The sequence below is a fragment of the Mesoplodon mirus genome, assembly GCF_964341445.2.
Source record: "Mesoplodon mirus genome assembly, chromosome: 2".
NCBI lineage: Eukaryota > Metazoa > Chordata > Mammalia > Artiodactyla > Ziphiidae > Mesoplodon > Mesoplodon mirus.
Genome location: NC_138977.1, coordinates 197,861,603 through 198,886,035, shown reverse-complemented (window position 1 = coordinate 198,886,035; position 1,024,433 = coordinate 197,861,603). Strand labels below are relative to the sequence as shown.

The window sequence follows — 1,024,433 nt, the reverse complement described above, 5'->3', positions numbered from 1 at the left end:
AGAACAAGAGGACATGGGAATGTGATTGGTGTCCTAGGAGGGCAAATGCAGTCTTTCTCTGAAGAAGTTAGAAATAGACAAAAATAGATTCATGCACTCAGTGCCTAAAATGTAGAATGAAATCCGCTCTCAAGGGCTTTCAGTGTCAGCCTGACCTGAAGACCTGAAAAGCTCCCAACACCACATGTACTGCAGAAGAAGTTTACCCCGAAGAATGATGGGTGAGTTACCCAAACTAGAGGCAAAATTAGGACTCCTTTAAACCTAGTTTAGGAAGATGTGAAGTTCGTGAAGTTGTATGCAAATTTTATATGCATAATTATTATTCAGGGGCCAGATTCCATGATTCCCTTCAGATTCTCAAAGGGATCTGCAACATCCTCCCAACAGTTAAATGTAAACGGTGGTAATTACAGTTGAAGGTTAGGGACAAAGATGTCAAGTTCAACCTTTCTTAAGCGACTTGCTGCCACACCTTTAATACAAACTGATTTGAAATTAGTAATGGTTGTGCCTTGTTAGTTTAATAATTATATTTCTATAGAGAAAGGAAAATGGAGGGAAAAAATAAACCTTTCCTATATAGACGCCTGTTTTCATGAAGGTCATGGAGATTATTTGCTAAGAATACTTGGTGAGAATTATAGGTAAGAAGGCTGAGTGTGAGTTTTGCTGTATTTCGCACTCGATGCATCATGTTGGAAAATCATTCAGCCTCCAAAGGACATCCTGTCTCCCATCATCATCATCATCATCATCATCATCATCATTAATTTTGCAGCAAGAAGGTAGAGATGGTAAAGGTGAATAACCTCACTCTTTCTGCCTCCTGCCCCAGGGTTAAGGAAGGCTAAAACACTGGACACACTTTCGGACTTGTTTCTTGTGAAAATATTATCCCCTACATACCAGGGACATGTAGGATGCAAAATGGATTGCAGGCCACAGTGCCATTCGAATCCAAGTACACCACAGTGAGGGTCATGAAGAGTCTCCCTTGTTTCCAACTTCAGCAAAGGAGCTGGATTTCTTTAAAACAGTATATTGTTGTTGGATTGTTGTTGGATTTGTTGGATTTACAGTGCCAGCCCGTATGAGAGGACTGATTTGTCTTCCTAAGTCGTATGCCTGCCTTTCTGGAAAGCAGTCCCCAGGTGCCTGAATGATGCCCAGATTATATGAAAAAGACTAATCCCTGTTACATTTATAGCACTTTTTAGTTTTCAAAGCACTTTTCATTCGTTATTTTGTTTGATTTTTACACTGAACCCAGGAGGTAATGCCGTGTGGGTGTTACTTATGTCCATTTTACAGATGAGAAAACTGGGGCTCTACAAAGGTAATTTTATTGGTCCTGGAAATTGTAAAGCAAATTGCTTTTGAGGGGTGATTTAAGTTTGCAGAAAGAGTAAAGGATTATGAGTTTAATTGATAATAGGGGTGGGTTTCTGTACTGTTCTGGGTCCTTTGATATACATGTTGGAGGGAAGGGTTTGAAATACTTACAGTGGTGTGAATTAATTGATAAAAAGTGCATTCAAAACAGATAAAGTTGACTCCCACTATAGCTCCCATCTGTCCATAAGAGATAAAGGTCGGTGAGTACCCGAAAGTCCCCGTAAAGTAGCCCTTGATTTCCAAGAAACTCCAGAGTCATGGGACAGGACCTTTGCCTCCTGTCACCCTCAGCCTGGTGCCTAGAGAGTTTCAGGCGGCGTAGCTGGTGCTGGTCAGGTCAAGACAGGCTCTAGTCTGGGGGTCCAAGAGCCAGGACAGTAGTCCTAATCTTCACCACCTCCTGTTCTGGCTTCAGGGGGTTGGTACTTACTGGTATAAAGTACTGCAAGTGGGGCCTCCCTGGTGGCGCAGTGGTTGAGAGTCCACCTGCCGATGCAGGGGACACGGGTTCGTGCCCCGGTCTGGGAGGATCCCATATGCCGCGGAGCGGCTGGGCCCGTGAGCCATGGCCGCTGAGCCTGCGCGTCCGGAGCCTGTGCTCCGCAACGGGAGAGGCCACAACAGTGAGAGGCCTGCGTGCCGCAAAAATAAAACAAACAAACAAACAAAAAAAAGTACTGCAAGTGAAGCACTAGGCAGTGTACTTAAATGTTACTCCCCCAAGGAAAGTAGCTTGTTCTTTGGTCCTTCACAATACAAAGGATCCCAGATCAAGCACTTTACAGTGTTAGCTCATCTAATCCTCCAGCAGATGCAAAGGGAGAAACCACTGTCATCTTGATTTCACAAAAGAGGAAATCGAGGCTCAGAGAGGTTAGGTAACTTGTCCAAGGTCACACAGCTAGTAATGAGGGGAGCCCGGCCTGTGTGCATATTTTCTGCCGAATCAACAGAGACTCTGGCATTAACTGTGTGACTCTGGCAAGGCCAGGGCCTCTCTCCAGACCTTTGTTCGTCACCTGCACAACAAGAGGGGTGGACTAGGATGTCTCCAAGTTCCTGTTCAATATTCTTGGGCTTCTTTGATCTGCTATTATGTTGTACTTGCCGCCGAAGGTTCTTTTGTTTGCCACGAGAGGGCGCTCTGCTCCCAAAGCAGGAGGCACTGGGGAACGCTGAGTTCCAATTAATAGTCGCCACTTTAATTGATAAAATGCTGACCAAGAACAAAAATTCGTGTGCAGCTTTAGCAGAGGGAATTTGTGGAATTCCTAACAAAGCTTTCCAAATAAGAAAATTACCTCAAGAACCCCTGTTAGAATCTTTGCTGTTCTCATGGGGAAACTCCTCCATCACGTACCTCCTAGGGCTTTTGTGTGGTGGGGACCTTGAGAGAAGCAGCGCTGGGCAGTTGGTGAGTGAAGGTAAGCAGGCCACCTGCACGTTTCCCAAACATCAGCCCTCTGTGCTCCTCTATCTTCCCTCCCAATTCTTGCCATGTCCCCATCCCACTGGTAATATTTACTAAATGTTTCCCTTTACGTTGATTCATTTTTCTCACTTAAATAAGTGTACTCAAAAGAGAAGCTTTATATCACTATTATAAATGCAAAAGCATTATTTTTGTAACATGTATGAAAATAAACACCTTTCTAGAATATAACCTCCATACTTAGAATCAGAGAGTTTTGTTCTGTTCCATGCCCAATGCCTAGAAAAATGAGTTACTTAGTAGGCACCCAATGAATATTTTTTATTATATCAGTACAAAGGTATTCATCTACATACTACCTAAATAATCTTGAATATCATACTCGGGAAACACTGGGGCAGTGGAAGTTACTAGGAGAAAACTTGGTGGATTTGGGGATTTGAGGCTTGTGAACATGACCTGCCATGTGATGTCAGACCATGAGGCATTTCTCAGTGGGAGTAGCTGCTGTCCACTCTCCACCCCCACATTTCCCCAGCTCACCTTAGCCAGCAACTCCAGATGTGACACGTGTACATATACCTGAATCCCTGTCCAGCGTATAACTGTTTTCAGCCTGAACTGTCTTTTGGTTCCAGGATAGGCAAAAAGTCTTCATCTGCCACTTCACATCCACTAGAATGGCTCTCATTAAAAACAAGCAAAACAAAATAATAACAAAAAACCAAAAAAAAAAAAAAGAAAGGAAAAAGAAAACAACAAATCTTGACAAGGACGTAGAGAAACTAGAACCCTTGTGTACTGTTGGCAGGAATGCAAAATGGTACAGCCTCTATGGAGAACAGTACAGTGGTTCCTCAAAATAATTATAGAATTACCACGTGATCCAGGAATTCTTCTCCTAGGATTATATTCAAAAGAACTTAAAGGAAGGACTTAAACTGATATTGTATAGCAATGCTCATAGTGGCTCTATTCACAATAGCCAAAAGGTGGAAGTAACCCAAATGTCCATCAACTGATGAATGGAGAAATAAAATGTGGTATATTAGATGTACAATGGAATATTATTCAGCCTTCTAAAGGGACAAATGCCACAACATAGATGAACCTTGAAAACATTATGCTAAGCAAAACAAGCCAAAAACAAAAGCATAAGTATTGTATGACTCCACTTACATGAGGTACCTGGAATAGGCAAATTCATAGAGGCAGAAAGTAGCCGGGCTTCCCTGGTGGCACAGTGGTTGAGAGTCCACCTGCCGATTCAGGGGACACGGGTTCGTGCCCCAGTCTGGGAGGATCCCACATGCCGCGGAGCGGCTGAGCCCTTGAGCCATGGCCACTGAGCTTGCGCGTCCAGAGCCTGTGCTCCACAAAGGGAGAGGCCACAGCAGTGAGAGGCCCTCGTACCGCAAAAAAAAAAAAAAAAAAAGAAGTAGAACTGAGGTTACCAGGGACAGTGGGGAGGGGAGTGTGGAGTTATTGTTTAATGAGCACAGAGTTTCTGTTTGGGATGATGAGACAGTTCAGGAAATGGATAGTGACGGTGGTTGCACAACTTTGTGAAAGTAATTAATGCCACTGAATTGTACACTTAAAAGTGGTTAAAATGGTGAAATTTATGATACATATATTTTGCCACCAAAAATGAAAAAAAGCTTTCACCTGATAAATTGGAAAAGCCTTTCTTGGAAAAGTCACTTGTGTTGAGAAGGTTCTGGGTCCAGCGGATTGATTATCAATGTCTACAGGATAGGGGGAGTGGTGGCATTCCTGTCACGCACCTGTGTTCCCTGCGTGCTAACTTCCATAAATTGACTCTCAAATGGGGAAAGTAGCTCTTGTGTCATTGTTGTAACTTGGAAGTGTTCTTTTGACCATTTGGACTCCTGAACTCCACAGGTGAGAGGATGAGCCCAAACACTGACACCAAAGGGAGCTGCTCAGCCCCTGAACGGAGTGGCAGTGACTGATGCCTGGGGGCTGGTGCTGACCTGGAGACCTCGGCCCAGCCACGGAGGGCAGCTCCCCTCAGCAATAGCCCCTGATGCCAGGTAGGAATGTGGCCCATTGTTGCCATGGATTGTTTCCCGAGAGAAGCTATAAATTCTTTTTTTTTTTTAATGTACTCTATCAGGTTTTAAGCATTGACCACTAATTTTAAAATTTCCTAAAACACAGTGAAGGCCAAACAAGATACACCTATGAGTTGTATTTGGCCCATGGGCTGCCAGTTTTTACCTCTGTCATACATAACAAAAACTTCTTATTCCCCCTTTGACATTTTCAGCGTGCAGAAGAAGGCTTGGGAAGTCCATTTCCAGAAGTTCATTCCAAAAACAGGCTCTGGGAATTCCCTGGTGGTCCAGTGGTTAGGGCTCCGTGCTTCCAATGCAGAGGGGGCGGGTTCCATCCCTGGTCGGGGCACTAGGATCTTACATGCTGCACCGTGCGGCCCCCAAAAAATAAAAACAAAAGCTCTGGCTCCTGGATCAGCTACCCTTGTTGCTGCTTATAAAACATGATGTACCTTCCCTGGTCTCTGTGCTGGAACCATGAATGTGGATCCAAATCCTCCCATTCTTTAAAACAATAGAATAGAAAAGAATGAAATTTTGCCATTTGCAAAACATAGATGGACCTGGAGGGTATAATGCTTAGTGAAATATGTCAGACAGAGAAGGACAAATACTGTGTGTTAACACTTATGTGTGGAATCTAAAAAATAAAACAAATGAATGAATATAACAAAACAGAAATAGACTCACAGATACTGAGAACAAACTAGTGGTTAACAGAGGAGGGGGTGTGGGCAAAATAGAGGAAAGGAATTAAGAGGTACAAACCACTAGGTATAAAATAAATACATTACAAAGATGTAACATACAGGACAGGGAATATAGCCAATATTTGATAATAACTTTAACTGAAGTATAATCTATAAAAATAAAGCATTATGTTGTACACCTGAGACTAATACAATATTGTAAATCAACTATATTTCAATTTAAAAAAAAAAAGAAAAAAACCTGCTGTGTTCCCTCCTCCTCTGGGAAGGCCTCTGGCCCACAGGGCTCTCCTACTTCTAAGCCCGCATAGCCCATCCTCCCCTCTAGGTGGCAGCACTCCTACCGTTGTGCTGACCAGCCATTGCTCTCTGGCATTGTTGTCCTCTTGTTCATTTTCCTCTCTTGTTTTCCAGGTCTCTCCTGGAGAGAGACTGTTATGATGAAGGGGAGATCTGGATTTTGGACATCGAGGCCTGACTTCCCTTGTTCCATGATTCCTCCCTCCACCTCCCCGGGAGGCCTGGGTTCCTTGCTGACTCCCTGGCCTCAAGGATGACGTTTCTTTGGTGACAGACGTGCTGAGGGGTGCTGGGGGGTAGACCTCGAGGCCCCTTGAACTTGGAGAGTGGACCAAGCATGGGGGAGGGCCTGGGGCCTTGGGTTCTATGGGAGCAGCTCTGCCCTAAGAAGCTACAGCTCCCAGCCTCCAATGGCCATAGCCCTTCCAAGAGGAACAGCCTCTACCCACACCCACCTCACCTTACACACACACACACACACACACACACACACACACACACACACCGTCATATGGCTGATTGGACCCATAATGCACACCTGGCCCAAAGGCAGCGCACCTATTAGCTGGAGAGCAGCCAGTGGCCAGTTGGCCTACATCAAACTGGCAAGCTGGCCTTATCAGAGTCTGTCTTGAGAAATAGAAGATTTCAATAGGAGATTGAAGGACTGTTGGGCTGTAGAAAGAGAGAAGCGAGGTGGGCATGGGACCCCTGGGAGTCAGCTCTGGCTGTCCCTTCCAAGGAGCGGTTCAGGGGATGCCCAGCTGTGCTCTGTTGTCAACCCTTGGGCTTCTCGAGATCTTTGTTCTTCATGCTCTTTATGCCCTAATGTGGTGTCTGGAGGAGCTTTGATTCAAACATCCTTCTCCACTGATTTGCTCACCTGGTCCCAGGTGCTGCTTGGCCATTGGGTTTGGGGCCCAGCACCCATGAGACGGACGTGCTCATCCTTAATCCTTAGGGCGCAGCCGCACTTGCCTGCCATGTGTTGCTATGAGTCCATCTCCCTGATGCTGTCTGAGCCCAGCCATAGAGCATTCTGCTGAATAATCCGGAAGAGGAAGGTGGGTGATGATAATCAACCTCACTGTCATGGACTAGCACGCTGAGCCGTGAAGCCCTGATGGTCAGTGGAACAGCTGACCAGGAGAGCAGGAATTCCCCATGTCCCCGCCATCCCTCAGAAGCCAGCTTTGGCAGGGGACCTTGCCTCCATTCTCCTGGCACTGCCGCTCCCATTTCCTTCTCTCCCACAGCTTCCTCAGTGCTCCCCTCTGGCCCTGCTCCCCTGTGTATGGGCTCATGGTCACCAGCTGAGCAGAAGAATCCCCTTTCCAGCTTTTAATGGCACCTCCAGATTTATCAGGATTAAAAGAGATGCTTTATAGGAAGAGAAAAGAATGTAAAAGAAACTAAACATGTAACTCTCTGAAGTAGCTTGTATTCATGGGCCCTCCCTGCATTCATGCCCTTTGCAATACATCCCATTGTGACAAACCATAACGCCCCATCTCTGGAGGCTTAGCCATGTGACCGGCTTCGGCCACTGGATATTAACAGACATGGAAAGAGTCTTGAAAAGCACATATGCACACTGGGGTTTGCTTGCTCTCTTGTCTCTGCTGTCATCGTGAGAAGGAGAGGGCCAGGTTAGCCCGCAGGTCCCAGGAGGAGGAGGATGGACCCGAAGAGCAGAGCCCCGCCTAGCTCAGCCAAACACCCAGGCTGTGTGCAGATCTGTGCTGCTTTAAGCCACTGAGTTTTGGGATAGTTTGAATTTGGGGCAATACTAGCTGATACACACCCCACCCCCAGGTTCCAGCACCAGGAAGGGAAGGAGGCTCCTTCTCTGTGCCCAGGGCGGGTCATCAAGCTTCTCTATGGGGTCCTGGATCTAGCCATCTCCTCTCCTCTGAGGGTGCTGTAAGGAAAGGGCAAGGATCATTGTGAGGCCTCCCAGCTCTCCAGCAGGCTGAGGACACAGAAGCAGCTGGAACAGATGGCCTTTCGGGTCTCTTCAAGGCATGGAGTAGATGCCTTCCTAGAGAAGGCATGACGTCCAAATGGGTCTGCAGCCTGGAAGTTCCAAAGGCTGCCTCCGTTCCCTTGGGTGCCCTAAGATAAAGAGGGCAAGAGAGATCATCTCCCTGAGAGAGACTCAGAGATGGTGGTTTAGGAAATTGTGCTTCCTTCTGAGTGAAAGCAGTGAGAATACATCCCATATGTGGCCTTGTGCCAGGACACCAAGGGACACAGCTCCAGGTGACGGGAGGAGCAAGCTTTGACCTGAGCTGAGAGTCAAGACTCAGTCCCCCTCCTCCAAAAGCTCCAGGAGGGACCCACAACCCCCTCTAGAATCTCTGATCTTCTGATTAAACCTGTTTTGCCCCTCAAGGTAAACCTGAAACTCTTTATTCTTTCATTTTCTTACATTTTCGTTTAAGAATAGTTTAAAATATTTGAGTGAAAAACAAAAGACTACACCATCTTGTGTTCTCCTATTTTTATTGGAAATATACAGTATTTCAGCTACATTGTGGGCAAAGTGGGCTTTGATGAGCTTTCCTGAGAACAAGCCACCAATTACAACACTGTTTTTGTGGAAAATGCATTGTGAGTTCTAAGTAACAGTCCCACAAATGGCCTATTAGAGCATAACCCATTACCAGGTGGGGCGTGATCATGTTTCCCAAACTATTTATTTCTAGAAGCAATCTGCATTTCAGTAAGACTTAAAGAATCCCAAACTTTCCTAAGGCATCTTTCATTATAATATGAAGCATAATTTATCTAACCTGAAAAAAAAAAAAAAACAGAAAAGAAGTCGACAACTTTTTCCTAAGCATTTCTTTCCCATGGTTCGATGTAATCCAATCCCAGATGTGCAAAGATTTCTTCTTCACTTTCTGCTTTGAGAAATATCCTCTGAAAGCATAACAAGACATATGTGCATTCAGATATTTTTGTTAAGCATCTCAGTGCTGACACAGTGAAAATATTACTTGTAAAACTGTTTTGTCAAAATAAATTACTGCCCAAACACATTACCCTGCTTCTGAGGATAAAAATTCATCTTACCTGACTTCTGTAATTTTTGTATTTTCCCACCCCCAAAAACTTAATAAATTAAGGTTAAATTATGACAGCCTTACATATTCAACTAGAGGCGTTTGGTATTCTTCCTACTGATCTGTAGTTCTTTTTTTTTTTTTTTTTTTTTTTTTTTTTTTTGTGGTACACGGGCCTCTCACTGTTGTGGCCTCTCCCGTTGCGGAGCACAGGCTCTGGACGTGCAGGCTCAGCGGCCATGGCTCACGGGCCCAGCCGCTCTGCGGCACGTGGGATCTTCTTGGACCGGGGCATGAACCCGTGTCCCCTGCATCAGCAGGCGGACTCTCAACCACTGCACCACCATGGGAGCCCCGGATCTGTAGTTCTTAAATACAGTTGTTCATTAGAACTACCTGAAGAAGTTTTTTAAAAATGTTGAAAACTGAGCTATACCCCAGTCTAATGAAATCAGAAGCTCAGGAGGGGTCTTGTCATCCATCTGTTTAAGGGGTCTGGGAAGTTCTCCTGTGCGGTCAAAATTACGTACTGCTGCCATTGGTAAGGAGGAAGGGTGAGTATAGGATACGTGTGTGTGCTGGGTCCTCCTCCTGGCCTTCCACCCCTGCCCCGCTCCCACCAGGCTCCCACCCCAAGGTCTCTGTTAGAGCAAGCACCACTTCTCCTCCAGCCCTTCTTGTTATAGCACAGTGTTGGGCCTGTAGGAGGCACTCGCTTATGTTGAACTATTTGTTACGTGTCAATTTGTAAGTCTTCCTACATCGTGTTATGTGAAGCTGTCTCCACTCACATGCTAGACAACTGAGGCTTTCCTGCCAGCATCTACAGCCCTCTCTCATGACAGTAGCACCTTGATTTTTCTTTGGGAAACCACCCTCCCTACTCTCAGTCTCTGAGGGTCAGGTGGGGCTGATCCCACCTCCAAGGAGGGGCACATGACCCAAGCCTGGCCAATAAGAGCCATGGAAAAGGGTTCAGGGATTGGCACATGGCCCAGGCCTGGCCAGTGAACATCAGCTAGGGCTCTTGCCAGAACTATTAGGAAAGAAGCTCTTTTCTGAAGGGATAGCTAAGCTAGAAGGATGGAATTCATAGGAATACGCTGCCTGAGAGTGAAACCAACACTGAGGGAAATTTTCATGATCACCTTGATACAGCCACACCTGAAGTCCATGTTATTCCAGATGCTACAGTATATAAGCCAAATTCTTTCTTTTTTTTTGCCATTTCCATTTTGTATTGGGTTTCTGACACTTGTGAGACAGCTCTAACTAAATACACCTCACTTAGACTATAAGCTCCTAAAGGGTAAAAGCCATTACTTCTGGTTATTTTGTGTCTTCTTCCTCCTCAGAGCTTAGTTTAGTGCATTTGATCACCGTAGGAAGAGTAGATCTTGGCACTTGTGGACTTAGTTGAATATTTAATTCTTCCTAATTCATACAGTAATCTATCATTTTGCTGAGGCAGCATTTGGACTACTGCAAGGCTAGCACACCAAGTGAGTCTCAGCTGGTGTGTGAGTCTAGCTGACTGCTCATCTACAGCTCAGGTCAGCTCTGTTGCTCTCCTTCTTGCAGTGGACTCTCATTAATGACCTATATGATCACTCAAAATGCTAATTCTCACTGCATCTGAGGGGTACTTGAGTGATATTTGTGATTTGGGGGGATCCTTGGTTTTCTTTGGAGTTACTCATTGCAACTACCAAGGATATAGCAAACTCAATTAATATTCACTGTTGGACTGGTTCTAGGGGCCCAACTAGCCCATCATCTTTGAGCCCAAAGCCTCTGAGGTGCATTCTGGGCCAGGTGGGGGCTATGCTCCCATCAGGATCTTTCCAGCTGCCCTCAACTGTGATCTGTGGGGACTGGGCACTCGGGGCAAAGGAAACTGAACCTGGACACTAAAATTAGTTCTGGAAAAGCACTCAGGGAGCCAGCCTTGGTGATGAGGATCAAAGAGGCCCATCTCAGGGAGACAGCTCCACCTTGGTCTTGTCATATAGAGCGTGGTTATCCAGCATCATCTTCCGGTCGTGTGTAGCGTAGCGCCGGAGGTCTCTCTCAAACTGCTGGATAAGAAATAATTAAAATAAATTACTATCAGGACTTCCCTGGTAGCGCAGTGGTTAAGACTCTGCGCTCCCAATACAGGGGGCCCGGCTTCAATCCCTGGTCAGGGAACTAGATCCCACATGCAGGCCACATCTAAGGAGCCCACGTGCTGCAACTAGGGAGCCCGCCTGCTGCAACTAAGAACCAGTGCAACCAAATACATAAATAAATTTTTTAAAATAAATAAATTACTATCAAGTCTAGAATGTCTTCAGTATTATGTGTTTAGAGATATTTAAATCCCTATACAAGAAGTCCCCTATATACAAATGAGTTCCGTTCCGAGAGCACATTCGTAAGTCCAATTTGTTCGGTAAGTCCAGCAAAGTTAGCCTAGGTACGCAAGTAACACCATCGGCTATATAGTACTGTACTGTAATAGGTTTATAATACACTTCACATAAATAATACATTAAAAACAAACACAAAAAATAAAACATTTAAAATCTTACAGTACAGTACCTTGAAAAGTACAGTAGTACAGTACAACAGCTGGCATACAGGGGCTGGCATCGAGTGAACAGGAAAGAAGAGTTACTGACTGGAGGAGGGAGAGGAGGTGGGAGATGGTAGAGCTGAAGGATCGTCAGCAATAGGAGACGGAGGGCAAGCTGCAATTTCACTCATGCCTGACATTGATGGCACAGGTTCTGGTTCCTTGCTGGAACCAGATGCATGTTTGCATCTTTGAAAGTTCGCAGTTTGAAGGTTAGTATGTAGAGAACTTACTGTAATGAAATGTCTATCTCCACTAAACATTCTCCAAGCAATTTTCTCCCCCAGGGCAATAATCTACGATGACAAAGCTCCATGCTCACGTGCACACACTAGACTGTAAGCTCTGTGAAAAAAGGAACCTGATTTGTTCTGTTCATAAACATATTTCCTCCTCAAATGGCGCCTGGCACATAGAAGATGTACAGCAAATAGTTGTTGAATGAATAAATGAAGATTGTGAGGATTGTGTCCAAAATAATACCTGGTCCATAGTAAATGCTGGATAAATATACTTGGTTTTGTTTTTTATTTGGAATATCACTCATATAAAAGAGGATGAGGAGTTAGGAGACCCAGATTCTAGCCTGGATTTTGTTCCTGTCTGGCTGTGCATCTCTCTGCAAGTCACCCAGCCTCTCTGAATCTCCGTTGGTCAAACAGGAGGGTGGAGGAAGTGCATGAGTAAGGTTCCCTCTGGCTGTAACATCCTCTCATACGAGATTCTGTAAAACTGATGGTCTGAGCCACCTGCCCCAGAGTAGCATCTCCTGTGATCAGGGCGGGCTCGGAGGCTCCAGGGAGCAAAACCTGAAGCCTTAGATAGAGGACAGGGAAACCCTGGGAAAGGAGGACAATGAATGAAGTTGTCGTTGAGGTTAATTTTCCGAAGAAGCACAGATCTAGAAATGTTGTCCTTTCCACGTGGGATTAGGGAGCAAGGATGGAATCATTGCTCCATCTAGTGGCGAGTATGGGAAAGCTGGCGGAGACTGGGAACTGGCCTTCCTCACCTGGGTGTGTGAAGACAGACTTTCCAGCCAGAAGTTCTTTATAAGGGAGTGGAGGAGAAACTATGGCTGTGGAAGAATCAGGGTGAAGCAGATTCTGGGTGCAGTAGCTGCTGGTCTGTGAAAGTACAGGAGTGTTACTTAGCACACGGCCTCCTACAGCCCTGGGCCACTTGCCTCCAGTCCCCCCAGCACTTAGAGCAACGGCTCCTCACACTGGGCGTGGGGGGAGGCTGGAGAGGATGGGGTAACAGGTGCAGTGAGAAGCCCCCCTTGGCTCCCCAGTTCTGTGTGGTGAGAGATCTATGCCTGGACTCCTCTGCTAAATCCTCAGGAGCATTTTTCCATATTCTGTTAGGAATTATAATGATGTCTTCCATTTGGAGGGTAATAATATTGATTCAACCAATATTTATTGAGCACCTACTATGTGACAGGTGTGTTCTGGATGCTGGGAATATAACAGAGAACAAAACAATGATGTCTGCCTTGGTGAGGCTTGGATTCAACAGGGGACACAAATAAGACACAGTAACAGCATAAGTAAATTACATGATATGTTAAAAGGTCATGCTGCGTACAGCGCAGGCCTCATAAAGGAGTAGGATCTGAGCAAGGACTTGCCCGAGGTGAAGGAGCTAGCCAAGTGGACTCTGGGAAGAGCACACCGTGCAGAGGGAACAGCTAGAACAGAGGCCTTAGGGAGGGGCAAGCCTGGCTGGTTAGGGAGAGAGCAGTGGGGAGGAGTTCAGAGAGATGAGGGGGTGGGGAGACCACGCAGGGCCTCGTGCCCACTGTAAGGCCTTTACTCTGCGTTGAATGCGGAGCCCTTGCCAGATTTTGAGCAGGAAAGTGACCCGACCTGACTTATGTTAGGACAGGATCACTTGGCTGTAGGGGGCAAGAGACCAGTCAGAACAGCTGTGGTCATAATCCGGGCAATGATATCCTAGATAATGTTTATGGAGAGCTTACCCTGTGCTGGGCTGATTTCTTGCTTTATATTAATTTCTGATCTGCTCTATTATCACTAGTATTTAACAGCTTCTAAAAGAGTCTAACAATACTTCTAAAAGAACGGTATTAAGTATACAATTAGCCTCAGAATTGTGTTAAGATGAAGGCTCTGTCTAATTTAATCCTCATTACAACCCCGTGAGGTTGGTACTGTTATTAGTCCCATTTTTCAGATGAAGAAAGGAGGCCCAGAGAGCCTAAGCAATTTACCCAAGGCCACACAGCCAATGATAGAGCTAGGACTCAGACTCCTGAATCCCGAAGCTCAGGTTCTTTACCCTGGACAGTTCTGCCTTCTGCTTTACAAGCTCTTTAGTTTCTCTCAACAACCCTGTGAGATAGGCTGGGCAAGGATGGTGTCTTTTGTTTCAGATAAAGAAAGCTGAACATGGAGCAGGGGCAGTGATACTACAGTCTGGCTGTATCACTGGTCACAGCACACTTCAGAGGTTGGCCCGTGCATGCTGCATACAGTTGTGCAAGTTGTGCACTGCAAAACTCTAGAGGGCGCCATTCACTGTGTAGTCTTTGTAAATATGCATGTTTCTTATGACAATTTTCTGGGAAATAGCAGTAAGGTATTTTAAGGAAGAGATGCTTTTTAAAGTTGGCGAAAGGGAGCCATTTGGGCTAGTAAAGAGGCTGGGGTAGCCTAGGCATCTAGCCAACATTGTCCATGTGTTTCCGGAGGAGAGAGTGTACATCCTCTAGCATCTGACACAAATGTGGACAATATTGTTGAAGGAATCTCAGCCAATAAAGTCATGCTGACAAACGGCAGATCTAGTTTGAAGGAATATGATTCAGAGGAAAACAAAAGCTTCTTTTGCTTGTTTTTTTAAACTAATGAAGTCCATACCCAGTCCAGAAATTGCACTGTACTTGGATGGTTCTAGAAAAACCTCAGCTTAATGTGTCCCAGTGGATGCATCCTACTCAGGAAATCTTTAGGGCACAAGATCCAAAGGAAGCTTTGTCAGCTTAGTAGACGAGACAACCTGGTAAGTTAATGACCCCAAACTGGGGTGAGATTAATAGGTGAAGGGGCTTAAGAACATTTCCCAGGTGCTGAAATCTTTGGGTTAAAAGGTGAAATTAAATTTCTCACCTACAAAATTTAGGGTGACCAGACCTAAACCTGGTCACCCACCAACATGTATCCACCTGGGGACAAAACACATCGCGTTCAGTGGTCACATAAGCGGGGGCGTAAAGATGATAACACAAGTAGCTACCATTTGCTGAGCCCTTACCACATTTAAACACACGCATCTCATTTAACCGGATGGCAAACTTGGGAGGTGGGCGCCACTATTATCCACAATATAGGTGGGGCAACCAGGACTTGAAGAGGTTATAATTTGTTTAAAGTCACCCAGCTAAAAAGTGGGAGAGCTTAGTGCTCTGTTAGTGCCCCGCAGAGCCAATAACAGTAATTTCTGAGAACTCTGAGAAAAGAGAATAAAATGTGCTGAAGAGATGCCCATGTTAAAAACAAAGTGGACAAAGAACAACCATTTCTGCCAGCGAATCCTGACTGGCATGACCTTGTATAACTTTGGACTTCTTTTTGGAACTCTCCCCTTTCCCAACAGACTCTGTTCCCAAAGATGTATGTCTATTAAACAAAGTGCATTTATGATGTATTGCTTCATCAGCTTTCCTAATTTTTATGAATAAAAGATGCCAGCCAACGTTTTTGATTAGGGTAAGAAGCTCTAGTGCTGAGATCCTGTGCTGAAATGATTCCGGCGGAAAGCAAACACACCTGACATTTAACTCAAGGTTGAGGACAATTAATTTCTACGTCATTTATCATATAAAATCCTTTAACGACTCATGTCACTCAAAGCAACAGCTAACTATGTGGGAAAACAGTGTGGGGTGTTAGCTGGGAGGGTGGAGCACAAGCTAACGGGACAAATCTCGGGTGCCATGTCTATGAATACCACATGATGGGAGCTGGGAGCTACCACTCGACCAGCACTGGCCCCGTGCCTGGTGTGGTGCTGGGGGCTTTGCCAGCTTCATCTCACTGGATCTCTGCAACCCAGGGAGGTAGAGGCATTTTTGCCCTGACTTTCCTGATGGGAAAACTAAGTTTTAGAGGACATGGGGAACTTGACGGAGATCACCTAGCTGGTAAGAGTCACAGCAGGGGCTTGGTCTGGGATGAGCCAAATTGTGCCCTTAGCCACTAGACTGCTTTCTCTGCTTCCATGGTTCTCATACTTTAGCTGCGTCACCTGCAGGGTTCTTTCAAACACAAATTGCTGGGCTCTTCCCCCAGAGTTTCTGATTCAGAAGGTCTGAGGTGGGGTGGAGAATTTACATGTCTAACCTGTTTCCACGTAAGACTGATGCTTCTGGTCAGGGGATCTCATTTTGTGTGTGTGTGTGTGTGTGTTTTCAAAGCCTATGCAAGCCTCAACTTCTAGGTGGTATTGCTTCCCCTATATGCAGTCACCCACGTCCTACTGATTTTACCACCTAAATAAGACTTGAGAGTCTTTCTTCATCTGCCCTTCCCCACCATTACTTTAATTTAGATCTTTCTCATCCTTATCTAGACTATTGTGTTAATCTCCTAGTCTAACTCAGTAGATGGTTCAGATCACTTAATAGTTTCCCTGTTACCTATAGGTTAAACTGTAAGATCTTCAACATTTATAATCCATCCCCACATTCTATTACCTGCCCACTTCCATCTTGTATTACATTATAAATCCCTTGAGCGTGGGGACCAGTATCTTTGTATTCCTTATAATATTGTGAACATGATAACTGCTCAGCCAATAGTTGTTGACTCAATGAATGAAGTAGGCAGGCTCTTGGCTTGACAGTTAAGTATACTTCTCTAGAATTAAAATGAATTACTCTGTGTAGTAGGAATAAGAAGATTATTTTATTTCATATATTAATAATTCACACATTATTATTTTATGGTAGTAATGTCATACATTCCTCCAGTAATATTAATTTGAATTAATACGATTTTAAGCTATTACATGCAGTTGTTCTGAGTTTCTGTAGAATTGTCTTTTTTTTTCCCCCCCAGAAGGGAATTAATAGAATTGAGACATAGCAAGAGCAGAAATACTAGGTTTTGGACATCCGTTGTGGTACAAAATAAAAAATTAGCAGTCATTGACTCCTTGTTAGAAATTTGACTCCTAGTCAAAGATTCATAAACTTTACCTTGTGTAAATAAGTCTGTAATCATAATCATTTATGATGCTCAGAATATACCAATGATTCATGAGCCACTCTAAGGGAATCGTGTAACTGGTATAAATCCGTACTTGGTTTTGTTTTAATTTGTGACTTTTCTTCTTAAAGTCTTTTTTAATCTAAAGTTTTGATGGGTACATTGAAACACGGTAAAAATTATTGACATTTTTTAACAAAAATGTTTATATCATAAAAACAAGTTTCTTAGACTTATTAGAAGGGTAAGATTTCATGACAGATGAAATATTTAAGATATGCTTCATTTAATATATCAGTAAGTTTCACTAACTACATATTTTATACTAATTCATTTATTCTTTTTTTAAATTGAGGTATAGTTCACATACAGTAAAATTTACTGTTTTGTAGTGTACAATTCAGTGGCTTTTAGTATATTTATGAAGTTGTCCAACTATCACCAATCTGTAATTACAGAACATTTTTATCACCCCAAAAGAAATCCATGCTTGTTAGCAGTCACTTCCTTTTCTTCTCCACCTAACCCCTGGCAACCACTAACCTATTTTCTGTCTCTATGGATTTACCAATTCTGGAGATTTCATATGGATTTATACAATATGTGGCCTTTTGTGTCTTGGCTTCTTTCTTTTTTGTGTGTGTCATATATATTTTTTTAATGTTTATTTGTTTTCTTATTAGTCATCCATTTTGTATGCATCAGTGTATACATGTCAATCCCAATCTCCCAATTCAGAGGGGATCTCATTTTGAGAATAACTGTTCTAAATGCATCTGTCTCACTTGACCATGTGCAGGTGGAATGCCCTGATTTAGAGATTTCTGGCCACTTCCCTCTCTCCTATCCACCCCCTCCCCCTTCCTTGTCCATCTCCCCCAATCCCCACCCCCACTGCCATTGTCTCTCCCCTGGGCCCAGGTAGACCCAGTCTACCTCTTCTGGAAAGCTAAGACCGTCCCACGGATACAGGTAGTGCTTACCCGGGAGCCAGTCCAGCCCAGCAGGGCAAAGGCATATTGCTCGTAGGGGCACATGACCAGGTCCACACGGATGGCCTTCCAGGTCTTTCCTTCTTGTTGGATGGACTTGTCACTGTCCACTCTCTGATGGTGCAATTTTAAAATCAGAAAGCATTTTTGAAAATGATCTAAAGCATCCACTTGCCTGCTTGGCACCTTGAGCTTTTCAAATGTCGACTCCACAAGGTCATAGTATAAAAGTAATCCCTGAAAATAAACAGAAAGACGTCAGGAAGAGTCCCTGATGCAGAGGGTCAGAGATTTTATATTGGGCTCTTAATGAATGCTCTTAAAAAAAGCTTTGCAGATTTAAGCAAAACATGGGTGCGTTTTGTCCTTGCGTTGTGAGCCCACCTGGCGACATTAGCAGAGGGAGCCAAGGAGTGGGTGTGTTACATTCCCTCTGCAGCAGAGGAATTTAGCGATTAGAGGGGCCAAGCCAAGGCCACTTCATGGTAAAGCTGCCAGAGAATCTACTCCCGCAAGGTCTGACGGCAGACCAGTGTTCACAAACTTGCCGCGCTCCCTTATGTACAAGCCAACTTTGCACAAAAAGCCGTGCCGTTTCTATGCGGTTGTTCGGACTTAGTGTCCCTCCATATTATACTGATGACTAGGTCGACTTGACCCAAAAAGTTGTGGCTGAGGCTCAGCCGCGTTGGGGCCTGATGACTCACTCTTTCTAGGGAGCATTTTGAGATTGTTGCTCTGCCTGCCTTGGAGACTCAGACAAAATTGGTGGCACGTCACCGAACGTTGCCTAGTCAGAAAGTTACACCCAGCAAGCTGCCATCCTCCAATTTATCTGCTCCGTGGGACTTCCTCACGGCACAGGGCAGATGTGGGGTAGGGAAAGGCAGAACTATGCAACTAATGCTGAATCTGAGTAGCAAATAAAAGAGCAAATAACCTGAAAATAATATAGTTATAGCTATTAGGGTGTATGATTTGTTCTCGGATTCTTTAGGTCAGACATTCTCAAATATTATCATCAGACGCATTTGGAAGGTTTGTTAAAGCACGGTTTGGGAGGTCCTGTCCGCGGAGTGATTCGTGCGGGGGCTGGGGGAGATGAATTTGCATTTCTAATAAGTTCCCAGGTGGTGCTGATGCTTCTGATCTAGGGACCACACTTGGAGCATCACTAGTTCCATTTGCTATTATTAGAAGCGCTTGGTACTTCGTGTGCAATCCACCCCCACCCCCAAGAGACATTGTTTCAATTCAACTCAACACTTTGAGGAGGGGATGCTTTTCCTTTTGCTGATCTCAGAAGAGGGAACAGTTGGCCTTTCAGTGCCTCTCCCAGAAAAGGTATGAGGAAGAACTGGCACCATCTGAAGCAGGGGTGGGGAGTGGGGGGATTGGGGGGAGTGCTGATGTCAGGAAGAGCCTCTGGTGCAGGAGGCAGATGTTGCCCTAGACAAATCTAACAACCAACTCCGGGAAGACACAATTCTGCTTTTTAATGAAATTTACTAAGATTAGTCAATATAGCAGCCTTTCATGTCAATTTGAATTATGTAAATCTGAAAAGCGAGCTATTAAAATATCAAAACAGTCTTACTTTGAAGCCAAATTTGTAACTTCCCTCCCCCCTTTAAAAAAATTCACAAAGCTGGCTTCCTAAAAGTTGTAAACTGTGTTTGCACTATTGCCACGTGGTGGTGACACTTTGGCTGGTCATAGACAGATGGGCCACCCATCAGGCACAAACCCAAACTATACCCAGCCAGCCCTCCCCTCTTTGGGGTGAATTGCTGGTGGCCAGTGGAGTCTTCTGGATGGCAACCTCCCCCCAAGATCAGTATTTCCAAGCTCTTTTCCTCCCTTTCTCCCACGGAGAGGTCTTCTACAAGGACCACATGTAGATTCATCTGATAGGCAACTGAAAACCATATCCATTGGCTGTTCATTCGTTCTGCAGGTGTTTTAAAACATCGTGTGTGTATATGCATATGTCGTGTAAGCCTGTGCTCTAGTGTGCCTGCATGAGATATAATCATTTTAATCTGGAAAGTGCAGATTTTGGTAAGAAAGGCAGGGGTGGGGAGTGAGGTAGAGGTGGAAGTTAACCATGATTCACAACCGAGGTGTTGGAGGGGAACAGCTGCTCGCGTTCTCCCCTGGGTCCCCTCACCCGGCACAGTGCCTGGCTCTCCGGCAGAGTTCAATATAGAGTCGTGCAGGAGAGATCATGACTACAGTCACTGTTTAATCGGCATTTATCAAGCCCTGCACCAAATGCCTTATCTAATTCTCTCAGTCAATCCTCCCATTAACAAATGAGAGAGGCTTGCTATCCCTGTTTCACAGATGAGGAAAGAGAAGCCAGGAAAGAGTCCCAGCTCCTACAGCCAGTACATGGCAGGGTTGCGCTTTTAAAATCCCGAATCTAAAACCTGCGTGCTTAACCTCTGCCTCCACCAGTGTCTGCCCATCTCTTTGCTTGGGGACCAGCAGTATGGCTGCCTGGCAGCCGAAGAAAGACCAACGAAAATGAGGCTCCTTGTCCCCATCTCCTAACCCCATCCCATGTCGGGCTGGGACAGTCTCAGAGCATGGGGTGGGTGGTGACTGTATACCAAGGTCAAATAGGTCCCTCCTTGCCAGAGCCTCTGATGGGGGTCCAGGCAGCCCTCTCTCCACCCAGGCTGTGGCTGGCAGAGCCCCTCAGGGTGCTGTCTGTCCATGAGAATCTTTCAGCTTTCCTGCTCGAGCAGAGAAGTAGGGCCAGCCTAGGTTCGGCTGACTCTTTCTCGTCCAGCATTCCCCTGGCTCAGCCTATGGTGTTCACGCTCAGAGCTCCTGGCCATCTGGATCCCTGCTCCTGAGAGAGAGAGGGGCCTCGTGGGTGAATTTGGATCTGGTTCCAAAGTTGGGTCTTCAATTCTGGTACTCCTGGCACCAGGGTTGTGTGTTTCTTAGACTAACTGTATCTGAGGTCTTCTTTCTCCTGTGTGTCAGGGAAATTTGTCCACACCCAGAAGATGCTAAATCACTCAGGAAAAATGAAGCTGTGCTGGAAAAACACCAGCCCCAGCCTCCTCAAGCCACCAGGCCTACGGGGTCCTAGGGAAGGGCACTCTGGTCTCCTCAGAGCTCTCACTGGGGTTGGGCAGGAGTCAGGGCCCTGCAGGTGGCTCTGGCCGCAGGGTCTTCCTTAGTTCCCTCCACTGGGCAATATGCGGCCCGGGGCAAATCTGATCTCAGTGGGTGGGGGCTCCTGAGCCATGACCTCTGCTGGGCCCAGCTTGCCCTCGTTAGCTCACTTCTCCCCATCTCAGCACAAAGTCAAGGTGGTTATTGACCAACATAGAGTTCAAGGCAGCCCCCACACCTCTTGGGCTGATTTTATCCTAGTCTTAGCCCCCCCGCTAAGCTTGCTCTACCCTGGTTCACACCTCCCAGGTCTTCTCAGCACACGCTGTTCATTTTGTTTAGGGCTCTGTTGCCTCCGCACATCCAACACAGAGACAAGCTGTCCTCGGCCCCTTTGGTAATGGGACGAGTGTGTATACACAAGCTCACAACCCGGACTCTAGGACCCAAAGCAGGTAAGTCTCACTGCATGTCACTGGCACTGTGTAAGCTGTTGCAAACAACTGAGAATCAGTTAGATGATCATTACACATTTACAAGGTCAATAGTGTGCCAAATTCAACGGTATTAACATAATTCTTGAGTGTCCAAACATCTACTTACGATCTTTCTTCTTACCTTTCTTTCCCATAAGTTTATCACTTTAGGCAAAAGTCGTTGCTCTTCATTCTCTGTTGGTCCTGGGCTGGTAATTAAAAAATCTACATCATGCCCAGTCTTCTTATGCCTGATTTTAAAAATTGTATAAAATTGAAATAAATTAGATTTTTAGCTCTCAATTTTAAAAAGTCACCTGTGTTTCTATGCCCCATGCTTAAGGTTTGCAACACAAAATGCTCATGATGTATTTTCTAAACAAAAGATCCTTGGTTACACAACTCTCCTCCTTGCAAAATAAATTTATGACACAGAAAAATTTAAAAATCATATACGGTACATATATGATTATGTACATGTGGGTAAAAATGGCAAAGATTATTTCTTCTCCACACCCACACATGCACACACTCCCACACAGCAGAGACAAGCTGGACAATAAGCAAACCAAGAATTATATTCACGTAATATGAGATAGGGTTCTTGGAATTATGACATAGACTAAGGGCATTTTCTTGGATTTGATCTTTCTTCCCACTTTCTCCGTCACCTCCACAGCCAACAGCCGCCATGTAAGAGGACCACGGGGAGAGATGGAGAAGGGTGTGGGAAGGAAGGAGTCTCTTTCTGAAATGGGGCTTCAATATCCAAAAATTGCACACATCTCTGTGAAGAGTTTATTTATTTACTCATTGACACCACCAATATTTCTTGAGTGCCTACTGTGTGCCAGGCACCACGCACTGGCTCTCACTGAGCACTAAGCTCCCAAACCTTAGTGGGGAAACACGCATACAAACAATACAAACAAATTACTTGACAGCTGTCCAGGGAGAACTGAGGAGGGGTGCCTCACCCAGCATGGGGAGGAGGGAGTCAAGGAAGGCTTTCTGGGGGAGGTGGCATCTGAATTGAAGCTTAAAGGATGAGGAGAAGTGAGCCAGCTGATAAGTTGAGGAAAACAAGTCCAAGCAGAAAGGTGGGATGGAGCAAAGTCACAGAGGCAAGAAAGAGCTCCGTGTGTGCTGAGAATGACAAGCCACTTGGGGTTGCTGGAGTGAAACATGAGGTGCAGGAGATGAGGCTGCAGAGAGAAGCTGGAGCCAGACCCCTGAAGGCCTTTTGTGCCAAAACTCCTGAGCACGGGGAGCCACTGAAGGTGTTAGAGAAGGGGAGGTAAAAGCAGCTGTCATCATTATTTACCTCCGGAATCCTCCCGTCATGGTGATGAAGGCGTCAGGCATAAATGCCCAGACGGCCTCTTTAACCAGCACATCGACTGCCTCTGCTTCGGCCCTGGTCACACGGCTGACAAGGTCTTCATAATAGAGGAATCCTGAGAGGCCATTGGACAGGTCAATGGAGAAAGGGACATGTCTCGTGTGAAGTGACCAGCCCTCAGTGAGAGGGGATTCGTCCCCACATAGAGCTAACGTGGTCACAGACATCAACGCCAAACTGTTCCACAGAGACCAAGTGATCTGCATTCTCTTGGTTGTGAATTTTTCACGTTAACAATGGCTCTTTGCTTTCTGACTGAGAGACTTAAAATTTCCTGACTAAGGAAGAGGCAATATTTCATATCCTAGAATCAAGCTGTTCAAATCAGACTTCCTATCGAAGAACCAGCCCTCCTGATCAATAAGCTGTGCCCTATTATTTTAAAAAGATAATGCATAAAGATTTGGGGTGGGAAGATTTGGGGTTGCACCATTATAGATGAATTAAAGAATTGAAGTCAAGAATAGGAAGGTGGGGGGCTTCCCTGGTGGCGCAGTGGTTAAGAATCCGCCTGCCAATGCAGGGGACACGGGTTCGAGCCCTGGTCTGGGAAGATCCCACATGCTGCGGAGCAACTAAGCCCGAGCGCCACAACTACTGAGCCTGCGCTCTAGAGCCTGCAAGCCACAACTACTGAAGCCCGCGCACCTAGAGCCCGTGCTCCGCAACAAGAGAAGACACTGCAATGGGAAGCCCGTGCACCACAACGAAGAGCAGCCCCCGCTCGCCACAACTAGAGAAAAGCCTGTGAGCAGCAACGAAGACCCAACACAGCCAAAAATAAATAAATAAGTAAATTTATTTAAAAAAAGAAAGAGGGCTTCCCTGGTGGCGCAGTGGTTGAGAGTCCGCCTGCCGATGCAGGGGACGCGGGTTCGTGCCCTGGTCCGGGAGGATCCCACATACCGTGGAGCAGCTGGGCCCGTGAGCCATGGCTGCTGAGCCTGTGCGTCCGGAGCCTGTGCTCCGCAACGGGAGAGGCCACAACAGTGAGAGGCCCGTGTACAGCAAAAAAAAAAAAAAAAAAAAAGAATAGGAAGAGGGTAGATTTGCATCTGAGGAGAGTCGGAAAATGTCTCTGGTGGTCTGGCTTATTGCTTCTTTGTCTGACCATCACGAATAAACGAAAGCTCGGACAGAGTGGTCATGACGAAGAGTTGTTCTAAGGACTCGGTTAACCCCACAGCCCCACAGAGGGAGGCGTGGTGCAGAGGAGTAAAGGAGGTGGGAGCTTTACCTCCAAGAAGTGGGGTAAAGCGGAGGAGGGGAGGGGAGCAGCGTGCAGGAGAGATCCATAGAGCCGGAGGGCCTTCTAGCTATCCTTCCATACAAGGCACTGCTCTCTTCCCTACGACCCACAAGAGGGAGGCGTTCCAACTCTGCCTGAATCTTTCTAATAATGGGAGGCTTTGGCTCCTCCAGAAGCTGCCCATTTCCTAACTGTAAGGTCTTTTGAGGGCAGTTCTTTCTATTTTTTTCCCAGCTTTATTGAGGTATAATTGACAAAAATTGTATAAATTTAAGGTGTACAACACGAGGTTTTGATATATGTACACATTGTGAAATGGTTACCACAATTAAGCTAATTAGCATACAATGGAATATTATTCAGCCTTAAAAAAAGAAGGCAGTCTTGTCATTCACAACAATGTGGATGAACTGGGAGCATTACGCTAAGTGAAATAAATCAGACACAGAAAGACTGGTATTGCATGATGTCACTTATATGTGGAATCTAAAAAACGTCTCTTAGAAGCAGAGAGTAGAATAGCAGTTACTAGGGGCTGGAGGGTTGGGGCAGTGGAGAGATGTTTGTCAAGGGGCACAAAGTTTCAGATACGCGGGATGAATAAGTTCTGGAAATCTAACGTACAGCATGGTGACTATAGTTAACAATACTCTGTGGTATACTTGAAATTTGCTAAGAAAGTAGATCCTACTTGTTCTCACCAAAAACAAAATGGGGGGGAGCATCAAAAGTTCTTTTTTTTCATGAGCTTAAGTCTACCTCCTAGCAGTTTCACCCATCACTGCTCTCTGGAAAGATGTGGAGCCACCATGTTGGTCCTTCTCACCTCCAGGATCATGGGAGGGAGGAGGCAGGAAGGCCATTTGGCTAGAGCATCACGGTCACAAAATTCTCAAATTCAAACTTCCCATGTTATCTCTAAATAAGGACAGTTACAGAATCATATTGGCGGGACCAAGAGAAGGTAATGTTCACACTAATACAACTATAAACTGTGCCCAATACCAAACCACACAGCTTGTGGAACACTATTGTTTTTTATATCAATCTTAAAACTCTCTCTTTCTCTCTTTTTAAAATAAAGTCACAAGCACAGGGAGATCAGCTAGGTGCTTTGTGACCACCTAGAGGGGTGGGATAGGGAGGGTGGGAGGGAGACGCAAGAGGGAGGGGATATGAGGATATATGTATATGTAAAGCTGATTCACTTTGTTATAAAGCTAACACACCATTATAAAGCAATTGTACTCCAATAAAGATGCTAAAAAAATAATAAAATAAATAAAGCCACATTTTTATTGCAATATGGCCATTTTTGTGTGTGGAGCATTTGATTTAAAAAGCAATGCTTTCAGGGGGTTGCTGTGCAATGGGTACAAAGTCTCAGCAGAGATCTGCTGTGCGTCATTGTGCCTTCCACACAACACTGCATTAACAGTACTCTATTGCACACGCAAAAATTCATTAGTAAATGTGATGTGGATCATAGACTTCAATGCAAAAGTTAAAAAGGATCAGGGTTCTGAAGGAAAGCAGGAAAATATCTTTATGGTGTTGAGGGTAAGCAAATATCTCTGAAACAGAGCAGGGGCGTGGGGGCACTAACTATAATGAAAAGATTGATAATTTGGATTTCATTGAATATAAGAACGTATATTCATCGTAGGACATTATCAAGCAATGAAGAAACACGCTACCAACTGGGAGAAGATATTTGCATTTTATGTATCTGACACAGGGCTGGTGGGGTGTCTGCTAGAGCTAAATCAATAGACTATTCAGCCTCTGACCCAGCAATTTCACTCCTAGGTGTATGCACAAGAGAAATGAGGACATATATCCACAGGTACAAGAATGTTCATAGCCAAAAACTGGAAATAATTCTAATGTCCATCAACAGGAAATGGGTAAATAAATTATGATACCAATTGAAGAAAAATTGCTAAGAGGGTAGATCTCATGTTGTGTTCTTACCATATTTAAAAAAATCAATTTAATAAAATTAAACAAATAATGTATAAATGTGAAAAAAAATGAACAACAATGCTCCACTTGGCTCTTTTTTGATACAAAAATTTCATCATGGCTGATATCAACAATTTCTTTAAGGACATATGCAGGTATCAGGAACAAACATGGAGATAGTTTAATAATTTGTTGACACCCATGAAAGCAACTTAATTGGCTTTCCTTTTGGGTATGGTAGGGAGGTGAACTTATTACAAGAAACTTATTACCCTGTACAGTGTTACATGTGTGCTGTTATATTTCAGAAACCAATGTGGCATGTGAATCCTCAAGCCTCAGGGAATTAAAACCAAGTATGATTAGAAGTAAAACTGAATCAGGGTTTCACCCCTGGATCGTACTTTCAACATGTTCAGTTAGCTTACCCTTGGCAAAATGCTAAACTATTCCCATTGACAAGTCCATTCAGTGTAGCGCTGCTACAAGGGATACATAAAGCCTGGGTTTTTCAGCTATAAGTATGATAGGAAGGCATTCCTTGAGTTCTACATAAAACAAAAGCATTAAATAGTCGGATGGCCATCACTGATGGATTGAGAGAGTAATAACTGCTTCATTCATCTGTCTGGAAGAGCCCAAATAGGAAGAGAAAAATCCAGTTTACAAAGCTGGGGAATTAGGAGCTACTTGGATCCCAAAAGCATTTGGTGTCAGTTGATAAAGGTTTTCATCTAAGGGAAACATGGCATTGCCTCCCACTTTCTCTCTATGTGTTGACAGCCCTTACTATCATTCTGAGCCATGTTTAATACTTATGTATATTTTAATACTTTTGTATATATTTCTACGGAATCTCTAGAGCTGGTGTACAACACGCTTATTAAGTGTGCACTTTCAGAAGCCCAGAATATGAATATGGGTCTTTTTTTTCCTTAGGCTCTTTTAGTTCCTATGTGGCATCTTATAAAGTTTATTAGCAATTTTTCGGAGGCTAGCAACTTTATGAAGTTGGGGAATTCTATGGTAGCATTGATGTGAACCACCAAGAATTGATTTCTTCCTCTCCTCTTGCTTGTTTCTTTTCATCACTTAAACAGAAGATAGCTGTTTTCTTTTCTTTCTGGTCTCCTCTTGTAGAAGATTCCCTTACTTTCATATGATTAAAAATGTTGATGACGTCCTCATTCTTTGTAACTCAGAAGCCATAGTGCTCAGAACTGTGGCTGTGACTTCCTTTCAAATCCCAGTTATATTGTATTTCTATTGCATATTAAAAATAAACATTTAAATCATACAATTTTTGACCCTGTTTTTTGACATTTCTTGATTGAAAAAAATATACCAGGACCCTCCATAAATAGACGTGACCAAGCCACCTTCAACCTCCGTGAGGCCCTGCCAGGCTTTCAGATGCCTGTCTCTATACTCTTCTGGGTTAAGGAGTCCTGGTTGGGGAGATAAACCCCTGTCTAGATTTTCACCATTTCCCTTCTATGTCCTGGTGTCTTACAGTTTCTAAAGCAGATCCGTATTTGTACCAAGCAACAGCTCTAGTTCGTTGAAATATTCTTTACTCCCCAACCCTCCAGGTCAACTTTCTGTCTTGGATCCCTCACCCATACCTCTTACCCAGCCAGGACCCAAATATCTGGAAGGTTCAGTTCAGTAAGAACTAGATCAATGGTGCAACCAGCGGGATAAAGGAATGACAACAGCCCTCATGCAGGGTATATTTGCTCTGTACCAGGCTAAGCGCTTTGCCTGCAAGATCTGATCTGTTCCCCACTTACGTACCGATGTTACCTCCCTTTTACAGATGAGGTAACGAAGGCTCAAAGATTTTAACTAACTTTCTCAAGATCACACGACTGGACAGTGCCAGAGCCAGGATTTGGATCCAGGTCTGTCTGATTCCAAAAGCTTGGGCTTTTAGCCATAGCATGAAAAGAGGCCAAACAAGAGACCAGCTCACCAAGACTGGAGTTGACATATGAAGTACAACAGACAGATCCCTACCACAACCTGACCAGCCCATAGCAACAACATGAGATTTTTTTAGGAGAGACAATTCACCTGCTTTCTGCATTTTTGTGAACTTCAAGGTTTTGTCGGACCTTATTTTACTCAGAGATCTGAACCCCATCCTGAACCATTTCTCAGATGTCTTCAATCCCACTCCAAATACAGAAGTAAAGAGCTGAAACAAAGGGAAAGTCATGCCTTTAGTTTCTAAAACAATCATTACGTCAATGAAATGATACTTTTCAAGGTCAAGCGATTAAGAAAAGATGTAAACAAATCTCTGACCTAGTTCCTCCTGAATATGACAAGCAGGTGGGCAGTGGTAATTTTTCAGAGGCATTTCTATTTCAGGAGGGTCCCTTCCTGACATATGTTATTACTAAATGAAGCAGAAGTGAGGAACCAGCTTCTGGCACTGCCGAGGGCTTCCAGATATCCAGTAAGGACTGCCTGCACTGTCAATGCGTGACAACAGGGATCTGTACCCAACCCTTTGCCAAGAGTGTCTTACACACACTCATGCATATTCACCCTCACAATTTAAAGAGGGATGCACGTGTAGATTGCATAAATTCTCCACCATCACGCAACTGGTAAGTGTCAGAGCCCAGACTCCACCCAGTCTGTCTGCCCTCTGAGCCTGGCCTTCTGCCCTCGACCACAGTTTAGCCTGAGCATCACTTCTGAACCCAAGGGATTGGTAGGTGGAAGTCTCTGGCCCCTGCAACTCCAAGGTAGGGAACATTGGGAGGTAACAAAGCCTGCTTCAAAGTAGACAAGGATTCAGTGAGGAGCAGGTTTCTTAAAGAACAGGTTTGTTCTTTAAGAGTAGGTTTGTTTTGTCCCACAGTCTTAGTGTACCCGGGAGTGACAGAGTCTTGAGAGGTAAGGTCATTTGTATCTCACCATAGCATGGCAATAAGCTCGAGCACCCATATTTATTTAAGCATCTCCTTCCTAGACCACTGCTATGGACTGAATTGTGCCTCCTCCTCCCAAATTCATACGTTGAAATCTTAACCTCCAGTGTGATAGTATCTGGAGATGGGGCTTTTAGGAGGTAATTAGGTTTAGATGAGGTCATGAGGTGGGTCCTCACGATGGGATTAGTGCCTTTATAAGAAGAGACACCAGAGAGTTTGCTCTCTCTCTGTGTCATGCGAGGACACATTGAGAAGGAGGCCGTCTGCAAACCAGGAAGAGAGTCCTAACCAGAGCCCAACCATGCTGGCACCCCAATCTCAGATTTCCAGGCTCTAACTGTGAGAAAATAAATATTTGTGGTTTAAGTCACTCAGTCTGCGACATTTTGTTATGGTATCCCAAGCTGACTAATACAACCACTTAGAACAAGTAATAGGATTAACTGAAAACCCATTTTTGATAAATACATATAAAAATCACGTACTTTGAAGGACTGATATCGTTCATCGTTTAACACAGCTTTAACTTCAGAACTTTCTCCATCTTCAATAATTTCCTGCACGAACAGTTGAAAAATATATTACATTAGTGATGTTAACTGCAGTCTAAGAGTTTCCAATCCCCAGATCTAGTAGCTTAATTTTTCATGAAATACACCTGTTGTATACAGGCTAGTTCCTTAGCTGATCTGGAGAAAACAAGACATTTCCTGCTTGAAAAATCTCAGGTTATTATATTTCCAAGGACCCCTTTACCATCCTCAAGGAGGAAGGTACAGAATGATTAGGGTCCAAATCTACAGAACACCAAACCAAAAGATTAACTGACAAAGGTGTGTCTAAATATTTGAGATAGTCTTCTTTTCAATTAATATAAACTAGCTGAAACAAGAGGACTTTTCATCTGAGCTGGTTAATTTTGGACCCACTGAAAAGCTAATCCGGGTTCAAGCCCTTATGATGTCTAGCTCAGAGCCACCCAACATCTTCTAAATAGAGCTGGGATTATTTCCCTTGAATAATTTACCTCGAGCTTGACTATATTGAAACTTACTCTTGGATGACCAACTTGCCTTACCAGGGAATCCTTAAACATCATTAAATAAATAACTACCCATCCCTGGCTCTCTTCTTAGAATACACAGGTAGAGATGCAGAACCAGCTTCACTGCCCATCACACCCACCACCATTCTGGAGAGCAATGTCCCCTGAGTGGAAGTGAGATTCTTCTCACAGCCTGTATTTGAAGTCATAGCATCCTCTCCCGTTGAGCTTTTAAGTCACTAGAGTCTTTCACTGTGATTAAGATACGAGAGAGTTATTTTCCCACTGGCTGAACCCACATAGCTCCAGGAGAGAAAATATTGGAGTATGAGTTACACATATATATATGTGTATCTATCTATCTATGTAATATATATGTTATATAATATATATATCTATATAATCTATATTAGAGAAAAAGGAAAATAAATCATGAATACCACATCTATATAGTTAACAGGAAAATCCATTAACTGCATCTCTCTCTCTCCCTCCCTCCTTCCCTACCTATCAGGAGTTGGGACGAATCACCTTTCACCCTTACCTCTATGACACACTTCACTTTGTTCCCCAGGCAGGGAATTCCTTCTGTGTCCTTCATACTGATGATTGTGAATGGCAGAGATTTAAGTACAGAAGCTGCTCTCATAAATTCCAGAGCAGAGATTTCATTTTCTTTAAACTCATAATTTTCAGCCAATACCTCAAAGGCATCCTGAAGAATAAAACCAGATGAGCAAAACACAGTCTGTTTCCTAGCCCCTAGCCCCCGAGCCAGCAGTCACTTGCAAACACCTCTTGCTCTCTGTTAAGTATTAGAATACCTCGTGACTATTTCCTCAAAGATCAGGATTGGGTGTCCTGTACTTTTGCACCACTCCCTTGGTGGATGAGTGGAATTGAGTTGAAAAGACAGGCCACAGAGTGCTTGGTAAGGAAACTTTGAGTTCTCTGCCATTAGATATTCAGGAGTGATATAACTATTAAATGATATTGTGCTCACTGCACCTTCCTAGTTGTTACTTGGCATGATCCTTCCCTCTTTGCTGACATTCCCATCAGCCTGTGGCCAGGATTCTGTCTTGATCACTGGGAAGCCCCATCTCTTATCTCATACGTGGAATATAGTCAGCACTTAGCATAGGCTTGTTGAATGAATGGGTATAATCATAAGTGGCACAAACCCACAAGCAGGGTTATTTAAGGTAGGGGGTTATTTAAGGTAGGGCACGTTTGCATTTCTGGCAGAGGAGGAAGCAGCTGCAGCTGTGCGGCATGATGCTCAGTGTGCTCAGTAGCTGCAATTTCCTGGTGCTCCTTGCACACGTGGGGCTAGAAGACTAGAAAGGAGAAGTTTTGTATTTGATATACTAATGCATTTTTTTTCCTATCTGACTACGGACTCTAGGCTGGAGGACAAGCAGTTATAGGCTTGTTCGGGTCATTTGAAACATAATTATTGAACTTCAGGGCTGAATTTAGAGATGATCTAGCTAATTCCTTTTTGAGCAGATGAGGAAACTGAGGCTCAGAGAGAGGAATTGACTTGCCCCAGCTAGTTAATATCAGAGAGGCTGAATCCAGGTCTGCTGACTCTCAGTCCTCTGGCTTCCCAGCAAAGCTGTTTATGCACAGTTGCTATTTCTATGTAATTTGCTCTTACTATATAATGAACTAATTACAGTACATATTTGTTTTTTCAGAATATTTGCCTTTGATAACTGTTGCGTCCATTAATGACAAGTCCCGATAAATAGTAACCTAGTGTCTCTAAAGGATGTGCTCTGAATATATTTGTCTATTTCCATGACAAAAGGAGACCCATTCTTGACAGAAATAGGAACCAGAGATCAGGTTAGGGGAGTGGGTAAGAGTGTGAAAAACATTCCTAGATTTTCAGGAATATTCATAACTTAATTTGGAGATTCATGGAAAGAAGCAGAAAGCCCTGCGTTTGCTCTAGGTGTTGTTGTAAATCTCCATTACCGTGAATATGTGGTTCCAGTTGTTTAAAGTGGTTCTTCTCTGACACGCGTACTGAGAGATCTTTTTTACAGCAAGTGGTGGAGTCTTCTGGAAGTCTGGGTTGGGAGTAGCTGAATAGTCTGTTCTCACCTAAACAAATGCATAAGCATCCATTTTAAATAACAATTAATAGTGGTAATAATAATAATAGATGTGTATGAAGAAAAAGGCAGTTTGATGGTAATTGTCTCTGAAAAGAGAATAAAATTATAGGAGGCTCAAATTTTATGTTATATGCATCTCTAATATTTGAATTTGCTATAATTAACATGTATTATTTTTGCAATCTGAAAAAATAACATGAAAAAAAACTACCAATTAAATATCATTTTTCTTTTCTGTGAACTTATGTAGTTTTGGTCCGTTGGTGATGGGTGTGGAATTAAGAGCTTAACTTTATTTTTTTCTTTATGAATGATCACAGTAAGAAAAAAAATAAGAACCTTCTACTTTTCTGACTGCTAGACATCGAGACTTCAATATTTTGAAATATTTGTGTATAGACTTGTTTGTAAAAATAGCTACCATTTATTAAGTGCATATATAAATCAGGCTCTCTCTTAAGCACTTTACATGTGTGTTATTCTAATCCTCATAACCATCTTACAAGATAGGCAGGCACTATTGTTCTCATAATGTAGAGGAAGAAACTGAAGCTCAGAAAAGCTAAGTGACTTGCCCAAGGTCACACAGGGAGTAAGCAGAGAACCTGGGGTTTAACTCAGGTCTGTTGGTTCTACAGCCCATGTTCTTAATCATCAAGCAAAAGGCAATGAAAATCACATTCGTGACACTTACAACAAGCTGGTGTTTTCCTGTAATCTCCACCGGTTTTCCTGCTCCCATACTTTGTATCAGCCAGGAGACGTCGAGGAGCTCTAGCTGTGAGCTGGCACTTACGTTCTGTACCTGAAGCCAGTCAAGAACCTCTGAACCAGAGTTGTTTTCTGCCACAATGTGGGTGACAGAATCACTGCAGAATGCAAGACAAAGTTACCAGCTGAAGGGACTTTTGAAATGAGAAGCTCTCCTCTTTCCCTGAGGCGTTTCAGAGCATTCCATCTGATGGAGAAAGACGCACAGTAGACCTGACCATAGGCACGGAGAACCTAGACCTCCATGCAAGGGAATTCTACTTAAATTAGTGTAACAACAGTGGTCTACGTTCCATATCAGATGCAAGAAAAATTAAGAAAACGTTAGTAAGACTGTGGTGTCAATGGAAAACCAAGGGTCAGAGAGGATGGAGGATAAAATCGTTCTTAAATTAGCACCTTGCACTCTGCTTGCGGCTTTGATGTGCCACTTCCTTTTTATTTGTAGAGGGCTTTAACCCAGTGCCTTTCAAACTTATTTGTGACCCACAGTTAGAAACACATTTTATATCATCTCCCAAAATAGAGATAGATATAGATGTCGATATGCTTATAACACCTCATTAAATTGATCTCACAACCCATTAATAGGAGGTGACCAGCCTTTGAGAAATATTGTTTTACATGTTTTTCAAAGCACAACTCTGTGACGTAAGACCCTGTATCTTTTCCCTAGTAAGTACTGAGCACTTACAGTGTTTCAGCACTGTCCAAGTACTTTCCATACATTATCTCATTTAATACTCACATAGCTCCTCAAGTAAATGTCATACTAGTCACACTTCAAAAATGAGGAAACTGGGCCTCCCTGGTGGCGCAGTGGTTGAGAGTCCGCCTGCCGATGCAGGGGATGCGGGTTCGTGCCCCGGTCTGGGAGGATCCCATATGCCGCGGAGCGGCTGGGCCCGTGAGCCATGGCCGCTGGGCCTGCGCGTCCGGAGCCTGTGCTCCGCAACGGGAGAGGCCACAACAGTGAGAGGCCCGCATACCGCAAAAAGGAAAAAAAAAAAAAAAAAAGAAGTCTTCACAGTCAGCCTTATATCATTGGAGCTAATAATTCTTAAGGCTCCTTCAGTTCAAATAGTCTATGAATCTGGGAAATAATAAGAGCAAATAGCGTACTTAGGTATCTAAGAGAAAAAAATAGATTTTCTCTTCTTTTTCCCACTTCTCTTGCTTGACTTCTTCTTTCTCCTTCTCCTTTCTCCTTCTCCTTTTCTTGACTGACTCTTGGATTCATTGGGTATTTTCTGGTTCACTGTTATATGCACAGCCCTAGGTTTCTTGTGGTGGTGATGGGTACCGAAGAAGAAAAGAGAAGTCTCTGGGCATCAGTAGCTTATGTTAATAGTATGTTATGATAAGACACAAGACATGGACAGGATCTGCAGATGGTACACAGAGAGGGAAAAGAATTTCGTGTGGGCTGGGAGAGGTGGATGGCTTTGTGAAAAAGCAGGATTTGTGCCCTCTCTGGGTGGATGGGAGGGGTAAGGTACCTGGTAGGCAGAACTTTTGGTTGTCCTGGAAGAAAACGTTCAGAGGAAAGGAAGGAGAATGGCCTGTACTGGAGTGAAGCATTCATGTTGGGAAGTAGTTGTAGATGTGGCTGAGTACCACATTACAGAGGGTCTTGGAAGCCTGGTTGAAGAAGTTGGATCTTGTTTTCTGGGATTATGGAGACACTGAAGGCTTTTATGAGCAGGACATGGATAGCATTGTCATGTTATTTTAAAAGACTAATCTGTAACACACAATGATTTTGAAGGGGAGTCATGGGTTGGGGAAAGGTGGGGAGCTACTTAGGAAGATGAATCACTGGACCAGATATAAGATGACTTTAACCCCACTCTGGTTCCTATAGCTCTAGAAAGGAAGGCAAAGAAGACATATGATGGACAGCTGGCATCGCCTATAAAAGATGGTGTGGAGAATAAACTCAAATATGACTCCAGCATATCTATCACACTCAAGTATTATCACTTTTGGTAGAAATAGGGATTTAGGAAGTTGCATCTCTTTGGGGGAAGGGGTGGGGGAGTGGAATTGAAGTTTATTTCAGGCATGCTGCATTGGAAGGATGGCTGGAGATCCAAATGAAAAAAGTTGGCTGACAGTTGGGATCTGAGGCTGGCGCTGGGAGAGAGGTGAGGGCTGGAGATCAGAGCTGAGACCATCTGGATGGCAGGATGTGCAGCAGGCCCAGGCAGAAATAAGTCAGGGTAAAACAACCTTTTACAGGGGATGAGGGAAGACGGCTAGCTGCTTCCCTATTCCAGATCCATATAATTCCAAAGATTATTTATGGTAAACTTCTTGCAAGATTGTTTATGTCAAGACTTGAACAACAAAAGAATTAACAGGACTACATAGTAATTATTATTCCTTCTATATTTCTGCCCTTTGAAGGGAAATTTTACTATTACATTATTTATTATAATATTTATTCTTATTATTATAAATAGGGTTTTGTCTGAACCTCAGAGGGAGCAGGGTGTGCGGAGGAGGAGCTCTGGGGCTCAGCATCCAAATTTAGACCCCTCACCATCCACTCTTGTACCACCATCCCCCATGGGGATATCTGAGCTCACCCTATTGGATGAGGATCACATTCATCTCTTACTGAATTCATATAAGCATATTTGTGAATATAGGCTGTATATCATATGAAGGAACACTCTGATTTAGACTTCCAACCCCTGCTCATTAAGCAACCAGCAAACAAAACAAAACAACAACAATAAAGCACATACAAAAACAAAAAATCAAACAAACATTCACATTGTGCTATTCAGAGTTCAGTACTGTTTGTCACTCGTTCCCACAAAGTAAGAGCTTGAAAGTCAGCATTAGGAACTTTGACATCATCACAGTACAGTCATATCTCAGAGATATTGCAGGTTCGGTTCCAGACCACCACAATAAAGCATTTGTTCACTTTCTGTTCTGAGCCCTTAGCAGATAGTATTACCAAGAAGGGTCACCCCCTCTAGTATGTTCTGTTGCCAGTGTCTTACTGCTGTGTTGTGGCAGCGCTTTGCTGATACAGTGGTTTTCTCTCTGCCCTGAAGACTCCAGTATTGAAAAGATTAATAATATTTGAATATTACCATGTGCCAGAACCGTGGTAGGCACATTTCATACACTACCTCATTTAATTGTCAATAACACTATGAGATAAGTATGATTATCCCCATCTAAAAATAAGAAAAGAGAGCTTTTGAGAGACATTAAAAATTCACCCAGCTAATAACTGGTGGAGCTGACATTTGATCTGAGGTCTGTTTTAATCTAAAATCTGTGTACTGGGGGACTTCCTTGGTGGTCCAATGGTTAAGACTCTATGCTTCCACTGCATGGGGTGCTGGTTCGATCCTTGGTAGGGGAACTAAGATTCTGTGTGGCGCGACCAAAACAATAAAATAGAATAAAACCTGTGTGCTAGACCACACTGAGCTGTCCCTCTGTGACTTTGTGCTTAATTCCATGGCTCTGGCGAGAGCTATTCCTTTTCTCAAAAGGAATACCATCAGGATGAGTGTCATCATCACCACCACCACCATCATCATGATCACGATGAAGATTCCCTCCGAAGCGCAGAAATAGAGGTGGACTAACACTTCCTACATAACACTGTTAGACACCCTCTCCCTGCTGCTGCCACATAGGATTCATGTTTTGATATTTTATGTCCACTATAATATGGGCTACAATAAGGACTGTCCCAGAAAGTCTGAAAGAACAGCTGCTATGGCTACACACCAGGATGGAGAAGTCACAGAGGGGCTGTCAGGCTCCCTGAGCTCTGGATTTTGCCTAAACTTTGGAGACAGATAGATGTGCTCAGGAGGAACCCCCAGGGATCCTCTTCCAAATTCAGGTCCCTCACCATCCACACTTACCACCCCCTGCTCCTCCGTACCATCTCTCACCTAGGGTATCTCTGGACTCAGCCCTGCCTCTAACAGAGACATTCAGAATGCCTGGGGATGTGGGGGAAGGGTGCTGTAAAACAATCAGCAAACAATTAAATACTGGTATATCCGAAAGAAAAAGACTAGAGAGAAACATTCCAGACAATCAGCAAGAATAACAATAACTACGCGCAGGCGTGCACACACACGCACACACACTCACACACACACATGGATATATTCTTACTCAATCCGCCCAAGAGTCTTATGAGGTGGGCAATAAAATTTCAAATGAGAAAACCAAACCTGCAGAGGTTACATGAAGCCAAGATTCAAACCCAGGTGTTCATGACTCGAGCAATCTCTTAACGTTCTGCTAGACTGTGGTTAGACCCCTGTGCGAGGTTTTGTTTGTTTTAAGCATTTTTCTATATTTTCCCATTTTCTGTCATGAACCATCTTTCATCATTTTTCCACTTAACGGAATAAATACACATGAATGTCATTTTCAAGGGCAAATCAACTTGGGATTGGGGCTGAAGTAGTCTCTGCCTTGGCCCCAAAGACCTGTGCTTTCTTCTTACGATAAAAGGTGGCAGCGAGCCTCAGGCAGGCATCTTCAATCTCTTCTAAAGACCCCAAGGCAGTGCTGAGATGGCTGTTCCTGAAATATCATTGGATTCCATTCTTTAAGTGCATCTAGTTTCTTAGCGATGACCAATTAATAGTGCCTTGGACTAGGTTTGGGAGGCTGTGAACCAATTACAGGGATCCTGAACTAGGATTTGTCCTTCAGCCTCCCACAGGGAAAACCATGCAGGGTCCTCTTCTTCAACTGGTGCTGAACTGAAATGTGCTTGACTTGATCCTTGGCATCCCTAAGGGCAGGGACAGTGTTATAATTTGCCTGGTTATAATCTGCATGGTTATAATCATGCCTGGCGCCCAGCTCATGGCCAGATTTAAAGTAATGGTCAATAGAGAGCCCACTAGTAGAATGAATTGTTTAATCTATAGCTCTAAAGGAAAGTTTCTAAAATTCTAGTGTCTACTAGAGACACACAGGAAGGTGGATTAAAATTCAGATACCTGAGCCTTATTACCAGAGATTCAGATTCAGTAAATCTCACCTAGGGCCCAGAAATATGGATTTTGACAAGCTCCCTTGGTGATTCTGACATAATCAGTCAGTTCTAGTTATCTAGTTGGTGCACAACCAACAATCCCAAAATGTAATGGCTTTGAAAAGGAACATTTTTGTTACGTCTCGCAATTTTGTGGATCAGGAATTTAGGCAGCTCAGCTGGGCAATCCTTCTGTTCCATATACAGCTGATGGATGTACTGATGTTCCACACAGCCTGCATGTCTGGCACCTTGGTGAGGGTGGCTGGGAGGTTGGGCTCAGCAGCATCGATCAACCTGAGCACCTTTAAGTGGTCTCTCCCAGGGGGAACTCAAACTTCTTACCTGAGGCTCTGGGGTCCAATGAACAGCAGAAGCCTCAGGGTCTTTTATGACCTAGCCCCCAAAGCCACGTAGTGTCACTTCTGCTGTACCCTATCGGGTACACCAGCCCACCCCACCCCCAATGCAAGGAAAGGGAAAATAGTCCCTGTCACTCCGTGGGGGCCACCATATTTCAAAACCACCTCACAGCCCAAGAACTCCACCTTGTGAAACGGAGCTATAGAGAAAGATCGCTCTTTACCTGCCCCAGCTTAGATCTGATCCCCATGCTGCACTTGCGGCTTAATTACAACAATGTTTCCCCACATGGTACTCATTTCTCTGCAGGCACGTGAGATAATTTTAGGGAGTACATAACTGAACATTTTAAAAGTTTATATGTTTATTAAATCTGTATGTTTACATTATGTATATCAGACCCATGGTTTTTATGATTATTATTCCTTAAGATAGGGCTAAATTACAATGATTCCAATTAAAAGAAACACATTAGGTATATAATAATCCATATGGTAAAAGATATTATAAGAATCATGAATGTGACCCTCAGATGTCCAGAAAGCTCTAAACTGAAAGATTAACTCACAAATCTCAGTTCCGATTTTTTTTCTCAGATACCAGGATTCCTGATCTTTCTGTCTTTCTTTCCCCAGTTGGTCCTGCCTCTTGAAACAATTAGAAAAGCTCTCCATGAGGAAAGAGGCAGCCATCCTTCTTTGCCAGGAACCAGACTGACACCCCAAGCTGATTCTTCCAGTCCTCATGGATGGTCACCTGCTTTTTTCTTTGTCTTTAAAACTCTTTTCTTTCCCTGGAGAGGGCATTCTTTTTTTTTTTTTTTAATTAAAGTATAGCTGATTTACAGTATTGTGTTAGTTTCAGGTGTACAGCAGTGATTCAGTTATTTTTTTCAGATTATATTCTATTATAGATTATTACAAGATATTGAATATAATTCCCTGTGCTATACAGTAAATCCTTGCTGCTTACCTATTTTATGTATAGTAGTTTGTATCTGTTAATTTATTAATTCTTGCCATCTGACATAGGACTTATTTTGTAAACAATAACTTTAAATAGTTATTTATAGTTGAGCAGAGACATTCACAGTTTAAAAAAATCCTCTTGCCAATTTCCCTAGCAACTGATCTGTTTCAGAATCCCTGACACCGCAAAATCAAGATAGTTTTATTTGGTTTTATCGCACACTCTTACTAGCACCAGTAAAGCCAAGTTTCTATTTCCAGTCCTTGATATACTTAAGACCGAGAGGGTCTTGCCTTGATTTTTTGACCCACAGTAAATGAGACTATGAACATTTTCATTAATTTAAAGTCAACAGATTTTGAAATATAAAGTACTTTGGACCAGAGCAGGACTAATTTTTACATTGCATGCTCTTGAACTCAGAAAAATAAAGTCTTCATTACTTTGCTGATTACAAAGGTAATACAGGTGCATTGTAGAAAAAAGAATTTAGTGACAAAACTTACTCTTGGTAATCATAAGTTCCTTTGGTTGGCTTTATATTCACCAGATAAATCATTCTTTGAGCAAATATTTCCTGAAGCCTACTCTGTGTAAGAAAATTGTCAAGGGTATGAAGATGAGGTCTACACAATGGCCCAGATGACACCCTTGCCCTTGTGGAGTCAGGGACGGGTAACTGGGTGAGATGAGGAGCAAACCCAAGTGGAAGAGCCGGGGCCCAACCCTAGGCCATGGATCACACCTGTGTCCATGGAGGAAGTTTCTTCCTCTAGGAAGGCTTCCAGGGGTCTTAGGTCTTAGATGCAGAGAGGTGCAGGGAGGAGCCATTCAAGGTTGGAGGAGAAAGAGTGAGAAAAAACCATAAAGAGAAACCAATGAAGATGTTTTACTTAGCTAATTGGACCCAGAAGAGGCCTAGAGATGGACCAGTTCCACATTGTATTTTCTAGAGCAGGTAACAGCTCTTTCGTCTGGTGTTCAGTTTATTTTGCAAACAGTGACATTTAATATTTTGATTTGAGATACCACAAATTTGAAGTGATCAGACATTGTCAAAGATAAACAGAGCTGGATACTACTGAAAGCAGTAAGAATAGATTTTATTCAGTAATAACTATTGCAATAGGGAAGAGGGTCCAGCATGAATGGAACTCAACTTCGAGGGAACAGAAGGCAGGAGACCTTGTAAAGGCTGGAGTGTGGGAAAGGCATAGAGAAGCATTAAGGGGGTTGGTCCCTGTGACCTGGCCACCTGGATTTGCTAATTGCTGCTTATTTAGAAGAGAAAACGTCTGGAATCTTTGTGACAAGAGGCAGTGGTGCAAGTTAGAGCAAGGGGCCCACTGAAGTTAGGCCTTTACCTTCCTGCAGAGACCGGGGGGTGAGAATTATCTCCTTGGATGTTTGCTGTCAGGTCCTTGAGAAGACAGTTCTGGGTGGTTGGAAGATTTACATCTCAAAGGGGCAGAGAAAGGGTTTATAATGGCAAGGTTTCTAAAGTAACTGCTCTAAGAGGGGGTTCAGGGGTCTTTCTGCCTATTGCCAGGTTTTGACTGGAACAAATAGTAAATTCTCCTGGTAATCTTGAGCTTTCTCAAGCAGGCATTTTAAGGCGGGGCCAGGGGTACAATCCTAGGGACATGGCCTTAAGCTGCTAGAAGCCACGCTAGAGTTTAGTCAAAGAAAGAGTGTTTATCAACATTCAGGTGAAAAACCATGGATTTGACTACCAGGAAATTCTTTGAAGACAATAGTTTTGGGATAATGAGTGAGGCAGAAGCCACATTTCAAAAGTTACATAGTGAATGGATGGAAACCAAAATGACACAAGAAGGCTAGAAGTGTTGGGTAGGAAAATGCTAATTTTTAAAAAAAGAGGAAGACGAGTACATACTTGGAAAATACATTATGCTATCTTTTCATGCTAGGTGACAACAAAGGTACAGTTCCTGACTCCTCTGTCTGATTTTAAACTCTTTGCTTGCAGGGTTCAAGTCTGCTACTATTTTTTGTCTCCAGAACCTGGCACATATTGTGCGGAGTGGGTACTAACAGAACCCTTTATATGTGATGCCATGATGGTATATTTTGCTTTCAGTAAAAACAATGCCTTCCAAAGGTACCCTTGTAGACAAATTATGCAGGTCCAGGAAGGGCAAAAGTATCCTCTGATGGGTTTCTACAGCTTGAACAGTGGAACTCAGCAAATGTTAATCTGCTGGGCGATGTAACCATGGAGATCCACCCTTCCTACCCAGCTCTTTCTTCTTCAGCATCAATGATTTAGGTCAAGACATAGATGGTAGGCTTAGCTAATATGTTCATAGAGGAGGGTTGATGCCGATAAAGTTTTAAAATAGCTCAAAGTACTGGAATCAAGGATAAAAGAAGAACATGACAAACACTAGATTCTGATCCTTCTCTATCTTGTCCCAGCTAGAGTAGCTCGAATATTATGAAGCTGCTCTAAAATTTAGGATGTTGGCCATGGAATAAATTCAGAAAGCTTTTTAATGAATGTGCACAAATGCCTCAAAGAACTTGACACCTCTCCTGATTTATATTTTAAGAACCAGCTTCCTATGGTACATGGAATAGCATGTCTTTTGCAATATAACAAATATTAATGAAGTCCAATCCAAATATAAAGATACAGTGCACATATGCTAGAAATTTAAATAGTTCCAGATAGTTCTATGCATTCAGGTACACCATTTCTAAGCTGTGTGTTCAGGTCCAGGTAAGGTAGGAATCAGATTTTTCCTCAAATTTAATCCTCCTGGCAGCCAAAGAATGTTAGAAACTATGGAGATTACTGTCTATTTTCAGAACATTTTTTTTTGGCTCCTCTTTCTCTGAATCCTATATATCAAAAGGAGAGATCTAGCTGTTCTTATTGAGAAGTATCCTTTCTTTTAAAAAACAACTTCCTTTATTTTCATTTTAAAAATATACGTTTATTGTAAAAACATTTGGAAAACACAGAGCATAAATGCAGCCATAATGTCTCCCTACGACCTCCTCCGCCTACTACTTAGTCTTTCCCTACTACTCCTTTCCCTACAAAATAGACGATTTGATGGGTTTCCTTCCTTTCTTTGTTCTATTTATTTATGTCATTTGATCTAGTTCAGAGTGTGGAGAGAGAGCCCTCTCCTTAGGGTTTTACTGTAAAGGTCAATGGATTCAGCTAAGTAACAAGAAAACAACCACACTTTACATTTGTATAACTGTTTTAATTTATCCAAGTATACTGACATCCATCATCACATGTGGTATCACATCAGATAGACTATTTATCAAGAAACTAAGGTCAGAGAGAAGAGGGGGGTCTTGCCCCACATCACATGGCTGGGAAGAGTCAGAGCCAGAATTTGAGGTCTCTAGATTTCTTATCTAGAGATTTTCCCCTACAATAATTTCCATTGTCTTTTCCAGTTAAAGTCTATATAACTATGTATGGAAATTCCGTTTGAGAGCTAGGACTTTTACTTCTTGTGGTTTATTTTTGTGCCATAAAACACATTTGTACTTAATGTGTCTTCTGAGCAGCCAGCCTGGGAACTTTGCCACCGTCATCTCACAGCAGCAGTTGGCTCACCGTGCGCCAGTTTCCTCTGTTGCCTGAGCAGCTGGGCTCAGTCCCTCACAGCAAAGCTGCCTGTTGGGCTCTTGTCAAAAGAAGAAGCTTGCCTCCCAGCGTCTCTCCTAGTACCTGCCTCAGCTACCGTGTGCATATTCGTAGCTGTGCCTGTAACTAAACTAGTCAGCTCTTGCTGGAAGTGTGGACATTTCAACAGAGAGCTTTCTTTCTATGTAAGTGATGCCTTGACCATCTGGCTCTCACCTTCCTGTGTGGCCCTTGCCAAATTTCTTTACCACAAAAAGCAGTTCCATATTTGCTAAGGCTTCTTTCTAGTTTCTACTTTTTCAGTTTCCTTTTTTTCAATTTCGGTTTTTAGCCACTTACCTATGTCATCTTTTCCCCTCCTGATTCCAATATTTTATGTAAGTCTGTTAAATAAGGCAGACTCAACAATTGGATGACATCTATGATTTTGTGGAAGGGATGTTTCAATGAGATTTTGAGCTTAATATCCCAAATGAGATAGGGGTTAAAAAGGAAAAAAGAGGCAGGAGTTGGGGGAAGGAGACCATGTAAAGAGAAATCGGGTGAGGGAGACCATGGGAAACTCAGGAATTTCTGAATGGGGCACTTCAGTAAAAAATAAATAAATAAGATGTTTCTATGAGATTGACTCTTCATATGAATTATGGGTGTTGTGAAAATTATCATATCTGATTATTGACTTTTGACATATGTTTCTCTAGCAATTTGAAACTGACACTTCCTCAGGAAATGGTTGTCAGTTTTATTTTTTAACGTCAAAGACTATCTTCAAAGTAAAAATGTATTTTCACACAGAATTCTTATAGATTTTCCTGAAAAAAAAATGCGGTCAACCTATTCCTTGGACAATCAATTGCATTAATTATCATTCTTTATTCATTACAAGCCCTCTGGCAATTCTGTTTGGAACTGTTTATGCCAAGGTTCTAATACCATTTGTGTCTGGATTTTGTTTTGTTTGAAACCGGTGAAGTGTTTACGTAACTGTTAGAAAAAGAGCAGGGCCAATGCTGGGATGTGAGTGGGTTTGCTAGTGAACCAGTTGAGGTGCCCCACACGCTTACTTCAACTGCCTTCTTGTCTGGGCTCTGAGCTCATCACTCTCAGTGTGGTGTCCATCACCCCTGGACAGAGCTGCCCCTGAATCTTTAACCAGCATCCCTCTCTCTACAAATCCCACTCAGACTGCTGCTTAGAAAAGCATGATCAAAGCCACATTTGGGTGCCTATGGTGAGCCAGCCAGTCACTCATCGTAGCCCAGCACAGACACTACCCACCTCAGCACAGTCAGATGCACAGCTCAAGGGACAAGCAATCAAACCACTCTTTTTGCTTCCAAGCAGCTGACAGTTTTTGATTGAACTCAGTGGTGCTTTAGTTTAATTTGGTCAAGAACAAACTCGAATGGTTTCATCATTGAACTTCCCAGCTAGGTTTCTGTTGGTCATCCCTAGATACCTCATCTCATAATAATGAAAGGCCAAAAAAAAAAATTACCTTATCTTTTGGTGCCAACTGGTTTCAATATAATTGCACCAAATCCCCACTCATCTTATTTCCCTTAACTAATTGCCTCAAATTTGTTCTTTAATCTCATACCCGTTCTCCCAGTGGGAGAGTCACCTCTTCTGTAGGTGGAGGAAAACACGGGTTCCTTGGGTTCCAAAGAAGCCCTGCTTATTCACAAACTGAAATCCGTGATGTCTTACCTGAGCTCATTTTCAACCCTGAATCCTTTCCTTCGAGCCAGTTCCATGAGGAAGGTTCTGCGGGTCGTTCCCATTTTCTTCTCCAAAATGAAGAGGACCAAATCTTGAAACTTGATGTCATAAGAAGGGGAGGCCATCGAGGCACCCACCTGCCTGGGTCTCTTCTTCCGAGGGCCTGAGGGGGCCACGTGCAGTGGATCCATGGGAAGAGACTGCTGCTGCCTCTGGCTGTGCCGACAAGTGGTGTCTCCAGAAGTGAGGGGGAGCCTGCCCCTCCTTCATAAGGAGCCCTGATGTCATCTTACCATCTCACTGGGCTCTGCCCTGTTCATGACTTCCTGCTGAAGATCCATGGGGAATTGCTATCTCTGTTCATTTGTCCAGTACAGAGATGATAATGGAAATGGTAAATTAACTTTTGCGTTCCTATGCATAGTCTCATCAGATCCTCAGAATAACCTTTTGAGGAAGGTAGGGAAGCATCATTTTCCCCATGTTATTAATTAATTAATTAATCTATTTACTTATAAATTTCTTGGGACCCCTCTTGTCTTTATTTATTTTTTTTAACATCGTTATTGGAGTATAATTGCTTAACAATGGTGTGTTAGTTTCTGCTTTACAACAAAGTGAATCAGCTATACATATACATATGTCCCCATATCTCTTCCCTCTTGCGTCTCCCTCCCTCCCTCCCTCCCTCCCTATCCCACCCCTCTAGGTGGTCACAGAGCACCAAGCTGATCTCCCTGTGCTATGCGGCTGCTTCCCACTAGATACCTATTTTACATTTGGTAGTGTATATATGTCCATGCCACCCTCTCACTTTGTCCCAGCTTACCCTTCCCCGTCCCCATATCTTCAAGTCCCATTCTCTAGTAGGTCTGTGTCTTTATTCCCATCTTGCCCCTAGGTCCTTCATGACCTTTTTTTTTTAGATTCCAAATATATGTGTTAGCATACAGTATTTGTTTTTCTCTTTCTGACTTACTTCACTCTGTATGACAGTCTCTAGGTCCATCCACCTCACTACAAATAACTCAATTTCATTTCTTTTTATGGCTGAGTAATATTCCATTGTATATATGTGCCACATCTTTTTTATACATTCATCTCTTGATGGACACTTACGTTGCTTCCATGTGCTGGCTATTGTAAATAGAGCTGCAATGAACATTGTGGTACATGACTCTTTTTGAATTATGGTCTTCTCAGGGTATATGCCCAGTAGTGGGATTGCTGGGTCGTATGGTAGTTCTATTTTTAGGTTTTTAAGGAACCTCCATACCGTTCTCCATAGTGGCTGTATCAATTTACATTCCCACCAACAGTGCAAGAAGGTTCCCTTTTCTCCTTGTCTTTATTTTGATGATTTTTTAACTTCCCAAGTAGCTTGCATTCCCTTCCCCTCATAGATTAGCAGTGCAATACATTGGATTTCTGTAGTTAGCATGGGTGTTATTCACCGTGTATGGTTGTTTAGATTTTACATAAATGGCATTGTTATACTTCTCATCCTGCTGGTCACCTTTTTCTTTTTCACTCAGAACTATGTTTTCAGATCCTTTCACATTGCTCTGTGTTCTAATCTGTTGCCTCTAATTGCTCCATTGGAATTTCATGGTGGGCATTTTAGCTATGCTGGTGCATTTTACAAGTTAGGAAACAAAGGCTCAATGTACTCAAGATCACAGAATAAGGGGCAGAATCAGATCTTGATTTAGGTCTTTGGGTTTCAAATGCTAAATATCTCAGCTTTTCAGTAGACTAATGTTGTCTGTTCAGGAGACTAAGTAGTCTGTTATATAAGCCTAAAATTAATCTTTTGGGATGGGATGATCTTTAGGTGAGAATTACTGCCATAAAGAGACATTTTCATAACTTTATGTGTAAAATAAAATCCGTGCCTTTCTTCAATACACTTTACTAATCTCATTTCTGGAGCATCTACAAGCACCTACAAGCCTTAGCTGATTGAATCCTCACAACACCACTGTCTGGTAGGTACTAGCATCCCCACTGGGTTTAACAACTTTCTCAAGGTCACAGAACTCGTCAATGGTCATAAGTAGGAAATGACTGAATTTAATCTGAGTATAAAACCTGTGCTCTTAACTGCAAAGAAGCCTTCCTCTACATGTGTCTTCCCCAATAACAAATCTGAGCTCTGCTCATCCATTTTGCCGTATTTGAGACTGTTGCTACCTTCAAAAGTACATGAACTCTTCACCACAATACCAGGGAAAAGTGATATGACAGCTGCCTTCAAGCATTTGCAAAGTTGTCTGTGTTGATTAAGAAAGATCAAAAATCTTCAGATGGAACTTATAGAGTAATACATTTTTTTTTTTTTGGCCCCAGCCGGCAGCTTGCAGGATCTTAGTTCCTGGACCAGGGATCGAACCCACGCCTGCTTCAGTGGAAGCACGGAGTCCTAACCACTGCCTCCAGGGAATTTCCAGAGTAATAGATTTTAACTCTCTGCGAGTAACAACTTTTTATTAACTAGGGCTCTCTAAAAATAGAGAGGCCACATTGCACAGTGGGATATTACAGGTCATGAAAATTGTTCAAATAGAATCCAAACAACTGTTTGTTGAATGGTTACAGAGGGATTTAAACATCTGGTAAGGCATTTACTGCAGTTCTACCGTTCCACTGTGCTGTGATTGCTTGCCAAAGATCAAAATCTGGGATGAGAGTCCACTGTGGTCTTCACTGGTAGGCTTTTGGTTACTGAAGTGCTGAATGTTTCACGTGGGAATGCAGTCTTAACTACCAAGTGGCCCCGTGGCCTGGAGTAGGGGAAAGATTCTGGCAAGAATCTGGGATTGTCATGTTCACCTCCAGGGTATGGCCAGAGGAAGAACCAGTATGTCACCTAAGTGGTAAAGGAGATGAAGAAGTACAGAGACATGGCCGAGAGCTCAGGCTCTGACATCGGGCTCCCTGTACAAATCTCATCATCTCCATTGCTTTGGTACGGTGACCTTGATCATGGTGCTTCACTTCTCTAAGCCTCAGATTTCCCCATCTGTAAAATGAGGATTGACTGAGGTAACCCACAGAAACTCCTGAGTGGAGTGTTTGGCGCAGAGGAAGCACTTTAAATAAATGTCTGTTGGTAGTGATTTCGTGTTTTGTTTTTAGAGAAGTCCCACTTTGATCTGAAATCAATTCTATATGATTTATAAAGCTATTAAATCATTGAAATATTATGCTAACCAATGTCTTATTTAATTTGCTTTGAATCATTAGTATTGGAAAGATTACTATCAAAAATTAAAAATGTGGGCTTCTCTGGTGGCACAGTGGTTGAGAGTCCACCTGCCGATGCAGGGGACACGGGTTCGTGCCCTGGTCTGGGAAGATCCCACATGCCGCGGAGCAGCTGGGCATGTGAGCCATGGCCGCTGAGCCTGCGCGTCCGGAGCCCGTGCTCCGCAACGGGAGAGGCCACAACAGTGAGAGGCCCGCGTACCACACACACACAAAAAAAACAAAAATTAAAAATGTGATGATGCCTGTCTGGTTATTAGGTTATTGCCTCTCAATCAAGAAATCTCTCTTTCTATGATCTGCTCTATGAGTTTGGGGCTAGGACCGTGCAAACTCCATCTCTCATGTCATCTGGCTCCTCGTTGGGCCCTGCCAATAGGGGGGCACTAGAGAGAGAGACTGCAAGCCTGGAGAGGGGAGGACTTGACCCCTTTGATTTGCTTGCTGATACTGTCAGGGTCTTCTCAGTAATGGTTCTTCACTTTGGCATCTCCAGCTTTTTTTTTTTTAACCTTTCTCCCCCTTTGTTGGCACAGTCCCAGCTCTGCAGGGCTCTTCCTATGAACCCCCACAGCACCACCAGGAGCAGGCAGCACCCTTTCCTCAGAGATCTGGTTTCTAGCTCCATGGGGACTGCCTGCTCAAACTTCCAGATTTCAACAACGCCCGCTCTGTCCCTTTGTTCCTGCAGCCCTTGGGGTGGGACATGCTTCCTACAGTTACTCTCTCTGAGATATCCCAGTCTTCTCATTTTGCTTTGTAGCCCTCTGATGCCTGCTAAACCCATCTCCTATATTAAATTCTCTTTGTTGAAAGATCTGGTGTGCTTTCCTATTTCCCAACTGGACCCTGACTGACAAATACATTGTCCAGTGAAAGTGAGGGTGTAGGAAAGGGAGAATCACCTACACTGCTGAAGGCATACTCATTCTAAGGGGAAATGTGTCTCAGAAATGATACACATGTGACTGCTGGTCATAGCCCATTGGGTTATTAGCCACATAGTCCACCTAACTACAGCAGGGCTTGGAAATGCAGGGGAGCACATGGGATTTAGGGGGAGTGTTCCTGTTTCTGCCATGCCTAAGATCAAGCTAAGTGCTGATAGATGGTTGTGAAGACTCCCAGTCAAGGCGATATTACTGCACCTGCACCAAGCTTGGGGAAGGGATTAGGGAGGGCCAGAGACCTACACTTCCTAGAGGAGAGGCTTCAAGAGGGAGACCACACTGTACAGTGGTCAGGCCATTCTGGGCACTTGCCAGAATTCCAAGCTGTGGGTATGGTCCTGGGGACAAGAAGATGTGATCCCCCTGAAATAACTTCATACTAATTGTTCCTTCTTTCAAGCATCATATAGAGGTGAAAGTACTTTATAAAGTACTTAGGGCTATCCTAAGTTTGGGTCAGGTGCCCTCCGTGCTCCCACAGTCTTCTGTGTCTCCTTGCCCATAAGAGCACATGCTATTCTGTACTGTAATACACTAATCCCTTGTGTGTACCTTCTATTGGACTGTAAATCCTGTTGGGGCAGGAATCATGTAGTTCATATTAACATCTGAATCCCCAGCACCTAACACAGCTCCTTGTACAGTAGGCACCAGTAAATGTAGAATAAACTAGAAATCAAATCTAACTTGGTGTTTTTGTTAAGCTTTTATGCTGTTGGATAACTATGATATGAATCTTCTGCCATGTCTGCCTTTCTCCACGCTACAAGTTCCCACCTAAATGTCTCTTCAATGTGAGCAATATAACACAGTAATAAAGGAGCCAGACTATCTGAATTCAACGTCCAGACATTTATGAGCTGTGTGACCTTGGATAAGTTATCAAACCTCTCTGTGCCTCAATTCTCTCATCTGTGCAATGGAGGTTATAATGATTTCTATGTTATAGGTGGTTATAAGGACTAAATAATTACCTCAAAGAGTCCCGGCAGGCAGCAAGTGCTAAAAAGTGTTCATTGTCATTATAATAGCTCAGCTTTCTTGCCCCCTTCCCTCCCCTGTCCCCCTGTGGTGTTCCCACACAACTGAGAGGTATTTCTGTCAGAGTACTTCTCACTGGACTTTTGATTTCCCTAGACTCTTCCAAAAGTGGTGTCAGGCCTACTCAAGAACAGACCGAGGATCTCAACGAGACTGGAAGGGTGTCCTGCCATGATTCCCAAAATGGGTGCTAGGCGACACTATTCTCATGAAGTGTTCCATGCAAAACAGAAAGTTCTGTGGTGTGTTAAGGGAAGCCAGAAAAACTTTATGTGTGTTAGACTATTCAAGACTTCAGGGAGCCTTGCAGTAAAGAAACCTGTTTATTTTAGGTTAGCCCAATGTATTCCCAACTTGCTTGTATTTTTGGTTTGTTTGTTTGTTTCCTAGAACACTTAGATCACGTTGTTGAACACCACAGGTGTTGACAGCTGCATACACACTCAGCCTGGGGTCTTGGAGTTAGGCCTGGTAACCACCTGCCACTCACCAGGTGTGTGGTCTTGGGCAAGTCACTTAACCTGTGGGCTTTTCAGCTTCCGATTTGTAAAACGGCAATCATAGTGCTGACTTCATTGCATTGTAAGTGATGAACAGGATAACATGAACATAGCCACCTGGCCCACTGTGGGTTCTTGGTCCCTATTCTACCCTCCCCTTTGTGCTGCCACTCCCATGTGCTGGAGACACAACCAGTGGTCCTGGCTTGGTAGGTGATGGCAGCTATGAGGAAACAGAGAGCACACCTGGTCATTGGCTGCCACTCTCCAGCTCCTATGCAGTTGCTGCTCTTCTTCATTTAACCTTGATTTGTTTTTCCATCTGGGGTAATACTTGGTATCCATATGATTGATCTTACAGACCTTTATTGAGTATGAGTATCTGGGGCAGGAGAGAAGGGAGAGGGTTGCAGGTTCTCCCTGGGTTGGGTGGAGAAGTGGGCTTCTTCCCGTCAAAAGAAGAAAAAAAATCAAAACGTTATTTTTGTCCTGAGAAGTCTTGTTGTTCTTCCGTTTCTGTGCATTAGGAGAAGTCAGTTTGAGAGAGAAAACTTCTGCTTCCGGTAGTTTTATTTTCTTTTATATCAAAAATCTTGTATCATCTACTCACTTCAAGCTGTCGACCTGGGAACTCTGCCATCCTCAAATGTGCGGGCAGGGCTTTGTTTTGGTTTGGTTTCTCACCAAGCACCAGCTTCCTCCGCTGCCTGGACAGCTGTGTTTGGTTCTCAGCAGCAAGTGTTTTTTGGAGCTTTGAACTGCCTCCTCAGGAAAATTCCTGGAGTTTCCTGAATGACAAAAATCTTGGAAAATTTGCTTCTTGCTGCTGAAAATCAATCTGTAGCTCTGTATACTTGATGCCAAAATAAATACAAGAAAATTCTATATTTACTTATAACTTGAGGTTTCCCCTTCATCCACAAGGTGAGGAATGATGGCAAGAACAAGGGAATTGATGGAAACAACAGCTTATTTGTGACTTCTAGTCTTCATTCAAAAAATGTATTAAACTCTATGACGCAAATGAACCTATCTATGAAACAGAATCACTGACGTAGAGAACAGACTGGTGGTTTCCAAACGGGGGTAGGGTTAGAGGAGGGATGGAGTGGGAGATTGGGGTTAGCAGGTGTAAGCTATTATATATAGAATAGATACACAACAAGGTCCTACTGTATAGCACAGGGAACCACATTCAATGTCCTGTGACAAACCATAATGGAAAATAATATTTAAAAAAACGTACATATGTGTATAACTGAATCACTTTGCTGTACAGCAGAAATTAACACAACATTGGAAATCAACTATACTTCGATAAAAAAATATTAAACTCCAGCTGCGGACAAAATGGTGGGTGAAAACATGGGTGTCAAGCATGGAGGTAAGAAAGTACAGGTATTTGCCTCGAAGAAGAGTTTGAATCGGAGAGTTGGGATTTTATTTGCAGAGAATTGGGAGCTGTTGAAGGTGTTTGAGCAAAGGCACAATGTGATGAAATGGAGCCTCAGGAAAACCAACCAGGCAGTAACGAATGGGATGAATTGGAGAGGTAGAGAGAAGGGAAGAAATTAGGAGACTGTTGGATTAATCTAGGCATGAGGTAATCAAAGACTGATCTGGGACAGCAGGAGAAAACCTGAACCGAGTCTAAAGTGACAGAGGCAGGCCCTGGTGACTGTGCTGTTGGCCGTAGATTGGGTGGACTGGGGTTAACAGTGGCTGCTGGGTCCCTGGGGTAAGTCCTCCGGTGCTGCCAAAACCAGGGGATTTCCTAATCTTTATCTCCGGTTCATTCCTCTCCCTTGAATGCCTAACCCATTTAGGCTCCTCTTACAGGTCTTACTCAAAATGTCTGAAACAGAACTACTATCCTCACTCCCCAAACTTCTCCTTCACCTCTCTCCCTAGATCCTTTTAATTCTCTCCTTCTCACTTGATAGTGTTTCTGAAGTAACCAGTAACACCTCTGTCCCCTCTGGATTGCAAACCAGAAATAAACACAGGAATCAGATAGGCGGCCAGGAGTGTGTGAATGTTTAACAATCAGCTCTCAAAGTTCTAGAACATTTAACCTTTGGATCTTGTTAGCTGGCACTAGCCAGCTCTGATACACCACTGTGATCTGAGTCACTAGATCAGCTTTGTTTCTAGTAAACTGGAGAATCCGACTTGATTTTTTAGCTCCTAACATCAGGACACCTATGATTTAAATGAGCAGTTGATGGCAGAATCGTATGATGATGATGGCATAGCAGTCGTGGTCATCTGTAAAGATGTTAGGCTCTGTGACATGCATTAACCTTCAACCTCACACTCACTCTTCAGAGCACCCTAGAGGATGTTTAACTTGCCCCTCTTACAATCTCTTGCTGGGGGAATTCAGAGGAGAGAGAGGAGGGGAGAGGCAGAGAATTTGCTCACAGAGGAGGGGGTCTGTCCAGGGCCGGGAGGGCTACACCAGCTCTAGGAGAGTGCTGAAAGCCTGAGTAGGCATTGAGAAACCATGGAGAGCTTCTGAGCAGAAGAGTGGCAGGAGGAAGTCAGCCAAGCAGTGATGCCACAGTACTGTAGAAAGGGGACACCTCAGAGATGTGGAGACCAAGAGGAGAGAGCTGATGGAGGCCTAAACTGGGGTTATTTGTTCATTCATTCATTCACAAATATTTATTGTGCGATTACTATACTACAGGCACTATCCTACACAATAAGAATACAGAGTGAATAAAATAGACTATCCTGGCCCTCATGGAATTTACATTCTATCACGGGGTGGGGTGGGGAACCAATAACTACAGCTAATAAATGAATTAGAGTTGGCCAGATGGTGATAAGTGCTATGGAAAGGATCAAGATGTTAAGGTGGAGGTGAGGGTGGCAATTTAAGTTAAGATGATCAGGGCTTCCCTGGTGGTGCAGTGGTTGAGAGTCCGCCTGCCAATGCAGGGGACACGGGTTTGTGCCCCGGTCCGGGAAGATCCCACATGCCGCGGAGCGGCTGGGCCCGTGAGCCATGGCTGTTGAGCCTGCACGTCCGGAGCCTGTGCTCTGCAATGGGAGAGACCACAACAGTGAGAGGCCCGCGTACCAAAAAAAAAAAAAAAAAAAAAAAGATGATCAGAAGGCCTCACTGAGGAGGTGACATTTGGGCAAAGACTTGAAAGAAGCTAATGGCAGTAGGAATGGAGACTGGGGATAAATGTGACAGACCAAGGAGGCAAATCCGGAAGACACAATTTTAAAAAGACAGAATCTCACAGTCATTTAGACAGTGTTTTGAAAAACAATAGGATCATAGCCAAAATTGTAAAATAGAATTAAACCAAATTTGGAATGTGTTTGACCTTTATGGTTTGAAAAGAGTCAACTGAGTTTTCAATTATTCTTTACTAGATTTTATGGGGCAAATGTTACATTGCAGCAGTATTTGTAACTCTAGGGGTCTGAGACGGTCTTAGGTCAGAGTGAAATGAATAGCAAACCAAGGCTGATGATAATAACATGCTTGAAATTCCCTGACTGCTCCTAGTTCCTTAGGAATGGGCCTTTCCGCCTCCTCATACTGTAAACATTTTTCACCAAGGTCACCGATCCCCCCTGCAGTGGATGCTGTGGTGTACTGCCTAGAGCCCCCCTTCAGGACCCAGGCACCCATTTCCTCTGCTGCTGGGAGTGTTGCCAGCTGATGGCTCACAGCCAAAGGGAGCCACCTGGCCTGAGGTCAGGACTGTCTCTGGGGACAGCTGCATCTAATTCCTGGTGGGGGAGGTTTATGAAGGTGAGGCCATCTTGTTTCAAGGGGTGACAATTCTGAAGGATTCCCCAGCTCAGGGCATCCTGTGGGATTGACTGAAGCCTGTGTTGTGACTGTGTTGTGGGTCAACTGTTGCCTCTGCCTAGTCCACTCCCTTCACTCCCCCACAGATGTTGATCTCAAGAGCATCCTCAATAGACTTCCTGCATACAAATCCCCATTTCAGGGCCAGCTTCCTGGGAACTCACACTAAGAACACCCCTTTGTTACTTATCCTTTTTTTTTTTTTTTTTTTCGGTACGCGGGCCTCTCACTGTTGTGACCTCTCTTGTTGTGGAGCACAGGCTCCAGACGCGCAGGCTCAGCGGCTATGGCTCACGGGCCCAGCCACTCCACGGCATGTGGGACCTTCCCGGACTGGGGCATGAACCCGCTTCCCCTGCATCGGCAGGCAGACTCTCAACCACTGCGCCACCAGGGAAGCCCACTTATCCTATTTTGATTGCCTACTGATCCTAAACTACCTTTCTTTATGTAGAGAACCATGACTTGTCCTACGCAGGTCAAAACCTCCTTTTTTATTTTTTAAACATCTTTATTGGAGTATAATTGCTTTGCAATGGTGTGTTAGTTTCTGCTTTATAACAAAGTGAGTCAGACATATGTATACCTATATCCCCATATCTCCTCCCTCTTGCGTCTCCCTCCCAACCTCCCTATCCCACCCATCTAGGTGCTCACAAAAAACTGAGCTGATCTCCCTGTGCTATGCGGCTGCTTCCCACTAGCTATTTTACATTTGGTAGTGTATATATGTCCATGCCACTCTCTCACTTCGTTCCAGCTTACCCTTCCCCACCCCCATGTCCTCAAGTCCATTCTTTATGTCTGCATCTTTATTCCTGTCCTGCCCCTAGGTTCTTCATAACCTTTTTTTTTTTTTAGATTCCACATATATGTGTTAGCATACGGTATTTATTTTTCTCTTTCTGACTTAGTTCACTCTATATGACAGACTCTAGGTCCATCCACCTCACTACAAATAACTCAATTTTGTTTCTTTTTATGACTGAGTAATAGTCCATTGTATATATATGCCACATCTTCTTTATCCATTCATCTCTCGATGGACACTTATTTTGCTTCCATGTGCTGGCTATTGTAAATAGAGCTGCAGTGAACATTGTGGTACATGACTCTTTTTGAATTATGGTTTTCTCAGGGTATATGCCCAGTAGTGGGATTGCTGGGTCGTATGGTAGTTCTATTTTTAGTTTTTTAAGGAACCTCCATACTGTTCTCCATAGTGGCTGTATCAATTTACATTCCCACCAACAGTGCAAGAAGGTTCCCTTTTCTCCATACCCTCTCCAGCATTTATTGTTTGTAGATTTTTTCATGATTGCCATTCTGACCGGTGTGAGGTGATACCTCACTGTAGTTTTGATTTGCATTTCTGTAATGATTAGTGATGTTGAGCATCCTTTCATGTGTTTGTTGGCAATCTGTCTTCTTTGGAGAAATGTCTATTTAGGTCTTCTGCCCATTTTTGGATTGGATTGCTTGTTCTTTTGACACTGAGCTGCATGAACTGCTTGTAAATTTTAAAGATTAATCTTTTGTCAGTTGCTTCATTAGCAAATATTTTCTCCCACTCTGACGGTTGTCTTTTTGTCTTGTTTATGGTTTCCTTTGCTGTGCAAAAGCTTTTAAGTTTCATTAGGTCCCATTTGTTTATTTTTCCTAGGAGGTGGGTCAAAAAGGACCTTGCTGTGATTTATGTCATAGACTGTTCTGCCTATGTTTTCCTCTAAGAGTTTGATAGTGTCTGGCCTTACATTTAGGTCTTTAATCCATTTTGAGTTTATTTTTGTGTGTGGTGTTAGGGAGTGTTCTAATCTCATTCTTTCACATGTAGCTGTCCAGTTTTCCCAGCACCACTTATTGAAGAGGCTGTCTTTTCTCCATGGTATATTCTTGCCTCCTTTATCAAAGATAAGGTGACCATATGTGCATGGGTTTATCTATGGGCTTTCTATCCTGTTCCATTGATCTATATTTCTGTTTTTGTGCCAGTACCATACTCTCTTGATTACTGTAGCTTTGTAGTATAGTCTGAAGTCCAGGAGCCTGATTCCTCCAGCTCCATTTTTCTTTCTCAAGAGTGCTTTGGTTGGGCTTCCCTGGTGGCGCAGTGGTTGAGAGCCCGCCTGCCGATGCAGGGGACACGGGTTCGTGCCCCGGTCCGGGAAGATCCCACATGCCGCGGAGCGGCTGGGCCCGTGAGCCATGGCCGTTGAGCCTGCGCGTCCAGAGCCTGTGCTCCGCAACGGGAGAGGCCACAACAGCGCAAGGCCCACGTACCGCAAAAAAAAAAAAAAAAAAAGAGTGCTTTGGCTATTTGGGGTCTTTTGTGTTTCCATACAAATTGTGAAATTTTTTGTTCTAGTTCTGTGAATAATACCATTGGTAGTTTGATAGAGATTGCATTGAATCTGTAGATTGCTTTGGGTAGTAGAGTCATTTTCACAATGTTGATTCTTCTAATCCAAGAACATGGTATATCTCTCCATCTATTTGTATCGTCTTTAATTTCTTTCATCAGTGTCTTATAGTTTTCTGCATACAGGTCTTTTGTCTCCTTAGGTAGGTTTATTCCTAGGTATTTTATTCTTTTTGTTGCAACGGTAAGTGGGAGTGTTTCCTTAATTTCTCTTTCAGATTTTTCATCATTAGTGTATAGGAATGCAAGAGATTTCTGTGCTTTAATTTTGTATACTGCTACTTACCAGAGTCATTGATTAGCTCTAATAGTTTTCTGCTAGCATCTTTAGGATTCTCTATGTATAGTATCATGTCATCTGCAAAGAGTGACAGCTTTACTTCTTCTTTTCTGATTTGGATTCCTTTTATTTCTTTTTCTTCTCCGATTGCTGTGGCTAAAATTTCCGAAACTACGTTGAATAATAGTGGTGAGAGTGGACTACCTTATCTTGTTCCTGATCTTAGAAGAAATGGTTTCAGTTTTTCACCATTGAGAACGATGTTGGCTATGAGTTTGTCATATATGGCCTTTAATATGTTGAGGTAGGTTCCCTCTCTGCCCACTTTCTGGAGAGTTTTTATCATAAATGGGTGTTGAATTTTGTCAAAAGCTTTTTCTGCATCTACTGAGATGATCATGTGGATTTTCTCCTTCAATTTGTTAATATGGTTTATCACATTGACTGATTTGCAGATGTTGAAAAATCCTTGCATTCCTGGGATAAATCCCACTTGATCATGGTGTATGACCTTTTTAATGTGCTCTTGGATTCTGTTTGCTAGTATTTTGTTGAGGATTTTTGCATCTATGTTCATCAGTGATATTGGCCTGTAGTTTTCTTTTTCTGTGACATTTTTGGCTGTTTTTGGTATCAGGGTGATGGTGGCCTCATAGAATGAGTTTGGGAGTGTTCCTCCTTCTGCAATATTTTGGAAGAGTTTGAGAAGGATAAGTGTTAGCTTTTCCCTAAATGTTTGATAGAATTCACCTGTGAAGCCATCTGGTCCTGGGCTTTTGTTTGTTGGAAGATTTTTAATCACAGTTTCAATTTCAGTGCTTGTGATTGATCTATTCATATTTTCTATTTCTTCCTGATTCAGTCTTGGCAGGTTGTGCATTTCTAAGAATTTGTCCATTTCTTCCAGGTTGTCCATTTTATTGGCATAGAGTTGCTTGTAGTAATCTCTCAAGATCTTTTGTATTTCTGCAGGGTCAGTTGTTACTTCTCCTTTTTCATTTCTAATTCTATTGATTTGAGTCTTCTCCCTTTTTTCTTGATGAGACTGGCTAATGGTTTATCAATTTTGTTTATCTTCTCAAAGAACCAGCTTTTAATTTTATTGATCTTTTCTATTGTTTCCTTCATTTCCTTTTCATTTATTTCTGATCTGATCTTTATGATTTCTTTCCTTCTGCTAACTTCAGGGTTTTTTGTTCTTCTTTCTCTAATTGCTTTTGGTGTAAGGTTAGGTTGTTTATTTGAGATGTTTCTTGTTTCTTGAGGTAGGATTGTATTGCTATAACCTTCCCTCTTAGAACTGATTTTGCCACATCCCATAGGTTTTGGGTTATCGTGTTTTCATTGTCATTTGTTTCTAGGTATTTTGTGATTTCCTCTTTGATTTCTTCAGTGATCTCTTGGTTATTTAGTAATGTATTGTTTAGCCTCCATGTGTTTGTATTTTTTACAGATTTTTTCCTGTATATCTAGTCTCATAGCGTTGTGGTCGGAAAAGATACTTGATACGATTTCAATTTTCTTAAATATACCAAGGCTCAATTTGTGACCCAAGATATCATCTATCCTGGAGAATGTTCCATGAGCACTTGTGAAGAAAGTGTATTCTGTTGTTTTGGATGGAATGTCCTATAACTATCAGTTAAGTCCGTCTTGTTTAATGTGTCATTTAAAGCTTGTGTTTCCTTATTTATTTTCATTTTGGATGATTTATGCATTGGTGAAAGTGGGGTGTTAAAGTCCCCTATTATGATTGTGTTACTGTCGATTTCCCCTCTTATGGCTGTTAGCATTTGCCTTATGTATTGAGGTGCTCCTATGTTGGGTGCATAAATATTTAGAATTGTTATATCTTCTTCTTGGATTGATCCCTTGATCATTATGTAGTGTCCTGCTTTGTCTCTTGTAATAGTCTTTATTTTAAAGTCTATTTTGTCTGTTATGAGAATTGCTACTCCAGCTTTCTTTTGATTTCCATTTGCATGGAATCTTTTTCATCCCCTCAGTTTCACTCTGTATGTGTCCCTAGGTCTGAAGTGGGTCTCTTGTAGACAGCATATATACGGGTCTTGTTTTTGTATCCATTCAGCCAGTCTATGTCTTTTGGCTGGAGCATGTAATCCATTTACATTTAAGGTAGTTATTGATATGTATGTTCCTATTACCATTTTCTTAATTGTTTTGGGTTTGTTATTGTAGGTCTTTTCCTTTTCTTGTGTTTCCTGCCTAGAGAAGTTCCTTTAGGATTTGTTGTGAAGCTGGTTTGGTGGTGCTGAATTCTCTTATCTTTTGCTTGTCTGTAAAGGTTTTAATTTCTCTGTCAAATCTGAATGAGATCCTTGCTGGGTAGAGTAATCTTGGTTGTAGGTTTTTCCCTTTCATCACTTTAAATATGTCCTGCCACTCCCTTCTGGCTTGCAGAGTTTCTGCTGAAAGATCAGCTGTTAACCTTATGGGGATTCCCTTATATGTTATTTGTTGTTTTCCCTTGCTACTTTTAATGTTTTTTCTTTGTATTTAATTTTTGATAGTTTGATTAATATGTGTCTTGGACTGTTTCTCCTTGGATTTATCCTGTATGGGACTCTCTGCACTTCCTGGACTTGAATGACTATTTCCCTTCCCATATTAAGGAAGTTTACCACTATAATCTCTTCAAATATTTTCTCAGTCCCTTTCTTTTTCTCTTCTTCTTCTGGGACCCCTATAATTTGAATGTTGGTGTGTTTAATTTTGTCCCAGAGTTCTCTAAGAATGTCCTCAATTCCTTTCATTGTTTTTTCTTTATTCTGCTCTGTGGTAGTTATTTCCACTATTTTATCTTCCAGGTCACTTATCCATTCTTCTGCCTCAGTTATTCTGCTATCAATTCCTTCTAGAGAATTTTAAATTTCATTTATTGTGTTCTTCATCATTGTTTGTTTGCTCTTTAGTTCTTCTAGGTCCTTGTTAAACATTTCTTGTATTTTCTCCATTCTATTTCCAAGATTTTGGATCATCTTTACTATGATTACTCTGAATTCTTTTTCAGGTAGACTGCCTATTTCCTCTTCATCTGTTTGGTCTGGTAGGTTTTTGCCTTGCCCCTTCATCTGCTGTGTGTTTCTCTGCCTTCTCATTTTGCTTAACTTACTGTGTTTGGGGTCTCCATTTTGCAGGCTGCAAGTTCGTAGTTCCTGTTGTTTTTGGTGTCTGCCCCCAGTGGCTAAGGTTGGTTCTGTGCGTTGTGTAAGCTTCCTGGTGGCGGGGACTGGTGCCTGTGTTCTGGTGGATGAGGCTGGATCTTGTCTTTCTGGTGGGCAGGATCATGTCTGATGGTGTGTTTTGGGGTGTCTGTGACCTTATTATGATGTTAGACAGCCTCTCTGCTAATGGGTGGGGTTGTGTTCCTGTCTTTCTAGTTGTTTGGCATGGGGTGTCCAGCACTGTAGCTTGCTGGTTGTTGAGTGGAGCTGGGTCTTAGCGATGAGATGGAGATATCTGGGAAAGCTTTTGCCATTTGATATTACATGGAGCTGGGAGGTCTCTGGTGGACGAATGTCCTGAACTCGACTCTCCCACCTTAGAGGCACTGGCCTGACACCTGGATGGAGCACCAAGACCCTGTCAGCGACACAGCTCAGAAGAAAAGGGAGAAAAAAAGAAACAAAGAAAGAAAGGAAGGAAGGAAGGAAGGAAGGAAGAAAGAAAGAAGGAAAATAAAGTTATTAAAATAAAAATATTTTAATTATTAAAAATTAAAAAGTACTAAAACAAAAGAAAAAGAAAGAAGAGAACCAAACCAAAAAAACAAATCCACCAATGATAACAAGTGCTAAAAACTATACTAAAAAAAAAAAGAAAAAGGACAGACAGAACCCTAGTAGGAATGGTAAAAGCAAAGCTACACAGAGAAAATCACACAAAGAAGCATACACATACACACTCACAAAAAGAGAAAAAGGAAAAAAAATACATTTATCTATACATTTATCTATTAAAAAAAGGAAGAGAGCAACCAAATCAATAAATCTACCATTGATAATAAACTCTAAATACTAAACTAAGAGAAACATAAAACCAGAAACAAATTAGATGCAGAAAGCAAACCCCAAGTCTACAGTTGCTCCCAAAGTCCAACGCCTCAATTTGGGATGATTCATTGTCTATTCAGCTATTCCAGAGATGCAGCGTACATCAAGTTGATTGTGGAGATTTAATCCACTGCTCCTGAGGCGGCTGGGAGAAATTTCCCTTTCTCTTCTTTGTTCACACAGCTCCTGGGGTTCAGCTTTGGATTTGAACCTGCCTCTGGTTGTAGGTCGCCTGAGGGCGTCTGTTCCTGCCCAGACAGGACGGGGTTAAAGGAGCAGCTGATTCGGGGGCTCTGGCTCACTCAGGCTGGGGGGAGGGAGGGGTACGTATGCGGGGTGACCCTGCAGCGGCAGAGGCCGGCGGGATGTTGCAGCAGCCTGAGGTGTGCCGTGCGTTCTCCCGGGGAAGTTGTCCTTGGATTACGGGACCCTGGCAGTGGCGGGCTGCACAGGCTCCCGGGAGGGGAGGTGTGGATTGTGACCTGTGCTTGCACACCAGCTTCTTGGTGGCTGCAGCAGCAGCCTTAGCGTCTCATGCCCGTCTCTGGGGTCCGCGCTGGTAGCCACGGCTCGCGCCCGCCTCTGGAGCTTGTTTAGGCGGTGCTCTGAATCCCCTCTCCTCGCGCACCAGGAAACAAAGAGGCAAGAAAAAGTCTCTTGTCTCTTCGGCAGCTCCAGACTTCTCCTGGACTCCCTCCCGGCTAGCCGTGGCGCACTAACCCCTTCAGGCTGTGTTCACGCCGCCAGTCCTCTCCCTGGGGTCTGACCTCCGAAGCCCGATTCTCAGCTCCCAGCCCCCACCCTCCCCGGCGGGTGAGCAGACAAGCCTCTCGGGCTGGTGAGTGCTGGTCGGCACCGATCCTCTGTGCGGGAATCTCTCTGCTTGCTCTCTGCACCTCCATCTCCACCAGTGAAGGGGCTTCTTAGTGTGTGGAAACTTCTCCTCCTTCACAGCTCCTCCGCAGAGGTGCAGGTCCCGTCCCTATTCTTTTGTCTCTATTTTTTCTTTTTCTTTTGTCCTACCCAGGTACTTGGGGAGTTTCCTGCCCTTTGGGAGGTCTGAGGTCTTCTGCCAGCGTTCAGTAAGTGTTCTGTAGGAGTTGTTCCACATGTAGATGTATTTCTGGTATATCTGTGGGGAGGAAGGTGATCGCCACGTCTTCTTCGCCATCTTGAAATTCTCTTCAAAACCTCCTTGAGGGCAAGGAGACTGTCCTTGACCTCTTTGTGTACCCTCCAGGGTCCTTATCCATAAATGACTGTCCCTAATTACAGTCTTAAGAGCCCATTTCTGCTTTCATCCAGGAGACCAATGAGAATTGTGTGGATGACACACCCTGGTGCATAGAAGAGAGCTCAGGCCCACAGATGTTTGTGCCAAACCATTTCTCTAAAGCTGGTTTTGCAGCCAAAAGCCTCTCTGATTCCCTGCCAGGAAGTGAAAGTCTTTTATCACCACCTGGGAGGAAAAAGGGGTTCAACCGCTCAGGCCCAGTAAAAACAACCTCACATTGGTGAATATGGTATGAAACTCAGTTCTTGATATAACAACTTTGAGAAATTTCTGTTGAATGTGTGCTTCTCAAAGAGAATAATTTAGGGGGTGAGGGGCGGAGGCTCACTTTCAGCATCATAACTTCTTTCATAAAGGTTTGTGAGCAATTGTTTACTTTCTAAAAAAACTGAAAAAAATTCATATGCAATGTTTTAAAACAGTGGAGACAATAGTTTAGCTTGTAAGTTATAGGCTAAATGGTGTGAATAAATTTAATCAGATGTTTTAGCTTGTAGAAACTCTCTGCTACTTTGGTGTAAAAAAGCCTGGCTCCTTTCAAAAGTTTTCTGAGGCAGCAGGTTACTTAGTCTCAGAGAAATTAAACCGATGCTCTACTCGTAAGTCTGAGCTTTATTAGAAAAGGCAGAAGAGGGTCCAGAAGAAAGAACTTTGGCTGAAGGAAGAGGTTTGCTTCAGAAACCTTTAAGGAAGGACAGAGAGAGAGAAGGGGGAGGGTTCCAGGAAAATCCAAGATGAGGCTGTCAGCTCTGAGAGGAAAACTCAGTAACTTCTAGATGTTAGAGTCTCCTGGGGCATGGCGGGTGTTTTAGTCAGCTCAGGCTGCTATAACAAAAAAACCATACACTGAGTGGCTTAAAAAACAGAAATGTATTTCTCAGAGTTCTGGAGGCTGGGAAGCCCAAGATCAAGGTGCTGACCGATATGGTTCCTGGTGAAGGCCTTCTTCCTGGTTTGCAGACTGCCACCTTATTGCAGTACCCTCACATGGCAGAGAGAGAGACATCATGTCTTTTGTGTCTCTCCTCTTTTTTTATAAATTTTAATTTTTTTTTTTTTTTTTTTTTTTTTTGCGGTACGCGAGCCTCTCACTGCTGTGGCCTCTCCTGTTGCGGAGCACAGGCTCCGGATGTGCAGGCTCAGTGGCCATGGCTCGCGGGCCCAGCCGCACCGCAGCATGTGGGATCTTCCCGGACCGGGGCACGAACCCGTGTCCCCTGCATCGGCAGGTGGACTCTCAACCACGGCACCACCAGGGAAGACCCAAATTTTAATTTTTTAAAATTAATTTTTATTGGAATATAGTTGATTTGCAATGTTGTGTTAGTTTCTGCTGTACAGCAAAGTGAATCAGTTATACATATATCCACTCTTTTTAGATTCTATTCCCATATAGGTCATTACAGAGTACTGAGTAGAGTTCCCTGTGTTATACAGTAGGTTCTTATTAGTTATCTATTTTATATATAATAGTGTGCATATGTCAGTTCCAATCTCCCAATTTATCCCTCCTCCCTTTTCCCCCTTGGTAACCATAAGTTTGTTTTCTACATCTGTGACTCTATTTCTGTTTTGTAAATAGGTTCATTTGTACCATTTTTTTAGATTCCACATATAAGTGATATCATATGATATTTGTCTATCTCTGTCTGACTTACTTCACTCAGTATGATTTTTTTGTTTTTGGCCATGCTGTGTGGCTTGCGGGATCTCAGTTCCCTGACCAGGGATTGAACCTGCACCTCCTAACCACTAGGCCACCAGGGAACTCCCTGTGTCTCGTCTTATAACGGCACTAATTCCATTTATGAGGGCTCCACCTTCATGACCTAATGGGCTCCCAAAGGCCTCACCTCCAAATACCATCACACTGGGGATTAGGGCTTCAACATATGAATGTTGGGGAGATATAAACATTCAGTCCATCACAATGGGTAAAAACAAAAACAAAACCGTAAAACACTGCTTCCCTGTGACATGCATACATTGTTACATACATACTTTTTTCTCTACTTAGAACTTTGGCTATGACCCTGGCTACACTAGCTGAGCTTTTAAAATATCAGGGATCAGGCTCTATACCAGACTAATGGAATCTGAATCTCAGAGGGTGGGGGTAGGAGTTTGGGCATTTGTGTTTTTTACAAACTCCACAATTATCTTCCTGTACTGCCAAGCTTGAGAAATTGCTGGTTTAGAATTTTGTGTGTATGGCTGCCATTGCTAACTCTATTTTGTCCTCCTTTATATATAGAAAAAAAGATATAGAGATAGACTCCTGCCCTACTTCCTTTTGATATTTGGATTTACTAAATGAAATCACTACTTTTTTTTTAAAACATCTTTATTGGAGTATAATTGTTTTACAATGGTGTGTTAGTTTCTGCTTTATAACAAAGTGAATCAGCTACACATATGCATATGTCCCCATATCTCCTCCCTCTTAGGTCTCCCTCCCACCCTCCCTATCCCACCCCTCTAGGTGGTCACAAAGCACCGAGCTGATCTCCCTGTGCTATGCAGCTGCTTCCCACTAGCTATCTGTTTTACATTTGGTAGTGTATATATGTCCATGCCACTCTCTCACTTCGTCCCAGCTTACCCTTCCCCATCCCCACGTCCTCAAGTCCATTCTCTACGTCTGTGTCTTTATTCCTGTCCTGCCCCTAGGTTCTTCATAACCTGTTTTTTTTCTTAGATTCCACATATATGTGTTAGTATACGGTATTTATTTTTCTCTTTCTGACTTCCTTCACTCTGTATGACAGTCTCTAGATCCATCCACCTCACTACAAATAACTCAATTTCGTTTCTTTTTATGGCTGAGTAATATTCCATTGTATACATGTGCCACATCTTCTTTATCCATTCACCTGTCGATGGACACCTAGGTTGCTTCCATGTTCTAGCTACTGTAAATAGAGCTGCAATGAACATTGTGGTACATGACTCTTTTTGAATTATGGTTTTCTCAGGGTATATGTCCAGTAGTGGGATTGCTGGGTCATATGGTAGTTCTATTTTTAGTTTTTTAGGAACCTCCATACTGTTCTCCATAGTGGCTGTATCAATTTACATTCCCACCAACAGTGCAGGAGGGTTCCCTTTTCTCCACACCCTCTCCAGCATTTATTGTTTGTAGATTTTTTGGTGATGGCCATTCTGAGTGGTGGAAATCACTACTTTTAACTGATGGAACATTTTCCTCAATATTCTGGAGAACTCAGACTTACACCAACCAACACTTGCCAAATGGCATCAAGCAGGGCATCAGGAGAAGGCATTGCCCCCCTTTGAGTACTAGCTCCACTTTATCACTACCCCCTGAGACAGTGTGCAAGATGCCACAGGGACACATGGTCACATGCTTCTCCCATATACCCAGGTGCCATCTTGGGGGTGTGACATTTCCTAGAGTTTTCCAAGCAGAAACTGAGATACCTAATGGGAGAGTTTAAATTCTTGGATTGAACGAAAATGGCCAGATGGGACTAAACTTTAGTTCTTTCCCCACATTCCAGCAAGAAGAAAGAAAATCAGCTTTTCTCTGGACAAAATAACAAAGCTCACATTTTCTCTTTACACATAAAGTAGGGTAAGTGATCTTATACCCTGACACATGAGCTTATAAAACAATCTGCATATGCCTTTGTATATGTATATGCCTTCATAGATGGAGAACTCAGAAGTACAGGCCAGCTGTGGGCAGCACCTGGCATGGTCTGGGATTCTGGTGGCAGAGAAGAAATACCAGCTTCTTGGAGGCAAATCCTGACATACACATATGGGAAATGCTGCAGAATGAAACCCATCAGTGGTGTCATTGACAAGCCAGTTTGCCGGGGAACTACTGACATCATTCAGTGAGCTGGCCAGACGCAGCGGGGCTTCATTCCCAGATTCTGCTGCCCCATGCATGGAAGTTCTAGTTGTCACCATTTGGTGTCACTATTTTCTATCTTAAAATGTCTCTAGGTTGTAAAGCAAAGCTCCTGTTGGAGAAAGTCTGGAGCATTTGACTGTGAGTAAATTACTTTATTTAAAAATTTAAAAATATTCTTCCAGCAGTTTCTCAATCTTGGCAGCCCAGGAGGGTAACTGCGGAGCTTGTGAAAAAGCACACAGATGCCCAGCCCCACCTCCACCTTCTCAGACTGGGGTTCCATTGGTTTGGGATGGAGCCTGGTCCCTGAATTTTTTTTTTTTTTTTTTTTTTTGCGGTATGTGGGCCTCTCACTGTTGTGGCCACTTCCGTTGCGGAGCACAGGCTCCGGACGCACAGGCTCAGTGGCCATGGCTCACGGGCCCAGCCACTCCGCAGCATGTGGGATCTTCCCAGACCGGGGCACGAACCCGTGTCCCCTGCATCAGCAGGCGGACTCTCAACCACTGCGCCACCAGTGAAGCCCGGTCCCTGATATTTTTAAAGCTCAGGTAGTTCTATTGTGTAGCCAGGGTTGTGAACCAAAGTCCTAAGTAGAGAACCAATATTATGTAACAATGTATGCATGTAACACTCAAACAGTGGTTTTTGGTTTTGCTTTTGGCTTTTACCAATTGTTATGGGCTCAATGTTTGTCTCCCTGAAATTCGCTCCTTCATTTTCTGCTATGTAATTTTCTTCCCTTTGTGCAGAAAAAGGGCAGCATCCTCTTTATCTACAAAGGCCAACGTAGGATTACACCATTCATTTATATGACCAACGGATGTTGAAAATCAGCATGGTGTAATACAGGTCCCTCCTCTTACAGAGCTTTTGGGGTTCCAGCTGTCAGTATAAACTGGGCAGAGGAAGCCACTGGAGGCAGCAGTACTGTGGAAAGAGGCTGGCCCTGGCTTTGAGTCTGGCTTTGCCATTTAGCAGCTGTGTGGCTTTGGGCAAGAAACTTAACCTCTCTGAGCCAGTCTTCTCATACATAAGAATGCATAATAAACATCCAGTTTATCATGAAAATTAAAGGTGTTACTTGCATTCACAGGTACTTACTGAATGTCTGTTTAACATGACAGGTAGGGGCTGCTCTGGCCTCATGGTCCTCCAGCTCTGGGGCTGTGCAATAGTGTGGGGTTTGGAACCCAGTCTAGGTTCCATCATTTACACCTGATGACAGGTTAATGGCTGAAATCCTCCATGTGTACATTTAAATTATAGCTATTGCCCATCTGCAAATTGCTTTCCATGAGGATGTACTAATTTACACTCAGATTATATACCATTTTCTCAAACTCTTAACACAGTGCATTATCAAATATTATTATTTGGGATCTTTGACAATCTGACATGTGGAAAAAGGTATCTCAGTGGAGTTTGCATTTGCATTTTCTTTAATATAAGTGAGTTTATGCCTCTTTTCACCTATTCCTGTAAACCACCCATCTATATCTTTGTCTTTTTCTGTTGGGTGTGTTGGCTTTTTCTTACTGATTTGTGGGATTTGTTTACATATTACAAAATTAGCCCTTTTCCTGCATATAGGTTGCAAATACGTGCACCAGATTGTCTACTGACTTTTGATTGGGTTAATGGTGATGTTTTTCAAACATACAGGTTTTTTAATATAGTCAATATCTCAATCTTATCTTTTATGACTTCTATGTTTTGTGTCATATTTAGAAAGCCCTCTCCCACACTGAGATTCTAAAATGGGGGGGGGGAATCCCATCTTCTCTTCTAGTTTTCTTATAGTTTTATTTTCATGTTTACATCTTTAATCTGCTTGGAGTTTATTTTTGTGTACAAACTGAGGTATTGGATCCAAGCTTCTTCTCCTCCAAGAAGCTTTTGAGTTGTCCTAGATCCTTTTATTAAATAATCCGTATTTTCTCCACTGATTCGAAACCTACTTAGGTTTTGAAAGAAGGTCAGTAACTTCTACATTGGGCAGCAGGATGATGTCCAAGCTGTAGAACTTTAGACTAGGCTTTTAGCTCTTTCTGAATTGTGTCTCTTGTCATTTGGAAAAAGAAGAAATAAACATGCATGAATCTGAAAATTTAGTTCAACAAATAGGTGTGTGGGAGGGTGGAAAGAACATGGGCTCAGAAAACCTGACTTCACTTCTCCTGTTGAGTAATTGTGGGCAAGTCACTTAACTGCTCTGTGCCTCAGTTTTCTCCTCTGTAAAACAGAACTAATAATAGCATCTATGTCATACTATATTGTGAAGTTCAAGAGCATTAATAAATGTGAAAGAGCTTTATAAATTATAAAGGGCAATAGGCATATTAGTTGTTCTTTGAATTTTTACAAGTTGGTACAGCATTACCCGTTGACTTAGGCAACAAAATTCTAGATTTTTAAATTTATCAGTTTTCTTGAAATCCTTCCAAATTCTTTGGAGATGGTTAACTTCTTTCTCCTTGCTGGTGAGCATTCTGGGTTTGCTAATTTTTGTTTATTTGTGTGTTTTCTGACAGCATCTGAGTTGGGGAGGTAGTGAGAGGAGGAGAAGGGAAGATTAGAAAGTTAGAATCATCCATTCGGTTCTGAGGGAGAGGGAAGTGAATCTGCATGGGGGAAGGAGAGAGATTTGCTGGAAGGATGGAAAACGGAGAATCATAGGGAGAGTGAATGAGCTTATCTGCAATCTTATAATTATTTCCTAGAAAATTTTAAAATTTGCTGTTTCATAATTTAATTTACAGGAGGGAAGTACAGCATAGAGGCTAAGAGTCAGATAGTACAGTGGTTGAATCAAAGTCGCTCCTCTTTTTGCAGGCCCAGTTTTCTCATCTTCAAAGCAATGATATTCATATATGCATTCTTCATACTTGTGTGAGACTAGATCAGGGATTGGAGTGGGCAGTTGAAGAAAAAGTGTAAATCTCATAATGGTGGTCCTTGTAAAATGCAGCAGAATCTGTCTGCAACTGATCTTGCTGGAGGCAGGTGCAACTGGAGTCCAGGCAATCAGCCTTCCTCATCCCGCAGATGAATGCCTCTCCCCACTTTGAAGCTAGGAGAAGTCTGGGCAGAGGAAGGTGCCACTGATATCCCACCAAGTTTGCAAGAAAGGACATGGGATGATGACTCCATCACCACAGGGGGACGGTAGAGCGTTCAGGAGGAAAATGGGTGGGGTCACTGGATGGGGATTTAAAAGAGGGGCATCCATGAGACCAGCAGAAGAAGGACCAGGAGAGAATGAAACCACCATTCAGGTTGCAGCTATGGGACACTTAATGAAGAAAAAATGTGACTGTGATTTAATTTGTTGGAACGAGAGAAATTGTTCAGAATTCCTTCAGCTGTAAACTCGGCTTTATCGGCCATTCTATTTTTTTTTTTTTTTTTTTTTCAGGATCCAGATATGTTTTTATTTTTACTTTTTTTTTTTTATAACAAATTTAATCAGTTATACATATACATATGTTTCCATATCCCCTCCCTTTTGCCGGCCATTCTATTAATCTGTTATATGATGGCTAAGGTTGATCATGGCTGTCAGTACTCAGAGCCCTTCCACATACATTACTACAAATGCTTCTAGCCCCAGGGGAAAGATGGCTTCAAAATTCCTTTTCCATGTTTAGCACATTTTGAGCATATTTTATCAAGTTCTAAAAATTTGAAAACAGGTCATCCAAAACACCCTGTTTATCAGTTGGCCCAGATGTCATAACAAATTACAATATTTTCTCTGTGTCAGTTACTATGAATAAGTGAATTCTCAGGAAGTATATTGGAAACCACCAAAAGATGTTTGCACTTTTGTGTAAGGTCACATTATTACATTTTCAATGTAAATTTTCTGGTTAATTTTATACCAGCCTAGAGAAAGGTGCATGTGTCTATGTGTTTGTACTCTCATTAATAAAATCCCACCAGCAGGCCCAGCTTCATGGGCATGTGGCCTGTGCAGTCATGTAGGGTCCCAACTTTCAGAAAAACCCCACAGTGGTTCAGTGCTCTGCTATCACTATGTTGAAATTCTCAATTCTTTAACAAGAGGCCTCACATTTCCATGTTGTGTTGGATCCCAGAAAATATATAGCAAGTTCTGCTCACTATGAAATATTGGACTTTGTTCAAAAGGGCAAACAGGTGTTTTTAAAAAATGTTTAATTTGCTAGTTATTATATTTATTTTTTTAAATGCCTACTGTTCAGGTACATATAAAATTACATGCTAATGCTCACAGGGAAAAATGCTTCATTATGACAATGTATATACATATGGTATGAATCTGGAATAAACAGAAATAAATAAAAGGTTTTGAAAGGAAAAAAACTGTAGCTGAATTAATTTCTTTGGTTCAGGAGGATTAATTCTAACCATGTCATCTCCTATCATTAGAGGAAGTGAGAGAGAAATAAAGAGACTGAACAGAGAAGATCAGTCAAGGGTGTAGAAAAGAAATAGGGAGGAATTGAGGGTGGGAGAGTGAAATGAATCAAGTACTGAGCCCAAGAGTCTTCTTTCCATGGAAAAAAGCATTTTGCATGTTCACCCCTTCTGACTGATATGCGCATTATCTGATGATATTTTTGACAACAGGGAGACAGATTGTGTGCTCTCTTCACTGTGTGGTTTTTAAATTTTTCTGTGTCTGGCTTGCTTCAAAGCAGACTAGAAACCTCATCTTGGCGATCTCCTTGGGTGACTGGACTCAAAGTAAAACCAAGCTGTACAGGTGGCTTTGCTCTCTTAACTCTCCCTGTGCTTGGAGGTACTTTATTGTTTTTCCTGAACCTGAAATAATGAAGTTTACAAGTAAGGTAACCGTTTTTCTCATACTGCACAAATATATATCTTTACCCCTGAATTTTCAGCATTGCTATTTTAGTTTTGCAGCCCCAGTCATTTCTTTCATCAGTTTTTTTTTAAAGCGGATATGTGTTCACCAAAGAAATGATTCTGTTGCTTTAAGAGGGAAAAAAAGATACACTCGGTCAGTCTGAAAATGTAACACCTGGCACCCATATTTAGAAAATTTTAAACACACACACACACCAGCCTTTAGCACTGAAGTGTGCAGAACATTACAGGAAGCTCATTGCTTAAAAGCAGTTTGAGTTCAATAATTTATTTGTAAGTTCGTTGTTTGGAACTTGAAAGCACTTTTCCCCATAGAAGCAAAGCTATAAATGGTGCTTTGGTCCCCAGGCTCAAAAGACTGTTGGAGAAATGTCTGCTCTGGTGATGAAAATAGAAAATGACTCCCTGGCAATATAGTAACTGAGCCAAAGAGAAAAGCTAACAAAGTAAGAACTTGTTTGCTTTGAATGCTCATGCTTTAAGAGGAGTGGGTGTCACCTGAGGAGGTAGTAGAGGCAGCTGGAGATTCCAGGGTGCATGTGGGTCATTTCCATGGCCTGGGCTCTTTGCATGTTCAGTTTAAAGCCCTGGTGTTCTTTGTCCCCCATGCAAGGGTGCACCCCACAGTGTTTTGGTGTGATTCCCATGGTTGGGCTCTATTTTTGGCTCAGAATAGAAAGGAGAGCAAGAGAGGAAGGGAAATTTTCCCGAGGTGTCTAGAGTATTGGGAAAAAGAGAGAAGGGATAAATGAAGCTGCTTGACCTTGTGGTACCACAACTCACATTGTTCCTTTGGAATAGATAGTCCCCTTTGTGCATCTCCTGCCACATAGGGAACTTCCTACTTGTATGTAAATCTCCAGGTCACAAGTCCTCTTCTCTAGGGAGCTGCCCCCATTTTCCTAACTAACTTCCCCACTAGCTCTCAGCACAGCTTATAAATATCTCTTTGAAAACACACTTCACATTGCTTTGTAATAATTTATTTGTATATCTCCTCCACTTGACTAGGACCCATCACAGGAAAAATAATTTAAATTGATTTTTAAAATATCTCAGAAACCCACACAACACAAGAATGCATGTTTCATTTGTCTAAGTTGGAAGCAAGCTGTGAGCAGGAATAAACAGGACTGGGGGTGGGGGATGATAGTGGGGACATCATTCCACCGAAGGGGAAGATTGGAGATTGTGCAGAAGAGATCTCAGATCAGAGCCTCTCCATCTCTCCCCACTTACCAGGAGCTTCACTGGTCCAGAACCACTTGCTTCTTGCCCAAGACACCTTGAGGTGAGTTAGGGGAGATGGAGACTACATGGAAGCCACTGCTTTACAAGCTATGGTGGTTATATTTTGAAGTTTTTCTAGTAGCCAATGTCCCTTCTTCCAGTGAAAGCCCCTGATTTCATGTGGGGATCACCCCACATACATGGGCATGAGACAGCCTCTGACTGAGGTCCAGGATGGAGGACAATGACCAAAATATCCAAGCAGGGTAGATCTCACTACACTTGAGGGTGCTGCCACCATTCTGCTGTTCTTGAACCTGAGGGGCTGTGAGGCTAGAGCAGAGTAGTGGTATATTGGTCAATGTTTAATAACTGGCTCTCAAAAAAAAAAAACCCAGCCCTGATTTGTAGTACAGTATTTGCCAATTCCAGGGCTATAAACATTTCCACCATGGCTGATTCCAAGATCCAACCTAATGTTGCTGAATATCGAGTTGGGAAGCACCACCATCACCTAATCCTTCCTCCACAGATATGGATACAACGGATGTATATAACCTTAAGAGCACAGATAAGAGCAAAATGTAACAAAATAACTATGAAAGATGAGCTTAGAGTATATTTTACCTGTTTTTTTTTTGAGGTTTCTTTTTTTTTTTAATTAATTTATTTGTGGGCTTCCCTGGTGGCGCAGTGGTTGGGAGTCCGCCTGCCGATGCAGGGGACATGGTTTCGTGCCCCGGTCCGGGAAGATCCCACATGCCGCGGAGCAGCTGGGCCCGTGAGCCATGGCCGCTGAGCCTGCGCGTCCGGAGCCTGTGTTCCGCATCGGGAGAGGCCACAACAGTGTGAGGCCCGCGTACCGCAAAAAAGAAATAAATTGTTTATTTATTTATTTATTTTTGGCTGCATTGGGTCTTTGTTGATGCGTGGAGGCTTTCTCTAGTTGCGGAGAGCGGGGGCTACTCTTCGTTGCGGTGCGCTGGCTTCTCATTGCAGTGGCTTCTCTTGTTGCAGAGCACGGGCTCTAGGCACGCAGGCTTCAGTAGTTGGGGCACATGGGCTCAGTAGTTGTGGCTCGAGAGCTCTAGAGCGCAGGCTCAGTAGTTGTGGCACACAGGCTTAGTTGCTCTGCAGCATGTGGGATCTTCCCGGACCAGGGCTCGAACCCGTGTCCCCTGCATTGACAGGCAGATTCAACCACTGCGCTACCAGGGAAGTCACCGTATTACCTTTGTTTTAATTATAACATTTAATTGTAGGCTTAAATAATTTATCTCTTTCAAATAATGACTATGTTAACAACACGCTCACAAAATTCCTAAAATTTTAACAATTGTCTCCCATGAGCTGGTATGAACTACATCCAGCAACCCACTGAGCCAGAGCCAGCCCACCAGTAAGGAATTAACCAAGAGGCCCAGAGTATGTGAAAAACAGTCCTAACCATAGTGTTTACTATGTAACTCTGTAGCCTGTTCAGCCCAGGAAGGTGCTGCCTTTCGTGGGTTTTTTTTTTTTGTGGTACGTGGGCCTCTCACTGCCGTGGCCTCTTCCATTGCGGAGCACAGGCTCTGGACGCACAGGCCCAGCAGCCATGGCTCACGGGCCCAGCCGCTCCACGGCATGCGGGATCCTCCCGGACCGGGGCACGAACCCGTGTCTCCTGCATCGGCAGGCGGACTCTCAACCACTGCGCCACCAGGGAAGCTCCCTTTCATGGTTTTAATTCAGTGATTAATGTGATTTCATCTTCTCTCCTTTCTTAGCATATTGTTTATACTTCCTTCTTTACTTTTCTCAGTGGTTGAGCTAGAGTTTGCAAGATACATTTACAGCTAATCCAAGCCCACTTTCAAATAACCTGTGAATATACCACTTCACAGGTAGTGTCAGTACCTTATATTGATAATAAAATAACTCTTAATTTCTTCCCTCTCATCCCTTGTATCATCACTGTCATTTGTTTCACTTATATATAAGCATACATAAGCATATATATACATAAAATATATACATAAACATACATACATTGTTGATATTATTATTTTGAGCAAACTGTTATCTATTAGACTAATTAAGAATAAGAAAAATAAATGTTATTTTACCTTTATCTATTCCTTCTTCAATTCTCTTTCTTACTTTATGTAGATCCAGTTTTTTGACCTATATTATTTTCCTTCCCTCTAAAGAACTTATTTCAACATTTCTTGAAAGGCAATTCTAATGGCAACAAATTTCCTCAATTTTTGTTTGTCTGATAAAAGTCCTTATTTCTCCTTTGCTTTTGAAGGAAAATTACACAGGGTACCAAATTCTGTGTTGGTGGTATTTTTCTGTCAATATTCAAAATATTTCATTTCACTCTCTTCTAGCTTGCATGGTTTCTGAGAAGTCGGATGTGATTCTTATCTTTTTCTGTGTAGGAAAGGTGTTTTTTCCTCTGGATTTTTTTCAGAATTTTTTCTTTAGCTTTGATTTTCTGCAGTTTGAAAATGATACTCCTTGGTGTAGTTTTTGGTATTTATCCTGCTTGGGGTTCTCTGAGATTCCTAGATGTACGGTTTGGTGTCTGATATTAATTTGGGAAAATTCTCCATCATTATTGTTTCAAACATTGCTTCTGTTTCTTTCTCTCTTCCTTCTCCTTCTGGTATTCCCACTCTGTGTATGTTATAACTTTTTAGTTATCCCACAGTCCTTGGGTACTCTGTTCTGGTTTGGTTTTTTTTTTTTCAGTCTTTGTCCTGTTTTTCAGTTTTTGAGGATTCTCTTGAAATCTACTCTAGCTTTGAGATTCTTTCCTCAGCCATGTTCAGTCTACTAATATGTCCATCAAAAGCATTCTTTATTTCTGTTACAGTGTTTTTTTTTTTTTTTTTTTTTTTTTTTTTTTTTTTTTTGCGGTATGCGGGCCTCTCACTGTTGTGGCCTCTCCCGTTGCGGACGGAGCACAGGCTCCGGATGCGCAGGCCCAGCGGCCATGGCTCACGGGCCCAGCCGCTCCGCGGCATATGGGATCCTCCCAGACCGGGGCACGAACCCGTATCCCCTGCATCGGCAGGCGGACTCTCAACCACTGCGCCACCAGGGAGGCCCTACAGTGTTTTTTTTATCTCTTGCATTTCTTTTTGATTCTTTCTTAGGATTTCCATCTCTCTGTTTACATTGCCTACCTGATCTTCATGCTGGGTTCCTTTATCCATTTGAGCCCTTAACATATTAATCATAGATGTTTTAAATTCCTGGTCTGATAATTCCAACATCCCTGCCATGTCTGGTTCTAATGCTCACTATGTCTCTGCAAATTGTGGGGTTTTCCCTTTTGGTATGCCTTGGTTTGCTTTTTTTTTTTTTTTTTTTTATGGCTAGATATGATGTATGAGGTAAAAGGAACTGCTGTAAACAGGCCTTTAGTAATGTGGCAAGGGAGCATTCTGTAGTCCTGTGATTAGGTCTCAGTCTTAGTGAGCTTATGCCTCTGGACCATGAACTTCACAAATGCTTCTCTTTTTTATTCTCTCACTTAGGTGGGACAGCATGACTAGAGTGGGCTGGAATTGGGTACTTCCCTTTCCCGGGTCAGTTAGGCTCTGATAATACACCAGCAGGTTAGGCCACGGTTAACTAGTTTCCACTGGGGGCAGGGCTTGTTAATAATGGAGTGCTCTGATTTATTTCAAAATGTTTTCTTTTCTCCACCCCTACCGGAAGCTCAAGGGGATGTTTCTCTGATATTTACTGTGGGAACCTGGTCAAGCTCCTAGAGGTAAATCTCAAAATATTGTTGCCTTATGACTGGGTCCTCCTGGAGTTTTTAATCCTCAGAGTTGTCCCCACTGAGCCTCCAGCAATTCATCAATTGCAGTTCAGGATTTTCTACACCCTCACTCGTTCCTACAGTGGCTTTGCTAGCAAGTTCTGCTCCAGTAAGCCATAATGACCTGTATGCACCTGTCTGTCTCTTCGATCTTGGGGGCAGCAGTTTGCACTGTATACTTCCTCTCTTACAGAGCAAAGAAGAATTGTTGATTTTTCAGTCTGTTCAGTTTTTCACTTGTTGTTAGGATGGAGTGACAACTACCAAGCTCCTTACATATGAAACCAGCAACTTCAATGATTTTTAACATTGATTCAGTTCCTGAGTTTGAATAGTAATTGCATCTCACAACTAATTTTTACTTTATTTACTTGCACATATCTTTTAATAACTGTCAGGTTTAATTCAGAAAGTATTTATTATATACAAACAATATTCTAGTTTTGTGCTTGCTACAGAGAAAGACCAAAGAAATAGAATATAGTCCTTTCACTGGAATGTTTATTATCTCATCAAGGTAATAGGATATACACTTGGGGAAAATATTAGAGAGTTGGCATATGGCTAAAAGCAAAAACTGTGGTCCAAGTTCGAAGAGCTGGAGGAGGTCAGAGTAGTAGCCCAGGTGGACCAGAAGACAGGACAAGTTTCCAGGAGGAAGTGTGCCTTGAAGGTGAATGGGATTTGGACAGGCCACAAGAAATTAGAAAGTGGTCAAGATTGGGGTCAGAAATGGGAGACAGAAATACTGTGCTTGGGAACTCCTGAGCAGGATTCTACATTGATGGAGAGGGCACTGATGAGGAGGCCTGGGGAACCAGGCAGTTCCTATACCCCTGATGGCTCTGTAGAGGGCTTGAGGGTGAGAAACATTTGGAGACCTGCCATTTTTTAAACTCTTACATGAAAATTTCAAATGTATAGAAAAGTTGAAAGAATGGTACAACAAACACCTGTATGCCTACCACCCAGCTTCAATCATTGCTAACATTTTTTTCTGAGTCATTTGAAGGTAAGTTGTAGACATGCCTACTTAAACCTTTAAATCCAAAAGCATTCACCTCCCAAAAATGTCCTAATACGGATCTTTCTATATTACCACAATACCATGATTGTTCTTAAGAATGTTAACAATTCCCTAATACCATCTAATCTCCAGACCATATGAAAAATTTCCCAATGGTCCGCAAATGTCTTCTAGAGTTGGTTTCTTTCCACCAATATCCTATTTGGGTTCATGCATTGCATTTGGTTGTTATGACTCTTCAGTCTGATTTAATTTTGAACATCTCCTCCACTTTTTTTCTTTTTCTTTTCTTTTTGTAAGACCAGGTGGTTGTTCTGTAGAATTCCCCACATCTGGATTTTTAAAAATTGTATTCTTTCCTCTTAGTGCTGTCCAACTTGTTTCTCTACCACCTTTACTTCCTGTAAACTTAGCGAGATCTCACATTCCAGTTTATCTGGGAACGTCCTGCCTGTTTACACCTGTAGTCCTGGCATAATTGTTAAATGCATCCTCTTTCACTCTCATAAGTGCCCTAGTTTGGATGATTTATTATATGTTCACTCTCTGTGAACTGGAAGTTAGGTCTATAAATGGATTAGATTGCGATCAAACATTTGTGGCAACAGTGCTTCTTAGTGAGATGTACTTAGTTTTACATCACACCAGGAAGAAGTATGGATCATGCTGAGTTTGAACACTTAAGACAATGACAGCCAGATTTCATCTCTGCAAACGTTGGCTTTTCCCTTGGCAATTAGCCAGCAGCCCAATGGGATGAGCCTTTCACACCTTGAGACTATCCTGTTCCCCAACATTCACCTACTAGTTTTAGCAATAATTGATGATCCTCACCTTAATCAATTATTTATTTTGCAGTTGCAAAATGGTGATTTTCTTATTCTGTAATTCTCTTTCTACATTTACTAGCTAGCATTCTTAGAAAATCAAGGAGGATTTTCAATTCCTCTTAAAAAATGGTAAATGCTTCCTTCATTTCTAATTTATTAATTACCAGAAGTAAGGAGTTGATGGAATAGTTATCTCCAATTTTGGCAAATGACTTTGGTTTGGGGTTTTATTATTGTACACCAGTGGATTTTAATTTGTTCAAAATTTAAAAATAAATTACAGTCATTATTCTTTTTTTGTTGCTCAAATCACCCCCTTCAAAGATCTGCTCCTGGATCTTTGATGTTTTCTGGCACAAGATGTTCCAGGTTCAGCTTCCATTGTCTATGCCCCAGACCTGAAATCAACCTTGCCTTCTAGCCTCTAGCTCCTGCTAGTGGGGAATTTGTCTGTTTCTTGATATAATTGTAATTGAGCATCTCTTCATGTGTTTAAAATCTGGAATGTCATTGCTTCTAGGTCCTTTCAGTATTTAGTGCTAGGAACTAAATAGTGAGTTCAGATTGATATTTCCAATTAAATTTAACATTACCAACTTTTTCTTTGATTTTATATTTGTATTTTTTCTCTCACACTAAAAATCTTAGTTTCTGCTAATATTAACATATTTATTAGCTTTATCTACATTATACCAAAAAAACACTGAAAATTATAATACACATTTTATTACTAAAAATAAAAATACTGAGTAGAGTTTGAGATTTCTTTGTAACATTTTCATTCTTAGAATATGTTTCACTGAGGATGCACAGAGGACTGTGTTCAAAAGTCAAAATAATTCTCTTTTCCAGGGTATGTTACTATTTACATTCACTTGTTTCTGTTTACTTTTATTCTAAAGTTTGCCTTTTTAAATTTTTTGCATTAATTTTGGTTTTTTATTATATGTCAAGCTATTATCTAGTTTAAAAGTCAAAACTATGAAAAGATAGATCCAGAGAATCAATCTACATCCCTATCACTTCTGCTCTATTTCCAGCTCCCTCCTGCCTCCTATAGGTGACTATTTGTATTAGTTTATGATTTATCCTTCTAGTGTTTATGTTTGTTTTTGCAATAATAAGTATGTGTATTTTCCTCTATCTTCTTGTTTTTTTTTAAAGAAGTAGCTTACACTGTCCTGACCTTGTCTCTTCCACTTACCATATCCCAGAGGTCACACCATTTTTATGGTGGCACAGAACTCTGCTACAAGGATGAACTAAAATGTATTCAACCAGTCCTCCACTGAAAAGCATTTAGGTTTTTCCAATTTTCGTTGTTGCAAATAAAACTGCAACAAATAATTCTGTGCAGATGTTGCGTGCCTGTGTCTGTGAAAGTGTATCTTCAGGAAAGGGTTCTAGAAGTGACATTGCTGGGTTACAAGGTCAATTCATTTATTTTGTTAAATATTGCCAGTTCTCCTCCATGGGATTGTAACATGTTGTTAGCAAAGAGTACCTGTTTCCTAAGAGCGTCCTATCATCAGACTTGCAGATTTTTGCTAATCTGGTACGTAAACATGCATATGTTCTTCGGCCTGGTTATAACCTTTCTCTTAATAGGAGATTGATTGAGCATATTTCCATCCATTTAAAGACCATTTAAAGGCTTTTCATGGTCATTTTTTTTTCCATCTCAATTTTTAGGAGCTCTTTATCTATTAGGGAGATTAGCCTTTTATCTGTGATACATGGTGCAACTCTTTACTCCCAATTTGTCCTTTGTCTTTTGATGATGTTTATAATATTTTTTTGCCACAAAAAAGTTCTTTATGTTTTTCTAGTTAAATTTATCAGTCTTTTCTTTGATTGCTTCTGGATTTTAAGTCATAGATAGGGTTATAAAGAAATTTAACTGTGTCTACTTCTGGTACAGCTATGGCTTCATTTTTATAGTTAGAGCTCTGATCCACTGGGAGTTTTTTCTGTTGAATGGTTTGAGGTATGAATCTAAATCTTATCTCTTGCCCAGTGGCTTTGCAATTGCCCTGCTTATTAAAAAGTCCATCTTTCTCCCGTTAGATATGCCACATTCATAGCATTTAACCTCCTTAAATTCTTCTGTTTATTTCTGCACTTTCTCTTTAGTTCTGTTGGTCATGCAGAAATACTGTGCCATTTTTATTAGAGAGGCTTCATAGCGTGCTTTAAATCTGAGAGGTCTATCTCCTTCCACTCCCTTGATCTTCTTTGTCCGAGGTTTCTTGGCAATTCTTGCTTGTTTTTATAGAGAGAGGAACTTTAGAATCTACTTCCCTCAGGTGTCGTTGGAGGAGAGGATCTTATTGCTATTTTTATTGGCATCACATTAAACTTATATATTAAATTGGAGATAATGGCATTCGTGACACTGAGTCATTCTACCCAAGAACATGGACCATCTCCCGATTTGCTCAAGTCTGCTTTAGTTGGGGGCCCTCTGAATCTAGATGGACTGTCTGGGTAAGAGGACTAGGAGACTAGTGGCACTCCACCAGGTAAAAGGTAGCAGAAATTTGTCTTCAACAGCCACAGCATCTGCTATCAAGGGCTTCTCCTGGCCTCCAGGACCTCAACCCCTGGAGACCATGAGCCTTATCTTGGCTTTCTACTTCTCTGGTGCTCCCATTCCTTGGACAGAGCACTCTGCCTCTCCACCCTTGCCTGCTCTCTGGCTTCATCGTGGCCCTGACTAACAGGGAAGACCTGGCCTCCTGACCATCTAGGACCCCATGTATTTGCCTCCCACCCCATCTTTGGAGAGCTATTTCTGGCTGGTGGCTGGGCCGTGTGACTGATGAAGAGAATAGGTGTTTGAGAACCAGTCTGACCAAAGGGATGGTCACGTGCTGGGAATTAGTGAGGAATAAGATGGAGCCCCAGGTGAGACTCAGTGACAGGGGCATGAATGACATTCATACTTGGTTCTAGAAGAAAGGTAAAACCTCTGAAATCCTTCTTGAGAGTCAGCAGTTGGGAACATGGCCTGGGAATGAGAGTGGGGGTGGATCTAGCTGCAGAGAAGAAGCAGGAGGCTGAGCAGTGATCCAGGTGAGGATCTAGGCTGGAGTGAGAACAGGGCGAGGGTGGAAATATTACAAAGGAGAGTCTTGCTCGCAGACCGGCTCTGAGGGCTGAAGGCAAGGGAGGAGGTGAAGATGAGACAAAGGCCAGGAGTTGTTTGTCCTGACAACAGGATATGGTAATGTTCTTACCAACCAAGGACTTGGACTGATACTTGGACGGTTTTCTTCTAAGCGATTCTCCTCGTAATACGGATACTGCACTCCAGGCCAATTTCATATACAGAATATTGAGTTTACTGAGCAGATGAAATAGGGAACTGATTCATCTCACAGAAAGTGAAGCCTCGAGCTTAAAAGAGCCTTTGCCGCTTTGTTCAAGTCACAGCTGTGTCGTCTCCTTCCTTCTTCCTCCCTTCCTGCCCCCTCCCCACAAAGGAGAACAGATAGACCACTAGCAGCATCTGCCTCAGTTCCTGTTCTCTCTTGGCCTTTCTCTGGCCTCATCTGCTATTTTTCTCCAGTGGTTTACCCAGGCTCCCTAACTTCCTCCCAAACCTTCCTCCATCTGGGACCTTAACTGGCACTGGCCAATTAACCAGGCCTGGGCCTGACCAACAGCAATTCCTGCTACTTTGGCCTTCATGTGTCAGAAAGCTGCCAGGGCCACTGTTCCTGCAGGACAGCTTCCCCACCCCCATCCCAAGAATGGGGGCCAGCACAGGGAAAAGAGAGTGAATGGTTTGAGGATTAAAGGGCCCTGGCTCAGGGATCAGGAAGAATGGGTGGCCTTAGGTAAGTGCTGTCACCTTTCTGAGGCTCAGACTTCACATCGTGAATGATAAGAGTACCCCCCTCATAGAGCTGTTGTGAGGCTGACCTTCCTGGGAGTAGGTTATGATTAGAACAATAGAAGCATACTGCTTAGTATCCATGCCACACTTCGCCTACTTCCTTTGGCAATTTGCCTAAACCAGCCCTGGCAGGGGAAGAGCCATGAGCAAGTGGGTGGCCGAGCAGAGAGGGTGAACCGTGGCTCACCTTCCAGTTTCAGTGAGGACTTGGACTACTTCCAAAGGTCTGTAAACTGACACAACCACCTAGCCTCACTTTGGGAAACAATCTAGCACAGACCACCAAAGGCATCTCTTCTGGAAGCTGTGAGAGTGTTTCTGCTCACGGAATCCAATTTCTGTGCACATGGGCCAATGTCCAGATGCCAAGTCAGAAGGATTCTGAGTCCTTCTTGAATACCCTTTCTCATCCTCTAAAGATGAGAAGTTGAGGCCAGGGAGATTAAGTGATTCACCCAAGGTCTTGGTTAAGTTGGTGCCTTGATGTCAGGACAGGGCCCTCTGCTGAAGCACAGGTATCTCTTGTGATGGCAAAACCCTGTGATTGTCAGCTTAGACTATGGAAACAAGCTTGGGTTTGAATCCCAGCATTGACGAGTGGTATAACTTTGGGCCAGTTACTTAACCTCCATATGAATCTGTTTTTTTCACATGTATAATGAATGGTGTCGGGACTACCCTGGTGGTCCAGTGGTTAAGACTCCGCGCTCCCAACGCAGGGGGCCCGGGTTCCATCCCTGGTCAGGGAACTAGATCCCACATCCCACAACTAAGGGCCTGCATGCCACAACAATGATCCCGCGTGTCACAACTAAGACCCGGCACAGCCAAATAAATTAATTAATTAAAAGAAAAAAAATGAATGGTGTCATGGTACACGAACATAAAAGCATTGAAAAAGCATGCTTTTGTTGGTTGTCATTAACGGGTGCAAGGAAAAGAACCTAACAGAAACCAGGGCTGGTCGGTCTCATCCCCAAACTCCAATATAATGTCTTCTTGTTCTCAAGCCTCATCATTTCACAGAGCTAACTGGGACTTGGGCAGACTGTCCTGGCTTTGCCCCATAGCTTTAGACCAGATCTTATTTTATATATTTTTGTTAAATATTTAATATCTACAATAAGTACCTATATATCCACCACTCAACTTAAGAAATAGGACACTACCATTGCCTTTGAAGTCCTATGTGCCCCTTCACTCCAATCCCACTCCCTAGTTCCATTCACCTGAATTTTATATTTATCATTCCCTTCCTTGGTTTGACCATATATGTAAATGTCTTAAATAATAAATTAGTTTTACATGTCTTTAACCTAAATATAACTGGAATCATGGTGTATGATCTTCTTTAACTTGCCTCTATTACTCAGATTATTTTTGTTATTTATCCATACTGATCATTTGTATTCACTCATTTTCGCTATTGAATAGTACTCCACTGCATGAATATGCCACAATTAATTTATCTGTTTTCCTGTTGAGGGGCGATTGGGTTGTTCCAAGTGTTGTTTTCTATTAGAAATGGTGCTTCAATGACAATTCTTGCACATGACTTGGTGTACATGGTATATTTTTAGTGTTCTGACACAGTGCTATGTTATGTATGACCTCATGCTGGGTCATAGGTATGTATGTCATCACGTGTATTAGGTAATACCAAGCTGTTTCCAAAGTGGTTGTACCTAGTTATATTTTTATCAGCAGTGTACAAGAGTTCCACATTTTCTTTAAGGTTGGTATTATCCATTTTTCATTTGTTAATCTAGTAATTAATTAATTGTCATGTTCACTGTGCCGTGTAGTCCTTGACTGACTGAGTGTTTATCATGGTATGTTGATTTCCATGTGCTGTGGAAACCATCTTGTGTGGTCTTATTCTTTTCACAGGTCATAGGCTAAAATTTGGTGTCCTCAGTTTCCATGTTTGCATTGACCAAGTAGTGGCAGCCTGGAACATCATGGCCATCACACTATGTACCACATGGGGTTAAATGTCCAGTCTGGAAAAGCAGACTGTCATTTTTATCATGTCAGACTAGACACAGTAAAAAGAAGAAAGACAAGTGGCTGTAAAAAGAAAAAGCAGAAGTGTAACCCTTGCCCTTGGTCTTTTTCTCTGGGGAAATAATAAGTTCGCAGCCCAGGTGCTGAACAGAGTTGTTGGTTGAGAGAAAAGTCAAGTAGCCGACGGGGTGCACTTTACAGTAATTTAGAAGGAACAAGCTGATTATTGCCCCGTTCAGTGGAGCTTGATTTTCCTGACCCTGATGACATTCTCCGTGCCTTCACTCTCCTGGTCTACTAGTTCCCTTCCGTTAAGACCTGTGAGGACCTGAGGGGCGAAGGTCTAGAACTCTTTCAAGATAAATTGCAAGAAAGTTGAGCTTCCTGTTTGGGGAAAATAAACAATTGGAAGAGCCAAGCACTTACATTTTTCTCATGAAAGATGATCTTTCTTGCTGGCCTGGCCAGTTCAGGGGTTTGGCCAAGCAGAAGAGCCCCACCCTTCAATAGCCCTGTGGATTCTGCTCCTGACCATCTGGTTAAACTAGAAATTCAGAGAAGTACATGAATGTGAATAATCAAGATTTACCTGGAGAAATACAGAACCTCTGTACAAAGAAGAGGCACAGGAGGAAAGGAATCCATCTACTACGTCCATCTCTGCCATTGCCGCTGCTCCCTCTCACCTTCCTCCCCCTCCTCCTCCCCTCCTCACTGGCCCATCACTAGGTCTGGTGAGGGGATGAAGGTGAGCAGTGGACGAGGCCAGGAGGGGACAAAGGCAGTGAGGAGAGTGGCACCCTGCTTTTAAGGGGACTTCTGGATGGCCTGATGTCACAACTGTATTGTTGGGAGGTTGTTAAATTTGTTCTTAGCTGACCTTTGAGTACATCTTGATTTCGTTTGAAAGCATCTGGCTATCAGCACAACTCCTGACACCATCAACCTCATAAAGAGGCCATGCTGTACAATGGAGATCCTCTCCCCTTTTCCAGATCTCCTATCTGTCTCTATCCCTAATGACCTTGCCTAGAGAATTGTCTTCCCATTTTACACAGATCTTCAGGAAAACTGAATTCTAACTCGCAAAGTAAACTGTTACCACTGTGTCACTGTCAGCTTGATATTTATTTAAAAACATTTGGGGGAGAGGAGTGAGGAGAAACTATACAAAAATGCCATTTTCATATAACGATCCTTTAAGTGGAAAAGTTTATCCATGACTTTATGCAAATGAGCAGAAAGTCCCAAAGAGACTTTCGGATGGAATTGATCATTCTGCTTTTCCTTGAGCTCAGGAAGGGGACAGCATGACACCTGCTGAAAACAAGGACTATATGTGTTCAGGACAACAGGAAGTAGTGACCAGCCAGAAGCTTGCCCTGACCTGGTTATAAATCTGGTTACAGAAGAAAGCAGCTGGAAAGCAATTTGCATGTCCAATAAGTTTCACTATTAAAGTTTACACAACGTGGAGTAACCAGTCAAGCTGGCTGGCTACCCAGATCACATGACTATGTAGAAACATGAAACTTGACTACGTGCTCAAGCAAGTTTTACTTCTCCCTCGTGCAGGGGTGTCTGCCAGCAGCCTGCACTCTCAGAAATCAGACTCAAGTGACTAGGACCCTTGAGATCAAAGGCTTACCATGCTACTCCCCAGGACAGCCAGGGGCTGCTGACGTGACCACTGGACAGTGATCTGTGGTTCGTATAGTTACCAAAAAGAATGGATAAGCTTAATAAAATAACTGTCCCCGCCAGTCAGAAGTTGAGGTAAGATTTTCTCCATCCAATACTTTTCCTCCTTCTTCTCCTTTTTTTTTTTTTTCAGTGATCTTACTGCATCTCAGAAATACTGAAATCCTGGAATACTTTGCTAGCTGTAAGACAGTGGGGCGTCAGTTGCTATAGGGAAGGGGACTTGCATTTTTAAAGAAATTTATAGGAACAAGTGAGCTTATTCTAGCTGGCTTTGACAGTGATGGATTGAAGTGTAAAGCTTTGAAGAGAAAATAAAAAAGAAAAGCCAAGGGCTTAGATTCTAACAATGGTCAGCTTGGAGAGTCTGAACACAGCAAGTTTTTCTAAAAAAAAGTTTGGTCTAATCTGAGTACTAAAATATTTCATTGTGGATTACTATTTAATGTTAAAGATTGTTGTAATAATTTGTATTCGTTGTAATTTTACTATTTCATTTATTTTGTGGCTGTATGTCACAAGTGTTTTGGGGAGATTAGATCTGTTTTTCCAGTGTCTTCATGTCAGTGTAACAATTATCTATAAAAAGCCACTTAGAAAGAATAAAGAAACCAGAAGTGGCCCAAGGGGAAAGAATCAAGAAACTCCTCTGACCTATAGAAGAAAAGACTTCCCAAATTTTTATTTTGAAGATTTTCTTTTTGTCTCATTGTGACAACATCATGGCTTTTTGAGACTGGAACTTTTAAGTGTTCAATGAGTGTTTTATATTTCAGCTACCACTTGAACTTCAGTTTTTCACAGGGTGATGTGACACGTGTAGCAAGGAAGTTATCACAAATGATAAGGAGCTAGAGAATCAGAGCTTTTGAGACAGAATTTAAGAGAAATTAGTCTGGGAATGGCAGAGGGACAGCACTTCACAGTTAGAATAGGGATCATATACCTGGTAGGCACTTGGTAAATGATAGTTTGAAACGAACTGCTGGTCTGGAATCAAGAGGCAGCATGGCCGCGGTCAGCCCTTTCAAGGGTGTGTTGATAAGGAGACAAAAAGCTTCCTCAGTCTTGCCCTTGGTCTCACGTTGCTACACCGTCATGGGAGGGGGGTAGGTAAAACAGTGCAAGTAGTAAGCGACCCAATGAGTATAAGAAGTGAATTGGAGTAGCTGGAGAGGTTTTAACAGAGAAGACACTTCAAGTGCTAAGCTTTGTCAAAGTAAATGAACAAACAAAATCAAATAAAAACGAACATGTAGATGTTGAGAATGGAGTCGTGGTTACCAGAAGTGAAGAGGCAGGGGGTGGAGGGTGAAATGGGTAAAGGAGGTCAAGTGTATGGTGATGGATGGAAACTAGATTTTTGGTGGTGAGCACACTATGGTACATACGGAAGTAGAAATATAATGTTGTAAAAAGTGAAATGTACATAATGTTATAAACCAATGTTACCTCAATAAAAAAATAAATAAAGAGCTAGGCTTTGAGAGGCAGGTAAGATAAAAGAAGTTGGAGAATTGGAGGGAAAGCCTGATGTGCTGGGAGGGAGGAAAGACAGAAGCTGGCGCTGGGAGTTGGACTTGACTAGGTCCATTTGTAGGATGATGAGGAGAGTCTTCTGCCCAACAGAGGCTGTAGAATAGGCCTGTGGGACCAGAAGGTCCTCAAAAGGTTGGATGCGTAGGGTGGGGCCAGATCACAAAGGACAGTGAGGGCTCTAACCACGGAGGGCTGGAGAATGGTTTATACAGTTACAGATGTCATGCCAATGGGCTTAAGGGAGGTTGGCAGGATGGACCGGAGTGGGCAGAACCTGGAGGCAGGGATGCTCAGTAGGAGGGGCAGTTAAGTAACCCAGGCCTCTAGTGCTGCAGGCCTGGACTTGGGGCAGAGCAGTGAAAAGGGAGAGGGAAGGAAAGACATGCCAAAGAAACTAACAAGGCATGGATATTACGGTTTCTCTCAAATGAGCAAGAGGGTTTAGAAGGTCCTTTTCAGAGATATTCCATAACCTAGGCCTATACTAAGTCTTAGAACCTCTTTCAGGATATCCAGATGGGAATTTAAATAAAGAGAGGCAATAGAACCTAAATCACTTCATGATCCTTCCCTTGGGGACAAAGTCCAGCTTTGTCACAGAGCAGTCGATAGACAACATACAACACTAGATTAGAGGGTAGAAAACCAAAACCGTATTGTGGATAATCATATACTACATTCATCTGCTCAGGCAAAAGTAACTTTTTTTTTCTACTTGGTTACTGAGTTGTTTTTACAGAATTGGCTTGTTTTGATAAAATGTGCACTGTCGATGTGGAACTTTTCAAAGAAATGAAATTGTAAACCTAATGAACTTGAAGCACCATTTTAAATCTTTTCTGTAATTAGATGGGATGGCGAGGAATAGGTCAATGAATACTTGATTCCTGTGGTTTGTATCCTCTGTCCTGACAGGTTATCACCAATTCAGAATGTTGCCGACTGTGCAATTATTTGGCATCAGATGACAGTATAAGTGAAGAGCCGTGTTCATACTCTTAGGTTTATCAAAGTTTATATGATAATTTGCTTAAATTCTTAGCCAGAAAAAATAGAGAGATAGTGAGTGTCCATCAAGGGGGAGTAAAAGGGAAGACCCTGATCTAGGGGGTATATTCCCAGGGCTGGAAAGAGACTAGAGGCAGAAGGAGTGACCAGGAGGGAGGGAAAGTAGAGTCAGCTAAGGAAAAGAGGGCAGGCATGATTAGAAAAAAAAAAAAAAAAAAGATTCTCAAAATGAAGGAGAAAGAGAAGGTTCCAGATGGACCTTCCTAGATGGACAGCTGGGGATGAGTAGTCAGCCTGAGAGTTTCTACTGCAGAGGAACTGAGAAAGGCGAAGTGGCTAAGTTGTATGTGACCACAGAAATGTGTGAGCACAGATTCTTGCTTTTTTTCTCCCCTTGGGGCACTACATGAAGTCGGTTTCTCTGTTAATGGGAATTCAAAACCTCTCAGGATCTTTTAGTTGATTCTTTGCCATGATTTCCCCTGGATTTTATACAGTAATGATATCATCAGAAATGCAGCTCAGACCTGGGGTCTCAATCCTTCCACAGTAAGTATTCCTATTCATAAAAATATTACACTTCTAGGTAAACGTTTCAACATTTACAGTCCTGAATCACAATGACTATATTCCTTTCAAGTTAGTGAAACTAGTTTGTAAAGGAAATTTTACGTTTTTATATTTTTAATAACCTCCCAGATGACTCATCGTCTGTGAGTGTGTATTTTTCTTTGTAGCTCCCACAAACACATACTCACTTATTTTTACAAATGGAAAAAGTCTTTGACACAGGTGTGGTCAAGCCAAGTCTCCCTAATCCTTATATTATTGGTTGTAGAGTATGGCATTTTTCAGTCAAACTAACATATGTGTGAGTTTAGGAAAGTTTACTTAAATTCCCTGGTCCTAGTTACTTCAGCTGAAAAGATAGAGATAATAACAGCACTGATCCCACAGGGCTGTTGTAAGTATTAGATTGGCACATAGTAATTATTGGATTGAAAAATGGTGGTTATTTAATATCTTATTGTTATTCTTCTTAATTCTAGAGGCGTGCAATTGATTTTCCGAACAGAAACATAGTACTTTACGTTGCTCCTTGATAAATTTCATGTCAGTTTCAGTTCTTCTTTTTAGCTATTTTGTCTATTTTACCTTTTGTTTCTGACATCTGTGGCATTTAGCTTTGCATGGACTGTGAGGTAACAAACATCCCTTCTCTGCCCTAATCTAAGTGACTAATAAGCTATTGAGCATGACAGAGCCCTGCCATGGGTGTCTGGGTCTCAGGGCCAGGGTTCTCACTTGGAGATCCTATTTGACAGATCCTGGGACATGATTTTTCTCCTCAGGTCTTGGAATCCTCAACTGGCATTTCCAGTTACTTGACTTTTCAAGTTCAATTCTTCAGAAACAAATTTATCTTCTTTTCACCTTTCTGCCACTAGATCCCTCTCTGGTCCTCCCTGTTTCTGTCAATGGTGTCATCATCAACTCTAAGTCTGATGCATCCTTTCCTCTGTACCTCCACTCACCTAACGCAACCTCTAGTCTTTCTTTCATGATGCTTCCATATATGCCCGTTTCTTTCTTCTTCTACCACACCATCCTGGTTAGGTTCTCATCACCCTGTATCCCCCAGCTACAAAATGAGGAGTTTGGATCTGACAATTCTCAAAGTCCCTCTCAGCTCTGATGCTGTGTGATCCTTTAGCCATGAAGACCACGCTTGAAATGATACATCCTCTAAGGCTACCATTTCATCCCACGACCCTCAGGAAATATTTCCTGATGGAATTATCAACTTGTTTGAGATAGTTTTCCAAATATTTTCAAACTCTTTTCTTACAAAGTTTTTGAAAACTGCCCAACTCAGAACACTGGGAGCAGAGAATTCATCTAGACAGCATCCAGATGCATCATCTGGAAGGTAGCTATGATGTATTTAGAAAGACAAAGCAATTGGTACCCAAAAGGGCAGGATTCCAATTGCCAATTACTAGCTATGGGTCCTGATGAAGTCACTTAACTTCTCTAAGCCTCAGTTTCCTCAACTGTCAGATAAAACTAGAGGTGCCTTCCTCACAGGCTTGTTGTGAAGACATGGGCTAAAGTGCCAGAATATTTGTCACATGGTCAGTGTAACAAGTAAATAAAAAGTAAACACATCAATCAGTACTTTAACCCACCCTTCATGAGTGACCATTTGTTATCTCTCTTCCTACTCATGGTAGAAGATCCAACCCCCTTTAACTGGAGAGCAAGCAGAGCAGGAAGCTGCCCAGAGGCTCACGGTGGGTGGATAGAGCACATCCTGAATACAAGTGTGTCTCGGGCATCTCTCTTCTCATTCTTTTATAAGTTTAGATCAGAGGCCAGTGCTGAGGTGGGAGGGCAAGAGGAGGCACAGCATCTAATGGTAGAGATGAGATAGACTTCCCAGGAAGTATGGTTTCCTATTCTCCTCACACTGCCTACCTGCCTTATGTCAGCTGAGAAGCTGCTCAACTAGGCTATATTGTGTTGTACCAATGGATGCAATTCTCAGACAAGTTCTCTGTCTTCTCATGGGCAAGCTACATGGGAGCCACTTTAGAAATTTGCTTAGTGTTTGTGGATTTCAGGATCATCACCTAGGAAAACTCAAGGCACTCTTTCTCATCCACTCTGGGCATGGGTCTGCCAGGAAAATGCTAAACCCGAGTTCACATATTCAAGGCACCCTCTCTTCTGGATCCAATAATCACCTGAACAATATGTGCTGTGGCTGAACAATTCCTCCCTCTTCGTGCAACCTGTCCCCAAAGTGGCTATGATACAGTTAATTCGGTTTCCAAGAACTGAACCACAATTACATTCTAGTCCTGCCTCTTACAGCACTGGATGGGAGGAGATTGGGCTGGTACCAAATGCTTTAGGCACACATTTACAATCTCTTGGTTTTCCCCCACAGATGATTAACCGCATCTGTTCTGTGGAGAATTTACTTGTTTGGTGCATTTTCAAAGAGGATCTTACTACTGCCCTCATGCAATGGCATGAAGGAATCTAGGCTTGTTAAAGAAAACATGAATAAGAAAAAAAAAAGAAATTAAATAATAGCTTGTTATAGAGATATTGAAACACTGGATGGCTTTCTTTGGCTTTTTAATAAACCCCATAGAAATTATCTTCTTCGGCCTTCCCCCAAGACATAGCTGCATCATTTAGATCAGTGGTTCTACACCAGGGACAATTTTGCCCTCCAGGGGACATTTGACTATCCCACTTGGGGAGGGGGTGCTGCTCGCACCTCGTAGGTAGATGCCTGGGTGCTGCTAAACATCCTGAACTGTGCAGAGCAATCCTTACAGCAAAGTATTATCTGGCCCCAAATGTCAATAGTGCTGCAGTTGGGAAACTCTGATCCAGACCAAGTGGAATGAATTCTGTGTAGAACAAGAAGCACAGATTCACTTGTATGTGCTTATAGTGACAGTATGTATTTTTTTTTTTTTTTTTTTTTTTTTTCTGTACGCGGGCCTCTCACTGTTGTGGCCTCTCCCGTTGCGGAGCACAGGCTCCGGACGCACAGGCTCAGCGGCCATGGCTCACGGGCCCAGCCGCTCCGCGGCATATGGGATCCTCCCAGACCGGGGCACGAACCCGCACCCCCTGCATCGGCAGGCGGACTCTCAACCACTGCGCCACCAGGGAGGCCCACAGTATGTATTTATAATACATATATTTGCAATTGATGTGGCCTCTGCTTGCTGGACTGATTTTCCTCTGTCTGGGATGATTTGGGTCAGGGGTTGCCAAGGGGAAAGTTCAGAAGTGCTTGAGGCTATATTTCAATGAGCTATTTTTGAAAAAAGAATTTTAAGTGTCAAACAAAACTAGATTCCAGGAACTCCATGCACCACTGAAGCATAAGTTGTTCTCTCCTGGGTAGAGAAATGAGAGCAGGAAAAGATTTCCAGACATCAGGTCCCCTTAGGACAGTATGTTTCTACCTCTCTAAGTAGACTGGGCAACTTGAGTGGATACCACTAGAGTTAGGATAAAAAGTCAGTCCGACTCTGATTCTGTAGTTAGTGGTCACAGGCGCTGCCGCTGCCTCCCCATCAGACACGTTGTGTTTCTTGCTTTGTGATTTGGATCTGTCAGGTCCCCTTAAATCTCACTGACCTGGGACCATTCTGCTTCTTTAAGGTGACCCTGCATCTCTCTATTTGCTCCCTTAGGTGTTGATGTCTAAGCTCTCAGAAACAGCTTTAGTTTTCTCATTCTACATACCTGCTCAGCTTCCTAAGCCTCCAGAGACCAAGCACACAATTAGAGGTTAAGAGGATGGGGCTTCCCTGGTGGCGCAGTGGTTCGGAGTCCGCCTGCCGATGCAGGGGACGCGGGTTCCTGCCCCAGTCTGGGAGGATCCCGCATGCCGCGGAGCAGCTGGGCCCGTGAGCCATGGCCGCTGGGCCTGCGCGTCCGGAGCCTGTGCTCCGCAGCGGGGGTGGCCACAGCAGTGAGAGGCCCGCGTGCCGCCAAAAAAAAAAAAAAAAAGAGGATGGCACACCTGTTGCTCCAGAAATGGGCCCCCCCCCCTGCAGATCGGGTGGAATGCCAGCCCCCATCCAAGTCCTGCCTCCACATCAAGGGAGCCGTGAACCCTGAAGCGTGCTCCAGCTAACTGTCCGCTAGGTCCCACTGACCTCAAGGCTCCCCAGCATGCTGTATGTAGCAAAGCAGCTTTTGTGCCAGACTCTGATGTTGGAGCACAGGTCCCCTGGTCTGTGGTGGAAACCCTCCCTCAGAGAAGCACACCTCCTGCTGTGGGCTGAGCCTCTTGCTGGCTCATGTGCTCCCATCCCCAGTTCTGCGTCCCTCAGTGGGCAAGCTTGTCTTCCTTCCCACGCCTGTAGCTTGCTCCACAGCTGAGGACTGTCTGCTCCCAACAACTCCTCCCTCCAGCTCCTCCTTGTTTGACCCACCTTCTCCTACCTGTCCTGTCTCACCTCCCTTCTGAAAGGTCATCCATCAGCAGCTATATCTGCAGGCTGATTTTCCATTCAGGTGTTTTCACAACCCTTTTACGGCATCATGGTCTAGGCCCCCAAACAGGCCGTAGTCCCTCAGTCCAGCATGGCTTGTTTCAATGCTCATTTCCACAGCAAGGCACGGAAGCCAGCTTAGGGATGTATTGCATGTCCTTGATGAGCGGTGCTTCCCTGTTGGCCACTTTCCTGAGAAAGGAGCTCGTTATCCCAGGGGCGTCTCTGCCTCCCAGCAGGCTAGCTGGGGGCCCCAGATCTCTTCCAGATTTCAACCCTCCCTACGGTATAGGGAATACACAGCAGAGGCCACTGAGTTTCCTGGGCCTGTGCTGTGCAGTCTCACAGGACCCCATGCTTGGTTTAATGTCTGCTGTTGCAGTCTTAAGACTCTCAATAATTTTGAACTAGAAGCCCTGCATTTTCATTTTACACTGGGCCCCAGAAATTAGGTAGCCAGTGCTGGCCACAAGTTCCGTGAGCCCCCTCGGCTGAGCCTGCTCCCCCTGCAATGTGTCAGGACACAAACATCAGTGGAGAAGCCTCCTCCTTTCCCCTCCCCAGCCCCCCAAATCAGAAAGGTTTACTGGGCAATAAGAAGGAGCGGCCATCTCTCTAGTCCCTCAGGTAAGAGGCCCAGAGAGGTGAAGTCACTTATCCAAGCTCACACCAGAAAGGCCTAGTCTAGAGCTACACCTCCATGTTTGCCTAGGAGGAGGGAGGAACAGCAGGCCACGCCTTCCTTTTTTTTTTTTTCCTGTGTTATTTACTGGCCAGTAAAACATTCTAGCTTAATCTGTGTTCTATATTTTTCCTAGACTTTTTTTTAAACTAAAAAGCAGCTAATTTACTAGTCAGAAGCCCCAGTGAGGCCCTACAGAATATTATTGTCAGTATTTCATGCTATTACATGTTTCCAGGTCCAAACTTGAATTTCACACTGACTCAGTCATGTTTGGTACCCTACTGAGACTATATATTTTTCAAAGAATGCTCCCACAATTGTTCATGTAATCTGAGAGTGAGTTATAATTAAAAAGAGCAGAGTTGGTCTTATGTGTAGACTAAGCATACAGGACCACGTTGTATAATTTAAGAGGTGCCCCAGAAAGGTGTTTTTTGCTGAACTTTGGAATCAGGCAGACCTAGGTTTGGATACTTGCTCTGTACTCCCTTGCTCTTGGTCTTTGAGAAAGTTACTTAATCCTTTTTAGCCTCAGCTTTTCACCTGGAAAATGGGAATAATAATATATAATATAATACGGGTGTTGTAACAGTAAACATATTAAATAGAGAGTAAAAGTTCAGTCAGTGTCCCCTCCCCACAAATCCCTCCTGGCCTGGGCTCTCCTGTTGCCCCAGTTGTGTGATTAGAGAGACTTCCTCCTGGGATAAGGTGTGTCTCAGAGTCCTGGTTCAAACTTAAACATCACTATGTGTAATAGGTTAAGGCATTAAGCCCTTAGCCGTCACTAACACCCAAGTGGGAATCTAACAGCTCAGACTGTGGGGACAGAGAGCTGTGCTCTTCTGCCTCCCACACAGAGGTGACTCAATCTATGGTTGTTAGTTGAAAGAAGGGGACATTGTTCAGGAAAGTGGTGATAAGGAGGAAAAGGTCAGAGGAGGGAGACCACACCTAAGTAAATGGAGTTCCCAGCGGGGAGGCTGTGACTGAGGTTGCTTGGACCAGAGGATTAGAGTTGAGCTCAAAGGTAGAAAGAAATGCCCTCCCCCATTGACTATGTTGTTGCTGTTTACTTTACAACTTTACTTGGTTCAAAGTGCAAAAAACTGCAGGGTGAAGAGTACCTTTTAAGCATGTTTGACATATTAATGACCATACCTAATCCTGGACAGGAAGGAAACAGTCATTTTAGTGCAAATAACTACAGTAGAATCAAATACAAACATGAGAAATATACTTTCAAAAAGGAAAATGGCAAATGTAACACCACATCACTGGAAAACTGGACCCTCTACATATATGTAAGTATTTTGCCTTTTGAATTGGCTTTACAGCCTGTTCAGGGACAAAGTCTGCTTTTTTTTTTTTTTTTTTTTTTTTGCGGCATGTGGGCCTCTCACTGTTGTGGCCTCTCCCGTTGCGGAGCACAGGCTCCGGACGCGCAGGCTCAACGGCCATGGCTCACGGGCCCAGCCGCTCTGCGGCATGTGGGATCTTCCCAGACCGGGGCACGAACCCGTGTCCCCTGCATCGGCAGGCGGACTGTCAACCACTGCACCACCAGGGAAGCCCCAAAGTCTGCTTTTTACAACTGAAAACCTTTTGATTTCATGTCATCACCACATTTACAGATTATCACAGTTGCCCAACCAATCCCAGATGACTGGTCAAATTCACCTGATGAATGCTGAAAACAACTCTTAACATGACTAAAACAAAAGTTATTCATGTGCCTCAAAAGTAAATTGGAAAAAAAAAATCTGCTTTAAAATTGCTAATGACTACTTGGGGTGATGAACTGTTCTGCAACTAGTTAGTGGTGGTGATTGCACAGCACTGTGAATTTACTAAACGCCACTGAGTTGAACACTTTGAAATGGTGGAATGATGAATTTTTGATAATGAAATTATTTTCCATATTTACCATAAAATATTATGAGGATCCATGATCATATTTTTGTTTGACCAATTAGATACTGTATCAAAGCTGTTTTTTTTTTTTTTTTAATGTATTAACTGGGGAATTCCCTGGCAGTCCAGTGTTTAGGACTCAGGGATTTCTCTGCCGTGCGCCCGGGTTAGATCCCTGGTCGGAGAACTAAGATCTCGCGAGCCGCGCGGTGCACCCAAAAAAATAAAAAATGTATTATCGATAAATGTTTCTGGATAGTAAACAGTTTAGTTAAGAATGTCAATGCTTCCTTCCACTTCAATCCCTACATGTGATATTCCCCAATATCTTTTTTTCACTAAGATCCCAAAGAAATGAGCTTGAGTCAAATTTTTTCAATGTATCGGCAATACCAGTCTACAAAATCTCTCTTTACTCTGTGAAAATATCTTTGCTTTTAGCTATAGAAATGAATGACCAGACAAGTGGGTGTACCATGTAGACACAGCCAAGGCTCATTTTTTTCCACATTAAGGCTAATTTTTTAAAGAACACGCTCAAATTCTTAAAACATATTCCTTTTCTAGAATTACATAGGATTATATTTTCAGAATTTTATGAAAATGATTAGACTTACTTATTTATCCTTGAGTCTTACAAATTTAAGAATCATCAGTTTCACACAATAATTTTCATGCTGTTAGAGCAAAGACTGTAAACATCACAAAATTCCTGCTACCAGCACCTAGTTAGAACAAGAAGCAAATCAGCGTCCAGGGACTTCCCTGGTGGCGCAGTGGATAAGAATCCACCTGCCAATGCAGGGGACATGGGTTCAAGCCCTGGTCCGGGAAGATCCCACATGCCGCGGAGCAACTAAGCCCGTGCACCACAACTACTGAGCCTGCGTGCCACAACTACTGAAGCCCGCGCGCCTAGAGCCTGTGCTCCACAACAAAAGAAGCCACCGCAGTGAGAAACCCACACACCGCAGCGAAGAGTAGGCCCCACTCTCAGCAACTAGAGAAAGCCCGTGCACAGCAACGAAGACCCAAAGCAGCCAAAAATAAATAAATTTATATAAAAAAAAGGTTTAAAAAAAAATCAGAGCCCAGTACAGGATTAAATAACAGGACCTCTGGGGGCTCTTCCAAACCCATGAGCCTCCCTTAACGTTTTTGCTTTTCACAACCTGCTTTCACATGTTTTAGGAAGAAGCTTCCCTCCATCCCAGCCCCTCCCTGCTGTGTGGGTGAGTGAGAGCAAGCACCAGCAAGAGGAAGGAAAGTGCTGCATCCCTACAGACCCCTAAGCTCAGGGAGGGGGAGAGCCTGACAATTTCTGCTGTCACATCAAGGGGCAAATCTTCTAAGAACTTTTTACAGCTAGTATAACCTAGCTTCCTGTCATCTCATCAGTGTCAGAGCAGTGTGGCCCAAGCCTAACTGCCTCTGATAGGGTAGAGTGTGCCACGAGTTTTTTGGAAAGGAATCAGGGTATTAGTAGGATCATCCTTGGTCCTGGTTATGCCAAGTCAGCCCAATTTCGGTCTGCTTATAACCGAGATCAGCAGTCTAGATATGCCAAAGACTACCACAAAATATTTGCAGATCTCAGTGGGAAAAAAAGAAGGAAATGATGGAGCGTCTGCAGAAACTTGAAAATTACTTTCTCTGGTTAATAGGTGGTTAGTAAGACAACCCAGGCCACGAGATGCTCACGTGTAAGGTGCACACATGCCCCTACTCCAGGACTCTTAGGTGGCCTTTCTGACTAGGGTGATAAGGAGGGTACACGGGGATAGCTACCCAGGTCTCCTTGCAGCTGAGCTCAACCACTCTGCTTGTGAGCCTGCTCTGGACCCAGAGGGCCCCTGCCACATTCCTTCCTGCCGCCTGCGTGCACTGCCCTCTCTTTCCGCCTTTTCCTGCCATCTCTCCCTTCCTCTTTCTTCTCTGCCCCTCCCTAAAGACTGAACCAGGCCCCTAAGAGACCATGCAACCATCTAGCAACAGGTCTGACCTTGGGGACTAGTGGCAGGGCAGTGGGGGCACATGTGTCCCCGGTAAAAACCACTTGGCTGGTAGAGGGATTGGATGCCTTCTCCAGGGACGGAGAGGAAGGTGCCCAAAGAGGCACGTGGTGAAGCTGGTCATCCACCCTGGCAAGGGGCCCAAGCTGAGACAAGTCAGCACGTGTCATCCAGGGGTGGTCGAGAGCACGGGTTCTGGAGTCAGACGGCCCGATTTTGAATCCCAGCTCTGTTGTTTATTACATGTAGGACCTGGGGCAGATTACTTCTCTGAGCAAATATTTTCTCACTATAAAAATTAGGCTAATCACCACAATGTGAATATACAATGCGTATGTGAATACACTACTGACTGGACACTTAAAATTGGTTACGATCATAAATTTAATGTTATGTGGTTATTTTTGATCACACTTTAAAAAATAATAATAAGACCTACCTCACACGGTTGTGAGGGTTAAATGAGACAAGCACGCGAAGTACCTGGCACATAACACATGCTCGGTGAGTGCTGGCGTTCACTGTTGTCACCATTGATTATCCAACTGACCACTAGCCTGGCTCACTGGGCTTGGACTGTAACCATGGCTCTGGGCTATGGTATGAGAAGTTGGAAGGCACATCCCTGCCATGGAAAAGCTGGTCCTCTGGATGGAGACTCGGACCATGTGTGGAAAGGGAAGGGGCAGGGTGTGGGGGAAAGAGCTGGGGGAACCCTCAGTAACTGATCTTGGCGCAATGGGAAAATGTCTCTGGAATTTAGTGTCCTCCCTTCCAGGAGGAGGCTGACCCAGGATATTCCTAAAGTCTCTCTCACCACCAAACTTCTGGGACTACCTTGATGACAGGCAAAACTAGGAGCTGGAATTTCAGAGCTGTGTGGTCTGACAAGCCCGGTGACCTCCTGGGCCTTGTATCTGCATCTGTGAATGGGGCTGGGGGAGCTACGTCACTCTTGGGAGGCTTCTCAGGTTACCACAGGATGGAAAGGACTTGCTAAAACTTCTGTCCCAGCTTCACCGTGGACTCGCTCTCCAGAAGGAAGCAGCTTTGGTTGCTGAACTTGCACATCTAAACATAACACCAATAATGCCACAGAAAGGCTGGCCTGGAGGAAATGGGGCATGAGGAAGCCAGGCCAGGGCTGAGAAGAGGCTGTGGAAAGGACGGAGGAGGGAAGCTGGTGACAGGACAAGGTCTGCTGCGTGCAAAAAACAGAATACTCGCTAGAAAGTGGCATTCTGTTTCAAAATGACGGTCGGTAGCCAGACTTCAGTTTTGGGACGGAAGTTATCCAAAAGGAAGATATTTTGTGTGAATCAGAGAATTCCCACCCCCCACCCATCTGTCTCTCTCTGTCCTCTGGTCTGATATAAGTCAGAGGCTTCTGCCATGTGATATGGTGGCAGAAGGGACCTTCCTCCTGCATTACCAGACACAGGGGTTGTGTCCAGGGTAGCTCTGGATCCACACGTGCCCTACTCAGTCTGCACTCACTGAATATTTGTGGAGTAAATAAGACAAATACATGTCTTACATAAAACAAATAATAATATTAAACTTTAAGGGGGAGCCCCCCCAAGTCAGTAAATCAGGAAATAATATTTTCATGTAATATTTTAAAAATCAAAATTAATGCAAAAAATTCCATGATGAACAAAATATTGACATTTTAAATGAAGAGAGGACCAGGGCTACTGACACGGCGCTGTGTTCCAGCACAGTCCTCTGTGAGAACTGTTGGCCTTGTGGCCATCAATTCTCTCTTCTGCCCAGCTGAGGCCCTGAAGGCCACTCCTAGTGTTACCCCACTATTTTGGGGATCCCACTGCTGTGGGCTTGGGCCAGGGCCCAGCAGAGTTGCCTTCCTACTGGTCTCTGAGCCACCAGTGTCACCTTGCCCAGGCCCTCCTCCATTCTTCCACCCTAATCATGACAAGCCTCTGAGTAAAGATTTCCAAAGGCTTCCTATTGCCCATAAACCCCATCTCCTTGGCCTGACTAACAAGGTCCTTGATTCCCTGTATCCCGCCAACCCACCCTCAGCTTTGACCTTCCCCCCATACCCCCAATTCCTGGCACTCTCAGCTTCTCACTAGACCCCAAACATCTAAGACAATTTCCTCTGAGCCTTTGTAGTTGCTGTTCCCACTACCTAGCTGCTATTCCTCACTCTTCTGCCTGTTGAATTTTTATTTTCCCATCAAGATCCAGCTCTCAGGTCACTTCATCTTAAGACCTCAAAGCAGTCACTCCCTTTTTAGGATTCTTACAGCTCTATGATCTTCCCTGTTCCCAGCAAAGAATTATGAGTAGTTTTCACTTGTTATCTATCTGTATCACATGAATTTTTAAAAATTAGCTGTATTACTTTCATAAACTGAACAAAAAATCTATTTTCAGTTTAGGACAAAAAAACAGTTTAAGATATAAAATACAAAAGGTGTTATGTGAACCAAATCATAATTCAAAAATTGCTATAGCACTGGAGATTAAATGACTAAGTACTACCTGAGTGCTATGAATTCAGGATATATAGAAATATAATTTAGAGCTGTGAAAGACTTGAATGTCCATGTAATCCAGCCTTCTCATTTTACAGGAGAAAATGAAGCATTAAGTGTGACAAGAATTGCTCAGATTTGCACAGACAGGAAGCTTCAGAGATTAGAGTAGAATCTGCATCTCTAGACTCTCAATCCAGTGCTCTTTCCTTAAGTGGCCTTCCTTCATGTGCCCAAGAAATGATCTGTAAGGGGAAAGGGATGACTTGAGCTGGGCCGTGGGCTGGTGGGATGGAATGGGAACAATTGTGGGTTCATAACAGTGGGTTAATTATGTCTAAAATGTTTGGTGTCCAAATTTTGAAGGCCTTTGAATGCCAAGCTAATGAGTTTTTACCTTATCCTGCAAGAAACAGGGAGACATCGAAGACTATTCATGAGTGGAATGACATGATAAAAGCAATTTAAGAAAATGAACATGGGGAAGGGGAGAGACTGAAGGTAGGGAGACAAGATGGGGGACCACAGAGGAATGAATAAAGAAGATGTGGTACATATATACAATGGAATATTACTCAGCCATAAAAAGAAGGAAATAGGGCTTCCCTGGGGCGCAGTGGTTAAGAATCCGCCTGCTAATGCAGGGGACACGTTCAATCTCTGGCCTGGGAAGATCCCACATGCTGCAGGGCAACTAAGCCCATGTGCCACAACTACTGCCTGCACTCTAGAGCCTGTGCTCTGCAACAAGAGAAGCCACTGCAATGAGAAGCCCACGCACCGCAAGGAAGAGTAGCCCCTGCTTGCCTCAACTAGAGAAAGCCCATGCGCAGCTATGAAGACCCAACACAGCCAAAAAAAAAAAAAAAAAAAAACTAAATAAATTTATTTTTAAAAATGAATGAAATAATGCCATTTGCAGCAACATGGATGGACCTAAAGATTGTCATACTGAGTGAAGTAAGTCAGACAGAGAGAGAGAGAAATATCGTATGATATCGCTTATATGAGGAATCTAAAGAAAAATGATACAAATGAACTTATTTACAAAACAGAAACAGACTCATAGACTTGGAGAGTGAACTTGTGGTTGCTGAGGGGGAAGCGGGAGGAGGGAGTAGTTAGGGGGTTTGGGATTGACATGTACACACTGCTGTATTTAAAGTGGATGACCAGCGGGGACCTACTATATGGCACAGGGAACTCTGCTCAATATTATGTGGCGACCTGAATGGGAGGAGAATTTGAAAAGGAGTGGATACATGTGTATGTATAACTGAGTCGCTTTGCTGTACACCTGAAACTAGCACAACTTGTTAATCAACTATACTCCAATATAAAATAAAAAGTTAAAAACAAAAGATGAGGGACCACTGGCATAGTCCATCATCCATGAGATCACAATGGCTGTAGCTGAAGGAGTGGACAGGAGGGTACAGAGATGGGTAAGATGCATCTAAGGATGAATTGATGTAACTGGTGAGAGGAGATGAATAGTCAGTGAGAGAGAGAAAAAGTTTAAAAAAAAAAAAAGCTTGGAAATTTCAAGCCTGAAGATCCAAGAACACCAGATTATTTAATTACTTGTTAAATTTAATAACAAAAATAAAATATACCATAAAATGATTAGTAGCATCTTAAAAAAGAAATCCAGAGTCAATAATGAGATCATTTAAACTCCTGTAAAAGGAGGAAGTCAGCTAAAGAATCAGCAGACCTAGTGGTGATAGTTACATTTAAAAAAATCCATTTATAGCATGAAGTAGTTAAGAGACTGGATGTTTTCTTTGCCTCTCTATATACCAAAGACAATATTAGAGATATTTCTACTCTGATTTGATCTAAGAAACATATAAGCTGGAGATACCAGGCCAGTTGTGAGGAGAGCACGGGTAGATGTCCTAAGGGTACCCAACCAAGTAGGTGTAGATAATTCACAGGCAGTCACCCTCGCAGTTCCAGGAACTCAGGGTGAGACTGAGTAACTCTCAGCCAAGAGTAACAAAAAGCCAGGCTTGATTCAATAGACATTGGGGTGCTGCAGGCGCTTGAGGAGGGAGTGGCCTGGTGAAAGCTGGGTTTTAGAAACATTAGCTGAATAGGCCCTGACAAAGCTTCAGAGCATGGATTGGAGAGGTACACTGGCAGAGACAGCTTTTTCCTGGTGCAAAGGGGCAGCTGTAGGCGTGGATCTTGGCTGCAGGAGAAGGACCAGCCCCGTGCATACTGAAAGGATGAAACTCCAGAACTGGGCTTGAGGTTAAGATGTGGGGGGTGAAGAAGGAGGAAGGAGTTGCCTGCTCTTTTTGTTTGTGAAGAGCTGCTTGAATATGAAACCCTCTTTAATCCATTCCTAAATCCAGATTAAATAGGGATTTTCTCAGATTAACATTGCTTTACATTCCACTTTTTCTAGAAAAACAGTGAAAAAAAATACACTAAAACCTGCCTTTTCATGGTCCTCTGTGAGTGCACTAAGAAGCTAAAAGGAAAACAAGATGTTTTCTGATTTTTTTTTCTACTAAACTTTAAAAATAAGCACTTCTTGCAGGTGATAGCATCTTTTAAATCATGTCCTGTATATAATAAAAATTATTAGAAAGGTTTTTAGTGAAATATGTCTGGTTTTGGACTACTCTTTGCCGATCTGGCCACGTGCAGCTGCCTTCCCAGTGCCCCCCACCCCAATCCCAGCCCTAGTAGAGCTCTGCATCCCACCAATCCATCCTTCCATGCCAATCAGCCATGTCAGGTTGGGGAGTGTTCTCAGTCAACCCTCCCTGCCACTACCAAAAAAAAAAAAAAATGTCACAGCAACAACAATAATAATAAAACCCAATTCTGGAGTACCTTCCGGCCTGGAGGAAATCTACCCAAGTTCATCTACAATGCACATCTATGGCATACAGCTGCCATTAACAGTCTCATACAAAATAGTTTCACTGCCCTAAAAATCCCATGTTCCCTAAAAATCCTTTCCTCTTCCTGAGCTCCTAACAAACCTCTGATCTTTGTACTGTCTCCGTGGTTTTGCCTTTTCCAGATTCCAGGTGGAATCATACAATATGTAGTCATTTCAGATTGGGTTCTTTTACTTAGCACACATTACATTTTAAATCAGAAATCATCAGAAATTAAAAACTGTACAGCCTGTGTAACCAGCCACTACTTACCTGTGAGTCCAAAAAAGAAAAGAAAAGAAAAGTGGTTGTCTTTTGCCATTCAAATCATAGTAGCCCTAGCCCACTTTTACAGACTTCCTTCCCCTGGGATTCTGAGTGTCCTGGGGCTGCTTGCATGTCCCACATCTCTACTCTGGCTCTTGCTTGCGTCCAGATCCATTCACCAGTTTCTAGGAGCCGTTCTCTGGTGCAGAGGGTATCTTCGAGGTTCCATCTGGATTTCTTGGGCTCCTTCTACCTCTTTCCACCAACCCATCCCTTATTTCCCCACAGTCCTAACAGAGTTAATAAGACTTCACTGAAGTTTGAGGAATAACAGAAGGGAAGTATAACACAAAGAATGACACATATTTGCTACTAGTCAAGGCTTTGCTTAGTGTCCTGGACTCTTCCTCAGGCCCTCCCTGCTTTGCTCCCAGCCAGAGACCACTCTGAGTGCCAGCTCACCTCTGCATCACGAGAATGAATGCTACTAGAGGTCAAATCAACCTGTAGTCCAGGGACCAGCAACCAGGAGGCCACAGGAAGACAGGAAACACCTCGGTACCAGAGCCCAAGACCTGCCGACCACATCCTCATTTTCTTCACTGCCGGTTTCTGGACTGGAGTCTTCGCAGGATGAGTGACATCAAGGACAGCTTATCCCCCACAGATAGGGCTATGGTTGTGTCTTCATCCCAATGCCACCACATTCCGTGCTATTCCGTGTTAGAGCACCATATGAGGAATGGCAAAATCCCAGCCATAGCACTCCGCTCAGAGCAGGTCCAGTTGCTTCTGGATTACTGCACAGTGTCAGGGGCACATCCTTCCTGTAGCCCCTTCATCTTCACTCTGCAGCTTTTACAAACTGTGGCTCAAGAAGAAAGTGTGTGACTATAAGAAAAATAAAAATATATAGGCACAAGGTAGTCTAAATTCCCACAGAGAAAAATCAAGTCCCATAAAGAAGTGACAGTCTGGTAAAGAATACGTCCAAATTAGGTTACCAAACTGACCACTCAGCTTCTCTGTCTGAAACTTTGCACGGGGTTAACAAGGATGTTAATTTTCCTCAAGCAGGCATTTGCTTTACTTGACACAACTAAAAGGCCCGCAGTGGGAAAAGGTATGATCCATCACAGTTGAGCCCAAAGGGTGGGCTTCTGAGCAGTAGAGTCAGCATCACCTGGGAACTTGTTAGAAATGCAAATTCTCCAGCCCCACCTAGATGTACCCAATCAGAAACTCCGGGGGTGGAGTGAAACTCTGGGTTTCAAAGGGCCTCCAGGTGATTCCGGTGCAGTTTGGTGTGAGGACCACTGGTCTATCAGATTCTAAAGTAAGCTGCTTCTTTGAAGGCAAAAAACTGCTGGTAACTTTCAAATGATGATTTTTTCTCTCTCAGGACCTCGTGGGATCTAAATTTGTTGAGATCCAGGCTCAGCCAGGGCCACACTACTACAGTGTGTTGTTAAATAACTAAGTTTGTTGATATTAACTCAAAACCTTGAAAAAAAATTAAAACAATGACAAAGGAGAGAATATAAAATTCAATTTGGTTTATACAAGGAATAATAAATATAATTATTTATATTACCTTCTCACCACTTTTAAATGCCTAAATGCCATACTGCTTAAAAATTACATATTAATATTGTTTTAAAATGTGTATTAGATAAGCTATGTCCTTTGTTTTATTTTGTTACGGACACATGGCTGTCTCTTCACAACTTTAAAAAATTAGAACATTGTGATCCTACTATTCATTCTCCCAAACATGGAAGGATATCTCAGAAATGAATAATCAAAGTGCAGCTTGTTTATGCCTTACCTATTTTCACCCACACACAACTTATCACAGTGAAACAACTGATGTTCAGCTCGAGAGCATCCTCTCCTGAAACAGTCCAGTTGCACATTTCTTTGCTATTGCATATCCTGCAAGTTGTGGTAGAGGAAAACATGTGCTCCAAAATGGAGCAGGAGATACTAGAGGGCAGCAAAAGCTGTGCATCACACAGTGTATGAAGAGTTGATAAAATGAGCTGAGACCATTACCGCATTTTCTTGGTTTGGGGGACACTGACTTGTAAGGTAACCTAAGTTTGGCAGCTGTAACTGAGCAGTCTGTGGACGTCAGGATTTGTGTGAATGAGATGCAGAGGGAGGAGAAAAACTCAACAATTTACTATAGTTATAGATTATAATTATTTTAATAATCTATAATTAAAAGTAATTAGGAAATGCCAAGAAGCATCAACTACCAAGTTGAACAAATGACAAAATTACATCACACTTTTTTGCAACTATTTGTAACATCTGTTTGTCTACACCGACAGCAAAGTCACTTATGCAAATCAGACTCTGGCTCCCTATTACTCTGCCTGTGTCCCACTCTTGACAGACCTCTGATAGGATCCTTCACTCTGGCTCATTTTGGCCTTTTACCCCATTAGGCATTAACTTAGGCTAAAGACATTCCACTCGGTTACAGTCAGCTTATAACCAGAGGTGTCCTCTGATCTCCACTTGAAATTATTCAATTTCTTTCCAATCAATCCATTTCAACCTCTCTCTCAATCTCACTTCCTCTCTACTCCCAGACCTCCTAGTTTTCATTTTCACTCATTCTTCTATCTCACAGATTCTCTATAGTTCCTCCGGTAAAGGAGAAAGGGGTTTGCACAGGATGCACGTGAACAAATGCTAGAATACTGTATGGTTCTGAGGTAACTCAAGAGTCCAGCTTGAAGGACCCTCTGTGTGTCTCTGATGGGCCGGTTCGTCCTCTTCTCTCTCATCCATCCTTCTCTCTCTGCCAATGAGCCTGGTGCTTTGCTGAGCTCTCACACATATGGAGTCAACATGCCCAGCCTCCCTAACTAGCGATATAAGATGTGGCTTCATTTCCTTTGTTACCCAAATTATGACTTACACTGACCTTCCCATATCTGAACTTGGGCTCCTCAGTGGGTCCCCCAGTTATGTAAATGATTCCCCAAGATGCAGCCTTAAGGATGTCCTGAAAGAAGTCTCTCTTCTCTTTCTACTCCACTCTCCAGCCTGTCCTCCCTCTGCACTCCACCGCTCCATGCAATGGGACACACTCTTCCCCACAGCCCAACCAAGGCTGGGCTGCAGATCCTGACAGGATACTACTGAAGATTCAGGGACAATAAAGAGAATTATCTCGTTGAAAATGGCTACTGATGGCGTTGTGGATGGCTCTTCTCAACGCAGAGGTCCAGACCCAGTCTCAGGTTCAGGGCTACCTCCCCACCCCTCCAGCTCCCCACCATTGAAAACCCCTCAGGTTTGTCTCTGCTCTTCAGGTCTCCAGGTCCTCACAGTGATTAGACCTAGAAGGGAAAAGAGCTCCCCCAAATCCCCAGTCTAAGTTCCCACTTCTTGTATGACAATCTCCCTTTTCCCAAGGTTGTTGAGAGTAGAAATGTCTATCACTTACGCAATAAATCTCCCACCATTTTCTTGATGCCCAATGGCCCTCAGGAAACAACTACAGCAGAACATCAGCACAGGAGAGTTAGCCTGAAATTAACACTTAGTGGAGGACGCAAACGGGCCAGGCCAGGTGGAGTTCCTCTGACAAGCTGTCCTCTCATCCTCTCAACTGCTCCATCCCTACACCAAAAAACTTTGCAGCATATGAGTCATAAATCCATACATAGTCCAAGAGACTAGTTCTCCCAGATTCCAATTCCAATCAGTGGGGTTTCCTAGACCTGTGCTAAGCCTAATTATGCACCACTCTTCATATTAGCTAACAGAGGGCTTAGCTCCCAAAGTGAGAAAAATCTGCATTTTTTAATGGAAAAAGTCCATTTTCTTCTAGAACAATGGTTATATACAAGTTTACATTTCATTAACTAAAGGGCCCAATGAAATATTTTTCTCAGAACAAAGGAAAGGTTTGCCTGGAAGGTAAATTCAAATATGTTACTCTTTCAAGGCAGAACCATGTGAAATTTTATTTAGATATATTTTAAGTTAGAAAATCATTATGAAGAAAACAAAACATGGTCTTATACTCTGACCCTTTTTCTAATTTGTAAACTTTTCTAACTACAATTAGCTTTGAAAACCATTTAACAACTTCTTGCATATCCTTCTAAAAAGTTATGCCCACATCAGCACACATGTATGTATGTCTTTTTTTTCCCCACAAAAAATATATGCATATTCTGAATTTTCCTTCTTTCTTTTCTTTCTCCTTATCCTCCATTTTCATTTAACTTAATAATATCTCTAGTATTTTTACGTATCAGCAGCATAGATGTATTTTTTTAAGGTCTGTGGTATTCCATTTATGGTTTTATCAACGTGTATTTAACTAGTTCCCTTTTAATGATAAATGGACATTTAGGTTGTTTCCAGGTGCTTTTAGTGAGAAAGGCAGGAAGGATTAGGGTTATTACACATAATTCTGGAATAAACATGCTGATATGTATAATGTTTGTATAGTTTGTAACTATGTTCATAAGGTAAATTCCTAGCAGTGGAATTTCCAGGTCAAAAGGCATAGTGGTTTTACATTTTGACAGATATTGATTGTAATAATTTATATTCCCAAGAATATCTGTATTCTCATATACTTGTCAACCCTGGGGATTATTACGCTTATTAAGTTTTGCCTGTCTGATAGGCAGAACATGATATCTCATTGTTTCCATTTAGATTTCTTTAAATATAAGTGATGTTAAATAACTTTTCATTGGTCTGTTGGCCACTGGTATTTTTTTTGTTAGCTCTGCGTTCACATCTTTTGCTCATTTTCTTATCACATTTTTATCTTAACACATTTGAGTTGTAAGATTTCTTTGTTAATCAAAACATGTAGTTCTTCTTACTATTATGTGTTGCAAATATTTCTTCCAGCATGGCATTTATCTTTCGATTTTGTGCATATTACTTTTTGCTCTGCAGAAGTTTCAGATATCTGTGCAATTTTCCAGATTCTACCTAGTAAAGTTAACCAAGAAAAAAAAAATATTGAGTCTGATTTCTGTCTATACTGTGTCCTTCAAGGTAGCTGCATCCTTGCAATGTTGATGCTCCGAGGACAATAAGTGATAAACAATGAGGTTTATGATAGCTCACAGGTCTCCTCAGAACAGACATCTGAGAATCAGAATTCCTCTTACAGCCTGAGACTGACCCAGACTTCAACGGGTGGGGGCAGGGTCCAGTGACGACACTCCTTATAGAATCAGTCACACCTTCCCTCTGCTCAAGTAGAAAATGGTCAACTTAATGAAATACAATATAATTCATGCTGTTTGGGGGTTTATGGTAAGATTTTTTTCTCTCTTTTTTTTTTTTTATACTCAAGAAGGAGAGAAGACTTTTAAAAAGATCAACCTAGTTGTTAATATTTTATGTTTAATTTCATTTCTTACAGGCAACTTCAAAAAATGGTCCATGATATCAAGAACAATGAAGGTGGAATAATGAACAAGATCAAAAAGTAAGTTAGATGCCATAGCACTCTGTGAGCACTTATTTATGTAAATAACATCTTATGTCAGCCTGCACTAAGTGGAAGAACACAAAACTTCCCTGTTACCCGAGTGATGAGTTGCAACCTCTTTAGCATGTGACACTTTCTTACTCATGGCTAGAGTCATGGTGGTCAGACCCACATTCAGGAAACACAGTGAATGAGTGGGCGGTACTCAGGCATCTTGCTTTTCTCTCTCACTGCTCAAAAGCCGAGCTATGCCATTCAAGGTGCCTGGCAAACATCAAAAGAGACCTTTATAGAAGCAGGACAATCAGCTTCTTTGACCACTTAGCTAAGGGTCACTAGGACACACTTGGAGAAACCCAAAAGAGAAGTTGCAAGAACACAGCCTGACTTATTTAGGATGCCATAACTGTTTCCATATTTTGATTTCTGCTTTTTCAATTATGGCCTTAAAATGGTGTTTTCAATTGGCACTTGGAGAGGGCAAGTTAGAATTCCAAACCTTCCTGCACACACAGACACACACACAAGCACCTAAATTTCTTTTTTTGTTGTTGTTTTTTAGAGAATAGAAATTGTACATTGTACATACCAGCATTTGCCACTCAAAATCTAAGTCAAGAGGAAAGGGGAAATGGTATTCTTTTAAGATTTTGTTTAAGGCTTTTTTGTTTTTGTTTTTATGAAAATAACACAGATTCACCAGGAAAAAAAAATCAAAGAGTTCAGAATTGTACAAAGTCAAAATCTCTCACTTTCTCCTATCCCCATCCTAACCCACTCCCAAGAAATGGACACAGCATGAGTGAATTTGGTTTATATATCTATATGTGTATGTTTACACACACACATACACACATTGACATAGATATAGTCCATACCTGTACGTACATACATTTTCATCATGAGTGGCATCATACCACATACACATTCTACCAACTTGCTTTGCTGGTTTTAATTAATGCTAAATCACGGACATCTTTCTTTGTTAGTATGTAAAAATAATGATATACCTTTTTTTAAAGTTTATTTATTTATTTTTGGGCGCGTTAGGTCTTCCTGCTGCGTGTAGGCTTTCTCCAGTTATGGCGAGTGGGGCTACTCTTCGTTGCGGTGCGTGGGCTTCTCATTGTGGTGGCTTCTTTTGTTGTGGAGCATGGGCTCTAGGTGCCCGGGCTTCAGTAGTTGTGGCATGCGGGCTCAGGAGCTGTGGCTTATGGGCTCTAGAGCGCAGGCTCAGTAGTTGTGGTGCATGGGCTTAGTTGCTCCGCAGCACGTGGGATCTTCCCGGACCAGAGCTTGAACCCATGTCCCCTGCATTGGCAGGAAGATTCTCAACCACCGTGCTGCCAGGGAAGCCCACCATATACCTTTTGAACAGACAATTAATAGCCTACTATAAATGTATTATCATTCATTTAACCAGCTACATATTGATGGACATTTTTTTAAGTGGGAGTAGGAGTTTAAACATACATTTTGGAGGCCAATTTGATAATATCTATCAAAATTTTGTGGCCATTTCTTTTAGTTTACCTGTCACAAATAATACTTCAATAAATATCCTTTGCAGAGTTTGAATGTACCAGAAAGCTAAGTTCCTGAACTGAAATTTTTAGTTTCTGGGTAGAAGGATTTGTGCCCTTGAAATTTTGCTTGATATTGCCAAATTGCTGTCCAAAAATTTTGTACCACAAATTGTGGATAAAAGTTTATTTCCTTGTGCCTTCAGAACAGAGTTTTTTTTTTGTTTTTTTTTTTTTTTTGGTCTTTGCTAAACTTAAGAGTAAGAAATCAGGGACTTCCGTAGTGGAGCAGTGGTTAAGAATCTGCCTGCCAATGCAAGAGACACGGATTCAAGCCCTGGTCTGGGCAGATCCCACATGCTGCAGAGCAACTAAGCCCGTGCGCCACAACTACTGAGCTTGTGCCCTAGAGCCTACGTGCTGCAGCTACTGAGCCCACGCACTGCAACTACTGAAGCCCGTGTGTTGCAATTACTGAAGCCTGCGTACCTAGAGTCTGTGTTGCGCAACAAGAGAAGCCACCAAAATGAGAAGCCTGCACACCACAATTAAGAGTAGCCCCTGCTCGCCACAACAAGAGAAAGCCCTCACGCAGCAACAAAGACCCAATGCAGCCAAAAAATAAATAAAATTTTAAAAAAAAGAGTAAGAAATCACTTTTTGTGGTGTTTTTAGGCTATAAAATGTAAACGAGTTTCAATATGTATAACTGATCATCATAAAATAGTTAAAATGGTCTTCTGCTTGTGGGGCAGTGGTCACCTCATACAGGAGCAGAATTTGTCTTCGTGTTCTGCCCTATGATGGAGGGAGGTGTGTGATTATTTTCATTTCTTATTTCTGATATATATAGAATCTCATTGAAATGAGAGAACCCTGCTAGTCATTGTTTTAATTACTAGCAATTCTAGATTAATTATCCCACAGTTACCAATTTTACAATACACCAATTCTCTCAATAATATGAAGTCTTTGTATAAAATGTCTCCTTATTCCATGGCTACTCACACTTAACAGAAGCCATGGAGCTCAAATTTTTCCATATAATTTCTACTTCATTTTGCCCATTATCCCTAAATGAACTTTTACTTGACAAAACATGTTTTCTTCTCAGCTTGGAAAATATGGCTGCCACAGTCATTACCCTGGGTGAAGTCAATGGCCCTTTGGGTCTAAGTGCCCTGAAGTTAAGCTCTCACTCGTAACCAAGCAACAGGTGCCACCTTGAAAGGAGGAAGCACAGTTGAGCACACTGGTTTCCTAACAGAAGAGCATAACAGAGTTGTCACTGGTTCATGGCCAAATGAGAAAATAAGGACCTTGAAGTGTTGGGGGTTGGCATGCAGCTGCTGGCTGCTCAGTGAGGCCCAAACCACACCTCTTATTCCTGGTCGGTGTTCAGTGAACAACGGTAATCTCTTGAATCTGTCCTTTATTCTGAGATGATGACCTTCACACATTTGGGGGTATTAAAATACCCTTTCTTTTCTTTTTTGAAAGGAAGGCAATAACAAGTAATAGTTGGTTTGTGTTTTTTGAAATCTTACTGTTCTGTGAACAGACCTGGCACCAGATACACTTTTGTTTTTGTTTTTCTTCCCTTCATCACCTTGGACAATCTCTCTCTGGACCTCATCATAGGTCTAATGAAAATGTCTTCCCAGCTCGCCCTGCTGGCTTGCTGAGAATTAAATGAAATAACAAAGAGGAGAGCCTTTGGGGAAACAAAAAGCGGAATTTCTAGGCAAATATAAATATTGTTATTTTTGCAACATTACAGTTCTGGTTTATAAGGCTTGTTTTTTGTAATCAAACATGATTTTCTGTACCGCTTTTTTTCCCCAAAAATGAAATATGTTTTGTATGTAATGGTTACCTTATACACTGCTTATATAAAGAGATGTGATATTTTAGTATATGAAGGCTACTGAGTTTTATATAGGTTTATTTATATATATTTTAAATTTCACTAAGCAAATCATTCTTAAATAAAATGGGTAACTATTATTAAAAATAATAATTTACTATAAACCTTACACATTTCAAATAATGAAAGAGAAAGTGTTGTCAGAACTTGTAGAAAGCCTAAAAACTGGGATACGTTTTTGAAATGTAATTTTAGTTTTCTCCTTTTAATAAGTGTGGAAGCATTGTGAATATTCAGAACATTTTATATGTGCGTAAAGATAGCAGTTTTGAGAGTGCTTGAAACATTCAACTTCTAATCTAAATATCACAATCCCCAACAGGGAGACACTCACTGCTCACTTATTTGGCATTTTTTCAATAGTACAAAAATAATTTCAGTCCAAGCTACAGCTAAACTGTTGATTATAGCTAATGTTTTACTATTATTTAAAGTGTTTATTAAATTATTTGTTAAAATAGAGTTCATCTTCTCTTCCCTTCCTATCAACCAATCAACATTTACCTTCCTTGAACCTCTGAGCTCAGCGCTTACATGTATTCTGGTCTCTCGGAGCCCTTTCACCTCCCAACTTCACTTTTGACGAGTCACAGCCACACTGGGGAGATGGGGAGAGGTGGGAAATCGTTGACTAATGGCTTCGCTATGTTTACAGTACATTTAGTCTTTCAATGTGATGAGTCCAAAAGAAGCTATTATTCTATTAGTTATCTATCCATTATCTCTAAACATGCTTATATCATGGACCTTGACAACAGTTGTCCTACTCACTGACCAGTCGTCTAATTTGTTACTTACAGGTTGAAAGTCAAAGCACCTCCAAGTGTTCCACGAAGGGACTATGCCTCAGGTAAGAGTATTTCTAAGATACTTGGACTCTAGACGAATCTAACATTCACAGTTACTTCTTGAAAAGTGAACACTGTTCTACTCATTTGAAAACAAAAGGAGCCCATCCTAATTTTAAGAATGACCAAATCTATTAGGCATTTGACTGTAGTGGGGAGGTAGTAATCCTTCAGTCCATCCATCCGCCCATCCATCCATCCATCCATCCATACATCCACTCACCTATGTATCAAATATGTACTAAGCAACTTCCATGTGCCAGGCACATACAAGGTTTTAGTAGAAACACTGTGAAAATAAAATAGATATAATCTCCATATTCACAGAATTTATAGTCTAGAAGGGAAGATAAATGATATTAAAAGCAATTACAATTCAGCGTGATGGGGAAGCGCAAAGTTCTATGGAAGTACATAGCAACAGTACCTAATCTAATCTGAGGTGGAGAATGTGCAGAAAGTGGGGAATGGAAGGCTTCCTAGACAAAGAATTGTTAAAATAGATACTTGAGAGTCAGTGAGGTGGGGGGCGGGGTGTGGAATAAATTACTGATAGCACATATTTACTCAGTGCTCTCCAAGTGTTCACCCTGCAACCCCATTCCACCTAAGATCAACTTCGTCAGGGAAGAGGAGTTAGTCTTGAGATCGGTAGTGTTTATGGCAGCAGTAAGCTAAGTAAACTATCCACCACACTTTCCTTTTCTAGAACAGATGCATTGGGAGGATAAGTCTAAAATCTCTTTCTACCGGCTTAAATATAAAGATGTCCTGGATATGGACAGATCTATACAGCCCTCAGTGAAAAACACAAGGCTACAGACATTGATGAAGACTCTTCCTCTATAGGGCAACAGCTAAAACCAAATCACAACCTTAAAGGATGATTACTATTTTATTTTATTTTATTTTATTTTATTTTATTTTATTTATTTTTTTGCGGTACGTGGGCCTCTCACTGTTGTGGCCTCTCCCGTTGCAGAGCACAGGCTCCAGATGCACAGGCTCAGCGGCCATGGCTCACGGGCCCTGCCGCTCTGCGGCATGTGGGATCTTCCCAGACCGGGGCACGAACCCGTGTCCCCTGCATCGGCAGGGGGACTCTCAACCACTGCGCCACCAGGGAAGCCCTATTTTATTTTTTTTCTGCCACTGATCAAGATAGCATTAAATCAGGTAGTTGAGTTCTTCCTGGGCACTGATGAAATCTTACCACATTCAGAAATGCTGACCAGCATACCAAGTCTGTTGACTGACCCATTGGTCACTTTCCAGAACTCACTAGGTCACACAGTATTTATTGACTTCACATTGCCAATCAGTCAGCAAGCCTAGACAGTTGATTAGGGGATTCCTTTGCAATTTGGAGCTAAAGAATAAACACCCTGTCCTGACTTTTAAAATCTACCTAATTTGTCTATGGCCATACCACCCTGAACACACCCAATCTTGTCTAAAATCTACTTAATCAAAAGCAAATGAGGGAATTCCCTGGCGGAGGGCCCGGGTTCAATCCCTGGTTGGGGAACTAATATCCCACAAGCCGAGCGGTGCAGCCAAAAAAAAAAAAGAAAAGTTAAAGAGGACAAATACATTTTCCCCTCCAAGTTCTAAAAAAGAAAAGAAATCAAAGCAGACTGAACCTGTTAGGTACCCAAAGGTTTGATCGGAAAATATGGAATCATGGAGTCTCAGGTTTTAAAGGGTCCCCAGAGGTCATATAATCTAACATCCAATCCAATGCTTAAAGATACCTCCCCCACCATGCACCACACACAAGGCCCACTTTCCACATGGACACCTCCTGTGATGACCTCCCAAGCCTGTCTGGTCCAGTCATGGAGAGACAACCCTGGAGGGATGAAGATGCAATCCATTTCCTGTGGCTTCCTAAGTCTCTCCGGGTGGCCACACAGTGCAGTTTTTAAATATTAGAAAAAGGGGAAACAGAGTTGTTCTGTGCAACTTCAAGGATAGAATTAAGAAGTGAGGTCCTTCGAATGGTTTCTTCTCTAGAATAAACATCTCCAGGTGCTTCAGCCATACCACCCAGTTTTCGATTCACTCAACAAATATTACACGAGTGTCCTGTTTGACACTCACTGTACTAGATATATAATAAGGAACAAAATATAGTCTTCAACCTTAAAGTGCCTAATGACTAGTGGGGAGTCACGTAATAAATCAGAACATAAACAGGTAAATACAAATTACCAAACATGGTAACTGCTGTGAAGGAACATGGCAGATGCAGTGATAGGGAATCAGTATGGGGTAAGGGAACAACTTAAGCAGTCAGGGAAGGTCTCTCTGAGATGGTGACATTCAACTTGAATCCTGGGGAATTAGGAGGAACATTTGTCACTTTGTAGATGACCCAGCAGCACTGGAGATGCTGGACACAAACATTAGGAGGTCAGAGGCAATTCGATCTATCTGACTTCAGGATGGATGTCTCCTGATGGCCTCCTCATACTCAACTGTCTCCTTGCTCATCCTCTCACCCAGGCCCCTTCTTTTCCTCTACTTTTTACTTGGGCAGAAGACAGGGAGCATTCATGATTTATTCTCCCTTTTGCCTAACCCACACACACTGGAGATCACCCTTGATTCCTCCTCTTCCTTCCACCTCTACAAAAAAATTAATCTCTAAAACTTATTAATTCTCTCTTTTAAGTGTCCCTCAAATATTTTTGCCCCTCTCTCTTTACATGGCTACAGCTCAGACCCTGGTCATCTCTTGCTTGTCCTAGAACAAAAACCTCTAAGTAGTCTCCTGAATTCCTAATTCCACGGGGTCCTCTCAACCTCCACCAGGGAATTGTTCTGAAATACCCTTGCTTAAATATTTTCACGGCTCTACATCATCAACAAGAAGAACTGCAAACTACTGAGCCTGCGTACAAGGTCCTTCAATGCCTAGCCACTAAATGGCTGTGTAACTTTGGACAACTCACTCCTTTCTCTTTTTCTAGATCATGCAGGGCTGAACCAGAAGATCTGTTAGGTTGCCGCCAAAGCAAATACTCAACACTCTGGCAGAAACACAAGTCCTGGGAGCCAGGGCCCAGTGATGAAGCAAGTCTCTCCTAACCTTCCCTGGCTTTAGAACTTTGCCTCTTCCAATCTCCTTGATGCTCAGAAGTTCCCTTTCTTGACCTCAGACACCTGCTCTCTTCCCTGAAACCCCCCAAATAGTCTTGATATCAGTACATTTGTACTTAATCTCTCTTGGAACACAGAAACCTGGCCCAGTCAGGTCTTCTAAGTCTTTGCTACTCAAAGTGTAATTCCTAGCCTGGCAGCAACAGCATCACCTGGGAACTTGCTAGAAATGCAAAATCTCTGCTCCACCCTAGAACTACTGGATCAGAATTTGCATTTTAAGAAGAACTCCAGAGGATTTGAATGTATCTTAAGTTTGAGAAACTCTGCTATAAACCACCAACTCTGTCCTTGAACTGAAAGACAAATTTGTTGAAGTTCCAGAATCTCTAAAATTCATCCTATTGTTTCACCAGACCAATACGGCCTTGCTTAATCTCCCTGCTCTTACACTCAATCCCTGGGAAAGGTCCTTTTGGCAAAACCACCATCATCACCTGCAGTTAGTACCCCCTTTGCCACTCCCCGCTCCCCCACCAACTCATGTCCCAGGAGCATTTCCAGCTACTTTACCTGAGCCTTAGGGTCCCTGCGCAGCTGCAAGCCTGGGGCCTCAGAAACCAACCCTGACAGTTCCTCCTGAACCTATAGCATCTTCAAGGATCTTGGAGGCCCCAGTGCTTGGAGACCTTAGCCCACCAGACCTCCTGAGCCCAGGAAGCCTATCAAGTGCTCCCTGGAGGTCTGTGCAGATTTGATCCACCCAAGGCTTCTGAAACAGTCCCACCTGTTTCAGCTGGATGCTGGAATTATGTCCTCTTTCCAGTTCCGGAAGCAAATGTCTTCCCAAACCCTTTAAGCCAAGCTGGAGAGTGTGTTGACCTTGGTGATGCTGACCTTCAGAGAGCAGAGGATAGAAAGGGCCAGCGCCCCCCAGAGGTCAGCAAAAGAGTAACCACAGTCCTAGTGGAGTGTGTAAGGACAAAGCTTGAATTATACAAAGAATGGAGGCCTGGACCTCCTACAGATGCAGGTCAGGCCAGGGTGCAGCCTGTTGCTTTCACTTCAGACCTCACAACCCTACTTGGTCTCTGAGGAGGGAACATTGCTCTCAGGCAGCTCACGGTCCACTGAGCAAACTGTATTACTCTGCGCAGCTGGCTTTGTTGTGGGAAGGGAAGATATCCAAAACATATTGGGTGTTTACTCTGTCCTGGGCATTATGCTAAGCTCTTTACAGACATTAGCTCATTTAATCTCCCATTAGCACATTATGTAGAAATGACTATCTCAGTTTCACAAATGAGGAAAATGTGTTTCCGGAACATTAAGTAACCTGTCCAAGGTTACTGCAGCCACTAAAAAGAAGACCCACCCCAGGCTTCCATTTTTCCTCCCTTTGACCCAAGCTGGGATGGTTACACTTTTCTGGGGCATTTCTTAATTACTATTCTGAGAGCCCCAGAGCCTCTGACATTAACACCTGCTTGTTGAACTTTCAGAGTTGAACAGCCTCCTCTATCTTTGAGTCTAAGGTCTGGCTGGAGAGGGAGGGTGGGGAGGGGAGATCAGTCGTGGTGGCCCCAGAGTCTTCTGGGGTCACTGCAGAAGCCCCACTGGTCACTCTGCAAGCCCCTGAGAGGTCAGAACTGAACAAGGCCTGTCTCCTTGTACCCTAGGGCCCTGACAGCCAGGGGCTGTCATGTCCCCAGGATGTCCACCTTCTCCTCCCACCACTGATAACGTTTGGGGAAGAGATCGGATCAATGATAAAGCGGGGAGACCTCAGGGCAAAGAAATATACTTAGACAGGGATTGCTGGGTAAATGCCCACCACAGAAGCGCAGACTATGCATAAGAACCCTCTGTCTACAAAAGAGAGAAATATAACCTGCTTTTGCCCCTGTCCTGGTGTCCTTAGTGAAGCCAGCATTCATTTGATTTTTTGTCTCCCTGGTTACCCTCTAACTGGTGGTACCAGCAAAGCTGAGCACAGGGAGAGCTGTATTTAACATCAGTGCTGCCTCACGGAACTAAGACTAGAAGAGTGAAACTTGGACTCAAAGGTATTTTAAAACCTAGAAAGTCCTGAAGGATCACCCAATTCAAGCTTCTCACGTTAGGGATAACTGGAGACCAGAGAGGTACGGTGACTGCCCCAGGTCACACAGCCAGCTGATGACTAAACCAGTACTGTGTCCCCCATTTCTGCACACCCACACTCATCAGCAGGGCCCTGTGAAGGATGAATGAACATACAGACAGACGGAATTTCTAAGACGTTAAATATTTAGATGCAAATCACCTCTCTAGCCAGCCTGGATCTGGCTTTGGCCTCAGCTCCCCACGCTAAGTCACATCTCTTTCTCCTCTCGGGTGTATCCAGTGGGACTGTCAGCTCACAGACTCCCCTGCAGCCTCTGTGGTTCTGCTTTCTGTTCCTTCCCTGTGTCTGTCCCACCAGCACAGCTACACTACGCTCCTTCCTTCTCTGCTTCCTGCATCCTGCCGCAAGTCTTCCCACTGGTTTCCTGCATTCCACCACCAGCTCACAAAGAGGGGAAATGCCCAGGGCCCAGTGGCCGAGAGCACTGCTTCTGGAGTGGAATCAGGGCCATAGCGTGGCTGTGTGTTTGCATGCAGCTGTGGAGTGCACCTCTCAATGCCCATGGCTGGGAGGCCACCAGGTCCGCCCAGGGTCTCTGGTGCTCCTGATGACCCCCAACCAGGACTGAATTCACACCCTCTCCTTCACCCTTTCCCTCAAGCTCTCAACACAGAGTCCTTTATTGTCCTTCCAGCCATCCCTACCCATTCCCAAGACCCCCAGTCTGGTTCCACCTCTGTCTCTTCACACCTGTGTTACTCAGACACGAGGCTCGTCAGCGCCCCCGTCTCCAGCTTGTCACCAGAACATGCAGTGCCCACTGAGGCTGGAGCATCCCCTTGGCTGGCAACAAATTGAGCTTTGTTTACCTGTCGGCATAGTTCCCTGTGACTCTCCAGTGCAGCTCGGCCATTCTGTGCGCACCTGTGCCTTACGGATGCCCCTTTCCTCCACTGGCTAAGCCGTGCTTCTGGGACTGATACAAAAACCCCTGTGTTGGGGGTGGAAGGGGGACACCCTCCTTCATCGTCATGCTCCTGCCCAAGCCCCACTCGTCCTTTAAGGCCCAGTTCAGTCCCTCCTTAGGCACACAGCCTTGTGTAACCTCTCAGCCCTCACTCAGTGCACCCTTCTCTAAACTCTCCCAGCACCTGGCATTATGATCAGGTCCTGGGACATTCACCAGGAAATTTTATACCACCCTGGATCATCCTCACTCTGATACGTGATTGTTTCTCTAGACTCTAGGTCTTTTATTTCCATTGTAGAGGCTGGCTTGGTGAGAAGATCTTGGCCTTTGAGGTCCTTTAGGCCTGGGTCGGAATCCTGCCTTTGCCCCCTAAGCACTGAACCTAGAAAAGTTTTGTAACTTCCCCGAGCCTCAGATTCCTTACCTGGAGATAAGAATGTCTATCCTACAGGTTACTGTGAGAATTACAGAGAAAGTAAGTTAATAGTAATAACCATCATTCACTGGGCCCTTACTCTATGTAAGGTACTCTTCTAAGTACTTTCCATGTGCTATTTCATTTTCATTCTCTCAGAATCCTATGATACAGGTGCTAAAAATAATGTCCATTTTAGTGATGAGAAAACTGGGGCCCAGAGGTTAACAGGTTGCCTAAGGTCACACTGCTAGAAAATAACAGAATCAGGATTTTGAGCAAGACAGTCCAACCCCAGGGCCCAAGCTCAAAATCCTGCATTTCTTGGCCTGGAGCAGATGCTGAGATGGAGCCATCCTGGCCATTCTCACATGTCTCATAGTGCCAGGTCTATGCCCTCAGGCGTGGGAGGGCCACAGGAATCGCAAAACCTGGGCCTGGCAAGGGGAGGATGAGTAGCATGGGATCATGACACAGTAAATAGAGGATAACCCCCAAACCAGGTACACAGCACAACAGAAGACACTTTCCCTGACAAGGAGGCCCAACCAGCAACTCAGCTCCTTCACAGGGGCCTGCAATCCCATACCACTGGGCCTATATTCAACCTGAACTTACCCTCCTGAAAATTTTATTCACTACATGAGAGGCTTTCTTGGATCCACTTTTTGTGGTAGCCATACTGCATGGTTACCATTACAGTGAAGTAGAATTGGTATCGTTTTGAGGGTTTATTAAGATAACAGTGAATAACACTAACACAGCACTTAATGGGTGTCAGGCTTTGCAAAGCATTTCACATGTATTACATTATTTGACTCTCATAAAAACATGAGGCAGGCACTATTCTTATCCTTGTTTTACAGGCGAGGAAACTGAGCTTTAAACAATTAAAGCACTGGTCCATTGCCAAGCAGGTGGTAAAGAGCAGAGCCAGGATTTGAACCCAGGGAGCTTGGTTCTAAAACCACTACCCACACACTTTGGAAGGCTCCCCGAGATGCTGGAAAACCACCCACTACTTGGACCTAATACTTTGGATTGTTACGCTTTTCGGTCTGGGCAGTGGCTTGCTAGGTTGTGACTTTATGACTGTGATGCGGTGAGCTGCCTGTGGGACCAGAAGATGGATGTGGCTGGGAGAGGGTGGGTGGCCCATCAAATAACCTCGACCACATGATGCTTTTCTCTGTTTTCTGCCTCGATGAGCCACAATGCCTGGATTGGGCCATGCTTGTTTCTCCTTGGTTTTATCTGAATGCTTAGTGGAAGGCCAGGTGGTTCACATGAGATTTCAGCTGCAGGAGCCAACACAGCCTGGCCTCCAATCCAACCCTCATACTCACCAGCCATGTGCCTCAGACACATGCGCCTTAGCCCCAGTTTCCTCGATTGTAAAACAGAGATAATAATGGCACCTACCACATAGTACTGTTTTGAGGATAAATGAAGAAATACACTCATAACACTTCCCTTAGCACCCAGCACATAGGAGGTATTCAGTGATGGAATCTATTATTATCCTCATTGTCACCCATTCAACACATTTATCAGTTTATGCTTTTATTAATGCAGAACTACAAATGCAAAATGCCATCCAGACCCAAAGATCAATTAAGTAGGTCTTGCTTTTCGGTACAGAGAGACACAAACAACTTAGTCATAGCACAGGGAAGAATGAAGTACAGGCCACAAGGGGACAGCAGCATCTACGAGGGCTCAGAGGAAGAAGGTGATGGGTTATGACCAGAGGGGCTGGGAAAGACCTCATGGAGGAGGGATGACAGGGATTTCCATGGACGAAGGACGATGGGCTGGGGGAGCAGCACTAGCAGAGCAGAGAACTATCAAAAGTGCAGGATGGGGCCTCCCTGGTGGCGCAGTGGTTGAGAGTCCGCCTGCCGATGCAGGGGATACGGGTTCGTGCCCCGGTCCAGGAAGATCCCACATGCCGCGGAGCGGCTGGGCCCGTGAGCCATGGCCGCTGGGCTTGCGCATCCGGAGCCTGTGCTCCGCAACGGGAGAGGCCACAACAATGAGAGGCCCGCATACCGCAAAAAGAAAAAAAAAAAAAAAAAAAAAAGTGCAGGATGGAGGAACCAGCTGTCTGGTATTACTAGACGTGAACAAGGAAGATCCGGCTGCAAGAGGAGACGATGGAGGGACAGCAGGTTCAGGCGTTTGAATGTGTTGATACAGAAGCTTGACTTTATTCCATAGGGAGCACTGATGATTCTTGAGGAAAGGAACAGCATGATCCAACCTTTATTTTAAGAAAATAATCAGAAACGGTCGGAAGGATGAATTGAAGAGGAAAGATAATGGAGACAGGAAAACTAGTTAGACGATGGCTGCACCTGCTTTCACCAGCAGCGAATCAGAAAGTAGACCCTGCCTGACTGAGAAAAGGAGTGAACCAAGGCAGGGAAGTGTGTCTTATAAAAGCATTTTATAAAGGTTTCTATTGTAAATGATTGAAACAAAAACATCTTGCTGCCTTATGTTTTGACCTTCAGTTATCCCCAAACTTAAGGTATTAGAAATTTATTCCCCCACTGTTCCAGTAGTGGCATATTGGGAAGAGGACTTATTCACCTATTCTTCTAGAGTTTCTTGGCAAACCTAATGATCAGAATACACTATAATTTGGTATAAGTCAACCCAGAGAATAATTTCATAAGAATTATTTTCTGTTAATGTCAAAGTTTGACTCACGTTTGACTTGTAGAATGAAGCTCCTTCTTAGAGCCTATCATCATGTTTTTCCCTAGAGAGGGTGCTGTTGATGCCATTGCTTAAAATCTGGCCACCCTGATCCAAAGACTTCCTTCTGGCCCCCACTTCAGCTCCATAATTCTTTTCCTTGTGCCTCTGTGGACTCCCCCTGGATCTGGAGTCAGTGATCTGCTGTGGCAGGGGATGGAAATGGCAAGAAAAGTTTCCACTGAGGTTCTGGGGGATTCAGGGACCATCCACCAGGCCTTCTAGCCGTGGCTGCTCAGTGGGGTGGGAGGGTAGATGGAATGCTCTATGGTGCAGTCATCAGAGCCACTCTGCCATCTGAACCTGTGTCTCGCTGAGTGAATTGTATTTAGCTTCTAAGGTCAGTTTATGTGATGGGATTGATGCTAAGCTTCTCATACTCTACACATGTTTTGGAGGGAAAGGGGTCGAATAGTCTCCTTGACTGTCATAATCCAGACCTATTTTATTCTTCAAGATCATAAGCTACTTAAGACCTGTCACATCCATTTTTATATACCCTGTGGAGCCTAAGACGTTGCCTGCACCCTGGAGCCCAAGGACAATGAGGCAGCATGGTGCTGGGGTTCAGAGCATGCACTTGGAAGTCAATCAACCTCCAGGGCTCAACCCTTGGTTTTACCATTTACTATATGACCTTTGGCAAATGATTTATTTTTTCTAGTCCTCAGTTTCCTCATAAGATTTTTGAGAGAGCTAAGTGAGTAAAAAGCTCTGATAATATTGCCTGGCATGTAGCAAAGCACCAGAAAAAAATTTTTTTATAAGAAAGTCAACATTTGAGCCAGAGAGAATCATAAAAGTTACTCCCTTTTAGAGATCTGGAATTTTATTTTATAGATCTGGAAAATTGAGGCCCAGAGATGTTAGATATTCTTGCCTACTCTCCAACTAGTTAGAAACAGATCCTGGATGAGAATTTAGGTCTATCTGACTCCGTGTTCAGTGCTCTTCCTATTACACCATCCACATATTGACTCAAAGAAATCCTTGGAAGCAGCACAGTATGGATTGCTACTCTCAGGTCCCAAAAATGTCCCTTGACAAAGACATATAAGGGTCAGATGCACCATTTCTCTGCCCCAGTGAGACTTTTCTTAACACGTTGAGAACTGACATTATTTTCTTTTTTTCAAATTTTTTTTCTTATTAGTCAACCATTTTACACACATCAGTGTATACATGTCAATCCTAATCACCCAATTCATCACACCCCCCACCCCCACCCGCTCCGCTTTCCCCCCTTGGTGTCCAGACGTTTGTTCTCTACATCTGTGTCTCAATTTCTGCTCTGCAAACTGGTTCATCTGTACCATTTTCTAGGTTCCACATATATGCGTTAATAAACGATACTTGTTTTTCTCTTTCTGACTTACTTCACTCTGTATGACAGTCTCTAGACCCATCCATGTCTCAACAAATGACCCAACGTCGTTCATGGCTGAGTAATATTCCATTGTATATAAGTACCACGTCTTCTTTATCCATTTGCCTGTCAATGGGCATTTAGGTTGCTTCCATGACCTGGCTATTGTTAATAGTGCTGCAGTGAACATTGGGGTGCATGTGTCTTTTTGAATTATGGTTGTCTCTGGGTATATGCCCAGCAGTGGGATTTCTGGGTCATATGGTAATTCTATTTTTAGTTCTTTAAGGAAACTCCATACTGTTCTCCATAGTGGTTGTATCAATTTACATTCCCACCAACAGTGAAAGAGGGTTTCCTTTTCTCCACACCCTCTCCAACATTTGTTGTTTGTAGATTTTCTGATGATGCCCATTCTAACTGGTGTGAAGTGATACCTCATTGTAGTTTTGATTTTCATTTCTCTAATAGTTAGTGATGTTGAGCAGCTTTTCACGTGTTTCTTGGCCACCTGTATGTCTTCTTTGGAGAATTGTCTATTTAGGTCTCTTCCCATTTTTGGATTGGGTTGTTTGTTTTTTTAATATTGAGCTGCATGAGCTGTTTATATATTTTGGAGACTAATCGTTTATCTGTTGATTCATTCCCAAATATTTTCTCCCATTCTGAGGGTTGTCTTTTCATCTTGTTTATGGTTTCCTTTGCTGTGCAAAAGCTTTTAAGTTTCATTAGGTCCCATTTTTTTATTTTTGTTTTTATTTCCATTTCTCTAGGAGGTGGATCAAAAATGATCTTGCTGTGATTTATGTCAAAGAATGTTCTTCCTATGTTTTCCTCTAAGAGTTTTCTAGTGCCCAGTCTTACATTTAGGACTCTAATCCATTTTGAGTTTATTTTTGTGTATGGTGTTAGGGAGTGTTCTAATTTAATTCTTTTACATGTAGCTGTCCAGTTTTCCCAGCACCATTTATTGAAGAGGTTGTCTTTTCTCCATGGTATATTCTTGCCTCCTTTATCAAAAATAAGGCAACCATATGTACGTGGGTTTATCTCTGGGAGTTCTATCCTGTTCCATTGATCTGTATTTCTGTTTTTGTGCCACTGCCATATTGTCTTGATTACTGTAGCTTTGTAGTATAGTCTGAAGTCAGGGAGTCTGATTCCTCCAGCTCTGTTGTTTTCCCTCAACACTGCTTTGGCTATTCGGGGTCTTTTGTGTCTCCATACAAATTTTAAGATTTTTTGTTCTAGTTCTGTAAAAAGTGCCATTGGTAATTTGATAGGGATTGCATTGAATCTGTAGATTGCTTTGGGTAGTATAGTCATTTTCACAATATTGATTCTTCCAGTCCCAAAACATGGTACATCTCTCCATCTGTCAGTATCATCTTTAATTTCTTTCATCAGTGTCTTACAGTTTTCTGCATACAGGTGTTTTGTCTCCCAGGGTAGGTTTATTCCTAGGTATTTTATTCTTTTTGTTGCAATAGTAAATGGGAATGTTTCCTTAATTTCTCTTTGAGATTTTTCATCATTAGTGTATAGGAATGCAAGAGATTTCTGTGCATTAATTTTGTATTTTTGTATTAAAGTTGTATTTGCAACTTTACCAAATTCATTGATTAGCTCTAGCAGTTTTCTGGTGGCATCTTTAGGATTCTCTATGTAGAGTATCATGTCATCTGCAAACAGTGACAGTTTTACTTCTTCTTTTCCAATTTGTATTCTATTTATTTATTTTTCTTCTCTGATTGCCATGGCTAGGACTTCCAAAACTATGTTGAATAATAGTGGTGAGAGTGGACATCCTTGTCTTGTTCCTGATCTTAGAGGAAATGCTTTCAGTTTTTCACCATTGAGAATGATGTTTGCTGTGGGTTTGTCATATATGGCCTTTATTATGTTGAAGTAGGTTCCCTCTCTGCCCACTTTCTGGAGAGTTTTTATCATAAATGGGTGTTGAATTTTGTCAAGAGCTTTTTCTGCATCTATTGAGATGATCATATGGTTTTTATTCTTCAATTTGTTAATATGGTGTATCACTTTGATTGATTTGTATATATTGAAGAACGCTTGCATCCCTGGGGTAAATCCCACTTGATCATGGTGTATGATCCTTTTAATGTGTTGTTGGATTCTGTTGGCTAGTATTTTGTTGAGGATTTTTGCATCTATATTCATCAGTGATATTGGTCTGTAATTTTCTTTTTTTGTAGTATCTTTGTCTGGTTTTGGTATCAGGGTGATGGTGGCCTCATAGAATGAGTTAGGGAGTTTTCCTTCCTCTGCAAGTTTTTGGAAGAGTTTGAGAAGGATGGGTGTTAGCTCTTCTCTAAATGTTTGATAGAATTCACCTGTGAAGCCATCTGGTCCTGGACTTTTGTTTGTTGGAAGAATTTAATCACAGCTTCAATTTCATTACTTGTGATTGGTCTGTTCATATTTTCTACTTCTTCCTGGTTCAGTCTTGGAAGGTTATACCTTTCTAAGAATTTGTCCATTTCTTCCAGGTTGTCCATTTTATTGGCATAGAGTTGCTTGTAGTAGTCTCTTAGGATGCTTTTATTTCTGCTGTGTCTGTTGTAACTTCTCCTTTTTCATTTCTAATTTTATTGATTTGAGTCCTCTCTCTCTTTTTCGTGATGAGTCTGGCTAATGGTTTATCAATTTTGTTTATCTCCTCAAAGAACCAGCTTTTAGTTTTATTGATCTTTGCTATTGTTTTCTTTGTTTCTATTTCATTTATTTCTGCTCTGATCTTTATGATTTCTTTCCTTCTGCTAACTTTGGGTTTTTGTTTGTTCTTCTTTCTCTAGTTCCTTTAGGTGTAAGGTTAGATTGTTTATTTGAGATTTTTCTTGTTTCTTGAGGTAAGCTTGTATAGCTATAAACTTCCCTCTTAGAATTGTTTTTGCTGCATCCCATAGGTTTTGGATCATTGTGTTTTCATTGTCATTTGTCTCTAGGTATTTTTTGACTTCCTCCTTGAATTCTTCAGTGATCTCTTTGTTATTTAGTAATGTATTGTTTAGCCTCCATGTGTTTGTGTTTTTTATGTTTTTTCCCTGTAATTGATTTCTAATCTCATAACGTTGTGGTCAGAAAAGATGCTTGATATGATTTCGATTTTTAAAAATTTACTGAGGCTTGATTTGTGACCCAAAATGTGATCTATCCTGGAGAATGTTCCATGCGCACTTGAGTAGAAAGTGTAATCTGCTGCTTTTTGATGGAATGTCCTATAAATATCAATTAAATCTATCCGGTCTATTGTGTCATTTAAATCTTCTGTTTCCTTATTTATTTTCATTTTGGATGATCTGTCCATTGGTGTAAGTGAGGTGTTAAAGTCCCCCATTATTATTGTGTTACCGTCGCTTTCCTCTTTTAGAGCTGTTGGTAGTTGCCTTATGTATTGAGGTGCTCCTGTGTTCGGTGTATATATATTTATAATTGTTATATCTTCTTCTTGGATTGATCCCTTGATCATTGCATAGTGTCCTTCCTTTTCTCTTATAACATTCTTTATTTTAAAGTCTATTTTATCTGATATGAGTATTGCTACTCCAGCTTTCTTTTGTTTTCCGTTTTCATGGAATATCTTTTTCCATCCCTTCTCTTTCAGTCTGTATGCATCCCTAGGTCTGAAGTGGGTCTCTTGTAGACAGCATATATATGGGTCTTGTTTTTGTATCCATTCAGCAAGCCTGAGTCTTTTGGTTGGAGCATTTAATCCATTCACGTTTAAGGTAATTATCAATAGGTATGTTCCTATTACCATTTTCTTAATTTTGGGGGGTTTGTTTTTGTATGTCTTTTTCTTCTCTTGTGTTTCCCACTTAGAGAAGTTCCTTTAGCATTTGTTGTAGAGCTGGTTTGGTGGTGCTTAAATCTCTTAGCTTTTGCTTGTCTGTAAAGCTTTTGATTTCTCTGTCGAGTCTGAATGAGATTCTTGCTGGGTAGAGTAATCTTGGTTGTAGGTTCTTCCCTTTCATCACTTTAAGTATATCATGCCACTCCCTTCTGGCTTGTAGAGTTTCTGCTGAGAAATCAGCTGTTAACCTTATGGGAGTTTATGTTATTTGTCATTTTTCCCCTGTTGCTTTCAATAATTTTTCTTTGTCTTTAATTTTTGCCAATTTGATTACTATGTGTCTCAGAGTGTTTCTGCTTGGGTTTATTCTGTATGGGACTCTCTGCACTTCCTGGACTTGGGTGGCTATTTCCTTTCCTATGTTAGGGAAGTTTTCAACTATAAGCTCTTCAAATGTTTTCTCAGGTCCTTTCTCTCTTTTCTCCTTCTGCGACCCCTATAATGCGAATGTTGTTGAGTTTAATGTTGTCCCAGAGGTCTCTTAGGCTGTCTTCATTTCTTTCCATTCTTTTTTCTTTATTCTGTTCCGCAGCAGTGAATTCCACCATTCTGTCTTCCAGGTCACTTATCCGTCCTTCTGCTTCAGTTATTCTGCTATTGATTCCTTCTAGTGTATTTTTCATTTCAGTTATTGTATTGTTCATCTCTGTTTGTTTGTTCTTTAATTTTCTAGATCTTTGTTAAACATTTTTTGCATCTTCTCGATCTTTGCCTCCATTCTTTTTCCGAGGTCCTGGATCATCTTCACTATCATTAGTCTGAATTCTTTTTCTGGAAAATTTCCTATCTCCATTTCATTTAGCTGTTTTTCTGGGGTTTTATCTTTTTCCTTCATCTGGTACATAGCCCTCTGCCTTTTCATCTTGTCTATCTTTCTTTGAATGTGGTTTTTGTTGAGAACTGACTTTAAAAAAACAAACTAGAAAAGGATTTGAAAGGAATGAACATGAGGTGACTGTAATAACCATTCAAGGCCTCGTAGATAGCAGCAGGTGGCTCAAGGGCAGAGAAGGCAGGTTCGGGGTGCTTGTGGACAGGGTGGAGCTGGCCAGCTGAGATTTATGTTTGTGCATTCTGCTTCCCACATGCCATTTCAGAGAGGCCAGCTGACGAAGAGGAGCAGTGGTCAGATGACTTTGTAAGTATTTGTTCCTGGGACTAGAAGGGTATCATTCCAACCAGGGCCCCTGGGAGGCCTTTTTAAAGACTTGTTTCTGAATGACACGCTGGTGGTCAGCTGCCCATCATGGAGGGGAGATGGCTGGGCTAGAAGGGCCACCCATAGGCAGGGCAGCAATAACCTCACAGCGGCTGACTTGAGCTAGCACCACCATGTGCCAGGCTAGGAGCTTCATACTTATTCCCTCATGTAATCCTCATGACAGCCCTATGAGTAGGCATTCTTATCCCCATTTTCTGCTGGTATTCAGAGTACTCACCAGCACAGCCAAAACAGATGTTAAAATGCTTGAGTATTTCCAAATCAGTTGGGAAATGCCTCTGCCCTGAATTCCACAGTGCCCCATTACTGCTTGGTTCCTGCCAGGAGCCCTAAACAAACTAAAGAGTGAATGCTTGGCCCATCGGGGAGTCTCCAGGATACTCCTTAAGGTCATGGTCAGTACCTGGGCTGGATTACCTGTTAAACGGTTTGGACATCAGCCCTGCCCATTTTACAGGTGAAGAAACCAAGACATGGAGAGTTTAAGTAATTGCAATTCCAAAATTCAAACCCAGGTTCTCAGATCTCAGAAGCAGACTTTTAAAACTCAAGGGGCTTGCTGTGACCAAGAGGATATGAACAGACTCTGGGGGCCACAGATGGAGAGGGCTCTCCCTGACCATGATGCCATTGGAGTGGTGTGTCAGAATTAATTGTGAACTCCTTCAAGATGGCTCTGCAACCCACAGGGCCCCAGGGGCCACTTTTCTTTGGGGCTGAATCTTATAGAGACAAGACATCCTAAAAACTTTTCTGTACAATGATTATTCCTCACATATCAGATTCATGCAGAATGTTAGGCTGCTCCGGTCTGTGAGCTTTATATCTGGAAGGGATCCAAGAGGGCCTCCACACAACCACATACCCCATAAGGAAACTGAGGCCAAGAGCCTGAAAATGACTTGCCGACCGTCTCTCAATTACTCAGTGTCCCAGTAGAATGAGAACCCAGGACTCCTGTCCAGTGCCCAGAATTGAGCCTGAGCCCAGCTCCGCACTGTGTACATCACCTGGAGTTTATTCAGAGTATCAGGAGACGGAAGTTCCTCCCGCTCCAACTGCAGAGAAAAGATTTTTGTAAAGAAGGAGTGAGGTGGCCTCACTGTGGGTCACTTAGGCATGGAGAGCCTCCCAGGGCCCAGCAGCACTGATGCCTCAGAAGCACTGCAGCTGCGCCCCCTGCTGGAGGCACACACACACACACACACACACACACACACACACACGGCCACAGCGGAAGCAAAGTTAAGACACTGGACCAACATCCCCCAGGCAACCGAGAAAACTGAGCTCGCTGGCTGGAAGAAGACAAGGTGGGGACCTAGCAAACACAAAATAAAATCAGCCTGAAGAGGAGGGAATGACTTGTGTCCCCAGAGTTAAACAACCAAAATGAAGGGACCAGCTATAGTAAGGATTGATTGAACATTCACTCACAATTTTTACCTTATTGGATTCCCTTGGTGCATAGAATGAAATCCAGGCTTGTTGCTAAAGCCTCCAGACCTAATGAAATCCGACCCCTGCAGCCCTGTCTAGCCTTCCCTGCACCCCCTCAGCAGGGGTTGCTCATCCCAGCCCAGGCACACAGGCCTGCCCTCAGTCCCTACAGCAGGTCGAGGTCCTGCCTAACTCAGCGATTTCAGACTCATGGTCCTTGAGTAGGTGAAGGAAGAGGGGAAGAAAGGAGAAACCAGAGTATCCCCATCCTTCTTCACTTGGTCGGCTCCTTCTTGTACTTCAGGCTTGGCTTAAGTGTCTGCTTCTCACCAGGAAGGCCTTTCCAGCACCCCTCTCCAAGACAGAATCCCTCTTCCCTTTGCTCTCTGTCTCAGGAACCCGATCATTCCCTCAGTGCATCTATGACCAAGCATATCTATTTTATCTGTTTGATGATTTACTTATTTATTATTCACTATTTGTTTGCTGTTGGTCTCCCATGCTAGCATACAAGCACTCTGAGGCCAGGGACTGTGCTCTGAGTCAAGCATGATGGGTGGCACATAGTAGGTGCTCAATAAATATTGATTACACGAATGAAGGAATGGACAATTTGAGAAGATTTTTGTCTGATTACACATTCCCTTCTTCAAAGTTCCCATTAGACTGTCCAAAGTATTGTACTTCCTCAAGTATTGAATGAATGAATGAATGAATGGATTAATTAATTAATTAACAAAAGAATTTTGTTTGTCATAATTTAGAATAATTTGGGGGGAGGGGATTTTTTAAAACTCTTAGAAGTTTGAATAGATTCCCTTTTAATTCTCTTGATGAAAAGACATTCAACACATTCTACTGTGCTTGAAGTAGGAGGGGCTTGTGGTGCATCTCCCACAGAAAAGACTTTCCAAATGAAGGGCCAGTTCAGCCCTTCCTGAGCATCCATCCCCTCCTCCTCAGTACCTTCAGAGCCCAGGCAGCAGCTCAGTGCATTCATTCATTCCAGGTATGCTGGGTGTGCACCTACCCTGCAGCAGGTCCCATGCTGGGCCCTGGATATATAGTCTCAGTCCGGTCCTCATGGGGGCACAGTCTGGTAGGCAGCCCAGTGTCAGAGGACGGCTTCCAGGAACAGCTGACATGGGATCTCTCTTTTTCTACCTTCTCTGCCACCTCTGCCAACCTGGTCCTCTCAGTCAGACTGCTGTGCCGGAGGGGCTGCAAGGACTCCAGACTCCTCCCCGGGATGCACACTGATCCTCAGCCTCCAGGTAATTAAGTCTAGGAAGCCAGTCCCTGCTCCACGAAAACTGAAACAAAGTGGGATGCCCAAACCGTCCCCCACTCAGGCACATGTGTCTGGCTGCCCACTGGTTCTTTCACTTTCTGAATGTCTATTAAAGCAACTGCTTCTCAGTGCTCTTACTGACGTCTCCCTGGGATGCTGCAACAGCACTAACTGGGTCCTTGGCCTGGATGAAGAGAGTCCCTGGCTTGGGAAGCCAGGGTCTTGCCCTGTTAAAGCCTCCCCCCGGCCCACACTTTCACTTCCACTCCACCTCCAGGCCTCCAGCCTGGAAATAGTCTTTGGCTTCTCCAGAGCACAGACTGCAGGCTCAAATTACTCAACTCCTCTGGGCCTCAGTTTCCTCAAATGCAAAATAGGATTTTTAAAAAAACTATCTCATATGATTGTGATGAGGGGTCAATGAGGTATACAGTGCATAGAAATGTTAGTTATAATAATAATCATTACTATTATCATTACTTTATTCAGCCTAATTTCATATTCCCATCTGGTATTTCTGACCTAGGGGTTTGGGAAAATCCCCCCTACAGGAATTTTCTTACCTCCCCCCTCTCCCTGTCCCTTCCTGGCTCCCCCATGCCAGGGTAAGGACAAGCACCCTCCTTTGGGCTCCTTCCTCCTTTTATTCTCTCTCCCCCCACTCCTCCAGCCACCTCGGGAAAAGCTGTATTTTCCGCCTCCTTTCTCTTTCCTTATCCCACTCTTCACCCTCTTCCTCTCCTCTCCCGCATCTCCCTTCGGACTGAGGAGGAAAGCACAGTGCTCACTCACTGATTCCTTCATTTGTCCCAAACATCCTGGGTGCCTGTCATGTGCTGGCCTTGTCATGGGCCCTGAGGATACAGCAATGAAGGAAACACTATACCTGCCTCAATGTTACACAATTGCCATGGAAAGGAGACAGGCCAAAAGGCAGGTACATCATAGATTCATCAGAAAATCATGTATGGATCAAGCATCATGTCAGGCAGTGTGAGGGGGCAGTGGGCACAGAGGTCAGAGGACCTCTTAAGTCCTGAATCAAGTATTTCCTCCATATGAATATACGTATATGTGCTACACATATAAACTATCTCTGAACAAAACACACAAGAAGCTAGTCACTCTGTTTGCCTCTAGGGAGAGGAACTGAGCGGCTGGGAAGACTTCCCTCCTTGTGAACTGTTGGAACTTTAGACTGACTCAACGTATTTTCAATATGGACTTAAATAAAATTTATATAAAAAAAACAAACAAAAAGAAAGAGAATGGACTCTGAGTCAATTTGAAGCCCTTGTCCCTGCAACTGTCCAGCTCTGTTTAAAACAAACAAACCTTATCTCCTCAAAGGTGTCTGTATTCCTGAGCTTCTCCTTACCCTCTCTATTACACTTACATTTTCCTCAACCATCAACCTTCATGATTAATAAAACCTATTTGGTTATTCTATTTTATTGGGTCCTTTTTCTGTCTTCTTATAATATATTTTATCTCTGGCTGTTCTTTGCAGACATACAGAATTCAGCCACCCTTGGGGTTAGAGGTCCATGCGTTCCCCCAGGATAGTAGTCCAGGTGATACGTTTTGGAGACAAAAGGCCCGGCTTCAACCCCAGGGCTGCCGCTAACAGCTGCCTAACCCTGTTTAGCCGACCCCTCCCAGCCTTGCTGTCTCGTCCCTCCATCCCTCCTAAGCACGCGTGGGGCGCTGAGCATGGTATCTGTACTTGCAGGACAGCGATTATGAAAACCCAGATGAGCACTCCGACTCGGATATGTATGTGCTGCCGGCCGAGGAGACTGGGGACGACAGCTACGAGCCACCACCCGCCGAGCAGGAGACTCGGACAGTTCACCGGGCCCTGCCCTTTACCAGGGATGAGTACGTAGGTGAGTCCCCACCCAGACCTTGGGCGCTTGGCCTTCAGGGCAGCAGGGAGCGGGGCAGGCCAAGGTAGCAGGATGGTGGGCACCTCCCACTCTCACCACCTCCATGTGGGTCATCTGGTCACTCACAGGCACTGGAGGCCCCGCTGGTAAGCTTGCCCTTTGGGGAAGGGAGGGGGTATCCTTCTTAAACTGGGAATGTTGAAAACAGGCAAAAGATAAAACAAGCACAACCTGTGGCTCCCCACCTCACCTCAATTCCTGATAGTCCCCAGAGAAATCAACCCAAGATTAGTCCCTTCTTCTCTTCTGGCTTCCTGCGTACAAGGTTCTGGAATTTCTCTTGAGATGGCTGTATGGAACCAGGATGACCTTCAGGGATCCCAGTGTCTGCTAAGGCCCCTCCTTCCTCCATCCCTCCCACCGCCGCCCCACTCAGTGTACAGATACACTGAGTTTGGACTGTGGAGTTTTAATTGGGGGGAGGGGCAAGGGGAGGGGATAGGGGTGAAGCCCTCTAAGCCTGGAATTAGCCTTATTGGTTAAAAGGACGAGTCTTAGGTGTGGCCTTCAGGCCTGAGTGTAGCTTTTAATGCCCCCCCGCCCCCCCCCAAGAAGAAGTCTGTGTTCCATTCTAACAGTGACTAAGTTTAGCAAGGTGAGGAGGGGAGAGTGTCCACGTGATCCCCGTGAGGCTAGGAGTCGTCCAGAGCATCCCTACGTGTAAAGGGTTTAGTGATCCTTTTCCCTGAGGATAGCTTCCTCCTTACAGGGTACCAGGTCCTGCCCCTGCTTTGTGCCACATCTATTGAGGACCTACTATGTGCTGGAGCTATGCTAAGCAGCAAGCAAGACAGGCAGACTCCCAGCCTTTTTACAGTTTACAACTTAGTGCTTTACAGTCATGGCCTACTTCACCTTCTTGATAATCACAAAGGAAGAAAGTGAGGCTCAGAGGAGTGAACTCACTGGGCCAAGGTTTATAAGTGGCAGAGCTGGGATGCAAGTCGGGCCTTGCGGCCTCCAAAGCCCGTGCCCGTCACCGCTCTCTGCTCCACACACCACAACCGAATTTGTGACCTCGTTCAATCATCGCAACAACCCTGGGAAGGAAGGGGCTGCGTCAGGCCCGTTTTACAGACCAAGAAACCGCTATTCAGGACGGTTAAGCGGCTCATTCCAGGTCATACTCTCCGAAGTCTGTCTTCTATGCTTTGCTCCTTCTGAGGGGCTTAAATCTTATATTAAGAAATCTCAGTAAACTCCAAGAGCTGCCAATAAAACTACAAAAACTGACAGTCATAGGCATAGTAAAGTAGATAAATGCCTTGTGCCTGAACACAGCTACGCCACCAGAAGGAGGCACCAAGTGTAAAGTTAACCACATACCCTCAAGGAGGCAGAAGCGCGGGCCGAGGACTGGAGCAGGCGCCGGGAGGAGAGCAGAGTGGGCCAGGCAGAGGCAGGGGCAGCTGTACCAAGCTAGGGGCCGGCCATAGCAGAAGGAAGGAGCAGGAAGCCAGGGTAAGCGCCTGGGCTGGTTCCAGGAAGGGGAACCCACCAGCTTATTCTTATGCGAAGATTTTCCTACAGTGTATCAGTCAGAATGTGTGCTCCCAGATCAACCGGGTAGGCTCCCTGTTGCCTAAGCCCTCCACCACATTATGCAGGTAAGGTTAGTTCTGTATATTAGGCATCGGCTCCGCCAGACACAGTGTTCCTCCTGCCTTGCTGCTTTCTCCCTAATCCCTACAATAACTCTCTGAGGTGGATAGTTATGATCCTCATTTTAAAAATGAGGAATGTGAGTGCCAGAGAGGTTACATAATGAAGAAGCAGCCCAAAGGAGTGCCGCTGGTGGGTGGAGAGCAGGGGACTGAATGCAGGGCCCTTGACTTCAGAGCCTGGACTCCTTCCCTGACACCTGGTGAGGACGGTCCTGGGCCAGGGGGTACTCACGACTTCCCCATGATTCGAGGACATCATTAAGAGGAGGAACGTATAGGTTCACCCGGATAAGTAGTTGCAACCCTGAATACACCTTAGAATAACCTGGGGAATTTTAAAACCTATAATACCAGGTCCCTCCCCAGAAGTTCAAACTGCATGTCTGGAGTGGGGCCTTGGCATTTTTTAAAGCTCCCAGGTGGTTCCTATGTGTAGGCAGGATTGAGAATCACTGCCCTTAAGGCTTCATGGAGTAAAGTGAACCACTGAGGAGTACCGCCCCCCCTGAGACCGCCCCCCTCAAGGTCACCATCTGTTTAGCAGAGTGTTTGGGCTGTCTGCTCACCTGGGTCTGTGGGTCTCCATCAATCCCTAGGAGGATGTTTTTGATGAGGACATTCTTCTGGTTTTTATAATGTAAGTCAATGGGCAGTTGAAATTTTTGCCTAACGGGTCATTCTACTCTTTAAGGGAATGCCCCAGTTAATAATGTGTTGGCTACATAGATGCTGGGGGTTTTATACTTTCTAGATCTCGGTGGCTTCTGCCCAGGGAATGATCCAGAACCCGTTCATCTTATGCTTTGTTGTTCTTGTTGTTTTTCCTCTCAAAGACAATCGGTCAAGCCAGAGGCAGTCTCCGCCCTTCAGCAAGACCCTTCCCAGTAAACCCAACTGGCCTTCGGCAAAGGCAAGGCAGGCCGCTACTCTGCCAGCCCCGACTTCTCTGCATAAACCTCAAGTCCCACCCAGACCCAAAGAGCTCCTTGAGGATGAGGTAAAGTAAATCTGTCCAGAAGACTGCCCAGACCAAGTGGAAGGCAGGATGTGGGCCGGATAGGGGGAGGGGCAGGAGGGTGTGGCCTCAGGCGTGTCTTCCTTCCTCCAGGCCCTGCTCTCTGGCCAGCACTAGCCACCCTGCCCCCTCTAACTCTCCACTGTTATGTTGAAAGGATGTTTTCTTTAAAAATGGCATATATGGTCTTATTTTAAGCACTTTCATTTACTACAGGCATATATATCCATACTGGAGCTGTGCCCTCTAATTATTGCTTCGAGAAAGAATCCCTCGGTTTCCTGCAAATTCCCTCAGTTTCCTGCAAACCTCTCTTTCCTCCATAATATATTTCCCTCTTTATTCTCCATTGCTTCTCTCCCTGTCCTCATTTTCTTTCCCCCACCTTCTTTTCTTTCTGATCCTCCACCCTCCTCCTCTAAACTGCAGAGGGGTGCAGTGGGACATACACTGGAGACCCCTAGTCTGTAGGAAGACCCTGCACAACCCGTGGAGGAGCTGACCCCTCACTTCCCTCCGCAGCTCTTGCTTCTCACTCCCTCTCCCCAGCCCTGGGTATCCAGGGACCATCTTTGCTGATTGTCCAGGACCCAACTCTAGGTTTATGTCATCAATCTCCCTTCTGCCAGCACCTAGATTTTCACGTCTTATTCCATATGGAATTGTTCCAATTTAAAAATGAACAGGTAAACACATTCAGGCTATTGCAGGAATGACTGATAAAGCCTAATATGTTATGGCTCCCAGATGTACTTGTATTTTAAATAGAGTCAAAGACAAGCCCTCAAACTTAGCCATTAGAACAACCCTACAAGTGTAACAGTCTGAGAAAGAAAATAACATTAAAGGCAACTCTTAACCATCACCAGACATAATCTTACTGCAGCTTCTCAAAGAAGTAACTTGTTTTTATAAATTTATTTATTTATTTATTTATTTTTGGCTGCGTTGGATCTTTGTTACTGCGCATGGGCTTTCTCTAGTTGTGGAGAGCGGGGGCTACTCTTCGTTGCAGTGCACGGCTACTTATTGCGGTGGCTTCTCTTGATGCAGAGCACAGGCTCTAGGCACGTGGGCTGCAGTAGTTGTGGCACACGGGCTCAGTAGTTGTGGCTTGCGGGCTCTAGAGCACAGGCTCAGTAGTTGTGGTGCACGGGTTTAGCTGCGCCGCGGCATGTGGGATCTTCTGGACCAGGGCTCGAACCCACGTCCCCTGCATTGGCAGGCGGATTCTTAACCACTGCACCACCAGGGAAGCCCCAGAAGTAACTTGTTTTTAAATGCCTGTAGATGATAAAACCTACAGCTTATGAGCATGTTGTGAAATGACCTTCATTTCCACCTTAGAATAATTTGTAGCCCAAGAAGAGATGGAAAAGAGAGACTTTTAAATAAAATAGAGGCAGCATCCAAGCTCAAATCCTTGCTTTGACCCTTACTAGTTGTGTGACTTAGGCAAGTCAGATACACTCTCTGAGTCTCAGCTTTTCCTCTCTTCAGGTTATTGTAAAGATTTAATAAAGGAATATATATATATATATCACTAAATACAGTGCCTCACACAAAGAAGGATTCCATGTATCATATATATATTGGATTCCTTTCTACCATATTCTAGATTCTTTATAAAATCCAGTTTCCTAGTTTCTCCTGAAGACTGAGGGCCTGTCAACACTTGGCGAGCCATGGCCTCAAAGCAGCTGAGCCTCATGGCAATACTCCAGCTCAGCTGTGAATCCCTGGCTCCTGTTTCCATTTGTCATCATCCCCATCACTCATATAAGACTTGCACACACCCTGACTCTGTACATGTCCCATTATTGTTCCACGCCTGCTCCTGTAAGTATTTGAGTTTATGACCCCCTCTCTAGGGACAGTTAAAGTCAGGAAGTCAGCAGACTGAGAATGAGTGTGGTTTGTCAATCCTCAGTCTGTCTGTCAGTATGAGAGGGGATGCTGCCCTTTCAGGGTAAGAACAGGGTGGCCGGGAGAATCTGAGCATGGGACATGGTAGGGAGACCATCTGTTAGGGTCTCACCACGAATTCTTTCGGCATTTGGCAAATCCATATGAAGATATCAATTCAGACACAGAATACAAATGAAGACTGTGGGTTATGTGAAGCTCTCCTTTTCTGTGACTAACTGGAGGTGGACCCCAGTGGGGAGAGGCCGAGGTTTGCTAATAGCAGCCTTGAGGAGGTGGCTCAGGCAAGTCTGAACCAGTGGGAAAAGGAGAAGTCTGGAGGAGGCACATTCTGGAATGGGCAGATGGACAGTCAAGATGAGAAAGAGGTTTAAAAAAGAAAAAAGCCAACATTAAGATCTGGCTGAGCCATTAGACAGGAAAAGAAGTCAAACAGAAGCATAAATGAAAATGTTTGGCTCTGCCATACAGGTTACAGGCAAAATATGGGGGTACAGGCTGATCAGAGAGTTGGCGGTGGGAGGAAGGAGCATCTGTGCTATAACAACGAGAGCGGCTAACACTTGACAAGTGCTGTGTGTCGGTGGTGTTCCGAGCACTCTGTATGTATTATCTCATTACATCCTCACAGCAACCCTAGGAAGTGTGTGCTATTATCATCCCCATTACAGATGAGGAAATGGTACAGATGAGGTGCAAAGGGGTTGAAGAACTTGTCCAAGGTCACAGAGGTAAATGACAGAGCCAGCATTTGAAATCAGATGATTAGATACTAGATCCCAGGTGCTAAAGAGCTATCCTGTGCCACCTCTCCAGTACCCACTGAGAAGAGACCAGCTCTTCATTCAGCACAAATGTGGCAGGGCTTCATTGGTGCCCAAAGCAGACCCAGTACCTGTCTTTGCAGGGCATCAGTTTTGTGATTTTATGTGACCTTGGATAGATTACTCAACTGCTCTCAAATTCCTTATCTGTAAAATGAGGATAAGTATACCTAACTTAATAGTAGGTATCATTGAAATAATACAGTAAAATAATGTATGTAAAGCTATTAAATGTTCACATGAGTTGTATTAAGCAAGAAACTCATGTAGGCATTTAATAGCTCATCTTAGCAACTCCTGATATGGAATGGGGTGAAGGGCAATGGGAAAGTGAAAATAAGATGAATCCGTGGTGCTCCTATTTTTCACATTTAAAGTTTTGGAGAAGGCAAACATATACCTATATACCTATAGCAGGTGTCTTAGTACTGAACATCTAAACACTGGAGTTGATCTAAGATTATTTTTAAAATAATCATCTATATTTTAATCATGCTATTGTAAAAACTGAGGAAGAATTCTAATAGCATGTAGGTTGTGGCAGTAGAAGCCTGGCTTCAAAAGACCAATTATTCATGTAACTACAGCCAGTTTTTTGTGATGTGAACATGGGATAATGGGGTTTATATTAAAACACTAGCAACGTGAAGATTAACTTGTTAGGACACAGATTATGATGATTCTTGATCATTTGCTTATTTTGGCAGGTAACAACTTTAGTATAGTATTATAGTATAGTACTAGTGGTACCTACCTTTTTGGGTTATTACAAGGAGTAAGTGAGATTACACATGTAAAGTACTTAGAAGAGCACCTGGCAATAAGCGCTCAATAAATGTTTGTTTTTTGTTTCTCCCAGTCCCCATGTTGGCAACCAACCAAGGCAGGTTGTAAAAACCACTTCTGAGATCTGGTTACTTTATTTACCTCTTATAAAATCCCTCCCTCCCTATATTTAAAGTCATTTGATTACTGACAAAGGTGCCAAGACAATTCAACGGGAAAAATTAGTTTTTTAAACAGTGCTAAGATAACTGTATATACACATGCAAAAGAATGAAATTGTACTCCAATCTCACACCATATATAAAAAGTTAAATAAAACTGGATCATAGGTCTAAGTGTAAGATAAAACTATAAAACTCTTGGAAGAAAACATAGGTATAAATCTTTTTTTTTAATTTTAAAAATTTATTTTATTTATTTATTTTTGGCTACATTGTGTCTTCGTTGTTGTGCGCGGCCTTTCTCTAGTTGTGGAGAGCCGGGGCTACTCTTTGTTGCAGTGCGCGGGCTTCTCATTGTGGTGGCTTCTCTTGTTGTGGAGCGTGGGCTCTAGGCACGCAGGCTTCAGTAGTTGTGGCACACAGGCTCAGCAGCTGCGGCTCACAGGCTCAGTAGTTGTGGCGCACGGGCTTAGTTGCTCTGCGGCATGTGGGATCTTCCCAGACCAGGGGCTCAAACCCGTGTCCTCTGCATTGGCAGGCAGATTCTTAACCACTACGCCACCAGGGAAGCCCAGGTATAAACTTTTATGACCTTGGGATAGGCAATGGTTTCTTAGATACAATACCAAAAGCAGAAACAACAAAAGAAAAAAGTAGATAAAATTGACTTTAAAATGTAAAACGTTTGTGCTGCAAATGATACCATAAAGAAAGTAAAAAGACAACATGTAGAATGTGAGAATTTTTTTGCAAATTATATATCTGATAAGAGATTTAAATCTAGAACGTTTAAAGAACTCTTATAATCCAGGGCCTCCCTGGTGGCGCAGTGGTTGAGAGTCCGCCTGCCGATGCAGGGGATACGGGTTCGTGCCCCGGTCTGGGAGGATCCCATATGCCGCGGAGCGGCTGGGCCCGTGAGCCATGGCCGCTGGGCCTGCGCATCCGGAGCCTGTGCTCCGCAACGGGAGAGGCCACAACAGTGAGAGGCCCGCATACCGCAAAAAAAAAAAAAAAAAAAAAAAAAAAGAACTCTTATAATCCAAGAATAAAAAAGACAAACAACCCAATTAGAAGTTGGCAAAGGGGTTGAACAGACTTTTCTCTGAAGAAGATATACAAATGGCCAATAAGCAGACGAAAAGATGCTTAACGTCATTAAGGGAAATGCAAATCAAAATCACAATTAGATATCACTTCACACCTACAAGGATGCTTACAATCAACAAGACAGACAGTAACAAGTATTCGTGAATTTGTGGAGAAATTGGAACCCTCATACATTGCCAGTGGGAATGGAAAAATTGTGCAGCCACTTTGGAAAACAATTTAACAGTTCCTCAAACAATTAAATATAGAGCTACAACATGACCCAGCAATTCCACCACTAGGTATATTCTCAAGAAAAATGTCCATCTACACAAAACTTGTACATGAATGTTCACAACAACGTTATTCATAATAGCCAAAAAAGTAGAAACAACCCAAATGTCCATCAACTGATGAATGGATAAGTAAAATGTGGTATAGTCATACAATGGAATATAATTTGTCCATAAAAGGGAATGAAGTACTAAAACGTGGTTAAACCTTGAAATTACTATGCTAAATGAAAGAAGTCATGACAGACTGTGTATTGAAATATTGTATGATTCCATTTATATAAAATGTCCAGAATGGGCAAATCTTAAAGATAGAAAGAAGGTTGGTGGTTGACTAGGTCAGGGGAGGGGATGCATGGGAGTGACTAATGGGTGCAGGGTTCCTCTTGGGGGTGATGGAAATGTTCTAAAGCTAGATTGCAGTGATGGTTGCACACTCTGTTAATATACTACAAATCACCAAACCACTTTACATGGGGGAATTTAATGGTATATGGATTATATCTCAGAAGATTTTTTTAAATATCACTGCTTCTTATGCAGTAAACTCTGAATATACAGCATTTCTGTATTTCTTTTAGGCTGATTATGTGGTCCCTGTGGAAGATGAAGATGAAAACTATATTCATCCCACAGAAGACAGTTCACTCCCATCTGACAAAGGCAAGCGTTTGTAGTTTTAAGCACCTGAAAACTTCTGCAGTTGATAGAGGCATACAAGACCATTTGCTAGCAAGCTCTAAGGGGTTCAGAAATGATAGTGCCCAGGCCTCTCGCCTCTGTGGCCATAGCATTTGCCTTCTTTGGCTAGTGGAACAGAGAGCATAGTGAGCAACCCATCTCTGTGTTTGATAGCCTTTACCCTTCTTTCTCCATCCTCTTCCATGATTTAATACTCTCTTCTCAAGGTATAAAAGCACCTAAGTTCTTCTATTTAGCTCCTCACTTAGAATGGATTTCTTATAAAACCTAATACTCACAAAGTCATGAGCCACCATGTTGACCTTACAAATATTGCACCAGGAACAGTTTCTGCAGAGGACTGAAAAAATGAAAGAGTAAAATATGCTCTATGTTCTAATCCTTTAAAAGTGAGTGCTATCTCAGGCCCATGAGAAACATTTCATTTGTACATCCTTCATGAAATAACAAACGCAGTTACAAACAAATTATCTTCAAAAGCCTGTGCCACACAGCCTCAGATGAGGCATGGAACAGTGTATGATCACTCTGGATATAGTCGCTATGGAAAATATAATCCTGTATAAACGCTGCCTCTTCAAGTAACATTACTCATCTAATAAACTTGACTCCAAAGTAGCAATACTCAGTTTTTACACTGCCATCACGTCGCAGCCCTCTCCCACGCCCTAAGTATCACCAACAACTTCTAGACCCACCAGAATTCCTGAATTCACCCATCACCATGAAACAATAAATACAAATTAAATGCCCCCACCTCCACCCCCCCCATAAACCTACAAAATCCAAGAGGAATGATATGTGTTACGTGTGTTACGTGTGGCAGGGAAGGTGGGGCTATTAATCTGGCCCCTCCACTGATAGTTCAGTGCACATCTCCTGGTAAAAAAACCAAACTCTTTCATCTCCTAGACACCCAGTTTGGCAAATGAAATTCCAAGCCAGTATTCACTTTAATCATTAATATATTCATTCTAAAAATGTTTTTTTCTTCTGAGAAGGTTTCTTTTAATGGCTTGTGGGCTTACTAATTGTGTCTCCCATTCTTTGCAGATTCTCTGGTCTGACCCATCATTTCCACAATGCATTTTTCCATAAGTGTGAATCTCCCTCAGTAGACTATCTACTATATATGTATGTGTGTGTGTGTGTGTGTGTGTGTGTGTGTGTATATAATTATAATATAGGTGTGATTTTGTGTTTCAGCTCCCATGGTGAATAGATCAACCAAGCCAAATAACTCCTCAAAGCCAGCCTCACCTCCAGGGACAGCTTCAGGTAGAGTGTACACATGATCTGGTGGTTTTGTTTCTGTTTTTTTAATTGTGAAATTACTACATTTGGGGGTTTCATTTTTAATATGTTCTAAATAAGACAAACAACTCAGAGCGAATATTAATAATCCCTTGTATTTCCAAATGTCCTAATAAATGGTAACAGAGGCCTTCTCCTCATGCTCATCCACTGTCTGGGGGCACCTATGTGAGGGGACCCTCGCCCCCGTGCCACTGCACCTCTATCAGACAAGTCCTTTTTTTCGTCCTACCTCTCTGGGCACTTGGCTGGCTTGCCCTCCTTCTCCCCTCCCCTGATGAGGACACCTGCACCGTGCAGCCTCAGCCCTCTGCTCTTCCTTCAGAACGTCGTGCGGTTAAGAGCTTGGGTTATGGGCCAGGCATCCCAGTGCTCCCCATTATCAACTGTGTCACCTTGGGTCTGTACTTCACCTCTCCAAGCATCACATTTTCTCATCGGTAAATGGAGATAACAGCCCATGCCCTGAGACAGGAGAATTCTGAAATTGTGAATGGGAAATTCTTAATGCAGTGCCTGGCACACAGTAGGTGCTCGGTAGAGTAGTATTTTTCACTTCTTTCCAGTGTATCCATTCTTCTGGCTTCACTTCTCTGGTCTAAGCTGATAACTCTCTGGTGTCCAACCTTGACCTTTCTTCCCTTCTGAACACGTTGACCTTCCCACTACCTCAGTGTATCCATCACCCCTACCCTTCGGGCATCCATATTCCTCTTTACACATCAGCCTCCAGGCTCCATGTCTCAGAGGGCCCATGTTCTTTCCCACTTCTGCTTTGCTTTTTCCTGAATTTGCTGTTCTATTTTAGTTGCCGCCACCTGAACCAGGCTTTCTTTACTTTATCACTTCATACCTTCTGTCTTACAGAGTCCACTAGCCATACTCTTGCCTCTAGGCTCTCTCCTCAGTCACTGAGATGAGCTTCTGACCCCCTCCAAATGTTGCTAGCTTCATTCCATTATAAAGTTAGTTTTTACCATGTCATCCCTACCCAAACCATGAACACTCAGTGGTTCCTAGGTGTCTCCTGTAGGGTTTGGCAACCCCCAGACTGAGGCCCACAGTACTGAGTGGCGCCCATACCCCAACCCTTTTACAGCACAGAGAGGTGCAGGAGCTTCCTCAACAGCATTCCCTCCTTCTCCTCTCCCCCACCCTGTACCAAACACACACACGCGCGCACACACACACACACACACACAAACACACACACACACAAACACACACTCCCTTCTCTCCCAGACCTGAAGGCTGAACACACACACACACACACACACAAACACACACACACACAAACACACACTCCCTTCTCTCCCAGACCTGAAGGCTGAACACAGAGACTGGGAGACTGACCTCTGCTTTCAGGGACGTGCTCCTTGAGAGAAAACGAAAGAAGAGTATTTTAGAAAATCTTTTCCTAGACTCATTTCCTGTGCAATTGCTCACCCTCTTCACAAGTTCTTATTTATCCTCCCCCTCGGAATCCACAGGCTCTTTATACTTGGGGACTGGAGGTCAGAGGCATCTTATCCAGCTCATCTTAATTTCTGGGAACAAATGTCAACACACCAACCTAAAATGGCACGGCGAGGTTGCTTTGGTCCCAACTGAAACAGAGACTCCTGACACGTGATAACTCAGAAGGGCTGTTATTACTGGAATAGAAAACCTTTCACTGAAACAGATAAATGAAGGCTTAAACCCTCCTTTAGAGTAATAGTTTAATACTCTCTGGTGCTTACATCTTAAAATGCTCTTCTTGCCTTACACAGACCTCTTCTTCCTAAAACACACCCAATACTCCAATCAGCCTGTCTTTCCCATAAGACTCTCAGCTCCATGTCTTGCTCATAGCTGTGTTTCCAAGGCCTAGACAGGACCTGGCTCAGAGTAGGTGCTGAAATGGTAGATGGGTCAGTTGGTTGAGAGAGCGATTGAGTCCCCCAACTCTGGCTGTCTTTAAGGAATCACATGGCCCCATCATGAAGGCATTAGCCCACTGGATTTATTATTCATTAGTTTTATATTAACCTAGTATAGCTATATTTTATCACTAGAGGCATCAGATGAAGAAACAAAACCTGAACAAGAAAATAATTTCCTGGTTAAATGATTATTGGGTATAGACAGGAGGAAGTTCAGGAGGAGGAAGGAAGTGAGATAACTTGAGGGAGGGGGGGCGCGGGTAGGGAACAAACCTGAACAGTTAGAGGGAGTTTCTGAGTGTGCAAACAATACAGTTTTCAGAGATGATTTTTATAAAAGGAATAATCAGACTACTTGCCTGTGTCTTTAAATAACTGATCATTGTCTTTAAAGCCTTCAGAAAGTTCCCTGATAGGCATCATGAAAGTGCTAAGGTGTCAGGGGTTTCTGTTAAAGTCCCACACCACGACACTTGCCTCTGGTTAATGTTGCTTTTGGCTCTTTGATGGCTAATAAGGTGCTGGCCGCAGATTACATAGCGAATTAGGTGCAGAGGTAGGCTCTCCCTCTCCTTCATGTTCCATACTGGGAAGTACAGTAGCAGGAGTTAGCACAGACTCCAAAGCCAGAGGGTCCAAGTCTTCACTCACTAGGTGCCAGACTTTGAGCAAGCTAAGTAATCCCTCCGTTTCTTAGTTTCCTCTCCTGAAAAAAATGAAGGGGAAAATGGCACCTATGCCTAGGGGTATTGTGAGAATTACATGAGTAAAAAGATATGAATCACACTCATAAAATGATAGCTCTTTGTGATTTATTATTGTTATTGTTCAGAATCCCTTGTTTAACCTGCCTTGATTCATGACCAGTCTGGCACATCACCCGGTACACATCTCAGAGAAGTGTTTCTTCCTTTCCATATAAAGTTTTACTCTAAATTTCGGGGTTTTTCAACCTCAACACAGTTGGCATTTGGGGCTAGGTGATTTTTGTTGGAGCTGTCCTGTGTATCGCAGGCTGTTTAGCAGCATCCCTGACCTCTGCCCACTAGATGCCACTAGCACCCCCTTCCCCAGTAGTGATAGGCAAAGATGTCTCCAGTCATTGCAGAAAGTCCCTGGAGGAGGGGGACAAAATCACTCCCAGTTAAGAAGCACTGGTCTAAACAAACTGAAAGACTGAAGTCCATTGTGATTTATCTCTAAATGAGCATTTAGAAGAAGGCAGCGCAACCTCTGGCTAATTTGTAGCTTTTGTCAGAAAAGGGTAGACAGAGCATGTATTTCTGAGCTTGCTCTAAGTAAACAGCATTTTTAAAGTATTCTATCTCTTTATTTCTTAAAATAGGGGAGGAGTTTCGGAATTTACAGTTCCCTGCTAATATGCAAGCAGAATTTTACCCATAGCCCAAATTATTCTTAAGTTGTTAAATTAAATCTCTTTTATGTATTTTGTAAGAGTTCATATAGTACCTGAGAGTAAGGGATGCTTCGGCTCGTATGCAAGCCCCACTAATGGTAATAGGGTGTCTATAACAGCTAAAAGAGAGTTAAATCCCAAGGGCTTACAATGCCAACACTGAGATCATTAAGAATAAGGAAACCTACCACCACTGTATGCAAAACTGAAAAGAGGATGATGCATAAAATATACATGATAGAAGGAAAAAGTAAGGGTAAATTGTTTTCCAAGTTAGGAAACTTCGGTAAGCACCGGCTTGTGCAAGGCCTGTGCTGTTAAATCAAACCTTAACATAACTTTTTGCTCCCTATGATTTAAACAAAGATGATTTTTCTCTTTTATTAGTATGCTTTTGGACACATCTCCCTCTATTGCATCCCCAGTTTCTCCCTTGGAGCTTTCCAACCAAGAATTCGGCTTGGCCAGGAAGCAGGGATCCTGGCAATGAGAAGGGTACAGTGTTGTCCTACCCCAGCCATGACCCGGGGTCTGACTTCAGCCAGGGAGGCAGAGAGGACCACTGGCCTACGAGGAGTAACTCTCCATCCTCCCGTGGGCATTCACAAAAGCAGCCCTCTGTTTCACTAATATTTCCCCACATAAGGGAGAAGCAGCAAGTGAATCTGACATGCCAAATCATGCCCCAGAGTAACATTATGAGATATTGGCTAGAGAGGACACTGCCTGCCTAGGCTTTCAACTTGAATGGCCTTGGTTTCCAACCCTGGCCCTGCCCGTTAACCTCTCTGAGCCTCTGTTTGCTCCCCTTTATGTTATGTGAGGCTTAGAAGTGGCACATGTGAAGTAACTGGCACAGTGCCCGGCACCTAGAGATACTGCCGTGGTTGATAACAAGATGAGAAAATGAAAATAACAATAATCATATTTACTGAGATCCTTTATGAGCTATAACTTATGTATCATAAAACTCACTCATTTTACATGTATAATTCAATGTTTTTTGTAAATCATTACATTTATAGAGTTTTGTAACCAGCACTACAATCCAGTTTTAGAAACTTTCTGGGCCTACCCCAACTCCAAAAAAGCCATTATGCTCATTTGTGGTCAGTGCTGTTCCCATCCTCAGCCCTGGGTAACCCTGATCTGCTTTCTGTTGCTATAGAGTTGCCTTTTCCAAACATTCATATAGATGGAGTCATATAATATGCAGTCTTTTCCATCTCACTCCTTTCACTTAGCATAACATTTTTGACCCTCTAAACTTTCAGTCCCTTTCCAGCAATATTACTTTATATTTGGCTAATTCTTTACATGTTCAAAGTTACCTTATTACCTAATCACAGTAACTCTGTGTTAGATAAAGTAGCTAGTGGCATCCCCATCTCACAGAGGGGGAAACTGAGGCATAGTGGCTCATAAGAGGTCACACAGCCAGTTTGGTGGCAGAGAAATAACTAGAACCCTGTCTTCCTGCTGCAAAACCAGAGCTTGTACTGGACTCCACCACCACAGAGGACAGCCAGCATGCCCCTCCCTCTCCTCTGATTGCAGAAGTTATTTACGAGGAGGGAAGGGGAAAGGAAGACGTTGGCCGACTGTTTGCAGATATGAAGGAAAGGGAAGCTTAGTAAAGAAGCCAGGCAGTAGATATGACAACAGTAACATGCCCAGGCCAAGCGAGCCCTTGGTGAAAAGAGAGGGGACCCCTGGGAGGAAATTCTGACTTAGACCTTCTTTCTGCTTCCTTATTTTTCAGACGAGGATTTTTTTTCTCTTCCCTGAAACTTTCTATCAACAACTATGAGTAGCCAAGTGTATTTTCACAATGTGAATCTTAAGTATTGAGAATGTGAAGAACAATATCAACTTGATACCCTTGCTAATAAAACACAGTTAGACTCATACTACTACATATTCAGATGACATTTCCATTTATTGTCGGAGGAAATGTTAAAAATTCCATATGTAGTTTCTTTCTCAAAATGTTTTTAAAAATCCCATCCGGTTGAGAGTCCACCTGCCGATGCAGGAGACATGGGTTCGTGCCCCGGTCCAGGAAGATCCCACATGCCACAGAGCGGCTGGACCCGTGAGCCATGGCCGCTGAGCCTGCACGTCCGGAGCCTGTGCTCTACAACGGAAGAGGCCACAACAGTGAGAGGCCCGCGTACAGCAAAAAAAAAAAAAAAAAAAAAAAAAAAAAATCCCATCCGGGTCAGCTTACATCTAAGTAAGGGTTACATGGGAGGGGCCGTTCCTTCACCAGATGCCACTGGTGAATGCTTATGGAAATTAGCCCTATGTAAGGACTATGTGTAGAAAGAGTAAATGGGCTCTGAGTGAGAGCCTGAAGGCCTCTCTCTAGTCAAGTACATGAGAATGAACTTTATGATCTCTGCATTTAATACTTTTCGAGGACTTTTTCCCTTTTTTTGTGTTTGGAATAGGTGGTCCTGACAGATGAGGTGGCATGGGGGTGCATGTGTCTTCTCTTGTTATAAATTTTGAGAGGGCAGAAGCCTATGTCTACTTCTTCAGTTCTTCCACAGTCCCTAACACAATGCCTCCAAGGGCTTTACACATAGCAGGTTCTCAATAATTCTTGGTAATAGATTATTACCTCAGTGTTTACTTATGTGTGCTTTATCTTGCAAACTCAAACAATACATACTGTGGGCAAGTCCAACCTATATGTACAGAGTATCCCCTTTAAGTCCATTAGGAATTGTGGACTTACAAATGTAGTAAGTTCTTAATTAAAACATTTATTCAGTTCAATTTAATTCAGTAGAGAGCCTTTATCTCACTGAGCAGTAATGTCCAGGCAGGCGGTATCAGCCTGAGAGGAGGCAGCTGGGACGCGCTGAGGGGAGCTGGCTTAGCTCTGGCCTCTCCCCATCCAGGCCTGCTCCCTATCTCAGCAGTGAATCTCTGCCTGTCTCTCACCTTCTTCCCTCATAACGATGCTCTGGCTTCTATCTTCAGGTAGAGGGAGGGGAAATGGGCGCGGTGGACAAGGCCTTCTGGGTCCCTTCTGTGACTTCAGAAGATGAGATTTGGGTAATAGCTTGCTGCTTCTCTCCATTTGTCTATTTCTGCAATGAGCAAAGGCCCTAAGAACTCAGAGATGAATGAATGAATGAGTGTTCTCCAAATGTGAGGTTAGGTTTGTGTACTGTGTAAATGTGGTTAGGAACGAGCAGTGTCTATAGGTGTGATCAGGAGTGGTGGGTCTGTGCCCCCCTGTCTCTAGGCACTGCTGTTGTGCACATTTGTGCAGTGCATATGGATACAAGTGTGGGCTCTTAGGTCCCTTCCATAGGAACCCTTGTGAGCTCTTATTGAGCCCACAGAATCAGGGGCTCTGAACTTGTCCCACGGGGGAAATGAGAAGGTCATTTAGCAATGTTTAGATGGAGTTCCTAAATAACATCCTAGTTTTGAGCTTATAAATTGGCATTTATAAAATGTTTCATCACCTTTGCCTATAGGTTTTCCCCAAAAACTTCAATGTAACTACTTATATATGCTTAGCTGAAAGTAAGAAAAAACGTGCATGTATTTCTGAGCCTGCCAGCAAGGCCAGCTCACTGTGACCATCAGCCTCAGCTCAGGGCTAGAGACTAACCTGTGTATATGTCTGCGCAGGTCGAAAGAGCGGGGCCTGGGACTCTAAGTCAACCTCTTCACCTGCTGCGCCATCCCCACTGCCCAGGGCTGGGTAAGTTCCTGTTGCAGAGAAGCGACTCTGTGAATTCAGTGTATGGTCTCCATCACTGCTGTGAGCAGAGCTGCCTGGAATCCACAAAGGAGTCCTGCCTGAGAATCTGGGGGCCAGAGTGGGGTGTTTTCCTGCTGTTTCCATTCAGAAGCTTACCTGCCCAAGCTCATATGCAGGTGCACCTAACATTACAATAGGTGTGTTACTGAAGAGTGTGGAAATGAAACCCTATTGCCCTGGTCTTCTCCACACCCATGCATGCTTCAAGTTGGACTAGGGGTGTTCCTGCTGACATCAAAAACTAGTAGTCTTTCCTCCCATAAACTTCTAGCTAAATCTTGAGCTCACTGACTTGTGTTCCACAAGACACAAGCTCCAGCACCTGAATAATTTTAAGACCCACCAGCAGGTTTCATCCCTACTTCCTACTCCTCAGTTTCTCTTCCAAGTAGTTAGTGATCTGCAAACAAATGTGTACACAGAGCAGCATGCACTGGGTGTTCAATCAAAGCAACACTGCCAAGGTTCCTTTCAAAAGGGAGATGAGAGAGTCATTCTTTCTCATTGAACTTAGAAGAGCTTTGTAAGATATTGGGTGAATGTAACGTGTTAATATCACAGTGACCCCATAATTTCATATTGGCTCAATAGGTTATTTTAAAAGCACATTTAAATCTGTCCAAAGCAAGCCTGCATGGTTATAGCCTTAATTCTGCCTCTGAGTAAAGCAAAGAAATTCTCCATTTCAGGGGTTTATTAAACAAAACGCTGCACACTTCTCTCTTGCCTTAGGTTTATCACTTCAGGCAAGTTACTTAGTCTCCAAATCTCTAAAATGTAATAAAAACACCCATTTAAAAAGGACAGTGTGAGGTTTAAAAAATATGTGAAGAGCCTAACCCAGTGCCAGGTGTCTTAGAGGCACTTGGGAATTGTTAGTATTCTTCCCCCAATCTTCCAGCTCTCAGCCAAAACAAAGTGAAAGATAGAGAGAAAGCCAGTGTTCAAAATAAACATGGAAGAGAATTAGAGAGCGTTAGCAATATTAGAGTCCAATCTCTACTGAACTAAGACAGACCAGTACGTTAGGCCAGGAAAGCACCTTCAGGACCAGAGATCAGAGTGGGTTTCCAACTTGTGTTGTGTCGGTCTTGGGTTTATCTGTTTGGAATGAAATTCTAGGCAGACGTCTAGCAGAGAAGAGTCACCTGAAGCAGGGGGAACATTGGCGTGGGGAGGTGCTGGCTACAAATGTACCTGCTTGGCCACCCTCATGTCTCCACCCTCCTTCCCCAGACAGTAGCCCTGGGGTGCTGCTGGGGGAAGGGACGGCTCTACATACACACTTTGAAAACGCTGATTCTGGTCCTCATTTTACAGATGAAGAAACTAAAGTTCAGACTGGCCCTCACAGCTGAGAGAAACAGGCCTGAGGTCACAGGGTAATCAGTAGCAGAACTGGAACAAGAGCTCAGTTATCCTGATTCCCTGGCAACTGGTGCTCCTGTTTATCCCCATTAACCCCTTTGCCATCTGTCAGCAGACCCTATCTGAGGCTAGAAGGATCATGGCTAAATCCTGCTTTCATCCCTCTCTTCCCTTCAAGGATAGTCTTCCTACACACTTGTATCACTTTCATTATTCTAGTTTAAATTTGAGAGTAAAATGATAAGTCCTCAGCTCCTCTTTATCTTTGTTGTGTTTTAACAAAGCCAATCTCTTTTCATCCCCCAGGAAAAAAACAGCTACGCCACTGAAGACGGTGAGTTAATTCTGCATTTAAATGTGCTTCAGGTTTCCCGCAATGTTTATTCTTGTCCACTTATTTAAAGTTGATGATGCTTTTTCCGCTAAGGTGAACACAGCAATCATGTTGCTGCCTAGATGGTCCAAGAGAAACTTGGGATCCTCACTTGGGAGGGAAGGTGCTGCATGGGAGGCTCACATCCTCCCTGAACCCGGCGGCTTCACTGAATGTGAACGGGCCGATCAGCGGTCAGGCTCCCTGCGTCCCAAGACCTTTGTCTTCCCCTGTGTCTGCTTCCCACCCGCTGGCCTGGGAACTAATGACTGACAACCGCATATCAGGCACAAAGGCCTGAGTACACTCAACTTCTGGGCAGAACGTGGGGAACCTGGGCCAGCCCACTATTCGAGGAAGCCCACTTTGACCTGTTATCTGTACTGTAGCCTGCCATCTACAGTCCCTTACAAACACCAAGATGGTGGGGCCCTGAGACCAAAGCCAGATGCCAGATTTCCACTGCATAAGCACTACTGCCCAGCAGCTGCTGGGGGTCATGGTATCCACCAACCCTGTTGACAGAGTGGGGAGGCCAGGATGACACCGCTCCTTTCCACACTTCCAGTCCATTGTCACTTAATGCAAAAGTGGGCTGGGGGACTGTGTGTTTTTAATTGTTGGTCTTGTGACTGAAAGAAAAGCTATGCATCAAAGAAATGTTCTCCCCCAGTATTTATTTTAATAATATTGCTTTGACTTTTATTTCCACATACCCCTGTATTGAAGATCCTTGCCTTTCTTTTTTTTTTTAAATAGACTCCAGTTGTCTCTCAACAGAATGCCTCAAGTGTTTGTGAAGGTAAGCCTATTTTACTTTGACAGATGAGCATGTCCTCTGAAAGTTATTTTGATTAAGGATTTGTATACAAATGTATTTCTAAATTTCTTTAATTATTCATAAGGCAACTGTGAACATAAAACTCAATTTTCTAAACAGAACAGTCTTTACTTTGCCATGAGTAGTGAGTAGCAAAGCTGATCAGGACCTGAGCTTGCCAGGCTGCACCTTTGGGGCAGGCCACAGTCTACATGCCCAAAACCTGCCTGTTTGTAGACAGATATGACTTGCCAGATACAGTGTCACAGTGTTACATAGGTGTGAAGACTTATTTAGAGCCAGTCACGTATCTTAGAATTAATGGCTAAGTTAAGGTAATGAATTCTTAAAAACCTGTTTGTTCGAACAAGTTCTTGTGCTAAGTTTTCAAAATAATGTTTCCTGAGTTCAAACATCTATCTTAGTACATCTTCAAATGCTTCCCTTACGTCGTTTTATCATAACCTAAAACCCTTATGTATACTTTTTATTAGAACTTTACCATTTAAAAAAAAATTGTATTTGAAAAATACTGGGGAGAAAAAAAACAGAAAGAAGAATCATCCATAAGCTCAACACTTAAAACACTATATAGAAATTAAAATCCTGCACCCGTCTAATTCCAATCTTGAAGGTACCCGATGTTAAAAGCTCACCATTTCCTGAGTTAATGTGGGCACACCTGGTCTCACAATGGACGGTAGACATTTTCTGAATGTGCATTACAACTCACCTGTCTGCTTTGACTGCTCTGTTGAGTTTTTTTACATCATTTCCCACATCTTTCTCCCAGGCTGTTCCTGAGGTACCGCTCCCTTCCTGTGTCTTGCTTTCTTCTGCCTTTCCTGATGCTTTTGCCTTGCTGTCCTTCCATTCCTTACAGTCTTCCATGCCTGTTGAGCAGGGAGCTTGGAGTGATAATGGAGCGTTAGGGTGAGCCTCTGTAGGAAGTAAGTACAACCCTGTGCAAATTTCATGGCTTCAGAAGCTTCTGAAAACCATCAGAGAACAGGCTCTTGGCATGTCCCATGCGGCTCGGGTGTCCTCATTCCCAAAGGGCTCCCAGTGCAGGAGCGTGGTCTCTCATTTCAAGAGTAGAGGCAATGGCCATCCAAACCCAAAGTGGGTGAGTGGCCTCTTCTGACCTAGGAAGGAAGCCTCCTGGAGGACGAGGGCAAAAGCAGGAGTGGTCAAAGCTCATCAGGCCGTGGGGAACCAAAGTGTTCATTGTTTCTCCTGAAATTACCATGTTGTAAAGTCATGAACAAAACATCTCACGTGGCAGCTCGAAGTAACTTGACACAAACTTGAAACAGTCTTCAGAGATTCAAAGCTTCTGAATTTCTCTGCACCTCAAGAAACCCTGAAGTCCATCATCATTTATGTGAATCTTTGAGTTCTTACTGCTTTTATTTATTTTGGGTTCCTCTAATGGGAGATCAGTAGTTCTCAAACTTTCTTCCATGCAGGAGACAGACCTTTGGACATACCCAGATTTTAACACACCCTAGATGAAATTCGAGGGAGAATAAAGCATTACAATAATTTAGAATCACTTTTATTAGCGGTTCAGCAATAAATGTTCTTCAACATAAACTTCTTAGATTTCAGGTTATGCACATTTCCCTGCAAACTAATTGTAACGCCACCCTTTCCTCTCTCACTCAGGAAAAGAGTGAAATGCAAGTGAGATTTAACGTTATTATAGGGATAACCTTAAATTTGCTCAATTAATTTTTCAAAAAAGTAGATCATTCGCAAACGCTGATATTTTACTTCTTATCAGTAAGAAATTACTTATACCATGTCTTATGACTAATGAAGACACACCAGGGTGTTGTAACACCTATGTGGAGGCCACATAGAAATCAGGGGTGGCCAAAGCTTGTACATCTTCTGGCTTTTACTTGTAATCACACACCTAAAGGTCCAGATTCCACAGGTTCAGTCCCCATGTATTTGTACATTGCCAAGAGGTGGATGCAGAGGTGGTAGGTAGGGTGTGCTTGTAACACTGCTGAGTAGGAGTCCTGGTCTTAATAGCTCAGACACATGACCACACTGACAGGTGCAAAAAGGGATGACATCCTGGTGAAAGACATGCTCATGAGAAGACATGTGACCAAATCTGGTTCCTCTTGGTTGATGTTTCTGGGTTTGGGCATGGGGACAGACATTTCACCTTAATCCTACTATGATAATTTTCTTAATGCAGAAAAACCTATACCTGCTGAACGCCACCGAGGGTCTAGTCACAGACAAGAAAATATGCAGTCACAAGTTTTTCCTCCTCCTGCCCAGAAGTAAGAATTCTTTCCTTTAAAAATAAGTTTCCTTGGGACTTCCCTGGCAGTCCAGTGGTTAGGACTCCACGCTTCCATTACAGGGACCATGGGTTCAATCCCTGGTCGGGGAACTAAGATCCCACATGCCGTGTGGTGCAGCCAAAAAAAATAAAGTTTCCTTAACAGCTGCATTGTTATACTGCACAGAAGCACTGGCTTGTTGTGATTGGTAAAGATTTAATATTTCATTGCTTTGCAATGAAATTTAAAAAGGTGTTAAGTAGGTAACAACTTTAAAAAAACTGCTTAGAATTACAGAGACTGAACTAATATTTGGGTTAATTATTGGACTTAACTAAAAAATAACACTAGTCAAGTCTCCTCTTTTTATAAAATTAAAGGGAACAATTTTACTTATCTTGAAGGTTTTGGTGCCTCTCCTATCTTTAGATATGTGTTATTGGCCATTCCTGTTGATCCTTTGTGATGCACCTGTTCTGAGTATCTTCAGTGCAAGCAAAAAGTCAAACTTATTCATCTTGTGCTTTGCCCTTTAATTAATCTGAAATTCTTTCTTTCAGACCAATTCATCAAAAACCCATACCTCTGCCAAGTAAGTACAATGAAGGCACAAAGAGCAATATCAGGTATCGGCTAAGGCTGGCTCTTCACGTCTGAGCCACCTGGGGGTCCAGTGCAACACTGCCTCTTCCAGCTGGAGTATCTTAGTATCCTCTCTAGCTTGTTTCCTCATCTATAAAATGGGGCCAAGAATATTTATTTCATGGAGCTGTTCTGAAAAGTAAATAGATTTGAGATCATTTTTACTTTTTTCTTTTTGAGTTTTGATTGAATATTTTACTGGTCATACTGGTCATCTTTTATTTATTTAATTTTTTTTCACAACAACAATACAACTATTTTCAAAATAAGATGATTAAGTAAAACAACATATTGTGCTTGGTACATAAAAGGTCTTCAATAAATGATAGCTATTTAAATTGAATCTAAAATACATTTTAATGATTGTAAAATATATCTACAGAGGGTGCCCTGAAAAGAAGATCTGGCAAATATCTGGATAATTTTCCCTAGGCTAATAATACAATACCCTAAAAATATATGAAGTCAGACTTACAGAACACAACTGCCCAAACCTTGATTTACTTTCTACTCAATGTAGGAAAAAAATGAAAACACAAAATAAAACCCTACTGTACATGGATAATTTGGAAAATATTCCAAAATAATCGATTCAATAAATTTAAATAAAGAGAATAATTATTATATACAAAAAGTATGTGTGTTTATATAAACATAAATCTGTTTCTTAGGCTTTAATTGGATTTTTGATTCATCTTAAATAAAAGAAACAAACTTTCCTAAAATTCTGAACACAAAGTGAAATGGTATAGCTATAGAAATTTTATTGTTTTTTTATTATGTAAAGCTTTATTATACCCTTTATTGTTTTTCAACCCAAGTCATTCTTTCAATTGACAAATTCTTATTGACTCTCTGCCATGTGCCAGGCAATATTTTAGACACAGAGGATACAGCAGTGAATAAAACAGAGTCCCTTCCTTTATGGAGCTTCTTTTCTACTAGAGGAGAAATAAACAACTAGATAAGCCATACAATATCAGGCAAATGTTAAAGTGATATAAAGAAAAATAAAGCAAGGTGGCAGCAGGTGGGTACAGAGAGGAATGGAGACAGTGAGAGCTGCTATGGTCAGGGAAGACCTCACCTGTAAAATGGGGTCTGATAGCTCCTCCCATAAAGGGCGCAAGTGAAGGCAAAGTGAGCTAAGATGTGAGAAACAGGATAGGGCTGGCACATATTCAGGGCTCAGAAAATGTCAGCCTTGAACTCCCCCAACTGCCCAAACTGCGGAAACCACCAACCTCCTTGTACTATGTACTTTAGGAGAGCGTGACCTCCCACCCTCTTTTGCTGCTCCCACCCAGGAATACTGTCCCCACCTGTCAGAACACAGCCTTCCTTCATACTCAGCCCTCCTGGGCCTGCCAAGCCCTCATTGCTCCCTCCTGTTAACAATGGTGGCTGTCACCTTTGAACGTCCAGGGCACTTTTATCTGAAGCAGTTGGTTCATCTAAGCCTGTTTCTCTTGCAGACTTCCCCTCCTAAGAAAGGACAACTCTAGTTGCTCTGATCAAAAACCTTAGAGTCACCCATGACTCCTCACTTGCTTTCTTTTTTTTTTTTTTTATAAATGTATTTATTTATTTTTGGGTGCATTGGGTCTTCGTTGCTGCATGTGGGCTTTCTCTAGTTGCGGCGAGCGGGGGCTACTCTTCGTTGCGGTGCGCGGGCTTCTCATTGTGGTGGCTTCTCTTGTTGCGGAACATGGGCTCTAGGCGTGCAGGCTTCAGTAGTTGTGGCACGTGGGCTCAGTAATTGTGGCTCACAGGCTGATTTGCTCTGCAGCATGTGGGATCTTCCTGGACCAGGGCTTGAACCTGTGTCCCCTGCATTGGCAGGCAGATTCTTAACCACTGTGCCACCGGGGAAGTCCCCTCACTTGCTTTCTTCACACACCTTCCAGCTGTTCCTTCAAAATACATTTGGAATCCAGTCACTCTCGCTAATTCTGCTGACGCCATCTGTTCCAAGCCACGATCACCTCCTGCCTGGGCTTGCAAAACTCAACTGGCCTCCTCTCTCTGCTCTCGCCCCCTTCTATCTATTTCCAGCCCTGGAGTCAGAGTGACCTTGTTAAAAGACAGGCAAATCACACTATTCTGTTCAAAACCCTCCAAAAGCTTCCCAGACCATGCTTGTTAAAGCTCAAGTCATGCTAAGTGTCCACTGGATCCCACAAACCTGGTCCCTTCACCACCTCCTGTATGACTTCATCCCTTATTCTTCACCCCTTTTCTCACTGCAGTCCAGGCACAGTGGCCCCTTCTCTATTCCTCAAATATGCCAGGCCCTTGCATTCACTGTTCCCTACACCTGCAACATTGTTTCCTCAGATATCCACAGGCCTCCTCCCTCTCCACCTACAGATCTTACCCAAGTGTCGCCTCAGTGAGGCTCTCCCTGACCAGCCTATTTAAACATACTACTTATCCGAAGCTATCCCCCACCCACTTCCCTGCCTATTTTTCTTCATAGCACTTATGACTTTGTAATATTGTATATATATTTACTTATGTCTTTTTTGCCTATCTCACTCCATTAAAATTTAAGCTCCAAGAGGGAGGGGCATTTTGCTGTTTTGTTGACTGCTGTATATTCCCAAAGCCTTGTCCATGGCAGGTACACAATAAAGAATGAATGACTGAGTGGATGAATGAATGAATGAATACAGCTAAGTATTTTCTCCATTTCATGTGTCTCCATGTCTCCACATTTAGACGGTAAACTCCTTGAGGGAGTTTATGCCTTAGGGCAGAAATTCTCAATCATTTTGACCTCAGGACCATTCTAACACTCTTAAAATCATTGCAGACCCAAAGAACTATGGTTTATGTGTTTCTTTCTGATGATATTTAATGTATTAGTTAGAAGACATTTAAAACATTTATGAATCCATTTTAAAAATATTAAACTCATTACATGTTAACAACATATTTTTATGAAAAATATATATTTTCCAAGCAAAAAAAATTTAGGGGGAAGAGTGGCATTGTTTTACATTTTTAAAATCTCTTTAATGCCTGGGATAACAGAGGCAGCTGAATTCTCATATCTGCGTCTACATTCAATCTCTTACAATATGTTTTACTGGTCGAACTATATGAGGAAAATTGGGCATCACAGAGATATGTATTTGGAAAAAACCTCACAAATGCCCTGAAAGAATCTTGGGGATTCCCAGGGTCCTCAGACCTCACTTCGAGAAGCACAACTCTTAAGGATTTTTTGGTGTGTGTGATTTTTTTATGTGTGTGATTTTTCAGTGTGTGTGTTCCTTGTAGCTCCCAGCACAGTGTTGAGGTATAGGCAGAGTAACTGCTAAAATATAATGGGATCCACTGATTTTTCAAATCCCTTTCAGGATTTCCAGAAGGGGGAAGCCCAACTGTGGATGGCCCATTACCCAGCTTTTCATCTAATTCCAATTTGTCAGAACAGGTATGAAATGAACTCGTTATCAGTAAACTGCAGGAAAGGGCATGACTTCTTATAAGAGAGACTTTGGAGTGAAGCTTGGGAACAGATTCTATTTTAAGTGAGCCTGTGAGTTGTCATTTGCTGATGGGTACAGAATACATTTTTTTCCCAACTGTTAAGACTTTGCTCCATTTATTCTGATTTGTATTCTGGATGCCATAAATAACAATTGGTGTTTCTTCAAAACTAGCAAAGAAGTGTGTTGTTTTTATTGTTCTTCCTCTCACATAGATTCTATTTAAACTATGTAATTTTTTCAGAATAGATCTGTGGAGGCATATGATATTAAAACACATAAAATAGCAGTTTAAAAAAAGACAGAGAAAGGACTCGGTGTGCCCTTGGGCAAGTCTCTAAGCTTCCTCAAATGTAAAATAGGGATGACAGCATGTATTCGTCTTGCCTTCAAAGTTGTTACAAGAATCAAATAAGATATTTGTAAAAACACTTCGGAAATTATAAAACGCTCCACAAAGCAATGGTAAGATCATAATAGAAAGGGAGGTGATAACTTATTTAGGAGAAAGGAATAAATGGTTCAGGAATCTAGCAGGATTAGGTCTCAAGTTCAAATACTAAGTCTACCCCCTACAGCCAAACTGGGGAAAAGTCAATTATATAATCCTTGTGGTTGATCAAAAGAAGCATAAAACTCATTTTCAGATTACTGGCCCAAATGTACTTAGGCCTTTCTGGTAATGCAAAATGGGACTTTGTTTCTAGTGCACAGAAGGTTCAGTGTCATTGAAGGGCCATCTCATGCTTAATAATGCTCTCTCACTCACAGGAAGCTGACGTTCACTGTAAACCATGGTATGCTGGTGCCTGCGATCGAAAGTCGGCCGAAGAGGCATTATACAGATCAAACAAGGTCTGACCATTTTAAAGTCTCATGTTGTGTCCTCAGCCTATATTGGCACAGTTGTCATCCCGATAATATGCTAATTAAGTAATTGCAACAATTATGGATGCAGGGATCTTTTCTCTTTACTTACTCAAGAGGAACTGCCATCCCCTCCTCTCTTTGAAGCACCTCCCTCTTTCTTTGTTCCTCCATCTTATTGCTGCTTGTCCTTTCATCTATACATGGATCCATAGGCTCCACTGCTCTCCAAATAGTGGAAGAGAAGAAAGCTCTGGAGGGGATCTCTGTAAGGCTTGGTGCTACATGCGATCCATCCAGGAGTGAGATGTAACAGACTATTTTGGATCAATGCTTGGGATAAAAGATTGGGATCAAGATGGCAAAAAGTACTGGGAAGTAAATTTTTGGAGAGTCCAAGCCCAGTCATATAGGAACACTAGAACAGTCTGGACAATCCAAGATTAAAGTGCCACTTTTCTTTTTCTTTCTCTTTTCTCCGCCCACTTGCACCTTGCCTTGTCAGAATATACTGTTTTTTTGTGGGGTATTTTGGGCTGCATTGGGTCTTCGTTTGCTTTGTGTGGGCTTTCTCTAGTTGTGGCTAGCAGGGGCTACTCTTCGTTGTGGTGCACGGGTTTCTCATTGCGGTGGCTTCTTTTGTTGCAGAGCACGGGCCCTAGAGTGCAAGGGCTTCCATAATTGTGGCACATGGGTTCAGCAGTTGTGGCTCATGGGCTCTAGAGCAAAGGTTCAGTAGCTGTGGTGCACAGGCTTAGTTGCTCTGCAGCATGTGGGATCTTCTCAGACCAGGGATAGAGTCTCTTGTCCCCTGCATTGGCAGGCAGATTCTTAACCACTGAGCCACTAGGGAAGTCCAGAATATACTGTTTTCTGCCACCGTTGTTTAGTCCTAGCTCTACAATGAAATATAGTAAATGCTTTCCATCAGTCCTGTTGCTTCCTTAGTTATCTCTTTTTGTTTGGTGAAGCTCACCTGTAGTAGATTCTCAAGAAGGACTGTGCTTACGTTATTCCCTCAGTTCTTGCACGTTCGAAACTGTTTTTCATAGCCTGATACCCGGAGGAAATCTTGGCTGGATGTAAAATCCTTGGCTTGAGTTTTTAAAAGTGTTGCTCCACTGGATTGCCTTGATGCTTCTGAGAACTCTGATGCTAATGTTACTTTCTTGCCCTTATATGTAATTTGATATTTTAATCTGATGGCTCTGCAGATTTTTTTCTTTTTAAAGTCTAATAGTTTCACCAGATTATGTCTCTGAGTGGATTTCCAGGTTGATGTTTTCAGGTAGATGGAAACCCTTTCAATATGTAGATTTAAGTTTTCTCTTATTTCCAAAACATTTTCTTAAATTATAGTATTAAAGAGTAGTTCTGTTTCATTATTTTGTTTTTTTTTCAAGGACTCACATTACATGTATTTTAGACCTTTCTTTGGGGGGGTCTTTCTTTCAATCCAACCACTCTGATGTTATTGTACTTTTTTTTTTTTTTTAAATCTCTCTCTCTCTCTTTTTTTTTTTTTTCTTTCTTGGTTGTTTCCATGCCCTCCTTCAGTCATTTATTAAATCTTCATTTAAGGCTATTGTCCCTTGGGCATCTTGCAATTTCTTCTTCATTTCTGATACAGGTTTGTCTTTCTTTTCAACTTCTTTCCCAGGTTTTTGTTTTGTTTTGTTTTTTTAATTTATTTATTTATTTATTTATTTTTGGCTGCGTTGGGTCTTCGTTGCTGCATGTGGGCTTTCTCTAGTTGCAGTGAGTGGGGGCTACTCTTCGTTGCGGTGCGCAGGCTTCTCATTGCAGTGGCTTCTCTTGTTGCAGAGCACAGGCCCTAGGTACATGGGCTTCAGTAGTTGTGGGCTCAGTAGTTGTGGCTTGCGGGCTTGAGAGCACAGGCTCAGTAGTTGTGGTGCATGTGCTTAGTTGCTCCGTGGCATGTGGGATCTTCCTGGACCAGGGCTCGAACCCATGTCCCCTGCATTGGCAGGCAGATTCTTAACCACTGAACCACCAGGTAAGCACTTTTTCCCAGGTTTGATCAACTCTTATTGCATTCCTTCTTCCTGTTTTTGTCTATTTTTCATTCATAATTTTTGAATTTATGACTGTAGAATATTTTACAAGATATTTAATTAAATTTGGAATGTTGTGTTACAATTTTTTTTCTGCTTCAACATAAATTTTTGGAGAGAGAATTTTTATCAGCTGAAATGTTTTGATTCCCAATATTTGCTTTCTTCTTATAGCACTTTTGAATGGAATTTGTTTGATATATTTTTTTATTCATAGGCAATTTGTGAACATGGTTCCTAGTTCGAGAGTGCCCTTTAGGTTTGATCTTAATGTGTCCCTTCACGCATTTCCAAAGCCTATAAACGTAAGATCTTATTTGGTGCCTCAGAAAGCTAGCATTTACCTCTTTCAGAATTTTCTATAAGTATATATTTTACTGAAGTATTTTCTTGCAAAATAATAAAACAAGCTCTAATTGGTAATAAAAATCATATACCTAAATAATTACCTTTTGAATATAATATAGGTATTTTTCATAAACTGATTTTTAACCTATGGAAATACAAGTAACACTAATCATAATTATTCTTTCTTTTAATAAACAGGATGGATCATTTCTTATTCGGAAAAGCTCTGGCCATGATTCCAAACAGCCATATACACTAGTTGTATTTTTTAATAAGCGAGTATATAATATCCCTGTGCGATTTATTGAAGCAACAAAACAGTATGCTTTGGGCAGAAAGAAAACTGGTGAAGAGGTCAGTAATTTCTCTTCTAATCCAACTCTATAACTGTGTTTTGAGCACAATGCCATCATACTGTATTAGGTGCCAGAGATGAGGAGAAAGGATACAAGAGTACTTGGTCTAAGGCTTGCACATTGTCATAGAGTACGAGATAAAATACTATGTTTGGGCAGTATATCCTATGAGACAACAGAAAGGAGGAAAGACTGGTATGATGTAAAAGCTATATCTTTTATCCTGTTGCTTAATGAGGTCAGTCTGACTCAGCATTTTGTTTGTTTTGTTTTTTAGATTCCACATATAAGTGAAATCATATGGTATTTGTCTTTCTCTGTCTGACTTACTTTACTTAGTGTAACACCCTCTAGGTCCACCCATGTTGTCACAAATGGCACAATTTTTATGGCTGAGTAATATTCCATTGTATATATATAACATCATCTTTACCTATTCATCTTTTGACGGACACTTAGTTTGCTTCCATATCTTGGCTACTATAAATAATGCTTGTATGAACATCAGAGTGTATATATCTTTTTGAATTAGTGTTTTCATTTTCTTTGGATATATACCCAGGAGAGGAATTGGTGGATCATATGGCAGTTCTATTTTTAATTTTTTGAGGAATCTCCATACTGTTTTCCATAGTTGTCCTACCAATGTACATTCCCACCAACAGTGCACGCGGGTTCCCTTTTCTTCACATCCTCACAAGCATGTTGTTTCTTGTCTTTTTGATAATAGCCATTCTCACAGGTGTGATGTGATATCTCATTGTGGTTCTGATTTTCATTTTCCTGATGATTAGTGATGTTGAGCATCATTTCATGTGCCTGTTGGCCATCTGCATGTCTTCTTCAGAAAAATGTCTACTCAGGTCCTCTGCCCATTTTTTAATTAGATTGCTTATTTGTTTGTTTGATACTGAGTTACATGAGTTCTTTATATATTTTGGATATTATCCCCTTATCAGACATATTATTTGCAAATATCTTCTCTCATTCAGTAGGTTGCCTTTTTCTTTTGTTGATGGTTTCCTTTGTTATGCAAAATGTTTTTAGTTTGGTGTAGTCCCATTTGTTTATTTGTGCTTTTGTCACCCTTGCTTGAGGAGACATGTCCAAAAAATATTGCTAAGACCAATGTCAAAGAGCATACTGCTTATGTTTTCTTCTGGGATTTTTATGGTTTCAGGTCTTACATTTAAATCTTTAATTCATTTTGAGTCTTATTTTTGTATATGGTATAATAAAATGGTCTAAAATTTTCTGTTCATCAAAGGTCACAATCAACAGAGTAAAAAGGCAACCTATGAAATGGGAGAAAATGTTTGCAAATTATGTGTCTGATAAGAGGTTAATATCCAGAATATGTAAAGAACTCTTATAACTTTGTAGTATAGTTTAATGTAGTCCTATTTGTCTATTTTTTGTTTTGTTGCCTGTGCTTTTGGTGTAACATCCAAGAAATCATTGCCAAATGCAGTCTCATGAAGCTTTCTCTCTATGTTTTCTTCGAGGAGTTTTATAGTTTGGAGTTTTATTTTGCTTTTAATAAAGTCTCAGAGAGTTAGAAAATGCAAAACTCTGAAAACACGAAACACTGATCAAGACCAAATGGGTTTTAAAATAAAGATTGCATTATCATTTCACACCAGTTAAATTTTAACAGAACTGTCTGCTTCTCCCTACTCACAAAAACCTTCATTCTCACTGAGACCTTTATATGACAAATTTTTTAAACTATATGCTCCTCAACAGTAATCAGTGGTAGGATATGGTGGTGATCCTAGTAGGACAGAGTGACTTTGGATGGATGGTTACATTCTAAAGCCTCCCCAGAGACTTCCCTGGTGGCACAGTGGTTAAGAATCTGCCTGCCAATGCAGGAGAAATGGGTTTGAGCCCTGGTCTGGGAAGATCCCACATGCCGTGGAGCAGCTAAGCCTGTGCACCACAACTACTGAGCCTGTGCTCTAGAGCCCATGAGCCACAACTACTGAAGCCTGTGCACCTAGAGCCCGTGCTCCGCAACAAGCCAGCGCACCAAAACGAAGAATAGCCCCCGCTCCCTGCAACTAGAGAAAGCCCACGCGCAGCAACAAAAGACCCAATGCAGCCAAATAAATAAATAAATAATAAAAAAATTTTTTTAAAAAGCCTCCCCAGGGGTCCAGTACTTCTATAAGAGGCTTAAGGGTGGGTGGAGGCGCTGTCCTTTTTAGTGGTACTGAAATTCACTCAGATAAATTTTGAGCTCTCAGAGGGGCTCTGGACTTCCTTGTCCTGCTAGACAACTCTGATAAACAGTGGTTCTTCTTGGCTTAAAGAATCTTCATTCCTACCTCAGAATGAATAGATCAGAGCTTCACCCCACTCCCCAATTATCCAGCCTATGGATACCAAAATAAATACATATTATTATAATAGCATCTGGAAGTACTGACAGAGTCCTTTAAAACACTTACTTAAATTAACTATAATGAAAAGATAATTTCTCCCAGATACTGAACATCTGAATTGAAAAATGAAAACTTTGGTTACATGATGTCAACCATGTGGAGATCTTGAAAATTCTGTTTGTCTGTATTTGTGTTTGGGTATTCATGGGTAGAAAAAGTAACTAGTTGATTAACTGTTTAACTTTTTTTGCAAATGTTTTGACATTATGTGGATACATATTGAGTATTTTATCGCTCTGAGATCTGTTTGCTTTATTTTATTGACCATGGGATTTTGAGTTATCAAACAATTGTTTTTCTGTCCATGTATGAATATCTCAAATACACTGAATTAGTGTAGACCAAAAACAAAGTGTTAAGGGGAAACTGCAACTAAGTTATGCTCAATCCTTCTTTCAGTCAAATCACAAATATGCCACAAGTCCAGTCTCTACTTCAAACATTTCAACTCAGCTCAACCCCCTATTTCAAACATTTTAATCCCCAAACTCTGCAACAAAGCAATCCTCAGAAATATTCAGAAGAGTATAAGGACAGAATGAGATGCTTATTTGTATAAGCAAAGCAACTCTCTCTTATATTTACTGGGTTCAGAACACACTTTTTCACTTGGAATTCACTTCAAAGAGGTTGTACCATTTCATTTCCTGGTGTGTTAGTCCATAAATTTAACTTCCAACTGCATTCAGTTTAACAATATGCTGTGCCAAACGAACAGAATGAATGTCTTTATGAATATCATAAAAACAATTCATTGGCAAGTACAGGAGGTCTGAATGATTGAAGAGAAAGTAAGAAATAAGGACTAAAGGTACTTGAAAGTCTCTGTCTCTCCTCCCTAACCTAATATTCAGAAGCCAATTATCTAAAAGATGTTTTATTATCTAAAAGGTGTTTCATTTGAAAAATGACTAGTATTCTGAATACTTTATTTATTTAATATATATTTGGAAGCTATCCAAATAATTAATAAAGGCTTTTAAACATTTTTTTATTCCAGATGTTTATCTTTATATGAAAAACTAAGAGAAAATGAAGTCAATTGGTGGTAACTGCTAAATTATATGGCAGTGTTGCAAAACAGTTACCACTTTAAAAAAATGACTCTAAATGCATTTATCTGATGATTGTGAGCTTGTAGCACTTTTGTATAATCAATGCATTTCATTTATTTGTCTGTGTTATACTTATTTTATCTTTCATTTAAAACATTGATCATTTTTAAGAAAAAAATTGTGATAGCCTTAAACTAAAACCAATAGACAATAGGAATTAATATATGGAAAAATATGTATGTATAGTAAGAGCTTAGCATGAAATTTCATTATTAACTAGGCACTAATTTAGCTCTAAACTTACTGGGAGCTAAAGCAAAAATGGGTATATGAGGGTTTATAAAGGTTTCCTTATTTATTCAAAAAAAAGAAAACAAAAACAAACATGAATTAACCTGGGAAATAACTCTCTTCACATTAAATTCTAACGTTAATTTACTACATCAGTCCTTGTATCTAATACATGCAACATAACAGATAATCTATGTTTTATAAAAATGTAGAGAAATTCAATGTATGACAGTTTTACACTTGGCACTAAATAACAAACAAAATATTAAAATATTACATCATAACTCAAGAAAGTAATTTTCTCTAAGAAGTTATACTAATTGAGGATGTCTGTTGTGTTTTCAGTCTTATTGAATGGCCAGGGTCTGCCACCTCAAAGGTTACAGACATTGTTAAATTAGACTTGTTTGGATAGAATATCATCTGGGACCTAGTAACTCTGACTAACTTGAAAGAGTTGGAGAAGATGGGAGGAGTGGAGCTCATTGTTAATATAAATGCCAATTTATAATTCATCTATGTTTTCTTGTTCTAGTACTTTGGAAGTGTTGCTGAAATCATCAAGAATCATCAACACAGTCCCCTGGTTCTTATTGACAGTCAGAATAACACAAAAGATTCCACAAGACTGAAATATGCAGTTAAAGTTTCATAAATTAAAAACAAATTTTTAAAGGAAGTCAAAATCATTGCTTCAGACATTTTACCTACTTCTACTTTTGAGGAAAAAGTCCAAAAACTTCATATTTTGGATTATGAATCATCCAGTAATAAAATAGAAGATGAGGAAGCTGTTGAGGTGGTCATCGATTTCCTTATAAGAAGCTCACATGGACATGTTCTGTTGCCTGACTTGATGAACTGTTAATATCTGGTGAGGCTGAGAATATGCTACTAATATTCTCCAAATAAATGTCTTTATTTAAAAAAACAGGTGTAAAGTATTTTCAGTCATGTAAGAAAATAATACGATACTTCCAGAATAAGAAAATGATACTCTTGGGTAAAACAAAGCTGCTGAAAATTTAGACCACCACAATGGTCCTAGTGCCCCAGTGTAACTAGGACGCCTACTGTCAGTGCTTGACAATTGCCTTGGTTAAAATTTTAATGTGTAGAAAATAAAATATAGATAATATATGATATTTATAAATACAGATAAGGGGGATGTAATGGTTCCTTTTTGTAAGCTCCCAACCATGGGAGATGTATACAGATATGAACTTTCTTATCCATGATTATGTTGTTAGCTTTGATTATTAAATATAATTATACCCTCTTTGATCTGCATGTCTATTAAATGGACCCTAAACTTGATATGGCGTTCAGAGTGGGATGAGAGCAAAACTAGATTAAAAGCCTAGGGAAACAGCCCACAGAACAGGGACAGAAAAGCAGACATTGATGAACACTCAGGAATAAAAGAGATACCATTGTGAGCAGCCATATCCAAGGTCTTAGGTTGTCCCAGCAATGTATTATACTTTGTCATATCAAAGCTTTTTATTCTACTGTGTACTTTAGACAGCACTGAAATGCCACATTATCTTAATGCTAATTAAGATAAATCTAATAATTAAATGAGGAATGCACTTGATCACTAAGACAGCAATCTGAAAGGATTTTGAAATTCTAGAGGGTTATGAACTCACAAACTCACTTATAAAAATAACTGTATTCTTAAATGTCATAATACCCCCCTTTCACTTTCATATTTATTTGTTTACTCACCATTTCCAGTGCTCTTAATTCCTTTGTATAGATCTAATACCCACTTGGTATTATTTTCCTTCCACATGAAGAATTTCTCTTAACATTTAAGATAGAGCAATTTTACTGGTGATGACATATCTTAGACTTCTCTTTTGTGAAATTTTCTTTGTTTTATCTTCATTTTTGAAGGGTAATTTTGCTAGAGAAAGAATTCTGGGATGACTTCAGTACCTTAGAGATATCATTCCACTCTTCTGGCTTGCAGCATTTCTGATGACAAGTCTGCAGTAATTCTTATCTTTGATTCTCAGTACATAATGTGTGCTTTTTTTCTCCAGCTGCAATAAAATTTTTCTCTTCATCACCTGTGATGATGAAAATGTGATTATAATGTGTCTTGGTTTGGTTTTCTTTGTGCTTTTCCTGCTTGAGCTTCATGTTGCTTCTTGGATCTTTGTATTTATAGTTTTCATCAAATTTAGGGGAAAAGTTTCAATTATTATTTTTTCTTCAAACATTTTTTCTGTCATCCTTCTTCTCCTCCCCTTCAGGGACTCCAGTTACATGAATGTCACACTACTTGATATTGCCCCATCGTGTGGTAGCCATGGAGGTGCACTGTTAGGATCTCCCATCAGGAAAAAATTTGGCATTCAGCTGTAGGAGTGCAATTAGCTGACAGCCTTTAGCTGTTAATGCCTTCAGAATCTGCATTGGGTTTTAAGCCAAGCCTATGCTCTTCCTAAGCAGCCCTCAGTCTGGCCAATTCTGCCCAACATGGAATTCCTCTAACTAATGGATAGTCTTTAACCTAAAGTATCCATTGAGTTGGCTGACTTTGTCAGTGGTGCATGGAAGTCTGAGGCTTTCTATACCCAATCCTGCTTCCACTCACCAACCTTTTCTTTCACCGGTATCAGATCTGCATTATGGTGTGAAAGCTTTTCTTACTCAATCTTGCTCCATCCCCCAGGCATTACTGTCCAATAAACCTCTTGTACTCCAAATTCCATCTCAGCATCTTCTCCCCAGAAAACTCAAATGACAGATTTAGTACCAGAAGTAGTTTCAAGAAAGTAGGCATTAAGATGGCATCTTTGAACCAGATTACTCACCACCCAGTTGACAATAAGGACTCCATCCTTGGGGTATTTGAGGCATGAACCATCCCTGGTACAAAGTGGTGACCCAATTGCTAATCTCCTGCAGTGGGAGAGAAGAAAAAGCTGAAGACCAAACTCAGGATTTAATACAGTTGCTGAACTGCAAAACTAATTTTTTTTTTTTTTTGGCCACGCTACGTGGCTTGTGGGATCTTAGTTCCCTGACCAGGGATCAAACCCAGGCCCACAGCAGTGAAAGCACTGAGTCCTAACCACTGGACCTCCAGGGAATTCCCTGCAAAGATAATTTAATGCTAAACCAAGACAGGTCTGTCATACCAAGGTCAGAGTCCTAGTTCAAAAAACCTGAGACCCTGACAGATGGGATGAGAACATCTCGGGATGAATGGTGGTAAAACCATCATTAATGGTGAATGACACCAATTATTTGGCTTCCCAGACTCCTCTGAACCCTCAGAGTCTGCAGAGTTAACCCCTGTCATTAAGAAATAGCATTCTGCCTGCGTGGGAAGACACTGCAGAGGCCTCTCCCCTGCAAGGCAACAGAAATACCCCTCAGGATATGCCCCTACCTTCTGTCCTGGTTGCTAGGCCAATAACTAAAGTTAAGTTGCAGCTTAAATCAGCTATAAATGTGCTAGGCCTGCTGAGGGAGGTAAGAATACATCCTGAAAGAGTCTGAAGAATTAGGCACCATGTACTTGCAGGAGCTGAGGAAATACCATGGAACTAGATTTTGAGAATACTTGAGCAAAGAAGCCAGAATATAAGATTGGATAAGGAATAATTCATTAACTTAAGGGCGCTTCTCAGGATACATAATTTAATACTCTGGCAATGACCCTAGGAGATGATGCAAACTCATTGAGTGGCTCCTGGAAGACTAGAAAAAGTGATGACCTTCACTGATTGAGGGTGAAATGCCTAAATTGCTATGGCAGATAGCAGAGGAGAGAATTAAAAGGCTCAGGGAAGTGAGCATACTGGAGTGGATATATTATGTGAGGGCAGAAGACCCACCAGAGAATTATGTCCCAAAGGACAAGTGTGATCACCAAGGCCATTAGAAATGCACTGGTAAGAAGGGAGCAAATATCACTAAGAAGTTCACTGGTAGCCCAGTTCTGCTGGCCAGGGCTAATGGTAGCTAGGGCTAATAGTCTAAACCCTGGGACGTTGATAGCAGCACTTACATATCAGAAGCCAGGGGCGTCTCAATTATCATAACAAGATTAGGATACCAATCAAGGGGGCTCACAGAGTTGTGGATAAGGCTAAGAGAATATGGCAACAATTGAGGCAGAGTATGGGCCAATAATGGTGCTGCTTTATATATATATACATATATATCCCTTCCTGCTTCCAGTGTGCTTTTTCCCTATTAGTGGATTAGGGAAACCCAGTGACAATCACTCTCCTCTGAGTTTCTCAGCCACCTAGCAGGTCACTTTTTGCAGACCAGTTCTGGGCTGTGGCATCTTCCACTGAGCTTTTCTGCAGCACCCCCAGGCCAGGTTCTGCTAACTGACTTTATCCCACCAGTTCTCACCAATGAATTTCTCTCAGCCACCAGTAGGCTCTAGCTTGGCCACACCCTCTATGAGTTTGTCTGCCACTCGGTGAGGAAACTTCCTGTGGACCAGCTCAAGGCTGCCAGCACCTTCCAGTGAGTTTCTTTAACTCTTAGCAGGAGTAGACCAGCTCTAGCTGACCAGCACCCTCTAATGAGTTTCACAGCCACTGAACTGACTATTCCCACAAACCGGCTCAGTCAGGTCTGCACCTTATAGAAAATTTCTTCACTATCAGCAGCCTGAATGTCCCTGTGGCAGCTACAACCTCTTCAACAAGGCCTGAATCTCAGACTAGGGTTTGGTGAGCCCTATTCTAAGTGCTTAGTTTCTTCCGTGCTTATTCTCACTTGTCATTTCTGCATTCCTTAATATCCAACTTTCCCCTTCTAATAGTTAACCAACTTTTACTAGTTGATAATTTTAACGGTGTTATTGAGATATAATTAACATACTATAAAATTCACCCACTTAAAACTATACAGTTCAGTGGATTTGACTATATTCAGAGTTGGGCAACCATTACCACAATCTGCTTAGAATCTACTCACATCAAAAAGAAACTCCATACCTATAAGCAGACACTCTCCACTCTCCCCCAGCTCCCATCCTAGTCAACCACTGATCTAGTTTGTCTCTATAGACTTGCATATTTGACATTTCATATGAATGGGATCATACAATATGTGGTCCTTTGTGACTGCCTTCTTTCACTTAGCCTACTGTTTTCAATGTTCATCTATGTTATAGTATCAGTACTCCATTTCTTTTCATTGCTGAATAATATATTATATAGATATACCATATTTTGTTTATTCATTCATCAACTGATGGACATTTGAGTTGTTTCCACTTTTTGGCTATTATGGATACTACTACCATAAACAATTTTGTACAGGTTTTCGAGTGGATGTACGTTCTTCATTTCTTTTGGGTATATATCTAAAAGTGGAATTTCTGCATCATATGGCAAATATACTTAACAGTTTGAGAAACACCCAAAGTGTTTCCCAAAGTGACTACACTATTTTACATCCTAACAATGTATGAGTTTCTGTTTCTCTATATACTCATCAACCGTTGTTATTGTCTTTTCAACTGTAACCACCCTAAAGGGTGTGAAGTAATATCTCATTATGCTTTGGATTTGTATTTCCCTAATGACTAGAAATGTTAACCATCTTTTTCATGTTGTTATCAGCTATTTGTATAACTTCTTTGCAGAAATGTCTATTCAAATCCTTTGACAATTTTTTTTTTTTGGCGGGGGGGCCGCACGGCTTGTGGGATCTTAGTTCTCCAACCAGAGATCGAACCCGGGGCCTTGGCAGTGAAAGCGCAGAGTCCTAACCACTGGACTGCCAGGGAATTCCCTCCTTTGACCACTTTTTAATTGAGTTGTCTTTTTATTATTGAGTTGTAATCATTTATGTGTATCCTGGGTACAATTCCCACATTAGATATATGATTTGAAAGTGTTTTCTCCCATTTTGTGGATTGTCTTGAGTTCTTTGAAACACAAATGTTTTCAATTTAATGAATTTCAACTTATCTGTTTCTAATATTTTAATCATTTTATCTCTAACATGTAGGTCATTGATCCATTTTGAGTTATCTTTTATACATGGTATGAGGGAGTATCTACTAAATACATTCTCTTGCATGTGGATATCCAGCTGTCCTAGCAGTATATGTTAAAAGACTATTCTTTCCATGTTGAATTGTCTTGACATTCTGGTCAAAAATCAATTGATCATTAATGTTTGGGTTTATTTCTGGACTCTCAATTCTATTCCATCAATCTATATGTCTATTCTTACATCAGTACTACACTGTCTTGATTACAGTAGCTTTGTGGTAAGTTTTGAAATGGGGAAGTGTGAGTTTTCCAATGTTATTCTTCTTTTCAAAATTGTTTTGGCTGGTACTTCCCTGGTGGTGCAGTGGTTAAGAAGCTGTCTGCCAATGCAGGGGACAAGGGTTTGAGCCCTGGTCCGGGAAGATCCCACATACCACATAGCAACTAAGCCCAGGTGCCACAACTACTGAAACCCACGTGCCTAGAGCCCGTGCTCCACAACAAAGAGAAGCCACTGCAATGAGAAGACCTCACACTGCGATGAAGAGTAGCTCCTGCTTGCCGCAACTAGAGAAAGCCTGCGCACAGCAACAAAGACCCACACAGCCAAAAACAAGTAAATTAATTTAAAAAATTGTTTTGGCTATTCTGTATCTTGTTTCTATATGAATTTTAGAATCAGCTTGTCAATTTCTGGCAAAAAGGCAGCTGGAATTTTGACAGGGCTTGTATCAAATCTGTGAATCAACTTGGGTAGTACTGCCATCTTAATAATAAATGCACAAACATGTCATGTTTCTACACTTATTTAGGTCTTCTTTAATTTCTTTCAACAATGATTTGTAGTTTCAGTGTAAAAGTCTTGCATTTCTCCTGTCAAATTTATTCCTAAGCATTTTATTCTCTTAGATGCCAAGTGGAATTTTTTTCTTAATTTCACTTTGATTGCTCACTGCTAAAGTATAGAAATAAAATTGATTTTTCTATTGATCTTGTATTCTGCACCTTTGCTGATCTCTTTTATTAGTTATGAGGGTTTTTTTAATGGATTCCTTAGGATTTTCCACACATAAGATCATGTCATCTAAAAATAGAGATATTTTAATTCTTCCTTTCCCATTTGGATGCCTAACTGCCACCAGTACAATGTTTAACAGACGCAGTGAGAGTGGACGTCCTTTCTTGTTCTTGATCTTAAAGAGAAAGTTGTCAGCCTTTCACTCTTAACTTTGATGTCAGCAGAGTCCTATAAGTAAAAAACCTCATTCCTGGTATCAGAGGGAAACAGAACAGACTTCATTCATAGAGAATTGTAATTATTTGTTTTGACTACTCTGGTGACTTACTGGAAGATTGGCTTTTGCCTGACATGAAGCTGGCAGAGAGCTACAGCTACTATCTAGGGGCCATGTTGAAAACATTGACAGGTAGATGTTTTAATCGCTGCTGTCTGATCCGACAGATAAAATTTGACGTGATTTGGTTAGGGTTCTCCCTAACCAAAAAGCTAGGGAGGAAAGTAATAGGGCTTTGTAAAGCTTTAACATACTCCTGGGAATCTAGAAGGTCACATGCATGCTCACGACTGTGTGTGTACACTAAGGAAAGACCTGAGAATGCCATAAGCTCTCTTATCTGGCTGACCTGGAGGCGCTGCTGAAGAAGTGAAGGCTAAGGCAGAGCTGTAAATTGCCTGGCTAAGTGCGGCAGGGTCACCACAAAAACACACACAGTATCCCTTGGCAAACATTGACTTTTTCATTCCAAGTATATAAGGAATTCTCATCCAATCATTAGCTGACCATTAAGCTAACATTACAGAGACTTTATTGGTGACACATAACAAAGAATAAAGACTTTACAAACTTAGTTCAAAAAAGTTACTAGACAAATACAACAAGCAAAAATGACAACAAACGCTGGAGGGGGTGTGTGGGGAGGTGGAGAACCTGATTTTCAGAGTTGCCACATTATAATATTTTAAATGTCCTGTTTACAACAAAAAAACTGCAAGGCATGTAAAGAAAGAGGAAAGTATTGCCCAGACACACAGAAAAGCAATCAATAAAAATCCTGAAAAAGCCCAGGCACTGGATTTTCTAAACAAAGATTTTAATTTAGCTATTTTAAATATGTTCAAAGAGCTGAAAGAAACTGTTTAAAGAATGAAAAAAAGTAAGACAATGATGTCTCAACCAAATAAAGAATATAAATAAATAGACAGAATTTATGAAAAGAATTTTTAATTCTAGAACTTTCAATTATAGAGTTGAAAAGTAAAAAAACTGAAATGAAAAATTCACTAGAGGAGCTCAGCAACAGATTTGAACAGGCTGAAGAAGGAATCCATGAACTTAAAGATAAGTCAATTGATATTGCCCATGTTGAGAAACAGAAAGACAAAAAATGAAGAGAAATGGACAGAGCCTGAGAGATCTGTGGGACACTATCAAGCATAACAGCGTATTAAAAAGTGAGTCTCGGGCCTCCCTGGTGGCGCAGTGGTTGAGAGTCCGCCTGCCGATGCAGGGGATACGGGTTCGTGCCCCGGTCTGGGAGGATCCCATATGCCGCGGAGCGGCTGGGCCCGTGAGCCATGGCCGCTGGGCCTGCGCATCCGGAGCCTGTGCTCCGCAACGGGAGAGGCCACAACAGTGAGAGGCCCGCATACCGCAAAAAGAAAAAAAAAAAAAAAAAAAAGTGAGTCTCAGAAGGAGAGAAGAAAAAGCATCAGAAAGAATATCTGAAGAAATACAAACTTCCCAAATTTGGTGAAAAACATTATTCTATCAACCCACAAAGCTTCAAGAACTTCAAGTAGGATAAACTTAAAATGTGCACACAAGGCATATCATAATCAAGCTATTGAAAGACAGAGAATCTTGAAAGCAGCAAGAGAGAAGTGACTCATCACATACAAAAGGTTCTCAGTAAGATTAACAGCTGATTTCTCATCAGAAACCATGGAAGCCAGATGGCAGTGAGATGACATAGTCAAAGTTCTGCATAGAAAAAACTGCCAACCAAGAATTCTATATTCAGCAAAACCAACCTTCAAAAAGGAAAGAAAAATTAACACATTTTCAGATAAACATTGCTAGCAGAACTGTTCTACAAAAAAAGTCCTTAAAGTTTAAAGGACACTACATAGTAATGCAATTCCACACAAAGAAATACACAACTGATAAATGTAAATACAAACACCAGCATAGGTAAATATAAAAGACAAAAAATACATACATTTTACTTGTAACTTTTCCTCCCTCTTATTTAGAAGAAAAATGCATAAAGCAATAATTATAAATCTACACTGATGGGCACACAATTTATAAAGCTATATAATCTGTGACAATAACAGCACGGGGGGGTGGAGAGATGAAGTTATACAAAGTTTTTATTATGGAAATTAAATTGGTATTAATCCAAACTAGGTGAAATAGATCAGCTTTACAATATCTTCTTCTAATAAAAACTCGATATATCTTTTGGTGATGACACCAAAGAAGAAGTCTAAGAAGGCTTTGACTAAACAAGGGTCATAAATATTTACTTCTATATTTTCTACTACAAGATTTATAGTTTTTTCTTATATTTAGGCTTATACTCCATTTTGAGTTAATTTTTGTGTATGTGGTGTGAGGAAGATGGTTTTTCTTCATTTTTTTGGTCTGTACTTCATATTTCACAATTTCTATCTATCTTCAGGTTTGCTGATTCTTCTGCCAGTTCAAATCTACTGTTGAGCCTCTCTAGTAAATTTTTCACCTTGGTTATTGTACTTTTCAACTCAAGAATTTTCATTTCGTTCTTTCTTTGTAATTTCTATCTTAATATTTTCCATTTGATGAGACATTGTCAGTATACTTTAATTCTTTAAATCTGGTTTCCTTTAGGTCTTTGAACCTATTTATAATAGCTGCTTAACATTTATCCTACATCTGGTAACCCTCAAAGGAAGTTCCTATTGCCTTTTTCCCTCATATGTCGCACTTTGCTGTTTCTTTGAATGTCTAATTTTATGTTGAAAGCTGGACATTTTAGGTAACATATTGTAGGATCTCTGCATACTCCTCGCCCACTCTGGACTTGTTTTTAGTAATTTGGCTAAACTAATTCACCAAGTCTTTTTCCCCTCACGGTATGCAGCCTCTGTTGTCACTGCTCAACTTATTTCCCCCTCATTTTTATCTTTAAGCCTGACTTCCTAGGGCTTGCTTTTAAGTCAGCACCACCTAGCAACCAGCCAGATTGATCAGAGGTTGTGCTTAAGCTCCCTGAATCAGTAAGAGATTTACACCCTTTACCATTGGATCTGTGACTTAGAGGCTGCTTTCACTGCTTAGGGAGTTTACAAGACTTGCCCTACTTTCAGCAAGGGTTGCTCCTATGTGGTTGCAGCCTTGAGCATGCACACATTCTTTCTGATTACAAGGGACGTCTGCAGTTTTATCCAGACTTTCTCTCTCTCTCTCTCCCTCTCTCTCTCATCTTTAAGCTTCTCAGTGATATCCAGTGGTATCACCAGCAACTGTTAGCCTTCAGTAACTGCTAAATGATTGCTCTATTGTTCTCAACAATACTATAGGGTATAAATTGCTCCAGTCTGATCCAGATAAAGTCAGGCCCCTTGTAACAGCATGTTTACCAAATCTTTGAAGCTCACTCCAACCCTCCCCTGAACAGGACCCCTGTGCCTCTGTGCTATGGAGCAGGTTGTGGGGTGGGGGAATGTTGGGAAACTGGGTCTACATTGAATGCTCCCTGTGGAACAGCTGTGTTGGTGGCTGCAGACGGCATAGGAGGAGACTAGAATGTGCCAAGGTTCACCAGCTGCTGAATGTACATACAATAGCTCTTCTGCCCCAAGAAAGCTGGGAGAGATGTATGCTGCCACATGACTGCCAATCCAACCAGAGCAGGTTAACTCTCTTGTAACAGAGCTGTGAGGGAAAGGGCGACTGCACAGTTCTGTAGCTGCCCTGTCCTGATTTTTATATTGCATGAATTAGGAATGGGGCAATGGGCACCACTACCCAGCTGCCACCACCTAATTCAATACAAGTCTTCTGTGGGGCAAAGGCATGGAAAATGAGATCTTCCAAACAGCAGTATATTTAATCTTACACCCAGAAACACTGTATTTCTCCCTGTTAGGTTCTGTGGTTTTTCTTTTGGAAGCTTCACACAATTTTTATTTTGTGGCTCTTATTATAAATGGGTCTTCTTTTATTGCCTCCCAAATGATTACTCTTAAGTGTTCAGAAAACTATTTCTCAACGTACTCTCTTGGATTTTCAAAATATTGAAATAAAGTCATTTGCAAATAGTATTTTGGTCTCTCTCCAAGTTTTCATTTTGCTTCCCTACAATAACTTATGAAATAATTGATGACAGTAGGCAACTATGTTTCACTAGTTAATTGAAAGAGGCAATTTGAGTTGCAACCTGAATACAACCTTCACTTTTGGTTGAAGGACTCTAAAGTATTAAGGAAGAATTCTTCTTTTAACAAATTAAAAATGTCTCTACTAGGCATTAGTATTTTTTATAAGTACATTCTTGGCATTGACTAAAATCATGATTTTCAAAATTGATGATTAACAGAAGCCATTTTAGACAGAGAAATAGTCAAAAAATAATTCAAATAAGATTATCAAACACCTCTTCCAAGATATTGGCTACTTCTTGTCTAGTTATTAAAGGAAGCATACTTAAAGCAATAAACACCCAAATCAACCAAGCTGATCCTATTTCAGCTTTCCATTATAGGGAAATTCTTTTGCAAATACTGCACTCTTAACTAACATCCCCCAGCAAGTTTTACCAGGTGAGATCCCCAAGGCACTTTGCTGAAAACAAAGATCATAACAAATTGCTGTGACAAGGAACAGAGCCAACACCTCAACGCAAATGGGACATATCCTAAGTAAGCAGATGTCAATGGTGAAAAGGAATCTTACTAAAAAGAAAAAATCTGAAGTGAGTTGCATGGAATCAATACAACATTCTGTTTTCAGCTAACCTCCATTTCCCCCCATCCTGAAGAATTCCTATTACTTTTTCTCACCAGTGATTTCAAGCCACTAAAAGAACTAGTATCTATTTCTCATCTAACCTGGACATAAATTCTCACAGCAACTGATCTCATTTTTAATCCCTCCATAAATTGCATTACCCTTAGCAAAGACCTATCTACTTCACCCACTAATTATTTTCATTACCTTTACATTCACTTCACTTTTAAACAAATACATCTACCTTGGTTAACTGTATATACATACATTTTAGTTTTTATACTTTGTAACTTTTATGTAGCTGGTGTATATCACAAAAAAAACTATATCAAACTTCTGTTTTGAATAAAAATCTCAATCTAAAAACCGATCTTTGAGAGAAAGCAAGGGCTGGTAAACCATTTGATGGGCCAAATTTGGCCCACTGACAGGTTTTTTTTTAACGTTTTATTAAAATACAGGCAAACTCATTCATGTGTTGTCTATGGCTGCTTCTGCATTATGACAAAGTAGTTAATGACAGAGACTAATGGCCTACAAAGCCTAAGTTATTTGTCTGACCCTTTACTGAAATACCTGACTCCTTAATGAAAACAAAAATTTTTATAAAAAACTATTAGAATTCAATCTGTGCTGAATGCTTAGTATTGAAATTATATTTCAATTATATTTCAAACTCTGAAAGTTGAACTATTATTTTAAGTGAATGACAAATAGTGAGGCCCATTTCAATGCAGAAGGACAAATAGGAAAAAATGAAAATCTCCTGACCCAGAAGTTGGATTGCAAAAATAACACTAACTCTTCCAGTTGTAATAAGAACTTCAAACTAATTAATATCATATTTTGGAAAGCCATCTTTAGCTAACTTTCAGCCAGAAGGAAAGAAAGGATAGAGGGTTTTATTTTCAGATTTTCTGCTCTGGCAATAAAGAGGCTCCAAGCAGGCTTTCCTCCTTCAGAATAACCTAGTTTAAAAACAAAACAAAACAAAAAAACTCATAAAAGGTATCAACTAGAGTATCTGGGGCATGAAGCTTTTTAAAATAGCTTTTAAAACCTTAAGGCAAAAAGTATGTGTCTTGACATTAGATTTTTTTTTTTTTACTGGTATGGCTATTCTGAAATGTATTTTTATAGTGCTGCAAACATTGGCAAGACAGTTCCTTCTCTGTCCTCTATTTACAGAAGGTGATGCATCATAATAGATCTAACCATAACAGAGCAACATTTCAGTTTTACTGCCGTTAGGGTACTGAAGAACATAAGCTTCTCTGTGGCTTTTCTTACCAGCATAGTTAAATTATAATATATGTTACCCTTCTCAAACAAAATCTCAAAATTTCACCTATAATTATGGGGAAAAAAATCCCAAACTTCATTTTGCATTCACTAGCATTAAAAAAAAAAAAAAAAAAAAAGCTTTGAAAACTAAGTATTTCCCACTAGAATAAAATTCCCATTTGACTTCAGCATAGTAAAAAAAATTATGTAAACACAAACTTAAGATAAATTTAATTGAAGACATTCGTTACAGAAATTAACAATGCTTACCATTCTTTAAACACCATATACATTATTAATATATACCGTATATTTCCAATCAACTCTGTTCTTAGGCTCAATTTAAGAACACAATTGTAACAGGTTTTATACAAAAAATACTTCACTTCTAAGAAAGTAGACAAACTGCACAAAAACAGTACATGTATAATGTGCATAGCAAGATAGCTTGAAGCATCTATGTATGGCTTTCTTTAAAATAAAATTATTGGGGGAGTGGGCCCATTTGGGACCTAATGTTACAGTTGACGTATGTAAACTGTTTCACATCTTTTAGGCACTTGCTAACAATAGTGTTCAATCCCTGAAAACTGAATTTATCAAAAAAAAGAAATTGTACATCTGAAATAAAAACCAAAAAAATAACATGGGTAAAGTCTTATATATTCCTTTTAAATTAAATGACAAGTTTTATTAGTGCATGCACAGAACTAAATTGAAAGAAAATAAACTTTTTATGTCAAAAACTTTCTGTGCAAAATTTACATAACTGAAAGGTACAAAAATATGTACAGGTTTTAAATTCTTTGTTATATACAGAAAAGGAGCCCTGAAGTTTTCAATCAATGAAAATGTCGTAACACTAGTAGTAACAATGTAACAAAAATTATATAGTATGTAATTTTTTAATACAAGAACTCCATTGTCCAATGGTCCAACAAAATTTGATCCAAACTTACAAAGTGGGAAGTTTAAATTGATGATTCTGTTGTCATGAAAATGTTCATTTTAAAACTCTACCTGTTGGGCATATCCCTTCGGAATCTGTCCTGAAGTGTTATGCACTGTCACTGAGTCCACTATTAATGCTTCTTCAATTTCCAACTGCAAACAATCAGTAATCTGCTTTGGGTTGTCAGTCATACTGAGAAGTTGCTAACAAAAATGGTTTGTCCCAATGTGGACATGTTCAGACACTAATAATAAACACAAAAATATGATTTGCTTTGCTAATCCTACTTCAAAATATTGTTTCTGAAGAATAATTTTTAATTTTCAAGAAAAGCCATTCCCTTGGAAGTGCTTCTATGTTTCACTTTTTTTTAAAGGGATGGCAACCAAGAAAAAAATTGGCTACTTGGTTTACGAGGGGACAAACAATTTAAATCAAATAAACATAGTTCTGTGCAACGGAATCACTGGGGAATATAACCAAATTCAGAAAAATGTTCAAGTTCTTTAAATGAACTTCAAACTAGACAAAGAGAGTTTAATTCTTCTCTCGAGATTGCCCATCTACTGCAACGCTTGAGAGCCATTTAGAAAAAGAAAATCACCTTGGAAGGGTGTTCCAATCAATGACATGTAACACAGTTTACAAGGAAAAAAGATCTGCTTGTCAAAAACTCTTATCAACCATCATATGAGGTGTACTGTAGTGAGTTAAATGTACCCTCAAAGGAGCTTAACTACCTTCAAAAGAACTACATTTTGCATATGTAGAGTAAGTTCTTTACCCAAGTTCTCTTAGAGTATCTTCACAAATGATGAGAAACTCCTTCAGTTCCATAATGAAAGAGCTCTCAACCTCTTCAGGGGAGCTAGTTATCAGAATCATAAGGCTGGTGGAAGAAGAGAGGGAATGGGGCTGTCAGCTGTTACCCTCTACTAAGAGTCACTAAACTCGGAAAACTGTTTTATCAAAATTTTTAGCCCTAACTTCCCGAGAACACATTTTAAAAAATTAAATCAAGGTGTATCTGTGCTGATTAGTTTCTTTCAAAACTTACATGTGCACTGACAGCATTTTCAAATATCACACTAAAACTTTTGCTCTTCCATGGAAATATAGCTAACTTTTAAATGTTTAACTCCAGGTACTATATTGAAGTAAAAAATGTCTGCATTAGTAATTCAACCCACTATTTTCTTCTAAGGTACTTTCACTTTTCTTTTCCTTGGTAATTACAGTAAATTATTGTAACATGTTCCAATCACGAGTAGCTTCCATTAAATGTCTCTGACCATGACCAGCCCAAGCATCCTGATTGTCAAATACTCTACCACAAAACCAACAGCTAAATTTAGCCTTCAGAACATTTTCAGAGGTAGTTTTCACAATCTGGTAATTGTTTTTGCTTGTCTTTTTGAGAGTTAATTTTAGCACAAATCTTTCTTTCACAGAACTAATAGGTTTAAATGTTTTGTGCCTCTTGGGAAAATCATCGTAAGTTGTTTTAGAAGGGCTATAACAAACTGGTTTCAGTAAAGCACTGATAGTTCTTTTTGACAATGAAACCTTAAGTACACGTCCATTAAATTTAGCAATAGTTTTCATTACACTTACTACTTCTGGGGCATCTGCATCAGGATGATTCAAAACTACAACTGGTTGGTTTCTCCTAGGACATTTCACAAGCTGTTTGGAACTGAAGGGGAAAAGCTGCAAAGTTCTGACTGAATCTTTTGAAAGCCTAGGTCTGCTGAATCCGAATGATTCATGGACATCTTCAGGCTTTGCTTTTTCTTTACACTTTCTGTGTAATGCTTTTTTTCTTGGAGGTTCTTGGTAACTATCCCTACACTTGCGTTTACAGTTTCTGTTTCTAGATACAAAGGAAGTTTCAGAATCTTTACTTCTTTCATGAGTTTTTATTCTTGAACATTTCTTTTTCGAAGTCTTTTTCTTATTGAAGTTTCTCTCAATTGTACAATTTGTTTTACACCTTAACACCCTGGCCTCTGAATGGTCAGTGATACCTATTGGTTTCTCAGAAGATTCTGGGCATGTTGCAGTAGAAGTTATCACAATTTCATTTGCTGGCATCATATCATCTAGTAATAAGGGTAAGGCATCTCTAGAAGATTCTGGCTCTTTCTGCTCTCCTCCTATAGTCTGATTAGATGGTACATTGTCTTTCTGCAATGAGGATGTAGAGTTGCTTACTGACAGATTATTAGCAGCAGTCACATTTAAAACAGGGTTAAAAATTTTCAGCAATATTTTTTGTGGTGTTCCTTCAGGTTTCTTTGGCTGTATATTTTTATAATAAGTACTATTCTGGACTAATTTAGACTTAAGCAGCTCAGTCTTATTTGGCATCACACACTTTAAAAAAACAGCTTGTTTGCCATCAGGCAAAAGGGTGTAAAGAGGTGGTTTTGGAAAAATCTTGTTCTGCTGTTTTACTGAATCCGAGATGTTCAACTTAGTGCCCTGATGCTCAGATATTATATTAGGAGCAGGAACACCTTTCACTGAAGAACTTGCTGGCGTTTTAATAATGTAAGGGCCTTTTAATGACAAAGTATTTTCTGAGCTACTTTTCATGCTCAAACAGCTGCCAATGCTGGAACAAAGTGCAGGGGTTAGACAATTACTGTTTGGTTCTACTTTTAAAAAAGGTGTTCTGCAAGGCTCCTTACTTGTAGTTCCACAAGCTTGAGCATTCTCAGTTTTGACAGCAGAAACACCTTCAAGTTTCCCATTATTAAATGTTAAAATCATCCCAGGTTTCTTGTTTAAAAGGAGAGAGGCAGGGACACCTTGTGTATTAACCAATGGAAGTGGTCTTCCTGAAACATGTAATGCAGGCTTGTTAGCAATGTGCAATGGTACAAAAAAGCCTTTTGGAGTCTGAACAAAGACAGCCTTTTTTGGTTCTGAATTTACAAGTGGACTCTGCACATATACAGAACCTATATTTTGCGTAGTGGCTCGTAGTTTGTCTTTTACAAGCTGCTGTGTAATTATTGCATCTGACTGAGTCTTAAGTAATGTGCCAAAACCAGAAATTCTAGGGGTCTTCTCTGAATCTCTCACATCTTGTGACATTGACATTTGTTTTTCTTTTCCACTAAATTTTAAATTCAGATCATTTGTAGCCACATTAATCCCCATATTACCAGATGGAATTGGAAAGAAGCCTTTTACTTTCAAGTCTTTTGAAGATTCAACTATTTTGTCTTCTCCCTCATGTTTCTGAAATGACTGGTCACAATGAAGCGGCAGGTCTTTATCTGGAGTGTTACTAGAGTCTTGTTTTACATCAGGTTTTGCTTTTAATACATCTTGAAGTAACTGGTTTATTTCAGGTGGCAAAAGTTCTGATGCCTGTTGGCTCTGGAGAGAGAAAACAGATGTAATTCTAGGCATCATAGGTGACTCAACACTAGAAACGTCATCCCATTTAGGCTTTTCAGTCATGCTCTCTAAATTCTGATTTTCATTAGTGTATAGGTTCTGTCCATCAATGTTTTGTCCTTTTTCTAAAACACACTGTTCAGTTTCAGCTTGTGTTTTTAAAGTTCCATCTTTAGTATTTAAACGACTAATAGATGCTAACAGGCTATCTGGGTTTGAGCTCTCCTTCCTCACTAGTGATAAAACTGACTCACTTATTGGTTGTTGAACTACTGTCTTGCTTGATGAAGATTCTCTTTGAGGGTTTTCACACATTGTTGTCCCTGAAAACCTATGACGTTTATTAGAATTATTCACTTTTGAGTAATTATGAAAAGGCAATGATCCTTGGTTGGAAGAATCAACAGGTAACTCAGAGTTGACATAATTAATGCAATAGTTATGCATATCTCCACTGTTGTATGAATTTGGTTTGGTAGTACAGGTGACTTTATCTGGACTTTTAATGGCAGTACCTGATACCTCAGGGTGACACTGAGTAATATGACTTCCCCATAAGTCAACATTCTCTCTTGTTTCTACTTTTGTGGTCAAATTCACCGATGCTGTGATCAATTCTGATGTTATTGGCAAAGGAGAAACACTTTTTCCATCATCCACTGTTGGAAGCATATTACTTGTTTGAGATAGCAAAGCCATTTCTTTTTCTGAAGTTACCTTCCCTGAAAGTATAGGAGAAGAAGATGAAAATGGAGTAGCTGCTTTCATGTAAACTGTGTCATTTAACTCAGTTGTTACTCCTGTTAAAAATGCAGTAGTGCCCAAAGTCTGGGGCTGCAAAATTGCAGTACTGTCCCTTACGGCACCTGACTGTGAGCCTGGTGAATATAAATTCTGTTTATTGGTAGGCAACAGTTTTATTACAATATGTTGTTTTCCATCCACCATCTTAAAGCCCATAAACTTAGCACTGTAGTTAGCAGGAATTGTTATTCTATTATTTTTTACCATTAACACTGTAGGTCCTTGTACAGCAGTCTTCAAGAAACCTGAAGTAGAATTTGATCCCTCTTCAGCTCCATTACATTGCCCAGTGGACAGAAGAGTTGGCTTTTCTGACTCTGACTCAGCAGGTTTATCATTATTCTCACAGTATAGTCTTTCATCCTTTTCTTCATTTAAATGTTCCTGAACAAGATGGCTCTGGTCTTCAGATTTAGCCTGTGTTTTGTTCACTTTTTTAAGAACTTGAGTGTTTTTTTCTATACTTCTGTCACTTCCATTGTTGATTTTCTTACGTTTCCAGAATGTCTTCCTTGATGCACCTATTTTATATCTTTTCAATATTAGTTTAAGTCCTGCTGAAGTCTTTGCCATCCTTTTTTCATATTTGTCTTTTTCCAGTTTTTCTTTCGCATATAAATGTTCTTTGTGCAAAGTTATAACATGTCTTACAAGGTGCTCTCTCCTGGTAGCACCATAGCTACAATATTGACAAGTGAAGGGAAACGTACCAGAATGAATATGAAGGTGCTTCTGAAGCTCTCCTTTGGTTAAACATATATAATGGCATTTACCACATCTATAAAGGATTTCATTATGTCTATGTATGTGCTGAACAAATGTGCCAACATCCTGGGTGGAGAATTCACACTTTTCACATTGAAAACTACCATTTACACAATGTGTGGATGAAAAATGCTTTGTCAAGTCTAATAAAGTATATAAATTCTCATTGTTACAAATATCACATTTTACTAAAGTAATTCGATGGGTTCGTCTGTGTTGTTTGAAGACCTGGAAGTCATTTGCTGAAAAACTGCACATTTCACAAGGATATGAAGGTAATTCACCACGGTGCCACATTTGGAAGTGTTTCTGCAAATCATTTGGGCTATACCGAGTACTATCTCGGCACTTCAAACAGTTGAAGTTGAGTATTTTTGCAGACATTTTTATACCTTCTTCTTCAACTCTCTCAGACTTACGGAGTAACATACACTCCTCTACACAGCTTACAGTCTTTATACCGATAGATTTTCTTGCAGTCTGTGGTTTATGCTGAAATAATTTTCTGTATTTGTCAACTTCATGTTTCAATAGGACCTCATTTGGAATATTTATCTTCGGCAAAACAATTTTCACATTTTTTAGTTCATAATGAAAACTACTTTCTGAAATTTTTGGTTTAAGTACTGATCTGATAGTATCAACTATCTCATTTTTCACATCATAATCTCTTTTTAAAGTATTCTGTTTTTCATCAAAAAATAAATGTTTCTGTTCAGATGGCATGATTTAACCAAAAAAATCCCAATTTCTTTTTTTCCTGCAAACTCTTGAAGTTACTTGTAATTTGAACAGGAAACAATACTGTGCCGCAACATCTTCAAAATACCAGGATTTTTCCCACATTAACTCACCTAAAATCAAACAAAGAACTGAAATTTTCATCACAGAAGTATCAGTAAAATTCATATTTTAAGTTCATTTTGACACAAAGCAAGAATGTTGATCAAACAAATAAAAGACATAAAAGACCTATTAAGTATTTTAAGAACAGCTTACCAAGAAGTAATAGTGTGAAGTAGAAATGACATTAATCTGGATCTCAGGAAATACAAGCTTTACTTCCAGCTCTGCTCTGTAACACTGGGCAAGGTTTGACTTCTCTGCACCTCAGTTTCCTCATCTAAAGAAAACCACAATTGGATAAGCACCTTTAAGCTCTAAGATTTTATAAAAAGTTGATACTACAGTTTTTAAACAGGATTTTAAAAATCTCAACAAGAGAGCCCTATAAACTTAAGTTCCACTGACACACATGGTTCCAATTATACACATATACCATTAACTTTCTCAATTACTTAGTTGACCGTATAGCTATTATCTTGTGAGAATTTCAACAGACTTCTCTGCAGATTTTCTACTTCCCTAGTGCCTCAGGGATAATCTACGTTTAAAATAAAAGTTTCATTCACCTAAACAACAATAACAAAAAGACATTGCCTGCTGTCTCAAGTTAGCATTAATAATTGGTAAAAAAAGAAGGAATTATAAGGAGTAACACATTTCCCTGGGGTACTCCTAAGTCTAGCTACTACTTCTGATTCCCTACCATTTTGGCTTTTTTTGTCCCTAGAACTAAGTCAGGTGGCAGCAAGGCAAGCCCTTGGCAGATTAGAATGTACCCATTACTAGCTGCCTCCATTAATTCAAACACTTACTGGTTTGTGTTACTCTAGACAAGTCTCAATCTCTGTGTTTTAGTTTCTTCATCTATAAAATGAAAAAAAAAAATTAGTATTTCCCCTACCTCTTTCACAGGGTTGTTGTAAAGGTTAAATGAGGACACATAAGTAACAGAATCCTGTAAAGTACTATATAAACTGTAGCTACTACCATTACTGTATGTGATTACCATGTATGAGACATTATGATTCAAGGTGCAGAGGAACAGAAAACAGTAGAGTTAAAAAGATGTGACAGGGGGCTTCCCTGGTGGCGCAGTGGTTGAGAGTCCGCCTGCCGATGCAGGAGACATGGGTTTGTGCCACGGTCCAGTAAGATCCCACATGCCGTGGAGCGGCTGGGCCCGTGAGCCATGGCCGCTGAGCCTGAGCGTCCGGAGCCTGTGCTCCGCAACGGGAGAGGCCACAACAGTGAGAGGCCTGCGTACCGCAAAAAAAAAAAAAAAAAAAAAAAGATGTGACAGGGACTTCCCTGGCTGTCCAATGGTTAAGACTCCATGCTTTCACTGCAGGGGGTGCGGGACTGATCCCTACTTGGGGAACTAGGATCCTACATGCCATCCAGCACGGCCAAAAAAAAAAAAAAAAAGGATGTGACAATATATTGCTGAGAATGGAATCTGACTACCGAAGGTTCAGTAGTAAATATATCAAGCAGTACTACATTTTCTTACTTTCATGGTCTTAAATATGTATATGACTAATAGATATAATTAGGTAAGCTAAAAAAATAAAGTGTAAATCACATGAAGCTTCATCCATGTCTATCCAAAGGTCTCACCTCTAAATTTCAATTAATCTAAGTAACCAGGAACTTCACTGTTTTAAAAATCCTTTCTGAGAGAATATAATTAAAAGTTAAATTACTTTACATTACTACTAAGAGGCCCTTTGAATATTTCTCAAACTTAAAACTTTTGGTTGGGTCTAAAAAACACCTTCAATATTTTTCAAATATATATATATACTAATTTGAAAATGAATTCATTAGAAGGGTATGAGTTTACTGAAAAAAATTTTTTTTACATACCATGCCTAATACAATAAAAAAATATTAAATTTTTTACTCTATTATTTAAAGCTAAATGTAAAGACTTTTTCTTCAGAAGTAAGAATAATAATAAATGGCTGGAAAAAAGTTCAATGATACCTGGTGGATACTTCACACCAACTGAGAAGATTCTTTACAGAGTTATCACATTCTCAACAGTGACAAGCATCATGGTCATCTATGGAGTTTTCACCATACCAGAATCTGAGGGTGGGGCTCAAATATGTGAAACTTTTAAAGCACATCAAGTAATGATTCTTCCACATTTGGATACCATATTGTGGTCACTCCAGACTATCCATACCCAAGCTTTTCTATTTCTATATATAATCAAGAGGAGTCTGTATCATAGGTTTCATTACAAAAGGCAAATTTCTTCTTATAGTAATATTACATTTCCAAAAATGTGTAATGCTAAAAAATTACATATTTTGATAATATTTCTAAATATCATCAACTTCATTTCAAAATACCTATATAATTTAAAAGTTTTCTTAGAAGAAAACACATATCCCAAAGTTTGACAACCAGTTTGATTTAAATAACTCCATCAACTAATACTTACTAAAAAAATACCTACTATAAATGTGTTGCATTTTGATGAGTGCTATGGAGAGATGCAAAAACATGGTCCCTACCCTTAACTGCAGCTTGCAATCTAAAGGAAGAGGCAGGACAAATAAGTTAATATACTGCTTGTTCAGAGTTGATCATCCAGCAACCTTAAGCTTCTAATACATAAAAAATAGAAAATAATTAAGTAGGATGCATGGCAGCCAAAACAGATCCCACAGAGTCCACCCATTAGTGTACATGCTCTTTCCTCACATACAAAACAATGCTGAAAAAAGGGACCACCTCATTAAGAAATCCACTTAGCTTTTACTTAAGTCTGATAACTGCTAATTAACTGATGTTGAATGTCATTATTTTTTATATTTAATGTATGGAATGTATAATATAGCTTTAAGAGAGTTTGTGTATTTTAGGTATTTTGGGGTTTATTTGCCCTCAAATTTTAAGTTTGGAGAATGTGTTTTATTTTTTTAACCTGTTTTATGTGGAAGCAATCAAAGATGACACCTGGTAGCAAATTATACTATGGTTGCCATCTATGGGGGGGAAAATGTGTTCCATTAAAAAAAAAAAAAAAGGAAAGAAATTTTATTATAATTTTAATCTTCCAACCTATTAGCTAATGCTCTTTTCACTACAGACCAATCTCTACACCCCACCAACAAGGATTACTGATTTTAAATCTCCTACTTAAATTACTGCCTTACATATATGTATTATTATCTCATAAGACTTGAACAACATCTCATCAAGCCTTAAAATAATACTATTTGTTTAAAGTATGATTGGCCCTTTAAAGTAACCCAGAGTTTGCTACATCAAGATGGCAACTCAAGCCGTTTGATTTTCTCCCTCTCCCAACTGAAACACAAACCAAAAAATATAATTTAAAAAAATCCTACAAAATGGGAAGAAACTAAAACATATTCCACAGCTATGCCACAAGGTGTTTGGAAAGAAAAGGTCCAGAGAGAGAAGAGTGAAAACAAATGCTAATCAAGCAGCATTTTTAAAGCACTACTTTTAAAGAGGAAGCACACTAGGGGACATTCATTCAACCAATATTCAATGAGTTATCTATCTGTTATGCCCTAAGTAAAAAAGTAACAAGTCCACCCACTCCCTCTCCTAAACATACCTTGTGAGAGAAGTGAGGGCTTGAGAGGAAGCTTGTGTGAAGCCCTTTGGGGTGACAGAAGGCTCAGGCTGAGGTATGGGAAGAGAATGAATCCAGGGCTTTGAGCTGGGTCCAGAGACCAGACACAGTTGGGGGTTGCTAGCACCAGCTGTCAGGAGAGATGTAAAGAGGACATCATTTCTGAACAAAGATATATCTTCCTAAATCCATGGCCATCTTGTTCTGTTTAAGAGTGCTGCCCTTTCTCGATGTAAGTAAATTACTAACTCTAAGCTGTCAGAAGAAAATTACATTAACTTTCCCCACTTCATCTAACCAACTAAGAAAATCTTGGTTTATTCTCCAACAATACATCTCAACTTCCAATGCCATCAAAAAAGATAAGCAGGCAGAAACATCACTGGATACAGCAGCTCAAAAAAGGGAAAATAATCTGAACACTCAGAGAAACCTCTCACCCATTCTCTCAACCAGCAGTGAAAACCAAAAACTACAATGAAAGTTACTAGAGGGAAATGGAGAAAGCTTAAAAAAAAAAAAATCAAGTAGTGATTGGCAATCTCACTAAGACCTGAGCTAGTATGCTGAGAAAAACAAAAAAACAAAAATAAAACATACTGCCACGAAAGAGAGAACAAAGTAGATGGGGGAGAAATAATGGTTTTGAAAACAGGAGAAAAAAATTACATTGAGTTGTTGCATTTTTTTAAAAGCCTTGAATTTTCAAAACCAAAGGCTCCCCAAAACGCCAGGCAAGATTATTAGTGGGAAAATATAAAACTCAGTATCTAAACTTATCCTAGTAAAATGTTTCAGTTTAAAAGATAAAAATGAAATTTTACCAAAAAAGGGTGGAGTGGGAATTACCTAAAAAGATATTCACAGCACCAACTTTAATCAGACATCAATATTAATCAGACATTTTACTCACAATTCGAAACACTAGAAGACAATGAAATAACATTTATAGAGTTCTGAGGGAAAATAATTAACCCAAGAATTAATTCTATACCCAGGAAAACTCTCATATGGGAGGGAAAAACACAATTTTAGATATGCAAAGATTCAGAGAATATACTACGTATGCACTGTTTCTAGGAAAATTTTTAATACTTCAGCAAAAATCAAATTTCAGTCGGAAAAAAAAGAACTAAAAAAATAATGTGATATAAAAGAAATATCTGTCAACAATAACATCTACAAAAGAGAAATAAATGTAAATATTTTGTAAACACAGTTAAGAAAGTAGAAAAGACTGGAGAAGAGGAACATCTGCAAAATGACAAATATATAAGAAGCCCTTACAGAAAAATTAATGATGGGAAACAGAAGAGGTGAAAATAGCAACAAAATTCTAGATACTGGAAAGGAGATAAGTAGTAAATGACCTCGCAGACTCAAGAAAACAATCCCAGGCAGACAGTGGGGCAAACTAAGAACTAACCCATTTTATACTCTGAATCTTCAAAAGACTTAGGAACTGGCAGCACCAAGTCACTCTGAAATGGGAAGAAGAAAGGAGGAGGAAGCTAAAATAAAGAGAATTTTGGAGAAAGCTGCTTGAGTTTTGGTTAGATGCTAAGATTCTCTTCCCCACTCCATCAAGGTAGGTTACTGCTGTTCCCCAACCACAGCAGAAGTCTGGAGGTTATTCTCTGCAGAAAGTAAAACAGAATCTCTGAAATACAGGATACCAGACACAGCTGAGAAAGTGGGTACCATACCAAAAGGAAGAGGATTAAATGACCATATACATATGAGACACAAACCCCATCCCATGCCCCAGTTGGCTCCTAGGCTAAAACAGGGCTACTAAAAATGTGGTCTGCTGATGATCCATGAACCATTTGTCACAAGTCCATGACAAGATTTGTACAGAAACTGAATAAGCATTTAGAAACTGTAACAGCACTTTCACGGTGTTAAGTTTATGTCTGTTGAATCCAACAATAAAAATTTGGATTTGTTTTGCATGCTTTCTTTTTAAAATTTCATTTTCTTTTTTTTTTACCTTGCTAAAAATCATTTTATTTTTCATTCGATAAACATTGTGCATGAATTTCCTATGAAATTTCATTTTCTAGAAATAAAGGCACTACAACATACTAATGATGGGAATGTAAGCTGACAGAACTTTCATAAAAAACAGTTTGTAAAATATACGTATTTATTATAAATATTATAATAATTTTTATAAAATAATATAAACATAAATATAAACATATCTACATCTACATATATGCCGGGGGAGAAAGTACATTAACTTCCAATTCATTCCTAGAAATCGATCCTAAAGGTAATAATCAGATGTTCACAGAAGCACTGTTTACAAAAATCACAAAATTAAAAATAACTAAAAGCCCACCAATAAATAATTTATGGTATTTCTATTCAATGGAGTATTCTTAAATTTTAAAAACAATATTGTAAACCCACATTTATTAACAGGAAGAGATCCAAGACACATTAAGTGAAAAAAACAGAAATCAAACAGTAGACATGTTAGGATTTAATTTGTTCAACTATTATTAGATGGGTAGAAAATAGATGGATAAACAGACACATGGTCCCCTACAAACTGTCAGTAAGAAGTCAAGAACATACAAGAAAATGTTTATAGTGATTACTGGTTATCCTTAGGTCAGTGTTTCTTAAAATGTTATCCTTGGATTACTATGACCTCCACACTGGCATACTTCCTTATCATAGCACAAGCAAATAGCTTACATTTGGATGTAACAAGAATGACAATGTCTTTGTCCCTAGACCACACTATTATGAAGCTTTATCAAAAAAAGTGGCATGAATCCATGAAACTTTTGTAATTCTCAAGCAAAGCAACTGACTTTGTGGTAAACCAACTCAGCTTTCCTGAACAAACTCAAAATAGTAAACTTGACACCAGTAGAAAATTGAAGAATGCTGACACTAAAGGTGGACAAGAAATTAAAACAAGATAGGTATTATTCAACGCTGTACTCCCCTTATCAACACACAGGTACCCAATTACACTGTAACAGCTACAAAGCTAATGGCAAACATAATACTCAGAGAATGAAGAACTATGCTACTAGATGTCACTATACCTCATAAATTCATGCTATGAAGAGAAATTTTTTAATTTAACAATTAATTTGAAAGTCATGAGGTTATTTAAAAAATAAGTAAAAAGAGAGTTGGCACCACCAGAACAGCAGTTATGTATGCACTGCTGTTAAACAAATAAAAAGTTGTATGTATTTTATACAGAAAACAAGTAGTATTCAACTAATAATACGATTCCTGATTGTTAAAAGATTGTACGTTGTTAAAAGAATAAAAATTGTAACATCAATCTAAATTTGACTTTTTTTTCTATACACTATACAAAGAAATAAATAGCAAGTATAATGTTGAACTGTTTTTGCACTAATATTATTCTTTAATAAAGGACTGGTTTTGATATGACAAAATTGTATTTATTTTTATTTTATTTTTTAGTGTTCTCATTAAGTTTTGGTATTGGTATTATGGAGAATTTGTAAAATGAATTGGGGTACCTTCCATCATTTAATCTGCTCTGGAATAGCTCACTGAACATGAGACTTGCCTGCTCTTTAAAATTACACAGACTGCGCCAACACACCATATGGGCCTGGTACCTCTTTAAATTTTAGACATTACAATCTTTGTAAGTTCTTCTATGGTTTCTGGGGCCTTTGGGTTTTCTACTGCTTGAGTCACTTTTGGCAATTTATATTTTCCTTGAAAAAAAGCAATTTCCTTCACATTTTCTAAGTATACCTCCATAAACCTTACTTTTAACAATCTATCCTACAGAAATAAAAGCACAACATAGAGATATGTATCAGTAGCACTTAACTGTCAATGAATAGGAAAATGACTAAGTAAATTATGGAATATCCACACGAAAACAATATAAAGAAAGAGGTATATGTACTGAATTCCCTTAGAAAGATATTTATTGTGAAATTTTTTTAGTTTTCAAAAAAGGAAGTTGCAGACTAAGGCATGTAATATATTTTTAAATTAGCAGGAAAGAGCCTTGTTTTTATGTCAGAAGGAAAGATCCTATGAGTACATGTTTGTACATAGACAAATTTATAGATATCCTTCAAACTACTAATAACAGGTTAATTTTTTTTAAAGGAATGACAGCATGGCATAGCAAAAACAAAACAAAACAAAAACAAAAAACCAAACAAACCAAAACAACAGGGAAAGAATCATCAGATCTACTAAGAACCTTGACTGAAACCAAGAAGGCAATGTCACTACCACAAGTCTTTACTGAGGCCTGCCTGTATATTCCTGCCCTTGAATTCCAGAAAATTCTGTATCCTTAACATAATTCCCCCTTTTCAGCTGACATTAGCTTAAACTAGCTTAAGCTAGTTTTATTACTTGTAACCAAAATTTCTTTTTTTTTTTAATTGGAGTATAATTGCTTTACAATGTTTTGTTAATTTCTGCTGTACAACGAAGTGCATCAGCTATATGTATACATATATCCCCTCGCTCTTGGACCTCCCTCCCATCCCCCATCCCACCCAGCTAGGTCATCACAGAGCACCCAGCTGAGCTGCCTGTGCTATACCACAGGTTCCCACTAGCTATCTATTTTACACATGGTAGTGTATTTATGTCAAACCTAATCTCCCAATTCATCCCACCCTTCCCTTCCCTCCCTGTGTCCACACATCTGTTCTCTACGTCTGCATCGCTGACATTAAGTTAACAGATCAACGCTGACTGTGTTTATTTCACAGAAAGGTAGGTTTTGTGATGATCCTTTAAAGAGTTAAAGGACTTAAACATGTAAGAAAGGAGGAAAGGTTATCTAGACCAGAAAAAAAGAAATATTAGAAGAACTGCAGGATCTAGATCACAGACAGAATGGGAAGGTTAAGTAAGAAGACTACAGAGGACAAATCTGAACTTGAAATGAAAGGTAACAAGGAGCCATTCATATTACTTTATGAGCAGAGAGTTATAAAAGCAGTACTTTAGAAATAGTATTAGAATGCTACTAGACAGCAAGATATATTGGAGAAAGAGAGTAAAAATAGAAGTGAGAAAACTAAGAGGACTAAGTGACAATCCAAACAAAAAAGTGAGGAACCAGAGAACTGGCAGTGTTAGCATATGTTAGGAATCACACAGTAGGTACAGAGAAATTTTTTAAAAGATGATTCCCAGAGTAAAATGCCAAGGATAGAGACTTAGAGTGAATCAAAAAGTGCTATTCCTGGAGAGTTTTGTTTGCTTTCTACAACAGAGTTTTGTTTTGCTTTAAAAAGCAAAGACATTCTACAGTGTTCAGCTTTAGTGAAAAGGTATAAAAAGGATCTATGTGCTAACTCACAACGTTCTAGTTGCTCAAACATTAAACAAAGAACTAAAAAAACTCTAAGTTTAGTTTAGCCCTATTTGTGACTCAGCATGTACCTTTGTAACCTAACTTGTCACATTAATCGTCCATACACAGGAAAACTAATTAGTCATTATTTTTTTATAACTATTGCATTCCTTGAGTTATTGAATGTTTCTCTGCAGAGATAACTGAATGCAAAACAATCATATAAACATACAACTGGAGATAGAACAAAGCAGCATGCAGCAGGAAGAGCTTGCTGAAAAACATAAAGTTCTGCCTAAAAGGAACCTAGAATACACAAAAAACTAAAACTCTTATTTTCAAAGCAGGACCTATTTTATTTTATTTTTTAATTGGGGTATAGTTGTTTACAATGTTGTGTTAGTAGAAACTAACAGAACCTATTTTAGTGTCCTCAAAATAAACTATTATCTTTTCATGACTTGGAACATTTTGGGCTTACTCTTTTTGTAGCTGTTTTAAGTTTTTAAAAAGTTTACCCCGGAAGCCGACACCTATCTTATTTTAAACAAGTGAAAGAATAAATACTGTAGAAATTTATATTGAAAGTCAGCTCCCTTCAAATCATTGTGGCCCAATGACCTAACTTACCACAAAAAAGAGAAATAAAAAGTTAAGTACGCAAATGTGATCAAGTACAGATATAGAAATATTCAAAATGCTAGTGTACATGTGAGCCACATACCACTCAGGTAGATTTGTGACACTGGTATACAATTATGAAGGAGTTTAAAATAAGAATTAAAATACAGAAGCAGCTCCTGATTCAGGTGAATCTTATTTCTTTTTACTCTCTGAAACTATAACTGCTCACTACACTACACACACACACACACAGCCCAATACATAAGATGCTTTCTGCTCCCCAATATATACACCTATATTTACCTTTGTTCATACTGTTTCCTTTCACCAGGCTTGTCATCCCTTTCTCTTTCTCTTAATTCAATTCTGGTCAAACTTCTTCTCTAATTCTACTTCCTATAGGGACATGAAACCTTCTGCAACACGCACTAACTTTCCCCCTACTCTGAATATTCATTTCAAGGATAGCCATTGCGCATCACTTTATTACAAACTTTTATCGATATATCATTTCATTTTTAAGTTTTACCTCCCAAGATAACTTATAAGCATCTTAAATATAAGTTCTATTTCATATTTCTCATTTATCCCTCACAAAACCCAAGAAGATTGGGCACACAGGGACCTAACAAATTATTAGTTCATTTATTCTTTTATTTTCATCTCTCCATCCCCACTGGCATCATCTTAGTCCACTGTCATCTCTAACCTGGATTAAAATAATAGTCTTCCTAACTGGCATTCATGCTTCTCCCCTGCCCACCAACCCTTCTCTGAATCCATTCTCCACACAGGAGCAAAAGTGATCATCTTAATATAAAACAGATTAAAGTATTCTCTGCTTAAAACTCCTCAGGGGCTTCCCAAAGCACTTAGCAAGCAAAATTTAATCTCTTGGCCAAGGCCTGCAAGAAACAGTGACATCTGGTCCTGGACTTCACTCTTCAACTTCATCTCATGCCACTCTTCCCATCTGTAAATATACTCCAGCAAACTACCATATATAGACTCTCAGTTCCTCGATACTCCCTTCCTATCTTTCTTATCTCAGACCTTTGCACCTGCTACTCCCTGCTTGAAATATTCTCTCTCCCATTCCTCAAATGGTTAGATCCTTCTTATCTTTTACGCAGCTCAAATGTCACCATCTCAGAGAGGCTTTCCCCAACCTATAAGCCATTCCCTCCTCAAACAAAAAAACTGTTCTCTATTTTAGCCCCTCATATTTCTTTTTCTATAACATTTTCCCCTCTGGCAATATTTTACTTATTTGTCAATTTATTTTCTATCTGTCTCTACCACTGGAATAAAAGCACGTAAACACATGGACCATACCTGTCACGTTCTTTGCTATACCACCAGCATCTGGCACAGTGCTGGCCTTGTAGCTAGCACCAAATATGTGCCAGCCTTTGTTCTAAACCTTGGGAATACAGCAGTGAATGAAACAGACAAAAAATCCTCCCCTCATGGAGCTAACACTCTACTGGTTATTTAGATAATATCAGCATAAGTAAATCATATAATATAGTCAAAGGTGACAAATGCTGTGGAGAAAAACAAAGTAGAGAAGGAAAGGCAGAACCAGAGTTCTAATTTTAAATACAAAGTCAGGGAGACCTCACTTGAAATGGTCTGATTTGAGCTAAGATCTTAAGGAGCTGAGGAAGACAGCAGCATTCCAAGAAAAGAAAAGAAAGAGTAACTGCCAACACCCTGAGTGTGGAGTGTGCCTAACATGTCCGGGGAACAGCAAGAAGTTCGTCAGTATGATGGTAACAGAAAGCACCAGAGGAAAAGCAGCCGGAGAAGATGAGATCAAAGAAGTAATGAGGAGAGCTGCTGGAGCATTTCGAGTAGAGAAGTAACATGAGCTGAATTGTTTTTTGAAAAGATCACTTTGGCTGCTATGTTAAGAACCCAGTATTTGAGAGGGAGGTAAAAATGGAAGCAAGGAGACCACTTTGTAGACTATTATATGACAACTACCCAGGTAAGAGATGGTGGCTTGTTAGAGACAATAATGCATGGTCAGACTTTGAATATATTTTGAAGATAGAGCCTATAGGATTTGCTGACAGACTAAATTTGGTCTATGAGAGAAAGAAACACATCAAGGATAACTGAAAGTTCTGACCTCACCAACTGGAAGAAATGAGTTGCTCTTTACTAAGAAAAGATAGTGTGGGAGTAGTAGGTTTGGAAAGGATATCAAGAATTCCGTTTTGGCCATGTAGAATTGGAGATATCCAGTTGACATCCAAGTGGAAACATGGAATGTGTAACCGAATACAAAATACAGAGGTCTAGGTGTTAAGATAAAATTTGGGGAGTTATTAGTCTGTGTACATATATGTGTATGTATTTTTGTATATAGAACTGAATGAAAGTAAAAAAAGAGAAGTCCAAGGTGTGAGCCTTAAGATACCCTAACACTTAGAGGATAGAGAAGAGAAGAGCTGGTGTGGCTGAAAGGAATGAGCAGTGAGAATGAAGGTAAATTAGGAGAGTGGTACCCTCAAATTGCAAAGTGAAGAAAGTGGTTCCAGAATCATAATGATCAACTGACAAAGTAAGATGAAGACTGAGAAATGACCCCTGGACTTAATGTCAAGAGTGCTGGTGACACTGATTAGAATGGTTTCAGTGGCTCACAAACATGAATTTGAGAGAAAATGGGAAGAGAAGTAGAGGTGTAATACAGACAACTGTTTCAAGGAATTTTACCACAAAAGACCAAGAAATAGAGAAGTTGGAGTTTTTTGATTTGTTTGTTTTTTAAAGGTAGAAGAAATTATAGTATGATTGCATGCTCATAAAAATGATCCAGTAAAAATGTTAAAATTAGTGATGGAAGAGAGAAAGAAAAGAATTGCAGGCAATGTCCTTTAGTAAGTGAGAAGAGATGCAATCTAGTGAACAAGTGGAAGAATTGAACTTAGAAAAGAACAAAGATAATTCACCTGTAGTTACTGGAGAGAAGGAAAAAGACACCAGCTGGTAGGTAGATGTTATTGTGAGAGGTTGTAGAAAGAAATGCCTCATTTAAGTCTACGATAGGGGTTGGCAAACTACAGCCAATAGCCGGTTCTGGCCTGCTGCCTATTTTTGTAAATTAAGTTTCACTGGAACACAGCCACATTCATTCATTTACATATTGTTTATGGCTGCTTTAGTGTTACACAGCAGCTGATAGGTACAATAGAAACCATATGTCCACAAAGCCTAAAATATATACTACCTGGCCATTTATAGCAAAAGTTTGCCAACCCTGGTATATTGGAATACTCTGTTAACTCTTTGAGCTGAGGACCAGATAGAAAAGAAGAAACAAAGAAGAAAGAGGAAAAAAAGAAGATAACCAAAAAAGAAAGAAGATAAACAAAGACCTAGGAAACAACAGCATTTAGTGAGAATGACACATTAACCTATACATCATTCCTAATATCTGGAGCTCAAAACAAATATTCTATGAGTAATCAAACATTACTTTAATTTCACTCCTTATCTCTTTTCAAATGTTTTTATAACTATTGCTATATTAGTTTTGAACTGGCTTTATCTCTACAGAGGAAGTATGGTTTCACCACTGTACTAAGGGATCTCTCAAAAAGAAGGAGGTAAGGAGAAATTAACTACATATAAAACACAGAACAGCATTGCAGGTTAATTACCTTTTTTTTTAATTTTCAAGGCAGATGGTTATTAGCAACAAGATCTTTTCCATGACAAATATACGCCACTTGAATACACGTATTTTATATCTTAGCATCACAAAAATAGTATCACACTGAAAGAAATACAAACATTTTACTCAAAGAAAGCTCCACCTTAGTAGAAAGAAGCAAAATTTCTGCCTGGCTTTCCAAATACCTCACACATAGATTTACCTAAAACAGTCAACCTTAATTCCCATTACCTCTCATTCCCCCAAAATACAAATTGTTACTGTCAAACCAGTCTCCTCCCAATCTTGGATGAGCACTTAATCATTTTCAACTCCATCCATTCTTCAATTATTCTTTATGCCTATCAAAACCCAATTCATAAGTCAAAATCCATTTGAAGTTATACCTCCTTTCAAGAAACCTTTCTAGACTGGGCCAGCCCTCACTAATTTCCTCCCTATCAGAACTCAGACTTACAACCCATATGACTGTGCGTTCATTTAACCTTTTTAGCCATTTGTATTATGTTTCATGTATATTAATCCGGATTACTTAACTAAACTATAAGCACTTTGAAAGCAAAGAGCTCCTCTTATTCTTATATATTACTAAAAAGCTAAGTACAGCACAGATTATTCTCAACACACACTTGTTGATCTGTGTAACCTAAGTATATAAAAATGTGCTTTATTAGAAAAAGTCCACCATCCACTCAGCCAAGTATGTACAATCCTTGACTACCCAGGCAGGTGCACATACTTGTACATACTACTATGTATCCGATAAATACTTGTAGATTGAATGAAGGACTAAATACATGTATAATGAATGAACGCATGCATGCATGCATGAATAAAGGGTATCTTTTATAAGGCAGAGGGAAAGGGCAAATTATGTATGGATGTGAATGATCAACTTGAAGCTACAGATCTTAAATTCATAAAGGCCATATATTCATCAGGAGGTTTTCTGCTACAATCCAATTCAAACTAACTTATATGCAGAATTGTGGGCCAAGGGACTGGAAGGGACACCAGGGTAGCAGACAGAATAAAAAAAAAAAACATAGATACGTCATACCATGGTTCCTGGGACTAAAAGTGGTACTCTATCTCCATCTACCTCCCATCTATATGGCTTCACTTTCACCTACTACAGATGCGGTTCTCATACACGTAGGAAAGAATGTCACTAGCATCCTCCCAGATTAACAACATTAGAGAAAAGGGAGCATATTTCTCCCAGCATTCATATATCAATTTCAAAGAATTCTGATTGGCTCTGCTTGAGTAACGGGCAATCACTGTTTCAACAGGGATGACTGGGCTTGGGTTATAACACTGACTCATAATATAAGACACCAACCACTCATAACAGGGGAGGGATGGTTCCCCAAACGAAGAGATACTGGGTTGACGAAAACAACATGCATACACACATATATATACGTCTTCTACCAGCCACAACCTCCAACAACTCAATTTTAATTAGGAATTGGTGATGACTTTACCATATTTTGAAATTATGTGACTTCCTATAAAGCCAATATTTGTTTTCAGCTATTACCACTTCTTGAAATGAGACCCACGTGAAACTCACTTAATTTTCCTAAGCTTCAAGTCATGCACCTGCATTCCAATATTCTGACACTGGTTTCATGCAGTCATACCAATCATGATTTTTAAATTTTAGTCAGATTTTGCTTACAATTTTTAAGCTCAGATAATCCAAATCATTTTGATCTGTCACCATACAGCAGTCTCTTATTTACTTCATTACACGTGAAGCTTTCATTGTTCACCATGTTACTTTTTTTGAGTAGTTTGGCTCAAACTTAGCAAAGAAAACTCTTAGCACTCAGCATTTACTTTCTCTATTAAGGAGCAACACAGTACCCATGTGAATCTCAAGGTAAGAGATCAAACAAATGTTATATACGAAGAAATGACACAGGTAAATGAACATAAATGATAACCTGGTATCTCAACTTAGCTTTGTTGCTACTTACTGTAGTTGTTATATTACCTTAACTTTTAATAAAATAATTTGTACCTTTGTGAAAAATGGCCTGAAAAAAAAATCCATCTGCTAGTAAAGTTCACAGAACATGGTTACAATTACTAAAGTAATAATTTAAGTTGGTATAGTCTACTTCAATTATTTTAGTAGTTACATAAACAATCTTATTCCTAACTTAGGATTATACTTATGGGTATACATTTGGTGAGGGGAATTATATGATACTGTGATATCCCACAACCTATCCAACACAAACAGCAAGAGGCACTTGTGTTTCAAGGATAAATAAGCCACGTTTTTGTACAAGGGTAAAGTATTCTCCACTGAGTGCAAAGCTTTCCTTATTATAACACCACGGATTTGTTGGCAGGTATTTTTCCTTCTTTTTGTCCAAACCAGGATATTCAGACGACTGTTTCCAGGAAATCAGTCATAACTTCTATAGTGATTCCTAAGTCACTTTTCTGACTCACAATGCAGATATCATTAATCACAATGCAAATATATATTAGATAATTTTTATTTAGGTGCATTACTTTGCACTTACTAGAGCAAAACAGAAACACTCTTCTGGCCATTTATACAGCTTCAAAACATCTTCCTACCATATTTATCTCCATCATCCATTACCCAGGAGCCCTTAATGTCATCTTTATACTTAGAAGGATGATATAGTTAAAATCATCTTTAGATTTCTAATGAAATGTTGAAACATAAACTATGCAACAAAAAACTACTTTTTTTGCTTCCATTAAAATGAAAACCCACACGTATTTTATTTAGGCCAAAAGTAAAACTATAACTTACAGAAATTCATATATAGGTAACTATTCCATTTTGCCCAATATTAAAACATATTAACTTACTACTTAATAGACTATGTACTATAGTACTTCAGTCTTCACCATACCTCTTTCTTCAAGGAACAAAAGGCACACAATTTAATGCTTGGACAAAGCCACAGTCAGGAGCAGTGATCAAAAGAAGAGATGATATCTGGAAATGAAGACCAAAATTTTAAAACTTTGACTGCAAAAACTGTCAGGAAAATGTTTTTAAACTTTTGATTCAGTTATGCTTCATAGTCAATGTATGTGTATAAATTTAGAAGAAAAAAATCTCTCTGCACTTAAGACAAATAACCTATCATTGACACCCAGTGATAACATGTCATAAATTTACAAAAGTCACAAAACTCAAAGCTTAGAAGGGAGCTTAGAATCAATCTAATTCAATATCTTCATTTATTACATGATAAAGAAAATGAGTCTTATCTAAATTCACAAAGCTAGAACTAGAATCTGGATCTGATTCCAACCTAGATATCCTACCATGATAATGCTACCTCTTAATACTCACTTCTGATATCTACGGTTCCATGAAAATTGCTCACCATGTGAAGCCAATACTCCATATAGAACCGAAATACTCATAGCCTACACACCTGATATAAGATAATTAAGAATACTTTCAACTTTAACTCTTTTCTTTCACTTATAGTGCTTTGCCAAAAAACTTTTAGTAGAGTAACTGAGGGCAAGGTCCGAGTCTTTTATCTTAAAAAAAAAAAAAAGCTGTATTAGGTGATCTACAGCACACAATGCTTTAACAAAAATAAACAGGAAAGTAAACAATAAAAGTATATTAAAAAAGCATGTTTAAAGTATATTTTAAAGTCAAACTGTAGACTTATGCTAAAATATATCCCCTCTGCAATGTTTCAAGATATAAAAACTTTGGGATCACAACAGACTATACTATTACCAGACAGGATAGGAGAAGATCTGAAGTGTGATGATAAAAATCGCAAGCATTTAAAAGCTCATACATTATCAATGTGCGGAGTAGATATTCACTGTGGTTGCTGTCCTTTTATCCTTCCCAAATAACAAACATAAAACGTTTTGAATTGATACTTATACTTACTTTTCGTGGCAACAATAAGGAAAAATTTGGATGTGCAGAACAGGTGTTAGATACCTACATTTTTCTCCCTCCCCACCCTTTTGTTAATTTTCTAGATCTAGGATTCATCTTATTTATGAGAATTTTAACAAAAATCAACATGGTCTACTATGCTTACCGTCCTCATGAAATGCTAACACCCTGAAAAAACTTAATACAATGCAATGTCTTAATGAATTTCAGGAAAATTCAGTTTTACTGAAAGATAATGAACACATTTCTATTGATTTGCAGTTAAACTCTGAAAAATGTTAGGGTATTTCACAGAATCCATTTAAGTGATTTCTATCTGTTCAACTTGAGTACAATAACTTTACAGTACACTCAAATCAGATCCCTTCCTGCATGAAAAACAATTCAACCATTTCACTAAACTAGGCCTAACACATAGACGTTCAAAGTTAATGAAATTCCCACCCTGATGTACAGTTTGGTGGCATGTTCCATCATCGTGACAACCACGCAGAGTTCAACACTATTATGTATTCTTTAAACATTGACTTATCTTACTTTTCCAGTGTTTTTTAAAGTTTTGATATCCAAACATACCCAACTTATGTTTTCGCTAAAATAGTTCACAAACACTAAACGCCCCCAAATTTAAACCTAAAAAGAACACTGAACCTGGACTTTTGCATTCAGAACGTTAAAGCTACCGTATCTGTTTCATTGGTCTACTTAAGAGCTATAACATTTTACCTTACATACACTCATCCTATATATTTTCAATTACCATAGCCATCTAGGTAGAAACTGTCTACTACTTGACAATAAGGACATCATGTTAAGAACACACTCAAAATGGACCCTACAAGTAAGAAAGCCAGTTACAAAGAAATCCATCTGCCACTGGGTGTGGTTGGGGTCTGCACGGAAGAGCGCCCTTGGCCAACTCTGGAGGAGGGAGCGCGCGCCAGAGACTTGAGCATATCTGCAACAACAAAAAAAAGACCTCCAAAGACCACAGACTGAACCCACAATGGGGACGCCGTCGAGTCGGGCTGCCGTGGACCTGCGAACCTACAGCTCGAGGGGTGCAGTCTGAGGGGGGCCCAAGCAGTCTCCACCAGCCCCGGAACGCGCCGAGTGGGTGCTTCGAGCGCCGCGCGCCCCGCTCCGTCCCAAACACCGCGCCCGATCCGCCCCTTCCTCCGGGGCTCGGCTGCCCCTCGGGCTCGCGGAGGCACACTGTGCCGCACTCCCGCTCCAGCTCCTGGACTGTGGGAGAGTGCGGAGTTCAAAAAGCCCCGACGTAAAGCAAGCCCAGGCTAAAGGACTGAAGGTTAGCTCTGGCAGCGTAAGAGCGCCTAGGAAAAGGACCGACTTCTCTAGAAAAACTTTGCGACAAGTTAGGCGGAAGCGCTGAATGGCCGGGACTATTTAACAGACGCTTCCTATCACGAGAGGCGGAACCCTGAGAGGGTTCGGGGGGTCCTGCAGCCCCCACAAACTCGCCCTTTGCCCCCTGGCTGGCTCTCTGTAAATCCCGGCATCCTAACAGGTCTGGGCGGCCCCGCTCACGGGGAATACCTGTCGTGGTCCCCATTGCCTGCGAGTCCCTGATGGCGGCCATTATGCTTCCATCCGGGTATTGCCGAAAAGCCGATCGCAGCGCTACCGGGAGCGCTCGCTGAGGCGGAGGGATCCGTGCCGCACCTGAGGCGAGCGGAAGAGGACGGAGGCCGGCAGGGTCCTCCCCCCACCCTCGTGAGTCTAGGCCACGGAGCTGGGCTCGCTGCTGACCTCTCATTTAGCGCGCGCGGAAGTGGCTCGCCCCCCCAACCTTGGCTCACCAGCAGCTGGAGAGAGCCCACTTTCAATGGAATGAGAGACACACCTCCACTCTATGCTCTTCAGAGAAGACACCAGAAGCAGGAACTGTGCTCTTGGCAAACCCTTGCTTGACTGGGAATGGTCTCAACCCTGAGATTTTAATCATTTCCGGTTTTCCAAATGGCGTCTCCCCCACTCCTTGCTTTCGACATGGCAGGGTTTAGCAGCCATTGCAGCCCATGTCAACGAAGGAAGCTGCCACAAGCAGCGCTGGAAGACATATTGAACTCCAAACATGTACATATTTAATAATTGATCTGAAAACCATCATTCAACAAGGGAGGCTCTCATCACCATCAAAGGAATCCTTTCCCACACTACACACAGGGCTGACAAAGAGGTCAATAATTTGATTAGGTTTGCGCCAGGGGCCAGTATGGCTCTTCTATCCTTTAGCGGATTTCTGAAATGAAATCCATTAATTGACCTCACTTTTTTACATAAATTACCTTCCTTGGGAGGGGGCGGGGGTTGTTATGGCAGAAACTGTTTTTTTTTTTTTAATGAAAGAAATAACGCGACTGGAGGGGAGGGATATGCCAAAATATTAAAAGGGGCAGTGGGATAGAATTTTTGTCTTCTATTTTTTATGTTCCATATGTTCTTAGGAATTATATATGCCGTTTGTGATTGAAAAAAAAACTTTAAAAATGTTAAACATTTTTCATTGTCTTAGAGTATGCTTTTGAAAATGTTGACATGTAACCATACACACGCTTTTCTGCATCCTTTAATAAACATGTACTCTGTGGAATCCTCACTTTGTCTTTAAGGAATTTTCTTATCACTGTCTACTGGTCTACACAGTTCCTCCCGGAAAAAAGGAAATGAGGGGTAGTACACTTTAGGTGTGTTCATATATCTTGTACTCGTATGCCTGTATAAAACACACAAGGAGAAATCTTACATAAATACCTAAAGGAATGCCAATATGGAATGAAGAACATGTTTACAAAATGGATTTTATTTTGCATTAAACATCCTCCTCCCCTCTCCCGTCTTTATTCCATGCAAGTCAGACATGTGCATACATCACAGAGGAAAGAGAAGCTAGGATTTTTTTTTTAATAGCAAAAAAGATGATGATAATTGGGAACATGAACAGTTACTTTGTGTTTTGATGTAATTTTTGTTTTTCACATTAAGAAATTTCACCCCTTTTCTCTGCAGTACACACATTACAACTTCACCCTTTCATTATACATTCACCTAAAAAATCTTGCAAACCTGCATATGTTATGAAAGAATTAGATTGTACGTTTATATCAGCCCCAAACTTGTCTCTTCCCTCTTTTCTTCCTCCATCTGTATCACACAACCTCCATCCACTCTCTTGCCCTCTTTTTAGAACATTAAGGTTAGCACATAAAAGGGAATGAAACACAAGGAAGGAAAGATGATGGTTAAAAGAAAGAGCGAGAAAGAATACAAAGAAGAGAATATTGAAACATAGCTTAAGAAAGGATTCTGGAATATTCTATACTTCACAAAGATAGTTAACATATAAGTGGAAATTACATGTCACTCTAGGGATCCACACCTTCGAATCACAGAAAACATCATACCACAATAAAGTTATAACAAGCTTATATATGCATTTACAAAAATGTAAGCACGCTTTTAGTCGTAGTTTGAAATATCATAAGCATTATAAAAATGATAACTGTTACAATCATAATTAAAGAATTAAATGATATTAATTTGGAGAACAATTCTCTTTAAATGGCTGTCTCCTTTTTGCTGATCTCTCAAGTCCACACACCCTACCTCCAAAAATATAATCAAGTGTAACCAGAATTGGAAAAATAGAGATACCAAGAGCCTGGGTGATCTAGCTTAAAGTGCTCACACTTCTTGGTTAAGAAATTATAGGTTGATTACTCTCTTCAATTTATCAAACAAGTGTTAGTTGAACATGAGCTTCAAGTATCATCCTTCCCAATGGCCTCTGCAATGTTTGTTATTCAATATTTATTCAGCAGACATTTTCTTGAACACTGTTTATGTGCCAGAAACTGTGCAGTGATAAGACATGACCCCTTATGGAGTAACAAGTATGATGGGAGATTTTTGAATACCTAAAAGATTTCATGATTCAACACAGCAATTACAAAGGTGGGATTTCAGACACTGTGATAGGTGATGAGAAAGATTTTTTTTAGGGTAGGCATCCCTGCCAGTTTCCTCTCAACTCAGACTTCCTAGATGACCAAGACTTTGGATGTACTATTTTTATTGTTTTTATTAAAGATATTAAAGTCCCTCTTTCTTAATTCTTTCAGTGGATAATATATTTGACTGTGAAGAATGTTAAACTATATAAAGTATCTTGGCCTTACATAAATATTTTAGGGCACCTCTCCCTGTCTTAGAATTATGTAAAATTCTCTCTAAGATTCACTGTATCCTGAAGGCAAGAGAACAGAGGGCTCAGATAACTTAAGGCCTTGCAAAAATAAAGAGAGGGAATTGAATGCTAGTTAATTATGTTTCTTTTAAGAACAAACCTGGTACATATATATGTTATATATACTCCTTTTTATACTCTTTTATATGAATAGTACATTTCATTATTTAAAGTTTTAAAAAAATAAAAGTATAGAGTTTTCCTTTTCTTCTTTCTTTCTCTCTCTCTCTCTCTCTCTCTCTCTCTCTCTCTCTCTCTCTCCCTCTCTTTCTTTTCATTGTTGTTGGAGATTAAATACTACGTAAATTAATTTGATGTTTTGAGGAAAGTTTTTTTTTTAAGGGTAAACCTAATTTCTGTGAGACCAGTGACACTGCATCATGTTATTATCACTAACTTACACTTAAGAACTTGTAAGAGTAGATTATTATGGCTCATTACTCCAAAATTTCCAAGTTACATCCACCTGCAAATTTCTCTAACTCCTCTCTTCAAAAAAAATAAAACCCTAAGCCCAGGTTGTTTACTTCTTTTAATGCCTTAATACTGCTATATATGATGCCTCAGAAGTCTTGAAATTGTATTAATGTCGTGGTTCATGTTCTGTTTTTGTTAATGTCATTTCTTGGGAAAGTGGAGGATGTGAGGAGACACGTCCTTAAAATATATCCTGAAATGTCTGATGGAATAAATGAGAAACAATTATGAAATTTAAAAGAACCAATAACTCATTTCATTTAGCTTTACATGCCTTGTTCCTGTTGACATTAGAAAATGTCAGAGTGGTGAGGAAACCCTGGAGAGCTAGGATAGCAAAGGATTTAAGTATATAACACAGCAATAGGAAGAGCATAATTTGTCAAAGAGGGAAGAATTAAGTGCAAAGGAGGTGGAAAAGCTCTATTCTAAAACTTTACATATATATATGGAAAGATATCAACTGGAAGTTGGAAACACAGAGGAAACCATGTGGATGAATATAAAGGCACACAAAAACACAGCTAGGATTGATATGAGAATAGATTCAGAAGGCCTCGGAGAGATGGAGGAGATAAATGATACTATCAAAATATAAATTACAAGAGTGGCCCAGAGTTCAGTAATCATTTTGGAATGCCTGCTAAGGGCTAGGGGATACAAAGACCTGCTCTTGCCCTCAGACACAAGGCTCATCTATGTTGAATACAGGGACCATACAACTCAGTCTGCCCTGGAAAGCCCTGATTAATGCCTGCTTTCCCTAGCTCTCACTCTTTCAGTCAAAAGTGTTCCAGTTTGGACTATAATTGTGTGGTCACTAATGATAAAGGGAAAGTGCTGGAAAGTTGTTAAGTGCAAATAATCTCAGAAATGTTTGACCTGCTTTGCTCTTGCTCAGAGAAACTAAACAATTCTTCAGTGGAAAGAAAGAAAGCAGAAACAGGAATTATTAAGGTGAATTAGGGCTAATCAACAAAAAGGAAAAAGTTGTTCATGATGGGATGAGTGGACTGGCCACAGTGATCAGAAGTGGCTTTGTGGTACCTGGTCTCTCAGCTCTGGGGTTCTTTCATTCCTCTCTCCTTAAACTCACACTCCAAGGAACGCACACTAATGGACACATACTAACTATGTTTTCAACCTGACCCAAATACACATTACCTGAAAGAGGAGCACAAGCTCCCCAGAAACGTGAAAAGAAAAATTAACAGAAAGAAAGATATCAAACCAAACAACATATACTATATGATGGAGAATTATTATAACAGAAAGAGAAATGTTTTAAAATAAACATGTTAAATATACTTAGATGAGGTAAGATAGTATATAAAGAGATGAGGGAAGATAGTATATAAAGCAAGAGCAAGAAATCATTGGAAAAATGTAGAAATATAAAAAGACAAGAGCAAAATTTTCTGTCTTATTTTATCAGGGAGAAAAACCTATTCCAATAAATTTCTCCTTATATTTTATTGGCCAGGACTGAATAACATACTCTCCCCTGGAACAAAGTAAATGGCAAAGGAAAACAGGATTGTTGTGATTGATTTAAATCAATTATGATTTATACCCTGGGAATGGGCAAATTGCCACCTGAGAAAAAATAGTAGTTAACTAGCAAGGAGGAGGATGCAATGAAACTTTTGGTTTGCAATGAAAGATGTTTGGCATTTGCTACTATCAAAATAAGAGGGAGAGAAAACCAGGAATTATGGAAGAACAAAAGAATACCTATAAAGTAACCTTAGCAATTCACAGGAAATACAGAAGAACATAATAAACTACACCATGGGGATAAAATCTGCTATGAGCTTTAGGAAACTGCACAGGATCAATGACTTGTTTTCTCAACCAAACAAAAAATTGCAAGAAAAAAAAAAGAGAGATGGAAGGGAAATCTATAGATTAAAAGAGACCTAAAATGCTTATCAATCAACTGCTATATGTAGAAGTTAGTTATTTAGATCCTGATTCAAGCCAAAAGACAAAACACACTTAAGACATGTCTGAGACAATTGGAAATTTGAAGACTGAGAATATTTGATGATATTAAGAATTGTCTTGTTAATTTGTTAGGTGTAAGGTATATACTGTTATGTTTTAAAAGTTTATCATTTAGAGATACATGCTGAAATATTTACAGATGAAATTGATAATGTATCCAAGATTTACTTCAAAATAAGAGGTAGAGGTATACGTGAGGGTACGGATGAGATAACATTGGCCTTGAGTTAATAATTGTTGGCCCTGGAAGATGGGCATAGAAGGAACCATTATAAAATTCTGTCTATTTTTGGTATATGCACTACATTTTTATATTTTCCATAGTAAAATATTTTTTAAAGTTGTTACAAAGGGAAGGAAGGGAAGCTGGAGGAGAGCCTATAGTCAAGACATTTTAAATTTCACTGACTTCCTAACAGTGGGGGAAACTTGGAGGGAAGACTAGACTACAGCAGAAAAGGGAGATACTCTCCTGAGAGTCCGTTTTCCACTTACTGAATAAATTAACTGCAAGAGAGAAATATCTCCATAGACCATAGGTCTTCACTTTAATTGATCCTATCACCAATATGGCCAATGTTCCTCAAGAACAAGAAACCAGAGATATGCAAAAGGAACTGGTCTTTAGGACAAAGGGTTTAAATGAAAGAATGCCCAGATGGACACTGAAATTACACCACTGCCTTTTCCCCCCTCTAGTGAAATGGAAGGATTCAAGAAAATGCTCATAGAGGTTGACATTTAGTGTCTTTCAGTAAAACTCTAAGCCTCCTCAATAAAGCCCACTAGTCATAAGCAATCCATTCAACACTCAGGTGCCTCACCTTTAAATATAGAAACTTTAGGGAGCCAAAAATAGTCAGAAATTTAAGAAAAGCTTACAAAAACATAGACTATTTTTTGTAAAATCAATATCAAAAACAGAAAAAGTAACTGAAGAAGAGACTCAATGCAGCAAGCAGAAGAAAGCAAAACAAAACAAAAGCACTATTATATCTCCATATGGATAAGAAAATATATTGTATCTATGAAAGAAGAGCAGAAATACTATGGAAAAGGAATATCCTGAGGCCAAGAAAGCACTCTTGAAAATTAAAGGCGTACTCTTAAATATTTAATAAATAGTTTTGAAGATAAAATTCTAATTACTGCCCCCGAAAACAGAAAAAAAAATTCAGAATTAAAAAATCAAAACCATTAACAAATTAAAATCTAACATGCAATTAATAGGCATTCCAGAAAATGAGAAGAAATCATTAAGTAAAAATTATAAGAAAATGCCCCAGAACTGAAGGACACAAATTTCCATACTGAAATTACACACTGAATGCCCACCAAAATGACTACACCAAGATATATCATTGTGAAATTCAGAAAATCAGGATATAAAAAGCCTATAATCTTTCAAAGAGGAAGAGTAGGTCACATGCAAAAGATTGTGAATAAAAATAGAATCAGATTTCTCAATGATTGCACAAATGGCTGGACATAAGTGAAAAAATACCTTCAAATTCTGAATACCTTCCAATTTTTTTTAACATAGGTTTCTACAACCAGTCAAACTATCAATTAAACATGAGAGTAGAGTCAAGACATTTTCAAAACGGGAAATTCTCCAAAATTTACATCTCTTGCAGTAGTAAACCAAGAAAGAGGAAGGCATGGAAACCAAGACATAGGAGACATAAGTCAGGAGAAAGAACAAGAAAATCCTAGTGTAATAGTAAAAGAAAGTCCTAGGAACAAAACAAAATCATCCACTGGATCTGTGGGGGAACTGTGATAGCCTCAATTTACTCTGGAAGAGAAGGCTTATAATCTATCATATAAGACCTTGTTCCATTCCATAGGGCTGAGATAGGCTGAAAAAGACAGCTTCAAAATAACTAGACAGGAAAAAGTGAGCAAAGAGTGAGAGAGTGAGAGTGAGCAAGAGAACAAACAAAAGATAAACTTCTCACTGAATTAAATTAAATTAAATTCCAAACCTCTTAAAGTAATCTAATGTTAGGAAAGTAGCCTATAAGATCAAACTTCAGAACATAGATTCACTCTGGAAGAAAATGAACTGCCTCACTCATAAAAGCAAATGAAGAAATGATGGTATTAAAAAGAACAGGCAAACAATTATGAAGCGGGAAGGAATGAAACACAAATAGACTGATGTTTTAAAAGAATCAATTTAAAATACAATTAGATAATCCTGGAATAGCCATTGAAATAACATGATACAGATTGGATAAGGTCTACAGCAGCTGCAATAGAAAAGAAAATAAATGTGAAGATAGCTCTGAGGAATTTCCCCAAAATGCAGTAAAGGGAGATAAATACATTAAAACATGTGAAAGAACAGGTAATAGACGTGGAGAATAAACTGAGTGTCTCAAACGTATACATCTATTGGAGGAGTACAAAAAGTATGCATGTGTGTTAATGGTGGAAAAGCAGTATTTAAAAAGATAAAAGCTGAGCATTTTTCTGAATTGAAGAAATATGAGCCCTTCATTTAAAAATGTACCACAAACCATCAGTAGGATAAATAAAAAGATACCTGGATACACCATATTGAAATTTTAAAATATGAAAAGTAAAGAGAAAATTGCTTCAAATTCTCAGTGAGATAAGACAGATTAAATACAAATGACTGACAGCCTAAAGACAGAATTTTCAATACTTTAGTAAATGCCACAGATAATGGCATGATTTTTGAAATGTTAAGAGATTGTGACTGTCAACCTAGAATTTCATGTCTAGCTAAACTACCATAATGAGGGCAAAATAAAGATATTTGCCATTATATGAAGATTAAGTAAACTTACTCCCCATATATCCTCCCTAAAAGTACTATTAAAAGAATGAATTTTAGCCAGAAGGTAAGTAAACCTAGAGGTTTGAGATTTAACAAAAATGGTAAGTTCTGAAACTTACAATGTATTTCTGTAAATTAATAACTCTTCAAAAAAATCTTAGCTTTGAAAACAATCTATGCAACAACTACAAGACTGGTGTTCAACTGATAAAAGATGTTGTATTCAGAAGATAGAAATACTGAGTAATTACACGCATTGTCAGAAAAATTGTAAAATTAAGGGTTACTATGAAAAGAATAGATGCATTCCATCATTTCCAAACCAGAAGAGGAATTAAAAGGCAGTAAATTTTTTTCAATCCAACATAATGAAGGAAAAAAAAGATACAATGATAAAAGGTGGTAAATAAAAAATGCAAGTAGTATGGTAAAAAATAAGTCTAAATATATCAATAATCATTTCAACAAATTAAGCTTGCATATTGAAAGAGAGATTCTCAGAATATATCACAAAAAACAAATTTCATCTCTATGCTGCTTACAAGAGAAAATGTAAAACAAAACTATAAAGTTTGAAAGTAAAGGATAGAAAGATACACCAAGAAAATATTAAACTAGAGGAAGACAGGTTTAAAATATTAATATGAGTCCAAAATATCATTTAAAGACAGAGTTGTAATAGGGATTTAAAAGTCACTATATGTAATAATAAAAGGAACAATCAACCAAGAAGGTATAACAAACCTGAACTTATACATAACAACTTAATATTGGAATTTTTAAAGCAAAAACTAACAATTAAAGAAATTGAGAAATCCACAATCATAGAGAGAGATTTTAATACCACTCTATCAGAAACTGATAGGGCAAGCAGAAAAAAAATTAGTAAGGATAGAGATTTAAACAATAAAACCATCAAGCTTCATCTAATTTATATATTCCTGCACTTAAAAAGCTAAGAATAGAAAAATGGGATACAAAACTTGAATACATTTTAAGACACAAAGTCCTAAAACATTTCCTAGAATTAATACCATACAACCTAATGATTCCAAAACTAGGATAAAATGACAGTATAAGTAAAGTTTCATTTCACTTCACATCGTAGTGAAATATGCGTATTAGGATGGGTATTTTCTTTAAATTTTTCAAGATTAATGAAAAATTTTAAAGAGAAAAACTAAATATTAAATAAAATTCAAATACAGTAACCTAAAAACATATGTTATAAAATAGCATGCAAATAGATAATTAATGAGAACCTACCCTATAGCACTGGGAACTCTACTCAGTGCTCTGTGGTGACCAAAATGGGAAGGAAATCCAAAGAAGAGGGGATATATGTATACATATAGCTAATTCACTTTGCTGTACAGCAGAAACTGACACAGCAGTGTAAAGCAACTATACTCCAACAAAAAAAACATAGCATGCAAAACACAATTTTTAAAAAATATAATCATTAAACCTGCCTATCATTCAAATACAAATAGAGTGGTGATAAAAGATAAGCTATTGCAAAATAACTGAGCAACTACCTCAAAATTGATAAAATTTAATATAAATGAAAAATAGAAAATGAAGTAACATTTAATAATTTTTAGAAAGTTAAATTATACCAGGATGGAAAATGGCAAGAAGGGAGTTAAAAGTCATGTCAAATCTTTTCACCTGTCTCCTTCATTGTCAAATAATTCTATCTCTAGGTGATGACTCTGAGTCTATAATTTTAATTATATGTAAACTATTATAGTCTGTTTCAAAGAAAACATTTCCAGTAAAGTTTTAATATTCTTTAATGTCATCTCATGTAAATGAGATTCCACAGAAAGTCATCCATATCCACTTCAGTGTTGCCCTGTTCATATTCCAGTTGTTTTAAGTCTTTGACCTGGAGTAATAAATAATCTTCAAATAGAAAGTTTGCTGTGTTCATTGTCATTTTCATCTTGCTCTTGAAGAATATGGAGATTTCACAAATATTTGTTTAATTCAACATTTTAATGAGGTACATCTCTTTCTGGAAAGAGATGATTTTTGCAGAGCCAGTGTTTTAACTGTAAACTTCATAGTCACATTTGTAGTAAGAGCTGTATTTTATAGAAACATGCTTCAGTGGCCAGCTTTTCTGTAAGAAACACTGATGTTTTCATAAAAGTCATATTGAATCTGACTTCAGACAGAACACATTTCAGAATTTAAATACTTTAAAGTCTTCTGAATTTTTTTGTAGATTATATGTGTAGAGAAACATCCCCCAGTACCAAGTCCTGAAAAATGCTGCCTAAGATTTCAAAAATAGTTTAAATTAAAAAAAATATTGCTGATCAGGTAGAGAGGTAAAAAACTCAAATGGAGACCAGAGAAAAAATGTCTCCACAGGGATAAACAAGTACCAGAGCCAGCAATTGTCCTCAGTGCATCTGCCATAACATGGCTGCCAAGAACTGGTGTTTTTATGTAGCTATTGCCCTAGAAGAGTAAGTAGTTCATGAAAAATGTTTTTCACAAAATATTTTTTAAAACGTATAGAGAAATGCACAAATAAAAAGGGTTTACTGCAATGAATTTTCTCAAAGTGAATATATATAATCACGACATAGGTAAAAAAATTGCCAGGACTTCAGAAGCCACTCTCATGCCTCCTCCGAATCATTACACACTCTCCTCTTCCCAGAGGTAATCACTTTCCTGACTTTTATTTCCCATAAATTAGTTCACCCTGTCCTTTTAACTTCATATAAATGAAATTATAAAGGGTGATTGTGTGCTTGTGTGTATTTATTCATTTATCCATTTTCCTGTGTAGCATGAGATATTTTTAAATTGCTATAAACTGTTACATGGTATGAATGCACCATGATGTATTAATCCTTTCTATTGTTGATGGACAATTGGACAGCTTCCAATCTTGGATAATCACAAATAATGTTTCTATGAACACTCTACACGTGTCTTTTGTTGTACATGTGCACACATTTATGCTGGATATATACCTAGAAGTGAACCTGGTAGATCATATGACTGTGTATATTTATTTTTAGCATATATTGCCAAATCATCTGTAAGGTGCTTATACTAATTTGCATTCTGACCAGCAACATACGAGAATAGTAATGATTCCACATGCACACAAATACTTGACAATGTAGTTAGATTTGTATTCTACTACTTAATAAAGAGGTTGAGCATCTTTCTATATACTTATTGCCTAGGTGGATTCTCTTCTGTGTGGTGTGTAAATTTTTATCCATTTTTCTATTTGGTTGTATGTCTCATTGATTTACAGGAGGTTCTTTGGATATGGTATTCTGGATATGAGTTCTTTGTAGATTAAATATGTTGTTAATACCATCTTCCTTTCGTGGCTTGCACTTTCAATCTCTTTTTTTCCCAACTTTATTGGGGTATAATTGGTATACAAAAAACCTTTAAATAATTAATGTATACAATTTGGTGATTTTGGACATATGTATACATACATTCATTTATCATCATCACAGTCAAAGTAATAAACATATCCATCACCTCCAAAGATTTTTTGTGTATCCTTTTGTAGTTTGTTTTGTTGTGTTTTGTGATAGGAACACAACATGAGATCTGCCCTCAACAAATGTTTAAGTTCACAATACTATACTGTTGACTATAGGTACTATGTTGTACAGCAGATCTCTTGAACTTAGTCACTTTATATAACTGTAACTTCATACTTATTGAACAACAACTCCCCGTATCTCCCTCCATCCCCTGGTAACTACCATTCTATTGTCTACTTCTATATGTTTGACTATTTTAGATGCCTCATATAAGAGGAATCATGCATGCAGTGATCATACTCCTTTGTATAATGTCTTCTAGGTCCATCCATGTTGTCACAAGTGATAGAACTTCCTTTAATGGTATCTTTTGATAAACAAAACTTTTAAACTTGTTAGTATTTCCTTTGAGACTTGGTGCCTTTTTTAATGCTGTTATTACGTTCCCACACCAAGAATTACGTTCCCACACCAAGAAGGAAGATATTTTCATATATTACCTTCTAGAAGTATTATTGCTTACTTTTCACATTTAGAAGTAGATGTTACTTCATTTGTTTGCCCTAAAGATATCCAATTTGCCCAACATTATTTATTGAAAACACAGTCCGTCCATTACTGTTCTACAGAACCACCCTTTTCATAAATCAAGTGTTCACATAGATGTGGTCTATTTCCAGACTCTGTCTTCTGGGCAATTGTTCTACTTCTCTGTACTTGAATCAATAGAACACTGTCTTCATTATTGTAACTTTATATAAGTCTTGATATATGATGAGAAAGTCTTCCCACCTTTTTCCTCTTGTTCTTTCAAACTGTTGTGGATACTCTTGGCCATTTGTGAACTTAAATCTATGGTATTACTGTTTTTGTTGTTGTTTGTCCTACATTTTCTGTAGTCTTTTTTCTCCTTTTGTATTGATTGGTTGCTTTAGTATTCTTTTTTGTCTTTTATCAACTTGGTAGTTATTTATTCTTTAATTCTCTGTAAGTGCTTTACCCATAGCCTATTTTATTGACCCTTGACTTATTAGTGTCTAACATATATTAGTACTTCATCCTTTTCCTGGACAATGAAAACAAAGCACTATAACTCAGTTTAATTCCATCTCTCCTGACTTACATTCTATTGTTGTTCATGTATTTTAATTCTCTATATATTCTAACCGCCAAAAGACTTTATTACTTTTTTATACAGACATAATTGATTCAGATTTATTTACCCGCATAATGTGCTGCAACTCCAAGCTTCCAGCTGGGATTCTTTTCCTTCTGCCTCAAAGGAATACCCTTTTCATTGTCTTTTAGTGGGGGTTTGCTGGCGATTCATTTTTTTCAGTTTTTGTGTCATTGAAGATGTATTTATCTCACCTTCATTACTGAAGGGTATCTTGTTTAGTATGGAATTAATTATAGGCTGGCAGTTATTTTCTTACATCATTTTGAAGATATCTTTAAGTTGCCCCTGTTTCTATGGAAAAGTCACAGCTATCCAATCTTTGTTCCATGGAAAATAACGTGTTCTTAAAATCTTTGAAAGGAGACAATTTTGCTTTAAAATTTCCCTTTGTCGGGCTTCCCTGGTGGCGCAGTGGTTGAGAGTCCGCCTGCCGATTCAGGGGACACGGGTTCATGCCCCGGTCTGGGAAGATCCCACATGCCGCGGAGCGGCTGGGCCCGTGAGCCATGGCAGCTGAGCCTGCGCGTCCGGAGCCTGTGCTCCGCAACGGGAGGGGCCACAACAGTGAGAGGCCCGCGTACCGCAAAAAAAAAAAAAAAAAAAAAAAAATTTCCCTTTGTCTCGGACTTCAGCAGTTTGGTTCTTAAGTGCTTACTATGAGTTCCTTTCTTGTATGTAAAAGAAACCCCTCAGTTTTTTTTTTAATGAAAAAAAAAACCCTCAGTTTTGGAAATTTTTCATATATTAGCTATTTATAAATGCATAAAAAATTGCCCAAAGCTTAGCCGATAAAACCAACAAATATTTAATATCTTATATAGTTTGTGTGAGGGATCCAAAAGCAGCTTAGCTAGGTAGGTCTGGCATGAAAGCCACATTGCTCTTTATGACATAGTCTCAGAAGTTACACTCCCTCATTTCCACAATATTCTATAGGTTACAGAGGCCAACTGTATTCAGTGGGGGAGGGGGCTACACAAATGTGTTAACACTGAGAGACTAGAATAACCGGAGCCCATCTTGGTGGTTGGCTACCACATTCTACACTCTGCTCCTTTCATATGCAAAACACACTCATCCTCAAAAGATTCATCCCGTTACATCAAGTCCAAAATTTTATATCTACATCAGGACTAGGTATGCATGAGTCTCCTTGGATGTAGGTCCTTAATGAAGTTCCTTGAGTATTGTTTCTCTTTATCTGAAGACATGTGAACTAATGAGACAAGTTATTTGTCCCTTCCACACCAAACGCAGAATGGTTGGTACACGTATAGGATAACTGTTACAGATGCTCTTGTTCAAAAAGGGGGAAACAGGCAAAACACATGGTCCACAGCAATTTTGAAACCTGACTGGGCAAAGTTTAGACGTTCCTTGACTGGAACTCATTCCTACTCTTGCACAGGAATGATTCTCCATATTTTTTGGCTCCACCATCTGGGATCTTGGTTCTTCCCTTTGAGTTATTGTGAGCTTATAGAAAATATATATTGGTCTCTGCTCCCAGTTCCTAGCACAGAGCTCCTGAAACCTTTGTAATTTCCTAAGTGATAAAAAGTACTAGGAGCATCTTTTGTCCTAACGTATTTCTTTGACCCCATCCCTCCTGACATAGTGCTCCTAAAACCCTTGTGAATTCCTAAGTGATAAGAGCACTAGAAACATTTTTGTTCTGTTGAGGTGACTCTGAGTGAGTCACCTGGATAAGGGTTGGTAACCAGAAAGACCAAATCATGATTAGAAGCTTGGAATTCTCAGCCCCACCCCTCATCCTCCACAGAGGGGAGACAAACTAGAAATGGAGTTAATAATTAATCATCCCTACCTGAGGAACCCTCTATAAAATCCTAATAGTACAGGGTTTGAGAAATTCCAGGTTGCTGAACACATCCTAACCAGTAGGGTGATGCACCCCAACTCCATGGGGCAGAAGCTCCTGCTCTTGGGACTCCCCCAGACCTCACCCTATGTATCTCTTCATCTGGCTATTCATCTGCATCCTTTATCATATCCTTTAATAAACTGGTAAACATAAATAAGTGTTTCCCTGAGTTCTGTGAGCTTCTCTAGAAAATTAATTGAACACAAGGATGGGGTCACTGGAAGCTCTAATCCACTGACTGCCTCCTTCCAAAGCCAGGCCTCAAAAATCTGTATTTGTTGTTTGTTGCTGCATAGCAAATTACCCCAAACTTAGTGCCATAAGACAATCAACATTTATTATCTCACACAGTTCATGTGGGTGAGGATTTGGAAGTAGCTTAGGTTGGTGGTTCTGACTCCGTGTCTCTCCTGAGGTTGAATATATATGTCAGTCAGGAATGCAGTTATCTGGAATTTTAAATGGGCCTGGAAGATCTGCTTACTCACATCTCCAAGTTAGTGAACCTCAGTTCCTTGCCACATGGATCTCTTCATAGGGCTACTTGAGTGTCTTTGTGAGATGGCAGTTAGCTTCCCTGAGAAAGTAATCTGAGAGAACAAGAGAGAAGGTGCAATGTCTTTTATGACCTAGCCTTGGAAGTTCCACAATCTCTTATTGGTTATACAGATTAGCCCTATATAATACAGGAGGAAACTACACATGGGAAAGGAATACCAGGAGGTGAAAATCACTGGGGGCAATTTTGAGGCTGGGGATCACTTTTCAGTTTGGGAAAAGTCTCAGCCATTATCTCTCCAAACATTGTTCCATCCCATTCTCTCTCTCCCCTCTTCTGGGATTCCAATTACAAATACATTAGACAATATTTGACACCTTTTCACTGTATTCACTGTGTCTTTTATCCTCTTCTATACACTTGTACCCTTTTGTCTCTCTGTAGCTCATTCTTCATCTTTTCCTCTGACTTTTCTTCAGTTTACTAATTCATTTACTAATTTTTTCTTCTTTCAGATGACATATATTTTTATTATTTTATTTTCTCCTTATTAGTTTCTTGATTACACGGCTTTTAATTAGTCAATTGGTGTTTGCCACAGAGATTACATCATGCATTCTTGACTTATTAGAGTCTCTCTGAAATTATTATTTTTACCTCTTCACAAACAATGAAAGAACTTTACACATTTAAGATTATTTGCTCTTCCAATTTGTCCTACTGTTGTCATATATTTGGTTCTATATATATTCTAAACCTAAGGAATTACTATTATAATCTTATAAAGTCAATATTTACTTTTATATGTACACATATTTACCTTTCCCAGCACTATTTATTCTTTTCTGCATTTCTGTACTTCTATTTGGGACCATTTTTCTTCTCTCTGAACAACTCCCTTTAGTATTTCTTTTAGTGGAAGTCTAATGGCAATACATTCTCTCAGCCTTTTTTTTTTTCTTTTTTGTCTGAAATTGTTCTTAGTTTGTTTCACTTTTGAAGGATATTTTTGCTGGATATAGAATTCTAAGTTTATGAATAGTTTCTTTCTACAACTTAAAGATGTTGATCTTTCTGCCTTCTGACTTCCACTGATTCCATTGAAAAGTCATTTGTTGCTCATACTGCTTCTCCTTTGAAAGAAACATCTCATTTTTCTCAGCTTGCTTTTATGATTTCTTTCAGTGTGTGGGAGTGGTCTTTGACTATGGTAATCCCAGGTATGATATTCTTTGTAATTACCCTACCTAGGATTCTTAGAGTTTCTCAGATATGTAATTTGATAACTTATGTCAGTTTTGGAAAAGATCTCAGCCAATATGTCCTCAAATATTGTTACTATTCTATTCTCTTCTCCTTTTCTGAGATTTACACATAAGTTAGAACACTTCACCATATTCTATCTATTCATATCCTTGTTATATATTTTTCGTTCTTTTCTCTTTGTGCTTTAATCTTGATGCTTTCTACTCACATGTCTTCTAGTTAACTTATCCTCTTTCTTGATGTGTTTAATCTCCTGTTAAACCCATCAACTTACTTCTTAATTTTAGTTATAGTTTTTTCACCTTACATCAGTCATCCAAGTGTCAGCTGAAGTTCTCCATATTTTCCTCCATTTTCTTGACTATATTAATCATTGTTATTTTTAATCCTCTGTCTCATAACTCCAATATATGAACCACCAGTGGGGATACTTCCACCATCTGTTTTTTCCACCATCTGGATTTTGGTAATTTGGACCTTTTTTTTTTTGGTTTATAGCATGCCTCATAATTTTTACTGGATGCCAGACATCATGTATTAAAAATGTATGGGGCTTCCCTGGTGGCGCCGTGGTTGAGAGTCTGCCTGACGATGCAGGGGACGCAGGTTCGTGCCCTGGTCCGGGAAGATCCCACGTGCCGCGGAGCGGCTGGGCCCGTGAGCCATGGCCGCTGAGCCTGCGCGTCCGGAGCCTGTGCTCCGCAACAGGAGAGGCCACAACAGTGAGAGGCCCGCGTACCGCAAAACAAACAAACAAACAAACAAAATGTATGACACTATCTCTTTCCTGAGCCAATTAAGTTTTCTTCTGGTAAATAGGCATGGTACAATAGATCATCTTAATCCTATCTAGGCTTGGTTTTAGGCTTTGTTAAAGATGATTTACTTTTTGCCCTTACTCCTAAGATATGGCTTTTCTGTGGTCTCTTCTAAAAGTCCATGGAATTTACATAGTTTCTCTACCTTTGCCAATGTTTAAGTCCATCCTCTGTCTTCCTAGCACATTGAAGTTGCTGAATCTCTGTTAAGCCCTTTAGCCTCAAAAATACTCCTTTATACTGGATTTCTTGGAATATCATCCTGTGTATATAAAGCTCCACAACTGGCAATTGTCTTGAGGCAAGATGGCATGCAGGTTTTTGGACTCATTTTCCTTTGATTCTCTCTGCTGTGGAATTTTGTCCCTCAAGTTCCAGTTGTTTGTCTCCTCAGCCCAGTGGAACTGATTCTTTCTGTTAGGAATATGTTCATCTATTCTAAAAATTGACAAATTACCTCAGGGAAAAAAGCCAAGAGCCTATCAAAACTGACCAGAGATATTTACAAAGTACCAGGTAGAATTTCCAGAAAATGAAAATATATCAACTGAAAATTAAAACTCAAGAATTATATTAAATTATGTATTAGAAACTCATGAAGAAGTGAGTGGTAAAATGGAAGATAGATCTGAAGATATTTCCTGAATGCAGCACTGTCAGAGAGAAAAGAACAATGAAAAGAACTAAGATACAAAGAAGCGAGAATTTCAGCAAAGGTCTAATTAGAGTTCCAGAAGAAAAGGATAGACAAAATGCAGGATAGGCAATATTTGAATAAATAAACTCTAAAAATGTCTGCAATTGATGAAAAGATACAAATCTTCAGATTCAGGAAGTCCAGCAAATACAAAGTAAGATAAGTAGAAAAACAACTATACCTAGAGACAGTTTGGACAAACTGAAGAATACACACACACTCACACAAGAAGAAGAAGGGGGAGGAGGGGAGGAGGAGGGAGAGGGGGAGGGGGGGAAACATAAAGCCAGCTAGAAATAAAGAGCAACAATTAGGCTGAGATGAAATAGTTGTCTAAGTAGAAAATCCCAAAGAATTGATCCAAAAAACTGGAACTGAGTGACTACAGCAAGGTTTCAGGATACAACATTAATAATACAAAAGTAAATTGCTTTCCTTATTTCAATAATGAACAAGTGAAATTGGAAATTAAAAACAAAATACTATTTACAGTAGCACCAAAAAATGAAGTACTTTGAAACAAATCTAACAAAATAAATATAAGATCTATATGAGGAAAACAAAAAAAACCTGATGAAATAAATGTAAGATCTAAATAAATGTGGAGCTATCCCACTTCATGGATAAGAAGACTCTATATTGTTAGGAGGTTTGGGCTTCCCAAACAAATATACTAACATCTTAACATCTTCTCAACCAAATATTTTCAATCTTATCTATAGATTCAATGCAATCGAAATAAAAACCCAGCAAGTTATTTTGTGAATATCAACAAACTAAAGTTTTACTGGAAAGTCAAAGACCCAAAATAGTTAACAAAATACTGAAGAGGAAAAACCAAGTAGGAGAATTGACACAACATGACTTCAAGACTTAACTATAAAGGCATGGTAATAAAGTCAGTGTAATATTGGTAAAAGAATAGACAAATAGATCAATGTAACAGAACAAAGAGTCCAGAAATAGATACATACAGATATATTCAACTGATTATTGATAAAGGAGCAAGGCACTTCAATAAAAAAGGTAGTCTTTCAACAAATGGTGCTGGGACAACTGGACACCCACATGGAAAGAAAGAAGGAAGGAAAGAAAGAGAGTGAGAGATGGAGAGAGAGAGAGGAAGGAGGGAAAGAAGGAAGGAAGGAAGGAAGGAAGGAAAGAAGGAAAGAAGAAAAGGAAGGAAGGAAGGAAAGAGGGGAGGAGGGAGGGAAAGAGAGAGAGAGAGGAAGGGAAGAAGAGAGGAAGAAGAATCTAGACACAGACTTGCCCCTTTCATAACTTATAACTGAAATGGACCATAGATCTAAATGTAAAGCGCAATACTATAATAATTCCAGAAGATAACACAGGGGAAAATGTAGGTGACACTGGGTTTGGCAATGACTTTTTAGATACAACACCAATAGCAGGATCAATGAAAGGAAAAAATGGGTAAGTTGGACTGCATTAAAATTTTAAACTTCTGCTTTGTGAAATACACTGTTAAGAGAATGAAATGATAAGCCATAGTCTGGGAGAAAGTTTTTGCAAAACAACTGTCTGATGAAGGACTTTTACTCAAACAAAAACCCTTGGTTAATGGCCCAAGGTGAATCACTACTGTATCTAGATTCCCATTAGCAAGGAAGGGAGAAGGAGAGGGAAAGGGCACATCTTTTCCTTTTAAGGGCATAACCTTGAGATTTGCACACATCTCTTCAGCTCATGCTTTATTGGACAGAACTAAGTCATATGACCTAATTGCTAGGAAGCTGAATTTTTGTTTTTGGCTGGCCTGTGACCCACTAAATTTGAGAGTTCTATACTGCAGAAGAAGGCAAGAATGGATATTTGAGACCATTACTGTTTGTTTCTTAATTGAATCTAAGAATACAAAAAAACTCTCCCAATAAAATTGTGACAATGCTTATCACTTAGAATTTTTATTGTGTACTTATTGAAATAGAACTTTTTGCTTTACTTACACATGAACTTAATTACATATTACTTCTGTGCATATATAAAAAGGAATATGTAAGGAAAATAAATCATCCAAGGTATTTTAAAATTTTCTTCACATTCAGAGTCTGTTCTCAATCACTTTAACTTGGAGGCATAAATATCTGAGTTTTTGTATTGAGTGTCACCCTCTGTACCATAGCACAGGTTTGTGATCCAGCATTTCTTTAAAAAGTGATTAACTATTACCTCCAGGATATTATTACACACAGCTGACACCCATTCTGCAGGTTTTGATGCTGGTTATGACTAAAAGAAACTAGTAAATTCGTATTGACCCTGGACAGCTATGGATCTAACTAAAAATTGGGGTTCTATGAGTGTAGAAGGGGAAATTGATATCAAGGGACAACTAGGAGTTTCAGCAACATGGCCATCATTTCCATATCATAACTACAAGGTAAATGAAACTCAGAGAATGGACTAATTTGCCCAATGGCACACAATTACTAAGTCATGGGGCCAGAATCAAGCCAGGTGAGTCCAGATTTACAAAACTACTGTAAAACACAGATCTAGAATTTATAAGGCTTTGAGGAAATTGGCATACTTATAAACTGTTTGTAGGAGTATAAATCACTACAACATTTTAGGGAGGGGTGATTTAGCAGTACCTGTCAAAAATTTAGATGTGCTTCCCTTGATTTTTTTATTTTTATTTTTAAAAATATCTTTATTAGAGTATAATTGCTTTACAGTGGTGTGTTAGTTTCTGCTTTATAACTAAGAGAATCAACTATACATATACATATATCCCTATATTTCCTCCCTCTTGCATCTCCCTCCCACCCTCCCTATCCCACCCCTCTAGGTGGTCGCAAAGCACTGAGCTGATCTCCTTGTGCTATGCAGCTGCTTCCCACTAGCAATCTATTTTACATTTGGTAGTGTATATATGTCCATGATGTGCTTCCCTTTAAACCCAACAGTTCTTTTAGGACTCTAGTCTATAGAAATAACAGCACGAATGTGCACAGATACATATTTAGGATCTACGTGAGCAAGTAACTTCTACAGGCTTTAAATTAGAAACTGGTGCTGCAAATAAGGGTGGTGGCTGGGGGGTGGGTGGGAATGGTGGCAGGTACATTGAAATTTCAGAGCCAGCAGTAGCAATATTGTCATTGGTGCAAGCCACAGAGTGTATAACCAGCAGTCACAGCAGTGACGCCCCTGCTAGACCAGTTCTGTGGTAGGATTTGGGGGAGTTTGCCTTGGTGAGTCAATCTCTAAGATAGGTTCTCTGGTTATTCCAAAGATTCTGTGAGCTGCCAAGTATTTTTCAGTAAATTCCTTTTCCCCTTAAACTGTTACATTGGTTTCTACTGGTTGTCACTGAGAACTGTAACTGATACATTGGCCTCATTTCTTTTCCTCTAAACTGCCAAGATGTTACTGCCTTAGGATCTTTGCTCTTGGTGTTCCATCTGCTGTGGTCTCACAGGGTTGCTTCCTATGTATCACTCTGGATTTAGGTCAAATGTCAGCCGTGGAAACACTGCCCATGTCCCCCAATCTCAAGAAGCTCTGTACACACACTCTTCACTCTCTTTCAAATCTCCATGTTTTATTGTCTTCACAAAACTTATCACTAGGTGAAATTATTTAGCTCACATTTATTTGTTTTCTTGTTTATTTCTTCCCCTCCCACGAATAGAAACTCCAGAAATTACCATGCCTAGAAAAGTGCCTGGCAGTTAGTATGGGCACCAAAATTTTTGCTGAATTAATAAATGAATGAAAAAATTTTATATCTTTGTTTTGTAATACCATGTAATTGTGAACAGCCTTTGAATATCCATTAATAGGAAATTAAATAAACTGGGGGCATGGCCATATAATAGAATATTATATACCTATTAAAAACATGAAGTATATTGTATATATCTTAATCTAGAAAGAATTCCACAACAGATTGCTGAGTGAAACAGTGAAATGTAAATGAAAGTAGTCCTAAGGTGATATGATTTCATATGTGTAACATGCCTAGAAAAAATATGGGAAGATATTAAGCAAATATGTTAAGAGTAGTTAACTCAGTATAATGGGAATACTAAGATGGAAAGAGAAATCACCCACTTTTTGCATAATAGTTGCTTTTTATTTTTTATTTTTGGCAACGATCATGTATGCACTGAGTCTTTTAGTTTCAAACAAATGAACTAGCTTGAAAAAGATGAATTTATTGGAAAAATACTAAGGTGTGATATCCTTTGTAATGAAAGGAAGAGTTAAACATACAACTACTGAAAGGGCAGGAATGTTACTGGGTCTCAGAAACTCCCAGAATCAGAGATATAAAAATTCTCAGATCTGAAATGCAAATCAAAACTACAATGAGGTACCACCTCACACCAGTCAGAACAGCCATCATTAAAAAGTCTACAAATAACAAATGCTGGAGAAGGTGTGGAGAAAAGGGAACCTTCCTATACTGTTAAGGGGAATGTAAATTGGAGCCACTATGGAGAACAGTATGGAGGTTCCAGAGTTGCCATATGATCCTGCAATCCCACTCCTGGGCATATATTCAGAGAAAACTCTAATTCAAAAAGGTACATGCACCTCGATGTTCATTGCAGCACTATTCACAATAGCCAAGACATGGAAACAACCTAAGCATCCATTGACAGAGGAATGGATAAAGTAGATGTGGTACATATATACAATGGAATACTACTCAGCCAGAAAAGAGAATGAAATAATGTCATTTGCAGCAACATGAATGGACCTAGAGATAATCATACTAAATGAAGTAAGTCAGAAAGAGGAAGACAAATACCATATGATATCAGTTATATGTGGAATCTAAAATATGACTTAAATGAACTTATCTATGAAATAGAAACAGAGTCACAGACATACAGAACAGACTTGTGGTTGGTTGCCAAGGGGGAGGGAGGATGAGGGAGGGATGGATTGGAAGTTTGGGATGAGCAGATGCAAACTATTATATGTAGAATGGATAAACAACAAGGTCCTACTGTGTAGCACAGGGAATTATATTCAATATCCTGTGGTAAACCATAATGGAAAAGAATATGAAAAAGAATGTGTATATATATATATATATATATATATATATATATATATATATGTATAACTGAGTCACTTGGCTATACAGTAGAAATTAACACAACATTGTAAATCAGGGCTTCCCTGGTGGCGCAGTGGTTAAGAATCCGCCTGCCAATGCAGGGGACACGGGTTCGAGCCCTGCTCCAGAAAGATCCCACATGCCGCGGAGCAACAAAGCCCATGCACCACAACTACTGAGCCTGCGCTCTAGAGCCCATGAGCCACAACTACTGAAGCCTGCGTGCCTAGAGCCCGTGCTCTGCAACAAGAGAAGCCACCGCAATGAGAAGCCTGCACATCACAACAGAGAGTAGCCCCCGCTCGCTGCAACTAGAGAAAGCCCTCATGCAGCAACAAAAACACAATGCAGCCAAAAATAAATAAATAAAATAAATACATTTTAAAAAACATTGTAAATCAACTATATTTCAATAAAATAAATTGAAAAAAATTAAAATTCTCAGATTTTTTCCATCAATCTCTTATCTCGGTTACTGTTTGCATGTCAGCTTCATTCTATGTCACTGCTACACTTCTGCTACCCAAATCTAGAGCTGGCGATTGTGGCTAAGCAATAGAGAAAGCTGCCCCCTTCAGCTTCATCAAAGACTTCATAGAACTATCATCAAAGACTTATCATCAAAGACTTCATAGAACTATCCATAGAGCCTGTATACTTATCTATTTGTACCAGGCAGAGGAGGAAGTAGTAAGGGAGATGGTTTGTAAAGAACCACATATGCAGCATTCAGATTGGTACTCTGAGTTCTCTTACCTCAAGAGAATACATTTAGAACAATGTAAATGATGCAAGATTCCAGTGATGGACATCCACGGTGAAAACTTTTACATTGTCATCAGGGTAATTGACTATTGTCTAGATCATCCATGTCTTTATGTCCACGCAGACTGTAGGTAACATCTCATCTTTAAGCATTGCTGAGAACCCTTTCACAAACTGGGAACTAGTATGTAACTCTGAATAGGGACTGCCAACAGCTGCAGTACTACATTATTTCTCATAAACCTTTGTTAAATCTTAATCACATTTATTTAGATGGTTGATATCTTTACACAATATTTTTGCCCAAACAAGTCAGTCCCATCAAAATCCATAAGGAAGTGTTTTAAAGCTGCTGATATGTTTGTTTGTTTTATTTCAGTGTCTTAACAGAATGAAGAATTATTGCTTTCTCATGTCCCAGTCCAATGTGGGTTAACGGACAGGGGGAGGGGGCTCTGTTCCATGCAGACACTCAGGGACCTAGGTTTCCTATATCTAGGGACTCCACCTCCACCAAGGGGCTCAGAGTCCTCCAAATTCTCCACATCTGGACTTCAGAAAAAGAAAAGGAGGGAAAATAAAGAAGCCAATACCTACTCTCAATCATCACAACCTAAAAATGACACACATTACTTCTTCCCACATTCCACTGGTGACTTATGAACCCATCTAGAAACAAGTTAAGTTGGGAAATATAGTCTGGCTGTGTGCCCAGGAGGAACAGGAGAAAATGGATATTGGTAGTTGCTATTTACTTTTATAACAATTAATATTAAACAGCTTATTGTATTTTTCAGATGCTTATTTATAAAACCACCTCTTGTTAGCATGAATAATACCATGACTGCACCACTGCTTTAGCGGGTTCACATTCTATATTAATTGAAGCTCTTTTGGTTGCAAATATCAGAAATCCAAAGCAAACTAGTAAATGAAAAGAAGGATATATTTGCTCACATAAGCAAATCTCAGACGGTGGAGGTATAGAGCCAACCTTGGGGACAGTTGCAATAACAATAGGGTCTTCTCTCTTTGTTGCTGATCTTTGTTTTTCTTTTTGTTTATTGGCTTGCTTCTTTAAAACTGTAGGTCTGTGTGTTAGGTGACATGTGCTCAGATCCAAACATCTCTCTAATCAGTCCTAGTTCTAGAAATGGCAGGAATGGACTACAATAAGCCCAGGAGTCATTCCCAATATTCAATGTGATCCTCTTAATCTTGAGCTTGGGCTCAACAGGTGTTGTGCTCATGTGAGCAGAAATGATAATATGCCACTTTGGTACTAATTAACTTATCAGTTCATTCATATCTCTGCTGTTATCATGGTAAAGAGAATAATTCTATCAATATTAAAAAAGAAGGTTAAAAGTTCTGGCAGAAGAGTGAAGCTGTAGAAGATCTACAATGTTTGCAGTGTTTGGCACCCTTTCAACAGCTATGAAGCAAAATAGGGCTTTTTATTAGAAGATGAAAAGAGGTACTTGAAATATTTAGCACATTACTATACTAGGATGCTTTAGAAAAGGCTTCCCACGGTCAAAATACATTCCTCACAACAGGGACTATGAGCAGTTCCCCAGTATATCCATTCCCCTCTATTTCTAGAGCAGGAGTTGGCAAATTTTTCTTAAAGGACCAAATAGGGAATATTTTAGGATTGCTATGTGGTCATAGGACTCTATGGATCTCTGTCACAACTACTCTCAACTCTGGTATTGTAGCACATAAGCAGCCACAGACAGCACCAAAAGCACAAGCAACAAAAGGAAAAGTAGATAAACTGATCATCATCAAAATTACAAACTTTTGTGATCCAAAGGGTACCAAAAAGAAAGTAAAAAAAACAACCAGCAGAATGGAAGAAGATATTTGAAAATTGTATTTCTGATAAGGAATTTATATCTATAATATATAAAGAACTATTACAATTCAATAACAAAAATACAGATAACCCAACTGAAAAATGGAAAAAAGGATCTGTATAGACTTTTCTCCAAAGAAAATATACAAATGGCCAATAAGCTCATGAAAAGATGCTAACATCTTTAGCTATTAGGGAAATGCAAAACAAAGCCACAGTGAGATATCATTTCACAACTACTAGGATGACTATAATAAAAGAGATAATAGGCATGACAAGGCTGTGGAGAAATCAAAACCTTCATACACTGCTGATGGGAATGGAAAGTGGTATAGCCACTTTGGAAAGTAATCTAGCTGTTTCTCAAATGGTTAAACATAATGGTTACCATACTACTCTGTAATTTCACTCCTTGATATGAACCCAAGAGAAATGAAAACATACAACACAAAAACTTGTAGATGAATGTTTATAGATGATTTATTCACAGTAGCCAAAATGTGGAAACAATCCAAATTTCCATCAACTGATGAATGGATAAACAATATGTAGCATATCCCTACAATGGAATATTATTTGGCCACAAAAAGAAATGAAGTATTAATACATGCTACAACTTGGATGAACCTTGAAAACATTATGCTAAGTGAAAGAAGCCAGTCGTAAAGGACCACATATTGTATGATTCCATTCATATGAAAAGTCTAGAATAGACAAATCTATAGAGACAGAAAGTAGATTATCAGTTGCCTAGGTCTTGGGGGGAAGGGGAGACGGGAGATTCAAGGATAACAGCTAAGGGGTATGGGGCTCCTTGTCAAGGTAATGTAAATATTCTAAATTGTGGTCTAAATTGATTTAGATGCATGATTCTGTGAATATAATAAAAGCCTTTGAATCGTACCCTTTAAATGAGTGAATTGTATGGCATGTGAAGTATATGTTAATTAAGCTGTTTACAAATATGTAGCCATAGACAATAGGTAAAATGGGAAGGGCTTTATTCCAGTAAAATTGTATTTATAAAAACAGGTGGCTGGGACCTCCCTGGCAGTCCAGTGTTTAAGACTCTGTGCTTCCACTGCAGGGGGCACGGGTTCGATCCCTGGTTGGGGAACTAAGATCCCACATGCTGCGCGGTGCAGCCAAAAAAAAAACAAACAAAAAAAAACAGGCAGCTGACCTGTGGGCCATAGTTTGCTGACCTCTGTTCTAGAGTGAGAGAATCCCCAATTTTTTAGCTAGTCACTGGCTTATTAAAAAAAAAAAGAAAAACCTACGTTTTCCCAGCCTCTTTTGCAGAAGCTTGTGTACAACTTTTGGGAATTGCCCTTAAGTGGAAGAGTTATGCTTTTCGAATACTTCATCCTTCCTGTTCACTGCAATGGCCAGAGCTCTAGTGGCCATCCTGGACACTGAAATGAATTTTGAAAATGAAAGCCACACATAGTAGGCAACAAGATAGCAGGAACCTCACCCCATGAATCACCATACTAACCCCAGACCGATTTCATCCAGATTTCTTGAAAGAAAAAAATAAATGTATGTCATGTTTAAATAACTTTTATTTTAGAGCCTTCTGTTACTCTGTGCTCACAGCTGAACCTAGTTCCAACTACTAAAGCCCTTAAGGAATTAAACAAAAACAGCTAGGCTTCTTGGAGGGGGTCAAGTGGATGCTATCCAACATTCAATCCTATGAACATAGACATTCAATTCTCTCCTCTTCTCTTTCTCTCTGTCTCTCTCTCTCTCTCACTCTCTCTCACTCTCTCTCTCATGTAACATTTTTTTAAATGTCAAATTTCATACATACAAGCAGCACCATACAGAACAGTCCCAATGTTTGCTAAATCCCTGTTTAGTCCAAGTCCTGATCAATGTCTACACAGTCTGTTGTGGGTTTCTCTATGGGTCAGGTAGTGTTAGCATTAGCTTGTGTCTTCCTCTGCTCTGTAGGACAGAAGAAAACAGTCCTCTGGGTGAGTCCATCTTTACCTTGATAAGATTAAAATAATGTCTGAAGAGCTCTAAAAGAGTCATAAATGATCTCCAAATATAATGTTTACTTTTGTTCACAAAAAGATAGATACACTATAGCATATCTTCTCCATAAGGGTGTGAGGCATGGGACAGACCTAATATTATTATGCTCCCCACTAAAAAAGGTATCTCTGTGTTCCAAGTTATACTCTGTTATGAAATAAATGTTTCTGTCCCCCTGAAGTTTATATGTTGAAGCCCCAACCCCCAGTGTAGTTGTATTTGGAGATGAGGCCTCTGAGGAAGTCATTAAGGTTAAACAAGGTCATAAGAGTAGGGCCCTGATCTGATAGGAATAGTGTCCTTATAAGAAGAGACACCAGAGACATACCTCTCTCTCTCTCTCTACACACACACACACACACACACACACACACACACACACACGAGTGAGGAAAGCCCCCTGTGAGGATGCAGCAAGAAGGTGAACATCTGCAAGCCAGGAAGAGAGTTCTCACCAGAAACGGATTAGCCAGAAACTTGATCTTGAACTTCTGGCCTCCAGAATTGTGAGAAAGTTAATTTTTGTGGTTTAAGCCACCCAATCTGTGGCATTTTGCTATGGCAGCCTGAGCAGAATAACACATACTCCAAAAGGATAGTGTGGAGAAGAAGATCCTGCTTCAGCATCATTTTCCAATTGTCCTCTGATAAAAACCACTTTAACACTGACCTGGCCATAAGCTGGCTTCACATACTCTGGACCTGCTTGATATTTCAACTTGACTTTTACTCTCACGAGCAATTTTTTGGGTTCTTGGAGGCTCCCTGCTAGGGTGCCTTCTGACTGCAACTCCTCCTGTGACATGTAGAATGACCAGTCGTCCTGAATTGCCTGGGTCTGAGGGGTTCCTGGGACTCAAGATTTTTAATACTAAAGCAGGGAGAGTTCTAGGCAAACTGGGAAAAGCTGGTCACCCTAGATGGATGATGCATTCTATTCCCCCAGTTACTGCTCCAGTTACAGCTCCGAATTTTCTAATAATCCACACCACACAGATTCTCTCTTTTGGAGCCCCATCTCCCTTCCAGGCAGGCCTCTTGGGAAAGAGTCAAAAAGGCTCCAGGCAAGCTCTTTCTCTCATGTGCCCCACATCTGGTGCATGAGAAATACTCAAACATCATTTGCCCTGGTGGGAGGGACAGCTGATACCAACATAGCAACTCTCCTTTGCTCCTGTGCCAAAACTTCTTACTGACCCATTTCTCCTACCCTTAGGATTTCCTAGATGCGAGTCAGACACTATCGTACTTCTCAAAAGCCAGGGGACATATATCAAGCTCTCTGAGTAGTGCCGTTGAAGCCTCACTCACCAGACTTGAAGGGCCATGGGAAAGCATAACAATGGCTCTCTCTAAAACTCCTCCTCATGAAATCATCTCTTTCAAAAATTTTCTTTTAAGCCTGAAAATGGTGAAGAGTTCCAATAATTGAAAAACTAGTTCTTGGATTGTGGTGACCAAATAGAGGGAGCAAAATTGACCAAAAGTCCTAGATTCTGCCACATTTGCACCAAAAGCCAAGCTTCCAATAGGCTACTCCAGCCAATGACCGAGTGCAGCACAGATAATAAGGCAGGCTCTTCCCTAGGAGGACTCCTCTGACAGTGATTTTGGCTTATGGATCCCCAACAGCCTTGCTGAATCTTCCTCAGACTGTGTAGAAGTCTAGGACACTTCCACCAACCTTCCCTCCTTCTCTCCTTCACTCAGTTTCAGACTTGCATCACAGTTGGATAGCTCTCCCAGCCTCCCCTGGCTCCCTCCCCATTCTCTCTCACAAGTGTTTCCTCTAATAAAACTCCTGCACATTTAATTTCATCTTAGCAACCACCTCTCAGAGGACCCAGACTAACACAAAGCTATTTCCTTCAAAAACATGCGTCTTGTCAGCACCTCACTTTGGTGTTTCATAGTTGTTGCACTGCAATACTGCAGGCAAAACTTCCAACTCAGTATCCATTTAGGCCATTAATCATGAGATGAATGAATGGTATGGTAAGAGGGAGCACCATGGAAAATGATGGGATTTTACTTTATATTTCTTGTTGTTCAGTGACTCCCAGTTTTGGTAAAATATATGTTTAATTTGTAAAAGTATAAAGTGGATTTTGGCCAGACTTATCATTGTGGGTGCTTGGTGTGTGAGTGGAGACACTGTATATGTGAATCTACCTTTGGATGGGCAACTGGGCTTGCACCAGGACTCGGATGAGACGGTTGCTACATGCCACCTTGGAATTCCAAAGTAACCTCAACGCCAATATCAGATTCTTCCTTTATTCCTCCACCTTTTCTTCTTTCCCTGATTTCTTCTCATTTCTTTCTTTTATCTTTCCACCATATTTCTTGTTGTGCTACTGCTTGAGAGGTCACTAAAAACAATAGTAGGAAGTGGAATATAGGGAGAGAAGAGAGAATGAAGTCTTTATTTTGCATAGTCTGAAAAAAGATAAATTGCTTAAATCTGTACCCCAAAGAAGGCAGAATAAAAATAGCTTTCTATACTTGTTCCCTAGAATTTCAAGAACCCCAAATACCTTCCCCTCTTTTTTCTTTAGAAGAAAAACTTTTGATTGTAGTATATTTTTTATATAACAGTTCGTGAAAAACATCAATTTTTACCCATTTGTTTCATTTTTCCTGTGAGGCTTGTTGACCCAAACTGTATTTTGATAATACCCTGATAAAACCTCAATGCTCTTCCAGGCAAACAGGATTCCCCTATGTGACTTGCACCAAGGACCGTCATCTGTCAAAATGTGACAACATATCTTTGTCTTCATTATAATGTCAGGCAATTAAAACGGTTTTACTGTGGACAATTTGTCTATATTAAAAAGATATAGCAAATATGGAAAATAGAAAGTAGACGAATATAAAAGAAATGAAAGGATTCAATGGCCACTCTTCAAGTACTATCACTGTTAAGTTTGATGTATTTGTTAGTGCTTTTTTCTATGCATAATGTTTTTACAAAAATATGACCTTAGTGGCTATTCACACTTTGTTATTTGAGGGTTTATGTAGACATAAGATCAAAGGATTGATTCTCAGTCATATTCTAAAGAAAGAGGAACCAGAAGAAACATAATTGACTTGGTGGAAAGTCCAAGATGACACTTGTCAAGCCCTTTGTTAAGACCAGAGACTGCATTTGATGATGGTGACCTCCAGTTGTCTTAACAGTCCCGAATTTACAAGTACCTGACAGGAGTTAAAATGTTTCCCCGAGCCGAATAGCCAGTGCCAGTTTCCTCAGTTAACCTGCACTGTGAGGGCCGGTGCAGGGTCAAGGGGTAGGAGACCAAGAGAAATCTCAGGTCATCGGGATAGCGATGGTGACCCGGGCACACGCTCGGCCTTGTGCCCACCGTAAAATGCTCAAGGGCTGTGGCTCGGCCCCACTTCTAGGGCAACAGGATGCAGAGTTGAAGGTAAACGCCCTTGCAGAAGTGGCTCACCAGGATAACAAGCACCAGGGGTTTGAACTTTTCTAAATAGAAGCACGACGCAGGAGGTTTCAAACACAGGTTCTGCAGCCAAAATGACGGGGTTACACCAGCTTCACCAAATACTAGCTCTATGATCTTAAATCACTTGCCCTCTCTTAGCCTTAGCTTCCCCGTACATAAGATGGAAATGATAAAATTTCTTTCTCCTGGGACTGTTGTTGAAGAAGGGATTAAGTGGTATGGCAATGCTGGTGTTAAGCACAATGCCAGACACGTGATATCTATTCTAGGGAGTTGATTGTCACAAAGTCCCCGACCTTTCCCCGCCACGAACAGCTTCCCTTCCGCACCGCCTTTCGGCTGTCTGTTCACCTCAGCCGAACGCGATCCTTCCGCGCTAGCGTCACTTCCGGGAGAGCCTACGCGCGGCCCCCCGACACACCCGGATGCAGTTATCATGGCTGCTATCAGTGATGGACCGCAATGGAGGCCGAGTCAAGAGTTGCTCGGAAAGCGCTCAGAGTTTGGGGCTTCAAGGAGGCCTGTCAAAGGACAGAGGATGAGATCGCTGGGCGGCATGGTGTCCCAAAGGGTCCTAGAAACTGCTCCTCCGCGATTCCTGTTAACTTGCCGCCAAGTTTTTCTAGAGGAGTCGCTCCTCTTGGCAGGGTGGAGCCTCGCTTCCTACCCAGCACTTCTTTGTGTGCCGGGTTTTTGTTCCGGTCTTTCCCAGCTGCTTAGGAGCTGAGGGGGCCGTGCGGTGGCTGGCCGGGGAGGAAGGGGTGGGCCGGAGTCTAGAACAGAGAGAGGTGGGGCGCGCTGGCGACTCTGAGGCGGCCAGGCTGGGGGCGCCCTAGAGTACAGCCCCGAACTGCCGCCCCCTCTGGAGCCTGGCCCCTAGAGGCTGAGATGCTTCTCACCAAGGGGCGCTCCGAGTAAGCCATAGAGCTCTTCCCTGCTGACCCAACTTTACTCAACTTTGATCTTCAAAAACATCTAGGATATGTATTGATATAATGCAGTATGTGATTGGTTTGTTTTGGGGTTTTTTGTCCCAAATACAAGCAAACTAATAATGTTAGTAAGTTACAGAATAGGGAAAGTTCGTTGAGAGAAAATGTTGAGTCATTTGGTGGTTTTCTTTTAAGGTTTAAATTTGGATAACATGCTAGTGCTTACGAGATTTTACCAAAAACATTCTTTTATTGAGCTTTGCTGCTATGCAGTTGTCATGATGAAGATGCCAGAATTGTACCTCACGATAAGGCTTTAATTGCCAGAAGGTTCTGAAAGTGCAACAGTAATTCTAGGTATAGATATATTAATTTGAGTTAGTTCTCTTGCAGGGTGCCTTATAGGTTTTGTCATCGGGTGAAACAGGAACAAATGTGAGTTGATTAATATTTCCTAGTAGTTAAAATTACTTCTTAAGTGCTTAATTACTTATTAAGTAATTTTAAGAAGTTAAAATTACTTCCTAAATGCTTAACTGTATATCTGTTGGATTCCAAATCTCAATTGAAACCATTTTTATTTGTCTGAAATAGGTAATGAGCTGATAATGTGTGAAGACATACAGAATATTACTATTTTTATAGAAACAAAAATATGGAAACTAATATTTAAAGCAGGTTGATTCAATGTAATGTAATGTGTTGTAATTTGGATTTTCACTTAAACTCTCAAAATTAAAAGAGCTGACCTAGAAAGCCTTAAAAATGAAGAAAATAAAAAAGAAATGTGAACATTTACCCCTTCTCTGAATATTCTGTTGTTTGAGTGGAAAATAAATGACATTAGAAAGCACCTGGGATTTGTTTTTACAATTACATACTGTATGCAAAGCACTGAGAATGGATGAGAAAGTGCTTTGTAATATATAAAGTAATATATAAATCATAACAGTTATTACTCTCACTCTTCTGGCCAAATCATGTCTCCCTGTGGTGCATTTTAAGTTCCAAATGTGTAGTTCTTTTACTAGTATTAATATATACAGTTGTAGTAGTATTTTAAAGAAACCAAAAATGAATGCTCTGTTATACATTTTAAATGTTTTTCCTTGTTTATGTGTTCTTTGAGGTTGTGTTTACAAGTGCATTTGTACACGTTAGAGTACTGGTAATTTGATGGTCAGGGGTGGAGGGGGAGAATTTTACTTTTTGTATGGTTTCTTGCAGGTAAGTCTGCTGGGGTCTTGGCACAGTACCACATGGACCTGGAAAAAAGCATTGTTAAGGTGGACATTTTTATTACACTAATCAGTTCAAACGTTTGACCAGTCTATTTAGTTTTCTGATACTTTAACCAAATAACTAGATGTGAGCTTCATATAGTGATCTGTATTTGTGGGATAATTCATGATCAGTTTATTTCCTACCAAATGTAAAGTTTGATCTCAAATAGTTAACTTTTTTGGAGCACTTACCATTTGCTAATATCTGTGTTAAGTCCTATACATGCATTATCTCACTTAATACTTAAAGTAACATATTAATTAGGTCTCTTAAACTTCCTATTTTACAGATAGAGAAATGAGGCAAAGATCCTTGCCCCTGGTCCCAAAGTTAGAGCCATGTACTAGAGGCTTTCCTTCCATTAACTGAAGACTTAGGTAGAAGAAGAATGACATTGGAACTCAGACCTGGTCTCTTGTCCTACCTACTCTGCTTTGTGAATTAGGGCAAGTCATTTAACCTCTCTGAATTTCATTTTCCTCTGCTGTAACAGATGAACACTTTGAACTATTATACTTTATTGAATCCTAAGTCATCAAAAATCCTTAAAAGGGTGCCTTCACCATTATCTGCTGGATTTTCTTCCAAGCCCCTGACACTCATTCCATGTTTTGATGCACACATGCTGGCAGTGACAACTCTATTGCTGCCTGGTCTGACCACGCTGTAAGATGTGGCTGATTTCAGAGATGTCAGAATGTAAAATACCATGCATCTTGGAATTGATGACAGACCGTAGGTGATCTCTGAGCTCCTTTTCAACCTCAGTTCTATGACATCTGTGACTTAATAACATTTTATTGCTGGTTTATGTATTTTTAATGTAAATGATTCAAGATAAAACATAAGCTTCTTGGTAGTGGAAAAGTAAGAATCATGTCTGTCTTTTTCACCTCTGAATCCCCAGTAGCTAGAACAATGCCTAGCATGTAGTAAATGCTCAATAAATATTTACTGAATGAATTAAGCAAATCTTCATTTCATATTGCAAATACAACTTTTAAAAAAATTGTGTTCTACTTGAAGTTGATGTAAAATATAATAGTATCAACAGTGCAAAAATATTTTGCTAACATTTTTTTGAATGCAAAAGTGCACTGTTAAAAAGCAGTGGTGTTTCTTTCCAAACATCTTTTCTGCTTATTGTTGTTGATTGTCATCAAATGTGGAGTACATTTTAAAAAAAACTTTTTTTAACTTTATTGAAGTGTAGTTGATTCACAGTGTTGTGTTAATTTGGAGTATGTTTTGGTCCTTGAAGAGGATGATAAAAATTGAAATGCCAACATAGAGACTTTTTTAAAAGGAATCACAGAGATCTTCAATTTAACGAAAGTTGGAAAATGTTATTTCATATCTTTATTAACTTTTTATGAGTATTCTTGAGGTGATTAAGCATGCCATTCTTCCAAATGTACAAATGTGTCTGAGTTATGAATGATGAAAATAAACTATAATTGCACGATAGTTTGAAACTATGTGAATGGGCATAAAAGTGTTTTAAGTTTTGGGGTGGGCAAGTGTAAAATAATGTAACTAAAGAAATTATCTAAACTATATAGTATGTCTAATGATGCCTGCACTTTCAGTTAGAACCAGGAAGAAGGCATAGGAATTATTATACAGTTGTATAGACTATTATCTGGAGATAATCAACTGAGTGTTCTTTTGTAGCCAGAAAGGCCAACAAGATGTGACGTATCATGAAAGGGATTTGGGAAAAATCAACAAACAATATCTTACCCTCAAAATACACAGTGGTCTGTCTAAACATGAGATACATGCAGTTACTTTACATTCATGATGGATAGATCCAGAATGTTCAAAATCCTTTCAACCCCGCCTCCGCCGCTGTGTGGCTTGCGGGATCTTAGTTCCCCGACCAGGGATTGAACCCAGGCCTGGCAGTGAAAGCACCGAGTCCTAACCACTGTACAGTCAGGGAATTCCCTCAATTCTTAAATATGACTATAGCTATAATTTTCCTCACAGGATTCTGGAAGGCCTATATGCCTGTATACCTAACTTTTAAAGACTAAATACTAATACTCCTAAATAAGAGTAAAGTCATTTACATAGCTACTAAAATTTCTATCACTAAAATAAACTCTGTACCATATTACAGCACATTATTACTGAATGAACATTAACCAGTAACTTCTCTGGATTTCTACTATCAGTTTGCTTTTCTCAAGACCCTTTTTCACAGAATATGCAGTTTTTATTCCTTTATAAGTTATTGCCTGTGTAATAATGAGGAGGGAATAATGTTCACCCCTCTTAGTACTTATTTCCTTTCACAGATTGTATCAATGTATACTTTCCTGAAGCCCCAAACCCAAAGGAGAATAAGCCCGGGGGCCCACAGGAAGTTATTTTATGGGCCCAAATAAAACAATTCATTTTTTTGAGGTTTTAAAAATAATTTATACTTATTGATTAAAGGTTTATTCCTCTAAAGGTTTGGCGAGTGCTCCAAGGAGGAGTGATATTTATCATTAAGTCTGGAGCAAATATGTTCCTTGAGTTCAATAACTGAAGAGTTTCTTAAGTACCTAATGATTGCTTTGTACTACCTCAAAGTTTTTTTTTTTTAATTTCTACTATTTCCACACCTTTTTTCTCCATCTTTCATTTTTCCTATAAATAAGTCATAGTAACCTTCTTTCCCTTACCCTGCAAACTGTGAATTCAATCTAGGCTGAAATCCTAGGATATATTCACTTTGTTTTGTATACTTTTTCTACATCTATAAGAATTTATATCAGGGCTTCCCTGGTGGTGCAGTGATTAAGAATCTGCCTGCCAATGCAGGGGACACGGGTTCGAGCCCTGGTCCGGGAAGATCCGACATGCTGCGGAGCAGCTAAGCCCATGCACCACAACTGCAGAGCCTGCGCTCTAGACCTCGAGAGCCACAACTACTGAACCCGTGAGCCTAGAGCCCTTGCTCCGCAACAAGAGAAGCCAGCACAATGAGAAGCCCGTGCACCGCAATGAAAAGTAGCCCCCGCCCGCCGCAACTGGAGAAAGCCCGCGCACAGCAACGAAGACCCAAAACAGCCAAAAATAAATAAATAAAATAAGTTTAAAAAAGAAGAATTTATATCAAATGTAGATGATTTGGAAAATTTGTCATTTCGCAAGAATCTCACTGACGCAAAATAATAAAGTCAGAAAGGCATGGGACACTTGAAAGGAGGACTAGAAACAAAAATTTTAAACCCTCATATTATTTACCTTCATCAAATGTGAATTTATAAGCATTACATTTACTCTTTAGGGCAAGTAAATTCTTTAAATGTTTCTGGAAAACAAGGAATATAAATGCAATGTTGCTAATTTTTTAATATAAATGTATTTATTTTTGGCTGCATTGGGTCTTCATTGCTGTGCACGGCCTTTCTCTAATTGCGGCGAGCAGGGGCTACTCTTCGTTGTGGTGCGTGGGCTTCTCACTGCGGTGGCATCTCGTTGCAGAGCATGGGCTCTAGGCACGCAGGCTTCAGTAGTTGTGGCACGTGGGCTTCAGTAGTAGTGGCTTGCTGGCTCTAGGGCACAGTCTCAGTAGTTGTGGCACATGGGCTTAGCTGCTTCGTGGCATGTGGGATCTTCCCAGACCAGGGCTCGAACCAGTGTCCCCTGCATTGGCAGGCAGATTCTTAACCACTGCGCCACCAGGGAAGCCCCAATGTTGCTAATTTAAGATATCTGGTTTTAGTTTGGTATATTGAGGGTAAAGGATTTTACAAGTTCCCTAACAACCTTATTCCTCAGATCTTGATTTTTTTCCTTTGAGGTCTCATCCATGACTTCTTTCTTTCTTTTTTTTAACATCCTATTTTTTTTTAAACATCTTTATTGGAGTATAATTGCTTTACAATGGAGTGTTAGTTTCTGCTTTATAACAAAGTGAATCAGCTATACATATACATATATCCCCATATCTCCTCCCTCTTGCAACTCCCTCCCACCCTCTGTATTCCACCCCTCTAGGTGGTCACGAAGCACTGAGCTACTCACCCTGTGCTATGCGGCTGCTTCCCACTAGCTATTTTACATTTGGTAGTGTATATATGTCCATGCCACTCTGTCACTTCGTCCCACCTTACCCTTCCCCATCCCTGTGTCTTCAAGTCCATTCTTTACATCTGCATGATTATTCCTGTCCTGCCCCTATGTTCTTCATAACCATTTTCTTTTCTTAGATTCCATATATATGTGTTAGCATACAGTATTTGTTTTTCTCCCTCTGACTTCACTCTGTATGACAGACTCTAGGTCCATCCACCTCACTACAAATAACTCAATTTCGTTTCTTTTTATGGCTGAGTAATATTCTATTGTATATATGTGCCACATCTTCTTTATCCATTCATCTCTTGATAGACACTTAGGTTGCTTCCATGTGCTGGCTATTGTAAACAGAGCTTCAGTGAACATTGTGGTACATTACACTTTTTGAATTATGGTTTTCTCTGGGTATATGCCCAGTAGTGGGATTGCTGGGTCATATGGTAGTTCTATTTTTAGTTTTTTAAGGAACCTCCATACTGTTCTCCATAATGGCTGTATAAGTTTACATTCCCACCAACAGTGCAAGAGGGTTCCCTTTTCTCCACACCTTCTCCAGCATTTATTGTTTGTAGATTTTTTTGGTGATGGCCATCCTGACTGGTGTGAGGTGATACCTCAATGGAGTTTTGATTTGCATTTCTGTAATGATTAGTGATGTTGAGCATCCTTTCATGTGTTTGTTGGCAATCTGTATATCTTCTTTGGAGAAATATCTATTTAGGTGTTCTGCCAGTTTTGGATTGGGTTGTTTGTTTTTTTGATATTGAGCTGCATGAGCTGCTTGTAAATTTTGGAGATTAATCCTTTGTCAGTTGCTTCATTTGCAAATATTTTCTCCCATTCTGTGGGTTGTCTTTTCATCTTCTTTATGGTTTCCTTTGCTGTGCAAAAGCTTTTAAGTTTCATTAGGTCCCATTTGTTTATTTTTGTTTTTATTTCCGTTTCTGTAGGAGGTGGGTCAAAAAGGATCTTGCTGTGATTTATGTCATAGTGTTCTGCCTTTGTTTTCCTCTAAGAGTTTTATAGTGTCTGGCTTACATTTAGGTCTTTAATCCATTTTGAGTTTTTTTTTGTGTATGGTGTTAGGAAGTGTTCTAATTTCATTCTTTTACATGTAGCTGTCCAGTTTTCCCAGAACCATTTATTGAAGAGGCTGTCTTTTCTCCATGGTATATTCTTGACTCCTTTATCAAAAATAAGGCAACCATATGTGCATGGGTTTATCTCTGGGATTTCTATCCTATTCCATTGATCTGTATTTCTGTTTTTGTGCCAATACCATACTGTCTTGATTACTATAGCTTTGTAGTATAGTCCGAAGTCTGCGAGCCTGATTCCTCCAGCTCTATTTTCTTTCTCAAGGTTGCTTTGGCTATTCAGGGTCTTTTGTGTTTCCATACAAATTGTGAAATTTTTGTTCTAGTTCTATGAGAAATGCCATTGGTAGTTTGATAGGGATTGCATTGAATCTGTAGATTGCTTTGGGTAGTATAATCATTTTCACAATGTTGATTCTTCCAATCCAAAATCATGGTATATCTCTCCATCTATTTGTATCATCTTTAATTTCTTTCATCAGTGTCTTATAGTTTTCTGCATACAGGTCTTTTGTCTCCTTAGGTAGGTTTATTCCTAGGTATTTTATTGTTTTTGTTGCAGTGGTAGATGGGAGTGTTTCCTTAATTTCTCTTTGAGATTTTTCATCATTAGTGTATAGGGATGCAAGAGATGTCTGTGCATTAATTTTTATCCTGCTACTTGACCAAATTCATTGATTAGCTCTAGTAGTTTTCTGGTGGCATCTTTAGGATTCTCTATGTATAGTATCATGTCATCTGCTAACAGTGACAGCTTTAGTTCTTTTTTTCCAGTTTGGATTCCTTTTATTTCTTTTTCTTCTCTGATTGCTGTGGCTAAAACTTCCTTGTATTGTTCCTGATATTAGACGAAATGGTTTCAGTTTTTCACCATTGAGAACGATGTTGGCTGTGGGTTTGTCATATATGGCCTTTATTACATTGAGGTAAGTTCCCTCTATGCCTACTTTCTGGAGGGTTTTTATCATAAATGGGTGTTGAATTTTGTCAAAAGCTTTTTCTGCATCTATTCAGATGATCGTATGGTTTTTCTCCTTCAGTTTGTTATTATGGTTTATCACATTGATTGATTTGCCTATATTGAAGAATGCTTGCATTCCTGGGATAAACCCCACTTGATCATGGTGTTTGATCCTTTTAATGTGCTATTGGATTCTGTTTGCTAGTATTTTGTTGAGGACTTTTGCATCTATGTTCATCAGTGATATTGGCCTGTAGTTTTCTTTCTTTGTGACATCTTTGTCTGGTTTTGGTATCAGGGTGATGGTGGCCTCATAGAATGAGTTTGGGAGTGTTCCTCCCTCTGCTATATTTTGGAAGAGTTTGAGAATGATAGGTGTTAGCTCTTCCCTAAATGTTTGATAGAATTCACCTGTGAAGCCATCTGGTCCTGGGCTTTTGTTTATTGGAAGATTTTTAATCACAGTCTCAATTTCAGTGCTTGTGATTGGACTGTTTATATTTTCTATTTCTTCTTGGTGCCATCTCAGAAGGTTGTGCTTTTCTAAGAATTTGTCCGTTTCCTCCAGGTTGTCCAATTTATTGGCATATAGTTGCTTGTAGTAATCTCTCATGATCCTTTGTGTTTCTGCAGTGTCAGTTGTTACTTCTCCTTTTTCATTTCTAATTCTATTGATTTGAGTCTTCTCCCTTTTTTTCTTGATGAGTCTGGCTAATGGTTTATAAATTTTGTGTATCTTCTCAAAGAACCAGCTTTTAGTTTTATTGATCTTTGCTATTGTTTCCTTCATTTCTTTTTCATTTATTTCTGATCTGACCTTTATGATTTTTTTCCTTCTGCTAACTTTGGAGTTTTTTTGTTCTTCTTTCTCTAATTGCTTTATGTGTAAGGTTAGGTTGTTTATTTGAGATGTTTCTTGTTTCTTGAGGTAGGATTGTATAGCTATAAACTTCCCTCTTAGAACTGCTTTTGCTGCATCCTGTAGGCTTTGGGTCATCGTGTTTTCATTGTCACTTGTTTCTAGGTATGTTTTGATTTCCTCAGTGACCTCTTGGTTATTTTGTAGTGTATTGTTTAGCCTTCATGTGTTTGTATTTTTTAAATATTTTTTCCTGTAATTGATGTCTAGTCTCACAGCGTTGTGGTTGGAAAAGATATTTGATATGATTTCATTTTTCTTAAATTTACCAAGGCTTGATTTGTGACCCAGGATATTATCTATCCTGGAGAATGTTCCATGAGCACTTGAGAAGAAAGTGTATTGTGTTGTTTTTGGATGGAATGCCCTATAAATATCAATTAAGTCCATGTTGTTTAATGTGTCATTTAAAACTTGTGTTTCCTTATTTATGTTCATTTTGGATGATCTGTGCATTGGTGAAAGTGAGGTGTTAAAGTGCCCTACTATGATTGTGTTACTGTTGATTTCCCCTCTTATGCTGTTAGCATTTGCCCTATGTATTGAGGTGCTCTTATGTTGGGCGCATAAATATTTACAATTGTTATATCTTCTTCTTGGATTGATCCTTTGATCATTATGTAGTGTCCTTCTTTGTCTCTTGTAATAGTCTTTGTTTTAAAGTCTATTTTGTCTGATATGAGAATTGCTACTCCAGCTTTCTTTTGATTTCCATTTGCATGGAATATCTTTGTCCATCCCCTCACTTTCGATCTGTATGTGTCTCTAGGTCTGTAGTGGGTCTCTTGTAGACAGCATATATATGGGTCTTGTTTTTGTATCCATTCAGCCAGTCTATGTCTTTTGGTTGGAACATTTAATCCATTTATATTTAAGGTAGTTATCGGTATGTATGTTCCTACTACCAAAATTCTTAATTGCTTTGACTTTGTTACTGTAGGTCTTTTCCTTCTCTTGTGTTTCCTGCCTAGAGAAGTTCCTCTAGCATTTGTTGTAAAGCTAGTTTGGTGGTGCTGAATTCTCTTAGCTTTTGCTTGTCTGTAAAGGTTTTAAATTCTCCATCAAATCTGAATGAGATCCTTGCTGGGTAGAGTAATCTTGGTTGTAGGTTTTTCCCTTTCATCACTTTAAATATGTCCTGCCCCTCCCTTCTGGCTTGCAGAGTTTCTGCTGAAAGATCAGCTGTTAACCTTATGGGGATTCCCTTGTATGTTATTTGTTGTTTTTCCCTTGCTGCTTTTAATATTTTTTCTTTGCATTTAATTTTTGATAGTGTGATTAATATGTGTCTTGGCCTGTTTCTCCTTGGATTTATCCTGTATGAGACTCTGTGCTTCCTGGACTTGATTAACTATTTCCTTTCCCATATTAGGGAAGTTTTCAACTATAATCTCTTCAAATATTTACTCAGTCCTTTTCTTTTTCTCTTCTTCTTCTGGGACCCCTATAATTTGAATGTTGGTACGTTTAATGTTGTCCCAGAGGTCTCTGAGACTGTCCTCAATTCTTTTTTCTTTATTCTGCTCTGCAGTAGTTATTTTCACTATTTTATCTTCCAGGTCATTTATCCGTTCTTCTGCCTCAGTTATTCTGCTATTGATTCCTTCTAGAGAATTTTTAATTTCATTTATTGTGTTATTCATCATTGTTTGTTTGCTCTTTAGTACTTCTAGGTCCTTGTTAAACATTTCTTGTATTTTCTCCATTCTATTTCCAAGATTTTGGATCATCTTTACTATCATTTCTCTGAATTCTTTTTCAGGTAGACTGCCTATTTCCTCTTCATTTGTTTGGTCTGGTGGGTTTTTACCTTGCTCCTTCATCTGCTGTATGTTTCTCTATCTTCTCATTTTTCTTAACTTACTGTGTTTGGGGTCTCCTTTTCACAGACTGCACATTAGTAGTTCCTGTTGTTTTTGGTGTCTGCCTCAGTGGCTAAGGTTGGTTCAGTGGGTTGTGTAGGCTTTCTGGTGAAGGGGAGTGGTGCCTGTGTTCTGGTGGATGAGGCTGTATCTTGTTTTTCTGGTGGGGAGGACCACGTCTGGTGGCGTGTTTTTGGGTGTCTGTGACCTTATTATGATTTTAGGCAGCCTCTCTGCTAATCTGTGGGGTTGTGTTCCTATCTTGATAGTTGTTTGGCATAGGGTGTCCAGCACTGTAGCCTGCTTGTCGTTGAGTGGAGCTGGGTCTTAGCATTAAGATGGAGATCTCTGGGAGAGCTTTTGCTGTTTGATATTACATGAAGCTGGGAGGTCTCTGGTGTACCAGTATGCTGAGCTCCGGCTCTCCCACTGCAGAGGCTGAGGCCTGCCACCCAGCCAGAGCGCCAAGACCACACAGCTCAGAAGAAAAGGGAGAAAAAAAAAGGAAGGAAGGAAAGAAAGAAAGAAAGAAAGAAAAAATAAAGTTATTAAAATAAAAAATATTTTTAAAATGTTAAAAATTAAAAAAAATTTAAGTAATAAAAAGAAAGAAAGAAGAAAGCAACCAAACCAAAAAACAAATCCACCAATGATAACAATGCTAAAAACTATACTAAAAAAACAAAACAAAAGAAGAAGAACAAAAATAACAGGCAGACAGAACCCTAGGACAAGTGGTAAAAGCAAAACTATACAGACAAAATCACACAAAGAAGCATACACATGCACACTCACAAAAAGAGAAAAAGGAAGAAAATATATATGTCTATGTATATTAAAAAAAGGAAGAGAGCAACCAATTCAATAAACAAATCTACCAATGATAATAAACTCTAAATACTAAACTAAGATATACATAAAACCAGAAACAAATTAGATGCAGAAAGCAAACCCCAAGTCTACAGTTGTTCCCAAAGTCCACCACCTCAATTTTGGGATGATTCGTTGTCTACTCAGGTATTCCAGAGATGCAGGGTACTTCAAGTTGATTGTGGAGATTTAATCCACTGCTCCTGAGGCTGCTGGGAGATATTTCCCTTTCTCTTCTTTGTTCGCACAGCTCCTGGGGTTCAGCTTTGGATTTGACCTCGCCTCTGCGTGTTGGTTACCCTCTGGTGTCTTTGGGAAGTCTGAGGTCTTCTGCCAGCGTTCAGTAGGTGTTCTGTAAGAGTTGTTCCACATGTAGATGTATTTCTGATGTATTTGTGGGGAGGAAGATGATCTGCACATGTTACTCTTCTGCCATCTTGAAGTTCTCCCCCCATGACTTCTTTTAATATGGAGTATTCATAAATGTTATCCTACAAGTTGGTGAAGAAATGTTAAATTTCCTTTCTAATCTTTATTAGAAAATCAATCTTTATAGTTAATTGCTTAAATTCTTGACGGCCCATTTTAATTGGCAGAATATTATTTTCATGCTCTGCCTCCTACTTTGGTGACTGTGAGAAGTCTTTTGTTTAAGAAACAACATTTATGAAGTGCTTACACAGGGTTAAGAGATAGACATGAAAAGATGACTACACCTTGCCACAGCCTGGGAGTACCTATATGAGAGTGCTGTTTAAACATATAACTGTGATGAAGGATGATCCATACTGTGATGAAAGTATGCATGGAGGAGAGAGAGACAGCAGTGATTCTTCCCAGAATCTGGAGAGCATATTAAATAAAGGGGAGGGGAGGGGCTTCATAAAGCTTTGATACCTTGAAGAGACAGGCTCCTTTGCAGAAGCCCTCTAAGCAACTTGGTGGCTGCGTTTCTCAACAGGGACAGCGTTAACATAGGATAGGACAGTTCATCACCACTGGGCTCTCATAAGCATTGCAGAATATTTAGCAGCCTTGTATCTGTGGTCTTTTCCCACCAACTAGCTTCAGCTGGGGTCAGGAGGTGCAGTTTCTATCTATTAAGTAGTGTCTCTAGAATACGAACCCAAGCAGCTTGCCACTAGAATCCATGCTCTTAACTACTACTTTAGACTGTCTTCCAAACCAGTTATCTTCTCCTTCTGCTTTCATACTTGGACTGATGAGCCATTTTAGGGACAGAGTAGTTTGGCTAGATGGAGAATGTAGAAAGTACTCATCTTACCCCTTGGTTCAGTAAGTGACCCTCTTGGTACTTTTCCAGCCAAGCCAGGAAACACAGAGGTTTCAGTCATTTAAAAAAGTAAAAGTATTCTTAGCTTTCAGGCCTAAGCTTGCCCAACTCTGCTCTAGATGGCTCACAAGATTTTGCTATGCCCTTAGGGTTCAGAGGAGTCACACAGTTAGGCATTTGAATCCCAGCTTCACTACTTACTGGTTGTGTGGCTTTCGACATATATCTCCCCCTCCCTTTTATTTTTTTTATTATTTTAAAATTTATTATTATTATTATTATTTTGGCCACGCTTAGCCACTTGCAGGATCTTAATTCCCTGACCAGGGATCGAACCCATGCCCCCTGCATTGGAATCTCTGGACCACCAGGGAATTCCCTCCCCCTCCCTTTTAAAGGAGACTTTCTGGAGGTCTCAAAGAGTGCTTCCACTTATATTTCATTGGCTGAAACTTAGTCACAGGGCTCTACCTAACTGAAAGGGAGGCTGGGAAATTAGGCTAGGTGCCCATATGTGCCCAGTTGAAAATTGGGGTTTTGTTACTGAGGCTGACTGAGAGCATGTGTTGGGGTAGGTGACACAGTCTGTGTCATACACTTCCTGTCTACAGCCCTGTCCAGATATTCTCTGAGCCCTTGAATGGGCTCTTGAATTAAACCACACACTGAGCTTAGTCACAGCTACCTGCTTGGGAAGGTGCCTCACAATGATCATTGTTAAGTTATGATGAGAGAAACCAGATTTTAAAGTCCAAGGACTCTCAGTACAGTCTGTGAAAACTCCTATTAGTATTGACAAAAAGCATCATCCCAAAATCTTTAGAATGTTACCATTTCAGATTTCTTTTGTGATGTTCTGTTTTCCATACTCTTCCAAAGTTCTGGATTAAATTCTGAGGTTAATCCTATTTCTGGTGATGACAATGCTTTGATGAACAAAATGTCAGCCTGGACTTTTTCTACCATGCTAGTCAGTAAAAATTCAAAATAAATAGGTATAATGGTTTTAAATATTTTGCTTTAGGTTTTTTTCCTCTGGTAAATGCTTGTCTCCACAGCACCTGGGCTTTTAAAAAATTGATAGTGGTGCCAAATGGCGCCTTGGTTGACCATCTCCAGAGGATTTCATGATAGGCTTAATCTTATTCAAGATCTTTGACTTAGTGTCTGTTATCAGAGTACTTATCCAGATACAAGGGAAACTCTTCCAGAGTCATAAAAACAGTCATGCAGAAATGGTTTCCACAGAGCACACTGCTCTACAACTGCCCACAAAAGAGGGCATTCCAAAAGCTTATACGTACCACATCAAAAGTATTAGAGTAGGAACTGGTGCCTTAGGTTATTTGGACTTAGAGGAATAAACCTTTCTGTTTGGATGAAAATAACATGATTTTTTACTGTTATTGAACAAATAAAACATGTTTTGTTTACACAATTTATATACTATAATTTTATCATGTTTCTGACAGTTGGCAAAAACTATTTTGCTTTTGTGGAAATAGTGGGAGCACATGTCTGTCTGTTGGGTTCCCCTCTTTCAAAGCTGTTTTATGCTGAAATGTGTCCTCCAAAATGGAAAAACATCACCATCTTCTTGAGGGCTTTATTTGATGGTGTTATTGTTATGGTAGCCAGAGACCTCTGGGTTTGTTTTTTGTTTTTGTTTTTTGGTTGCATTGGGTCTTCGTTGCTGCGCGCGGGCTTTCTCCAGCTGCGGTGAGCGGGGGCTACTCTTCATTGCGGTGCGCGGGCTTCTCATTGCGGTGGCTTCTCTTGTTGCTGAGCACAGGCTCTAGGTGCACAGGCTTCAGTAGTTGTGACACATGGGCTCAGTAGTTGTGGCTCGCGGGCTTAGTAGTTGTGGCATGAGGGCTCTAGAGCACAGGATCAGTAGTTGTGGTGCACGGGCTTAGTTGCTCCGCAGCACGTGGGATCTTCCCGGACCAGGGCTCGAACCTGTGTCCCCTGCACTGGCAGGCAGATTCTTAACTACTGCACCACCAGAGAAGCCCCTGACCTCTGGGATTTTTTGTTTGTTTGTTTGTTTTGTTTTGTTTTTTAATGGTGAAGTCATTTTTATTTCAGTACTTGACAAAATATCCCATAAAATTCAAAACTTCTACCATTATACAAAAATAAGTCTCTACAAGTGATATTATCTGTCTTCATCACCAGTAGCAAATATATTAGGCAGAAACATATAACTTCAGTAGCCTTATAAGAAAAGTGCAGGACACGTCAAGCTACACATTCAACAGTAATATAATGCCAAAAGTTTAATCTTTTCACGACCTCTGGGTTTTAATTTAAGTGTTTCGGGTCACCTAGAGCAGCAGTCCCCAACCTTTTGACACCAGGGACCGGTTTCATGGAAGACAGTTTTTCCACGGACTGGGAGGGGAGGGGGGAATGGTTTCGGGATGATTCAAGTGCATTACATTTATTGTGCACTTTATTTCTATTATTATTACATTGTAATATATAACAGAATAATTACACAGCTCACCATAATGCTGACAGGAGGTGGAACTCAGGTGGTAATGCGAGCGATGGGAAGCAGCTGTAAATACAGATGAAGCTTCTCCCGCTAGCCTGCCACTCACCTCCTGCTGTGCGGCCTGGTTCCTAACAGGCCTCGGACTGCTACCAGTCCTCAGCCTGGGGGGTTGGGGACCCCTGACCTAGAGTGTCTGTAGTTACAGAGTGAATTGATTTATTGTGATGTTGATATATAAATGACTTTTCTTGAAAGCCTGCTGGTTCTTTATTTGTTCGCTGCTAAGTAAAACATCTTTGGGCATTGAGAGTGGGATCCTATTAAAAAGAAACCTGCAGAAATACTTTCTAAGGCTTTCATCTAGAACCTCTTTGAGGCATAATGAAGAACTCAGTCTACTTGATCTGAGAGGCTTTTTATTCTCCCTAAAAAGATAGATAAACAAAATGTATTTTCTCCAGTTGTAAAAGTAATCCATATTTACTGTAGAAAAAGAACATAGACAAAGTTACAGAGGAAAAAATAAAAATCATGCACAGGCCCACTACTCAGCAATAACTATGTTAAAGCCTTTGACAAACATCCTTTGAGATGATCAAATTAAATTAGTTTTCTTTAAATTAGTTCAACATACCCAGTGGAATACCCTAAAGTGATTTGTGAATAAGGGAAGGCTTTGAGCCTCTCAATAATCCAACAACTGCTCTCATTTCACACTTCGCTGGGAGGAATCTCTGTAAAGCATAAGTCTTCCTAAATGTATTAATTGCTAATCTGCAGCACATACCCAAACAATCCTTTCAGTATGTGTTTCTCAATACTTCTTGGAGATCATGGTTTCTAGGATGACATTTTGTGATGCCTTGATAATAGGACCAGTAGAGGCTTTATTATCTTAAAGATATGAACACTGTTTCCCTCTGGTGTGTGAAAGAAGAGAGAGAGGTGTGAAATTGAAGGATATGATCCTATCATCTCAGATTATAGCGAGCCAGTTCCCTACTATCTGAAATCCATGAGGCACCTGTGCCAGAAGCAAAGACACAAAACATTTGCTGAGCCACTTTATTGCCTTTGGTATGTTGGGATGGAGATTAGTGGTGGCATTTGCTTATGAAGACTTCTGGAGCAGTCATCTTTGAATTCCCTCTAATGCCACACACAATGCCTGAAGCCTAGTAGTTTGGTAGTGTTTTATAATAAGAGTACTAGCAATTGTGTTAAGAATAACCTTCAAAGAGCACTTGACATATGTTGACATTAGCTCAGTTCTGATGCCACTTAACTATATAAGAGATCCAGACTTTAGCCATGGGTGTCACCCTTCCTGGATGTGATGCTAGCCCAGTAACCTAATATCTAGGAATGGAGGTAGGTACAGGAATAATCTGCAGACAATACAAGGACACGACTGCAATCTGCAGCACATGCCACTTAGCCCTGCCCTTCTACAATGAGGTGGCCTTCTATGGTGAAAAGATGTCACCTGGTGTCTTGGGAGCCTTTAGGAAAAGAAATGCATGTACAACAAAAGTACCTTGTTTCTGCATTATATGAGACATAATTTTTCAAAGTACAGTCTCAAGACTATCTGTACCAGAATACTCTGTATTGCCTTTTAAAAATGCAAGTTTTTGATTCCCATTCAAAATTGTGATAATTTTTTTTAAAAAGGTGAGATACACAGAGGTAAATGCAACAAGAAATCTGTAGGATCTATCTGAAGAAAACTTTAAAATTGTACTGAGAGTCATCAAAGAAGATTTTAATAAATAGGTATATCTTACTCTTGGATAGGAAGATGTACCCCCAACGCTATAAGCAAGTTAACTTTAAAAGAAAATTTTAACTGGTAAAAATATTTGTAACAGGTAAAATAGCTAGCAGGCTAATTCCTGACTATATGAAATGCTTTTTAAAACAAAATTAGAACAACTGAAGAGAAATCGGCAAAAGAATCGACATTCCATAGAAGAATGGCATAGGTATTTCATAGAAGAATTATAAGTGGCCAATAAACTTACTCAAAGCTTTTCAACTGCATTCAGAATTTAATGAAAACAAAAATGAGATATCTTCATCTGTTATATTTACAAAGATGAAAAAATTTGATAATAATATCCATTGTAGGAAAGTGGTAAAATACATGTTCATTAGAGCATTTTTAATTGTTTCAAAACATTGGGAAATGATTAAAATATATTGTATTCACATAATTTAGCACCAACAATTCTTCTAAAATATATTTGGATATACTTTGAGTATATTTTAATTTCATAAAAAGATCATTGCAGATGTATTATGAAATACAAAAAGAATTAAATATTAAATATTCAGTATGCAAACCATGTAAGTGTATATGTGTGTACAGGAAGGATAACAAAAGGAGGTTATTAGTTATGCCATTTTGCTTTATATTTTTCATTTTCCAAATTTTCTATGTTGACCAATCAGAAAAAAAGCAGTGAACATTAACAAACAGAAACCTCATATGATCCTGTGAGCATTGGTGTAATGGTAGCATACTCTACACTCTTTGATATATCTTGGAGATTGTCCACATCAGTTTATATAGAGAAATACTTTGTTCTTTTTTTCTTATTGTTATTTCTGAGATATACATTTTAAAGTAATAACTAGAATTATGACTTATAACATTATACCAGAAGATATAAGATTTTTAGAGATTTCGTGTAATGTCTGAAACATTTATATTAACATATTTCCATACAAATAACCCAAAGAAAGTTTAGTATTAGTTGGGTTTTTTTTTGTTTGCTTGTTTGTTTTATACTGCAGGTTGTTATTAGTCATCAGTCTTATACACATCAGTGTATACATGTCAATCCCAATCGCCCAATTCATTACACCACCATCCCCACGCCACCGCGGTTTTCCCCCCTTGGTGTCCATACATCTGTTCTCCACATCTGTGTCTCAACATCTGCCCTGTAAACTGGTTCATCTGTACCATTTTTTTAGGTTCCACACACGTGTTAATATACGATATTTGTTTTTCTCTTTCTGACTTACTTCACTCTGTATAACAGTCTTTAGATCCATCCACGTCTCAACAAATGACTCAATTTCGTTCCTTTTTATGGCTGAGTAATATTCCATTGTATATATGTACCACATCTTCTTTATTTATTCATCTGTCGATGGGCATTTAGGTTGCTTCCATGACCTGGCTATTGTAAATAGTGCTGCAATGAACACTGGGGTGCATGTGTCTTTTTGAATTATGGTTTTCTCTGGGTATATGCCCAGTAATGGGATTGCTGGGTCATATGGTAATTCTATTTTTAGTTTTTTAAGGAACCTCCATACTGTTCTCCATAGTGGCTGTAGCAAGTTACATTCCCACCAAAAGTGAAAGAGGGTTCCCTTTTCTCTACACCCTCTCCAGCATTTGTTGCTTGTAGATTTTCTGATGATGCCCATTCTAACTGGTGTGAGGTGATACCTCATTGTAGTTTTGATTTGCATTTCTCTAATAATTAGTGATGTTGAGCAGCTTTTCATGTGCTTCTTGGCCATCTGTATGTCTTCTTTGGAGAACTGTCTATTTAGGTCTTCTGCCCATTTCTGGATTGGGTTGTTTGTTTCTTTAATATTGAGCTTCATGAGCTGTTTATATATTTTAGAGATTAATCCTTTGTCCATTGATTCATTTGCAAATATTTTGTCCCATTCTGAGGGTTGTCTTTTCGTCTTGTTTATGATTTCCTTTGCTGTGCAAAAGCTTTTAAGTTTAATTAGGTCCCATTTGTTTATTTTTGTTTTTATTTCCATTTCTCTAGGAGTTGGATCAAAAAAGATCTTGTTGTGATTTATGTCAAAGAGTGTTCTTCCAATGTTTTCCTCTAAGAGTTTTACAGTGTCTGGTCTTACATTTAGATCTCTAATCCATTTTGAGTTTATTTTTGTGTATGGTGTTAGGGAGTGTTCTAATTTCATTCTTTTACATGTAGCTGTCCAGTTTTCCCAACACCACTTACTGAAGAGACTGTCTTTTCTCCATTGTATATCTTTGCCTCCTTTGTCATAGATTAGTTGACCATAGGTGTGTGGGTTTATCTCTGGGCTTTCTATCTTGTTCCATTGATCTATGTTTCTGTTTTTGTGCCAGTACCATATTTTCTTGATTACTGTAGCTTTGTAGTATAGTCTGAAGTCATACTACAAAGCTGGAGTCTGATTCCTTCAGCTCTGCTCTTTTCCTTCAAGACTGTTTTGGCTATTTGGGGTCTTTCGTGTCTCCATGCAAATTTTAAGATGACTTGTTCTAGTTCTGTAAAAAATGCCATTGGCAATTTTTTTTTTTTTTTTTTTGCTGTACGCGGGCCTCTCACTGTTCTGGCCTCTCCCGTTGTGGAGCACAGGCTCCGGATGTGCAGGCTCAGCGGCCATGGTGCACGGGCCCAGCCGCTCCGCGGCATGTGGGATCTTCCCGGACCAGGGCACAAACCTGTGTCCCCTGCATCGGCAGGCAGACTCTCAACCACTGCGCCACCAGGGAAGCCCACCATTGGTAATTTGATAGGGATTGCATTGAATCTGTAGATTGCTTTGGGTAGTATAGTCATTTTCACAATATTGATTCTTCCAATCCAAGAACATGGTATATCTCTCCATCTGTTAGTATCATCTTTAATTTTTCAACTTTGTTCTTTTAAATGCATTTATGATAGTAAAACAAAGTCCTTTATTGATGAATATTTAAGTTGATTATAAATCTTTTGCTCTTATCAACAATATTAAAATAATTTGTGCCTAGCTCATTTCACATGTATGTAACTCTACCTGTAGGATAAATTCCTAGAAGTGGAATTTCTGAGTTAAAATATTTTTGCATTTGTAATTTTAATACAAATTGCCAATTTGCCCTTCATAGAATTTTATTTAATCAGACACTACCATAAGTCATGTAAGATAAAGCCTACCCCCTTACCAACACTGTCATCAAACTTCAAAGTGAGGTTAAACATCTTTCCTTCAGAGACATTTGTATTTCTTTTTCTGGGAACTGCCTGTTTATATCTTTCCCTCTTTGTATGTTAAGAAAATTAGCCCTTGCCTAGAGATCAGTTGCAATACTTGACCCATGTGATTATTTGTCTTTTAACTTTGATTATGGTGATTTTTGCCATGCCAAAAACAATTTTAATTTATATAGTTAAATTTTATAGCTTTCTTATATGTTTTGAGATGGGGATCCGTTTTTTTTTTTTCCCCCAGGTGGCTACCCATTGACCCAACTCAATTTATTGAATAATCCATGTTTTCCTCCACTGACTTGAGGTGCTACCTTTATCACATATTCAATTCCATATAGATTTAGGTTTATTTTTGGAATTTCTCTTCTGTTTCATTGAATTATCTGTCAACTCATTTGCCAGTACCATAATGTTTTATTTATTGCATGTTTATAATGTATTTTAATATGTTAGAGGGCTTATCTCCTTTCATTATCCCTTTCTCAAGTAAGAATAACTAGAAATTTCCTGGTTATTCTTACTTGTTCAGTTCATTAAAAAAAATAAGCCTGTGAGGGCTTCCTGGTGGTGCACTGGTTGAGAATCCACCTGCCGATGCAGGGGACACGGGTTCGTGCCCCAATCTGGGAGGATCCCACATGCCGCGGAGCGGCTGGGCCCATGAGCCATGGCCGCTGGGCCTGTGCGTCCGGAGCCTGTGCTCCGCAACGGGAGAGGCTACAACAGTGAGAGGCCCGTGTACCGCAAAACAAAACAAAACAAAACAAAACAAAAATAAGCCTGTGAGATTGTTAAATTTATAGATTAACTTAAGGAGAATCGACATCTTTATGATGTCGATTCTCCTTACCCCAGTGTATGGTATGTCTTGTTCAAGTATTCTTATGTGTCACTCACAAGTATTTTAAAGTTTTCTTCACGTAGATCTTGCACATTTCTTATATTTATTGCTAGTCATTTTACCTTCTTTTGGTGGCCATTGTAATTGAGTATATCTTTCAGTAAATCTCACTGGTGGTTGTTTGTATACATAAAAGCTATTTTAATTATGTACCCAGACAATGTATTGAATTCGCTTATTCTCTGTATTAGTTTTTCAGCTGATTATCTTGGAGTTTCCAGGTGTTCAATCATTTCTGCAAATATTGCTAATTTTACCTCCTCCTTTCCAATTTTTTTTTTTTTTTTTTTTGCGGTACACGGGCCTCTCACTGTTGTGGCCTCTCCTGTTGCGGAGCACAGGCTCTGGATGCGCAGGCTCAGCGGCCATGGCTCACGGGCCCAGCCGCTCCGCGGCATGTGGTATCTTCCCTGACTGGGGCACAAACCTGTGTCCCCTGCATCGGCAAGCGGACTCTCAACCACTGCGCCACCAGGGAAGCCCTCCAATTTTTAAACTGTATTTTCTTTTGTCTGGCTGCATTGCATGCATGTATGTATTAGTTTCTTTGTTTTTCTCTTTAATAATTCATTAATTTCTGCATCTCTTTCCTTCTGTTTTTGTTTGGTTTACTTGTTATTTTTCATACTTTTTCAGTTGGATGTTAATTTTCTTCTGAGTGCTGTTTTAGCTTTATTCTGGAGTTCCTGGTGTGTAGAATTTTCACAATAGTGATTTTGTACATACTCTTGAAATTTTGGTTTGGTTTTCTTATTTAATCCAAGAATTGTTTGAGATTTTTTGGGAGGTCCTATTATATATTTTTTGTTCATTGCACTTTCACGAGAGTATGTTTTCTACAATAACTTTACTTTTTGAAATTGATTGTTTTCTTTATGGGTTAATACATAGTCAAGTTTTGTGAAAGTTCACATTAGAGCTTAATATTATCAAAGAAAACTTAGGTATAGTTAATTATTAGTACACTATTTACTTGTACACAAGGGAAACCAGTAATGGATTAATTTCATCTAGCAAAGGCAAAAATGGGAATTTGTGTAGTTTGGAAACCATGGATTTTGTTTTTTGGGGTGAGCTTCAGATTAGCTGGCAGCCAGCAGAGACCAGTCAAGGTCTCTGCTGGCTGGGACCTAAATTCTGATTTTAGGCACCTTGATGAGTCAAAAAAGAAAGCAGTCCCAGTTGTCTAAGCCTCTTTGGAAGACTGAGAGTTTTGCTGTTGGCATAGGTGACAGGCTCTGTCAGTGTCCTTTGTTATCCTATCCATCTTAGTTATGCCAGGTCTATACCATTTCCCTTCTCAGAATTTCTCAATATATGTCAGTTAAGTGTACCACAATATGTTAAGATTTTCTATATCTTATTTTTTAAATTACTGACCTCTCATGGACCAAGAGGGATGAATTACAGTTTCCTACTACCTATGTTTTTCTTTTATTTTTCCTTATATCCTCTGTAGATTTTATGTAATATTGTTGCAAGGTTATTTGATCCACAGATATTCATAACTGTTCATTTTTATTGTGAATTGTAACCTTTAGCATTACAGAGTACCCCCCCCCCTTTTCCTGGTCTGGTTTAATTTGGGACTGAATCCAGCCACATCTATTATTAAGATGTTGCTACTTGTTTGTTTCTAGTATCTCTTTACTCATCCTTCTATCTTCAACCCTTCTGAATCATTTCATTTTTGTTGTAGGCCTTTTAAGTAGCATAGATTTGAGTTTTGCTTTGTGATTCAGTCTGAAATTCTTTTTCTCTAAATAGTTGAATTTAGCTCATTTACATTTATTAATTGGATATATGTGGTCTTAGTTGTGTCATAGTTATACTTTCTGTATTTATACCTTTTAAAGTATTTTACTATATAAACTCCTTGCTTTGTTTTCTGTGTGTAGGTTTCTGTGAGGTTTATATTTTTGTTCCCATAGTTATTTATGTCTGTAATACCCCGGTTATACAGTACCCTCAATGATCTATTTATTTAGCCAGACTTTCAGTATCTGTAATTCTCTTTCCTAAGTGATGATAGATTGGTAAGCTAAACTTCATTAAAATTAAAAACTTTTGCTCTGCAAAAGACAGTGTCATGAGATTAAGAAGACAAGCCACAGACTGGGAGAATATATTTGCAAAATACATCTAATAAAGGACTATTCTCCAAAATATACAACCTGGTTAAAAAATGGGCTAAAGACCTTAACAGATACTTCACCAAAGATTATACAGATGTCAAATAAGCATATGAAAAGATATTCCACACCATTTGTCATCAGGGAAATGCAAATTAAAGCCCACCTGTTAGAATGACCAAAATTTGGAACATTGACAACTCCAAATGCTGGCAAGGATGTGAAGCAAAAGAGCTCATTCATTTCTGGTGGGAACGCAAAATGCTACAGCCACTTTGGAATACAGTTTGGTAGTTTCTTACAAACTAAACATACTCTTACCCTACGATCCAGCAGTTTCACTCCTTGGAGCTGAAAACTTATGTCTACAGTAAAACCTGCACATGGATGTTTATAGCAGCTTTATTCATAATTTCTGAAACTTGGAAGCAACCAGGATGTCCTTTGGTAGGTGAGTGGATAAATAACTTTGATCCACCCAGACAGTGGAATATTATTCAGCACTAAAATGAGCTGCCAAGCCATGGAAAGACATGAAGGAAACTTAAATACGTATTACTAAGTGAAAGAAGCCAATCTGAAAAGGCTACATACTGTAATGATCCCAACTATGTGACATTCTGGAAAATGCAAAAGTCCCGAGACAATAAAAAGATCAGTGGTTGCCAGTGGGTAGGGGGTGGGGAATGGCATGAGGAAGAACGAATAGGTGGAGCACAGACTTTTAGTAGTGAAAATACATGATGGATAGATGCCGTTATACATTTATAATTGTATGCCATTGCACCTTTATACGTTTATAATGGTGGTAATAGAATGTGCACCAAGAGTGAACCATAATGTAGACTATGGACTTTGGGTGATTGTGTCTCAGTGTAGGCTCATCAGCTGTAACAAGTGTCCCACTCTGGTGGGGGATGTTGGTAATGGGGAGGCTGTGCATGTGTGGAGCAGGGAGAAATCTCTGCATCTTCCTCTCAGTTTTGCTGTGAAGCCAAAACTGCTCTTAAAAAAAATGTCATAGAAAATTTTAATTTAAAAAAAAGTGGTAGTGGGTTAGGGATGAGAGGTATCTTCATAGGGAGCAGGAGCCTGGTCTTGATGCTTTCAACTGACTGTACTTCTTAATTAAAAAAAAAATTTTTTTTAATCTGAGATTTTAAAATGAAAGATGAGTGATTCTTTAACCAAGATAATTTTAAACTGAGTTCCAGACTGTAACCATTCTAATACTTCAAGTGAGCTACTCATATCAAGCTAAATGTAAGCTGCTTGAGGCTAGAGAGGTGGTCAGTCTATCACTATGTGTTTGAGAAGGCCAGTTATTGATGAATATAAACTTATCACACGGGGCTCAGAATTACTTCAGTGTACAGCTACCTGCCCTGGTTTGGAATGCTTGTTGCTTTTTCTTAAATTCAGCCTTAAAGAAGTGAGTATTAACTGACTCTCTTGAGGTGCCAGAGTAAGCGACAGTACACAGAACTAATTAAAAAAATACTTCTGAGGGATATAAATTCCTAACCCACGTGTACAAACCTGTTAAAAAATTTTACACTTCAAAACAAATTTTATCAGCTAAATTTTAAGTTGAATTAAGTAGCAAGTGATGCTTAAATGAACAGCCCATTACTGTTGACCCTATTCCCTCTCACACCTTTGACCATTTTCTGCATCCCTACTTTTGAAATCAGACTTCAGATTTTCTGCAGCTTGCATCGTTTCATAATTTATACGCTGCAATTCTAACATTACTAGCAACTGATTTTATGTTCAAACGTCCAAAAAGGTGGTGTCAAATATACTTTTGTTGGCTTTGGTGCTCAGTGTGGAATACATAATGAATGGACAAATGTTTCCCACTACTATGGTTATATTCTCCATCTGGATAGCCTTTTCTTAGTAAGTATAATTATAATTCCAAGTCTGACTTACATGATGTGGTTTAATGAAGCTGCAGATATACATATTTATATTTAAAACAAAACACCAGAACCATTTTACCAAAAACTAGTTTTATTTTAAAATTAAGTGCATAGCACTCATCTAATTCCATTGGTGTGGACTTCAGCACCATACTCGCTATTTGCAATTAATGTCATAACAGATACATTTTGGTTTGCAGTCTGTACTTTAGTGTTTATTTAGTGGACTTTGGTAAAGCCCTTTATGCATATCATTAATTTCTTCACAGTACACATTTAATGATGGTCCGGTAATCTCAAACAAAAAAACCTACTTTAAAGACTAATCAATAAATTAAACAAAACAAAACCCACACCACTCCCCCACCCACACCCCCCGAAGCTAGCAGTTGTGAGTTGGATTTATATTGAAACCTAACGTTTTAAAAATAGTTCTGGTTCTCCAACCACCCCATCCCACCCCACCCTGGGTATGCAGCGACAGGAACCAATTATTTATTTTACTCTACACGCCCCCCAAATTCATCCAGTGTTCTTTAGCTTTTTTAAATATAAACTGGGAAAGTGTTATTATAGGATTTTTAAAAAGGCATATTCTATAACAAGAATGACATTTAAACCAGTCAGTAAAAGCATTTGACAAGACATTAAATTACCATAGGCACCAGTTGTTGTTTCAAGTTGGGATCTCTATCCCAGTATCTTACATTCATAGTATTATTGAGGTAGTTAAAATACTGAAAATTGGTCCAGGTTGCTAGGTTCTGAATGTGAATGATATATTCTCTTTTGAACCCACATTCCCCCAAATAATTCAAGTTCTCTTGAGGTAAGAACTACCAAAATCCAATTAGCAGCCTTCTGTAAAGAGAAAGTGGTGGTACTTTCAGAAAACAATTTTCATGCTTGAAAACTGCCATGAGTGAGTGTTCTTACCTGAGTGGTTTTTCATTTTATCTACCAGAGTAATAAATCCACATCATGCCCTATGTACTTATGTACTCTAAAAGTTACCTTTCTTTAAAGGAAAGGATATTCTGTAAGAATTCACGCTGACAGAAGCCACCCACCCACATTCATCTACTGGAGCCATCTGGATCGATCCGCTGCTGTGTTGAGCCCCTTCCCTTCCTAACAAAAGCCATTGGCTTGATTACTGAGACTCCTGCTGCATACCCACAACATCTTTATAATAAGTTTGTCTTCAATGCATATTGTGGCAGTTACATACCTGCCATGCAGTTTCCCTTCTATTCAAGTGCTACCTTTAAAAAAACACAAACAAAAAGACACAACTTACTAATTTTTAAATCAGAAAGCTTCCCTCCACCAAATATCTCTTCTCCCACAGTTAAGAGCACAATGTATACAGTTTCAGTTACAATGATTTTTTTCTTTTTACTTTTTCAGTTTATTCCCTCCAAACTCTTTACCCCCAAATTGCCCTTGCTGTAATGACTTATTGCTGTTTTCACTCATCACCAGTATAGTGAAATGTCCCAGGGCAGTCCTGGGGCCAATCTAATCAAAGTCACCTTTGCCTGCTTACTCTTGACTAGCTGGATTCAAAGGCTGCTTATAAAACCTGTCTTCCATGTAACAAAGTGCTGCTCTAGCACAACCTGAGAACTACCCTGGCCATGTTCCACTTCAAAATAAACCTATGGGACTTTATTCTAGTACTGACATTTTACAGTTTTGCCTTCCCTTGAAAAAACTTTTTTAGAATAATATCAAATCTGAGTATAAATCATTGATTGCACTGAGAAATGCAAAACTTATATATGTACTATGAATGATAGGAACCACCACTTCATTCATTCTAGGATACAATTATGTTCTCGTTTGAAAACACATTCTAGCAGGAGTATACTAACCTATGTTATTAAGGTAGTTCATACTACAACATTCCCAAAGCATGTTGCATTACAGTTAAGAGTTTCCAAGTAGTTCAAATTCCCTGAGTTAAATGTGTTTAATTCTAAAGATTTGAGGCTGATCTTTAGGGGAAAAAAACAACAAAAATTTATGACCATTTTAAGATAAGAGAGCTACTCCACCCTTAATTTTAGTACATAATCCAGATACCTATACTATCTGTGATAGGAAGTTATATAGAATATCTAAAAAAAATTTTTTTAACTGCACAGACTGGTATAGCATAGCAATTCATGAGTTTAAACTTAGTCAGAAATTCATTTGTAGATCAAAAATATAACTCAAAACTGCAGAATAAAAAAAAGGACCTCTTCAAAAATTAATACTGTAACTTCCTTCATAAAAAGACTGTTTGGCAAGTCCACAGATAAACATTAGTTTCTGACATATAAGCCAACATTAGGCCCAGAGGCTACCACAGGTCAAATCACAAAACAGCGAATTGAAGTCTGTCCAAGCTTTCTGTTGTGTTGAATGTTTTTGAAATATTTGGACCATCAGTTGGGGCTTTAAAATTTGTGTCATATAAGGATGTGTTTTAACAGGATTTGACATACACACTGTTAAAGTGTTTGCAGTGTTAGCTTAGTCCTCCCAGATGTTCATGGTGCGTTGGAAGGGATATTCAGTCTTCCTGGTGCTGGTGTCGGAAGAGTTCTGATGCCATTTGGATCCCTTTCCTTTTGAAGAGAAATTTACAAAAAGCTTGCCCCAGAGCTTTGAGTCACAAACAGTCTGGGTTACCAGTCTTACCTTCGCATAAAATCACCTTTCAAAGCATGGAGTAATGCAAGGGTAATGTTCATTTATCTGATAACTTCGGTTATAAGAAACATTCAGACAGGGCTTAACTTCTACTGGTATTGCCAGTGACATCCCAACACCAGTCTGCACGTGCCCAAGGCCCTGAACACTAGTTTGGAAGCCAGCAGGACATGTCGGTAGTGTGTAAGATGAGGTGTGTGTGGTAGATACAATCTGCTGACAGCTTGGTTGTTCCGATACAGGATGGCGATACTGCAGCGAGGTCTGATGCGTCTGATGGAGATACTGAGGCTGCTGAAAGTGAACTGCCCGAGAGGGCTGGGAGGCTGTCTGGAACACACTTAGCTGTGCTGGCTGAGGTCCTGCCTGTCCTCTCTGTTTGTTTGCTTCTTTCACATCATTATCATGAGCGCTGCAACATGGAGAGAAAGGAAACTGTTAATAATGTTAACTTGAGAAAAATTTGCAAGAAAGCCATGCACCACCCCCAACTCCTTAACAGCTGACTCACTGGACTGCCCCATTGCCCAGGTAGCAGTCACTGCAACCATAATTTCAACAACAGAAAGATCTCACTCTTAGCCTTCTAGAAGCTCCTTTCCTTGGTAGAGCCCTTGGGAACTGGCTGCTGGTAGCTTTAAGGGCTATTTTCAGCTTGGGAGCTATATCCACAATAAGTACTTAAATATGACTGCCACTTTGGTGACATCCTGATTGGTCCCACAATTCAAAGATGTGGGAATGAGGCAAGATTTGCCTGGATGATCTCAGAGTTGTGGGCTCACACAAGAGCACCTCCTTTCCTTATTATGTACCCCGAATCATACTAGCAATGACAACCTCTACCTAGATAACAGCCAAAAGGAATTCCCCTTCCACCAAGTACTGCTCAGCAGGCAGCTGTCAGAGCCAGTATCCTAAAAGCTCTGGGCCTTTGAGAACTTGTTCCCAGGGCCCCTTATACATGAAGAATGTTAATAAGAAATTACAAACACAAGAACAAAGAGGCTTACATCAATAGCCGTTCAATGCACTGTACTAAGAAATCCCAGGAGTAAGCAGTAAGACGATGCAGTCTTGTAGGCCACGTTGGAGAAAGACGAAGTATAATCCTTGAAGAAGCCACACATGCTGCAGCTACTAAAGAAGGTGCATAATTTAGAAAGGCATAATCTGTGGAGACATCAAAAATGAACCTAAGCAACAGAATGTGCAAGTCACAAGCTCACAAGTCACTTACTGGCATCCACAATGACTCACCTTGCAAAGATACTTCCAGGAAGTAATCTGCATACTTGGCCATGTAGAGTTTAGTTTTTTCCAAGCAAATCATTGGCCAGCCGTCATGAAGATCGGTTTCATGCACGGCCTCGGAGAGATAATACTCAATGAAATGGGCAGATGTTGGAAGGCAGAGGTTCCACTGAAAGGTTTCTAATAATAATAGTTCCATATGTAGCAAATTTTGTTTTGTTAATACTAGATTCATATTAGTCATACAACCCAGGCTGTTGAGCTGCTCCAGCTTAGGCACACTATCTTCTTTTTCTTCAAATTTACCTTATAAGCAAAGGAAAATAAGAGCGAGAAAGAGAGGATGTTAGGCAAGTGATCAATATAAGTCTAGTCACTTAAATAGGATCTGCTGTCCTAGTGCAAAGGTTTAGATCCAAAGACATTTTTCCCCTCCTTTGGGCAGATACAGTTGTGCCAGAACTCTGTGGTTCTCATATCTACATGTTTTCTCTCCCAGTGCCCTGTTCCCTACCCTTCACCCTCCCCTAAAAAAAACCCCCCCAAAACAAAAAAAACGGAACGTGTAAACATTTTGATATATGTCCTACTGTGTAATGAAAACAGTCCTATGTGCCAATGAAAAAATAACTCCCTCATCTCACCAGCTGAATCTTTTCAGGAACTTTCTTTTGGGGGTCAGGCAGTAGTTGGTAAAAGAAAATTATGTTAGAACAGAAAAAAGTTTAAAGAATTTAATGTCATAGTTATCTAAAATCAAAAATAGCTAAGCTTCAAGTGTTTCATCTCAGCATATTTTCAGCATAATCTCAATTCCAGAGAGATACAAATAGATTAGAGGAAAAAAACTGGGTGAATATCTAACACAAGCATTCTCATGACACAAAAAACCCTATTCCTCCTCTTCTAAATTAAAAACAAAAACCTAGCCAAGTCTGTTATTAAGAAAAGGGAGGATATTTTATACCACTTTTATATCCCCTTACTCAAAGCAGAATAGGAGTAAAGATGCTCTGATGAGGGGCTTCCCTGGTGGCACAGTGGTTGAGAGTCAGCCTGCCGATGCAGCGGACACCGGTTCGTGCCCCGGTCTGGGAAGATCTCACATGCCGCGGAGCGGCTGGGCCCATGAGCCATGGCCGCTGAGCCCGTGCATCTGGAGCCTGTGCTCTGCAACGGGAGAGGCCACAACAGTGAGAGGCCCGCGTACAGCAAAAAAAAAAAAAAAAAGATGCTCTGATGGCTGAACGTCATTATTTGAAGGCATTAACTTCTTTTCAGGAAATACTCATCCATATGCACAGCTGAGGAATAAAATGCCCTCTCCAGCGCCTGAATAATTCTTCTATGGATTATGTACCATCTCACACTTTAATTTCCAAGCAAGCATTTACTATATATAAATCATTCACTTTAGATGTTTCTAAAAGTTATGGCTGGAGAAAACTCAAGCTATCAAGTACTATTATGATTTTCTAAATGCAGCAACAGAACCAAAAGAGTTATCGTCAAGTCTCTTTGGGTCTTTGTTTCATGATTATCCATAGAAGAAGCGAAATTAAAACTGAAGCTTTCTACCTCCTAGCATTATGTTCTATTTTACATTAAGGTATAAAATAGATTGCAATTATTATAGATTTCTCACAATAGCTTTTGCACTTGTTCATAATTATAGTTAGAATATGTTATATATTACTATATAAATTTTTTGTTTTACTACTTTGATAACTATTTAAATATATTTGATTTCTTTAGAAATCTTACAATTTTATTTTATCCATTTAAAAACATTTTTGGGGGAAGACCACGAAGACTACCAAACCAGAAGAAACCAAATGAGTTTCCCTGTGAAGTTTCTCTTCCAGAAGGAATGGGTTTACACCATATTGAAGTTCCGACAACAAATGGTAGTGGCCAGAATCACTCAGCCCAGATGTTCCACATAATGGAGTCAGTGAGGTTTGTTCAAGTCAGCCTGCCTTAGGGACTGGGGAAAAAGCACTGCTAACTACCCTGGTCTTTGCTTAGGGAGGGTGAACGAGAGTAGAAGGTTTTGTCTCCTATGCCAAGAGACTCTAAGCTCATAACTTTAAGAAGAGTCTAGTCCCAAAGAAGTTTAAAATTTTGCTCCCACTCCAGAAATTTTGAACTTTGTTAGATTTAAACTACTCTTAACTCAACATCGCTGCAGGTAAGAGATGATCCAAAAAACTTACATAATTCGGACTTTTCAAGAATCTAGATAGTCCTTCCCAATTCAAATCACATAAAGATAAATCTCACAAGTTTTGCCAGAGGCATTTATTAGTACAGCTGAAAGTACTAAAGTGGTCTTAAGGACAGTCATCCAGCATGATCACTGCATAAATATAGGAGATGAACCCACTGTTCTCGGTATAACCAAATGGAATTCTTCAGAAGGAGAATGACCTAGGAATTTAGTTCAGTCCCTCTGGATGAATCATTAAGACTTTCAAAGTACTCTATTTGTGTAGAAGCAGCAATACTGGCAGTATATTTCAAAGGAGTATTGTAAAAAAAAATAATGAGTTTTTTAAAATCAGGCTTGACGTTCCTTTGAAGAAATTAATATACCACAATCCACTGTTTAATTCAAGGATCAAGAACGTTTCATATTATCTCCTTGAAACTTTCAACATAGAAAACAGTTGTATATGACCAATTTCACAGCTCAGGAAACCAAGGTGGCAAGGTTGGCCAATTCATTTAAAGTCAATTAAGTTGAGTCAAACCCAAAATGGCAGACTTATTTATGTCTGAATTCCCAAATCTGTGCTTCTAGACCAAAGTACTACACCAGGTTAAATGGGGACAACAACTACCAGAATAGACAAACACATTAGTAAGCATCCATGGGGTTTTTATATTTATAAAGTACTTGGCTGTTACAAGCATGAAAGCCTTTGCATCTTGATTTGCAAAGATACAAACTAACCTGCATGCTGCAGAAATAACCATACTTGGGATTTTAATTAAGGTTTAAGTTTTTTTGGAGCCTTTTCACTACATATAGTAACACACTCCGATACATGGATATCAAAGGATTTCAAACTGCGCGACAGCATCAGTGAGTACCTGCATTCACATCCAGTTGTTATGGTGCCGAATGCTGTGTGTGTGACTATGTTAAATCTACTTATCCGTTAATACCACACACAGATCACAAAGATCAGTTTCTTCAGGTGAAAGGAAATACCAGAAGCCATGTGATTATATTGATAAAGGCCCCCAAACAGGAAATAAAGGCACAGGAAATTCTCATCTGCTTCCCAGAAAACAAAGAATTAGGGGCCACAGGAACAAAACATCAGGTTGTCTTTATAGGAAATGTTCAGATCAGCCATGGAAACCAGCACATTTCAAAGCCAGGCAGATACGTGGTAGTAGGCATGGATCAGATGTCCCTGTAATCTCTGCCAACCCACATTCTAGTCTATTATTACTAAGTAGGAAAAAAGTCATCCTTAATATTTACCAAGAACTCTCACAAATGTATAAAACTATCAATCTAATTAAAAAATGGGTTAGGAACCAGAAGAGACAATTCATAGGAAAAAGAAAAAAGGTGCTAATCTCACTAAAAATTGATATAGAAACAAAATCATCTGTGAAATACAGTTTTTCACCCATCAAATAGTAAAAAGCTTTGTCAACCCAGTATTGGTGAGCAAGGAGAAACAAGTTCTTGTCACAAATTCTTACTATTAAAAGCCTATAATCTCACTTTGGCTTCATCTTGACTCCAAAATCTTAGTTACACAATACCTTGAGCAAATTATCAAAAGCCTCATGTTTAAGACTGTTTCCATGCTCTCTACAAGTTCAATGCTGATCACAGAAGGCAAGGGAAGACAGGGTATACATGTCAAAGAGTTAGAGTTTGAGAATTTCCCAGGATAAATCAGAGTCTTTTCTGGAATGAGCCAAAACCTTTGGGGCTAGGGAGCCAGTGAACATTACAGAACACTTACGGAGGAATTAATCATTACAGTGCTAACTTTTATGTGTCAATTTCATACGTGCTTTTAAACATATTACCCCACTTGATCCTCACAGTAACTTTGTAAGGTGTCTATTTTTATTTTATAGAGAAGTAACTTGAGACTCAAGTTCAAGTTGTTGAAATTCATATTGCTGATGAGATTCAAACCTATATACATATAGATTTCCTATAATCCCCGCTCTAAAACACTACACGCCTCTCCCCAATCTGTAGGCCCTTTCTTCCTACCTCTAATAGTATGTACACCCAGGCAGCAGGATATGCATTAGTACCTGAACTTATAAGCTGTGCTCCGTTTTTAGCCAAACTACCAAAAGCCTTCTGACCTATTTAATAACTGAAATACAGCTGTCACCCAGTCCTGTCAGCTGTAAGTTGTTTTTCACTTTTACACAACAGGCTGCCCATCCCAAAGCAGGGAGCAGCTGGGGGAGGGGGACATCCATTCTGTGAGGAGAGAAACACTATTTGAATAAAGTTTATGATAACTAATTGGGGAGCTGACATCGGAATCCAAATCTAAGAAGACAGAGTGTAAGAATGTAAGAAACACTAGAATGAACTCCACAAATTTAAAACAGACATTAGATACTGAAAACAGGCTAGTTTATAAGCATCCTAAGCACTTCTGTTGTAGTAAAGTTAGACGGGAGGGAGGAGAGACTGCAGTGGGCTACTAAGGGCCAGTCTCTTTGATTCCTGACCCTAGTGAAGAGCTGATAGCTTGAACTCCTTTGACCAGTGCCTACTTGGGAGGAGCTGAGACCCTGGGGGACACCTATCTCACACTTTCCCACTCTCCAGTGGAAGAGGAACAATGTAAAAGCAATTCTCTCTCAGGGAAAAAGGGGTGGGGTCAGTAAAACAAAGGAAGGAGGTATCTGACTCTTTTAGTAACAGGCGGTAAACAGTTCACATTTGAACCCAGCAAATGCAAATCCTAAAGCCTAGTTCCTGGAAAATGAGCCAAAAGAACTACATACTACTACACGGATTAAATCAAATAACCTTCAATAAAATAAATTGATCACGACGTTAAACTAACAGTAATAGATAATTTAAAAACAAGAACAACTGAAAACTCCATTCCAACCAATCTAAGATGGTGCACCAATAAAGTATCCTTTCCCCAAATTGTGGAAATTGCAGAAACCTGACACCAATGCCAAGCGCTGCATGGTGGCCAGAGTTGTCATTCAACTAGAGACCTCGGTGAACTCTGGTAGTGACATGTAGTTTATGAATATCTAGAGTTTATAATCCCCAAGTAACTTAGTAAGTTACTAGTAATTTTAGTCATAAATGTAAGTCAGTCTACGAACTGACTATGCATCACTCATAATTTCACAGTCCATAGGCATAGACCAGGTAGGGCTTGGTAGTGGTAAAAGGACAGTGATAACCACAGCAGGCAATTTTTCATTAATGATCCCAAGTTTTTAAAATAACCTAACTTGCATGTTTGACTTCCAGTGTCTCTCTACTATAAACTGATCCTATAATAAACTAACATTCTCAGGATAACAAGAAGCCATTCCATGTGGATACTCACACATTTGACATGTCAAGTATGGGTTTTTCCAATCCTATGCAAACTATTAAACCACAAAGGGCTTCATAGCTAGTGATGAAACATATACAGAATTGTACACGATTGCTTATGAGGATGAAACCTTAATTAAAAGTTAGAGGTTACTTATAAATTTACAAGCATTACCTCTGGCTTTCTGGATAGTGGGGAGAGGAGCAGGTGATGTGTCTGGATCTCAGAGGATAACAGATTAAGAGAGAAATATAGATATTCAGGAAATATACTATTCTGGTAAGAATTTGACTCAAGTTACATGGGGACAGGGTTGGAAGACAAGTCTAGAAAGGTGGCTGGGTCCAGATGAAAGGTTCTAAATGTTACAATAAGGAGTTTCCACCTCAACCCACAGGCAGTGGAAAGTCATCAGTGGGCTATGTTTATTTATATCCAGCCTGATCCACAAAGGAGTTGAAATAACTTACAAAAAGACCTGCTCAAGGAGATAAAATAAGAGGTTGAGGTCATCAGATGAAAGGAAAAATAAGGGCAGGAAAAGAAAATCTGAGGAGAGATTGGTTTCATAAATGATACCACACAGGCCTGCATGTGGTTTAGGTTTATTTGCAGTCAAAGTGCAAAGGTGTTTTAGAAAGAATTCTGGTGGCAGGGTAGAGGAGGAATGTTCCTTAGACAGCAATCACATTGGATCCTAAACCCTCAAGTGGAGGTTAGAGGTGAAGGCAGTCAGTGTTTCTACATGCTACTTTAAGTGGGACTTAAATTTCTATTGTAATGAAACTCCTATTGTAATGACATGAATAATATAAAAACTACATAATGGATTCAACTTCAATGTTAAATACCATCTTTTCACATTACTAAAAGAAGAAAACTTTCAGTTTCAATGCCTTTACTCACCCTCTTTCTCTCAAGGTACTAACAAACAATGAAATGTGTTACAGGAAGATGTTAAGAGAAAGGCACCAAAAGGCTCATTATCAGGTTCTACCTTACAGCTTACTACATAGTTTTGCCTACTGCAAAAGCAGATGTTTTCACTGCAAAAACAGATGTTTTCACATTTATAGCAGTTGCACATGAATCTTCAGTTCATTAAGCCAACTCATTACATACTCAGTAGAAGGTATTCTAACAACACGAGAATCTGGTACCTTTTAGAGTTTCTCAACCTAAGCTCCACTGACATTTTGGGCTAGATCATTCTTTGTTGTGCGGGGCTGTCCTGTGAACTGCAGATGTTTACCTTTCTCCCAGGTTGTGACAACGGCCAAAACTGTCTCCACACATTGCCAAACACCCCCCATGAGGCACAACTGCTCTTGGTTGAGAACCACTGCTTTAAGACAATGGTTCTCAATTGGAAAAGTACATCAGAATCACCTTTGGAACTTTTAAAAAGTTAAAAAATATCCAGGCCCCATGATGTAGATTCTGAGTCAGTAGATCTGGAGTGGCTTAGACATCTGTATCAGAATCTTCAGGATGTAGGGCCCAGGCACACATGCTTTTAAAAGACTCCAGAGCCACTTTTTAATATGTCTGGTTAAGAATTGCTATGCCAAAAAGCACTTTAAACATAAACTTTCCAATACTAGTAAACTGGAATGAAAGGAATTTGGTGATATTTCACTGAGTTCTATGTAAATTTATTTTATTATAAACAATGGAATTTTCCAGTCATGTATTATCAGATTCATACTTACTCGCTAGAAGCAGACAGGAAAGTGCAACTAAATGCAGCTGCTGGATAGAGATGTCATACCGATCCATAAACAGGTCCAGCAGATAGACAGCGAGATGTCGGGCAGAAGGGCAGAGGGTGAAACGATTGCTCACAATGGCAATCAAGTCAGCAAAATACCTTCTAAGACTTAGTTGAGGGGACTGGCCTTTGTAGGAAGGTAACTTCAGCTCCTAAATCAAGAGGAACAACATTTAGTCTAACATAGCATATAGAAGAATTATTCCCACAGTGCAAAGGTGACACTTTTTCCCCAATATACTACTGATACAAGTGCCTAATTCTTGAGTAAAACACAAAAATGAAAAAGTTGAGTGGCAGGATAATGAATGACATTTAAAATTTAAAACCAAACTTTTCTCCTTATTCTTAACCACATCTGACATAACCAGTTATAGGTGTTTCTTGCATTATGGAATAAATGTATTCTAACAAGATTTTTAATAAGGGAATCCTATTTTCCCTACCAGGTGTTTTCAGGAAAACAGCATTACCAAAATACCAACCAAACCATACATACACACCCCCTACAAGAAACTCAAAGCTTTTGGTTAGAAGGTAGCAGATATGTTCCTCATATGATGCATACTGTATTATACATGCAGGGATGTGGAAGGTAGAGACCAGTATACATCCACTAGTATCTTCTAATCAGGCTTCTCATTTTTAAAAAATTAGAAAATTTCTATACTATTAAAGTATTTCTAGAACATACAGAAAGATGGAAGGGTTCTAAATTCATTTTATGAGCTCAGCATAATGCCACACTAAACCCAAAAGGTATCACAATGGAAGGAAGTAACATGGATATGACCCTAAAAGCACAGGGGAAAAAAAAGCAAAAAAAAAGGACAAATTAGACTTCATCAAAATAAAAACTTTTGTGCACCAAATGACAGTATCAACAGGGTGAAAAGGCAACACACAGAATGGGAGAAACTATTTGCAAATCATATATCTGGTAAGGTGTTAATATCCAGATTAAATAAAGGACTCTTTTATATATACAACTCAACAAAAAAAAACAACTCAATTAAAAAATGGGCAAAGGACTTGACTAAACATTTCTCCAAAGAAGATGTACAGATGGCCAATAAGCACATAAAAAGATGCTCAAAATCACTAATCATAGGGAAATGCAAATAAAAACCATTATGAGATACCATTTCATAACAATTAGGATTGCTATTGTCAAAAAAACCCAAAAAACAAAATCTAGAAAACAGAAACTAACAAGTGTCAACAAGGATATAGAATAATTGGAACCCTTGTGTATTGGCAGGAATATAAAATTGTGCAGCCACTGTGAACAACAGTATTGCAATTCCTCAAAAAAAATTAAATGTAGAATTACCATATGATCCAGCAATTCCACTTTTAGGTATATACGCAAAAGAAGTTAAAGTAGGGACTCAAACAGATATTTGTACATCCATGTTCATAGCAGCATTGTCCACAACAGCCAAAAAGTGGAAACAAACAACCCAAGTGTTCATCAACAAATGAATGGATAAACAAAATGCAATATATACATACAATGGAATATTATTCAGCCTTAAAAGGAATGAAATTCCGATATATGCTACAACATGGATGATTAAGTCATCTAGAGATGATTTAAAGTATACAGGAGGATGTGTGTAGGATATACACAAATATTACTCCATTTTATATAAGGGACTTGAGCATCCTCAGATGTCAGTATCCGCAAGGATCCGGGAACCAATTCCCCATGGATACTGAGGGATAACTATATAGTTTTCACTTACCAGATTATATTTTATTAATTTTTTGCTTATGCTATCAAGAGTGGATACAGGAACTCCCATATATTATTGGTGACACTGACCATTGATATAACCTTCTGAAGGAGAACTAGGTAATATAAATTTTTGAAAATGCAGACTGCAGATACCCCTTAACCTAGCAACACCAGGCCTAGGAATTTATCCTACATATAAGGAGGTCCTTTGCAGCACTCTTTTTAATAGCAAAATGGTAGAATAAAAAGGTTAATGTCAAAAACCTGTATGGATCTCCAGAGAATTATTTTGAGTGGATAAAGCCAATCCCCAAAGATCACATAGTGCATAATTCCACTTACGTAACAACAGATCAGTGGCTGCCAGAGGTTAAGGGAGGATGAGGATGGGAGGAAAGAGGGTGTTGCCTATAAAAGGGCAACATGGGAGAGCCTTGTGGTGATAAATGTACAGAAAATGTTCTGTACTTCGACTGTATCAATATCAATAGTATCCTGGCTGTGATAATTGCAAGATGTATAGTTGCAAGATGATAACTGCAAGATAATAGTTTTGCAAAATGGTTACCATGGGGGTTGGGGGGGAGATGGGGAGGGAGGACTGGGTAAAGGGTATAGGGGGTCTCAAAATAAGCGTAATTTTTTTAAAGGCTTGATGTCTAGCAACAAGGAACTAATTAAATAAACTTAAGGGACATCGATTCAATGTGGACATTAAAATAAAGGGCAGTAGACCTATATGTGTTGATATGGAAAATTCTGACAAACTGAGTGAGGGTGGGGTGGGAGGAAGGTACAGAACAGTGAATATATATTATAACCTCTTGTATCAACAACAAAAAAATTATATTTGCACATATACTAATTTATTGGGTATCTTTTCAGGAAAAAAAACAATAATGTGGGTAACCTTAGGGAATCAGGGAATAGTGAGGGTTGGGGAAAGCTCATTTTAAACCCGATACTGGGTCTTCCCTGGTGGTCCAGTGGTTAAGACTCTGCGCTCTCAATGCAGGGGGCCTGGGTTCGATCCCTGGTAGGGGAACTAAGATCCCACATACTGCAACTAAGCCTGCGTGCCGCAACTAGAGAAGCCCGTGCGCTGCAACGAAGACCCAGCACAGCCAAAGTAAATAAACAAATAAATAAATAAAACACCAGATACTATCCCAAAATTTTTAAACCCATGTGCATGTATCACTTAAAAATATATTAGTAGGAGTTACTTGGGAGATAAGCTAATGGGCTATTTTATGTTTTTAATTTTTGTATAAGTGAGAAAAGAATCAACAAATACTACTGAAGAAAAAGAAAACACATTGGCTTAGGCTTGCTCAACTCTTTGAAGAGAAAAAAGTACTAATTTCTCTAAATAAAGGGAATGTGAATTTCTCATGTGGTCTCTAGGATTTTTCTCTTCTTTTTTTACCATTTCTGTAGATTTTTACAATGGTGTAAATGAGTTACCATTTCAAATTTCAACTTTCTTAGCTGTCATCATGTGACATTTATTGAGCATCTCCCATGTAGCAGATACTGTGCTTAACCTCAGGGATAAAAGCTGGAATACAGTTTCAAGCCTCTCTCTAGCAGGTGAACCAAAATACAGAGATTATTAGAATATAATATAGTAATCACAGGGTATTATAGAACACTGAGGAGGGAGATCTAACCCAGCTCACAGGGTGGGATGTTAGGAAAAAACAAAACCAGGGCAGGCTTTCTGTATAAGAGGCCTGAACAAGGTCTTAAAGATGCACTGGGAAACTTAGCTGGAAGATGCTTATGGACTTTATTTTTAACTATGTTAACTTTGCCAAATGAAGACAAAACAAAGGCAAGAATCCAATGGCCATCACTAGGAGACTGTTAACAATGTGTCCAATACATTCTCTTTATATTATTTTAAATGGTAAAGTACAAGGGCTTATCATATGGCTGTCAGATTTAGTTCCTTGTCCATGTAGTGCAGTTATATGCATAAGAAAATGACCTATGCTTCTCTCAGCTTATGAGTTTTTTCTAATGTCTATTCCTGATCCCCTAGAATTGAATACTCTTGCTTCTCAGGATCCCACAGGACCAAAGCACAGAGAGACCTAAACATGTCATCTCTATCTCCAATCTCAGGCCCCCACTAGCTCACCACCCTAAATGCCATCCCCTTCCCAGAATAGGTTAACTGTCCAGTCAGGCTGGAAATAAAGGCATAAAAGGAATACTCACAACTCTGTGGGATATTTTCTTGATGCTTCTCACAAAATTAGCATTGTTCCCATCTGTCATAAAGGCTCCTGAAAATACTTCCCCAAGCATCCTAAGACACTAGTATACATAGCAAAACAATGAGAAGAAAGAGAAGACACAGGGTATAAGAGGACAGCTGCTTTGTTGGGAGTGTGGGGGCGGGGGGAGAAGTGATTGTATTTTACAAAAACAGTACAGCTGGCATTTGGGGTTAAAGAGGATTTTCATTTGTTGTAATTTTTACTCTTCCCTAGTAGATGCACGGCTGGTCACACCAATTATTCCTCCACAAACCTTGGGTCTAAACACAGATACCTTCCATTGTGCCTGAATGGCAACTGCCCAAAGGAAGACCTAAATTCAGATGCTCTAAATTGTATGAGATTAGACTCCATAAAGGTAGGGATCATGTCTGTCTCATTCACTATTACCATTCCAACCCCTGGCATAGCACCTTGCACACTGTAGGCATGCAAATATGTTGAATAAGCATATGACTACCCAACTAAATCACCTAATTAATAGCCTGGAATTAACATGTATTCTCTGTGAGAAAAGTTCATTTTAACTTTCCTTGACTTCAGTGTACTATAAACAGTGGTCTCTCCAGTTCCACAGGTTCAAGTTTTACTGATTAACAAATTATAAAGTGTGGCCATTGTGTCAAATAGCAAGAATGTGGCTTACACAATGCTTAAAGATAAAGACAACCCACAGTAGCATGCCGCAGGTGGCCCAAGACAACTTTCAGTAGCATTCTTTCAGGCCCTGTGCTATCTCGTCCTCTGATAGTGTGTAAGTAAGTTTAGTACAGGTTGTGTCTTATTCCTTGGATCCTCCCCAGAGCTCAATACACAAAAACATTCAACAAATCTGCTGGAAAAAAAATCCATTTCCAACCTCAACTAACAAAATTAATTCAGGTAATCACTCAGGATTAAAATTACTCATAAAATGTAAGAATCGAAAACCATGGAAATCACCAAGAAAAATCTTTTAAGTTTCATGTCATTACAAAACATATGTATCATTAACATCAAATAATATTTTCACCACATACCAGAGGAATAAAGAGCTGACACTTAGAAAATCAGAGCATTTAAAACTGAAAGACAACATCTGAAAAAAAAAAACAAAAAAAAAAACAAAGGTATTTGGACAATTTTCAAAGTGGAAAACCCGCAACTCTCTTCTTAACATTCCAGAGAACCATGCCATAGTTGAGACTTTTCTGTAGTACAAACAGCCTCTTAGGGGGCTGAGGTGTATTTAGAGTGTCTAAGAGACTGAATGTCAGAATTAATAAGCAGCATTTAGAACTCAAACTTTAGAAAAGGGTACAACTGTAACAATTTAAGTCAGAATTAGGTTTTCTAATCTACTTAACCTGGTTAAAAAAAATCAAGATACAAGTTCATTATCATCCCAGGATCTCTCAACTCCAACAGTGAGCAGCCTTTTTATTAAAGAGTCAGCTGTTTTGCTTCTTTCCAATTTTCTATACATAATGAGTGGCTCTCTCTATCCATAGTGAAATTAAGTTAGAGTTAATTTTGGATCTGGTCTCTCTTCTGGTTATCAAAGATGCAGAGCTGACACATTTCCCTGAGATGTGACACACAGAATAAAATTGTTACTTAGGAGCAACAATAAACAAAATTTGCATTGTGCCAGAAAGATGTACTTTTTCCCCAAAATCTTTTAAAATATACTAGGTCTACTCCTGGCCTTTGATATTAGCTGAAGGAGCAGCTAACTCCTACCTTAAGGCTTTCTGAACAACCCCCAAGTCTTGGGGTTTCGGGGGTAGAGAATAACAAATAGTTATCACTTCCTTAGTGCTTACTATATGCCAAGCACTGTTCTGAGCACATCTACAGTATTATCTCATTTTAATCTTCACAGTCATCCCATAAAGCACGTTCTATTATTCATTTGACAGATGAGGAAATTGAGAAGCAGAAAATTAAGTAACTTGTCCAAAGTCTCACAGCAAGTTAGTGGAAAGGCTGGGGAATTGACTGTTGTACAAATGTGACATAACAGACAGCTGCATGCAACAGCAACTATAGAATAAAGGAGGGCTGCTCTGCCCAATAAAAAGCCAGCACACTTACCTTTTTAAATACAGTATCAAATCCATTTTCCATCTGGAAACAAGGACATCAGAAAGTCCCTTCACACCTTCCCTCTCCCAACTACCACGCCCCACCCCCTCCTCATTCAAGTTTCAGGTTCTTCTGCTACAACCCAGGGAAGAAGCCAAGAAGTTAATTAACCTTGAGCAAATAGGCAAACTCGCCTTTTCTGGTCTGGAAACTAGTGGTTAAAGACCCGGACAGGCTTTCCAGGGAGCCGAGATTCATACTAACTGGCATAAGACACCGAAGGGAAAGGTCGGGGCATCGCGGTTACCTTGTATCGAAGAGCTTGATGGATATCTGCAGCCAGCTGTCCCCGCCACCACTGACCCTCCAGCTCCATGGGACCGGGCGGCGCGCCTGGCCAGACACGGCAACTTCAGTCTGTAAGACACACCCCAGACGCGGTCACTGCCAGCTCCCTCCACACGCCCCTCCGCGCCCCCTCCCCGAGGCGTGTGACCTCAGGCCACCCTGGGGGACTGTTCATCTTCACCTGACTCGTCCTAAAATCAGCACCGATCCAAACCAATTCCCTGACGCCGCACGTAAGGCCCGAGCCACCGGTCAGGAGGAGCCGGCTTGTTTGGAGAACGGCCGGACCGGGCGCCGGGCAAACTGGGACCAACTTGGGCCCTAGTTCCCAAGGCGCGGACCCAGGCGCGTGCTCGGGAAAGCCGGACAGGAGGCCCGGCTTCGGGCTCCCCGAGCTCCGGCTTCAATTCTCCAGCCGGCCCTGAGAAGAGGAGACTTGACACCAGTCACAGCCCCCCTGAGGTGAAAACCTCCCGCCGAGAAACCCGGAGACAAACGCCCACGCGGCTCCGGGTGCCCGCCACAGACAGTCGGGGGCGCGCTCCTCCCCGGGAGCCTCATCGCGGCCCGGCCGGCCCCAGCGCGCACCCAGGCTGCCGCCTCCTCATCCGGAGGAGCGCACGGGATCGCGCGGCCCCAGAAAGGCGAACAAAAGGCCGGGCCGGGTGGGTCCGGTGCCCCGCCGCCAGCCCAGGCCTGCCGGTTCCCACGGCGGCCTCCCTTACCCGGAACCGCGGCCCTCACAGGCCCAGCCCCGCCAGCGTGCGGGGGACGCCGGCCCCGCTCATGCTGCGGACAGTTGGCCGCGAAGCGCCGGCCTCAGCTCGGGCCCAGCGCTGGGGCGCTCGCGCCGCCCATTGTTAAAGGACCGGCAGGCGGCTCCGCGTACAAAGCCAGCGCGGGGGCACATGCGGCCCCGCCGCTGCCAATCTCGTCTCGCGATACAGCCGGGTCATCCGGAGCCGTCCAATGGGCGGCCGGGCCGGGCCCAGGTGCAACGCCCGGCAGCGGCTTGGCGGCCACCGCCGGACGCGGCAGCGTAGCCGGTTGGCTCTACGCTGCCCTGCGCTTCGCTTTGCCCGAGAGCCCCAACACCACCTACCGCAAAGCCGGACTGAGGTGCGGGCAGAGGTCTGAAGAGAGCGCCGGAGAAATTAAAATGCTGAGCATCCTTCCGTTGGCCAATCCGGTCATGCCTCTCACCTGCTGAGAACCTTCGATGGCTCCCCGATGCGGAGGAGGAAAGTTCCGATGCCTCAAGTTGGCGTTTTATAAACCCTAATCGGAGTGGATTCAGTCGACCTCACCTCGCGTTACAACAGCCCCGTACATGCGAGGGATGGGATTATCAGTCCCTCCATTTGTGCTTTACCCGTTTCTGAAGCCCCTAAAGTTGCTTTCTTTGTGAAATTCTCTCTTAAGTTCCACCTCGAAACCTATTCCTTCTAGAAACCTAATTAATCTCTTCGTCCTCCTTATTTCCTTTGCTTTAGAGATTACCAAAGCTTTGAATGAAGGCGGTGAAGATTACCTTTAGTAACCTAGCTTGTCAAATCTGTAGCGGATGTAATTAACCATCTGCGGTCGTAAATCAGGAAAAAAAAAAAAAAAAACTGTGGAAAAACTCCAGTTAAGGTGATGTAAGACCTGAAGTGTTAAATCTAATCAACTGTACTTTAACTTGTTTAGTGGAATATCACAACAGAAGTAGATGGTCAGCCCAGGACAGTGATCCTCACTTCTGAGAATGTACATCAACCTCTTTAAATATTAAAAAATAAATCATGAAACCCTAACCCTTTTACTTGGAATTCTTGGTCCCAAAAGATGCATGATAGAGATCTACAATTAAGTAATGAATGTATGTTGCATGAATCTGAGTTTTAGTTATGACCTCTTCATATACTTGAAGAACAGCTACAAATATGTATGTGAGCCACGTGGCACAATGCTTATGCTCAGGAGAGTAGGGCTTCAGGAACCAATGGCAAGACAAGGAAAACTCAGAAGCAGAAGTTGGCAGAGCCCAGTCTAGCCCAGCATCATTCGGGGAGAGGCAGCCTTGGCCTATCTTATGTTTCCTAGAGAGGAGATGGCCACATCAGGCTAAAAGCTCCATGCCATTTATAATGGCATTTAAATAGTACCTACCTCCTCATGTTCCAATTCATGTGCCCTAAGCAACTTTATGACAATAATTTGGCTTCCCAGTAACTTAAATGTCCAGAGCCTATTTAAGAACACTTTCAGAAGAATGGGTCACAGACTATAATCATCAGTTTAATAAGTAGGCTGTCTCTCATGGCTTCTACTTTCAAGCTGTTTTTCACTGGGAGATATGTGTTCAGAAATCATTCTCATAATTTCTGGATTTCTGGATATGATAAAAGGACTGGAATGTGTATGTGTATTCATTTTAGCGTGTGTGTGCATGTGTCTATGTGTGAGAGAGTATATATATATATATATATATATATATATATATATATATATATATACACACACACACATATATAATTTTCCCAATGTGTCCCTAAAATGCAAAATTCAGGTTTATTACATTTCTTCATTAATTCCTTTAGGGCAAGCTGGACACAATTTAGGTATTTACTTAATTCCTAAATAAAATTGAGTCTGTATAGAATACAGAGTTTATATTCTAATGAGAATAAGTGAACAGCAACAACAAAGTCACATAGTGACAAGTGCTATGAAGAAAAATAAACATAAAAAGAGAAACGAAAGTGACAGTGGGTGGACATTGTTTTATGATAAGTAGGGTATGCCAAGTCCCGAGGGAGGTTAGGGAACATGCAGATATCTGGAGGCTGAGTGTTCCAGGCAGAGAGAACAGTAAATGCAAAGGCCCTAAGGAAAAGGCATGTTTGGAATGAACATGAAGGACAGGGTATGCCTGGAGTGTAGAGGATATAGGAAGTCTTAAAAGCAGTGATCAGTAAAGGTAATGAGAGGGTGGAAGTTAAAAAGGCAGAACTTCTTTCTACTTAATGAGCGGAGTAAGGAAACTGCAAGGAACCCATGTGCCTGAAGCATAAGGCACAACATGGGTTTGGCAAGAGATGAGAGGGTACCAGAGTCTGCAGAGTTTTTGTAACTCACTGAACTTTAGACAGTGAAAAGCTACTGATTTTAAATTGTTTACTTAAATAGTTCACTCATTATTCAAATGAATGCATGCAAAAGGTAAACCATTCAAACAGTAGAAGACTGTATCTGATGACTAGCATTTCTCCCTCCCTCCCTTGATCCCAGTTCTTCCTAGAGGCAACATTGTTACTATTTGCTTTTCTTTCCTTCCAGGGATATCCAGATATTTATAACCATGCATGTACATTATCTCCTTGCCCCATTTTGTCACAAATGGTAACACATTACACCGTGTTGTGTCCCTAGCTTTTGTCATACGATATATTCTGGTGAACATTCCATAATGGAACATCCAGAATTCCTTTCAATGTCTACATCATATTTGACTGGATGCAAATGACTTGAAGTTAGAAGCCCTGGGATCTGGTTCTTGGTTCTTGATTTGTTGCTTTTTAGTGGAGTGGCCTTAAGGCAGGTCACTGCCCTCCTCATCTATAAAGTGAACTGAGTGATGACTGAGATTGCTTCTGACTTTAACATTTTAGGTTCCTTGCTCTTGCAAAGACATGAGAGGACATTTTGCAAAGTCCTCTACAGTGAAAGAGGCCTAACACTCCCCATAAAGCTCTGATCATTATCCAGTTGTAAAGGTTTTAAATTTAAAGCATATCAGTGTGGCCCGAGATTAAGATGGTGGAATAGAAGGACAAGGAGCCCCCCCCTCCACGTACACATCAAAAATACATCTACACGTGGAGCAATTCTCATTGAAAACTAACTGAAGACTGGCAGAAAGACTCTTATACAACCAAGGCTGACTCCACACAGAGTCAGGTACGAAAGGAAGAGAACTGGGACCTGTGCCCCTAGAAGGGGACACAGAAGAGGAGGGAGATTACAAGGGCTCAGAGATCCTCCCTGGGGAGTGAACAGTTTGAACCACATATTGGGCACCCCAGCCCTGGGGTCCGACACCAGGAAGAGTTCCCTTAGCTGGTTTGAAAACCAGTGGGACTAACAGGAGGGCTATACGAAACCTAGACTCTGCTCAAGAAAAGTGCACCCATGCTTGTTTACTACTGGAAAAGGTGGAGGAAACAGACTGAAACTGTCCAGGACTCTGGTCAGTTTCCCATGACCACCCCAGCATGGGCCCCAGCCCACGCCAAGCACCCGCTCTGGCACCTCTACCCCCAGTGCAGCTCCCCACTGGGGTGAAGGCTGCTGTGCCCAGGAGAGTGGCCAGCTTGGACCCAGCACTGCATCTGAATGGGGCAAGGGTGGGCATTATTGGTGCTCACGGAAGTGGCGGATGGGGAGCTGTCCTGAGCTATGACTGGTGTGCTGGAACCACCCCAGCACAAGCCCCAACCTGCACCAGGTGCCCACTCTAGCCCTCCTTGCTCTAGTGCTGCTCCCCTCTAAGGTAAAGATGTTGCTGAGAGCAGGGAGAGTGCACACCTAGAGGGAACAGAACCAGCTCCTACCCAACCCTCAGGGCTTTTGCTCCAGTACCTTGGGACCTGCCATTTCCCCCACAGGGCTGTAACAGCCACTGAGGTTAGGAGAAGCCCTGGCTCACACCTGGCTCAGGCTCTAGCCCCTCCCTCTCCAGCCCTATCTCCCACCAAGTGATAGCTGCCAGCACACCCTGGGGGGAAGACATGACCTGTGCTTACTTCAGATCCAGCTCCCCCACCAAATCCCACGTGTAGACTGCAGATGAATGCTCCCATGCAAGGACAACGCTTTAAGACTGGAATATGTAACTGTTTCACCTAATTTTTTAAAATTAAATTTATCTATTTATTTATGGCTGCATTGGGTCTTTGTTGCTGCGCACAGGCTTTCTCTAGTTGTGACGAGCGGGGGCTACTCTTCATTGCAGTATGTGAGCTTTTCATTGTGGTGGCTTCTCTTGTTGTGGAGCACGGGCTCTAGGCATGCGGCCTTCAGTAGTTGTGGCGCACGGGCTTAGTTTCTCCACGGCATGTGGGATCTTCCTGGACCAGGGTTCCAACCTGTGTCCCCTGCATTGGCAGGTGGATTCTTAACCACTGCACCACCAGGGAAGTCCCTCATGTAATTTCATAGAGACAGAGGAAGGTAGGCAAAATGAGAAGCCAGAGGAATTTGTTCCAAACAAAATAACAGGAAAAAATTAAAAACCTGAAAAAAACAATTAATGAAAAAGAGATAGATAATTTACCAAATAAAGAGTTCAAAGTATTAGTAATAAGAATGCTAACTGAACTAGGGAAAAGAATAAAGAAACATACTGAGAATTTTAGCAAGGAACTAGAAATATAAAAAGAACCAATCAGAACTGAAGAATACAATAACTGAAATAAAAAAACACACTAGGAATTAAGAGCAGACTAGGTAATACAGAAGAACACATAAGTGATCTGGAAAATAGAATAATGGAAATCACCAAATCAGAACAACAAAAAGGAAACCAAATTTTAAAAAAATGAGAGCAGTTTAAGGGACCTCTAAGACAGCATCAAGTGTATGAACACTTGCATCATAGGGTTCCCAGAAGGAGAGGAGAGAGAGTAAAGGGCCAAAAAGTATTTGATAAAATAATGGCTGAAAAAAATCCCAAACCTAAAGAAGGAAACAGATACCTAGGTCCAGGAAGCAGAGAGAGTCCCAAACAAGATGAACCCAAAAAACCCACACCAAGACATATAATAATTAAAATGGCAAAAGATAAAGCTAAAGAGACAATTCTAAAGGCAGCAAGAGAAAAACAAAGAGTCATACAAAAGGGAACCTCATAAGGCTATATCAGCTGGTTTTTCTGCAGAAACTTTGCAAGCCAGAAGGAAGTGGCATGATATATTTAAAGTGTTAAGAGGGAAAAACCTACAACTTAGGATACTCTACTCAGCAAGGTTATCATTCAGAATTGAAGGAGAGAGAAAGAACTTCTCAGACAAGCAAAAACTAAAAGGGTTCATCAATCCTAAACCGGCCCTAGAAGAAATATTAAAGGATCTTCTCTAAGTGGAAAAGAAAAGGCTACAACAAGAAGTAAGAAGTTATAGAAAAGGGAAAATCCCACTAGTAGAGGCAAATATACAGTAAAGGCTGTGGATCAACCACTTAAATAAGCTAGTACAAAGATTAAAAGACACAAATTGTAAAATCAACTATAAACACAATAAACAGTTTAGGGATAAACATGAAGATGTAAAATATGACATCAAAAACACAAAACAGGGGAGAGAGGAGTAAAAAAATGTAGATCTTTTAGAATATGTTTGAATTTAAATGAATACCAGTTTAAAACAAGTAGATACAGTTATAGGTCAACATATATAAATCCCATGGTAACTACAAATCAAAACCTACAATAGATACCCAAAAACTAGAGAGAAAGGAACACAAGCATACCACTAGAGAAACCACAAGGGAAGAAACTAAAAGAAAAGAATAGAGAAGAACTACAAAAACCACCAGAAACCAAGTAACAAAATGGTGGCAAGTACATGTCTATCTATCTTCTTAATGATTTCAGTTTGCTAATATTTTGTTGAGGACCTTTGCATCTATCTTCATCAGAGATATTGGCCTGGAATATTCTTTTTCTTTTTTTTAGTGTCTTTGTCTGATTTTGGTATCAGGGTAATGGTGGCCTCATAGAATGACTTTCGAAGTTTCCCTCCTCTTCAATTTTTTGGGGATAGTTTGAGAAGGTTAAGTATTAGCTCTTCTTTATATGTGTTTAAAGGGCTGGAACTCTCAGCCCTATTCCCTGACTTTCAGGGAGAGGGGACAGGTTGGATATTGAGTTAATTACCAATGGCCAGTGATTTAAATAATCGTGCATTTGTTCCAGCCCCTATCCTGAAGCTATCTAGGGTACCACCAAGAGGTACCTTGTTAGCATGAATGCAGGTATATGCTTGAAAGGGGCTTATGAATATCAAAAGATACTTCTCTCACCCCCATCACTCAGGAAATTCCAAGGGTTTTAGAAGCTCTTGTGTCAGAACTGAGACAAAGATCAAATATATATTTATTATATCATAATATCACACCTTCCTAATGTGGGTGGCCCTCATTCAATCAGCTGGAGGCCTGAATACAACAAAAAGGTGGACCTTCCTGTGAATGAGAAGGAACTCCTCCTGCCTGACTGCTAATGAGGTGGGACACAGATCTTTATCAGCCTTCAGACTCAAACAAAAACACTGACACTTTGAGGGTCTTGAGCCCCCTGGCTTTCAGACTGGAACTTATGCCATTGGCTCCCCTGGGTCTCTAGCTTGCTGACTGCAGATCTGGGGATTTCTCAGCCTTCATTATTGCATGAGACAATTCTTTATATTAAAAAATATATATATATGGCATAAAGGCAGAAATGTAAAGAAATATATAAGGTGGTTGGAAGCAACCTAAATGTCCATCGGCAGACAAATGGATAAAGAAGATGTGGTACATATATACAATGGAATACTACTCAGCCATAAAAAAGAAGGAAATTGGGTCATTTGTAGAGATGTGGATGGACCTAGAGACTGTCATACGGAGTGAAGTAAGTCAGAAAGAGAAAAACAAATATAGTATGTTAACACATATTTGTGGAATCTAGAAAAATGGTGCAGATGAACCAGTTTGCAAGGCAGAAAGAGAGACACAGATGTAGAGAACAAACATATGGACACCAAGGGGGGAAAGGAGGGTGGGATGAATTGTGAGATTGGGACTAACATATATACACTAATACGTATAAAATAGATAACTAATGAGAACCTGCTGCATAGCACAGGGAACTCCACTTCGCTGTACAGTAGAAACTAACACAACATTGTAAAACAACTATACCCCAATTTTAAAAAAAGAAAGGAAAAAGAAAAAAAAAGAATATATAGATGTCTCTGTATAAGTGAATCAAGTTACTGTACACCCAAAAGAAACACAATATTGTAAATCAGCTATACTCCATTATAAAATTAAAATTTTAAAAATAAAAAGGAAAAAAATAAAAACCTAAAAAAAAAGAAACATATAAGGTGGTAATAGCTCTACAATCCACTTAAAGTGGTAAAAAAAAATTCTAAATAGACTATGAAAAGTTAAGTATGTATACTACAATCCTCAAAGAAACTTTAAAAAATATATACAAAAAGGTATAGTAAAAAATATAATAGATATATTAAAATGAAATACTAAGAAATGTTCAAATAACCTAATAATGTAGGAAAGAGAAAACAGTGGGACAAAAACAGATGGAACAAATGGAATACAAATAATAAAATGGTAGACCTAAGTCCAAACATAAATAATTGTATTAAGTGTAAACAGTCTAAATATTCCAATTAAAAAAGAAATTGTCAAAAGGTATTAAAAAAGAAAACATAACCCAACTATATGTTATCTACAAAAAACTCACTTCAAATATAATTATATAGATACATTAAAAATAAAAAGATGAAAATATATACACCAGGTAAACACTAATCCAGAGAAGCTGGAGTGGCTATATAAACATCAGACAAAGTAGAGTTCAGAGCAAAGAAAATTGCTAAGGATAAAGAGGAACATTGCACAATGATAAATGGGTTAATTCACCAGACGGCATAAATTCTAAATCTGTGTGCATCTAACAGCAGAGTTTCAAAATACATGGAGCAAAAACTGATAGAACTAAAAGAAGAAATGGACAAACTCATAATTACAGTTCGCAACTTCAATTCTCCTCTCTCAGTAACTGATAGAACTAGTATACAGAAAAACAGCAAGGATATAGAAAAACTAAACAACACTTTGATCAACTGGATCAGAAGTTATTCTTATCGGTAGGAGAATGATGAATAAACTATAATAGATAATATTCACAACCAGGGTTGTCACATAATATACAACTCCAGGGGTCCTTGCACATAAATTGTGAGTTGTGTGGCACACAAACTGCTTAAGTGCACGTAGTGGTCCTGCCCACACTTTAGAATAATATGGATCTTTTAAGAAGAATGAATTAGTTTACTTGGAGTATTTTCACTATTTTTGAAGGACAAAAATAACATGCAGGAAAGCATACACAATGTGGTCCCATTTTTATAAAACAAACAGGAACATATGCATATATGTATACATGAGAATGTTGGTAAGTGGAAGATACCTGTTGGTAAGGGGGTGGGTGGAGTGAATAATGTGGGTGGAGGAGGGGAGAATAGTAGGACAGGGACCCAAGCAGAAAAGGAAAAGAAAAAGAAAACCTGCACTTTAAAACATGATCATTTTTATGCACAAATAATAAGTACCTCTAAAAATAATTTTAAAGTATTCTCAAATATAAAAAAGGAAAAATACTACTTTATTCGGTTGCCTAAAATCTTTCAATGATTGATTTGCTATTATACTTTAAATAAAATACAAACTCTTTACCATGACCTATGTGATCTGGTCCTTGTCTACCTCTCCAACCTTATGTGCTACTACCCTTTCCTCTCCATAAAAGCCTCTTTCTGGACTAGAGGCCTTTGTAATTGCAGTCTCCTCTGCCTGAAATGCTTTTGCCACAGGTCTTTGCATGACTGGCTTCCTCTCAACTGTGGAAGCCACAGATGCCTACCCAAAGCCATCCTCCCCTACTTCCTTCACCAACAGAACCCTGATTTTATTGGGAGAGCAATATGTCCATTTAAAATACTTGATCTCCGGCCTCTCTTGTGGCTAGGAGTGATGCAATTCTGGCCAATGGAATATAAGTAGAAGTTACTGGACACAGCCTCCCGGAAAGCCTTTTAAAAGAGCTAAACCAGCGGCCTTTTCTACCTCCTCCTTCCCTTTCTGCATTTTCTTGTCATGAAAATGACTGCGAGGCTATGGCCTCTGTGGTTCCCAGGTCAGCAGTCTCAGTATCACCTGGGAACTTGTTATAAATGCAAATTATCAGGCCCCACCCCAGATCCCACTGAATCAGTAACTCTGAAGGTTAGGCCCAGCAATCTGTGTTTCAACAAACTCTTCAGGTGACTCTTAGGCATGCTGAGGTTTGAGAGCCACTGAGAAAGAGGATAGAAGTCTCCTTAGAGATGGTGAAGAAGACAGATGAAGACTAGTACACTTCTGACATCACAGAACTACTGCACTAGAGTTGGACTGCCTCCTCCGCACTTGGCAGTTGTATAATCCCTATTTGGTTACGCTACTGTGATTAGGTTTCTGTTACATGCAACTGAATGCAATTCTATTTGATAAATCATCTTTTAAATCTCCGCTCAAACATTATCTCCGTGGAGAGGCCTTCCCTCACTACTCTGCTTATATCCTCCATCCCCAGCAAAGTCCTTCTCCATCATGCCAACCTTTTTGTTTCCTTTATAGCAGGAGTCCCCAGCCTCCCATCAGCGGCCTGTTAGGAACCGGGCCACCAAGCAGGAGGTGAGCGGTGGGCGAGTGAGCGAAGCTTCACCTGCCGCTCCCCACTGCTCGCATTACCGCCTGAGCCATCCCACCCCACCCCCTCCACTCCCCCACCGCCGTCCGTGGAAAGATTGTCTGCCATGGAACCTGTCCCTGGTGCCAAAAAGGTCGGGGACCACTGCTTTATAACATTCATCATACCCTGAAATGATCTCACTTACTTACTGTTTATTTGCTTATGAGCTGTTTCCCTTGTAAGAATGTAAACTTCCCTTGTAAGAATGTCTTTTCACTACTGTCCTCCAGCACATATAAAGTGTCTGGTACATAATGGATGCTTTGTAATTATTTGTGGAACGATTCATAGAATTTTATAATTGCATGTTACATTTAATATCATGTATTTTTAAAACAGTAAAATGAAAAAAATGGTTCATTATAGACAATCAAAATTTAGGAAAAATTTTTAGTTGAGAAACACATACACATATTTAAAAATGCATATAATACAGAATACAATACACACTTGCCTGTGAACACTTTCTACCTTACTCTTAAGTGGCCTATCAATTCTAAAACCACAAACGATTAACAAAATAGCTATGTAAACATTCAGTGTGTCACAAAAATGAACTGCATGAATTCAGCATTTCTTTGGCAAACTTGTCTTTTCATAGATACAATTTTGTGCTACCCCAATCAGTGTGGGAGACTTGTTAATAACAAAACTTCCTATAGCATTTAAACACAAACATTCAAATAAAAACAAAAAATCTGATCATTTTTCTCATGCATGCCAGAGGACATATATAACTAGGTTTTAACCTTGCAGAGAAAGCATTCTCTTTACCCACATACCCACTCTTTCTACTCTTCCGGTAATCTTGAGTTTGGTCCAAGACTAACACCCTGCAAATAAATGAGGTCTTCTCTGGCATCAACCTATGCAGGTATATTGGGGGAGGGGATACAGATTGAGGGTTCCCTGAGGATGAATTTGGGGTCTCTGCTCTCTGCTTGTGGGAGTGACTCAAGAAGCCCCAGTGCTACTACATTGGGAGAAGTGAATTTTCTTTTTATTACTTTTACCTCATATAAAACTGCTCTCATCATATAAAACCTTTGGAAATCTGTATCTTTTGATTAAAAAAATAAGTTGTTATGTAACATTTAAATAAACTGTATGAATACTCTTCTCAGTGAAGCACAGAACAATCAAATACAAGAAAGTACAGTGTTTTCTACTTAGATACCTAACCACTCTTTCTTGAGGCCCTAGATGGGTCTCCTTGGGCGCACCGTTGTGAAAGAAAAGCAGCAGAAAAGTGTCAGAGGCAGAATGGGGGGCTGCTCATTAAGAAAAAAAGGAGCTCTGGGATTTGGTAAGACCATTTTCTCCCTTTCTCACAGAATCAGGAAAGCATTTAGGTAGTGTTTCCTGGGAGTCCCTTCCAAATTCTTGGAGATGAAATGACTTCAGGTCAGTAGCATCTAAAGAGAAAATTTTTGAGAAGCCCCCAGAAGCTGTCCTCAACCCAACATGGCATATTTCCCTCTTATTCTTAACCAGTGAAATAATCTTCTATCTCATGAGAAGCAATGACCTTGGGTTTCTATTTGAATAACTTCTGCCTGGAATTCCATCAGAACCAGCATCAAATGTACTAGCCTCACTTCAGTAAAGACAACACTCTATAAGGCTGGGTTCTCATTCTTAACTGGTCAAGAGAGTTACCTGGGGAGCTTGTTTAAAATAATGTAGGTTCTGGAGCTGTACTCCCAGAGATCCCCATTCAATAGGTCCTGGATGAGATGTGGGATTCTGCATTTTCAATAAGGCTTTCCAGGTGATTTTGATGGAGGTGGTGTGGGGCCCCCAATTTGAGTAACACTGGCTCAGAGAGAAGCCAGAATTGCTTCTTTCCCAGAATAAGACCTACCTTAGACAGCGACCCAAGGTGCCAGACTTCCCAAAGTGTCCTCCCTGACGAGGTCTCCGGTGAGGAGGTCATTTATGCTTGTCCTCAAAGACTCAGGGAGTGAGTCTTGTGCCCAACTCTATAAGTGAACCAAAAATTGGGCTCACACTTGTCTGGATTTGAGGATAAATAGGAAAATCCCAAGTACTAGAAAAGTTTGGCTTCTGGTTGGGGACCTATGTACAATCTTTCCCTTTTCCCTTATTCCTTTTCACTGATATCGCGCTAATGAAGCCAAATAGACCCAAACAGATAATATGTTGTTTGGGTAGGGGTGAATATACACAGCTAAAGCAAATTCTGTCTGTGGAAATTCAGAGGAATGAATTCCAGTTTGATACACAGCGTCAATAACTGACTGTACATCAGTGTATGGCATCTGGATAGGAAATCCTGCGACCTAGACAAATGACAGAATAACACGTAAAACCACATTACAGTCACGTAGGTGATGGAGAATTACTGTATGCAAAGAGATTACAGAAGCCTCAAAGAAATGGAAGTCATAAAATAATAATAATAGTTATCATTTTGTGGGTGCTTACTATGTTCTAGGCACAATGCTAAATACTTCACATACATATTTAATCCTCAAACAACCCTATGAGGTAGGCTTTGTTATAATCCCCATTTTACAGAGAGAGGAGCAGAACCAGGTCTGTCTAATGCCAGAGCCTGCACACTTAACATTCCACATATTTGCACCCTTTCTGGAATAGCAAACTGCCAACAAGGAAACCTTGATCCTACAAGTGACAGATTTAAGGGAGCATTTTGGAAGAATTTATTTAACATTGATTCAGTTTATATTTATTGATAACTATATGACAGGATTAAAGGATACGGAACATGGTCCCACGTAAAATTATCTATTTAAGAATATACAGGGCCTCCCTGGTGGCGCAGTGGTTGGGAGTCCGCCTGCCGATGCAGGGGATACGGGTTCGTGCCCCGGTCTGGGAGGATCCCATATGCCGTGGAGCGGCTGGGCCTGTGAGCCATGGCCACTGGGCCTGCGCATCCGGAGCCTGTGCTCTGCAGCGGGAGAGGCCACAGCAGTGAGAGGCCCGCATACCGCAAAAAGAAAAAAAAAAAAAAAAAAAAAAAAAAAAGAATATACAAAGGACAATCATTAGCTTCTTTCAAGACTTAGTTTGCTTACTTCAGGAGGTTTTTCCTGATCTTTAAATCTGTTGATGTGCTCTTCTCTTGTGGTTGCATAGGACACTGTCCTTTCCTAGCTTATTTAATAAAATATACTGCAATTACTCATTTTCTGGTCTATTTCTCTAACTAGCCCACAGTCTCTGTGAATGCTCAAGATTGTATCTGTCTTGTTTACTGTCATAACCCCAAGTGTCTAGCACAATGGCTGCCACATAGGATACAAATAATAGTTAACATTTATTAAGTGCTGGGTGCTATGGTTAAGCAGCTCACTTAATCCTCGCCACAACCACAAAGCAGGTAACTCTTTTTATCCCTGTTTATCTTGAGCCGTGGGGTAGAAGTTATAGAGAAGTTAGGTAATCTGGTCAAAGTTAATGAGTGGTTGAGCCAGGATTTGAACCCAAGCTGCAGGATTCCGTCTAGGTTTATGAATGTGTGTTATTAAATAGCAGATAATTTTACAAAGGAACTCCAAGTTTTAAACCTTGGCTTATACTTAACTATGCTTTGCTTATCTCTTTACCCCCTAATTCTATTAAAAAGAAAGCAAAACAAAACAACTTCCTCCCTATTCATGAATGAATAGTGCCTGCAGATCCCTCCCTGGCAGCCTGAGTATGAACTCCCAACAGATTCCTTCCTTTCTTCTCTTAGAGGGTTTCCCGAGGAGACATCTTCTAGTCTACAGGATAGTAGAGGGAAGGAATATCACTTTTGGGAGGCTGGGGCTTCCAAAAACCCACTGGAACACTTCATAGGGAAAAGGAGGTGAGAGGATTCCAGAACTAAGGATATCATAGGGGAAGAAAAGAAGGACCCGAACAATACACCAGATGCCCACCATGTTTGATTATGGACTCAACTGAGTTTGAAGTGCCTTTCTACCATCCAGGATGATGTCAAATGTGCTGGTGAATATATGAGAGGAGGTCAGAAGTCCAGGCTGGATGTATAAATTTGAGAAAAATTTGCATGTAGAAGATATTAAAGCTTGCCTGTAGTCCTCTTGCCCAGAAGCAAGGACATGGAATCCATTCTATTACTACCATCTAGAAATCATTTTTTAGTTTCTTAGTTGCAGGTGGCTTCCTTTTGGGTATCTCTTTCCAAAGTTTGTGGTTTATACATTAAAAAACTGATTCCAAGAAAATGTCATGCAATCTGGTCATGGTACTAGTTACTCACTACATTTGAAATTTCTCAGCCTGTAAGTAAATGCATTTTAATGCCATAGCATGTATCACCTAAGATCAAGATAAAAGGCATTTCAGGGATACTTAAGATTAGTATCATCTGGCAATTAATAACATAGATAAAACAACTGACATTAATGCATTAAATCATATACAAACCCAATAAAATTGTAGCAGTCTTTCAAATTCACTCTCTTCTTCAGATGAAACAAAGTTTCCGGTGCCAAGCTCTAACTTAGGAAGGATTTGTCTTAAAATGAAAGTACATTGTCTATTCCAACGTGTTGGCTGTTTAGGTCGCCATTCCATTATTTTATATTTCAGAGTTCTTTCAATCCTAAGGTAAGAATGCGAAGATTATTTTATGATAAATTACAACTCATTTAAATAAATGTGAAAAAAGTTTTGTCACTTTTTCTCAAGTATGAGAATGATACTTTTTTGATTTAGGAGAAAACCAGACCTCTATGGCTAGGGATATCTGCCATCATTCACATTAATCAAGTCCAGGAGAGAGCAGGCTCTTGCTTGGCTTGAGAAAGCAAGACGCTTCCTGGGGTAGCCAGCAATTAGCTCTCAAAGGCACATCTTTTTTCCAGTTACCTGTTTGTAGGCAGCTGCCTACTGGGTGTGATTTGCCTACCATCTGATTACTGGGTTGGCATTCCTATTCTCCAAGACCCTCCTTTGACATAAGACATTGTGTTTCCAAGAAATGCCTTTATAAAAATTCAGATATCTCATCTGGGATAATGTTAGCAGGAATGGGGTAACTGGATCAGTTAATTCAGCAAGCAGAATTGGGAGGAAATGAAGCACTGGACTGATCAGTATGATGAGCAGTTTCCCCTACCAGAATGTATGCTCCACAAGGGCAGGGAGTTTTGCCTACCTATGCCACCTCTAAAACAGTGCCTGCTGAGGAACTGTTTTGGGGAGGGGAGGAAGTGGAGCACAGTGTGAGTTGGTTGATGGAAGCTTCTCCTCTGGGCAGAATCACTGTGTGCTACAGAAGAAGCTGCTGGGCCTCTCCTCTTGGCTGAGTCTATAAAGTAACTAAGTGGTTTCGAGTTTGCAGAGAGTCTCAGTCACAGCTATATGCCAGAATCACCTGTAGGACTTTATCAAAATATTTCACTATCTTCCAGATAGTGATTCAACAGGTGTGGTCTTGGACTCTGGCACCTATTTTTTAAAATAGTTCTAGAAGCAATTTCTGATGAAAACCAGAAGTTGGGGACCATTTTCCTAGTGCTTTTATTCCTTTTTTGTTAAGAGTTGGGGAAGAAGGAGGGGAATAAGAGGTGAGAGTTGTGTGCTAGTGAGAAAAGGGAGTGGTCAAATGATTTTTGTCATATTCTGTTTCAATTAGTTGGTAGCGGCTTACATGCCAGCCTGCTGTGTCAGCATGAGTCACTGGAGGTAGTCAGATCTAGAAGCTTCTGACACATCTGGAGTAGGAGTGAGGTCTGCTGCAAGGCTGTGACCCTTTGGGCTTGACTCAACAACTCCTCCGGATGTGTGTGTGTGTGTGTGTGTGTGTGTGTGTGTGTGTGGTGGGGGGAGGGGGAGGGGGCCTATGAGGGACAGTGCTGACGCTGCCGCCACCCAGCTTGGCTGTTTTTGCCACACACCAAGTTGTGGGCCATTTACCTTCCTGTCCTTTCAAGAAGTGTTAGCTACTGCATTATTATTACTATACGGCTCAACAGGTGTCTGTGTTGAGAACTTCCTAACGGCAGCCCACAATGTTTTCCAGATGCAACCATATTTAACTTGGCATGTTTTTTCAAGAAGTGCCGCGGATAGCAGCGGGGCTGATTTTTGATGCACGCACCAAGAGATAGATGACTCAGTGGAAGTAACTATTATAATCTCCATTTCATGCTTCTGTTGCTGAATCTAATGGGTATTTTGAGAGACTGGGTTAGAGGACTGAAGGGTGGCTGAATGAGAGGTTAGAGAGAAAACATGATAATCATAATATATAAATAGAGATCATACCTGTTCTTTAGATCTTCTACCATGCTTTTATTAGTATCAGAATAAATTATTTCTTCAGGCTGAAATACAGAAAACTGAAAGTTAGAAAAGATTCTAGGGAGACCATCTTTATGTCAGTTGCCCCTTGGAGTGCTGAGTATAATGAGGGTGAACCTAAACCCGTCTCATGTGGCAAAAACACTCAGTGGTAGAGGCACAAAGGTAACACAGATCACAGTGTTCCCTTTGATTTTAATACTACTTCACCAGGGCATGGAAGGGAGAATGGATTTACAAAAGATATTTTTCATGACAGAAAAAGACAGAGCTGCTACCCCCATCCATTTATTCACACAAGCATTTGACATGCTTATTGATTCTACCAGATAATCTTGGAAGCTGCACTGGTATCTTCCACTTATTAACTGTGACCTTGGTGAAGTCACTTAACCTCTGTGAGTCTCAGTTACCACCTCTTTTAAAAAGGGACAATAACAGTACCTACTTCCCTGGGATCATGCAAAGATTTTAAAATAAAGTAATACCTGTAAAGCCTGGCACATATTGTTCAACAAAGATCAGATACTATTGTTATTATTACTCTTGTAACATGGTGTATCATCTTCCTTCTTTGATTATTTGTTCCTTTCAGCAGGCGGGAGTCAGGTCTCTGTGTTTGCATGTACGCATGTGCACACACTCGCACATACATGCAGAGTCCATTTCAATCTCCCCGTCTCCAAGCCTTTGCCCCAGGCACCCCAGCAACAGCAGAGAGCAATGCTCTACCATGTTTCCCCATGTTGCCCCCTGAGCAGGATTTTCTGGGAGGAGGAGAGGACTTCTCTAAGCCCCTCCCCACTACCTAACCCATTCCTCCCCTCCCTTCAGGGCTCATATAGACAAGAGTGAGGGGTTGGGTTTAGGCGGTTTTAACTTAGGATATTTCTGAGCTGAGAAATAGAGGAGCTATAGAGACACGGACGGATGTTTCCCCCTCATGAGTGGAATGAGGGTTGTACGAAAAGAAGGAAACATTTGCTAGGCCTCTAGGTCTTAGAAAATTTCAGGAGTGATTTGAGGGGGCTCAGTCTGTCAGATGATGATCTAAGCCAGTGGCTCCCAAAATGTGGCCCCCAGACCAGCAACCTCAGACCCAGTGATTCAGAAACTCTGAGGGTAAGGCCCAGCAATCCATTTTTCCACAAGCCCTCCAGAAGGTTCGGATGCCTGCCGTGGTTGGAGAACCACTACGTTAGAGCATAGGCTCAAGCACAATGAACTTCCCCACAGTGAACACGGCAGGAGATGAGGGATACTGGAGAAAGGGAAGCATAAACTGCAGCATCATCTTACAGGGGCCACCAACTATCACAGTCAGGACAGGTAAACTGAACTCCCTGATTGCTGTCACCAACCACTGTCTGCCCCTCCAAAACAATTCCCTGCACCCCTATCCTGGCAACTCTTACAGATTCGTTAGGCCACTTTCAGGCCTGAAAAAGAGGCCTGGGTTATGTTGACTTGATAAGTTTATGGAGTGTTAGTCTATTTTCTTTTCAGGCAAAGGCCCGTTTCAGGGAATTCATATCCTTTAAAACTTCGAGAGGATTTCCCTGTTAACTCCATCTCTGAATACCCATATTCTCATCATACACACTCAAATTTGTGTTCTCAATTGTGATTAAGAAAAAAAACAGGGCTTCCCTGGTGGCGCAGTGGTTGAGAATCTGCCTGCCAATGCAGGGGACACGGGTTCGAGCCCTGGTCTGGGAAGATCCCACATGCCGTGGAGCAACGAGCCCCATGAGCCACAATTACTGAGCCTGCGCGTCTGGAGCCTGTGCTCCGCAACAGGAGAGGTCGCGATAGTGAGAGGCCCGCGCACCGCGATGAGGAGTGGCCCCCACTTGCCGCAACTAGAGAAAGCCCTCGCACAGAAACGAAGAGCCAACACAGCCATAAATAAATTAGTTAGTTAATTTAAAGAAAAAAAGAAAAAAAACAACAACAGTGTTCACCACAGATAGTGGTTTATTCCGGTATGTGTGCGACAAGGCAGAAGATCAAGGGCCATTAACCCACAGGAAAGAAATCAGTAGGGATACAAGTCAAAAGCAACTATGAATTTTATATTTATATATTCAACTCGACAAAGGGTTTAGTGGCTTTTAAAACTACAATTTTGATTATGGCAGCCCTTGCCTTGGTGATGTTGGCTTCTGACTGTCCTCTGCTCACTCCCTGGCAGCAGCCAGGCTGGCCTTTCAGCTCCTTGGCAGACATCTGCTTGCCACTGCAGGTCTTCATGCCTGCCGTTCCCGCTCTGTGCTGGGAACATTCTCCTCCTTAACTTTCATCTAGACCAGCTCCTGCTCACCCTTCTTCACTCTGCTAGTCATCATCATTTTCCCCAGGAAGCCCCTGCAACTCCCCTTCACCTCAGGCCTCCTGCTGAGTGCTCCCAAAAGCACATTCATTTCTTCTCTAATAGCATTTATCGCTCTGTACAGCAAATGCTCGTTTCCTTCTGTTTCCTCCTCTAGAACACAAGCTCCAAGAGCACTGAGACATGTCTTTTTCCTTGTGGTACCTATACCTAAAACAGTGCTGGCCCGCTGCAGCACTCAATAAGCATTACCTGAATTAATAAGAGAATGATTAATAGAAACAAAAAACCTCCACTCTAAATATATCATTCTCCCCCCCCAGGAGGCAGCAATACTTTGGTCACAACTTTGGGATGGGAAAAGCAAGCAAGGTCTGTGGATGCCATAAATGTGGTTTGCTCAAAAGAGATAAGCACATTTCCCCTTCCTTATAATGACTTTACAAACATCTGCAAGGAGAATGCTCAGAAGGATGCACAAGGAGCTACCAACAGCGGCTGTTTCTCAGAAAGTGGGGAAAAGATGTTGAAGAGGAGAGAAACTCTTCACTTTATACCCTTTGATACTGTTTGATTTTTCTCCCCACAGCCACCATTCCTTCTTTTTGATATTATGAACTATGTCAAACATTCTCAGATAAAGCACTGAGAATAATGTAATGAACATCCACCCAACATACATACCACCAAGCTACATCTAATCTTTGCATTCTTCCACACTTGTTGTAGGTTGTTTTAAAAGATGTAAAACATTACAGATAGATTTGAAGTACTCTGTATACTGCTCCCTGATATCATTCTTTTTATTCCTCTTTCCAAAGGTAAACTTTACCCTAAATTTGGTGTTTATCATTCCCATGCAAGCTTTTACACTATCACTATATATCTCTATATACGTAAACAACATATATTTTCCAAACAAGTGTGTCATTTCACATCTTCTTTACTTTGCTTAACATTACATTTTTTATATTCATTCACGTTGATAACAGTGGCTCTAGATCAGTAGTTCTCAACCTTGGCTGCATGTGGGATCACCTGGGGAGCTTTAAGTAAAACCAATGTGTGGGCTCTTCCCTCAGCGATTCTGATACAATGCATGTACAGCCAAGTTGAGAACTATAGTAAATTAGTTTCATATATTCTTTTTTTTTACTGCTGTATAGAATATTTTATAGTAGGAGTATTCATAACTCACGTGCCCATTTTCTGGTTGATGAATTGTTTCCTTTTATTTATTTATTTTTTGCTCTTTCAAGCAATTCAGTAATGACCATCGTGTACTTGTCTCCCTGTGCGTGTACCTCTAGGGTATATACTTAGAAGATGAACCGGTGGATCAGAGGCTGAGTTTCTTCAGCTTTACCAACCTTACCATATTGCTTTCTAAAGTGTTTATAGCAATTCACACTCCCACCATTTCTCTGCCTCTTTGCCAATACCAGATGTGATCACACTTTTTAAAAAGTTTTGCCAATCTTCTACATGTGAAATAGTGTTTTATTGTTTTAAATTGCATTTCTCTCATTATGAGTGACGTTGAGCCCTAGAGTTTCTGCTTCTGTGAATTGTCTTCTTCCTATTTTTCCATTGTCCTTTTTCTCATCCCCCTCTCTTCCTTCCTCTGGGTCATAGCTTCTAGTTTTTGAATTTCACAGTTGCTTGCACACTGCCATACCATGGCTCTCAATCCAGAAACAGCTGTCGAAATGGAATTTGGGTGCCTTCCCAAAGCAGTAGTGAGTACATCATAGATCCCCTGGACAAGCCACCTGGTGATTAGGTTGGTTCCTGATTCTCAGCTCTGTACTTTGGTCTCTTACCTCCTGAGCCCCAGGCAGTGAGTCTGCTGCTTTTCTTTCCCGTCTTCTCTCAAGAGTAGCAAAGTAGGGGAGCCACAACACAGTCCCTGGCTTCAAAACGTGAGACTGGCTCTGGTTCTCTGGATTTCATGAAGCATTTTCAGACCTTGGTGCCAACCTCTTTGGGCCCCACTCACTGCTAGTGTTTCCGTCCTGCTTCTATTCCATGAGATAACTATCATGGTTTGGAGCCCAGATAAGCCTTCTGTTTTTCAATTTTTATACTTTATCATTGTTATGGATATGTAGTAGAAGGGCTAGGTCAAAGTAAGAACTTATTATACCATCTTGACATTATTATTTTTTATGTTTCATGATGAACATTTAAAAATTTTTATTTTAAAACCTAAACTCACAATTAAGATAATACCTTCTTCTCAATTCCTCTTTTCTGCAAGTAGAGAAAACGGATCACAATAGCCCAAACTCAGGCTGGATGGCAGAGAAAACTAGGTTTTATTAATACTGCCAAATAATTCAATAAGCAATCAGCTGTATAAACATAATAAGAGCTGTCACAATTCCTAAGATTAGAACCAATGGTAACTTCCATAGAGACACACCTGGAAAAGTATAATTTACCTGTATGCTTTGTGCTTTCGTCCCTCGATAATTTTTTGGAAGCATCTGTTTCCAGAAACTTTCCTTTGAATAGTCAAAATATACAGCCCTTGGTGAATTATTTTGCTGAATGTTAAACCAGACCTATTAATACATCAACATAAAATCAGTAGAGGCCCACAGGAGTACGAAGCCCGTAGTAGGTTAGGACAGAGCAAAATTTTACAGTCCTACTCCCCAGTGAAGTGGCAGAAGCCAAGGATGGTTCTGAGGCAGGAGGTACAGAGATCCCAGGGGTGTGTCCACACTAGACTGCTCGCTGGTTCTCAACCTTGGAGGCACTGCAGAATCGCGTCAAGGAGCCTTGGGGATAAAAGATTCCCCTGGCCCTACACCCCAGGGATTCTAACTGAACATCAATAGCTTCTTCAAAGTTCCCACATGATTCTAATATATGGTCAGTGTAGAGAACCACAGGTTTAACTCTTGAGGAGATAACTCAAGATTCCGCCGCCCCCCCCCCCGCCATATACTTACATTTTCACCATCAAACAAACAATCTACACTTTGTAAGGGACAAAATGGGTCAAAATGCTTATGACATTGCCCAGTTAATGGATTCCAAAGCAAATATTCATCACTTTCTGGCGTTAATACATAAGCCACATGCCCCTGTACGAAGAAAGAGTTAAAGTCATTTTTGGTGGATGATTGATTTAACTCATTTTCGTATGTGGAAATTATAGTGTAAGCATATGATATCTCTGATTTTTTAAATAGATAATATTGCCAGTTACCTTAGTTATTCTTTATTCCTGTATTATTTATTTATTTATTTATTTATTTATTTATTTATCTATTTATTTATTTGCCTTGCCGCACAGCTTGTGGGATCTCAGTTCCCTGACCAGGGACTGAACCTGGGCCACGGCAGTGAGAGCCCAAAATCCTAGCCACTGGACCACAAGGGAACTCCCTGGTATCTCTGATTTTTAAAAGCCTTTTTTAGGACCTTTACAATTTTTTTGGAAAGGATAAAACCAATGCAACTGAAATCCTCAGGCCCAGGCTAGCATGAGGATTCAAATGAGAACTTTTGAGCTAGTGCTGCCACGTATGGTCCTGAAGGGTGTCCCCTCATAGCAATAAAATATGTTGTTCTAACAAAATCAGTATATTATGACCAATTCCCAATAGCTAGTACTAAAGGGTTTTGAGGTAGGGGCGCTTTTGTGTAATTCACACAAAGGTGCTACATGGATTAGCCCTGCTTTATGTAGAATATACTTGGAGACCAAAGGTGAACACCGTGCAAAGTTAGGGAAGGGAATTTTGCCTAAGGCTCTGAAAAGCCAAGTGAAGTTGCAAAGCCATAAAATTAATTTTGTGAGCAAGATACAGAGTTAGAGGCTAGAGAGAAATTACACAGGAAAGCACCTGAGGAATAAAAGTAGTCATTATGTTATTATTTTGCTCTGCACATACTTTTGAAGTATAAACCTTTCTTATTTAGCGAAGAATAAAAATTTCAGGTAACAATAATAATGACTATTTAACATTTATTGAGTACCCCAGGTACTGTACTCAGCACTCACACTAATTTTCTCACATGAATTCCAAATTCTGTGAGGTAGGGATGATTGTCATGCCCATCTTTCACACGAAGAATAAGAGGTTAAGAGATTGTCTAGGGTAACAGTAAATGGAATTACTCCTCTTCGGGGAGGAGATAAGTGAGGCTCAGAGAAATAAGGCTGAGACCGTACAGTTAGTAAACGTCATTGCTGGGTTTTAAAATCCTCTTTGACCTCCAAATCTATACTCCTAACACTGTGCTGTGTAGCCTGGTTTCCCTAACTCCAAAGCTCTTGCTCTTTATCACTGTGCTCATCTTTACAGTAAAGAGGCTTCACCTCGACCAGTAGTAGAGGTGAAAGGCACAGTGAGTGCTGCCACCCAGTGTTGACTCAGAGGTAAAACTGTAAAAATGTTTGTTGAAATATTGTTGACTGTTTACTGCCATCTAGTGGCACTCAAAACTACAGCAGGGGGATCATATGGGGAAATTAAGGGACTATAGAGAAATAAATGATCATGACAAAAACCATAAAACAAGACTGGAAGTTTTTGACACTTATCAAGATATTCATAGTAGAAATAGAAACAGTCCAAAAGAAGACTGCTTTCTGGAGGTTTGAATGCAGGTGTATATAATTAAGTTGTAAAAATTTCAGGTTGGTTAGCATAAATTTCTGGCCCACTTCTTACACAATTAAAAATTGAGCAGTGGAAAACAGGAAGAAGTACTTCTTAAGGATCTTAAAGTATAGAGTTAGGGACACATAAAGATGGTGGTGGTGATGGTTAACAACCACTATAACTACTACTGTAACTATTACTACATCACCTACCACCACCATTTATTGAGCATTTGCCACATAAACCAGGTGCTGTTCCCAGTGCTATTTACTATGCAATTTAATATTTTTAGTAGCTCCATGAAGTAGCACTATTATTTGTACTACTTTACGAAGAAGATGAACAAAAGGAAGTCATTCTTTACATTGTAGAAATTTTGATGAACGAACATTATCCTAAGTAAATAATTGTTCGCCTAGGAAATTTCCTAATTAGCTTGTGAAAAGAAGGAAACTTGGGGTTGAAGTCTTTTAAACTTGCAGCTAAAGGCTAATGAGTTTTGTTTACACTATTTAAATATCAAGTCCACCACTTACTTCCAACTTCGAGGTTCCTAGGAGGACCAAAGCTTTCTTTCCAAAATACAGGAAGAAATTACAGAGAAGTATGGCATGCTCCTCCTTATTTCCAATAGCCAAACTGATGCAGCGCTAAGGCAAAACAAAAGCAACAAGGACACAAAACAGGAGGGGAGGAGAGGAAGTTGAGTAATGCAAGCGTCCAACAGATTTAGAGTCCCTCCAAACCCTCACACACACATTCTTGCCAGGTCACTAAGATGACTGCAAAGCCGAAAGCCCCAGCACCCTTTGCCTGTTAAAACACTAGGGCATTAGAAAGAGAGAACATTAACTTGGAACATAAGGGTCACCTTTATCATGGGATAATTAATGTGGATACTGTGTAAGTGACCCAATAATTTTATCCTCCAAAATGGGGCATTTTTGTTTGAGACAAATAACCTGGGAAAACAGGGATATATTGGCTGATATTTTAAGGAACTTTACCTGATGGGAAATCACATAGTGTTTTTGGAGGAAGGGATCCTTTGGTTAACGGAGCTACACTCTGTCCTGTACCAATATAGTGCTCTCAACTGAAAGAGAGGAAGAGATCTGAGTTGGAGCCCAATCAGAAAGAGTAATGGAAACTTCTTTAATTGAAAGAGCTGAACAGTTGGGTTGGGTGTAATCAAATACAGGGTGCCTAGTAAAGCAGTGGTAGCAGGAGAGAAAAAGCACAGCAGAGGTGGCAGACCAGTGGTTTGTAACCTAGTTCTAGTTGATAGGTGTGTTTCGTTTGGCCTCGAAATGCTTTTAAAAATTGGAAGATCTCATATAAAACTCTGGATTTCTAGCTTGAAAAATCAAAGGATCTAACAAAATATATGGGCCCAAATGTTCATATGGCAATGATGTGTTATTGCTGAGTAGCGGCTGTACCATTTAGACTGCACATGTGCTTCCATTTCATTAGTCCCAGAGAAAGGGCTGTGGTGGTCAGGGAGCTTGGGGAGGGGGTGCTCAGGAGCCCTTGGAGTGACTATTTACCAGTCTGGAAGCATTTCAATGTTTTAACAACTGATATGGCCACATCAGTACACACCGGCTGAATGTGATGGTGAGGGATGGAGGCTAGGGAGGATGGTAACGTGGCTCTTCTGAAAGATGTGTGTGAACAGGAGAATGAAGAGCAGATTATGAGCAGTCTTCAATGTCAGGCTAAGGAGGTTCCCCTGACTGGATTTCATAAGAGAAGGAGGGAATGGATGAGAGTAGGTAACTAACATACTGCATTCCAGGTGCCTATCCTTTCAAAACCCCTGTATGACACAGATGAGGAAACTGAGGTCCAAAGAAGCTAAATAACTTATCTTAGGTCACACAGCTATCAGATGGTTGAAGTAGGATTTGAACCAAGGTTTGTTTGACTCCAAGATTGTATGTTGGGTAGGAGAAATAACTCTTGCCTTGTGACAGTCTAATTAGTCATTCACTCATGGGTATCCCAAGTCCAAACAGTTCATGTCAATGGGAAGACATTAGCCAAGAGGAAGCCTATGACTGTGGTAACCTGTTGATTATGGGTATTGTTTGGATTGGAGGGCACTCGGGAGCACTAGTATTTGCCTGAATGGTTATTTTATGGTTATTTTTAGCTATTTTAGAGGCTATCTTTCAATGTTCTGCAGGATCATAATACCCCTGAACACATTCTGATTAGTTTTAAGAGTCTAAGAAGAATCTAGAGTTAACTGACACCTCTTTGAGTTTTACCAGATTTGAATCACTGGATCCTGAAACAAACCACGTGCTTGTATCTCCCTTACTCCCACTTAGCAGAAGGCAGGGTAGCTGACCTATTAAGTTAGTCCTGTGCCCCCTAAGTCCATTTCAGCTCAAAAATCTAACCTCTAAAACATTCTAGATAAGTGCCAGGCCTATCAGTCCCAGATGGAAAGTGTCCTTCTCTTAGGCTCCCATCATGCTGGTATTCTCCATTAAAAATATTGAATACTTGCTAAATTTAAAGTACATACAAGTGACAAATATAAAAGTAAATAAGAATCAAATCTTCCTTATCATTCAAGGAGATTAAACTTGGGATGTATATGTACAGTGTGTGGGTATAGGGCCAGTATATAAGCAACTAAATATAATTTAAGGTGGAATGGAAAATGTGTTCTAATTAGGGCTGCCATACTTGGGAGGGGGCAGGGAATAGGATGCCTAGTTCAATTTGAATTTCAGATAAACAAGTAGTTTTTTAGTATAAATATGTCCCAAATATTGCATGGGGCCTGTATTTTACTTGGCAACCAGTCTAAAGACAATTTTAATCCAAGTGCCAAGGAAGAGCACTGCTATACAAGCTCTTCATTCAGATGTGGGAAAACTGGGGAAAGCTTCTGGGAAGTGGTGGTATTTCTGCTAGACTTCAGGGTCTGACCACCTCTATAGTGAACAAGCCATATTTCTCTCTGGAGTATGTCATAATATTGTACTCCTGGAATTCCTGTTGAATCTCAATATTATGAGCTACTTAAAATGTTGAATAAGAATTTTGGTCTTTAAGAATTATTTTTACGGGTTGTTATAGAGCTGAAAATGATGTATTAAATTATCAAATACCTTCAAATTGCACGAAGCAAATTACTACATAAGTGCATAATATTTTTTAAAAGTTTTCTTTAAAAGAAAAGCAAGTAAGAAATACTATACATTTAAATTATAAAATGTAATTTGTTACCTCTGATGTCATCCATATATCACAACCATCATTTTCATCCAGTGTATCAGGCATAATAGGAATCAAAGATACAAAGCGAGCAACGAGGTCCTAAAATAATATTAACTAACATTTATTGAGAGCATACTATATGCCTATCACCAAGTACAATGCTTTACATGCACTGTCATCACATTTAGTGTATCCTACAAGCCTATGAAGTACACACTATTATTAATTTTATTTTACAAAAGAAGAAACAAGCTTAGAGTGCTAAGATAACTTGCTCAGGGTCACACATTAACATAATATATGGGTCTCTGGGAATGAGCCCAAGTTAGCATGACTTCAGAGCATGCATGTTAACCATTACATTTCATTGTAATAAGTAAAAAATTTAAACATGATACATTACATGTATACTTTAAAGTATAACTTTTTAAAAAATGAAAAAAGATGTTGAAGAATAGCAAAAGTTTGATTTACTTTTAGGTTCAAAATCTAGCAGAAATATTTTTATTAATAAAACTAGTTATAAATTGCTGCAGCAAGAAGTTATTGGTGCAGCCTACTTTTTCCAACAACAGAAGTTCTATTGTGGATTGTTCCCCCTATAGGGTTGGAGATAAGGACTCAGACTAGAGTAGGAAAGAAGAAAGGAATACAAATAAACAATGAGCTAACACAGAAAGTTCACTAACATTTTCACTGATTTACAATAGCTACCATTTATGCACTATTATGACTTCCTACACTGGTCACGTTTCTGACTTCATGCAATTAATTAAACATGGTTCACAGTCCTTGATAAGCAAAGGAGCTAGGATTTATGCTTTTTTTAAAGGTAAAGATTGTCCTTGAAAGAAATCTGAGAGCATTATTATCTCCTTGGACTTTGGGTGTCAGGAAACAGGCAAGAAGAAACCCGTAATGGAAAAGCAGAGTGTAGCAAAAGGTGATCTAAACTAGGACTTTTGATTTTAGCTTAAAGAATCCAGGTAAGAGCTTTATACTGGGAAATAATACAAATTTTCTGAGGAGAGCCAATTGACTCAATCAAGCCTGAATAAATAAAAGGTATAAATGATTTTTCATAGATGCCCTTTAATCAAAGCTTATTTTTTCTTTTTATTTATGAAAATAAAATCTTTATTTTCAGTTATTACCCACCAATAAGAGAAAGTTCACAGTTTTAGCTCTTGACACAAAGTGAACTAGGAGGCAAATTTACATCCATCAGATACAACTAATGGACCAACTTTTAAAATCCAGGCTATCTTGCAAGCTTGCAACACACCAGATATTGCTGTGTATTCTCTAGTGACAGAGTGCCAGCAATGGATGACAATGACTTGTGAAGTGTTTTTAATAGCAGTGTTTTTTTATATGTTGCTAGAAATCCAGAGGTTTATAACACATTCGTGTCCAGAAATGGGTTAAGATACTTTAAAGTCTAAACACACTATGTATGAGTGTGTTTAGGAGTGTGTATGTTGTAGTCTCAAGAGGGGTCAATAGTCCATATGGACTAAATTAATACTTGCCTCTGGGTAGCAGGTATGTTTGTAAATATAAAATTATGTTAAACACTAGCACCAGTGCAGAACATGCTCAGCATCATAAGATCCAAAACACCAGCACAAGTTTACCCATCATTAAAAAAACCCAATTACCTCCTTCCTAAAATGTCAAACTAGTAGGTAACTAGATTAATAAATCGAATCCCAATGAATGACTCTTGTACTGTACAATTTCTCTTTTAGAATTATAGGGGAGGACTAATCAGCTAAACAGACATTTTATGATTTGAAGTCTTAAATCATAAAGTATTTTTAAAACTGGACATTACCATACATAGATAGAAAACTACTAATAATAGTGACAAAAAAGAGCTTTAAAACTGTAAATAAAATCCCTTTTCTCTTTATCAATAATGTTGCAGAAGACTTAAAAAAAAAAGATCCTCGAAAGCCTGTTTATTGATTATTCTCTCCATGTACGTTTTAGTAAGTGGTGATGCTCTTGATCAAGAAATCCATTATTAACCTAATTTTCTAATGGAGGAAGAGGTAAAAGATACTTATCACCTTCTGTGGAATCTATCAACTTAAGACCAAAATTAATAACAATATAGGAAGTTCAGAAACAGTAAAATTTGTGTTTGTATTTCATGGATGGTGCTGCTGTTCCAACCTTATAAAGTAAAGCTGTCTGCAAAGCTTATTTTTTTCTTGAACGGGAGACTAGATATCTGATTTCATATTTTCCTTTCTTAAAGTGGAAGAAGCTATATTCTCTTCTAAGTCCATATTGAATACAGGTACGTGTCTCTTTTGTCAGCTGGTAAATAACAGATATGCATAAAGCCACATAAGGATGGGGTAGGAAGTGTTATGTTGGCGGTTTACAGAGCAAAATGTAACATAGTTGGACTTCCCTGGTGGCACAGTGGTTAAGAATCCACCTGCCAATGAAGGGGACAAGGGTTTGATCCTTGGTCCAGGAAGATCACACATGCTGCAGAACAACTAAGCCCGTGCGCCACAACTACTGAGCCCACGTGCTGCAACTACTGAAGCCTGCACTCCTAGAAGCCGTGCTCTGCAACGAGAAGCCACCGCAATGAGAAGCCCACACACCGCAATGAAGAGTAGCCCCCGCTCGCCGCAACTAGAGAAAGCCTGCACGCAGCAACGAAGACCTGACGCAGCCAAAAATAAATAAAACAAAAAACAAAAAAAACATAGTTTCTTCACTCCCACATACAACAAGAAGCAATCCTTAGAAGGGCACAACTCCTTTAGAAATATAACTTTTAATTTTGCCTGGAAGTCAAAGGAATTTTTCTGTGTCATTTTTCAAAGTTTGACAGAAAAGTTGTGAAGCTGATATGGTCACATGAACTGGTGTGGCAACAGTGACTCTCTAGTACAAGTGGGCAGAAGTGAAGGGGATCAGGAAGAAATGTTTTCTTCCATCTGGTGCTCAAGAGGACACATTGCAACATAGATGGTTTCTCTCTCAGGAAACTGTCTCTGAAGGTAAAGTAATTTTAATAAGAAAGTTATACTCAAAGTTAATAATAAAAAGTAAACAAGCTAAAATAAATATAAATTTGGAGTGATCAAAATGTTCTAAAATTTACTGTGGTGATGGTTGCACAACTCCATGTATATACTAAAAGCCATTGAATTATATGCTTTGGAAGGGCAAATTGTATGGTATACGAATATCACAATAAAGCTACTAAAATAAATATAACTTACAAGTGTTGCATTGGAATCATGAAGAAATATATCCAGGAGTTGTTGAGGTGGATTCAATGCCTTGATATATCTTGTTACTAAGATCTGTATCCCTTCATCATTAAAAACAGTAGTTGTGATTCTTCGTTTAGGAAATAATGCCTTACAATTTTTTTTAAAAATCTGTGCTCTCTCCAAAACATCTATTTGACCTGAAAACTAGAATCAAGTTTAAAATATTTCAACATTGTACTATATTGTCTCCACAGGAAAATATCAAGAACCAACATTCATTTTTGTCAGCTTTGAAATTAACACTTCTTTGATAGTATATATGAAAATAATTCAGTGTAAAACCTACCTTGTCTAGTTCTGGATTACAGATGGCATATGATATTTGAGGTTCCATAGTAGCAAAAATATTTAAGAAGGTACATTCTTTTAAATTCTGTCCATTATAATCTTCTTTAGGAGACACATAAGTCTCACTCCAAGTATACCCAAGCAAAACTGGTGGAATATTTACTTGAAATGTTCCACTAATCTGAAAGAATATATCAGTATAATGGATTCTGCATGATGAAAATAAACATCAGTCAAATATAGTATAGCTCAGTTCACTCTTCTCCATTGCAGGAAACAGGCTTGCATGGGTTCATGCTGATTCTACTAATAGGTACTTGCACAAGGATGGTAAGGCTCTCCATGATGATTTGTTCACAGGCAACCTTGACACCCTGGGTCCCTGTCTAATATGTAGTACATGGAGAAGGAAGAAGGAAGAAAGGGATGAAACAATGAAGCAAGTTAATGGACCAGAGTGATAAAAGCTCTTAGAAGATCTAATTTAAGCTCAGAGAAAATGCTAAAAGACCATGATACATTTTGCATTGGGTCTGGAAAGAGGAAAAAAAATGTAACAGCAGGAAGGATGACCCAAAGTCCACTGGAGGAGGGATCTTATGTGTGTGTGTGTGTGTGTGTGTGCACGTGCATGTTTAGGAGGAGATAATTTACAATAATAACTAATAATAATACTAATATAACTAATAGTTATTGAGCACTTACTATGTACAAGGCATTCTGCCAAGTGCTTGATATAGATCATATTATTCAATGAGGTAGACACCACTCTTATCTCCATTTTATAGATAAGGAAACTGGGGCACAGAGCATGTAAGTAATTCGTGCAAGATCACACAACTAATGAGTAGTAGAGCCAGGATTACAACCCAGGTTGGTCCACCTTTTTTTTTTTTTTTTTTTTTTGGCGGTACGTGGGCCTCTCACTGCTGTGGCCTCTCCCGCTGCGGAGCGTAGGAAGCCCTATACCTCCAACAATTTAAAATCTCCGTTGCTCTTTATTTGCAGCACTTGTATTTTCAACGTGCTCCCTCATGACATCCTGTGATTGCATAATAAGCAGATGTTTCTATTCTCCTCCATTCTCTTCTCCTTTCTTACCAACAGTTTTAGGTGGTAACATGACAGCCATGGAGTGACCAAGTCACATAAGTAAAATGCAAGAAGTCTGAGAGGTTTTCTGGGGAAGTGTCTGTTTTCCTGACACAGGCACTGCCCCTTCTTGCTTCACCTCACCTCCTGTCTGCAGCATGAATATGAGGCTGGAGGTGCAATTATGAGGATGAAAGTCACATGATAAGGAGAGTAGAACAGAAAGACAAAAGTAGCTTGGATCCTTGATGATATTCTTGAGCAGCTGCACTGGCATCTAGACTTCTTTTTTTGTGAGATAAATAGACCTCTTACATCAGCCACTGTTAGTCAGGTTTTCTGTTGCATATGACTGAATACAGTACTAACTGATACACACATAATTCCTTCTGAGTCAAATGACTTTGTGTGCTTGGTAAATGCATCTTTAGGGACTTGATTAAAAGTTATCTCCTCTGTAAATATTCCCCTGATCTTTCATCCTCCTCCTCATTCCCCTCTTACCTACCCTGAACCCCTCTGAACGCCCCCTTGCTTCCCCCTCCAAACCAGGAAGGGTAGGGTACTCCTTACTCAGTGTTCTCATAGTACCAATCTCATGCCCCTATCAAAGCCCTACAGCATTACCATGTTGTACTGAAATGGTTGTTTTCTTCTATAGAGAGTGAACTCCCTGAGGTAGAAAATTCATTTCTGAATCATCTGTAACTGGCATATCTCTGTAAGTTATAGGGCCCCAAATGAAATCTAGACTAGGGTTTTTATATTTTGCTGGCCATGTAGGCATATTCTTGTTGCAAAACACAACAGCAGAGCCCTCTGGGGGTACCACAGACATAGATGCTAATCATCAGTCTCACTATTATCAATAAACAGTGTTTGAGGAGCTGAAACTCCTGGAACCCATGGTTACAAAGCAATGTCATTAATCAGAATATTTATGAATCTGGTCTTACAAAACTATTATGAGCAAATATGAATGTTGCTGTAAGACCTAAGGCTACCTGTCCTTTTCTTCATCAATGAACACTCTAAAAATACATGAAATAAATTTGTGGGTGTCTCCTATTCCAGAGACAGCTAAAACCTTCAAATACTCCAACACCCATGGGGCAGTTGAATACAGGATCATTTCGACTGACTTATCAACCTGCCAGTCAGAATCTAGCTCAAAGACACAGGTACTTCTATTAGCCAGAGACAAAAATTTAGAATAATTAGCAAAGAATCATTTTCTATTACCTCAGATTGTTGCAGGAGAGCAGAGAAAGGGAAGACAATGGATCCAAGCCAATTCTTTCTTATATATGAATGACCACTGCAGCTCTTGAAACTGTGATCCTATTAAAATAAATAATTTTTCTATTACTCATTCTATATCATGTGATGGATAATCTCACACAAACATGTAGGTAAGTATAAAAAATTCTCTTCCTTTTTAAAAAGAAACCAAAGAGTAAATAGAAAATATCTTTTTTCTCACTTAAAAAAATTTCTTTAAAAGATAATTGACTATTTAAAGCAATAATAATGACCTGTGGTGGAGTTTATGACATATGTATAAGGAAAATGTATGATAACACTAACACAAAGCACAGGAGGGGAAATGGAAGTATAGTAATATCCTGTTCTTACACTATATATGAAGTGGCATAATATTATATAAAGATAGACTGTGATAAAGAATATATAATAAAACCTAGAGCAACAATTAAGAAATAAAAGAAGTATAGCTAATAAGCCAATAGTGGAAGTGTGATAGAATCATAAAAGAACTCTATTAATCCAAGAAAGGGAGGAAAAAAAGAAAAAAGGAACAAAGAACAGATGGGACAGCAGAAAGCAAATAGGAAGATGGAACCCAACCAGGTGAATAATTACACAAAATGTAAATAGCCATTCATTAAAAGCTAGAGATTGTTACACTGAATAAAAAGCAAGACCCAACTATATGCTGTTTAAAGTAAACCCATTTTAAATATAAAGACACAGGTTAAAAGAAAAAAAATAAGAAGAACAGAAAGAAAAATATATATCATACATACAACCACTAATTAAAAGAAAGCTGGAATCACCATATTTATAACATACAAAGTAGATATATGAATAAGAATATAACCAGGGATAAAGGGGAGTATTTCATAATGATAAAGGAATCAATTCAGGAAGAAGAAATACAATCTTAAAAGTATGTGCACCTAGCTGAACCAAGATGGCGGAGTAGAAGGATGTGCTCTCATTCCCTCTTGTGAGAACACCAGAATCACAGCTAGCTGCTGGACAATCATTGACAGGAAGAGACTGGAACTCACCAACAAAGATACCCCACATCCAAAGACAAAGGAGAAGCCACAATGAGACGGTAGGAGGGGCGCAATCACAGTAAAATCAAATCCCATAACTGCTGGGTGGGTGACTCACAGACTGGAGAACATTTATACCACAGAAGTCCGCCCACTGGAGTAAAGGTTCTGAGCCCCACATCAGGCTTCCCAACCTGGGGGTCTGGCAACAGGAGGAGGAATTCCTAGAGAATCAGACTTCAAAGGCTAGTGGGATTTGACTGCAGGAGTTCGACAGGACTGGGGGAAACAAAGACTCCACTCTTGGAGGGCACACACAAAGTACTGTGTGCATCGGGACCCAGGGAAAGGAGCAGTGACCCCAGAGGAGACTGAACCAGACCTACCTGCTAGTGGTAGAGGGTCTCCTGCAGAGGCGGGGGGTGGCTATGGCTCACTGTGGGGTCAAAGACACGGGCAGCAAAGTTCTGGGAAGTACTCCTTGGCGTGAGCCCTCCCAGAGTCTGTAATTAGCCCCACCAAAGAGCCCAGGTAGGCTCCAGTGTTGCGTTGCCTCTGGCCAAACAACCAACAGGGAGAGAACCCAGCCCCATCCATCAGCAGTCAAACGGATTAAAGTTTTACTGAGCTCTGCCCACCAGAGTAACAGTCAGCTCCACCCACCACCAGTCCCTCCCAACAGGAAACTTGCACAAGCCTCTTAAATAGTCTCATCCACCATAGGGCAGACAGCAGAAGCAAAAAGAACTACAATCCTGAAGCCTGTGGAACAAAAACCATATTCACAGAAAGATAGACAAGATGAAAAGGCAGAGGGCTATGTAGGAACATAGGATAGAAGAAGGAACAAGATAAAACCCCAGAAAAACAACTAAATGAAGTGGAGATGGGCAACCTTCCAGAAAAAGAATTCAGAATAATGATAGTGAAGATGATCCAGGACGTTGGGAAAAGAATGGAGGCAAAGATCGAGAAGATGCAAGAAATGTTTAACAAAGACCTAGAAGAATTAAAGAACAAACAAACAGAGATGAACAATACAATAACTGAAATGGAAACTACACTAGAAGGAATCAATGCCAGAATAACTGAGGCAGAAGAACGGATAAGTGACCTAGAAGACAGAATGGTGGAATTCACTGCTGTGGAACAGAATAAAGAAAAAAGAATGAAAAGAAATGAAGACAGCCTAAGAGACCTCTGGGACAACATTAAATGCACCAACATTTGCATTATAGGGGTCCCAGAAGGAGAAGAGAGAGAGAAAGGACCAGAGAAAATATTTGAAGAGATTATGATCGAAAACTTCTTTAACATGGGACAGGAAATAGCCACCCAAGTCCAGGAAGTGCAGAGAGTCCCATACAGGATAAACCCAAGGAGAAACATGCTGAGACACATAGTAATCAAATTGGCAAAAATTAAAGACAAAGAAAAATTATTGAAAGCAACAAGGGAAAAATGAAAATAAAACATACAAGGGAACTCCCATAAGGTTAACAGCTGATTCTCAGCAGAAACTCTACAAGCCAGAAGGGAGTGGCATGATATACTTAAAGTGATGAAAGGGAAGAACCTACAACCAAGATTACTCTACCTGGCATGGATTTCATTCAGATTCGATGCAGAAACCAAAAGCTCTACAGACAAGCAAAAACTAAGAGAATTCAGCACCACCAAACCAGCTCTACAACAAATGCTAAAGGACCTTCTCTAAGTGGGAAACACAAGAGAAAAAAGGACCTACAAAAACAAACCCCCAAAATTAAGAAAATGGTACTAGGAACATACATATCAATAATTACCTTAAATGTGAATGGATTAAATGCTCCAGCCAAAAGACACAGGCTCGCTGAATGGATACAAAAACAAGACCCATATATTTGCTGTCTACAAGAGACACACTTCAGACCTAGGGACACATACAGACTGAAAGTGAGGGGATGGAAAAAGATATTCCATGCAAATGGAAATCAAAAGAAAGCTGGAGTAGTAATACTCATAACAGATAAAATAGACTTTAAAATAAACAATGTTATAAGAGACAAGGAAGGACACTACATAATGATCAAGGAATCAATCCAAGAGGAAGATATAACAAGTATAAATATATATGCACCCAACATACGAGCACCTCAATACATAAGACAACTGCTAACAGCTCTAAAAGAGCAGAGTGACAGTAACACAATAATAATGGGGGACTTTAACACCTCACTTACACCAATGGACAGATCATCCAAAATGAAAATAAATAAGGAAACACAAGATTTAAATGACACAATAGACCGGATAGATTTAATTGATATTTATAGGACATTCCATCCAAAAACAGCAGATTACACTTTCTTCTCAAGTGCACATGGAACATTCTCCAGGATAGATCACATCTTGGGTCACAAATCAAGCCTCAGTAAATTTAAGAAAATTGAAATCATATCAAGCATCTTTTCTGACCACAATGCTATGAGATTAGAAATTACTTACAGGGAAAAAAACATAAAAAACACAAACACATGGAGGCTAAACAATACGTTAGTAAATAACCAAGAGATCACTGAAGAAATCAAAGAGGAAATCAAAAAATACCTAGAGACAAATGACAATGAAAACACGATGACACAACACCTATGGGATGCAGCAAAAGTCGTTCTAAGAGGGAAGTTTTTAGCTATACAAGCCTACCTCAAGAAACAAGAAAAATCTCAAATAAACAATCTAATCTTACACCTGAAAGAACTAGAGAAAGAAGAACAAACAAAACCCAAAGTTACCAGAAGGAAAGAAACCATAAAGATCAGAGCAGAAATAAATGAAATAGAAACAAAGAAAGCAATAGCAAAGATCAATAAAACTAAAAGCTGGTTCTTCGAGAAGATAAACAAAATTGATAAACCATTAGCCAGACTCATCAAGAAAGAGAGGGAGAGGACTCAAATCAATAAAATTAGAAATGAAAAAGGAGAACTTACAACAGTCATCGCAGAAATACCAAGCATCCTAAGAGATTACTACAAGCAACTCTATGCCAATAAAATGGACAACCTGGAAGAAATGGACAAATTCTTAGAAAGGTATAACCTTCCAAGACTGAACCAGGAAGAAATAGAAAATATGAACAGACCAATCACAAGTAATGAAATTGAAACTGTGACTAAAAATCTTCCCACAAACAAAAGTCCAGGACCAGATGGCTTCACAGGTGAATTCTCTCAAACATTTAGAGAAGAGCTAACACCCATCCTTCTCAAACTCTTCCAAAAAATTGTGGAGGAAGGAACACTCCCAAACTCATTCTATGAGGCCACCATCACCCTGATACCAAAACCAGACAAAGATACTACAAAAAAAGAAAATTACAGGGCTTCCCTGGTGGCGCAGTGGTTGAGAGTCCGCCTGCCGATGCAGGGGACACGGGTTCGTGCCCCGATCCTGGAAGATCCCATATGCCGCGGAGTGGCTGGGCCCGCGAGCCATGGCCGCGGAGCCTGTGTGTCCGGAGCCTGTGCTCCGCAACGGGAGAGGCCACAGCAGTGAGAGGCCCGCGTACAGCAAAAAAAAAAAAAAAAAGAAAGAAAATTACAGACCAATATCACTGATGAATATAGATGCAAAAATCCTCAACAAAATACTAGCAAACAGAATCCAACAACACATTAAAAGGATCATACACGATGATCAAGTGGGATTTATCCCAGGGATGCAAGGATTCTTCAATATACGCAAATCAATCAATGTGATATGCCATATTAACAAACTGAAGAATAAAAACCATATGATCATCTCAATAGATGCAGAAAAAGCTTTGGACAAAATTCAACACCCATTTATGATAAAAACTCTCCAGAAAGTGGGCATAGAGGGAACCTACCTCAACATAATAAAGGCCATATATGACAAACCCACAGCAAACATCATTCTCAATGGTGAAAAACTGAAAGCATTTCCTCTAAGATCAGGAACAAGACAAGGATGTCCTCTCTCACCACTATTATTCAACATAATTTTGGAAGTCCTAGCCATGGCAATCAGTGAAGAAAAAGAAATAAAAGGAATCCAAATTGGAAGAAAGAAGAAGTAAAACTGTCACTGTTTGCAGATGACATGATACTATACATAGAGAATCCTAAAGATGTACTTCCAGAAAACTACTAGAGCTAATCAATGAATCTGGTACAGTTGCAGGATACAAAATTAATGCACAGAAATCTCTTGCATTCCTATACACTAATGATGAAAAATCTGAAAGAGAAATTAAGGAAACACTTCCATTTACCACGGCAACAAAAAGAATAAAATACCTAGGAATAAACCTACCTAGGGAGACAAAAACCTGTATGCAGAAAACTGTAAGACACTGATGAAAGAAATTGAAGATGATACCAACAGATGGAGAGATATACCATGTTCTTGGATTGGAAGAATCAATATTGTGAAAATGACTATACTACCCAAAGCAATCTACAGATTCAATGCAATCTCTATCAAATTACCAATGGCATTTTTTACAGAACTAGAACAAAAAGTCTTAAAATTTGTATGGAGACACAAAAGACCCCGAATAGCCAGAGCAGTCTTGAGGGAAAAAAACGGAGCTGGAGGAATCAGACTCCCTGACTTCAGACTATACTACAAAGCTACAGTAATCAATATAGTATGGTACTTTCACAAAAACAGAAACATAGATCAGTGGAGCAAGATATAAAGCCCAGAGATAAACCCATGCACCTATGGTCAACTAATCTATGACAAGGGAGGCAAGGATATACAATGGAGAAAAAACAGTCCCTTCAATAAGTGGTGCTGGGAAAACTGGATAGCTACATGTAAAAGAATGAAATTAGAACACTTCCTAACACCATACACAAAAATAAACTCAAAATGGATTAGAGATCTAAATGTAAGACCAGACACTGTAAAACTCTTAGAGGAAAACATAGAAAAAACACCCTTTGACATAAATCACAGCAAGATCATTTTTGATCCACCTCCTAGAGTAATGGAAATAAAAACAAAAATAAACAAATGGGACCTAATGAAACTTAAAAGCTTTAGCACAGCAAAGGAAACCATAAACAATATGAAAAAACAACCCTCAGAATGGGAGAAAATATTTGGAAATGAATCAACAGATAAACGATTAGTCTCCAAAATATATAAACAGCTCATGCAGTTCAATATTAAAAAAACAAACAACCCAATCCAAAAATGGGCAGAAGACCTAAGTAGACATTTCTCCAAAGAAGACATACAGATGGCCAAGAAGCACATGAAAAGCTGCTCAACATCACTAATTATTAGAGAAATGCAAATCAAAACTACAATGAGGTATCACCTCACACCAGTTAGAATGGGCATCATCAGAAAATCTACAAACAACAAATGCTGGAGAGGGTGTGGAGAAAAGGGAACCCTCTTCCACTGTTGGTGGGAATGTAACTTGCTACAGCCACTATGGAGAACAGTATGGAGGTTCCTTAAAAAACTAAAAATAGAATTACCATATGACCCAGCAATCCCACTACTGGGCATATACCCAGAGAAAACCATAATTCAAAAAGACACATGTACCCCAATGTTCATTGCAGCACTATTTACAATAGCCAGGTCATGGAAGCAACCTAAATGCCCATCAACAGACGAATGGATAAAGATGTGGTACATGTGTACAATGGAATATTACTCAGCCATAAAAAGGAACAAAACTGGGTCATTTGTTGAGACGTGGATGGATCTAGAGACTGTCATACAGAGTGAAGTAAGTCAGAAAGAGAAAAACAAATATCGTATATTAAGGCATATATGTGGAACCTAGAAAAATGGTACAGATGAACCAGTTTGCAGGGCAGAAATAGAGACACAGATGTGGAGAACAAATGTATGGACACCAAGGGGGGAAAGTGGCGGGGGGGGGTAGGGGTGGGATGTATTGGGCTATTGGGATTGATATGTATACACTGAAGTGTATAAAATTGATGACTAATAAGAACCTGCTGTATAAAAAAATAAATACAATAAAATTAAAAAATTAAAAAAAGTACATGCACCTAATAAAGGGTTACAAAATATATAAAGCAAAAACAGAGCTAAAAAATATGACAACAAAAGCAAGTTGATAAATTTGACTTCATCAGAACTTAAAACTTTGCTCTTCACAAGGCACTGTTGAGAAAATGAAAAGACAAGCTACATACCGGGAGAAAATATTTGTAAATCATATATCTGATAAAGGATTTGTATACAGAATATGTAAAGGATCCTCAGAACTCAATAATAAGACAACAAATAGCCCAATTTGAAAAATAGACAAAAGATTTGGACAGACACTTCACCAAAGAAGATATTCAGATAGCAAATAAATACATGGAAAAGTGCTCGCCATCATTAGTCATTAGGAAATACAAATTAAAACTACAATGAGATACAACCGCATGGTTATTAGAGTGTCTAAAATTTTTAAGTCTGACCACTTGTTTGTAAGACTGTGAAAGAACTAGAATCTCATACATTGCTGGTGGAAATAAAAAATGGTACAATCACTTTGGAAAAACAGTTTAGCAGTTTCTTAAATGTCCACTTACCATATGATCCAGCCATTTCACTCCTATGTATTTACCCAAGAGAAATTAAAACATTTGTCCATACAAGGACTTATATACAAATGCTCATAGCAGCTTTATTTATAATAGCCACCCCCAAAGAAAACCCAAATGTCCATCAACAGCTGAATATTTAAACATACAACAGAATGTATGTGTTCAATAGACTACCACTATACAGTAAAAATTAATGAACTATTTGATAAATAAAACAACTGAGACAAATCTCAAAATAATTTTTCTGTGAAAGTTGCCAGACCAAGGGGGAAAAAGTGCATACTGTATGATGCCATTTCTATACAATTCCAGAAAATGTAAACTATAGTTACAGAAAGCAGATCAGTGGTTGCCTGGGGTGGAAGGAAGGAAAGGAAGGAGGGAGGTATTCTAACAGGACAGGGAAAAACCTTTGAGAGTGGTGGATATGTTCATTATCTTGACTTTGATGATGATTTCATGGGTATATATATGTCAAAACTTGTCAAAGGGGCTTCCCTGGTGGCACAGTGGTTGAGAGTCCGCCTGCTGATGCAGGGGACACGGGTTCGTGCCCCGGTACGGGAAGATCCCACATGCCGCGGAGCGGCTGGGCCCGTGAGCCATGGCCGCTGAGCCTGCACGTCCGGAGCCTATGCTCCGCAACGGGAGAGGCCACAACAGTGAGAGCCCTGCGTACCGCAAAAAAAAAAAAAAAAAAAAAAAAAACCTTGTCAAAGTATACACTTTAATTATGTGTAGTTTATTATATGCTAATTATGCCTCAATAATCCTATTTTTTAAATTAGAGACAGTATGTGTAGTAAGAGAAGCAGGGACTAGACATAAATGGGTTTGGCATTTACCACCACCACTAACCCCACTGGCAGTACTCTATGATTCACTCCACTTTTAGCCATTTAAATTTTTCACTTCATCAAGAAAAGTGCTGAAATGGGGGAATATGGGAAAGGTGTTAGGGAACAGCTCTTGGGACAGGCATGTTGCTCGTTTAAGACTACTATAGGCAATGTCCCTCTCTTTAGCACTAGTACGTACTTATATCCACTGAATTTTTTTGTTTGTAATTAGGGAAGGTGAGAGCAGTTGGGCTGAGTTTAGGAATCAAGACGAAAAGAAAGGACAATGAGGACATGGAAAGGGTTGGTGTGCACTGTACCCCACTAGGTCCCTTGTCCTGGGTTTGGCCCCTGATGATTAGGGTCAGCAGCTGGAGAAGCTCTTCTACTGTGAGATTTTGTGTACCAATACTATTGCCTTAAGATCTAGATATATAATATGTAGTATGAATTCAGAGAAAATAGGGCCATTCTTCCCATGTTTGTGCAGAAGCCAGTGCCTCTTGGGTATTCTGAAGTTTCATAGCTTTGGGCTCAAGGATAATTGGGGAGATAATACCCTTGGCACACATGATGGCAACCTAATCAGGGGCAATGTCAACAGTGGTGGTGGTGAGATTCTTTTAAGTGGCTTTGAGAGCTGTGGAGCCTGAATCAAAAGAACACACACACTGTTGAAATGGGAAGGATGACTATAGCTAACAGTCGTGTTTAGGCACATATATGAGGACTACTTGCAGGCTTCCAGAAAATTTTGGGAGGGACTGGTGGAGGTTCTGTGAGTAGAGGGTGGAACAAGAGTAAGACCTTAGATTATTTATGTTAATGTGACTTCTTTTAAATCCATAAACTCAGAATTTCTGTTAATATTAAAGTTATACACTATTATCTGGGCTGAAATAAGGAGACAGGAAAAAAGAAGGGAGATAAAAAGGACAATTCTTTGTAGTTTTCCTCACACACTATCTTGCTTTCTGTTTCATTTTTTACCTTTCCACCATCCACCTTTGCCTTGCTGCCATAATTATGGATCATGTTGGCTTACTGCCAAGAAATAATGGTATCAGTTAGGTTGCCATGGCCCGTTCCTTGACTAAGAAAATTCATCTGATGGTCCACTTGTAGATAGTCCAGGTTAGAAATGTAAAAACCTTGCAAAAGAAAATGCAGTATATTCTGGCTCCCATTTTAATCTGATCTCTCTCTTCTAAGAAGAACAAATGCCAGGGAGTCCAGGGTCATAACAGACAATTTTGAGATTCTAGTGATCATATGCAACTGTTAAGAATATCAAGAAAGCCATGGTATTCGATTTCCAAGCCCTGGGATTGTTGTTGCTATTTACCTGAATTTGGGGAAGGGCCAAAGTTTGAAAAAAGCTGCCAATACCCCAGATTCCTGCCTTCAGTTCATAACCACTGCTTTTGGATATCTTGCTACATGTCAGTAAACAATGTAAAGCATCTTAATGTATATACCTTTATCATAGTAAATATGCTTAGCGCAGCAAACTTTAAAAATACGCTAAAGCTTGGCTACCAGGAAGTTCACATGTAAATGTAACGTTCAATTGCAGAAATCTACTTTTCCCAAATTCTTGGTATATTTATCTCTCCTCCTCTTATATGTGGTTTATGATCCCTGGTTTTTTTTTTTTTTTTTTTTTTTTTTTTTTTGTGGTACGCGGGCCTCTCACTGCTGTGTGTGGCCTCTCCTGCTGCAGAGCACAGGCTCTGGACGCGCAGGCTCAGCGGCAATGGCTCATGGGCCCAGCCGCTCCGTGGCATGTGGGATCTTCCCGGACCGGGGCACGAACCCGTGTCCCCTGCATCATCAGGCGGACTCTCAACCACTGCGCCACCAGGGAAGCCCTCCCTGTTATTTTTGAATTGACTTGTCATATGTCTGATTTTATTTCAAGTTGCCCCATATCCTTTTTAGAAAATGTTGGAAATAGATACTGTATCTAAAACCAAATTTACAAATACGTTAATAGACTTCATTCAGTCTGAACTTATAATTATTTCAACATTGATTATTATAATTATTTTACTTTACCTCATGTTTTTCAATAATCATTTCATCAAAAATGTTGATATATATATTATCTTTTATTTTAGATAAGCTTGAGATGCTATAATCATGTCCTGGTAAGCTGTAAATAAGAAAAACATATTTAAATGCTTAATTAATTTTATAAAAGCATTATTCATAAAGGACTATAAAATTGCCTGCATTATTTTCTTTTATAAAGTATAAGAAAAGAAAATCTATGTGCTTTCAGGACAACTGCTATCTTTCATTAAAGCCAGTATCAAAATATCTACAAACAATAAATGCTGGAGAGGGTGTGGAGAAAAGGGAACCCTCTTGCACTGTTGGTGGGAATGTAAATTGGTACAACCACTATGGAGAACAGTATGGAGGTTCCTTAAAAAACTAAAAATAGAACTATCAAATGATCTAGCAATCCCACTCCTGGGCATATACCCATAGAAAACCATAATTCAAAAAGATACATGCACTCCAAAGTTCATTGCAGAACTATTTACAATAGCCAGAACGTGGAAGCAACGTAAGTGTCCATCAACAGATGAATGGATAAAGAAGATGTGGCACATATATACAATGGAATATTACTCAGCCATAAGAAGAAATGAAACTGAGTTATTTGCAGTGAGGTGGATGGACCTAAAGTGTGTCATACAGAGTGAAGTAAGTCAGAAAGAGAAAAACAAATACCATATGCTAACACATATATATGGAATCTAAAAAAAAAAAAGTTATGAAGAACCAAGGGGTAGGACAGGAATAAAGACACAGACCTACTAGAGAATGGACTTGAGGACACGGGGAGGGGGAAGGGTAAGCTGAGACAAAGTGAGAGAGCGGCATGGACATATATACACTACTAAATGTAAAATCGATAGCCAGTGGGAAGCAGCGCATAGTACAGGGAGATCAGCTTGGTGCTTTGTGACCACCTAGAGGAATGGGATAGGGAGGGTGGGAGGGAGGGAGATGCAAGAAGGAAGAGATATGGGGATAGATGTATATGTACAGCTGATTCACTTTGTTATAAAGCAGAAACTAACACAGCATTGTAAAGCCATTATATTCCAATAAAGATGTTAAAAAAAAAAGTCAGAGGGATGCCATCAAAAAACCATGCAAATAGTCAAGAACCATATGATCTGCAGAAATTGAGGGAGCTGAACAAGATTGGCAAGAGAAGGGGGTAAGGGCACCAGGAAGAGAGAAAGGACTTTGATAACAGATGTAGTTGACAGTTCTTTATATTCCTTTTACCCGAGGGAGAGCTAAAGATGTATAGGAAGTAACAACTGAAAATTGCTAATTGAGTTTAGAGAACAATTTTAAGTTCTACATTTTAAATCTGTCTTGATCAGTGCACTTTATTTTCAATTACAAAAACCTATTTATATAGCTTTAGCATCAAATATGAACCTTGAGAAAGAAAAGAGCCGGAGATCCCACTTCCTGATTTCAAAATACATATATTACGAAGTTACAGTAATCGAAACAGTCTGGCCTAAAAACAGACATATAGACCAGTGGTACAGAATAGAGAGCCTAGATATAAATCCTTGCATCTATGTCAGGTCAACCGATCTTTGACAAGGGTGCCAAGACTACTCAATGAAGAAAGGACAATCTCTTCAACAAATGGTGTTGGTAAAACTATGTGCAAAAGGATCAAATTTGAGGGAGGAGATATGGGGATATATGTATATGTATAGCTGATTCACTTTGTTATAAAGCAGAAACTAACACACCATTGTAAAACAATTATACTCCAATAAAGATGTTAATAAAAAAAGAATCAAATTTGATCTTTATCTTATACCATACACAAAATTCAACTCAAAATGAATTAAAGATTTAAAATATAAGACCTGAAACTATAAAGCTTCTAGAAGAAAATACAGGGGAAAAGTTTCATGACATTGGTTGTGGCAATAATTTCATGGACATGATACCAAAGCACAGGCAACAAAAGCAAAAATAAAAAAGTAGAACTATATCAACCTGTAAACCTTCTGCACAACAAAGGAAATAATCGTCAGAGTACAAGGGCAACTTATGGAATGGGAGAAAATATTTGCAAACCATATATATTATAAGGGGGTTCATCTCCAACATACATAAAGAGCTCATACAACTCAATAGTAAAAAAGCTAATAATCTGATTTTAAAATGTACTAAAACTTGAATGGACATTTTCCAAAAATGACATACAAATGGCTAATAGATACATGAAAAAACGCTCACAATTGCTAATAATAAAACACTCAGTAATAATCAGGGAAATGCAATCAAAGCTACAATGACATATCACTTCACACTTGTTAGTATGGCTATTATCAAAAAAATAAAATAAAGTAACAGGTGCTGGTGAAGGTGTGTAAAATTGGAACTCCTGCACACAGTTGGTGGAATGTAAAATGGTGCAGCTGCTATGGAAAACGTTATGCAAGTTCCTCAAAAAATTAAAAGTAGAACTGATACCATATGATCTAGCAATCCCATTTCTAGGTATTTATCCAAAAGAACTGAATCAGAATATCAAAGAGATGTTAGCACCCTTATGTTCATTGCAGCACTATTCAAAACAGTATGGAAGCATGCTAAATGTCTGTTGACAGATGAATGGATAAAGAAAATGTGCTATATATATGGAATACTGCTCACCCTTTAAAAAGAAGGAAATTCTGCAATATGTGGCAACATGGATGAATCTTGAGGACATTATACTAAATGAAATAAACCAGTCATAAAAAGACTGCATGATTCCACCTATATGTGGCATCTAAAGTAGTCAAATTCATAGAGTCAAAGAGCAGAATGGTGGTCGCCAGGGGCTGGGGGGAGGGGGAAATGGGGAGTTACTAATCAACAGGCGTAAAACTTCAGGGAAGCAAGATGAATAAGCTCTAGATCTGCTGTACAACCTTTTACCTACATTCAGCAGTAGTATATTGTACACTTAAAAATTTGTTAAAAGGGTAGATGTCATGTTAAGTGTTCTTTCCACATTAAAAATGTCGGTAGACGTTGAGAAAGGCAAACTACCCTCTGTAACAGTGGCTCACGTGATTGTGGGGGAAGGCAAGCCCAAAATCTGCAGGGTAAGCTGGCAGCCTGGAAGCCCAGGGGAGAGCTGCAGTTCAAGTCTGAAGCCAGTGTCCTGGCAGAATTCCGTCTTCCTAAGTGGGGTAAGTCTTTTTTCTATTAAGCCTTCAACCAATTGGATGAGGCGCACCCCTATTACAGAGGGTAAAGAGAGTCAAACACACACACACACACACACACACACACACACACACACACACACACTGTTAGTTCTGCTTTTATGGAGAACCCTGAAATGCAATGACACTCTGGAAAAGGTAAAACTATGGTAGTAGTGAAAGAATCAGTGGTTGCCAGAGGTTCCAGGGGAAGGATGAACAGATAAATGGGTGAAGCACAGGGCATTTTTAGGGCAGTGAAACTATGCTGTATGATACTACAGTGGTGGATACATGTTATTATCCATTTGTCAAAACCCATAGAATGTACAACACAAAGAGTGAACCCTAATGTAAATCGTGGACTTCGATAATATGTCAACATTGGTCCATTGACTGTAACAAATGTACCACACTGACACTTTAGGGGGGCTGTGTATGTGTGTTGTAGGGAGAGGAGGTATAAGAACTCTGTGCTTTCTGCTCAATTTTACTGTGAACCTAAACTGCTCTAAAAATTAAAGCATATCGATTTGTTTAAAATGGAAAAAAAAGGAAACTCAATCTCATTAGAAATCCAGGAATGTAAATTAAACCACAATAAGAATATCACTTTAGATCCACCGTATTAGAAAAATTAATTTTAAAAATACAAAATATTATTGAAGATGTGGCAGATTAGGAACTTTTATATCGCTGTTGGGAGTATGTATTGGCACAATCACTTTAGAAAAAAATTTGGCATTAGCTAGTAAAGTTGAAGCAATTCCACTCCTGGATACAGATCCTAGAGCAAAGGGTCTCAAAGTGTCCCCTGACTAGTATCATCAGTAACACCTGGGAACTTGTTAGAAATGGAATTATGTATCAAGCCCTACTCCAGAGCTACTGAATTAGAAACTATGGAGTTCGGCCCAGCAATCTGTTTAAAGAAGCTGTACAGGTGATTTCAGTGCACAAAATACTCTGAGAACTACTGTCTTAAAAAGAAACTCTTACATGTGTGTTCCAGATGACAAGTACAAGAATGTTCAGAGCAATACTATTTACAATAGCAAAACATTAAAACCAGGCAAATCTGCATCAACAGGATAAAGTATAAATAAATTATGGCATTTTAATACAGTGGAATACCATACAGAAGTGAAAATAAAGGAAGGAAGGAATAGTTACAAGTATGAATATGGATAAATCTCTCAAAATAAGAGTAAAGAAACAGATTGCAAAAGGTCATTCAATTTACATAAAGTTGGAAAACATCCACAGGTAAATAAAACATAGCTAGGGATAAATACCTATGATTTAAAATCATAAAGAGAGGGAATGATAAACAAATTCATGGTTGTTACCTCTGGGGAGAAAGAAAGGGGATACAATTAGTTATTCGCACAGTGGAGCCTTCAAAAATATTGCTAATACTCCATTTTTTAAGCTAGATGGTAGATACACAGGTATTCATTTTATCATTTTTCCTCAGAACTTACATTTACACATACATTATATATATTAATATCTATGTAAGAAATACTTCGTAATTTAAAAACTTAAAAATTAAGCCTATATCCATCATTATTTTCAATAAACGGCTCAAGAAAATAATTGTGTTACTGCTCTATTTTAGAAGCTGAGGAAAACTGGACTCCAACTTACATAAAATTTACTTTAATTTCTTCGCTCCAGCATGGATGAGATCCACTTGCAACACTGGTCTGGTACACAGTGTGCTGAAAGGAAACTTCCACAAAGGGGCGCACAGTATCCTGAAACATATAATTAACACCGACTAGATTTTTGTAATATTTTATGTAGTTGATAAAAGGTAGAAGTTAGTTACTGGCTGATAACTGGATGGCTTACTTTTCCCAGTTTTTCAAACAACCATTATTCATTCATTCATTCAATTAACATTTCTTCAACCTATTCAATATTAGGTACTACTTTGCTTGGATCCAAAAATAAATGGAAATCCTTAAGGGTTTTTATCTTAAGTCTATCAGGAGAAATTAAACAGGTAAACAAATAATTGCAATGAAATGTAAGAAATATATTCGAGGTATAATAGTAACTCAGGAGAGAGAATGATTAACTCTCTGGGGTGAGGACAAGGAGAACTTCACAGAGAAAACATTGCTTGGGCTTGAGCTTTGAAACATAAAATAGTAGTTCATGTGGCCAATAAAACGGAGGTATGGTGGCCATTCCAGGCAAAGGAAAGGGCATATACGGAGGCCTTCTAGAACAAGTAGCAGTATGATATGATACCGCTGTGGGCTGATGAGAAATGTGGCTGATTGGTATGTAAGAACCAGATCATTACAGAGTTTGGTAGCCATTCTAAGGAGCTACAATTGTAAGGAGTTTGCACCTTATTCTATAGACCCTGAGAGCAGGGTAGCAGAGAATGAAATAGTTAGAATTACATTTTATAAAGAGCACCTTCACTGTGTTATGGAGAGTAAACTAGAATTAGATGGATAGTCCAGTTAGGGGCCAGTTGCAATTCAGGGAAAACATGATCAAAACGGCACTTTATAGAAGTGTTAAATACTTATCTCATTTAAGATCTCATCTGAGGTTACGGATTTGATTGTTTCTTTATGTCTGAGGCGAGACACGGATGATATCAAATAAGTAGGCATATCCAAGGCTCTTCTGAAAATCAATATAGAGATATGCACTTTAATTAATTTTAATATTAGTTTTGGTGGGAGTAGCTGGGTTTTTGCTTATGCTTATAGAGATATATAAGTCAGCTACCCTGGATCTTACAGAGTTTGCTTTGGATCTTCATAACATAGGTGGTTAGAGATAAATACGTGACAATCACTACTCTGAAAGGGTAGCTCCTAAATGCTGAACTATGGATTGGAACCAGTCTGTGACAGAGTTTTCACTGACCTTCAGCAAAAGGAAAAAAATAGAGCAAGTAATACTTTGAGACTATATTATTCCTATTTTTGGTGTTACAATTTTCTTTTTTTTTACAAATTGATTATTATAGAAAATGGTGGTAATTTTATAATGTCCTTATTTCACAAAACAGCCTTGAAATGTGAATTTGTTTTGAGAATATCAATTCTATCATAAATAAAGTATTTTATAATATAAAACACAGGCAAAACCTTTAAGAGGTTTTAACTATAGATTCATAGCTAATAAGCAAAATATTTGTTTTTCATATGTAGAGTTCATGGGATGTGGTAAACATAAAATAAGCAAGTAGAGCACATAAGTGTTAAATGTAGACAGAGAGGGTTACTCAGTATTCCTGAGGTACCTGGGCACTAAATATTCACAATACATAAATTATACATGAGATTAAATATATGAAACACTTGATATTCAGGTTATACTAAATATTCATGAGTATTTAATATTCATGGTGCCTTAATTTGGCCACTCTGACCGTACATATCCTCTGCCCAAGAAACGCAAATAAAACACACTGAGTGCCTGCAGGTGAGATAGGTAAGATCTGATTTTTGTAGAAGTCACCTAAAATGATAAATCCAAAATGGAGCTTACTCTCTCCTGTAGTCTATATACTTCCAATACTGTGAGGGGACAGTGGCAGAGAACAGTGTAAGTAGCAATAGCAGCTTAAGTTTTCACAATAGGGAATAGGGACAGAAGGTATTTATTTGATATAGCACCCAAACATATACATGTTAAAGGTAGTTTGGGCATCTCACACTTCTGAAAATTTGTAATACACAGCAATGACAGTAAGTTTGACTATCCAAATGAAGATTTCAACTTTCATTTAGTTTCTGTATATTGAGCATTAATAAAGTGCAAAGTTTTAGTAAGAAGACAGTACAGAAATTTACATTTAAGACATCTTTTGCAACTCCAAAAATTGGTGCAATTGCCTTACCTATTAACTATTGCTTTCCTTGTAGGAATATTATAAGCCCTCAATATTCTGAAAATAATCTTAATATCTCCATCACAGATAGTCTGTGCTGCCACTTTTTTCCTTTCTTGCCTCTGAGGCTTTAACTTTCTTCGTCGTTCAAGAAGCTTACAAACTGCACCTGTCAACTGGCTAAAGAGTAAAAAATGATCAATCATATAGATACAAGATAACTTAAAATTTGAAAGATATCAATTTTTTAAATTAATTATTATAAATAAGGCCATTATTCTGAACCATCTTCTCTCCATTGTGGAGGGGAGACAGAGTTGTCTTAGACCCAAGGAAAGAATCTTTTTCTGAGCATAGAAGAGATGCTATGTTAAGAGAGAATGTGATTGCTCCATGTCATTTAGGTGTATGGTCCAAGAAGAAACAAGGGCATGGAGAGGTAATTTCATGAAACATGATGTTATATCAAAGGATTATTCATTTTATAGGAATCGTTCTCTTGAAAGTGGTTAGATACTCAACTTTTCTACATGGTTCTGAATAGGAGTTAGTTATATGTGCTGCCAACCCTGGCAACACAAACCTATGCAATTATAGCTTTATGGTCACACTTATTTTCCTCCAAAGACTGAAAATAAAACACAGACTTCAGACTATACTACAAAGCTATAGTCATCAAAACAGTATGGTACTGGCACAAAAGTAGAAATATAGATCAATGGAACAGGATAGAAAGCCCAGAAATAAACCCATGCACCTATGGTCAATTAATCTATAAATATGACAAAGGAGGCAAGACTATACAGTGGAGGAAAGACAGTCTCTTCAACAAATGGTGCTGGGAAAACTGGACAGCTACATGTAAAAAAATGAAAGTGGAACATTCTTTAACACCATACACAAAAATAAACTCAAAATGGATTCAAGACCTAAATATGAGACCAGACACTATAAAACTCTTAGAGGAAAACATAGGCAGAACACCCTCTGACATAAATCACAGCAATATCTTTTTCAATCCATCTCCCAGAGTAATGGAAATAAAAACACACATAAACAAATGGGGCCTAATTAAACTCAAAAGCTTTTGCACAGCAAAGGAAAGCATAAACAAAATGAAAAGACAACCCACAGAATGGGAGAAAATATTTGCAAATAATGTGACTGACAAGGGATTAGTCTCCAAAATTTACAAACAGCTCATGTGGCTTAATATCATCAAAACAAACAACCTAATCAAAAACTGGGCAGAATACCTAAATAGACATTTCTGCAAAGACATACAGATGGCCAAGAGGCACATGAAAATATGTTCAACAACACTAATTATTAAAGAAATGCAAATCAAAACTACAATGAGATATCACCTCACATCAGTCAGAACGGTTATCACCAAAAAATCCACAAATGGGCTTCCCTGGTGGCACAGTAGTTAAGAATCCACCTGCCAATGCAGGGGACACATGTTCGAGCCCTGGGCCGGGAAGATGCCACATGCCGCAGAGCAGCTAAGCCCATGTGCCGCAACTACTGAGCCTGCACTCTAGAGCCCATGAGCCACAACTACTGAAGTCCAGGTGCCTAGAGCCTATGCTCCGCAACAAGGGAAGCCACTGCAATGAGAAGCCTGTGCACTGCAACAAAGAGTAGCCCCTGCTTACCCCAACTAGAGAAAGCCTGTGCACAGCAACAAAGACCCAATGCAGCCAAAAATAAATAAATAAGTAAATTTATTTATTAAAAAAAATCCACAAACAATAAATGCTGGAAAGGGTGTGGAGAAAAGGGAACCCTCTTGCACTGTTGGTGGGAATGTAAATTGATAGAGTCACTATGGAAAACAGTATGGAGGTTCCTTAAAAAACTAAAAATAGAACTACCATATGACCTAGCAATCCCACTATTGGGCATATACCCAGAGGAAACCATAATTCAAAAAGACACATGCACCCCAATGTTCACAGCAGCACTATTTACAATAGCCAGGACATGGAAGCAACCTAAACGTCCACTGACAGAAGAATGGATAAAGAAGATGTGGTACATATATACAATGGAATATTAGCCATTAAAAAGAATGAAATAATGCCACTGCAGTAACATGGATGGTCCTAGAGATTGTCATACTGTGTAAAGTGAGACAGAGAAATAGAACTATCATATGATATCACTTATATGCAGAATCTAAAAAAAAGATACAAATAAACTTATTTACAAAACAGAAACAGACTCACAGACTTAGAGAACAAACTTATGGTTACCCAGGGGAAGAGGGATAGTTAGGGAGTTTGGGATTGACATGTACACACTGCTGTATTTAAAATGGATAACCAACAAGGACCTATTGTATAGCACAGGGAACTCTTGCTCAATATTCTGTAACAATCTGACTGGGAAAAGAATTTGAAAAAGAATAGATACATGTATATGTATATGTATAATTGAATCACTTTGTTGTACAGCTGAAACTAACACATTGTTAATCAACTGTACTCCAATAAAAAATAAAAAGTTTAAAAAAAATAAGTTTTCATCATTGACACACACACACTACTATATACAAAATAGATAGCTAATAAGGACCTACTGTATAGCACAGAGAACTCTACTCAACACTCTGTAATGGCCTATATGGGAAAAGAGTCTAAAAAGGAGTGGATATATGTATATGTGTAACAGATTCCCTTTGCTGGACACCTGCAACCAACACAACATGGTAAATCAACTCTACCCCAGTAAAAATTTTATTTTTAAAAATTTACTTATTTTTGGCTGTGTTGGGTCTTTGTTGCTGCACATGGGCTTTCTCTAGTTGCGACGAGCAGGGGCTACTCTTCTTACGGTGCACGGGCTCCTCATTGCAGTGGCTTCTCTTGTTGCAGAGCACAGGCCCTAGGCACATGGGCTTCAGTAGTTGTGGCGTGTGGTATCAGTAGTTGTAGCACCCAGGCTTAGTTGCTCCGTGGCATGTGGGATCTTCCCGGACCAGGGCTCTAACCTGTGTCCCCTGCATTGGCAGGCGGATTCTTAACCACTGCGCCACCAGGCAAGTCCCTATCTCAGTAAAAATTTTTTAAAAGCAAGTTTTCATTTAAAAAATGTGCCCACGGGCTTCCCTGGTGGCGTAGTGGTTGAGAGTCCGCCTGCCGATGCAGGGGACACGGGTTCGTGCCCTGGTCCAGGAGGATCCCATATGCCGTGGAGCGGCTGGGCCCGTGAGCCATGGCCGCGGAGCCTGTGTGTCTGGAGCCTGTGCTCCACAACGGGAAAGGCCCCAACAATGAGAGGCCCGCGTACCGCAAAAAAAAAAAAAAAAAAAAAATGTGCCCATGGAGTTAGGGACTTCCGGGGAAGATGGTGGAAGAGTAAGACGCGGAGATCACCTTCCTCCTCACAGATACACCAGAAATACAGCTACACGGGGAACAACTCCTACAGAACACCTACTGTACGCTGGCAGAAGACCTCAGACCTCCCAAAAGGCAAGAAACTCCCCACGTACCTGGGTAGGGCAAAGCGGAGAGATTCCCACACAGAGGATCGGTGCCAACCGGCACTCACCAGCCCAAGAGGCTTGTCTGCTCGGCCGCCGGGGTGGGCAGCGCTGGGAGCTGAGGCTCGGGCTTCAGTCGGAGAGCAGGGAGAGGACTGGGGTTGGCGGCGTGAACACAGCCTGAAGGGGCTAATGCGCCACAGCTAGCCGGGGGGGAGTCCGGGAAAACTCTGGAGCTGCCGAAGAGGCAAGAGACTTTTTCTTCCCTCTTTGTTTCCTGGTGCGCGAGGAGAGGGGATTAAGAGCGCTACTTGGAGGAGCTCCAGAGAAGGGCGCGAGCCGCGGCTGAAAGCGCGGACCCCAGAGACGGGCGGGGGATGCTGGGGCTGCTGCTGCCGCCACGAGGCCTGTGTGCGAGCGCAGGTCACTGTCCACGACCCCCTTCTGGGGAGCCTGTGCAGCCCGTCACTGCCGGGGTCCCGGGAACCAGGGACGTCTTCCCTGGGAGAACGCACAGAGCGCCTCGGGCTGGTGCAACATCACGCAGGCCTCTGCCGCTGCAGGCTCCACCCGCACTCCGTGCCCCTCCCTGCCCCCCGGCCTGAGTGAGCCAGAGTCTCTGAAGCGGCTGCTCCTTTAACCCTGTCCTGTCTGAGTGAAGAACAGACGCCCTCCGGCGACCTACATGGAGAGGTGGGGCCAAATCCAAAGCTGAGACCCGGGAGCTGTGAGAACAAAGAAGAGAAAGGGAAATCTCTCCCAGCAGCCTCAGAAGCAGTGGATTAAAGCTCCACAATCAACTTGATGTACCCTGAATCTGTGGAATACATGAATAGACAACAAATCATCCCAAATTGAGGAGCCAGGAGTCAGTGCTGTGCCTCTGAGGTGGGAGAGCCAACTTCAGGACACTGGTCCACAAGAGACCTCCCAGCTCCACATAATATCAAACGGCGAAAATCTTCCAGAGATCTCCATCTCAACACCAGCACCCAGCTTCACTCAACGACCAGCAAGCTACAGTGCTGGACACCCTATGCCAAACAACTAGCAAGACAGGAACACAACGCCACCCATTAGCAGAGAGGCTGCCTAAAATCATAAAAAGTCCACAGACACCCCAAAATACACCATCAGACGTGGACCTGTCCACCAGAAAGACAAGATCCAGCCTCATCCACCAGAACACAGGCATTAGTCCCCTCCACCAGGAAGCCTACACAACCCACTGAACCAACCTTAGCCACTGGGGACAGACACCAAAAACAACGGGAACTACGAACTTGCAGCCTGCAAAAAGGAGATCCCAAACACAGTAAGATAAGCAAAATGAGAAGACAGAAAAACACACAGCAGAAGAAGGAGCAAGATAAAAACCCACCAGACCTAACAAATGAAGAGGAAATAGGCAGTCTACCTGAAAAAGAATTCAGAATAATGATAGTACAGATAATCCAAGATTCTATTTCCAAGATCCAAAATTTTGGAAATAGAATAGACAAAATGCAAGAAACAGTTAACAAGGACCTAGAAGAACTAAAGATGAATCAAGCATCAATTAAAAACACAATAAATGAAATGAAAAATACTCTAGATGGGATCAATAACAGAATAACTGAGGCAGAAGAACGGATAAGTGATGTGGAAGATAAAATAGTGGAAATAACGGATGCAGAGCAAAATAAAGAAAAAAGAATGAAAAGAACAGAGGACAGTCTCAGAGACCTCTGGGACAACATTAAACGCACCAACATTTGAATTATAGGGGTTCCAGAAGAAGAAGAGAAAAAGAAAGGGACTGAGAAAATATTTGAAAAGATTATAGTTGAAAACTTCCCTAATATAGGAAAGGAAATAGTTAATCAAGTCCAGGAGGCACAGAGAGTCCCATACAGAATAAATCCAAGGAGAAATATGCCAAGACACATATTAATCAAACTGTCAAAAATTAAACACAAAGAAATCATCTTAAAAGCAGCAAGGGAAAAACAACAAATAACACACAAGGGAATCCCCATCAGGTTAACAGCTGATCTCTCAGCAGAAACTCTACAAGCCAGAAGGGACTGGCAGGACATAATTAAAGTGATGAAGGAGAAAAACCTGCAACCAAGACTACTCTACCCAGCAAGGATCTCATTCAGATTTGATGGAGAAATTAAAACGTTTACAGACAAGCAAAAGCTGAGAGAGTTCAGCACCACCAAACCAGCTTTACAGCAAATGCTAAAGGAACTTCTCTAGGCAAGAAACACAATAGAAGGAAAATACCTACAATAACAAACCCAAAACAATTAAGGAAATGGGAATAGGAACATACATATCAATAATTACCTTAAATGTAAATGGACTAAATGTTCCCACCAAAAGACACAGATTGGCTGAATGGATACAAAAACAAAACCCATATATATGCTGTCTACAAGAGACCCACTTCAGACCTAGAGACACATACAGACTGAAAGTAAGGGGATGGAAAAAGATATTCCATGCAAATGGAAATCAAAAGAAAGCTGGAGTAGCAATTCTTATATCAGACAAAATAGACTTTAAAATAAAGACTATTACAAGAGACAAAGAAGGATACTACATAATGATCAAGGGATCAATCCAAGAAGAAGATATAACAATTGTAAATATTTATGCGCCCAACATAGGAGCACCTCAATACATAAGGCAAATACTAACAGCCATAAAAGGGGAAATCGACAGTAACACACTCATAGTAGGGGACTTTAAAACCCCACTTTCACCAATGTACAGATCATCCAAAATGAAAATAAATAAGGAAACACAAGCTTTAAATGGTACATTAAACAAGATGAACTTAATTGATATTTATAGGACATTCCATCCAAAAACAACAGAATACACATTTTTCTCAAGTGCTCATGGAACATTCTCCAGGATAGATCATATCTTGGGTCACAAATCAAGCCTTGGTAAATTTAAGAAAATTGAAATTGTATCAAGTATCTTTTCCGAGGACAATGCTATGAGACTAGACATCAATTACAGGAAAAGATCTGTAAAAAATACAAACACATGGAGGCTAAACAATACACTATTCAATGACGAAGTGATCACTGAAGAAATCAAAGAGGAAATAAAAAAATACCTAGAAACAAATGACAATGGAGACATGACGACCCAAAACCTATGGGACGCAGCAAAAGCAGTTCTAAGGGGGAAGTTTATAGCAATACAATCCCACCTTAAGAAACAGGAAACATCTCGAGTAAACAACCTGACCTTGCACCTAAAGCAATTAGAGAAAGAAGAACAAAAACATCCCAAAGTTAGCAGAAGGAAAGAAATCATAAAAATCAGATCAGAAATAAATGAAAAAGAAATGAAGGAAACGATAACAAAGATCAATAAAACTAAAAGCTGGTTCTTTGAGAAGATAAACAAAATTGATAAACCATTAGTCAGACTTATCAAGAAAAAAAGGGAGAAGACTCAAAGCAATAGAATTAGAAATGAAAAAGGAGAAGTAACAACTGACACTGCAGAAATACAAAAGATCATGAGAGATTACTACAAGCAACTCTATGCCGATAAAATGGACAACCTGGAAGAAATGGACAAATTCTTAGAAATGCACAACCTGCCAAGACTGAATCAGGAAGAAATAGAAAATATGAATAGACCAATCACAAGCACTGAAATTGAAACTGTGATTAAAAATCTTCCAACAAATAAAAGCCCAGGACCAGATGGCTTCACAGGCGAATTCTATCAAACATTTAGAGAAGAGCTAACACCTATCCTTCTCAATCTCTTCCAAAATATAGCAGAGGGAGGAGCACTCCCAAACTCATTCTACGAGGCCACCATCACCTTGATACCAAAACCAGACAAGGATGTCACAAAGACAGAAAACTACAGGCCGATATCACTGATGAACATAGATGCAAAAATCCTCAACAAAATACTAGCAAACAGAATCCAACAGCACATTAAAAGGATCATACACCATGATCAAGTGGGGTTTATTCCAGGAATGCAAGGATTCTTCAATATACGCAAATCAATCAATGTGATACACCATATTAACAAATTGAAGAAGAAAAACCATATGATCATCTCAATAGATGCAGAGAAAGCTTTCGACAAAATTCAACACCCATTTATGATAAAAACCGTGCAGAAAGTAGGCATAGAGGGAACTTTCCTCAACATAATAAAGGCCATATATGACAAACCCACAGCCAACATCGTCCTCAATGGTGAAAAACTGAAACCATTTCCACTAAGATCAGGAACAAGACAAGGCTGCCCACTCTCACCACTCTTATTCAACTTAGTTTTGGAAGTTTTAGCCACAGCAATCAGAGAAGAAAAAGAAATAAAAGGAATCCAAATTGGAAAAGAAGAAATAAAGCTGTCACTGTTTGCAGATGACATGATACTATACATAGAGAATCCTAAAGATGCTACCAGAAAAGTATTAGAGCTAATCAATGAATTTGGTAAAGTAGCAGGATACAAAATTAATGCACAGAAATCTCTGGCATTCCTGTACACTAATGACGAAAAATCTGAAAGTGAAATCAAGAAAACACTCCCATTTACCATTGCAACAAAAAGAATAAAATATCTAGGAATAAACCTACCTAAGGAGACAAAAGACCTGTATGCAGAAAACTATAAGACACTGATGAAAGAAATTAAAGATGATACAAATAGATGGAGAGATATACCATGCTCCTGGATTGGAAGAATCAATATTGTGAAAATGACTCTACTACCCAAAGCAATCTACAGATTCAATGCAATCCCTATCAAACTACCAATGGCATTTTTCACAGAACTAGAACAAAAAATTTCAAAATTTGTTTGGAAAAACAAAAGACCCCAAATAGCCAAAGCAATCTTGAGAACGAAAAACAGAGCTGGAGGAATCAGGCTCCCTGACTTCAGACTATACTACAAAGCTACAGTAATCAAGACAGTGTGGTACTGGCACAAAAACAGAAAGATAGATCAATGGAACAGGATAGAAAGCCCAGAGATAAACCTACGCACATATGGTCAACTTATCTTTGATAAAGTAGGCAGGAATGTACAGTGGAGAAAGGACAGCCTCTTCAATAAGTGGTGCTGGGAAAACTGGACAGGGACATGTAAAAGTATGAAATTAGATCATTCCCTAACACCATACACAAAAATAAGCTCAAAATGGATTAAAACCCTAAATGTAAGGCCAGAAACTATCAAACACTTAGAGGAAAACATAAGCAGAACACTCTCTGATATAAATCACAGCAAGATCCTTTTGGACTCACCTCCTAGAGAAATGGAAATAAAAACAAAGATAAACAAATGGGACCTAATGAAACTTCAAAGCTTTTGCACAGCAAAGGAAACCATAAACAAGACCAAAAGACAACCCTCAGAATGGGAGAAAATATTTGCAAATGAAGCAACTGACAAAGGTTTAATCTCCAAAATTTATAAGCAGCTCATGCAGCTCAATAGCAAAAAAACAAACAACCCAATCCAAAAATGGGCAGAAGACTTAAATAGGCATTTCTCCAAAGAAGATATACAGACTGCCAACAAACACATGAAAGAATGCTCAACGTCATTAATCATTAGGGAAATGCAAATCAAAACTACAATGAGATATCATCTCACACCAGTCAGAATGGCCATCATCAAGAAATCTAGAAACAATAAATGCTGGAGAGGGTGTGGAGAAAAGGGAACACTCTTGCACTGCTGGTGGGAATGTGAATTGGTACAGCCACTATGGAGAACAGTATGGAGGTTCCTTAAAAAACTAAAAATAGAACTACCATATGACCCAGCAATCCCACTACTAGGCATATACCCTGAGAAAACCATAATTCAAAAAGAGACATGTACCAAAATGTTCATTGCAGCTCTATTCACAATAGCCCGGAGATGGAAACAACCTAAGTGTCCATCATCGGATGAATGGATAAAGAAGATGTGGCACATATATACAATGGAATATTACTCAGCCATAAAAAGAAACGAAACTGAGCTATTTGTAATGAGGTGGATAGACCTAGAGTCTGTCATACAGAGTGAAGTAAGTCAGAAAGAGAAAGACAAATACTGTATGCTAACACATATATATGGAATTTAAGAAAAAAAAATGTCATGAAGAACCTAGGGGTAAACAGGAATAAAGACACAGACCTACTTGAGAATGGACTTGAGGATATGGGGAGGGGGAATGGTAAGCTGTGACAAAGCGAAAGAGAGGCATGGACATATATACAGTACCAAACGTAAGGTAGATAGATAGTGGGAGGCAGCTGCATAGCACAGGGAGATCAGCTCGGTGCTTTGTGACCGCCTGGAGGGGTGGGATAGGGAGGGTGGGAGGGAGGGAAACGCAAGAGGGAAGGGATGAGGGAACAGATGTATATGTATGACTGATTCACTTTGTTATAAAGCAGAAACTAATAAAAAAATTTTCTAAAAAAAAAAAATGTGCCCATGAAAGAATTACTTCAAGGTATATTTTAGAATAGAACCCCCCCCCGCCAAAAATAGATTTCAGCATCCTACCCCAATTAAAACCTTATTATTAATACTAAGAATCTGCAAGTGGTCCCAGGGCGGTTTCCCCAAACGCAGCATCCCTAATTTCTGCTCCCACCCTTAAGTTTCGCAGATAGGACAGTATGAGAACTGAGCTACTTCAGCCAAAGGCTCCCCCAACTGCTGCCTGTGGATCACAGAGCCCTTATATGGCTGAGGATTCCGTTTTGAAAGGGAGAGATTACAGGCTTAGTGTGTGGTGCTACCAGCAATGACTTTTGCAGTAGAGGTCTCGGGACAGGGAAATCTTAGGGCAAAACTAATTTGGGACAAAGGTATTTCTTTTTTTTTTTCTTTCTTGCCCTAAGAACTATCAATAAGGAGAGAGTTAAAATCTAAAATATTATACAATTGAAAATACAAATCATATAGCTATGTCCAAAATGCAATTTTAAAATGACCAAAAATATTTAAGTCACTGTATTTCATTTTATACTTTGTAATTGCATTTTGACATTAACTTAATTAATATAAAAATAGAGAACTTATTAGAGGACTTTGAAGGTATTATCTTATAGCTTTATATTTTGTACTTAAATAATAATAATTTTAGTATGTACCTTGCAGATACAGTTTCTTCATAATCAGCCACAATATCTGATAAGTTAAATTTGCTAACTTTGGCAATTCTTTTCATTATCAACCTTCTCATCTACAAAAAAATTTTTAGAATTTAAAGAAATGCACAGTTTATATTTTAAGATTAAGTATATACAATGTTACTGGTGTCACTATTTTTTACTCCTAATTTTTTCAAGCAATGAATGGAAAGGGGAATTAGGTAAGTGAAAGTATGGTTCTGTTTGCTACCATTATTAAAATCATTCCTAACGCTCTCATTAATGTCCCTCTCATCTCTTTTTCCACCTAACTCACAGTATACGTGGACAGAGCTAATCTTCACCAAAGGAGATGATTATCCTGTGAATGTGTTTCTACAACAGTCACTTGTACACACACAAATCTTGATCCACAAGGAAATGTGGTCACATTTCTGTATTTCCTTTGAGTCCATCCTATTCTGACCTTAAGCTCTCTTTCTGTCAGCTTGGTAAGATATTTAGTGCTTGAACAGAGCCATTCCCCTAAGCCCTTGCTACTTGCAGAACCCACAGACCTTGGTTCCTCCAAGGACTCTGCAATTCTTCTTTTTAGTCTAAGGAAATCCCTCCCTTTCTCCTCTAACCTCATGCTTCACAACGGGTTTAGACTTTTAGAAATGAAACCAGGAAGAAGTGTGTCTGGAGGCAATTTTCTGCTTTCTGTCCTGCCACAAATCATCCCAAAGATAATGTAACCTAGAGCCTAATGATCTGCTTAAATTCGACAGGAAAATGGGGTGATAGGAGAATGGGAAATTATAATTCCTAAGAATTACCCTGCCATGTGGGGAACAAATTGTTTCCTTTGAAGGTGAACCACACCCCTCCTCCCTCTGACCCCATCATTGTGCTTGAGCCTTCTCACTTGTGCTTTCTCTCTCTGTCTTTCTCTCTTTCTCTCTCCCTCTCCCTTACTCCCTTGCTATCACACAGACTGAGCTCCTTGCTGTTCCCCCCATAGGCCACGCATATTCCTTCCTCACAGTTTTCACATGTGATTCCATCAGCCTGGAATGTTCTTCTCCCAAAAAACCTCCATGGCTAGATCCTTGAGTTCACTTCAGGTCTTTTGCTGAAGCGTTAGCTTCTCTTTCCTTGATCTAAGGAAGGCTTTCCCTTATTTAAAATCACACCTGACCCCCCCACCCCCATACACACTCCTGTCCTCTCTTCCTACTTCACTTGTCATAGTGCATATCACTTTCTAACATACTAATGTTCTGTTCATTATCTGACTTCCTCCACCAGAACGACCTCCTCTAGGAGGCCAGGGATTTTAGTCTATTTTGTTTACTGCTGTAATTCTAGTGTCTAGTATAATGACTGATTCATAGCAGGTGCCCAATAAGTATTTATTGAGTAAATTAATGAAAGGGATAGGTTGAGGAGAAGCACTGGCCTCTTAGATGCAAATATTTCAGCAAAACTTTATCTAGCAATCCTTGAGACTGCTGGGACTTTACTGCTCCAATCCCGGCCTCAGCGACCACTGACCCCAGTAACACAGCAGGAAGTGTAATGCATATAACTCACAGTCCCTCCCACAGCAGGATTTAAACACGATGGCCCTATTAGGCCTCCAGTGTCAAAGCAGGATTCCAGTACCTGTAATTAAAGTAATTATCCCTTGAACTTGTAGTTTTAAACTATCCTGAGATAGCAAAGAAGTCTTCACAAGAAGGTGAAACCCAATCACACAATGTTCTTAAAACTCCTTCCCAGGATTCCTATATGAAAGTCAAGAATCCTCAGACACTTGCTCTCTTACCACCTTCCTGATCTTTTGCTGCCCTCCCTTCTGGGCTTCCTCATACACCAAAAAAAGAGAAGGCATAAGAAGGATATGTATTCTCTTTTCTTATGAGTAAGAACACCTCTTTATTTCCTAAGACATAAATATCATTATTAAATCACATCTCAACTTAAAAAAATATATATGGAGCTAATGAAGAAGGTGTAGGAGGGGCAAGAGTGAGTGGAAAAAGTCTGCCAGCGATAAAGAGGAGGTGCTCTTTCAGGCTACAATAGCTATAGTGGTCTGCATTTCCACCACACTTCCATAGGAACAGAGTACAAACTAGCATAGCCCTTGAGGTTCTATCTTATTTGCCCCTTACTTCAGAAGTAAAGCAAGGCAGACATTGTTATTGTCTGTTTGTTTGTTTTTTTTGTGGTACGCGGGCCTCTCACTGTTGTGGCCTCTCCCATTGCAGAGCACAGGCTCGGGACGCGCAGGCTCAGCAGCCATGGCTCACAGGCCTAGCCACTCTGCAGCATGTGGGATCTTCCCGCACCGGGGCACGAACCCGTGTCCCCTGTATCGGCAGGCGGACTCTCAACCACTGCACCACCAGGGAAGCCCTATTGTCTGTTTTTATAGAACAATAAGGCAGGACTCAGTGCATAGATTACCCGCCCAAAGACAAGCAGGATGGTCAGAACAGGTCTTCACATACCTGCCTAGGGATTTTCTAGTCACACAAGGTTGCTTCTCTCCTGTCTCCACAAGGGATTTGTATGTATCTCTTAGATCTTTCCATGGCTCTCTGCTTCTTTTCAAGTTACCCTAAAAGGCTGCTCTGGTGCCCAATAGCAAAGGTTATAGATTCTACTCTTGCAGAAGTCTTAGAAACCTCCTCAGCCTTCAATTTTATCCCTTACTTCATTAATTGTTCAAACATTTCTCAACATTTTCTGAGTGAAGAGCACTGTGCTGGGCATTATGGATCTATATACATATAGTCGCTGGAGCGATGAGGGGTCAGTAGAAAGAAATCAGGAGGGAAATTCAGTGAGGGATTCCACCTCAAACCTGGTTTAGGCTTTGTTAGGGTGTTCTGTCTCCTAGTAGCTCCTCCACCCCTTTGTCCCGTGAACTGCTCTGGTGTACGGCATTATGAGTTATTAATAAAACTAGGGATTCTGGCAAAATGCTGGCGTGCTTCCCAAAGTGAACTTTTAGGGTCAAAAAGAGATGGGAAGTCTTTAACGTTCATTTGTAAACAGAAACAGTTGGGATATGCTTTAATAATGAGTTTGCTGTCAATTGAAGTAACTGCTGCATCAACAATGTACATCAACAGTGTACATTTACAGATGGTCAGTAACTAACTCTGAAAAGGAAGTCTGAATAGAGCAGAAAACCCCTCAGTGATCAGAAAGAGGTGATGAGTAAGCAAGTCTGTCCATCTGACTCTCTGGGAAGAGTATAGTACTGTGCATCCAGCAGACCAGTTTTCACAAAAGTAAATTCAAACATATTGATAAAACTATTTTGTTGTTGTTACCTTTTTCAGAAAATTGGCAGAATTAATCCTTTGTGCGGTAATAGGATTCATATCTGAAATGGACATATCCTTCTCTATCTGACTTTCATATTCCTATAAACAGAGAATTAAATTAGTTTCACTTATTGAATGTAACAGAGTTTAGATATGATACACTGCAATAAAATATTAACTACTCATTTCAGTTCATGTGTAGGAGATATTGGCAACACTCTGGAACTGAGAGGAGAGAAAACTTCTTTTAGATTCTCCCAATGAGAATTAGCTAAGAACACATATTTTGTTTGCTTCTAGGAGGAGGTCCATTCATCTTTTAAAACTGAGTAATGATTGAGAAAATATTTGCGATTGAGAAAATTATAAGAAAATGTAGGGCTTCCCTGGTGGCACAGTGGTTGAGAGTCCGCCTGCCAATGCAGGGGACACGGGTTCATGCCCCGGTCTGGGAAGATCCCACATGCCACGGAGCGGCTGGGCCCGGGAGCCACGGCCGCTGAGCCTGCACGTCCGGAGCCTGTGCTCCACAACGGGAGAGGCCACAACAGTGAGAGGCCCACATACCGCAAAAAAAAAAAAAAAAAAAAAAAAAGAAAGAAAATGTAAAGACGATTGACAACTATTCTTTATGCATGCATATACCTGGTAATCACTAGAAACAAAAGAAATGGAAAGTGGTAGAGTATAAGGGTCAAGAGAGTGGGCTTTGGAGGCCATAGTCCTGGATTCAAGTTGGCCCTGCCATTTACTAACTTTGTGGTTTGGGAAAAAGACAATTAACTACGCAGACCTCAGTTTCCTCTTTTGTAATAATTATAATATTACTGTTATTAATATGTCACAGGATTGCTGTGAGATTTAACTGAAACAATATCTATAAAGTGCATGGCATACAGTAAGTAGTCAAAATATGCTGACCATAATCAATAACTTTAATTTAACATCCAGCAGTTGGTATAAGATTATTTGTCAGGATGCTTCATCTATATAATTTAGAATAAATTGCATCTGTTATATCTGCATTTGTGGGATACTTTCCTAACTGCACACTGAAATCATTTTACATTATAGAGAGCATTAAAGATGACACAAAAATTATGAAGTATCTCTTATCTTAAGTAGATAAATTATCTGAAAGTAATTTATTTGTTTTTCTAATTATCCACAAGAAATCTTGAAATTAATCCTGTTGACAAGTAACAACTTTTTACCTAGGGATATATTATATTACTACTTCATATCACTTTATTTATTTTAAAAGTACTAATTTATAGGAGTTACTTAAATACTCTGGATATTAACTTTATTAATTAATATATAATTTGCAAATATCTTTTCCTAATCTGTGGGATTTAAACTTTAATATTATCAAGTTTATTAATCTATTTCTTTATAATTTATACTTTTTGTGTTTTGTTTAAGAAATACTTTCCTGCCCAAGATTAAGATATACATTTAAAGTTTTGCATTTCATGTGTATTCTGCATTACACATGGTATTTATTTCTTTTGTGAGGTCTGAATCTAATTTTACACCATTCAAAAATGTTTTATAATTCTCTCCATTAAGTTTTTGTACATGTTTTGTTCAATATATTCCTATGAATCTAAGAGTTTTTATTGCTACTGTAGGGTGTATCTTTGTTAAGTTACATTTTTAGTGGGTTTTTGTTGGTGTATAGAATGCTATTTATTTTTTGTTTTTAATTTTTCCTCAAGTTTTTCAAACATACAGAAAATTAGAAAGAATGTTAAAAATCTATGCACCTACACTTTAGATTAAGTAATTAATATTTTGCCATGTTTGCTTAATCTGTTTCTTTTGTTTTCTTTTTTTTGGCTATATATCTCAAAGTATAAATTACAGACACCATGACACTTCATTCCTAAATAAATACTTCAGCATGAATCTCCAAAAACTAAGGACACAACCACAGTGCCATAATCACAGACAACAAAACTAACGATTTTCCAATATATCTATTATTCAATTATCAATATTACATAATAGTCCAATATCCAAATTTCATCAATTGCTGTTTTTTCACCATATATATATTGTATATCTCCATATATATGTAATATATATATTCTCTTCAGATTTTTTCCCATTATAGCTTATTACAAGATATGGATAAAGTTCACTATGCTATAGAGTATGAGCTTGTTGTTTATTTATTCTATATATAGTAGTTTGTATCTGCTAATCCCAAACTCCTAATTTATCCCTCCCCCACCCCCTTTCCCCTTTGGTAATCATAAATTTGTTTTCTATGTCTATGAGTCTGTTTCTGTTTGTAAATAAGTTCATTTGTATCATTTTTTTTACATTCCACATATAAGTGGTATCATATGATATTTTTTTCTTTCATCTTATTTTATTGAGAACAAGATTTACATGAGAGAGCCAAATGCTGGCTTTACAAAATTCTAGAAAATTGCTATTGATTCCAACCTGGAAATTCCTAGCAAACCTAATACCGTCAAGGGATGTATGTGTATGAGCACATAATTGCACAGCTTTCTTTTTAAGACTTTGTAATGCATTTCCTAAATTGAAGGTGATATCATATGGTATTTGTCTTTCTCTTTCTGACTTACTTCACTTAGTATAATAATCTCTAGGTCCATCCATGTTGCTGTAAATGGCATTATTTCATTCTTTTTATGGCTGAGTAATATTCCATTATATACATATACCACATCTTCTTTATCCATTCATCTGTCAATGGACACTCAAGCTGCTTCCATGTCTTGGCTATTTTAGATGGTGCTGCTATGAACATTGGGGTACATGTATCTTTTTGAATTAGAGTTTTCTCTGGATGTATGCCCAGGAGTGAGATTGCTGGATCACATGGTAACTCTATTTTTAGTTTTTAAAGAACCTCCATACTGTTCTCCATAGTGACTACACAAATTTACATTCCCACCAACAGTGTAGGAGGGTTCTCTTTTCTCCACACCCTCTCCAGCATTAATTTAATTTGTAGACTTTTTGATGATGCCCATTCTGACTAGTGTGAGGAGGTGCCTCACTGTAGTTCTGATTTGCATTTTTCCAATAATTAGCAATATTGAGCATCTTTTCATGTGCCTGTTGGCCATCTGTATGTCTTTGAAGAAATGTCTATTTAGGTCTAAAAATGATGACTTTTTAAAGAGATCAAAATGCAACAGAGAGAAACAGTTGTACTTGTTAGCCAGTTGGCCCACATTCCAAATTTGTCTGATTGTTTCTTTGTGGTGTCATTTAACTTGTTCCTTTATTCCTCATCTTTCTTGTAAACAAATTAGAGGAGGAGGAGGAGGAGGAGGGGAGAAGGAGGGGGGAGGAGGAATCGGGGAGGAGGATGAGGGGGAGGGGGGGAGTAAAAGGGAGGGAGGAGGAGGAGGAAGGGGACAGGCTGAAGATGTCTCCGGGCATGTGGGATCTTAGCTCCCTGACCAGGGATGGAACCCGCACCCCCTGCATTGGAAGGCGAAATCTTAACCACTGGACCACCAAGGAAGTCCCTTGGGCATTTAAAAGGAGCATATTTTTTCCCTCCTTAAGTCTGTTAATGTGGTAAATTATATTAATAGATTCCTTAATTAGATTAGTTTAGCTCTGTTATCTGGAACTAAACCCTACTAGATTATGGTGTATAATTATATATTTATACATAACATATTGCTTTTTGATTTGATAAAATTTTATTAGTAATTTCACATCTATGTTCATAAGTGAAATTGACCTAAAATGATCATGTTTTGCTTTCTTTGTCCAATTTTGGCATGAAGGTCATCAACCTCAGAAAATGAGTTGGGTTGCTTTCCCTCTTTTTGTGTTCTCTCAATAGTTTGTATAAGATAAGGAAAGTTAGCAAAGCCCCTAGTTTCAGAAGCAGAAATTCTTCCTTTTTTATGATGTTATATCCTCAATTATGCTGAGCATTGTGCTTTGCCCATAGTAGTTTATGGAACTGTAGAATTAAATTCAATCATTGAGAGAAACAGGAGGAAACTGAATAACTTTTCAGCCATTCTAAGCCAAGGTCTTCCCACTGCAGTTTACTAACTGAAATTCCTAAGGTCTCAAAACAGATGAATCACAATTAAAAGTTGAGCAATGCTTTCCAAAGCCAAATATCAATTGGTCTGTTTGTGAATACCTATTATTTCTACTCACCCATGTTTGTGAAAATAATGAATAATCTATGACTATAATAGTCATATGTGCTAACTGGTGGTGCCATGATATTAGCATTGAAAAATCATTAATTTGCATTTCCTCTTTCACCTCTGAGCCACACCAAAAGAGATTCTCAGACAATCCACTTGGTTCAGCCATGAGTGTCTTCCCACTATTACTTGAGTTTTAAATGTAATGAGTCCTGTATAGTTTTGTTTGTGTCTCCTCTATATTAGGGTATAACAGCTAAAGGATGGCTGAGTGGCAACAAGAAAAAAACATAAACCTTTTTATAAGTAACTTTTACTATTTTTAATATTAAGTGGCTTGCTGCTATTTCCCTTCAGTCCAGAATCAAATGAAAACAAATATCAAAAAGTTTATCCATTTTTTATCAATTGATAATAATTCACCAGAGTTAATAAACTTGTTATAACCAATTTTAGTATAAGGCATTCACTCTTTCTGACTTATAAGATGTATAAACCTCAATATCCTTCATCAGCATCTGCTATCTTTAAGTTGGCTGACATCACCCTACAGTGGTAATTCTACTACACAGGCATTTTCTTCAGAGATGGAACACTGGTTTCTTTCTTCTTGAACCATCTCTTTGCAAGCACGAGTGTTAGGATTAGTACAATTGTTTTTTTCTACAGGAATTAGCTCTTATAATTCCATTCTTTTAAGCCTAGTGGAGTGCTGGTAAATGTTTAACAGCCAGTTTTCTGGGAGTGGGAGGGGAAGCCCCAATTTGCAGCATTTGCTGATTTATGGTGTAGACATTCTCCCAGCAATACATTTAAAGCAACCAACATGAAATCACTGAAGGTGGAGCAGGGAAGAGATGCACACAACAGGCTCTTAACAGCTGGTGCCAGCAGGCTCCAGCACACCATCACTACACAGCATAAGATGAAATTTTCTTTCTTTCTTTTTTCCCCACATTTTAAAGTTTCTGAAATTGAGATGTGCTTTACAATCAAGTATGTTTAATGTGGTAGTGTTTCTCTCCCTTATCCCCCAAAGTTGCTATTAAATTGGTGATACATTTTACAATAAAAACCACAATATTTACGTAAATTTATAATACACTTAAAGGAGTCTGGCTGTGAAATAGGTTGTTGGGACAACTAAGTTGCAAAGTTAAGCTAAGGACTTTCTGAAATTTGGGAAAGCTATACGTTTTTAATGCCTAAAGAAAAGGGGATCCCAAAAAAATCAAGAAAGAAAAATTCCCATGAAACAAGCTCGACTTAATTGTGAAAGAGAAAGTATTATCAACATGGACGTGACTGTTGCCTATCCATGTCCAACATGTTGCCTAATATGTCCAACAAAACATATTGTTTCAAACAACTGAATATAACAACAACAAAAAAGAGACTCACAGATATAAAGAACAAACTAGCGGTTACAAGTGGGGAGAGGGAAGTGGGGAAGGGCAATATAGGGGTAGAAGATTAAGAGGTACAAACCATCATCTATAAAATAAGCTACAAGGATATGTTGTACAACACAGGGGATATAGCCAGTATTTTATAAGTAACTATAAATGGAGTATAACCTTTAAAAGTTGTGAATCACTATATTGTACACCTGTAAAACTTATATAAATATTGTTCATCAACAATACTTCAATTTAAAAAAAATTTAAGAGGGGAAAATTGTTGTCTACAGATTATCAGTTTAAAAAAAATTAAGATAGATTTAAAGCAGCAAAACATTAACTTATCATAGAATTAACTACGTTCAAATAGAAACCAAGTACCTGGAAGAGTAAATCTGGAATCTCTCTGTCATACAGGGGCATTTGCGGCAGAAGGAAAACATCTAATTGACCTGCATTTCTAAGTTGCAATAGCTGGAAACGTTTACTCTTTTTCATTTCCTCTTCAGAAACAAAGTTAAATTCATCTTGCAACTGTTTGAGACGAAAATACTTTGGAATATCCTGTTCTTTATGTTTCATGTACTATAAAACACCAATAATGTAAAGTCTTTACTTAAAATATTAATTTTTTAAAATTCAAGAATTATTTCAAAACAGTTTTTCCCCCTAACTGTGAGATATGAGAGTTGCAATAGAAATAGGAAATGGAGCAACTGAATCTGTACAGAAAATCTGAAAAAAAAAAAAAAAAAGCAGAATCCGGCCTATGCAGTTTCTCAACCTTTTCCTGGTCATGATTTATACAGAAAATGAAAACATGTGTACTGCACAGTGGGTTAAAAGATGAGAGTTTTTGTGTCTGGTTGCCCTATGAGTTGACAGAGGATCAATATTTCTATACACATGTAATCAATTCAGCACATCAGTTGAGAAGCTCTGATCTGAAGAAACCTAATTGCAATAATCTATGCATGCACTGCTTTATTCAATAAATGTAAATGTGAGTACATGGTACATGCAAGGAAAAGTGCTAGCTGCCATAAGAGAGACAAGGATTTACTAGTTGTAGTTCCACAAGGAAAGATAAAGCACATGGACGAATAACTAAGGTAAAAGGCAGAATGGTATTAGAGCCATAAGAGTTTATAAAAAGAAAAAAAGTTAACAGGAGGGCAAGGGAAGAAAAGCCCGTATATAACTGAGGTTGCCAAGGAAGGATTTACCAGACTAGCAGGGTGGGTAAGACAGCTGCTATAGGTGCCCTTCTAAAGAGAGGGAATGACATGAATAAAGGTATGAAGAAAGCCTGTTTGGAGCACACAGAGCAGTTCAGTTGGCTGTAAGGAGGAGTAGCAGAAGTGAATAGATAATAGAGTCTTTGAGGGAAGGAGTGTGTCTATAAATCATCTTTAAAATCCTCAGCATTTAATAATATGGCTGGCATTCAGTAGATGTACAATAGATGTCAGCCTGGATGCAAGATGCACCAAGCAAGGGCTGCTAAATAGTGGCAGAATACCAATCATCAGGCCTAAAGTAGAAATTATTTCAGTTGCTGAATTTCTAACTGCCTTACAATACTATAAACTGGCTTAAAACTCTATCTGTCCTCAGATTTACTTTTAATGCCTCCTAATGCCTAGAAAAATACACTGCAAACTGTGGAGGAGTATGAGAGTGTAGAGCTTAAGAAATAAAATATATTTACAGTACAGATATTTGCTATAACTTACCATAACAAATTCCATTAAATCAGAATATTCTGGATTATTTGGGTCAATTCTGACCTCATTTGCCCATTCAAAAAGCTTCTGTGCATTAATAAGCCATGGAATTCCAGGAACACCTCTTGCATCTACATTCCTTAACACACTAACATAAAGAAAAATATTTTGTGAATTTGTATATAATATGCAGGTGATAAATCTGTTATATGGGATAAAACCTACCCATTCCAGGTATTTAAGGATAAAGCTTATCCTGTGTTTAAGGATAAAATAGAAGGTTTAGATGTGATATCTTTCCTGGTTCTTCTCACTTTCTAACTGTATCATAGCTTTTTTTTTTTTTAAACATCTTTTATGGAGTATAATTGCTTTACAATGATGTGTTAGTTTCTGCTTTATAACAAAGTGAATCAGTTATACATATACATATGTTCCCATATCTCTTCCCTCGTGCATCTCCCTCCCTCCCACCCTCCCTATCCCACCCCTCTAGGTGGTCACAAACCACCCAGCTGTGTATCATAGCTTTTTTATTTCTTGCGGTACGCGGGCCTCTCACTGTTGTGGCCTCTCCCGATGCGGAGCACAGGCTCGGGACACGCAGGCTCAGCGGCCATGGCTCACGGGCCCAGCCACTCCGCGGCACGTAGGATCTTCCCGGACCGCAGCACGAACCCGTGTCCCCTGCATCGGCAGGCGGACTCTCAACCACTGCGCCACCAGGGAGGCCCTATCATAGCTTTTTGATAAATGTCTACCCCTCCCTTAAGAGACAAGTAAGCTTCTTAAGGGCAAAGTCTGTAAATATTCATCTTTGCTATCTAAAGTCCACAATATAAAAAGAATCTTTAGGCTATATCTTTACAGTTGAAACATAATATATAGAGTATGTAATACAATTAACTGGGAAGTATGGGCCAGAAGAATATCTTTGGTCATATGAGGCCATCTTCAGAAGTTAAGAGAGCTATAAAAGATAGGCTAGACTCATAATGCATCCTTAGTGACCTCAACTATAGGCTAAGTGCAGAAGGAATTCAACCCTAAACAGTAAGGGTTTATTTTCAGCCATCAATTATCCCAGTTATTTAATCTCTCTCTTCATAGATAATTTGTTTCATCATGTAGAATTAGAGCAATTTGGACTAGAAGATTTCTAAGATCCTTTCTGAAAAGTACTCAAGAAATATTCCAGACCATAAACTAGGATTCCAGAAATACGGTTCTGACTCAGATTCAGTAATGCCAACCCAAACATGGACATTCATTTTACACTGTCTACTTTCCAACATTTTACACTGTCTACTTTCCATCAGTATCTATTCATATTTTTATGATAAATCTTTGGAAGCTATTGCTAACAAAGCCAATGCTTGGTATGATAGGATGTTAAGCAAAATTACAAATAGGTAAAGTTTGAGTATTCTTCCTTTCTTTAATTCCTATGTCTGCCCTCATATTTAAACTGTTTTAATGTCTTTGTCATAAGAGATATCTAGGGCTTGACACCCTTAACACCATCATGTAACAAATTTTCCTTCTCATGGGAAGATTCTTAGCCCAGGTCCCCTAGAGAACAAAGGCTGAGGTACAGTTTAAATGTCAATGAATAGATTAGGGAGAGAAACTTAGCCCATTATAGCCTAAAAAAATTAGGTTGTAATTGTATTTCAAGGTAGTCTCCAGATTTCTACCTCAGGGGAAGTAATAAAGACCACAGAACATCTCCTGCCCTTGCTATAATGATTCCCCCAGCTGGCCCTACAGGTGTTTAGCTGTGGGCTATGGCAAAATTCCTTGGTCATCTGCGCCCCCTCCTTCACAACCAAATGCTAAGCAAGTAATATAATTCAGTGATATTAAGTATACCCACAGTATTGTTCAACCACCGTAACTATGTACTTCCAGAATTTTTCATCATTCCAAACAGAAATTCTGTACGATTAAACAATAACTCTCCATTCCTCCCTCCCCTCAGCCCCTGGCTTTGTCTCTATAAATTAAGCAAAAAATTTTAAAGTTAGCAGGGAGAAGAGACAACCTACAAAATACTAATGTTTAGACTGATGGCAGACTTTTAAACAGCTGTGATAAATCCCAGAAGATAATGCAACTATAGCTTCAAATAGGGAAAATAAACATCAGCCTCAAATTTTATGCCCATCTAAACAGTTATTCAAGAAGGAGGAAAATATAAATACATTTTCAGATATACAAAGACTAAACAAGCTTGCTAGCCATGAAAACTGAATCATTAAAGGAGCAACTTTCAGCAAGTAAATCCAGAATGAAAGGTGTGGGAGGTAAGAAATGAGGGCAAACATAAAAGTCAATTAACCACGTCAGAAAATAATTAACTAGTGAGTGTAAGAAAAACTGTTTTATGTTTTAAAAGTGTATTAAACAAAAACTCTAGACAACATGGGATTGGAGAGATGTGCCTAATGTTATACTGAAGCATTCTAAGATCTTCTTTTCGTTCACTTCTTTGTCTCTGGCTCTGTCAGTAGTTGATGAATAAATGAATGAATGAGTGAGCGAAACAGTGAATGAACATACTTTCTTTCTGCTCTCCTTTGGCTCCATGCTCTGACTCTCACAAGTCAATCTTGCCTTTTGGAGCACCCATCCCGTTCCTAGAACCACTGCTCCTCACCAGTCCTTGGGCTCCCACAGCTGTAGAGGAGGGGAGTTCTGTAACTTCCTTCTCTGATCTCAGAGGCCCCAACTGTAAAGTTTTACTTCTAGTTCACTTTAGAAAGGACTCTGAACTTTGAAAACCTCTCCTGCAATTCATTCCCTGTTGAAACCTGTCATCTGTTCCAATCTTGCAGAATTACTCTCAATCTTTTATAAATTTGAGTTCCCAACTAACAGGAACTGTTAAGTGCAGCATCACAGAAGCCATGAGACAAGAGACGTCAAGAAGCAAAACGAGGAGGACGGGCCAATGAATATGTCCAGAAGGTCCCTGGTAGCCTTCAGGAATAACTGAGTTGGGTTAAGGATGAAATGTGTGAATTAAAAGTAGAGGCAATATATGCAGACCAGTAGACCACCCATATGAGGACTTGGGTGGGAAAAACAACCAGAAAGTGTTTTCAGGGTTCAATCAAATGCTTGGATTTTTCTTTGTTTCAAAGCACAGAAGGCTTCTTGGATACAAAAGACTTATAGCATAGGAAACGGAAAAGTTGAAGAAAAGATAAGAAAAGGATATAAATATGTCAGCAGAATCCTAACAGAGACGAAGGAAAGTTCCAAATTACTTGTATAAAAGCTAGCTTTAGAGTGAGGAGAACAAACATCTGACTCCAAGAAAAAGGCAAAGAATAGTATGATGAGGCAAAGATTAAAAATAGCTGCAGTGGGGACTGTGCTAGGGAAATACTAAGAAACACAAGAAAATAATCGTTCAGCGTATTAAAAGCTTATTCACTAGTTCCAAAATGAATTACCCTTATTAATTGTCCATCTTTCCCCTAAAACACCCTGCACAGCCTACCTCACTATCAACATCCTGCACCAGGGTTACAATTTATTATGTTTGTTGCAATAAAAGAATTGCACTTGTTATAATCCATGAACCTATGCTGACCCATCATTATCACTCAAAGTCCATGATTTACATTAGGGTTTACTCTTGGTGTCTTACATTATATGGATTTTGGCAAATACATAATGACATGTATCCACAATTATAGTATCATACAGAGTAGTCTCACTGCCCTAAAAATCCTGTGTGCTCTGCCTATTCATCCCTCTCTCTTCCTAACCCCTGGCAACCACTCACATTTTTTACTGTCTCCATAGTTCTGCCTTTCCCATAATGTCATATAGTTGGATATAGCCATGTTTTTTTAAAAAAAATATGTGTTTAGATGGAGAGGGGAAATGCTATCTTCTTGTTATCATCATTCACTAATTTTTAAACGATGGGATCTTTTGGTCCTTTATATTTACCATCTTACTCAAACATAGCACAATAGGTAAGCCAGCATTATCATCATTTTTATAGAATTTTACTTTACTTCTAGTAATCCTGTTTGTGGATGTGGTCTAGCAGTTAATCCCAATTCCTCTAGGAAGTCCTGGGATATAGATGAAATTTCTATGTCCAGCAATTTCTTCCAGCAAATTGATAATGCAAAAAATGATTCTTTCATAATCCAGAATGATTGGGAGATATAAAGGTCCCAGAAGTAAAATCCTTCGGAATCTTGGCCTTTGCCTACAATTTAAGGACTGTGGAACTTCCTCTCTCATCATCCATGTGGCTCTAATCCTAAGCATTGAAGAGATACATTCTCTTACATACAAAGATACTTATTGTCTTAGTAGAGTGATTATAAATAAAATCAATAAATATTTTACATATTTATAAATACAAATAAAAAATAAAGCAACATCCAAGTAAACTAAACTGTTCCTACTGTTTCTAGAGTTTTCCCTTTTTAGGTCTTGTGTGATGCTTTGCTGAGGATTGGCATTATTTTTCAAGCATAAACATTTATTACCTGCAGTAAGCAGATCTTAATGACTGTGACATAGGTGTCAGAGGAACACCATTTTCATCTAAGGCCCATGATAGAGAATAGCTTAGTTTTCCTGAAGTCAAAAGACAAAGTTCTTCAGTTCCGTTTCCCTCAAGAAGAAAGGGCACATCTATTTATAAAAGACATTAAAAACAAATGAATATTTGAGCACATTACAGTTTTTTTCCAGACTTTTACTTGTGGAACCTCAGGAACACAAAGTTTATGTTGACCACAAGCTCTAATCTTAGAGCTCTCCCTCACCTCACATCTAAGATCCCTCAAGGTAGACTGCTTCAAACAGACTACCAAAGAGAGAGGAACATATTTATCTGAACACAGCAGTTTTTAACCCATTCTTTCTGGGAGTGGCTGCCAGCAAGAAAAAAATATTGGCAGCAGAAAAAGAGCTACTGTTTGTCTCCTTTCCTACATTCTTGAGTGTTCCCCCTCTCCTCATCTTCTTTCTGTCTCCAGAGAGCTTAAAGATACTCCTTGAAACTTCTGCCAAGTTCCTAGTGCTCCCTAAATTTTTCACTCTTAAGTCTTTTCTCCTGGGTCTCCACAACCCTATTTTCTGCTTCATCTGGACTCTGTCTAAGCAGACTACATTCCTCCCTCATTTTCTGTTCTCCCCTGGTTCCTTTGCCTACTTATTTTCTTCTCTCTCCTCCTTGCTCACTCATTCATACTCCCTTTCTTTTTACCAGCTGGATGCAGCAATTGCAAAACCCCTAGGAAGGTGAAAGAGAAGGGAGCTGGGGGAGAAGAGAAATGACAGCATTCTGGCAGACATGCTAACTTAAATTTAATTGCAGGAGGAGTAAAATCAATTGAACAACAATAAACAGAAACATCACTTCTTCTTTCCTCTCTCCTTTACCTCTTCCTTTCTCTCGCTTTCTCTTCCTCCCTCCCCTATTCAGTTCAAAGATGAATCAACCTGTCCTGGAGCATCTTTAAGATTTACGAAAGGAGAGGCAGAGGCAGAGCAGCCTACCCATTCAGGAGTGGAGCTCACATTCCAGAGAGCATAGCGCCCTTGTCTCAGATGTCCTAGGGAAAGCAAAGGGGCTAATCCCGAATTTTAGATATCCCAAAGATCTGATTCAAGTCAAAGTTTTAAAAATTAGTTTAATGTCTGGAAGAAGAACTTAATTCACTTTAACCTAATACTGTAAATATAGGATTCTTTATTCATATAAATGACCCAGGGTCATTTAGGATATGGAACTCATGAAGAAAATAGGAGGGAAGAAACATTTTTAATAAACTTACTGCTTCCCACTTCTCCATATGCAGGTATGACCAGCTTATCAGAGCTAAATTCTACATATTCCAAAACAGTTTTGCTTTTTAGCTCTGTGTTTTTAGGTAAGGGTAAATATAGTTTTGCCAATAAGCTTGTCCTTTTACTTATTTCATAAACCTAAATATAAAAGAAATGGTTGATAAATCACTGAAAGTACAAAATAGAAAAAGAACTAAAATAAAGATCATCACTAACATAATTCTTTTAAAAATACTCGAATGTAAAATAGGTATTGCTCTATAGAATTTGATCCACATGATTGTGAGAAAAGTAGATAACCCTATGTGTTTAAAAGTATAATGCCTTTTATGGTTTCAAAGAAAATCAACTGAATAAAAGGACTACAAATACAGTTCTGTGAATATATTACATATAAGACAATACCCAAATAACTTACTTTTGTGTAGCAGTTTTAAAATTCTTTATCTCATTTAAACCTGATAAAAATTATAGGAAATAGGTATTATTCTTCCCATTTTGTAAATGAAGAAATGGAGTCTCTATATGAAACTATATTAATTTTTATTAAAAGGGATAGAAACCCAGGTAAAGTGCTTAAGAAAAGGGGAGATTTGTTGGCTCATGAAATCCAAGGACAGTTAAACAAGCTATGGGGCAGGGAAGGGAGGAAAAGTCCCAGAAGGAGTAAGAGAGGTGCTGAGTAGACTGTTCCATAGATGTCCACTGGGTACTAACCCAGGTCTTCTGATTCTGTATGCTGTGCTTTCTACTATAGTTCCATCACTGCCATAACTACAAGCCTAAATTTTTTTCAATAGAAAAATCTTATTTTGACTTATACTGTGTTATCAGTGTTTGGGGAAACAGTGATATGTGTTCTAAGAAGAAGGAAATCAAGGGGGGGTAAATGCCCCATGAAAGATAAAAAAGAATGTACCAATCAAAAGGATAGTTGATTAACCAAGAAAGCAGGGGAAAAGGAAAGACAAAGAGGCAAATATTTTTCTGGTCATCTAAATACTGTCCCTGTAAGAGTGAATTTAACCCAACACATTGGTCTCTTTGACAAAGGCATCCCTAATAAAGAAAGGTTGTAGGGGTTATAGCTAATGGACTTAAAGTATTTAGGTCTGTGAAAAAATTTTCTTACTGTAAATTAGTAAATTGACTAACTAAGAAGAGACAATGAACTGATAAATATATTCAAATATTGAATTGGCATTCTGATTTTACACATCGTCCTTGTAAATTTATTTAGGGTACGTAGATGCATTCTCATGGAACTGTTAAATCCAGTTTCTGAGACTGCAGAGCTGGAGGCCAGATCCTAGATGGTAGCAAATGTAAAGGTAGCGAATTCTACCTGGAATCTCCCCAGAAACAGACTTGTCTCCTAATGGAGGCTATCAACACCACTGTGTGGCTGAGATGGAGTGTGAAGAATGAAAATAGGCATTAAAAGTGGAGAAAGTAGAATATTCAAAACTCTAAGCAGGAAATTGCAAGAATGTATGGAAAAAACAAGCAGTTCAGTTTGGCTGAAGTGAAGAAAGAGTAAAGAAGAATAGTAAGAAGAAAATTAGAAATGTAGGTTAGAATCTGTTAGTCTAGGGCATATAGATTTATTTAGCAAGTTTTGCACTGCTAATGGTGTGATTTATCCCTAGATAGATTCCTTTCTTTCCCTGTCTCTTGTTTTGTTAAGATCATGTGCTAATTCATGGGATGATGAGGGATTCAAAATACACACTTATCTATTTTGGGAGGGGGCAGATTTTAAATTTCAAGTGGTTGGATTATTATATCACAATTTATTTTAGGTACAATAGTAGGAAAGGGTAGTCAGTATATTTTTTAAATAGAAATTTCAACAGAGGTGCATTTTAAGATGATAGTAACTTGACAGCTCAGATGAACAAAATGAATACAGCTTTTGATCAGTGATAGCACAAAATTATTTTAGGCATTAAAAAATAACTGATTTAGATTTGTAATAATAATCTTCTCCCCACACCTCAAACTCCACCCCACACTCACATACACAAATCTTTTTATTTTTACTTTTATTTATTTTTATTTTTTTGTTGGGGTATAGTTGTTTTACAATGTTGTGTTAGTTTCTACTGTACAGTGAAGTGGAGTTCCCTGTGCTAAACAGCGGGTTCTCATTAGTTAACAAATCTTTATTCCCTCCTAACTTTTCTTTCGGCTCTAGGTGCAAGTTTAACCCTTATATTAACCATCAAGACTTCTTATCTAAACTCCTTTACTGTCTCTAATTTTTCTCCATCATCCTGTTTTCTTCTTCTTTTAGTGAAGGGATTCTTAGGGTGGGGTGTTTGGGCAGGAATCAGGGGTCTGCTCTATGTGTGTTCTTTCATCAGATTCTTAAAGGGATCCAAAATTTTTTAAAAAGATGAACAAATATATCAAGAGACTGAAATCACCAAGTCAAGGTTGGGGCAATTTGGAGAAATCATTCAACACTTACAATAGCTATACTACTCATAGTTTAAACAACCCTCTTCCACCTCACTAACAAATGAATAATAATGCTGCACATCTAGGGTTGGCAAGAATTTTAGCAGAATAGAAGTATTTAGAACAATTACAAATCAAATAATTTTGTACTTACAGCTATTAATAAAAGACTATTGATGAATTATAAATATCTTGTCTACCCATATAGATCAGTCATCTCAATATAAAAGAACTTACTTATCACATATAACAGTAACTAACAAGAAATTTAAAATTATGTATGTCATAAAATAAGATACAAAATTAAATGACAATGGCATACCTCCAAGCAAATTGTTTCAGGCCAATATATTAACTGAATATTGAAAATTTGTTGAAACATGACTTTAAAATCAAACTGTAGGGGAGATACTGAAGTGCAAGAAACTTGTTTATTGTTGTATAATATTTTAATAAAATATTTAAGCTTCTGAATTTTGGCTCTCCTCTTTTGTTCGTGCCTAAAAATTAAATAAACCTTTAATGGACCCTTGAAAAGCAAACCAGATATAAAATATTATTCTTTTCAAAATGTACCTCAACATGTTAAAATATGATCATTTTAGAGGACAAATAATATTTGAGCCCAATAACATTTGCCTATATGTGGATAAAAGCCTTTCCTACTCCTCAAATGTTTTTTTAAAAAGACATTTACTCAAAAATACAAAAAGAACTAAAATTAAGGTACCATAAATCATTCAGCTATTTTACTAAATTATAACTTAAAGAGATTATAGCACTTACCCATTATAAGATGTCTTATATGGAGAGGAGAAAGCTGAGGGACTTAGGAATGGGGGTGGAGGAGCTTGAATCGAGAATTCAAAAATATTTTCTAACTTTTAAAAGACACACACACACACACACACACACACACACACACACACACCATGTCTTCAATAACCTCAAGGAGGTGGCTCTAAGTCAATAGGCTTGCTGTGTCCTCCTAAAGGTCTTTGTGAATCTCTTTAGGCTTTAGGTTGTATACCTTTGTTTTCCCAGGACATTGTTTCTCTGAACCTAAAGATCAGACAGGAAAGCCAGAGAGGTTACTTTCCTGGGGCTGCTATGAAAACACTTTTTGGGGAAGAAATTGATCCATTCAATGATATGAGACTACCAAAGAGAGTCTTCAATCCATCCATTCATTTGTTCACTCAACCAACATTTACTGAATATCTTCTCAGCTGCAAGGCAACTGACCTAATGATATTTAAGACTTGATCCTGCTTTCAGAAGGTAGAAGACTAGTTGGAAGATAAGCCATAGGTTGAAAAATAAAATCCCCTTCTGTTCTCCATCCTAATCATCCTATAGGCCAGTATCTCCCTGCCCCCATATCTGCTCATCTTCTCTGTAATCTTCTCAGAGGGTTATGGGACAAAAGATTACTTATTCTTCCTGTCTCCCTGTAGGCCTTTTTTGACCTTCCTCCCAATTACCTTTAAAGAAATAGTTTCATAAAATAAGTCCTCTGAAAGTAGTTTAAATAATGAGCTTATGAAAATTTGTTAATTCGGCATTATATTTATCCTCATGAAATCTTGCCTTTTTCTTCACCTGTAAACTCTTTTTAATTTTTCTTTAATCCCTGTACTCCTTTCACCTCTATCCTTGACATCAGTATATTATTGTTTTCTAGAGAATCAGTTCTTATTCAACTGGACATTTTAAATGGATAATGACAGCAATGCCACAACAATAGCTTTGAAAAGATATAAAGCATTATATTGCCTTTTGCCTTGACCTCCACTAAGTTTTAGCCTAGGCTTTCCAGCACAAATATCTTCCTCCTTCTCTTTCTCCTTTTTACTTCCAACTTCCATTTTATGGCTGTTCTCTTGTCCTCATTTAGATGGTCCTTTTCCATGGGTGTCTTACATAATAAATCATCTTGGGCCCTTTTTGGAAGTAGGTGTAGAACAAATAAAACATTGCTTCACTGCTGCACTTCTCTAGTCAGAAAGAAGGTAATGATAATTGTGCCTTTGTGTTTGCTACTCTTTATGTTCATTTAAAAGTTTAACCACCTATTCATTCGTTAAATGAAGATGAGTATTTATTGGGCACACACTACCTTCCAACACCATGCTAAATGATGCACATTCACAGTACTGAGAGATGAATCTGTACCAAGTGTTCCATGGGACAGAGATGTTGGAAGGTTGTACCTAGTTCAGCGCTCTAAGTTGCTACATCCTCTTTAAGGGAGATGAGATCCAAAGGCTTAGAGATGGGAGAAATGGGGACCGGCATGACATCTGTTTATGCATGGATGTCCTAGGAGTAGGGAGAAAACCTTAAAGCTTCTAGGAAGAAGTCACAACTGAGAAGGAAAGAAGCTTGTATTGTCAAAATAGAAAATTGTCCAGCAGGCCCTTTTTATACCAAACACTTTCTATGAAATCCAGGAGGTCCTTCAACAAACAAAGGTGACCATATAACCTTATTTTTCACAGTGGCTTTATATTCCACCTATCTATACCTGAACAAAAATTACTACCATAGCAAAACAAAAAACAATCATCAAACTAAACTAGGTTATGTCCCACCTCAGTCATGAATTAGAAGTGTGACCCCCATCTCTAAGATGAAGATAATACCATAGAGCTATGGTGGCAATTAAATGTGCAAATATATTTTTTAAACTCAGCATGCTAAGTGCCCGGTATATGGTACTCACTCAAGAAATCTAACGTTATTAAAAAAACAATACAATTACTAGACAATATATAATGAAGAAATAATCCTTTAAAAATGCTTACAGTGAACATCTAGATGAGTCTGTTAATTCTGCTGTGAAAGAAATTTGTGGCATCAAGGTAATTGGATTTCTTTCAATATCTATTTCTTCAAATTCTGAAGCTAAATATGAGAAACTCTAGAAACAGAAAAATAAATATATAATTTATAATGTAAGTTCATTGCTTAGGACAATTATTCTTAAAATTAAACTTTATTTCCTATATTTGTCATTTTCTTGGGTAACTGTTACAAATACCAAGATTTCCTATTCTAACAAACAAATATTATAACTAGTTAAGATGAGTTGAATGTTATTTTGCAATATAAATACCTCCTGTTTCTCCCCAGTCTTAAATGCTTTTCCTTCAGTTTTCTTCTGAGTCTCATACATTTTTGACAATTCTTCTTGTTTTTGTTCATCACATTTATTCATTTTCATCCTTATTAATAATAAATAGAATTATTTAAAGCAGGAATAATGGATTTGAGAGTTGTTAGAGATCTTGCCAACACACACACACACACACACACTCACCACAATTTCTTACATAAAATAATTTTACATCCCAAGGAAATTATCAGTATGATACACACACATATATATGTATATACATAAAACTTCATAAACTTGTTCTTAGTTTTCACAGATTTCTCCCTACTTAGTGTCTTCAGCCTTTTCTAAGGACATCAAGAAACCTCTCTGGTGAGAATGAGTAACCAAGGGGGATGGAAGATATAAATTTAAGGGTACATGCCATGTTTCCTCTCATTTTGCTTCCTCTCATATTTTTAAAAAAATTTTTGGCTGTGCCACATGGCATGCAGGATCTTAGTTCCCCAATCAGGGATTGAACCCGTGCCCCCTGTAGTAGAAGCGTGGAGTCTTAACCCCTGGACTGCCAGGGAAGTCCCTCTCATATTTTTTAAGCTGTGAGAACATGAGTATGTGTAAGGGCAGGGCACTATAGGAATATTAAGTGGTAAATCTCAGTTATACTCCTTGGGGTTTACGCATAAACAGTAAGCAGTTCATGACATTACTACTACCACTACCACAACTACCACCACCACCACCACCACTAACAACAACGACAACTACTACTACTGCTATCACTACTACAACTAGTACCACCACCACCACTACCACTAACAACGACAACTACTACTACTGCTATCACTACTACAACTGGTACCAACAACTACTACTACCACTACTACAACTAGTACCACCACCACCACCACCACTACCACTAACAACGACAACTACTACTACTACTACCATTACTACAACTAGTACCACCACCACCACTACCACTAACAACGACAACTACTACTATTGCTATCACTACTACAACTGGTACCAACAACTACTACTACCACTACTACAACTAGTACCACCACCACCACCACCACTACCACTAACAACGACAACTACTACTACTGCTATCACTACTACAACTAGTACCACCACCACCACTACCACTAACAACGACAACTACTACTACTGCTATCACTACTACAACTGGTACCAACAACTACTACTACCACTACAACTAGTACCACCACCACCACTACCACTAACAACGACAACTACTACTACTGCTATCACTACTACAACTAGTACCACCACCACCACTACCACTAACAACGACAACTACTACTACTGCTATCACTACTACAACTGGTACCAACAACTACTACTACCACTACTACAACTAGTACCACCACCACCACTACCACTAACAACGACAACTACTACTACTGCTATCACTACTACAACTAGTACCACCACCACCACTACCACTAACAACGACAACTACTACTACTGCTATCACTACTACAACTGGTACCAACAACTACTACTACCACTACTACAACTAGTACCACCACCACCACTACCACTAACAACGACAACTACTACTACTGCTATCACTACTACAACTGGTACCAACAACTACTACTACCACTATTACAACTAGTACCACCACCACCACCACCACTACCACTAACAACTACTACTACTACCACCACCACTACTACTACCACCACCACTACTACTACCACCACTACTACTACTACTAGTAGCAGCAGCTAACTTTTACATTGTACTTACTAAGCACATGCCAGGCAATATTCTAAGTACTTTACACATATTAACTCATTTAATTCTCACAGCAACCCTACGAAGTAGGTATTACTATTATTCCTCTTCTATTAGTAGTCCAGCAAACCCCAGTTCTCTGGAACCCTTTCAGAAAATAATTGGTCTGGGAGTTGACTTTTTATTCTTTTCAGTTCAAAGTTCAGTTTTTTATTTTTAATCTTTTAAAAAGGAGATTCTTTGATAAGTATTATATGCTCTGTCGGGAATAGAAAATGGTGCAATTGCTTTGGAAAACAGTCTGGCAGTTCCTCAAAATGTTAAGCACTGAGTTACCATATGACCCAGCAATTCCATTCCTAGGTATATACCCAAGAAAAATAAAAACTATATCTACACACGTGAGGAGTGACTGCTAATAGGAAGATAGTTCTACGGGGGGGGGAGTGCCTAAAATGTTATAAAATGTTAATTGTGGTGATGCTTGCACAATGCTGTGAACATACTAAAAACCATTGAACTGTACACTTTAAATGGATGAACTGTATGGTATGTGAATTATATCTCATTATCATTGTAAAATATCATATGCTTTTTGCCTTCTGCAGTAAAATATAGGGAACCTAGTGTAGATACTACCTATATGGGCTAGAGACCAGACTACCTGTGTTGAAGCCCAGACCCATTACTGACACTATGGAATTTGGGCAAGTTACTTAAGTACTCTATGCCTTACTTTTCTCATCTGAAAATTGGGTTGCTATGAGAATTAAATGCACTAATTCATGTAAAGTGCTCAGTCCAATGCTTGGAGTATAACAAACACTCAACAAATATTATTATTGTTTTCCTCTGATTCAGGGTAATCAGTATGAAAGTCAATTAACCTATTGTTTAATCCAATGGCTCTCAAACTTTGTCACATATTAAGATCACCTGGGGATATTTTTAAAGTTCCTGATGCCCAGACCATACTTTATACCAACTAAATCATAATAGTGGTTTTTAGATCTCTCCCAGGTGATTCCAGTGTAGAGTAACTTAGGCAATGTACAGTATTTAGACAATAGGTGTTTTAACAGGCAGTCTCTTTTTGAGGAGATCACTGAGACAGTGATCTTGGTTCCATAGCTTCCTCCTTTCTATTCAGTAGCTCTGGGAAATGACGTGGATTTTCCTGCTTGAATAGATTGCTCTTTCTATATCTTTTAAAAGCCCCTTTGGCAGTTATCTGGATCCCTTCCAGGTAAGTAGGAGCCTAACAGAGAACACAGGTGAAGACAATATACAGGAATCTGGGTTCACCGTGCTACTTACCAGTGCTGTGGTTTGGGTTCAGTAGCCAAAATACAACAAGGTCTGTGGCTACTTACCCAGGCAGTTTCTCTAAGTTTAATGTAGTGTTGGTAACGTTTGACAAGGAAAATTTATTGCCTGAATGAGAAGACAGGACTATATCCTCAACTTCCTGCTATTTTATTCTGCCACCATCACTTCATCAAACCTGCCCTAATTTCTCAATCAGTAACCTCCATGTGAGGAAGTCCAATGAAAATTTTTAGTCCTAGACTTAACTGATACTTCAGAAGCATTAAACACTATTAACCCTCCCTCCTATTTAAAATACTCCCCTTTCTTTGCCTCTGTGGCAAAACACTCTAACTGGTGTTTCTCTGTCCCTCCTCTGGTTTCTCCTCCTCTATCAAGCCATTCAAGGCAGTTTCTCAAGATTTAGCTCTCGGCCCTCTTTTCATCTCATTCTCTACCCTCTTCCTAAGCAGATTCATGCACACGCATGGTTTCAATTACTATTACTCTGCCACAAAATTCAGCATTTTTCTTTCTAGTACAAACCATACATCCAGCTGCCCATTCAGTTGCTTTATTTAGGGATGTCTCAAAAGCTTATCAAATTCGATATGCCCAAAACCAAATATATGAAGAAAAGATAACCTGAACTTAGTGTCTAGGTCCCAGGTCTTCCTGTCATAAGTACTGTCTTTCACATAGGCCTGGCTACAAGCTTATTCAATTAGTGTTCACAAGGTGAAGGCCTGTGGTGAGGTTGCTGGTGATATACCTAGCCTGGAAACAGAGTTCCCAGGAGCATCTTCAAACATCAGCTTTTATAGTTGATCAGAATGATACTTTGCTCTTTGTAGTGAGGTGGATGGACCTAGAGTCTGTCATACAGAGTGAAGTAAGTCAGAAAGAGAAAAACAAATACCGTACGCTAACACATATATATGGACTCCAAAAAAAAAATGGTTCTCAAGAACCTAGGGGCAGGACAGGAATAAAGACACAGATGTAGAGAATGGACTTGAGAACATGGGGAGGGGGAAGGGGAAGCTGGGACGAAGTGAGAGAGTAACACTGACATATATACACTACCAAATGTAAAATACATAGCTAGTGGGAAGCAGCCACATAGCACAGGGAGATCAGCTCGGTGCTTTGTGACCACCTAGAGGGGTGGCATAAGGAGGGTGGGAGGGAGACGCAAGAGGGAGGGGATATGGGGATATATGTATGCATATAGCTGATTCACTTTGTTATACAGCAGAAACTAACACAACATTGTAAAGCAATTATACTCCAATAAAGATGTTAAAAAAAAAAAAAGAATGATACTTTGCTCAAGTGAAATGCCCCATTTTAGGGTAGCTGGGGATAGCTAGTCCTGTGCAGCCAAACTCATCACTGACACTGTGGGGTTTAGTTCAGAAGTCTACAGGAGCAATCTGGAGAGGCAAACCCAAGACAAAGTCCACTGGGAAAGTTGAATGGTAAATGTCAGAAGGAACAAATGCAAAGGGCCTCAAGTGGGATTGGAGTTTAGTAGAATAAGAGTAGGTGGCGAGCAGGAATATTGGTCCAGAGCTACTGTTCTGAACAAGCTTATTGCATCTGTGACTCTCCTTTTCTGAAGAGGGGTTCATAATGCACGAGTGTTATTAGACCGGTTTAAAAGATGAGAGGCAAGTCAGCAAGTTTACATTAATTCAGGAGCCTAAGATAAACAAAGTCCATGCTGGGTTAGGTTTAGAAACTGTCAGAAGCACTCTTGTTAAAAACTACTACAGCAGGAAAAAAAATCAACAAAGCTAAACATCTTTCTTAATTGCCTGAAATTATACTAATCTTTTATAATTTTGAAAAACAAAAGACCCAGGACAACGGCGTGTGGGAGAGAACCAGTTATTTCACTGTGGGTTCACAAACAGCTTAAGAAGTGATTAACAAGCAAAGTTTTTAATTTGTAACTATCTCCTCCACTAGATATGTTTTTGTGACTTACATTTCCATCTAGAAGTATGATTGCTGGGTCTATGTTTAACTTTATCAAAAAGTGCCAAACTGTTTCCAAAGTAGCTGCGCCATTCTGCATTTCCACCAGCCAGCAGTGAGAGTTCCTGTTGCTTTGCCAGCATTTGTTATTGCCTTTTTCTTTTCTTTCTTTCTTCTCTCTATTCTTTTCTTTTCTTTTTTTTTTTTTTTTTGGATTTTAGCCATTCTGATAGGTGTGCAGTGTATCCCACTGCAGTTTTAGTTTACATTTCCCTATTGACATAACATAATGTTGAGCATTGTTTCCTGTGTTCATTTGCCATCCATATACCTTCTTTAATGAAGTGTCTGTTCAAATCTTTTGCCCATTTTTAAACTGAGTTGTCTTATTAAGTTGTAAGTATTGTTTATACATTCAAGATACAAGTTCTTTGTTGACTATGTCAAATAGTTGACTAGCTTCTGGATTTTCTTTTCCAAGTTACTGTGAATTCCCAGTTATTTGTGGGCAGCTCCTCAGGAGATCTATAAGAACAAATAGAGCAGCCACTCACCTCTGAAACTGCAACTTTATCGAGGTGCTTGTAAATCCTTGGCATTGTCGAAGGAATTTCATCTGTTTCCAAGTCCATAATATACTGTGTAGTAGGGAGACGTCCTTTTCCTTTTCTAAGTCATAGAGCTGTTTTGTATTACTACAATAATGTTAGATTAAAAATATGTTAGTGGGGCTTCCCTGGTGGTGCAGTGGTTAAGAATCTGCCTGCTAATGCAGGGGACATGGGCTTGAGCCCTGGTCTGGGAAGATCCCATATGTCGCGAAGCAACTAAGCCCATGAGCCACAACTACTGAGCCTGTGCTCTAGAGCCCATGAGCCACAACTACTGAGCCCGTGTGCTGCAACTACTGAAGTCTGCATGCCTAGAGCCCATGCTCTGCAGCAAGAGAAGCCACCGCAATAAGTCCGCACACCACAATGAAGAGTAGCCCCCGCTCGCCACAACTAGAGAAAGCCCACGTACAGCAACGAAGACCCAATGCAGCCAAAAACAAATAAATAAAATAAATAAATTTTTAAAAATATGTTAGTGGATTAGAACTACAGTACAAGTCATTACAAATGGCCTGGAAGAATGTATTGTACTAACTCTTCTGGGCCCCCCACCCTTCTTTTTTTTTTCCATTTTACCCACATCTTGATGTAGAGAATGAAATTCCGTTTAGAGATTCATACCTCTTAAAGATTTTTCACTATTCAAAAGTGCTCTGCTAACATCCACGTATTTCCAGATTTTCTGGACATTCTGTAGTATATTTCTTATACATTTTTTCAGATTGACAATTAGAACCATTGCTTCAAATTTAGAGGTACTTTGCCTGATGGGTAGTGAGCGGATTATTTGGATGCTGAAGTAATATACTATTACTGGTTCCCTGACTTTGCAAACACACTATAGTATGGCAAATTATGCTGATTGATTTTCTAATATTAAATCATCCTTGCGTTCCTGGAATGACCACAGTTTAGCTATATTATTTGATAAAATTCTGTTTAGCATATTTCATGAATGAAATTGGGTTGTGGTGTTTTTTGTATTGTTGTTAGGTTTTAATTTCAAGGATAAGATAACCTCATAAACTGAAGTCCCGAGTTTATCAATTTTTTATCAAACATCTGGATTTGTTGATTCTATCCTAGCTTTCTTATTAATTTCTGTTCTCTTTATTTCATTCCTTCTATCCTTTTCCCTAGCTTTCTAAGAAGGATGCTTAGCTCATTAATTTTCAACCTTTCTTTTTCTCTAATATATGTATTTAAATAATCAAAATTTCCTCTGAGAATTATTTTAGCTGTATCTCACAAATTTTGATACATATTAGTTTTTTATCAGTAAATTCAAAACATTTTCCAATGATCAATATGATGTCTTCTCTGGCTAACAAATTATTTAGACCTGTATTTCTTAATTTCCAAACATATGGAGATTTCCTAGCAATATTTTTTGCATTTTTGTGTTGCGTTTCTGCACTAAATGATTTAAATCCTTTGAATATATTGAGACTCTGAGATTTGTTGAGATAACATAAGGTCAATTTTTGTAAATGTTCCATGTGTTCTTGAAGACAGTGGTATTTTGCAGTTGTTAGGTACAATATTCTACAAATATACCAAGTCAAGTCTATAAAGCATGTTGTTCAAATCTTCTATATCCTTAATGAGATTTTTTGGTTTATTTATTCCATCAGTTACTGAGAGGAATGTGTTAAAATTGCCCAATACATTTGTGAATTGCTATTTTTCCTTATATTTCTGTCAAATTTTGCTTTATATATTTTGAAGCCATATTATGATATGCATATATGTATATGTCTGTGTGTGTGTGTATGCACACATGTGAATTAAACCATATATTCTGATGTGGCCCTCTAGCTCTAGTAAAGCTTTTTGCCTTAAAGATCTATTTTATCTTATACTAACTTAGCTATGCCAGCTTTCTTTTGTTAGTGTTTACGTGACATATTTTTTCCATTATTTTGTTCTCTGACTTTCTATATCCCTATGTTCTAGATAAGTCTCTCCTAAATAAAATATAACTGGATTTTTAAAAATCCAATTATTGGGCTTCCCTCATGGCACAGTGGTTAAGAATCTGCCAATGCAGGGGACACAGGTTCAAGCCCTGGTCCAGGAAGATCCCACATGCCACGGAGCAACTAAGCCCGTGCGCCACGACTACTGAGCCCATGCGTCACAACTACTGAGCCCGTGCACCACAACTACTGAGCCCATGTGCCACAACTACAGAAGCCCATGCACATAGAGCCCGTGCTCTGCAACAAGAGAAGCCACCACAGTGAGAAGCCCGCACACTGCAACGAAGAGTAGCCCCTGCTCGCCACAACTAGAGAAAGCCCGCGCACAGCGACGAAGACCCAATGCAGGCAAAAATAATAAAAATAAAATAAAATAAAATTCAGACATAACTGCCACAAAGAAAAATTCCAGAAAGAAATCCAATTATTTTAATTCAGTCTAGATAAAAATGGATCACTTAACTCACTTAGATATATTTAGGTTTAACTCCACCATTTTCTTTTATGCTTTCTCCTTGTCTCATCAGTCTCTACAGTCTCTTTTCTCTCTCTGTTTTGTTTGTTTTTTTGCCTTCTTTTGGATTGTTTGAGTATTTTCTTATTATACTATTTTCCTCTTCAATTGATTTGGAAGATATATTTTTTAATTCTCTTTCTTTAGAGGTCATAAGTTAAAATCTAAGTCCTTGATTTATCAAAGTCTAATATTAAGCTTTACCTTTATTCTCCTCCTAGTCAATGTAAATATCTTTAATTACATTTACCCTTCTCCATTCTTTACTCCATTCTAAAAGTTTTATTTTATTTTATTTTATTTTGCGGTATGCGGGTCTCTCACTGTCGTTGCCTCTCCCGTTGTGGAGCACAGGCTCCGGACGCGCAGGTTCAGTGGCCATGGCTCACGGGCCCAGCCGCTCCGCGGCACGTGGGATCCTCCCAGACAGGGACACGAACCCGTGTCCCCTGCATCGGCAGGCAGACTCCCAACCACTGCACCACCAGGGTAGCCCTAAAAGTTTTATATTTATCTCTATTTTTATACCCTGTAAGACATCATTACATCACTACATGATTGTTCATTGAGACTTACGTACATATTTACCACTCTCTTTGTTCCTCAATCCTTCCTGACTTGCTCTGTGTTCCTTATGCCAATGACTGTTCTTTGCCTTAAGTTGTAGTTAATTTTATAAATAACACTAGTTTGTTTTGTAAATACTGAAGGTTTCTGTTCATTCACTCATTCATTCAACTAACATTTATTGAGAGTTCACTATGTGCCAGTACTTGTACAAGGCATATGTCAACTTCCTCAAGTAATATTGTTTGCATTTAACTAGGTTATTCTAGGAAACCAATTATTTAAAACAACCTGCTTCTAGTGGTTAAGAGCTTGTAGAGCCATTTCAGGTCAATGGGCATAGAGTCAGGGAAATTCTTTAACTATCAAATCACTCTCACAGTTGTCATATCTTTGTGCATAGTTTAACTTTCTACCCAAAAAGTACCGCCCAGAGAGCTTTCCTGCTTTTGAAGATTCCTTGACACATAATCATGTGTTGTCCTGAAATTATTTTTCCAGTTATTTTATTCTTTCCTAACTTCTCTTCCCAACAATTCTATCAGCCAATGATTCCCAACTCGTAGATCACGTTTTTTTACAGGAGTCCTTAAATCTATATACTATCTGAGTATTGTTTTTAGACTGAATTAATAATATATCTTGCACATATGTGTATGTGGACTAATTCTCAAACATATACAAACACTTGAGATAAATATAATCCAAGTCAATTGAAAAGTATTAATAAGCTCATAGTAGTTTTTAATCAACATGTATTTTTTTAAATAGACTGTAAAACTACAACTACTTTCATGTGACACCTCTATGAAATATTCTTACACAAAAATGAGTTTTTACAAAAGGTTGGAACCATTTCTATAACTGCCTAAAGACTAAGGATCTTCAGCAATCCCACTCCTGGGTATATACCCAGAAAAAATGAAAACTCTAATTCGAAAAGATACATGCACCCCAATGTTCATAGCAGCACTATCTACAATAGCAAAGATATGGAAACAGCCCCCAAGGGCCCATCAACAGATGATTGGCTTAAGAAAAAAAATACACACACACACACACACACACACACACACTGGAATATTACTCAGCCATAAAAAAGAATGGAATAGTGTAATTTGCAGCAACATATGAATCTAGAGAATATTTTACTTAGTGAAGTAAGTCAAAAAGAGAAATACGAATGCTATATGACATCACTTATATGTGGAATCTAAAAAATAATACAAATGAATCTATACATGAAACAGAAATAAACTCCAGACGTAGAAAAGAAACTTATGGTTACCAAAGGGGAGAAGGAAGGAAGGAGGAGCAAATTAGAATTATTGGATTAACAGATACAAACTACTATACCTAAAATAGACAAGCAACAAAGATTTACTGTATAGCACAGGGAATTATATTCAGTATCTTGTAATAACCTATAATGGAATATAATCTGAAAAAAATACAACTGAATCACTTTACTGTACACCTGAAACTAACAAAATATTGTAAATCAGCTATACTTCAATTTTTTAAAAAAAAGGATATTGTTATTTTCTTATTTTATATCATCCATAGCATTGTACTATACTCTGTCTAAAGAAATTACTTAATAAATGCTTGATGAATACATGAATGGCCTAAAACCTACCTTATCTGCCAAAAATAATCCTGTAAAGATTTTCTGGTCAGCTGGCTTGTTTCCAAATTTTCGTTTGCTAACTTGGTAGCATCCTTCAGTGCTTTAAGCTACAACAAAGAAAAGAGCTTTTTTGGTACATTTCATCCACTTGTTACCACCACGCCAATTCACCTGTAGGTCTAGGTATAAGCAGCAGAAGCACAAGTGTATAACTTTTTGTGTATTACTGTCTTATCTTCCAAAATATATTTTATATAAGCACCTTGGGGCAGAACTGAGAAGAGCCTCAATATTTGTCTAAGAAACAAACATTATACCTTGAAACTTCTAAGTAATTAGTTTATAATATAAAGAAATGCCAATCAATCAAGATGGCATATTGAGCACAGGAATCTATCTTATCTTCTATCTAAAATCCCATGGTTACAGAAAAGATAACTATCTCTCTTTATCCATATTCACTACCATCATCACAACCATACCTATACATATATTTTATAATTATATCTACACATCTATATCTCACTATAAAAGAATAAGTGTATAACAACATAGGATAACAAGTAAAATAAAATCAGCAAAATATATGGAGGAAAGTATAAAACAGACAGAAATATCCACAGAGAATATCGACAGAGAAATAAAACCAAAGGAAACAAAACCCTAAAACGTGCAGAAGTCGTCTATCGCAGTTAGCAACAGTTTGTGGCAACTCCACGACTAGAGTCAACTGATATAAACGTTTACGGGAAGACATAAGAGAAGACCTCAACAAATGTGAAGACATACTACATTCCTAGATGAGGAAACCCAATTTTTTATAAAGGTAAAATTTCTTTCAAAATTAATATAACAATGCAATTACAATAAAAATGGTAATACGATCTTTTTAAAAATTTTTATTGGAGTATAGTTGACTTACAATATTGTATTAGTTTCAGGTGTACAGCAAAGTTAATCAGTTATACATATACATATATCCACTTTTTTTTTTAGACTCTTTTGGTAATAGGATCTTTATTTTTTAAATTTATTTATTTATTTTTGACTGCTTTGGGTCTTCGTTGCTGTGCGCGGGCTTTCTCAGAGGGGGCTACTCTTCATTGAGATGTGCGGGCTTCTCTTGTTGTGGAACATGGGCTCTAGGCACGCGGGATTCAGTAGTTGTGGCTCACAGGCTCTAGAGCGCAGGCTCAGTAGTTGTGGTGCACGGGCTTAGTTGCTCCGCAGCATGTGGGATCTTCCTGGACCAGGGCTTGAACCCATGTCCTCTGCATTGGCAGGCGGATTCTTAACCACCACACCACCAGGGAAGCCTTGGTAATAGGATCTTTAAAATAGAAGTTGACAAGCTAATTCTTAGGTTCATATGCAAATACATACTAGGAAAAAACCAATGAGGAGGAACTTGTCCTTACACATCAAAATTTAATAATTAAACATAGTAATTAAAACAGGGCAGAAACAGACCAATATGTCAGTGGAGTAGATAGTCCTTAAATCTATGTAAATATGTGAAACTGGTTTACAATAAAGGCAGAATTTTAAATCAGTAGAAATAATAGGCTAACCTTTTAGGGGAAAGAAATTGAGTTGAAGCCTGACCTCACAAAACACAGATATAAACTCTAGATAGAATAAAAAACTAGAAATTACATATCACACACATTATTAGGAGAATATATAGAAAGACTTTTTTTTTTACATCTTTATTGGAGTATAATTGCTTTACAATGCTGTGTTAGTTTCTGCTGTATAACAAAGTGAATCAGCTATACATATACATATATCCCCATATCTCCTCCCTCTTGCATCTCTCTCCCACCCTCCCTATCCCACGCCTCTAGGTGGTCACAAAGCACCGGCTGAACTCCCTGTGCTATGCGGCTGCTTATCACTAGCTATTTTACATTTGGTAGGGTATATATGTCAATGCCACTCTCTCACTTCGTCCCAGCTTACCCTTCCCCCTCCCTGTGTCCTCAAGTCCATTCTCCACATCTGCATCATTACTCCTGTCCTGCGCCTAGGTTCATCAGAACCTTTTTTTTTTTAGATTCCATATATATGTGTTAGCACATGGCATTTGTTTTTCTCTTTCTTCACTCTGTATGACAGACTCTAGGTCCATCCACCTCACTGCAAATAACTCAATTTCATTTCTTTTTATGGCTAATATTCCATTGTATATATGTGCCACATCTTCTTTATCCATTCATCTGTCAGTGTACACTTTGGTTGCTTTCATGTCCTGGCTATTGTAAATAGTGCTGCAATGAACATTGTGGTACATGGCTCTTTTCAAATTATGGTTTTCTCAGGGTATATGCCCAGTAGTGGGACTGCTGGGTCATATGGTCATTCTACTTCTAGTTTTATAAGGAACCTCCATACTGTTCTTCATAGTGGTTCTATCAATTTACATTCCCACCAACAGTGCAAGAGGGTTCCCTTTTCTCCACACCCTCTCCAGCATTTATTGTTTGTAGATTTTTTTGATGATGGCCATTCTGACCAGTGTGAGGTGATACCTCATTGTGGTTTTGATTTGCATTTCTCTAATGATTAGTGATGCTGAGCATCCTTAGAAAGGCATCTTTATAATTTTGGTTTGCCAGACACTATTGGTCGCCCTTGAATACTCATTTTTCTTGGTAGGCAGAGCCCCAATTTTGTTCAGTTGCTCAATCTTCTTCCATTTATTTTAGACGTAAACCCTGATGAGTCTAGCCATTTGTAGCAATGTCATTCTTCTCGCTAGTGACTGGTTTAGGCATGATAATGTGATATAATTCTAGGTAATGAGACATGAGGGGAAATCTGCTGTGGTGTAAGGGAAAGGTTGGAGAGGGCTCTCAAAGTGAGACTCTAGGCTGCATATTGTGTGTCTGGCCAGCATGCCTTCAGCTGGAGCAGCCACTCTGTTAGTTCCCATGAGAAGAGCTAACCAAGTCAGCTTTCTGAAGATGAAGATTAGAAAGAGAAAAAAGCCAGGGTTGTTGATGATATTGTTGAGCCACCAAATTAACCAACTGTAGAGCTGCCCTAACTTCGGACTTTTGATACAGAAGGTAATACTTTTTCCCTATTGTTTAAAGCAATTGAGAGAGAGTTTTCTGTGAGTTGTAACCAAAGGTATGCTGATTGATACAAATCTAGGAAGCTTAGTAAGTGAACAACAAAACTTAAAATCCCCAAAGAAAAAAACTGACAGATTTGACTTCATAAAATTTTAAATATTTCCAAAAGATAAGAAAAATGAAGTTAAAAAGCAAGAAACAGAATGGGACAAAAATATATAAAACATATTCAACAGACATATATCTTGTATGGGCTTACATCCAGTGTGTGTGTGCATGTGTGTACATGTGTATATACATATATGTGTATATATAAGAAAACTCTTATAAAGATACACAAAGCTACAGAAAAATGGGCAAATAATATCAACTACTGGTTAGGACTCTGGGAAGTGGGGTCTGTCCTGTACTGTCCGTGGAAATTCAAACTGAAAACCTTTTTTGGAAAGGCAATTCATTACGCTCTAATAAAATTTAAACTTCATGCACTCTTACCCTTGACCAAAAAATTTCACTTCTATGAATCTAGCCTACATTTCACTTGTGTGAAAGAAGTTTTCACTTGTGTGCTCGAATATATGGGTACAAGGATGTTCATTGCTTTATTATTTGTAATCATAAAAAGATGGAAATGACCTAAGTGTTGTGAATGGGGAGTGATTAAACATATTAAAATACAGGTATATTATGGGTCTATATATAGTGATATGGAATAAGCTCCAAGATGCAGAATTAATTTTAAAAAATGAAGTTGCCAAATAATACATATGGGAAGATCCAATTTATGTTGAAAACTATCATGGTATATGTATACACACAGATACATGGAAAAGAGAACTTTAAAGCTGTAGTTCAAACCATGAGGTGAAGATTGAAGTAGGTCTTTCACACTTTGAAACTTCTACACTGAATCATTTACAGTGAGAATGTACTCCTGTATTACTTGTGTAATTAAAAAAAAAAAAACTAGAGGGAAAAATAGCAGAACGCTGCAAAGCTGAGGATCCTTTCTACTCTCTAATACTGTCTGCAGCATTTCTCCTTGTTCTTTAAGTGAGATTCATACTCATATAAAGGGACATATTCCAGTTTCGGAATTCCTTGAATGTCAGTGAGTTTCCCACTACTCTGAACTTGGTTTGAACCCACTGAGAACAAGCAGAGCCATACATTTCACACCAACGGACTAAAAGGATACATACATTATAAATCAGTATTTTGGTAGGAGACCAATGGACACACTCTGTAACACTTGGCCTTTTCTCCTCCTCCCTACTGTTCTTCTCCTCTTTCATTTTAGAAGGACATGTACATGACCTACCAAATTTCTCTTTTTACAATTTAGCAGGAAATTGGGGAAAATGTTTATGTGCACATAAGAGAATAAATTGAAGAAAAGTAAAAATTAGCTAAGAAATTACTTTGGGCTCCTAAGAATCAAAATAATAATAATAATAATAAACATGTTACAAATAATGATCCTCAAATGTTATTCTATACAGAGAGCCATGCTACATGAAAAACAAATGTAGAGTTTTTATGTACAGTAATAGATAGTACTCTAGTGAAATATAATTGATATTGCTAGATCAGACTTCAAAAATTATACAATACTGTTGGAAAACTGTCTATTAAGTAGAAATCTATAAATCAAGTCACTTTTTCAATGACCTACATCTTAATTTCAGAGTTGATTCCTTCATTCATAAAAAAATGGTCATATTAAACTAAAAGTTAGAATATTCAATATTTGTTTTAGGAAATATTCTGACCTTATTAATTCATGGTCTTCATCTGTTAAGTTCTCCCACACAATTGCTACGTGAAAATCCAATCAAATGGATTAAGTCCTGTAGTTTTTGCACTTGTATTTTAAAAAGCAGATATATTAAGGTACAATTCATTTCCAGCTTATTGGAGTATCTTGGTGACTCTATTAGGTTTGAATATTTAACTAAATACCTCACTAAATATTTATTTTTAACTGTATTAATTAGCTGAATGAGACCTATCAAAATATCTTTTCAGAGAGAACACTAGTTAACAGAATGCTCATGTATCAAAAACTCAGCACAGAGTCTAGATGAGAGGTGCAAATTCATAAAAATAATCAGTGGGTACTCCTTCAATTTCTCTTCAGATTTTATGTACCCTTTATGACGTCATTAGATGACTACTTGGATTATTCATTCTCAGACTAGCAATCTTCATATTTGATGAGAGATTCAGGTCACTAATATTTTTATCAAAAATACACTCTTACAAGATTGAAAACAGCCATTTGGCTCTTTTAAATAGTAATGATTTCAAATATTCTTCTTGAGTCATAGGACCAAGAATACCATTGATTAGAAAACATTTATAGATGTTAAATATCCTGCAGGATATGTTTGAGGCTGCCTCCCTGGCCAGTTAATTCCTACAGTTTCTTTCCAGGAAAACTGAAATCAACCATTCTTTCATTTGATTAAATATTCAAAGTGCTAAGGGAAAATATTCAGTGATAGCTTGCTCTGTACTAAGAAGTCTCTTTTCTCTTTCAATATTAAAAGTTCAGCTCTGTAGATATAATGAAAACCATTCTCACCTTCTCATAAAGCAGCTGAGGTAAATTCTGTTGCTGCCTGTCCTGAAAACACTCATAAAGTTGGAGCAGCCTAGCACATAATACTTGTTCTTGATTGAAGAGAGGATGATGACTGAATTGCAAACCCACAATGTTGAGATCTAATTGGTACCTTTCCCCTTGACCTTCCATTTTGTTCCTAATAGAGCTTTCTAGATCAGATTTCACTGCCTTTTAAAGAAAAATATTTACAGGATATTAATTTTATTCTATTTCTTTTGAAATTACAAGTAACTTCTTTAAAAAGTAATATGTTAACTGTAAGAAAATTGAGATACAGAAAAAGAAAAAAACAATTATTTGCTCCTTCTTCCTCAAAATTGATTATAGCCCTTGATTTCATAAAATATATTTACACTGCAGAGTTTTAATCATCTTGCTATAAATTACTGTCATCTACCTTACTATTGTGTGCTGGTAGAGGTTGAACTTTCAAGTTATAAGCCACCAAATAATTTCCTATGGGAGCACTATGAAAAATGGTGTTTAGAACTGGTGGGTCAATAGTTCGCTATGTGATGTTCTAACTGTCATCTGTGGCCAGAGTTAAATGACAAACCCTTATTAAAACATTGTTCCTAAGTGAATATGTTGGTAATTCCCTGGAAAATTCCCTCGAGGGGCCTGGACTCTCTAAGCAAATTTTACCTTATAAGGAGACCATCTTTCTTTATACATGACACTGTCTCCATTTGTAAACCAGATTGTCCCTAAATTAGTTGAAATCCATAGGCCTTAGATTTTATTAAAAATGATTCAACAGTGTTTTAGTACACTACTTTGAATTTAAGTACTTATGTTTGAATATTCATGTGATTAGTTTTTAGTGATACAGTTTGAGAAGGTTAGTGGGTTACTTAGCACGTACAGCTTAATTCATGAATGGCTAGCCACTCCTGATATGAGCCATGACTGCAACCACCTAAAAAAAACAGCATGAGCTCTTTCTAGATCAATCTGTAGTAGTAGAACATACCCTCCAGTCTGTGTCATTGCTATTACACCTGTTATTACACTGAAAAAACTGCTGTCCCACCCCTGATCTGGTGTGGCATATCCAGTGCTTCTCAAGGACTGTAGGTCACCAGGATGATGCCTACATCTCTCCCTCCCTCCTCTCTCCTGAGCTAGGAATCTCCTCCTTTTTCCTGTTTGGGTTGATGGGAGGCAAGAAAATAGTCATAAAGCTTGTTTTTGTTTTATCTTTATCTTGTAAGTCTCTATTCTCAATGTAAAGGCCAACTCAGAAAGGGAAACCTGAACTTAATTCCACCTATAAAATTTAGTAATAGGTAGTAAATTGGTCATTAACCAGGCAAAACCACCAAGGAAACAAACAGTTTCCATTTTAAACAACCAAATTATAACTGAATAATTTTGGAAATTCAACTTGCTAAGCTAGAGATGCCTGTCTTATTAAGCAGATTCAGTACTGGACGAATAACCATGTTGCTTACTTGCTTTGGGTTTCTACTGGAATAACACAAACCTCTGCCCTCGGTCCTGTCCTATTCAATACCTACTGATTGTGGTGCTCAGATGCTAGAGAAGGGTAACTGAGATGGCAGAATATCCAACAGTAGTCAAAGGAAGCAAGTTTAGACTGGAAAGCAAAAGCTAAAGGTGGAAGTAGGCTTCAAATATTTGAAGAGCTGTCACGTAAGTGAAGTAGTTTATGAGCTCTTTATGGCCAAAGTCAAAAGAGCAACAGTGATCCAGGAGGCAGATTTTAATTCACACAGAAAACAATAAACAATTGGAACTGCCTAATACTGGAATGAGTTCTCTTGGGAGATAGCAAGCTCCATGACACTGTTTAAAAGCAGCAGTTTACTGAAGGAATTATGTGAACTTCTAGAACTAGGAAAGTGTGTTAGATCATAAGAACAAAGATCTAGGCAACAATGAACCAAAAACCAGATGAAAGTACAAAAACATCCATGCTGTTACATGGCATAACAAATTAAAAAAACAGATTTTCAGAGACCCAGATATTGGAGTTTGATCAGATATGGACTTTAAAGTAGCTATTATTAATGTGTTTTAAAAAGAGTAAAAGATAAAATACATGAAAAGATGAGAAGATGAAAACATGGAGCATTTCACAAGAAAACTGGAATATATTCAGAAGAATCAAATGTCAAATGAACACTTTAAAGCTAAAAATATACTGAAAATATCTGAAATTAAGAATTCATTAGATGGGTGATTCTGGAAATATAGTGGCCATATAGTTTTAGATCTGGGCATACTTCATTTCCTTGTACCTTGCTTTATTGTACTTCTCAGATGTCATTTTTTTTTTACAAATTCTTTAATTTGTAAAAATTGATTCATGGCAACCCTTTGTTGAGCAAGTCTGTCAGCACCATTTGTCCAACAGCATTTGCTCAATTCCCATCTCTGTGTCATATTTTGGTACTTCTTGCAATATTTCAAACTTTCTCATTATTATATTTGTAATGGTGACCTGTGGTCTGTGATCTTTGATGCTACTACTGCAAAAAGGTTATGACTCCCTGAAAGCTCAGATGACAGCATTTTTTAGCAATAAAGTGTTTTTTAATTCAGGTATGTACATTGGGGTTTCTTTAGACATAATGCTATTGAATACTTAATAAACTACAGGGTAGCATAAACGTAACTTTATACTGGTGGCGCAGTGGTTAAGAATCCGCCTACCAATTCAGAGGACAAGGGTTCAAGCCCGGGAAGATCCCAAATGCCACAGAGCAACTAAGCCCATGTGCCACTAATGAAGCCTGCACGCCTAGAGCCAATGCTCCGCAACAAGAGAAGCCACCGCAATGAGAAGCCTGAACACCGCAACTAAGAGTAGCCCCAACTCGCTGCAACTAGAGAAAGCCCGCACAGCAACAAAGACCCAATGCAGCCAAAAAAAAAAAAAAAAAAAGCCATCAGCTAAAACTGTTAGAGGTTTTGTCTACTCCAGTTATGGGTTACAGCAAGGAATTCTGAAGCAGCTAGGGGAGCCTACTCCCTAGAAAGTTTTATGACAAGGCTTCACACTAAAGAGAAACTACTGGAAGTGGAATAAAACTTGAGATGGTCAGGGACCACAGAGATTAATAGAAGGTACAGAAAAAAATCTGGGAAGGAGAATACAGCCACTATATTGTTTAACACTACACAAAAACAACAGAATTCTGTGATATCAGAAAAGTTATCTGAAGCAAGCTTTTTTCCTAAAATTTCAGGAAAACTAATTTAATATAAGAATGAACAGCAGAAAAGTCTCAAGATTAAACCTATACAAAGTTTCTATAATAAAAATGAATAAACAGTAATATAATATCCCCACAATCAAAGCATACCAGAAAGACATTCAAAAACATAAAAATTGAAATGTGACTTACAAAACAAGCCAGAAGACATTAAGAAAATTTATAACATTAAAGAACACAAACCAGAATTTTGAAAACTCAGAAATGAGGTAACAATAGAGTAATAGAAATAATTAAAAATTTAAAAAGTATTTAGATATTAAGCCTAAACTAGAAGGAACACAAAAACAAAGATCACAGAATGCTTTTTCCTTAAGGTTAAAAAAAAGAGAAATCTTTTCAAGTAAAAAATAAATGAAGAAGGGGAAATAATTCATTAGATGGATCTAACAGGAGATTAAACACAGTAGAAAGTTAGCTAAGTGAACTAGAAGACAGGGCAACAGAAAATATTCAGACTAAACTCAGAGGGAAAAGGGGATAAAAACAAGGCAAAAGCAGAAGATAAAATGGATATGTATACTTGACGTTCCAGAACACAAAGAGAAAGAGATTAGGGCAGAACCAGTATTTGCTAAGATAATGGCAGAGTATTTTCCAAAATGCATGGATAACATGGAGGCATACACTGAGGAAGCCCTAATAGCCCAAAGCAGGATCAATATAAAGAAAAAGCATACCTTAACATATTACAATGGAAATCACACCTTAATATATTATAGTAGAAAACCAAAGACAAAGAGAAAAACTGAAAACCACAGTAAGACTTTAAGCTGACTTTTCAGTAGAAACAATGAGTTTCAGAAATAAATGGAAAGTTATCTTCAAAGTGCTAAAAGAAGAATAACAACCAACCCAGAATTCTAGACCATTTACTTCAATGGTGTGCTGGAACTTCTCCACTGGACTCCCAGAATTCCACAATGGCACTCTTGTCCATGGGTGATTGTCAAAATCAGTGTTCTCTGGAGAGAAAGACGGTAGAAAACTCTTATTCTGACATAATGATGATTTCACTCTTCCAGTTTTGCTCTTCTGTATCAAGATTGTTTTGGCTATTCAGGGTCCTTAGAAGTTCCCTATGAATTTGAGAATTGTTTTTCTATTTCTGTGAAAAATACCATTGGGATTTTGATAGGGATTGCATTGAATTTGTATATTGCTTTGGGTAGTATGGACATTTTAACAATACTAAGTCTTCCAATCCACAAACACAGGATGTGCTTCCATTGGACAGTTTTTTTATTTTTTAAAAAATATGTCTATAATAGAAAACATTCCCACAAATAAATTTCCAGGCCAAGATGGATTCAGCAGTGAATTCTCCCAAACTTTTAAGGAAGAAATAACACCAATCTTATACAATTCTCCCAGAGAAGAGAAAAAGAGGGAACACTCCCCAAATTGTGTTGAAGCCAGTGTAACCTAGATGGAAATCTGACAAGAACATTACAAGGAAGAAAAATCAAAGAAAAAGTTATCTCAGGAACATGTATGCAAAAATCCTGAACAAAATATTAGAAAATCAAATTCAGTAATATATAAAAAGAAAATGCATCACAAATGGGATTTATTTCAGAAATATTTGAAAATCAGTGTAATTCACCACATTAAAAGTTAAGAAAATACTGTTACAATACTTAATAGGCTTAGAGAAAGCATTTGATAAATGTCAACACTCATTCATGATAAAAATCTTTGTATATGTCTTTAATTTTAAAAGTAGGACAATTAATTAAAGCTTAAATGCATTTTGCATGGTGAAATGGTAAAAGATTTTCTTAGCAGCAAAAAGTTTTGGTGTATTTTTAGAAAATCCTGAAAGAAATTTATGAGTGGTATAAAGATATAAAAAACATTACAACATAAGGAAGACTTTTTAAAAAATTTTCTAGTTTCTCTGGGAAAGAAATAGAAACTGTGGAGAAGAAAAGAGAGCAAATATCATAAAGAAAGAAGATCCTCACTTGTTACAGAAAGAGAAAGAGACCTCCAAAAGTATAAATCTCTTCAGTTTAGGGAGAAATCTTATTTCCTATGGAGGCTGAGAAGTAACAGCCTTATAAGGAACTAAGTGCTCTTGCTGTTAAAATGTTGCAGTTACTGGAATATGCAAGAAACACAGAACTGCAACTGTAAAGAAAAAGCATTAACTACAGAAGGCATATAATTACTAGAAGAGAAGTAACTCACAGGTTTAAAGCAACAGAGGGAATAGAGAATGAAGCCCTGTAAGTACAGATGACCCTTAAATAACATGGGTTTGAACTGAGCTCGTCCACTTATACACAGATTTATTCAATAATTACAGTATCTATATTTTCATTTTACAGATCTTTAAATTAACTAAGTGTGGGGAAAAGTTGGTGTTCGATTAGAGATCACAATGTGTGGAATCAAAAGAACTAGGGTTTGAGTCCTGAGTCTACCCAAACTGTCTCAGCTTCCTGCCCTTGGATGAGTAATTTATTAATTTCTTTATTTTTGAGGCAGAGAGAGCAGTACGCAGATTTTTGACTGCATGGAGTTGGTGCCCCACTGCTGCATTGTTCAAGGGTTGACTGTATTTTTAGGAAGCATTATTTCCACTTTGTATCTACCTACAGCCATATTTCCTATATATGGAATGGTTAATGCAAGTGATTGAGCAATTAAGTTTTTGTACAAAATTCTTATTTAAATTTTTTCAAGCCAAATTTTTAACATAACTATTTCTGTCTAAATATTTCTTCTCATTAGGTTAATGGACTGCTAATTTTCATAATGTCTTTTGGAATACACATAAATCAGTTTAATTATAAGTATAACATACATTCATTTCTGAAATTTAGAAAATAGAAAAGAGTATAACAAAGAAAATAATCCTATGTCCTACTATCCAGAGATAGTTATTAACTATTATATATTTTCTAGTCTTTTTAGCTATATACACATATATGTACTTACTTATTCATTCATTGATAAATTCATTCATTCATTATCTATTTTTATAAAATTAGGATCATATGAAATTTTGCATTCTGCTTTTTTTAACTTTACATTTTATTTTGAGCACTTCTCCATATCATTAAATATTCCTTGAAAACATAATTTTAATGGATATTTAATATTTCATCATAGTTTTGCCTTTACTAGACTTAACTAATATCTTTAAAAGGTGAATTAACACCATAAAAATAAGTATACAAGTTATAATTGATATTACAAGAATTCTAACCATAATCATAAATAAACTGTTGCTCGTTACCTTCCTGTATATGGTCTTCAGTGCTGGATTTAAAGGTTCCTTACTTATGTTTAGTCTGAAATTCCATGACCGTCTAACAGGTGAAGGTAATGACATTATTTCTCCACTTTCTTCAAACCAACACTTCCCCTATCAAAAATATTTAAGAATATAGTAAGTAAATATTACACTAAAAACAAATGTCACACACAATCAGTGAGCTAGTGAACTTGCCTCTTCTAGTTTAAGCAGGCGATTTTCCATTTTGTTGCAGGTCTTTTTATATATTTCTGGCTTTTTGTGAACATAGAATCCTTCTTCTTCTAAAATGCGTGGCATCATATCTTTTGGCAGTTTAAGTTGGTTGATCACTTAATAACAAAACCTAGATATTACTTTACTTTAAAGTCCAAAATATTAAACTGGTATTGGCCAAACAAGAAGCAAAATGGAACTAACTATCACATACTCTACCACTAAAGCCTAGCAGAAAGTCTATACACACACACACACACACACACAATGAATGAGCTCTTTAAACCAATTCCCTTTAACTCAGAGAAAGCAAGAAGAACAAATATAGAAAATTTTCTATAATTTTAAATCAGTACTTTTTATCTATCCAGCATACAAAGAAGCTATTATCCTACAATATGATTCATTAATGACTTGAATATTTTCTTGTAAAAACTTTACCCGGAGAATTGCTTGGAACAAAAATATTTGCCTGTTGTTTTTTTACTTGTTCTTGATCATCTTCATAATCGGCAGCCTTTACTTCAAGTAAATCTAGGAAAATGACTTCTTCCATAAAATCTTCATCTCGGCCCTTAGCAAAGTTCTGTAAATTATCACCAAGTGAAAAGTGTTTGTGGTAACTAACATTTACTGATCTCTGTTGAATACCAAAAAGAAAAATAAGTATACGTGTTTTTCCTCAGTGATTAACAGGCAGATAAATGAAAGGTACTAGAATCTTGCTGTGAAGTCTTTCTGATCTATGCCACCCAGTTCAAGTTCAAGCTGAAACTGTGTGACAATGAACTTTCACTGAACACAGAGGAACTCATTTAAGGCTTAATATTATAAAATATGATTTTTCTATAGCCCTTCATTGAAATTCTCAATGAAAGACTACTGAAAAAGAATTACAATTCAAGTCTCTCCTCTCCTATGGAAAATGTTCTGAAATATTGGACTATGATATTTCAACTGTTGAGAATTCACAGTGTAGCGCAAAGTCTAGAGACATCAAGCCATGTGGTCTCCAGCCCCATTTTTTTCCACCATTCAGAAAGAAGTACTACCTAAGGTGATGTGGAGTAGTCATGCTGTTTTCTGGATGATATTTAAGAAAAAAAAGAAAGAAAAGTAAAGATACAAATAGAAGTCTGTGGCAGTGTGATTGATTATGATACATTTCTGAAATATGATATATAAAAGTTACAAACAATCTGAATGTAGGTATTGAAACAGATATATTGCTAAATATAAAAATGTATACTTTTATATTATATCAGAAATTTTATATGAGTCTCTTCACAAAAAAAATTACCAATTTATTTTGGATGACTTTAGTTGTCTAACTTAAAATCTACATATATTGAAAGAGAGAAGGAGACAGAGTATGTGAGCCATGCAAATAAAAATCCCTTAATTTTCAAAAACATACATTTAGGGGTAAATAATTAAATTAAAAGAATTAATAATAGAATTCCATTGAATAGATAACCGTAGATGGCCTTGATCAACTCTGACAAAATTAAGTGAGTAACACGGTTAAGCATCACCTAGGTTCATATCAAGTCATCACATCATCATACCTTCCCTATATCCCTGTCATGAAATCAAGAAAGTATTTTATATCCAGAAATCTTTGTGGCATCATCTTCAGAAGTCAAACAAGATATGACACTGACATCTAGGAGCAAGATTTGGGGGATCTTCACATAGGGGATCTCTCTGAATATTCCAATCATAGACAAAGAGGGGCTCTTTGCTCCTGCTGGAGGTCCTATTACCAAGCTACTTTCACCGCACCCCTGGTGTGGGCCAGGGCTTTCAACCTGCCTTCAGAGCTGAGGTCTGCCCTGATGGCTGAGTCATGTCAGGCTCTCATCTTGGATCCCAGCCTTTTATTTATGACCAGGTAGGTCTCTTTCATGAATCCTACCCCACTAAAGCTACCTATATTTTTAGCCTGAGACAAGCTATGATCTCAAGCAATATAATCACCTTCCTGGTCTTCACTATGCAGCTCACAGCAGACCAGTGTCTGTGCTGTTAGCTGTTGTGTGACAGGAAGCATGAGGTCAGAAGGCAACCACCTAATTTTCCATGCATAAGTCTAAATGAATGCACCTGAGTATGGTGTGGTAAAAAGAGAGAGAGAGAGAGAGAGAGAGAGAGATTCTCCTCTTTCTCCTAGTAGGAAGGAACCACAGTCACACTCAGCCTCCCACAAAACAGTAGCTTTTTCCTCCCTGTGATGAGGACAGTAGATTCCCGTTGTCCCCAAATATACCAGGTGCAGGGCAGATGGCTTTTCCAAACAACTTCTCTAAACAACCCACATCCAAGCCTGGACTTCCTTGTGCCCAAATTGTCTACTTGCCCCACTGACCTAATTTCTCTCATGTCTTCCCTGTGAGAAGGAAAAGCAGCCATAACCACAGCGCTTTGTCCTGGTGCACTCTGCTGGGTGGACCGTCTCGTTTCCCCTGAAAAGTCCATTCCTTAACCCATATCATGGGATTCTGGGATATCAGGTGACTTGGCAGAGCATGTGCATGTTTGATACTCATTTATTCAATATTCACTCAAATATGAAGTGCTTAATATGTTCAAGGAAGAAAATAAACAAAGAGACAGAAATACATGCAAGGTGGTGATAAATATCATAAAGAAAAATGATGCAAGATAAGTGGCTAGGGGCTTCCCTGGTGGCACAGTGGTTGAGGGTCCGCCTGCCAATGCAGGGGACACGGGTTCGTGCCCCGGTCCGGGAAGATCCCACATGCCGCGGCGCGGCTGGGCCCGTGAGCCATGGCCGCTGAGCCTGCGCGTCCGGAGCCTGTGCTCCGCAACGGGAGAGGCCACAGCGGTGAGGCCCGCGTACCACAAAAAAAAAAAAAAAAAAAAAAAAAAAAGATAAGTGGCTAGAGAATACTGGGATGGGGGGTTGGGGGGTTGGGGGGTACTATTACATAAGGTTTTCAGGCACAGTATTTTTAATTATGTGTCATTTGAACAGAGACCAAAAGGTAGTGAGGGAGAGAGCATGAGGATAAGAGAAGAGCTTTCTAGACAGTTAAAAGGTACAAAGCCCCTGAGGCAGGAAAAGGAAGGAGGCCAGTATGGCCAGAGTTGGGTGGAAGAAGGGGAAACTAGTGAGAAAGGAAGTCAGAGAGGTACTAAGGGGGCCGTGGAAGCCCCTATAAGGACTTCAGCTTTTTTTTCAGTGAGATAGGAAACCATTAGAAGGTGTTAAAAAAAATGTTCTGTCTTAGATTTTAACAGAATCACTCTGACTACTGTATGGTATACCAAATAGACTGTTGGGGCAATAGTAAAAATAAAGGGAGACTATGGCAATGATCTGGATGAGAGGTTACGGCCGCATAGATTAGGCTGTGCCAGGGGAGGTGATGAAAAGTGGGCTGGGTTCTGGAAGTGGGTTGGATACTTTAAAGGTAGAACCAACAGGATTTGTGACAAACTGGATATGAGGCATGTGAGTAAAAGAGGATCCAAGGATGACACCAAGGTTTGGCTGAGCAATTGGAAAAATGGAATTGCTATACTGTGATTCTATTTATATAAAAGTCTGTGTGTGCATATATGGGTATAAGCATAGAGAACAGTATGAAAAAATGCTAATAGTGGTTTATCTCAGAGCAGTGGGATGTCACATGATTTTTGTTTCCTTCCTCGTGGTTTTCTGCATTAAGTTTTTATAATGTATATAATAAATTTGTTATATTTTTTAAAGATAAAGCTCTTTTCTGTGGAACAAACAACAACAAAAGGAATGTAAAGACTGGAGCAGGATACAGAATACAAAGAAAGGGGAATGGAAGAGACTGAGAAGTAAGTAGAAAGGCAAAGGGGGGTCCAAGAGAAATTCAAAAGGAGGACCTGAAGGATTTGGAAATGACTGGGAGGTGTCAGAAGATACTGGGTAGAACTCTGGAAACACAGGAGGGGGCTCAAGGAAACTGTAGAGAGATCTGAAGGTAGAGAGGAATGGAGAAAGTTGAGAGGAATAGGAGCAGAAGGGAGACCAATGAGACTGACAAATCAGGAGATGGGAAAGACTAGTGAGACTGATTAGGACTGGAGGAAAGGACAGCTCTAGAATAATAGTGGGCTGAAGAGTTTGGGAAGAACTGACAGAAATTAGAAGGGTCTGGGATTGTACAAGGAGGGATGAAGAATGGGGAATCAATGAAGAGTAATAGAGATTACAGAGAACAACGTGGGCACTTGGAGAAATGAACAGGAAGAACAAAAGAAAACAGGCTTTGGAGCTGATAGCCTGTACTTCCCGGCTCTATCAGTTCTTACCCCTGTGTGCCTATTTCCTCACCTATAAAACAGAAATGATAATAATGCCTACCTCACAGGGTTATTATGAGGAGTGAATGAGACAATCCACATTAAAAATTTAGAATATCACTGGGCATCCAGTAAGCACTCAATAAATGTTAGGAATTATTATTATGAACAGCTTCTCAATTCAAAGAGGAGGCAGCTCAATAATAAAAATTTCACCTCCCATCAAGTATTTCATTCTATGCCTTTAATAAAGAGTTATTTTTCCTGAGAATGAGGATGTAGGAGGAAGGGAAACAAATCCAACCTGCTCTGCAGACGGGCCTAAAGTTGAGTCTTCTTCACCACTCAGAATAAAAAACGAAAGACCTTCATCCAGTGAGACTTCAGTCTGCAGGTTAAACAATGGAAAACCAGTATTCAGTGTTGAAGTGAAAGCGTTTTCCGCTTTTAAGGGAAAGAAGTAGTTTTCTGTAATATGGTAATAGTAACTGTATCTTATTCAAGAACAAAAAGCAGTAGGAGAGATAGTATCAAGTTAATATTTAACTTTGAGTCTGTTTGGCTCATGAATTATTTTTGTATTTTGTTTTGTTTTTAAGGTCTGGTAACTGTGATTTAAAAAAACAAAAACAATAAAATTGCAGCATTATTTCCAATAGCCAAGGTATGGAAACAGCTTAAGTGTCCATCAACCAATGAATGGACAAAGATTTACACACATACACACACACACACACATACGCACACAATGGAGTACTATTCAGCCATAAAAAGAATGAAATCTTGCCATTTGTGACAACATGGATGGCCCTTTAGAGCATTATGCTAAGTGAAATAAGTCAGACAGAGAAAGACAAATACCATATGATCTCACTTATCGGTGAAATTTTTAAAAAGCAAAACAAAAAATCAAGCTCACAGATACAGAGAACAGACTGGTGGTGAACAGAGGCAGGGGGTGCAGGGGGCAGTAGGCAAAATGGGTGAAGGGGGTCAAAAGGTATAAACTTCCAGTTATAAAATAAGTAAGTCTTGGGGATATAATGTACAGCATGGTGACTAGTTAATAATGCTATATTGCATATTTGAAAGTTGTCAAGAGAGTAAAACTTAAAAGTCCTCATCACAAGAAAAAAAACTTTTTTTTTGTAACTATGTATGGTGACAAATGTTAACTAGTCTTTTTGTGGTGATCGTTTCCCAACATATGCAAATATTGAATCCTTATGTTGTACAGTTGAAAGTAATATAATGTGTCAATTATATCTCAATTAGAAAATTTTTTAAAATAAAAATATAGGGTCCAAATCTTCTCCATCTTCCCAATCTATCTCTTCACCCTAGTCAGAGTATTGAGAGCATTACCTTACAGTTAGATCAAAATGTGGACTCAGGGCAAACTCTTTTTTCTCTCCCTGTTTTTGGGTGCTCTCATGTATGAATGCACTCATATACAAGTACCACCCCACCCCACCAATAATCTTTTGTGAACTTAGAGATAATTAAAAGTATTAAAAGTGGCATATTCTTAGTGATGAACTTGCTTATAAATAGGTTCTCAGTTTTCAATACTGTAAAGTCTGAATCTTTCAAATATAAATCACCTATCACTTCTTTGTCACACACGTTTAAATGAACTGTTTTTAGAGAGGTTTGGGAGAGGAATCGGAAGGAAGGAAGGAAGGGAGGGACGGAGGGAGGAAGGAAGGAAGAAGGAAGGAAGGAAGGGAGAGAGAGAGAGAGGGAGGGAAAGAAAGAAGGAAGGAGGAAATCTGCTAGTTCCTAGGAACTGAAGAATTCAAAAATATGTAAAATACAAAAGCTTATCCTACATCCTGTTTGTATCTACAATATCGCTGTCCCATTAACTTTAAACGTTATGTACCTTTCAACAATACTGATATATAAACTGTCCATATATATTTTTACTTCTCTCTGTCTCTGCTCATTGAAAAATCATTTCCTAAAATCCTCGACTTCCTGAGAAGATATCCCTTCCTAGTAGTTTGTAATGGAAACTCTTAGAAGCCAATTTCTCTTCCTTTTTACCTATTTTCTTGATATTCAATGGACTTATCTTGACAAACTTCCAATTTTCTACTATTCATAGTTAAATTAAGTCCAAGTTAGGCTCACTTTTATTCATTTGTTGAATGAACAACATGTATACAATCATCTTTTTTTAGTCTGCTTTTACTATTAAATTTAATTAATTTTTACTAAGCACCCAAGTGGGACCCTGCGGAGAAGACAAAGATGAGTTTTTAAAAAACCCGAAATACACTCCTTACATTTTAAAATTTGAGAGTATTTTTTAAATACTCTCATTGCTTATGGCAGAAATGACTAGTTGTTCATTGTTGTCTTTTCTCCCATTTCTAATAATAGAACTTACTTTTAGCTGGATACCGAGACATTTTTTTCCCATGTTCCTTTAGTGGAAATAATGTGTGCAATTTTCAGGTCTTGTCCTGTAAGAGATCAATCTGCAATCCTATGGCTCTCTTCCTCCTCCCTTCCCTTTGGTTAGCAAATGAAGACACAGTAGCTTTGCCATTGGACTCAGAGATGGAAACTAAGTGTTGAAGATGGCAGAACTCTCCTAGTAGCCTGGACTACTTATCTATTACACTAGAGAGAAATAAAACTTCTATCTTAATTAAGACATTTTACTTTGAATCTTTTTGTTAAAGCTGCTTAACCTTTACTCTAAATAATGCAGTTCGCCCAAGATGTGATTGATTTTGTCATTTGAAGTTTCAAGTATGTGATTACACATTGTATTTCAGAACAAAATCTGTAAGTCGGGGATCACCTATTTTATTATAATTTTTTAAGATAAGAAATAATGTCAAGTAGAAATAGAGAGTGATTAAATATTGGCATGAGAGATCTTTTTGGAGTGACAAAATGGTCTAAAATTGGATTATAATGTTAACTATATATTCTGTAAATTTACTAAAAATCATTGAATCATATGCTTAAAATGGATGAATTTTCGCTATGTAAAGTACACCTCAATAAATCTGTTCTAAAAAGTTTTTTTTTAAGTTATTCACCTTAGACCACTGATATATCTTATTATCAATGAGCAGCTGAGTTGAAGATTTTTTGCCTTGATTAATCTGAAACACAATGTAAATAAATAGTATGGAAAACTTAATGTTCACAGATATAGACATAATCGTGTTCATAAGTCTTTTGCCCAAAATAGATAAAAACAAAGACTTCTCAATGTTTTTCCTTTAAAAAGTATATACATGTTTTCTCCTGAGATGTCAAATTTAGTTACCATAACCAAATCACTTAACTTTTCTTGGCTTCAAGTTTGGAAATAGAAAGCATGGAAAATAACTTGAAGCTTTTTGGATTTAAGGAGCTATATTAAAATAGAATTTTAGCTCTTTTTTGATAAAGAAAAGTTTATCATGATATATGTTGATTTAAACAGTAAATTTGAAAATAGGAAAGAAAAAATAATATTACCTTGGCATTTTTTATCTTTTCTCTTACTTTGCCTCTCAGAGTTTCTACTATGTTTTGATTTTCTTCCATATTTAAATCTATCAAGAAGCCAACATAATATGGAGTTCATGACACTTTCTTATAATATAATTAAACAGCAATAGCATCAAAAGTACTTATTAAATAGCTAAATAACATGCATTTCTTTGGATCATGACAATTATGAAGACTGGGTCATTGCCCTATGCGAGCTTAGAACCTAGAAAATAAAGCTTAGAAACTTCCCCCTTTTCCATCTGGAATAAATACTCATGCATGGTCAGTACTGAATTTTGTAGTGAGGCTAAAAAAAAAAAAAAAAAAAAAAGTTCAGGTAAGCAAACCTTTATCTTTTTCCTTTTAGGAAAAAAAAATCAATGAAAACAGTAATATTCTATATAAAGTGCTCTACAGTCTACAGAATATACAAATATCAAAACCAGTTTACTTCAACTTGATTAAACTGAGGAGGAAGGAATCTGAAAAAAAGAGAGGTAAGTCTCCAAGCACCCATTTTAACTACTTATGTCAGTTTTGTAAATTCAGTATAATACTGCCAGCTCTTAGAGGAAATGAAACAGTCTTGCTGGGTATAAAGAAGGCTCCAGCTGCTATGTGTACTCCAAGCCTCATGTTATTTTCTTCTCATCCACCAGATGATCTACTGTATGGATTGAGAAAGACAGGGGTTATGCAGTCCTAGGTACAATAGAAAACGGAGGACCTACTGGTCATTTTGCCTTGTATTTTTCTTTTTCTTCTCCCTGCCTTTGAGTAGTTAAAGGTTAAATAGAAAATGGTGGAAATAAAGGGTAAGCATAAAGCTAAATCAGTATAGGTCATGAGAATCTTCATTCTTAATTGCAGTATTCCATGATAAAATTTAAAAATTATTAGTTGGTTTGTTTATACTCTATTCCCAGAACTTAGAATGACAGATGGCACATAGTAGGTGCTTAATAAATATTTGCTGGATAAATAAAGCAGGAGTCAACCATTATTTATATACTTTTCTCCTTGAGACCTGGAAACTTCCTGAAGCAGGTTCTATATCTCTGTATCTTTAAGGTGTAACATAGTCTGAAGAACAAGAAGATTCTCCATGTTTGCAGAGAGAGAGAGAGAAAACAAAACTTAGTTTTATTACATGCACTGACTTTACCATTATTTCCTTATATCCACTTGTATTATATAGGAAGTTTAGTTTCTGTTTGAACTCATCCCTTAAGAAACTGTGTTCCCAAATGAAACCCTGGGATAGAATTAGTCATTTATATCTTTTAAAAATAAAGTCCAACAGTATTAGAGCTGTGGTATACTTATTGAGAACCTTTCTGTAGATGCTTGTCTACATTTTCTTCTACTGCAATGTTATCTGTGTCTTCTGACATCTGCAAAAAAAGGGGGGAAGGGTTACCTTGTATCTTTTTGTTTTGGCATTTAACATCTTTTCATAGGTTTATCAGCCCTTTGAAAGTCATCTCCTTTAAAATGACAATTCATATCCTTTGCCTGTTTTCTTAAATTTCATCCTTTTATCAATGGGTATGAGCTCTTTATATATGATAGATTTTTAAATCAAAAAATTGCTCTCTGTAATATCAAAAAAACCTTTTAATGATAAAATCCAGTAGATGTTGGTGTTCATATACTGCCTATTTCATATACCTTTTAGGAGGGTCAAATGAGATCAAACATAGGAAAATACTTTGAAACTCAACACTATATCAATGTTAGCTATTACCTGAGTACTCTGTAGCATCTGATAACTTTCTAAAAGCTTTCTATATCCTTTTCCTCTACCCTTCTACCTCTCTGGCCACTTATTCCTTGTATCCTTTCTTGGTCACACTTCTCCTCATAGCCTAAATGTGGGCACATTCCAAGGATTTGGAGAGTGCATGGATTCCCATGGCTTCCCAAATCTGTCTCCAACCTTGACTGCTCTCCTGAATACCATATTTCTAGTTGCCTACTGGTATTTCTAATTGAATGTACTACCATTATCAAAAATTCAATATTTTAAAATGAGCATTTATTTCTTTTACCACTTTTTAAACCTCAATATTCTAAAATTAAACCATACTAGCAATGTTAAACGTTTTTTTAGAACAATATGGATAAGTTTTTCATTTTAAATTGAAAAAATAGAATAGCAAAAGACTCCTTAAACAACAACTGTACATGCTAACCAAACTAATGTGCAGTTGGAGTGGGAAGAGCAAGCAGACACACATCAGATTTCCAATCACAGTAAAAACATGGATTTGTGTCAAAAGCCAAAACAGGGTATACTGACATGATCACAGTAAGAGCTTAGGCTATAGACTTTATGAAAGAACTCCAAATCCACCAGTGGTTCCTATACCACACTTAAGAACTACTGAGTAAGGTCAGTATGAACTAAGATGTTCTGTTCTTACTAAACCTTCAGTATTTTCCTCAACAAAGTTAAAAATACCTAACTTCACTCTTGCCCAAGGAGACAGTAACCCTTGAAGGTGTGATGGGACATCAACCCCAGCAAGTGATCGATAGATGTCTCCTTCAATTCCCAATAATCTCACCCAGCATTCTGTATATACTTTTCATAACTTCCCATCCCCATCTAGAAGACAGGAATAAAACATGAATCTTAATTGGAGTTACTCTAGGTGACACGTAGATACCAGTCCTAAAAATGTTTCACTCACTGATTGATTAAAAAAAGAAAAACTTTTTTTTTCTTTTTTAGCAAAGCAGGAAATGGATTGTTGGCTGGTTGAGAGAACAGAGAAATAAATATTTAAATAAGGGAATAAATAAATAAATAAATAAATAAATAAATAAATAAATAACTCACCTTTAATACTCTTTATTACATAATTGACAGACCAAAGAGTATAATTCATCTGTAAACTCTCTTATTATTTTTTTAACATATGAACTGTATGATTTGTATATAGAACAAAATATATCATATTTTTTCAAGATTATCCTACATTTACAATTGAGCTATTTAGTATAATCAAAATCCTTATAAACTCCATTAATACCTTACTTTTCTAAAAATATCTTCTTTTCTCTTTGAAATCTTTTTCATGATGGTTCTTTCATTTCCACTTTCTAAATAAATAAGAAATATTTTAAGAACTATATACCGTATTACTGAGAGAAAACAATTATCTTGATACTTGAGATAAACATGCTATTTAAATTTTTTAATTTAACTAAAAACTAAACAAAGAAACACACTATTGCCTTTAGTATTTAGTTGTTGATCACCTTTAGTATTTAATAGAAATTCTAGTTAGTCTAATAAGACATGTAAAAGAGTTAGAGGTAAAACTATTGGAAAGGAGACAACAAACTGATTTTTTTGTAGAGGGTAGGTTTTATACATAGAAACTCCAAGACACTCAATCAAAAAACTTAAAAAAAAAAAAATGAGAGGGCTTCTCTGGTGGCGCAGTGGTTGGGAGCCCGCCTGCCGATGCAGGGGACGTGGGTTCGTGCCCTGGTCCGGGAGGATCCCACATGCCGCGGAGCGGCTGGGCCCATGAGCCATGGCCACTGAGCCTGCGTGTCCGGAGCCTGTGCTCCACGACGGGAGAGGCCACAACACTGAGAGGCCCTCGTACCACAAAAAAAAAAAAAAAAAAGAGAAAGTTGATAAGTGGCAGAATACAAGAGAATGTATGACAAAGTTAACAGCTTCCCTATATGTTAGTATAATAGAAAAAATCACTTTCATAACAGTAATGCAAAACTTTTTCAAAATACATAGGAATAACTTCAATGAAAATATTTGGGACCCTCACCCCCCCAAAAAAGTATAAAACTTTACAGTGAGAAAAAAATCTTATTAAACAAAGAGATATTCCCTGGAGGCAGGAAAACTAGTTAAGAAGCCATTATAATAGTCCTGATGAGAGATTCTGGAGATCTGAATCCAAAAGTGGAAGTGGGAATGGAAGATGGAGATTCAGTTAAGAGGTAGAATTCACAGAATTTGGTGAGCACTAGATGTGTAGGACAAAGTGAGGGAGGAATCAAGGACTCTAAGGTTTGGGCTTGAGTAACTGAGAGGTAGTATCATTCTGAGTATTGTCGAATATAACTGGGGAAGGGGTTAAAGAGTTCAGTTTTCAGAGGCTGCTTACGGGACATTAAGGTGAGAGGTCCAAAAAGTGATTAACAATACTGAACTGACTTGGAGCAGAAGAGAACCAGGTCTAAGTTAGCTAACTCCTTTGTTTAATCAGTAAAAAAAGCATTTAAGAGATTGATTCCATGACTCTTGAAAAGAATCAACACCTTTAAGATTTTTCCCACCAACATACCAAGAATGGACACAACAGGAATAGAATGCTGGGAAAAGAGAATTTTGAATTTACTTTCCATTCTGCAAGAACTTCTAAAATGAACTTCAAATCAATACCTGGCTTACTGATGCCTACACCTGCAAATTTTATCTGCTAAAGCTAGGGAAAACATTAGCAGTGGCACATCCTATAGATAGTTAAATTATAATAAATTATTAAATAAAAATCTTATTGTAGAAGAAATTATTAATCATGTTTTTTGCAGACCTGTAGATGTTTCTAAACTAGTTTATTTATCGTTTCATAAATACTATAAGATAAATAAATGATTACAGACAAAATAGTAGATAAAGTTGAAGATCCGGATGAAAATTGCATTTGCCCTATTGAAAAATCACATGCGGAAGTAAGGAAAAATTATGACTCAGACTTCCACCTTCTTACAGAAATTCAACTTTCTGTGTTAAAAAACTGGCTCCAACAGTTAAATCCAATATTCTCTTCAAGGATATTGCTAATTTACAATTATTATAGTTACAGCTTTTTCTAAAAGATAAGGAAATTGAAGATTAGCTATTTTTGTATCAGATGAACTGGAGATCCACAGTCAAAGCCTGAGAATTAAAGTGAAGTAATTCATTCAACTTTTTCTGGTCCATACCAAACAGAAGGAAATTTTTATAAGTGTTTTATAAGTATAAATGTTTGCCTCTTGCTTAGCATTTAGAAATCTCTGGGTTCTGCAAATACATCCAGCAATGCCTTTATCACTATGGTGATTCCTGAAATAAAATTTCCTAAAGCCTGTTCTATGTTGTGTGTAAATTTAACGTTCAACCACCTGCCACTTGGTTTCAGGAGTGTTAGCAGAACAAAATTACAGGAAAATCTCTAGTGTATGAAATGCTCACAAAAGGCATATTCTGGTATCTAATAATATTTCTTTGGTTAAGTATGAACTAACTAGAAATTTGTTTTTCCTTCAGTTTTTCCCCAGCTCTTGTTGAAAATAACCTCAAATGTATTAATCCACTTTTCTTCCTTAGCAGAACAGAATTCAGTCCAAAACCCAGTTTCATCTTTATCTTTGTTCATTTATTGTCATATAGTATCATGAATCCTTTCTGAACTCCCTTATAGCAATGTTTGACAAATCATGTTCTCTCAGATTTCTTTGATTTGAATGGGGATGCTATGCCAAAAAATTAGTCTCATTCAAAGTTATGATAAAATTAAAGCAATGGATAGCACTTTTTCAAAATAAAAATTTATTAAATACATGTCACCAGCTACCTTTTACTGGTACTGGGATATGGAAAAGGTGGAACTTAACCAAAATATTACACAAGTAAGTGTGACACAGCATTATTTCACAATGTTTCACAAAAAGTGTCAAGATTTCCAGGTGTTCCATTACCTAAGTTTGAAAATTAATATCTTTTAGTTAACTGTGATCTTATTTTCTAAAATGAAAACCTAGGAACCAATGGTCTGACAAAGAATTTTCTGATCTGTGAATTTGTACACGTCTTTGAAAGGCATCAAAACTAAATCATCCATTGCTCTCAGGACTAACTAAGTCGGAAATCATCACAACCTGCTTCTGTAGGTCAAGAAAGACTGGGTCCACTTCCCTTGAAACTTCTGGTATATAAAAATTGAGGTCTTCCCTGATGGCGCAGTGGTTAAGAATCAGCCTGCCAATGCAGGGGACACGGGACTCTATCCCTGGTCCAGGAAGATCCCACATGCCGTGGAGCAACTAAGCCCATGCGCCACGACTACTGAGCCTGCGCCCTAGAGCCCGTGAGCCACAACTACTGAGCCCAGTGCCACAGCTACTGAAGCCCACTCGCTTAGAGCCCATGCTCCGCAACAAGAGAAGCCACCACAATGAGAAGCCCACGCACTGCAACGAAGAGTAGTCCCCGCTCGCAGCAACCAGAGAAAAGCCCGCATGCAACAACGAAGACCCAATGCAGCCAAAAACAAAATAAATAAAATAAAATAAATTTAAAAATTGAATAAGTGACAAAACAAATTATAAAAAACTGTAGTATATTTTGAAACATTATATCTAACACACAATGCAATGTAATTTTGCTACCCACAAGTTCATCACAGGATTGATTAAAATGTATTAATTCATAGAGCAACAAGGGTCATGAGGTCCAGAAACTGGACACAAGTAAGTCCTGTGATGTTATCTTTTATTTAAACCTGAAGATGTATCTTGGGTGCCTATACTTATAGTCTCCACTGGACAGAAACTCAAAACAAAGGCCCTTTCTGTAAGTGAGGCCAAAGGACGCTTGTGTCCACTTCCCCACCTAAGTCTTGCTCACCACTCTCTCATAAACCTTCAACTATACCCAGACCAAACTCTTCTTTATACTCCCCGCCAAGTCCATCATTTGATTTTTCCAGCTTCTCCCGTAATCTAGAGCATTCCACATTTCAAAGCCGGATTCAAACCCCACATCTTCCAGGAAATTTTTTCTGACTCCAGTCCTTCTGTGACCTCACTAGCACTAATAATACGTAGTTTTTGTTCATTACAGTCTACCTTACAAGGCCACTTGCTACTTACCCTACAGTGGGCTGGGGCATGAACTCATCTTCTTCTACCCTCCACCAACCTAGCAATGTGTTCAGCACACAGTAGGGACTCAATAAATAATACGGACCAGGATTCGAAGCAAATCAACCACTGCTCTCGAAAGCTATACAAAGGAGTGTTTCTCAACCCTATTAATTCCCAAGGGGATGACTAATGTGTGGGCCAGGTCTCGGGGACTACAAGTCCCAGTGGCCCATGCGGGTCTGGCCCTGGTAGCCGGGGAACCCCTGTGGCTTCTTCCACAGAGCCGGTCTCCAGCCAGACAAAATACTGGAGCGTCTGCCAGGGAAGGGTGGGGAGGCTTTCTGGGGCAGTAAGACATTCACCTGGATGGACTGCACTTTTGCTACGTCTGGGCGGCGAAGGCCGTTCACCGCATACTCTGAGAGGTCACCAACCGCCCCGCAGCGCTCCCGACGTCCGCTCCACAAACTAGGCCGGCGCTTGCTTCTCAGAGCTGAACTTCGAGGCGGTTCGGGAGCATGCGCGATGCTGCCCCTCAGCCGGTCGGGCCCGGCGCGCGCGAGGAGCCGGTGCCTTCGGGAATCTTCCGTGCGCTACGTCTGCTCACCCTGCTGCGTGGGCTTGGGGCTCGGCCCGGTCTCCGCCTAGAGCGCCCGGCGGGAGCCACGGGCTTTGATCACCCGCCGCCTGCGTCTGTGCTCCAGTGGCCGCAACTGCCCCGGCGGCTGTTCTGGAAGAGATCTGAGAGCGGGGTGGCCTGGGTCGTGAGAACCCCGCACCTCTCGCGTTGTGGTGAAGAAGAACGGTTATTCCCAACGGGTGAGTATCGGCCGCGCCCTCCCCGGCCGGCGCGGGCCCGCGGTGACCACCGGAGTCGCCTCTGAGCGGGTGTACCCGGGGGAGGATGCTCCCGAGCCCGCCGTGGAAGTGCGGTCGCCCGCGCCGTCGAGATGCGCCCCGGAGCCTGTGACCCGCGTGCGGGTCGCCGAGGAGCGCGAAGACCCGGGTCTTCGCCGGCGGGACCTGCCTCTGCCTTGCCCCGAGGAGAGAGGTTCTTAGAGTTCAGGGGCTTTGGGTGTGGCATCTGAAAGAGCGCCCCGAATATGCGAGGGGTTCTTTTTCCTTCCAGAGCTTGCTATTAGTGTAACCAATTGAATTATTTTGCCCTCTTAAAAATAGGGCATGCTGGGCATGCGCACTTGTGACATGTCATCTTCGCTTAATGAAAGAAACAACTTACATTGATTTATTTTCTTTTCCCAGTGACTCACCCCGTGTTAAAATAACGAGTTAAATAAAATGTTCCGTGGTTGGAAACTTGTCCTGGGAAACTCTGGCGGGGGCGAAGTGAGGAAACTTGCTAGTACGGAAAGGGCACAGCAGTGTTATGTACGCTTTCATTCATTCAAACGTTCAGCAAACGTTTAATGGCCGCTTTCTGTGTGAGGCATTGTGCTTAGCGCTTTAATCCTAGAGAAATTTAGAAAGTGTTTAAAACTTCTAACAAACCTTGTACATTTGGGGAAGGGGGAGATGTGGAAGTAAAGAAACTGCTGCAAAACTAATGTTCCAGGTTATATTGGTACATTATGGCATAAGTACAAGTAGAACTGAAGTTCCACTCACCTTATAATCTGAAATAATGCATACGGATAAATGTGTCCAAACCTTGAAATCATTTGGCCAAACTGTCATACTGAATAAAATCCTTGCAGGGTCTCCCATCTTTCCAGGGCTCTTCTGGTATAGGAATTTAGGAACAATGAGAGTGGAGAAAGAGAAAATGTCTAGAAATATTGGGTTGATCAGAAAGTTCCTTTGGTTTTAAAGTAAAAATAAAAGATACATATTTCATTTTCACCAAGAACTTTATTGAACAATGTATTCACCGTTTTGTTCCACTACCTTCTGCCTTTTTCAGGCAACTTCATAATTCCATCTTCCCAAAACTTTTTATCTTTTTGAGCAAAGAACTGTTCCAAGTGCCTTTTACAGTCTTCCAGGAATTTGAAATTTTTTCCATTAAGAGAAGTTTGTAAAGACCTAAATAAATGGAAATCCGAAGGTGCATATGGTGAATGAATCAGAACTTCCCAGCCAAGCTGTAACAGTTTTTGCCTGGTCATCAAAGACACATGTGGTCTTGCGTTATCCTAATGGAAGATTATGCGTTTTCTGTTGACTAATTCCAGACGCTTTTCGTCGAGTGTTGCTTTCAGTTGGTCTAACTGGGAGCAGTACTTGCTGGAATTAATCGTTTGGTTTTCCGGAAGGAGCTCATAATAGAGGACTCCCTTCCAGTCCCACCACATACACATCACCTTCTTTGGATGAAGACAGGCCTTTGGTATGGTTGGTGGTGATTCACTTTGCTTGCCCACGATCTCTTCCATTCTGCATTATACAGTATCCACTTTTCATTGCCCGTCACAATTTGTTTTAAAAACGGAACGTTTTCGTTGTGTTTAAGTAGAGAATCGCATGTGGAAATATGGTCAAGAAGGTTTTTTTGGCTTAACTTATGTGGAACCCAAACATCAAAGCGATTAACATAACCAAGCTGGTGCAAATGATTTTCAGTGCTTGATTTGGATATTTTGAGTATGTCGGCTATCTCCCACGTGGTATAATGTTGATTGTCCTCAATGTCTCGATTTGATCGCTACCAACTTCAACTAGTCTACCCAACCATGGAGCATCGTCCAGCGAGAAATCTCCCGCACGAAACTTCACAAACCACTTTTGACATATTTGATCAGTCACAGCACCTTCTCCATACACTGCACAAATCTTTTTTTGCATTTCAGTTGCGTTTTTACCTTTCTTGAAATAATAAAGCATAATATGCTAAAAATGTTGCTTTTCGGCAACATTTTGCATTTCGGCAAAATGGCTACACAAAAATTCACCAATTTTGATGAGTTTTTTTGAATGCACAGTGATATGACTGTTGTCACAATACAATCTAACAAAATTGTTTCAAATGAAGTTAAAAACAGCTAAGTGCTACCACAGCCATCTTATGGAAAAAACCAAATGAACCTTTCGGCCAACCCAATACATCTCTTAAATAGCAATATTATAGAGTATGTGTGCATATGCAAATGATATGTACTCTGTGGTGTTCCTTAAGTACACCTAACTCCTGGAATTATTATTATACAGTGGTACATGTTTTAAAAAATACATATAGTATGTATTTACTGAGATGTATTATTATAACTACACCTAGTTGTTATGAACTATATAGGCCCAAATAATGAACAGGCTAAATGTAGGTAGGATTTGAGCTCTAATCGTAGACATAGTTCAGAGGGGGAAAAAAATCAACCCTAAATATATTCAAGTTTAAAGAGCATTATGTGTTTTGTGGGGAAGAAGAGGGAAGCAGTATCAGTACAGCGGATATCTCAAACTAGTGGGCCAAATCTCACTTGCCAAAGTGTTTTGATTCAGTTTTTTTTTTTAAGTTTCTATCATTTAAAGGTCAGGAGACTTAACATAAAAGTCTATATTTCTTGAAAAATCAGATAGAAAAACCAGATCTGTACATGGCAGTCATCCAAGGCAATAGTCAGTTGTAAGTGATTTGCAGCTCTCTTTGCTATGAACAGAAAGCCTCTCCAGTTGTCCAGTCCTACAATTTACCATCACCCCCTCTGGCCTCTTCAGCACTGAGGCTTAGTGTAAGCTACCTTTTCATTTTATCGTTTCTTTATTTGGGGCATGTTTTACTTAGGTGTGTCATCCTGCCTGGCGTTTGAATTTGCAACTCCATCTATATAGGGTAAGAGGGAAGAAGGACCTTAATTTATCTTGTTTCCAGAATAAAGTGTCATATCGAGTCCTCCAGACAGTGCTGTGAAGGACTGTTTTGTCAAGAGGTGCAGTTTACCTTCCGTGATGTCAGCCTCAGAAGATGAATCTGCCTCAGATATCCCTAGAGTCCTTTAACTCAATAAGCTGCAGTTTTGTCATCTTAACAACCTAGATGATCATAATATTCCCTCTCCTGCCTGCCACCTGGGATTATGGTGAAATGTGACTGTGAAATATGAAAGTGCTTTGTTAAATGTAAAACCATTAAACAAATTAGTTGCAATAACTCTAAAGCAGCAATTTTCTTACCTGGAGGTACAGATTTACTTTTACCTCCCAGTGACCTCTCTTCCCAAAGTGGGGGAAGGGGAGGGGAAATAAATATATGGCCACAGACAAGAGATACTGTGATTGGGGTTGATTTAGAAAAGAACAAAAAAATGTACAGTTGCCCTTTTAAATTATAGAATATTTTGACATGAGGGTTTTTTTTGGGGGGAGGGGGAGAGGGATAGGGATGATGGTAGTAAAAGAGAGAAGATGAGAGAGAGGTGATAAATGACCTTTGCTAAACCCTGCTGCTTAACATACTTTGATCACATCAGATTTGAAGTATTATAGTCATCTAAATTTGGAGACAGATGGTCTGCTTTTGTGTTTTGAAATAAAAATTCATTTTCCCATGGATTTCTAAAGTTTTTAGAAATGTATTTCAGAGATGTTCTCTGTTTATTTGATCCAAATGGAAAACTCTTTTATTAAGCTCTCTGCCTTATTTCTTTACTTTGAGACACTTTCCTCATATAAGAGCAATTCCCGGTAGTTACACTTTGGATCCACTCTCTTTCCAAGTAAAATTCTGTTCTTTGCTATATTTGTGTCCTAGTGGGATTATATATGTTGTGACAGAATAATCACACTGAGTTCCATACTCATATCCAAAACAGTTGGGATCGTCAATTCCATACAGCTGTGTCTCCCTCTTACTCTACTTATTTGCCCATTTTTCAGAGCTTTTCTGTCACAAAACCAGAGGGTCTGCCATGAGAAGGGCAGTTGTAGCCCTGTATGGTGATGAGGGGGATGAAGTCCCTGAATCCTGAAAATTGGGAACGGAGTACTGTCATACATGATTCTTGCTAAACATTGGGTGAGTTTAAGCTGGGACCTCACTCTCTAATGTAAATATTCAAACTTGATTTATATTTTTAAGCAGTGTTCTATAAACGTACTATCTAGAGTTTAAAATACTGTCTTATGTTCCAAACTACACTCATGCTTCAAGGGGTAACCTTTAGTTCACCTTTGAAATTTACAGTTATCTTGTGTGAGTCTCTGATGAGTTTTTAAGCTTTGATTTTATTTTCTAAATGTATACATTAATGACAGAAGAGTATAAACATTATTAATCTTTTCATTTTGAGATTCATTAATTACCTGAGTTTCTTACAGTTTTTATCTTTTAATAGTATAGTCACCAAAACTAATACTGATGTTAACCTTAATAACCAAATAAAGTCCCAGTGTCTTTGGCAGCTTGGCACCGAAACAGTATTATGAAAGTTTCATTTAAGATCCAGAGATCAGTAAATCCTACCCTGCCTCTAGTTTCTGTCATACTTGGTAAACACCCAGAAAACTTCATGTATATCACAGGTTCAGCACCCCAAATTCCCTTAACTGACTGTCTGCAGGAACATAACATCTAAGACTGTTCAATATTAAAAATCCTAAAGTCTAACCTTCTCCTCTCCTTCTTCTTCTCTTCTCCTTCTTCATCTCTCACTCTCCCTTATTTTTCTATACTTAATCCCTCACCTCATGAAGACCCTGTCTCTTGACTACCATTTTATCATCGGTAGTCTCTGTCAATAAATTAACTTTCTTCCTTGTCTAGCCACATTACTTGGTTTATTATTTATTCACACCAGTGTCTAAACTTTCCTTGCCTTTTGTCTTTCTTCCACTTTTTCCCAGCATACTCTCCACCCTAGTTCAGTTTAGCCATTTGCTTTTTCAACTGATATATATATATATATATAAAGGTAACTAAATTCTAGTAGTGAAAATCACATAACCAGATTATTGTGGTGATGATATGTCATGGTCTATAATGTAGCTAGCCATTCTTTCCTTTTCCTACTCACAGCTACTGTTCTTTTATCGTTCCTTAAACTTTCTACCCCACTTTTTTTAAAAAACAAAATTCACATTTTGTTTAGGTTGAAAAAAACTATACAAAATTGATTTTCTTCACCAAAAATTACAGCAATATTTTCTGTGTTCCTAGATAAACCACAAAACACTTATTTTTGTAGGTTTTCTAGGTTTTGCTTGTAAATCAAGATGAGGAAGTAGATACAGTCATGGAAAAGGACAGAAAAAAAGACAAATCAGTTGTCAGTATCCATGGCCTCTGATCCTGTCTTGACCATGAAACAGAAGTGTTCAACATATACCTGCCAAAAAGCTTATGAAGATGTAGGCTCAATAAAGGAATATAAACAGCCAGATGTGGAACAACAATGGCAGGCTCTTCCATTCAAACTTTAACTATAACTTGTTACTTTAACTTCACTTGATAAAGACAAAATCTACACTGAAATCCTTGTTTGGCGAGCTCACATGTTTCTCTTACAGTTATTCCATCTAACATTTGTGACACTATTTATACCATCTAAACATAAAACAAGTGCTTGTAGGAGGTCCACTAAGATTTCAAAAGCATCATGCCTGCCTGTCCACTGGAGAATGGCAAATTTCCTTCAGTTCTTTGCCCCTTTCTTCATTGTTCTGAAAGAGGACAGAAATTACATTGTCAAGCTCTAAAAGCAGTTGTGGTGATAGATGGAAAAAAGAACAAACTTCCTCAATTGTTCCTAATGCGACGGATACTCCCATAACAGGCAGTGATTTTGCCAACCACATATTTTAGGCACAGGAAGAGCAGAGTGTGTAGATAGCTTGGGGATATGTCTCTAAAAGTCTAGAAGCAACAACTTTCATTTTGGAAGAAAACCCACTGGACACAATGTAAGCCTGGCCGCAACAGTTCTCCACGTTTAATCCCCACTTCCCAGTTATCGTAGTGTGAAATTTCACAGCCAAAATTTCTGCATCAGTTTCATAAGGCAGGAAGCCCACAAATTCCTCTCTCAGGTTGTGAGCTTCGTCAATAAACCTCACCTACACAGGCAGGTGCTCTTCCCCTGCTATGTCCACCACATCGTCAGTGATGATGGAAAAGAAGTGAGAGTCTCCCACTTCCCTGAGGGTTTCTTCCCGAATGCAGCTCTCACAGATCTCTAGCATCTGTTTCTGCTGTGTTTTCAAACAGAACAATGTGTTAACTGCTGTTGTCTCAAGGCGCTTTCTCAGAACCTCTTCACCAGAAGTGATCCGGCACTCAGGCAGTGCTTGAAAGTTATCAGGAGTAAAGAGACCTTCTGGGATTTCATCAGCTTCATGTCCATCCAGAGGTATGTTCCTTTTTCCCATAAGAATCAAAATTTCAAATGAAGATTTTAAGTATTTCCTTTAAGTTTTCCTTCTCTTCATGGGTTAAAGGTAAAATGTCTTCATCCTGCTCTTCACCCCCTTCTTCTGCACTGGGGTTCTGAGCATTGTTGTTGTTTATTTCCTTATGTTTTGGTTCCTGTTAAGAGGTTTCACCAATTTTTTTCTGTTTCAGTGTCCTGATTTCATCTTCACTCAATTCTTTTCTTCGTTTTCTGTGTCTACTGTGTGGATTATTCGAATGGCTGGTAAGATCAAATGTTGTTGGTATTGCATTATCTCGAAGAACTGTCCTATAAGGACTCTCCCAATGACTTCACAAGTATCTGCTTCAGTTAATTTTGAGAAATAAAATAACCCAATCATTCTTTAGTTTTCTGATGCCTCTGCAAAATGTATAGTTCTACAGATCATATAAGTCTCAAAGTGTTTGGCACACAATCGATAATATTTAGTTGATCGGATGTTTTCTCTTCTAAGTCTGCTCTCCTACAATTCTCCCCCGACTTCTGGCATCTGGCTGGATCCCGCCGGAACGTGAAAAAGGCCAGGTCCGACTGCGTGCTCTTCCACGTGCAGTTGGGGGCCTCGCAGAAGTTCGGCATCGTTATCTGCCCGCCGGCCGGCCCAGCCCTCCCCTCCCCGCCTCCTCAGGGCAGCCAGCCCCTCCTCCCTGCCCCGTCGGGGCCGGGAAGGGGAGCCAGCCCTCCTTAGGGCCTGTGCGCCAGGGGGCGTGGCCTCTACCCCACTTTTGACCTTGTACTTTCAGCTGCTGGCTTTGCTTTCTCAGGGGAAGTAGACTCTCAGTCATGAACTGCAGCACTGACTGCCAGGCCAGCTTAACTTCAGCAGATATCCTTCTCTCTCAGATGAAAAGGTACCCTTTTTTCCTACACAGCTGGTCTTACATGTGTCCTAGATTCCATCCATTTTGTCTCCCCTGAGGCCTTGTTTCATCATTTAACCTTTTCTTTTATCTTTAGTATACCCTTTCCCCACCTTCCCATACCAGCTTCATTTCCCCTTTCCAACAACAACAACAAAACCAGAAATTGGATTTTTTCTGATCGGATTATTTTCTGATTTCTGCTCTCTTTCCTCTCCTTCACAGTCAGACTTGTAGAAAATGGAATCCTCTCCCTACCCCATCACCTATTAACTCCTCCACCCACAATATTCTAGCTTCCATCACCTGTTGTGCTGCCAAGGACTGCACAGCATGCGGGATCTTAGTTCTCCAACCAAGGATCCAACCTGTGCCCCCTGCAGTGGAAGCACAGTGTCTTAACCACTGGACCACCAGGGAAGTTCCCTGCCAAGGACTTCCTAATTGCCAAAGCCAGTATATCTTGTTAGACCTCTTAAATGCACTTGGCTTTATGGACCACTTCCCAGTCTTGAACTTCTCTTCCTTGGTTTCTTTAACATCAGTTTCTACTGTTCTTCTCCCATCTCTTACACCATTTAAAATTTTCTATACTAATTCTCCTGGGGTCTTGCTCTAATTCCTTTTTCTCGGATTTTTTTAGTTGTTTTCTTCTCTTTGACATATAAATATGTTCAAATTAATCTAAACAAAGCAAAAAACAAAACAGAAAACCAAAACTCCTCCTCTGCTGCCCTTAATTGTTGCTCTACAGGGTTTTGTCCTTGATCCTTTTCTCTTTTCATTTTGTGTTGTTCCCTTGAGTAGTATCATAGCTTCAACTACCATCTGTAGGGTAATGGTTCCCAAATCTATCCTTAGCCCAGATTCTTCACCCAAGCTCTAGATTGCCTGTAACACCCTTAATCCAGTGTCCAAAGCACTCAGTATGTGTGGAGTTCAAAACCAACCTTGCCTCACAAAACTTATTCTCTGTATTTCCTATTTTTGAATGAAACCAGTATCAATTCAGTCACCCAAGTTAAAACAAAGAGCAACTCTGAAATTACCTTTTTTAAAACATTCCACACACAGCACGTTATTTGATTCTGAATCATAAACAGCTTCCCTTTGAAGCCTGTCTTTGTCCTCATTGCTCTGCTTTAGTAGCCATCATCTCTTGACAGTAGCCTCCTAATTGATTTCCTTGTCTCCAAGCTGCCCTCTTCTGGTTCATTCTTTATACTATCAAATAACATACAAGGGAATCCCCATAAGGTTATTATATTACAAATTGTGTATAAAACATTTTATTGTACTATTTTCATTTTTATTTTTTCATATTGTTTAATGTTTCATTTTATAGATAAACTCATCGGTGTTTGTTGTACTAATGGAATTAACAGAACAGGATAACTTATATGTAGGTATGAATGATATTGGTGCTATATTTTCAAGTCTGTCTTCTTGAGAAGAAAATTTTAAAATTTACCCTTACCTACTCTGTAAAATTGAAATGGTATTTTTATTCAGGTACCTTATTGAAGGCTGGGATCCAAATACAGCAATTCAAGGTATTTTTATAAAGTTCAGCTAAAAGCAGGGACCAATGTTATGAAAATGTCTAGTGTCATGTAAATGAATATGGATGAAAATGTGGATAATAATGCTTTTTTCCTTTTTATTCTGTTATTTGCTTTGCTGTTAGCACCTTTTCAACTTAATACATTTTTAACTAGATTTTTATTTAATTTAGCCATTTACTCAAAAAAAAAAAAAAACCCAAATTAGGAACCTTAAAAATTAAGGTAGTAATGTATTTATATTAAATATTTCTCTGTAAATTTTTAGAATCTCATCACTGCTACCATAATAAATCATTTTTTTTACATAATCTGTTAGTTGGTTAGAGAAATCAAGGATCTTTTCACATAATCTATCTCATTAATCTTGTTTGATCAACACTAATCCTTCATTGATTATTTTTAGCTTCTGGTGAGGCCCATGGTCATTGAATGTATGGATGTGTATACTTAAAGGATCTCAAAACTCAACCCATGAGAAGGCAAATTTTAAACCCCATTGTGAGTTGTTCAAGGATCTTATTCCTTTAGTAAAGTTCCTTTTTTTTATAATAAATTTATTTGAAATTTGAAATTTAGTGGTTTTGTTTTCTTTGGATATATACTCTGGAATGGAATTGCTGGATCATATGGTAGTTCTGTTTTTAGTTTTTTGAGGAACCTCTATACTGTTTTCCATAGTGGCTGTACCAATTTACATTCCAAACAATGTACTAGGGTTCCCTTTTCTTCACATTCTCACCAACACTTGTTATCTGTGGCCTTTTTGATGATGACCATTCTGACAGGTGTGAGGTGATATCTCATTGTGGTTTTGATTTGCATTTCTCAGTTGATTACCGATGTTGAGCATCTTTTCATGTGCCTGTTGGCCATCTGTATATCTTCTTTGGAAAAATGCCTATTCAGGTGTTCTGCCCATTTTTAAAATCAGGTTGTTTGTTTTTTTGATATTGAGTTGTATGAGCTGTTTATATATTTTGGATATTAACCCCTTATCAGTCATATCATTTGCAAATATTTTCTCCCATTCATTTGGTTGGTTTTTTTTTTAGACAATATTAGGGGTTTTTGTTTTTTAGTTTGGGAGTTTTTTTGTTGTTGTTGTTTTTTAGTGAAACTTTCCTTTTTGTTCTTGTTGCTGGAAAGCAAAGTTCTGACTTTGTGGTCAATTATAATATCTCATCCTGTGTTTTTTTTTTTTTTTTTTTTTTTTTTTCCTTTTTGCGGTATGCGGGCCTCTCACTGTTGTGGCCTCTCCCGTTGCGGAGCACAGGCTCCGGATGCGCAGGCCCAGCGGCCATGGCTCACGGGCCCAGCCGCTCCGCGGCATATGGGATCCTCCCAGACCGGGGCACGAACCCGTATCCCCTGCATCGGCAGGCGGACTCTCAACCACTGCGCCACCAGGGAGGCCCTCATCCTGTGTTTTTAATAGTTATCTTTTTGTCATTCTAAATGCTATCTATTCCTCTTTTAAACTCTGTATCAAGTTGGTGTATTTTTATGTTTATGTAGTTCCCTATATGTAGTTCTGTAGTTCCCTATGTAATTATGCAGTTCCCTATAAAACTAAAAATGGATTTAACATCTGACCCAGCAGTTGCAGTCTTGAGCATTTATCCTAGGAAAATGAAAACTTGTGTTTACACAAAAAAACTGATATGAATGCTCATAGTGGCTTTATTTATAATAGTTAAAAATTGGAAACAGCCCAAATGTATTTATATTAAATATTTTCTATTATAATCTTTACTAGATCTTAGGAATAATTATATAAAATCAATATATGTTTTTATTATATCTTCTGACATGAAGTCAGTTCAGTAATCCAGCATGTCATCAGCCATATTTTTAAGATTATTTCCTTTATCATATAAATTGTGGTAAAAGTGATCTGGTTATGAAATAGTCCTTTAAATGAAAAGATGTTGTGAAATGTGTTGTTCACCAACTTTCAGAAAAAAAAATATTCTGTTTAATACCAACACACTTTTGTTTGGAAATTTACAAGTTGATAGCTGCAAGAGAGAATTTTGTGCTCATTAGCAGATACAAAGAAGGAAAATTAAAATGTGGCACATCCCAATTTAGGGGACATCACAACAAAATTGTGTCCTGCTGACTTGAATAATGGGAGATTTTGCTAATAACTTAGCATTTATCCTTCACTTACTGTTAGAATACTAAGGACTTATAGCATATTTTCCCCCACAGGCCTGGGAAAAAGTCAAGACTTCTTAATGATCAGTACCCTCACAGTGATGTATAATAGTTCTCAATGGTGAAAAACTGAAAACATTTCCACTAAGATCAGGAATAAGACAAGGTTGCCCACTCTCACCACTATTATTCAACATAGTTTTGGAAGTTTTAGCCACAGCAATCAGAGAAGAAAAAGAAATAAAGGGAATCCAAATTGGAAAACAAGAAGTAAAACTGTCACTGTTTGCAGATGACATGATACTATACATAGAGAATCCTAAAGATTCTACCAGAAAAGTATTAGAGCTAATCAATGAATTTGGTAAAGTAGCAGGATACAAAATTAATGCACATAAATCTCTTGCATCCCTATACACTAATGATGAAAAATCTGAAGGAGAAATTAAGGAAACACTCCCATTTACCATTGCAACAAAAAGAATAAAATACCTAGGAATAAACCTACCTAAGGAGACAAAAGACCTGTATGCAGAAAACCAGAATACACTGATGAAAGAAATTAAAGATGATACAAACAGATGGAGAGATAAACCATGTTCTTGGATTGGAAGAATCAATATTGTGAAAATGACTATACTACCCAAAGCAATCTACAGATTCAATGAAATCCCTATCAAACTACCAATGGCATTTCTCACAGAACTAGAACAAAAAAATTCACAATTTGTATGGAAACACAAAAGACCCCAAATAGCCAAAGCAATCTTGAGAAAGAAAAATGGAGCTGAAAGAATCAGGCTCCCTGACCTCAGGCTATACTACAAACTACAGTAATCAAGACAGTATGGTACTGGCACAAAAACAGAAATATAGATCAGTGGAACAGGATAGAAAAGCCAGAGATAAAACCACACATATATGGTCACATTTTCTTTGATAAAGGAGGCAAGAATATACAATGGAGAAAAGACAGCCTCTTCAATAAGTGGTGCTTGGAAAACTGGACAGCTACATGCAAAAGAATGAAATTAGAACACTTCCTAACACCATACACAAAAATAAACTGAAAATGGATTAAAGACCTAAATGTAAGGCCAGACACTATAAAACTCTTAGAGGAAAACATAGGCAGAACACTCTATGACATAAATCACAGCAAGATCCTTTGTGACCCACCTCCTAGAGAAATGGAAATAAAAACAAAAACAAATGGGGCCTAGTGAAACTTAAAAGCTTTTGCACAGCAGAGGAAAACATAAGATGAAAAGACAGCCATCAGAATGGGAGAAAATATTTGCAAATGAAGCAACTGACAAAAGATTAATCTCCAAAATATACAAGCAGCTCATGCAGCTCAATATCAAAGAAACAAACAATCCAATCCAAAAATGGGAAGAAGACCTAAATAGACATTTCTCCAAGGAAGGTATACAGATGGCCAACAAACACATGAAAGGATGCTCAACATCACTAATCATTAGAGAAATGCAAATCAAAACTACAATGAGGTATCACCTCACACTGGTCAGAATGGCCATCATCCAAAAATCTACAAACAATAAATCTGGAGAGGGTGTGGAGAAAAGGGAACCCTCTTGCACTGTTGGCGGGAATGCAAAATGACACAGCCTCTATGGAGAACAGTATGGAGGTTCCTTAAAAAACTAAAAATAGAACTACCATATGACCCAGCAATCCCACTACTGGGCACATACCCTGAAAAATCCATAATTCAGAAAGAGTCATGAACCACAATGCTCACTACAGCTCTATTTACAATAGCCAGGACACGGAAGCAACATAAGTGTCCATCAACAGATGAAGATAAAGATGTGGCACATATATACAATGGAATATTACTCAGCCATATAAAGAAACAAAATTGAGTTATTTGTAGTGAGGTGGATGGACCAAGAGTCTGTCATACAGAGTGAAGTAAGTCAGAAAGAGAAAAACAAATACCGTATGCTAACACATAAATATGGAATCTATTAAAAAAAAAGTTCTGAAGAACATAGGGACAGGACAGGAATAAAGACACAGACGTAGAGAATGGAATTGAGGACACAGGGAGGGGGAAGGGTAAGCTGGGATGAAGTGAGAGAGTGGCATGGACATATATACACTACCAAATGTAAAATAGATAGCTAGTGGGAAGAAGCCGCATAGCACAGGGAGATCAGCTCCGTGCTTTGTGACCATCTAGAGGGGTGGAATAGGGAGGGTGGGAGGGAGATGCAAGAGGGAGGGGATATGGGGATATACGTATACGTATAGCTGATTCACTTTGTTATACAGCAGCAACTAACAACAATGTAAAGCAATTATACTCCAATAAAGATGCTAAAAAAAAAAAGTGATGTACAGATAGAGGATTATGACCATGTCAAGAGTGGACCTGCCCAGAGGTATAGAGATTTTTATACACACCAGTGTAGTGACAGCACACCAGAAGAGAGACACCATAGAGATTTGGATTTTGGTAACAAAGGACAAGGATCAAGATGTTCATTTTTTGCTAATCACCAGTGTTATGAAGTCTCCCAAGAGGAAATAGATTTCATTAACAGGGTACCTGGAACAAGAAGAAGACCATTTCATGATCACCAACCCTGTTTTTGACTTCCATGAACCGGACATTGAAGATGATTTTGATTTTGTTAGCAAGGTTTGTGACCAAAGGAAATATTCTGTTCAGAACCATCAGGCCTATAGTAACCTTGGGGAACAATATGCAATAAAAATTTTTTATTTTGTTAACAGAAGCTGGAGACAAAAACAAAGACCTTTCCATAACTGTCATGAGGACCCACCTCATGGTGATTTTCAGAACCAGTTAACTGTAAAAGGTTTTAATTACCTCAGTAGAGAGGTGGAGGTGGTTTTCAAAGGCAAAAACCTTTCCACCAGCACTATTCTCATGATGAAAGGAATTGGGAAGATTTAGATTATACTGATGAAGTATCAGAGTACACAGTGGGACCTTCTCATGACCATTCCAACAATGATTTCTCAGAGAAAATGCTATTGAAAAAATGTGTTATTAGCGGGCATGGACAAAGACTACCACACTTTCAAACGTTTCAAAAACAAATACACAAACGAGACCTAGAAGGACACATCAAATGGTAAACTGCTTGTGATGACGGATGACTTTGTTTTTTGCTTCTTGTGTTCTTTGGTTTCCTATTATGCACATGTTAACTTTTAAGAAATAAATGTTATTTTGAAAACCTTAAAAAAAACAAACAAAAACAAAAAACAAATGCAGTTAAGAAATTTTGATTTTAGCAATGGAACTGAACCAAGGCAAATATCTTACTATGACGAGTGATCCACAAGAACAGATGCTATTGTTAGACTTGGACTTTGAACAGGAAACATCCTTACAAAGACCAAGATTTTTCAGGACCACCCACTTCCTGATAACATAAATCCTGATTGGTATTTAGACAAGTAAATCATTTTGTTTTGTACAGTAAGTAATATTACTTGATTCCAACAAAACACTCAGACTTTCAAATTAGAATATTTTTTAAAACATTCAAAAGTGGTATGAATTATCACACAAAACTAAAATTCAGATTCATTCTTGTATAGATTCAGTTACAATCAAGATTTATTTCTGATTGCTATGAATTAAAAATTTACCTTTATTTCTCAGGATTAAAGGAAATATAACAAATTAGATTTAAATGGGTTAATTCTTGACCATGAGCTAGAAGTAAAAGATATCAGAAACAGATTTTTCATAGAAATACAATTTTTTGATAAGGATTTTAAAAAATATTCCTTTCAGATGTGTTACAAAATTATTTTTTAACATATACAACCCAGTAGTCCTTTTTTCTATGATTCAGTAATTTTCATCTGTACCATTAGGCAGGAGCATTGGGAGAGCACTTACCCCAGTGAAATTGATGTGCAAGGCAAGAAGGGGAAAGGTGAAGCATGACATCCTGAAGGGAAAGAACAAGATAAGGAAGAAAGGAAATAAAATGGATAGAATTAAAGAGACAAGACAGGACAAAAGAGCAGTGTGCTGGAATAGAAAATAAGGCCAAAGAAGAGACAGGTTTGAGAAGGGTGATTAGGGGTTCCATAGACAGAAAGTTATATATGCCTTTCCTTCTGGTTTAGAATGTTTTCTCCAGTTATACAACATTATTCTACATATACCTGGATAGATATGAACTCTTGCCCGAAACTAGTATGGGTTATCTTGGTTTTCTTTAGAAACTATCATTTTTCCTCTCATAGCTTTCATACCAACAGCTCATCTATCTTCCTCACTTTCTTCATGGGAACTTTGGCACTGATAAACTTCAGAGACAGAAGTAAGAGGTAAATATTGATTTAACTGTGAAACCATCTTTTTCAAGCCAATCCTTAATTGCTACCATTAGAAAACAAGTGTTTCACGAATTCACAGGTATTCAGGGTTTAGCTACAACCTCTGCAGGTCCTGGCCACGACCTTGTGAAATGACCATCACTTCTTTGTGGTTTGGGGTTGCAAAACCAATTAGTCAGTTCCTCTGAGCTTGGGTTTCTAGTGGCTAACAGTTGGTACCAGTTAAGACAGAAATTTAAATTTCATTTCCTTTATGATACCTTGGCTGTATTCCATAATTATAAGTCTACATCCTAACCCCAGTCCACTGTTTTCAATTGGACAAGATAAAAGACAAGGTTGGTAAATAAAAACCTCTCACTTCCGTTAGGACAACTTCACTGTTACTGACAATGGTCTGGGTTAGGAGGATTATAATATTCAACAGAGGGCATATAAAATAAAAGGCATTTTTTTGGCTTGCTTTTTCTCCCATCCTGTCACTCAGTACAAAATATGGGGTCAGGGTTACAAGCATACTAGGTGAAAGAGTGTAAGTTTCATATAAAAAGATATTCCATACTGATATATATTAAACTATTCAGTAGAAATCATATTGGACTTTTTCTTTCAAATTACCTAGTTTTTCTTATTTCCCTAACTTCTTCAGATACTGGAGACAGGATTAAAATGGCTCAAAGAGGGGGGTCCTTCAAGATGGTGGAGAAGACATGGAGATCACCTTCCTCCCCACAAATACGTTAAAAATACATCTACATGTGGAACAGCTCCTACAGAACACCTACTGAACACTGGCAGAAGACCTCAGACTTCCCAAAAGGAAAGAAAATCCCCACGTACCTGGGTAGGGCAAAAGAGAAAAGAAAAAAACAGAAACAAAAGAATAGGGATGGGACCTGCACCAGTGGGAGGGAGATGTGAAGGAGGAAAAGTTTCCACACACTAGGAAGCCCCTTCACTGGCGGGGATGGGCGGGGGGGAAGATTCAGAGCCACAGAGGAGAGCACAGCAACGGGTGCAGAGGGCAAGGCGGAGAGATTCCCACAGAGAGGATCAGTGCCGACCAGCTCTCACCAGCCTGAGAGGCTTGTCTGCTCACCTACCAGGGTGGGTGTGGGCTGGAAGCTGAGGCTCGGGCTTCAGAGGTCAGATCCCAGGGAGAGGACTGGGGTTGGCTGCAGGAAGACAGCCTGAGGGGGCTAGTACGCCACAGCTAGCTGGGAGGGAGTCTGGGAAAAAGTCTGGAACTGCCTAAGAAGCAAGAGACCATTGTTTTGGGGTGCACGAGGAGAGGGGATTCCTTCCCCATGTGCCCACAGAAGGCAGAGCACTGCCTAAGTGAGCTGTAGAGATGGCGCGAGCCGCGGCTATCAGCTCAGACCCCAGAGAAGGGAATAAAATGCTAATGCTGCTGCTGCCACCAAGAATCCTGTGTGCAAGCACAGGTCACTATCCACAACACCCCCCCACCCTGGGAAGCTGTGCAGCCGACCACTGCTATGGTCCCGTGATCCAGGGACAACTTCCCCTGGAGAGCACATGGCATGCCTCAGGCTGTTGCAACATCACAGTGGCCTCTGCCACCACAGGCTCACCCTACATTCCAATTATGACTACTGTACCCCTCCCTCTCCCTGGCCTGAGTGAGCAAGAGGCCCTAATCAGCCGCTGTTTTAAACCCCTCCTGTCTGGGTGGGGAACAGATGCCCTCAGGTGACCTATATGCAGAGGTGGGGCCAAATCCAAAGCTGAACCCCAGGAGCTGTGCGAACAAAGAAGAGAAAGGGAAATCTCTCCCAGCAGCCTCAGGAGCAGCGGATTAAAACCCCACAATCAACTTGATGTACCCTGCATCTGTGGAATACCTGAATAGACAGCGAATCATCCCAAAATTGAGGCAGTGGAATTTGGGAGCAACTGTACACTTGGGGTTTGCTGTCTGTGAATGATTTCTGATTTTTATGTTTATCTTAGTTTAGTTTTTAGCACTTGTTATCATTGGTGGATTTGTTTATTGGTTTGGTTGCTCCCTTCTTTTTTTAATTATCATTTTTTTTTGATAATTTTTTTTCTTTCTTTTTTTCTCCCTTTTCTTCTGAGCTGTGTGGCTGACAGGATCTTCATGCTCTGGCATGATGTCAGGCCTGAACCTCTGAGGTGGGAGAGCAGAGTTCAGGACATTGGATCACCAGACACCTCCCAGCCCCATGTAGTATCAGTTGGCGAGAGCTCTCCCAGAGATCTCCATCCCAACGCTAAGACCCAGCTCCACCCAACGGCCAGCAAGCTCCAGTGCTGGATGCCCCATGCCAAACAGCTAGCAAGACAGGAACACAACCCCACCCATTAGCAGAGAGGCTGCCTAAAATCATAATAAGGTCACACATACCCCAAAACACACCATCAGATGCGGTCCTGCCCACCAGAAAGACAAGATCCAGCCTCATCCACCAGAACACAGGCACCAGTCCCCTCCACCAGGAAGCCTACACAACCCACTGAACCAACCTTAGCCACTGGGGACAGACACCAAAAACAACAGGAACTACAAACCTGCAGCCTGCAAAAAGGAGACCCCAAACACAGTAAGTTAAACAAAATAAGAAGACAGAGAAATATGCAGTAGATGAAGGAGCAAGGTAAAAACCCACCAGACCAAACAAGTGAAGAGTAAATAGGCAGTCTACCTGAAAAAGAATTCAGAGTAACGATAGTAAAGATGATCCAAAATCTTGGAAATAGAATGGAGAAAATACAAGAAACATTTAACAAGGACCTAGAAGAACTAAAGAGCAAACAAACAATGATGAACAACACAATAAATGAAATTAAAAACTCTCTAGAAGGAATCAGTAGCAGAATAACTGAGGCAGAAGAACAGATAAGTGACCTGGAAGATAAAATAGTGGAAATAACTACCACAGAGCAGTATAAAGAAAAAAGAATGAAAAGAATGGAGGACAGTCTCAGGGACCTCTGGGACAACATTAAATGTACCAATATTTGAATTATAGGGGTCTCAGAAGCAAAAGAGTAAAAGAAAGAGTCTGAGAAAATATTTGAAGAGATAGTTGAAAACTTCCGTAACATGGGAAAAGAAATAGTCAATCAAATTCAGGAAGGGCAGAGAGTCCCATACAGCATAAATCCGAGGAGAAACACACCAAGACACATACTAATCAAACTATCAAAAATTAAATACACAGAAAAAATATTAAAAACAGCAAGGGAAAAGCAACAAATAACATACAAGGGAATCCCCATAAGGTTAACAGCTGATCTTTCAGCAGAAACTCTGCAAGCCAGAAGGGAGGGGCAGGACATATTTGAAGTGATGAAAGGGAAAAACCTACAACCAAGATTACCCTACCCAGCAAGGATCTCATTCACATTCGATGGAGAAATTAAAACCTTTACAGACAAGCAAAAGGTAACAGAATTCAGCACCACCAAACCAGCTTTACAACAAAAGCTAAAGGAACTTCTCTAGGCAAGAAACACAACAGAAGGAAAAGACCTACAATAACAAACCCAAAACAATTCAGAAAATGGTAATAGGACCATACATATCAGTAATTACCTTAAATGTAAATGGATTAAATGCTCCCACCAAAAGACATAGACTGGCTGAATGGATGGAAAAATAAGACCTGTATATATGCTGTCTACAAGAGACCCACTTCAGACCTAGAGACACATACAGACTGAAAGTGAGGGGATGGACAAAGATATTTGATGCCAATGGAAATCAAAAGAAAGCTGGAATAGCAATACTCGTATCAGACAGAATAGACTTTAAAATAAAGACTATTACAAGAGACAAAGAAGGACACTACATAATGATCAAGGGATCAATCCAAGAAGAAGATATAACAATTGTAAATATTTATGTACCCAACATAGGAGTACCTCAATACAAAAGGCAAATGCTAACAGCCATAAAAGGGGAAATCGACAGTAACAAAATCATAGTAGGGGACTTTAACACCCCACTTTCACCAATGGACAGATCATCCAAAATGAAAATAAGGAAACACAAGCTTTAAATGACACATTAGACAAGATGGACTTAATTAATATTTATAGGACATTCCATCCAAAAAAAAACAACAGAATACACTTTCTTCTCAATTGCTCATGGAATATTCTCCAGTACAGATCATATCTTTGGTCACAAATCAAGCCTTGGGAAATTCAAGAAAATTGAAATCATACGAAGTATCTTTTCTGACCAGGACGCTATGAGACTAGATATAAATTACAAGAAAAAAACTGTAAAAAGTACAAATACATGGAGGCTAAACAATATGCTACTAAACAACGAAGAGATCACTGAAAAAATCAAAGAGGAAATCAAAAAATACCTAGAGACAAAAGACAATGAAAACACGATGACCCAAAACCTATGAGATGCAGCAAAAGTAGTTCTAAGAGGGAAGTTTATAGCAATACAATCCTACCTGAAAAAACAAGAAAAATCTCAACTAAACATCCTAACTTTACATCTAAAGCAATTAGAGAAAGAAGAACAAAACAAACCCCCAAAGTTAGCAGAAGGAAAGAAATCATAAAGATCAAATCAAAAAAAATGAAAAAGAAATGAAGGAAATGATAGCAAAGATCAATAAAACTAAAAGCTGGTTCTTTGAGAAGGTAAACAAAATCGATGAACCTTTAACCAGACTAATGAAGAAAAAAGGGAGAAGACACAAATCAACAGAATTAGAAATGAAAAAGGAGAGGTAACAACTGACACTGCAGACATACAAAGGATCATGAGAGATTACTACAAGCAACTCTATGCCAATAAAATGGACAACCTGGAAGAAAAGGACAAATTCTTAGAAAAACTCAACCTTCCAAGACTGAACAAGGAAGAAAGACAAAATATAAACAGCCAAATCACAAGCACTGAAATTGAAACTGTGATTTAAAATCTTCCAACAAACAAAAGCCCAGGACCAGATGACTTCACAGGCAAATTCTATCAAACATTTAAAGAAGAGCTAACACCTATTGTTCTCAAACTCTTCCAAAGTATAGCAGAGGGAGGAACACTCCCAAACTCATTCTACAAGGCTACCATCACCCTGATACCAAAACCAGACAAAGATGTCACAAAGAAAGAAAACTACAGGTCAATATCACTGATGAACATAGATGCAAAAATCCTCAATAAAATACTAGCAAACAGAATCCCACAGCACATTAAAAGGATCACACACCACGATCAAGTGGGGTTTATCCCAGGAATGCAAGGATTCTTCAATATATGCAAGTCAATCAATATGATACACCATATTAACAAATTGAAGGATAAAAAGCATATGATCATCTCAGTAGATGCAGAAAAAGCTTCTGACAAAATTCAACACCCATTTATGAAAAAAACTCTCCAGAAAGTAGGCATAGAGGAAACCTACCTCAACATAATAAAGGCCATATATGACAAATCCACAGCCAACATCGTTCTCAATGGTGAAAAACTGAAAGCATTTCCTCTAAGGTCAGGAACAAGACAAGGCTGCCCACTCTCACAACTGTTATTCAACATAGTTTTGCAAGTTTTAGCCACAGCAATCAGAGAAGGAAAAGAAATAAAAGGAATCCAAATCGGAAAAGAAGAAGTAAAACTGTCACTGTATGGAGATGACATGATAGTATACATAGAGAATCCTAAAGATTCTACCAGAAAAGTATTAGAGCTAATCAATGAATTTGGTAAAGTAGCAGGATACAAAATTAATGCACATAAATCACTTGCATTCCTATACACTAATGATGAAAAATCTGAAGGAGAAATTAAGGAAACACTCCCATTTACCATTGCAACAAAAAGAATAAAATACCTAAGAATAAACCTACCTAAGGAGACAAAAGATCTGTATGCAGAAAACTATAAGACACTGATGAAAGAAATTAAAGACGAGACAAATAGATGGAGAGATAGACCATGTTCTTGGATTGGAAGAATCAATATTGTGAAAATGACTATACTACCCAAAGCAATCTACAGATTCCGTGTAATCCCTATCAAACTACCAATGGCATTTTTCAGAGAACTAGAACAAAAAATTTCACAATTTGTATGGAAACTTAAAAGACCCCAAATAGCCAAAGCAATCTTGAGAAAGAAAAATGGAGCTGGAGGAATCAGGCTCCCTGACCTCAGGCTATACTACAAAGCTATAGTAATCAAGACAGTATGGTACTGGCACAAAAACAGAAATATAGAACAATGGAACAGGATAGAAAGCTCAGAGACAAACCCACACACCTATGGTCACCTTATCTTTGATAAAGGAGGCAAGAATATACAATGGAGAAAAGACAGCCTCTTCAATAAGTGGTGCTGGGAAAACTGGACAGCTACATGCAAAAGAATGAAATTAGAACACTTCCTAACACCATACACAAAAATAAAGTCAAAATGGATTAAAGACCTAAATGTAAGGCCAGACACTATCAAACTCTTAGAGGAAAACATAGGCAGAACACTCTATGACATAAATCACAGCAAGATCCTTTTTGACCCACCTCTTGAGAAATGGAAATAAACACAAAAATGAACAAATGGGACCTAATGAAACTTCAAAGCTTTTGCACAGCAAAGGACACCATAAACAAGACAAGAAGACAACCCTCAGAATGGGGGAAAATATTTGCAAATGAAGCAACTGACAAAGGATTAATCTCCAAAATATACAAGCAGTTCATGCAGCTCCATATCTAAAAAACACACAACCCAATCTAAAAGTGGGCAAAAGAAGATATGGCACATATATACAATGGAACATTACTCATCCATAAAAAGAAATGAAATTGCGTTATTTGTAGTGAGGTGTATGGACCTAGAGTCTGTCATACAGAGTGAAGAAAGTCAGAAATAGAAAAATACCATATGCTAACACATTTACATGGAATCTAAAAAAAAAAAAAATTCTGAAGAACCTAGGGGCAGGACAGGAACAAAGATGCGGATGTAGAGAATGGACTTGAGGACCTGGGGAGGGGAAAGGGTAAGCTGGGATGAAGTCAGAGAGTTGCATGGACATATATACACTACCAAATGTAAAATAGATAGCTATTGGGAAGCAGCCGCATAGCACAGGGAGATCAGCTCGGTGCTTTGTGACCATCTAGAGAGGTGGGGTAGGGAGGGTGGGAGAGAGATGCAAGAGGGAGGAGATATGGGGATATATGCATATGTATAGCTAATTCACTTTGTTATAAAGCATAAACTAACACACCACTGTAAAGCAATTATACTCCAATAAAGATGTTAAAAAAATAAAAGTGGGCAGAAAACCTAAATAGATATTTCTCCAGAGATGATATACAGATTGCCAATAAACACACGAAAGGATGCTCAACATCACTAATCATTACAGAAATGCAAATCAAAACTACAATGAGGTATCACCTCACACCAGTCAGAATGGCCATCATCAAAAAATCTACAAACAATAAATGCTGGAGAGGGTGTGGAGAAAAGGGAACACTCTTGCACTGTTGGTGGGAATGTAAATTGATACAGTCACTATGGAGAACAGTATGGCGGTTCCTTAAAAAACTAAAAATAGAGTTACCATATGACCCAGCAATCCCACTACCTGGCATATACCCTGAGAAAACCATAATTCAAAAAGAGACATGTACGGCAATGTTCATTGCAGCACTGTTTACAATAGCCAGGACATGGAAGCAACCTAATGTCCATTGACAGATGAATGGACAATGAAGATGTGGCACATATATTCAATGGAATATTAGCCATAAAAAGAAACGAAATTATTTGTAGTGAGGTGGATGGACCTATAATCTGCCAAACAGAATGAAGTAAGTCACAAAGAGAAAAACTAATACTGTATGCTAACACATATGTATGGAATCTAGAAAAAAAAAGGTTCTGATGAACCTAGGGGCAAGACAGGAATAAAGATGCAGATGCAGAGAATGGACTTGAGGACACGGGGAGGGGGAAGGTTAAGCTGGGACGAAGTGAGAGAGTGGCATTGACATATATACACTACCAAATGTAAAAAGATAGCTAGTGGGAAGCAGCTGCATAGCACAGGGGGAACAGCTCGGTGCTTTGTGGCCAATTAGAGGGGTGGAATAGGGAGGCAGGGAGGGAGACACAAGAGCAAGGGGATATGGGGATATATGTATACATATAGCTGATTCACTTTGTTATACAGCAGAAACTAACACAGCATTGTAAAGCAATTATACTCCAATAAAGTTGTTTTTTAAAAAATGGCTGAAAGATATTCTGCTTAGGTGGAAAAAACCTAAAGGAAAATTTTAGATAGATTAAAAGAGACCTTGTTTTGAAGGGGGAGAAAAGCCAGATGACAGCAAAGACAGAATTCTTCCTGCCCTCTTCCTTTTAACTTACCCAGCACTGGCAGGCCTAAGTAACACAGCATATTAGCAATTTGGATAAAAAGGGACTGTACCAGGGAGAAAAACAGGCTTCTTTATAGAAACTATTGAATATTTACATTAAAAATGTGCTAGACTTATCCCACAAAGGTATATTTCAGTCGTACTAAAAGAGAGGTTTTAGGTTTAAACATACATGAAAAGCAAAAATTACAATTTAAAATAGGTGATTCATTAGCCTTCTTCAGCTTCTCAGTGTAAAAGGAATATTTTAGAAGAGACTGTCTATAAGTAACGTAATCCACTGATTTGCTGCTACACCAGAATGATTCTGTTATTCTCTTTAACTTCATAATCTAAAAAATAAATAGGCAGGTGTAGCTGTGGTCCTGATTCTTCCTGCAGCTTGAAGAGGGGCCTATAAAATATGTCCCACCTCCTTTCATGCAAGATGCATCCTTCTATTAAGGACCTTAACCCTCTATGTACTTTACCATGTTGCACCATGCAATGATTCTGCCCACCTTCACCACTTGACTGTTGGTAAAAAAGTATATTTTACTCTTTTCCACGAAGTTTGAATCCTGTTTTATCTCTGATTATAATTAACACTTGTTTCTGCAAGTTTAGCAAAATGATGACAATTGATGAATTCTGTAATGGACACATGGATGTGTATTGCATTATTCTACTTTGTGTTTGAAAATTCTCATAATAAAAAGTTAAAAATAACTTGTTTCTGTTTAGACCTCTCTGTCCAGGTGATAATCGAAGAATATATCCTTCAAATGGATTTAACTGCAGGAGACAAAGCAGATTCACACCATATTCTTCACAGGGACTTCCATCTTCATGCGTATTCCTAAAAGATGGTTCGGTTGACTAATGTAGAGGTAAAAATCCAAGAGGTACGGAATAGCACAAAAAGTCATATTTTTAAGCTACTGATTATAAATATGTATGCCTGTATATTGACGAGCTTTAGAGAGAGCATTATGATTTACCATCAGAAAAAAGTTCAATTGGTATTGAGCAGTTCACTTTACAAACAGCCCACCATTTACCTATCTTTGCCCCTTTTTCATTGTTACTCGGCCAAAAATCATTTCATAATAGAAAATTTAAGTTGTATGTCAACAGGCAACTTGTGTTATTACAAAATGAGCCATCTACATTTTAAAAAATATTTAAGAGTATTTATAAATATAAGGGAACTAACAGTGTGGAGTATATATAATTGTTGCTTTTTCAAAATCAGAAATCTAATTTATTGAGGCTGTACTTTTAGTTACATATGCTAATGAAATGCATTTCTGGTTGTAAACTTTGTAAAAAATAATTTCCTTATGATTCATTTTTTTTCATTTTACAAATAATTCTTGTGTGCATATGGCAAGAGATTGTAGCTTCTACCCAGCTGGCTAGACTACAAAATCACAGTATTTTAAAACCCATCAGAACTCTTTCATCCTTGGTAGAGTGACAGTAAAGGAAAAAGCTATCAGAGCCAAAAATAATAAGAAACCAGCAGAAATTTTAAAGAATCTTTAAAGGTTGCATGTAGGCGTGCATTATGGATCACCTTCCAGCTCTTTCCCACAGGGTTCTACCAAGAGCACAGAGGCAGTAACTGAAGGCTAGGGGCAGGGTGAAGAGCTGGGAGAAATCCCTCTGAGGCACACCAGTTCTTCACTTGAGTGCCAGGCAGTGGCTCCCCAAAAGCAGAGGGCAGCACAGACAGAAAACTCCTGAGGCACAGAAAACTGTCAAAGGAAGAAACACTTGGGGATGGTTGTGTAGCAGAGGGAGTAAGCTTTGTAAGTGGCAGTCGAGCTGGCCCACTGTGGAACAGGCTGCCAAATGAAGTATGGCAGTCAGGTAGTAGATGGCCACTTATCTGAGAGCCATTAGAAGGAACTCCATGGAATGGTAAAGTAATCTAGATCTTTGATACCCAAAGTTTGGTCCCCATACAGCTGTAGTGGCATTACCTGGCACCTCAGCCTCACCCCAGACCTACTGAATCATTTTTTATTAATTAAAATTAAGTAATTTTTACTTCAACAAGACCACTAGGTGAGTCATATACACATTAAATTTTGATAAACGTTACCTTTTAAGGTGCATTCTAATCCTTAAAATTCTACTTTAATAATATGTACAATCAATTCCCATGTAGTGAGCTATATTGAAACTAAATGCATGGTCCAGAAGGAAAAGTTCAATGTGGGTAATCAAAGAAGTCTTCACTGAGGAATCAGGAGTTGAGCTGGTCCTTAAAAGCTGGAGGAAGAGGATGGTCATGTCAAGAGATAACATAAATAAGTATACTGATGCAGAAATAGTGGTAGGGACCAGCCCATCTGGCAATGGACAGAGCGATTAACTAGGACTGTTACCTTAGTTCCTGCTAAAATACCCCTGAGCCCAACTTTTCAAAAAGAAATAGGTCACATATCTTGTCCCCAAGAAGCTTAACCCAAATACTGAATAGAATGGTCTGAATGTTCTAATGGAGGCCCAGGTAAAGGGCTGTGATAGCACAGGGAAGAAGCAGTTTATTCTGACTTAGAGATTTGGAGAAGACTTCACTGAAGAAGGGTCATTTGAGCTAAGCCTTAAACGCAGAGTGGGGCAAAGGTGCTCCAAGTTGAGCAAATAACCTGAACAGCTCTGGGTAAAGAATCAGTCTACCTTTGCTAGAGTGTAAGGAACATCAGAGGGTAAAGTGGGAGAGCTTATAGGCATGGATCAAAGGGCCTGAATGTCTGTTGGAGAGTTTGACCTTATTTCATAGGCAATAGAAAGTCACCAACAGTTTTAGTTGGGGAGCAATGTGATTAAGCCCACTTTTTTTTTTTTTTGCGGTACGCAGGTCTCTCACTGTTGTGGCCTCTCCCGTTGCGGAGCACAGGCTCCAGACGCGCAGGCTCAGCGGCCATGGCTCACGGGCCCAGCTGCTCCGCGGCACGTGGGATCTTCCCGGACCGGGGCACGAACCCATGTCCCCTGCATCGGCAGGTGGACTCTCAACCACTGCGCCACCAGGGAAGCCCCAAGCCCACTTTTTATAAAGATTAATCTGGAAGTAATAGTTTGGAGACAAGATCATTGTTCCTGATATCAGGTCTCTACTGGGGTGATAACAACAAGATTGTAAAGGGGAATCAAAATGAAAAATGCTGCAAAAGCAGAATGGGCAGGTCTTGGCCAGGACAGGCCCCTGTCACTTCAACATCGATAAAGTTGATTCTGATCTTGGTTACTAGAGGCAGTGGTGGCATTAATCATGATAAAATGCAGGAGGAGGAGCAGGTTTAGGAGGAAGGGCAGAGTTCAGTTTAAGTCATCCTAAATACATACTGTTCCCTATCTGGCTCACATGACTTTCCTCCCCTCTCTTCTTAGAACTTCATTATAAGAAATGATGTTGTTTCTTAGGTGACTGTATCTCACTTCTCATTGACTAATTCATGTTCTCTGCTATTCATCATGCAAAAGGGATATAAAAATAAAAAGTCAACTCAGATGCTGATCAGAGTGGTGCCATCATTATATCATCAATTTAAATTTAGAAATTAAATTACTTAAAATAGAGAAATGCAAAAAGTACAACAATGCTTTTACCACATGCAGTCCTAAATACCACTTTTGAAAGAGAAGGCTTTTGGAGACATTCCTTCCCCCTTTATTAAAAAATCCATTATACCTGTGATAAAACCAATTATGTATGTTCAGTTGTATTAGGTTCTTATGCAAATAAAAACTTGGGTAGTTAACTATACACTGTCCTAAACATATTAGGAAAATAAATAGATGGACTCTTAGGAAATCTATCATTTTAGAATGTGAGACTAATTTAGGAGCTGCCAGAGCACCCTGATTAAGGCTGTGAAAAAAAAGTTGTAATTGATGATGTCACAGAAGAAATTACATTTTTTAAGAAGAATATTCTTTGGCAAGATAAGTAGATTTTAATTTGAAGAAAACGTACTTTATGTTTTAGTTAATGAGACGCTGTGGTAGATTGAATCGTTGTGCCCAAGTTTCACGAATTTCCTGTGTTAGAATTAGTTATTCATGTCCTTTGTCACATGACTCTGCCATTCCTCCCAGTGTTTCTCCAGCTTCCTATGTTGGGCTTAGTCATATGACTTATTTTGGTCAGTAGAATGTGGATGGAAGTGACAGGGGCCTGTCCTGGCCAAGGCCTGAAGAGGCATCCTGTATTTTCTCTCCCTTTCTTGTGCCCCTACCACTCATCGTGGGAACATGGCTCAGGAAGCCACCAGACAAGGAGAGTGGGAGATATATGGAGCAGGCCTGACCCAGACCTACCACCACAAGTAGATATACTAGCTGACTTGCAGACCCATGAACATGAAAAATCAATGTTTATTGTGGTAAGCCACTGAAATTTTGAGGTTATAAGAAATTTTAAAAAATAATAAAACTAGCACAAACTGAAAGAAATACCTGGCTAGTACAGGCTAACTATGAGCAACTCATGTTCTAATAAGATAGCAACGATTAGACTCTGAATCAGAGAGGAATGAGACCAATTTCAGTGAAATTCAGCTCATCTTTCAAACTGACAATAAATGAGAATATATTTTAATAGTAATGTTACTATTATATGGTAAACTTTGCTCTGTGAGCTATTAAGAGACCAATCTTTATTTTAATATTCAAATTTACATTGTGACCATAGAATATAAGCATCCAATTATCTTGTATTATCTTTGAATCCAGATTAAATTTCCCAAAGGTCTTTCATCAGGCATCTTGGCCTGAATAATAGGCATCTGTGTCTTCACAAAAAAGGCAATAAACCTGAGGAGTAATGTGAAATTCTGAGCTGGGATGTTAAAAGCTTGTTAAGAATAATGTTAAACTTCATATATAATAAATAATAGCAAGAATGTTATAGCATCTATAGCTGTTTAAAGAAAATTCCCCCCCTCAAGAGAAAGACAAAGTGTTATTGCCTGTGTCTTTTTAGCTTTGAATGTACTTTTAGACATGTGCTATTCAATATGGTAGCCACTAGCCACACATGGCTATTGAGCACTTGAAATGGAGTCCTGATTAGGATGTACTGTAAATGTAAAATATGCAACAGATTTCAAAAACAATATTAAAAAACAAAAATCTCATTAATAACATATATTAATTACATGTTGAAATGGGTTCTAGGTACCTTCACCATAAGCATCTTTGCCATTGACATCTCTGCCACAAGCACTTCTGCAACAAACATTTTCATCGAATAACTAATTGGCTGTAAGGCAAATTCCCTGTGAAAGATAAAATAACTGGTTGACAGTTTTTGGTTTGACAGTTCGGTTTCAACTGGTTGAAATATGTTAGCATTTCTTCCAGTTGGCGACATTATTGATGGCTTTATCGAGCTGGCATATGAGAGTGATTTGCCCCAAAAGTTGGTTTCTTATTTTGAAACACATTACAGTGGAGGAGAAAGAGGCCAAAGTCCTGGAAGGTGCAGAGGTGAACCCACATTTCCCACACAACTTTGGAACATCTATCAATGGACACGTGACAATATGCCAAGAACAAACAACAACCGTGTAGAAGCTTTCAAAACACAACACAAAGCTCAGTTACAAATCTGTCTCTAAGTATTTGGAAACTTACATCGCTCTTTACGAAGGAAGAAATTTTAGCAAAAAAGAAAAAGTACGATGCACAATGAGGAGACAAATCAATGAGCAAAAAAAAAAAAGTATAAAATGCTATGAATGAAAGACTTGGAAGACAAGTGCTTAGATACAACCCACAAAATAAAATCAGTTATGTGCACAGTATTGCCATTAATCAACACACACTTTAAATGTACTCAAATATTTTATATTTCACAATAAGTCTTGAATTTTGTTATTCGTTTCATTATGTCCTTTTAATTATCCCTCTTTTATTTTCCATTATTTTATCTTTTATGGCAAAATTGCTTTAGAGCCAATTATTTGCAGTGAAATGTTTGTGGCAAAAATGTCTATGGCAAAGATGCTTAAAGCAAAAGTACCTAGAACCGGCAGCAAAACTTGCAGATGTGGTTCCTGGCACATTTTGTTGTGTAAATACCATGACAGCAAAAAAGGCATGCCACTCTGCACTAATGCAACTCTTTCACTAAATTAAACCCTGGGACAGTACGATATGGCATGGCTTTAAAACTCAGTGAGCATTTGTGGTGCAACTGGTTAGCATGCTTGGCTAAATGGAAAGGTTGATGGTTCAAGCCTACCACAGGATGGTCTAATCCCTAGCCAGTAATTTCTTAGTGATGAAAATATTCTGGAATTAGATATTGGTGACAGTTGCACAACATTGTGAACGTACTAAATTTCACTAAAGTGTATATGCCATAATGGTGAATTTTAGGTTATATGAGTTTTACTGCAATAAAAACGAAACCCCAATAGATGTGTTGGAGGATGCACTTTCCTGATCTTGTGTTGTAACTGTATTTTTCTTCCTGACATGTGTACACCTACCAGATAATACACCCTGATATTTGAATGCCCATGTATATGTACAGCAGCTTTTTAAATAATCTCTGGTCTGGGTGTCCCACTCTAGCATTTTGGCATCACCCAGGAATATGTGACTTACCCACATCCCTTTTTTGTCTTAGATTAACTGCACATCCCACAAATTCCTTTGTAGGACTCTTTCGCCCTAGCACATACTTGCCTAGACTAGAAAATTCTCCCATGCAAAGGGCAAGCTGGGCACGGGATATGTGTCTGTCTTCTCCAAAGGCATTGGATGGCTTTCTTAATAAATGGGAAACAGGAGAGAGAAAGGGTCTGTAAGACCACAAATGAATCAGTTCCCAAGTTTCTTCTTTTAGCCAGGGCAACTTCCCAGCACAGGACTCAGGACTCTCAGTTCTTCTGGATAAAGTCAATATTGTTCTTTTATAAAGCAACTATCATGAAAGGAGGCAGGTCTTCAAGAGCTACACAAGCACAGAGTACAAAAGAGAAAGTGGGGGGGGGGAGTTTGGAGAGACTCACAAAAGAGACAATGTCTGCCAGGAAGTTCTTGAGGCAGTGGGTGGTAAATACCTCCCATGGAAAGGCTTCAGCAAAAGCCTAGGAAGCTTCATGCTGGTCAAGACTGGCCTTGTACACCACTGTGGAGGAAAGTGCTCCCTGGGCAAGTTTTCTTCTCACTCCAGCCAGCAGATTTCAGCTGTTCCTGCTATACCACGTCTTTCCAGAAATACGAAGGCTTGTGAAAGATAAATATGCCTATTATGACCACTATGACCAGGATCAGGGAGAAGAGGACCATGAGGATGACATATGTGGAGTGGGAGAGAGGTGTGGACAATGGCTCTTCAGATGGGATCATGTTGGTCAGGTTCAGCATGTAGCCCAAAGTCCACCCGACGCTGGTGCTCCGGACCTGCAAACAGTGGGGAAAGTCTGTTGTTTCTGCTCCGAGGATTAAATGAGCTTTCATGCAACCCGATCCATAACACTGAGCAACCAGGAAGTGAGAGCACCACGTTCAATTCTCTAAATGGATTACTTTTATATTCTGAATTGGGAATATGGCTGTGGGGAAAATGGAGCAGAAGCAAGTGATTAAGAAGGAGAGTGTGGGGCCTCACTACTAAATTCCCCAAATTCAGAAGAGTGTGGGGCCTCACTACTAAATTCCCCAAATTCATAAGAGTGTGAGGTCTCACTACTAAATTCCCCAAATTCAGAAGAGTGTGGGGCCTCACTACTAAATTCCCCAAATTCATAAGTGTGGGGTCTCACTACTAAATTCCCAAAATTCAGAAGAGTGTGGGGTCTCACTACTAAATTCCCCAAATTCAGAAGAGTGTGGGGCCTCACTACTAAATTCCCCAAATTCAGAAGAGTGTGGGGTCTCACTACTAAATTCCCAAAATTCAGAAGAGTGTGGGGTCTCACTACTAAATTCCCAAAATTCAGAAGAGTGTGGGGCCTCACTACTAAATTCCCCAAATTCAGAGAGGAATTTGGGGAATAACGGCTCAGTTCTCCTGACTAGAAGAACTTAATTCAAATTAGGCCTTTGGAAATTTGCATTCTTCTTTTGCTGTTTGTGTGAATGTGGGTGGCTGGGGTGGGGAAGGGGGGGTGGATGACAGGAAGCGGGCAAAGAGTGAGAGATTAATGACTGTCCCTGGCCTTGTGCATCAATGTCAGGCCCAGGAATCTCCTCCATATGAAACCAGGACTTCTTTTATAATTCAACTAGGGAAAAATTGGGGAATAATCCCAGCAAGTCAGTCTTACTTGACAAGATGAAAGACCACATATGCATGAGAAAGGATTATTCTTAAATGAAAAAACATTCTCCAACCTTGCCATCTTCCTAGGAATATTTTCAAGTCACCTCAAAATGTATTGAAATACAGGTAGTCTATGAATAACAAAGAACTGTGGAAATGTTTCTATTACGTGAGTTGTATGTCATCATGGTAGGAAAATCATGAAGTATAGATAATCCTAAAAAAGAAAATAAAAACCACCTCTACTTCATCACTCAGAACTTGCTGCTATTATCATTTTGTGACATATCCTACCAGTCCTCTCTGTGCATGTTTTTCACATAAAAAATGGAATTAAATTGTATGTAGAATTATTCACTTAACAATTCCTTGTAAACATCATCCCATGTCTCTTAAGGGATTTCTGCAACATCATCACTGACATGAACTGCCTTATATGTTCATTTTTACTCACTTTGTTCAATTATTTATAAATCCTAGAAATGGAGCAATTGGACAAAATGATGTACATGTTTTAAGGCTCCTAGCACATGTTGCCAAAACAGTCTTCCCAAAGGCTATGCCAGTTTACATTCCAACCAATACCATGTGGAATGCTCCTCTCCCCTAAACCTTTACCAGTACTGGGAATTAATAATTTGTAAAAAGGCCCATGTCCCTTCATGGGGAATGGAACCGTATCTGACTGCCTGTGTCAAGGAAGCCTCCAAAGTTAGAGGAGTTATCACTTAAGGTTTAGAAACAATGGATCATAGATTGGAGTTCAAAGAATATAAATCACTAGGTAAATTTGACATAGACATATCTCTCAAAGAGACAAACTGTGATGGAATGGAAGGAAGACTGGGATGTTAAAACAAGGAAAAGATTTTAATTAGCAAAGTCAATATTGACAAGAGTGTGATGAAACTAGTCTCTTTAAGGCTACTACAGCTCTCTGCTGCCTCAATGCTTTGTTTTACTTGAAGTCACCATATTTAATAAAGGGATAAATTGTTTTTGCCATTAGTGGGTATGGGTTTAAAAGGTAGAGAAACACTGTTTTTGATATTTTTCATCAAGCATGAGTGTGCCCATGAGTCTTGCTGCCGATGTAAATGTTGCGCTATGCCTGGATACCTTCAGGTAATGCTATGGTAATGCAAAGCTATGGGCTTGCTTCTTTAAGGCTCATGCTAAGCCTGGCTTCTAAGCAAAGGCCCCCATTCACAGCCACTCATCTCATTCTTCACAGCGAGCTTTCAGATTGGTCAGTCTTGAAGCTACAACCAACAAGGCCTTCACCCCTTATGACAAACCATGATCATCCCTTCTGGATTCATGAAGGGGCCTTTGAGATGGATGTTGAAGTCAGCATGCAGAATCACTGTGGCTGTTGAAATACTGTTATATTACTTTACTATCTCATGTTTTGTTTTATAAGGGGTTAGTCACTGTTATGTGAGCAGAAAGGTGAGGCTGAGAATACAAGTAGCCCTCCTTAGATAGGATACCCACAACTGGCTGGTCAACATTATCAGGAGAGCTGGACACAAAATGCCATCTTGGGTTAGAGGTGAAGTGATAGGACAGGACATCAGGCCAAAATTAAATCAGGTTGACTCCTACCTCTTTTAAGCCCAAAGCTGCTTCAGTCACTACAACCCAACCTCCCCCCAACCTAACAAACCTTGCCCATGAAGTGAATATTCTTCCAGGACTCAGCTGTAAAATGATAGCCATTCAGAAGAAGAGCGAGGATGTAGGTGCCAGAAAAGCAGTATTCACTCAGGTACTTCTCCTTCACTTCACCAAAATACATCTGCAGCTGGAAGTGAAGTGAAGAAAACATCATACTTGTACAACAACAGGCACTTCTCCATAGCCCTCATGTTCGCGATTAGAGCTGATCAAGAGAGGAAAAAGCCCCAGCTCACATGGGCCTGAGAGTTGGCCCCTGCAGAGAGCTTTGGGAGTGGTGCTGCACTCCTTCAGTGGGTGCAGGGGTTCACAGTTTAGGGTCTGTTAAGAAATCTTTTCCTCCACAGGGTTCTATGAGACACTGATAAGTGTTCTAGGAAAAAAGTAGTTTCTGTGGTCTGATAGGTTCAACAACACTGAATTTTACTATAGTTTGCCATCCCTTGTGAAACTTGAGTTTCACAATCACATTAGCATATTAAAAACTGTGAAAAATCTTGCATGAAAGAAATCTATTAATCTTTGTTTAACCAGAGTTTTCTGTATGCTCTTGACCAAAGTCTTTGGTTTAGAGCCTCTATAAGCATCTTGAGGAAACAGTTTCATAAAAAGCCTTGCCACTCAGTTAGGTCTCTGGACTAGCATCAGCAGCATCCCCTGAGAACTTGTTAATCCTCACCCCTGATCTGCCAGTGCAGAATGTGCTTTTTAATATGATCCCTGTATGATCACATACATAGTAACATTTGACAAACACTGCTCTGGAACCCAGTTTAGGAAGCATTTTGCTCAAGAACCCGAGATGCTCGTCTTTCTCCACAGATCACCACTAGCTGCAAAAAGCCTCCCCTAAATGTTTTGTAAAGTACTGAGGCATATTTGAGCTGCTCTTTCCAAAAGCCCTGAATACCCTTCCTTCATGTTCTAACTCAGACAAAATACTTAGAGAAAATTTCAGATGTCCAGGCTCTTGCACAACCTTCCTTCCTCTGTTGTCAGTGCCCACGAGAACAGCCTTCATTTTTAATTAATTGCATATCTTCAGAATGAAAGCACTGGTCACTTTTGCGATCACTTTTGCAATCTCTCTTAAAATCACTCATTTTAAGTCACTTTTGTCAATTTAAAACAGCTGCTGTTTTGAGCCACTCCTAGGTGATCTGTTCTTTTAAATCAGAGTAGACTCCATATCTTTCTCTCACGTCCCTGGAAACTTTCATCAGGTAGCACTGGATCTTGAATGACTCAGTGCCTCAGACAAGAAAAATTTTGTGCTTCAAATTTATGAATAAGTAGGAGATACCTTGGACCTGTCTGATGAAAAAAGGGTCTTACCACAATGGTGTCTGTGGCAGATTCTGTGAATTGCCTGTCTTCCCTGGGTGTTGGGGGAGGGAGTGGGCGACAATGCGCTCAGCTCCAGGAAGTAGCTCATGATGGATCTAGGGCTCTAAGCCAGTCATAAAATCCTGCATCCTGCTTTCCCAGCCAGTCCTGGCCAATGAGATGTAAGAGAAAAGACTACTAGGAGCTTCTGGGATAGCTTCTGCTTTCCTATAAAAAGGAACAGATGTATCTGGCGCTATTCTTCTTCTGACCTTGAACACGGCTGTGATCCCTGAAGCTACACCTTGCTTCCATGAGGAAACAGGCCTAACAACAACTGAAGAATGGCTGAGATAGTCAAGCTGCCCACCCCATGCCAGCAACTGACTACTTCCGGACTTCGAATTAGGTGAAAACAATAAGACCTTTTTTGTTTAAGCCATTGTATGCCAAGTTATCAAGGAATGCCAGTGAACTTACTCTTAATAGGGTGCACCATCTAGGCTTCTCTAACATGTGTGCTGGATCTTGGTCACATTACCATGACTTGAAGAGCAGACTCACATCCTCCATGCTGTCAAGGGCAGAGAGCAATGGTAACAGATGCTGTTTCTAGTCACTTACCTCTTCCCAAGGCTGAGAGCAGAACTTTTCCAACGTGTTAATCATCTTTTTATGAGTTGACTGTTCCTCTGATGTAAGGTTTAAAAACTCCATCACATAGTAAAAAGCTGAAAATGCCTGCAAGAGAAAAATGCTGAGTTTGGTGCAGTGTCCAACACAGAGGGACACTGATTCACTCTCCAGAAGGCCTAATGGAAGTTCCTGGAAATCTCTGATGAGTAAATTATGGATCAGGTGATATTCCATCCCCAACAGTTGCTTCCTTCCTGGAAGGGGGTCACTTTGCTGCTGACATGCATTTCTGAGCCATCTGGTAGCTAATTTTCTTGATAATTTTAATGGGAGAGTCAGGGAGAAAGAAAGATGGGGAAAAAAGAAGATAAGAGGAAAAGTTACAAAACTCCCATCTTTAAAAAAATATGTATTATGTATGAATTTTTAAAAATAAAACCTGGAAAATTCTATACAAAGGTAAATAACAGGAGTGATCTCTGGCAAAATTATAAGGTGTTTTTTTCCTTTTTATTTATGCCCCTTTTTTGCCTATTTTTATAATATACATGTACTGCTTTCTTTAAATAGCCAGTATTTCCTTAACAAATATTTATTGCAGGCCTATCATGAGCTGGGCACAACTTAAAAGTTTTAAAAAATCATCAACATCATACATGAGAACTATGTAAAAAGTTAAATAAACAAAGGAGTAAAAAAGAAAACATTCTAGAGAAATGGAAATAAAAATAAAAATAACCAAATGGGACTTAATCAAACTTAAAAGCTTTTGCACAACACAGGAAACCATAAACAAAACAAAAAGACAACCTATAGACTGGGAAAAAATATTTGCAAATGATGTGACCAACAAGGGATTAATTTCCAAAATATACAAAGAGCTCCTATAGCTTATTAAAAAAAACAAAGAACAGGGCCTCCCTGGTGGCGCAGTGGTTGAGAGTCCGCCTGCCGATGCAGGGGATACGGGTTCGTGCCCCGGTCTGGGAGGATCCCATATGCCGCGGAGTGGCTGGGCCCGTGAGCCATGGCCACTGGGCCTGCGCATCTGGAGCCTGTGCTCCGCAACGGGAGAGGCCACAACAGTGAGAGGCCCGCGTACCGCAAAAAAAAAAAAAAAAAAAAAAACAAAGAACAAAAAACAGCCCAATCAAAAAATGGGTAGAAGACCTAAATAGACATTTCTCCAAAGAAGACATACAGATGGCCGACAGGCACATTAAAAGATGCTCAATATCACTAATTATTAGAGAAATGTAAATCAAAACTAAATGAAGTATCACCTCACACCAGTCAGAATGGCCATCTTACAAAAATCTACAAACAATAAATGCTGGTGAGGGTGTGGAGAAGAGGGAACCCTCCTACACTGTTGGTGGGAATGTAAATTGGTGCAGCCACTATGGAGAACAGTATCGAGGTTCCTTAAAAAAACTAAAAATAGTGTTACTATATGATCCAGCAATCCCACTCCTGGGCATATATCCAGAGAAAACTCTAACTCGAAAAGGTACATACCCCCGAGTGTTCATACCAGCACTATTTACAATAGTCAAGACCTGGAAGCAACCTAAATGTCCATCAACAGATGAATAGATAAAGAATATGTGGTATACATACACAATGGAATACTACTCAGCCATAAAAAGAATGAAATAATGCTGTTTGCAGCAACATGGATGGATCTAGAGATTATCATACTAGATGAAGTAAGTCACAAAGAGAAGACAAATATCATATGATATCACTTATACATGGAATCCAAAAAAGTGATACAAAAGAACTTATTTACAAAACAGAAAGAGACTCAAAGACATAGAAAACAAACTTATGGTTACCAAAAGGGAAAGCTGGGGGAGGGGGAGGGATAAATTAGGAGTTTGGGATTAACATATACACACTACTATATATAAAACAGACCCAGCTCTACCCACCACCAGTCCCTCCCATCAGGAAGCTTGCACAAGCCTCTTAGATAGCCTCATCCACCAGAGGGCAGACAGCAGAAGCAAGAAGAACGACAATCCTGCAGTCTTTGGAACAAAAACCATGGTCACAGAAAGACAGACAAAATGAAAAGGCAAAGGACTATGTACCAGATGAAGGAAAAAGATAAAACCCCAGAAAAACAACTAAATGAAGTGGAGATAGTCAACCTTCCAGAAAAAGAATTCAGAATAACGATAGTGAAGATGATCCAGGACCTTGGAAAAAGAATGGAGGCAAAGACCAAGAAGATGCAAGAAATGTTCAACAAAGACCTAGAAGAATTAAAGAACAAACAAACAGAGACAAACAATACAATAACTGAAATGAAAAATACACTAGAAGGAATCAATAGCAGAATAACTGAGGCAGAAGAATGGATAAGTGACCTGGAAGATAGAATGGTGGAATTTACTGCCACAGGACAGAAGAAAGAAAAAAGAATGAAAAGAAATGAAGACAGACTAAGAGACTTCTGCAACAACATTAAACACACCAACATTCGCATTATAGGGGTCCCAGAAGAAGAAGAGAGAGAGAAAGGACCCGAGAAAATATCTGCAGAAATTATAGTTGAAAACTTCCGTAACATGGGAAAGGAAGTAACCACCCAAGCCCAGGAAGCGCAGAGTCCCAGGCAGGACAAACCCAAGGAGAAACAGGCTGAGACACATAGGAATTAAATTGACAAGATTTAAAGACAAAGAAAAATTATTAAAAGCAACAAGGGAAAACGACAAATAACACACAAGGGAACTCCCCTAAGGTTCACAGCTGATGTCTCAGCAGAAACTCTACAAGCCAGAAGGGAGTGGCACAATACATTTAAAGTGATGAAAGGGAAGAACCTACAACCAATATTACTCTACCCAGCAAGGATCTCATTCAGATTTGACAGAGAAATCAAAGCTTTAAAAACAAGCAAAAGCTAAGAAAATTCAGCACCACTAAACCAGCTCTATAATGAATGCTAAAGGAACTTCTTTAAGTGGGAAACACAAGACAAGCAAAGGACCTACAAAAAAAAACCCCAAAACAATTAAGAAAATGGTAATAGGAATATACATATCGTTAATTACCTTAAATGTGAATGGATTAAATGCTCCAACCAAAAGACACAGGCTCGCTGAATGGATACAAAAACAAGACCCATATATATGCTGTCTACAAGAGACCCACTTCAGACCTAGGGACACATACAGACTGAAAGTGAGGGGATGGACAAAGATATTGCATGCAAATGGAAATCGAAAGATGGAGTAGCAATACTCATATCAGATAAAATGGACTTTAAAATAAAGAATGTTACAAGAGACAAGGAAGGACACTACCTAATGATCAAGGGATCAATCCAAGAGGAAGATATAAAAATTATAAATATATATGCACCCAACATAGGAGCACCTCAATACATAAGGCAAATGCTAACAGCTATAAAAGAGGAAATCGACAGTAACACAATAATAGCGGGGGATTTAACACTCCACTTTCACCAATGGAGAGATCATCCAGATAGAAAATTAATAAGGAAACACAAGCTCTAAAAAACACAATAGACCAGATAGATTTAACTGATATTTATAGGACATTCCATCTGAAAACAGCAGATTACACTTTCTTCTCAAAGGCACATGGAACATTCTCTAGGATAGATCACATCTTGGGTCACAAATCAAGTCTCAGCAAATTTAAGAAAATTGAAATCATATCAAGCATCTTTTCCAACCACAACGCTATGAGACTAGGTATCAATTACAGGGAAAAAAACATAAAAAACACAAACACATGGAGGCTAAACAACAATACATTACAAAATAACCAAGAGATCACTGAAGAAATCAAAGAGGAAATCAAAAAATACCTAGAGACAAATGACAATGAAAACACAACAATCCAAAACCTACAGGATGCAGCAAAAGCAGTTCTAAGAGGAAAGTTTATAGCAATACAATCCTACCTCAAGAAACAAGAAAAATCTCAAATAAACAATCTAACCTTACACCTAAAGGAACTAGAGAAAGAACAAACAAAACCCAAAGTTAGTAGAAGGAAAGCAATCGTAAACATCAGAGCAGAAATAAATGAAATAGAAGCAAAGAAATAGCAAAGATCAATAAAACTAAAAGCTGGTTCTTGGAAAAGATAAACAAAATTGACAAACCTTTAGCCAGACTCATCAAGGAAAAAGAGGGAGAAGACTCAAATCAATAAAATTAGAAATGAAAAAGGAGAAGTTACAACGGACACCACAGAAATACAAAGCATCTTAAGAGACTACTACAAGCAACTCTATGCCAATAAAATGGACAACCTGGAAGAAATGGACAAATTCTTAGAAAGGTATAACTTTCCAAGACTGAAACAGGAAGAAACAGAAAATAAGAACAGACCAATTACAAGTAATAAATTGAAACTGTGATTAAAAATCTTCCCACAAACAAAAGTCCAGGACCAGATGGCTTCACAGGCAAATTCTATCAAACATTTAGAGAAGAGCTAACACCCATCCTACTCAAACTCTTCAAAAAAATTGCAGAGGAAGGAACGCTCCCAAACTCATTCTATGAGGCCACCATCACCCTGATACCAAGAACAAAGATTCCACAAAAAAAGAAAGCTACAGACCAATACCACTCATAAATGTAGATGCAAAAATCCTCAACAAAATACTAGCAAACAGAACCCAACAACACATTTAAAGGATCATACACCATGATCAAGTGGGGTTTATCCCAGAGACGCCAAGGATTCTTCAATATATGCAAACCAATCAATGTGATACACCATATTAACAAATTGAAGACGAAAAACCATATGATCATCTCAATAGATGCAGGAAAAGCTTTTGACAAAATTCAACACCCATTTATAAAAAGTCTCAGAAAGTGGGCATAGAGGGAACCTACCTCAACATAATAAGGCCATATATGACAAACCCACAGCAAACATCATTCTCAATGGTGAAAAACTGAAAGCATTTCCTCTAAGATCAGGAACAAGACAAGAATGTCCACTCTCACCACTATTATTCAACATAGTCTTGGAACTCCTAGCCATGGCAATAGGAGAAGAAAAGGAAATAAAGGGAATACAAATTGGAAAAGAAGAAGTAAAACTGTCACTGTATGCAGATGACATGATACCATACATAGAGAATCCTAAAGATGCCGCCAGAAAACTACTAGAGCTAAGCAATGAATTTGGTAAATCTGCAGAATACAAAATTAATGCACAGAAATCTCTTGCATTCCTATATACTAACAAGGAAAGATCATAAAGAGAAATTCAGGAAACAATCCCATTCACCATTGCAACAAAAAGAATAAAATACCTAGGAATAAACCTACCTAAGAAGGTAAAAGACCTGTACTCAGGGAACTATAGGACACTGATGAAAGAAATCAAAGATGACACAAACAGATGGAGAGATAGACCAGGTTCTTGTATTGGAAGAATCAATATTGTGAAAATGACTATACTACCCAAAGCAATCTACAGATTCAATGCAATCCCTATCAAAGTACCAATGGCATTTTTTACAGAACTAGAACAAAAAGTCTTAAAATTTGTATGGAGACACAAAAGACCCCGAATAGCCAAAGCAATCTTGAGGGAAAAAAATGGAGCTGGAGGAATCAGACTCCCTGACTTTAGACTATACTACAAAGCTACAGTAATCACAACAATATGGTACTGGCACAAAAACAGAAATATAGATCAATGGAACAGGATAGAAAGCCCAGAAGTAAACCCACACACATACGGTCAACTCATCTCTGACAAAGGAGGCAAGAATATACAATGGAGAAAAGACAGCCTCTTCAATAAGTGATGCTGGGAAAACTGGACAGCTACATGTAAAAGAATGAAATTAGAACACTTCCTAACACCATACACAAAAATAAACTCAAAATGGATTAAAGACCTAAATGTAAGACCAGACACTATAAAACTCTTAGAGGAATACAAAGGAAGAACACTCTTTGACATAAATCACAGCAAGATCTTTTTTGACCCACCTCCTAGAATAATGGAAATAAAAACAAAAATAAACAATTGGGATCTAATGAAACTTTAAAACTATTGCACAGCAAAGGAAACTATCAACAAGACGAAAAAACAACCCTCAGAATGGGAGAAAATATTTGCAAATGAAGCAACTGACAAAGGATTAACCTCCAAAATATACAAGCAGCTCATGCAGCTCAATATCAAAAAGCAAACAACCCAATCAAAAAATGGGCAGAAGACCTAAATAGACATTTCTCCAAAGAAGACATACAGATGGCCAAGAGGCACATGGAAAGCTGCTCAATATCACTAGTCATTAGAGAAACGCAAATCAAAACTACAATGAGGTATCACCTCACACTGGTCAGAATGGGCATCGTCAGAAAATCTACAAACAACAAATGCTGGAGAGGGTGTGGAGAAAAGGTAACCCTCTTGCACTGTTGGTGGGAATGTAAATTGATACAGGCACTATGGAGAACAGTATGGAGGTTCCTTAAAAAACTAAAAATAGAATTACCATATGACCCAGCAATACCACTACTGGGCATATACCCAGAGAAAACCATAATTCAAAAAGACACATGCACCCCAGTGTTCATTGCAGCACTATTTACAATAGCCAGGTCATGGAAGCAACCTAAATGCTCATCGACAGACGAATGGATAAAGAAGATGTGGTACATATATACAATGGAATATTACTCAGCCATAAAAAGGAATGAAATTGGGTCATTTGTAGAGATGTGGATGGACCTAGAGACTGTCACACAGAGTGAAATAAGTCAGAAAGAGAAAAACAAATATCGTATATTAACGCATATATGTGGAATCTAGAAAAAATGGTACAGATGAACTGGTTTGCAAGGCAGAAATAGAGACACAGATGTACAGAACAAACGTATGGACACCAAGGGGGGAAAGCGGGGTTGGGGGTATGGGGGTGGTGGTGGGATAAACTGGGAGATTGGGATTGACCTACATACAACTAATACGTATAAACTAGATAACTAATAAGAACCTGCTGTATAAAAAAATAAAATAAAATTCAAAAAAAATTTAAAAATCCATTCATCTGTCAGTAGAACTTTAGGTTGTTTCCACACCTTGGCCACTGAGAATAGTGCTGTAATGGTCATTAGTGTGCTAATATCACTTCCAGATCCTGATTTCAATTCTTTTGGATAAACACCCAAAAGTAGGATCACTTGATCATATGATAAATATATTTTTAATTTTTTGAGTAACCTCCATACTGTTTTACATACTGGCTGCACCCACACTATACAAGGGTTCTTTTTTCTCCACATCTTCACCACACTTGTCTTTGGCTTTTTTTTTTTTTTTTTTTTTTTTTTGAGGTACGCGGATCTCTCACTGTTGTGGCCTCTCCTGTTGTGGAGCACAGGCTCCGGACGCACAGGCCCAGCGGCCATGGCTCACGGGCCCAGCCTCGCCGCGGCATGTGGGATCTTCCCGGACTGGGTCATGAACCCACGTCCCCTGCATCGGCAGGCGGACTCTCAACCACTGCGCCACCAGGGAAGCCCCTGGCTTTTTTGATAATAGCCATCCTAACAGGTATGAGGTGATACCTCACTGTGGTTTTGATTTTCATTACCCAGATTATTAGTGATGTTGAGCACCTTTAATATACCTGTTAGCCATTTGTATGTTGTCTTTGGAGAAGTGTCTATTCAACTCTCTAGCCCATTTTTTAACTGGGTTATTGTTTTTCTTGCTATTGAGTTGGAGTTCCTTGTGTATTTTGGAAATCAACCTCTTATCTGATACACGGTTTGCAAATATTTTCTCCCATTTTGTAGGTTGCCTTTTCACTCTGCTGATTGTTTCCTTTGCTGTGCAAAAACTTCTTAGTTTGATGTAGTCCCAGTTGTCTATTTTTGCTTTTGGTGCCTGAGCTTTTGCTGTCATATCTGTGAAGTCATTGCTAAGACCAATGTCATGAACCTTTTCACTTATGTTTTCTTGGAATTTTATAGTTTCAGGTCTTGTGTTCAAGTCTTCAATCCATTTTGAGTTGATTTTTGTGGATGGTCTAATCATATATTTCATTCTTTTGCATGTGGATATACACAGTTTTCCCAATACCATTTATTGAAGAGACTGTCCTTTCCCCATTGTGTGTTCTTGACACCCTTGTCAAAGATCAGTTGATCATATATGTGTGGATTTTTTTCTGGACTCTATTTTGTTCCATTGGTCTATATGTCTGTCTTTATGCCAGTACCATACTGTTTTAATTATATTAATTTTAATTAAATGTAATGTAATATATTTTAAAATCAGCAAGTGTGACACCTCTAGCTTTGTTGTTCTTTCTCAAGACTGTTTTGGCGATTTAGGGTCTTTTGTAATTGCAAATGAATTTTATAATTTTTTCTTCTATTTCAGTAAAAAACACCACTGGGATTTTGATGGGGATTGCATTGAATTTGTAGATCACTTTTGGTATAATAGTATGGGCATTTTAACAATGTTAAGCCTTTCATGAACAGAGGATGTCTTTCCATTGTGTCTTCTTTAATTTCCTTCATCAGTGTTTTGTGGTTTTCAGTGTACAAGTCTTTCTCTGAGGGACTAAGTGACCAAACAGAAAAGCTACCAGGAGGAGCTCCTCCATGCTTTTCCAACTCTGTATCCCTACCTTGATTGGGGGAGGCACATTCAAAGGCAAGAAATTCCACCCCCAACCCCCAACCCCCAACCCTGCGAAGTCAGAAGCGTTTGTCAAGCTTGAAGGTGAGAACTGGGCCATGTTCTCCCAGGAGGCAAAGGTTTCAAAAAAGTTAAAAGGTCAACACAAAATAATATATTGTTTTTCCTTCAGATGTACTGCAATACTTCCTAGCAATGTCTGGAATGGAAAGGGCCCTTGGCTGTTCCCAGCATTCCTGGCCACCGTCCTCCCTTCTGTGGCACCCTCCTTTCTCTTCCAGCAGCTAGATCCAAGGCAAGGGACTTGGCTCAAAAAAGTCCAGGATGGGCAGCCAGTGCCAGTTCAGCTATAGGGCATCCAGGTGAGAGTCTAGTTTGTTCTGAATTTGGGGTTGGAGCCAACAAATGACCAAGTATTACTCTGCCATCATTGTGCAGTCATGTATTTCCCTCAGGAAACTGGAGGGGCAGGGAAACTGCAGTCTGGGCCATGGTTAAGGTAAGCCAGGATCCTTGATTCTACCCACTGCTGTTTTCCAGAGACCAAGGGAATGAAGAGCTCCATATAGTTCACAAATGGCAAAGCCAGAATTTAAGCCAGATATGATTACTACAGGGCCTGTGCTCTCTCCAGGAAGTTCTTTCTGTGACATTGGGTTGGGCCAGGAGACCTTGGGAGAAACTCTTCTGCTGGGGTTTGAGAGGGGAGTAGAATCTCCTTCCTTACATGTGGATCTATTTTTCTGAAAAAGGGAGAAAGAGTGTGAAGGTAGACAAAAGCTCACTGTTTCTTTGAATGATATCTTAAAGTGATTAAGTGAGATAACAGATCTGTTAGTCAATAATTGGAACTCAATTGATGGTAGCTAACTTAGCAGTATACTAATAAACAATGATTACTATCATTCTTGGTCTCCAAGACCGAAATATGACATTTGAATAATGACTAGATCAAGGGGCACCTCTTCTATTTCTGCTCAAATATTTTATCTTATTCTGGAAAATCAGGAAAAGAAGGGATTTGGAGTCAGGATTCAAATGGTCCCCCAACGGTTCAAAATGTAATGAAAATGATGCTATTTTCTTGTTTCCTTGGGACTCCCTGAGTTTCTACTTCCTAAGTGTCTTTATAGGGAAAATCCTTATCCAAGACATCTAACTGCTGCTTCTCCTTCTTCTGACATCTGAGAAGCCACCTGTGGCAGATCCTAATGGGTGCCTACCCAACAGCCAGCTCCCATCTCCTGGATTACAGATTCCTGATTATACCTAGTAGAGGAAAGCAGTTTGCTCAGGAAGACTCCCCAGTTTCAGGGGATGAACAATGATTAGTCTAAACCATCATGGTAACCCATTCCCCTTTATCACAGATTGGTTCAGAGGTGTGCATTTTTTCTTTTTTTTTTTTTGCGGTATGCGGGCCTCTCACTGTTGTGGCCTCTCCCATTGCAGAGTACAGGCTCCAGGTACACAGGCTCAGTGGCCATGGCTCACGGGCCCAGCCGCTCTGCGGCATGTGGGATCCTCCCGGACCGGGGCACGAACCCGTGTCCCCTGCATCAGCAGGCAGACTCTCAACCACTGCGCCACCAGGGAAGCCCCAGAGGTGTGCATTTTACCAAATTCTGGCCAATGGCATCTGAAAAGATGTTTGTTGGCAATTCTGCAAAGTTGGAGAGAGATGTATGTGAGATAAACTTCCTTCTTTCCTATGCTGGCTTTGCATGTGAAGACATAATACTTAGTTAGAGCAATAGCTGCCATCGTAGCACCACAATAAGGCCAAGAGAATAACTGAAAAGCTGAACCCACGGCCTGACATAATTAAGCTAAAGAACTAACCCTGAATTATCTACCTCAAGGCTTATTACCATGTGAGAGAAAAATAAATCCTATTCTTTAAACCCTTTGTAGGCACATGTTCTGTAATTTGCAACCAAAAACCATTGTAACAAATACATCATCATGTCACAAACTTACCCCGAAATTCCCTTGGAGGGGTGGCAAGAAAATCCCATTGAAGGAACAGCTGGAGTAAGGGCAGTAACTGGTGTTAAAGAGTTGAAGGATGCTTCGCCGGCATTGTCGATAGTTTCCAGCGCCACGGATTTCAACTTCAGGGAATGGAAAAAATGGAAAAGTCTCCTCAAATCTCCTTGTGCAGGGAGCCTCATAAATGTCACTCATGTTCATTTTCCTCCGGTATCCAGAGTGAAAGCATGGGTCACGGATGGTTCCATTTGTACCCTGAATAGAAAAATCACTTGAAGGCATCATGTGCAAATGCTTTGAGTACAAAAGCACCAGTCTGACTTCAATAATGTGTAGCAATTGAAAAACAGCCAGGCACTCAGCCCTGGCATCAATATGCCCCTGCTCTGCCTTTTTTACCCTTGGGTAACAGTCGTGTTTGTATAACAGGCACCAGAAGTGGTATCAGATGTAAATGAACTTTCGCTATTCACAGAAAGCTAATATAGTTGAAGCTGGGCCCAGAAATTCCATTAATTTAGAATGGCCCCTAGCGCTTGGTACTAATCGCGTAGGTCAGAAGCAGATCCACAAGGAAAACTCTCAAGGCTCTCAAAATTCCGAGCCTAGGGTAGTTCTCTGGGGGTCTGCCTATATCCCTGGCCCTACCTCCAAGCCAAAAAGCAAAAGCTTCAAGAGCTGGAAGTGCCTCAGATCATTTAAGGCAGGAGTATCAAAATGATTTTCAACCCACAACCCAGTATGTTCAAGAGAAGTAAAGGGGCAGCTGTGGATGAGAGGCTTAGTGGAAACTTAGGGCTCACTAGGCATCTCTCAGCAGCCCCTCCTCCCATGGCAGTCATCTTATTGATAGTGTTTCTGAGAACCAGAGAGCGAGCTTTGGAGGAAAGCAGAGAACTGGTTGTCCTTTCAGTAGAGACAGGGAACAGCTGGATTTGACATCCTTGCTCTGTGTTTGTCAGGATGTGCTGGTACTTGCATGATTTTGAGTATGTTTAACTTTTCTCGCCTTCAAAATGCAAAAAGTGTCTGGGGACAAGATTTGAAGTGTTGATCCATAAACTCTGCATTTTCCCTGAAGTTTTTTTCTCCTCCTCTCCAGGTTGTTTCTAATAGCCTTGTTTTCTGCAGTTCGTAGGAAATGGAGATTGAAAAGTGGGAAAGAGCTTAAAAACTGTGTGTGCGCGCACACGCACACACATACACACACTACTGTAGCATGTACTTTTCATTGTCAGCCCCACAGGGGTGAGAAATTATTTCCAAAGAAAGGATTTGAGTCATGTCCTTGGAGACAGTGCAGTAAACAAACATAGGAGGTGGTGTCTGGATGGGACAATTCACAGGGCTTGAACAGATGTAGTTAGATATCCTGCCTGAAAAGGTTTGGAAAGTACAGTAACCAACTTCAGACCAGTTACTGAAATAGAAAGAGAAAACAAGGACACGGGGGCTGGTGGCCCAGTTGTGGGGAGGGTGGTCTGGATTCAGTTACACTTGCCTGAAGGTCCTTGGACAGTTTCTGCAAGAGGGCTTGATCCTTCCCATAGCACAAGAAGCTGTGTGTGTATACACCATAGTTCTTGCCATAGAGGCGAAAGTGCAGAGTGTTGTTAGGAGACTCAGTCGTTTCGTTTCGAGGCACAAAAGTGATTTGTGTAGAGGCTCCCCCAAGGTCTAAAGCTCCATAGGTTTCCTGAGTATTGCCTTCACTTGGTTTCAGGTTAAACCAACCCAATTTCTGAAAGACAGTACAGTCACCAGTGGTAGAAGGATCTGGACATCCCCCTTTTCATGCTATTTCTTGGACTCAGGGACTTCCTAAGGCAAAGGAGCAGGAGGATAAGGGTGAAACAAAGCTCACCAGAGGTTCCTGAGTCTGCATCAGATCAACAGCAAGAAAACAGGGGCTTCAAAGACATAGCTCAGACTGCAGCAACATAGGAGCAGTTTACAAACACGAGATCTGGGGCCAGAAAGACTCAAGTTCAAATCCCTACTCATTGGCTTATTAGCCATGTGACCTTGGGCAGAATAATTGTCTCCTCTAGGCCTCGATTTGAGGCTCTAAAATGAGAGAACAACTCATATGGTTATTCTGAAGATTAAGTCAAACAGTACATGAAAAGTGCTTTGCATAGCACAAGACACATGGCACTAGGCAAATATTAGCTATCTTTATTTTTAATGATAGATTAAAAAAAATTTTTTCTGTATCTCTGTATATGGCTTCCTTATTCTCCAATAGTAAGAGTTCTTGTGAGAGAATTATACCTCTGTTGACCCCTGCAAATGTGAGGGTAAATTAATTTGTTCATTTATCCATCATTCATTCTGTCTAGTGATCCAAGTACTGCCTGAGATATCAATGGCATTGACCCACAGGGAGCCACCTCCATGGATGCTGTGAGACAATCACCTGAGTGAATCTGCCCAGCAGATAGTTGATAGTAATCCAGCCATAGGCACCTTCCTCTTGGCCAGTGATGATTCTGGCACCCTGGAAGTCAAAGGGGTAGCTGCTGATGCTCTTTGCCACCGCAGCCAGGATCTTGTCTGCCAACCGTTCATTTTCCATCCTGCACAAAGAGCTGAGGTTACTGGTTTTGTCTGAATAACTATGACTACCCATTGCAGCCAGAACTTCCAGCCAGTTCCCCTAGGAAGTGAAGCATAAACTCACTGCAATAAATAGAAGGATGGAGATCCCCACACATGGCTGTCTGAGAAGCCCTCCTTTGGGGAGAAGCATAACTACTCTTTTGGCCCCTCTTCTCCAAATCCAGATCCCTTCAATCCCTACATAGGTTGGTCCTCTTAAAATACCATTTTCGTTGTTGTTCCCTGGCTCCAAGAAATTATCAGAGTAATTTTAATTGCTGTGGTGGTGGTAGCTGGATATTGTTTGATCACCAAGCCTAGAGCTGATGTGTGCTACATTAGCCATTGCCGGTGGCTTCAAGCTGCTTACGTAGCCTCAAGGCTCTGCTTGAAGTTTTTAATTAGGGCTCTAGTAGACACCAAGTGGAAAACGTCCTGGGACAGATACCCAACCTCAGCTGGTGCCAGAGTGGGGTAAAAAAATCTTTCTCATATTTTGCCTTGGTTTTTGGGTCTGAGACCTTGAGATCTAAAGAAGAAATCTTCCAGGGTTGTCACAATGAAGATGGAATACAATTGCTTCCGAGATCTAGGCAATATAATACTGAGAGTCTCTGGGTCAGAAAATGCTGCCTTCCAACTGGCATTAGACCCCAGTAAGCTCTCATTTGAATGGCTTCCTTACCCTATCAACTGGCCTCCTTATCCCTAGTTTTCCTCTCCTCCAATCCACCTCTCTATCATGTTGTGTAACATCCTTTAACGGCTTCCCATTGTTTCCCAGACAAACTCCAAACTCCCTAGCATGGCCCACAAGGCACTTTGTGATCCGAGTCTTGCCTTCTCAGAATCCCACTCAGAATCCTGGCTCTACCACTTGCCAGGTGTGTGACCTTTGGTGACTTACTTAACATCTGTACACCACAGCTTCCTTCATCTGGTTAATAATAGTTAATAATACCTGTTACTTCATAGAGTTACAGTGATTTAAATTAAAGCACAGTGCTAAGAACATAGTAAGGGCCCAACAAATACAAGCTGCTACCATTACCATTGTCATTATTAGTATTAACTCTATGTACCCTACGTTCTATCTATGCAGAACTATCTATACTCCTCTGAACATGCCCTGGTCTCTCACATATCACTCCTTTGCACATCTGTTAGAACACAAGATCCAGGAAAGCAGGGACTTATGCCTGACACGTAACAGGTGCCAAATAAACATAGGTTATGGAACGCATGATGTCTGCTCTGCCTGTAATGCCCTTCCCCCTCCCCCCACAAGTCCTTCATGATTTGGCTCATGTATCCCCTCCTCTGGTGAGTCTTCTTGACCTCCTCCCATTCTTGGCAGGGACAAGTATGCTCCCATAGCAGCTCTGAGCACTCTTCTATCAAAGAATTGGTCGTCTTGTATCAAAACTCTGATCTTGGAAGATGAGTCACCTACTTCCATGTCCTGGGACAGAGCAGGCAGTCAATACAAACTGAATGAATGAATGAACAAACAAATGAACAAATAATGCCCACAGATACTAAGTGGTGACCAGTAAAGATGTGCTAATTGTGATGATTTGTGTCTCTGGATGTCTACGAATCTCCTCTGGCCTTCCTCCTCCCAGATGTGGAACTGCTAAATCTGTAGCCCCAAATCCCAGAGTATAAAAGGCTCAATCTTCCTCTTTTTGTGCCATCACTCCCTTGAATTCCCTGTGGGGAGATGAGCAAGAGGCCTTTTTTTTTTTTTACATACTTAAACTCCCATCATTATGCAAGCTAAGAGTTTGGGAATTTTACCCACTTACTGAGATTTTCTTTCTTAGGTGTGGACATTTAGCATGTCTAGAATTGGGGTGTTAGAGAAGTGTGGCATTCGCCCATAACTCAGAGGCTCTAGCAACTGCCAAACCTATCTCCCTGCAGCTCTCAGTCCGTACAGGCTGCTATACCTGAGCAACCGCATGCCTGCCGTGGCTCCCAAGTAAACAGGTGTCTCTGTGTGCTGGGATGTTGGAATCACTTTCCTGGCTCTTTCCATGCATTCAGTCAGATAAATGTCTATTTCACTTAATTTTTGAGCAAATTCTGAGATTCCAGGACCTAGAGAAAAATGTAGAAGCAGATGAAAATTGTTTTTAAAAGTAAAGGACATATCTTCACATTATTAGAGAAAATACTGATGTTTTCTGAGAAAATGCAAGGAGACAATTTCTTTTTGTGATATCTGTTAAGTTTTTGTACTTAGAGGGTAACTCACTGAATCTAGCCTCGGTAGGATTTATTTTCAGGCCTCAAGCCCGGTCTGTCTGCTGTTCGGTAATCTTGCCACTGGATGGCGCAATTTTCACATTCAATTGCATGCATAACCTTCCCAAAACCAGGCTCTCTCAGAGTTAAATGGGGATCTTATAGATAACTACTCTATATAGCTGCTTTATTACGTTTCTTCCACTAAGTTGTAATTAACAACACTAATTCCTGGAAGATGGGAAAGGCAAAAGATAACAGTTAGAACAAAAATTAAAATATGTACCAGGCACGTGGGCTTTTACTGAAAAGACAGGAACAGCTACTAACTAACCCTAAAATTTCTGAAGTAATGTTTCTTCCTTTGTTAGAAGAAACAGGCATAGAACCCATGTCTCCTCAGCAGTTTTTCCACTCTGATACCCTGTCTGCCTAGTAAAACTGTCCAGTTTTAGAGCCATTTTAACTGCTGCTGTGGAGAGGATTAGAGAGCCAAGATGCTTTACGTTTTTTGAAGTTATTTAACCGTTAACAATTTTGGCTCACTTTAAGCTAAACATCTACATTTTCAGTGCTTTATAGTGAGGATTTGCTCTAACAATAAGTAACCAGATATCTGATCCATATCATTCACCAAATTTTAAATAGCCTGTTTACTTAACTGTAATGAGAAAATCAGCTCCAAGTTTTCAGCTAAGTGTTTTGACTCAAAAAGCCTGGCCTTCAATAACTGGTAGCTTTCAACTCACCTTTCTATTTAAATATTTGATTAGAGAACTCCATCTTTTGAGAAGGGAAAATTACTGCATTTATTAGGCCAAACACGCATGGGGATATGTGTCTCAGGAGACAGCTGCTAGGTTAACACCACAACAACACGTGGAAGAAGAAATGGAAGGCAGTGAATTATTAAATAGAAGTCAATAAAATGAGGGATTTGGATTTTAAGAAATGCTTGAAATACTACCTCAGAACTGATGGGGCCAGATTCTGAGGACATCAGGCTACTGGGTAGAACGACTTGCTCTCTTGGAAACGTATCCTATCTACAGCTTTCTTGATAAACTATGAAAATTAGTGGACCCCACAGGCCACCAAACTAAAAGTCAATTATCTTCTGGGGCCTAGGTTACCTGTCTGACCAAAACTAAACAGTGAGTCCCTGGCTCAAAAGGCCAAGAGAGATGAAGGTCAGAAAGGTGAGGGCGCGGGCGTGAGTGTTGGGCGGGAGGGAGAGGGAAGAGCTGCTGTCCGCAACTCTAACTTGTCTTGTGACCTTAAAAGGAAACTAACTAGGAAAAGACTCAATATGCAATGCGGTGGCTCAGAGTAGCAGGAAGCCTGCAGTGCAACTTGGAGGTCCAGATTCTTGTCCTGGTTCTGTTCCTCCTTGCCAGTCACTAGTCTTTCAGGTTTTTGCTTCCTTTTCTATAAAACAAGACTTCAGTGATCCACAAGGTCCTTTTCGCAGCCCTAAGGGTCTATGATTTGCCTGCCTATACAGAAGCTAAAGGCTTTTGAAAATTCCTTCCAAGCCATAGATTAGAGGACAAAGATTAAGAGCAGCAATCCTCTGGATCCACCAGCCTCAACATCACCTGGGCGCTTGTTAGAAGTGCAAATTCTCAGACCTCATTCCAGACCTACTGAACCAGAAACTCGGGGGGCGAGAGCGAGCACCTGTGCTTTAACACACCCTCCAGGTGGTTCGACGCAGGTTCAAAATTGAGAACCACTGGCTAACACATGGGTTTAAAGTTGGGCAGATCTTTGCACAGCAAAGGAAACCACTGACAAAACGAAAAGACAACCTACTGAATAGGAGAAAATATTTGCTAATCATATGACCAATTAGGGCTTAGTTAAATTTGGGCAGATTTCAGTTCGAGCCCCAGTTCCATCACTTACTAGCTCAAGTAACCTTAAACAAGTGCCATAACTTCTTTCAACCTCAGTGCCCTCATTTTTAAAAAACGGGAATAATAATACATTCCTTAAAGGGAGACTGTGAGGATGAAATAACACATTTTCAGTACTAAGTGCATGGCACATAGAATTGTTCTGTTGATGGGAGTTACTATTGCCCAATTATGTGAAAGTTTATCTTTCGAGGGCTTCACCATTAAGGACTGATTTCGGTACCGTTTTCATAACGATGATAAGATAACAATTATTTATAAAATAGCAACAAGAGCAGCTCCGCTGCGTCCTCACTTGACTTCCCTTCTCCTCGCATGGTTGTTGCACTTCCCACATGCCTCTCGTGCTCTCATGCCCACTGTCTCCCGGTCCCTTTTTCTTCATCTTACCTTTTACCTTGCACTCTTCTATCTGAGTCACCACCCCTGTGTCATTCTCCTTTTCTGCTGGCCACTTATAGATGTACAAATTCGTGTGAGAAGAGCCCGCATCCAGCACAATCCCAAACTGAGGGCAAAACAAACCAAGAACTTATCAGCATTACATCATTCTTCTCCATATTCAGCTTGCAACGGAAAGGCGACAAAGACATGGGTTTTCAAAAACACAGATGAGAAAGTATTTTAATTCATAGTGGGGGTAGGTTGGGGTGGAGTGAGTCCCTGGAGTCGTGCTGATCATAAGATCTACCAGGACACCAATCCCTCTAGAACTATGGCTCTCAGTGCTGGCTGCACATTAGAAATATCCAGGCCTCAGCCAAGGTAGGGCCCAAGCACCCATATTATTAGAAGCTTCTCAGGTGATTCTAAATTGCAGCCAAGATTCAGAACCATATACTGAAGTAGCCGAGACAATATAGAGGGAGTAGAAAGCCATCAATCTAGCAGTTCCCAAACGTGTATGCACATTGGAATCATATTAGAATCATCTGAAGAGCTTCAAAGGCTACTGATGCCGATGTCTGACCCCCAGATTTGTGATTTAACTGGCCTGGTATGTGGCCCGTACTCTGGAAAAGAGACATGGAAAATACTAAGTGTGCTTGTTTATAATTACAAATATAACTATAAATTGTATTCAATAAATTTTAAAAGATTTGTACTTTAACGTCATGCTTTTGGCTCTTAAGCATAGAAGGCAATGAAAGGAAGAATAAAGTAAGAAAGAAGGTGGAGGAGGAAAGGTAAAAAGACAATATGAGAAAGAACTAGGTGGTCAGAAGAGAAAGGAGAAGAACAAAGTCACCACATCACATTTCATGAGGGCATGACATGCACCAGCCAAGTGTTGCGAGGAGTATTTTATAAGAATTATCTGACTTAACTGCTGGACCAGTACTATAAGGTCCATACTGTTTTCATCCCCGCTATACAGATGAGAAACTAAAGTACAAAGAGGTTAAGTAATTTCGTCACGATACAAAGTGATTAGGTGACAGGGCCTGGTTTTCGATCAGAGGCAGCCCTTTCAGTGGGGCACCAATTTGAAAACTATTGTCCGGACCTTGCTCCTTTGTTCCTCTGTAAAAGGAGCACAAGGTCTTGGGTCTGACTCTGATCCAAATCCAGGCTCCGTCACCTAATCACCTTGCCCGAAGCAAGCACGCGGGTCCTTTTCTTTACGGGGGCATAATGCTGATTACCACAAGGAAGCCCCGCTGTGCAGAAGGAGGCAGAGAATACTGCAGATGTTATGGAAGGTCAAGGATGCTCACACAGCAGCACAGTGATACTCCCTGGGGTGAAATGGAAGAAAACGTGACACCTCAACAAGCTCTACGTTTAGTTATCCGCAGTGGTCCAGGGAGTTGAATTCCAATTCTTGTCTTCTTTTCTCCCTGGAGTTTTTAGGTTCTTCCCAGGTGATAAGACAATATGAGGGGACGGATGTACAACACCTGCTGACTTAAGCATTATCAAGTGGCAGATGGCACTGTGAGGGCCACAGCTCAGATGAGCAACAAGGAAGGAAGCTGCACAGACTCCTCAGCAACTAGGCTTGCAGTGAGATCAAACCAAGAACCGGCTTAGGCGGTGACCTCTGTGAGCAGACAGGGGTCTAAACTGAGGTCTGGGGCCTTTGAACCCGTGGGAAACCTCTCAGGGTGGAGCAAAAGCCTCAGGGGTTACATGGCAGAAAATCCTGCTGTTCCCTAGCAGGGTCCCTGAATTCTTCCTGTCAGAAGATGTTCTAACCACAGAAGTATATGATAAAAGATAGCAAGGCAGCAGCAGCAAGCAGCCTTTATCTGGAATCAGGGTGTTCTATTCCGTCTACTATGTTGACATGAAAGATCCTCTTCCAGTAGAGCACAGGAACCAGCCTTGCTCCTATCAGCCTGTTTCTCTAAGACCTTACGCAGTGAGGTGGTTGAGAAAGGAAAACTTTTACTACATTTCATTTGGCAAGTGCTTGAGAAGGGTGGGTAGCGCATTAACACGGGAATTGAGGGCACTTCCTGCTGTATATAGCAGCCTGGAATGCTAACCTGTTGAACTGGAACAAATGGTTTTTGTCTTCCAAATGGATTGCAGAATAAAAATTTGGCATCGCTTGCTGCCTTTAGGGAAAGATAAAGCTTGATGGTCTGAAAATTCTCTGTTTGAACATTCAGGGAGTTTGCCTTTCATTGTCACAAAACTACAAGCATATTCACTTGTTTTTCATAGCTGGCCCATTTTAGAGCTAGAAGTTTATTTCATCCAATCCTCTTATTTTATAGTAGAAAACTGGGTCCAGAGCAGTTTGACTTGCTGAATGGGTAGTAAAGATAGTTATATCTCACCTGATCCATCTAGAGCCCCAGGAGCCACCAGCTTTTGCTCTCTTTCCCCACATAAGCATTTTCCAAAGCATGTTCCAGAGAGCACTAAGCCTACAAGGGCCTGAGTGAAGAAAGTTTCCCAGAAATCTGGGCAATGCTGCATGCTCTCTCCCCATCCTGGGCTCACGAACCCACTAGATAATGACTGCTTCAGAGAAGTCTGACAGTGGAGAAACCCGCTTAACCTAGTTTAAACCAGCATCCCCAAGACTCAGCGACAACAGAATTCTGTTTTAAATTAAAATTCCATCCTATAGAAGTGTTTTGTGAAATGCTGTGCCTTGTCATGCTATTACTCGTACCCAATGTTTCTCTGTAGCTCATATTTAAAACATTTCTAAAAGCCCCTATAAGTATGTCCTTCACATCAAAGAAAAATCAAAGATTTGAGTAGTGAGGAAGAGATCTGACATCTCCTTAATATTATTATTTCAATATGACTTTCTCTTTTAAGAGTACTATAATTTTATTAAGTAACATCTAGAAAATGAAAGGAAAACGAAAAAAAGACATTTAAGATTTCACCAACTAGCCCCAATGTTCATTTACAGCACTATTTACAATAGCCATGTCATGGAAGCAACCTAAATGTCCATCGACAAAAGAATGGATAAAGAAGATGTGGTACATATATACAATGGAATATTACTCAGCCATAAAAAGGAATGAAATTGGGTCATTTGTAGAGACGTGGATGAACCTGTCATACAGATTGAAGTAAGTCAGAAAGAGAAAAACCAATGTCATATATTAACACATATACGTGGAATTTTAAAAATTGGTACAGATGAACCGATTTGCAAGGCAGAAATAGAGACACAGATGTAGAGAACAAACGTATGGACACCAAAAGGGAAAGGGGGAGATGAATTGGGAGACTGGGATTGACATATATACACTAATATGTATAAAACAGATAACTAATGAGAACCTGCTGTATAGCACAAGGAACTCCACTGTACAGTAGAAACTAACACAACATTGTAAAACAACTATACCCCGATAAAAAAAATAAAATTAAGGAAAAAAAAGATTTCACCAACTAGACATCACTGTTCTTTTAATTTATTTCCTTCTGGTCTTTTTTAATGTATGGCAATTTTTATATAGTTGCAATCATACTGTGTATAAACTTCATCTTAAGCTAGTTTTTTATCATACACATGATTTTATCAACCATAACTGATCTTCATGAGCTATGCTGAGTGAACAGAATCAGTGGTCTAGAAAGAGGGTCAACAGAAATGACCTTGCTTGGTTCATGAGACACCAGTGTGCCTTGGTGAAGATCTGGAGATGTGGGTAGCAACAGAGCCCGAGCTCAGGGTGACTGGAGGCCATGTGGAAGTGGGGCAGATCCTGTCTTTGGATGGAAATAATTCTACCTGTGCAAATGTCCCAGGTCCAGGCTTCTGAGTAAGTCTCCTTCAATGTGAAAAGAAAGAGAAAATTGGAACAGTAGATGATGTACTTCTACTCCTGACTCAGCAGAAGTGGGATGTTCAACCCTCTCCTCATTCAGAAAACACCCACCCTCACACTAGTGTACTCTCAGTTCCCCACTGGCCACGAGGTTACTGTTCCAGAGACTTTGCCCAGAAAGCCCTTCACCTGAGATCCCAGCCTTCCCTGACCTTCTCAGATCTGAGTCTACCCTCCTAATCCATGTCTCAGACAACCTGTATTTTCCCTCTAAAGACAGCACTTGCCACAATGTGTAATTACATATTTATGTGGCTATCTGATTAACGTCTGTCTTCCCTATTAGATCCTAAGCTATATTAGGGCAGGTCTGTGTTGCATACTATGGTATATCCAGCATCCACAATGGTAGATCCTATTATATGTTAGGTACAAAAAAGGAATTCAACAGACAACTGTAGCTCAAAACACATGAATGAATAAGGGGAGTTAGAACTATATAGTCCCTAAACTCCTTCCAGTCCTAAAAGATGTTAATATACACAGTCTAATATAAAGGAGTGCCATGGAGCTGAATTCCACCCCATCCCCACAACAAAAACCCCAGAAGCCAAGTAACATGGGCAACGGTGTGAATTAACTTCTTTTGGTCTCTTCAGACATACTGGTCCTTTAGAATCTTTCTTATAAGTCCCTGTAGCTTTTTTATTATTTTTTTAATCAAATTTATACACATCAGTGTATACACGTCAATCTCAACCGCCCAATTCATCACACCACCATCCCCACCCCCCCGTGGCGGCTCTCCCCCCTTGGTGTCCATGTGTTTGTTCTCTACTTCTGTGTCTCAACTTCTGCCCTGCAAACCAGTTCATCTGTACCACTTTTCTAGGATCCACATACGTGCGTTAATATACGATAATTGTTTTGCTCTTTCTGACTTACTTCACTCTCTATGACAATCTCTAGATCCATCCATGTCTCAACAAATGACCCAATTTCGTGCCTTTTTATGGCTGAGTAGTATTCCATTGTATATATGTACCACATCTTCTTTATTTATTCATCTGTCAATGGGCATTTAGGTTGCTTCCATGACCTGGCTATTGTAAATAGTGCTGCAATGAACATTGGGGTGCATACGTCTTTTTGAATTATGGTTTTCTCTGGGTATATGGCCAGTAGTGGGATTGCTGGATCATATGGTAATTCTATTTTTAGTTTTTTAAGGAACCTCCATACTGTTCTCCATAATGGCTGTATCAATTTACATTCCCACCAACAGTGAAAGAGGGTTACCTTTTCTCCACACCCTCTCCAGCATTTGTTGTTTGTAAATTTTCTGATGAAAATCAGAAATTCTAACTGGTGTGAGGTGATAACTCATTGTAGTTTTGATTTGCATTTCTCTAGTAATTAGTGATGTTGAGTAGCTTTTCATGTGCTTCTTGGCCATCTGTATGTCTTCTTTGGAGAAATGTCTATTTAGGTCTTCTGCCCATTTTTGGATTGGGTTGTTTGTTTCTTTAATATTGAGCTGCATGAGCTGTTTATGTTTTGGAGATTAATCCTTTGTCTGTTGATTCGTTTGCAAATATTTTGTCTCATTCTGAGGGTTGTCTTTCGGTCTCTTTATGGTTTCCTTTGCTGTGCAAAACCTTTGAAGTTTCATTAGGTCCCATTTGTTCATTTTTGGTTTTATGTCATTACTCTAGGAGGTGGAACAAAAAGATCTTGCTGTGATTTATGTCAAAGAGTGTTCTTCCTATGTTTTCCTCTAAGAGTTTTAGAGTGTCTGGTCTTACATTTAGGTCTTGACTCCATTTTGAGTTTATTTTTGTGTATGGTGTTAGGGAGTGTTCTAATTTCATTCTTTTACATGTAGCTGTCCAGTTTTCCCAGCACCACTTATTGAAGAGACTGTCTTTTCTCCATTGTATATCCTTGCCTCCTTTGTCATAGATTAGTTGACCATAGGTGCGTGGGTTTACCTCTGGGCTTTCTATCTTGTTCCACTGATCTATGTTTCTGTTTTTGTGCCAGTACCATATTGTCCTGATTACTGTAGCTTTGTAGTATAGTCTGAAGTCAGGGAGTCTGATTCCTCCAGCTCCGTTTTTTTCCCTCAAGACTGCTTTGGCTATTCGGGGTCTATATTGTCTCCATACAAATTTTAAGATTTTTTGTTCTAGTTCCAGAAAAAATGCCATTGGCAATTTGATAGGGATTGCATTGAATCTGCAGATTGCTTTGGGTAGTATAGTCATTTTCACAATATTGATTCTTCCAACCCAAGAACATGGTCTATCTCTCCATCTGTTGGTATCATCTTTAATTTCTTTCATCAGTGTCTTATAGTTTTCTGCATACAGGTCTTTTGTCTCCTTAGGTAGGTTTATTCCTAGGTATTTTATTCTTTTTGTTTCAATGGTAAAAAAGAGTGTTTCCTTAATTTCTCTTTCAGATTTTTCATCATTAGTGTATAGGAATGCAAGAGATTTCTGTGCATTAATTTTGTATCCTGCAACTTTACCAAATTCATTGATTAGCTCTAGTAGTTTTCTGGTGGCATATTTAGGATTCTCTATGTATAGTATCATGTCATCTGCAAACAGTGACAGTTTTACTTCTTCTTTTTCAATTTCTATTCCTTTTATTTCTTTTTCTTCTCTAATTGCCATGGCTAGGACTTCCAAAACTGTGTTGAATAATACTGGTGAGAGTGGACATCCTTGTCTTGTTCCTGATCTTAGAGGAAACACCATTGAGAATGATGTTTGTGGTGGGTTTGTCGTATATGGCCTTTATTACGTTGAAGTAGGTTCCCTCTATGCCCACTTTCTGGAGAGTTTTTATAAACAGATATTGAATTTTGTCAGAAGTTTTTTCTGCATCTATTGAGATGATCATATGGTTTTTCGTCTTCAATTTGTTAATATGGTGTATCACATTGATTGATTTGCATATATTGAAGAATCCCTGCATCCCTGGGAGAAATCCCACATGATCATGGTGTATGATCCTTTTAATGTGTTGTTGGATTCTGTTTGCTAGTATTTTGTTGAGGATTTTTGCATCTATATTCATCAGTGATATTGGTTTGTAATTTTCTTTTTTTGTAGTATCTTTGCCTGGTTTTGGTATCAGGGTGATTGTGGCCTCATAGAATGAGTTTGGGAGTGTTCCTTCCTCTGCAATTTTTTGGAGTTTGAGAAGGCTGGGTGTTAGCTCTTCTCTAAATGTTTGATAGAATTCACCTGTGAAGCCATCTGGTCCTGGACTTTTGTTTGTGGGAAGATTTTTAATCACAGTTTCAATTTCATTACTTGTGATTGATCTGTTCACATTTTCTATTTCTTCCTGGTTCAGTCTTGGAAGGTTACACCTTTCTAAGAATTTGTCCATTTCTTCCAGATTTTCCATTATATTGGCATAGAGTTGCTTGTAGCAGTCTCTTAGGATGCTTTGTATTTTTGCAGTGTCTGTTGTAACTTCTCCTTTTTCATTTCTAATTTTATTGATTTGAGTCCTCTCCCTCTTTTTCTTGATGAGTCTGGCTAATGGTTTACCAATTTTGTTTATCTTCTCAAAGAACCAGATTTTAGTTTTATTGATCTTTGCTATTGTTTTCTTTGTTTCTATTTCATTTATTTCTGCTCTGATCTTTATGATTTCTTTTCTTCTGCTAACTTTAGGTTTTGTTTGTTCTTCTTTTTCTAGTTCCTTTAGGTGTAAGGTTAGATTGTTTATTTGAGACTTTTCTTGTTTCTTGAGGTAGGCTTGTATAGCTATAAACTTCCCTCTTAGAACTGCTTTTGCTGCATCCCATAGGTGTTGTATCGTCATGTTTTTATTGTCATTTGTCTCTAGGTATTTTTTGATTTCCTCTTTGATTTCTTCAGTGATCTCTTGGTTATTTAGTAATGTATGGTTTAGCCTCCACGTGTTTGTGTTTTTTTACATTTTTTCCCTGTAATTGATTTCTGATCTCATAGCATTGTGGTCAGAAAAGATGCTTGCTATGATTTCAATTTTCTTAAATTTACTGAGGCTTGATTTGTGACCCAAGATGTGATCTATCCTGGAGAACGTTCCGTGTGCACCTGAGAAGAAAGTGTAATCTGAGGTTTTTGGATGGAATGTCCTATAAATATCAATTAGATCTATCTGGTCTATTGTGTCATTTAAAGCTTCTGTTTCCTTATTTATTTTCATTTTGGATGATCTGTCCATTGGTGTAAGTGAGGTGTTAAAGTCCCCCACTATTATTGTGTTACTGTCGATTTCCTCTTTTATAGCTGTTAGCAGTTGCCTTATATATTGAGGTGTTCCTATGTTGGGTGCATATATATTTTTAATTGTTATATCTTCTTCTTGGATTGATCCCTTGATCATTATGTAGTGTCCTTCCTTGTCTCTTGTAACATTCTTTTTTTTTTAGAGTTCAGGTAGTGTTTTGGTTTATTAGTGTTGTCACAGTGACAGGAACACCCAGAGTAGGAAGAGGAACTCCTACTGTAAACTTTTTCTTACCATTCCCTTCCCCTGGGGCTCAGAGCCTCTAGGCTTTTCCTTTCCCCCTACCTCCAGGCCTTTCCTTGGCCCTTAGCATGCAAGGATGTGGACAGGAATCAGAAATGGATCCTTTTCCCAGCACTAGCTGTGTGCTGCATTCATGGAAAGCGGGAAGCTATACACAGGTATCCATCTTGGGTACCACGATTACCAGTTCCCATAGGGCTGGATCTTGGTTGTCTGGTAAACCAGTGGCACTTCACTGCCCCAGGGTGGTTGGCCATCCTTCTGGATTTTTTCCCAGTGCGGCAACTGCCACCATTCAGGATGGCTCCCTACATCTGGCACGGCCACCATGAGTTCTAGGAGCCAACAGGGCTTCCTCCTCAGAACAGTGCTTGGGCAATCTTCCTCCCTGTGGCCTTGATCTTGGGAAAAGAACCCCCTCCCCCCTCACTTGGGGGAGCTCCCGAGGCAGAAGGGCCACTGGCGCGGCCCAGTGTAGCAGTGGAGGGCCGTCACCACTGCCGCAGGAGGAAATTGAGTGAAGCTCCACCCATAGTGTAGAAGACGTTAGCCGAGCGGGGGATGGTCAGCTCTCACTCCCCTGGGAGCAGCTGCACTAGCTCATACTCTGAAGCCACCGCAAAAATCATGATTGTTTTTCTTAAGAACATGACTGATGACACTTGGAGCCTTGTACTGGCTTGTCACCAAGATGCTCTTGTAGACACTGCCATCTTCCCCCAGCTCCATCTGGACTTGGATCATGTGGCAATCAGAGGCCCCCTGACCCAGGCCCCCCTCCCCCATATCCAGCCCCCTTGGAGGCCCCTTCTGCACCCCCACTGAGCGGGGAGCCACAGGAGGCTGAGCGGCAGTGACCTCGAGAAGGCCTCGGGGAGGAAGCTGGGGGAGAGAGGTGGCTGGGGTCAGCGGGACTCTGCAGGGCTGGAGTGCTTTCCAGGGCAGAGTCCAGAGATGAGACAGACGGTCACTTCATGTGCTGAGCCAGCTGGGTCAGCAGTGGAGCGGGGGTTCCAGGCACCTCCTTTGCCCCCACACTGGGCCAGTCCCAGGAAACAAGGGGTGTGGGACCTCCAACAGAACCCAGCACCTCTGTCCACTGCAAGATGACCAGCGTTGGTCAAAGCACCCGCGGGGCAGGAGGGTCATTGGTACTGGATGGCTCCACCTCACAGGGCACTTGATGGCTCTGGGCCTCTGTCAGTGGCTGGAGCCCCTGTAGCCACCGCTGGATATCGGGGTCAGGTCGGAGGTCATAGACATGACATTTGTTCTGGAGCTGCCTCAGCTCAGAAAGGACAGCAAACTCCTTCCTCCGCTTGTCAAAATCGATGTATCCGTTCTCCAGCTCATCCTTGGAGGCTGTGTCCAGCATCACGAGGTCCTTCAAGAAGGTGCCAAGGTATGGGACCACACCCCCACCCCGGGGACTTCTTGGAATTTGGCTCCAGAGAAGGCTGCAACTTCACCTCCTGCAGGAGGAGCTCCCGGCTCTGGGAATAATTATCCTCCTCGGAGAAAATCTGGCAGAGGCTGGAAAAGACTCTGAGGCTGTCCCTGACTGCTTCCCCCAAGGCTGCCTGAAGCCTGTAGATGGGGCTGGATTGCAGGGCCAACACCACAGCATACACTGAAGAGAAGTTTTGGAGCAGATGGCACTCCTCTGCCACACAGATCCACTTCTCCAGCATCCGGGCCCTCTGGGGTGGACGGAGTGGCCATATGGTTACCTCCTCAGGCCCCTCTCTGGTTGAGGTAGCCCCCCAGGACAGAGCTGACCACTGCCCCTGCCACCTTGTTGAACTGTATGACAGTAGCCTGGACAGATGGGAAGAGGTGGGAATGTCCTGGCCGGTCTCTGTGACCCCACAGGCCCCCAGGCACTGAGAGGGGACCAGATTGAGAAATAGGTCCGCATCTAGCAGGGTCAGCTGTTCGGCCAAGTGGTCAGTGAGGAACACCAAGACATCCGTGGGGTCAGCAGGGGGATCGCCGGGGAGGGCCGGGGCTTAGGAAGTTCGGGGGTCTGGGGGTCCACCCAGGACCAGAGGTTGCGGATGAGGTCAGCGCCGCCCCCCCCAACACCCTCCCCTGCTACATACCTCTCTGAAGCAAGAAGCTCTCAAGCCATTCAATCTGACCCTTGACCTCAGAGCAAAAATCCTCAGGGTGAGAGGCCAGCCAGGTTGACAGTACAGAGATGGCTACCCCTTTTGTCCTCTCTAGCTCATCAGTAGGATGAGATTCAAGGGCTTCCAGCCTGTCAGCCATAAGCCCTAGCAGGGCAGGCGTGGAGGTAAAGGCCCGGTGAGTAGCCAGGAAGGCTGCCGTGAAGGTCATGTCAGTCCCTGATGTCCGGGCATCCAGCAGGTGTCTGACCAGGGCTTCCAGAGTGCCAGCTCAGAGCCTCCAGGAGGAATGCAGGGGAGGCCTCAGGGCCAAGAGATCAACAGGCCGATACTGGCAACTTGTGACAGTAAAGGTGACACCATCCTCCTCCTCATCCCAGACAGACACAGGGGCCTCGTCATCTTCCTCCTCCTCCTCCTCCTCCTGCCCCCCGCCCACACCCCAGCCACCTGCGCCCCCACCCTCTTTGGGGTCTTGACTCCGGAAGCTGCTCAGCACGACTCCCCCTGGGGGGCTCATGTCCCAAAACAGCCGCAGGGACCGCGGGAGCATGGCCGAGTGAAGGAATCAGTGGGGTTGGGCCATGGGGGTGCCTGCTCAGGAGGGGTGGGGGCAGCGCGGGTCCCGGGCCGCTGTTCCCGTAGGTCTCCGGCCCCTGATCCTCTTGTAACATTCTTTATTTTAAAGTCTATTTTATCTGATATGAGTATTGCTACTCCAGCTTTCTTTTGATTTCCATTTGCATGGAATATCTTTTTCCATCCCCTCTCATTCAGTCTATATGTGTCCCTAGGCCTGAAGTGGGTCTCTTGTAGACAGCATATATATGGATCTTGTTTTTGTATCCATTCAGCAAGCCTGTATCTTTTGGTTGGAGCATTTAATCCATTCACGTTTAAGGTAATTATCGATATGTATGTTCCTATGACCATTTTCTTAACTGTTTTGGGTTTGTTTTTGTAGGTCCTTTTCTTCTCTTGTGTTTCCCACTTAGAGAAGGTCCTTTAGCATTTGTTGTAGAGCTGGTTTGGTGGTGCTGAACTCTCTTAGCTTTTGCTTGTCTGTAAAGCTTTTGATTTCTGAATTGAATCTGAATGAGATCCTTGCCGGGTAGAGTAATCTTGGTTGTAGGTTCTTCCCTTTCATCACTTTAAGTATATCATGCCACTCCCTTCTGGCTTGTAGAGTTTCTGGTGAGAAATCAGCTGTTAACCTTATGGGAGTTTCCTTGTATGTTATTTGTCGTTTTTCCCTTGCTGCTTTCAATAATTTTTCTTTGTCTTTAATTTTTGCCAGTTTGATTACTATGTGTCTCAGCGTGTTTCTCCTTAGGTTTATCCTGTATGGGACTCGCTGTGCTTCCTGGACTTGGGTGGTTATTTCCTTTCCCATGTCAGGGAAGTTTTCAACTATAATCTCTTCAAATATTTTCTCTGGTCCTTTCTCTCTTCTTCTTCTGGGGCACCTATAATGCAAATGTTGTTGCGTTTAATGTTGTCTCAGAGGTCTCTTAGGCTGTCTTCATTTCTTTTCATTTTTTTTTCCTTATTCTGTTCCACAGCAGTGAATTCCACCATTCTGTCTTCCAGGTCACTTATCCGTTCTTCTGCCTCAGTTATTCTGCTATTGATTCCTTCTAGTGTAGTTTTCATTTCAGTTATTGTATTGTTCATCTCTGTTTGTTCTTTAATTCTTCTAGGTCTTTGTTAAACATTTCTTGCATCTTCTCGATCTTTGTCTCCATTCTTTTTCCGAGGTCCTGGATCATCTTCACTATCATTATTCCGAATTCTTTTTCTGGAAGGTTGCCTATCTCCACTTCATTTAGTTGTTTTTCTGGGGTTTTATCTTGTTCCTTCATCTGGTACATAGCCCTCTGCCTTTTCTTTTTTTTTTTTTAAATGGTTTATCAATTCCATTTTTGTATAAAACACATGGGAGAAACCTAGCCAATCAACACACAACTGTTGCCACATGAAAAGATATTTTTATCCAACTTCGAGTCTAAGAACATACAAATGTTTCTTTTTCATGTCTACAGCAATTGTCTATGCTTTTCCACTTAACTGTTTTAAAAATTCCACATATCCCCATTATTTCTTCTGTCCCAGTTACAGTACAATGACAGGGAGGAAGAAGCTTGGTTAGAACAAGTCTCTAAGCAGTTTTCTGCTGTCCCTTCTTTCCAATCAGAGACTTGTGGATGTGAGCCCTCTGCCTTTTCATCTTGTCTATCTTTCTGTGAATGTGGTTTTTGTTCCACAGGCTGCAGGATTGTAGTTCTTCTTGCTTCTGCTGCCTGCCCTCTGGTGTCCCTGTAGCTTTAACAGCAACTTCAGCAACCTCATCAGTCTGCCTCAGTTAGCCCTTTTGAATAAACAAAGCTTGTCCTTTTGAATGTGACTTTAGTACTCTATAAACAAATCAGGTCTCCATTAGCTACAGTGATGCTGGCAGGGCCTGGAAATAAAGACCATTTTCCTCCTTTCTTTTTTCTTCAGTTGGAGTTTCTAGACCTTTAATATAAACTTCAGTTTTGTTGTTGTTTGTTGTTTTTATTTTTTTAATTGTGGTAAAATACACTGAATATAAAATTGACCATTTTTACTATTTTTAAGTGTACAGTGTGGCATTAAGTACTTTCAAACTGTTGTGTAACCATCACCACCACTCATCTCCAGGTGTTGTTTTTTAAAATCCAGTGGAGTAAAAATAATATATTTTCCAAGAGTATTTGAGGTTGAAAATTGAGGTAAATTCTTCCAAATTCTCCATAAAAAGATAAAATCACAAGCGCTCATCTAAGAACAGCACTTCAGTTCCCGGTGACAAAAGCAGATGCCTGGGGACAGGCCACTTTCCCTTAGCAGCAGTTGGAAATCCTGGGAGTACCCAGCTCAGTGACCACAACACACCAACAGCTAAGGGCCTTTCCTAGAACTCATCTCCCCCAAAGCAGTGTTGACAGCTGGTCTCCACTGAGGGCTTCTGATGTGCTGGGCACTCTGGTAAGTGAGTCAGTAGTATGATATTATTCCATTTAATCCTCACAACCATCCTCCAAGTAGGTACTATCTCCATGTAACACATAAGGAAACAGGTGTAGAGAGAATACACTTGCCCAAAGTCTCAGAGCTGGCAAATGGCAGATCTGGGATTGAAATCAAAGCTGTCTCATCTCTGGCCAGCATTCCACAGAAGTGGCAGCTTTTAATTAAGGCGTGTGGTTTGGGACTGGATCAGTTTGGTGCCTTCGAGAGAAACCTGCGGGGTTCTGTGTGTGCCAGAATGTGCAATGTTTGTGCTAAAGGAATGTCTGACAACTCGCTAACTGCCAGTGTTCAGTGACAAACCAGCAATTAAGGAAGTGGTAAACCAAGCAGACCTCAACTCTACCTCCCCACCAAGTCCACCAGGACAAAGGCACTTGCCCAGAGGACACAGGTGCAGCTCATGATTCTTCAGTTCATTAAGCCCTATGTTTGTTTGTTTCTGCAATGTGGTCATTGCGTATCTACTTGGCAGTAGTTCCCAGACTTCAGTGTCATGAGAACAGCCCAGGACGCCTGTTACCTGTGTAGATTCCCAGGTTCTACAACCTGGAGGTTTGAATTGGGTATGCTCTGGGAGTGAGAACGAGGAGTCAGCACCCACAGGGGAGCCTGAGGCAGAGGCTGACAGATTCTGTTGCCAGGCTAGTGGTTCTTCACACGCTCTTCACAGCCAAGGAGGGAGCAGTTTTACCTGTTCAAGATGCTCACTCTACTCACTGAGTCAGCGAACTTCTATGAGGCAGCCACCCAAGTCAGAGGCTGTGCTGTCATAATTTAACATTTATTTTGTGACTATTTGGTTAATGATTATCTCTTCCACTAGACTATAACCTTCATGAGGGTCAGGACTTTGCCAGTCTTGCTCACTGCAGTATCCCTAGGGCCTAAAGTAGAGTAGACGGTCAATGACTATTTATTAAATGAATAAATTGAGTGAAAGAGTATTAAAACATAGGCAAAGACAAATGAAACCCAATTCTTGTCCTCAATATGCTTACAACTTGGGTAGCTGGGCAAGTAGAGTCATCAGTACAATAGACTTCCTGTGTTTTGCCAGATGTGGCCCAGGCATGAGGCCACCACCTCCCCAGCAAGGCTGAACCCAGACTGGACCAGGCAGGAAGACAACAAGCCTGGATCTTCAGGACTGGAGGGCCGACCAGAACTGGGCTAGAAGAGGGCAAGTCAGATGGGAAGAGGCAGGGAAAAAGATAAGTGGCAATTTGTCACCATACAGATAGGCTACAAAGATGATAATGATAATACATGAGCTACCAACCACTGAGTATCTGCAATGGGCCAGCATCCTATTCCATACTTCACACTGCATTTACTTTATCCCACTTCATTCCTACAGTAATTTATGAGATATCAATTATCAGTTCTGTCTTACAAATGGAAAAACTGGGGCTCAGAGAAGCTATGTCCTGTGACTATAAGAGCAGGGCTGAGGTTTAAACCCAGGCAGTGTGAATCCATGGCCCATGTTGTGTCACACTCTGAGCAGACAGAATAATTATCCCTGCAATAAGACAGGGATGAAGAATCAGAGGCAGTGGGTAGAGAGACAGCTGAAAGTCTTTCCATAGAGAGGCTTATGGCCACCACCCTCTTTAAACAGAAGCATGCAGAGGTTGTTCTCAACATTACATCCCAACGTGTTCCATCTTTATCCTAAAAGGTCCTCTAAGGAATCTAATCACTAAGATCTGGTCAACCTCAGTGTCTCTCACATTATCTCCTTAATGCCTTAATTCCACAGACAATGACTTAGTTCCAGGCTCAACTGCCTTGTCTACACAATGTCAGGAACATCCTAACTGGTCTCTCCTCCTCTAATCTGCTCTCCAGCCAAGAGGAATCTTGGAAACACAATCTGGGCATAACCTCCCTGTTTGAAACCTTCGAAGCAGTGGTTGGCAAGCATGACTGCTCATTAGAATCACCTGGGAAGCTTTTAAAATATACCAGTGCCTGGGCTTCACCCCAAAGATTCTGATTTAATTGACCCAGAGTAGGGCCCAGATATGAGTATTTTTAAAAAGCTTCCCAGGTGCTTTTAATATGGAGCCAATCTTGAGCACTACTAGAGTTGAATGGATGAGACGTCCACTCCTGAGCTAGGCAAACTAAGCTCAGACTAAAGTCTCCTCTCCCACCATTCCTTCCTGCCCCATATTTAATATTCCAGCCATACTGAACTGCTGGTGATTCCCCAAGATCACTTGCTATTTTAAGCTGCCACTCTGTAACACATGGTATGGTCTTTGTAAAGAACATGTCCTACCTCACCTCCTGGGAAACTCCTTAGTGTTCCTTATTAGACCCAAGGCTGCCGCCTCCATGAAGTCTTCATATGACCAGGCACAATTGGTGACTCCTTCCTCTGGGCTGCCATAGCACTGCACCTACCTCTGTATTAATATGTCTCTATTGTTCTGAAACTATTTGTACAAACGACTCTCTCCCCCCACAAAAAGCAATAGGTATAGTGATGCTTCAGATACCTCTTGTGGCCACTTCACATGTCCTTGACCAATCTTCTTACTCCAGCTCCACCTGTACCTTCTCATCTCTCTATTTCTTCTCAGGGTCTTCTCTCCTACCACCTAGTAGGTCACCTGTGGTACCCACATAGCCCTTCTGACACATGTGCAAAACTGGAAGTGCCAGGGAGTTAACAACCTCTGGGACGACCCTTGACCAACAGGGGATGAGAACCAGGAGATAAATCCCTAGGGTAGATCATTCTGAAGTGCTTTCTCCACGGCTCTTCAGAGCGTCCTAGTGGGATCAAGCCAGTGACATTGCTATAAAGATTCACTTCAGATGCCAAAGACCTTGCTCCGTTTTCCCAGGCAAACACAATAACACAGAATCCCGGCAGTCTTGAAGACAACCATCATGAATGACGGAAGGTCATCCACGACCACGAGCATTCACCGAGAACACAGAGCCTAAGTCTGTCGTGGATTTTGCCTCCTAGGCAGTCTCCCTCTCCAGTGATGCAATAATGAACATATAAAAAGTTCAAATCAAGAAGGCAATCATGTACTTTTGGAGCTGGTAAACAAATAGCAAAACCAAGATGTCATGAGCCTTCAGTTATGAGTGAAGTTTTGCCAGGAGAGCCAACATCACTCAATATTAAAAGGCAAGAGACCATTGACAATGAGATAATATCAGCCTTCTGTGCTGACAAAGGAACTGCTGTGCACAGCCCCACTGGGTTGAATCTGTGTGGCAAACGGATGCCAATGTAATCCAGGCCTCTGCTATATAGCAAATGGTTTGGGTGGTTGGCAATAGTTTCAGAGGCCTGGCATATGCATCCATTTTTCCAGGCTCACAGTTTGGGATTTTCAAATGAAAAAAATATATATACTTCTGTATATGTATTCCAGGGCCTCTGTAGTCAAGTTAGCTTCTGGATATGTCACTGCCCACATGTACATATGCATTCATTAGCATATTGGTCTCTTGGCCCTTGAAGATTATTTATTATAATTCAAATGAAAGTTTAACATTGGTGTATTTGCAATACAAATTTAAACTTACCATGTGTTTCTAAATTAATGGATTAAATAAAATGATGGCCATATTACAAGGTATTAGTGAGCTATCCATGTCTCTGAAATTCTACTTTGATGAATTTGAAAGGAAGCAGAAATAAATCACAGCAGAGTTAATAACCCTAATTATTTTTAATGATACTAACTAGCTCCTCAAATGTGGAAATTTCACAAGAAGTCTGTCCATCCATGGATTCATTTCAAATTACTATATTTGATACATGTATGTGTTCTCTGGGGTCTTTTTTAAATTGATTTTAAAATTGATTTGTTTAATATTTTGGAGATGAGGAACAAGTCTTCTCCACAATCTTTGTCTCCCAAAGTATACAGAGCTGTCTAATAAATTTTATAACTTTGGTGATAGTGATAATAACAGAGTAAGGGGACTTCCCTTGTGGCACAGTGGTTAAGAATCCACCTACCAACACAGGGAACATGGGTTTGAGCCCCGGTCCTGGAAGATCCCACATTCTTGTTTTTTTTGTTTTGTTTTGTTTTTGTTTTTTTGTTTTTTGCAGTACGTGGGCCTCTCACTGTTGTGGCCTCTCGCGTTGCAGAGCACAGGCTCCGGACGCGCAGGCTCAGCGGCCATGGCTCACGGGCCCAGCCACTCCGCGGCATGTGGGATCTTCCCAGACTGGGGCAAGAACCCATGTCCCCTGCATCGGCAGGCAGACTCTCAACCACTGTGCCACCAGGGAAGCCCTGGAAGATCCCACATTCTGTGGAGCAACTAAGCCCGTGTGCCACAACTACTGAGCCTGTCCTCTAGAACCCGCGTGCCACAACTACTGAGCCTGAGTGCCACAACTACTGAAGCCCACGCGCCTAGAGCCCATGCTCCGCAACAAGAGAAGCCACCACTATGAGAAACCTGCACACCGCAACTAAGAGTAGCCCCCGCTCACCGCAACTAGAGAAAGCCTGAGCGCAGCAATGAAGACCCAACACAGCCAAAAAATAAATAAATAAAATAATAATGGAGTAAAAAGAACAAAGAATGCAGTGTTCAATAAACAAAGAGTTCACTGTTTCCACAATGAAACAGTGAGTAAGAAGCAGAGATAGCACTAGATTGTAGAATACCAGCACAGTATATCACAGATCTGGATGTGGTGAATAAAGCATTTGTCTCTATTAGAATATTGATTTAATCAATTTGCTGAACAATCAAAGACAATCATCTTCCCACCACTAATTGATTCAAGGCATTCTTTCCTTCAGAATGAGCATCCGCTGCCATTTTACTTGCCTAGTTCCACGGAGACTGAATTGCTCCTGGGCTTCCAGAACCGCAACTCCTACTGTATGCTCTGATTTACCATAACCTCACTTTCCCTCCGCCCCACCCAGGGCCCCTCAAACACATTTGCATGCGCACACACACACACACACACACTCAGGGGTTTGAGTTACCTTAACATTTTCTGGCAGTGGTTTGTTCTGGGTCAGTCCCAGAGCGAGCAGTGCTACCACAGCGATGACAGAGGAGAAGCCAAGGATGCCCAGTATGTTTTTAGAGCAAAATATCTTCACTGCAGACTCTAAAAACAAAAGAAGAATAGAAAATATCAACAAGAAATCAATAGACATTGATTTTCTTCCCCTTTCTATATGGCCTTGTGCTGGCTTTCTGGAGACAGCAAAGATAGATAAAAGCTGATCTTTATCCATGAGGCACTTGCAAAGTAATTGGGAAATAATACAAGAACAAAAGGATTTGTCTGTACTGTGATGAGGGCCAAAACTGAGTTAGTGGCTGTGGTAAGGAGAATGGGCAGAATTAGATCAGTGATCAGATATGGGATGAGAAGGAAAAATCCCAAAGTGGCAGTTGGTTTAATAGGTCATGTAGGTCTATCAAGGTTCAAGGAACAAAGAAAGCAAGGATAGCCCTCCTCATTTTCAAAATCTACCGGAAAATGAGTATGATATTAAAAAGTATTCAGAGTATATCATCGAACATCGTAGTCCCTCTACTTCATGACATTTCCTGGCTTGACACATTCCTTCACTTCAACCACACTTATACGTTAAGTAATTGGTAACAGCGTAGGGGCTATGGAGTTTTGAACATTTCGTCATTCACATTATCTTGTCTATCCTGTTCATACTCTTACCATCATGGGGCATAAAAAAGTTCCAGAAGGAGAATTCTACAGAAGGCAAATTTACTTTGATCAGGATAAATAGAGCTTACAGCAGAGGTGAACAGGAAATGGAATGGTTACACCATTCCCTCCATTCTCATCCTTCCTCTCTCAGCTTCCCAAGCTATCCCCAAGCCTTTTTCTTAGGCTTTGGGGAAGAAGGATAGGATCAAGTAATAAAAAAGCATGTGGAAATGAGATGGGTTCTCCAAAATAGTTTTCACTTCTCTAAGGACAGGGCAAGGGATTAAAGCAACTGAAAGAGGAACGTGTGTCCCCTCCTCCCCTTTCTCTCTTTCTCAGCAGCTATGGTTGCACCAACACAAGAGCTCCTCTTCGAGCTTGTGAGCACAGGTTGGACTTAATCCAAAGGACTGGAACTGCCTGGGTCTCCAGTCTGCATCCATCTCTAGAGTCTTGGGCCAGTTTGTACCCATCAGACCGAACAGTACAAAACTTAGGAGAAAAAGTTTTATCAACACCATTATGTATTCCTTCCAAACAAGAGAATCATAAATGAAATATACAGCACTTCCCCCTTCTCGCTTCCCAAAAGAACCTCAGTTTTGTTCAGATGCCTGCCACTCCCCCAAGCAGCCCATACAGCTCCTAGAAAGGGGCTGACTGTTCTGCATAATCTCATTCCCTGTCCAGTGATTGGTTCAACAGTGGGCATATACTCCCAAAATGGCCTGTGAGACCCTGGAGGAAGTCTGCTGGGGCAAGCCTAGGAAAAGAAAGGAAGCATTCTCTCTTCTTCCTCAGATACTGTCCAGCCAAGGATGGCTGAGCAGAGAGATGGGAAGAACTTGAGTTCTTAAAGCATTTTGAGCTGCTAAAACAGCTAACCCTGATCTGATCCTCCCATGAGACTTACGCTTTGATCCAATTAGAGTCATGATTTAAAGACCTTGAAGCCAAAACATCCTGGTGTGGGAGAAACATCCTTTTTGCTGCCAGGGCTCTGGAATCTGGAAAAGAGCCCCCTAAGTACCACCTACCTACCTACCTGAGTACTACCTACCTCACTTCCCAAAGTCATGATATTGACAAACACAGCTTACAACAGCACGTTTTAGACGAAAAATTACATATCTAATACCCAAGGGTTGCACACTGCAGCAATGTTTCTACTATAATAGAACTTTGAATGCTTTACTCCTTCAAAATGTCCAAAAGTTCTACCTATTCGTTTCCGTAAATATAACAATTTTGATTATATCATTTTCCTTCCATCCATTCAGGCACTAATCTTAGTAGCCAATGAAAAGGACCAACAAGGTCCCTGATCTTTGGAGTTCACATCTAGTTGGGGAGATAGATGAACCAGAAAAGAAGTATGCAAATAAGTGACTTCAGGTCATGAAAAGTGTTGAGGAGAAATTAAAACCAAGGAATGTTACAGAGTGACTTGCAGCAGAGTTGGGGTGGGGAGATTAGACTGAGGGTCAGGAAACGCTCTCTGAGAAGGTGATGTTTGAGCTTAGACCTGGATGATGAGAAAACAACAGCTATGAGAAGGAGAAAGAACTTTCCAGGGAGAGGAATTATCAACTGCAAAAGCCCTGAGGTGGGAAATAGATTGATGTGACTCTAGTAGTTTCTTCCTTTTCTTAATGAGAATATTTACTAACTCATTATTATCACTGAACAGTTGAAAGTGTACTTTTCCAGGGAACCCTCCTATACTGTTGGTAGGAATGTAAGTTGGTGCAGTCACTATGGAAAACAGTACAGAGGCTCCTCAGAAAACTAAAAATAGAGCTGCCATATGATCCAGCAATCCCACTGCTGGCATATAACCCGACAAAACTAAAACTATAATTCAAAAAGATACATCAATCAAGACAGTATGGTACTGGCACAAAAACAGAAATATAGATCAATGGAACAGGATAGAAAACCCAGAAGTAAACCTACACACATATGGTCACCTTATCTTTGACAAAGGAGGCAAGAATATACAATGGAGAAAAGACAGCCTCTTCAATAAGTGGTGCTGGGAAAGCTGGACAGTTACATGTAAAAGAATGAAATTAGAACACTTCCTAACACCATACACAAAAATAAACTCAAGATGGGTTAAAGACCTAAATGTAAGGCCAGACACTATAAAACTCTTAGAGGAAAACATAGGCAGAAAACTCTATGACATAAATCACAGCAAGATCCTTTTTGACCCACCTCTTTGAGTAATGGAAATAAAAACAAAAATAAACAAATGGGACCTAATGAAACTTAAAAGCTTTTGCACAGCAAAGGAAACCATAAACAAGATGAAAAGACAACGCTCTGAATGGGAGAAAATACTTGCAAAGGAAGCAATTGGCAAAGGATTAATCTCCAAAATATACAAGCAACTCATGCAGCTCAATATCAAAAAAACAAACAACCCAATCCAAAAATGGGCGGAAGACCTAAATAGACATTTCTCCAAAGAAGACATACAGATGGCCAACAAACACATGAAAAGATGCTCAACATCACTAATCATTAGAGAAATGCATATCAAAACTACAATGAGGTATCACCTCACACCAGCCAGAATGGCCATCATCAAAAAATCTAGAAATAATAAGTGCTGGAGAGGGTGTGGAGAAAAGGGAACCCTCCTGCACTGTTGGTTGGAATGTAAATTGATATAGCCACTATGGAGAACAGTATGGAGATTCCTTAAAAAACTAAAAATAGAACTACCATATGACCCAGCAATCCCACTACTGGGAATATACCCTGAAAAAACCATAATTCAAAAAGATACATGTACCACGATGTTCATTGCAGCTCTACTTACAATAGCCAGGACATGGAAACAACCTAAATGTCCATCGACAGATGAATGGATAAAGAAGATGTGGCACATATATACAATGGAATATTTCTCAGCCATAAAAAGGAACGAAATTGAGTTACGTGTAGTGAGGTAGATGGACCTATAGTCTGTCACACAGAGTGAAGTCAGTCAGAAAGAGAAAAACAAATACCGTATGCTAACTCATATATATGGAATCTAGAAAAATGGTACTGATGAACCTAGTGGCAGGGCAGGAATAAAGATGCAGATGTTGAGAACGGACTTGAGGACACAGCGAGGGAAGAGGAGGCTGGGATGAAGTGAGAGAGTAGCATTGACATATTACACTACCAAATGTAAAATGGATGGCCAGTGGGAAGCTGCTGCATAGCACAGGGAGATCAGCTCGATACTTGGCGATGACCTAGAGGGGTGGGATAGGGAGGGTGAAAGGGAGGCTCAAGAGGGAGGGGATATGGGGATATATGTATGCATGTAGCTGATTCACTTTGTTGTACAGCAGAAACTAAAACACTGTAAAGCAATTATACTCCAATAAAGATTAAAAAAAAAAGACACATGCACCCCTATGTTCATAGCAGCACTACTCACAATAGCCAAAACATGGAAACAACCTAAATGTCCATCAACAGATGAATGGATAAAGAAGATGTGGTGTATATATACAATGGAGTACTACCCAGCCATAAAAAAGAGCAAAATAATGCCATTTGCAGCAACATGGATGCAACTAGAGATTATCATACTAAGTGAAGTAAGTCAGAAAGAGAAAGACAGATACCATATGATATCGCTTATATATGGAATCTAAAATATGCCACAAATGAACTTATCTACAAAACATAAACAGACTCCCAGACATAGAGAACAAACTTGTGGTTGCCAAGGGGGAGGGGGGGAGGTAGAGTGATGGACTGGGAGTTTGGGGTTAGTAGATGCAAACTATTATATTTCAAATGGATAAACAACAAGGTCCTACTGTATAGCACAGGGATCTATATCCAGTCTCCTTAGATAAACCATATTGGAAAAGAACAAAAAAAAGAATGTATATATGTGTGTATAACTGAGTCACTGTGCTGTACAGCAGAAATTAGCACAACACTGTAAATCAACTATACTTCAGTAAAAAAATAGAGAATAAAAATAAGGAAGTATACTTTTCCACATTTGCCCAGTTTTTGCAATGATATCCATATTATTAGAATATATTCAAGGCTTTCATCTTATTTGTCTTATTAAAGATATGATAAGGAAAAGAACTTAGGTCAGAGAAGAAGTTTAGGAATTTTTCATACACAATTTTCAAAAGCTGTATTATCAAAAAAATAATGGCTAAGTTTGTTTTTCATGTGACCGACTAGATTACCCAGAGAGGAATAATTAAAATACTGTGTTTTCTATGAACCATGGCAGGTAATTTTCAAAAGCCCTTATCACATGGAGGAAGCCAGAGTCTTCTTAGGAAGTGGTAGCAGACGCGGGGGTCCAGGTGGACATATCTAGGATGTATTCATAAAAGGGAACCACTTCAGTAACTGCCCTCTCTTCCCAGGCCCCAGAGCTCTTTCAGATGCCATGACTGCTACAGTCAAGTTCTGTTATAGAAAATTCACAATGACTGTATTTCCCCCTGAAAAGCCATTCATTTCCCTTGTGGATAACAGAAACTTGACTTGTATCATACAACGTGAAACAGTATTTCAAAAAACAATTTCAAGGAACATTTTTACCGAAAATATCTAACAGCAAAGTGTTGTATTTGTTTTCCTTTGAATTGTCTCACTATCCTGGAGAATTCAAGACTGCCACTTCCCTCCCATTCTCCTCCTTTCATATGACAAAGGAGAAAGCTTTTCTGTTTGAGGTGAGAGCCAGGTAGAAGTGTCAGTTCTTCACTTGACAGAGACAAAAGTGAAGGAAACCAAGCTCTGAGAAAACACAGACTGATTTCAAGCCAATTAGCTATGTCAGAGGCAAAAAAAAAAAAAGGATTCTTTTTCATTCTTACAGAAACAGCCATCATGACATCCACAGTTGGCATCCTATTAATGATTAAAATTATTAAAATCTGTCCTTAGTCAAAATTCTGCTATACAGAGAAATCCCAGCATCTCTACTTCATGATACCAAAGATGTATTATCCTAAAATTTTACTCCATTAATAAAAAGATTTGGGGTGTTGACAGATGTGGTGGGTTTTTGGCAAAAACAACAAAAGTTTTGCTCTGCGGATTCAGTGAGACTCACTAGATTCAAATCACTTCCAACTTCTGATGGGTCACATCCGGACCAAGCTTGGCTTGTCATATAGAGAACAAAGCAGCCAATACAGACAAGCACTGGAGAGTAAACATCAGTGCAGTGCTGTGGTCCTTCCTGTGTTTACACAGCCCAGTGATGGAAGAATCATCACTGAAGCTCAGGGGACTGGTCCTAATCTGGCTTTGCCATTTCCCCAACTCCTAGATTCTCTGCCCCCTTTCTGCCATCTTCCTTCCTCTCCATCACGGGGGAGTTCTTGGTGATGCGCATTTAGATTGTTCTCCCACTCAAGGGCTTTAAGATCCTTTCCCAGGTACTTCATTCCAGGGCCCTTAAACCCAACCTCTTCTATGGTGATATCCACCCCCCTGTTCCAGTCACCCCCACCTCTTCTACAATAGCCCTTTCTGGTATTTCCCTAATTCCCTTTCCTATCAGAATCCATCCTTCATGCGGCTGCAGAATTCCTCCATAATTGACATTCCCAGGGTTCTCCCTAATTAGGAATTTAATGTAGCTTCCTTCTGCTTGCCAGATGAAAGCCTCACTGGTCTACTTGGACCCCTCAGCCCTTCAGAAATTTAAGTCCTTCCCATCTCCCCATTCCAATAAGCAGATGTGTGTGCCCGAGATCATAATTCCTGACATTATGACCACTAGACTGTAAGTTCCTTAAGTGAAGAGACTTTTTTTCTGGCTCATTCATTGGTATATCCCTAGTTGAACGCATAAATGAATTCTGGATTCTGACATTTGTCAACATGAGATTTCCTTCCGTTGGAACTCTATTCCTCTCTTTCTCCAACAAATCTTTTTCCTTGTCACCTTCAAAATCAAGCTCCCCTCCGTATGCTTCAAAGCTCAATTGTTCCAGTAGTCCTCTCTTCATGTGCTACCTCTAGATATTTAATGGATTGGCCTATTTCAGTTTGGGAGTTCTACAGTTGTTGTTTCATTCATTGTTCAACCAGTCAACAGTTATTTATTGAATGCATTATACTATTCACTAGACCTGCCCTAGGCTCTGAGCTACAGTAGTGAGCAAATCAAATAAACACCCCCATCCTCATGGTGCTTAGATGTTAGTCTGAAAGAAAAGATAATAAGCAAGATAAGTAAAATTTATAGTATGTTACATAATTATAAGTGCTAAGGAGAGAGAAAAAGCAGGTGAAGAGGCAGGATAGGGTAATTAGGAAAGACCTGAGATGGTGATATTAAAAGTGATAGGAATAAAGAGAAAGCAAGCATACCACTTGGGCAATAGAATTTAAGGTAACTGGTACTGCATGTGCAAAGGACCTGGGGTGGAACAATGCCTGGCCATAAGGCCAGTGTGGCTGGATGAGTGATGAAGGGGAAAATAGTAAGAGGTGGTCAGGGGTGGGGTCAACTGGGTGCCTTGCTTGTGGGACCTTGCAGGTTCTGGGCTTTGTCTTTCTTTAAGTGATCCGACTTCCTTCTAATCGTTTGTATAATTTACACTCAGCACCATAGGGGTAAACAAGGAACCACCAGGAACCTTTGAAGTACCTGGACAGGAAGGGTGTGGTCTTTTAGGCGGCGCACCCCTGTCTCTTGTGATGAGGTGCTGAGGCACCCCCATGAAGTCAGGTCATAGGACAACCACACAGTCAAGCGTGGACAGAGCATGGCTCTGCTTGTGCCAGACCAGAGCTGAGAAGACGCATCCAGGAGGAGCAAGTACCATATCATGACAGCTCTTCTCTATACCTTCTGGGCTTCTTGGTGACCCAGGACTGGTGAACCTTTGCTGAGAGAGCACCATTATGAGGGGTCGCCAAGCCAACAGTCACCAGGATCCATCAGTAGAAAGCCAAACTCCACAGACTTCTGAAGGGTGGCTCAAGCTAGAGCAGAGTCCAAACAACCTTGTCTTTGCTCACTCTCTCTAAGCCTCCAATTCCTTGCATGCAAAATGGGAGTCACAATAGTACAGAATTCATAGGGTTGCTAGGTAACAGTCAGTGAGCTAACAATTTACATAACAACCTACAAAAGAGCCCTCACTGCATTCAGGTTCTGCTCACAGCACTTTAAACACAGCAACTGATTTAACCTTCACAACACTCCTGTGAGGTAGTACTATTATCATCACCTGTATCAGTTTCCTAGGGCTGCCACAACAAATTACCACAAACATGGTGACTTAAAACAATAGAATTTTACTCTCTCACAATTCCGGAGGCCAGAAGTCCAGAATCAAGGTGTCAACAGGGCCAAAGGCTCTGGAGAGATTCCTTTCTTGCCTTGTCCAGCTTCTGGTAGCTCCCGGCATTCCTTGGTTTATGGCTGCATCACTCCAATATCTGCCTCTGTCTGCACATGGCCTTTTTCCCTGTCTCTGTGTGTATCAAATTTCCCTCTCCTTTCTCTTATGAGGACACCAGTCATTAGATTTAGGGCCCATCCTAAAGCCAGAACGATCTCAAGATCCTTAATTACATTTGCAAAGACTTTACTTCCAAATAAGGTCACAAATTACAGGTACTATTATTATCCTCATTATTGTCACTTTACAGGTGAGGAAACTGAGTCAGAGAGAGGTTAAGAAGATTGCCCAAACTTACACTGATGTAAATGTTGGGACCAGGAATTAAAGTCAGGCATTCTGGATCCAGAGGCCAGGCTTTTAGCCACCACCCTACCCTATACCACGTGACTAAGGCTTAGTACAGTGCCTGTTGTGTGGTACTAGCGCCGTACGTAGAAGCCAATCTCATGATTCAGAAGTGAAAAGTGACTGACTTTGAGGATTTGGCTGAAGGGGCTGTCTGGACTGTTGTCACTGACGACACCAGACAATGTTATATTTTTAAAATATGAAGTCTTAGAGAACAGACTGGAGGGCACAGTGGGGGAAGGGGAAGCTGGGACGAAGTGAGAGAGTGGCATGGACATATATACACTACCAAATGTAAAATGGATGGCTAGCGGGAAGCTGCTGCATAGCACAGGGAGATCAGCTCGATGCTTTGTGACCACCTAGAGGGGTGGGATAGGGAGGGTGAAAGGGAGGCTCAAGAGGGAGGGGATATGGGAACATATGTATACATATAACTGATTCACTTTGTTGTACAGCACAAACTAACACAATATTGTAAAGCATTTATACTCTAATAAAGATGTGACAAAATAAAATAAAATATGAAGTCTCTCGGTCCCTGATGGTCAGAAGCTAGCAGCTAAGAGGCAGAGGCTGGGATTACTGTTCCTAGGGAGGCTAAGGGACTTGCTCAAAGTCACACAGCTTGCAACTGACAGAGCAGTGACTGGATCCAAGTCTCTCAACTCCACTCCACTGCCTCAAGCACTGCCCTGCATTAGAGATGCATAGAAATTACTCAGCTTCATTCCTTCTCAGGTGACACAATGCAAAAGAACTCACCCAAAGTTCTGTTCAAATAGAAAGATCTTACATTTCACACATACCCCCCACCCCCATATTTTCCCAAGTAATAAATCCAGAGTCAAGTTTGAGGATAAAGCAGTTTAATTTGGTGGGGTTTTTTTCCTGCCTGCTTTTAAGTCGAGGAAGTCAGTACAATGTCAATAAATAGACAAATACTAAAAATGTACTTCAAGGCCTCAATGATGACCAGTTAGTTAAAGGGTGAAAAGTAAAGGAGTGGGAGGGAAAACAAGATAGACACAGGCTTGGGAGAAGGAGCCAGAGAATAAGAGGGGAAGGGATAGGCGGGGGTGGGAATAGAAAGAGAGGTAGAGAGACAGGTTATTGAGTAAATACCCATGTCCTGTTCCACTGATCTCCTGAACCCAAGACTTCAGAGAAGTTTACTTGCTTTTACTTATGATCTTTTGTTTCTGCTCTTTGAGATGTTAATTAGCTGGTTAGTCTCAGTTCACAGCTCTTTAGTTAGAAAAGGAGTGTATTTATCCTAACAAAGTAGACTGGCTGATCCTGAGTGGGCACCTCAGAGGTTCAGCTTTGGGTGGGAAGAGGCCATTTAGTGACCCAGGGCAGTGGAACCGGGGTGGGAGTGCACAACAAGCTCTTCCTGCAAATCAGACTCTGCCAACCCCACACTCTCCATCCCACCATTCTTTTTGCTGTGGGCTGTGCTCTTCTCAGATTAGCAGCAAGTAACTGACTTGGCACTGATGTGCCTGACTCTAAAAACGTTAATGACTGCAAAAATCAAATGCCAACAGAGGATCTGGGTGTGGGAAATAAGGAAGCAAAGGAATCCCCTTCCCTCTCTCTCCTTCTCCTCACTTCCTCCCACCATTTCGTCTACCTCCTCACCCACACCCCTTCCGGCCTTTCCTGAATTCTTTTACCCAAGACTGCATGGAGCACAATAGGTCTTTGCGGACATCGTGGAATCCCCTATTCAAGTATAGGGTTGGCAAGGAGGAGGGTTGTTTCCGGCAGAGTGATATCATTGAGACGGCAGACAGGAATACCCTGTGTCCCAGCCAACAAGTGTTAACAATCTCCTGTATTGATGGTCTCTGCAATAAACACATTGCTTCCTCTAAACAAATCATCTTCCACATCTGAAATTGAAGAATTGTGCCCTAGGGATTCTATCTTTTCTCAAAGCAGCTGCGTTTGTCAACAAGCCTTGGGTATGTGTTGCTGGTGAGAAAGACTGAGACAATCTGTGCTGGCCAAATATCACTAGTGTGGGGGTCAGAGTGGGGATGGGGTGAACTGATTCACCCACGTTGCCCAGCCTTACAGCCCCCTGTTTTCTACATCTCACATTTGTAAGTTATCTTATTTCTACCTCCTCATTTTTGTACCTACGAGGTACAAAAGTCAGAAGCAACATAAAAATATTTCTGCAGCAAAATATGCCATAAGCAAAGTAAAAAATAACAAACTGAGGAAAATGTTTGCAACAACTATGAAATAGTTGGTTTCCTTAATATACAGAGTCATTAAAAATCATTAAGAAAATGATCAACCCATCTAGTAGAAAAATGGGCAAAGAACATAACTAGGCAACTTAAAGAAAAAGAAATATTTTCAACATATTAGAAGTATTCTAATTACCCTAACTTAAAGAAATGTAGTCAATGAAAATTGACATACCTTTTATTACTTAGAATAGCGAAGTTTTTTTAAAGTTTGATAAATATATAATGTTATTACATACTCATTAGAATGGCAAAAAAAACCTGACAATACCAAATGTTGGCAAGGATGCAGAGCTACTGGAACTCTCATACACTGCTGCTGGGGATGCAAAATGGCTCAGCTACTTTGGAAAGAGTTTGGTAGTTTCTTATGAAACTAAACATATACTTACCATATGACCAGGCAATCCTACTCTTAGGCATTTACCCAAAAAGAGTGAAGACATGTCTACACAAAAACCTGTACCTAAATATTTCTAACAGCTTTACTCATCACCAAAAACTCAAAACAACCCAAGTGCTCATCAACTAGTGAATGTACTCAAATTGTGATACAATGGAATTCTATTCAGCAACAAACAGGGCATAAACTACTCATAAATGCAACAACATGGATGAATCTCGAAAGCATTATGCTAAGTGAAAGAAGCCAGACTCAAAAGACTATGTGTGATTTCATTTATATGATATTCTGAAAAAGGCAAAACTAAGGACAGGAATCAGATCAATACGCAGTTTCAGGAACTGAGGATTGACTACAAAGGTCCACAAGGGAACTTTCTGAGATGATGGAAACATTCTGTATCTTGATTGTGGTGGTAGTTACAAGACTACACACATCTGTTAAAATTCACAGAACTGTACACCTAAAAAGGGTGAATTTTATTGAAAATTTGATAAAGAAACGTATATCAACAAAAATATGGGGAAACAGGCACTTCTTGCATGTTCATGGGAGTAAAAATCCACACAGCCTCTTTGGTGGGGGGCAATTTTGCAATATCTATCAAAGAGCAAAGCATATATATCCTTTGACCCAAGAATTCTACTTCTAGGAATTTAACCTGCTGGTAATACTTATCAATGTATGAAAAGATGCATGTATAGGAATGTTCAATGTAGCATTATTTGTAATTGCAATAATATAAGTTACTAAAGGTCCATTAATTGAGATCTGAATATATAAATTCTAGTACAGTTATGCATAATACTATTCAGGCATGGAAAAGATTGAGATCTATGAATGTTGATGCAAATGGTCTTCAAAACATTTTATATTGTGAAAAGCAAGATGTGGAACAATGTGAACAGTATGTTCCCACTGGGTAAAGGCATAGACATCTCTGAAAAGTTATAGATTCACTAGGAGGACTCACAGGACTCAGCATATAGTCATAACTCATGACTAAGATTTATTACAGTCAAAGAATATGAAGAAAAATCAACAAAGAGAAAAGAAGTATGAGACAAAGTCTAGGGGAAACCAGGTGCAAGCTTCCAAGGGTCTTCTCCCAGTGGAGACCACAGGACACATTTAATACCCCAGCAATGAGTTGTGATAACACATGTGAAATGTTGTCTATCAGAGAAGCTCACCAGAGCACAGGGCCTTCACTGGGGGCCAGTCACACAGGCACCTACCATCCAGCATACATCAAGATTCCAGACTCCAGAGCTTCCCTGGTGGCGCAGTGGTTGAGAGTCCGCTTGCCGATGCAGGGGACACGGGTTCATGCCCCGGTCCAGGAAGATCCCACATGCTGCGGAGCGGCTGGGCCCGTGAGCCATGGCCGCTGAGCCTGCGCGTCTGGAGCCTGTGTTCCGCAACGGGAAAGGCCACAACAGTGAGAGGCCCGTGTACCGCAAAAAAAAAAAAAAAAAGATTCCAGACTCCAGATGGAAAGCAGATGCCCAACACAAACCTCACTACCTGCACAAACAGTCCAGGCACAGCAAGCCATTTCCTTAATTCTCAGAATGGTGAGAACCCTCCCCAAATCCAAGCTCCCAGACACCAGCCAAAGGCCAACCCTGTAGGCAGGTCCCCCCAAGGATAGAGTCCCAGGCCTGCATGTTAATGCCCTTTTGCATTGAGCAATTCATAAACTATTTTACCATGTGACCTTCCTCACTCCCTCCCTTCTTCTTTCCCCTCCCTTCTTTCTCCTCCTTCTTCTCCCCCTTCCCTCTCTTCCTTCCTTCCTTAATTCTCTGAGCAATTAAAAATTCTTAATAAAAATTCCTGAAGACCCAAAGGCTCTGAGTTGAAGAGAAAGAATCTACAGCGGGTTTCCAGTTTGGATTAAAGTGACAAAGATGCTGGGAACCTGGAAGGTGGGCATAGGGTAAATGGGAAGAGATGCGTTGGTGGTTTGATGTCAACTTTGCTGATCCTCTGCCCACTCTACCACTGTGCCAGCCACTCACCCCCTTAATTAGTCCAAGCATCCGTCTCTGGGTCCCCACTCATTCAGTCTTCCCAGATCAGTGTCATCTCTTTTGTATTCTTTAGTGCAAAATCGTCAGGTCTCATTGGGCCAGGCTTTGGGTGGATTAAAAGCTTTATTCGAAGGGAAATTTGGCACCTCTGCTGTTATGTATCAATACAAGAGGGAACAGCTCTCTAAATAAGACATGATCAAGTTTCTAAATGTCCATGGTAACTCTGTCACAGATCATCTGGTATCTAAGCAGCTTTCTTCAACAATCAACACAGAGTATCTGCACTTTAGATGCTTATGTGAGAACTCAATCTTAAATTGTTTAGTATCTAGTTCCTGTCAAGGATGTGACAGATACAACTGATACTTGGGAGGGGCAATCTGAGAGTACCCTAGATTTTTTAAAGCCTATTTTCTGTACTCATTTAGTGAGGTGGAAAGCAGGAGGGGTTAAAGAAAGGTTCCTGGACCTTGGAGAAAGTGTCTTCCTTAAAGAAAAACTAATAGGATCAACCCATAACAGATGAGGGCAGCTCCTACCAAAATCGCCCACAATTTTTTAAAAAAGTATGTTCAATCTTGTGACTTGAGTATTTCCTCGAATCCAGAACGCAACTAAGAAAGTGATGTCCTACTCAATTTTGTATACTGAATGAAGAAAGATGTGTGAATATGGTGAGGCAAGGTCATCTGCATGGAGTGAAAAGGCAACTAAAAGAACTGGTCAATGCAGTGTGCCTCTAGCACAGCCTTGGGAGAGAAGGTGCCTTGGCTCGTGGTCACTTCCCTGAAAGTTCTTTCTCCATAGTGATGTAGGATGACTCCTCAAAGTTAATCAAACTAACCCCCTACTATGATTTCATGTTCAAGTTATCTTGCCATGATTTTTCTACAAGGTGAAAAGTGAGCTAATCATTGTTAAACAATAGGGGGTATTATGTCACATATAGATACCTCATATGCATGTTTGGTTTCATGGAATTCTCATTTTCTTTATTCCACAAAGTGAAATAGATTGTCTCTCCCTGTGAGACACAGGCTGCCTGTAGAATACCGATGCGATGCGGAGACCACAGGAGCCACATGTACAGCACAGTCTATGCACTTCTTGCTCACCCCCAGGCGGGCTGCTTTCTTATTTGCTCAGACTCACAGAGGTAGGAGGGGTTCAGCCAGACAAGGAAGCACACTTTAGGGGTCAAAGCAAACAAGAGGGATCCCACATACTCTCCCTTCTTTGGAATTATAATAATGTTCTTAGTGGAGGGGAAAGTGTCTCCACCTCAGCAAAAGCTCAGGATACCACACAAGGATACTGTACAAGGAACCATACCTTATGGTCCTTGGAAATGGTGGCTAAAATAGTTGAAATTCTTTATAAAAATTCGTACACACCCAAAGACTCTGAGGAATGCAAGAGATAAAGAGGAAAATTTTACTCCACCTTCCAGGAAAGTCTTTGTTGCCTAGAACTGACCTCTGAGAATGCTGCATTGGTAGACCGTCTTCAGGGATGGGATAGCTAAATCAGATAACAAAGATGCTCCTGGGCCCACCATCACCAAGGCTCTTAGGACAGGGTGGAGAAAGGCCACTCCCCCTTTTCTCAGAGCTTTATACAGCGCAGGGACGTTCATTCCATTTCTCTTGCCTTCGGCTCTCTGCCTCCAGCCTCCCAGTGAGCTGATACGGGCCGCACCAGTTCTTAAGATTTGACTTCCTCTGACTTGTTCTGTTTTCCTCCTTGCACTCTGTGCATTCCTAAATTCCACCTTCCCACAACCCACTCACTCCCTGATCCACCACACCTGGCTTCTGTCCCACCATTCTACTAATGCCACTCACACAAATATCCGATGGATGATTTTCCATTTCCTATAGAAATTGACACTGTTTACTACATAAACTCTCTTTTCTTGGCTCCCATGACACCAGACTCTTCGAATAGTCCTCTTACTTCTCTGACCCTTACTTTGCTGGCACCTTTTTCTCACCATACTCTTTAAACAGGGATGTTCCACAGTGTTCCATCTTGGAAACTTAGCTCATGTCACTTCATACACATACGACCAACTGAACGGTGATGGCTCCCTAAACTTTATTGGGATGACCCCCTGATCTGTATCTCTGGTACAGGACTTTATCTTGAGCTCCAAATCTATAATTCTAGTCACCTACTGAACATACCTGCTTTGATGTTCTACAGCCAAAATCACCATGTCTAAAACTAAACTTTCTTTCCCACTCCAATTGTTCTGTATAATCTGCTCAGTGAAGGTCAGCACCATGCCCCCAGTCTCCCCAGACTCTCCCTTCTCCCTCCAAGCAAACTCCCTCCAAGGTTTTACTGATTCTACCCACTAAATATCTCCCAAATCTTTTCATTTATCTATTTCTTGCCTGGACTTCTACAATAGCTTCTGTAGAGGCCTCCCCACATCTAGGCTCTTCCCCTTTAATCTGTCCTCTACTTTGAAGTTACCATGATCATCCTAAAAATGCAAACCTGGTTATATGACCCCACCAATGTGAACTTCTTCAATGATTCCCATGTGTCTCCAAATAAAAGTTAAATTCTTTAACCACAATTTTAAGGCCAAGTCCCCACACAATTCAGGTGTAGTTCAAGGTGGTAGTCTCTAAATTTGCCCTTCTTTTTCATATCTTCATGTCTTGTACAATGTTCCTGCCTTTTTCTTCTGCCTGAAGCTCTCTTCTTTATCTTTTTGTACCTTATGAAGAAATTGAAGCTGAGGATAATCAGTTTATGTGTCACCACTTCCAGAAAGTCTTCCTGAAAGCCTCTTTCCCCTCCTCTAATGATGGATTAAATACCCTCCTTTGCATCTGTCTCATAGCTTCCCTCCCACAATGCTATAATGGCCTTTAACCTGTGTCAGTCTCCTCTATGAGACTGAGCACCTTGAGAACACAGTATACCTTTTTAGGTCTCCAGAAACCAGCAAAGGGTCTGGTCTGTGTCAGTATTCCATATGTCAGTTGAATAAATGAATGGGTAAGATTGATTTGAATTTTTAGTACACAATGTTTTCCCTCAAGAAAAGGGGAGATTTATTTGATTATTCCAAATGTGTTTTAACTTCTCAACTCTATGGTTCTGACTATTTTTAGTGAGCTGCCAGGCAACTCGACTTCAGTTTGCATGTATTGTAGGAAGCAAGAGGGCAGATGTTTAGGCAGTAAATCCCAAATCTGGATCCCAGAGCTTAGTCATAAACTCCATGGAATACTTTCCCGCTGAATTACCAAGAATAATAGACTCAGATGATAAGTGTATAATGGAAGGAACTACACATTTAGCCGGTCCTTTCTAAGCAAGCATGGTTAACTACATTGTCTCTGACAGTGAGTCATTCTAAGAGAAGCAGTATGATTAGGTAATAATGCATCTATTTCCTTGTTTTTGATTATTATAACTATCCCGTAGGATGGACACTCACCCCTGCCTCTTAACTAGCTGTGTGACTTGGGAAAGTTACTTAGCCTTTTTAAATTTCATTTTCTAGACTGAAATTTTAAAAACATCCATCACTTAATTTGGGAAGCTGATGTGAAGATGCAGTGAGCTCTGTATGAAAAGAAGGATTAGAGTGATTCCAACCAGCCCCATGGCCTCGGTTAGTACTGTCCATATGTGGGAAATACACTAACTTATATTTAGCCCAGACATATGTATTCCTGACCTTTCAGCTGCCTCCTTGACCTTTCACCTTGGATAACTCACAGGCACCTCAAACCTTTTCTGCCCAAACAGAATTCAAGCTTTCCCCTTCTCCCCAAACCTGTTCCTCCCCCAGCTCTCCACAGTTCAATGCCTAGAGCTCAGTGAGCATCTCTATTACTCATCCAGTTGTGACCCAAGAAAAATGGCATCAACCTCCATTCCTTCCTCACCCTTGTCCTTCACATCCAAGGAGCCCGCTCATTCAGCAAATGTTACTGAGCGCTTGTGTCAAGTCCTGGGATTCTACCTCCCAAAGATTCTGATGCCCACGCCCCCCCTCCATCACCCTGCCACCTTCTTGGTCCAGCCACCACCACCTCCCACAGCAGGCTCCTAACTGGTCTCCCTGCATCCACTCTTGCCTCTCGACAATTTGTTTGCCACGCTGCAGCCGCAGTGACCTTTTCAAAGTCTCCATATGATCACATCACCCACTAGTTACTTAAAACCCTTCATAGCTTCCCATTACTTTAGAATAAAGACCACAATCCTTCATGTAACCCATAGGTCCTACTTGTCCTGCCCCTTCTTGGGTTTCCAGCCTCCCTTATCACCACCCTTCCCTCACTCTTTGCCTCCTTTCAGCCCTCACTTCACCTTTCTTCCCCTGCCACCGGGCCCCCGCACAATTTTTTAACTCTGCCTAGAACATTCTCCTCCCACTCTCTTTCCTTAGCTATATTCTGCTCGGCCTTCAGATTCCAGGTGCAAGTCCTTCCTCAAGGATGCCTCAGAGACCCCTTCCATGAACCCCACACTAGCTGGCACTCCTCACAGCACTCTAAATTTTTCCTCATATCACTTAAGGCTACTGTAATTAATTAGCTACCTGCTTAAGTCTTTCACCTCGTCAGTCATTCTCAAGTCTAGCTGCACATTAGAGTCACTGGAGAACTTTGTGAAAATACGAAACCCCGAGTCCCATCCCAGACTAATTAAGTCAGAATCACTGAGGTGAAGCCTGGGCATTGTTAATTTTTAATGGCTTCCTGGTGCAACTAATATGTAGCCAAGGTTGAGAACCACTGCTTTGGAGGGCAAGGACCAAGTCTGCTTATCCACAACTTTATACCTAGTGCCAAGCACACAGCAGTGTCTGCACACAGTAGGCATTCAATAAATGGTAACTGTAGTTATGATGATTATTGTTGTTGTTATGGTCAATATGGTTATGATTAAGATCATAACCTTTTCACACTTCTGGCATCTGTGATTCTTTACCACAAAACTCCAATTATGTAGCAGCCAAATCATGTTTTTAAAATTCAGCAAGTTTCTATTTTCCTGTCAACATAGAGCTTCAATTAAGGACTGACCAGACCTACTAGACAAAATATTTTCACAAGCTACATCTCCAAGGTGAAACAAAATACAGCATATTAAAAGAAAACCCCAATTCATATCTTATAATTCCTTTCTATGTAGGTATGTATTAGTAACTATAGTCATTTGAATAGGAACTTTCTAGTTTTGTAACGACGAGTGTATTGGCCACTGCCTTGTCATTCTGATTCCACTTGGTTTTGCTCTTCTCTATTAGTAGTTTTTCTCTCCTCCCACGTGACCTATTTTACTAAGCAAATGTCAACTCCACTCCCCACCCTGGCTCAGTGGTTACAGCCGAAGTTTCTTCAGCTTGCAGTTTTCCTGTTCAGCCCTGTGTCAGAGGGCAGGCTCTGTACAACTTTTAGAGAACCTTCTAAAGACATAGTTTCTATAGTCCTATAGTCCAGTTCTCAACCATAAACCTGCTCAGAATCACCAGGAAGGTTTATTAAAACAAAAACTGCTGGACCCCATCCTCAGAGTTTCTGATTCAGTATGTCTGGGGTGAGGCCAGAGAATGTGCACTTCTAACAAGTTTCTAGGTAATGCTGCGGATGCTGGTCCAGGGACCACACTTTGAAAACCACTGCTACCTCCCACTTAATGGCTGATATTTTAAAAAATAGAGAAGACAAGTTATGAGAGCTTTTAGGGGTACAGTGGGGGAAGACTGTATCCAATTTATTCTTTATATTTAAGGCACAACCATGGGACTTTTTCCCATGATTTCAGAGGGATTTTCTCTGTGCTATTTTTGTAAACAACTCAACACATCCCACCCATACGTCTCTTTTTATAAGAGACTGTGAAGGTATGTGGGGAAGCACACCTCCTGTCTGTTCCCAACAGGCAATTCCCTCAGCTACCTCCAAGCTCCTTTTTAAAGGCAGCTCTGGTTCACCATCCCTGAAGCCAGTCAGCCTTGTGAAGCTGACTTTAGGATTGTTTAACACAGTGGTGGAGGGGGGTTGAAATAGCAGAAAGGGAATTCCTAAGCAGCTCCTCAAAGAAGCAAGCTTCAAAATCACTCTAGGAGGTTTCATCAGGGGTTGGCGGGGAGAGGTGGAGTAAGGGATTCCAAGGTATACCAAAGAAAGCTACTGAGCCCAACGCCAGCACCCTGGCAAGATGGCAGGCAAGCAAGCAAGCAAGACACTGTCACTGGAAAAAACAGCTAGAGTGCACGTGAATTTTATCCTTAGCAACTGCTAAGCATATCATGAAAGACTTTGTTATACATCTTTCTCATACTGAAGTACTTACCAGTAAAATTACCTAATATGTGGGATTTGCTGTAAAAAATTCCGATACCAACAACAAAAAGGCTTGCTGGAAGGGAGAGTAACAGAGGAAACAAAAATCTCAGAACATGTATTGATAAATGTTGAAGATGGGTAATGGGTATGTAGAGGTTTATTATACTATATACTACTCTCTTTGTTTTTGTTTGAAATTTTCTATAACCAAAAAATTTTGTGACCCTCTTGCTGAAATAAAGTACACTATTTCTATAAATTTGAGAGACCACCAAAATCTATTAACTCTAAGAAGTTCCTGCACATCTTCCCCATAATTACCCCATATCAAATTGGGCTAATTTGATATAACTTGACTTAGTAAAACTATGTCAGTTTCAAGTGATTGGGGACTGTTTTTGTCCTAGGTGTTAATAAATCTTTCATGTTTATTTTAAGGATTTGCCAAGAATCAACCTCATGTGGAGTTTCCTGAATCCATCCTCTCCCATATTTTATGATTTAGATTACTAACTCTGAGAAGTTAAAGAACATCATCTCTGTAATGTTCTTTAAACTTATTTAGAAAAGTCAGGGGCTCTCTTAATAACTTCCCATCTGTTTCAATGACTTCTTAATGATACATGTTTTAGTTTGAATTGATTGAACTGAATTTTTCTAGATTGAAGCAAAACAGAAGTTCAGAGGTTCCAGTTCCTTTGTAAAATCCATTATCATTGTGCACCTCCCTTCCTGTTCATGATCTTGCACTGAACCATAACCAAAATAACATTTTTTTTGTTATCTTTAGCATTTTTTCCTGCATGCCTCATCTCCAAATGATACTTAGCCCTAGTGATACTACTTTTAAAAGAATTCTCCTAGCTTCTAAACATTTTCTCAATTACTTACCATTTTTTCTCTATTGTACAAATACCCGGGGAAATGTTTTTTATTTTATAAAAGTTATGGTCATCATAGAAATTTTTAGAAAATAGAGAAATATATAATATAAAAGAAAAAACTCCCCCATAATTTCTGAGCTCCTTATCAAACTCCCTCAGGTCAAATGAGTGTTTTCAATGCCTTTCACTTTTCTTATCCATTAAGATTACTTGTGATTACAAAAGCATATTTCTCATTTAGTTGGTTATTTCATTTTTAGACTCTTAACTTTTTTGAGCCATATTCTTTAGCAAATCTGGCCATGATATCTCACCCATCATATTTCTGATTTTTTTTTAAAATCTGCCTTCTTAAAAACTGAAGCCATGTGCCTGATTGCCTTATGTTTCTCTTCTTCAGGATTATTAATGCCTAAATGAACTAGTCATTTCTCCTACATTCCTAACTATATCTTTCTTTTGTATCAGAATTAAATCAAGGAAGAAGAGCATTAATATCTTCCTCTAACTTGCAAGGAAAATCAAGAATTTTTCACACTTTGTATTTTTTTGAAAATTATATTTCCAATAAATGTCTACATAAAGTTATAGTGCTTCAGAATTTCATACAGGATTGTAGTGGGGGATAGTGGAGGACAGGGTTGCCAACATCTCTTGTGACCTTCTTCAGGCCAGGCACTATAGTAGGCAATTCACATAACTTTTTTTCACTTAATAATCTTAAAGGTCCTGAATGTTAAGTACTGTTTTAGCCCCTGTTTTACAGATAAGAAGAATGCAAATGAAATAGGTTAAGCAACTTCTCCAAGACAAGATGGTAGAATATCTTTCAAATACTGTACTAATAATTTGCATATCCAGTGTACCAAGTCCTCCCTTAGTTGAAATACTCCACTGATGGTCTATTTTGCTTCTGTCCTTGCTTTGTAATTTGTAAGAAAAACACTTCATCCAAAGCCTCCACTTGACTGGGGTGGCTTATCTTATTCTCATACAACAATGTCCTTTTCACTCTCCTTTGTATTCTTACCCAAAGCCCTTCATAGAGCTGCCAATCTCATGCTTCTTTGTATTTTGATATAGACAAACACTATCTTTAACATTCGCTCCCCATCCTAAAACATTTATGTCTTTAAATAAGAATAGACTTCGTGGCCCTTAATGAATTAGGAGGTCCATCCTTCTAACCTCTTTGTAACATATAGAGCTTCATGTTTATGTAGAGTAGAAGCAGCATGTCTATTTCAAGAGGTTACACTTTGATTCGGAAAAAAAAAAGAAAAAAAAGAAGATAGTCAAAATAAAACTTGGAATACTAGACTGATCAAATTTCCCTAAAAGTTGTATCATGAATCATAGATTTAGTCTCCTTTTTTCTCTCTCAGCTCTTTTCCTGGAAATTAATATAGTTTATTATGCTTGACATTGGAAGATGCAAAGTCCATAACCCAGCACATTTCTACGGTTCATTCTAACGTTGGTCACTCACCTAAATCAAAAAACAAAAGCAAAACAAAAGCTAGAGGTTACTGGATCTGGGATCTTGAGTAAACACACATTCTCACCCTTTGTTTTCTCAACTGTAAAATGAGGATTAATGGTAATACCTACTTGACAAGGTTGTTAGGATGATTAAATTTAATTGAATAATGTGTAAGAAACTGCCAAATGAACTGTAAATTAAATGATTGTGATGATTCGTATGATGATGATTATAGTCCACAATGCCATAACTTCATCTGTAATCTACATATAAAATCAAATATGCAAATATGCAATACCCGAGTAACCAGAGGCTTTTTACATCTGTAAATGGGGTTGAAAATTTTTTTAATTTCCCCAAATTCCAAGGTTCCTCTTTTTCTCATGATAGAAAAGTCTAGGGTGAATGAGAAGATTCCTGTCACTTTAGCATTTGCTGATACTTTTCCTCCCAGGATTTGGTGCTTTTAGGAGCCAGTTTTGCTGCTGACAATGGGCATGGGGAGCCAGAATCTAGGGCTGACTTTGGGTTGGTGGGTGTCAGTCCTGAGTTGCCTTCTCCCTTGGGTAGCAACATCAGCCTCACGTTCTAGAATCAGGATTCGCAAAGAAGCGGGATGCAGTAGGGAGGTTAGGGAACCCACACATTCTTCCTCTCCTGCTGATCCTACCCCTTTCCCCAGGTTTAGCTTTCAGGTTCTTTTCAGGGCAATATGGAGGGCCTTGTGCTCTAAGTACCCTCTACGTTCCGCTGCTTCTCACTCAACTAACTTCCAATTTGGAGGAGTTAAAGAAGAAACAGTCTGGTGACCTTAAAAGTAGAAGGGAGTTGTGTGGTCCTTCACACCTTAAAGTGAATTGTTGAGATGGACTGTGTTCCCCAAACCTGGCTGTGGCAAAGCTGAACAGAAAGAATAGGAGTTTGGAAGTAGTATAGAGAGCGGAGGGGCAAATCACCCCTTGGGATGGTTTAGGAGCAAAGGGCTTTAGGGAGCTCCCAGGCACTGGGCAGCAGGGTGGGAGGACATAAGGGATCAGGAGTAGAAGAATGGCTCAGAAATGAGGCCCTCAGTTAACACATCTATTACTTCACCAGCACCCAGGTTTGCCCAGTACCTACCCTGTCTCCTTCCCACCTCCTCAGGTGGAAAGAGCAGGACTCTAGACCAGAAAAGCTCCCGTGATCCTCACAGTCATGTTCATCATCATTTGTTATGTGCTTGCTGGGTACCAGGCACTGTGCTAAGCACTTTACATGCATTATTCAAGAAATCCTCCAACACTGTAGATATCATTAGCCCACTTTGCGCTTGAGGAAACTGGGGGGTCAGAGAGTCTAGTAATGTGCTCACGGTCACACAGACACTGAGTGCAGAGCTGGAATTTGAACACAAGCCTGTCTGAGTCTGGGAAATCTATGCTCTTAATCACCAGGAGGAACTGATAATCATTTAACTCTTTTCTCTTCTATCCCTGCCACTCCCACCTACCACCTACCCACTTCCTTCAGCCAAGTGGAGCCAGTTTACATAGCCATCCTCTGAGAAAAGTTGCAACAGATGGTTTCTGTCTCATAAGTTGCTAGGTTGGGTTTTGTGACTAACCTTCCAGTCCTGTGACCTTATGATCTTGGCCACAGAAGACTGTTCCAGCAACTGCTGCTTGAGCCAAAGTGTGGGCTGGGCTTGCATGATCTCATTTAATATTTATAGCAAAGCTATAAACTAAGTACTAATATTAATCCCATTGTACAGGTGGGAAAACTGATACTCAGAGAAGTTAAGTTACCAACCTGAGGTCATATAGCTAGTAAGAGGCAGAACTAGGATTGGAAGTCAGTTCATCTGAATGCTTGAATACCCTGCTCTACCTTCTTTTGGGGGGAAGATCAATGGAGTTGGCCTGGAACAAGAGACCCTCCTGAAATCAATTAGTGACAACAGAGGGGAGTTGTCCAGCCATGGCAGCAGATGCTGCAGAACAGAGAACAGAATCAGAGAAGAGTGGAGTTTTTGCCATGCAAGAATGATCAGAGGGGGAGACTGCCACAGTAGCTGTCGATTCACATGAGCTGGAACTACAACCACAACAAAGGGGCCCCCATTCCAGCTGATATGCAGTAATAGAGCCTGTTACTTGTGTTTCCTAACTTCTCCGTACGGGCCTGTCAACTCCTATAACCTCAGGTAAAAGAACCCAGTCCGGGGCTTCCCTGGTGGTGCAGTGGTTAAGAATATGCCTGCCAATGCAGGAGACACGGGTTCAAGCCCTGGTCCGGGAAGATCCCACATGCCGCGAAGCAACTAAGCCCATGTGCCACAACTACTGAGCCTGCGCTCTAGAGCCCATGAGCCACAACTACTGAAGCCCGCGCACCTTACAGCCCGTGCTCTGCAGCAAGAGAAGCCACCAAAATGAGAAGCCTGCACACCGCAACGAAAAGTAGCCCCCGCTTGCCGCAACTAGAGAAAGACCGTGCACAGCAACGAAGACCCAACGCAGCCATAAATAAATAAATAAATCTATTAAAAAATGGTAAACTAATTAAACAACAAAAAAAAGAACCCAGTCCATGTCATCTGTGCCTGACACATACACACTCCCTTAGGCTTAAACCCCCTGCAACACACCCCATCCTAATCTGGCCTGATGGAATGGAGTGGGGAGAGCCTTGGAGCCTTGCAGATCCCGATGCTTGAATTCTAACCACAGCCCAGCCTCCAGCTTTACTTCCTCTCCCAACAAGTAACTCTCTCCCCTCCTTCCTCATTGTCTGCCAGCTCCAGGAGAAGGACATTGAGGCCTAGGGCTGCTTTCCAACAGGCCCTCAGTATTCTGGGTGTACATCAACTGTTTCCTGGGGGAACAGCAAGTCAGATGCAGTGTGCAACTCAGAAGGCCATACAAGTATTGGTCTCCAGAATTTCCACTTCCTGGGTCTACCAGGGTCTTGGGGTGGCTGGGGAGTAAAGCCAGAATTTTTTCCAGGCCTTCACACCTGCAGTTAGCCCATGAGACTCTCTACATGAGACATCAGAGTGCACAGCAGTCCCCATGTCTCTGAGGTTGGCCAGAGTGAAGAGTTGCTGGTGAGAGTCAGTGTGGGAAATGCTGGCAACAAACCATGTAATACGTTTTTAGTGCTCCCATAAAGTCTGGGTACTCTAAGGAACTTGTATTCATGAGCAGCTGGTGCTGTATCTTCAGATGTCACGCATGATGGGCTGTTCCAAGAAAGATCCAGGAATACAAAAAGCAGGATTTCTTGGCTTCAGTGTCTCTTCCCTTTGATACTCTGTCTTATGGACAATTTGGCAAATAGTCAAATTGCTATCCTGATCTTTCCTACAAAAAACAAAAAACAAAAAAACAAAACTGAAGAAGAAAATCACCTGGGTATTAAAGCATCCCACCATATTCTGCCCTCAGGAAGGCAGTATACAGTAATCAGAAACAGACAAAAAGAAAAAAAATTTGACTAGGAACCTGTATTTTTTACATAGATCTTCTACTTCCTTCCATCCTCTTCCAGGGCCTCCTGCTGTTCTATTTCTTGATAACCAAATTGTCCCATCTCCAAATCTGTTCCTCCTTTCCATAATCAGTAATATCTAGAAACTGAGTTCCCAAGGCAACCACAAATATTTGCTATCCTTTCTGTTATGTGACTTGCCCTAAAAATAAACTCAGATATTTTTCCTACCATCAAAATGCCAGGAAGAATGTAAATGGATATTGGGTTTTTTATGCAGACCTATGAAATAGAGAAGGCACAGTGCTACTTAGGCAAAATTTCTAGGAATACTGTGAAAGTCCTAAAATAGAAGATATTTATACAAATTCGGCATGTTAGAAGATTATTCCATGTATAAAATGGAACAAGCAAAGGAAGGCTTGGGGAAAAAGGATTAGAATAAGCAGATACACATAAGTTAACACACACCCAAGTAAGTAGAATTTGTTTTCCTTTTTAGAAAGGGAGTAGCAAAGAGAAGAGTGCACATTTGCTCTGAGGTCTAGTCAAGGTTTAGCCTCTTTTCTTTGAAATGCCCCCTTGATGTGCCAGCCAAGGACCCCCCAAGACCTCCATTTGAAACTGACAGTACTTGAAGCCAATTCACAAACAAGATTTGCTTTCTGTTCTCATGTGACTCCGGGGTAGCTGACCCTTCAGGAATCATGGATAAAGTCTCCATTTAAGGCTCCAACGTGGTAATGACCCCACTACGCAAATCATTGTGAATTAGGGAGCTTCCAAATTAAACGAGGTTCAGCAAATGGCAGTGTCACAAGAGCAATAGTGACAGTCATAAAACTTTACATTTTGATGGTCTCAACAACAGTTTGCAAACACATTTATGTCCACTCTCTTTTCTGATCCTCAGAAAAACTCTCTAGGACACAGAGGATACATATACACACATATATAAATCCCGTTTTCAGGTATGTAAAAGCTGAGGCTAAAAAGCAAGGGAACTTGTCCAATCTGTATGTGGCTGGATGTACAAGGCTTCCACCTCCAGCCCCGTGTCCTTTTATCTTAGATGTTCTCTGTGTCTCCACCTCGCCATTCCCACTATCATCCAAGAATCCTAAAACCAATAGGATTTGTGATACAGAGGACCGGAATTTTAAAAAGCATCCTTAGAGCTTTCAGGGAATCAATTCAGAAATAGATAAAACAATAGAAAGACTGTGGAGAAACAAACAAACAGTAAGTGTTCAGATGAATTAATGCAGGATGAAGTCAGTACGGCAACAGGGAAATTCTCTCTCTCTTCCTCCTTCACACCCTCCCTGCTCATGACTGTCTGTTCTAAAACCCAGGACTTCCCCAAATGGCCCTATAATAACCCTTTTCTCCAATATTGGACAGTCCCTTAAAGTCCTCTGGCTAAACTTCCTGAGTGACCAGGAGCAAGTTTCCAATTTTTTCTTGGAACTACCATATTAGTACCAGTCACATTCATGTCCCTACCCCCTTCAGCACATGTTCCTTATATAACGTGGCCTCTGGATCCTTCCCCTTTCTGGACACATCCACCCACCCAGTTTATCAACATCTCACTTTCAATGTGATGCACAAAGGAAATGTACCACCCATAAAGTGATTTTCAGTTCTTCACTCAATAAATCAACCATAAAGTTAGGGGCAAAAAGGGCTGTTATAGGAGTAAATGAGGTAGTGAAAGTCAAGCACTTAATAGGGGCTGGCACAACCTAAGTCCTTTATAGATGGCTGCAAATCAGTGCCTTCATGGCACTATCTCTGCAGTATTAGCTACACACGTCAGAGCAGTGAGTTTTGATAAAGACATTAAGAAGCCAGAGGGAAGAAGGTCCAAAGAAGAGAAAGAAGCTCCTACTCACTGAACTTCCATCAGCAATTTGTCCCTCTCTGTTTGCTCCTGCCCAGTTTTGCCCTCCTCTGGTAAAGATATAATTGGTTTTCATCCTGAGGAGCAACCCCACCTAAGTCCTGGAATATATGAGGAACTTTTTCACCTTAGCGGGAGAGCATCTGAAAAACCATGATTGCTCCCATGCCTGGGGTCAAGTGTCCTGGAAGGACTCTAACCTCCCCTTTGGGAGAATCTGGAAAAACTTCTTTAGCTAAATCCATCCCAAAGTGTATACCAGTCTGTCTGGCTACCTTTCATTTCCACTCCAGGACTAGAGTCTGGCCATATATGTTAACCAAATTGGTAGGGGGCTAACTCCCTCTACTGGTTTCAGTCCACTCCTTTCAAGTAGGATCTAAATTCAGTTTCTGATGTCCCCCTGGTGCTCATGCAGACCGATCTCCCTACCTGACGATTTGGCTACAGACCAAGAATGTACTCCCCAGACGCCCCTGGAGCTGGACCCCACACCTCAGATCAAAACCCTTAAATATGGCCATGGCCTGGATCAAACATGAGTTTATTCCTCTCCCTTGGACATGATGATCTGAACTAACCAGGGCAACTTCCTTTCACTCTCTCCCATCTGCAGAGCTGCAGGCATATCTCATGTCTACGGATATCCCATTTAGAACACTGACAGCAAGGAAAAAAAGTACAAAGAGCAGACATATGAGCTCATAGAGCAAAGCAGTCTATTTAGGATTTAGTATAGAGGCAAATAAGTCTAAAAATACTAATAGACCTAAAAACTTTAATAGTCATTACTGTTTTATAATTTCATCCATTCATTCATCCATTAATTATGCACGCATTCATATACTCATGTGTGCATTGATATGAATCATATTTGATTGCCTGGAATGTGCTTGGTACTGGATATGAATAAGACTTAATCACTGCTCATAAAGAACCATAAAAATTAATACTCAGAATGTCAATGTCATCACCTTGACCTATCAAATACTTTTTTTTAATGTTTGGTGTGCTCTCCTAAAGAAAAAGGAAAGATGCATTATACCTTAGTAAATTAGATAATTCCATTCAACAATATCAGCTATAATTAGCACAAAGTGTAATGGGTGAGCTTCATTTCTTTAGGTAACAACACTATCAGCCTTGAGTCTGGCATTTCTAGGTCTGCATCTCACCTTTGGCCCTCCTAGTTATACGAGGCATTGCCCTCACTTCCTCACTTCTAATACGGGAATAACAGTAGTTCTCACCTCTTAAGATTACTATAAAGGTCCAGTGAGGTAATGTGTACAAAACGTTCAACATGGTGCCTGGAACAACCCTGTTCATGTTGTGCTTTCCTTTTCAAATATGCATATTATAGTTTTTATTTATGCACTTTACGTTAACAAGATCTTTCCATTTTTCAATATCACCTTAGCACCTCCGTTTCGGGTTAATACTATCCAAGGTCAAGTGCAACTGGCCTGGAAAAGGAAATCCTAAGAGTTTAAAACAGTAACTAACAGAGAGTCCCCCACCCCCAACCCTTCACTAGACACTTCCGTCCCCAACACCCGCCCTGTCCCTTACGCGAACCAAGCCTCTTCACGATGCAGGGCCTTGGCATATGCTGTTTCCTTTTCCTGCTGTATGTCCCCCTTGCCACATCCTCCCCCAGTTTCTGCCTTCTCATTTCTTAGATCTTAACTTTACCTCACTTAATCGTACCTAACTTTTGTTGGGTGCCTGCTGTCCTCCTGACACTGTAATGAGTGCTTTCATGGGCTTTCTTATTCAGTCCTGGCAACAAACCCTGAGCCTCTACCCTCACAGAGGCTTTCTCACAATAATCAGGTGACCTGTGGAGACAGGACTCAGATGCAGACTCTGTGCCCAACCTCCCTGCCCCTACCCACCTGTACCCCCTCACCTCCCTGCACCCCACCTCCCTACACCCCCACCTGCCTGCATCTCTCACCTCCCTGAATCCCCACCTTCCCTTCACCCCTCACCTCCCTGCATCCCCATCTCCCTGCATCTCCCACCTCCCCACACCCAACAAAAAAAAAACCCATAACACTAATCAAAAGCAGCCCAGAAATTAAAATTTGTGAGAAACTTATCAAAACTATCACCTACTAGGAAAAGATGCACATGAAACTTCCCAGGCTAAAACTAAACCAATGGCAGGACACAAACAAATGTATGGACACCAAGCAGGGAAAGTGGCAGGGGAGGGGGGTGGTGGGATGAACTGGGAGATTGGGATTGACATATACATGCTAATATGTATAAAACAGATAACTATAAGAACCTGTTGTATAAAAAAATTTTTTTAATTGCTATAAATAAATAAATATAAATAAAATGAGACTATCCCATTCAAGGCTCAGTGTTTCAAAGCACATCGGAGTCTGCATTAAGTTACAGATACTACACTTAAAGTGAGACCTCAATAGCTAGAAGCTGATCCAAAGCCTTACAAAATGTTAGCCAACTGGAGCTTGACAAAACAGTGAAATACCGTAGGAGAGACTAGGCCTCTTCAGGCTTGGGAATGGCAGACACAGAGGAGGCATGACAGTATCCTTTCAAATATCTAAGGGACTATCCTATGGAGGGGGATTTAGATTTGGTCCATATCTCTATGGCCCAGAGGACAGAACTAGTGCTAATGTCAGAGGAAAAATGCGGGGAAGGAAAAATGTTTCAATTAAACATTAGAACGATCAGATCTTTCTAACAGAGCTGTCTGTCTAATACAGTAAGACAACTGTCTCTGGGTATTGTGGGGAGGTAAAATATAGGAGGGTAAGAAGAAACTTTAAAGATTCAGTAGAGAATCCAACTTGATGGAGAAGCTGGACTGTGGATGTGGCTGGTCCATGATGACTTTTTCAGGCATCCATGGTAAGAAAAATAAAACAATGATATACTCTCTAAGACCCATTAACTATAAAATGAGGATAATAATAATATCAACCAGATAGAATTGTGTGAAGATAATAATAATATGTAAAAAAAGTCTTCAACATGAAAGACAGAAATGAAAAACAACAACAACAACAAGAGGAAACAGAAGAAAGTTTCAATTTCTAGCCTCAGAGAAATAAGAAAATATTACATCTATGAGACCAAAAGTGTGTACAGTTTTGTTTAAAGAGATCAGAAAATAAAAACAAGCTTTTACAAATTTAAACTATAATAACTGAAATAAGAAATTTTAACAAATGGTTCAAAGATAAAGTTGAGGAAATATCCTAGAAGGTAGAGCCAACTGTCAAAGAGTAAAGAGAGAAAACAAATGAAATGAAAATTATTACCACAAGAGAGACATCTGACTAATAGGCCTTCTAGAAAGAGAGAACAGAGAAAATCGTGGGCAGGAAATTATTAAAGAAATCATATGAGAAAATTTCCCAGAACTGAAAGATCTGAGTTGCCAGACGGGAGGGGCTGAATGCCTAGCACAATGGATGAAAAACACACACCAAAGTACATCAGCATAAATTTTAGTACGTAAGGGATAAAAAAAAATCCTAAATGCTTCCTGGAAACAGAGGGTGGGGTGGGAGGAACAAGTGATATAAAAATAAGTGGGAATAAGAATAGCATTGAACTTCAAAATTCTCATACACAAAGGCCTCAACATTTTTCCTCCAATGCACCTTTTCTCAGGAAGTTACTGAAGGGTATGCTCCACCCAAATGAGGTAGTGAACCTAGAGAGAGGAAGAGATATAATACAAACTGAGAATCAACACAGGAGAGAGGTCAAGGGAAGCCCAGCAAGACAACTATGCAGCTGTCCAGGAGAGCAGCCAGCTTAGACTAAAACAGGACAACAGATTCAGAAAGGAGGTTTTAAAAAAGGACAGACAGGGGGACTTCCCTGGTGGTGCAGTGGTTAAGAATCTGCCTGCCAATGCAGGGGACACAGGCTCAAGCCCTGCTCCGGTAAGATACCACGGGCCATGGAGCAACTAAGCCCATGGGCCACAACTACTGAGCCTGCACTCTAGAGCCCACGTGCCGCAACTACTGAACCCAGGCGCCACAACTACTGAGCCCGCATGCTGCAACTGCTGAAGCCTGCTGGCCTAGAGCCCGTGCTCCACAACAAGAGAAGTCACTGCAATGAGAAACCTGTGCACCACAACGAACAGTAGCCCCCGCTCGCCACAACTAGAGAAAGCCCGCACACAGCAACGAAGACCCAACACAGCCAAAAATAATAAATAAATGGATTTGCCTTAAAAAATAAATTAAATAAATAAAAATAATAAATAAATTTTAAAAAAAAAGGACAGACAGGAAAAGAAGGGGGACAAAAAGAAAAGATTACTATGTAGGAAATTATATCAAAGGGTTTGTAAAAAAAATTATTATTAGAGACATAGATGAAGAAATGAGACCTCATTAACACCAGCAAAAATGAAAAGTTGTACAGGAAAGGAAATGTAAAGCACAAACAATACTTACCTAGACATGCTAAGGTAAATATTGGATACTGATTTAACCAAAAATTGTGATATCACTATATAGAGGTGGTATGGAGAGGACAACCCTGGGGGAATATAAGAAAGCAAAGTACTCAGCTACCATAATAGAAAGCAACAGATAACATCTAAATTAGCAGAGGAAGCACAAATGGCAAAAGAAATCCTAAAAAGATTTAAAGGGCTACTCTGGAGAATAGAGTTTAAGGGTGAGGGGAGGGTAGAAAGTGATGGGATGAGTGACTGCAGTTCTTTGCTATGATTATTAAACTTGACTTTTAATTATATGCATGTATTACTTTGGTAAAAATTGATATTGACTTTTTAAAAAGAAAAATCCTGCCAGTCCATCAAATTTAAAAATTCCTGGGCTTCCCTGGTGGTGCAGTGGTTGAGAATCTGCCTGCCAATGCAGGGGACACGGGTTCCAGCCCTGGTCTGGGAAGATCCCACATGCCGCGGAGCAACTGGGCCCGTGAGCCACAACTACTGAGCCTGCGCGTCTGGAGCCTGTGCTCCGCAACAAGAGAGGCCGCGATGGTGAGAGGCCCGCGCAGCGCGATGAAGAGTGGCCCCTGTTCGCCGCAACTAGAAAGCCCTCGCACAGAAACGAAGACCCAACACAGCCAAAAATAAATAAATTTATTTTAAAAAAAAATTCCTGTAGCCACTGAACTAGGCGGTTATCAAGGCCTGTTCTGCTTTGAGACTTATTTGATTTCCTCATGTCCTCTAGTGGAGCTATTGTTCTGTGCTGGGAAATTTCATTTACAAGGCAGGCAAAGGAGCATTGTTGCCAATCTTACTATACCCATATGTTAAGAGTTTAACAGTTTTCAGTTTTGTAAATACATGTTCTTTTTTAATCCAATATAATTTCCTCATTTCACTTTCATTCTTATTTTCACCTGCTTCTGCTATTTGAAATTCATGAGTATTTCTTACCTGCTTAATTTTTTACTAGTCAATTAGTTACTTTTCATTTAACATTAAAAGTTTTCCATGACAGTTTTATGATTGCAAAATATTATATGCTTACTGTTAAAAATTTGGAAAATACAAAGTATAAAAGAGGAAAATAAAATTCACTCTTTTGATCACCCATAAATAGTCCTTTTAATATTTCACTATATATCTTGCCAGTCTTCCTCCTGTGTATATTTCATGTCTACATTTATTAAATATTTTAACAAAATGGGTCTTGATTGTTCAACTTTATAACTTGCTTTTCTCCCAACAGTGCTTTTTATCTCTTGTCCTTGGAAATTCTTTCACAACATCATTTAATTATTTGGTTGTTTCACCTAGACACATACATTACTTTAGGTTATTTCTAGTTGTTCACCATTACAAACAATGCTCTAATAAATATCCTTGAAGGCACATCTATGCACACATCCAGGCTGCTTTACTTAGGGTGAGTTTTCATAGTAGATGTTCTGGGTCAGAGTGTACACATTTTTAAGGCTTTGAATAATTATAGCCACATTTCCCTCAAAAAAGTTTACCCATTGCCAACAATCTCGCCAACAATTTGGGCCACCTCTTCAACAACAATGGACATTTTTTTTAAAAAAAAACAAAAAACTTTGCCTTTTGAAAAGTGAGAAACACAGCCCTGGTTGGGTGTTCAGGGGTCAGTGGCAGACCTCCTGGAATCTATCTTGGGGATATTCTGAGATGTGTAACTGGTATGTTTTCTACAGCATATTTTTGACATCTAGGATCATTTTACATATTAGGATGAAGCATAAGAAATTGCCAATACTTGACAATTTTTGACGGTACAAAACTGTCAGTTTCAAAAGCTTCAACCTAATACATATATTTGTAAATTGGGGGTGGTCTTATAGGCTAAGAATTGGCCAAGTCGCCATTACCTTTTAAAAGTTTCTCAGTTATGGAAGAACCACCAGTACAACTTGCTCCAATGTGTAGGCCTTGCTGTGTTTCTGCCAACTGGTTGGATGGGTGGGGGTGAGTCAAAGTGAGCCACGACTGGGGTAGGAGGGGGACTCAATCACTGGAGTCCATTGAAAGGTGGCCTTCCTATAGAGAAGCACTACTGTGAAGCAGGGTTTTAGAAAGAAAGTATATAAACAGTAAGGGCAAAAAGAAGTCAGAGAAACCTCAGGAACACTTCATGTGTATGAGGAAATGTCTAGTGGGTATGGCTCTTGACTAATAAAGAAATACTTATCACCCTAAAGGGGAAAGGTATCTGAGGAGCACCATCGTCTCTCATGAAAAAAGGTGTCTCTTAACTGTTCAGAGTTCATGCCCACAGATGAATTAGAGGACTAGTTTGGCATGAGCGGGAGCCACACAGTTTGCAGGAAAAAATTATATGTCATCAAGGTCTAAGGGGTCCTGCAGGACATCAATAACAAGAAGCTGAAATGTAACAGGAAGCATGGTGTCAAGGAAAAGGGTCTCTCAAAAGACAGGGAGCTGGACTCCAAAACACACTCAGCCACTGACCAGCTGAGTAACTTGGGTATATTCCTGCCTAACTCAGGACTTCAGTGTTTCTGTCACTCAGATACTGCTGTAATTTGGAGAACAATTTAGAAATTCTACTTTTAGGAATTTATCCTAAAGAAATCTTCAAAGGCATGCACTGAGATTGATCCACAACAGTTTTTATAATAGTAAAATATTTGGAAATTTCCTAAAGATTCCATAAAAGGTAATCGTTAAATAAGTACATGGTATATGTTCAAATGATGGAATGCTATATGCAGTCATTAAAAATCATACAGTAAAAGCCATTTGATTGTCATGACAAATTATGAAGTAAAATAGAAGATTGCAATCAGTATGAATAACATGGCTCCAAGTTTTAAAAAAATAAATAATAATAATAAACAATAAAAAGTAGGAGAAAGAAGAGAACAAGAGAAGGACATAACAAAGAGGTATGAACAGTGAGCTTACAGAGAATTTTTATTTTCTTACTTGTTCTTTATGTATCCCAAATTTCCTGTAATAGACTTGTATTATTTGTGTAATTTTAAAAGACAGCAATGTAATTAATTCTATTTTAATGAAGAGATTTGAGAATACTCAAGTCCCTTCCAGTGCTAACATTCACTGAGTCTTTTTAAAATGCCAAATGCAGAAATATCTAGACCATGTTTGAATTGTGATTTCCTACTCCTACCCTGCCCTTATCCTCTCTTAAAGTGTAAAGTCCTCCAAATCACTGGATTTTGCAAACAGATATACCACATGAAACCATAAGGCAGTTCTGGAAAGTGTAACAGTGACTAGGAGCCTGGGGTTTGGGCTATCTTCACAGTCTGAATCCTGGAGTGAGCTCACTGAGAAAGACACACTTGTAAAAGAATACACTTCCTAGCCCTGTAGGGCCTCTGGCTTTTCTTTCAGAGAAAATGTCTGCAATCTGGATGGTCTGTCAGCACCAGGGGTTATATGCCTTCCTATAAAAGTTTCCATTCCTAAAAATCTTTACAGAGAACTGATGCTAGAGACTGTAAATAGGATACACAGGACAGAAACAGGCTATTTCTAGCTAAAGTGAACATTTGCTGTACTGTCTGCCAAGAATCCATTTCCCCTTCTTCTGGTACTAGGACTCTGAATTTCCTTTGAGGAACCATGCCTCCCTCACACTCAACCATGTTCTTCAGGTACCACTGATTTCTCCTTAGTTCAGGGAGGGAGAAGGGGGAGAGGAGAAGCAATAGGATGAACTCCAGTGAGAATTTTGCTCCCAGCACTCCACCAAACGGGCTCTTACCAAGATCACCATGGACCTCCACTGTGCTGAATGCAATGGTCAATTCTCAGTTTCACCTTATTTGACCCATGAGCAGCATTAGATCCAGCCAACCACTTCCTCCTCTTAACACACTTTCTTTACTTGGATCTCAGGACAACATACTCTCCTAGTTTATCCCCCTCCTCCCACCCCAACACACACACACACACACACACACACACACACACACACACACACACACTCTTTCTCAGTCTTGCTGGATGATTTCTCCTCTTGTCCCCAACCATTAAATTTGTAGCATCCCAAGGCTCAGTCCTTGGAATTTCTTTTCTATCTACATTCACTCCTTTTGTGCTCTCATCCAGTCTCGTTGCATTTAAATCCAGTCTCACTGAGTTTAAACACCACCTAATGACCCAAGTTTGTATCTCCAGCACAGTCTTCTCCCCTGAACTCCAGACTTACATATTCATCAGCTTAATTCAAAATCTCCAGGTCAAGTAGGCACTTCTTTTCTTTTTCTTTTTTTTTTTTTGGTGGGGGGGGGGGGCACGCTGCACAGCATGCAGGATCTTAGTTCCCTGACCAGGGATCGAACCTGCGCCCCCTGCAGTAGAAGCGGGGATTCTTAACCACTGGACCACCAGGGAGATCCCCAAACAGGCATTTCTTATCAAAGGCATCTCAAACTTAAAACATCCAAAACTGAGACCCTGAGCTTCCCACTCAAACATGTTCCTCCTACAGTCTTTCCATTTCAGCTCAAGGCCACTCCATCCTTCTAGTTTTTGGAAGGCACAAAACCTTGGAAACAAATTTCCTTCTGTCTTTGTTTTCCATCCAGATCCAGTCAGAAAATACTATTGGCTCTGCCTTCAAAATCCAATCACTTCTTGGGAGAGTTCCCAAGAGGGTAGAGTAAGAAGCTTATATCTTCTCATGGGCACACCAAAAGTACAACTATTTACAGAGCAACTATTGATGAGAAAGACCAGAACCTACCAGAAAAGACATAAAGAAGGCACTACAACGAGATGGGCAGGAGGGGCAGAGGCACAGTACAGTCAAGACCCATATCCCCAGGTGGGTGACCCCCCAAAGGAAAGAATAATTACAATTGCAGAGGTTCTCCCCAAAAAGCAAGGGTCTGAGCCCCACATGGGGCACCTCAGCCCTAGGGTCCTGCACAAGGAAGTCGAGCCCCCAGAACGTTTGGCTTTGAAGGCCAATGGGGCTTACTTTTGGGAGACCCAGAGAGCTATGGAAATGGAGACTCCACTCTTAAAGGGCTCACACAAAATCTCACATGCCCCAGGACCCAGGGCAGAAGCAGTCATTTGAAAGGAACCTGGCTCAGACCCACCTGATGATCTTGGAGAGTCTCCCAGAGAGGCAGGAGGCAACTGGAGCTCACCCTGGGGGCACAGGCACTGGCAGCAGACATTTTTTGGAGCTCGTTCTGCTGTGTGGACACAGGTGCTAGCAAGCTCCATTTTGGAATCCTCCTTCTACCTTATTAGTCTTGGGACCTAGCCCTAGCCCCGCTCACCAGCCAGTAAGCACCAGTACTGGGATGCCTCGGGCCAAGCAACTAGCCAGGCCGGGACACAGCCCCACCCACAGCAGGCAGGCTGCCTTAAGATCCCCTGAGCCCAGAGCCATCCCCAGACACAGCCCTGTTCAGCAGAGGGCCCAGAACCTAGCCTCACACACCAGTGTGCAGGTACCAGCTCCAGGACACCCCGGGCCCTGGCCCCACCCACCAGCGGGCAGACACCAGCCCCAGGACAACCGCAGCCTTGCATCCTGCCATGGTAGGACCCAGCCCACCACCAGCAGGTAGGCACCAACCCCAGGACCCACTGGGCCCCAGCTCTGCCCACCAGCAGATCAACACCAGCTCTGAGGCGAGTTGAGCCACTCAGCCAGCCACACTGAGATGGGGCCTCACTTACCAGCAGGCCAACACAAACTCCAGTACATCCCAGATCCTGCAGCCAGCTGTGCCAGGAACTGGCCCCACCCACCAGCAGTCCAACACCTGCTCTTGGACCCCTGGGCTCTGGAGCCAGAGACTCTAGGACCTGGCTCTGCCCACCAGTGGGCCAGCACCAGCCCTGGGACTCCCTGAGATCCAGCACCACCCACCAGTAGGCTGACACCAGCTTCAGGACCCCCAGGGCCCTGTAGCCAGAGACCTTGAGACATGGGTCCACCCACCAGTGGGCCAACATTATCCCTGGGATCTCCTGGGCTCTAGCCCCACCCACCACCAGGTCAACACCAGCTCTGAGATACCTTGGATTACTCAGCCAGCTGCCCCAGGTTCAGCCCCACTCACCAGCAGGCCAGCACCAGCTTTAGGACACCCCAGAACCCACAGTTAGCCATGTCAAGAACAAGCTTCACCCACGACCAGGCCAACACTAGATCAGGGAACCCTGATGCCACAACCACCACCCCAGAACCTGGCTCTGTCCGCCAGTGAGCCAGTGCTAGCCTTGAGACCCCTGGGGTTCTTCAGGCAGCTGCCTCGTGACCCAACCCCACCAACCAGCAGCTAGCAGCCCCCACACAAGGCAGGACCTGGCAACCAACCAGACTGGGGGCCAGCCACACTACCAGACAATCCACAGTAGTCAGCCTGCCGCAACAGAAGGACTCAGCCCACATAGGGGCACCCCTAGAGCATATAGCTTTGGTGACCAGAGGGGAGTGTGCTGCTGGGACTCATAGGACATCTGCTACAAAAGGTCACTTCTCTAAGGTTGGGAAATATAATCAACCTGCCAGAAACACAGAAATAAAAACAGCAACTTAGGCAAAATGAGGTGACAGAGGAACATGTTCCAAAGGAAGAAACAAGATAAAATCCCAGAAGAAAAACTAAGTGAAGTGGAGATAGGCAATCTATCCAATAAAGAATTCAAGGTAATGATTATAAAGATCAAAGAACTCAGGAGAAGAATGGGTGAACAGAGTGAGAAGTTAGAAGTTTTTAACAAAGAGAAAATAAAAATAAGAACCAAACATAGATGAAGAATACAATAACTGAAACGAAAAATACACTACAAGGAATCAACAACAGACTAAATGATATAGAGGAATGGATCAGTGAACCAGAAGACAGAGTAGAGGAAATCACTGATGCTGAACAGAAAAAGGAATAAAAAGAAATGAGGAAAGTTTAAGAGGCCTCTAAGATTATATCAAGCATAATCAGCTGACTTTTCAGCAGAAACTCTGCAGGCCAGAAAAGAGTGGCACAATATATTGAAAGTAATGAAAGGGAAAAACCTACAACCAAGAATACTCTACTCAGCAAGGCTTTCACTCAGATTTAATGGAGAGATCAAAAGTTTCATAGACAAGCAAAAACTAAAAGAGTTCAGCACCACCAAACCAGTTTTACAAGAAATGTTAAAGGGACTTCTCTAAGACAAAAGAAAAAGCCACAACTAAAAACATGAAAATTACAAAAGGAAAAAGCTCATCAGTGAAAGCAAATATACAGTAAAGGTAGTAAGTCAACCACATACAAAGCTAGTAGAAAAGTTAAAAGACAAAAGTGGTAAAATCATCTATATCTGCAATAAGCAGTTAAGGGATACACAAAACAGAAATATGTAAAATATGTTGTCAAAAATAGTAATCATGCTCAACAGTGTTAATCATCAGAGAAATGCAAACCAAAACCACAACAAGATACTACCTCACACCTGTTAGAATGGCTATCATCAAAAAGAACACAACTGGGCTTCCCTGGTGGCACAGTGGTTGAGAGTCCGCCTGCCGATGCAGGGGACACGGGTTCATGCCCCGGTCCGGGAAGATTCCACATGCCGCGGAGCGGCTAGGCCCGTGAGCCATGGCCGCTAAGCCTGCGCGTCCAGAGCCTGTGCTCCGCAATGGGAGAGGCCGCAACAGTGAGAGGCCTGTGTACTGCAAAAAAAAAAAAAATAGAACACAACTAACAAATGGTGGTGAGAATGTGGAGAAAAGGAACCTTTGTACAGTGTTGTTGGGAATATAAGTTGGTGCAACCACTACAGAACAGTATGAAGGTTCCTCAAAAAACTAAAAATAGAACTACCATATGATCCAGCAATTCCACTCCTGTGTATATATATCCAAAGAAAACAAAATCACAAATTCAAGAAAAAGACACATGCACCCCATTGGTCACAGCAGCATTATTTACAACAGCCAAGATATGGAAGCAACCTAAGTGTCCATCAACAGATGAATGGATAAAGAACATGTGGTACATATATACAATGGAATACTACTCAGCCATAAAAAAGAATGAAATTTTGCCATTTGTAACAACATAGATGGGTATTATGCTTAGTGAAATAAGTCAGACAGAGAAAGACAAATACCGTATGTTATCATTTATACGTGGAATCTAAAAAATAAAACAAATGCATGAATGTAACAAAACAGAAACAGACTCACAGACATAGAGAAAAAACTAATGGTTACCAGTGGGGAGAGGGAAGGGGGAGGAGCAAGATAGGGGCAGGGCATTAAGAGATACAAACTACTACGTATAAAATAAATAAGCTACAAGGATATATTGTACAGCATAGGGAATATAGCCCATATTTTATAGTAACTTTATTTATTTATTTTTATTTTTTGTGTGTGTGTGGTACGTGGGCCTCTCACCGTTGTGGCCTCTCCCGCTGCGGAGCACAGGCTCCGGACGCGCAGGCTCAGCGGCCATGGCTCACGGGCCCAGCTGCTCCACGGCATGTGGGATCCTCCCGGACCGGGGCACGAACCCGCGTCCCCTGCATCGGCAGGCGGACTCTCAACCACTGCGCCACCAGGGAAGCCCTATAATAACTTTAAATAGAGTATAATCTATAAAAATTTTGAATCACTGTGCTATATACTCAGAAGTAATATAATATTGTAAATCAACTCTACCTCAATTTTTAAAAATCCAATCACTTCTCACAACTTCTACTGCTACCACCGAGGACTAGACACAATCACTTCTCACTGGTATTATTGCAGTGGTCTCCCAACTGAGCTCTCTTCTACCCTTGCCCCCTTTCAGTCTATTCTCCACATAGTAGCCACGGGGAGCCTATCAAAATGTATATTGAATCCAGTCACTACTCTGCTCAAAACCCACAGCGGTTTCCCATTTCACTATAAGGAAAGCCAAAGGTTAACAATGGCCTGCAAGACCCTAGACAGTCTGTTCAGTTCAAATCCACCTCTCAGCTCTCACCTCCTGCATTTTTTTTCCTTTTTTTTTTGCCCACACAGCTTGTGGGATCTTATTTCCTGACCAGGAATCGAACCCACACCCCCTGCATTTGAAGCATGGAGCCTTAACCACTGGACCGCCAGGGAAGTCCCTCAGCTCTCACCTCCTTGTCACCTCTCTTCAAGTCAGCCACACTGGCTTCTTTGCTCTTCCTTAAACACTTAATTTCTCTGCAGGACTCTGTATTTGCTGGCCTCTCCACCTGGAACATTCTTCCCAGAGAGAGCCACATACTGGACTTCTTTACCTCTTTAAGGTCTTTCTTCCCAATCACCTTCTATTTTACCACCCTATGTAAAATTGTAACCTCCCAATACTTCTCAACCCCCTTTCCTGCTTTGATTTTTTCTTAGTACTTATCACTAACATACCATACATCTTACTTTTTTTTTTTTTTGCTAATTATCTATCTGCCCTCACCCCACCCCTCCACCCAGAACATAAACCCTGTGAAGTTAAGGATTTTGTTTTGCTTTCCACTGTATCCTCAGTGCCTAGAACAGTGCTTGACAGATACTCTTTGCTCAATAAATATTTGTTAATGAATGAGTCCATCTCCCTTCCATTGGCTCTTTTTTTTTTTTTTTTTTTTTGGCTGCACTGTGTAGCTTGCAGGATCTTAAGTTTCCTGACCAGGGATTGAACCTGGGTCTGGTGGTGAAAGCACGGAGTCCTAAACCACTGGACTGCCCGGGAATCCTCCCTGTTGGCTCTTATCCTTCAAACATCATCAAGTCCACTCTAGTCTGCAACAGTCTTCCCTTGATCCAACTCATCCCTCACGTCAGCTCTCTTTTTGCCTCCACCACCTCACTTCTTGAGTTATGTAATAAGCTCAATGTTCCTACTTTCATAACTTCTGCTGTTTAACCTCTTAATATTCTACTAAGTCTGTTTTCACCAAGGATATCTATAGGCTCCAAATTCTCAAACCCAATCACCACATCTCTTCCACTGTAAAATGTACCATTAGAGTTTTAAGGGTTTTTGCTGGAGGGATTAAGGGTCTGTGGGTAGGAAATATTATAAAGTGCATCCCAATTCCCAAAAACATTACACTGTGGGGCAGGGGTAGAGGGCAGGGGTGGGAGGTGCTAGAAGAATAGAAAATACGATACCTCTTCTCATTCTCCTTCTTGTCTAATCTGCAGTTTGGGCACTTCTAGAACCTCTGGTCTCAAAACACACTCTCCCTTGGCTACTGGGTTCACACTCTCCTTGGCTTTCTCTTACCTTTTTAGGTTTTCTTTCTGAATCTCTCTTCTTAAGGCATTTCTTTTCCCATCCCTTTATTGTTGGTGTTTCCTTGGGTTCCATTCTTCATCTCTTCTGTTTTCATTCCCTATACTTTCTTTTCTTTCTTTTTTTTTTAATATAATTGTTGTTTTATTTTTTATTTTTTAACATCTTTATTGGAGTATAATTGCTTTACAATGTTGTGTTAGTTTCTGCTGTATAACAATCATCCCCTATACTTTACAGGGTGACTCATACTTTAAATGCTCATATTTTCAACTATTGACTCCATGCTCCAACTCTAACTTCCATTATCTCTTGATTTTGGCCAGACCTCTCCAAGCTCTACATCACATTTCCAGCAACCAACAGAACATCTCTGCCTTGATATCTTATAAACATCTCATATTTAGCGTGTGCCAGGATAAACTTATTATCTCCCTCCTCCCCTGCCAAATCCACTCTCCCTCCCTCATTCCCAGTCTTATTCATAAATATTAATCCAATCATCTAAAGCTAAACTTGAGAATAAATCTTAACATCTCCTTCTCCTTCCCTCCCAACAAACCACCTAGCCCTCTATCTCAAACTCTACCTCATAAATATTGTTTAAATCCAGCTTTTCTCATCCATCCCTCTCCCCCACCCACCCACCCACCATCAATGCCTTAGTGCAGGTCCCCATCAACTCTCACCTACTGTACTATTGCAAAGGCCCAATACTAGTCTCTTCCCATGGCTCACCAACTTGGTTCATTCCTGCCCGAGTGATCTCACAGAGCCAAGTCTTATGACCACTAAGTATGATGACAGCATAAGTGAAAATACTTTGCCACACTCTCCCACATTCTTGTGAAAATCTATATCTGTATCCTAAAAGAAATGATATTTTTTCCTCAAATGAAACGTCAGTGCATTAGCATTAAGAAATGACCCTAAGGGCCAGCATCACCTCTTCTGAGATAAGGCAGCATGACCAGAGGCAAGCAAGCAGAGGCCTCAGCTGGCCCACCTAACACTCATTAACTTGGGATCAACAAAAGCACACTGTGGGAGAAGAGAAGCACTGTGTGAGGGGCACAGGGAACTCTTTGGGAAGTCCCGGGTTTGTTGTTTTGTCTTGCTTTGTTTTCCTTGTTTGTGTGTTTATTTTTGCCTCTGTGAACTGATAACCTCACTCTACCATGAGTATAAAGAGACTTAGAACTGATCTCCAACAAAAGACATTACTTGGGCAAGGTGCTAAGCAGTGGAGCAGGAGCTCATTCCGCAGTTTAATGAAGGTTTGCTCTCAGTGGGAAAGGGGCAAAGGCAAGAAAATGGGCCCAGAGAAGGGTCCTTCCTGAATGCCTTTATGCCTCTGGACAAAAATACTGACAGAATCCTGAGAGCCCTAGCCTCTCTATCCTCTGAAACATGACTCTATGGCAACAGGACTGTTGCCTTCTTTCCTGGATCTGAGTGAGCTTTTTGGGTAGAGGACTGAGATGTCTTCCCACACATAGAAGGGGATATTGCATTTGGTGATTGCATTATTCTAGGATCCAAACGGAATCTAAGGGAGCCAAGGGTAGACCATGCATTCTCCATCTCTAACACTGAACTGGGATGAATCTCTCCTAGTGCTTCCTTAAATTCTTTTTAGAATAAGATGAAAAACACATAACATTCATTTGTGCACCCCTACAGAAGGTATCTCTTTTCTTTCAAGGATAAGGCCTTAGATTAAATACATTTTGCAATAAGTAGAAAGAATGGTAGAGGAAAAGCTTGCTTCCAAAATAGATATGATGCAGGAAAGAGAGGGAAATCTTACTTTATTTATTTTTTGGTTATATACAAGAGGATGTTGGTCTCAGAAGAGAACAGATTAGGATAAAAGATTTCATGGAAACCAAAAATACTGTAGCTGAATGAAAGTTTATACTAGAAATAATTAAGGAAAACTGAATCAGTGATGTAGAGAATATTAGGAAAATATTGTCAGAATACAAAGGAAAATAAAGAAAGGAAAGGAAAGAAGGAAGGAAGAAAGGAGAGAGAGAGGGAAAGAAAGAGAGAGAGAGAGAGAGAGAGAGAGGGAGGGAGGGAGGGAAGAAAGGGAGAGATAAACGGATGGAGTAATTTCAGAGATAAGATATCCAAATAATAGGTCCCTGAAGAAGAAAAGCAAACAGAGTAGGAGCACTGATTAAAGTTATGAAAAAAGAAATCTTTCTTGCCCCTAAAGAAGTCCTGAATTTGGAAATCAAAAGGGTTTACCATATTCTAAGCAAAATCAATGAAAGGAAGTCTATACTCAGTTGTCTCACTGTGAAAATGTCAGGAATAGAGAACAGAAAAATGTTCAGGCTGAAAAAGTGTCCTCAAAGTACTCAAAGTACTTCACAGCACCAAACTTCTCAAGACAATGGGGGAATATTTCCAATTACTTGAGGGGGATAAGCTATCTGTATTTAGACAAGTTGTCACTCTCTTACCACATTGATGCCCTTTCTAAAAAATTACTTTCATATGCACCAGATCATTTTGACAGGAACAAAAATTAAGAACTCAAAAATGGGGAAAGTCATAGTGAGAAAAGAACTATATTAAAGTTAATTAAATTCATGCTAATGGGTACAGGGTTTCCTCTTGTGGTGATAAAATGTTCTAAAATTGATTGTAGTGATGGCCGCACGATTCTGTGACTATGTTTAAAAACAATGAATTGTAAACTTTAAGCAGGTTAATTATATGGTATGTGAATTATATCTTGAAATAATAGTAAGATCAACAACTATGGGTTCAAATCTCAACCTCAGCACTTACCAATTGAGAGACTTTAGGTAGGTCACTTAACTACTCATTCCTTGGTTTCTCATTTGTAAGACAGGGACAGTATCAACTTCAAACAGTTGTTTGAGAACTGAGTTAACATCTGTAAGTTGACTGGAACAACAAGTGGCTCAATACACACTACAGACCTGTAGATTAACTAACTAAACCATCACCACTTCCACGTATTAAACACTTACTCTGTTAGTTTGCTACAGCTGCCATAACAAATTACCACAAACCCATTGGCTTAAAACAATACACATTTACTCTTACAGTTCTGAAGTTCCAAAGTCTGAAATCAATTTCACTGGACTGAAATCAAGGTGTGGGCAGGGCTACTCTTCCTTTTCCATCTGCTTGATGGCATTCCATGCATTCCGCATTCCGCATTCCTTGGCTTGTGGACCTCTCCTCCATATTCAAAGCCAGTAGCACAGCATCTTGCTACAGTGGTTGCGTTGCCTTCTTCTGTGTCAGGTCTCCCTCCTTCTCCCTCTTATAAGACCATCTGTGATTATCCAGGATCTCCCCAGTTTAAATTTCTTAATTTAATCACATCTGCAAAGACTCTTTCCGTATAAGGTAACATTCATAAATTCTGGGGATTCAGAGCTGTAATCTTTGCAGCCTACCACTGTTACTATATCAACCAAGAAAGAAGAAAAAGAAAATAAATCTATGAAAAAGCCCTAATGATTATTTGTAAGTACACCAAAATAAAGCAATAAAAAAGAAGACATTAAGCAAAAGATGGTATCACGAACATTTCACACAGCTTAAATTAGAAAATATGAGTACTGCACTATTACTTTCTATTTACCAACCTTTGTTCACTGGAAACTTTTCGAGTCCTCCCTACCCTGCCTTTTCAGTTCAGTGCCTAAAAAGTTATTTTGCTGATGACACACTGCTTCAGGTGTCTTTTGTGCATATGTCTGAGGCTTTATCCACTTGAGCAATACTGTTTCAATTTTATAGTTCAGAGATTCTGACCCTCGCCTCCTATATCCTGCCAACCAGACCCACCTCCTGGCTCTGGTCTCCTGGGGCCTGCCATGATTATTTGGGAGGGAAAGACTTGGTAATTTTCACTCACACCATACTACAATACTTCCTAAAGTTATGTAGCCATACAAAGCTCAGATGCCTAAGATGCTGAGAACTTTATCTCATCTTCTTTCATCTTCCTCAAGACTTTATTGACTTACTCCTTCTCTGCATCTACTTTACTTCCTTTTATAGTCCCAACTCTCTATCACTGCCCCCCACCCTTTTCTAATAAGCCACAATAAAAAGTTATTGACAGCTCATTCTTTTTCCTGGAATGAAAATTCTCATAGGTAACAATAAAAGTATACAAAAGTGAATGCAGATGTACTATAATTTCACATAGGAGAATATTATGGTTGAGGAGGGATTACCATATAATTGAAATGACTGGATAGATTTACAAATATCCAATTTTATATCTTAAAAACAGAATATATCTTATTCACAAGTGTTCACATTTATAAAAATTCACTACATGCTTAGGTACAAAGAAACCTCAGAAATATTAAAGCCATATTCTCTAATCATTGTGAAATAAAATGAAAAATTAATAATAATTAATGGGTTAAACAAAAATGACAATTACTTGGAACTTTCAAAAAATTATCCTGGGTTAAAGAGACAATAAATGTAATATCAAACTTTTTTGAAAATATAACACCACAGATAAAAATGTATTGGATCTATTCATAGCTGTAAGTCTCTGTATAAAAACACTAAGGTTTTGGAAAAACTGTTGCAAATCTAGTAGAAAAACCTGAATATCTTTATTTTATCAAGAACTCACATAAATTAATTTAAAACATAAAATCCAATAAGTAATAAACAGGCAACGGATGTAAACAGTATACAAAAGAAGAAGCACATTATGTGAAAAATGTCAAATTCACCAGTAATTAAACAAACTAAAACAACATAAAAGTGGACACAATTATTTAAAGAAAAAAACAAAACAAAACACCTAAGTTGTCAGGGATGCAGCAAAACAGGAACTCCCTGTGGGAGCATGAAGGGTCCATCCTTTGGTAAAGCAACTTGTTAATAGTAATCAAGAACTTTAAAAAACATTTACAAATTTTAATCCAGTAATTCTACTTCTGGGATTCTATCCTCAGCATGCAACCCTACATATGGAAAAACTTCACTCACAGAGATGTTTATTGGAAATGGGAACAACCTAAATGTTCAATAACAGGGACACTGTTAAAAAAAACTATGTGACTATAAAAATTATGCTAACAAAGACTATGCTATAAGGTGGAAAATACTTGTGCTTCACTGCTACACTAAAAGTCAGGCTTTAAAACTGTATGTATAGCCTAACAATCACAATGTCACCTCGTAATTTTTCAAGGTTATAGTCCAGTAAGTGCTAAAAAAGAGAAACAACCCAGGCACAGAAAAAGGAACTACAAGGAAATACACCAAAATATTATCATGAGCGATTGTTTTTCTTTCTCCTCTAATCCATATTTCATGTCTTCTTTAGCGAGTATATGCCATATTACTTACATCTTCATGGACAGAAAGAAATTGTCCACATCCTCCTTATGGATCAGAAGGAAACATCTTTTTACGTAGGGCATGTACTGCCATTGATCCTGGGTCTCTAAATTCATTTTGATACTCTAGCACAAAAACTGTGGGATGGATGGATGTTAGGCAAACTCCCTCTTGCCTTCTCTACTCCAACGACTTCTTTTTTCCTTATGATTCCCTCAATTTTCCAAACCTAAAGAAATCCCATCAGTCCTCTCTGCATTCACTATCCTCCTTTGTGTCTGGGATCATTCTCACCTCACTTCTGCAGTGCAGACAGTGCCCCCTGGCACGCTGCTCCCAGTCTCAGAGTCCTGAATCCTTGCTAGCCCCAGCTCTAGGGCACTCTAAACACCCAGCAAAGGGTTCTGGGGCAACCAAATGTTCTGTTCCAGTACTTCTCAGGTTGGAGGCAGGGAATGAAGGCAGCATAAGGAATCTTGGAGCCATAGAGAAAAGGTGGGAGATGTTTAGGAAATCCAACACAGGGCCTTTATGTGCAATTACAGATTGTATGTGATAAAGATTCAGATTTGTTTCTTGTATGGCAAAATTCTAGGACATATGTTTACTGAAAGAACAAAGGAACGCATGAATTAGGTTTCCCATCATCCTGCAATGACATAACTGATTAGTGACTCAAAGTGGTAGCTTCAGAGGAGGGGGCGGGGGGGGAGCACTGGGGAAGGGAGGGCTTGGTTGTTTGGTACCAAAATAAGCCCTGACACTATGGCATGCAATGACACTATGACACGGCTAGTCGAAGTGTGGCCTATGTAGGGGCAGCATTACTATAACCTGGGAGCTTGTTAGAAATGCACAATCTCAGACCCCACTCCAGAGTTGTGGGATCAGAATCTGCATTTTAACAAGATCCCCAATGATGCACATGCATATCGAAGTTTAAGAAATACTGCCTCAGAACACACACACACATTCACCAAGACAAAGGCAGTGCCTCTGCTCATCTGCACTTCCATCAAACCTTCAAGAGGTTTGATGATTCTTTACCACAAGGGCTGCCCTCAACTTTGGCCTCCCTCCAAACTTTTTCAGGGAATGGAGCTCACAAGGAACAGACCCTATGGGATGGATGTGCCCCAGTCCTCACCTTCACTCTGCATAGGCAGGTGGAATATTAAACGTTAATGCCCTTCGGCACAACCACTGGTTATGGAGTGCAGAAGCAACCATAAGGACAACACAAGGGAGAAAATACTCTTAAAATATGGTTTAGCCAAGTAAAAGCAAGACCCATCACTGCCATTTGTAAAAACTGTTTACCACATGTGCCCAATGACCATGCAAGACAATCATGATTAAAGAAATCATTTAGGGGCTTCCCTGGTGGCACAGTGGTTGAGAGTCCGCCTGCCGATGCAGGGGGCACAGGCTCGTGCCCCGGTTCGGGAAGATCCCACATGCCGCGAAGCGGCTGGGCCTGTGAGCCATGGCCCCTGAGCCTGCGCGTCCGGAGCCTGTGCTCCGCAACGGGAGAGGCCACAACAGTGAGAGGCCCGCGTACCGCCGAAAAAAAAAAGAAATCATTTAATATGTACTTGTTGACTTTGTAAAGGTTTATTAGATTACAGGACTGGTAATCCCAAACTCATAATCAAGGCTAAACTTTGGACTTCTGCCTGCAAATCTCCAGGATGAACATGTAAATAGGTTCCCTACTTGGAACCTGGAAAAAAGTGAAAAAAGCTTTTTATTCTTAAATCTAGGCTGCAGTTTTGGTAAAAGAGAGAGAAAGGTCTTTAAGCACTGCTGGGATTTGGAAGGGCTTATTGTGGGCACCAGACTCTACTCATCTTTCTAGGTCCAACTGAAGCGTTCCATCCTTTGAGAAGTTTTCCCCAAAATCATCAATCCCTGTTCTGTTTCTCATGGGATTTTCCTTAAATTTCTATTATGGCTCTTAGGGAGGTAGGAGAACTTATCTATTAGGAACCCATGCTTTGCAGCCTAACTATATTGGTCTAAATTCCCCCCTTTGCCTATTACTATCTGGATGACGTTGGCCAAGTAACTTCCCTCCACAGCTGTAAGATGCAGAAATCTCTATCATAGGTTTTTTTGGGAAGATGACATGAGACAATGCCAGATGTATGTATAAAAATTACAGCGCCTTGCACATAATAAAAAACCAATGTTAGCTATGATTATTAGCACTTCACAGAGTCTGGCTTCAATTAGAGTTGGTTGTATATATGTCTGCCTCCTCACTAGACTGTGAGCAAACTGTTTATATCCCACACATCTGGCATATGGACTTACAAATGGAAGACACAATAATATTTGTCAAACGGGTTTGAAGGTATGCCAAGAAAAGGAAAGGGAGGGTGCTGGAAACAAATTTAATGTACTTTATGATTTTATCCAGGGCCAACCTCTATGGTGTTTGTTTTTCTTCTATTACCAGAGTATGTTGTCTCAGACTACGAGGTTGGTCGCTATAAAATGGGGCTGGTGGGACACTATTTCTGGAACCAGATGATCTGTTCAGAGATAGTGAAGTTGTGCTATGAGGCATCTGAAATCTCCAGTTTGGTTCTCAGCTGAAAGGGGACTGTGGGCTGAAGTTCAGCCAGAGCTGGACGGGCCAAACGGGGTGCCCTAGCATAGGGTCACATCAGCTCTGAAGGTCACCCACCTAGAAGAGATGCATTTTGTTTTTCAGTATATTCACTTAGAGGGATGTCTTTACATATTGCACAAAAGAGCTGTTTGAACCAGCAGGACTCCACTGCAAACTCAAAGGTCCCCTTTTAAACCAGCCTACTGACGCTTGGATGAATATCAACTAAGATAATATTACTTAGCTTACTAAATATTTATTGAGTGCCCATTATGTGTTAAACACTGTGCTAGACACTGCAGATCCAAAGGTAAATAAAGAAATTATAGTCAGGGGAAGGTTGGGAAGCGATGCAGAAGGCAGGAGTGTGGACAAGTATGACAAGTGCCACCTCAGGTGTAAGTGGTGAGGTATTGCAGAAACATCCAATATAAGGCTACTATAAGGCTCAAGGGGCTGGAGAAGGCTTAAAGGAGGGACTAAAAATCAAGATGAGGCTTGAAGGAGTGATTGCAACAGCTAACATTTATTAAGCACATATTATATACATCAGGCCCTGTTCTGAGAACCCTGCATGAATCCCTCATTTAGTCCTTACAACAACCTTGTGAGGTAGATAACATTATTCTCTTCCTTTTACAGATGAGGAGACTGAGGCTCACAGGAAAGGGTGGAGCTGGGATTCAAACTCGAGCAGCTTGGTTCCAGACTAAAGGAGGACGAGAGGGCCAAATCAGCCTTCAAGGCAGAGGCAAGTGTCTTGAAACAGTCTGGAAGGGAGGAAAGAAGTTCCCCAAGTCCCTTGAGGAACTGAAAGTGTCTGGGGGTGGGGACAGAAGTTCAGAGATGACTCAGCTCGATCTGCAGGTTAGAAGGGAAACCAGAGGCAGGGGATTCCTAGTCTGCTTTGGACTTCTGAAAACTAGCTGTGTGATTCCTGCCATCTAACCCCTCCTGGCTTCAGTCTCTCCCTTTTGTAAAAGGCAATAATAACAATACCTGGGCCCTACCACAGAGAATGGCCACGGGCACCAAATGGGAAAAATGCATGTAAACTTGATAGCAAAGAACAAATTCCTTCCCAGACTTGAGATTTCACCAGTATCATTTCCCCTGTAGCTTCAAAGATTTGCAAACCCAAATCAACAACGTCGGAGCAGTAACAAGAGACTCTGAAGTGGAGCAACAGGGTAGGGAAATAGACCCTCGGACCCTGCGTCCGTCACCTGCATTCAAATTCACCACTTACTGTGTGATCCCAAGGTAAGCTACTCTCTCACTACCTCAACTCCATCATCTGGGAAATGGGGATGATAATGATAGCACTCACCTTATAAGTTGCTGTGAGGAATAAGTAACACGTGTAATACGCTTAGAACAGCTCCCAGCACAGAGTAAAGACGAAAACGTTAACAGCTATCATTACTGTCATTACTAAGAACTCTGTTGACTACTCATCCCATTCCTCCACGTTCTATGTGATAAAAACAGGTGGGGATATTAAGAGACCAGAGCTGATGAAGGTTTGCAACCCTACACAACCACAATGCTGCAGACATTCTTCCTGGCTCCCACGGGCTGGCAAGCAGCTGGCTCTCTGTCCTGGCAGAAAATGCCCAAAAGAGGTAAAAGACAGAGACCACACACCATCTGCACAAACCAGGCTGCTCTCGCAGTTTTTAGACAAAATCTAAATATAGTCCGTCCGATAAGCCTTGCTTTTCAAAGATAAAACTGTTCTTCGTACCTATACCCCTTCCCTCCCTCCCCACACCCATGCACACTCCCCCACACCTCCCAAGAAAAGTTTAGTCTTTTGCAAGACATACTCTCGGGTCCTGTTGTGACAGGCTCTTGCCACATTAACTTCTCTGTCTAATTCCAGGCAGAGAAGCCTTTGCTAATTTCACAACAGGAAAGCACACAGGAAATTCGAGAACAAGGCAAATCTACACACAGAGCCCAGCATCTTCAAGCAAACTCACTGAGGTACTGACCCAAAGCAAGACGACTCTGGACTGTAAATGAGGCAGCTGCCTCCTAAACTGCGAGGGGACGGAAGAAGCCTTTTGCCTCTAAAAAAACCAGATCTGAATACCAATTGCTAATGAATATTCATGAGCTGCTCCAGCTTGCTCAGGAGCCACCCTTGACTCTAACCCCGGAGCCTGGCTTCCTAAAATGTTTCCCGAAGTTTTTTCTCTGCCTCCTCTCAGAAGGAGAGGGTGGGAAAGTGTATTTAGGGCTTTTTGCCTCTTGCTCTTTCAAGTACTTGCTTTTGGTCCGGGCTTTTGGTTTTCTTTTTTCCTTTTTTTTTTTTTTTTTTTTGTTTGTTCTTAAGGATTCAGATCAAATCAATTTTGCTCTTACCCCTTCTATCTTCCATAATTGGCAGCTTTTGTTTTCTTCCTCTTTGCTCTTTATTTTTCAGCCTCTGCTTGCTGTGGTCGGTCTCAGTGAGAGAGGTACTCAAGGAACAGAGATATAACAGACCCTCGGGCTCGTGGGAGGGGCTAAATTAGCCTGCCCCGTTTCGGAAGGAACCTCAAACCCTGTCTTTTTCATTGAAAGGACAGACTGGCCGAGAAGTCCAACAGCTCATTCCCCTAAAGTTTCCCCGGGTTGCAGTTTTTTGTATCTTGAAACAATGTATGTTCAGATATCTCTCTTCAGCTCTTTCCCTCTCCCTTTGTTACAGAAATCCATTTTTCCCCTTGAAAAGTATATCTTGGCTGCAAGCCAAAAAAAAAAGCTATTTACTTTTTGCAATTTTGAAGCAAGATAACAAGAAACTTGTTACCTTTATTCTGCTCTGCAGTAGTTATTTCCACTATTTTATCTTCCAGGTCACTTAGCCGTTCTTCTGCCTCAGTTATTCTGCTATTGATCCCTTCTAGAGTATTTTTAATCTCATTTATTGTGTTGTTCATCGTTGCTTGCTTTATCTTTAGTTCTTCTAGGTCCTTGTTAAATGTTTCTTGCATTTTCTCTATTCTATTTCCAAGATTTGGGATCATCTTTACTATCATTATTCTAAATTCTTTTTCAGGTAGACTGCCTATTTCCTCTTCATTTGTTAGGTCTGGTGGGTTTTTATCTTGCTCCTTCATCTGCTGTGTGTTTTTCTGTCTTCTCATTTTGCTTCTCTTACTGTGTTTGAGGTCTCCTTTTTGCAGGCTGCAGGTTCATAGTTCCCGTTGTTTTTGGTGTCTGTCCCCAGTGGCTAAGGTTGGTTCAGTGGGTTGTGTAGGCTTCCTGGTGGAGGGGACTAGTGCCTGTGTTCTGGTGGATGAGGCTGGATCTTGTCTTTCTGGCGGGCAGGTCCACATCTGGTGGTGTGTTTTGGGGTGTCTGTGGCCTTATTATGATTGTAGGCAGCCTCTCTGCTAATAGATGGGGTTGTGTTCCTGTCTTGCTAGTTGTTTGGCATAGGGTGTCCAGCACTGTAGCTTGCTGGTCATTGAGTGAAGCTGGGTCTTGGCGTTGAGGTGGAGATCTCTGGGAGATTTTCGCCGTTTGATATTACGTGGAGCTGGGAGGTCTCTTGTGGACCAGTGTCCTGAAGTTGGCTCTCCCACCTCGGAGGCACAGCACTGACTCCTGGCTGGAGCACCAAGAGCCTTTCATCCACACGGTTGCAACCTTGCCCGCCGACCATGCTCACCCAGTGCACCCGCAGAGTCTGGCGCCGGGTAGGGGGCAGGCTTCAGGGACCCTTCCTCGCTCCCGGCCTCTCTCCCGCGGCGTCCTCTCCGGGGCTGCTGCCGCTCCCTCTTCCTCTGGGCTCCTGTTGCTCAGCGGGTGCCTGCCACTACCCGCCTATGGCACCCAGCCCCAGCCGGCCGAGCCCGCGGAATTGGAAACCAGCAACAATGTAGATCTTTTAGGATGTGTTTGATCTTAAAGGACTACCTGCTAGTGTTGGAGGGTCTCCTGCAGAGGTGGGGGGTGGCTGTGGCTCACCGGGGGGACAAGGACACTGGCCAAGAAACTTGTTACCTTGATACCCACCAGAAAAACTGTGGGACCCAAGAACCGTTCTTCCAGCCCCATAAATCCGATCACTTCTGGTCCCCTGATGAGCAATCCCTTTTAGAGGCTCATTACACCAGAAGAGCAACGGGTCACCCTAGCGAAAGACGCTGTGGCGAGAGAAAGCATGGTATCGGTCAGAAGGCAGGGTGGGACGGCAGGGGAGGCTGCTCGCTGGGCACAGCTGTCTAGCTGTACTGATGCAAGTTGTCTACCTTTTCCAAACCTTGACCTCCTACCTCTGAAGTCTTATGAATAAGAATTGCCACACCCAGGCTTTGCCAACATGACCCAAATGCAGATGAGAAACTGACCAAAACATTTTAAAACTGTGGATATGGGCTTCCCTGGTGGTGCAGTGGTTGAGAATCTGCCTGCTGGTGCAGGGGACACGGGTTCGAGCCCTGGTCTGGGAAGATCCCACATGCTGCAGAGCAACTGGGCCCGTGGGCCACAACTACTGAGCCTGTGCTCCACAACAAGAGAGGCCGCGATGGTGAGAGGCCCACGCAACACGATGAAGAGTGGCCCCCACTTGCCACAACTAGAGAAAGCCCTCGCACAGAAACGAAGACCCAACACAGCAAAAATAAATAAAAGTAAATTAATAAACTCCTACCCCCAACATCTGCTTTAAAAAAAAAGAAAAAAAAAACTGTGTATATTAAGTTATTTTGAAATCAGGACAATAGCCAACCCTCAGAGAGGAAGGTAAGTTCCCAAGTTCCAAGGCTGCCTGTCTGGGCAGCTTCCCCTTCCACAAGGCTGTCACAAACCTTAGCATTTTAGATTTGAAAGAGACCCCAGACATCTAGTCTAAGCAAGGATAGAGGCATGGAGATGTTAAGCTACAAGTTCATGTTCACATTGAGAGCAGGGAGCTGGTTGCTACCATGCTCTCCAGCACTTAATATAGTTTCTCCCACGGTGTAGGCTCTCAGTAAATTTTTGATAAATGGTTGAGTTAATAAACAGCAGCAAAGCAGAACATAAATCTGATTTCACTGATTGCTAGTTCATGCACTTTCTACACTGTTTCTTCAGCATGAGAGGTGGTATCTAAAGCCAATTGTACCATAAGACATTTTTCTTCCAAATATACCATAAGCCATTAAATTTGTAACCAATAAAGATTGTTTTTGACTCTATATATAACATATATTCTCCATTATACTTTTAATCATACTTCAATAAAGGCAGGGGCTTTTTTTAGTTTAGGTGTCTCTGTTATCTGCACAGTGCTCAGCAGCATAGCATGTGCTCAATAAATGTTGGTGCTGGACTGCCCTGGTGGTCCAGTGGTTAAGACTCTGTGCTTCCACTGCAGGGGGCACGGATTCGATCCCTGGTCAGGGAACTAAGATCCCACAAGCCGCATGGTGCGGCCCCCAAAAATAAATAAATAAAAATTTTGGTGCTTTAATAAATCTGGGTCTGTACACTACTCTTTCTTCACCTTACTAAAGGTTTCAGATTTAGAGCATCTGCCATTTATAATAAAAACTAATTATACTAAATGAAAATCCAGTGGATGCCTTCTCCAGAGCCAGTTTAGACTCCATTTCTAATAATATTGGTTTGATATTTGTCCTATTGTGGTAAAAAAAAATTTTACTCCTTTTTTATTTAATTAATTTTTATTGGAGTATAGTTGCTTTACCATATGTGTTTACAATATGTATTTTGTGTTAGTTTCTACTGTACAGCAAAGTGAATCAGCTATACGTATACATATATCCCCTCTTTTTTGGATTTCCTTCCCATTTAGGTCACCACAGAGCAGTGAGTAGAGGTCCCTGAGCTATATAGTACATTCTCATTAGTTATCTATTTTATACATAGTATCAATAGTGTATCTATGTCAGGACTTCCCAGGGGTAGAAGGTAATAATTTAGTGAAGACCTGGGGGAAATGAGCTGTGTGGTTATTTATGTCCTTTTGATATTATTTAAGTGGTTCTTACTCATGGTTGGTTTCAAGGCTAAAAGGAGACTGTAAAAGGATGGGGTTTTATCACTGATAGGGATGTCAGAGGCATGATAAATCATACTTCAAGAAACATGTTAAATGTTGTATGGCAATTAACAAATCTAATCTCAGGAATTCATAGATTTTTTTTCCACCAGGAACACACCCAAACCCTATCTCTTTACACCTGCTATAAACTAAGATACTAAGTCAGTACTCTTTGGTATTTGGTGTATGAATACTCAACAAACAAAATTTGCCAGCACCTTTTGAAAATCATATCAAATTTTCTTGACACTGTTTGACATTGTACTTTGACAATCTATCAGCACCACATGCACATCTTATCAAAAAAATTGTTTAGATGAACTCAATCATATTTGTAGTTCTCTACCATCAGTAATAACCTCTGCCCCCACTCCACCTGCCTGCTTACAGGTATTTAGGGATGATAAAAACTCCTGTGAGGGATAGGAAATAGGGCATGGGGTGGATATAAAAGTACTCTGAGAGTATTTAGAATGCACACTGGTTCAGAAAATGCCCCTTCCCTTCTTTTAGGAGAGGAGTAGGAAAGGCACTGTCTCTCAGAGCAGAGCCATGATTCTCAACCCTACCTGCACATTATATATATACGTAATCACTGCAGGTGCTTTAAAAATGCTAATGCCCATCCCCACCCTCAGAAATTGGAATTTGGTCTGGGGTTCAGGTAAGGATTTCTCATAAAAGAGCTCAGGTGATTTTAATGTGCTGCCAGGGTTTTAGAGTTAAGGAGATCTAGGTTTGAATCTTCACTGTGTAAAATTAGACAAGTTAGTGAGCCTCTTTGAACCTCAGTTTATCTGTGAAATAAAGATTTTTAAAAAATCTACTTCATAGAGTCATTGTAGGGAAAAGGGGGAAATAAATGTGTAAGAAATCCCAACAGAGACCCTAGCACATAGTTGGCACTCAACAAGTTTGAGTTCCTTTCCTCTTCACTTATATGCTAGGTATATGGTTCAGATTAAATAAAACATTGTCTTCTCTTCTTGTGTCCCTTACTTTCTCCCCCTCCAATATCTTCCACTTATTTTTCAGACCTTCTCCCCCTCCCATATCTTCCATTTATCTTTCAGAAGTAACCCCAGGGCAACTGAAGGGAATGAGAACAGAAGTCTCTTCCCTCCTACAGCACATAGTACCTCTCCACCTCCCTTCCCTAAATTTAATGTGATCCTACATATTCAACAGCAACTGTGGGGCTAGGGACATGCTGAGAGAGGGGACTGGGGAGTGAAGTATGACCAAGGGTCACCCATGCCTTTGCTGTTCCAGGATAAGCAAGTGGCCTTGGTAGTCAGGAAGGAATGCCCTGAACTCTTGAGTTAGGGGAAGCCCATGAATGTTGCAGAATGGCCAGCTCTTCCACAGTGGAAGTATGTGACCAAACAGTTGCACCAGAAGAAGGCACGCTTCGAGCACAGCAAAGTCAAGCACAGCAGACACTCAGCAAGGAGTGTGCAGAATTGAAATCCAGGTCCCGAGCTGCAGGGAAATGCCTAACCTGATCCCAGCACTTGATAAAGCCTGTGTTGTGTAAGGCACCATCTTGGTTTACGTCAAGTATTTCACGACTGATGCATAACCACTCTTATCTGAGCTACAACTACCCCTTATTTCCCCTGCATTAGCTGAAATCTCTTGCGTTTTCTGTTGAAACATCCCCTTTACCTCCTTCATCCTCCTACCCCCACTTCAAGTGCCCTGATTCCTCTGAATGTCTCAGAGGTTTGCAGACATAATGAGTGAAGTGTCCCTTCATTAAAAAATGATAAAATTGTATTGTTACTCAAGAGGCAGGCCCCAAATCCATGAGTTTCAGGTATAATAACTGATAACAGCTATAACATCTTTAAGGTCAAAGACATTCATTTCCAAAGAAAGTACTCACTATCTATGAAAGTCCAATCGATTTATAAAAGCCCCAAGTATTTAAAAAAATTTTTTAATTTTAACATATTTTTTAAATGTTAAATTTAAATAGAGATGGTAAACAGATCAGTGGCTGCCTGACATTCACTGGGGTGGAGGGAGGTCTGAATAGGTGACGCTCAGGGGACTTTTTAGAGTGTGAAACTATTCAATATGATACTGCAATGCCAATGTAAACATGACGATATTCGTAACCTATAGAAATTTAAAGGACAAAAATAAACCTTAATGTATACAGTTTTTAAAAAAATCATCCATGAGGTTAAGGGATCCCTGAATGGAATGTTGATTGTGACAAAAGAATCTAACTGTATTACGAATGTATGAAAGAGCCTCATTGAAGGGAGTAGGGGAAAGGGTACTGACCTGAGTCACTTTGGAAATGAGTAAAGTTTGTAAGACTAAAGGCAAAAGGAACTATACAAAAACATATTACTCTATGTGATGAAGCTGTTTCCCATGGGAATACAGGTTCATAATTCTGAGACCACTACATATGTATACTGGAATTGGACAATTATGTAAATACATGACAGTAGGAGTCAGGGTTCTCACTGTTGGAGCGGAAGGTTACAGACAGGCAAGGGTAAGTGGCTAATTATAACAATCTATCACACTAATTTAAGATGTTAACAGGGGAAGCTGGGCATGGAGTATATGAGAACTTTCTGTACTATCTTTACAACTTTTCTATAAATCAAAAACTGTTCTAAAATTAAAAGTATATTTTTAAAATTATGTTGTTAAGCATTGTATAGGTGTTTAAATGCACCTGTTGTACCAAAACCCCTTGCTGAAGGACATCTTTACTAAAGTAACTGCTAAAAGGACATGGTTTTGCAAAAGCATCTGTTACACATGATTTCTTGTTCAAACAGAATTCCTTGTCTCTACATCCAGCAAAGCAAAGTTAACTCAGGCTGTGGGCCAAGACATGGAAACAGCCTTGTTATATAGACTCAGTGCGATACTGGTAGTACTCAAATCTTTTCATCCATGACACACAATATTCCCATTGGTCTAAAAGAAAAAAAGCCTCTAAGTTGATTCCCCACTAGCTCAAAAAGTTTCCAAATAAGTGTCTCTGGAGAGAAGTCAGAAACTCTGGGGCCAAGGGAGGGCAGGAAGGAGAACTGACTGCTGGTTCCAGAACTTGAAAAAAATAATAATAAAGGAAGGGAAATGCCTACGCTTCTTCAGATGGCCACCGTCATATGGGAACATTGCCAGAGAACTTAAAGTAGCTCCGAGAAGGATAAAAGTTGGAGTTAAGAAAAATTCATCATATTTAACTGATCCTAAGTGCCCGACTGCATATGCTAAGCAATCAAGATTACAAAGGGAATAAATCTCTGTCTTCTAATTCAGGACATTTCTGGTCCTAGGAGGCAGGGGAAATTCTTAAAGAACACATGGCTTCTAGAATCTTATGCTCAAGACCTTAACAGGGTGGCTCATACACCCAGTTTTTGAAGACAATAATAGCCCATAATACCAGGCCAGTCTGTAGCAAGAAGCTCCCATGTTGCTGTTAATGCCTCTGCCTCTGCAGAGACCTGCCGGGGGTGACAAACCCTGGAGACAAGGCCAAAGTCAGGCACCCTGCACTCCTTTACATTAGGCCCTTCATCCATTCAGGACCATCAAAGCCTGAAGAAATAAGAGAGTGGGAAAAGATAATAGTGATTTTCTGACTTCTGAGATTATTACTTAGCCTAGACAGTTATCCCAGCTCATCCTTCCAGGTCTAGTTCAAACCTTAAATCTTTAAAGCCTTCCAGCTCCTTCAAATTCTGAGGGCATAATTCTTCTCGCAAAGTGACAAGTAGCTTGGCACTTGCTTAATGCCTTGCATTGCTAGCTTCAAGTGTGATTTATCTCATATACACAACGTAGAGTCTGACTGCAAATTCTTTTTCTCTCCTCCCCATCCACATCTTCCATATTCCACAGCACCCAGTCCAGGGTTTTGCATGTGTGCTTAAATTTTAGGGGGAAAAGTTAGCTAGAACCTTTTAATAGATGAAACTTTCTCAAGTAAAACTCCTTCTCAGCATATGAATTGGTCACACAAATCTCTCCCAACTCCGAAATTTTCTGATCTGGTCCAAAGTATGTAACAATTCCTATTGTTTTCTTAAATTCATTACTCAGCATATGACAGGTAATCTTCCACTGCTGAATTGTAATCTTTAAAAGGTTTCAAAAGCCAACTGGGAGTCAAGAATTAAATTAAAATTCACCTGCATTAGGCACTGTTACAAACAGCTCATCTGAGTTGGCAATCAGATGAAAAGACACCTTCCACACAACACTAAGCATGCACGTGCACAAAGACAAACACAGCATAACTTACAGTTCTGCCTGGAAACAGACTGATTTCTTTTGACATTAATTGCAAGACACACACAATTTCAAAACATTAAAATCTGTTTTTATCACGTGTTTTAGAATTAAGGATATACAGACTACATATAGAAAATGTCTGTAAGCCTACCCACACAACCGTTCTCCTTAATTTCCAGGAAAAATAGAAATTACATAGGGTTCCCTGCTCCAAAGCCTCTGCAATGGCAAAGAGAAAGCTGCCGGATGAGAAAGGTGTCTGTGGGAGGAGGGACAGATGCGGGAACACAAGGATCTGCACTTTGTGTGTCAACAATGCCTTGCAGACAAGACAATGTTTTTTCTGCTGCCATAATCCAGAGGATGGACAACATGGATTTTACAGGACATACTCAAGTGTGACATGCAACTAGAGGAAAGTAGAAGGAATTACCAGGATATAATACTTCATTAATATTTGACTAAAATATAAATATTTACCACATGTACAATTATGTTACTGTGCTTTGAAAAGGGCGTAACTTAGAAGAGAATCAGTGAGGAAAAGAATACTTTCCCCTTCTCTGCTTAACTGCCCTCCATTTCCTTCTTCTGCCTAGCCAGAAAAGCCCTGTGAAAGAGACTGCAGTGCTCCCAAACAGCAAACAGTATGCTATGATTTATTACAGCTGTGCTACATCCCTTAGCCTCCCATACAGCCAGCACTTGTCATATTCTGTTTTTGTTTTGGTTATTTATGCATGGAGCAGATTCAATCTTAAACCACCACATTTAGGTATCCAAGAAATTCTGCTATGTTTATTTTCTTTATATCAACTTAAACCCATCTCAATTCCCTCTGAGCTGCCAAGAAAATCAATCACAATCATTACTGGAGTCCCCTTACCTCCATGGTTTACACCATAATCTAGGAGAAGCGCATGTATCAGAAAATAGGGGAAGGACTCCTGATCTCTCATTTACTTTGATCCCTTTTGATATTCTCACTGCCCAGCCTTGAAATGTGACAGGCTTTCTGTTCCAGTGCTGAATGGGGATGGAGGAGGACTGGCAAGGGAGCTTTGCCTCTGATGGAAGCGCTGGCCATCCTACTGACCAGGACACAACCACAGAACAATCAAGGGTGCCCAGTACCCATGGCCCACCAACCTCCACCCCCTTCCCAGTGCTCCAGAATTTCCACTCTTCCCTGACCCTCAAAGGTAGCCCTTTATTTCTTCCTGAATACTCTATTGATTCAGAGCACCTTGTGCAATTTCAATAACAAGCTAGGGTAGGATTGGAGACCCACAATAACTAACACCTTAACAGAGTATCCTGTCTCTTACACTGGTGTTATCATTCCTTCCCACCCCAAGCTTCCCTTCAGTCCTCACTACACTCTCCATCACTACTAGACTTGGAGTTCTGGAGGGAAAGGACAGTTTACTACTCATTTTATATCCTCTAAAATACCTAACATGGGGATTCTCAACCACTGCACACAAGAAGTCAACTCCCCCCTCCCCAGTAAAAATTTAGTCCCTCCAAATTTTTACTGATTTTTTTTTTTTTTTGCGGTACGCGGGCCTCACTGTTGTGGCCTCTCCTGTTGCGGAGCACAGGCTCCGGACGCGCAGGCTCAGCGGCCATGGCTCACGGGCCCAGTCGCTCTGTGGCATGTGGGATCTTCCCGGACCGGGGCACAAACCCGTGTCCCCTGCATCGGCAGGCGGACTCTCAACCACTGCGCCACCAGGGAAGCCCCTTTACTGATGTTTTAAAAAAAACTTTTTGCTACAGTTGAGTATAAATATTGTCACAGCAATGCCTGAGGCGTGAAATGAAGCACATCAGGCAGCTGAGCGTAGAGCAGCTTTGCTGTAACTAAGCAGTATGAGGTTAGCATATCACCAGATAGGGCTACAGAGGAATTCCACAAGCTCTGCCTCCAAGAAGAGCACAGCCGGGCAGAATCAGCTCTTCTCCCACAGCAGCTATCCTGAAGAGCAGCCCATAGATAACCCTGATACCTTTATTGACATTATGGTGGCGATTGCATTATAATCATTGCTGGCCTGATTTGTGTGGCTGTCAACCATTTCATGATCCCACAGTATGTCTCCAAAAATTCTAAAATTTGAAGTGTTCCTCTGAAGAGACTGCTAGATGTTCACTCCTCTTATTCTCATTTTCTTCCGATCTAAAAGAATATCCATTGTTTAGCCACCCGGCATAAAGACTACATTGCCCAGCCTATTTCGCAGCTGTGTGTACAAGAGCAGTGAATCACTCTGGGCTAGCAACAATGGGTATCCATGACTACACTTGACCTGAAGGGGCAGGGAGAGGAAGGAAGAGGTTCCTGGAACCCACAGAGTAAGCTGTGGCTACAGAAGATAGTCGTCTGACAAGAACTGTGGCTTCTGCATTGGGTTGGGGTCCCCCAGAAGTAATTCTCAAAGGTAGGATTTCAGCACAAGTAGTTTATTTAGAAGCAATTCCAAGAGGCACTGGAAGCGGGTGGGTAAGTGAGACAGGGGAGGGAAGGAGGCCAACACAGCGTGCACTGATCAGCAGATCACCACTGAGTGCAAATGGGGCTCAGCCTCGATAGGGACCTCTAGGAGATGGTGAAGAACAAGGCTCAGAGTTGTCCCAACCTGGGGGAGAGGACATGGGGGTGTTTACCCACCAATTCCCATACATCATTGGTTAAGGGCTGCTCCCTGGGGATATCAACTGTCCAGCACCTTTGCCCTGTGCATGGGGTAGGCATGCTTCCATGGCCAGAAAAAGCCCTCAGGCAGAGAGTGGGGGGTGGTCACACAGGAAGGAGCCACCACTGTACATCAGGCATGGTGAGGGCTGAGGGTACCTGGGCGGGGGACCTATGGCATCTGCTACACCTTCAGTTAAGGACTGTAGCCACTGCCACTCTGGCCCAGCAGGGACGGGGCAGAGGAATAAATACCTGACCTCCAATCTCCTGCTGAACCTGATCAGAAGCCCCTTGATTCAGTTCACTCTGAACAACCTCCCACGGCACAGAGCAGGGTGGAAGAGGATCAACAGTGGACTGTGGAGCAAGCAGAGAATATCCAGCACATCTGCCTCCCACTGTTTCCAAATATCTATATTTAAAATCTAGGACAGGGACTTCCCTGGTGGTCCAGTGGCTAAGACTCTGTGCTCCCAATGCAGGGGGCCGGGGTTTGATCCCTGGTCAGGGAACTAGATCCCACATGACACAACTAAGACACGGTGCAACCAAATAAATAAATATATAAAATATTTTTTTTAAAAATAAAATAAAATCTAGGATAGTACTCTTTGACTATAGAAATATTGTGATACATTTATATCTTCGCTAAAACTAAAGAAACCTGTGACTGGAAAGGACCTTGGAAAACATCTCAGTGAGTCCAAGCAGTAGAGAGAGCACTAAGAAAATGAGAGGAGACTTAAGTTTTAGTTCTGGATCTAATAATTACAAATGATGCCACTTCAGGCAAGTCATTTAGTACTTCGGGCTGTTTCCCCATCCTTATAATAGGGCAAGGTCCTACTGACATAACAAAGATATTATGAAAATCAAAACAATATAAAATACCCTGTAATTAAAAGGGTTATACAGTGAGGTGTTAGTATACCCTCACTGTTCCAGACAGATGAGAAATAATACCATTTTTAAACACATTTAGGAAGGAAATGCCACTATTTTGTTTAACTATGATTTTTTCAATTAGGAAGATATTTACATATCTACCACCACAAAAAAATTTTAATGAGACAAGGCAAAAATAATTAACATGTATTTACTTACAATTATTTTCTGAGGACTAATCCCCCACCAAAAAAATCTACATTCAATTAATTACATCAGTTTCTAATGAATAGGCATAGTCATTTTTCTCTAGTTATTTCCTTTTATTGTTGACAGTGTGTTTTACCCTTTTAACCACTTCTTCTTTTATCCTTATGTGTTCAACATTTCTGATGATCCAGTAATCATGCCCAAGATCACAATTCTATGTCTTTTCTCTTCTCACTTCCCTTTTAATGTAGAAAATAAGGCTAATGATGGAGGCACCATCAGATTATAGTAAGAAATACTAGGTAGAACATCTTCTAGGTGCAATCACCAATCCAAGGAGTGAATAAAGTTACAATTATTGTTCCTAAATGAAGATGTCAGAGTTGCTGCCTTGTTACAAATCAGGAATCAAGATAACATTAACCCAGAGAAATTCATGAAACAAAAGGTAGTGTTTCCTGTGGTGTTATCACACTGTTACTGCCTTAAGATCCCAACCAGTGTAGTAACTCATTTGGCTGGCCTAAAGTTTTCACGATGGAACTCTGGGGGAGGGGAGATTGTTTTTAAATGTACCACCACTAGGAAAATAAGCATTTGATAGTTCTTACCCATCTACAAGGTAGAGGAAGGTGGAGACAAAGTCATTAAGGAAACAAAATAAGACATTTCATAAGAATGAACAATTTTTTTAAAAGAGTGAACATAAAGATATCATTCTTTTTGCTGACTCTATTGTTTCAAGTCTTTGTGGTGGGTAGGAACAGGAAGACTTTAAAGCAGAGGGAAGGAAAAGGCTTTGCCCTTTTCCTTAAAGTAAGTTAACTCTATTTTAGTTAGCTTTCTGGCTGTTATCTCTTTGCTTCACATCAATAACACTGCAATACCCCATTATCACACCATCTTGAGGAAACAGATACTGCCCTCCTGAACTTTGGCAAGAAGCATAACAGGCATAGCAGCTCAGTACTGACCACAAAGTTTTTGCATAGACCCTCCTCCCAGTAAGGTTAAAGGAAACTACTTAAAAAAAAATTCTCTATGAAATGATAAGCCATTTTCCATGTAGGTAATTTTCATTGTCCATATTTATGTTTCTCTGAATATAATTGTTAGAAACTCCATTTAAAATGCTAGAATGTCTGATATGTGCTTTAAAAAAAGAGGGGGGAAGGAGGGAAGAGGGAGGGAGAGAGAGATGACGGGGAGAATATTGGAGAAGAAAATTCAAGTAAGATGAAATATATTCAGTGGTTAGCTAGCCTTAATAAGCTATTATTTTTATATTCCTAAACTTGCTAAAGATTATTCCAATTTGTAATACCTAAAACAACAAACTTATATTAGGATTTAAAAAAAGTTTTTGATGGAAGGGATATTCAAGTAATTTAATTTACAAAGAATGTTAAGTGAATACTCTGATATTTACACAACTTTCATTCCAAATGTGGAAACTCTATAGATTGGTTTGGGTTTCGGCATCAGATTGCTAGGAATAATCAAACAGATAGATATTATGTGGGTGTTACTTTTAGGGTGCTGTTAAGAGAGCCTCAATCAAAATTTAAATACCTCTACCACCTGCCTGCTGAGATTTTAGACCTTTGTTAACTGTGGACAAATTCACTCCACAATTAGTTGTAAATAGCCATGAGAAAAGTAACAACAGATACCATTTCTAGGTTTAAAAAAGAAGAAAATGCATGTACTTAAATGAATTATAAATATTGATATTGATATGAATTGTAAATATTGATCTGACCAATAAATGGGAAAGAGAGGATAGAGAGATTATGCTCTCCCCAGAACACATTTTGAGTTCTTCTATGGCTGATTGACTAGTGAGAGAGTTCTTTCCCAGTGAAATGGGTATTAATTAAAGTAAATCTTTATGATTGTAAAGTATGAACTGCATACATATTATCTGCAGGAAATTCCTAGACAACTTCCAAACAGGAGGTAGAGATCTTGAGGTCATCTCTAGACTGAATTCTGACCACAGTACTCAGATACGGAGAAGAAATTCTAGAGAATATAAATACAAATAGAAGTCTTACATTTTGGAGGTTGTCTAGACTCACTGATACAAGAGTTTTGCTTGATTAAATGAGTCCTTTTTCCCCTCAAATAAGAAAATTCAATGTACCAAAGCTACGACTCACCTCTAAAGGTCAGCAAACATTGTGAGTACCAAGTGTGATCACAACCCCTGATGTTAGATCTCCATGTTATGGGACAAATTGGCATCCTATCAACTTCTGAACCTAAGCTGGGGCATAATTTCCTGTGGAAACACTGTTGAAGGAACTTCATGTTCTTGGAAGCTCCCTGGATTATAAACTCTGAACTAGAGCTAGCAGTGAGTGTGACTAGACAAAGTTTGAAAGTTCATGCTCCCAGAGAAGTGGTAATGCCTTCAAACCCAGGCAAGGGGCCCCAGCCCTAGTCCTGCACCTTAGAGGGACCCATAAACCAGAAAACCATAAATGATGAATTTGGTAAAAATCACACTGGTACTTCTGTCACTCAGGACCCAGTGCTCAGTGATGACACTGGGCAATTCACAATCCAACACATCTGCTGCTGTGATTCACACCATTTTGGCACTGGAGAAACACTCTGCTACACTACCCTGTGTCCCTGAAAGACAACAATGTTCAAATGAAGAATTGAGGACTGTGGCACTGCTGATATCAGAGATGGACAATGCTTCAGAGTATGAGGAGCATTTGAGCTGGAGAAATAACTAGGTAAGAAAAAAAATTAGCTCATCATAACTTTTTTTCAAATATCATGACCACAACAGATTTTTGAATAGCAAAATATTTGTCATAGAGCAGAGTGTTCATTTTCTTGAACTCTCTACATCCAATATTTACAATTTAGCACAGTTTTTACAACAGTTGCACATGGTATCTGAGGGAAAATTTACAATATTAAACAATTTAATAACATCCTAAATCGGTATATACGTAAGTCTAGATAAAACATATATTAAACACAACACCTATTCTTCACATTGATAGCTACAATTATGAATAGGTTTAGGTTTATAGAAAAAATTTATAATAATTAAATTTCAAAAAACAGTTAAAACTTTCAATTATATTTAAATAAATTTAACTTAAATTTTGATAGTCATTATTTTTATGTTTTGCCTTTGAACTTAGCAGATAATATTGAATATATTTGAAGAAAAATAATTTCTTTGTTGGTTTTGCTTTTGGTTTTTTATGTTTATTTATTTATTTTTTTTATTAGTCATCCATTTTATACACATCAGTGTATACATGTCATTCCCAATCTCCCAATTCATCACACCACCACCGCCACCCACCACTGCCTTCCCACCTTGGTGTCCATATGTTTTTTCTCTACTTCTGTGTCTCAATTTCTGCTCTGCAAACCAGTTCATCTGTACCATTTTCTAGGTTCCACATATGTGCGTTAATATACAATACTTGTTTTTCTCCTTCTGACTTACTTCACTCTGTATGACAGTCTCTAGATGCATCCACGTCTCTACAAATGACCCAATTTCATTCCATTTTATGGCTGAGTAATATTACATTGTATATATGTACCACATCTTCTTTATCCATCAGTCTGTCGATGGGCATTTAGGTTGCTTCCATGTCCTGGCTATTGTAAATAGTGCTGCAGTGAACACTGGGGTGCATGTGTCTTTTTGAATTATGGTTTTCTCTGGGTATATGTCCAGTAGTGGGATTGCTGGGTCATATGGTAATTCTATTTTTAGTTCTTTAAGGATCCTCCATACTTTTCTCCATAGTGGCTGTATCAATTTACACCCTCCAGCATTTTCTCCACACCCTCTCTAGCACTTGTTGCTTGTAGATTTTCTGATGATGCCCATTCTAACTGGTGTGAAGTGATATCTCACTGTAGTTTTGATTTGCATTTCTCTAATAATTAGTGATGTTGAGCAGCTTTTCTTGTGCTTCTGGGCCATTGGTATGTCTTCTTTGGAGAAATGTCTATTTAGGTTTTCTGCCCATTTTTGGATTGGGTTGTTTGGTTTTTTTTAATATTAAGCTGCATGAGCTGATTATATATTTTGGATATTAATCCTTTGTCCAATGATTCCTTTGCAAATATTTTCTCCCATTCTGAGCGTTGTCTTTTCATCTTGTTTATGGTTTCCTTTGCTGTGCAAAATCTTTTAAGTTTCATTAGGTCCCATTTGTTTATTTTTCTTCTTATTTCCATTTCTCTAGGAGGTGGGTCAAAAAAGAATCTTGCTGTGATTTATGTCATAGAGTGTTCTGCCTATGTTTTCCTCTAAGAGTTTTATAGTGTCTGGCCTTACATTTAGCTCTCTAATCCATTTTGAGTTTATTTTTGTGTATGGTGTCAGGGAGTGTTCTAATTTCACTATTTTCTGTTTAGCTGTCCAGTTTTCCCAGCACCACTTATTGAAGAGACTGTCTTTTCTCCATTGTATATTCTTGTCTCCTTTATCAAAGATAAGGTGACCATATGTGCATGGATTTATTTCTGGGCTTTCTATCCTGTTCTATTGACCTATATTTCTGTTTTCGTGCCAGTACCATACTGTCTCAATTACTGTAGCTTTGTAGTATAGTCCGAAGTCAGGGAGCCTGAATCCTCCAGCTCCGTTTTTCTTCCTCAAGATTGCTTTGGCTGTTCATGGTCTTTTGTGTTTCCATACAAATTGTGAAATTTTTTGTTCTAGTTCTGTGAAAAATGCCACTGGTAGTTTGATAAGGACTGCATTGAATCTGTAGATTACTTTGGCTAGTATACTCATTTTCGCAATGTTGATTCTTCCAATATAAGAGCACAGTATATCTCTCCATCTGTTTGTATCATCTTTAATTTCTTTCATCAGTGTCTTATAGTTTTCTGCATACAGTTCTTTTGTCTCCGTAGGTAGGTTTATTCCTAGGTATTGTATTCTTTTGGTTGCAATGGTAAATGGGAGTGTTTCCTTAATTTCTCTTTCAGATTTTTCATTATTGGTGTATAGGGATGCAAGAGATTTCTGTGCATTAATTTTGTATCCTGCAACTTTACCAAATTCATTGATTAGCTCTAGTAGTTTTCTGGTGGCATTTAGGATTCTCTATGTATAGTATCATGTCATCTGCAAACAGTGACAGTTTTACTTTTTCTTTTCCAATTTGTATTCCTTTTATTTCTTTTTCCTCTCTGATTGTCATGGCTAGGACTTTCAAAACTATGTTGAATAAGAGTGGTGAGAGTTGACATCCTTGTCTTCTTCCTGATCTTAGTGGAAATACTTTCACCATTGAGAATGATGTTTGCTGTGGGTTTGTCATATATGGCCTTTATTATGTTGAGGTAGGTTCCCTCTATGCCCACTTTCTGGAGAGTTTTTATCATAAATGGGTGTTGAATTTTGTCAAAAGCTCTTTCTGCATCTATTGAGATGATCATATGGTTTTTATTCTTCAGTTTGTTAATATGGTGTATCACATTGACTGATTTGCGTATACTGAAGAATCCTTGCATCTCTGGGATAAATCCCACTTGATCATGGTGTATGATCCTTTTAATGTGTTGTTGGATTCTGTTTGCTAGTATTTTGTTGAGAATTTTTGCATCTATATTCATCAGTGATATTGGTCTGTAATTTTCTTTTTTTGTAGTATCTTTGCCTGGTTTTGGTATCAGGGTGACGGTGGCCTCATAGAATGAGTTTGGGAGTGTTCCTTCCTCTGCAATTTTTTGGAGTTTGAGAAGGATGGGTGTTAGCTCTTCTCTAAATGTTTGATAGAATTCACCTGTGAAGCCATCTGGTCCTGGACTTTTGTTTGTGGGAAGATTTTTAATCACAGTTTCAATTTCATTACTTGTGATTGGTCTGTTCATATCTTCTACTTCTTCCTGGTTCAGTCTTGGGAGGTTATACCTTTCTATGAATTTGTCCATTTCTTCCAGGTTGTCCATCTGATTGGCATAGAGTTGCTTGTAGCAGTCTCTTAGGATGCTTTGTATTTCTGCGGTGTCTGTTGTAACTTCTCCATTTTCATTTCTACTTTTATTGATTTGAGTCCTCTCCCTCTTTTTCTTGATGAGTCTGGCTAATGGTTTATCAATTTTGTTTATCTTCTCAAAGAACCAGATTTTAGTTTTATTGATCTTTGCTACTGCTTTCTTTGTTTCTATATCATTTATTTCTGCTCTGATCTTTATGATTTCTTTCCTTCTGCTAACTTTGGGTTTTGTTTGTCCTTCTTTCTCTAGTTCCTTTAGGTGTAAGGTTAGATTGTTTATTTAAGATTTTTCTTGTTTCTTAAGGTAGGCTTGTATAGCTATAAACTTCCCTCTTAGAACGGCTTTTGCTGCATCCCATAGGTTTTGGATCGTCGTGTTTTCATTGTCATTTGTCTCTAGGTATTTTTTGATTTCTTCAGTGATCTCTTGGATATTTAGTAATGTATTGTTTAGCCTCTGTGTGTTTGTGTTTTTTACATTTTTCCCCCTGTAACTGATTTCTAATCTCATAGCATTGTGGCCAGAAAAGATGCTTGATATTATTTCAATTTTCTTAAATTTACTGAGGCTTGATTTGTGACCCAAGTTGTGATCTATCCTAGAGAACGTTCTGTGCCCACTTGAGAAGAAAGTGCAATCTGCTGTTTTTGGATGGAATGTCCTATAAATATCAGTTAAATCTATCTGGTCTATCGTGTCATTTAAAGCTTGTGTTTCCTTATTAATTTTCTGTTTGGATGATCTGTCCATTGGTGTAAGTGAGGTGTTAAAGTCCCTCACTATTACTGTGCTACTGTCAATTTCCTCTTTTATAGCTGTTAGCAGTTGCCTTATGTATTGAGGTGCTCCTATGTTGGGTGCATATATATTTATAATTGTTATATCTTCTCCTTGGATTGATCCCTTGATCATTACATAGTGTCCTTCCTTGTCTCTTGTAACATTCCTTATTTTAGAGTCTATTTTATCTGATATGAGTGTTGCTACTCCAGCTTTCTTTTGATTTCCATTTGCATGGAATATCTTTTTCCATCCCTTCACTTTCAGTCTGTATGTGTCCCTAGGCCTGAAGTGGGTCTCTTGTAGACAGCATATATATGGGTCTTGTTTTTTGTTTGTTTGTTTGGTTGGTTTTGGTTTTCTTGCGGTACGCAGTCCTCTCACTGCTGTCGCCTCTCCCATTGCAGAGCACAGGCTCCAGACGCGCAGGCTCAGCGGCCATGGCTCACGGGCCCAGCTGCTCCGCGGCATGGGGGATCCTCCCGGACTGGGGCACGAACCCATGTCCCCTGCATCGGCAGGCAGACCCTCAACCACTGTGCCACCAGGGAAGACCTGGGTCTTGTTTTTGTATCCATCCACAAAGACATTTTGTGTCTTTTGGTTGGAGCATTTAATCCATTCATGTTTAAGGTAATCATCAATATATATGTTCCTATGACCTTTTTCTTAATTGTTTTGGATTTGTTTTTGTAGGTCCTTTTCTAGAAGATAAATAATTTCTTGAAGACATTGTTTGTAAACTTTTTTACATTTACTTTAATTTAAACTTTCTGTATAAAAGGTATTCACAGTTTGTATATATTTTGTGGCAGTTTAAAAAATTGGCCTCAATTTTTTTACACACCTCCCATACAGAGTTCAGGGGGGTTGTCCATATAGTACTCTGAGTAATCTTGAAACTTCTTCAGCCAATGAAGTAAAGTAGAAGTGACACTATATGGCTCTTAAGTCTATATCAAAAAGGCCATTCAGGTTCTGCCTTGTTCACTAGAACACTCACTCCTGAAGCCCTTAGCCACCATTTAAAAAGTCCAACTATCCTGAGGCTGCCATACTGTAAGGAAGCCTAAACCACAAAGAGAGACCACATAATAGGCATTCCAGTTAATAGGCCCAACTAAACCCAGTCTTCAAGTATCCCCAGCCCAGGCACCAGACATGTGAGTGAAGAAACCTACAGATGACTCTGGACCCTGTCTAGTAAAGTCTCCCCCAGCTCTTCAAGTCTTGCCAGCAGAGACCTCAGACATCATGAACCAAAGATAAGCCATCTCTGCTATACCCTGCCCAAATTCCTGACCCAGAGAATCCATAATGACAATAAAGTAGTTGTCACTTTATGCCACAAAATTTTGGTATGGTTTGTTATGCACAAATAGATAACTAGAACGTTTTGACTACAGTTACATTTTATTTTTTAACTTAGATTACTGAAGATGATTATTAGTTAAACTAGTGATAGAAATTGTAAAAGTGGAGGGAAGGAAAAAATGTTTAAGAGACAAAAGCAGAAAGAAGGACTTGCAGTTTTGGCAGCATGAGGGATTCAGCAATGCCTCTCTGTAATAAAACACATAAATGCTTCAAGGAAGAATGAATAGATATATTTTTCCATATTCTTGCCAGTTAAGTACAATTGAAAACTCTGGACACTGTATATAAAAAAATAAGAAGATTCTAAAAGATGGAGAGAAAAAGGCAGATGGGCTAGTGACCTAGAGACCCTAGAAAAGACACAGTGATGAGTTCTCTAGGATTTATTTTTGCCTTATACATCCCAGACTTGGAGGAAGCTGGCTCTCACTCCCACCCAGCAGTAACAAGCAGTGTTGCTCCCTTGGGTATCAATGGGGACTGAGTGGGGAACCAGGACTTTCATTGCCACCTGGCAGTAATGGGGCAGCACATCCCTTCCACAGTAGTGTCAGAGGAAGCTGGCTAAAAGAGAAGTAAATTAAGATACAGAGCCCCATAACATAATAACCAAAATGTCCAAGTTTTGACCAAAAATCCACCATACATATAACCTAAGATCACAAACTGAATGACAAAAGATAATCAATAGACACCAACACAGAGATTCTAGTTTAACTCTAGTTTAAATTCTACCTTAGTTTCTAGTAAAAATTCTAATTTAAATATGTAAATATATTTAAATTAATCATGTGAATCAGTCTTTGAGAGTTCTAATTATTATGAAAGTATGGGTAAGCTGTTAAAATATGTTACGGTTTCCTTTACAAAATTATTTCTCTTTCATATGAAAGAAGTCCCAAGGTAGGAAGTCCTGTGCAGGCACAAAGTTTTTATGGGTGTCAGGGATCCGGGTTTCTTCCATTTTGCTGCTTGGCTTTACTTACATGTCTTCCCGCGTTCCAAAATGACTGCTCAAGCTCCAGCCATTTCACTCAAAATTTAAGCAGCAGGATAGAGAAGGGAGGAAAAGGGGGAACAGCTTTCATTTCTCAAGAGATTTCCCTGAAGTCCCATCAGTTCATTAATGTATATCTCTTTGGTCAGAACTATATGCAAAACTGCAACTTGCTGCAATGTAGTCATCTTTCGGCTACATTGTGCTCAGTAGAAAATTGGGGCTCTGTTTATTTGAGAGAAAGGAGAATGGGTATGTGGTCAGCAATTAGCAGTCTACTCGAGATTCAGACTGGAGAAAAGGTGGGACTATAGACAGTCTCCAAAGGATGAAATGAGGAAGAAAAGTAAAAAAAGAAAAGAATGGAAAAGAAAAGGAATAGATACCCCTCCTACATTAAGGAGAAGGATAACATCATAAGTGAGTTTCTATTTAGGAATGGTAGGCAGTGTCTAATTAGTATAATACTTACTATTAATACTAACAGCTAAAGAAATTTTTTTAATGGTTTCAAAGTGAAAATATATTTCTTCCTTCTATAATGTATTCTTTGTTTATTTATCTCTTAATAAGCAAGGAAATTAATTCCTCCAGAGTTACTAAACTTTTCCTTTCTGTTAAACATATAGGCACCATTTATTTGATTTACTTGGATAAATGCTTGTGAACCACTGTTTAAATTACACAGTTATTGGACTTCCCTGGTGGCACAGTGGTTAAGACTCCACCTGCCAATGCAGAGCACATGGGTTCAAGCCCTGGTCCGGGAAGATCCCACATGCCACAGAGCAACTAAGCCCGTGTGCCACAACTACTGAGCCTGCACTCTAGAGCCCACGAACCACAACTACTGAGCCTGTGTGCCACAACTACTGAAGCCCACACGCCTAGAGCCTGAGCTCCACAACAAGAGAAGCCACCGCAATGAGAAGCCTGCGTACCGCCATGAACAGTAGTCCCCACTCGCTGCAACTAGAGAAAGCCCATGTGCAGCAATGAAGACCCAATGCAGCCAAAAAAATTTAAAAAATTTAAAAATAAATAAATTACATAGTTATTTTAATTGTGGTTATTATAAAAATTAATGATGGTTAAAAATGCATTCTGGGGAGAGAGAGTGGGGGGTGGGGTGGGAATGGTTATGAAAGAACAACAGGAAGGAACTTTGTGGTGATGGAACTGCTTTGAATCTTTACTGTGGTGGTGGATGCATGAAACCACATGTGATAAAACTGCATAGAACCTAATATACGCGCACGCACGTGTAAAAGTAAAACTGGGAAGATGTGAAGAAAATGGGCGGATTGTATGAATGCCAATATTCTGGTTGTGTGTACCAAAGTTTTGAAAGTTGTTATCTTTAGGGGGTACACAGTATCTCCTTGTATTATATCCTACAACTTCATGTGAATATACACTTATCACAAACTTTAAAATTTAATTTAAAAAATATCTGTTGATGAAAATGATTCAATGCATATTCATTGCTTATTTTCTTAAGGAAAAAAATTGAGAAGCTTTCCTTTTTATTCTCTTAATGGCGTAATTTTATTAAGAGAAGTTCTCAACTTTAATGATAAACTATCTATCAATCTCTTTATGATCAGTGATTTTTCTGTCCAGTTTAAGAAATGTTTGCCTTCCCCAGATCATAAGGATGTTCTCTCATGTTATCTTCTAGTAGCGTTGTTGTTTTACCTAAGTCTACAATCTATGTGAAATTGATGTTTGGGTATACATAGCTAGGAGTCAAGACACACTGTGGTCTTATGAATATCCAATTGACCCAGCATAATTTATTGATAAGCTCACACTTCCTCACTGCACTGCAGTATCACTTTTGTCATAAATCAAAAGACTATATATGTGTCGGTTTGTTTCTGGCCTCTGTTCTTTTTTATTGGTCTATTTGTCTATCTTAGAGCCAAAGCTGTACCATTTTATCCTAATAATGAGTTTATCTCAATAATAAGAGGTGATATATGGTAGGTATAGGCCCTCCAACTTTGTTCTTCTTCAAGACTCTCTTGGCTATTCTTGGCCTTTTGCAATTACATATACAGTTTACCCTTGAACAACGAGGGAGTTGGGAGTGCCAACCCCTACCCAGTCGAAAATCCACAGATCATCTAGTAACTTAGTATTTACTATCGAAAAAAATCTACATGGGCTTCCCTGGTGGCGCAGTGGTTAAGAGTCTGCCTGCCGATGCAGGGGACACGGGTTCGTGCCCCGGTCTGCGAAGATCCCACATGCCGCGGAGCGGCTGGGCCCGTGAGCCATGGCCGCTGAGCCTGCGCGTCTGGAGCCTGTGCTCCGCAACGGGAAAGGCCACAACAGAGAGAGGCGTGGTATCGCAAAAAAAAAAAAAAAAAAAAAAAAAAACTACATGTAAGGGGACCCACACAGCTCAAAGCCATGTTATTCAATGGTCAACTGTAAATTTGAAATCAGCGTGCCAATTTTTACCACAAAATGTCAGTTTTTACTGGGACTGCACTGAATCTATACATCAATTTGGAAGAAGTAATATGTTTTCATTAAAAGTCTTCCTAGCCTGAATTTGGTGCAGCCCTCCATTTATTTAGGTTTTCTTTAATTCCTCTCAGAAATAGTATATAGTTTGATATGAAGAGATCTTGCACTATTTTAGATTTATTCATAGGTATTTAATTTTTTATATTATTATAAATTTTATCACCTAAAATTTTTTATTTTCTAATTTATTATTGCTATAATATAGGAATACAATTGAGTTTTATATACTGACCCTGTATTTATCCTTTCCATTGCTCTTAATTTATTCCTGCATTTCTGTGCTTCCATCTGGGATCATTTTTCCTTCAGCCTGAATAACTCCCTTTAACAATTCTTTGTGAGGGTCTGTAACAAAAAAGTTTTTTTCTCAATTTTCATTTTCTAAACACATTTGTATCTTCATTTTGAAGTCTATTTTGCTGGGTACAGATTTCTAGGTTAACTTCTTTTAAAACATTATTCCACTTTTCATGGATTTCCTTATTTCTGTTAAGAAGTCAGGTGTGAGTCTTATTATTGCTCTTTTGAAAGTAATATGTCCTTTTTAAACTATATTTTTGGTAGATTTGTAGAGGAGGGAATGTTGGGTGTGCAGCTTGATAAAGGGAGTTGATTCCAGTCTTCAAGATGTAGGGCCTCTCTCTTCCTCCTAGTTGTCAAAAGCCATCCAGGGCCCTGTCCTATCTTTTTAACAAAAGTGCCTACATGACTGTCCCTGCCTTCTTTAGGAGCCAGTTCTTCTTCGATCCACTGCTTGCACATGGAAGCAAGGTTGAGAGGCTGACCTATCTGACTCTTCCTACAGTGGTAACTCAATCAATAACTCAATTGTCCAAGGGCCCTACAGATATCAATAGCTTCTTTCTGTGTGCTTAGAACACCCCCAAGAGCCACTCTTACTTCTATATTAAGCCTCTGCTTATGCAACTTTTCTTTGTCCAACTATATTCCAGTCCCATTGGCCTTCTTTTTTTCAAAGATTGTTATAATGTCTGGTCCATTGAGAGCACTCCTTCATGTTTTTCAATATCAACGTATGTGCATGGATGCATATGAGAGGGTGTATTCATCTAACTTTCCTGTACTTTTTAGAGATTTTCTAAAAAGGGGAGGAGTCAGGAGAGGCTAGAACTTGTTCTCAGTCTGCCATCTTGATTCAACCTCTGGGTTAAATTTCTAAGCACATATTGAACTCTTTTAGTACCAAACACAGAGAACTACTAGTATCATATGATCTTTTTTGGAAATCTCTGCTTCTGAGGTGATATCATATTAAGCTATTTCAATTTAAGACTCAATCCCCATGTTGAAATTGGCATCTGCATGACACATGTGAATAAGTTTCATTTTCATTCCTCAAAATTATCTTCCAGATTTTAATATCTCAAAAGACCTGAGAGTTCCGTATTACAGAGATTCCTAAAAACATATCACAACAAAAATATAAATAATATTTTTGCTCAACTATAACAAAAAAGAGTATTTAAAAAATATGTAAAGTGCTAAAATTCAAAAATAAGAAAAAGCAACTCAGTAATCTTGAAATGTTATTTCCCTACACTCAACCCTGAAATTACTTCAATCAACAGGCTCTTTTGCCAACACTAATAAATTCATTAATAACTTATCATTGATTTACCACTGATTGAGAATTAAAGAGTAAAATGCAAACTTGGAAATCTAAAATGGTCTCCAATTGCTTGTACAATAGAAATTTTATATAAATAAATGCAATCCTGAAATCATATAAACACTAAATATTCATAGCAGCTAAATCTAAAGAGTTCAACAAAACAATCTTTTTAAAAATATTTAATGCATATCTAACAGTCCTAGGCACTGTTCTAGGCAGGGGATACAAACAGTGAACAAAACAGACAAAACCCTCTGTTTTGTGGAGCTTATATTCTGGTAAATGCATATAATTTGAATAATATGAACATGGCCTTTTCCTACAGAAATTACTAAAAAGGTAGATAAATCTTTTATGCCCAAACACAAATATAGATAGCTCTTATAGCACTCCATCACACAATCACATAAAAAGATTTTGAGAACGTTTATAACACAGAGATACATTTAGCCACTGACTTCAAAACAACAGAATATCAACATCTTGTCAGAGAATGTGAGCAAGGTCAGGTACCCTAAAATTTATCTGCCTAAGCGATTCACTTGGAAAAGAAGGTATTAGCTAGGTTTTGGTAAGGGTATTAGACGTTAGGTAACTCTTAACAGATCTTAATTTATATCCCCAACCAAGCAATTGAAATAATCCAGATATCAGGACTGTGCAGATTGACAAAAACAGTGAGTCTAGCAGGAACAAGATTTTGATACCCTAGAGTTGTACTATCCAATACACTAAATACGAGTCATGCGTGGTTAACTTTGAATTAATTAAAATTTTAAAAGTCAGCTCCTCAGTCACATTAGCTGCACGTCAAGTGCGCAGTAGCCACATATAGCCTGTAGCTGCAATACTGAACAGTGTACATACAGAACATTTCCCATGCTTCAGAAAGTTCTATTGGACAGTGCTGTTCTAGGGAATCAGAAGAGGCACACGACTCCTGGGAAAAAAACAAAACTTTCTAAAGAGGGCTACAAAAAGTGGCAATTTAAGGAATTCCTTGGCAGTCCAGTGGTTAGGACTTGGCATGCTCAATGGCAGGGGTCTGGGTTTGATCCCTGGTCAGGGAATCGGGGAACTAAGATCCCTCAAGCCCCGCGGGGCAGCCCAGAAGAAAAAAAAAGAAGTGGCGATTTATAATAATAGCAAAAAATAAGTTTTCTTCTCTGTCCCTTGGCTATTTTTTAAATTTAAATAAGTTCTCAGTGTGACTGCCAGTGTGATTTCCTCCCTAAGATTATCCTTTAGAAAAGGATTCTCAGACCTCCCTGGTGGCACAGTGGTTAAGAATCCGCCTGCCAGTGCAGGGGACGTGGGTTCGAGCCCTGATCTGGGAAGATCCCACATCCTGCGGAGCAACTAAGCCCGTGCGCCACAACTACTGAGACTGCGCTCTAGAGCCCGCAAGCCACAACTACTGAGCCTGAGAGCCAAAGCTACTGAGGCCTGCGCTCCTGGAGCCCGTGCTCCACCACAAGAAAAAAGCCACCGCAATGAGAAGCCTGCGCACTGCAACGAAGAGTAGCCCCCGCTCGGCGTAACTAGAGAAAGCCCATGCGCAGCAACGAAGACCAAACGCAGCCAAAAAAAAAAAAAAAAAAAAAAAAAATCCTCCTGCCAATGTAGGGGACACGGGTTCGAGTCCAGGTCCAGGAAGATCCTACATGCTGCGGAGTAACTAAGCTCTGTCGCCACAACTACTGGGCCTGCAATCTAGAGCCCGCGAGCCACAACTACTGAGCCTGTGTGCCACAAGTACTGAAGCCCGCGTGCCTAGAGCCCATGCTCCGCAACAAGAGAAGCCACCGCAATGAGAAACCCACGCATGGCAAGGAAGAGTAGCCCCCGCTCCCCGGCTTGCTGCAACTAGAGAAAGCCCCCACGCAGCCTAGGGCCAATGCAGCCAAATAAATAAATAATAAATTTTTAAATAAATAAAACGAGCTCTCTAAAAATGGGCTCATACTTTAAAAAAAAGAGAGAGAGAGAGAGAAAGAAAAGGATTCTCACCGTTAGAATCCGGAGTGAAAAAGATACGCAATTCTAGTTGCAGCCTCTGAGGCTTCCCTCTATCAAGGAAGGGCTCTGCCCTCTGGGCCGCGAAGTCTGTGCACACTGGGCATTGGGCTGGACTCCTACTGCCACTCAGCGGAGAGAAGAGACAAGGGCTCCTTTGCCAGTTTGGCGGTTGCCGAGCGACGGAGAGAGTGCCGGGCCTGGCCTAAGGAGGAGGGCTCAGACTGAAAGATGCTGAGGGATCTGTAACAACGCCGCCTTCTATTGGCTGAAGAGCGCTCGGCCATTGCCATGAGCCAATGATCAGATGCATACGGATGACGTCAGACGCCATGCGACTCCTCCCACCCACTCTCTAGAGACGCGTCTAGAGACCACCGAAACCCACCTCAAGCCCTTTGGTGGGGACGTCTGTATTACCGCATGTTTACCTCGCAGCTCGCGCTGCTGCAGGTGTTCTTCCTGATGGTCCCCGAGGAGGTCCGGCCTCAGCCGTCTCCGTCCCCGTCTGGGGCAGTGTCCACCCAATCGGACCTGGGGCCAAGGACGCAGGGCGAGACCCTTCAATCCTCCTCGGAGGTGCCTGGCGTCTCTACAGTGAGTCCTACTGTCGTGACTCCCTCGGCGCCTGGGAATAGGACCGTGGATCTCTTCCCAGGTGAGGGGAGAGGATGCGGGGTTGGAAACTGCTGACTTAGATCCAAATTCTGTGAATAAAGTGAATTCCCATAAAGTAAGGAGTGGGGCTGTTGGAAGAAGGGGAATTAACACTTGGAAGAGTTTGGGGATCCGCACCCCATTTGCTCTGCTTTATGTTGTACTTTTATAGTCTTACCGATTTGTGTCTGTGACTTGACTCCCGGTGCCTGCGATATGAATTGCTGCTGCGACAGGGACTGCTATCTTCTCCATCCCAGGACAGTTTTCTCCTTCTGTCTTCCAGGCAGCGTGAGGTGAGCTGCGATGCTCAGGTTGAATCCTAAAGGGGATTGGGGCTGTAGAATAAGTAACATTTGGAAGTAGGGTTAGCCTTCGTGCCTCCCACCCCCACTTCCACTCCTGGGGATGGAACTACCTTGGTTTTTCCCAGGAGAGCCGTTCCTCTTCTGGTGCTCTAGAGCAGGGCTGGCCAATAGAATAGAATCTTCGTATTGTCCTGTGGCTGCCCAAGGAGTCCTCTCTTTGGCATCTGACTGATACCGGTGGGGCACCCTTCTTTGGACCTAATCCTCATTCTAAATGTATCTATTCTCCCTCCTGTTTCCTCAGGTCTTTAAGTTGGGTGTGTGTAGACAACTCTCTTATCTTCCGAAGTAATTCCCCGTTTCCTTCAAGAGTTTTCATGGATTCAAATGGAATTAAGCAGTTTTGTGTCCATGTGAACAACTGTGAGTAGAAATATGTTGGCTATTCCTATTGCCTAACATTTACTGAGGGTTAGCTTAGTCTCCGACGTTTTTTTCCTTTTCTTTGTTTTTTAAACTTTTTTCCCCCTATGGATCTCTATCATGCTCCCTCTCCTTCCACCTGTCCCCGTGCCCCTTCTGTTTTCTCTTATTAGTGAACATTGGCAATCTCTTTTGCCCTCTTGGCTGTGGATCAGAAAGCCCATACAGAACTTTAATTTCAGTCAGCCCTCTTAGCTCAGAGGGTTACAGATAGACTATATCTCCCACTTGCTACAATCTCCATGAAGGGGCTCACTGAATCCCCAGTGCCTGACATAAGAGGCACCAAATAATACGTGAATGAATGTCTTTGACAAATGAGTCTACATCAACCTTGTTTTTATTTTATGAGGCAACAATATAGGGGAAAGAGCATTTGACTTGGGTCTCAGCCCTTCATTTACTTACCAGCTGCACAGACTTGAACAAATTTCCAGGCTCATTTCTTCAACTGCAGAATGAGAAATAATATCACTAATTCTGAATGTGAAAGTGCTCTATAACTGTAGAGTGCAATAAAAATGAAAGGTAGTTTTTATTAAGGTTTTTAAATAGAATTCGATGGCTTCTGGGGTGGCGCGGTGGTTAAGAATCCGCCTGCCAATGCAGGGGACACAGGTTCGAGCCCTGGTCTGGGAAGATCCCACATGCTGTGGAGCAACTAAGCCTGTGTGCCACAACTACTGAGCCTGCATGCCACAACTGCTGAAGCCCATGCACCTAGGGCCCGTGCTCCACAGCAGGATAGGCCACCGCAGTGAGAGGCCTGTGCACCACAGGGAAGAGTGGCCCCCGCTCGCCGCAACTCGAGAAAAGCCCAGCAGCGAAGCAGGCAGCAAATACCCAATGCAGCCTAAATAAATAATTAAATAGACTTAAAAATTTGTTGGTGATGAGTATAACATTTTTAAAGATGTACATCTAATATATCTTTTTTTAACTTATTGTCTAAGAAGCAAGATAATGTTCTCAGATAAAATAGACTTAAATGTCCCTTACACTCTGGAAGTCAGCTCATCCTGGTTTCATCTGTTAGACAATAAATTGCAAAACTATATTTGTTTCACAAAGCAACCAAGTTCGGGTTTGAGGGGACTTGAATGTGGAAGCAGTTATCAGGAGGCTTGCAGCCATTCAGGTTGTGAGAAGGTAAAGGGAGCAAGGCAAATGCTGCATTTTAAAGTAAGGCTGCAGCTGCCCCATCCTTTCCAAATCTCCCATTGCCTTCTAATTCTAGCCTCATGAAAATGCTCGAGGGATATCGCAGTAGCGTCCAACTGGTGCTGCCTGCTTTTAATCCCCTCCTGCTTCCCACGCCATACTGTTTCCAGACCAGTGTTTCTGAACTTTCTTTCCCCAGCAACACCTGAGTCACTCCTTTAGAACTTATATGATACTTTAAATTGTTATCATTTTATATGAATGTTGTGTCTCCCCAGGTAAATTGTCGGCACGTAGAAAGGATGGACCATATCTTTGCCCATAGTGCTTAATATTTGCTGATAATAATCATCAGTTACAGACATTGTTAGAGGCTGTACAACATGATGGAGTGGGAAAAATCCTAGACCAGGAATCGGGAGATCTGTGATCTACTCCTGGCTCTGCCAGATGGCTCTGTGGCCTTTTGCAACTCATTTACCTCTTAGGATCCAAATTTCCTAATGGAATTGGACCAGATGATCTCTGGGCTTCCTTCCACATCTGAAATTGTATCAGTCTAAGTCTAAATACCTTTAAGCCCTGTTGGGTATAATATACCATATATGATGGTAGAAATTTTAGGTAGAAATTCTATTTTTCCTTAGCCTGTGCTTCTTATCTGCATTATTCCTGCTTACCATCACTACCACCAATATCCCTGCACTACAGTGAGAGACAAAATGTTCTCTTACTCTTTTAAGCCATGAAAAAATATTCAGATGGATATTTTCCATCTCAACATACCTTTTTTTTTTTTTCCTGCGGTACGCAGTCCTCTCTCACTGTTGTGGCCTCTCCCGTTGCGGAGCACAGGCTCCGGACACGCAGGCCCAGCGGCCATGGCTCACGGGCCCAGCCGCTCTGCGGCATGTGGGATCTTCCCAGACCGGGGCACGAACCCGTGTCCCCTGCATCGGCAGGCGGACTCTCAACCACTGCGCCACCAGGGAAGCCCGTCAACGTGCCTTCTTTCTTAGCTTAATTTTTCTTTCATTTATAAAGATAGAAATAACTACATTTTTTAATGAGGTAAGTATTTCTTCCATGTGGTTTTCAGGGATGAGTTCTGAAGGAAATATTAAACAGCTCCTGGAAGCTTTAAAATGTGAACATTTCGGATCAGAGATGGAAGAAGGTGGTCTGCAGACCAGCAGCACTAGCGTCACCTGTTCCAGAGCAAGGCTTTTCAATCCTAATATGCACCCACATCACCTGGAGGTCTTGTTAACATGCACATTCTGATTCAGTAGGTCTGGTGCACGGCTTAAGATTCTGAATTTCTGACAACATCCCAGGTAATGCTGGGGCTGCTAGTCTGTGCACCACACTTTGAGTAATAAAGATCTAGGAGACAGATAGAAAGTGAGTAGCCTGAAAGGCCCCAGAATTGAGTTATCTTCATTTCGTGTTCCGTTAGAAAACTGAAAAGTCAAATGATTAGGACTTTGTGATCACAGAGGATAATAAAGGTCAAGCTTATGTTATGTGGCATCTTCATTAGCTTTTGGTGATACATGTCTTGATTTCCTTTTGAATCTGTCCAAATGACCATAATTATGAAGAAAGAAAGAAACTAGTATGGGCCAAATTTCTGCTACATCCCTTTTTCAAGTTAGCAGAAAACTTGGGTGGTAAAGCAGAGTGATCATTACAGGCCACCCTCTGGGCAGGGGAGAATGTCAGAGGCCTTTACCTACATCTCTCTCCTGGTTCTGAAGTGCCATAAGGAGATGGCTGCAGGAGCTTGGATAGATTTATACATTGCTATAATATAAATTACAGAATTGTTAGAGAAAATACCCATTGGGTGTATTTGAAAAATCTTCAATGTAGAAATTATAAGGTGAAAGGAATAAAATACGACAAATCCATATACTTGAGAGATGGAAACCTTATTATGAGGACTGGTTAGTTGAAGTTTACAGGAGATTGGAAGACTTGGAGAGGACAAGTCAAATATTGTCTCCAACTCTGCCATCTTCCTATGGAAACGGTACCATTTTGTTGTACTAGAGACTCCTCTGGTATGGGACAAATGTGTGCATTACTGAGACTCCTATTTTCATCACAAATTGCTAATCATACACATTCCTGGCATCAGAGACATGGAACTGACTGGCATTCATTGGTCATATTCTTATCTCAGATCTTAATACTAAAACAATAATTCAGTTAACAAATTACAAATAAATTATTAGGTGATAGAAATCAAAATTGTTATTATCTCTGAAGATGGCGTATTGATTGGGAACCTGGGAAAATGTTCTGAGTGGTAGTAATAAAAGTATATAAATGTTTTAAAATTCTTTGAGTTTATGCTTAAGATTAGTGCATTTGCATACTTTACTGTGTATATTTTAAGCCTCAATAAAAATATTTTTAAAGATTAGTTTCTTGGTATGCCAGATACTTAAAAATGATTTTATTTTATCTAAACCCCTTTTCTTTTTAAAAATATTTTAGCAAAATTAACCTATTTCCAGAAGCTCCAAAAGGTCAATGCAACCAGCTTCCAGGCCCTGGCTACAGAGTTTGGAGGTGAATCATTCACTTCAACATTCCAAACCCAGTCACCACCACCTTTTTACAGGGTGAGCCTACGGAAGGGGGAGGGATCGTTTGGTTTGGTTTTTGCCCGCATACTGACAATTGACCAGGTATCTTTGAGATACCCACCTGCAACTAGGTAAGCCACTGTCAGCTCTTTTGGAGGGTAGTATTGTCCATGTTAACAACCTATTGAGTTAACTTTTGTTTCTGCTTATTCTTTTCTGGTGGAGTTCAGTCCAATCTCACTGTGAATAAATTTCTGCTATACTTTGTTTAGGCTGGGGACCCCATTCTGACTTACTTCCCCAAGTGGTCTGTAATAGGCTTGCTGAGGCAGCCTGCAGGAGTTGGAGCTGGGGGACTCTGTGCTGAGAGCAATCCTGCAGGTGAGCCTGGAGTACAAGCGCCAGCCTTTTTGTTCAGTTTAAAATAGGCTTTCTCATGTACCACTCCCTTAATTCTAAGGTTTCCTGGAGAGTAAAAGTACAACCTGTGCTCGTTTCTTCAAGAATCTGGCAGATAGCTGTACCTTGGATCCCACCCTCAACGCTGCCTCTTATCATAACTTCACCGTCTTGAAGGTGGGTGTCCGTTCTCTCCCCACTGTCACCACTGTGGACTTAAAAAGTTATCATGCTTCCCACAAGCACTGAACTGGAAGTCAGGATGCCCAAGAGCTATGTAGAAGGCAGAGGGCCTAAAAGCCCTGTCATCTGAAGAAAGATGAAAGAAGTAGGGATAGATAGGATAAGAGGTTCTCACCTTTCTGGCTAGTGGAATTTGCTAGGGGAGGTAGGATGGGGTGACATCTCACTATTTCACCAAAACGTCTTGCTTTTGCTGTTTGTTAGAGCTCTACTCAGAGTAAGTGGGCATCACAGTCCATCCAACCTCCGCTGAGCCCTGCTTCTGGCATTTTAGTGTAAGGAAGAGTCAGGTAGAAAAAAAATGTTGATTTTTTTTTCCCCCAAATGAGAAACCACAAGCTCCTGCAGATTTTATGTTAAGATATATGCACACTCATGTCCTTGCTGTTCTCTTATACTAGGTTCCAAGAGGTTTGAGTGATCTGCAGAATACGAAGGTATGATGCTTTTTATCAGGAAAAACGAAAGAGAATATTTGGTCCCTTTACATCTGAGGCAGTCTCACTCTAGATTGTAATGGTGAAAGAGAATATGTGCGTGATGCATCAGACTGTTCAAGTATGAGTCTAAAAGAGTGTTTTTCTTTTTGTTCTATATAATTAATAAGCATCATGTGAAATAAGAATCATAAGGTATTAGGTAAGTCTGAGAAACTTCCGGTTAAATAAAGTTAAACATTATATTTAGGATGGGCTACTTGAAGTCTTTAATATGCTAGAGGGTCTTCTTAATCTCTAAGGGGGAAGTGCCAGATATAGTATTCCTAAAACTTATTTGACCATGGAACCTTTATTTTATATCTAATAGAAGTAACGTTCCAAAAAATATGTTTTGAGAAGTGCTGAATTAGAATGACTTTTGAACTTAAGCTGTAGACTGGCAATGGAAGGAGAGAGGAAGGTGATAGTCAAAAAGGAAAAATACTCATTTCAGCATAACATGTAACTAGAAGAAAAAGTGCTGCTTTCAATTTTAATTGATTTGCCTCTTTCCCTTGCTAGTTCCAGGTGCCTGTAACACCTGTCTCACAGGCTGACTCTCCTCTGTTGGCTGGAAACACTTGTCAGAATGTTGTTTCCCAGGTAGGGATGCTGACCTCAGATTCTGGACTGATGTATGTTGATCAGCATTAGCAGAGGTGCTTCATCTTCCATTAAGTACCAAACCAACCCCACGTGAATTTTTGAGCATTACCTGAAACTTAACACATTAATGACTGAGCCCATCACCTTCCTCCCGACGTGTTTCAGTTGTTTCCATTGCTGCCGTCCTCCGGCATTTCACATCCAGAACATTAAGATTATTTCTGGTTCCTCTTTCTTTGCCCATGTGCAGTCTGTTATGGTTTTTACTGACCACAGTTTCTTTTATTGACAAAGTCAGTATCATCTGAACCTCTGAAATAGACTAGTCAACTTCTTTTCCTTTATTCTCTCTCTTCTAATCAACCAACAAAAGTAAGAATTATTGGAAAACATCATTTTAAAAACTATGCTTAGAAATCTCAGGTTACCTTCATTTTTTCATGACTTCCGTCTCCAGCTGCCATCTTTACTCATCCTCGGACATTGTGAGAGCCAGGCAAACCAGGTTTCCATTCCTTGCTCACCTCTGCCTGTGCTTCTACTCACCTCCTCTGCACAAGATCAAAACTTATTTTTCTTCCCTTCAGTTCTTACTGTAAACTCACCTCTCCCATGAACTCTTTCAAAGAGCTCCATCCAGTCTCTTTTTTTCATGTGTAGATATAATATGAAGTCAAATTTTATCTTTTCATGGTATTTGTATTTGGCATTTGTGTGTGTGTGTGTGTGTGTGGTATGCTGGCCTCTCACTGTTGTGGCCTCTCCCATTGAGGAGCACAGGCTCTGGACGCGCAGGCCCAGCGGCCATGGCCCACAGGCCCAGCCGCTCCGCGGCATGTGGGATCTTCCCGGACCCGGGCACGAACCCATGTCCCCTGCATTGGCAGGCGGACTCCCAACCACTGAGCCATCAGGGAAGCCCTGTATTTGGCATTTTTAAGATTACTTTTTTAGTCTCTCTCATCCAGTTACTTTTTTAAATTGAGATATAATTGACATATAACATTGTATTAGTTTTAGGTGTACAACATAATGATTTGATGCACATATATACTGTGAAATGATCATCACAATAAGTTTAGTTAACATTCATTACCACACACAGTTAACAGATTTTTTCCTTGTGATGAAAACTTTTAAGATCTGCTCTCTTAGCCACTTGCAAATATATAATGCAATATTGTTAACTACAGTCACCATTCTGTTCCCTCATTCAGTTACAGTAAAACCCTTAAAGACAGGAAATCTTATGTCCTAAACATAATTGGCCCACAAAATAATTTTTATTAATTGATTCTACTTTTGTATTTCAGGTCATCTATGAGATAGAAACCAATGGGACTTTTGGAATCCAGAAAGTCTCCATCAGTTTTGTGCAAACCAACCTGACTGTTGAGCCAGGCACTTCATTCCAGCAACACTTCATCATTCATTTCAGGGTTAGGGCCCTTCTACTACAGGGGATCAAGAAGAAAAAAATATCGGGTTAGAAGCTCCCCTGCTTCTGTAACACATGCAAGATAGAATAAGAATATGAAGGACTAGTTCAATCTGTCAACTGAAACCTCAACGTTTAATATTCCATAATTTAACTTCAAGTGATAAGGATTCAACAGTGTTTACTCATTAGCATGTTCCCCCAGCAAAGCAGGACTTCACTCACAAATCCAAACTCTTTTTTTAAATAGCCATTTTGAATCATAAACTCAACTAATATCCCACAAAAATTCTTTAACTAGCTTTTTTCATGTTTCTGGGCATTCAGCGTTTTACTCATTTCCCACTTAATCTAAGTTTCCAGTCTTGATCACCACCCTTTGGCTTTCTTCTACTTTCTTTCTTTTTGAACCCAGCAGAGTCCAGTTTCTCCTCAACTCTACCCTCAAGTGATCAACCAAATCCCATGTCTCTCAGAGTTCATCTGTGGAACATCTATAGTTAATTAAAATATATTTCTAAATTACATTTAAACTCCTCTGGTTTTAGCCACACTGAACATAGCCCGAAATTAATAGTAATTTTGAAAAACAGGATTGATAGATCGTTGATAGATCTTTAGTTGTAATCCTTGGTAGAAGTAGCATGTAGTGAACATCAATGTTCAGATCCTCAGGATTTATTTTAGTGAATAAAAAACAGTAAAAGATGCTGAAGTATCAATTTCTGCAAAAATCTGCACTGTGGAAGGAAGCCAGATTGTTCAGTGCAGCTAACCTACAGCATTGCCTTAAGGAAGGGTATGAAACCACACTGGAAGGTGGGAGAGCATGCTTTTCTCCATATTGACTTTTCCTTCACTCTGCAGGCTTTTCAACGGAGCACAGCTGCTTCTCTTACTGGTTTTAGAAGTGGGAATCCTGGCTATATTGCTGAGAAGCCACTCCTGGCTCTAACCGGTGATAGAAGACACTCAGTATCCTTTTTTGGGTCTCTGGGTGGCCTATTGCAGCCTAATGAGAAAAGCTTTAACTACTGATCTTTTGGATTTTCCAATTCTGAGGTTCCCCCATTTTTTAGGTATTGAGGACTTCCATTACTAAATCATTAATACATTAGGATCTCAAATGTTGATGCTCCCAAAGGCTTTAGAACTTACATTAGCCTGGCCAAAGGTGAGGATCCTGACTGAATTTTGTTTGTTTTAATGAAATATTTATATGCTGGTGTGTGGTCATCCATTTTTGGAAGAACAATAATTGTTTCTCTATGTTTTCATTGCCAGAGGAAAAAGAATTGTGACTTGAATAATATATTAGTAAAGTACAAAAAGCGTTAAGGAAATAATAAGAAGCATAAATTTTCCAATCTGCCTACTTTTTTTTCTTTTATGATCTCCTTGACCATCGCCTTCCACCTCAGATGACCCTCTTACAGAGCAAGGGTGATGGAACTTGCTCTATTAAGAGACACGAAGTACAATTTGGAGTGAATGCAATATCTGGATGCAAGCTCAGGTAATTCTCTGCTTCCACATCATTTCCAACAAATTTGTCTCTGCCTGTAGGGAATATGTTGATGTCGCAACTTTTATATTTTGAAATCAGAGTTCAGAGAATGCTAGTTAGGAGTAATATTTAAATAATATTAATATTCCTAAGAGTTTTTTTTGACAGTCCTTTATATTTGCTAAGGATTATTTCCTTCAGTTTATTTTAAGATATCATTTCTAATATTTGGATGAATTACATTATTATGTTAGCATTGGACTCCAACCTCCGTGGTGTTTCATTTCAGGCTGAAAAGGGTGGACTGCAGCCACTTGCAGCAGGAGATTTATCAGACTCTTCATGGAAGTCCCAGACCCGAACACGTTGCCATCTTTGGTAATGCTGACCCAGCCCAGAAGGGAGAGTGGACCAGGATCCTCAGCAGGAACTGCAGTGTTTCAGTAAGGAGAGAAATACACATTCTGACCAGAGCTCACTTTCCTCTTTTGTTTATTAAGATTAAAACCAGCCCTGTTTCCATAGTTGATTTGGTTGTCATAGAAGAAAGAGAATGTGGTTGTCATAAAAGAAAGAATATAAGAAATCATGCCCATTTGAAGTCATTATTTCAGGTTAGTTTTATACATAACTTTCCTCACTTAGAGAAAAATTTGAAGGTAGGAAGTCTAGAGATTGGCCTCTGGTTCAAAATCAACCTTACTCATAACAGGAGAAAAATAAACTAAATATATTTCATATATATTTCAAATATTCTCTTACATTCTTGAATATTTGGTCAGCACAGATTCTTTCTCTGAGGTTGAAATTGTGTTCCTTGTGTTCTAAAACATTTTTACATTTACATTTAGTAAAAATACATTAACGGTAAAAATTCAAACCATGTAGAATAGTGTTAATGAAAAGTAAAAACCTCAGTACCCACTGCCCCTGAAGGAATCTCATTTAGCTGTTTCTGTTTTTACTTTTTCTGGTGGCCACTACATCAGTGCTCAGCAGGTGTACCTCTTGATTCCAGTCTAAGTAAAATAGGGAAATCTGTGTGTGTCTAAGTAAAATAAAGAAATCTTTCTTCTTCCTCTTTTGCCTACCCCCTACCTCCTGGCTTTAATCAACTGTACCTTTAATTTTATTTCCTTTCACTTAAACTTTTTAATTGTTTATTTTTCTGTATAAATAATACATACACTTGGCTCAAAATTCCAAAAGTACAAAATAAAACTCTCTCTCAGACAACTCTTCCCTTCCACAGAGGCAAAAGAAGTTACTAGTTTCTTTCCTTCTAGAGATATTGCATGCTCACACAAGTAAATACTCATATTCTTTTTTTTAATCCAAATTTTATAATATCATAAACACAGCTCTGCACTTTGCTTTTTTCACTTGACCTTCAGCGTTTATTCCATATCAGTATATAATAAGCTTCCTCATTCTTTGCATGGTATAGTTGCATACTATTCCATTATATGGATGAACCATAAATAATTTATTTAGCCAGTTTTATTGGTGAACATTCAGGTTGTTTTCAGCCTTTTGCTGTTACAGTGTGCCTTTTATTTTATTATTATTTTTAATAAATTTATTTATTCATTTATTTTTGGCTGCATTGGGTCTTCATTGCAGTGCGCGGACTTTTCATTGCAGTGGCTTCTCTTGTTGTGGAGCATGGGCTCTAGGCACGTGGGCTTCAGTAGTTGTGGCACGTGGGCTCTAAAGCACACGCTCAGTAGTTGTGGTGCACAGGCTTAGTTGCTCCATGGCATGTGGGACCTTCCTGGACCAGGGCTCAAACCCATGTCCCCTGCATTGGCAGGCGGATTCTTAACCACTGCACCACCGGGGAAGTCCTTTTATTTTATTTTATTTTATTTTATTTTATTGGCTGTGTTGGGTCTTCGCTGCTGTGCACGGGCTTTCTCTAGTTGCAGCGAGCAGGGGCTCCTCTTCATCGTGGTGCACGGGCTTCTCATTGTGGTGGCTTCTCTTGTTGCAGAGCACAGGCTCTAGGCATGTGGGCTTCAGTAGTTGTGGTGTGTGGGCTCAGTAGTTGTGGTGCATGGGCTTAGTTGCCCACAGCATGTGGGATCTGCCCAGACCAGGGCTCAAACCCATGTCCCCTGCATTAGCAGGTGGATTCTTAACCACTGTGAGTGTGGCATTTTATAACCTGGTTCAAGCACCATTTCATACTTGTGAAAATAAACCTATATGATAAATCCTAGAAGTAGAATTGCTAGATCAAAAGGTATATGCATTTAAATTTTTAATAAATATTTCCAATTTATTTCCCATCAGGTTGTACCAATTTACAGTCCCACTATCCATCTATGAGATGGCTTGTTACCCCATACTCTCCTCAACACTGGGTTATCAAACTTTTAATCTTTGCTCATCTGATAAGTGAAAAATAGCATTCCATTGTAGTTTTATTTTTCTCTTACTATGAGTAAGGTTGAGTATCTTGACATATAGTTGAACAATTCGTGTTTTCTTCACTATGATCTATTTATATCTCTTGCCCATTTTTATTGATTACTTGTCTTATAACTTGTAGAAAATCTGTGTATTTGAGAAATTGGCTCTTTTCTGTTGTATGATTTGTAAATATTCTTTTCCCAGTTTGTCATTTGTCTTTTGACTTTGTTTATGGCTTTCATGCCTTGCAGAAATTGATTTTCATATTGTGAGATTTATCAATCTTCTTTTTTTTTTTTCAACTTTCACATTTTGGTTCAGACTTTGAAAGGCCTTTCTCCTTAGAGATTATTTTTAAAGTGCCCCCTTTCCCTTTCTCAGCACTATTATGACTTGATTCCTTGTATACTTCTTTCCTTTAATGAGACTTGGGGGATAAGTAGCTACATGTACTTGATCCAGCCTTTGGGGAACTGCAGTCAAACTGAGTTCTCTTAAACTTCATACAGCCATACTGAGGGAGTGTGGTTTTGGGTAATTCGTGGCTGAGTACAGAAAAGGGATGGTTAGTGACAAGGATTGAGATTATAGTGGAACTACTCTTTATTATTCTTAAACCTACTATTTATATTTTTAAATCACATTTTTGAAGAATATTTGATAACATGGAAAATTTTTCCTAATGTAGATAGAATAAATGAAAGGAAAAGTGTTTTTAAATATTTGGAACAAACACATGAAAAGATTTTCAACATCATTAGCCATTAAGGAAATGCAAAACCCCAAGGAGATACCACTTCATACCCACTGGGATGGCTATAATTTTAAAAATGGACAATAACAAGTGTTGGCAGGAATGTGGAGAAATTGGAACCCTCAGACATTGTTGGTAGGACTGCAAAATGGTGGAGCCAATTTGTAAAAGAGTTTGACAGTTCCTTAATAAATTGAACATAAACATAGTCTGTCTTCCCCTAGTCCTAGTTTAAACATGTTATTGCCTGTGTCTGAGCCTTACTATAAAAAGTATGAAGTTAGAAAAGCACAGGCATATTTGAGGATAGTTTGTATCTGCTAAGTTATAGTAACCTCCTGATTTGTGTCCTCACTTCCATCAGTGCTTCCTGCATCTTGGAATTAATCCTCCTGGGGGTCACACTGCTTGGTTGGACTTCATGATCTAACCCTGAAACATCCTTCCCTAATCTTTTCGCTGTTCCTGTGTTCAAATCCTTTGCTTCAGTCAAGTGATCTGCTCAAGGCCAGTGCCTCACACATGTCTGGCACATAGGAGACACTCAGTAACTATTCTAGTTAATCAGCAACTGTCCCTCAATGGCATCACGTGCTGTTCTAGTTGCATACCACTTTATATGCCATCTCTCTACGTAACTTTTCCTTTAAACACTATTTCTTCCAGTCACATATTACTCATCCCAGTTCCACAAAACCATCCTCAGCCAGAAATGGCTGTTTCTTCTTCTGGCATTCCACAGTACTGACTGCACCACTCACTGAGCACTTCTTATAATCATTGTACGTGGGCTCATGTTTTATTAATCTCTACATTAGTATTTCTATTTTAGAATATTAATTTTTTAAGCTCATGGACAGTAATATGGCCTATTACGAACTTCTGTGTCCTTTCTCTAAGCCACATTTGCCTTCTCTGTTATTGTGTAATGTTTAAGAAACAGTGGCTACTTAATGCATGATAAATAACTATAGGCAACCATCAACAATTGAAGCAAATGCTTCTTTTCCCTTCTGCAGGCTGTGCCTTGTACTTCCTGCTGTGTCATACCAGTTTCCTTGGAGATCCAGATATTGTGGGCATATGTAGGCCTCCAGTCCAACCCACAAGCTCATGTGTCAGGAGCCCGATTCCTATACCACTGTCAGCCCATACAGGTAAGTCTTGGCTCATAAAGGACCACCAAGCCTTACAAAGCCTCGATTGTCTTATCAGCCATTTGATGACCAGATAATTTTTTAACTTCTGAGAGCCAATTTATGCTACCAGCCAATGTTTGGTTAGAATGAGCTGACACAATTAACTTTCAAGTCAATCCTCCCTGCCTGGTTACTGAAATTTAACATGTTTTTATGGTAAATACAATCTATATCCCTTTTTTCTGTTTTTTTTTTTAATTTCATGACTATAGTAATAGGTTAGTTCTTTTAACTTAATCATACCAGTATTACTACACTGGTTGATTCAACCACAGAAAAGATTTTCCATAGCTGTATTCAGTGTGACAGTCACATGCTAATTAGAGTCTCTGGGCCTGTGGGTTGCTGTTAAAGTTACTACTGTGGCTAGTTTGTAGTCATCAATTTTTGGTTGATTGCACTCCATTAAAATAATTTTTTTTGGGCCTCCCTGGTGGCGCAGTGGTTGAGAGTCCGCCTGCCGATGCAGGGGATACGGGTTCGTGCCCCGGTCTGGGAGGATCCCATATGCCGCGGAGCGGCTGGGCCCGTGAGCCATGGCCGCTGGGCCTGCGCATCCGGAGCCTGTGCTCCGCAACGGGAGAGGCCACAAGAGTGAGAGGCCCGCATACCGCAAAAAGAAAAAAAAAAATAATAATAATAATAATAATAATAATAATAATTTTTTTTTTTTGGCCGCACCATGCAGCTTGTGGGATCTTAGTTCCCGGATCAGGGATCGAACCTGTACCCCCTGCAGTGGAAGTGCAGAATCCTACACACTGGACCGCCGGGAAATTCCCTAAAATAAATCATTTTAATATGTAGTAAATATATACCCATTGTTTATGATGTGCCTTAAGACAGCTTTAGCATCTGTCTTGGTTTTAGAACCTAACACATAGCTTTAGAAGTTCAAACACAGAAATCATTAGGTCCTGGTGAACTGATTCATGTATGAACTCATTAACTTTTAATGGAAATTAAAAGTAATTGAAATTATTACCTGTAAGTCATTGCGTTTACCTCCCAGAAAAGAAACTAGAGACTACATTTAAGTCAGAAGTAAAAGACCTTTAGCTCCTCCCTCACAACAGAGTTGACCACCTTAGCTCTCTATGCCTGTAAATGTGTTAAAACTCAGGTTGCTGGAAACTGTGTTAATGAGAACATTCCATTCTCCCTGTGTTGATTTACTGAATAAAATAGAACTCTCTGTAGGACTCATGTAATCTGTTACAGATACTGCACTGAATCTATTGTTTTATTTTTATGAACTGTATCTTTACTTATGAATACCTGTGTAGTTTGGGAGGTACCTACAGGACTGTTTTTATCTTCCTGAATCTCTGGCTCTCTCAGGCATTGAAGGCTACCCAGTGCCTCTTGTCTAGATATTTTTAATCATTATATTTTTCTAGTATTTAGTAGAGGTTAACTTTTCAGGTTATTCTGCCCCCTTTACAAAGAGTTTTGTTTTTTAAATTTGTGTCAACATTTAAAAATCAAGAAATTTTACCTTCACATCCAGATCTCTGACTTCTCTTGAAAATCTGGTGGTAAAGATCCTACACTCCTGCATGGCATAAACTCTCCTGCTGCTGAATGGTGATTTCAACTACTAGAGTACCCCATTTACACAGCCTATACCTACCCACCCTTAGCCATCCCACTTCTCTCATTCAGGTTATTTGCTTAGGCTGGTAGGCATTTCTGTTTTTGCACCTTGAAATGAAGGTCGGTTGAATTTTGAACTGAACTATCTGAATGACTTTTCATGGTATAAATGTAGCTTTAGAAACACTTGAGATTCCTCTCACTATAAAAAATGAAGCAGCAAAATTTTTGGAATGTTCCCAACAACAAACTACAAAATAGGGAAGAATTTAAACAAAACACTGTGTAGATTTCCCTGTCTTCTTGTATGATAATAATAATAACAAAACATTTATTGAACATTTACTATGTAACGGGCACTGGTAATATTTTTAATGTGTTTTTAGTATTGAATTCTCACAAAAAAAACCCATGAAGTAAATAGGATTTATTTACATGGTACTCTGCTGCTTATGTTTTTGTACTAATTGGTCCTTTAAAGGGATCGTTAAGTTTGGGGCTTGATAAAATACATCATGTCTTCTGTCTGAATATAAACTATCTTTTAATTTAAAAAAGAAAATATATCTCAAGGAAGAAACAACTAGTTATAAAGAATATTTTGAATCAATAAAACCAAAATAATAAGTGAGGTAAAAGAACAGCGTTAGCATCACAGGATCAAGGCTCTGAACCTTTCTAGAATTATAATATTCATTTCTATATTTAAGTGGATCATCAAGCTTTTTGGATTATCTAGGAGACCTGCTGCCTGAAGTTGAGGGTGGTAATTAAGAGCCCAGGCATTGAGTCAGACAGACGTAGGCCCAAATCAAGTTATTTTATTTCTCTAAATCTAATTACTCTCATCTATAAGATGGAGATTAATAATAACACTTCATTAGGTTGTGCAGATTAAATGAGACCATAAAATAAAACATTTAACACATTTCCTGGCACATAGTGAATACTCAGTAAATATCGCTCATCATATCATCATTATTGTTTTATTATCATACCATTTTTGGTTCTGAATTTCCATATAAATAGCATATCAAATAGGTTTAAAGCAAAACACAAAAGAGATAAGCAGGAACTAGAGCAGTGTTTTTCAACCTTTGTTGGCTATCATCCATGGTAAGAAATATATTTTACATCACAACCCAGCTTATAACACATACTTATATAAAACTGAAATAAGATTTTTATAAAACATTATCTTTATGCAGTACACTCTGTGATAGTCTGTTCTATTGTAATTTATTCTGTTTTATTTTTAATGGTAGACACTAGTGGGTCACAATTTGCAATTTGAAAAACTTTTAGAGAATATATCTCTGACTACATTTCAAAGCTAAATATATTGTTTAATAAATGCCTTTTATTCATTATATTGTAAATGAAAGTTAGCAGTGTTTATACCTCAATTAAATAGCATATGCTAGAAAAACTGCCAACCTAGCTATCAGTCTAGCTAGTGGTTCTTAATTTTATGGATCCTGTTGAGAATCTGTTGAAAGCTATTCAATTACTAGAAAAATGCACAGACACACAACATTCTTTATATAGTTTCAAGGGATTTATTGATTTCTTGAAGCCCGGCTAAGAATCTCTACCACAATCTCTTAATTAAACAGGCAGTATACTAGGAAAGATAAAGAACACTAAACAAAATAAGAATAATTCAGAATTAGATTTTTTGAAATGAGTGCTATGAAAGAAAGGACTAGGAAGTGGCTGGATTGGTAACAAACAGTTCTCTTTATTGTTTCTGTTGATGTATTGGAGAATACCAAACGACCTCTCTTCCAAGAAGGGGCAACAGTAACACCGCCAGTGGACTTGGTTGCTATGACAGTCAGTAAAGTTTCTGTCACTAAAGCCTTTCTTTTTCAAGGATCAGTCAACCACTATTTGCTTCTCTCTCGATGAATGATTAGACTATAGAAGTTCTCTGCCCCTTTCTGTGGTTCTTAGTAGCCTGTATAGAACTTTACCTAGTTCACTGGGTTGTTATGTTATCTTATTACCTCTTTTTATTTTTTTAAAGAACTTTTTAAAGTTATGCTCATTGTTCCATATGTTAAAATGTATAACCACCTAAGATCTCTCCCTGACACATGATGTTTAGGAACATTTACTCTAACATACGCATTCTCTTTGACTCATTTGAAAATCTTGATAACTTCACTGACATCTTTAAAATAAGTGAGGGTATTAAAATTTTTTCATTGGTTTTCCCCTCAAATATATGTTTTTCCCCAAGAAAATACGGAGGAATAATGTATATGTTATCTGGAAAGTGTTATATATAAATAATTCATTAGTTATTTTTCAGAAATTATTATTGATTTTACTGTATTTAAATCACTAGTTCTCCTAAAATCAGTTTTAATACCAGATATCAGCTAACTTCTTAAAAATCATGTACTTATAAGTTCTAACAATCATAATAGATACCACCATTTCTGATTGTGTTAGATTAAATGAGACTCATGAATATAACAAGGAGATGCAGTTCGTGTTTTTGCATTGGATTCTCATTTGGACAAACAATTGTAAAGTATATTTTGGGATAGTTGAGGAAACTTGAATATGGACTATATTTTACATAGAACTACCATTAACATGAAAAATAGAGATTCATTTTTTTAAAGTAGATTATAAAACAGCCTATACAGTATGATCCCATATAGTTGAAAATGCATATATCAATGTCTGTGTGTATAGATAAAGATGTAAATGTTAATAGTGGTATTCTTGGTGATGGAAATATGGTGTTTTTATATCTTTTTTATTTATCATTATTCTTTAATTTTTTACAGTATAATTTACTGCTTTTGTAATAATTAAACTTTCTCAAAGTCACTAAGAAAACATCTAAAACTAACTAGATGTTATTTTCAGGAATTCCCTGGTGGTCCAGTAGTTAGGACTCTGTGCTTTCACTGCCAAGGGCATGGGTTTGATCCCTAGTCAGGGAACTAAGATCCTGCAAGCAGCACAGCATGGCCAAAAATTAAAAAAAATAATAATAATTAGATGTTATTTTTAAGATGAATTTATTCAGTTTCATTTACAATAGCATGAAAAAACATAAAGTACTTAGGAACAAATTTAGCAAAAAGAATGCAAAACCTCTTCATTATAGAACATTACTGAGAGAAGTTACAAGAGACCTAAATAAATGGAGTGATATACCATGTTCATGGAGAAGAAGACAGATCCATTATCTGTCCCGAGATGGATCTATAGAATCAATGCAAACCCCAAAAAATCCTAGTAGGCATTTTTGTGGAAATTGGCAAGCTGATTCTAAAATTTACATGGAAATGCAAAGGACTTAGAATAGCCAAAACAATTTTGAAAAAGAAGAACAAAGTTGGAAGACTTTACTGATTTCAGGATTTACTCTAAATCTTAGTGTGGTGCTGGTAACAAATAGACCAATGAGAAAAAACAGGGAGTCTAAAGATAGATCCACAAAAAATTCAATAGGAAAAGGCCTTTTTTTAAAACAGTTGGTGCTGGAACAACTGGATAAAACTGGAACTACTGAATAAACATATGGGGAGAAAATGAACTAACTCCATACACAAAATACTTATGCCTTGATCATAAACCTATATGTGAAATCCAGAGTCATAAAACTTCTAAAAGAAACATAGAAGATTTTTGCAAATTTGAAGTAGGTAAAGATTTCTTGGGCAAGAAACAAAAATCATTAACCGTAAAACTAAAAATTTGATAAATTCGACTTAATCAAAATTTAAAATCTCTGCCTATCAAAAGATACCATTATGAAAATGAAAAGCCAGACTGCAGCTTGGGAGACCATATTTCTCAATGCATTATCTGACAAAAGATCATATCGAGATATGTAAAGAACACCAACAAATAAATAATGCAAGGACCAAAAAAAAAACCCACTAGAAATTGGCAAAAGATTTGAACAGATACTACATAAATGACCAATAAACATGAAAAAGTGCTCAACATCTTTAGTCATTAGGGATATGCAAATTAAAAGCATAAGACACCACTCACTAGAATATCCAATAGAATATGCACTAGAATAGCTAAAATCAAAAAGACTGTGATAACATGAAATCTTGCAAGAATGTAGAACAACTGGAGCTCTCATACTTCGCGAATGGGAATGAAAAATGGTACAATCACTTAGTCTTACAAATTCATCTTCTCTATGACCCAGCAATTTTTCCTGGTTATTTACCCAAAATAAATGAAAACATATGTCCAAAATAAGATTTGTACAAGAATGTTCATCACAGCCTTAGTCTTAATAGCACATAGTCCATAGTCTGAAATATGTAGCTACAAAAACATAAATCTAAGAGGTGGTATCCACAACTTTTTCTCTAATAGTGGTAGTTTTCATTTGTATTGATTTGACATAGAGGATTAGCACATAATGGTTTAAAAGTTATCATTATAAATATGTAATATAGTAACATATAGGGTGTACTTATTATCAAAGCCAAACAGAATCTAATCCAAACTTTTTATGTTACTAAACAGTAAATCTTACTTGGGGACAAAGTATTTTGCTGCATGTAAACTGAACTGAAGCAAATAAATCCCCTAAGCTTCACAAAGTGTTAAAACAGAATTGCTGGTGGTAAACATCATAAAATATTATAGCTTAAGGTAGAAATAAATTGTCAACCATACATAAAAGAACTAGATCCATAGTAAAAGAAATTGTGCTGACTTGGCTTTGTGCCTTTTGTTTTGATAAAAGAAATGAGATGACCAGACTTTTTTTTTTTTTTTTTTTTTTGACTGTGTTGGGTCTTCGTTGCTGCACATGGGCTTTCTCTCGTTGCGGCGAGCAGGGTGCTACTCTTCATTGTGGTGTGTAGGCTTCTCATTGCGGTGGCTTCTTTTGTTGCAGAGCATGGGCTCTGGGCATGCGGGCTTCAGTAGTTGTGGCACACCGGCTTAGTTGCCCCGCGGCATGTAGGATCTTCCCAGACCAGGGATTGAACCCGTGTCCCCTGCATTGGCAGGTGGATTCTTGACCACTGTGCCACCAAGGAAGTCCCAATGACCGGACTTTGAGGGGTTTTGGGGTTTTTTTGTTTGCTTGTTTGTTTTTTTGTTTTGTTTTGTTTTTTTCAGTATTCTTGCTACACATGCTAAACAGTGAATTCTCTAATTTTGCTTATACATAACTTTTAAAATGCAAATAAAAAACTTTAGACTTAAGAATTCATGTGTAACACACTGAACTTAACTTTAAAATCTTTTTCTTCATGTGGCACTAAAACAAAGGCTCTAAAATGGGTCAATAACATTCAGTATTACCCAGTGACCTGGCAAGTGCATTCAAGTTCCTTTTAATTATTGGATTATCTACTAGACTGCACTTGTTCCAAACCTCCACATAAATATGGAGGCAGTATTTTTAATATATGAAGAATAAGCATTTCATTTGAAATATTAACAAATAAGTATATGAATGAATGAACCACAGCCTTTAGAGATCCTAATTACAGTGTGGTGGGAAGGATAAGGAGTCAAAGTAACCTGTAATTGCTGACTCTCAAATTAGCTATGGCATACTTACTACCTTGTGATTTATTTACCTCTTCTTACTTTATATTAGTTCCCTATCTCCAAAATACCTCTACTCATTTGTGCAAAAAAGGATCTTTGTTGAGTGCCTCCCCTGTGCCAAGTATCATGATTGGTACTAGGTATAGTGTGGTAAACAAGATAGACGTCATCCACCCTTACAGAAGGTGTGGAGCAATACCAAGGTGAGGTTTGGAACACTGTTACAGAAATTATCCAGGATATACTAATAGCCTGGGCCCAGATGTGAGGGCTGCAGGAAGGAGACAGAGTTCAGGAGGTTTATCACGGATAGGACTTGATTGCTTGGATGCAGAGGTTGAGGGAGAGAATGAGTCAAGGATGATGGATAGCTTTTAGTTTGGGCATTTCATTCAGTTCTTTTATATCTTATATGGTAATAGCCTGTTGACTACCAAATATAATACTACTTTTTGCAGTAACCCTTGTATTTTTCATCCCCCCCCACCACCACCACTCTTTTTTTAATTTGGTAGGTATTCTGAAGTTTTTCTTCCTTTTTTGTTTTGTTTGTTTTGGAAGGCCACCCTCAAGCTCCTGGAACCCACTTTGCCTGTCAAGTGCCTGGAAATATACATCTCCCAGACGGCTCTTAACTAATGACTTAAGGGCATAGGAATATGAGAGCCCAACTCCCTTGCCTTGGGTTGGGAGCACACAAATTGTTGGAACTGTAAATCCTACATTATAGCTCAGAATACCCCAGCAGATTAGGCTAATGCTACATAATGGTATAATATATCAAATTAATGAATAATTGTATAATTTATCAAAATAATATGTAAACATATTTTTAAAGTCAAAAATGCTAGAAAAGAGGATCTCTTAACAAAAAATAAAGTCCCATATCCCCCCTGCTCTCCAGAAATTAACCTGTTTAACCCTTTTCCTCTTTCTTGCTGGTATTTGTCTCAATTTCTAAGCAATATCATACTCAATTATCTCTTGAATTTAGAGTTTATATAATCTATTGACATCCTATCTTGGTAGATGAGTTTAGCTTTGTTACTCTTCTCCTACCCCTCCCACCACTCTCCCAGTATAGTTACATCAAAATGTTTTATTAAGTCAATATTCAGTGTTTCATTTTTGTGATCATACATTTATGTTGAGCCAAGTAATTAAATTTTTGTGAAATGTTTTATTCTTCCTAAAATTAATAATTACCTCATATTTCATTTCTTTAATTTTCTTTGAGCTAATAGCTAAAACTTCTCACATACTCTAACAGCTCTGTAAAATTCCTCTCAGTGCAGTTTTCCAGCTGCATTGCCAGCTGAACTTGCCAATAGTGTTACTTGTTCTACCTTTCCTACATATTTTCTTCATGGAGACCTCCATAATCTGATGTAAAATGGACTAGTTGCTGCCCAGCAGCTGTTTTGGAACTTTCCTTTACTGTCATCTTGGAGATTCCCCCTTGCTTCCTACTTGTGTTAGAGTCGCTGTTAACTAGACATTACTTTTTCATTTTTCTTGGCTTATTCTCTTGTTTTGGTGGAGCTCAAATTCTAATAACATCTTTGAAAAAAGGAGCATGTAAAATACTTTTTTTTCTTTAGTTCACACATCTAAAGATAACTTTATTTAACCACCATCGTCATCATTATCATGATGCATAGTTGATCATTTGGCTAGGTATAGAATTCTAGATTGAAAATAATTTTCACTCTCAATTTTGAAAGCATTCCTCTAGTTTCCAATATTGCTGTTGAGAAGCCATTTTAAGATACTATTTTTACCCCTAATAGTCTGAAGTTTCCACAAAATGAGGCCTTGGGTAGTATTTTTTCTTCATTCATCATACCAAACAATTCATGGGATTTTTTTACTCTTTTAAAGCTCAGTTCTGATAAATTTCAGTTATTATTATATGTTTAATAATTTCCCCCCACACACACTATTTTCTGTTCTTTCTTTTTGGAACTCATGTTAATCTGTTACAGGATCACTATATTGATTCTCTAATTTTTTTCTTTTCTCTTATATTATCTCTCTGTTTATCTTTTTGTTCTTTCTAGAAGAGTTCCTCAACTTTGTCTGTTAGTCTTTTTACTGAATTTCTTTTGGCTATCACATTTTTAATATCTGAGAGCTCACTCCTATTCTGTGTCTTTTCATAATATCCTTTTCTTATATATTTTTAAGATATTAACAATTTTTTGTCTTCATCTTTAATCTCTGTTTCCTCTGAATTTGTTTATTCCATTCATTTGGTACAGTTTTTCTCTTTAACATGAGAAACTTCTCCCACTTACCTGGCAATCTCTAGCTGTCTATCCAAAATAAGAGTAAGGTGTTAAACTGATGGAAAGCTCTGTGATCATGAGTGAGACTTATTGACTTGTAGGCTTCACTGTATGGTGGTTAGGTGCAGTAGCTTTGAGGGTTGTAGGACTGCCAATGTCATTATCTTTTTATCTTCTTATTGGGACTGTTAATTTTCTCCAGAAAAAAAAACCCTCCTGGCTCCTGACTGAAGGATATGTATATAAGACCATCTCTCACCATTTTGAAGCCAGACTGGGGGAAGGGATTTCATTATACAGAATAATTGCCCTATTTTAAGTTCCATACCTCACTCTGTCCTTTTCTTTTTAATTTATTTATTTTATTTATTTTTTTATTTTTGGCTGCATTGGGTCTTCGTTGCTGTGTGCAGGCTTTTTTTTTTTTTTTTCTCTTGTTGCGGAGAGCGGGGGCTACTCTTCTTTGACGTGCGAGGGTTTCTCATTGCGGTGGCTTCTCTTGTTGCAGAGCACAGGCTCTAGACTTGCAGGCTTCAGTAGTTGTGGCTCGCCAGCTCTAGAGCACAGGCTCAGTAGTTGTGGCGCACGGGCTTAGTTGCTCCACGGCATGTGGGATCTTCCTGGACCAGGGCTCGAACCTGTGTCCCCTGCATTGGCAGGCGGATTCTTAACCACTGAGCCACTAGGGAAGCCCTCACTCTGTCCTTTTCCATGTCCAGTGGCCCTAAATCCAGAATTTCTCTGGTTTAAATTTTCTGGTCTCTTGTTGAGATAGGGAAAGGGTGGTTGTCTGATTGCATTGAGGAGGGTATCATTCAGTAACCATTTTCTGTCCCTGCCTCATCCCTGCTTCCCTGTTGTCTTCTATTACTGAGTCTTTCAGGGTTCTACAGAGATCTTCTTCTCGTCTCTGAAGGCTTTTAGGTTTGGCCTTCTTTCCCTCTGTGAAACCTTGCCTCCATCTGTTTTCTGTATTCACATATTATGATATCTCTCTATTTCAGTGAAGATGGAATTTTGTATCTGTTTCTTATTGTATTGGAGTGGTTTTAAGATATACAGAGAGAAGACATGTCTTTACATTGCCATCCTAAAATCAAGTCCAGTAGTAGCTCTGATGAGCCTAATCCCAAGTGAGTCTGAAGAAAACAATTCGAAGAACTTTTACCATGTGGGATTTCCCAGCCATTGAAATACCACTATAGACTTAAATATACATATATATATATATATATATATATATATATATACACACACACACATATATATGTGTGTGTGTGTATATGTATATATGTGTGTGTGTGTGTGTATATATATATATCTGGATAGACATGGGCCTAAAGTTTGCCTTCTTGGGCTCATAGCTCAGTTCCCAGTATAGGCTGACCCCAAGCTCCAGAAGTTCCCTGATTTTGGAGTTTGCAGGAGCTAATGACACTTTTCCCTACCTCAGCTTGCAACCAATTAAAAGAGTCAGGTGGAGATCAAAATATCAGCTTTATCACTAATAAACACTAGATAGGTAGATTTGGCTTGGGTGTGTAGCAGTGAGCTTCCTAATGTAAAACTACACTCTTCCATTATGAGGCCACTACCCTAGTTATAACCACAACACCTGGGACTGCTTGTAGGCAGTTTAAAATTTCCCCTCCCCCTAAAGGCTCTGAAATGAGTCAGAACAGCCCATTAATTAAATAAACTCTTAGGCAACACTGAACCCAAGGCTAAAAATTCATTCCCTATTCTATTTTCCATCCCAAAGTGTTTCCAGCCATCCCAGCTTATATAGCTCATCAGGCATTCTGCAGTGAGGTTAAATAACAATGTTAACGTATTTCAATAATGTCAACTGCAAAGATTTTCTCCAAAAATTGAATATATATCCTCTCCCCATTATAAAGTTCCTAGGGAAAAATTAAAATCCTAAACAGGAAATCCTTTTGTAAGTTAAAGTCTAAAGAAAGTTTATTACTTAATCTTAAGTAATAAACTCCTCCCCATTTTCTTTGTCTGGTTAGTCTCAGCCAGTTTTCAATGCGTGGCTGGAGTCAGGATACCCTCAGCATCTTCAGCCTAAGCTGGCTGTACTTGGAATGTATGTGGGTCTTTCAATGCCACAGAAGTTACATTAGTTCTATACCAACTCCCATATGAGCTTCACTGTTTTAAAAAAAAAAAAATCCAAAGAGTTAGTATGACATGCAAGATTATCACAACACTGGCCCCACATCCATTTTTTTTTTTTTTTTTTTTTTTTTTTCCCCATACGCGGGCCTCTCACTGCTGTGGCCTCTCCCGCTGCGGAGCACAGGCTCCGGACGCGCAGGCCCAGCGGCCATGGCTCACGGGCCCAGCCGCTCCGCGGCATATGGGATCCTCCCAGACCGGGGCACGAACCCGCATCCCCTGCATCGGCAGGCGGACTCTCAACCACTGCGCCACCAGGGAGGCCCACCACATCCATTTATTTTAAAAATGCCTGTGGAAGGGTATACCAAGCAAAATTATGTTCCCAGAGCCTGATATTTACTGTTGCCAAAGACCACAGCAGAGATATGTGGCATCAGAGTGAAGGAAGGTAAATGAAAATCTTCATTTCTGGTTCCACAAGATAGTTATTTACTGTCAAATTATAATCAAAAGTTTGCCTAGTGAACAGAGTCAGAACAAAGGGAATTCAGTTTAGACAAACTTAATTCCAGTCATCAGGCTGCAACCATATCTACCCAAAGCTATGTCTATTAGATCAGATACTTGAGTCAGCTTGACAAAGAGCATCTTCTTCACTTGACTTGAATTGGTGTTTGGTTGGGAGGATCCTTTCTAACCCTGAGATTCTGTGAGCTTGATGGTTTTTTAATCCACATGACTGAGTTCTTTGCTTTTTCCATGAAGTTTCACATTTCTTTCTACAACTGAAGAAGAAATAGAAATACTGCTAGTACGTGTGTACTGTTTCAGAGCCTGGAGCCTTCTGGGACCTGATAAGGTAGAGCTGCTAAACACCTAACAGCAGCAGTTTCTACCTGATAAGGTAGAGCTGCTGAACACATAACAGAAGCAGTGGCCTCTTTGATATCAGACAGGTCCCCACCTGCAGGGAGCTAGAGTCAGTCTTTTGGTAGGTGTAACTGTTCACAGTTCTGGTGTCCTCGAGTATTGCTAAGAATTTAATTTCCTTGTGTCTCGCTCAGAAGGAGAACTACATAGGATCAATATGAGAAAAAGGTCTGTCTTGCTTAGAGCAGTTTGTTTTGAGTCTTTATTCAGGGAAGTAATAATAACAGTCAAATTGGAGGGCTGTTTGAATGGGTACCAAGCACTAACCTGTCACGGACATTCTTCTTGCAGGATTCCCAACAAGAAACAGAAGTACCTTTGACAACTGTTGTGACCTTTGTGGACATTACCCAGAAGCCAGAGCCTCCAAGAGGCCAACCCAGAATGGACTGGAAATTGCCCTTCGACTTCTTCTTTCCCTTCAAAATGGTATTCAGCAGAGGAGTAGACTCTCAAAAAGGCTCCGTCTCTCCCATTCTTATCCTGTGTCTCTTACTACTTGGAGTTCTCAACCTAGAGACGAAGTGAAAAAAAGAAGCAGCAGCAGATTTCAGTGTTCCCCATGGGAAGTTCTGAGGCACCCTGCTTATCTTGGCTAAACAGATCCTCACCTGCTCATGACCAGAGGAGAGCATTTAGGAGAACAGAGGACCTAAATGAAGGAGTGGAATTGCTGGGCAATATGGTAACTGTATGTTTAATCTGTTGAGGACCTGCCAAACTTCTTTCCAAACTGGCTGCACCACCAGCAGTGTGTAAGGGTTCCAGTTTCTCCACGTCCTTCCCAGTATTCGTTCTGTTTATACTAGCCATCCTACTGGGTGTGAAATGGATCTCGCCGTGATCTACCGTGCCCTTTTAAACTGTGGTGTGTGAGATCTTACACTAGAAATGAGCACTTCTGCTCTTCCGAGGCAGGAATACCCCAAGTAGTCTTTTCCTCTCTACCCCTCTGCTAATTTGATTAGCTTGTAAGCCTAGTTTCCAATTACAAAGCTGCTTAACATATCTTAGGTAAGATTTTATGATGTTCTTATCGCCAGTCACTCCCCTTGTAACAGACCTTTGAAAAACATTTTTTTAAATCATCTAGAGAATAATGCAGTCTTCTTCCCTCCCTTTGTTTATACAGGAGGTCTCTTACTGCACGAGATGTCTATTGTAATCATGTATTCAATTTAAGGAGCAAGTTTTACTGTAAAGGGGTATGTGCAATTTGGATAGAATAAAATTGAAATCCCAGCCGGCCCGTTACAGGTGTGGAGAAACAGGTACTCTCGAATACTTTTAGTGAGAACATAAACTGGTAGAAACTTAGACAGAAGGGCAAATAGCTATTTAATATGTATCAAAAGCCTTAAAAATGTTCACAAACTTTAACCCAACAATTCCACTTATTAGACATTATGGGGCGGGGGGGGGATGATGTCCAACAATAGGGAATTAGTTAAATAAACTATGATGTATCCATAGATTGGAATGTTGTACAACCACCGAAAATTGAGTAGACCTGGCTTTATTGCCATAAGAAAACATTCATGATCTATTTTTAGTGAATAAAATAGGCTACAAAATAGTACATATACTTTATGGTGCTATTTTTGTAAAACAAAAAATATTTATACATATGTACTTAAACAAACACCTGGAAAGCTAACCTGTCTAAAATGGGAATTTTTTCTTAATAATAAGCATTTCTGATTTTTATAATCAGAGAAAATAAAACTGTATTTTAAAGAAAATATTTGTTCTCCAGGAAAAACCTCCCTGTTTATTGTATATAGGAATGTTCCTTATTTATGAGTAACTTCCCATTTCTATTGATGTATTTGCTTGTTTGGCATTCTGGGCCTGTCTTTTAAAGCAGGGGTTCCTAAAGGCCAGTCACATCATAAACTGGGGTTCTTTAAAAATGCTGATTCCTCGGCCCTGCGTCTAGAGATTCTAACTCACTGGGGGCTCGAAGAATCTGTATCTTTTAAAAGCCTTCCTGGTGCTTCTGATGTTCAGCCTGGTTTGTGAAACTACAAAGTTATATTGCATAGTCTGGCTGAAACTGGTTAAGTGTTTGTCCTAACATTGCCAACTCACGTAACATGTCTACCGGCCTAGCCTACTCCCTTTTCTCAGAGAATCACCTCCACACAGAGCTCTGCTGTGTTGGAGTTACCTGCATGACCCCTCCTCTCCCTGCCACAGCTGACTAGACCAAAAATGGAGTCCTGGACCAAGTTAGGCCAGTAAGATTTTCTCTCTAGGAATATGAAACTAGGATGAAGTCTAAAAGTCAGTGGGGAGGAGGCACTAAAGATATTTTAGGGCTGAGGAAGCCATTTTCCACCAGATGTTCACTAGTGAAGAGTGTATCTTAAAAGGAGAAAAAAAGAAGCAGATTGCAGACAGAAGTGTAAATAGGAAACCCAGAAATGGAGGAGAATATTGGTTCCCAACTTCCAGTTCCTTGTACCCACCTCTTATGACATCCAGTTTTACCTTCTGCTCTTCTTTACCTTTTACTCTTTCTAGTAAATTGTCTTGTTTGAATAAGTTTCTGTTACTAACAATTAAAGAACCTGAGACTAAGATAACTTTATTTTTTAAAAGCTTTATTTATTTTATTTTTGTCTGCATCAGGTCTTAGTTGTGGCACGCGGGATCTTTCATTGCAGCGCGCGGGCTCTTCGTTGCAGCACGCGGGCTTCTCTCTAGTTGTGGCATGCAGGCTCCAGAGCATGTGTGCTCTGTAGTTGTGGTGCGTGGGTTCCAGAGCACATGGGCTCTGTAGTTTGTGGCATGCAGGCTCTCTAGTTGAGGCGCACGAGCTCAGTAGTTGTGGCATGCGGGCTTAGTTACCCCGCAGCCCATGGGATCTTAGTTCCCTGACCAGGGATGCAACCTGTGTCCCCTGCATTGTAAGGCAGATTCTTTACCACTGGATCACCAGGGAAGTCCCCTAAGATAACTTTAACCTAGTACTCTATGGCAGGTAAAGATGCAGTCTTCAATCCTGCATTCTTATAGTCAAGTTCTAAATAGTCCACTTCCTTTGTGACTTTCTGGTCGTGTCCAGCCCTGTTTCCACTTGCTGAGACAAAAGTTAAATCCCTCCAATCCAAATAGAATCACTTTTTTTTTTTTTTAAGTTACATGAAGGAAAGATACCATGGCTGTATTATTTCCTTGATTTCTTTTTTCTTTCTTTCTTCATTTTTTTTTTTTTGGTTATATTCACTAGTTTGTTTTATTTTCTATTTCCTTCATTTCTATGGAAAGGCAAACTAGATTATAATTCTGGTATTTGATTTTTCCCAACCCACAGTCACATATCCCACTCCTTTCTCTTTATTGGTGAAGTAGAATATTAATAGTAAGACAGTAATGAAAATAAATAGAAAATATTTGGACAATGTTAAAGGATTTTCATATTTGATCCTAACAATGCTATAGGCTAATTTATGTAGAATATAGTATATAGAATATAGGCAAGTATAGAAGATAGGCAAGGGCAATATTATTAACACATTGCTTATTTGAGAAAACTAAGCCCAAGGAAATTGAGAAAACTAAGCCCAAGGAAATTAAGTCCATTCATTTATCAAATATTTATTGGCTATTATGTGCCAGGAATATACTTCCCTGCTCTTAGGAGCTCATATTCTAGCAGGGAAGGCAGACAAGCAATTAACATAAGGTGATGTGTGGGTTAAGGACACATTAAGAACAGAACAGCACTTCCTGAGTGGAGAAAGCCTCTGTCCCTAATGATTTTAGCTATACCCACAGTTACCTATTTTGTTCTAAGTTCATGGTGAGAATCTTAAAAGCTCAAGTACCCAATGAAACTACTGGAGGACAGTTTTCTTTCTTTTGTATCCCCTACCCTACTTTAAATCCAAAGTGCTCAAAACTTAACACATGTTCGGTGTGTTCATCCGTCACCCAAAAGAATTGCTCCCCTCATCTATTTCCTAACACTGTGTTGCAGCACCACCAGATTTGCAACTACCCCTTGTTGTCTCTCACCCTCCCCGTTTCAGTTTCAAGTAGTTAACGAGGTCACCTCTCCCTCCTTTATGCTCCCTGCCCCCTACTGGAGCCTTTTCCCCAGTCATCATTTCTCTTCTTGGGCCTTTGCAATAGGCTAACCAAGCTCCCAGCTTATACCCCTCTCTACTGATTTCAGACACACAAATCTGATCATGCCACTCCAGTACTTTAAAAGTCATGGTTCTCTAACCTTGAGGATGATAAAACTTGAAACCTTTAGCATGGCACAAAAATTTTGCAGGATGCCCCTACCCCACCAAACACCCCGCCTGTCATGTCCCACATGCAGCCTCTCCTCATAGGGTGTCTCCTGCCTCTGCATATTCCATTCCCTCTTCCTCCTGTGATCCTGCTCCCCTCTTATACGTGAACTACGTACTTCTTGTCCTTCAAAGCACAATTCGAGGGCTTCTCTGGTGGCGCGGTGGTTGAGAGTCCGCCTACCGATGCAGGGGACACCGGTTCGTGTCCCGGTCCGCGAAGATCCCACACGCCGCGGAGCGGCTGGGCCCGTGAGCCATGGCCGCTGAGCCTGCACGTCCAGAGCCTGTGCTCCGCGACGGGAGAGGCCACAACAGTAAGAGGCCTGCGTACCGCAAAAAAAAAAAAAAAAAAAAAAAAAAAAGCACAATTTGAATATCTGCTCTTTTCAAAGCCTTGCCTGTTGTGCCCCTGGGCACCCCCTCCTCTTAACATTAATCACACAGTGCTGTAATCTTTTGCTCACCTGTCTGCCTTCTCACAAGGCTACGGACTGATCTAGAGAGATGATGATGTCTTCCTCCAAACCTAGGGAATGCCTGATACATGAAGTAGCCAACGTTTTAAGAGCGAGGGAATGAATAAATAGGCTCAGCAATGTTCTTAGGGACAACTACGCAAGGGGCAAGATGCCTTCCTCGTCACCGACCTCCACCCACGTGCTCTGCCCTCCCCAACCCCCCACGTGCCCAGCGTGCCCAGCACTACCTCTGTGCCTATGCAGGAATGTGCCCTTTGAGGAAAACACAGCAAGTATAACAGAGGGAGAGAGTCTGAGCTCTAATTTGAAGGGTGGATCCGCATTCACCTTTGGAATGGTGTCAATTGCCAGGGATTAAATACAACTATTTTAAATTACAGTAGTCTCACCAATGCCCTTGCTGAACGAGAGTTGGGCTGGGACACTTGGGGAAACCTCCAGGCGACTAGGGGGCAAATCATTTGATCGCAGTGCCAACATATTTCCATTTAGGCAGCAGAAGTTTGCCTGGAGTGTGGGATCTTCAAATTGTGTACATTGATCCAACCGATTGATATTTCTGAGGTGTGCCTGGGATATAATGATCAACAGTGACAAACACACCGTATGGGATCTACCAGCAGCTGAGGGATCCAGGCATATTTTCTGCCTCCCTGGAAGGCCCGATGGGCGACCCTCTTCGGCCCAGTTCCCGTCTACTCCTGGAACATGGACATTCACCCAGAGCGCTCCAGCCCAGCCCCGCCCACCCCCCCCACCCCTCCACACCCCCACACCCCCACCCCCCTCACCCCCCCCCGTCGTCGGCCTGGCCTCAGCGGGCTGGGCTCGCCACGTGGAGCGCGGGCCCGATTCTCAGAAGGCGCCTACGCCATTGCCGCGGCGCAGCTCCGGGCCGGCCCCTTGCGTCGCGTCAACAGCGGAGGCCGCGCGGCCCGGGTTTACTCCAACGCTGTTGACGTAACGTCAGCCTTGCGGGACGTGGACGGAAGAAAAGGGAGTGTAAGCCGGCGCCAGAATCCGCCAGCGTGTAGTACGGGCCGGGCGCCGGGGCTGGGCGGCTGCGTTCAGGTAGGTACGGGCGGGCGGCGAGGATGGCGGGGACAGTGGCGGGGATGGTGTGGCGCCGGTGCCTCCGCGGGGGCTGAGGCGCCGCCCGGGCTGGAGAAGGTGTGTGCGCAGGGTCGCGGGCGACCGAAGGGGCTGCCGGGGCGCGCGGCCGGAGCAGGGTGGCGGGGCAGGCCCGCGAGTGAGTGTGGGAGCGCGGAGGGATGGTGGCGGGCTGGGCCGCCCAGAGCGCGTTGCACCGCCACATGCCGGGGCGCGGAGGCTCAGGCGCAGCGGGGATTGCGGGCACCCGAACTCCGTGGCAGCCCTCGGATACACCCAAATGCAGGAACTGATCCATGTGGAGGCTTGACGACCCTGCGGACCCCTTTTCCGCCCAGGAGTCCGGAGCCAGCTTCCAGTGCACCTGCATGGGTGGTGGGGTTTCACCCTGTTTGTGACTGTCCACACGGCGACTCTCAGGGGCCTGTGTGTGCAGTCCCTCGCAGCCCGCCCGAGCTTTCGTGATCCCCTCTTCAAAACCATTCCCCCCCACCCCGCAGCCGGAGAGCTCGCTCACCACCGCCTTTCGCAGTGTGGCATAAGGTCTGTGAAGAATTCCTTCTGGCACATCAGGGCGGACCCAGATCCATCCCCTCCCCCATCACCTTTCTCTGCTCTAGTGGCGGTGAGCTTTATCATTGGGTCTTTGTCTTAAAGTGGTGAACCATATACCAAGCCTGTGTTTCTGGGCGACGTTTGTTGAGACTAAAGTTCAGTTCCCTATTCAGGTAAGAAAGGTAAGGGCTTTCTGTTTAGAACCTGTAAAAAGGTACTTGAGAAATGTCCTGAGTCAAAACGTGGAAACTTTTCATTTGATGACATGGAGTCTAGACAGACACACATAACCTTTGCTCCCTGGAATTAGCCATGTACTTTTTGAGGGTATAATAAATTCTGGCAGAATGAACTATCCTTTGCAGTGAGGTAGGAATCAGTCAGAGGCCATGAGAGAGGCAGGGAGGCCTGGTTTCTAGATCAGTCTTCAACCTGGTAACTTACTGACCTTAAACATTCAGAGCTTTCAGTTATTCATAGATAAGAGACAGGTAAACAGTCCATAAGTATAATTTATGATTACGTCTGTCCATCAGAGGATATGGAATTCTTTGTGCCTGTGACAGGTCCTGAAAGAAATAAAGAAATGCGTTGTAAGATATCATTAGTGTCTGAAAGACAGACAGAGGAGAGCAGATGTTTATTGAGCATCTCTTGTACCCAGGCATTCCATGCATTCTCTCACAAAAATTCCATGAGGTCCTTACTGTTATTGTCCCTAGTTTACAGATGAGGAAACAGAGACTTAGAAAGATTGGAAGGCCCACAGCTAGCAAGGCACACAGCTAACAAGTGCAAAGCTTGAATGAACCTAACTAAATCTCTCCAACTCCAAAATCCTTGTGTCCCATGTTACCATGCTGTCAGTGGGAAGTTTATAATCTAGTTGGGAGAATCAGCAGTAGCACATGAACCAGTCAGAAACTAATGCTAGAGTTGCTGGGGAAAGTTTGTGAAGGAGATAGAATTAGAATTTTAGTGTCACTATTTGATTATTGTACCCTTTTGGCTCTTCTAGGGTTATTTTGGAGAATTCATATGTAAATAATTGTTTAGCAATAATTACTGAAGGAATTTGTAAAAGCAGCAAACATAGATCATGGGCTCATATCTGCTTCAGTGTTATGCAAATAATTTTGTCTTGGGACCTTCCATACTGTCACAAACACTGAAGTCAACAGAGAGCACTTAACACTTTCTATTGCCTATTAGAGGCCATATCTTTTACAACAGATGTATCCTGCCAGTCTCTTCTCTTCTTTCTGTACCTTTGTGCAGTATAAATTGAAGAGCATTAACCATTCCTTGTTTCTCTTCACTAGGGGACAAAATGCTAGTCTTTTGGGGCATGTTTAAGCACGTTGAGGCATGTTTAAGAGGGTTGAATATATCTACCAATACGTAGAGAAGTTAAAAGGAGACCCACAAGCAAAGAACACACAGTGTTTTTCTTATCTTGTGAAAACAACCATGTCCCTGTAGTGTAAGAGCTGCAATAATGAATGGCGTATTCTCTGTTTTTTATATATATATGTGTGTGTAAAATATTTGTGTGTATATATATATATGTATATATGAAGATAGAGAGATGAAGAAGCCCCCTACCTATTTGTGAAATAACCTAATCTTTGTCTAAAGCTTCAAGTTTGACCTACCGTGGGAAAATGCCCACAGCCACTATGTTCTCAGCTCTGAGATTTCTAGGTATGTACTCATCCTCCAGGAGATGTGCCCACGGTCATTTCAGATGCCAGCCATTTGCAGGCATTGCCACTCCTTCCCAGGGATTCAAGAGTGTGCTTTGGATTCCTGTGGACGGCAAGAAGAAAGACAAAACAGCAGCCTCCGACCTTTCCTCACTTTTCTTGTGTCAGCAAGGATCAAGCTGGCATTTCAAATATGTGGTTTTCAGAGTTCTGTCAGGAGGTGCTAGCAGGAAGGTGGAGATGGCTGCTTACGGAATGTTGAATCTGTTTTTTGATCTCTTGGCGACTCCTTAATGGTATAGGAATTGTGGTGAAGATTTAATATCAATACGTAAACATTATACCTTAAAGATTTTTTTGTCACTCAAAATATTCATAATCCTTAGTTTCAATTTGTTTGTATAAAAACTAAGATGGTTGGGACTTCCCTGGTGGCACAGTGGTTAAGAATCTGCCTGCCAGTGCAGGGGACACTGGTTCAAGCCCTGGTCCAGGAAGATCCCACATGCCGCGGAGCAACGAAGCCCATGCACCACAGCTACTGAACCCACACGCTGCAACTACTGAAGCCCGTGCTCCGCGACAAGAGAAGCCACCGCAGTGAGAAGCCCGCACACCGCAAGAAAGAGTAGCCCCTGCTCCCCGCAACTAGAGAAAGCCCGCGCGCAGCAATGAAGACCCAACACAGCCAAAAATAAAGAATTAATTAATTAATTTTAAAGAAAAAATTAAGATGGTTGTAAGAAAGGAAGAATAGAGTCAGAGCCTGGGAAGGAGCCATTTGTTTTTTCTCTCTTTTCTATATGTAGAAGAGGTGGGAGTTCCTCTAATACAGGGGAGTTTGGAGCAGGAGAGTTAAGTTTTTACTCTCAGTGTGGGGAGGTGGACGAAAATAAAATGAATTGTCTAGTATTTTGATTATTCATTTTTTAAAATGCATTCTGCAGATACCTTGGTCAGTGACCACCTCGCAGCATGTTGAGTCGAGTCTGCCGCTCTGGGTCCCAGGCCTTCACCCGCCGTCTCCTGCCCTGGGTCCAATCCACAACACTCTCCAGATCTTGTAGGTACCATAGGAAACATAAATATGTGGGAGGTTGGTCCAAGTGTGTTTCAACAAGGTTTTAAAAAGTAAAAAAAATGTAATTTGGCAGAATTGGACACAGGCAGTAAGCAAGGAAGCAGCCTACTGGTGGAACGTTGTGTTTGTATTTATCAATAAAGTGAAATTTTTGGAGGGGATAGATAAGTTTATGGCATAGATTATGGTGATGGTTTCACGAGTGTATACTTACCTGCAAACTCATCAACTTGTGTACATTAATTTTGTACAGATTTTCGTATGTCAAATAAATAAATAACTCAAAATTTTAAAAAAGATTTTAAAGATAAAGTGTTACCTTTATTTAATCCCCCCAGATTTTTTGCAGGCTATTTTTGTTCATTCCTTCTTTGTAATTAAGTGTTTAATTTTGAGATAATTATAGATTCACTTGCAGTTGCAAGAATTCATACAGAGAGATCCCTTATACCCTTTCCCCAGTTATCGCAGTATCTCAACCAGGGTATTGACCAGGGTGGTTAGAGTCAAGATAAGATTTCCATCACTACAGGATCCTTCAAGTTTCTCTTTTCTAGCTGTCCTCTCCTTCCTGTCCCTAACCCCTGGCAGCCTCTAATCTGTGCTCCATTTTTATAATTTTTAAATGTTATATAAATGAAATCATACAGTATGTGACCTTTGGGGGTGACTTTTTTTACTCAGCATAAATCTCTGGAGAGCCATCTAAGTTCTTGTGTCTGTCAGTTTGTTCATTTTTATTACTGAATAGTATTTAATGGTATGGGGGTACCACAGTTAGTGTAACCATTCACCATTGAAGGACAACTGGTCGTTTAACATTTTTTGTCTGTTATGAATAAGGCTGCTGTGAACATTCGTGTATAGGACTTTGTGTGCACATAGTTTTGGTTATCTGGGATAAATGTCCAAAAGTTCAGTTTCTGGGTTGTATGTTAGCTGCATGTGGTAGTTAGTTTTATAAGAACTGGCCAAACTGTTTTTGCAGAGTGGCTGTACCATTTTACATTCACACCAGCAATGTACGAGTGATCCACTTTCTCTTCATCCTCACCAGCATTTGATGTTGCCACTCTTCGATTTTATCCATTTTGATAGATATATAATGATATCTCACTGTGGTTTTAAATTCCTTTTCTCTATTGGCCAGTGAGGTTGGACGTCTCTTCATGTGCTTATTTGCTGACTGTATATCCTCGTCAGTGAAATGTCATTTGCTCATTTTTAATTGGATTGTTTGGTTTTCTACTTTTGAACTTTGAGAGTTTTTTAATGTCTTCTACAGACTAGTCCTTGGTCGGATTTGTGGTTAGAAAGTATTTTCTCCCAGTTTGTAGCTTGCCATTTCAGTCTCTTAACAGGGTCTTTTTTACTTTGATGAGGTCCAGTTTATCAGTTTTTCATTTTATGGATTGTACATGTGAGGTCAAGTCTAAGAACTCTTTGTATAGCCTTAGATCTTGAAGATATCCTGTTTCTTTTTCTAAAAGTTTTGGAGTTTTGCATTGAAGTCCATGATCCATTTTGTTTTGTTTTGTTTTGTTTAACATCTTTATTGGAGTATAATTGCTTTACATTGTTGTGTTAGTTGCTGCTGTATAACAGTGAATCAGCTCTACATATGCATATATCCCCATATCCCCTCACTCTTGAGCCTCCCTCCCACCCTCCCTATCCCACCCCTCTAGGTGGTCACAAAGCCCTGAGCTGATCTCACTGTGCTATGTGACTGCTTCCCACTAGCTATCTATTTTACATTTGGTAGTGTATATATGTCAATACCACTCTCTCACTTCGTCCCAGCTTACCCTTCCCCTCCCTATGTCCCCAAGTCCATTCTCTACTGTGTCTTTATTCCTGTCCTGCCCCTAGGTTCTTCAGAACCTTTTTTTTTTTTTTTAGATTCCATATATATGTCTTAGCATATGGTATTTCTTTTTCTCTTTCTGACTTACTTTACTCTGTATGACAGACTCTAGGTCCATCCACCTCACTACAAGTAACTCAGTTTCGTTTCTTTTTATGGCTCAGTAATATTCCATTGTATACATGTGTCACATCTTCTGTATCCACTCATCTGTCAGTGAACACTTAGGTTGCTCCATGTGCTGGCTATTGTAAATAGTGCTGCAGTGAACATTGCGGTACATGACTCTTTTTGAATTATGGTTTTCTCAGGGTATATGCCCAGTAGTGGGATTGCTGGGTCATATGGTAGTTCTATTTTTAGTTTTCTAAGGAACCTCCATACTGTTCTCCATAGTGGCTGTATCAATTTACATTCCCACCAACAGTGCAAGAGGGTTCCCTTTTCTCCACACCCTCTCCAGCATTTATTGTTTGTAGATTTTTTGATGGCCATTCTGACTGGTGTGAAGTGATACCTCAATGGAGTTTTGATTTGCATTTCTCTAATGATTAGTGATTTTGAGCATCCTTTCATGTGTTTGTTGGTAGTCTGTATATCTTCTTTGGAGAAATGTCTATTTAGGTCTTCTGCCCATTTTTGGATTGGGTTGTTTGTTTTTTGATATTGAGCTGCATGAGCTGCTTGTATATTTTGGAGGTTAATCCTTTGTCAGTTGCTTCATTTGCAAATATTTTCTCCCATTCTGAGGGTTGTTTTTTCGTCTTGTTGATAGTTTCCTTTGCTGTGCAATAGTTTTAAAGTTTCATTAGATCCCAATTGTTTATTTTTGTTTTTATTTCCATTATTCTAGGAGGTGGGTCAAAAAAGATCTTGCTGTGATTTATGTCAAAGAGTGTTCTTCCTTTGTATTCCTCTAAGAGTTTTATAGTGTCTGGTCTTACATTTAGGTCTTTAATCCATTTTGAGTTTATTTTTGTGTATGGTGTTAGGAAGTGTTCTAATTTCATTCTTTTACATGTAGCTGTCCAGTTTTCCCAGCACCACTTATTGAGGAAGCTGTCTTTTCTCCATTGATATTCTTGCCTCCTTTGTCAAAGATAAGGTGACCATATGTGCATGGATTTATCTCTCGGCTTTCTATCCTGTTCCATTGATCTATATGTCTGTTTTTGTGCCAGTACCATACTGTCTCGATTACTGTAGCTTTGTAGTGTAGTCTGAAGTCAGGGAGCCTGATTTCTCCAGCTCCGTTTTTCTTTCTCAAGGCTGCTTTGGCTGTTCGTGGTCTTTCGTGTTAACATACAAATTGTGAAATTTTTTGTTCTAGTTCTGTGAAAAATGCCATTGGTAATTTGACAGGGACTGTATTGAATCTGTAGATTGCTTTGGCTAGTATAATCATTTTCGCAGTGTTGATTCTTCCAATATAAGAGCACAGTATATCTCTCCATCTGTTTGTATCATCTTTAATTTCTTTCATCAGTGTCTTATAGTTTTCTGCATACAGGTCTTTTGTCTCCTTAGGTAGGTTTATTCCTAGGTATTTTATTCTTTTTGTTGCAGTGGTAAATGGGAGTGTTTCCTTAATTTCTCTTTCAGATTTTTCATCATTAGTGTATAGGAATGCAGGAGATTTCTCTGCATTAATTTTGTATCCTGCAACTTTACCAAATTCATGGATTAGCTCTAGTAGTTTTCTGGTGGCATCTTTAGGATTCTCTATGTGTAGTATCATGTCCTCTGCAAACAGTGACAGCTTTACTTCTTCTTTTCCGATTTGGATTTCTTTTTTTTTTTTTTTTTTGCATTATGCGGGCCTCTCACTGCTGCGGCCTCTCCCGTCGCAGAGCACAGGCTCCGGACGCGCAGGCCCAGCGGCCATGGCTCACGGGCCCAGCCGCTCCGCGGCATGTGGGATCCCCCCGGACCAGGGCACAAACCCGCGTCCCCTGCATCGGCAGGCGAACTCCCAACCACTGCGCCACCAGGGAAGCCCTGGATTCCTTTTATTTCCTTTTCTTCTCTGATTGCTGTGGCTAAAAATTCCAAAAGTATGTTGAATAATAGTGGTGAGAGTGGGCAACCTTGTCTTGTTCCTGATCTTAGTGGAAATGGTTTCAGTTTTTCACCATTGAAGACAATGTTGGCTGTGGGTTTGTCATATATGGCCTTTATTATGTTGAGGAAAATTCCCTCTATGCCTACTTTCTGCAGAGTTTTTATCACAAACGGGTGTTGAATTTTGTTGAAAGCTTTCTCTGTATCGATTGAGATGATCATATGGCTTTTCTCCTTCAATTTGTTAATATGGGTTATCACGTTGATTGATTTGCGTATACTGAAGCATCCTTGCATTCCTGGATAAACCCCACTTGATCATGGTGAATGATCCGTTTAATGTGCTGTTGGATTCTGTTTACTAGTATTTTGTTGAGGATTTTTGCATCTATGTTCATCAGTGATGTTGGTCAGTAGTTTTCTTTTTTTGTGACATCTTTGTCTGGTTTTGGTATCAGGGTGATGGTGGCCTCATAGGATGAGTTTGGGAGTGTTCCTCCCTCTGCTATGTTTTGGAAGTTTGAGAATGACAGGTGTTAGCTCTTCTTTAAATGTGTGATAGAATTTGCCTGTGAAGCCATCTGGTCCTGGGCTTTTGTTTGTTGGAAGATTTTTAATCACCAATTTCAGTGCTTGTGATTGGTCTGTTCTTATTTTCTGTTTCTTCCTGGTTCAGTCTCAGAAGTTTGTGCATTTCTAAGAATTTGTCCATTTCTTCCAGGTTGTCCATTTTATTGGCATAGAGTTGCTTGTAGTAATCTCTCATGATCCTTTGTATTTCTGCAGTGTCAGTTGTTACTTCTCCTTTTTCATTTCTAATTCTTTTGATTTGAGTCTTCTCCCTTTTTTTCTCGATGAGTCTGGCTAATGATTTATCAATTTTGTTTATCTTCTCAAAGAACCAGCTTTTAGTTTTATTGATCTTTGCTATCGTTTCCTTCATTTCTTTTTCACTTATTTCTGATCTGATCTTTATGATTTCTTTCCTTCTGCTAACTTTGGGGTTTTTTTGTTTTTTCTCTAATTGCTTTAGATGTAAGGTTAGGTTGTTTATTTGAGATGTTTCTTGTTTCTTAAGGTAGGACTGTATTGCTATAAACCTCCTAGAACTGCTTTTGCTGCATCCCATAGGTTTTGGGTCATCGTATTTTCATTGTCATTTGTTTCTAGGTATTTTTTGGTTTCCTCTTTGACTTCCTCAGTGATCTCTTGGTTATTAAGTAGTGTATTGTTTAGCCTCCATGTGCTTGTATTTTTTACAGATTTTTTCCTATAATTTATATCTAGTCTCATAGCGTTGTGGTCGGAAAAGATACTTGATATGATTTCAATTTTCTTAAATTTACCAAGGCTTGATTTGTGACCCAAGATATGATCTATCCTGGACAATGTTCTATGAGCACTTGAGAAGAATGTGTATTCTGTTGTTTTTGGATGGAATGTCCTATAAATATCAATTAAGTCCATCTTGTCTAATGTATCATTTAAAGCTTGTGTTTCCTTATTTATTTTCATTTTGGATGATCTGTCCATTGGTGAAAGTGGGATTTTAAAGTCCCCTACTATGATTGTGTTACTGTCAATTTCCCCTTTTATGGCTGTTAGCATTTGCCTTATGTATTGAGGTGCTCCTATGTTAGGTGCATAACTATTTACAATTGTTATATCTTCTTCTTGGATTGATCCCATGATCATTATGTAGTGTCCTTCTTTGTCTCTTGTAATAGTCTTTATTTTAAAGTCTATTTTGTCTGACATGAGAATTGCTACTCCAGCTTTCTTTTGATTTCCATTTGCATGGAATATCTCTTTCCATCCTCTCACTTTCAGTCTGTATGTGTCCCTAGGTCTGAAGTGGGTCTCTTGTAGACTGCATATATACGGGTCTTGTTTTTGTATCCATTCAGCCAGTCTATGTCTTTTGGTTGGGGCATTTAAACCATTTACATTTAATGTAATTATTGATATATATGTTCCTATTCCCATTTTCTTAATTGTTTTGGGTTTGTTATTGTAGGTCTTTTCCTTCTCTTGTGTTTCCTGCCTAGAGAAGTTCCTTTAGCATTTGTTGTAAAGCTGTTTTGGTGGTGCTGAATTCTCTTAGCTTTTGCTTGTCTGTAAAGGTTTTAATTTCTCCATCGAATCTGAGTGAGATCCTTGCTGGGTAGCGTAATCTTGGTTGTAGGTTTTTCCCTTTCATCACTTCAAATATGTCCTGCCACTCCCTTCTGGCTTGCAGAGTTTCTGCTGAAAGATCAGCTGTTAACCTTATGGGGATTCCTTTGTATGTTATTTGTTGCTTCTCCCTTGATGCTTTTAATACTTTTTCTTTGTATTTAATTTTTGGTAGTTTGATTAATATGTGTCTTAGTGTGTTTCTCCTTGGATTTATCCTTTATGGGACTCTGCACTTCTTGGACTTGATTATTTCTTTTCTCATATTAGGGAAGTTTTCAACTATAATCTCTTCAAATATTTTGTCAGTCCCTTTATTTTTCTCCTCTTCTTCTGGGACCCCTGTAATTCAAATGTTGATATGTTTAATGTTGTCCCAGAGGTCTCTGAGACTGTCCTCAATTCTTTCCATTCTTTTTTCTTTATTCTGCTCTGCAGTAGTTATTTCCACTATTTTATATTCCAGGTCACTTATCCGTTCTTCTGCCTCAGTTATTTTGCTATTGATTCCTTCTAGAGTGTTTTTAATTTCATTTATTGTTTTGTTCATCACTGTTTGTTTGCCCTTTAGTTCTTCTAGGTCCTTGTTAAACGTTTCTTATATTTTCTCCATTCTATTTCCATGATTTTTGATCATCTTTACTATCATTTCTCTGAATTCTTTTTCAGGTAGACTGCCTATTTCCTCTTCATTTGTTTGGTGTGGTGGGTTTTTACCTTGCTCCTTCATCTGCTGTGTATTTCTCTGTCTTCTCATTTTGCTTAACTTACTGTGTTTGGGGTCTCCTTTTTGCAGCCTGCAGGTTTGTAGTACCCGTTGTTTTTGGTGTCTGCCCCCAGTGGGTGAGGTTGGTTCAGTAGCTTGTTAAGCTTCCTGGTGGAGGGGACTAGTGCCTGTGTTCTGGTGGATGAGGCTGGATCTTGTCTTTCTGGTGGGCAGGACCGCATCTGGTGGTGTGTTTTGGGGTGTCTGTGAACTTAGTATGATTTTAGGCAGCCTCTCTGCTAATGGGTGGGGTTGTGTTCCTGTCTTGCTAGTTGTTTGGCATAGGGTGTCCAGCACTGTAGCTTGCTGGTCGTTGAGTGGAGCTGGGTCTTAGCATTGAGACAGAGGTCTCTGGGAGAGCTCTCACCGATTGATATTACATGGGGCCAGGAGGTCTCTGGTGGTCCAGTGTCCTGAGCTCGGCTCTCCCACCTCAGAGGCTCAGGCCTGACACCTGGCCAGAGCACCAAGACCCTTGATGAAGAATGCTGCTACGCACCGATGGTTTGACCAGAAGTGCCAGTCCGCCAATTTTTTAACCCCTTGCAGTGATGGCACAGTTCACACCATAGAAAGTGATGTGCTCTGAATGTCAAGGCTCACAGGTTTTCTTATCAGAATTTCCATGAATCAACACAACATTGCAGAGAAGCAAGTATTCCCTGCTGCTACTGTACTCCAGGGCTGGGCAGACAAAAGAAAGAGCATCCTTAGAAAGGCTACCATGATGGGGTCCAAGTTCACAGTAGCCAGCACTCCCCACTCCAAAACTCAGGGTGTCCAGACAGCTGCTCTGAGCTGGGGTCTGCCTGCTCCCTCCCTCTCTGGGTAGCCAGCACTCCCTCCATGATCCATTTTGAGTTAATATTTGTATAAGGTGTGATGGTTAGATCGAGCTTCATTTTTTTGCATCTAGAGGTCTAGTTCCAGCACCATTTGTTGAAAGGCTGTTTATGATGTTTTGAGTTGCCTATCTCTTGATAACACCTAAATGTTATCAACAGTCTGTCTCAAAACCTTACTGCAAGAGGACTTGCTTATCAGCTAATCAAGCTTATCATCATTGGAAAAATCTGTTTCCTATTCATGTAAAGAAGAGTGTAAAGTTTAAAAGTTCAGGGTCTGGAACTAGGCTCCCTGTGTTTGAAAACTATCTCTGCTGCTTACTTAGTGACCACAGCTATGGATTTCGGTCACATTTCCATGAGTCGGCATTTTGGACCAGGCTCAGCTACACAGTGGTTCTGTGTCCTTGTCAGCTCTCCATTGGCTCAGGGTTGATTGTTGAGGGCCAGGGGAGAATCTGCTGGGATGATAGATCATCTCTATTCCACATGGCCTCTCATCTTCCAGCAAGCTATCCGTGGCTTCTTCACATGATGCTTCCCAAGAACAGCAAGCATGGCAGTGATAATGTCTCTTGAGGCCTAAGCTCAGAATTTACACAGAGTTAGGCTTCTGCTACATTGTATGGGTCAAAGCAAGTCATAGGGCCAGCCCCTATTCAAGGAGTGGGAAAATAGACTCCACCTGTTAATGGGAGAAGCTTCAAGTATTGTGGCCTTTTTTCCAATCTGGTAATATTGGTAAGTTACTCAACTTGTCTGAGCCTCAGTTTCCTTATTTATAAAATGAAGCTAATAATAATAACTAATTCGTAATAATACCTAACTCATGAGTCTTAACTCATGAGAATTCAGGAAGATGATGATAACGATAGTGATGATGATAGGCATAGCTAACCCTTTTTTTTTAAAATAAATTTATTTATTTACTGGCTGTGTTGAGTCTTCCTTGCTGTGCATGGGCTTTCTCTAGTTGCGGCAAGCGGGGGCTACTCTTCATTGTGGTGCACAGGCTTCTCATTGCAGTGGCTTCTCTTGTTGCATAGCACGGGCTCTAGGCATGTGGGCTTCAGTAGTGGTGGCACACAGGCTCAGTAGTTGTGGCTCATGGGCTCTAGAGCACAGGCTTAGTAGTTGTGGCGCATGGGCTTAGTTGCTCCGCGGCATGTGGGATCTTCCCAGACCAGGGCTTGAACTCATGTCCTTGCATTGGCAGGCGGATTCTTAACCACTGTGCCACCAGGGAAGCCCATAGCTAACACTTTTTTATAATACCAGCTAATATTTATTGAGGGTTTACTTTGTGCCAATCCTTGTTCATGCATTAACTCATTTCATTCCCCACAACAACCTATGAGATCAATGAGATAACAGCAAGTAAGTGAAGGAGTTGAGATTCCAACCCAGGGAGTCTGACTCCAGAACCTACGCTTGTCCTTTCATATATCCTCTGCCTCTGTATAAGGTACATGAATAGTTAACACAGTTCCTGGTATATAGTAAATATTCACTTCAGTATTTTTAATGTTGATATTATTGTTTATTCTCATTAGACTCATTCACAGAAGGAGGCACTTTCTGATCTTATCCCTAGATTTTTCTTTGTATCCAGATTTTTCTGGAACCCCATGTTCACTGACCATGATAAGCAGAAGAGCAGAGAAGAAATTAAAAAGGCAAAGTGAAAAAGCATAGAAATACAAACAGAGGGAAGTGGAAGGCCAGGAAGAGAGATAGGAACCATGTCAGGGTTCCTTCCTCTTCAGGCCCGGAACACAGCCTCATTTATTACTGAGAATTAGGACTCTGATGCTGAAAAGCTGAAGGGCTTCTCCTCCCTTGGAGTGTGGCCCATGGCACTTTTGAGGAATATGGACAACCCCCTCCCCCAACACATTTGTATACACATATACCTCGGTATCCCCTCATCCTTAACAGGAGGAGATGTCTTTTCTTTAAGACTTAGAGCCTAAAGTTTCCTTAGAAGATGGGAAGAGATTACCCTTCCGGAAGCCATGGATTTTTCTTAAGTAATCAAGGCCTTCTAGTCCTTCCTATGGACCCTAAAATGTATAATACACTGCAGCACATAAAAAAAATGCCCTCAAGAAAGATAGGGTCAATCTAGGAGGGTGAAAGCATTGTTGAATAGGAAACCCAGAAAAGCCCTGGACCCCATGGAGCTCTCCTTGGTGCAGAATCCACTGGATATGACTGAGCTTTTACTTGCTTAAAACCTTGTTCAGGGACTTCCCTGGTGGTCCAATGGTTAAGACTCCGTACTTCCAACGCAGGGGGTGTGGGTTCGATCCCTGGTCGGAGAACTAAGATCCCATATGTCACGCTGCCAAAAAAACACACCTTGTTCGTAGATGTGGCCTCTTCTTGAATTTTATCAGCCCTGATCTGCTGTGACCCAGTTGCCTGCCGCCAGAATGACCCTTGACTGCCTGGCACCAAGCCACGCCACCCTCCTCTGCTGATACAGACTGCAGATCAGGAGTTTCATTCATGCTAGTCTGGCCTGGTAGGACTGACCTGCTTGCCACCACCTGTGTCCCTGAGGTTCCCTCTCAGGCTGCCCACCCATGCTCAGCACTTTGCCAGGCCAGGACATGCCCTGCAGTACACAGGAGAGAAAAGTAGGCAGCAGGCCTAGTTCTGACAGCTGTCAAAGAGACACGTGATACTTGGGTGCAGCTCTGAGCTCTGCATACAGCCACTGATGATCCCAGGTCCAAACCCCAGGGGAGTAAGTCTCTCCCTCTACCACCCCTCCCTCCACCAGGTCAGCGAGGCCAGAACTATTATATGGGTACAACTTTTAAGCATAGACTTAGGTGTGTGCATTGCTTAGGGTAATATTCCTGAAGGCGGGGCCAGGGCACCTATACTGATGAGCCTGATGGAGAAAGGGAGTTCTCCATGGAATGGCCCTCACAACACACCGGTGCTTTCGTCCCTGGGGCTCCCCCCGCAGGAACAGGGCAGCCCATAGCAGGGGTGTCAAGCCCCAGTTCTATCCCAGATGATGGGCTTATTGTGCAGCTCTCTGCTGGGAACTGGACTGCAAGCCTATTGTTAAAAAAGACCTGCATCGTCTGTCTTGTTTCTCCAGCAGACTTGAAACATTGTCACTTAAAGAAACAGTTATTTAAGAGAGAGAAGGAAAGACTCTTTATGACTTCATTTAAAATGTTCTTTCTCAGTTTTGTGCGTGAAGGAGGCAGAGAGGGAGGAGAACAGGGATCTTCTCGTCGGTGAGAATAGGATTCTGCCTGCTTTACCCACCATTTTTGTAGCATAGAGAGAGACAGTGGATGCTTGATTACAGCTAGACGGGTCAGAGTGGTCAGGCGTTAGAGGCACTGGGTAGAGAAGTTCTGAGAAGTCTGTCTGTAAATATAAAGGGAGGTGATAACGGTTGATTCAAGTGAAGGAAGTTACTCTGTAGTAATACAGTTATAGAAGAATAGTCTGAAAGGTGGCTCGGAATGATTACTTTAGTAACTCATTCCAATATTTATTAACGTCTGTAGTGATACCTAGAGAACGTGTTGTGGGGGAAGGCAGTCAGCAGTGGTGAAGAGGTTCAGTGCCTGACATTCAGCCGTGACAGATTTTCAGCTTTTTAATCAAGTTTGGTTTTTTGTTTTGGTGGGGGTTCTTTTGGTTTTTTGTTTTCATTTTTGTTTTGCCTCTTACAAATTTTGTTCCATGCTACAAGAAAAAAGAATCAGGACAGAATTGATTAGGGGCAGATGTCTAAAGGGATACAAAGAAGTATCTGACTCCAACGTTACTTTCCCTTCAGAAAGTGCTCCAGTTTCTTTCATCATTGTTACAGGCAATTTGTAGGGAGATTAGCTATGATTTTTTATTACTTAATACCAGTTACTTTGTTCTGTATTGTCTTAGCTAATCAGACTCACTTTTTTTTAATAGCGGTGTGGTTTCTTTAAAAGCACACATATTTTTCTGATTATGAAAGCAATGCATTTTTACTGCATAAATTTGGAAAACAAAACAAGAATAAAGAGGAAAAATAAATCACCCATAACCCCATCATGAGATAAAATAGTAATATTTTTATTTATTTATCTTTTCCTATGCATTTAGACATGTATGTGAAACTAATATATGAGCATTTTCCTGTGTTATTGAAAATTCTAAACGTATTTAAATCTTTCTGCCCTTTTTTGGACGTTTACTCTGCTTCTATTTTTCCTGTTATAAATAATACTGATGAATAGCCTGCTGATAAATCTCTTTGTCTCCATCTCTGATATGTTCGTTAAAATAAATTTCTGAACATGGAATTGCTGGATCAAAGTTGTGAACATTTTTAAAGCTTTTGATATATTTTGCCAACATGTCTTCAGGGAAAAATGTTTCATTTAAATTATTGACCAGCAGTGTTTGAGTGTACCTGTCACCTGTCACCTGTGTACTGGGTACAAACTCCACACAATACTAGAATAAAACATGCTAGATCAGTGTGGCTTTTGATATACTGGTTTTACGCAGTTAAGAATGATAAAGCTATTTTTTGGCGGCCAAACTGGTTACTATTTTGCATGCATATTTTCAATGAGAAATTATATTGTGTATTTCTATCCTTTTTTTCTTGCATTTGACTTTGTTCGGGGGCTGCAGGTCGTGTCCAGCCTTCAGCCATCAGACATGTTCGTTCTTGGAGCAACATCCCCTTTATCACGGTACCCCTCAGTCGTACGCATGGCAAGTCTTTTGCCCACCGCAGTGAGCTGAAGCATGCCAAGAGAATCGTGGTGAAACTCGGAAGTGCCGTGGTGACCCGAGGGGATGAATGTGGCCTGGCACTGGGGCGCCTGGCATCTATTGTTGAGCAGGTAATTGCCAAGATGGAAAATTCAGCTGAACTAAAACAAAATCTGCGTTTTAAGCTGTCATTTCAGGTTTCTCAGCTCGTAAAAATAATTCTAATTTGAGAACAGTAGATTTCAACCCAGTCTGAAAACTCTGTTTCCTGATGAAGGTGCCACTGGGAGACAACATCCCAGGACAAGCAGGGGGGTGTCAAGGAGTGGAGTTGGTTTCATGCAGTTCATCCCTCAGGCTTCTTAGTGAGAACTAGCTGTGTATGTCAGTGATTCTCAATCCTGGCTGCACATTAGAATCGCCTGAGAGGCCTGGAGGTGCCTGGGCTTCACAGTCAACCATTTAATAAGTATCTCGGGATGGGGCTCAAGCATCTGTGTTTTTAAAGTTCCCCAAGTGATTGATATGTAGTCAGGGTTGAGTACCCAGATGGACTTGTGTGAATATTGAGCTTTTTTTTTTTTTTCTGTTTTGCTGGGCTTTATCTTTTCTAGTTAGCCTAGTAATCTTGAAATAAGTATGAGCTATCATTGCAAAGATTTCCCAAGTTCAGATTATAGTAAAAGGACTTATCAAACTCCACAGAGAATACCCATATAAGGCTTTCATTTAAAGGCAAAGGGATACAAGGCCACAGAGGGAGTGTAAGCAAGCATTGAGGGTCTGAGAGACATCCTATGCACAAGCCCATCTCCCACCCACCAGGGTCTTTTATTTGCACAGAGACCACACTCTGTCTCCAGACTGAATCACCAAAAGATCTGTGCAAGGAATCTTGACTTTGGAAGGCCTCACAGCGGAAGTTTTCAGTGGGAACTTTATGCCCCACTGGCCATGGAGTCAAACCAGGCTGACCACTGATAGTTTATCAGTAAAGAAACTGACCTTCAGGGTCATCATGGGAGTTTTGGACTTTAAATATCACATCACAAATCCCACTACCTTTATCTTTTCCAAGAGCAGGGATCAGCAAACTTTTTCTGTAAAAGGCCAGGTACTAAATATGTTAGTCTCTGTAGGCTGTACAGTTTCTGTCTCAGCTACCATTGTAGCTGAAACAACCTTAGACAATACATAAATGAACAAGCATGGCTGTGTTCTGATAAAATTTTATTTTCAATAACAGGCACAGGTCAGATTTGACCTGCAGGCCATAGTTTGCCAACCCCTGACCAAGCGTCAAAAAAACCAAACATCCAGGTATCCTGGAGATAAAGCTAGAGCTTTTCCATTCTAGCTGTAATTCAGCTCTATCTTCCATAGCCGTATTTTCAGTTTTAAAAAACAATTTTGGGGCTTCCCTGGTGGCACAGTGGTTGAGAGTCCGCCTGCCAATGCAGGGGACACGGGTTCGTGCCCCGGCCCGGCAGCTGGGCCCGTGAGCCATGGCTGCTGAGCCTGCGCATCTGGAGCCAGTGAGAGGCCCGCGTACCACAAAACAAAACAAAACAAAACAATTTTGCTGGAGTTGGTATTAGAAAACTACTAACCTGAAATTTGATGGAATTTTCTTCATATATTTTCTGTACTAAGCAATTATTATCAAATCTGCCTTTCAGATTGAGTCCCTCAGATCAATTCAGTGTAACAAATATTTATCAAAGGGCTACATTGTGAGGGCCTTAACAGACCTCTAACAGTTGTCTCTGCCCTTGAGGAGCCAGACTGGGACTCCCAAAATAATTAGGTGATTGTTCAAGACAGGTAATATCCAAATGAGAGGGCACAAATGACAGTGGCTGACAGATCCAGAGGTGGGAAGGCCAAATGAGAGTGTGGTCATTCTTGGGACTTCCTAGGAGAGCTGAGACTCAGGGTGGGCCTTTGTGACTGATAGGATTTGCACCAGCAGAGGGGAAATGTTCCATGCTGCTAAGTGCACATTGTGAATGGTGCCCCTGGAATTGTGTAGCCTGATGGTTCTGGGGACGGGGAGGCTCTACAGGTAGTTTCCAGGTCGGAGACAAAAGCAGGAATGAGTATGGCATGCTGATGGGCCAGAGAGGAGGTGAGCTTGAAAGCAGTGGTGGTGATCTCATCAGGGAGAATGTGTATAGTTCCATTAGGCAGGGCTTTGAAACCAGGTAGAGGACTTGGGGTTCAGTCTAGGAGGAAGATTGAAGATTTTGAGCAAAGGAGAAACTTGATGAAGACAGTGGGGAGAACCTGGTAATGGTTTGCTTAGGTTGCCAGCTCTCCTTCTGGGGACACCCCTGGACCTTAAGGAACAGTTTTCTAGATCAGTGCAGTACTAACATATGGAGTCAACTGTCTTGTCCAAGGCATCTGATCGTGTTAGATGGACTCTGGAGCTGACTTAAAGAGGCTTCCATTGGTCAAAGATGGGAATATCTGAACATCAATAATTACTGCACTGAATTTAAACACATGAAATATGTTTAAATCTATGAATCACAATTATACTTTAAAAAAATTCATTGGTCATCTTGAAGGATTCTAGAGAACCTACTCATTTTGGAAACTGGTAAATAAAGAGAAAGAGACACATATCTGTGCTGCCTTTCATATACAAACCATACCTCAAGGTAGCCAAATATTTAATGAAGGAAAGTTTCCCTTTATGGAATTATTCCAGCCTGTAAATAAAGAAGAAATGCATGAATTAGAATATCAACATTTTATAGCCCCTAATGAATTAATAGGTCTTGGTGATGATCATCAACAGTAACTAACATCACAAAAAGAAAGACAGTCAGGCCTTATGTATCCCCTTGATGGACACCATGACCTGTAAAGAATTCTTGACAAAAAAAATCAAGCCTTCATACCTAACAGCAGTTTGCAGGAATACTATACCACAGAGACAGAAGCAGGAAAGTCAAGGCTGAGAAACCCTAAAGGACAAGTAACCCAGTTTCTTTAACAAATTACAAGGGAAAAAATTATAGAGAGGAACCTATGGATTAAAAGTGAATTAGGAGACACTTAACTAATTGCAATATGTGGGCTTAATTTTCATCTTAATTTGAGCAAGCTGAAAAAATTGGGGAAATGTGAACACTGACCAGATATTTGATATTAGGAAATTATTGAAATATTTTAGATAATGGTTTTGTGGAGGTGTGCATATACCCTCTGTTTTAGCAATTGCTTTCTGAAATATTTACAAATGAAATAATGTGTCTGGAGCCTGGGATTTCTATTAAAATAATGGTGGAGGGACTTCCCTGGTGATCCAATGGCTAAGACTGTGCGCTCCCAATGCAGGGAGCCCAGGTTCAGTGCCTGGTCGGGGAACTGGATCCCACGTGCCACAACTAAGAGTTCACATGCTTCAAGTAAAGATCCTGCATGCCTCAAGTAAAGATCCCACGTGCTGCAACTAAGACCCGGTGCAGCCAAATGAATACATAAATAAATGAGTATTTTTTAAAATAAATAATTAAAATAAAATAATGGTGGAGCTATAATAGGAATATTGGAGAGAGAAATTGGCCATGAGAGGTGGTTGTTGAAGCTGGGTGATGAGTACATAGGGCTTTGTAGTTCGATTCTTACCACTTTGGTTAAGTATGAAATTTTCTGTGATGATAAGTTATTTTTTTTAGATAATGGTCTATCATAGGTGTCTCCGAGTTCCTGAGCTAGGTTATAGGTTCAAGCATCAGGAGGAATGGACAGGTTAGGAATATTGAATCTTTGACTCTTTCATGTGGATCTGTCCTGGGTGGGAAACAAAGTAACCAAAACTGGTTCTAGGCAGACAGAGTGGAACAGCACTGTCCCTGGTCTAGCCAGAGGCAACGCATGAGAATCAGACATGCCCCAGAAACAGCTTTGTCTCCCCAGGTCATGCCTTAGAATTTGAGAAGCCATCTGCTAAGTTTATGTTGCAATTCCTGGCTCCAGACTTGTATTCTGGGCTTTATTTCCTGAAACAACTGGATCTTCCGCATTATAGACTCCTCCACATATCTTCAAGTCTTGTGGTTGCCAAACCTACCTACACACCAGAATCTCCTTATTAAAAACTTCTCATTTCTATCTGCCACCTACTTATCAGATTCAAGGAAGCATGTAGGACTCTGTATTTTTACCAGACAACCTGGGTGATACTTCCAGAGCCAGCCCAGTGCTGGTCTGTAAACCGGCATTTGGGATCCACTCATTAGTCCACCCTACCTGAATCTCTTGTGATGAGAGGAAAGAGATATTACAAGGACTTGTACCTTTTCCTTCCTCGATGTCAGGTGTCAGTGCTGCAGAATCAAGGCCGAGAGATGATGCTGGTGACTAGTGGAGCTGTAGCCTTTGGCAAGCAGCGCTTGCGCCATGAGATCCTTCTGTCTCAGAGCGTGCGGCAGGCCCTACACTCGGGGCAGAACCAGCTGAAGGAGATGGTAAGTGCGGCTTCCCCACCCCCTGTAACAGGGTCCTCAGGCCTCCTTCCCTCGCCCCAGCCACACCTTGTCTGTTGGCATGTTACAGGCAATTCCAGTCTTAGAAGCCCGAGCCTGTGCAGCCGCCGGACAGAGTGGGCTGATGGCCTTGTATGAAGCCATGTTTACCCAGTACAGCATCTGCGCTGCCCAGGTGAGAGGCTGACCTCCACAAGGGGGGTGTGGGACCTGTGAGGGTGATTCCCGTGGAGCAAGGTGATATGAGCAGGGCTCTGGAGCCAGACTGCCAGGATACAGTCTCAGCTTCACCACTTGCTAGTTGGGAGATCTGGAGAAAGTTTTTAAGTCTAACCTTTTTGTGTCTCAGTTTCCTCATCTGAAAAATGAGGATGTCATCAGTGCCTACTGCAAACAGTTTTTGGAAGGGCTCAGTGAGAAAATATATGAAAAGCATTTAATATGTCTGTTAAATAGTACTTTCTCAATAAGTGTTAGCTCTTGTTGTTATACAAATAACTCTTAGGACTACTGCAAGTACTGATACTTCTGAAGATAGAAAGGTTAGATATCTTTATTTCATTGGCTTCTTTGACTTCAGCTGGCTTGTTTCTCTTTGCACCTGGTTGCCTTATATAATAGATATCTACTAAGTGTTGAAGGGAAATGCTGGTGGTTGGTTGTTTTTTGTATTTTTAATTATTTATTTATTTTATTATTTTTTTTTTTTTGGCTGCGTTGGGTCTGCGTTGCGGTGCACGGGCTTCTCATTGAGGTGGCTTCCCTTGTTGCGGAGCACGGGCTCTAGGCTCGCAGGCTTCAGTAGTTGTGGCTCGTGGGCTCTAGAGCACAGGCTCAGCTCAGTAGTGGCGCACAGGCTTAGTTGCTCTGCGGCATGTGGGGTGTTCCTGGACCAGGGCTCGAACCTGTGTCCCCTGCATTGGCAGGTGGATTCTTAACCACTGCGTCACCTGGGAAGCCCGGTTGGTTGGTTTTTAATTCATTTAGCAAATATTTATTGAGCACCATGTGTACCAAGGAGTCTGTTAGACATTGGGGATACTGCAGTGAACAAATCAGCCATGTTCTAGTCCTCATGGAACTTAAAAATTTTTAGCGGTTCCCCCCTGAATGTGCTAGAACCTTCTTTCTACATTATTTCTTTTTTACCTAAATTTCCAGAATATTTTCAGTTGTGTTTTTAATCAGCTATATAACTACACACTAAATAGAAACGTCTAAATATCACAAAACAACTGAAAAAACCTTACTCCCCAAGTTACTTTCAAATTTGCTGCCTCTGATCCTATCATTTACACAGATGTTATTATACACAGATGATGTTATGTATACAGGTTTGGCTCTTGCATTTCCTATCACTTTTTCTGTTCTCCATTGTTTTTTTTTAATTTATTTATTTAATTTATTTATTTTTGGCTGTGTTGGGTCTTTGTTGCTGCCTGTGCGCGGGCTTTCTCTAGTGATGGCGAGCCTGGGCTACTCTTTGTTGCGGTGCACGGGCTTCTCATTGCGGTGGCTTCTCTTGTGGTGCGTGGGCTCTAGGCGTGCGGGCTCAGTAGCTGTGGCTCACAGGCTCTAGAGCGCAGGCTCTGTAGTTGTGGCGCACGGGCTTAGTTGCTCCGTGGCATGTGAGATCTTCCTGGACCAGGGCTCGAACCCGTGTCCCCTGCATTGGCAGGCGGATTTTTAACTGCTGCGCCACCAGGGAAATCTCTCTCCATCATTTTTAAGTTGTAATCCACAGTGATGTTCTGGTATTATACCAGAGTGTCCTTGAGTAAGGGAGCTGAAACAGAAAGGCATGGACTTGGACACTTTTGTTTGTGGCTGGGACCCCACTCTCTGTAATCTTAGACTTTTTTTTTCGGTTACATAAATGCAATGGAAATCTCAATTTTTGTCTCCTTTTATTATCAGCTCTTTTTTCCTCCATAGTGCAATAACAGTTTTAGTCTTTAATTTTTTTTAAAGTGCATGGAGCCAGGTGAGGAAACTTAGATCCAGGAACTATGCTTTTGTTTTGTTTTGTTTTTTCCCAGGTATGATACTTCTTGAGGTGTTTTGTTCGTTTGTTTGTTTTAGTGAAAGTATCATTAAAAATACTGTACATTAGCCGTTGTTTTTATTAATATTGTTGTAAAAGAGCTCTGTGCCCTCCAGTTTCCAGCAAGCCTTCATCCAGGGGCCCCTTCACTCCCACACCTTTGCCTTCCCCATGATCTGATCTGTAAGAAATCTGTACCTTTGCACCTTATCCTGTGGTTCCTTGTTTTCTTTAGTAATCTTGTTTTGAAGACCATTATCAGGGGCTTTTGAAAATCTCCCATAAGTTGTTTGTCAGATTAAAGACTTAAACAAGGACAACAGCTGTTTTTCATTCATAGAAATGAAACTTATTTGCATCCTAACAGATTGCCCTTCTCCAAGCACATACTTTTCTCTCTGGTCTCTTGTCTCCCATGTCTTGTTTGTTAAGCTGTTGGAGCCACAGGTGTTTTCAATGGACCTTTATACCTCCTGCTTGCCTCTCCTACACACACGTGTTTACTTTTATTGTTTGACCTTCCACCACCAGAACCAGGATCTATATATTCACCTTTTTCCCAGGCCTTTTTCCTACAGAGCTAAACTTCCTGAAAGGACATTCACGATCTAACCCATTCCATCTTCCCCAAATCATCAACATTTTTATTCTGCATCCCAACAGCTAGTACAGGGTCTGGCATTTCAGAGGTCCTCACTAACTTTTTTATCACATGAGTGAGTAACTTACTTCCCTTGGTGATGTTATCATTTTGTCTTCTTCGCCCACATTTTCCATATCATTAAGGCCTGCTGTCATCTTCTCAGTTACCACAGCCAGACCCTAGTTCAGGGCTTAACCATTCCCACTTGGACTGTTTCAGTACCTTCCAAGAATTCTTGGCCATCTGCCTCCAGCCTTTTCCTACTTCCGCGCTGCCCTACATCACAAGAACCCTCTTCCATGAACGTTGCAGGGATTTCACTGAAACATTTATTCCTGAGCTTCAGAGTTCGTTACCATTTTGTTTCTTGCTGTCACCCCCCCTTTATCTTTCTCTCCTGCTAAACAGTGCCTAGTACCCTGATTCAAGCCAGGGAGTGGAGCTGTTAACCGGCCCCCACACCCGGCTCTCCACTCTGCCTTTGAGCAGCTTGTGTGCATCCCGTCCCCTGAACGAAGTTATGTCAGCCCTTCTTTCAGTTTGTGACTAAAGACTCACCTCCATAAACCTCTCAGACTCATCCCACTTGACCGTGTCTTTGGTGACTCTGGCAGTGGTCAGCCACAGAGCAAAAACAGGAACAACATGGCCCTATTCCATGTGGTTTAATACATTTTCCAGGCAGAGTAACCATTCAGTCACTCACTCACCACATGTTTCAGCACCTACTATGTATGGCCAGACTTTGAATCAGATGCTGGGATACAAAGATATTTTAGAAATTTATGGCAGTCATTACTCCCTCCAGTATCCCTCTAAAGTAGATACATTCATTTTCTTAATTTTGTAAACGGACGAGATTTCATAGCTCTCTGAGAATTAAAGTACTTTTGCAAAAGTCTTAAGCATCCTAAAATAAATCTTCCAGGTGATTGTAACTTTTTTCCAATCTCCTAAAGAATGGACAAGTCTCCGAAGATGTGTGTTCCGTTCTGAACTGTATGGGATCCGAGGAACCTAGAGTTTAACTCTTCTACTCTTAGCGTCCTTTGGATGCTGTTCCTCGAAAGTTCATCATTTTCCTGTCTCCTGCGTTTTCAATCTCTTTAACCCTTTTATTTTTATTTATTTTTTAACATCTTTTTTGGAGTATAATTGCTTTACAATGGTGTGTTAGTTTCTGCTCTATAACAAAGTGAATCAGCTATACGTATACATATATCCCCATAGATTTTGGTGACCAATTTGGATTTCCACGATGAGCAGAAGCGCCGGAACCTCAATGGGACACTTCATGAGCTCCTCCGAATGAACATCGTCCCCATTGTCAACACAAACGATGCTGTTGTGCCCCCAGCAGAGCCCAATAGCGATCTCCAGGGGGTAAATGTGGGTAAAGTATTACCGAGGGCTGAGCATGCTGTAGACACTAATGCCATGCTATGCTGCATGTACTAACACCGGACATTGGGCATAAACAAGATGGAGAAATGGGGAGAGAAGCTGGCATCCTGGAGCAGTGGCTGCATAAGCTCTTCTGAAGACAGGGGGTTTCGTTCAGCTGGGTGAGGCGCAATAGTGATTTAAGGTGGTGCTGTGAGCATGGCTTGTGTATGTCTGTGGATAGAAGGGTGCATGTTTGGAAAGGGAGTTGCCAGTAGGCATGGTGTTTTGCAAACTGAAAGGCCTGTAAAAGCTGTCATGCACATACTCAGGGTTGTTCATTTTTCCTGCCAGAGCCTAGCTGAGTACTTCCGTGAACTTCTTTTTGAACTGCAAAGCTCACGACTTTTTACCTGCATTTTAGGTTATTAGTGTTAAAGATAACGATAGCCTGGCTGCCCGTCTGGCTGTGGAAATGAAGACTGACCTCTTAATTGTTCTTTCAGATGTAGAAGGTACAAAGTAATGCCTTTTCTTTTTATCCAGTCTTTGTTTTAAATACTACATGTGTGAGCACATGAGTTCCCCTCTTTGTTTGAGTGCTTCTGATCTTTTTAACTGTGGACCATTATTTTCTGAGCCATATGGTCTGAAAAGGGTTTTATGATTCAAAAGAAGGTGGGGGTGGTCTGGGAGATGAAGTTTGAATGCTGAAATGTTGTTATTTCCAGGCACTTTAATGTTTTTTTTATAACTGCTTTATGGAGATACAATTCACGTAACATATAATTCACCTATTTAAAATTTATATTTCAGTGATTTTTAGTATATTCATACAATTGTTCAACCCTCACCACAATTTAGAACATTTTTTATCACTCCATCAAGAAACCCATACCCATTAGCAATCATTGCTCACTTCCCCTGAAACTCTCCTCTCCAGCCCTTGGCAACCTCTAATCTACCTTCTGTCTCTGTTGATTTGCTTGTTCTAGACATTTTATATAAATGTGATCATACAGTATGTGATCCTTTGTGACTGGCTTCTTTCACTTAATGTTTTCAAGGTTTATTGATATTATAGCACGTATTAGTACTTCATTTATTTTTACTGCCAAATAGTATTCCACTATATAGATATACTACGTTTTATTTACCTACTCATCAGCTGATAGACATTTAAGCTATTGTGACTAATGCTTCTGTGAACATCTGTGCACAAGTTTTGGTGTGAAGATGCTCTTTATTTTACTTAGGAGTAGAATTGCTGGATCATATGTTTAGCCTTTTGAAGAAATACCAGCCTGGTTTCCAAAGCAACTGCACCATTCTGCATTTTCCCAGCAGTGTATGAGGGTTCTGGTTTCTCCACATCCTCACCAACACTTCCCTCTTGGTATCTGCCTTTTTGATTATAGCCATCCTAATGGGTGTGAAGTGATACCTCATGGGGGTCTTGATCACTTTTAGTTTTAATGTAAATCACAAGACACATTATTTTAAATTGGAGCCACTGCAGAAAATCCAGGCTGTATGGCCACTGTGTTCTTCTGTGTTAACTCTTTTCCTCTCTGCTTTCGCCTTCTTCGTGGAGGGGACCCTCATGGCTCCAACTTGGCTCTCCATTCACTCTTCTCACTTTCTTAAGCTGTTCCCGTTTTACATTTTGACCCATAGATATGGTAGATGTGTCTAAAATAGGCCAAACCTACAGGATCCCAAAAGTCACCCATTACATTCCCAGGAAGTCAGAAAAACCTATTTAGTTCCCTGCCCACACCCATGGCAGGTTAACATGGCAGGACTTGTTCCCCAGTTTACGCTTCAGCAGCATAAGTGAAGGACAGGGGGCTGCCTGGTGGAGGCAGGGACAGGTACCAGTGCTGTGATCTGTCTTCTGTGCACGTGGAGGGTCAGAGATCTCATACTTACAAATCAGTATCTTTACCTGTATGAAGTCTTGGTACCATGTTTATTCACTATAAATTTGAAGTCTCAGGATAGGAACAACTAAGCTGGGGTAAGAGTAAGCCACTCTGGAGAACAAGGCATTTTGGTTAGTCACAAGATTTTTTTTCAACTTCTGATGTGTACAAATACTGTGCTAGGTGTTTTATAAATGTCAATTTATTCACCCTTGTAGCAACCCTGCAAAGTAGGTAGATTAGCCTATTATTCAGATGAAGAAATTAAAAATTGAGTTCACATTAGTTAAATGGTTTATTCAAAGTCACATAGCTAGTACTTGAGAGAGGCTGGTTTCGAATCTAAATCTTTTCAGTTTAAAAATCTACACTCTTCTCTCCTATACTGCCTAGCAAGGCAAAGGATATGAGTTTGAGAGATCAATATATAAAATCCAACTTGAACTAGACTCTAGTAAACCTTAGTTTTAATGCAGCCTCAAACACCAAAACTGGTCGTTGGCAGGCTTGTGCTTTTAACTCTGATTAGTTATCCACTGAATATTGATTTTTAGAACAATATCTGAATTTTAAATATGCTCTTGGTAGGTTTGAGAGCTGCTATAAAGAAGAAGAGGAGGAGGCAGAATATCGGAATGCTAGGAACTCCTAGGCGTCTCTGGGGGTTTGCCTTAGAATTGTCCAGTACTACTCATGATCTCATAGCATAGTGCCTTCTGAGAAGAAGCCAGCAGAAGATCCTGGGAACTGTGGGGTGCTGGGTTGAGGCGGATAGGGGTTGTGAGAGGTTATTTCTCTCTCCCTGTAATTGCTGCTCGTGGTTTGCACTATTTTGTTGTGCACTGGACACTGATGTCCTCACTGCTCTGATTCACTTACTCTCCTAGAGAGGATGCACGTGGCACAGTTGTGTTAAAGATTTGGAATAGGGCTTCCCTGGTGGCGCAGTGGGTAAGAATCCACCTGCCAATGTAGGGGACACGGGTTCGAGCCCTGGCCTGGGAACACCCTACATGCCACAGGGCAGCTAAGCCCGTGTACCACAACTACTGAGCCTGAGCTCTAGAGCCCGCGAGCCACAACTACTGAGCCCACGTGCCACAACTACTGAAGCCTGCGCGCCTAGAGCCCGTGCTCTGCAACAAGAGAAGCCACTACAGTGAGAAGCCCGTGCACTGCAACGAAGAGTAGCCCCTGCTCTCCGCAACTAGAGAAACCTCATGCACAGCGACGAAGACCCAACACAGCCAAAAATAAATAAATAAATTATTAATTAATTTTTTTAAAGAAAATTTGGAACAGTGGCGCACAGGGGTATATTTTAGCACAGGAAAAGCAGTAACTTAAAAACCAAAAACATCACTGCCTAAAATGTCCTTCAGCCAGTTCCTGACCATGAGCAGTTCCTCCCTGTCTGTGTCCCCCTTAGACCTTGACATGACTCCATTTTCTCAGGCCCTCTTTTCCCCTTCTAAGGCTCAGACACATTCTTCTTTGAAGTGAAATTGTGAGGATTTTTAATCTCGGATGGTATGCATGTAACATTTTGTGTACCTCTTATTTTATGTCACGCTACTCAGTTATAAAGAGTACACAGGGGCCTCCCTGGTGGCGCAGTGGTTGAGAGTCCGCCTGCCGATGCAGGGGATACGGGTTCGTGCCCCGGTCTGGGAGGATCCCATATGCTGCGGGGCGGCTGGGCCCGTGAGCCGTGGCCGCTGGGCCTGCGCGTCCGGAGCCTGTGCTCCGCAACGGGAGAGGCCACAACAGTGAGAGGCCCGCATACCGCAAAAAGAAAAAAAAAAAAAAAAAAAGAGTACACAGGCTTTGTGGTGACAAATCCAGACTGAAAGGCCAGTAGTCATGCGCTCTTCTGCTGACTCAGCCTAACCTCCAGAAAGGCGTACCCATAATGTGGGGAGTGTAATGTGACTGTTTCAAAGGGTACTGTGAGAGCTAATGAGAACGTGTTTCCTACGTCATGCCCTTTCAAAGAGTCACATTAAACAGTATACAGCTGCTGCACTGTTTGCGCAGAAGCCACTCATCTTTTTCAGGTGCATCCTTAAGGTTCAGCATTATAGCAGAAATGGCAAAGGTGAGGATAGCTTCCCTGTAGACTGTGGGCAGGGCCAGTAAATTCTGTGTCAGGGATATGGCCGTGCTCTGATGCTGGCAAACGTTCATTTATCAGGCACAGTTATAAAAGTACGTAAGGTGCGTCCTCCCGGAGCTGGTTTTCAGTGTGAGTAGACTCCACGAATCCCTTGACCTCTTCTCTTGTTCGAGCTGGTTGGAATAGCAGAATTTATCTGGATGAGTCGAGTACAGAATTGTTATAGTTGGCAGGTCCCTGTGGAGGTCTGTCTTGGGGGATGCTCACATCTGTTGAACAGCATTACCGACTCTTGTCCACTTTTTAGGCCTCTTTGACAACCCCCCAGGGTCAGATGATGCAAAGCTCATTGACATATTTTATCCCGGTGATCAGCAGTCCGTGACATTCGGAACCAAGTCCAGAGTGGGAATGGGTGGCATGGAAGCCAAGGTAAGAATCTGGTGCCTTTATTGCCTGTAACAATTTAAAAACCAAACTGTATTTTATCCTTCTTACTTTTGAAATTGAGGGCTGATGCACATACACACTTAAAGATACACATATCTAAATACAGGTTTAATGCATATTGTGTACCTGTATTTAGTCATGTCTTTCTATGTATTTTTATTAATATATTAAGCGTGTGTTCATATTATAACCTCCTCAAGGGCAGGGTCTATATTTTTTTTCATAATTCATAAATCCTCTAAGTGTTAATATTAGAGCTCAAATATTTCTTGATGAAACCTTTAAAAAGTTCTTCTCGGGCTTCCCTGGTGGCGCAGTGGTTGAGAGTCCGCCTGCCGATGCAGGGGATATGGCTTTGTGCCCCAGTCCGGGAAGATCCCACATGCCGCGGAGCGGCTGGGCCCGTGAGCCATGGCCGCTGAGCCTGCACATCCGGAGCCTGCGCTCCGCAACGGGAGAGGCCACAACAGTGAGAGGCCCGCATACCGCCAAAAAAAAAAAGTTCTTCTCTCCCATTAATTGTTCTAAGAAGTTATACCCTTTAGGTACAGAATCATACGTAGCAATGGCAGAGATGAGGACAGGAACCCCAGGTACAAAAGCTCAAGAGTACTCGTGATCAGATTCCAGTCAAGCAGCAAGCTGGCACAATAAGTCAAATGTAGAAGTTATGTGTCCCAGTACTAGAGAGTCTTAGAGAACACGCTGAGCACAAGGGGCAGATTGGTTTATCTTTAGACAACACATGCCAGGGTTGGGTTGGGAAGAGTGCATGGGCTGAGCGTGTCTTGAGAGCTTCTGAGCTGTGCAGAACCTTCCTACAGATAATTAAGTTGCTCAATATCACATTGTATTTTCTATGTTTTTGCATGTTTAAAGTGCAGGGGCCTAGACCCTACAAAGGTCTGAATCTCATCCATGGATCTAACTTCTCCCATTAGGTGAAAGCAGCCCTCTGGGCTTTGCAAGGTGGTACTTCTGTGGTCATTGCCAATGGGACCCACCCGAAGGTGTCTGGGCACGTCATCACAGACATTGTGGAGGGAAAGAAAGTTGGCACCTTCTTTTCCGAAGTAAAGCCTGCAGGTAAGTAGTTCTTCATAAAGTCCCATGGTCTGTGGATTATTGCTAGTAACTCCATGCCCTAGATGGAGTTGAAGACTGAGCTCTCCCTCTGGGAGGAGAGCTTACAAAATTCATGCACTAACATTATGAAATATGGTATAGTTTCGAACACTGCTTGCAAAACTGGATTCTACTTTGGTTTTGTAAAACTTATCTAACCTGCCTAACTAGGCCTCCTATTCTCACTACAATCACTAAGTTAAAGAATATAAGCATCCATCTTCTCAAGAAACATTTGCTAGGCCCATGCTGGATGCCAGATACTAATGAACACTAGAGATACAAAGATGCATAAGAAATAGTATGTGCTCTCTCAGGTGTTCACAAGGATAGCATTGCCATATAATCTACGTTCAGAAATGCAAATACATTAGAAAATGTAAGCCAAAGTGGAATTGAGAAGAACTCTAGAAGACATCAATCATATTGTCTGCCCCCAAAATGCAGACAGGTTCTTGTGTTTCTGCCTGAGTTAATCTGGTATGCTCTTCTGCCAGTTTATTGGTCAGAGTGATCTCTGGATGTGAAACAAGCACGCCAAGACCCTGAGTGTGTGCTCTGTGCCTGCAAGGAGCCCGTGCACGTCTGGGATAGTGAGGGGGCAGTGAGCTGACCGTGAGCTGATGTTTGCAAATGTTCTTGCAGGCCCTACCGTGGAGCAGCAGGGAGAAATGGCTCGATCAGGAGGAAGGATGTTGGCCACTTTGGAACCTGAGCAGGTAATACCCCTAGCTGATAGTTCTGTTAGTTTTCAGAGTGAGTCATAACTGTGAGGTTTAGTGCACAGTCAAGCCTGCTGTTTCCCCCTTTATTCCTCGAGTCCCGCAGAGTTAGATCTGAGTTACAACTCTGATTCAGATTTGTTCTGCCTTTTTTCTTTTTCTAAATTTCATTTTCCCTTTCGTCTTTTATAGGCTGAAGCCTAAGGTAGCTTTGCATCACTATGATGTTTTGATCAAAAGTATCATGAAAATCATGAGACCAGAGAGGCTCCCAAATCCTGCCACATACTGGGCAGGGAAATGTAGGAAAGTAACTTTTCCCACCTCATCCAAATCACCAAGATTACCTAGAAGATGGAAGTTCAGAGCCTGCTCCGTATCATAGCCCTGCCCTGTCCACAGTGACTCAAGTCAGTTGAAGTAGCAGACACGATGAAGTGTGAGAAGGTCGGGTGGCAGCAGGATGCTGGCTTCCCAAGGGTTGTGGTGTTAAGGCTGGATTTGAAAGTGATGTATATAGGTTTCTTCTGGGGAGTACTTTGGCCTGAGAAGGGAGAAGAAAATTTAAAATAACTACAAGTAGGAAAAGGAAAGCCCAGGAGAACCCTAGCTTCTCTCTCTATTAAATCACTTCTTTTACTCCTTTAGTAATCACTACTCTGATTTGCCATGTTTCCTTATCTAGGTGGGTAAGGATTGGGGTCTCCTCCAGCATCCAGGACTGGGTTTTTCCCCTTTGACTGAATTCATTTAATAAATAATTGTCGAAAAAGAAGAACTAGATGCAAAAACTTACCTGGGAAATCAGCTTTACAGCTGGTGCTATTAAATAGGTGAGATGTGTATGTCATGCTGATTCAAAGTGCCGGCGCCTGTCTCATGAACAAACTGAATAATTCATCATACCCTCTCCCCCACCACAAGGCTGTGGTTTGCTAATCATCATGATCAAGAGTGGTAAAAGAGGAAGAAAAGTGAGAAGAAATGGGGAGGTTAGTAGTGAGAGAGGAAGGAGAAATGAGGGGAGCAGTGGTGGGAAACGAATGAGTGAAGTAAGGAGGTTTCAGTCGTTGATGACTGGGATTTAGGAGCAAGGCCTGGCACACTCAGAAGAGTAGGTTTAAAAGTGTGGTGTGCGTTCTTTATGGGGCAGTATGTTTGCTTATTTGTTTTAATGTTTTACCTTTTTTTCCTAGAGAGCAGAGATTATCCATCATCTGGCTGATCTGTTGACGGACCAGCGAGATGAGATCCTGTTAGCCAACAAAAAAGACTTGGAGGAGGCGGAAGGTAAAGACCAGGCAACTTAGTTATAGAGAGATTTACTTTGGGTTTTATTCTTTGTTTTACTAATAACTCTTGTATCATAGTCTGCCTAAAGTCAAGATGGTTATGGAAGAAATTACATACTGTATACATCATTTTTATTGAGGGTTGGTGGCTGGTATTCATTGGGAGTTTTCAAAGTACACGTACTACCTCCACCCCTTTTCTCAGATGTTCCATATAACACCTACCCACCCCCCGCCCACTGAGGGGCTTTTTCCTTCCATTCCCCACAGTCACAAGCCATGGCTACTGTGGCAATTTCAAGACAAAAACGAAAAAGGTTGAGGACTTCACTATTTTAGACATTAGGCTAATAGCAGCTAACATTTACTGAGGCCTTTCTGTGTTTCTGGGCATTATGCTAAGGGACTGACAGGCAGGATCTGATTTTCTCTTCAGAACATGGTACCTATAAGGTACCTACTATTTATTATCCCTATTTTACAGAGGAGAAAACTAAAGCGGAGAGAAGTTGTTACATGCCTAAAACCATACAGCCAGTGGCAGATCTGGGAACGAAACCCAGATGGACAGTGCATGTCAAATAGTTGTGGGAATAGTTTGTGCAGCCTGTGTTGAAAGATAGCTTATCTTCTAGTTCCTTAACCAGCGTGTAGTCTGCCATCCAGAAATGCCCTTGAGGTGCTAATGGTAGCGTAAGTGAGATGGCTGAACTCACATTGAAGACAGCTAAATATGTGGAGTCAGGTAGGCCCTCACCTTTCTCTCCTTTTCTTAATTCTCTGTCTTTTCCACCCTAAAGTAATGGGGGTTGATTTTACGGAGTTTTTAATTTCCTTTTCTTGTGAATAAATGTGCCTCAAATTGAACATCCGAATTAGTGGTGTTCCCTTTAAAGAAACCTTGCAGGGCTCATCAACATTATTTTCATTCCTTAAAACATTTTTGAGCCATTACTTTGGAACTTCCTTTAGACTTTACATCTGGTCTTCTGAATTTTTGCAGTATTGGAAAGCTATAAAAAATTTAAATAAATGGAAGAAATCTTTATTGACATCTTATCCAATTCTTTAAGTTAAAAGAATTAAGACCCACAGGGGTTAAAGCTGCTGCTCAAGGTCACACACCTAGTTGTTGGTAGAACTCTGACTTCTGATCCCAGTTATCTCTCTCTGGAAATCCGCAAGGACACACATGGCTTAAGAACAAAGTCTCAGGTATACACAAGCGTGGTAATCACCTTTGAGTCCGTGAGCCCATTTCAGGAAATTTATCCCTAAGAAGAGATTGCAAGAGGAAAAAATAGCTCTGTATAAGTTTCTTACAGCAGGATTATTTATACCATTGAAAACTGGAAACAACCTGAGTGTCTAATAACACAGATACAGTCATGTACATTGAACTGTATCAACTCAATGGAATATTTAGTAGTAATTAAAATAATTTTGGCAACATGGAAAATGTACGTGCATTATGAGGTGAAAAACTAGAGTACAATATTTAATATGCACTACAATTAAAACGATTTTTAGCGCATGGGGAGAAGTGAAGAAAATTAATTAAATTGATGTAATTAGTTGATAAAATTATGGTTTCTTTTTTTTTCTTAATATAAGGTTGGCTCCTCCCCTCCAAAGTAGAAGTCTTTCTATAATTTTATCTTGGTGGTTGTGACTATAAAAAAGAAGGGGAAATTTTTCATAAGATCATTCAACATTAACCATAGTAATGATTTGTGATATGTGATTCCAAATGGTTTTCCTGAGTATGTGTGTGTTTGTGTGTGTGGAGAGAGAGGTGATCACACTGTGCATGCTGTTATATGCAAATTTAAAGAAAATTCTGTATATGAACTTACCATAATTCTATTTAAGTTTTTATTTCAAAAGAAAACATCTTTATTACTTCTGCTTATAAAAATAATTCACTCATTATAAAAAATTAAAATAACGCAGAAAGATAGGCAGAGATCTTCACTGTTCTTGATGCTTTCCGACATCTCTCTGCACATGTATATGCAGTGTGTGATAACTAGGGTGATGTCATACATGCTGTTCTATAGTTTGCCTTTTTCACAAACTACGTCCTGGACAGCTTTCTATATCAGTAAATATAGATATTTATTTATAGTAACTGCATTGTAGCCCATTGGCTGAATCTATAGGTAGAATCCAGTTTCCCACTATAATAAAAATGCTGTGATAAGTATCTTCACTACATGCAGGTTTGCTGATACAAATGATAAATTTCTGGAACTGAAATTGCTGGCACCAAGGGTGTGGGTGTCCACACCTTTACATGATGATGTATACTGCCCAACTGCCCCTCCCAGAAAAGCTGTGTAAATGACATGTCCTTGTCTCCCTGAGACCCCCTGAGTTCCATGTCTGTTCCTAACACAGTGCCATGTGTTCAGTAAAACAGCCGTAGCCCGCCCAGGTCTACTGCTTCATCATGTGCTCTTCACACCTCTTCAGGGAGACTCGCAGCTCCTCTGGTGAAACGTTTGAGCCTTTCCACGTCTAAATTGAACAGCCTGGCTATCGGTCTGCGGCAGATCGCAGCCTCCTCACAGGACAGCGTGGGGCGGGTTTTGCGCCGGACCCGAATTGCCAAAGACTTGGAGCTCGAACAAGTGACTGTCCCAATTGGAGTTCTACTGGTCATCTTTGAATCTCGCCCTGACTGTCTACCCCAGGTATGTGACTAATGCCTGGCATTAGGGTGGGGAATTGGAGGAAGAGCTTCTTTTCAGGACTCAGATAAATCTCCTGAAGATATCTTTCTTTTCTTTCCTTTCCTCCCTCCCTCCCTCCCTCCCTCCCTTCCTTCCTTCCTTCCTTCCTTCCCCCAGAGGTAATTTTTGAGACTTTATTCTCAGGTTGCACTTAAGGCAATTTATGTTTTTGATTTTTCTGGTAATTCTAAAAAAGGTAATTCATATGTCCATTTTACAGTTAAAGAAACTGAAGCTTATAGAAGTTAATTTTCGTGTGACATTTGTAAGGATGGAGCTGGGCCTTGAGCCCAGATGAATCTCCCATGCCATGACACAGGAGTACATTTCCAAAAAACTTAGGACTTCCCTGGTGGTCCAGTGGTTAAGACTCTGTGCTTCCACTGCATAGTGTGCGGGTTCAGTCCCTGGTCGGGGAACTAAGATCCCACATGCCGTGCAGTGCGGCCAAAAACAAAAACAACAACTTAGCTCACTGGAGCACTTTGTTCCCTGACCACAGAGTCCCTGCTAACCTACTGCAGGCTCATTCATCTAATAGCTGGTTTTGCCCATGAAAAAGACCCATTTATTATCAGTGTCGCAGATGGCTTCCTGTAGGTACATCTCTTAGGAAGAAGAACTTTCAGTAGTTAATGGAAACTAGCATGTGACCCCCTTTAAGAAATCTGACAAATCACAGGCTGAGGCAAAACCATGTGGCAGAGGTTTTGCCAAGTGGCCATGCTCTGAAGTATAAGGTGGTATTAGAGGGTGGTCTTGCTCATTGCCCTAAATTCTCTCCCAGAAATCTGGAACCACTTCCCCACTGGACTGTCCAGTAGGATGATACCAGCTTTTTCTTTGCACTAGCCCCAGAGTCTCACAGAGAGATTCTATTTAAGAACAAACAAAAGGGACTTCCTTGGTGACTCAGTGGTTAAGAATCCGCCTGCCAATGCAGGGGACACGGGTTGAATCCCTGGTCTGGGAAGATCCCACATGCCATGGAGCAGGTAAGCCCTTGTGCCACAACTACTGAGCCTGCGCTCTAGAGCCCTCAAGCCACAGCTACTGAGCCCGCGTGCCACAACTACTGAAGCCCACGTGCCTAGAGCTCAGGCTCCGCAACAAGAGAAGCCACTGCAATGAGAAACCTGAACACCACACGAAGAGTAGCCCCCACTCGCTGCAGCTAGAGAAAGCCAGCGGGCAGCAACGAAGACCCAGCACAGCCAAATAAATAAATAAATAAATAAATAAATTTATAAAAAATAATTGAAAAAAAAAATAAATAAGAACCAGTACCTTTTTACACTAGGGCATAGGTGACCATGGGAGTCCCACATGCTCTGTGGAGGCTATTCCCTGACATGATCTAAAACCAGCTGGTCCACCAAGGGACTCCCATACCATTGGGGTCTGTCCTGAGCCCCTTTCTGGCTGCATATCTGTCTCACAGATAACCCCCAGAGATAACTGCAGAACTCCCATCAGCTGGTAGAAGTGGGTCTTAAGTCTCTCTGTAGGCCGTGTTCATGAAGTTTTCTCTGCTACCTTTTATCCATAGTAGCAAATACTTCATATGGGAAAGGTTTCCTCTTCAGCCAGTTACAGCTGAGGTTCCTCACATGGCATCACAGAATCCATGAATCCTAAAAGTTATATGTAGAATGCTGTGTGTTTGTGCGTTTATCTGGGAAAAGTTTACATAATTTTTGTAAGGGGTTCATGAGCAACAAAAACAAAAAGGGATTAAGAACCATTAATCTGGAGATTAAGGTATTCAAGCAAGTTTTTTAAAGTTTCTTTTGATACATTACAAAAACGGGAAGATTTTCATTCATCCTGAGAGCATTCAGAAAGTTCAACTTCAGGCCTTGGATGATTAGGTGAGTGTCATTAGCTCTTGGCTCTAACAGGGTAACTAACCCTCCCCCTGGATGGCCTGCTTCTTCCTCCCAGCAGTCTCTGCCGCAGCTGTCCAGGGGCTGGCAGCTCTAGTCCTCTCCAGGGTCTCAGCACCAGCCATTAGAGCTCTTGGAACAATGACAGGGCCAGGGTAGGATGTGGCCAGAGATGCCGCCCAGCCTGAGTCAGGTGGAACAACACCTGAGTCAAGAGGCCGCTGAGCACCTGTCCTCCACCGTGGCCAGAGAGGGGAGTGCCCATGTGACCCTGGGCACTTAACTCAGGTTACAGTGTAATGGTGCTAAGGAAGCTGTACAGTATAGTTCCTAAGATCCGGGGCTTTGGCTCTGGAGTCAAGGCCCCCAGCTCTGCCGCTTATAAGCTGTGTGACCTTGGGGAGTCACCAACTTCTCTGTGCTTCAGTGTCCTTATGTGTAAAGCAGAGGATAAGACAGGTACTTAATTCACTGGAATGTTGTGAAGATTAAACATGGTAGGCCTTACAAAGTGATTAACAGTGCTTGGCGCAGGAAATGTGCTCAGCGAGTGCTAATGTTACCGTTACTTTTACTGCTTTTTCCCTTTGGTTCATTGCTCTCCTCTTTGATCTGCAGGTGGCAGCCTTGGCTATCGCAAGTGGTAATGGCTTGTTACTCAAAGGAGGGAAGGAGGCCTCACACAGCAACCGGATTCTTCACCTCCTGACCCAGGAGGCCCTCTCAATCCACGGAGTCAAGGAGGCCGTACAGCTGGTAGGTCCCTGGGAATGAGCCAGGTCAGGCCCAGAGGGGCCAGGTCAGGTCTTTGGGTGTTTGAAGCAAAGCTTAGGCCACATAAGGCCGAGCCAGTACAGGCAGGTTTGATTGGAGGAGCAGCAGGTCCAGTGTGCCAGTGACATTAGACAATAGCAGGGCTGCCTTGACCCAGATGGATCTTGAGTGGCTCAGGAGGGTCCCTCTCATACAGCTGTGTCCTGGTACCGCTGATTTACAAGAATGCCTGTTAGCCCTTCATTCTTAAGGTCACAGGCAGCAGGAATACCAGACCCAGACTGTGAGTGAGGCCTGGGTTCTGCTCACTGGTAGTGATTTAGGCCAAGTCAGACAGATACATTTTATGAAGGTTTGTCAGAAACCGTCATGCAGCTTGTAAGTATGAGGTCATGCTGTTAACACTATTATTATTATGGTCATTATTTTAACTGTTGTGTCACTCTCCTCAACCGTCCAGTGGAGGTTTTGAAGTCCTAGATAGTTTTATTGAGTACCTACTGTGGGCAAGGCACTTTCATTCCATTATCTCATTTAATCCTCACAACAACCTTGTGAGAAAAATTATTAGGTCCATTTTATAGATGGAAGAAAAATAGGCTCATTGGTAAAATAACTTAGCCAGAATCACCCAGAGTTTAGATTTGGACCTAGGTTGACTCCAGATCCTTCTCTTTTTCTCTTGAGGCCCACTCACTCCAACATTCCAGGATTCCGTTGGCTGCTAGGAGGGTGTCTACAAACCTGCCTCGTTACATGCTCCCTGACAAGAAGCTGGGTTATTCTTACAGCAACATAGTGGGTAGAAAGAGCACAGGCTGTAGGGGCTCTGATCCCAGCTGCTCCATACCCTAGTTTAATTCGACAGATTTCCTCCTCTCCTCCTTCTTATTGATGTATAACATACATAAAGTACCCTAATCACATGTGAACAGCTCTGTAATTGTGTCCGCGTATATACACGCATATAACCACCCCCCGCATCAAGATACAGACTATTTCCAGTACCCCGAAGTCTCCCTTGTGCCCTTCCCCATCAGCAGGCCCCACCCCACCACCAGGAAACCACTCTCTTTTTACTTTCTTTACATTCAATTTCTTTTGCCTATTCTTGAACTTCATATAAGTGAAATAATACAAAACGCACTCTTTTATCTGTATTTCTTTTGTTCAGGTATTTCTTTCTCATGTCCATGAGATTCATCCTCATTGTTGCATCTAGCAGTACTTTTCCCCTTTTTATTGCTGTGTAGTATTCCATTTATATGAACGTACTACAGCTTATCCTTTCTTTTGTCGATGAACATTTTGGTTGTTTCTGGTTTGGTGCAATACAGATTAAAGTTGCCATGAACCTTCTTGTACATGTATATTTGTACTTCTTTTGTGAGTAACATGTCCATATGGGGGAAAATTAAAAAGAGGAAGGAAAAAATGCCCATAACCTCAGAGTTCTAACACAAGCACTTTAGTCACTCCAGCCAGCATCCCAGGGTAGAGGTTGTCAGCAGAAGTCATGGAGAACCGTGACTCCCTAGCAAGACCAACATGTCATTAGGCTGTGATTAGAGAGCGAACGGAGCAGCCACTTCCTTTTGTGATCTTCAGAGCCTGGCATACTCTACCTCCTCGAACTTCCAGAGATAGCACGTTGTACCTCTTCTAGCATCTTAAAAGTGTCTGTCCTGTGTTACGGCTAGTCATAGGGTAGTCCTGTCTTCCCTACCAGACTCTGAGTTCTTTGAGGGCAGGGACCCTGTCTTGCATGTTTTGTAATGCAGAGCACAGGACCTAATGTGTAGAGTTTGATAAGCATTTGCTGGAGAACTTTCAGTTCCCATGATCAGGAACTTAATCTTGTTTTTGTTTTTAATATTTATTTATTTATTTTCCTTTTTTTTTTTGGCTGTGTCGCATCTTAGTTTTGGCTCATGGGATCTTGGTTGAGACATGCGGGATCTTTTCATTATGGCGCACGGTCTGCTCGGGTTTCTCTCTAGTTGCAGCACGCGGGCTTCTCTCTAGTTGTGACGTGCAGATTTTCTTTCTGTAGTTGTGGCACGTGGGCTCCAGGGCACTTGAGCTCTGTAGTTTGTGGCACACGGGCTCTCTTGTTGAGGTGCGTGAGCTCAGTAGTTGGGGCACACGGGCTTAGTTGCCCCGCAGCATGTGGGATCTTAGTTCCCTGACCAGGGATCGAACCCACATCCCCTGCATTGGAAGGCAGATTCTTTACCACTGGACCACCAGGGATGTTCCTTAATCTTGTTTTTGGAATAAGTTTTCAGAGCATCAGACTTAGTTCTCAGGAGATACAGACATTTATCTCTGAAAGGGATGCTGATACTTCCATATTTTGTGTGATCAGAAGATGTCATCTTTATCTTTTATTCTCTGCCTTTTCAGGTGAATACCAGAGAAGAAGTGGAAGATCTTTGCCGCCTAGACAAAATGATAGATCTAATCATTCCACGCGGCTCCTCTCAGCTGGTCAGAAACATCCAGAAAACTGCTAAGGGCATTCCAGTGATGGGGCACAGTGAAGGCATCTGCCACGTGTACGTGGATTCAGAGGCCAGTGTCGACAAGGTCACCAGACTAGGTGAGCTCAGTGGTATCCCGTCTTATGTGGGCAAAATATTTGTCATGTCCTCGGTGGCTCTGGATCATGTTAATAGAAGCAATTTTTTGTCCTCCTCTTTCAGTTAGAGACTCTAAATGCGAATATCCAGCCGCCTGTAATGCTTTAGAGACTCTGTTAATCCACCGAGATCTGCTGAGAACACCATTATTTGACCAGATCATTGACATGCTGAGAGTGGAACAGGTAGGACAAGTCCATCGCTTCCTGTCTTCCCTCCCGAGATTTAGAAGCCTGTGGGATCAGACTGGGAGCAGCTGCCCTACCATTTAAGGAAATGTGAGAAGCAATATTTTTGAGCATCTGCCATATACAAAGTTCTGTGCTGAGTACACAGTGAGTAAGACATGCCTTTGCCTCTGACAGTCTAGTGGATAGAAGAAACCCATACACAAATAGCTTCATTCCAAAGTGGTGTGTGTTCAGTGTTAAGAGGGTTCAGAGATAAAGCAGGTCACATGGCAGCCCACTGAATGGACTCTTTCCTGCCACCTCTTATTCAGGAGGCATACAGCTTATGTTTCTGAACACACATTCTTGTTTGGATTTGATTTGAAAAGATGGTGCAGAAACGTTCTCAAACCAAAAATTTATATATAGCTGCTCCTCCACAGATGTCTTCAGTTACCAATATTAATGTGCTTATTAATACAGTGATATTTGGGAGTGAGCAGTTTGTATAATGTCCTCTCTGGATTATTTTCTTACCACGTCATTAAGATTATAAACCACCAGTGCCAGTAAGTTTTGAATATAAATGTATGCTCCATCCTAAATTCCTGATTGCAAGAAAGACAGATGTTCTCCAGGTGAAACTGGACAATCTTAAATGTTCTGTCAGGATGCATTTTAAGCTTTAATATCTGATGTCAGAATTACGTAAACTAGCACAGCAGTAGAGAAAGTGACTGCTGGTCTTCGTTGCTTTGACCCTGAGCATGTGTCTCTTCCCTTCCATCCTTTTGCTGAAAAGGAAGACTTCAGTCAGCTTATAAATGTGGCATGGTCCCAGTTTGGAAAATGAAAATAAATGTACCCCACAAATTATAAGGGAGTTAGATCACATGATCACTTATGTTTGGGGCCTGACCTTCCACTAGTGGCCTGTTTGAGTGCTGACGTATGCTAGGCACCACACTGGCCTGGACTGGACAGGAGGAAAGCTCTCCTGTATCCAGGAATGAAACACCCAGTTCTGATTCAGACAAACCCACAATATCCTCAGTCATCCTCAGCATTGCCTTGAAATTCCTCAAGTCAGAATGAGCCAGTATGTGTACTTCAGCACCTTGTAGTGCAGGAAGTACACCAGAGGACGGCTTGGGGTTCCAGCCCCTGGGGAACATGGTTGGACCCCAGGCCTGGAGGAAGTGTGGTCCCAGATAGGAAACCATTCAGGGCCTTGGGAGCAACGAGGACATGACCTATGTGGCTTGTTGTGACTTGAGCCAAGTCAAGAGCTCGGCCCTAAAGAATCAAGGCGTGAACGCTGCCCTGGGAAGGTCTCAGAGAACAAGGCCTGAGTGGGATCACACTGTGACTGGGGTCCCCAGTGACCAGCCTCAGCATCCTTAAATTCCTCCAGCCAGAAGCAGGATTAGCCCCAGAATCTGGACCTGAGCTGAACCTGGAGAAGGGGCCAGACTGACAAAGTCAGAAATCTAACGACTAACCACAGTTTGAAGTGGTTTCCAGCCAAGTACTATTTTCCTCTAAAGCACGCCTAGGACTTCTCCAGGGCAGAGGGAGTAGAAGTGTGTTTGTGGCATCTCCCTCTTTCCATCTGAGTCCAATGCCTAAGTCCCACATGCTGGGAATGGGATTTTTCTAGTCACGTGTTCATTTTAGTAAAATGCCAGCAGTCAAGGGCTTATGTCAATAGCCCATTAAATGCCTTGCACATTCTTCACATTCAGAGGCTTCCTGCTTAAATTCCTGCTCCAGTTTTACTGGGGGCCCATTGCTGACAGGTGGCCGTCAGCATTTCCCAAAGCAGAGCATCCTGGAGGGTGGAAGGCTGCCTCTAAAAGGAAGCAGGGACTAGTTTAGTTTCCAGGCCACAGGAGCCCTGGACTCATCATCTTCAGGCTCATCTTGCTGTTGGATCCCAGGGGGAGGAGTGTGCGCTTGCCTCTTTCTGCTGTGTTTATGTTGTTGCCCCGGACTTCCTCTGTCCCAGGTGAAGATTCACGCAGGCCCCAAGTTCGCCTCCTATCTGACCTTCAGCCCCTCCGAAGTGAAGTCCCTCCGAACTGAGTACGGGGACCTGGAACTGTGCATTGAAGTGGTGGACAGCATGCAGGAGGCCATCGACCACATCCACAAGTACGGCAGCTCCCACACGGACGTCATCGTCACAGAGAATGGTAAGTGTGCAGGGGCTGCAGCACACGGGGTCTGCGTTTTCTGCCTTGATCTCCAAGCTGACCCTGCTCCTCTCAGCCCCTCTTAGCCTGCAGGAGAACGTAATCTCAGCGGACTGATAATAGTGCCTGGTGTGGGCGGCACTTGCTGGTTTGCTGAGTGCTTTTACGTCTGTTATCTCGCTGTGTTGTCACAGTGGCCCCGAGGGAGGAGGTGATTCGCTCCACTTTAAACGTGGCTCACTCTGTGTCAGAGGCGTTACCATTTAATCCATGCAGCCGTCTTTCCCGGTTGCTAGAATAAACCCATTTTACAGCCGACGAAATCAAGGCTCAGGAGTTTAAGCGCAGAACCAACTCGTTTAGGGCAAAACCAACTCTCCACAGTCACTCATTCCCTCCACAGGTGAGCCTGGGTGTCAGGCACTGGAGGCCCGATGGTAAAGGATGCCAGCATGGCCCCCTCCGGGAACTTCCAGTCAGTTTACTGGGGAATCGCAGCACCACCGGTGAAAACAGTTAATACTTGAGCCCTTGCCATCTGCTGGGCTCTGGGATGAGTGCTCCATGGCTGTTGGTTCGTTTTATCCTCTCTGCAAGCCTGGGAGCTGGGTAATATTGTCAGTCCCCATTGTGCTCAGGCACAGAGAGGTTCAGAAGCCTGTCCACAGTCACCCAGCTGGTGGGTGTGGAGTTTGAGTTGAGACTTTGGCATTTGACTCAGAGCCTATAATCAGATAGTGTAGACAGGCCATTGCAGCACTGAGGGTATGTCTGCAGGGAGATCTGGATTCCAACCCAGTCTTTCCCAGGTACCTACTCCTTCAACAACAGGACTGATGAAGCTGGTTTGCTTTCTTTCTGTTTCAGATTTTTCACAAGTCTGCATGTTTAATACGTGGGGAAGCACCTCAGGGGCCTGGGCCCTGCCCCAGTCAGGCCCTGTTGGGTGGCTGGAAGCAGGGATGTTCTCCCTGGGCCATCCTAACTCAATTTCTTCCCTTTATGCTGCAGAGAAGACAGCAGAGTTCTTCCTCCAGCACGTGGATAGTGCCTGTGTGTTCTGGAACGCCAGCACTCGCTTCTCTGATGGCTACCGCTTCGGACTGGGTAAGAAAGAGTCTGGTCGGGGAGAAAGGAGTCCCTTGTGAATCACTGTGTGGCCCCAAGGAGCATGGTGAGGGTGGAGGAGACACCTGGCCTTTACAGTCACGTGCATGATCAAGATGATGCAGACATACCGAGGGAAGGTTGGTTTATGAGAGAGAATGATAACAGCTGCCATGAACTGGTAGAAGTCCTGTGTTCTAGGCATTTCACATGCTAAGAAGGTAGGTACTTGTATTTCCTTTTTCATAGATGAGGATGTTGAGATTCAAAGAAATGAAGTAACTTGCCCAAAGTCATGCAGCTGGTGTTCAGACCCAGACTTCCATGAGTCCAGAGCCTGGACTCTGCCACGTACAGCAGACCAAAGTGTGTCTGCACGCGTGGATTATGACAGGTGTGCATGCCAAGGTCCCGTGAGAGCACTGCCGCTGCAGACTTACTCCTTTAGAGGGACACAGCCAGGTTGCCTCAGAGCTAGGAATCCACCCTGAGGACAGGACAAAAGAAGGTGTTAGTACCTATGCTGGGCTGAAGTATGAGCATCAGAAACAAACAGGTAAGCCCAGAGGTGCAAGGTTGACTTCTAAAGCAGACTTTGAAATAAAAAGCTTCAGAAAGACACCCTCCCCCCTTCCATCGTTAGTAATAAATTCTCCATCCCCCAGTAGTATAAGGAGCTCTCAGACAGTCGCTGGTTTTCAGGGGTACCATTTTACAAAGCTCCAATTAGGCATTTGTGGCACATCTGAGAATTATTTCAACTACTTAAAACATTTTAATCCCTCTGAACATTTGAATAGAGAGCTGCCTAGCGAAATAGTTCTCACTGAATTGTTAAAGATTATTAAAGGGAATTTTACTGTTATTCTTAGTCATTGGACTCTTTATTTTTAGTGCCCTGTTTCTGTTGTGTTGGGGTTTGGTTTAATTATCACATCCCTTGCACTCATCTTTGTATTCCATGTTCTTGAAGAAGAAATAGCACACTTGTAAGGGCTGAGGTGCCCAGCTTTCAAGTGAAAGTCCAAGATGGGGGAGGAGCAAAGGCCACTCCATTGTCTTTCCATCAGCCGCTCAGAGCAAAAGCTCAGACTCTGGTTGGGTTAAGTTCCTGTGAAATGCATGAATAACAGTAACAGATAATATTTATTGAGCATTTACTATATTTCCAGCACCGTGCTAAGTGCATCACATGCAGTATCTCACTTAGTTCTGCATAATGGATTCTATTATTTTCTTCCTTTTCCAAAAGAAAAACCTGAAGCAAGAGATGGTTAGGTAACCTGCCCAAAGTCATGTGGTCTCTACGCTATTAACCCAGAATTTGAAGCCAGTGGTCACCCTCTCCTTGCCAACCACTGCCCCAGGCACCTCTGCATTCGGGTCCTCGCTTGCTCCTCTCTGCCTGCAGCAGCTCTCCACTGCTGTCCCCCGGCCGGCTCCTTCTCGTTCAGGTTTCAGCCAAAGGCACCTCCTCGGGGAGGCTCCCACTGACCACCCTATCCAGGGTGCTGCCGCCCTGCCACACAGTCTCTGTCCCAGCACCCTTCACTGCACCCCATCACCACATGGAATTACTTGTTGAACTGTTCTTTGGCTGCCTTGCCCACAAGAATACAAGCTCCATGAATTGCGTCAGTTGGTCACCAGCTCATCCCCAGGTCCCAGCCCAGGGCCTGCTCAGTGAAGCTGTGATGAGCAAAGGAGCCCCGCCTCAACTGCACACCGTGCAGAGCACCAAGCCAGACCCGGGAAGAGCCCCGGTGCCCCGCGTCTGAGGCTGGAGCAGGAGGGAGGAAGACGAAAAGCTCTCTTTGGTGTAGTCAGCAGCCATCTCATGAGCACCTAGGAGCTAGGCGTTCTAGGGAATACCTAGAACACGTCCCTTACCATCTAGGGTTTAAAGGATACTCGGGGAGATGAAACCTCTATACACTGTCGTACACCTGAAACAATACCCAAATGTCAGGTGATGGTACGCAATCCAGACACAAGACAGATACCAGAGACAGCACTTGAAGTGTTGTCAAAACGGATTGGGGATAAAATACAAAAGAGAGGCCCACGGTCAGGCCCCTTCTTCTTTTATTAAAGAAGGGGCCTGACCGTGACTCACAGCAACCAGAGAACGTGTTTATGGGGACAGTGGAAGTCAGGCTAGCCCAGGGAGGATGGGTCAGGAGAGGGCAGAGAGAGGGGGCCAAGTGAGGAGAAGGAAGAGACGTAGGCCTGGTGGGCGGTCAGGAAGCAGAGGCTGGGAAAGCCACATCCTCATCCGTGCTTTTCCACAGGAGCTGAAGTGGGGATCAGTACATCTCGAATCCACGCCCGGGGACCAGTGGGACTGGAGGGACTGCTTACTACCAAGTGGCTGCTGCGAGGCCAGGACCACGTGGTCTCGGACTTCTCAGAGCATGGAAGTTTAAAGTACCTTCACGAGAACCTCCCTGTTCCTCGGAGAAGCACCAACTGAAAGCATTCAGAGGAGAGCCGGGCATGTTCCGAGCGGTCTGCACAGTTAACCTCATCTTAAGCCTCTCGGGGTGAACCAGGTCTTGTCTCCCACCTCCTGGAAGGGCCTGCCTGTTGGAAAGTGCCCCTCAGCATTTATTGGGCCATGTGGCAACATCAGCCTGGGCTAAGGACTCTCATTCCAGCTCACCCTTTTCTTTCTGTCTTTTTAAGTTAGAAAATAATTGCTCTGGATAGGGATTTTGCTTAATTGCTAGAGGGGGACTTAGCTTCACATAGTGCAGTTCCCTTCAATGATAGAAACAGAAAGGTGCGGTTTCCCCACATAAAAGGCAATGGAAAAATCACGGTCGCTTTTTACCTTTTATCACCTCAATGAGGTAGAGTCTCCCTTGGCATGTGGTTGTTATAAGAGCCAGTCGTACCTGATGAGTCTCCACGTTTCATTTCTTTCACACTCTTAGTCGTCTTCAAAAAGGAAAGATTTGGAATTGAGAGAGAGGCAGCTCTTTTTAGCATTCTCATTAGAAACAATCACAAAAATAGACTGAATCATTTGTACTAGGAAGATTGACCTTTTGTATTTATTTGTGGAGTAAATATAAATAAGCTGTAAGCCTCTGAATCCAGGAGCTCAGCCCTACCTGTGACATGGTTGGAACCTGGAGCTGCAGACAGGAGGTGCAGTTTCAGGATGAAGGACCTACAGCCGTTGTGCTTGAAATTTTTATATGAATTATTTTGTCATCCTATCCTCTCCCTCCAAAACAAAAATTAGAGGATTATTTTAATACTTTGGATTCTTGCCCCCTTTTTGAGAAATAAAGTTCTTACGAGAAGCCTGTGTGCATGATTTAAGCTTTCTCCGTCACTTGTTGTTACCCTCTTCCTTTTCCCTCCCTTGTGGCCCTCACACCCCGCTGTTACACAGTCTCTTCTCTGGAAGTTGGTTGGGGACAGAGGCCATCTGCCTCAGCAGTGTCAGTGGAAGCAGCACAGGCAGATCCCCAGGGGAGGGACTCAGGCTGAGAGAGAGGAAAGGAAAACATGTTATGAAGCCCCAGGAGCTTAGGGACTAAAAACACCGTGATGGTCTGAAGTTCGTGGGTGTGACTGACATGAGCGTGCTGTCCTTGTGCCGTGTCCACACGGCGTCCACGTGGATTGTTCTGCCCGTCGCGTTGCCTCAGGATCGCCTGCTTCAGTGACAGCCCGAAGCCCTCCCTGCCTCCCTCCATCCTGTTCTTAAGGTCCTTGGTGCCTGACAGTGTGCAGTTGAAGGATTTCTTGTCTCATGGGGGCCCTCCCAAAGAAATAAGTACTGACTTACATGTTTCTTTTCATCCTCTGGGGAGGTTTTACGAGCACAAGAATTACGGTGTCGTGGGGAGCATGTTCCCGGCTGGCTCCAGGCTGCACCTCTCATCCAGACCCTTACATGGTCGGCCACGTTACCCTGCCTGCCCCGCCCTCTGAGTGGGGAGTTCTGGCATAGCTTGCCTGAAAAGGCAATAAACAAAGTCCTGCCTGAAACTCTATAGCAAATACCACAATCAGCTCCCAACCACACAACAAACGCCCCTGGAATCGAAAATAGAAAGTGACCCAAGAAGGCCAAGCCCTTGGCGAAGACTCCACTGAGGAGGCAGACCTGGAGCTGGGCCCTGAGAAAGACAAGTTGTAGGGTAAGGAGAGGCGAGAGCATTCAGGCAGGGGACTGGGGAAGCAAAAGCCAGAGGTGGGGATGAAATGCAGGTCTGGGGAGCAGTGAATATACCAGTTTGGGGCTGAAGTTCATGTGGGTAAACAGGAAGGTAGTACATCCAAGACAGCTGGGAGACAACCTCTACTGGAGCCACCCTTCTTAGGGCATGGGATGGGAGTGAGTTTAGTGCAGAAAATGCAGCTAAAGCTCAGTCATCCAACAAGTCCATTCTCCCTTATGCAGCCACCTCAGTCCTTAGTCCATTTCTGCAGAGAGTGTGGGCTATCAGATTCTCCCTTTTTCCACCAAAAGCAGAGAGATTCCCAAAAGAAGGACAGGAGGCAGCCGTAGCTTCACAGGTACCCCCACCCAGCAGTCTTCCAGTATGTGGCTTGTCCTAACTATAGGAAGCTGGCTTTTTATTCTGAAATCCCTTCTGTGGTCCTGCCCTGCTACTTCCCTTTCTTGGCCACCAACTCCTGGCAGCACCGGCTGTTGAACCAACCAATCCTGAAACTCCCACCTCCCCACTGAGGGGGAAAAAAAGCCCTCAACAAATGTTTTTATTCATCAAGCCAAGTTTACCTGGGTTTAGATTTTCTATTATTTAGAAATAAAGATGGTAATAATTATAAAGGTAAATATAATAGTGATAAAATTAATGTCTGAATGATTCAGTATATTCATATAGTATGGGGGCATTTACAAAATTATTCATGTGGGAAGAAAATTGGACAGCCGAGGACTGGATTATAGTAGGTGTTATTTGTCTGCTCTATATCCTGTATTTTATGAAACCATCTCTTCCTATTTTGCAGTAACCCGGCTCAGTCTCTGTGACTTGGGGTGGGGGGGTGTTCATCTCCCTCTGATAAGCCACCTAGTAAGCCTGTCTTTGATTCCCCAATGTCCAGCGAGGAGCAGTGCACACAGGTGCTCACTGACCACCTAGTGACATGGACTACCTGGGCAGAGTTATGGAGGTGGAAGTGAGACTTCTCTGAGATCCGTGGGCCATTCGGGACACTGGTGGGAGGGTGGCAGCCTAAACTGGTCATATGTCTTTGCTGACCCCAACTCATTTCCTGATAACAGCAGCGTCGTCGTTCTCGCCTAGCCGTGCACGGAACATGCCTTGGAGTCTGTTGGAGTGGAAGGTGGGTTAATGTTACAGTGTTTTTTTCTGCTGGTGCTTCTGGCCAAAATCAGTGAAGACCTTTAAACCATTCTTTTGGCAGCACTCCCCCTCCCCCTTTAGTGAGGATGAGTTGTAAAACTTCATTCAGTATTCAGTCAGCACCTATTATGTGCCATGTGCTGGCAATAAGAGACATTATTCCCCCCCGCCCCGCCCCACAATTGTTCAAAGCTTAACCTGAGCATTACTGCTCTATCCCCAGATAATTCTTCTTCTTAACTCCCAGTCTCTACCACCTATTTTACCCCTATTCCTAGGAGAAACCCTTTGGCCAATAAGAAGACCAGACTAGACAGATCTCCAGACAGGAGGGGACGCAGGTTAACTACCACCTCAGAAAAAAGACAACTCGCTGTGGATTCCACCTGGCCCTAAGATTCCTCTAACACTAGAGGGCAGTCAGGCCCCATAGACCTAAGGAGGTCGGTCCAAGTCTGAATGAGCTCCATGTGCCAGCATCCTCAGACTGTCCACCTGGAGATGAAGTGCTGGCACAGTAAAATAACTTCCAGAAATCCATTTACTTAGAAGGTAAGAACATAGGCTTTTTTTGGATAAGAGGCAGATGAGAGTTTGGATCTTGATTCCACCACCTGCTAGCTGTCTGAGCTGGGGAAAGTGTCTTAACATCTCAGAACTTTGATAAACTTATCCATAAGTGGGTTTCGTGAAATTATATATAAAACACTCAGCACAATATCCAGCTTATGGTAAATCTTCAATAACTGTTAGCTGCACTGTTTACTTTGTTCTGAAGAATAGCTTTCACTTAGTTCTGTACATTGCTATTTTATTTAAAGTCCAAACAGCTCTTCCTAGGAAATGAGGTGGGGACACTCTTAGGAGATAATCTATGTACCAGGCACTATAGCAAGAGCCTTACAGATGATGCCACAGCAATCTGAATGAATTATCTCTATTTTATAGGCACAGAAACCAAGGATCAGAGAGGTTGAATAAATTCCCAGGTCACACGGTTACAAAGTGGCAGAACCTAGATTAGAAACAGATAGCTAGACTTCAAAGCTCTTAACCACCAGGGCAGGCTGTAGCAGTAGTGTTTTCCCAGAAGTTCCTGTATCTTAGCCCAAGGCAAGTTGTAAGGCAGAAGAAGGAGGTTGCCATAGCTACTAACTAGACCCCTTTTCAAGTAATCAGATCCTAGGTCTGCTCCAGTTTTGCAAGAGGAGATGCTTGTCTGGAAACTCTCCTCAACACCTGCCCCTGGAGGGAGCCGACTGCACCTGAATTATTTACAGAGTCCCTAGACATTTGATATAATGAGCAGGTGTGGATGCTTCTCCAACTTTCCCCCAAACATGCCTTTACTGACCCCCTTCCCCTCCCCCTAGTTGCCTATGAGGAAAAAGAAGCATCAGCCTTCCCACACTGTATGTGTGTCTACCTGCTTCATTCTCCATTCCAAAAATTATCTGTAAGAAGTGAACCATTTTCCTTGCAAATCTCAAAATAATGTTGGTTTGAGTTGAAATTGATGGTGTAAATAGGACCCTAGCTAGTAAATGGATAAATTTTTCTACTGATATACAGTTCCTTTTCCTCTATCCTAAGGTTATACAAGTCAAACCTAAAGACTGAGCTTGTCAAAAATATTCATTCTATGGATTTCAATTACATAAAGGAAAAAAAAAACTATGCTTAGAAAAAAGACTAGAAGGAAATATGAAGGTAAAGGTGGCACTTGGCCTATAGTTTTTATACCATAATAGCATATGGAATAACAAAATGGCAGTTATTAATAAATTCAGTGATTAGCGTCATGAGTTTTCTAGGGTCTGTTCCCCACTCACACATCCTCATGTGAGTGCTCACCTGCACCCCTTGCCTGGACAATCCATCTATCGCTTCCTTTCTCTCCCTTCCTATTCATAGGCCAGTAGTGGGGTAACTGTGCAGCTTGAAATTGTCCTGGTAAAGAATTGCTTCCAGGTCTGTTCCTGATCCTATCTAGTCTGTGAGTCTGTGTTGTTTCAGCATCTTTTGTAGTACCCCAATTAGATTTTCATGTGAAATCAAACTGAATCCATTGAATCTTAATAGTATTTTAAGTATATATCTCTTTACAGTGAACTATTTGAAAACAATTAGCCATTAAAAACCTTGTTTGTAAAGAATATTGATTGACATGGGGAAGAGGCTCACTACAAAACGTTGAAGGAAAATACTTGGCTTTACCTCTATCCGTGGTTCCTCCATATCCACAGATTCAACCAACCATGGACTATGTAGTACTGTAGTATTTACTGTTGAAAAACATCTGTGTATAAGTAGACCTGTACAGTTCAAATCTGTATTGTTCAGAGGTCAACTGTAGTTATTCTGGGTCCAGGACAGTAGGACTTCAGCCATATCTGTAATATTTTATCTTCCTTGAAAAAATATTTGAAGCACATATGGCAAAATTTTAAGATTTGGTCTTGATGGTGGGTGCAGTGATGTCTGTTATATATATATATATATATATATATATATATATATATACACACATATATATATATTTATTTTATTTTATTTTATTTTTTTTTTGCAGTACGCGGGCCTCTACTGTTGTGGCCTCTCCTGTTGCGGAGCACAGGCTCCGGACACGCAGGCTCAGAGGCCATGGCTCACGGGCCCAGCCGCTCCGCGGCATGTGGGATCCTCCCGGACCGGGGCACGAACCCGTGTCCCCTGCATCGGCAGGCAGACTCTCAACCACTGCGCCACCAGGGAAGCCCAATGTCTGTTATATTAATTTCTCTGTTTGAATTCTTTCATAATTAGAAAACAACAGTGAAAAGATATTTATTGTTCATATTGACATCTCAACCAAGTTATTTTTGATCAAATTTTCTTGTATCCCTGTTATAATGCCTGGAATAATGTAGGTAAATAATAAGTATTTTCTTTTTGAAAAGAAAAGAAAATAAGAAAAAACTTGGCTTTAAAGAGGTTAGTTAAAATTTCCCAATTATAATATATATATATTTGGTTTGGAAGAAAATGTATCAAAATATTATGAGTGATTCTTTTTATATTTTTATTGAAATATAGTTGATTTACAATGTTATATTAGTTTCAGGTATACAGCAAAGTGATTCAGTTATATATATATATGTGTGTGTGTGTGTGTATGTGTAGACATATATATATATACATACACATACATACACACACATATATATATATATTCTTTTTTAGATTATTTTCCATTATAGGTTATTAAAAGATATTGAGTATATAGTTCCCTGTGCCATACAGTAGGTCCTTGTTGGTTATCTATTTTATGTATAGGAGTGTGTATATTTTAATCCCAAACTCCTAATTTATCCCTCCCGCATCTTTTCTCCTTTGGTAACCGTAAGTTTGTGTTCTATGTCTGTGAGTCTATTTCTGTTTTGTAAATAAGTTCATTTGTGTCAGATTTTAGGTTCTACATATAAGCAATATCATATGATATTTGTCTTTCTCTATCTGACTTACTTCACTTAGTATGATAATCTCCAGGTCCATCCATGTTGCTGCAAATAGCATTATTTCATTCTTTTTTATAGATGAGTAATATTCCACTGTGTATATGTACACCACATCTTCTTTATCCGTTCATCTGTTGATGGACATTTAGGTTGCTCCCATGTCTTGGCTATTGTAAACAGTGCTGCTCTGAATGTTGGGGGGGGCAGTGCATGTATCTTTTCAAATTAGAGTTTTCTCTGGATATATGCCCAGGAGTGGGATTGCTGGATCATATGGTAACTTTATTTTTAGTTTTTTAAGGAACTTCCATACTGTTCTCCATAGTGACTGCACCGATTTACATTCCCACCAGCAGTGTAGGAGGGTTCTTTTTCTCCACACCCTCTATTGTGAGTGATTCTTACTGAGTAGTGGGACTAATAGTGAGTTTTACTCACCATTATACTTTTCTGTTTTCCAAAGTTTCTGTTTTACTACTTGAAATATTTTTTGAATATTTTTCTTATTTTCATAGCTACTGATATTTATTCCTGAGGGAAATTAGTGGTATGATGGTGAAAATAAAATTTGTGATAAGAATCTTTTAAATCTAGAGAGGCTTATTTTTCCATTCCATCCCCCTTTGCAGTCTGTCTTGCAGAGAAGAAATCAAAGCTCAGGGGGCTAAGTCCTGGAACTGGGCCTCTGCCCTGTAGGGGGATTGTGGCCTCAGGGGAGACACTGGACTAGTCAGCTCTAGGGCGCCTCCAGCCCGTGGCTCCCAGTGCGTCTGCGCTGTGTTGCTGCGCCGGTTTCACCCCCATGCTTACAGCCCTCCCAAAGCCAGGGAACGTCAGAAAGCCATAAAGTGTTTCTGCTCCAGGTCCTTCACTGAACTCGAGTTTTCCTTCTCTAACGCACAAATAAGGCTACATCTCTGACTCTGTGTTGCCAGATTCTGTTTCAATGCATACAATTAGATGGTAAATAATTCAAGAGAACGGAAACTGGCAAAGTGGTGTGTGATGTCCAAATAGCTATCTTGTTTACCCTCTGGTGTAAACTTCAGGCTCATCAGCAAGTCGGAGCCCCAGGAGTGGGTAAAATGTGCAAACACAGGAATCTACCTCTTTCCATTCCCTCCCAGCTTTGAAAATTGTTGAGGATAAGAATGCAGTTTCCCAGTGTGATTAAAGTAAAACAGCATGGCTTTGGCAGACAGATTCGGCTGACTTCTCAGGTAAGTCTGAAGTTCCTCCCATGGTGAGCTGGGTGTCCAGAATCTAAAAGCATCCACTTCTCCTTGTAGTGAGGATTCGTGATCCAAAGCTGAGGTCTCAGCAATATTATCATGCATCCTCCCTCTCTTCCTTCTGTGCAGTGAGGGAGATAACCTTTCACCAGGCTCTTCTGAACCTGCCTGTCATTAAAGAAGCAGTCTTAGTTAAGATTCTTTGAGTTACAAGTAACATAAACCACCTCCACCTTGCCTAAGAAGAAAAGGCTAATGTATTATATGGACACAGGGTGCCTCATAAAGCCCAAGGGCAAAAATATTAGAGCTGGCCCACCCTTTCAAGAGACTGAAACTAGCTCAGGCACAAAAGAGAAATTTGTGCCTCAGGTTAGCAAGCCACAGCAAGAGCGAGTGACTGGAATCAGGGATCCCAATATCCCCTCAGCGCTCCTACGCCTCTCCTTTCTGCATGAGGGCTTTATTTCCTCCTGCTGGAAACTGGCATCTTCCATGAGCATGGGACATAGCCAGTGGAAGCTTCCAGACTTATTCTCACAGCTTTGTTTCACCCGCCCCACCCCCCGCCCCCGACCAACCACAAAAATAAAAAGGCTCTCGGCTCCCAGTTCCAGTGCAGAAGGACTCTAGTTGGTCTACTTGGGCCACCTGTCCCCGCTGTAGTGCAGATGTAGAGGAGGGGCCGTGGCATGGTCTGGGTTGATTCAGCCATATATACCTGTATAACCATGCCATGGTCACATCTTGAGATAATTTCATAGGACTTCCTCTTCTGGTAGGATGTAGTATGTAGCAATAATCCAGTGTTCCTGTTGGAACTAGAAAAAACTGGATAAATTACAAAAATCATATTTTTAAAGGCATTGGAGAGGTGTAGCAGCAATGAAGACTAATGAATTAAAATTCTGGAGAGGAAAGAGCCTTTTCTAAGTGAGCTGATAATCTCTGACCATTTTCTTACCTGAGTATATTTGCCAAATCAGAGCTTGACCCGGGCATAAAGTCTTTACTGGGACAAATAAAAACTGGCAGAGCTTCTGATGATCCATGTGATCTGGCATTGGAATCTAGAGGAGCTCTAAACACATGGCCAGTTTTCCCCATGCAACATTTGCTGAATTCTGGGATGCAGCAGGAGAGGCTGGGCTAGAAGTGTCTCATAGCAGAGGGAAATTTCCCACAGACTTGCAGTAGGTAGGAAACAAAGTCCTATTAGAGGGATGAGGACTGCATCAAACATGACGGCTGTCCCCTCAAGACATTTGCTAAATTTTGAAACTGTGTGGGGCAAGAAACCAAAGAGCCTGAGCTCCTAAGAACAGAACTGAATCTTCCACAGGCTCTCAGGGTTGAGAAGACAGAGACCCACCATACTGTCAGTCAAAAGCTTGAGTGGGCTCCCTCCAAGGAACAAGATGACCCAACGTTGGACTGGGACTAATACAACTACCATCCAGCCCCAGCGCAGCTGAATCCCTGACTACATTGAGATGATCTGTCCCTCACCCCATCTGAGAGGGACTTCCCTGGAGGTCCAGTGGATAAGATTCCGTGCTTCCTACCAAACGTAAGGTAGATAGCTAGTGGGAAGAGGCCGCATAGCACAGGGAGATCAGCTCGGTGCTTTGTGACCGCCTGGAGGGGTGGGATAAGGAGGGTGGGAGGGAGGGAGATGCAAGAGGGAAGGGATATGGGATCATATGTATATATATAACTGATTCACTTTGTTATAAAGCAGAAACTTAAAAAAAAAAAAAAAAAAAGATTCCGTGCTTCCACTGCAGGGGGCGCGGGATCCATCCCTGGTCAGGGGACTAAGATCCCGCATACCATGCGGAGCAGCCAAAAAAAAAAAAAAGAGAGAATCATCACTGGAGGAAAATATCATCTACAACCTCTGTGGTTCTTTTATATAATTATGAGACATGGAAAGAGCAGGGAAATATAACTAATAATTAAGAGAAATAGAGAGAATGGAAGCAGACCCACAAATGATTCTGACATTTAGGTTAGCAGACAAGGACTTTATAATAAGTATTATAAACATGTGAGAGAAAATATAGAAAATGAAAAGAACACAATATATGAAAAGGTAAAGAATTTCAGCAAAATTGAAATCTATAAAAAAAGAATCAAATCGACATTCTAGAACTGATAAGTGCAATATCTGAAATTAAGAACTCACTAAATGAAATGCTTCCTTACCAGTTGGTAAATACCTACTGGCCCAAGCCTCCTGAGTTCCTTATCCTCCACCTCCATGGCTATCTGGCCCTCCCTGGACCATCCTGGAGTTCCCCATGATCCAACAACTAAAGAGTTCATTGCTGACCCAGCCAGGGGCTTCCAGAACCCTGCTTTACCACTGCTGCAAATATCCCTTCGGATTGGTTGGTGTCTGTGCTTTCCTATTTGTCAACTACTTTGATGTCACTCCTTGGTACTGTCATTGAAAGTCCTCACCAGAACCAAATGATTGAAGTTGGGGAGAAGGAATCCCCCAAAGGGGGCGATACCAGAATAAAAGGAAAAATGAAAGGACATAAAAAGGGATGTTTGTTCACTATGAGGCTCACTCATAGAGCCAGAAATCTGGAACTGAAGGCTGATATTTGCTGAATTTACATTCTAATTTTCCTCTCCACCATGGCCAGGGAGAATGGAGTGAACTGTGGAGAGGAGACCAAAGGAGGTTGGTCCTCTCCATAACAACGAGGTTGTTATGTTGCTTGGTCTCTGGAATCTGATTGTCTGGTACACTAGTTCATCTCATGAATTGCCCAGGATAGCTGTAGAGACTTGAGTTCCTCAAAGGCAAAATAATCTGGTGAGAACTAACTGCCTTTCGTAGTGTAGGGCAAGAGAGCAGGATTTAGAAACAGACCGTTCTGGGTTCAGATCCCACACCTGCCATTAGCTGGTTGTTTGACCTTAGGCAAGTCGCTTTGCCTCTCCTATTTGTCTCACACGCTGGTAGCAGGCACTGTTGGTTAACTGCCTAACAGTTTCCTCCCTTCTTTGCTGAAAATGGCCTCTTTTTTTTTTTCTTCCCAGAGTGTTTCACCTCTTTCCCTCTCAACTCAGGAGTGAGTCATGCTTGGTCTAGGCCCATTGTAGTAATTCTACTCCCTGGGCAATGGTTGGATTAAACATGGGTGTATGATGACCCAGTTCTGGCCATTGAGGTGAGAGGGGTGATCAACCAGAAGCTTCTTGGAAAGCTTTTCTTGTACTTAAAAAACAGATACAAGGGGATTTCCCTGGTGGTCCAGTGGTTAAGAATCTGCCTTCCAATACAGGGAACATGGGTTCGATCCCTGGTCAGGGAACTAAGATCCCAAGGGCCCCTGGCCCACTAAGCCTCCGCTCCGCGACAAAGAACCTGCACATCACAAAGATAAGATCCCGTGTGCCGCAACTAAAACCCAACACAGCCAAAAATAAATAATTAAATATAAAAAAATAAATAAAAATTAAAAAGAGATACAAAGAAGAGACCATCCCTCTGCTAAACATTGTCATGTTCAACTGGATGCCTGGAAATTCAGCAGCTATTTTAGTCATGAGGTGCTAGCCTAGAGACCCAAGCCAAATGAGCAAAAAGATGGAAAAAACCTGGGTCCCTGATGACATTATCAAGCCTCTGATTTAACCAATCCTGAAGCCGCCCTTGCTAGGGACTTCTTGTTACATATAAAATAACTAATTCCCTTACATTTAAGCTCTTGTGAGTTTGAGATTTCGCTTATGTAGAGTCAAAATCTTCCTGATGAATTCAGGGTTGTTACTGAGGATTAGATTAAGTCATATAATTTAGGTAAAGCACTTAACATAGTTCCTGGTATAAAAAGTGCTCAGGGCTTCCCCGGTGGCACAGTGGTTGAGAGTCCACCTGCCAATGCCGGGGACATGGGTTCGTGCCCCTGTCCAGGAAGATACCACATGCTGCGGAGTAGCTGGGCCCGTGAGCCATGGCCGCTGAGCCTGCGCGTCCGGAGCCTGTGCTCCGCAATGGGAGAGGCCAAAACAGTGAGAGGCCCACGTACCGCAAAAAAAAAAAAGAATGTTAGATATTATTTTTTTACCATGATCATCATCATTATTATTATTTTATTTCACCTTATTGCTTCAGCTCTGGTTATAGGCAGAGAAAATGTCTGGGATTTAAAGATGTGATGACAGGGATGGGGGTGTCAGTGGAAAAGAGGTGAATCCAGGTACTTTGGCTCCTCATCCAGTGGTCCTTCTAACAATGGTTTTAGTTAAGAGTTTTTGTTTGTTGGTATGTGTGCATAAGGCAATAGAAACTGGCATAGGTTAGCTCAAACTAATATACAAAAAAATAGTTTTTTGAAGGCCAGTGAGTGTGTCACCTAAATGAAGAAAGAGATGAACAAAGAAGATTTAGACAAGGAAAGAATTAGGACAATACCAGATACCTCTGCAGCCAGCATCCATGGATCATGTCATTGATGTGACTGTTTCAGAAATGTTCAGCCTCTGCATCTCTGAGATGCAGAGTTCTCAGATGAGAGAGTTTCAGCAAGGTGTCTGCCCTGTAATTAATCAACTATAGCCAAGATGCAGGGTCATATAGATGTTACTAACTGAGGAAGGTCACTCTTTGTTATCAGGACTCTTCTGAGAGAAGGGAGAACCATGGTGAGCCCAAGATGTGTCTCATGCTCCTGCATATTCTTCCAAAACTGCAGGTTTCCACCAACTTTAAATGAAAAGCAGAAGCCCCAAGCCAAATTCTAAGCATGCTCAGAATTCAGTAATGCCAAAGACAGTCTGTTTTCCATGATGACTGGGAAAGGAAGAGGAAAAATTTGGGCAAAGGACTAGACTGGACTGTGAAGTCTACATCTCCTTACTTAGGAGATACAAAAACTGACTTGGAATGTCTGAGCCAGAAGGACCAACGCTGCCCTGATATTTGCAAAAGTGCAAATATTTCTGCATGTACCGTATGTCTAAATGTTTAAAAGCTATAAATCAAGCTATATCCACCGATGTCCCATGCTCCCAGTCAGGCCTTTCTTTCCCCCTATAGCCCACTTCTCTGAGATGTGGAAGTTATAGGAACCAGCTTCTCCCTAGGTTGTTCCAGCTGGATGCCAGAGTCATATGTAGTATGGTTGTGCTGAGACAGGGCAGGGTAGAAGCTGGTCCTGGGCCCAGGACTCCTGGGTGGTGACTGGATGTACCCAGAATAGAGTTAAGGTGAGCAGGTCACCCTTTCCCCACACCTTACTTTTCAGTTTTGGATGCCTCCTGATACTTTAGATACCATCACAGCCAAGGAGCAGGGAGTGGGAAAGGAGGAATGAGCAGGAAGGTGGTTACTGGGGAATGAGTTCTGTCTAGACACGCATTTGGGTTGACTTGAGGGGCCAACTGTACACTAGAGCGGGCGCTCTTTCCCTGACTTCCCAGGGCAGAAGCTGTGATTCTGTCTTCTCATCCCCCACCCCTACCACACTCACTGGCAGCCTCAGCCCTCGTTCTCTGGCCTGAGAGGTCCAGATGGGCCTACACACGTCCCCTCCCTTTATGACTCGATCACTCACTTACCTTTCAGAAAACTTTCCTACGAGAGACCAAAAGAAGAAAAAACACATTGTGTCTCAACATATATGATACGCGAGGCCAAGGGCAGGCCCCCTCTTCCCCTGGTCTGAGGGCAGTGCTAAGAAGGACCTGAGACATTATCTAGGAAGTTGAGTCCACAGAAAGTAAGAGCCTATCAAACTCTACTGGGGTTGGCCCAAAAGGGATCAGGAGCAGATCGGGGGCTCCCACAGTCCCCTTGGCCAATGACGGGATAGTCAGTAAGAATTATAACTTCATTGAACTCAAGCTCCTTAAATATGTTTAAACTCATGAGTTCATACAGCACTTTAAAAAAAAAAAACCACCTCATTTGTCATCTTTTGAAGGCTACTCCAGGAATCAGCCTATTATTTTGAAACTGGTAAATAAAGGGAAAGAAACAGTGTTTATTCTGCAATCCCTTTTCCAACTGTATGTCAGGATAGCCAAATTGTTGGTGAGGGGAAGTTTTTATAGAAATATGCCAGCTAATAAATTAAGAAGACATGAAGCTAAGAAATAAGGTTAGCATATCAACATTTTTACAACTGTTAATGAAATAATAGATCTAGGCAATGATCATCAATGGCTGCTAATGTGAAAAAAAAGGACACTGGACTTCCCTGGTGGCGCAGTGGTTAAGAATCTGCCTGCCGGTGCAGGGGACACGGGTTCGGGCCCTGGTCCGGGAAGATCCCACATGCCGCAGAGCAACTAAGCCCGTGCGCCACAACTGCTGAGCCTGTGCTCTAGAGCCTGCGAGCCACAAATGCTGAGCCTGCGTGCCACAACTACTGAAGCCCTCACACCTAGAGCCTGTGCTCCACAACAAGAGAAGCCACCACCATGAGAAGCCCGCGCACCACAACGAACAGTAGCCCCCGATCGCCACAACTGGAGAAAGCTGGAGCATGGCAACAAAGAGCCAACGCAGCCATAAATAAATAAATAAATAATTTTTTAAAAGCCCTTTCAAAAAAAAAAAAGACATTATATGTCTCCTGATGGAAATACAAAAAACTACCTATGAAGAATTCTTAACAAGCAACAACAACAAAAAAACCTGAACCATCACAAGTAGTCTTTTGATCTAACTACCAGTTTGTAGGAAATACAAGGTTCATGTTAAATGATATAATGGAGAGGCAACCAGCAACATCCCCTGTGGAAAACCCTAGGACAAGAGACCTGGCCCCTGCAAAATGTACATCACAAGCAGAATGTGTGTGTGTGTGTGAGTGTGTGTGTGTTTGTAAGGTGAGTCTAGATTAAACAAAACTTAATATACATATCACCGAATTGTGATATGTATTTTATTTTTTATAGAAGTATAGTTGATTTACAATGTTGTGTTAGTTTCAGGTATACAGCAAAGTGATTCAGTTATGTATATATACCTACTGTATAGCACAGGGAGCTATACTTAATATTTTGTAATATGTCTATGGCCTATTTCTGTTTTGTATGTAAGTTCATTTGTATCATTTTTTTTTTCTTGCTGTACTGTGCAGCTTGTGGGATCTTAGTTTCCCGAACAAGGATTGAACTCGGGCCACTGAAGTGAACGCACCAAGTCCTAACCACTGGACCACCAGGGAATTCCCGAGTATCATTTTTTTTTTATTTTACATATAAGCGATATCATGTGATATTTGTCTTTCTCTGTCTGACTTACTTCATTTAGTATGATAATCTCCAGGTCCATCCATGTTGCTGCAAATGGCATTGTTTCATTCTTTTTATGGCTGAGTAATATTCCATTGTATATATATATACCACATCTTCTTCATCCATTCATCTGTTGATGGACATTTAGGTTGCTTCCATGTCTTGGCTATTGTAAACAGTGCTGCTATGAACATTGGGGTGCATGTATCTTTTTGAAATAGGTTTTCTCTCAATATATGCCCAGGAGTGGGATTGAAGGATCATATGGTAGCTCTGTTTTTAGTTTAAGGAACCTCCGTACTGATCTCCATAGTGGCTGTACCAGTTTACATTCCCATCAACAATGTAGGAGGGTTCCTTTTTCTCCACACCCTCTCCAGCATCTATTATTTATAGACGTTTTAATGATGGCCATTCTGACCAGTGTGAAGTGATACCTCACTGTAATTTCGATTTGCATTTCTCTAATAATTAGTGATGTTGAGCATCTTTTCATGTGCCTTTTGGCCATCTGTATGTCTTCTTTGGAGAAATGTCTATTTAGATCTTCTGCCCATTTTTTGATTGGGTTGTTTGGTTTTTTTGATATTGAGCTGTACGAGCTATTTGTATATTTTGGAAATTAATCCCTCAGCAGTCACATCGTTTGCAAATATTTTCTCCCATTCAGTAGGTTGTCTTTTCATTTTGTTTATGGTTTCCTTTGCTATGCAAAAACTTTTAAGTTTAATTAGTTCCTACCATTTGTTTATTTTTGTTTTTACCTACATTTCTCTAGGAGATGGATCCAAAAATATATTGCTGTGACCAATAGCAATCTTTAGATCCTAATTTATACAAACTCTAAAAAACATTTTTAGGATATAATCATGGAAATTTGAACACTGAATTTACATTAGATGATATTTAAGGAATTATTGTTCATTTTTTAGGTGTAATGATGTTGTATTTACAAAGTACTTATCTTTCAGGGTGACATATTGGAATATTTGTGGGTAGAATTATACAATGTCTGAGACTTGCTTCAAAATAATTTGTGAGCAGGTTTAGAAGTCAGTTGGGTGGGAGCATAGGAAAGCTAGATTGGCCATGAGGGATGATTCTTGGGTTCCCATGTTCCCATGGGTACATGGGAATTTATTTTATGTTCTCCTTGCACTGTGTATGTTTGAATCTTAATGAGCACTTAGGAGGTACGTGCCAGCACTGAGGATCTTGAGATGAAGCAGGCACCATCCCTCCTCTAGAGTGTCTTACAGCCCGGTTCCCAAACTCTTATCACTGAGCACCTCTTCTGTTATTCTTTATCCTGGAAAGCCCCATGTTTAAATGATTCTGATCACTAAATAAAGGTATTATGTAATAATTTAAAAATACTATATCTTTGTATGGTGTATATATATATATATATATATATATATATGTATACACACACAACGGAATATTACTCAACCATAAAAAAGAATGAAATAATGCCATTCGTAGCAGCATGGATGGACCTGGAGATTTATCATACTAAGTGAAGTAAGGCAGACAGAGAAAGATAAATACCATATGGTATCACTTATAGGTGGAATCTAAAATATGACACAAATGTGTCATAAAAATAATATATTAAACAAAATAATTTTGGGATGGGGAAACACTACTACAAAATAGAAATAGACTCCAGACATAGAAAACAAACTTATGGTTACCAAAGGGGAAAGCGGGGGATGGATAAATTAGGAGTTTGGGATTAACATATACACACTACTATATATAAAATAAACAACAAGGACAACATTGTAAAACAACTATACTTCAATAAATAAAAAAATAAAATACTGTATCGTTGGAGTGCTTTGAAATGTCCAAACATTTCTTCTAAACATTTTCTTCTAAAAGGGAGTCTTGGCTGGGAACCCCAAAGTTCTCCAGCTATAAAATTTTATGGAGGTGAAAATGAGGTAGACAAAGAGACTGCCAAGTCATCGGCTGGCAGAAGTGGGACTAGTGCCTAGTTCTCCTAAGTCCACTACTTTTTCCAGTGCATCGTCAGCTGAGCGTCGGAGGTGTTTTTGGAATATGTACATTATCTAGTTTGCTGTACTAGAAACAGTCATATATGAGCCTGTCACCTTTTTTTTTTTTTTTTAAGGCTCACCTATGCCAGTTTTTTCAATTTTCCCTCATAGATTTTATTTACTCGCCACCTTCTGGGACTATTCCAAGGCTGTCTGACACATTACCAGTTTGTTTCAAATTTCCCTCTATGACAGGTTTCTTAGCACTTATTTTCCTCACCCCTCTTCAGTTAAGAGTGGAACTAAGTGAGGAAGTCAAGCACAGTCAACTCTTGGTTATCTGGGGGCAGGTTGGCCAATTTTCTGTCAATCATGGTAAAAACAAAACAAAAACCCCCAGGGCCACCACATAATAGGCATAGAACGGCAATCAGTAGATGGCCCGCTGATTAACTTTGATGTTAGAATGTCCCTCCTTTCACCAGTCCCACAGTGTGTGCAGGTTAGTTTACGGAGAAATGTCTGTATGTGGGAGTTTAGTATTTTATTTCGGATGCTTGTCACAAACACTTTTACTGAAATTTTCCAGTGTTAAAGGGAACCTCAGTGATGCTTCAATTGCAACCTCTTCTCCATCAAAGAAGATTTTCCTGTCAAAATGGCAGAACCAAATATCCTCCCAAGCCTCTATCTAGCTGACAGTGTAGAGCCAGTAACCAACCTCAGTTGCCAGTGTTCTCATATTCAAGATTGAAATCTTTAAAAGTGCTTTTGGATGGTACTGTGGTCAACTCTTGTCTCTGTTGGGAATTATTTGGTTTCCTTCCTGAATTTCTATCAAGGAGAAAAAGAGGCTTGATCTGCCCCCAGCAAGAACAAGAAGTGGCTTTCACAGCAGCTGATTGGAATGGAAAACCAGGATCAGATCCACCTCCAAAAAACTTTCACGTGAAAAGGGATGAAGTTTCAGTTATCTGCTCCAATTCAAGAAGTTCCAAAAGCTTCTTGAAAATTCATAATTTCTTATTTAAATTAATGAAAGAAGAAACACGAACTATAAGTAGAGCCAACTTTTGTCATTGATGCACTCAAGTGTCCAGGAGAGTCTTTGAACCCCAGTGTCACAGTTTAAGAGCTGAGTATAGGAGTAACTCTCAGAGCCATGAAAGTCCCTCAGGACAGGATGCTCCATCATCCCCCAGCCTGAGTGCTTGGCCTCAATTCTTTCTTCTGATGTTCCCAGGACACCTCACAAGTCAACCTACTTATCACCCTGCTTCCCTGATTTTCATGCTTTACCTCCAACCTAGAAACTCACAACTGCATATTATATAAGCTTAGCAAACTGGATATCAAAGAGAACTACCACCATTGGATAAAAGCTATTTGGTACAAGACCTAGAAAAAAATCCTAATTAATGGCAAAATATTTGAAGGATTTCCATTAAAGTCAGGAACAGTACAGGCAACTCACTGTAGTGTACTAACGCAGCGGACAAGGAAAGGAACGGGAAGCATACATATAGGTGAGAGGGAAAGAGAGCTTCCTGTTTCCCCTCAGTCCTCACTGCTGATGGCTTCCTTTCCAGCCTTGATTTTACCACTCAGTTTGTGGCAAGGAGTGATGGAAAATGGCCTGTAGCTTAAGATGCCTATGTGGTGATACAATTAGCACTCAACCGATTTTACTGTTACTAGGTTGATCATTTCCTCTCATCTATCTGGAGCCAAGGTAGGAGGCAGAATAGAAAAGGAAAATCAAAAAAAAAAAAAAAAAAAAAGAACTTTACTAAAGTTTCCATGAGAGAAGACAGGATGTAAGAAAGATAGGAGGAAAAACAAAAAGCAAGAATTGAACAAGAAGGACAAAAAAGAGAAACAGAGAATGGACATGTGGATGGATGGACAAGTAGCAAGGGGTAGGATGGAGAGGTAGAAGCCTGAAGCGGACAGTGAGCAGGAGAAAATGGGAAGAAATAAGAGCCAGGAAAACATCTGGACACAGGGCTTGAAGCCTTATCTTGACTGAAGGAGCTTGGGGGTGTCAGAGATGGAGCTGGGTTAGCAGGAGGATTTGGCTGGGAAAGAAAGCGTGCAGAGGCATGGAGAGCTGTTAGGTCCAAGGTAAGGTTTGGGGAAACTCCAAGTCCTTAGAGATGTGCCAGACACTCTGCTAAGTGGTTTACATCCACTGTCTCATTTAATTCAACCCTTACACTAACTCTGTTAGGTAGGTGCTCTTATTTTTTTCCCCTGTACAGATGAATGAAGAAACTGGGGTTCAGAGAAATTAAGTATTTTGCCCAAGATCTGTCATTTAACAATAAGTGGGCTGGGATTCAACCTGAGGCTGCTGATTCTGGAGCCCTGGCTGGGTAACGTTCAGCTTCGCTTCTCCAAATTCTTATCTGGCTTGACCCAGTTTACCACCCAAGATTGGGTGTATTCAGGGTGGTATGGGAGGGGTTGCTATGCATTTTGTAGGTAGGGAAGAAAAATTTTCTCAGACTAGTGAAATTACAGATGCCAGTGCTCTAAAATCCACGTCAAAAGAGGAGCCTTTGGAGAAGCTGTGGTTAATTAGTCCGGAGGAGAGAAAGGTGGGACACTGGATATTTGAGGGACTGACTTGGAAGTGGTGGTCATCTCCAGAGTCATTCCAGAGAGGAGACCCATGGGTGTGACGGGGAGGTGATTACAGTTCAGTCTTGGGTCAGACTTTCAGTCAAGGCTTTCTAAAACTGGGATGAGCTGCTTCCGGCTGCCGAAGCTCCCCATTACTGAAGGTGTCCATCGTTCATTCATCCATTCGTACAGATTTCTGTGGAGGATCCACAATGTGCCATCTGTATTCTAGGGAGACAAATATGCTCACTACTCTCCTGGAGATTGCATTTTATTGGGGAAAACAGGCAATAAACAAATATAGAGACAAATAATTATATAAACTACTTATAAATCATGACATGGGTTATGAAGGAAATAAACAAGGGTCTGAGATAGGCAATAAGGGAGAAAACTGGAGTGGGTCTTGTGGGTGCTCCGCTGAGGGTTCTCTGGATCCCATCATGGTTACTGTGTGCCAGTCCCCCAGCATCTGTGCACTTTTGCTGTAAGAATTGACTCCTGTAACTTAGTTTCAAGGAGAGCCCTTGGGCCACTGGAGCTCTTTACCTGCATGCGCAGAGAGTAACCCCTAACTGCCCTTAGCCCAGGACTCAGTCAGTAGAGCAGGAGTGTGAAAGCCCAGAAACAACGTACGGGGTGCGCTGCAGCCTTCTAGGCTTCTTCCTTTAGTGTCTTCCGCTTGCCTGTGCAGCTTCCCTTACTCCCTTACCAGTTTCTCCTGGGGCACTTTTAAAAATAAAACACTTGCTTATGAATTCTTGTCTTGGGGTTTGCTTCTGGGGAACTCAACCTAAGATGAGGAGAGAGTCATGATGTGATTGACATTTTAAAAGACACCCTGGTTCTGGGGGAGAATAGACTGTGAGATTGCAAGCGTGGAAGTAAGGGGACCAGTTAGGATCCTAGCAGTCTTGGTGAGGGAAGAAGGCTTGCTCTAGGAGGATGCCAGGGGTGATACCAGGGAGAGGAGAGATTTTAGATCTCAACAAGAATCAACAAGGTTTGCTTGGAAATGACTGAAGGAAAGGGAGGAATCCAGAATGTCTCCTAGATTAGACGAGGAGATATAGGGATATTATGGATAGAAATCCCCTCATTGAGTGGGAAGTAGAACTAGGTGAATTCAAAGCCATGTATCCATTGGAAAATCCACTTGCAATGGCTTGATTTAGCAACCAAACAAAAGATGGGAGCTAGAGATGGCTACACATGAGAATAAACGTAAAAGCACAGGGAGTGTTCATAGACTGGCAGGTAGCTTGCAAAAATCATTAAAGTAGCTCAAATTTCTTTTGAGTTCCCTAATGTAGAGTGTTTCCATTTCATGCTCCTATGGCTCCCTACCCACTTGGATCCAGGCCATACCTGGCATTGTGACATGTGCTGGGCCTTTCTCTAGGAGGAAAGTGTGTGTGTGAGAATCATGCAGACTTCCTTGGTTTGGCTAATCCACGCTCTTGCTGTCTGATCACCTTGCCTTTTTAAAGAAAAGATGCTAAGCTGCTGCTGTCATTGCCGTTGTTATTATTATCATTGCTAAGCGCTTAGTATGTGCCCGGCATTTTGCTTATCGCTTTGCATATATAATCTCATTTACCCTTCACAACAACTCTTTCAGGTGGTGCTTTTGTATTCTATTCTCCTTTGGGGGCTGAAGCCATCACAGCTCAGCTACTTGCCCAAAGTCTGAGAGTGGCTAAATTGGGATTTGAACCAGAAGTCCCATTCCAGATCCTAAGTACTCAACCAGTATGATTAAACTGACTGAAAAAAAGAAAATACTCTCAGGGGAGCCTGAGCACTTCCTCCGCCTACACAAAACTCTAGTCATCCCAGGGCTTTGGGGCTGATTCATACTGTCCCACGCGCCACAGCCTCTCGGCATCCACGCCCACCGCCCTCTGTTCCTGTCCAATGCCAGCGTCCCAGTTCTTCATGGCACCCAGATAGCTCTGCTCTACAAAACAGACCTCCCTGATTTCTTCCTTGGGTTTCTAGTGAAGGATACAGGCTCTTGAAAAAGTCCATCTCTCTGGGGTTCCGGAGTTTCCTTAGAGTCCATCCCAGAGTACCTTGCTTAGAGGCACTTAGATCCATTCAACTCATGTTTCCCAGCAACTGCTTTGTGCTAGACTCTGTGTCTGGCAATGAAAGAAGGAAAAAAAGTAAACAATCTGTATCTTTGGCTGTAAGGAAATCACAGTCAATGTCAAGCATGTTGTCTAAGCAACACATATCTAGAAAGCTGAATACTCCCAATTGTCTGGAGATTTCAAGGGCCTTTTTCTAGTTTAAAGGGGTGGAGGGGGGCTCCCCAAAGCCAGAAAAGATTCCTGCCACACGTGAAAACAGCTTAAATGTCCAATAGTAAAGGGTAAGCTCACTGATATACTATTCCACAACACAAAACATTCTTAAAGGACTTAGAAAGAATTCTGAATCACATGGGTTTCATAATATATTTTTGTGAAGTGAAAAAAAAAGTAATACAACATTTTGCAAATAGTGATGCCATTTACATGAAAAAAAGATACATGGTGTGCATGGTTAATAGTGATTATCTCAAAATAGTGAAATTCCTGGTGGATTTTGTTTTCTTCTTATGATTGGCTTGAAAGTTTTGATTTTAAAATAATTTATTTAGAAGCCTATCTGCAAAGACTACATACTGTATCATCCCAACTATATGACATTCTGGAAAAGGCAAAACTATGGAGACAGTTAAAAGATCAATAGTTGTGACTTCCCTGGTGGTGAAGTGGTTAAGAATCCGCCTGCCAGTGCAGGGGACACGGGTTCGAGCCCTGGTCCGGGAAGATCCCACATGCCACGGAGCAACTAAGCCTGTGCACCACAACTACTGAGCCCGCACGCCTGGAGCCTGTGCTCTGCAACAAGAGAAGCCACCGCAATGAGAAGCTCACGCACCACAATGAAGAGTAGCCCCGCTCACGGCAACTAGAGAAAGCCTGCAACACAGACAAAAACAAACAAACAAACAAATAAATAAATAAAATTTTAAAATAAATCAGTGGTTGCCAGGGGTTTGGGTGGAGGGAGGGAGTAGGGAGGGAGAAATAGGTAGAACAGGAAGGATTTTAGGGCAGTGAAACTACTCTGTATGATATTGTAATGACGGATACATGTCATATATTTGTCAAAACCTATAGATTATACAACACAAAGAATGAACCCTTCTGTAAACTATGGACTTTAGTTAATAAGAATATATCAATATTGGCTCAGTTGTAACAAATGTACCATACTAAGGCAAGATGTTAATAATAGGGGAAACTGTGTGTATGCTGGGGGGCGGTGAGAAGGTATATGGCAGCTCCCTGTACTTTCTGCTCAATTTTTCTGTAAACCTAAAACTGTTCTAAAAAATAGTCTATTAATTAAAAAACCAATCTATTCTATATTTCAAATGTGCAGAAAAATACAGAGAATATAGCGAACACATTTATTCACCACGCAGGTTTAATAAGCCTTAAGATTTTGCCATATTTGTTTTAGATTATTGTTTAAAGAAATAACAAATTACAGAAACAAAGCCTCTTTGTATCACTCCCATTTAATTTCAACCTCTTTCCTCCCTCACCAGAGAAAATTCCTTCCACCCATTTTTCTATACTTTTTTTTTCTTTTTCTTTTGCGGTACGCGGGCCTCTCACTGTTGTGGCCTCTCCCGTTGTGGAGCACAGGCTCTGGAGGCGCAGGCTCAGCGGCCATGGCTCACGGGCCTAGCCACTCCACGGCATGTGGGATCTTCCCGGACCGGGGCACGAACCCGTGTCCCCTGCATCGTTAGGTGGACTCTCAACCACTGCGCCACCAGGGAAGCCCTTTCTATACTTTTTACATGTCTGTCAACATTAACAATATATAATATTGGTTTTTATATTTTACTTCTCAAAAATGGAATTACATATTTGACTCTGCAATTTATCTTTTTTTTTTTTTCTTTTTGTGGTACGCAGGCCTCTCACTGTTGCGGCCTTTCCCGTTGCGGAGCACAGGCTCCGGACGCGCAGGCTCAGCGGCCATGGCTCACGGGCCTAGCCGCTCCGCAGCATGTGGGATCTTCCCGGACCGGGGCACGAACCCGTGTCCCCTGCAAAGGCAGGCGGACTCTCAACCACTGCGCCACCAGGGAAGCCCTGCAATTTATCTTTTTATTAATCTTACCTAAAAAAAATATTTGTGTTGATACATGAAGCGCTAGTTCATTTATTTTAACTGCTGTAGAGTGTTCCATCTTTTGGATATACCACGATAATGAAAAGTTTTAAAATAATGTTTTGGAGCATATGTAGATATAGGGAAGTACTCAAGATATTAGTGAGAAAAAAAGCTTTACTTACAATATGACAGGGCTTCCCTGGTGGCGCAGTGGTTAAGAATCCGCCGGCCAATGCAGGGGACGTGCGTTCGAGCCCTGGTCCGGGAAGATCCCACATGCCGTGGAGCAACTAAGCCCATGCACCACAACTACTGAGCCTGTGCTCTAGAGCCCACGAGCCACAACTACTGAGCCCGCGTGCCACAACTACTGAAGCCCACGCACCTACAGCCCGTGCTCCACAGCAAGAGAAGCCACCACAGTGAGAAGCCCGCGCACCACAACCAGTAGCCTGCACTCCCTGCAACTAGAGAAAGTCCACGTGCAGCAACAAAGACCCAAGGCAGCCATAAATAAATAAATAGATAGATAGATAAATAAATAAATAAATCTGTTAGAAAAAAACTTTACTTACAGTATGACACAAAACACATACATACAAAATAAAATGCTGCAATGGCAAATACAAAAACGTTAACAGTGTTACTTTTGGATTGTGGGATTATAGATAGTTTTTCATATTTCGTAAACCTTATACAGTGAATAAGCATTGATTTTATAATTTTTTAAAAAGTAAGACTAAAAGCATGCAGTTCTACTAAAAAGTAAGACTAAAAGCATGAGTTTGAGCTATGTATCCCACAAAATTACCCCCTCCCTCCCCACCTGTGTTGGTAGAGCCCCTGGACACTCTGTAAACTGCCCTGCCCCGTGTCACCCCGTCCTCTCACAGGTGGGCAGCAACTGGCCCTGTGGCTCCTGTCCCAGTAGCCATATCCTCCTGATCACCAACAATGAGCTGGTTTCTGATGCCTGACACCCGCAACGCAATTATGGGATTGGCTATAATTATGCTTGCAGCAGTATTATAGGATTGGATATAAATATACTTGCTACATGTTAAGAGAGTTTATTTCTGTTCACAGTTTACCATCTGCCTGCAGGGGCACAGTTTACCCCTTCCTAGCGGAGAGGCGGAAGAGCACTATCAAAGCCAGAGGTGAAACAGGAGTCAGATTGGAAGCTTTGAATAATCAACCTTGAAAAATCATCTCTACATGTGTGATGGAGCCAGAGTGTCAGGAATCACAGGAATGGGGCAGCAGGTTTTACCAGGTCTGTGTTGTTCTTTTGCTGCTCTGAGTGTGGAATGGAGCTCATTCAGGCTCGTGCAGAAATTCCTAAGTCACAGCACTCCTGAGGTACACACATTCCCCACCTTCTGCCTTGACCTCCCTCTCCAGCTCAAGTCCTACATCTCCACCTGTCTGATGAGTGGTTCCATCTTCCTGTCCTACTGTATCACCAAACTAAATTCAGAACGATTTCTTCTTAGACGCTCAAATTTCGTCTTTATCCTGACTCCTCTATTTCTCTTAATGACAGCACTATGATCCTAGTCATCTGGAGGCGGGGGAGTCATCTTTGGTAACCTTTCACTTAGGACCTTGTATCTAAGCAGAAGGCAAGTTGTGCCATGTCTTCCTTTAGGAATTCAGTTCCCAGATCTAGCACAGTTCCTGGCTCTCAGTGGTGAATATTTTTTGAATGAATGAACGAGAAGATGAACGAAATGTTTCTTCTTTTCGATTGCCCATGGTCACCTCCCAGCCTTTATTACCTCACACCAGGACTACTGAAGTAATCTCTCAACTGGTTGTTCTGCCTTCCGTCTTTCTCAGCTTCAGTCCATCCTGCTGTTGCCACCTGACGGGTTGTGCTTACATGCCACCTCCATCACACCACTCCCCTGTTTAAAAGCTTTTGGTGACTCCTCACTGGCTACCAGATAAAATTCAAGATCATGACCTTAGCTTCCAAGGACACTACACTCTAGCCTCAATTAATATCTCTAGCTTTTTGCTTAAAACTACTCACATTCCTGGGCTTCCTGGTGGCAGAGCGGTTGAGAATCCGCCTGCCAATGCAGGGGACACGGGTTTGAGCCCTGGTCCAGGAAGATCCCACATGCCGCGGAGCAACTAAGCCCATGGGCCACAACTACTGAGCCTGCGTGCCACAACTACTGAAGCCCACACGCCCAGAGCCGGTGCTCTGCAACAGGAGAAGCCACCGCAATGAGAAGCCTGCGCACTGCAACGATGAGCAGCCCCCGCTCGCCACAACTAGAGAAAAGCCTGCACGCAGCAACGATGACCCAACGCAGCCAAAAATAAATTAATTAATTAAAAAAAAAAACTACTTACATTCCTATACCCTCTGTACTCTTCTCATGAATCTTGGACCCCAATTCCTGCAGGACACACCCCCTTAAGGGGTTAGATTTTATGTTAACCTGTCCCTTCCCCACTTGCCTGAGCCAAACCATTCCAGTTAGGCCCCCCAAGGGCCAAATGGGCTACCAAACAGACAGAGCATGAGACCCTGCCAGGCAATGTCATGACACTGTGGAAAAGGCCTGATTGGAATAAAAAGTAGGTTATAAAACAGCATGTATCACACGGAATTATTTTTTAAACAACTTTATTGGAATATAATTGCTTTACAATGGTGTGTTAGTTTCTGCTTTAAAACAAAGCGAATCAGCTATACATATACATATACATATATCCCCATATCTCCTCCCTCTTATGTCTCCCTCCCACCCTCCCTATCCCACCCCTCTAGGTGGTCACAAAGCACTGAGCTGATCTCCCTGTGCTATGCAGCTGCTTCCCACTGGCTAGCTATTTTACATTTTGTAGTATATATAAGGCCATGCCACTCTCTCACTTCGTCCCAGCTTACCCTTCCCCCTCCCTGTGTTCTCAAGTCCATTCTCTATGTCTGTATCATTATTCCTGTCCTGCCCCTAGGTTCTTCAGAACCTTTTTTTTTTTAGAGTCCATATATATGTGTTAGCATATGGTATTTGTTTTTCTCTTTCTGACTTACTTCACTCTGTATGACATCCACCTCACTACAAATAACTGAATTTCGTTTCTTTTTATGGCTGAGTAATATTCCATTGTATATATGTGCCACATCTTCTTTATCCATTCATCTGTCGATGGACACTTAGGTTGCTTACATGGACTTATTTTTAAAATAATTCTGCATGGTGGGAGAAATTTTGCAAGATAAAAATAAAATTTATTAGAGATGATTTAAAAGTTTTTCTTGGGACTTCCCTGGTGGCTCAGTGGTTAAGAATCTGCCTGCCAATGCAGAGGACACGGGTTCGAGCCTGGTCCGGGAAGATCCCACATGCTGCGGAGCAACTAAGCCCGTGTGCCACAACTACTGAGCCTGCGCTCTAGAGCCCGTGAGCCACAACTACCGAGCCCACATGCCACAACTACTGAAGCCAGCGCACCTAGAGCCCGTGCTCCGCAACAAGAGAAGCCACCACAGTGAGAAGCCTGCGCACAGCAACGAAGAGTAGCCCCCGCTAGCTGCAACTAGAGAAAGCCCACGCAGCAACGAAAACCCAATGCAGCCCAAAATAAATAAAATTAAATTAAAAAAAATATATATATATATACTAAAAAATGAAACGTGTGTGGCCAACGTATTAAAAAAAAAGTTTTTCTTTTTGCTTATCAATGGTTTCCAATTTTTTCACAATGATCATATCTTCCTAATAGACTGTTTAAGGGAAAATAAACTTAGTGGCTCAAGAAATTATGGAATTAAAAAAATCACTCTATATTTTGTGTTTTATAAATGTGAATTACTAAGACAATCCTTTTGTGATTTGCTCTCTTGGAAAGTTCATAATGCTGTTCCTTGCTAATTACATCACCTGTTACAGAGGGTGGTTTAGAAACACAGAAGTTAGCGTTTTCTTACAAAACTGAAAGTCCCCACTTCTCACACATGTTGGCTGCCCAGGCCCCTCATTCACAGCTGCCAAATCTTGGCATTTACCAACCCCTGGGCACAGGAAACCCTGGGTTAGGGAGTTCTCCTGGCCTGGCCCACAGAGGCTTAGACAAGAATTGCCACAGAAGCATCAAAACAATAGAATGTGATGTCGTGGGCATCCCAGGGGGGAAATAATGCTAGTCTGAAATGCATTTTTGCATCATTGATTCTCTCTGCTGATTGAGCCCTGTTTATCTCATTTGGCAGATCAGCCTCAAAGTGCATGAACTATTTGTGCCTCATTAGTTTCCAATAGATTGATTTTGCTAGGGTTGCGAATTGGCCATCTTGCATTGCAGCCTGCAGGAGCCAGCTCTGGCTCAGCCTCAGGGCACAGGCACATAGAACAGCAGCAGCCCCTGCAGTGCGGCCACCAGAAAGAGACTGAAGGGCTGTTCTACGGCCACAAGGACAGCAGTGCCTTAAATCTTTCCCGGAACCAGGTAGGATAAAATAGGGACATATAAGAAAGCAAACAAGGGCCATCTCTGCTCTCTTTTCTTTCTCTTTCAACGTACATACTCTATTTGGCACCTCCCTCCTCTTGCCCCCAAATCCCCCCACTCCCAACCTTAAGCCCCTCTTCAAAAGTAAGAAAAATAAAGATAACATTAAAGAAAAATTAAAATAAATAAAATTGATGACCAGTTTATAAAACAGTGAGTGCTGAGCTCCTTACAATATAATGATTGGAGAGAAAAGCAGAATACAAAACTGAACGTAGGGATTCCCTGGTGGTGCAGTGGTTGAGAGTCCGCCTGCCGATGCAGGGGACACGGGTTCGTGCCCCGGTCCGGGAAGATCCCACATGCCGCGGAGCGGCTAGGCCCGTGAGCCATGGCCGCTGAGCCTGTGCTTCCGGAGCCTGTGCTCTGCAACAGGAGAGGCCACAACAGTGAGAGGCCCGCGTACTGAAAAAAAAAAGATTAAAAGGGAAAAAGCAAACCAAACAGGAATAGAGGTAACCTTGGACATTGAGGGATATGGAGGCTTTTCTTTTTTTTTTCTTTAAACTATTCTGCATTTTCAAAATTGTCTAAACTGATTAGTAGTACATATACGTATCCTCAGAAAATTTTTATTAAAATATATAAGGTAATAATACATAAAATAATAAAGTGGCCCATGCTTTTCATTCAGCAAGGTATATTGGTTCTGCCAGTTAAAAGAACAGAAAACTGACTCAAGCTAGTTTGGCAGTTCCTCAAAAAGTTAAACATAAAGTTACCATATGACCCAGCAATTCCACTTCTAGGTATACATCCAAGGGAATTGAAAACATATGTTCTTACAAAAACTTGTACATGAATGTTCATAACAGAATTGTTCATAGTAACCAAAAAGTGGAAACAAACCAAATGTCTATCAACTGATGATAGGATAAACAAATTGTAGTATATGTATACAGTGGAATGTTATTTAGTCATAAAAAGGAACAAAGTATTGATACATGCTACAACAAAGATGAACCTTTTCCACATTATGCTAAGTGAAAGAAGCCAGACACAAAAGGCCACATGTTGTATGATTCCATTTATATGAGATGTCCAGAATAGGCAAATCTATAGAGACAGAAAGTATAGTAGTGATTGCCAGGGACTGGGGGGAGAGGGGATACAAGGGGTGACTGCTAATAGGTATAAGGTTTCTTTTTGCGGTGATGAAAATGTTCTGGAATTAGTTTGTGGTGATGGTTGCACAACCTCATGAACATACTAAAAACCACTGGACTGTGTACTTTTAAAGGGTAACTGTTCTGATATGTGAATTATATCTCAATTAAAAAAAAAAGAGTGTGTCTATCACACTGTCTTGTAATCACCCATGTCTTTATCAGTCTCTCCCACTCCACTGTGAGCACCTCGAGGATGAGGGCCTATCCTTGTTCTCTGGTTCTCCAGCCCTGAGTAGAGGACCTGGAACAGAGGGGGCCCATGATATTGTTCACTGAACGACTTGAGAGTTCTCTTCCCACAAGCCCAGGGCTACCTGGCTGGCTCTGCACCCAACCCTCAAGAATGGTCTGGGTCAGGAATTCCCTAGTGGTCCAGTGGTTAGGACTCGGCAGTTTCACTGCCTGGGCCCAGGGCCCGGGTTCAATCCCTGGTCGGGGAGCTAAAATTCTGCAACCTGTGAGTGTGCCCAGAAAAAGTCTGAGTGTTAGAAGCCCTAGTTCAGGTATAGTATCTTCTGGAACCTAAGAGTGGAGCAGCCTTCAGTTTAAATACCAACTGGTGGAATCACATTGTTTAACCCCATTGAACCTTGTCCAGGGGTCACACTGAGTCAAACAGAGGGGCTGCCATTGACCCCTTGGGGTCCTTACTTTCCTCCTGTTGGAGGGCTCACCATGATTAACCTTCCTTCTTTGGAAGTGGCGGCCCGGGCTGCAACAGATTCTGAGAACCAGGGTCTAGCATGCTTTCTGGTTCTGCTCTAATTCTAATCAGGGTCAAATGAAGAAGCCCTTGGTTCTTTTGGCCTAAGGGAGGAGATAGGTATCTCTGTCCACTTCTCCCTTGTATAAAGTCCAGTTGCCCTTACTCCTTGGGCCGTAGGACATGATCCTTTCAGATTATCTCCTTCTTACAGAGTCAGATAAACAGGTAGGCCATGCAAGCACAACTTAGATTGCCAGTTTAAAAAGGGCTTCAAACATCCCTGGAAATGTGTGATTTTCGAAGACCTCCTCTCACAGAGAGAGCCATGCATGCCTGGAAGAATCGCCTGGTTCAGCCAGTTGGAGCAGCAGGCAGAAAGATCCCTAAGAGGCATGGCCCAGTGACTAGAGATGGTCACTAAAATAGCATTCATCAAAGTGGGTCGAGGTAACCGAAGGTTTCGAAGACAGGTTTAAGAGACAGGGCAAGCAAGTTTGGAGACAGGACAGACTTGCTGAGGTAATGGAGAAGGGCCGATACCCGATAGGCACGCCCGCCATCTTCCCTTCTGCCCTTTCCGCGGTGCTCAGCATCTCCTCTTGATGAATGCTGACAAAGTGTTGCTAACCTTCCCAGGACACCCATGTGACTCAATTTGGCCTTGTGTAATGAGTTCCCCTAGTGAACTCTTCCAATCACCCCTGACAAGCTTCCAACAGCTTCCAGAATGTCAGCTACTACCTTAACACCATTGTTGTTGATTTTTAAACCTTGTTAAGGTTATATTAGTTTGGTGAGGCTTGTTGCCCCATTTCTGCAATTGCTGTTATTTTTTCCCTCAGGCAGTTTAAAATGATCTGTCTTCCTCTCCCTTGCCGTCTCTCTCATGTTCTCTGGTTCTCCCCCTCTTTCCTTGTGCCACCTTTTTTTCCCTCTTCCTGGCTTCCTCCTTTTATCTCTCCAGCCTCAATCAGAATGCATCTCTCAGAGTAGTCAGCTCTATTCACCAACCATAAAAATGGTTTTCTCAAGTAAACGCTTCATTAACTGAATTACTTTAGAGTAGTAAGTCTTTCTCAAATAAACGCAGCATATTCTAATTAATGAATCCCCTGCCCAGTCAGAAAAAAATGGATCTCCCAGCAGCAGCTGCCTTCAAACTGCCCCCTCCTCTTTTCTTTTTTTATAAATTTATTTATTATTTATTTAGTTTTGGCTGTGTTGGGTCCTCGTTGCTGTGCACGGCCTTCCTCTAGTTGCAGCAAGTGAGGGCTACTCTTTCATTGAGGTGCACAGCCTTCTCATTGCAGTGGTTTCTCTTATTGCGGAGCATGGGCTCTAGGCGTGAGGGCTTCAGTAGTTGTGGCTCATGGGCTTAGTTGCTCCACAGCATGTGGGATCTTTCTGGACCAGGGCTCGAACCCATGTCCCCTGCATTGGCAGGTGGATTCTTAACCACTGCGCCACCAGGGAAGCCCTGTCCCCTCCTCTTGTCCCCCACCCAAACCCCTGACCTAGGGCAGGCCCTTCCATTAATACAGTGGAAGTAGACAGAAGTGCCTTCTCTCCTTCTGGTTACTCCCAAAGGTCCACCCAGCTCAACACTTTAAACGTCTTATTTTGATTATCTAATAGCATGAAACATTCTCAAAGCCAAACCTTACACCCTTGGTCGAATACAGCACAAATGTATAGAATTGGGATTTTATTATGTACACATGCTTTCATCCAAGCAACAACATGAGACATATTGGAGCAAGCGTTTTTTAGATTGATGAACAGAGGCCTGAAGGCTAGGCCATTGGTGTGACCCATTCATTTTCATCTCGGCCCTGCTTCCTAAGCACAGCGATGTCCTTGCCTGCTCTCATTCTCTACCTGGCCCCTTCCTGACCAACCTCCACCCATCTCTCCAAAATTCCCCAAAGCAGCATCTGCCCCCCCTGACCTCCAAAGAATGCGGAATTCTTGGATCTGGCATCCCATGATATTCAAATCAGTTTTGTGCCCTCAGGCATGAGTGTAGAGATTTGCTTCTCAGTAATTCATCAGCAAGAAGCAAGAGAATCCATTCTTTAAGGAAGTTTTGCTCTTTCCACTACTTGCTTCATTTTCTTCAAGATGCTACAAAAGAAATTAGGTGCAAATGGCCACCAGGGTTTTTAGTGATTTAGCACCAAAAGGGATTCATAATTCCCTTTCTCTCATTTGATTTTCTTCTTCCCTCCTGGCGTTCTCCAGCTGATGTCCGAAAATGACTACAGTCAATCTTTTGGGTAACTGGGGAAACAAGTTACCCAAACCAACACATTTTAAGAAAGCACCTTTCACAACTTGGCCTAGTAATATTAATAATAATATCCTCTTGGGACTTCCCTGGTGGCACAGAGGTTAAGAATCCACCTCCCAATGCAGGGGACACAGGATCGAGCCCTGGTCCAGGAAGATCCCACATGCCACAGAGCAACTAAGCCCGTGCACCACAACTACTGAGCCTGCGCTCTAGAGCCCGCGAGCCACAACTACTGAGCCCGTGCGCCACAACTACTGAAGCCTGAGCACCTAAGAGCCCGTGCTGTGCAACAAGAGAAGCCACCACAATGAGAAGCCTGTGCACCACAGCGAAGAATAACCTCCGCTTGTCGCAATTAGAGAAAGCCCGCGCAGCAACGAAGACCCAACACAGCCAAGAAAATTTTTTTAATAAAAATAAATGCTTATATGAAAAAGCAAATAATACCCTCTTAGCGAGTGCTTATGTGTCAGGCAGCATGTAAGCACTTTACATGCGTGCTGTCATCTACAGCTCACAAGTAAACCTTAGGAGAGTTGTTTCTCCCTCCTGTTACAGATGAGGGACCTGAGAACTTGCACAAGCATTCCACGTTAGGCATTGAAGCCAGGATTCTGCCTACAGGCTTAACCACTATACTTCCCGCCATCTCTAGATCATCTTGTTTCCTCCCCTCTCTCCCAGGGTGTGTGACGCTGAAGATGGAGGAAAGGCTGACAACTCTGGGCTGACATCTACAAAATCCTGCTTGCTCCTCTCCCAATCTCTCACACTTAATGGCCTGCTTGAAGGATGCTTCCTACAGCACGTTTATGACCCTGGTTTGTGTTCTTGACCCTCCTGCCTGATATTTTAATTTCTCTCCAACAGTGGAAGGACTGCTGGGAATAATCTGATGCACAAGAAGAGAAAACCAGGAGTTACTAATAAGATTAAATTAAATGTAAGCACGTTTTTAACAGTGTGTAAAGCATAATGCTAAGCACTGTTTGAGATGAGCAGACACAAGCCAGGACATCATGGAATTTACAATCTGGTGGGGAGAGAGGATGAAGAATAAGACTACATACATATATACATGAGTTCATGCCAAATATGGTGAATTCCATGAGAAAGGAATAAATGAAGTGCTGTAGGGCTGGAAAGCAGGGAGTGCTCACATTTCCCTGGGGAACCAGGAATGAGGCCATATGATATAAGAGAATGGTTGGGATGAAAGTGGAAAGCCCTGAGCTTTACTCCAGGCTCGGTCACTGCTATACTATTGTACTAATAAGGACTTGGTATTTCTCCTCCCCAGGACAGGCCACATAATTTATAGGACTCAGTACAAAATGAAAACGTGGGGTTCCTTGTTCAAAAATGAAGAATTTCAAGATGGCGAGAGCAAAGCAATACCCAAGTGTGGGACTCTTCTTAGCACGCCCATGAAGCGGGACTTCCCTGAGCTTCTGCTATCCCAGGGGTTACCTTTGGGAGGTGGGGAGGCAGGTCTTACCAGCACCTAGCACAGGGCCTGATACTCAGATGAATCATGAATGACTGGCGACAACAGTGAGTTGACATGAGTACACATGATGATTTCTTGGGGCACTTTCAGTGTTAAAATGTTATTAGACCATGATTCTGAACACTTCTTGAAGGAGACATTTGAGATGGATCTTGAAGGATAGTAGGATTTTTCTTTCTCTTTGTCTTCCCTTTTTCCCTTCCCTTCTGTCCTTTCAGTATTTTCCCATTTATCTCATAAACCCTAATGATATACAGACTGGAACCAGCAGAGGCGTGCAACATTTGAGGGATGACTCAAAGACTGAGGCCTCATTAAAGATCTCCCCAGGCAGTTTCCCACTTACAAGGGAAGGCCTTGCCGAAAGATCAAATCTGCACATGTCTGGTTTTTCATTTTAAGATTATTTTGTTTTATTTTCATTGAACAATTTGATAGATGTTTATGATGAAAAGAATCAGAAAAATATAGATGAGGGAAAAATACTCATAATCCCACAAGAAATAGTTCTAATGAGATTGCAGTACAAAACTAGTTTTCAACCTACTTTTCTATTCAGGAATATGTTATGAGCATATTTTTGTGTTAATGAGTCAGTATACTTTTTCATTTTTCATGGCTGTATGATATTCTGTCTTATGGTTGTACTGTAATTTTCTTAACCAATCCGCTCAAACTAAACATTTGGATTGTTTCTGATTTTTTTTTTTTTTTTTTTTTTTTTTTGCTATTCTAAGTGGTGTTATCCTGAATTTGCTGGGTAGGCAATTTACTTAGTTACTCCAGCAGTTATTTTCCTCCTCTGTGGGTAAACTCAAGATAACAGTAGCATTTCTTCCTGGGGTTGCTGTGTGGTATTGGTCAGTTAATGCATGTATGAACGGACAGTTATGGTCAGTTAATATTAAACTGGTCAGTTTATGCTCTTAGCATAGATACATTATACTGCATAGCGGACTAGACATGCAGTCAGCCCTCCCTAAACGCAGGTTTCACACCTGCAGATTCAACCAAATCAAATGTGATCAAATTTTCTTCGCAGTTGGTTGAATCCGCAGATGTGAAATGCGCCTATTTGGGGGGCCGACTGTATTCCTTGTACTACTCCATTTTAAATAAGGGACTTGAGCATCCACAGATTTTGGTATCCATGGGGTCTCCTGGAACAAATCCCCCACAGATACTGAGGGACAAGTGCATTAACCGTTTCATTACTTTACAGGCCCAGGAGGAACTGCCTCAGATTGTGGTGTAAGTTAATAGTAGAGCCTGCAAAGCCGGACTTCTAGTCTAGTGTTCTTTGCAAAACAGCAGGATGAGGTGCAAGCTGGGGGAGGCCTGGTCTGGGGGCTCCCTAGATTGAATAGCTTTTTAGTAGTTTCTTGTCTCTTCAGTTGTAGAATAAGCTCCCAGGTGGCTAGGAGACTTCTAATTTTTTTTTTCTTTACACAGCAGGGGACAGCAGGTGCTCAGCAAAGACTTGACACTGTTCCTTGACATCCAAGAACCTTAGCAGATGTGTTTCCCATCAGCCTGTGCAGTCATCAAAGCCTTTCTTTCCCTTGCACACACAGCCTGTTAACTGGGAACGCGCTCTGGCTGAAGATTCTTGCCAAGGGCAGCTGACAAAAATCAGTTGTGTTCAGCCCAAGGGATGATTGCCCCACCTTCAGGGATGCCCCAGGGAGGTGGGAAGCTAGGCGTGGAGGGAGCATGTTCCAGACCGGTTACTTGCTGGCGGTGACCTTGGGCAAGAAGTTTCCCCTCTCTGCGTTCTGTTTTCTTTTTGTAACACTGAGGGGGACTGGAGGAGGTCAGGATGGTATCACAGTGGTTACCTCTGAACCCATCTAGCAAAGTACTCTTCTCCCCACTTGCGCATGACCCTGTTTTGTTTTATTCACCCTATTTTGCACATTGCAGATGATCTTGTTTATTTATTCACTCGTTTATTTGCCTGTCTCCCTCACTAAAATGGAAGCTTCACGAGCGGAGGGGTCTTGTCTGTTGTATTTTCGGCAGTAACCCCAGGGCCTAGTATATGCCTGCCATGGAGCTGCTGAATAAAAGTATTACATGAATGAAATCTCAGAGCCTGGGTTCAAATGCTGATTGCACCGGTTTGGGTGTGACTTTGACCAAGCCGCTTAAACCATTTCAGTTTTCCCACTTGAAAAATATGGATTAGTAATAGCGACTATCTTAAAAGACTATGAGGGGCTTCCCTGGTGGCGCAGTGGTTGAGAGTCCACCTGCCGATGCAGGGGACACAGGTTCGTGCCCCGGTCCGGGAAGATCCCACATGCCGCGGAGCGGCTGGGCCCGTGAGCCATGGCCGCTGAGCCTGCGCATACGGAGCCTGTGCTCTGCAACGGGAGGGGCCACAACAGTGAGCGGCCTGCGTACAGGAAAAAAAAAAAAAAAAGACTATGAGGATCGAAAGAGAGAAAAACTAAGAAGTATTAAGCATACTGGCTGACATACAGTATAATAATGATAGTAGCAAACATTTATATAGCGCGACGGCCAGGCACTGATCTAAACGCTTTACATACGTTAACTATATTAATCTTCTCTATGTCCTGTCCTGCGAAATAGGTACTGGTTATTATACCATTTTAAAGATGAGCAAACTGGGGCACAGGAGTTGAGTAAGTTATATGTACTCAAGATAGGTTAGCTGTTTTTTTTATGCCTAAGATCCCTTCCCAGCTCCTCGTGGGCGACCCCTCAGAAAGATCAGAGGGCGCGCCGGGCCAGCCTCCCGCCCAGCCCGAGGCCGGCCGGGACAGAAAGAGTTACTGGGACCGCGCGCACGTTCTCGACGGGAGATCCGCGGGCCCGCGCTCCGGGCTCACAATGCTGCGGGGAGGGGAGGCGGGGCGCCTCGTCACCGCCCATTGGCGCACACGCCCCTTCCTGTCACTGCCGGGTCCGGCACCGCCCCCTGGCACCGCCCACCGCCCAGGCGCCGCCGGAGTGGACGGTTCCAGACGCATGCTAATGAGGGGGCGGTGGCCGCAGCCCATTGGCCGGCCTCGGAGTGTCGGTGAAGTCAGCGCCGAGTCCCAGAAAAACAGAGCGGGGCCAACTGCAGAGTGTAGTGCGAGTTGGGCAGGACGCGCGCAGCCGGCCCGCCCGCCCGGAGACCCGCAAGGTAAGCCCGCGCCAGCGGCCCCTCAGCCCGCGCTCGCCTGATGGTCAGCGCCGGCGCCGGGGGCGTGCGCCGGCCCGGCCCCCGCGGGCGGCGCCTTTGTTCCACGCTCGGAGGAGGCGCGTTTAAAGGGCCAGCTGTTGGAAGGACTTGAGGGACCCCCTCCCCCCAGAGCATCCCCCATGGTCAAGGGGAACACCGTGGTCCCCCTCGGCGGAACCCTCCTTCCTGCCTGCTTGGTGGATCCCCAGTCTTTAAGGGAAAGTTCCCCAGGGTGCGGGGGTTTGGGAGGATTCCAGGTTTTTGTCTTTTTAATTTTCTGTTTGTTTTTATTGGTGGGTGGGGGTACGTGCGATCATGGCCTCTGCTAGTAGAGAATGTCCGCCTGCTTCAGGCTGGCTGCAATATGGGTGGGTGGAGGAGACATCAAAGCCCGCGTGGGTTTGCGCTGTAAAGTGAAACTACCGAGGAGAGGCTCCACTGCAGTAGCCAGAGGAAGGAGGGAGCGAGCGGCAGGATGGAGGCATCTCAGGTGTGTTCATTCATCAGCATCCCTCTGGAGGAGAGGAAGGCGGGAGGGCAGCACGGACTACCGGTCTGGCCTAGGACCCGCCAGAATGAGCGGGTACGTTTGTGTGTGTGTCCGTGTCCGGGGACGCCGGTGCCTGCTTATCTGCCCATGCTCCTTCATTCCTCAGAGTGACTGGCAGCTTCTTGCTAGCCAGCTCCTCACCGAGATGAACAGAAAGCAACTCCTTTCTCCGAATTCCCCAGGCATCCCCGGCTGTCCTCTGGCTTCTTTCCGAGGTGGCTTCCTTGATAAGCGCTAGCGCCATTCAAGATAGAGGGGGAAAGAGGCTTGAAATCATTACGTTTTATTCACGGGGGAATGTGCTGTCGAATTCTGCATCCCCGTGCACCCGCTGTCGTAAGATGGCTTTGAAATTCACCAGTGCATGCTTTCTTCAGGCAGACAGAATTTATTACGCTATTACATTGCTACATAAAAGCAGAAAGGATCCCACTGAGCGTTGCTCGTTTTATCCAGACCCTGGATTTTCCCAGCATGTTCTGGCTGAGCCTTTGGATTTTTGTTTTAAACTGAGCGCTGGGATGCCTCTCCTGTCACAGGGCCGACCTGCTGAAATCGCCGGAATTGATTTCACCGTCAATAGGAGGGAGGTTCATTTAGAGATATCATGGAGCCTGTCTGGCATGTCAGGCCTCTGACATCACCCCCCCGCCCCCCACCCCTTGCACCCTTTTTCTCTCCTAAGTGAAGGCCAGGGAGGGCTTGTCTCCATGCCCCCGCTCCTTGGTTTGTGAGCTCCTCTAGATTCAGTTTTGTGTTTTTGATTGGAAAGGTGGCTTGGTTGTGATTGAAGAGAACGGAGTGGATTAAGAGTGGGGTGGGCAGCAGACAGGGACAGCAGCCTCAATGACAGAAAACATATGCTGGACATTTGGGGACTCCAGATCTCCAGCCCTTTGAGACAGGTGAGGTTGATGGGTGTGTGTGGAGCGAGAGGGGTGTGTGTGTGTGTGTGTGTGTGTGTTGGCTGTGAGGGAGCGGTGGAGGAGGAGGATGCTGCCAGCAATTTTCTGCCCCACCCTCTTGATGCTGCCTTAAATAGCTCCTTGCCATCCAAGCTCTGATGTTTCAGGCTCTTGGCCTGAGGGGAGGGGAGGGTAGGGTTGGTCTTTTGGTACCTCTGCCCTGGGCACTGTTAGAGTGGATGGTTAGGAAAGGGTTAGTTCTCCAGAGGTTGCAGAGAGCTCATTTCTCTGCTGGAGGGCGCTGAGTTGAACTAGCTCGGGTGACTTCCCCGCAGGGTATTAGCAACTGAAAAGAAATGCTTTCTTCCCCATAGGGCGAAGAGCTGGGAGGGTATTGTCCCCGTCCATCCGTTTGACACTCACCTGCTGTTGGCCCTTTCCTCCTGTTACCTCCTGCTTTCTTTTATTCTAGTTGGCGAGTTTCTGTGAACTTTACCGAAGGTACTGGGAATATTGGGAGGTGAGGTAGGAGTTGTGGGAAAGGACTAGCAGATGCTTCTTACTGGCAGAACAAAGAACTGTGCCACTCTCCCCTTCTCCCCTCTCCAAAATACAGTCCCATATAGATAACAGTCTGGGGTTTTCTTTGCAGAGAATGAATGGGCAGGGTTCAGGAAAGAGAGCTTGTATTAGGCAGCATTAGTAGTCATCTGACCATCCAAACTTAGCTTTGGCCCCTCCCCTGGACTTGGAAATAGATTTGCTGTAGGGGGCACTCCCTGGTAATTTGGGATTTAATCTGTCTCTTGAAAAAGGAAACGGATGGTATCAAAAAGCTTCGGTGGAGGTCCTCTGGACCAAAAGCAGGACAGCTGGCTTTGATCCAGGCTCCAACCTGCTTTGGGCTTTGGGCTAGTGGCTTCCGCTCTCTGGGCCTGTGTCCTTGCTGGGAAAGTGGAGGGCTTTGGGGTGGATTGTTTTCTAGGGTTCCCGACAGCATTACTGTTCTTAGATTCACAAGACAGTTTGTGATGGCATTTCTAGATTCTTTGCTAAGCTGATGTTAAATTCACAGTATTACCCGATGGCACGAAAGAAACATTCCAGGACTCAGCCTTCTGTTGGATTCAGATGCATCTGTTCCTTGATTAGTGTGATTGGTAAGGTTTTGCTGTATCTAAATAATTTAGAGCTAGAACAGCCCAGAGTGAGGCACAGCCCCTCAGTGTGGGTGGTTGGTTGGGGAGACCAGGTGGGGTGACAGAATGCTGAGGAAAGGGAGTTTCTATAATTCATTGTCTCTCCCTGTATATGTTTAACTCACTGCTTTATTTATGGTTATACAGGTGAATGTTTAGATATTTAGAACCTGAGAGTTGGAAGAGACCTCTGTGATTGCCAGGTTCAGCCCCCCTCACTGAGGAATTTGAGGGGTTGGGTGGCTCGGCCATTTGTTCAAGGTCACACAGCTAGCAAGATGCAGAGCTGGGCAAAAACCCCAGGTGGATAGATTTTAGGTCTTGTGTTCTAGATACACCTCTTAAGTCCCCTCTTCCTCTGAGAGAAATGATACTAAGATGCGGTAGAGAAAAGCAAGGAGAAATTAGGGGCAGTAGAAGGGAGAGGTTGGGGAAACAGACCAGGTAGGAGGTTGGGGGCAGGTCAGATGAGGAAGGGGAAAACACAGACACCAGGCTTGGAGGGAAAAGGGATGGAGCTGGAAGGGGGAGGCTTTATCAGCTGTGAAATAGCAGATTTCTACAGCCCTTAGAGTGAAGTAAGTAAGGAGAGGCTTGGCTTAGACACGGGTTGGGGTGGGTGAACTGAGTCCAGGCCAGGGTTGGGACTGACTTGGAGTCTCTTGGGATCTCTCTGTTGACCCTCAGATTGCAGTGTGTGGTGGAGGCTGATTTAGTTTCAGGGCCAACTCAGGCCTTTGGAGCCAGTGGGGCAGGCAGAACTTGAACACGTGGAAAGTCAGATGTGCCGGGAGTGATGCTGGAGAATGCTGAGGTGGGAACCCATTCTGCTGAAGTTCCAGTTTTTTCTTTTTAATTTAAAACTAAAAAAATTTTTCCATGGAATTTTTTTTTCAACTCAAACAGCATTTTCTCCACTGACTCTCATTGGTGCTTTGTACATTTTATGAGATAGCGATTTGTGTGATAGTGTCTCTTGTACTCCCTTTTCAGAGGAGATATTGGAGATGACTGATTTACTGAACCGTAGTTCATCTGGAGGGAGCTTCCGGCCTATGACCTGAGCTAAGCCTCAGAATGTTTAAATGAGCAATTAAAGAGCTGTGAACAGTGGTTAACCAGATTAGTAACCATTCAAAGGCAAGGATAAAAGGTGATAATACTTTGAAGTCTACAGCCCAAGCCTACAGCTGGCCATGTACAGTGTAATTTACTTTGGCTTAAGAAGTCTTTCTGTGGATCTTTCAGTTGTTCTCTCTTTTTGTGTATGGTTACTCATGTCTGTCTGTCTGTCCCTGTATCTTGCTGTCTTCCCATCCTTCTTTTCCCACACCGCCGCTCTACCTTTCTTTTTCTCTCCTACTATTATACCTTTTTCTTTGACCTCCTCCTCCATCTTTTATTTACTGTCAATAACATAGCTCCTAGTGTATTTTAATATATTTATTGTGTTATTAAAATCTCATCCTCTCTGTTCTTAATTTGAAATCAGTTGAGTTCACTTTTTTGAATGTGTGTATATGTGTTTTACACACAAAAAAACAAACAAACCAAACCCAATTAAATTGCTTTTTACTTCTGTGTGGCCTCTTCCGTTGATTTTTTTTTTTCCCTCTGCTCCTCTTCTGTGGTCAGTAATGGCTCTTTACAGAAAAAAAAATTTCCCAGCTCACTGTCACGTGGATATTATTGTTTTTATAACAAAAACAGCTACAACAATAGAAAAAGTTTCCCCCTTGTTTGTGGACACAAGGGGCACCCTCTCCCAAGAGATGTGCCCTATTTCTTGACTTCCTTCCATGGAAAGAGTGTCTGCAGTGCATTCTCTAACAGGGGCCTGTACTGTAAGGGGCTGGAGGTGCTGATGGGGGAGCTGAGGTTTTATCAGTGATCCTGGTAATGCTTAGAGTGTGGGTGGGAGGGAGACGAGAGAGGACATGTAGGAAAAGTTCAGTGTGGTGGTTTTTCTTTATTTCCCCAGGCAGATCTAACTCATCCGGCAGTAGTAGGACCCAGACCCCTTTGGAAAAGAATGAGATGCTTCTCAACTTTCCCATTCGTGTTGGGACCCAAGGGACATCTTGTGTGACACAGGGAGTGTAGGCAGCCACTGACAGGTTGCTGTTATGAAGTCCCGGGTGCTTTGATGAATGCATGCTATGGTGCTTTAACCTTTCTTCTGACTCTTATTAATTATAGCGAAGACTGAGTCTTGATGCTCAGTGGTCAGCACATAGTTTAGTGTCTAAAGTGGGCCCCTTTTTTTTTGCGGTACACGGGCCCCTCACTGTTGTGGCCTCTCCCTTTGCGGAGCACAGGCTCCGGACGCGCAGGCTCAGCAGCCATGGCTCACGGGCCCAGCCGCTCCGCGGCATGTGGGATCTTCCCGGACCGGGGCACGAACCCGTGTCCCTTGCATCGGCAGGTGGACTCTCAACCACTGCGCCACCAGGGAAGCCCTGTATATAGTTTTAAAAGTCAAATAACTCTGCAAGCCTTATAAAGAAAGCTGTGTCATGCCTCCTCATCCTGGTGATCCACTCTCCAGGGTTAGTCACGGAACACGATTTTCTGTTGCTGCAGGAACAAATTAGCACCAATGTAGTAGCTTAAAGCAGCACAAATTTAAATTACAGTTCTGTGGGTTAGAAGTCTGAAAAGGGTCTCACTGGGCTAAAGTCCAGATGGTAACAGGGCTGCATTCTCTTGCGTCTTCCACTTTCTGGAGGCTGCCTGCATTCCTTGGCTCATGTACCCCTTCCAACATCTTCAAAGCCGGCAATGGCCGGTTGAGTCCTCCCATGCATCACTGACCTTCTACCATAGTCACATCTTCCTGACTCCTTTCTCCGTCCCTCTTCCACTTTTAAGGACCCTTGTGATTACTTCGGGCTCACCTGGATAATCTAGGATAATCTCCCTGTTTTAAGTTCATTTGATTAGCAACCTTAATTCCATTTGCAACCTTAATTCCCCTTTGCCCTGTACCATGCTTATGGGTTCGGGGATTAGGATATGGGCATCTTCATCTTTGAGGGACCATTATTCTGTCTACCATAGTCACTTCCAACCCTTTTAGCTGTTTCTCCTGATATGGCTATTGTCGTGCTATGGATTAGAGGAGCCCTTATTCCTCTCTTCACTCCTCCCCTCCTCACATACTTCCCTTCCTTCATGTCCTCCCAGTGTGGTTATGCCACAGTTTTTGGTTACAACAATAGTCAATACTTATATTACTTTGACTGTGTAAATAGTGTTCATGGCTGAGCCTTATAGTTGTACTGTAATGAAATTTCCTTTCTTGTATGTCTCTTTTTTAATTTTTTTTGCGTTAATAATTGCTTTTTTTTTCCTATTTAGTTTCCTTTGTACTTATTACTAATTCCCAGTGTTTCTGACGGCATTTTAAAATATCTCTGTTTTATAACACAAGTTCCTTTTTATTTCACTACAGTCTTTCTGTCTTTGGAGACCTCCCTCCCAGAGGCCTCCATCCCTCACCTTTATTCCCTGCTGATTGACCTCTAGGCCTGGGGCATGACTCATCATGGGGATTCCCTCACCTTGCTCTGTGTTGGATCCTCTGTTTCCTATTTCTTGATTTATTCCTTAGGAGTTTCTGAGAGAGGGTCTGTACAACTTGATCACCTCAAATTTGCATGTCTGAACTGTTCTTATTCTATTATACGTTCACACTTGATTGGTGGTTTGATTTGTCTAGAATTTTAGGTTGAAAGCCATTTTCCCTTAGTTTTGAAGGCATTGCTCCACTGTCTTCTAGGTTCCAATATTGATGTCAGAATTTGGATGCTATTCTGATTCTTGATCATTTATGGGTAACCTGCATTTTTCTTGCAGAAAGTTTTAGGATCCTCTTTCTTTCCCTGTATTTGGATTGTTCTTACTTTTAAAATTATTATGCTGGCTCCTTGGTGTGCTCTTTTGATCTGAAGACTCAGATTCTTCAGTTTGGGGACATTTTCTTATATTTTTCTCTGTTAATTTCCTTTTTCCCCCTTTTCTTGTGTTTTGTCTTTGGAGCTCCTATTACTTGGACGTTGGACATCCTGGATCAAGTTTGTAATTTTAAAATCTTTTATTGTTTTCCATTTTACTTTACTTTTTTTATTATTATTATAAATTTATTTATTTTATTTATTTTTGGCTCTGTTGGGTCTTTGTTGCTGTGCGCGGGCTTTCTCTAGTTGTGGAGAGCAGGGGCCACTCCTCATTGCGGTGCACAGGCTTCTCATTGCTGTGGCTTCTTTTGCTGCGGAGCATGGGCTCCAGGCACGCAGTCCTCAGTAGTTGCAGTACGTGAGCTCAGTAGCTGTAGATCACAGGCTCTAGAGCACAGGCTCAGTAGTTGTGGTGCACGGGCTTAGTTGCTCCGCGGCATGTGGGATCCTCCCAGACCAGGGCTCGAACCCTGGTCCCCTGCATTGGCAGGTGGATTCTCAACCACTGTGCCACCAGGGAAGCCTTTGTTTTACTTTTGAGAGACATCTTCAGCTTTATCCTTAATAACCCTTTTGAATTTTTAATTTATGCCTTCATGGTTTTGCTTGAAACATTTTTGCATGTTTTACTTTCTAGAATTTGCTAGTTCTCTGAAGGCTCATTTTTCTTTTTTTTTCTTTTTCAAATAGCATCTTGTTCTTGCTTCATGGGTGCAATAAACTCACTTATGTGTTGTTTTGTTTTTCTGCTTCCCCTGCATTGTCTTTGTTTCCTCCAAGTCCCTTTATTCTGCTTCTTTTGGTTACTGTATTTCCCATTGGAACCATCCTTCCATGCATGCTGATCCTTGACTGTCCGTTTATATTTTAAGAGTGGAGACCAAAATGCTGATTGGGCACTTGTGCAACAAGAAAGGGGCTTGTGAACCTCGTGGTACAGTGATTCAGTAGAGAGCCTCCCTTTCTTCCACCGGGGACACCTAGGTATCAGTGCGTATAGATCTTTTCTCTGGGAATGTTGGGTTTTCCTGGAGAGGAGTGTGCCTGGGGGTGTAATAGCCTGTTTGTTGCTCCTCCTGGGAGCCTTGATGGGGAAGGAGGCTGGGTACCCTGTCTGGTATGCAGATTTTCACTCAGTCCATCTGTTTTTGGAAAGTTGCCCCCTCTCTCCCTACCTCCCTCAGCTGTGTCTCTCCCTCAACTGTGTCTGAATCCGGAGAGTCTCTGGTATAGTTGCCTAAACAGTGAACCTCCACCTCTTGCTGGCTGAGGGAGGGAGGTCACCAGACTGAGCAGATTGCAGGAGGGACCCTGGCATGTTTTTGCTCCTTTCGCCAACTTTCTGCAGGCTTCCCTCTTTCTAGTCCTGTCCTGCTTCTCCCCTCACAGTCCTTGGTGCCCCCCATTCCTGAGCCTTCTCCTGTTCCTGTGGCATAAGTCACCATTTGTTCAGTGATTTTCTCCCCTACTTACACTCAGCAGAACAGATGAAGCAGAAACCCGAATCAGCGGCCGCGTGGCAATCAGCTCTGTCTTCCAGAATTCTGTTAACATATCTTCATCAGCCATCGTCTCCTTTCCATTAAAAAACAGATTCCTCTGCTGCCTTTTCGTGGGGTTCTGGGAGAGAGCAGAGATAAATGTGGGTGTTCTGATCTGACCAGAAGTTCGTTTCATCTCTTTATCCAAGCCTTTAAACAGGTGCCTGATATATAGTATATTCCCAAGAAGTGTTTGTTAAATGATTGGACGCATGTTTCTAAGATGGTATACATACAGCAGGTCCTCAGATTTCAAGAATCCCCAACATACAGTTGTACAAAAATAAATCCATTGTTTATTCTGAGCTGGACGTAATAACAAGCAGCGGGCAGACCCTGCCACTCTGCCCCTGCAGGGTCGGATAAGAAGCGCCGTGAGACGGATTATAGACTGTTGGGCTGGTAAGTGATGAGGCCCAGGTGCCATCTCCAGCCCCATCACTAACAACGTGGGTCACCTTGAGAAGTCACGTAACCCATGTGAGTTGTGGTTTCCTCAGCCTTTTAAGGGGCTGTTCGTCAAGATTTGATTCATTTCACTGCCCTGAGCGCCTGCTGTGTGCAAGGCACGGCGCAGGGTCCCTCCAGGTATCTCTTTAGTTCAGTATTTTGTACATGTGTCTGTTATGGCATGTGTCACACTGAGTTGATGGTGTTTGGTTTATATGTCTTTCTCCTGATCGTACTTCAGTAACTTGCACGGGGTAATGCTCTGCAGATTTCACCTCTTACTCTTTCTAGATATGGGCCCCTGGTGAGGGCTTACGTTATAGCTGTCTTTGTATCTCCGGGTCTGCCACAGTCCTCAGCTCATAGGAGATGTATGGAAACTTAGATTTTTGCACTTAGAAAGAATACATCAAGGAGACATGAAAACGTGAGTTGCTCTGCCAGGATCCCCAAACCTTGCTTGGAGAATAGGGCCTCGCTCATTGGGAGTCTAGCTGTATACGCCGCGGCTCACTTATGGAGGTGTGGAGGGGGGGATTGAATGCATTAAGTCAGCGGAGATAGCAGTTCTGGGCCACAGCCCTGACACTGGAGGATTGTTCCCCACACGCAGATCTCAGTCATGTAGTTGTTTAACCAGCCTTACAGTGAACTAGGATTGCACTCATACTAACTAAGAAAGTGACTTATAGATATAATTCTGTATTTAAAAACGTTTAAGTGCTGGGACTTCCCTGGCGGTCCAGTGGTTAAGACTTCGCCTTCCAGTGCAGGGGTTCGGGTTCAACCCCTGGTTAGGGAGCTAAGATCCCTTATGCCTAAAAACCAAAACATAAAAGAGAAGCAATATTGTAACAAATTCAATAAAAGACTTTTTAAAAAAATGGTCCACATTAAAAGAAATCTTAAAAAAATGTTTAAGGGGGCTTCCCTGGTGGCGCAGTGGTTGAGAGTCCGCCTGCTGATGCAGGGGACACGGGTTCGCGCCCCGGTCCGGGAAGATCCCACATGCCGCGGAGCAGCTGGGCCCGTGAGCCATGGCCGCTGAGCCTGTGCGTCCGGAGCCTGTGCTCCGCAGCGGGAGAGGCCACAACAGTGAGAGGCCCGCATACCACAAAAAAGGAAAAAAAAATGTTTTAGGGCTGTTTCATAACTTATTTTGGTTTTCCCAGACCTGTGAGCTAGCGTGCCAGGACTAGTAAGTAGAAATTTCAGGGAAATAGTTTAGCTCCGTAGAACTTTTAGAAGATTTGTCTCCGTAGCTTTTCATCTTGAGAGCCGCTCCCTCTCGTACTGCTTTGGGAGGCCTGAGCTCCTGGGCAAGCTGAGGTTAGATGTCCACTGGGCAGGGAACCTGAAGGATCAATGCTTGGGTGGCAATGAAGTCATATTAGAGCACCTGAAAAGTCCTTTGCTTTTGATTTGTTCAACAAATAGTTAACTGAGCTCCAACCATAGGCTGGGCTCTGTGCTGGGCTCTGCGAATACAGCAGTGACCAAAGAGAAGTGGCACCTGCCATCCTGGAATTTATAGACTAGAGTTGAACTTTCCAGTATGGTAGCCACTAGCCACATGTGACTGTGTAAGTTTAAATTAATTAAAATGAAATACAGTTTAAAATTCAGTTTCTCGGTCACACTAGCCACATTTCAAGTGCTCCATAGCTACATGACACTAGCAGCTGCCCCATGGACAGCACAGAGAGAGAACCTTTCCATCACCTCAGGATGTTCTCTTAGGCGACGCTGGACTGCAGAGCTAAGAGTCTCTTTCTAGACCAGGCGTCTGTGATCAGCCTTGTTTCACAGTCGAGGCAGCTGAGGCACAGAAAAGCCATTTGTTTAAGGTCATGTGGCTGGATGGGCCTGAGCCGGGAGCAGATCTCTTACCTTGGAGCTTGGCTGTTCTCTCTCGGAAGTGAGGTCAGGGAGCAGTGTGACGAGGAGTGTGATCTCTGCGCTCAGGCTGCTTGGGCCCCCATCCTGTCTCTGCTGCTCCCTCAGGCAAGTTTCTAGTCTGTACCTCAGTTGCCTCACCTATAAAATGGAGAAAACAGTAGTGCCTACCTCACAGGACTGTGTAAGTCTTTAGAGCTGTGCCTGACACATAGTAATCACTCAGTAATGCTGGTTGCTGTATTGAGAATGAGAAGGGGACAAAAGTTATTGGCAGAGTCCAGGGGGCATTTTCAAACAGGAGACCATGGAGTGGAAAAAGAACATTGGCAGGCAAAGCTGTGTTTGTAGAGCTGACTGACCACCTGGAGAGGGACACATAAAACTGAGTACGTCTAAGCCAGGGGCTGCTTCGGTCATGTGAGCTGATGTGAAAATGCCAGCGTGTTCCTGAAGCCCTCCCAGCTCCAGTACTGATGACTGGTACTCGGAACAAGAATCCTTTTGATGTCTCCTTCCTCCTGGTCTGCCTCTACCCACAGCCGTCCCTCCCCTCTCCCCCCACCCCTGATGTCTCCACCTTGGAAGGATGAGGTCAGAGATGTTTGCCATTACCCCTGTGGAGCAGAGGGATGTGCCAGAGAAGTGCAGAAGCGAGAAGGGACGGAGCCCAGGCCATTTAGCGGGTGGATCCTGGTCTTTTCTTACCGGTTTCTATCCCTTGGTGATTTGCATTCCCACCATTGCTCAGTCCTGCAAGCAGGTCCATGTAATGTAGCTTCGTGTTCCAGAGGTGCCCATCTTGCTGGATGAGGAGAAAGAGAGCTCTGCTGTTAGCCCCAGGGATGGGATGGTGCCCCGTTTGAGAGGTGAATCCCTGCTTGCACGTGGAACTTTTGTTTAAGAAGTGCTTCAATAAGCACAGTCTCATTTCACTTGTTAAACAAATGCTGGTGAACAATGTAGACATAGGCCCTGCCCTCCTGGAGTTTATTTCCTCATTAACACCCTGAGGGCTGGGCTTTTCCCTGGCAGGCTTGGGTTTTGAGTAGGAAGGTTATAGTGTGACAAAGTATGTGGGGCATGGGGGTAGTGAGGACACGCTAGACATGCATAACCCATGTGGCAGGTAATAGAGAGAGGCCAGCGGTGAACCTGAGAAGTCAGGCGTGTAGTAATGATCAACCCAGGAATGACCTGTGAGCAGTCTGTTCCTGGCAACCTGGATTCTCAACGTGCAGTAAAAATACTGCCTGAGTTCCAATACCAGTGAGCAGGAGTACTGACTACCATACCTTAACCTATACCTTGCTCTGCAGATCTCATTCCCATTTGGGCCTTGACTTTTCATCATCGTGGGGATATTCTAGCTCATGGCAGTTGTAACAGAAATGGGTGGGGACATGGAAACTCATTACTTATTTATATCATGCCTTATACATCGATTATTAACACCTGCCTGCAGGCCCACTTTTGAGCTTGGTCTCCCAGTATGAAGGATCACTAGGACATACCGTGTGGAACCCTAACAGTCACTGCCAATCCCTGGAATGTGTATGGAGCCTGGAGGCTGTGCATGTGAGCAGTTCCCTTGTCTGATGTGTAAATAAATAGACAGTTCATTTGCAGGTTGTTCTCCACTCAGAGTTGGTCTTTAGTCAGTGCAGATCCAGTGTTGGGTGACTGTTTCCCACAAACACAGAATGATGGTCAGGGGTTGTAGCTGCTGATAACAAATTAACAAGAGAGAAAATGGGAACATTTTCATGGCACGTCGCTATTAGGGGGTCTTTGCAAGGCTGCTCTAGCATACATACTGCTGACCCGTCTGTGCTTGGGCCTCTCTTTATAGACAGTGCGCACAGCAGGCAGGGATGAGGTAAGGAAGGCTGGAATTGGATTTGGGAGATATGAGTTGCTGCCCCAGTGGCCCGGGCAGTGGGCTTGAGAGCGGGCCAGGGATCTCGAGGGAGAAGTCAAGGCAAAAGTAGGAGCTGGGCTGCTTTAAGCAGGACAGAATGAATCAGGCTCCAGAGAAAGCAAAATCCCAACAGGGACAGAAAATAGAGTAGCTGGAGAAAGCTGGGACTTGAGGGAGCCCAGGGCCTCCGCAGGATTTTGTGGTGGTTGCTGAAGTTTAGGCTGCCAGGCCCATGAGCCTGGGCCAAGACGGTCTCAGGCCTTTTAGGACTATTTCGCTTTTGCTTTGTGGGGCCTTTAGTTGGACGTGGTGCATTAGTGAGCCAGCACCGGCAGGTGTGAGGGGGTGAGGACCCCCTAGGAACTGGGAAATGTTAGTCATGCCTGGGCACTGATAGAAGATACGGCTCCTCTTTGAGACAGCTGCTGCAGCAGGAGGCTCCACAGCCCGCCAGCCTGCATTACAACCCACAGTCTTGGTTTTATCTTTAATTATTAAAGTCATGGGCTATTTAAACACTCACCTGCAGCATCATTGTAAATAATTTTCCCTTCTTGGGGTCAAAAGAGCTCCAGTAGGGAAGAGGTTTTGTGGCTGTGGTTCTGGATTGTCCAGGTTGCTCTAGCAAGGAACATACACCTGGGCAACCAGAGCACCCAGAGGATGCCCTTGACCGTGGGTACGCACCTCCTTGGACTGTCTTGCAGATTGGCGTTTATTTTGCATAAATCCTTAGTTCAAGGAGTATAGGGTTTTCCTTCTATTGTAGGCAAGGAAGAAGCCATGCTGTTAGAATATGTAAAATATTTAACACTCTCTTTAAAAAATTAAACTGCCCAGGAGCCTTTGATTGGTGGTGCCCATGGCAACATGCATGGTTTTCTGGAGTGTCTTCCTGTGGCTTTTGGGCTCCTCAGAAGCAGAGACGGGGGGAGTTGGGGGGAGGCTGGGGGGAGCCTGCCACTGGCAGAACTAGCTGGGAGGCAGGAGAGCCCACCTGCTTTGCTTGGCTCAGTGGCTGGGCATGTAGCAGGGCTGAGTGACCCCTTCAGAGGCACGAACTGGGGAGCAGTCTGTTTTGATAAGTAGAGAGGAGTAAAGGGGAGGAGAGGAACTTGGAGCTTGTTCATTCATTTTGTTTTATTGGCCTCTGTTAGTCCCCGGCACTTAGGCTTCTCTGTCCAGCCTCAGGATTTCTGTCCATCCTTCATGTCTCAGCTCAAGCAGCATATTCCTGGGGAAGCCTTCTCGGACCCCCCAGAGCAGATTAAACCCCCCTCTTTGAGGCTGTCCTGATTCATTGGTTTTGGACAGAGCATTCTGCACAGCGTTTGTGTCAGCCGCTTTGTTACACTTGTTTGGCCAGTCCTGTTTGTCTGCCTACCCAGCAGTCTGTAGGATTCGTGAGGCAAGCAGCCAGGCATTCTATGCTCAGTGCCTACCTAGCATGTGCCTGGCCCACAGGAGGTGCTCCCTGTGTGTGGAGCAAATGAATTCATTTACTAAGTCTTCAGGTCTGTCCCAGATTCTGGGAATACAGAGGGAATCAAACCCCTTCTGTCCTCACAGAATTCCTGGCCTAGAGCGGTGGTGAGTTCTCAAGATCGCTATTGAGAGGACGAGAGAAAACATTATCAGTTAAAGTTCTATTTATTCTTTAACTCAAATAGAAGAAAGATGTAGCTTTCCTATTTATATGGATAATAATCCAGATTTTATCTTTAGCAGTAAATATGCTTAAAGCGATTTTACTAATAGGAAGGTATACTCAAAAAGTTTGGTGACCACTGGTCTGAAGGGAGAGATAGGCACGTGGAAGAGTTTTTATGCCAAAGCATGATGAGCAGTAAGTTAGGGCAAGTACAGGGGGCAGTGGGGGCCACACAGGAGGGGAGCTGGACCCGGCCTGGAGGAGGGCGCTCCTGCTGAAGGCAGGGTGGCGTGAGAAGGACAGAGGCTTTAATAAGGCTGGAGTATAAGACAGGAGGAGGGCCTGCTGGATGCCCCTCCTGGTGTCGGGAGGGATTGAGAACTGGGAATACCAAAATGGATGAGACGGTTCCCCTGTCTGCAGGGTGGACACAGTCTAGTGGACACAGTCTCCTACTAGAATTGTGCAAATGTGCCTTAGGAGAGAGAGAGTACCTGGAATTCAGAAGAGGGCAGGTGTTTTGCTTAGGAGGGCTCAAGCCTAGTTGTGCTTCCAAAAATCTCCCATGCCGAAGGTCACACAGCCCCCCTTCTCTTCATTGCAGGAGGGGAAGGGGAGAGAGCTGGGGACTGATGTCCAGCCTCTTTCAGAACCCCTGTCAGGGTTTGGCTTCTCCATGACATTCTCCTTCATCTACCCGGGGAGATTTTTACCTTAATGTGATTTAGACACCCCAGCCCCACCCGCCGTGGGCTATAGTTTCTGGGTTAAAAAGTTGTATATGGGGCTTCCCTGGTGGCGCAGTGGTTGAGAGTCTGCCTGCCGATGCAGGGGACACAGGTTCATGCCCCCGTCCGGGAAGATCCCACATGCCGCAGAGCAGCTGGGCCCGTGAGCCATGGCTGCTGAGCCTGCGCTTCCGGAGCCTGTGCTCCGCGATGGGAGAGGCCACAACAGTGAGAGGCCCGTGTACCGCAAAACAAACAAACAAACAAACAAAAAGTTGTATATGAACAAGAAAATGGCTCATGGTATATGTGAGTGTGCATATTTGATGTGTTCACTTACCTGTGTAATCCTACACACTCCTTTCTTTTTAAGTCCCAGGGCTCGAAGTAATTATGTAATTGGAATCTACATAGTGTGGCTAGATAAGGTGTAATTAAAGAGGAAAGCCTAATTTTGGAAGAATGATAAGGGGTCATTTGACTCATTCTGGGCCCAAATCCAATCTTGGGAGAACAGTAAGAGGTCACTTGGATGAATGGAGCTTGAGGCCACCCAGGAGCCCAGGCTGGCCTGCTGGACAGATTATGCTTCAGTTCCCTGTGAAAGCTGTTCACTGAGCATCTTCTTGTTATGGGTATCGGAGGAGGCCCAGCCAGGAGTAAGGAAGAGAACGTCTGGATCTTAGGAAGGACACGGGGTGGAGGGAGTGGGACATGGGCTCGAGGACAACCAGGAGATGCTAAGGTGAAGATAGGAAGACTCCTGGAGGTGGAGGGGGAAGGTGGATAGGGGAGGGAGTCACAGCGCAGGTGGTGTCTCAGATGTGCCTTGAAGGGTAAGGAGGGTTTCAAGAGCGAGGACAAGAACTCTCTGGCACCTTAGAGGCACTCGGATAATGTTTGTGGAGTGAATGCCAGGCTGAGGCTGGAGCTGGAAGGAACGTGGCCAGGTTGTTGGGTGGCTGTTTGTGGTTTGGTGAGGAGGTAAAGCTCAAATAGCTCAGAGGTGTGGTGACAACGGGGGCCAGGAGGATGCCGGCCTGAGGCCCTCAAGTCTGGAGAGGGAGGCTCGAAGGGCAACAGGATAGGGAGAAAGCCGGGGAGGGAAGACTTGCCAAGGAGGGAAGTGATATGGGCCAGAGTCTGGGTAGAGAGCCGAGAGGAGAACATCCAGGAGAGAGGGGTGGGGGCGTGTAGGGGAGCAGGGTAAGGCCAGGTGGGCCGGAGCTGGTGAAGCTGGTGCCTGGGGGCCGGGCGTGTAGGGCAGGAGAGGTTTGATCCAGGGGGATGGAGGAGCCGTGGCAGGTTGTTGAATGGGAGAGTGGCATGACACAGGCTTGCTGTCCTTGTCCCAAGGTGATAGGGACCAGACAGTGGCCCCTTAACCCTGAAGAGTTACTGGGCTTGGTGATAAGAAAGAGACAGAGGCAAGGGGAGAGGTGGAGGTGACTGTGGGCTTCCCTGCCTGGGAGGATGGTGATGCTTGGGACAGCAGGGGACCTGGCTGGTGAGAAGGAGGGTGTGGGCAGAGGCTTAATGTGTCTAGAGAGCCCAGAGACCCCTGTTCTAACCCAGCCCTGACTCGGAACTAGCTGAGAGATCCTGGGCCAATTCCCTGATCTCCCGCGCTTTTTTATTTTTGGTCAGTAGGCACCTCTACCCTGTGGTTCCAGCTCAGCTCAGACAGCAGAGTCATTTCAGTCCTAGGGTTTGGACAAGGGGAAGGGTCTGGTCTGGAGATCTGTGAATTTGTGAGGCCACCCCACAGAGAAGAGAGAAGAAACCGCAGGTTTTTGTCTTCCTGGAGTGGGCAGCGGGGGTGGGGGAGGGGCTCTGGGTGACCAGGTTGGATGAGAAGTTGTGGGGAGAGGACCATCCAGACTCATCCTGCCCTCTCAGGGTGCTTATGAGACTCTGACACAGGGAGTGTATAACGGTCAAGCCTGGACAGTGTTGAGGTCACCGCTCCATTCTGGGGTGGAGCAGGGGAGGGGTTAATGGTCCTGGATTCACAAAAAGGAAATTCTCTGGGCAGGGGACTGGTTGTTAGTGAACTCCTGCCCCTCCTCCTCTCCATTTGCCCCTCCCACCCCACTCCCCAAGCCAGCCTTTGGGAAACTCTGGCCTTGGACCTTTAGGAACAGAGTCTGTGCAGAGAAGCCTTCCTGACAGAGGAGGGCTTGGACAGAGCCTTGGGAAAGGAGAGAAGGAAAGACTTTCCAGAAGAGGAGAATGACATGGAGTTACAGTATAAGATTTCAGATGGAGAGTCCAGAAAGGGAGGCACATTTTTTTTGTTTTTCTAAAAATAAATTTATTTATTTATTTATGTTTGGCTGCATTGGGTCTTCATTGCTGCGCACGGGCTTTCTCTAGTTGCGGTGAGCAGGGGCTACTCTTTGTTGCCGTGCGTGGGCTTCTCATTGCGGTGGCTTCTCTTGTTGTGGAGCACGGGCTGTAGGTGCGTGGGCTTCAGTAGTTGTGGCGCACGGGCTCGCGGTCTCTAGAGCACAGGCTCAGTAGTTGTGGCGCACGGGCTTAGTTGCTCCGCGGCACGGCACGTGGGATCTTCCCAGACCAGGGCTCGAACCCGTGTCCCCTGCATCTGGCAGGTGGATTCTTATCCACTGCGCCACCAGGGAAGCCCCAGGCACATGTTTTTTGAATACCTAGTGTGTACACCAGCTCTGTGCTGGCTGGTTTCATGATCTTTGTCTCATAATCTTTACATCATTTCTGCCTCTATTATCCCATTTTACAGATAAGGCAACAGGATTAGAGAGATGAACTAATTTGCTTAAGGTCTCAGCAGGGCAGGATTTCAATTTACTCAGGCCTCTGACTCCACTGGCAACAGAGACCCATTTCTATATTCTGCAGATACTATGTTCTACTGGCTCTCAGGGCAATGTAGGGAAAAAGGGGAATGATTTGTCTTTATGACCCTTATAGTTAAGCACTTACTTAAAGTGTGGTCCAGCTGCCCTCCGTGCTGCAGCATTCCAGTACAGTGCAGTGTCTTGGAGCTCATCAGGGTCTCAATCCCTCATTTTACAGATTAGGAAACTGAGGCCCCGAAAGTGAAGGGATATGCCAAGGTCAGGGGCAGAACGGTGATGAGAACTAGAATCTGGAGACTTTGAGATTTTTATGGCTCTTTTAAAGCTTCCCTGTGGAAAAGTTTGTTTTTAGACAACAATGGAAGCCTTTGTCTGGAGAGTTGGTCTGGGTAGGGTTGGAGCTGAAAGGTTCTGTGTGTGTGTGTGTGTGTGTGTGTGTGTGTGCATGTACATGTTTTCTTTCCCTCACTTTAACCTCAGATGCCTTTGAACCTGCAGGAAAGATTCCTTAAGACCAAAGGTTAAGACCAAAGGCATTTAACAGGTGGAAAGGGCATAGGAAGGAGGGGGAAGATCAGAAGCCACAGAAATAGAAGACTAAACTCTAGGCTTGGCTAAAAGGAATTTTCCAGGCCTGTAAATAATCACGAACGTGTATTGAATCCTCACTGTGTCAGGCAATCTTTACGCGTCATTTTATGTAACTGCCATGGCCTCCCCATGAGATAGGTGCTGTTTTGTTGTTCCCATTTTATAGATGAAGGAACTGAGGCTTAAAGAGGCTAAGTGACCTACCTCATGTTGCAGAGTTAGTAAGAGGTAGAGCCAGGACTCCAACCATGATCCGTCTGATCAAAAGCTCTGCCTTTAACTCCTAAGGTGTTTTATAGGACTGGGAGCTCCAGATGCCTTGAGCATTTGGGGATGTATAGAATAGCACATTTGGTGGGGGAGGGGGGGCGCCCTTTAGCCATGGTTCTCAGCCGAGGCAGTTTTACCCCTATGGAACATCTGGCAATGTCTGGAGTTATTTTGCTTGTCACAGTGTAGGGGGTGCCACTGGCATCTGGAAGGTGGAGGCCAGCCTGCTCCTGCACATCTGACGATGCAGGACAACCCCATAACCAAGCGCTATCCCACACCAGATGTCAGTGGGCTGAGGGTGAGAACCCCTGACCTTGTACCTTCACCTCAGGCACAGGGCTAGTGGAAAGCCATCTGGAAAGCCCACCTGAAGAACTTGAGTTGTTCCCTTACCTCCAGGGACTTGTGTTGTACCTTAATGGATGTTTGCAGTTTGGATTCCTCACTGACTGAGCCCCGAGGGGCCGGTGTGGTGGGTGCAGGCCGTGAGGAAAAATTCCAGCAAGGCTGACAGGCCAGGGTGGCCCAGGGCTGCGGATGAGCCGCAGCAGGTGAGAGGTGGGTGGGGTCCGGTCCAGGCTGCTGAGAACCCATTCAGCTGTTTCTCTGGGTGTAATTGAAATAAGAACTCAGATCCAGCTAATTGTCTATTTTTTTCCTTCATTAAATGCTTTTATTAAATTATTGCTACGACTACTCACCATCAATATGTCTGAGAAATGGGTACACATGTTGCAGATGCACTTGGATGTGACCGTGCCGCTTGCCAGACTCCTTTGTTACTAGTTACTGTTTAATCTAACTCTCGTCTGCCCAGGGCCTCTTAGGGCAGAACTGCAAACACGTCTAGGAAAGACCAGGGACCCATGGCCTTTACTTAAGCTTCTCTGAGCAGTTTTATTTGCACATTGCCGGTGGTGGAGCACCCCCCTCCAGGTCAGACACAGGAATGGTGTGTGTGTGCATGTGTGTGTGTGTGTCCTTGTCTCCAGTGGAGTACGTCACTAGGTAAGACTTTTGCCTCAGCAGCAGGCCTCCCCTTGTGACCCTGGTGTCAAGCTTGCCCTCCCTCGCCAATCTTCCCACTGCAGCGCCTTTCCCCTGCCTGCCCCCGTCCCTTCCATCACCCGGGCCCCACCCCAAGACCTCCTTCCTGAAGCTCTTTGGCCACTCCAGCTGCTGGGTCACCTCCCTCCTCCAGACGCCCTCCGCTCAGTGACTCCTCTGGTCGTTTATCCAGTCATTAAATTCTACTCCTCCTGTGTCATCTTCTGACTTCTCCAGTGGTTCACTGACTAGCTGTGTGGACTTGGGTGAGTCAGTTAACCTCTGGGGAAACAGTGGAGTATTGAACCAGGGTGACCTTAGCTCCCTTGCAGTATCAGTGTGGAATGAGAGGCACAGCTGTCGGATGTGGGATGTTTCTCTAAGGTTGGTGGAAATTCAGGTTCCCCTTTGATCCCATACAGATTCGTGGAGAACTTGGAACTCCTTGTTAGGAAACTGTGTCCAGACTAAATAAGTAAACTTCTTTAATATTAATTCTTTACTCAGCAAATGTTTGTTGAGTGCCTGCTGTGTCTAGGGGTGTGTGATGGGTCCAGCAGGGCTGTAAGATGGGTCTCTTGGGCATAGCCTTCAAGGAGCCCACAGCCTTGTGGGGCTGTAGGTGTGTCTATACAAAACCTTAACAGGGTGGCCTCCAGCATATTGCCCGGTGTCCATCCTTAGTACCTGCTATCACAATTGTGTACACACACACACACACACACACACACACACACACACACACCCCAAAGTTCCATAAGAGGTGGAATTTTTTCAGTCTTCTTCACTATGTGCCTAACACATAATGAGCGGTCAGTAAATATTTGTTGAATGAATGCAGTAAAGAATGGCGCCATTTGACTTGGACTTTGGAGGAAGTGTAGGAGTTAGACCTACATAGATGGGGCTCTGGCCAGGGGTGGGGTAGAGCAGCAGGAAGAAATGATGTGAGCAAATGCACAGGGATAGCAAAGCCCAGGGCATGCTGGGTAACTGCAGGTCCTTTGGGATTGGACCATACAGGATGCAGAAAGACTGGAAAGGTGAGTTGAGGCCAGAGGGTGGGGAGTCTTGAATTCAAGCTTATTTATCCTATAGTTGATGACCTCACCTTCCAGTTTCCCAGGGTGGCTTTGCCTGTTGCCCCAGTGTGATTATTAATAGAGCCCCCTTTCACTCTCAAGTGTCCCTGTCTGGATGATAGTCATATGGTCCTGGTATCCTAAAGGCTGTAGGGAGCCCTGGGTGGGACGCGTTCAGGTGGGCCTTGGGGAGATCAATGCCCATGGTACTTGGTGGAGCCTGGAGGCTGGGGAAGAGACACTTCAAGTCCAGGTAATTTAGGCCTGAGCCTGAGGAGTTGTGGTGACACCTGAAAGGAGGAGATGGTTACAAAAGAGACGAAAAGCCGAAGTGACACCACACATGGTCCCTAAGATTACTCCAAAGCGGCTCTTCCAAAGATAGACCTGCATCCTGGATAAGTGGTTTTCTAACTGGAAGTTAGGACTGATAAGAAAATCTACTTTGCGCCCGTTTCCTGAGCAATTAAAAGTCAGAGAAGCTTCTTCCCAGCCTCCAAAACATTCTGGTGCAACACACTGGTATTCACTTTCCTAAACCCCAGCATTGTTCCTTGGAATTTAAAATAGGTTATGAATGTGCCTGATGTCAGGGAAGATAAATCTGTGAGGAGGACTGTAGTCAATACATTTCCTTTTTAAGTAGAAACAATATAAAGAGCTTATTTCAGTCCCAAATCCATCTCACTTTGTTGCCATGATTGTGTAAAACCTGAACTGCTTTATGTCTGTCACACTGTTTATATTCCCCCAGTGTTCCCCATCTCAGCTGGCCTCACAAGGAGTCAAAGCCTTTTTAGGCCATGCGTGGCTCTCTTCTCTCAGGGTTGTTTTCTTGTCCGCTGCAAGAGGGTTGTGCTGTGAGCAGTGATTTCATTTAATCTCTAGGGGTGCTTTACAGGGTGGCTGTTCGATGGTGCCCCCTCATGAGCTTCCTTTGCCCAAGAGAGTTGGAAGGCTAAATTCTTTAGCCTTTTTCCCCCCATTAAAAAGGTGATTACATTTTTAAATGGTTCCTACATACACATGGTTCAGAAATCAAAACACTGTGAAAATGTGTGCATTGAAAATTTTCATTCTCACCCCTGCCGTGTCCACTTCCCTTCCTCCCCCAACCTGGTCCCCATTAGGTGGGCTGAATATACATTCCAGTTGCCCAGGACAATCCTAGTTTATGTTCTTTGTCCCAGTGAATTATCAATAACACCTTCTTTCATGCTCAAATGTATCCCAGTTTACGTGATAAATGATATATTCCCCTAAAGATTAGATTCCCCTAAAGATTCTTGTTTCTTTTTAGTCTCTTATGTAGTCCTTCCAGTATTTCTATATGCAGATAGATACATAAGGGAGGTGATATACGTTGCCTTTGTCACTTAACTGGTATGTCCTGGAAAACCCCTTATCAGTAGAAATGGAGTTTCCTCATTCTGTTAAACTGTCTTTGGATAGGCGTGTTTGTAGAGACTGGTAGGCAGTGACCTTTTCCTTGGTTTATCAATTTAACTGCCGTTTAAGAGTTGCTTCTGTTTACCTAGGGAGAAACAAAAGGCTGTGGGAAATGAAGCCAGCTTCCTTCGCTAGGAAAGCCAGTTCCTTAGTAAACTCATCCAGGAAGCATTTATTAAGCACCAGCTTTATGCCTAAGATGGTGTTAGGCACTTTGGATGAAATGGGTCCCCCCTTCATCTCCAGTTGCCTAAATGTTTCAAGATCCAGCTCACATACCTCAGCCCCTCATGAATCCTTCCCTGATTCCCTGGCCAGAACTCTTTGGCATCCCTGGGCTTCTGCTTACCCATCCATTGTCCGTCCACCCATCCATCCATCCATCCATCCATCCATTTATCGATTTCATGAAGCACCTTTACCGAGTGCTTTCTTGTGCCAGGACCTGTGCTAGAGATGAACCAGATGATGAGTCCCTTGTTGTCGGAGACAGAGAGAGACAGATGAGTGAACAGGCGATTACAGCGCAGTGTCGTAGCTGCAGATCACAGCAGCATCACACTCAGCTTGTGGGGAAGCACAGAGAGACGGATGCCTGTTTACTGTTGAGCGTGGGGGAGTTGGGGAGGCTTTCTGAAGACACTTCCCCTAGTGGGACTTGCTTTTTACTTTCTACTGTAAGTATTTGCCTTATCTTCACTGGTACACTAAGGTCCTTCGTGTTCTCCTCAGCTCTGGATGCTTCTCCTGTCACTTGGACCCCTGGTGTAGTGTTCTGCATTTAACAGCCGCTCAGGTATTTATTAAGTGAAACAAGAAGCCCAGATTAATTAGCCTCAAGGATCCTAACACGGAAAAGGGTAGGTGAGATGTTCTTCGCTGCCCTTGGCCTTCGTGGCTTATCTAGGCAACTGGTATCCTCCAAGGTCTCTCTAAATGAGTGCCTTCCCCTCCCGTCAGTCTTTTTTTTTTTTTTCCACACTAAGCGGTCTCTGTCCCCACTCCACCCATTACCGTTGCCATGGCTGACTGATGCCGAAGAGGAAGAGCTGCGTGAATGGAGCCCCAAGTCCCACCCCCCTCTTTGGTCTTGGTTTCCCCTTGGAAGGAGCGGGGTTAGGGTCCAACCCCTAAGGACACTGCACCTCTGACATGTAGGAAACAGTACCTCAGCCCGCTCCTTCTTTTATCTTCTAATAAATCCAGCTTCCCTTGAAGTTTCCTGGTGCCACAGGGGGTGGTCCGTGCATGATAAGAGATGGCCAGGCCAGGAAGATGACCTTTAATAAAGGTGAAAGGGCCACTGGGAGAGCGGGGATGACGGGCCGTGTGGCCGTGAGCCACTATGCTGTGTGCTGTGCTTGGCACTGAAAGAAGATCCAGGTAATGGCTCCAGCTGCTGCTGCAGAGGAAACCAAGAGAGGCGGATTGTCACAGGAGAGGGTTCTGGCCGAATGGTAGCAGACATTTCCCTGAAACTGTGCCGAGCAGCCTTTCGTGGGAAGAGGTAAGGTTTGGTTGACGACTCATCCTCCCCTCTCCTTTGCCCTCCTTTGTTCTTTCTGCAGTAGCTTTGCACAGGAAATAGGAAGGCGGGCCAGTGTTTCTCTGGTTAGTCCATTTTGGACTGACAGAGTTTGCCTGTGTGCCTGGCCCTGCACTGCGTCTCTTACATTCCATTAAAGCAGTTGTTCTTCTGCTTTGGGGAGCATCAGAATCACTTGGGGGTACTTGTTAAAAATGCATATTCCTCCCTGGTGGGACCCAAGAATCTGTATTTTCAACACTGTCCCCTAGGTTTGTACAGGTTGTCTGAATATCTTCAGCTGCTTGTAACAAACTCCAACTCAGATTGGCCAGCAGTAGGGAAACTCATCATCTCTCAAACAGGAGTGGTGCCCTACTCAACTCCACGACCCGCCATTCATGTGGCCTGCACTGTTTTATGAATTCATAATTTATGAATTTATGAATTATGCCCCCCTCCCGCCGGAGCTGTGCAGTGGGGGCGATTCTGAATCCAGAGGTTGGGTGGGCTTTGGGGTTAATTCAGTGGCTTCGTGATGTTAATTCAGTGGCTCCGTGATGTTAATTCAGTGGCTCCGTGATGTCAGCAGGGCCCCGAGTTCTTCCCATCTCTGCCATCTTGGGTGCTGGCTTCATCTGCAGGCTGGGAATAAGACGGCTGCAGCATTTCCAAACATTTTAGTCAGATGCAAACCACATCCAGAGGAAGAAGGACATAGATCAATTCCTGGCTCTCTCTCAGGCATCTGAGGCACCTCCAGCACCTTCCACGATGCCTCCTTGGCTGGAGCTGGGTCCCATGACCACCCCAGGCCAATCACTGTTCACCAGGAGGCAGCCGCGCTTCTGGAGCCATCTGGAGTGGGGCTGGGTACCTGGACAAAGTGGAGGGTCTGTTAGGAAGGAAGAAGGACCGGGGACTAGGGGCTGGGGAGGCAACCACCAGGGCCCAGTGCCCAGGTGGTTTGCAGACCACAGGCTGAGAAGCGTTGCCTGACGTCATCCTGAAGGGCTGGGGCTGTTGGTAAGGTTCTCTCTATCCTGCAGATGAGGAGATGAGACTCACTGAGCTCCAGTGACTTGGAGATAACACGCCGCCAGAAGGTTGTGGGTTGGGAGTGAGGGAACTGGGGTGTTTGAGAGGCCTTTTTAGCCCTAGGAGAGCAGTAATCATCCTTTTTTGCTTTCCTGAGGTGTCAAAGCAGCCTCCTTCATTTCTGATTTCTCCTCGGACTGCAGTTATTCACGGCTGGAGGCCTATGGGAAGAATTCTCTGGGCACGAACAAAACTCTATATTGTGCTTCCCCCATGTCCGTTGTGCCCAAAAGCAGTTGAAAAAATAGTTAGCTCCAGTTTTGGGGGGATACCCCTGTCAGCCCCTGTGCTAGGTGTAGTAGCTACATGATCTTGAATCTTGGCAACAACCTCTTCAGTTAGGCTTTATTATCTATATTTTCCGGATGGGGAAACTGAGGCTCAAGAAGGTGAAGCTGGGGCTTCCCTGGTGGCGCAGTGGTTGAGAGTCTGCCTGCCGATGCAGGGGATGCGGGTTTGTGCCCCGGTCCGGGAAGATCCCACATGCTGCGGAGTGGCTGGGCCCGTGAGCCATGGCCGCTGAGCCTGTGCGTCCGGAGCCTGTGCTCCGCAACGGGAGAGGCCACAACAGTGAGAGGCCCGCATACCACAAAAAAAAAAAAAAAAAAAAAGAAGAAGAAGATGAAGCTGACTGGTGGGTCGCACAGTTTGGTGGTGGAGCCAGGATGGTTGACACCCTGCCTCAAAGTCGGTACTCCCCTCTCCGCCCTGCGGCTTCTCAGCAGCTGCCAGCCTGGTTATGCCCCATAAGGAAGGTTCTCAGGGAAAGGGGTTTTAGTGTCAAAACAGTTCCAGAGGAGCTGAATGTTTCCTGTGGGAATAATTCTCAGGGCACTAGGAAAAATATCCTGAGCATAATAAACACAAGAAAGAAACAGGAAGTCTGGTTTTGTTATATAGCAGCTAGAATGCGAGTAGGAAAAACTCTCCAAAGAGCCCAAAGGTTTGTTGGATTTGAAAATGCAAGGCCTTGACCGAGAGGGTAGGAAAACCACCCTGGGTTCTTGAGACGGTGGGTCAGTGGTGGACAGTGTGGCAGTGAGAAGGAGAGCTGGCTGCAGAGTCTGAGTGTGAAAGCCTCACTTTCCCCCCAGTCCTACTTTTGTGCTGTGTGACCTTGGGCAAGTCACTTAGCCTTTCAGAGGAAATGGGGTCCTGGCTGGCACCTCGCCAGGCAGAGGGAACAGAGAGGTAAAGGGTGGGGCGAGCCTTGCCAGCTGGCCAGGACTTGCAAAGGTTAGAGTGTCAGGGTGTCAGTACAGAGTAGACCCCTTGAAGTTTTGAACTTAGTGCAGCTCTAAGGTTGTGAGCTGTTAGTCATCTCCAGCACAGGGGCACATCACAGCCGGTGGAGGGTAGGTGTCTGGCTGTGGCCTCATCTCGAGGAGAAATCAGCTTGCCTGAAAAGCCTCCTTTTTAAGCTCTGGATGTTTGGAGTCCCTCCCTGGGTGTGTTGTCTGGCCTGTGCCTTGAGGAGTATTGTCTGCAGATGCCCAGGAGGAGAGGGCAACAGTACGAAGTGGGCAGAGATAAGTGTCCTGGGCTCAGTTCAGAAGGTACAGACCATGGCTACTGTGGGAGGACCCCGGGGGCTCTGGAAGCTGTGGATACGCTGGGAGGAGGGAGCTGACAATGTGTTGATGATGGACCACAGGCTGGGGCCACACACACAGGTGTGTGTGGGTTTGGGAAAATCGACAGGTGAGGCCCTTTCCAAGTGCAGCCAACAGACCTCTCTGATGGTGGTAGCACCGGAGAGACGATGACTTGACTTTTCAAATATGAACAGAGGAAATAATAGGGGTTTTTCTTTTTCTCAGGAAAGCACATCTGCAGCTTCGTAGGGTTTTTGGGTCTGCAGCAAGGTATTTAAGATTAGCTTCTCCCAAAACCATAATTCAAAAAGACACATGCACCCCAATGTTCGTTGCAGCACTGTTTACAATAGCCAGGTCATAGAAGCAACCTAAATGCCCATTGACAGATGAATGGATAAAGAAGATGTGGTACATATATACAATGGAATATTACTCAGCCATAAAAAGGAATGAAATTGGGTCATTTTTAGAGACGTGGATGGACCTAGAGACTCATACAGAGTGAAGTCAGAAAGAGAAAAACAAATATCGTATATTAATGCATATATGTGGAATCTAGAAAAATGGTACACATGAACCCGTGTGCAAGGCAGAAATAGAGACACAGGTGTAAAGAACAAACATATGGACACCAAGGGGGGAAAACGACGAGGGGGTGGGGTGGGGGGTAGGATGAATTGGGAGATTGGAATTGACATGTATACACTAATATGTATAAAAATAGGTAACTAATAACAAATAAAAAATAAATAAAAGATGGAAAAAAAGATTAGTTTTTCCCTCTCATCCTTCCTGCCCCCTCCCATTTATTGAACACCTTGTAAACATTTGTTGAGCAACTTCTGCTCGGCAAGCTGAGCTTGGGGCCCAGGTTTCAAAGACCAAAATCATTGCCCTTGAGGAGTCTCCTAGGTAAACAGGATAATTACAAAGCTGGGTGATAAGTGCTAACAAGCATGTACAGGGTCCTCTGGGAGAGTTAGGAGGGAAGGACAGTTATTTCTCAGAGGAGGTGACACCTGAACTGGGGCTGGAAGGCTTGGGTGGGGAATGTACCAGGTGGCCCAGCCTTTTGGAAGGCATTGTAGGCAGAGGTAGGTAACAGCTTTCATCTGACCATAACCAAGTTCATGAGTGCCTGCTATATGCGTGGTGATGCAGAAGTGAATGGGACTCAGTCCCTGCCCTGCAGATGTCACAGGCAGAGGTGACTAGGAAATGACTGTGCAGGTGACATTGTGACTGGGACATGGACAGAGTCCTGTGGAAACATATGGGCCCCCTTAACTCAGTTATATTTGCTTATCAGTCTTCCTGCTGGGGGACCCTTTGCAGGTTCTTTGATTGCTTCTCACCAGTGAAGAGCTCTGTTTAAGAAGCTAGCTTGCTGTCTGCTGCCCTAGGGGTTGGCCTTGCCCTTCAGCAGCTGTGGCATCTAATTTATACTTATGGATTTCTTCCTGGTGGAGCCAGCCCTGGACTTAGGAAGTTGGACTTGGGCAAGGAAGGTACTATCACCTCTCTGGGCTTTACTTTTTTCACTTATTTATAAAAATGGCTGTTGGACCAGGTCAGTTTTCTCAAGCAGTGGCCTAGGGACCACCTGCCTTAGAACGTCACAGGGTGCTCCTTGAAATACAGGGTCCTGGGGAGGGGTGGGGGGTGGCTCCTCTCCCCATTCATATACTGTCAGACTCGGGTGTGGGTCCTGGGATTCTGCTTCTAACAGGCACTGCAGCTGATGCATAGACATCTTAGAGTTTGGGGAGCTGGGCTACATGATTTCAACCTCTAATCCTTTCAGCCCTAATCTCCTCAGCCATGTATATGACCACAGGAACTGGAAAAATAAAATGTTAGCTCACTTGATGTTTTATCCTAGGTCTGATGCCTTCAGCAAACTTGTCCATAGTTTAGGTGTCCTCATTCTTGACGGTGTGTGCTTGTGAACTGTTCAGCAGGCTGGCTTTGATATTCCTTGAAGAAGAAAAGCCTTGTTAACATGCATCTGAATGTGACCGTCAGAATCTGTTTATGAGCTGAATCATTGCAATAAACACCCATCTCAGCTTTTCAGCTCTGGCTTTGGAGTGTTTACCCGGCTTCCCTTTTCTGAGTCATTCTGCCTCGGCTCCTGCATTCTGACGAGGTCATTTGCATGGTCTAACATGGAGCCACAGGTTTCATCTTCTCTTTGACCAATGGCATCTCCGCTTTGCTTCCCCTCCGATCATGATCATCTTTGTGAAGTTATTAAGGGAGGCTCACAATTTTTTAATAGCTGCCACGTGTGTTCCCCTTGTTTTTGGTATTGTGTCTGAAAACACAGTTTTTAGTGTTCAAAGCAAGTAAATTAGGGCTTTATATGGCTGCCTGGGAGTCTTCCCCAGTTTCTTATCCTTTCCCTTCAGAAATCTCCTAATAGCCCCTAAGATTCCACAGTGCTGGTGACTTTGAGAAGCTGTTGCCTGAAAACCACTCTCAGTCTGACCCCTTGATATCGCTCAGGTGTGAAAGAACTGGTCTTAGGTGAGGGCGTTGTATTTTGTCCCTTCATAAAGATAAAACCTTGGCACCTAGTATTTTAGATCTTAAATATTAAGATCTTGGTTCACTTCTCATTCTGTTAATCTGTGCTGTGGTTTTCCTTGTGAAGGTTGACCTGTAAACACAGAATTTTACACTAGTAAATTCTGGTGAAGCCCTCCACATTACCCAGGTGGAAGAAATCCAGAGCTGTCCTGAAACTGCGAAAAGTGGTAAATGGAGGTGTGCTGCCCCAGAAGACAGGGCCAGCGTGAGTCTTCCCTGTATTCCCCGAGGTTCTTGCGCGATTCTCTGCCCACAGTGGGTGCCCAATAGGTGGCTGCTTGAAGAATGAATTTCAAAAATATGATAGACCAGTAATTAAACTGGTGAAGGCATGGAATTAAAATGGGGGGGGGGAATCAGTGTGATTTTGAATTTGCCCTTGGATATTCGTTAAGTTTAATTTTCATGGAAATATCAGTTAGATGCAGGATTAGTTGCAGTGCAGACTGGCAGAGAGGAGAAGAGGCAGACGTCGTCGGCATTTGAAGTACTTTGGTACCTCTGTTAGTTGTTTATTATCTGCCAGTCATTTTGTTAGATAATTCCCAGGGACTGACTGATGAGCCCCTTCATTTGGTGTCCAGGGAAACTGAGGCACAGGAGTGAAGTAATTTCTCTAAATTTATGTGGTGAAGCTATTGGCAGGCTAGTTGACCCATACTGAAGAAGGATTTAGAGAGTACCTCCTCTCTACTGGAATGCACGAGAATCAAAGTTTAGCTTTGCAAAAATTGTTAGAGGTGAAGGAGTTTCCCTTGGAACGTAGAATTGCTTTGTGACATTTCTGTCCCTTGGCTTGTTGGCTTTTGCTGGTGTCTCTCCAAGGAAGGGGAGCTCACTATTCACTGAGGCAGTTCATTTTATTTTTGAATGCTTCTAATTATTAGAATTCTTTAATATGAGCTGTCATCAACTTGTCTTATAATTTTCTCCTTTGGGCACCATGTCTCAGTAACAAGATAGAAAAGGTTCTTGCCTCCTGGAGTCTGGTATTAGTATAGTAGAAGGAGCATTGAACTAGATGTCAGCAGTACAAGGCAAAGACATTTATTTTAAAAAAAGAAAGAAAGAAATGAAAGTTTTGTATCACTTGCAACCTGTATGAACTTGGCTAAGACACTTGAGTGTCTGTTCTCACTTCATTTTGCAGAGGACCTTATCCCTTTGGACCTTCCAAAGCAGTGAACGTTCACTGGGGTGACGTGCCTTGTAAAATGTTAATTGTTATCTATTACAAGGAGTAGTGGTAGCTCTTGCTTTCAGAGCAGTAGTTCTCAAAGCGTGGTCCTTGGGCCAGCGGCATCAGCATCACCTGGGAACTTGCTAGAAATACAAACTCCTCATCACCACCCCAGAACTGCTGACTCAGAAACTCGGGAGTGGGGTGGGGCTTGAAAATTGTTTTAAAAGGGCTTCAGGTGAGTCCAGTGCCTGCCCTTGTTGGAGACCTACTGTAGACCAGGGCAGTAGTTCTCAGCCATCGCTACATATTGGATTCACCTGAGAGAACCTGTACGTGCTGCGTCCTGACGAGGCAGGTCAGAATCTGAAGGCAGGGCTCCTGCAGAAGCTGCTTGTGTGATTCACGTCTGCAGCCAGAGCTGGAGAGGCCAGGAGTTGGGGGGCTGAGGAGCACCGACGGTTGAGCTGCCCAGTTTGGTCTGAGTCTTGGCTCTGCCCTTTATCAGCTTTGTGGCTTTTGGCACGAGGACTCTGGCCTCAGTTTGCTTGTCTGCGTAAAAATGCCCATCCCTCAGGGTTGTCATAAGAGTCATGTGAGATGATGTGTTTAAGTATCCAAGGATGTGTCCCAGCTGTGGTGAGTAAGGACGGAATTTATTGGTGGTGGCCCTGGGTATTTGAAGCTGATGGTTCTCATTTCTCCACACTAAGGCTCTTTACCTCTTCCTTCTAGGGCGTAATTTCTAGCCCCCTCTTTTGGGAAACCCCATTTTGTCCATGACTCTCTTTAAAAGGCAGTGTCCCATTTGACAATACCCATCACAACTACAAATGCAGCCACTTTTTGTCCTTGTAATTCCAGTTTTTGGAATTTGTTCTACAGGTATGTCTGCATATGTGAGAAATGATGTGTTTGTTTCTTACAACATGATTTGCAGAAGCAAAAGACTGGGATAACCTAAATGTTCATCAATCTAGGGTCTCTAAGCTTTTGAACGCTGTGGCTATGGAAGAGAATGAGGCTGCTTCTCAGGTACTGGCGTAGAACTCTATAGGATATGTTTTTTAAGTGAAAGAGGAGAATATATGTTTATTTGCTTGTATATACATGCAGTGCATTTGAAAGAGTACAAAAGAAATGGGTAATGTTGGTTGCCTCTGAGGAGGAGACTGGGTGGAATAAAGATTTTTCACTATAAACTATTGGGTGCTTTTTTTTTTTTTTTTTCTTTTTGCGGTATGCGGGCCTCTCACTGCTGTGGCCTCTCCCGTTGCGGAGCACAGGCTCCGGACGCGCAGGCTCAGCGGCCATGGCTCACGGGCCCAGCCGCTCCGCGGCATATGGGATCCTCCCAGACCGGGGCACGAACCCGTATCCCCTGCATCGGCAGGCGGACTCTCAACCACTGCGCCACCAGGGAGGCCCATATTGGGTGCTTTTTATTTATTTTTTAAAAATAAATTTAATTTTTGGCTGTGTTGGGTCTTGTTGCTGTGCACGGGCTTTTCTCTGGTTGCGGCGAGCGGGGACTACTCTTCCTTGTGGTGCGCGGGCTTCTCACTGTGGTGGCTTCTCTTGTTGGGAGCACAGGCTCTAGGCGCATGGGCTTCAGAGCGCAGGCTCAGTAGCTGTGGCGCGTGGGCTTAGTTGCTCTGCGGCATGTAGCATGTTCCCGGACCAGGGCTTGTACCCATGTCCCCTGCATTGGCAGGCAGATTCCTAATCACTACGCCATCAGGGAAGCCCCGGGGCGCTTTTTAAATGCTGTGATTTTAACCCATTAAAAAGTTAAAAGTGTGGTGTCCTAGCTGAATCCTGTGCTCGTGGCCTGACCATTGTGGGATAGAGTGGGAGTATTACCATTTTCTTCCATGAACTGGACCCTGTCCTACTTTTGATGCCATTTAAGATTGCATTACTCTTGGCACTGTGAGCTCCGATGAACCTTGTGGTCAGAGACAGCACCCAGCTCTGTTTCACGTGGATGGTTGCCAGGGCAGGTCTCATGGACTCGAGGAAGTTTCAAACTACCCCGGCGCAGCCTGTACTTGCACAACAGGCTTTGTTTTTGGTCCAGAATGCTGGGCTGTCAGGACCGTTTGAATCTTGATTCTGCCGGCTATAACGTTAGCTCCTCTTTGCCGTTTTGTGCCGTCTGGGGAGTTGATGAGGCTGCCTCCTGAGTCTGTCTTTTGTCAAGTCATTGTTGAGGAGACGTCGGACAGGGTGTGGCGAAGAATCGAACACTGTGTTGTGCTGTCGGTAACCTTTCTCTAGCTCATCATCAAGCCATTGGAGACACCAGTGTACACATCTTAAGAGTGCTGACCCCTGGGCTAATAGGAAGACAGACCAGGAGCTCAGTCAGGTGTAATAAGTGCTGTGAGAGGGCTGTGTACAAAGTACAGTGATGGCCCAAAGAGGGAGTGATGTACATTGTGTAGGGGTAGTTGTTCAGCTGGCTAGATGGGCATACCCTTGCACAAGCTGCTTGACTATTTCACTAACTTATCTATAAGTGAATCACAAGAGTTTTTAAAGATGCTTTGCTGAAGTCAAGATACGTGATAGCTCTCGCATTTCACCTGGTCTACGAACTTGGTAATCACAACAACGAACAACTGGTTGCTTTTTGGCACAGCTCGGTCGTCGTGGACTCACATTGCCTCTTCCCCATGTTCATTCCTTTCTAAATGTCCCCAAACCATTTGTTCTCTACTTTTGCCAGGAATCATTGTTTGTAGTTAAAAGGGCTTTTTTTTTATATATAAATTTTTAATTTTTGGCTGCGTTGGGTCTTCATTGCTGTGCGCAGGCTTTCTCTAGTTGAGGTGTGCAGGCTTCTCATTGAAGTGGCTTCTCTTGTGGAGCACAGGCTGTAGGTGCACAGGCTTCAGAAGTTGTGGCACCTGGGCTCAGTAGTTGTGGCTCGTGGGTTCTAGAGCACAGGCTCAGTAGTTGTGCACGGGCTTAGTTGCTTCGCAGCATGTGGGATCCTCCCAGACCAGGGCTCGAACCCGTGTCCCCTGCATTGGCAGGCGGATTCTGAACCACTGCGCCACCAGGGAAGTCCCAGCAGGCGGATTCTTAACCACTGCGCCACCGGGGAAGCCCTATCAGGGCTTTTTATTTGTAGATGTCAGGATCACCCACTTTCCTACTTTAAAGTCGGGACATTTGCCCCTGTCTCACGCCATTGGGCCCCTTTCTCCTTTTGTGATTTTGAAGTTGATCAGTTGCAGTCCTAAGAAACTTTTATAGTCAGTTAAATATGCATGAAAGAAATTATACGTTGTCTAAAGAAAATTTGGAGCCACATCAAAAAGTGGACGGAATGCTAAAACAAATCAGTCATGGCACGACACTCCAGCTCAGCCCCTGTTAACATTTTGGTGTTGTTACTGCCAACTATGTGAAAAATAATCAAAGCTTACAATCAGACTGCTTGGAATGGCTATGGTTTACAGGGGGAGCCTGACGCCTCAGCTAATGAGTAAAGTTTTTAGAGGAGCATGATTCAAGTGTGTTCAGCCGGTAGTGGAAGCATCAGGAAGAAAGGGGTCAGCTTCATCTGGGCAAGGAGGTGGCTAGGAAAGGCTCCACAGGACAGATGACCCTTGATAAGTAAGCAGAAGTAGTAGCTGGAGGAAAAGAAAACAGAATTGTATATAAGCCACAGTCATAATCATGTGCTAAATGTATATGAAAAAAACTGCAAAGAAATGTCCCTGAATAATACCACAGTAGGAATGTTGATGAGTGTGGTTTTATTTTCTGTTTCCCAAATGGGAGTATATTGCCTCTTGTTAGTATTTTTCTTAACACCACACACATGTGCCCGGCCTTCAGCGACTCAGGGTTAGCAGAACTTGGCTGCAGGCCTGCTGCAGAATTAGGAGCTCGGAGCCAGGCTGGCAGTGCTCATGCAGCCCTGTGATTTCCATTGGTGGTACCTGAGGTTGAAGTAGAGAAGCTAATAATACAAGGTCAGACCTTGCTTTTCTGTGCTGAGGTCTTACGTAGCAAGTTACTTTCAGAATGTTCCAGCGCCAAAGCTTGAGATCATGGTTGGGGAGGTAAGTGACGTTATTGGGGGCACAGAGAATGTTTACATGCAGACTTCTCCCTTCCTGCTTCCCTCGCTTAAAAATCATGAAAAGCAAATAGGTATTTACTGCTGTCGTTCCCTGTGATATTTCTGGCACGTAGGTTTTCCCACCCCCAGCATTGATTTCCAGTGACCAGATCCATACACAGAAGGGAGGGGCACCTGCAACTGGGGAGGGCCCTGCCACAAGTCCTCCAGACATTGAGTCCTGTCTGATTCAACTCTACCACCAGGAAGAGGAGAAGAGTTGTTGGACTTTCCTGGGTCCAGATTTTGGCTTTGCCTCTTACTTGTCATGAAACTGTAGGCAAGGCCTTTGAACCCAGCTTTTCATCATTAAATTGGGATGATAAAATTGACCTCACATTTGTAAGGATTGAACCAGGTGCTTAAGCACTGGTCTAATACCTGACCTATGAACAGGTGTTGATACATCATGGCTACTCTTATTATTTGTCAGCCCCTCAGGTGTGTCCTATATGTGGTCGTGCAGAAAAAACTCTGGCCCTGCTCTCATTATCAGTGCTTTGCACCCATGATTCTGTGTATTGACATGAAGTTGGCAGGGAGTGGGGTGCTAGTAGTTGTGGTTCAACAATATAAAATAGTGTTCGGCAGAATTTCACTTCAGAGGTCACTTTTTTACAAGAGACTTTTTACAAGATCCCCCAGGGGCGGCCTTCATGGAATGTCAGGTGATCTGTATACATCAATAAAAGCTGTGTTAAAATGGGAAACATGCATATGTGAAGCAAGGGCTCAAGAAATATGTGTTGATTGACTAGAAAAACAAAAAAGGGAGTAATTAGGAGCTGGGAAGAAGAAAAGGGAGAAAAGGAGGCCCCTGTGGGTTGGATCTTGGGACCGTGGAAAAGCTTCCCCGCCCCTTCCTGTCTCTCTCTGACCTATAACCACACTTGGGACCTGGCTCTGAGCTTTGAGGGCCTGGAAACTTAAAGTTAGTGATGTGACTTCATTCTTATTTTTTCTGGACAGCCCCAGTTTTCACTTTTCTCCCACTCTGAGGTCCTGCTGAATTCCAGATTCAGTGTTACTGGTGACCAGAAACAAGATAAAACTAGGGAAGTAAGGTTTGTCCTCTATCAGGAGGACCTGAAGGGTGGGAAGACTGGCTCAGAAACTTCCAGAGAAAGGACGATGAAAGAGTTAACTAGTCTCCATTTGTCTGCCTCTTAAGATGAAGAAGTCATCTGTACATTAGGGCTGACCTGTTCAGTTGTGTGGACCAAGCTCTCTCTGTGTGCCATCCATCTCTGCCTGCTGTGAAATATTAGCTGTATCTGAAGGTGTGGTGTGATCTTCAGTCCTCTCCCTCCATTCTTACCCTGTCACGGCTGTTTGGGGACTGGGAAGACAAGGGGTCAAGCAAAAGGGGGGAATCTTAGCTCTGAGGTCTGGCACACAGTAGGTGTTTAATAAACATTCTTCTATCTCATCCGGTGCAGGACCCATCTGCGGTAAGTACCTCAGATTCAGGGCCTGGATAGAACTGGAACTATCCTTTGTGTGTTTGTGTCTTTTTAACAGTAGGGTAGGTGGTATTTGGAATATTCAGGTTAGTATAATATATAAAAAAAACACTCAATATCTTTTTGTAGAAATGTCCATTTTACAAAGAGTGAAAATCTGTTGCTCTCCGTTTAGCTGCCTACTACCCTTTGCCTAATTTGTAGAATCATAGCTTTAGATCTAATAGATTAGATCTGTCCTCAGTCTTACTGCAATCTCTTAAGCCTCCCAGCATTTACTGCAAAATGCTGGTGGTGTTTTCATGCCCTGGCACTGCACAAGCATAATGTTTCATTTATTTTTAAATAACTTAAAATGTTTGTTTTATAAATCAAGGTACATTTTATCATTTAATTGGAAAGGGTTTGCCTAAGTATATTTAGGCATTTAAAGGCTTATTTTAGAAGCTAAAAATATCTTTAAACTCCGTGTCTGGTAACTTACTTGGTGGTAGGGTCCACTCAACATTTGTCAGTTTGCTTTTCTTATTTTGCAGGAGATTGGGTGCTGACGTCATACAGTTGATTGGTTAGGTTTGTTATGTCTTTGATGTCTGCTCTTTGGTTGGGGGGGTGGGGGGGCGTGGAATCACACATCCCTCTTGAACAGCCTTGGTAAGTAGGGCTGGGGGAGCAAGACCAGGGCTATCAAGGCAGTGTCAGGTGGTGGCAACTTGACACTAGGCTTCCTCTTTAACATCATTCTCCTCTTTATTTTTCCTTCTCTTTTCTTCTTGCTGTATATCCCTTGTTTCTCCCTACTTTCCTGCCCCTGAAATTTTTTGTGTACATTGTTAGACGTAGTGCATCTAGGCTTGTGGTAAAGAAGAGGGCTGTGCCTTCCTTCACTCCCCTTTCTTGCTCCTCCTCATATTTCAGACTTTATTTTGATAAACATTTTAGAAAATGTCCTTGGCCATTTCCCCATGCCTTGCCGCATGTGTAAAAGTCAGTATGGGTGTTGCAAAGAGGGTGATGGCTCAGAGGTCAACAGCCTTTCCTAAAATGGATGTCAACTATTTGTGACTCCTCTTTTGGTGCTGGGGTTGGGGGGGTGACTGTGCTAACCCTTGGCGGGGACTGGCAGGAGGTGGTGACTTTCACCAGGGCCAGTGGCAGCACAGACTCACGTGCTGCTGAAGCCTGGCCAGCACCAGGCTCCTTGGTTTCCGCTGTGCCCACTGCTGACTCCGCCTTTCAGCTATTGTGTTTTGTCTTCTGAGGTGTCATTCATATTGGCCACTTAGTCTGTGCTGTTCCACAGCCTTTTCATCATTGGAATTGCACAACTTGAACATTTTTGACCTTGTAAGGCTTTGTAGAAGAGACTGTAAATTCCAGATCACTCTGTACAGCAGGGGCTGACGCCTGGGTGAGATTGTTGCTTGGATGGATGGCCTTGGTCTCTGAAGGCTGTTGTGCAGTTGGTCTTGAGTGTATGTTGAACACATCCCAGAGAGAGCTGGTGCTGCATAGAAGACTGCTGGTGGGCATGAGCCCAAGGAAAGCTTGGGAATATAGACACCTGCTTCTTTCACAGCAAACGGTATTTTTTCCATTTCCTGATGTAGGAAGGGAGGTCCGGGTTAACTAAGTGTATGGTAAACAGTCTCCTTTAGCTTGTTGCTTATCCTTGGTTTATTCCAAGCCAGTTTCAGGAGGTCTATTCTGTAAATGCTTAAATTGGCTTTAACCATGATCATTTTGACATCTATGATAAATACTAAATAAACAAGATCATGCATACCTTATTAGACAGTTTTGAGTTTTCACCAACATATTCTTTAGATGATTTAGTCAAAAACTAGAATTATTTAACATTTTGACTTATGTATGCTTTATTTAACAAGTGCATGAAAATGCTTAAGCATTTGCATAAAAAGTTAAATGATTATTTTGTAATCTGTATTTCTTAAAGTTTTATACATTACTTTCTCATTGTTCCTGAATTTGTTGTCCTATACATATAATATATAGAAATGTGGATAATGAAAGGAAGAAAAAAAGAAAAGTCAGTGGCCTAACATTCCTTCCCTCCCCACCTGAAAGCTCAGCGTCTCTGGTTAACCTTCACTTTGGGTGAGGGAGAGCTGAGCTGCAGCGTGGCAGGGTCCTGGCAAGGCCCAGGCAGGTGTGATTTCTTGATAGGTTTTGACTGGCAGGCATTCTTATGTGCTCAGCAGGTCTCCTCTCATAATGGCCATCCAGACCACTCTTAAATTACTGTGGAGGCATCCTCCCTGGGGCCCGGGGAGGTGAAGTGACTTACCCTGGGTCACATAGTCGTGGAAGAATCCGGAATAGTTGTCTTTCTGCAGTGTGTTTTACACCATGTTCCATTGGCTCACCGAAGCCTGTACACCCTTCAGTCTGGAGAAGCCTATACCCCGTGTGGGGAGAGGTAGCTGAATATGGCTCACAGCACTCATTTTACAACCTAATTTGGGTTCCAGTTCTAGCTCTGCTACTTATTAACTATGTGATCATGAGTGTGTTCCTGACCTCCCTCAGTCTGTTTCCTCACCTGCAGAGTGGGAACCATACCTACCTTGTTAGGTTTTGAGGATCACCCCGGCTGTTCCAGGGTATAGCCACTGAATACATTGCAGCTCGCAGCAGCGTTTTCCATGCCTTCAGAGTTCAAGCTGGGATGAGGCTGGAGTCATCCCTCTTTAACTGGTACTGAGATAAGGAGAGCTGCAACAAATTCCATACCTGCCTGGGTCTTCATTCAGTGCTTGCCCTGTGAACAAACCAAGGTCCTGGGGGTTGTGTACCCATTGGAGGAGGATGCCTGTGGGTTTAATAACTTGTGGGTTTTATCATCAGCCTTTATTGACCAAGTGATAATGGCAGAGGCAGATTGATTTTTTTTTTCTTTTAAATGGGGCAGAAAGAGTTGTATGCTTCTCCAGGTAACCATGAGTCAAGACCTTGTGACTTATCTGTTCACATGCACAGCCAGCTGCACACAACCTCCTCTTCACTTTACCCATCCCTGCTCAGCTGCCCTAGTATGATTCATTCTTCAAATATTTGAGGGCCCACTGTGTTCCAGGCACAGGGCCAAGTACCAGGGAAAGAGCAGAAACAAACCTGGGCCTTGACTCCATGGAGTTTATGGGGTTGTGGGGAAGACAGACTCTAAGGGTAAAATTCTAATCATTGTAAGGCTATGAAGAGCTACTTGGGGCCATGGGAACATATTAGAGAGAGCTGACTCAATCTGGGAGATCAGGGAAGGTTCCCAAAGAAGTGACGATTGAGCTGAGCTGAAAATAGGCCAGGGGTATAGGTGGGTGAGATGGGTAACCTGACCTTTGCCACCCCCTGAGCCTGCCACCCTCCCTTTTTCCCTTGATCTTTTGATCTTTTAGGAGGCAATTAATCCTCCTGCAGTCAATTCTTCTGTAATTTCAAATGTATGCTTTTTTTTTTTTTTTTTTTTTTAATTTTGACCACACCACTTGGCTTGTGGGATCTTAGTTCCCCGGCCAGGGATTGAACCTGGGGCCCTAGCAGTGAAAGTGCCAAGTCCTAACCACTGGACCGCCAGGGAATTCCCAAATATATGTTTTTGTTTTTTTTTTAATTGCATAGTTTTCAGGGCAAAAACATAGTATGGCTGCTACTTTGGGAGTTAATATAATCTGCAAGCATTTGTTGAATGTCTACTGTGTGGCAGGCACTATACATACATTGTCATTTAATCCTCTAAACAACCCTGCCAGGTGAGTCTTACGGATGAAGAAACTGAGGCCCAGAAAGGCCATGTGACTTGGGTTTTGTCTCCTTTTGGTTAATGATGGGAAAGCTGGGATTTAAACCTTCTGGCACTGCCAAACCTGCCTGTGCTCTCTTCTGCCTCTCCCTCTTGTAGATGGACTTTTGTGGCTTGATCTGAGGATCCAATCACCATCTCCATGTTGTGTCCATGGGAAAATGCAATCTGAGTTCCAAACTTCCAGTTTACACATGAACTTGGTGCATAGCCCATTTATCAGTTGAGGATCGTTGTCTGTGTCAGGTCAGCATTGAGACTAAGTGGATCTGTCTTGAAGTGGGTTTAAAATTGCTTTTTCAGTTCAAATCCAGAATTAATGGAGGACAGTCTTAGAAATAGTCACTTGAGGTAAGTAACAGTGGGCTGGATAAAAAGGAATGTCAATATCATTCCTGCTGCCAGCAGTGTCCCTGGGGGCCATGGGAAAAAAGAAATTGGTATGGGCTGGTAACTCTCTTTTTCCAACTTTATTTATTTATTTACCTTTGGCTGCGTTGGCTCTTCGTTGCTGTGTGCGGGCTTTTTCTAGTTGTGGCGAGTGGGAGCTACTCTTCGTTGCGGTGCATGGGCTTCTCATTGTGGTGGCTTCTCTTGTTGCGGAGCACGGGCTCTAGGCACGTGGGCTCAGTAGTTGTGGCTCGCTAGAGCCCGCAGGCTCAGTAGTTGTGGTGCACGGGCTTTCTCCGCGGCATGTGGGATCTTTCCAGACCAGGGATCAAAGATGTGTCCCCTGCATTGGCAGGCAAATTCTTAACCACTGTGCCACCAGGGAAGTCCTGGGCTGGTAACTCTTAATTATTTAGAGTTAAATCTTGGTGACTTTCCAGTGGCTTGTCAGTGATGGCTCTGGGCGAGGGTAACCTCTGTTGGTCACTCCATCTCTCTGAACCTCAGTCTCTCTACCTATAAGATGGGATAATAATTCTGCTTTATCTACCTCAGCATTGCTATGAGATTCAAACGAATTATAGGACCTTAGGATTAGAAGGGGGTATCCCTAAGATATTATATTTGGAAGTGTTTTGTAGGCCTAGGTAAATGCATGCCACTTTTGTTGACTTACCATTATGGTTCATATTAACAACGTAAAACACTGGTTCTCAAACTTTAGCTGTTTATTAGAATTACCTTCAGAGCTCATTAAGCTACAGATTGCTGGGCTCCTCCTCCAGCATTTCTGATTCAGTAGCTCTAGACTGGGACCAGAGGATTTGTATTTCTAATACGTTCCCACATAATGTGGATGTTGCCGGCCACCTAGCTCATACCACCCAGATCTGGAGCTGCTTGTCTCTGCCGCTCCCTCAGGCCTAGGGAGAGACAGGTGAAACCCACTGACCCTTGGGGGATGGTGAGTGTAGATGTTAGTTCCAGACCATGTGGTAGCCAGACAGAGTAAGTGGGCATTGGCCAAGTGGCTGTGATGTCTGGAGTTGGGTGGAAGCACTTAAGCGTTTCCTTGGAAACCCTTAGGACTTGGTAGTCACCACTTCTCAGGGCTGTGGTGCCGGGGGCAGAAGGAACCTATTTCAGGGGACTTTGGGCCAAACTTGGACAGTCCCATCCACATTGGTGAACTCCTCCATTCTTTTTTTTTTTTTTAATTTTTTATTTACTTATTTTTTTGGCTGCTCTGTGCAGCTTGCGGGATCTTAGTTCCCCAACCAGGGATCGAACCCGGGCCCCGGCAGTGAAAGCACTGAGTCCTAACCACTGGATCTCCAGGGAATTCCTGAACTCCTCCATTCTTGGGGCTGGCCCAGATCCACTCAAACTCAAGCCCTCTTTGACGCCTGTGAAGAAATCACCTTTCTTCTGATCTTCCAAGGTTGCAGTGGAGGGAGAGTCTCCGTGTTGGGCTGGGTGGCTCATCAACACATTCTCTCTCTCCCGCTAAGAGATTTCCCACTGATTGTTCCAGCTTCTTTCTTCTCTCTCTTCACATGTGTGGTTTCTGCTTAAATCTTTTCCTCATTGAGGCACCCAACCTTTTCCTAGTTACCCCTATGTCAGAAGAGGACAGGCCGGAACAGGCTAGCAGTAATTCTCACACACTTGGGGTCGCATTGAGTAACAGGTTAAAGACAGATTCCCTGGCCACGCCCTCAAAGGTTCTGATTTCTCAGGTCTAGAGAGATTCTAGGGGTTCTGATGCCGGAATCTGAAAACCATACTTAGGGAAATAACTAAAGAGATTTTGACTTGCTTTTCAGTCTGCCAGCATGTGGTGAGCACCACTTTTACACTGCCCACCCCAGAGCCCCTGCTTGGTCACCTGTCCCCCTTAGAGTCTCCCACCTGGAATCTGTATTCCAGCCCTGAGAGATGCAAAGCTGTGGGGCTGGAAGGGGAGGGGTTTGCTTAATGGTTGCTGTCTTCGTCGACCAACAGATGACCTGACCTTTGGTTTCTCTGAGAAGAAAACCTCAGGGTATCTGTTTCGCCCTCTAAAAGAGGTCTTTTACCTGGAGTGTATTTCCCAGTGCAAGGTCTGGGTGACCTCTGTAGCCCATATTTGCTCCCTTCTCACAACTTTTTGTGGCTGAAAATTGTTTTTAAGATTTTTCTTTTGCTTTAATGGCTGTCTGACTAGCTGTCACTGGGCTGATTTTTATCTCAAACTATATTGTAAGCTTCCTCGAAGTTAAGATGTCTACATGGTGCTGGGCATACAGATGTCTAATGGTGGGATAGGTAGATTTACCATGATGTTTCTGGGCTGGGTTGGGCTGGGCTGGCCACTGCTTGATCCTTACACAGATCTCAAAACCATGACAGTAAGGGTCTAAAACTGGCTTAATCTCTACAGTGTCTCTTAGCTGGAAAGTCATTTTTAGTACAGGCCCTTGAGGATTACCGTCATCAAATAGTACTTCCAAGGAAAGAGCCCAAGGCAACTGAAGACCAAGGTTTTCACCAAAAATAGACTAGCATCAGGAAGGGAGCTGGTCAGACAACTCTTCCACTGCATCAGTGGTTGGCAGAGGCTCCTGGCTATGACAGAGTTAGCTGGGCATCCACCATGGCGGCATATTACTTATAAGGCTAGTTGAGCATGTATGAGTTTTTGTGTATGAGGGAGAGGAGAAGAAGTCCTTACTTCAAACACCATTCTTCCTGTGTCTCCCAAGGGTATACTTTTGTCCCCTTAAATGTTTCTTGTTTCTTTTTTCCACATAATAGTCAATGTTCAAGATTGTGGAGAGGAAAATTCAGGAAACGGCTAAAGAACCCAGTTTTCAAAAGGGTCTGGGCAAACCCTCAGCATTTTGTAAAGGGCTCTTTCTAGTCTGGATCCCTTCTGTGGTGTCATGCCAGATGCCTCCGGCAAGATTGCTGGGTGCTTGGCCCATTTTTGCTCTCAGTCTAAAGTAACTTCTTGGTTCATTCTAGTTCTTTTTTTTTTTTTTTTTTGGTACGCGGGCCTCTCACTGTTGTGGCCTCTCCTGTTGCGGAGCGCAGGCTCAGCAGCCATGGCTCACGGGCCCAACCGCTCTGCGGCATGTGGGATCTTCCCGGACTGGGGCACGAACCCGTGTCCCCTGCATCGGCAGGTGGACTCTCAACCACTGCGCCACCAGGGAAGCCCATTCTAGTTCTTTTTAATCTGTGGCTTATTGCATTTGGGTTACTCAATTTAAAGCGAGAACATGGAATCGATCCAGTAGAACCACAGACCCAAAGACAGAGCTGTGAGAGTCGTTCCTGGAGAGCCTAACTGGCCCACAGAGATCTCGCAGCCATGTGCTGCCAGGGTCTTAAACCCAAGTACCCCACTTCTGGATTTAATATTCTTCTCCATACCCTGAACTGCCATTGCAGAGATCCTGGTTTCCCTCTGCTCCTCCACTTGGCCAAACTGAAATGTGGCCAGTAGAGAAGGAAGGGTTTCCAGGGCTGAGGCCGATGGAGCCATTTAAGTTCGAGGAGACCGATGAAGAAAGCGTTGGTGTTCAGATTGCATTTTCAAATGGGCTGGGAATAACACTGGCTGTGAAAACATTATCAAAAATCTGCAAAATCAACATTCTTTCTTCCTGGTAAACATGAAAGCTCGGCAGCTGCACCTCCCGCTCACGTGTTGGGCCAACTGCTGTTCGGGACATCATGCCTCCCTTGGCAGTGCATGGGAGCTGACTGGAGCCAGGGTTGGCGTTCCAGCTCTTGCTGTGTGGATCAGGGCGTTTCAGGGCTCTCAAAAGCTGGACCAGTCACGTTGTCGTTGGACTTAAGCTGGGGCATATATCCATCTATCCAGGGTTACACGGACCCTTTGATATGGCTGTCCATCGCTAGTCAGGTTTTGCCGAGTCAAGACCCAAAGCAGGCAGGAGAACTGATCTTAGTCAAAGGTGATTTGTGGGTGACTTCTTTTCCACCAGAATCTTCACCCTCTTAGTCACCTCATAACCTCTGTTATCCAAGAGAATTTTGTTTATTTCAGAGAATCGGCCCACACACAGGTTTGAAGCCAGTCCAAAAGGAACATTTGCCACTGTATAAAAACTTACCTTCCTGGTCTTTGAGAGCTGAACCCCCCGTTTTAGTTGCCCCTTCACACCCCCTCGCCAGTTTCCTACATCATTTGCAGAAAACTTATGGTTTGGCAATCTACTGGTTTATTTCTCAGAACTGGAGCAATTGCCTGACTTTCTTCAGGAGATACTTGGGGAAAGCAGAACTCCCTAGTTTACGCTCTTTTCTTTCTTTACAATTTTTTTCATGTATCTTCATAGGGAAATGGCTCAGGACTGTTACCAAGAAGAATGCACCAGTGATTAAGAACCAGTATGAGTTGTGCAAGCCTGTCAAACGGAATATACTCCTTTCTTGACATGAACTCAGGGAAGTGCAGTAGATACTGTATCTATTGGGTACATGACCCATGCGTGATCTCAGGGAAGCATCTAAGGGGAAGGATCCCATTAGGAGCCTAAAGCTAAAACGGGAAGCGAGGGCTGGGTGATAAGGCCTCAAGTGGATTCACTGCTGGCTGGATTACCAGCTCAGATTTGTATTTTCTGTGTGGGAAGCCTCTGTGGCAGACCTAGGATTGTGCCTAAGCCTGTCCTGGTCAATATTTTTTTATCAGACACTTGGAGCTGTGGAAGTCAGCCATGGGAAGTATGCAGATCTCTGAGGGCTGGAAGAGAGAACTTATATTTCAAAGAGTGATCGGGACCCAGAAAGTTCTTTTAAGATGTATCCAACATCTGGGTTACAAAAGTCCTATAGGTATAGGATGGGGGTAACCTGATTTTAGAAGAAGCTCTTGCAGGGGAAAAAAGACTGAAGACATTTTGGATGATCAGAAAAAGAGGCAGGTCCTTCTCAGAGGGATGGAGGAGTAGGTGGTCATTTAGCTGGATGCCCTGATAGTTTTAGGTTTGCCTTCTGGATCTATTGATGCCCCCACTTGGGGTGGTGCTGGGCTGGGGGCATGACCCTTCCTCCTGCAGGTCCCCAGGGGAAGTGTGAGTTGGCTTTGACTTCAGTCCTCCTCCCCGGCCTCTCTGGGAAACCACCCACTTGCCCACACAAGGCCTGTTCTACATCTATACTGGCTTTTCCAGGCAGGGGTCAGAGCTCTTATTTCTGAGGGTTTCCTAGTCAGGCCATGGGCCCTGGGGCTACAGCTGCCTTGTTTAAAAAAATAATAAAAATAAAAATAAAAACAAAAATAAAGGTACGGGGACCTTAGAAAATGGATGAATGGAATGCTTTGTGTTCCTGTTTTATTTTTTTTTATTTTATTATTTTTTTTTGCGGTACGCCGGCCTCTCACTGTTGTGGCGTCTCCTGTTGCGGAGCACAGACTCCGGATGCACAGGCTCAGCGGCCATGGCTCACGGGCCCAGCCACTCCGCGGCATGTGGGATCTTACCGGACCGGGGCACGAACCCATGTCCCCTGCATCAGCAGGCGGACTCTCAACCACTGCGCCACCAGGGAAGCCCTGTGTTCCTATTTTAAACCTAAAGACCATTCTATTGTGCAAATGCAAAAAGTAATAAGAATACGATTTCAGTTCCATATTCCATCAGGTTGAGGGTGTCAGGGGAAAAGTATAGGTATGAGAGGATGAAACAGGAAAGTGGGGTGGAGTGGGAAGGAGAGCTTGTGACAGATGGGTGGGGAGAGAAGCGAAGACATGCATGGGAAGAAACAAGGCACACAGGGAGAGAGTCAGAAAACATAATCTGAGGTGAAACCAATTTCCAGTAAGGCTTCCACCCCACTGCTGCAATTTGATGTCTAAGAATACTGAAACTCACAATACACTATCCATAAAAGTATTTTTTTCTTTGTAAATGCACCATGTAGTCAAAATATGACAACCTGGCATGCCTATCCTAATATATAGAAAATCTTGATATTGACTGATGATATATGAAGCAAAGGCCCAATTTATTTAATACTTTAATAAATAAAATATTCCTTCTCCAAAATAAAACAGAAACCTTATGGTCATTGGATGACTCCAAAGAGTTAAAAAAAATTCTTCTTATTGATACATGTATGTATACATATACACAAAGAAACTACCTCCAGATCATCCAGTGATTCTCTCTTCATGATGATTTTATAACTATTTTATTTATTTTAAGTTGGGAAATAAAATACATACATCCAAGGTATCCTAGCCCTGCTCCCTCTTTTCTTCTTTATACAATTTGTAGTTTTGTGTTTTTTAACATCTTTATTGGAGTATAATTGCTTTATAATGGTGTGTTAGTTTCTGCTGTATAACAAACTGAATCAGCTATACATAAACATATATCCACATATCTCCTCCCTCTTGCATCTCCCTGCAACCCTCCCTATCCCACCCCTCTAGGTGGACACAAGCACCGAGCTGATCTCCCTGTGCTATGCGGCTGCTTCCTACTAGCTAGCTATTTTACATTTGATAGTGTATATATGTCCATGCCACTCTCTCACTTCGTCCCAGCTTACGCTTCCCCCTCTCCATGTCCTCAAGTCCATTCTCTACGTCTGCGTCTTTGTCTTTATTCCTGTCCTGAAGAAAAAGTTTCTTCAGAACCATTTTTTTTTTTTTTTTTTGTGATACGCGGGCCTCTCACTGTTGTGGCCTCTCCCGCTGCAGAGCACAGGCTCCGGACGCGCAGGCTCAGCGGCCATGGCTCACGGGCCCAGCCGCTCCGCGGCATGTGGGACCCCCCCCGGACCGGGGCCCGAACCCGCGTCCCCTGCATCGGCAGGAGGACTCCCAACCACTGTGCCACCAGGGAAGCCCCAGAACCATTTTTTTTAAGATTCCATATATATGTGTTAGCATACGGTATTTGTTTTTCTCTTTCTGATTTACTTCACTCTGTGTGATAGTCTCTAGGTCCATCCACTTCGCTACAAATAACTCAATTTCGTTTCTTTTTATAGCTGAGTAATAGTCCATTGTATATATGTGCCACATCTTCTTTATCCATTCACCTGTCGATGGACACTTAGGTTGCTTCCATGTCCTGGTTATTGTAAGTAGGGCTGCAACGAACATTGTGGTACATGTCTTTTTGAATTATGGTTTTCTCAGGGTATATGCCCAGTAGTGGGATTGCTGGGTCGTATGGTAGTTCTATTTTTAGTTTTTTAAGGAACCTCCATACTGTTCTCCATAGTGGCTGTATCAATTTACATTCCCACCAACAGTGCAAGAGGGTTCCCTTTTCTCCACACCCTCTCCAGCATTTATTGTTTGTAGATTTTTTCATGATGGCCATTCTGACTGGTGTGAGGTGATACCTCATTGTAGTTTTGATTCACATTTCTCTAATGATTAGTGATGTTGAGCATCCTTTCATGTGTTTGTTGGCAATCTGTATATCTTCTTTGGAGAAATGTCTATTTAGGTCTTCTGCCCATTTTTGGATTGGGTTGTTTGTTTTTTTGTTATTGAGCTGCATGAGCTGTCTGTATATTTTGGAGATTAATCCTTTGTCAGTTGCTTCATTTGCAAATATTTTCTCCCATTCTGAGGGTTGTCTTTTGGTCTTGTTTATGGTTTCCTTTGCTGTGCAAAAGCTTTTAAGTTTCATTAGGTCCCATTTGTTTATTTTTGTTTTTATTTCCATTTCTCTAGGAGGTGGGTCAAAAAGGATCTTGCTGTGATTTATGTCATAGAGTGTTCTGCCTATGTTTTCCTTCCTCTAAGAGTTTGATAGTGTCTGGCCTTACATTTATGTCTTTGATCCACTTTGAGTTTATTTTTGTGTATGGTGTTAGGGAGTGTTCTAATTTCATTCTTTTACATGTAGCTGTCCAGTTTTCCCAGCACCACTTATTGAAGAGGCTCTCTTTTCTCCATTGTATATTCTTGCTTCCTTTATCAAAGATAAGGTGACCATATGTGCATGGGTTTATCTCTGGGCTTTCTATCCTGTTCCATTGATCTATATTTCTGTTTTTGTGCCAGTTCCATACTGTCTCGATTACTGTAGCTTTGTAGTATAGTGTGCAGTCAGGGAACCTGATTCCTCCAGCTCCATTTTTCTTTATGAAGATTGCTTTGGCTGTCCGTGGTCTTTTGTGTTTCCATACAAATTGTGAAATTTTTTGTTCTAGTACTGTGAAAAATGCCAGTGGTAGTTTGATAGGGATTTCATTGAATCTGTAGATTGCTTTGGGTAGTATAGTCATTTTCACAGTGTTGATTCTTCCAATCCAAGAACATGGTCTATCTCTGCATCTATTTGTATCATTTTTAATTTCTTTCATCAGTGTCTTGTAGTTTTCTGCATACAGGTCTTTTGTCTCCTTAGGTAGGTTTATTCCTAGGTATTTTATTCTTTTTGTTGCAGTGGTAAATGGGAGTGCTTCCTTAATTTCTTTTTCAGATTTTTCATCATTAGTGTATAGGAATGCAAGAGATTTCTGTGCATTAATTTTATATCCTGCTACTTTACCAAGTTCATTGATTAGCTCTAGTAGTTTTCTGGTAGCATCTTTGGGATTCTCTCTGTATAGTATCATGTCATCTGCATACAGTGACAGTTTTATTTCTTCTTTTCCGATTTGGATTCCTTTTATTTCCTTTTCTTCTCTGATTGCTGTGGTTAAAAATTCCAAAAGTATGTTGAATAATAGTGGTGAGAGTGGGCAACCTTGTCTTGTTTCTGATCTTAGGGGAAATGGTTTTAGTTTTTCACCATTGAGAACACTGTTGGCTGTGGGTTTGTCATATATGGCCTTTATTATGTTGAGGTAAGTTTCCTCTATGCCTACTTTCTGGAGAGTTTTTATCATAAATGGGTGTTGAATTTTGTCGAAAGCTTTTTCTGCATCTATTGATATGATCATATGGTTTTTCTCCTTCAGTTTGTTAATATGGTTTATCACATTGATTGATTTGCATATATTGAAGAATCCTTGCATTCCTGGGATAAACCCCACTTGATCATGGTGTATGATCCGTTTAATGTGCTGTTGGATTCTGTTTGCTAGTGTTTTGTTGAGGATTTTTGCATGTATGTTCATCAGTGATGTTGGTCAGTAGTTTTCTTTTTTTGTGACATCTTTGTCTGCTTTTGGTATCAGGGTGATGGTGACCTCGTAGAAGGAGTTTGTGAGTGTTCCTCCCTCTGCTATATTTTGGAAGAGTTTGAGAAGGATAGGTGTTAACTCTTCTCTAAATGTTTGATAGAATTCGCCTGTGAAACCATCTGGTTCTGGGCTTTTGTTTGTTGGAAGATTTTTTTTTTTTTTTAATTTACTTTTGGCTGTGTTGGGTCTTTGTTGCTGTGTGCAGGCTTCCTGTAGTTGCGGTGAGCAGGGGCTACTCTTCGTTGCAGTGTGCAGGCTTCTTATTGTGGAGCATGGGCTCTAGGTGTGCGGGCTTCAGTAGTTGTGGCTTATGGGCTAGAGCACAGGCTCAGTAGTTGTACAGGCTCAGTAGTTGTGGCGCACGGGCTTAGTTGCTCCGCAGCATGTGGGATATTCCTGGATCAGGGCTGGAACCTGTGTCCCCTGCATTGGCAGGCGGATTCTTAACCACTGCGCTGCCAGGGAAGTCCATATTTTAGTTATGCTGATCTTAGCTATTGTTTCCTTCATTTCTTTTTCATTTATTTCTGATTTGATCTTTATGATTTCTTTCCTTCTGCTAACTTTGGGTTTTTTTTTTCTTTCTCTAATTGCTTTAGATGTAAGGTTAGATTGTTTATTTGAGATGTTTCTTGTTTCATGAGGTAGGATTGTATTGCTATAAACTTCTCTCTTAGAACTGCTTCTGCTGCATCCCATAAGTTTTGGGTCGTTGTATTTTCATTGTCGTTTGTTTCTAGGTATTTTTTTGATTTCCTCTTTGATTTCTTCAGTGATCTCTTGGTTATTTAGTAGTTTATTGTTTAGCCTCCATGTGCTTGTGTTTTTTACAGATTTATTCCTGTAATTGATACCTACTCTCATAGCATTGTGGTTGGAAAAGATACTTGATACGATTTCAGTTTTCTTAAATTTACCAAGGCTTGATTTGTGACCCAAGATATGATCTATCCTGGAGAATGTTCCATGAGCACTTGAGAAGAAAGTGTATTCTGTTTTTTGGATGGAATGTCCTGTAAATATCAATTAAGTCCACCTTGTTTAATGTATCATTTAAAGCTTGTGTTTCCTTATTTATTTTCATTTTGGTTGATCTGTCCATTGGTGAAAGTGGGGTGTTAACGTCCCCTACTATGATTGTGGTACTGTCTATTTCCCCTTTTATGGCTGTTAGCATTTGCTTTATGTATTGAGGCGCTCCTATGTTGGGTGCATAACTATTTACAATTGTTATATCTTCTTCTTGGATTGATCCCTTGATCATTATGTAGTGTCCTTCTTTATCTCTTGTAATAGTCTTTATTTTAAAGTCTATTTTGTCTGATATAGGAATTGCTACTCCAGCTTTCTTTTGATTTCCATTTGCATGGAGTATCTTTTTCCATCCCCTCACTTTCAGTCTGTATGTGTCCCTAGGTCTGAAGTTGGTCTCTTGTAGACAGCATATATATGTGTCTTGTTTTTGTATCCATTCAGCCAGTCTGTGTCTTTTGGTTGGAGCATTTACATTTAAGGTAGTTATTGATATGTGTGTTCCTATTACCGTTTTCTTAATTGTTTTGGGTTTGTTATTGTAGATCTTTTCCTTCTCTTGTGTTTCCTGCCTAGAGAAGTTCCTTTAGCATTTGTTGTAAAGCTTGTTTGGTGGTGCTGAATTCTCTTAACTTTTGCTTGTCTGTAAAGGTCTTAATTTCTCCATCAAATCTGAATGACATCCTTGCTGGGTAGAGTAATCTTGGTTGTAGGTTTTCCCCTTTCATCATTAAGCATGTCCTGCCACACCCTTCTGGCTTGCAGAGTTTTTGCTGAAAGATCAGCTGTTAACCTTATGGGGATTCTCTTGTATGTTATTTGTTGCTTTTCCCTTGGTGTTTTTAATATTTTTTCTTTGTATTTAATTTTTGATAGTTTGATTAATATGTGTCTTGGCGTGTTTCTCCTTGGATTTGTCCTGTATGGGACTCTCTGCGCTTCTTGGACTTGACTGTTTCCTTTCTCATATTAGGGAAGTTTTCAACTATAATCTCTTCAAATATTTTCTCAGTCCCTTTCTTTTTCTCTTCTTCTTCTGGGACCCCTGTAATTCGAATGTTGGTGCGTTCAGTGTCGTCCCAGAAGTCTCTGAGACTGTCCTCAATTCTTTTCATTCTTTTTTCTTTCTTCTGCTCTGCAGTAGTTATTTCCACTATTTTATCTTCCAGGTCACTTATCCATTCTTCTGCCTTAGCTATTCTGCTATTGATTTCTTCTAGAGAATTTTAAATTTCATTTATTGTGTTGTTCAGCATTGTTTGTTTGCCCTTTAGTTCTTCCAGGTCCTTGTTAAACGTTTCTTGTATTTTCTCCATTCTATTTCCAAGATTTTGGATCATCTTTACTATCATTACTCTGAATTCTTTTTCAGGTAGGCTGCCTATTTACTCTTCATTTGTTTGGTCTGGTGGGTTTTTACTTTGCTACTTCATCTGCTGTGTATTTCTTTGTCTTCTCATTTTGCTTAACTTACTGTGTTTGGGGTCTTCCTTTGCAGGCTGCAGGTTCGTGGTTCCCGTTGTTTTTGGTGTCTGTCCCTCATGGGTAAGGTTGGTTTAGTGGGTTGTGTCGGCTTCCTGGTGGAGGGGACTGGTGCCTGTGTTCTGGTGGATGAGGCTGGATCTTGTCTTTTTGGTGGGCAGGACTCCGTCTGGTGGTGTATTTTGGGGGGGGTGTGACCTTATGATTTTAGTCAGCCTCTTGCTAATGGGTGGGGTTGTGTTCCTGTCTTGCTAGTTGTTTGCCATAGGGTGTCCAGCACTGTAGCTTGCTGATCATTGAGTGGAGCTGGGTCTTGGCATTGAGATGGAGATCTCTGAGACAGCTTTTGCTGTTTGGTCCACCAGACATCTCCTGGCCCCACGAAATATCAATGTCTTGAACTCTGTTCTCCCACCTCAGAGGCACAAGCTTGACACCTGGCTGGAGCAGCAAGACTTTATCAGCCACAAGGTTGGTCTTCCTAAAGCTGTGCCGCCTGCAGCAGCCTGACCAATGGAATATTCACATTGGAAATGTTGCCTTAGCCCTGGGTGCTAGAGGAGCTCTCCATCACTCCATACCAGAAATACAAAAGGATGGACAGCTCCTCGAAGCTGGGGTTTTTATGAATGTGAAGTGGCTCCTCCACTGTCTCTTTCCCTTTCTGCCAACTGAAGCAGAAGCCTCTGAGGCTTTAGAACAGGGCAGTGCTCCTCAACATCGTCGAGGTCATCAAAAATGAGGGAAGTATGAGAAATTCTCACAGCCAAGAGGAGCCTCTGGAGACGTGAAGACTGAATGTAATGCTGTATGAAATCAGCAACGTGGAGGAAATTTTCTCGACTTTCCCAGAATGTTAGTCCATACTGCAGAGAGTTATGTAGTAAGGCTAATTATTGACAATGTTCTGAAAAGGTAACAACACCAATAAACTTTTCTGGACTTGCAAAGGAAAAAGAGAAAACAGCTGGCTCTGCTGGCAGTCGAGTTTCCAGAGCTAACTGGCGTGCCATCTGCTCGCAGCATGGAGTGGGAACCATGGTTCACATGTCGCACCAGCGTTCGTGTTAAGAAGGTTGCCCCCACAAACCTGGGCAGCTTCGCTTCCGTGCAGGTTGCTGGGGGGAGGGGTGGCGGCGGCAGCATCCACAGTGTGTATATCGTTTTTCCAAACTCCATCTGCTCCAGTTTGTAGTTTTTATCAAATTTACACGTGCGTATAGTTTCAAGAATCAAACAGTTCTCTAGCAACACCATCTCCTGCCTCCCCTCCCCCTACCTGCCATCCCCTGTGGCAGTCACTTAAAAATTGTAGCTGATTCTTTTGTTGTTAACGTACACGTTTTTCAATAGCTTGCATGTTTTGCTACTTTTGGGTATTATCTATTGGCTCCTCCTGAGGATTGTGCTCTCCTCCCCCTCCCCATGCGCTGTGCCCCAACCCCCTTATCTTTGGAGGAGGAAAAATCCTGTCTTCTCCAGAAGTCAGGAGTGTCATGCCTTATCCTAGAGGGACATGGGGGTCCCTAAGTGGAATAACATGCACATCTTTGGGTCTTTTGTGATCTTGCCAATAAGACTTAAAAGTCCAAAATTCTAAGCTGTAGGTTTGAATTGGGCCGTGTGTTGTTACTAGCTCTGTGGACCAGCCATAACCAAGGGCCCGTTAGAAGCTGGATTGAATTAGAACGTCTTCTGGATATGGTTTTTTGGGACCAAATATCAACTTATTTTGTTGTCCTTTGCCTCTGTTGTAGAATGTAGAAAAAGTACACTGTCCCAGTTAATTGCAGGCCATTGTTTGCTGGACTTGGTTATCTTGGGGGTCCTACGGCGCCCCGTTCTTGGCCTCTCAGCTCCAGGACACTCTTAAGGAGATGGCTTCTGCGTATATTTGACCGGTGATGTCCAGGGTTTGTGGGAAAGTGGCAGAGCTGCCTGTGTCTTGGGGACGCAGAGGGATCTGTATTAAATCCTAAAAGTGCCACGTCTTCCAGAAAAGCTGCTGCAGTCCAGTCTCAGGATAGGGCATGTGGACTCTACTCCGAGTCTCAGCGTTCCACTTTGTTTCCAGAGCCACCCACAGACACCTCTCAATTCTTTGTCCAGTCCTAGAGGACATGCTTCTGGGCTTACCTGTCTCCTCCAGGCTCAGGAGTGACTCCCATCTCTTGCCCTTTGCCTCTCTCTGTGGCCCTTCTGAGTCTGGAGAAGACTTCACTGGAACTCATGCCAGCAATCTTGCCATCTTTCTTGTTAATGAGGAATGAGGGAAGGCAACAGGGCACCACCTTCTGAAACGAAGGCTGAATTTTAAAGTTGTGAGGGACCTTGGACGCCATATGGTTTGTATAACTCTGCTTGCCTACCTCCGGCAGTGAGACTCTCACTGAAGGAGCCACCCTTTTCCAGTGATGGGTGCTCATCTCTTGGAAGGTTCTTTCCTGCTGAACGGACATCCTTGTCTGGGATGCCCCTCCACTAAACAGCTGAGGACAGCCTTGAAACTAGTCAACAAATTATTCTTCCTGTTTTTCTGGCATAAGTGGTATCAAAAATGGTTTTAAGAGGCAGCCATAAAAGATGCTGGTAAAAACTCATGTTTTCTAAGCACCGAGTGTGTTGCCAGAGAGGTTCAGTTTTGTTTTTCTTTATCGTTATGATTTTGATTTATTTGCATCTGATAGAATGGTATCAGTGACATGAGGTATAATTACATCTCTTTTGAAATTCTACCCTGGAGCCCCACCAGGAACTGACCCAGATTCGTGCCAAGGAACACATCATAGGCTTTGGGTTTTTTTAAATGTGTACTTAAAACACTCTTTTGAAATGCTAGACTTTTTGATACTTAAAGAGCATTGTTTTAATGGGTGGAGTTCTTTTTTGATCCTCTAAGTTTAAATTTCTTAGCTCAGGGGTGGCCATAGTGACCATCCTGTATTGTGAGTTCAAGAGGCCTCTGAGAGGCAAGCCCTGCACACGTGTGTGTGTGTGTGTGTGTGCACGTGCACTTGTCTCCTTTTTGTCAACCAGTTCTAAACTTTTCTTGATTCTTACTGCTTTTACTGAATCTTCAGAAATGCTGGCCATTTTAGGAAAGCCATGTGACATAATTCTTTAAATAAATAATAATGATTTGACTTAGAGAAACTGGCAGCAATAAATCAACATGGTTGGATTATCATTTCCTTTGAGATTTCCTTTGTTTTCCCAGCTTTATATGATGAACATGTATTACTTTTATATTAGAGGAAATTATTTGGGAAAGCATGGCTGCTTCCAAACTTATTCCTAATCTGCCAATGAGGTAACAAGGTGGAGGATACAGGAGGGGATAACAGATTGGAACATAAGGATGTTGGGAGCCAGGGCTGCCATGGGAACTGTTATTGCCAGTCTTTTTTACCATCAAAAATGCCTCTTTTATTTTTATATGTATTTATTTTTCTTCTAAATGCCCCTTGCTTTGAAAGATTTCGTCTAACCCAACATTGTGTTTGTTAAATAGCAATTCCTCCATTGTTGATCAGTCAAAGATTAACTGCCTATTGGAGAGTTACTGGGTTACTTTATGGAGTTGATGCTGTTCCAGCTGAGAGTAAAGACATGTGATATTTGAGTTGGCCCTTCGTTAGGCACTCATCTATGTTCTCCACTTTCATTGCTACCTAAGGTGGGACTTCCTGAGCTGAGGACCCAAGGTTGGGGTTCTGCAGTTAGAGAGCTCTTCTGTATTTTGGGCTCAAGACCTTGTGTTCCCTCTGGTACTGGTATTTCTCCCCAACAAACCTGCCTTGATTTTGTTTTTAAATGCAACATCTAAAAAAGCACAAGACCAGTAGTACAGTAAGGCTTCATGGCTGTGCTAACCTTTTTCTGCCTCATCCTTCATCATCCTCATCATGGTAATAATAGTTGGTATCAGTTGAGTTCGTGCTTAAGGTGTACCGGATACATGTTAAATGTCTACATAGATGATCTCATTTGACCCTCATAATTCCTCCTCTGTGAAGCAAGGACTATTAATTAGCCCCGGCATTTTACGGATGGGGAAGCTGAGACTCAGAGGTTGAGTAATTTGTCCAAGGTCATGAGGCCAAAGAACAGCAAAGCCAGGACTTGAGTTGCTTCCCATCTCTTACACCTTCCTTTAATCTCTTTCCTCTTTAATCCTTTCTTTACAGACCAAGACTTCAGCTTTGGATCTTCTTCACATCCCAGCATATCACCTTGTTGTGTACCTGGAATTAGTTGATTCTCTCTTCACAGTTCCCCAGTAGGGGAAGAATCCACAAAGTTTTCATTAGATTCTCAAAGGGATCTATGACCCAATAAAAGTTAACGTAGACCACGTTCCACATGGTATCCTTGGAATGGAACTGAGGTCATCCTGTGGGAAGGGAAGTACCTCCTCTAGCTTCCTCACTGTTCCAGAAGGAAGGGGTTTGAGGCTTTCTCTGCTGGAGAGCAGGAGAAAAAGAACTCTGGTGAATTACACTGGAGGCACTAAACAGGCGTTTCTGTGGCTGGGAAATGCCTCCTTGGATCCCTTAAGACCCCACCCTAACAGTGGGAAATTTAAAAGGACAGAACCAGATCCCAACTCCAATTTCCACACATTCAGGAATAAACCCACTCTATCGGGCCCATCAGGGTGCAGGAGGAGGGCTTCTGGCACTGCGGCTGAGCCCCTGCATCCCAGGTGTCTGGACTCTTCCCCAGAAAAAGTGCAGTGATAATAGCGTTTATGTTGTAGGCATTGTGCTAAGCACTTACATGTATTACCTCTTTTAATCTTCCTCATAACCCTATGAGGTGTGGAGTGTTGTTATCCCTATTCTACAAATGAGGAAACTGAAGCCCTGAGATGTTTAGTGACTTCCCTGTGGATATGCATTTAGAAAGTGGTTGGGTCTTTGCATAGGATTTAAGTTGCACCCCAGGACCTGGAGTACCTCAGTTCTAGAGTACAGGCCACCACCTGCATTGCTTAAAGATGGGAACGTGTACATGTAACGGGGTATGAGGTAGACACCAACCCCCGGAGCTGGTGATGAACCTGCTTGTCAAGGTGGTGGAGGAAGGGGAGGCTGCTTTTGGCTCCCCTTTTACAGAATCCTCCCCCATCCTCTTGGACCAGTTAGGTGCATCTGCGTGGAGTTTCTAAGTGTCCAAGCTTTGCAGGGCTCCCACACAGTTATCTCATCGGCATTTATCAGTAGGTGGGGAGTCAGACAATCTGGGCTTCCCCCCTGGTTCTGCCCGTCCAAGCTGTGTGACTTGGGGGGTCATTCAGGCTCTCCGAGTCTATCTGCTCATTTGCAAACCAGGGAGTTTGAACTCTGGCCTTCATTAGGATGAGGAAGGGTCTCAGCACTGTGGGAGGAAGGCCCTGCCCTTAATGTGTCTTCATAAGCAAATGGCCTGCTCCAGGTACACTGTGCATGTTGTTCTGGTATTAAGATTAATGGGCCAGAAACCTACCTGTAAGTCTGGCCACGCTTGACAACTGTAGCTTTAGAAGGTACAGTGAGTATTTTCATAGAGTGACAGTGATCATCATAATTAAGATTTTCGGATCATTTGTACTCCTCCTGTCTGCCGTTCTATTCTGTTCTCCACCTGTTCATGACCCCCACTGCAGGTATCCTTAAAACCAGAGAGCTGTGGAATATCAATGCTGGAAAGGAACTCTGATCACCTATGGCCAGCCTTCTCATTTTACTGGCATGGAAATAGGCTCAGAGAGGTATAACAGCTTGCCTAAGGCCATTCTTGGTAGAGCCAGCATGTAGGTCGGCATTCTTTTTTTTTGTAAACATCTTTATTGGAGTATAATTGCTTTACAATGGTGTGTTAGTTTCTGCTTTATGACAAAGTGAATCAGCTTGGCATTCTTTCAGTTGTGCCCTGCAGCTGTCCCTTATCTCTCCTCTTAACTTCCTTCACAAGCAGACATAACTTTTCATCAGTTTTTACCTTGTATGGCTCTTATGGCCTGTACCTGCTTCCTTGAGAGTAGAGGCTGGGTCATTCTCATCATAGTTTCTCCCTCTTCCTCCTCACTGTCCCTGTGTGTGATGAACAAAGGAACAAGGCCATTGCATAAGCAGAGCCATCTCAGAAGTCCTTTATGTTGCTAGGCCCACTGTTCCACATATTCAGATCATTGTGACTTCTCCAAGCACCAGGATGAATCTCTGCTGTGGACAGAGACTTAGGAAATACCCCTCTCCATATACTACTTTATCCCATTAATGTAGTGATGGATATACACAGCCAGTGTGTTACCGGCAGCTCTTGGAAGCCAAGATGTGTTGACTTCTTCATGGCTGTGCTGGGGCTGTCTCTCCAGCAGCAGTATAATCTGGGTATAAAGAGCATCTTTTCTGATCTGAGTGGTGACATTTAACTCTATCCCTTTGCCACGTGGCACCGTGAGTGTTCATAGACTTTCTCCTCTTCTCTCTGTTAAACATAATTGTTGTCTATTACTCAGCTTTCCCAGTTACCCTACCTTTTAAGGAGAATTTTCTCTTGGTTAGCTCAGTTCCTGGTCCTTTTTTATATAGAGGCAGTGAGTGGAGAATGAGCTGGAAGACCAAGAGGTGGGCCAGTCAGAGTTTGTGTGAGTGTGGATATGTGAATGCAGGTAAGGAGGGCCTGTATTTGTATCTGAAAAGACCCAATTCTTGTGTGTGAGAAGAAGGAACAGAGGCTAAAGGAAAGGAGAGGGAAAGTGTGTATGAGCTGGGAGTTGGGGAGAGTGGGAAGATGAAGAGAAGAGCCTTTAGAGGGAGAGCTGCTCTCTCTGTATGGGATAGCAAGTGGTGGAGAAGGAGGAGGGGTTTTAAAGACAGTTCCCAATGCATTAAGCATTTAATTCCTTCTCATTGGTGTTCAAGAGCTCAATAACATTTTGAGTTTTATGTTTGGGCTGGATTGTTTGCTTACATGGCTCCCAAGTGAAGGCAGGGCTACATGGAGACTCAGTTACGTTCATGCTACTCTGGCATGTTCTAGCTGGGAGACAGAGGCCAACTGTGGGGCAGAAGAATGCGAGAAGCAGACTTCTGGTGGCGGGGGTGGTGGGTGATTTGGAAAAATACTCTGTGGTTGGGGTCCAGGGGTCCAGGGGACCAGGGCTGATGTGCCAGAGTCAGCATATAGTTTGTATTACTATGAACAAACCCCAGATCATTTCCCTGCATTAAAAATAAAAAATATATTGGAGTTCTCAGATTTGGTACTTATTCACTTTGTACCCTATTTCCAAAAAAATATGAGGCAGTTCAGACTCGGTAGAGAAAATGTAGTGATTCGTTCACATTGTATTTTTTTCATAGATTTGCCCTAAGAAGGAAGAATAGGTTGAGTTTCGTGATCATATTTTACTGACAGAAATACTGGGAAGGATATTTAAATTTTTGTTCTCCAGGAAATTGCTCTTTTGTACTGGTTTGAGATGGAGATGGCTTAGCACAGAGAAGGTTTTAAATCCAAGGGAAGGAGCAGTGACTGTTTGGTTGAGATAAAGTTCTGTCTTCTGCCGGTGTGCCTCCCGGGGTTGGATTGATCTGTGCACTCTGCCTATCTAGCATTCGTGTTTGGTAAGATGACTTCTTCCACTGGTTGAAGGCCCCAGAAGAATAAACAGGCTACTGGAACTTGCAGGTCTGTCCATGGAAGTCCTGGCCTCTTTCTGGGCTCCTTGGAAAGCAGGAGAAACACTTCTGCAGAAGAGCCTGAAGGACTGGCCTGACATCCAGAAAGTTCAGGCAAGCATTGGTGTTTTGGGTCCCAGGCAAGGGCAGAAAGAGGACCTGTCCTGGACCCTCTTGTATGTTGCTGGTGGGAGTGCTAAGCAGCCTAGTCTTTTTAGCCCAATTGCCAAGCTGTTGGGCACTTTGAAATTGTCTGTACTTTTAGATCCTCTTAAGGGGCCTTGTGTGAAGGCAGGAAGTGTCAGCCACCTTTTGAAACAACATCCAGGGCAGACAGTCATTTCCCACCTAGCTTTACAAGATGCCAGGAAAGTAGCCCTCTGCTGGGGAAGAGCCCTGGTCAGCTCCTGGCCTCTCCGTGAGCCACACCTGTCTTGTTCAGGCTGGCCTACTGACTGCAGGCTGGGGAAGTCCCAAGGCAGCCCTGATGGTTTTGGTCACAGTTCCTCAGCCATGTCAGTTTCTCAGAGGGAATCCTAGGCCACAGGCACCAGAACGTTCCAAGGTTCTTACGAGCAATGTGCCTACCTGGTCCCACACCAAGTGGACAGTCAGAGTCCCTGGTTGGGGGGGGCGGGGTTAGGGCTCCTCAGATGATTCCTTTGTACCCTCTGGATGGAGACCCTCTGTGCCGTCCATCTGCAGTCACGGCCCAGTTCTGCACACTGCGGTGAGTAAATTTGATGCCAGGAGATCCTGGGTTCAAATTTTACGGACTTCAAGCAGTCAGGGAAGGACGAGGGTGAGGAAGGTCAGAGGTGTTGAGTACCAGCTTCGGGAAGATGTCAGCCTGGTGCTTCCGGTTACTCTTATTATGTTCCCCTCGGCCCAGCGTGCTGGGTGTTCTCGTGCCCGTGTCTAGGAGGAACTGAGCTTCCAAGAGATCAAGAACCTGCTGAGGATCATGCACTTGGTAGGTGACAGGCCTGATCAGCGTCCTCATTTTTTTCCATTAGGATTGTTAATGCCCACCCTAGAATGTTGAGTGTCTCCTCAAGCATGGCTGTGTAATAGATGTGAGCCACATATGTCATTTAAGATTTTTCTAGTAGCCACACTTAAAGAGGTAAAAAGAAATGAAATTAATTTTAACTATATATTTTTAACCCAGTATATCTAAAATATTATTTCAATATATAATCAGTATTTAAAAAAAAATCAGTGAGTTATTTTACGTTTTTTTTCCATACCAAGTCTTCAAAATCCAGTGTGTATGTTCCCCTTACAGTACATCTCAAGTCACACCAGCCACATTGCAAGGGCTCAATGACCACGTGTGGCTAGTGGCTGCCTTACAGGACTGCACAGCTTTGGCATCTCTTGGCTGGAGAGGTGTGTCTTGGCCGACTGCCCAGGGTAGCAAGGGGTCACTGTTCTAAATTAATCATTTCAAACGCCACAGGATGAATCAGTCCTGGGCCATCTGCAAGAGTGTCACCTGAGGAACATCGTCTAGAGCCCCAGGTGATTCTCTGTAGCCTGGTTGGAAACACTGTTCTAAAACCATTCAGTGGGCAGTTCACCAGCGTTCTGTGCCTTGGCCTCACCCCCTTTCAGGGACACTTGCATTCCAAGCACGTTCCTTTTGGGGGGTGGTGATGGTAGTGGTGTGAGGGAAAGGTCGGGGAAGGCATGCCCTGAGGGCCTTTTCCCTCCCCTGCTAAACAGAACTTCAGTTGCAGTGGAAAAACAAGATCTTGCTTATTTATCTGGATGTGATCATGCATAAGGGGTGGCACCTTCTCTTTTGGTGGCTGAGAGCAGGATCCTGTGTTCTCAGGAAAGGTGAGATGAAAGAACCAAAATATTTAGGGCAGAATGGGAGACTGTGTACTTAAGCTGTGTTCTTTTCCAGTGGTTTGTTTTTAAAATTTATTTGCTCACTTAGAGTAAAAAATTTGGTCCTAAAGAGTTACAGTCCAGGGTCCAAACCTCAAATGCCTCAGGCCGAGCAGGTAACATGCAGTGAAGGGTAGGGGATTTCAAATCGAAACTCACAGGAATGTTTTTGACTTTCACAAAAATGTGGCCGTCTCCCTTTTTTCTGGAAATACAAGACACTCTTGGTCTTTCATTTCCTGCTCTTGGTAGAGCAATATTTCTGAGAGAAAAAGCACTGCAGGCACCATGATAAATAGCAAATGACGCTTGGCCTTGGTGTTTCGGGAGAGGAATCTGAGAGCCATGCCCATGTAAGGGGGAACAGTTACTGCCCAGCCCCATCCAACTGTTGGCCTGGAGGCCCAATGTCACCAGATCTTGCTATTATTAAGGAGAAGCCACAAATCAGAGTATTTAAAAGGTAAAATCTTTGGGGTTTTAAAAGAAGTTTTAACCTTAGAAATACAGACTCCTAGGAATTTGCCCCACCACCAAAAGATACAGGGTCCTGTGTGTCCTTCCCTCAGCCTCCCCCAGTAGTGGCATCTTTTACATAACTAGTACAGCATCCACCCAGGAAATGGGCACTGTTGCAATCTACAGTCCTTATGCAGATTTCACCAGTTTATATATGTACTCACTTATGCGTGCATGTGAGGTACTTCAAGTTAGTGTACCTTTTCTGAGTATCACCTATGTGTCAGGTTCCGGGCCAACAGGGATGAGTTAGATTGGACCCCAGTGATGAAGGAACAGTCAGTTGGCGGGAACCAGGCAGAAGAAAGGACTTCAGAATATATCATGATTGTGGGATAGAGGGGAAGGGCACTGGGCCTAACCACGGGGGCCTTGAGGGACAAGAGTGGGAGCTAGCAGGTACCGAAGCAGCAGAGGGAGTGGCCTGAGCAAAGGCTTTGACTTTAGGCCTGGTGGGGCCACACAGCTGAGCTGGGAGCTGATTGGTGGTGATGGAGGCTGCAGTGGGAAGCTGGGGTATTGGAGATGAGTTGGAAGAGTAGCCCCTGTAGGTGGCTCCGAGGCTCCTCCCCTGAGAGTCTCTGCATTTGCTCCTCTCTCTACCTGCAGAGCTCTTTCCCTGTCTCTTGCCATGGCTGAGGTATTCTCACCAGTGACAGCTCAGATCCAGTAGCATTTCTTAACTGAGGCCGGCCCTGACTACCTAACTGTAGTCCCACCAGCAAAAACTACTTTCAATCTGTAATTATCATATTTATTCCATCCAGGGGACAGGAATATTGCCTGACTTGTTTATCGTCAAGATTTTCTCATGCTTGCTTCAGCACGAGAAAATTGGAATGAGACAGAGAAGATGAGCATGGCCCCTGCACAAGGATGACACAAATTCGTGAAGTGTCCCATGTTTCTGGGAGGAATAAATTAGGAGTTTAGGATTAACATATATACACTAGTATATATAAAATAGATAACCAACAAGGACCTACTATATAGCACAGGGAACTATACTCAATACTTTGTAATAACCTATAAAGGGAAAAGAATCTAAAAAAGAATATATGTATAGCTGAATCATTGCTGTACACCTGAAACTAACACAAAATGTTGTGTTAGTAAATCAACTGTACTTCAGTTTAAAAAAAAAAAACTCGGGGGCCCCCAAATCAGAACAGGTATCCTGTGGAGGTATCTTGTTTTAGGACTGGATGGGGAGAAAGGAGGGTATGACCACCTTTGGGAGGAAGAAAAGCATATTCCAATGGAAGAAAGTATGAAGTCACTGTGAATCATTTAAAGTAGGTGTGCTTTTTTTTTTTAAAGGAGATAAAAATCATTTTGCTATTTTTCAACTAATTTTATTCTACTTTAAGAGCTTTGTGTCATTTAGAGAACTTGGAAACTTCATTCTGCCTCCTACTGAATTTGTGGAGTAGGTGGGAGAACTATAAAAAGATCCCAAAGATCCACTTTCTTCTGCCAATGGGTGGGAAAGGGGGACAGCCGGGCAGTGGGACTAGAGGTGAGTGGTGTTTGGACACAGGAGCCACCTGGGCATTGAGCATCTTGGGAGCTTCAGTAGTGTTCAGGTCCTGAGGATATGGCACTGGGTCTGGCCCTGGCCCCAGTGGGATTTGCTGTGAGAAATAGGGAAGTGCTTTCCAAGGTCAAAACATGAGTGAAGGGCTTCCCTGGTGGCGAAGTGGTTGAGAGTCCGCCTGCCGATGCAGGGGACACAGGTTCATGCCCCGGTCTGGGAAGATCCCACATGCCATGGGGCGGCTAGGCCCATGAGCCATGGCCGCTGAGCCAGAGCACCCGGAGCCTGTGCTCCGCAACGGGAGAGCCCACAACAGTGAGAGGCCCGTGTACCGCAAAAAAAAAAAAAAAAAAAAAAAAGAGTGAAGTCATGTTAAAGCGTTAAGGGCAGTGTGATTTTAAAAACTGCACAAAAAGGAAAGATAATTATTAAAATTGGTCAGCCCCAAGGCCAGTTGGGGATTGATTTTTCTCCCCTGGACTGTCTGGGTTTGTTGATGGAGGAGTTGGAATTTGTGAGGGAGGGGAGTCTCCCATGAGCTTGGGAAGAAAGTTGGGCCTTGGACTCAGAACAAGGAGAGAGGGGCCAAGTCTGAGAGGCAGGAGAGCAGGTAGGTAAGGTCGAGTTACCTTCAGCAGACATTCCTATGTGCCAGGCTTTGGGGGGCGGGGGGCTGTGCGGAGGGGGCAGAGGCAGGAGCCAGGCGAGTGCCATGGGCAGGACTCATCACGGTCGCGTAGTTAGGTGGAGTTCGGGCACACACAAAGTAGCAGGGGTTGGGTCAGGGAATGAAACCAGAATTCCAGGGAATGGTCAGGGACCCAGAAGTTTCTAGGAGCTGAAGAGTAATAGGAAACAGCTCTGGTATCAAGCAGTCCCAGAAATTTGAAGCTATGTCATGTCGTGCCTCATAAGTAGAATTATCAGATTCCCGGTGAGATAGAAACCAGGCAGAGTACAGGTGCTTTGAACATCAGGTTGAGCGTTAGTGTCAGACCCTGGTTAGGGTCCACTAGGAACCTCAGATTACACATTCTTGACTCTCTTCTTCTCTCCTCATCACCTGGTAGACTTTTCCATGCTGACTTTGGCCTTTGCAGGTGAACTTGACCTTGGGAGTCCAACTGGATTAGTGTTTTACCAGTACTAGACTAGCCTTCTGAGCAGGGTCCTTCCTAGTCCACTAAATTAGTGGACCAATTAGTGGATGCTTAGATTCCAGAGACCAGTGGCAAGACTGAGTAGTTAGGGAATGGGTTGACTTGGTCATCTTTTAGCTGGAAGGTATGAAATTTGGGGTATATTTTGAAGGAACCTAGAGGGTTTGAAGTCACTATTGGGATACAGTGATCCTAAGTCAAGCAAACAAAAGAGGTTAAACAACAACAAAAAGACAAAACAAATGTTGACATGATCCTTGTCCCTACATATAGGTTAGTGGGAAAACAATGTAAAAATAAGTGATTTGTGCTCTGAAGGAGAGATACATGGTAGTTAGGAGAACATGTATCCAGAGAGGCTGCCATTGGAGCCAGAGCTGGTTGGATTGTTGGATTGATGTTGAGTAGGAATGAAGGTGGCTAAGGTGACTTTCACAACATCCAGGGTTGTTCTGTGTTCTTGGGATAGGCTAGAGATTGGGATGTAGATGAGGAAGGTGATGGTTCAGGGTGTTTGGCAGGGCCTTGAACAACTCTTGTGACATCTTTTGGAGGCTTGGGTCAGAGAATGGTCTTGTTTTAGGCCAGGATATAATGGTACTGCAAGAAATATTGGATTGCTTTTCTCCGTAGAAGGGATAAGTTAGTATCTTGTGCTTTTCCTAGACTTCCTGCCTCACCTGTGCTCTTCCAAATTTGCATTATGGCTGAAGTAGAAGGGCCCTTAGGTTGAACGGGAGGTTTGAGTGTCTCCTTGTTCTCGTGAAGGATACTATGGATTGCTGCTGGGCCTTGCGGTCAGGAAGGCTGACCTTGGTCAGCCATGGGTTTCTCTGGTGCTGGCCTGTCTGAAGGTCACCTAGTAGCATCTGGTGATGTCGGGGAAGAGATCTCTGGAGGCTGGCCCATTCAGGGAACTGGCTTACTCCGATCTGTCATCCTTGTGGCACACAGAATTTACTTTGCCATTCTTTGCTTGAGATTGCTCAGGTCGTTTCTTGACCACAAGTGGAAATCTGGGAATAGAAGTGCTCGGCCGGCTTGGCAGGTTTCCAGGCATTGCATTGATCTGCAGTGTCCTGCTCTTTGGTGGCCTGCTCTTTGGTGGGCAGTAAGGATCTGGTCAGAGTGCTGTGTGCCTTGGAGCTGTTCCTTAAAGGCCACCTTGGTGACCAGATGCTCCCCGACCCTTTGCTCTGCCAGGGTGAGCCTACACAGGTGTACAAGGGCTCAGATCTGCTGAGACTGGACAACTCTAGTAGATCATCTGGAGGCCCCGGCGTTGGGTCATGATATATAGCAACAAGGGCAGAGAGGGAGGCTGGCTTCACTTACCCAGTTGCCATCCTGGCTGCTGGCCTTCTTTTTTTTTTTTTTTTTTTTTTTTTTTGCGGTACGCGGGCCCCTCACTGTTGTGGCCTTTCTCATTGCGGAGCACAGGCTCTGGATGCGCAGGCCCAGCGGCCATGGCTCACGGGCCCAGCCGCTCCGCGGCATGTGGGATCTTCCCGGACCAGGGCACGAACCCGTGTCCCCTGCATCAGCAGGCGGACTCTCAACCACTGCACCACCAGGGAAGCCCCTGGCCTTCTATTTTTATTTAAAATAAAAAGGAGTAAAGTGATGGTTGTGACGGTGTGATTTAGGGAGTGGGTAAACATACTAAGGATGTGCAACTCCCCCAAAGCCTGGATCCTTGAATCCTGCTGGAAAGATGCTGAACTAATAACGTTGAGATTGTTCTGGAGGGTGAAAGAGTGTTCTGGAAAAAGGTGAAAGATACCCTTTTCCAAATGAGTATCAGAGTCTAGGCATCACAATCACCTGAATAGTTCCTGTGCCTCCAAACCAGAATTTCAGATTTAATGGGTCTGAGGCCCAAGAAACTGTTCTAGTTTTCCAGGTGATTCTAATTTTCAGCCAGATTTGGGAACCTGCCCACCAGTTAAGATCCAGGGATGCTTCCTTATTTTCTGGAACGGACCTTGACCCTGAACCCTAACCTTGGCCACATATTTGGTCTTCACTCCTCTTTCTGCCCCTTTCCTAATGCTTGTCTTTCAGAGATGCTGCCCCTTGGCTTTGCCTCAAGCCTAGATCAGGGCTGGCAGCTCCTCCCTTTTTTGTCCATGAAGAGAAGGGGAGCTCCACCTGGGCGTTTTGGTGGGCAGATATTCTGGAACACTTTCTCACAAAACTTGCTGCTTGAGGCTCGACCACATAGTAGATTCTGTCTGTAGAAATCCAGATCCTGAGATGGAGGCAGGACCGTCCTGTGATGGCACAGGAAAAAAAAAAGTCTGTTTACTGTCTTCTTACACATCATGGAAGTTCTGGAAATACTGGAAGGCTCAGTGTTTCTACCCCCATGTTTCTTGGGTCCTGCGGACTCTGGCACGGTATTTGTTGCCCTGAGGATGTGAAAGGTGGGCATTGCCAGGCAGCAGGGATGAATTGGTGGCTTTTTTTTTTTTTTTTAACAGTTCAGGTCTTTTATTTTCTTTACACCTATCATGCCATGAATTTATAGGGAATAGGTTCCAACAATTCAGGTTCCTTTTCATTGGTTCTCACGAAGTGTGCTTCTCTGGGTGGAGCAGGCTGGCGCTTCGGCTGAACCCAAGTCCCTTTCTCTTTGGCTTCCTTCTTTTTCTGATCACTTTCCTTCACCCGTTTCAGGAAGCTATGTCGGCTCTTAGGGTGCTTAATATGCTCGATACGCACATTAATTCTCTTGGCAAGAATCTTGCCCTTGTTTGTTTACAACAGTGCCAACAGCATGCTGGGTAACATTGTAGACTCTTCCAGTTTTGCCGTGGGGACACTTGTGGGGCATTTCTTTTTGAACAGTGCCCATTCCCTTGATAACTACAATATCACCTTTCTTGTAGATTCACATGTATGAGGCCAAAGGAACAACTCCATGTTTTCTAAAAGGCCTAGAGAACATGTAGCAGGTGCCCCTCCTCTTTCCCTTTGTGTTGGTCATTTTGGCGAATTACTGGAAGATGGCGGTTCCGACACAAAGGCTTGGTGGCATTGTTGATATGGGCACTTGGCAAGATCAGCTTGCACGGGTGCACGTGTGGGGCTTGTGCATCAAGTCTCGGCAGATGTTGGGTCAGGTGGCATAAGGTGGGGGGTTTTAAGACCCATAAGGTGATACAAAATCTGGACAAGACTCCATCGGAGGGAGGGGCTGTTCATATTTTTCGCTTTTACCCACACTGTCCCTGTCATTCCCTCCTTCCCTCGGTTCGCCCCCCGACTGCTCCACTCCCACCCGTGCTTTAGGCTTTCCTCAGGCCTCTGTCTGTGCTGGGAAGCATCTCTTCACCTCAGCTGCACTAGGAGCCCCTGCTCAGGGCTCCCACAGCACCTGTGCCTACCCAGATCTTTATGTTTACCCGTCGTTTTAGAAGTCTTTGAGTGTCCGGATCTTTTACCCAGGCAGAGCCACTTAGGGGCAAGGACCGGGTCTGTTCATCTTTGTGTATCCATCACCTCGTGCACTGCCTGGCATGTAATAGGGTTCAGTAAATATCTGCTGAGTGAATGAATCAATACATGCTTTGAGGGGATGATATAAAGAACTTCCTCCACGACCTTATAGTTGAACATTGTTCATTTATTACCGTGTTGATATCTATACATAAGCTTATTGATAGCCTTGTATTCAAGATGCATATTAAAGGACATTTTTCTAGCATAAGGAGTGTTTCAGGCAGTTTGGAACGTTAACTGAGCACTTTTGAAGTAGCGGATTTATGGTATTTGTGAGAACTACTTCTGTGCTTAAAGCAGTAACGTTTTATTGAAAATGTCACATTAGGAAACAAGCCCTTAGGGAACCTGATATAACTTATATTCTTTGGCAAATGAAGGTATGGCAAGCATTTTAGTACAGAGTAGGTTAGATACTTCAACTGTAGTTCCTTGAATTGAGTATCTAGCTTCGAGGGAAACACACACATACGTGTGTGTGTGTGTGTGTGTGTATACACATAAAATTTGCTTTTTGCTTTGTAATATAAGATTACTGTGCAATGGGGCATAGCAAAAGAGTCCTGGATTGGACCTAGGGTCTAAAGGCAGAGCAAATTCTAACATGGGAGTGGGTAAGTTGGTTTTCTGCTTACAGTTGTATGAAATGGGAGTGTTGTTCTTGTTCAGGGTTTGCAGATGTCTACAGGAGTGAGGCTGCTAACTTAAGTTGCTATATGTTCTATACCATTTTTTTTTCCTCTTAGACCTCAGCCCCTTTTTTGTGTTCCTACTTTTGTTAGAATCAGAGGTAGAAGGAAATATTTCTGTACCCCAAACAAAAAAACGCAAGGACAATGATCACCACAGCTTTTCTCTGTGACAATAGGGAGTGGTAGGGACTGTGGCGTATTGGAATAGCCAAGGCTGCCTGTGAAGGGCAGCTGCTACTTAGCACCAGCTGATCATTTCCAGACATGAACATGGGCCATTTTGACAGATCCTCTTCTTTTTTTTTTTTTTTTTTAAAAGAGAAGCCCAAAGTCTGGGTTTTTACATGACATCTCTGATTTTTAGGTTTTGGCTCAAATTTCTAGGCATATCCTTCAGATTAATATAATATCTCTGTAGGCTAGATGTGACCCACTCGACATCTGTTATAAATGATCTCTAGAGCTTCTTTCTGTCCAAGATCCATTGATTCTAATGGGGACCATTTCAACCAGTGAACTGAAGATTCTGCTTCTACTAGGTGAGGTCAGGGTAAGAAGGAAGTGGGGCTGGAAGATGAGGAGGGAGGCTTTGAATCTAAACAGGGTGCCTGGCAATTGGTATTTGGATGGCCTCCTTGGAGAGAGTCCACAGGATGCCCGATTCACAGCAGATGCCTTGTATGTTTGTCATTGCAGGAGTGGCATTTATTGGAAGAGTTTGTGAGACCTTCTCTCTGCCCGCAGCTCCAGGACCAATGCGTCTTTCCAGCACCTTAAACCACTGGTGAGTATGTATGTGTGTGTGTGTTTTTTTTCCTGCTGCTGCGGTGAAGGGACATGTTTTCAGTGAACTGTAGAATGTGATTTTCAGAGAACCACACTGTCCTTTCTATTAGAGAGGGAAGGACACTGGGATGGGCCTAGGAATATCTGGGTTCTGGTACCTACCTCATTCTGCTTATTGTGGGATCTTAGGTGTATTGTTTGGCATCGCTAGGCCCCCAGACAGATAAATGAATCCTGCCCTGCTGAAAGATTATATGAGAATGCTTCCAAGGGAATAAAATGCTGAGCAAATACAGAGTAATCCTATTTGGCTCTGAGATGTAGAGCTGGGCAATTCTGTGCTAACAAATTGAGATGTGAATACATAGGTTGGAAACATGGATTTTAAATACCGATTTTGAGTCCTCCAGAGTGGTTCTTCAAGAGATTTATATGCTCCTTTTTTTCCTTCCTACCATTCCAGCTACCATTTTTTAGAAAGATAAATTAACTATGTTTCACAATTGCCTTCATTTTTATTTGCGATCAGATAATTTCACAGTTAACAAATGTTCTTCCTTTATTCCCCCCCAAAAGAAAATTACTCATCATAGCAGGTAAATGTCTTGCATCTGTGGCAGTTAAGAGGCAAAAATATGTCCTTAACACTAGTGTGTTCCAGTGCTGACAGCACTTTGAGGCGTGCTAGCTAGTTGATGGTGAAGGTCTCACGTGAGTACTGAGGGCAGGACACTGAGCCAGGGAGGCAGTATGACCCGTGCGTCTCGAGTCCAGCCGCCCTTTGTTGAGAGAAGCTGGCTTGCTTGCTGCTGACTGCCTGGTCCGCTCTCACCACGTGGACCAGGTGTTGTTACCATCCAGTGCGATGCGTACCCGTGGCATGGCCACCTGGGGAGCTTGCAGGGTGCCTTGGTGGGGCAGAAAGGAAGGGCAGTTAGTCAGGCCCATGGTTAGGGACCCAACTCAGGTATGGGAGGCTGACTGTCCCCACTGCTGTGCCTAAAGGGACACAGCGGACATTCTGGGTCCCTCAGTCAGAGACCCATCTGTTAGAAAGAACTCTGTGGCGGGAGGCCTCAGGGAAGCAGATGGTCTCGGGTGGATGGGATGCTTCAGCCATTTGGTAAATATGTATGAATGCCTACTCTGTGCCAAGGCACTGCTCTGGGCACTGGGGACCCGGTGGTCACAGACAGACTGGAGCTTAGATTCGAGTGGGGTGACAAGCAAGAATGTGACCTCCATGAGGGCAGGGATCTTTGCTTATTCACTGCTGTCTTCTCAGCTCCTAGAAGAGCACCTTGAACATAAGCATGGTGAGTGCTCACTAAATATTGTTTTGTGAATGAAGGAAATAACTAAGCAGATAATATAATTTCAGGTGATAATAAGTGCTATAAAAAGAGTGAGGGGTTCTTTTTTTTTTTTTTTTTTTTGCGGTACACGGGCCTCTCACTGTTGTGGTCTCTCCTGTTGCGGAGCACAGGCTCCGGACGCGCAGGCTCAGCGGCCATGGCTCACGGGCCCAGCCGCTCCGCGGCATGCGGGATCTTCCCGGACCGGGGCACGAACCCGTGTCCCCTGCATCGGCAGGCGGACTCTCAACCACTGTGCCACCAGGGAAGCCCTGAGGGGTTCTTTTTGAAAGAGGTCTGAGAAGGTCTGTGTGTGAGGGCGGGGTGGGTAGAAATTTTGTGCAGAGATCTGGATGGAATGCAGGAATCTGGGGGGAAGTGGTTAGCAGAGGGAACAGCAAGCAAAAAGAAAGGCCTTGGTGTAGGCTGAGCTTGGCGTGATAGAGGGACAGGAAGGCAGCCAGTTTGGCTGGCCTTGAATGGGGGGTTGTTATGGGGAGAGTGATATGAAATGAGGTCAGTGGTAGGTGGGAGCCAGATCTTGTAGATAAGGAGTTTAGATTTACTCCAAAACCCAGAGTGTGATTGGATACCTTTTGAGAAGTTTGAGTAGAATAGTGATATGATCTTCTTTGAGCTTTAAAATTATTTCTCTGGGTCCTGAATGGAGAATAGACTTTGGGGGCAAGAATAGAATCAGTGTGACCTGTAGGAGGCCCTTCCGGCCTAGGCAAGAGATAAGGGCGTAGCTTGGATTAGCGTGGTGGTTATAAAATGATGTGAACTGGTCAAGCTCGGGGTATATTTTGAAGGCAGAGCCTACTGAGTTGGGTGTGTGGTTTGAGCAAAAATAAAAGCTAAGAATAAGCCCAGTGTTTTTGACTGGGTGAATATAATGATGCTATTTACTGAGATGGGGACCAAAGAGGGAGGTTTGGGGAGGATCCTGAGAGTTCCGTTTGGGCACATGAAGTTTGAGATGCCCATTCGATTTCCTTAGAGAGATTTAGAGTTGGCTGGAGCTGGAAATGGTACCTTTGAGCGTCATCAGCATGTAGATGGTATTTGAAGCTATGAGACTGGATGCGATCACTCAGGGAGATAAGGGAGGAATAGGTAGGATTTGGACATAGAAAAGAAAGGCAAAGAGTGAATTTTCCATATAAAATCCCTACTAAGAAGTAAATGAAGACACATGCTAATGAATAAGGGATAATTTCATGTAATGTAAATATAAATTATTCAAGTGAGATGATATGACAGTAAAAATAAAGCCTCACCTTACGGTAAAAAAAAAAAAAAGGAAATACTGTGACTCCCCCAAATCAAGATAATTAGTTTTAGAATTGCATGATTTAAAATCTGGCCAGCTGAGTGAATTATAAACTGCATTTATGCATTTGGCACATGGCTGTCTTTGGCTGGCAAGCAGAAGGATCCACCATCCTTTGCCAAAAATAGCCTGTAAGCTACTCTGTTCTTTATATGCACTAGAACTTCTACAAGCCATTTTGATGAAGTTCAATTCACTGTTAATACATTTCAGATTTTTTTCATTCTATGATCATATTCAACAGTTCATTAAATGAAGGTTCACTGAGTGGAAAGCGATGCCCGAAAATCAGTAATTTTGTGATGTAATTTTATGAAAAGGCCAAACAGTCACCGTGATTTGCAGGACCACAATTTAGGAAACATTTTGGATATCTTTGAAGTACCAAAGATAAATGTTACAAGATAATAAAGCTGCAAAAATAGACCTGATGATGGTTGAAGTGATGGTTGTAGTAGACGTATGTGTTTCAGGACCACCCATACCCCTTAACCACCATCCACTGATATGAGAAAATCATATTTTGAACATACACATTTTCATCTATTTGTGGGCTTCTGGCACAAAATACAGCTCTCCTGTATTGGTTTTGTCCAATTCCCAGAGAAATTGCCCCACTGAGCTTCCAGCATATTCTCGCTGGGCTCCTTGATTTTTCCGTTTTCAGGTTATCTGGGAAGTCTCCTTAGTCTGGGTATCTCCAGCCCCCATAGACACTTTTGTCCCCTTCCCACAGTTACCAACTCAATGCCTGCCGGCCTCCTCCCTCTTGCTGGGCTTCGGGGCCCACTGTCTCTGACTGCCCTGTGAGCCTCAGGTTAGCCTCCCCAAAGGCTTTTGAATATCCTCAAGATTCTTTTCTTTGTAAACATTTCCACTTTTTCTCCAGGCTTGTGTTTTTTGTTTTGTTTTGTTTTGTTTTTTTCTTCAGGCCTTTTGTGGAAATGACAAGAGAACGGGAAACCAGTGCAGCTGTTGAGGGCAGTGGGACAAGCACCATTCTAAAATGTGCTGTTTCAAGTTGCCTGGGCCACGGGCAGCCCCAGCTTGCTTTTCCATGTATCTCAAGACCCTTGTGTTTCGGTGAAAATATTCTCTGTGCGACTTCTGGAGCATCTAATCTCTGGAAAGTGAGCACCGATTGTGTAGCATTCTATGTCTGAAACCATTCATTTATGGCAAAGTGAAGGTTTCAGTGGAATGTTCATGACGATTGACACCAGCCCTAGTTTCCTTTGTCATCTTTTCTCAGAGTGGAACCTAAATAAGATTAAAAAGAATGAAACTGACTGGCAGTCATAGTAGGGAGGATTTCTCCTGTTTCCTTTTTAGTAAGTGATTTCAGGAATGAGAAAAAAAAAAAATTGGTACCTTCCTATGGCTCTGGAGACTTAAGGGTGGTGGAGCTTTTTTAAAAAAAAATTTTGAATTTTATTTTATTTTTTTATACAGCAGGTTCTTATTAGTTATCCATTTTATACATATTAGTGTATATATGTCAATCCCAATCTCCCAATTCATTACAAGGGGTGGTGGGACTTTTTAAAAAATGGTAGAATCTGCCTTAAGTTTAAAAAAAAAAAATAGGCCAGGTATGCAGAATAGTGCTTCATTGCTCCTGTGCATGTGGACCATCTCAGGAGGATCTGCTGGAGATAAGTAACGTTGTGGGGGGCGGGAGGGAGTGGTATAGGAAGAAAACTTACTTTTCACTCTATACCATTTTGTCCTAAATTTTTTTGTATCATGTTTAGGTACTACCTTTAAAAAGGATAATAGTGCCCCTTCTAGGTGTAATAAACGATCTAGAAAAATTTAAATTTCCTTCACTACTTGGTTTTATCGTTACTCTTGCTCGTCGTGTATGTCAACCAAGGTCATTGCCTGTTCAGTCTCCATTGCCTTTATTCTGAGGCTTCATTTCATGTACATCAGCAACTTGGGACTAGGCTTTGGTAAGAAAATTTCCTTTACTTTTCTAGGTTCTTCTGGCTGGTCTAAGAATTAAATTGACCTGAGACAGATTAACAGGAGAAAACCAAACAAAAGTGTAACAACATGTATACATGGTAGAGAGCCAGGAAAACTGAATAACTCCCCCAAGTGACCAACTTCCTTGCTTTCAATACCATCCTCAGCTAAAGATAAAAGAGGATGAGCGTCAGTTATGGGAGGTGACCAGGAAAAGCACTGTAAGCCAGGGTAAGGTTGTTATGTAGATTAGTCATCTCCTCCGCTGATAAGGGTTTCTAGAGATCAGATCATCCTCCTCTTCCTGGTATAGCCATGGAGACACCCTTACAAATGAAGATTTCCCTGATAAATGTTTCTTCCAAAAGGGTAACTATTATTTGGTTTTCAGAATTTTTCCCATGTCTGCTATTTCTTTTTAAATTTATTTATTTATTTATGGCTGTGTTGGGTCCTCGTTTCTGTGCGAGGGCTTTCTCTAGTTGTGGCAAGCGGGGGCCAGTCTTCATCGCGGTGTGCGGGCCTCTCACTATCGCGGCCTCTCTTGTTGCGGAGCACAGGCTCCAGACGCGTAGGCTCAGTGGTTGTGGCACACGGGCCTAGTTGCTCCGCGGCATGTGGGATCTTCCCAGACCAGGGCTCGAACCCGTGTCCCCTGCATTGGCAGGCAGATTCTCAACCACTGCGCCACCAGGGAAGCCCCCATGTCTGCTATTTCTTAGAAAGTGTAACCAGTTTAAAATAATATGTCAAAGAGACATGTTTTGGGTGGCAAATTCTGTTCTCCTACAGCTTCTTTAACTTGAGTTTCTCATTTTTGCGTGTTACGGAAATGTCAGTCAGGCCAATTTCATTCCCCCTTCCCTTCTTTCAAAAAGGATTTAAGGCTGTTTCTGGCCAATATTTTATTCAGCTACTTTAGACAAATGTGGATTCAAATGAGGTGTAGTTGGCACGAGCTGAGCCACAGATTATGTCTGTTTCAACTGGCCATCTCCCTGCTGCCCTTTAGCTCAGTCTTGTTGCACTGTGGAGCAGGCCATGGGATTTGGAATCCGTTGTGGTTGATAGTTCCTACCCCCAGAGTTCAGTCAAATTAAAATGATCATCCCAAATTCATTTTCCTTATCTTAAGAATCTCAGCTACTGTCAGAAAATGTTCAAAATGGAATTTGCATAAAGTGAAGGCTAGAATTCAATGTCTAGAACCAATGTGCTGGTCACCACACCACATTGTTTGGAGTGTGTGCTGTTTGGGCGTCAGTTTCTACAGGGCTTATTGTCTGAAAGTATCTCCCTGGGCTGCCATATTGGTTTGTGTTACCAGAGGTTCTATAATGTTTCTTTCTGGCCAACATTTTTGTGTCCTACAAAGACATGACATCCGTTCCATGCAGCACCGACATTTCTTATTATTTGATGTTTCTCCAAGAGATTTACACATTTGATTTTATACTTTTAAAGCAAACAGGAAGCTGTATCACATTTGCCAGCCAACCATGTGTAAAAACAAGATACTTTCTCCTTTTCTATCTAGTCACTACAAATAGTGAGATACATTTTTTGTCCCCCTGCCCCCCAGTTTGGGGAAGTAAATGTTAGACTGTGCTTGGGGATGCCACTAAAACAAGGCGATCAGCAATCGTTCTTTTTTTTTTTTTTTTTTTTAGTTTCTGCTTTATAACAAAGTGAATCAGTCATACATATACATCTGTTCCCACATCGCTTCCCTCATGCATCTCATTCTGATTGCTCCACTGACTAATTTAGACTAGGCACAGCCTGATGCGTACTTCACAGCAGTGCCCCTCGTCCTGCAGTCTCCTTATCAACACAGAGGTGACTCACTTTGTTTTCCTCACTCAAAGAGGTTTTCTCTGGTCTGCTGATTAAGGCAGTGATTAAATTAAAAATGGTTCCTGCAGAGGTATGCTTGAAAAAAACGACTGCATTATTTATGCTTGAACTTGCACAATTGAACTTTCACTATTATAATCAGGTGTTGGTTCTTAGACTTTTTGTGGGGGGGGGAGGGTCAAGAAACCCATTAAGGTGTATATGCACCTACATAATTTGCATAGATAATACTTTTACATTTTCAGGAGGTGACATTCCCCTACCCGGTTATCATGCCTTCTAACTTAGTCACACAAACCATTAGCATACCATTATAAAAGCAGCTGCTTCTGGATAGCTCTGGGTGGCATTTCTGATTAGACAAAATGTTTAGGGAAAATTGCTATGCCTAGGGCAGCCTAACTTCAATGAAATTTGCAGCTTCTGGAATTGTCCCAACATAGACTCAAAAGCTGTACATACTCTTATATGAATTGCTATTGTTTTAATAAAAAAGGAAGTAGAGGTACCTTTACCCTTCTTGCTTTCTAACAGCTAATTTCAATTTTTTTCTCAAATTTATGTATTCCCCCATCCTCCTTCCTCTTGGGCAAGAGAAAAGTTATTATAGGGGAATATAGGTTTAAAAAAGAGTATATAGAGATCAACCTTTATTTTCCAATAAATTAGTGTTTCTAGATGAATTTGCTCCCTGAATTAATCATGTTTATAGCATTTTGTCCTTCAAACTAGCTGCCCATAAAACACCAGTGTTTTAAAAGTTTTTGAAGTAAGTGGCCAGAATTTTCAAAGTTGGGAAGTTTCACATGATTTGATTTCTAGCTGCTCTTGAGAATTAGAATATCTAGCAGCGTTGGGTCATATTCTTGCATGGAATAGTGTGGCCTGGAGTGGAACAGCCTTGAATCCCTTCGTGTGGGAGTATATGAGTACCAGTTTGCTGCAGTTCCACACCATCATTTGTTACCTGGTTGGCCCTCTCGGCCTATTGGTTTTGTAACCCCTGGCTTTCAGTATCAGTTTAAAATCTTATCTTGACAAATCAAGGGATCTTGAGGTTCAGCAAAACATCATTTTGGTATCCCCCCCTTTTCTTAAATAAATTCATTTATTTATTTTTGGCTGCGTTCAGTCTTCGTTGCTGCACACGGGCTTTCTCTAGCTGTGGCAAGCTGTGGCTACTCTTTGTTGCGGTGTGCGGGCTTCTCATTGCAGTGGCTTCTTGTTGTGGAGCACGGGCTCTAGGCGCACGGGCTTAGTTGCTCCATGGCATGTGGGATCTTCCCAGACCAGGGCTCATAACCGTGCCCCCTGCATTGGCAGGCAGATTCTTAACCACTGTGCCACCAGGGAAGCCCATTGGTATCCCCCTTTTAAAATAATGGAAACTACATTTAAAATGATAGAAAAACAGTTGGCTGTGGAGTGAAACAATTTTTTTTTCCTTAAAGAGATTTGTGCATTTTTAAACAAGAGGGGAAGGAAAGAAAGCAATAATGTAATTTGTTTAGTATTCTTTACAGTTATCATATCATTATATTAGTTTTGAAACATACCGTGTACTCTGTATAATGTGGTTTGCTCATAAAATTACCATGTTGGAAACATTTATACAAATCTACTAATCACGTTTGCTCTTAAATTGTTCCAGTTTTTTTTCTTTTTCTTCTTCTTTCAAACAAAACTGAACTACTGAACTTGAAGGAGCTTGAACATTTCTTAATCTCCCTTTGTACAATAAGTAGACTAAAATATAAAACTGGATGACAGAAGCCACTGATGTTTTAGTGAAGCAGAATTATTAGTTTTTTTGGGTCCTGGTACCTTCCAGAGTATTCAGTAGATTATAGGCAAGGAGCTTCATACAAACAAAAGCCAACAAACCATCCTAAAACTTTAATAACCGTGTGAATTTAATCTAAATCATTCCCCTTTTACGAGCTATTGTGATCAGTTTGATTCTAATAACACCCTTTTCCTCCTAAAATCATTCTTGTAAACTTCCGAAAACTAAATGCTAGCCAGAATGGGGACAGCCTCTTGATCCTTTTTCATTTTTAGCTGCTTGGCTTTAGGGTAAAAGATCATCGCAGACTCTTGGTTTGCTGGACTGACTAAAGAGGAGACGGGAGCTCTCACTCTGGCCACCTGCTGGGCCCTGACTTGCCACCTACCCTAGGACAACCCGCCCCCCCTGGGCTTCCTTTGTTTCTTATATAGAATGAGATCATGTTTGGGTTTCACTCAAACTCTAACAGTCAAGAATTCTGTTCTGTCACATGCTCCGCCCACTCAGAGCTGTGCATGAGTTCCGGGAAACTTTGGGGGTACTGACTACGTAACCAGTTCTGTGGGGCTGGAAGAGCAGCATCTCAATGGGAAACTGCTAGGTGGCATTTCGGGGGGCTCCGATTCTTTATGACTCAAAGCAGAAAGAATTCAGCCAGAGGCAAAGTGGTAGATAAGAAGTGATTTATTAGAATAGGATGCTTGTGAGGTTTACAGGCTGGTGGACAAGAGGGTGACATGCCTCAAGAACTTAGTGGGCTACAGTTTTATAATCAAAGGAAAAGTGGGGAGGGGGAAAAGACCACCTTCTTCCTCATTCTTCAGTAGACGTCACGCTTCCATCATCAGCTCCTCCTCCAGGTTGGGCAGGGGAGTTTTCTTGTCCCTACATGGTCAAGCTCGGACTGTCATGGCACTATGGAAAAATTATTTCAGGTCTCAGTACAATGAGGGTCTTTCACTTTGAAATGTCACCTTCCATAAATTATTGTTTTTTATGTGTGCAGCGAACATGTCCTAGGGGTCATTAACTTACTGAGCTCACTGGGCAGGATGTGGGTCTCATGCCACCATTGTTTTATTGTTTGGGGGCATGTCTTGTGCTTCAGTTGCATGGTTTTATTGCTAAGCAAGCCTGCTTGGTTTTGTGGTTAAGCAAACCTGCTTTTTTGAGTGATCATTAACTTACAGGGGTCTCCCATGTTTTTTTTTTTTTCTACTTACAATCCCCTAGTGGGATTAACTGTTTTTTTAAAAAATATTTTGCAGCAAGTGGGATCTTTTTTTTTTTAATTTTTTTTTTTTTTGGCTGCGTTGGGTCTTCGCTGCTGTGCGTGGGCTTTCTCTAGTTGCATTGAGCGGCGGCTACTCTTCATTGTGGTGCTCAGGCTTCTCACAGCGGTGGCTTCTCTTGTTGCGGAGCACAGACTCTAGGCGCCCGGGCTTCAGTAGTTGTGGCTCACGGGCTCTAGAGCGCAGGCTTAGTAGTTGTGATGCACGGGCTTAGTTGCTCCGCGGCATGTGGGATCTTCCCGGACCAGGGCTTGAACCCGTGTCCCCTGCACTGGCAGGCGGATTCTTAATCGCTGGGTCACCAGGGAAGTCCCGGCAAGTGGGATCTTCGTCGCGGCGTGTGGGATCTTTTAGTTGCAGCATGCATGTGGGATCTAGTTCCCTGATCAGGGATAGCACCGGGCCCCCTGCATTGGAGTCTTAACCACTGGACTACTAGGGAAGTCCCGGGATTAACTATTTAATCACCTACTTTTTCCCTTTACTCTGTCCCTATCAAATGGAGGAGGGTTCCTAATGCCATTTCTTCCTCGTAGTTACCTGGAATAAACACGAGAGAACTAAGTGTAAGGAGCTGTGTACTCAGGAGCTCGTGGCATTGCCCTGGCCTTGCAGCACTGTGGGGAAGCTCTCTAGCTCTGTTTAGTAGATGGTGTGGAGGTGATCTGGGCAGAAGTATTTATCTTCCTGGCATTCTATAGCTTATTTCCGTTGCTTGGTACTCCCAGTCTATAAGCTGACCCCTGTTCACTGGTCAGACTACCCGACACTCGAATTTATCAATCTTAGGTGATACTTTCCCTTTATTTCTTGGTATCAGGTCCAACACCAGCTGCAGACCGTCTCTTGTCCATTATGAGTCAAAATTGTTGACCAGAGCAAAACATAAATAAATGGCAGACAGAGAAGTGCTGGCAGAGTAAACAATACACGTTGTAAAATATGTCACCGCAGGGCGGTGCCCTGGGTGTTTTGCTTGGGGCTGTGTCGTCTGAGACTGTGTTGTGCTGCTCTCCTTTGGCCGAGAACGTATACTGGCGCTGAGAGCGTGGAAAAATAAATAACTACACGCACAGTGCAGTATAACATACATGCAGTATATGGAACCTATTGAGTGCGCATTTTACATGACATATATTGTGTTCTTAGGACATTTATTTCAGAAATAAAAGGCACTAAAATGATTCAGTGCTGCTTAGGTTGGCATTAAATGGACTGTGTGTAGAGGAACAAAGCAGGGACCAGAGACCAGGCTCGTGAAGGCCTTGCCATTGTGTTATAGAAAAGGCCTATAGAAAGGGTCTTTTTGGCAGAATCCTAGGCTGCATTCTTGGTTCACATGCCTGAAGATACTATGTGTTTGCAACTCAGAATCAAAATCTGTTTACCTGTTTCTTCAAAAAACAGTTATGGAGTACCTAATAGTATTTGCGTAATGCCTTTTGGCATGCAGGGTACATACATACACCTCATCCCACTGAAGTGTGCTGTTTCAGAGCCCAGTCAGATGCATGGGCAACAGCCTGTATGGGTGGATGACTGTGGTTTCTGTTTCTTTTTAACTTCTTCTGTACTCATGAGCAGAGATCCCCACAGCTTGGCCTGGGCTGTGTAGGAAGGAGCTTGGGACAGGTGGCCAGAAGGATTGCTACAAGAGCAGTGCTTGGACAGGCATTCCCAGAAACGGAGGAGGTGCGGGTCATCTACTGAGCATGAGCGGGGTAGGTGGGATGCAGCCGTGGCTCTGAGGAAGATGGAAACTATTTGGAACAGCTGTCATGGGTTGGGCACTAGGGGCCAAGCAGGAGTTGAAAGCAAGGCCTGCTGAGTGACTGCGAAGAAGCCTGTGTGTAAAACAGGTGTGGTTTGGCCATGTGACTCAGGGAAACAGGCACAGGCTGGGGGGCAGGGGTTGGGTGGTTGCTTGATGGCTGACCTAGTGTTGGCCTAGGGAGATGTTAGGGTGAACAGCAGGGGCCTGGGGGGAGCCTGGGGGTGCTGACAAGAGCTCTTTTTATAAGGCCCTTTATCTCTGAACTGCTCCCATTGTGTGTGCCCTATTGGGCCATTCCTGTGTGCTTTTGTACATATTCTTCCTTCTGCCCTTTCCTATGGCCTAATTACCTACTTCAGGTGCTGGCCTGGGCATCACTTCTGGGAAGCTGTTCCTGATTGCCCTCTTCCTCTGCTGGGTCAGCTGACCCTTCACCCTGTCCACACATCTCTCCCTCTGTACTGTAGAAGCTTGTTTACAGGCTGCTGGCATACGTGGGTTGGAAGGTTCCTTGAATGCAAACTGTTCTAGTACCCAGCAGAGCACCTGACATACAGAAGGTGTTCAGTAGAAGGGGGCATGACTGCTTTGCTGCAGCATTTAGTAATGTAACAATGTTAGAACTGGAAGAAAACTATGAGGGCAGCTAGTCCAACTTCATTTTACTTTATTATATATATATTCTTTTTCATATTCTTTTCCATTATGGTTTATCACAGGATACTGAATATAGTTCCCTGTGCTGTACAGTAGGACCTTGCTGTTTATTCATCCTGTATATACTAGTTTGCATATGCTAATCCCAAACTCCCGATCCTTCCCTCCCCCTTGGTAACCACAAGTCTGTTCTCTCTGTCTGTGAGTCTGTTTCTGTTTCATAGATATGTTCATTTGGGTCATATTTTAGATTCCACATATAAGTGATATCATATGATATTTGTCTTTCTCTTTCTGACTTACTTCACTTAGTGTGATAATCTCTATATCCATTCATATTGCTGCAAATGGCATTATTTCATTCTTTTTTGTGGCTGAGTAATATTTCTTTGTATATATATACCATATCTTCTTTTTTGAACATCTTTATTGGAGTATAATTGCTTTACAGTGTTGTGTTAGTTTCTGCTGTATAACAGAGTGAATCAGCTATGTGCATACATATATCCCCATATCCCTTCCCTCATGCATCTCCCTCCCACCCTTACCATATCTTCTTTATCCACTTATGTGCTGATGGACATTTAGGTTATTTCCATGTCTTGGCTCTTGTAAATCAAATCCTTCATTTTATAGTTCACAGAGAACTAAAACTCAGAGAGGTTGAGTGGCTGACCTGATGTCACACAGCTTTGCTCAAGGCAGAGCCAGGACTCAGAGTCGCCTCCTCTGACTCCAAATGCCACGTTCTTTTCACTCTACCACAGCAACCTCCAAATTGTCTGTGGATGACTTTTAAGTGTGTGAAGGTGGCGAGCCTCTGCCTCTGCTTAGCGCCTGGGTATAGCCTCCTGTCACTATTCATAGCGGTCTGTTATCTCATTTTTCTTGTCGAGAGGAAGACTGCGTCCTGACAGCGCTTTTCCTCTGCATGGTGCCAGGTTTACAGCAGCTCTTACCTCACTGCTTCCCCTTCCCTTTCCGGGTTTGTCCTAGTTTACCTTTGGGGGTGAGCATCAACAACTGTTTCTAAGTAAACAGAGGGACTGCAGATTCAGGGCTTGTGGTTTCAAACACTCAGTGCTTTTGCTTTAGCCTGTCCTCTTCTGGCTGCTGTCTCTCCTGCTCCTGTCTCCAGATTGTGCTGCCTTAACATGTGCTAAAGACTGGTAGTGCCTGGTGGAAGTTTCCTTCTTGGAGCAAGCAGAACTGAGAGAACACTGGAAAAGGGGAGCCATGGGCGAAGAGAAAGTGGACACTTATCTGCACCATTTTGTATCAGTTGGGAAAAGAAAATAACCTCTTGGTTTTCAGACCCATCCCTGGAGTATGGGATACTAGGTGGAGTGTCTAGAAATGCTTGTTTGTATATTTTCTATCTCCAAAATGTGTCTCTGAGCTTTTGGACAGTATCTGAGATTTAGAATGTTCTGTTTAGGGTTAAAGTCTCAGCGTGACAGAGGGTGGAGTGTGGCTGGTCCCCTTACTGCCTGTTCATGGATGATGCAGTTTTGTGAGGTTGGTTCCAGTTCATTGAGGATCGTCTGAACTCTCTACCCATCACCCTTGGTCCAGAGTACCTCGGGGTCAGTTTCAGGAATGGAAGGTCCACTCATTGAGCACAGGGGATAAGGGGTGACTGGTTTGAACCTTTTGGTTCCTCTGGGAGCTAACCAGATAGTACATGATGAAAAAAATGCTCATTTTGGAAAAAGTACTTTGAAGACCAGGGTCTTCAAATTCTTCATTACTTTAGGGAATTCAGCAGCACTGCTTCCCTTAAGCACCTTCCCCTCCCCCACCTTTAAAAGTAAGAACTAGGGCTTCCCTGGTGGCGCAGTGGTTGAGAGTCCGCCTGCCGATGCAGGGCACACGGGTTCGTGCCCTGGTCCGGGAGGATCCCACATGCCGCGGAGCGGCTGGGCCCGTGAGCCATGGTCACTGAGTCTGCGCGTCCGGAGCCTGTGCTCCGCAACGGGAGAGGCCACAACAGTGAGAGGCCCGCGTACCGCCAAAAAAAAAAAAAATGTAAGAACTAGATGATGTCCGATGCCTCCCTTAGCTCAGAAATCCTGTGGCTTCGGATGAGCCCAGTGTCTTTGGTCTTAGGGGTTTCTGAAGCCACTTTGGACCTTCTTGCCTCCCAGCCACTTGGGAGCCTGTTTCTGATTCTCTCTGGGCTGGTCTTGAGTTCCAGGTATTGAACTGAAAGTACATCAGCCAAGGGTTTGGACTGCGTCACAAGTATTTTGATTTGCTGTATTCTCTGCTTGGCATGTACTCATTTCCTTCAGGGACGTCCCCTTCCTTGGAATAAATAACTCCCAAGATGCTTGTCTCACTGAACTAAGAAGGCATTCCAACCAGGCGTTTCCATTCAGGGATCTTGGCTTGTCAGTCACAGGTCACTGGGTGAAAAGGATGTCACCCCATTTGAAATGCTCCTGACACCCACTCCTTCCTGACCCACTCCCGCCAGCAGTGGTCCTCATCCTGGCCAGTTCTGAGAGTGACCAGCTTGAGACAGAACCAGGTTTGACAACAGCAGGTGTGGACCGGATACTACTGTCCTTTGTTCAGCATCAACTGGTCCCTGCTCCTGTGGCCCAGACATGCAAATAGACCATTCTGAGACCAGGAGCGCACTTTGCAGCCATTTAAAGAACTTTCCAGGGCTTTCCTGGCTCCAGTCCTCCCCACCCTTTTGGATGACAGGAGTTTTTCCTCCAAGCTCAGATAACCTCTGCCTTCCCTGTGTGACCTTCTGAGAACTTTGCTTCTCGCTGTCATGTTCTCTCGAATTTTAAGTTATGACTGGCTCCCTGGGCTGCCTGGCATAATCATACAGGGCTGAGTCAGTGACTCAGGATTCAGCTATGCTGACCTCCCAGAACTTTTATTCCTACCCTGACTCCCCAAGAGAGCAGCTCTTCAGAACTCCCACCCAGGGCTGGGCTGGTCTGGGCTGGGTCTACTGATTCCTCCGCCAGGGATGAATTCTCAAGGAGCATCTGGGCCTCTCCCTGAGCTGAGGCACAAGACCAAGGCCATCCAGCCCCTGGGTCAGAACCAAAGGAAGGGAACGGGCCAGCAAAGAGAACAGGCTGCCTGAGCTTGGAGCAGGACATTTGGGGAAGGGAATAGAAGGGGAGGTTGGAAAGTTTGCTTGCAATAGCTTTGAGGATTCTAATCCAGGGGGACTCAGGTAGTGGGGCGTTTCACTTTTCTGGAACTGGGTATTGGGAAAGCAGCCTCTGAGGTGCCTATCCTATTTTGGGATGAGTTAGTCAAGGAGCAGCTCTACCCTGGCGCCTGGAAGTGCCTCCCGTTTCCTCAGTTTAGACTTGTCATTCCTATAAAGAAAAGCACCTTAACTCCATTATTACAGATTCAGGCTGGGTTGAAATTTATCTCTCTACTGTCTACATAAAAGGATTTACAGAGAAAAATCTCAGTGAGGGATGTTGATTTAGGGGAAAGCCCTTTAAAGGGCCCATTTTAGGCATGTACATTTGCACACAAACAATGAAAGTGCTAGTTAAAATGATTCTCACATAGTCGTTTTGCTGTGCGGGAACTGCTGCTTGGCAACACGTGGTGTAGAAGTGAGTGAACTTGGAAATAGTAAAATATTGCTCCTTCCGTCCATCTAACCAACAATGTAGTGAGCACCTTCTATTTGCACGCACCTGTGCTAGAACCAGGGTGGGCGGGGGTGGAAGGCCAACCTAATATTTACCCCCCAGGGTGACGTGAGACTACTGGGAAAATCCAGCGAGGACCGGGATGAGTTGGTCACCCTGCTTCAGGAGTTGAAAGCTTAGTAGGAATTAACAAAGTACCTACAATGTTCTACCTGTTAGATAGGCCACACCTGTTCATTTTTAAAGCCGTCAGCATTCTGCCCTGTAGGGCTTTTTCCCCTCTAGCTGGAGTATTCTAATTCCCTTTTGAAACTGTATCCCAACATTTAACATATTCCCGTGGTCATCTTCATCCTCAGTGGCATCAGCTATCACCAGGCACCTGCTGTGGGCGGGGCTCTGAACTCGGTGACTGTGGGTGGGGCTGGCGTAGCATGGAGGTGATTCGAAAGCCTTTCAGCTCCTGAGGAAACACCACCACCACCTCCTTACCTTTTTTAAAAAAGCGTGTTAGAGCGCAGTAGTTGCAGAGTAAATACTTGTGGATTGAAGTTTAGTAACTGTGTTTTAAGAATGCAGAGTCCGGGGAATTCCCTGGTGATCCAGTGGTTAGGACTTTGTGCTTCCACTATAGGGGGCATGGGTTCGATCCCTGGTCAGGGAACTAAGATCCCACATGCCACGCGGCCAAAAAAAGCAAAAAGAGTGCAGTGTCCGGAGTGGCACAGACCCCGTTTCAAATCCTGGCTCCCTGCCATGTGCTTGCTTTATGATCTTGGCTTGCTTATGACTTAACCTCTGAGCCTCATTTTCCTTATTTGTGGAATTGGGATTAAGTGAAGGTATTCATGGTAATTATGATGATAGGCTGCATAGTATAGTGTATATAGTAGCACATACTCTGGAGTCAGACTGCCAGGGCTCAAATCCCACCTCCTGGTTGTGTAACCTTGAGCACATTACTGAGCATCTCTCGTCCTTAGTTTTCTTTTTTTTTTTTGCGATATGCGGGCCTCTCACTGTTGTGACCTCTCCCGTTGCGGAGCACAGGCTCCGGACGTGCAGGCTCAGCGGCCATGGCTCACGGGCCCAGCCGCTCCGCGGCATGTGGGATCCTCCCAGACCGGGGCACGAACCCGTGTCCCCTGCATCGGCAGGCAGACTCTGAACCACTGCGCCACCAGGGAAGCCCCTCGTCCTTAGTTTTCTTATCCATAAAACAGGGATAATAATAGTAGCTGTGTCAGCAGGTTATTAAAAGTAAGAATTGTCCAGCACCTTGTGCCTGGCATATAGTGTCACATAAATGTTTGCTGAATGTTAAAAACTATAAAACTATTATTTCGCTTTGGTTCTTATAGAATTCCTGTGAGGTTAGACAGGGCAAGTATTATTCCCATTGCTTATTTGTTGTTGTTATGTTTGAGAGGCAAAAATGAAATTCTGATGGTTTAAAATGGTCTACTGAAGGGAATCTGTTTCGTAAATATCAAAACTGGGACCAGAACCCGTGGTCTTTGGCATAAAAGAACATACAGGTGCATCGGTATGTATTTATCGTGGGCATGCGTGAAAATATTATGGCTTTGATATAATCTGGAGACAAGTGAATAGCAGTTGTCCCTCTTCTGCACCCACTGGCCTCACTCAAATGTGCTACAGTCCGCCGGCATACTGCTAAATGTTATTCTCTGTGAATTATAGCATTGAGCTTATACGTGCCAGTAGGATCCCTGAGACTTATTAAGGTTGCCTGTTTAAACCTCTTGCAGATTCTAACTGCCTTAGTGTTGCCTGCTCTCTGGCTGGACTCCTTTCAGAGATTCTGTTGTATTTATGTGCCTGATTTCAGAGCCCCTTAGATGAGCCATTTCATTTAGGAGAAGCCCAGGCTAAATAGGAACACTCCCCCTTCCCCTGCCTTTATATTTGGTGTTGAAACTCTTCATTCCTTGTGAGAAACTTAATTATGAAAGCCGTGGATGAGGGAATGTAAAAATAGCTTTAAAACGCTTGCATTTGCCAATCTCTTGTCAGGCAGAGAGCTTTAGATTGAAATGTTTTCATGTCTGTTCACAAGCATGAGTACTTCTTAAAACTGCTGCAGTGTAAAGGGTTAAAACATAAATAGTATCCTATGTGAGCAGTGAAAGGTGCTTTAGTACTTAAGTCCTATTTTTGAGCTCTGGAATTCAATTCCTTCCTGTTGCCAGCTGAACCTGGGACTGATGTATTAGATGAAAATATATTCCTATCTTCAAACGTGGACAACAGGACATTCTGTCCTCCGAATTTCAGCGTTTGAGTTGGGTGTTGCAGGAAACTTGGCACCTTTCTTTCTTTTCAAAATAATAAACAGAGATGATGTTGCCTCAGGTTTCATCTGATGGGGCGTAGATGCTGTTACCTCATAAAGACTGATTCATAGACAAATGTGAACTAATTATAGTAACTTAAAAGTAATGTCCCCGTTTAAATTTGGCAAGGCAAGATGCCTTGCGTGCTTTGTAGGACATGAGAGACTTTGTTTCTTTAGTGGCGTGGACGTGACATACCCATTTCTATTTTGGCCATACAGTAGTTGTGCTGGGTCACTACCTGTCATCTTTATTTTTTTAGGGATTTCTTGTGTGCTCTCATGCACACCCCAAGCCCAAACATTGAAACACCTTTTACTGCCATCTACACAAGGAATTCTTTCTTGCTATATGTCCACTGCATTTTTAAGAAACAAATGTCTGAGTTGAAGAAAGTGGATGGCATAATTTTTTTCTTTTTTTAGTTCTAAGCATTTCAGAATCTCCACTATGAAAAATTGCAGGAAGTTATTCACTTTTCTCTATGGAATGAATAGAAAATTGTCAGAGAGACTGTTCTGCTCACTTCTACTCACCTTTTTCCTTTAGTTTTCAGATGACTTTATTTTTTAAATTTTAATTTTATTGGAGTATAGTTGATTTACAATGCTATGTTAGTTTCAGGTGTATAGCAAAATGATTCAGTTATACATATACATATATTCATTCTTTTTTAAAAAATTTATTTTTGGCTGCATTGGGTCTTCGTTGCTGCACGCGGGTTTTCTCTAGTTGCTGAGAGTGGGGACTACTCTTCGTTGTGGTGCGTGAGCTTCTCATTGTGGTGGCTTCTCTTGTTGCGGAGCACAGGCTCTAGGTGCTCAGGCTTCAGTAGTTGTGGCACGCGGGCTCAGTAGTTGTGGCTCGCGGGCTCTAGAGCGCAGGCTCAGTAGTTGTGGCACATGGGCTTAGTTGCTCTGTGGCATGTGGGATCTTCCCAGACCAGGGCTTGAATCCGTGTCCCCTGCATTGGCAGGTGGATTCTTAACCACTGCGCCACCAGGGAAGTCCCTATATTCATTCTTTTTTAGATTCTTTTCTCATATAGGTTATTCCAGAATATTCTACTCACTGTTTCTACTGGGGATTAGGTTGGAAAGTATTTCACCATGATTCTCTCAAAGTAATTTTTGTTTTTGAATTTTCTTTAAATACATAGGTGATATATGACCATGTTCAGAATTCAAAAGTTAGGAAAGGTTTGTAGTAAAATGTAAATCTTCCGTCTCTCCCATACTTCTTACTTTAGAATCAATCCTGGGCACCAGTTTCTCATATACTATTGTGGAAATTTTCCCTGCATTTATAAATATGTGTATATATATTTTTCCCCATACAAAGAATATCATACTATCCACAGTGTTTTGAACTTGGTTTTTCTATTTAATCATAATCTTAGAAATCATTCCATCTCACATTTTGAGCTATCTCATGATATGATTGTTTTGTTGTTTCCATTGAATAGATAAACAATGGCCTGTGAATGATATTTAGGCCATTTTAGTCCTCTGCCACTAAAATCATGGTGTAATGATGATATTGTAGTCTGCTGTGGGATAGGCAGTCGTCTCAGTGGTGATGAGTGTGGGCTCTGATAGCCCAAAGGCCTGGGTTTAAATCCTAGTTTTTCCGTTTACTATTGAACTGTTTGGTCTTGGCCAGTTAGTATTTATCTCATAGGTAGGATGTGATGATTGAAAACACTAATCTATATAAAACTTACAGACCAGTGCTGGGCATGTAGACAAGTCTGTATTTAGTAGTGTTATCATTTTGCATGATGTGGGAACACATGGATCCTGTACTCATCTCTGCATGTTTCTGTACCACTTCTAGTGGCTTTTAGAAGCCACAATACAGTTTTTGAGTCTGTGGGTTCTCTCTCTCCTAAATTGACTGAAATGTTCACCCTCCCCTCCCTCATTTCCATGTTGCTTTTGTAGAACATCCTGGAGGAGAAAAGGGAGGATTGTATTTCAGGCTACTATACTCATGTGTCCAAACCCCTTCAAAGGCACAAATTGCCAGTGGTGATAATTTTTAACAAATGGTCCAAACTTCCCCCTCATAAATACCTAATTTAGAACTTTATGAATAATTATATTTTACATTTAGACAAATATATAGCTTGTGTGTGTGCGTATGACTCAAATTTATTTAATTTCACCACGTTTCAAATTATGAGTCAAATCTTTGGCAAAGATTGGAGCATGTACTTACCCTGATTTAGTTGACTTTGGAAGTTACCTGGTCTTATGTCAACTGTACATCTTGCATCATAGAAGACCACCACTTTTGGACTCAGACAAGCTAGAGCTAAGACCCCCATGTTGGTGTTTTCCCACTGTGTGTCCTGGGGCAAGTCACTTAGGCTTCCAGGGTGTTGTTTCCCCCCCTGTAAAAGTAGACATTGATCCACCTCATAGGGCTTTAGGAGGGTGATGAGAGAATGGGTGAAGGAGCCAACAGTGTGTGGTACAGAGCAGAGCAGGTGCTCATGGACCATCTAACCTTCCCCTCCCACATCCCACTTCCTCAGTCCCCTGGAATTCACTGCCTCCACCTTCAGCTCTTCATCGCCACTCCCCTCCTGACTTGCCATCTGATTTATCACTGTGCTTTCTCTGCCTTAACTGGGAGGGCAGTTCCTGTCTCAGTTGGTGTCGCTTGCATCCTACCTTAGGTTGACTGTTCAAGGAATGCCAGCGAGTGAGGGAGGGAGAGGCGGGCTGGCTGTGTCCCTACCCCGGTGAGGGCATTACTGTTTCACTGGAAGCAGCAGCTAGTGACAGCATTACAAGACCAGAGTTAGGGGCCATGGTGAGTTAATGTGGCCCCTGACGTGATTGTAGAGAATGGCATTTTCACTCTTGGTCATTCCTTTAAGGAAATTGGCTATAGCCAGCTCATGAAACTTACACTCCCAGATAGTCTTTTTTTTTTGGAGGATGGGGGTGAAGGGAATGTCTAGAAACTGTTGCATGTCATCAAAGCCCCATTAGAACGGCACTTGCAGGAGGATGGCTTTGACTGTTTCACACCCACTTTCTAAGAAAAGGACCAGCCAGTTGGCTTGTAGACTTAGTGGCCAGCTCTCCTTGGGCCTTGCTTTAATGTCCTGGAGGTGGGCTGCTGGGCACCCAGGATGAGCAGGGGAAGTGAGGCTACAGCTGGAAAGTGAGCAGGAAGACCTTTTCTAGATCCTCCAAATCACCTACTTGGAGAGGAGCTTCTCTATCTTGCCTTAAGTGTTTTGCTGCAAATTTTTGAAATAGCAGTCACACCCGTATTCAAATGTAAGAACCAGAGTGGTATCCAAAGATGTGCAGGCCAGGTCCCTTCCAGCTACAAAAAGCCTCGGCTCTACAAACAAATATTTGGGCAATAGGAACCACTGTACCACTTGGAATGCTCTTCCCTTCTCCCTTTTTTTTTTGCGGTACGTGGACCTCTCACTGTTGTGACCTCTCCCGTTGCAGAGCACAGGCTCCGGATGCGCAGGCTCAGCGGCCATGGCTCACGGGCCCAGCCGCTCCGCGGCACGTGGGATCCTCCCGGACTGGGGCACGAACCCGCGTCCCCTGCATCGGCAGGCGGACTCTCAACCACTGCGCCACCAGGGAAGCCCCCCTTCTCCCTTTTTACTTGGGGCTTCCTGTCCTTTAAGATCTAGGTTAATTCCCACTGTCCAGTTTTTTCAGTCTTGACTCTGGGCCGTTGGAATGGCTGTTGGACTGGCTGTTGGTTAGATGTAGCCTTATGTGCTGAACTGTTAGTTATTAACCTTGTGGTTGTTTAGGCGTTTTCCCATGTTTATGCCCTGGTTTCCCCACTAGGTCCTCACTCTCTAGGCCGAGGCCCTGTCCAGCCCCTGTACCACTATGGGTGGGCGTAGTGCAGAGGTTCTCATCGCTGCTGTGAGCCTCGCCTGAAAGCTAGTTGGAAATGCACACCAACCCCACTGAATTAGAAAGTCCGGGGTTGGACTCGGCAGTCTGCAGCTTAACAAGCACTCCTGGTGATTCTGCGGGGCAGTGAAGTTCAAGAGCCTCTGCTGTAGTGGGAAGAGCAGTGGTTTGGGGGTCTGAGAGGTGTGGGTTTGAAGCCAACTCTGCCATTTACTAACTGACCTACTTTAGGAAAGTGAATTTTTCCTCTTTCTTCTTTCCCCGTCCAGGGGTATTTTATAGAAATCTGTTCTGTATGATGTTAATGGGTGCTCTAAAAATAGGGATGGGCAAGGGGTTCTGTGGCCAAATAAGTTAGTGAAATGCTGCTTTAGTGAATTTCAACAAGATTCTTTATGACAATACTTCTCAGATGCCTAAATGTCATTGAGGGTCCCTGAGGGTTGCATGGAAAGTCTGCAAACTTCTTAGATTCTGTAACCTTTTCTGCTACATGCTTGCCAACTTCTCTGGCAGTGGTGTTTTGTGGGACCCATTTTGGGAGATGCTGGTCTAGGTGATCTGTAAGGGCACTTTGAGCCTGGAGATTTTATGGCCCTGCCAATCAGTGAGGAATTCAGAAACTTCAACTACAGAGCAAACCAGACATGATGCCATAATTTATCATTTGAGTAAACCAGGCTTACACAACAACTTGAACATTGAGATGATATAGAAGTAACTAACCATTGAAGAATAAAGGTTATATATATATATATATTTTTAAAGAAGATGTTGGGGGTAGGAGTTTAATTAATTAATTTATTTATTTTTGCTGTGTTGGGTCTTCGTTTCTGTGCGAGGGCTTTCTCTAGTTGTGGCAAGCAGGGGACCACTCTTCATTGCAGTGCACGCGCCTCTCACTATCACGGCCTCTCTTGTTGCGGAGCACAGGCTCCAGACGCGCAGGCTCAGTAGTTGTGGCTCACGGGCCCAGCTGCTCCGCGGCATGTGGGATCCTCCCAGACCAGGGCTCGAACCCGTGTCCCCTGCATTAGCAGGCAGATTCTCAACCACTGCGCCACCGGGAAAGCCCCAAGGTTATATTTTTTTAAAGCAGAAAGTTTTTCTTAGGTAGAAAACCAGATATCAGGGGAGAAGTGGGGAAGATGAATTAAGGAAAATGTCACTTACTGAGCATATTGGAGTCCTGGCAGGAAACATGGCACAGTCAAATCGGGTAACGTAAGGAGATTTAAATAAAGGAACTATTTATAAAAGGTGTAGGCAGAGTTTGGGAAAAGCAGCAATGGTCAGCGCAGGACTTGGATTCCTCTATATATGCAAGGTTTACGTATATCACATTTAGTCCTCATAATAACCCCAAGGATAGGTTTTTATTATTTCACACTTTGCAGAGGAGGAAGGTGAAGCTCAAAGAGGCAAGGCAGATTCCCCGGAGATAGCACTGGGGAATGGAGGCGAAATTCACACAGCCCTGCCAGCCTCCCAGCCCCTGCTTCTGCTACATGCTTCTTTAGGTAGAACATCCTCTCTTCCATCATGTGGTGAGGCTGACAATGCTGCTCTCTGAAGCTCGTGTTCTGAGGTACATACTGAGCTAGAATCAGTAGACAGGAGAAAATAGCACATTGGGCAAATATGTAAATTAACAATAAAAGTATGCAGATTACATATATGGGGAAGAAAGATGTAAACATGCAGTTTCCAAGTCTAGGTGGGTTGGGGCTGTGGAAATCTGTCTTCCATCCTTTTGGGGGAGCCATCCCATTCTAGAAAATGTTTTTGGTGAGGATATGGGAGCCGTTCGCAGGGTGTGGGTGAGGCAGCTTAGCTTGAAGGGGCTAGGAGGAGGTAGAGGGAACTTTCAGACATATGGCACCGCTTGGGAAGGCTTGGCTGTGGGAGTGGAAGGAAAGGGCGCTCTTTTCATAGGTGCCTCAGCCAAATGGAAATGGTCCTGGTGGTGGGAGGCGAGCAAGCAGTTGGGAGAAGAAAGAGGTGTCGTGGTGGGCTCTCAGGGTGCCCCTGACTCGTTTTTATATTGGAGCCACACTGGTCCAGTGAAGTCTCTTTAGCCTAATACCTTTGTTAGAAGATGGTAAAGGTTGAATTTTCTAAGGACTGATTTTTTACTTCCTTCAGGAAGTTTCAGAGTACATGAATGCCTAATTTCTCTTATGCCCTAAGAAAATTTAAAAGTCATGTCTCTCAGGAGGCTACTTTCCCCCCATGTCACTTTGAATTTAGTTTTTTTTTTTTTTTGGCTGCATTGGGTCTTCGTTGCTGCACACGGGCTTTTCTCTAGTTGCGGCGAGCCAAGGCTACTCTTTGTTGTGGTGTGCGGGCTTCTCATTGCGGTGGCTTCTCTTGTTGCGGAGCACGGGCTCTTGATGCACAGGCTTCAGTAGTTGTGGCACGTGGGCTCAGTAGTTGTGGCTTTTGGGTTCTAGAGCTCAGGCTCAGTAGTTGTGACGCATGGGCTTAGTTGCTCCGCGGCATGTGGGATCTTCCTGGACCAGGGCTCGAACCCGTGTCTCCTGCCTTGGCAGGCGGATTCTTAACCACTGCACCACCAGGGAAACCCTTAGGTTGGTTTTTAATGCCCAATTAGAATATAGCTTATGGTCAAGTCCCCTTTATTCCAGAAAACAAGAACACCTCTCAAATACTGTGCGTAAGAACTGCCTTTGAAAACATCTGGTAAAAATAACAAGTTGCTTGGAAAACTGTGATTCTCAGATGCGGCCTCCACCCCTGTATTAGCGGGGAGTCACTGGAGTAAACCTTTACTTCCTGTTGCTTCCACACAGCAGTCCTTTACGGAAATATTTCGCATGTTTCCTTTAGCAGCAGGGAACCTTGAAGGGCAAACAGTGCTGAGGCCCCAGAGAGGAACAGAGATGCTATCTTTGCCTAACAGCACCTCGGGGTGTACGGAGAGCCCGCCTGGGCCTTGGAGCTTTGAAGCTGCGCCAGGCTCCTGCCCAGAACTGCTAAAATCTCCAACTCTCTCCCCCAGGCACGAGCGAGGCCCAAGCCTGCCACACCTCCAGCTCCTCTTACAAGAGAGAGGTTTTAAAATAGTCTGAAATGTCAGACATATTTTTTTTCACAACATGCCGCAGACAACTCATAAATTATTCCTCAGTAAAACTTTAATAGGAATGCTTAGAAAATTAAGAGTTCTCATCAGTGGAGTTTTTGATAATTGGACAACTGTTAACCCCAAATCTTCCTGCTTTTCCCACCCCAGAACTCATGGAAGAAAGTCATTAGTAAATAATTTTCCTGAAACCATGCTTCAGACTGTCTTTGATGACTGAGGTCTTACGTACTCTCATAATGCCGCATGTTAGTTTGAACAGTGTGATACTTCAATATTTGACTATTTTTGACTTAACCATCTGAAGTGGTTCAATCTGATAAGAATATAAAGTGTAGGAGTTTGAGTTCAGTGTTTTCTGACTTCAAAATAGATCTAGAAGAATTTTTAAGAAATCTGTGATATCTTAATACCTTGCCATTTGCTTCTTTCTCAGGAAAATGGGTAATTCAGGATTCTGGTGGTAGAATCTGCATTGCTGCTCAAGCTGTGTCTGCTGTTACATTGGCTCCACATGGGGCACTTTTACAAATTTCCGTTACAGCTACAGCCATAGACATGCTCTGTTCTATTTTGTGTGTAGATGCTTCTGGGGGTGAGCTTGTGAGCCTGCTCTTTATGGGTTTCTAGCCATTTGTGTCCTATGTTTATTTTTTACCTAAAATGCTTCCTGACTTGATTTATTCAGTTACTAAAAACTGGAATTTGGGGGGGGAACTTTACATTGTTTATTGGTGCAAAGAGAAAATTGGGGACTGTCCTAATAGTCTGGGATATGTGCCACAACACGGAATCGTGATCATTGCCCAAAGCGATGCTCTCTAGATGCCTTCTGGCCCATAGAAAGAGAAATTGTACAAAGGATGCTAGTATATTTCATTTCATAATATTTTTCACTCTTCAAAAATTGGACTTCTTAGTCTTTTTAGGCTGCTATAACAAAATGCCACAGACTGGGTGGCTTATAAACAACAGAAACTTACTTCTCACAGTTCTGGAGACTGGGAACTTCAAGGTCAAGGCACCAGCAAGGTCGTGTTTTGGTGAGGGACCTCTTCCAGGCTGCAGACTTCCTGTTATAGCCTCACATGGTGGAAGGGCTGGGAGCTCTCTGGGGCCTCCTTTATAAGGGCATTAATCTCATTCATGAAGGCTCTGCCCTCATGATCTAAGCACCTTCCAAAGGCCCCACCTCCTAATATCATCACCTTGGGTGTTAGGTTTTCAACATATGAATTTTGAGGGGACATGAAACATGCAAATCATAAAAACCAGTGTATTTCATTATTTAGAACATTCCATTATTTCTTTGTATATGGAAAGTTATTATCTAGAAGAATTTTTCATAATGAGAATATAGTTCTTAGTATCATTTGCCTTTTTATGTAAAATCAAATCAACCAAATCTTCATTGCTCCTTTACTACATCCAAGGCACCGTGTGAAAATTCAGAAAAAAATATTTGCAGCAAATAAAGAATTTTGCTTCCCTTGAAATATGACATAGTGTGACATTCTCCTTACCACTTGATCTATAGAAAGGTAAAGCCAGTTAGTTGTGTCTTGGCTCAGGGCAGCATCCTTTGGGGGAAACAGTGCTGATTGTGAGTAAAAAGCCTTAGTTTCATTCCTGTTTGGGTCACAGGCTCTCTCTGACTTTGTGGGCATCCTTCTCCTTTCCCACCTGAGCTGTTTTCTCATCTAACATACTGAAGATTATTTCTAAACATCCTAAGATCCTTCATAACAAAATAGACCCAACAATGATTTTTATTGAATGCTTTTCACTAAGTAAGGTACCGAGATAGTTTCACATAAGTGTAGAAGTCTCTCCTGGGAGTTTTAAAAGGTTCCTCATGGTTAGATAAAACAAAACAAAAAACTCAAAACATTTGTTGACCATCCTGCACGAATAGATCCCTTCAAAGAGCAGAGAAAATTCCAGAATGTGTAGAATACTCACTTCTCCCCCTTCAGAGAGTCATCTCTGGAGGAGCTGTCACGTAAGTGGGACAAAGAGTGGACGAGACAGTGGGTGCCCTGAATACTGAGGAACAGCTGCCATTTATCAAGCACTTGCACTGTGCCTGTGCCAAGTGCTTCCAAGTGCTTTACCTGTATTATCCCAACCACGCCTTGTAGTAGCCACATGAGAAGAATGGTGTGATCACCCCATTTTGCACATGAGGAACCGAGGTAACTCACCCATGGTTGCACACCTAGTAAGTGGAGCTGATAATTGTTATTGAGCCTACATTCTTTTTAAAAAAAATTATTTTATTGAAGTATAGTTGATTTACAATGTTGTGTTAGTTTCTGCTGTACAGCAGAGTGATTCAGTTATACTTATATATACCCTTTTTCATATTCTTTTCCATTATGGCTTATTACAGGATATTGAATATAGTTCCCTGTGCTACACAGTAGGACCTTGTTGCTTATCCATTCTCTATATAATAGTTTGCATCTGCTAATCCTTCCCTTCCCCTTGGCAACCACAGTCTGTTCTCTATGTCTATGAGTCTGTTTCTGTTTTGTAGATAAATTAGATTCCACATATAAGTGATATCATATGGTATTTGTCTTTCTCTTTATGAGTTCTTTCACTTAGTATGATAATCTCTAGGTCCATCCATGTTGCTGCAAATCGAGCCTACATTCTTTCTTTCTTTCTTTTTTTTTTTTTTTTTTTTGAGCCTACATTCTTAATCACCATGCCTCTGAGGGAAGGCAAGGGCATGGGTTAGAGAGGCAACAGGCTTCTCATTAAAGAGAAGCATGGAATTGCCAAGGGTTAGTGATGGAAGGAAAAGGGCGACATTCATGATCATGGGCCACCTACATTGATCCATTGCCTTAGTGTTCTCCTTCCTTGATTACCTGTCACTGCCTTGCCAGACCGTGGGGAATACTGCCTTTGTGAAGGCTGTAGCCCAAGCTTGTCCACAGAAACTCCTTTCACCTCCCCTCCAGCACTCCTGCCAGCGCTAAAAAGAGCTGCGTGTTTACTGGAACTTGGGATATCTTTGCCACTTGAACTGACAAGAGTCAAGTCAGGGAAGTAAACAGCTGGACTTGGGATTGGAGGGTGACCCCAGCAGCATAACTATGAACAGGTTTAAAACTTCTTTTTCAGATGTTCCAAGACTTGGTTTTACTTTTATGTTTCCCTTTTAATATCTCCATTTGCAGAACCAAACAATTCTCATTTTGGAATTTGTGTGAAAGGCTTAGAGTAAACAATGCGAAGAGTCCTTAACCATCTCTTGGTTCATTTTGTGGACCAAAGGCGGGGGGGCGGGTCACTTGTATCTGCTCACAGGCCTCAGTCCAAGCTTCTGTTCACTGTCACACACTCAGCAGCCAGCAGTGGACCATGGCCAAGCATCACGTGGCTTAAAAAAGAGAAACCCAAACCTCTGTCCTGCTTTTAAGCAGCCTCCACGGCTTGGATTGCAAGCCCCTCAAAATCAGTGAGTGCTCATCTCTGCAGCTAGACTGAGCACAGTGTGGGGACTAAGCAGATGCTTCGGAAAGGCTTGGCTATTCTGTGGAATGCTCCGTTGAGCACATTCTCTCCATCACTATAAAAACGAATGTACTCGGAAGGTGTTCTTAAAACAAGAGGGAAGGGATATGGGAACAGATGTATATGTATCACTGATTTAGTTTGTTATAAAGCAGAAACTAATACACCATTGTGAAGCAATTATACTCCAATAAAGTTGTAAAAAAAAAGTGTTACAATAGCAAAAAAAAAAAAAAAAACGAGCAGGGAGGGCAGTGTAGGCAGCGAAGTGCAGTGCAATGCAAGACACATCTTTGTAGAATGAGGTCGTAGTTAAGGGCCTGGGATTTAAGCTCAGACGGGGCTTTCTGTCACAATTCCACCACATACTGGCTGTGTGACCCCAGAGAAGACACTGAACCATTGCTTGCTTTCTAAATTGGCAGCAACAGTTCACATATCCTAAGGTGGTTAGGATTAAATGAGACATTGTATGTAACGTGCTAAGCATAGTGCCTGTGCTTAGGGGGTTCTTGGTGATGACATTAGTTGTATTTAATTTATTGCTAGGAAAAAAAGATCAGATTTGGCTACCTTTCAAAATAAATGGGAAGCAGAGCTTGAGTATATGCCCCCCACTCCCAAATTAAAGTTTACATGTTACAGAGTGTATAATCCTGAATACTTTGCAGTTACCTGGATCAGAAACAAGATGTGAGTGATATCTGTGACAGTTTGGTCCTTCAGATTAAGAGGTTGTGCTAGGGTGCTGACATTATGGATCCTTAATTTTCACATGCTTAGCTCTGTGCTTACATTTCTTTTGTGCTTTAAAAAATAAACCTGATAAATCTTTAAAAATTCCTCTATTTATTTTTGGTTGCGCTGGTTGGGTCTTTGTTGCAGCTCAAGGGGTTTTCTCTAGTTGTGGCGAGCGGGGGCTACTCTTCCTTGTGGTGTGCGGGCTTATTGCAGTGGCTTCTCTTTGTTGCAGAACACAGGCTCTAGGCGCGCAGGCTCAGTAGTTGTGGCGCACAGGCTTAGTTGCTCCGAGGCATGTGGGATCTTCCCAGACCAGGACTTGAACCTGTGTCCCCTGCATTGGCAGGTGGACACTTAACCGCTGCGCCACCAGGGAAGTCCCTAAAAAAAATTCCACTTGAAAGGAAGTGAAAAGGGGATTCTTGTTAAAGAGCTTAATAAATACTTGAACAGCCACTTTTGTTTTTTTGTTATTGTTTTTTTGGTTTTAATTGCTTTTCCAATTGCTTTCTACAAGAAACTTCTCTATTGTCGAATAATTTAGTAAGACTATTTAGTGGAAACACGTTAGAAGTTGGAAGTTTAAGAGTCTGATATAAAATGAAAACAGTCGGGCCTCCCTGGTGGCGCAGTGGTTGAGAGTCCGCCTGCCGATGCAGGGGATACGGGTTCGCGCCCCGGTCTGGGAGGATCCCATATGCCGCGGAGCGGCTGGGCCCGTGAGCCATGGCCGCTGGGCCTGCGCGTCCGGAGCCTGTGCTCCGCAACGGGAGAGGCCACAACAGTGAGAGGCCCGCATACCGCAAAAAAAAAAATGAAAACAGTCCCCTTACAACAATATGATAGGATAAAGTATTAATGGTCTTAGAAATCAAAGACTGTCTAATTAAAAAAGAAACATTTGCTCTTTAGATGGCATCAACAGTGCGTCAAAATATATCTTTTTTTAGGTTAGTCATTTTATGGATTATGATATGAAATCGTCCTACCTTTTGTGTACATTTGAATTCTTTGCTTTCTCAAGCACCCAATTTAGGAGTATTTAAGCTAATAGATGAATGTACTCTGGGTTACTTCCTCATTTGGAAACCCTGTGCCAGACTGTGTGCAGATGGGGCAGCAGTAATGCCTGGCAGGCCCTGCAAGTGGAGTTACATTTGCACATTGTTTTATTCACTGTGAACATTTTGCAGGGAAAAAAGGAAAAACCGTCTCCCTGCTTAAATGAAATTCTGACACAATCAGTACAAATTATAAATTATGTTTAAAGTGATGCAACAAATTCAGGATGGTTTCCAGCTTTGTGTACAGCATTGTGGATGAGCTGTGGACGTCTAGGACTTGGTTCTGCAGTAACCTGGGCATATTAACCAGTGTTTCTCAGAGTATAGCCTGAAACCGTATCCGCCAGAAATGGAGATTCTGGGGCCTCCTTGGAACTTCTCAATCAACATATCTGGGAGCAGAACCTGCAATCTGCATTTTAAGCAGGTGCCTTCTCTGTCAATGTATGGCAGTTTTTGAGACCCTCTGGGAAGACAGTGGGAAGATTTTGCAAAGATTATTTTAGTTATCAGAATTGAAAATATTTTTAAATCCAGAGAATTCAACTTCATAATGAGAATTGAAGTACAAGTTAAGAATTTGGGGGACTTCTCTGGCAGTCCAGTGATGAAGACTCTGTGCCTCCAATGCACAGGGCGTGGTTTTGATCTCATATGGCCGGGAAACTAAGATCTCACTTGCCGCGTGGTGTGGCCAAAAAAATTAAATAATTAATTAAATAAAAAAGGAATTTGGTTGAAAGGCATGTTTGAGAATAATTTTTTAAATGCCTCCTGCTCTTTTCTGACTTCCCCAATTCATTGAGTTGACTAGCAGTAGCATTGCAAGTTGGCCTTTAAAATGCTTTCTCAATACCCATAAGAACAAAACTTACATTTGAGAAAATTGTTGATTATTAAGTCACTTGTGAATTTATAAAAGTATATTTGAGGGAATTACTGAATTTGGAGGAAAAGGAATGGAAATACCCAAATGTTACCTCATATCATAGGCTAAAACTAGTATTTAATAAATATAGCTTATTTGGGGATAGAAGAGAATAGGCAGTTCTCCACACAAAAAAAAGACAATGATGGTTCTCTTAGAGGCTTCCACCACATAGTTATATAAAGCAGCATTTTTGGCTTTTAAAGTAATGAAATTAAAGCCAAAAGACGTCAGTTTGTGTCTTGCCATACTCTGTATTGCAGATACATCTTTAAGGAAAAAAAAGTCAAGACATAACAGAAACCATTACTTTGATTATCTTTAAATTTCTTTGACTTTAAAATGATTTCATTTTGGGTCACAAATCAAGCTTCGGAAAATTTAAGAAAATTGAAATTGTATCAAGCATCTTTTCTGACCCACAACACTGTGAGATTGGAAATCAATTACAGGAAAAAATCTGTAAAAACCACAAATACATGGAGGCTAAACAGTGTGCTACTAAATAACCAAGAGACCACTGAATAAATCAAAGAAGAAATAAAAAAATACATAGAAACAAATGACAACAAAAACACAACGACCCAAAACCTATGGGATGCAGCGAAAGCAGTTCTAGGAGGGAAGTTTATAGCAATTCAATCTCACCTCAAGAAACAAGAAAAATATCAAATAAACAGTCTAATACTACACTTAAAACAACTAGAGCAAGAAGAACAAAGAAAACCCAAAGTCAGTAGAAGGAAAGAAATCATAAAGATCAGAGCAGAAGTAAATGAAATAGAAATGAAGAAAAGAATAGCAAAAATCAATAAAACTAAAAGCTGGTTTTTTGAGAAGATAAACAAAACTGATAAACCCTTAGCCAGACTCATCAAGAAAAAAAGGGAGAAGACTCAACTCAATAGAGTTAGAAGTGAAAAAGGAGAAATAACAACTGACACTGCAGGAATACAAAGTATTATATAAGATACTGCTACAAACAACTATATGCCAATAAAATGGACAATCACAAAGAAATGGACAAATTCTTGGAAAGGTACAGTTTTCCAAGACTGAACCAGGAAGAATTAGAAAATATAAACACACACCTATCACAAGTAATGAAATTGAAACTGTAATTAAAAATCTTCCAACAAACAAACGTCCAGGATCAGATGGCTTCACAGCCAAATTCTGTCAAACATTTGGAGAAGAGCTAACACGGATCCTTCTCAAACCCAAAAAATTAGAAGGAGAAACACCCCCAAATTCATTCTACGAAGCCACCATCACCCTGATACCAAAACCAGAAAAAGATATCAGAAAAAAAGAAAATTATACACCAATATCACTGATGAACATAGATGCAAAAATCCTTAACCGAACACTAGCAAACAGAATCCAACAGCACATTAAACAGATCATACACGATGATCAAGTGGGATTTATCCCAGGGATGCAAGGATTCTTCAGTATATGCAAATCAATCCATGTGATACCCCACATTAACAAATTAAGGAATAAAAACTGTATGATCATCTCAATAGATGCAGAAAAGGCTTTTGAAAAAATTCAACACCACTTATGATAAATACTCTCCAGAAAATGGGCATGGAGGGAACCTACCTCAACATAATAAAGGCCATATATGACAAACCCACAGCAAGCATCATACTCAGTGGTGAAAAACTGAAAGCATTTCCACTAAGATCAGGAATAAGACAAGGATGTCCACTCTCAGCACTCTTATTCAACATAGTTTTGGAAGTCCTAGCCACAGCAGTCAGAGAAGAAAAAGACATAAAAGGAATATAAATTGGAAAAGAAGTAAAACTGTCACTGTTTGCTGATAACATGATACTATACATAGAAAATCCTAAAGATGCCACCAGAAAACTACTGAACTAATCAATGACTTTGGTAAGGTTGCAGGATGCAAAATTAATGCACAGAAATCTCTTGCATTCCTATACACCAACAATGAAAAATCAGAGAAATTAAGGAAACACTCCCATTTACCACTGCAACAAAAAGAATAAAATATCTAGGAATAAACCTGCCTAAGGAAGTGGAAGACTTGTACTCAGAAAACTATAAAACACTGATGAAAGAAAGCAAAGACCACATAAACAGTTGGAAAAATATACCATGCTCTTGGATTGGAAGAATCAATATTGTGAAAATGACTATACTACTTAAAGCAATCTACAGATTCAGTGCAATCCCTATCAAACTACCAGTGGCATTCTTCACAGAATTAGAACAAAAAATCTTACAATTCGTATGGAAACACAAAAGACCCTGAATAAGCCAAAGCAATCTTGAGAAAGGAAAACAGAGTTGGAGGAATCAGCCTCCCCGACTTCAAACTATATACCACAGAGCTACAGTAATCAAGACAGTATGGTACTGGCAGAAAAACAGAAATATAGATCAATGGTACAGGATAGAATGCCCAGAGATAAACCCACGCACATATGGTCACCTAATTTACGACAAAGGAGGCAAGAACATACAATGGAGAAAAGACAGTCTCTTCAATAAGCGGTGCTGGGAAAACTGGACAGCCACATGTAAAAGAATGAAATTAGAACACTACCTAACACCACACACAAAAATAAACTCAAAATGGATTAAAGACCTAAATGTAAGGCCAGACACTATAAAACTCTTAGAGGAAAACATAGAAAAAACACTTTTTTTTTTTTTTTTTTGCAGTATGCGGGCCTCTCACTGTTGTGGCCTCTCCCGTTGTGGAGCACAGGCTCCGGAGGAGCAGGTTCAGCGGCCATGGCTCATGGGCCCAGCCGCTCCGCGGCATGTGGGATCTTCCCAGACCAGGGCACGAACCCGTGTGCCCTGCATCGGCAGGCGGATTCTCAACCACTGCGCCACCAGGGAAGCCCAGGAAAAACACTTTTTGACCCACCTCCTAGAGTAACAGAAATAAAAACAAAAATAAACAAATGGGACTTAATTAAACTTAAAAGCTTTTGCACAGCAAAGGAAACCATAAACAAGACAAAAAGACAACCCTCAGAATGGGAGAAAATATTTACAAATGAAGCAACAGACAAAGGATTGATCTCCAAAATATACAAACAGCTCATGGAGCTCAATATCAAAAAAACAAACAGTCCAGTTAAAAAATGGGTGGAAGACCTAAATAGACATTTCACCAAGGAAGACATACAAATGACCAAGAGGCATGTGAAAATCTGCTCAACATCACTAATTATTAGAGAAATGCAAATCAAAACTACAATGACGTATCACTTCACGCGGGTCAGAATGGCCATTATCAAAAAAACTAGAAATAATAAATGCTGGAAAGGGTGTGGTGAAAAGGGAACCCCCTACACTGTTGGTGGGAATGTAAATTGATAGAACCACTATGGAAAACAGTATGGAGGTTCCTTAAAAAACTGAAAATAGAATTACCATACGACCCAGCAATCCCACTACTGGGCATATACCCTGAGAAAACCATAATTCAAAAAGCACATGCACTGCAATGTTCATTGCAGCAGTATTTACAATAGCCAGGACATGGAACCAACCTAAATGTCCATCGACAGATGAGTGGATAAAGAAGATGTGGCACATATGTACAATGGAATATTACTCAGCCATAAAAAGAAACGAAATTGAGTTATTTGTAGTGAGGTGGATGGACCTAGAGCCTGTCATATGAGTGAAGTAAGTCAGAAAGAGAAAAACAAATACCGTATGCTAACGCATATATATGGAATCTAAAAAAAACAAACCCCCAAAAACAGTACTGATGAATCTAGTTGTGGGGCAGGAATAAAGAGGTAGACATAGAGAATGGACTTGATGACATGGGGTGGGAGGGCAAAGCTGGGGCAAAGTGAGAGTAGCATCTACATGTATACACTACCCAATGTAAAATAGTTGGCTGGTGGGAAGCAGCAGCATAGCACAGGGATATCAGCTCTGTGCTTTGCGATGACCTAGAGGGGTTGGGATAGGGAGGATGAGAGGGAGGCTCAAAAGGGAGGGGATATGGGGGCATGTGTATGCATATGGCTGGTTCGCTTTGTTGTGCAACAGAAACTAACATGGTGTTGTGAAGCAATTATACTCCAATAAAGATCTATTAAAAATAAAAATAAATAAAATGATTTCACATATCTGTATTTGAATACAGTTTCTTAATGTCATTTGGTTGAAGAAATGAATGAAATAAGATTTAAATAAAACTTAACCTCTGTTTAGGAAGACAGATGTTATATGATATCACTTATATGTGGAATCAAAAAATAATACTAATGAATCTATTTACAGAACAGAAACAGACTCACAGACATAGAAAATAAACTTATGTTACCAAAGGGGAAAAGGAGGGAAAGAAGGATAAATTAGCAGTGTGGGATTAACATACAAACCACTATACATACAATAGATAAGCACCAGGGAATTACTGTAGAGCACAGGGAACTCTTCTCAATACTCTGTAATGACCTGTAATGGGAAAAGAATCTAAAAAAGTGAAAAAAAATCTTAAAGTAATCTTAGAGTATCAAAAATAAAAATTAGGCTACAAGGACCCCCCCAAAAAAAGTCCACTCCTGTTTAGTGCAGAATTTTATGTGTATTTCTGTCTTATAATTTAAATAATTCTTGTCCAGAATTGATCTTTTTTGTCCTCTGATGAAATATCGTCTCCGCTGGTCTGTTCATCCGCATCGTTTTATTTATCTTTGGGGACTCCCTGCCCTTCTTCCTGCGCCTTCCTCCATCTGTTCTCCCTCCCTGATGGCCGTGAGGCCGAGCGGACTGGAATGTGGACCCAGCACCTTCTACAGAGAAACCACGCTTTATTTCCAGCCAGGAGCAGAGCCAGCACCCTGAGGATGATTTCCTTTTCTTCCCGACAACCGCCTGAAATCTCCCTTCTAGCCCTGATCCAGGCACTCAATCTACTCTCTTGGCTTTCCAGAGCTTTGGTAGGGGTCACCCTTTGCCTTTCCCGGCAGCTGGTTTCACTCTGAATTTAATGAGGGCGCTGAGCTGAGTGGCCAGAGAAGGGTTTCCCCACCTGGCACTCACTGGAAGGGCTCAGCCCCTTGTCCATGTTAAATGAGTAAATGCCGACCTCTGGGAGACTCCAAGGCAAGGCCTTTCCAGCCAGTTCTCCTCTGGTCAGCGTCTCGAGCACATTCCTGAGCCCCCCTGCTTCCTCCCTCGTTTCTCTTTGGACTTCCGTATAACTGGCAGTGGAGTAGGACTGTGAGTATTTTATTTTATTATTTATTTATCTATCTATTTATTTATGGCTGTGTTGGGTCTTTGATGCTGCGTGCAGGCTTTCTCTAGTTGCGGCGAGCGGGGGCTACTCTTCATTGCGGTGTGTGGGCTTCTCATTGCAGTGGCTTCTCGTTGCAGAGCACAGGCCCTAGGTGTGTGGGCTTCAGTAGTTATGGCTCGCGGGCTCTAGAGTGCAGGCTCAGTAGTTGTGGCGTACGGGCTTAGTTGCTCTGCGGCATGTGGGATCTTCCCGGACCAGGGCTCCAACCCATATCCTCTGCATTGGCAGGCGGATTCTTAACCACTCCGCCACCAGGGAAGTCCTGTGAGTATTTTAAATTCCACGTATATGTAACTTTCGGAGTCACTGGGGTTTTCTGTCCCTGTTCACTGGCTGGACTTGACAATTTAACAAAGCCTGTTGGCTTACTTTGTGTCGTCATCCCGGATTTCATGCTGCCCAAGGCCTCACTGCACCTGATTCTCTGCCTTTAAATTTGCTGGCTAGTTTTTCGAGCTGTGATATTAGCAAATGGGAATTTGAAATGCCTCATACCATGCTGAGAGTTCAAGTATTTTTCATTTCTGTTTTAAGAGTTTTAGCTCATCTTTTAGTTTTTTGGCCCCCTTATAATCTAGTGTATTTACTTAGGCCTTACATTTTTATGAAAGAAAGAACTTAATTTATCTTTGCACTTTTATTATTAAATAGGAAGTCTATAATTATAAGCTTGTTAAACTGGATTTCCTCCAGAAGTGTAATTATATTCACCAAACTCCACAAATTATATTCACCAATCTCCCTTTAAGAGGACTGGGGAACCAACCCAAGAGTTCTAAAGTTATATTTTTATGAAAGATTTTTGTTACTTAAAGGGTGGGAGAGATTTCTGCATGGGACCTTTATCCTGTCCCCCATCTCTGCAGTCTTCTTAAAACGTCCTCTGTTAAAATTTTGAGGGATTGATTTCTGGACATGTAAGACATACTGTAAATTTAAAATAGAAGAACCACACTATTCAGTGCCTCACATTAGTGAACTTTTATTGAATGAATTAATGGGTTCAGAAGCACCAAAGGGCATTTGATTGTAGATTTGCCTTAATTATTTATTTTTAAAAAAGGAGAAAGCCATTTATTCTCCAACTTTGTACTTGTATATAAGATTTTTGACTTCAGTTTGAGACATTTGGACTTACTATAAATGTTGTGAAACCTTAGATGTTAATTTTCTACTGCTGCTTTTTAAGAGGGAAGGACGAAATGAAATTTTAGGAAGGAATTGAGAATAATATTTTAGTGCCCTCGTGACTTACAAACTCACATGGTAACAGATGCCTGTCTTCGGGGAGCTTAGCTTCTAGAAAGCACAGCAGGCCCACAGGCATAGTAGCTGTAATGCCTATTGCTGGCTTGGCTTTCCCCCTTGTCCTGTTAGAAGGGCTTGGCAGGGTTGGGGTTCTTTGTTTCAGGGAATATGTGTGCCTGGATGTTGCTTTTTTTTTTTAATTAATTAATTAATTTATTTATTTATTTATTTTTGGCTGTGTTGGGTCTTCGTTTCTGTGCGAGGGCTTTCTCCAGTTGTGGCAAGCGGGGGCCACTCTTCATTGCGGTGCACGGGCCTCTCACCATTGCTGCCTCTCTTGTTGTGGAGCACAAGCTCCAGACGCGCAGGCTCAGTAGTTGTGGCTCACGGGCCCAGTTGCTCCGTGGCATGTGGGATCCTCCCGGACCGGGTCACGAACCCACGTCCCCTGCATTGGCAGGCAGACCCTCAACCACTGCACCACCAGGGAAGCCCTGGATGTTGCATTTTTTATCTTGATGGACTGATCTGGACTTCAAGGCTCATACATAACATTTGGAAATTGTGGTCCTTTACAGCCTTGAAATTCTGTGATGCTCTGAGTTCTTTGGCCGTATGAAACCCTGTTCAAGACAGATCATATGGCCTTTTACCATCACCACCCTCCCTTTTTTAAAGATTGTAGGCAGCCAAGGCCACTGCTGGCACTGCCTTGTGGGGGACTGGGTGGAGCTACCAGAAATTTTATGTTTTCTATCAAAGGTAAAAAGCCTCAGTTCTTGGCAGTGCCCTTGCCTCCTTCGAGCATAATCCTAATAAACTATTGTTATAGTAAAGTAGTGACTAATTAAATCCTTTTATTAATGAGGATTTCCACTCACCTCTGACTCTCCTCATATTTGGAATTATTGATAGAATGAGGCAAATTGGAAACAGACCAGTTATGTCAATATGACCATTTACTGAGTTCTCGTTGTGTGCTACGTGGGTAATGCTTGGCCCCATTAATCCTTAACAGGAGGGATGTTAGTGCTGTTTTAATCCCTGTTTTGCATGTGGGGGAAACTGAGGTTCACAATGGTAAAGTCACTGCCTAAACACCTGGAACACTTTGCTGATAGTGGGCTGTGAGGAATTTAGTATTCTCTTCATCGGGATCTTAGTGGCGTCATTCCATCCCTCTGCCCCCAGTCCTACATTGAATGTAATTGAATACATAGTTCTTTTCTTCCAGTGTCTTTCTTATATCTATGTGAGTTGTGAAGGCAGGGTCATTTTGTGTTGACAACTGTTCTCTTTGACATTAGTTTGAAAATAAACTCTTAAACATCCCTGTCATCTTTTATTTTAGTGATTGCTATTGTAGTGTCCCTATTTGGTTAGTAAGCTTCTTTGAGTTCTAAAGGTTTTCTGACATCTTTTACTTTCTGATAATTTTATGTTGTCAGCCACCAAGGCAATCGAGCAGGAAAAAAAAATTTTTTTGCTGTGGGCAAACGTGGCAGAATGAGATGTAAGGAGTAAGCTCAGAAAATCAAATTCTCTCTGAGTTTTTGCTACAGATAAGCAAGACAAGACACATGTAGAAGTTATCATCTGTGATTGCTGTAACCAAAGCCTCTGTGGAGCTTTTCACAGCCAGATGGGCAAAACAAGTTCTTTGGGCGCTACTTTCCTGGGCAGAGTGGGTATATATGGTTGAGGGATATTTGTGTGTGTGTGTGTATGTGTATGTGTGTGTCTTATAAAAAGCACTAGATGTGACTGCCCTTGGCCTGACCTCAGCTCACAAGCAGTCAGCTCACATGTTCTCCCTGCCCCAGTGCACCCACCTCTGTAGTTCATCCTGCATGCCTCAGTCAGATTAATCTTGAATTAGGAAACTTCCAAAGAATTTATCTTGAATTCTATGTGCTGATAAGAGGCCAGCACAAATGCCATTGCCTGGCATTCAAGGCCAGTTTGTGGCTTTGGCACACCACCTACCCAGTGTTCTTTCCATAATCTCTTCAGTACAAATCCTTTCCATCAACTGAACTGAAGTGGGGTCTCTTCTGTGTAGCAAACACTACCTATGTGGAACCCACCTTGGAAATTTCCACCTTAGGAATTTTGTGAGGAGAACAGCTTGTTAGTAGCAAAACACATGGAAGATGATAGTTTTTATATGTAAATCAAGTGATACCCAGCCAGGAACAGAACTATCCATGAGAATTTACTGTTTGGAGAGAAGATAGACTTGTTACTTTGCTTCTTATGGGAAATTGAGTTTTTGAGGATTGTGCTGTTGGGGAAAGACAGGCCAGGTAACTTCAGGAGGGAGAGGAAGTGCGTGCAGTGAGCTCTTGCAAGGAGAGCTGGTTGAGTCTGTCCTTTTAATTAGCTTGAAGAGACCAGCCTCCCTGTACTTGAAAAAAGAACACCAGCTACTCAGAGAAGCCAGCTGAGGAGAAAGTGGTTTTGAGCCTCAGATGCTATTGATGATGCTGATTGTGCTGAAAGCAGCTAGAATTCATTGAGCACTTTGTAACACTGTGATAGTCGATGTGCTTGACCTCATTTAATGCTCACTGTAACACTCTGAGATTGATGACTTATTCTTCCCATTTTATAGACGAGGAAACCAAGTTTTAGCAAGGTTAACTGACAGGCCTCAGCTCGAGTATCTAGTAAGTGGCAGAGCAACAACTGAAATCCAGGTTATTTATTCTAGTCCCTCTACACCTTTTACAGGTGTGTGTGTGTGTGGGTAAGGGCGTGTTGATGGGTGTCATTGCTTCCTAAAGGCTGCCAGAAAGTGCTGTGTGATCTAATTCCGCTTAACGTCCCCCAGTGAGCCGTCTATAGAGAAGTTAATATTGTAAGTACTACAGGGATATTTTAAACATTCATAAAGGGGTGTATTTGTCAGCATGTCCCCTGATCTTTCCCAGGTGAGTCTTGAAGCTTGGCAGTCTCTTGGCTGTCATATTCCTACAGTGGAGGGCAGTCCATAAATGCTCTTTCGTGCTGTCTTTAGCGCCTCATCAGGGTTTCAAGGCTATTAGTCTTCAACTACAATGTAAGGTCTCTGAAGGCAGGGACCATCTCTTATCTTGGTTGATAAATTTGATTATTACCACAGCTGGATAAAAATGCCCCCTGAGATTATCCATCTCTCTCTCTTTTTTCAAATATTTATTTGTTTGTTTGTTTGTTTGTTTGTTTAGGCTGCACTGGGTCTTAGTTGCGGCATGCAGGATCTTCACTGCAGCATGTGGGATCTTTAGTTGTGGCATGCAGACTTCTTAGTTGTGGCATATGGGATCTAGTTCCCCGACCAGGGGTCGAACCTGGGCCCCCTGCATTGGGAGCGTAGAGTCTTACTCACTGGACCACCAGGGAAGTCCCCCATCTCTCTTTTTAAGGTGTGTCTAGTCTCTGAACAACCTTCATATAGGGGCATCTTGCTTCTGGCAGGGACTGTGTTGTGCCTCTTTGGGTGAGGACCATGGACTGGGAAGAGCCTGGGCTTGGGAGCCAGCACCAGGGTCTTTCCTACTTGCTTCTGCAAGACTCTTCAGTGAGTCTTTTCACTCCCATTGAGGCTGTTTTTTTTATTTGCAAAATGGTTATGGGAATCTTATAAGGGGTTCTCAAGATTAGAAAGGATGTAGGTAAATGGCTGGTTCACAGTCAGCATTTAGGAAATGAAGAGATGGTTCATCTCTCTGTTCTGAAGCCTGTGCACGGGACCTTGCATGGAATGCATGCACAGTAAATGGATCTTGAATTAATGGTGGTTCCTTGAGACCTGACCTTAGAGAGCAACTCTGAAGGGTCTTAAAATATGATGTTTTTATGAAGAGTGTCCTCCATTGCCCGAGTTTGCATAGGAAGGCAGAGCCAGAGATGGATTTCTTGGTTTTTAGATGCTACTTCGGTTTATAAAGCCTGATGTTTTATACAGGTAAGTATTGGTAATATCAACTTCATGATAAGATATGCAGTGATTATATTCATCAGTCTGTTAAAGCAATAAAAGGATAACAGGACTAGACCAGCAACTCTTCACTAGAATACGTTTCCTTTTATAACAACACTTTACAATATTTCATATAGATTTTAAAATTTAGAAACACCTTATGGAATTAGGTATTGTTCATTTCCTTTTGTAGGTGAGTAAACTGAGGCTGAGAAACTAAGGGCCTTCCCAATTTGCAGCCCTGATAGAGTTTGTTTTCAAACCCAGTTCTTCTGACTCTTTTTTTGTAGTGGTTTTGCACAGCCACTAAACACGTATAGAAACTGTTAGCACAGTATATTTTTCTCCATCCATTTACTTTTAATCTGTGTCTTTATAGTTAAAGTGGGTTTCTTTTTTTTTTTTTTTTTTTTTTTTTTGTGGTACGCGGGCCTCTCACTGTTGTGGCCTCTCCCGTTGCGGAGCACAGGCTCTGGACGTGCAGGCCCAGCGGCCATGGCTCATGGGCCCAGCCGCTCTGCAGCATGTGGGATCTTCCCAGACCGGGGCATGAACCCGTGTCCCCTGCATCAGCAGGCGGACTCTCAACCACTGCACCACCAGGGAAGCCCTAAAGCGGGTTTCTTACAACATAAAATTGGGTCTTGTTTTTTGATCCACTCTAATAATCTCTCTTAATTGGTGCATTTAGACCATAGATGTTCAAAGTGATTATTGATATAGCTGGATACACATACAGCAGCTGAAGTCAGAAATGTGTGTCTGTGTATATATAAAATGTTTATTAATATATAAATGTATAATAGATGCCAACTGATTTCTAGGTAATCTGGCCTGAGAAATAACATAGATTTTTAAAAAGCCAAAAACTTCTTATTGAATGCTTGCTATGACCTTGGCACTATATTGAATATTTTTAGTGATTTTAGCTTAGTTGGAAAAAAACTCATTTCAGAAATTTGCACTGTATTTTCAAATACTTGGCTGTAGCTTTTATACCTGATAAACTCAAATTGCCTTAAGTTAGTGCAAAATACAATTAAAAGAGAAAAGTAGCTAAAGTACTGCAATTTACTGAGTGATGAATGGAAGTCGGTGTCTCACATATATTACCATTAAGCATCAAGGATCTGATGCAGTCCTCAGCCTCCAACGTCTGGGTTCAGGGAGTATTGATTCTGGGCCTGACTCTGTGTGTTCCACTTCAGTTATTAAACAAATGCTGCTGAGAATAGAGGTTTTCTCAGAAAAGATGATGTTTTCAGTGTTTCTATTGGCTGTTTGCTAGGTTAGTATACTTTCAGTAAAATTTCAGAACGTCTTAAGGAAAACAAGCAATTCCTGAATAAGCCAGTATTATGAATTGAGGTATTTATGTATTTGCAAAAGACCCAGAGTCTTTTTACTGAATGGAACTTCTGTTCCCTCATTCCTCAGCGTGGTATGGGCCTGTACTGCAGATGTCTGTGTGATATATGATGTGGTAAATATGTGGCCTTAGGAATTTTGTGGTTTAAAAGAAAAGTTGAGAGGGAATTAGGGATTTTCTAGAAGCGTGGACACCTCTCCTGCCATATCAAACCCACCCTTCTTTCCTGTGCTCAAGCTCTAAAAGACCCTTTTCAGCTGTTTAAGATTTTTTTCAGCCACCCACAGTAACTTCTTAGTCTCTTTACGATAGCCTATGGTTCAACCTTGACTCTCCTGAGAATTCAAAATGCTTTCACTCATGCTTTCTCTACAGGTAGACATTGTGTAGTAACTGCTTCAGAAGAAAGGCGTCATCTGTATCCTGGACTTGCCTTTAATACTTTGAGGTTATGTGTTTACAATTTAAACAGAGCTAAGATGTTTTGCTGTTATCTAACGAATTTGGGAATCTGCCCTTGTTTCAGTTATCTAGATTTCCTAAGTGGAGGATTTCGAGTGTACTGGATGCTGCAGTTAGACAGCTTTGTTTTGGTTCTGTAGACACAGCCATATTTGGGAAACACACGTGGGCCGGTTTTTGTATTGAAGACTTGTCTTGGTTAACAATGCAGGCTTAAGAAACTGTGTGTGCCCAGAGTTGTACATATACAGAGTTTGAGGAGCTCAGGTCTCTGGAATGCCATGGAATCAGGTTAGGAGCAGGGAATTGGCAGCGAGCAGGCTTTGGGAGCAGTGGGGTACTGTGTGTGTTGTCACCTGGCAGCCCCTGTGGGCTATTTTAAGATGAAACGTTTTGGCGTAATTGCTTCTTTAGGAAACCTAGCTGAACATTCTAGTCACTTTACTGCCTCCCTTGTCCTCATAAGGAACTGCATGGGAGTAGTTTGGCTTCATTAAACAAAAGCAATCACTGGCAATTAATGTTGCAATTCCATATTTGGGGTATTTGTTATGGGTCCTGAGAAGGATTGCATCATGTGGGGCTGCCATGTTCTAATGGACAAGACTGTTAGTGGCATTTTTTTTTTAAAGCTTGTCTGCTAGAATTTGCTCTTTAAAGTTCTGAAGATAACACAATTGCATATCAAATGCCAGGGATGAGATTAAAAAACAACTTCCTTTCATTAAAAAGAAGTGTATTATAATCACATTATACGCAATTTGGAAAATAGAAATTAAATTTAAAAGTTACCTGTAATTCCATGCTACCATATCATTATTAGAATTTGGGCATATTTCCTTTGAAGTATGTGCACGTGTTTTGGTTTTTACATATTTATAATCAGAAACGTCACACAGACCTACATCCTGCTTTTCATTCACCTAATCTCATAAGAAGTGTTTCCCCATGTTGTACGGTCTACATAACCATTATCTTCATAACGGTTCAGTCCACCCAGGGGGTGAGTGGCCATGTAATTGGCCCCCTGTCACTGAACACAGGAGTGTTTCTAGGTTTTTACTGTTAACAAAGTTGTGGTAAACATCTCTGTCTACGTAGCTTTATTGTCATTTGGTGTTCTTTCTTTGAACTGGATTCCCCTAAAGCACAAAGGGTATGAGCTACATTAAGTCTTGATGTGCTATGCTGAAAACAGTGGTAACAATTTACAGTGTCAACGACTGTAGGAAGATGTCAATGTCTTTGCATTTGACCACACTGAGCGTTAGTGCTTTTAAATTTGTGGACTAACTTTAAGAAGTGGGAAAAATGGTTAGGCATTATTTGAATCTTCTTTTTAAACTAATCAGTTTAAGTGAACGTTTTTCTCAGACTTGTTTGCCTTTTTTCTTGGAATTTCTTCATGCCTTTGACATTTTTTTCTTGGCAATAAGTATTGAGTACACTGTAAAACAAGGATATTAATCCTCTCTATTATGTTTGCTGTAAACCATGTGTTGTAATACATAACTTGTAATCATATATTATCTCCTAAATTCTATTGTCTGAAGCTCAAATAATTTTGCATGTATAAAACTTGAAACTCTTTTGGGCTGTGTTTTCTTATTGGCAATTTTGTTGGCAGAATCAACTTTGCATGTTTATTTAAAGACTTCATTTAAGTATAAAAGGGAAAAAAAACGATTGCAGGTTTATCAGTAGCTAACTTTCCAACTCCGGATCTTCCTTGGCCCATCTCTGGCAAGGGCCTGAGATGAGAGTGGGAGCTTGGACATAGGATTTCTGAATTCTGTGATTATTAAATGTCTTATTAAATGAATTCCTTATCATCATGACTTTCAATAGTGATTAAAAATAAGACTAAACCAAAATTAAAATCTTCCATTTTTGTTGGGTCAGTGGATCTGGTGACTGGGATTGGCCTTAATATTTGGGGAAGTTTGGGAGAGGGCATTAATGGGAAGTAACAATGAGATTAAAGACTTGGAAATGGGAAATCTTGTTTAGGATTCAATAGGAATGACAAATATGATACACATGGAGTTTAGGGCTTATTGATACCTGGGGGAGATGAGACTGGAAAAGTAATTGGGACTTCATTTTACAGAGCCTTATGGTATTTTAAGGAATTTGGACATTTAGACCAATGTTTCCCAAAGCATGACATTTAAGGTGATTTTAGAAGGTGTGACGTTGAACACTTAAAACATTTTAGTATTTATTCATTCCTTGATTCTCTCTCCTTGCAGAATTTATTCCTCTTCTTTCTGTGCTCCTGTAACACTTAGGTCAGATCACTAGCAGAGGGTTACCCATCATATTATATTAAATGGGACATGTCTGTTGTCCTGCAGCTCCGTGGTGGCCTCAAAGACGGCAAATGTCCAATTCACGTTGGTTTCCTATGGGCCAAGCACTATTCTGGGTGCACAGTAGGTGCTAAAGTAATGCTGTTGGAATGGTATCACCAGGCCTGTGTTTTAGGTACCTTATTCTTTCCTGGGAGGTTTGCTGCCTTTTTTCCTTTTGCCCTGTACCGCCCAGCCAACCCTTCTGAGTTTATAGGGGCCCCACAGATTTTTTTTCTCCAGTGAAATTTGACTGAGGAACTCTTACACTGCTAAAGTCAGAACGTGGCAGGACATGGGCTATAGGGTGATTCTGAGGCTTATTAGGCCATTGTAATTGTCTAGGAATGAGGTGGTGGAATAGAATGGTGAGTGTGAGGATGGAAAAGCAGAGGTGGCTGGGTTGTGTGAGTCATGAAGGCAGAAGAATTGACAAGACTAGGCAGGTGGCAAGGGAATGAGGAGACAGAGATTCACCCCACTAGTACTAATTGGGTGCCTGCTCTGAGCTAGGCACCATACTAGACAGTAGGATACAGAGGTGATCAAGGCCCTGCCCTGCTGGAGGGGCCTCACTGTCTAGTGAACTTGATTGGAGGAGGGGAAACCAGGAAGGCAGGGTGGGAAAAAATGAGTAATGGACTTGGCCAGTAATCTTTGTAACTGATTATCAGAACACTTTGCATTGTTCGGTGAGTGATAGGGTGATATCAGAAGGTTATAAAGGGGAATTGGCACTGGCTAGTTCATGAATTGGCTGTGGATGGTTGCTTCTCATCTGGAATTCTGTGTTCATTGCCAAGAGACCAAAGGCTGAAGGTGCCCTGAGGAGGAAGAAGAGGGATAAGAGGCTAAGTAATATTCCATTGTATATATGTACGACACCTTCTTTATCCATTCCTCTGTTAGTGGACATTTAGGTTGCTTCCATGTCCTGGTTACTGTAAATAGTGCTGCAATGAAATAATGCCATTTGCCAGCCACATGGGTGGACCTAGAGATTACCATACTGAGTGAAGTAAGTCAGACAGAGAAAGGCAAATATCATATGGTATTGCTTATATGTGGAATCTAAAAAAATGGTACAAAGAAACTTATTTACAAAACAGAAATAGTCACAGATGTAAAAAACAAACTTATGGTTACCAGAGGGGAAAGGGGGGAAGGGATAAATTGGGAGATTGGGATTGCCATATACACACTACTATATATAAAACAGATAACTAATAAAGACCTGCTGTATAGCACAGGGAACTCTACTCAATACTCTGTAACGACTTACATGGGAAAAGAATCTAAAAAAGTGGATATATGTATATGTATAACTGATTCACTTTGCCATACAGCAGAAACTAACACAACACTGTAAATCAACTATACTCCAATAAAAATTAAAAAAAAAAAAAGAAGGATAGGAGGGAAAATGGGCTTAGTAGACAGAATAAAGAGCAAGACTAAGGGAAACTTCCTGAATCTGTTTTTGCACCTAAATAATAAGGGGATGGATTAGATTTCTGGTTTATGAATTTTTTGTAGCCGTACACCCATTTATCCAAGGAAAGCTCAGCAAGTATAAATGAATGAAATCGATAAAAGCACAGCTACTCTGTTAGCCTGAGGGGGCTCATGGAACTTTCTTCCAAAACAGGTGGAAAACCCATGAAAAGGGGCTAGGTAACCTGCACGGATCCTTCTGGTTCTAATAGTCCAGGTGAAATCTTCTAGGAAGTGAGCATGCAATTGGAAAGGAATGAGGACCCAGCTCAGGGTCCTCTAGCCCTTTAAACTCCTAGAAGAACTGCAAAGATCCTGTTCTAGAAGGAAGAGCCTCATGGCTCAAGGTAAACCAGTCCACAGTGACGTTTATAAATCAGGACCAGAAAGTGCTTGGGAGGAGGAAGGAGTTAACTGTCTTAAATTCAGTGGCAAGGTCAGTGAGGCCCCAACCACTGCAAAAACTGTTGCGCTTGGCCATGTGTGTGCACTGGAAACCTTTCTGAAGGCCATTTTAGATAACTGGTTAGGAAGGAAGCCACATTGGAGGGATTCCAGGAGGAAATGGGAGGATGTGGGGGATGACCTATTGCTCCCTCTCCAGAAGCATCAGTCTTTCCACAGAAACCGTGGGCTTGTGCTGTTCTGAGCCCCCAGCTGTGTCATGGGATTCCAGGCTGAACTTAATGTCAGGGTCGAGTTGATCCTAACTTCCTCCCCTTGAAAGGAAGTGTTAGCGACTCAGTGTTTATATTTTCTGGCTTTCTGAAGAGCATTCTGCACCCTCTCCAATAATGCAGAGTGCATTTGAAGAGAAACGACAAGATTAGAGATTGAGAAGAAGATGAGCTGTCAAAAAATTGCAGAAACGTACCTTTGCTGGTGGATCAGCAAAGTATAAAGCAATAAGGCCAAGCATGTATTCTGGGGCTTTGTGAGCTGTGCCTATTCTTTTCAAGCCACTGGAAGTAGCTGCAAATATATATGCATGTGTATATATGTGTATGTGTGTGTGTATATATCAGGTCGGCAGATTGGATTTCAAAGCTAGAGTATAATCAGGGTCTGGTCAAATGGGGAGCTAGCTTCCTGTAGGCAGCTACAGTGGAGATAAGGAGGGTCTTGGTCATTTTGAAGGTAAGACTTGAAAGTTAGATTCTGAAGGCTAAATAGAGATGAGGGCAAAGTTCCTGACTGAACATCCATCCACTAAATGCTCAGTCCTGAGGATGACACAGCGTCTCCCTTCCAGAATCTTACAATTGTGTGTGTATGTATGTGTATTTGGGAAGAAGCAATGGAGGCAGAACACCGTAGGTCATAGGGGAAGCTGGAGCATGCTGAGTGGGAGGTCAACCAGGGGCTCATTCTCTTCCAAGAATCTTTGCTGGACCTTGAATTTATTTTTACAGACAAACTCAATTCCTCCCTTGTCATATATCCCTGAATCATCCATATAAGGAAGGACCTTCTTTCCTTCCCCAATAAACAACCCATATTTAGTTATTGGATTCTATTTCAGCTGGGAGCATGAGCAACTTTTGCTTTTTGGTAATTATTCACTCTGTGTCATCGAGACTTATCTCAGAATTATAGGGTTGTGGAATTAGAGAGGGACCATGCAGAACCATTAGTTATCTGGATGCATTCTTAACCAGACTGGCTACTTCACATCTTGTTCTTTTGGTGGAATGTCTGTTGATGCTGTGGTGCTCTGACCAAGTTCGGTAGTTCTTGACAGCCCGAGGGGTGGGATGGCGGCTTGACCCTAGCTGGCCCACCGAAGCCGTGACACTGTAGGGTCCTGCAACCCGCCGGGGGATTGCTGCCCACTTGTAGTGGTCCAGTTTTGCCACTAGGTGGCACTGTTCATCTTTTTTGGCTTTTACCCAAAGACACCTGCCTCCTTTGGAGGGGACTTGGGGGAGAAATTATAAAGATGTGCCATCATGTTCTCAACCAACTCAAACTCTTTACAGCTTGGTTTTGGTTTTTTTGTCTTTTTTTTTTTTTTTTTTTTCGGTACGCGGGCCTCTCACTGTTGTGGCCTCTCCCACTGTGGAGCACAGGCTCCAGACGCGCAGGCTCAGTGGCCATGGCTCATGAGCCCAGCCGCTCCGCGGCATGTGGGATCCTCCCGGACGAGGGCACGAACCCGTGTCCCCTTCATCGGCAGGCGGACTCTCAACCACTGCGCCACCAGGGAAGCCCTACAGCTTAGTTTTTAAATAAATATTAAGTGTCAGAAATTTTTATGTAAAATAAACTCTCATGTTTAACATATGATGTTAATACTTGTACTATCTCTAAATAAACTGTGGGGATTAGATTGTGACTTTTAAAGCTTTCAGCGTTCTCTGGTCAGACTCAGTGTATGCAGCTTCCTGACTGCATCCCCGCCACCCTGACTCTGAGCTCTTCAGGTTTTAGAGACAAAACTGTTTGCTGAGCCACTTGGGATTCCCCTCTGGACGGCCTTATTCAGGAGAGAGGAATGAAGATTCTCCTCTCCCACTGAAACCTTTGGGGCTCCCTCCTCCCCCTCATCTTGTGCTACTCAAGATGCTTTGGTTGCAAACGACCAGACATGGCCTCTGGTTAACTCAGAATAAAAGGGGGATTTATTGGCAAGATCTCAGGTAGTTCAGATTTACAGGAGGCAGGCGGACCACACTCAGAACAGGCAGAAATTCAAAGAGGCTGAGATGGCTGGACTCAGAGCCAACACCAGGCCCCGGAAGAGTCTGGATAAGGTGTCGCTGCTGTTGCAACCACCGCCGAGGATGGGACACTGGGCACCGTCCTCGGCACAACTGCCACTGCCACAGTTTTTATTTTGATATTATTATTATTTTTTTTTTTTTTTTTTTTTTCTTTTTGTGGTACGCGGGCCTCTCACTGTTGTGGCCTCTCCCGCTGCGGAGCACAGGCTCCGGATGCGCAGGCCCAGCGGCCATGGCTCACGGGCCCAGCCGCTCCGCGGCACATGGGATCCTCCCAGACCGGGGCACGAACCCGCACCCCCTGCATCGGCAGGCGGACTCCCAACCACTGCGCCACCAGGGAGGCCCTATTTTGATATTATTTTAAACTACCCCCTGCTTCGTGTCACCTGCTGCCTATTTAAACAACCAAGTGAGAGCATGTAACAGGACCTACTACCGAAATAGTCTATGTGTGCAGAGCTGGTACCCACCTAGGCATTGTCGTTGCCACCTACTACGTCATACATGTTCCTCAAGTACTGGAATAGTGTCCTACCACCCTGGGCCCATTCTCCTTCCATCTTTTTGCAATCCAACCACTAAACAGTAAAACACCTGGCCTGGGGAGGGGCCCCCTGCAGAGAGCTCTACACCTGGCATCCACTCTGGTTGGTGGATGTTTGTAGTAAAGTGATGGTTAGTATTTGGGATACTATCCCTGCCCATATGTACTTTAGGTCACTTTGTAAGTAAGGGTAGGGCTGACATCTAGAAATTACGAGTGTCTTTATTGAGAAATACATAAAATGTGCAAAGGGTGACTGACATAAGACAGATGGTGAAGACTCATCACGTGCGAGTTGAGGCATCCTTTTTATTTGCTTTATAAGACCTTTCCATTCATTTCTTCCCCAGCCTAAGAATGCTGTTGTGCTATGTACTTATTTTTTTAATTGAAGCATAGTTGATTTACAATGTTGTTTCAGGTGTACTGTAAATCAGTTATATATATATGTGTATGTATGTACATAATGTATATAATATATATACACTTTTTCAGATTATTTTCCATTATAGGTTATTATAAGATACTGAATATAGTTCCCTGTGCTATACAGTAGGTCCTTGTTGTTTACCTGTTTCTTATCTATTTCTTAGTGTGTATCTGTTAATCCTAAACTCCTAATTTATACCCCCCACCCACTTTCCCCTTTGGTGACCATAAGTCTGTCTTCTATGTCTGTGAGGCTATTTCTGTTTTGTAAATAAGTTTGTATCATTTTTTTTAGATTCCACATATAAGTAATATCATATGATATTTGTCTTTCTCTAGCTGACTTAGTAAAATAATCTCTAGATCCATCCATGTTGCTACAAGTGGCATTATTTCATTCTTTTTTTATGGCTGAGTAATATTCCATTTATGTACTTATTTTTAAAATTAAGAAACTCTACAGAGGGAGCTGGTAAGTGAATTATGGAATGTTACAGCCATTAAAATGATGACTGTAAAAATCCAGAAAAATGTTCATGAAATATTTAATTTGAGAACTAGAACACAAAGCTGTCCAGACATTGTTTACAACTATGTAAATGCTATTTATTCAGATAAAGGTTAGAAAGTATTGTAAAAAAAAGAAAAATATTAAGATAAATTCACTGTTGGGAGTAAGTCAGAAAGAGAAAAACAAACACTGTATGCTAACACATATATATGGAATCTAAAAAAAAAAAAAGTGGTTCTGAAGAACCTAGGGGCAGGACAGGAATAAAGACGCAGATGTGGAGAATGGACTTGAGGACACGGGGAGGGGGAAGGGTAAGCTGGGACGAAGTGAGAGAGTGGCATGGACATATATACACTACCAAATGTAAAATAGATAGCTAGTGGGAAGCAGCCACATAGCACAGGGAGGTCAGCTCGGTGCTTTGTGTCCACCTAGAGGGATGGGAAAGGGAGGGTGGGAGGGAGATGCAAGAGGGAGGAGATATGGGGATATATGTATATGTATAGCTGATTCACTTTGTTATACGGCAGAAACTTAACACACCATTATAAAGCAATTATACTCCAGTAAAGATGTTAAAAAAAAAGATAACTTCAGTGTTGAAACGAAAACATTTCTATAGTCGTGCTTTAAAAGTTAAATAAATAAAACCTTAGCATAATTATTTAAATGATTTAAAAAATACAGTATTTGGATGCTATCCTGACATCCGTTTTGGCCCTGGGAGGCAAACGAAGGTATCATAAAACCAGGATTGGAAACCACCCGGGCATATGGAACACAGGGGGTTGTGTTCTTAACTGAAAGAACAAATGTTTCCCCAGCTTAGAGAAAATCTGAGGAGCTGTTGAAGGTCACGGGTAGTCTCAGGTGTACTTGACAGTGACAGAGGCAAACTTACGGCTGATTTGGGCTGGAGAGACCGACTTAGAATGATTTCCTTTTTGCCCCCAGCTTCTATTCAGTCAATTCCAAGGACAGTTAACAAGACAACCACCCAGAAAGGAAACTGGTGCCTGACTTCAGCGTTAAAAAGGAGACTAAAGCATGTCTCTTGGTGCAGACCCTCAGACCATACCATGACCTTAATACAGAATTCATGAACTGGGGAGTTGATATCCTTTACATCATTGCTTTTCACACTTGAAAGTACATAGGGACCAGCTGGGGATCTTGTTAAATTGCAGATTCTGATTCAGTTGGTGTAGGGTTGATTGTGCATTTCTCCATTTTTTACTAAGTTCCCAGCTGCTGGTCTGCAGACCACATGTTAAATAGTAAGGTTCTACAGCTCATGAAGACTTACTTTTCAGGTTGTCCTTCAGATGTGTTTAGCTAGACCTTACTATTCAAAACATGTGCAAGACTTGTACCTTGAAAGCTACAAGACATTGCTGAGAGAAATTAAAGGGGACCTGCATAAAGGGAGAGAGTTCATTCTCATGAATTGGAAATTCAATGCTGTTAAAATGTTAATTTCCCCCAGATTGATACATAGATTGAACAGGAACACATTCAAAATTCCAGCAGGCTTGTTTTGTTTTGGTGGAAACTGGTAAGATGACTCTAAACTTTTTATGAAAATGCAGAGGACCTGGAAGAACCAAAATGATTTTGAAAAAGAATGAAGTTGGAAGACTCACACTACCCAATTTCAAGACTTACTATAAAGCTCTAATCATCAAGACAGTGGATTAGATAAAGACAAATAAATGGAACAAAGTCCAGAAATAGACGCACACGTATATGGCCAGTTGCTAAATTGTGTTATGCTAAGTGAGAGAAGCCAGGTACAAAAGATTACGTACCATATGATACCATTTATGTAAGATTCTAGGACTTCCCTGGTGGTGCAGTGGTTAAGAGTCCGCCTGCCGATGGAGGGGACACGGGTTCGATCCTTAGCCTGGGAAGATCCCACATGCCGCAGAGCAACTAAGCCCATGCGCCTCTAGAGCCCATGAGCCACAACTACTGAAGCCCGCGTGCCTAGAGTCCGTGCTCCACAATAAGAGAAGCCACTGCAATGAGAAGCCCGCACACTGCAACAAAGAGTAGCCCCCGCTCGCTGCAACTAGAGAAAGCCCGTGCACCGTGCGAAAGCCCAATGCAGCCAAAAAAAAAAAGTTCTAGAAGAGGTAAAACTATAGTGACAGTAGCCAGTGGTTTTGGGGGACTTCAGATGGGACCATATTAAATGAGAGGGTTACTGTTTGCATATCCGTGAGTAAGTGGACTGCATTCCCACCTCAAGGCAGCAGAGTGTAGTTCCTAAGTGCCTGGGCTTTCAGGTCGGGCTGTCTGGGTTCCAGAACCAATTCTGCCACATGGGCAGCAAGCTGTTCACCTCTCTGTGCTTTGGTTTCCTCATCTGTGTAAACTAATACAATGCTTAGTTCTTACCTTATAGGGTCCTTGTGAGGATCAAATGAATTAATAGATTTAAAGCACCTAGAACATTTTCTTGGGCATAATAAGCTATATATAATCTTATTATTACTCTCCAACAATCAGTTTGTGTTGTGATTTTATCCCTCTGTCCTAAAACTTGGTTCTTTCCTTCACTCTCTCCTTGATCCACATGGACTCGTGTAACTTGAGGTTCTTAATAGAATGTTATAGGTGGAAGGGATCTTGGATAGTAAGTATCTAAACCAAGTACGGTTGACAAAACGGAGGCCAAGTAGTTTGAGTTATGTGCCCAAGGTCAGGTTAGTACACAGCCAACCAGGAACCAGAAGCCTGGCCAAGGAACGCCTGGTCCAGCTCTGTTTTATCAAGGCTTATATACAGTGTTTGCATTTTTAATGTGAACCATAGGGATTTATCTCGAATCTGCCATTCATCAATTCCATTGTGGTGTTTGTTTTTCTGCAGAGCCCCAGTTACAGAAGACTTGTCCTATCACCACCATGAGCTCTGGTAAGTCATTTAAAACCCTGTCTTTCTCTTCCTGACAAATCTATAAAACTGAACTGTTTACCCAGATTTCCCTCTTAGTCTGAAGGCCTCAACTGCATTTCATTTTTTATTTTTTGAGTCCTGGGTAAGTGCCAAAGCTTTGTCATAAATCGTCATCACAACCTTTATTATTAATGATTTATTGAGTACCTACCATACGTCAAGAACTATGCTATACACTTTACATGTACTGTGTCCTAATCTTTATAACGGGCTCCCTTTCCCTCGATTTAACAACTTTATTGAGATATAATTGGCATACAATAAACTTGTGGATATTTTAAGTATATTATTTGATAAATGTTGACATATGTATACACCTCAGTGGCATTTCTTAATCTGAGTGACTGCAGCACAAGTAAACAGATTGACCTTAATTGCCCCATAGTATGAGCTAATCCATCACTTCCTTTATCAGGGCAAAACCACCCTTTTGCTATGCCTTTGGTAGTAAAAATCAAGACCTACACAAATGAGCAGTTCTGAGTAGTTTTGGTTTAGAGCTGGGGTAGAAAGCCCGGGCTAGGGAAGACAGAAGGGAATAGGTAGGTACCTGCTTGTTGTGTAGCCAAGAGCTGTCAGCTTTCCAGCCCAGGATTCGGGGCAGAAAAGTTTCCATCTGGAGATTGAGGCCCACCTTAGCTACTGAGTGCACCCTGGAACCTCCTGAGACCTGCAGGCAGGGTGGGCTGGGGGATGACCTAGTGGATAGCTCACTCAGGGGCCTCCTAATCCTGAGATATCTCCAGGGTGTTATCAGAGACCTCTGGAGATTAAAAACAAGCCTTTCCGCTTATTTACATGCAGTGCCCTTTTAGCCAGATCCTAAACCTTGCCGGACAGTGTGTGCTTATTAGGAGGAGGAGGAGGGCCCAGGTGGATCAGCTCAGGGCCACACACACTGAGTGTGCGGGCTTTGGCCTGTGGTGGATCCTTCTCTCCACTCTCCTCTGTAAGATGGACATCACGAAAGCACCACCTCACGGGGATTTGTGAGGATTAAGTGAGGCAGTGCTTCTAAAGTGCTGAGCACTGAGCCCAAGGCCTGTCCAGTGTCCCATCCGTGGGTTATCAGCTCAGGTACCCTCCTTGCGAGGAGAGGGACTGGACTTGTCCTTGACTCCATGGGTGCTTCTCCTATGCGTGAGGTGGCTACGTCCCTTCTTTTCCCCTCCAGGTGGACTTGGGCAATGCCAGCAGTCCCTGCTTTGCAACTCATTTTTTCTTCTCGCTTGGCTTTTTGTTTTTCCTGTCATTCAAAATAGGCCAGGGTTTTATTGCTTTGTTTTGTTTTTTTCTTAGCTCTGCAGCCTAAAGTTTCTTGTTCTTCTAATATCAGGATTAGCCTAAACTGGTATCACCACTCCTGGCTGAATAAGGGGGGAAGAAGTGGGCAGGGAGGGGCTGGTCAAGGGTGCAGAAATGCCTGTGGGACTTCTCCCCAAGTTCTCTCTCAGGCGTGATGCTGAAAGGAGGAATTTCCTAAGAGGAGTCCAAAAAATCTGGACCCTTTGACCTGATAATCCTGCTCTTGGGAATGTCTATCTTAATTCGAAGGAAACAAAAACACCCACATGAAGGTGGGGAATGAGTGGGTCCATTATGTGTGTTTACTTGATGGGAGATTATGCCACTAATAAAAGTGATCATCGGGAAGAAAGCAGCTATGTAGAAAAGATTCGTTTTTAACCTTTGGTGGAAAGAGAAGCATGTCTGGGGTCACCTGGCTAGTGACTCCTGAGGCAACCCCAGGCCACCAGCACCGTGCTGCAGAGGTGTGAGTGTGAGGTGATGGAATTATTTTTCCAAATTTCTTAAAGGTTGGTCGTTTGATTAAAAAAAAACACACAAAAAGAAAGGAAGGACATGGGTCTGGGCCTTGTGGAAGCTCAGAGGCTGCTGGCACTGGGGAGGCCCAAAGCAAGGCCTGTAGTCCTAGGAAGGGGATGGTTAAGAGAAATTAGGGCAGGTGCATAGGGAAGGGATAGTCAGAAAAGATGGAGTGATGGAATGGGTGATATTTTTTTTGCTTGGATTTCTGGCTTTCTGCCAACACCCTCCTTCCATCCATCCCAGAAATGTAGGTGCAAAGGGGACTTGGGGAGAACTAGCCTTTGTCTGTAGGTAGATTGGGGACAGTGAACAGGACGGGCCCTCTGGGGCCAGTGTCGGGAGGTCATGGCCGCTGTGGCGGGTTTGGGGAGCGGGCACAGGGGCAGTAGCCCTGCTCACATCTGGACCCAGGAGCACCTGGGCTGGCCTGTCAGTGTAGCTTATGTCAGGGAGGCTGATTGTTAAGAGCCCAGGTAGGGTGACCAAGTCTTAGCCAAATGAGCTACTGGGGTTGGGGGCTTTTGGGGAAATAGATTATATATAAACCATTTTATATAGAATATATCTGGTTTATATAGAGAGAGTATTCTATACATATAAACCATTTTTCATTTTAAAAATAAAAAATGTTTATCCTAGCTGGATTCAAAGAAGATAAGCTGTGGGTGGGATGGACCAGACCAGACTTCAAATCCCTATTTAGTGATCTTAGAGCCCAGCATCCTTTCTGAGCTTCAAATTCCTTATCTATAAAATAAGAGTTCCTAACTTCTAGCTCCAGGGGCCTGGGTATTAAGAATAAAAATGAGGTGCTCATTATGAAATGCTGAGCATGGACCCTCAGATCCAGGTAAATAGAGGGCTTTAAAAACCCGTAGCTGTTATGATTATATTTGTGGCTTGGTTTGCTCTTGGCTGCAGGGGACGTCACCCCAAGCACACGGATCACATGTCCCACCTGCTTGTCTTCTCTGGGCTGCTGCCGTCAGTTCTGGGATGGGAAACTGGGTGGGGCTTAGACTGCCGGTGGGCAGTGAGGGTCTCAGTGTCTGCAGCTGAGCAGAACTTTGAAAGGTCTCCACTGGCACACAGGAGGTGACATTCAAGGTGAACCTCAAGGTGCAGAGGATTTCCCCAAGCTAGGAAAGGGGGAGCATGCATTTCTGGCCGAAGGCCTTGCAGGAACCAAGGCCTGAATGTCGGAAAGTATCTGATGTGCTGAAGGGGTTGTGAGGAGACTGTCATGGAGGGCAGGGGCAGGAGGGAACTGCAGCTGGAAAAGGGCTGGGACCTGTGGCTGAAGTGCCTGGAGTCTGGGATGAGTTGCCCAGGCTTTGTCCCTGGGTAGCTCCTGGTTACTGGGACTTGTTTGTTGGTTTGCTTTTAATCATCAGGAAGGTCAGTTTGTTCATTTGAATATAACCACTTATGCCAACATACAGGCCATCTCACTTACTAAAAATGATATTCCTAATGTACATTTGGGGGAACTTGATTCCAAGTTCAATTTGTTTCCTCATGGAAATGATAATATGTATGATTGACTTCCCAGACTAAACCCTGATATTTTTATTTTTCAAAATAGAAGTGAATTATTTGCAAAGCAGAAGTAGAGACACAGATGTAGAGAACAAGTGTATGGATACCAAGGGGGAAGGGGGTGTGGGAGGAATTGGAAGATTGGGATTGACATATATACACTATTGATACTATGTATAAAATAGACAGCTAATGAGAACATACTGTATAGCACAGGGACCTCTGCTTAATGCACTGTGGTGACCTAAATGGGCAGTAAATCCAAAAAAGAGGGGATATATGTATATGTATAGCTGATTCATTTTGCTGTACAGTAGAAACTAACACAACATTGTAAAGCAACTATACACCAATAAAAATTAATCTAAAAAACAAAAACAAAAATAGGGACTTCCCTGGTGGTCCAGTGGGTAAGACTCTGTGCTCCCAATACAGAGGGCCCAGGTTTGATCCCTGGTCGGAGAACTAGATCCCTCATGCATGCCACAACTAAGAAAGATCCCGCTTGCTGCGACAAAGACCCGGTGCAGCCAAAATAAATAAATAAATATAATAATAAAAATGTAATTTAAACATTAAAAACAAACAAACAAAAAAATAAAATAGAAGTGAAATACGGTATATTTAAAGTGGAGGGTTTTAGAAAATCACGTTGCTTTGTCCTGTTTTGTTCTCTGTCCTGCTCCCTGGGGCTTTTTCAGCCAGATGGGGGTCTAGAGGGTGCTCTCCGGATACAGACTGAGGGCTGGGGTGGAGAAGGGTCAGAACGAAGGCCAGGAGAGCGGTCAGGGGACCAGGTCATCGCCACAACCAGAACACAGGAGCCTCGGCTGGGGACCCTGAGCTGGGGGGAGGCCCGGCATGGCTTCCATGGCAGCTGCGGTGGGGTGGGGTGAAGGGGGGTGTCCCAGAGCCTGAGGTTTCTGTCCTGGCTGTCTGACAGCTCTCATCCGCGATGCACAGGGATGCGTTTGAGCGGCCTTGGAATGGTGGATAAGCCTTTGTCAGGCAGGAGATGCCATTTTCAGGGAATTAAGGAGATTTTTTTTTTTAAATGTCAGAAGTGAAGCCAAGCCAGAAAGCCAGAGAATTTACAGAGCTCACAGCGCACTTCCCATCCCAAACAGCTTTTGCGTTCTCCCTGCCACAGAGCATTTTTGGAACTCAGCTACGACGCCCTGGGGCCCTTCTTCAAGCCTGAGAAAGCCCAGCAGGGCCAGCACTTTGCACCAGGTGGGACTCAGGAATGGGTGGCGAGACATGATCACAAGCCTCGGGCTTTCTTTCTTTCTTTCTTTCTTTCAGAATGCGATGTTGGTGCTTCCAAAGCTGTGGTGAATGGTTTGGTACCGGGCAGCAATGGGCAAGACAGAGGTAAGGCTCTTGAAGGGAAACTTGGCATTTCTAGAAGGATCAGGACCCAGGCCACCTGCCTGTTGGAAACAGTCACTGGTCTAATTAGGCCGTGACCTGGAGACCTGTTCCTATGCTTTCTGAGAATCAGGAGTCTGAGGCTGCCGTTTCCCACTGTGAGGTGATGTATTAAAAACTGTCCCTAGCTCACAGGATGCTGTGAACCACAGACCCCAAATACACGGGCAGAGTCCTCGTGTGTATGGCATTTATCAGCCTGCAGTCTCTCTTACCCAGCATTTCACCTTCACCTGTGATAAATAGTGACACATTCACCATCCTGACCCTGAGGCAAGAGCCTAAATTGCTGAAATAAATTATTTTGGTGACATTAGTTTCATGCGCATCCTCTCAGATTTTCAATTTTTAAAATTTTATGACAAAAGATGTAAGTGTGAAATGAATGATGGATAAGATGACCTTTGAGGTCCCATCTCTCATCCAGAACAGCCAGTCATCAGGCTTCCCATGTCACTTTGCAGTGTGAGGAAATAGGGGCTCGGGTCCTGGTCTGCTGCTCATAAACAGAAACCTCTTGGGAGGTCCTTTGTCTTTATGGCTGTGAGTTTCCTTATCTAGAAAATGAGGGAATTTGATGATCTGCAGTATTTTTTCCTGCTTCAGATTCAGGTTCCAGTGATTCTATCAGTGCTCATCCCACAAGTCATATGGTATCAAAGAGGGAGGGCAAAAGTCCTGTCATTGGGCATTTAAGTCAAAATGGACCCTCCCTCAAAGAAAACGCTTACAAAGTTTGACATATTTGGACTTTGTCTGTAATTACCATCTGGGTCAGCCAAGTATTCATTTTGAGACAAGGCAAAGTGTAAAGGCAGAAAGAACAGCCAGGAGGGAAGGCATAGAGAGCAGGAGAGATGGGGAGCCTGGGGCCGGTTGGTTGGGAGGTGTCCTGCTGTTGTCCTGTCTTCTGTGTCTCCCCGCCTGGCCACTCTTCTCCACGCCTGGTGTGAGGCTGTATTCTCGGGGTCTTGGACAACCTTGGCCAATTCACTTAGGGAATATTGAAGGGTGGTGCCTGCAGAGGAGTGTTTAAGCATCTGATGAGGAGCACGGGGAGACGAGGGTGTCTGAATGCTCACCGTCAACCCCAGCCCTGTGAATTCATCGGCAGAAGAGACCTCAGAGGTGGGCGGGCAGGGTGGCCCGTTCCCTTCGCTCCTTGATAAGACCCACCTTTGGTTGGAAAGAGGAAGCAGATGCAACCTGGAGTCACCAGGGTGGCCTGGGGTGGTCACTAAACCAGGTGCCAGGACAGCTGGGTTCCAGTCTCGGCCTCTTCACTTGAGCACTGGATGACTCCGACCAGCTCTCTTGCTTCTTCCTCTGAAAATGGTAACAAAATCCTCCCACCCAATCTCCCAGGTGGCCCTAAGGAGCAGTCAGCAGGATTGCTGTGAAAGCATGCTTGTATCTTAACACGTGCAGGATTGTTATTATCAACTCAGTTCTTGGCATCTGGATGACTGCCATGGCCCTTGTGAAATGGCAGCCTGATGGACTGGAAGGTGAACTACCCATCTCCGAGCTGCCTCCCTCCCTCCTGTCCCCTTGACAGGCTCGTCAGCATGATGCTGATGCAGCCGTGACAGTCTTGCTTCCCAAACAGCCCTATCCCCCAAGGTATGACGTGGATCTGGGGCCATAAGAACTCCGGATGTTGCTCAAGAGTGACATTGACACCATAGGCTTGTTGTGAGAAGGAGGGTTTGGGACTATGCCCACCATTGAGATTCCAGAATCTGGGTAGGCAGGGGGCCTAGATAAGCATGAGCATCCGGGACTCGAGGACAGCAGCCTTCACCCACATCCCAGGCAGTGTCCCAGCTCTCAGAGCTCAGCTGGTGTCAGCATCCTAGGCCTTGTGCTTGGGTGCTGCCCAGAGTCTTGAGCAGGCACTTGGACACTTGACACCCTCTTGCCCAGGGAAGGATGGGTTTAAGTAGACCATCTGCTGCCCAACAGATGGGGCCTCTGATTTGCTCAGGGCCAGAGAGCTGTGGTTGTCAGAACAGGCACAAGACCCCAGGAGTTACGATCCTGGAGAAGCGGCTGTGATGACTGAAAGGACCAGGCAGCTCCCACATTGGTTCCCTGTCCTTCCTCCCCTCCTCTGGAGTTACGGGAGCCCTAACTCTCCTCCTCGGAGCCTCCCCCCAGCATAGACACCCTAGCCTTCTCCCAGGGGGCCCCTTGGACCCTGCGTGCTCTCCCCTTCCTCTATTTGCCAGGCCATCTGCGTCTCTGTAAATCTCTTTGTCTAGCAAGATCCTGGTGTGGCAGGCGGCACAGACACTGATCAGCTGCATCTGGGGGACGGTCGTGGGAGGGTTCTGGTGACTTGGTACGGGACTCTAAAGAGCGAAAGCAGGTTATTTTAAGTTACTGCATCCACCGCTCTTCCTATTGTTCTTTTGGTGTGGGTGACTTCCTCCTATTGTCCCTGCCCGGTTCCTCCACTGCCTGAGTGTTTCCCAAATGTTTTTTCTGGATGCACCATTTACCCTTTTGTGTTTTCAGCAACTGCCAACCCTATACGTGCACGCTCTATTTCTGCTGTTAAAATAATCCCTGTGAAGACAGTGAAAAATTCTTCAGGCCTAGTACTCCCTCCAGGTATCTCTCCTTGGGTTGGTTTCTTTTTTTTTTTTATTTTTAATTGTTAGCAGATCATGCATGATCCTTTCTTCTTTCCTTCTAACAAAGACTTGGAGGTTTAATCCTTGCATGTTTAGGAGCCACTCCCTTTCACTTCTCTGGCTGGTTTCGTGTGTGTGTGTGTGTGGGGTGTGTGTGTGTGTGTGTGTTTTTCTGCGAGCCACCGGCAAGTGTGGAGAGGAACTGACAGGTGCCTTGCCCCTCCCCCTTAAGGAGAAGTTCAGTCCAGAGGTTGAATGTTGATTCCAGCTGGTGTAGGTCTGAGCCACATGGGCGACTTAGGCTCCCCTTAGAGGTTCCAGCTCCCAAGACTTTATTTAAAACTCCACTGTCCCCAAGAACTAATGTGGCTGCACAGGGAATCTCTGAATTGGGCTGAACTTGAAGCAGCTCCCTTAGATGCCAAACCTGGCTGCGTCTCTGTGATGCCGGCAGGACCGTTTCCCTGAGCACTCCGTCCTCTGCCCCGAACCTCACCAGCAGTCACTTCCTGCCTCTCCTCTCCAAGGAAGGGGGTGCAGGTCAGACGTCAGCTCTGGCTCATAGCTTCCTTCTGTACAAAATGAGACGAGTGAGGCCCGGGTGGCTCTTTATCCCACTGGTGGTTCTTTCAGGAGTTGGGCCAATCTGGCTGTGCATCCAGGACACTATGGATAGGCTGGGTTTGTCACTTTGCCCCTCACCCTTTGGCAAAGACCATGACTTTGCCCCTCACCCTTTTGAAAAGACCGTGAATCAATTTTGCCAATAGTTCTGTGACATCAGTCACTTATCCTCTTCTGGGGTTGGACGAGTGAGATGCTCCCCAAGGCCGCCGCCCGCTCTGCCATACATTGTGGGGTTTTTTGTTTTGTTTTTTTTTGTTTTTGTTTTTTTTGTTTTTGTTGTTTTTTGCGGTATGCGGGCCTCTCACTGTTGTGGCCTCTCCCATTGCAGAGCACAGGCTCCAGACACGCAGGCTCAGCGGTCATGGCTCACGGGCCCAGCCGCTCCACGGTATGTGGGATCTTCCCGGACCGGGGCATGAACCCGTGTCCCCTGCATCGGCAGGCGGACTCTCAACCACTGCGCCACCAGGGAAGCCCCCAAACATTGTGTTTTTGCGCTTCGCTCTCAGTGCAGGAGGTGCTGACGGCAGATCTGTCCTCTTCTGTAACGCTAATGATCGTTCTGTCTGAGCTGTCAGAAAGGGGGCTGCCAGAGTGGAAAGGAGGAGCAAAGAGGCTTGGCTTCTCTTGGCCCTGGCACAGGAATGGGCATGAGTTGGACATCTGAGCCCACATCCTGCCCGATGCCCACCTTAAACTTTACCCATAATCCCAGTCATGACAATGTGAGGTCCAGGATCCAGGCTGTGCTGTGAGCAACTTGAAAAACTGTGGAATTCAGTTCAGCTCAGCTGTACAGAGAGAAACATTCAGCACGTGTACCTCCTAGGGCTGTGTGGCCTGTGTGGCTTTCTTGCTTCCCATTACTGATTTTCCTGGAGGATGAACATCCAGATCTTTTGAAGCCTATTTTGAAATCCTTCTCCATGCAGTTCTGAAAGATACCCTGGGTCTGTTATTAGGCCATTGTGAACTGTAGGAGAGGTCAGGGCCCAGAGAAGGCTCAGCTGGAAGTGCAGCGGACAGTGTTCCTTGAAGGATTTAGCGTTTCTAGTCATTTTCTTTGGTGTGAATTTTCTTCATTAAGTTTAGAATGTGAGGCTCTGGCCCTTGATCTTTCTCCCCAGGCAGCATATCCTGTCTCACCACTGCAGGGGGTTTGGCTTGCTGATACAAGGAGATTGTCTTTTGCTTTTCCGTTGGGGGGGCTGCACGGAGCAGTGATTCTCTACAGAACCGCCACCTAATTCCCTGTGCTGTCAACTTGCTCTTTTTTAAGAAGGATGATGTGGGAGCTTGAGAAATCTTTCATAAATTCTTTCTCGAACTGAGCCTTACTAATTGGTCAGAAGTCTGCTCACCAACCTAAACTTCATTTAATAAAAGGAATCAACCCGCTTTGATTTGGAAATGTTTACAGCTGACATTGTAACGCATTCATTGACTCAACTCACTGTTGCCTCCATTTCCTCCTAACCTCATGATGGGTGGTAAACCTCTGAAAATGTGATTTGTCCCTCTTCACCATCCACAGGTTAATTTTCATTGACCGTCAGGCTTTGCCTATCTGTAACCAGGTTCATCTCATTCCCCAGCTGTACCAAGTTGCTGGCTGACTGTCGCTTTCATCCTCCAGGAGTCTGGGACTCAGTCTTCCCTCTTGGGTCTTTCCTTTTCAGACACGGATCCTACAAAAATCTGCACTGGGAAGGGAGCGGTGACTCTCCGGGCCTCGTCCTCCTACAGGGAGATCCCAAGCGGTAGCCCTGTGAGCTCTCGGGAAACCCCACAAGAGGAAAGGAAACCAGGTGCGCTACCTTGGAGACCAGGGGAAGGGTGGGAATCTGCCTACCGATTCTCCCAGGGGCCCCTGGCACTGTCCGCTCCTTCTCGTCTCTGTGGTGGGTGGTGATCACTGCCCTAAACTGACGTACCCACTTGCTTCAGGCAAAGGCACGGCAGCGACCACTTTACTCTAGCTTTTGACGGAACGCGTGAGCAGTCTGCGGCTCTGCAGACTAGTTTAGGAGGATGGAGATGGCTTAGGGGCCTGGGGAGGGAGTGGTGGGATGGCCTCCAGTCTTGGCTTCTCTGAGCCCATCCCCACTTCTAGGAGCTCAGCTGTGACCATCCAGGCGGGGCTGGGGCTGGGGAAGAAGCCAAGGGAGACTGAAAAGTGCAGGCGGCCGAATGGCCTCAGATCCCAGAAAGCAGGGAGGCATCCTGAGGGAGCAGGATCAGGAGAGCATGTCTAAGGCCAACGCGAAAGCCCCCGCCCCTCGGGAAACCCGGGCACCTGGAGCACGGTGCTGAGGTGGACACCTGGGACTTTGGGATTGGCACATGGGGTTCATGTCCTGCTTCTACCACCTGTTGGCTGTGCAGCCTTGGATGAGATGGCTGCTCTCTCTCAACCCTGGTGAGCCCACCTGTCGGATCAGGTTGATAACTGTACCTGCCTCGCCGTGTCATTGTGAGGATCATGTATGTCAAGGGTTTTGCATTGCGGTTTTGCATTTTCGACAAGTTCCCAGGTCATGCTGATGCTTCTGGTCCAAGGACCACACTTGAGAGCTACTGCCATAGGGGATGGGAGTTTTCTCCCATCTTGAAGGAAGAAAATGGAGAGAAAATGAATTGGAGTGATGACCGACCACTTCCTTGGGACCAGAGACAGGCAAGCTCTTCTGGTACAGTTGGGAATGGTGTGTTGTGATAAGATGGAATTATACAGGATGGAGATGGTCAGTACCCAGCATCCTGGAAACTTGACTTTCTTTCTGTTCCCTGCCAGCTGTAACAGGTACCAAGGCAGATGCCCAAGGATGAGGCCAGGCTAGGGTTTGAGCACCAGCCCCATTCTGGTAACGTCAGTCCCTGTGGAAAGCTGCTTTTTCCCTAGGCTCAGGGGAAAGCATGAGTGGCCTCCAGCACTATTAGGTTGAAAGTAGCTGCTTGGCTCTGTTTTCTTGAACCCATACCTGCCTCTTTCCCTACTGCACTTTGCCACTCTGGTCTCCAGGAGAGGTGGAGCCACTGGGAAGATCCATCTCCCAAGCTGGAGGACCTCTGGGAAAGAGAGACTCCTAAGGGATAATTTAAAGAGAAAGACCATACCTACAGCCCCGTGGCCCGATAAAATGACCTCTCAACCTCCCGGCCCTTCCTCTGGTGGTGAATGGGAGGAGAGGGAGCCTTGAGCTCCCCCTGGTGGCCACAAGGTGCCACTAACATAGAGCCCCAATGTTATTCTTTACCTTGCTGTCTGTAGGTTTGCGCTCCAGTGCAGTGATTTGAGCACTTAAGGAAGCTCTCTCTAGTCCCCAGATAATTCTATATCGTACAGATTTATAACAGGTAATTTGGATTAAAAAAAAGATCTTGTTTTAAATTGAAAATACTCTGAAGGATTGGGGGATGGCTATCAGTCATTCACACCTTACAGTAAATTAATCTTTGTAGATTATTTTTCTCCAGATAAAGAGGTCATTGAATCCAAATCAGCAGACATTCATTCTGCATCATATAGGTGCCAGGCATCACTGGGACTCAACAGGAATTGTGACGAGAAGGGAAGAAAAGGGAGAGAAATTTTGGTGCATCATGTGAGCACAAGAGGCAGTTTGCTCCAACCAGAGAGTCAGGTGTGGAGCCCCAGTCCACTGTCATGCTTTCTGACCACACGTATGTCACACCTCTGAAGCACGTATGAAGTATGAGGGACTTGGGAAAGATGGTTTTCAAGCCTTTCTAGTTCCAGAATGCTCTGCGAACTTGGGAAGTTTGGGAATTAACCTGACACAAACAGAACCCTATTCACTGGGGACACATTCAGGATTGTACACTAGGCCAGTGTGGGTGGAAAGGAACAAGCTGGGGTTGAGTAGAGGTGGGGGGAAATTACACTGATTAGGTGTACAGCTGGCTGGAATGAGTTAACACTGGAGGTGAGGATAAAAGAGGATGCACCTCCAGAGGTGGGAGATTCAGGACCAGAAACCTTGTTCTCTTACCCTCCTGGTCATTGGCCAGCATCCTGCTGGCCCTTGACTCTGGCTGGGTCCATGTGGCTCCCCAGCCCTCCTTATCCCTGCCTACTTCCTCCGTCTGAGCCTCTGGATGACAACTTGCTGGCCCACACCAAGCCTCTGAGACTTGACCAGCCTCATGAAAACAGTTTTCAGCAGCATTTGCCGGCAGCTGTGCTAGCCTGGCCTGGGACCCCAAGTGTGAGGCAGGGAGCCTTGCTTGGCTCTTGCCAAAGATTGGGTGCGCTTCCTTTTCCCAGTGTCTTCACAGATAGTGGGTGTCAGATAGCGTCCAGGTCTCTCCTCTACCACCAGGGCCAGCATCTGTGCCCCAGCTGCTCTGGCTGTCTCCTCTCTGCCTAGCTCCCTGGCTTTACCACATTCCTCCATCCCTGTAGATCTCCAAGTTGCTGATCATCTGCCTGAACTGGAAGCTTCGGTCTCACGTTACTGCCCAGCACCTGTGGCCTGATTTCTTTCCCCATATGGCCCCTTGACACCCGCATTTCAGAGGTGGCCCCTATTTCCAGTCCTTGCTCCAGCTCCCTTACCCTGTGAGAGGTGGTCTCGCTCTCAAGTCACACAGTCCTCTCTCAAGGCTCAGCTCTACCACTTACTGTCTTGGTAATATGGGCAAATTAACCTTGGAGAGCTTCACTTCCCCATCTGTAAACTGGAGATGACCTTAATCAAGTTGCTGGGATGCAGTGAACTCTTCCATCTCAAGATATAGCACAGAGTCAGGCATGTACAAGGTGCTCTTGAATGGAAACCATTCTAGTTTCTGCTGGTCAGGAGGCCACTTAAAGACTTGCAGTAATTTCTCGTAGAGGCTGTGAGGGTCTAGGCCCAGCGTGGTGGTCGTGGGAATGGAGAGCAGGGGCCAAGCGAGAGGTGTATTTGGAGAGTGGAATGGCAGGGCCTGGCAGAGTGTTTAAGGAGTGCGGAGAGGTAGGGCTCCATGCTGAGCAGGAGGCACCTTCCCTGCTTGACTAGGAGAATAGATGTGGCACTCATGGAGATGCTGGATTTATGAGGGGAGTTGGAAGGAATGTTGGATTCCATCTCTTGACGTGTTGAGTTTCTTGGCAAGAGAAGGACTTCTAGGAGGAATTTTCTAATAGGCATTTGGAAATTTGGAATCCAGGGTGTGGATCTGGGAGCCATTGGCATCCAAGTGAACATGGGGAGGGTGGAGATGCTCTCTGAGGTGGAGTGAGAGACGGAGCCCTCGGAGTTGCCCAGTTTAAACCCAACCTCCAGGCTCCTGCCCTCAGTGGTAGCTTGACTCTGGATCCCTGACCACCCTCCTAATCTCTGAATGTAGACCTAGGTTTTGGGATCTGAACCATCTGGAAAGAGCTACAGTAATCTTAATGCTGATTCCAGGCCTCCAAGAGAGGCCTCTTATTCCTGCTTCCTGGTATAATAGCTTGGCCAGGTTTGGGTAATGGCCCTGTTGGTTCAGGTGTGACTCCACCTGTGTCCCCAGGTCACGGTGATCTTACTCAAGAGGAGACAGGGAGCCTGAACTGGTGGTGGGCGCTGTACGAAGCTTCCTGTCTGGTATGGCCTGGAGACCATCAATCCCTGTGTTCTGACTCAAAAGCCAAAGTTCAGTTCGACACTTACACCTTATTCTGTGCCAGTTGGCTCCCATCCTTCCTGTCTGATTCTTGACTGCAAAGTTAGCTATGGATGTAAAGATTCTTAGACCTACAATCAACTCATTTCCTCACATTTGCTCTCCAGAAATGACAGTAGCAAAAAGATAAGAAAATTGACATTAAAATAGTTAGACATTCCCTACCCCCATTAACTAAGAGTCTTTTTCGTGAGCTCATGGTGAGAAAAGGGGGCCAAATGAGAAATCGTTGGAGGCAAAAGTCCCCACAAGAGAAGACTCTCACTGTGACACCAACTGCAAGGTCAGGGGATTCCCACAACCACTCTCAGGTTTGATAATTCAGTAGCAGGACTCAAAGAACCCATTGAAAGCTGTTAAGGAAACGTGGAGTTGGTGTGGTCCCTTTCCTGTGGAGTCAGGACATGTTAGTTCCCAGCACCGTGTGTGAGAACATGCTCAGAGCAGTGCCAACCATGAAGGTCCTACAAGCTGTGGTGTCCATGGTTTTCACTGGGGCTCTATTCCATAGGTGTTATCCACTGCCCAAGTGGTTCATCTCACTCTCCAGTCCGTTAGGAGGTTGAGCTCAAAGGCCCCCAACCTAAGTCACGTTATTGGTTTAGCACAAAGACAGTCCTATCAGGATGACATTCCAAGGGCTTAGAGATTAACTCCTGGAAGCCAGAGGGCAAAGGCCAGACCTCCTTTTGGGGAAGAGTAAATTCTTCACCACACAGCATGAATAAAAATTAAACAAGGTATGGAACGCTCTTAGACCCACTTTTAACACCTTTCCTCTAACTCTTGGATTCTCTACCAGGAAACACAGATCTAACTCAATGAAAAGTGTCCTGAGATCCCAAGAAGTGATCAGCAAAACAAGCTTACAACAGACCAAAATGAAATTAGCACAGAGTGAGATAAAGGAAAATAAGTAAGCTGTGACCACAGGCCAGAAAAGATTGTATATAAAGAATAGATGGAGGAAAAGATAAGGCAAAATAAATTAAACTTCTCATGGAAAGGCTTGGTCTCCTCAGGGCTGCAAAACCTCTTGAGGGACCCAGCTTTCCAAGGCCCTCCTCCACCGTGGGAGCTCTGAGCTAACATTTATTGAGAGAAGCATTTTGACGGTCTCCCTAACCAAGAGTGAATAATTGATAATCAAGTACATAAAATTTCACCTGCCGCCCTCAGACACAAATGGCCCTGGGCTGCTACCAACCTTCAAGGTTCAGAAGACTAGGTAACAGATGAAGGAGGATGAAACGTCAGAAATGCGGCTCTTTTAAATAAGAAAGGAGTGTTCTGAGGAGTCCTGGGAACTGCCTTTTTGGGGACAGGGTAAGGGGAACAGTTTTAAAGACTTGGAATGAGAAGAAAAAGTGGGTTGATTCCCGAGGATATTATGTTCTTAAGGCTATTTATCAAATGGCAGAAGTCGACTGCTCTAATTGCTGTGTCTGGGAAATTTTTTTTTCCCCTTAGGCTTTGGATCCCTATCTTACTAAGCACATACTTTATGCCACATACTTCCACTTAGTCCTCATGACGAGAGGGAAAATTTCTCATTTCACAGATGAGGCTATGTCCCTTGCTGCAGGATATGCAGTGAGCAAAACAGGATTCAAACTAGGCTGTCTGATGCCACAATGACAGTCCCTTTATGATACCTAAGGGTTTTGGAGAAACAGACTCACCACAGCTTTCCACGATACATCTGTGTGCCAACATCACCTAAATAGAACCAACCTGGCCAAAGAGCAGACAAAATAACACGCCTCCACATCCATGTACAAAGTTCACATCCTTTATTGATAGCCCCTCATCAGAACCTGTTGACATAGAGAACAAGCGTATGGACACCAAGGGCGGGGGGAAGCAGGGGCGGGGGTGGTAATGAATTGGGAGATTGGGACATACACTAATATGTATAAAATAGATAACTAATTAGAACCTGCTGTGTAAAAAAAAATTTTTTTTAAAGAACCTATTGACATTTAGTACGTGTCTGTAAATCAAATAAATTTGATAGAATGACTTGACAAAACAGGACTAGAAATAACCTAGGAAGGAAGACGAGATAGTAAAAGTGATAGATACAGGGGAGGAAGGAGAAACATTGCCACAGTGTGTCACCTGGTATCTGAAGGCCTGCGGGTGCAAGGAAATCTTGGGGCCAGGATCTGGATGGATGCACTAGTGAGTGTTAAAATGGTCACTTTTCCTGCTGTATAGCACAAGGAAGTCTTCTCAATACTCTGTAATGACGTATATGGGAAAAGAACCCGAAAAAGAGTGGAAATAAGTATATGTATAACTGGTTCACTTTGCTCTATAGCAGAAACTAACACATCATTGTGAATCAACTCCAGTAAAAATTTTTTAAAATCGGTCACTTTTAGGACACGTCACGTACCTGACCTCAGCAACCCTGTGAGGTGTACGTGGGATAAGGATTATATTTTATAGATGGAAACAGTGAAATTTAGGGTGATTAGCAGCTTGTCCTTGATTGCACGAGCTGGTATGTCGCGGTAATGTGAGTAAAAATCAAGTCCTGTAAATTTCCCAGCCATGTGGTTGGGACAAGAAGACAGACATCTAGGAATTGTCCGTAAGGGAGTGGCAGAAATGTGACGGCCGACCTGCTAAAAGAATGTACAACTGAAACAGGTTATAAAAACCTCATTTTAGAGGAGGGCGAAATTTGCAAAATTGGATATGGTTTCCCAGAGTAAGGACTTTTTTTTTTTTTTTTTTTTTTTTTTGCAGTACGCGGGCCTCTCATGGTTGTGGCCTCTCCCGTTGCGGAGCACAGGCTCCGGACATGCAGGCTCAGTGGCCATGGCTCACGGGCCCAGCCACTCCACAGCATGTGCGATCTTCCCGGACCGGGGCATGAACCCGTGTCCCCTGCATCGGCAGGCGGACTCTCAACCACTGCGCCACCAGGGAAGCCCTAAGGATGTTTTTGAGTGTACATTATTATGTCAGTGATTCTCAAAGTGAGCTTTGGGTTATGGACCAGCAGCCTTACTATAACTTGGAGACATGTTAGAAATGCAAATTCTCAAGCCTCACTTCTCCTCTGAGTCAAAAACTCTGGGGATGGGGCCCTGTGATCTGTGTTTTAACAAGCACTCCTGGTGACTCCGATGCAGACAGACTGCTGTACATGGATGCACATCACTTGAAACCTTTTCCCCTGCCTGGCCTTTTGCTCTGACACCCTTTGGCTTCTGCCACCTCCCTGGAATGTAGCCTCTGCTTTGTGGCAGATGGCAGGGTTGGTGGCCGTGGGTGGTGGACAGAGTGCTGCACTTGATTCTGGAGACCTGGGCTGACTGCTTTATCACTTCCTGGCTGTGTGACTTTGGGCCAGTCAGTTGGCCTCTCTGTTTCTTCATCCATGAAGCAGAGTGATTACCTACCTCACAGACTTGTGTACACTGAATTAAATACTAAATATATGCAAAAGTGGCCAACAGCGTCTGGCACTCAGAAAGGTGTTCCATCCGGAAAGCCCATCTCTGATCCCTGAGGAACCCACATTGAAATGGAGCCTTGGGCTGTGAGAGCTGCAGTGCTTTATTCCCCTCTTTATATAGGGTGAGACAAGGAGGCAACCAGAGAGGAGGAGGAGGAAATTAAGGGATTGGCTCCATGAGGGGCTGGCAGACTGTGGCGCTTGGGCCTAATCTGGCCTATGCTTGTTTTTGTACAGCCCGTTAACAAGGGATGGGGTGTGTGTGTGTGTATATATATATAAAATATATATATATATATACATATATTTGTGTGTATATATATATAATTTTTTTTGGTTTGCCTTTAATTAGACAGCTCTTATGCTTTTAAAAGTGGAATCAATCAGAAGGCAAGGGTGTAGGGGAATAATTTTCCAATACTTTTCTTGTAAACTCAAATTCTTCTTTGGAATAAAGCAGGCTTTGGTTTACTGTTCACAAGGTTACTTCTGAGTTGCAAAAGAAATTTCCCTCTTCAATCTGGGCTGCCACAATTGGACAGTAAAGCATGAGGACGCTTTTTCTGGCATCTGGGTTTTTATATTTTAAGGGTTGAAAGAAAAATCAAAGAATGTACTATGTGAAAATTACATGAAATTCCAACTCCAGTTTCCACAAATAAAGGTTTATTGGAACACAGCCACCCTCGTTCACTTGATATTGTTTGCGGCTGCTTTTGTGCTACAACAGCAGAGTTGAATAGTTGTTACTGAGCCCATACGGCCGTCAAAGCCTAAAGTATTTGCTAACTGGCCCTTTACAGAAAAGGTTTGCTAACCCCCTACATGGAAGATAGAGAATAGAGGCAAGAGATGATGCAGAAGATGGTGGTAAATAACAAACATTGCTGAGCTCTGCCAGTTACTGTTCTAAGCATCTCTCATGCATTATATCTTTTAATTCTTAAAACAACATGTATGAAGCAGGCATATCATTACCCCCATTTTTCATATGGGAAAACTGAGGCTTTTTACTTGCCCAGGGCCACAGAGCCCATAGGTGGAGGAGCCAGGATTTGAATTGAGGTCCAGCTGCCTTCCCAGCCAAACTTGTGACCACTGCACCGTCCTGCCTCGCGGTGCTGGTCAGGTTAGGAGATGTTTAGGGTCTCTGAGCTGCTCCAGGCAATGGATGGAGAGCAGGGTGGCAGCTGGCTGAAGTGGGGGGACAAGGGTGCCTTGTAGTATGATGAAAACTCAGGGTGATTAGATTTTGAAATGTTTATATAGCTCGTTTCATGGAAAGAAGAAAGGCAGGCAGGGAGGAAAAAAAGCCCTTATCACAGCAGATACCTTGGGGCTTAAATCATGTTCTCCCCTTTGCGCAGCACCAACAGCCATGGAAAAAGTGCTTATCGATGTCTCCCTCTCCGGGTCTGTTAATTAGCCCAGGCTGCTGCTGAGGAGAGGTCATTCTGGGCCCACGTCAGGCTTATAAAAGGGGAATGCAAGTTAGTGAGTCAGGACTGGACAGGAGAGTTCTGTGGCCTTTTTGTCTGTAAAACAAGAATGTCAAGAACAATTGTTTCTTCATTACTGTGAATGTGAGCCTTGTGTTTTCAAAGGTCAGCGCCTGTGAGCACATCATGGTTTAGAGTGGGTTCCTATGGTAATTAGACCATCGTGACTGAGGGCATTTTGTGTCAGGCAACGGGGTGCTGGAGTTCCGTCTTTCTGTGCAGTGCGTGCTTGTTTCCTGCAAACGTAACCATTTCTGTTTTCCCCCCTTCTTGTTTTCATCCTTTCTGCACCCCATGTAGTTCTGGAGTCAGAGAATTCCTCAGCAGGTATGGTTTCTCATGCATCCTTTCTGTCCCTGCCTTCCACCAGGAACCCTTCAATTAGAGGGGAACCCTTCAATTAAGAGGGGAACCAGGGAGTGCTCCTGTGAGTGAGGCGTTTCTTCTTTTTTTCATCTCTCAGATGAGTGGAGGCTTCCTTCCAATGCTGATGCCAATGGAAACGCCCAGCCCTCTCCACTCGTTGCCAAGGGCTACCGAAGTGTGCATCCCAACCTTCCTTCCGACAAGCCTCAGGTAGGCGGGCGCCCAAGGGTGGGATGGGAACTGTTCTTGAGTTGTTTAGCTTGCACTTGTGACTTCCTGCTCGCCCAGCTGGATGATGGACTGGCTTCGGAGTCCCACTTTTGGCCAACTCTGAAAAAGCCCCGGGAAGACCAGAGTTAGGGAGAAGTTGGGGTCAAGGGAAGCAGATGTATGGGATGAGGCTGGTCTGTACCAGGGTATCAGAAGTATAAGCCCAATATTCCGTAGGTTTGAAACATGTGTGGAAATGTTCTGAAAGAGGGAATGCCAGGTGGGAAAAAGGTCTGAGCCTGTTTTATAAAAACTCTTTAGAGCATAATATTCAGAAGGCGACTGCACTCTTGTGTTTATTTCATTAATTTGCTCGTGTTGAGGCTGTAAGAGTTTCAGCAGCTCCGTCCTTACAGATTAAGATCAGGGGGCTGTGGCCAGCGCAGAATCCAGCAGCCTAGAAGCAGGCGGAAATCAGAATGGCAGTACAGTGGGCTTTACACTGCCTAGCACTACCCTACAAAAGAAAGTGTACCCCACGTTGTACAACTTGCAGTGGGAATAATTTTGCTTAAGTTTTCCCCCTAAGTTGTTTTCCTCATCTTTCTTTCTTCCCTCTCCTGTTGCTACTTTGCCTTTTTTTTTTTGGCTGCACTGTGCAGCTTATGGGATTTTAGTTCCCCAACTAGGGATCAAACTCAGGTCCTCAGCAGTGAGAGCGAGGGTCTTAACCACTGGACTGCCAGGGACTTCCCTACTTTGCCATCTTGACGAAAGTAATAGACCCTGTTTTAATTCAGGCAATCTGTGAAGAGTGTTTTTATATAGCAGAGTAATATCCATGGAACAGAGCAATCCTTTCTTTTAAAAAGAGCTGCGCTGCTCAAAAAATTGCGGCAGAAGTGTGTTCCCTATGCAGTCCGCATGCCTTCCTTTTTCCCACCCCCCTTCTCCGATAATCCTCTGGGTTCTGCTCATGAGGACATAAAATTGCGCTCGTCCCTGGAATGAAATCAAGTCCGAGATGATGCCTTCCTTCCCCTCTGCAGACCCTTGTCTCCCAGGCTTAGAGGAGGTTGCTGAATCGTGTGCCAAGGCAGCACTACTCGGCCTCCCCGCCCCTACCATGGCCTGTCTCCTGTAGCTACTGCCACGTGCATGCAGGGCCGCTGGTCAGGGCCAGGAGCTGTGAATGGGCCTGGCCTCCTGAAGTCTTCATTAGACTCGGGATGTGGGAGGTCTGTTGTCTGGTAAATGGCCATAGTTTCCCTGTTTCTAAGACCTTTCCCAGCATCTAAGTCTGCTGCTGGTGGCAGGCACACTTCCTTCTTGGCATTCTCCAGGTTGGATACAGTTGGCTCTATATCCAGGGTAGGGAATAGTTCTGATTAATTCAAGACAAGTGTAGAAGCACATCCTCTTCCACTATCAGGAACTTAGCCCAAAGGGTAGCTCACTAATTCCTTTTGGCTTCTTAAATAGCTCTTCTACAGAGTGAATTTTAACAGCGTGTGAAGTAAATAAAAATCCCCTTTAAATACATGTACTTACAGCAACTTTACTGAGCGTTTGTTGTGTTTGGATCACTGTGTAAACATTGCCTTCAAGGAGTTTGTAAGTGTGAGCCTCATAACAAGGCTAATCATCCTGTAATATGGCCTACGAATAGTGTATGCATTTTCTCATCAGTCACTATCCGAGAATTTTCTTTTTACCTGGGTGTCTGAAAGGATACATGGCATATTGCTGATGTAGAGGTGTTATTCTGTATATTCAGTGTAAAATTGGCCATCCAGCTTTCAAGAGGCTTTAGGTCATAGATTCATTTTCTGAAAGCAAAAACGACTTCTTGTCTCTATAGCCATTGCCAGAGCTGTAAGTATACGCTGGCTTAGACAAAGCCAAGGTGGGCTGGGCTGCTGACTGCTCTGGCTTGGTTTCAGATGAAGACAGCTCTCAGACACCTGCAGGCCCAGCATCTCCTCCTAAGGATTGAGTCGGAGTCCGAGGACACGTGGGCCAGAGGGGAATCCTATCTCCTGATGCTCCCACATCTGCCTTTCCTCCTGCTGCCCTGCTCTCCTCACCCCCAGCGACACGGAATCAGGGCTTTCCCCCTCTCTGACAGCATCATCTTGGGGTCCCCAGTGGGGGCAGGGATTGATAGTTTCTGGAACTGTACATACTAGGAACATGTCAGATTCTTCAAGCAGCCCCATTTTTGTCACCACCCCATCTTCTAAAAAGATAAATGGAATTTCATTAGTAGCCAGCTGGGGAGGAATGCCAACTGCCTATATGGTTCCCACAATGTTTACAATAAAACAGAAAGTAGTTCCTTACGCGTAAAGTGACTGTGCCTATCCCCCTCCCTCTCTAGAGCTAAAAGGAGCCCCAGGACAGGAAGGCCTTGGCTCTGAGCGCCTTGTCAACACTCTGGGGAAGCGTCCTCTCTACAGGGTCAGAGCCCTGGGAAGGCTCAGGCCTGATATAATGCAGCCCTGGCACCTTATATGGCCACAGCCAAATTAAGTTAAAAAGTCATTGAAACCGATTTCTATCTTTGGGCAAGAAGAAATCACATGTGGGACACTTGAGCTCGAAGTAAAAGTAAATTTGAGCCTAACTCAAAATTGCCTTTTACTTACCTCCCTGGCAACCATCATCAACTTACCCACGGTCCCTTTGGTGCGTGCTTGGTCAAGTGCTTTGTTTCTAGAGAGCATCATTTTCATCTGTGCGTACACCCCAACCTCCAGCCTAAGTTCACTGAAACCAAGAGAGTACATCTGGATGGTTTTGCTCCTACTAATGACTGAAAATACATTTTGTATTTTTGGCTGGTACAAATGGCCACACTCCACTGGCAGTGTCCTGGGCACCCTGTGGAAAGGATAGGTATCAAGTTAACCTAGTTTGCTGAGGGATGGGTTGTTTATTGTCTCTGGGTTGATATTCTAGTCCAGACTCATACTTTATTCTCACTTATTTACCCTCAACTAGCATCCCTTCCCCTTGCTGTCTGCACTCCACAAAAAATAAAAATAAAATACACATAGGCCCACACCCTTGCACCCTCCAGTTTGGGGTCACAATCCATTTGCCATTTATCAACCAAACTCTAATATACCTTACCTGTGCAATTTAGTGGAAGGTTCTCATTTTCTTCTCATACTGGGCTATCTTTAAAGATAGGGGCCAGTGAAGAAAATCTAGGTGTCTTAACTTAGGCTGCTATAAGACAGTATCAAAGACAGGTGATTTAATCAACAAACATTTATTTTCTCACAGCTCTGGAGGCTGGGAAGTCCAAGATCAAGGGGCCAGCCTGTTAGGTTCCTGGTTAGGGCTCTCTTCCTGTCATGTAGACAGCTGCCTTCTCACTGTGTCCTCACCTGGTGGAAAGAGAGGGCTCTGGTCTCTCTTCCTCTTCTTATAAGGACCCCTGTCCCATCATGGGGTCCCACCCTCATGACCTCATCTAACCCTGATTACCATCCACAGGCCCCATCTCCAAATGCCACCACTTGGGGTTAGGGGTTCAACTTGTGAATCTGAGGGGTCACACATCCAGTCCATAACATTAGGAAAATAAACTTTCCTTGTCTTACTTGATTCCACGCCGAGCCACGGGTTGACAGGTGGCTGTTCTTGTGATGAGGATCATCTGGAGATTCACCCCATTTCCTGATCCTCTGCCTCGCTGAGAGCCAGGGAGGAGCGAGGGGCTGTGTTGAGGGAGAGGGAATGAGATGGGAACTACAGTTTTCTAGCTCTGAGCCTGGAACCAGAGCTTTGGGCTTAAACCATGAGCCTGAGGCTGATCACCCCCTTTTAGGATTGTCTGTGCCTGGTGGGCTGGATGGGAATGAGGAATGGTCTGGAATTTGGTAAACAGGCACAGTGCAATCCAGTCAGATGCTTCATTGCCTGGTCTCTCTTTGTTCTGGGTGCGTCAAAAATGGGAGACTGCATGCTTTTAATCTCATGCCTGTCTTCCTTCTAATAATTAGTTCCATCAAATTGTTTCCTCTGAGACAAGAGCACGTGTGGATTCTAAGTCCTTAGCATTCTCTTCTTGGTGAGTTTTCATTTGTTATGCTTATGGAACTGAGTGCTAAATCTTAGTGACTCAATTAAGACGGCTGCCTCCTGTGAACAACTAAGGATGATTCTTCCAGTTGTCCATTTCCTGAGGGAAAAGAATGGAAGACACTCAAGAGTTGGAGGGAACTTAAACTCTTAAAACTGAAGGTACAAAGAGGAAAATCTTTGAGGATTGGAGAAAACAGGGGCCTTTGGGGCTTCTTCTGCTGGCGTTTAACCCTTGGGCACCCTTCTTGGGTCAGGAGGTCTCAGAGGGTACAGGTCAACCCAGGACTCGTGTCAACCTGACTTAGCACCTGGGCTGAGCTCAGCCTCCCTGTGATGTAAAGGAGAGTCAGGCCTGCCTCTCCAGGTGAGTAGGATTCAGTCCTTGGCTTTACCGCAAGGAAAAATGTATGGGCCATGAGGCGTCTGAGCTGAGGATTTGCTTAAAAACATGTCCAGAATTGTTTTTTCTTCAGGTCGCGTTGTGCTACTATTTCTAATGGTCATCCTTCTTTCCATTTCCCCTCCTCTTTCTTTCTTTTTATTGTGTCTTAAAAATACTACCAAAGGTCCTCTCTCCCCCATGCCCTCCTCTCCCTCAAGAGGACTGCTTTGCATGGCAGCCCCCCGGCACCCGCAGTTCCTTCAAGGACTCCCTTTACCTGAGCTCACCAAAGCCGTACGTCCCACCCGGCACCCCCAGCCAGCAGAGCCCCTCACGACCCCGGCCCGTCTCCGTCCCCCTGGCAGCCAGATCAGCGCCCAAAGGTGTGCTGTGTCCTGGGCCCTCACTTCCGGGTTCCACGCTCCCCAGTGCTTGGTCCCACCCCCAGCAGTGCTGTGCAGTTTATAGAGAGAATGTGAGCTCTAACCCACGTCATGAGGCAGTTGGGAATAAAAAGGTCAGCAGCTTATATGTACCTTGTTTATCCCGTAACATTCGCCCCGTGGCATCGGCAGACCTCTCTGGTGTTGCACGTGACCCAGACAAAGGCACTCCCTTGGCAGCGGCGGGCACTCGAGCACGGGCTGCCAGCACTGCCTCCTGCGCAGCCGGCGCGGGGAAGCCACCCCCTGCTCCTTCTCCTGGCCCTCCCAAGCTATTCTCTGACATCCGTAAGGATGCCGTTAGCCGTGGCGAGAGTCCTTCCCCAGGGACTCGACCTTCGTCAGCAGACGCAGTGACACCTCCTGTGCTAGGCCCCCAGGTTACCTCTGATCCCGAAAACCGGAAGAGAAAAGAACCTTACCTTTTGCAGCCCTGTTATCCAGCCAAGGCAAGGAATTAGGAATGTTTGTGTGTCTCCTACACCGTCTCTTTCGAAAACTCATGCGCGCAGCTTGTTTGTTTTCTGGGCCGCCCTACCTCCTTTCCCTCGTGAATGGTGCTGCAGCTTGAGGCTCAAACCCTTCTGTCTCAACATCTCAGCACAGTCCTCCCTGTGTCTCCCCGCCTCTCCTTTCTGTAAATATGTAAGTATGCTGGAGCGTGGAATCCGTAGACTGATAATACGGTGAGCTATTATATGTTACATGTGTTCTGTAACAAGGTGCCAAAGAGATTGTATTTACTCCCAAGCTTTCGGGCTCTGCAAGCAGTTTTGGGGTTAAACACAGCCTGCCTGCCTGTTCTGTTGTTTTCTTTTTCTCAAGTGTTAAAAGGACTCAAAAATAGATGGGTGGAAAGTAAACTTGGATGGGGTTCCCTCTGTGTCATAGTGTCAGGAGGCCAACTGGCTAGCACTGACTGTCTCGTGTACTCTGAGGAAAGGGCACTGATTAAATATTTCTCAGCGTACATCACTGCATGTCCGCTCTCAGCTGTTTAAATATGGAAGTCCTTCTTCCCTGCCGTACCCCTTTACGTAACGACCCCCTTATTTCCTACAGGATGCCACTTCCTCCAGCCCAGCCCAGCCTGAGGTAATAGTTGTCCCTCTCTACCTGGTTAACACTGACAGAGGGCACGAAGGCACTGACAGACCTCCAGCATCTCTGGGGCCCCACGGCCCCCCGGTCCCGGCGGCCGTCCCTGCCGGCTCACCTCTGACCTTGCCGACTCTAGACGATTTCATTCCCCCTCATCTGCAGAGGCGGTCTCACCACAGCCAGCCAGCCAGCACTCCTGGCTCCCTCCCCCCCGTTAGCCAGACACCGCCATCCTTCTCACCACCGCCTCCGCTGGTCCCTCCGGTCCCCGAGGGCCTCCGCAGAATCTCGGAGCCTGGCCTCACGGGAGCTGTTTCGAGTACCGTAAGCTTGCTAGATCCCCTTCCTCACAGCCTTCCTGAATGTCTGCTCCCGGCAGTAAAGAGAAAAAAAAAGAAAGAAAGAAAAACCAAAAAACCCTTTCTCACTCAAGTACTAAGTTCTGAGAGAGATGTTGGCTGCCCTGTGCTTGTGTGATGACGGGAACCGTGTTTGCCTTCACTAGAGCATGCCTCCCCTGTGTGTTCCGTGGGCCCCTTGTGGCTGTTCGGCAACCTCTCTAGACCCTCTTCCTCTCTGTCCTGTTTGGAATGCACATCTTCCTGCAGAGCAGACCACCTCTGTGGCCTTTCCTTTGGCTAACTGTGCTCTTCGTAGGCCAGGCAGATGTAGTGCGGAGAGCGGAGGAAAGCTGAGGAATTGCGTGGAAAAGCCAACAGTAGGCATGGTGCTGTTTCTCTAACAGGGAGCAGGGAGGTTCTAGGGGAGGGAAAGATTCACTCGTGCTGATTTTGCAAGTAAGCAAACTCTCTTTTATATGCAGCAATGGCAGAGAGTGGGTTTAAAAAAAAGTTTAATTGAGCAAATGGATATACAAGCCTGGTACAAGCATTAACACTGTTTCCTCAAAAGGCAGAAAATTGCTGGGGCCCCTGCAGGGTGGCTGCCAGGGGCTTTTGAGGCAAAACAGTACCTGCCCCAGTGGTCATGGGAAGTTAGAGTGTCCCGACACTTCGGGTCCTGTCCTGCTAGGGACGAGTCCCCATCGTAATGGGAAAGCCCAAGTGCTTTAGAGGAAAGGCCAAGTCAAAGGGCTCTGTCTGTTCTCCCCTCAGGAGCCCTGGGAGCTGAGAGACCGCAAGAACCTCAGCGTGAGTCGTAAAATGGGGACGCACGGATCTGTCGGGGCTGTGGGTGCAGTGGAACTGAGTACGCCGAAGTTTCTGATACAGGGCCTGGCACGCAGAGAGTGCCCAGTAGCTGTTAGCTTTGGGGCTGAGGGTTGCCCTAGCAAATGGACCAGAGCTCCTCAAAAATAAGTGGCTGACTAAGTAGCAGTTCATCATTGAGTTCCTGCCACGTTCTAGTTTTCCTGCTAGATTCTGTGGGCACAGCTGTGAACAGGATTTATCTGAGTGGTGTCTTGGTGCTCAAGTGTAACGTACATGGTATCCTCTGAGCTTATACTCCTTGATTTTCTGATTGAGTGGGTCTGGGGAGGGGCCGAGGACTGAGATTTGGTAACAGGCATCCTGGGGGATTCTGACACTGAGGATCTATGGACTCACATTTTAAAATGTAGCAACCTAGTGGGTCATGCAGTTGGCTGCTGGAATTAAACGTTCATTGACATCCCTCTGCGGAAAGAGGTATGCCTACAAAACTGGCTCCAGTGGCTCATTAAACTGAAGCCAGTCACACAGAAAGCAGGAAGGAAACTTGTTTTTTGACTTGTAAGAGAAATTACAGTGAGATATCAGGCACACCAAAGCTGGGAAAGGCTACATCCCGGGCAGGGTCCTCTTCTCTAATCTCTAGATACAGCCCATCACGGCTAGGTGAGGACCTGGCCAAATGTGGCCCAGGGGCTTTGGATATCCTAGCTTTGAGCTTTTCCACTCAGCCCTGTTGGAGGAAAGTGCTAGATTGTTCGCTGATGCACTCTCCTCACCCCAGCTCAATTTATAGGTGCATTTAGAAGCCACTCTTGTTTTGGAGAGTACAGGCACAGAATGTTTCCCTGGAGCAGCATGTAAAGCAAACCTTATTTTTAGTGCACTAGTATATCGTGAGTAGCTTTCTTGTGTACCCTACACTTTGTCATTTGCACAGATCTAGATTTTCATATTGAGTTTGTCTCATGTGTGCCAGGACAGATTAGTTGGGACAGTGTCCTCAATTTCTCAAACCTGTTCGGTCAGCCTGGTATACTGACTGCCCCGGAGGACTTCCTTTGGCCTGATAACTTCTGGTTTGGCCCTGGGTACAAACAGAGTAAGAGGTGAAAAAGGAAACTGGTTGGATTCCTGCAGTGAGTGAGAATTGTCAAGAGGAACAGGAGCCCCTGTGGATGGTGGCCAAGCCACAAGTTGATATCTGCTCCATCTGCAGTGATTGGAGAGTAAGAGGGAAGAAAATTCATGTGAATTGATCCAGGTTCTTTTAGCCAATAGCTATTTCTGTGATGTTCCAGAAATAAGATTTATGCCAGAGTAAAATTTGTGAGATGCTTAATGTTCACATGATCCATCCTGGCATTTGTACTTTAAGGAGCTGTATGCCTGATTTTTTGTGTTTCTTGGGTGCATCATGGCAGAGTTATCTTTATTACATCACTTTGGAAGTAAATTAGGAAAAGCGTAATTGTTTTCCTACTATACAAAAGAAAAAATTGAGATGAGGCACTTTTTGAACAAGATCATATTGTGCCTCTCGAGTCTTAGGGAAAGGTTTTATTTACTAAACTGAGCTGCCACTCATAACTAACAGCTGTGACATTAGGGCACTTTCAGAAGAGGTGAGCTGACCAAGCCGTGTTTTTATTTTATTTTTTATTTTTTTTGCGGTACGCGGGCCTCTCACTGTTGTGGCCTCTCCTGTCGCAGAGCACAGGCTCCGGACGCGCAGGCCCAGCGACCATGGCTCACGGGCCCAGCCGCTCCGCGGCATGTGAGATCTTCCTGGACCGGGGCACGAACCCGTGTCCCCTGCATCGGCAGGCGGACTCTCAACCACTGCGCCACCAGGGAAGCCCCAAGCCGGTGTTTTTTTTTTTTTTTTTTTTTTTTTTTTGCGGTATGTGGGCCTCTCACTGTTGTGGCCTCTCCCGTTGTGGAGCACAGGCTCTGGACGCACAGGCCCAGCGGCCATGGCTCATGGGCCCAGCCGCTCCGCGGCATGTGGGATCTTCCTGGACCGGGGCACGAACCCGTGTCCCCTGCATCGGCAGGCGGACTCTCAACCACTGCACCACCAGGGAAGCCCCAAGCCGGTGTTTTTAAAGGAAGCTCCTACTATGTGTCAGGAGCTGTCCCGGGTCCGGACACTCACATCCTCTTTTTTGGTGGGCACGTGTTCTCTTGCTACAGAGGTTGTTCAGAGACACCTTTGCTGGTAGACAGCTCCTGTCAACCATGTGGCATTTACTGAGCACCCGTGGTCTGCAGGGCATTGTGCTAGGTGCAGGGGGGAGAGGAGGAAGGGAGGCATAGCCCTTGTCCTGCAGGTACTTACAGAGCAGTTGGTCTCTGGTGGAGCACACTGACTGCTTTGAGCCACACTTTTATCTAGAAGGTAACTATCAGTCTTGTTCTTCAAACCTTTTGGGAGTGACATTCTGGCTTTGGGGTGTGTAAACTTCAAAATAGAAACTTTGCAAAATTTATAGGCATGATAGAGGAAACTGTCTACATATCTTTACTATGTTTTAAGGTCCTATTTTCATGTCTTTAAAAAGACTGCTATTATTCTCATCATGCAGATTATAATGTTAGTAGTAATAATTTTATTGGTATTTCTGACAGACACCTCAGGATTTCAAAGTCAGGATTTTCATAAGTCTTTACTTCAGAGATCTTTGTCAGTCAATATTAGAGTGAGAAAATGTCACAGTACGACAAGATAATGTCCAGATCTCAGAAGTGAGTGCTAGTAGGGTCGTTCAGTGGTGTAGGTAAGAGTAGCTTTTCCAAGAGCTCCAGTACTTAACTCTTCCCTGTTCTTACGTCAATGGCTTCTCGTCCTCACAGTGTCTCATGTTGCTCTAAACAAGTACTAAATTTTCCTGACTTTCCCCAATTAAACCACCTTTTGTTCTCAGATTGCATTGGGGATTGCATGAGTTTTGCATGTTACGCTTCTTCGAATTTGCTTTTTCAGTAACCGGATTGAGCCACAGTTATGACCAGATGAAAATAATGAATGACGTTGCTGAGACTTCGAGTAACAGTCACCTTCCTTCTCTCCCCTTACTAATCCCAACAAAGAGAATAAACATTCCAGATTAAACTTACCTAACTGGAATTAATATGTCTCACTGGTTACATTTCTTTTTATAATTAAGGTCCTTGTAAAGCTTTAAATCTCTTCTTTTTAAAAAGCGGTACCTCTTGGTTTCACGGAGTTGCAGTGAGTGACAACGCTGGTTTTCTTTTCAGGACTCAAGTCCTCTACTAAATGAAGTTTCTTCATCGCACGTTGGAACTGATTCCCAGACCTTTGCACCAGTTAGCAAGCCATCATCTGTCTACCCGTCCACGACAATTGTCAATCCTACTATTGTGCTCCTGCAACACAATCGAGGTAAGGGATCTGCGAGGAGCACCCCGCCCCCAGCTGGCTGGAATCAGCCATAGCTGCCCTGTGACATCTGGGGCAAGAATTCTGCCATTGCACAGCATTTTCTACAAATCCCATCCTTCCCCAAGGCCATCTGCCCCAGTTTACTCACTCCCACGACCCACAAAGTAGATCACAGCAGCAGACAGAGGCCCCTGTCTGGCCATGAGGTCAGGTGTCTGAATAAGTAAGTAGGTGACGTGTGTCCCACAGCCTGGCTATTCAGTTTTCTTCAGATGGGAGCTCCGAAAAGAAAGAAAAGACAGAAAGGAAAACATCTGCCCCTTAATTACCGTCATGAGAATTCTAGTCAGGGCTCTGCTAGGAAAATCCAGGTGCAGTAATACCTCTTTTAATTACTGTCCTAAGTCCTGTAGTTCTGTGACATGAATTTTCTAGAAAGTAAACTTTTGAGCACCAAAATTAAAAAAAAAAAAAAAAGAAAACCTACTGGATGGGTACTTTTCTAGAATAGAAAACATGTTTTTGTATCTCTAAAACAGAGGCTTTTGAACTTTTTCTTAGTGACTCATGGCCTTCATTCTCTCCAGAAGTCACTGCACTGGGCTTTCCCTCAGTGGCACCCTCTGGGGACTTGACATTGGTGTGGCTTCTTGCCCTGTACCCTAGGTGGCCCCCGACAGCTCTGCTGAGGGTTTTCATGTTTGTTTTCTAGAGTTTCTCTGACTGCTGCTGGTTGGTTCTTCCCTTTCTCTGAAGGGGTGTCATAGGGGAAACGGAGCGTGTTGAGGTAGTAATGATATATGTTGACCCTTCTGCTTTAAAATCCCAGAAGATGATTCTAAGTCCCAAGTTTTCCTTTTTGAAATTCCATAGAGGAATAAACTTCCCCTTCACAAAAGTCCTTTGCAGTGTGAAATGTAAAGTCTTCAAGCAGTTTCCTAGTGTAGAAAGGGCTCTTGAGTCTGAATTTCAAAGAACGGTGGAGGTTTAATTATTTTATTTAGAGCTCAAAGCTCGGTACCAAATCTCCCTTTTCTTGACTCCCTGCTCGCCTACTTCATACTTTTCCTCCCCTCCCCTCCCCTCCCTCTCTGTAGGGACTTGGATGAGAATGAGACTGGAGTCTATTTTTAATTGTTTTCCGTATTAAATGGAGTTTTCTATTTCCTGCCCCAAACTTGAAAAGCAGATGAATGAAACATTTTCTCTCACAGTCATCCCACTCAAATCTTAGTTATTTTAGTCATTTTATTTTTTTTCATTCTGTGTGGTTCCCGTATTAATTTTCACCCATGAATCTATGTTCTTCAAACGATAGAAGGGTCCCACCCCCTACACTAAGCTACGTAAGAGCCCGTTTTCCTTTCAGCGGTGCCATCCCCCTTACTGGCAGTAGCTTTCTCTCTGCCCAGAAAGTGTCCATAATGCAGGACAAAGTGAAATTCTGGTTCTCTATGAACTTCTGTATGACTCATCGTTTTAAAAAACCCACTCAAAAAAAAGCAAGTTAGTTCCCAGAAGGAAAGGCAGTTTATTCCCAAGGCCACTTGGTTTTTGGGAAATGTCAAGTGTAATGCCAGCTACTTGTGATGGCACCTAGTGAGACGTTTTTGGGCACGGAAGTGCCTGTAGTTCCTTTTGCTTCTTCCCTGAACAAATGGAGTCTTCTTATTTTCTCAGATGCCTTTGGTTCTTGCCTTTCTCTTTTGTCCAAGTCCTGCCTTTGGGCTTAAACATCAGAATCGTGCAGCCTGAATCACACATCCCTCAGGAAAGGGTTCAAGTCCTTTGTTGTTTGGAATTAAAAGGTAGCTTCCCCTACGCTCCTTAAGGAGGCGGGAAGAGTTGGGGAGAACGGAAATGCCTAGTGCAACCGGCTTTGGATCACTAATCATCAACCCACTTTAGGTCAGGCATTTTTGGCTTCACTTTGGAATTTACCCAGCCTGGCAGCCCTGCTTTGCCTCACAAAAAGTACCCATGAAAACAATTTAACTATTGCAAAGTCTCCTGAGGGAGTGATAACCCTGCTCCACTTCTAGAATTCTAGTTTAGTCATCGTAAAAAAGGTTCCCTTTGTTCCTGCCTAGGCTGCCCCAGGGCACAGTGTGACAATAACCCTGTCTCCCCAAGCCAGGCCCCCCTACTGCAAACAAACGGAGGGGCACTGCACCTCTGGCCTGCCTCTCACAGTTGTGTAAACATAGCCCTTGCCCCTCTGTCTGGAGCTTTCCGTCCCACATGTGTTTGAGGGCAGATGGCTTATGATCACTCTGGGGAGGAGGATTTAAACTGGAAAACTCTCAGGACTGAGAGAGTGCCTGGGTGGTTCTTGGTCTTCAGTGTGCATAGCATGCTGGGAGTCACATTCAGGAGGGCTTTGGCGGGGAGGCATGAGGGAGAAGCTCTGTATTTTTCAACAAGCTTGCAGGGCATGTCCATGGACCACGTGAAGGACAGGAGTTCCGCGGTCCCAGACTTCTAGATCTCATGGTCACGTGAAACGGTCTGGGGACTAGCCTGGGGTTGCTAATTTCTAACTTTTGCTAAATAACACTCCTGAAAAACAACCACTGTGATCTACACTGCATGCATCTCTTTCTATGAAGGAAAGGCTGTTCCGCACCTCAGAAGTGCGATACCACATAATCTTTTCAATTGAATAAATTTGCTTTTGATTGCTAAGGAAGGCCTTGCCTCCAGCTGAGAGCCTAGCGTTTGGGTACCATAGATCCAGTGAGCACTTTGATTTAACAGACAAGGAAACTGAGGCTGAGACGTTACATGGTTGGTCAGTGCCATCTGGCAAGTTGCTGGCAGAGCTGAGCCTAGGGCTCTGCTGGGCTTCTGTGGTACAGCTAGTGTGAACCTTGCCCACGTGCCTGACCTAGACAGGGTGGCTTCCACCGGCTGCGAGCTCCCCTGCTGCTCTGTTTACTTCTTGCCACGCTGGCTCTGGAGGGAGGGTGGGGATGCCGCCAAGGGGGACGATGACAGCACCCATGGGCTGGCAAGTGTTCTATTTTTATACATGTGGCTGCTTTATATTTAGCAGCTGTAGAAGGCAAAGGTCATTTTTGTGCTTATCCCAAAGCACATACGCACAGAACTCTCCAAAGGAGATGCTGGCCTCCCCACTGCGAGACTGCCCAGGAGGGTGGGAAACCAATGGACCTCCCACTGTTAAGGAACCAGTGGGACCTGGTGATTAGAGTTGGAAAGAAACCTGGGGAACCCAGGTTCTGAATGCAGCTCTGATTTTCAGTGTCATCTTGGGTAGTTTGTGCCCCTTATCTGAGGTCTCTCAGCCAGTGCTGACCTACCTGCTAGAGTTACTGTGAAGATTAAAAGCATTCACACATGTGAAAGCTCATAAAACAATATCTGGCATTTAGCAAGCTCTCAGATGGTAGCTGCCATGGTTATGATTACATTCCCTCAAAAGGTACCAAGACTGGGGTGTATAAGGTCCTGCTCCCTTGAGACCAGGGGAGTTGAGGGCCTCCTTCAGTGATCAGATCACTTTAAGATGTAAACAACCAGAAAACAGTGATTGTTCCCCAAATCCTGGCACAAATCTGGGGGAGAAGGACAGGAGACACCACACCCAGATGATGAAGCCACATTAATATCCCTGTATTCAGCTGGGCTACACAGCATTTTAGCATCTAAGCCCAGAGGACAGTGAGGACACAGGTTTGGGGATCCTAATGAGTTATGCCAGGACTTCTCGGTCTTACCACGTCTGTGTAAATCTCACTTACACTGTGTATTTTTTGTTTTTTATCACAGAACAGCAGAAACGACTCAGTAGCCTTTCAGGTAGGTGAGAAATATTTATTTACATTACTAACACCTGTTCCTGCTAAAGCCATCTTCTGTCCGCCACCTGATGTGTTCAATCAGTGAAGTCTTGCGAGCTTCTCTGATGTGTTGGGAACTCTGCTTATTGCTGGCTGCAAGGATGATAAAAACAGGCATGGTTCCTGCCTCCCTGGAACTTGAAGGCTGGTGGGGGCACAGTAGTGGTAGAAACTAGTAAACGTGTCCCATGGGACAGTGACAAGTGCCTTGATCGGTAAGAACTGGCTATTCTGAATAAAAAGGACAAGGAGCTACGCTTTGGATGGAGTGCTCCTGGCCAGCATCATTGAAGAAGCCACCTTCCTATTGCTTTTGTGTCTCTTCTAGGGTGTGACAGTCTGGGGTTGGGAAATGCGGATCAGTTCTCTCCTTTTTGGGTGGCAAACCCAAATGCCAATAGATGACCCTGGGATGATGGACCAAGGGAAGAGCCTCCAGACCAGCAGTGCCTGGAAGAGGGTTGGGGAGCACAGCTTCTTGAACTTGAGCTGTCATCAGACCCTCCTGGAGAGCTCCCCAAAGCCCAGATTCCCGGGCCTCACCTCCAGAGATTTGGATTTCATAGGTATAGGCGAGAAGTTGCATTTCTTTTTTCTTTTTTTAAATATTTATTTATTTGGCTATGTTGCATCTTAGTGGCGGCATGAAGGATCTTCGTTGCAGGGTGTGGGCTCCAGGGTTCTCTATTTGTGGTGCGCAGGCTCAGTAGTAGCACAGGGCTTAGTTGCCCCATGGCATGTGGGATCTTAGTTCCCCGACCAGGGATCGAAACCATGTCCCCTGCATTGGAAGGCAGATTCTTAACCACTGGAGCACCAGGGAAGTCCCAGAAGTTGAATTTCTAACCAGCTCCCCAGCAATGCTGATGCTTCCCTCTGTACTGACTGCACTGGAATAGCAAGTTTCATCAAGAGCCGACAATGGTGGGAAGTGACTGCAAATATAATCAGATATCAGGGCTCACTCCCTGATAAAGTGTGCAGGATTGGAACAAGGTTGGGGTGGGGAGGGAACCCAGGAATGGGAATGTTTGGCCACTTCCTTCTGGCTTTCTGTAGCCATAATCCTGGTTCTCCCACCTACTGATGGTGAGACCTAAGGCAGGTTACTGATGATCTAAACTACAGATCAGTTTTTATCTGCCAAATAGGGAAAGCAGTAGTGCCTCCTGGGTTCTGCTTGTCAACAGCTTAGCACTGAGCACTGGCACTCAAGTGCTTGATAGAAATGAGCTACTGTTGTCAGTAGGTGCCTCCGTTGGCTCACTTGTCATTTTATTGAGTGCCTACTTTGTGTAAGGCACCAAGCCAGGCTCTGGGGCTGTTTCAGGGAACTGTGCTGCCCTCAAGCAGCTAATGGTGTGATATCATGGCTTGTAACTTTGTTTTGGTCATGGACTTATTTGGAGAATCTAAGCAAGGCAGTAGATTCATTCTCTAGAAAAAGCCACATGCATGCAAACACATGGATTTGCCGGTACTCGTGATCTCTGGGGTTGAGGACCCCTGATCCGGTGGACAGCAAAAGCCACCATTTTTCTGAGCAGCTGCTCCATGAGTTCTGTGTTCCTTCATCCCGCTGCTGTCCTTGTGATTCGTGGAGAGCCTGGTGGAGAGGACATGGGATTCTCACACCCTCTCCAGTTTATCCAGGACTTGGCCGCAGGACCAGGACAGGCCCTGGCTGAGCTCAAGGTGCCCTTTGCTGCCCCTCCTGGAGCTGCCGCACTCCAGCCCACTTCATTCCCTGGCCCCAGCCCAGATTGCTGAGAACAGGGCGACTCTGAAAAGGCGCTCCTGTGGGCACCTTCCTGCTTTGGGGAGTTTGAAAAGGCACCTCAACACAAGTTAGGGGACCCAGAGTTTGGTCCTGTTTCTTCCCTCTTATAGTAGCTGTTTGTCCCTGGGTAAGTGACTTCACCTCACTGAGCTGGTTTCCTCGTATGGGAAATAGGCATGTAATCCTTGCCCCTGCCTCAAAGAGACGTTGTAGGGATCATTTGTGATGGGAAGAGGGAGGAGGGTGCTTTGCACACTGGAAGGTGCTGTGTGAATGTCGGGGCTTCTCTATCATGCTGGCAGGCTCGGGCCACTTCCTCTGCTTTAAAATAAGCCCAGCGCTTCCATCCTCCACTTTTGGTGCAGATCCACTAAGGGTATTTGATAGAGCAGGACATAAAGTAGGTGCTCACTAAAAGCAGTTTTGTTTAAAAAGGAAGAGCACCATTTTGTTCAGAAGCTCCTGAAGGAGAGAAGGCTGGTGGGGCTGGTGCTCTAGTCTGTGCTCTGGAGTAAGAGAACGTAAGGCGTTTCCCCCCACCCCAGTGGTGATGGGACTTGGAAGGACCACCAGCCTCCCTCCCACTAACCGATTTTTTATTGAACCTCTGTGGGGCTTCATGCGTAATGAGATTCATCCAGGAATGAGACCCGCATGGGATTTGGCCTCATGAAGCTCCTGTCCCCTGGGTGGAAAGACAGGAAAACAAGGGCTGGGACAGAGGGGCTGGCATAGGGTATGGAGGGGCGCCCCTCCCTTCCCCGAGGGAAGTGTAAGCAGCGCTGTGATCCTCAATCACAAAGCTTTGGGTGTGAAGACTAGGGATGCTTTCCCTCCTCCCACAGACACAGATGCCCTGTCCAGGTTGTCAGCAGCATCCTTTATTGTGTGGCCCTTTCCAGGACCTTCCTTTGAAAGCACAGTATAAAACTAGAAGGAAATGCTCCAGGGTGTCATGTATTTGCCTAGTGAGAAATAGCAACAAGGCTTCACCATAACCCATTGGATGTCACAGGGTGGCCCCATCCCCTGCATGGTACAATGAAGTGTCACCTTGGGTTTCCACTATATAAAGAAACACTTCTTCTTTAGAGGCTGCAGTTCAGCCCTCTGTGTATTGAAACCCACTCAATTACAAATCACATGATCATAGGCTTCTAAAGTAAGAGTTCAGGGCTAATTTTTGTAGATCAGAAGGACTCTGGCAGCTTGGGAACAAATCCATGGACTGTCAGCCTGAGTTTTGCAGTTAAGTGATGGCTGCTAGAGCTACCTGCCCTAACAGTTTCTTAAGAATTACTCTAGGTCTGGAGACGCTGAGGTTGGCATATCTGTGATCTTCCTCTGAAGAGATGACAGTAGAGCGTGAGGACTACAAGCGTCTCTAAGCACTGGGTGAGACAGCTTGAAATCAGCCTCACCTGCTGCAACTTGATCACACTTAGTTTAGGCAAGGCCTTTCCAGTTGGGAGGGGAGTGTTCACAGCCATGTTAAGGGGGGACTCTGGTAACTCAACATCCCCCCACCCTCCCGAGGTTCCTGCCAAATCCTTGGCCTCCTGTTGGAATTTCGTGGGAGCCTGAGAACTTATCCTGTAAAACCAGTCTGGTCTTAACATCTTTTAAAGCTTATGGTGGTGATGCCAGAGATACAACAAACTAGTGAATAAAACAAAAAAGAAGTAGACTCACAGATATAGAGAACACACTAGTGGTTTCCAGTAGGGGGGCGTGGGGGGGTGGGAAGTACAACCTATTGGGTGTAAGATGGGCTACAAGGGTATATCATACAACATGGGGAATATAGCCAATATTTTGTAATAACTGTAAATGGAGCATAACCTTTAAAAGTTGTATAAAAAATTAAAAATTAAAAAAATCAGAGCAGTGTGAAATCATTTTAATTAAGGAAAATCCCTGTCTTTAAAAAAAAAAAACAGGGGCTTCCCTGGTGGCGCAGTGGTTGAGAGTCCGCCTGCCGATGCGGGGGACACGGGTTCGTGCCCCGATCCCGGAGGATCCCACATGCCGCGGAGCGGCTGGGCCCGCGAGCCATGGCCGCGGAGCCTGTGTGTCCGGAGCCTGTGCTCCGCAACGGGAGAGGCCACAGCAGTGAGAGGCCCGCGTACAGCAAAAAAAAAAAAAAAAAAAAAACAACTTACAGTGATGGGGTTTTCTGAAGCACTCATGAAGCTGAGTCTTGCACACAATGTTTAGAAATTGTTCTGCGGTCCCAGAATGAGTATTCATTTCAGTAGTTTGTTTGAAACCCGGGCAAAGCCACTCCATTGAGCAGTCTGTGAAAGTCATAAACCTGAGCTCGCTGGCGGCAGTGTTTCCCCAGCTCCCACACCCCTCCACGCACAGACATCTCTGACCTCGGCACCGCTTTCCATGTACCCTGGAACATGGAATGTTTAGTCCCCCAGCCAGCACTCAGAACGTTTTCTTTTCTCAGAGATGAGAACCTCTCCCTCAGTCAATGAACAGATCCTTCCCGGACACGTACTAATAGCCCGGGCACATCTTCATCCCCTGCCGTCTCACCTCATGGGCTCCACTGGTAGGACATTAGTCTCCCCTTTTGCCCCCCAATCTTTTGGCCTCTCTGGTGACCATCTGACACACTCCTTCCTCCTGTGCTGACCTCCCTCCCTACTTAACTGCCTGCTTCCTGCCCACAGACTCATCCCTTCCCCTGCAATCTGGCATCTGCCCTCACTCCCCTCCTGAAAGTTTCTCCCTCAGAGAGATCCTGTGACTCTTTTTTTTGCCTAAGGTAATGCCGCTTCCTCTGCTTCAATTTCTTGTTTTTCCTCTGACGCGTTACCATCCCACTTCTTGGAACTCTGTCTTCTCTGGTTTCAGTGACACCTCACTTGTTCCTCTCCGGTTCATCTCCTAGCCCTCCAACAACAACTGCAAGCTTCTGGGAACCCTTTTTTCCCCCTGCTTTTCAGCCTGTAACTGTGACATTCCTTCGTGCATGACTTCGGCCCTTGACTCCGCTGTCATCTCCTCCACTGACCTCTTCCATCTCCTTGCCTTCAGCCATCACTTTTGTGCTGATGGCTCCAAAATCGCCCTCTTCCGGGGCCTCTCCCTGGGCTTCACTCTCATGTTTCTTCAGGGTCTCTGGGGCACTTGTACTTGAGTATCTCACTGTCTCCTCAAAGTTACCCTGTCTAAGTGCAGGCAGCCTTCTCTCCCTGCCTTCCCCAGCCCAGTTCCCTTTCCTGACTTCTCTGTTTGGATCAGGCCAGGCTTCCAGGCTCGAAACCTTGGTCCCACCTTGGAGGGAGGCCAGACAGGATGCGGTTCAGAGAGGACCGCTGGAGTCAGGTGGACACTAGGCCGAATCCTGGCTTGACCACGCGCTGCTGTGTGACCTCAGGCAGGCTGCTTTAACTTTTCTGTGCTTTGTTCCCCTTACCTGTTTTTTAAAAATGGAGGGATGACTTAATGGATCAGTAACTGATACTCTGAAAAGCTCAATGCAAACCACAGCACTAATAAATGGTTAGATGGGCATTCATACTCTACTGCTCTTCTGTCCAGTATGGTAGCCACTAGCCAGCCACATGTGGCCATTGAGCACTTAAAATGTGGCTAATCCAAATCAAGAGGTGCTGTAGGTATAATATACACACTGACATGCAGTGCTTGGTACAAGATAAAGAATGTATAATACCTCATTAGTAACTGCTTATACTGATTACATGTTGAAATGATATTTTAGAGTAAATAAAATAAAAATTAATTTTACTTGTTTCTTTTTTTAAAAAATGGAGGGATGATGATAGTTTCTTCCTCATAGAGTTACTGGGAGAATGAGCTGCGATAATGTACGTGAAGAGCTTAGCACACTGCCTGGCCCATAATAAGCTCAGAGTAGTCCAGAGGCCCCTGGCATTTGCTTATGCCATTCCCTCTGCCGGGAGCGCCCTTCACTTCCTCTTTGTCTGGCTGACCCTTCTGAGAGGTGGTGCCTGAGCCCAGTTCCTCAGCAGAGCTGGATGCGGACTCCTCTGTCAGCACTGGTTGCCTCCATTCTCATTGCTGGCTCTCCCGCTCTTTCTGCCCACTAGGCCGTCAGTTCCTTGAAGGCCAGGCTGGGAATGGTTCATCGCCATGTCCACAGCACATATGAACATATAGCGCCTGGCAGGTGCTTTGTAAATGCCTCCCATAAATCAATGACATGCCCTGGAATAACAGAACACATTAAGTAATTTTATAATCTATAGACCACACGTGGTATGTTTATAAGCTCTCTGTAGCTTCCAATCCTGGATGAAATTAAATAAACTCTAATGTGCACTTAGCAGTTTACCATTTTCTGAGCACTTGGCATAAGCTATTTTATTAGGTCCTCACAACATCGCTGTGAGCTGGCCAGTTGAAGTGTTATCCCCATTTCTGGATGAGAAAACAGAGGCACAGAAAAGTTAAGTGACTTCCTCAAGGGGAAACAAGAACTTCCAAGTAGTGTCTGGCCACCCTTGTGTGGTTTACCTGCTCCCTCACTTCCTAGAAAAGTCAGAACTACCTGGATGTCTGGAGCACCAAGTACAGACATCTATAGGGCACTTACCACACTGTCCACACATTTTTTAAAAGGGCCTAATGGACGGAAAACAGTATGGAGGTTTCTCAAAAAAAAAAAAAACCTCAAATAGAGCTACCATGTGACCCAGCAATTCCACTCCTGGGTATATATCTGAAAAAAACAAAAACACTAATTTGAAAAGTTACATGCACCCCAATGTTCATAGCAGCATTATTTACAGTTGCCAAGGTATGGAAACAACCTAAGTGTCCATCAACAGATGAATGGATAAAGAAGATGTGGTATGTACACAATGGAATACAACTCAGCCATAAAAATGAAATTTTGCCATTTGCAGCAACATGGATGGACTTGGAGGTCATTATACTTGGTGAAATAAGTCAGAGAAAGACAGATACTGCCATGATATCACTTACATGTGTAATCTAAAAAATACAACAAACTAGTGAATAAAACAAAAAACAGACTCAGGTATAGAGAATAAACTAGTGGTTACCAGTGGGGTAAGAAGAAGGGGAGAGGGGCAATGTAAGGGTAGGAGGACAAAGGGTTATTATGGGATTATATGAAATCATGTGTGTGAAACTTTTGAAAATTGTAAAACACTACAGAATCTAATCTTTCATCCAATAAATAAAAAACAAATACTAAACAACAAAAAAAAGGGCCAGATGGTAAATATGTTAGGCTTCGCAGGCCATACGGTTTCTGTCACAGCTACTCAGCTCTGCCGTTGTAGCTCCAAAGCAGCAGTAAATAATACATAAGCGAAGAGCTTGGCTGTGTTCTAATAAAAGTTTATTTACAGAAACCAGGGGCTGGGCCATGGTTTGCTGACCCCTGCTCTAAGCACAACTCCTTCCAATTGAGAATTGGCAGACACACTCTACCCTAGCTGGATTGTTTGTGGGGAATTTGCTTCGGAGCCACCAGAAGAGCTTCAGCTAATGATTGCTTTTCTTTTCCAGATCCTGTCTCGGAAAGAAGAGTGGGAGAGCAGGACTCAGCACCAACTCAGGAAAAACCCACCTCCCCTGGCAGGGCTGCTGAGAAGAAGGTGAAGGATGACAGCAGGCGGGTGGCAAAGAGCACTCAGGACCTAAGCGATGTTTCCATGGATGATGTGGGCATCCCACTCCGGGTACGCGTGCAGACCTGCAGGTCCTTCTTAGGCTTTGTCCTAAGCCAGGGACAGGTGTCCACCCCTGGGTCCACGTGACCCCCAGTTGTGGGTGGCAGAGACCTCAAAAGGAGGGTCCTCAGCACTGTCTTCTCTAAGCCCACTGAGGCCTGCAGAGCCTCCAAGAGCTGGGTGACAACTTTTCCCAAAGCATATGTTAGCTGTTTCTAAATCCATGAGAAAAGGGTTTCACGGTCAAATGAATGTGGGGGAAAGCTGGGTGGAACAAAGGCAGATTGCTTTCTCTGTGGCAGAACTTCTGAGAGGCTTCAGGCCTGTGTGTGTTCAAGAGGAGAAGGTCATGGGCAGTGGTTTCCCAGTCTCCTTCGTTACTGTGCTGTTGTCCAGGGTTAGAGAACCCTGGGAAGAGTGCGAGGCTCAGGGTCCCTGCCACCATGCATTCAGGAAGAAGTTCCCTTGGATGGGAGATAGCCCATCATCCAGGGAGAGGGGGAGACTCTCGGGGACACACAGGGTGGATTCAGTCTGCAAGGCCTCAGAACAGGGTGGGTCTCGTGGCAGCCCTGGCGTAGCCCTCCCCGCTGTGCAGGTCCGCCAGCCTCCTGCAGGCCCTGGGATCCCAGAGAAGCCCCACATTTGAACCTGGATTGGGGTGAACCCCATCCCTCTCCATGTGCCAGAACCAGAACACTGGCTGTGATGTGTTTCTCTGTGATTTCCAATGAGCAAAGGACAGGTTTTTGTGTCCCTTTGGGGGAGGCTGATAGAAACAGCAGTGGGCTAAGCCTCAAAAGAATTGTTGTCCTAAGGAATAATAAGTATTCCAATAATAATAAATAGTAGTAGAAAGAATTATTACTAATGACTGCAGTGTTCGTTTGCTAATGCATTATCTCATTTAAACATGATTCACCGTACAAGGTAGGTACTAATATCATTCCCATTTTATAGATGAGGAAACAGGGACTCAGGCGGGATTACTTGCCCAGGATTGCACAACCTGTGGGTGACAGAGCAGACCCTTCCCGCTAACCATCCTGTTGGGCAGCCCTCCCTCTCACCTGCTCACCTGCTCTGTGACCTTTGACTTTCTGTATCACATTTTCTCATCTGTAAGGTGGGAGTGGAGTGAAAGTATCTGATCTAACCACCTGTCTCCTTCCTTGTTTTACGTTTATCTTAAAAAACAACCCAGCTTTGTGGTTAGGATGGAAACTGTCTGGCATTGGATGCTATAATGGGTTGCATTTTAACGTATACATTCTAAATCTAGCCCTATGCACGTGGCTTAGATACACTTCTACAGAGTAACCTGAAATGGGTGATAAGCATATGTTCCTTGTTTCTTACATTTCTAGGAGCCTTTACTTCAGTTTAGTCATCTATATATGGAGAGAGTTTCTCTCTAAAAATTACCTAAGAATGGACACATTTCAAGTGGATCCTTGTCCACTGGTTTCAAAACTTGCATCCTTTTGACCAAATATTACCCCGCAGATTCAGGTCTGAATCCCTTGGTTTGTCTGTTCTTTCTCAACAGTTTTGCATTAAAAAAAAAAAAAAAGATTTCAGTGTGAGATCACAAAGATGTATAGAATTACATGAGTTTTGACTTGAGACGTTGTCACTTTGCATTTTGCTTTCGTAATCATGGAAGTTCTGAAACGTGCTGAGATTTCCATTTTATTTTACTCTTTTTCTCCAGAACACCGAGAGATCAAAAGACTGGTACAAGACCATGTTTAAGCAGATCCACAAACTAAACAGAGGTATTGATTTTCATTTGTAGAAGCTGTGCTGTGCCCATATGTTGACTGTTGTGGTGAGGACCTAAACTCACTTGGCCGGAAGACTGGGCCCTGCAGCTTGACCTCATTAGGCCCGGGCCTGCCTGAGCCCAGCCATGCACCTTCAGAGCAGACGGGGTGGGAGAACTTGTGCCCCTGCCTCACATGTGGGAGCTCAGGTCAGCTCCCAAGTCCTCCCTCCCAGATGTTGGGGATGCAGCAGGCTGAGCCCAGCATTCTGCCCGCGTTCTTCAGCGTCTGCCTGCCTGGGATGTGAGCAGCTTCGGCTCCCACCTGCTTCTGGCTTTAGGTGCACCTCCCAGTGTCAGCCCATGACTGCCTTGTAGGCAGAGCAAGTTGAGAAGGCATGGACTGGGAGTTAAAAAAGTGTTCTCGTCTGGGTTCAGTCCCCCAAGCACTCATGTGACCGTGGGCCAGTCATGTACCTCTCTGTGTTTGTTCCCCTCCCCTTCCTCTGAGGGATGTGGCAGGGCCCAAATGAGAGCAAATTCTGCCTTGTGAAGTAGGACGCATGGTGCACCTGTATGACGGTGTTAATGTGAAAAATAATCTTCCCCAGCTGGGAGCCAGCACTTGGCAGGGAGTCCTGAGGGCCAGTCCAGAGCTGACACAACAAAGCCCGCTCAAGCTGGGAGAGTAGTGCTTCCAAATCAGGGGCCTGCTGGGCTGCCAGCAGGGGACCCAGCATGGTGGGAGAACCCCAGGCCAGTGCTCAGGCAGGTTGCAAGCCCCACAGCTCTCATCCGCCTGTGCCGCCACTCAGCTGCTAGGCAGGGATGCAGCTGCACCGTGGGAAGGGTACCACTCCTCCTGCAGGCAGAGCATCCTGTCTTTCCCTGTGGCCAAATCCAGTCTGGCCGCCTGGCGCAGAAGACACACGAAGGCAAAGGAAAAGCATCTGGTCATTGTCTGGTCAGCCTGTGCCACAGATAACCAGTCTCTCTGATTAACTGTGGCTGCCAGCTAACAACACTGTTAATTAGCTCCTGCAGTGTTCAGAATGAACCTGGGGGTACCCCTCTTCAATTTGTTTCTAAATTTTGAGATGCTCAGCATTTAGTGTTTCTGAGCCAAGAGTAAATTCACTCTTTTTGAGGTAGATGAGCTCAGTCACGGTGGTGATGCTGGCTGTCTGATCAGATGGTGTCCATTCCACTGGTCACTGCCTAAAGCCAATGTCCATTTCCCCAGCAATCTGTCTGTCTCTCACCTTTAGATCCAGCTTTGGCGGCCCAAATGCCGAGACACAGGTGCATATGTGAAAAATATGTAATTCTGCCCCTCAGGCAGCATTGGTCCTCTCATATATTATAGATGATAACTCAACCTAAATTACAGATTCTGAGCGAAACTACCTGCCCTAGGCAGAGGTATTTGAAAAATTAAGAATCCACTAATTTGCCCTGATTCTAATGTCTACAGCACAAGCTTTGATTTTTTTAAAAAATCATTTGATGACAGTTGTTTTCTTTACACACAATTTATTAGCATACTTAATATTTTTTGCCCATAAAAGGTGAAAATTTGAAGCTTTGTGCTAAATGCCTTTTGCTTATTGGAGACTGTATTTATGTAATTCTTTGTCCAAGAAGAGAAATGATATTGTGTCTTTAGACGTGTCTCAGTAATTCAGGCAAAAGGACTGGATTTTTAAAAGCAATTTGAATTTCTTTCATCACTGGTGAAGCTTAGTATGTTTCAGAATTCAAGGAGCCTGAATTGTGTGTGGATTCCTATTCGTTCATTCTCTCCATTTGTATCTTCCTCTATTCTCTCCACCAAACCTGCTCCTCTGCCTAGACACTCCTGAAGAAAACCCTTATTTCCCTACGTACAAATTCCCTGAACTTCCTGAAATCCAGCAAAGTTCTGAAGGTACCATGAACTTAGACAGTGTATCTGTTGTCCTAGCCTTAAATTAATTCTTATAGTTCCATTTTAGGAATAAGATTTGGCTTTTAGATTTTGTTTTTATAGTCATTTTTGGTTGGCAGAAATTTTATTTCACTTATTTGCATGGATGTGCCATATTAAAATAACCAAGTCCTTTCTAATTCATTAATCTCTTTTCAAGTGTGATGCCGTGTGCTTTAATAACACTAAAATAGGTAATCAGTCATTTGAAAGAATCAATTGGAGATTTGTCACTTCCTCCACTTCGTGGTGGGTAGTTTCAAAATCCACTGCTTTTCTCTGCTACAGAGGACAATCCTTACACTCCTACCTACCAGTTTCCTGCATCTACTCCTAGTCCTAAATCTGAAGGTAATTAAAGGAAAATCATGTGCCTCTCTTTGTACCGATACTGTTACTTTCTTTTTCACCTTGGGGTTTCTTCCTGGTGGCTAAGAGCTCTCTCCCCATCATTTGCTTCCCTCTAACCTTGTGTTTTGTGGTGTTCTCTTGCTCCTTGCTGACTGTGTTAACAGGAGTCTATCCAGGTGGTATTTTAATCCTATTCCCTTGGAGTTTACAAGATTAATGGGGTAACCAGTGTGGCTTAGTTACGATACTTTGAACGTGTGGGGCTCTGGGAAAAACTGCCTGTACTCAGATACCCAGGGCTTTGTATTTGGGGTGGTCACGTGATACTGGTGGCGGCGCACTGACCCGGGGAAGCTGAGTCATTATGGCTCATGGGCAGGAGGTAGACGTGCCAGCGTCAGCAAGAGAAACGTTACCTGGTTCCCATACGTGCAACCAACTCTCCACTGGGCCCCTCTTGTCCTGGGTGTATCTCCAGGTATCTCTCCTTGGTAGGGAATTCCCCAAGACATAGCCAGGTATGGGATTGTGTCGTGGTGGGAGATGATAGCCCTTGAAAATAAGGGTTTTGACCAAGCTAGAAACCTTTTCATGAAAGAGCTGGCTAGGAATTTGGACCTGCTGGGGGGAGGATGGCCACACGTGTATCTAAAAGATATTCTTCTCTAGGGTAAATAGCCTAGGTGTCAAAGAAGGTTCTAAAAGGTGAGTGAAGGGCAACATCCTGAGAGTTATTCTAGTCGCAGGGATTGTCTGATTTTTAGATGAGTGACCCAGAAAGAGAGGAGTGGGTGGGGTAGGCAGGAGGCACTTTGATTAAATGCTCTTCTAGGATGAGATATGTTGAGAGCTCTGAGCTTCATTCATTCAAGTAGTATTGAGTGCTTGTGTGTGCCACACGCTGTACTTGGAACTGAGGACAATGCCGTGAATAAGATATGACCTCTTTTCTCCCACGTTCACGTCAGGCAGGGAATTAGACAAGGCTACTTCATCGTACTGTGTCCAGCATGGTGGCCGTTGTGAGAGCACGTGTCCAGAAGGCCCCAGAAAACCTTGCTGGTACACAGTAGGTCCTTAGCACATGCCCGAAGAGTGTTGCTGAGTGAAGGCTTTGGACCTCAGAAGCAGAGTTCTTTCTAGGGATGAAGCCCAGTGCAGTCCCATCTTCAAGTGCTTCTCTGTTCCAATCAGCTCAGCAAACCATCCTGCCCAACCCTCCTCCTCATTGGTGAAGTCATCCATTCGGTCATTCACCAAACTTTTATTGATCACTTAACATATATGCGATGACATGCTGAGATGTGTTAGATACAGTTTTAGTTAAAATACCATATTCCATTTTTAGTCTCCCTGTGATGTGCCCGTCGGTGGTTTCCAACCCTTTCATGCCTGGAGCCTATTGTGAACAAAAAGAAGTCTACCAAAGGAACTGATACTTAAAAAATTAAAAGCTGTTGATTTCATTTTAATCAGTGACCTCCTTACTTCCAGCAAGAGTCTATCTGGTGTGGGATAACCTAGTTTTTTGCTCTTGGGGTGCTGATTCTAGCCAAAAAGCATTGCTTCAGAAACAACGAACTGAACTGGATGAGTGAGAAATTTTTTTAGGGTAATTTTGGTCAAATGCAGTTTTGGATTTGTGCTTTATTTGGACTTGGAGAACCCAACCCACTCATAAGATAGGATTCCTTTCTAGGGAAGGTGACCAGCACACAGCATGCCTGAAGGTGTAGGATCCCATAGACATGGGCAGAGGAGGGCCCCCGGGAAGAGTCCTGTGGAGAAAAACAGTGACTCCCATCAGCCTGGAAGAATGCCTTAGGCCTGTCTCAGGCAGTGCCAGCAGCTTCCAGTCAGCCTGGCTGTTGAGCTGAAGACAGGGTTTTGCCTTCTGGCCTCACACCCAGAGCTGCCATGTCATCAGGCGCAGCACCTAGCAACCCTGGCTGACGATACCGTCTGCTTGGTGGTACACGTCAAGTCGGGCTTATTTTACCACGAGGCATAAAGAGTAAGGGATTGGGACAGTGGTTAAGGGTGGCGCAGTGGTTAAGAGTCCTCCTGCCAATGCAGGGGACACGGGTTCAGTCCCTGGTCTGGGAAGATCCCACATGCTGCGGAGCAACTAAGCCCGTGTGCCACGACTACTGAGCCAGCGCTCTAAAGCCCGCAAGCCACAGCTACTGAAGCCCACGTGCCTAGAGCCCGTGCTCCACAACAAGAGAAGCCACCGCTGGCTGCAACTAGGCAAAGCACGGGCGCAGCAACAAAGACCCAGCGCAGCCAAAAAAGGAAAAAGAAAGTAAGGGATGACATGATAAGTTTTCACTTGTAATTTAGGAAGCAGACCTTACCAGTTTTTATTTTCAAAGACCAAAAAGGAAGAAATCATCTTAAAGGATAAAGAGGAAGAAAATTAGATTGGATATAAAAGATTCATAATAACCAAAATGATTAGACTTCAACACAAGTTTCTAAGAAATCTTCTTCCCTGGAGATTTTTTTTAAAAACAAGGTAGGTTCTGTCTCACCCCCGCTCTTGCCTAGATGACAGATTCAGACATAGATCACAGATGTATTCAATTAGATGAAGGCTTTTTACAAATGAGAGAAATCTTTGAGCTAGCTCACTTTAAAGAATTGTTATTTTCATTTTAATTTTTTTTAAGTAAGGAGAGAGTCTCAGGTTTGTGGTTGAGATGTTTGTGAGTTCTGGCAGGTCCTCCTCAGCCCTGCCCTTGGTACCACTCCAGCCCCAGTGCTACCAGTCGGTGGCCCTGGGCTCTGCACGCCCTGCTTAACATGGGAAGGAGTTATCCCTTTCAAAGAAGGGTGTTAAAGATGGATGAGCACCTAACCAAGGCAGCCTCTATGCATAGTTTTTAACGAGCATTAAAAAATAGATTTACTGAGAAATGTGAGCTGTCATTCTGGAGTCTGTCCCCTGCGGGGAGGAGACTGTTGTTACTGCTGGGTTTTTTTGTTTTGTTTGAACTCAGAATTTGAAACTAGAATTATTTGCAATAAACCTATCAAAACCTAGCCTAAGGGCTGCTGCTTTTTGTCTAAATTCTAGTTGATTATACAGTATAAAAAAGACATTTCTAAGTGTCTCAAAGCTGATTCTCCTAAATAGTGAAGGATTATGTGAAAGTTTGTGTCAAGCTTAGCAACCTTCCCCCACCCCCCGCCCTCACCTACAGTGAAAAAGTAAACTTCTGGCCAGACTTTCAGAAGATAAATAGAATTATCATGTCTTAATCAGTGAGATTTAAAATGTACTTTTAAAGAAGCCTGTAAATTCCAACAAGGTGCAGTCACTTCTAATCATTTTATAATCTTTGAGGCCACTCTATGGGACAGGAGCAACCGCTGTGTCTGATTATTCTTTATCTCATGGGGTCGTTGGGAGGAATTAGGGCTAGGAAATTTGGGAAGAGTACAGTGACTTCAGAAGACTTATTTCTTATAATTTCTCTATGTACCCTGGTTCCTAGAAAGCTTATCAAAAATAAAAAGAATTTACCAGAAATCCTTTGGGGATAACTTTACTTTCTTTTTCTTTTAGACCTTCACTTGACCCACCCTCTCCTGCCCATCATTCCTTCCTTTCTGACCCAAAGCTACTTGTCTGTGAATTACACTCCAGGCTCTCTCTTAAAGGCACATGTCCCTTCCCAGCATCTGAGATGCCACTAGGTCTTTCTGATTGTGGGTGTGGGGAGGGGGGATGTTGATAGAGACTAGAGCCTGCGCCACCCACTGCTGCACCCAGACCGTGGAGGGGCTGCTAGACTGAGTCTTCAGACATCCTGCCCGTGGTTTCTTCCTGAAGCAGGAGCCAGAGGGACATGCTGTGGAGAAACAGCCTCAGAAACCCCTCCACTGCCTCCAGCCTTAGGAACTAGCCCTGTGGGGGAATCCTGTTAAGAGTGACAGCCACTGCAGTGACTGCGCTTGGCACTGCCATCTCTTGAGCCCTTACTGAAGACAAGGCTCCCTGCTGGGTGCATCATAATTGTTATCTCATGTTCATCCTCCCAGCAACCCCATGAGGTAAGCCCTCATTTTTGTCAATAAAGGGTATGAGGCTCAGAAAGGTTAAATAATGTGTGGACGATCACACAGCAAGTGGCAGAGCCGGGATTCAAACCCAGGTCTCTGGGGTCCCCCAGACATGGGTTTTTTATTTCCTCAGCTGATTCCTTTCCCTCTCCTGCTGCACTCTGTGTTCTTGGTTGGCCCCCTCGTCAGGGGCTCTCTGATGCCTAACTCCAGGCATCCAGCTTGCCCTGCTTCTGAGTCAGTCACGCTTCGCTCGGCTGAGCCAGAGTCTCCCGGTGTGGCATCCAGGAATATGAGGTTAGGAAAGCTCCCCAAGTAATTTGGCACACGATCAGGGCTGAGAACCACTGCAGTGGAGGAATGCCACCCTTTTCATCCTCCAAAAAAGGAAGGAGACACTCGCCAGTGCAAATTTGGGGATTTGAATATAGAACGAGAGTGGGGCATACAGATTGAAAAGAACTCGCTTTTCTGCTCTGAACACGGCCAGATGATGCTGGCCCTGGGAGAGATTTTCAAATGATGCCTCCAAATCAGCAAAGCCGAGTAACTGGTGTGTTACTTCGTGGTCCATGCCAGTGAGAACCCATTTGGCCCTGTCAGGATAAAGGGCTATTGTATCAGCCAAGGGTGAAATCTCAGAGAGCAGCTTTTTCCCTTGCTTTTGGAGGCCTCTTCCACTGCTGTCAGGCTGATGGTGGCCACTGCCACCTCCTGGTGAAGTGACTCAAGACACAACCTCAGGACATCCTCAGGTTGTGGTGACTTATCAAGTCATAGTGGTCAGTCTCACTGAGCTTTTTCCCCGTTCCTAGATGGGGATGCACTAGGCAAGGATTGAAGAGGCTGATTTTCCCAAGCATATCTATATTTGAGTTAAGATAATCCTCTACTGGCCTTAAAGGATTTCTAAGAATAGCCTTATTTTGCTTGAATTCAAGCAAATGGTTCTGTCGTAAAGATGCCCGGCCAGGATCTGTGCCCGAACTCCAGCGAGTGCTGCCCAAAGGAGGGGCTGAGTGCTCGCAGCCGTCACCTTTGCTCCCCTAACTAGAGCTGCCCAGCAGTCCTCTGCTTAGCAAGCGCAGAAGTCTGACCTGCGAGATAGTTGAGAGAGAGTAGCAGTTAGTCCCTTTCCACCTTCGAGGGAGGGACGCCCCGGGAGATGAGGCCGGTGAGTTGTCTTCCAGCCCTCTGGTCCTCCCAGACCTCTGCTCCTGTCATTCCTGTCCTGCTCCACCTCATTCTCTTTACTCCTCACATTTGATTTTTTTTCTGAATTTGTCTTCTGTAGCTATTCTAACAGCCTATATTGATCTTTTTTCAATATTTAGAATTTGATTGCTTCTAACCAGAACATAGACGATTTGGGGGCTGTTCCCCCAAACTCCCTGGACTCTTCCTGACCATCTTGCCCCACTCCCCCTTTTTCTTATTCTTCCTCCCCAGTCCCACCCAGCCTTTATACCCACCTCTGCGTACATTTTTGTTTGTTGGGTGGGTGGGTGTGTGTGTCTGTCTCGACCCCTTTATCCTTTCTCCTCCTGAGTGTGTGGGGTAAAGCAGGAAAAGGGATTAATTTGAGCAGTGGAAAAAGATTGTGTTAAAAATGCGCCACTGATATTAGAAAAATAATTTTAAGTTTAAAGGCCTAAAAAATGCATAAAATTGAAATGTAATTGATATAGGCAAGCGATTATGCAAATACTGCTTTTTGTCAGTAATCCCATTTTGGTCAATTACACACTTTTTGTAGAACAGACAGCACTTTCTCCAGTGTCTTTAAGATTATTATACATTCTTTAAAAAAAAAAAACTGAAGAAATCTTTTTTAGTCTATTTAAAGTTGCTGTGGTTGGAAAGGCAATTATGTGCCTCCTGGCAGTTTTAGGAGAGTAGCTGTCCCCAAATGGAGCCTCCCAGAACAGATTGCCAAAGCCCAGAGGGCAGTCACTGGTGCGTAAACATCAAGGCCCGGCAGGGGTCTTCAGGGCTCAGGAGTGAGTTGTTCACCCCCAGTAAATGCTGCTCGGTGTTAGACTTTTCTGGAAGTCACTGGCACAGGAAGTTCTGGGTACTGCTGCCAAGATTTGATGTTTGCTGCTTGGGGCTCTGAAGGACAGTCAGCATGTGGCTCCACCACAAGTAGGAATCACAAGATCCTGGCTCTGCTGAGCCCACTAGGACGTTCTTTGAAAGGACTCGGAGAAATAGCGAAAGCAGGATTTCATGCATAGATGATATCTGTGTTCATAGACAACTTGAGAAACATTTCATTTAGTGTGTCTCAACTATGGTTAAACACACACATATTTGGCCAGCTCTGGTGTATAGAAATGCAGAAGGTGAACCTTACACCCGGTTTTCCCATTCAGTGTATTTCCAGCTGCATCTCCACCTGTCCCAGTATAGACTTAGCCTGCCAGGAGAAGGTACAAGAAGCAGCAAGTGAAAGATGTAGCAAGAGTGACTTAGTTTTACCCATTTCCCTGGAGAAGAGCAGGAGGAAAGCTAGAAGTGTGGTGGGGTAACTCGGAAAACTCGCTTAAATGTCACCAGGGCGGGGGGCGTGTTGCAGAAAAGTAGAGCAAAGGCTTCAAGGGCTAGAAGTCAGCCTGGCCAGCACTGCAGTGCGTGACTGAGTTTCAAAAGAACATCCTCCCCTGCCTCTTCCCTAATAAAAATGATAATGGAATAGCCACAGTTCTCCCCAGGATTGGGCAGATGAGGGTAGAACAAAGTCCCAGCCCTATCACAGGGATGGGGGGCAGCATAGGTAGGGAAGTGGGGTCAGAAAGACCTTGAATCCATTCCTGCTTTGTCTTTCTCACTGTATGGCTAAGGGCAAATTTGCTTAACCTCCCTGGGCCCTAATTTCCTTGTCTCTAAGATAGATATTTACGTACCTCCAGGAGTTTTTGCAAGGATTAAGTGAGACAATATTAGTAAATTACCAGTTACTATTAGGCTCTTAATAATGGGAACAGCTATTGTTTTTATTCATAAATGTAGGTAAAATTTTCTTCCATTAGATTTGCAAGACAAACATTAAATATTAAAAGAATAAATTATACATCCCCTGGAACTTGTCCTGATTGCTAGTGTTCAGATGAATCTGTGCAACTTCAGTTTGCCCACTTGAAAGTCAATGAACTGAAATCCACGTGTCAGACTTGGATCCTGTGGACACTGGGATAAATGAGAAGCTAGTTCACGGAGACGCCCCTGCCCTGTGCTAGCCTGAGGTGGGGGAGATTTCTTTTTCCACTTACACCAAGTAAGAAACAGCTTTAAGAAGGTTCGGTCATTCAAACTTCTCTGTTGCCTTCACCCCGCACCCCTCTCTTTCCTACTTCTTCTAACTTCCAAAATACACGGATTAACTGCCCAAGCCATGCTGTTTCTTTTTTCCATCTCAGAAGAGCTGTTTCTCATTTTCCTTTAACAAGTCCTCTAGAAGTCCACATTAGAAAGCTCTAGGGAGCAAAAACTTTTAAAGAGCTGAGAATTTTTAAAAAGATCTTTGAATATTTAAGTGCCATTTTTCCCTCATGAAAACTGTGCTGCTTACCTCAAGAGCGAGGTTATAATTTAACCCTCACCTTACCATCTGCTCCTAGGCTGTAATTTCCCCATGATTCAGAGAGATACAGTGTTTTGAGCTAAAATGCTAGGCTGGATTTTAAACACAACTTACACTGGTTTCTAACTAAGCTAACTACTCATTTGGCTGGCACCATTTTTCCAATCAGATCTCTGCACTCAAAGCTGATTTTTCGTTTTCTTTGATGCTGTGGCATTTTATCAGTACAGTAATCAGAAGTTGTGTTAAAAAGCAAAAGCAGTAATACAGAACAAAAGCAGGCAACACAAGTCTTCAGAATAGTCCTCAAAATTGTGTATTTCTGGATCCCATTTTATCTCTTCTGCCCTCTTTTCGAAAGTTAACATAAGTAAGCTTGCATGTTCAGTTTATAGCAGGGAAAGGCTTGGCTATACTGTCAGAAAAACCTTAAGCCCTGTTCAACTTTAAGGATAAGAATTAGTCAATATCAAAGCAAAAAGAGGGAGGGAGGGAGGAGAAAAGATATCTTGGTACCTGAAGCCTTTCCATTATTGGAGCTGGGGAGACCTGGGACAGATAAAATGGGGAGACGAAAGGGGAGATAGACTGGTTTTGAAGAATACTCAAAATAGTAGCAGTGTTAGCTTTATTTACATTTTATAAAATATTCTGGCCTTTTCTGCTCTGAAACTTAAAATGACTTGCGTGGAGATAAGGACTTGACTGACACTTAGCCATCGACACATTGCATCGGATTCTCTGACTTGTCTTTGCAGGCTAGTTCATGTGCTTGGTTAGAGCTGTTACTGATTTTAAGGGAAGGAGTTGGGTCTTCATTCCGTATTCATGAATTCTGAATTCAGGTTAGCGAGCTATTAGAAAACGGGAGAGGCTGTTTCAGCCTAACTCTTGTTGGAGAAATTCTTTGGGGGGATGTAGTGATGCCTCGTGGGATCGTGGCTGTACTGATTCAATATCCTGGGTTTCCAGGACAGTCCCAGCAGAAAAACCTATTCTCGTGAGTGAACCTGCGGTCTCATTTTTAGTTCAATGCAGCCATCTCCATGAAGGGTTTATGTCTTGTCTTTGTTCTGCCAGTCTTAGCGCCCCAGTCGGTGTTCCACTTATTTAGGGACGTGTGCTGTGCCCTTGGAGAGCCATCTCCCACCACAGAAACCCATGTGTGTTTGATTTGGTCCAGAGTCACAATTTAGGCACTTTCCGTGAGCAGCACCTTTGCAGAGCAAACTGTGTAACCACATCTGCCGAGGGCATGTGGGGTTCCAAGGAAGGAAAGCTACTCGAGGAACCAGTTTGAGGTGGAATCAAAACAAATGATTGTGAGGGGTTTCTCAAAGTGTTTTCTTAGCTGCAGTACCTCTTTGCTCCATGATATTGTATATGGAACCCTAGCATATGAAATGGGTCACAGCTGAGCTGGGTAGCTAGAAACCACACCTCCAGGCCTCCCCATCCCACCCAGCAGGCCTGGGGACTCCATGAAACTCAGCAGTATGGACCAGAGACAGCATGAGCACCCAGGCATCTATCTCAGCCCGTTTCCCACTCAGCCAGGCTGGGGACCAGCTTTGCTTGTGGAAATTCTCTTGAGAGGGCCTTTGGCTATTTGTCCCCATGCGTTTCTGGGTGTCAGGAGCAGTCTTTCCCCAGGCGTCATGAATGTACCTTCCTGACTACAGGTCTGTTTGGTTGGGTGGTTTCTCCAAACCCAGCTCTGAACTGTGGTTTGCCGTGGTGTAGCTTCTGGTGCTGGGCTCCTCCTCTGTCCGCTGGGCTCCCGGGTATGGCTGGATGCCGGTGCAGGACAGTGGCAGTGGGGGACGTGTCACTCGGTTCTCTTACCTTAGCCAGATGTCTCCTGATCACGTTTTGTTTTGTTCACTAGATGATGATTCAGATCTGTACTCTCCTCGATATTCCTTTTCTGAAGACAGTAAGTGACTTAGAATTTCTTGGTTGTAGGGGAGGAAGGGAGAGTGGTGAACGAGGGAAGACATCTTCCTGTTTTCAGTTTTCATCTGTTTTAAAAGTCTTTCACACCCACTTTTTCCTTCTCCAGCAAAATCTCCCCTTTCTGTGCCTCGCTCAAAAAGTGAGATGAACTACATTGATGGTGAGAAGGTAGTTAAGAGGTCGGCCACGCTTCCCCTCCCGACCCGCTCTTCCTCGCTAAAATCAAGCCCAGAAAGGTAAGTGCTCTCATCAGCTCTGTGATTTTAGGTTCTCATACACAATCTCTTTCTCTGGGTCGGGCAGCATTGGAGCCAGGAGTCAAGTAGACCTGAGTTTGAATCCCTGCTCTGTCACTTATTAACAGTGACTTGTTTTTTCTGAGTCTCAATGTTCTCATCTGTAAAATGGGGATATATTTTGCGTTCATAGGGATGTTGCAAGGATAAAACAAGATGCTGCGTGTAACATTTCTAGTAGTGCCTGGCTCACAGTATGCACTTAATAATGTTGACGATAATTATCATCACTTTTTACTTCTTCACAAGAGAAATCTTAGCCATAAGATTTGTCATGTGTTTTTATACTCTGTGCATACTGATGGGGCCCATAGCAGAGAATATAATTTTAAAATGAAGCCACGCTTTTTAGTATCTATTTATTTATTCAACACGTTATCAAAGCATAAGGCTCACATGGTTGTAATGATATCAGTCATCTGTTAATGCCCGCACCAGATGACCCGATTGTCTTTTATTGAGTCTTCTGCCCTCTGGAGCAACCTCCTGTGCCATCCGGACTGGTGTCCCATGCGTCTCCCAGCTCCATCTTCCACCACTTCTCAATCCACAAAAAGGCCCTGGCCAAACTGAATTACTTATTTTTCCTTTAAATACACACTGTTTCACACCTCCAAACCTTTTCCATCTTCATAGACAAATGAACGGCTGTTTTTGAAATCCCACATATACGTAAGTGACATCTGCCTGAGGAATTTGATAATTAATCTGAGAGGAAGGCTGGGTATACCCGTAAGTCCTTACAAGTGCGTTCATCGAGCCCCTACTGGGTACATTCTGTGTGCAGGTTGAACCAGATGTTATGGAGGAATATAAACATACATAAATCATCGTCCCTGCCTTCAAGAAGTTTATAGCCTTGCAGGAAAAACTGAATATAATATCACAGTGCAAAGTGCAATTATGTGCATGTATAAAAGTTTTGCAAATAATTTCCAAGGCTTCATGTATCCTCTGAAATTCCTCACTGGATCGGGTTAAGTACTTGTGCCAAAGGCTGCAGTTTTGATGATTACCGGATGGGGTGTGGAATAGGGAAGAAGAACATGGTTATAATAACAAATAACATTTATTGAGTGGTTCCTGGGGGCCTGGTGCTCTGCTAAGTGATTTACATGCTGAGACATACTGTCTCATTTAATCCTTAAAGCAACCCCATTTTTCAGATGAGGCAACTAAGGTAGATAGTGGCAAAGTGCTTGGCCCAGATCAGCTAGCTAGCAAGTGCTGTAGCAGAGTTGGAGCCACAGCTGCCTGGCTCCGGGACCTGCATTCTCTCTCACTGCACTAGCCTGAGTGGGAAGTACAGGCATGTCTGGGGAATGATAAGCTCCTGAGAGCAGAGCAAGGTGAAGGATTTTTCCAGAGCAAGCTCTGCTGCTGCTGCTGCTTCCTTTCTTCTCTTTCTCTTCTCTCTGCTTCCCGGTGTCTGGTTGTGAGCACAGGACACCTCAAGCCTTTTGTGAAGCGAACACAGGGATCTGTTTGTTTGAAGAAGGAAACCAGCACAACTAAATGCTTTGGGCGGTGTCCGATTTTGTGCCTCGGATATAAAAATTCCTTGATTAGACTCGAGTCAGCCAAAGTCAGATCTGTCGGATGCCAATTTTCATGAAAATAGCTCTAATAGGATTTCCTTTCTACAGAAACGACTGGGAGCCCCCAGATAAGAAAGCGGATACAAGAAAATACCGTGCAGAACCCAAAAGCATTTACGAGTATCAGCCGGGCAAGTCCTCCGTTCTGACCAACGAAAAGATGGTAATGTGCATATTAAAGTTCTTTTGTCTCACCCTGCGCGTGTTCTTTAATCCAGACGCACTGTGTGTACTCTTGGATTGCATTCTTTCTCCCTTGAAATAGACTTGCTTTGTCTAGAAAACAATGAAAATATGAAGCATTTTTACCCTTTTCATTTTTGCAGGTGTTCACAAAATAAGCCCCGAGAGTATGCTTTGAAAGAATCCTCTTATTGTGGCTTTGTTGCTCTTTTTGCTCATGGTTTTCACTAATTTTAAATTTTGTAAGGTAAAGGTGGATTTTGCTGCTATCTTTTTTTAAACATCTAACCATTCGTTTATCAGGCTTATCACTAACTGGACTAAAGTTGGGGTTTTTTAGGTGACTTATTTGAACATGTGCAAAGTCTGTAGAAGTTACTAGTACATCATTAAAAGCCAAATAATTAATATGATGATGTGACTTGGGGGAAAAAAGCCCCAGGCTGTTAGAGTATGTCTTTTAGGCCTTCCTTTTCTGACAAGTGCAATAGAGAGGATGAGTTTCATAACTCAGTCTGGTTTATGGTTCCCTATACAAGTTCACATCTCCAAGCAATTATCAGTGGGGAAAATGGCCTGTATGGGCATAGCAGACCACCCTGCAAAAGCAGGGGAGAATTTTTACAAACTGATTAGTTTCATATCTGCCGATCACGTTTCCTTTTATTCACCCTTCATTAGAAAAAGCTGGTTTCAGAATTCTGAACATGGTTAAAGGGATCCTCCAAAGCTCTATAAGCCCTGCAGCTGTGCCAGCAGGATGGAATTATCATGCTGGGGATTGATTCTTATTAAAATGCTGTTACCACACTGAGTCCAGAATAAGTAGGCCTCTGAAATGTGGGCTCGAATTATTCTCCCTCCACCTCTTTTGCTCTACATGTTTTTAAGGAATAATTGATTTGACTTTTAATAAAATAAAAAGGTGACATCTTTAAAAGCACAAAGGGATAAGTAATTTTAATTAGGAAGAAAGGTTCAGCAGGTCACAGAAATGCTTCAGAATTGTCATTCTTCAGCGTTTACTGTGCACCACAGTTATTTTAAGCAAAAAGTTCTGAGAGGAGTGGAGAATTTTGCCTCTGGCTCCACCCTGCATTGGAGTTTCTCTCTCTCTTAGAAAGTAACAAGTACGGAAGGTAATCCTCCCTACAGGTCTTCCTAGAGAGAATGTCATGTCCTTTGAGTATATTCCCGACACTTGAATAACAAGTGGTGGACACACCATCACATGTCAGTGCACTTCAATGATTTTAGAGACTCTGTAGGCCTTTGGGTGCTTTTGTGTTGGCAGTTTATTATTTATTATTGTTCATAGACGGTCATTGATTTATTGAAGGCTTGCCCCTTAATTTCTCCTTTGTTTCCTCCTCCTTTCCTTGGTTCCTAATAATTTGACCACTATTCAAAACTAGGAAAAAAACAGTAACATAGTTTTATTTTTCTCACTGATACCACAATGGTCACAATGTCTTCCATGTCATAGTCCTTGGGATCATTTATATTGTTTTTACAGACCCCAAAAAGTAGCACACAGTGCCCACGGGGCCCTCTTTGGGGAGTTGTGGTGACCATACACATGGATTGCCAAGCACCGTCTGGGTGTTCCCACACAGGAAGCCCCCTGGTTGTACCAGGACCTGGGCCAACCCAGTTAGGACATAACACCAAAGGCTGGCCAGGGAGGAACATCACTCTCCAGCTGTTTTAGTTTCATGCCTTTCCCTCTGTTTAGCGCTGTTCTTCCCAAAGAGTCATTTTTCATTTTAGAGAGGATCTTCATCTTTTCACAGTCTACGCTTCACAGGGGTTGAATTCGTCCTTTATTTTTGAATTTCTTTTCCTGCTATTTTTGCCACATGAGCAGAAACGTTGGAGTGTGAGTTTCAGCACGTGAGTCCTGTCTTTTGGTTTCCAGTGCCGGGTTTACCAGAATTTGAGGAACCCCCTTCCTTCCACAGCCACCACCCCACCACCGCACACACACACACACACACACACACATACATTTTTGTTGTTGTTAACTGTGAATAAGTATACTAACTAGAGACAGACAGATGTAAGAATCTAAATGTGCTCTCAGAAATGCACATCTCCTTTTAAGGGGGAAAATCCACTTTTCCCCCCAATTCTTTTCCAGATGGAGGTGCCCGTGTCTGCTTAAGCCTGGCAATTTAAATTGTGGCCTCACAGGCACATCTCTCTGTCTGTTGTTCACACAAAGATTTGAAGAGTAGGCTGTAAAGGTTGCCTTAGAGCACATCTTGTCCCTGGAGCAAACCCACAGCATCCCAGACAGACAAACACTGTGCTACCTTCAGAATCCCCCCAGGAGATTCACAGTCTTGGTGACCCATTCAGCTGTTTGGCAAACTCATATGAAGTTCTTCATAACTGTTTGGCCTCCCTCTTATCATAGTATGAGTCCAGTTTCTCCTCTTCTGGTCTTGGAATTGGAGACCTGTTGGTCAGTCCTTGCTTTGTCAGAAATGGCTTTTTTCAGGCTGTGTTCCTTTTACTTTCCTCCAAAGTCCCTTATAGAACTGAACTTCAGCTCAATTCAATAAATATATACAATTGACCCTTGAACAACATGGGTTTGAACTGCACAGTCAACTTATACATGGATTCTTTTCAATAGTAAATGCTATAGCCCTACACAATCGTGGTTGGTTGGATCTGTGGATATAGAGGAACCGTGGCTACAGAGGGCCAACTGTAAATTATACTTGGATTGCATGCACCCCTAATGCCCGCACTGTTCAAGTGTCTGCTGTATAGAATAACTTTGATGTGCCAAGCTCTGCATTAGATGTTGGAGTTCCTGCTCCCATAGGGGTATAGTAGGAAGGACAGACATTAAAATCGTTATCACAGACACGATATATATTTGAAAGTGTAAAACAAGGGGATTTACCCAACTTGGTTTCTTCCCATTTCACTGTCACCTTGAATTCCTTCCTGACTTTTCAAGTTTGTCACTTGCCCCTGTTTTAGCCTAGTGTCATCCACAAACTAAGCAGGCCCGCCCCCTTCTCATGGGGAGTATGAGAAATGTAAACAGCACTGGACTAGGAATTGCAAGGTCGGAGTTCTGAGTTCGAATTCTGACTCTGCCTTATGTCTTGGGACATCGCTTAACCTTTCTGAACCACAGTGTTTTCATCTATAAAATGAAATTATTATCTGGCCTGCCAGCCTCACTGAAGCACTGAGTGAGAGGATCATGTGTGATAATGTGGCTTAAAGATCTATGACCATTATAAAGTGCCATGTAAATGACCGGGCTACATTCAGATTATTTAATTAAAATCTGAAGCTAGTCTCTGGCTCCCGTCCAAGCAGCAAAACTGTCCTTCAGGACAATCAGGTGTCCCTCTCAAGTCACCTGCCTTTTCTGAGGATTTTGCCAAGCTGGGAAAAGATAGCCACCGGTAGCAGAGAACTCAGCCTGGCCTTGTGGAATCTGCTTTGCCTGCCAGTACAGAGAGCCTGTTCTGCATCCAGAAGGACGTTTTCTGCCTGTCTGTTCTGTACTTGGATCTGTAGTGGAGTTATAAATGCAGAATCAAATGCTGTGTGGTATTGCCTCTTTAACTTTCTCTCTGGCAGCTCAGAGGGCTGAGGCTGGCTGCTCTGGGTCCAAGCTGGTTGACATACCTCCTGACTCAGTTCTCAGCCCGGCATTAACCTCAGCAGTAAAACGATCTGCAAACAACCTTTGACAATAAAATGGGTTAATTCTTTCAGGACTGAGGACCAAAACATTCAGGCAGTTTCCTGAAAGAGTTGATACTTTTTTTTTTTTTTAATGAAAAGAAACTACTCCCAGAGAGCAATTTATAAATAGTCTTTTAAAATAATAAACATGAAATAGGTTTCATGAAACCCCATCATACAAGGATCTGGGGTGTCCCTGTGTCTAAACTGTCTCTCCTGAATAGTGGTGTCTTTGTAGATATTGTGCCTCATTTCACTGAATAAATACAGAATCCATTATTTTACATAATTGCAAAATCCATTGAGAAGGAACACGCATTCTCCAAGGTTTAAGCCCTACGCCCCTAAAGACAGTTGGAGGAGGTTTTAATCTGGATTCAAGAGGGCAGACTCTGTTTCAATATATATTTCCCTTTGATTTCAACTAACGTCTATCCAGTTAATTTCTGTTGAAGAAAAGTCCTCTGCCATATTTTCCTCTATTTAAAGCAAAAGTAGAAATAATGGTAAAGATTCTTATAGGGATTTTTGAAGAGATTGGTAAAGGTCACTAAGGAAGTTTACAGTCATTTCAATAAGCTACAAAAGGCCTGTTAACTGAATGTTAAGAAAAATGTATCCAGGAGGAGCAGCTTTGTGAAGGAGTCACTTGGAGATGCGTCCACAGGATCTGCAGTTTCCTTCCTCATGTGTCGTGGCCCTGAGGGCGTGAAGTTTCTTATGATGTTTTCAATCACAGTGGAACATGTACATTTTCTATTTCATATTGTTGTCAGAATATCACCACCTCTCTCTTTTGCGACTATCAAGATTTTTTGAAACGTATATACCCGTAGGAATTAAGCCGTGAGCCTCTGACACTTCAGTCTGATGTGACCATATCTCCGGTTTATTAAGGGGAAACCTGATTTGCTTTCCAGGCATTCATTTTCCAACTAATTATTTCCGGAAACACATGCTCTTCCACAGAGCAAGGTACCAGAACTTTATAAATATTTGATTAAACATGAAATCCCATGGAATCATATTATCAGTCTGTGAACTACTTTTTAGAGTCGTATAAAATGAGAAATCTAACTTATTTTTGTAACATAACCCCAAAGTTTTTCCCCCCCTATCGTTCTGTTATCTGTCTTGTTCAGCTTTTCCCTTGCTTTATTTTTTCCCTAGTTCTTTAATGTTTATTTCGTAGAACACAAAGTATATTCTGTCTGTATTCATCCCCCATGGAGGCTTGTTTAAAATGTTTTTTCACTTGTGTCTACTGTTTTTACTTACATCATCTTTCACTTTACTCTGTATGGGACATGGTTTCTCACCTACTCATGTGCCATTAAAGATGCAGTATTAACAAATTGGCTTTTATAAAAGCGTCAGTATTTGCTGCTTATTTTGAAAACCTTAAGGCAGCCTTGCAAATGAGTACTAAAACTGTACTAGCCCATAAAAAGTGTTTGCTGTACTCATCTGGCATAGATGGCTAAACGTTTGATGTGTTCCCCAAGTTATTTGCTCTTAACTAATAGCTCTTTGTAAAGAGAGATAAGGGCTCTCTTTTCTCCCACCACTCCGACAATTGCCAAGGGAAACTGTCATGCCCATGTTCAGATCTGTTGGGAAGGCGGCAGTGTGGTGCAGCGTTCTCCATCTGTCGTCCCTCTGCCTTGGGACAGAGAATGACTCCCTCACTGCTCCCTACCTCAGTGTGCCTGTTTTCATAAACACATCCTTTCCCGCCTGTTTCAGCTCCCCTGATTTTGCTCATGTCAGTAAAGAAATGGATGATCGCTGCTGTTGAATGCAGGTGCTGTATATTTCTGGAAACCACTGCATCTCTACTGGCCGGTTCCTATGTAATCTCTGCATAATGTTATCCTTCTCTCTCTTCCATTTCCCTATCACCAACCCTTATAGAGTCGGGATATAAGCCCAGAAGAGATAGATTTAAAGAATGAACCTTGGTATAAATTCTTTTCGGAATTGGAGTTTGGGAAACCGGTAAGTTTAATAGCTTCAGTGGTTATAGACACCTGTTTTCATAGTGCTGATGATGCATTGTTGCTGATTAAAAAATCAGACCTATTTGTAAAGAATTCAGGAAGTGGGGAGCAGCCTTGTTGGCTGTCAGTGGTGGGATTGTCCATTCTCGCTACAACCTGTGAGCTTTCCATTGCTTACTTCACCAAGAAAGGACAGTGAGCTCTAGACAGCATTTCTTGCTAGAAAATCCCCCAGGAGACATGGCTAAGTCATTGCTTGTTTCAGGACCTCCCACCGCTAGCAACAAATATCACACACCTTGTAGATTGCATTATTTCGGCCTTTGGTTCAGTTCCTTGACCAAAGTCTTCATGGTGTACTGAAGACAGCCAGGAAAACGCATTACACACTGAGAAAGACCAGCATTGTCACTGCTTTAAATAGAAATTTTAGAAGCACACATGAAAGGGAAGTGCCAGCGCAAGTGGAAACGGGCCTCTCTATGCAGAGGTGATCCTCGAATGCCATCCTGTTACAGGCGACTTTTAGGGAATGATTTCTATGAGGTAGGATAATATTTCCCAAAATTAGAAATGAGAGTTAGGAATTGTAGCAAACTTAGTATTCAGCCCAATAGCCTGTAGCTTCCCTGTGATGTGTCCGAGTTCGCTTTGGTACAGATTGATTTTTGGCACTTAAAGCAGGATTTTCTTGGACTTGCACCCAAAGGAGCATCAAACCAAAGGGAGAATTGAGCTCATTTTTCCACTGGAGATGACTGGAAACTGACTTTAAAGCTCCAGTTACTTTAAAGTCTTAATTATTACAGCTGCAAAAAGAATTTACAGGTGGAGGGATTTAGTGTATAAAAATAAAACATTTTATTAGATGTTTGTATGAGACTTTAAGCATTGAATCGGCATTTGAATCACCATGATTTAGAATGATAGTTTTATTTGCAGATAGCAATTAACTTTATAGTTCAGTAAAATGTTAAATTCTGTAGTACCTTTTTTAATGAAGATGAAGATGGAGAAATTTAACTGTTGCTCTGGAATTGCTGAGCTTTGGTTGAATGTTCAGTCATTTTCTGAGTTAGGAGCACCTGCCTTGCAAACACCCCTTCTTGTAGGAACAGGCATTCCTCCCACTTTGTCCCCTCCCTGACACTGTCACCTAACGTCAGCCGAGGTGTCCTGGATGAACAGCACCACCTAATGACCAGAGAGGGAAGCATCCAACCCAAAGTCTGCACCATCTCCTCCCCAAAGCTTTGTTACACCCCTCACTTCTCCTCTCTCTCCCTGTTTCCTCTGCTGTCCACCATTCACACATCAATGAAGTCTACCTCACGCAGTCTCTTCCACATGCAAAGATTTAACAGTATCCTAACCCTTTTCCTTTTCTTTTTCTTAAAACCTGCTCAATTATCTCACAAAAAAACCTGCAGAAATGTGTACCCCTGCCCCCTCAAAAAAAAGACCATGATTGGTACACGCAATAATAATGCCATGCTTTCATCAGAGAAAGCAAAAGATATTAGCTTTAAATTGTTTATAATAAGGAGTCTATGCCACTGAGTTTTGAAACCCTGTTCAGAATCCACAAATTTCTAGCCACCTCTTCATTTGCCAGATAACAAATAACTATTTTAGTTTTACTGAAATATTAACTTTTAGGAAAAGTTATAAAGCCATTTTTTTCTAATTAATTGTGATTGGTTTGTTTTATTAAATCTGTCATCGTAAATAATACTCTTTTCATTAGCAGTAGACAGCATTTCAGTCACAGCATATTTAGATAGGCTCCGTGAATAGCTCTGTGAATTAGCATCGTTTCTGCTGGAAACTGTAGTCTGAGCCCACACAACCAATCCAGACAAATGTTGACAACACGGTCCATTTGCGTACGGGGACCTTCCTATAATTTGTATTCCTAATTGCCTCTTAATTATTTAAAGACTTAGAGATGCTTTTCCAAAAGGTCATTTTCTCTGAAGCCAGAGTGTTCCTTGCATAGACCTTAGAGTCCTTCTTAAATGGGACTACCTCTTTTTTGTGTAGGTCTTTTAAAGTAATAGAAGATGATACTTTTGAAGACTTGCCAAAATAGCTTAATCAATGCCTATATCCTGAGGAACAGCACTGAGGTGAACGGGTGCTTATGGTCTGAGTCATCCTAAGGGTGGGCTTGTTATCTGGTTGAACCAGGTTGATGACTCCCAGAGTTTGGGAGGAAGGTGTGATGGGGAGAAATTTTTTCTTCACTTCTCTCCTACCCCAATCAACTCTGGGCCACAAAAGAGCAAGGGACATAAATAAAAGGAGTATAATCCATGGCAGTTGTTTTGGAAGATTTTTCAGTCATTCAGAAGCAGAATGAAATTAAAACTACTATCAAACCACGTGGATCATTGTTTCTCCTTTTTACGCCATATGAACCTAGGACCCACTTGCCCCTAGTAAAGCCTGCTAGAACTTTAGACATTTATCCTGAACTCCTTTCTTCCTTGGCCCCTTCACTTAAAGCCACCCAAAATGAGGTGAAGTTTCAGCAAGCTCCTGACTGTAATACCTTTTAGGTCTAATGAGTTGTAGGATATCAACTAATTTAAGACTCCAGGGACCATTTGGGGGAAGATTATTTAAAACCAATTTAATTTGTAAGCACTGTCTTATTTTTTGCAGTAAGTAAATGAGTAGAGCTACCATCAGTGACTTGAAAACATCTCCACCCCCAGATGAACAATCCAACTGTATTAAGTGCTTAAAGATGAATGGTAATTGTCAGTGGCACTTACTTTACAAATTGCAGAATATATGCAATTTATATTACATACAGGAGTTACTGGTGAAGGCACCTTGGAATCAATTACATTTCATTTGTAAAATCAATTACTTTTTATTTGGCCTGGAGTGTCAGCTTTTTCTTCTTTTTTCTCCCCCTAATTTCTACAGAAATTGATGTGATTTCTGTAAGTAAGCTCGGGGCAAAATGTAAAACTAATTTGAATGTTTCCATAGAGTTGGTTATGATGAAATTTGCACAGAATGATAGGAGTTATTAATGATCTCATCTCCTCAGAGGTCACTGTGTAAGAAATTTCAAGTCTAAGTGGGCAGAACACGAAGGTTTACTTAGTGGAAGAGAGGTTGCAAAGATAGAAGCGGCTTGTAACTTCCAGATGTCCTACCCTCTGGACCCCGCTTAAAACAATTCTCCTGGCAGATTTCTACTTCGGGAATGCAGTTCTAATTCTAACATAAACAGTTAAAGGAGAAAATAAAAATAACCTTACAGTTCACTGTTTAAATTCAAAGTATAAACTCTGCCTTCTAAGAGAGATGGAAGGTTTGACTCTACCATCAGCAGTATTATCAAAGTCTAGTTAAATTGTAAAAGGAGATTTTTTAAGAATTAGTGAAATTGTCTAGTTCTACAGTGCAATATTTAACACCTGTTTCATACATGGATTTCATTGCCACAAGCCACAGGAAGCACATTTAGCACCACGTACCCACCCTTGGTTAGATCTCCAAATTCACACGTTTATGAAGACAATGAATTTTACAGGGGAGAAGACTAGCTTCCAAAATGTAGGCTCTCAGTGTCCATCTTAGTTGGAAAAGAACAATGAGGAATTTAAATGTTTGTTTTTGTTCAAATTGGCGTTAATGCTTTTTTTTTTCCTTCTTTTTAAAGTTTTCAATATTTAGAATCCAACAGTGATTGACTCTTGAGACAGAGGTGCAGAAATAAACCTCCCACTTTAACATTTCCAGCTCCTGAGTTCCATGGGGTCCCCAGGTGGCCTCAGGAGACAGGGTGCCCACTCCTTTTGTTTTTAGTTCACTTTTCTGTGTTGAGACAGTTCTCCTAGTGTTGCCCCTCTTGGTTTGAGCCGGTCTCCATGTTTGTCTTTATGTCTTTACGCTCATTTCTTCATTTCCTCCTCTGCTTCCCGTCAGCCTCCCAAAAAGATATGGGATTATACTCCTGGAGACTGCTCTATCCTTCCTAGAGAGGATAGAAAGGTAATTCCACTGTGGGCTGTGTGTGTGCGCTCTGGCCTGGCTAATGTGCGTGTGTTGTGGGCTTTTTTCTTTTATTAAATCCCCCCCCCTTTTATTTTTAACTTGATTGTAACTTTTTTTTTTTTTGGCTTGGTGATAAAACAGTTTAACAAAGTCTCTAAGACTTATACTAATGTGTAGAGGTTTTTAAAGCAATTGCTTATTCTTCTGACATATAGTATGTGTCATAGTCACCATACTCTGAAAATAAGAAAATAGGTATCTCCTAAAAGGTAGGTTTTTGGGGTCTGTGTAGTTCCTCTCTCTAGCAAGTACAGTAGAGTTTTGGAGCTCTGATTACCACGGGATTTGTATTCTCTCTGCCTAATGTTGCATTCTCTGTTTTCCTGTCTTTAACTCATTTCTAGTAAGCTCTTGTGTTTTAGTCATGCCATCTTTGCCTTATTAATGTATGATACTAAACAAACTCGTTTTTCAAACGTAACCTTCCATGCTGTCTGCCTTTCCTCCTAACTAAAACCCTCTTTCCCATCTTTTCTTTCTTGAACCAGACTAATCTAGAGAAAGATCTCAACCTCTGCCAAACAGAGTTAGAGGCAGATTTAGAAAAAACGGAGACGCTTAATAAAGCACCCAGTGCAAACCTGTCACAGGTATTTCTGAGTTTTTCTCGTGCCCTCAGTTCCCGTTGCTTTCTTCTTTGTTCTATGGTTTTTGATGTAGTTGGGGTGATGAATGGTTATGCTGGTCATTTTTAAGCTGCCTGGCTTTCTGACTCCTGTTTTAGATCACCCCTGACCCCCAACTTAATTTTTGTTTGGATTTCTTTTGAGCTTGGCATCTTCCTTAAAGGGGATTTTTCAAATATATATGCAGGGTGGCTGGTGATTTAACTGCTCCCCCACCCCTGCTTACCATCCTCTTTCTCTGCTTTCAAGGGGTCACCCTTTTAACTCCCCTTCTGCCCCCTTGTGTGTATACCTTCTCTGAATTTTCAGGGAGCCTTTTCTGGGCAACTTCCGTGTCTTTTTTGCAGCCCTGGGAGATACCAACCTCAGAGATCATTTTCAAAAACACAGCGGCTGTGATTCAAGTGCCTCTTGCGTGCAAGGCACTGTCAGAATAGTAGTATTTGTAACTTGAAAGGTCAGAAAGTTCTTAATGAAAAAATGCACTCCGGAGGCCAGACAACCTGGCCACAAGCGTTTGAAACTCTGCCTACATTGATATTTTTAAAGGGAGCTATGTCCCATTGTGGTTTATTAAAGGATATGTCAGAAAGAGAGAGAGTCCAGGGTAAATGGGCTCCCAAGGCGAAGAAAAATACCAAATGTTTGGAGAACTACCCCCAGGGTTCCCTGACAAAACAAAGGAGATGCTTACAAGGAAAGGGTATCTTTATAGAAAATAAAAAAGGAATGCGGACACTGCTGAAGAGGCTAGGACGTCCACAGACTGTGGCAGGATAAATGGAAAATGCTACTGGACCATGTTATTCTTAAGCAGAACTGAGACAAGGAGGGTCAGGCCGCCAGTGTGTGTGACTTGGGTACGAAGTCACATAGAGCCAGAGGCTCAAAGCAGGTGATTATGGCCGCAGCCAGGGATGCCTGGGATAAGAGGGGCAGAAGCCAAGCACCGCAAGCAGATCCAGGGGAGTTAGGGTTTAGGAATTCAGAGTCACCGCAGGATGAGGCAGCCAGCAGGACCAGCGGTTAGGCCCAGGGGAGCACAGAAGGTGCGCGACAGGGCATGCAGTCAGGCAGATGCGTGACGGGGTGGGCATAGTGGGGAGCTGAGTCTCCAACCAGGGCGGAGACTGGCACCAGCTGTAGCTGCTGTGGGAATGGAGGTCTGAGCTGGGTCTAAAGGAGAACTGTGGCTGCAAGTAAGTCCTGAAGTGAGCTGGGGGGCTGGAGGGGAGCCCGAAGTGAATCAGCAGGCACTTTTTCCAAAGTACTGTAATAAGAGTGGTTCTGTGACATGTGGCAGGGTGGACAGCAGCTAGAGAGCTACTGCAGTAACCGCAGCCTCCTTGGGGCAGAGATGGCATCCAGTACCTACAACCCTGCCTGGAGCTAGGTGGGCCCGAAGAGGTGTCTGACGCATGAATGAGTCATCTTGACATTCGTTCAATTATGCATTCCCCGTAGTCCCTAACGTGTGTGTGACGTGCTGAGGGAGGTTCTAAATCAGCAGAAGAGTGGACTTTGCCTTCAAGAACATGAAAGCTTAGTCACACTCATAAATAAAAGATCTCCAGCAGTACACAGCAATGCCTGGTAAGAGCTAAATGAATGCTACAGCCTCTAAGTGCTCACAAGAGGGGGAAATCTTCCAGGAAATCAGGGAAGACTTCTCAGGAGTTGGCCAAGATCTTAAGGGATTGATGGAGTATAGGTACATGGCGAAAGTGGGGGCCATCCATTTGAGGCATGGTGGAGAGCACAAAAGTGAACGTGTTTTGGATGGATTCAGGAATAAAGTAGATGAATTCATCTGTAATAGAAAATTGGGGGTGATAATAGTGGAAGGCAGGTTTGGGAAAAGAGGGTTGACCCTGGGTTGTAGAGACTCCAAAAATATGGTTAAAAAGATGGTTGATTTTGCCCTCAAGTCAGTGATGTAATTCAGGACTAGTGTTTTAGGAAGGTTAGTGTCCTTGCTCTAGAGAGGTTGAACTGAAGGGAAAACCTCCAGTTGGGGGTTGAGAGGGCAAGGAGGCTACTGTAGCAGTCCAGGCATGTAGGGGTGAGTACTCCAGTGGCACCAGCATGAAGGGATGAGGGTAGATGTGAAATCACAGAGGAAATTGCAGTGGGACATTTTAACTAATTGGTGTGAAGAACAAATAATTGGGGAATGGGATGGAGACACAGACAACTGTAGGGTTTTGGCCAGGAACCTGGAAGAATGGGGACATAGTATGTCACATAAGAAAGGTGGGGAGAAAATCAGTGCAGAGGTAAGAGGAAGGAGGTGGTTTTAGGTAGTTTATTTTCGAGGTGTTTGTTTGGTATCATATAGGGAATATCCAGTACACAGTTGGAAATAGAAAACTAGGTCTCACGAGAGGCAGGGACGTCGAAAGTCAATCCGAGTCACCTGAAGAGAAGTGATGGTTGAAGCCCTGGGAGCAGGTGGAGACACCCACCCTGGGAGTAGATTACAGATCGAAGAGAGAGTCATGCAGAGAGAAAGGATGGGAGACAGGCAGCTACCCATCGGGATGTTGGATGACACAGAACAGGAGGAGGAAACAGGTCAGAGAAAACCAGAGTGAGGAGGAAACGTGAGAGGTGGAGCAAGTATGAGAGTTGCCCGAGGGGTCCCCCAAAAATAGACTCTGAGGGAAGGTCAGTGCATTTGGTAACCAAGAGGCTTCTAAAAACTTGGGAGGTTGCTGGGTAAGTAGTTGATGAGAGGTAGAGCATGTGGTGAAGAGTCAGGGGAGCTCCCAGGGATACAGCACTGATTGGCAACATGTGCTTGTGGAAGGAAGGAAGGGGAATGTTTCCAGAGGACTCAGCAGGGTTGTGCAAAAGTTCTTCCAAGATGGAGACCCAGAACGGGGCAGGTGCCTAGGCTGGGAGACCAGTGCGGGCAAAGGGGCTGGAAGGATGGGTGCGGAGGTGAGAGCAGTGCCTTCTCGGGAGTAGTGGGGGTGGAGGGCAGAGGAGGGCCGGGGGTGAGCCCCTGACGAAGGCTGCCTCCCCTGCCGTCATCCTCCCTCTCTCCCAATCTCTTCCTTTTCCTTCTCCTGGTGTTTTTCTTTCTCTCCTTTCCCCAAGTACCTCTTCTCCTCCACAGAGCTTGTTTTCCTTGAAGTGGTCGTTAGTAGAGGTAGGAGCTTTTGGTTTTGGTCGTGCTGTGTGGCTTGCGGGATCTTAGTTCCCCGACCAGGGATCGAACCCGTGCCCCCGGCAGTGGAAGTGCAGAGTCTTAACCACCAGATGGCCAGGGAATTCCCAGGAGCATCTTTAAACGTTAACTTTCATGTTGATGTATTCAACTAACACATTATTTTTAAAAACAAGTATATTGAACCCTTTGCCTTTCTTTCTCCAAGACAATAGAAACCTTGAACTCTGTAATTATGCTGCTTTTTCTCTGCATAGACTCTTGGTTTTCTTCCTTGTGCGTAGGGGCCTGTAATTTGATAACATGTTCCCTCCCGTCACGCTGAAATGGTGATTAATAGGTTTTGTGAAACTGCATTTCTCCCCATTTCCACACTTCTCAATCTGCAGGGGTAAATAAATGATCTAAAAGTACAGTCTTTTAAAATGCATTTTTTTAAAAACATCTTTATTGGAGTATAATTGCTTTACGATGGTGTGTTAGTTTCTGCTGTATCACAAAGTGAATCAGCTATATGTATACATATATCCCCATATCCCCTCCCTCTTGTGTCTCCCTCCCACCCTCCCTATCCCACCCCCCTAGGTGGACACAAAGCACGTAAAATGCATTTTTGTATGTTCTGTACCTGAAGTGTTGGGTGACACTGGTTGAGGCATGTGGGTGCATGAAGGAGTCTGGTGGGCTTGGCAGGGGCTCCGAGGGTGGGGGATAAGCTGCTGGAGGGTGCTGGCCATGTCACTAGTGCCTGTTGCCAAGCAGTGGGCCATCTTTCCAGTGGGCCTGCGACTGGAGATAAATGTAAGGAGTGGGGTGTCTCCCGACCCACCCAGAGAGCCCTGGTTGCAGCCACTGGGAGGCAAAAGCCCAGAAATCCTCCTAGAGAAAGAGCACCACCTTCCGCCAGCACTGAGACCTTTCCAGCCAAGCTCCCCATCTCCCAGAGGGCTTTATCTAAATTAGGAAAGGAAAAGGACTTCTCTCGTTTTCCCCTTGGCTTGAAATACCTGAGTCGAAGTAAGTCATCTACATTCTTTTTTTTTTTTTTTTTTTTTTTGACATTTACAGAGCTCAGCAGTCAGCCCCACTCCGGAAATTTCTTCAGAGCCTCCTGGATAGTAAGTTATCACTGTTTACATGGTTTGATGTATTAAATATCAGAAACGGGAAGAGGCTTGTGTTGTATTTTGTTATCAGTCTAGTGGATTTGAATGATGTACAGTTTGGTGAGCAATTATCGTCTTCAAATTATTTTTTTCCTCCTCCTTTTCCAAATTAATTTTGTGTTGATTCATATTACCTTTGATAAGCTTTTCCCTGTGTTGGCATCTTCACCTTTAGAATGTGTGCTGATCTTTGGGGGAACGGAGTGGGTGACTAAGACCACATCTGGTATAAAGGCGGGAGTGGGGTGAGGTCCTCAGGCTGGACCTATCACGAGGAAAGATGGGGCCAAGAGGGGGCTAACTTGTCTGATTCTCAGAGATCTTGGTTTATTTCCCCATACCAATTCTTAGAATTCTGCCTGAGTGATGAATGCACGTCCCACGCACTTCTTCATGGGGTGACCACCAGACTCCTTTCCTGTCCCCAAACCATCCCAGGTCCTCTCCTAGGTTACCTGTCTTTGTACTTTACTCTGCAGCTGTTATCCCAGCCGAAAATGCTTCCGTGCTGCTCCCTACCCTGACAAACATGGTGAATAGCCAGCACTTTAACTTGTATAAATGGGCCCTAACGGATCCTTCCTATACCCAGTCTCACATTAGTACCTCTTACGGCACTTACTTCTGTTGCTGTCTACCTGACTTATGCTCTTTTTTTTTTTTGCGGTACACGGGCCTCTCACTGTTGCGGCCCCTCCCATTGCGGAGCACAGGCTCCAGACGCGCAGGCTCAGCGGCCATGGCTCACGGGCCCAGCCGCTCCGCGGCATGTGGGACCCCCCCGGACCGGGGCCCGAACCCGCGTCCCCTGCATCGGCAGGCGGACTCCCAACCACTGCGCCACCAGGGAAGCCCTATGCTCTTGTATTTTTATAACTATAATAAATTATGAACTCCATGAGGGCAAGGACTGCATCTCCATACTGCCTGGTGCACCCTATAGATTTGGGAGCTGTTCTGGTAGGAGCAGCTTCTCATCTCATCACCATTATATCACCATCTGTATCTCATTCTTTGAAATATGACAAGGAGGAAAGGCACATTATTACCTGTTCCATTTGGAATGGGTAAGTCCACAATGAGCAAAGTTCACCTCTTCAAACAGAAGCCTGACTTGGTCTGAATGCTGAGTGTATGGGGGCAAATATTATGGTCACTTGGGCATATCCAACCTATCGTATCTTGCCAAAGAAGGCATTTTGCAAGAGTAGTTTCATTTGAAAGTCAGTGAGCTGGGATTAGGGTATTTTGGTGAAAAATTTCTTCCAGCGGCTGGCTGAGTGAATTTCTACCAGATCTAAGGCACTATGCTGCGTATTCTTTTTTTTTTTTAATATAAATTTATTTATTTATTTTTGGCTGTGTTGGGTCTTCGTTGCTGTGTGCGTCCTTTCTCTAGTTGTGGCGAGAGGGGGCTACTCTTCGTTGCAGTGCGCAGGCTTCTCCTTGTGGTGGCTTCTCATTGCAGAGCACAGGCTCTAGGCACGTGGGCTTCAGTAGTTGTGGCACGAGGGCTCAGTAGTTGTGGCACACGGGCTTAGTTGCTCTGTAGCATGTGGGATCTTCCTGGACTAGAACTCGAACCTGTGTCCCCTGCATTGGCAGGCGGATTCTTAACCACTGCGCCATCAGGGAAGTCCTTATGCTGGGTATTCTAATAGGAGCGTAAGATGCAGTCCCCTAATAGTTTCAGGGGCAAAACACACAAAAACAAACAAACCAAAAAAAAAATTTAGTAAATAAAAAGGCAATGTGGCAACTGAATGAAATAGATTGTAGGGGTTAAAAGTATTTGGAAGGCAGCTCCCACAGGATATCAGAGTTAAGAGTGCAGGTCTTGAATGAAATGATAATTTTAACGACTGATTGAGCGTTTACTATGTGCCAGGCCCTGTGCTTAGCATCGTATATACTTTACCTGATTTAGTCCTCAACATTTCAGGATCAGGCGTTATTTTTTATCCCCATTTTTTAGGTGAGGAAACAAGCACAGAAAGGTAGTGTGTGCCCAGGTTCCACAGCTGTGTGTGGCAGAACTACCACCAGAGTAGGAGCGATGACGTTCTAGGCCAGGAGGCTGCCAAGGTCTGCTGGTGGCAGCAGTAAAGTCTCACCTGCACGGGTACCGATTCAAACCTGGGTAATCAATCAACCAAAGGCATGCTGGGGGTTACTGTTCTGAGTGGTTAAAAAAACAACATAACCATTTGTGTAATAGTGTGTTAGCAGGATTGAGGGGGACTCATGCAGACTTTTTAAAAGAGCAGATTGCTTTCAGACACTCTGAGTACGGGTGTACATAGATATTTGATGTGTTAATTTACCAAGCACTGTATTTGTATCATGGAAATAGGTCCAGAGACCTCTGTTTTTCAGCCATAGCCCAGCTCTCATGAAACACTTGACAGGAATAGATGAGCTTTTCCCTCCTGCTGTTCTTCCATGTGGGGATTTTTCAGTCATTCAGGCTTGGTTTTCTCCCAGTTTGTTCAAATGAGTTAGGTTTTTCCGTATTTGGAATTGGTGAAGAGTCAACGTAAGTGCAGTGCCTGATACATATGAAAATGCACAGTAAGTGTTTGTTGAATAAATGAACGCATCTGTGAATCTTAATTAACTAGAATCCAACTTGCTTAGCACTGAGGCAGGCTGCTTGTGAACTGAATCTGGCCCCTTTCACTGCATGGACACGAAACGTGAAAGAAACGTTGGCAAGGCTTGACTTAACCCAAGGGCTGAAGAAAGAGGAGTCACCGATAGCCCAGGATCAATAACTCTGTGGTCACTGGAGAAGTGATGGTGTTGCCTTAAATCTACTTTCACATCTTGAGCAGACTGCAGTTTAGCATTTTATTACCATGATTCCATATCACAGTATTAGAAGAACCTGGGAAGAGAAAGGAAGAAATTCACCCATAGCCCCAATATCCTAATACAACATCAGTCCTTCCTCTCAAAAAATATATCTTTCATACTTGTAATCACAGTGTATGTCCCATTTTGAACTTAATTCCCTGGAGTTATCAGATCTATAAGTCAGTGGTGTATTTTCATCATGACTTATCATTTCGGCATTGATTGGCACGAATACATTTTTTTGCCTAACCAAAGAGCTTTACTCTATTTGGCCAGCAGGTGGCACTCAAGAACAAGCTGCTCTTTCCTAAATGGTGATGGTCCACTAGAGAAAACATTATTTCCCTTAATCCAACGTAAGATCAAAACACAAATCATTACCTGAAGAGCTACATGAAAGATTAGAGACTCCCCTGGGCCTTAAAAATGTCAGAAATCTGTGTGCTTGTAGGCATGTAATTTCATAGAATCATTTTTTCCGCTAATATGTATTTGGTGAACAACAGTGCTAGACACCAGGCATACAATGATTCATAAGATAAACTGTCTGGCCTCAAGGGGCTCAGAATGTCGTTGGGAAATTACACACTTGTACATGACAATCAGAATGCAGTGTGGTAAATTCAATGATGGGACCCAAGAAGGAGTGAGCACCTCTGTTTTGGGGAGAATGAAAGAAAGGTTTTACAGAGCAGCAGCAAATAAAAAGTGAATGACAGTGGCATTACATTATAAATACAAAAAAATTTTTTCATGCAGTACAAAAGGCTTTAAGATTGTCTAGACTCCCTTCCCCAAAGTCTAGAAACAGTTACTTTCTTTTTTTTCCCTGAAAACACCAAATGGTTTTAAACAGTGAATTCATGAGGCTGGAATTTTTTGTTTTGTCCTCTGTTGGATCTCCACCTAGGAGAGTGTTTGACACTTAGTAGGTGCTGAGTAAATATTTGTGGCATGAATAAAATCAGCAGTGGAATGACAAATTGAGATGTTCTCTAGAAATATCATTGGCAGTGATTTGCAAATATGATTGGAAGGAGTCAGGGCTGCAGGCTCGGGGAGTGGTGCTGTGCTTCCTGCAGAGGTACAGACGAGTGGTCGTGAGCAGTCCCGGGAGGGAGAGAGCAGAAGGATTGATGTGAGCTGTGTCAAGGGCAGGGAGTAAGCAGGACCTGGTGACTGCTTAGGTCTGGGGAGCAAGGGGAGGGAGAAGGGGGTTGTTTTCCCTGGCTTTCTGGCTTGGGTGAAGGAAGACAGAGGAACAGGGCTGGGGTTGGTTTGGGACAGGTTGGGTTTAAGATGCCTGAGGACCATGTAGGTGAGGATGTCTAGAAGGCAGTTCAATGTCTGTGTCTGGAACTCAAAAGAAAGGTCTACATAGATTACAGATTTGAGCGTGGATTTCATGGACAGTCTATTTGCACCTTTTAGTTTTGCAGATGAAAGAAATTGAGGCTGAGAGAACCAGATTGTTTCCAAGTTTTTAAACATAGTGGGTTTGCCTCAGCAATCACATTCCTCGTTGGGGCTGGGCTGGAATCACAGCCTGCCAGGACCCTGCCTGTCTCCTCCAGAGCCGTCCTGGTAGCATGATTCAAACAGTTGAGCCTAAGACGATTGCTCTCTTCTCTCACTTTATCCTTTCAATGAGTGTGTTTTTATTGAATCCCCCTTGAAACTCAGCAGCCAGCCCTGCATCTCAGCCAGAGGGTGAGTTCTCCGCAGTGTCCCCCACCCCGGCTTGCTCTTTCCAAGCCGAAAACAGCTCAGCTCAAGCTACTGAGGGCTGAGCTTCTGAATTTGACTTGTTTTGTGAAGTAGTCGGTGGCTGCTAGTCCTGATCGGGCTTTTCTCCATCAGCGTGGCTCATTTTCCCATCTTCTCTGATCTGTTTGAACCCAGCAAAGATCCAGGAACTCTGGGACCTTCTGCAAATGCCTTCACCCCTCTGGTCCTCGGTTTTGGGGACAGTGGGACAAATGATACGTCTTTCCAACATTAGGAGGTCTGATGGAGATGATATATTTAAAAACATTGGTCAAGAGCTTTTAGATGCTGTTTTGAAACAAGGAGCCCCTCAGTTGCAAAGTGTTACACATGTGGAAAAATCATGTTGGCTTTGGTATCAGAAAGAAAACAATTGGCTAGAGCAAATCCATTCTAAGAGGTTTCCTGAGTGCTGGTTTGTTGTTCTGGTGGGGAAGCAGGAAAAAAATGGTGATAACAGGTGGAGTGAAGCCAGAGGTGGGGTAGTGGCGGGAGGGAGGGAGGTTCTGACAGCTGGTGCAGTAGAGGCGGTATGGGGTCAGGCAGCTGGTTACCACCGAGAGTCAGCACCAAACAAAGTGAGGAGGAACTAGGGGGGATTGGGTGGGAGGTTCTGACTGAGGCTGAGGCAATTCAAGGGGAAGGACAGCCAGAATAGAAACTGCCGTCAGGCACTCCCCCAGTGCCGAGGGAGATCTGGTAACCCCAGACCAAGGTGAGCAGGGCTTTAGAGACTGTCCCCTCCCAAAAAGGCTGTTGGTCGGTGAGCCTCAAGGACATCTATGCATGGATCTTAGTTGAGTTTGTACAAAAAAGGAGAAACGTGGTTAAACTGAGAGACAAAATCAGAAAATGCAACCAAAAAGAAGAGGGTGGACTGTGAAGGGGAAATTTAGAAAAGGGGCAGATTTGTTTTTCATTGTGAAATTCAAACTTAAAGCCAGTTCAGAAGAGCTTGCATTTATTTAAATTGGCAGATAGTGCCACAACCTTGCAAGTCACATTTAGGGGTCCTTCAGCTCTCTAGCAAGAGGTGACGGTTTTTATTAATCAGAACCTGGGTGGCATCGGTGAACGCCACCTGCAGGCAAAAGCAGGAGAGCCAGAAGCAGCATGGGTGCAGCCATTGTCCCAGAGCCTGCGGGTGAGAGTGGGCACCTCCCAGCAGGGACCACGCAGGCACCAGTAAGGACAGCCAGCCTGAGCTCAGCCTGTAGTTTTTCTCTTTCCACCCCTCTGATGACTCCAAGGTCACTGATTTCAGGAGCTAAGAGCCCTCAGTGAATGTGATATAATCCTTATACTTGTAAAAGAATTTCTAAATACACAATTTCGCAAATTAAAGCATATCCTTAATCAGATCATATGTGCCAATTTTTACTTTCAGAAAATGTGACCTTTTATTCATTCCACAGATATTTATTGAGTATACTCGTGGCCGAGATAGTCTAGTGGGCGCCTGCAAATGAAGAGTGTTTCCCCCATCCCGACCTTTCCAGAGGCCTCTCTCTGAGACACGAACCCTGGAGGGCTGCATGTAGACTCACTTCATTCACATGCCTTTTTTTTTTTTTGGCCATGCCGCTGGGCTCACAGGATCTTCCCTGAGCAGGGATTGAACCCATGTCCTCGGCAGTGAAAGTGTGGAATCCTAACCACTGGACCACCAGGGAATTCCCATCATTCACATGCTTTTTGTTCTCAGCTTTCAGGGTTGGTTTTCTTTCCCCTTAGATTCCCAATAATGTTCTCCTGTCTTGGCCGAGGAAAGGGGAAGAGATTTGACCCCCTGACCTAGGCCAGAGATAATGAGGAGGGGCCTGGGAGAGCCCTGATAGCCTGGCAGTCCCCTGAATAGAGCATGTGAAACCCTTAAAGCAGTGGTGGGCACATGGCAAGGGCCCAGGAAGTGGTGGTGACTGGGAGGGGGTGTTACCAGTGCTGGAAGCAATGGAATTGCTCCATTTTGAGGTGGAGACATTGCCTGTCCTCCCACAGAATTTCCACCTCTTTTCCACTTCTGACTCCTGGCTCTGGATACACTTGTCCCGGGGGTGCATTCGTGGCAGGTGGCACTCAGCAGTGATGACGCATACGGAGCTCTAGCATTCTGAAGCCCGGTTTCCCCGTGATGTGCAAGCCTGGCCTCTTGGAAGGTGCCACCTCCTATAGGTGGTAGGGAAATGTTAGAGCGGCCGAGAGTACCGTCTGTGGTGCCCGACGCCAAGGTTCAAGTTCCAGCGTGGCCTGTCCACTGACTGCCAGCTTTGATGAGTGCCTGACTCTTCCAGTGCCTCGTCCTCATCTGAAAATGGGGAAAGTAGGACCGTTCATGGGAATTAAAGAGAGAATGATCATCGGGCACTTAGCACAGTGCCCCGCACATAGGCCATCTCACCAAGCATGGTGTATGGCTGCTGTTGCCGTCATTGTGTGTAACTCTGGGTCCCCAGAGTCTGCAGGAAGTATAAAAATGATTGTATGGTGATGCATGGATAGAAGGAAAGAGACGGACAGATGTATGAGGAAGCAAATGCAGCCCAGCGTTCCTTGTAGAATCTAGGTTGGGGGTGGTATATGGGTGTTCACTGTTGTAATTCCTTAAACTTTTCTTTCCACTTGATAATATTCATAATAAATATTGGGATGAAGTAATTTCATCAAGCTGTTTACATCTTTAGAGCTGGAAAAATTCCATATTGATACTGGTAGATGGAATTTGGTAGAACTGAAAAGCAGCCTAGCAGGAGCCTGAGTGCTTTTGTGGAAAAGGGGTCATCACTGATCTGAGTGTGTGTGCGTGTGCGTGTGCCCACATGTCAGTGTGTTGGTGGGGGAGGGCATAGAAAACTGGAATTAGGGGAGGGGGAGGGTCCAGCAAGTAGGCGCTCTTAATTTTTTCTGTGCCCCACCTCATTCCAAAAAGGATTTGTGGTAACTTGCAAAAATACCTAGACTTTCAACAAGATAAAAATAAATGAAGGATATAAACAAGCAATAGTTTTACTCATAATTCATGTCATAAGGTGCTGAATACAAATTTTGAAAGCAGTGGATGGGATAAGAATACATAGAATCCCAGCTTCCGGTTGCACCTGCGGACTGATTTTCCTGGAGACCCAAGGCAGCTGGGCCACCTCCTTTCACTGTTGATTTTAATGCTCCATTGGTCAAAGCACTTGTGAGGAACAACCCAGAAAAATAATCCAGGTGGTGGACTTGAAATGGCCAACTCTGGCTGGCAACATGTCAGAAGCTCCACTCATGTCCTCGACTGTCCCATTTGTGTGCAACCACTGGGCCCCCAGAACCTCCTCCTGTCTGGCCCCGCTCCTGCCCTCCATCCCCAGGCAGCGTTTCTCAGAGTTATTCTTTTAAAACACAAGGCAGTCATCTCAAATAGAGCACCTTGCTGTTTAGACACGATTCCTGAGCATTCCGGGGCACCTGTGGGCCTGCCTTGTCTGTAGAGCTCTGTGTCTAACTAAGAATGCCCTTTAGAAGGGACGGTGCTTGGCTGAGATGCCAGGAAGTGTGTTTCCTTGTCCTCAGCTGCTAATGTGCTTTTTAGAAAACTGTTAAAAACACTAAATCCTACTCTCTCTTTTTTTTTCTTCTCTCTTTTAAAATTTCATTGTTCTCAGTGTATATTCTACCAACTTCCACGCGGTGAAGAGGGAATCAGATGGGGCTCCCGGGGATCCTACCAGCCTGGAGAATGAGAGGCAGATTTATAAAAGCGTCTTGGAAGGAGGAGATATCCCTCTCCAGGGCCTGAGTGGGCTCAAGAGGCCATCCAGCTCGGCCTCAACTAAAGGTAACTGGGCGAAGCCTGCAGGCCTCTCGCCCATCCACACGGCTATCAGGATATCTCTCGCCCATCCACACCCATTCCTGGGGTGATGGCAGTGAGGGTGAACCTCCAGCTACTGGGATAAGTTTTGACTTGTTGAGATCCATTTCCAGGCCACTGAACCCTCCTAGTCCCCTCCCCTAGTTTCTCACCGGCCATTTTTCTTTCTGGTATGAATAGTTTCCCTTCCTTTGAACCCCAACCTTGCTCTCCCTGAAGCATCTCTCTCTTTTTTGTTCTGATTCCCTTTTCTTAGAAATTAGCTGAGCTTTTCCTAACTCTAGCAGGGTAGCCATTTCTCTTTGCATCTTTGCACCTGCTTTGCAGCACAGATTATTTTGCTTCCGGACATCGACTGGAAATTAAAACAAAAAAACAAAAAACCCCTTATGACAAATGAGCATGTTACCTCTCCTTTTTTTTTTTTGTAGCAGCTTCCAGCTTTAACCTAATGGGTCTGTTTATTTTATTCTGCATGCTTTCCAGTGGATCATGAAGGTGGGAATGCTCACATGATTTCTTCATCTTCAGTTCATAGCCGAGCGGTTCACACTAGCAGTGCGTTAGGCCCCGGGTGTAAACACAAGAAACCCCTGTCCGCTGCGAAAGCCTGCATTTCGGAAATCCTCCCCTCCAAGTTCAAACCCAGGCTCTCTGCTCCCAGCGCTCTTTTGCAGGATCAGAAGAGCGTGCTGTTGCCATCAGAAAAGGCTCAGAGCTGTGAGAACCTTTGTGTCTCGGTTCCTCTGAATGATTCCAAAAGAGGCCTCCCCCTGCAAGTGGGGGGCAGCGCGGAGAACCTGCTCGTGCGCTCCCGGCGGGACTACGACGGCAGGTCGAGCAGCACCATGAGCCTGCAGGAGTACAGCACCAGCACCAGGAGGCCCTGCCCACTCTTGAGGAAGGCTGGCCCGCAGTTCACCATGCTCTACCGAGATATGCACCAGATCAACCGGGCCGGCCTCTTCCTGGGGTCCGTCTCCTCCTCCAGTGTGCGGGATCTTGCCTCCCACTTCGAGAGGAGCGGCCTGGCGTTGGCCAGGGGCGAGCTGGGCCCCAGCCAGGAAGGCTCGGAGCACGTCCCCAAGCACACCGTCTCCTCCCGCATCACAGCTTTCGAGCAGCTGATTCAGCGGTCCCGGTCCATGCCGTCGCTGGACCTGTCCGGCAGGCTGAGCAAGTCCCCCACGCCCATGCTGGCCCGGAGCGGCCTAACCTCTGCCCGCTCGGCCGAGTCCCTCCTGGAGTCAACCAAGCTCCGGCCCAGGGAGGCGGGCGGGCTGAACCCTGGGGGCATCTACGCCTCCCCGGCGTGTAGCCGGATGGCGGACCCCACCTTGGGCTTCAGGGGCCTCGTGCCTTCCGAGCCGCTCTCCGCCTGCTCGGACGAGCTGGACCGCTGCTCAAACGTCTCCAGCGACAGCCGAGACGGCAGCAGCGGCAGCATTCACGGAGACTTCCCCAAACACCGCCTCAACAAGTGCAAGGGCACCTGCCCGGCCTCCTACACCCGCTTCACCACCATCCGTAGGCACGAGCAGCAGCAGACCTCCCGGCGGCCCGACTGGCGCCCGGATCCCAGGGGGGACAAGGGCACGCTCCTCAGGAACATCTACCTAATGAGCCCCCTCCCTTTTCGGTTGAAAAAGCCCTTCCAGCATTCCCCCAGACAGCTTTGTCCCGGGGACTTCTCGGGCCAGAAGCCAGACCCCCCCAGGGGGTCTCAGCCCCATCAGGACGAGCCCCCCTCCGGGGGGAGGCCCTTGGTTCCCAGACGCCTGTCTTCCCGGCACACCATGGCCAGGCTGAGCCGGATCTCAGAGCCCCCTCAGGAGAGACCCGCGGCCCCGGAGGTCTGCCTGACGGCCTTTAGTAATGGGAACTCTCTGCCGTACTCAGACCACAGCCTGGACAGGAACAACAACCCCCAAAGTGAACTGGGAACGTCCCTCGGAGGTGGCCTTCTGTGTATTTGCCCAGTCTCACCTCACCCATCTCTCCACTCTGCTTGCTTTGTTTCCTCCTCCCGTGTGCCCTTGGTGCTCATTTTCTGGTCCGTCCTTTGTTTTCTGTTTGTTTTGCTTGGCAATTAATCATGGCTCATAGTGGCTGCACTTCTTTAAAAACAGATTCCCCCATGTCATTTAGACTAACCACCAAACTCTGTTTCGAAAGAAAAATTGGCCGTTTAGCTCATCTGAGAAATGTGTTCATTTGAACTCCTGAACCCCTTGAAGTTCACACCAATCCCAATTCACCCTGAGGTTTTTTGAGAGGCAGCCTCTCTCGGTGGCCCTGTGTATGTGTGTGTGAGTGTACAGTGTGTGTCCCTGTAAGATCCTGCACGCCTCTTAATAGGGACACTTTTCAAAGACGGTCCTCTCTTTGCTCACCTTTTGCCTCTGATTAGTTTTCTTTGTATGAAACTAGTTCACAGGTAAATCCAAAAATCGGGAGGGGGAGGGCATTTGGTTTTTCTTCCTTCAGAATTTGAATACTGACCACCAGACAACGATGGTACAAACTTGATATTTGTCATGGATGAAAGGTGAAATCTTTTCCCAATCTGGTTTCCCACTAAATCTTTGCCTGTTTTAACTTTACTTTATTGTTTTGAAGATTCAGAATCACCAAGGCATTTTATACCAGCTGATTACTTGGAGTCCACAGAAGAATTTATTCGAAGACGTCATGATGATAAAGAGGTAATCGCCCCCTTTGAAACCTCTTAGCTCTTGTGCAGATAAAAATATGAAGGAAGTAGGCATTCAGGGAGGTGGCATGGCCTAGCAGTTAGAAGCCAACATGGGGATTTTCACAGGTGACTTTTTATATGACATGAGCTCGGTCACTCCTCTTTTAGTCCACTTTTCCAAAGAGCAGGACTGATTTTCCCCAAGGTGCTAAGTTCCAAATGCCAAATCTGCCCGGGAGGATCAGAGAGAGCTTGCCCACCACTGCATTCAGTGCCTCTTAAGGGGAACCTAGAGTCCTTGCCCCTAACCCCTGCCTTATTACTCTCCAGGGAAATCCATCCCCTACTGGCACAAAGCACAGTTCATATTGAGAAATATGCAGTAGGAGAAAGAGGAAACTGAAAAAGAATAATGCCGATGATACGTTTTATAAAAACAGTTTGAAGAAGTTGCCTTTAACTCAGAAGAAGAGAGATACCCCAATAAACGTTGATAACCCCTCTCCCCACCAGAACTTCAGGATATAGACCTTGTCCTGCAGCTACTGAAATGTCTGTACTGCAGTGATCTGACTGAGGGGGCCAGGAAAGGAACGCGTTCTCTTGGGATTCAGGAAGAGGTAGTTCTGCACATCAGCTAAATGGGCAAAATCACAAGCTGCTGTTGTGATGAAGCATTATGATGAGGCGTGTTTTCTAGACTTCGCATTCCCGGAAGAAAGGGTCCTATAGCTTAAACAAGCTCTGCTGAGTGTTTTCTTGCAATGAAGAGATGGAAGAATTGCTTTGAACCTGGTGGCAGCAAGGGAAGGTGTTCATGTGTATGCAGCTCTGTCCCTTTCCCTGTAAAGTCTGAAGCCCTTTTTCGGTGTTGTGCTGTTTTGTTGAGTTGGTTTCAGAGCTTAGGGGGATTTTCCTTAAGGATTTAGGGTAAGGCTGACATTGAAGAGAGCTGGAGGGTACAGTCATTGCTGCCAGCTAGAGAGACAAAGGACAAATAAAACCACAGCTCTGCCCTTCTCCGGGCACGGTACAGACAGTGCTTAGTAAGACATTTGCGCCTGTCTGTGAAAAGAAACAGGAGGAAGCATTTGATGGACAGAATTATTTGTGATAACAAGGTGAAAAACTCACAATGGACGTCCATCTGGCCACAGAACAGACTCCTTTTTGTCACTGTCACTGAGATACAAGATTCTACCTATCGAAGCCCGGCCTGCTATGCTGAGGGAAGGTGACATTCCATTTCAGGATTATAAACCCTAGCACCCAACATGGAAGGTTCTGTGCTAGAATTCTTGCCTACCACATGGGAAGCAGGTTTTACTTTGCTGGTTTAGCAGTTCAGAGGGTGAGCAGCTTGTTTCCTGAATAACGCTGGCTCACAGATCCTCGGGTCTTTATCCCTGTTTTTTGGCTTATGTGTTTAAACTGTGGGAATGATGGACCTGCTGAGGTCAGATCCACACACTGGGTAGGGAGCTCTGCTTCCCTCGCATCTGTCCATCCCCATTGCTACAGAAACAACTCACAGGTCCCGGCTCAGGGAATGCCAGTCCTGGCATTTTTCCATGCAAGTGGCTTATTATTAACATTGATGATAATGGCATTTCAGCAAACAAGAGCCTGTCAGTCTTGGAAGGGACATTAGTGGTCACCTGGGCAATTCCCTTGTTTCATCCAGGAAAGGACTGCCACAGGACAGTGGCTTGCCTCGGGCCACATAGCCAGTTCCCTTGTACCAGAGGCAGGGCTGGAAACCAGGGCTCTACCGTGCTTCACAAAGCACTTTCTCCCATCTTTTCTCGTTTCATCTTTACCACAACTTACTTACCTGAGCGCTGGAAATCCCACAGCCATTTGACGAGTTATTGCTTTATTACTGGTAGACCCTGGAGAAGAATAGAAAAATGGACCCACCATCCTTTGGGGCTAGGTGTCACTTAAGGCATTTAATTACCTGCTGGGAGAAGACTAATGCTTTATTGAGAATGCTCAGGTATGAGCATTCTCAATATGATTGAAGGTATGATTGGTATGGAGTAAGAAAACACATTAAAATTCTCTTCCATAGGGTCCTTTCAGTAGGCAATGAGGACATTTAGTTAAATGGAACGTTGTTTAATTATTTGAAAAGGCCTTTAAAAATAGAAATAGATGACTATTTCCTTAATTTAGGAGAGAATATTTCTTCTAAACCCAGGTACCATTATTCTTAGTTTATCTCCTATATTTATAGTCTACCTCACTCCCTTAAACTCAGTTTCATTTCACCTAAGGAAGAAATAGTTAAGTAGGAAGTACAAGGTAAGTGATGCTTTCTGTCAGTCACATAAATAGCCTTTGGTGCATGTGCTGAGGCCTCCTAACAATTGTACTCGGAGGAAGGGTTGGCTGGCCTAGGAGAAGGGGTGCCATGTTTTCTGAAATGGGCATCTCTACTCTCTTGAGCATAAAGTAGCAGGAATAGGAAGCACAAAGATGACCTGCTTGCCATAGAACCGCACAGTAAAAGCCCACAGCAGTTTTAATAGCCTGATCTGAGCAGGAGGCATCAGCCAGCCCCGGTCCCACTATGGGAACTCATCACTGCCTGAGTGAGGGAAGGATAGCACTTCCAGCCTCCCACCATGCTTAATGCTCGTGAATGCTCCGGACGGACCTCCTGGATGCCCTGGTCTTGGCCGCCTTGTATCAGGAGGCAGGAGGCTTTTGGCTGAGCTGGGAGATAGTCTGCAGACAGCATAACCGTATGGGACCCAGCATTCCCCGCATCCCAGTGCTCCCCCGGTTTCTCCCCGCAACGCTGTCTCCTCCCTACACAGAACGCACGTGGGTGGGTACAGCGGGAACCTTGCAGTTGCGGCCATAAAGCCCCCCCAACATCTGTTTCCTCCCTATTGACCCAGCACCTTTTTCCTTAGTTGTTTTTGTTGGCAGTTTTCCAATACCCTGGACCAGATGATTCACAGCCCATTTTATGCAATTTCATGGCAGAAACTTTTAGCGGACCAGAGACGACTTAAGCGTGAGCAAGAAGAAGCCGATATTGCAGCTCGACGCCACACGGGCGTCATTCCGACGCACCATCAATTTATCACTAATGAGCGCTTTGGGGACCTCCTCAATATAGACGATACAGCAAAAAGGAAATCTGGGTCAGAGGTCTGTTTTGGTCACCTCGATCTGCTGCTTGACCCAAAGCAATATTTGCCTTCCCTCGGCATTGCCCTCTGTAGGCCAAATTACCTCTCCAGACAGCATCTGTCATCCTGGCTTCCCTTAGGCTTGCTTTGGCTCTTCTCTGGCTGGTCGGTGGACATGATTCCCATTATGTCCTGTGCTCTGTATGTCCAAGCATGCCTGGCTGCGGGACCGGGATCTGCTGGCGCACAACCTGAATGCATGCCTTAGAGTATCGGCTGCCTTCATGAGTCTGGTCTTCTCCATCTGCATTTTATCATGAGACTGTGTTGCCTGTGCACTTTGCTTAGAAACCTATACCTTAGTTCATATGCATTAGTAGCTATGGTGTGGACAATTACGAGGTTCTTCTTTGAAGAGATGGTTTAGTGAAACTTGTATTACATGCAATACTGCCACTTGGTATCCTACGACGATTTAATTGAAGTGTTCAGTAGAGCTGAAGCCTCACTGAGGAATTTTGAAAGCCAAACCGTTTTGCAGTTAGGGTAAGCCATGGAGGGTAAGAGCTCTCTGAGAGAGATTTCCTTTGTTGCCTTAATTTTGACATTTCTCAGCTGAAATTATGAAACTTAATATTATACGAGGAACAAAGAAGTACAAGCCTTTGAAGTGATTTTATCCAGGCCTTGGCCTCCTGCGTAAAGGTCAACATATTGAAATTCTTGTGCTGGCCAAATGCTGCAGCTTGCATCAGCGTTTGTTTTGCCACGTGATCCTTAAGTAGCCCTGCTGAAGATTAGCTCCTTTCAGGGAAGTGTGTGTGTCTGGGGCTTGGGGAGGATTGGGGAAATGGGGCAGTGACACCAAAGTATATACAGTTGTATAATCGTTCGGTGTAATAGCCAGTTAAATATTCATGTCTCTATCTTTTGAGTGACAGAGGCACCACTGGCTGTTCATCAAATGGTTTGGATTTTGTTTTCTTTTTTAAAGAAATAGAAGGTGACTGTAACAAAGAGAGAAAAGGGGGAACCAGACTAGAAGAAGGAAAGCTGGGGAGGGGAAAGAGACTCTAAGGTGATAGAGAAAAATAAAATGTAATAAGGGGGAGGCAGAAATTAGCAGGAGTTACTCAGATGCAAGTGAAGGACAACCACCAGCCCTCAGCATTCCAGCTCCTGAATACCACCCTGTTCTGAAGGCTCTAGTGATGGGTTATCCTCATTCCCAGGCCTACCTGGTTGTGAGTGATGGAGAAGATGGGAACATGGAAAGGCACCCTAGGGCTGCCTACCCCACGTGTAGATAATACATGCAAATGAAATGCAACCAGGGCACAATAACCATGGACAGAGGCAGGCAAACTCTGCCTAACCTGCCTTGCCTCCCTTCTAGAGCAGAGGTTCTCAAACTTAAGTGTGTCACAGTCCCCTAGACGCTTGTTAAAATACAGGTTGCTGGGCCCCATCCACCAAGTTTCTGATTCTGGGGCGGAGCCTGAGAATTTGCATTTCTGAGCAGTTCAGGGACCACATTTTGAGAATCACTGCCCTAGATGTTGACTGACAGACATGGGACAATAAAGACCAATGAGTCCCAGGTACACCAGGCTATGTAGATGTACTTCTGTACCATTCAGTAAAATTTGGATGACCACTAATTTGCCCAGGACCCTGTGAGGGGATAGAAACAAGACTCAGACTGTGCCCTTGGGAAGCTGGCAGTCTAGTGGAAGAGGCACCCTCAGAACAGTTACCTCTGTTGTAATAAGTAACACAATGCCTTGGGAACCAGAGGAGGAAAAGATAGATTCAGCCTCAGGAAGATGGAGGAAGATAAAGCAGGAGATGATGCTTTGTATAGGCAATATGACTCATATAATATGTCTTAAGAGTTCAGTGGAATCAGTGTTTCTCAATCTTGAATAATGTATGGATTCCCTTTGATGAAAAAAATTTTCACCAACCCGATTGGGTTGACCTAAGCCAATTTACAAATTAAATAGTAAACTGTACACCTATACAATTTTTATTTAATAATTATAAATTTAATAGAGAACTGATTAATATTCATGTCTCTTATCTTTTGAGTGACAGAGGCACCACTGGCTATTCATCAAATGGTTGGGTTTTATTAATTGATGGTTGATATAATTTTGCCTGAACTCAGTTGCCACTCAGAGTGTGAATATCGTGCTATTTTGGTATACATTTTTTTAAAGTTCATACAGCTTTACAGCTGGCTGTCAACCAGCCCCCCCCCGCCCCCCACTTTTTTACATTGGAATCACTGAAATTTTTGTGCTTAAAATGCTGGTCATTTGGCCTTCTCTTGTGAACTTGTCGTTTATCATTAACCCTACATTTGTTCTTTTCTTATTTGCTTACAACTGTTGAATTATGCTCTTTGGTCACAGACAGGCATTGAAATCTGTGACATTGATTATAAGGTCGTCATTCAGTTGACTTCTAATATGTATGGTAGATAGATGGAAATATCACATGAAAATGCAAAATTAAAAAAAAAATTCCTGTGGGGAATTCATGGCCTTAAAGAAGATCCCTATAAGACCCCAGCTTGAGGAACCTAGAAATATGGGGCATTTCACTAAGGGATCAGGATCTAAAACTAAGCTTGATGAAGCTTCTAAAAACCATTTTTTTTCTCACATAGAGTCCCCCATTTTTCCCCTCTGCTTTGTCCATGCCTTCTAATATTGAAGAGGAAGTATGTAATTTAATTTTCATCACACTGTTTCCCTATACCAGAAAGTTATAGCAGTTGAAAAGGGTGGAGCTGCTTATGGCTGGGGCAGCTTTATACTGCCAGCTGAAAACCGCTTGCTCTCATGATTTCTCCCCTCTATCTTTCTTTTTAAATTCCCCACTTAAAAAAAAAATTTCCCACTTTTTTAATGGTGGGGAAGAAAGATGTACAAATAAACATGGTAAGTAAAAGGGAACTTTTTGCTCTCTTTGTTGGAATTGGAGATGAAGAAATTCCAGATAGAGAAGGGGTGTCTAGACAAGGTGCAGCAAGTAGATTTGCCTGACTGGGACAGGAAAAGTGTCATAGGAGATAAAGGCGATTAGGTATGAGTGGGGAGAAATGACCCAAAGGCCTTAACTCACCTCAGGAGTTGAGAGTTGATCTGAGGGACAGTTGAGAGACTGGGCCAACTTCAGAGCAAGGAAGAGATGTGATGGAGGTATTTGAGGAATGTTATTTGTGCTCCTGAGTGACAGTAGATTAGAGTGACGAGAACTGAAGTCAAAGGAAGCCTTGTGCCTGTGGGAAATAGAGGTCAGACCTGAGTGGGGTTGTGGGAGGGAGGGAGGGAGGGTTGGCGTGATGTAACGACAGGCTCCATGAGAAAGTGGAGATGGGGGCTGTGGATGACTTCCAGGCTTGGGGGGTCTAGGAGGAGAGGGCTACCTAACAAGAATGGAAGCCTTGAAGGAAGAGCATGAGCTCAAGGCTCGCTTTATCTGGCTTTTTGGATGATTTCACAGACCTTGAGAAATATGTGGCATTGGAGGTGACGTGAGAAGTCATTCAGGGTTCATGTACTTGCAGGTCATAATTTAAGTCAGGCAAAGAGAACATGTTCCCCAAAGACTAAGACAGTAGATAAGGAATGTCTCAGGACTTCTGGCTGGGTTTTTTTTTTGTTTTTTTTTTAATAGTGGTGTCAGCCTTGGGGACCAGCATTTCAACTTTAGGACTTTTCTAACCATCTCTTCCCCAAATCTGCCCCTCTGTAGGGAGGTCCTCATACGTGGCATAGCTGATTGAACATCCATGTGTTCTGCTAAGGTCAGACAAGTAGATTTCTGCCCAGATTTCGACACCAGAGTAAACTGGTTAGGGTGGATTTTTCTGCTTTGCTTTCCGGAAACTTGTAAACGTGTGTCCTTTTCATTATACATAAATTGTGATTTTAACTTGTCATTGTTTCCTGTGTTTAGATGAGACCTGCCAGAGCCAAGTTTGACTTTAAAGCTCAGACACTAAAGTAAGTGCCACCAGTCATACTCATTTATTTTAACTGCCTCTTTGAAACACAGAAGTTCACTCATAGAGAAGAGTGGGAGAAAATAACATCAAGAAACGGTAGTTTTTAGATTTTACTATGTGCAAGCGCCATTCAAAGTACTTTACGTATGTTAACTCATTCATCCCTCATTGGAACCCTGTGGGGTTGGTGCTATTGTTATTTCCCTGGTAGTCATGGGGAAACCAAGGTTCTGCAAGGTTAAGGAACTTGCCCAAGCTGGTCAGCGATGGAGTCGGGATTCAAATCCAGGTAGCCTGGTGCCAGAGCCTGGGCTCTCACCTCTGTGCTGCTCTGCTACTTCCTTTGTAGGGACTCAGTTTGCTTCATTAAGTGGTGGCTTGATCTGACTTTCTGTACGGAAGGAACCAGAACCAGTCTCTAGGAAGATAACTTTGCCAGTTTTGCTACAACATCCCAAGAGATTAAAGGCTTATGTGAACCCACAGGAGACCAGCATTTCTCTAAGTATGTTCCTCAGAGTGCTGGCTCTGTAAATATTTCTCAAATAGTGTTCCATCCTAGAAATGAGTCTGGGAACCACTGCATCCTATGTCTGTACCTCCTGCCCCTCCTTGAAGAGAGACTTTGCTATTGACATATTAACGGCTCTCTAGAAGTTTTTCAATAAAGAAAACTAATTAGCTGATTTAGCCAATGTTAGCTAAATTTAGATGACCAGAGAACCTTTCCATTTTCCGTAGAATGAAATTTGAGAAATGACTGGGTTCCTAGAGGAACTTGCTCACTTCATATCTAATTATGGATTAAAATGGGCTGTGAGTTTTCATTGGCAACAGTGAACAGCAGCCATCCTGCTGTCCTGGTGATGAAAGGGGAAGGAAAGCCCTCCATCCTTGGACGCTGGGAAATGCTGTGTGGAGGCTGCTCAGCTGTGGTTCCAATCTCCTCCAACACAAAATGAGTGACTAGCCTACTGTTTCCAGAACCTAGGCACAAATCTGGTGCATTTGGCTTTGCTTGTAATTACTCCAGTGCTTTAGCTTGTCACCTAATGAGAGGTGGTGGCATAACGTGCTGGGTTGATTATGGGCTCTAGAGTCAGGAAGTCCTGGGTTTGAATCCCGACTGTGCCACTTATTGCCTCTGATATGGGCAAATCACCAACCTCTCCACCTCAAATTTCCTCATCTGTAAAATGGGCATAAAAATGCCTCTCTTGCAGGGCAGCCAAGGTAATACTTGTAAGATATGTTGCATAGTGTAGCAAAAGTGTCCCCCTCCTTTTTCTAAACCAGAGACCTCTGGTTATTAAAAAGAAAAAAGTTATGTAAATTAATTTTTTAGTTTAATCAAGAGGTACCTTTTCCTCTTTTTTCTTTGAATCGAGAAAGTTCCATGTAGTCATTGAATGGTATTGTGATATTACATTTAGCTAGATTTCATTTAAAAATCCTCACAAATAGAACAGATGAGAAGGCTAAGATAGACAGAACTCATCACCATTTACCAACGTTGCTCATGCTGGGACAGGGCTCTTTCCTCCTGACCCAGTGCTTTCATGGTACCACGTTGCCTCCCAAGAAAAGTTAATAAAACTTTTAAAAGAGAAAACGAAAGATCCATAGACTTGAATATTTTAAACATCTCCAGTCACTGGGTTCTGTTTTCCTCCATAGTATGTTACTCAAAAAAGTGTTCTATGGGAGCGCTCGTTTCAACCAAGTTAAATAGGTTTCTGTCCCACAGGGCTTTCTCCAAGCTTCCACTGTGCTAATGTACGTGGTGACACTCCAGAAAAGATCTAAAGTACATCATATTATTGTTTCCCAAACCTTGTTATTACCAGACCTTACCATGTGCCTAAATGACCTGAGAGTCACTTAGGGTGGCAGAGTTTGGAGCCTGCGGATCTCCAGCAGGGGTGGATATTCTGAGGGTTCTGCTCATCTGTGTGTCCATAGTTGGGAGTAAATGGAGGGGAGGATTCAGAACTCCCCCAGGGAGGGCTTTGGCAAGAATTTGGCCAAAGACCTTCTTTCCTCCAGAGACAAATGCCCCGGATCCCCTTCACAGGCCTCTTTAGGGTTAGAATCCTGCCTACCAGTGCAAGCCCCACACAGGCTGCCTTGTTCTCTCATCAAGCACAGTGCTGACTTTGTGTGAGGTTTTCCAGATGTGACCCTTTGTTTAGCCAGCATCCCTCACGTACCGTGGGACTTCCTGGCACACTGCAAAGCAGGCACACCCCCTCCAAATTGCAGTCAGAGTCCTGTCTTTCCATGCTGTTGGTTTGAGGCAAATGGAAAAGATCTAGGTCATTTTTTTCTTTTTTTTTGGCTGCGTTGGGTCTTCGTTGCTGCGCTCGGGCTTTCTCTAGTTGCGGCGAGCGGGGGCTACTCTTCGTTGCGGTGCGCGGGCTTCTCCTTGCAGTGGCTTCTCTTGTTGTGGAGCACGGGCTCTAGGCGTGCGGGCTTCAGTAGTTGTGGCACTCGGGCTCAGTAGTTGTGCCTTGCGGGTTCTAGAGCGCAGGCTCAGTAGTTATGACGCACGGGCTTAGTTGCCCCATGGCATGTGGGATCTTCCTGGACCAGGGCTCGAACCTGTGTCCTCTGCATTGGCAGGCAGATTCTTAACCACTACGCCACCAGGGAAGCCCCTTTTTTTTTTTCTTAATGCAAGAAAATTTCAAGGTACAGTTTTTGTGTTGCTTAAAATGTATCTTTCTTTCTCAGTTTTTAAAATGGAGTCCTGGTTAGCGGTTAACATATTATTGAGGCAAACAAAGGGATGTGTATGGAAAAGTTGAAAAGGGGCATGAAGAACATTTGAAGGAAAATCCACTTTTCTTTCCAAGATCCCTTTTCCATGTTGAAAAGAACGTGAATTAACATTTACTGAGTGTTAACTCTGTAACAGGCACCGTGCTAGGTGTTTTATTTGTAGTTTGTCGGTGAATTCTCCAACAACTCTAAGTTAGCTCCTATTTTCAGATAAAGAAAGTATCTCAGAGAGATTAAATATCTTGCCCAAGGTAGCAGAGCTGGTAAATGATATAACTGGGTTTTGAACCCAGATCTGCCTAATATCAGAGCGTTTCTACTGCATGATGGATGGATGCATGGATGAATGGGTAATGAAATGAGTGGTGGATGGATGGCTAAATGGATAGAATGATAAAAGGATATCAGTATGTCACAAACAATTTGTGGGTAATTTAAATGTCATGGGTAATGAAGGCATGCATTTCTAGGGCATAGAAGAGGGTAGTGAAAGTATCTAGAAGGAAAGATTTTTTCATTAATGAACAGCAGCTAAGACTGCTGGGTGCATCACTGTGTGTTACATAAATATTCTGAGCATAAGACAGCATTGACAAAAAATACATTGGGGAAACCACAACAAACTAATAAGGTGTCTGAGCACTTTCAAGTGGTTGTCAGTCTGAAAGTTAACCTTCATCCCACAAGACTGAAAAAATGCCAAATATGCTGCAGTTTCCTGAACAGTGGGGTTCTCGCATCCACATATGGAGCCGCCTCTTCTGTAACTTGTCTCATTTGACCTCACTCGAAGTCTCCTTTTGCTAAAACAAGGAGCATCTTAATCTTACACACATTGGGACATCTGATAAGATGCTGTGACCCTCTGTCCACAGGGAGCTTCCTCTGCAGAAGGGAGACGTCGTGTACATTTATAAGCAGATCGATCAGAACTGGTATGAAGGAGAGCACCACGGCCGGGTGGGAATCTTCCCCCGCACCTACATTGAGGTACTCTGGCTCTTTCTCTTTCTAAGGAAAAGCCTGGTTGTGCCCAAAGCGCAATTCATTTAACTTGTGTTTTGTTTCCTCCTTTCATTTCTCTGCTTTCTTCTCTTTTCCATTCTCCTTTGCCTCTTTTTTCCTTTCTCAGCTTCTTCCTCCTGCTGAGAAGGCTCAGCCCAAAAAGCTGGCACCAGTGCAGGTTCTGGAATATGGCGAAGCTATCGCCAAGTTTAACTTTAATGGTGATACACAAGTAGAGATGTCCTTCAGAAAGGTAAGCTGCCCTCTCATCCCATGCCCGGGGGCCCCGCTGGGTGGCGCTGTCGTTGTGGGGATGGGGCACTGCAGCGGTGGCCATTGTGGTGAGGCTGTCATGCCCCCCAGCTCCGTGCCCCATCCAGGATTGCACAGAGGGCAGTTGGAGGATTTCTGCCATGAAGTATTAAAAAAAACAAACCCTACATTGAGTTCACTAATGAAAGGTCCATGATTTCTCACAGACCTACCTCTTTTGTAAACCGTATTCAGTGTTTATCGAGCACCTAGAAATGTGAGAAGTCTGTGTTGGTAACTAGGTGGTACAACATTAATGTGGACAAAAGGAAGTCCAGGAGAAGTTTGAGAAACTTTGAAGCCAAGAGTCATAGGTTATCAGCTGTGTGGCTTTGGGGGAGTTAAATAATTGTTCAGAGCTGCGATTTTTCATATTTAAAATGAAGATAAATGGCCCTCTTCCAGAGCTTCTGTGAGAGGATTTAATGAAACAGCCTCAGTGAAGCCCCCAGTGTGACACGTGGCATCTGGTTGGGGCTCACTGAGCAGGAGATGACAGTGTTATCATTGCCTTCAAGGCACTCATGCTTATTTTGAACACAGTTAAGCTGTGCAGAGACACTGTCCTTCCCACGAATTCAGACGCTCTCTTTACATGCCAAAGTTCTCTACTGGCTGAAGGTATTAAAGTTACTAATTTTACTGAGGATTGAGGGAAGTGAGCTTATGCCTTGGAAAACAATGAGCCAGCTTATAGAAAAGAGAAACACTGGAAGCAAACTAATGGCCCTACATCGGGAGACCAATAATTAAACCATTATATGTATGTACAATAGAACATCCTGCAGTGGGCCATTAAGCTGTGCACCGCCAGGAAAAATGTAGAATTATATTTCTTGATAAAGAAGGAGGTTCACTGTATGTTATTGAGTATAAAAAAGCAAGTTGGAAAGGGGAATAGAGTGTATATTCAGTTTTTATAAGAAAAAAGTATGTGCAAGTCTAATTCACATGGCATTATCTACACCAAAATATTAACAGTGGTTACCCCCCAAAGTGATAATATTATGGTAATGATTATTTTCTGCCTCATGTTTATATTTTAATTTTTCTGTAATAATACAGGCAAAAATAAAATTACATAAAAAAAAGAAAAAGAACCCCAAAAATCTTTACCTTAGAGAAGAAGATTGGATATCTGTCTGTTTTGCATTAGATGAGTCAAAAATACTATGTTTGCCTGTTAGCTTGAGAGAATGAGTCTGACCTTCTCCTTTACCAAAATATGTAAAGACCAAGCTTAACAGCCTCCAGGTATCTCTACTGCTGTTAACACCTCCATCCCAGTGATAACTAATTCCATGCAGGTCTAGCAAAGAAGGTTTTTCTGAACAAAGAATGTAATAAATAATGCAGGAGAGCACAAGGTACAGGCAGGGGCCTCAGACGTGCCAAGGCCTGCAAGGACAAGGACCCTTGCCTTTCTGTGTCTTGCAGGGCGAGAGGATCACACTGCTCCGACAGGTGGACGAGAACTGGTACGAAGGGAGGATCCCAGGGACATCCCGGCAAGGCATCTTCCCCATCACCTATGTGGACGTGATCAAACGGCCGTTGGTGAAAAACCCCGTGGATTACATCGACCTGCCTTTCTCCTCCTCCCCAAGTCGTAGTGCCACCGCAAGCCCTCAGGTACCTAAGCTTCTCGCCACTGGTTTTCACACTCAGCACGACAAACCTCAGTGCTAATAGCACACAGCCCCTCTGGGGTGGTTCTGCAACACTGTGATTAAGAACCATCTGCAGCAGTGCCGAGTATACACACCAGGGTTTGTTTTCATGTGTACAAATGGCATTTTTCAAGAACTTGGTGGGAGAAATATTATCTTGGGGAAAAGGAAGTGCTTAAGGTGATTGCTCTGGGGATAAGATGATTAGGGGGAGAGAAATAAGCGCCATTATCAGTTGGTCCAAAACTCTGTTCTGGGAGCATCCCTTCCTGGGTGAAGCTGGTTGTCTGGATACCACCACTGTCCCATACATACCATGGCCAGTATGGTTCTCTTAGTCATCTTACTGGTCAAGATTGGCCTGTAGAAGACAAAGATTGAAAGAGAGAATTTCATGTGCTCATCCTCAGACATATAGACTGGATTCAGAGTATTCTTTGCAATCGAGAACCGGGTTGGAAAAGGAACTTACAGTGTCTCTGTCTATACTGGGCTGAAAAGAAGTACATTTATAGGCATAATAAGATCTTTGCTTCCCTGAACATGAATTGTGAACAAACTTGTTTTAAAATATAAATTAGTCCAAACCCATCCTCACTTTCCCAAATCCAATAAAAAAATCAGACCTTGGGTTCAGGAGAGGCACAGTGGGGTGACTTCTTGTGAAATAGACTGACCATAAGTGGTAAGTTACAGGGAGTATGGCCAGAGAAATGAGAGCAGGACCTGGGGACACTTGGATGGTGCCTCTTTTCTCTCATCTTCTAATCATTTCCTCCTCTCCCACCTGCCATTGCTGACCCCCAGGAGATGGTTCTTGGCAGAAAGCATGAGACGGGCTGACCCAGGGCTTCCTGCACAGCGAGATCCAGATCCTATGATCTCTCGAGGAGAGGGTGTGAGCCAGGCACAGGACATTCTGCTTCGTCATAGCATGGGGAACTCAACTAGATTTTTCGCTTGACTGTAGCCAAGCACAACTATAAAACAAGATGACTACGCTACTCATACTCCTCTCTGGAAGGCTCTCTGCTGAGCCCCCCCCTAGAGAGAATAAAAGCCCAAGAAGGGTCAGAGCAGTGGCAGGCCTTTTAAAACTTTTTTTATTGAAGTCTAGTTGACATACAATATTATATTAGCGTCAGGTATATAGCACAGTGGTTCAACCAGGCCACCTTTTTCTCCTCATGGCTCTGGGTCAAGGCTGCGTTGGCAGAGACAGTTGGGTGGGGTGAGGTGGGGAGCTTCCAGTGTGTCCCTTTACAAGTCTGATTCCGCAGACCAGCCGGCACCGTCTGTTCCTGCCCTGATGGGACCCTTTCTCCCATCTCCATACCGCGTGCTTCACCCTCCCCCCGCCTGCACACACATCCCAGTTTCTCTCCCAACCTAACCAGATGATTTCCTTTTTGGACACCAGAGTGTCCTGCTCTTCCTCTTCATTTCACTCCTCTCCATATATCCCTTGTGATTATTTTCCTCTTTTCTTCTCTGTGCTGACACTTGTGCCTTTTGCTTCTTTCTTTTGTTTTCCTCTCTCTCCTTTTCTTTTGAAGTTTCCCGGTCACAGCAAGCTCATCACGCCAGCCCCCTCATCTCTGCCCCACGCCCACCGAGCCCTGTCCCCTGAGATGCACGCTGTCACCTCTGAGTGGATCTCGCTGACCGTAGGAGTCCCAAGCAGGCGGCCTCTGGCCCTGACCCCACCCTTGCCTCCTCTGCCAGAGGCTTCTGTCTACAGCCCTGAACCCCTGGCCTTGTGGGCGAGGCCTAGCTCCTCCCTTACCCTCAGCCTCCCCCGTTCGGGCTGGTCAGCCCGGGCCACCCCACGCTCAGTAGTCTCCCCGCTGGCCCTGCCTCCCCCGCACGAAGCCTGCTCCCTGGCGCCTGGTGCCCAGACCTCCCTCCACGCCAGCGGAGGTGGTGGTACCCACGTGCCACCTCCAGGGGTCCTCAAGGATAGCTTCTCCCAGCTGAGGCTTGGGCGTTCGGACAGGGTCATCTCGGAGCTTAGCGACGCCTTTAGCAGCCAGGGTGAGCAGCAGCCGTGGCGAGAAGGAAGTGGAGCACGTGAGAGGAAAGCAGACAGGGAGGCAGGTGAGAGATGCCCGGGTGGACCCGCCATCTCTAAGAAGAGCTGCCTGAGACCGTCAGACGTGGTCAGGTGTCTGAGCACCGAACAGAGACCCACAGAGCTCCACACCCCAGAGGAGAGCCGGCCCCGCAAGCCCTGGGGTAGCCCTTTCCCGGGAAGGGAGGCTGAGCCCTCAGAGCTGCAGAGAGGTGGCGAGCCGGCCGAGAGGAAGGCCGCTCGGACTGCTGCGAGCGAGGTAGGCCTGCAGCATGACCATGTGTGCCCGGGTGTCTTGGCCAGCAGGGTGGGCTCACCCCTGGCTGCGTGGACGCCCATGAGAGCTGTTCGCTTTCTTGGGAACAAAAATATGACCCAGGAGGGAACGGAGGGGTCGTCCATTAAGGTGTCAGGGCTGGGACAGTGGAGGCAAAGGACAGCCTGTATCCTGGCCTCTCAAGGTGATTCAGAAGCGACCCCCACGTTGGGTACCTCCTGGGCTGGTGCAAAAGCCCACGAGAAGGCCTTCCTCCCGGCCCAGTCGTGCCTGGGAGGTGATCCTCGGTCTGCCCCAGCACAGCTGAGAACACCAGGCTTTGGTTTGGCTCCGTGTGATTTGGTTTTGTGTGCGACACGCTTCGTTTCCGTAACCCACGGTGCTCTGCCTGCCAGCGCTCAGCCCTGTCAGGTCTTCGTCCTGTCTCGTGTTTGTGTGGGAGCTGACTTGTTCACTGAAGAGCAAATGCGTTTTGGTTCTGGGGGGAGTGGCCCAGGGCTGGGCTCCTTGAATGGCAGGCCAGGTTTTTAGGTGACTGTCCCATTTTCTCTCCAGGTCAGCTATTAGGATTTGGGGGTTTGGACCAGGGCAGCCCTAGGATGTTTTGAGGGCTGAAAATTTGGGGGCAGGGGAAGATGAACTTAGCAGTTAGATCACGGTTCTAATTTTGGCTACGTTGCTTACTACCCTGGAAGTCAAAGATTTTGGCAGCTTCTCTAAAGCAGCCAGGTTTGAATGCCTGGTCACCTCTACTGTCCAGTGACTTGGGAGTGAGTTACTTCCCCTCTCTGAGCTTCAGTTTCCTCATCCATAAAATGGAGATTGACACCTACCTCAGTCTGGTTGAGAGGATTCCACGAAGTGATGTATGTAAAGTGCTAAGCACAGGGGCTGGGAACGGAACATGTCAGCACTTTACAAATGGAAGCTATCCGCTTTGGGTGATGGAGAGCTGCTTCTGGAACTGAGAACATTCTAGAATGTTCTTCGAACCAGATAGAATTCTTGAAGATGTCTCCAAATCATTTATGCCCATGATAGACTATGCTTGATCCTCAGACCTGCAATCCCAGTTTCCCTTTAAAGTGTCATTTACTCATTCAACAAATAATTGATTCAAGGCCTGTAGACACCAGCCTCTGGGCAGGATACAGGGGTCATCTCATCTCTGCCCTTGAGGAGCCTTATGTTTCCGTGAGACTGGCGGACACAGCAGTAGAGGTGTGCTTGGCGGCTGCAGGAGCCCAGCGGCCTAAAGCACAGGTGAGGCCAGATCTGCAGCCCCAGCCTGTGGCAGGGAGTGGGACATCATTGCTGCGGGGAAGGACAGTGTGGGAATGATAAATAATCAGGCTTAGCCTCCCCACTGGTCTTCTCCTATGCAAAGTACGAGTGGAACTTGTCCCTCCCTCGCAGGGCAGTGTAAGGATTAAATGAGGTGGGTGTGGTGCCTGGCATGTGGGAAGCCTCCCTAAAGTGGATTGTGTGGGCCTGAGGAAAGCAAATACCTGGGGAGGGTTTTACCTGGCCCGGGAGCAGGTGTTCCTGGAAGGGGTGTTCTGTGAGGAAAGAAGGGTGTGTCCAGTCAAGGAAAGGATAGTTCGCTGGCGGGGAGGGGGGTGAAGTGGCTGGTTGAAAAGAAGTGAATGTCTCAACACAGGAACAATTCTGTAAATGTTCTAAGTCAGCGCATGGGGCCTGGAGGCCTCGTTATGGTCAGCAGTGAGTCACTGCGGCCTGACGCCAGGACCCAGTGTGCACAGGAAGTGCGCATGGCGCTCGGGTGAGATTAGAGTTACTCGCTTCCCGCTTCCTAACAAGGAGAGGAGGGGGCTGGCAACACAGAAAGCCAGGCTTGTTGAAAACTGATTTGCCTTTCTTGGTGGGCTTCCAGACCCCAAGTGCACCACTTCCTGTCCCCTCCCTTCCTCCTGCTCTCCCAGCACAAGCGCCTTCTCCCCGGCACCGGGCTCGCTCCCTGTTGAGAGCTGGGGGTTGTGTGAAAAGGGCTCCTGCCCACACACTCCCTCCCAAGCCCCGTTGCCTTCCCCTCCTGGCACTGGGAGCAGGATGGCAACCCGGGAAATGAGGTCCTGCAAAAGAAGCTTTCTGCCTCTTGAGGGCCTCTTTGGATGACAGAGCTAACGATGGGAAGGGCTCGAATGACAGATGTTCTCTGGTGATCCAGTCACAAGATGTGATCTCAGGCTGTGTCACTTATTTGAATACATGCATTCCAGACCAGTTTGTGTTATCAGGAGAATTGCCAGCCACTCTTGTCCTTGCTGTGCGGTGCTAAACCAGTAGTTCAATTTTGTTATCACTGTTGAGAAGCTAGGTTGAGTATCTGACCCATAAGTTGAGGGAATTTAACCTGAGAGCATGGAAAGACATTGGAAAATGTTATGACCATTGCCTCTTCCATTCAAGCATCTAGGATGTTCCAGGCACTGTGCTAAATGCTGCAAGAGGCACAGAGGAATGAACATTGTCAGGGGCTCCCCTTTGCTCTCAGGAAAGTCTCTCCTCCTTCGTGGGCTTAGGATGAAGGCCCCATGTGATCTGGCCCTTTAGACAGCGAGCCAGCCTCAGCTTCCAAATCCTCCCCTGCTTTGTATGTCTGGGAAATTCCCACCTGTCCTTCACTTTTCCACTTAGATGTTACTCCTTCCAGGAAGCCTTTCCTGACAACTTTTCCCTCCCCCTGCAAGACTAGATTAAGTGCTGGACTTTGTGCTTTCACAGCCCCCTGCACCTGACCTAAGGGGGCACTTATCAGCTCTATTGTATTTGTCCCTTTGTTTGTCTGTCACCATTAGAGCATAAGGGTCCAGAACCCCTGAGATATGGAAGGCACTCAATGAATATTTTTTGAGTGAAAGAAACAATACAATATGACTGACCCCAACTAAAGGAGTGTATGAGCTCCACTGGGGAAATAAGACATGTTCACAATTATAACGCAGACAGGGAAGGAGGGTCACAAACAGTTCACTCTGAGAGTTCAAGATGGGAAGAAATAATAAGTAGCAGGAAGAGGAAGATGGAAAGACTTTAAGAGAAAAGCGGCTTTTGATCTGGGGCTTAAAGAACTGGGAGTTTTATGACAGATGAACAGCAGGAGGGCGGCATTCAAGGCAAGCAAATAGCCCAGCCAAGCCCCAGGGGTAGGAACTTGAAGGAGGGGAGTCCTGGTTTCATTGATGCTTCCGCAGGTGGATAGAAGGGGCTGGGAGCCGAGCTTGGAGGGCTGATTGGTGCCTCATGTGGATACTGATCAGCACCTTCTCACAACGTGTCTGGTCGTCTTCCTCAAGTCCTGTAACCCTTGCTAATTGCTCATCAGCATTCCCTAATCGGTGTTAGTCCCTGCTTTGCTGATTTCCTTCTCCTGCGTCACCTGTCCAGCCCATCCCACTGCCCCCACCTCTGCAGCTGTGCGAGCACTTCATTGTGAAAGGGTTTGACTTTTCACTCCTTTGTAGGACCCAAGCTGATGTGACATTGGGTTGGTTGCTCGTGTTTTTAGGTGGGTGTTCTCTGAACAGCAGAAAGGGGTGAATGAGAGGTAGGGAGTGTTTAGGGGAAGCCAGGATCGTTGGGAAGGGTGCTGCACTGAAGGTCAGGATTCCTGGGCTCTAGCTCCCGCTTTGCCATGAGCCTGCTGTGTGTCTTTGGGTGAATCACTTCCTTTCTCTGGCAGCTTCCTCATCCATAAACAAAAGATTCAGACAAAGATAACTTCCTGTTAGCTTTGATATTCTATGATTAGCTAAAAATCCTGTGAATTTCAGTTACAAGGAGAGAGAAGAACAAATACAGAATTTATGATAGACCTGTGGACTTTCACAACAGAAAAATAAAAGCTTTACCTTTTGTTTTTTGAGGGACAACTTAACCAATTGGACAAAGACATATGTACAAACACATTCAAAATGCCCAAGAGTTCAGAATTATCAACTAAGTTCTTGGATCTTGTTGCGTGTAAATTTTGGCCAAGAAGGTTTAGGACAATTGGTCAAGGAAGTGAAGGGGAATATCATCTTGGAAATCACCATTAGCATCATCAAGTATTTTCTGAGCTTTCCCCAAGATAGAAGCACTGTTTGCAGACTGGCATCCAGACTCTGTTGTTAAGAGCTCCTACAATTGAGTGAGAGATCCTCACAGAATTTCTGAATTTAAAAGAATCTTTAAATATCATCTACTCCAGTGACTCATAACTTTTTCTGGATCACAGAACCTTGGAGAATCTGAGGTTAGCTGAGGACTCTAGGCCAGTTGTTTGGGAAAGAGGGTGGCACACGCACAATTTTGCATAACGTTTGAGGAGATTCACATCTGAATCATTCTGAGAGCTCCCTAGGAGACCACAGACCACCCCCCGCCCAGGTTACGAACCCCCAGTCTATTCTACTTTTACAATGACAGCACTGAGGCCTGAGAAAAGTGACAAAACCTGTGTGATGTCAGTTTGGGTCCTAAAGAGAAAGCCAATCAAACGGTAAAATCTGAGGGCATCACGTTTAAATAAAAGTATTCAGGAAAGCTCTGTGTCTTCAAAGCATCCGAGAAGCATAAGAACAAACTACAGCCTTAGAGAAAGGAGAGGAAAGAGGGAAAGACGACAGGAAGATGTGCTTCGGTGAACTCAAGAGGGAACATCCCTTACCGCATGGAAACTAGGTTAGTTCCCAGAAAGGTAAGAGCAAAGGCATAGGCCCTCTGAGCGTGGAAATCAGAAGTAGAAGGGAAAGCTTGTGATGCAACTTACAAGAACAAAAAGACAATTAAAAATGTTAAAATACCCACCTAATAAGGGGAAACATTTTCCTTTGACTCACTCAGAAGGGAAATCTCTAAATATATACAGAGGGTGTTCAACAATGTACAGGATGGAGAGACATTGGCTGCAGTTCTTAGAAAAATGATCAGCAGGTATGCGCTCAACACCTGAGGCGCAGGGAACTAAGACCTGCAGTTGCAGTGTCCGCCCCTACAAAGGTGTTAGGAGAAATGGAGGATTGCAGTAGAAACGCTCATGCCAGCTGCAGAGTACGGGGCGACTTAAAGGTGGTCTCTTGATGGGCACCTCCCTCAGCTATTCTGATGTCTCCCCCTCTGGCAGAGCGCAGCCTGGCAGGTCAGGGTGTGCTGGGAGGGCAGGAAACTTGGAGTCAGAGAGAATGGGGTTCAAATCCTGGCGCTTCAGTTCCCAACTCTGACATGTTGGGTCTTAGTTTTGTAAGATGAGGTAAATATTGATCGCCTCATTGAGTTATTATGAGGATCAATGCGGATTCCTGGAGAGGAACGCACCTGGCACAGAGCAAGTAGCTGGGACTCGATAAATACTTGCTGACAGGGAAAAGAAACAAAAGTAGCTTATCTTATCCTCCTTACTCCATTCCACCTAAGAGAGGAAGGTGGGGTTGGGGGACAGAAGAAAGTAGAAGGTGGAAGAATTCCTTTACTTTGGTAAAAGTAAAATCCAGAATTTAGAACATTTAGAATTTGCACTCTGTAAATCAGTGCTTCTCGTTATTCTCTCTCACCTCGAGTACAAAGGCATCCTCTTGGAAAGCTTTTGGTTCCTTCATACTTGGATACATATTTGCCATCACTCGTCTGATTGTTTTGGGAAAGGAACATACCCCACCACAGACTGTGAGAAGGCTGAGCGTGTAAGTTTAGTGCTGTCATCAGATTCACGTTACAACAACGCCCATGTGTTGTCTGTGGACTGATCTGCAAGGAGGTTGAGTCTAGGTGGTAAAGCAATTGAACTAATGGGTGGTCGTTAGTTTTATACGTAAGCTGGGATCTTTTTCTTAATAAATGCAAGTGGAAAACTCAGTGGAGTCAGACTGTTCTGCGGGACCCGTGGAGGTTTCCTAGAGCCGAAAGCCCGGAGCCTAAGTCTTTCAGGTCTTCCAGCTCCTCTGGCAGAGTTTGCCTGTGGTCTTCCAGGAGCTGCCCCCTCCCTCCACCATCCGGGTAGCTCCCCGCCTCCCACACTGCCAGACGTGAGCTCTCCAGGCACCCGGAGGCGACAGTCAAAGCTGCCCTCCACCCCATCTCCAGTGGGCAGTGAGTGGAGTGCTGTCCCCTTAAGCCAGGTCAGCCTTGCCCAGCCCTGGTTCTCAATTCACAGGACGAGCACAGTCTAATTACTACATTAGAACTTTAGAGCCAAAAAAGATGTTTATGTAAATCATGCCCAAGCCTCTTATTTCCCTAAGAACTTGAAATCCAAAGAAGTTAAGCATTTTGCTCAAAAATCAATAAATTACTGTGACACCCTGTCCTGGAACCCAGTTTCCTCCGTCTCAGTCCAGTGTCCCCTGGGAGGCCAGTATGGGTCACCAGAGAGGTGAGGTCTGAGGAGAGGAGATTCGGGGTATGGGATGAGTGGAGGCACGCCACCTCTGAGAGACGCACGCGGGTTGGGAGAGCAGAGACTCGTGCCACTTCTAGAGGGGCTCGGGGCCACGTGGAGGTGGAGTCCTCTGCCCTGTCCACATCTCCAGGACTTCCTGATGGCCTCTAGCCTGGGGACATTTTATTCTGGGCTTCAAGGCTTTGGCACACGCCCAGAGCTGGAAGAGACTGCTTAATAACTCATAGGAGCACCAGGTGTTTTTTGTGGATCCAGAAGGATTAACAGCCCCAGGGATGCAGGGTCAGATATCTGAGGGACCGCTGTGAACTGAAGGTAGAAAGGCAACAGGGCCACAGAGCAAGGACACATGAAGGGCTGCTCACTCGGAAGAATGGAACAAAAGCTCCAGGCCAAGAGGGCCGACTTGTGTTTCTGTGTGCAAATATGGAAGAAAAGCTGTTTCTGGATCAGCAACTATCTATCACCTGCTTACTGTTGATCCGGGAAGGCAGTGCAGTGGGGCGGGGCAGGGGGTGCTGGTGGCTGTTTTTCTAAACATGTGAAAAACTGGAATGTATTTCCAAGGTCGGAAATGTACTTAGCATGAGATAATAGTCCCTTTATCCCCAGCCCTGGCTGAGGTCCTGGTTAGAACTTTGTCCACTTTTAGGCTTAAAGAAGGGTGTACACTAAGACCTGGGAGGGTTTAGCAGCATCCCTGGCCAGCAGAAATATAACGTGAGTCACGTATGTAATTTAAAATTTTCTGGTAGTAAAATGGAGTAAGTGAAATTAATTTTAGTAGTATATTTGATTTAACCAAACATATCTAAAATAGTATCATTTTAATATATAATCAGGATAATTGTTGAGCTATTTTACATTTTATACTAAGTTTGGGAAATAATTTTGTAAAAAATAATTTTGTAAAAAGTGTAAATAATTTTACACTTATGGCACAGCTGATACTGGCCCCATATCAAGTGTTGAGTAGATACATGTGGCTACTGGCTACCATATTGGATAGCATAAGTTCAGAGGAAGAGATATATAAAGCTGTATATGGTTAGAAAGTGGGACCAGAGAAAGAAAAAATATACACCCAGAGGGAAAAAATGTCTGAAGGTAAACAGCCTTCAAAGTGAAGGGCGAGTCCCTGTAATGGATATCAGTGGTTTCCATCTCCACCAAAGGTCCACATGCTGTACCCACCCCACTCTACCCACCCCACTCCCCCCCAAAAAAAACTGGTTTACATTTCCGCTATCTGAGATGTTTGGCTTAAATCTAAGGAATGCATTTCAAATAGGGAGAAACTGAATCTTACCTAACAGGATAAATATTTTTCTTGCCTTCTTCATTTATTCCACAGACGTTAAGTAAGCAACCAGGTGACCTCTCGGGGATGAGTTGAGTTTGTACTAGATGTTAAGTTTGTCTAGATGTGAAGGCTGTGGTGATGATCATCCTCTGGTGTGCATATGACCTGAGTCCAAGGAGGGTATTAGCTGGGTCAGGATCCCTTTTCAGAACTGTGGATTCTTGAGTTAATGATTGGATGATATCCATTACTGCACACTGGACCTTTTACACAAAGAAAAAGTATTCAAGAAAAGTTACAGCGCCTGTTTTCAGAAGAGGCAGAAGCTGGGTGTTGCTATCATCCTTACCCCAGCTATCCCATCACGAGCCAAGAGGGAGGTGGTGTATGGCGACTAGGACCTGAGAGGTTCAGTACTCAGTGGTGGCTTTGCCACCTTATGAAAATCTTCAGAATTCCATGAGCCTTAAAATTTCCTTTGCTGCCCTCCCCAAGTCAAAGGGTGAATATAAAAGTCATGTGAGGTAATGGACCTATATGTGCACTTTTTTTTAAGATGTTGGGGGTAGGAGTTTATTAATTAATTTATTTTTGCTGTGTTGGGCCTTTGTTTCTGTGCGAGGGCTTTCTCTAGTTGTGGCAAGCGGGGGCCACTCTTCATCGCGGTGCGCAGGCCTCTCACTATCGCGGCCTCTCTTGTTGCGGAGCACAGGCTCCAGACGCGCAGGCTCAGTAGTTGTGGCTCACGGGCCTAGTTGCTCTGCAGCATGTGGGATCCTCCCAGACCAGGGCTCAAACCCGTGTCCCCTGCATTAGCAGGCGGATTCTCAACCACTGCGCCACCAGGGAAGCCCCCCTATATGTGCTTTAAAAGCGACTTTAAAAAAAAAATTATTTACAAAAGAAAGGGACAGTGGGACCTCCCTGGTGTTCCAGTGGTTAAGAGGCGGAGCTCCCAATGCAGGGGGCATGGGTTTGAGGGAACTAGGATCCCTCATGCTGCACGGCTCAGCCAAAAAAAAAAAAAAAAGGGATAGTAAAATATCAGGTGGTTCTTAATATAGCTGATTCACCAAACCTCTTTTAAATTTAAGTGTGAAATATTTGCTAGATGATTGATTCCAGTCACTCCTTTAGGATTAAAGTTGATTTGAAAGATGCTATGGGGTTTCGGTAAACTAGAGGTCATGTCAATAAATAGTCTGCATCCTCTCTTTGTACTGCACTTGACCTGAGGTTGTTAGGCCACCAGGTGGAGTTTGGAAATATTTTGGCTCTTTATGAGAACTTTTATTTTCATGAGGTGAGCCAGACCCACCAGTCTTGGCACACTGTAGCTAAAGAATCTCAGTGTTGGATAACTGAGGTGCTCTTCAGCCTTGCTCCCCAAAGTTGGTCTGTGGACCAGCAGCATGGGCACCACCAAATAGAAATGAACAGTCTTAGGATACATCCCAGATGTGTCAATATGAGAATCTGCATTTTAACAGGATCCCAGGTGAATCTGACATACATTAGAGTTTGAGCAGCAGTGCGCTACAGTATCCCATCTAGCAATAGTCAACACAGCCTCAGCTTGAACAGCTGCTGGGACTGACAACTCACTTCCTCTCGAGGCAGTCCCTTCTGTTGGACAGCTCTCACGTTTAGAAAGTTTTACCTCCTATCAAGTCAAAATCTGCCTGTAGGTATCACCCACTCAGTGCTGCCACATAGAAGCCCATATAGTAGATGCTTGGGAGTGTCATTATTTTCCTTTGTTATGCAGAAGCCTTGATCTAGAGGCTGGATGGGCAGTGAGCGGGGCCACACAAGGTCAGCTCCCAGTCACGTAGCAAAGGCCCGCGGGTCCTGAGATGTCTTCTAAAGAGCAGAAACCTTGCAGTTCTGTCTCTTCTCCCCGAGTCCAAGGGCGCTGGTTTAAGAGATTGCAGTTTGGAGAACTTGAAAAGGTTTTCCAAAAGGATGAGAATATAGAAGTGATGGCTGGGATGAAAGCTGGTCCTGCAGGGAGTGCTAATGGATGAGAATTTACAGCGGAGATGAACAGGAAGGGATGGTGTGGTGGGGCAGTGTTACCTCTTGCTAGCTCTGTGACATTGGGGAATGCACTAAATCCCTCTGAGCATCCGCTTCCTGGGCTTTAAATGAAAACAGGATGATAAACCCTGTCCTGCCTGTCTCTAGGGTTTCTGTGGGACTCATTGAAAATAATGTCAGTGAGCACACTTAATAATGAGGGAAATGGTCCGAGGATGAAAGAGAAGGTCCAGCAGGACAGTAGGTGAATCCAGGAGGCAGGTCTACCACTAACTTGCCGGGTGACCTCAGGGGAGGCCCTCACCCTCTCTGGGCCTCCCTGTGAAACAAGTGGGTCACACACTAAAGATCTGAGTGCTCTTCGAGAAGGCCCTGGAGTTGCTGTGACTCATCACTATTATTGCACGTTACCTGGAGGGTTTCTCCAAGGATGGCTCTTCAAATATTCATTTAGGGAGACTTCTTAGAGCTTGGATTTGAATCCTCTCTGGGATAAATAATTCCAGACATTCTTCCAGTGAAGGCCTGGCCTGTGCTATAGGACCCTTACTTAAAAGACAGGTCCTCTTGGCCATGATTGCACCTTATTTCCATGTCAGCAGGTGGGGCCTAAGCTGGTGAGTGACGAGTGATAGTTTCATTTCTACCACTGTGTCAGGACACACCATCCTGTTTCTGGAAGCAAGCTTTGCCCCGTGAGATACCAGAACTCATCGCTCGCATACTTAGCTGGAGTGTATCATGTGCAGGTTTTTCCTGGGGAACAGTCTCACTTGATACATCACATATTGCCAAGGAGTTTTTCAAAAGTGTTGCCAGGGAAAATGGCATACCTGATACTTTTATGAGCCTGCTCTGCCAGAGGTGGTTCCCAGTCAAAATAAGTGGAACTGGCTTTTGGTACAGCAGCCCTTCCATAGATGCTTGCCAGCTGACAGCAAGGGGACCAACGTGTGTGGTTACAGAGGGACATAACTGTTCCTTAAGGTAGCCCTTCTGTGTCTCTTCCCTGCCAATCTGGGGTCCCTGTGTTGTTCATTCTCACCTCACTGCAGCCATGTTCCCAACTGCTCATTTCATTGCCTGGATCCTTGCTTCTAACTCTGTACATTGCATTTTCTCCTCTGCACCCACCGTGTTGTCTTGGAAACTCGGTGGCCATAGGCCACGAGTATCCGGTGTCATTGAATGTGATGGTGTGGTATGTGTATTTGCTCACACTTTTATTTTGAATCCTTTCCAATGTGACATCTGCTAAAATGTCTCCCTTATAATTTGCTTGGTGATCACAGCCTTCTCATCATTCATTGAGCGCAGGACCTGATCTCACAGAATCTGAAAAGAGCTATGTGGTAAGATGCCTGTTGAATAAGACTAGCTTTTCTAAAGAGAATTCTTCCTGATTTGTAGAGTCTAGACTGGAGTAATGCCTGGTTAACTCACAGAGCCATTATTTACAAGAATTATATGGCTATTGTAGTAGAGAGAGATGTTAGGCCACCCTCTCCCCTCAAAAAAAAAAAAAGCAGAGGAATTTAGAGACCATATTTCTACTCTGCCTACATGTGGGATTAAATTAATATATTAGTGCATGATTGGGGATACATACTTGCATTTCTATCCTGAAATTATTCCATTTGTAAGTTACTCACTAATTACAGGCTTTTATGCTGCCTTTTTTTTTTTTAATATTCATACTAAATCCCAAATTCTTCTGTATCTTACCTGTTTTTTCCATGCTTACGCCTGGATCCCTCCTGCACTCCACTACTGGAATATCTATTTTTTTAACCTGGATCTTCAACTCTGTTGTTTTCCTGGACTTATGTGCTTCGTCTGGAATGTTACATCTCTTCCTCTCTTTCTTTTTTTTTGTCCCCATGTTGACTGTTTTATGGGGGTTTCTGGATATCTCGGGGCCACCACAGGAAGCAGTTTGCAATGAGATCATAAACATTGCCGAAAAATCTGTTCATTACTGCAGCACTGTTTCTCATCCCCTTGACTTTCATCACAAGGTATCCCCTTCTGACAATAAATCATCTCTAATCATTTCTCAGCAACCTCAAGCCCAGCAGCGAAGAGTCACCCCAGACAGGAGTCAAACCTCCCAGGATTTGTAAGTACACTTGGCGAACCTCAGTTCTCGAGTTCTCAGTAGACCGTTGGGCTTAGGAAGTGGGTCACTGACTGACCATTTGGGGGAATGAACCAGTCACTCCCAGCTTCTCTGAGTGTTTCTAGTTAAGACTGTTTCCCATCAGCCAACGTGAAAATAGGTGGTAGGTAAATAAAGGAGGTCACGGACTCTTGGGGGAGAGAGGTAAAGAATTAACTGCCATATAGGGCAACTGGGAGCTGCACTGACTGGTCTCATTCCTAGTGCTGTGATAGCGTAGAGGAAGGAGTGTTAATTCTGACTGGAGAGGAATGAATAGGGTTGATCCATTCATTTAAAAAAAAAAAAAAGTATTGGATATCTATGTTCTAAGCACAAAGGAGTAAACTCCATTCACAGAGGAAGGGGGTTCTGGAATAAGCATTGAAAGACAAATCGGATTTGAGAGCTAGAGCAGGGAGGTAAAAGGTCTTCTCAGCTGAGAAAACCACATGTGCAAAGGCCCGGAGTAGGTAGTGTGTTTGGAGAACATCCAAAAACCCCTGTGGCCATGGTGTGCAGTTCATGGAGGGAATGGAGACAAAGCTCAAGGAGCAGGTTAGGACCAGACTGTAGAATCCAGAATGCAACTGAAATAAATTTGGATTTTAGTCTGCATTCACTCAGGAGCCACTGAAGGTTTTTAAAATCAGGACCATACTGGGAGTTCCCTGGTCGGGAAACTAAGATCCTGCAAGGCACGCAGCGTGGCCAGAAAAAAAAAAAAAAAACATTAATTGGATTTCGTTTTAGGTAGATACATCAGTCAACAGAGTGGAGGGTGGATTTCAGAGACAAAGGACAAAGATAGTGGTTTGGAGATACGAATACAGCAAAAAAGTGGTGAGGGCCTGAGCTAGGAAAGAGTGGGCCTCTGGTGCATGGAAGAATATAAGATTATGTAAGAATATAAGATTCCCCGAGGAGATAGGGAGAAAGGGAGAAGAGAACTGAGGATAGATCCTTGGGGAACCAACTTTTAAGGCAACAGAGTAGCAGCCAGCAAAGGAGACAGCCGGAGACACAGGCGAGGGTCTAGGAGCACTCACTTGTGTGCCACAGAGCAAGCAGTGTGCGGCCAGTGGTGCCCCTGCTTCAGAGAGGCCGAGGAGGATAGGAAATGAGAAATGTCCTCCAGGTGGCACCTGGAGCAATCGTTGGTGACCTCTGCAATGACGGCGCTGCTGCAGGCAGACCCTGTGTTACAGAGGGCTGATGAGTCGGTGCGATGGTGAGTGGGCGGAGCGGGCCACCGGGAGGCTGTAGGTTCAGGGAGTAGCAGAGACGGGGGAGTTGTTCTTAGGATGCAGAGGCTTAAGCACATTTGTACTTGAGAAGGAGTTAACAGAATCGAAAGATGTAAGAGAGAAGACGTTAAGTCGAGGAAATAGCCCAGGGAAGGGAGTTTAGCCTGGGCAGGAGCAGGGACCCTTCCATACACATGGCAGTAGGGGCAGGAGGGGAGGAAAATTAAAGCTCTGCTCAGAGGCGGGGGAAGGACGCTATGGAGCCGTGTCCGAACAGCATGAAGCCCCTCCAAAACTAGAGCCAGTTGGGGACCCAAGCAGCAAGGTTGCAGGACTGTTTCCAGCCGGTCTCCGCTGTCTGGGGTGAGTCAGTGAGGCAGATAACAGGAGTAATCTCCCAGAGCTGAGACTGGCAAAGCAGCCACGGCGGCAGTAAAGGGCCTAAGGCATCGTAACGAGTCCAGGTTGGGTAAGAGACAGCAGACAAATATAGAAACATCAAAATGTATTCATTTACCAACTGGAAATCCATCTGCAACTCTTAATTCCTCACTAGAGACCTTCCTTCTGGCGGGCAGATCCATCTACCAGAGTTTCACTACATTTGAATAAATATGTAAAATTAAATTGCCCCTTTGGTTTTAGCAGAGAGCAGAACCTCTCGTTTCTAGGAACTGACTCCACTTACTTGTTTCTAGTCTCCCTTGCCCACATGCTGGAATTCACTGACATCCACTGAAAATGGTAGATGACGGGCTGGTTTGCAAAGTTTTACCTGCTACTGTTGTGTTTCAAAGTAGCAAGTAAACAGAACTGTGAACTGGTGCATAGTAAGTGCTTCTTAAATATCTATCAAAAGAATAAATGAAAACAAGTGTTTATTTGTTGCCAAAACAGGTATCAGATTTCACAAGTAGTCCAGCTTTTTCCAGAGCCTGTTGTCAGAACAGACCAAACTGCCTTAGGCCAACTAACAAGCAAATAAAAATCTTAACCCCAAACATCACTGGGATAGAAATGCTTTCAAGAGTTTCAGAAAAATGGCATCCACGTTTAAAAGCAATTAATGAAATGTGTGTTGGCACGTAAAGAAACTCAAGGTAGTTTTGCTAAACAGTGAGGCAATTGAGATGTACTTTTAAAAATTATACATATACATGACAATTGCCTCATGCTCTCCAATGGATGTGACCAGAATATAATGTCTGTCTCTGGACCTAAGTAACTTCTGATTATCCTTGATAATCTACATGTATTACCCTATGTTAAGAAAAGGACTCGATTAACTTTAAAGGCGGAGCATCTAGACAAAAAAGCTTGGCTGTGGTAACCAAATGAAACTGAATAAAAGGACTGATCATGACTTGCTTCTCAGAAGTTCCCCATCCCTGTGAAAACTTAATTTGCTTATCACATGGATCTCCCCAATTAGAGAAATAGCCAATAAATACTTTTATCCCCACTGATGAGTAGGAAACACTACCCAAATGTTGATTCAGCTGAAAGGGGTTTTTAAAACTCATTATTTAATTCCATCAGTGTTTGAGTCAATATTTATTTCTCTCACAGATTTAGCTACCAAGCATTGTATAGCTATATACCACAGAATGATGATGAATTGGAACTCCGAGATGGAGATATTGTTGATGTCATGGAAAAGTGTGACGACGGATGGTTTGTTGGTAAGTGACATCGTACTTTTCTTACCAGTTGTGTATTGAAGGAAGAACTAGGCGTGATGAGTCATGAAAAGAGCACTATTCTCTACACAGAGAGAAGGGCCTTCTCAGTTCCTATACCACCATTAGGAATGATGAGCCACCCAGTTTATGTTTGCTCTCAGGGCAGTGTGGACGATACTAACATTGAACCTGACAACCACATATGCCAACATCTACTGCATGGAAGGGCAGTTGCCAGCCTCATCCATTGAGTTCTGTTTGTATTTCTTTTTTTTTTTTTTTTTTGTCTGTGCCATGCAGCTTGCAGGATCTTAGTTCCCTGACCAGGGATGGAACCAAGGCCCCAGCAGTGAAATGCTGAGTCCTAACCACTGGACCGCCAGGGAATTCCCTCTGTATTTCTATTGTGCATCTGTCTGTCCTACATTCGGAAATTTTAATTTTTAAAACGCCTGTGGAACACCACAAGAACACTTGAGCCTAGACTTCTGCCGTGAAGCTCAAGCATATGTGTAGACATTCCAAAGACCTCATTTACTCCAGGCATCTAATAACTTTCCTCAAAACAACCTGCTTAATTAAAGGAGTCACTTTCATAGGATGGGGGAGAGAAAGATCAGAATTTGAGATTCTGTAACAAAACAGACGCTTGATATACTTTCTTACTGAAGTTCTCTCAACAAACAGCCTGTAAGACAAGAATTATCCTCTCTCCACAGATTCAACAACTGAGGCCCAAAGAGGTTAAGTAACTAGCCCCAAGGTCACCACTCAGGTAGCAAATGGTAGGGCCAGTATATGAACTTAGGCTCATCTCTCCCTGAGCCTCTGTTCTTTCTGCTCAGGCACAAATATAATGTTGGGAACCATTGACACTCTTTGTGTCAGTTTACCCCTTAAACAACTGGCTTTACCTTTATCTTCTTTCCAAAGACCAACTCTTTCCTATCTCCCTAGAAAAGCTTTGCTAAATCGAAATGTCAGGACTGGGGCCGTGAGAACAAGGCCTCGGCACAAATTGGAAGCCAGAAAGATTTGCCTTGGCCTCACCAGCCTCCAGAAAGCTACCCCACCCTCCTCCCAGGGCCTGCAGAAGCTTGTGGTCCTCACCATGTTGAGGTTCTATTCAGAAGGAAACCAGGTCTGAAAGTCAGCAACATTCTAGTGCAGTGCAAGTCCAATAGAAACATAATGCAAGGAACTCCCTGGCAGTCCAGTGGTTAGGAATTTGTGCTTTCACTGCTGAGGGCCCGGGTTCAATCCCTGGTCAGGAACTAAGATCCCGCAAGCCTCACGGCACAGCCAAAAAAAACATAATGCAAGCTATGTATGAAATTAAAAATTTTCTGAAAGCCACATTGAAAAAAGAAACCAATGAAATTAATTTTAATATATTAAGCCCAGTGCATTTAAAATATTACCATTTGAACATGTCATCAGTATGAAAAATTGCTAGGGAGATACTTTACATTCTTTTTGTACATAAGTTTTTGAAATCCAATATGTATTTTACAGTCACAGCATCGCTCGGTTCAGACCAGCCATGTCTCAAGGGCTCAGGAGCCACACGTGGCTGTCCTATTAGAGTGCAGGCTAGTATGGATTTGTTAAACTCTTCCAGGAGTATTTACATTTTTATGAGAACTTGGGATGGGGTGAGGGGCATCCACCGGCAGCTAGATAAAGGAAATATTTTAGATTCCTTAATTCCTCAAACACTTAGAAAAGTGGTCTTGTGTTCAGACTATGAAGAAAATAACCCAGGAGAGCTCATTTTTCTCATCTGTCAGGAAAGGTGCTCACCACCCATATGAGCACATCTCTGGGCTTTACCATCTCAGTTCTCTGCAGCCTCCTTGACCATCCCCCTGGGGTTCCAGCTAGCTGTTTTAGATGGCCTTAGCTTTGACACATTCTTCTAGCCTAGAAATTTTACTTTGGGCAACAACTCCAACCCACTGATAGTGGCTGCTTGAAGTGTGTTCAGCAGGATTCTGAAGCCCTATCCAAGCCAAACGGGGAAAGGATGCAATGATCAAATGGTGATGTCTGCTAATGAGAGGGTAATAATGACACAACATCTATCTGCCACTCCAGCCATATCTCCCAGCTTTAGAGAGAGAATCCCAAGGGAAGGAACTATTGCTAGATTAGGGATCCAGCAATGCTGGAGGTGGAGCAGCCCAGGAAGGGCTTGTTCCCTGGTAGCTCAATGTTCCTGGCCCAGAGGGAACCCTGACAAGGTTGGTAGTGAAGACAGGAGTCAATCTGGGGCCTAGGCTCAGGAGGGAGATTTCCTTTTGCTGTTCAGTCATATCCAGTGGACTTTAGAAATCCTACAGTTCAGAAATTCTAAATCCCCAGTACCTTGTTGTGTTGGATAACTGTGTTTATTCTTCCATAAAGGAGAAGTACTGGAAAGAGCAATGGGCTGGGAGTCAGAGACCTGGGTTCAAGGTCTGTCTCTCGGAGCTTGGGTTTCCTCATGTGAAAAAAATGGGAGTGTTAGAAATGCCCGCCTTGCTTATCACCCAGCATTATTCTGCAGCCTAAACGAGATAAGATAGGGGAAAGTGATTTGGAAACCGTATGCCCTTCTACAAGCTGCAGGATTGTTACCAAGGACTCTCTCTGAACTCAAATGGGTGAGTCTTCTCATTGTGTGTATATGTTTTTGTTTTTATAGGTACTTCAAGAAGGACAAGGCAGTTTGGTACTTTCCCAGGCAACTATGTAAAGCCTTTGTATCTATAAGAAGACTGAAAACCACAGAGATGATTTTTATTGGAGGATGAAGCATAATTCATGAATTTGTCTATTTAAACATTGAGTCAGTAGGAAAACTAATGCAGTGGATAAAGAAAGAAGAAAAAGAGAGGACAGAAAAGTGTTGCATTTAAAACCTGAGCCTGTCTAAGCTTACTGCGTGTATCAGACAGGGCTGAACCACGCAGAAAAAGAATGAGGCAAGTTGGTATTTACTTAGCTGCTTCTGGGAGCCACTCCAGCCCTGCCCTCTTCGCCCCCCACCCCCCACCCCACCTTGAGTAATCTGACCTGCAGCGTGGTCCAGGAGCAGTTAGGCCAGAAATGCTTGTTGCTGCTTCAGGCTTGACCGGCTTTGGCTCAAAAGTGTCGTTTAGCCTGCAGGAGCCCTCGGAGCACCAGGGAGATCCCCAGCCATCCTCCAAGGTGCCACACAGACTCCCCCAGTCGCCCTGGAGCCTGCCGGTCCCCTAGCGCTGTGAGAGACCAGTCAGGGCTGCCAAGGCGATCCCTAAACAGTAGTGGAGACCCCAAACTACCCAAGGCCCAGTCCCTCCCTGGAGGTAGGTGGGGAAATGGAGGTCAAAGTAGGTGCCCAGTGCATTCAGCTTTGCCATTGACACCCCCGGTGTTCAGCCAGAAAAGCACACAAGGTTTGCCCCTGGAGCGGGGTGGCCAGGCAGATAGTTAAATTTGTATTTCCAGGTGATTAAGTCAAGAAGCCCTGTAACTTGAGGTCCCTTGCAGCGGCTCCTTCCCCATGTCACTGGCTGTTATAAACGGTCACCTTCAGGGCAGCAGTTTCATTGAGCAGAATGCCATTGCTACTCTTTCTTTTCTGGATTGTTTTAGGCCAGGACAGTTTGGGGTTGATAGGCCTGTTCTCACAGAGAACCAAGGATGGTGTTCAGTGACTCATGTAACGTACACCAGTGTACACTGGATGCCAGGGGCCACTGGTGAGCAAGGCACGCTCCAAGCCTTAGAGGAGGTTGGCCGTGTCTCCATTTTCATTCCCCATAGGAGTCCAAGGACTACCCAAAATGTAGGAACCCAAGGTTATGAATCCTGACTCACCCTGTGAGGCTTCTCTTTAGAGCAGACGGTGCAGGTGCTGTGGCCCTAAGGGTGAGGCCATGATATGCTGCCGCTCCCAGGAGGCCGGTCTTCTGTGGGGAACAGAGCCAAGGACAGAGGCTCCTGGGATGCCTGGGGTGTTCCGTCCCAACGTTATCCAATTCAAGGATGCTTACTGGCCACTCTGTTAGACACCTTGGAGAGGGAACTCAGAGGTGGTTGGAGAGACAGACACACAAAAATACTGAATCAAGAGAGACTGTGATAAGTGCTAAGAAGGGTGTGAGAGAGGAAGAGATGAATTTTCCCTGAAGGGACCCTAGAAAGCATTGTCATATTTCTGTCTCCATTAGCTCACCTTGAACAACTAGGATGCTGGAAGAACCTTTGTCTGCAGGTGGTTTATGGCTGGAAATACTTGGAACTGTTTCCAGGGTCTTCAAACTCTCATCCTGCCCACAAATACACATCCAAGGTCACAAATAGGAGTAGCAGTTCCAGGTTGATAGGGTGTGTACAGGAACCCTGACTCTTTGCATATAGCTCAGAATTGGCCTAGGACCCATGTCCCAGAGTCTTTATAAGCACGCAGAGTTTGTCTTCAGTGCCTCAGCTTCTCTCTCTACTACGCATCTTAGGACCCCCATCAGCTGCCCACCCCCGTCAGAGAGCCACAGTACCCTCACTCCCTGTCCTTCAAAGCATGCTCTCAGGAAAGCAACTGCCACTGACTCCTTCACAGTCAAGTATAAATGACTGATAAGAGGAAGGTGTTATTTCTTCCCAGAAACACTGGTTTTTAACTAGAACAGAGCAGAGCCTTAATCCCAAGGGGGAAAGGCTGTGGAACTAATGGTGGAGGTGGGGCTGGGGCTATAGGTGAGGGTGTATGAGCTTCCTGGGTAGAAAGGGACTTCTTGATATTCCTTAAGAAAGACTCAGTGCTTTGGAAGGTCCACCTCACCATCCAAGGGCACTCTGTTTCTGTCTCTCCTCCCCACTCCGAATCTAGTTCAAGTGCATATCCACATGCATTTCACACAGCAGCATCACCCATTTTGGAATGTATATTGGCTAATGTGTTTCCTGGCCTTTCTTAGATGCAAACCATTCATAACATGATCTTATCTGTTTTTTGAGGGCTGCTTATTGATTAAGTAGGTAAGTTTGAACACCTCTTTAAATACAGCTAGAAAATAAACCAATTTGTAAAGCCACACTTGCATATGATGCCAGCCTCACGACTTTGTATATCTCCAGAATCCCAGGTATGCCTCACCAATTTGCCCATCTTTAATAAACTCATCTGTTAAAATTTGCATCAAACTTCAGCTTCCTACATATGACACAACAAGGAACAAAGGGTTCCAATTGCCCCTTTGTCTTCAGACATTTAGTAATACAAAATACCTATTTTTATGCCGAGATATTTATACAGGTTTATTAATCGCAAGTGCAACTAACTGGCAGCATGCCCTGCAACACATTTTGATAGATTAGCCATGCTTCTGGGTAAAGGCAAGCCCCACACTACTTAACTTTTGCAGTCTTTCTGGGATCAGTAAGAGAAAAAAAATCACATGCTTAAGAAGTGGGACTGTAAATATGTATATTTAACTTTGTATAGTCCATGTACCTACTTTGTATAGAAAAATAATTTTAAAAATTTGAACCGAAGGGGGAGTAAAATAAGGAAGTCATGAAGTTTTTTTGCATATTTAAATGAAGGAATTCCAAAATAACTTACCTGCAGATTTTTAGCACAAAAGTAGCCCTTGTAAAGTGTTATAATTTTAAATAATCATTCTTTCTGGGAGAGAAGATAACTGTTATCTCAATTATAGTGGTTTTTCTTATTTTGTTTTTGATTTTTTTTTTTTGCAGTCCTGTTTATCTGCAGTAATATTAAGGCCTATTGCTAGAATAGGTTACTACAAAAAATATTATATTCTGAAAGAAAAATAACTGACATTATATATAACCAATTAAAGTATTGCCATTTAAATTATACACCAAGAGCATGTACTATGCAGACACAGATTTTTCTGTTCATCTATTTTTCTTTATGCAGTGGATCGATCTGACAAATAGATGTTGAATTAGTACATTGGCTGTACATGTTATTTAATAAACTTTATTCAGAATTGCGTGGCATATGTTTGTTCTTACCATTCATTGTTTCCTACCCTTTCAAGTTTCTCAAATGAGACTTATATTCACCTCTTCAATGGTGCACACTCTCCTTTTCCATTCTTACTTACACCTAGCTTCCGCCTCACTCCTTGAGGACACCACTTACTCTATTCTCAATAGGCTAACTCCGTGACACTCTGAATTGATTAATGTTGACCATTTCACCGTTCTTTCTAAAATGTTTGTATTTGTTCTGATTACAAGAATAATGCACATGTCTTTAAAAGCAAAAGTGACCATTATAAAATATGTATAATGGGTCTCAATTTACTGCACAAGACACAGGTACAGAAAATGAAACCACACTTAGTTTTTCTAAACAAGTTAAATCTGGCTACGAGTCTAATCTTGCTACAGTGAGTAAAAATGCAGTCTGTCCTTGTGTTCACTCCCAAACCAAGTGTGTCAAGGCTGTGGCACTAGGCATCCAGCCTCCCCTGGCATCTCCATTTGGGGTGGGGCCTGCTACAGCAGCATGGGTCTGTCCCATAGTAGAAAACCCCAAAACTCCCACCCCGCCTCTTCTGATGCTGTCCTTCGCCCTTCAACTCAAAGCACGCATTCGCACTGCTACCCCTTTGGGGTGACTCGGTGGAATCTCCTTTGCTTAAGCCTTCAGCAGTCCTGGGAGAAGGGTCATCTCCCACGGCTCTGACAGCCTTGATACTGGGCCCTGAGTCACAAGCACTACTTCTGCCTTCCATCCCGTGCAACAAACCCATCAGCTCTACCTTCAACATACCTTTAGAACCCAACCACTTCTATCACCACAGTCCAAGCCATTTTCTCACCTGGGTCATTGCAGTCACTTTCCAACTGGTCTCCCTGCTTCCACCCTTGCCCCCTCTACCTTAGTCTGAACAGAGCAACCAGAGTGATCCCTCTAGCGGCTACTCCTCTCCCTCGGAGTGGTGCAATGGCCTCGAGTCCAAAGGACACTGCCCTGCCTCCTCCTCACCTCTGCCTTTCTCGTTGTTCCTTGCCGCCACACAGTCCTTCCGGCCTCACACTCGTCGAGCACGCTTCAGCTTTAGGGTCTTACTATGCTGTCCCCTGGGCCTGAAAGACCCTGCCCCCAGAGCTGCATGGTGTCCTTCCTTCCTTTAGGTCTTCCTGTTGCCCTCTCAGGGAGGCTTTCTCTGACCACTTTATATGTAATAGGATCCTACGGTCTCCGCCCCAGCATTCTCTCCCATGCTCTTTTCCTCTGTGCTTCTCCAAACACTCATCACCATCTGATATTTGTTTTCACATCAATTGTATTAAAGTCCACGAGGGTAAGGATTCTGTCTTGCTGTCACATGCCCAGCACTGAGAAGAGTGCCCAACTAGTTGGCACGCAGCCAACTAGTTTGAGCAAACAAATGGTTTGAGCAAACCAATGAGCACATAAATGAATGAATTAAGCAATGAACCTCTCCAGACCAGAGATCCTAGAACTCAGAAAACTGACACTAATTGTGAAAGCAGTGAACCATCATCATGTCACTTTCTTACAGCAGCAAAAATAACAGAAATTAATCTCTTTAAATATTCTGGGCTCTTACAAACATAGAAAGTGAAAGTTCTCTGTAATTAAAGTCACCTCCCCACAGAGATCACCTAACTATCCAACGTATGATCCTCCAAGCTTTTCGCTTTGCGCATACAAAACACATCTCTAAACAAATGCTTTAGACAGTCTTACATGCTTTCTTCCCTGTTAACAATAGAACTTGGACATGTTTCCATAATTTACTTAACCACCCCCCTATTGGTGATGCAACAGTTTGATGTTATTGCCAGCTTTTTACCACAACAAACAATGCAGCATTGTAGAATTACTGGCTCAAAGAGCAGGAACATTTCAAACGTTAAAGGAATATTGCCTTCCCAAAAAATTGCACCAGTTTACACTCCCACCAAATGTGTGTGTTTCCCCACCACCCAACTGTCTACTTCCATGAAAGGCTCTTCCTTGGTTTGCCCACCTTTTCTGGCCAGCAGCTTCTCAGTCCCCTTTCTAGATCTTCACCACATCTCAGCCCTCTGTTACTTTCTCTCCACACGTGCTCCTTCAGGAAGCAGACTCCCCACGATATAATTTGGCCCAAAGAGTCAATTGTCTGATGGCTCCTTTCATTGATAAGTAGTGGAAAACTAACATACTTGCTGGTATTGAGTCACATCCCTGGGAAGAAAGGAGCTGGAACTAGCCTCAGGCAGGAGTGAATCCAGAGACTCAAACTTTCTCTGTATTTGTCTTATTCTTGGCCCTGTTGGTCTTGTTTGGCTACATTTTCACCTCCTGAATGCAATAATAGGAACTACAGCTGCAGGCAGCTCCAGCCTCACTCTTCCAGTTCTCTAACTCTAGACCAGGCAAAAGGGCCTTCCTGTGACTTCCCTGCCAACAATTCCAGACCCTGGCAGGCCCGACATGGATATTTAGTGTTCCTTGACTCATCACTTGGGTTAAAGGGACTGGAGTGTGATTGGCAGGCCCACCAGAATATCATGGAATAGGGGACAGGAGAAGGCCAGGCGAGGGGGTGGACTGCTATAAGAAGGCAGCTGGAGAGAGAACTCGATGGTCCAAACTGGACTTTAGGCATTATTGTGACAATCTGGAAAATGGGACACCATTTTCCTGTCCCAGGACAAACTTCAGTGTAGCTGAATGTTGGCTCTCTGTGCAGAAGCTCTGCTAGCCAAGGTCTTGAGAAGGACACAGCGTAGGAGGACGTCCATCCAGAGGAGGGGGCTGATGTGACCAAGGGGACATAGCACAACTGTATCACACACTAAAAGTAAGATTCTTCTGAAAAGGAACAAAGATTGGGGTCTCAAAAGTCATGAAGTGTTTGGGTGAATTGTATGTGGGTGTATTGGACAAGTCTTAGCATGTCAAACCTATCTCAGGGATACTTAGAGGAGGCCTATTAGGACAAACGAAAGAAGTTACTACTTGATAACAGGTAATTTGTGGAATGTATCAGGCAAGAAGGTGGTTCAGATCGAAAATATTTATATAGGATGGATAAACAACAAGGTCCTAGTGTAGTATATCACAGGTAACTTGTAATCAATATCCTGGGATAAACCATAATGGAGAAGAATTTTTTTTAAAAAAAAGCTTGTCTCTATGTATATAACTGATCACTTTGGTCCACAGCAGATTGGCACAACATTGTAAATCAACTCTACTTCAATAAAAAACAATTTTTTTAAAAAAAGGAGAATATTTACAGAAAATTTAAGATGAACCCACAGATATAAAAGCCCTGATGAGATAATATGAATGACCACGTGACACTTTAGTGACACTTTAGTAGAGAACAACTACTCTGTTCTTCCAGCTCCCTCACTCTGGCATCATCAGAGGCAAAATACTGGGTAGATTGAGTCTCTCTGGCCCCTTCTGGCTTACTCTTTTTTTTTTCTGCTGTACGTGGGCCTCTCACTGTCGTGGCCTCTCCCGTTGCAGAGCACAGGCTCTGGACGCGCAGGCTCAGCGGCCATGGCTCACGGGCCCAGCCGCTCCGCGGCATGTGGGATCTTCCCGGACCGGGGCACGAACTCGTGTCCCCTGCATCGGCAGGCGGACTCTCGACCACTGCACCACCAGGGAAGCCCTGGCTTACTCATTTTTAAAGTGACTTCTGACAAACTCACATGAAACTGCAAAAGAGGTAGATCTGAGAATAATCTTCAAAACAGCATATATCATGCAGATTGATGAGAGCTTATATTATCAAGGTCAGTGGATCTCAAAGTATGGTCCGTGGGCCCCTAGGAGTCCCTAATCCCTCTCAGGAGATTCATAATGTAAACTATTTTCATAATAATGTTAAGACACTTGTGGTAGCCAGCTTCCAAGAACGCCTTCAGTGATCCTCACCTCCAGGTATTCACACCCTTGTGTGGTCCCCTTCTGCATTCTATCAGGGTTGTGTGACCAACAGAATATGGCAGAAGAGATGGTATGTCAATAACAAGTCTAGGCCATAAAAGCCATTGTGGCTTCTGTCTTTTGTATGAACTACACTTTAGAAATAAATAAGTCCTAGTTGTTGTGTTGGATAAATGTGCTAATTCATCCAAAAGGAGGCATTAAAATGAACAATGAGCTGTGACATTTTTCACAGAACTAGAAAAAATTATCCTCAAATTTATATGGAACCCATAAAGGACCCAGAATTGCCAAAGTGATCCTGAGGAAAAAGAACAAAGCAGGAGGCACAAACCTCCCAGACTTCAGACAATACTACAAAGCTACAGTAATGAAAACAGTGTGGTACTGGCACAAAAACAGACATGTGGGTCAATGGAACAGAATAGAGAGCCCAGAAATAAACCCACACACCTATAGTCAATTAATCTTTGACAAAGGAGGCCAGAATATACAGTGGAGAAAAGAGAGTCTCTTCAGCAAGTGGTACTGGGAAAGTTGGATAGCTGCATGAAAATCAATGAAGTTAGAACACACCTCTCACCATACACAAAAATAAACTCAAAATGGCTTAAACACTTAAACATAAGACATGACACCATAAAACTCCTAGAAGAGAACATAGGCAAAACATTCTGACATAAATTGTAGCAATGCTTTCTTAGGTCAGTCTCTGAAGGCAATAGAAATAAAACTGAAAATAAACAAATGGGACATAATCAAACTTATAAGCTTCCGCACAGCAAAGGAAGCCATAAACAAAAAGAGAACCTAAGAACTTGGGGAAAATATTTTGAATGATACAACTAACAAGGGCTTAATTTCCAAAATATAGAAACAGTTCATACAACTCAATAAAAAAAAAAAAAAAAAAAAAAAAAAAAAAAACCACTCAATCAAAAAATGGACAGAAGACCTAAATAGACATTTCTCCAAAGAAGATATACAGACGGTCAATAGGCACACAAAAAGATGTTCAATATCATTAATTATTAGAGAAATGCATATCAAAACTACAATGAGGTACCACCTCACTCTGGTCAGAATGGCCATCATTAAAAATTCTACAGGGCTTCCCTGGTGGCGCAGTGGTTGAGAGTCCGCCTGCCGATGCAGGGGACACGGGTTCGTGCCCCGGTCTGGGAAGAGCCCACATGCCGCGGAGCGGCTAGGCCCGTGAGCCATGGCTGCTGAGTCTGCACGTCCGGAGCCTGTGCTCCTTAACAGGAGAGGCCACAACAGTGGGAGGCCCGCATACCGCAAAAAAAAAAAAAAAAAAAAAAAAAAAATTCTACAAATAGGGCTTCCCTGGTGGCGCAGTGGTTGAGAGTCCGCCTGCCGATGCAGGGGACACGGGTTCATGCCCCGGTCTGGGAAGATCCCACATGCCGCGGAGTGGCTGGGCCCGTGAGCCATGGCCGCTGAGCCTGCGTGTCCAGAGCCTGTGCTCTGCAACGGGAGAGGCCACAACAGTGAGAGGCCCGCGTACCGCAAAAAACAAAAACAAAAACAAAAACAAACGGAAAAAAAAATTCTACAAATAACAAATGCTGGAAAGGGTGTGGAGCAAAGGAAACCCTCCTACACTGTTGGTGGGAATGTAAGTTGGTGCAGTCACTATGGAAAACAGTACGGAGCTTCCTCAGAAACGTAAAAATAGAATTACCATATGGTCCAGCAATCCCACTCCTGGGTATATATCCAAACAAAACTATAATTAAAAAAGATACATGCACCCCTATGTTCACAGCAGCACTATTCACAATAGCCAAGACATGGAAACAACCTAAATGTCCATCAACAGATGAATGGATAAAGAAGATGTGGTACATACAATGGAATACTACTCAGCCATAAAAAAGAACGAAATGTCATTTGCAGCAACATGGAAGCAACTAGAGATGATCATACTTAGTGAAGTAAATCAGAAAGACAAATACCACAATATTGCATATGAGGAATCTAAAATATGACACAAATGAACCTATCTAGAAAACAGAAATAGACTCACAGGCATAGAGAACTGACTTGTGGTTGCCAGGAGGGAGAGGGGTGGAAGAGGGATGGACTGGGAGTTTGGGATTAGCAGAGGCAAGCTATCATATACAGAATGGCCAAACAACGAGGTTCTACTGTATAGCACAGGGAACTATATTCAAAATCCTGTAATAAACCATTGTCAATTGAAAAAAATGCACAACCTAGAAGTTGAGAGTTATGTTTTAGTTGATGGATTTTCTGAGGACTTCAAGCCCAGCAGACAGGACTCTCAGATAACTCTGAGGGACTGCTCCAAAGAGGCAAGCGGGGAGCCAGGATATATAGGAGTTTTGGCATCAAAGACCAGGTAGTCGGAACATCAAAAGATTATTGTTAATTAAAGAAAACCAGACATCTCAAATTGATGAAATTAGTGCTTTTCTACGTGTGGGAAGATGCAAAGTCTGGGCTTACTGAAATCATTCCTTTGATGTGCTCCTCAGCTATCTGGGGCCAGTATTCTGTGCTTTCTCATCCTGAGTCTCCACAGGGTGCACCCTTGGGGGAGTGGCTGCAGCAGCTGACTGCTTGTTGACCAGCATTCTGTTTCCATCCTGAGTTCCCTCTGGGCTCACCGTCAAGGGCGGCTGTAATATGTTGGCTTGATAGCTGCAACATCCTTTGTTTACTGATATGGCAGGCAACATTTCTCCTTCACAGTCATAAATTTGACCAAGGTTTGGGAGACATTTCATGACCAATTTTTTGTCCCACATTGCTAGGAAGCTTATTCCTAGATCAGGCAAAGATTCTGTTGATTTGCCACTCGAGGTGCTAATTTTGGGTCTGGCCCTGTTGACAATTTAAAATTCTCTGGATCTGTCTTACTAGTCTATTATGATCCAGAAAATGTTTTCCTTTGTTGCTTCTTCCCATACCTAGAATTACACTATTACAAATATTCTATGTAGGGTTTTAAGTGTGATCTATTTACTCAAGATGTTTAGCCATCATCAATTTTGTTGGAGGCCTGTTTACACATTGGGTAAGAGACAATGATCTTATAAAATAGACAGGATATAAGTAATAGAGCCAGTAACATTAATAGAGTCATAGTGCAGCAGAGAGACAGACAAAGAACAAAACAATGATTAGTATAACTAGTTGTAATCCGGTTGCAATAAACCATCAAGTCCACAGGAGAGCCAGCTGGAGAAGCCAAATTTTGGAATGATAAGGTAGAGAGGAAAAAAGTATACTGTTGTAAACAAAGACAAAACATTTTATCAACTTGTTGTAGGTCATAGCATGAGGTAAGGTTTTTCTGGAAAACAAAGATTAAAAGCCAGTATAGGAATCGCCTGGCAATCCAGTGGTTAGGACTCCAAGCTCTCACTGCCGAGGGCCCAGGGTTCAGTCCCTGGTTGGGCAACTAAGATCCTATAAGCCGCGTGGAGCAGCCAAAAAAAAGTACTAGAGAGGGTGTGAAGAAAAGAGAAGCCTCCTACACTGTTGGTGGGAATGTAAGTTGGTGCAGCCACTGTGGAAAACAGTATGGAGGTTCCTCAGAAAACTAAAAATAGAATTACCATATGATCCAGCAATCTCACTCCTGGGCATATATCTAGACAAAACTATAATTCAAAAAGATATTACATTCACCCCTATGTTCACAGCAGCACTATTCACACTAGCCAAGACATGGAAACAGCCTAAATGTCCATCAACATATGAATGGATAAAGAAGATGTGGTACATATATACAATAGAATACTACTCAACCATAAAAAAGAACAAAATAATGTCATTTGCAGCAACATGGATGCAACTAGAGATTATCATACTAAGTGAAGTAAATCAGAAAGAGAAAGACAAATACCATATGATATCACTTATATGTGGAATCTAAAAAGTATAACAAAAATGAACCTATCTATGAAACAGAAACAGAATCAGGGACAGAGAATGGACTGGTGGTTGCCAAGGGGGAGTGGGGTAGGAGAGGGTTGGATTGGGAGTTTGGGATGAGCAGATGTAAACTGGTATATATAGAATGGATAAACAACAAGATCCTACTGTATAGCACAGGGAACTATATTCAATATCCTGTGATAAACCGTAATGGAAAAGAATATGAAAAAGAATGTGTGTGTGTATATATATATATGTCTGAGTCACTTTGCTGAACAGTAGTAATTAACACAACATTGTAATTCAACTATACTTCAATAAAAAATAAATTTAAAAAAGATTTTAAAAAAGAGATGTAACCATCTTATATAAAGCCCATCTATAAATTCTTATAAACTTTATCTCAATTTTATCAACTTTTATACCCTTAACTTTAGTTTTCATTAGGATAGGACCCAAACAACAAGTTTTGATCTTACAGGAGGTATCCTAGAAATTTTTCTTTCTTTTGTTTCCCTGTCCATTTACTCTATTTTTATATAAAAGGCTCTGGGATCCCCAAAGAGGGGTTGAACCTCAGGCCCTTTTGTCAATCTTGATTAATTGGCCTAACTGTTGCCCCAAGTAATTGTTGGTCAAGTATATCAGTGTAATTTTCCATCCCCTTATATAATTTAAACTGGGGTAAATAGAGCAGACTTGTTTGGCCTGTTATGTTGGGGACCAGCAGAGGGTCCCTTTTAGCTAATTTAACCTTAGGTAGTAATAATATCAAAACCTTGTGTTTTAATCCCATAAATGTCCGTTTTATTTATCCCATTTAAAATAACCATCTAAAGATTTCTTTATCCATTTGGGATAAGTAACTTTTAAATGTCTACCTTGTTGGAAAAAGTCTCTAGACCTTCTCTACAGTTTTTTCTTTCCTGTTAATCAACCTAATTTAATGTTTTTATTAGCATCTGTAAGACCCATTGAGGGGAAGCTAAGAACACTATAAGGCTTTCCAAACCAGTTTTTCTTGTTTGATTTAAACTAAGAGAGTTCTTAGGTTAACCATTAGAGATATATTTATATTTTCACATTCGATTTTTTTTATAGGTACCAATAAAACAGTTGTTTATAATGAGAGCTCTCTAAAAATATACCAATTTAGAAGTTTCTCCAGTTTAAAGGATCTATCTCTGGCTATTAATGAGATATATATTAATAGTGATTCAAGACACAAGAGGCTTCTCCATAAGAGTGGGGAGAATGTCACCTAAGTAAGATCCAGAAAGTTTACTCCCCAAAATAGTATAGCAGAGGTCAAGTTTTCAAAACACACACACACACACACACACACACACACACACACACACACTACACCCTAAGATCAGGTAGAACATTTACATCTCAAAGACACAGGAAGAGAAATGCAAGTTCCCCTGGTTAAGGTCAGAATTTTGAAAATATGTTTTTATCAAGCTGGCTTCTTAACTGAACTGCGTACGCAAACAAACAAAAAACAGTTTTGGAATGTCAAAAGAGCCCCAATTTGGCCACGTAAGGTTGAGATCTCTTTTCATTTAATTTCCCCAATTAGGTAGGTACTTCCAAGTGTGAGCTCTGTATGTATTGTATTGAATACATGAATCTGGCTGGAGTGTTAGTTGGAAGTTGGCTTTCTGATGCCCCTTTCTCTGTTTGAGAGAATCTGTTTCCCATTTTAAAGTTGAATTTATTGGGGATAAAATTTTCTAGTGAAAACTGTGTGGTGGGCTAATGTGCTGTCTGTGAGCTTCACTCCCCTAGGTTTTTGCCCTCAAGTTGTTTTAGCTCCCTTTTACATGTCTCGGGTTCTCCCTTTGGTAGCATAAGACTACCATGGGTGCTCAGATCATGGAATGGCCAGTTCTTATTTGTGTCCCTGTTTGAGCAGGTTGTTAACTAAAATGAGCAGGTTTCCCTATAGGGACAGTTACCCAGCATGAGGTCTTTGCCTCCACCACTCCTGCAAGTTTCTCAGCCGCCTGAGAGGGCCGTTGCCATCCAGGAGGAGTCACTTCTTCGGAGCTGAGAAGCTCTCATGTAATATTTTTACTTTTATCCCGACGAATTCTTGTTAAGGTAGCCAATCTGATGAAAGATGTCAGGTCAGCCTCCTCCCCAGCCTCTCAGTTCAGACCGCTCAGTTTCCTTTACTGAGCAAATCCCAGGCTCCCCTAATATCTTTCAGTTATGGGCACTTTCTCCCGGTGTTTTTCAACCAGCCTCACTTAATGCCTTTAAATCGGGGGGTGGGGGGCACTCCCCAATATCTTTCAGTTGGGGAGCCACGTACCGGTGAGATACCACCAAATAAAACTCAGGATCATCAACCGATAATCAAGAGATCTGAGAACCAGGAGAGACTCCTCCAAATTCGTCTGTACCCCTCGAGGAGGCAGATGGGCCCAAGCGGCCTCTACTGGTACCAAGGCTCCTGTTCCTTGCAGAGTTCAGGCAAAGGAGAGAAGTCTACTCTGGGACCCTTCATAATTGGCCACCAAAACTCTCAACTGAAAAAAAAAATACACAACCTAGAAGTTGAGAGTGATGTTTTATTTGGCAGACTTTCTGAGGACTTCAAGCCTGGGAGCAGTCCCTCAGAGTGACCTAGGTTGTGTATTTTTTTTTTTTTTTCAGTTAACACCATAATGGAAAAGAATATGAAAAAAAAATATATATATATATATATGTATAAGTGAATCACTTTGCTGTACACCAGAAATGAACACAACATTGTATATCAACTATACTTCAATAAAATAAATTTAAAAAGAAAAGAACAATGGGCTGGGAGTCAGAAGACCTGGGTTCAAGTGCTGCCTCTGACACTTACCAGGTTATGAGACCACAGAAATGCCACCTAAGCTGAGCCTTGGTTTCTTCATCAGGGAGGGGAGACATCTGGACCAAAGAGGGGGCTCTGTTAGGAAGGAGGAACAGGAAGTGATGTTTGAACGGCAACCTGCAGTGCCCACCACAGCACTCTCCAGTTATTCCAGTGCCTACTGTGTACCAGCACTTTCCATGCATTATCTCATTTACTTCTCATACCAAAGCTATAAGGTAGGTATTCTTTTCTCTGTCAACAGGTGAGGAACCTGAGACTCAGAGAAGTTTAGCCCAAGGTTTCTTTTTTACAGCAAGTAAGTGGATTCAGTCTCACTCCAAAGCCAGGGTCCTTTCCATTGATTACATTCTACGGCCTCCAAGGAAAGCCATCAAGGACAAGTCTGCAGACCAGTATACCTCTGGAACATCTAAAGTTTACCCAAAGATTAAAACATTTCCAAGAGGGACCCCATGGAATAATGATAACAGTGATAACCATTTGATGAGCACCTATTATGTGCTTGAACACTGAAACTTCAGTATGTCCCTCCTCAGTCTTCTGCCAGAGCCAACAACAGCAGAAATGGCACAGAAGCAATCTTCAGGTACCCCTCACGATTCCATGTCATGTTATTTTTTATCACTCACAAGCCTCTCAGAAGTGTGGTCCAGGCTCGCCTGGACCTGTGCTTCCTCACTGCCACACTAACCCTTCATTGCCTGCACTATGTAGTGTTGCAGATCTGCAAAGTTCAAAGGTCATTAAGAACTTTGTGCCCCTCCATATTTTCTGTATCAGTTAAGAATGACTTTAACTGTAGTACAGGTGGCCCAACAAGTGGCAGCTTATGTGACACAGATATGTCTTATATTTCACAGGAAAGCAGACAGGGCTCTGGGTTAGTGTTTGAGTCCCCTGACCTTTCATCATTAGAAGCTGGCTACGATGGCAACTCCAAGTATCATATCTTCATACAATTATATTTGAAGGCAAGAAGCAGCACAAAGGACAGAACTTTTCTCTTTTTCTCTTTATATGCTTCCCTCATTAGGGAAGGAAAAGCTTTTCCAAAAGCCTCCCTGCAGACATCTTCTCACATCTCATTGGCTGGAGCCAATCATGTGGCTACTCCCGGCTGTAAAGAAATTGCTAAAAGGGGACTTCCCTGGTGGTGCAGTGGCTGAGAATCCGCCTGCCAATGCAGGGGACACAGGTTTGATCCCTGGTCTGGGAAGATCCCACATGCCACGGAGCAACTAAGCCTGTGTGCCACAACTACTAAGCCTGTGCTCTAGAGCCCACGAGCCACAACTACTGAGCCCACACGCCGCAACTACTGAAGCCCATGTGCCTAGAGCCTGTGCTTCACAACAAGAGAAACCACCACAATGAGAAGCCCATGCACTGCAACGAAGAATAGCCCCCACTCGTCGCAACTAGGGAAAGTCTGCGCACAGCAACGAAGACCCAATGCAGCCAAAAATAAAATAAATAAATTTATATCTATATAAAAAAAGAAATTGCTAAAGGGAGGGGGCAAGGCAGGAGAGGGTTGGGAATGGCTTTGGGTAGCCAATCAGCAGTGAGTACCACAGGCTAGCCCTGCCTGATGCTCTTTTTCTTTAGCTTCCAGGAGATATTCCTGCCTTGCCCCTCGCTGTTTCTTTGAATTCTTCTCATCCTCTCCTCACCCTTTCAATACAGACAAACGTTCCCCAAGCTTCTCTCTACAGTCTGTTGCCCAGGCAATCTTATCTGTTCTCTTAACTTTATTACCCCTTTTTCCCCCACAAGTTGCCTTTTTCTACTTTTTAAATTAAACAATACAAAGTTATTGGAGAGACTTGAGACAAGATAGCAGAGAAGAAGGACCCTGAGCTCACCTCCTCTCATGAGCACGTCAAAATCACAAATAACTGCTGAACAACCACTGATAAAAAAAAGACTGGAACCTACCAAAAAAGATATTCTACATCCGGAGACATGAAGAAACAACAATGAAACAGGAGGGGTGCACTCATGATATAATAAAATCCCCAACCTCCAGGTGGGCTACCCAGAAACTGGAGAATTATATTGCAGAAGTTCTCCCACAGGACTGAGAGTTCTGAGCCCCATGTCAGGCTCCCCAGCCTGGGTGTCTGGCAGCTGGGGGAGCCACCCCCATAGCATTTGGCTTTGAAAGCCAGTGGGGTTTGATTGCAGGAACTCCACAGGACTGGGGGAAACAGAGACTCCACTCTTGGAGGAAGCACACAAGGTCTCGTGCACACCGGGATCCAGAGCAAAAACAATGACTTCGTAGGAGCCTGGGCCAGACCTACCTGGTGGTCCTGGAGGGTCTCCTGGGGAGGTGGGAGGTGGCTGTGGCTCATCTGGGGACAAGGACACTGGTGGTGAAGGTATCAGGGGGTATTCACTGGTGCCAGCTCTCCTGGAGGCTGACATTCTGGCCCTAAGACCTGTCCCCACCCAACTGCCCGTAGGCTCCAGTGCTGGTATGTCTCAGGCAAAACAACCATCAGGGCAGGAGCACAGCTCCACCCATCAACAGACAGGGCACCTAAAGACTTCCTGAGCCCACAGCTGCCTCTAGACACACCACTGACACAGCCCTGCCCAAGACACAGCTCCACCCACCAGTGGGCAGGCACAGGCCGCTCCCACCAAAAAGCCTGCACAAGCCTCTAGACCAGCCTCACCCACCAGGGGGCAGACATCAGAAGCAAGAAAACGACAGTCCCACAGCCTGCAGAAGTGATTCCACAAACACAGGTCAGAACCTACCCCAGGACCAGCTGGTCCCTGGCCCTTGGGTGATGAGAGGGGATTGTGCTGCTGGGACATATAGGACATCCCCTACAGAGGGTCAAAGTAGAGAAACATAACTAACCTTCCACATACATAAAAATACAAATAGAAATTTAGACAAAATGAGATGGCAGAGGAATATGTTCCAGATGAAGAAAAAAGATAAAACCCCAGAAGACCAACTAAGTGATGAGGAGACAGGCAATCTATCTGAGAAAGAGTTCAGAGTAATGATCATAAAGATGATCCAAGAACTTGGGAAAAGAATGGATGCACAGAGTGAGAAGTGACAAGAAGTTTTTAAACAAAGAGCTAGAAAATATAAAGAACAGAGTTGAAAAATACAATAACTGAAATGAAAAATACACTAGAAGGAATCAACAGCAGAATAAATGAGGCAGAAGAACGGATAAGTGAGCTGGAACACCAAGTGGTGGAAATCACTGCCACAGAACAAAAGAAAAAATAATGAAAAGAAATGAGGAGAGTTTAAAAGACCTCTGGGAAAACATCAAATGCAACAAGATTCACATTATAGGGATCCCAGAAGGAGAAGAGAGAAAGGCCCTGAGAGAAACTATTTGATGAGATAATAGCTGAAAACTTCCCTAACATGGAGAGGAAATAGTCACTCAAGTCCAGGAAGTGCAGAAAGTCCCATACTAGATTAACCCAAGGAGGAATACACAAATACATATAGTAATCAAATTGACAAAAATTAAAGATAAGGAGAAAATATTAAAAGCAACAAGGGGAATGCAACAAACAAAATATAGGAAACCCCCATAAGGTTATCAGCCAATTTTTCAGCAGAAACTGCAGGCCAGAAGGGATTGGCACCATATGTTTAAAGTGATGAGGGGGAACAAACTACAACCAGGAATACTCTACCCATCAAGGCTCTTACTCAGATTCGGTAGAGAAATCAAAAACTTTACAGACAAGCAAAAGCTAAAAGAATTCAGCACCACCAAACCAGCTTTACAACAGATGCTAAAGGAACTTCTTTAAGTGGAAAAGAAAAGGCCACAATTAGAAACAAGAAAATTATGAAATGGGAAAGCTCACTGGTAAAGGCAAACATACAGTAAAGTTAGGAAATCATCCACACACAAATAATATCAAAACCAGTAATTATGAGAAGAGGAGAGTACAAATGCAGAATATTAGAAATGCATTTGAAATTAAGAGATCAGCAATTTAAAACAATCATGTATGTGTGCTATATCAAAACTTCAGGGAAACCACATACCAAAAGTCTAAAATAGATATATACATACAAAAAAGAAAACAGAATGCAAATTCAATGCTAAAGATATTTATCAAATCACAATAGAACAAAAGAGAAAAGGAAGAAAAAAAGACCTACAAAAAACAAACCCCAATTAACAAAATAGAAATAAGAGCATACATATCGATAATTGCCTTAAATGTAAATGAATTAAATGCTCCAACTAAAACATACAGACTGGCTGAATGGATTAAAAAAAAAAAAGACCCATATATATGCTGTCTACAAAAGACCCACTTCAGATCTAGAGACACATATGGACTGAAAATGAGGGGGTGGAAAGAGGTTTTCCATGCAAGTGGTAATCAAAAGAAAGCTGGAGTAGCAATACTCATATCAGACAAAATAAACTTTAAAATAAAGACTGTTACAAAAGACAAAGAAAGACACTACATAACAATCAGGGATCAATCCCAGAAGATATAACAACTGTAAACATGTATGCATCCAACACAGAAGCACCTCAATATATAAGGCAAATGTTAACAGACATAAAAAGAGAAATTGACAGTAACACAACAGTGGGGGATTTTAACATCCCACTTACATTAATGGACAGATCATGCAGATAAATATCAATAAGGAAACACAGGTCTTAAATGACACATTAGACTAAATGGACTTATTTGATACTTATAAAGAATTTCATCCAAAAGCAACAGAATACACATTCTTTTCGAGTGCACATGGAACATTCTCCAGGACAGATCACATGCTGGGCTACAAAGCAAGCCTAGGTAAATTTAAGAAAAGTGAAATCATATCAACCATCTTTTCCAACCACAATGCTATATATTAGAAGTCAACTACAAGAGAAAAAAAAACTGCAAAAACACACAAACATGTGGAGGCTAAACAATATGCTACTATAACAACCAATGGATCACCAAAGAAATCAAAGAGGAAATCAAAAAATACCTAGAGACAAATGAAAACAAAAACACAACAATCCAAAACCTGAGACACAGCAAAAGCAGTTTTAAAAGGAAAGTTTATAGCAATACAAGCTTACCTCAGGAAACAAGACAAATCTCAAACAACCTAACTTTACGCCTAAAGCAACAAGAAAAAGAAAAAACAAAACCCAAAGTTACTAGAAAGAAAGAAGTCATAAAAATCTGAGCAGAAATAAATGAAATAGAGACTAAGAAAACAATAGAAAAGATCAATGAAACTAAAAGCTGGTTCTTTGAAAAGATAAACCAGATTGATAAACGTTTAGCCAGACATATCAAGAAAAAAAGGGAGAGGGTCCAAATCAATAAAATTAGAAATGAGAAAGGAGAAGTTACAACTGACACCACAGAAATACAAAGGACCGTAAGAGACTACTATAAGCAAATATATGCCAATAAAGTGGACAACCTAGAAGAAATAGACAAATTCTGAGAAAGGTACAATCTCCCGAGACTGAACCAGGAAGAAATAGAAAATATGAACCAATCACAAGCACTGAAATAGAAAGTGTGATTAAGAATCTTCCAACAGGGAGATTGGTTCAGGATGGCGGAGTAAAAGGACGTGCCCTCACTCCCTCTTGCGAGAGCACAGGAATCACAACTAGCTGCTGAACAATCATCAACAGGAAGACACTGGAACTCACCAAAAAAGACACCCCACACCCAAAGACAAAGGAGAAGCCACAATGAGATGGTAGGAGGGGGGCAATCACAAAAAAATCAAATCACATAACTGCTGGGTGGGTGACTCACAAACTGGAGAACACTTATACCACAGAAGTCCACCCACTGGAGTGAAGGTTCTGAGTGCCACGTTAGGCTTCCCAACCTGGGGGTCCAGCAACGGGAGGAGGAATTCCTAGAGAATCAGACTTTGAAGGCTAGAAGGATTTGATTCCAGGACTTCGAAGGACTGGGGGAAACAAAGACTCCACTCTTGGAGGGCACACACAAAGCAGTGTGTGCATCAGGACCCAGGGGAACGAGCAGTGACCCCCATAGGAGACTAAACCAGACCTACCTGCTAATGTTGGAGGCTCTCCTGCAGAGGTGGTGGGTGGCTGTGTCTCACTGTGAGGACAAAGACACTGGGAGCAGAAATTCTGGGAAGTACACCTTGGTGTGAGCCCTCCCAGAGTCCACCATTAGCCCCACCAAAGAGCCTGGGGAAGCTCCAGTGTTGGGTCACCTCAATAACCAACCCAGCCCCACCCATCAGCAGACAAGTGGATTAAAGTTTTACTGAGCTCTGCCCACCAGAGCAAAAGCCAGCTCTACCCACCACCAGTCCCTCCCTTCAGGAAACTTGCACAAGCCTCTTAGATAGCCTCATCCACCAGAGGGCAGACAGCAGAAGCAAGAAGAACTACAATCCTGCAGCCTGTGGAATGAAAACCACATTCACAGAAAGACAGACAAGACGAAAAGGCAGACGGCTATGTACCAGATGAAGGAACAAGATAAAACCCCAGAAAAACAACTAAATGAAGTAGCGATAGGCAACCTTCCAGAAAAAGAATTCAGAATACTGACAGTGAAGATGATCCAGGACCTCGGAAAAAGAATGGAGGCAAAGATCGAGAAGATGCAAGAAATGTTTAACAAAGACCTAGACGAATTAAAGAACAAACAAACAGAGATGAACAATACAATAACTTAAATGAAAAATACACTAGAAAGAATCAATAGCAGAATAACTGAGGCAGAAGAATGGTAAGTGACCTGGAAGACAAAATGGTGGAATTCACTGCTGCAGAACAGAAAAAAGAAAAAAGAATGAAAAGAAATGAAGACAGCCTAAGAGACCTCTGGGACAACATTAAATGCAACAACATTTGCATTACAGGGGTCCCAGAAGGAGAAGAGAGAGAGAAAGGACCCAAGAAAATATTTGAAGAGATTATAGTCAAAAACTTCCCTGACATGGGAAAGGAAATAGCCACCCAAGTCCAGGAAGTGCGTAGAGTCCCACACAGGATAAACACAAGGAGAAACACGTTGAGACACAGTAATCAAATTGGCAAAAAGTAAAGACAAAGAAAAATTACTGAAAGCAGCAAGGGAAAAACAACAAATAACATGCAAGGGAACTCCCATAAGGTTAACAGCTGATTTCTCGGCAGAAACGCTACAAGCCAGAAGGGAGTGGTATGACATACTTAAAGTGATGAAAGAGAAGAATCTACAACCAAGATTACTCAACCCAGCAAGGATCTCATTCAGATTCGATGGAGAAATCAAAAGCTTTACAGACAAGCACAAGTTAAGAGAATTCAGCACCATCAAACCAGCTCTACAACAAATGCTAAAGGAACTACTCCAAGTGGGAAACACAAGAGAAGAAAAGGACCTACAAAAAACAAACCCAAAACAATTAAGAAAATGGTAATAGGAACATACATATCAATAACTACCTTAAACGTGAATGGATTTAATGCTCCAACAAAAAGACATAGGCACACTGAATGGATACAAAAACAAGACCCATACATATGCTGTCTACAAGAAACCCACTTCAGACCAAGGGACACACACAGACTGAAAGTGAAGGGATGGAAAAAGATATTCCATGCAAATGGAAATCAAAAGAAGCTGGAATAGGAATACTCATATCAGATAAAATACACTTTAAAATAAAGAATGTTACAAGAGGCAAGGAAGGACACTACATAATGATCAAGGGATCAATCCAAGAAAAAGATATAACAATCACAAATATATATGCACCCAACATAGGAGCACCTCAATACATAAGGAAACTGCTAACAGCTCCTAAAAGAGGAAATCGACAGTAACACAATAACAGTGGGGGACTTTAACACCTCACTTACACCAATGGACAGATCACCCAAACAGAAAATTAATAAGGAAACAAGCTTTAAATGACAAAATAGACCAGATAGATTTAATTGATATTTATAGGACATTCCATCCAAAAACAGCAGATTACACTTTCTTCTCAAGTGCGCATGGAACATTCTCCAGGATAGATCACATCTTGGGTCACAAATCAAGCCTCACTAAATTTAAGACAATTGAAATCATATCAAGCATCTTTTCTGACCACAACGCTATGAGATTAGAAATCACTTACAGGTAAAAAGAATGTAAAAAACACAAACATATGGAGGCTAAACAATACATTATTAAATAACCAAGAAATCACTGAAGAAATCAAAGAGGAAATCAAAAAATACCTAGAGACAAATGACAATGAAAACACGATGATTCAAAACCTATGGGATGCAGCAAAAGCACTTCTAAGAGGGAAGTTTATAGCAAGCTCGTTCTTTGAGAAGACAAACAAAATGGATAAACCATTAGCCAGACTCATCAAGAAAAAGAGGGAGAGGACTCAAATCAATAAAAGTAGAAATGAAAGAGAAGTTACAATGGACACCGCAGAAATACAAATCATCCTAAGAGACTACTACAGGCAACTCTATGCGAATAAAATGGACAACCTGGAAGAAATGGACAAATTCTTAGAAAGGTATAATCTTCCAAGACTGAACCAGGAAGAAATACAAAATATGAACAGACCAATCACAAGTAATGAAATTGAAACTGTGATTAAAGATCTTCCAACAAATAAAAGTCCAGGACCAGATGGCTTGAATTCTATCAAACATTTAGAGAAGAGATAACACCCATCCTTCTCAAAACCTTCCAAAACTGCAGAGGAAGGAACACTCCCAAACTCATGCTATGAGGCCACCATCACCCTGATACCAAAACCAGACAAAGATACTACAAAAAAAGAAAATTACAGACCAATATCACTGATGAATATAGATGCAAAAATCCTCAACAAAATACTAGCAAACAGAATCCAACAACACATTAAAATGATCATACACCATGATCAAGTGGGAATTATCCCAGGGATGCAAGGATTCTCCAATATATACAAATCAATCAATGTGATACACTATATTAACAAATGGAAGGAGAAAATCCATATGATAATCTCAATAGATGCAGAAAAAGGTTTGACAAAATTCAACACCCATTTATGATAAAAACTCTCCAGAAAGCAGGCACAGAGGGAACCTACCTCAACATAATAAAGGCCATATACGAGAAACCCACAGCAAACATCATTCTCAAGGTGAAATACTGAATGCATTTCTCTAAGATCAGAAACAAGACAAGGATGTCCACTTTCACCACTGTTGTTCAACATAGTTTTGGAAGTCCTAGCCATGGCAATCAGAGAAGAAAAAGAAATAAAAGGAATACAAATTGGAGAAGAAGAAGTAAAACTATCACTGTTTGCAGATGACATGATACTATACATAGAGAATCCTAAAGATTCCACCAGAAAACTACTACAGCTAATCAATGAATTTGGTAAAGTTGCAGGATACAAAATTAATGCACAGAAATCTCTTGCATTCCTATACACCAATGATGAAAAATCTGGAAGAGAAATTAAGGAAACACTCCCATTTACTACTGCAAAAAAAAGAGTAAAATACCTAGGAATAAACCTACCTAAGGAGACAAAAGACCTGTATGCAGAAAACTATGATGAAAGAAATTAAAGATGATACCAAGAGAGGGAGAGATATACCATGATCTTGGATTGGAAGAATCAACATTGTGAAAATGACTATACTACCCAAAGGAATCTACAGGTTCAATGCAATCCCTTTCAAATTACCAATGGCATTTTTTACAAAACTAGAACAAGAACTCTTAAAATTTGTATGGAGACACAAAACACCCGAAATAGCCAAAGTGGTCTGGAGGGGACAGAAAGGAGCTGGAGAAATCAGACTCCCTGACTTCAGACTATATCACCAAGCTACAGTAATGAAGACAATATGGTAATGGCACAAAAACAGAAATATAGATCAATGGAACAGGATAGAAAGCCCAGAGATAAACCCACACACATATGGTCAACTAATCTATGACAAAGGAGGCAAGGATATACAGTGGAGAAAAGACAGTCTCTTCAATAAGTGGTGCTGGGAAAACTGGACAGCTACATGTAAAAGAATGAAATTAGAACGTTCCCTAACACCATACACAAAAATAAACTCAAAATGGATTAGAGACCTAAATGTAAGACCAGACACTATAAAACTCTTAGAGGAAAACATAGGAAAACCACTCTTTGACATAAATCACAGCAAGATCTTTTTTGATCCACCTCCTGGAGTAATGGAAATAAAAAAAATAAACAAATGGGACCTAATGAAACTTAACAGCTTTTGCAAAGCAAAGGAAACTACAAACAAGATGAAAAGGCAACCCTCAGAATGGGAGAAAATATTTGCAAATGAATCAACAGACAAAGGATTAATCTCCAAATTACATAAACAGCTCATGCAGCTTAATACTAAAAAAACAAACAACCAATCCAAAAATGGGCAGAAGATCTAAATAGACATTTCTCCAAAGAAGACATACAGATGGCCAAGAAGCACATGAAAAGCTGCTCAACATCACGAATTATTAGGGAAATGCAAATCAAAACTATAATGAGGTATCACCTCACACCAGTTAGAATGGGCATCATCAGAAAATCTACAAACAACAAATGCTGGAGAGGGAATGGAAAAAAGGGAACCCTCTTGCACTGCTGGTGGGAATGTAAATTGATACAGCCACTATGGAGAACAGTATGGAGGTTCCTTAAAAAACTAAAAATAGAATTACCATATGACCCAGCATCCCACTACTGGGCATATACCCAGAGAAAACCATAAGCCAAAGAGACACATGCACCCCAGTGTTCATTGCAGCACTATTTACAATAGCCAGGACATGGAAGCTACTTAAATGCCCATCGACAGATGAATGGATAAAGAAGATGTGGTACGTATATACAATGAAATATTACTCAGCCATAAAATGGAACGAAATTGAGTCATTTGTAGAGACATGGGTGGATCTAGAGACTGTCATGCAGAGTGAAGTAAGTCATAAAGAGAAAAACAAATATTATATATTAACGCATATATGAGGAACCTAGAAAAATGGTACAGATGAACCAGTTTTCAGGGAAGAAACTGAGACACAGATGTAGAGAACAAACGTATGGACTCCAAGGGGGGAAGTGGCGGGGGTGTGTGTGATGAATTGGGAGATTAGGATTGACATATATACACTAATATGTACAAAATGGATAACTAATGAGAACCTGCTGTTTAAAAAAAGTAAATTTGGGCTTCCCTGGTGGCGCAGTGGTTGAGAGTCCACCTGCCGATGCAGGGGACACGGGTTTGTGCCCTGGTCCGGGAAGACCCCACATGCCACGGAGTGGCTGGTCCAGTGAGCTGTGGCCACTGACCCTGCGCGTCCGGAGCCTATGCTCCGCAATGGGAGAGGCCACAGCAGTGAGAGGCCCGTGTACCACAAAAATAAATAAATAAATAAATAAATAATAAATTAAAAAAAAAGAATTTTCCAACAAACCAAAGTCTGAGACCAGATGTCTTCACAGGTGAATTCTATCAAACATTTATATTTTTAAAGATTTAATTATTTATTTATTTTATTTATTTTTGGCTGCATCAGGTCTCAGTTGCAGCACGCAGGATCTTCGTTGAGGCATGCGGGATCTTTCATTGCAGCATGCGGGCTCTTCACTGCAGCACATGGGCTTCTCTCTAGTTGTGGCGTGTGGGTTTTTTTCTCTAGCTGTGGCATGCAGGCTCCAGGGTGTGTGGGCGCGGTAGTTGTGGTGCACAGGTTCCAGAGCGTGCGGGCTCTGTAGTTTGCGGCACGCAGCCACTCTAGTTGAGGCGCACGAGCTCTGTAGTTGTGGTACATGGGCTTAGTCGCCCTGCAGCATGTGGGATCTTAATTCCCTGACCAGGGATCGAACCCGTGTCCCCTGCATTCTAAGGCGGATTCCTTACCACTGGACCACCAGAGAAGTCCCTATTGGACATTTAGAGAAGAGTTAGCAGCTATCCTTCTGAAACTATTCCAAAAAACTGCAGAGGAAGGAACACTCCCAAACTCATTCTATGAGGCCACCATCATGCTGATAGCAAAATCAGACAAAGATACCACAAAGAAAGAAAATTACAGGCCAATATCACTGATGAAGACAGACACAAAAATCCTCCACAAAATACTAGAAAACTGAATCCAACAATATATTAAAAGGCTCATACACAATGTTTAAGTGGGATTTATCCAAGGGAAGCAAGGATTCTAAAATACCTGCAAATCAATCAGGGGGATACACAATATCAATACATTGAGGAATAAAAACCACATGATCATCTCAGTACATGCAGAAAAATCTTTTTATAAAACTCAACATCCATTTATGATTAAAAGAAAAAAGTCTCCAGAAAGTGGGCACAGAGGGAACATACCTCAACATAATAAAGGCCATATATGACAAACCCATAGCTAACATACTCAACAGTGAAAAGCTGAAAGCATTTTCTCTAAGATCAACAACAAGACAAGGATGCCCACTCTCACCACTTTTTTTTTTTTTTTTTTTTTTTTTTGCGGTACGCGAGCCTCTCACTGCTGTGGCCTCTCCCGTTGCGGAGCACAGGCTCCTGAGGCGCAGGCTCACGGCCATGGCTCACGGGCCCAGCCGCTCCGCGGCATGCGGGATCCTCCCGGACCGGGGCACGAACCCGTGTCCCCTGCATCGGCAGGCAGACTCTCAACCACTGCGCCACTAGGGAAGCCCTCACCACTTTTATTCAACACAGTTTTGGAAGTCCTAGTCACAGTCATCAGAGAAGAAAAAGAAATAATAGGAATCCAAACTGGAAAAGAAGAAGTAAAACCGTCACTGTTTGCAGATGAAATGTTACTATACACAGGAAATCCTAAAGACACTACCAGAAAACTACTAAATCTCAATAAGAATTTGGTAAAGTCGCAGGATACAAAATTAACACACAGAAGTCTGTTGCATTTCTATACACTAACAATGAAAGATAAGAAAGAGGAATTAAGGAAACAATCTCATTTACCATCACATCAAAAAGAATAAAATACCTAGGAATAAACTTATCTAAGGAGGCAAAAGACCTGAACTCTGAAAACTATAAGACAGTGATGAAAGAAATAAAAGATGACACAAACAGATGGAAAGATATACCGTGTTCTTGGATTAGAAGGGTCAACATTGTCAAAATGACTATACTAGCCAAGGCAATCTACAGTCAATGCAATCCCTATCAAATTAGCAATGGCAGACTTTCCTGGTGGCACAGTGGTTAAGAATCCATCTGCCAATGCAGGGGTCACAGGTTCGATCCCTGGTCTGGGAAGATCCCACATATCGTGGAGCAACTAAGTCCATGTGCCACAACTACTGAGCCTGTGCTCCAGAGCCTGCAAGCCACAACTGCTGAGCCTGCATGCGACAACTACTGAACCTTGCATGCCACAACTACTGAAGCCTGCACGCCTCAGAGCCTGCATGTCACAACAATTGAGCCCACATGCCCAGAGCCTGTGCTCCGCAACAAGTGAAACCACCTCAACAAGAAGCCCACACACCACAATAAAGAGTATCCCTCATTTGCTGCAACTAGTGAAAGCCTGTGTGCAACCACGAAGACCCAACGCAGCCAAAAATAAAAAAATGTTTAATTTAAAAAAAAATTAGCAATGCCGTTTTTCACAGAACTAGAACACAAAGACCTTAAATAGTTAAAGCAATCTTAAGAAAGAAAAATGGAGCTGGAGGAATAAGGCTCCCTGACATCACACTATATGACAAAGCTACAGTAATCAAAATAGTATGGTACTGGCACAAAAAACAGACATATAGATCAATGGAACAGGATAGAAAGCCCAGAAATAAACCCACTTACCTATGGTCAATTAACCTATGACAAAGGAGGCAAGAATATAAAACAGAGAAAAGACACTCTCTTCAATAGGTGGTGCTGGGAAAACTGGACAGCTACATGTAAAAGAATGAAATTGGAACATTCTCTAACACCGTACACAAAAATAAACTCAAAATGGATTAAAGACCAAAATATAAGACCAGATACTATAAAACTTCTAGAGGAAAACATAGGCAGAACACTCTTTGACATAAATCCCAGCAGTATCTTTCTGGATCCATCTCCTAGAGTAATGGAAATAAAAAACAAAAAACAAGTGGGACCTCATTAAATGTAAAAGCTTTTGCAAAGGAAAGGAAATCATAAACAAAACAAAGAGACGGCTCATCCAGCTCAATGTCGAAAAAAATAAACAACCTAATCAAAAAATGGGTAGAAGATCTAAATAGACATTTCTACAAAGAAGACATACAGATGGCCAAAGAGCACATGAAAAGATGCTCAACATCACTAATTATTAGAGAAATGCAAATCAAAACTACAGTGAGGTATCATCTCACCTCAGTCAGAATGGCCATCATCAAAAAATCTACAAACAATAAATGCTGGAGAGGGTGTGGAGAAAAGGGAACCCTCCTACACTGTTGGCAGGAGTGTAAATTGGTACAACCATTATGGAGAACAGTAGAGAGGTTCCTTAAAAAACTAAATATAGAACTACCATATCATCCTGCAATCCCATTCCTGGGCATTTCTCTGGAGAAAGCCATAATTCAAAAAGATACATGCACCCCAACGTTCATAGCAGCACTATTTACAATAGCCAAGACACAGCAGCAAAGTAAATATCCACTGACAGATGAATAAAGAAGATGTGGTGTGTGTGTGTGTGTGTGTGTGTATACACACACACATACACAATGGACTATTACTCAGCCATAAAAAAGAATGAAATAATGCCTTTTGCACAACATGGATAGACCTAGAGTTTATCATACTAAGTGAAGTCAGAGAAAGACAAATGTCATATGATATCACTTATATGTGGAATCTAAAAAAAAGATATGAATGAACTTATTTACAAAAAAGAAATAGACCCACAGATAGAAAACAAACTTATGGTTATCAAAAGAGAAGGGGGGAGGGATAAATTAGGAGTTTGGAATTAACATACACATGACTATATATATAGATAACCAACAAGGACCTACTGTAGAGTACAGGGAACTATACTCAATATTTTGCAATAACCTATAAGGGAAAAGAATCTGAAAAAGAATAGATATATATAACTGAATAAATTTGCTGTATACCTGAAACTAATACAACATTGTAAATAACTATACTTCAATTAAAAAAATAAAATTTAAATTTAAAAAATTAAACTAAATAAAGAAAAATTTAAAAGTTTTTTAAAATACAAACTTGGGGCTTCCCTGGTGGCGCAGTGGTTGAGAGTCCGCCTGCCGATGCAGGGGACACGGATTCGTGCCCCAGTCCGGGAAGATCCCACATGCTGCGGAGCGGCTGGGCCTGTGAGCCGTGGCCACTGATCCTGTGCGTCTGGAGCCTGTGCTCTGCAACGGGAGAGGCCACAACAGTGAGAGCCCCGCGTACCGCAAAACAAACAAACAAACAAACAAAAAGCAACTAAATATAGAACTACCATATCATCCTGCAATCCAATTCCTGGGCATATATCTGGAAAAAGCATTAACTCGAAAAGATACATGCACCCCAATGTTCATAGCAGCACTATTTACAATAGCCAAGCCACAGAAGCAAAGTAAATATCCATTGACAGATGAATAAAGAAGATGTGGTATGTGTGTGTGTGTGTGTACACACACACACACACACAATGGACTATTACTCAGCCATAAAAAAAAGAATGAAATAATGCCATTTGCACAACATGGATGGACCTAGAGATTATCATACTAAGTGAAGTCAGAGAAAGACAAATGTCATATGATATCACTTATATGTGGAATCTAAAAAAAAGATACAAATGAACTTATTTACGAAAAAGAAATAGACCCACAGACATAGAAAACACACTTATGGTTATCAAAAGGGAAGGGGGGAGGGATAAATTAGGAGTTTGGCATTAACATACACATGACTATATATACAGATAACCAACAAGGACCTACTGTAGAGCACAGGGAACTATTCTCAATAGTTTGTAATAACCCATAAGGGAAGTGAATCTGAAACAGAATAGATATATATGACTGAATCACTTTGCTGTACACCTGAAACTAATACAACATTGTAAATCAACCATACTTCAATAAAAAAATAAAATTTAAATTTAAAAAATTAAACTAAAAAAAGAAAAATTAAAAGGAAAAATTTTTTTAAATTCATAGTTCCAGAGCACTCCCATCATCACTGCCGCTGGCCACCATCAAACAATCTACAACCAATAAAGGCTGGAGAGGGTGTGGAGAAGAGGGAACCCTCCTACACTGTTGGCAGGAATGTTACTTGGTACAACCATTATGGAGAACAGTAGAGAGGTTCCTTAAAAAACTAAATATAGAACTACCATATCATCCTGCAATCCCATTCCTGGGCATGTATCTGGAGAAAGCCATAATTCGAAAAGATACATGGTACTGGAATGCACCACCCATCTCCTTGCATTGCCCTGCAATAAACATTTCTCTGCTCCAAACTCTGACATGACATATTGGGATACCTCTTGAAGTATTCCACACAGATGTGCATATGTGTAACATGAGTGTCTGCAACCTGCTCTTTTTACTTATCACAAGCACCTTTCTTGACAATACATATTCTCCTCTATGTCACTGTTTTAATGATCACATGGTATATCTAGCAGCCCTCTACTGTTGGCACTTAGGATGTTTCCAGTATTTTGCAACTATGTATAGTCTATGATGAACAACCTTTTGTGTACTCTTAGTACCTTAATTGCCTTCATTTTTTTCTAGATAAGTTCCTAGAAGTGGAATTGCCAGATCAAAGGTTATGCCATATTGAAGGCTCTCAACACATCTATATTGGCACACAACTGTTGACAAGACCTGTCAGTTCTTCCTTGGAACTTATCTTCAATTTGTCCTTTCCTTTCTGTTGCTAAAAATTCATCATCTTATGCCCCACTCCACCCTCAACTGATACCACTTCCTAAAATCTCTTCTATGATAAAATGTTTCCTACCCACAGAACGACTGTGGATTTAGAGATGGGAGTCCATTGTAGAAGAACCGTCTTAAGTATTTTCCAAAAGTTCCCAAAACTCTAAAGTTAACTTGCAGCATTGGGAGACAAGGAGGGCAGCCATTGTAAAGGGGGATAAACCAGAGCAGCTGGTGTGGATCTAGGGGGCACTTCTAGGAAATTACGAGAGAAACAGACCAGATGAGATGGGGAAAGTGGAGCTGCAGGACAAGAGAACCTAGAGTTTCAAGAAGAGCTGCATGAAGAAACAGGACAGAGAGGAAGTTAAACTTTTTAATTCAGGGGGCTTTACAGGGTCAACCAGGAGCAGGGTCAGGCCAGAGAGAGAATAAGAAAAAACAGAGTCCCTTTCCAGGACCCTACAAAACACAGCCAATCCACTGTCTCCAGTTAAGGGAAACCTCCCTTGATGCTGCTCCTCCTCCAGCTACTGCCTCGTTTCTCTCGTTCCCTTTACAGCAAAGGGCCTCAGTACAGCTGTCTCTACTCGCTGTCTCCAATTCCTCCCCTCTCATTACCCCTTGAGCCCACTCCAATCAGGATTTTGCACCCACGTCGCAATAAAACTCTCGTCAAAACCCTCAATGACCTTAACAGCATTACATCCCGAAACAGCATTACATCCCGCGGTTGATTTTTCCCCCCTATCAATTTATTTATTTATTTATTTATTTTTGGCTGCATTGGGTCTTTGCTGCGCGCCAGCTTTCTGTAGTGGTGGCCAGCGGGCGCTACTCTTCATTGCGGTGTGCGGACTTACTGCGGTGGCTTCTCTTCTTGCAGAGCACGTGCTCTAGGCACGCGGGCTCAGTAGTTGTGGCTTTCGGGCTCTACAGCGCAGGCTCAGGAGCTGTGGCGCACGGGCTTAGTGGCTGTGCAGCATGTGGGATCTTCCCGGACCAGGGCTCAAACCCGTGTCCCCTGTATTGGCAGACGGAATCTTAACCACTGCACCACCAGGGAAGCCCCCGCGTTTGATTCTTTTTTTTAAGTTGTTATTATTAGCTTTATTTAATTATTTTTTAAACATCTTTATTGGAGGATAATTGCCTCACAGTTGATTCTTAACTCCCGACTCCCTCAACTTGTCAGCAGTATCTGACACACCTGATCACTCCTTCCTCCTCAAAACACTTTCCTCCCTTGGCTTCCAGGACCCCACCCTCTCTTGGTTCTCCTCCTCCCTCTCTGGCTGCCCCCTCTCGGCCTCCTTTGGTAGTTTCTCCTCATTTCCCAGGCCAGCAGCTTGCATTTGGCGTTCCCAGGCCCAATCTGTGGCCCTCGCCTCTCTACTTCCCCGGTGCCCTCATCGACTCTCATGTCTTTAAAAATCCTCTATAGGCACATCTCTTGCCTGGGGCTCTCCCATGGCCTGAATCCTACTTACAACTGCCTGCTCCACGCCTCTACTGAAATACTGAATGGGTGTCTGAAACTTAAATATGTCCAGAACTAAATTCCTCAGTGTATCCCCAAAGCTGCTTCACCCACAGGCTCCCCCATTTCAGTTAATGGAAATTCCATCTTCGTAGCTGCTCTTCAGGCCAAAACACTTGATTCATCTACAACAACCCTCCTGTACGTCACTTCCTATCCATCAGCAAATGCTTTAAAATAGAGCCAGAATCCAAGCACTGCTCCCAGACCCTCTGCTCCCACCCTGGGTCCCAGCCAATAATTGTCTCTTGCCTGGACTATTACAACGACCCAGTTACTGCTCCCCTGCTTCTGCTCTCACCTCCTCTTCCATCTGCTTCACACAGCAAGCAGAGCGTTGAAAACAAAAGATCAGTTTAATCCTCTGTGCGAAGCCCTAGGACCTTCCCTCTTACTTCTAGTGGTTCTCAAACGCCCAGACTCTCTGTTATTTCTCTCACCTCCCCTCCTACTCTTCCCCTCTCTCAGCTACAGCCCCACTGGCCTCACTGCCAATGAAGGTGCCAGGCTTGTTCCCATCTTTGAACTTACTATTTCTTCCACCTGGAATGCTCTTCCCGCCCATAGCCACATGGGCTGCTCACTCACTGGGCTCAGGTCTTGACTCACATCACTTTCCTGAAGTCTTGTTACTGAACGCCAAGTTCGTGGAGTTTGGGAGCAGAGAAAGGTTTACTGCAGGGTCAAGCAAGGAGAACGCTAGGGTCTTGCTCAAAAACGCAAACTCCCTGAAGACTTTCAGCAAGGTGAGGGCTGGGCGTCCAAGGGTACTGATCAGCTCGTGCACAGTTCTCTGATTGGTTGATGGTGACCAATCCTTAGGCACCAGAACGTCTGTGGCTACATGCTCATGATCATCAAGCAGTTAATTCCTTCCATTTGGTGGTGGTTTTAGCATCTGAAAAACTGAGGAACTGAGTTTTCAGCACCTGAAAATCATCAGATAATATTATCTAGATGCTTCAGAGAGGAGCTAAAGCAGAGGAGGTGGGGAGAGTTCTGTCCCGGGAAGCCCCAATAGGGTCCTGCTCCATAGTCTTCCCTCATCATTTTATGATTGACATTTGCAACCTTGCTTTATTTTTATCCATAGAACATAATGCTATCTATCACACTACATATTTTTCTTAAAAAACATTTTATTTGGAAATAACTTCAAAACAACTGAAAAGTACCAAGAGTAAGAACAGCACAGGGCTTCCGTGGTTGCGCAGCGGTTGAGAGTCCGCCTGCCGATGCAGGGGACACGGGTTCGTGCCCTGGTCCCGGAAGATCCCACATGCCGGGGATTGGTTAGGCCCGTGAGCCATGGCCGCTGAGTCTGCGCGTCGGGAGCCTGTGCCCCGCAACGGGAGAGGCCACAACAGTGAGAGGCCCGTGTACCACAAAAAAAAAAAAAAAAAAAAAAGGAAAAGAACAGCACAAAGAACACCCATATGTCCTTTACCCAAATTCATTTATTAACATTTTTCCCATTTGCTTCATTTGCGTTCTCTTTGCCTCTCTCTCTCACACAAACAGTCACAAATACACAACTTTTTTCTGAACCATTTGAGAATAAGTTATATACATGTGGTCCTTTGTCCCTAAATACTTCAGTATATGTTTCCTAAAGATACGGATATTCTCTTACACAACCATAGTTATCAACCAGTAAGTTTAACATTGATACAGTGCTTTTCTACCATCTGTATCCATTCTTCTCTCCAGTACAAGGGCAAGTCTACTATCAGATGTATTGCATTTGGATTGTCTGACTCTTTACTCTCCTTTAATCTGAAGCATGTCCACATCCTTCCTTTGTCTTTTATGACATTGCCGTTTTTGAACAATATAGTCCCTCTGTAACTGAGCAGGACCCTATGGGTCCTTCCTGGGACAGACCCTTCCCCCATATCCTCTACTGTAGATCCTCTCTGAAGTACACAAGTAATAGTATCTCAAGCCTATTTCCTGAGTTTTTCAGGGACCAAAACCACCACCAAATGGAAAAAATTAACTGCTTGATGATCATGAGCACGTAGCCTCCCTGCGCCCTCCCATGCAGCTACTAGCACCTAAGAATTGATTCACGGCTAACCACCTCAACACCAACCAATCAGAGAAGTATGCACGAGCTGATCATGTACCCTGCAACCCTGCTCCCCACTTGGCCTTTAAAACTGTTTTGCTGAAACCTTTCAGGGAATGGAGGCTTTGGAGGGCATGCACCACCCGTCTCCTTGCATTGCCCTGCAATAAACATTTCTCTGCTCCAAACTCTGACATGACATATTGGGATCGTTTGGCCTCACTGTGCATCGGGCACATGAACTTGCGTTTGGTAACCACATGGCAAAATTCAACACCATCTTGTCAGGAGATCAAAATTAACATCACCACTGAGGGGTCAAAGAAAACTGTGTGGGACTTCCTTGGTGGTGCAGTGGTTAAGAATCCGCTTGCCAATGCAGGGGTCAAGGGTTTGAGCCCTGGTCTGGGAAGATCTCACATGCCGTGGAGCAACTAAGCCCATGTGCCACAACTACTGAGCCTGCGCTCTAGAGATGGCGAACCACAACTTCTGAAGCCCCCACGCCTAGAGCCCGTGCTCTGCAATAAGAGAAGCCACTACAATGAGAAGCCTGTGCACCACAATGAAGAGTAGCCCCCTCTCGACGCAACTAGAGAAAGCCCACGTGCAGCAACGAAGACCCAATGCAGCCAAAAAAAAATTAAAGAAGAACACTGTGTGACTCAAACATGACATCCTGAGGATGCTGCATTGCTATGTAACATTCCAGACAGGAAAGCATAACCTAAACCTAATCACAAGGAAACATCAGACAACCCTCTATTAAATAAAAGGGGTTGAGGGAGGTGTCACCAAAAGTGAGTCCTGCTTGGTTATAATGTATTGTTGTTGTTTTTCTTCCTTTGCATCTAATAAGCAATCTGTGGGGAGATACTTGAAGCCACCATCACCCTGATACCAAAATCAGACAAAGATACCACAAAGAAAGAAAATTACAGGCCAATATCACTGATGAAGAGAGACACAAAAATCCTCAACAAAATACTCGCAAACTGAATCCAACAATATATTAAAAGGCTCATACACGATGATCAAGTGGGATTTATCCCAGGGATGCAAGGCTTCTTCAATATACACAAATCAATCCATGTGATATACCACATTAACAAATTAAGGAATAAAAACCATATGATCATCTGAATAGATGCAGAAAAAGCTTTTGACAAACTTCAACACCAATTTATGATAAAAACTCTCCAGAATATGGGCATAGAGGGAACCTACCTCAACATAATAAAGGCCATATATGACAAACCCACAGCAAGCATCATACTCAATGGTGAAAAACTGAAAGCATTTCCACTAAGATCAGGAATAAGTCAAGGATGTCCACTCTCACCACTCTTATTCAACATAGTTTTGGAAGTCCTAGCCATGGCAATCAGAGAAGAAAAAAAATAAAAGGAATCCAAACTGGAAAAGAAGTAGAACTGTCACTGCTTGCAGATGACATGATGCTATACATAGAAAATCCTAAAGATGCCACCAGGAAACTACTAGAACTAATCAATGAATTTGGTAAGGTTGCAGGATACAAAATTAATGCACAGAAATCTCTGGCATTCCTATACAACAACAATGAAAAATCAGAAAGAGAAATTAAGGAAACACTCCCATTTACCATTGCAACAAAAAGAATAAAATACCTACGAATAAACCTGCCTGAGGAGGCAAAAGCCTTGTACTCAGAAAACTATAAAACACTGATGAAAGAAATCAAAGATGACATAAACAGATGGAGAAGTATACCATGTTCTTGGTTGGAAGAATCAATACTGTGAAAATGACTATACTACCCAAAGCAATCTACAGATTTAATACAATCCCTATCAAACTACCAATGGCATTCTTCACAGAATTAGAACAAAAAATTTTATAATTCATATGGAAACACAAAAGACCCTGAATAGCCACAGCAATCGTGAGAAAGAAAAATGGAGTTGGAGGAACCAGGCTCCCTGACTTCAAACTATACCACAAAAGCTACAGTAATCAAAACAGTATGGTACTGGTACAAGAACAGAAATAGAACTCAGTGGTACAGGATAGAATGCCCAGAGATAAACCCACACACATATGGGCACCTAATTTACGACAAAGGAGGCAAGAACACAAAATGGAGAAAAGACAGCCTCTTCAATAAGTGGTGCTGGGAAAACTGGACAGCTACATGTAAAAGAATGAAATTAGAAACTACCTAACACCATAAACAAAAATAAACTCCAAATGGATTAAAGACTTAAATGTAAGACCAGACACTATATAACTCTTAGAGGAAAACATAGGAAAAACACTCTTTGACATAAATCACAGCAAGATCTTTTTTGACCCACCTCCTAGAGTAATGCAAATAGAAACAAAAATAAACAAATGGGACCTAATGAAACTTAAAAGCTTTTGCACAGCAAAGGAAACTACAAACAAGACGAAAAGACAGCCCTCAGAATGGGAGAAATTATTTGCACATGAATCAATAGACAAAGGATTAATCTCCAAAATATATAAACAGCTCATGCAGCTCAATATTAAAAAAACAAACAACCCAATCAAAAAAGGGCAGAAGACCTAAATAGACACTTCTCCAAAGAAGACATACAGATGGCCAAGAAGCACATGAAAAGCTGCTCAACATCACTAATTATTAGAGAAATGCAAATCAAAGCTACTATGAGGTATCACCTCACACCAGTTAGAATGGGCATCATCAGAAAATTTACAAACAACAAATGCTGGAGAGGGTGTGGAGAAAAGGGAACCCCCTTGCACTATTGGTGGGAATGTAAATGGATACAGCCACTATGGAGAACAGTATGGAGGTTCCTTAAAAAACTAAAAATAGAATTACCATATGACCCAGCATCCCACTACTGGGCATATACCCAGAGAAAACCATAATCCAAAGAGACACATGCACCCCAGTGTTCATTGCAGCACTATTTACAATAGCCAGGACATGGAAGCTACCTAAATGTCCATTGACAGACGAATGGATAAAGAAGATGTGGTATATATATACAATGGAATATTCCTCAGCCATAAAACAGAACGAAATTGGGTCATTTGTAGAGATGTGGATGGATCTAGAGACTGTCATACAGAGTGAAGTAAGTCAGAAAGAGAAAAACAAATATCATTTATTAACGCATATATGTGGAACCTAGAAAAATGGTACAGATGAACCAGTTTGCAGGGCAGAAATTAAGACACAGATGTAGAGAACAAACGTATGGACACCAAGGGGGGAAAGTGCCAGGGGTGGGGTGGTGTGATGAATTGGGAGATTGGGATTGACATATATACGCTAATATGTATAAAATGGATAACTAATAAGAACCTTCTGTATAAAAAAATAAATAAAATAAAATACAAAAACAAAAAAAAAAACCAAAATAAATAAATAAATAAATTTATTTTTTTTAAAAAAAGGGCAGAAGACCTAAATAGACATTTCACTAAGGAAGGTATACAGATGGCCAAGAGGCACATGAAAAGATGCTCAACATCACTAATTATTAGAGAAATGCAAATCAAAACTACAATGAGGTATCACCTCACACCAGTCAGAATGGTCATTATCAAAAAATCTAGAAACAATAAATGCTGGAAAGGGTGTGGTGAAAAGGGAACCCTCCTGCACTGTTGGTGGGAATGTAAATTGATACAACCGCTATGGAAAACAGTATGGAGGACCCTTAAAAAACTAAAAATAGAACTACCATATGACCCAGCAATCCCACTCCTGGGCATATGCCCTGAGAAAACCATAATTCAAAAAGAGTCATGTACCACAACGTTCATTGCATCTCTATTTACAATAACCAGGACATGGAAGCAACCTAAGTGTCCACTGACAGATGAATGGATAAAGAAGATGTGGCACATATACAATGGAATATTACTCAGCCATAAAAAGAAACGAAATTGAGTTATTTGTAGTGAGGTGGATGGACCTAGAGTCTGTCACACAGAGTGAAGTAAGTCAGAAACAGAAAAACAAATACCGTATGCTAACGCATATATATAGAATCTAAAATAAAAAATGGTACTGATGAACCTAGTTGCAGGGCAGGAATAAAAATGTAGACATAGGAATGGACTTGAGGACACGGGGTGGGAGGGGAGAGCTGGGGAGAAGTGAGAGTAGCACTGACATATTTACGCTACCAAATGTAAAACAGTTAGCTAGTGGGAAGCAGCAGCATAGCACAGGGAGATCAGCTCGGTGCTTTGCAATGACCTAGAGGGGTGGGATAGGGAGGATGGGAGGGAGGCTCAAGATGGAGGGGATATGGGGACATGTGTATGCATATGGCTGATTCACTTTGTAGTACAACAGAAACTAACACAGTATTGTGAAGCAATTATACTCCGATGAAGATCTATTTTTTAAAAAAAGCATAAAAGCATCCTGTTCCTCATAAAACTCTCACCCTAGATTTTGCACCCAGTGATGATTCTTGCCTGAATTAATTTTGACTATGATATTGCAAAAAGATGGTTTTTATACTCCTGTACTCCCTCTACATTTCTTAGCTGGCATTCATGTTTTAGGTGACCCCCTTATGAGTCCACCTCCTCGAGGTCCACACGGGGAACTCCTACCCCTTCTCCCAATTCTGAGGGGGGAGAGTTTTTCAGACCATCTACCCCTAGCGCCCCACCTGGACAGCTGGAAATCCCACCACCTTATCCCTCCAGCCCTGTCCTATATCCTCCATTACCAGAGGTGAGTCCTGTCAGTGCTACACAAAGCAGAGTTGTTAGGGAACCATTGACCGAAACTGCCCACCTTGGCCAGGTGCATTGATAATCGCTTGCCTGAGTTGTCTCACAACAGGAGGTCTCTGTTGCTGCCGCAGAAAACTAATCAGGAAAATTCGAGAGGGGCCAAAAGGAGGGGGGAGGAGACGATATGTCCTGCCAAACTCCCAGAAGCCCTCACGCTGGAATCCATCTTGGCTGATAGATGTGTGCATCACCAGGAAGGACCCTTAGTCACCAAATATGGGCCAGAGATGATTGGCCAGAGACAACCTGGAAACTAACCCCATTACCATAAAAGCTGAGACTTCAAGCCACGTGGCTGAGCAGTCCTCCTGGGTTCCCTTCCACTACTGCTCTCCGGGGGGCCAGCAGAAGCCCTTCCCAATAAAGTCTTTTGATTTGTCAGCATGAGTGTCTCCTCGGACAACTCATTTCCAAGTGTTAGATAAGAGCCCACTCTCAGGCCCTGGAAGGGATCCCCCTTCCTGCAACAGGGCTACCCACCAGCCTCCCAATACCAAACTCTGTCCTTCAAGCGAAGTGCTGGCTGGTGACAGGGAACAATCAGGGTCCATGTCCCTTTTCCTATGGCTGACCTAGCTACTTGCAAAGAGAAATTTGGTCGTTTTATTTTCTGAGGACCCCAGTCGGTCCTTGGAGGAATTCACCAAGCTGACAAAGTTCTATGAGCTTACTTGAGGGGATCCCCCCTTTCTACCTGCTGCACCTTTGAAGAGAAAAGCTAGATCTTTGGTGCAGCCCTGGCATCTGCTGATGAAATGGCAGTCCGAAATCAGGAACACGTAATCTACCTCTCCCTTCTCTGATTAGCAACTGCTCGAATCTGCACTTTGAAACTCAGGGTAGGTCATGGAAGCTGGAGTCTGTTCCCTACAAACAGGGAATGTGGGACATGGAAAGGCTTCTGTGCCCAGGAGCTCCACAGGGTCCTGCTTGGTTTCAGTAACACAGGGAAAAGACGAGAATCCAGCCCTCTTCCAGGACTGCCTGGTAGAAGCTTTTAGAAAGAATACCAATATTGTGACTTACCTCGTGGTCCAGTGGTTAAGACTCTGAGCTTCCACTGCAGGGGGCACAGGTTCAAGCCCTGATGGGGGAAGTAAGATCCTGCATGCCTGCCAGAAAAAAAAATTAATTAATCAATTAAAAAAAAGAAAGTATACCAGTATTAATCCCACACCTCCAAAGGGCAAGTCCTAGTAAATACCCATTTTATCACTCAATCTACCCCAGACATGAGGAGAAAATTACAGAAGGCAGCTATGGGACCCCAACCCCCCAAGCATCAGCTCATGGACTTGGCCTTTGGAGTATTTAACAGTAGAGATAGTGTTGAGGAAGTGAAAAGGATTCAGGGACAACAACGAAAGGCACCATTATTGGCGGCAGCCCTATAGCCTCTGCACAACCTCAGAGTTCCTGCCCCGGCTTATGAAAGCTCACCGGGGGGCGGGCAGGATCTAGAAGATCTGGATCAGAGCCACTGACCCAAGTTCCAGTAAATGTTAACTGGTTTACAGGGCTGGACCTAAAGGACACCTTCCTTTGCATTACCCTGCACCCAGACTCCCAATATCTCTTTGCCTTTGAGTGGACAGATCCAGATACTCATAGCACTTCCCAGCTAACCTGGACCACGCTGCCCCAAGGCTCCAGGGATAGCTCCCACCTATTTGGGAACACATTAGCAAAGGAATTAATAGAATTACAGTTGGTCAACGGGTCTCTCCTACAGTATGGAGATGACCTCCTAATTTCCAGTCCCACTAGGGAAGACTCAGATAAAAACACCATTCACATCCTCAACTTCCTAGGGGGATGAGGATATCGAGTCTCCTCACAAGGCCCAGATTTCCACCCAACAGGTTAAGTACCTGGGATATGTGCTCACCTCTGGGATGAGGACTCTAGCCCAGGACTGAAAGGAAGCCATTGTAACCCTCCAGACTAAGAGGTAACTGAGGGCCTTTCTGGGGATGGCAGGATTTTGCAGGATCTGGATACCTGGATTCAGGCTCAGAGTAAAGCCTCTCTATGAGGCCCTGAAAGGAGGTGACCACAAACCCCTCAACTGGGGTAAAGATTGCCAACAGACGTTCCTAGCTCTAAAACTAAAATTTGGGACTGCCCCTGTATTAGGTCTCCTGAACTTAGAAAAACCCTTTACCCTCTAAAAGCTGAGAGACAACGGGTAGCCCTGGGTGTCCTCACCCAAAAACCTGGGGACCTCCCAAAACCAATAGCTCATTTCTCAAAACAACTTGATCAGGTGGCCACTGGATGGCCACGATGTCTTAGGGCAGTGGCTGCCCCTCTCTGCTAGTAGAAGAGGTCAATAAGTTCACTCTGGGACAACCCCTGGAAGCCCTAACTCCTCACCAAGTACAAGGAGTCCTAGAAGCAAAGGGACACCAATGTCCGATGGGTGGATGATGACTTAAGCACCAAGCCCTCCTACTGGATACCCCAGGCATAACTCTTAAGGTCTGCCAAGCCCTGAACCCAGCTACTCTAAGGCCAGACCCCCCCACCCCAAGGGTCCCTTGTTCACTCCTGTGTGGAGGCTATTGAACAAGTTTACTCCAGTAGACCTGGCCTCGAGCCCCTAACCAATCCTGATGCAGAATGATTTACCTATGGAAGCAGCTGTATACATGAAGGGGTTAGAAAGGCCGGCTATGTCATAGTCAGTTGAGTCAATTGTTGAGTCTGGAGCTCTACCCTCTCACACTTCCGCCCAAGAGGCCGAATTGATTGGCTTGACCAGAGCACTCTAGCTAGGAAAGGGATTAAGAATCAATATATATCCTGATTCCAAGTACGGATTCCTAGTACTATATGCCCATGCTGCCATATGGAAAGAAAGGAGATTACTAACAGTCAACGGGTCTACCTATGAAACACCAGGCAGAAATTCTAGAACTGCTAGAAGCCGTCCAGCTTCCAAAGGAGGTTGCAGTCATTCACTGCAGAGGCCACCAAAGGGACAACACCTCCCTTACAAAGGGAAATGCCCTGGCCGACAAGGTCACTAAGACAGTAGCCAAAGAACAGCTGGCCCTACAAGCTGCAGCTCTCGGACCCAACAAGCTCCTCCCTTCTCAGTGGTGCCACCTTATACACCAGAAGAACAGGCAGGGAACTGGAAAGAGACCTCTCAGGGTGGCTGACAAAAGATAACAAGCTTCTCACTCCTGGGGCCAAGCAATGGAAAATACTTAAGTACTTCCATGAATCCTCCCACTTAGGGCAAGACTACCTATTCAAACTGGTTACGCAGGTGTTGCTGGGTAAAGGACTGTCCCAAATTGTTAAAAATGTCATCAAGGCTTGTGAGCTTTGCGCCCCCAGTGGCCCAGGAAGATGCCCCATACTTCCCGCCCTAACTTGGCCCATACAACATTGGGGAACCTATCCAGGGGAGGATTGGCAAGTGGTCTTGACCCAAATGCCCCCATGTAGGGGATGGAAACACCTATTGTTATTCATAGACACCTTTAGAGGGTGGATAGAAGCTTTCCCTACTAAAACTGAAAAAGCAATAGGAGTATCCACATTTCTGCTTAAAGAGATAGTTCCGAGATCGGGTTACCCAAAAGCTTACAGAGTGATAACGGACCTTCCTTCACTGCCAAACTGACCCAACAGGTTTCCTCAGCTCTGAGTATTAACTACAGCTGCCACTCTTCCTAGAGGCCCCAATCCTCAGGCAAGGTAGAAAAGGCAAATCATGTTCTACAAAGAACGCTTGCTAATTTATGCCGAGACTTCAGAAACCTGGGTCTCCCTCCTGCCTCAGCCCTTCTACGGACCAGGATGGCCCCGCAGGGAATTTTAAAACTTAGCCCCATTGAAATGACTTACGCAAGGCCCTTTTTTGACTTCAGATCTTTTGTTTGATGAGGAAACCCACAAACTGGTCTCCCACATTGTTAGCTTGAGCCAAGTTCAAAGTGCCCTCCAAGGGAACGAAGCGCTACCCACCCCCACAAAAGCAAAGGTCGAGGTCTCTGCCCACTCAGGGGACTCTGTCCTACTAAAAACTTGGAAGGAAGGGTCCCTTGATGACCAGCTACAACTAAAATGGAAGGGATCATATCAAGTGTTACTAAGTACTCCAACTGCTGTCAAGCTAAGAGGAGTTACTAGCTGGGTACATCTGTCTAGAATAAAACCTGTACCTTATGAGACTCAATAGGAACCAGAGGGGACCTACTCCTGCAAGGCAGTGGGAGACCTCAGATACTTGTTCCAGAGAACAGGTATGGGTTGACCTAGTCATGTTTGTGTTTCTGACTATCATGCTCTTATTCTGCCACTTTTCAGAACACCCTCCCCCAGGTAAACATCTTCTTTGCCTCTGCTGGGTCTGAACAAATATATAGTAATATGACGTCAAAAGCCACGATACTCCTAGTAGGACTTCTGACGATGGTCATGGCTCAGGGGGAATGGGAAAGTAATGTTTTAGTAAACACATCTAAAACAGCCATTCGGGGAGAAAAACTAGTTAATTGTTGGGTCTGCCATAAAAACCCTGGCTTACAACAACAATTACAGGTACATATAGGTACATACAACAAGAGTATTATCAATTCGAACACATGGAAAAACCTCCCTCTACCGATTTGAGCACGATGGGTAATACCCCCACCCCCGTCAGGCCCAATATCTTGCCTATGTTTGACTCCTTTTAAAAGGGTGCATATGGGCTTCCCTGGTGGCACAGTGGTTGAGAGTCCACCTGCTGATGCAGGGGACATGGGTTCGTGCCCCGGTCCGGGAAGATCCCACATGCCGCGGAGCGGCTGGGCCCGTGAGCCATGGCCGCTGAGCCTGCACGTCCAGAGCCTGTGCTCCGCAACTGGAGAGGCCACAACAGTGAGAGGCCCATGTACTGCAAAAAAAAAAAAAAAAAAAAAAAAAAAGGGGTGCTTATAACTTTTCCATTAATCATGGCTACTTTTGTTATTCAGAAAACCAGTCATGCTTCTGATGCCACTACACCTCTAATGGTTCTCCTGGGTATGGTGACAGCCTCTTTAGAGCAATCCCTGGCCACCAGATGGTAATATCACAACAGTGTCTTGGAACCCAGACCCAAACTGCATTCCAAAGGATGCCTTCATTCTGTGTGCTTATAATGAAGACCAGACCCCAAGTGCCTATGGGATAGGGATGGAATGGACTAAAAATTGGGCTAGAAATTGTCAGGCTCTATGGAAGCAGTGAGTTAAAACCTTCTTACTCTACCATCTCATCTAAGCCAAGGGCATGGAATACTCCTGACTTAACTATTTTGAATATACTAATGGGCCCTTGTCCCTGCATTGTGTTCATAACTTGTCCCTTCCATGGATCCCTACGGCTGCTTCCTTCCTAAATTCTTCTGTTCCCAGATCTCTTACTTCACCTTCAGGATATGTCTGGATATGTAGCAATTCCCAGAATGAGAGCCCAAAGACAAGCGCACCCCAGGGAAAATTTGATCCCTTTGTAAATGCTTATCCTTATATCCATAATGTGTGGCATGAGAGAGAGGGTACATTAGGACACTTGGTCCCATTCACAGTCACAATTCATAATAATACTCAATACAGTCCCAAGAGGGCCATCGGATTAATATTAGCAGGAATAGGGCCGGCAGGGGGATTGGCAGCTCCATGGGAAAGCTTTGCCTTCCATGAGAAAACCCTAGAAAATCTAACTAACACTTTAGAGAGCCTAGCCCTGACCACTGGCAATGCCCTAAATAGACTTGCAACTTCTTTAAACTCATTGGGCAATGTGGTCATGGACAATAGATTGGCGTTGGATTACTTCCTGGATGAGCAGGGTGGTATTTGTGTGGTTATAAACAAAACCTGCTGTACCTACGTTAATAACTCGGGCCAGATCAAGATGAACATCAAAAAGATTTATTACCAGGCATCATGGTTATACCACTACAACCAGGGACAGACCCCAATGCCATCTGGTCTACTATTAAGAGCACTCGCCCTAGCCTTACTTGGTTCCTGCCCCTCCTGGGTCCAGTCATGGTCATACTCCTCTTCCTCTTCTTTGGACCGTGCCTCTTTAACCGCTTGGTAAAGTTCGTGTCTTCTGGGTTACAACAGTTCCACATCAAAATGATGGCTATGCAAGGATTTCAACCCATACCTCCCTCTGACTTAAAACAAGAAGCTGTCCTGCCCCTGGGGACAGGGGACAGTAAAAATCCAGAGATTTTTACTCCCTGACAGGCAGGGTCGATACCCCTGCTTGGCTCTGAAGCAGCTACAGAAGATGGACCATTGCCCTTCTGCTTCCTATAAGAATATGGGAGTAAAATCTCTGAGCAGGGAATGAGACAGGAGGGAAAGGGGCAGGACACAAACGCTAGATAATGAAGAAGGGGTGCAGCTGTTGGAATGCGACAAAGACCAGCTGGAATAAAAGTTGAAACCAAGGTGGCTTTGAGAATAGTCCAGTCATTGACCTTTAGCTCATTATACCTTCATTGTAATACTAAAATCACTCCCCCTTACACCATGACAGTTCCGAGGAGGACCAAAAAAGGCCCAAAAGTGGGCAGTGGCCCAATTCCTGGGAAATCCCTACCATGCCCTGACATAGCAAGAATATTCCTCCCACTCGGCCTATGAAATTACTTAACCTATAAAAACCTACGAACCCATGCCTCAGGGCCGCTCTCACTTTTTGAGACAGTCCACATTCTGCCTATGAAATGTGTATCTCTCTAAATCAATTTGCTTTCCCTTTACTCTGGCTGCTTTTGAATTCTTTCCTGCTTACGAGACCAAGAACCCTCACTTGGTGGTCCACCCTAAGGACTCCTGCAGGTCCCAGGATGTGACATTTCCCTCTCCTGCAATACGCCCACCACTTATTCAAGTACTTTCATACTCTCTGCATAAAAAGCTAATCCGGGCTCCTCTTGTACTTATCCTGCTGCAGCCCTAGAATTTCCTTGAGAAGGCCTGGTTCTTTTAATGGCATTTAGAAACCAAGTTCAGGAAAGCAAGTGTACTCATTGCTCTGGAGGATCTTTGCTTCTAGGCCCTTTTGGCAGGAAAACATGCATGCAAATACACATAGATATACATAGTTATTTAAATACACACACACCTACATAAACGTATATCCATAGTTTACTTACTTATTTTATTGTTTGTCCCTTACACTAAAATGTAAGCTCCACGAGGGAGAAAATTTTCGTGTTTTGTTTGCTGTTTATTTTTTACTTTTTTTGTGGTACGCAGGCCTCTTACTGTCGTGGCCTCTTCCGTTGTGGAGCACAGGCTCCGGATGCGCAGGCTCAGTGGCCATGGCTCACGGGCCCAGTCACTCCGTGGCATGTGGGATCTTCCCGGACCGGGGCACGAACCCGTGTACCCTGCAATGGCAGGCGGACTCTTAACCACTGCGCCACCAGGGAAGCCCTGCTGTTGATTTTTTAGTGCACAGAACAGCGCATAGTAAATGGGGAGTATTCAGTAGATAGTTGTTGACTAAAACAGAAGAAACAGCCCCAATAGGCTAAGTAGTTTGTCAAATCCTCACAACTGACCAATGACAGAACTCTCTTTGTAGCATGCTTCCAAGACCCAAAATAGGAGCTAATATCTGGCCGGATAGCACATGTCTTCATGGTCATTTTTCCACCTTAATTTTTTTCTGGCCTCTTTCACCTTTAGACTTTTGTAATTTGTATCCTCCCTTCCTACCCTCTGGGATTCATAACCTCAGGTGGTCAGTGGGTAGGAGCTCAAGGCAGAGGTTAGGTAGCTAGTCCTGGAAGTAGGAGAAGAACCCAGGCTCATCACCCAGTGGTGATGGCTGAGACATCTCCTCAGCCTGGAATGTGGTCTAATACAAGGAGTGGGGTGTCCAGGTGTGGTATCTGAAGTCAGTTATCATTGCTAGCGTACCCAGCAGCAGCCCTGATGCTACCCAAGAAATGACCACACGGAAGTAGAGCATCAGAGATAATAGAAGACAGACCCAGAGCGGGCGGGTGGAGACCCAACAGAGAGGAAGCCAACCTCCGGGAGCCCTGGAGTCATGGAAACTGGCCCTGCTGCTCTATCTGTCCTCAAATGCTATAAATAGTCAGTTTCAGTATCAGCCATGGCCAGACCAGGCCAGCACCACGATCAAACCCTGAGAAGAAATGGATTTGGGGGAGGATGTCACAGAGAGAGAGAGAGAATGGTTGGAATGGGAGGAATGAGATGAGATGGAAGGAAAGCTTTTGCCTATCCCCACTGCACACCACAGCAGGCCTCTGGCACTCAGAGCCCACCCCACAGAATTTTCCAGGCTGCCCATCACCCAATAATGCTGTTTCACCAGACCATCCCCCACCCTTCCTACTACTTTGTTCTGTTTCTGCTGCTCAGTATGGCCTTTCTGCCTCCATATTTTTCTTTCTTTCTTTCTTTCTTTTTCTTTTTTTTTTTTTTTTTTGCGGTACGCGGGCCCCTCACTGCTGTGGCCTCTCCCGTTGCAGAGCACAGGCTCAGCGGCCATGGCTCACGGGCCCAGCTGCTCCGCGGCATGTGAGATCTTCCCAGACCGGGGCACAAACCCGTGTCCCCTGCATTGGCAGGCGGACTCTCAACCACTGCGCCACCAGGGAAGCCCTCTGCCTCCATATTTCTTCATACTTTTAAAGCTTATCTCAATTTCTACTTCCTCCAAGGAGGAAGTCCAAAAAGCCATCCCCCAAAGACTTCTAGTCTAGTTGAGTTGCTGACACTTGGGCTGTGGGTGTCCCTGTTAGTGGAGAAGGAAGATCTGGCCCTTGGGCCCTCCATGAATTGTGGACATGAGGTGTCTTCTGGGATCCTAGGAACCCCTGAATAACCTCCTGTTCCTCCCTTTTTCTGTTACAAAGTCCTCTGGACCCTGTAGCTCCTCCTCTGCCTCCCGGCCCAGACTTTTCTCTGTTACTTGGTTACTGAGTGATTTTAGGGAAGTCTCTTGACCTCTCTGGGCCTATTGCAGGCTGAGTTCTCTGGTTCCAGAGACAGAGTGTCTAAGAAGGATGTTTATTAAGGAGGGCCCTTGGGCTCAGTGCCTGGGGGAGGGAGGGAGAGGAAGCTGGACTGGGCAGAGGGAGAAACTGAGCTACAGGGATCTCTGGAGCCATAATGACCCAACAGAGTTGTCCCATGTTGAGCCCAAATGGCTGGTCTTTTATCCCAAGATCAGTCATTGAATGCAGGCAGTCTGGGGTAGGGCATGCCCGTGGGCAAGGCTGCTCTCTGCGGCAGTGGCAGTCCCTAAGGGGGCTAAACGTTGAAGGCTGTCCACCTCCCAGGAACTGGAAAAATAAGTCCTTCCATGAAGGGGGACCTGGGCAGCGCATCAGTGCCTCAACTTCCTCCTGTAATAAGGGCATCACGGGACTTCCCTGGTGGTCCAGTGGTAAAGAATCCACCTTCCAATGCAGCAGACACGGGTTCGATCCCTGGTCGGGGAACTAAGATCCCACATGCTACAGGGCAACTAAGCCCACGTGCTACAACTACTGAGCTTGTGCACCTCAACGAGAGATCCTGCGTGCCTCAAACTACAGAGCCCATGCACCCTAGAGCCCGCGCACCACAACTAGAGAGAGAAAACCCATGTGGCCACACTAGAGAGGAGCCCGTGTGCCACAACTAAGACCCAACGCAGCCAAAAAAAAAAATATATATATATATATATTTTTTAAAAGGGCATCACAATACTTCACTAAGCTATTGTGTGGATGAAATACAACAATATATGTCAAGTTCCTAGCACACACTCTGACTCATAGTCACTGTTTAGTAATGGGGAGAATGTTTATTGTCTGGGTATTGGGCTAGGGTCTGTTGAGTGGCTCTAACCCTAAGCCACTTTTCCTCTTTTGGGGGGAGGTGACCAACGGGTGGGTCCATGTACGCTAAAGATTCAAATTTAGACTTTTGAAGTTTTTCCCTATGAGGTTACATATAAAGCCATTGAAATATAATAACATCAATGAAATATGTTAATCATACAACTTTAAATTTAGGTATCAGGAGGTAAATTATATTTTTTATTAATCCATTAATTATCTTGTGAACAACACTATTACATGACATTGTCTTTTTGTCTTAACTTTTCCAATATGTATGCTTAATATGAACCACTTTATCTATGATCTTGTTTTGGAATTTCTTCTTTTAATATTCAGGGATGCTTGAGAAATGGTAGTGGTCCAGCCTCTTTGATGACCTGATGATTTTTGTGCTACGTGTCCAGGGATCCAGGAGGCAGGTGGACAAAACAGCTTCTTGTCTGCTAGGCACACGGCAGGCCTTAGATCTCCCAGTTCACCTGTCCACACCTTTATCAGCCCGGAGGGGACTTCAACCAGGTCAGGTGTCCAGGTGTCCTTAGGGGCCGACGCTCCACAGAGCATGCTCCGTGTGGAATCCGACAGGCACCCAATCCCAAACGGCCACTTCAGGATCCCACCCCTTCACCCCACCCACCACCCACTCCTCCCCCTGGAGCCGGAGCAGAAAGCGGGAGAAAGTAAAAAATTGGGCGCCCGATTCCCTGACCAAGTCCCTGGCTCAGCCGAGGGCACCTCCCCCCGGTCAGCGGTCCTGGAGTGTAGTGGTACCAGCCGCGCGTGGGATCCCAGTACAGGGCGCGCTGACCCTGGGAGCAGGGTTGAGGGTTAATGGGGACCAGACGTGGGGGATAGGACCTACCGGGAAAAGATGCTTTGTTTTGCAAGCTTCTGAGCTTGGGTTTCGGTTCTTTTTAGAGAAAGAAGAAACAAATCGCTGTGATGTCTTCTGACCAGGGCACCCCGGGGCAGCTGCACCGGTTTGGGGATGGGGGAGCCGCTGCGCCCTGAGCCCGTCGGCCGCTTCCGGCTCTCTAGCCCCTGGGCAGAGCCGGCCGCAGATCCCAATGGAGGCTTGGAGCCTGGGAGTCACCTACGCTCCCTCTTGGGTCAAGGCTCAGTCCCAGAGGGGAGAGGGGTCATGGCCGCGATCTCCAGGAATGGGAGCTCTGCAGTCCCCTGAGCGGGTCCAGGACTTGTCCTGCAGATTAAATAAGTCCGTATGTAAAGGCTAGTACAGTCCTACTCTCACTGTCCTTAAGAAATGGGGCTGTTATTTCCTCAGCACAGTGGCTCTGGAGGGTCCTGGCAGTGGCACCCTGGGTGTGGGAGTAGCCAGCTCTGCAGAAGCCCGATGGGGGGGAGGAGAATCCGCCAGCAGATGCCACCCACCCTGTCCACCTTGTTAAACTGGACTGAGAGTTGGACACACCCACTCTTCCCTGACTTCCGAGACCACTGCTCCTCTGTCCTTCTCCTGTCCTTGCTTCCATTTCTTCAGCGTCCTCTCTACCCCACCTGCACCGCCTCATATGCAGGTATTTTGGTGTAGGCTGTCTAGGGTCAAAAAACTTTCACGGAATTCATTATAATAATAATAAACAAGGCAACTGAAGTTCAGAGAAGTGGCTTAAGGCCATTCAACTGGTGCTCTGCAGGAGTCAAGGGTGGCCAGTGAAGGAATTGCAGAGTTTGGATTAATAAATAACGGTCTTTAAGATAAAACAAGGTTGCTTGTGTTTGGTGGTCAGAGCTGTCAATCCATCACTGGGTATTTTCTGAGTACCTGCTGTGTGCCCAGCTCAGAGCTGGCTTGCTGGAGCAGGGGGAGGGAGATTAAAAAGATAGAAGATGAGGTGCCCTACCCCCAGAAAGACTAGCATTTAGTCTGCATCCAAGGAGTTGAGGCCATTTAACTGATTTTTGCTTTGAAAACTTTACATCATTGTTAGAAGAAATTATTTTAAAATTTTTTCTCCAATTCCATCTTCCAATACAAAGTTAGTTAGTTAGTACTTTCTCCTAATTTGGGGCAATAGGTAGACATAATTTTTATTTTTTTAACATGAAATCTATAATTTTGTTTACAAATAATAATTGGTTTACCAATCATTTTGGTCCACTCTTTTTTACATATCTTGAAAACACATTTCCCTGCCTTCTCAGTCTTTTTAAAAATGTTTATTTATTTATTTAGCTGCATCGGATCTTAGCTGCAGCACGCGGGCTCTTAGTTATGGCATGCGGGGTCTAGTTCCCTGACCAGGGATCAAACCTGGGCGTCCTGCGTTGGGAGCGTGGAGTCTTAACCACTGGACCACCAGGGAAGTCCCTCATAGACTTCATGATTATCATTTCTATGCTGTATACTATTCCCTCATATGGCCATACCCTATTTAGCCACTTTTCTGTTGCTCCTTAATGCCAGTTTTTTTGTCATTATAAATAATGTGGCTATAAATATCTTTGTACATAAAGCTTTTTCCTCTTCTTTTAAATTATGTCCTTGGAATTAGTGCCCAGAAAGGGGATGACGTGGTCAGAGTGTTGACTGTTTTGTAGCCTTGTTATGTAGAGCCAGACTGCAACTGACAACATTTAATAACTAAATGAAGTAACCTATGTACTTCTGCCCTATATCTGAAAAGAATATTGTAGAGAATAAGCACTATGGGCACCCACGATGTATCAGGTCCCTGCTAGCAGGACACCTGGGGATGAACGAGAGGCAGTTCCCACCTTTGGGGAGCACAGAAGCTGTGGCTCTTCGACCTTTTTCTCTTCCTAGGACACAAAATATTCAAAACTGCTACCCATCTTAGGGCAGACCCAGAATTCGGCAATTCTCCCAAATTCTGCAGGGACTTGAAATACAAGCATGTTTTTAAACCAGGAGAATCGTAATCAAAAAGGGTATAATTTTTGGCTTCGATGAAGCAGGTAATTGGCTCCTAGCTGTAACTCCATTCCTTTTTCTCGGATTCAAGAACATCAGGATGCCTAGAGCCCATGCTCCACAACAAGAGAAGCCACTGCAGTGAGAAGGCCTCGCACCGCAACGAGGAGTAGCCCCCGCTCGCCACAGGTAGAGAAACCCCACACGCAGCAACGAAGACAACGCAGCCAAAAATAAATTAAATAAATTAGAAAAAAAAAAAAAGAATATCAGGATGGGGAGTCGGGGGGATAAATTGGGAGTTTGGGATTAACAGATACACACTACTATATATAAAATAGATAAACAACAAGGACCTACTATATAACACAAGGAACTATATTCAATATTTTGTTATAACCCATAATGGAAAAGAATCTGAAAAAGAATATATATCTGAATCACTTTGCTATACACCTGAAACTAACATATTGTAAATCAACTATACTTCAATTTAAAAAAAAAAGAATATCAGGATGCAAGATGAGAGGGATGGATAGATGACATAGAACGACTTTGATTTCTAAATTCAAGCAAACCATTCCCAAACCAGGCATTTGTGCTGTGACACAACTGGACAAGTAAGATGATCCTTTTATGTGTAAACCTGTGCACAGGGCTTTTGGGTAGGTAGGCCAGGATCACAGAGACAGAACACTGGGGCTCAGGTGCCAGGATGAATTGGAGCCAAGAAAACTATGAAGAATCTGGGACCCAAAGGTCATAAGGTTGGCCAATGTATTGCGTTCATTAAATGCTATGTACTAGGCACTATTATTAGGCGCTGGGATACAGCAGTGATCCAAACAGATACAAACCCCTACCACTGGGGAACTAATGCGTAGGGGTGACCGGGGGGTACAAATAAGTGAAATACTGAGTATGTCAGATGGTGATAAATACAACGGGAAAATAAAAGCAGAGGAAGGTGACAGGGTGCTCTAGAGAGGAGGTTTTAAATAGGGCTTTCAGAGATGGCCTAACTGAGATGATGACATCTGAACAAAGGGCGAGCCTTAGGATGTCTGGGAGAAAAGCATTCCAGAGGCCCTGACGCAAAGCCTTGAGGCAGAAGCAACAGGCCAGTGTGGGCTGGGAGCAGCACAAGGAGATGAGATCAGAGAGAGAGTTGGGGCCATTCTGTGGGTGGCCCTACAAGCATTTTAGGCATTTCAGCTTTACTCAGAGAGAAGTGGGGGACCCAGTGGACAAGGAGATGTGGTCTGATCTGGCGAGGAGAACGTACTCCAGGGCGAGGGGGGCAGAGCCCAGTTAGGAGGCTAGTGGCAAGTCAGCAACCCAGGTCTTCGGACTCAACCCAGTTCCCTTTCCACGCACTTGGCCCGCCTCAAACTTGAGGTGTGAATTGTTGGGAAGGGCAGAACCTACAGTGAACCCAGCCAGGAGGAAAGGTTTCTAGGAAGGTTTTTAAGTTCACTTACAACTTCGTACGTTGGTCTCATTCGCACTAGAAAAGTTCCAGTGTGCGGTTTTAGCACGGGGAGCCTGGGCGACGGTCCAGTTACACCACGGACAAGCTGTGTGGCTTCTGGCAGGTCTTCTAACCTCTGGCCGACCCAGTTAATTCATCTGTAAAATGGGGCTATAAATGCCCTCACTGCTTCATATTTTCAAACGAGATCACTCGAAAGCACCTTTGAAACATCGTTGTCGTTTACAATAAAACAAATGTGAAAATGGAGCTGACCTCAAAGGGATGACTTTGAACAGCACTTCCAAACTCTTTCAAAAGCGCCAAGCTTTGTCTCCTTCGAGGTCGCCGGAACCTACTCGCCTCTCACCTAGCGCCCGCGGCGGGGCTGGGAGTGCAGCCGGGCGGCGGCTGGCGCGGGAGGGAGGTGGCGCTGGGGGCCGGGGCGGGGCTGCTGAGACCCCGAGCCCCCCGAGCTGACCCCAGGCCCTCTCTGCGCGACCCTCGGCCGGGCCCTGTGCGGGCGCCGGGGCGGGGGGCAGCTGCGGGCCGCGGGCGGGAGGACAGGCGGGGCAGGCAGCCGCGACGCGGCCTGGGCGGAGCCGCCCCCTCCCTCCTCCCGCCCAGCTCCCGCCCGCCCCAGGCTCCCCGGGCCCGCGCCGCTCTCTCTTTCTCCGACAGCTGCTGGGGAGCCCAGCGCGCCGCTCCGCGTCCTGCCCCGTCTGTGCCCGGGAGTCGCCGACCGCCGTCGCCGCGCCATGACCACGCAGCAAATAGCGCTCCAGGGCCCGGGACCGTGGGGCTTCCGCCTCGTGGGGGGCAAGGACTTCGAGCAGCCTCTCGCCATTTCCCGGGTAAGAGCAGCCTGGGACGCGCGGGGAGCGGGGCCATCCCGGGCTGGGGAGCGGCGTGACTCAGAGGGGACCTGGGGCGGCCGGGGCCCCGCGGGCGCTGTCAGAGACGGCGGCTTCCGGAGCCCGGGACGGAGCCGGGGCGGCCGGGCGCAGCCAGGTGCGCCAGGTGCGCCGAGCGCTTTCCGCGCACCTCGGGCCCGCAGCCCCCGCCACGCTTGCCAGACGCCGCGCTCCCAGGCGAGCCAGCCGGCTGCGGAACACCACTTACCGCGTCCGCGGGACAGAAAGGCGCAGTTTTCGTGCCTTCGCTCCGGAAGCGTGGCCGGCGCGTGGACGCGCTTTGTCCGCGGGTGAAAGGCTCAGGGTCCCCGCAGATCCCGCACGCTGGGAGGTAGCGCTTCCCCGTTCTAAACAAGCCGCAGAGCGGCGGAAAGCAGTTTGGAAGTAGCAGGAACCACCTGGAAAGTGAGGTGGAGAGGATGGGAAGTTTACTGGGGCGGGGGCGGGGAGGGCGAGTGAGGTTAAACGCAACAATCCAAACAACTAGTTTCTCACTCCTTGGACTTGATCCATGGCCAGGTTTTACCTCTCTAATGTCTTTTGGAGAAATGGCGGGATTTTGGTAACAGACCAACCCGAATAAGCCCTCTTGGACATTCCACTACTTCGCGGGAGATGGCCGTGCCATATTTCTGCCTGGCATTTCGGGATTATCAACTGATCAGCCCTTTTCCCCCATAAATAGGGGTGCGGTGGGGTTCCCACCTTATGTGTTTGTCTGGGGGAAGTTGGTGCTTGAAAAATTCTCAGAGGGTCCTCATCTGTTTGGAAGGGCCCAGGTTCAGTCGGAGACGACCAGGTCCATCATCCCCAAATAAAGCGGAAGCCCGAGGGAGACCCAGACTCATTGTTTGGAGGCCCAGGCTTTGGTGATCTAGTCTGGGCTAAAGGCAAGGTTGATGTCCCACTGAGAGTTGCCACATTCAATGTGCCACCAAAAGGCGGGCAAGAAATATTTTTTGACTGAATGAAAAAAGGGAGCGCAAAGCACTCTCTGGTACCCAGCTTTGCTAGGCCTATCATTCCATTCATGGGCTCATCTGCTTGCTGAAGATGACCCTAGACCTCCCTCCCCAGCCATCTGAACATTCCTCCTTTTTCTTGGAGGGGGAGGGTGGAGAGGGAAGGGGAATATCCCTATGGGTCTTTTTGACTTAGGTCCTTGCCTCCAGCCCCCGAAAGAATATGGTGGGAGGCGCAGGAGGAAAAGAATTGGGGCTTCCTCTTTGGCTTCTCTCCAGCCACAGTCCTACCCACATTTCCTTGCAGGTGGGCCCTAGTGGAGTGATGTCTTCTCTGACCATCCCACTCCCAAAAGGGGCAGGTGCTTCAGTTCTTAGGCCCTGTCTTCCACCTGCTGTCCCCAGGGGACAACTTTGATTATTCTTGCAGGTACATGCTGTCTTCCCAGCCACCAGCCAGATTCCTCAAGCGCAGAAACTGTGCCTTCCCCAAATCTGGACCCCTGCCCCCAAGGCTGGCACCGAGCTGAACTTGGCTGTGCCCAGTAAATCTTTGCAGGCTTATTAATAAATGCTTATCCAGGGAAGGCACATTTAGACTCGCTTACCTCATAGTCCATTTGTCCCCACTCTTTGTGTCTATAATTAACCTGTCAGCCGGCTCAACTTCTGAATTTATGTATGACATGAAACCCTTTCTTAAGAACTGGAGAATATGGCTTCCTCCAAGGAGCCGGAGCTGGAGCTGGAGGGACAGAGTGGGGGTGGTTAAAAAAAAAAAAGAATTGAGAATATATTGGCCATCTATTAAAAGGGCAATTACTGCCTGCCATTTTAGCTGTTTTAAAAAGACTTAATGCAAGTGGCCCTGTGCTGGAATGATGGTATGGGGTGGAAAACACAATACTGTGAATTCTTTAGTTTGTACCCTCATCTGTTTTTTTATTTTTTTATTAGCACATGTCTCATGAGCATATAGCATATTCTAGAAACTATACAGCAAAGCCCTGGAGTCCCAGAGATGAAGAAGACACAGCTCCACTCTCAAGGTGTTCATGGTTTAGTGAGGGAAGCTTATCTTTATAACGCCCTGGGTTGTGCTTTAATTGAAAACTGAAAGTGACTCAGAGGAGGTGACATTCTCTTCCTGACAGTAATTTACCTGTTTATTCATCTCATTATTCCCACATGGAAAAAACCTGGGCCTCCTAACTTCCTGGGAATGGGAAAGTCATTGTCATAAAGGGTCCCTGAGGTAGCTGAGATCTGGTATAGGTCTGATTTTTGCTTCTTACTTGAGCTGTACCTGGGGTGAGTCTTCTACTGTCTGTGGCTGCCTTTTTTTATCTCTGCAATGGGGATAACTCCAGCCATTGGCTGTGAGTTAAGGTATGTGAGATTGCTGTGTAAACAGTGAACAGTAGTGAGGATGTGTGAGCATCTGCAAAGTTATACACACGTTCTGGTTGGTAGGTGTGCTAGATTCATCATTCGGGGCAGATACAGTTTGCTGTGGTTTTGTATATGCAGACTTTGAGTCTCCACACCAAAGCAAACCATAAAATTAGGCTGGGAAAGGAGTGCCTTTTATTTAAATAGCTATGTTTGCTTTCTCTTGCATGAATTATTCTGGTATTGGCTTCATTCTTTTGTCAAACTACTAAAGCTCCTGAATATAACTCTGTAATCTTGTATACTTGAAATTATTTTTCTTTTTTAACTTTTTTATTGTGAAATTAAAAAGTCATAAACTAAAAATGCACAGCAAATGCTTATAAAGTAAATACCTGTAGAGTTACCACCCAGGTCAAGAAATAGAACATTACCAGAACCTCAGCAGCTCACTAACCTACCTCCTTGTTTTTAGCCAGTTTCTGAACAGAAACAAACAGCACACATTTGTGTGTGTGTGTGAATAGCTGCTTTTGTTCAATATTTTCATCTTTGTTATTGTGATACACTTAAAAAATTTCAATCCAGCTCTCCAACTTTGAATGGACATAAACTATCTTTCTTCCTTTTACCAGTTTCTCATTTAAGCCTCTACCTTGGACTCCCTGAAGTCCTCCTTGGACTCCTGACACATTTGCAATTGTCCTCTGAGATTTTTTTTCTGTCAGTTCCTGCTCCAGGTCTACAGTTGTCTACCTCCTTGAGTTGTGGTATGTTTTTTTTTTCCCCATGTCAATTTCTTATTTCCCCTAGTTACTTTCCATGGAAGTCTTCAGAGAATCCACACCCAGGCCAAAATTGCTGCTGAGTTTATGTTGACTGTTTTTCCTCTCCCAGCAACTGACAAAAGGCAGGAAGGGGCGGGGCCAGAGATAAGGGGATGCTCTTGGTGGGAGGAGTTGCTCATTTGCCTCTTGATTCCTAGGGAAGCCTTTGCTAAGAGCCTCTGGTTTTAACTCAAGTATCCTAAGGAGTGTTTAATAATGGATACTCTGTAGTCAGAGGGTCTTTTCTGACTTTAAAGAGTGTTATTTCCAGACTCAAGTAGGCTTACATCATGTCCTTGAGGTCGAAAGAGCAGGGCTTATCTGTCAGATTGTGAAAAGTGAGAATTGTCCATAAAGGCTCATTATGCATTAATGGCCCTTGCTCTGTACTCCCTCATTCTGTGAAATTGATCACCTGGGAAATATTAGCTGCTCCAGCTGATCTATGGAGAGGAGGAAGAGGATGAATTACAGGGAATGGCTTGGAAGTGAATGCTTGAGCCTACTGGCATGAAATTCACCAAGCCATGTTATGTCCCTTTGACCAGAGACCCTGCCCCTTACCTAAAATCCTGGATGCCAACCTTGCTGGCTTGTCTTTGAGGAGGAGAGAGCGGAGAATGGTGTTAAGGTATTGCAACAGGGCAGATAATTGAGAGGAGGTTATCATTTAACCACTGAGATCACTCTCCTACTCTGATCAGGACTGGGAAAAGCACCAGTACTGCTCTTGTGCTGGGACTAGTTAGGAGTGGCTTCCAAGCTGTGCTCATTCCCTAGGCCGTACCTTGCCATTGCTCCCTGGAGGAGAGGAAAATGAGTATTCTTTGCCTTTTACAGGGGAGAAGCTCAGTGCCCATAGGTTAGGTAATTTGTTTGAATTTACAAATTTTTTCAATGAATGAACTACTTCTTAACTTCTTTGTAAAGGAACAGGTAAAGGCTCATTAAAAATGAGCAAAAGGCTATGTCAGAAAATTAATTTTTAAAGGATGATTTGACTTCCAGTATGTCTCAGAGGAGAGCCTGGAGAAGCTGCCAGAACTTCTGTATGGTGCCTGGTAGAGTGTCCAGGGCAGGAACTCAGGCTGAACTCCAGTCCTGAACACCACACTGGTGACCCCAGGTATGTCACATGCCTTCTCTGGGGCTCAATTCTCTGTAAAGATAAATAAAATAATAAATAAGCAAACCAGTGGTTTTGTACCCTTTGAATATGAGGGCCCCCTTTTTTTTTATTGTTAAAAAGTGTCCCAACCTCTCATATGACATTAATTGTACCTTCAACCACCAGTTGATGAGAAAATGTAATATGAATTCAGAAATGTTTTCAGATGAATTTGGGTTGTGTTATTCATCTGTGAATATCTATGCCCAAATGACTCTTATGTTAATCACAAGAGCCTCCATTTACACTTGGAAGATTTGTGTGAGAATATTTGATTGGCTTGCAGCAATGACCATAGTTAAACTGTATATAAGACTTTTTATATGCCAGGCAGTGTTCTAAGAGCTTAACATAGTCTTTCAGTAATCGTCACAAGTATCTTGTGAGGTAGATACAATTAAGATACCCATTTTATAGATGAAAAAACTGAGCCATGGAAACATTAGGTACTTTGCCCTTGTCATACAGTAGTGAGTGGATAGAGCTGGAATTTGGCTGAGCAGTCTGGCTTCAAAGCCCATAGCCTTAACCTCTATGTCATAATAATGTTTTAACAGTAGCTAATATATTTTGAATGGCTACTCTGTGGTAGGTGTGCACTTGCATTATCTTTTTCTGTACTCCCCACAACCCACGACACAGGGACACAGGACACACAATACATACAGTAAATCGAAGAGCTGGGATTTGAACCCAGACAGATTTGACTCCCAGGCCAGCTTTAACCACAGTATTCTGCCCCCTGATAAGCCATAACTGTCAATATTTCATTGATAATAATATTACCCAACACCCAGGTCTGAGAAGTGCTAATGGCGGGGCAGTCATCAACATGAGGGGTAGGACTCTCCTGGGGTCCTCACCCCATAGCCCCTCACGCCCATGGGGGTTGGCTGGGTTGGCCTCAGCCTGAGTGCTCCTGGAGCTCAGAGCATCCTAGAGAGCAGCACCTCCGCTTCCTGTTTCTCCTGAAAAGCTAGAAGCCATGGCCCCACCTGGGAGAATTGACAGACCAGCCATAGGATTCCATGGCCGTGTGAGCAGGGAAGAACGGAAGAGCAGAGGAACTGGACGATTTGCCAGAGAAAAGCCTCTGTAGGTGGCCAGGACGGAATCTGGGGGCAGTTTTTATGGCAAATGAAGATGACCAGGGAGTGGACAGATCCACCTTGCCCAGCCAAGGACGGGCCTGCAAAGTGGCGGCCAAGCCAAGTCCACAACAAAATGTACCCATGAAAACCTAAGACGAGAAAGGTAATTTCCGTATGGCATTAAGCACCCTGTGTGATTGTTGATACTGTTATTAGCACCAACGTGGGTAAAGTGGGAAGCTCATCTGTAACTGAGGTCCGTGGTGTATCTTCATATGTGTAGTACACTGCCTTCTCAGTAAATGCCATAAACATGAAAAACACCTTTCTGAAGAACACTCTGGTCTTGTAGGAGGCCAGGTTCTTGATCAAGAACTCGGCCTAATTTTAATAGATATGACTACTCATGTCTATCAGATAAGATAAGGACATAGGTATGACCTATATAGGATAAACTTGTCAAATGCATACAGATAAATAAAATTCAGGTGATGCAGCAATGATTTACATCCATTTCTTTAAAAAAATTATATATATATAAAAAATACACTTCCACAGCTGGACGTGATCAGACCCTATGACCCAACAATTCTCCTAGTTAACTGCTCAATAGAAATGTGTCCATATGGCACCAAAAGACATGTCAAGAATCTTCAAAGCAGCACTATTCACGATAGCCCCAAACTCGGAACAATTCAAATGTCTAACAACAGTGAAATGGAGAAATAAATGGTGGTATATACAAGTAATGATATGAAACACTGCAGCCATGAGAATGAAGGAATTACAACCATGCACAATGACATGGATCAGACAGGCAGACATATGATGTTGAGAGAAAGAAGCCAGACATAAAGCATAAATACCACATCATTGCAGTTATATAAGATTAATCAGGCAAAATTAATCTATAGTGTTAAAAGTTGGGATCACAGTAACCTTTGCCAGGAGGTTAGTGACGGGAAGGAGGCACGAGGGGCCTTTAGAAGTTCAGGTAATGTTCTGTTTATTTGGTGCTGATTCCATGGGTGCGCTTTCTTGGTGAGAATCCATCCAGCTGTTTATTTACAATTCGTGTCCTTTTCTGTATGTGTGTTATGCCTCAATAAAAAGCTTACATAACAACCCTTGTGCTTATTATAAAAGATCAAGTAATATAAAACTGTGGACAGCCCAAGGTAAAAGGCTTCCAACACCTTTCCCCAATCTTCTCAGAGGTAAACACTGTTTAACGGTTTGCTGCAAAACTTTTCAGACTTTTTTCCATTCATGTAGCATTTTTAAAAATCAAATTACCATGTCATGGTGAACTATTTGGATGTCACTGCTTTGTACTTTCTGCCTTATTTTTAATGCAGCAAATCAAGAATTAAAGCCATCTTGATGTCATGGGAAAATGAAGTCTCAGTATCAGCCTGATCTAGGTTCAAACCTTGTCTTGTCCCTATATTAGCTGTATGTCCTCAGGCAGGGTTAGCCTCTGAAACCTCAGTGCTCTCATTTGTAAAGCGGGAATAATAGTCCTTGTCTTCAAAGGTTGTAGTGAGGATTAAGATGATGTCTAGAGAGAGCTTAGCACTATGGCTAACACATAGAAGGTGTCGGTATACAGTGGTACTATTAAAAAAATATATTAATGGTAGCTACTGTGTATTGAGTGCTTATTATGGGCCAGACATTGTTCTAAACTCTACAAATGAAATCTCATTTAATCCAACAACAAATGAGGTTGACCCTGTTATAAATTGTATTTGATAAATGAAGAAACTGAAGCAATGGAGAGTAACTGCCCAAGGTTATGTGTTTAGTGAATGGTTAGGATTTGGGGTATGGATGGTTGTTATTGGGGCTGTTTAAAAGCACATGGGATTCACTGGGACTTGTATAGGGACCTTTGAGAGACTGATGACTTCTTGATCAATTAGTCAGGGTATTCTACTTTGCTATCTGCTTTTTAATTATATTCCTACCTAAGAAATGATGGTTGGTCTTTCAGACTAAGAGAGCAATAAGTCTCTTTGATCGGCCACCCCTTCGCGTTAATAGCTTCCTTTTGCACCGAGTGCGAAGTGAAGCTGGATTACGGCATAGCTCAGCTACTTGGACCTGAACTACTTTATTGCCTCATTTTCTTACGAAAATGGTTATGGAGTAACCAAGAACATTTTGAAACATTCTTGGGGTTTTCAAGCCAACTGCATAAGCTCATACAGCTTCTGTGTCTATAATGTGGCTTCAAAGTCTGTGCCATAGCCTGGGCCCACAAACAAACTGAGTCAGAAGTCTGACTAAGGAGAGTTCAAATTCCACATCTAAATGGGATACTGCAGGGCGGGGCTCTGCTTTGTCATCCAGCTCAGAGTCCTTTAAATTTATACCTAAATAGGGACTTACCTGATGGCGCAGTGGTTAAGAACCCGCCTGCCAATGCTGGGTTCGAGCCCTGGTCTGGGAAGATCCAACATGCCACGGAGCAACTAAGCCCATGCGCCACAACTACTGAGCCTGTGCTCTAGAGCCCACGAGCCACAACTACTGAAGCCCATGCACCTAGATCCTGTGCTCCGCAACAAGAGAAGCCACCGCAGTGAGAAGCCTGCGCACCACAATGAAGAGTAGGCCCCGCCCTCTGTGACTAGAGAAAGCCCGCACGCAGCAAAGAAGACCCAATGCAGCCAAAAATAAATAAATAATAAATGTATTTAAAAAAATTTATACCTAAATACTTGGACACAGCCATTAGTTCAAAGGAGGTTGTCCCTAAAGGTACATGGCACTGAGATTGAACGTGAATTCCAAATTTCTTTATTCCAGTCTTGTTTGTATAATGTTAAAAATTATTAAGTTATTATTTAATATTAATACACCCAACTTGTAAGGTGATTTATAGCACCAAAATACATGGCTACAAAATTTCAAACAAAAGAACACACACCATAAGATGTAACAAAAAATTGGGGTCTTCCCTGGTGGTGCAGCGGTTCAGAATCCGCTTGCCAATGCAGGGGACACGGGTTCGAGCCCTGGTCCAGGAGGATCCCACATGCCGCGGAGCAACTAAGCCTGTGCGCCACAACTACTGAGCCTGCGCTCTAGAGCCCGTGAGCCACAACTACTGAGCCCGCGTGCCACAACTACTGAAGCCTGCGCGCCTGGAGCCTGTGCTCCACAATGGGAGAAGCCACCACAATTAGAAACCCTCAGCAACTAGAGAAAGCCTGCACAGCCACGGAAGACGCAACGCAGCCAGTCAATCAATCAATAAATTAAAAATTTGGAACAAAGAAAGAGATGTGCCAGGACCTTTCAATCAGGTGGTTTCTGTAATTGCATACTACATTTAGCTGTGAGTTTTCTGGTGGAGGCAAAATAGGAACCATGTTATTTAGGCATCTGGAATGAAATAACTTCTGCAGTACTCCATTTGCATTCAAGGATGTTGACCAGTGGTGTAGGGGATTTTTTTTTCTTTGTTTTGGTAAGAGATAGGAAAATACTATTCTAATGGATGTTTCATTTTTCTTTTCTTTTCTTTTCTTTTTGGCCTCGCCCCACGGAAGGCATGTGGGATCTTAGTTCCTACCGGGGATGGAACCCCTACCCCGTGCAGTGAAAGCGCAGAGTCTTAACCACTGGACCTTCAGGGAAGTCCCTGGATGTTTCTTTTAAGGGCCTTCTATGCATTTTAATAGAATGTAAGCCTTGAAGTTGTCTCTGGAGGCGCTGAGATCTTAGATTCTAAGTATTTTTTGTTTACCTGGTTAACTTCCTTCAGGGAGAACTTTGGGGGAAAAAACCTAGTGAGCATCAGAATTTTCTGGGAAGCTTTAAAAAATAAAGATTCCTGGGTCACACTGTGTAGACCAGGGGTCCCCAACCCCCGGTCCTCAGACCAGTATCTGTCTGCAGTCTGTTAGGAACCGGACCACACAGCAGGATGTGAGCCTCAGGCGAGCAAGTGAAGCTTCATCTGCCGCTCCCCATTGCTCGCATTACTGCCTGAACCAACCCCGCCCACCCTGTCCGTGGAAAAATTGTCTTCCACGAAACCGGTCCCTGGTGCCGAAAAAGGTTGGGGACCGATGGTGTAGACTCCCCTCAGTAGATCGGAAGTGGGATGTAGAGATCTATTTATATTTTTAAAACCTGAGGGGATCTGACGACCAACTTGTTTGGGAACCATTGCGTCACCCTTGCCAGTGTCAGTTTCCCCGAGTTATTGGTGAGCTGAGTCAATTTCTGGTCTGCAGTTTAGATGCCAGTTCCAAGGGTCAAGGTTAACAACCTTCTGTGAACATTCAGGAAATTGACCTGTATTCCTGTCTGCAGGTTAAAGTCAGAGAACCTTTGAACAGGGACAGTTTTTCCCTTGGGGGGGTGGGTGGGGTGAGGCTGCTTCAGAACTGTTTAAACCGTTTGACAGGTATTTGGTTAAAACCCCCATCTCTGTCAAAAGAGTGGCAATACAATTTATCATCCAGACTGGAACACTGTTGAAAATGAAATGGGGTGCTTTTGATAATTAAGCTGGGAAAATCTGTTACCGTCCTGGGCAAACCAGGGTGTCTTGTAGTCCTAGTCATAAAACATTTCTGCATATAATTTTTTAACTAAACCAGTGGTCACAAGCACATTTGCATGAAGGGGTTCGGAGACAACATAAAAGAGTTTTGACTCGAGGGTGAGGTAGTGGAAATATTAACAGCTGCAAGAAAGATGCTAAATGGCAGCTGGTCCCAGGTTTCTGTGTTGGGGGCAGTAGAGCATGGTGAGAACTGACAAAATGGAGAGTGTCTGCCTCAGCTAAAGGGGCAGAGTAATTTAAATTTTGAAAAGCCAAGATTGTAGACTGGATTCATTTCATGGGCCTCCTCCAGCTTTCAATCTTGAGCTTAGGGAGTTAAAGGAACCCAATCTGGCTGTCAATCAAACACGTAATTTTAAGTAGAAGTGCCTTTGGACAAGTCCTCTAGGGGAAGCCAGCCTCAGAATGGCTGTCCTAGAGGCTGATTTGTCGACCCCTCCAATGGGTCTGCTTCTCTCAACTGCCATTAGGGAGTATCTGACAAATACAGTCACCTTAATCTCAACAGAGCTAGGGCTCAGTGGTTGTTTCTTGGCAGTAACTGGGCAGTTGAGTCAGAGGCTATGTTTAAACTCCTTTGTTGTTCCCCATTGTTTTCCAGATAAAGTACGGTCTTGTTAAAAAGAAAATGACAGAACTCTTACAGCCTGGTCTATTTTTACATCTCCAGACTCCTCCCCTTCCTCTCCCTTCACTTCCTGTGTTTTATCTATGCCAGTCCACGTGCTATTCCTGTAAATTGGCATGCTCTTTTCCGCCTCCTGTAGTGCCTTTGCACAGTTTTAAGCAATGCCTCCTCCACGGAGCCTTCCCTGATTTCACCGTTAGGCTCCCATTGCCTCTCTACTTGTTTCTAGCATCAGCTGTTATACATACCTGTCTGCCCCAGGAGATTGTGAACTTGACAGTGTGCTCTGCCTGAATCATTTCAGGTAATCCTCACAACAGCCTCTCAATGCCTGGACTGTTATCACCCCTGTTTCATAGGTGAGAAGAGTGAGGCACAGAGAGGTGAAACATCCCACCCAAGGGTACTTAACCTCACAAGCACCAGAGACGGGACTTGAACCCTGGTCATCTAACTTCAGTAGCCACATCTTAATAAGCTACACTGTCTTTGAGAATGGACTTAAGGAATGTCTATCTGATGAGTGAATGAATGAAAGAAGGAGGTAACAGAGGAGGGATAAAATAGGTATATGCCATAATACGGAGGAAGAAAGTCATCTTTTCATTTGCTGTGGCCAGTGGGTATGCATCGGGTTTTGTATAAAAGCAATATTTAGTTATTTAGATGTAAATCGAAGAAAGTGGGAGAGCCACGTCATAGTCCTATTCTGTGCCATTTAGAAGCGACATTCTATGAACATTCTTTTGTGTTTAGAAGTCTGACGGCAGTGTGCAGGCTTTCATGATGCAGTATAGGATGGATGTACAGATTGGACTCTGAGCAAAGTGTCTGCCTGTGGGGGCAAAGGGTGAGAGAGACATGAGTGAATTCTGCAGAAGAGGGCAGATTGTTCATTAGTGGAAATTGTGCCTAACCCCATTTATTCTCAGGCATCAAGAGCTGTGTGATCAAGTTGTATGGTCTCTGGGGAAGAAAGCTGGAAGAGGGTTTTTGAGAATGTCCATTGAACTAATTAATGGGCCTGCCTCTTTGGAGGAGAGTATAGGACTTCTGTTTTAGAAACTGAAGCTGACTCCATTCTGAGCCGGTTCTGATGGAATTTGACGGTCAGGAGAAAATCAGGACAGCGGGGCATGCTGGGTTAGGTGGATGGACCTCGGAGCCCCACAGCCCGCCACTCACCAGCTGTCAACCCCTGTTCCTCCACTTCCTTCTCTATGATGATGCAAATAATGTTGGCTACCTGATAGTATCTCAGGAGGACTGGGAAATTAACCCTTGCCAAGCAAACTGTGCTTGACACATAATTAGCACTCATTAACTGATAAATACTGCTATGATTGTGATGAATAGTTAGTGTGCAGTAAGGTTTGGAGTCCTCCATTCATGATGGGAACTAACCAGAGTTGGAGACACAGGCCTTCTGTCCTGAGGGCTTTTCAGTTCTGACTTGAGTATTTTATAAGGGGAGGTGTTACTGGGCCCCAGCTCAGCACAGACCAGTGGAGATGGTTGTCTGACGGATGGCGAGTGGCACCCAGGCCTTGGCAGGAGTTTGTGACACTCCAGTTCCCTGTGTTGAAGGCCACAACAGATGAGTCTGCTCAATTCTGGATTTCTCTTTGGCTCTGACAGTTGGGTTTGGAGCCTCTGCTTGTGGCATTGTGGTAAAGCAGAAGGGGAATGGAATTTGGAATTAGGGGATCTGGTTTCAAGTTCAGGCTCCAGCCTTTAGCTGTGTGAACTTGAGTCAGTCACAGCTTTTCTGAGTTTCAATTTCCTCATCTGTAAAATTATATGTTGGTGGTGAAGTCATCATCATTATTATCTCAACTAGGAGAATGTATGTGAAAGAGCTTTGTAAAAGGCAAATCCCATAATTTGTTTAAATCCATTTTCCCCCCAGAAATAGACAGCTCATAAAAGAATGTGGACTTTATTTATGGGTGATTCCATCCGAGTCCTACCTGATGGTGTTGTCTTATAACTTTCTGAGATCTCCTTTGGCTCCCCATTAATTTGGCTTAAAAAAAAAAATCAGACCAAAGATAGGATGGCCAGGCCTTGATTACTCAGACTCAGGGCTCTTAAGACTGGTTCTAACTTGTCCAGGATCTGTCGGGATATACTTAGCAGAAATGCCTCACCTCCAAGACAGTTTGAACCAAATGCTGGAAATTCCAGAGTTCTTGGCAGCTGAGCATATGAAAGTAAAAGGAAATTTCTATTTTCATTTTCTCAAGCTTTTTGCCCCCCACCGCCCCCATCTCCTCATTTTAGTTTTGTGAGTGGTCACAGTCCAGGATAGCAATGCTGGGGAAAGTGATTATTTGATTCCTTTTGAAATAGTCACTTTTTTAAAGGATGGAATGAAGCAGCATGATTACATACTTAACAACCACTAGATATTTTGGATTCAGTCACTCATGGGACAAATATTTATTGAGCACCTACTATGTGCCAGTCACTGCTAGGCACTGGGGATACCACAGTGCAAAAGGCAGACAAATCCTGCTCTCACATACCTTACTGTTTAGTAGGCTCTCAAGCATTATGTAAACAAACCCACAGAATAGATTTACAAACCTAACTGACAAGTGCCGTGAAGAAGAAAGTGTATGAAAATGTTGACGGGGTTGGGGGGGCAGGGGGAAGGTTGACAAGGGAGCTAATTTAGATTGGAGGGTTCAGGAAAGTCTTCTGTGAGAAGCGTCATTTAAGCCCAGAAGTTAATCAGGTAGTGGCTATAGCAGGTGCTAAGGCCCTGAGGCGGGAAAGAAGGAAGGCCCCTGTAGCTAGAGCTTAGTAGGGGAATGGCACAGTCCTGAGGAACCTCATTAGTGATTCTGGATTTTATCCAAGGGGGCTTCTCTTTAAGACCATGAGAGTTGGTCGTGATAAATGAGTTCAATCAGGCTGTTCTCCCTGGAGACACACTTTGTCAACCCAGAACCATGGCTCATCCCAAATAAAGTGATGCTTAGGGACATTTGTAAAACAAGGGGTCTGTGTTGTTCTTTAGAAAAAGCTAAATATACATGAAGTCACACCAGGTCAGTCTTCTCGGGAAGACGGGCAGAAAATGAGAGGAATTTGTCTTTATGGCACATACTGGGTGACTCAGAACTAACTCCCTGAGGTCAACTGAAAGGAGTGTGGCCTACGCTCGCCTGTATAAAATATCTTTTCCCAGTGGCTGCATTAGAAGAAGATCCGAACCTTGGATTGAGGGCTTTTGTTTTCTAAAGGCCAGATCTCTGGTAAACAGATGATGGGAAAGCCAGAAAGGAAGGTTAGGAGGTCAGGATCTCTGCACTGGTTTCCACATCCTGCTACATTCCAGGAGAGTTTTGCCTGATAAAGTCATAGCATGTCTGAACCGGAAGGAACCTCAAGGATCAAGTCATCCACCCCTTATTTTGTGGGGATAGGGCACTGATGGGGGGATGGCCATGACAGCAGCCATCACACTAGCCCACCTCAGAAGGGTCAGTGTTTTCCGTTTGGCGAGGGCTGACTGGAAACAGACTGCTGAAAACTGCATCAGACACGGAGGCTCAGGACATAAGCCTTGTGTCCTGATTTGATGTCTTGAAAGGCCTCTTACCTGTGGTTCAGCCTTACGGAGACCCTCAAATGTTCATAAGATCTTCACTGGGCTCCCAGGGGTCAAGGGCCTTCTCCAAGGTGAGGCCAGAACCCTGTGGGTGCTGGGAGTCTGGGCATACTCTGCTCCTGGAGGGCTTGGACTTCTCATCAAGGAAGGTCTTTTAATGTCAAAGTCATGGACTGACCTTGGGATGATGGTCCTATTTTTAGTATATACCTTGGTTTAGAAAATACCTAATAGTAAAAAACATCTCTGAGGTTAGTACTACTTCAAAATGAGTTCATACTTTGTTCATCACAATAGCATCTGTATTCACTTGAAAGATAGTTGTACATCTCCACGTGAAGCTTGATATTTATTCAGGTCACATGTAATGCTCCCTAGGCAGATGAACTGGATGACCCACTGCAGTCATTGGCTGGCTTCCCCCAAGCATTGGTTGCCCATAAATTTGGAACCACTGGGTTTAGAAGCACTGGCCTGTAAATCAGCCACCCAAAGGGGCTAACCCTAATAGTCGATTTCCTGGCTGGGAGGAAATGAACCAGTATAAACCTATACTATTGTATTTTAAAATATTCTTTGTTGCTTTTTTCAATTACAAAAGTAATTCAAGCTCATTGTATAAACCAAAAACATTACAGAAATGTAATACTGTGAACAGTTTGGTATGCAGTATCTCAATTTTTTTCTGTGTATAAATAGCATATTAATTGTTAAGATTTTTATAGAAATAGGATGTTTCTGTACATAATGTTCACTAAGTGTGTGTTTTTTTTAATTGGTGAGTTATTTTAGGGAAGCAGCAAGAGACAGTGGGAAGAACATTGGGTCTGCTTTAGGGTTTGAGTCCTGGCTCTGTATTATACTATTGATAGTTGGATGACTAGTAATACAGTAATATATCAGTTGGGTGATCCCAGGTAAGTCACAGATCTTTCTAAACCTCAGTTTCTTGGTCTCTAAAATGGAGACCAATATGGGGTCTGATACTTGCCTTCCTTTTTCACAAGGTTATTTTAAGGATCCAATGAGATGGTATATAGAAAAGAACTCATTGTAAACCATAATGTATTACATAACTATAAAGGATCATTATTATTGAAATTTATAATTTTAGCCTTCTTTCCTTTTTAAATGCTTTGATCCACATTAGTGAATACTTAATCCAGTGGTGACTTACTCAGTGGTTTCCTTGGAGACAGATGGTAACTAAGCCAGCTCTTTTTTCCAGGTCACTCCTGGAAGCAAGGCTGCTACAGCTAACTTATGTGTTGGAGATGTAATCACAGCCATCGATGGGGAAAATACCAGCAATATGACACACTTGGAAGCTCAGAACAAAATCAAGGGCTGCACAGACAACATGACTCTCACAGTAACCAGGTGAGGCCCATGGAAACACTCGCTCATTTCTGGTCGACTGGAAGCTGCTTGTGGGCAGGGACTACCTCACCTATTTCAGGATCCCCTACCCACCCAGCTCAGTGCCTTGTATGGTGTAGGCAGGCAGAAGGTCTGTGGAACTGAAATTTCAGGTTGCTCATTTTCCTAATTTTCACAGTGCTCTTCATAGTGTGGGCATCTTTCTCCAAGATATTTGCATTTTCATTTGACCTAACACAACTAACCAAAATTTTGAGGTAGTGAAATCAGTATAATGAAATGAAAACCATCTTGTACACTTCAGAGCCCTACCCCCATGGGAGATGCACTATTTTATTACTATCCCCTCAAAAGCACATTTATCCCTCATTCTTGTCTCCATTTCTATCTCAGTCCACATCTTCTCCTTCAAGACATTCATTCATTACAGATTGATTTTTTTGATCCATTTACCAACACATTGAATAGCTCCATCTTGTATATATTTGGCCTTGTGCGGGGCACTCTGACAATAAAAGGATAAGTACAAATATTCTTTACCCGTAAGAGTGAAAAAATGCTACACTAATGAAAACTGAGACAAGACCTAGAGAGTTGCTGTGTGAATGGTACAAGGAAATCCTTTCCAAGCTCAGAAAAGGAGGCATCGCTTTTGTTTGGTCCAGACACACTGCACGAACAAGTTGGTTATCTGGTCTGGATCAGGAACACTGGATGAGATAGAGGAGCTCGTTCCATCCTGAGCAGAGGTGGGGCGGCATCAGGCATGCCCAGGAGCATGGTGGAGGCCGGTGTGGCTGGGTCAGCGGTACAGAGCGCAGTGGGGGAGGATGAGGCTGGAAGAATGACAGCAGCTTGGGAAATCCCTCAGGGCTGAGTGCACACAGCCGTCAGACATGATGTCATGAGGTTGGTGCTTCCGAAAATCACACTGATAGCAAAATGGAGGGGAAGGCGGGGGGAGAGTGCTAGCAGTCGGGCAAGAGGGGACACTTTCCCACTCCGTTTTTAGTATATTTTATTTATTTAGCATGCATGAAACAACAGCTTTGTCAATCTGTTGCAGATCTGAACAGAAAATCTGGTCTCCTCTGGTGACAGAGGAAGGGAAACGTCACCCATACAAGATGAATTTAGCCTCTGAACCCCAAGTAAGTACTTGCCCACCATGGCCCTTGCTCTCAGCACCCAGAGGCCTTTCTGCTTTTGACACCGCTAGGCACACTCCCGTTTTTCCTGCCCTGGAGGCAGGGGATAGGATGCAGGGGGAGGGCCCTCCGCTGACACTGCTGGGACCTGGCTCTTGTTTGGTTCTTCCCGTAAGGGAACTGCGGGAGGAAGGGGCTGGAAAACCCCAGGGCAGTGACGCCAGGGCCTGGGCTGGACATAGCGGGTAGGAAGGGGATACGGGAAGCGGGTGGAAGCTTTCCTGTGCAGAATAGGGTGGCAGAACCACTGCAAACTAGGGTGCTGACTCAGCTCATTATGGATTGCAGATGCAAATGAATCATGCCAGGGACAAAAAGAAGTTTGGGTCCTGAGGCCTAGAGTCTAGAGGAACTACAGGAAATTTAGTAGTAAACCCAGACATTCCCCACCCCACCCCGGATCCCGGGTCCTACTGCCTGGTTTCCAAGAGCCTTCGGATGGGAATCTCTAGTTTTCTTACAGTGAGATCTTAAAATTACTAAAATAAAGTGGTAGTTCATATTGGAAAATGTGATAGGGAGTCAATGCACAATTTGTTGGCCAAATAGAATTTCCTGGACGGGAGACTGTCCTGAGATCCCATATTTGTACATAATAGATTATAAGTGATTGTATTTCTTCTTTAACTACATCTCCTAAATTATCTACAATGAATGGGTACAAGGGGAGAAACATAGAGAAGAATGTTTAGAACATCTTTGTAAAATTCCTCACGCCTGATATGCTACTTTTCACAAAGTGTGTCTCTCGGATAAATTAATGAGTTGTTAGTGGTATGTTAGTAGGTAAGTCGATAATGGCTTTTGAAAACTTCTTTTAGACTGGTTTCTGATTGTTATACATTTAGCCCCAATTGAAGATTTGAACTTTAATTTTTTTTTCTAAATTTGGGACACTGTTTCATTTTTATGGTGTATTGAGATATAATCAAAAGATAACATATAGCTAGTTATCTTTTATACCTAAAACAGAAACTTGTATGAAATTGAACTCACTTGGGTACATTAGTGTGGGTAAATTGAGTGGTTATATCTGAATGGTTATTTTCTCAAATGTCTTCCATTAAACTGCCAGAAATGCAGTCACACAAAATGTTTCCCATTAATATAATAAAAATAATACTTAGTCCTAAGAGTCACTTTAAGGATCATTTTGCATCTGGCATTTCAAAACTGACATGACCATATTATTCTGTACAGCCCCTCTAAGGAAAGTTCATGAATGGCATTCAGTCTATAAACTGGCAGTTGTGCAAACTAATTTAAAACATGCCACAGTCAATTCCAATTTCCTAGGGAGTTCTCAGCCACTTCATTAAATTTACTACAAATGTTGTTTTAATGTATTAAGTCCTTATATGTTTTATAATATATAAGGAATGATTTTGTTTTAATGTGGTCTATCTAAAATCCTAGTTTTCACTTCAGTAAGGCAATGCTTACATTTTAGTTATACTTTTTATATGTATTATACTTGAATTTTCATCTTAAACATATAATCTGAGTACCTATATTAATCTTTTGAAGGTAGTTTTCTTCAGATTAAAAAAAAATCTCCAACACTTTAACATCTAATTTGACTATACATTTCTTTTGATTCCAGTAATTCTTTGTTCATATGAAAAACTTCCCACCTCTCATTTTTCCAAAATCTTCCACTTCCAGTCATTCTAAAACAGAGGAATGAGTAAGAGCAGAGTTCATCTATAATTAAAGGATTTGTTCATTCATGTAAGGCTAGCCCACACCCCAGCTTATCTGAGGTCAGTGTAGTTACACACCTAGTTTATATTTCCTCATTATTGAGTTTCCTTGGAGACATAAATACAAAGCCCAAACAATGACATCATCCCTTCCAAAAGGCAGGCCCTGAATTAACCGCCTGACTTCTGGAAAGACCAGTATTCACATGGGGTTAGAGATACTCCTTTTATATACAAAACAGATACATTCTTAGGAGATTCTCTATAAAGTAAAAAATCAGAATTTCCAACCTGCATTTTCTACTGACTTCTATTCTAACTGAAAATGTGTTTCTATGGAAGGAGAAGGGAATGACACTGGTTGACTGTCTGCTGTGTGCTGGGCACTGTGCAATGGCTAAGAAAGAAGTATAACTTGCCCAAAGCCGAGCAGGGGGCAACAGGGAAAAAACTGAGCCAAGACAGAAATATGAGGGCTCTTCCCTGGTGCTCAGCATCCTAAGATGCTCCTAAGGAATTGCTGTGGGGAAGGAGAGAGGAGGAAAGAATTGCAATCCTGGCTGCCGCTGTCCACCTGCCCCACAGAGCTGCAGGGTAGCCACTGACGGGGGCGAGAGTCCCAGGCCACCCTTCAGGAAGTCTGCTGCCATTAATGACCCCTTCTTATTCCTTGGGGTAGTTGTGCCATAGAACATACTTAACCATTCTTTGATTACTGCTGAAGTTATTAACTAATTATACTTCCCCTTTGGTGAACAAGCTGTGGTTACTGAGCTTCTGTCCAACGTGGGTAAAGTCAGCTCAACGTAATATATACAGTAAAACCGCACTGATTCCGACTTGTTGAAGAGGGAGACTATCTGAATCATCATAAACACATTTTCATGTTGTCTTTTAAGTCAGTACACAGTGAATTAAGCTGGTGGTTTTCATTATCGTTTTATAAGAAAGTGTGAAAGACTTGAAGGTTTAGTGAAGGAAGAGAAAAAAAAAAAAGGAAGAGTAGTCGTTCTGGGCCTGGGTGTTAACAAGGAGTCCAGGATTCAGGAGGATTTCAGGGAGACCCAGAAAATAGGACGCACAGCGAGTTTAGTAGGCTGCACAGAGTACGCTCTCACCTGCGAGCAGGCTTTGAACCAGAACACCCATGCGGAAAGCATCTTGCTAACTGAGTCATCAGAAAAGCCGTGATTTTTTTCAAAAGGCGAATGTTAGTTTAAAAAGTTTTCGGGGGTGTTCTTCAAGTAGCTCCTAGGTGTTGGAGCTGTAGTGATTATCCATCAAGTCCTGGCAGTCCAGCGTGGAGGTGGAGGGCACTTCCTCAAATTACAGAAAGAGGGGAATGAGCACAGGAGGAACTCCAAGTCCTTTCCTGCAGCTCCCCCTGGGCACCGCTGTGTAGCAGGTATCCCCCAGCCTTCCTTCTGATCAGCCTTGGCCTTCTCCCACACAAGACACCAGATCAGTCATTCCCCGTAGCCCCTTCTGCCAGCGCACTGAGGCTTCTCTGCCTAGTCAGGAGCTGCTTCACTGGTGACACAACAACCCTCTTATCTTGCTTCTCTGAACCGCTCCTTCCTGGGGAATTCGTCTCCACCTTTTATCATCTCCCGCTCCTCACTGAAGTGATGCCAGTTCCTCTTCCTGGTACTTAATCCCTCTGGACATGTGCCCTGAAAGGGTGTTTCAGCTCTGACTTGGATCCTGACAGCCCAGGGCATCAGGGGGTGTCCTGCCCAGGCGTACCCAGCAGGAGATCAGGCTCTGCTGGGCCTCAAGGAAGAACCAGGAGGCAGAGGTGGCGGATGAAACTGCATACGTGCCCAGCTCGTGCAACGTCCTGGGTCTTGCCCCGTGTCAGGTGGGTTTGTCAAGTGCCCCTCAGCTAGTCTGGCATTGAGCCGGGGCCATCATAGCTCATTGGAACACCTCTCTCTCCCTGGCACTCAGCCTGTATCATCCATCGAGGCGTGCATATTGGATACCCCTCTGATTTCTCCTCTGATCTCTGCCCTCAGGAGGTCCTACACATAGGAAGCGCCCACAACCGGAGTGCCATGCCCTTTACCGCCTCCCCTGCCTCCAGCCCTGCCCCCAGGGTCATCACAAACCAGTACAACAACCCAGCTGGCCTCTACTCCTCTGAAAATATCTCCAACTTCAACAATGCCTTGGAGTCAAAGACAGCAGCCAGTGGGCAGGAGACGAATGCCAGAGCGTAAGTAGGCCCGTGCAGTCCGCTCTGGGCCAGTCCTGGAAGAGGCAGGCAGGCAGCGGGGAGAAGGTTCAGCCACTAGCCCTGGGAGAAAAATGCCTACTTTAGCACAGTTCTTTCTGTGTTCATTTTCCTCATCTCTAAAAAGCGGGTAATACCACCTGCCTTGTAGGGCTGTTGTAAAATAAGAAGTAACCTGTAAAATGCCGGTACTGTGTCTGACACACCAATTGAGTATTCACCGAGACCTATGTTATTATTAACCTGGTTTCCGTGGTCATTGTCTTCTTCTAAGTGACCATTTTCCTTCCTTGACAGCTCTGCTGCTTCCCAAGAAACTCTTCCGTTTTTATAGTTTGGGCTTTCTGCTTATGATCACCATTTGGTCTGAGCAAGGGAAGAGTACCTGAATGCAGTTTTCGGTGAAGCAGTGTTTGCCTTTTTCCCTCAAGTGGCCCAGTAGAGATAATAGAAAGAAGTCCATGAGGATATAAACGTGTGTCTGTTAGAACAGGTTCAGATCTGGGGCAGAGGCAGAGGTGGGCTTGCCCAGGGGAGAGGAAGGGTTGCAGGTGGCCAGGGTGGAGAGGTCTAAGGAGGCATCTTGCTTAGGGCTGGGGACGCCTGTCACCTTTGGCCACAGCTGCCTCCAAGTCTTTATCCAAAGGATCCTCTGCATCTTCCCGGCAGAGGGGGCCCAGAGTCGACTCCCTCCCAAACACTCTGAAGGTGAATCCAGAAACACTGGGAATCCCACAGCCCATGGTAGAGAACTGGGTTTGAGGACAGAGAGTAAGAGATGGGATGAGTTGTCTGTGGTGGAAAACGGGAGGGACTAAGGCACGAGTTACCACCTCACATGCCCAAAGGTGGCAGGGAAGATAAGGACTCAAGGTCAGAGCTCTGAGAACAGACAAGGGGGAGCAGAACGACCCATGGCAGCTGGACAGTGCATGCCCCGTCCAGAGGGGGAACCACTCCTTGGCTCCAGCCAGACACCACATGCAGGCCTAGGATTCCCATTTCTGATGATTCATTTCATCAAACCAGAAGTCAGAAAGCTTCTTTTCATCTGAAATCCCCTGATTTTTAGATGTTGCTGACAGTCAGACTGGTTGGAATATACCATGTGCTCCAAACGTGTCTGATCTCAGAGGATCTTTTCCGCTTGGAACCCTCAGTTCTTTTTTTTTTTTTAATTGAAGTATAGTTGATTTACAATCTTATGTTAGTTTCAGGTATTTATATGTATAAAGTGATTCGGTTTTTTATATGTATATATATATATATTTTTTCAGATTCTCTTCCATTATAGGTTATTAAGAGATACTGAATATAGTTCCCTGTGCTATACAGTAAATCTCTGTCTATTTATTTTATATATGGTGGTGTGTATCTGTTCTGTACTCTTCAATTATCCCTCCCCCCTCCCCCTTTGGTAACCATAAATTTGTTTTCTATATCTGTGACTGTTTCTGTTTTTTAAATAGATTCATTTGTATTATTTTTCAGATTCCACATGTGATATCATATATTTGTCTGACTTACTTCACTTAGTATGATATTATCTAGGTCCATCCATGTTGCTGCAAATGGCACTATTTCATTCTTTTTTATGGCTAAGTAATGTTCAGGGGTGTGTGTGCCTGCATGCGTGTGTGTGTGTGTGTGTCACATCTTCTCAAACCAAACGTCTGTTGATGGGCACTTGGGTTGTTTCCATGTCTTGGCTATTGTAAATAGTGCTGCAGTGAACACTGGGGTACATGTATCTTTTCAAATTAGAGTTTTCATCTTTTCTAGATATATGCCCAGGAGTGGGATTGCTGGACCATATGGTAGCTCTATTTTTAGTTTTTTAAGGAACCTCCACCATTCTCCATAGTGGCTACACTAATTTACATTCCCAACAACAGTGTAGGAGGGTTCTCTTCACACCCTCTGCAGCATTTGTTCTTTGTAGACTTTTTTTTTTTTTACTTTACTTATTTTTGGCTGCATTGGGCCTGTTTGTTGTTGGGTCTTCGTTGCTGCACGCAGGCTTTCTCTAGTTGCGGCGAGCGGGGTCTACTCTTCGTTGTGGTGCACGGGCTTCTCATTGTGGTGGCTCCTCTCGTTGCAGAGCTCAGGCTCTAGAGCACAGGCTTCAGTAGTTGTGGCGCATGGGCTTAGTTGCTCTGCGGCATGTGGGATCTTCCTGGACCAAGGCTTGAACCCGTGTCCCGTGCATTGGCAGGTGCATTCTCAACCACTGCGCCACCAGGGAAGTCCCTCTTTGTAGACTTTTTGATGATTGGCCATTCTAACTGGTGTGAGGTGATGCCTCATTGTAGTTTTGATTTGCATTTCTCTAATAATTAACGATGTTAAGCATCCATTCATGTGCCTGTTGGCCATATGTATATTGTCTTTGGAGAAATGTCTATTTAGGTCTTCTGCCCATTTTTTTTTTTTTTTTTTTTTTTTTTTTTTTTTTTTTGTGGTACGCGGGCCTCTCACTGTTGTGGCCTCTCCCATTGAGGAGCACAGGCTCCGGACGTGCAGGCTCAGCGGCCATGGCTCACGGGCCCAGCCGCTCCACAGCATGTGGGATCTTCCCGGACCGGGGCACGAACCCGTGTCCCCTGCATCAGCAGGCGGACTCTCAACCACTGCGCCACCAGGGAAGCCCCTTCTGCCCATTTTTTGATTGGGTTGTTGTTTTTGATATTAAGTTGTATGAGCTGTTTGCATATTTTGGAAAGTAACCCCTTGTCAGTCGTATTGCTTGCAAATACTTTCTCCCAGTCTGTAGGTTGTCTTTTTGTTTCATTTAGGGTTGGAATCCTCAGTTCTTATACTAGCTCTGAAGCCAATTTTGCTGTTTAGTTTCTTCTCAATTCACCTTTAACAAGACTCTGCCCAGCTGTTAGGGTGATTAAATGGCAAACCCACTGCTGCAGATGTAGGTTAGGACAGGTTAAGGCACAAGAGGTTCCAAACTACTTAAATGTTTGGAAAGAGCTATTGCGGAGGCCCTTGATCTCTCGAGAGCCCCTTGATCATACTGTGCACATAGTCCTTCTCCCCGAAAAAGAGAGGCAGGTGTTTTAGGCACCTGCTGCATGCAGGTCCCTGTGCCCAGCACTGAGAGGGCCTTGCAATTTCCTTTTAAGCTTTGCAGGGCCTAGCAGGGGACTCTTTCTGCCGTGTGACTTTGGCTTTACAAGATGTTAAAGGTCACCAGCATTTATTGTAGTAACCAAGGCAAAGTGGCTACTAATGCTTCTTTGTCCTTCAATTCTGAGTCCTGCCAGGCCCTACTGGCTTGAGATGATGATGATGCCCTTCACGGTGACTGTGGGGGCCTATGGGGTACCTGAGAAACAGCGCCATGCTGGGCCCCCCTAAGCTTTCCACAGACATACCCCAAAGCTCAGTGTGGAGTTGAGTGGTGGAAACACCGAGAGCCGTGATCCCCATTCTTTGCTGCTTTTGTGCTGGGGGAGGCTGAGAACGTGACCCTCTTTTACTGTCCCAGAGTGGAATGTTCCATGATCTGGATTTAATAACCCAGGAAATGACACATCCTTAATTGAAAGGCTGCTATGCATTGGCAGAAATATGTGCCAGGGAAGTATTTTTAGTATGGCCTTGGCCGTTATTCTTTAATTAATGTCTTCTTTCTTCTTCTCTCCTGCTCCCCGCCTGTTCCCTCCCTCCAGTCTGAAACAATGCAATCTCTACTCTCTGGACACTGTGCGAGCCTTTCCTGCAGCCCCTCTCCCCTCCTGTGGCAGACTTTCTTGGCTACAGCAGGCTCTGAGTCTTTATCACAAGTCTCTGTCCAGATTTTCTCAGCAGAGGGGTCCCAGCTCGTGCTCTATCCCAAACTCTCTGAGGATGAATCCAGCAACAGTGGGAATACCGGCAACCCCTGGCGGAGGAAATGCCCTGTGCGTGGGTCTCTGCTTACTGGTCTGTTCCTAGAGAGGCCACTTGTGCCTATCAGTGAAGGAAGATTCTCGTGCAAACCCAGCAGCTACCAGGTCATGTTGCCGCTCTGTCAGCAGAAGTCACAAGCGCTCACCCGCCACTGTTTAGTCTGTGAAATTCGCTGAGGTTACAGAATTGGCTCACTTCATACTTTGCATCTGAGGTCATCACGGATACCCTGGGGCGCACTCTGAGTTTCTTTGTCGCATGCCCTTCAAAGCAGCCTGGTGTGTGTGTGGCCGTCTGTCTTGTAGGATTTCCCAGGGCCCCATCCCCGTCAGACAAGAACACAGACAGCGTTGCCACTGCCAAATTCAACGGGGAAGGCAGGCCAAGAGGTGCCCGCCATCTGCCTCCTGTTCTCTCAGCACACACGGTTGAGTGGGAGGGCCTCTGGGTCAGTTCAGCTTAACAGTTGTTTACTGAGTGCCTACTGTGTACCAAGTGGGTGGAGGAAATGTGGCTCTGATCAGCAGAAAGCTTTCACCTGCCTTCTGACCCCTTTCTACTGAGTTTAGAGGCTCTGGTCCTTTTCTGGTGATTTGGGGCCTGGATTTCATCATGTATGTGATACTGCTTGATACTTCCTTAAAGGTGCAGGCTTTATCGACTGAATTCCAGCTCTGCCTCTTGCTAGCTGTGGGACCCTGGGCAAACCACGTAACTTCTGAAACTCAGTCTCTTCATCTATAAAGCAGATAATACGAACTACCTCACCACCAGGTTATTGAGAAATTTCAATGCAATGTGCAAAAACTGTCATCCAGCCTGGGGCCTGGCCTCTGGTGGTGCTCGGTAAATGCTACTTGTTACTGATTTCAGCATGCATAAGGAGCTCCATACCCATCACTTCTCAGTACTTGGGGCTCCAGAGGGCTGAAGCATGTAGACAAATGTCATGGAGAAGATTTTGCTGTAACTTAGGGTAAGTTTCTTTCTTTCCCAGCACTGTAGCTTAAGTTCAGCCAACCAGTACAATTGATTACCTTCCTGATGGAGTGGTATTCATGGAATAAGCAGTTGGGCTCCCGTAGCCACCACAATAGTCCCAGGATACTAGCTTTTCCAATTTGTGTTCTCAGGTGATCCCCCCATAAACTCATGGGGCAGATTTCTAAGCAGGTACAGTGGAAATAAAGGGAAGCATTCATTGTTCTTTGTTCAGTTGATACCAGAGGGATTATATTAGCCCTGACTCACTGGAGCTTGGTCAGAAGAAAACCTCCATCATGAAGGTGGCTGCTTGCCCCTCTAACTAAACTTGCCCACAGCCCACAGAGAACTGGCCTGGGGGTCTGGATGTTCCTCCCTCTTCTCCCGGTGCCCAAAATTACTCCTCTGGTTTCTTATTAGATCCAACATCTAGGCCTTTGAAGATTAAAATTTAGGGAGCACTCTGACCAGGCTCCCCTTCCAAAAGTGATTACATAGGGTTTCTCAGAATTGCATATTTGGTGAACACTGGGGTAACGAGGTTAGGGCAGCTCAGACATGAACAGTTTTTCTGAGTCAGCCTATATCTTTTCTCCCCACCTACATAAAAATCACATATTAATTTTTCTTTGAATAGTTGGTAGAATTCTCCAGTGAAGCCATCTGGTTCTGGGCTTTTTTGTTGCTATATATATATTTTAAGACTTTTATGACATTAAAAAAAAATTTATTTAACTTATTTATTTTTGGCTGCATTGGGTCTTCGTTGCTGTGTGCAGGCTTTCTCTAGTTGTGGTGAGCGGGGGCTACTCTTCGTTTCGGTGCACGGGCTTCTCATCGTGGTGGCTTCTCTTGTTGCAGAGCATGGGCTCTAGGCGCGGGCTTTAGAGCGCAGGCTCAGTAGTTGTGGCGCACGGGCTTAGCTGCTCTGCAGCATGTGGGATCTTCCTGGACCAGGGCTCAAACCCATGTCCCCTGCATTGGCAGACGGATTCTTAACCACTGTGCCACCAGGGAAGCCCTGTTGGGAGATTTTTTTTTTTTTTTTTTTTTTTTTTTTTTTTGCGGTACGCGGGCCTCTGACTGTTGTGGCCTCTCCCGCTGCGGAGCACAGGCTCTGGACGCGCAGGCCCAGCGGCCACGGCTCATGGGCCCAGCCGCTCCGCGGCATGTGGGACCACCCCCCCCACCCCCGACCGGGGCACGAACCCACGTCCCCTGCATCGGCAGGCGGACTCTCAACCACTGCGCCACCAGGGAAGCCCCATGTTGGGAGATTTTTGATTACTGATTCAATCATGTTATTTATTATAGGTCTGTCCAGATTTTTTTTTCTTTCATGATTCAGTCTTGGTAGGAATTTATCTATTTCTTCTAGGCTATCCAGTTTGTTGGTAAATAATTGTTCATAATAGTCTTTTATGATTTTTTATTTGTCACAGGCATGGTAGTGTCTCCTCTTTCATTTCTGATTTTTTGTTATTTCAGTCTTCTCTCCTTTTTTTCTTAGTCTAGCTAAGGGTTTGTCAATTTTGTTGACCTTTTCAAAAAACCAGAATCTTAATTTTATTCCAGTTTTCCTATTGTTTTTCTCTTTTCTATTTTATGTCTGCTGTAGTCTTTATTATTTTCTTCCTTCTGCTAACGTTATTTATTTAAATTTATTTTATTTTATTATTTGGCTGCGTTGGGTCTTCATTGCTGTGTGCAGGCTTTCTCTAGTTGTGGCGAGTGGGGGCTACTCTTTGTTGCAGTGCACCACTCGTTGTGGTGACTTCTCTTATTGTGGAGCACGGGCTCCAGGTGCGCAAGCTTCAGTAGTTGTGGCACGCGGGCTCAGTAGTTGTAGCTTGTGGGCTCTAGAGCACAGGCTCAGTAGTTGTGGCGCATGGACTTAGTTGCTCCGCAGCATGTGGGATCTTCCCGGAGCAGGGCTCGAACCCGTGTCCCCTGCATTGGCAGGCAGATTCTTAACCACTGTGCCACCAGGGAAGTCCCCTTCTGCTAATTTTAGTTTGTTCTTCTTTTTCTTGTTCCTTGAGGTGTAAAGTTTGCTTATTTGAGATCTTTCTTCTTTTTAAATTAGGCATTACTGCTATTATAATGTTTTTTCTCAGCTTTTGCTATGTCCTGTAAGTTTTGATATATTCTTTTTTCATTTTCATTTGTCTCAAAATATTCTTTAATTTCCGTTGTGACTTCTTTGTCTCATTGTTCATGAGTGGGTTAATTTCCTCATGTTTGTGAACTTTCCAGTTTTCCTTTTGCTGTTGATTTCTAGTTTCATTCCACTGTAGTCAGAAAAGATACTTGGTGATTTCAGTCGTCTTAAATTTGTGAAGACTTTTTTGTGGCCTAACCTGTGATCTATCTTGGAGAATGCTCTGTGTGCACCTGAGAAGAATGTATATTCTGCTGTTGTTGGGGGTAGTGTTCTGTATGTGTTAGGTACAACTGGTAGGTACAACTGGTCTATAGTGTGGTTCGGGTCCTCGGTTTGTTTATAAATCTTCTGTCTGGTTGTTCTATCCTCTTTTGTTCCTTTTTATTCCATGGTATGGATATACCACAGTTTGTTTAACCATTCACCCATTGAAGGACATCTGGGTTGTGTCTTATTTTTGGCTATTATGGATAAAGTGGCTGTAAAGATTTGTGAACAGGTTTTTGTGTAACCATAAATTTTCATCTCTGGGATAAATGACCAGGAGTACAACTGCTGGGTCATAAGGTAGTTACATGTTTAATTTTACAGAAACTACCAAACACTTTTGCAGAATATCTGTACCATTTTACATTCCTACTTACAATGTTTGATCTAGTTACTCCGTATCCTCTCCAGCATTTGGTGTTGCCACTATTTTTTATTCTAGCCATTCTCATAGGTGTGTAGTAATGTATCACTGTGGTTTTAATTTGCACTTGCCTTGTGGGTAATGATGTTGAACATCTTTTCATGAGCTTATTTGCCATCAACATATCCTCTAGTCCTTTTCTGGATATCTGGGCTCAGATCACCTCCTGCCTCTCAGCCTCGGCTGTTTTTTCAGAAGCCTCCACCCTCTAGGGAAGAGGGACAGTGTACCCAGTGGAACCAAAGAACAAATATCGGATGGTGGTGCAATTTATCAATACAGAAGGATAGGTTTGTATGTAAACAAGTTCTAATTTGTGAGAAATAAAGCCACATGCTCTTCAGTCCACCAGGCTGTCTCCCAGGTTCAAGAATGCAGGCAATGGCTACCAACAGTTTTCTCAGCAAATCTAACCACTTTATCTTTAGGGGTAAAGACAATTTTACAAGTGCAGATGAATTATTCCAATTATGTTTACTCACTCATTTTGCACCCACTCATTGTATAACTAGCTCACATGTCATTTTAAAAAGAAAACTGAGGGACTTCCCTGTCAGTCCAGTGGTTAGGACTCAGCGCTTTCACTGCCATAGGCCCAGGTTCAATCCCTGGTAGGGGAACTAAGATCCCACAAGCCACGCAGCATGGCCAAAATTAAAAATAAAATTAAATTAAAAAAAAAAAGAAAACTGAGGTATAGGTTTTCCCTGGGTAATTCTCCCCAAGTTCCTTCTTCCTCTCCTCTCTTTTTCTTTTTCCTGTCAGACTCCTGGGGCACTTGAAGTACTCAGGTTCCCAGCTGGAAGCAGGGTCAATAACAGCAATGAAGCTCACAGAATGAACATGCTCTGCTGCTCTCAGGGAAGGTCAAAATTTAAGTAGAAGAGACTTACCAGCTGGTCACTTACAACAGGCTGCAGTGGGGGGAAGGGAAGCCACCACCCCTGTATGTCCACAGCTGCTGGTCCCTGCTCTTGTCTCTCTCCCTCCCACCCTCAGGGGACTGTGGGAGCCTCCCATCCCCAGGTCAGGTGATGGGCCACCATGAGGAGTGGTGTCAACCAAGGTGGGGATAGAAGTCCAGTTTCCCCACTCTACTGTGTTGACACTGGAGGTTACTGGAGGCTGCTCATTATTGCTAGAGTGGGAGTTCTGGCTACCCACATGCCCTCCACAGACTCACTGCAGGTGAGTGGTGGCCTTGTCACTGCTGGGTGGGGGTGACATACGTGCTCCCTACTGGAGCCTGGAGTGTATGACCACTGTCATTCCTTGGGTCCCAAGGTCTCTGGCTGGTCTGCCTTCTTCTGTCCCCCTTTCAGAGTCTTCTTTTTAATATAAATTTTATTTATTTATTCATTTATTTTTGGCTGCGTTGGGTCTTTTGTTGCTGCGCATGGGCTTTCTCTAGTTGCGGCGAACAGGGGCCACTCTTCATTGTGGTGCATGGGCTTCTCATTGTGGTGGCTTCTCTTGTTGTGGAGCATGGGCTCTACGTGCACAGGCTTCAGTAGTTGTGGCACGTGGGCTCAGTAGTTGTGGCTCGCAGGCTCTAGAGCGGAGGCTCAGTAGTTGTGGCGCACAGGCTTAAGTTGCTCCACGGCATGTGGGATCTTCCCGGACCAGGGCTCGAACCCGTGTCCCCTGCATTGGCAGGCGGGTTCTTAACCACTGCGCCACCAGGGAAGTCCCCCGAGTCTTCTTGTGTTCATCTTATATAGAATGTCCAGGGTTCTTAGTTGCACTTAGTGGGAGGAACAGGGAAACTTATGTCTACTCCATCTTCCCAGATGGGAAAACAATTTTTATGAAGAGAATGTCTTCTCCTGTCTGGATGCATCTTATAATTCAAGTAATCCCTCTTTGTGTCCCAAACTTTGTCACACACACAGGCAGTTTTAGTGCAGAACCAAAGCTGACTTAGTATGTGAGAAGATGATGCCATTAAGGTTTTATCAGCAGTGGGCATTTTTTTCTTATGGCTTCCTTGTTTTATTTGAGATTTATATACAGATTATTAAGTTGCTGCCATGGGTGATGGCTCAAGTTTAAAAAAAAAAATTTAAAGAGTCTCTTATGTCCCCACTCTGGTCACTTCACCGTCCTGATGGAGTAGATGCTCACCCCAGGGTTGCTGTTCCAAAGCCATGGGTGTGCTTTTCCTCTGTTCTCCTTGACCTTCTTACCTTCACCCCAGCTGCTCTTTTGGCTGGAACAGGCCTTTGTGTCACACAAGGTCTGCAGGCTCGGCTTCTGAAATCCTCCTCTTGGAAACGAGCTCAAGTGGAGTTTTCTTGTGACGTTCTAAAGACCACCAGCCTTAAAACACCCAGCTACGTCAGCCACCTCGTCAGGGAGAGCACCACCTGGCTGTGATATCCCTGGGGAGACAGGCCCTGTGGTCAGGGCCTAAAAGACTGAAAGAAAACAAACATTTAGGGAACTGGCGTACATTCAGCACCAAGTCTGACTCAGGGAGAAACAAGAAGCAGGGAACATGAAAAGTGTAATGGATAGTTACTCCAAAGGAGTTAAATTTGATTAAAATATTGTATTTTGTTATTAAAATTGTAAAGACTGGGTTTAGAAGACTGTGCTTACTTTTAGTGACCCACTCTCAGAAGTTTTTCTCCTGGTGACTCAGTCATGTAGCTCCTATTTTTGAGAGCTTATCACTATAGAATTCTTCCTTTCAATGCTGTTACTATATATAAAAAGTGAGAATGCTTTCTTTGGGGGCTCCATTTCTCATGGATGTTTTTGTCCTAGGATTTTTTTAAAAATATATTATGATGTCATTTGTCTATATCTGATAGTCTAACATCTAAGACTTGGGTCTTAGGATATTATCTTTGAATTAAGCAGATCAATGCTTCCAATAAGGTGATGGGTATTGAAAGTGCTTTATAAATTGTCAAGTGGTAGAAAGATATTATCATTATTTGAGAATAAATAGTAAGCTGTTTTCTTTTCATTAATCATGGAATACTTTCCAAGACCATTTGCTGGAAGAATATGTGATGACCTTGTAGTTCGGCTTCTGTCATTTTTAGCAGTCCCTTGGTGGCTTCCAGACATAACAACATACACCAAAGAAGGGGAAAAATTCTCCCCAAGAACATTCCACGGTCTGATCTTGATTTTAAAATAGTTCTAAGTGTAATAGAAAAAAATATTTGTCAAAATAACATAATACATTTATTATAGGGCAAGCTCAGAACTCAAGACCCAAAGAAAGAGTCCAGCATGTATCTCAGACAACAGGGCTAAAAAGGTGGGCCACAGGAAGACTGTGGCCCCTGGTTACAACCGCTCCTCAGGGTGGCCCATCACCTGCCTGGGGGACGGAGGGAAAGAGACACGGACAGAGACCAGCAGCTGTGGACGGGCAGGGGTGGTGGCTTCCCTCCCCCACCCCCCCACCATGGCCTACACAAGTGACCAGCTGATGAATCTCTCTACTTGCATTTTGACCTTCCCTGAGAACAGCAGAACAGATGTCACTCTTTGAGGGCTTTGTCCTCTATTGTGAAAACCTGGTTGTAGTCAAAGGGAAAACCTAGAGCTTCACTGATGCGAGTGACCCTGCTTCCAGCCGGGGCCTTGAGTCACATTTAAAGTGGAATGTGAACTGATTATGCAATGGGTGGGTGATAAACTGCACCACCATCTGGTATTTCCTCTCTTGCTCTACTGGGCACACTGCCCCTCTTCCCTAGTGGGTGGAGGCCTCTGAAAAAGCAGCTGAGTCTGAGAGACAGGAGGTGATCTGGGCCCAGGAGGCTGGACTGCCCATGTCCCTGGCACAGCCCTGGGGGATTCCCTGCAACCCCACAGGAGCAGGGAGAGGGTGCAGTGAGGAGGAGAAAGGTGCTTAATCCACTTCTCTAACACCTACCATGCCCCAGCCCTGTGCCAGGCGCTGATACAGGGCAGGAACACAGTGGTGAACAAGGCAGGCCATGGCCCTGCCCTCATGGGGCTTACTTTCCAGGGGAAGACAGACCATAAGGAAACAAGTATAACTGATGGTGAGTGAGAAACAACATGGAGAAAGATGTAGCAGAGCAAGGGGAAGAGTGACAGGGATGGAGTGGACTGTTTTAAGCTGAGGGTCGGGGACCCTCTCTGAGGAGGGACATCTGAGCAGAGACCTGAGTGAAGTGTGGGAGCCACGGGGCTCTCTGGGGAGGGAGCGTTCCAGGCAGAGGGAGCAGGATGTGCAAAGGCCCTGAGGCTGGTGTGTCCTAGAAACCCCATGAAGGCTGGTCTCACTGGAGTGAGCAAGGGGTGCCAGGCGATGTGTTTGGAGAGGGGAGCACAGCCACATCTTGTAGGGCCTTTCTACTTTTTGTAATGAATATTTACTCCAAAGGAGATGAGTTTGGTTAAGCTTGTGTCTTGTTACTAAAACTGTGAATATTTGGTTCTGAGTCAGATGGGAACACTTGGAGCCACATCCCCACACAGTCTGATTCTTGTGTTTAAAATACCACTCTGGCCTCTGGTCAAAAAAGTAAGGCGGTCCTGGGGGCTGAGAGTGGCGGCAGAGGAACAAGTTGCGAAGCTGGTCAGCCGTGCTGTTAACAGATGGCGTGGCTGGGACAGGGGAGGAGGGGGTGGTGCAAAGGGGTGGGACTCAGGAGAGACTTCACAGGTAAAGCTGACTGGAGTTTACCTCCTTTCACTTCCCCGAAACCAGGCAGCAGAGGTGTCTCCCCTGGAAAATGGGCCCTGGGGGAAAGAGGCCGCCAGCTCTGCCCGTCTCACCCCGTCGTGGGGAGCCCAGAAGGACACGGGGAGGTGTGGGCGGCAAGGCCTGGCTTTTGCCCCGTCCCTGGGCCCGAGCTGAGGCCTCTGCCCCTCGCTCAACCGAACAGCACTTCACTGTTTACAAAGCACTTACGTCGAGAGCGTCATACTGAGTGAAGTAAGTCCGATAAGGACAAATATGTGATACCGCGTATGTGTGGAATCTAAAAAATGGTACAGAGGAACTTATTTACAAAACAGAAAGAGAGTTGCAGATGTAGAAAACAGACTTATGGCTACCGGGGTTAAGGGGGGGGGTGAAGGTAGAGGGGTAAACTGGGAGCTTGGGATTGACATACACACACTACTGTATATAAATAGATGACTAATAAGGACCCTGTGTAGAGCACAGGGAACTCTCCTCAACACTCTGTAATGGCCTATTTGGGAAAGGAATCTAAAAAAGAATGGATATAGGCATGTGTATAACGGATTCACTTTGCTGTACACCTGAAACTAACACAACATTGTAATTCAACTCTAATAAAAAAACCAAGAAAACAGAAAACAAAGTTCTTGCCTTTCTCATCCTTGCCAACAACGGTGTGAACTGAGCAGGGCAGACACTATTACTTCTGTGTGGTAGGTGAAGAGGCCAGAGCTCCTTGCTGTGAGAATTAGGAGAGTTTATGGAGACAGAGAGAGCCTTTCGGTGTCATCAGCAATAAAGAACACTCATTTCTGCTCTGGGGAAAGAATGTGGCCCGTACTAAGGGGACCCAGCTGAGTTTTTAGTGCTCGGATTGTGGTTGACATTTTCCCTCCTATAAATGTTCTTTCGACATCATGTTGTTTATGTAATTTTGAAAGAAGCACGGCATTCCCATTCCATAGGATTAGGCTAAAAAGTAATTGAATCACTGAAACTATTTGGAAAACTAGCCTCTTATTGTCTGGAAGCAGCAGCCGGCTCTGCCTACAGACACCTCACAGTATCGGCAGGAGGTCTATGGCTGCATTAAAGAAGGCTTCGTCCATTGGGATCATTTCTCTCCACCCTTTGATTCATGGGTGCCTTCTCTTGGAAGGGGGTGCCTGGTGAATTTTTTTCTCCTAACTTCTGACATGTCCTAATGAACTTGCAAACATTCTTCACAGCTTAGACCACTGTCAGCTTCCAGGCGGACTCGTCATTGACAAAGAATCTGAAGTTTACAAGATGCTTCAGGAGAAACAAGAGTTAAATGAGCCTCCGAAACAGTCCACTTCATTCCTGGTTTTGCAGGAAATCCTGGAGTCTGAGGAGAAAGGTAATCAGTCGTGTGTGTGTGTGTGTGTATGGTCAGAGGCTCTTGTTCAAGGCCTGGGCTGAGGAGCAGTCATTGCTGAAACACAGATGAACACAGCCCTGAAGAGGTGGAAAGAGCACAGTGTGCTTTGCAAGGCGTGGCTCTTAAAAGGCTAAAAACTCTTTAAAAAAAAAAAAAAAAGAGGGAACTCCGTGGCGGTCCAGTGGTTAGGACTCTGTGCTTTCACCGCTGAGGGCGCGGGTTCAATGCCTGGTCAGGGAAATAAGATTCTGCAAGCTGCGAGGCCCGGCCAAAAAAAAAAAGAAAAAGGGGGGTGGAGTGGGAGGAGGAATGAATGAGCTCCCAGCCACACCTGCCTAGCTGTTTCCTGTCACAGGCGCATGGGGAGGCTGAGGACGTGGGGAGCTTGACTGTTGTGGGATTCTGTCGTCTGTCCCTTGGCCACTGGTTTGGTTTGAGCCCACACACCATGTTTCTGTGGTGGTTGGCACCTGTGAGTGGGTGAAGGCCATGGGATATGAATGACATGCAGAATGAAATGAATCAGCAGCAGTGAAGTCAGGCTCTGAGCTTTACTTTGGGGCCATGTGCTTGTTCTTGCTCTAGGGAGGATGGCTTCCTGAGAACCGGAAGGCCCCCAGTTTGGCCACATCCCTCCACCGAGTGACCTTAGGCAGGTCTCTGAACCTTTCCAGGCTTGTTGGCTCATATGTCAATCAGGGATGAAAACCCTTTTCTCTAAGACTGGTGTGTGGATCAAATGTTATAAATTACACAAAACACCTGTCACTGTGACCAGCACACAGTAGGTGCTTCGTAACTGTTATGATGTTTGAGACCTCATCAAGAGGCTCCAGGCCAGCCTTAGCTTGTGCACACGTGAGCTCCAATGCCCGAGGTGCCCAGGGCCACACATGTGGCTCTGCAGGTCTCAGGAGACAGTCTTTACCCTCTACACATCATACACTCTGTGTTTCTTACGATAATTTTCAAGTGGGTGGCAGCAAAGCTGTCTCAATAGCTTTGTAACAACAACAAGGAGAAATTTCTGGCAGATGGGTGTGTTGCAGAAGAGATGTTTTTTTCCCCTTCTCACAAAGGTGACCTGTGAGTGACAGCTCTCGGGCTTGCCCACCTCCCAGGTGGTCATTCACAAGTGCCTCTGATTCTCGCCATCAGCCTAACTACCAGTGAGTTCTGGAGAGTTGGGTTTTGCAGCCCTTCCTGGTCTCAACGAGGCCCAACCCTCCATACTCTGCGCTGTCCCTTTCCACGAGGCTCGCCGGAGCCCTGCCTTCTCTTGCTCTCTTCTTCTTCCCAGCGTGCCTGCCTGTGAGGAGAGCTGGTACTTCTGAGAGGGACACTTGGTTGTTCTGTTTCTGAGACCCGCTTCAGCCAGGCTCCTGAGGGGTTGGTTCTTTGCCCAGGGCGGCCAGTGAGGGTCAGAGCTGAGTGCCCTCTGGAAGAGTCACCTTCCGCCTGGAAGCCCCCAGCTGCAGAGTTGGCTTCGCATGAGTCCTTCCTGAGCTGAAAGTTCCCTCCTGAACACACTCAGCACCCAAGCTTCCTCCCCATTTGGGTGGTTCTTTAGAGAAATTGGCAATTTACAAGCACAGGATATTAGGAAAATTCTTATTTTATGCTAGAAGGATATTGTCCCTACCAGTAATTTCCCGCTCTGCTTGGAGTACCTGTGCAGTTTGAAAGGAATGAGTCATATACTCTGTATTAAGTTCCAGTCTTAGCCCAACTGACAGATGATTTGGGGACCAACCCTAGAGGATGATGGTCTTTCAAAACGTGAGAAACCACAACTATACTCTGAGTAGTGGGTGCAAAACCCTTCAGTTAAGAGAGGAAAAGTCAGTCCATTCCAGCCCAAAGTAGAACATAGACAGACATTGCAGGGCTCACCTCACTGCATGCCCTCAGGTCACAGAGGTCACAGAGAAGGACTTGAAGCCCAGGATCACTGAGTTGCCCTGAGGTGGCAGCTCCCTGCTCTTCATGCTTCATCCCTTCCATCCTGTATTCTTACCTGCCAAGCCAGTGGCTTCCATTCTCAAGGCTACCTCATGGTTCTAGTTGGCAGCTGGTGCTCCAGCCATCACACCTACTTCCAGGGACCAGGAAGGAAGAACAGGGGAAGGGCTAATTGGGGAAACCCCCTTTCAGATGAACCAACTTTCTTTTTCCCAGAGGTCCCACATGACTATTCCACTTATATTCTGACCAGAATTTAGTCACATGGCCCCATCTAGTTGCGAGAGAGTCTGAGAATTATAGTTTTTCTCGCCTGGGCTGGATGGCTGGCTATCTTCTTGCTCCAAAGAAAATAAAAATTTTGCTAAAAAGGAAAAGGGAGATAACAGATCTTGGGGTCTCTCCCTTCTCTCTTAATATGCACTTGCATTAAATTTTCACTGAATGGGACAGCATAAGTTCCAATCCAGACATCTACCACCTGCAGAAGGCTCTCAAGTGAGGGAGCTCCAATACCTGTTTTCACTTGAGATGCCATGGTCAAAGCTCAGGGCAGTGGCTGGTGCGTGGTGAAGGCACTCCGTGAGGGTCGCTAGCATTCGAGAAGGCCTGTGGCTCGTGAAGCAGCGCTGCACCGCCAGCACTGGTGTCCAGGATCTGCCCGAGACCTCCAGCAAGCGGCTCGTCTCTCTCAGCCCCACCCTAGCTGCACACATCCGGGGAGGCTAATGATGGCTACTTCACGGGTAGTTTAAAGCCTGAAGGGAGGGCTTCCCTGGTGGCGCAGTGGTTGAGAGTCCGCCTTCCGATGCAGGGGACGCAGGTTCGTGCGCTGGTCCGGGAAGATCCAACATGCCGCGTGGAGCGGCTGGACCCGTGAGTCATGGCCACTGAGCCTGCGCGTCCGGAGCCTGTGCTCCGCAACGGGAGAGGCCACAACAGTGAGAGGCCCACGTACCGCAAAAAAAAAAAAAAAAAAAAAATTAAAGCCTGAAGGGAGCCAGTGCGTGTAATGTGCCAGGCACACAGTCAGTGAGGCCCCCGAGGGAGGTCTGGCTGCAGCAGGGCTTGGTGACAGATCTCCAGACTCAGTGTGGGTCTTCTCAGTTGGGGTGAAATTCAGCCTCTGGACTAGGAGAAAGGGTCCTGGGTTCCTCACACTTCCTCTTGCTCTGGGTCGAATTCTAAAAATTGCAGGGAGAAGGAGGCTTTAATTTTTTTTTCCACTGTGGGGACATATACCTAACACAAAATTGACCATCTTAACCATTTTTAAGCTTATGATTCCATGGCACCGCGGACACTCATACTGCTGTGCTGCCATCTTCACCGTCCATCCACAGAACTCTTCATCTTGCAAAACCGAAACTCTGCACCCACTCCTCATGGCTCCCTCCTCCCCAGCCCATGGAAGCCACCATTCTACTTTGTTTCCATGAATTTGACTATTCCGTGTATTTCATATGAGTGGAATCGTGCAGTACTTGTCCTTTTGTACCTGGCTTATTTCACTTAGCATACTGTCCTCAAGGGTCACCCATGCTGTAGCATGTGTCAGCATTTCCCTCCTTTTTAAGGCAGAATAATATTCTGTGGTATGTATACACCACATCTTGTTTATTCATTCATCTGTCCCCAGCCATCATGGACTGAGAAACACAGGACCCCAGGCTCTGAGATAAGAACGCTGGAGACTTGCTCAGGAAGTATCTAGGCTCATTTTGGCTGGTTCCCAGGCTTCCCGGAAAATCCTCAGATGGTCTGCAGTCAGATCATGGAGGACCACCAGGTGCAAGGTTAAGGACCATGAATTTGATTCTATAGGTAATGTAGTCACAGAGGGTTGCTGAGCATTGAAGTGGATAGTAAAAAGGCTGTGCTTTACTCCATTCATTTTCACTTTTTTCCCAAAAGCTTTGAGATGCAAGGTTCATTGGAAGGAGAGATATTTGAAAATTTTTGTAGTAGCCCATAGTCTGAAGGGAGCTATTTCTACTGTAAGCTAGTGGAGAGGGAAGGAAGAAGGGAAATTTCTTTTGCATTTGCAGTGCTGGCTGAATAGGTGAGAGTAGAAAATGGAGCCAGCAGGCGGCGCTGCAGAGCTGAACAAGCTGCAGCGAGGCGGGCTTTATCTGGGAGCCCAGCAGAGAGCAGCGTCACTGTCCAGGGCTTGCCGTTCTTTTTTTTTTTTTAATTGTAGTATATATAGTTGATGTACAATATTACTAAATTTCAGGTGTACAACATAGTGGTTTAATATATTAGATTCTTTGTTTCAAGTTATTGTAAAATATGGGCTATATTTGCTGTGCTTTACAGTATATCCTTGTAGCTTATGATTTTGTACACGGTAGTTTGTACCTCTTAATCCCCTACCCTTATCTTGCCCCCCCTTCTCTCTGCCCACTGGTAACCACTAGTTTGTTCTCCATATCTGTGAGTCTCTTTCTGTTTTGTTCTGTTCATTTGTTTATTTTTTAGATTCCACATACAAGTGATAACATATAGCATTTGCCTTTCTCTGCCTGACTTACTTCACTAAGCATCATCCCCTCCAGGTCCATCCGTGCTGTTGCACATGGCAAGATTTCCTATGGCAGAGGGCAGCAGCTCAGTGGGGTTAGGGCCAAGCCACACAAGTGCACTTCGTGCTTCTGCCCAAACAGGACTCACATCTGCTCACACTCCGATGGCCAAAGCAAGTCTTGTGGCCAAACCCAAAGTCGATGGGATGGGGGAGTATATACTCCACCAAGAGCAAGTTTTCCTCAGCCTTAGTGCTGTTGACACTTTGGGCCAGATAAGCCCTTGTGGTGGGCTGTCCTGTGCATTTTAGGACACTCAGCAGCATTCCTGGCCTCTACCCACTAGATGCCAATAGCACTCCCTTGCAATTGAGACAACCAAAACTGTTGCTAGGGAACAAGATTACCACCCGTAGAGAAGCACTGACCTACTGGGAAACATGGGAAGGTACGGATAACTGCAGATAAAATATACAGTCTACCATGCCTAGCCAACTCTAAATGCCCCTTATGTCACACACAATCTCAATTTTTGGTTCAGAAGCGCCAGCCAACATATGGGGACTCGTTTTTGAACAGGACAAGCGAGCTAGGGCCCTCATGTGTCAGCCCCAGGATTGCCCAGCATGGCTGCAGATATGGGATGACCCTCTCCTCGCCCCCTCACCTGACACAGAAAGCCATTTTTTGCTCTTATTCAGTGGTTCTCAAAGTGTGGTCCCTGGACCAGCAGCAGCAGCCCCTGAGAACTTGTTAAAAATGCAAACTCTTGGGCCCTACCTCAGGCCTGCTTAATCAGAAACTCTAGGAGTGGGCCCAGCAATCTGGGTTTTAATGAGCCTGCCAGGTGATTCTGATGCACAACAGCATTTGAGAACAGCTGTTTTAGTCTAAAGTGGATTTTAACCTGGAGTATAGAACAGGATCCTGGGGCCCCTGCACCTGGAGATGCTCCTTCAGCAGGTCTGGGGTAGAGCCTGGTCTGTGAATTTTATGAAATCTCTCCTGGTGCCCAGGATGCTCAAAGATGCCCATTCAGAACCATCAGTGTAGAGACTTCTCCAGCTTCCTGAGCCAAAGCATGTTGGACTAAGAGAGGGACCATCATGCATTTGTCATGGCATTTCATCATCTATTTCTTGTGTATTTATTGAGCCTCTATTATTTGTTAAGCCCGTGGTAGGCTCTGTGGAGTATTGAAAAATATATGAAATAGGGTTCTGGTGCTCCAGTAATTTGCAGTCCAGAGAGACATGTATAAATAGCTGACAAACCTAACAATGCTTGCTAGGCCACATCACAGTAAAAAAAAAATGTGATGTGGAAACACAGCCAGCCAAATATATAGCAATAACAGTAATTTTAGTAGCTTACCATTATTAATAGCTACCATTACATAGGGCTCTACACAGGTGATGAACTGGGCTGTAGGCAGTTCAGCACCCAGCAACTTAGGAGCTTTGTTTTGTACACAGAAAGCTGACTGCAGGAAGGCTGCTGCTGACTGCCCTGTAGCAGGTGGTTTTTATCTGGCTGCTTGTAGCACACTCTACTATAATGATTTTGTTCTCTTTGTAATGTGGGTTTCGTTTGGCATCTGACTACACTGCCTTTCGATTATCAGACATTTTAATTTATTTTTTCTATATAAAGCATTTTTTTTTTTTTTTTTTTTAGTACGCAGGCCTCTCACTGTTGTGGCCTCTCCCGCTGCGGAGCACAGGCTCCGGACGCGCAGGCTCAGCGGCCATGGCTCACGGGCCCAGCCGCTCCGCGGCATGTGGGATCTTCCTGGACCGGGGCACGAACCCGTGTCCCCTGCATCGGCAGGCGGACTCTCAACCACTGCGCCACCAGGGAAGCCCTATATAAAGCATTTTTAATTTTTAAGTCCCATATCAGTGTTTGCATGTATTTAATCAGCATGTAATGTAATTTGTGTCTTGAGGGCTGACCACGTGCCAGGGAGGGCTTTATGTGTCTTTTTTTATCTTTTTGTCCCACTGTGAAGGGGAAATGATCTCCTGTTTTATAGAAAAGGAAACTGCAGACCAGAGAAGTAACTTGCCCAGGATCACACAGCAGAGTCAAGTCTGTTTGACTCCAGTGCCCATGACCTTGCTGAAACATACATATAAGTGAATCTGAAAGAGCTAAATGATACTTATGCAATCCTACACTTCCGGCCAACCCAAGTGTTTTCCTCCTTTTAGGGGATCCCAACAAGCCCTCAGGATTCAGAAGTGTTAAGGCTCCAGTCACCAAAGTGGCTGCATCGATTGGAAATGCCCAGAAGCTGCCCATGTGTGACAAGTGTGGCACTGGCATTGTGTGAGTATCTGCCTTCCAGGGGCATCAGAGGCCCTGCAGGTTGGGTAAACCATGAAAATGTGGAAAGTGCTGGATGTTGCACATTTTGGGTGTGATGGAGAAAAAAAATCCTGCCTGGAAAATGGAGCAGAGAGGCCAGGTAGGTCCTGTGTCCCAGAGCCAGGTGGTGAAGGCTTTCCTTGGCTGTAGAACCCTTAGGGTATGAACATGTAAACCCAGAAAAAGCAGGGCTGCTCTGTTGAAGTGGGAAGGACCTCCCGAAGCCTTCAAGGGTAATGTCTTTGGCATGAGAAGCCCCTTTATGACTGGAGGCCAGTTAGGAGGCCCTGATCTGCCAGATGGGCCCCTTGGGAGAAGCCCCCAAGCCTGGTGCCCCCTTCAGGTGCTTGTCACTAAAGGAGCCCCTCTCCTCCCTCCCTCCTGCAGCGGCGTGTTTGTGAAGCTGCGGGACCGTCACCGCCACCCTGAGTGTTACGTGTGCACCGACTGTGGCACCAACCTGAAACAGAAGGGCCACTTCTTTGTGGAGGATCAGATCTACTGTGAAAAGCACGCCCGGGAGCGGGTCACTCCACCCGAGGGCTACGATGTGATCACTGTGTTCCCCAAGTGAGCCGGCAGCTCAGCACCGAACGCTGGTCTCCCAACGAGCCCCTGCTGCATCTTGTCCTCTGAAAGCTCTGGCTTCTCTTATCTAGAAAGTTCTCGCTTACTTTGGTTTTATCCCTGCTCGTCAGCTAACTGACTCACGCCGGCTGTGTGATGCCCGCTTTTATAATTAATGGAAGATGGTTTTGTTCAGTGTCCCCTTACCAGCATCACCGTGTCTTCTCTTCTCCTCCATTCATCTCTGCTGCAAATGGACATCAGCCAAACTTGAACCAAACCAAATTTAATATGTCTGACAATTATTTCGTTTCATCCAATAAATTAATAGACTTCAAGGCAGTGTGGTGTCTCTTTTTCATGTGACCATGTATCCTATTTCCTGTCTCAAGCCAGATGAGATTTCTGAGGCCTCTCTTGTTTGGGGGTTCCCATACCTCTGAGATTTGCAGGCCTTCTCCTCCAGGTGTGAGAAAACTGGCATCTGAAAACAGTCTTTTTTTTTTCTGGCCCCATCATGTGGCAAATGGGACCTTAGTTCCCCGAGCAGGGATTGAACCCGGGCCCTTGGCAGTGAGAGCTCGCAGTCCTAACCATTGGACCACCAGGCAATTTCCAACAGCCATGTTCTTACATTTCTTTGAAGATTGCTCCAGATTATCGTTCTCTGATGCTAATATAAGATAGTTATGTTGTGATGAAATGTTTTCTTTACATCTGGCTGTTTGGGGACTTAGAGGAAATGAATGCTTTCCAAATAATAGATGGTGAGCTTTACCGGTCTGGTTTGCTGCCATCACAATCCCTCTCCTTTGTGAAGGGAAGCAAACTCAGGACCGTGGCCAGCAGCCCTAAACCTGCAGGTTGCTCAGGGAAGTGGCAAATGCATTCTCCTCCAGGAAGAGACCCGGAACCCTGGCCGTTAAGGGGCCTTGAGTCAGAGATCTTAGGTTACTGTAGGTCATCTCTTGGTGACCAACCACTAAAGGAGTCATTTGCTCAAACAGTAGCACCCCCGTTGCTCTAGAGACTGATTTGTTAAGAGAGATGGACAGGTCACTCCACCAACCCTTCTTCCTCTGAAACAGCAAATCATCTACCCTAAGTAGTATTCATCACCACGGGCAACAGCTGATGTCCTTTACTGATGAAGGGACTAGCTTTCTAATAGTAAGGTTTCTAGTTAGATGGTAGTGCTGGGATTTCACTTTGCAGATCTCTGAAACTTGGACACACTGCAGACAGTTTAGACACAAGCAGTTCTAATCTATAAGACTGAAGAGAAACTTTCAGGCAGAAAATTACTTCATGTTAAAGCTCTTGATTTTTCTTTCTATCTTTTCCTTCCTTCCTTCCTTTCTCTTTCTATTAATCCTTACTTTAAACTCTTTCTAAGTTTGTAAAAGGCAAGGTGGCTGAAACTTCGTAATTTGGGGCAAATCAACATAAAATGAAAGCTCTCTGAACCACAGCAAGTTTGATGCATTTACAAATACAGTGACAACTGTGACTTGGGTTTATTGACTGGAGGGGGATGAATGGGTAATATACATTCTTAGAACTTTCTCCAGTCCCTTTCCTCAGATAATGTGCCAAATGTCTGATGCTTTTCTCGCTCAACGACAGTATTACTTCTTAGGAGTGGATCTTACATACAGGGTGCCTCCCTTCCGGTGGAGGCCAGATACCGGGAGTGTCAAGTGACCACTATGGCTGTTTTCCATGGCCTCCAAGGCTAATGTTTCCCGACAAAATGAAACAGGATGTCGGCATTACTGTCCTCAGTGCAAGTTGTGTTTTGTGGCCAAGAACTCCTCTTTTCCTCCAGCCTTTAGCTTATATTGATAGAGTTGTTTCCTGCCAAGAGCAACTTAAGATTTGACCTATTTCTTGTCCTTCTTGCCTACCATGTTCATCTGATTTTATTGCTTCTGTCACGCTTACTCTAAAATGAAGAAAAAATGGAAGAAATGTATTGGAATATCTCTGATCTGACTTGCATCATTCTTTAATTACTAAGCTTTTGGACAACTTCCTGGAGAGGAAAAACAGCCAGAGTCACAGACTTTGATGAAGTGATTCCCTCTGACTTGGAACGCTCTTCTTCCACTTCTTGATTTAGTAAACATCAGTGGTCTTTCAGGACGAAGCCCCAGCGTCTCTCCTCTAGACAGTCTTCTCTGCTGGCCCACCATGCCCAGGATCTGTTGTGCTCCTGTATCCAGGGCACACCTCCTGGGCACGCATCACATAAGACACTAATCATAGTCTCCTGAAAGGAATGAAGCCCCCATAAGAGCTGTTCCTCTATCTGTATTAGCTTCGTCTACTCAGCACTGAGCAGGGAGATAGTCCACAAATGTTTGGTGAATCAATCTGTAAATGGATGCTTCATCGTTGTCCAAAGAAGTACAATGAAAGCCACACATGTAATTTAAAACTTTCTAATAGCCACATGGAAAAAGGTAAAATCAATAAATCAATTTTAATAATATATTGTATTTAGTGCCATATATCCAAAGCGTTATCATTTTAATCTATGCCACTAGCCACGTGTCAAATTCTCAATAGGCATGTGTAGCTACTGGCTACCTTACTGGACCACACAACCTGCACCTACCTTAAAACAAGACATCTTGGATTTCTGCTTCGCTTCTAGATTCCATGTTCTTTTCCCTTGTTCCCATGTGTCCACCAAATCTCTTCTAATTGCCTTGCACTCTGGCTTCTCAATTCTGCCCGTCCTCCAGTAGGACAGCTATTTTGAAAGCATCCCGATGATTTCTCCAGCCAAAACCTATGTTGATTTAAAGAAAAATGCACAACATGAGAATTGTGAGTTTGAGTTTGATTCAGGGTCTTACAGAGGACTCCCGCCCGGGAGACAGCCACTCAGTAGCTCTGAGGAACTGCTCTGAGAGGTGGGCGAGGAGCCAGGATACACATGACTTTTTTTGGGCTGGAAAATACGTGTAGTCAGGCATGCATCTTGGTAAAAGATCACTGCTAATCACAAAGAACAGACGTCTCAAGTTAATGATTTTAGGTTTTTCTACGTATGGGAAGATGCAAGAATCTGGGTTCCTTGAAATTCTTCCTGAGATATGCATCTAATTATCTAGGGGTCTGTTTATCCAAAGCAGAGTGCCTCATCCTGTTTTTCATGAATTCACCTCAAGGTGCACGGTTGGTGGCTGACTTCAGTGGGTTGTGATTTAACCCACTTGTATAACTGGGTGATGACTGATGCTCGTAGTTCTTTTTTGTTCACTTCCCACTTTTAGTCATAAATTTGACCAAGGTTTGGGAGGGATTTCATGACCAATTTGTCCCATGGAGCTGGGAAGACTCATTCCTAGGTCAGGTGAGGATTTTGTTGATAGGCTATTTGTGTGCGATTCTGAATTAGGCCTTGTTATCCTAGAGTCTCTGGATCATCTATCTTACTAGCCTATTATGATCCAGGAAACGTTTCCCTCTTACTGCTTTTTCCCATATTTAGAGTTACACTATTACAATTAATTTTATGGAGAGCTATATGTATGAGACCAATTGCCTCAAGACATTTAGCCATCGTTAATTTTGTCAGAGACCTGGTTACATATTGGGTAATACAAGAAGCAACCATCTTATGAAATATGGTATGAATAATAGCACTAATAGCATTAATAAGGCCATAGTACAGCAATGAGAGACACAAAGCATAAACAGTTTAAAAACAACAAAGAACAAATTAGAACAATGATTAGTATAACTGGTTGCGATCCGGATCACAATACACCACCAAATCCAGAGGCAAGCCAGCTGAAAAAGCCAAAGTCTGGATGGATCAGGTAGAGAGAAGAAGATAAATGCGTCATCTCTGTTTACATAGGTATACTTTAGTCAGGAGGGAGTAAAAGAGGAAAGAAAGGAAGGGAGGGAGGGAGGGAGGAAGGAAGGAAGGAAGGAAGGAAAAGGAAAGGATAGAAAGACAAGAAGGAAGAAAAAAGGAAGGAAGGAAGGAAGGGGAAGGAAGGAAAAGGAAAGAAAGGAAGGAAGGGAAAGAAAGAACAGGAAGGAAGGAAGAAAGAAGGAAAAGAGAAAGAGATTCCACCTAAGAAGAAAAACTTAAATTGATAATTAATTTTGCAACAGCAAAAATGGAAACTGGACCTCAATGGAAAGGTAGCTTTAATGTGCTAAAAGGATATAATAACAAACCTAAGAATTGTATACAAGCAAAAATATCTTTTGAAAAAAATGAAAACATTTACAGAAAAACAGCAACAGATTTGTCATTAGCATAACGAACTAAAGGGTAATAGTAAAAAATATTTTTTAAGAAGAAGGGGGGAAATCCCAGATAAAAGAGTGGAGAAGCAGGAACAAAATTAAATATGTGGGTAACTCCAAATAAATAAAAAACATATAAAACAGTGATAATATGTGATAGAATTTAAATATTGATGTATATTATACATAGTCATAGTTAACATAAGAGGAAAGGTTTCCTCATATCTAGAAAGCAAGTATTAAAAGCCAGTACTATTTCAGACAGTCATAAAACTTATAAATCATATTCATCAGTTCATTCGGTTCCATGTAATTAATTCTTATTGATCTTGATCTCTTGTTAGAAGTTTGTGAAGTCATCAGGTTTTCCGTTAGAATTCTGTAATCTCTTACCCAGTTCGGTGGTATGATCTAAAAGTTATCAGAAACCTATGTTTCTAAAAAGTCTTTTCTATGAACCTTCTTGAAGATCTTCATTTTTGTAAAAGCATCAGAGTAATATAAATGTCAAAGACTTTAAATGGCATGGTTAAAGACCTGATTACAATTCAACTGACAAAGAAATTTGGTTATTTATGCAACATATACCATTTTAAGTAAAATTATGACATAACATTATACCAGGACATATCCAATTTTAGGAATTTCACATAATTTCTAGAACATTTATATTAATAACATTTACCCATATAACCTAAAAAAGTTTATCATTACTCATTTGACAATGCTTCCCATGTAATTCAACATACCAAATAAGCCTAATTAATCTCTCTGAGATGTTTCAGGGAACTTCTGAAGCATCCCAAATTTAGCTAGAGGTCAAAAGAACTTCATTTAGAATTTGATTTACGGAAGTTTGTCAAAGATATCAGATTTTAAAATACTTGGTCAGATAGGATCATAGGTCACTATGAAACAATACTTATTTACTCAACCAATGAGCCAAAAAGATTTCAAAGGCAAATACAGAAAGTTGCAACAGATTACTTAAAAGGTTAGAGAAACTTTACAATCTGTTATCAAAAGTTGATCAATTTTCCAAGAAAACTTTGCCCTCTTAACAGAAAAACAAATCCTACTTTTACACCACCTTGCTTTTACTATTAAAACTCACTCACTTTTTAGCCAGTCTTAGCCAGTCCTGACCACCCACAAAACTCCTTTCTAAAGATTTCTGTTTTTCTCACAAACCTTCTACAACTTTCTATTTCCATATTAGTTCATTCCTTATTTTCTTTTCCATTTAGAAATAACCAGGGACTTCCCTGGTGGTCCAGAGGTTAAGACTCTGCCCTCCCAATGCAGGGGTCCTGGGTTTGATCCCTAGTCAGGGAACTAGATCCCGCATGCATGCTGCAACTAAGAGCCTGCATGCCACAACTAAAGATTCCGAATGCCACAAGGAAGATCCAGCACACAGCAACGAAGATCTGGCGTGCCGCAATGAAGACCCCGCTCAGCCAAAACAAAAAAAGAAAGAAAGAACCAGCTTCAGGGCAAATTCACTTTCTTTTCCCTTAACAAAATGCATTTCCATTCTTTGTATCTTTAAAAAAAAAAAACTTCCTTGCATAAGATGTTTTCCTTATTAATTTTAGTAGTTTTAATTACATATACTAATCAGAATTGTTAACCTTGTAAACAAAGCATGTTGCCCACCATTCCAATTCTACAAGGATCAAGTCATTAGCCACTGCAGTTGCTGACCTCCAAGTACACCCTGAAAGGAATTCAGGATTAAGCATTCTGTGTTTTGGATATATGGGCCCCTAGATAGTTAAGGTGCATATCTAAGGAAGAATTTTAAGGATCCCAGAGTCTTGCATTTTCCCATATATAAGCACTAAAATCATTAACTCAATTCCTTTATCAGTAATTTTTTTTTACCAAAATATGTCTGACTACATGTATTTCCCAGCCAAAAAATTCATATATATATTGGCTCCTCTTTTACCTCTTTGGAGGGGTTCCTCAGAGCTATCTGAGAGGCTATCTTCCAGGCTATAGTCTTCAGTAAGACACTGAATAATGCTCAGCTCATGGCTTTTACGTTGTGAGGTTTTTTTTTTCAGTCGAAAACCTTTAAAAACCTTAATTTCTAGTGAAAACTAAGAAGCAATTATGAACTATCTTTTACATTAGCTTTCTGTAGAATGGTAAACATAAATGCTATTCATAATTTCTAAAAAATCATGTGCTTTCTCATAGAAGATTTTTCAGTGCAGCATCAAACATATATATATATATATATATTTTTTTTTTTAATTTATGTATCTATCTTTGGCTGTGTTGGGTCTTCATTGCTGCCCATGGGCTTTCTCTAGTTGTGGCAAGCAGGGGCTACTCTTCATTGCGATGCATGGGCTTTTTTTTTTTTTTTTTTAATTTTTTTTTTTTTTTTTGCTTTATAACAAATTTAATCAGTTATACATATACATATGTTTCCATATCCCCTCCCTTTTGCATCTCCCTCCCACCCTCCCTATCCCACCCCTCCAGGCGGTCACAAAGTACCGAGCTGATCTCCCTGTGCTATGCGGCTGCTTCCCACTAGCTATCTACCTCACGTTTGGTAGTGTATATATGTCCATGCCGCTCTTTCACTTTGTCACAGCTTACCCTTCCCCCTCCCCATATCCTCAAGTCCATTCTCTAGTAGGTCTGTGTCTTTATTCCTGTCTTACCCCTATGTTCTTCATGACATTTTTTTTTCTTAAATTCCATATATATGTGTTAGCATACAGTATTTGTCTTTCTCTTTCTGACTTACTTCACTCTGTATGACAGACTCTAGGTCTATCCACCTCATTACAAATAGCTCAATTTCATTTCTTTTTATGGCTGAGTAATATTCCATTGTATATATGTGCCACATCTTCTATATCCATTCATCCGATGATGGACACTTAGGTTGTTTCCATCTCCGGGCTATTGTAAATAGGGCTGCTATGAACATTTTGGTACATGACTCGTTTTGAATTATGGTTTTCTCAGGGTATATGCCCAGTAGTGGGATTGCTGGGTCATATGGTAGTTCTATTTGTAGTTTTTTAAGGAACCTCCATACCGTTCTCCATAGTGGCTGTACCAATTCACATTCCCACCAGCAGTGCAAGAGTGTTCCCCCCTTTTCTCCACACCCTCTCCAGCATTTTTTGTTTCTAGATTTTTTGATGATGGCCATTCTGACTGGTGTGAGATGATATCTCATTGTAGTTTTGATTTGCATTTCTCTAATGAGTAAAGATGTTGAGCATCCTTTCATGTGTTTGTTGGCAGTCTGTATATCTTCTTTGGAGAAATGTCTATTTAGGTCTTCTGCCCATTTTTGGATTGGGTTGTTTGTTTTTTTGTTATTGAGCTGCATGAGCTGCTTATAAATTTTGGAGATTAATCCTTTGTCAGTTGCTTCATTTGCAAATATTTTCTCCCATTCTGAGGGTTGTCTTTTGGTCTTATGGTTTCCTTTGCTGTGCAAAAGCTTTTAAGTTTCATTAGGTCCCATGTGTTTATTTTTGTCTTTATTTCCATTTCTCTAGGAGGTGGGTCAAAAAGGATCTTGCTGTGATTTATGTCATAGAGTGTTCTGCCTATGTTTTCCTCTAAGAGTTTGATAGTGTCTGGCCTTACATTTAGGTCTTTAATCCATTTTGAGCTTATTTTTGTGTATGGTGTTAGGGAGTGATCTAATCTCATACTTTTACATGTCCCTATCCAGTTTTCCCAGCACCACTTATTGAAGAGACTGTCCTTTCTCCACTGTACATTCCTGCCTCCTTTATCAAAGATAAGGTGACCATATGTCCGTGGGTTTAACTCTGGGCTTTCTATCCTGTTCCATTGATCTATCTTTCTGTTTTTGTGCCAGTACCATACTGTCTTGATTACTGTAGCTTTGTAGTATAGTCTGAAGTCAGGGAGCCTGATTCCTCCAGCTCCATTTTTCGTTCTCAAGATTGCTTTGGCTATTCGGGGTCTTTTGTGTTTCCATACAAATTGTGAAATTTTTTGTTCTAGTTCTGTGAAAAATGCCAGTGGTAGTTTGATAGGGATTGCATTGAACCTGTAGATTGCTTTGGGTAGTAGAGTCATTTTCACAATGTTGATTCTTCCAATCCAAGAACATGGTACATCTCTCCATCTATTTGTATCATCTTTAATTTCTTTCATCAGTGTCTTATAATTTTCTGCATACAGGTCTTTTGTCTCCTTAGGTAGGTTTATTCCTAGATATTTTATTCTTTTTGTTGCAATGGTAAATGGGAGTGTTTCCTTGATTTCACTTTCAGATTTTTCATCATCAGTATATAGGAATGCCAGAGATTTCTGTGCATTAATTTTGTATCCTGCAACTTTACCAAATTCATTGATTAACTCTAGTAGTTTTCTGGTAGCATCTTTAGGATTCTCTATGTATAGTATCATGTCATCTGCAAACAGTGACAGCTTTACTTCTTCTTTTCCAATTTGGATTCCTTTTATTTCCTTTTCTTCCCTGATTGCTGTGGCTAAAACTTCCAAAACTAGGTTGAATAAGAGTGGTGAGAGTGGGCAACCTTGTCTTGTTCCTGATCTTAGTGGAAATGGTTTCAGTTTTTCACCATTGAGGACGATGCTGGCTGTGGGTTTGTCATATATGGCCTTTATTATGTTGAGGAAAGTTCCCTCTATGCCTACTTTCTGCAGGGTTTTTATCATAAATGGGTGTTGAATTTTGTCGAAAGCTTTCTCTGCAACTATTGAGATGATCATATGGTTTTTCTCCTTCAATTTGTTAATATGGTGTATCACGTTGATTGATTTGCGTATATTGAAGAATCCTTGCATTCCTGGAATAAACCCCACTTGATCATGGTGTATGATCCTTTTAATGTGCTGTTGGATTCTGTTTGCTAGTATTTTGTTGAGGATTTTTGCATCTATGTTCATCAGTGATATTGGCCTGTAGTTTTCTTTCTTTGTGACATCCTTGTCTGGTTTTGGTATCAAGGTGATGGTGGCCTCGTAGAATGAGTTTGGGAGTGTTCCTCCCTCTGCTATATTTTGGAAGAGTTTGAGAAGGATAGGTGTTAGCTCTTCTCTAAATGCTTGATAGAATTCGCCTGTGAAGCCATCTGGTCCTGGGCTTTTGTTTGTTGGAAGATTTTTTATAACAGTTTCAATTTCAGTGCTTGTGATTGGTCTGTTCATATTTTCTATTTCTTCCTGATTCAGTCTTGGCAGGTTGTGCATTTCTAAGAATTTGTCCATTTCTTCCAGGTTGTCCATTTTATTGGCATAGAGTTGCTTATAGTAATCTCTCATGATCTTTTGTATTTCTGCAGTGTCAGTTGTTACTTCTCCTTTTTCATTTCTAATTCTATTGATTTGAGTCTTCTCCCTTTTTTTCTTGATGAGTCTGGCTAATGGTTTATCAATTTTGTTTATCTTCTCAAAGAACCAGCTTTTAGTTTTATTGATTTTTGCTATCGTTTCCTTCATTTCTTTTTATTTCTGATCTGATTTTTATGATTTCTTTCCTTCTGCTAACTTTGGGATGTTTTTGTTCTTCTTTCTCTAATTGCTTTAGGTGCAAGGTTAGGTTGTTTATTCGAGATGTTTCCTGTTTCTTAAGGTAGGATTGTATTGCTATAAACTTCCCTCTTAGAACTGCTTTTGCTGCATCCCATAGGTTTTGGGTCGTCGTGTCTCCATTGTCATTTGTTTCTAGGTATTTTTTAATTTCCTCTTTGATTTCTTCAGTGATCACTTCGTTATTAAGTAGTGTATTGTTTAGCCTCCATGTGTTTGTATTTTTTACAGCTCTTTTCCTGTAATTGATATCTAGTCTCATAGCGTTGTGGTCGGAAAAGATACTTGATACGATTTCAATTTTCTTAAATTTACCAAGGCTTGATTTGTGACCCAAGATATGATCTATCCTGGAGAATGTTCCATGAGCACTTGAGAAAAATGTGTATTCTGTTGTTTTTGGATGGAATGTCCTATAAATATCAATTAAGTCCATCTTGTTTAATGTATCATTTAAAGCTTGTGTTTCCTTATTTATTTTCATTTTGGATGATCTGTCCATTGGTGAAAGTGGGGTGTTAAAGTCTCCTACTATGATTGTGTTACTGTCGATTTCTCCTTTTATGGCTGTTAGTATTTGCCTTATGTATTGAGGTGCTCCTATGTTTGGTGCATAAATATTTACAATTGTTATATCTTCTTCTTGGATCGATCCCTTGATCATTATGTAGTGTCCTTCTTTGTCTCTTCTAGTAGTCTTTATTTTAAAGTCTATTTTGTCTGATATGAGAATTGCTACTCCAGCTTTCTTTTGGTTTCCATTTGCATGGAATATCTTTTTCCATCCCCTTACTTTCAGTCTGTATGTGTCTCTAGGTCTGAAGTGGGTCTCTTGTAGACAGCATATATATGGGTCTTGTTTTTGTATCCATTCAGCCACTCTGTGTCTTTTGGTGGGAGCATTTAGTCCATTTACATTTAAGGTAATTATCGATATGTATGTTCCTATTCCCATTTTCTTAATTGTTTTGGGTTCGTTATTGTAGGTCTTTTCCTTCTGTTGTGTTTCTTGCCTAGAGAAGTTCCTTTAGCATTTGTTGTAAAGCTGGTTTGGTGGTGCTGAACTCTCTCAGCTTTTGCTTGTCTGAAAACGTTTTAATTTCTCCATCAAATCTGAATGAGATCCTTGCTGGGTAGAGTAATCTTGGTTGCAGGTTTTTCTCCTTCATCACTTTAATTATGTCCTGCCACTCCCTTCTGGCTTGTAGAGTTTCTGCTGAGAGATCAGCTGTTATCCTGATGGGGATTCCCTTGTGTGTTATTTGTTGTTTTTGCCTTGCTGCTTTTAATATGATTTCTTTGTGTTTAATTTTTGACAGTTTGATTAATATGTGTCTTGGCGTATTTCTCCTTGGATTTATTCTGTATGGGACTCTCTGTGCCTCCTGGACTTGATTAACTATTTCCTTTCCCATATTAGGGAAGTTTTCAACTATAATCTCTTCAAATATTTTCTCAGTCCCTTTCTTTTTCTCTTCTTCTTCTGGAACCCCTATAATTCGAATGTTGGTGCGTTTAATGTTGTCCCAGAGGTCTCTGAGACTGTCCTCTGTTCTTTTCATTCTTTTTTCTTTATTTTGCTCTGCAGCAGTTATTTCCACTATTTTATCTTCCACCTCACTTATCCGTTCTTCTGCCTCAGTTATTCTGCTATTGATCCCATCTAGAGTATTTTTTATTTCATTGATTGTGTTTTTTTTTTTTTTTTTTTTTTTTGCTGTACACGGGCCTCTCACTGTTGTGGCCTCTCCCGCTGCGGAGCACAGGCTCCGGACGCACAGGCTCAGCGGCCATGGCTCACGGGCCCAGCCGCTCCGCGGCATATGGGATCCTCCCAGACCGGGGCACGAACCCGTATCCCCTGCATCGGCAGGCGGACTCTCAACCACTGCGCCACCAGGGAGGCCCCATTGATTGTGTTTTTAATCGATGCTTGATTCATCTTTAGTTCTTCTAGGTCCTTGTTAACTGTTTCTTGCATTTTGTCTATTCTATTTCCAAGATTTTGGATCTGGGAAATAGAATCTTGGATCATCTTTACCATCATTATTCTGAATTCTTTTTCAGGTAGAGTGCCTATTACCTCTTCATTTGTTAGGTCTGGTGGGTTTTTATCTTGCTCCTTCTCCTGCTGTGTGTTTTTCTGTCTTCTCATTTTGCTTATGTTACTGTGTTTGGGATCTCCTTTTTGCAGGCTACAGGTTCGTAGTTCCCGTTGTTTTTGGTGTCTGTCCCCAGTGGCTAAGGTTGGTTTAGTGGGTTGTGTAGGCTTCCTGGTGGAGGGGACTAGTGCCTGTGTTCTGGTGGATGAGGCTGGATCTTGTCTTTCTGGTGGGCAGGTCCACGTCTGGTGGTGTGTTTTGGGGTGTCTGTGGACTTTTTATGATTTTAGGCCACCTCTCTGCTAATGGGTGGCGTTGTGTTCCTGTCTTGCTAGTTGTTTGGCTTAGGGTGTCCAGCACTGTAGCTTGCTGGTCGTTGAGTGAAGCTGGGTGCTGGTGTTGAGATGGAGATCTCTGGAAGATTTTCGCCGTTTGATATTATGTGGAGCTGGGAGGTCTCTTGTGGACCAGTGTCCTGAAGTTGGCTCTCCCACCTCAGAGGCACAGCACTGACTCCGGGCTCCTCAATTTGGGATGATGTGTTGTCTATTCATGTATTCCACAGATGCAGGGTACATCAAGTTGATTGTGGAGCTTTAATCCGCTGCTTCTGAGGCTGTTGGGAGAGGTTTCCCTTTCTCTTCTTTGTTCTCACAGCTCCTGGGTCTCAGCTTTGGATTTGGCCCCGCCTCTGCGTGTAGGTCGCCGGAGGGCGTCTGTTCTTCGCTCAGACAGGACAGGGTTAAAGGAGCAGCCTCTTCGGGGACTCTGGCTCCCTCAGGCCGGGCGGGAGGGAGGGGCACGGAGTGCGGGGCGAGCCTGCAGCGGCAGAGGTCGGCGTGACGTTGCACCAGCCCGAGGTGCGCCGTGCGTTCTCCCAGGGAAGCCGCCCCTGGATCCCAGGACCCCGGCAATGACGGGCTGCACAGGCTCCCGGAAGGGCGGTGTGGGCAGTGACCTGCGCTCGCACACAGGCTTCCTGGCGGCGGCAGCAGCAGCCCCAGCGTCCCACGCCTGTCACTGGGCTCCGCGCTTTCAGTCGCGACTCGCGCCCGTCTGTGGAGCCCCTTTAAGCAGCGCTCTTAATCCCCTCTCCTCGCGCACCAGGAAACCAAGAGGGAAGAAAAAGTCTCTTGCCTCTTCGGCAGCTCCAGAGTTTTCCCGGACTCCCTCCCGGCTAGCTGTGGCACATTAGCCCCCTTCAGGCTGAGTTCTCGCCGCCAGCCCCAGTCCTCTCCCTGCGCTCTGACCGAAGCCCGAGCCTCAGCTTCCAGCGCTGCGTGCCCCGGCGGGCGAGCAGACAAGCCTCTCGGGCTGGTGAGTGCTGCTCGGCACCGATCCTCTGTGTGGGGATCTCTCCGCTTTGCCCTACCCAGGTATGTGGGGAGTTTCTTGCCTTTTGGGAGGTCTGGGGTCTTCTGCCAGCATTCAGTAGGTGTTCTGTAGGAGTTGTTCCACGTGTAGCTGTATTTCTGGTGTATCCGTGGGGAGGAAGGTGATCTCCGCGTCTTACTCTTCCGCCATCTTACCCGGAACTCGATGCATGGGCTTTTCATTGTGATGGCTTCTCTTGTTGCGGAGCACGGGCTCTAGGTGCACAGGCTTCAGTAGTTGTGGCACATGGGCTCAGCAGTTGTGGCTCACGGGCTCTAGAGCACAGGCTCAGTAGTTGTGGCACACGGGCTTAGTTGCTCCGCGGCATGTGGGATCTTCCCGGACCAGGGCTCAAACCCATGTAACCTGCATTGGCAGGCGGATTCTTAACCACTGCGCCACCAGGGAAGCCCCGTTATATGAGTTCTTGAAGGAAGGCTCTGTCCTTATCATGTTGGTATCAGACTCAAAGCAGGAATAAAACCCCATAGAATAAAGGAAGGGGAGTCCATGACTCAGCGCACACATTACAGGTGTGGAGATCCAATATTCAAGATATAGGATCATGACTGGAGGAAGAGCAGGGTGCAGTGGAATCATTACAGGGTATTTTGCCACATTCCCAGTGCTTCCCTGACCCTGTGGTTATTTGGCAGAAGGTTCTGACATCCTTTATCTAGAGCAAATGTCCTATTCTTATGGTTCATTAGCTCCTTTAAAATGTCCTGCCTTCTCTTCTTTTCTCTGCTCCCTCTGAAGTACCTCAAATATCATTTCTGTTATTATAATGTTGCTTCCACCACGGCACATGAGGAAGCAGATTTTTCCCTCTGCCGAAACTCCACCCCCAACCCCCCCAAGAAGTCTGCTTTCCTCTTTCACAGCACTAGTTGTACTGGATTACAATGACCAATTTACTTACTTGCTTCCCTAACTGAAAAGTGAGGCCCTTTTGTGCCCATCCAGAGCTCAGCCTGGGGAGTGAGGGATATCGCATAGGAAATATTCAGTGAAGTTGTGGAGTTATGTACCTTTCTCACTGCAGGTGAGGAAAGTCTTAATGAGTTTTACTTTCTGAGGAGCTCTTGTATATTTCAGTGGCGTGTCTAGGGGAAGAATTTCATCAATTCATACTCCAGTTTTCTCAATTAGGAAGAACTGGGTCAGCTCTAAGCCTCAGTGATCTGGCCCAATAATGATGCATCACGAGGCAGGGGAAGCACATAGACACTGAGATTGGTGCTTCTGATCATGGACAAAGAGCAAGCCTGCCAGCCCCAGAGTAGACACCATGTAAGTTGTGTCTGATCTCAGAAAGGTATCTTGTTCCATGAAATACTGAAGGAAATAAATTTCTGCTGCCTGTCGCTTTTCTCCAAGTTGTCACTCTCACCCAGGAAGTGGGCAGCGTCAAACACCTCTGGGTTGGGGAATTCTTTGTCATCAGTCAGCACAGAAGTCAGAGATGTTAAGTACGGTTGTGCCCTGGAATGTGTTATGAAGAATTCATGGAGCTGAAAGAAATGTTGCAATTCAGTCAAGAGATGAGGAAACCCAGGTCCAAAGAAGAGCAGAGGCATTTCAAGCCAGAACGACAAAGCAATAAACAGTAATGAGTTTAAGGCCAGTGGCAGCAATCTTATTAAAGTGGCCTCCCATAGCATTTGAAGTACTGAGTACATGGGGGCTTGGCTACCAGAACTTCTGAATCCATTCTGCTTTCATCAAGTTTGGACACTGGTGTCTGTACCCATCTGCTGCTCTATTTCATTATTTCAGTTTTCATTCACCTCACATGTGGCTTAAAATGAAAGTGTCTGTTGGCACTTGAAATGTCCAGAGTATCCATTCCCAGGGCTTTTGTAAATAGAAGTCTGACCTAATTAAAAAGGACCTCTTCTGAGATCACGAGAAGTACAATAACAATTATGGAGTATTTATCACTGCCTTGTAATTTGTTTCCCTTAATTTAAAAATATGGGGGAAAAATATGGGGGAGATCTTCACTATGGATTGATCCTAGCTTAAAAACACAGAGGGATGATAAAAATAGAAAAAATTATCATTTTGCAACAATTCAGCTTAGGACCATCAATAAACACTAACGCTGTTGGGTGAACGCTTTGGGTGTAAGATATTCACAAGGTCTTAAAGTACCATGCCATATATTTTTATTAATTATGTATTAAATAATGGAACCTCTGCAATGTAGACATCTGGGAGATACCACTTTATTTAGTGAGAAGGTTGACATAACCAATAATGGGGTAAGTGATATTATGTGCCCTCACCTCCCCAGTGAGATTCAGTGGGACATGCATATTACCTATGTAGTTCTCTCACCAAAATGATGATTGGAATCTAATATCTAGAAAACAATCAAACATTTTTCATGACTACTAGCCTGGACTCCAAAAAGGTAAATGTACTGAAAAGAAAAAAGAAATAAAGAGAACTGTTCTTGATTACAGGAGACTAAAGGGAAAAGATAACCAAATGATACGCTTGTTCCTTCACTGGAGACTGAATTGCAAAGAGAAAAGGCTATAAAAGATATTCTAGGAAAATTGGAAAAATTTAAATATAGGTTGTATATTAGACGATATTGTATCAACAATAACTCCTGAGTGCAAATATTATTACTGTTATGAATGATAAAATCTTTGTTCTTGGGACATACATATGATGTACTGAGGGACAGACAGACAGACAGGTAGGGTAGATTTCAACACACTTTCATACACACACATTTAAAATATATACATTTTTGAAAGTTATTTAAAGATCTTTTTTGATGTGGACAATTTTTAAAGTATTTATTGAATTTGTTACAATATTGCTTCTGTTTTATGTTTTGGATTTTTGGCTGTGAGGCATGTGGGATCTTAGCTCCCCAACCAGGGACTGAACCTGCATCCCCTGCACTGAAAGGTGACATCTTAACCACCGGACCGCCAGGGAAGTCCCTAGATTTACACTTTTTAAAATACAAAACTGGGGAAAATTCCTTCCCCTAATTCTATCAGATAAAAGGTATAATTTTGTTTCAACAATTATTCCCTTATATATATTAAAAAAATTTTTTTATACAGGTTATTAGTTATCCATATTATACATATTAGTGTATACATGTCAATCCCAATCTCCCAGTTCATCCCCCCCACCCCTCCCACCCCCCGCTTTCCCCCCTTGGTGTCCATACGTTTGTTCTCTACATCTGTGTCTCTATTTCTGCCCTGCAAACCAGTTCATCTGTACCATTTTTCTAGGTTCCACATCTATGTGTTAATATACGATATTTGTTTTTCTCTTTCTGACTTACTTCACTCTGTATGACAGTCTCTAGGTCCATCCACATCTCTGCAAATGACCCAATTTCGTTCCTTTTTATACATATATATATATGTATATATGTACCACATCTTCATTACCCGTTCGTCTGTCAATGCGCTTCCAGGACCTGGCTATTGTAAACAGTGCTGCAATGAACACTGGGGTGTATGTGTCTTTTTCAATTATGGTTTTCTCTGGGTATATGCCCAGTAGTGGGATTGCTGGGTCATATGGTAATTCTATTTTTAGTTTTTTAAGGAACCTCCATACTGTTCCATAGTGGCTGTATCAAATTACATTCCCACCAACAGTGCAAGAGGGTTCCCTTTTCTCCACACCCTCTCCAGCATTTGTTGTTTGTAGAGTTTCTGATGATGCTCATTCTAACTGGTATGACGTGATACTTCATTGTAGTTTTGATTTGCATTTCTGTAATAATTAGTGATGTTGAGAAGATTTTCATGTGTCTCTTGGCCATCTGTGTGTCTTCCTTGGAGAAATGTCCATTTAGGTCTTCTGCCCATTTTTTTGCGGGGGGGGTTCGCGGGCCTCTCACTGTTGTGGCCTCTCCCGTTGCGGAGCACAGGCTCCGGACGCGCAGGCTCAGCAGCCATGGCTCACGGGCCCAGCCTCTCTGCGGCATGTGGGATCTTCCCGGACGAGGGCACGAACCCGTGTCCCCTGCATCGGCAGGCGGACTCTCAACCACTGCGCCACCAGGGAAGCCCTTCTGCCCACTTTTTAATTGGGTTGTTTGTTTTTTTAATATTGAGCTGCATGAGCTGTTTACATACTTTGGACATTCATCCTTCGTTGATTCGTTTGTAAATATTTTCTCCCATTCTAAGGGTTGTCGTTTCATCTTGTTTATAGTTTCCTTTGCTGTGCAAAAGCTTTTAAGTTTCATTAGGTCCCATTTATTTTTGTTTTTATTTCCATTAGTCTAGGAGGTAGGTCAAAAAAGATCTTGCTGTGATTTATGTCAAAGAGTGTTCTTCCTATGTTTTCCTCTAAGAGTTTTACAGTGTCCCACCTTACATTTGGTCTTTAATCCATTTTGAGTTTATTTTTTGTATGGTGTTAGGGAGTGTTCTAATTTCATTCTTTTACATGTAGCTGTCCAGTTTTCCCAGCACCACTTATTGAAGAGACTGTCTTTTCTCCATTGTATATCCTTGCCTCCTTTGTCATAGATTAGTTGACCATAGGTGTGTGAGTTTATCTCTGGGCATTCTATTCTGTTCCATTGATCTATTTTTCTGTTTTTGTGCCAGTACCATACTGTCTTGATTACTATAGCTTTGTAGTATATATAGTCTGAAGTCTGGGAAACTGATTCCTCCAGCTCCGTTTTTCTCTCTCAGTATTGCTTTGGCTGTTTGGGGTCTTTTGTGTCTCCATACAAACTATAGGATTTCTTGTTCTAGTTCTGTGAAAAATGCCATTGGTAATTTGATAGGGACTGCATTGAATCTGTAGGTTGCGTTGGGTAGTATAGTCACTTTCACAGTGTTGATTCTTCCAATCCAAGAACATGGTATATCTTTCCACCTGTTTGTAATGTCTTTGATTTCTTTCATCAGAGTCTTACAGTTTTCTGCATACAGGTCTTTTGCTTCCTTAGGTAGGTTTATTCCTAGGTATTTTATTCTTTTTGTTGCAATGGTAAATGGGAGTGTTTCCTTAATTTCTCTTTCTGACTTTTCGGTGTTAGTATATAGAAATGCAAGAGATTTCTGTGCATTAATTTTGTATCCTGCTACTTTACCAATTCATTGATTAGTTCTAGTAGTTTTCTGGTGGCATCTTTAGGATTTTCTATGTATAGTATCATGTCATCTGCAAACAATGACAGCTTTACTTCTTCTTTTCCAATTTGGATTTCTTTTATTTCTTTTCCTTCTCTGATTGCTGTGGCCAAAACTTC

The 1,024,433-nt window shown here is 42.1% G+C and overlaps 11 protein-coding genes, 3 long non-coding RNA genes and 2 pseudogenes across 44 annotated transcripts; 8 read left to right on the top strand and 8 right to left on the bottom strand.

Annotated features, from left to right (window-relative positions):
• Positions 1–8,759: 8,759 nt before the first annotated feature.
• Positions 8,760–44,866, bottom strand: DNTT (DNA nucleotidylexotransferase; the record flags this gene model as incomplete). Its single annotated transcript, XM_082611354.1, has 11 exons — positions 8,760–8,846; positions 10,984–11,067; positions 17,824–18,069; positions 21,583–21,691; positions 22,765–22,897; positions 28,133–28,256; positions 29,490–29,561; positions 30,594–30,764; positions 32,036–32,164; positions 32,873–33,047; positions 44,664–44,866. The coding sequence occupies 11 exons, from the start codon at positions 44,864–44,866 to the stop codon at positions 8,760–8,762; spliced, it is 1,533 nt and encodes a 510-aa protein (XP_082467480.1).
• A 40,626-nt stretch (positions 44,867–85,492) lies between these two features.
• On the top strand, positions 85,493–168,279 carry BLNK (B cell linker). The gene is made up of 17 exons (XM_082633582.1): positions 85,493–85,686; positions 108,890–108,955; positions 113,209–113,258; positions 128,954–128,994; positions 133,542–133,698; positions 136,256–136,419; positions 142,098–142,179; positions 143,425–143,496; positions 150,529–150,601; positions 152,336–152,363; positions 153,162–153,204; positions 155,438–155,525; positions 156,089–156,120; positions 159,536–159,612; positions 160,439–160,522; positions 163,156–163,311; positions 167,642–168,279. Exons 1-17 carry the CDS (start codon positions 85,640–85,642, stop codon positions 167,759–167,761), a joined length of 1,380 nt encoding a protein of 459 aa, XP_082489708.1. The 5' UTR covers positions 85,493–85,639; the 3' UTR covers positions 167,762–168,279.
• On the bottom strand, positions 153,763–206,252 carry ZNF518A (zinc finger protein 518A). 11 transcript variants are annotated; one of them, XR_014295078.1, is made up of 7 exons: positions 205,936–206,179; positions 203,351–203,436; positions 190,771–190,918; positions 187,982–188,033; positions 187,323–187,446; positions 169,935–170,022; positions 153,763–154,729 (listed from the first exon to the last, which is right to left on the bottom strand). XR_014295078.1 is itself a non-coding variant. In XM_082633312.1 (7 exons), the coding sequence occupies exon 7, from the start codon at positions 187,047–187,049 to the stop codon at positions 182,586–182,588; it is 4,464 nt and encodes a 1,487-aa protein (XP_082489438.1). In that variant the 5' UTR covers positions 187,050–187,177; positions 187,323–187,446; positions 187,982–188,033; positions 190,771–190,918; positions 203,351–203,436; positions 203,885–203,996; positions 205,936–206,176; the 3' UTR covers positions 180,092–182,585. The 11 variants fall into 11 exon arrangements, 10 of the variants coding, with proteins under 10 accessions (XP_082489438.1, XP_082489441.1, XP_082489443.1 ...); XM_082633312.1 differs by lacking the exons at positions 153,763–154,729; positions 169,935–170,022 and adding exons at positions 180,092–187,177; positions 203,885–203,996 and having other exon boundaries at positions 205,936–206,176; XM_082633315.1 differs by lacking the exons at positions 153,763–154,729; positions 169,935–170,022 and adding exons at positions 180,092–187,177; positions 205,218–205,336 and having other exon boundaries at positions 205,936–205,954.
• A 56,665-nt stretch (positions 206,253–262,917) lies between these two features.
• Positions 262,918–281,125, bottom strand: CCNJ (cyclin J). Of its 2 annotated transcripts, none has more exons than XM_082644111.1 (6): positions 280,737–281,125; positions 280,515–280,624; positions 274,053–274,263; positions 266,780–267,079; positions 266,533–266,692; positions 262,918–265,931 (listed from the first exon to the last, which is right to left on the bottom strand). In XM_082644111.1, exons 2-6 carry the CDS (start codon positions 280,581–280,583, stop codon positions 265,520–265,522), a joined length of 1,152 nt encoding a protein of 383 aa, XP_082500237.1. In that variant the 5' UTR covers positions 280,584–280,624; positions 280,737–281,125; the 3' UTR covers positions 262,918–265,519. The 2 variants fall into 2 exon arrangements, with proteins under 2 accessions (XP_082500237.1, XP_082500238.1); XM_082644112.1 differs by having other exon boundaries at positions 266,533–266,659.
• Positions 281,126–293,233: 12,108 nt separating this feature from the next.
• Positions 293,234–395,823, bottom strand: CC2D2B (coiled-coil and C2 domain containing 2B; the record flags this gene model as incomplete). The annotated part of the gene is made up of 33 exons (XM_082610923.1): positions 293,234–293,422; positions 295,545–295,722; positions 297,390–297,448; positions 302,202–302,324; positions 302,718–302,852; positions 304,916–305,029; positions 307,629–307,718; positions 310,874–311,071; positions 311,214–311,396; positions 313,550–313,648; positions 324,104–324,200; positions 328,948–329,057; positions 329,850–329,946; positions 331,175–331,345; positions 341,801–341,892; positions 345,130–345,222; positions 351,071–351,274; positions 352,426–352,564; positions 356,937–357,084; positions 358,233–358,383; positions 361,031–361,208; positions 363,516–363,631; positions 363,827–363,935; positions 369,442–369,582; positions 374,204–374,301; positions 379,862–380,071; positions 386,393–386,521; positions 386,606–386,742; positions 387,068–387,266; positions 391,233–391,316; positions 393,988–394,053; positions 394,415–394,491; positions 395,763–395,823. The coding sequence occupies 33 exons, from the start codon at positions 395,821–395,823 to the stop codon at positions 293,234–293,236; spliced, it is 4,275 nt and encodes a 1,424-aa protein (XP_082467049.1).
• Positions 395,824–430,666: 34,843 nt separating this feature from the next.
• On the bottom strand, positions 430,667–553,825 carry ENTPD1 (ectonucleoside triphosphate diphosphohydrolase 1). 3 transcript variants are annotated; one of them, XM_082633543.1, is made up of 10 exons: positions 553,780–553,825; positions 474,353–474,480; positions 455,777–455,894; positions 453,170–453,320; positions 451,036–451,195; positions 450,118–450,357; positions 448,605–448,871; positions 437,937–438,053; positions 435,976–436,113; positions 430,667–433,444 (listed from the first exon to the last, which is right to left on the bottom strand). In XM_082633543.1, exons 4-10 carry the CDS (start codon positions 453,256–453,258, stop codon positions 433,238–433,240), a joined length of 1,218 nt encoding a protein of 405 aa, XP_082489669.1. In that variant the 5' UTR covers positions 453,259–453,320; positions 455,777–455,894; positions 474,353–474,480; positions 553,780–553,825; the 3' UTR covers positions 430,667–433,237. The 3 variants fall into 3 exon arrangements, with proteins under 3 accessions (XP_082489669.1, XP_082489668.1, XP_082489667.1); XM_082633542.1 differs by lacking the exon at positions 553,780–553,825 and adding an exon at positions 526,692–526,902; XM_082633541.1 differs by lacking the exon at positions 553,780–553,825 and adding an exon at positions 499,207–499,717.
• Positions 464,441–466,958, bottom strand: LOC309811043 (ral guanine nucleotide dissociation stimulator-like 2; annotated as a pseudogene). The gene has a single exon. The product of its transcript is annotated as a ral guanine nucleotide dissociation stimulator-like 2 (transcript).
• Positions 553,826–554,112: 287 nt separating the features above from the next.
• TCTN3 (tectonic family member 3) lies at positions 554,113–582,276 on the top strand. Its single transcript, XM_082639287.1, has 14 exons — positions 554,113–554,443; positions 554,615–554,738; positions 555,055–555,173; positions 558,900–559,027; positions 559,264–559,372; positions 559,452–559,567; positions 560,035–560,070; positions 560,635–560,715; positions 562,032–562,157; positions 563,024–563,131; positions 563,578–563,672; positions 563,953–564,106; positions 567,852–567,989; positions 580,826–582,276. The coding sequence occupies exons 1-14, from the start codon at positions 554,209–554,211 to the stop codon at positions 581,060–581,062; spliced, it is 1,806 nt and encodes a 601-aa protein (XP_082495413.1). The 5' UTR covers positions 554,113–554,208; the 3' UTR covers positions 581,063–582,276.
• Positions 582,277–586,264: 3,988 nt separating this feature from the next.
• On the top strand, positions 586,265–633,248 carry ALDH18A1 (aldehyde dehydrogenase 18 family member A1). Of its 3 annotated transcripts, XM_082631300.1 has the most exons (19): positions 586,266–586,394; positions 586,934–587,058; positions 589,642–589,757; positions 602,146–602,360; positions 606,561–606,710; positions 606,799–606,903; positions 610,646–610,804; positions 611,223–611,313; positions 615,147–615,271; positions 616,231–616,375; positions 617,060–617,133; positions 618,333–618,426; positions 620,904–621,124; positions 623,668–623,805; positions 626,230–626,425; positions 626,529–626,650; positions 628,644–628,830; positions 629,842–629,937; positions 632,229–633,248. In XM_082631300.1, the coding sequence occupies exons 3-19, from the start codon at positions 589,670–589,672 to the stop codon at positions 632,408–632,410; spliced, it is 2,388 nt and encodes a 795-aa protein (XP_082487426.1). In that variant the 5' UTR covers positions 586,266–586,394; positions 586,934–587,058; positions 589,642–589,669; the 3' UTR covers positions 632,411–633,248. The 3 variants fall into 3 exon arrangements, with proteins under 3 accessions (XP_082487427.1, XP_082487426.1, XP_082487425.1); XM_082631301.1 differs by lacking the exon at positions 586,934–587,058 and having other exon boundaries at positions 586,265–586,394; positions 610,646–610,798; XM_082631299.1 differs by lacking the exon at positions 586,934–587,058.
• Positions 633,249–633,957: 709 nt separating this feature from the next.
• Positions 633,958–658,874, top strand: LOC309815379. Of its 2 annotated transcripts, XR_014295855.1 has the most exons (5): positions 633,958–634,094; positions 635,210–635,271; positions 635,570–635,843; positions 657,189–657,378; positions 657,754–658,874. It is a non-coding gene; the product is annotated as an uncharacterized lncRNA (long non-coding RNA). The 2 variants fall into 2 exon arrangements; XR_014295856.1 differs by having other exon boundaries at positions 657,189–658,874.
• Positions 658,875–669,384: 10,510 nt separating this feature from the next.
• On the top strand, positions 669,385–912,565 carry SORBS1 (sorbin and SH3 domain containing 1). Of its 13 annotated transcripts, XM_082633407.1 has the most exons (29): positions 669,385–669,470; positions 738,755–738,842; positions 793,441–793,485; positions 798,202–798,270; positions 800,848–800,943; positions 803,273–803,401; positions 812,701–812,813; positions 823,274–823,415; positions 827,208–827,237; positions 834,597–834,769; positions 836,475–836,538; positions 848,382–848,429; positions 848,556–848,685; positions 850,392–850,506; positions 856,161–856,244; positions 865,190–865,239; positions 873,555–873,727; positions 874,250–875,719; positions 876,383–876,468; positions 879,456–879,623; positions 883,574–883,620; positions 887,279–887,393; positions 887,536–887,661; positions 889,158–889,352; positions 890,947–891,720; positions 902,774–902,833; positions 903,410–903,600; positions 906,456–906,568; positions 909,255–912,565. In XM_082633407.1, the coding sequence occupies exons 3-29, from the start codon at positions 793,476–793,478 to the stop codon at positions 909,320–909,322; spliced, it is 4,839 nt and encodes a 1,612-aa protein (XP_082489533.1). In that variant the 5' UTR covers positions 669,385–669,470; positions 738,755–738,842; positions 793,441–793,475; the 3' UTR covers positions 909,323–912,565. The 13 variants fall into 13 exon arrangements, with proteins under 13 accessions (XP_082489533.1, XP_082489531.1, XP_082489539.1 ...); XM_082633405.1 differs by lacking the exons at positions 874,250–875,719; positions 890,947–891,720 and adding an exon at positions 818,796–819,158 and having other exon boundaries at positions 823,271–823,415; positions 903,542–903,600; XM_082633410.1 differs by lacking the exons at positions 669,385–669,470; positions 874,250–875,719; positions 890,947–891,720 and adding exons at positions 706,588–706,770; positions 818,796–819,158 and having other exon boundaries at positions 823,271–823,415; positions 903,542–903,600.
• LOC309792534 (large ribosomal subunit protein eL21-like) lies at positions 734,764–736,871 on the bottom strand (annotated as a pseudogene). The gene has a single exon. The product of its transcript is annotated as a large ribosomal subunit protein eL21-like (transcript).
• Positions 813,087–818,772, top strand: LOC309798687 (uncharacterized protein; the record flags this gene model as incomplete). The annotated part of the gene is made up of 2 exons (XM_082611194.1): positions 813,087–813,093; positions 817,509–818,772. The coding sequence occupies 2 exons, from the start codon at positions 813,087–813,089 to the stop codon at positions 818,192–818,194; spliced, it is 693 nt and encodes a 230-aa protein (XP_082467320.1). The 3' UTR covers positions 818,195–818,772.
• Positions 889,166–963,424, bottom strand: LOC309811077. The gene is made up of 6 exons (XR_014295100.1): positions 962,900–963,424; positions 949,678–949,763; positions 923,290–923,376; positions 899,448–899,704; positions 889,706–889,751; positions 889,166–889,249 (listed from the first exon to the last, which is right to left on the bottom strand). It is a non-coding gene; the product is annotated as an uncharacterized lncRNA (long non-coding RNA).
• Positions 963,425–963,520: 96 nt separating this feature from the next.
• On the top strand, positions 963,521–1,006,189 carry PDLIM1 (PDZ and LIM domain 1). The gene is made up of 7 exons (XM_082633570.1): positions 963,521–963,743; positions 979,304–979,455; positions 980,522–980,606; positions 984,385–984,584; positions 998,255–998,406; positions 1,005,128–1,005,245; positions 1,005,672–1,006,189. Exons 1-7 carry the CDS (start codon positions 963,648–963,650, stop codon positions 1,005,856–1,005,858), a joined length of 990 nt encoding a protein of 329 aa, XP_082489696.1. The 5' UTR covers positions 963,521–963,647; the 3' UTR covers positions 1,005,859–1,006,189.
• On the top strand, positions 963,755–971,954 carry LOC309811084. The gene is made up of 2 exons (XR_014295101.1): positions 963,755–966,927; positions 967,993–971,954. It is a non-coding gene; the product is annotated as an uncharacterized lncRNA (long non-coding RNA).
• Positions 1,006,190–1,024,433: the final 18,244 nt, after the last annotated feature.

Bases quoted from the DNA above. Each gene is read 5' to 3' on its own strand.
- BLNK (XM_082633582.1), top strand. From the start codon at position 85,640: ATGGATAAGCTTAATAAAATAACTGTCCCCGCCAGTCAGAAGTTGAG. The intron at 133,699-136,255 runs GTGAGTCCCCAC...TTCCTCTCAAAG, and splicing joins TACCAGGGATGAGTACGTAG to ACAATCGGTCAAGCCAGAGG. The intron at 143,497-150,528 runs GTAGAGTGTACA...ATGTCTGCGCAG, and splicing joins ACCTCCAGGGACAGCTTCAG to GTCGAAAGAGCGGGGCCTGG.
- ZNF518A (XM_082633317.1), bottom strand. From the start codon at position 187,049: ATGCCATCTGAACAGAAACATTTATTTTTTGATGAAAAACAGAATACT.
- CCNJ (XM_082644111.1), bottom strand. From the start codon at position 280,583: ATGGAGCTGGAGGGTCAGTGGTGGCGGGGACAGCTGGCTGCAGATATC. The intron at 274,264-280,514 runs GTAACCGCGATG...CTCTTGATTTAG, and splicing joins ATCAAGCTCTTCGATACAAG to GAGCTGAAGTTACCTTCCTA. The intron at 265,932-266,532 runs GTAAGCCTCTTT...TCCATGTTGCAG, and splicing joins TGCATTGAACGGCTATTGAT to CGCTCATGATAATGATGTGA.
- ENTPD1 (XM_082633541.1), bottom strand. From the start codon at position 499,264: ATGGGGACTGCTGTGCACTCTGATGTCTCATGTAGAGAGTCTCATGGG. The intron at 438,054-448,604 runs GTAAGTTTGTGA...TTTCTCTTGCAG, and splicing joins CCCTCCAAGGGAATTTCGGG to GCATTTTCAGCTTTTTACTA. The intron at 433,445-435,975 runs GTTTGTTAGGTT...CACTGTTTGCAG, and splicing joins ATATTCACTTCATGGGCAAG to GTCCGGAGCACCAGCGTCGG.
- TCTN3 (XM_082639287.1), top strand. From the start codon at position 554,209: ATGTTTACCTCGCAGCTCGCGCTGCTGCAGGTGTTCTTCCTGATGGTC. The intron at 555,174-558,899 runs GTGAGTAGAAAT...AAAATATTTTAG, and splicing joins TTGTGTCCATGTGAACAACT to CAAAATTAACCTATTTCCAG. The intron at 560,071-560,634 runs GTATGATGCTTT...TTCCCTTGCTAG, and splicing joins GTGATCTGCAGAATACGAAG to TTCCAGGTGCCTGTAACACC.
- ALDH18A1 (XM_082631299.1), top strand. From the start codon at position 589,670: ATGTTGAGTCGAGTCTGCCGCTCTGGGTCCCAGGCCTTCACCCGCCGT. The intron at 610,805-611,222 runs GTGGGTAAAGTA...CCTGCATTTTAG, and splicing joins GCGATCTCCAGGGGGTAAAT to GTTATTAGTGTTAAAGATAA. The intron at 618,427-620,903 runs GTAAAGACCAGG...ACACCTCTTCAG, and splicing joins AGACTTGGAGGAGGCGGAAG to GGAGACTCGCAGCTCCTCTG.
- SORBS1 (XM_082633407.1), top strand. The intron at 848,686-850,391 runs GTAAGTGCTCTC...TCCTTTCTACAG, and splicing joins CTAAAATCAAGCCCAGAAAG to AAACGACTGGGAGCCCCCAG. The intron at 906,569-909,254 runs GTAAGTGACATC...TTGTTTTTATAG, and splicing joins TGACGACGGATGGTTTGTTG to GTACTTCAAGAAGGACAAGG.
- PDLIM1 (XM_082633570.1), top strand. From the start codon at position 963,648: ATGACCACGCAGCAAATAGCGCTCCAGGGCCCGGGACCGTGGGGCTTC. The intron at 980,607-984,384 runs GTAAGTACTTGC...CTCTGCCCTCAG, and splicing joins ATTTAGCCTCTGAACCCCAA to GAGGTCCTACACATAGGAAG. The intron at 984,585-998,254 runs GTAAGTAGGCCC...CATTCTTCACAG, and splicing joins CAGGAGACGAATGCCAGAGC to CTTAGACCACTGTCAGCTTC.